Here is a 1,002,335-nt window from a genome sequence, read left to right on the forward strand (position 1 = left end):
ATTTCTCGTTTCGGAAGACGAGATCGCCGCTCGTTTTGGACTTTTTCCGTTTGTTTGTTTGTTCCGGCTCGGCTCCACCCGAGCGTGAACTTCCAGCGGGAAGACGGCGCCCGCAAAACTCACAAGAAGAATTCCCAAGCGCGGACGGGCCCATCCCAAATTAGACGAGTAAACAGAGGCAAAGAAGATGGATGACGGGCCGGCGCCGGCGCCCGGCAAAACAGACTACCGGCCCGCGTAATAAATGGATAGCGATGGGGCGAACCAAAACACGGGCGATGATTCCCGAGGCCGCCCCCGAGCCTTCCGCGGAAGACCGGGAAGTCAACAGAGATAAATCCAACGTGTCGGGAAGCAATTAGGACAAACGCCATCCCTTCTCCGAACCAAGGAAAAGGCTTTTCTTTGTTTTGTTTCGTTTCGTTTTTTTCTGTCGGCGGCGCTTCTGCTGCCAAATGTCACAGGTCAGGAGACGGACTCGGGATCCCGCGGAGGTCTGACCGTCCCTCGAGCCAAGCCGCTTTTTCCACACCTGCGCTCCTCTCATCAAACGGCCTAGTTCTCCTTATGACCGCGTCTCGAAACGGGGCCGTTTTTTTGTTTGGGTGACATTGGTTGGAATGTGGTCACGCGGTGTCATTTGCAACCATTAATCTAATTCACTACGCGTCCGTTTGCGAGGTCCCGGGCGAGCGATGAGGACGAACAACTTTGCTCCTCCAAATGAAGCCCCGCCCCCACAAAAAGACGTGTCGTACGAAAACAAGATTTGTGCGCGTGCGGGTGGGGGGGGGGTCACAGGTCGGGAGACCGGCCGGGGCCGCGGCCGGCGCCGAGTCGGCAGATGGGACCGGCCGCGGGTAAACAAATAAGCAAATAAATCCTGGGGACGCGGGGCCGGGGAAGTCGGCCCCGTTGGCCCCCCCGGAGCAGGAAGAGATAAATCTTCCCCGCGCGGCGCCGCCGTCAACCTCTTAATCAACCCCGACGGGCCCGAGGAAACGTGCGAACGGGGCGCCGCGCGTGCCCGGGAAACGGGGAAGCCGTCGCCCGGAAAACTGCGGCGGCGCTGTCACGCGCGCCGAGCCCGAGCGCTCTCTCGCCGCTCGGGTTGTTTTTCCCCAGCAGATCCCCGCGGCTCGGGCGGCGGCTCGGGTTTGAGATTGGGCCGCCGAGCCCCGGTACCGGGACGGGCTTGTTGAATCCATCGGGGATTTGAGAAGCCGCCCGACTCGATGGCGAGCCCGCGGCGGATCCGGTTTCACTTTAACCATTGGCCGGCGAAGCCCTCCGGAGGCGCGTTTGCTAATAGTGGGCCGGGGGGGCTAATTGGCCGGCAGGTAAGGTTACATGTGACAGCAATTAAGGCCGGCGCCGGGCCAACCTTACGGCCTCCGGGCGGCTTCGCTCGCAGTGGCCGGCGCTGTCGTCAAAGTCGCCGAATGAAAAAAAAAGAAGTCTCAAGGACGCAAACTGAGCGGGAAGTCAGCCTTCGGCCGTTTCGCCTCAATTACTTGGCGCTATCGCGGGTTGGCTTCCAACGCCACTTGGGCAGCAAAGTGGGCTTCCAACGCCACTTGGGCAGCAAAGTGGGCAAAAGTCTTGGAGGATGGGAAGTGAGCAGCAAGCGGGCCCATTCCCATCCAAAACCGCTTTTGAGATCAACATCTTACAGAGAACCAAGTATAGACTCGGAATATCTCAATTGTCGTCGTTGCCATCATAAGCCCCAATTGGAAGACATTGAATATCCCTTTGGTTTTGTTCGCCCCGCATCATTCGTTTGTACTTTTGGTAGGCTTTGAGGATTTTTTTGTGATCAAATCAATGGTAACACAATTAAAAATGAAGGATTATTGATGAGTACTAGTATATAAACAAATGGTTAATTATAAGGCTCTGGAAATGTACTGTCGCTTGATTGGCCTATATGAAGGGTTATGATCATTTGAATGGGAATCAGTGTAGAATGGAATCTATGGGGGGGGGGGGCGATTGATTTAGGATTTGATTTCGCATTTGATTGAGGACTCATAACCTAAAAACGTGTATCGTTTTTAAACTTGTGACCGTATCGTTCGTTTTGCGTCGTTTTCTTCCCTCGGCGTTTTCTCGGAGCCTGACCTTTTACGGCACCCGTGCCCTTATTTGGAGGGAGGCGGGGTTAGGTGAGGGCGGCCGGCGCGGCGCCTCTTCTTTCCCCACGCGGCGCCCTCCAAATGTGCGCCTCGACTCCGGAGAGGACTCGCGTGCGTGCGGGAGCTCCTCGGACTGTTGTTGGTGTTTTTTCTTTCTTCCGATTTTTGCTTTCCCCGAAGCGCGCGCCGGACGAGAAAGGCGCTGAAGCGGAGCGTCACATCCTTCGGACTTTTTCTTCTTGTTGGCTTTCCGCGAGGAGGACGCGTTTATGGATCGCTGAGCAGCAGAAGGAGCAGGGGCAAGGGGCAGGGGCAGGGGCAGGGGCAGGGGCAGGGGCAGGGGCAGGGGCAGGACCCGCTCGCTCTCGGGTCATGAGCGGCCGCCGATAGGGAAGAGAGCCCGTTTTTTTTTTTTGTTTTTTTTCGTCGTTGTTGTTTTTGTTTTTTTTTCCGTCCCGGGGATATAGCATGGCAATGGTAGTAAACCAGTGGGCCGAGAGCATTTCCGCCTCGCCGGGCTCGCAGCTGCAGATGTGCGGGCAGGACGCGGGCGTCGGGGGCGCGCCCGGCACGCCCGCCGGCTCCACGCCGGGCAACGAGGCGCTGTCGGGCGACAAGCTGCCCAACGTGGACTGCATGGTGTGCGGCGACAAGTCGAGCGGCAAGCACTACGGCCAGTTCACGTGCGAGGGCTGCAAGAGCTTCTTCAAGCGCTCCGTGCGCCGGAACCTGTCGTACAGCTGCCGCGGCGCGCGCGACTGCCCCATCGACCAGCACCACCGCAACCAGTGCCAGTACTGCCGCCTCAAGAAGTGCCTGAAAGTCGGCATGCGACGAGAAGGTCAGCGCCAAACCGACCAAAACGAACCGCGGCCGTCGAATGAAGGGAAACGCGCAAAGGCGTCGATTACCCGCGCCCGGCCGATGACGTCGATCTGGTTTGCAGCCGAGTTCTGCCCGCGCGCGGCGTTGTATGACCGAAAGCGAAAAAAATGGTGGAAATCACAAGACGGCGCGTCTTGAATATTCTGTTCCATTGGCGCTTTTTTTTTTTTTTTGGGGGGGGGGGGGGGGGGGGGGGGGGGGGGGCATTGAAGCAGTCCGTCTTGTTTCATTTTCACGCCTTTACTCCATCGTTTTCAACGTTTGCCAAGTGACCGAGTGAAGACGATTGTACTCGGATGTCTTGGCGATTTTCAACATGCACTGCAGGGATTTCCGTCTTTGCCTGTTTTCGTTTAAAGTCATATTTTGGACAAGAAATAGGGCCCGTTTTTCCAGTGTAGGTGCAAGGCGATGAGGCAGATTGGAAACAAAACAAAATCAGCGAAACAGTACGATATCATCAATCGTCGTTTAAAAGATGGCCGGTTAGAGTTGTTATATTTTGCGTACGTCTTCTTTATCTCAACCTTGCAACCTTGCGGTACCCCTCGTGAAATATTTATTGTTGTCGTGGGACCCGCGCGAAAAAAATGGAACAGAATGCTCTGCCTTCCGCATCTGATTTTCTAGTTTCTAGTTGCCTCTGACATAAAATGACATCACTCGGGACAAAGAGCATCCGTATGAAACGTTACAGTAAGAATTTTTATGGAAAATTATTCACCAATAAGTTGATTTATGTTCCAATCAATTTACTCTCAATTTGACGGGACAACTACGGCCGCAGTTCACAAATATCGGGAGGAGTAAAATCAATTCAATCGTAAAAAACACGCAAGCGACCTTTGAAATCTGCTATATTCCAAAAATGTGCTTCTTTTACCATTAAGTGAAAAGATTTGTTTCAGCCAAGTACTTCAGAACCGCCACCAAGAAAAAAACCAAAAAAACAATCCCATGCAACAGAGTCTGCGGGATTCATTCGGCGCCGGAAGATCTTTAGTTTTGCCGGGGAGCGACGCTAACATTTAGCACTAGGTTGCTTCATCTTCCTATCGATTTGCCCTTAACGTGAAGTAAAATCAACAGTTGAATAAGTTGGCTTTGCTGATATACCTGAAGAAACAATCCAAATCGCTAACCCTGATTCTGATTATTTTACTTTTTAAATTTGGCTGGTGGGGGTGGGGGTGGGGGCACTTCTTTTTCACCCTAGCGGCAAAACGCAGGCTGCTGCAGTGGTACTAATGTGCCGCATTAACAACGGGTCACTTGGCACCAAAAGCAAAGTGGCAGAAAACATGTCGGTGGCTGAAAGGGGGATTTGCCCATCCCCCCCCCCACCCCCCAAATTGTTCATTATTATTAACTGGCACTCTTCTTGTTTTTCCTTTGATTTGAGAGGCATCCCTCACATTGACAGTGCAGCCAAAAGGTTTCTTTTCTATACAAAAGAAAAAAAAGAAACCTAAGCATTATTCCAAAGGTTGACAGCAGTGCTTTCCCACTCCCACGACCGAATTTTTTTCCTTAAAAACACAAAAATGTGCGTATAATTTTTTCATTTTTGTTTTTCTTGTATTTGGTCTGGCCTTTTATTTGCAGTGTCATAAGTTGTGCGAAATGCCGTCACCTTCCCGCACTGTGAAAAAGTGCCGGACTGAAAACAAGAAAAAATATCTCAAAAAAATTGGGCACATTTTCTTGTTTGAAGCGAAAAAAAAAAAATCTGCCGATGGGGTAAGGAGTTATTTTCTGACTGAGGAAAACTAATAGAAGGCCTTTTTGGAACTATCCGAGTGGAAACAATAAGAATGTATTTGTGAGTCCAAGCTTGCTTTTAACTTTCTTGAAATGGACTTTTTGCAGTGTAGCTAGTTTGCTGTCACGCTGCAAAAAAGTCCCCCCCCCCCAAAAAAAAATGCCAACGGAGTAAGAATTTTGTTAGAATAATTGTAAATATAGTCATTATACATTTGCGACAAAAGGTCTTATTTTTTTCTCATCTTTTTCGAGCAAAGATACGAATATGAAAATGATAGCTTGAACGAGGCATTCTTTGGAATATGTTCTAAGAATATATTTTTGAACCTTCAGATGAAAGCCATGCGCTCAGCCGCAAACAATCTGATTCTTGGTTTTTTTATTTTTCTATTATTTGAAAGCAAAGGAGACAGCGAAGGAAGGAGTCAGGTATTTGGCCGGGAGTTTGACAGCGGCGCAGGGTGGCAAAGGTCGCTCAAGGACGCCGGGAAAGTGTCTCTTAAAGGGACAGAGCCGCTTCTTTTTTCTCTCGCTCTCCCTGAACGGAAAGGCGTGAGGCGAGACGCCCCCCCTCCCGCTTTGCGGGTCCCGCGGCGCTCGCTGGCACCGGGTGGGTCGCGCTCGCCCCCGGGGAAATCGCCCGATGTTTTCACCAAAGTATATAGAAAAAGGGAAAGCCATAGTCAATGAATAAGAAGAGTCCGGTCACATGATCCAAAACATTGAACGGGAGCCCCGAAGCGAAAAGCCACAAGACGGCATGGGCGGGGCGCGCCTTACGAAAAACAATCGACTTTAAAATGACAGCTTTGCACTTTTAAGAAAAATATTATAGTTGGTGAATAAGAAAATGCCTTTGGATCAAGTTTGCTTAGATCTAGCAAAACTGGCCTGAATTTTAAACGAATGAGAAAATATCAGGACAGTAAACTGGGAGCGTTTGCTTCATTGCGGGTACCTCATTTTTCATTCTTTTTTCCTCCTGTGGGTTGGTGCGTTTGAGGTCAGCGGGATTAACGGGCGTCCTCAAATCCTCTTTGCCGTCCCGCCTGGTGTTTATAAACAGGCGGGCGCCGCGGGACGCCCGCCGGCCAAAGCCACGAGGCGCGCAACAGGAAGTGAGCCCGTACGGCGACGGCGCCTCGGCTTTCCGGTATCTCGCGTATCAATTTTCATTAAAGGCGACGGCGTTTTACCAAGTGACGCGGGCGTGGCGTGGGGGCAAGCAACAATTGAAGGAAGAAGCACGATAGCGAGTCGGCGAAAGAAAGCCGGGACGGGGGCCCCTTCGCCACCGTCTCTCGTCCCCCTTCCTTTTTGGCGCTCCGAATTCCGTCTCCGCCGTTCTCCGCCATCTTGGCAGACGGCTAAATGACCGAACGGCTAAACCTGGACTGGTATCGCTCATATATTGGAAATATAGTCTTATAAGTAAAAATGTCTTGCGCAGCATAAAAAAAATCTCAAGAAAAGTATATTCATTTCAGGATAGTCATTTTCAATTGTTTTTTTTATTTTAGGGCCCTGCAAATCTAGTTGAGTCTCGGCGCAGCGTCTCGGGACAAGCGAAAAACGGTGCGGAGTACAGCTAGTACGGAAAGTAGAGTAGGCCGGCCCTCGTGCTTGTCGTTTCCCAGCGCCCGTCTTCCAGGAATGTTTTGTCGGTCGGGAGAGTCGCGTGTGGAGGAGCGCCCCCCCCACGCCCCCGGGCCCTCGTCAGCTCCGGAGCGCCCCCCTTTTCGCCGTTCGATAATTAGCGCGAAGGAGCGCTGGCTTTGATATGGCCTTGATATTTCCAGTCGACGCGCCGAAAGTTTAATGAGCTCTTGGCGCGGAGAACTTTCCGCTTTCTTCTCCTTCCCCGGGGGCACGCTTGACCTCTCGGTATCGTCGGGTGACGCGCACGGGAGCGGCGGCGACGGCGGCGGCGGCGGCGGCGGCGGCGGGCGCTAACCTCGCAATACAAGCCTCGCTTGTTTTCCGCCAATGTAGACGGAAACGGCGGGCCGATAAACAAAAGGTTGCCACGACGACCGGGCGGGAAGCCACAGTCGCTACCCGAAACGCGGCCTTCCGGAAAATGGGAGGGAATAAACGCAGGGGGGGCTAAAAGGCAAAAAGATGGCATGACAAGAGCACAAACGCTAATTCCAGGCTTGCAACACATATCCACGGTTATGGCTACGGTACTCCATTAGCTCAATATTGGGTAAGCGCTGGTCAAGGGTGTCACTTACTCCCCGTGAAAAAAAAAAAGAGAATTTGATTGATATTTTTAGGACCCTTTTAAAAGACGAGAATTATCGCCCACGGCGCTGAAAGAGTTCAAAAGAAAAATGGAGGCGGTGTGCGGTGCAGATGAATTTATTCCATCACCGGAAGCTATAGTGGGATATTAAAACATATACACACAACTTAAGGATGTGCGTACTTGCATCAGGACACTAAAATGAAAGGAAGCCTTTCAAAATGGCGCACGTTCAAACGACCAAATAAAAGTACAATGTATCTCAAAAGAGTCTAAATTTGAGTTACTTATTAGCTTGAGTGCAGTCTTTGTGCTATCTTTATTCCATACCGTGAGAGTCTGAGCGGCGGTAGTGGGCCATCTAGTGGTCCGTGGTGGAATTACATTTGATACGGACAGTAAAATGGCACAAAACAAGAGAAGAAAACATCTCGGGGGCTGAAGTGAGCACGTCGTAGGAGATGTTCTTTTTTTTGATTTGGCGTTCCCCAACGAGCGTCAGCGCACTCGTGCTGTTGCTCACACTTGACATTTAAATGTGACGGGATTGAGTTCCGAGCCTCGGGCCCCCCCCCCCCCCCCCCCGCGCCGTCGTTTGAACAAGGACGTTAATGTTTAGCCATCTGGATGCTCCTTTTTTTTCTTGGAATACGGATTGTGAGAAAAGCAACGAAATGAAAGCAACGAGGGGAATCACTGCGACCGATCGAGGCGTGCGTGCCGTCTGGCTAACAGGCAAATGGTAGCGCGCGGCGGGATCCGCGGCACGCCGTGCGTGACCCATATTGAGCCCGCGGCGGTGCCCCATATAGGTCAAGCGAAACTCAAACGTTGAGCGAGCGGGCGCAAACCGCGGAGGGGGAAGGGGCGGGCACGCGGCCGGGGGCCGATCTTTCTCGACCGCGCTTGTTAGCTCGCTCGTTTAGCGCGGCAATGTCCCCGTAAACGGAAGGAGACGCTACAGAAGTATCGCTTTTGACTTTGAACTGCGACTTTACTTGCCACCAGAAGGCACTCTTGACTAGTAAATGCAATCGGGCGTGTCACTGTTGTGTCGGTGCAGCACTCTACCAATCCCAATCGGTTGGAAAGGTTAAGATGGTGCTGCTCTTATTTCTAAACACGCAGGCCGGTTCAATCTGTGTTGAAGGCATGACTGGAAAAAAAAAGTCCATTTGAATGAAACTTCTAGTAGTGCCGCAGCCCTGGTTTGGACCTCAGGCGGCCTTCAGTTCCTGGAAGCCGGCGCCGCGCCACCAGGAAACTTCTCCTTCCCAGAAGTTTAAAAGCACCTTGTCGCCCTCACTGTACTTTTGGCCCGCCGGCGCCCCCTCCGCACTCACGCACACGCGCGCGCGCGCAACATGAGACCGACAGGTGTTTTCCAAACACTTGGCGTCACCGGCAGGAACCGGGAGGGGCGCACGGGCACGCTACACTTTTGCCATTTCATGTTTGATGACGATTATTTTTATTGGGCGTTATTCCATTGTTTTAAGTGGCGACGTTCAATAGCACGGTACCAGAGCGGTACCGGCGCCAGTACTTCACTCTCGAGTAGTCCCCGACACCAAGGACAGATACCACAAGTACATTGCCGAGGCGGAAATATAGGGGAAATGATACCGTTGGCGCTTCAGAATTCTTCGGTGGACGCGGGACGGGCCAAAAGGGCCGCTGAGCGACGTCGGCTCTCTCAACTTTCGAACGGAGGCCAAACGCTACGTCTTTGGCCATCCTCCGAGTGTGCGCAAAACGGCGTCCGAGGCGTCCTCCGAGTTCGTTTTGACAACGCGGCGGCGCTCTGTCCCCCCAGCCGTCCAGCGGGGGCGCACGTCGGGCTCCCAGAGCAGCCCGGGCCAGTACCTGAGCAACGGCGGCGAGGCCTACAACGGGCAGCCCTACCTGTCGGGCTTCATCTCGCTGCTGCTGCGCGCCGAGCCCTACCCCGCCTCGCGCTACGGCGCCCAGTGCATGCAGGGCAACAACCTGATGGGCATCGAGAACATCTGCGAGCTGGCCGCCCGCCTGCTCTTCAGCGCCGTGGAGTGGGCCAAGAACATCCCCTTCTTCCCCGACCTGCAGCTCATGGATCAGGTGGGGGGGGGGGGCGCCTTCCGGGCCCGCATCCGCATCTGGGGATTTTCGTCCTTCGTCCGACCTTTGCCGATGCTAAAAATGCCCCCTTGTCCCTCGCCGGCAGGTGGCGCTGCTGCGCATGTCGTGGAGCGAGCTTTTCGTGCTGAACGCGGCGCAGTGCTCCATGCCGCTGCACGTGGCGCCCCTGCTGGCGGCGGCCGGCCTGCACGCCTCGCCCATGTCGGCCGAGCGCGTGGTGGCCTTCATGGACCACATCCGCGTCTTCCAGGAGCAGGTGGAGAAGCTCAAGGCGCTCCAGGTGGACACGGCCGAGTACTCCTGCCTCAAGTCCATCGTGCTCTTCACGTCCGGTCAGTGCCGCCGACCTTCGCCGCTTGGGTCGCTTTGCCGTCGCTTTGTCAACAAGATCGCGACCCGTCGCGCCGCGTGGATCTCTTAGCTTCCGTTTGTGATCCCGTCTATTATTCACCCCCCCGAATCTAAATGATGTATAGCCTTCGGCCCGCCATGTGACGCTCACACGCGCAAAAGCACGCGCAAAATTCCCGTAGCGACAATTGCCCAGAGAGATTTGAACGCTCGTCCCCCTCGGCGTGGCGTGCGACGGGCCGGTCCGAGCCCGGCCACTAACACCCGAGAAACATTTGATCAAATTTCAATCCGAAAACATCATCTCGTTGGGAGGACAAAAGCCAAACGGTGCATGAACTCACAACAAAAGGGCCGAGAAACCGCTGAAACCACGGGGCTACGGTCTGATCGATACTACTCCCTTCACCTCAACATAGTTCACTTGCCCAAAGATGCCAGCATCCTGCGCCAAAGCACTACTTTTTTTTCCCTTTACTTGATAGTCGGATGAAATGAAGCACCTCCCCGTGCTAACAACAATTCAGTGAGTCTCTTCCAGCAAACACCGGATAAGTATAAAATTCTCAATTTCGTAGCCGCGGAAAAGCGCTAGCGGGCGCAGTGGCTTTGGCGCGCCAGGCGCGCGGCTTTTTTTTGGGCGGCCGAGGACAGCTTGACTAATCTCCGCCACTTTGTCACGAACACGGGCGCCCCACACGCACGCATACAAAGAAAAAAAGCCGTCCAGCTGTCCTCCGAGCGGCACACGAGTAAGGCGGTGATTCACGCGGCTTGACACGCTCTATTTTTTGGGCGATGGGGGGGAGGGCGGACATCAAAGGTCGCCGTGACAAAAAGGAGCCCCGATGCAAACTGACAGGTTCACAGCAAGCGATGGAAGGAACTCCGGGGTTCATGCGGGGGTCACGGGCAAAACCGGGGGGAAAAAAAAAGCGTCTTTGTTTGGACTTCACACGGCGCCAAATCCCTCGTGCCCCGCCCCCGCCACACAGAGGGTGTGAAAAGTGTTGCCTCGGTGTCTCTCAGCTGTGCGCCTTTGGGGGAGGGGCCAGATGAGGTGCAAGTCACATGTCGGGAGCGCCGCGCGCGCTAACCCCGAGCGCCAGCCGTCGACCCGAAAGTTTACAACGTACCTCGTGCCATCCACGCCTCCCGCCGACGATTTACACCGGAGCACTAACGGACAAAAAATTGACATTAGCTAACATTGTACATATTTGCATCAAAACACATATGTAACATAGCACTTGGGCTGTCGCGTTGTTAATGCATCGTTAGCGTTTTAGCAATGACCTCACATCGGAAGCGCTTCGCGTGACCCCAAACTAAACTTCCATGCTCAAAATAATCCAATGAATAAATATTCTTGGTCCCGTGGACTTTCGAAACGATTCCTGGATCATTGTAAATGTCAAATAAAAAGGTACCAACACACCAGCACCATCTCAGGGCAAACAAGAGAACTGCACTCATATTGTCAACTGCGGGGGCCAGGGGCGCAATTAGGCCGCCGGATGGTATTATCACGCTTTACAGGACATTTATAACTGCTCGCCCAACAAGTCTGGATGACGGTTTCATTCACACTTGTCTAAATGTCATCCGTCACATACACTACAAGTAAAACAAAGTATCGCTGAGCTCGAATTGATCGAAAAGCGCCTCACGCACGCACGTCACGCTAGCAGCTAGCCATTTCGCCAAAGGTAAGCTGGCTTTGGCTAAGGCGCGCGCGTGCGTTCTGCTTTTGACAGACGCCATGGGCCTGTCGGACGCGGGCCACGTGGAGAGCGTGCAGGAGAAGTCGCAGTGCGCCCTGGAGGAGTACGTGCGCAACCAGTACCCGGCTCAGCCCAACCGCTTCGGGCGGCTGCTGCTGCGCCTGCCGTCGCTGCGCATCGTGTCGTCGCCCGTCATCGAGCAGCTCTTCTTCGTGCGGCTGGTGGGCAAGACGCCCATCGAGACGCTGCTGCGCGACATGCTGCTCTCCGGCTCCGCCTACAACTGGCCCTACGTGCCCGCCGCCGCCGCCGCCGTGCAGCGCGAGCGCCCCGTGCCGCTGCACTACAATGACGGCGGCCCCTGACGCCGTCCCGTCCCAAAGGACGCCGTCAGATATCTCTTTTCGTCGGCCGGCCGTTTATACTTGCGGGACAAAGTGGCGGCGGTCGCCCAGAAAGAAAGATGGCACCAGACAGAAAAAAAAAAGGCCACGCCAAAGTGGAACAGTCAACTTTTTGGGCTTTTCATCCGCATTTCAGTATGTTGGATCGATCCCGTCTCCACCAACGTAATCTAGCCCAGAGGTCCCCGGTACCGGTCCATGGATCAACTGGTACCGGGCCGCACCTGAAATATTGATGTTTTGCATCTGATTTAGTTTACCCTGTAAAAGTTCATTCATTTTGTGCATTGTTTGGCTTGATCTTTGTATTATAGCGCCGCCACTGACTGCTGTCGGTACTACATTTTGTAGTGAGGAAGGACGGCGCGGCTTGGTTACATGCGCGCAGTCACTGCACCCCCCCGGTCTACAGTAAAAATCTCAAGCGTTGACCGGTCGGTCGGCGGTGATAAAACGGTTGGAGACCCCTGATCTAGCCTACTATGCTTGACAAAAAAAGAAATACAGAAAAAATCACAGCGTCCACCGGGAAGTCTACCCAGCTCTACTCGACCAAACAAAAAGAAAGTCGGCACCAGACAGGAAAAAAAAAAAAATGCCACACCCGAGTGAAATTTTCAACTTTTTGAGCTTTGGGGTTCAGCCGCGTTCCAAAAACATCGCCGTTATCTAGCCTACCAAAACACGGTTCTTTTTTTTGGAACTACAAGGCAACGGGTGGCGAAAAAGGCCAGGAGGCTAGAGCCCGCTTGGTTTCTTGGCGGAGACGTGACGCCAACGCTTCGGAGGCCATCGATCGGTCCTAAACGGATCGGCGGGGAAAAGTAAACCGCCGCGAAGCAGCAATTGAGGACGAAGGAGGAAAAAGCAACCTTCATTCGATGCGCTAGGGTTAGAAAAGCGGAAAAGGTGCGGCGTACCGCCCCTCCGGGACCGGATTTCTACACCTGTGCCTTAGCTGGATGGAAGACTGGCCCCAGCTGCCAACGGGACTGCTATCTTTGTCCATATGCCTGGAAGTTGCCCCCCCCCCCCCCCCACCCCCACCCCCAATGAAAAAAGAAGTCACGGCAAAGTTGACTAAGCGCAGCAGCACTGATGCCTTTCTTCCAAAATGGCTCCTTCTTCAACAGCAGCTTTCAGACTGCTGTTTGTTTCTCTATTTTTTTGGAGGGGGTGGGGGGGGTTCTGCAACTTGCTGAGCTTGCCTTAGATCGAAACAAGACTGTCACGTTTATTTTATGACTGTGCCATAATCTGTTACCTGTTATGACAGGGATTTAAAAAACAAAGAAAAAAAAAACGCTAACCTCACCTGTGCCCCCCCCCAGCGGGACGTGTAAGCGTGACGGTCAGGTCCGGCAACTCGGGCTCCATTTGCCGGCGTGGCCCTGTTTTGGGGCGGCCCCCAAGGCGCAAACGTTGCAAAGGGTTCAAATAAAATTTGATTGCGCACGCTGACGCTGCTTGTTTTTCATTGATTTGAGGCCTCTTGAATTTTTGGGACTGACTCCTTGATCTGAAAGCATCATTCTTTCTTTGAAATGGGAAACGCCCAAGGAGAGGAGAAAATGGCTTCAAATTGCAAGTGTGATGGCCGGTAAAAAAACTTGACTGGTTCCAAAAACGAAATACAAATAAATGCTTGTTATTTTCCAGATCCAATTCGATGTTAAACTTGACATTTTCGAATGGAATTGCAAACAAAAACCGTCAACTATATCGTTTTGTTGATTGAAGAAGAAATTGCGCTTTCTTTTAAGAAAAAAATGCGCCTTTTGTGCATTGTCCCCATATAAATTGCTTCAAAATTGGGGCATGTATAGCAAATATTTGTAAGACAAGGCGTTCCTGACTGAAAGGGGATCTTTGGTCGGGCCCGTTGGGCAGCACTCGTCGGTATTCCACGGAGGGTTGTCATCGTCGCTTGAAATGCGCATTTCTTCTTCCCTGTCCCGTCCTCAGCGCGGCTTTCCGTGCGGGGCGCTAACCCCCGCGCCGGACGCCATTAGCACGGCGGGTCGAGGGGCGCATCAATATTGATGCGCGTCCGGCCGGGCCGGGCCGGGCCGGGCCGGCCGCCGACATCAATATTGATGGCGCTGCCGCACGTCGGGCCCGCTCCCGGCATTTGCGAGGGGCCGAATTTCCAGAGCAATTTCCAGAGAAAAATAGAAATCCCCGATGAGATGCGGGCGCAATGGGAGGCCGTCCCGATCCCCCGGCGCCACTGGGAAAAATGAATGTTTCATAGGCATGAGGCGCTCGCCTTTAGGACGGGCGCCGGTTGGCGCGTCGGCTCGGCCGAGTAAAGCGAGGTTACGGACGGCGGAATTTGGACGGGACCGACTTGTTTTTCAACTCAAACGGCTCCCAAAAGCACGAGAAAAATGTGCTCTTCTAAGCAAACGACATTTTAGCTTGCTAAGTTGGCCCGGGAGGAACCGCTTGCTGACGGAAGCCCCTTTCAGTCTGGCGCTCCGGACCCCGGGCGGACCGCGTCGTTTGTCGGCCCGCTCCCAAAACGAGCAGTTATCTGGACTCGCTCTCCCGGATGGGATATTTCCACGGGCTACCGCCCCCCCCCCCCCCCCCGCTCCGGACCGACTAACTTCCTCCCTCCGACCGCATGGGTCGAAGGACGCTCGACGCGAACGCATACGCAAGCGAGCGACGCGATCCGGCTGGAGGAAGCGCCGCTCTGGGCCCCCAGTCGTCCAGGTGTCGCGGCGTCGGCTTGCCGCCGCATATTTTTCCCGTTGGGGGGCGCGGCCAAAGACTTTTCTTTTTCTTCCCCTCCGTCCGAAGCCCGCGCCACCCGGTCTCGGCTCGGTTGTTGTTGCCGCGGGCTTAGCCGCGGGTCCGTTCGTCGCGTTGTACGTTTCCCGGACGCTTCGGGCCCGTTAAGTCCAAATTTCCTACCTTGTACTTGTGCGGGCGTGGTGCTAATAAAGGCTATCTGAGCTTATCTCTTATGGCTTGTTTTGGTCCGGCGCTGCGGCGAGGCCGCCTCATCAGATCGTGGCCGCGGCGCTGGCCTGCTGCAAACAGAGCGTTACGCCGGGGCGCCTTTCTGGGTCACCAAGTTAAATATTTCAGATGCTTTATTTTTAGTGCCTTCTGCTTCTGCACACATGCGCACGTGTGTGAGTGTGTGTGTGTGTGTGTGTGTGTGTGTGTGTTGTCCGCAAGCAGCGTTTGACCCACTAAGTCATGTTCACACGGCCCCGGGCTTTATTGAGTGTTTTGCTTTGGCGGCAAAGTGCGCCAGCGCGCCGACAAATAGCGAGCGCGGCAACTAAAGGCTCCGCGTGGTCGTCCTCTCTCCACAGAACCCCCCCCCCCAAAATAACAAGATCCCATCACGTCCGCTTTGATGGATGCGCCCCAGTTGTGCTCGCCGATTGAAACCATGAGATTGAGCGTTAAAGGGCGAGTCCGCCTAATTTACGCCAAACGTGAGCCAAACCAGAAATTCGACTTGGAATGCGTCCGAATGCATTTTGACTGAAAATTGTCATTTGCCATTTTCGTCGATTTGATTTCATGCGGGGCTTCTTAAACTTTGTTACTTTTCAGCCATACTGAAGTTTCCAAAAGAAAAAATGGAAATTGCACGCCCCCTCATGTCCATTTCATCAAAAATGTGGGAAGCCAGCGCTTTTGTAACCAGGGCCAACCCTCGTGAATAAAACCGTAACCGGACCGAAAAGACATCGGAGGAGCTTCCCGTTGGCTCTCCTCGCGAGTAAAAATTTGTCTTCCTTCTGCTTTGTCGATTATGAAAAGGCTGCCCGAACCCGCCAAATAGGATCCCGGCTTACGGTATCGCCGATCGGGTCGTCGCGGCGTGCCTAGTCACGGCGTGGAAAAGCGCGACGGGACATTCGCCGCGGATGGACTCTCGGCGACGTCCCGGAAGCCTTCTCCCGCGCCCCCGTTTGAGAAGCGCAAGCAGAGAGCGCAGATGGGCCTCGCGTCGGCGAACCGACGCGGAAGCCCCCCGAGAGGCCCGCGCTCTCCCACGTGGGCCGGCCCCGCACGCGGAGCGCCGCGGCCCCGCACGCGGAGCGCCGCGGCCCCGCACGCGGAGCGCCGCGGCCCGTCGGGCCATCGTGCCGCTCGGATGCGCCGCGCCCGGACCCGGCCAACTTCTCACCTGCGCCATTGTGCGCCGCGCCGCTCGTCGCCCTCGCTAATTGGGAGCGCGGATTCCGGGACAACTTTGCTTTTGTTCCCCTTCCGCCGCGAAGCGCTGACCCGGACGTGTGAGGTCACAGCTGCGCTAATTGCCGCTGACGACGACGATGCGTGCGTGCGTGCGCCATTGTTGTCCGTCCACACGCCGAGTGTGAATAATTTGCGCCGTCTCTTGTTGTCGCGTTATGTCATTTAGCGTGGGTCGCACACCGGATCGAGCGGACGCCTTTGGATTCAAATACGAGATCAAAAAATACAAGATTCTTAAAAATGGGCCAAATGTTCCTGTTTTAGGCAAAAAAATCTGCCGATGATTTTCCCGCCAAGAAAACCTCGTTCAATTTCTTTCCGGCCCGATTCGAAATCAAAAACGAGTCCGAAATTCTTCATTTTTATCAGCTCGCCTCCGAGTACCATCCGTTTCCGACGCTCCAGTGTGGCTTGGCCACAGTTTTTACGGGGCACGAGTATCGATTTTGAGTTTGACAGCTTGACAACGGGGGGGGGGCAGTCTCCACTAGTAAATGCAATCGGGTATGTCGCGGTAGTGTCGGAGCAGTATTCTAACAAGTGTGGGTATTATGTTGGACACATGTTCAAATATGTACGAGTGCGCGCTCTCGGCACGATGTTGCTGTAAGAAGGCCGTTTGAAATTGAAACCTTTTCCGTTTGCCGTCGTTCTGCGGGAACGTCCGACGTCCAGACCGCGGCCGCGCTTCTGATTGGCCGCGGCCCATACGTGACAAAATACATTTGAATGCGACGGCGAATATTTTGGCACGGGACAGAACCCGGAAAAGGAAAATCGATGAGATTGTTTGACGGGCCCCTGAGAGCGGGCAAACGAAGGCCAAAATGGAAGGCGGCGACGACGCGCAAATAACAGGCTTCTCTCCAAATCCCCCCGCCCGCTTTGCGCCGCGGTCCCCGATGGACCGGCCTTTACTCTAAAATGTGTCGGTGCTAAAGTGGTCCAAGTCAGAACCTTTGGCGTTCTCTCGCTTCCACAATCGTGTCAAAAAGTCACCGCGCGCGCACACACGAGAACACCATCGCGCTCTTTGCGACAGTAAGAGTAGTTTATCTGGTTTGCCCCCCCCACCCCCACCCCCCCCGGCGAGCCAGGAGGAGGCAGAGTGCAGGGAGGGGTCACGGACAGGTCAGCACCCAGCGTAATGGCTCGGGTTCTGTCTGCTACAGAGCTGACAGACAGATGGATTAAAGGGGGGTGGAGGGAGGGGGGGGGGGGGCGCTTGCTAATAACAGCAGTCGGTTCTGCGCTTTCTCGATGGCGCCTTCAGCACGTGCGTCACGCCTTCTCTCCGTTATTCCTTGGCACTTGAATATCGGAGAGGCGGCTTTATTCCTTTTGGACCGGGGAGAAAAGTCGGGGCGCGAGGGCCGCTTTCAAAAGCGGCTGGCAATTCAAAGGCATTAGCGGCCTTCCCTCGATGTCAAAACGGGGCAAATAGCCGAGAACGTCTCAAGATGTGGACTGGACCCACAGAGGATCTTATCTTCGGAACAAGCGTATCCGTTTTTGAAAGTTATGTATTTCAATGGTGACGCAAAGTGGATGAAAGCGTTGCGTCTGATGTTGTTCATCCGCCAATGTTTGTCGGAGGAATTGGCCAAATCGTTTGTATTTTGGAAACGCTCCACAGCAAAGGTGTCCAAACCTTTTCCCATGAGGATGCAGGGGCCAATTGGATTTTTTTCAAAACGATTTCATCAATCGCAACACATTGCCGACTGTTTAGGCCTTTAGCCCGCGCAAATGTTGCTCAGAGGTGCTCAGAGAGCCACAACAACAACAAACAACGACTGAATCCATTTTGGAAGACGTCAATTGAGATGTATTCGTGTGATTTGTACCGTTTGGCGCTTCGGCTTGTCAAAATCAGCCCTTTTCATATGAAGACAAACGTTATTGCTAATTTAGTTGCAAACGGATACTTTGACTTTTGCAGATTTAGAAAAGCGCAACGAAAAAAGTACGCGACAAATTTAGGAAGGGCAAATGGACAGTATGGACTTCAAAACGTCGGCCGCATCGTGGCTTGAAAGCGTACGGGAGGGCTGCGGCCATTTCGATTCCAATTTTCAGGTACGGCGAGCAGGTTCGGTTATGGCGATTCCTCGGACTGTGCAAAGGTTTTGGGACGCTCTGAGGCAAAAGTCAGCGTGCGCGCTTCCTGAGCCAATGTCCGGGCGCGCTTGAGGGCGCTCCCGCAGGGAGACCTTCAAGTTTACGGTTCGTCGGGAGTTCAGAGGGAGGGTCAAGCGGCGGTCAGCGTTGATCCACCAAAACCCCCCCGCCCCCCATCGCACGCACTGCCTCTCATCTCTTTTTAGCACTCAGCTGATCTTTTGTCTCCGGTTTGACCCGGGTTTCGGAGGAATCCGGTGACCGCGTTAAACAAGGCAATTACTTTTAGCCTTCTCGGAGCCCGAGGTCGGCTTTTTTTCATTCGTTTTTCGCCAATGTTTTGCACCGTCGTCAAGGCAATGGCACAGATACGCAAGCAAGCGCTGGGAGCACGCTAGGTTTCTTGGAATCCTTCGTTCATCTGCTCATCCGCGTTTCACGTTCAGAGGAGACGCAAACGCAAAGCGTGCGGCCTCGTGATACGGAAGGCCGCTCATCGATGAATCCGTTTGCGGGAAACGAAGGGCCGATGCCACCGAAGGTTTGGAGTAAATCCATATTTCTGTACGACGACCCTCTCGAGGTCGGCCCGCGTGAGCCCATCCAACGGCGTAGTGATAACTGTGACCATCGGACGGCGGCTAAGTAAGGAATGAAAATCCATCTTTCGCACGCACGATACGGTTGCTTTTTCCCATAGCGCTGGATGGAGTTCAGATCATGGAGTCGGATTGATTCATTGACGCGGTCCCGATTAGAACAAACTCAGAAATAACGGTAATAATAACGAGGCCGACCCGCGTGACGATCCGGCAAGGAGTTGTCAATTCCCGAGGTTCGAATGAAGTCACGGGACTTTTTCATACGTGCGGTCGCGTCCGTTCTGATCCAATGGCCGTTGAAAGAAAATCCATTTCAAAGGGCATCCAGGAGGCTTTTGGCGCCGCTATTGATAAGCAGTCAGCCGCTTAATAAAAACAAATGGATGCGGCTGGCCGCCATCTTATCGGGACGGCGTATTGCTGAGTGGCGCTTCGCACGAGAAATCCGATGACCTTCTTTATGGCCGAGGAGAGCCGAGCCGGGGGCCGATCGGCTTTTTTGGTCCGCCCTGGCCTCCGCCATTAAATGGGGGACTTACGCTTAAGTAACCTTATCTTGTAATTGGGTTCAAGGTTAAGTGACCCCGCCGCGCGGGAGTCTGGGGGTTGAGGTCACCGTGTCGGAGAGCGGAGCCGTGGTGGGGGTGGGGTGGGGGGGGGTCTAATGGAAATCAAGGCCGGTGCCCGTTGCCCCCCGCAGTGACCTTCAACCTCACTGCCGTTCGCCGACAAAGCAAGAAAAGAAAAAAAAATATCGCTCATGTTCTTGCTTCAAGCAAATAAATGGGGTGGTTAGTTTGTTCGATAGCTAGCAAGCAGAAGTACAGTACATGGGAGAAATGCAAACGGCCGTTAGCTTGTGAGTGTGTGAGCGTATTACTGGCTGGAGCAGAAGGGCAAAAGCTCGCTTGATCTTGATTTTCAGTATGAGTACAGACCGTGAAAGCGGGGCCTCACGATCCTTCTGACTTTTTGGGTTTCAAGCAGGATGTGTCAGAAAAGTTACCTCAGTCTGTGACTGCTTTTGGCTGCTCCATTTCCTCCTTACTTGGCCGACACTTTGCAACGATCGAATGAAAGAGATGAAATTGTGACGAGCGCTCTGGACAACTTTTTTTGTCCCAGCCTTACAGTAGGTTGACATTTGGCGGTAAAAAAAAAAAGAAGAAAAATCTTTTGACTTGGGAGCAAGCGACCCTCCTTCCCTCCCTCGTCATCGCCCGTCTCGGGGAGGTGGATGGACGACGGCGGCGGGTTGGGGTGGAGGCGGCCGTCCGTCGCCGGGGGCAAGGGAATAGCCCAGATTAAAGAGCTTGTAAACCACGGCCCGTAAACATCTGCCCGTTAACCGGCCCCATCCATCTCGCGCTCCCCATCTGTTCGCCTCCTACTTCTCGCGCTCTTCATTTCCTTGAATGCGTCATGCGAAGCCAACTCCATCCAACCCAAACAAACGCCGGGATTGAACCCCCGCCGGGTCGCGTACGGTTCGTGGAAGTGAGACCCTCCCCAACGTCCTCCGCAGTCCAAACGCAACAATGAGGGAGCCTTACTTTGATTGAGAAAAAAAAAAAAAAAAAAAAAAAGCAAAATAGCACTGGGTTGCTTACTGCTAGTTAGCTACTTAGCTCGCTAGCATGAGTGCACAAAAGCAAACTGGCAGGTTGTTAAGGTTTAGCGGGATTAAGCCAAGTCAAAATGGTAGTTAGCTACTTAGCTAGCTAGCAGGAATGGCAGTTAGCTGATGTTAAGCAAGAAATAAATGTCAAGGCCATTTTTCTTCATTTAGGAAACGATAGCAAAAACTAAATCTTATCATACCAATGGGCTTAAGCAGAAGGATTGTTTGAAACATTTACAGAAATGTTTTCCTCCTCAAATGACCTAGAAGAATTATATTTACTTAAGTCTACTGCGTTGGAGCCATTGTTTGAATTCATGTAGTTATTTGAAAGAATACCGTGACCAAGGTTGTGTTCTTTGTGTCCAGTCTCTCTTATTGTTAACTTGGCTCGCCAGTTGCAGGATTAGAGCAAATAACAGTGACAGTTGACGGGAGAGGAAATGCAAATGTCATGAGCAAGTCAGTTAGCTGGGGCTAGGTTTTTGAGCTAACTGGATCACAGAGACATGGGTGGGAGCCTGTGGCTTGCTTTTATTTTCCAACTTTGGGTTTCCATTTTTTCTGTGTGAGATTACCATGAGGAGAAGCTAATAACGATGAGTTGCGTGATTAGAGCTGCGGGCTTCATAGGCTAAATCCCCCCCGCCCGTGCACTTGTCCTGATTAGGCATCTTTAACGTAAGCTTGCCGGCTCCCATCTGCTCCCCCTGATCCGGAGGGTCCCGGTCAAGGGTCGGCTTCGTGTCGACGCAGCCCTGGTACCGGTGCGGCGCCGGTGCCGAACCGCAGGTGGCAAATTAGCGCAAACAAAGGCTAATTGGTTTGCCCCGGCTGGGCCAAAAAAGCCTGGCGTCAGCCTTTTATGCGGCGCCCAAGCTTTGAACGGCCGTTGCGTAAGCGCTTGTCCAAATGTCCCCGTTAAGCTTTTATTTCGCTTTTCGGTGGCGGCTTACGGACGCTCGCGTTTAAGGGCTTCGTCCGGGCCCGATCACGGTGGCAAAAGTGCCGCCATTAAACCTCGCGTACTAGAGTCAGCTACACACTCGGGCAATTGGACGGGGGCCGGACGGCTATTACCAAATGAGACGGAGCTAGCTAGCTAGCTAGCCAGCAGGTTAGTTAGTTAGCTAGCAGCTAACTCAATTTTAACAACGTGACACTTGCACGCCAGTCAAGGATGATGCGTCGTTTGCCTGTACAGTCAATCGAGGCCTTCATTTGGCCCTGGAAAAATCTTGTCGGGGTCTTTCGGCAAAGACATACGGGGGACTATTGATTTCCAAACACATGTAGATTAGGCGCTGCGTGCTTAGCTTGGCAACTTAGTTCTTTGCAAGGCAGGCAGCACTGAAAATGAAAGCAAAGCATTCATCAGATCAAGTATTGATCCCCTTCAAGCGAGAGGTTAATTGTTTGCACCCCGCCATGCCGCCATCTTTTTTCGGGCGGCTGCACAGTCCCTCCTTGGATGTCGTTTGTATGTGCTGCTGTCGGGCGGAGCCCTTCCGATCGGCCTACGCTACTTAGCGTTAGCCTGACTATCGGCTCCGCACTTTACGTTAGCTAGTGGACCTTCCCAACCGATGTCCGAACCGTCCTTTAAAGTTTAGTTGTTGTTTTTTTAATAACTTGAGCAAGTTGAAATGTGTTTGGCGCCAGCATATAGGTCCTAGTTCCTAAACTGTGGGTGAAAAAAGGCCCTGTGAAAAACACGGGGTCGTCGTTTACTCGGAAAACATGGCCCAGCGTGTTGCTAATCAAAACATACGAGTGTTCATCATTTTAACTGTCCCATGAAAATGTGTTTTTGTAACTGAAGCCCTGCTTAAAAATAGTCTGAGCCTCCCATCACGCTGCAAAAACCTTTCGAGCTGAATGAGCCACACTGGCACAATTTATGGCTGTAAACTGCGAGGTTCTCTCTCACACACGCGCACACGCACACGCACACGCACACACACCGTCTCGGTGTCATAAAAGCACAAAGTCCGAGGCCCATAACTCCTAGTGCTATTTGTTAATTCCATAATTCCACCAAAGAGCTGTTTGGTCTGTTTGCAGGATTACACTGAAAGAAAAAAAAAAGGATTTTTCCCCAAATTTGGTGAACGGATGGAGCATGTGCTTGATGGTGTGTGCCCGTGTGTTTGTGTGTGGGAGGGAGGCTTCACTCTCGCTTCCTTGGAGGATTACTCACATGATTTCAATCCCGTTTCACTGGCAAAGGGGCCTCATTATGACTGCAAAACTCCGCACTGGCGCCGAAGCCTTAAAAAGCAACTTTATGACCAAAGTAGCCGATGCGCCACACGTGACGACGTGTTTGACATTTCCCGTTTGGCACACAAACGGCTGAAATGTCTGCGTGTGTGTCGGGGGAGGGGGGGTTGTCAATGTCACTTAGATACTGTCCGCTTACCGAGCAGCTCTCGAGTCAGGGTACATTTCTCTCTTTTAAGGCCGTTAAGTCGCTTCGCGGGGGAAGGAAGAACATTTTTCCGCAGGTATCTCGTCATCGTCGTCGTCATCGTCGTTGTCCTCGTCGTCATCGACAGTGACGACGAAGATGGACGACGAAGACGACGAAGATGTCGATAGAATGGCGACGACGACGACCGCGAAGACGACGACGATCGAGACGATCACGATGACGACGTCGACGATCACAACGTTGACGAAGATAATGGCGACGATGACGACGGCAACCAAGACGACGGTGACGAGGCCGCGAGAACGATACGACGATGAAGATAATGATAATGACGCCGAGGACAACGGAGACGCCGATGCGACGAGGACGATACGATGACGCCAAGGGTGATGATGGCGACGGCGGAAGGAATTTGGCCGACGGCGCCACGGGGGCTAACGACGACTTTGGGGCCGAATCAGATCGGTCCGACCGCTCGGCCGACTTATCCGTGACCCCGGAAGCGGGGACTTTTCCGCTCGGCCGATGGAGAAGAGCACCTTCGCTGGACCTGCTCAGGCCCCGCATGCTGTGTGTGTGGGGGGGTGGGGGGCGGGGGGGCTTTGCCAAGGTCAAACAAGCATAACCTTTCAAAGATGACCGCCTGCATCCCGCATATATACTGTGGTAAGGCATCCATATTCTTTCACTATTTTCTGAAAAATTCTGAAGAAAATGATACTGCTTGCTAAGAAATACTTTGATAAGCCGCAATTGTGATGGCAAAAAGTCATTTTCCAATTCCCTTTCAAATGATATGGATACAAAACTAGAAAAACATCTGATCAGATGAAGGCCAAAAGTCGAGGCGCGACTGTGGCTCCGAAGCGAAAAGTGGGGAAGGCCGGCGGAGGCGGCCGGCGGAAGCGGCCGGCGGAAGCGGCCGGCGGAAGCGGCCGGCGGAAGCGGCCGGCGGAAGCGGCCGGCGGAAGCGGCCTGCGTTGCGGGTGTGCCAGTCCGTCCGCCCGTTGCCTTGTGGCTTTGGCTTGTTTGAGAGCGCGGCTGCAAATCCTCTCCCGCCGGCCCAGCTGGGAGGATTAAGACTGGTTCCTGTCCCGTGGCTGACCTCTCGAAAGCCCCGACAGATGTCCTGATCTGTGCGCGCCCCCCCCCCTCCACACACACACACACACACATACACACACACACACACATTCGCACTGCCCTCCCCTGTTGACCCCGCACTCAGGTGACATTTCTTATCACAAGAAGCCTGGAATGAGGACTATCTCTCGCTATCTCTGCCGCTTTGTACCATATCTTCTTTCAGGAGGGCACCCACTTAACACCCCCCCCCCCACACACCCCAACTCCAGCCCTTTTGAAGCAATAGAAGCGCAGATTCATTCTGCAAATCTAACTGAAAACTTTTTAATGCCATGACAAGAGCAGTGCAGTTTTCTTTTCAGATTAAGAGCAAATGAAATGGAACAAAGGCCCCCATGGCTAAATGGTCTTTGACAAGTTGTACGCGCACGCGTATTTGTGTCGCAATGCTCCAGTTGACCAACCAGAAGTCAAACAGATGATATCACATTATTGATGAACAAAATACCCACGACAAATATGACCCCCGCCGAACAGGTTTTGCTATTGCCGTGTGAAGTGTAATTGCACACCCATGCCACCGGGTGGCTCGGTGACGCTCTCATTCTCAAAGTCTGTGCAGTTTGTTTTCAATTGCTGTCAACTTTTATCTTTGCATCGCTCTCAAGATTGGAAAAAAAAACACCTTATGATTAGTTTTAGAGCTTTTTTTCAGGCACTTTGATGTACTTGAAGCTATTTTTTCTGTTCCTAGCCTGTATAAAAACCTGTTGATTTATATGACTTTATGTCGCTATTCTGGTAAAAGAAAGTGTTTCTTTTTTTTCTATTCTCATCAATGGCGGGTGAGAGTGCGACGGCGCGTACGGCACGCCACTTTGTTGCACGTCTTGTTTGGGGGTGGCCCTGCCAAATAGGGGCCACCCAATTGCCGGCTTTTGAGCGCACAATGAACGGATTAAGGCCTTTAAAAGGGGCACAGTCCCATCACGCCCCCACCTCAATTCAGAAAAAAAGAGAAACTTGAAAAGTGAGATTAGCTGAGATTAGGTGAATGGAGGAGTGAAGTTGAATCTTCAAATGTATGTATATATATATATATATATATATATATATACACACACACACACACACACACACAGTCTCTTTCTTTGGTTGTTTGTGGAGGCAAAACAACCGGTTGATAACAATTCAGGTATACTGATTATAATGGGAAATCGGGGCCGTTCAATTCGCTGTCAGCTAAATTGTTACGGGAAGAAAAAGATTGGGCTAGGGCTGGCAAATAAATCTGATGATTATATTTTCCGCACTATTAGGTGCACCGGATTATAAAGCGCACCTTCTAGATAGGGTCTATTTTAGAAGGGTTTTCACATATAAGGCACACCGCATTATAAGGTGAATAGAATAGAAGCTGCAGCAGTGGCTGGGCATATGCTATGCATCCATTAGATGGAGCTGTGCTAAAGGGAATCAAAACAATTAGATTGAGATTAGAGACAAAAATTGGCACTTTTTGTGCCCCATATAAATCGCTTCAAAATTGGAGCATATGTAGCATAGCGAAATTTCAAAGAGGATGTCATCAAAATTGTAAGTGTAAAAAATACATTTCTAACTGAAACGCACAGGTCAAAATGGAAGAATTTACATGGCAATGACATTATTTAACTGGTTTAAGCGCCGTATAAGGCGCGCCGGATTCTAAGGCGCACCCTAAGCTTTTAGGTGCGCCTCACAGTGCAGAAAAAGCAGAATGTCTCCGTCGGTTTCAGAATCAACAATTTGGAAAGGAGCCAAACGGTGAAACGGACTTTGGTTTGCCGAACGCAACGGTTCGGTCAGCCCTGAGGAGCGCGGCTCGGCGGCGTGAATTTCATCGTCGGATTTGAACCCCGATGAGCAGCCGTAAGGGAAAAGCGCCGCAAAAGTGCGTTTCCGACGGCCCTGGGTCCGAGCCGGGCCGGGCCGGGCCCCGCCCCGCCCCGCCCCCCGGCCCCGTCCGAGGCGCGCGGCTGTCAAGAGTTGTAGGGGTGCGCTGAGCTGTGAAATCGCACAAATTGCCGCGGCGGCGGCGGGCGGGAATGAAGGAGGAGCGGCGGCCGCCCGCCCGCCCGTCCCGCTGGGCCAAGCGTTCCGCTTCGACACTTCCCGGCCTGCATTTAGCGCCCTACCGCTCGCTCTGCGGACCTGGCAGCCCTTATGCGCGCCCACGCGCACGCGCACAGCTGCAACCCGGCAAAAGCCGGCAAAAGCCGGCAAAAGCGCTCACTCGCGCGCCGCTCTCACCCAGCTCCGCTTAGCTGAGATCGTTACGGCATTATTCTCAACAAAAGAAGCGGGCGGACCGAACCCACGTCCGAGTCGAGTCAAGTTAACGATTGTTGAATGTCGACTTTTTCTTTTTTGAAATAATTAGGAATAGCGTTTTAGCTATCTAGTTTCACTAGATAATAATCTTCTTCATGGTCACCGCTGCCAGCGGGCTGTGCGCAAAAGCTTTTCGCTTTGCCAAAACTAATTGCGAAGCACCGCGGCGGCCTGAGAGCATTCTCGTTAGTCGACCTTGATTTGCGCGGCACTCGGGATGGCTTATCACTTTTCAAAAGTAGCCGGCAAAAGTCAAAAGCTGTCTGACAAAAAAAACAAAAAAAAACAATCAAGTCGAGAAAGCTGACAAGTGGACTTAAGTACGTGCTTCTTTGGGCTTACTTGGCACAAGTGCCATCAACACACACACGCACACGCACACACACGCAACTCCGGCGCGGGTCGCTTGACAGCGCAACCCTCCGCGGGGATAAAGTATCCCCGACACCCCCCCGCCGACACCCGCCTATGCTCATACCGGTGGAGCGGCCTCCTGAGAAATCGCCAAAAGGTCACCGACAAAACATGTTTATGCACACGCGCGCGCGCACATCCGCGCACGCTTACGCGCTCAGATTCTTTTCGCTACAAGGGGGACATTCCAGCTAACCCCTCAAACATTCAGCCATTCAATGCAGTAATGCTATAATATCATATCATATAATATAATATAATATAATATAATATAATATAATATAATATAATATAATATAATATAATATAATATAATAATATAATATAATATAATATAATATAATATAATATAATATAATATAATAAATTGCCTTTCTCTTCAGGGGATTATAATTCTGACTACATACTATAATTACTGAAATTAAATGATCATTTCAAACAGCTTGAAAAAATGACAAACCTTTGCAGATGTGCAATACCCAACCATACAATGACCATGATTGACAACGTGACATAAAAACACAGATTAGACATGAATAAATAACAATGACCCCCGTGTTTATGTCAAAATAAATAAGTATATATCATGTTCAAAACAATATTCAGAATAAACATAAAAAATGCCATAGATCTTATTGTGATCATTATTAGAATAAATATACACAATACAAGTGTGTGTGGGGAAAGTGCGTGTGTGTGTGGGGGGGGGGGGGGGGGGGTGGGGTGTCTTAGGAAATCACCATTGACATGATTCAACACTAAGCTCAAGTTAAATAACTAATTGATTATTACCATTTGATTTTTGTTTGTTATCGTTAGAAAATGAAGAAAGCTATTCTGCTCTGTCCGAAGCAGTTTCCCGTTTTTTTTTCCGTGACCATTCCAACACTTGCGTTGATTTTTACAGCGCGTATGTCCCTATTTGTAAAGGTTGCACCTCGAAAATGGCAAGAGATAATTGTTGTCAAAAGAAAAAGTGCTTTTCTTTCGCTACTTTGGCGCTCGCACTTGACTCATTTGGCCATTTTCAGCAGTATCAAAGTTCACGTGTAGCAAGAGTATTATATCTTCACGTACAACGGAAATCCCTTAGTAAAGAAAACTTCAGCATCAGCGTTGAACCGTCGATCACTGCTCACCTGCGTTCGGAATTTGGTCACGTGACATTGGCGAGCCGAGCCTCGATCGCTTGGCACTTTTGTCACAGGAAACGGCAACACGTCTTTTGTTTAAAGTGGCAACAGTCCGTGAAGAGTAAACCGACGAATTCATTCAATTCGTTACAATTGAAATAGTCATTGCACTACTGAAAATAGATCAATAAGTCAAAGTTTAAGTTTAAGTCGTGTACATACGAGGCAGAGTACCGAACCAATTAACGGTCTAATTCTGGGGAAGAAAAAACTAATTACCAGGCTGGGTGGGATTCCTCTCATGAACGCGGAGCAGCCAAAGGCGTCCGAGCACTGACGTCTAGCGGCGAAAATCTGCAACAACAACAAGATTGCGCTGGATGACCAAAAAGGTCAAACTATCAAACTGAAAACTATTGTCTCTATATCTTACAGCGAGAACAAAGGCCTTAACAGCACCCAAAGGCCAAAACGGCATTTTGCGGTGCATAAAGTAGGCGGTTAAAAAAAAACCCTAATCGTCTTACTTTAATCAGCATTTTTTTTGGGAAATAAATGTCCACTTAGGAGGTTGTTCAAGAACCGCCTTCCCCAACTTCGGGGAAACGCGCGGCCTTCAACACTTTGACTTTTTCATTTCATTTGAGGGACACTCATTGAACATTTCATACCTTTCACTTGTGCAGGTGAATTATAATTAAGGTTATCCATCTATCTGAAGGCCGATTGCAGTCACTGTTCTCATGGCTAGCTTAAATGCTAACGCTAGTTATCGTAACTGCTAATTATAAGTAAACATAGTTCGAGCACGTCTCAGATTCAAACTTCGACTAACAAGCCCCAATGCAACATACTTTGACTCTGCACATCGCAGAAAACGTGCACACAATACACACACCTGCACGGCATGTTTGGCGAAGGGTTTTTTATTTTTTAAAGACGCCAGACCGGAAGTGCCTTGCGCAACAACATTGGTTTCGCTTTTCACAATAAAAACATTGCACTTAAAAAATGATTTAAAGAACAAGGAATGCATCTAATAATAATAAATACCTAAAATAAATATTTTCAATGTATGCTATGTATTGAATTTATTGTTCACATGTCCTCGCAGCCAAATTTTGTCGTGTGCCTTTTTACAATGAAATTCGATGCATTCTATTCTATTCTATTCGGGATTATACGTTGTTTATATTTTTTTTGTTATTAGTTAGAGCAAGCAGCTTTCCGTTAAGTTGAGAAGGCTAATGAGTAATCATCCAGACCAAACTGTTTAGCAAACCATTTTTTTAAAGCGCTTACTTTTTCGGTGATACCCCCGCAAGTTGGATCTTGACACAGAAACATTGTCTTGCGCATAAAAACCAAATCGTCTTTATTCACAACGGTTTTGAATGGAAACGGTTGTAAATATGCGGCTCGTTGGCGCACTTCGGGGACCCGGGTTCAAATCCAGCTCGCTCCGGCCTAGAGAGTTTGCGTGCTCTCCCCGACAACTCCGGCCTAGAGAGTTTGCGTGCTCTCCCCGAGAAATCCGGCCTCCTCCCGCACGGCAAAAACACGCATGACAAGCGAATCGGACACTCTAAATTGTCCACAGGTGTGATGGTGGATGCTTGTTGATTCCGGCGCGCCCTGCGATTGACGGGCACGCAGTCCAGGGTGCCCTCCGCCTACCGCCCCGAGTCGGCCGGGAGTCAGCCTGCCACCGTAGAGGAGAAGTGGCTATAGAAAATGGATGGACGGTTGTAAATAATTTTCTACTACTGTTGTTGCATATTTGGAAAGCTTCTACTGTACATAAAGCATTTTTTATCGTAGCACGGCCTGTTTTTTATACTTTCTTTTTTATTTAGGGTCGAATAATAAAAAAAAACAACCATCATTTTTATTGTATTCCGCAAAAAAAGACGGCCCCCTGCCCCTGCGGTATTAGCATGGGGTTTTACCGCCATGCAAATGGGGAGCCTGAAACCCCCTCATTGAGGGTCTATTTTTTGCGCGCCTGACTTGCGTGCATGACTGTTTGGATCACGGCAGTAGTGAAACCGCGCTGGTTTTGTTTTGAGTCAGAGGGCAAAAGGCACCGGCATGAGCTAAAAGATGCGGCGGAGTGTCACGAGCGAGTTGAGCGCGCGGCGACGGAGGCGCTTGGCTGAAGCCCTTGGCTGCCCTCCCGCAGGACGAACGAGCCCAGCAAAGCCAACGTTGCGGAGGAAGTGGCCATGTCAGCGCATCTGACGTCGCGCGCCGTCGTGCCGCTGAGCGATTTGGGCGTCGGTTCACACGTGCGCCAGCATCCTGCTCGTGTCGTCGCCGTCCAAATTTAGAAAGGTCACACTTTCTTTTGGTTTTGAAGACCTTGAAGGGTTTCTTTGATTTGATTTTGGGCTTTTTTTCGCCGGCCGGCGGTCTTTCGTGCTTTTCCGAGCACCTTCCATGGCCGCCGCCGTCTTCTCGGTGACGCTGTGGAGCCTCGCCGCCGTTCTCCAAGGCGGTACGTCTTTTGCCTGTTGTCAAAACTTAGACAACGAAAGTTCAAATATATATCGATAGATGTATGAGGTAAATCATGACTTTATTACGGAATACATACTTGATTGCTTTCATACTTTTCTACCTACCCTATTTGAGTACTTCATTTATTCATTATCATCCTTTTTTGGAGCTCCCTTCGGCAAAGCACTTGACAAAAAATAGAAACAAAGTACCTGCTGTTGACCTATTTTGATGTAAAAATATGTCTTTGTGTAAAAATATGCCAAACAGGAGCAATCTGCTGTCAGCTCAGCGCTTTTGAAGCACTTAGTCGGGAATCATCCATGCGATATTTTCACATTTTGTACCGTGACACAGAGCCAAAAGTGGAGGAAACCAATTTTGCTTGTAAAAATTCATGATCTTCAGTCACTACGGCGTTGTGAAGAGAAAGCTTTTTACAAGCTAAGTTGCAATTTTGCGCATTCGCTCCGCATGCAAAAGTCTGTTTTTGGGATAACCCGCTGGATGGAGCGGAGCAAAGGGCCCCCGGGCCGTACTTTGCTGTAAAAGCTGCCACTTGTTTCGTGCTGCGTTTTGATAGCGGCGCTTCTCAAAGCGGGCTCCGCGGCCCGAGAGATGACTTCGGTTATTCATACAAAATAGAGATTTGGGTGTAAATTTCATTTCATTAGAACGGGTCGACGAGTACGACATCCCCGTTAATGATCTCTTCTCAAATTCAGCTCATTATCATACTTTACAAATCCTTTGAGAATTTGCTTTGTAAAAAGGGCTCCCTGACTCCTCAAAGTTTGAGAAGCCCGGGTCAATAGGACTGCAACCCAACAAAGTCGATGACACGGCTTTTGGGAAATCTGGAGTCGGGCGGAACCGAAAACAAAATTGCGCTTGGTACTGCCGTGGACAGAAAGGGTAAATGAAGAGCAACTGAAACGGAACGTGTAGCGACGGGTACGGTAGCTGATAAAGTGAAGGATGGGACGACGGTCTCCCAAAAGAGCGGTTTTGATGTTTTGTCCGTTGCGCCCCCAGGCCTCTCCTCCCCCTGCGCCGTCACCTGCACCACCGACTACAACGTTCTTCTCAACTGCTCCTGCGCTTCCGTCCCCGCGCGAGCTCTGCGTCTCCGCGTCAACTGCAGGTCGTTTTCTCACCAGATCTTTCAAATGGGAAGACCGCTCCAAAATTCTTCCCGCCCGTATCGCTTTTGTTTTGCGTTTTGCATTTTGTCAGTCCTTCTCAAATAGTAGGACGGGCCCGTGACGCGCGCCACCCCGACGCCGCCTCGACGCATGGCAAGAACTTTGCATTATGAGTCAGGCCAAGCCATTCGATGAAGTCATTGAAAGTCTGGCGAATGTCAAGTTGTCCGCCAGCACAAGTTTCTATTGCATTCTATTGAAAGGATTCATAGAAAAATCGGCGGGAATGCGAGTTAAAACATGGGCTTTTCAATATGGCCAAAAGGGACAAGGTTTTCCATTTTGAATGGCGGCAAATGAGCTTGACATGGGCTACATTTGCAGGGCGTTCCTCTTGACCTCCCATTCGCAAGCGTTTGAAGGGACGGCAGCACGGCAATTTGAAAGGTGTCATGTTTTGACAGTCTATGCATTATCTTAGCCTTCTTACGCATCAAAAACATCTAAGAAGCCGAGTCGGGACCAAATTTTGTTGATGTTAACCCTTTCGGCACCAGATTTTCTTTTCGATGTCTTTTTCTCCCACTATTTGAAAAGGTTGGAGCTTGGTCGCTTATACAGCTAAAAGCTTACCGGGTAAATGCCAATTTTGCTGCGTCAGCGAGCGCTCCAAGGGCTAAAAAGGACAGCGTTTTTGGATGCATGGATGAGATTTTTTGTCGACGCCCATCTCATCCGTATTGACGGCTGTGATTTTGTAGCGACGGCGAGCTCCACGCGGTCGGCAGCTGTCTGCTGACGCCTCCTCAGTCCTGGTGCGTCATGTACCCGCCGGCGCTATACCGCATCGCCGCCGTCGGGACGGAATGCACGGCGAGGGCGGGTGGCCCCCGGAGCCGCCCGTCCAGCTGGGCGCTGTACGACGCGGGTGAGGCCGAGCGCGCCGCGCCCGTGGACCCTTGCGCTTTTCGTACCCGCGTCATGGGAGCCGTGCGGGTTTTCGAATAAGATGTGGAATCCAAACTCCTTTTCGTCCTGGCCGCATCGTAGTTAGTTTCCGTCCGAGTGCCGGGGTACGGCGTGGGAAGCGCGCTTTGCCGCGCGCTCAAAATGGGCGTTTTTCGCCAAACGATGCGGCGGGCCTTGACTTTAACGCCCGCGGGATAAGTCCGATGGCGTTTTTCACAACGTAAACAATGATTTCATCAATGAAATAAACCGGTTGGTTGAACCGATTGTAAGACAATTCGAGCAACTCAAGCCGTCGCATAATTAAGGCGGGCAACTTGTCAAAGTCAAGGCCCGGGGGCCGGATCCGTCCCGTTTGTCTCGGTTCCTGGCTAAAATAGCCAAGCGGTCTTCAAATTCTAAACACTAAAAAGGAAAAAACCCTTCTCTCCTTCCCAATCTGTCTTGCGAACAGCTGGGATTTGAAAACTACGCGAGCGTAGTTGTGACCAACTTTAAACTTTCGCTTGACTTCACGGTCATTCCGGCCCAGCATAAAAATGAGCTTGACGCCCGCGTTCTATTCCTATTAAAGGGACCGGATTTTGTTTTCCAGACGGAAATGAAACAAATGGATGCTTTTCCATCGGACCCGTGAAAAACGTTTTGAAATGAATTTTTGAAATGGAAACTTTCAAAGTCAAATTTGCCTGAATTTTTATAGGGTGATATACATGTGATCTGATATGATCGGGCGCACGACGTGAAGAGAAAAATAGCATTAGCGTCCGCTTCGTACTGAGAATTTGTTCAAAAAACGTGAAATTGTTGTGCAGCGGACGGCGCTTTGTTCGGTGCTCTGTTTGCAGTGAAAGCTCCGACGCCTTTCAACGTGCGGGTGACCGGCGGCCGCGGATCCTACAACATCACCTGGGACCTGGCCAACGACAATGACCATTGTCTGACGTACGGGCTGCGCATCCGAACCGGCCGAGGTCACTCGAAGGTCCGTTGAAATTCAAGACTTTTTGGAATTTGGTTTGTCCCGTACGCAGGATTGTCTGTCGCACCTGCGACGAATGGCCTATTCGAAAGCCGTTTTCACGTAGAAGGCCCGCCGCATTATAAGGCGCACGCAATAGAAGCTACGCTACTGGCTGGGGTAGCCTTAGGAATCCGCCGGACGGAGCCGCCGACAAAACAATCGCATAAGTCAGTCAAACATTTCAACGAGAAACGGAGGACAAAGAGGATTTGTAAAAAATGGCCGGATCACATGAAAAGGCCGATCCCCAACCGCCGGTCCATCCGAAACGACGACGTTTTGGAACCCATCCGGTTTACCCTTTAACGGTTCACCCATGCTCGGTTCGGCCGGAGCTTTGTATTTTGGCGCCGCCTCTGATATGACATTTTGCAGTGAGGAAGGGCGGCGCGAGCAATCGGTGCCTCCCCGGTCCACGAAAAGAAGCTCGAGGGTCGACCGCTCCGCGGGGATAAAAAGGCGGGGGTCCCTTGCTATGGAGCTCAGGATTCGAAATCCGGCCCTCCGCGTTTCGGAACCCTCTCTTTCTCAAACGCGCCTGATTCAAACGATTGGGATCATTTCCGAGCTCCCGCAGAGCTTGCTGACGAGCCAATCGTCATAGGGAAAGAAAGGCGGAAAACGCGCGGGGTAGCGACCCTCCGGGACTGGACTCCCGCACCTCCGCCGTCCAGGGAGAAAGCGCAAGAAGGGAGGCAAAAATGGGACGGCGGCATACGTTTGCCTTGACCTCGCTATCTGTCCGTGCGGCCTCATGCTAGCTAGGCGGAGAGTCCCGGTGTATGTCGAGCGTCCCGTTTAGTAGCGGACTTTTCCCCGCGTCAGGATCCGGAGCGTTTCTTCTCGGCGGACGAGCCCTTCTTGGCGGTGGCCCGCGAGGAGCTGCCGGCCGGCGCCCAGTGCAGCGTGGCGGTCCGGGCCAAGTTGTGCCCCGGCGACCCCGCTCAGGGCCCCTGGAGCGAGTGGAGTTCCGCCGCGGGGTGGACCAACGCGCCCGCGGAGTCCGCCGACGCCCCGGGTGAGCGAGCCGATCGGGCCGGAAGAGTTCCACAAATGCGATTCGACGTCGTGCGCGCGTCCACTTCAATTCAAGCAATGAGTTTTTGCGCGTGAGAGGTGACGGATGATTTTTCTGCCGCGCCTCAGTGAAAAGAAGCTGGCCGTACGTCCCGCTGGCCGTCCTGGCGCCGCTCGCCGGCCTGCTGCTGGCCCGCTCCGGAAAAGCGTGAGTAGCGAGCGTGGCCGATTCCTCGGGGGCAAAAAGATTTCATTCTTGTCTGGCGCAGCGGATGTGGGAGCTCCCCCGAGGGAGCCCGCCAGCCTTCTTTCCCTCTTCTGCTCAAATTACCGCAATTCCACCTGTGTATCAGACTTCAAATTCTGCTATTTCCTATCATAGCGCGCATCTGTCAAACCTACGGGAATCCCCGACGCATCTCATCCTTTGTGAACTCTTCGTATTTCCTTGCAAGTTATACGTTTGTTGCTCCGTAAGTGCGTTTGAGCTTTCCCGCATTGTGAGCGTTCCGTGAAAGCTCTCCAAGCAGTTCGTTTACCTTTTCCTCGGGTTCATTTGACCATAAATACCCGACGTCGCGCAGCATTAGTGTTTCACCAAGAGCACAAGTAATAAAGGAGTGGAACGGATCACCTTTGCCTGCTCTCTACCCGGTGCGCACAGCTTAAAGGAATCACTTTGAGATATCGTAACCTTTATTTGTAATATTCCTGCGCGTGAACGAGAACGGACTCGGGCGTCGGTTCGGTCCGCTCGCTTCTTTTCTCGAAAATAACGCCGTAACGACGTGGGCTGACGCGAGCCGCGTTTAGCCGCAACGGGCACCGGCCGACTTCAGCCGTTACGCTAAATATCGGAAGTAAGAAAAAGCTTGATAGAAAAACGCGCGTGGGGGCAGATCCGGCCGCCACAAACAAGACATTGACGCCGTTCCCCCCCGCGGACCGGTTCTCACGCCGTGGCGAAAAACACAATGACGACAAATCGAAAGCCGAATCGGAATCATCTCTTCCTCGCTTCCCGTACGCGGCGGATGACGACGACGATGATGTATTTGTTTTCACGGCTTGGCCTTTAGCTTTCCTGGCAGCGCCTCCCGCACAGCGGCAAACCGCAGGCCGGCGCCACAGGAAGTCATGCTGCAATTCTGCAAAATGCAACGCGCGCGCAACTCGCTTGTGATTACAGACCGCTCGAAAAAAGCTCAAACAAACTTAAATAGAAGCAAAAGCAGACCTTCGGTCGGATCGTGCTCGTTTCATGAAATACTTGATGCTTTCATTAAGGACTACTTCAAGAAACGCTTAGTTAATTAAACGAATTGAATAAATGTAAAGCCTATTGAGTTAATGATTTTTGAATGAATCGTTACTAATCAAATCAACTTTAGAAAAGGTGTTGTGCTTTACTTGCGCGATATCTGCACGCCGTATTTGCGTCTGAGAAATCCGCTGCACTCGATTGCCTTTAACGTTCTTTTTCTCTCGAAATCGAAATTCCTCCAAAGGAAACTGCCTCGGAATATATACGGCATACGTAAATACGCATGCGTGCGGATGGGGCCCATGCCGCTGAACATTTTGAAGGGTCGGAAGTAGAAAGGGGAGCCGGCCGAGAATGAGGCCGGCTTAGCGACCGACGGGCCGGGGCTTCCGATGGACGATTGGCCGTTAGAAACGCTTTTCTTTGAAAGTCCTCTTGGAAGGCGCCGGCCCATCTGTCGCCGGGAAAATTCAGCGCCACAGGTTGATGCGCGTTTTATCCCCGCCAGGTTCTTGCTGAAAAGGTTTCACGTGAGCACGTACGTGTCCCGGCCGCACGACTTCTTCGAGCCGCTCTACCTGGACCACGGGGGCAACTTTAAGGTGAGAGGCTGTTTTTTGGGGGGTTTTTTTGCGTCGCACCTAGGGGCCCCGCCAAGGTGGTGCGGAGGGGCCGCGCAACATTTTTTCTTCCTTCCTTCCTTCCGCCCGCGGGTCGGCGTTTGCGTTTCGGCTCGACTGAAAAATGACCGAGATGGCTGATGCAAATGTTTTCGCTTGAAAGTTCCCCCCCAAAACGTACGACAAATATTTTTCGGTTTTTCCCCGAGTCACAAATAATATTTGAGCAGGATGTCAAACGTCGACTCGGGATTTCCGCTTTTGATCACGCGACCTTTGCCACGCCGGCCCGAAGGCGCTTTGACATCCATTTGGGTCGACGCGGGGGGGGGGCTGTCGGATAAAATCTCAGCCGCCCTCAAGAATCTCCCGGACGTCAATCCCGGGTCCCGGAGGCCCGCCATCCCGCACGTTTTCTCTCCCCGACGCAGCCCATTGAAACGAGCGGCTTACTGGCGAGCTCTGCGGGAGATCCAAAACCATCCGGATTTCATTCAGGTGTTTTGGGGGGAGAAGGTTTGAAAACATGCGGAAAAGCGGCCGGTGGAGATTTGGAGAGCCGGAACGTCAATTTGAGCCTTTGAAAGTCAGCCCAAGTCGGCGAGTGAAAAATCCCCAGACACCCGGGGGTTGAAAAAACCGAGTTGGGCGAATCCAAGTAAAAAAAATCCGAGCGGCGCTTGTAATCTTTCCACTTTTTGGACTTGGACCAGGCGTCTGCGTGTCTCCTTTGTGTCCACGCATGTCCACGCAGGAGTGGGTGAAGCCCGCGTTCAACGAGCGCGACTTGTTGGGGGGCGGCCCGCGCGCGGACGCGGCGCCCGGCCGCCGCGAGGCCGCACCCGGGGTGGGTGAGGAGGAGGCGCCGCCGGCGGGCCGCCCCCCCCTCGTGCCCGCCTCGCCGGCGCGACCGGGACGCGTGTCCATTCACGCGGTGGTTCTGGGCCAAGAGGACGAGCGGGACGCGGCCTACGGGGGGCGGCCGGCCCCCCGGGCGGAGGGGCCGGAAGCGGACCTGGCGGAGGGGGGCTCGGACGACGGCTACCCCCGCGTGGACCCGGACACGGTGGACAGCGGTTTCGGGGAGTGCGCCAGCCCGTCCCACTCGGGCTCGGGGGCGCCCGCCGGGGATTTCCTACCCGAGCCGCCCGCCTCGCGCTCCAACTACGTCAAGCAGTGGATGGCGCGCGCCCTCGTCCACGAAAACTCCGCTAACACCCGGCATTGAACATTCTCAGAGCGGGGTCTTCGCAACCCGGGGTCCGTGGAATTATTTTAAAATACTTGTAAAATACGGACGGGACAAAAAATCCAGAGCCTGTGACCTAGTCTATGGAAGTGGGACTTTTTAAACTCATTTTCCAAGTATTCTAGAAATAGATGACATAAGTTCTCTTTTTTTTTTTTTTTAGAAAAAAAAGATTGTTAGTGAAAGGGTTGTGTTGAATTTTTTGTTTTGTTTCTGCCAAAATTTGCAATTGGGGGGTCCTCGGAAAATGTTTTTTCCCTGACGCCAAAATGTTTGAGAACCCCCGCGCTAGATGTTATTCCTTTACGCTTTTGTATCTAGAGCAAAATATCGTTTATACTAGTCTACGAGAAATAGCGTGACATGACATTTGAGACTTTTTGTTGTTTTTTGTTGAGAATTCCAACATTCACTTGCCCCGAGCCTCTTCCGTAGGCTACCTTTTTCTATAGATTTTGCTTTCAAACAATAGGTCTGATTAAATAAAGGAAGCAATGTCACCAGTTGGAAATTGTTGTCTCTGAATGAAAACACTTCAACTATACTGGTTAAAGGTCATGTCTAAATGTAACGTGTCTCGGTCAAGTTTCAGTTACCGTCTACTTGACTCCAAATACGACGTATGTTTTTTTACGACGGCTTGGTCCTTGCGTTACCGGCGCCCACCCGGGCCTCCGGGCGGCGCTGCGGTGCCAAGATACCGACACCGCCCCCGAGAGCGACAGCCGAGCGAGCGCGGGGCGGGCACCACAACATTCACGCAGGGGCGAGGAGCAGGCGAAAGCCATTTCGCGTTTGCTAACAATTCGGCTTCTGCGTTCAACCTCTCCGGCCTTGGCGTTTCCCCGTCGACGACAAGCGTCGCTTCGGCGTGTCGGATGTGACTTTTAGCGCGAGCGAGCGAGCGAGCGAGCGAGCGAGCCTCCGTCCTGTCCGCAAGCTCGAGCATCCTAAGCGTTAGCCGCTAACAGCTAGCGTCCGCTCCGGAACAAGCCACGCCCACCCCGCAAAAGCCGACCCGGGATGAATTTGTCCCAGATCGCCAGCCTGCGGCCGGAGGAGGCCGCGGTGGTGGAGAACGCCATCCGGCTGGCCGTCGACTCGGTGGTCAACGTGCTGTACGGCGTCAACAGCGGGCGCGACCGCGAGTACCGGCGGATGCTGGCCGACAGGGACAAAGAGATCGCCGGGCTGCGGCGGCAGGTGCACGCGCTGCGCCGCCGGGGATGCGCCTCGTGCGCGATGCTGGACGGCGGGAGCCGCTGCCCGTCCCCGGACCGCAGGGACCCCGAGATGGACGCCGGGACGCAGCGGCAGCAGCAGCAGCAGCAGCAGTGTGAACTCACTTTCTCCTGTACGAAGGTTGACGCGCGTACTGTACGTCATCGAGCGCGCCGACGTGCGAAGGGGCGGAGCTACATGGTGTCCAGGCCAGGTCACCTTTGGCCGCCCCCGCACATAAAGGAACATTTCACAGCTGTGATTTGTCTGCCGTACTTGCCTGCATGCAGTATTCCCGGCCCCTCGCCAACTTGCTTTTATTGCATTTTCAACACTCCGCCCATCCCTTTCCCGAGTCGCTCGTGCTCACCGGCTCGCTGGAGCCTATCCCTCCCGGCTGAACTGCACGCCATACGTGCTGTAGACTAAACGACCTTTCGCACTCCCAAACACAGCGAAACGGGGGAGAGCCTGCAAACTCGGCACGGGAAGAATCCAACCTGTGGCGTCAGCACCGTGAGGCGGGCGTGCTGACCGCTCTCCGCCATGCCGTCCCGCGATTAATCAAATTGATTCATCAGTCGTTTTACAGATTGAAATCCAAAATGTGCTCGATCGTCCAATGCAGATTTTGTGATGTTTTTGTTTTTAGATATTGTATATTTTAAAAAAATCTATATATATAATGAATGTATTTGTTTTTTCCAGTGGGCGTCTTTGACAGCCCTCCGTCTCACGTGGCCTCGCCCGCCGGCAGCCGAGGGCACCCCGCCGTCCCTCCCGAGCCGGACGGCGTCACCGTCAAAGAGGAGCCGTGCAACGTGGACGCCGTCCTGGTCAAATGGGAGCCGAGCCCGCAGGAGCGGACCGCCGCTTCTCTTTGGGATGCGGGTAAGGCCCGTCCGCCCAATGTTATTTCTCGGATGACCTCGGAGCCCCGCTATGTGTGAGGAGGGCTTGCCTAGCTCCTCGGGCTGCACGACGATGGCCAGAATAATCAGCACGATTGTTTTGGTCGATATTGAATCGCGATGTCATTCATGGACATGTCTGTTTATTGCCCTTTTAAAAAAAAACAGTATATAAACAAGCTTCGAGGCTTGATACTTACATATAATAATAATCAACTAAAAGAAATCATTAATGGCAAAAACTTGGCACACAGATCAACACAGCCGACTTAATTGCAGAGTGGAAGCCAATGAAAAAAGAAGCGTGGTTAGAACCAAGCGCATGACTTACTTTTCATTTCAAACGAATTTATTCCCATTTTTTGCCAGCATTTTCAAAATGGTTCTCAAATAACAGTGGGGAAACAATGCCCCCTGGTGATAGGATCGAAAATAAAATAAAAAACAGATCTTGACTGTTTCAATGCATCGCCGAGGATCATCTGAATTAATCGTGGCAACCAATACGGCGATCGCCATTAAAATTCGCTTACTTGTGCAGCCCTACTAGCTAGCCTGATAAGTCCCCTCTAAAGAGGGTTGTACGCACATCTAGAAACCACAAGGTGGCAGCAAAGCATTTTCAACCCACAGGCTCAGAAACGGCAATGGCACGTTACCTTTTTATTCTTTGACAATCGTAAATGATCCAAGTAAAAACTAGCTAGTCCAATTGTGTATCAGGAGCACAAGTGAAATTTGCTAAACAGCAAAAATGCTGGCGTCGACATTCCGAGCACTACGGCCAGATGTCTTCTCATGTACGCAACGGTGAACCCGTTTGATTTTTGGAATTATTGTTCATATTTTCAAAACAAATGTTCATACGGTCGACCCTATCGATTGGTTTTACTTGGGATGATTAGCTAGTAGTGATGCGGATTTGATGGAATTTTTTTTGCTTTTGTTTGAAGAAACGGAGCTGAGAGAAGTGATGACCTGCGACGAAGCAGACGGGCTGGCGCGCGTCGCCGAGGCGGAGCGACTAAGGTGAAATCACGACATTGTCAAAAAACAACAAGGACAAAAAAAAAAACCGCTGTACTCATGCCCTTTCTTCATGTCACTTTTTCCTATAAATGGCAGAAGGGCCCAACTGAATTGCCCGCGCATTTCAGTTTATCTTGAAGAGGAATTCAAGATGCTTCTTGGATTTAATGACAGAAAAAAAGTGAAGCCATGCGCGTTTGGTTAGACCCGGCGTTGACGAGAAGCATTTATTTCATAAATGGAGATTTTGAAAGCATCTTGAAAAGATCAAATCTGAACGCCCTTAAATTCATTGAAAACATGAAGTCAAATCAAGTTAACGCTCAGTGCAATTTAACTCTTCAACTCTCCGTCAAAGTTTTTTTTTTCTCTTTTATGAGCGGGATGAAAAACCACGGATGTGCGGCAGTCATTTGAAGCGCGACCGTCGGACGGGAGCGTTGCTCTCGTCGGCGGCTCGCCCTCCGTAACGCTCGGCGCGGAAAGATTCGCAACTCGTGCCATTGCAAAGATTTGACTCAAAACATCGGAATTGGCTCTCCGGTCCAGGAGCAAGAAGAAGCGGGTGCCCACGGCCGAGCTGCCCGAGGAGGCCCAGCGGCAGAAGCGGGCGGCGTGGCGGGCCGCCTCCCGCCGCTACTACGCCCGCAAGGTGGCCCGCCGGCAGGCCGGCCCCCCGCCGCGCCCGCTCCCCGCCGGCAGGAGGCGCGCGCCCCTTCCGGCCTCGCCGCAGAGGGAGGCGTGGCGAGCCTCCCCCAGGAGCCAGCGCGCCAGGAAAGCGGCGCAGCAGCACAACGGAGCCCCGCGCCACGGCCGCCCCGAGCCTCCGGGGGGCGGCGCGGGGGGGCCGGAGGGAGCCCTTTTGTGCGCTTGACGACGGGGGGTGCCTAAACCAAAACGTCAGCGATTCAACCGCTCCGACTTTTTTCGGGACGCTTTCCTTTCGCCCGCGGGCGCTTTGAATCAAAGCTTTTCCAATGGAGTTGCTTTCTTCCCCCCTTTAAGGGCGTCCTCCGATCGAGATAGCGCCGATCGGGGAACCGCGTTTGGGAAAATATTGCAAAGGAGAGGACGAGACATTGAGGATAACCCGGCCGACACAGCCTGACTTGACGTCCCGTGCTGATATTTCAACGCCTTTCCGTCCTCGTCCCTTCTTAAAAAGTCGCGCTGCAGCGCCCCTAGCGTCCAACTTCTCCTCTTCGTTTCAAATGAGTCCGTTTCCCTGTCATGTGACCCTTTTCGTTCTAACGTTCGGAAAAACACCCAACCTCAAGATCTTAGTTAAAACGCATTTTACATATTTGAACCGTTAGAGCAACTCCGGTACTTAAAAAGCCCTTTATTAATTGCTCCACTTGTCCTGATTGTATTTAATAAATGTCATTTCAGTGAAATATGTTGTGTTACGTCCTTGAACCCTTTCGTCACGTTTCAAATACGCGCGCACACAATGGCTTTGGGTAGACGTTTATTCGTGTAATTTACATAGTATAGTACACAGTATGTAATATTTGCTTCCGTGCTGCATGCGTACATGATAAAATTATTACGCCAGCTCAGACAGACAAACGGATGGATGGATGGATGGATGGATGGATGGATGGATGGATGATGATTTGCCCTAAGGAAACCTGAGTTGGGAGGGAAATTTTGCCCGCAGATGAAGAGCCCATCAGCGGTATGGTGGAATAGGTTGCGTCCTGTTCTGGGCTGGGCAGCAACGGTCCTATCTTGCATATTTTAAACATCCCCTTCTTCCAGCACGTCTGATTCCAACAATCGGTGACGAGCTGTCCATCGGAAACGGCTGTGTTGGAAGCAGGAAACTTGTAAAACGCGCAAGATCGCGAGGACCGGACCGGGGTCGGGCCAGTCCTGCTTTGAAATTAAGCAGCAGACAGCTGAGCTGATGTCACCTGCTGTCTGCGAGTTTCGAGCATGCGCACACGCGTGCAATCGGATCCGCTCGACAGCTGCCGCTCAGCGGAACAGGCGCGATTCTTCTTCTCAAGGATTCGTGCAGGAGGTCTTTTTTTTCCATCTGAATCCGACGTCCGGCTCGAACCAAGCCAATAATCAGGGCTCCCAGCCCCCCATCTTTTTTTTTTCTTTTGTAGCAGGTGAAACATCTCATTTGCAAGCACAAGAGCCAGAGGCCGAGGGGGCGTTTGTTTCGGGGGCCAAACAGCTCCAGCCGTCGCCGGCCGGAGTCACTCGGCTTGGAGGATCGAGGCGCTTGTTTCCTTGAGCTTTTGTCCCACGAGATTTAGTGGACGCGCGCGCCGAACAGAATGAGAAGAAGGCGGCTCGGGGGCAGATGGCTGCGTGCGCGCGCAGCCGCGCGGCCCGACCGCCTTCAAAGGCTCGATTGTGTCCCATTATGAGCGCATAAATGCATCTCAAGCAGCGCTAACGGTTTTTTCCACGTTTGCGTGAGCATTCGGAACGCTTGTCGTCGCCATGTGGAGCGTGTTTCGGCTTCCGGTGGCGCGTGCGCCTCGTTGCTGCGCTCCTGGTCGACTGAGCGGCATTTTTCGATTAGTTTCCAGCGGAACTCGCTGTTTCTTGGGCAAAACGTGTACGGTCAGGATGTTTTTGCATAATGCGTTGGATTTTTTTTAGTTTTTACTCTGACTTGGAGCCAAGTCAGGAGTCGGTGATGCTAGGGCGCACCCGTGCACCTTTGGAGGACTTTCTTCCCTTCCGCGTCTTTTCTCCTCCGGACTTTTGTTTTATTGACTTTTTATAAGCTCTTTCGAAATGCCAAAGTGTCTCTTGGACTTCGAAATATCGTGAATGGAGAGCTTGTTGTGGTCTAAAAGTTGCCGCGGGGTTTTGGAGAGGGCGCTCACGAGTCTTCTTTTTGGAGCCGGCCTGCGCGCAGACTGGTAAACCAGTCCCGGTTTTGACTTTTTGAATGCTGGATGGAGCGGAATATGTTGAAGACAAGGGGGGGGATCGCGAGTGACGCGAGGGGCCGTTTTCGACATTTCAGCTATTTATTATGGCGTTTTGAAAAGACGCTTGGCGAAAGGGCTCTTTTTGGGTCTAAATGATGGTTTTGCGCGCTCGGGGCGCTCCGCGGACCCCAAAATGTTGGTTTATTCCGATATGTTCACCCCTACACGTGGAACGTACATGGACGTGTCCTTTGTGCAGGGATTGCTGGGAAGAAGAAGGAGCCAGTCGCTGTTGGGCCGTCGGACGGGCTCTCCAAGGTGCGAGTCAACCACTGAAAGGTAAGAAAGGAGGAGCCCTTCCGTGGCCGACGGTGCCCCAAATCGCTCGGGGTAAGCAATGGGAAACCCAGTCCGCGTCGGGTCGGCGTTGAGGCTTATTTTGGTGTCGTTTGCGGCCTTTGCAAGCGGCCGAGGAGGGCCACGCAAGGCTGCGCGTCGACGAGCAAACATGGAGGCAGGCGCGGCTAGAGGGAGCCAAAGCGGGCAGGCCCACATTGGGGCCTCGGCCCTCTCGCTAAACGGATGTTTGGGCTCCTTTAAACCCTCGGCAAGTCCGGAACGCTCTCCATTGTTGCCTTTTGGCGGCCGCCGTCGTATTTATAGCACTTGGATGGGGCCGAAGGGGGGGGCGCTTCCTTACGCTAAGCTGCCTCAGTTGGCACTGCGCTTTCATCCCGAGTGACAGAAAAGTCCCCTCGTGAATATTCATAGGGAGGAAAAAGGTCGACTGAATTTGAAATGACGACTTTCAAGGGTGACGTGTGAGCCATTTCTGTTTTAATTAGCTTAGCTTGCTGCTATGCTTATTTAGGGAGCGTTCAAGATGGCTGTCGAGTTGCTAACAGGTGACGTCATGACGCAGCTCCTCACTTCCTTGTTTGGATTTGAGACAACAATAACATTTCGATACCCTTTCCTTTGTTTAACCTCTAAATATGTCAGTGCGTATAGTTAGAAATCCCGCCAATGTCCACCTTACATGCAGGAGAAACGCGCACCTGCAACTACTCTATTTCAAACCACACACACACACACACACACTCATATATATATATATATGTATGTATGTATGTGTGTATGTGTGTGTGTGTGTGTGTGTGTTTGTCACATTCACCTAGTTTTGAAATCAGAGGGTCAAATCAAGGGTGAAATCAGCTGTTAAATGGGTACAAAATACATGCTTGGTTTTTGTTTTTGTTTTTTTCCCCCCAAAGTGTTTAAAAGTTGAAGACATTATAGCCAGAAACTTTGAAGTCAAATCAGCGTTTGGCAGGCCATCTAAAATGCTGTGGGGAGCCGGATCTGGACCCAAAAACGGCACCGAAAATGCTGCCAGCGTTTAATTCATATGAATTAGTTACTAAATAGCTGAAATTAATAGTTGTGTAAAAAACCTGCACTTAGACTATAGCTCCCATCTTGACTTGCTAAAAAATAAGTTGTACTATTCTGTACTCCCTCCTCATCAACCTCAGTCAGCAGACTAAAAAAATGGCATCCTTCTTTCTATTTTTTTTCTTTATTTTTGTCTCACTTTTTGGCGGTTAAAAAAATCATCTCATGGCTGCCCTCAAGTTTAGCTAAGCCGCCCGTTGAAAATTTGACTTACTTGACTTTGGACTTGGCATTCATTTGACGTCTTCAATAGCAACGGCGGCCGTGTGGACTTTCGGCCGTCGTCCCCCGAGCTCAGCAACTGTGTATACGACAACAAGAAAAATGTACAACTTTATTACTAGTGCTAACATGACCCAGAACGCCCAAACAATCATTTGCAAAAGCTGTCATTTGAACATCCTCGTTTTGCGCCTTCTAAAGGCCAAACTTGACCGCAGAAAGTCTAGCTGTGCTTTTGGTCCACTTGGAGGTGGTGCTGAAATCAAGAGTGAGTCGTGTGAGACACTTTGTCCCCCTCTAGTGGAATTGCGCGGCAAGACACGCACGCGCCCTAGAGCCTTTCAAAGGATGGCCGGGACGATCATGAGGGGAAAAAAAAAAAAACATGGCTCTCAGCCGGCCCACGAGGAGCTTTCGTTTGGGCCCGTAGACATGCGCCGGCAGCGGCGCGGTGCCGAAAAGAAAAAAAAAGCCGCGGCGGAACGGGAGCGGCTCCTGCTACTCACAAATCTGAAGCGCGCTTAACGTGCGACGTATTCCAACTCGTTAGGAAAAAATGCAATCGGGACTTCCCTATTGGCTCCATCCAGAAGCGCGCGTGAAGTCGAAATGCGAAGAAATGTTAAGAATGTACTTGGCTGTCGTCAGCTTGAAAAGAACGGCCCCTGGCCGCGCGCTTGAGAGAGAGAAAAAGCAAGCGGCATGTAAGGAACTTGAAGGCGGCGGGCGGTTACGGCGGACGTGACGCGACGCGACGCGACGCGCGCCCCCTCACTCTGCGTGCGTCCGCAGCATGGAAGAGGAGATCGCGGAGGAGCACGCCAAGGTGAAGCAGGGCGTGGTGAAGGTGCTGCAGTGCGTGGCCACCATCTCGTCGGCGGCGGCGGTGGTCAACCCCATCTTCGGCGTGGCGGGCTCGCTGATGCGCGTGGTCCTGCACCACATCGACGACGAGGACATCCGCACGCTCAAGCGCGAGTTCGGCTCGGTCAACCGGGCGCTGGACGAGCTGTCGCGCAAGAACCGCCAGGCGCTGGTGGCCATCCAGAAGGAGACGCTGGACGGCCAGTACGCCTCGGTGGAGGAGAACCTGAAGAACCAGTTCCGCAAGTTCATGGATCTGGTGGAGGCCAAGCCCGAGCACAGCCAGCGCAAGAGGGACGACTTTGCCCGCTGCTACGCCGACGACCTGGGCGACCAGAACCTGCACACGCTCTACGACGGCGTGGTGGGCAAGCCCAAACTCTTCAGCCGGCCCATCCTGGAGGTCGGTCCCGAGTCGCTCGCCCCTTTGATTTGGTTTTTGTTTATTACCGGACGCGAGGGCCGCTCGGCCGCGCGAGCGTTCGAAGCCGAACGTGGCGAGGACGCGGGCCCATCCTTTAAACTAGCTCCGCAGGAGAAACGGATGAGGCCGTTGCAAGGCTTTTATTTTGAAGTTCCTCCCGGAAGCATGGTCAACCCACTCGGTGGTCTTTGGTTCCCAGGGCACGAACAAAACCAACAAGCGAGTGATGACTGATGTTTTTTTCCCAATTGACACCCTCTTTTTTTTTTTTTCAAAATCAGAAATTCATTTCAGTCAATATGACGGCGGGGAGGGATGTTGCCGCGCGCGCTCTCTTGACACGTCTTTTGCTTCGTTGGCACTCCCGTTCACTCGGGATGTCAGCTACAGGGCTGTTTTTGTTTCACTCCGCACAGACTCGCTTTTTTCTTGTTTTGTTGTGGCGGCCCGCTTGGAACGACGTCATAAGTGGGGCTTTCAGTCAACAAGCCCTTTCATTTCCTAGTTCGATATCAAGCCTCAGAAATAAAGAAAAGGAATGGCGTTCAAGGCGCGGAATGTAATTTAGACGCAAATATTTAAGTGGCGACAAAACCGTGATGGAGGTCTTGTTTTTGTTTTGTTTTTGGGCAGGTGTTCCTGAAGCACTCGGGGGGCGACCGGCGCAGCATGGAGCGCCTGTGCACGCGGCTCACCTACTTGTTCTGCATCGGCCTCATCGCCCTGATGGGCTACGCCGCCGTCATCGGCGACGACGACGCGGGCCTGAGCGAGGAGTGGGCCGAGAAGATGGAGAACGTGCAGGACAGGATGCAGCAGGCGCTGCGCATGTGCCGCTGAAGGCCAAAGCGGCGCCTCCGCTCGCCTTTGGCTTCCTTCCTCCCTCCCTTCAAGCGCTGGCTGGGACTTTTCATTCCTATGCTTTTCCATGTATTCAGAATTGACCGAGTCGCAAAAAGAGGTGAGCAAAAACGTTACGTTGGTCACAATCGCTCATTCCACGCCGGGGTCCCAGTTTCACCGGTTTTAAGAGTCCAGACGTTCAATATCTGCAATTTCGTGTATTTATTGCGCTCCGGTATCGATTTAACACTTTCGTACCTGGGCTTAAAAAACGTCCCTGGCATCGAATGAGTTAAATAAGCTAACCGGATGACCGGCGGCCATTTGCGAGCCTTATTTTCGACTGGTCTTTGGAGACGAAAAAAAGTTTGCGTGTTAGCTTTTTGCCTTCTATAGCATAGGTGTTGAACTCCGGTCCCGGGGGGCCGGTATCCGCCGTGTTTTCCAACCCTCTCTCTCAAACGCGCCTGATCCGAATGATGAGGATCGTTTTCCGGACCTGCAGAGCGGAAGTGTCAAACTCCAGTCCTTGAGGGCCAACGTCCTGCATGTTTTCCGGACTCCTCGCCTCAACGCATCGGATTCAAGTCGTTAGTGAGCTCCGCAGAAGCTGGCAAATGATTCGAACGGTTCCGATTAGGTATGATTGAGAGGGAAAAAATCACAAAACACGGAGAATAGCGGCCCTCCGGGGCTGGCGTTCCGCACCTTCCTTCTATAGCGTCGGCGTCAAACTCCGGTCCTGCCGGCCGGGATCTTGCACGTTTTCTGGGTTTCTCTCCCAACCCGGATGAGTCAATTGATGAGCTTATTGGAAAATGGTCCAAATGATCAGTTTGAGAGCGAGGGTTTGAAAAAGAGCAGGGCGCCGGCCCTCCGGGACCAGAGGTCCGCATCGTCGGCAATCGGCAGAATAACAGTATGCCGATTCAACCGGAAATGCGGGCGTCTGACTAAGAAGCAGAGAAAAGTATTTGTGAGGCTAATAAATTGAACGGCGCCTCGAAGTATAAAACGAGAACAAGACTGAGATCCGTTTTCACGGGCCAGGGACATTCACGCGCGTGACAAAGAAGCAAGAAGCGTCTAAGCGACGCTCACTTGCCACATGGCTCCCTTTCAACTTCGGCAGCTTTATTTTCTCCACTAGCTAAAAAAAAAGCCAAGTCATCCCACGCGCTCCCACGGCGTTTCGAATGCACCGAGCCCACATTTGCACCTTGTCTTTAGCTTCTCCCCAAAAGCTGTGCTGAGCTTCAATCTGAAGCGATGCTGCGCATTTTCTGATCACTACAACATCCAATCTGGGGAACGATTAAATCTGGCAGTCATTGGCTTCATTATCAGTAATTACGAATGTAAAATTCAAAGCTACGTTTTTTCAGTTCTCGTCCTTCTCCGAGCGAGCCCGAGTAGCGCCCGGCCCGGCCCGGCCCGGCCCGGCCCGGCCCGCTTTGGAGAACTGAATTTGTATTGGCCCTGAAATCTGTTTCTGAAGTCTGGGACCACACGCGCTCGGCTTGTTTGGGACAAGTTCCAGCGCAAGCAAAGCCCGCAAAGCTGCTTTTTGTGTCGGGAGAAGCCACGCCGAAACAGGAAGTCATGTTACAAGAAAGAAGGCCCCGTTGCGGCGGTGGAATCCACTCGAAGTGTGCGCATAGCCCTCGTCTCAAATGGTCTTCGCAATGGTCTTCCCAGGTTGGATTTCTTCTGTAGCATTGCAGTTTTGTTTTGGCCTGAGAGTCCTTCTCATTGATTTTGGTTTCCTCTTTTGAGTTATTTTCCCAATCGCATCTAATCCTGCGCCCGTTCGAATCGGAACAGGCTGTTAATCTTCTGGCTGATAGCGAAATGTCGACTGTTTTTAGGAAACACTAAAAGCGCTTGCGCCTTTTTTCATGACACTATAGACGGCGCTTGAGCTGCAGCAACACTACTTTGGAATTTCCAAGCACGACCTTCCATATTTTGCGCATGCCGACTTTCAAAATGGGCATTAAGGCTCATGCCGACTTTATGGTCACATTTTGTCCCACGGAGACACTTTATCCCAAATGCCAAGCCACTTGAATGTGACTTTGCTTTTACGTGGCTTTCTTTTTCATATATATATATATATATATATATATTTTTTTTTTTTTCAGCCAGCTGTGCCTCGATCTTTGTTCTTTTTTTTATATACTATCATTTGTGACACATCCTATCAGTTGTTACTATTGTAAACATTATGCGGTGTAAAAAGAAGTACTAAATAAAGGGTGTCTATGTCTAACATGTTGACTTTTTTCTCTCTTGCACTTATTAAAAGCACCGCTGCAAATAAATGCGAGGCCGCGAAACGGGGGGCCATTTTGGTTTTCTGCACTACTGCCCTCATGGTTTGGATCAGAGGTCCCCGACCGCCAGTCCGTGGATCAACCGGTTCCGGGCCGCCCCCGAAATAATCATGTTTTGCCACTGAGTTCGTGTCTCCGTAAGTTTGCGCTTGTTTGATTTGATCTTTGCAATTTAGCGCCGCTTCTGGCCGCTGTTGATATTACATTGAAGCGGTCAACGTGACCGACCGGAGGAACCAAAGTGCCAACATTCACCAAGTAAAGACGCAGTCCCATTTGACAATTAAGAGATTTAACTCATGAAACATTTGATAACACGTTTACTTAATGCCGCTTCTCTGTCTTGGTTTAAAGCGCAGGGCAAGCAATCAGGTGTTCGCACCCGCCTTCACGAGAGGGGGTATTTGTGATCATCTCACCAGCCGTTTCCTCCAATTTATACGAGCCGTGGTCGCGGGTCGTGGCAGCGTTTTCACAAGACCGGCCTCGGCCTCGCCGCGGGCAGAAACGCTACCGAAACCTCACTTTTCGGGAACAGCGAATCTCACTCGTATTGCCGCATCAAAGGGGGGAGCGCTTTTCTACGCCCATTTTAAGAAAAAGGAAAAAGGCGCGTGCGAACAATATCGGCTTGCTTGCGGAACATTTTCGAATTGGACCAAATTTGGACGTAGAACGTTTTGACCAGACACCAGCGATGTGCGTCCAATCCCGAATCACATGACGGACGTGCAGTTTCTAATCATGTCCACCAGATTTTGCTGTTTATCTCAACTCCAAGCGGTCCACCTGTTTCCACGTACTGCTCAGCGCGCACTCGCGCGCGCGCGCACACACCAACACGCGCGCACACACACCCTTTATTGGTTGCATGTTGCATGATATATCGGCGTTGAAATGAGCCCGGGAAACTCCTGATTTGCCATATGGTGCCGTTTAGCGGCCCTCGTGAAAACCCCGATCAAGTGCTTCCACACGTGCGCAATCAAGTCATCTCGAAATGAGCTGATTAAACCCGCGCGTTTCTTCTGAGCGGATGTTACGGGAGTCACACAAGAACCCCAAAACATTGTCAGAAAACCAAATCGAAATATGTCAGCAGTTGACGAATGTTTCCTGGGTTAGCTGGCAGGATTTGCGTCATCATCGCGATTTATTTTTGGTGCAGGTGGGGAGGGGGGGGGGTCTCATTTGTCATTTTTGCGCATAAAATCGACTCTTCTGGTCACCAATCAAAGCATCTTTTCGGAAAGGCAAGAAGGAAATTGGTTGCGCGCAAAGAAACAAAAATCCATCCGACCTTCATAGTGTCGGCGATGGCTTAAAAATCGCCACACGCACTTAGTTGTTCATCTTTCCCGCATGCACGCGCAATCAGGAGATCTTCTTACCTTGAACGGCTTGCGTGGTTTTGCGACCCTCCGGGAGACTCCTCGAGGCGGGCCCCCCCCAAAATAAAATAAGAAAAGAGCATTGTAAAGCACGAAATCGCTCTCTGCGCGGATGAAGACGTTGTCAGGTCTCCGCGTCTTTTGCCTCCTCCTCCCCCCTCCCTCTTTGCTTTCTTTTGGACCCCTCCCCGGCGGGCCGGCCACGCCACGCCGCGCCGCGCCACGCCACGCAGCTTTCCTCGTAGGGCTCCGGCGCCACTCAACAACTTGTCCGGCGTGAGGAGAAGAAAGAAAGCCTCGGAGGTAAGAATGCGGTTCCGGCGAGGGGGAAAATGCCCGCAAGGTAAGGTGACGTCAGGTGCGTGCACGGGGGCCACTTGCGCGTAAAGGCGCGCCTCCACTGCGCAAGCTTTTCGTCCTTCTTTTTGCCAACAACGATCACATTGGATTTGATTTAGAGATGTCAAGTTTTTTTTTTCTTCCTCCCTCTCGGCCTTGGACGAATGAATCTCGCGCATGCAGTCAAGGGCACGCACACGCACACGCACGCACGCACGCACGCAAGGCGGCCTCCATTTTGTGTGTATGACATCACTACGTCTAGTCTTGTTTTATTCATGATTTTTTTTATTTACGAAAACAGCAGCGGCTGCGCTCGGCGCAGATGTGGCGGTTGACATCTAACTAAAAAAGTAGTAAGTCCATTTCCGGGCCTGGGAGCCTGGCAAACGTCAACGTCTTGTCGATGTCAAGCTAGGCCGAAGAAGAGCTTATATTTTGCAAAGCCCCCCAGGAAGGACAAAAACTTTCCCTCCCCTCTCACCGCACAGACTAGAAATAGGGCAAATTGTATATACTGTACCTAAAACTGTATCCTTTTTAACATTTACAAAAAAAAAAAAAACAATAAAAATCAACTTTGAACAACTGCTAAACTGTTACAGCGTTTATACAGGTTACAGGTTAGTCTAAAACAGGAAAAAAGGCATTAAATTTAAAAAAAAAATGCCAATCCTGATTACTGGCAATTACATTTCACGTGACAAAAACAAAGCCTGGTGTAGGGAGGCCCACACCACTGTTTGCTGCCATATTTGAACGATAAGGCAGGTGTAACACAAACGAACAATAAACTGCAAAAAGAAAAAATGCAGTGCAAATAGAGTGCACGTGATGAAAACATCATCAATTGACTTCATTTATTTTTTCCAAAAAGAGGGGAAATTGACATGGGTTGACCACATTTTGAGCATGTGTAAAAATGCTGTCGAATAGAATAGAATAGAATAGAATGCCTTTGTGTTCATTGTATATGTGGTATAAAACCACATTTCTCGGATTGGTGAACATCAACTCCTGGGTGCATAATGAAACATCAGGATTTCAACATGTCCAAAATGCACAATGGTTCCAATTTTCAATGGCAGTAAACGAGCCCGACATGGGGTAAATTTGTCATTCGTACCTCTCCCCCTCAGTTTGCAAGCATTTAGAAGGCATATTGAAATGTTTTGACAATCTCGGCAAAATTTTAGCATCTAATGTTTTTTTTGCATGCTTTTCCTTTGATATCACACGTCAAACACATCTTAAAGCTCAAGCTGGGTTCAAATTTCCCCCAGGGGTTAAAGACATAAAAAAAAAAAAAGAAATAAAAATGCAAGAGGCATATATGGTATGAATGGATATTTCATTGAGGGTGGGCTCGGTCTGCAACGCAAAGCCCAAAATGGGCGGAGTCATGACTCTGTCCGTACTCCATACTTTGTCAAAATAAGACCATGACTTTTATTTTCAAGATATAAATAAGTTGAAGGATCAATCGGCTGAGAAGTCGGTGACTTTTTGAATCCGAGCCGGCCGCTCGGGACATTTTGCAACCGGCGTGCATAAATAATGGATGCAAAGAGCGGGAGAAGCCGTTGGCAAAATGGAACAACAACAAGGTAAGAAGATGCTCCCCCCTCTCGTTGCGCTCATTTTTCTTTCGGGACTTTCTTGCTGGCCACTAGAGAATGGATTCTTTTTCTTCTGCGGTTATTTTGTTGCCGATGAAAGATCCCCAAAACACCAGCTGCTAAATACACGCTGACCTTATTCACGTCTTGTCATTGGGTTTCGCTTCTGCGGCTGAGGAGGAGAGATTTTGCCCCGAGTCGGCCGAGTAAACGGCAGGCCTCCATTTATTACTTACAGTGTTTTCCTTTCAAATGCCAAAGTGGCAAAAATGTGCGTTTGGGAGCGTAGGACCGGACGACCACCGTCACGCGGCGAGCGGAAAGTGCAGCTTCGGTAAACCAGACACTTCACTTCCCGGTCAGAAACATCCGCACCATAAAACTCATATTCAAAAGTCGCAAATGTGCCAAGCGTAGTTTCTATGCGTTCAGTTGACTATGGAACGTTTCAAACGTCTTTCGGCGGCGAAGGAAGAATCTTTCTAGCTTCTATACTATGCGCCGTATGCACAGGTCAAGATTGGGGAGCCCGTCTCAAGAAAAAGCTGTGTCGCGCACTTCACTCGCCCCGCCCTCATTTTTCCCCCCTCCCCCCTCCCGAATCTGTCCCCGTCTTGCAGAGCATGAGCAGTCCCCTGGAGAAGGCGGTGGCCCAGAAGAAGCAGGCCATCGAGGCGGCCATGGACATGTTGGAGCGCGGCGCCGAGGTCGCGGCCGGCGCGGTGGGGGAACTCTTCCCGCTGTGCGAGGCCGCCGCGCCGGTCCTGCGCCTGGTCCTGGACAACGTGCGCAGCAAGGAGGTCTTCTACGTCAAGGAGCGGTTCCTGACCGTCCGCAACAGTCTGGAACTGCTCTCGGGCCAGCTGGAGGACATCGACTGCGAGATCAAGAAGGCCCGGCTGGACTCGCGATACTTTGCCGCCGAGGAGAACCTCCGCAACCAGTTTCGCAAGTACATGGACATCATCGAGGCCAAGCCGCAGTTCCGCCAGGCCAAGACCAAAGTCTTCCTGGAGCATTTCGACAGCACCGGCGGAGAGAAGAACTTATTTGTGCTCTACCACGCGCTCGTGGGGGACAGCGGCTTCGGCGAGTCCGTCTTGGACGTGGTGGAAAGGTGCGCTCCCAAATCCACAAGAGCAAAAGTTTGCTCACATTTCCGTTGCAACTCGCTTCAACTGCGACTTTGTTGCCTTTCCAACATGGGAAAAAAGATCTTGCACCGGGTTTTCCGGGCAAGAAAAAAATTCTTACCTCATTGGCAGATTTTTTTGCTTAAAACAAGAAAATTGGCCGAATTTGGGGGGGAATTTGTCTTTGGTCTGGCACTTTCTTGCAGTGTATTTTTTTCCTTTTAAACCAAAAAATAGAATGGGTTATTTTTTGTGGCGCCGTCTTGGAATTTATTTGTAAAATAGTCCAAACGCGATGCGTTCAGGTACGTCTCCCGAAGCCGCCGCCTCCTGGAGGACTTTTGCGTGCGCATGAAGGAGCTCCTCTGCCTGGGCCTCATCGCTCTGCTGGGACACGCGGCCCTCACCCAAACCCCGCAGGAAGAGCAGGACAAAATGGCCGAGTGGAGCCGCAGGATGGACGAGATGGAGCGGCGGATGAAAGGCGCCGTTCGGGCCTGCGTGGACGCCTTCCCGGAGCAGGCCAAGCTGGACGCCCAGCACCTCCTCCAGGAGGCGCCGAGCGAGAACCTGCAGGAGAGCAGCCAGCGGGTCCTGGACTTCCTGGTCAAGAAGTACGACTGGGTGAGTATGGACTAAGGATGCGGAGGCGGCCACTTGGTCGGCCCTCGCGGACGCCCCTTTTTGCAGACGGGCCGACGAATGCCGGGGATGCAAAAAAAAAAAAGTATGAAGTGCGATTTTCATCCGTTGTTGTAACCACGCCTCCTTTTGCTGACTTAAATATTATTTAACGGACTTGCATGATTAAAGACGTTTTTAGTAAGTCCCACCTTCAATACTTTGTTTAACTTGTAGTGTATGTGACGGAAGAAATTTAGACAAATGTTAATGAAGCTGTCTTCTATAGTTGTAGGGCAGGCACTTATGGGAATCCATCACTTGAATGATAATGCCATCCAGCGGACATGATTGGTAATTGCACCCTTGTCCCAGAAATACACCGACTGACTGACGGAAGGAGGATCGCTGTTTCGTCCGGCTTGAAAAATGACGGAGCGATGATGATGGAAAGGGGGCGGGGCTCCGGCGAGCGCCGGACCGACAAAAATTGTCGGCCACCTTCGCCAGAGAGACGTATGCACGTTTAAGCATTCGTTAAGCCAAACGTTCGAGCATGACTAAAAAGGCGCGCGCATCATTCTTATGACTGAAGCTATCGAAAGCTCCTCCCTCCCGCGGTCCCTTCTGAAGGTTTCTCCTTTTCGCCAAACGGGGTCCTTGACTTTTTCCTTCCCCTTCTCGGAACGGTTCAACCCGCACGGGCCTCTTTGACAGCCATCTCACCCCGCAGGTGAGCTGGTCGGTGCGCCTCATCAACCACTCGGGGAGCACCTACCGCAACTGGAGGGCCGGCGAGCGCTTCCACCGCGTGGCCGGGCGCAACTGCTTCGAGGTCCTGCAGGTCAACAACGTGGACCTGGTGGCGTCCTTCAGTAGCAGCCCGCGGCCCGTGCCCAGGGAGGCCGTCCTGGGGGCCATGGAGGGCGCCGCCCGCAAGGGGAACGCCCCGGCCGCGGCCGACGTCCTGGAGAAGCTGTTGAGCGGCTTTGTGGTTCACGCCGTCAGCCGCCACAAGGAGTCGGCGGCGGCCTGGAGCTTCCCGCCGGATTGCCACTACTGGGAGAGGCACAAGAACGTGGCCGTCTGCGTGCATGCCGACTGAAACTCGGGGATTCCGACCCGCTTCGGACTGCCCAAACCCTATCCGCTGACCCTACCCCCATCTAAGCTTTTGGTCCTAGTTGGACCATCCCACCAAACATAACCCTAAAAACCCTAACCCTTCACTAGAAACCGAACCCTAACCTAATCTTTACTCCCATATATCACCTTCTAAACCAGAGAGCTACATTTATATAGCACTATATATCACGTACCCCTTCATTTTCCTGAGGAGAAGAGAAGGAGCAGTAGGATCTCCACAAAAAATGGTGCCCCTCCCCCCCCCCCCAACATGAACTCTCTCTTGCAAATCCTTTCCCATAAAAATCATTTCAAAATCCTCGAATCAGCACTCATCTCAACACCGTAATCCCAATTTGAACCCTTATCATGAAAGTCCCTTCAAATTCCAAACCCTCTAAGCATCACTAACGTTAACCCCCAATCTAATAAACTTTAACCCTGCGTCCGCCAAACTGTAAGCGAGGGTGACCCGACCGGGCATTCTGGTTTCGCACCGGGAATCCCAGCAGATATCGTCCCGTTTCCTCCCAATTTTTGAAGGCCGCGTTTGGTTTTTAGTCCGGTGATTTGGGCCATGTTTATGTCAGTCAGGCAGTTGTCATAGCGATTGGTAAGATCAAGCGATTAAATAGAAATGTTACGCCTTTCCTTTCGCATCCACGCTCCCGGTTTACCCGGGCATACCGTACTTCCTGTTTGCGTATCTACGGATCGTGGGAAACGTAGCCCGATCGAAGCCAGCCGAGCGTTTCCGGCGGCGTGTTTCCCAAGAATCGTAAGCATTGAATTGCAAGATTTGATTTAGTCTTTCATTTTCCTGATTTTTCATTTCCGAATCTGCTCACGCTACCTCAAACCCTTGTCATAACCCAAAGCCAAGCCAAGCCAAGCCAAGCCAAGCCAAGCCAAGCCAAGCCAAGCCAAGCCGTCGTTTCACTTTGAAGACGCGAGAATATAATGGTCTCCGAATGCGCTTTTCTATTTCCGGATCGATGTGTCAACAGCGTGAATAAAGTGAGCGCGCGGCGAGAAGCGAGCGCGTTTCGCCCGCCGCCTGCGGGCCGGTCGTTGACGGGCGGGGGCGAGCCTTTAATTTGATCGGCCGCCGCTTTCCGCCGGCGCAAATGTGATTGACGCCGCGGCGTTAGCATCTGCGGCCGCTAATTGAATTCCCCTTTGCGCCCGAGTCAGCGTTTCCCCGCACCGCAGCGCTAAAGTCCCCCCGCGGCGCAGAACGCTGGCAAAGTGCTTAGCTTAGCATGTGGAGCCTTCATTTGGCACGCGCTGGCCAGCTGTAAAATGGATGCTGACCACAAAAAGCATTACGATATCGCGTATGATATTTTGTCATGTACATTATGTTACGTTATATTATATTATATTATATTATATTATATTATATTATATTATATTATATCGCCTTTACACACAAACTCCTAAGTGCATCTTGAACTCGAGCTATAAACATGCCAAGCCACTAGGCGGCAGTAAAGGTGTTTTTACAACTTTACTTTCAAAAACGCAATTTACATTAAGGCTAGCTCTCATTTTGCAGCGATGGGAATTTCAGGAAGACAAAAGCCTGTCCCACTTTGGCCTTGGCCACACACAGGTGCTCCCGCTCAAGCGGCTTCATGAGCTTCATTGGACTGCAGCTAGAAAACAAGGGGCAAAACGGGGCGGGCTTTTGACTCTCTGGACCTGCTTTTCTCCGTTATTGTGCAAGAAACAACCGACGCCTGCAACAAAAGTCCAATCAAAAGCAAAAGCCAAAAAGAAGAAGCCGAGCGGAAGGATCAAGGAAGCGCGAGCGCATTGCTGTGCGGTTTGGCGTCGGACGCCGAGCAGGTGAGAAAGTCAACAAAGCCGCTCGCTCTACGAAGTGGACTTCAGTTTTATTCGTCCTACGCGCGTTCGAAAAGATCCGGCTTCGTGCGGAAAGCAGACATTTCTTCTGCCCTTTCAGGTGACGCGGCGGCGCGAGGCAAATTGATGAGCGGCTGCGGCCTCGGGCCAAAGCTAGCAAATATTGATCGGAGTCGGAGACGCTCCTTGCTTTGCTCGCCCTCGTTCACGAGGCTCCGGCGCCGCCATGGCAACGCTTGAAGCGCGCGATCGACAAGTGCGAGCAAACGAGCGGGCTGGCCGAAGGGACCAAAACATCTTTGAAGATGTCAAAGGTTTTCGGTCCACGTTGTAATGTCAAATAACGGACTTGCGAGGGGCCAAAGTGTAGCTTGGGCAATCGGCAGGTAGAGGGCGCTATCAACTCAGCACAAAAAGCCTTCACTTGCAAACGGGGCTTCACGTGAAAAGATTTGCTCTTGAAGACAAGCGGCGAGCCGCTCAGACCTCGGTAGAAACATGACAGAAAGTCTCCGACTGCTGGAGCACGTTCAGGCCAATATCAATATTTCATGCGCAAAATGAAAGAGCGGATCGATGCTAGGCTCCCGAGCATCCGGACTCACGCAATTGAAGAAAGTGCCTTCCTCTTAGAGGGGAGAGGGCCCCCTGCCGGTGACAAACTTCCGACCGGAACCCTGTCTTTTTTTTTTGTTTAATTGCAGTAACGCCAATACAAAGTACGACACAAGAACTCTGAACAACAACCCCTAGTGTAAGGGGGAATAAGTATTTCCAATGAATGTGTGCTCATCTCTGTCATCCAAATAAATGCATACAGTCGGAATAGTTAAAGGAGGAATCAGTATGCTTCCTTTGTTTCAAGGTAACCATGGCAACACTCGTCATTATACACACGCACACAAATGTGCGCACACAGAGAAAAAGAGCGTGAGAAAGAGGAAGTGAAGGAGAGCGAAGCGGGCCAGGACCTCCGCTGGGACGATTGTCTGTCCTATTCAGCCAATCAGATGCGAGCGCGCAATTACTCATCGGGCGGGCCCGGGGGTGAATTCCATCGAGCGCATCGACATGTTTTTTGTCCAAATAATGTCGTCGTTTCTCTGTTGAGTCTGCGGAGGTCTTTGGTTTGGTTCCGGTTCCAGCCTTCCTATGTGCGGTTTGCCTATTCACCCCATGCCCGCGCGGGTTTTCTTCCGGCGCTCCGGTTTGCCCCCAAATTCCCTAAAAACGTGCATTGGAGGTGTATTGAACACTCCAAATTGCCCTGCGATTGGCGGGACTCTGACGAACGCCGGAGCAGCAAAAAATGTAAATTGCCCACCTCCCATGACGACGTCACCCTCCCGGCATTTCATTGTGCGTCTAATTTTCTGACTTTGTCCTCGCCATCGATGTCCTCCGCATCTCGTTTGAGTAAAAGAACAAGCGAGGAGCAAAATTGGATTGCAAGAAAGTGGGCGCGGCGGCGGGGAATCGATAGCGCCTCCCCCCCGGCCCTTTTATCTCTTTCCTCTCCTGTCGCTGCGTATTGACCCGAACCGGTGACGGATGAGTACCGGTCTTCCCCTCGCCCTCCGTTGACCCCTACAGGCCCAAAGCGTCACTGCACGCGCAAGGCCAGGAAACATCTGCGGGGAAATCCTCTCGTCAATCCGGAGCTTTCTCCTCAACGGCCGACCCGTTTATCGTGAGGGCAGACGTTCCAAAAATGCAGCGGTGACGGAGAGCCGCCCGCGCATCCTTCTGCATCCTTCTGCGTCCTTCTCCGGTCTTTCGGTCGGATTCACTTCGCGTTTGCTTCTTTTTAGTTTCAGCGTGACGCTAAATTGGAAGATTGTGGGGAGCTTGAATCAAACTTTTGTTTGATTGCTTGTCGCGACTTCCTCAACTAACAATTTGTGAACGTTTTAGTACTCATCTCGCTTTTCTCTTTTTTATTGTTAATTCGCTTATTATAGGGCAAACAAAACACCCGTCGGAGGGTTTGGTTTTCTTTTTTTGGCCACAAACCTGTTTTGCCAGACCGGCATTAGCAGCAGTAAAATCATATTTGCGTTTGATGGCTTCGTACTTACCTTGCGGCGCTTGTTTGTACAGATCTTTTGTATTGCTACAGGACATCTCCAAATGTGCTTTGTTTGACATGAGGGCCTTGCACACATGAAATAAATACAACAACTGGAAATGGTTCACAGTTCAATATATTTTTTAAATCCATCATGGGCTTAGTCAAGATGCAGGGAATGCTCCACGGTTCCATAAAACTTGAAGGATTCTGCCTGAAAGCAGAACAAAAAAAAGAAGCAATATTTTTGCAATTTTGTTCTAATGTATCTGGGTTTCTCTTCATATATCTCAAGCTGAATTTCAAAACCTATGCCTAAGATTATGAATCCACGATGGTCCTCTTCACCTTCGCAACTGACAGCCAGCGCGGAAGAAATCAAGCGCAAGAAAACGGCCAGTATCAAGAGTTCTTTTCCACTTGCGCTGACAAAGCTTGGCCAGCAAGGGCGCTGTTGGAACCACCGAGCGGAGCGCTTTGCAGCGGGCGGGAAACGTCAGCCGCCGGCCAAGGTCATAGAGATAAAAGCCAGACAACGGTCGGCGTCACTCCAACCAAGCGGAGCGCCTTCGCCGTCTGCCTCGGCGACCGCTTGTTTCATCGGTCGCGGGTGAAAAAAGAAGAAAAAACAAGTTTGAGGCAATGACACGGTCCGCCCCCCTCACTGTGGGGGATATGTTCCAAATCCACAAGCGATAGGTGAAAATTTGGCGTCCAGAGATACTCGTGAAAATGTGCACTTGATTGATAACTTTAGAAAGCCATCAAGAAATGGCTTCATCCCTCCCTCCCTCTCTTCCAACCCACGTCGCAGTCCAAAGGCGTCGCGACGCGTGACGCGCTTCGGCGGAGACAAACGGGGCCTTTCATCGGGCCGCGGCGCCGCCGCGCGCGACCGAGCGATTCTTCCGGCCGCCGATGGCCCGCCCTGGCTAATTTATGCCTTTGAACGGCGGCGCGCTCGGAGGCTCGAGTTGGCGGGAGAGGGCGCGGTCGCCGTGGCGACCAGCTCCCGGCCACAACAAGGACGGTTTTGTCTTGGGGACGACCGCTTCCAGCGGCCCCCTTTTCACTCCCCCTACCTAACACGCACACAAATCTAAGATTTTTTTTCTATCCTAGTGGGGACATCCCATGGCCCTAGCTTCCCACCCTAACCTTGACCGTCGCACCGGACCGCCTGAGCCATAGGTGTCGGAATCGGGTCCTGGGGGGCCGGTATCCTGCAGGTTTTCAAAGCTTCTCTGGCAAACGCACCTGATGCAAATGCTCGGGATCGTCTTCAAGCTCCCGCAGAGCTCGCTAATTAAATCATCGTTCGTATCGGGTGCGTTGGGGAGAGAAAAGCGGGAAACGGGCGGGATAGCGGCCCTCCGGGACCGGAATTCCACCGCCGTGGCCTACCCGGAACCCCGAGATGAACCCAAATTCTATTCGAGCCGACGGTGCGAAAGCAAGCCTCAAAAAGACCTCTGAACTTGCGGGGTCCCCATCGAGAAATTTCCCCCCATCCGTGCAGCAAAAACCAAAGCGCCTATGCAAAGACACGCGCTCCGTTATTTTCCTTTTGGCTTGAAAAAATTCTGTAAAGTCGAGCTGAAAAATATTCCTGCGTTACAGAAAGCGTTTTTCTGTTCCTTCCTCGCACAGACAAAAGCACAGACAGACGCAGCTCGTTCCTGCACGGGAGGAGTGTTTACAAAATGCTAGTGCTTTTTTTGTTTGTTTTCCCAGGGTGCCTCGCGATCCATCCACCCGTCTGGAATGCCGGGAAGGGATGGAGGAGTTCCACGGGGGGTGTGGCGAGACACGCCGGGGGTTGAGACAGAGAAAGAGATGGCGAGCGAGCGAGCGAGAGAGAGAGAGAGCATAAAGGCATGGATGGGGCCGGCAGAGGCTGGCACTCGCATTCCTGCTCGGATTACTCAACAAGTTGGGGACGCTCTCAAGGTGAGCTCCGCTTCAATTCTCTATAACTTCCCAAAGAAAAGCCAAATCGAAAAAGCGGTTCTTTTTTTCTGTTTTAGACTAACCCTTAACTTGTGCAAACATTGTAAAAAGTAGTTAACAGTTGAAGGTGAACTTATATTGCTTTAAGGTAATAAAGGATACAGTTTTAGGTAGAATCATACAATTGTTTTGATGACATTTTTTGTATTCAATGAGTGGGGTTGGGGGGGGTTCTCTTTCCCGCTTAATCCTTGCCTAGCTTCAAAGCGCTTTTTTTAGACAACAAAAGAAAACGTGAAAAAGAAAGCCGTCAAAGCTTGCAGTCGAAGATTTGAGCGTCAGCCGATGCTTCAGCTAACACATTAAAGGTAAACAAAAATGCTGGCCCGTAAAATCTATCAAAAATTGAAACCAAAAGAATTCAAGCCTTTTTTTTTTGCTCCCCAATGGATTTTGATGATTTAGACAAGATTTGAATGCATTTTTGGCTTTCGATCCTCATTACATAAGACGCAAGAGCACCTTTAGGTGAAGAAAAAAAAAAGGGTGGGGGCAGCGCGCATTTCAAGCACTTTTACAAGAAGTCAAATAGAATGAAAGACTTATTGTCGGAAGCTCAAGTTGAAGATTTGCGTGTCAGCCTAGTCAACTGCGGAACTAATGGTCGACGCTTGACCTAACAAACACATTAACACTTTCAGCGCCAGGCATAATCTGAAAAGGCAACCTCCCGGAGCAGCGCTTCTCAAGCGGGAAATCATTTGGGTGTTTTGGAACTGATTAAGGATCTCTTTTTTTTTTGTGCCTCGTTTGGCTTCGTCTTATTTTAGCGCCGCTTCTGGCCGCTCTTGGTAGTGCGCCGTCAGTCTACCTGGACACAAGCCACAGGGAGGGACAGAAAGTGGCTTATTAAGCCCAAAAATATGTATTTGTGTTCATTTCATTTGATATTAAATGATGAAAGTATAGCCATACCTGCCCGTCGCATTTGAAAAAAAAGTGAAGTTTATTGTGGTCGAAAGTGAACTGGGCAGAATGAAAGAAAGGCAAAGAAAGGTCAACTTGCTTTCCGTCTCCTGGTCCTTTCTTTGCGACGCCATCTTGTAAGCAGAAAAGAAAGTCAAAGGGAAGCGATGAAGTTGCTTGCGGAGTGGTTCGCGTGATGCGGAATGCGCCAGTCAAGCGCAACACCAATCGATTGCCCGGCGTGTCGGTGGGAGGGGCTTTTTTTTTTTTTTTTTTGCTCGAAAATCAGGCTGAAGCTTGGAGCGCTGTCATCCATCCATGCGGAGGAGTGACGGCCATTTGTCGTTTGCTTGCAAGCGGAAGGAAAAGAAAAGAGCCGCGACTCCTCGTGCCCGCTGGACTTTTAAAAGGACATTTGAATGCAGTTCAAAAGGGCAGACCTGCAGCATGTTTGTGTCCTAAACAAGATCCAAAATGGCGCCCGCTTCATCGCACGAAAGTGAATGTCATTTAGAAACGCGATGGGCATTCATAAATTCTTTTCCCAAGTTTTGCCCCGGTGACATTCGGGCCCCTGACTGCGAATGTATTTTTACTTATTACGTAGAATGGAACATTTTACAAAACATATTAGAATTGATGGAAGAGTCGTGAGTACATTCACGATTTAGCATCAAATAAAATGAGCACAAATATATATTTCTATCAACCCAAAAGATTTCAGGGACGGCTGCAGTCAGGCCACGGACCCGCTTTGAGAACCGCTGATGAAGATTACCAAAAAGAGAGAAGACGATAACAAATTTAAAATTGAACTTAATAGGAAAAAAATCAAACTAAAAAAAGAACAAAAAATCCCTATGAGCCTGCCTATTTCTTATTTTCTTATTTTTCAGCTTTCACAATTGGATGTGCATCATAACAGGTCTCCAAAACACACACGCATACACAGGCGCTGTGAAACGTACGCTGCAAATGCGCGCGTGCGTGTAGCGTGAGATTACAGGGTTGCGCAAACGCGCTTGGGCCCGAGGCCTTTGGTGACGGCGGTTCGGGCGTGCCTTTTTTTTTCCCCCGGCCTCATCGGGGAGCCGGAGCTCAAGTGAGCTCATCTCCCCGCCGTCTTTTGTCAAAATCCCCCACCTAGTTGACCTCCCTCGGCTTACGACGTACGCGCGCGCGCGCGCGCTGGCTCGCCGCCAGCATTACGAGTCCAGCATTACGCCATTGCGCGCGCGCGTGAGAATTCCTGCACGGCTATACTCGCGGGAACCGCTTTGACTTATCCACCCATCGGGTGAGGACATTTAGGAGAAGTGAGGACATTCGGGCCGGTCCTCACTTGTTCGGACCTCTTTTTGAGGGTCAAAACTTGACTTTGGAGTAGAGGTATGAATTGGGGTTAGGAGCTGGGAAATGCATTCTGCCAACGTATGTCATCTCAGGTCCAGCTGTACAAACACGTGCGCGTGCGGGCGCGCTTGCCGAGGGTGCGGACGCGGCCCGGCGCAGGTTGCGCATGTCCGGACAAGTCCGGGTTGTCGGCGCTCCACTTTGCTGAGCTTTCCTTGTGGAAAAGCCAGCGCATATTCGCGTGCGGAATCTTAACGAGCAAGTCCATTTTTCCCCCGTTGTCAGAAAACAAGCAAGCTTGTTGAGAATCTCGGCTCATTTCTCTCCGGCTGTGACTCGGCAGCCGCGCCGAAAATGTTTCCCGTATGTGAAACCCCCTTATCGTCGTCAGACATTAAACGTGACGCGTTTGAATTTAATGGTTTAACGCCATCACGACGCAATGGCAAAAAGCCTTTTCTGCGAAAAACCCGGCGTACGGGAAGTCCCGAATTTACAAACGCGTGGCGGTCCCGCGCCGGGTACGTAAGCCGCGCATAAGTCCGATTAACCCGCTAAAGTGGGACTTTACGTCCAAGTGCTTTGTATGAAAAATGCAGCCGGCGGTCCGGAAAGTAACGAGTCGCCTTTACGTTCGGGCGATCCGACGACTCCGTTACTTTTGGGCGCGACCGCAACCAAGGGCTTTTCTAGAGAGACGTCGCCAATGCCCGCCGTCGTGCCGCCGGCAGACGACGGAGACGCCCGGCGCACAGCCTTCACCCTAAAGGCCCTCCCTCTCGCTGTCCTTTCAGGCGGAATCGCGTGGCGGGCGTGAAATCGCGCAAGCATGAACGGCGTGGCCGACTGGCTGGCGGACAACAAGGACAAGATCGAGAAAGGCTTGGACATCATGGGCCAGGCGGCGGAGGTCCTGGCCTCCACGGTGGGCCAGCTGCACCCCATCCTGGAGGCGGTGTTCGTGGCCTCGGCCGAGATCCTCAGCAACCCGGAGGGCAAGGAGGCCGTCTACCTCAGCCAGAAGATCGAGCAGGTCAGCCTGAAGCTGGCGGGCGTCCAGAACGACATGGAGCAAATCGCGCTGGAGCTGCAGAGGGCGAGCGTGAACAAGCAGAACGTGGACCGCGAGGCTCACATCCTGGGCCAGTACGACAAGTTCCAGGAGTTCGTCAACGCCAAGCCCGGCATGAAGGAGAAGAAGAGGGAGAAGTTCATCAAGTATTACGAGAACACGGAGGGCGACTTGAACCTGGACGCCCTGTACAACGCCGTGATGGGCGAGAACGCGGCGGGCCGGCCCGTGCTGGACACGGTGGTGGCCACGGAGCAGAGGAGCCGGCGGGCGGTGGAGGACTTCTGCGCCCGGCTCAAGAAGCTCTTTGTGATGGGCCTGATCGCCGTCATGGGCTACGCCGCCCTCAAGGAAGGCGCGGTGGAATCGGGCCTGAGCGCCAAGTGGCAGGAGCGCATGGAGGCGGTGGAGAAGCGCATGAAGGCGGCGGCGGACCACTGCGCCGAGACCTTCGCCGACCAGGCCAAGCTGGACCTGGAGGAGGCGTTGAAGGAGCAGGAGTGCGCCGTGAGCGAGGACTTCACCGGCCGGCTGCTGTCCGCGTTGGTCAAGAAGTACGACTGGGTCAAGTGGTCGGTGCGCGCCTTCAACCGCCGCGAGCGCATCTTCTTCTACAACTGGCTGGCCGGCCGCAAGTTCCACGGCAGCGGCGGGGCCAACTGGTTTGAGCTGACCACGGGCAACAACGTCAAGGTGGTGGTGTCCTTCTGCGTGGAGCCGCCGCCCATCGACAAGACGCGCATCTACCAGCAGATCGAGCAGCAGAGGCTGAAGGGCAACATGATGGCCGTGGCCCTCACGCTCAACCGCTGCTTCCCCGACTGCCTGGTGCACGCCGTCAGCCACTACAAGGAGGTGGTGGAGTCCAACAACTTCAGCGTGGAGTCCTACTACTACGGCAGGCACAAGCGGGCCTTCCTCTGCATCCACCCGCAGTAGAAGCGCCGTCTCCTCCCGCAGTAGAAGCGCCGTCTCCTCCCGCAGTAGAAGCGCCGTCTCCTCCCGCAGTAGAAGCGCCGTCTCCTCCCGCAGTAGAAGCGCCGTCTCCTCCCTGGGAACGCCGAGCCTCGCCCGACGCTTCTGATTTCTTCAAAAAAATATTGAAAAATCAAAAGTGTTTGACGAGGCTGCGTTGTTCCGTCGGTACAAAATGGACTCTTAAGCACTATGTGGTCCTTTTTTTCATCTCACACAATTTGGCGCTGCAAATTTCAATGAATGGGGACATGACTTGGGAAATGCTAGCAGATGAGCCTTTCGGTGACTTAATTGAGTGGCTTAGCCTGGACTCCCATAATGCAAAGTTCTTGCTATGCAGTGCGGGACTTGTCGTTGACAAAAGGCTTGGAACTAATTTGGTGTCGTGCGTAACATTCATCTGCATATTCCCGCCTGCGAAATCTGCAGCATTGAATAGCTGTTCAAATTTGTTTTGTTTTCCCCTCACAAAATAAATTCTTTCAAACTTAACAGCCTTGGAATATAAATATTCATTTTGCTGATGCCAATGAACATTTTGAGGGGTTGACAGTAAAAAGTGTCTCATGTTGTTGGCGATAATAAAGGCAGATGAGTGAAAAATCCCCAGATATGCCAATGAACATTTTGAGGGGTTGACAGTAAAAAGTGTTTCATGTTGTTGGCGATAATAAAGGCAGATGAGTGAAAAATCCCCAGACACTTGGGGGTTTATGGTCGGACATTTCCAATTCGAGCGCCAGTCTCTTGTGATCTTGCAAAAGATGTTTAGCTTAGCAAACATAGCCACGTGGAAGCTAGCCAGGCTAGGCTTCCTGTTTACTTCAACAACACTCACGCCGCGGAATTCCTAGAAGAAGAAGATACCAAAGAGAATAGGCCCATGCTTTTATTGTCACAGCGCGGGACCCCCATTGAATTTCCAACCCAATCCCACATGCTTGAGTCACTGTGATGTTTGCTTTCTTGTCGGTCTTCTAAACGTTGCCCTTTTTTTTAATTGATTTTTTTTTTATTTGCAGGTACACCTTTCTAGAATGTAGAAAATATCAAATAAAGAATGTAATGTACAGAACCTGTGTAAAAGAAATCCTATACATCAAGACATTCCATTAAAATTATCCTGATGTTTCAAAACACAACATTGATTTGTCAGTTATTTTCCAAAAAAAAAACTCAAGTGCCATACTTTTTTTGTTTTTTAGAAAGTGTTTCCTAGTTCATAGAAAGCTTTTTAAAAATTTGACTATGAGTTGCATCTTCATAAAAAGTTTAGATATTTGAATCTCAATTGAACCTCTTCGAAAGGAATTTAAACGTCTTTTTTTTTGGGGGGGGGGGGGGGTAATAGTTGTTTGATTGCTGTCTCTTGCAACAGTGGGAACTTTTTTTTTTCATAAAAATATTTATAAAAATCATAAATACGTATCATTAGTCAAATATTGTTTATTGTAATGTAATGTTTACGTCACGTTTATTTATTAACTTTGTCACTTTTGGTCCTCCGTAGTAAGGAGGAGTCCAACGTGTCCTTCAGGACGCCGCCATTTGCTTTCACGCTTTCAAGCCTGTGTGTTTACTGTGTCAACAGTCCCTATTCTTGATTCTTACCTCAAGGCTTTGAGCGTACTCATTCCTATTTCTGATATCCTCCCATAAAACAGGGATGGGCCGTTTGCTAAACCCAAAGCTAGATGACAAATATCTAAATCTTAACAAGAAAATGCTAGAATGATGCAATAAGCGTTTTGTTTTTTGTTTTTTTTTGCGGGACTTTTTGCAGTGTATTTACTGTTTTGTGAGGTGTCCTATTTACCGCAGCATTATGTGTTTGTATTATGTGGTAATATGAAGACAGAGATGGTTCCCTGCCCTGCCCTGCCCTGCCCGGTAATGTTTGCAGGCTACTTTATACTCCGCGGATCATCATTTCAGACAAACATTCGTATGAGTGCTTCCGGCGGCTCCAAGAAGCAAAAATAAATCAATTAGATACTCATTTTTGTTGGGTTTATTGCATCAGTCGTTTTTTCCCTTTATAAATTACGAGAGTAAAGAAAAGAAAAAAACTACCACTGGTCAAGTTCCTTGTTTTTAGCACCAGATACGGACATCGGATCCGCATGTAATTCTTTCACAAATAAACAAAATGATTTTGACTTTCTTTTTTTGTGACTTGAGAAAAGGCCAAGAAATGTAAGGTTAATTGAAGAGCTAGCTTTCTTTTCAGGTGATGCGTCAGCACTTAGGAAAACATGCCTTCATAATTTCTGATTCATATGTCCATGATGAATCTGAAAAAATGATCTGTCTTTCTGCAGTTTACAAATTCCCAGTAGTACAATTCCCAGTCTCATTATGGATATAGCATAATGAAACGTAACTTTTTTCCACATTATTTATTGTTTAAAATAAAGTAACGACAATTTTGAAAGAAGGTCCAAATTTCTTTCCACCAGAATTTATTTACACGGCGGAAGTTTTGACTTTGCCAAGTGGGTGGGGGTGGGGGTGGGGGTGGGGGCAGCTTTGCGATGACGTTATATATCGCCACCCAAATAGGTGCGGCTAGATCACGTGACAGCAACACGGAAGTGCAGTGTGGAGGAATTTTTTAACATCTTCGCCTTCGTCTCAACTTTTTTCTTTTTTAATTATTTGTTTGTTGCGGAGGAGGTGAGTACTATTGGTCGAATCGTGAATTAAGCCAACATTTCCCCACATAGGCTCGCTGTTTGTCTTTTTCAAACGACTTTTATCGACTTTGTATCGTTCTTTGGTGACTTGATCGATGATTGTTGCGCTTTCGGACGTTTTGTGCTTTGTGGGGAAAAAGTGGGTTTTAATTTGTTAGAGTGGCTGCTCCCACTAAGGCTAAGTGGTGAATGTCAGCACATTAAAAAAAACAAAAGTTGTCGCGTCCAACTTTTCTGGGCGTTGTTCACTTGGTACTCGGTTGTGACGTCACAGTCCGGGTTTCGCTTGCCGTATCTTGACTTGCGCGAAAGTTTAGCGGCCGGCTGTGCGGTTTGAACAATCTTGTTAACGTGCTTTGTTTGCCTCAGAGCTTGTCGATCGATCGATCGACGCCTTGGCCATTACGAGTGCTCATTAACGGCCCGTTGCCTTTGCTCAGCTCTCTTTTAAGTGCCCCGATCGGATGTTCTGTTTTCTCGACTGGCCACGCGCCAGCCAACCAGATCGGATGGAATACGGCAATCGGATTGACGCGCTCGCCTTTTAGGAAAATAATCGCATTAAAAATTGTAATTGAGACTTTTCACGCGTTGGATTCAAGCTAGAACGTTAGTTTAGCTTCTAACGTGTACACAGTCCGGCGGTGTCCAAACTACGGCCCCGGGGCCATTAGGGGAAACGTCTACCTCACAAGATAAGAGTTAACGCAGTAATAACAGGCGTCGTGATAACAGGCGCGGCGCACCGGGAGTCTAAAAAAACAACAGAGCAAAGCAATGTGGGTGCCGTGTCCATCGCCGCATTCCCTGGAGCAAAGCGGGCAGACGTGCAGGTTATTTTCCACGGCCCCGTTGCCGCGGCAACCTAGCTTTTCGGTCCGGCGGGTTTGACCTCCTCGTTAATCTCGTTCCGCGCCTCTTTACCTCGCCGCGTATCTTTGTTTTTTCTTTTTTTCTCTTTAGGAGCGGCAATTTGGCTGCAAAGACCAGGCTTTTTGAATCCATTACCATCTGCACAAAGACGTTTGAAAAGCAATCAATAACGTTTGCAGAACATTGTATCTTTTAGATTCTTGCTCTTCAAAATGACGGACGTAGCATTTAGGCTCTGTTGCAGAAAACCAAACCGTTTTTTGTCACCAGACGGTGTAGCGCGTTGGCTTAAAATTTGGACCGGCATCCTCCGAAACTTGTGATGTGCAACTTTAGCAATTTAGCATGTTAGCTTAGCATTAATGCAGGAACGGTCGGGCACTTCCAAAATCGCTCCATTGCGGGCGAGCTGGCTAATAGTAGAGCTAGCTCGTCATAGAAATGAGGAACTCCTTGACGTCTACTCGTATCCGCTTATTGCCGGCGCCGCTCCGTCAGATGCGAGAATTTCCTCCCTACGGGAAATGACTCCACCTCTTTGATCTTCTGGTCCCGGCTAGCCAGAGCGGAGATGGCGGAGCAGCTGCAGAGGCTGGTGGCGGAGAAGAAGGACATGGTGGAGACGGTGATGGAGGCCTTCGAGCAAGGCGCCGAGGTGGTGGCCAGCATCGTGGGCGACATCTTCCCGGTCTTCTCCATCGCCGCGCCCATCGTTAAGCTGGCGCTGGACAACGTGGAGAGCAGGGAGGCGGCCTTCATGAAGGAGCAGTTCCAGAAGGTGCGCGACCGGCTGGACGCCGTCTCGGACCAGATGCGGCGCATCCACGAGGAGATCAAGAAGAGCGGCATGGACGCCGCCTACTTCTCGGTGGAGGAGAACATCACCAACCAGTTCCGCAAGTACATGGACATCCTCAACGCCAAGGCCAAGTTCCGGGAGGTCAAGAAGAAGCTCTTCCTGGAGCATTTCGACAGGACGGGCGGCGACAAGAACCTGCACGTCCTCTACAACGCCGTGACGGGCGACACCTTCTCGGGAGAGTCCATTCTGGAGATCGTCCTCAACTACGAGGAGAAAAGCCGCCGGCCCCTGGAGGATTTCTGCGCCCGGCTGAAGAAGCTCTTCTGCCTGGGGCTCATCGCCCTGCTGGGCCACGCCGCCCTGAAGGGCTACGACGAGGAGGACGCGCTCCTCCGGGACTGGGGCGAGAAGATGAAGGCGGTGCAGGAGAAGATGAACGCCGTCATCCAGGACTGCGTGCTGAGCTTCCCCAAGCAGGCCGAGCTGGACGCCAGGCGGCTGGCGAGGGACAACCCGGCCTGGAGCAACCAGCAGCTGGCCGAGGCCACGGTGGACAAGCTCAAGAAGAAGTACGACTGGGTGTGCTGGTCGGTGCGCGTCTTCAAGTCGCCCACGGGCCTCTTCGCCCCCAAGACCTACCACTGCCCCGTGGGGAGGAGCCGCTTCCAGGTGCCCGCCTCCGACGACAAGCTCAACGTGGTGGTGTCCTACAGCTCCTCGCCCCGGCCCGTGGACGCCGACGGCGTCCGCCGGCTGATCCAGAGCCAGAAGAAGCTGGGCGTGACGGCCGTGGCCGAGACGCTCTTCGAGCAGGTGCCCGGCCAGTGCGCCGTCCACGTGGTCAAGGCCGCCAAGGACCTGGCCTGCGCGTGGAGCTTCGCCGACCACCTGCACTACTGGGAGCAGCACAAGAACCTGCACGTTTGCCTGCATTCGGCCTAACGGCCGGCCGTTAGGCCGGCTCTTCTCCCGGGGAACCTCCGACGCCACGCCTGGCCTGGCCTGAAAAGACGCCCTCGTGTAGTCGCGTGGATGACAATTCCTACTCACTAAAGCACATTTTGTGCTCTATATCAGGGGTCCCCAACCAACATGCAGTATGTGCACGTAAATTATGAGCCCTTCAAAACACTTGAAAAGCCTCAAAATGTACAAAAATGTACAGAAATGACATTGATGAAATCAATCATATCACTGAAATCCAAATGCTAGTCGACGCAATTCTGATGTTAATCAGAGGCAAATGCAAAACCTTGGCATATGCTAACATATAGCAAAGGGAAATACCTGGCACAAACCGAAATATTAACCAGCTAAACGCATACAAGGCAGCACTATATAACATGCCGACGTGGCTAGCATGTTATCCGCAGTCGCAAGTTGTTGGATCACCAAACAAACTCATTTGGAGCATCATATCACAAATGACGACGTCGGTACAAAGAAAGTGCAACCTACAGACACTCGTGGGCCACATTTTTACGGATAGACAGAACGTGTGTGTCACTGACTGACTACGCACTACAAAATGTAATATCAACAGTGGCCAGAGGTGGCGCCAGAAAACAAAAGATCAAGCCAAAGCGCAAATGAATCAAATGTCAAAGGATAAACGCGAAACATCATTATTTGGGCTGCGGCCCGGCAATCGGGGACCTCTGGTCTTTGTTGTTTTTGTTTGTTTGTTTTTTTTCTTTTGATTGTTGCTTTTCCTGAAGCGGCCCACCTTTTATTACAATTTGTATCACCGACTTCAAAACACGTGCTCATATAAACCACTATGATCAACAAGGCTTTCTCCCTGTTTGCCTTTTTTCTTTGAAATATATCTATATAGCTTGTTGACCGTGTTGGACAGCGGATGTTTTTTCCATGCGGATTGTCCGAATAAATATGAACCCCTGGAGGAAACTTTGATGTTTTTGATGTGTGATGTCAAAGGAAAAGCACACCAACAAACACAACTTACAACACGCCGTCCAAGGATCCCTTGCAAACGGGAGGTGGCGCGTGGCAAATTTAGCCTCTGTCCGTCTCATTCACTGCCATTCAAATTTGGATGACGGATTGAAAAAGGGGCGCAATCAAATTTTTGTGTCCACACTCCGAATGACATTTGCGAGTCTTTCAGTGATTTGGATGATTGGCTTAGCCCGGACTCCCATAACGCAAAAGTCATCATATTCTAATTGTGCCAAGATAAATACTCCTATTTCAATCTCGGAAATATATAAATCTACTGCGTGCTTACTTTTGCTGTTCTAGCTTTTTGACCGTTTTTGTACATGAAGGGGGCCTCCCCAAAAAGGGAGCTATGTACCGATTGGCCCGATGCCACGGAACATTTTGAGTCCAAGTCCGAGTTTTGAGAACAAGTTGAGAGTAAATATGTATTTCTACTTGTTATGGGCCCAAGTTGGGTGGTAATATTGCCAGGCTAATGGAAAATCCCAGAGGTTGAAAATCAACATTCTTTTTTTGTATTTGGAATTTCCAAAACAGATGTTTTTCTCTCCGGAGCAGGAAAAGGCAACTTTAGCCATGGAGGAAACGCCCCAGCCGCTGCCCTATCATCACGTGCTTGCGGTTTTTCTATCTTTGTCGCAGAAGGCCGCTCGTCGTGTTCCAGAAGAGCAAAACAAGTCAAGGTCCGCTTTCCCCCAAAGCAGGTTGAGATCGGCGAGGAGCTCGAGATCCCAGCTGAACGTTTGCCGGTGTGTGTTTCCGAGTCAGGGAGGTCGCCGCCGCTTCCTACGCGCGTTCGAGATTTCGCACCGAATCCCGAACGCCGTCGCGTCGCCGCATGCCGAAATTTGATAGCGCGCCAGGAAACGGTGCCGGATGCGAAACGGCGACCCCAAACTGAGACGTTTGAGAAACTATCTTTTCATTGTTTCACGCTCTCGCCTCACCTTCAGACCACGACTCAAACTTTGAACCATTCGTCGCGTTCAAATTTTGGAGCAATCCGGCACGGCGTCCAAACGGGCCGAAAGCGCCGACTCGATTTCAAAATGGCCTCTCGCGATTTTCTGATCCGCAATTTTCTCGTTCCGGTCGTGATAAAAACGCGTGGTGAATTTCAGCCCCGCACACCGGTGCCGGGCGCGGGTGTTTTTGGAAAACGAGCAAACTCAAACCGAAACATTTAATTAGCTATCTTTTCACGGCACACATTTGTATTTTCCGGCATCGCAAACACGGGTGCGGGATTTCGCGTTGATCAAATACGTCGTACCCGACGCAAATGTTTTCTGTCCGTTCGGTCGTTGTTTTTGTTTCTCGCGGTCCCGACAGAGCGAACATTGGGAATGTTGAATAGGTGCCGTGATGCTTTCCATTTGAGCGCACAGTCGGAGCATTGAAGCGCCCGCCGTCAGTCATCAGGTGACGGCAAGAACGCGGACAAACATCACGAGCCGTCGGCGGGATGCGGCCGTCGCCTCGTGCCGGCTCGCGCCGCCTCGCTTCGCTCTAACCTCGCTCTCGGCTGATTCGCCGTGGGCGGACTCGCTTCTTGTCGTATGGAGTGCTTTCGGTGTGGGGGCTTGTGATTGGCCGCTTCGCGCGGGGGGGCGGGGCGCACGGCTGCTGTCTCGGGAATCGCTCCCAGTCCACTTCATAGTGCCCGTATATAGTGAGGGAGACATTTTGGAGCGCCGTGGGAATGTGTCATCATCAGGGAGAATACGTTTTCCAGGTGTGGCTCCCTCTAGTGGTATGTGGAAAAATGACTGAATTCAGGTTACGCCGGTTTGAACGTTGCATACATTGCATATGAAATTTCAGGAGGCCCATATCCCTTGTCAGCTTAAATTTTAAGGGATCTTCTACGACTTTCAAACTTCAACTTTCAAAGGCAAAGTTGGACCAAACGTGAGTCTTTTTCACCTCTAAGATATTTACTTTCTGTTCGGTTTTCAAATTCAAAAAAGGAAAAACCCTGCTCCGGTTTGGCTTCAACCACAAGCAGGTGTTTCTTAACCGCCGGTGAGCTTGCTTACCAAATCGCAAAATGGAACGTAAATGTTTGTACAGTTCTAAAGTAATTATATGACATTTTTGATGTATAATATGTGATGGCGTGCACTTGTTTGCCGTGTTTGGAAGTGAAACGCCTTGGTGAGTGGCAGTCGGGGATATGTCGCCCTCTAACGGCAGTTCTTCTCATCACGATGCTGACAGTGAAAACAATCCGACGCCATCCTTAGAATAAAGCTGCTTTGGACGAAGAGAAAACTAGACACAGCAGACCGTTCTTCATTTGGAAAACGATCGTTTGCATAAAACACGAGTGGTTGCAAAAAAAGAAAAAAGCTGTGTACAACTTCCTCACTAAGAATGCGCAATGAGGACATAAAAATGAAAAGAAAGTAAATATGGAAGAAGGATGATAAACTTTGCAAAAACATATAGACACATTTTATTTTATTTTTGATTAAAAAAGGGGGGTAAACTGTGACCGAAAGACACACGTACTTACGTTAAGAAATCATCATAATATAGATTTTCAAAGAAAATCATGTTCCAAAAGAAACACAATTTCAAGCTATTGAAACGTGTAAACACTTTGAGAGTAAACAGATTTTTCAGGGAAACAAAAAACAATCTTGAAAGATAAAAAATATGTATATTTATATGAGAAAAAAATACAATCTTAATGATGTAACGCTTTTTTAAGTAACACATTTAAACAGCACAAATGACACGGTGACGTCACATGAGTTTTGAGTGGAGGGAGTGAGGGAGGGGGCGCAACGCAAGGGTTAACAAGGAAGGCCGCACTTTCTTTCCCATTTACTGGAAGAGGTAGCGAGTCCTCGGAGTCATCCACCAGCGTACCGAAGCAGAGTTGATTCACCGACTGTGGATCTACGCCGAGGCACGTAAGTCCGGAACCGTTTTGTTTAGTTTGTCAAAGGTCGCCAAAGTCAAGGGATTGTCCTCGTTCTCGTCGAAGTCACGTTTTTCAACCGCGACTTGTTCGTCGATCTGCAAACGCAGACGCAGCGTGTTTTCCCGGTTCCTAAACTCCAAGTCGGATGGGATGGCATCTTCGCGTCACGTTCATACCTCGAGAGCGCTATTTATTACCGGAAAACATCTCGAGATTAGATTGAAAACTTTAAAATCTTTACGGACGAGCCAAGATGTTAAAACGCAGTTCACGTCCTGACCGCTGGTGGCAGCACCGAGTGCGCCGTTGAAATCAATTTAAAAAAGACGGATTTGTTCCTTTGTTTTGTTCTTTCCAGTAAATTTTCATATGAAACTTCTCGGTTCACCAACACTTGTCTGCCCTCAAAAGCTCGGTGTCTCGTTTAGCTGCCTTTTTCGCTTGGTTTTGGCTGGATCGGTGATATACGTCGGTCCTTCCGCCATCTTGGATGGGGCGGCCCCGCCTCCTAACCTGACCGAGGGCGCGGTCGAAAGATTGGAAGGGAGGAAGGAAGGAGAGAAAGGCTGAGGAAAAAGAAGGGGAGGAATGTGAAGGAAGAATAAACGCAATGTATCAGTCGAATACTGTGTTCATGAAACCATGTCTCTCACCCAGCAGGCATGTTGCAACATGCCTACTGGGTGAGAGACATGTTGCAACATGCCTACTGGGTGAGAGACATGGTCCTAGCGCCCGCCACAGTATTCAAATAGAAATGGATGCGCTGCCAGTGTAAAAATCAGGAGTATGTATTGGCCCTGAAGACGTCTGGATAGGACCGCTTGTCTCCCGCGGAAGAAACAAAAGAGAATTCGAGTCCAGACCGCGGGCAACAGGCCGGAAGGCTCATTCAACAAGAATTGCCTGCTGACCACGTAGGACTTTTGAGCGCACACGCACTTGCATTATCAGTCGGACCACGTGCCCCGATGGTGTCTAAGAAGCGGGCGCGGAAGAGGCCAAACTTAAGCACTTCTGCTAGCACCGGCGGGCAGGGCAGGACAGGACAGGACAGGACAGGACTGGACTGGACTGGACCGGACTGGACTACTGGACTGGACAGGACAGGCAGCACAAGTGATCCCGCGCATCTTTGCTCCTCTGTCTCCATCCAGTCGACCCACGTTGCGTCGCTGTCACCTTTTCAAGGCAGGATGTCCATAACCATGACCAAGGCGGACGAGGTCACCGTGGTGACGCTGACCTCCGACCCCAACAGCAACTGCCCCCTGATGTGCCAGCTCTGCGGGGGCCTGTGCTACAGCCCAGCCTGCTGCTCGGTGTCCAGACGCCTGCGGACCCCCCAGTCCGTGCTGGGGGCCCTGCACGTCATGGTGGGCTTGCTCAACATCGCCCTGGGGGCCATCCTCATGTCCAGCGGGGGCGGCTCCTGGTGGCAAATGGACATCACCGGATTTCCTTACTGGATGGGCGCGCTGGTAAGAAACGCACCGTGTCATGCGGCGACATGCTTTGGAATTGTTTTCGTCCTCGTATTAGTCCTAACACTCCTTGATCGTTTTCTCGTCCGCGGCAGTTCATCGTCTTCGGCTCGGTGTCCATTTTGTCTGAAAAGTTCCCCAGCCCGTGTCTGGTGAGTAGCGTGGCCTGTCTTGGTTCCGTCCGATGTTCGCGCAGATGCTTTTCCTCTCCGCAGCAGCCGAGCCCGCCCCCTGTCCGAGTTGCCCGCCAGCCGAGTTCTGTTTTGACATCTGTGCGTTTTAGGTGTTAGCCAACGCCGTGCTGAACTTGTCGGGAATCGCCCTGGCCATCGCCGCCATCGTCCTTTACGCCGTCAACCTGGACAACATCTACGTGTGGAACACTTGCCGGGACGACGCCTCTTATTACGGCTCCAGGTGGCCGGGCGCCGAGCCCACGCTCCGTCCCGCCGCCGCCAGATATTTGCACCGCTGCTTGGGGACCAGGCTCGTCCTTCTCGTGAGTGCGCCGCACGCTCGCGTTCGCAGTACCGGTTGAAAGATCGCTTTTTCTTTTTGTTTGTTTTGCAAACGGCGACTTTAATCCTGCAAGGTAAAAAGTATGGTGGCCCTCGAGTGCAAATCACACAAATAAAAACAAGCAAACAAGAAAAGGTCATCGCAAACAAAAAGGCCTTACGAGTCGTTTTTTCTGGTTTGCTTCTTTTTCCTTGTTTGCGTCCTTTTTGTTTGTTTTTTTTTCAAGATTTTCTATGATGAATGAATGAATGAATGAATGCAAAAATAGGGGCAATTTTACTCCTAGTTGTTGCAACCCCGTGTTTCATTCGTGAACATTCTATCGCCAACCGCTAAGGGGCACTGTTTCATTGTGTATAATCACAAACTCAAGCTTACCGTATGTGTCCAAATACAGTAGGAGAATAGAGAGATTGATTTGCACACAATTCCACACTCGGTTAACTCCAAAACATTATTATACATGTATAGGGAGCTAAAAAAACAAAAATAGACAGTTACAGTATCCAACTTGGTTATGTTTTTGCGGTTGTACAGTTGCTGCTGAGAGCCGTCAACATCATAGCGATCATACTTTGCGTCTTGGAACTCTGCTTGACTATCAGCTCCAGCGTCTTGGCCGTCCGAGCTCTGTGTCGCCACGGCAACGGCGATCGGGATGATACCCGGCAGCGGGTAAGAGTCAAGTCGGCGCGCCCTTCTCGCTTCGAATTACGCGAGCGTCGGAAGTCTTTGATTTCTTTTTTCCTCCGTGTTCTAAATGACGGATGTTGACGGACGGCAAAATGAAACCGTGCCTTTTGTTGTTTTTAGAATCGTGACGAGCCGGAAGGCGGATACAAGGCCGTCGCGCACGATGGGGAAGTGGTGCTGGCCTAAGCCCCCCACCCCTCCTCCACCCCGCCCGTCGCACCACATTCTTATACCTGCAATCGTATCACACGCGCTCCTTTTTTTTTCTACTTGAGTTGAAACTCTCTGTGTGTGCTTTTCCACTGAGACATTTATAGAGTCTCTTGAATGTTGTTGACACTTGCAGCACATTCTCACTTTTACATCTTTAAACCTGTTTACAGATATATCTACAAAAACATTTAGATTTTTTTTTTTCTTTTTTTCCTCCCCGGCGGAGTGGATGTTCTGCCCTTGGAGACACGGCGTCTCCCCACACACGTCCTTCACCAAGAGCTCCAATAGCCACCAATACTGTATACAGCGCACGTTGCCAAAACAAATAGGGGATAACCGATATACTGCACAGTTGTTGGAACACCTGGCCTTATTATCACCCAAGTTGGGCTGACTTTGAAAGGGATGAAACATCTTCAAATACTTTTTACCTTAAATGTTCATCGGCATCAGCCATATCCATGCACGCGTATTATTTGTATATATATTCTTTTGTTGAAGCCGTTGAGGGCTATTCCAGTCAGAAAAATCCCCAGACGAGCAGGGGTTAAACAGAGGTAGCTTGAAAAGGTTGCGGGCGAGAACCTGGGCAAATAAAGGAACAAAAGGGCCACATTTGCGCTTGATAGCGCTCGCGGTTGTTCGGCTAGCGAGCAAACTCCCCTTCCTTGCTTTAGTTTTTTGGCCCGGAAGATGTCCAACGCAGACGGCGGCCCGGTCCCGTGGCCGGCCGCCTCCTTTTGCCCTTCTAACCAAAGTCGTGCGTCATCAATATCGGCCCGGGCCGGACCAGCGCGGCGCCGGCAGATGTCGCCGCTCTGGGCGCCGCCTACCGGCCGGGGGCCGCGGTCCGTCACCAGATAGGTATCGGGGTCGGGCCGACGCCATCCGTCGTCGGTATCGGCGCCGATACCGGCCGGCCTTAGTTGAAACTCGGCGCCGCGATCCGGCCTTTCTTGCGCTTTGAAAACCGGCGCGCACCGGGCGCGTCAAACATGCGGCCCGGAGCCTGCAGGTTTAACCGGGCCCCAGAGATGATTTTGTAAGGCGCAAAAAGGAGCAGAATTTTTTTTCAGTGAAGGAGCAACTTGAAATGTTTTATGACGAATAGCCACGTTCATTTTTTATGCTGAATAGTGACGTTGTGCACGTACTATTATGGACACTGTTAAAAAAGAATAAGAGATCTGAAGTTGCTGTGTTAAAGTTACGTACAGTAAATATATACCGTGGTTTAATTTGTCTCGGGAATAGAATTTCCTTTATGCGACCCACAAGCTAAAACCGCTTTTACGTGTTATCGGAGTCTAAAAGCTATTTTATTTTGAGAAAGCTTTTATTTTGAAGATTGGCCGGATTGTCTCGGATTAGTTTTTCACTCACTTGAAAAAGTCTATCTCACAAAGAAGTAAAATGAGTAAGAAACCGACGTCTTTGCAAAGGAGGAAAGGCGCCGTGAAGAGACAGGTGACGAGACAACAACTTCAAAGAAAAAGGAAGCTCTAATATCTAGGATAAAAATCTCAAACGCGGTGGGGATAAATAGGTCGGGGATCCCTGTTATGGACCCTGCCTAAAACGTTTTATACAACACCCGGACATGTAGCATAAGTTTTATGTGTGACTTCATGGATGTGATAGGTCTCTGATTTTGTCTACGGTCAGTTCCTGGTGACGGGAATGATGACGCTTTTGTCACATGGACACTAGGCGCCCCCTGGCCTGGTGAGTCCCCGCTCTCAAAGTCCCGTTAAAGTTCCCGTTAGTCCTTTAACCAAGCGGTTCTCAAACGGGGCTACGTGAAGGCTCTTTCTGCACCTATCAAGAATGCCTTGAAGTCATTCAGAGCCAGGGATGTATCGTCACCTTTTTTTTAATCCAGACGTTCAATCACAGATTCGTAGGTATGGATTTGATACTTAAGTACTAAATACTTCAATACGGCAAGTACCACGGATTATCACTTTTAATAGGAAGAGTTCAGTTGTCTTTTCAAATGAAGAGCAAATGAGTTGGACCGTGAAGCCAGTCGCTCGCAAACGGCGTCGGAGTGACCGCCTTCCACGTTTGCGTTTGGCAGAAGTTCTTCACGGCCTTGCTGAACCTGGCCTGCTTTGTTTTTGCGCTGGCCGCCTTTTTTGCGTACGCCCGGCGCGGGCGAACCTCCGCCGGGGAGCTCGGGCCCGCCTATCGCGAGCTGACGGGGAGTGCGCCGGGTCCGCCAGAGGCAGCTGACGTCGGCGGACGCCACTTTGATGGCGCCGGCCGCCCTCCGGCTCTGGCTCGCCGGGCGAGAGGTACGCGACCCCCGCCCGCCTCGACCGGCGGACGACGCCTTGCGATGCGCCGGAGCAGGGGTGTCAAACGTACGGCCCGCGGGCCGGTTCTGCCCCGCCCATGGCTTCGGTCCGGCCGCGGTATAAAAATAAGCGGATGTTTGTTCATATTTGAAAAAGTTGAGCCTAACACAGGGACGTCAAACGTGCGGGCCGCGGGCCTGTTCTGGCCCGGCCCGCAAATGGGTTCAGTCCAGCCCGGAAGATGATTTTGTAAAGTATCAAAGTGAGCTGAATGTTATTTCTTAATTAATAGTGATGTTGTGCTTGTTTTATATTGGACACTATTAAAAAAGAAGAATACGTTTGAAGTTGTTGTTTTAAAGTTCTATAAATATATAGCATGATTTAGTGGTCCAGCCCACTTGGGAACAGAATTTGCCTTTTCTCCGTGCAAGCTTAAAGGAGTTTGACGCCTCTGTTCTACCTGCTAGCTCCACGCGACACTAATTAGCGTCAGTGTTGCGGCGCTTGAACCGTTTCAGGAAAAACTATTGAATCGGCGATGACATGTAGACAAATCATATAAGGGTACTCCGGGTTATGTATTCTTTCTCCTCTTTGTAGAGTAAGCAGAAGCGTGGTGAAATCAGATCGGATCATTATAAAAAGCCTTTTTTTGAAAGCACCCATTGGTTTTTAACGGCAGTTTCTTTACACCGAGCGCCATCGGTGGCATGAAAAGAGTTCAGCCATATTTTCTTTGTCAAAAATAAATGGCTGTTTGGGGTTACGTTCTATATTGTTTTGGTGACGTCGTAACGCGTTAGGGAAGGCACATTTGCGGAAGCTATCAAGATTTTATTGTGAAGGGCTGAAAGAGCGGACGGGAAGTATGCTTTGGCATTACCGCGATGACGTTTGTCTTTGCCCACTTGGAATCTTTCAGGAGCCGCCGGGCCCGCAGCCAAGCAGCGCAAGGTAACATTGCACATTTTAACGCCACTTTTGTCTTTTTTACACCTTCGGACAATATCATAACTATTTCGACGTATATCTTGTCAATAGTTTGAAGCGGTGAGAAAGATTCAGTCTCCTTTCACCTGGCCCGCCCTGAAAAAAACAAATTCCAAGCATGCACTGTTTAAACAGTGTTTACATCGCCGTTCGTTGATTGCAGCTTCATTCTGCAGTGGATTGTTATTCATCATTAATTTAACATTTTCTTTTGCAGGAATAGGCCGCTATTTCTCTTGCATTTTTTTAAAATCAAGACTATCTTTTAATTGAAAAAAAGTTCTCCTTTACAACGTAAATTTCATTTTCATTGATAATGTTATTGCAGGTTTAGTTCAAATTAAAAAAAAAAAAAAAATTCCTCAATCCTAGTTGGACCAGACCATCGAAAGTGTTTATGTATCAAAAGAAGAAAGAAACTAGGTCACTTTTTTTTATTTGCAATTTTTTCTCAACAACTATTTTATTCATGAAAAAAGGTCCTTTACTACATAGATATCATTTTCATTCATAATTGTATTGCAGGTGTATCTCGCTTTTTTTTTCTCATTCTATGTTGGACCAGACCAGCAAAAAAAAGCCCGACTGAAGTCACGCATACTTGCGGTACTTTTGTGTCAACATTTTTGAGTGCGGCAAGAAAAATGCCATCTTCAGAAAAGCAAACAGAAAAAACAAAACAAAAACTGATGAGGTTTCGCCTTCCCTCCAGGAAACGGGTTGAAGACAAAGGCGTTGCCGCGGTGACGTCCGTCGGGACGAGCGCGATGGGGAGCCGTCAAAGATGCTGCGGCTCGCCTTGCGGGGTGGCGAGGGGCGGAGCCAAAGCTGTCCTCGGGGTAACCCCTTTCCCCTCACTCGCGCGCCTATTTTTGTCCATGGCATCGCAAATACTCCAATCGATCACTCCGCAGGAAAATAGCGTCCGTCCCAAACCCTCCAAATATGAGACGCACTTTTTATTCTCACAAATGAAGGCCAAAAGTATGGGGCGCGTCCAATAAACCAGAGGTCCCCAACCGCCGGTCCGCGGCCCCGCACGGGTCCATGGATCGACTGGTCCCGGGCCGCGTGGGCCGCATCCCAAATAACGAAGCGATTTAGTCGATCCTTGAACAGTCATGCGGCGGACGGCCGCTCTCGATATCCCATTTGGTGGCGAGGGAGGACGGCGCGGCTCCGCTTGAGAGCACTCGCCGTCGGTGACGCGCGGGCATCGTGAAATCCGGCCCGTGAGCGGGGGAACGTCTTCGCTTATGATTTTGGAGTTTGTTCGTTGATCCAGCAACTGTCAATATGTCCGTGTGGACGAAAAGCTCGGGGACTCCTGTGCTATTATCCGTTGCAGACCATTCAGATCCTGGTGGGCGCGGTCACCGCCGGCTTAGGGGCGGGCAGGACGTCCACACGCCCCGGAGATCTGGCCGCCCTGGGAGCCGCTTACTGGATGGGCAGCGCGGTAAGCGAGGCCTCGTCGCCCGCCCGATTCCCGGCTGCGGAATAAGCACTCGCCCCCCCCCCCCCCTTCGTTTTTGCAGTTCGTGGCGGCGGGGGCGTTGTCCATTTTGTCCGGCCGGTGCCCGTCCTGCTGCTTTGTGAGTATGGCTCCCTCTAGCGGTAGGCCAAATGGTCGGGGACAGACGTGCGGCTTTTCGTAGGCGTAGAAAGCGGGACGGGAGGGGTCCGGACCACCCGCAATCTTCAGCGAAAGATCTCTTTTCCTTCCGCCGTGGAATTTAGTGTCAAACAAACGAGCTGCCGTCGCTCCCCGAATAAAACGCGACGCACAACAAAACATCTGCGGAAGCTGCCACCGAGAGGGATGTTTAACGCATTCCATGCCAGGGATGTGTTTTCAGCTTTCTTTTTTCACCAGTGCAGACATTCAATCCTAGATCCTTAAACATCCATTTAATACTTAAGCATCTGGGATGAAATGTCCTCGATGTAACGAAGTCTGGATTAAATCCTTCAAAGTTATCTGGGATCGCATGTCCGGACTCTTGAAAAAAGCCGAAAATCCCTCCATCCCCGGCATCCAATGAGTTCAATTGAAGTGAAGGATCTCCTTTTTTCTTTTGTGGTCCGGGATGTTTTCAGGCCAGCCTGACGGTGACCGCCAACGTGCTGTGCGCCGTCCTGGCCGCGGCGGGCGCGGTTCTGTACGCATTGGACCTGGCGGCTCTGTCGGTGGATCGCTTCTGCGGCGGCGCGTCCGCTTACGACGGCGGGTGTGCCGATGTGGCCTCGTACGCCATCGTAAGTCAAGTCCCTGCGCATCTTTCCAAAAAACTGCACGCACACAATACTTATAGTCATAAATTCTTGATCTTCTGCCAAGAACAATCCGTGTGGTCTTTGCGTTGTTGTTTTTTCCCCCTAAGAAATTCTAATATGGGCATATAAATGACATTTGGCAAATTGACCATTTCATTCGGTATTAAGTACAAGGTTTCACGGAGATACATGAGCGGGAAGTGAAAGGTCTCGTTTACCGAAGCCGCGCCTCTCGCCCTTCATCACGTCGTTCAATGAATGATCGGGTGAAATGTCTGTATTCCTTTCAGCGCTTGACTCGAGGTATGGACATCACGCTGCTGGTTTTGGCGGTTTTGGTGTTCTGCGTCAGCATCAGCATGAGCGTCCTCGCCGTGGCTTCCGAGCCGCCGGGGCGCCGGCCGCAGGTACGCGCGAGCACGCTTCCGTCGACAACGCAACCTTTAAAATCCTTTGATTTTTTTTTTTTATGTATCCATTGATTGATTTCTTCCTTAATAGATGTTTCACAACGTGTTCAAATTTGAGTTGTTTTGTAAAAGAAAAAGTGTGATTTTATTGTAAGCGGTTCGGGAAATGAATGGAAAGAGTTTTTTTTTTTTTTTAATATTTAAAAAGTGTTTGAAGTTATCATTTTCAAACCGATTTCCCTTTCAATCACTAAATGTCTCATTTTGGCTAAGCTAGCTTTGTTTTGCGGCCGCAGCATGAAGAAGACCTGGAAGAATTCCTCTACCCGGACCGGGACCGGCACCAGGACCATCCCGCTTCAAGCGGACCGCGCAAACAGGCGGGAGGAGTCCGAAGAATCTAAAAATTGCAATTGCGGAAAATATTCTCATATTCACTCTACAACCAAATATTCGCTTGCTGAGTTAACCGCCTGAGCTTTTTTTTTTATTATTATTATTTTCAAAGTAGAATATTACAAAATCAACATCAAACTTATTCAAACGTATTTTATTCTTTTGGAGAGAAAAAATTGATCGGCATTGAATGATGCTTCGAAGGGGCGCGGCATGCACACGGTGAGAGGCGCGGCTTCGGTAAACGAGACCTTTCACTTCCCGGTCATGAACGTAGATATGCGGTGGAACTTCATACTTAATAAGAATTGAAATGGCCAATGGTCACATGTCATTCTGATGCAAATATTGGAAGTTTGAAACGCGGTGATCTGGGCCCTTTGGTTGTGGCCGAGCCGAGCGCGGCACGGACGGGGAATTTCAAAAACTTGAACTACTTGCACACTGTGGCCCTTGGTAAAATGAATTTACATCAACTTAAACGTTAACTACATTTGACAGGATGTGTAAGGAAAAAAACTCAATGAATAAATGATGAGATGTAAAGTGATTGGAACATGAACATTAGTCTGATGTCAATTAACCTGTAGAAAAAGGTCGATTTAATTCAAGTGTTGACAGCGATTGTTGCGAGAGGGCCACAGCACCATCTGGCGCCGTTGGTATGCAATCGCACCACACTGCAAACGCAAATCCCATTTCCCGGACGCGCCTCACTATTTTATTTGATTATCGAATGGTACATTTAACTGTTGAGTTTTGGGACTTTCGGTCCTACATAGTCGGCGCGGTGTGTTGTCAATTTATTTAATCATATTTTTACCTGATTATGTATCTGATTTATCTGGCTTGCCGTGTCCATAAAATAAAACAAGAATATCGATTGTTTCGAAGTTGAGAGCATCACTTAACTAACTTTCTTTCCAACTGGCAAAAAAAAATAAAAAAGGCCAGCAGTGCGTTGACGCGTCTTTCTCGTTGTCAGCGGTAAACTTCACAATTCCGAGCAACATTAAATGCAACCGAGTGTTCGGAGCTCTTCGGCCACGGCCGCGGATTGGTCCGCCGCTCAAGTAAGAATTCGGAAACATTCGGCCGCATCTGCTGATTGGACCGAGGACTCACGTGACCCGCCGTGCCTCTTTACAGTGTCACCTTGGCCCCGGCTGCTGCAGGTGGACTGTCCGGCCCACAGGCAGGCGCAGAGACGGGAAGGGAGCCCGGAATCGGAATCGGAATCGGAGCGGGCCGACCATGACGTCTCAGAAGAGCAAGACGTCTCCGAAGGCCATCAAGTTCCTCTTCGGAGGCTTGGCCGGGTAAGCGGAACCGCTGGACGGATGCCCGGACTAGCGTGCTAACAGCTAGCAGCGAGCTCGTTAGCAAGCTAGCGACTTCCAGTCCCGAGTTTATCGATCACCTCTGAGATCGTCCTAAATGACTGACAAGTTTTGTTTTGTTTTGGGTTTTTTTTGTAGCCGGTTGAGAGCATCTCGTACATCGTTGACACGGTAGCGCCGTAATAAATAATCCCAGCGAATCCAGCATCGTCGGCGAGAAGTAGAGCCGGTTTTAAACAGAAAGTCGCTGGAAGAAAGCCAATTTTTTGTGAACGGACCAGATTAACAGTGCGTCTAATTGTGCTTGTGCGCGCGCGTAGGATGGGGGCCACTGTGTTCGTGCAGCCCCTGGACTTAGTGAAGAACCGCATGCAGCTGAGCGGTCAGGGCACCAAAGCTCGAGAATACAAAACCAGCTTCCACGCGCTCGCCTCCATCCTGAAGAACGAGGGCATCGGCGGCATCTACACCGGGTAGGGCGCCGTGACCTTTCACCCCCCTGACCGCCGACTGATGCGCGCCGCGTTACGTCAGCCTTTCCGCGGGGCTCCTGCGCCAGGCCACCTACACCACAACCCGTCTGGGCATCTACACTATCTTGTTCGAGAAGATGACGTCGGCCGACGGTCGCCCGCCAAACTTTTTCCTCAAGGCAAGCCGCACTTTGCCACCCCCCCAAAAGACGGCGCCGCGCTCTGACGCGGTTCCTTTCCCAGGCGCTGATCGGGATGACGGCCGGCGCCACGGGGGCGTTCGTGGGCACGCCGGCCGAGGTGGCGCTCATCCGGATGACGGCGGACGGACGGTGAGGGTCGCGCCGCCGATCTGGCCCGCGTCACTTCGGCATCGCGGGTGGCGTTACTACTACGGAATTGGGGCGGCGGTGCCAGATTTTCCACGACTCTCGCATCGTTTTTGCAACGCTGCTGTGTGATTCGTCTGGCACGTCCGGAATTTGCGGCCATATTACATTGTTTTTACCACGCTGTGATATGGCACTTACAGATTTTATAGCACAAATTCGTCTTTTTGACAACACTACTCATAATTCATTTAGATTGCTGGTGGAAAAGTAGACATAGCGTAAACTATTAGGCTCCTGCTCCAATTGGTGCAAGGATTATAAAACAAAAAAAATCCACATCTTATTTATTCAACTTTGGAACTACATTTGCAGCGGTATCTCTAAGCGTATTTTATCCTCCTCCTGAAGATCGACCACGTCGCAACATGGACTTTATCTCTGGCTCACCCGCCGAAAAATGACATCCCGAATCACATCCTTATGAAACTCCATTTGCAAAGGAGCTTGTATACCACAACTTAGCGATGAGTCATTTTGTCTTCCAATTCATTTGCTCTTGATTTGAAAAGAAAGGTGTGCTGTACCGGTCCCATTTGGACTTGCGATTACGTTTGCCGATAGCAGCGGAAAGCGTTGCGCGACTGCAGCGCGCTAATAAACCGGCTCGTACCTCGCGCAGACTTCCCGTTGACCAGCGACGAGGTTACACCAACGTTTTTAACGCCCTGGCTCGGATCATGCGCGAGGAGGGCGTCGCCACGCTCTGGAGGGTGAGCGCGCCCGCCCGCCCGCACCGCGCACGCACACACATTTGTTTACCTGCATGGCCCCACGGTTTTTTTCAATGTTATTTTTAGGGGTGCGTTCCCACCATGGCGCGGGCGGTGGTGGTCAACGCCGCCCAGCTGGCGTCTTACTCGCAGTCCAAACAAGCGCTGCTAGATTCTGGTAAACACACACACACACCAGACGTTTTGTGTTCCCAACTCACAAAGATGAGGTCTAGACTAGTGGGGCCCACCAAAATGGCCCCGCGCGGGCAAGAGGTCCCCACGAAGATGGGAACATGAGCCCCAACGTAAAAACGGCTCACGTGCGTCCCGCCGTCCTTCAGGCTACTTCGGCGACGACATCCTCTGCCATTTCTGCGCCAGTATGATCAGCGGCCTGGTCACCACGGCGGCGTCCATGCCCGTCGACATCGTCAAGACCAGGTGAGACCCCACCCGACCCGAGCCGAGCCGAGCGGGTTCCTCTCACCGACCGCCTCCCCGTCCGCGCAGGATTCAGAACATGAGGATGATCGACGGCAAACCCGAGTACAAGAACGGCCTGGTGAGTCTGGGCACCGTCATCAACACCGAAGAGGGGAGGAAAAAAAAACCCAAGTGTTGTGATGCGTGGTGTGACCGCTAGGAGGTGCTGGTGCGCGTGGTGGGCAAGGAGGGCTTCTTCTCGCTGTGGAAAGGCTTCACGCCGTACTACGCTCGCCTGGGGCCGCACACCGTGCTCACGTTCATCTTCCTGGAGCAGATGAACCGCCTCTACAAGACCTACGTGCTCGACCGCTAACACGCACCTACACGCACACACGCACACACGTACGCACAAGTGTTGTCAGTTTATTCTTTTTGTAAAAAGAATGCAGGATTGAGGTCAAGAAGACGAACCGCGGCGACACGTGTCGACCATTAAAAACTGTGGGACGCTTGCTTGGACTTTGTCGTTGGCGTGTCGTCATCAACGTGAACACGCGCGTACGCAAACACGGGAGGTGAAAAACACTGACGCACGTACGGGAACGCATGGACGCAAACGGGCCAAACGCCGAGGCGCGCGGTGAAACTCGGAAGGGCGGACGCACGAAAACAAAAGACAAATACGCAGCACGCGGAGGGACAAACGCAAGACGAGAGCAAAATGAGACAAAGGCAAACCGACAAAAGTTCAACTGCACGCTGAATAATGTTCAACTACGCGCAAAAAAAAGCTGAGAAATGGATATTTTGTAGCGTATTTTGCTCACTGTTCGGCGAGCCGCGTAAAAGGGTCGGGCGGGCCACATTCGGCCCTTGACTTTGACGCCTGCGATTTAAACAATGGAAGTTCGATTTTTAATTGAATCGTAATGGTATTCTTTGAAACTCTTGATTCGTCTTGGCTTGGATTGATGTATACATGCATATATAGGAGGCCCTGAGGACAAACGTAGCCACACACGGGGGACACCTGAAGGACACGCGCCGGGAAACAGGCGGCGAGATGCGGTCAGGTCACGTGACCAGGTCGGCGGGTCGCACGCGCACGCGCAATCGGTTGTTGACGTATTTCCGAGCGCGCCGGCTTGCGCGGGATTGACAAGTGCGACGGCTGGCCGCTTTGGAGACGTGGCTTCTATTTCTGCTCGCCGCCGAAGAAAGGTCATCGCAAAGGTTAGGGCGCGCGCGCGGCCGCGCGCCTGACCTTTGCTTGAAGGCCGAGCGGCTCATATTCCCGCTCCGGATGAACTCTGACCTTCTCCCGGGGCGCGCCAGGGAGCGTCTGTCTGTTCCGCGCGCATCGGGACGCCGGCGGATGGCCGCCACTTCCCCGGGGCGACGAGCGGGCGCCTCACCCCGACCCAAACCCCATTCAAACTTCGAAGCTGAACTCCGTGACCCTCAAAACGAGATCTGTGCCCGCCAAACTGCACCCCAATGAGTGTAAAGGTGGAAAATCAGGCCGGCGCCGAGCAAAAAGGCGTTCACTTCTTCTCCCTTTTCCCCCCTTCCACCTTCCTTCCTTGATTTCTTCCCTCCCTCCCCTCTCCACCCTTTCTTCCTTCCTTCATTCAATTCTTCTCTCTTCCCTTCCTTAATCCCCCCCCCCCCCTTCCCAAGCGTCCTTCACACTTGTTCCTTCTTCTCCCCCCTTCCTTCCAAACTTTGAAAAATTCGGGAGGAGCATTTTTTGTTCCCAGTCTCTCTTTTGAAGGCTTTTTTCTCCAGACTTAGGCATGTGTGTGAGGGGCACGCGTGACGGGGGCCCAAACTCCAGAAACGACTCGGGGGTTGCCCTTTGGCGCCCAGGTCACACGCCGTCCCGTCGGATACACGCGTGAAGGGACTTTGCGATTGACAGCCGGCAAAAATTTGCAGACGCTCCCTTGGCCTGCGTCGGGCCCCGCCCCCCGGCCGCCCGGGAGCCATAAAGGCCGGCTTGCGGCGCCCCGGGCGGCACGCTTCCTCGTGGCCGTGGGACGCTTCCTCTCCGCCCGGACCGGACAAACTTCTCGCAGCGGCAGCTGAAGACAGTTGAGGTAGGCCCCCCCACCCGCCCCCGACCCCCTCCCAGCCCCGATCGCGCTGTTTTCTTGTCATTTGCGCACAATCTTCAGCACAAGGTCAAAGTTGAGACAAACAGGAAGTGAGAACAAAGTCCAGAGGGGAGGAGCTCAAGGGACACGTTTGAAAAGCCGAAAGGTCATTCCAAGTTTACCCAAACAATGTGGAATATATCGTTAGACTAGATTAAATGAAGCTGTATACATGTAAAGGGAAAGTATGTTATTTTTATGCTGAAATTGCATCGTTGCTAACCATCCTAACTAATACAACAAGTATTTATGCGATTTAAAACATGCTCCCATTCGTAAAATTGTCAACTATGTTAAATTGCTCATTTGACAGTTTTGTATTTCATGTTTAAAAAGTCATGAAAAAGTTAAAAATTGTAAAAATACATTCTTATCTTTTTTTCCTAATTTGATCAAGTATACCCAATTCGTTGGTCATTTAAAATCCAATTTAATTAAATGACTCATGCCAAGAAATACAAATAAAATGGTTTGATCTACTTTTATTATTCATAATTACGAATTAAAGTAAAAATACATGATTATATAGTCCTCATTTGATCAAATATACCCCATTCATTGGTCATTTACAATCCAATTTAATGAAATTAATCATTACAATAAATACAAATAAAATGGTTTGATCGGCTTTTATCATTGACGATTACAAATGAAAAGGGCTTTATTCTACCAATTGCTACTACAAATTTCCTGTACATTTTTTATTGAATTGAATCATTGATTTTAATCAAATAAACCCATTTTCTTTGAAATATTTGATATTTACAAAACGTCAACTAACAAAATGATTTGACGTGATGAGGGAGGACTTTATTAGCCAGCTAAGCTATTTGCTGTGGGAAATGTGGGAATACTTGAGCTCCCTCAAATGATTAGAGAAGGTCACGCTATTAATAGCGCAAATATTTCTGGGGTGTACAGCGTACAGTGTATTTTGATCGGCTGTCAGAGAGGGGGGAGGGGGGGGGGGCGATGAAGTGATATTCACGAGCTACTCTTCGTCCTCAGACACCATGTCCATCACCAAGATTCACGCTCGGGAGATCCTGGACTCCAGGGGGAACCCCACGGTGGAAGTGGACCTGTGGACCGCCAAGGGTGAGTCCGGCCCGGCCCGCCCCCCTGGCCCCCCCCCCCGGCCGAGCCTCGATAAAGACTTGGGCTCCGCTCGCTTCAGGTCACTTCAGAGCGGCGGTCCCCAGCGGCGCCTCCACCGGCGTCCACGAGGCCCTGGAGCTGCGAGATGGCGACAAGGCCCGCTACCTGGGCAAAGGTACGACCCCCCCCCCCCCCCCCCCTCCCCGCCCGCCGCCACGTCCTCAATCGTTTGCCCTTCCTTTTAAGGAACCTTGAAGGCGGTGGAGCACGTCAACAAGGACATCGCCCCCCAGCTCATTGCCAAGGTGCCCGCCCTCACATGCAATTAAAAATGTTTTTAGATAAGAGCCGCGATTCAGATGATCGGCATTGAAGGAGGGGCTTCAAGTAATATCATCTTTATCTGCTGCGAAAAAACGAATATTTCACCTCGTGGAGGTGGAGCATATAGCGCTCTTCTTTGGTGTCCGCATGACTGCATTTATTTCATCCTACCGCCTCCTGGTGGCAAAGGCGAGCGCGCCACCTGTGCAAATGGTTTCATGTGTTGCATGACACTACAATATTCACATTCTTTTTTCATTTTCATATATATATGTTATGGGGGGGGGGGGCACATTTAGGCGCTAAGCTCGCATCTGTTGGCTTGCAGAACTTCAACGTGGTCGAGCAGGAGAAGATCGACAACTTCATGCTGGAGTTGGACGGCACCGAAAACAAATGCGAGTTGGGCGCGAGCGTCCCGGGCCCGCCCGTCGGCGTCTGACCGCGCCGTTTGTCCCCGCAGCTAAGTTTGGCGCCAACGCCATCTTGGGCGTGTCGCTGGCCGTCTGCAAGGCGGGCGCGGCCGAGAAGGGGGTGCCCCTCTACCGCCACATCGCCGACCTGGCCGGACACAAGGACGTCATCCTTCCGGTTCCCGTCAGTCTTCCCGCCGACGCTCCAACATGGAGTCCCCGCGCCGCTAGCTGCCGCCGTCGATCGCCCGCGCGCGGAATTGAAAATGACTTTTGGTCCGCTGGTTATTCGGCCAGGGAACCGCTTGTATCGCGATCGCTAGCCTAAACCCCGAATGAGGAACGAAATCGGCAAACGTCATTCGCAGCGCGCGCGCGCGTGCCATACTGAGGAAAGCAGCGAAATGCCGCGCTGGGGCCTGCCAACCCGCAGGCCTTCAACGTGATCAACGGGGGGAGTCACGCCGGGAACAAGCTGGCCATGCAGGAGTTCATGATCCTGCCGGTGGGCGCCGCCAACTTCCACGAGGCCATGAGGATCGGCGCCGAGGTGGGACGCGCGCGCGCCGGCCGGTAGCGACGGGGGGCGGCGCCTTAAACGGCCCGGCGCCCCGCAGGTGTACCACAACCTGAAGAACGTCATCAAGGCCAAGTACGGCAAGGACGCCACCAACGTGGGCGACGAGGGCGGCTTCGCGCCCAACATCCTGGAGAACAACGAAGGTCGGGCGTCTCTCGCTGGGACGCGTCGGCCGTATTCAATCTGCCCTCCGATATCACCTCCCTCGTCCTCTTTTTCTCACCCTCTGTCCCCCTTCGGTCTCTTTCCTACCTCTCTCCCCATCTATCGTCCCTTTCTTCTTGTCCCCTCCTTCTCTCCTCCCCTATCTTTCCGCGCGCTTTCTCTCCCTTCCTCCTTTTCTCTTTCCATCCCCCCCGCTCTCACTTTTCTCACTGCTCCTTCCGTTCCGCTAGTCGCCTAAAATGCAACAAGTTGAAAGCCATCTAATACGGGGGCCGTCCCATTTTCAAAAAAACCGTCAAGACAGCGAATATCGATCCGTCGGTCGTACGGTACGCGCCTTCCGTCGCGCGACGGCCGCACGTTGACGACGGCGTCTCGGCGCGCCGCAGCTCTGGAGCTGTTGAAGACGGCCATCGAGAAGGCCGGCTACCCGGACAAGATCATCATCGGGATGGACGTGGCGGCGTCCGAGTTCTTCCGCGCCGGCAAGTACGACCTGGACTTCAAGTCGCCCGACGACCCCAGCAGACACATCAGCGGCGAGAAGCTGGGCGACTTGTACCGCAGCTTCATCAACAACTACCCCGGTAGGCCCCGGCCAGAGCGCTGACGGCGGGCGGGCGGGCGGGCGTGCGGGCGGGCTAACCGTGGAGCGCCTTCTCCCTCCAGTCCAGTCCATCGAGGACCCCTTCGACCAGGACGACTGGGACCACTGGGCCAAGTTCACGTCCTCCGTGGACATCCAGGTGAGGCCCGGCGCCGAGGCGCCGCCCGACCCCGGCTGACGCGGCCGCCCGTCAGATCGTAGGGGACGACCTGACGGTGACCAATCCGAAGAGGATCCAGCAGGCGGTGGACAAGAAGGCCTGCAACTGCCTGCTGCTCAAAGTCAACCAGATCGGCTCCGTCACAGAGTCCATTCGCGCGTAAGTCGCCCGCCCGCCCGCTCGCATCCGTCCGAGCGTCCTCACCCCCCCGCGCGCGCGCCGCAGGTGCAAGCTGGCTCAGAGCAGCGGCTGGGGCGTGATGGTCAGCCATCGTTCCGGGGAGACCGAGGACACCTTCATCTCCGACTTGGTGGTCGGACTCTGCACCGGACAGGTCGCGCCCTAAACAAAATTCAAACGCTGGAATCGGGGGTGTCAAAGTCACTTTTGCGGTGGGCCGCGTCGTCGTGTGACAAGCGAGTCAAATCAATCGCAATGGGTCCTCGCGCACTTCGAAAGCGGAGGACGGGAAAAAGTGCGGGGAAGGGAAATCGGCGCTAAAAAGAAAGGCTCGTTTGCATTTGGCGCCATCGGGGGGCCCCCGGGCCTCCGCTTTGACACCCGTGACTCAGCCCGACGCCTCGGGGGGGAAACCCGAGGTCACCGTACACGCATTTGTGCCGCAGATCAAGACCGGCGCCCCCTGCAGGTCGGAGCGTTTGGCTAAATACAACCAGCTGATGAGGTAACCGCTTGGGCTTTTCCTTCCCGCCCTCGCCCTCGCCCTCGCCCTGCCCTCGCGTTCTGGCTTCTTTCTTGACTTCCTCCATTTCGCCCTACGTCCTTCTTTTTCTTTCCTTTCTTCTCCCTTTTTTGCCTCCCTTCTTCCTCATTTTCCTTTCCACCTTTTCCCCTTAACTTCCTCTGTCCCTCCGTCCTTCTTTATTTCCGTTCTCATTCCTTCCTTCCTTTGTTCTTACCTTTTTCCCTTCCATATTTGATTGACCTCCTCCATCCTATCTTTTCTTTCTTTCTTCTATTTTCTTCTTCCATCACTGATTTGTTCCTTCCCTCCTTCCTTACTTTCCTTTCCTCTTATCCCCTCCCTTCCTTCTTTTTCTTGCCGTCTCCACCCCTTCCCTTATTTGTTGCTTCATTCCTTCCTTTTCTTCTTTCCTCCTTCCTGTACTTTCCTTTGCTTGTCTTTCCTTTTTTCCCTCCTCTTCCTTTTTTCTTGCCTTCCTCCATCCCTTGTTTGTCTCGCTATTCCTTCCTTATCTTCCTGTCTCCATCCCTTGCTCTCTTCTTTGCCTTCCATCCCGCCTTCTTCCCTTCCCTCATTTCCTTCCTTTTTTCTCGGCTCCACCCCCTCCTTACGCGGCTCGCCGGCCTCTCTGCCGTGTGCCCCCCAGGATCGAGGAGGAGCTGGGCGACAAGGCCAAATTCGCCGGGAAGGACTTCCGTCACCCCAAGATCAACTAAGGCCCCGCCCACTGTTTTCTACAGAAGACAAAACAACAATAAAAACGATGAAAAACAACAATCTCACGGCACCCGGTCAATAACGCGCGCGCGCAGCCACACGCACGCGTGCACATGCAAAGCCACACGCACGCGTGCACGTGCACGCCCCCCCCCCCCCCCCCCCCCCCCCGTGACGTCAACGCGCACGTTTGGTGGAAGGCCGCCCGTTGCCTGGCGATGAGCGGCGGCCATGTGACAAGTCATCATCAAAGACAAAAACATTGCCGCCAACGTCGGTGTCCAAAAAAGCCAAAGAGGAAAACGTAGAAAGGGCCCGCAAGTACAGGAGGAAATTTAAGGTGGAAAAAAAGGATATTCAAAAGACAGTTCCAGTCAAGCGAGAAATGCCACTTTAAATCAATTCCGAACCTAAAAAGAGAATTCTACGGCCGGTGTGAATTCGAGTCAGAATTTCCACTTTCAAAAAAAAAAAAAAAAACATTATTCCGAAACCAAACTCAGAATTCTCACAAAAAACCTCAGACCTTTTCTTAGAATTAGCGCTTTACAACGGAAAAAAAAAGTCAGCCTGAATCCTCATGTCAGAGCTCAGAATTCCGACTTTGAAGTGCAAAGACAAATTCCTCACTTTCAAGTTGGAATTCGGAACAACAAAAAACGAAAATTCTGACAAAATTCAGACTTTTTTTTTTTTTGGGGGGGGGGGACACAATTGTCAAATCAAACATTAGTTTGTTTAACGGTGACATTTCATCATATTTCACAATTGCATTTTGCAGGATACTGGGACAAGACTTACTTCCTGCTTCCATGTCTAAAACTCATGGGAAATGTTGTCAGACCGAATGCGAATAGCAATGTGTGAATGCGATCGAATTTCAGTTTTTGAAACGAGGTTTGAACGCAAAAAGACATTATATCCGGCAGTTGACGTGAGGTGCGTTCGATGACCATTCACTGCAGGAAATGTCAAAGAGCACCACGCCGTCTATCCAAACAGCAATGATTAGTCTATGAGCACATTAGCAGGGGCTACGTGGCCACGGTTCATGGTTTATTTACCTAAATGTACAACACTTTTGATTGCATAGCACAGCAGTGTCATGCTAACGCTAGCTAACGTGCGTGGTCAAACAACTCGTTTTTGTTAACGCACTTTTAAGTCGCAGGCGCTACAAATTTGACAACATGACACCACGATTAAGCAGAAAAATGTTGCGTAATGCTGAGTGCGTTGATCGACCGCATTAGTATTTAGCATTAGCTACACAAATAACACAAGTACCCATCAACAGTGTGCGATTTAGAATTCACTGCGTATTTCATTGTCAGCAAAACTGATCGCCACTTTTGACAGCATAGCATAGTCACGTTAACGCTAGCTAACATGCATCAAATCCGATTTCTCGTCTTCCTTCTCAGAGCACTTTGAAGTTGCAAATAGTTGTGCTCATAAGTTCCCATTCTGTAGGGGAAAATCAACTTATGAGCCCAACTGTATATGTGTGTGTGTGTGTGTGTGTGTGTGTATGTGTGTGTGTGGGGGTGGGTGGGGGGGTGGGCGGGCGGGCGGTTACGCCACGTATTGCTAGCTCACACAATAGCGCATCAATCACAAGTAAAAAAGGCCCACAAGTGGGCGTGCATCGTGACGTCAATGCGCTGAAAGGGGCCCAGGACAAAAGAGGGGCGGGGCTGGGCGGGGCGGGCCGGTCATCGGCCGCACCTTCGGCTCAGAACCATGTGAACCTTCGTACCCCCCCCTCTCCCCAATGCAAATATTTCACCGGGACGACCCGGTCGCCGCGGCGACACTTTACGAGGGGGTGGGACGCAAAGTCCAGGGGTCGCCGCGGGGAGGGGGGGGACACACACACCAAAACGTGAGGGTGAGGATGATGGCAGCTACAGCTCTACAGCTCCTTCAATTCCAAAGACTGATTTTTACGTTGTTGTTTTTTTGAAGTCCAGACATTTAATGCCATATTTACACACACACACGTATATATATATATAAAACCAATTAGTATTGATTAGTTTATTAAAGTAATTAGTTTATTAAAGTAATTGATAACTCTAGGTACTTAAAGTAACTCTAGGTACTTAAAGTGCTAAAATTATTTCGTTTTGGTACTAAAGCACTATAAGTACCCTAATAGATAATTAATTACTTCAATACTTCATTTACTTAAAGGAATTGCTTACTTTTGTACTCACCAGACATTTTTAGACCTTCCTTCAGCCAAACATTTAAAAAAATATATATATATATATTTAATCGATTGCCTGGACACCAACCCCCCCAAAAAAACAACCACCAACAAGGTAAAAACTGAAGCAAACGGATGAAAAGGTAAAAACACGTCTTTGGCAGCGAATGGGTGACGCATGCAACGATGAGCGGGCGACCCGCCGCCAAGGTTTTCCAGCAAACCTCCACTTGGTGTGAGGCGCGGCGCCTGGGTCGCCACGGCGACCCCGCCGCCAAGCACGCGTGACATCACGCCGCCAAACGGCTATAAAAGGCCGCCCGGGACCGGGCTCCTCAGACCCGTCCCTTCTGGGAGGAAGTTTTTTTTTTTTTTTTTCGTTTTCTCGCCCCGAGAGGACGACGTCCATCGACGACCGACGGAGGCTCCGTCGGGATTTTTTAAAGTTTTGGGCCGATCGCCGCGCCTGAGAATGGACGCCTCGGCCGTCTCCCGCCTCTCCCTCCTGGCGCTCGTCTTGGTCCTCGGACAGGCCGCCGAGTCCCGCCCGCCGTCTCGCGGCCGTGACGTCAAGGTCGGTCGGCGTCTCGCAAATTTACACACACACACACACACACACATATATATATATATATATATATATATATATATATATATATATATATATATATATATATATACATGCTTGGACACCTATGCTTGGGTGCACGAATGGTTGTTTGTAGCCGCGTGCCCTGTGATTGGCTGGCAACCAGTCCAGGGTGTCCTCCGTCTACTGTCCAAAGACTGCTGAGATAGGCGCCAGCAAGCCGGTGGCACACTTCCTCCCCCTTTCTTCATATTCCTTCTTGCTTTAATTCTTCCTTCCTCCTCCACTCTTCCTTTCCTTTGCAGCTTTCCTTCACATTTCTTCGTTCTTTCTCTCCTTCCTTCCCTCTTCCCCCTCCCTTCTTCAATTGTTCTCCGTTTCCTCACTTCCCTTTTTCACCTTCCTTCCTTCCTTCCTTCCCCCCCTTCAAGCCCTCCTTCACATCGATTCATTCTTTCTTTCCCTCCTTTTTTCACCTTCCTTCACATTTCTTCGTTCCTTCTTTCTCTCATTATTCCTCCTCCTTTCCTTCGCATTCCTTCCTACCTTTTTTCTCTCCCACCTTCCTTCACGGCTCCCTCCCTTCGTCACAAACTTTAAAAAATTTGGAAGAAAAAAAAGAATCTCCAAACTTAGTGTTTGAAAGGGATTTGAGGTGACAGAAAGCAGAACTCGGGTGCGGGCCGCCGCAGAAATGAGTTGGACGCCCGTGCCGTAAGTGAAAGAAGTTAAGAATTTGGCATGGCCTTCAAGCCGCGGCGTTTTGAGGACGAACATGCGACTGTGAGAAGTCGGCCCTCGGCGTGGAGCGCGGAAGCGGAGCCCCGCGCCGTCGGGACTTCCTTGAAGATGGGCGGAGGGAGGGGTTTTACCCGCCCGGGCAAGCCGGACAAGAGGCTCAAATCCATTCATCCCACCGCTAGCGCCGCCACAAAACAAAGAAGCGACGGATGCCTCCTCGGGACTTTGGGCGGGACCTCCTTCACGCTTTCAGCGCCAATGGGAGAAGGCGACCTGCGGACCAGACGGAATATCGTGCGCAATGTAAATGCAAACATGGAAGCTTGAGTTCCATTCCTCACTTTGAATAACACGCTTGTGCATGTAACGAATGTTTGGCATTCACGGTGCTCATTCGGCTTAATATTCGATAAGGGTTGCTACCCTCCATAAAAAAACATGCTCAAAATAATCCCCGAAATATATCATATTGCTCCTGTGAACTTGTAAATGACTCCTGGATCACTAGACATGTCAAATAAAAATGTACAAATTAAAGCACCTAAAAAGGTGTCTCTCTCTCTCTCTCCCTGCATTCATCAGGAACACACCAGCACCATCCCAAGGCAAACAAGTGAACTGCATTCATATTGTCAACCGTTACAATTCATATGATTCATTTAAAGTGTTTTTTTTAAACTATTCTTTGATTATTATGCACTGTCATTCTCATATGCATTTGATACATGTTCATAATGGAACAATATGGATTCGAAGGCTTTCGGGGCGTTTGGAAATGGCTAGCGATCCAATTGCGCACCTGGCTTGTGTCCTCAGGCCATGAGCGCGCTGTTCGGATCGCGGCTCTCCTCCCTCCTGATGGCGTCCCCGGCCCCGCCTTCCGAGGGCTCGGCCGGAGGTCCGGCGGCCCCCCCGGAAGTGGAGGCGCGGGCGGGGTCCCGCCTCCTGGCGGACGCCCTGCGGCGCCACGCCAAGATCAGGCGCCGCGGCGGCAAGTGGGCGTCGCTGGGAGGCCGAGGATGCTTCGGCTTGAAGATGGATCGCATCGGTGCCGTCAGCGGCCTGGGATGCTGAAGCGGGACGCGCTACCTCTGACCCCCGGCGAAGGATGCCGGAAGACGCAGACGAGACAGGCGCGTGTGAAACGTGTGCCGTTGTGCTGACAAGTTGTCGTCACGTGACAACATTCCGAATGTGTGGTGTGAACCTGAATTAAACAAAAAAAAAAAAAAGTCGTTTGTTTCCTTCGTCCATTTATTACAATCGCTTTACAATTACAACTGTTGTTATTGAATCAATCAGACGAAATGCTAACCGAAGCATTATTTTAGTGAGGCATTTATTTGACTATTTTTGTCGCTAGCCCGTAAGCGGCATACCCGTTTACCCATGCGTAAGCGGCGAGTGGCCAGCAGGCGGCGGCGCGGAGCCCCAAAACACGCCAGCGCCGCGCAGAAGCTTCGGTACGTCACGTGACGAGCTGGAATAGCCTCCGTCGGGCTATTGCTAACAGTTAGCATCGGACGCGAGGTGCAGCGGCTCGCTTTTCGCCTGCAAACCCGCGTCGTCGCCTTCCCGTCCCGGTCCGTTGTCTCCCGCAGCCATGTCGGCGGTGCAGCGAATGAAGGTGGCGAACGAGCGGCACAGCAAGACCATCACGCAGCGGGGACACGTCCAGAAGACCTCGGTCGGTAGCCGCAGCTAAGCTAGCCCGCTAACCGGAGCGAAGTGTGGTTTTTTTGTCGTCGATCCCGGAAACCGCACTCCCAAATGACTCTTTGCCTTGCAGCGGCCGGTCAACGAGGACAAGTCTCCGGTGGGTCCTTGGCTCCTGGCGCTCTTCGTCTTCGTGGTTTGTGGCTCGGGTGAGTCCACCCAGACTTCCTCCTCGTCACTCGGGAGGCTCGGAGCCTAACGTGCATTTTTTGGGTTGCAGCCATCTTCCAGATCATCCAGAGCATCAGACAGGGCATGTGATGACCTCGTAGACAATTCACACACTGTTCTCGTTTATAGTCATTGTTTAGTTTCTTTTCATTGTTGATCACATGTTAATTATTGTTTTTTTACACGTACATACAAAGCATGTGAAGTACACATCCCGCGATGCTTTGCTTTGTTGCTGTTCCGAGCGTGTCCGAATTAAAAGGCGGTATTTTCTCTACATGCCTGCTTTTGTGGAGGGTGTCGCGCAAAACAATTTGGACTGCGGCCTCGCCAGTCACAGTTGAATTCATTAAGACTCACTTGCAGTCAGAAATACCGGCGTTTTCAAAGTCCCGTGTGTTCCACGTGTACGAATGCATGCGTACCGTACCGACCGAGACAGTTCAATAAGGAGGGATGGACGTTTGCCTCCCGACCGCATCCGCCGAGCGGCAGGCAGCTTTACGTGGTCAGGCCTCGTTTCTCCAGCTCCCGGTTCTGCTTCAGCTCCTTGATCCTGCGCCCACACCCGTGTCAAATCGCGAGGGCGCCATTTGGGGGGGGGGGGGGCGAGGGAGCGCGGGTTACCGGTGCCTGCAGCGTCTCAGGAACCTCATGATCTTGCGCGCAGCCTGGTCCTGTTTCTTGGTCAGGAAGGTCCCCCTGGCGGACGCGACAGCTCGCCATCAACACCCGGATAAGAAGGGCGCGCGGCACGGCGGCGGCGGCGGGTTTTACTTGAGTTTGGGGTTGAGGCCCGCGCCGCCGCCCGGCCCCTGTTTGAGCCGCTCGTACTCCTTGTAGCTGCGGTAGTACTGCTGGATGAGCACGGCCGCGCGCCGGCTCTGCTGGAAGCGCTTCTGCTCGTAGTACGAGCGAAATTTGGACTGGATCAATATGGCCGCCTGGGTCATCTTCTTGTAGAGGGCGTACTGGGGAGGCGGGGGCGAGGAAGAGATTTGTTAGGGCGGGGGGATAAACAGGTGGCACAAATATTTTCTACATAAACGGGTTGCAAAACAAGAGGCGGCGTTGAAAGCTCAAAATCGCAAAGGCAAGAATTCAAAGTTCTGTTTTGTTTTTGCCATTTTTAGCTGTAAAAGGTTACTTTTGCCTACAGTTAATGTGAATAAATAAGTTGGCTATCCGTTGTTAATGTTTTGACGTACATATATGTCACTTCTGCTATAGGAAGTTTTCAAAATCTGATGGAAAAAGTAGCTTTTAACGACAGAGTCCAAGTGTTTGTATCAAAGCAGGTGTAATGACTGTCAGGCTTCCGCAAGCGAAGCTAGAAAGCGGGCTGGCTATACCCTACTGCGCGATTCCCCGTGCGCAAAACCCGACCAAGAGTCGACGGCGAGCAACGTTAGCATTTTCGCTAGTGCCGGGTATGTGCGGCATAAGTTAGCGTATGCAAAGGTTTTGCATTGCGACGGGGTCATTTCATTGACGTTTCGTATTGAGACGAATTGAGTTAGGTTTGATTTCCTCAATGTTATTTGTGTACATCTTTTCTCCTGCCTGAACAGGAAGCGTCTACAACTCTTTTCTGCCTGAAAGGCTTGCGTATTTTTCAGCTGTCCTGTCAGGTGGAGTTGAGCTGCACGGCCCGACGTACGGTGGGCTCGTCTCACTCACGCACACGTGCACACCGACGCACACAAATCTACATCTACTGGTCACCATATTACCTTGAGAGCTATCCATGTTAGCTAGCCAGAGAGAGAGGCAGAGAAACAGCAGTTTTAGCGTTAGTGAAGCCAGAGGACGCAAACCCGGGCCGGCCCGGCCCGCGCGGCCGAAAAATACCAGACCTTTCGGGTTTTTGAGTTAAAGCCACGGAGGAAAAAAAAGAAACCTACCTGTTTATATTTGCGGTAGCATCTCTGAATGACGGCCGCGGCCATGTCCTGCTGCTCCTTCAAGCGGCGACCCTGCGCGTACCATGCATTAATTAGCACATTTTCCGCACCCGATTGTAAATTCCGCCTTCGATGAACGGCCCATTTTAAAAGCATCCACTGGACGGAGCGGCGCCAAAGGGAACGGCAGCAAAACAATCAGCCGGGTCAAACTTTTGGCGCAGGTGAAAATGCCACCTTGTATCTCCGAAAGGCGTTCTGGATGATCCTGGCGGCCTCGTAGAGCTCCCTCTGCTCGCCGTCCGTCAGCGTCAGCAGAGCAAAGTCGCGCTCCATCCGCCCGTTGGCCGACGCGTTGAGGAACTCGGCCCACGCCGCCGAGGAGGGCGGGCGCAGCCTCTGGAGCGCCAATGCGCTGAGGGGCGAGGGAGGGCGCATCCGCCTGCGCGGAGTGGACCGAGCTTTTGCGTGAGTCCATTTTATGCTGGTAAACATCAATGTGTTTGTGGGCAAGCCGGCGGATTAATAAACGGTAAAAATGTGTCGCAAACCGCGACGTACGGACGATAACGTTTGACACGAGGGTCTTTTCTATGCCAACGACGTGGCCTTTGGCGTCTTGAATTTTCCCCCGTTAGCAGAGGCAACATTTTTCTGCCAGGGCGTTTGGTAAGCTGATTTTTCCTAACGAGGCGTTGGAGGTACCGGCGTGCTTGAGAAGGAGGCTTTAAAGCCCCGATCATTGCGGCGAGGCCTTCGGGGGCTACCTGGGCAGGGACTTTGTCTGCGCGTCGACCGTATCCAGGTAGGCGGCCAGCCAGGTGTCCTGAAGGTCCCGCCTCTCGCCGAGCGGCGACTCGGCCCCCCCGGCGAAGTCTTCGTGTTTGATCCGCTCCGGCGTCCCCTCGATGATTCGCTCCGCCAGCGCGGCCATGTCGGCCTAGGAGGACAAAGGGTCAACGCGCGCGTTGCCGCGGCGACCCATCTTCCGGCGCCGCCCGGCGGTCGCGCACCTCGTCTTCCTCGTCCTCTTCCTCGTCGCGGCTGCAGCTCAGAAGCTGCTCCGCCAGCGTCGGCGGCAGGCGGGGGGGCGCGGGGTCCTCGCTCGTACGCTCCGAATGCGGCGAGGCTGCGACAAACACTCGCGGGTTCGCTTTGAGGCCGCGGCTAAGCTGGTTCTTCGGTAGCGCGGCCTTATCATCGCCCCGATTGGGCCGACGTCAGAGTATTACGACTTTTGAAGACTAAGCAAAGCTTCCAAACGCTCGCAGACGTCACAGGGTGGCCGCTAGCGCCACCGGGTGAGTCGGCCATTCCTTGAAGGTGCGTTAGTGGGATTTTAACTTGAAATATTTTGACGCCGACGCTTGCGACTAATATCCAAACGTTTCAACGTTCAGCCTCCTCGACGGGCGAGGGCCCCGCAAAAAGAATTTCAGCGGTATAGCATGCATAAAGGTGCTTTTGGGAAGAGCGCCAAAAAAAAAAAGAAATAGATAAAATGCAGGCGTCGCTCCTGAAAGGTTACCTGGGCGCGGCTCCTCCGCAGGCAAGGAGGACGAGGACGACGAGGACGGGGACGAGGGGGAGGTGTCCATGGGGGCGGCCGAACTTTGGGAGGGGGACGACGCCGGGCTGCCGGAGGAGCTGAGGCCTGCGGCCACGGGAGGCGTCAGGGGCCCGACGGGGGCCCGACGGGGGCGGCGCCGGCGCGCGCCTCACCTGTGTCCGGGCTGGTGGAGGCGGGCGAGGCGGCGGCGCGCGCGTGGAGCTCCTCCAGCGCAGCGGCCAGGCACGTGTGTCCTCGCGAGCGGGCCACGGCCAGCGGCAGGCGGCCCAGCGAGTCCGGGATGCCCAGGGCCGCGCCGCTCCAGCCGTACAGGAGCCGGGCGGCCCCGCGGTGGCCCAGGGCGCACGCCCACATCTGAAAGGCGGCAAACTCCTCAGCGGGAGCCCCAGGCGGGGAGCCCCAGGCGGGGAGCCCCAGGCGGGCCGCCCGGCGGCTCGTACCAGCGGCGTGCAGGAGAAGTGGTCCACGTTGAGAGGGTCCACTTCCTGCTCCAGGTCCAAACTGTCGCTGTGCACTCGCCTACCAAACGCAAACCATTTGCCTTTGTACTTATTTGATTAGTAGCATTTTAATAAATAGTTGGCAAATGCGCTATCAATCACTTCAAGCATTGAATTTACATGTTATCTTCATGCTCATCTTGTTGAGTAATTCGATGTATAATATTTGCTTAATTTAATAGAATTGAATTTTAAAGATGATTCAAGATCGTTACTTTTATTTTCTTGTAATATTTTTGAGCGAGTATTGTATTTCATTCTTATTCAAATGTATATTTACTTTTGTAATTAATTCATTTAATTCAACCTTCATTGGTTAATTCATTCATATATTAGTTTACATTACTCATGTGAAGAATGCGTATCTAACGTTTCCAAAAGGTGCTAATCAGAATGCATTGACATTTTTTTTAGCCCTCCGTCATAGTTCATAATTAGTTAATACTAACAAAACGTTGAACAATGCTTTATTCAACTAAACGGTAAATCAATGACTTTCTTTGAAAAACAACTGATGTTATTTTATGAGTAAAATAAACCAACACTTTTTTTTAACCATTGACCACATCATGAAGATTTAATACATGATTGTCATGAAGAAGTAGAAATCCAAAGACAGATATTTGTCATCTTTTCAAAGGATGGATTTGAAGAATTTTACCTGATCAAAAAGACCTTAAGCATTCTAACCCCAACCCAGCGGTGCGTTCAAGTTGACGCGTGCGTACCTCCAGGTGATGAGCGTGCGTATGAGGTGCGTGTAACCCTGCGCGGCGGCCAGATGGAGCAGCGTCATCCCGCGGTGCCGCGGCGCGTGCTGAAGGCGCTCTGGGTCGCCCCCGCTCCAGCGCACGCCCCGCATCATCCTCTCGCACACTCGCACGATCCTCCTCTCGAACCACTGGGCCGACTGGCGCGTGCGCGCGAGCCGTTAGCCGCCGGTGCGCGCGAGCCGTTGGCCGGCGGTGCGCGCGAGCCGTTAGCCGGCGGTGCGCGCGAGCCGTTAGCCGCCGGTCCCCCCTTACCTGCTCGCGGTCTTCGGGCGGGGGCGGGGCCGAATGCTGCCGCTGCTGTTGGGGCGGCGGGCGCTGTTGGCGCTCCGCCAGGTCGCGCGCCGCCATGGCCGCCATCCGCCGCTCCATCTGCTCCAGCCGCTCCAGGATGGACACCCTGAATTGATTGTCTGGGCGACAGCGCAAGAAAAACGATTCCCGTTGTGCACATAATACTTTTGGAAAGAGACCATCAAGGATCGCCGTCGGTATTTGCCGGTTACGTTGATTAAATATCCCACGGACGAAGTTCGTTACGTTTTCAGTTAAAAATCTGCCGGCCACTTTTGTAATTGAAATCTAAGATCATAAAATTTGAACAGTTATGTTGTTGTTCTGACGTATGGAGGAGCGAATGAGCCAAAATTCAAGAAATAAATGACGCTCGATCTAAATGGCACTTTTAATTAGCGAAAGCTTTTATGAATGAAACTTAATGAATAAAAGCTTTATTTCATTCATGACGCTGAATCCATGAAACGTTTAATTCATTCGACCGTAATTAATGAATGAAACACATTTATTTCATTATTGACTCTTTTAATGAATGAAACATTGATTTCATTCATGACACTTTTAATTCATTAATGGAACATTGAATTCATTAATGACACTTATTTAATGAGGCACCGCGTTCAAGTTTGATGGGCGAGCTCCAACACCTGCTCGGTCAGTCCCCATGCATTTATGCCCTTCCATAGTCCGGACTTTTAATACGAAAGTAGTTCCTTATTTTTTTCGCATTTTTTTTCAAGTAAAGGAAGTTCCGAAAACAACCGGCGCCGAACCTGTTTAAAAAAAAAAAAAAAAAAAAGCACAGACCGTCCAACGAGAGCCAGTCGAGCTGCGAGCTGGGCAGGGAGCTGGCGTTCCTGGCGCGGTACTCGAACAGGACCGACGAGGACACGGAACCCGCCGACTCCACCACCTGGAGACACACCAGACCGGCCTGGTGGGCTGCGGCCAGAGAAAGGCGGCGTCCAGTTAGACTTTGGGCGCGCTGGCGCCTCGGTCCGAGAGGGCGCGCGCACCGGGGCAGTAGCAGCGCAGCACGCCGGGCTGGATCAGCGAAGCCGGGACGGCGCTCTGATCGAACACGCACGAGTATCGACCCGACCGCTCGCTCCACGGTCCGGTGATCAGTACTTTGACCCCGCCCTGCGCAAAACACACGCGGCGGGATTGACGCTCCCGAACGAGCCCTCCGGCGGGCCGGCGGCTCGCCGCTCACCTCCGGGTACGACCACTCGGGCGAGAAGTCCGTGATGGAGGCGAGCGGCGACGAAGACGGCAGCGGGTGAGGAAAGGGCAGGAAGGAGCTGGAGGGGGAGGGCTGCGGGGGCACCACGTAGCGAATCCCGGCCGAGAAGACGGGGGGAGGGGGCGGCGCCGCCGCCGCCGCCGCCGACTCGGGACCGGCCTCCGCCGCGACGAGGTCCGAGATGAGGTCCGGGAACTGGCTGTCGAAGGAGATTTCCAGCTCCTCCGCTCCGTGCCGGGTGTCCATGGGAGGGGGGTCGGCCTCGGGGGCCGCCGCGTTGGCCCGCTTGGCCGCCTGGATGGAGGTTTCCATGGCGACGTCCTCCCGCGGGCCGGGGGAGGCGGGGGGATGGGCCGGGCGGGCGTAGGGCCGCCCCTGCGACGACCGCTTGGGCTGCAACACGTGGACACGTTGCCGTGGCGATTGTGCAAAACGCACTCAAACGTATTTTCAAGGGACGCGAGGACGCGAAGTCATTATAGAGAAACACGTCTCGCTGTCAACTGAAAACGACGCGGCCCGCTCAATGTTGGGGGAAACAACCAATCGCAGCGACCACCCCGAGAAAACAAGATGAAGTGCGATTGGTGTCATTTTCACGCGCGCGGTATTCTTAGACGACACCTGCGAGAAGTTACTTCTATTAACCGCACATTTATATTGAAATAATACGTTTCATGATTCCATTTCATGAAACCCTGATAAAGACGGAGGTGTTGCGTCACACTATGTGAGGAAAATCTATAGCTGAGCCCACTAAATGAACTAAATAAAGCAATTTTCCCACGTTAAAAACGCTATTTTTATGGTGGGTATCATGGCGCTGGCCCGCGGGCCTCGAGCTTGGGACCGGCGCTATACATTGACGTAGAATCCACCTCTGACTTCCTCGCGCCAATTAAAGTGGGTCCCGTCCCGAAACATAAGCGATGGACGTCGCCGCGCGGGATGAGGGCGGGATGGCAGATCTTAGTCGCAGGCGCCGACAAAAGACGGGGACGCCCCCGGGCGAGCGTCTCACCTGCGGCGGCTCGGCGGCGGGGGGGAAGTCACGCCCCCGCTCCTTCTCCCGGTCCGCCGGCACCCCCGCGGCCCCCGGGGGCTCCAGACAGAGCGGCGGCAGGGGCGGCGGCGCCGAGGAAGCGGGCGACAGGAGGAAGGAGGGCGGAAGCGAGGCCGAGTCCTTGCGCTCCGTCTCGCAGGAGGACGACGAGAGCGAGGAGGGGGGCGAGATGGACGAGGGCGGGGTGGACGTGGGGGACAGCGCCAGCGGGGACGGGGAGAGCGGCGAGGAGGAGGAGCAGGTGACGGGAGGGAGGGGCCCGCCGTACGTCTGGCCCCGCTTGGGGGAGTTCAGGAAGGAGTCGGGGTCAAAAGCGGGCGGGAGGAACGGCGGGGGGAGAGCGGGTGAGGAGAAAGTCACGGGAGGGGAGGCGGAGGAGGAAGGCGCGAGGAGCAGGCTTCCGAGGACGGGGGAGGGAAGGAGGGTGAGGGAGAGGGTGTGGCGCGCAGGAGCCGAGGGCGAGGGCGGGCGGGGCGAGGGGGGCTTGCGGTGGGGAGGGAGGGGGGGCGAGAGGAGCAACTGGCCGGAGCGGCCCGGCGCCAGGCTCTCCTTGGGGGGGTCCTCCCCGCCTCCCCCGGAGACGGCGGTCGCCATGACGATGACCGCGTTGTGCGGCAGCGCCACCGCGGTCAGCGGGGGGGACCTGCCAAATTCCGGATGAGCGATTGGGATTCGTTTTCGTGACGTTTGATTGGTTTTCAAAAGGCTAAATTGGGAAATGGAGATTTTGCGACAGAATGCTGGACGGGCGCTTGACAGAGAAATATGCTCATCTTAAACATTTTTTTTCTGCAAAAAATGGGAAAAGATAAATGGGTCCCCCTATGCGCGTTATGCAAGATATGAACTTTGCTCAAATTCATTTAAAGGAAGGGCATGTGTCAGGCGCGATATATCAATCAATCAATCAATCAAATTTTATTTATATAGCCCTAAATCACCGAAGTCTATCAAAAATAAATACATAAAGTCGCCGTCTGCCAAAACCGTTCCCGCTGAAACGGGCTAAATCCGTTTCCCGTCTCTTGAAGGGCCACTTACGTGGACGTGGGGCCCGGAGAGGAGGCGGGGCTTCCCTGCGCCTGGAGCTGGGGCAATTTGACGTCGCCCCCGTCGACCCCCTGCTCCCCCGTCTCCGAGGACGGCGGCGAGGACGATGACGGCGGCAGCTTGGGGGAGATGATCCGATGTTTGGTGCTGTTGCAGCTGTGGGGGACGTTCCCTCCTGAAACACAAAGCGCCACGTTGGCCCGACGACTTTCTCTGCACGCTAATACGGGATTGGAAGTCAAAAATCGGCCGACTTCAAAACCCGCACATGCAGTAATGCTGGGCTGGGAGCGCTGGTCGCCAATAGCTCGACGCGTCTCCGGTAGCGGCTGACGTACGGCGCATTTCAACGCATTGGACATTTATTACCCACACAACGATAAGCAGTCAGCATCGACCGAGAAGAATAACAATATTTAACAATGTCGTATTATTAAAAAGACTAGTGTTAGCTATTGTGTCAAGAGAGCGTCCGCCCCATTGACAAAAAAAATAAATAAAATAATAAGAATGTGAGTGGCCAACCATCTGTTAATCAACGCGAGGGGCTCTCTCCTGATTGGATCCCAGCGCGACCATCGACAAACGAGGGCGGGAGTTGTAACCCCCTGGCGCTCATTCTTTACCTTTTGTAAATGGAATTTCAAGTGTAAACTCTTGCTTTTGAATATTTGCTCAGCTACTTGAGTCTCTCTAGTTAGATGTCCGCACGCCTACTCGAGGGACTCGTGGGGATGCCTACAAGACGCGGACACCGATGATTGGCTCCCGGCAACCCACTTTCGCTCAGAAGTCGAAATGCACTCCTCGTCGGTGCCCGCATCTTGTAGGAGCGCCCTCCGAGCTGACTGACGGTTTTGCACTCAGGGGGCCTTACCCCGGCTGCCGTTGCAGAGGCAGGCGTGCGTTCGCGGCTGCGGTTTAGTTCTCTGCCGCTCCAGGATGAGCTGCACCAGATCCTCGATGCTGAACTCGCCGCTCCCGCCCAAACACTTGATGCTGTGAACTAAAAGGCGCGCGTCGTCCGTGTCCGCGCGGCGTGCGCGGCGCGGCGCGGCGGCCCGGGGGCGACTTCTTACACATTGGCTTGAGCTGACCCAGCAAGTCGTCGCGGCTCCACTTGACGCTGTCGTGCCGACCGGTCACGGCGCACAGCAGCGGACTGCATTTCCCAGAATCCTCCAGGGAGGGCACGTTCAGGTAATGGACCAGTACAATGTCCGGATTCTTTTCAAACGCAAATGGCACAGGTGCAACTAAAGTTATGGGAAGCGCCGGATTAACTCTTTGAGTGCCAAGGACGCGAAATGAGATCGAAGGGAAGAATCCTCCAGGGTTCAAGATCGACGGGCTGGCACTCAAGGGCTACCGTTAAAGAGATGAAGAGACGGGCCGTTTACCTGCAGCAGCCAGTAGCAGCGGCGGTGGAATGTTGGCACGATGGCGGAATGGACGTAGTTACCGTAGAGACACTGCAAAGCACGGTTAGCCGGGTGAGGGCGCAGATGTGGGCGGGGCGGGGCGGGGCTGGGCGGGGCGGCCGCTCACCTCCATGCCCTGCACCTTCAGCTTCATGTGGTCCTCTCGGGTGTCCTTCCCATCCTTGCGTTTCTTCCAACAGTAGCCGTCCTTCCTGTACTTGACCTTCTTCCTGTTGTACAGGATGATGCTGCCATTCTTCGGCCTGAAAAATCCCGCCGTCAGTCGAGGCCGCCGTCTTCGACTGAGCGTGTGCAAGCGAGAGAGAGCGCGAGCGGGCGAGCGTACCTGGTTTTCAGGGTGCAGGAGAGCCACTCGTCATGCTTGTCGAAGCTTACCAGATAGGACGCGATCTCCTGCGCGCACGCGCATGTTTGTCATGCTACGTTTGTGAAGACATCCATTGACAAAACCCAATCCCTAACCCGAACTTGAACGCCCGGGTGTCTGCACTAACCTGGCATTATTATCACCCGACTTGAGCTGACTTTGAAAGCCTCATAACGATTTTGCTTTCAACTCACAGCCCTTGGTTTAGCCCTATCCATACTTATATACTGCACATTTTGGGGGGGAATCCGCATCCCCTTTATGTACAGAGATTGCAAGACATGTGATAACAGCAGAAGTAACTTTTCTCTATATTTATATATTGATGAACTTGAAATAGGAATATTTGAAAAAGGAATACTTTATACGTCACAATGAGAGTGATATGACTTGTGAAGACCTTTGCATTATGGGAGTGCGGGCTCAGCCAATCATCCAAGTCATCCATCCCGGTGGTTTCGTCGTCCCGACGCAAAAATTTCTACTGCACCCTGTTTGCCAATTGCCGTTGAAAGGATTGGTGCAAAAGTCTGGGGAAATGCATGCTAAAACGCAGGGTTTTTCCAATTTTGAATGGCAGTAAATGAGCCTGACGCGGGCTCAATTTGACACGTGCCGGGTATACCTCTGGACCTCCCGCATTTTCCCGCAAGTTTCAACGAGTTCTTACGTTTTTCTATAACGGCAACGGAATTTAGACGACGACGACGACGCGGCGGGGATAGAAAAGTTGGTCGCTTTCACTGACCTCGTTAGTGTTCCATCTGAGACGCTCGTTGGGCAGGCATGACGAGCGAGGGAGGCAGTCCAGCAGCTTGTTCCTCTGTCCTTTGCTCTCTGACACACACGCGACAAAATCCATCCGACTTTTGATCTCGCCGCCGCGTTACCATAGCAACAGAGCTGACAAGTACCAACCGGTGCGCGCTGTGGAAACCATCTCCTTGTTGCTCATGGCGACGAATCCATGCAAGGTGGACTCACGCGACGCGCGGCCACCTACACTTAGCCACTACACACAAACACACACGGGCTCGACACGCAGCGGCCAACTGTGGGAAAACACGGTTCCTTGTTGCCTAGCAACCGCCGTAAAAGGGAACCCTCGCTCGCGGAGGCCCCGATCGGACAGGCGACTCGCTTAGCTGCGTGACCGACTGCCGGTCCATCGCCGCCGGTCACGAGCCACGTCAGTCCCGGAAGCCAACTTTTGCTTTCCTTTTTTTTTTTTTTTTTTTTTTAACTATTCGACTAGATCGGATCTCCTCCGTAACGCGCCGAGCTAAAGCAACAGGCGGCGATACGAGTCAAAGTGGGAATCCAATTCATCTTTGGCTGCGCTCAAGTAGCCCAGCTGCGCTAGCCGTGCTAGCGGCGCTCGTTTCACGCCGTCGGGAGAAGCCGGCCGAGACTTTAACGCCGAGCGCGGCGGTATCGGCCGCCGCCGCGGCCGGGGACGAGTCGGGGAATAGGTGCGTTTCGACGCGAGCGCCTCCACTAACTACTTTACCTTCCGCCTTCAGCCCGGCAGCCATCTTCCGTCCCTCTGACGTCTTTGCGCCGATACCGTAATGCCCGGTAGAAGGCTTTTACCGTAATGCCGGCTCGCCTGGGGCTGGCCGCTACGGCCCTCGAATAAAAACGCTTCTTTTTTTTTCGCTCAGTCTGGACGATTACGCTTTTACAGTTATCTAAAGAAGGTTTGACTAATGAAATCAATTGCTTTTAAATCGTGTGCTGAATGTTCAGACAAGCATTTTGTAAAATTAGACTTCATAACACCAATAAATAGGATGTTAACGATTGAACAGGTTGAGCGCTCTGATTAATTCCGCAGTGCGCGATTTGGCCGCCGGGTGCTCGTAAAATTCGGTCAGCCGAACTCAAGTGGTTGCGCGTCCGCCCGCGGTATCGCCACCAGGTGCTAGTATAAAACACTGACTCATAAAAAACTCCAGCGGTTCTCAAATGGGTGTGCCAGTACTTTTTGGCCTTATAATATAAATAAGACATAAGCGAAATGCGGACTTTTCTACTAAATTGGACCAAGTTATATCAGAAGTTGCGATATTAAGATGGTGATGATGACGAATGCTACATTTATGTCCATTCTATATATTTTGCTGCAACATTTGTCAATATCTGTTGTTGGTTTATGCCCACGTCTTGTAAATGCTCCTTGAAGCTTAGACTTACTTTGTCCGTTTTACTGAGCGAATTTTTGGGACTCCAAAAATTTCTGTTGGGACCCATAGATTTTCAGTATTGCGAATCTCAGGGACCCACTTTCCAGAGGTCAAATCAGCACACGGTTTTGTGCCCAAAATGTGTCTGTACAGGTTTTTTGGTATTGTTTTTGTGGTCTGCAGAAAAAAAAATACATCCATGGTGATTTGAAGTCTATACTTTATTTGTATAGCACTTTTGTTCACACGGTTCCAACAGCGCGGCTCACATTCTAATCAGTCAGTGGTGCTCTTGATCCAACACAATCGGGATGAAATGGCACAAGAACTTGGAGTGTTTTCACTTTGTTGTAAGAAAAATTCTTAAAAGTGTACTGGTTCGCTTTTAAATAATTTAAAGCAGTTTATACAAAGCCAAGCATCGAGGTGGATCGTTTTTTTGTTTTGTTTTTTTTTAAATATAAATAGTCCACGGAAAAGCCCCGCTTACATGACCAAGGTAGAAAGAAAATTCAACACGAACCTTTTTCACTCTTTGTAAAAGGTCTTAAAAGATGCACGCACGTGCGCGCGCACACACACGCACACGCACTCATGCACACACACACACACAGTGTGTTGGGGTTTCTAGAAAGGCAAAGACCCCACTGTGACAACACGAATCCCGTAAAAAAAAAAAAAAAAAAAAAAATCCCGGAGCCCCATACGCAAGTTTGTCCCGGCGCAGGTCTAGGTCTAGGGGTCCACGAAGGAGACCATGATGTACCTGGTCCCGCTGGTGGTGGGCAGGCCCTCGTGGTAGTGGGTCAGGCGTCCGGGGTGCATGAAGGACCAGCCCTTGCGGGGCGACTCCACGTTGCAGTCGTACCGCAGGAAGCGGCAACCCCCGCCCTGCAAGGCGCGCCGCCGCTCGGTCAGGGGGAACGGGGGCGGAGCCGGGCCGGGCCGGGCCGGGCCGGCGCTAACGTACCTGGTAGTCCACGTCCTTGCTGTTGAGGGCGATGTTGATGGTGAAGGTGGACGAGTCGTGATGCGGCCGCAGCGACGGCTGCTCGTCCGGACGGTAGCGCACCACGAAATTCATGATGGCCTGAGCCTGCGTCCCGCCGCACAGACACGCGCAAGCTAATCAGCGTTTTACCTTTGTTATGGGCGCCCGCTTGACGCACGTATTGCTTTGAAGACAGATAACAGTACGTTTCATTCGAAAATGCGGGGATCTTTACGGTGTCAAACTATAGGAAGCTATTCATCTGTTTCAGTTTTCATGTAAAGTCATTCAAAACCAGGAATGGATTTTCACCTATTTTTACGAGTCCGGACATTAAATCTCAGATACTTTGGTATTAAATCAATACGGAGATATTAGAGACATTCATTTGCAGACACCTAAATATTAAATCAATACTTAATTATCTGGGATTGAACGTGTAGCTTGCTAGTATCGCATTTATACTTTTTTTTACAAAAAGGGGATGTAGGTTCCCCCCAAAAAACAAACAAAAAATAAAAATACGTCTTTGGCACTGAACGAGTGAAGTAGAGCTGTCACTGTGAAATACTTTTAAAAACGATTAGTTATGTTTTGATATGTAAATGAACCTAAAAATGGAACAAAAGCGCAAAAAAAAGTCACTCTTTACTTTGCATATTTTGGGAACCTAAGAGTGATAAACAAAGTAACGCTGTACTGTATCAATAGATCGTTATTTCATTTTGCCTCGAAGCGGGCGGCAAAACAAACGATCCTCCAATCGCTGTTTATTTTGTACTGTTTAGTGGACTAAAACAAACAACTATGTAGCCCACTCCAGGGGGATGGATTCAGCCGCCCCTTGTGGCCGCTGTCGGGAATGCATTTTGTCGCGAGGACGGACGGCGCGGTTTCACCCGGGAGCGGTCGGCGGCGTCCGTTTCTCTCTCTGCAAAACGAGTCGATCCAACGAGCCGTGACTGCGGATTACACGCCGGCTAATGTTGGTGATCTAGCGCCGCCTTGTACGCGCGACGCCGGTTAGCATTTTGCTTTGCGCATTTCCCTTTGCTATATGTTAGCCCGCGCAAAGGTTTTGCCTGGACAAGTACTCATTTGTATCGAATTAACATTTTGTATGGGAAGCGATAGCGTTCGTATGATTGATTTCACCGGTGTCATTCGTGTGCGGAGGAGTCGGGGAGCCGGTACCTTGGGCGAGTATCCCGGATAGAGTTTTTCCGTGATGGGCGCAATGTACTCTTTGAGAAACTTGAGCCATTCCTTCTCAAATCCGATCTGATTCATGTGGATGTCCACGGTGGGAACGTTTTCGTAGCCCCCGGCCAGACGCTCGTCCTGCGCCGCACAAAGGCAAAAAGGTCACCCCCCGAGCATCTTGCGGGGGGGGAGCCGACGCGGGCGCACCTTGTGCTTCCCGCCGGACCACTGGCCGTAGTCTTCCATGGTCTCCACCAGGTCGTCGCACATCTTTTCCGAGAAGGCCGGGAACCAGTAGACGTCCGGACACGGCTGGGAGAGCCGCCCAAAATCACAGTCATAATAACAATAATAATACCCAAACCCGTGGATAGGACGCACCCTAAATTTTCGGGTCAAATTCTTTGTTTCTATGTACACACGGCAACACTTTGGCGACAATGTCAAAATCTTAGCAAAACTGAATAAATCTCATCTATGTCAATCCTTCATATTTTCATGAGTTTGGATCTGTAAGTGACATATTTGTTGCGGGTTAAGTCAACCCCTGGGATAAATTCCCAACACCCAACTCGCGCTTTTAGATGTTTTCGACGGATGATGATCACTAGGAGGCTAAACGATTGCACGGATTGACAAAACCTGTTGACTTTTCCCTTCTAAACGCTTGCAAACGGCGGGTGGATCGGTACGCCCTATAGGTGGCAGCTTTAGGCCACGAACAGCCCAAAAATATTGAACACCCGATGTTTTAGCATGTGTTTCACCCGCTTTTTGGGTCAAAACTCCACTTATTCAAATCTTTATTCAATCTAATTGTTCTTGTTTATAGGACGCATGCATACTTTTGGGGGAAAATCTTATATTTGGGGGATTATGGTAATAATGGTAACTCACCTGCTCAACAAAGCTCTTGGGATCCTCAAAGATCTTGGAGTAGTTCTCGTGGATGTACTTGGCCCTCCAGTCCTGTCGTAGACCCGGCTCAGTTTAGTCAATGATAATCAAAAACATGACTACGGGAGAAAGAGGACAGCTGGTGCTTTTTTTCTCTCTCTCTCTCTCTCTCTCACACACACTCATAGAAATGGAATTAAGTGTAGATATGGGATGTATATTTTCATTTTCAGAGCCGTAGCCCGATTTGGTAAAAATGCATGACATTGAAAGAGGGGGCTAACTAAGAACAATGAGCCAACTAGGAAGGGAGGTCATCTCTTACTTTAGGTCTTAAAAGGAATTGATTCATTTAGGCGGCTGAAGCACCGATTAGGTGATTAAGCACTGAATGAACGGACCGCGCAAGCGGCCAATTATTTACGGGACCGAAGTCATCGATTAATACTGCTATAGAAATGATTTGATGGTATTTGAAGATAAGACGACTCCTCGCACTAACTCCTCACGGGCATATAGTCTCCCCGAAAGGCGTCACAAACGTCAATTTCACGACGGAGCTCAGATTTCGCATTTTCCGATCGATTTGGACGCCGCGGGCACACGGCGGGCGAGGCTTTAAAGGCTCACCAGAGGGTTGTCAAAGATCTGCCACATGTCCGGGTGCAGCCTGGACACGTTGAAGTTGTTGGACGACACCAGGCGGCCAAAGTCGTCGCGGTTGGACACCAACATGAACACTCCCTGCGGCGGGGTCAAGCGGCTTTCCCGTCGCCGTTTGGGTTCATCCGCCGCGCGCGACCGAAGCTAACCTGCTCTCGGACCCTGCGGCAGAAGGCCATGTCCGGGTCCAAGTCGGGGTCCTCGTACAGGTCCACCTCGGCCAGCTTGGAGCGCAGCACGCTACCTTTGATCAGGTAGGCCTGGGACATGTACGGGACGTTCCACAGCCCGCTGCGAGGCAAGCCGGCGCGCGAGCCGGGTGAGTCCTAAAGCGTCCCGCGGGGACGGCGGGGACCGGGCGGCCGCGGGACTCACGTCCTCTTCCCTTGAACGATCTCGATGTAGTCTTCCGATCTGGAGTAGTAGCCTTCGGCGTTCAGGGCGCCCCAGAAGTTGCTCCACAGCTTGCCGGGTTTGGACAGCATGGGCGCGATGACCGACCTGGAAAAAATACCGAGGGAGGGAGGGAGGGAGGGAGGGAGGGAGGGAGGGAGGGAGGGAGGGAGGGAGGGAGGGAGGGAGGGACTCTTTTACGGTGCTGAGAAAACCTCAAGCTTTCAATCGCGGCCAAACCGTTTCTCACTGGAAATAAGCGCTCGGTGCTTCTATGCCCTTTTTCTTAATCCCCCCCAAAAAACGGCATCTAACAAGGCAGAATATGATTGGTTACTTGCGGGGTTGAGGTGACGAGCCGCCTAAATAATTAGAGGGCATTTGCTGTTGTACTGTTTCAACCTTCTCGGCATTGGAGGAGGATACGGACGTCTTTGCGTGAACCCCTCGGGACCGAAGCGTCACGCGGGAGGACGTGACACCATCGCATGTCGAAATACACTCAATTTTGGGGACGTCCGCTTCTGGGAGATGATGGGACCGAGCTTCACTCATCAAAACGGAGCGGCTTGGCGCGCCCTCCGAGCCCATTTTGCTATTGCTCCCGGGAACACCGAGTAGAAACCTGGCACGCGTTTCGTGCTTTGCCCATACTCTCAATTTAGCTGCTGGCTTGAAAAGGTTGGTTTTCAGAGCTGTTTGTCATAAATGTACTGAGAAATAGTTTTTCAAATAACATGCAATTCCTTAGGAAATGATTAGATGGCATTTTGGTGGCACGCCCGGATGATAATCCCTAGTCAAGGGTGTCAGCTAGCCTCCATAAAAAACGTATTTGATGAGAATTCAATTCATCAATTCAATTTTTATTACTACTCTAAAGGAGGAGAATTCTCATCCATGGCATCCATGCACCAAACGGTCAATATTTTGTTTAAATAATGAAATCGCTTGCGTTCAGTGGAGACAAAACAAACAAAAACCAAAAAACGGTGACATATCTGTGCTCAGCCCGCGCCTACGGGCGACCCAGGCCGCTTACTTGTTCTCCTCCATGAGGATCCTCAAGGCGTCGGGGTTGGTGAGGACAACGTCCGAGTCGATGCTGAAGTAGTAGTCGCAACGGGGGTCCTTCCGGCACGCCTCCCTGAAGGCATCCGCGCGGCGCTTAGCTCCATGGCGGAAGCGGGCCGTGACGGGCGGCGCGCTTACACGGCCATCTTGCGGGCGCGGCCCTCCTGCAGGTTCTCCTCGGGTCCCACCAGCACCGCGTCGGGGAAAAGGCCACGGTGGCGCTGCCAGAAGCGGTGGACGTGCTGTTCGTGGTACACCACCTGTTCCGAGAAGATTCAATACATTTCCCAAATTTTCGTTTTTTCTTTTTTTTCCTCATGTACATCTGCTTTTTCTATTTATTTCATTTATGTTTATATAATCATCATTTCTTCGGCACCGCCAACAACAAAAAAACAAAAGCGTATTGTTCCATCTGTACGGAGTACTCACATTGTTGTGTATGAAGAGATGGATGCGCGTGAGGGGATAATTGAGTGTGGTCAGCCGCTCCAAGAACTCCTCCATGAAGGGCGTGGCGTGGTGGATAAAGACGGCCACGTGCACCAGCGGCATGTCCTGGTCCTGAAATCGCAAAAAAGAAATGAATGGCCCGATGCGGTCCTCTGGCACACGAAGCGGCAGCGTGGGCATCTCACGCACGTCTACGTCGTCGAAGAAGACGAGGTCGTCGTCGCAGTTGCCGCAGCCTTCCTCATACGTCCACGCCGTCGGGACGTAGTTGGCCAGATAGTTGAGTTGAAGCTGACGGGAAAAAGTCACATCACCATTCGGTGCGCCGAAAACCATCGCTCGTGATTATGAACGAACACGTTGATTGTTTTTTATGTTACGTGCTGCTTCTTTAAAAAAAAAAGGCCAATCGATGGACGTGTTGATGAACAATCGGAATGAATCATCTCTATCGGTCGATTGTCCCATCATTTTGACTGGATGTCTACATTGTCTGGTACCAAAAATGATCAATTTTGTTTCAGTTAGCTTCAAGGATCATTTGTGTTGATACCTGGGATCAGATGTCAGAAAACGTTAAAGTACGCCTTTGGGATTGAATGAGTTCATATCGTGGTTGTATTACATACGTTAGTGGCACAAAGCCAGGCGTAAAACAATCGTGAAATTGTTGTTTGGTGCTCCGGGAGGACTTTTGCAGCCTACCTTGGTGGGTCCGTTGCCGTGAACGACAACAGGAAGCGTGTCGTAGGCCACGTTCCTCACGCGGACCCTGGCCCTCTCGAACTTCAGGACCACTTCGTCTGACAAAAAAACAAAACAAAAAACAAAACACCACATGGCAGGCGGGCAGGTCGGGCAACAGCTTGCTTCCCAACGCAAGGGGCGCTGTGCGGGGTCTTACCGACAGCGCCGTTGAGGTTCTGGAAGATTCTGGAGCGGTGGTCCAGCGTCATGTTGAATTTAGTCTGAGAGGAACGGAAACATAAAATGACCGTGGCAAAATAAAAACACACCCACCGATGGCGTGGGCGTGGCGGGTCGAACGCCATTTTACCCGCTGCGCTCGGTCCAAGTAGATTTTGGTGTAGAAGAGCTGGTCGTCGTCGTCGTCTTTCAGCTTCCACTGCTGGACCACGCCGTTGATGTCCGGCGCGTAGCCCATGAACCCTGACGGACGCACAAGTTTATTTGAAGTCCTTAGCAGAACAAAAAATACAAAACATGATACACACTTGATTCCAATATGTGTGTTTGGGCCAATCGTTAGGTTCATGTAAGCTAGAACATCTAATAAACGACAAACCAGAAAGAAGACAACTATCTTTTTCTCGCGAGGAGAGTGAAGAGGAACCTACACCTTGTCAGACCTCCTTCCGGTCTAACCGCTCCTAGTTACAAAGCCATTCCTGCCATAAGGGTTGGGGGAAACATATGGCAACATCAGATTTCAAACTCACCTCAGGAATAACGTCAACATTTTTCTATCGTCTGATTGGTCGGTCTGAGCTCAACCGTTTATCCCGAGAAACGGAACGGAGCTAGGAAAAATTCGGAAATGACCAAGGCCGGCTTCTCACCTCCCGAGTTGAGGTAGCGTTTTCCGGAATGCACGGCGGGGTACTTGGGAGCCAGCCTCTGGTCCGGCCAGCAGAAGCCCTCGGCGGAGAAGATCACGCGGTGGCCCAGCCGCGAGAATTTGTACAGGAGTTCTTGGGGACCCGAAGCGAAGACCACATCGTAGCTGGAGGGCAAAACGGCGAGGGTTCCCCTGAAAATGTAGCCAGCTCCTCAAGACACAAAGGTGGGCGTTACCTGTCCACAAACAAGATCACCAGGTCTTCCTGCTGCGAGTGTTTGAGGAGCTCCTTCTTCAGCCAGCGCACCTTCTGCCCGCCGCCCACCGTGCGAGCGATGTCGCCCCCTTTCCATTCCTCTCCAAGGCCTAGAACCTGAAGGCCGGCATTACAATCACCACCGCCAGCATCGTCATCATCATCATCATCACTGGTTTACCTTCACGGTGTAGTTGAACTCTCTGGCTGTCCTCATGAAACGCAAAAAGCCATCCGTCTCCTCTGTCGCAGCCGTGATGACCAGAAGCTTCTCTGCATGCACACAAACACCTTACAATTTTCCATAGGAGGAATTCCACACAGAGGTGGGAAAAAAAATGGGAAGGACCCTAAGGGTCATTTTAAACAAGCCAAAGGTTGATGTCGTTGCCATGACAACGGCATTTTGCTACACAAGCTTCCCTCCCTCCAGACGCGCGGGTCCAATCGGAAGAAAAAACAAATAAGATTGAAACGCAATTTTAGCAGTGATTTGCACATAAATACGTGCATTCCACCGTGACGTTGTCGCCACCTGGTGGACATTTAAGAGCCATTTCACAGGGGTTAAAGTAAGTGGAAAATGTGAGGAAAAGTCCAAAACTAGATGAGTAGAAAACGCGTTAATTAATGGGGGGGAAAGACGCAGGAAAGTCGAGATGAGGTTTGAGCGGAAAACGGCGGTCCGCCTGGCTCGCCTGGACACCCTCCAAAGTGGCTTTACCTGGCGAGAGGCTCCGAGGTTGAGCCCCGGAGGAAGCGCGGAGCATAACGCCGAGCGTTAGCAAGCCGAGGAGCCAGGAAGACATGGCAGCGGCCACTTGTCGATGTAAACGCTGCCGTTCGTTTGCAAATGACTCCGCTCCTCTCTCTTCGCAGCTACGACGGAAGCCTGGCGAAATATCGCGAGGATAACAATCCCAGTTGGCACGTAAACGTCAACGGGAAGTGGGCGTGCCGCCGTGCTCAACGCGGTGGCCAATGACAAGCGCGATAGCTTTGATTGACGGGGCTTCTTGCCAATCGAGATGAAACAAATGTGATTCGGGTTGTTTTTGCCCTCAGGCTACAGAAACTTCGCGAAAGTGGACCTCAAATTTGCCATGTGTACACGGGTTCAGTATTGACGTTGTCAGTGTGCGCTTGAGGATGCTAAAACAACTTTAAAACATTTTGTGGCCTAATTAAAATACATATTTGCTGGTTGGACAACAAACACAGCTGTACGTCTACGTCAACGGAATGTGAGGGCCGCCCATTCTCATGGGGGCGACCAATGACAAGCGTGATAAGCTTTGATTGACGGGGCTTTCTGCCAATCGCGATAAAGCAAAGATTTTTTTTTTTTAATGTCCTTAGGCTACAGAAACTTCGCGAAAGTGGAACTCAAATTTGCCACGTCACACGGGTTCACCATTCACCTTGTCAATGTGCGCTTGAGGATACTGCAACAACTTTAAAACACATCATGAGGTAATTAAATTACACATCTGCTGGTCGGACAAGAAACATACATAGCTGTACGTCAAAAGTAAATGATTTGCCGCCCACCTAAAAGAGGCGACCAATAAGAAGCTCGACAGCTCTGGCTGACGGGGCTCCTTGCCAATCGGGCGTGTCGACCAACGAGCCAATCACAGAAAGTCAAACGGTATTTTATTTATTTATTTGTCTTACGTGTCCTGGGGGTACCGAAAGTTCTCGTTTGCCACGTCACACGCTTTAACTGTCAACGAGTTGATTGTCAAACTAAAAGGCCGTCGGCATATTTGAAACACATATTATACCGTCGGAATATGTACCCTTTTTACCATTTCCAGGTGGCTTCTTCGCGGTCTTTTTTGCAGTTATAAAAAGCACGATAGAAGTCCCGCCCCTTGTTGTCACTGCTGCCTAGCAACAAGATCCCAACAACAACAGAAAAAAGCTGCCTCTTTTCAATGGTTGAATTCGAGGAGCGCAATGTCAAAGAGGCCACGCTTTTTCACACCGGCTCAGGTGTCGGCTCACAACACTGCGGCTGATCTCTGGGTGTCGTACTTGGGCAGAGTGTGCGACCTGACCCCCCTGGTGAAGCAGCACGAGGGTGAGCGGCATCACCATCCCAGATGATCATAAGATTCATCAGGAGAGAAACGATGGGGATTTTGACGAGAGAAAGCTTTTGCGCGTTTACGCGGTATTAGAGAATGCCAATGTGCGAAACGTGCCACACCATTGTACCGGTTGAAGAAATGTGAATCGACTCTAAAATGCCCCCGTTCGTTTATAGCCGGCAGGCGGCTCTTTTGATCTCCCCCAGGTTTCGTTCAAGGTCGTCAGTAGTCACAACAAGAGCAAAAGTAAAACGTCATCAGTCTTGGTCAACTAAAACTAGACTGACATTTGATTGGTTTTCATCAACTAAAACTAGACTAAAATGTCCGTTTTTTGTCGACATCGGTCGACTAAAACTAAACGTGGCATTAGTTTCCGACATTAAAACGGCATTAGTTTTCTTGGACTAAACCTACTAGACTGTCATCAGTTTCCATTTTCATTTCCGTTTTCTCTATTTTCGCAGATGAAAACAATCTAAATGACTAAACGATTGTGATTTTATCCTAATTTTGGTTCAAGAAAAGACGCGCGCACGTTCAACAATTCGTATGAGTACGAATTTACACTGTGGCGAGTTTGAATCGTTTCCGTTTGAGTTGAAAACTTTTGGTTGTGAATGGCAGTAATAAGTAGTAAATAACGCATCCCAGTTTTGAAGTAACTTGCCCAGTAAAAACGCGACTGACAACTTGACCCAGGCGACGTTTTGATGCTGCCCATCATCGAGTTCGCGGGCAAGGACATCAGCAGCTGGTTCGACCCCGAGACCGAAGACGTGAGTGCACGAGGCGGCCGGGGGCGCGGCGGCTTTCGGCGCTCAAGCGCACCCGCCCGCCCGCCCGCAGGTGCTGACCTTCGTCCACCCGCTGACGGACTGCGTGAGCTACTACACGCCGCGGGGTCGCTTCGTGCACATCCCGCCGGCCGGCCCGCGTTCCGACTGGGCCAGCGACATCGAGCCGGCCTGGTGGAAGGACCGGCGCTACGAGGTGGGACGGCTGTCGGCCAAAACCAGGTGGATACGCGTCATCAACACGCTGACGTCGCAGGAGCAGCGGCTGGAGGTGAGCCGCGCCTCTACGGAGTAAGATGGCCGCCAAAAAGCCCAACGCCTGTTTTGGCGTCGATCCTTCGGCTTCGCGGATCTGATCCTGTGGGTTTGAGTCGAAGATGCGAATTTGGCATTCATCTCGTGCGAAACGCGCGGTCCGTCTTTTTGACGAGCCGTCGTCTTACTCCGCGCGCTTAGCCTGGCCTCCGCCATCGACGCTAAGCTAGGCTAACGGCTACTCCCCCCGCGGCGGCAGGTGTGCTCGGAGGAGACGCTGGAGGAGATCCTGGAGCGCTACCTGCCGTACAACTCGCACGCGTGCAGCTACACGTGGAAGCACAACGGCACCAGCCTGGACATGAGCAAGACGCTAAGTCAGAACAACGTCCCCGACGACGACGACAAGCTCCAGGAGCTGCGTCTCGACTGCGATCTCTTCACGCCCGCCATCCTCCTGCACTTTAACGACGACCTCACCGAGGGCTGAACTTCGGCTTTCCCCGTCACGCTCCGCTTTGTTTCGGGTTCGCCGTATTGTCCGCGTGACGAGGGGCAAATAAGAACCTTCAATTTTCTCAAAAGTTGACAGTGCGACTTATAATCCGCTGCGCCTTAAATAGTGCATAAATGAAAATTTCTATAACACCTCGTTTCAATTTTTTACACGCTATATATGCTCCAATTTCGAAGCAAATTCTATGGGCGCGAGGCGCAAAACAGTGAGATTTTGTAAAAGCAAGCGCCATTTTATCAAATGTTTTTAAATCAACAAAACAATATATTTGAAGCTTTTAGGTTGCAATTTAATTTGAAAAAGGAGAAATTTCAGTGGAGGAAAACATTTCGGTCAAGTTTTGGTCAAGGAAAACACGACATGTTTGTCTAGTTGCAGTCAATGAAAACACTTTTTGACAGGAAATCCCATGGAATTTCATCGGGCGAAAACTGATGACATTTTAGTCTAGTTTTAAATGATGACCACGTTAGTTTTAGTCAATTAAAACCGATGACGTTTTTTGAAGCCGACAAGAACCAATCACATTCAGTCCGGTTTTAGCTGGGCAAAATGACATAAAACCGATAACGTTTTCAACTCGTTTGGGTCGACAAGAACTGACGACATTCAGCCTTGATATTTTTCGTTTTAGTTCAAAGAAAATTCATGACGGTTTTAGTCTCGTTTTAGCCAAGGAAAAGTGATGGAAATTTCAATGGGCGAGAAGCGCGCGCGCGCACAAAACACACACGGGCAACGGCCCGGTTCGAAGTTCACCCGGCGGCGGTCAGTCACCTCCGGCCGACGTCGACTTTCTCCGTCCCCGCGCTCCTCTCCGTCACCGAGAAGAAGCCGAGAAGCCGATCGCCATGACGACAGAATACCGCGACGACGTCGACGAGGACAGCGGCGCCTTTTGGAACAAAAGTACAAAATTGTTGCGTGCGTGAGTCCGTGCGTATGGCGAGTGCGTCGTGTCAACGGCGGTGTGGCTCTTCCGTTTGTATTTGTATGCTACGCCCCTGCTAAAAAAACAAACAAACAAGCATCCCAGCATAGACCTGCCTGCTTTTGACAAAGCCAGAGGCAAGATTGGGATAAGGAAAAAAAAGCCCCCCCAAAAACATGGCGTTTTTTTCCGGGGTGTGATGTCGCGAGGTCTCATGTATGTAAATTGTGGGTGGCGTATGTATGTTTTCATGTTTTAGCATGCGTGTAAGCTCGTTGCGTGAATTTCTATGTAAGAAAATTGACTACAACTTGAACTTCTGCCAGTTTGGATGCTTTCAAAGGATTCGCGGTGATCAAAATTCATCGTATCGTATCGTATCGTGGGGAAGAATCGTCACGGATTCATTTAATCGTTGAATTATCGAATCGATTACTTGTTTCAACCTCTGAGTGTGTTTGTGCGTGTTGTGCGCAGATGGGGCAATTGTTGGTATCTGATTTTTCTGCCGTTTTGACACGCACGCAGAATTTTTCAAGCCGTTGCCACCTGCCAGTGACGTTTCAATGCGTGGGGTAAAATCATCCCCGAGGAGGCGTGGCATCCCCCGGCCACGCCCACAGAAACATTCCGCTTGCAGATGGTACCTTTTTTGCCTTGTATATTTGCTGACATTTGTTGGACGCGGCAGATCCGCCTCTCGGCCCTCGCTCGAGCGCGTCCAGGCTGGGCCGGCGCTTGTTCCCGGCGGCGACCGCCGCAGCCATCTTGATTCTGACAATTGCGCTGGGAGCCAGCTGTGAGCGCCCCTAAAATATACACACACAGCTCGCTAATATCGCGTTACACGGCCAGAAAAGAAATGTGTGTGCGCGGCAGACTCCAGGATGACGAGTCGCTTGTGGTCGGCGGAGCAAAGTTTTTCCAACGTGAGCCGATCGCTGAACGGCATCCAGAAACTGGCCGCAGGTAAGCGCCCGCCCACCGGCCGCTTAGCGCATTGCGCGCCGGGGTACCTTGTGACGCCTTTGTCCACGTTGCAGACGCCGCCAAAGATTTGGACAGGCTCAAGTTCGCGGTGGCCAGCAACAAAGCCGAGCTGCGCTCAGGTGAGACTCGACAAAGGTTGTCCGCCGTTATCAGGTCCCAGAAGGACTGCGGGAAGGAAGCGGCGAAGGGGGGACGCTGAGAAAAGGAAAGAAGGAACAAAGAAACGAGAAGGAAGGAATGACGGAGAAAGGATTATGAAGGGAGGGAAGCAGCGCGGCTTTTTTTGCGCGTGTCCTTTACGTTTCTTTTTCGGGGGGGAGTCGCGAGACGTTTGAATCGACTGGCAAAGACGCGGGAAGGGCAAAGTGACACGCGGCAGCTCGTCGCCATGTCTTAGCGGGGTTCCGCCACCCTCCCCAAAAAGTAACAGCCATACAGACCCCCCGGCGCCATCACCAAAGTAGCATTCCACTAGGCGTCAGTCTAAGAGTAAGAAAATATTTGACGAAGCCTCACCGCAATCACACGCTGAGGACTTTGCTGGTTTTCAGCCTCGGAGGCCTTGAAGCAGCTGTCCACTTTGGACAGCGTCAGCAGGGCGGTGGCCACTCTCCGCTGCTCCCTGGAACGCCTCGCCAACAACGGTACGCTGCGTTACGCGCGCGCGCCCAGCCGTCCAGTTAATCGTCCGGCCGACCGCTAACGAATCAGGGCGCGAGTGAGTGGGAAACATGCTTACTCAATGTGTGAGTCAATGGTCGGCGAGTGAGAAATATGTTTACGCGTGAGTCAGTGAGCGAGTTGGCTAATGAGACTACCGAGTTAGTTGGCCGGCGAGTTAACGAACCAATGAGCGAGTCGGTCGACGGGCGAATGAATCATTGAGCGAGTGGTAAATATGTTTACTAGGCGAGTTGCTCAATGAACGAGTCAACGGTTGAGGTCAGTGAATGCGTGAGTTAGCGAGTGAGTTAGTTCATGAATGAGTCACCGAGTGAGTTGCTTGGTCAGTGATTTTATGAACCGATGAGTGAATTAGACAGCGAGCGAATCAATCATTAATTGAATTTGCCGAAGGAGCGCATTGATGGGATTGACGTAGCAAGTTACGAAATCAATAAGTGAGTGAGTAAATGAGTTAGCTAGCCAGAAGAGTAAGACGCCGAGTGAAATGCTAATGAATCCGTAGGCAAGTGAGCGACACTTTCAGTTTGGTGAATTAATGAGGCAGCGGTCGAGTTAATCGGTCGGCGAGTTAATGGAGTGAGTTGGTCGGCTCGTTAGAAAAGCAGGTTAGCGCACCAATGAGTGAGTGAGCAAGTTAATAGATCAAAAAGGGAGCAATTTAGCTCACGAGGGAGTGCGAGGTAGTTATCAGTTAGCCGCCAAGTGAAACGATAACGAATCAACGGGTGAATTAGACCGACAGGTTAGAGTGTGAGCGAACGAATCATTTGAGTCAGTCGGCCGGCCGGACTAGTGAACGTGTTTATCAGCGAGCGCGAGCGTTAGTTGGCTAGCCAAGCCTGCGCTCCGAAGGTTCCACGGCCAAAGGCGGCGGCTGCTGTCCCCTGGACTGGCAGAAGTTCGGCTCCAGCTGTTACCTGTTCAGCACCTCGCTGCTGTCCTGGCACGACGCCCGCGACTGGTGCAACGGCCACGAGTCGCACCTGGCCATCATCCTGTCGGACGAGGAGTGGGACTTTGTGCGCAGCCGCTCCTCGGGCCACTTCTTCTGGGTGGGCCTGACGGACGAGAGGACGGGATCGTGGGAGTGGGTCAACCGGACGCCTTACGTCATGAACCGCAGGTGGGCCGCCTCCTCCGTCCTCGCCGCCGAATCCCCCGATACCCGCTTACGGGCGGCGGGGGCCCCCTTTGGCCTCAGGCACTGGCGGCCGGGGCAGCCCGACAGCTGGACCCACCACGGCCTGGGGCCCGGAGATGAGGACTGCGCTCACGTGCACACGGACGGACGCCTCAATGACCTGCACTGCTCCAGCAGGCTGCAGTTCCTCTGCCAGAGGCGCGCCTGACGGCGCCGGGAAAACAAGTCCCCAAAACGCCGCTCGCTGACACTTTTTAATAATTAAACAAAGCGACACGAGCGCCAAAGTTTCTGTCTGTCAACACACGTAAAACGTGATCAAAAACAAAAACCATCCGTCAAAACAAGTACGGATCCTCAAGGCGCGGGGAAGGCCCGGCTGACGACCACCTCGGTGGAGTCTCCGCCCAGATTACAGGCGTCCAGCAAGCACGCCAGCCTCTGATTGGACAGCTGGGCGGCGGCGGCGGCGATGAGGTCCCCTGGCGGGAAGCGGACGGGAAGCGGGGTCACTTTCCGAGAGCCCGTTGGCGCGAGCGCGCGGGCGTACGCACCTGGCGAGGGCGGGGGCGCGTGAGACGAGAAGGCCCCGTGGGACAAGATGGAGGCCCAGGTGTTGCCGTGGGAGCGGCAGGGTGGCGAGAGGAGGGAAGACGGCGACTGAGGGAGGAAGACGGCGGAGATGCACGCGTCGTCCGACAAAGCTGTGGAGGGCAACGTCACGCGTCACGAGCGAAGCGGGGGAGGAAGGGGGAATGGGAGGAAGGAAGGATAGAAGGAAGATCGAATTGAAGAAGAGAAGAGGGAGGGAGGGAGAGAGGGAGGGAGGCAGGGAGGGAGGGAGGATGGATTGATGAACAGATGGATGGATGGAAGGAAGAAAGGAAGGTGAAGAAAGAAAAGAGGGAAAGAAGAATAAATCAAGCGCAGGGGCGAAAAGGGAGGAAGAAAAAAGTAAAGAAGGAAGAATGACGGGAAAGTGGAAAGATGGGGAAAAAGGATGAAAGCATGAAGGAAGAGCGAAAGGAAGCAAGCAAGGAAGGACACGGGCGAGAAGCACCTTTGAGCTTGAGCGTGAAGTAACGGTCGCAGGCGAAGACGGCGCCGCGGTTCAGGCCGTCCCCCCCCATGGCGGCGGCGGCCAGTTGCTTTTTGCCACGGGCGGGCTCGTAGCGCATGCTCAGCGTCTCGGCGGCGGCGCGAGGGAAATCCGACGGCGAGGGGCAGGTGGCGTACGACGAACTGTCCCCGTCCCCTTCGTCCCTCTCCACCCCCTCGTCCTCCTCGTCCGTGTTTTGGAGGAACTCCATGGAAGCCTCGAAAAGAAGGGCTGCGCGAGACCGCGCCTTTTTTTTGCTAGGGTCCGAGCAAGTACCAATACTTTGGCGTCGGTATCGGGCCGATACCTGGATGTATGGGTAACCCCCGTTTGTATCTAACTGCATTACAACAGTCCTTGATTGTCATAATGTTAAGGAGGGCGCTGGCCACCTATCCATTCGTTAAAAAAAAAAAAAAAGCGAATTCTTGTCCCTGGCACACAACCTAAGTATTTCACATCAGAGGTCCCCAACTGCCGGTTCGTGGCCCCGTACCGATCCGTGGATCGACTGGTAACGGCCGCATCTGAAATAACGATGTTTTGCAACGGATTTAGTTTAAGAGTTCATCCATTTGTGCGCCGCCTGTGGCTGTTGATATCGCATTTTGTCCACAGTAAAGATCTCAAGCACGGACCGGTCCGTGGAGATCAAAAAGGTTGGGGACCCCTGTTTTGAAAATTCTCGTCCGTGGCACCGAAATAGTCAACGTCACGTGACATTAGATCCAGATGGACGCACCTGTGTTGTTGATGCCTTCGGGCTGGACGGTCGCACGCGGGCGTCTGCGGGGACACGGTCATGGCACCGGGCCAATCAGAAGGTCTCATTTTTAAGTATAGGGCCCGGCGTGTCCTCACCCCTTTTGCGGCGTGTCCCGGTGAAGCGGTAGCTTCCTTTTGCACGACCTGGGGCGCGCAAATACCTTGGTACCGACGCCATGCGCGGCAAGGAGAAGGCACGCGAGGCGGGAAATGGCGTCACCTGCCGGCGCTAGGAGTCGGCGGCGTGCGAGGCGTGGACTGGCCGACTTTTGAAGCTGGCGAAAACCCGGGCGACGAGGCTGGCGAGGTGGGCAGGGACCAAGATGCATCTTGCCAAAAGATGCAATGCTCCTCCTGAACAGTTGCTCAGATTTATTGGCGCATCGTTATCATAGCGCGGGAACAACTCAAAGAAGGAATTATGGGCGCGCGTGCATTCGTGTGTTCACCTCTCCTCTGCGGCAGCACGTAACCATGGTAACGGTCGCCCGGATGCAGAAGCTGCGTCGCTCCCTGTAACAAAGTTTCTCGAGCTCCCTGAGAAGCTCCGTTCCCCGGATGAAACCGGGCTCACCTGAGGAACACAAAGAGAGGAAAAAAAGGAATGGAGCGGAATGAAGTTTGCGAGACGAGAACGGAAGAAGCAACCGATGACGGGAAAAAGAAGGATGCAAGGGAATGAAAAAAAGATGAAGGTATTAAGGAAGCACACAAAGGAGGGCAACGTCGGTCAGCTGACCTCGCTCGCTTCTCATGTAGGCTTCCAAGGAGACTGGAGGGGGCGGGTAGCGGAAGAATCCGCCGATCAGAGCCGAGCCCAACAGGTCTCCCTCGTCCTGCTGCCGGAACCAGTCGAGGAAGCGGCGCGCCGCCGGCAGCCGGCCGCAGCCGTTGCGCTTGCCTGCCGAAGGAAGCCGTTGAGGCGGCGCCGCCGCCGCCGCCGCGTCACAAAAGAGCCCCGCTTGCTACCTGAGCGCTGCAGCTGAGTGAACGGCGTGTTGGTCAGGTACCGGAGGCCCGTCACCGTCTGGACCACCTTGGCGCGGGAACACACCAACACCGACACTGCGGGCATGCATAAGCGGCCATGCTGCTTATTCACTTTCCTTCCTTCCCTTAACCCTCGCTTTCCTTGAGCTTACATGGGCGGAGCTTGCAGTGCACCTGCGGCTGAGAGGTGGAGAAAAGCTGGATCCAGATTGGTCGAGAGCTGCGTCCGTCCCGCAAGCGCAGCCAGCGATACTCCAACAGCTCGGAGCCTGGGGGCAAACGCCTGCGGTCGGAGCCGGCGCCTGCGGGCATCCGGCGCCGCGGCGACCACCCTCACCCTTTCTCGTGCGCTCGGCGCGCCCCGTGAACGTCAGCAGGCCCACTACGTCGCACACGGAGCCGTGAGAGCGGGACGCCAGTTCCTCGCTGGGACGAGGCCGATCGCAAAAGGTCATTTCAAATGGAGGGAAGGTCCGTGGGCGAGGCCTAACCTGTCGCAGAAGTCGTAGGCGGGCACGGGCGGCAGGCAGTCGGGCGCCACCGACGCTTCGGGGAGCAGGTCCAGGCGAGCGGCGGGATTGCGGCTGTTCACGCTGATCTCTGCGAGGCACACGCCGCAAAGTCATCGCGCCAAAAAGTGCAAGGAAAAGGGAAGGGAGAAGCTGAAATCAAAACAAGGGGTGAGCAAGATAAAGAAATGAAAGGAAAATAGGAAAGAAAGAAGAAAGAAAGGAAGGAAGGAAGGAAGGAAGGAAGGAAGGAAGGAAGGAAGGAAGGAAGGACCGATGTCGTCGCGTTGGGAGCAATATTGGTGCTTGACGCGGAAGTGGCTGAGGCTGACGATGTCGCCGGGCTTGAGGAGGCGGTACCAGTCCACGCAGGCGCCGTTCCACAGCACCAGCGACACGCTCCCCGACGGGTCGCGCGCCTCCAGCTGCGCCTGCGCGCACCGCCCGCGTCAGACGCCGGCGCCTCGTTAAACGCGACCCCCCCCCAGAAGGCGCCCGGGTCCACCTGGTAGGGGAGGGCGCAGTTGCGGTCGGCGCTCCCGTAATACGTCAGGTGCGACTTGGCCGTGATGCGCACCAGCAGCCGGCGCCGGACGGCGCCCCGGACCCAAGCTTCGCCCGCCAAGAAAGCCCGGCGGAGGCCTTCGACAGTCACCGTGGGACGGAGCGCTGCGGCTGGAGCGGGAGGCGCAAAAAGAGAGACGGCCAACGAGAAAGACAAAGGGAGGGGAATCGCGCGAGAAAGGTGGAAATAGAAGGAAGCGAAAGAGGGGGCGGACAAAGTGAGTGAGGCAGAAAGAAAGAGAGGGGAGAGAGATCGTGGGGAGGAGACGGAGAGACAGAAAGAGAGGGGGGAGGGAGCGAGACAGACACATTGGGAGAAATAGAGCGAGCACTCAGAGGGAGAAATAAAGAGAGGGGGGAGTGAGAGAAAGAGACAGGATGGGCGGGAGAGGGAGGACAGAGGCAAAGGATGGATGAGGGAGAGAGAGAGACTTTAGATCAAAAACAAACTGTATATATTTCTCTGCTCGAATATTCCATACGACACAGTAGAAAAAGAAAAGAACCCTTAACAAGTATTTTGGAATGCATACACATTTGGGGGGTAATCGCAGTTCTAGTGAAAAACTATACACGTTTCATTGTATTCCAAATTTTGTAAATGCTTTTAAAGGGGTAGTAACGAAGTTATTTAAGAATACTTTTGTTTTCTTTCAACCACTCAAATTATTCAGTGGCATCAGTTCTATCCATACATATGGAGGTTTCATTTATTTTTTATCCCCTGCCCCCCCAGGACAGAATGAGGGCAAAAAAGAGGGATTGCACCTAAAACATATATATTAAAAACATATCTTATATTTGAGGTATTTGAAGAAGAAAATAACTCTTTTTTTGAATGGCCTTGATCGACTTGATTTGCACCCACCCGGCCCATCTTCCTCCGAGCGAGGGGGCGGCATCTTCCTCCAGGCGTCCCCCTGGAAGTCCACGTTGTTCCAAAGCGGCAGGAAGAGCTTGCGATTGGCCAGCAGAGGACCTGCGGCGCACGCACGTCAACCGACGGCGGGCTCGGCCTCCAATGGCGGGCGGCGCCTTCGGCTTCCTCACCCGACACGTCGGACGAGCCGCTCCAAGGCAGCGAGTCCCAGTCCCGGTCCGGGTTCCCGTCCCACGCGCTCACCTCCACGCTCGCCAGCAAGAAGCTGCGCAGTAAAACAACTGCCCATTTGATCCACGTATCATATGAGAACTACTGTACTTAGATAAGTCTTTTCAAAACACAACCTTCCACTTGCACTCCAATGAAAATGACATCACGTGAGTCGCGTCACGGCTCACTTGTTTTCTGGGATAGGTCATGTGACCTTTGCAAACTTAGCTCAGCCAGACCATATTAGCGAGAGCAAAATGTCGTTTTAAAGGTATTCATTGTCAAAGATCGAGTTGACAGTCAAACGGTGCAAAAGGATTAGCCCCCCCCCTTCAACGTTTTGATACATTTTTGCCACTTTTCAGGTTTCAAATGTAAAGATAATGTATATCATATCAGATATCATATCATCATATATCAATTTCAAAACCATTCCAGGTTATTGTTGTTTGAACGTTTGGGCAGGATTTTGTTTTGTTTTTTTCGGGCCTACCTGTGGTCCTCCGTGCGGTCCGCCAGGCCCGTCATGGCGGGGGCAAAGGCGGCGTTGCGCACGGCCACCCCCCGCCGCAGCACGTGCTTCTCCGCCAGCCCGTTGAGGCGGGGATCCAGAGTGAGGCGCAGGCGGCAGTCGCCGTCGCTCAGCGTCACGTCGTACAGGTCGTCGCCTGGACGCGCCGGCGGCCCGGGGTCAGAGGTGAGCGAGAGGGCCCGAGACGGCGGGCGGGCTCACCGTTAAAGACGGTGTGCGGGAAGTAGACGGAGGAACCCAGGTCTCTGGTGTAGCGCAAGATTTCGCACAGGTAGAGCGCCTCCCTGCAGACCACCTGAAAGCGCTGAGCACACAAGTTAGTCGCACGGCGGCCAGGGCGGTGGCGAAGAGTCTTCTTGTGGGCTGGCCGCGGAGAGAAGAAAACGAAACAAAAGAAACTTCCACTTGTACACTGCGAAAGGAGTCTATTTCAAGCTACAACGGGGCCACTTTGACAGATAAACGTACTCCACACGATAGGAGCTTTTTGTTTTAGCTTTGCTCTCTTCCTGTACCGCTACGGAATTGGCACCTCGGCGTATGCGCAACTCTTCCCTTGATTATATCTCTCCATACTCTCTCACGGACCAGCGACAAAGGACACCAAAGGAGAAAGGAAGGAAGGAGGGAAAGAAGGAATGTGAAGGAAAGATCCAAGAAAGCAAGGAAGGAAGGAATGTGAAGAACGGAAGCAAGGTAAAAGCTATCAAGGAGGAAAGAAAGAAGCAAGGAAGAAATATGACGGCAAAAGGGAAGGATGGAATGTGCGTGAATCAATCAAGGAAGGAAGGAAAATGATTGAATGTGAAGGAAGAGAGATAGGAAGGAAGGAAGGAAGGAAGGAAGGAAGGAAGGAAGGAAGGAAGGAAGGAAGGAAGGACGGACGGAAGGAAGGAAGGCATGTAAATGAAGGAATGTAAATGAAGGATGGGAGAGGAGTGAGGAAGGGAGGAAGAAAGGAAGGAGGGAAGAACGAAGCAATGAAGGAAGAGAGGAAATAGAAAGGAAGGCATGAAGGAACATAATATAGACAGAAGATAGACATAAAAAAGACATAATTAAAAAAAAAACATTCAGTTAGTTGAATGCAATGGGTTACCCTAACCCAAATTCATGTTTGTGTACTCCGGTACAGAATTGCTCACAGATCGATACCTTCTCGACATTAACTTATGCATTGAGCATATATTTACGCATCCTTCGTGTCTCTTTATGACTTTCACAAATGTCAACAAATATGACTTATGTTGGAACCTGGTTAGTAGAGGTTCTGCTCCGCCCCAGAGTTCGGCGTATGATGCAGTCGGGCGCCGCCATTGTGCAAAGTTGTGTTGACAAGCAACATTAACAATGCGCATGCGCCCAACCCTGGCGACGGCAAGTGGGAGGAGACAAATCAGTCATTCGCATGCGCTACCTCTCGGTCATGTCACTTTTGGGATACGACGGCTAGATCATTTCTAGATGGACATTGCAGCCGTTATCGGTCCTTATGAACGAATACAAACTGAAATCCTATAAAAATATGCATACATTTCCAACACATCAAAAACATAGAATCTTCAAGAAATTGTCAAAGCTTTGTCTTTATTTACATGTCATGAACAAAAGCTTTGTCTTTATTTACATGTTGTCATGAACAATCATTCTCACTCATACTCGAATGTTCCGTAGTTCGTTTATATATCCATACAATTATGCAATAGCTATCATCAACGATTTAAAATTCAATATGCAGCATTCAATTAATATCTGCAAGTATTTTTATTTTCAAACAATCGCTTGAACGATTCTCCTCTGCAATCACAGGCCCGTCGGCGGCGAGCTCTTTTTTGCAAAGAGGCTCCTCGCGCCATGGCCACCCTCGCTAAAGGAATGAGTTGAAAAAGGAGGCCTGACAAATAGCAGGATGCAGGCGGCGCAGAGGAGGGCCCGGTCAAGTGCGGGCAAAATGCTGCGAGTCCCGGAACTCCAGGAAGAGGCTGAAGAGCAGGTGCAGCGCTTGGATGCGGCTGCAGTAGACGGGGACGTCCAGCAGGGCGCAGACGATGTCGCAGTACTGAGGCAGGGAGCAGGAGAGGCGGGCCGGGGGCAGGCGCACGCGGCCCAGGATCTCCTCCACCTCGGGCGGCCACTCCTGCATGAGGGCGTCGATGTCGGGCATGGCGCGGGCGTATTGCACGCTGGCCGCCGCCTTGGAGCGGTGCAGCGCGCCGATGTTCTCCACCCAGCTGTCCACGGCGCGCGGGTTGGACTGGGGACTGGACACGCTGGTCACCTTCAGCTGGGATGCACCAAGAGGTTGAATTACTTTTCTGTTTACGAATGGGCCACATTGTAGTCATACAATGTTCAAAAGACAGATTGGGAACAAAAAATGCTTGTTGTGCCCTTGGAGACGTGTCGTTTCCTCACATGTTCTTCGCAAACAAGTCAGACAGAAAACATCCATGTCTAATAATCTACCATCTTATTGCAAAACTAAACAAAAACAAATATTGGATCACCCATACAGAATTATTCTAACAGCAGTCAAAGGCAACTTGCAAGGTTGTTCATTTAGCCGGAAACTTCAAGATAAATCAGCATTTCGCGGGGCCACATAAAATGATGCGGCGGGCTGGCTCTGGCCTCCGGGCCTTGAGTCTGACACCTGTGATTTATGCCATGGTTTTTGTTTTATTGAATGTTTTGTTTTGTTTTTTCCCCTTTACTATGTGTTTTTGCATCATAGGTCTGAAAGTCCAGTCCTCGGGGCGGCTATCCTCTATGTTTTCACACACCTGATTCAAATGAATAGCTCATCAGCAACCTTTGCAGGATTTTGATAATGATTGAAATCATTTGAAGCAGGTGTGTTTGAGAAAGAAGCTTTGAAGACATACGGGCTGGCGACCCTTGAGACCTACCGGATTTCTCAAGAGTACGAGTCGAGTTTTTTTCCCCCCTCATTTTCAACCCCCGTATTAGGGGAGTCCACTTACAAGCGCATATCTCCAAACGGACCCATTTTTTTCCCCCCGTATCCGTTTGAATAACATCAATTCGATGCCGTACAGTTCCCCAGCCGATTAGGTTCTTCCTCAGCGATCGAGACACAGAAGAAAAAAAAAGCAATCACGCTGTTAATTCTTTGTTTGTTTTAATCCGCAAAAAAGCAAGGCCCCGAAAGGTGAACGACGTTCTAAAGAAGAAACGCAGTTTTTAAGCGTGACGAAAGGATGTTTTGTCGCTAGAATTTGGTACCTCGCTGGTGGCGTGCTGCTTGGTTTCCTCGGACAGCCAGAGCGACAAGAGCGTGGGGTCCGACTGCTTGATGCTGGGCTCGTCCAGAACCAGAAGGCCCAGGCCGTCCGCTTTGCCGTCGGGCCTGGGAACCTGAGCGTCGCGGGGGGGAACGGAGCGGCGGTCTTTGGACCGGGCTTCCAGAGAAACGGGCGGGAGGAACCTACTTTGAGGAAGGCGTCGATGTCGCCCACGGCCGGGATGAAGTCCGGGATGAAGGGGCGCAGGCTGTGTTCCAGCACGATGGACTTAGGCGAGTACCTAGCCCAGAACACGCTCACTAATTCACTCGCTTAGTCCCCAGCCCGCAGCGCGTCCCAACTCCCGCCCTCATTGGTCGACGGTGGAGCAGGGAGCCCATCGCGTGTCTTATGGAAGGCCGATCCCCCTCCTGAAACGTCATTTCAGGAGGGGGATTGGTACTTTTATAAGACCCGCGATGGGCTCCCGGCGTGACCGTCGACCAATGAGAGCAGGAGTTGTAATCTACTCCCGCCCCAACTCCCGCTTCCTTTTCAGACCCGGACGTGCCCGTCTCAATGATAAAACGCGCGGCCTGACAGATCAAAGACCTTCACCGGACCGTTGGAAATCTCTTGCCAAGATTTATTTAATAATAAAATGGTAATTCAAGTGTCAACTCTCATTGTTATGTCTGATTGTGTACAGATTTGATTTGAATTCGACAACTCACCGCACGATGTACTGGAATAATTCCTTGATCTCGGTGCTGACGGGCAGGTTGGCGTAGTCGGCCGGGTCGTACGCGCCCTCGGGAGCCTCGCCGGTATCGTCGTCGTCGTCGTCGTCGTCCGATTCCTCCGACTCTTCTTCCTCGTCCTCCTCGTCCTCCTCGTTGGGGCTGACCCCGGGCCCCCTGCCGACGGGCGATTTGGCCCTCGGGGGCTCGCGCTCGTCGTCCATCTCGTCACTGCTGCTGTTCCCCGACAACAGGCTGCGTCCCCGTCCCCTCCTGTTCCTCCCGAGGTCGGCCTGCAAAAACTCACATGGTGTGACGTTGGCTCAGGCGCGTCGGGAAGCGGGCAGGAGCAAGACCCTAGTCACCTGGCCGCGAATGCTCGCCTCTTCCGCAGAGTCGCTCACTTCCACGCTCTCGTCGTACGGTTGGTTCTTGACAAGTCGACGGTCGGGCCGCTCCATGAACTGCTAAAACGCGAGATTCAATGAGATTCAACAAGAACGAGACAATAAATACATGAACGTTTGGCATCACGTTGTACATAAATTCTTTACGCTGGGACAACAAGAAGACGCTGAAAATAACGATTGCACTGTAGAACTATGATTTTTTATTATTTCATTCCATTTGTTGCTCATATTTGTTTAAACCCTGGGGGAAATTTAGACCCAACTCGGGCCTTTAGATGTTTTTGATCCGTGACACCAAAAGAAAAGCATACAGAAACACTAGGAATATTGAATAGATTGTCAAAACATGTCGACTTTCAATATGCCCCTACGACGTGCTTGCAAACAAGAGGTCGCAAGGTGCACCCCACAGATGTCAAATTTAGCCCATGTCGGGCTAATTTACTGCCATTCAAAACTGGAAATATTGGGGTTCATGCAATTTCCCTGATTTCTGACACGGACAATTTAGGATATTAGCAAGCCTTTCAATGACTTCATTCAGTGCTTAGCCTGACTCCCATAAAGCGAGGGTCTCGTTATGCATTGTGGGACTTGTAGTTGACAAAAGGCTTTGATTTGAGAACTAATCGATACAGGAAAGCTTTTAATTCGCAACAGGGAAGCGTTTTATTTCATGCAACGCGTAACATATCTGCATATTCCAGTCTGCGAAATCGGCAGCATTGAATAACTGCTAAATGTTTTTTTTTTCCTCACAAAATGAAAATTCTTAACTAAACGGCCTCGGGATGTATGTAAATTTCCATATGTATGGATAAGGTTGATGTCACGGAAATATATTTATTTGACGATGTTAAGACCCTGTCAAAGTCAGGCCAAGTTGATGTTAAGGCCAGGTTAGTGGAATATTACCATATTATACCCTACATTCTTAGACTGAGTTCAATTTTAATATGCGCTACAATTTCATAGTTTCCGTAGTGACTTACATAAACAGGCATTAACATTTCCCACATCACTAATTGTCGTCATGGGATAGCTTACGTGCTAAAATGAGCCACCTAGCATCAGCGAAAAATCGGCTTCCTGTGGTCAAAGGGAGATTTTCCACGACGGGTTTCCAGCCAATGTTGTCCTGGAGCGGTGACTTCGTATCGCACAAATATGGGAGAGAAAAAAAAACAATGTGAACAAAATGTAGGGAAGAATCATTCCCATCTAAGCTTGCCGAGGAACCCCACGAAAATAACAACGGCAAACGCTTTTGTAGCCTAGCAACCAGAGAAGACGTGTAGTTTTCTTCTTCGCCCGATGTGACGTTCTTCTTCGTCTCGAGATAAATACAAATTAAGAAAGCGTGCTCTACCGCCGTTTTGTGGACTGGTGCATACGCGCGTTAAATACGCTTTCTCTCAACGACAAACCAGACAACAACCACACCAAAAGCCACAAATAATAACAATAAGAAGAATAGGAAACATTTTTGCCTGTTCAACGCAAACACACACACACACAAAAACGTATCTCAAGAGTGTTTCTTTGTGCCTCCGGGGCACTAGAGGGCAACTTGGGCCAAGTCGGCCGTCGTGATTGGTCACTGTGGCGGCGGGGCCGTTGTTGTGTGTGTGAGCTGGTCTCGTTGTTTTTCGTTCGCAACATTTTCAGGTAAATTATGCGTCAATAACAAAAAAACACATGACCAAAAAACGTCATCAGAGTTATGTTGAACACGCTTTTAAGTGTCAGTCGTTAGCGGAGGGGGCGGGAGTTGAGCTAACTAGCCGCGCTGAAGCTATCGGAAGGCTAACGTCACTAGCTACCAGCTAGCTAACAGCTAGTGATGTTAGCTAGCCGCCAGTAGAAAGTTTGTATTGCGGCGATGAGCTGCATTATGATCAAGTGCTAATTTACATTCAATTCTGTATATTTTAATTAGCAAGTAGTGATCACTAAGCACCTACGCATCAAAACAAGCGATTGTTTATCTTGCGGCTAGTATGTTTATATACATTTGTCTCGTGTTAGGAACAACCAGTGAATGCATGCAGACAGTGTTTCATGCAATGCACAGTACTTCGCAAAGGTATTGGGCCACCACTAACCGCAGCACATCTTACATGAGCAAATGAACACGTAAGTGCTAATGATTCATCACAATTGTATCTACTCACTGTGAAATCTGATGAAATAGTTAGCTTTCGTTTGCATTGATTGCAAAGGTAGGATATGCAATTTCATTATACCAGGAAGTAGCATTCTAAAAGACGGATGCAAAGTTTTTTTTTGTTTTTTTTTTGCAGACTAGCAGTAGAGGCCAATGTGTCCCAAGAGATCAAAGACTGAATGTGTGTGTTTGTGTGCAGACCAATGGGGGACAGCGATGATGAATTCGACAGGAGGCGGCGGGACAAGTTCCGAAGAGAGCGGAGTGACATGGAGAGATCCAGAGAGCGAGAAGACAGGCGGCGGGATGACTGGCCCGACAGGTGGAACTATCGTATTTCTCCGAGTACAAGTCGGCCTCGCTAGCCGTATTTCTCAGAGTACAGGGCCAGTTTTTGTTTCTCATTTTCAACCCGCATATTGGGGGGGGGGGGGTGACAAATGCTGTTGATTTAAATCGTGGTAAATGAGGATCCCGATTCTGATGAAAATCGATTTTTTTGGGCACACCCCTATAAAATACGGCAGAATGGGTCACGTCACGCGTAAACGTGTGCCCACTCAGGGACTGGGAGCGCGGCAGAGAAAGAAGACGGGACTACGATCGGGGTCGCAGGGAGAGGTTTTCTCCGCCGAGACATATGAGCCCTCAGCACAAGCGCATGAGGAGAGACTGGTGAGCGGCGGCCCGCCGAAGACCAACGTTGACCATTTTAAGCTCAGCGCGTCCCGGTCTTGTCAGGGACGACCACCGGGGGGAGCCGTACCGCTTCGAGCAGCCCTTCGGCGGAGGCGCGGCCCTGTTTCCGAGGGTGGGGCCGCAGGGCTGGCCCCCCGACATCCCCCAACTGCCCATGCATCCGGGAGCTCACCCGCTGCAAAACAGGTGCGAATGCGGGCACGCCGCCCGGTGCGCTCGAGGCCTTGACGGACGGACGCACCTTGACCTTCCTTCAGGTTGGCCATGGCGGATCCTGACCTGCCGCCCCCCGGGCCTCCGACCATGAGGAGCTTCAAGGTGAGTTAAGTGAGCGCCCAGTGGCGTCCAATTCAAAAAAGAAAACTTGGCCAGGCTAAGCCCGAGCGCGTCTGACGCAGGACTTCCTCCTGAGCACGGAGGACAGCGTGGACGAGACGGAGGCGGTCAAGCGCTACAATCAGTACAAAGTGGACTTCCGGCGCCAGCAGCTGCAGGACTTTTTCATCCAGCACAAAGAGCAGGAGTGGTTCCGCTCCAAGTACCACCCTGACGACATCGCGGCGCGCAAGGCCGAGTCCCTGACTGCGCTCAAACGCCGCCTGGGCGTCTTTCTCTTCCTGTGGGACAACAAATGGCTGGAGGACGTGTCGCTGGACATGGAGCACGCCACCGCCATCATCAAAGTGCTGGACGCAGGTGGGTCGCCATCCGCGAGGCGGCGGCCGGCGCGCCGGCCGGCCAGCGCGCCTTCCCTTCTGGTTTTTGCGCAGCCGTCATCAAGATGGAGGGTGGCACCGACTTGGACCTGAAGGTGCTGGAACCCGGCGGGGAGCGCGCCGGCGGCGGGAACGGCGGCGATCCCGCGCCGAGTCCGGCCGGGGATCCGGCCGGCGGCGATGCTGGTCGGGCTCCGAGCAAGGTGACGATACCGCTTCGCGCCTTTACTTTAGGGGTCGCTCCATTATTCCACACTAACGTTTGATATCAGCCGAAATAAACACCGTAGTCTTATGTCGGCCTCCGTCCAAAATCTTGGCATGTCAGCGCTCATAGGCAAGCGGTCCCTTCCTTCTCTTCTGTCCATAAATTGAATTTGGTATTTTGCACACCAAAGAGTTGAATTTGTTTTGACTTTATTAGTTATTTCTCTAGGTCCTTTTGATTTACCGTAATTCCCCAAATATAGAAGGCACCCTTAATTTTGGTCTTTTTTAGGTTACCGCGTATAACCCTTTGGCCATATTGTCAAAACTACAGCAAAACAGAATCGATCTCATCCTTTGTAAACGCTTTAAGTTAAGGCGGTCATGGAACGCCTCGCCAGCGTAATGTTGAATGCGCTGGAAGCCGTTTTTTTTTTCCTTTTCCTCCACTTGAGATTACCATAAATACCCAAGTGTCAAAACCTTTTACTGTACGAATGATAATTTGACACGTCGCCAGGATGAGGACGGCAAGCAGAACGGGGAAGACGAGGAGGAGGACGAGGAGGAGGACGGCGGCAAGGAGCGGAAAGATGAAGAGGTGGCCAAGAAAAGCCGAAAAAGAAAACGGAGCATGTCGGCGGACAGCGGCGAAGGCTCGGCCTCCGACTCGTCGCAGTCGGACGGCGAGAAGGAGGAGCCCGCGTCGCCGGCCGTTCCCCGCCCGTTGCACCTCACCACCTCCCTCTTCATCAGGAGCGTCCCGCCCGACGCTTCCAAAGAGGAGATCGCTGCGGTGAGTGCCCCCTCACCCCCCACCCCGCCGGCGTTTTCCGCCGCCGCCCCGGAATCCGCACTCACCGCCCGGGCGTTTGCAGCTGTGTCGCAGGTACACAGGCTTCCTGCGGGTGGCGCTGTCGGACCCCCAGCCCGAGAGGGGGTGAGTTGACAGCACGGATGAAAACAATTGTCCGATAATTTGAGTGTCCCGTTTCCAGGCGTTTTTTTCTGCTTTTATTTAGTGTGCGATATCGTAAGCCAAACGACGTATGTCTAATAGTTCACAAATGTTTCTAGGGAGTAAAACAGTATGCTGCGACACAGCCTTAATGTCGAAAAAGGAATCAACTCGCCAAATGCCAGTGGCTAACTTTGAAGAATATTTACATTCAATTCCGGGTATGCGCTTGTACTTGATTTGGTTTTGTGTGGGAGTGGAAAACGGCCGGCGCTGAATAATTGCAAATCCTGTGTAGCCCTAATTGTTCTCTCGCCGAGCAAATATCCCTGTTTTTTAGTCTTTGTCCCGATTATCGGTCCGAGTTTTGAGCGGGATATTTGAATAGCGAAACCTTTGACGTAAACGCGCGTCAGGTTCTTCCGCCGGTGCTGGCTGACGTTCGACCGCAGCGTCAACATCAAGGAGACCTGCTGGAACCTGCAGAACATTCGGGTGAGCTGGCGCCGGCGCCCTCCCTCCCGTCCGGTCGGGTCCGGCCCTAACCGCGGCCCTAACCGCGGCGGGCCCCCCGCAGCTGCGGGACTGCGAGCTGTCTCCGGTGGTCAACCGCGACTTGTGCCGGCGCGTGCGCAGCGTCAACGGGCTGACCCAGCACAAGCCCGTGGCCAGGAACGACGTGCGCCTGGCCGCCCGGCTGGTGCACGCGCTGGACCAGAGGGCGGAGCTGTGGCAGGAACAGGTGGGCGCCGCTTGCCCCTTGCTCCCGTTTGCCTCTAAAGCCACGCGCGCGCGCCCCTCAGACGGAAAGCAACCCCGTGCTGAAGAACATCACCGATTACCTCATCGAGGAGGTGAGCGCCGAAGAGGAGGAGCTGACGGGGGGCGAGGCGGGCGACGCCAAAGACGCCGCGTCCTCCGAGGTTACCGCCGAGACGGACAAGACCTTGCTCAAGGTGGGAGCCGCTTTTATTTTCTTGGATTCTTTGTGCCGGGCTGCGAGTGCGCGTGTGCGGCGCAGGTGCTGGACACGCTACTGCTCTACTTGCGCGTGGTCCACTCGCTGGACTACTACAACTTCTGCCAGTATCCGGCCGAGGACCACATGCCTCATCGCTGCGGGCTGATCCACGTGCGAGGACCCCTGCCCGTGGCCAAGATCACCGCTACTGAAGGTACGCGCCGTTTTTGCCCGGAAGCTTAGATTTCCCGCGTTGCGAGCCGTCAAGAAACGCCGCGCAAGCAGAATGATGAAAGCGCCCCGAGCGGCTGCCTTTGCATTTTCCTCGCGGCGGCGGCTCCGCTTCATTTTACCGCAATGGCGGAAGCGGTTGAACTTTCCGCGACGTCCTTTGTTGTGGCGCGCTAGTGAGCGAGCACCTGAAGATGTGCGAGGAACGCCTGGCTCCTCTGCTGAGTCCGCCCGAGGTGCCGAGCGCGGACGAGGCGGCGCGCCTGGGGAAGAAGGACCCGGAACAGGAGGTGAGACTTCGGGCCGCCGCGCGGCGCGACCTCGCGGCGCGACCTCGCGGCGCGCATGTGTGCGGACGGCGTCTCTTTTGGCGCGCGCAGGTGGAGAAGTTCCTGGCGGCCAACACTCAGGAACTGAGCAAAGACAAGTGGCTGTGCCCCCTGAGCGGCAAGAAGTTCAAGGCGCCCGAGTTTGTGCGCAAACACATCCTCAACAAACACGGCGACAAAGTGGACGCCGTCAGACAGGAAGTGGAATACTTCAACAACTACCTGATGGACGCAAAGAGACCGGCGCTGCCCGAGAGCAAGCCCCCGCCGCCCCCAACTCAAGGTAAGCTCCGCGAGAGGAGACCCCGATCCCACGCGGCGGCCTGACTCCGCCGCCCCCTCCCGGCCTCTCTAGCTCCGCCCCCCGCCAGCTTTCCCGCTCAGTCGCCGCAACAGCAAAGCCTTCTGGGATACCCGCCCGGCATCAGGCCCCTGCTGCCCGCCTTCCCCGCCGGGCCCCCGTACCCCGGCAACCAGTTCGGGGCCGGCCGCGGCCACTACGACAACTTCAGGGGCAGCCCGGCCTTCCCGGGGAAACACCCCAACAACAGGTGACGGAAACGCCGCCGGCGCCCGCGCCAGAGTGCGCTTTGCGTGAGACGGCGTGTGCGTTCGTGCCCGCGCAGGGGGATGCGAGGAGACCCGCGCTCCATCATCGAGTACAGAGACCTGGACGCCCCGGATGACCTGGACTTCTTTTAGACGACTAGACCAGCTTGTTTGCCACCATTTCCTCTGCACTCCTGTGTGTGTGTGTGTGTGTGTGTGTGCGCGCGCGCGCGCACGTGCGTGTGTTTCTTCCAGCTGGACCAAGGTTACTTTTGCAAGTCATGATGTCATAATAAAGAAAACAATAATCTGTTTTTTGTGTGTGTGTCAGCTACTTTGATATAACCCCAAAAAGTATTCAATGTAACGTCACCCGACAATGGCGACCCCCGTGGAAAGATAGACTGTGAATAATAAAAAAAAATTGCGAACGGCAAAACATTTAACACTGGCATTATAAACGATCTACCTTCATTTATTATTACATTGATGTAGTTTTTCAAAATGCCGTTAAGGTAACCCGATTTGTACTGACCGCGTAATATCTCCGATTGCCCACCTTCCACGAACGCAGCACTAAGCCTTCCTCAGTGGCCTTTATTCTGAATTATGTTGATAGAATGTTCCTCCTTGGTTGAAGAAGGGGTGAGTCTTTTTTTTTAATATTGCTATATTTTCAGTTCAAAGCATAGTAGAATCATGTCATGTTTGGGTTCAACTTTCTTTGAGTCTTCCTGGTGTAGCCTAGTAAACGGCAGAAGGGTAACAATCAGATGCATTACTTTGATATCAATGGCTTAAAATCATCCTGATTTCGATTTTGAAAGCGGCGCTTTTGCGCAAAGTTTCCCGGTGAAAGCGGAAGTCGGCCAAACCGCAGTGTCATATGACAAGGGCAGCTGCCGAATCACCACTTTGCTTCCCACAGTGGTCAGGCGCGGCGTACGATCAAAATAAAGTAGTGCCCCACCCACCTCTCCCCCAAAACACGCACGCGCATACACAGGCACTCGATTCGGAGCCATGTCACCATTCAATAAGAGGAATAGTGTTGTAATACGCCGACCGGATTGCCGTCATTCGTCGAGTTGACTTGCATGCAAACGTCGCCTCCCTTACGTCACGTTGTTGTTGTATATCCCTCCGCGCGCCATAGCTAGCCACTTTAGCATCGTTTGTTGTTGTGGTCGGTTTGTCAGCGATTTTCTTCCACCCCCCCCCGAATCCGAAACCAACACGGAACGAGCGACCGACCGACTCGCCGTCTGTCATCTCTCGTAACGTAACCATGAAGTTCCAGTACAAGGAAGAGCACTCTTTTGAGAAAAGGCGGTCCGAAGGCGAGAAGATTCGCAAGAAGTACCCCGACAGGGTTCCCGTGAGTAATTGGCTAAGCTACGGTTAGCGGCTAGCAAGTAGCCTGGCTGGCTGTCACGAGCTATTGCGGCCGGCGCGATTCGCGTCCCCGTCGGCCGACCGTGGTCGTTTTGATGTTGCCGTTGTTTAAATGTGCCGAAAATGCGAGCGAATGTCAGCCGCGCGGAACCTTCGCTCCCCCCCGTGGGCTGCGGCGGGCCGCTAGCTAGCTTCGTTTCAACGTCGGAAGGCACGAGCTTCCGCCTTTGCCAAACACATTACGCTACTTACGCAATCCGTTGCCTTCAATGCGATACATTAGTATGATATTAGCTAATTAGGTAATTAATCTCTCACGCATGACTATTTTATCCTTTTTTTATTTTTCAATATTCAGTGAATCGAGCGAATTCAAATGATATGCTCCTGTAGTCATTGCATTACTTATTTGGGATGTAACGTGATAAATGAAAACATAATAAAGCACTCGTTTATGACTTAAATTACCAAAAAAAAAATCTACATAATTTGTATGACTTTCAAAACATTTAATGAAATAGTTGGGGAATCTGAATACACATTTAAATTATTTAAAGATAACATTTTATGATGATATATATATATATATATATATATATATATATATATATATATATATATATATATATATGACTAGATGACTTTTTTTGTTCAATGCTTTGCGCATCGCCCAAAATCAAATTACATTAGTTTGTAGTCACTGCATTACTTACTTGGTATATAACGTGATAATGAAATAAAAACACTTGTATGAAGAATTAATGAAAAAAATAAGCATAGTTTGTATGATTTTAAAAACATGTCCATTCAATGAAAAGGTTGATAAAAAATGTCAGGTTGTTTCAGTCATTCCGGACGATTTAATCGATAACAAAGTCCACAGACATTTGAAAGTTGGATTTACTTCAAAATAATCCATTTTTCTACCATGTGGGATTCTTATTTATTGACATTTCTTATTGATTTGACCGATTGTGTGCATTTGCCAGGTCATTGTGGAGAAAGCTCCGAAAGCCAGAATAGGTGATCTGGACAAGAAGAAGTATCTGGTGCCCTCCGACCTGACAGGTGACTAAACAGATCATTAACCCCTGGCTGGACCAGCGATTTTTCGCGACGTCGTGAAATACCGGTCTAGTTCTACTTTCAACCCCCAACCCTTTCAGTGGCGTCAGCCCTATCCATACAATTATACATTTTTTGGGAAGGGCTAAAGCGTCCCATTTATGTTCAAAAACACCCTAAAATGTAATGGTAGCAAAAGTAACTGCTGTATCTTTAGGAAATGGAAATAGTGAGATTTGATCTGTCAACCAAGTCATTGAAAGGCTTGCAAATGTCTTAAGTTGGCTGCGAGCGCCAGCGGGTGGTTTGGGGGTGTCAACACAAAAACAAAAATTGTGCTGCACGTTGGTGAGTTGCCCTTGGAAGGATCAGTGTGTTCAGTATGTCTACAAAGCACCCACCCTATTTCCAGTTTGAAATGAGACCCACGTGGGCTACATGTGACACCTATAAGATGTAGGTCTCCGCCTCCCCTTTGCAAGCATTTAGAAGGGACGGCATATTGAAAGTCAACATGTTTGGACAATTTATGCAATATTTTAGCCCCCAGAGTGTTTTGTGTTTTTTTTGGGGGCGGTTTTCCTTTGATCTAAAGCCCGAGTTGGGTCAAATTTTCCATGGCGGGTTTAATGTTACTTGACACGAGAAATGAAGAAAAAAAAGGTTGCTGACGTTTTTGTTTGACATATGTTTTGTGTCTAAATCCAGTGGGCCAGTTCTATTTCCTCATCCGAAAACGAATCCACTTGCGAGCGGAGGATGCGCTCTTCTTCTTCGTAAACAACGTCATTCCACCCACGTCGGCCACCATGGGACTCTTGTACCAGGTGAGCTCGGTGCCCGCCCCCTTTGCAAGTCCCCACGCCGCTCTGCCGGCTTCAATGACGATTGATTGTGTGTGACTTTAGGAGCACCACGAAGAGGATTTTTTCCTCTACATCGCCTACAGCGACGAGAGCGTGTACGGGAGCAGCCAAAGGGAAATGTGATTCCCCGGGCCGGCCGCCCGCCCGCGCGGCTTCCCCGCCCTCGCCGCGTACATCCATTTGTCGGGAATATTTAATCTAGCTCAGCAGCTTGGGAGTTCACAGAGCAAAAGGCGTCAGATGCACTTTCAGCGCCCTTCATCTCCACCATTAGTCCCTCTCACTTTGTACCCCCCCCCCCCCCCCCCCCCCCCCCCCCCCCATTTCTTAGCTCCTGACTGCTACGGAACTATTTTGTTGACTATGATTCAATGTGGTTATTGTTCATTTTAGATGGCTTTATTTACCGTATCGTGAAGCCGAGTGCAATTTATTATTTTTTTTAAGAACTCTATAGAGCTGCATTACTGGCGCTTTCTCTCCAATCGTGAGCATAAAATGATAACGTTATGAAAATTCTACTGGTGTCTCTTGTCTTCATTCCTAACCTGTCAATGCAAATTGCCTTTACAGCGAAAGTCTACGCTTTCGAATGCGTAATATCAAATATTTGTCTGAAACCCGAAGACATTTGAGGAAAGAAAGAAAGAAAAAGGAAAAAAAAAAAAAGATCAAATTATGTTGGTCTAATACAAAATCTTTGACATTAGCACTCACGAAAAGCAATTCGTTCCAGCCTAGCGTTTGGATATTTGTGATAAATTGCTCGTATTTTCCGCTTGTTGGTTGTTGTGTTTACATTAGCTTGTTGTCAACCCCGAATTTTGTAGTTTACACTTTGCTCCTCCAAGGATAGGAGACATTTGACCGTAAAACGCCAAGTCACAAAAAGCTTAACGAGCCCTTACCGATATTGAGCTGATTGTAAAGGGTAAAAGAACGCTCGCGAGAGAAATCGCTGGTGGGAGAATACTACATTTCCCAGGATGCATCTGAGCGACACCAGAAGTGCGTCTTCGCCTTCCTTGTAACTGTACAGTTAATAGCGACACTGTGGCGTCATTTGTATAATATCCAAGTCGAACTCGTGGCATAGAGTTGTTATTTCAGACTGTTATTCCGACTTCACGTTCAAGGACACGAACGACGTCAAAGGTGAGCGTGTTTTATTTTTCAAAAGATCTCCGCGCCGGCTATATGACGCTGCTAGCTAGCGATGTCAAGCTAACGGCGTCTCCCTATTTCTCTGCGTTTGAGAAAGGTGCGCGTGCTTGCTTGCTTGCTCGCAGTATGCAGTTGAAATCGCATTCGGCCCTTATTTAATACATATATATCTGCAAGCTTCTTATACTAATGCGAGGACAACTTCCGCGTAGACCTTCAGTTTATCCATTAGCAGTTCACCGCTAGCTAGTTTGATCGCTTTCATTATTAGTTGTAATAATGAATTGTTTAGCTAAGTTGACTTGTGTTTTGCAAGTGGGGCTGGGCGCTGTGGTCCAACATTAAAATCTGTTTTTTTTTTTTTTTTTAAATCAGTGTCGCCAATATGATATTAGTCAAAGTAATGCATAGCATCAAGAGATTTCAAAATGTGTGAAGATCAGAATTAAAATGGACTCGACTTCAAAGTTGGCCCTCTGACGGAAAGTCTAATTGATAAAAATGACTTGGACACCCCTGCTCTAAAATGTTCAAAACAATATCAAAAACCATTGCACAGTAATACCCTGCCATTATTATTGAACTGTTTGTATAGAAAGGATAACAATCCTACAAAGTCAAATGGGAACTATGTATTGTGTCAAACTAGTTGCACAAAGATGCAGAACTAAGTTATAGCAGCATTATATTACATGCTGATTCTTATTTTTTTCTTTTAGCTGGCCCCCCCACTGCCCGTCAGTATGCCCGCCCTGCTGGAGAGACCCAAGCTTTCCAACGCCATGGCCCGAGCGCTCCACAAGCACATCATGAGGGAGCGGGAGCGCAAGCGCCAAGGTGACACACACACACACACACACACACTGGCCCTCGATTTCACCTTTTACATGGTTTTGCCTTTCCTTTTTTTTCCCCCCAGAGGAGGAGGAAGTGGACAAGATGATGGAGCAGAAGATGAAGGAGGAGGAGGAGAGAAAGAGGACCAAGGAGATTGAGGAGAGGATGTCATTGGAGGAAACCAAGGAACAGGTTTGGGTCAAAAAGTCCACACAAAATATAGTAAATGAGAATGAACCAGACGCTTTTCCACAAAAGCAGGCTGAGGTTAGTTTGATGTTGTTGAGGGAAAATGGGTCAAAATAACTGGACTTGTACTTGGAGAAATGCGCAAAGTGTAGAATTAGAATGTATCAATATTTGAATTTCCAGAGCTACAAGCCTGATTTAGTAAAACGGCCCACAGCCATTTTGTTTAAAAAGCAGTAGACTATGAAGTGGGGCGATATTGTTTAAAAAGCAGTAGAGTAAGAAGTGAGGCAAACGGATGGGTTAGTCGGAGTGCCTCGTGGAGCCATCGGGGCGTCGAGAGGCACGCGAGGCCCGAAATGGGTGCGGCCCGTCTTTTTAGGTGATGAAGATGGGCGAGAAGCTTCAGGGGCTCCAAGAGGAAAAGCATCAGCTCTTCTTACAACTGAAGAAAGTACTCCACGAGGAGGAGAAACGGCGGCGCAAGGAGCAGAGGTGGGTGCGGCGGACCCCCGCGCTCCCCCCCCCCGCCTTTTGCCGACTTCCTGTCCTTGCAGCGACATCACCACCTTGACGTCCGCCAGCTACCAGGCCGGTCTGCCCATGCACGCCGGCCAGCACCTCCTCAACATTCAGGGTGAGTGGGCCGCCGGGCCGCCGCCGGATTTGCGGGCCGCCTTCCAAAACGGCCCGTCCGCTCCAGCAGGCAGCCCCGTCGGTCACAGTCGACCCGGCGCGCTGCTGGGAGATCGCAGCAAGCAGCTCTTCCAGAGCGCCGTCCTTCCCGTGAGTAGCTTCCCGACTTGCCCCCCCCCCCCCTCCCCACCCCCCCTTTATGAAAAGGGCTCGGCCGCGTCGCGGCGAATCGCGCCTTCAAAATAAAAGCCGTCAAGTAGTCTGTCCGCTCAAAACTAATGCGGGCGCTAGAAAGCGGGGATGCCCCTTCGCACTGTTTTGGTTTTTCCTTCAACTCAACTCTAAGTATTTCCCAATAGCACTTCTGATGCGTGTTGCGCTATATTTGCCGTCCTGGCCCCTCTTTTACTATTGGCAACTACCGGATTAACTTTTCCCTGACTTATTCTATATCCGTATATCTGTCTAGATCTGGCGCCGTCGCGAGTAGCGATGCCTTGAAATGAGGCTAGGGATCGGCCCCGTTCCTCTACCCGCTAAACAGCTAGCTTTAACTTGTGAAAAGTCGGGGCCCTTTTCACTGCCGGCAGCGGCGTCCGCATCAGACGCGCTTTTGCTTTTTCTCGGACCAGACGCGTCACTATCAGACGCCCGCGTTCACGTCGGCTTCGGCGGAGCACGGCCAGTTCGGCGGGGCCCAGGCGGTCCACGAGTCCTACGGGGCGGCCCAGGCCCAACATCCCGCCGCCTACGCCGCCGGGCCCTCCGTGCCCGTCAGCTTCGCCGGCGGCTCCCAGATCCGAGGTAGGAAGGAAGGAACGTCCGACGCGGGGCCGCTCGGGGAATTGTCAAGCGTTTCCTCGTCGCCCCTTCAGGAGCGTCCGCCTTTCAGGCCATGCAGTATCTGCCCCACCAGCAGCCCGCCTACCCGGTCCACGGTCACTTCACCTCCCAGCCCGGTCAGTTCCCGTCGCGTACGCAAAAGCCGCAGAGCCATCATTTATTTCTCGCCGTTACTCTCGATAAACCTTTATTTTTTGGCCCGCGGCTAAAATTTTAAATGCTGTATTATCGTCCGTATGCCTAAAACCGGATCCTCTCTAAAACCGGATCCTCTCTAAAACCGGATCCTCTCTAACGCCGACCGAAGGAAAAAGCCATATTAACCAACTTTCGACAACTGTTAACTTTACGGCATTTACACAGTAAAGGTTTGTCTAAGCAGAAAAAAAATCCCAATTTTTCGGAATTCTGGATAAATAGGTTCAGACAATCAACCCCAAAAATGCAACGATTGACTGAATATCCAACGTTTTGTTGTTTAAATCTGTTTGAAATCATTGTATCCGTGTACGTACCATGTAATACTGTATATGCACTCGCCTCTATAAAAGTGCACTACATTTCCTTGAGTGCTTAAAATGGATGATTTAGCCATTTGTAACGTTTATAGTCATCTATTTAAAAAAAAAATGCTATTATGAATGTACTTTTTGACGAGGTCACATTTGAAGCAAACCTTTTGCTTTCAATGAACGCAATTCCAGTTAACGGTTATTGAAGTCCTCGCCAAAAGTGAGCACGCGATTGTGTAAAAGCGCCAACGTACCGCGGCGCGACTTGCGCTCTCGTGTCAGGCTACATCCCCGGCGGCGGGATCCCCCTGCAGAAGCAGCTGGAGCACGCCAATCAGCAGTCGGGCTTCACCGACGCGGTAGGTGCCCCCGCGGCGGCCGGCGTTTTTGACCTCGGGGCGGCCAGTCAGCCGCCTCTCGCCCCCGTCCCCGCAGGGCGCCCTGAGGCCCATGCACCCGCCCTCCATGCACCCGTCGGCTCAAGGCCTGCTGCCCACGCCGTCCATGGCCGTCCAGATTCCCGCCGCAAAGGTGAGTCCTCGGCGGGCGCTCCGCTCGGGACGCGTCCCTTTTCCTTTGCGTTGTCGCGCAGGCCGCCTTCCAGAGCTCGCCGCAGGCGGCGCCGCGTCACGGCTTCCTGCCCCACGCCCAGAGCGGCCAGAGGTTTTACCACCACGCCAAGTGACTCCTGCGCCTCATCCACCCTTTTGGACTTTCGGCTCCCGCGTTTCACCTTTGCTTGGCATGTGATTTTTTTTTCCCGGCGGTTGATATTTGGGCGAGCTTTTACCGTGCGCTCAATAAAACCATGACAAGTCCATGACCGTTCCTTGCCTATTGATTGGGGGCGTCCATGAATCGACTTTTGTTCACGTTTTGTTGATTTGCAAGAAATGTTTTTTTTTTTTTTATACATTGCTGGAATAACATTTTGGGGGTGACCGAAAGCACCCCTTAATTTATGTATCAATTAATACATTTTTCACTGGCGTGATTCTGTAATCACTGTTAGTTACAAGAAAATTCCGTTTATATATTTTTTTTCTACATTAATGGGGTTAATTATTCATCAGTCGGTACATTATTATAATATGTAATTGCTGTTTTTAATTGGCTAAGCTTTAACTCTGGAAAAACTCCTCGGTGGCCTCGAGGGTGGTTGAGATTCCTGCGGATGCTGCGGGGCTGACGCGCCTCTGCAACATCGCGCGGACAGTGCCTCCGGATCGGCAGACCGGGGTGGGGGGCGGGGCCGTAGGGGGTGTTCCAACTACCGGAGGGCGAGTTCCAACTACAGGAGGATCACACTCCTCAGCCTCAACTTTCCGGTAAGGTCTATCCAGGGGTGTTGGAGAGGATGGTCAGGAAGTCCAACCTCGGACTCAGGAGGGGCGGTACGCTTTAGCTAATGGATGATAAACGGTATTGTGTATATGTCTCTGGGCCTGAATGAGTTGATTTATCCCTTACTAAATAGTTTTTTTTTTGTGACCCCAAGCACAAAGATAGTAAGTAGGCGCCCCGTTCCTAAAAGAATGGTCTCCACAAAAAGCACATGTCGGTAAGCGATGCTTTTAATCGAACTTCCCGTGACGAGCGTTTGGTAAATAAACACGGGCGGGAAACGGAACGTGGCCGCGTTTGAAATGAGGAAAGTCCAATGCGCCGTATACTGCGAGCCGCCATTCTTTTTGCAATCGAGCCCTTTGACGATAAGGGGGAGCGAGTAAAAAAAAATAAAATAAAAATAGAGCGGCCTTAACGGCACTTTGAATTCTGTCTTCCCCAAACTCATTTTATGTTTTTGGCGGGTATTCCCAATTCGCTTAAGCCAAAATGCTCCCGCCGCACAATTAATGGTCAACGTCGGAAACTGGCGCTTACGGATCGAGAGAGAGGGGGAGAGCTATGAAAAAGGAAGGACAGCAACATTTCGTCCTATTTTCCCCCCAACGTCCGGCAGCCCCTGGAACACAGTTGGCGAGATGAAAAGAGAGAGGGGGGAAAAAAAGAAAAAAAAAGGGCGAGAACAGTCAGAAGACCCAGAAGAAACACCAAAAAGGGAGCTTTTTGCGGTGCCGCGCCGCGGATAAAAACGTGGCTAAAATGCGAGGGGCGCTCATACGTGTGGGCTCGCTATTTACCTCGCTCGAGCTTATTTCCCGAAGGCTTTGATGCCGATGGCGGCCTCCTCTTCCATTGCATAGAGAACGGTCACCTGAAAGACAAACGTCGACACTAGGCCTCAAAAAGACGTCTCCACAAGAATGACAGCTTTTTTTTTTTTTTTTGCCCCTATGGGGTAACAATAACTGTTGACGCCCCAACGGTAGCCGCCTTTTCTCAAATAGCATGGTCTGCTCTGATGGATGCCATTGCCCTATATTTAGAAATTCCTCACTTGAAACACACGCCACCCGGGGGGGGGGGGGGGGGGGGGCACAGGGGCAGCGACACATGCGCCATGGTAAGCCTCCTTCAAAATAAAAGATGGACTTCAAATACATGCCCGCTGTCACGGCGACGTAAGCTTTTTAGTACAGCACGTGAAAATGTCACTTGAAGAATAAATGATGAATGCTTACTGCAGTTGAGTAATAAATTTGAATGTTTAAGTATTTAATGTTGTCGCTTTTAGTCATCTAACTTTAATTAAGAGTACCGTTACAGCTAGGAGTTTTTGTACATAAATAGCCCTCCTTCAAGAAGAAAGAAAAAAAAGACAGATAATCTTAAAAAAAGGACCCACCTATTGCATTATCACCTTTTCCTGAAATTGTCACAAAATAATTGGCAAATTTTTACGCTCCGGATAAGCGAAAACAGTCGGTACTAGTATCGCTACCTCGAAAGAGACCGGGTCTCGACCCAATATCGGCTGCGACGGAAAGTACAACTACCTCGAAAAAGGCCAGGTGGCAGCCTGGACCCGATACTAGTACCGGCTGCCGTCGCAAGTACCGATCCCTTGAAATAGGACGAGGAAGCTAGCTCCCCACGCCGATACTAACATCGGCTGCCGTCGTGTCTACCCATACCTAAAAACGAGGCGGAAATTCTGCCCGATACGAGAATCGACTGCCACGGCGAGTACCGAGCCCTCGAAATCGGGCCGGGTATCGAGCAGATTAAAACAGACGTCGATAGCGGCCTCGGCCGCCGTTTAGTATACCGGGCGGGTACCGCTACTCGGTGTCACTGCTGCCCCGCCCCTCGCCAATACTGACCAGGATATCTTCCCCGGCTTCGTTTTTGCTCTCAATCTCTTTGCCCAGGTCGCCCTCGGGGATCTTCAGGTCCTCTCGCACCTCGCCGCTGTCCTGGAGCAGGGACAGGTAGCCGTCTTGGATCCCCAGCAGCTAGGGGAGAAGACGGGGAAGGTCAGCGCACATTTGCGACGGGGCGCTACGCTCGCCGACGTCCGCCAACTCTCACTTGGTAGTCCACCCTCTTGATGTTGGGGACGTCCATGTTATGAGTGGAGGGGCAGATATCCTCGTACTTCTTCCCGGAGAAAATGTCGATGCCGACCAGGTGGACCTGCGGAAGCCGGCGAAACTCGGCTCGGGCTTTCCCGCGGGAAGAGCTATCTTGGGCGCCGGGCGGGCGCCGGGACCCACCTTGGCGTGGCCGTGCTTGCCCGTTTTGGAGGTGGACATCTCCATGATCTTGCAGGGGCGGCCTTTAAGCACCACGTGGCCGTTCTTGCGCAGGGCCGAGCATTGCATGGGGTAGGTGGCGGACGCGCCGGCGTCGCCCGTCTGGAAGTCGTCTGCATCCGCCATTGTTGCTGCGGGACGCAACGAGGCCGGGCATGACGGCGGAATTAAAAAGTCAGTGTCTTTTAGCCGACCACCAAAATCCTTTTGTAGCACAAGAAATAGACATCAGCGATGATAACGGGACTGTTACTTGCAATTAGCAACGCAACTGCATGATAGGCAGGCAAACCTTTTCATGATGCAAAAAATGAAGCCAACACAACAACTAAAAAAAAGACTAATTTTTTCCCGAGATGAACAAAACTCAACATTAAAAATATACAATGCTGAAGTTCAGTACATTACGGTTTGGCGTTTTATAAACACTACAGTATTTCGACTATGTTGCATTTTCCAGTATGCGTGTTCTGAATACCGTAATTTTTGTTTCATAAAAAGGTTTTGGACACTATATTTTTGCATTGCATTGTTCACGTTGTTACACATGCACAATGTTTTGTTGATGTACTCGCACGTTGGCGCAGGACCTGGATGTCCTTTCCCACATTAGGAATTTCTGTTCTAAGTAAAGGTTGAGTACTAGAGAATACTTACGGTACACTTTTAAGACACAATACCCAGCACTTGCACTCTGAGGACTACGATGGTTGTCCACGAATCCGATAATCGATTACTTGTCGATTAGCCGATGACTTTGCAAGCTCTAGATTTGTTCTTCATTCAAGCCAAATAAAGAGGGAAAAGGGAGTAAAAGGATGCGCTCTTCGTCAAAATCAAGTGACCAAAGTTCCCCCCTAAAATGTGCATTCTTCATTTGTATTTGAAGTGTTGATGCTTGAGGCCTAGTCTGTGCGTGGCATGTTGGCCCGGCGACAGCAGAACCGCCGCCTCCGCGTCATCCATAACGCCGGAAGAAAAAAATAGGGGGGAAAAAAAAGAAAAAAAAATCTGCGGGTCCACGCGGCGAAAACGCGACGGGAAAGGAGCTTAGCCCTCGCGTCCCTAGTGGAACGTTGGCCCGCTAACGCGCTAAGCTACAGCTGTCATGACTAAGCCATTACTTGATGCTACACTTTCTTTCCCGTCTCTCTCGCTTTTTTTCCCCCATTTCAAGTCCGCCGGCGGACCCCGCAAAATACATCGGCACCATTTCAAATTTGCCGACAAGAACGTCGACGACATGGAAAACGGTGTCTGCATACGAGGTCTCATTAGCTTAATTTCAGGTGTTGAGGACTTAAGCGCGGGAAGGCAAAAGCGAGTCATTCGTAGCCGTAACACATTTGAAAAAGGTTTGAAATCACTGTTTACGTCGTATTCGACCCGCGGCTCACCGTCGTTGGACAAAGAATCTCCGGTGCGCGTTGACTTTTCGGTCCCCGGGGCTGTGGGCTTGCTTGGCCTCGTCGTCCACTCGCTCTCCCTTGTCTGCTTCGCTCGTCTCGATTACTCTTTCATGTCACTGGCGCTTGACTTTTACCCTTCTTCCTCCTTCTTCTTTTTGTTCTTGTCGTTGGGGTTTTCGGTCTTCGGCTCGAGCGACAAAAGTCCGACGCCGGACCAGAAAGAACACGCCCGCCCTACGGTCCCGTTATTCGCTTGTGGCGTCAGAGGCCGAGAAGACACCCCTTTTCGCCTCCATACAGCCGTATCGGAAGAGCGCAGGAATCCCGACGTCCGCTTCTGACCTTCACAATAAAAAACGCCTTTGAGTCAGCGTCCGCCCTTGCGCCTATAGAAAAGCACCACAATAAAAGCTTAATTTGAGCGACCGTCCCGTTGTACAACAGAACAGAATAGAACGCAATAGAATACAAAGCCTTTATTGCCATTGCACACAGGTATAGAATGAAATTACTACCATACTTAAATACAATTTGAATACACATATCATACTCTTAAATTGTATGATATTGTTGAAGCTAAAACAGCCCAATTATAGATAGATAGATAGATAGATAGATAGATAGATAGATAGATAGATAGATAGATAGATAGATAGATAGATAGATAGATAGATAGATAGATAGATAGATAGATAGATAGATAGATAGATAGATAGATAGATAGATAAAAGAATTTCATCACAATTTACGTCACAACAGGAAGAGTGGAATTGCTGCGCCGGAAATGCAAATTCCAATGCTTTCTGATTGGCTCCTCGCGGTATCCATCAGCGTTGCCGCTGGCCAATTAGAGATGAGCACCTGCCTCAGCGGTTCCGCCTTCCGTCGGGCGCACTAATGCCAAAACCAAGGAACGCATCTTGGAACCTGACGACAAGAAACGGAGCGGGATTTTCTCGTGCCTCATCGCGGCTTTGAAAAGTGGCCAATCGACGCATTGGAAGACATTCGCACGAGCGATGCCTCCGCCGAGCGCTGCTTGAAACTGCGAAGCAAGGCCCGGCCGCCCGTTGTTTTGCTCCCAATTGTTCTGCGTTCGATTCTTTTTTTTTTTTTTTTTTTTTTGCGGGAAGGGGGTTGATCGCTGCAGCAGCCGATGATGATCAAACATGTCAGGGAATCACTACAAAGGCCACGAAGTCAGCTGCTGCATCAAATACTTCATTTTTGGATTCAACATCCTTTTTTGGGTAAGCCGGGACTGACTGCCCGCGACGTCACACTTGTTCCGATCAGTCCAAATGGTGCTTGGACTTGCCTTTTGGCCCCCAACATGGGAGGGAGAATGCCGGCCGGAGCTGTAGCAAAAGCTGGCCGACAGCAGCTGCTAATCGGCTTGGTGCTGCCCGCCCTTCACCGTCCGACCGTCTCACAAAGACGTCGGGCACGCGCCAACTCATCACGTAGAAAATAGGCGCGATGCCTTTTCATGAAATTCCTATTCCCCTAAATTAGTGCAAATATAACGATATAATGGAATGGAATAGGGCTGCAAAAAGGGAACCGCGTTAGAGCAAGGGAACACTGAATTCCAAGTGTTTTACGATTACTCTGTAAATGTAAGGCATCGCACTACTATCGCATTGCTTTTACGTTACTCTCACCAACATAGCTGCAAATATGGATTCGCCCTTCTAAATGTAGCGCATTACGCATCCGGCGGAATGACCTTAAACTAAACTTAAGTAAACTTACATGGTCAAAATGATCCCAAAATAAATATTGCTTGCATGGACTTGTAAATGATGCACAGGTCATTGGAAATAGAAAAGAAAAATGTACAAATAAAACGACCTAAACAAAGTCCTCTGCATAGCAACGATGCGCCAACCCACTGAACTGCATTCACGTTATCAACTGCTTCAATTAATATTGGACATTTAAAGGATTTAGGTGTTTTTTTTGGGGGGCCATATTTTATAATGCATTTTAACGCGTGTTGCTGTTACTTTTACCAAGTCGAATAAGACTAGTTATTGTGTGTAATACTTTACGCAACAAGCTGTTTTCTTTCTTTTTTTTTTCCAGCTGCTGGGCATGGCCTTGGTTGGAATTGGATTGTGGGCCTGGAGTGAGAAGGTGAGTGACAGAGCCATCACATTTTATTTCATTCTTTTGTTGAAAGAGGCCATTCCAAATTGACAGCGCACAAGATGTATTACGATTTGGTTACCGGTCTGTAACAAAAGTCAAAAGTTTGGAAATGCCTTTATTTTTTTTTTCCTCTTTCGTAAATCATCCCAAGTCGTCCAGACTTTCCTAAAACGACGCACAAGATTTGTTTTCAGTCAAATTTATGATGTTGATGTTGCTTTACGACTTGAAATGGCTTTCAGTTCACAGCTGGACAGTACATCTCGAGTATTGATCCAAAACTACCAGTGATGAATCATTGCATTTCTAACAATTTAACTGGCAAAAACCATGATTTTTTTGAAAGCGTTTACGTCTCTCTGATCATTTTAATGACTAGGAGCTTTCCACCCCCGTATTGAATCAACGACTCCCTCTGCTGGGCATTTGTTGCATAACTTGACTTTTTCCCTCAACGTTAAACAGCATATTCATTTCAGTCAACTAACTGATCAAATGAATTGACAAGCAATTTCATGCATTTTTTTTTCCACCAGGGGGTTCTGTCCAACATTTCGTCCATCACCGACCTGGGGGGGCTGGACCCGGTGTGGCTCTTCATGGTCGTCGGAGGCGTGATGTTCATCCTGGGCTTCGCCGGGTGCATCGGGGCGCTGCGGGAAAACACCTTCCTGCTCAAATTCGTAGGTGGCAAGCCCCCGAAACGCTTGTGATACTTTTTGGCTCCTCCAATGGCTCTCTTTCTGTGGAAATGTAGTACATCTCCATTGCGCGCCCAAGAGCACCATCGAGAGCAGTGGTTCTCAAAGTGGGGTCCGCACACCCGCGGGGTCAGGGGTCCCTCAAATAGTGTGGGTTACTCCCGAAAAAACATGGATTTGAACTGTTTGAAACTTGTTGAAAAATGGAATCTGTTGCGAATTCAAAAGGGGACTTGCATTCAGCTTAAATGTTTGTTTGTTTTCCGGCAAACGGCGGCAGATGGGCTCCTGGGACAATCCCCGACCCCCCAAATTTTGAGAACCCCTGCTCTGGGGCCGTGAAAAAATATCGGCGGCGCTCGATGAGGCTCCGTTGACTTTAGCCATCGGTAGCGTGAGCGCCAAGGCGGCTCAAAGGTCTTTTTCCCGGCAGTTCTCCGTCTTCCTGGGGATCATCTTCTTCCTGGAGCTGACCACGGGAATCCTGGCTTTCGTTTTCAAGGACTGGATCAAGGATCAGTTGAACTTGTTCATCAACAACAACATCCGGGCTTACCGGGACGACATCGACCTGCAGAACCTCATCGATTTCACTCAGGAATACGTAAGATGGAATCCCGTATTTTGGAAGCGCTCTGGCGCAGCTGCAGCTCATTATTTCAAGCAGGACTCCTGCTAAAGAATTCTCATTTTGAAAATTCTGAGACGAGTCAGAACTTTCACTTTCTCGTCAGATTTCCGGGAATAGTCAGAATGGATTCAAAAATGTAGTCTTCAACGGAACCAGAATTCTATTCTTTCAAACTCTCGATTGGTTTCTTGATAACGGTCTTTTAAGGTAACCGAGAGGTATTTTATCCGATTTTTCAGTTTGTACTTTCCACTGATCATCTTTATTCCTGATTTTTGATTGCCTGTGAGCGTTTGACTGACTTATCGGATTGTTTTGTTGACCGTCCCTTTAGCGCAGCTCCATCTGGTGGATGCGTAACGCAAGCCCAGCCTCTACCGTAGCTTCTTTTCTATGCGGCGTGCCCTCTACTGTGTCCGATGCGGTCATATGTTTTTGTTTGTTTTGGGGGGGCACGACGGCATTCCAGTGGGAGTGCTGCGGCGCTTTCGGGGCCGACGACTGGAACCTCAACATCTACTTCAACTGCACGGACGGCAACCCCAGTCGGGAAAAGTGTGGCGTTCCCTTCTCCTGCTGCACCAAGGACCCTGCGGTGCGCCCGCCACATGAACGCCGATTAGGCTAACACCATGGATGACTTTTATTTTCTTCTTTTTCCCCTTAGGAGGATGTTATAAACACGCAGTGCGGATATGACATTCGAGCAAAACCAGTAAGTGTGTTCATCCATCCGTTTTCTGCAGCGAAAAAATGTGCTCGGGTTTCTCAGCACATTTTGTGTTTGTATCCATCTCTCGATGCGTTTATACGGAAGGATATCGGCGGAAAAGGAAAAACGGAGGCGGCATTCTTACTGATCTGCTATTTGGGGCCGTGACATGATATTCCACTAGTTTATTATGTGCGTATAAATTACGTTTGGCACGTGTTAATATTTGTTACCGTTTTTGATGCCTTTTTATGAATGAATGATATTCATTTCAAGGGTTTAGGACCGTTTTGGGGGGTAATAGGCTACTTACGCTGAAAAAACGGCTCTACCTATGAAAGGTTCCCGTCAGGAAATTTCTCCCGGCAGGAATGAAATTCCTTTTTGTTTGCCTTGCGCGCGCAGGACTCGGAGCAGAAAGATTCCATCAACGTGAAAGGCTGCGTGCCGCAGTTTGAGAAGTGGCTGCAGGACAACCTGACCTTAGTGGCGGGAATCTTCATAGGCGTGGCCTTGCTTCAGGTCAGTGCGGCCGGCGATCCCGTTTCCCCGATTCGGCGCCGTCCCCTTCAAGGCTCGCCGCCGTGCCGTCCGCAGATCTTCGGAATTTGTTTGGCGCAGAACTTGGTCAGCGACATTGAAGCCGTGCGCGCAAGCTGGTAAGGAAACGCCGGCGGCTCGTTTTCGACCCTCGAAGCCCCGCTCGGCCCGCCTTCATCTCGGCGCGTTCCGGCTTCCGTTTTGCCGCCTAACCTGCCGCGACCTCTCAGGTCCCATACCTTGTCTTCGGCGAGGCGAGTTTGAATTCTGAAAAAAGCCCTCCGGAAAAAACTTCTGGTCAAAAAAACATCCTCAGATTAGACTAAAACAACTTTGCTTATTTCTCCACACTTTGGTTGGGTCTTCCGCTGCGGCGGTCCTGAAGTGTGAAACGCACGCCAAAGGTTGATCGCCAACAACAAAAAAGCAAAGATGCCCCAAATGAAAATCGCACAAATTGTTAGAATGGTTGTATGTAGGTTATCGCTTCCGCGACACGTACGGACTCCGATCCCAAGCCGATGGTTACCCTGCCGCCGTGCCGTAATGGCTCCCCTACTCCTTCGGGCCAGCGAGCGCTTTTGTAACTAGGGCCAACCCCCACGGGTAAAAAAAGGGTCGACAGAAAGTGTGACCGGACCGGAAGGAGATCTGAGAAGGTGCGGGTTCCTTCTCCGCTCTCCTCGCTGTCTGAAAATTTCAAACCTTGTTTTGGTCCGGCCAAATTTTCCCGCTGAAAATCAGCGCCGCGCTTAAAAGCAATCGGCCGTTCCGCGCTCGTCAAACGGGACTTGAGAGGTTCCGATCCGGGACGCGACTTCATCCGTCTTTTTCACCCCACCCCATGCCTCATCAGGGTGCCCCCCCAACTCTCCGTATGCCGAGCCCCGCCGCACTCGGCCAAGAACGCCCCGGCGTACTACTCGTGAGGCACGTGCTTTGCGTGTTTGTATCCGGTGGGTGACGGTCGGCTCCCTGTCAAATGTTGCTGTTGAATTAGCAAACCAGTCGTCGTAGTCCCCAAATATCAAGGGCGGAGTTCCACGGTGGCCGGAGTGACACCCTAGTTCCCCAAATATAGGACGCGCTCTCCATTTTAGGGTGAAATTCTGGTATTCTCTATGTATAGGACGTTTGTGGAGAATGTCAAAACTCCTGCAAAACAGAAGAAATCTTATCTGTGTACAGCAGGAGTGTCAAACAATCAATTCGAACTTTGAAAATATTTGAAAAAAAAATTGCTGGCTCCGCCCCTGAATTATGATCTTAAATCACGGATGTCAAAGTGGAGGCCCGGGGGCCAAAGGGCAAAATGTCACCCATGTGTACCGGGAAGGCAAACGGCATCCGTTGTTGCGACGGCGACCCGCTAACGCCTTCTGAAGATTGGCGGAGCAGACGGAACATTTCTCGTGTTAGCGCTTGCATTAGTGCTTTGTGCCTTATTATGACCTTGTTGAAGTGTGTTAGAAGTACTCGAGCGCTTTGTCGTCCCCCCCTCCCCCCCATCAGATTTGTCATTTGTCAGAGTTCCAACACGGCCAAAAATGCAGTACAGTGGTACCTCTACTTACGAACGCCCCGTTATGAAAAATTCAGCTTACGGAAAAATATTGTCTCTAATACATGATCGCGACCGGATTTGTTACCGTTTGTGATGCATTTTAATCATTTCTTAAATCGCCCACTTTACCAATGACATCACACAGGAAGCACTTGGCATGACCCCAAACTAAATTGAATTTGAACTTACATGCTCAAAATAACTATTATTGCTCCTGTGGACTTGTAAATCACTCCTGGAGCACCGGACACGTCAAATAAAAACATACACATAAAACGACCTCAAAAGGGGTCTCTCACCAACACACCCAGCACCATCTCAAGACAAACAAGTGAACTGCATTCATATTGTCAATCGATACAAGTCATATGAATCCTCTAAAAGGTTTAAGAGCGTTTTTTTGTTATTCTTTACGTGATATATTTTGATTTATTTTTTTTATTATTATGCACTAAAAGCATTCTAATATGTATTTGTTGCTGTTTTTCATGCATTTTTATAATGTATTCATATTCATTTCAAGGGTTTTGGAACAGATTAGGCTATTTACATGTTAAAAGCATTTCTCCTTACGAAAGATCGACGTTACAAAATGACTTCCGGAACAAATGAATTTCGTAAGTAGAAGTACTACTGGACTGAGTATTCATAGCTGACAAAACAAGGTGACTATTTCCTTGTTCTGACTTTGTTCTAGTGGATTTTGACGAGTCAACTGCAGGACACGAGGCCTCCGGCGAGGACGTCACCGACGGGGACGTTGGCCTGCACTACTCACTGAGCCAGCACCTTTTCTTAAGGCACTACTAAACAAAAAAGATGACATATGTACAGTATTGCAAACACAAAAAACAAAAACACACAACACTGCCCGTCTTTACTGTCGTAGATGAGAAAGAGTTCCCGTAAAGTTGGCTCGTCCTCCATTCACAATTACAATCACTAAAAAAAGCAATAAGACCATGGCGATGTAAAGCAGCCTCGTTAGCTTAGCGCGCTAAGCCCGCTCGTGCCGAGGGACCGCTAGCTCAAACCTGCGTTCGTAGCGTAACGTTAGCGTTTTCAGCTAACATGGCTAATGTAATCACTTATACGTCGGAGCGGTCAAAAGGTGTTCCTATGGATTTTTGAGAGGATGGAAGGACTGATTTTGATAAAGCACGCGCAACGTTTTGAGAAATGTTTTCAACTTGAGATCAGTATTTTCTGTAAACGGGTACATTTCTTGACAGAGCTCAGCCGTAGTCGAATATTTGTTCCTTTAGACTTGAGTTTTAGCATAGCCATGATAAAAACAATGATTTACTGTCCAGTGGGACTTAAAACGCATGAACTTTAGCCTCATAAAACAAGTCACTCGCCTAAATGATGGCGTTTCACGCAACGTTTCACACAAGACGAGTCGCCCGAGCACGGGTGTCAAACAGGAGGCCCGGGGGCCAGATCCGGCCAGCGCCATCATTTTATGTGGCCTGCATAAAAATGATTTAGCGTTGTGGCTATGTGGCAGTTAATCTATTAAAACACTGTGACGGAACAATTGATTATTTATATGAATGATTTTCCAAAAAAACCTGGATTTGGAGTCACAGGTCCTAAGCCCGTCCGTCCAATGTCATCAAATAATTGACGACTAATTGGTTGCGATCTATCAGTTGACGCTAAACCCGAGGAGCCATCCAAAGTCCTTACAAAAGGTTGGAACATCCTAGCATAATTCTGTAGCTCGCAGGTTTGAAAATCTTTCGTATAAATGATCGTAACGGCGGGGCGGATGACCTGCAGATCCGCTAACTTTGCCCGGTAGCTCGGTGGAACGTCATCTTAATTCGCGTATCCGCAGCGGAGATTCGTGCAAAGTGGTGTGTCGCCTGCTCGGAATCGTGCAAACGAAAGCCGTATTGAAAGCAGCTCGCACCCGCAACTTTTCATTCGGTGAACTCAGCTTGGACTTCCGTAGAAGAGGAGAGAGAAGAGGGGCCCGTGTGCGCTTCCTAGCTTCACCAACGCACTAGGAAAGAAAAAAAATCTCTGGCCCCTGACCTCGAACCCTTAATTTGAAGTCTTGAATGCTGCGACGGGTCTGTAGTCAAGTCAACAAGTTGTTATTGGAAAGTATTTGAAAATCGTGTCAGTGAGAATCGCTACCCGCTAACCAGCCCTAGGGAAAAGACTTAGTTTTGGCCCCTTGAAGTGTAATTGCAATAAAATGAGGATCGGCATCTTTTTTTTTTCCTCAGGCACTTTGCTGCACTCGGTTATTTATTCATCTTTCGGTTTTGGACTAACCCGTAGAAACACTGTCAAAAAGTAGTTCACCCATTAATGGATTGATATCGCTTTTGTGAATGTGAAAAAGGATACGGCTCGAGGTATACTCCTACAGCTTTTTTTACAGATAGAAAAATAGTCGGCGCGGAGAGTGGGCGGGGCGCAAAACCTTTACTCTTTCCTAGGGGGGCTTTGCAAAATACAGTGGTACCTCTACTTAGGAACGCCTCCTCGTGAAAAATTCAGCTTACGCGACGCCTCGCCGGAAAAATGTTCTCTAGTAACCAGAGAAAATTCAAGACCCGAAAAGCCGCATCGCCGGCATAGAATAGGAGACGCCGGCTCTCGCGCCAACATGACTCTAATGGAATAAGTTATCACAAGCCACTTTTCATCTTCACTCGTTTGATCCAACAACTTACACCGTAGAACTAACAAAAAGAAACTTGACATTAGCTACAGCTAACATTGTTTATATTCACATGTAAACACATATGAAACATAGCACCTCGGGCTGTCGCATCTTACGTTAGCGTTTGTTCTACAGCTTTAGCACCTTAGCAATGATATCACACAGGAAGCACTTGGCATGACCCCAAACTAAACTTAAGTAAACGTACATGCCCAAAACAATCCAAAAATAAATATTATTGCTTCCTGTGGATGATACCTAGATCACTGGAAATGTCAAATAACAAACACTGTAAACGGTGTCACTCTTTGCCTCTCTAGGCAGGCAGGTGAACCGCATTCATATTGTCAACTGCTACAATTCATATGATTCATTTTAAGGGGGGCTTGGAACGGTTTAGGCGATTTACAAGTAAAAGGCGTCTCTACCTATCTAGCTTCTGGAACCAATTAATTTCATAAGTAGAGGAACCCCTGCGCGATTGACAAGCACTGGATTACTGTGTGCTTCTGCACTTGAATGGAACCTGACGCACATCTCGTATTTGTTACTGAAACGTATTTAGTCACAGAAATGGGATCTTGGATTCCACGTGATTCCTGTGTGTGAAAAACACCCATCCAAAGTCGTCACTGTTTTTACTTCTTGAGTTGTCTTACATCTCAGTTTTGTCCACAAAAGCATCCTTTATGTTTTCTTCTCACTTATTGAAATAAAATGACTAAAATGTTGAGCAGGATTGGAGCTCTGTTTGCTATTATGTTGTTCTTTAAAAGAAAAAAAAAAGGTCGTTCTTTACAATAAAGAAGCAAAGACAGGGAACCGCCCTAGCTATCATTTTTTAATTAGCTTCTGTTACAATCTTCCAAATGTACAACTTAGAGACATTTACAACAAACATTGACGTTTATAGAACTTTTGATGCCGTTGCTATGGATACGACTCATTAAGAGCACAGATTTGATAAATAACCGAAAAATAAAACAACAACAACGATATGGTGACATTTGTTGGGGGGGAGGGGGGGGGGGGGCATGCCGAGATTTACAGCGACGTGGTACGTTCAAGCGCTCTCGGGAGATCCACCCGGGTGGCGGCTCATGCATTTTCTTCACTTGGCTAATGTGCATTTCCTTTCCGATACTAGCTGTGTGCTTTGATGCAAAAAGTGATTTTTGGGGGGGATTTTGTGCTCTCAATGAATAATAATGCTGTAAAATGTCAACAGGTTGGCAAAAATGCACCAGCAACAAGGTGAAGAAGAAAAAGAAATCACATGGAAAGTTTTGTTCGGATATCAGTCAGGGTCGGCGTTAAATTGTTGCTATCGATATCGGCGAGTACTAACCAACAACTTCTTCTCAGCTTGTAAAAGTTTGATTCTTTTTATTGTAAATCACCCACGCCAGGTAGGCAAGAAACATCTTCTATTGCAGTGGTTCTCAAAAGCGGGGTTGGCGGACCCCCGGGGGTAACAATAAAAAATATATATTTGCGTTCATTTGATTTCAGATGAACTCATTCGATGCCAGGGACGTATTTTCACCTTCTGTTTCAATATCCCGCCTCGGCTGGGTTCCGCGTCAAAGTATAAACGCCTGATACTTAGCAGTTACGGTAAGCGGGAAAAGAGCCCATCTCGGAGGTAAGCGGCTCATTTTAGAGTAGGGCTGTCAAACCCGAGGCCCGCGGGCCAGATCCGGCCCGTGGCGTTATTTTATGTGGCCCGCCAAATGCTGATTGGACAAAACACCAAACTTGCAAAATGTATTCCACTTTTACATTTTGGGGCTAAGTGTGTGATGAACACACTTCAAATTGATTTACGTGGCAGGGTTAGGGTTAGGGTCCTCTGACACAGAACTACAAGGTGGCATCAAGTTTGACACCCCACTGAAGGAAGGCGCCTCACGCTTGTGTTGGGACGTTCTCCATAAATCTGCGCACCCCATGTTGCAACGCTACTGGATAAGCAGCAAGAAGGAAAATAAATAAATACAAATAAGTGTCAAAGCTCAGCAAATGAGAGAAAGGTGGAAGCATGCCTTGAGTACACTACTCACAAAAAATTGGGGATTCACTGCTCCCTTCCAAATTTGGGGGGTTTGCTTGTTACATAGTTTTCCATCCACAGCAAGTTTTCTTCATTATAAATGCTTTTATTATAAGGGTTTTCCTTTGTAGTTTTTTTTCTTCATTATTATATGTTTTTCAGGTTAGTTTTTCTTATTAAGTTTCTTATTATATATGCATTTTTTGTTTACAGTAAGCTTTTTATTATAAATACTTTTTTATTTGTATTTTTTGTTGTGTTTTATTCAATATAGAGTATGTTCACAGCATTTATCTTTTTTCATGCATTATATAGATAAATATTTATTATGTATATTGTGCTAACAGTAAGCTTTTGTTTTATTATAAATGCTTTTTCATTTATCTTTTGTTATTCTGTTTTTTTTTTTGCAATGTACATAATGGTTGACCATTTTTTTCCATTTATTACATATACGGTATATATATATTTTGCTAACGGTAATCTTTTTGGTTATTATATATGCTTTTTCATTTATCATATTTCTTTTGCCTTGTTCAATATACAGTATAAATTCAACCATTTACATTACTATATATATATATATATATATATATATATATATATATATATATATATATATATATATATATATATATATATATATATATATATATTTCAGTGTTCTTCTGACCGCAACGCTTAAAAAGACAGCATGGAGAAGACTGACATTAGACTACGGTCCTTTAGCCAATCAGGATGCAGAACAACAGATGTTCTAGCCGTTAAAAAAAAAACAAAAAACAGCAAAACGTCAACAGTGATAGAGCAAAGCAACACTGCATTGAGCGAAATTTCCTAATTTGAGCTTTGAAGGCACATACCAAATTTTCCTAAACTTTTTATGAGTAGTGTATGGTGTGTGCGGCCAGCCACGCAATTCTAAAAACAAAATCAAACCCTGACTGAAAAAATATTTCACAAAATGGATGTCTTAACGCTAAAAAAAAATCTGAGGTAAACCGCCCCCCCAAAAAAGCGTCACAGCTGCCGCGATGCAGTAAGCCCATACAACTAAAGTATCGGCGAAAAACAAAAGGCTACCACTTGTTTTGAGTACCAGTGCTTCTGCAAATGAAAGGATATGACATATTTTCAAAAGCTGCGCTAAACCCTTTTGCAAAACTGATTCCAACTTGCTGCGTAAGGACAATGGCTGAAACCCCTACGCAAATCCAATCCAGTGGTCCTCAACCTTTTTTTTTTTTTTTTGCAATGTGAATGATTTCTTTTAGCCTCTAAGCAACACAAAGCAATTTCGGATGCGGGGGGGGGGGGGGGGGGGACTAAACAAATTCCTGTGCCATCCATGTACGATTTAAGACATTTTGCAATTACCATTGTACGAGGCCCCTCTGGTGCCAGGAGAAGAAAAAACAGACGTGCGCTAAATTGTACCCTCAGTTTACTCATCCTCAGTTTACCAACTGGTTCCCTCAATTTACTAAAGCGCACCCTCAGTTTACCAAACTGTTCCTGCAGTTTAGGGTGCGATTTAGTTAAGTGACTTAACGGGTTAGTAAACTGAGGGAGCGGATTAATAAACCGAGGGAACAAATGACTAAACTGAGGGAACGGATCAGTAAACCGAGGGTACGGATTCGTGCAAATATTTTTTTTCTCATACTCTGGCACCGGATGGGCTCCGTACAATTGTGGCGGTACCTCTAGGCCTATTCTGTTCGGAAACTCTATCAAATAGATCACGTGAAATCATCCGATTTATTTCGGACCCGTCTGCCATGAAATTGCGTCACTAATGACAATGCGCATCTGGGTAAAACGTCACAATTGTGTTCCAATTCATTTGCTCTTAGTTTGAAAAGAAAACTACTTTTCCTGTGACGGCGTTAAGATTTGCTGCTAAAATCTCACGTACCCCGGACGTTTCTTGACATTTGAGAACCACTGGTCAAATCCACAATTCCTTCTTGAAATTGTCATCTTAGTAATGCGCTATATATTATCATTACATATAAGCTTACACTGCCCAATATTTTGAAATACAAAAATACTACAAATTTGAAGTTCTGCGTTTTGTCATCTATGATTCTGACATATTAGGTCATAGGGGCCGGTATCCTGCAGGTTTTCCGCTTTTCTCAGCCCAACACAGCTGATTCAAACGACGAGGTGATTAGCAAGCTCCGCAGGAGCCTGAAAATCACTTGAATGGGGCATGTTCGGACAAGTGCGTTTGAAAAAAAATCACCCCGGCGTGATTATCTTAATCCTAATCATTTGAATCAGGTGCGTTTGAGAGAGAAGGGTTAAAAAGACGCAGAATACCGACCCTGCGGGACAGTTTTTTTTTTTGTCCGCGGTATCGTTTCGGCATGGAGGTACTTTACGCAGGTATAGTATCAAAGTTAAAACAAAGACTAGCATGTAGGGCTGCAACTAATGATCATTTGAATAATCAGTGATTTGATGGATGCAACGGGCCAAATAAGTCTTGATTCCCGTTTGTCATTCATAAACGGAACCTTATTTCCAATCGACGGTGCAGAAAACGCAAAAGAAACGAATTAGGGTTCAGCTACCGCTTTGGTCTGTAATAATTTGTTGTCTTCCCCAAAGTAAAAGCAAAGGTGTTATTTGGATTCAACAGAATGACAATGGAAAGCAGAACATATTTACTGTTGGGAGGTTGGAATTCCCAAGATTTGGATATTTGGAAAGGGTTCCCGATCGAGTCGGTCGGTTGGCGACGAATGGTTGCAGCTCTGCTAGCGCGTCCAAGGAAAGACTGATGCTAGCTGGCCTCCATCAAGCTCACCGCTGCCGGTAACCAGCGATTCGCACCGCGCATCAGTCTGCCCTTAGGGCCAGTCAAGAGGACGGACGTCCGCGTGGCAGTCGACGCAACGCGGTACCTTGGCACATGACGACGGGCTTTACAGTACGAGGGCTAGCTAGCGCATCAAACCGGGCGACGGGGTGCGGCGGGCCGCTTAGCTCTGGGCGGTTAGCCGCTGCTCCGTGAGCGAGGCCTGGTGGGACACCGTCTTGTTTTCGTGCGAGCGAAGTTTGGACACCACCTCGATGAACTCCCGGCCCTGGACTTCTTTGTGGAGGGGTTCTGCGAGAGCGCGGGGACGGACGTTAAGGCTTCTTCTTCAACACGCAAAACTCAGCAGGAGCGACGGGGAAAGAATTCATTTAAAAGGCGCGGAGAGAACCGCTGAAGCGGGCCTACTAAAAGAATCTTGGCCACGGAGTGATTAAGTGCGCGCGGTCTCACCGGAGCCCATGACGGCGCAGATGAGGATCATGGAGTTGTATTTAATCTCGGGCGCGCTCCTCTCATCCGATAAGAGCTTGTGAAGGACGGCGACGAGGTCGGCTCCCACGAAGTCTTTCTCGGCCGCGGCTAGGGAAGTGACATCCGCCGGCAGGAATTCATTTCGGGGACCGGCGGCACGGCGCGCCGGTCGTTCCCCGCCATGGTGCTCACCCAAATCCAGCGCCGCGATGAGGCCCAGCGCCACCAGCGCTTCGTTCTGCATGATCATGTGCTCGCTGGTCGCCATGGTGACCAAGTGCTTGACTCCTCCTCCCCGGATGACCGTTCTCACCACGTCCTGAAAACGCATAGGAAGGGCGGGTGAAAAGGGAGGCCCGAACGTCGGCTTGAAAGCGAAACGGCAGCGGGACCTTGCACTTGCTGTGGCGAATGAGAGCGGAAAGGAGCCTGTTGGACTCGCCCATCACCCCGGCGTGATCTTTGGCTTCGCACCACTCCACCAGCCGCTCCACCAGCTTGCCGTTGGTCCCGAGCTGGTCGGCCGCTTCCACTGAAATCAAGGAGGAGACGGATTCGGAATGTTCTGGTGACCGCGCGTGCCGTCGTGGATTCTTTGAGGAACCCTTGTTAGATAAATCAGCGCTTCAGAGCAGGGGTCCCCGACCTTCCCCACCTCCTTCCCCACTACAAAATGTAATATAAACAGCGGCCAGAGAGAAGATAGAGACAGACAAAGCACGAATGAACAAACTGTTAAAGGATAAACTAAATCAGTTCCAAAACATCATTATTCCAGGTGTGGCCCTTTACCAGTTGATCCACGAACCGATACCGGGCCGCCATCTTTTATAGTGTATGGAAGGAAGGACGGGAAGATTTCCACCTTGAGTGTCGATGAGCATGCGTAAGGTCCCCAGAAGCTTAAACTGGACCGGCGGCATCTCTGACGGCAGGAACTTCAACACCACATCTGCGACTCCGGCTGACAGCATCTTGGATTTGTTCACAACTGATGGCAAATGACACACGGTTATGAACTCTTTCATAAAACTCTCATCTAACAAAACTTTTCACGATGCCGTTACTGCAGCCTAAAGTGTCGGTGCTCAAATCAGGGTACGTGCACTAATGAGGGTACAGGGAGGTAATTTCAGGGGCTCCTGGGTCCCAGCCATGTTTTTTTCTTTTCCAGGGCGGGAACCTTCATGTAATTAGAGGTTCGGAGACGCTGCGGTATCATTGTAATTGTGCAGTCCTTCCCTGTTCTCCTCATGCATGAGTTAGAAAAGAATGCATTTTCTCCTTTTTTGCGTATAGTTTCTTACAAAGGTCTAACAGGTGAACCTGACAGGGTATCAGCAGAAAAAGCTTGGGAACCGCCAGTGTAAACGATTCGAAGACTCGGCTTACCGGGAATGGCTAGATTCCGAAGAGCGCTGAGAGCTGCGTGTTGAACTGTCACGTTGCCTTCATCGACGTGCCGATCCAACAGCTCCAAAAGCTTCTGTACGATACCGGTGTCCACCATGTGGATGCAGTTTCCATCTGTCCGCAGGGGGAGTTATGTTATGGCAGTCCTTCTCAAAATAGATTTGGATGTAATAGGAATTAAATTAAGGATTGGCATCTTTTTTTTCAGCCCCTTTGATGCCCTTGTTTATGTTTTGTTTCTTTTTTCACTTTTAGACTAAGCTGTAACCTGTAGAAACACCGTAAAAACTTTTCAATTGGTAAACTCAACACAGTTTAGAGTGGTACTCGTACGAATTTTTAAACACGCATACGTCTTTTTGACAGCCATCTTCCTCCATAGAAGAGGAGCCAATTTGTGCTTCCTAGCTTCACCTATAAAAGGTGCTAACACACGAGGAAAAAAAAAATCTTTGACCCGTGACCTTCAACTGTTACTTGAAGTCTTGAATGTTGTGATGGGTTTGTAGTCAAGTCAGCAAGTTTAGGGTTAGGGTTTACTCCTACCAGGCGGGGGGCTTTGCAAAACATAATTGAGAAGCACTGTATTATGGACAGGAGGGCGCAAACGGGCATCTTACCATTCCGGGCGAAATTAGCAATGGCGAGTGCCCCCGCCAGTTGCAACTGGTGGTTGTGCGACGGGATCCAGGAAAGCACCCTCTGGAAGACACTGCCCTTCCCCCCCTCAAACAGCTTCTGCATGGACTCGTCTGCACCACAGATGAGCCTCGAGGGTTAATGACGGGGACGGGAAGCGGAAGGCGGAGGCAAAAAGCGGCGTTTTACCTCCGAGCAGCAGCAGCACCATGAGGTCCGAGGCCGTCTTCAGCTGGGCCACGTCCTCCTCCCGCTTGCCGTCCACTGTCTGGGCCACCACCTCCAGGAGACATTCCACCAAGCCTGCCTCCACCATTTGCAACTTGATGGCATCTGGACGGGTGCAGATTTTTTTTTTTTTTTTTAAACCAGTGCAACGCAATATTGGATGAAAAAAAAAAATCCACAAAAATTGCCAGTGGGGTAAGATTTTTTTTTCCTTGGTAAGAAAACCTAATTCAAGACTTTTTTTTTCTGGTTTTAAGAGTGCAAAAACCAGTCACAAATTCTTTGTGATGAATTCTTCAAAATGTAGCATAAGTGTCAGGTTCACCTGTCTTACATTTGTTAGATACTATACACTAAAAAGGAAAAAGGGGATTATTTGACCAGCTCACGCATGAGGAGAACGGAGAAGGATTGCACAAGTATAATTCTGCCGCGTTCTGGAGCAGCCACTCTGAACCCTCTCTTTTTATTTGGTTCAGAGGTCCCTAGTTTACATGAAGGCTCCGGCCCTAAAAGTGCAAAAGTGCATCTAACATAATAATGATGCTACAACTATCAATCGTATGTAAATACATTACATTGAATGAGGATATAATGCCTCTATTGTGTAACCGGTGGAAATATTGGTTAAATGTATTTGCTGCCATTTAGCGGATGAACATTTAGTTGCTCTTCGCTGTCGTAAATGTTCATATTTTATAGGAAGGAAGGACAGTTCAGATGCCACTAAAACAAGAAAACATTAGCGCAAAAGACATTTCTGCGCTGAAAAGACATCTTTTCACATTTCCGAGAACGCTTGGCACTGAAAGTTAAAAAAGATGAAGACGACGTGGGGCATTACCGTTTTCGGCGAGGGGAGCCAGGACCTCAAATATCATCTCTTTCTTCTCATGCTCCACCTGCTTCTGGAAAAGGCGCACCAGCTCCTCAGCAATGTTGGTGGAGGCAAACTGCTCCTTGCTTGACTCTGACAAAACAACGGCAGCCGCGTCAAAAAATGCCAAAGGACGCCGTCGCCTCCACATGCCGTTTGTTCCGCCTGAAGCAACACCTCAGAATCTTTTAGTTTTTCCGGATGACGCCCGGACCGCATGAACAAAAGCGGTCGAGTGTTTTGAGTGATAAAAGACAACGTCCCCCCCCTACCCCGACGGACGCGGGGCCCGAGCAGCCGCACTCACCGAGCTCGGCCAAATTCCCAAAGGCGATGAGACACATTTCCGTCAAGGCGGCGTTGTGGGAATGGATGCCGAGCAACTTGACCAGAGTGGGGATCACGCCCATGCTGATCAGCTGGCCTTGGAGGGAATCTGCAGCGTTGGGAAGGCGGAAGCAGAAAGACATTTGGCTCAATTGATTGCGACTGCCAAGGACGGCACCAAAGCGCGTGTCCACCAAAGGGCCGCATGTGGGTCACGGCTTCATTTCGATCGGCTCGCCAGTAAAATGACTTTATGTAGCATGTACGTCCATCTGATTTCAGAGGTAAAGCTGGAAAAATAGCAGAGCGTGGAAGAAAGATGAGAAGAATGAAAAACCCCTCACGTGGTTTTTGTTTTCTTTCAATGGCGTACGGGAGAACGCGGGCGTATTAGATGACGGTTGTTCGGATGTTCATTACCATTATCATTGCTATAGTTCATCAGCATGCCACAAAAGACTGTCAAGAGCTTCTCATTTTCCGGCTCTGTATTTTGGGAGAGGGTTCTAATGTGTTCAGCTACTATCTGAGCCCCGCCTGCCAGGTCAACTGCACTCCTGCCCTCATCTGCAAAACAAAAGAGGCCGGAACACAAATCAACCACAAAGGGGCGAGGGGAAAAAAAAAAGGAGAATGACCGCTGGATGAGGGGGAAAAAAAAAATGTGTGGAAATTATAGGTGGTTTTATATGGACGAAGATGGCTGTGAAAAAGATGTTTAACAATTTGTATGAGTACGACTAAATTGTGTTTAGTGCGAGGGATTTTGAATGGAACTCTCGTTTGCACCACTCCGACCTCGCGAGACACCACTTGCTGGCTTTGCGTGAATCTTTCCTTTGGGTTCGTGGATCTGGATATGCAAATTGAAGTGACGTCACGCCAAGCTACCAGGCAAAGTCGGTCCGTGTGCGTACAGTCAAAAAACGTACGAAAATAAAACACTAGGATTGTCAAAACATGTTGACTTTCGATATAGGTATAGCCTGCAGATGTCAAATCTAGCCCATGTCAGGCTCATTTACAGCCATCAATAACTGTCATCAATATTGTCAATTTGGGGCATTTTGAAAACCCGATGTTTTAACATGCCTTTCCCCCGATTTTTGCATGAAGCCTTTCAACGGCAACTCGTTAACAAGGTGCAATAGAAACTTTTGTGTTGGGACCCCAAAACCACCACGGGGCGCTATCAGACAACTTACAGCATTCGGAAGCCTTTCAATGACTTCATTGAGTGGCTTAGCCGGACGCCCATAATGCAAATTTCTTGCTATGCACCGTGGGACTTGTTGACAAAAGGCTTCGATCCAAGAGCTAAATGTTGTTTATTTTGCTGCAGGGAAGCATTTTATTTCATGCAACGCATACCTTAATAGCTGCATATTCCGACCTGTGAAATCTGTAGCACTGACCAGCTGTTGAGGTTTTTTTTCTGACAAAATGAAAATTCTTCGAAACAGCCTTGGATATTATATATGTAACTATACGTATTGAAAATAATGTCGTACAAAACTCAGGTAACACAAGCTGCGGTTCGCTGCAACAGGAACCGGCTGCTAACGGCCTACTGGCATCCCCCTCCTCAATTGGTCCCCTTACGGTAAGTATTTAAAGTAAGAACACGGCCGGTATGAGTCGAAACTCGGCTTTGGCTGACAGAACAATCTTCCTCGAACAGCGTCCAAAAAAAAATCTCCTTTTTAAGTTATGGTTTGTAGGACACACTCATACGTTTGGCCTTCATTTTGGGGGAAAAAGTGTGTCTTATATTTGGGGAATTACAGCATTAGCTACAAAGTTTTACTGTAGAAAATGTGGACGTGGTGAAAATGGTTTTGTGGGAGCGCACAGCCAGAAGATTAACGTTGTACTTTAGTGCATTATTCACCCCAAGCAGAACTCTTGTTATACGTAGTGTTCCTGAGGGGAGAACGGGTGTTGCTGTGTGAAAGATTCCCTTGTGAGGATAAGCGGTCAAGATGACGAACGGATGGACGGATGTTTCGTGGCCGGTCGGCTTTCCAAGGGAGCCATGAAGTGGGCGTGGCAGCCGCACAGTGAGAGGCGTGGCTTCTATCAATGAGGCGTTTCGCTTCCTGGTGAGAAGTGTCACTAACAAAAAAGTGATTTGTAGATTGTGCTAGCTGAAGAATGGGGGAAAAAATACCTTGATTGCACTAAAAGACTGTTTACATCAATGCCAAGACCAATCAAGAGTTTAAAAGAATAAAATTAGGATTCAATTAAACATTTTTTTTTTAATCGAATCGAACCTAAAACCATAAATATATTGTTTTGTTCATTTAAAAACCGTGTCGAGTTTATTTTATAGAGTTACCCTTTCTTGGACAAAAAAATTGCCGTTTTGGCGCCTTGTCTCCATACAAATTGCTTCCAAATTAGAACATAAAAAATTGCAAACAGCGTGACCGTTTTAATTGCAAAAAATACATTGATAACTGAAAAGCAGAGTTAAAAATGGCAGAATTTACATGGCGATTAAGTTACTGAATTTGTTTGTCCCCCAAAAATAAAAACATGCAGTTTATGCACCGTACAGTATAAGGCGCACCATATTACAAGGCGCCCCGTCAGCCTTGGATAAAACGAAGGCTTTTAGGCGCGCCTTATCCATGGCAAAATATGCCCGACTTTCAGTAGGTGCCTTAAAATCGTCTTACACCCGCTAAGCATGACCGACGGCCCCGCTGTTGCCCAATGCGCAAGCGTCACATACCAAAGCGCGCGACGCCCTCAAGCTGCTGCGCCCTGAAACGCAAAACCAGCGCCAGCCTTCATATGCAAGCGCTACTTACGGCTGTCGTAACAGATGTTGCCGAGAGCCCGACCGGTCTGCAGGAGAACCTCCTGATCGCCGGAGTTCAGCAGCTGAACGAGCGGCGGGATGAGTCCGGCTTCCACGCAGGGACTCCGCATGAACTCTACGGAGGAAAGCATTGAAACCCCACGAGTCGGAGAGCGGAGTGGCCCACGCAAAAAAACGCATTTTCTGTTCCTGGTGTTATTTGATAAAATCACGCTTCTTTTGCAAAACCACGCGGTTTTTGTGCCTTGTATCAAAATAAATTGATTCAGAATTGGAGCATACATAACATACTATCAAAACAGGGCGATATAAAAATTTGGGTTGTAAAAAATACATTTATAACCGAAATGCCGAGGGAAAAATTGACTTGGCGATGAAGTTCATTTATGTTTTGGCCCCCCGAAAATAAAAACACGCAGGTTTATGCGCTGTGAGGCGCACCGGATTATATGGCGCACAGTCGGCTTCTGAGAAAATCCAAGGCTTTTGGGTGCGCCTTATCATGCGGAAAAAATGCGGTAAGTGTAAAATGTCCGCTTCCAAAAACAAAATGGCTAACCGTTTTTGGCCACCTCCGCGATGATATTGGCCACTTTGGGGGTGTGGGAGGACTGGGGGCTCAGTAGGGTGGAGAGCAGGGGAAGAACAGCGGTCTCCTGGATCTTCACACTGGCCTCGGTGTCTGCGGCGAAACGCAAGTTCCGCACGGGCGCTCGGGGGCGCGCCTTTGCGAGCCAGCCCACTTACTGTTGCTGAGCAGCGCTTTCAGCAGGCAGTCCAGACAGCTCTCCACGCCGTCCGAGCCGCTGTCGCCGGACGCCAGCTTCAGTTTGCCCAAGGCGTCACTCAGGTTGTCTTGGGGGATAAAATAAAGAATGGATTATTGTCCCATTTGTGAAATGAGACGAAAAGCATCCATCCGGTCTTTTATATTAGCTGCTTATTAACCCCCGGGGGTTTCCACCCACCTGGCCTTATTATCACACTTTGAAAGCCTCATAACTGCCAAATATAAATGTATTTTTACTTTCAATCCCCAGTCCTTTGTTCAGTGGCATCAACACTATCCATACAGTACATAGTACATACAGTACATACATGTATTTTTGTTGGGTCCCCTTTATGAAAAAAAATGGTAAAAATGTGATAAAGTCAAAAGTAACTTCGCTGTGTATTTATATATTTATATAATTGAAATAGAAATATTTAAATGTCGTATTATGACTGAAGAATGGAAAAAAATATTAGACCAAAACCAATCAACAGCTTAAAAGAACGTAACTACGATTCCATTAAATATTCAACTTAAATTTTTGAATCAAACCGAGACCTTAAAATGTTTTATTTTGTTGAGTCAAAAACAGTTTCTGGATCCATTTGATAAAATCGCACTTTCTTTGACAAAAACTAGGGCTTTTGGGTGGGCACTACAGTACGGAAAATATGGTAACTTATGGTCTATTTTAAATGGGTTTTCATGTACTGGTGCGCATGCATTATAAGGCGCATCGAATAGAAGCCACAAAAATGAAAACTGGCAGTTTTCAGGCTTTCCGGTGCACCTTATAATGCGTTGGTAATGTAACGACACTAAGTCGTTGCATCCAATATTTATCAGGGGTGGAGTATTTATCTCCTGGTGTTTTTGTTTGACCTGACTCAGCTATCATTCGATATGTGGCCCGTTCTTAAATGCCTTCCAGCCAATTGTCGTAAATGTGGATCAAACCCCTTGAAAAAAATGGTCTGCATTGCTGTTCTGTTTACTTTTTTTTCCACCAGCTTTTTTTAAAAATGGAAATAATTGAAGCGTCAAGGGGCCAGAGGTCGACTATTTCTCTTATGCATCTGTCATTTCTGGACATGGTAAAGATTGGGAGTTTGCTTCCAAATGTAGGCGAGTGCTTGTGCTAAGTGTTTGTAAGCAGCACAGAAGGCTCGCTCCGAGTCCCGACCCAAACGACCTAAACGAAGATGGAAATCAGCAGGCGGATTGTGTTGCGTAACAGCTGTAAAGATGGAGGAGTGCCATCTGCACCATCACCAGCCATTTCGGAGGATGGAGCCCACACCCAAGGACCCGCGGTTACTGCCGTTGCAATGCAGCATCCGAACCACGCGCGCGCGCGCGCGCACACACACACACATACACACCCCTTCTTGCCAGGCTGCCATTTTCCCCACATCGATAATAACATAGCAACAGTGAAAAGGTCTGCGGTGACGTCATCGATCACCCACCAAAAAAAAAAAAAAAAAACCCGGCAAGGTGATATTGATTGACAGGGCTAGCTTGTTAGCTTAGCCGCTAGGCGACTCACCCATCTCGACGGGATGCTGCACCGGGAAAGCGACGAAGGTGGGGGGGTGTGGAAACTCTCCAGCTCGTCGTGGCCGGGTCTAATGAAGGCCAGCGCCCCCCGAGACAGCACTGCTGCTTCTTCTTCCAATTCTTCTCGCCACGCTTATCTGATCCGCTCACCGCCACGAGCGAGCTAAGCAGCTAGCACTCAGCCGGTCAGCGACGCCCTCAAAAAGCTGGAAATCTGCCACTCGCTGCTGCTATTCCATTAAGTTGCTGGCATTGCCAACCACTAGCAAATAGTGTTTTGTTTTGGGTTTTTTTCCCCAGTAAGAGCGTCTTTAAAGTACAGTAGCGGTGAGAGAGTGAGACCGGAAGTAAGAGAAGTTTAGCGTCGGAGCTTTCAAAATAGAAGGCGCAGACACTCCCTTCAAAGTGAAGGAGGCGAGAAGTCTGGAGGAAAAGGCTTCCGTCTGCACCTTCGAAATAAAACGCCAGAGGGGCTACGAAGAGATCGCGTCAATTGGCAACTTTTTCCATAACAATATTTCTTTTTTTCTGGTGAAGTTGTGTCCTGCGGAAAAAAGTCGATTCAAGACCTCCTATATGATTGTGTTTATCTCCCCCGATGAAATGATAATTTTTCTTGGTCTATTGCCATTTGTAACCTGAAATGAATGTTTTGGTTTTCACGAAATACATATTTTTTTCTTTGCTCTTTCTTGTCATTCTCGTTGTATTACACTGTTACGAGCACTGTAACGTGTTTGTCTTTCTTCCATTTCATTATCTTTACTTTTAACTATAGGGCCGGGCAATCGAATCAATTCCAATAAGTAGTTTAAAAAGATTGAAGTTTTGAAAATGTGCTCAATCGTACAACAGGTTTTGTAGAAGTGGCAGTTTGCAGAGTGGTGTACAAGACACGTTTACTGTCACGTTCGGGTGTGCTGAGTGAGGAGATGGAGGTAGCGGAACCCGACGCAGGGATGTCGGAAACAGGTTGAGCTCCAAAAATAACGTTTGATATGAAAAAGCGACCTGCAAACCAAAGAATGACTGAATACAAAAGTGACAACCAAGAACCTCAAAAATAAACTAGCTACTAACGACAAGACTGAAAACAAAAGAATATGACGTTGAAAGTTCAGCTGGAACTTGGAGCGAGCCACATCAAATGATGCGGCGGGACGGATCTGGCCCCCGGGCCTTGAGTTTGACACCCGCGCTTTAGAGCGGGAGGGGGGTCCCTCTCCCTCCTTCCATCCCTCCCGCTCGCGCAGGCGCACCCCCTCCCTCAGACGTCGGCTGGCCATCAGCAGCGTCTGACGCGCCGCAGCGGAGCCATCACCTGCTCGTGACATCGGGGCTTTTGTGCGGTTCGGCGGAGCACCATGGACGTGATGGGCGACAACGCGCGGCGCCGCGTCAGCTGCAAAGGCTTGCTGAAGAAAAACTGGCTGCTGATCGCCACGGTGGTCTCGGTGATGCTCGGTATGCATCCGTCTCCGTTTTCTCCTTCGGCGCACGCCGAGCGCATACGTGATGCTTTCCGCCGAGGGCGGGGGGTGGAGGGGGGGGGGGGGGGGCGGACTTGTCCCCGTGGAGGGGGACATACAAAATGTATGACAAAAAAATAGCGAGCGTTGCGGGACGAACGTCTGATTGCGGCGTGCAGGTTTGAATCGCATGCGTTAAAGTCCGCTCGCACGTGACCGCAATCAAGTCATCGCATGAGCGCAAAAAAGTCAGTTACATTAATGTACACTATGTATGACGGCTATGGTGCCATCCGCCATAGGAACATGATTCCCGAAACATTCCATCCCTCTTTAGTCTCATAATGGCGCAAATCTCGCCGTGTCAACAAATGCATCACAACTTTTGTTGCAATCTTACTTATTCTTCTAACATTACAACTTTAACACTCCAAAACGTCTTCTTGCCATGTGATTTTGTTTTCGCGATTTTTTTTATTAACAAGTTATAATATCCAAACGTTTGTTCAAACAATATGCCATCCCTTTACAAAAAGTAGCATTATTTTGAAGTTTCAATCTCATTTGATGATTTGCATGGTATATATAGTAACTTCGCTCTATTCAAACATTCATCGTATAGCATAGCGATTCTCAAATGGGGGTACAAGAAACCCCTAGGGGTACCTCAGGGGTGCATGAAATATGTATCAATATATATTTGAGTGTACCTCTACTTACGAAATTAATTCATTCCTGAGGTAATTTGTAACATGAGCCGCTTTTTACATGTAAATAGCCTAATCAGTTCCTAGCCCCCCAAAACGGTCCTAAACCTTTGAAATGAATAATATCAATGAATGATAAAAATGCATCAAAAACAGTAACACATATATTAGAATTACATGTTAAGAATAGTTTTTAAAAAAAACGCTCCTAAACCCTTTAAATAAATCATATGAATTGTGGCAATTGAAAACGTGAATGCAGTTCACTGGTTTGCCTTGAGAGGGTGCTGGCGTGTTGGTGATGAGTGCAGAGAAAGACATATTTTAGGACGTTTGATTTGTAAGATTTGATTTGACATTTCTAGTGATCCAACAATCATTGACAAGGCCACAGGAGTAATGATAATTTATTTGGGCTATTTTTGAGCATCTAAATTTACTTAAGTTTAGTTCGGGATGATAACAAGTGCTTCCTGTGTGACGTAATTGCTAAAGAGCTAACGACGTGCTAACAAATGCTTCACAAACTGTTACAAAATACGGTAGACTATACGGGTTATGACAAGGTATTACGTATTCCAGTCATTTTGGCGCAAGTGCTGATGACTGGTGTCTCATATTATTCTCCAACAATGTTGCCTTTCGTATCTTGAATTCACTAGAGGTGTGTTGTAACCTGCATTTGAAGAAACAACAGGCGTTTGTAAGTAGAGGGGCCACTGTACTCAATTTACTTTTTTTAAAGATTATTCTTGACAGAATGTATTTTGAATTCCATGATGCACTAATGTCATTCTAATATGTATTTGTTTCAATTTTTGTATGCATTTTTATCATTTACTCATATTATTTAAAGCAGGTGTGTCGCGGGCCACAATGTATTTTTTGTATCTGTCAGAGGTTTGTGGACAAAAAATGCTCGTGCCCCCTCTCAAATTTTTAAAAGTTGAAGACAACTCGCAAATTTGGTGTTTTAACCGGAAAGTTGAAGTCGAATCAGCATTTGGTTGGCCACATAAAAAGATGTGGCGGTCCGGATCTGGTCCTCGCGCCTTGACTTTGACACCTGTGATTTAAGGAGCATTTTTCAGGGGCTTGGAACGGATCAGGCCACTTCCATGTCAAAAAAAAAAAAAAAAACGGCTCTACTTGCAAAAAATTCATGTTCGGAAATGACTTTGGGAACAAATGAATTTTATAAGTAGAGGCGCCACTGTACTTGGCTAAAAAAAAAGATTTCATCATTGGAAAAAAGTTTGAGAAAACATTTTCAGGCAGTTATGACCATTCCCGCACCTCGCCAGTTTGTTCTAAGGAGAAGCCGTCCTCAACATTTTGTATTTTCACAACCTGCACTTAGAAGATGACGTTTTTATTCCGGCGGGAAGCTATGGAAACAAGACCGGGCCTTAGCGCTTGTAAGGCGGCTTTTTTCGTCTCATAAAACGAGCCGGTAGCGCTACGCCTTTAGTGTAATAATACTTCATTCTTGTCAACATTACGGATAAAGCCTTTTAACGTCTCGCGAGATTTGTGAAAGCCTCGCGTGCTTTTGTCATCTGTAATGGGCGCATTCCATCAAAGCGGCACTATACGGGCGCTAGTTACAATCAATGGCTAATAGCTGACTGGAGACTTTTTTTCTTCTTTTTTTAATGGGGTCACAACTCTTGTACGGCATGCGGAAAGCCTTCCGCGTGGGTTCTGCTTGCATCGTGTTGAATTTGCAGGGATCAGCCTGGGCGTCGCCGTCAGAGAGTACGCCTCCCTGTCGCATCTCCACAAGCAGTATTTCGGCTTCCCGGGAGAGATTCTCATGCGGATGCTGAAGCTGGTCATCCTCCCCTTGATCATTTCCAGCATGATAACGGGTACGCACGCGCAAGGGTGGGAGGGGCTCCCGCGCGGGCGGCGAGGAGGTTTAACCGCGCGCGCCTCGCGTGCGCAGGCGTCGCCGCCCTGGACTCGGAGGTGTCGGGCAAGATCGGCCTGCGAGCTGTCATCTATTATTTCTCCACCACCATTATTGCCGTCATCCTCGGTGAGTTGGACTCGGCCATTGTTCTCGCTCGCGTCGGCCGGGAGGGGTCCCCGTGAATCGCTTCCCCGCAGCCACGCTTCAAATCGGGGCTGTCCCGGATCTGATTTTATTGGTCGACTCAAACTGTCAATTGATCCGTTATTAGCGCGATAGAACGTTATCCGCGATCGCGATTGGTTGGCTCCACAAACAAACTCGTTTTGGGCAAATAGCTGATCATGAATGGCAACGTTCTTACAAAGAAAGTACAAGCTACAGACACCGTGGGCCACATTTCACAGAGACGACAACATGAAGTCACAACGTGAAGTCACAACGTCCCTCCTCACTACAAAATGCAATATCAAGAGCGGCCAGAGGCGGCGTCAAAAAAAAAAAAAAAAAAAAAGCTCAAGCCAAACAAAGCACAAATGAATGGACTGGAGGATAAACTCGATCAGTTCCAAAACGTCGTTATTTCTGGTGCGACAGAAGCGGCCCTCTACTACTTCCGGTCCGCGGACCAGGGCTTGGGGACCTCTGGTATATAGCACACCTATACTTTTGGCCTTCTTTTTGGGGAAAAAAAAGTGCATTCTCTTAGTAAATGCCCGGGGCCTCGAAAAAAAATGGAGGGCGGGCCAAAAAATGGCCATAGTTTGGGTGCCGCCACCGTCCATCAAAGCTCCCGACGAAGCTCCCCCGCCGACCTCCTGCAGGAATCATTCTGGTGATGACCATCAAGCCCGGAGTGTCTCAGACGGCGCAGCACATCGACAGAGCGGGAACCACGCCCAACGTCACCACCATCGACACGCTGCTGGACCTCCTCAGGTGCGGCCGGCGCCCCCTTATTTCTTCCTCGCTCTCCCACGCGTTCCTAACCCTACCCAACTGCGGCCAACAGAAACATGTTTCCGGAAAACTTGGTGCAGGCTTGTTTCCAGCAGGTAAGCCCAGGCCCTCAGGTCACGCGCGGCTAACGCTAACAAGCGTCTCCGCTCTAGTACAAAACCAAGCGCAAGGAGCTGGAGCCGCCTCGGAGGGATCCGGCGGAAAGCACGGACGTCCCTCCTCTGGCCACTACCGTCATGGCTGCCGTGGAGGTAGGAGACCTTGTCGCAGCGCGGGGACGGGCGAACCTTCCCACTCCCGGGCCGCCAAGGCTTCGAAAATTGGACGGAAACGCCGCTCCGCCGGCGAACGACTGCGGCGTTTTGATCCATTTATGGAGGTCCTTCGCAAACGCCCCCCTTGTGCTAGAACATCACCAAAGACTACAAAATCAGCGGCTCGTACTCGGACGGAATCAACGTCTTGGGCCTCATCGTGTTCTGCGTGGCGTTCGGGCTGGTCATCGGAAAGATGGGCGAAAAGGGACGCATCCTGCTGGAGTTTTTCGACGCCCTCAACGATGCCACCATGAAACTGGTGCATCTCATCATGTGGTGGGTGACGCCGCGTTGCTTTTTTTTCGTGTCTCTTTTTATTTTAAATCAAGCGGACGGGCTGCGCCTGAGCGAATGTCGGGAGGATTGGAAAACCGCTGTTCGTTTGATGTCCCCCAATTTCAAATTGAAAAAATACTCTATTACTGAAATAAATGAGTTCAAAGATTGATTAGCTGTCGCTAATTAAGTTTGTCTAATTCAAACGTGGCATTTCGCAGAAGAAGACTTTACTCATTCGTTGCCAATGACGGCTATAGACGTCCATTTTTCCTTGGCTGACATCGAATGAGTTAACGCCACGGCAAGACCAGTCGGTTTTTCTTTTCAAATTAAGAGCAGGTGAATAGGAAAATGAAGGACATCCTTTTCCAAATTTCCGCCCGTTTACTCTTTCTGCGTCTGGGGACGTAGCTCCGCCTCTGCTTGTTGTCATTTTGATCCACGATGAAGGAAACTTTGTTTTTGTCTTTGAAGCTACATGCCCATCGGGATCCTGTTCCTAATTGCCGCCAAGATCATCGAGGTGGAAGACTGGGAGATCTTCCGCAAGATGGGTCTTTATATGGTGACGGTGCTGAGCGGGTAAGTCGGGGTCGGGGGGGGGGGGGGGGGGGGGGGGGTGATATTTATGCTCGGCGCCCGGGCCAATTCTCCCGTCCGCCGGTCACAGATAAGGCAAGGACATTTCGAAACTGCTCAAGCCGCACATAGCCTAATGGAAGCTATAAGATGGCACCTGTAAATCTGCGCGAGGGTCAGGACGTTCTCCGCGCTAAGGTCTCAAGGAGGATACGGAGACACGCCCGCGTCATTATCCCGCGCTGCATGCTCGAGCGGGCGGAAGGAAAGAAGGAAGAGGCGGGGCTCACCGCGCGCCTTTGTTCTGGCCCAGGCTCGCCATCCACGCCATGGTCTGCCTGCCGCTCATCTTCTTCGTCATCGTGAGGAAGAACCCCTACACCTTCACGCTGGGGATGGCGCAGGCCCTGGTCACGGCGCTCATGATCTCCTCCAGGTTAACCGTCCTTCAAGAAAATTTTACATCCCAAATCACATTTCTGCCTTGGCGCGTATGTCCGCATGTGTTGCTGCACCCGCTGTGTTCACGTAAAATACGTACGGCGTTGTCATTGCAGCTTCGCTCCATATCTTTGCTGGTTTATGGAAAAAAACAGACGCGCTTTCCTTTGCTGTGGAGGGACACGAGTTGAAACCCGGCTGGCTCTGGCCTTCCTCTGTGGAGTTTGCATGTTCACCTCCAAAAACAAACTCCGAAAACATGCGTGGAAGGTCTATTGGATACTTTAAATTGTCCTTCCATGTGATTGGGCGCGTGAGCGGCCGGAGCTTTATCTTCAAAGCATAGTAAAACCACACAATGAAATTCTTATTCCGTTCGCTTCCATAATCGAGCAAATAATAAGGTAGGCAATAAAACCAACCCCAAAAAACAAAAACCAAACTGTAATAGAGCAATAAGGGCTTTTATTTATATGATAATGAGGAACCACTAATAAATGAGATTCCGAGCATATTACGGGGCAGATGGAAAATGACGACGGCACCCTGCGTCGCAGCTCAGCCACCCTGCCGGTCACCTTCCGCTGCGCCGAGGAAAACAACCGCGTGGACAAGCGCATCACCCGCTTCGTCCTCCCCGTGGGGGCCACCATCAACATGGACGGCACGGCGCTCTACGAGGCCGTGGCCGCCATATTCATCGCGCAGCTCAACGACTACTCCCTGGACGTGGGTCAGATCGTCACCATCAGGTAGCGCGCCCGCCGCCTTCCGGAATGCCCTCTTTCATTTCGACTGAAAAGGACATGGCGCGAGATCGGGGTCTCAGATAACAAGCGAATGATCAGCCGGGGAACGTCTCGCGAGCAAGAGGCGAGCCAGGATCGGTCGTTATCTGAGCTTTTCAGTTGACGGCAAGTAGAAAAAGGTGTTTTTGGTTTCTGTGTGAAAAATAATCGAGCTCACAAATGAGTTATGGACGAAACGATCAAGTTTTACCGCTAAATATGGCAACGACAAAACATCCCTTTTAGAATTGGATGCGTAAGTACAATTACCATAGATCTCAAACTATGAGCCACCATTTTTTTCTCATGATTTGAGCCCTGCCGCCGTTAGTCCGGTGCGGCCTATCTGCAGTTTTTCATCGAATCTATCAGGTGTTACTGCTAAAAACGGCAACCGAAAATGACTATCCCTTTCAGCATGTTATGCATGAGCACAATGACCATATTTTTCAAAGTATAAGCAGAAACTATTTTCTCCCCATTTGAGCCCTTCCGCTTGTAGCCCAGTGCGGCTTGTCTGCCGTTTTTCTGAACGTAAACGTAGCATCGATAGCTCGTGCGGAACTTGCTGGAACGTCGATCCCAAAGAGCTCTTTTTACGTCGAGCGGGCATTCGGTCAAGCGCGATGCGCGCCGTCGGCCCATTTGACCCCCGCGGCGTCTCTATTGCAGTATTACGGCAACGGTGGCCAGCATCGGCGCGGCGGGCGTCCCAAACGCCGGCCTGGTCACCATGGTCATCGTCTTGACGGCCGTGGGACTGCCCGCCAGTGACGTCACGCTCATCGTAGCGGTCGATTGGTTGCTGTGAGTCGGCCCGCGGGCTGTTAATCTTCATCGTGCGTGCGTGCGTGCGTGTGTGTGTGTGTGTGTGTGTGTGTGTGTGTATGTGTGTGTGCGTATGGAGAAAAAAATAGATAGACCTATCACATGAACGAACATGTCCGGCAGCTCCCAGGGACATCGGCGTGACTGCCTTCAAAACTTCAATGAAAACCTAAACAGGCTTCTTATAGTTTGGTACGGGAAAAAAATGGTAGAATACCGCCAAGTTAGTAAGGACAAAAATCGTAAGGCGATGACAAAAAGTCGGAATGTTCCTTGAAAATGTTTGAATGCGTCAGTCCATTCGTTATTTCTCTAAAGTTAATGGAGAATTTAAAGGAGTATTTTCATGAAATTCACACTTTCCAACGAATTTACCAATCAAAGGAAGGCCGAATAATCGCGCCGTTAATCGCTCTTTCGATTCTTCCCTTTCCACAAAGTGTCGGATAAGTCAGTGAGAACGGAGTTGTCGGGGAGCGAGAGAAAGTCCAAGTATTCGTCGGAGGTTCATTTTTTTGTAAAGTTAGGTGAAATTTGGAATAGTTTCATAATGTTCGCGCGGTTTAAAATGATTTGGAGCGGAACAAAATAAGGCGACACCGGTGAGGATAATCGGCCCGGCTGATAATCGTCCTATCCTGAACGGCGTTCGCCGTAACTCGCTCGTTCCGTTTTAATGACGTCGTGGCGCTTTGGCGCGAACGACAGAATAAGACAAAAGTCATACGGCGGCGACGAGACAAAGTCCCGACTTTTCTGGAAAAGTTCGGAAGGCCATATTTAGGATTTCAGACCCCGAGGAAATCGGCGTACGTGTGTTTGCGGCGCAGAGACCGTTTCCGCACCATGATCAACGTGCTGGGCGACGCCTACGGCGCCGGCATCGTCCAGAAGCTGTCCAAGCGCGAGCTGGAGCGGATGGACCTGATCTCGGACGTGGACGTGGCCAACCCCTTCGCCCTGGAGGCCGCGGCGGACGGCGACGAGTGCGACAAGAAATCCTACGTCAACGGGGGCTTCGCCGTGGACAAGACGGACGCCATCTCCTTCACCGAAACCTCGCAGTTCTAGAGCCCCCCCCCCCCGTCATCGGCCGAAGCGGCTCCCATTCGTCATCGCGGACATTTGCCGCCGATCTCAAGTGCTTCCTTTTTACACTGAAACCATGCCTTTGTACTCCCGGAAAAGTCCTCGGCGGACGGACGCCGGGACGCCAGGTGTGTTCATCCGGCAGCGAACATTCCACAAACGCCGCTTGTTTTTTCTTTTTCGCTTCCGAGTAGAAACGCACGGCTACTATTAACTCTTTGTACAGAATGTGACTACTGTGCCAAGCCTGTGAAGAGGCCACTTTTGACTTGAAGGTTGCAAACACTGTGAACTCGGGCCGGCCGATTAAGCCGGGCGCCCTGTCCTCGGGAGAATTTCCGCCTTTTGGGGGTACGGCGGCGCGGAGGAAAAAAACAAAAGATGAGCTCCGAGCCCGGAATACGAAAAAAAACTTACTGGGGCCGCACGAGGGGAAAAAAGAAGTTATGGCGTTGCGACGAAAAGCGCCGATAGACGTCATGTTGCCAAATGTCGTTTTGCGAGGGGAAAAAACACGGGGAAAAAAAGGCGGAATATCCCCACAGGTCGGAATGTTGTGAAATAGGGAGCGGCGCTCAAAGTTTCAGGGGCCGGCACGCGGGCCGCGCCCACGGACTGGCCGTGGCTCGTTCGGCGACAAAAACGGCCGATCGAAAATGTCCATTTTGATCCCACGTACAAATCGTTGGGATAGACAATACGTCATGTCCGCGACGGGCCTACCGCGCCCCTTTTTACTCGCGTGGCTTTCCCCTCCGGTCCGCAATAAAAATCTCAAGCGGGACTAAAGTCAATTCCAAATTGCTTCTGTAACGCTTTCGGTGCCGTGGGCGAGAATTGTATTCTTTTAAAAGGGTAATAATCAATAAAAAAATCCCCGTCAAATTAGTTTTTTGAACGGAGGGTAGCCGACGCCCTTGACCCGTGGGCGTCAAGGGCCCACCGTAGTGATAATTGTAACCGCGGGACGGCACTCTTCTCCTACATACGACTTAAGCAAGAGTTAAGGTTTTGAAGAAAAATTCCTAGTTTCATCAGCAACGCCAAACTAATCTCCGCTTTTGTCAAAACACGTGGCATTGTGCGGGGCTGTCAAAGTCATCTGAGCTTCGAGTGGTCCAAACGCGACATCCCTATTCATCGAGTTTCCGAAGCAGCCTGGGGGCTATCGTTTGACACCGATGACATGTTGTATATATGTGTACATATTTTTACATAGGAATACTTCTTTAACTGTGAGAAGAAAAATGAGCCTAGTCGCACAAATAATAGGTCAGCGGCAGTACAGATGAGAACAACGTGAGCCCTGCGTTTATTTATTACAAACTTTTGGTTTACATACGCTTGCATAGAATATTCAAACGATGTACAGAATAGACAAAAAGTGATGTGTTTTCACAAAAACGGGCTTATGTCCATTTTGGTCATTCTAAAAAAAAAAAAACCTCCTCAAGATCTCCTTTTTCATTTCCCAGCAGCCAAAATGTCCAAAACGTCATTGAAATGTATGAAAAAAATAAATAACGGATTAGAAGAAAATGCGCACCAATTAAAGATGAATTTGCCAAAACTTTGAATGCAATTTTCAACACTCAAATGGTTCTAACTTTGAAACGAAAGGGAATTAAGTGTAGAAATTGAGGACATCAGCTTGGTCTTGTGAAAACATATCACACACACACACATATATATATATATATATATGTTTATGATAAAATAGTCATTTGTTCTATGAGAAATATAATCCATTGAAAATAGGCAAGCCTAAAAAAAAAAAAAAGTAAAATACAGTGTTCCCTTGCTCTAACGCGGTTTTCATTTTGCTGCTTTCTTATGTGAATTTCATTTTGGGCCACATAAGCCTGATTTTATGCAAATGTAGGAAATTCTCCCGAGGACAGGCTTGTGGAGTAGTGGAGTAGTGTCTTGTGTTTAGGCTGTTACAAACTAGATGACAACTTTTTTTGTATTTTATTGCTGTAAAGCAGCCCGAATTGCTAACACACACACACACGCGCGCAAGGGATTTTTCATGGCGGGGACACCCCATTAACGTGGACATTTCCTGGCCCCCAACTCTAAACAGATGGCGTACCCCACAGGTGTCCAAGCCAAGGGCCGGGCGTGGGATCCTGCCCGCCACATCATTTTAGGCGGCCCGCAACTCTGCAGCACTTTGAAAATGATCCCAATCATTTGAATCAGGTGTGTTTGAGAGAGAAGCTTTGAAAACAAGCAGGATACCGGCCCTCTAGGACTGGAGTTTGACACTCCGGTCCCGGAGGGCCGGTATCCCGCATGTTTTCTCTACCCAACACAGCTGATTCAAATATTCGGCCTATTAACACGCTGTGCCGGAGCTCGCAAAGGATCCTGATCGTTTCAATCGGGTGCGTTTGATACAGAAGGTTCCAAAACATGCAGGATACCGGCCCTCCTGGACCGCGGTTTGACACCTGTGCTATAAACTACTCCTGACCCTCATAAAGAGGCCTAAACTTGCAGGGTCCACCAAAACGGTCCCCACAAGTACAAGACTTCCCCACAAAGACAGTAAATCCCGGACTCGCGCGCGAGCACACACACAGACGGAGGAGACCGAGGTACTGTACTGTATGCTCTTGTTGCTTTTCGAGCGGCACGCCCAAATCTCCTCTCGCGCATTCGGCCGCGGAAAGCCGACCAGGCCGTCGGGAGCCATCGACAAGGTGATGATTTAGTCGATTCATGTCACGGCTGTCTACTATACCAATAAAAACAAGTCGCTTCCAAATGACTATCGATCGTTGCCGAGCGGGCGACGTTATTTACGAGGCGCTCGGGGACGACGCGGGAATAGAAGGCGGCTTCAGCACATCTTATGCAATAGATCGCAATGTTCCCCCCCGCTGGCCCGTGATCTACGGGGCCCCGGGCGCTCGCTTGGCTGCCCTCCGCCTCATTTAACGCCAGCGCCTCAACCCACAATGGAAAATAGTTGCAAAAAATGGAGGAAAAAAGACATTCATTTTACATATTTCAAAACGGATTAGTAGTTTTTGGGAGATTTTATGGACTTACTTTATGGACTACTGTATATGTAATTAGCTCCTTAATGTAAGGTGATCCATGAAAAAAAAAAAGTCGCATGAGTAATCAAATTATATATATATATATATATAGAGAGAGAGAGAGAGAGAGAGAGAGAGAGAGAGAGAGAGAGAGAGAGAGCGAGAGAGAGAGCGAGAGAGAGAGAGAGAGAGAGAGACAAAAAGTGGACACCAAGAAAAAACCCCAAATGTTTCTAAGCGGTTTGGAAGATGTGCATTCTTTAAAATTCTCGATCTATTGCAAAGAAAGAGGTCGTGCACAACACGAGTTAAAACAGGGGTGTCAAGCATAGCGCCCCGGGGACCAAGAAAAGGCTTTAATAGGGCCCGCGCGTTGATTTTGTCACGCAATCAATTTGACACAATCGCAAAAGGAAATTCCTCAAGACAGAAAACTCAAAAGTTGTGTTGACAGTCAAACTTGAAAAAGTCCAAGAGGTCAACAGTCAAACAAGTCCAAAAGGAGGACAAAGCGCCGAATAAATAAAGAGGACGCGCGAGAGGGCGATGGCAAAATGAAGGCCGGAGAAGCACGTGACATTTTTTCTCTCCTCTAGGCGGCACCCTTGCTTTAAAGAGGCAGAGGGCGAAATTGCACTAGCCCTCATCTTTAATCCGAGAGCACCATCCAGAGGAGATAAAAATATATGACGGGCGCTTCACGAGGCGTCTCGTTTTCATCACTGGCGGCTGGCTCACTCGGGGTCGGCCCGGGGCGCGCCCGGGTCCGCGCGCTCCTCCGCTCGGTCCGCTCGGCCGGCGCCGGCGGGCACGGCCTTGGCTCCTTTCCTCGGAGGAAGCACGGAGAAGAAAGCGTCGCGCCAGCCGCCTTTCTCCACGTACGCCAGGATGATCTCGAACACTACGCGGGCCCATGGAATCAGGGAAGCAACATTTTTAAAAATGGCATCCAATCGTGACAATGTCAGACGCGGGTGCATAAACACATTTTGGTGGACGAGACCGCAATTCCCCAAATGTAAGACGCATCCGACAGTAACAATTGTACACGCAAAATCATTGCGTTATCAAATGAACTCATTCGATCCCAAAGACGTAATTTGACCTTTTTAAGGCTACGCGTTCAATCCCTAAAATTAAGGGCGCATCCTATGTGCAAGCGAGTCATATATTTGGGGAATCACGCTAATTTGATTTATTGCCTAGCCTAAAACCTGATTCATTATCCCGAAGGAGTATCGGCTCCTTTTTTAGGCCGCCACTATTCGGCGCGGGTCCGCGCGTAGCGCCGCGTCACCGTACCGTGGTTGACCGCAAGAACTTTGCGACTGTTCATCTGGACGAAGCTGTCGAGGGGAAGCTGGGCGTGAGAGATTCCCAGTTTGCGGGCCCGCTCCAACGTGATCCCCTGAAAAAACGGCCGCGCAGAAAAAGAAATGGAGGCGGATCGGGGTTGGGGACGGCGGGCCGTCTTCCCGGCCGGCTTTCGGACCTTGTGGTGGTTGTGGTCCACCAGCCCGCCAATCACGTAGGCCTTTTGGGGGTCCAGCTCCGTCAGCACGTTGGGGGAGTCCGACGTCAGGTAGACCAGATCCTCCTTGGCCGCCACTTCGCTGTAGTGTTCCAATTTGATGTGGATATCCTACACAAACAAAGAGGTTTTCGTTTTAGATTTGGACGCGCCTCGGCCTTTTAGATGTTTTCGCTGTGTGCTACCAAAGGAAAAGCATTCGCGAGGAGGCTAAAATATCGCTTAAAAATGCGTGAACTTAGGTGTTACATTTAGCACCCCTGGTCTATCTCGAACCATAATATCAAGATTTCTATTTTCCTTCGTCATATTAAATTGGTGCGCTGACCTTCCAGTTGATCCATCCTTTGTCTTTTTCATCCATACTCTGCTTAAGTTGCCCTCCCAAGCTCGTCAGATAAAACTGCACACAAGGCACGCATCTTTTTGCTTACTGTCGGTCGTCGCCTCCGGAACGGAGGCGAGCGGCGGGCGGCCCACCTGGACCGGACGCGAGGCCCGCCTGTTTTGGGCGTAGCACCTCTGGATCTGCTTGTGAAGCTTGTGCACGTCCTGGGAAGAGGCCAGATGGCTGCGGATGTCCGAAGGAAGGAGACGTCGGAACGGACCCGCCGTACCTTGGTTAGCATGAGCTCGTCAAAACTGCAGTCCACCATCAGCCTGAGCGAGGTGGGCGCGGCCTCTCGCCGGGGCCGCTTCCTGGCTGGCCGCTCGTCACCCTCGTCCTCTTGAGGAGCGCTTTGCCTCTGCAAGCGACGCTGATGCTTCCTGTCTTTGCGCTTCTGCCTGCGTTACCGCACATTTCCAATTACGGTCATTCCCTAAATATCAGACGCACCTTTTTTGACTACATTTTCTAAATAAAAGCAAAAAAGGTTCATTTTTAGTTATGTCACATCGTGAAATGTCTCTATAAATATCCTTGCATACAATTCAGTCCCGTTGCATTATGTTTGATTACAAAGCTTTCCACGTGCTTCGATAAATTCCAAATCGGCTTACAGCATTCACGCGTAATTTGTTCATAAACTGTTTGATCGAAGTTTCTTGTAAAAGAAACGAAGTAAAAAGAAAAAATTCCACTTCCAGTCGTTGCTTTATACATAAAATTGATCTTACTTTCTTAGCTCTCGCTCGTCCTCCCATTTCTGCTGCTTTAGAAGCTTCTTTCTTTGCCTTTTGGACAAAGCTTGCTTCTCGCCGCCTTCGCCATCTTCTTGATCGCCGTTAGCTGGCTTGTTATTGTCATTGTCGGGGCTATTTACAATTTTGCTGTCATCGTTCTTGACGCCATCGTCATCATCCATTTGTTAAGTTATCCGTCCCTATTGCAAAAAGCGCCGACTGTGATTTATTCAAACACCCCCCGAAATCAAAGACGCGTGTAAATACGAAAAGGAATCCAACATACGATCGTAATTGAAAGTAGAATGTAAATGAAGCGTAGACATGCAAGGCAACGTCCGGCTGAGTTGACACATGGCGGCGCGTGTTTGTGACGCAATTTAACCGCGCCTGTTGCGTTCACGGACCTCGGTTTCTCGCCTACTCTTCGGCCAGTTCTTTTCAGTCGTTGTACAAACGTAATTTCGTCGAGATTCCCAATACAAGTAGGTATACATTTTAAACGTGTCCCCATTGGTTACACTCACGCTTGTGAAAAGTGCGTGAAATAAACACACTTTAATCCGGCGAGTTTAAAAAATGGCTTTAATTTGGGGTTAAAAGGGTTTGTGTTAGTGAGCCACGATTAGGGTTTAAAACAGGGGTTGACATTTCCAATTAAAGTTTTAAAGTCCGGATTTGGCATCATTCAGTTACACCGTCCCAACTCTTGTTTTCCCAGGAATATTTCCTTCCTTCCATCTTCCCTTATGATCCCTAATGATTAATTTTGTAAGTGGAGGTACCACTGTATTGTTATTATTATTATTATTATTATTATTTTCAGTTATTATATTATTTTCTCTCTCCTCATTATTTTCATGACTGAAGTGGGATTTTTTTTTCTACAGTCATGTATTATTTAACTGGGGTGGAGACATTTATTATAGTATTTTTTTTTCAAGTATTTCCATGTCAGTGTTTGGAAAGTGTCTTAAGCGAGCACGGCGGGAGTCATCGAGCGGTAAGGAGGGATGGAAAGGATGAAGTGTTGCTGAGTCAGCCAGGCGGCGTCCAACTCGAACGCAAGGCACTCACGCTTGTCTTATACAATCGGCCTGTCATGGCTTATATGTACTGGACGGTTGCCATGGCGATAGACGCCATCCGTAGAAACATGTCCAAGCTCAAGTACCCAAAAAGTTCTCGTCGTACCATTGCTCTTTCTACAAATATTTTCTCGTGCGAGGTGGCTGTTCGCTTTGAGGACGTTTGAAAAGTGTGCAAGTACTCAAATGGACTTGGATGATTTCTTGAATGGATGCCTTTACCGTGCGGAAGGAACATTTTATGGGGGGGGGGCAACAACAAAAACATCAGGCAGCGGGTTATGTGGCAAATGGCAAACAGATGTCCAGATGCATCTTTTTATATTTAAAGACTTTTGTCCTATTCTGACTAAAACTTTCCCTTTTCCATTTATGGTGTGGGTGCCTGAAAGTCTTCCAGTCCGATAAGAAATGAGCCCATTGGGGCTTTTTGGCGGTTGCCAAATATCTGACCCCCCGCACAGAATGGAAAAATGGTGTTATTTCCCGTTTGTACCAGATGCTTGCTGAGTAGCATGATAAGGAATGCTGCTATTCCCTTGAAAAGATCTTCTTTCAATGTGTCACCCTCCAGGGAAAGCTATATATAGCATTTATATATACCGTGTGTGTGTGCGTGTGTGTGTGTAATATATATATGTATATATAAATCATTATTGATTGACTATCTGTCATGACTTTTCATTGAGGATGAAGCATGTATGGCTGAGCCGTATTACTTTGTATTCATCATTCAGTCCTTAAAGACTTCTAAGAGAGTAACCATCGGTGCATATCAGAGGATGAAGAATATATGCTTGAGGATCTTTGCGTTCACTGTTAATTCCCCTGAAGATTTCTACCAGGGATTTTCTGTTTCAAACTTGCCTTGATAAGGCAAAGACAGTATGGAATTGTTTGTATTAACAACGTCGTCATGCAAGTCGACGAGTCGCCGCGTATTCACAAGTGTCGTCGGCGACATGAGGCGCAATCGTCGTTTGTCATTTCTTTCAACGAGCACAAAGCACGACTTTGGTTGTTAGCCAAATGAAATGACCCGAAATGAATGATCTCACCGTGCAAATGTTTGCCCAGTCCCACGATCGGGGTACAAGTAAGCGGCAAACTATTTTTGGAACTCGTTTTCTTCGCGCTTTTGACATCGATCACTTCGGAGGCGGCACTTTCCCTCCGGGGACACTGACTTTCCCCGCATACCGCAGGAATGTGCGCGTGTGCGTGAGCGTGTTGTTAGTGGCGAGGAGAAAACATGGAAGCGCCTTTTTTTCCACTGGCCAAACAGAGGAAGGCGTGTGGGCGGATGTGTCAGTGTACCGAAAGGAAGCCTTTCCAGACAGCGCCAAATGACATCATCATCACAAGTAACCTCTGTGTGCACAAGCCGGGGCGGGGGGCGGGGCTTCAGACCCGACCGCCACTTATTGCGCGCGTATGTGCGCGCAGCCTATAAAAGCCGAGCGAGCGCCCGGCTCAATTACATCGGAGCATTCGCCGCGCTAAGTCGGACGGCCGAGCGGACGCAGACAAGGTAAGAAACGTTTCCTGTTTTATTTTATTTTTATTTTGCCTGGCTTTGATTTTCAAATGCTTGTCCGGTATGGCGAGAAAAACGCTTTCATTTTGGTTTTGACAACAGTTGGATGAATTTGAAAAAAGTTGCGGTCACGTTATTGAAAAGTTGGCATTGTTACATATCTAAATCTGCTAACGATCGTATTGGGCTCGAATTGTCACAGACACGATACCGGGTACTGACACTACTCTATTTCTCCTACACGGCATCACTGGCAATTTTCCATTATTCTAATTAGGGAAGTTCAATACTACTTTTTGTCAGACCGATACAAGTACAAGCACTCAATCTTGAAACACTAGTACTTTTCATTCACAAAATGAATGGCAATTTTCCAGATCACTTTTGTCACACCGATACCAGAAGGAGTACTTTACGCTTGAGTAGAAAGACGTACGATACAAAGTTCCAATACCACAAAATGAATGGCAGTTTTCGATTCCCCTAATCAGAGATGTTTCAATCCTAAGTATCGTTTTTCTGCCCAGGATGTTTTACATTTACGCGAGCGTGTTGTTGCTGGCGGCGGCGAGCGCGGCGGGCGCGGACTCGCTGCAGGACAAGCAGAGCGACCTGGGCCTGAAGGTGTTTGAGCGCTTGGCCGCAGCCTCCGCGCAGCAAAACCTGCTCTTCTCCCCGTACGGCGTTTCCTCCCTGCTGGCCATGGCCGAGCTGGGCGCGGCGGGGGACACTCGCAAGGCCATGGCCGCCGCCATGGGCTTCTCCCTGCAAGGTGACGCCGCCGTCCTTCGGCCGCTCGACTTCAGGGTCGAGGAGCGTTGAAGGGGTCGTATCAGCGCCGCTCTAAGTCGCGTTGAGTTCGCCGAAGGAAAACTTGTGGAATGACACACGCGATGTCCGCGGGCAGATCGAGGAATGTCTCGGCAGCAGCGCCTGCTTCAGCGCCAGCTCGGCGCCGAGGAAGGCTTAGAGGTGGCCGGCGGCCTGATGGTGGAGAGGAAGATGAGCCTGGAGAAGGAATTCCGCAGGGCCTTGTCCAAGGCCTTCAGGAGCCACCCGCACCAAGTGGACTTCAGCAGGCCCGACCAGGCCGAGGACGTCGTCAACGCCTGGGTCTCCGACCGCACCGCAGGTACACAAATCCCGGATCTTCGGCACTAGAAGGCGCCCCTCAAAGCTTGGGATTTTCTCCGCGGCCCACGGCGCTTATACGGCACTCAAAGCGCCAGTGTTGTCTTATCCGCGGAAAGCGGACCCCAAAGGCCCTTTGAATGTTAAAGGTCTACCCGTACGCACGGACGTTTGCAGGCGCCATTCCCGACTTCCTTCCCCGGGGATCTTTGAGCGACGAGACCCGGCTGGTGCTCCTCAACGCCCTCCACTTCCAGGGCCTGTGGAAGGTTCCGTTCCAGCCCGAGCTGACGCAGGAGAGGATGTTCCGCTGCGCCAACGGCAGCGCCGTGCCCGCTCTCATGATGAGCCTGACCCACCGCTTCAACTACGGTAACCCGGCGCCGGCCAGCCAGCCTCGCCGTCACCGCCGCTACATTGTGCTCGCGTTGCGACCGCAGGGGAGTTTGTGAGCGCCGACGGCGTGGACTACGACGTGCTGGAGCTTCCGTACCAGGGCGACTCGCTCAGCATGCTGCTGGTGTCGCCCTTCGAGGCCGACGCGCCGCTGAGCCGGCTCGCCGCCGAACTGGGCGCCCGCCGCATCAAGCAGTGGAGGGCCGGCCTCAGGAGCGTTCGCCGACAGCTGACCGTGCCCAGGTACGCATCCAAAAAAACACCTATGAATGCGCTTCGTTGAAAACGTCGCAATGTTGAAGAGGGAAGGACCAACAGGAACGACGACAAAGTCGGGTGAAATTTGGGATGCCATGGCACGGTGGAAGAGCGGCGGGCATGCGCGCCTCACATTGTAGAGATTGCGGATTCGATTCTAGCTCCCGCTTTCCTGTCTGGAGTCTGCATGTTTTCTCTGAAAATTCTAAAAGGACAGAATTTCAGGAAAAATAATTCTAGAAATTCAAAAGAGCTTAATAAAGTCCTAATTTTAGGCAAAACTTTATTTTTTTTTCTTTGAAGGGGGCGTGAACAAAATTGGCTGTCATTTTGAAGGCTTTCTGACACGCTATGTGTTTTGCAGGTTTACGCTGACATCAGAGGTGAACTTGAAGGCGGCGCTGGTCGGCATGGGCCTGGCCAGCATGTTCAATCCGGCCTCCGCCGATTTCACCCGCATTACAAGTAAGTTTGACTCACGCAAACACACCTTGCCGTACATTTTGACGTTCCCACTCATATCGCGTTTGCTGTATCTGTCCCACAATAAAAAAGCAAAAAAAACGTCAGCATGGCAAGGGCCAATGATAGACGTAGTGATTTTCTCTGAGTTGGCGTTCGTTTCGAAGAGAATAACTCAATGGCGGATCCTTCCCTTTAGCCGACGAGAAGCTTTGCGTGTCCAAGGTCCTGCAGACGGTCAAGCTAGAGGTCAACGAGCAAGGAACCAAGGGGGCGGCGGCAACCGGTAAGGCCATTCCTCGCAAGCAGACGGGCGGGAAATCAGACATAGTTTTATAGGGCAGAAAAACTGTTGTTGTTGTTGTCGGTTTTTTTTTTGTCACGACTGTCCACTGAAGCGTTTGTGTGGGTTTTCAGCGGCCGTGCTCTTTTCCCGAATGGCGGTGGAGGAGGTGACGTTGGATCGGCCGTTTCTCTTCTTGATCCAGCACAAAGCCACGGGGGCCATTTTGTTCATGGGCCAGTTCAACCATCCCGCGTAGGAAGTGGAGAAGACCGCCCCTTCAACTGTGCCTGACTACTGCTGGACGCCAAAAGAAAGCTTTTCAGAAGCCAGACTTTATTGACATGAATGACACTGATGCACTTCCGCTTTCTGCTCCTTTTCATTCATTGTTTTATTGCCATATGCTACTTTTGTATTTATATTCTATTTATTAAAAGATTGATATTCTCTTTTTACCTTTTTTGTCATTCTTGAAAAGGTTCATCTGTTATGGCATCACAGCACATTTTTTTTTTTGGTTTAAGGGTTTTTTTCAATTATTTGTATGTATATATAAATATGATGTATAAAATATTGCTTTCCTTGCCATACTGTATCACAATAGCAATATATATATATATATATATATATATATATATATATATATATATATATATATAGTTTTTCTGCCCTATAATGGATGCACTTTTTTCTGTCCTAAATATGTCGCAGAGGTACCAAATCTGCATCAGCTAAGCCTCAAAACCAGGTGACTAAGTACTCAAGGTGCAAAACAATGTGATTGGGACATCAATTGCAACATCCATCTATCCATTTTCTATAGCCACTTATCCCTACAGGGGTCGCAGGCGCCTATCTCAACTGGCTTCGGGCAGTAGGCGAGGACACCCTGAACTGGTTGCCTGCCAATCGCAGGGCACACATGGACAAACGACCAATCACGCGCTCAATCACACCTAAGGACAATTTAGTATGTCCAATTCACCTGCCATGCATGTTTTTGGGGAGTGGGAGGGAGCCGGAGTGCCCGGAAAGAACCCACGCGGGATCGGGGAGAACATGCAAACTCCACACAGGAAGGCCGGAGCCAGGTGGATTTGAACCGAGATGTTTGAACTGCGAGGCGGGCGTGCTATTCGCTGCGCCACCGAGCCGCCCTCAATTGCAACAACTCAATTATTTTGCATTAAAAAAAAAAAGCTAGCGACAGTTGAATAATAAAATGCAACTTTTGCATTACATACATGTGGTAAAACTGCATGAAGATTTAAATTCATGTAGAAAGGAAGCATAACATCAAACAAAACCATCATTTTTGCGAAACAAAATTGTAGCCATGCCACCTTAAAGTTGTGATCTTATTTTATGAGAAAAATGTTGTAATTTTACATTTTAAAAATGTACCATGAAAGTCAAAAATCAGTGTTACAAGAATACATAAGTGTAATTTTAACAGTAGTTTAGGTGAATTAAGATGGGACCAACAAAGCATGCTTAACTTCTACATTTTTATTTGCCTCCTTTTTTATTCGTTCTTTTATTTTATGACTTCTTTGCTTTGTGTTGGTTTAGAAGAGTAAGGTGTGAAAAAAGAGATAGAAAAAAAGTTCTGTTCACTTCCGCTTTCCATCAGCCCAAATCCCGCCTTTGGTTCGTCCACCAATAAAAAAGCGACTTCCGCCCGGCGTCCGCCCTGATAAAAACCTGAGCAGGTGGACCCCGGGCCCGAGTCGCCAGCGGCCAGAAAAACGACGGCGAGCATGGCCGACGCTGACACCGAGGCGCAGAGCGCGGCCCCCGCCGAAGACAAACCGCAAGCCGAGAGGAAAATCATAGGTGAATCGTAAGGGGGGAGAAACTGTGCGCGCGCGCGCTTATCCCGAGTCGATTCATTAATCACAGCCCAAGTGAGTTCAGCTGCGCAGCCATTTTTGTAGTCCTATTGTCTTGACGTTAAGAAATAGTTGTAGCCTCCCTCCGGGCGTCACTTAATTAACAGGGGTTGCTGAATTCAACTAACATGCGTTTATATACGCGTGGACGGCGTTTGTTTGACATTATCTGGACGTGTAGTTCTCGTTGAAAGTTTTCTATGTACAGTACACCTTTCTTTTATCGAGTCGCCCTCTAGTGGCCGCTTGGTTTCAAGTCTTCGATTATTAGACGGATCACTCATTAGGCTTCATCTTGCGCTCAACGTGTCAAGATTTACACAACTTGAAGTTACTTAAAATTTGAGGACTACTGGTCGCTTTCCAACCTGTAATTTTAGCTCAGTGGCCAAATATTCACGTTGCTCTTTGAATTTTTTTTTTAATGACTATGGCCCTTCCCAGTGACCTGGCGTGGCCTTGTTTTCAAAGTGTTTTAGTTAATGATTGTCTCATCAGAATCACTAGGACAATCCCGTTTAAAACCCTTGCTATTGTGTTAGTAGTTTGAGCCGTTTTGAATCTAATAGCAAAATATTTTTCAGCTACCTTGGTCCAAGGGACAGTCAAGTGGTTCAACGTGCGCAACGGATACGGCTTCATAAACAGGTCAATTCTTTATTTAGCCAGCTACATACGAGCGTCTTTCAAGCAGAGGTGACCGATGTTGTTTTGTTTCTCTCAGGAACGATACGAAGGAAGATGTGTTTGTTCATCAGGTAACGTGAGAGCTAATTTTGGCGTCCACCTTTTCTCCGGGTGACGCTCGTTGTCCTTTCTCAGACCGCCATCAAGAAAAACAACCCCAGGAAGTTCCTCCGGAGCGTTGGCGACGGAGAGGTGGTCGAGTTTGACGTCGTCGAAGCGGTCAAGGCAAGCGCAAGTTGTTTTCGCTCGCGTTTTGAAAATGAAGAAAACCTATGTATGACGTATAGATTATCATATTATCATAATATACACACATACGGAATGATTTTCTCACGTAAAGAGAAAAAGTAGGTCGCCGTGAAACAAATGTTTAAGTGGTTTGGAAGATGTGTTTTTATCAAAATTCTAGATTGATTTTAAGGAAAGATGTCCACTATCTAGAACAGCGGTGTCAAACATACAGCACGGGGGCTCTTTCTGGCCCACGTAGGGATTGAAATGTGCCCGCAAAGATCTTGTAACTTTTAAAGAGAAACGGGTCACGGAGGAAAAAAAGCAAATGTTTAAGTGCTTTTGGAAGATGTGCATTTATTAAAATTCCAGATTTATTTGAAAGGAAGATGTCCTTCACAACACTACTTAGAACGGCTGTCCAACATACGACCCGGGTTTGATTTTGTAGAGCATAAAAATCAGCCGAATTGTCAATGAAGGAATTTGACACCCTGTTTTGAACACGGGTGTCAAACACGCGGGCAGGTTGTGGCCCACTCAAGCTTAATCTGGCCCGTGAGATGGTTTTGTCGCGTAAAGTCTAAAAACGAGCCGAATTTTGGCTCGGTGGAAAAACTTGCCGCTTCCCGACGAATGGCGATGTCTCCCCCAGGGTTCGGAAGCGGCCAACGTGACCGGTCCGGGCGGGGCGGCGGTCAAGGGCAGCCGCTACGCGCCCAACAAGCGGCGCTTCAGACGGCGCTTCGTCCCGAGGCCCGGCGCCAAGCCGGCGGAGGGCCGGCCCCCCGGCGAGGGGGAGGACGGGCCGGCCCCAGACGCCGGACCCCAGCGGCGGGACCGAAAGCCCGACGGATCGCGCCCGGAACCGACTGTAAAGTGATTGGTGGAAATTCTTGAGCGGGCCTTTGACACCTTTCCGTCGTTGCTCTGCGTTCGGACGGTTTTGGTTTTTCAAAAATCGTGTCTGAGGAATTTCTCTTTTCAGGGTGAAGTTGGTGCGCTAAAAGCCGCGGAAGGGGATCAAACTCAAAGACCCCCACGACGTCGCTTCTGGCGCCCATATCGCCGGTAACCTTGCACGGTTTTTTGTTTTTTCCTCAGGTTAAACTGTTCATTTTTTTTCCTGTAAAATAAGTTTCCGTTTGCATGCGCTGCGGCCTCAAGTAACCGCCAATCACAGCTCGGCTTGTAACCTCAAATGAGCTGCGACTGCTCACTACCCAAAACTTGAGCACAAATGTTTTTAGGGGTATCAATTTTGACGTCGATAAAACAAAAAAAAATATGCAGAAGGTGATTAAATAAGTGGACTACCCCTGAAAAGAATGGACATCCTATCACTCAGACAGGTGATGGCTTGGATTGTGTACCCCAAAATGAGCTCCAAAGATTTATTGGATCTTATAAAAAAAAAAAAAAAAAAGCAAAGTTCTATCCCAGTCTTAGTGTGTGTCTGTGTCTCTCACTGGTCCCAGACCGTTCCGCCCGCGGCCCGCTTCGGCCCAGCCCAAGGAGGAGGACCAGGATCAGCAGGAGGGCGCGCCCAAGGAGCAAGCGGCCAAAAACAACGGCGACGCGGGCGAGGGCCACAAGCAGCGGCGCCCGCCCAGACGTCGCCGCCAGAGGGACTCTGATTCGTCAGTCTCCAAAGTGAGCTGGTGGCTCCAATGGTCTTGCCCTATAGCTTTGTCTGTTATTTTTCCCCCCCCAACACACGAATTGAGCTTCTGCCCCGCCGCAGAACGGTACGGAGAAGTCTGCCTCTGAACCCGGTAGCCCTCCTCAGACCTCCAAGGCAGACAGCGATGCCAAAGGGCCACCGAAGGGCTCGCCCCGTTCGCCAGAGGTAACGCGCCGCCCCTTTTTTTTCAAGGCGACGTCGGTGTTGACTTTGAGCTGCGCTCGCAGCGGGCCGCCGACGCAAGTCTCCCGGCGCGGGCCGCCGACGCAAGTCTCCCGGCGCCGACCGAGTGACGCAGACCCGCAAGAGGTGGGGCGCCCATTTCTGCGCTTGTTGCCATGATTTGATACGGTCCAGAAGCTTCCTAAAGCGACGCCGTTTTGCAAGATAACGGCCCGCAAAAGTGTCATTTGAGCATCGCTAAGAATGTGCATACATCATCCTTAAGATTAACGCCCGATGAGATTTGGAATGCTCGTTTCGCCTTCAGTTCATGTTCAATTCGGACATTTTTTTTCTTTTTTACCCATGCGCATTTTGACGTCTGGCAGCTTGGCGTGACGTCTCAATTTGCTTATTAAACTCATCCAAAGGAGTGATTCACACACCCGCACCTTTTCGATTGGTAAACTCCACACAATTGAGTGGAACTCGTACTAATTGGACAGCCATCCTACTTCTTGCATGTGACATTTTCTACAAAATGAATGGATGGATGCATACTAGGACCCCCTGGTGGTCTGCCTGAGTTGCTACGTGTTTGACTTTTATTCGGAATTTGTAGATTTTTTTTGTGGATTGTTTTTACACATTTGTGAATTGAAATACACAATAGTGAATGTTTGCGACAATTCTGACCCCGTATTTGACCCCCCCCTTTTTTTTTTTTTTTTTCCCCCTCAGGTCCACAGCTTGGACTGTCCCTAATTTGAGACTGCACGTCCCCCCTCCTTGCACTCCCCGTCCCCCCACAAAACCTGCGTCACCCCTCGGAACACCCCTGCCCCGCCCCCTCCCTCGCCCCACACCATAGGCAGAAAGGACACAGGTGTGTATTCATTGTTAGAAGGCGCATCGAGGGAAATGATCAAAAGATGCTTGTTCCAATGCCCTAACTAAAAAAAAAATATTTTGTTTAAATTGACGCATCAAGTAGTTGCTACAGGAACTAGCCTTGATTTTTATTTAACTTTTTAATTTAGTTCGAGGGGAGGAAAAAGCAGGTGCATTACTGGGGCTGCGATTAGTTACCGCCTGACAATTCTTAAAGGTTCCCTTGGTTACCCTCCTTTTGAGGGCCAATTATTCACCCAAAGACTTTGTTTTACTTGTGAATGTATTTTTTTTTTTTTTCCATGGAGGGGATTATGTGCAATGATAGTGAATATGAATAAAAGCCTGTTTGCAATTCTGTGGATTCAGTTTCATTATTTTTCGGGATGCCCCAAACACGTGATTGGAAATTGAGCCAGTCGACTTGTTTGAAGCTCATCAGTTTATCGCATTTGTACCCCCCCCCCCCCCCAAAAAAACAAAACAAAAAAAAACGCATGGGTAGGGCTGATGCCATGAACTTCTTCAGACCCAGGGGTTAAACGAGTTTGAGAGCCGTGCTGCTTAAATCGTCCTTTTGAAAGCCTAATTCAAAAGCCTGAACCCACTTTGAAGGCCTCACCCGAGTTTGAAACCTTACTTTTGAAATCCCTAGGAAAGAACGTTGGCTTTTAAATACTAATAAAAGGTCGAGCCTACCATAGAATCCGAGCCCTAGTTTGAAAACACAACCCTGCTTTGAAAGCCCACCACCACTTTGAGAGCATAATGTTGCAAAAGAAAAGTGCAGTCTGAATACACTGTCAACAGCAGAGCTCATGACTGAGGTCTTGCTAGTGATTGGACACTACATCAAATATTTCTGTAAAAAGAAAATTTCAGTTTTTATTATATATAACAATACCCCATAATAGGATTTTTTTGTGCAAAATGGTCTACGTCCCTAGTAAACATGCAACGAGCATAAGAAAATCAGCCACCATGTAAGCGAGTGCAATAGGAAGCAATGAAGAAATTCGACATTATTTGTAAACGTATGATTGGAGCACAGGTGTCAAACTCCAGTCCTGGAGTGCCGGTATCCTGCAGGTTTTCCGGTTTTCTCTCCCCGACACCGCTGATTCAAAGGATAAGCTTGTTAGCAAAGTGCGGGAGCTTGAAAATGATCCTAATCATTTGAAACCCGAAACCTTGCAGAAAACCGGCTCTCGAGGACAGGAGTTTGACACTGTGGATTAGGGTGAATTTCAAACTCCCGTTGAGCTTGCTGATGTGCTCATCATTTGAATCGAGTGCGTCGGAAGGGAAAACGTGCAGGATACCGGCTCTCAAGGACCCGTGGTACATGAAAACGAAAGCGGTCTTGGAGATGCGGTCAAGCCTTCCTTGAAGAAGCGACTTTCCTGTTTTAGGCTGAAGGCTCAGCGATGACTTCCTCCTCTGCGTCGAGCGCTTTGTACGCCTCGAGGTCGTCAACTCTCTACAAACAGGAAGAAGAACCCACAGTGTACACGCGGAACAATATTTTCTCGATGGAGTAGCTGTGTGCTGGCCGAGGCGCGCAAACCCACAGAAGCCACACAGCGGTCATTTCATTCAAGCATGGAAATAGCTTTAATTGCATTTTTTTCTTCTTCTTCTTTGGAAGGACTCGTTGCGCGCCAGCGACAGGCTAGGACGGCGTTACCTGGCGCTCCTTGTCACGCCGCCTCAGCGTCCGGATGGCCAAGATGGAGGAGCTGAGCGCCAGGAAGAGCTGCGTCGCGGCCAACAGCAGAAGGACGCCGTTGAGGCCCCGCAGGAACATCTGCGGAGGCCGCGCGCGCGCACATTGACAAGCGCCTCAGGTGACCATCCCTACTAGCATCATTTTGTAACGTGAAAGGAATTATTGTAGCAAGTAATTGACTAGTTTCATGCCAAAATTCAATAAATACATGTACCATTTGACAATGAAATAAAAGTGTCTTTAATCCGGCCGAATACCGCAATCTACACGGAGCGCAGAAGGTCGGCGTGGGTCGGGCGCTAACCGACCCATTTTGGGAAGCAAATGTCGGAATTTCCTTACGAGCATCAAGTCGACGGCCTGCCAGCAGCGTTCTTCAAAATACTTCTCGTTGGGACTCTGCGCGGGCTTGGCGGTGCTCCACTCGTCGTATCTGGGCTCGCACACGTCCCAGATGTGGACCACGCCTATGTTGATGGCGCACATGACCAGATCGACCGCGGCGAACAACGCGCCGCACAGGTTCGCCGTGGCGTTGATCATCACCTTAAAAAAACAACATCATCTTTGGACTCATTCAACTGGATTACGAGTATTCTTTTGTGCCTCTATGAGATTTGGATTTGATTCTATAGAATAGAATAGCTTTGTTGTCATTGCATACTAAGGAAATTTAAACGATAGATAAATGAACATAGCATTCGCTTGATGAGCAATGAGTTGTCGATTTGTTTGGACAGCTCTAGCTCCTTCTCCACTTGACTACAAATCACACAAACAGACCATACAACAACACTGTACATCATATATACCCCCCCCCCCCCCTTCAAAAAGGGTAAGGGTTTTATATATCCATATTTGAATGCTCACCAAACATGGACTCGGGAACCTCTGAGACAAAATGCAGACGGTGCCGAAAACGACAAACTGTAGGAGAAGCACATCAACACTGTTAATATCTTTATCACATTCATTCTCATCACAAAAGTCAAACACTTTTTTTGATTACAAGTCCAATCAAGTCATCCTACCACCAGGGGGCAACGTTTCCCACATGACAAAAGCCTCAGCTTTTCTCGCCTTAATAGAAGCTTTCCTGCAACAGTTAGTTCTTGGATCAAAGCCTTTTGTCAACTACAAGTCCCACAATGCATAGCAAGAACTTTGCGTTGTTGGCGTCAGGCTAAGCAACTCCATGAAATCAATGAAAGGCTTGCAGAGGTTGTCTGCTAGCACCCCCGGTGATTTGGGGGTCTCGACACAAGAATTTCTATTGCACCCTGTTTGCGAGTTGCCGTTGAAAGGATTCGTGCAAAATTTGGGGGAATTGCAGGATAAAACGTGGGGTTTTCAATATGTCCAAGATGAACAGTATTTCCAATTTTGAATGGCAATAAATAACCCCGACATGGGCTAAATTGGACACCGATAGGGGCGTACCTCTCTATGTCTCGTTTGCAAGCATTTAGAAGGGACGGCAAATTGAAAGTCGGTATGTTTTGACAATCTATGCAATATTTTAGCCTCCAAGTGTTTTTTGTATGAGTTTCCTTTGATGCTATATATGAAAACCATCTAAAAGCCCGATTTGGGTCAAAATTTCCCCCAGGGATTAAAGATCAAAAAAAAGTGTCAGGAATGATTGCGTGCGCTTACCACTGGCCCCATCCACAAGGAGAACAAATTGATGTCCATGTACCACCAGGGCTCTACATAACCACCGAACATGGGGAGGACGCCGATGGCGATGGTGAGCAAGCCCATGGTGATCTGCAGAGCCTACAATCAGAAACCCCAGCGGGTGTCACTCTTGTCCCAAAAGTTACCTGTCGCATCTGTCTAGCGTTAGCTTCCCAGCTCACCCCAAGAATGGCTTGAGAGGAGCCCACGGCGGCCCTCATGCGCCGCGACACGGTACAGCACGAGGGGCTGTAGCACAGCTCCTTGACCACTTGGCACAAAGGAGGACAGCTACTTTTGGGGTTGGACGTCAGCGTCAAGACGGTGACTCCCGGGGCCCTGGTGATGCTGATCGGCATCCTGCTGTAAGGAGAAAACGCAACGCGCTCGAGACCGGCGAATTCTTGAAACTTTTTCATGATGATGAAACATTTTGGACAGTTCCATTCCGTGGTTGACTATTTCATGATGATGAAACATTTTGGACAGTTCCATTCCGTGGTTGACTATTTCATTCATACAAATGGTCACAGGAGTAAATCGAATGTATGGAATTACAAGATTTGCATTCGCCATTAATAAATAATGGTAGGCCTACTCGGATTAGTCAGGTTACGTGTACAAACTCGGGAGAACAAAAAACAAACAAACAAAGCTAGTCGCTTGTGTAAGAATCGGCATCTTATAAATCGGAATAATACTAGCATTTTTCGACTGGAGCGACGAACTTCGAAGAATACTGTATGTCGCTTGAATTTGAAATGAGATCGGGTCAGAAACCTAACAAATCGCAAAGATCGCTTTCTGGTTAAAACAGGTCCGCAAATCGGAAATGGCAATTTATTATTATCATTTTGATTACTTACAAATGTCGATGGAAATGGGGAAATACAAAGTGCGCAACAACGTTGACTGCCCTGCCCCACGCCGAACAAATCAGTTTGGTCAATGACGTTTAACCCCTTGCAACCCCCTGCAAACTCACTTGGATGAAGTCTCTCTCACAAGTATTTACTCAACGTGCCCTGAGAAAAGCTTATTCGGGCTTTGTAACCACTACAAATGCATTTAACGCCGTAAGTTGCGGATAAACGTGTATTTTGGTTGTGGTTGACTTGCGCTCTAGTTTGGAAAATACAATCCCCATGACGCATTGCGCAATCGTACCCGGAAGTGGAATCACTGTCAGCTGTGTCACTACTTCCGGTATCACCATCTACAACAGGAGTGGACTACATGTCGCAACAGTAAGAGAAAACGCTTCACGTGTGGGACACGTTTTCAACTTTTAAACACTATCACTAATACAAAGGTCTGTGAATATGTATCGAAACCTACTTTAAATCACATTGCAAAAGTGTCATTTGTCGTTGACTTCGTCAAAAAATAAACCCTTCATTTTGTCGCGTTGGTAGCTCGCCTTTTTGCTCGCGTTTATTTATTTATTTTGTATATTTTGTATTTTTAGTCAAGATGACTTCCCAAGAGATACGGCTGTGCGGGCTTCTGCTTCAGGAGCACTTTGGAGAAGTGGTGGAGAAAGTGGCCACATGTCTGCTCAGAGGTGGAGCGCAGACTCTCAGGAGCATCCTTCAAGAAACTGGCGTCTCTCTGGACTTGGTAAACAATCATTACTTGGATTTGGATTTCTAAATCTCACTCCGTATCTGCAGGGCGTGTCTGTGTCATCTCAGCTGACTTTGAGCGAGAGGGGTCATTTTAGGAATCTGATCTGATGGGATCTCACGTTAATTCAGGAAATGTGATGTTTTTTATTCCGGGTTTAGGAAAATTCTACCAAAACGGCAGCCACTCCCCAAATTGACCCTATTATATGTCTATGCTGAAATTGTCTGTGATTGGCTGGCGACCGTTCCAGGGTATTCCCCGCCTCCCGCCCAAAATCAGGATTCAAAAATGGCCGCGCGGCAACTTTTCGTTGTGCCGGCAGGTGAAAAAGTCGCTGTGCGTGCTGGTGCAACACGGAATGTGCTCGTTCAGCCCCGGCCGCAAAGGACGCGGCGGCCCCGGGGGCCCCGGCGGCCCCAGCGAGTATCGCGCCAGCTGCCAGCTCATCCTCAAGATCCTGCGCTACCCGCGCTACATCTACACGGCCAAGACGCTCTACGGCGATACCGGCGAGCTCATCGTGGAGGAGATGCTGCAGAGAGGGCGCGTCGCCATGAGCGACGTGGTTAAAGCCGTCGCCGATCGTCTCACGCAGACCATGGAGGGTCAGTAACGGCAAAATACACCGACATACTGTACATACTCGAATGGATATCGGCTGACCGATTCATCCTTCTTTTCAGTAATCCATTGCTTGTCTAATCCGTGGAATATTTTTTTCATCCATGTGCCCCCGAATCAGAGCAAAACATTTTTGAATGGAAAAAGAAAAATAGGCTTAGAACTGAGTGCTGTGAGACACCAGCCGTGTCTGATTTGATCACATTTGGGACTACATTTGAAATCTTATCCTTACCCTGTAAGAAAAAAAAAAAACATTCATTTAGATTGAGATAACATATTACAAGCAACATTATTGCTTAAATATCAGTTAAATGACTCCCTTAATATTGATACATTTGATTTACCTGAAGTAGCTTTGAATAGAAAACAAAAGGGAATAAACGCCAAAAAACCAAAAAACATTTCAAATGTGAAAATACTACCAATGAAAATGAATTGACATATATCAAAGATGAATTGAACCCCTGGGTCTCCGGGGAGTTTTCACTCACCTGGCCTCATTATCACCCAACTGACTGACTTTGAAAGGCTCATAACATTGTCAAATATAACTTGTACTTTCAACCCCTCAAAATATTCAGTGACATCAGCCCCCGTCCATGATATTTTCCAGGGCTCTTTTGTTTTGAACAACTTTCATTTTGTGAGAGAAAAAAAATGTTACCAGCTATTCAATGCTGCATCTTTCACAGGCAGGAATATGCGGATATAATGCTATGCATTGCAAAGCTTTTCTGCAACGTTTAGTTCTGGAATCAAAGGCTTTTGTCAACTACAAGTCCCACAATGCAAAGCAAGACGTTTGCCTCGGGGAGTCAGGCCAAACCACTCGATGAAGTCATTGGAAGGCTCGCAAATGTGAAGTTGCGGTCATAGTCGCGCAAACTCCTTGTATTTCAAATTCCTTGCACTCGCAAGTTTTCAATTGGTAAACGCGACACAGTTTCGAGTGGTACTCATACGAATAGTTGAACGCGCATACGTCTTACTCCATACTCCTTCTCGTATCCCCATTTGAGAAGCGCAATTCCGATGCGCCTTAAAAAAAGAAGAGCCCCAATTGTTTTGTCGCGACAGAGGGCCAGAGCATGGAGTACAAGGACGTGTCGGAGGCCTTTGCCAAACTGGTGGAGACTCATTTTCTTCAACGCTGCCCCCCACCGGCGAGCAAAGCCGCGACGGACTCCCCGGAAGCTCCCGCCGGCGCCGAGCCGCCGGCTCCCGAGAGTTTCGCCGACTGCTACGCCGTGCCGCACGTGACGCTGGTGGGGAGAGGCAAGAGGCAGCTGGAGGACGGCGAGGAGCAGAGCCTGGCCAAGAGGGCCAGGACCGACTCGGCGGTGGGCGCTAAACCTTTTTCCGCGCGTACTCGGAGAAATTACGATCCGATCGTATGATAGGCTTAGCCGCGCATGTTGGAAGAATGCCGTCCCATTCTGGCGGGGTCAAACATGAAGAGTTTGTGATTTGGAGCACCCTGGCACTTTCGTTCAGCCTCACGGCGACGAGGGCATCTACTGGCAAGTCAACTTTGAGCGCTTCCACCTGCACTTTCGAGACCAGACCATCGTCGCCGCCGTGGCCAGCAAGCTGGACCAGGTGGAGCGTCCGCATCTTGACGCGCGTGGCCCCGCCGGGCTCCCGCGCCAACGCGGCCGTCTTTTTGCCCCGGGCAGACCGGCGGCGAGATCGTGCGGACCATGCTGAGGATGAGCGAGGTGACCACCTCGCCTTCGGCCGCCTTCACCAAGCCGCTGTCGGCCAACGAGATCTTCAGGGCCCTGCCGCCTGCCTACAACATCCCCAGACAAGTGCTGGACCAGTACCTCTCCCTGCTGGTGGATGACCCCGTAGGACCTCCTCTTTGTCCAGTATCACCATCCGTCCGTTCGTCCGCCGTCCATCCATCCCTTTCTTTTCTAATTTTTTTTAGATCGAGGTTGTCGGCAAAGCTGGCGAGAGCGGAGGCGGGATGTACGTTGTCAGTATCTTTAAAAAAAGATTTGTTGCCCTGAGAAGAAGTGGCCCACCAAGACATAAATGATTTCCTTGACCGCTGTGTCAGATCTGCACCGAGTTCTTTGCAACCTGGCGCGGGCCACTCTGGAGTCTGTGGTGCAGGAGAGGTGCGCTCTCGTCTGAAGCCGTCCACCGGACCCCACCCGCAATGTGACCCTTCGTTCCATCCCAATAGATTTGGGTCGCGATCTGCGCGCATTTTCCGCCTGTTGCTGAAGAAGAAACACCTGGAACAGAAGCAGGTGGAGGATTTTGCCATGATTCCCGCCAAGGAGGCCAAAGACATGCTCTACACGCTTCTCTCGCAGAACCTGGTCCAGCTGCAGGTACGGCCAACTTCTCCTCATTCAGCTGACTTTTACGGGCTTTGAAAGGGTCATAACTTCATCAAATACGTTTTACTTTCAACCCCCAGCCGTTAGTGATGAAATTCAAGTTGGAAGATTTTATATGACATAATTAGAGTATTATGACTTTTGAAGACTTGCATTTTGGGAGTCCAGGCTAAGCCAATCAACAAAGCCTTTCAAACGCTGAAACGTTTCACGAGTTGGTCGCCGGCGCCACCCGGTGGTTTGGAGGCGTCAACAGAAATGTCACCCCGTTCTCGAATCGCCGTTGAAAGTATTCATGCGCAATAATTATTATTATTCACAATGCATCTGCGCCGGCCTCCAAAAATCCATATCCGTCAGGCCCTGTCAGTTTGGAGCTTTGTGCTGGTAGAGCCCCGGTTGGCGCCCGAGTCTGGATGCTACGCGTTTTTTCTGTTTTTGCCAGGAAATCCCAAAGACTCCAGACTTCGCTCCGTCTCGGACTTTTTATCTCTACACGGTCAACCAGCTCTCCACTGCCAGGATGCTGCTGCAGAACTGCTACAAGGTAAAACTCCTCAGCCCCGAGAGCAAAAAACGGAACTCCTCGACCGAATACGAGAAAACGTTTTGAAAAATTAGAAAAAATTCTTTTGTTTTACGTAAAGGAAAACAATCTGCCGATGGGGTTCGAATTATAGTCTTGCCAAGAAAAGCGAATTCCAGACTTTTTTTGCTTCGTGTTTTGAAGAACAATTTGTTCAAAAACCAAGAGATTTTTCACTTAAGCAAGTTGCAACTAAACTTAAGCAAATAGTTCTCTGTATCAGGTCAAATGGACTTGCATTTACATAGCACTTTTCTAATTTGGTACTCTTATTTACACTGATCATCTACTGATAACTAAACATTAGGAGCAACTGAGTGTTGAGTGTCTTGCTCAAGGACACCTTGACAGGACACTGACGTTTAAGAAAGTGGATGCAGTTTTGTCGGCATGCCACTAGGGGAAGCTGCCGCTCGTGCCGCACAGAATGTCTATCTGAAATTTGCTGTCAGTTAGTTCATAGAGCATAAGGACAAGTGTTCATTTTTCTCCGGTTTGTGGAGGTAGCAAAATGTGAGCAAGTTTCCCGGAGCGTGAGGCTTCTGTACGCGTCCGAACGAAGTCTTTTGAACTTTTGTGTATGGGCAGACGGTGGGCAACCTCATCCAGCGGCGTCTTTTTGAGACCTCCAACAGCAAGTGAGTGCTCGCGCGGCGCGGCGCGGATCGCGGGGCGGCCATCTCAAGCTGGGCCTCGCGTACCGGCCAGGCGTCTGCTGGAGAAGTCCCAGCGCATCGAGGCCATCCTGGCGTCCCTGCAGGCCGGCGGGGCCGAGCCCGAGCAGCTGACGGAGGTGGAGGAGATGATCACGGCCCCGGAGAAGCAGCAGCTGGAGTCCCTGCGCCTTCACGTCAACAAGTAGGCTCGCCGCCGGCGACCCGGCCTCCCGCCCGCGCCCGCCCTGACGCCCCGTCCTTCCCGCGCCCGGCCAAGGTTGGACTCGGCCGAGAACCAGGTGGACGAGACCGTCTTCCTGCTGGAGTCGTACATCCTCACCACCGCCTCCCCGTCGGCAAGCTGAGTAAAGTCTCATACTCCTTACGCAGCGCAATCGTCATTTTATACTTGATTTGAGGCCCTTGCCCACCTGACAAGAATCAAATCAAATTTGAAGGAATTTTTCTTTTCTTTTCTAGGATTCCAAAAACAAACAAACCCAAAATAAGCAGGGGTGCACAAACACTTTTGCCTGAATGATTTTTCTTGACTTGACATAATGACTACTGGTGTTGCTATGTCAAAAGTCAACATATCGAATGTATAGCGGAGGTCCCCAACCCGGTACGGGGCCGCATGGGCCGCACCCCAAATGATGCTGGGAGGGATTTAGTTTATGCTTGAACAGTTCATCCGTTTGTGCTCTGTTTGGCTTGATCAGAGTTTTTTGGCGCCACCTCTGCTCGCTGTTGATTTGACATTTTGTAGTGAGGAAGGACGGTGCGGCTTCATCATTCACTGGTGGATCGCGATGGCGCATTGAGCATGACCAAGATTGACTTTTTGCTAAACTAATGAAAAATACTGCGTTTTATTGCATACAACAATACGTACATGAATTTTAGGCATTTGACTCTTTTCCAATACAATTTTATTTTGTAGTTCAACTGTACAGAGAAAAAGGAAAAGAAAAACCTGGGTTGTTTACCTAATTACTCGTGGTGAGAATGTTCGATCGCCATTATCTTTGCATTGTGTATTGTGTTAACGTGTATGAAAAACAAATAAATGACCCAATTTTTGCTAATATGGCCGATGATCTGGTACCTGCTAGCATATCGCATCTATATACTGTATATATGTATCTGTCACTACCAATTACCCATCGGTTATTTGAAAGAGTGAGCTCCTTGCAGTGGAAATGCATCCCCGAATGCTCTTATCAGACAACAATTTTTGATGTAAATCATATTTGGAAAGCAAAATAACACAAAAGCCTCTTCGTGCTTCATTCTAAACGTTACTTTTAACTTTTTGTATTTCAGATTGTGTACAGTAAGACTTTTGGTTCATGAAAGCAGGACTCAGAAAGGGAGCGCAAACAAAGAAATGGGCAATAAAGGCAGCTGTGAATGACAAGTGGTGAGTTGAAGCGGCACAGTTTATTCAGCCAACTCAACGTATTTCTCCACCGCTTGGTGGCAAAGGAAAGTGACTATTGTCACGTCGATTATGAAGGGTTTGCAGTTGGTTCTCAGCAGCAAGACAGGAGACAAACATGACAAAAAATATCTTTCATCGGTTTTAATTTATTTAGGAATCATCATCATCATTTTGGAGAAGGAGTGATTGTTTGAAATATAAAACTGAGCCCAAGTCTATTAAATAGGAAAATCATTTGATAACGCTTCTTAATGTAGAAAAAAAAAAAAAAAGACTATTTACACAAGTGCTCCCAAAGTAGCCTGCGGCAAGCGGGGACCGGAGTGCATTTGGGTCAAACCTCGCTTTGGCCGTCGGGGGACCCCCGCTCGGAGGCGGAACCGTGAGCCGGGCCTCGCCTTCAGTCCTTCAGTCCTTCAGTCCTTCAGTCCTTCAGTCCTCGCCTTCAGTCCTCTTGGTTCTCATCTTCTCTGTGCTTGCGTGCAAAGAAACCCAGCTGCGCACAGCAAATGACGGCACCGGTTGACGTGAGAAACGTTCAAATTAATTTCACATGAAATTCCACCTAAATGAGCCCGACCGAGGCAGGCTGAAATTGCCATCTGCGGGGTGTAGCTCTCCACCTCACGTTTTAAGAATCTACAGAATGCCATAGTGTAGCCTCCCGGTGTTTTTTTTTGATTGAAACGTCAGACGTCCCGGGCAGGCGTGCTCACCTTCCATAGTATGAAGATGATGAGCGCCAGGAGCAGCAAGCCCCCGATGATGCTCCCGATGAGAATCCACAAGGAGATGGGAATGGCTCTCCCCTTCAGGACCTCCAGCACGGTCTTGAAGCCAGCCCGCGTCAATTCGAGAAAGTTGCGGCGCTGCGCGTAACGCCGCGCGCCGCCCTTACCTCTCGCCACACGTTTGCCGTTGCCAGGGTGATGAGGTTGCTCTGGTGAGGCGCTATCTGATACAGGCCCACGATCCTCGCGGACTTGTACTTGGCCTGCCCACAAAAAGAACCTCAATTGCATGATGGCCTAGAAAGAATCTCTCAGAGTGGCCTTGCCTTGCAAAATCCATCCAAAAAACAAAACAAAACTGTAAAATGATGTAGTTCAGGCAGGCAAGATGGGAAAATAACTTTAACATTTGTTTCTCTAGAAAGAGTTAAGTGTAGAATGGAGTGTATTCAAATGCAAACATGATTTATTGCACTTAAGTTTTTTCTCGAGTAATTTTTTAAAAATTTCTACAGATACCTTTCGATAAAAAATTAGTTTTTTAATTCAGATAAAATATCTTGCTACTTTTTTGCGCGTGTCTGTTTTGCTTGCTTCTTTTTTCTTGCCCGCTCTTTTTAATTGTTTGCTTGTTTTTCCCTGTGTGCTTCTTTTTTCTTTCATGCTTCTTTTTTCTTGCACGCTCTTTTTATTGTTCGCTTCATTCATCTTCTGTCCGTATTCTTTCTTTGTCTTCTCGTTTGTGTCATTTTTCTTGTTTGCTTTTTTTATTTCCTGCTTTTTTTGTGTGTGCTCTTTTTTTATTTGATTTTTTTTTTTTTAGTATTTAGTAGTTTTAGTGTTATTTGCACTTTAGGGCCATTGTATGTCATTGCCGTACGCTGCATTGGCACCAAATCAACCTCCAAACGACAGACTCCTAAAATAAAAAAATGAAAAAAGAGTTTATCTGGGCTTGGGGCCAGCAGTTGATCGGTCATCTTGTGTCATCTTTGCCTTTGAAGGGATCCTTAAAAAAAGATCTGCTTTCCCTTAGCAGAGTGAGCAGATATGATACTGAAAAATAAACAAGCCAACAGTCTGGTGATGTCACGCTTTAAAAAAAAAAAAAAAATCCAACACCCACTGCTTGGTGGAGTTTTAGTGGTCAGCGCACAGCATTTATTTGGCTCGTCAAATTCCGTTACGAGAAACTTCTCTCTTTGCCGGTTACAGTCAATGGCAAAAATAGGCCTGTCTTGTGCTATGAATGCTTTGTGCTATGAATGTTTTGTGTTCTCATGCGTGTTGACAACCCGCATTTATTTTTTTTTAATTTGATGTGGAGAACTGTTTTCCGAATGTTGCATTTTCAGTCATTTAAACCTGTCTTTCCCATAGCCAAAAACATCAGAAAAAAACCTTACAGCTCTGCGTCCGATCAAAATGTATACAATCCAAATTGAAATCAAGCTAATATTGTTCCGATTTACTCACAAGCCGACGTCCTTAAATGGGGGAAGTTTTGGGGCCGCTTGAGTGAAACTGAATCATTGGGCTAAGGGACACCGTGCCCAAGGTTCAAAACACTTTCGTGCCACAAACAAGCGTCTACAAAGCGCTCACCTGTCGGAAAAAGTCATCATGGACCCTGCGACTAAGGCGGATGACCTCAGATTGACCTTTCAGGAGCTGCTGGACTTGGCACGTAACCTCGACGCACCATGACCTGCTGCAGTTCTGCGGGAAGGTTCCAACGCAAAAGCGTTTTTTTTTGGACGGCTTGCCCGGCCAACGCACGCTGGTCGCCAGCGCCTCACCAGCACGTCGTTCTCCATCATGTCTTCCGGGTGGAGGGGCCGCACGTCTCTCTGCCGGCTCTTCAGCTGGCCCGGCTCGCTCGTGACGCTGCAGTTCACGGCCGTGGCCTGGGAAACCGCTCGAGCGTGTTACGCGGAAAGCCGGGGAGGGACGACGATGGACGACTCACGTTATGCGAGGAGATGTCTGTCACAGTCATGAAGATCCGGTCTCCTGCGGCCACTGAAGGCAGGAGCAGCCTCAACTCCAGATGAGTAACAGGGTAGCAGCCCAGGTTCTGGAGCTACCAAAAAAAAAAAAAAAAAAATGTTCCCCTACTTGGTAAAGTCAGGAGGCCCCAGGTAGTCCTCAGGCGGTCCCAGACCGTTCCGCTACTTGCTAAGTCAGGAGGCCCCCGGTGGTCCCCGGACTATTCTACCCATTTGAGCATACCCGGAACACCTCACCAGGGAGGCGTTCGGAAGGCACCCCAACCAGATGGAGGATGGAGATGGAGGAGAACAAGCTCTACTCTGAGTCCCTCCCGGATGACCGAGCTTCTCACCCTATCTCTAAGGGAGAGCCCGGAAAAACTGCTAAGGATCCCCATTTCGGCAGCTTGTATTCGGGATCGTGTCTTTTGGTCACGACCCAGGGCTCCAGACCAAAAAGTGAGGGTCGGAATGTAGACTCAAAAGGCTCGGCTCCTTCTTCACCATGCCGAACCAGCACGCACGGAATCAAGTGGACTTGAGAAGGCCGAGCTGGCAGAGGTTTCCTGAGGTACCTTAAAATGCGTGTAGAATTCTGGCCCAATGGCTTCTGACACAGTCCGCGTGGGATGCACTTCATATCGGTTTAAATTGGAGTCACTGCAGGAGAAAAATGCTCATAAAGCCCCGAGATCCAAAAGGAGGCCACAAGACAGCTCACGGCGCATCCTTTCACCTGCTGACAAACAGGTCGGGCTCATACTGGACAAAGGTCTGCAGCTGAACAACGTTGTCCCCTAAAGTGTCGGCTCGTTCCACGCTATCGCTGGCTACGTTCAACTTCATTTGGATGCGACTGTGCAGGGTGGCGCAGCTGAATTCAAATTCCAGCATGAAGTTCACCTTTGATTTAGGTAGGGGAGAGGAAAAGAGTCAAACCCGGACGGAGTGGGCTACGTGATACCGTTGTTTCCGGGGGTACCTTGGACTGGGAGCGGAAGACCGGGTAGCTGACGTTACACGAGTGGCTGTTGGAGCCCAGGCCCGTACACTCCATCTTGAAATTGCCGTCCTCCTACAAACAAAATAACACTCAGCCACGCGGGGAGGAAATCCAAACGATGGCCAGCCCCAAATATTCCCCCAAAACGTAGCGATGCCGCCAGGTCTCACCCGAATACTGAGGCTGGAGAAGTGCAGGTTGCGTGAATAGTGCAGCGTCAGGCTGGTGTTGTAGGCGTTTTCCAGCCTGTTCTCCAGTTGGACCTCCACTGACATACGCCTACGAGGACTGCGGATCACATACGGTTTCTGTCTGTGGAGGAAAGGGCAGAACCTTGACTCTACGGAACTTCAACGTTCCGGTTGTGTTTTTACTCAACCTTACCTGGTCCCAGAGATGTCCATTTGGGCCTGGAGCACCAAATCGGTGGTGCACACGTCATCCTCCCCGCAGTCTTTAAAGAAGGGGATCTGCTCCGGGACATATGGAAAGAACATCATGCTCTGCCGAGGGAAAACAGGAACTGCGAGGCGACTAATTTTCACTCACATATTTCTTGACCGACGTGGGCCAGCCCTCGTCCAAGACGGGACCGCTTTCCGTGTTGTTGATCTTGAAGCGCAGCGAGAAGCTGATGGGACGGATGTAGTCCGCCGTGTCCTATCCACGACAAGCGCATTAGGGGTACGGATGAAAATGAGAACGCGAGTCGCTCGCGGCTTGTGTACGTCGGCCCTAAACGCTCACATAGACGTGGAAGGGCAGTTTGTAGCACAGAGTCTGTCCTGTGTGAGCTCGCACCGCCAGCTGGGTCAACCTATGGGAGCTGTCGTCAAACAGCGCCCGGGCCGACAACTTCCTGTCATCCAACATCGCCGCTACCCACAGGTCTGCGGAAGAGATCCGGCCATCAGTCCGAGAGGAGGACGGGGCCGACGACGGGGCCGACGACGGGGCCGACGACGGGGCCGACGACGGGGCCGACGACGGGGCCGACGACGGGGCCGACGACGGGGAAGCCACGTACCGAAGCCGTTGGCGCCGGGCCCGGGGGAGCGCGAAACAGCCGCGAAACAGGCGGTGGCTTCGAGGCAGGCGGATTCTCGCCCGCCGCGCTGGCACGTCTTTTGGATGACGTTGATGGAGTGTGGCTGGAAGGACAGACTGACGTTGATCTGCACGATGCTTCGAGATCTTCCCGACAGAAAGGATTAAAAACACGACAGTGAGATACCGTCCTGATTTTAGGTCATCGCAAGCCTTGTCTGAACGACCTCCGGAAACGGGGTCCCGCTTAGGATTTAGCCATTTGAATCTTGGACAACTGAATCGTATGACTTGGTGGAGCTGAGTGAAGTGAAACATCGGCGTTCTACCGCAAACTTTTTCAAGCTTCTAGCACTCGGTAAACTGACCGCAAGCCCAGCAAAGCAAGCCATATATGGCAGATTTTGGTCAGGATCTTTTAATCTGAGGATCTTTTCATTCTTTCTTTAGTCCGAGCATCCACAACGACATGAATCCTTGAACTAGGTAATAGCCTTCTTTCGGACGGACAGGCCAACAGTCCCCGGTTTCTTCGGCTCACCTGAGCAGGACAGCGCCGCCGTGGGCTCCCACCGCCAAATCGATCAGCCCGTCTCCGTCCAAGTCCAACCTGGCGCCGACGCTTCGGCCAAAATACTTCAAGGACGGGGACACTGACATCCCAGAAATACGCTGCAAGTCAAAAAAAAAATCGCTGCGATTGTATTCTGGAGGATCTGTGTGAGTCCATCAGCGATGAAGACTAGACAGTACCTGCTTGTAGTTGTGATTGATGTAAATATTTTGGCCGTGGTAAACGTACACAGCCCCGCGGTGGTCATCTTCCAACGGGGCGCCCACCAGTAGGTCGGTGAAGCCGTCGTGGTTGAGGTCCGACGCGACGGCCATGGCGTAGCCAAACCTGGCGTCTTGCGATTTTTCGTCTGATTTCAGCGTACCGTTTGAGACAAACACCTCCTCCTAAGAGAGACGCGAGAACATGAAATACTTGATTCGGCCTACCGATCGGCCACAAGAAAAAAGGCCTGATCGTCTAGCCGGCATGCAGCACTTTATACAATGTGCGGGTTGCCTCCGCAGTCAAGTCAAGGTCCGGCCGCCAGATCTGGCCTAACACCCTGCTATAGGGCATAGTCGTCAAACTCCAGTCCTCGAGGGCCGGTATCCGGCATGTTTTCCGTTTTTTTTCTCTCCAACACACCTGATTCAAATGATCAACTTATTAGTAATCTCTGCGGGAGCTTGAAAATGATCATTTGAATCAGGTGTGTTTGAGAGAAAGGGTTTGAAAACATGCGGGATACCGGCCCTTCGAGGACTGGAATGCAACACCTGTGCTACAGGGGGCAGTAAAAAGCGTCGACAGCATATGAACGACACTACGCTGTAACGGAAATGGAGAATTTCGATATTTTTACAGCAACATGTTGACAATAGCTTGTAGCCTGGAGCCGGGCGAACCTCGCCAACGCATCAAGCATACAACCGAGCTTTCCTCAGTCAACTGAGATAGGATCCGGCTCATGAGTACTTTACCCCGCTGAGAGTATAGATGTAGACTCTGCCGGCTTCCTTGTTCCCGGAGCCCAGGTACATGGGTGCCGCGACCAGGAGAACGTCGGTGATCCCGTCCCGGTCCACGTCCATCCCGCAAAGCTCGCTCCCGTAGTAGGAACCGATCTGGAGAGATGGATTCGTTCTTCGGGTTCCCTCGGGCCCTAGGCGTTGTCGCTCGGCCAGACCGGACGGAGTCGCACCTGTTCTCCGTTGAGGGCCTGAACGATGTCGACGCGGCCGTCGTCGCCGAGCTCGAACAGGATGACTTTGCCTTTGTGTTTGAAGCGCGGCGCGCCGGCCACGTAGAGCCGCTTCCAGTCGCCCACCAGCACCGATGACACCGTGTAGCCTGCGCCCAAAAATCCATCGGCCTCCTTGCGTCTCAACTCTACCACTTTTCGCTTTTTCTCCCAACTCTCGACCGGAAAGTTCAGAACGACCGTCTCAGCGCACGCGCGTGGATTGTCAAGATCCTGATGCTGGTCTGCGACGACTGGAGACCACAGAGAGACCCGAAGGTAATACCTGCACTTTTAGCCGATTTCATGCTTTTACAACATTTCTCATCTGGTTCTGCAGTTGGACTCATTGCTCGCTTTGGGCGAGCAAAGCTCTGGAAAGCCTCAAACAAGATTTGGAAAATGGGAATTTCTTCCCAATGTTTCTCGGCGCGCGACGAAGAAAACGTTTTGGTCCGGTTCTTTTGGCCCGTACCCGCACGCGGCCCTTAAAAGTACCCAGATAAGCGGCGTGATTCTTCAGCTCCAGAGGAAACTCGCTCTCGAAGGCCTCCCTGGTGGGCACGATCCTCCCGCCGGCGCCCTCCTTCAGCACGCCGCCGTCCCAGTCGTAGGCGCCCACCATCCCGAACAGAATCCCGTCCTGGATGCGAGCGGACGACCGGATCAGGACCGCCGCGTGCGTGCGTGCGTGCGTGCGTGCGTGCGTGCGTGCGTGCGCGAGGAAGGACGCGGACTCACATCCAGCACGTGCGTGGAGAAGCCGATCTGCGACATCTCCATGTGGAAGGAGCTCTGGTTTCCCAGCGTGCCTGAAAGGACGGTCAGCGCATTTTCATCCTCCGGTCGCTTGACATTTCCCCGTTTCCTCCCTTCCTCCTTTCTCCCTCGAGCTCCGCGGCAAAGCCGCGCCCTTTTCCTTTCCTCTTTTTCACGCCGTGTTTTCATATGTTAACGCGGTATGTTTTAGCATTTTCACTCGGCAGATTTGACATATTCGAATCGTTTTCACGTTTTAACATGTAGGCCGAGTTTGACATTACGATGTTTCGAATTTGGCTGATCAAAAGAATTGCTCGCGGTCCTTTTTGCCTAAATTCTGAATCGATTCGACTAGCTACGTAGCCGATGTGTGAATGTGTGCCATTTGTTCTGAATTCCACTTGTATCTCAAGGTATGTTGACGGCGGAGTTTATTGTCTCGCGCCAGGCAGACTGTCAGTTTAGATCAAAGGTTTGCGCGTTGGGTCGGCGCGCACCTTCGAGCGAGAAGATGCGGTCTCCCAGAGCGTCCACGATGTCGTTGAGCGCCGCCTCGTCGGTCACGTTGAAGAAGTACTTGTCGTCCGGGTCGCTGGCGATGTACTTGATCTCGTTGATGAAGGTGTCGGGGTCCTGCTGCCGTCGGTGGTAATGGCCCAGGACCTGACGCGTATCCCGTTTACAAGCATTTACAAGGGACGACATATGTTTTGACGATAAATGCAATAATTTAGCCCCCTAGTGTTTTTGTTCTCAATGTTTCTCTTTGATATCGCGCATCAAAAACATTGAGAAGCCCGAGTTGGGTCCAAATTTCCCCAGCGATTAATGGAGAACCAGTTTGCGCATTCTAAGGGCTGCAATTCACTTCATTGTGCCGCTCCTTGTGGCGTGCCCTCCTCGGCCACAGGGAGGCAGTATATATTAAGTCATGCCGACACAACTAAAGAATAGACTTCTACGGCACGACTACTTAGCAGGTTGCTGTAATATTCAAAGGATGAATATTACGATCTGGTTGCATTGAACATGATATGCGCACTTCTATTGCGTGTTTTATTTTGAAATAAACCTTAACTGGTCCTATCAAATCTCCTATTTAAGAACTTCTTATGCAAGTATGAAAAAAGATTGTAAATCACCGCATTAGGGAAAAAAAAAACATTCTAAAACCAATTTTGTTTTGTTTTTTCAACTGGTATAGATGTCTATTGTTTGCGAAGGTAGATTAGGCAAAACGCACATGCAACAAACACTAAATTGTTGCGCTTCTTGACAAAAATGAGGCGGAGCTGCGGACCAAGGCTTCAGTCAAGCCCGCTGCCTTATTTTAGTGCGACCAAAGTGCTCATTTGGCAATTGCCAGACGCTATTTTGGGGGGGCAACTTATGGAAGCAAACCGCACGAGGAATTTCAGGGATGTGTCATCCCCTTGAACGCTGCTTCTTCTTCTTCTTGTTTTTTACGCAAACAATGCTGTAAAATGGCAGACGCGTACGTGATATGAAAAGAAGATTTAGAAAAAAAAGTGGGACTGCAAAAGCTGGGCTGTGGTTTCCAGCAGTGCTTGGCAATGTTTTTTTCAATGAATTTTGTTGTCCAGCCAAAGCAGCACGAAGCAATTTTGGATGAAAAAGACTTGGCACGAGTATCATTTTGAAGAAAAATCTAGGCTGAAATCAGGAGGGAAAAAAAATGCATATTTTACGCAACATTTTGAGAAAGAAGTGGGTTTTTCTTTTTCAAAATGTTGCTTTTTTTTAACCATGTCTGCTTAATTTGCATTTGCAACTTGCTTGAACGGTGAAAAAATTCTTGCCCCTTTGGCAGATATTTTGTTGCTCAAATTTGCCTAAGTTTTCTCTTAAGCTTTTTTTTTCTTGGATTTGGTCAGACACTTTTTGCGGCGCGATTGTGCGGAGGCACTCACGGCGATGGCGTATCTGGTGATGTTCCTGCTCACGCACTCCAGCAGCGCGTCGGGCAGCTCCTCGCCGTCGTGCGACTCCCCGTCCGTCACCACGATCATCACCTTGGTGGCGCCCTCCCTCGCCCCGCGCTCGGCGCTGAACGCCTCCGTGCTGCAAAGGAAACAGACAAAGCCAGGTATGGCGTCGGACTCATCCATTTTGGCCACGCGTGGCATTAAGTGCATGGGGGGGGGCACTACAAAAGAGACTCTGCTCCTCACGCATCGAAAATATGAAAACGCACGAAATTTCTCCCAGGGCTAAAACTGACATTCATCACCTCACGGCGCAAATTTCATTGACTGCTTCTTCATATTCCAATTGCTTTGCTCTCAATTTGAAAAGCGGCGGACTGTCGTCACAGATTCAAATTGCCGACCCGTGCGGAAACCCTGTTGGGATCTTCCGTACCGTGCCCCCGAAGTGCCCTCGCGTACCCCCCGTTTGCGAAGCTCGCCTCTACTTTGAAGCGATCGGCTAACATAAAAGCGCATCGACGTTGAGCCGGAGCCATCCCGCGCAAAGGAATGGTGCGGATCCCGAGCGACCGCACATTAGTCATACTCGACACAAATAACGGGGCCGCCGTTTGACTCAAAAGTGGTCAGTGTGTGTGCGCGCGCGTGCGTGACAGGGCAAGCGTGCATTCCTATGCAATGGTGGCACGATGAAGAGGAAGCTCGCACGCACGCACTGACCAGAAGCCGCACCCTGTTTGTCTGCATGAAACCTGCCCTCAGCGGGACCTGCTTTATGCGCGCACATGCAAGGGGTTTTTCTATGCTACTGGGGACATCCCATTCACATAATGCATTTCCTAAACCCCAAATCATCACAGCAGATTATCGAAGCTTAACCAGTGCGCAGGAAAGAGAAAACCTTTAGTGCGCCACCACTAAACAAGATTATTTTCTGTAGAGGTTTTGTAAGTCTACCTAAAACTATCCCTTCTTACATTAACAACTTTCAACAACTCTGAACTCCTTTTTTAGTGTTTTTACAGGTTAGTCTCAAACTGAAAAAATCCAAGTGCCTGAAGAAAGATGCCATTCATTGTTTTATGCAATTACGGTTCACATAACAAACCCAAAGCCTTTTCACTCCCCCCCCCCCCCCCCCCGGCATCACCTCGCGCCCCACTATTTTAGAAGGACTCTGAATCCTCAAAACTGCTCTAAAGGCAAGTGTTGACACTCCCAAAAAGGTCTGAACTTGGGGCGTCCACACCAGCGCAAAAGGTCCCCACAAAGGCACTTAAACACACACACACACACACTGTGTTCTGTAGAGGCGAGCGGGAAGCCAAGTCACTCAAGTGGCTAAATTTAACGTTGTGGTCGCCAGTGCAAAAGTTAAAAAGCAGCCTTTTCTTCCCCCAGCGAGCCGTCTGCAAACGATCTGGTGTAGTGTAGTGCGAGGAGGCACGGGGAAAACAAACATCCACGTCAGGAATCCTTGGCGATGGATTCCCGCTCCCCAAACACACTTTTCGCCATGGGCGGGGGGTACTACTGTACTTTCATCTCATTTCATCCGTGTAAAATAGCCAACAAACGTTTATCTCAAGCGGCGCTTCTCAGTAATAGGAAAGGGAGCCGTTGCCACCATGCGGAGCTCATATGTCGAGTTTGTACTCGCAAGTCAAAGCAAAAAAAAATATATCATGAGATGAAAGTCGGGTCACTCTTATCTCAAGGCACCTTTGCACGAATCCCGGCCCTCAACATAAAGGGGTTTGAGTTCAGCCTTGAATTTAGCTGCCGTTTTTCAAGTTCGTCAGCGGGACAGCGAGTGTCCGCGCGGGGGTGAAAGGAGGTCAGGGCGTGGACCAGGAGACGCGGGCGTGTGCGCTGGTGTGTGTTTTGACAGCTGCGGGCGGGAGCGCGGCTTAGCCCGGTGGGCGGCGCCCCCGCCAGCACGTTGCCCCGTTGGTCTTTTTGTGCGACAAAACGCTCTCTGCTTTGCGGCTAAACCCCACAATAAATGAGGAAACAAAGTATTTAGAAAAGCTCCACACTAAATGAACCCTTTTTAGGAGTAGTAGCAATTATTTATAATAGCATTCCCCTTTCTTAGTTTTCATTTAACTTGCGGGCCGGAAAGCCTAAAAAACAAGTGGCGAAGCGCAAATGGCCCCCGGGCCGTAGTTTGGACACCGCCGCTTTGGGAAGTCAAAGAGAAAAAAAAAATCAGCTCCGAATAGTGGCTTGCGTTAGTGTTTAGGAAAACAAAAGTGTCTCGGCAGCCAAGGAAGGACAATCGCGGGCCAGATGGAGAGCCGGAAGCGGGCCCCGATAAAATGCAAATGTGGGAGCGCCCGGCAGTCGGGAGGGTCCCCCGATTTTGAAGACGTGTCAGACGTTGCGGTTTCCTTGCCTATAGGCCGCCGTTTCCTTAGCCCCTCTGGCCACGCCCCCTGTTTGGCACGGAGCTTTTCTTTGTGAGCCTCGTGTCGGATCTGGAGCAAATTAAAGGAGCGAGCGTGTTGCAAATATATTGTCAGCGTAGATCTGATTTCATGACAGGGAGGCATTCCCCACATCTTTTTTCCAATTTTTTTTTTTTTTGAAACTCATCTTTCACTTGAACACTTTGTCGGCAACCGGTGGAATTCATTTGGCCATTTTCAGAAATAAATGATGAGCACATTATTGACATGTGCGAATGACACTTTTTGTGGAGCGCAGATGACATCATGTGCTCTGGGCTCAAGTAACAACCAATCGCGGCTTGGCGCTTTTCTGGGTTGGTCATGTGACATGGGCAAGCTGAAGTGTTTTTTTTAACTGCTGAAAATGGCTAAATAAATACTGAGCAGCTGGGATGACGGACGGACGGACGGACGGACGGACGGACGGGTATGACTAATTCATCTCAAAAGCAACAGATTGCATATTGAAGTACTGAGGTGTTCGATTACATGAGGCTAAATTAAATGACTTTAGTACATCACTACTTGGATAGATACTTAAAGCAGTTCCTATTAGCTTAGTCGTACCGAATTAGCTAACAGAGGCAAAGTGGGCGGCCCGCCCGCCTACCAGGCCATGTTGATGGCGTAAGCCGTGCGCGTCTCGCGTCCCTCCTGGCGGCTGATGTTCTTGGCCGCCTCCACCACTTCCCGCGTGCTCTGGTAGTCCTTCAGCGACCACTCGTGGACCGCCACTTCGCCGTACTGCAGGATGCCCACCTTGGTGCACACAAACGTTCAAATTTGCGACGGGTCGGGGACACATCAACCTTGAGATACAAGTGACTGGACGCTTTTCGGCCCATTTTTAGCACCAGGCATATTTCTCACTTAGCAAAACACGTCGCCTTGCAATATGTCGTCCCGCCGTCCCTTCTGCAAACGGGATGCCTTTAGGTGTCAAATATAGCCCACGTCGGACTCATTTACTGCCGTTAAAAAATCGCTAATCTTGTCATTTTTAGACGTCTTGAACGCCTAAAGCTTTATCATGCGTTTCCCCCGATTTTTGCGGGAATCCTTTCAACGGTTGATTGGCTGAGCTTGAAGTCCCATAATGCCTTCAAAAGTCCTAATACTAGAATTATGACATAAATATAAAACATTTGCTATGATGGCATTTTTACAGTTTTTGTGCATAGTAGCCCCCCCTCAACCCCAAGTCAGCTCAAGCTGGGTGACAAGAAGGCCAGGTTAGTGAGAAACCCCCAGACACCCAATAATATATATAGTAAACGCTTGTATCTGCAGCACTGCTGTAGTTGTAATGGCCAAAATCTACGCTCGTAATAAAGCGAACCACAAGCCCCCCCCCCCCCCTCGAAAGCAAACAGTGAGTTGCTGGAATTTTGGACTTGAATGGGAAACCAGAGGAATTTCCTTTTCACCCCACATTGGCTGTTTCTCTTGCACCCCCTCCGTCGCTCACGCTGGCCTCCTGATGCCCCCTGATGTCACAGCGGCAATCGGCATTTGGACTCAATCGCCTCTCCCTTTCCGTGCGGCGCTTTGCCTCAATGAGCGGGTGCAAAGGCTTCAGCAGAACCTCCGCAAAACAACCCACCGGAATTTTTGAAGCGGATAAAGCCAGTCTTCTTGGCTTATCCGCCCACGTTTTTTTTGCAGCGTTTGCGTCCAAATAGCCGTTGCGCTTCTGAAATCGGGGTACCCCGTCAAGGCACTTTCGGAAGTACGTGTGATCTGATCCAATTTTTAAGCAGATGTCAGCGAATCTAATGTAATGCCTTGTAACGCCCGACAGGAAGCGTTGAATATTTCTTTTCAAATTAAAAGCAAATGAATGTGAACACGAAGCGCCTTTTTGTATTTCGATAGTGACTCCTTTACTTGACCGAAACATGATTACAAGCAGAGTTTACACTTGAAATTCCATGAGGGCGGGAGTAGATTACAACGCCTGCGCCCATTGGTCGACGGTCGCGCCATGAGCCAATGGCGTGTCTAGTAGGAGTGCCCTTCCCCCTCATGAAACTTCGGCAGACGTGGAGGGAGAGCAGCGCAAGAGCAGACCTTTGTCATTCTCTTACCTCGATTTCTTTTGGAATAAATTGAAATTTCAAGCGTAAACTCTGCCGGTTATCACATTTGCTCAGCTCCAGGCTTCGCTCCAGTTTGACTTGTGGGCGCCCGCCGCTAATCCGAGGCCGACTCCGCGATCCCACCACAGCCGAGGGATGGAAACGGAAAGGGATAACAGTACGCTCGCTGTATAAGGTTGAATCATTGAAGATCGAAGTAAATATGCGTACCGCAGTAATATTTGTCTTAACGATACGAACAGGAGAAAATATGAAGAGTTTAGCGAAGATGACATTCCGTTTTGCCGCAGTTTTGAAAAGGTTGCTACCTGCATCTGGTCCGGGCTGATGTGGAACTTGCTGAGGATGTTGCTGAGGAAGCTTTGCACCTCGTACCAGGGGTAGATGCTGTTGGAACCGTCCAGCACGATCACGATGTCCATGTACGTTGTGCAACCTGCAAGAGCGCGCCGGCTTTGGTCTCGCCGCGCCCTTCCCGACCGCCGCCGCCGCGCGCGCGCCGCTCGCGCGCCGCTCGCGTTTACGTTGCGCGGTGGGAGCGATGGTCTCCCTCGGACGGAGGTCGTCGTCCACGGAGGCGCAGATGCCCGTGCTGAACGTGGACGTGCCGCACTCCTGAGACCACAGCGGGGCGCAAGCCTGCCAAAAGACAAAGGAGGAAAAAAAAAAGGCGCCCGACTGATGACTTCTCAACGTCTGTTGGGGGCGTGGCTTTAGTCAGACGTTCAAGACTGAGTTACAGTATTTCATCAAATATTTGGGGCCAAAAGATGTCGAAATCACCGGCATTCAAGGAAGAAACGATTGGGTAGAGGATTGTTTTGAGTTCCGAGCGTGGTCACGTAGGCGCCGGAACTCGTACCTCCAGGCACGTGGAACTCGCGCCGTTTCCAGGCGGCCCTAAAGGCGCCGTGCCCTTTCTCTCAAGGTTTTGCCGAAAATTGACTAAATAAGGACAGCCAGTGAGCAAAAACAGTGGAGAGAGGGAGGCGCTCATGGAAAAATCACAACGGTGCGGTTTGGGGGGTGCGCAATTTGGAAAGGGGGAACTATGGCTGTCATCTTGGTCTCATTGAGCTGAGCGTGCGGGAGGACCGCGGCCCGCGCACGCGTCAAAGGCTTGCACAAAGACAAACGTCCCGCCTTGACTTTTGTCCCTGTTATTGCAGAAAGTGGATCCCGCGACGGGCCAGCAGACCAAGAAAATCCACAAAGGTGCGTCGCTTGGCTTTTTGGACGTCTTTCAAGGCCCGAGACGCATTGCGAGACCTCGAGGGAAATCGCAAGTCGGGGCGGGGCGCATCCCCCTGAGGTCACGCGACCGCTCCGTCCGTCCAAATAACTTTGAAAGAATGGCTCACTATAAAGAGCCAAAAAGGCCCATCATTACTCTCAGTATGTCATTGTGTTTGGATTACATATTGTGGATGTGCATTAGAGCGGCAGGAGAACTGTAACTGCGCGTCTCTGTCCGTTCTCCTTGCGAGCAAAAAGAGCGCAAGTCTCTTGTCTTCCTTCCTTGTCTTTTGTTTATTGAATGTCTTGTTCTGACACAGCTCCGGACTGAACGGCTGGCTCCCTTTGACGACACCTCTCCTGTCATCCAAACGTCTTTGTATGATCGGAAAAGCGTGTTACGTACCAGGAGGCCGTCGGGCGAGTCCGGCGCCAGAGTCATTCCCAGGTGAGAGTTTTTCAGGTTTTTGGAGATGTTGCGGAAGGCCGCCTCGCCTAGGAAGGACGCAAGCGGTCGGACGCGAGCGTTTTTCTCTCGGTCTCCGCCCGCAGGATGCGGGCGCTCGCTCACCTAAATTCAACTTGCTGCAGTTGGAGCGGCTCTCCTTCCCCACGCCGCATTTGTACACGTCTCCCTTCCTGTTGTCGGGCCGCCCGTCCCAAGGAGCGCCCACCAGCATTCTGCGGGCCGCACGGGAAGGTGGGTCCGCAGCCGCGGGGCCGCGCGCGCCAGCACTCACGATTTCTCTCCCTCCGCTTCATGCTGCAAGACGGAGAAACCGAAGAGGGCCTCCTCCGGGCCGCTGAAGATCCGCGGATGCGTCACGTCGATGTTGAAGCACTCGCACGAGCCTGCGCGATCAAGCACAAGGACGACCGTTGACAACAGGTGCCCCCCAACCTCTTTTACTAATTTATGGGAAAACAAGGCAGTCCAAACTGCAGCCCGGGGGCCATTTGTGGCCTGCCCTCCCTTTTTCAACGGCCCGCGCCCGACGGTAGACAAAGGACGAGATTTTGACACAGTCCGCTCGGACTGTTAAAAAGAAGGAAAAAAACAAGTGCGGTCGTGGACACGATGGCAAGAGAGGATGTCCCACTTCCCCCCCAAAAAATTGGTAGTCATGACCCAATGAAGCTTCATGAAGCACTTGTGATATTTTTGACCCCTCTAGAGGGCACGCTTGCTTCAAAGAGGCAGTGGAAATTTTACGCAATCCCACTGCGGTAGTATTTCCAAAAATAAGCACTTTAAATGTCGTCCTGAAGTTGTATAAATCCGACATGGAAGGCACTGCACTCAGTTGAGTCTTTTTTGGGGGGGGGATCCATATACGCTTTATGCTGGTCAGGAGGTACTTGGCAGAAAAAAATTTCACAGGAAAAAAAATGTTGAGACCCACCAGCGTAGGCCATTTCCTTTGGAAAAGGAATTGTAACAATAATAAGACATCAGAGAGCGAGAGAGAGAGGGGGGACTGTTTTCTTTCTTCATGCGTCCAAAACATCCAGACGGCGCGTGACGGCCCACAGGCTTTTTTTTGTACGTACTCTACGTCCGTTGGCCTCGGCCAAACGAAACCGTTCCGCCGCATGTTACCTTGACATCAAACAGAAGATGTGCTCTGCTCTAAAACACCCTAATGCAGAAGTCTATTAAGCGCCGGTACTGGTACCGGTACCGGGCCGCGTGGGCCACGCTGGAAATAATGATGTTTTGGAACTGATTGAGTTAGTTCATTCGGTTTGTGCTATTTTTGGCTTGATTTCTGTTTTTTGGCGCCGCCTCTGGCCACTGTTGATATTACATTTTGTAGTGAGGAAGGACGATGCAATGGCTGTGGGTGACACACGCGTTGTTATGTCTCACTGTCCCACGAGTGGGTGGAAGTTGCACTTTCTTTGTAAGAATGTTGTCATTTATGCTAATATGCCCCAAATAAGTTTGTTTGTTGATGCAACAACTTGCATCTGTGGATGCCTTGTTTGCGTTTAGCTGGTTAGCATTTTTACTTGTGCCAGGTCCACTATTTCCCTCTGCTATATGTTAGCCTTCGCAAAGGTGTTTTGCTTCCAATTAATGTTTTGTATTGAATGAATAGCATTTGCAATTCAATATGTTTGATTTGATCAAAGTCCTTTCTGTACATTTTTTGTACATTTTGAGAGACCGGCGTCACCTCGCGTACTGAAAAGGAAGCCAACTTGGAAGTTGTGAATGCACAAGTGGAGCGCACTATATTATTTTTTGGGGAGGCGCGGGCTGGCAACCAGGAGGAGGAGAGTGAAAGGGATCGGATAAACAGAAGCGCTCTCTGAGGAGAAGAAGGGAGTTGAGTCTGGTGGCGAGCAAGGAAAGGGCTCGGGGCGTGTCGCTCGCAAAAGCCAAGCGGGAGAATAGTGAGCGCCCTGTTGAGACCGGCACAAGACCGCCCTTCATTCGCGGACGCTCCAAGACGCCCGCCCGCCTGGTCAAAACCTCCGGCCGGCAAAAAATTCACAGCGCAAGTGAGGACGTCCTTCTAGAGCGGGGCTCGCCAACCGTTCACGTTCGAAGGGAGGTTTTGGCCCGGGGAAGTGAACAAAATAAGAATTTCATTGTGTGGTATTACTATGCACGTGACAATAAAACTCTTGAATCTTTTAATTCAAGGGAATGGGGGGGGGCGGCAACCTGTTGTTGAAAATTCAGTTGGATGGAGTCCTCAACTAAATAATGGAGTATGAAAATAATGGCAGGCCTATTTCAACGGCACTTAAGGAAGCGTCTGGCGAAGGTCCGCCGCTTGCGGTTTTGCAGCACGCACGAGCTGACGATGGCCATGAAGCGGGCCTCCATCGGCTTGGTGGACTGGGACCGCCGCTACGCTCCATCTCCGCACGTCTTTCTTGTCGCCGCTCGTTCCACTTTATTACCCGGCGCGTTCTTTTCCCCGCGTAGCGCGGGCCCGTTTTTACGAAGCCGCCGCCGCCGCTTCCAAATCGCGCTCCAAACCTCAAGCGACTTGGCCGGGTCGCTGCCATCTTTGTGATTCCTCACAGATGTTGCGGAGCCTTCGGCAGCGCCGAGTCTTCCCTTTGTGGGCCTCGGGTTTATTTTTGAACAGGTTATTGCCCTTTGCTTGTCTTCTTGCGGGCGGGCGGGCCACGCCCAAGCCTCCACAATAAGATGTCCGCCCGTCTCCTTGATCCTCCTCTTGCAAACCATAAATGGACTCTTTTTGTCCGTCTCCCCAGTGGAGACCACGAAAGCCCCCCCACACCTTCCCCCGATGGTTTCATCCGGGTTTATATATATATATATATATATATATATATATATATATATGACATGGTACCGCAGGCTGTCTGACCACCCATCGCCATGACGACTGGCTGCAAACATTTAGCGAGTCAAAGCGCGGCCAGATTCTTTGCGACCGCACGCTCGCCTCTTGTGGAGTGCGCGCGCCTGTAATTGAATCTGCGTGCGCGCGTGCGTACATTGAGCTCGACTTTGAATGCGTCGGGGCCACGGAGCGCGTCCTGCGGAAGTCCGGCGCTTTGGACTCGCTCCAGCGTTGGGTGGAAAAATGCGGGCAAACTCTTGCGTCTCAAATCGTAATCTTGCCTGATGTCATCAGAGACTTCAGCGAGCGTCTTTGAGGTCGGGGAGGGAAGATTTCTCGTTGTCAGTTTCATTCGAGATACATACACATTAGGGGTGTGCCTCAAAAAACGGATTTTGGGCCATAATATCGATATATTGTCATGCAAATGGACGCAATATGACATTCAGTTTCCAATATATGGCGCATCTGTCGGTTTTGAAACGCCTCATATTCGTAATAAAGTGGGACTTTTACCTACACTCCTTCTTCATTTATTCCGGAAGTAATTTTGTAATGTGAATCTTTTGTAGGTAGAGACGCTTTTTACACGGAAAGACACTATTTTGTTCCAAAAATGATCCTAATCCCCTTAAGTGAATATTATTCAATGATAAAAATGGATCCAAACGGTAGTAGATGCGTATTAGATTGATGTCCAATCAAAACAATCAAAATGGTATCAACTGCTACAATGAATATGATTTCATTTAAGGGTTTAGGAGTGTTTTTGCGAATGAATTTCCTAAGTAGCGAAATTCAAGCAAGTGTATATGTATATTTTCGGGTACAAAGAGAACACATATTCAAATAATTGCATTCGGCAGCCAGCCTTTCGCTTGTGTATTTTGAATTTGAAAATTTCGCCGCTCCCCTCGCGCGTTGTTGTCATGGCGAGGGGCTTCGAAAGTTCACGTTGTTTCCCCTCCGCGTTTCCGCTCGGGTCTCGGATTCCTTCATTTAAATACGTGCGCCTTTTTCCGTCCCGCCGCAGATCGTCTCGCCATTATCTTGATCATTTGATTCGGGTCCGTCAGCCTCTCGCGGGGAACGGGGGTGGAAAGGAAAGGAAAGGAAAGGAAAGGAAAGGGGGTGGGAATGAAAGTCGGCCGGATTAAAACAAGCGGACTTTATGAATGAACACACGTACGTGTGTGCGCGCGCAGGAAAAGAGAGCGTGCGTGCCAGCTGCCGGCCTCTGTTGAAAGCATTAAAATGACACGCATACTTTGCTCACCTACATGACACACACGCATGCGAAAAAACTTAAATGAAAGCGCAGGTTGAGAAAACAGCGTCCTTCTTAAGAGTTCACGTCAAACGTCAAGTGTAAAAGTCATGTAGGCTTGCACGCTTCTTCAAAATCTACCCAAATGCCCCAACTATAACACACACTTTTTCCCCCAAATCAAGGCCAAAAGTATCGGTGCCTAGTACAATCATAAAAATAATAAAAAAAACAACTTGCACAGCAAAGAAGTCAGACTCAAGTCCCAGGGCCCAGATCCGGCCTGCCACACCGTTTCAAGTGGCCCGCGAAATACTGATTCCACTTTAACTTGAAGAAATTCGAGAGAGAAAAAAATATCTACCGTGTCCTGGTTGCGTCTTCTATTTGGATAATTAGGGTAATTGCCATTTTGGCCACCCAATAAAATGAGCCCGATTGTCCACCATATTTAGGCGACCGGAAGCCGCTCCGTGGTCTGACGAGAGCCGGTCGTGTCCGGAGAAGAAAGTACAGCGCAAATTGGAGGAAAAAATTAGTCTTGCGTCTCAATTATTTATCAATTCTTGAGGAAATGTTTTCACCCCTCATGACACACAAATGATTGATCATAATCAACAAGATGATGATGTTTTGGGCATAAGTGTACAGCCCGAGGTCCAAGTGCGGTGCGTGTGTGTGCGCGTAGGTAGCACGCCTTGCGCAAGCTAATTTGCTAGGTTTTTTGTTTTTGATGCAAGCTTTCCTTATCAGCTGCATGGCTTTTGGAGACAACAATGGTGCATTTTTTTTTTTTTTTTTTATCCGCTTGGGGGGTATAAGTGGGCCAATGTGTGGGGCTGCTTGAGAGCGAGAGTGGAGTATGCTGACATGTGTCAACTCAAGATGGCAAAACTCAACATCTCTTCAAGTATTTTTTTAAAGTTTTAAAACATTGCATTTACAGGGGCTGCTATTTTTATCGCCTTTCATTCTCAAAAGAGCGCAAATTTGCAAGAACACCCCCGTTCAGCCAATTCCTTTCCGGCTCGATTCACAAAGAACGCCATTAGCTGCCAAGTATGCTGCAACTACAAGCTCCATATTGGATTGAAGATCGTTGTCCAGACTTGAGCTACGCCTTGTGTTTGGGGCATGACTGAAGACTCTTTTTATTTTTTTTCTCCTCCATCACCCCCACTGTAACCTTATCTCTGCTAAGATCTCGGAGCGCTCAGCGTATCGCATCCCTTCTCCGGGAAGGGGTGAAATGCACAGTAGAGAGACAGGTGACGAGCCTACAACTTCCAAGAAACAGAAAACAGGCGATAGCAAGAGTCCTACTTAAAGTAATGACTTTGAGCCGTAAGGACTTTGAGCGCCACTTTGTCCAAAAAAGGACCGGCAAACCGACAAGGAATGGATTCGCCAGCTTTTTGTTACCCAGCCAGATAAGGCGCTTTTGGAATGAATGAACTATTTCCGTTTAATCTGAGTCGGCAAAACATTATAATCTGAATAACCTTTCATTTAGAAAATTGGCCAGATCCTCTTGGATCGAAAGTTTACCTTTGAGGAGGAGGATGTAGCGCAGGCACAGCAGGTATGTGGGCAACAGCTCCATTTGCGGCGACCGATCCGTTTCTCACGACTCCTTCCAAAAGTTGGCTTGTCGGGGATTGAAAATGAAGGCGACTCCCGAGCGGCGGCGCTCGGATCCCCCCGGGTGCGGGCTCGTGCGCTCAGCGGGTCCGGCGGGCCATGGCGGCGGTGGGCGGGTGCGGGCCGGCGTCCCCCGCCCGCGTAGGGTGCTTCTCCTCCGTCGCCGTCAAAGAACGCTTGGGTGCCGCTGCCGCACACGCGCTGCTCCCAAGCGCACATGAGCCACGCTTCATGTTGGCCGCGCTCAAAGGCGGCGCTCGCTCGCCCGCCCGCCCCCCTCTCTCTCTCCCTCCCTCCCTCCCTTCTCCTCCTCGGGAGTCATGTTTGCCTTGCTTCCCTCCGTCCGTCCGTCCGTCCGTCGGTCACTCGTGGCACGCTTAAGTCGAGGTGCAGGGACAAAACGCTTACTGCTTTTTTTCTGGAAAAATCCAAAAGTTTCATGAGTTTTATTGTCATATGCAAAGGAATCCTACACAATCAATTTCTTATTCTGTTCACTTCCCCGAGCGGGACAAAATTCCATAATTGAGCAAATAAGAAAGTAGACAATAAAACAAAAACAAACAACAGCGTAATATAGACCCCAAAATTCAACATGCTCCATCTACTCCTTTCGTTCGTTCTTTCTTTCTTTCTTTCTTTCTTTCTTTCTTTCTTTCTTTCTTTCTTTCTTTCTTTCTTTCTTTCTTTCTTTCTTTCTTTCTTTCTTTCTTTCTTTCTTTCTTTCTTTCTTTCGTTCGTTCTTACATTTCTTTCTTTTTTCTTGTACTTCTTCCTTTCTTCGTTCCCTCCTTCCTTCCCTACTCCCTTCATCACTCCCTTCCTTTTCTCTTCATTTCTTTTTCCTCCCTCATCCCTCTTTTCTTTATTGCTTTCTCTTTTTTCTTGCGTTTTCGCATTCTTTCTTTTTGCCTTTCGGTCTTTTTGTTTCTCTGTTGTTTCTCCTGGGTCCTTTTCTCCACTTGAAGATGTTCTTCCAGCCAGTCAGCCGTCTGCTAACCGCCGGCGTTTGAACTAGAATAGCATCAGTGATGCTAAAAAGAACATGTGACATTTGCGCCATCTGCAGGATACGACAGGTATTACGCGCAACTGAATTCGGCATAATTAGGAGAGACAATTGTCTGCCGGCCTCAGATGAACATATTTGACAAAAATGTGACGACCCCTGTGATTTTTTTTTTTTATTGGTAAAGTTGCCTTTCCATCGCCCCATTGGAGAACCGTTGGCTAACAACAGAAAAAAAGAAAACTTGAACCTAACTTCAAAATAACTGAAGTCAACCGTAAACCGATTGAATGTTTTTAAATGGATGGAATATCGGCCGTGACGGTTTGCTTCATTATCTTTAAGATCTTGTTTTCTTCTTTCTGTGTAAATGCAATGACGCTTTCGAGCTTTCTGTATACGTATAAGGCGAAACAAGACTGCAGGTTCACCCATCGAGAAGACGCTTTCCCGTAGGCGAAAACAAGCTCAGCTTTTGTCCGCATGAGGGCGATGTAGCTTTTGTCAGCCCGCCTTGGAGCCCTTCCCGTTTGCCTCGTCGGTTGAGCGTCAGGAGTTTTCCCTTAAGATAAGGTGCGCGTCTTGAGTCCGGGCGCAGGCTTGTGACGCGCTGGCGGCTTTGCGCCGTTTGCAACTTGCGCTCCTTGCGTTTAGCCGAGAAGACCTGAGCCGCTTTCCGACTTGTTGGATTTTGTACATAATGGAAAAACAAGAGTACTTTTGAATTTGTTGCTTTAAGAGAATACGGTTGACACCCTAACACAGCGGTGTGAAACCTACGGCCCGCGGGCCGGTTCCGGTCCGCGAAGGGGTTTAATTCGGCTGGCGAGATGATTTTGTAAAGTATGAACATGAGCTGAATTTTCGAAGAAACGCAAAACCTGAAATGTCTTACGATTAATAGCGAGGCTAATCTTTTACGATGAAGACCACGGACAGACGCGATGAGGGCGAGTTATCATTTTAAAGAAAACTGCTTTGTGGACTTGCTCCGTTGCGGGGGCGGTCTGGAACGTAAGCCGCAGTTTCTACCACCTGCGCGTTACATGTCGGAGAAGAACGGCCGTCAGCGGACGCTTCCGACGCCCGGCTCCGCCTTTCGCCTGCCAAAATAAATAGTGGCGGCGCTCGCATGCGCTCGTCAGCTCGCGGACGGGCTTGTCTTCAACTTTTCCTGACCCCCTTCTTGGCGTGATAGCTAGCTATCAAAACGCTTGCCAGCAAGCTAGCTAGGTGCTGTCGGTCGGTCGGTTTATTGACAGTTTTTTTACAACAAAATTAAAGTGCCCGGTGCCATTTCGGAAATGAAACAAGTCGTACATGTTTATTTGTTTGGAGCGCAGGAGAACAAGCGAATCTGGCGGTGCGGATGAAGGAAGGGCAAAAGTTCAAAAGCGGTTTGCGCGCGGCGGGCCGGGGGGGGGTCGCCGAGGCCAGCCGGGTCCGGCTCATCTGGATCCTTCCCGGTAGATAGAGGAGACAAAAGAAGACTATGGATACGTTGACTTTGAGTTTGAACTCTCCGCAAAGTCAAATTGTGTTTTGGTATACACGGCGAGTCGCCAAAACGTGAATGGCGGAGGCGGGGATGGAAAACGGCCCGGACGCTCCCGTCTGTCCTTAGTTCGATCATCGTTCCGTTCTTTCATTCAAGGCGCGCATACTCTAAGAGCGTTGTCTCACGCGGGGGGGTGGGGTGGGGGTATGGGGGGGGTGCGGATAGCGCTTTTCATCTGGTCTGCTTGATGATGTCTGGAGCACAAGCGGATGAGTCACCATTTAAGGAAGCTTCAAGAAGTCCTTCGCTCTGACTCAATCTCTCCAGCGCCATCCCATCCTCTTTCATGTCGTTTTTTTTTTTTTTGTTTTCCCAGACACAAGATACGTTTGTGTTGAAAGTCTTGGGTGCGGCCTTTGCGTTTTCTTATCCCGCACGGACTACAACGTTGCAAACAGACGCGATTATATGGCCCAAATCATAATCGCGATTATTTTGGTCACGGTTAATCATCACGAGTTTATCATTTTTGGTCATTTTTTGAAACAAGCGGTATACAAACAAGGCTTCAAGACTTGATACTTACAAATAATAATAAACCCAAAACCATAATGCGCCGGTAGTGAGGCGAATAGTTTAGAAATGTGCGCGGAGGTTGTTACGGCATCATTTTCAAGAAAAGAAGCGAGCGGTCTGAACCGACGTCCGAGTTCGTCCTTTTTCACACACACAAATATAACTAAAATGGGGAGGATTTCTTCAGCCGATTCAACCAAGAGGGCACCGGTTAGAGAACACGCAAATGTATTCCCTTTGACTCGTTTATTAATTGCGGTCTTTCGGCATGTCCGCACAACCATGAACGTGGTGAAACACGCTTGCGCGTGAAACAACACCCTTGGAACGTTACGCTGGTGAGGCGTTCGGCGACCGCTCGCAATGTGGGAAATCTGAAACGCACAGTGTTTTGCTGTAGTTTTGACATCGTCGCCAAAGCGATGGTGCGTCTTCAACACGCTAACAAATCATCAGAATTCGACTCTAAAATGAAGGGTGAACTGTGGACGCGCCCTATGCGAATTTGGGGAATTACCGTATTTGCGAATCACTGGTTTGAAAATGTCAACAATGTTTTTAATGAAGAAGCTGAGCGAAGAGTGAGGAAGTGGTTTTTCCGCTGTTAGGAATGCTTAAATGCAGCTTTGTGATGGCGGAGCCGATGTTCCGGTCTTACCTGAAAGTCTTTTATTTATTTTTTTTAGTCTTTGGGTCTGGCTCTGGCTTTGTTGTCGTGCTAGCGCCAAGGTGCCACGGGCTGGCCTTTCGGCTGTTTTACGAGCTGGGCGTCCAATGCCAGCGTTTGATGTTCCGCGTTCTCGAAACGGGCGTGTATATGTGTGTGTATGTGTGTGAGACCGAATGGCGTGTTTTACTGTCTTCGCGGGGACTTTTTGTACTTGCGGGGACCATTCCGGCGGAGCGCGGTTTTTGAGGGTCAAGAATTGATTTTAGAGTACAGGTTTGATTTGTGGGTTTGGCTGAGGTTAGGGGCTAGGAAATGCATCATGTTAATGGGATGTCCCCACTATCCTAGAAAAAAACACACGTGTGTGTGTTTTTGTTTTGTTTTGCGGTGTAAGTCGGGCGTTTTAAGGCGAGACATGACAGCTGCCTTTTACTGCCCCAGGGGGTCATAAACAGCTGGGGAGGGGTCGTTATTTATCCCTTCTATTAGGGCAGGAGGTAGGTGTGTGTGGTGGGGGGGGGGGGTTTATTGGGGTCACACTGTAACTGCACACAGCTGTAGGGCAAAAGAGGACGAATAAGGCCGGCGGACGCTTTGGCATTTGAGCATCACTAAATTCCTGGCTAACAACCCCCCCCCCCGAGTGGCTTCTTGTTCTTGTGCGATCCATCATTCCCCGCCGCCCGTTTTCCTCTTAACGACCTTCTCCTTGTTAAGCACATCTGCCGTCAATCAGCTGTACCTTGTAATCCTCATGGCATTTCCTGCCGGCGGGGACACGCCCACCGGCCCGCTCCACGTGGACTCCCGGACCGCTCGACCCAGTTCCTTTCCACTTGCCAACGCAGCGCCAGACCAAGCGCGGCGAAAGCGAAAGGTGCCGCGCCTCCAGATGCCAGCTTGACCCGCGACCCGGAACGCGTCGGGCCTCGGGTCGTCTTTCCTGGAAGGAACGAAGAGAAATGCCGTTTGTCTTTTGCGGCCCCTCCCCCCCAAATGTTTTTGAAATAGCGTGTATTTAAGACTAGAAGTGGCCATTTTTTTCTCCCGCTTTGCACCCCGCGGCTTCTAGTCGGGTGCAAAGGGAGCCAGAGGACGAGGCTATCAAAGGATTGATTTCTCCTGTGAAATTCTGTAGGTGCAACGGAGGTGAGGAAAGGGGGCGGCCCGTCCTCCTGGCTTCCTTGCGAGTACTCGTTAGCTTCTTTGCGCACTTCGCTTTGTCTTCGCGTTAGCTAATCGGCCGCTGAGTCGGAGCGGAGCGTCCACCATCTGGATGTCTTCACCAGGGGACTTAAAAGGACAAGGGGTCAGGAATCCTTAGAAGCTTACCCAACTTCTGTTTCCACGCCTGACCTGATCCGTTCCTCGCTTTTGTCTTTGCTGTTTTTTTTCCCTCCATGTGCCACTTAAAGTAGAACACTTAAACATCATCTTGATACTTTTTGTTCCGGTCAAATTTACCAAGAAGCAACAAGTCCTTTGCAAAAAAACCCAGTACATGGAGTTCAAATAATCATTCAAAACTTTTCTTTTCTTCTTCAAATGAGTCGGAACATAAAGTTTATTGCTTAATGGTGTTTAGAGACTCCTTTGCAAAAACCAGAGTACATAAAGTTAAAATAATTGGCAAAATGGGCCATATTTGCCATGACAGGAACAGTAACTTTTCCTTTTAAACTAAGAGCAAATGAGTTGGGACAAAAACTTACTTATTGCTAAAGCGTATTTTAGAGAGTCCTTTGACAAATATAGAGTGCATATTATTATTATGTTGTTGTTTTTTTTTGCCTCATTGTCATTCATGACACAATATTCTGACAAGACGAGCCAAAAAGCAAAGCGATGACGTGACACGATATTTCTTCTGGAGTTAAAATATGTTTTAGAAATCCGCCAGGGGTCCGTGCGCCTCACTTTGAGAAGCGCGGGTGTAGATAACGCCGTGAAAAAGGAAGAGACAATAATCCTTGCTCTCCTGTAAAATTTGCATGTGCATTTTTATTGGAAAGCCACTCACAAAGTAACAAAGGCAACACTTCATTTATATTCGTGTGTAATGTTTATTTCTCTGGAAAAGTAATAACATCCTGGGTCAACTTGACCCCTCCGAAGAAGAAATCATATTCTTGGGTCATTTTGACCTGAATTTAGAGGGGGTTTTTTTGTTTTGTTTTGTTTTTTTTAGTCCAAAAATATTGCAATCATTAAAAACAAATCAAAAAGCTCCGTAACAAAAATGCATACAAAGGCCATTTTTTTAACAAACATTTCGATTACACATAAGCGAAGCAGAGGTACTGAAAAGCTACATTCAATATTTACTTAAACTTTCAAACATAAAAGGGGGTCGAGGTTAAAAATGCAAGCACACCTTCCAGTGAAAAATGAACCTAAGTAAAAGTGAAATGTTATGCGCGGAGATTTGCCGGATGAGCGGCTCTGGAGGATATGTGTGATGAGACGGGGGGGGGGGCAATGGAAATATTTGCCTTGTTGAATGTTGGAGTACATGTGGCAAAGAGATGAGTGACAGAGTGGAAAAGGAGGGCACGGTTATTCTGGTGGCGGACAGCTGAGCCAAAAGCCAAAATAAGACGCGGCAAAAGGCAGCCAGTCAAACTCTGCTGCTTTGCGTGCCAATAAATACCACGTCAAATCCAAAACATTCGCCGAAGAAACAAAAGAGCAAAGAAATTGGCCGAGGATGCGATTGGAAACGCAACCCTCCAGCAGTCATAAAAGCATTTACGTCAGCGGTGTCCAAAATGCGGCCTGCGGGCCATCCAACCTGGAGCTCCCGTTTGAGGCAAACGTAAACAACCGGGACGACCGCGAAGGCTTTGAAGTCGCCCGGTAGCGTGGGAGCATCGCGACTTCCCGCCTTCCTCGAATGCGGCACTCGGCGCCAGAGAGCTCGCGCTTCTCACCGGCGGTGTCTTCGGGAACCCGTCGGCCCACGTGGAAAGTTCACTGTCAAAGTTAAGCCGAAACAAAGCAAATTTCATGTTGTCTATTTAAAGGACCCACTTAGTTGAACTCAGCCTGCTAGCTTAAGGCTTCGGTCAGCATGAATGGAAAACGGCACGCTAACGTGAGCATGGATTTCCATTCCTTTCGGTCGGCCAAGATGATTGGAGGAGTTAAGGAAGGAATGAAGCTCGTGTCTTGAAGGTGCCACTATTGGAATTTAAGAAAGAAAAAAAAAAAGGGCGAGGGACAAGAGGCGTTCACTGGCGCTCGTAGACTCGGGTGCACAACACGTCGTCCGCTCTCATCGTCTGCAATCAAAAACAACGTCATCGCTTCCGAACACCTTGGCGGAAATTAGGTTTTGCTTTGTGTGTGTGTGTTTTGCTAGCTCGTGGGGACTTCATTGGTTTTACTGTCCTTGTGGGGTCCCGTTTCACTTGTGGGGACCATTTTGGCGGAGCCCACAAGTTCAGACTTCTGTCGAACGCTTGCTGTTAGAGCAGCGGTGTCATTTCAATTTCTTGTGGCCCGGACCAATAAAATCACGGTGTATAGTTAAATAACTTAAACGTGATTCTTTTTTTAATATTGTCCAACATAAAACAACAATCCTGAAATATTTCAAGTTCAGCGACGGGGTCTTTCCTCACTAGAAAATGTCATTTCAAGGGCGGCCAGAGGCGGCGCCAAAGATCAAGGCGAACACATACGAATGAGCCGTTTGAGGGTAAACTACAGTAAATCGGCTCCAAACGTCATTGTTTGGGGCGGGGCCCGTGCGGCCCGGTACCAGTTGATCCACGGACCGGTACCGGGCCGCGTGGACCTCGGCATTGCGGCGACGGGATGCCCCCGCCGCCGTAGCCTGCCGGCGCGCGTTTGCGTCTTTACCAGGATGAGCTTGCCGTCGTCGGTTATCTCCCGGGTCCAGGAGGTTTTGGGCCCCTCCCCTTTCTGCAGGGTTTGCTCGCAGCTGATCTTGCTGTCCGTCTCCCAACGCGGAGAACTCTGACAAGCAGGAGACGGACGGATAAGGTAGCTGCTGTGCGGTGGTGAGCCATTTTGCGAAGACAATGGGGAATGTCGCTCGCGCGACGTATTTGAGTGAGTCGGACGCGACGGGGGAGGGGCGCGATGAGCACGGGCTCATGCGGACTCGGGTCGGCCGATGACCCGGGACGGCGGTGGCGCGTTCGCCCCGGAGACCGAGAAAGGGCGAGCGGGAAGGGGCGCGGCGGGCGTACCGTGCAGGGCCGCCCGTCCACCGTGCTCTCGTTGAAGTCCTGCCCCACGGTGAAGGTGATGTGGGTGGTGCGCACGCTGGTGGAGGTCTTGATGGACAGGGTCTCGCCGTCCTGCGTGATCTCCACCAGGGGCTTGGACGCCGCCTTCACCGCGATCATGCGCAGCATCACGTTGACACCTGCGGCAGACCCAACTCAGCCCCGTCAAACTTCTTCTCCGTGCGGCGTGAGCGACATTGGAGCCAAATAACATACACTGTAGCAGCGAAAATCTGGGATTTGCGCAAACTGGAATCCACTCAATTTGCGTCCGTCTCCTCTCTCAAAACACAACAAAATCATTCTCGTGAATGCGCAGTGTGTACGCGGGGAATGGAGGACGTGAGGAATATTGGGAACATGTCAAAATGGCGGGAAAATATTTGCTTTGATTGTGTAAGCCGCAGCAGCTAAAAGAAAACATTTTTTGTCGTGGATAAGCCTCGGCGACTAGCCCAAAAAAAACTAAACAAAACATGCAGATAAGCTGAACTGGACTATAAGGTGCAGGGCTCAAGTCGTGAGAAAAAAAGTGGGGTTTATAGTATGAAATCTAGGGTACTTAAGAGCAAGGAGGAAAACCGCCGCAACTTTGCGTCCGTGGCGCCCCAGAGAGGAAAGCGTGAGGTCATGCGGCCCAGCGCGGCCCAGCGCGGCCCAGCGCGGCCAGCCGCAACATCTGTGCGTCCGCGCTGTCAAACTTTGCCTTTTTCTCAACTGTCCTAAGCAAAGTAGGTCAAAAATGACATCATTCCTCCTTAAGGCGGCAGCAAGATGAAGAAATAGCAAGACGCAAGGGAAAGAAGACGTCAGTGACTAAGATTTTGCGTCTTTATCCACAGTAGCGGGGAAAATAGCAGAATCGGAGCCGAAAGGACCCGGGCCCGGGCCCAAGTCAGACGTCTTTCCTGACAATGCGGGGTTATTTCAGGCAGCAAGCTGAGCCGCGGACATCAAGTGACCCCCGTGCCTGCCCGAAAGCCAAAGCGGGGGGCCTTTTTTTACGGGGGGGGGGGGGGGGGGGGGCTTCTCAAGTAACGTCTCTAGATTACGATCCGTCTGACTTTCAGACCCCCCAAAAGGCTCCGACGCAAACGAGGACGTGCCGGCCCGCCGGCCGAGCGTCGGGGTCAAAGGTCGGGGAGGGGAGGAAGCCCCCGGGGGTCGGGCCGAGGCTCGCGAAGGCCGGCGCTGACGGGTCGCGTCCAGCTGCGCTCGGCCTCCGCGTTGCGTGTCAACGTACGCGCTCGTAATTCGGATATTTGGGGTTAAAGGTCAAATTTGGAGTTTGGGTTAGCGCGCGTTTGAAAGGTAAGGCCCCTTCCATCGCGGGAGTCTTCTTCATTTATTCGAAATGAACTGGCTGATTCCCGTTCGTCACGCATCGCTAATCGTCATCGGCTAACGCTTCTAGCCGACCGTCTTTACTTGAAACGACTTGCGATCACAAATGGCCGCGATTGATTTTTTTGCTCGTTTTTTTTAGGGCCCACGCCCATCATATGATGGGCCCTTAGCTGGTACGGAAATGAAATTGTTACGGAAGTCAATTCGTAGCATTATATGTAAATATCCTAATCCTCTCCAAGGTCCCCAAAATGCTCCTAAACGCTTATAAATATGAATCAAATAATAATGCATCATAATCCAAATATATCATGCAAAGAATAATAACAAAAACCCTTGAAATGAATCATGAATTGTCACAGTTGACAACAAGGATGCAGTTCACTTGTTTGCCTTGAGATGGTGCTGGTGATGAGTGCAGAGAGACTCCTTTTTAAGGTTCTTGTTTTATTTGTACGTTTTTTTTTTTTGTTTTTTTTTTTTTACATTTGCAGCGATCTAGACAAGTCCACTGGAGCAATAATATTTATTTTTGGATCATTTTGAGGGTGTAAATTTACTTAGGTTTCGTTTGGAGTGCGGCGCCGGTGTTGCTCAACCGCCGCCGAATCGATATCGATTCCTGTCATTGTCAAATATCGTCACCGATAATCGCTCTATCCCTCAAGTGTTTTTGATAGGAGGATAGAAACGCTCACTTTGTTTGCTGTCTTAAAGACGAATAAAATGTCCAGCTCACACTACAGAGCAGACACGCATTGTGATGTCACATGTGTGCATAGCGGCCTCCAGTGGACAGAGTCATGACTGCACCTCACATGCATATACTGCATTTCAATTCTATGCAGCCTTTTGCATTGTTTTGCACAATACTTAAAAATCGGGTCACCTCAATTATTGCTTTGTTTTCTTTAAAACCAACCCAGAAACCTGGCTAAATTTTGACCCAAATATTTGGTTCATATTAAGGTTATTTTTTAACCAAAATGCACGTTTTAATTACGTGACTTGAATTGTAACAAGGCACGCACATTTATAGCCTTGACCAAATAGGTTCTTTTCCCCCCAAATTGAAATCAAAAAAACCTATTCTGGCACTCAGTCTTTTCTTTTCCTGGCAGCTAAGCGCTTCCAATCGGCAGGTGTCCCCCCGCCCCCCGCCCCCGCTTTTCCCGACTGTCAATTTGGATCAGGCCGAGCCGAGCCGAACCGAGAGCGCGCAGACAGATGTACCGCCGTTTGTCTCCATTGTGTTATTGGGGAGGGGGGTGACGCTGGCCTGGGGCCAAGGCACTTGAATTTTGGGGCGTTTGCAGAATGACAAAGACCCCCCGCCCGGGCGTAAAACGGACCGGTGCACAGAGAGGAGGACGTGACCTCAAAGAAGAAGAAAACAAAAAGTATGACGGCTCTGCGTCAGCACTCACCCAAAACTTTTAAGAGCTCCTCAAAGTTCTCCGAACTCTTCATCTCCCAAGTGCCGGAAAAGTCCGGGATTTTGCGCTCCATGCTGCCGTGCGCTCCTGGACGGCGACGTTTTTTTCTCTTTTTTAATGTGTTTTTTTTTTTTTTTCTTCTGAGCGCCGCACTGGCCGACTGAGAGCGCGACTGAGCCGGACTTGTGTGGCGAAGCCCGCCTCGACTGCGCTCCTCGGCAAATGTAATTGGAAAAGAGGATAGCGAGTCCCTCGTGGAGCGAGACGCATAACCGCGCCCCTTAATTAATACGGCCACGCCCCTCCCCGGACCAACCGCGTTCAAGTCACAGGCAGGTCTCGACTGCTCCCTAATGGGATCGCGCCTCCTGCAGGCGACGGGCGACAACCGCATTCTTCTCTTTGAAACGAAAAAAAGCTGCTTTTTGAGCCTTCTGGTGCACTAGCGCCTTGATGATGAGGATTGTGAGCCCCCCCCCCCTCCTCCCTCCCCACCATAAGTATAAAAGCGTCAGTAATGGGATACAGCTTGTTGCCTGGCCTCCGGAAGAGGTGGGATTTGCGCAGGTCGGCGATTGCTTTGCATTGCTTTGCTCCCCCGCTGCGTGAGCGGAAGGGGGGGGGGACCTGCAACACACACACACACACACACACACACACGTCCATGATGGATGGCAAGGCCACAAAGCCGACGTTAACTATTGACTCTTGATGGATGATCCCAGAAGCGCGCGGTCACCCGGGCGACTTTAGGGGGAGCAGTGGGGCGGAGGGGGCGGGGTCAAATCCGCGCAACGGTTCAAAACGTTGCACGCAAGCAGAGGTTGCACATCCGAGTTGCACTTGGATCATTGGCCAGTCGAAGACGCGCGCTTTGATGCGCAAATTGCGCCAGCAAGATCCGATCAAGCGGGGCCTCTCCAAGACTAGACAATCATTTAAGCCAAATATATGTGCCCTTTTTATTCGCCAATTTGACTTACAAGTATATATACTTTTCAGCCATACTGAAGTTTACAAAATAAATCTTGTAAATTGCACCCTTCCTCATAACAAATCGGGTCCGTTTTTGATGACGACGAGGATTACGTGAGACAAATTTCAAAAATATTACATGTTTCAAATATGGTGGAATGGCTTGCTTTATTGAAGCGGGCTTGAAGTGCTGCTGGAACGGCCCCCTTTCTATCCGGCTCACGCGGCAAACTTCCGCCTGGCCCGGTTCTTCGAAAGTGACCGACCCGGCCGGAAAAGTTTCAAGGCGCAGGCGTCCGCGCGGGGCCAGATCGGCGCGGCCCCCGTCGGGCCGAGTGTCGGCCTGTGACCGTGACATGATGACAAAAAAAGGATGAAAGAAAGAAAGGGCTGTGGGCGCGCGCACAAAAGAGGCGCGGGGCATTCAGGTGCATTGAGCCGTGAAGCGCGCCCCTCAACCTTTACCTCACCCGACTTTCTCTCGGGGCCCCCGCCCCGTCCACACTTTTCTCCTCTTGCTCCCCCGTCTGGCTTTTGTTCTTTTGTGCGCATTCCTCCGGCACCTTGAGGATGGGAACTTTCTCTCTTTCTTTCTTCTTTTTTAAAACATTTTCCACGTCTTTGTTGCGCGCAAGCGAGGAGTCCGCATCAAACGGATCTCGAGCGTTTTGGCGCGTCTCTCAAAGCCGACAGAAGATCGTATCGTATGGCTATGTCGACGTTGATGGTACCGTATCGTACCAAAGTCCCGATTGCATTCTTTAGCGGGAAAAACGACGTAGGATTCGACTTTATTCCGTCGTTTAGTAATCCCGGTTTGAAAATAGCTCCTTCGAGTGACAACGAGCTATTTGGAACAAAAGGAGAACGATCCTTGCTCATACTTCTACGCGTTGACACATTTGATTAAGTGGCATCTCAAACATCTCAAGAGTTCTTCCCTTCCATAAAACATGAACTCAAACGGTAAAAATGGGTTTTTGCGAGCAAGACAACAGCTCGCGTATGTATAAAACTACATTACAACAGTGTTTGATTGGCATCATCTGGCCACGGGTGTCATCCGTTCAAAAAAAAAAAACATTGATTAGAATTCCTGTCAGAGGCACACGACCCAAATGATTTTACATGATGAAAATTCTCGTCCATGGCTCTGAAAGTGTTAAAGTGTAGTACAATTGGGTGAAAAACAAGCCAAATGGAGGCCTAAAGAAAACGTACGCAACTTTTTGAGTTACCTTAGCTCGTTATTTGCAGACTCGATGCAAAGTTGACAAACTACCGTCATTTCCCAAGTATAAGACGCGCCTGTGTATAGGACGCAACCTTAAAGATAAAAAAAAAAAAAAAATCGTGACTTTTTTGTCCCAGGCCTAACGGTTTATGATCGAGGTCCCCAACCCGAAATAATGAACTTGTTACAGCCCGTAAGAATTGGCTAGTGTTTGCGTTGTTTTGCCGCCTCCGTCCGGTGTTTTGGAGTCATTGCTCCAATTCTGAATGACGTTTGTTTGTGTCGTGCGTAACGGTATGTTATATGCACTGTATGTTTTTGTATCGTTTTAGTTTTACAAAAAGTAACTTTAAAAGACAACAGTAAAGAGCTAAAATGTTCTCCAGCTTCTTCGTTTCTTTTGAAAACTTAGCTATCTTTCAACTTCTGTTTTTGACACACACTGAGGACACTATAGAACAATTTCCATCACCTGAGCGCTAAAATTTCACTCTCAAATAAGTTAAATGAGTAGGAAGGGGATGTCTTTGGGAAGGGGGAAAGGACAGGTGACGAGCCTACGACTTCAATAATGGCGAGTTCATATTTTACGTGCGCTTTTTGAAGTCTCGCCGGGATAAAAGGAATTGCTGTTGCGCTTGTGCACGTTGCTGGGAAATGCCGGAGCGGCGTTTCACCTTTTCAACCCGACCTTCTCATGAGCTCATGTTGCAAAGGCGCAGTGGGAAAAATCCAAGAGCAGCTCTTGACGGGGATTCAATTTTTCCTCTTGTGCGCCGTATCATTTCCTGCTTCCTGTCCTCTGCGGAACCCGCTGAAGCTTTGCTTATCCGGGCCCAAAACGACCTTGCTGCAGCTCGTCCGTCCTCTCCACCGTACGTTCATTTTTGCCAAAAATGAAGGCCAAATATATGGGCGCGTCCCAATCATAAACTTGGTGAAATGTGGATGCCGCGCAACCTTGGGTATTTATGGTGAAAAGAGCTCCAGCCCCACGTGCCTGCCAATCAGCGTTCCCCACCTCTGGTTCTGTCCAGCTGTTTCCTATTTGTCTAATTATTGTCCTGTCTGTTTCAGTCCCAGCTCATTGTCTTCTACCTCGCGCTCGCGGCCGCATCTGGTCTTGTCCCCATACCGGCCCGCTTGTGCTTTCGCCATTCTGTTTTTCCGCTTTTGGTCCCGCCTGCGCTTCGAAAACCAAATATGGATTATTCTATGCGACCGCCGTCTGGGAGCCTCCCTGCCTTTGGGTCCGGCACTCCCGCTATCACACCGGCCATCCCGCCCGCCGCGCCATGACACTTCTTCGAAAAGGTAATGCTTTTGAAATTTGTCGAATAGACCGGTGAAATCCACGTCATGATCACGGACCTCGTGGTCTGGGGGGTTTCGGGTGATTTACGTTTGCGTTTGCACTCCTAATTCATCGATTGACGGTGCTCTTTTAAAAACATTTCTCGGCATGGCTCGGCGGTAACGCGGTGGTCCCCCAGCCGAGAGGCCGCGGGTTCCATCCCCCGACCATCGGGAACATGTGGAAGTGTCCTTGAGCGAGGCGCTGAACCCCCAGTTGCTCCTGATGCTGCACGCGTCATCAGTAGCTAAATGACTAGTTAGTGTAAAGCGAGTACCCGAGGTAGAGAAGCGCTACATAAGTCAAAGTCCCTTTAAAATGAGTTTTATGAATAAAATTGGACTTGACTTGCCATCTACAGCTACGGATCTACGGATGCGTTTGCTAGACCGTCCGCTTGCTCTAGTGAGGAAAGGACACAAAAAAAGGCTGTCCAAACCAAAAAAATCCAAAGTGGACTAGGTTCATCAAATATGGCTTTATTGAAAACAGTAACGGAGGAGCAGAATGGCTTTGTTTTTGTCTGCGCAAACATCTGCAACGGGGGTCCTTGGAAAGTTTGCCCTCCTAAAGGGGGTCCCTGACTCCATTTTAAATGCAATCAAAGTGACTCGCGCTTCCTTTTCTAAACGAGAAACAAGTTCTCCGCCTTGGAAACTCTGTTTCGATCGAGCGGCTTATATAGAAAATGGACTTGACTTGCACCCGTGCCGCGTTTGGCCCCCCGCGCCGTAAAGTGTAAAAGCAAGTGCCGCAGGAACGGAATGAAGTTTGGACCTATTTGTAGACGTCTCCCCGCGCGTTACGTAATGCAGCTGGCAAGCCCCGCCCCCTTCCCCACCCCGACGGAAAATCCTCGACGAGCCCGGGCGGAGAACCGATGACGGGAAGTACATTTGAGGAAAGTTTCCCGTCTTGCTAAAGCAAGGCACGGACATTTGGACCGTTTCCCAATTCCGCCTTTCGCTCGCGCAGCCGCGCAGCTTCCGAGTCCGTCCCGATCGCAATTCCGGGTCCGTCCCGTTCGCAATCGCGGATCCTCCCGAGCATGTCCGCCGCCCGTTGGCCGTTGCTGCTGGCCGCCTGCGCGCTGTGCGCGATCGGGGCGCGCGCGCGCAACGAGGCTCCGTGCCAGCGGTCCAAATGGCGCGGCGGCCACGACACGTTCGTCAAGCGGCACGTCCGCGCGGGGCTGCCCGCCTCCCTGGACGCGGCCCAGTGGCGGAGCTACATCAAGAACAACGGCGGCTGCGACAGGCCCACGCAGTCCTTCCTGGAGCCCAAAGACCTGGAGCGGGTCAAGGCCGTGTGCTCCAGCGGCGGCGGCCGAGCCTTCAAGGAGAACCTGTGCATCAGCCGCGAGCCCTTCGACTTCGTCACGGTCCGGAGCGAGCCGGGCACGTGCGGCATCCGCAACGTTCTCCGGGAAAGCAAACATCTCATCCTGGCCTGCGAAACGCTGGACGACCGCTGCCTGCCGGTCCATTTCGAGGGGAACCCCAAGAGCGCCCGGCCCGGCGACGACGCCCCGGGGTGCCGGGATCCCGAGAGCCGAGACCACGCCCCCGGGCTCGGACCGACGTGGCTGCCCTTGCTGGCGGCCGTCCTGCTCGTCCTCTGCCTCCTTTGACCGGTCGGCTCCAACGCTCGGCGTTTTTTCAGCCTTTCTGGCCTTCCCCGTCAGCTGCTTCGGACGTTGTTTTCTTCGAATATTTTTTACTGTCCGGCTTTTATCCCCGCAAGCAATATAGTGGTGACTCCACTTACAAAAAACAAACAAATCAGCGAATGAGATGCGGGTGCTTGCGCCAGCATGACCGCAATGCAATACGTTATCATAACCAGTCATGTCTACTGTATTTGGAACATTTTGGGATGCGTTTTAATCATATCGATATGCCGGCTTTCCCGCAAACGAGACTTCCCACCAACGATTTACACCGCAGAACTTTAACAAACATCAAATTGACATTAGCTACGGCTAACGTTATACGTATTCGCATCGAAACACATAAGTGACATACGTCTTTGGTCTGTTGTGCGTGATGTTCGCGTTGTTAACATGCTGTTAGCATTTTAGCAATGACGTCACACAGGAAGCACTTTGCAAGACCCCAAACTAAACTTAAGTAAGTTTACGTGCTCAAAATGATGCAAAAATAAATGCTATTGCTCCCATGGACTTCTAAATGATAAATAGATCTCTGCAAATGTCAAATTAGAGAACAAATACTGTAAAACAACCTTAAAAAGAAGTCTCTCACCAGCACCATCTCTAGGCAAACAATCAACTGCATTTACCATTTGCCACAATTCATATGATTCATTCAAAAGGTGTAAGAGTGATCTTTGTTTTTCTTGACATATTTTGCTGATCATGCACTCATGTAATTCTTATATGTTTTTGATGCATTTTTAGTATTTAATACTCTTTATTTAAAGGGCTTAGGAGGATTTAGGCGGGCTTGGAATGGATTAGGCTATTTACATGTAAAAAGCGGCTCTGCTTATGAAAGATTAACGTTCCCAAATGACTTCTGGAACAAATTAATTTCGTAAGTAGAAGTACCACTGTACAGTACAGTATATGGCAATATGAGTTCCCCTGCATTTTTGTGTACCAGTAGATGGAGCCCACGTGCAGCTGCTTGTATGATTACTGCTGTGAGGATGGATGATTGGCTTGGAAAAAATCGGGTCCAAAAATGAAAGTAGAATTTGATTATTTCTCAAGATCTATTTTGAAATGAGATTTTTTTTTTTTTTATGCAAGTGCCATTTATTCTTGGAAGATTTTAAAGCCTACTGGAGTGCTCATTCTTTTAAATGAAATTGCTCAAAGTGGGCGGATTCTAATCACGCACATGCATGCGTTTCTAAATGCTGTTTTTTTTTTGTTTGTTTTTGATGGAATGCAAAAGCTTTGTTTTGTGTTGTATGAGGAACAGAACAACAAATAAAAAGGGACACGGGTTCTCGTCGGATCGGGTGTCCCCGGAACCAAACTGCAGCCGATTTCATCTTTCAATCAAGTTAGCGCGCGGTGCGGTGTGAATGATTTCTGCACTTTAGGGCCAACATTTTGGAAACGGGTCCCCAACATTTTTATCACCCCGGATCGGTCAACGCTAGAGAAAAATTCAGCTCATTTTTATACTTTGCATTACAAAATCGTCTGGCATCATCTCAGACCTGTTTGCGGGCCAGAACCGGCCCGCCAACCGCATTTTGGATACCACAGCTCTAAAGCATTGCTTCTCAATCTTTTTTCACTGACGTTCCCCTTAAAGATAAAAACTCTACAAGTCGCCTCATGCTCAAAAAATGTTGCTCTTGATCGGAAAAGAAAAGTGTCCCGTCTTTGTAATGGCATTCAGATGGGTTTGCCGTTATCCGACTGTTGAAATCTCACATCCGAATTGCCTTCGCTCCCCAAATTGAGAACCAGCGCTTAAAGGTACAGATATTTTTACCGGAGTGCTCGTTTTTTGTGACGACGACTACCCACGCGGATCCGCTCGCCGGTTGCTTATGAGTTGAGTTGGGCGTTTTGTTGACCAAGTAAATATTTACAGAAGTACTTTTGACTTGAGTGCACTTTGTGGCTCCGCCCACTTGTGCCAGAAGCGGTTCAAGTGGCAAATGGATGCAGAAATGGATGTTTTGCCTTGCCACATTTTGGAAGCCTTGCGCAGAGATCTTACTGTTGGCGTTATGCAAGCCAACGTGCCGCCGCTTCTGCTATTCGCCGGTGCCTCTGCGGTCTCGCTGGACTTTCCGTTCCGCCGCGGCGCATCAATTAGATGTCGGCGCTTTGCTGTCTTCCGGCGAGGCCGCGGGCTGATTCGTCCTCATTAGGCTCGCCGCCGCGTCCTTTTGCGTCCGCCACCTTCCCACGCAAGCCTGCTCCCGCGCCCGAAGGTCAAACGCGACGCGCGGGGGCCGCACGCATCCACTGCCGCCTTGAGATACGAGTCACCCGGCTGAGCAGTAGCGCGCTTTTGTTTAGCGGCCCCTGATTTCAAAATGTGCGACCATCACGCTCAAAATTGATTTGACTTCATAGTCACCATGGCCCTCAGACGCAAACTAGAACTACGATGATAAAAATGATCAAAATGAGTTCACGCCGCCGACGTAGAGCACGATTCGAAATCCGGTCCTGGAGGGCCGGTATCCCGCATGTTTGGCGATTTTTCTCCCTCCCGGTACACCCGGTTCAAATGATAAGGATCATTTTTAAGCTCATGCAGAGTTTGATAAAAAGCTAAGCATTTGAATCAGGTGTGTCGGGGGAGAAATCGCAAAACGTGCAGATACCGGCCCTGCGGGACTGGAATTATTCAAACCATCAACTTATTAGCAAGCGCTGCAGGAGCTTGTAAATGATTCCAATCATTTGAATTTGAGCGATGCGCGGCATTCGGGAAAACGATAAACGTTCACGTTCGGACATCGTCACGAGAAGAGTAATGTGGCCCTCGGATGGTAAGGTTTGGGGACCCCCGCTTTAATGAATCACAAAATCATTTTGCGGGCCGTAGGGCGAGCGCCACCCGTGGCGGAGTGAGCCGCGCTTGACCCCCTGACTCACGCGGACGCATAAATATGTCAACTGCGCGGCAAAGTGAGGAAAAGCCACGGGCCGATAGAAGAATGAGCGGAGAGTGAGAAGAAAAGGAGCGGCCGCACAATGAACAAAAATCAACTCAGGAGTACAAATTGAGGGGGCAACTATGGGAACGGTCTCTTTGCTTTCTTCTCAGCTTCTGTCCCGGTCCGTTTCCGTCTCGGCGCGTCCGACGAGGGCTGCTAAAAGACGGCGACGTGACTTTGCAGTCCAACGTCTCTTTTGGCCGCCGCTTCGCTTCCGTCCTTTAGCGAGTTTTGAAAACGGAGAACGGATCGCACTTTGGATGACAAGAATCTCATTGCGCACAAGCAAAGAAAAATAGAGGGGGAAATTCTAGCCAACTCAGACTTTTTGATGTTTTTGATTTATGATGTCAAAGGAAAAGCACACCAAAAAAAAAACCCAAAACACGAGGTGGCGAAAATATCGCATAGATTGTCAAAACGCGGCGACTTTCCGAATGCTGTCCCTTGTTAACGCTCGCAAACGGGAGGTGGTGAGCTACACCCGACAAGTGGCAAATTTAGCCCATGTCAGGCTCATTTACTGCAATTCAAAATTGGAAGTATTGAACGACGGACACGTGCACGTGTTTTGGTCCCCTGAAAAAACAGGACAAACTTGTCAAACTTGGACAAATAGTCAAGGAAAAGACGTCCAACGTGCTATTCCGCTTTAATTGTGTTGCACATATTGAAACTAGAGTTACGATTGGAGACCACAAAGACAACATGGAAGGCTTGCGCTATCTTGTCCCAAGCGGCTTGATTTGAACTTGAAATTGAAAGTGGAAGGAAGCTCCCGTTTCGCTCAGATAAGCTAGAAGATAAAAAAAGCGGTAAGACGACAAACAACATGCAGGGGAACGTTTCGTTCAGTGCAGAGTGAAGGCAGGATGGATTGGATGGGAAATCGTTTGATTCGGAAAACGAAAATAACTGTACAACGTATTCACACAGACAAGTGACGCAGGCGGAGGAGCCAGCAAAGTGACGTCATCAAGGGTTGCCACCATCATCCGGATGGGGCGCTCGCGACGTCATCCGGGAGAATTTCCCAAAACGGGTTTTTCCTCGGATCAATTGCAACATGCTTCTGTCCTGGGGTGTTGTTGGCGGGCATGCGCGTGCGCGTGCGCGGCTAGGGCTGACTTTGCGGAGACGTTTCAGCTTGAGACGCGCAGTTGACCGCCATCTCCTGTTGTTTCTCGCCTGCTTTCTGGGGCTCCTTCATCCTGAAAGGAGAGACCAAAAAAAAAGCGAGTCATCCCCCGTCTTCCGAGTGCGAGGAGTGTCACAATTTGGCCAGCAGGGGTCCTCGTTTGTCAAAGAATGCAAGGGGAAGCGGTGCAGGCGGTGGCAAAGGGTGAAGAAAATGACATTAGTTGGAACCTTGAGCAAAAATGTTGCGGAATTGAAAATGCGGCTCTAAAATATGAACATTTCAAATCTTTTCTCAGCCAGATTATATTAATGGCTTTATTTTTCAACAAAGTATAGGACACGCGTTTTGAAAATGATTTGAAATGAACTACCTTTGAGTGATAGTGGTTGATTTAAAAAAAACAATCACTCAACTACTATGAGTAATAATTGATAGCACATTGTGGTTTCTGTCGTTTTTTGTCGCTTTCTCGAGCCAAGAGATTGCTCGCTTCACATTGAACGCTCCGTTAAAGTAGCATAAACACGTTAGCCGCGGTAGTTAGCTGCAGTAGCTAACTTGCGGTGGTACTGAGAGACAAACAAGAAAGTGGACGTGATTGGCTGCGATAGCCAAAGAGAATGAATCCCATCGAGAGGATGCTCCCGCTGAAGGCTGAGAATTGAGAAACTAGCAAAATAAAGATATGTATTTTCACATCAAGTTGTCATGGAGAAACTCGGAAAATAGCATCACGTAATTTGAAGGGAAATTAAAGCACCATGCTTAAGAAATGATTTCCTGAGGGCAAGTGTTTGAATTCATGTGCTACTTCCAGAATGCCGTCGAGCGACTCCAAAAACACAAAGAAAACCCCTGAGGAGGTCTTATCAAAGCCCTCAAGTTTGTGCTTTGTAATAATAAGCGTTTGTTTGACAGTGTAGTAGAAAAGAAATAATGTAGTGGGGCCCTCAGAGGACTGTTGAATAGAACTCAAGTTGGAAAAAAAGTTGACTGGACAAATACCTCATTTACAAAAACAATATCTGCCTTGTTTCACGGCATCGTTACTATTGGCCTCCATATGCTGTTACTCATTTAAAAATTGGAAATTCAAAGGCAAAAAAACAGCCATGGTCTAACTTTTTATTCTGGGGTTATTTAGCACAAGTTGGGAAAGAAAATACAAACTTAATTTGTTTCCACGCCGCTCGTATTCATAGGTTTTTGCCTTTGCCCAGAACTCACTCTTCTTCTGTGGTTCGCTGCTGTTTAACGGCATAGAAGAAGAACGAATACGAGTACAGAAGAAGGGTGTATGTTGTTAAGTTGGGTAACAAATTCCGCTTGTATTTACGGAGTTGGGGAGTGCTGAGTAAATGGCAACGTTTCACTCCGTTTGATAGTTCAATAGTTTACCGCGGTCCCCCAAATATATCCTCGCGGTTTTAGTTGCATTCCTGCGCGACTCGGACATTGGTTCAGTCCGCTCGCTTCTTTTCGCCGTAACAACGTCAGCTAATAGGAACCGCTGTTAGCTGCAACAGGCACGCTTTTAGGCCCTCTCCCGTTCGAGCGCTTTGCGGTCATCTCGTGCACCACCTGAAGGAGCGCTAGACAGATGGATTACCTCTAGGACGGTTCCGTGAATGGCTAATAGGAGGGATTAGTCAAAGAAGAGGAGTCAAAGTGACAAGTTTGAAGAAGCTTTTGCGATGGATAGGAAAGGACTCGGTTTGCGCTCGCGGACCTTTGCATCGGAGCCGGCCGGTTATTGGTAAGGACGTCCCAGCTAGAGGTGGAGCTGTCACGACATCACAAGACACAATGGCACACAACCATCAACAAAAATCACATAGAGTCACGATCGATTGGATTAGATGACAGTGAATATGTTCTCATGCGGGGAAATGACATCTGGAAGGAAGCAGAGGTTGGCCGGGTTAGGGTTAGGTGATGTTTACGTCCGTGTCCGAACAATTCAGGTGAGAGACAATTATGTTGCGTTTGTAGAGCGATTAATAGTGGGAAAGGAAAGCTTCAATCAGCTTGATTTTTTTTTTTTTGCCTCGCGGGCCTTAGTTTGGACACCTCTGCCTTCGTCAAATGGTTTGTTTCTCCCTTCAAAGCGGCCGTTCAGCGGTCACTTTGACCACCGGCGGTGTTATGGCAGCGGCGCAAACGCATTTCCATTTCAATTTCAATTTCAATTTCACACAAAGTTCAGAGATCAGATGCCGGTAAAAACTCTTCAAAAGAGAGATTGGGAACAAAAAATGCTTGTTTTTGCTCCTCCCAAATTTTTGAAAGGGGGAAAGGAAGGAAGGGAGGGATAGAAGGAAGGTAGCAGTGAAGGAAGGAAGGAATGCGATGGAATGAAGGAAGGGGAAGAAGGGAAGGGAGGAAAAGGAGAACAATTGAAGAAGGTAGGAAGGAAAAGAAGCAAGGAGAAAGGGAAGGAAGCAGTGAAGAGGAGAAAAAAGGAATGAAGAAATGCGAAGGGGGATTGAAATGAAGGAGAAAGGAAGGATGAGGACAAAAGGAAGGAAGAAGCAAAAAGGAGACAACTTGCAAGTTGGGTATTTAAGGCAGAAACGTAGTTAGCAAGGACTTCAGCGGCTAGCTTAGCGTTTGCCCGGCCGCCGCGTTTCGCTTCCTTTTCTTTTGGCTGCGCGCAGGTGCGAACGCGGACATTTGGGCGCGCTGCAAGTAGCTTAGCCGATTGGAATGCGGCCGTCATTAGCGTGAGAGATTCCTCGTGCCGCGGCTTGGACACGTCAAACGTCTGTTGAGCGTTTTGCAACCGCCCGAGAAAAGCCCGAACGGAGTCATACGCGCACCAAATAAGCCAGGCGCAATAAATCGGGCGGGCGCCGTTGATTGACTCGCTGACTCTGACGCCGTCATTTTCAACCGCCGCATAAAGCCGAAACACACCCGGAATCCAGGAACACGTCCGGTCGCTTTCTGATTGTTTCCATTGCGCGGTATTCGCGGTGCCTCGAGATCAACATTTCCGAAAGCGTGTGGTTCGTCGGAATGAAAGAGACGCTTTGGGTTTTTCGCTGCGCTGCATGGATCGCGCAGCCGTCGCGCTGCTCCTTCTGATCGGAGCTCCATCGAACACGTGAACAAATTGCCGTTTGTCAACATATCGCGACTCCTCCCTCGCCTCATCACTACGGCACTAATATTACTTCTTGTAAGTTAATGACGGTGATAACTAGCATCTCATTTGCTTTTCCCTCTAAATTTTCTTGACAATCGTACGCCATTGCCGATAACGAGCGATAACCGCGCGCCGGTGGAGAAGAGCGCCGAGGGACGTCTGGGAATGTTACATGGTCGGACGGTTAATTAGCGCTAGTTGTGTCCACCTGTTTACCGCCGGCGCGTCACGGCGGAGGACGGCCAAAAATCTGCCAAGAGACGAGAGAGTCAAAGCGGCGGCGGCGGCGGCGTTCGGACGCCCGGTCCGAGCGGCGCCCGGGAAGCGTCTCACCGAACCGTCTTGACGATGAAGCGGGCGATGACGGCCAGGCCCACGCAGCCGCACATCACGCCGATCACGATGGCCGTCACCTCGCCTGCGGAACAAGAGCTCAGGCGGGCCGAGCGGCCGGCGAGCCGCCGCGCGGGACTTACCCGAAGTCAGCTCCTTGCCCGACTCTGCAAAAGACAAACAAAAAAGGAAGGCTTTTCATAAAACCGCCGAGTAGACATCGGAAGTGGAAACTCTTGGACTCGCTGTAGCCAAACGCAAGTGACCGAGGCGGAAAAAAAGTACGGAAGAAGCCTTTGTAATGCGCGCCTTCATCGAAAGTGTTTTCACATTCCGACTTTGGCGTTGGAACGAATGGCGACCTGAACAGAAGAATGCAAGACTTATCGTGAGCGAAATTGAAAGCACTTAACTATACAAGTAAAGCGACTGACGCGACGTCGGGAATCCCACAATGTATATACACCACGCGGTAGGAACAGCAACCATCGCCCCCGATGGCGCGGAGGAGTACTACTTCAAATGCATGCGCACAAGCTGGTCCATTGTCGCACCCCACCAAAAAACAACTTGTATAGTGAGACTTTTTTTAAACAACCGTGTTTTTTTCTTGAAAAAAACAAAACAAAAAACAACCATGTATGGTAAAGAAAAAAAGTCCAAAGGTTTTTAGTAAAGACATTTATTGTAACAATTGTATAGTAAGCTGTTTTTTTAAAAAAACAGTATATATATATATATATATATATATATATATATATATATATATTTACATTTATATTATGTATAGTAAGACACCTGCTAGGTTCCCCCGCAGAGAGACAAAAAAAACCCCAAGCCCATCTCCCAAGGTTGACGTTCGGGGCCTTCCAATTCAATCAGTGTCCACAATGCGCAATTGTGACAAGCCGTTTCTCCCGGTGTCCCCGTTTCCCCGTGGCCGGGGAACACAATGGAGTCAGTGTTGGGCTTTTGCAAAATCCCGTCTTTTTTTCCAATGGGGCGGGCTCTTCTTGCCGCCGCTCCTCTCACTTTGTGGCCCCTCGCCCTCTAATATTCCCACATTTGTGGCCGCATTCCACTTTTGCCGTCGTGCCAATTGTATACTTTGCGTCACGCGGCCCCCCGCCGCCTTGTTATTGTCCGTCAACGCCACGCACGCCGTCGACTAACAGGCGATTGCGGGCGCCGGCATTTGGCGTTTTGACAAATTTTGAAAAAGGGAAAAGATCCCTCGAAAGGCCGCCGTTGTCGAGTTCGGGGGACTTCTGGGAACGCTCTCAAGCTTGTGTTTTTCTTTGAAATGAAATCAAGCGTAAATTTGAACTTGAAAGTATGAAAAAAGAAACAAAAAGGTCGCGCTCGCATTTGTTTGGCAGTCACCTTCAGCGAAGGAGGCGTAGACGGCCCTGCGGTTGAGCGGCTGAGTGGCGCGATAGTTGTCCTGCAGCAGCATGCGGTCGGCCTCCCCCGCCGGGCTGGAGTACAGGACGGTCTCCATCTTCAGCAGCTGCAGCGGACACCGGGCGCAATCAGTCGTACGGGACCGCGACAAAAAGTCAGTTTCCCTTTATCCTTCCGTTATAGCGGGGATAGGAAATCTCTTTACTGTATTATTTCATACGGCACCCCCAATGTCGCGCCCGCCGTGGTCTGTGATGAAGATTCCTTTTAGACCTACATGCGGCAGGTCAATAGGAAAGAACGTTCGACCGAAAAGGGACTACGTGAGTTTTGCGTGCGCCGGGTTTGAAAAATGCCCGGGGAGAGCTTTTGAGGGTATTCAAGCGCGCGTCCCACCTGAGCCTTGGAGATCCGGACCCTCTCGTGGAAGAGCGTCCAGATGACGCTCTGGTAGCAGGGCGGCGTGGTCAGCGAGCCGTTGTAGCGATAGTAGCGGCCCAGATCCTTGGGCAGGAGCGACTGCACGTCAAAGGCCGGGATCAACACTTTCTGGTCTAGTTGGCGCAAAAACAAATATGCAAAATCATACAGACGATGTCACCATCTGGGTGAAATTTCAGCTCCCTAGCGTCTTCTCGCAATGCTTTCCCTTTGATGTAAAAATCAAAACATTGGACGAAATATTGCACAAGGGACCTCCAAAGTCAGGCATGTATTTTCTTATCCTACGCACGGAATGACGTATTATTGCCGCACTGAGAAGCCGGGGAGGAGCTGAGCCTAGAGTCCTGTTCGTCCAATTGTCTTGTACTGCCCCCTGGTGGCCAAGGTGTGCACGCCAGAAGGAGCGGCAAAGCAGAAAGCGTGACAAAAACCTTCACTTTCTTTTGGTATTAACGAGCGCCGTTTCTCCGCTGAAAATCGCATGACAAATTCAGGTGGCATCTCGAGGCGACCTCGCGTCGGCGGCCGTACTTGCATGTCTGACGCGGCTCAGGTAGTTGATGATGTTGTCGAAGGACGGGTTGGTCTCCTCGCCTGTCTGAAGGCCACCGATCAAACGCGCCTCCGTGTGGAACGGACGCACGCGTTCAGCGCCGCTTACCGCGATGAGGATTCCCAGGACGGCCAGGCCGTCCCTTTGCGTCATGGCGGCGGACGCGTTGGGGTACAGCTCCGAGTTGTAGTGCACCACGTGCAGCTGCGGAGAGCAAGCAAAGAGCGCCCATGGCAGTTTGAACCCTTTGTGCTCCCTTTCCTTCCATGTGGCCCCCGATCATCCATACATCCGCCCCCTTTACGTACAAAAATGGTAAAAATGCAATAGTTGCGCTGTATATTTATATATTTTTGAATAGCATCACTTATTATGTCCTAATTAGAGTATTATGACTTTTGAAGACTTTTGCATGATGGGAGTCCAGGCTAAGGCAGTCATCCAAATCAATGAAAGGTTCGCAAATGTCATAAGTTGCCCGCTAGCGCCGCACGGTGGTTTTGGGGTGTCACCACAAAAATTGCCAGTTGCCCTTGAAAAGATCCATCGGGGGAAATGCGTGATGAAACATCTGGTTTTCAATATGTCCAAAATGAACACTATTTCCAGTTTGGAATGGCAGCAAATGAGCCCGACATGGGCTCAATTTGACTCTTCTCGCGTGTACCTCTCGACCTCCCGTTTGCAAGCATTTAGAAGGGACGGCGGGACGTCGTATTGAAAGTCGACATGTTTTGATAATCTGCGCAATATTTTAGCCTCCTAGTGTTTGTTTTTTTTTTCCTTCGATATCACACATCGAAAACATGAAAAAGCCCGAGTTGGGTCAAAACTTCCCCCAGGGGTTAAACGAAAAGAAGAGCCCCCCCGCCGGGTGGAGTACCTCCGCCTCCGCGCTTTGGCCGTCGATGGTGTGTTCGCTGCCCCCGTTGCTGGGGCCGCCGCTGCCCCAGTGAAGGTGCATCTGCACGGCCGAGAAGAGCCAGGGAAGGCCGCCCAGGCTCATCCAGTCCGGCAGCTCGATCACAGCTGGGGAGGGAGGGGAGGGGGGGGGGGGGGCGTTGCAATGAAAAACAAAGGTGTTTTGGGGCTGGGGGGGGGCTGCCATGGTTACCTGTGTGTCCGTTATTGTAGAGCGCGAAGGGTCTGTTGTCGTGCTGGCTGTAGCCCAGCGGAGCGAGGGGGGTCAAAGCGGGGTCATATTTAGTTTGACTGGTCACCACGTCAACGGGAGACTGGGAGGAACCGCCGCACTCGGGGAAATGCTGCGACCACTCCGACTGGCCCACCATGCCTTCGAGGGACGGGAGCTTCGTTAGTTGCGCCCGGAGTTAGCCCGCAAAATGCTCCTTATGCCTCCGGCTTTCCGACTGAAATGGCGAATTTGCAAGTTGTCTTCAACTTCCGCCTTTTATGGGGGGAACAACAGAGCCGTTTTTCTTACCGGTCCTCCGTCCGATTTCTTTTTTTTGGTTCTTAACTGGCCTATGATTTCAAGTTTAGGTAAATGTTAAAAAAATCATACTGTACTTTAAATTAATTCTATTTTATTATATCTTATATTCGCATGGGAAGGAAGTCGCCACTTGACAGAGCAAAACAGAGGAGAACGTTTGTGGGTGGGCCGAGCGTTCCGGGGGCGCCCCGCGCCGTCAAGCGTTCCGGACCGCTGGACTGAGTCTGAGCCAGCTCGGACGGATGGCTGAGCATTCGGCAAAGTTCATCTCTTGCACGCACGACACGAGGGGAGCGAGCGTTAATGATGTAAACAATGCCCCCCCCCACTCCAAAACCACGCTGTACCCCCCCCGCCACTCACCCAATGACTCAACTTCAGAAATGATCCCCGCCCCTGGTCGTCATGGAGACCTCCATGACGACCGAAATTCTCCCCCTCCGCGACAAAGCCGCGCACACGCACGCCGCCGTTCACGTCCACAAATAAGCCATAACGGACGACCGCCGAATATTTGCCGTCCCGACATGACTCCGCTCTCCCGCGTGAGAAAATGCGATTGTCCGGGCCGGGCGCGCCATCAACCAATCACGTGTCACCGTCGGGCCGAAATTCCACGGGCATCACAACTTGCAAGTCCAGCTCGCCGTAACGGCTTCAACGCAGATAAACGTCATAAAACGGGACAACGTCAAGGGCAAGTCAGACTCGCAAGCCGAAGAAGAAAAGCACGTGTCCGACTCCAGGCCCGGGGGTCAAATCCGGCCCGCCACGTCACTTGAAACAAACGGTCAATTTCCGTTCCCCCTTGCTAAACTCCAATCCAAAACTTGCCGTGGAAATAAATCACAAAGTTGAGATTTTTGGGGCTTTGTTGTGTTACCGTAAGCTCACAGTAAATCAACAAACTGTTGTGCTTTACTTGTGATTTCAAAACTAATAAACTGTCCATTTGTTGTGGACGGTAACACAGTGGTACGTCTACTCACAAAATTCATTTGTAATGAAGTCATTTCATGACGTGAATTTTTACGTGTAAATTGCCTAATTCGTTCCGAGCCCCCAAAAATGCTCCTAAACCCTTTAAACCAATATCATTCAATTATAAACATGCATCAAATACATATTAGAATGAAATCAATACATACAAATATATCATGTAAAGCAGCGCTTTAGGGTCATGCGAAGTGCCTCCCGTGTGATGTCATTGCTAAAGTGCTAACGACGTGCTAACGACGCCCAAAGTGCAATGTTACAATTTTTTTTTTACGTGAATATGTAGAATGTTAGCCGTAGCTAATGTCAAGTTTAGATTTGTTAGTTCTGCGGTGTAAATTGTTCGTGGGTTGACGGGAGTAAAGTTTGATGGGCGGGTCCTACCACCTGAAGAGCGGGGCGGCGTTGGACGCGAAGTTTGGCCGGACTTTCCGACACCGATTGTGTTGTTTGTCACTCGGAACGGGCCGAGATCGTAAATCCCCGGCCCCGGGGGGGCCCGGCCCAACTCCGGCTCGTACAGTACGTTACGTGTGGCGTGCCAGGCTTTTGTCTGGGGCCCGCCGGCTCATGCTGCTGCCGGCCGTCTCGCCGGAGCCCCCGGGGGCGCGCTTTTCCGTTTGGCTAGCGGTTTCTTCCCCTGCCGTGCGCCCAAAGCTTGAACTTTTCTCCTCGGCTACGTTGGGGCCAGCAAGCCCCGCTGCATTTTTTTTTTTTTTGCAAAGTGTTGCTTTAAGAAAATGGCAAATCAAATGTATTCCTAGTTTTTTTCCATTGAGGCTTACACACAGAAAGAAAGAAAAGCTATTTTGTTTATTGCCTTTTTGTGTTTGGATTTGGATTTTTTGATTTGCTTTAACTTGTTAAACGTGGTAAAAATCAAGGAGGCAACTCCACATTATTAATATTTCCTGGAGTAGTGTCATGTCGTGGGTTAAATTGACCGATATGAAAAAATGCATTTGTATATATTTTCCTGAGCGCATTTTTTCAATGTTTTACATTTTTTTCTTGATAAATAAGCATTTAATTGACCCAGAAATATGATCGTTGCTCAGGCGCTTTGATGCAGTTGAAGATTTTTTCTTTCTGTTTCAGACTAACCTGTATAAATCCAGTACTAAGTAAATATTTGTTGGTAGTTGATTTCTACAGTTTTTCCCTTTGTTAATATTAAAAATGTTAGTGTTCCGGGTTAGGGTTAACACATTTTAACCCTTTAACCCTTAACACATTTTTATACTGCTTTTAATATCACTCTTAATAATACTTATATGTGTACATTTATTTGATAATAATTAATAAATAATTTATCATATAGATATCGTATACAAATAATATTTTTTATATTTACGTTTGTGCTTTTCGCACCGAACGAATGACAAGAAAAGTCCGTTTGCCTTTGACTTTTTGCTTGTTTTTGGGACGGCGCGGCGGGCCCCGCGCGGGCCCCGTGCGGCCCCCGGGCCGCAGCTTGCTCGCGCTTGAACCGAAGCAAGTCATCAAATCAAAAGCCGCACGGCTAATGACTGAAACATTTCGGCAAATCGGGAAGGCTTTTTTCTTTTTGGCGTGCGCTCGCATGTGTCTCTCCTCGCCTCCGTGCGCGTTTTACTTCCAGTTGGGCGGGCCGGCGCCAACGCCGAGATGACGGAGGGCTGCGAGGGGGTTGACCGAGGACCAAAAAAAAGAATGGCGGCGGCAGGCCGGCGAGAGGGCCGCGGAGCGGGAGACGGGTCGGCCCGGCCCGATTGTGCGGCGGGCGTATTGTTGCGCGGCACAATCCACACACGGGTCATTGTGCCCGTGGCGCGCACAATGGCGCGGTGGATGGGGCGCGCGGCCGGCGCGTATTCCGAGGAGGGCCGGTGCGGGCCGGCCGGCCGGCCGCCGGACCTTCAGTACCGGACACCCACCGCTTTCCATTCCAGCCGCTTCGGATTCCAAAGCCGCACGCTCTTTTGCCTACCGAATTAGAGCTCGGTGATTTTTCTTTGTTTTTTTCTCGACGAAACCCCCGTTGCATAAAACATGCGCCGTATGCTCTATGTTTGACGCCCTGTGTTATGGGAAGGGCGTCGCACTCGCACGGCCGCTTGGTAGACTTCTCATTTATTGGTATTTTTTATTACTTTCCAAAATAGCAAAAGCAAAATATCACTATTAATCACAAAATATAAACCTTACTATTAATCATAGATCATTTCACGCATGAAAAATTCCGCTCATTTTGATACTTTGGGCCAGAATAAACCCATTTGTGGGCCAGAACCGGCCCGCGGGCCGTAAGTATGACACCCCTGTGTTAGGGCAAAGGTGTCAAACTTGTTAAAGCTTTGTGCATTTTTTTTTCCTAATTTTGTAAAAGCTTCTAAAGGTTTAGTTATTTATGAACACGCTCTGACATTTTAAGACATTTTAACACACGTCAACAAAATGTTCTATTTGCTGACTTAGTTTGACCGCCGCTCAACGGAATGTTGCAAAAATTGCAGGAAAATCAATGTCATGAATCCTATTAAAATCCATCTCAAATATTGGATTCAAATATTGGACAATGAGGATCACTGTACGCAAAATCTCGCTCCTCCGGCTGCAATCACATAGAAATGTCCGAATCATTGCATTTGGAAAGTTTGCATGTTTTCATCATCTGCTGGAGTGTTTCTTCCCTTTGATTCTTTTATGATACCGGTAAAAAAAAAAAAAAAAAATCATAATAATCTAAGGAATTTCCATAATTGTTACACAACATCATTTGCAGCTTCCTGGTGTCTTCTTTCAATGCTTTCCCTTGATGTAGACATAAAAAAAAAATCTGAAAAAATACCGCACGATAACTTTGATAATAAATGGACCAGGACGTCGATATGGTCCAGTCCTGACCGGATCCGGTTCAAGTGGCTCATCTAAAGCGCGCCGGGCCACATGAAGAACCCGGTTGCTGCCTTTCCAGCATCTGGAATAAGCAAAAGAACTTACCGGTGTAGGTCCAGCTCATCTCCTCTGGAAAACAAAAGCAGAACTTCAATTCCAAGACATGACACAAAAAAAAAAGTTCTGGTGCTTTTTGAGCTTGTAAACAAGTGCAAAAAAAAGCAAAAAAAAAAAAAACAGAAAGAGAGGGGGGAAAAAAAGGCCGGAGCTCAGCCGGCGTGGATGAATATGCTGATGAAATTCTTACCGGCGTCTGTTGGAGCCAGACCGCCCAGCAAAAGGAGCAGAAAAGGAGTTGGCGAGTCCATGCCTGGCACCAGAGTGGACGGCGGGATGGCCGCTGAGCCGGGGGGACACAAAGGGACATGGCGTGAGAGAGAGAGTGGGGGGGGGGGCAGAGCGGGCGGGTGAGCCCGCCTCGCCTCGCCTCGCCTCGCCGCGACTCGCCTCGCTCTCTCCTTCAACAGGTGCACAAAAAAGGGGATGCTCGCCAGTCGATCGGTGTGGAAGCGCGGGGAGCCGCCGGGCCGCTCGGGGGCGCGGCACATCCCCGCCCCCCGTCTTTGCTCTCGCAACCGTCACCGACAAGTGTCACAATTTGAAGGACGAAAAGGAAAAAATTAACCACTCCAAACAGCTACTCAACGGGGGGGGGGGGCGCAACACACACACACACACACACTCTGGACCTGGATCAAGTCTCGCGCCCCCTCTTTCTCTCGCTTTCTTTTTCCCTCACCCTCTCCCTCCCTCCCACTATCTGCCTCTGTTTCTCTCTTTTTTCTAACCCTCTCTTTTCTGTCTCCCTTTCTCTCTCTCTCTCTTTCTCCCTCCCTCTTTTTCTCCCTCTCTCTCTTTTGCTCCCTTTTTGCCACTTTCTATTCCCTCGCCTCTCCCAGTCCTTTCTCTCCCTCCCTCTCTTTCTTTCTCCTTCTCCCTCTTTTCCCTCTTTAATCTCTCTCTCTCTTCATCTCTTTTCTCTCCCTCATTTTCTAGCTCTCTCTCTCCCTCCTCCCCCTCTCACTTCTCACTCTCTCTTCTCTCACTCTCTCTTCTGTTCTCTGCCTCTCTCTTTCTCTCACTCTTTTATCTATCTCCATCTTTTTTATGGTTGTCCATCTTTTTCTCTTTCTCCATCGATTTTCTCCCTCTCTCTCTCCCTCTAGCTCTCTCTCTTCTCTCACTGCCCTCCCTCCCCACTTCTCACTCTCACGCTCTCGTCTCTCTTCTGTCGCTCTCTTCTGTCTCTCTCTCTCTCTCTCTCTCTCTCTCACACTTCTCGGTCTTGCTATCTCTCGCTTTCCCTCTCCCATATCTCTCCATCTCTTTTCTCTCCTCTCTCACATTCGTTCGGAAATGTCAACAACCTCACGAGATCAGCAGGTATATTTTTTCTTCAATGGTGACATCTAATTTGAATGGAAAGTGTCCATGAAGAGAGCCACCTGCGGAAAACGTGATGTGACGTCACTCAATGTTGACGGAAGGAAATGGTGTGATGCAATTGTGGCCTCGTGAAGGATATCGACATTCGTTTCTCAGCGACCGAGCCCATGCACTGACTCTTTTGCGCACTTTCGTCCACCCACCGAAACTTTGACTGCTGTTTATCAAGTCGTCAGGGTCATCTATTGTACGCACTTGTGTGTAGACTTTGAAAGGTGACAAAATATTTAAACGTGGCCCCAGCCAGTGCAACCTGCATTTTGAAACACACACCAACACACCCAATTATCGCATGAAAAACAATATTGTATAAATCACATTATGATTAAAAAAACCATCTGATCGGGAGCTCAAAGTTGTTTATGGGTGGTGTTTATTATTGTGCTTGATTAGCAAAGGTTTTCAGCCGCTGTTTGAAATATTTCTCTTTGTACGAATGTTGAAGGCCGTGGTCTTCTTGCATAAACTCGCTCGTGTGGGTTGCTCGTCTTGAGCGTGCTTCTATCTGCAGGGATGTTCGCTCCAACGTTACATAAACCCGTGCAAGCAAGACAGGCAGCCGTTCCGCGGATTGGCCGTTTCGCTCTTCGCCACTAGAGGGAGCTCGTATCATTTCTTGGAGTATTCCCATCGCCGGCCGGAGAGCTTTCATCCTTCGCTGCCGTAAATGTGTTCACGTTCGACGAACGTGAACAGTGAGGCATTTATTTATTTATTTATTTATTTATTTATACTCCCCTGAAATGTGATGATTAGTCTCGCCTGTTGCGAAACCGATAATCGAAAAGACTTCGAAATAATTCATGTGGTCACGTGTGTTTTCGTCACGCCCCCGTTGCTGTATGGCGCGCGTGCACGTGCGCGTGAGCGTCGCGACTTGCCCGCTGAAACGTGCTGGGGCGGTTCAACCAAATTATGCAATAGTCGCCACCCCTGCCGGCCATCTACTGGTCGATGCCTTCTCTTTCTGTGGGCGTGGAAAGAACGGCTCGGCAAGCGATTGGTCAGGGCCTCTGAGGGGGCGCGCCCACCGCTTTCATTCATAAAATCCGCTGAGGGAGCTCCTGGTCTCCATGTGAAAAGCTGCTTGTTTACGTTTCACAACGGAAAAAAAACAAAACGGCCAATTTGATTTTCAAAGTTTGATCAGGCGTAGCGCTTTATGTAACAGTTTTAATGAGGCATTTGGGGTACTGTGGAAATCTCAGTCCCCCCCAAGGAAGAACGAAAATAGGAGACACTGAAAATAGCAAGCATTGCGCTCCTGTCAAACTCCCATTTCTATTCTATTTATCCATGGAGCCTAACCTGGTAGGCGAGGTACAATCTAAACTAGTTGCCAGCCAATCAAATCGCAGGGCACACAAAGATAACCACCATTCACGCTCACACACACACACCTCAGGGCAATTTAGAGCTTCCTATATACCATGCATGCTTTTTGGAAATGTTGCAGGAAACACGCGGGCATGGGGAGAACATGCAAACCCCACACAAGTAACCCTGGAGCCTGAATCAAATCCGTGAACCCTGAAATGTGAAGCGGATGCGCTACACGCTCTTCCGCCGTGTCGCCTCTCTTATATTTATTCTTTTCTAGTTTTTTTCCTCCTCCATCACCCTCCTGCGTAACCATTTCAGCATGGTGCATCTATCGATCGGTCGATCGATCGATCGGTCGGTCGATCTGTCTGCCTATCATTTCGCGGACCAGATAAAACCCGTTTGGGGGCCGGAACAGGCCCACGGGCCATACGTTTGACACCACAGTTTTAGCTAGTTGAGTTAGTGAACTTGATTCAAAGTAAGGCCAAACTTGTCACTTGGCAAAGAGGAACAGGAAGTCCCATGCGGTTCAGTAACCTCCGCCGTCACGCTTTCCAGGTGCAACCTGAGACGCTTTTTTTTTTCTCCCCTTTCTTTTGAGCCGTATCGCATTTCTTGTCTGACTGGGACGTCGGAGCGGCCGCTGGCTTTCACCTGAAAAAACCCCGGCTGCAAGTAAACACGCACATCTCCAATTTCTGCCGGCCACCCGCAACTTCACATTCCAAAGGCATCTGCGAACATTCCTTCGATAATCTTCAACACTTTGTGTCACCGCGCAACTGGCGGCGAGCTCGTAAACTTTTGCTATTGACTTGATTTACGCTCGGGCCCACGCACTTCATCTTCAAACAATATTGAATCAATCAATACCTACAGTAAATAAGGAGGTGTAACCAAAGTCGAATTTTCTTCGTTTTGAAGACGTTCAAAAGATGTTCGACATGCATTGCTTTTGGCAACATTCACCTCTCAGCGGAATAGAATAGGGACATTAGAAGCCGTTACTTTTTTCTCACGCTTTGAACCCTGTGGCTTTTAGTCCAGTGCAGCTTATGGCAGTTTTTTTTTTTTTTTTCTACTCGCCATCGACGCAATTTTGAGTCGTACTCGTACGAAAACAATTCAAAGTCAACATAATTGAGAGTGGTGCTCATACGAGTTGTTCAACACGCGAACGACTTTTGAACAGCCATTTTACGCCGTACCGGGCCACCCTACTGCTGATGCGTAAGCAGAATTGCTATTTTATCGAAAGGAATTGTCGTAGTAGGGTTCAACACCATTCCGCTCAAGATCAAAAATGTTAAAAGTCCAATTTTTTGGAAAAAGCCCCAAAAGTGTTGCGCTTCTCTCTCATGATGAAATGTTGTCACAAGACGGCGACCAAGTATCTTGCTCAGCTGGAAGCTCCGCCCTCAGCGCTCCATGTAGTCAAACAGCACCAAGATGAATGAGGGTCAATATAATGCGCTTGTCTAAACAGCCCTTATTGCGCGCGCGCACACACACACATACACACAGAGTTAATCTTTTAATGCCGGCTGGAATGAAGTCTTGTGAGTGAGGAGTGCGGACGGCGAGCAAGCGCCGCCGCCGTCACTCACGTATGTCACGATGACAGCACCGGGGCTGAAAAGCAGCCAGCGCTCTCCATTACTTGACAACAATTTGATTGATTGATTGATTTTAAAATAAAAATCAATCTCTACAGCATGTTATTCAATTATGACCATAATTTTATGTCAGAATTACCGGGCATTTTTTTTGCTTGCGCTTTACATCATTATGAGAGATGAGATGGATGAATGGATATGGCTACTAACTTGATAGATGGATGAATGGATGGATATAACTAATACCTAGATGGATGTAAGGATGATATGTCTAATAACTGATGGATGGATGATTGGAGGGGTGTGACTAATACCTGGATGGATGTAAGTATGATATGACGAATAACTGGATGGATGGATGGCTTTGACTAATAACTGAATAGAAGGTTGAATGGATGGATATGACTTATAGCAGAATGGCTGTAAGGATGGATCTGACTAAGAACTGGATGGATGGTTTTATGGATGGACCTTGTGAGGATAAGCGGCTCTGGAAATTGGATGGATGGATGGACGCACTGATGAACATGACTAATAAGCGGATGGATGTAAGGACGGAATGGATGGAGGGGTGGATGGATAGGGATCCATAATGGATTGCGGTCTTTTCACAAAATCCGCTTGAGTTTGGGACGCTAGCTCGTGCAAAAGTGCACGCGCGGCCCACCAACTGCCAATAGTGTCCACGCAGCCCGAGTTTTTGTTTTGCAGTTTTGGTTGCGCCCCCATGGCCGCGCTTCTCCCTGGAGGTCATTCTGTTCACGTCCTGACCCGACCTTTTAGAAGCGCGCCCGGTCGGCCATGTTTGTTCCGGAAGCGCAGGCGTGAGCAGGGGTACCGAGACGGCGCCGACGCCGACGCATCCTTGCGACTCGAAGGGCGTTGGTGTCTTAACTCCCGCTGAAGCTAATCTCATTTCAGGCTCCCCGCCGAACGCTTGCGCTAATCATTTGACTCGATTTGCGCGCCGCCGAACATGCGGAGAAGGAGAAGCGGCATGAGAACCGGTCCCTCCGCTTCCGGATGGAGACGGGCGAGCGAGGCGGCGCACGTACATACATACATACATACATACATACGTACGTACGTACGTACGTGCGGAGGGCAGGTGGGGGATGGGCGCCGCGGGGGAAGGGGAACCGCCGAGATGGAAATGATGGGGGTGGTCTTCACAAGCCATGAACTCCAAGCAGGTTGACTGAGTTCATGTGTTGCTGAGGAATGCGAGAGGGGGATGGGCCGGGCTCTTTTCTGCTATTGACACGCTCCCTCCGCGTGTACACAAACAGACCCCTGCCCCCGCTTTACTATTAGTAAAGGTTAACTATCCGCTGGCTGCTCTTATTCTGGTCCCGGCGAGCGACCCCTCCCCCTCGCTCGTGCTCAATGGCAGGTATTGTCGATACGGTGTGGATCTAGCGCCGGAGTGCGTGCGTGCGTGCGTGCGTGTGCGTGCGCCCGGGGGAGAGGGTCAGAGGGTTCATATGTATGTTGTGTGTGCGTGCATGTATGTAGTGGGGGGTGGGCGAACTGGCCCATTTCACAAGCCGCCGCTCTTCGCTCATTCTCCATCCCCGCGTCGCATGTGAACAACACTTAGGAGCAAAGCCTCCGCGACGACACGCTTACTATCGATGTCAATGGACCGCCTATATGGCCGGCATGTGACGCGCCCGTCGGCGCTGGCGAAAAAACAACCGAGCGAATCTTGTGAGGGGAATTTCAAGACGTTAAAGAGAGCCCGTGCACAAGCTGTGCCTCGCATTCTTAAAGCTGCGAATTGAAAAACTACTCAAAAAACAATATCGCAATTATTTCTGGGATGATGGATGGATGGATGGATGGATGGATGGATGGATGGATGGATGGATGGATGGGTGGGCTGGATGGATGGATGGATGGATGGATGGATGGATGGATAGATAGATAGATAGATAGATAGATAGATAGATAGATAGATAGATAGATAGATAGATAGATAGATAGATACATCCAGCAGCCTGTTAATACTCGATCTAGATAGATAGATAGATAGATAGATAGATAGATAGATAGATAGATAGATAGATAGATAGATAGATAGATGGATGGATGGATGGATGGATGGATGGATGGATGGATGGATGGATGGATGGATGGATGGATGGATAGATAGATAGATAGATAGATAGATAGATAGATAGATAGATAGATAGATAGATAGATAGATATATAGATAGATAGATAGATAGATAGATAGATAGAATACATTTGAAGTTGTTGTTTTATAGGTATGTAAATATACATCATCATTTTCCGGTCCGGCCCACTCGGGAATAGATTTTCCTCCACGCGGCCCGCAAGCTAAAGCGAGTTTCCCGCGTGAGGCGTCAGGCGGCGGCGTGTCGCAAAGGAGCGAGGGCTGGTCTCGTCCACGCCGTCGCAACCTCCGGGCGGCGCCCGCTCACCGGCCCCGCCGGCGCCACTTATGGATGTATTGCCACCAATATGAATGACGGGCGGCCATGTTGGAACAGATGGCAAGTGACACGTCTTGCCTGACGCTTGACCTTCCCCTTGAGTGCGTTGTTGTGTTTAACGGCAGCGTCGGCGTGCATTTGAATAGTTAGCGGTGTTGCTTGGAGACTGGCAAGGTAACGGTGATGCAAACGGAGCTCCTTTGCCCACGGTACAGGCTGTGCCTCATGAAGATGTGCACTGGGGTTGCTGCTGTGCAGCTCTTCGTGATGGACGTCATAAATTTGACGGTGTACTGAGATAGATGCGGCGGGTGAAAAACAACTCTCAGGGAAAGCCTCGTGTCAGGTTCAGTCAACCTAGAACATTTAAGAAACAACGCACAAGAAGGAAGACGAGGGGCTTTTGCTCGGGACGTGTCGCCTTCTCACACTATAGTCACAAACAACTCCCAGAGAAAACATCCATGTCTACCAATATACATCTTGCAGAAACAAATGTGCGATAACCTGCAAGTATAGAACAGCAGTGTCCAAAATACAGAGCGGGCCATTTGCGGCCTGCGATCCACATTTTGGCAGCCCCCAGCATAAATGAAAAATGCATTTTGATATTGCCAGCAATGCTAGTTACAAAAAGTCATATTTTTAATGGTAGAAAGTACGATATATAATATGAAATGCTTATAATTTTCCTTGTCATTTTTAAGAAAAAGCATTTTTTTCGACTTTATACACACTGTGTAATTGCTCGCCTACTTGACTGGCTTGTATTCTATAATAAGTTCAAGCGGTACTTCTCAATTATACTTTGCAAAGCCCAACCTTGGAAAGAGAAACCATTTCGTGCCAATCAAGATGCCAATCATTGGTTTATCACAATTACACGTCACATGGCAAAAACAAGTCCTTTTCCCCGAAGTCATTGGCGCCCCCCTTGTACAACAAATCACCGGTCATTTTAGAGGTGGAATATTTCTTTTCTGGAGTAATGTGTTTCCGATCGGGTTTAGGGATAGCGATGGGTGGCCATAAATAGCAGGAAAAAAAGACTTTCAAGTTAAATCGAGAGAACCCGCCCGGTGATATTTTACATAATCTATATATTAAATTAAATGTAGATGTTGCATAATATGTTAGTGTCGGCGCAGACTCTCGGTTATTTTTTTATTTTTTGTGACGGTGGGCGTGGAGCGCACGCGTGTGTTTACGCCGGCCGGAGGACCGTAGTAGAAAACAGACACACGGGCGACACATGAGTAGGCGGGGCCACGAGCACGCCAATCGCCGGCTGCGCGCGTCGACCAATGGCGGGCGGTTCCCCCGGAAGCCGTCGTCCAATGAGCCGCTCCGATGACGTCGGCACGTGTATCCCGGCACATGTTGACGCTAGTAAAGCGTAGAGAGAAAGGCGGAAAGCGAGAAAGCGGCTACAAACACGGGCGTCCGCGCATGCGCACGTGCACACGGCCACTCACGCCCCCCTTCCCCCGAGTGGACGTGGACGTGCGCGAGTGTGCCCGAACCGACGCAGCCGCCGCTCGCCCAGATGCCGCTCGCCTCGCCCGCCGCTCACTGACGGAACCGACCGGACCGGGCCAGCTTCTCTTCTTTTTTGTTTTCTTTTGAAAACGTCAAAACACGCAGCGGGTGAGTAACGTCATTTTTCGCTCCGTGTGTGTGAGTGAGTGTGTGAGTGAGTGTGTGCGCTCCCGAAGTTGGCGAGCTCGCTGCATCCTGTTTGGACCAGCTCGCGAGAACGAACGCACGCACGCTTTGAATACTTTCCCTGGGGAGAATCGTATAGCGAACGTTAATCTTTGTTGCAGACTCGAAAGCGGTCCGCGAAGTGGCGCAAAGGTGACGAACGGAAAATAGCCGAAACGGGAATCGCGTTTATCGATCTGTCTCCGGTATCCGTGGCTCGTGTTGCCGACGCTGTTTGGGCGATTACATTGTTTTATTGACAGTCTTGAGTTGCGGCGATCATTCGGTTATCGCTGGGGTTACGTTCCCCTAAACACCCGCAATAAGTGAAATCCGCGGGGGAGCGCTTGAGGCTTTTTTTAATCGTTTGTGTATGCATGTTTTTTTCTCCATTTATTATGTGTGTTATTGTTTGTTGTTTATGGGGGCCGTTATACTGTATGTATTTTGGTCATCATGTATTAAGGCTGTAAAACCCCTCACCTTATATATTTGTATCAGACAGGCATGGACATTTCTTGCATTTTCCCTTCGTTGAAGATAGGCAAATACATTTGCAAAAGAAAATCTGGGAAATAGGGAGGCCAGGAAAGTGTAACACTGGATTCTGTTGAGTTTTTATTGAGGCATGAGGATGTTTTTTTAACTTTAGTTTGGCAGGGGTTCTAAAACTTTTTTGCAGTGAGGGACCCCTTTTAGAAAGCATATTTTCCAAGGACACCCATTGCAAATATTTGCATAAACAAAACAAAAAAAATCACTAAAGCCAAACGTAAGTGGCTATTTTATTCACCAACATATTTTATTTGACAACAAGTATAACACAAGCAGTATAAGCCGAACAAACTGGTCAATTTCCAGCAAACGGGTCGCTGCCAAATATTCAGTGACTAAATCATGACAAATTTGTCAAATTTCAAAATTATTACATTTAAAAAAAAAAATGTATGAAACTGCCCGATTTCTTTGCTGAGAGACGTGAATGCAGTCACAATTTAATATCATATCAAATGACTAACAAGTATATACATTTTATTAATAAGCCACATAATTTCACGGACCCCACTTTGAGAAGTGGTACATTTTTTTTTTAATCCACGCGCCAAACGCCTGTCATCTTTTTGCAAAATCACGCTTCATCTCTGTCAAAAATGAGTATTGTTTTGTCTTTATCTCCACACGGCAAGCTTGCTTTTGTGAAAATGCCGTCTTTTCAATCAACAAACGACGGCTGGCAGCAGGGAAGGCCAAAAATGCCATTTCTTGCCGTGAGTCCAAAGCGGTGGACTTTCAGTGCGCCTCTTGTGATGTGGGCGTGGACAGCGAGTATCCTTGTGACCTCCCCCAGGGCTCAGGGTCCAGCGGGGAGCAGGAATGAACGGGGAGGGGGTTGGGGAACCCGCTCCTATAATATTCTCAAACGCTTCGGGAAGCCTCGGCACGATCGGCTTTCCCGAATGTTGTTGAAGGAAACGGAGGAAGGATGAGGAAGACCAGATGAGAAGCAATGCAGGAAAGAGAGGGGTTTGTGTGTGCGGGGGGGGGGGGGGTCAGGATGGAGCCGGCGAGGGCGGCGCTACGCGGCCGTGAAAGAAGAAGAGCGCCTGTTCTGATTCGGCGAGGCTACGCTAGGCCGGCGACGCTACACGCCGGGGCTCCCATCCCCCCGCTCGCTCGCTCGCTCGCTCGCTCGCAAACGTTTGACTCCTTCCGTCTCCGAGCGCTGGAATGGCAGCGAGACGCGCGCCGCGCCCCCCGCGCCGCCTCAAAGTAGGACAGCGGCGCTTTGCCCGGCACGTGAGCCTGCGGACGCCTCCCGTTTTATGGAGTCAAAGATGGCTGTCAAAAAGACGGTCGCGTGTTTCGCCATTCCTAGGAGACGGCTTCACGTCTTCGCATGAAGCTCTCCTTTGGATTCGCGGATCTGGTAACTAACCCCTGGGTACCCGGGGATTTTTTCACTTAACCTGGCCTTGTCGTCACTCAACTTGGGCTGACTTTGAAAGGCTCATAACGTCGTCAACTATAAAAATGGTTGCATATACATATTTATATATGTATATATGCGCATTTCTCGATTTATTCAGTGCTTGGATGGGAGCCTTTTGTCAACTAAAAGACCCGCAATGCATAGCAAGAACTTTGCATTATGGGAGTCAGGCCAAGCCACTCGATGAAGTCACCGAAAGGCTTACAAATGCCAGAAGTTGTCCGCGAGCATCGCCGGGGGTCTCAACACAAAAATTTCTATTGTACCTTTTTGGTGACCTCCCGGTGAAAGGCACATGCAAAAATCAGGGGAAATGCGTGATCAAGCGTTTTTTTGTGGCCATCTAGGGCCAATTTTGTGAAAATTGGTGTCATTTTGGGAAGCTTCTGTAACAGCTAGCGGCCTCTGCTGGTAGAAACAAGCGCTGCAGTTGCTTTGGAGAAACCCTTTCCTTGGAATTGTACATACAAAGTGGAATTCTATTGTGAAACAAAGATTATTTAACTACAATAATGCTTTTTATATTATTTATCGTTTACTTATTTATTGCTGGTTATGTGGCAGTTACTGTAAATGCCCAAGACACACTTTTTTACCCAAAAAATGAGGGCCAAAAGTATGGGTGCGTCCGATGAACGGTCCCTTGCGGTGCATTTTTTTAATCGGCCGTATTCTTACTTAAAATAATTACTAAAACGGGACGAGCTTGAGGAGGTGGATGCCAGTTGGCTGTTAGCGTCAAGTGCCTTTTGAAGCTAACAGCGTTTCTAACGGCATTAATTTCAATTAAAGAAGCGGGCGGACTGAACCGACGTTCGAGTTCGGAAATATTACTAAAATGGAGAGGATCAGGTAAAAGTTATGATTTCTCCATCTGATTCAATTGAGAGTGCGGCGGTTAGAGAACGCGGAAAGGTATTCCGTTTTTGCCTTTGTCTTAAATTTTGTGAAACTATGATGCTGTGCAACTTCGGGAATTTATGGCTAAAAGCGATCGCTTGGATGGCGTGCATCGCGAGACGTTCGCCGAACGGTCACAATGTGCAAAGTCTTCTATATGGGGAACGGCGGTAGTCGCGGTGCGACTTTTTGACGGCGATCTCACTCCGTCGCGTTTGGCCAGAGATGCAGTCCCAGGGCAGCACGTCCTCGCAACCCTCCTTGGACTCGCTCAGCTCCAGCGACAGCCTCCTCTTCAGCGACTCGGACGACGCCGACGTCTTCCTGACCGACGCCTCGTCCTCGGCGCTCCTGGAGGCGGCGGCGGCGGCGTCCGGGGGCCCCTCGGCCGCCGCCGACAGCCCCGGCTCGCAGTGGGCGTGCGACGGCTTCGCCGACAAAGAGGACGAGGAGGACGGCGCCTCGCGGCCGGACGTCCCCAAGTCGCAGGGGGACCTGCTCTTTGCTCAGAAGGTGAGCCCCGCTCCGCCTCCTGCCGCCGAGCCCCCCCCTCACCCGTTCCTCTGCCGCTTCCTGTCGCAGTGTGCTGAGCTGCAGGGTTTCGTCAGGCCCCTGCTGGAATTGCTGAACGGACTGAAGAAGGGCCGCTTCGACCGCGGTAAGTCTTCCTCTTCTTCGGCCTTTACTCATGCTCCGAAAATCCCACCGAACAAAAATGTCACCGCGAGTTTCCCGACTGATCGCAGGAGTTGTACTCTTCGAGTCAAACCTTTTTCTGTCGTCACCCTAAGCCGGGGAGGGGCCGTTATTCCACGACCCCGGAGAACTGCCTTTGCTTTTACCGTGTGAGGTGTAATTGCACATCCGCAGCCCCGGGTGGTGCGGTGGCACCCTCATTGTCAAAATCACACACACATATATATATATATATATATATATATATATATATATATATATATATATATGTGTGTGTGTGTGTTTTTATTTTCATTTTATTTATTTTCCGCTGACAGGGGGTTTATGTTTGTGACTGACAGGTCTGAGTAGTTTCCAGCAGAGTGTGGCCATGGATCGGATCCAGCGGATCGTGGGTGTTTTGCAGAAACCAAACAGTGGGTAAGATAGAACGCCCCAAGCAAAACCCCCAACATATAATAAACAAACTTGTTCTACTGCCACTGTAAGTGAGTGACTAAGATGCCGTAATGAGTTATTTTTCACCGAGGATAGAGAATATCTGCTCGTGAGTGTGTATGTGTACGTGTGGCGTCCTAACGTAAACGCCGCGGACGTCTTCCCCTAGGGAGAAGTACCTCAACACGCTCCTGCAGGTGGAGATGATGCTGAAGCTGTGGTTTCCTCACATCGCCACCGTCCCGACGTCGGCCGCCCCCGGCGCCTCCGCCTCGCCGGCCTGCGCCGTCCCGGGCGCTCCGGGCCCCACGCCGCCGCACAAGCACAGGGATCAGCTGCATATGCCCGTCAAGGTGAGCGCGCCGTCCCTCGTGTACGTCTGCAATCTGCTGTTTGGGGTTTGACACTTTACGAAATAGAAAACAAACAATTACACCTGACCACTGAAAACTTTGCCCCATAAAGCCTTTTAGGCTAATGCTAACAAACGATGCAAAAAGCCGTTGTCATGCCAACGGTAAGCTTCAAAATGGTGGGGCAACACATGTAGACGGATAATAACTGGCACGTCAGGATTGGGCAGCAAGGACTTTTTGCCTTCGTTTGTGGCTGCGTGTGCAGTGCTGCCTCCTAGTGGCCGCATCTCAAGAAGTAGAAGAAGTACTTTTCATTTTATATTCATCTATATTTTTGATTACTTTTATTAGCTTCTTTTTCAGATTTTTCTTAATGCATATTCCTTTTTATCGGTCTCATTTCATCGTAGATTATTTTAGCCATATTTTGTTTTCGAATTTATGAAAAATATTTGATGTTTTCCTTTGGGTCTACTTTTTCAGAAACGCCGACTCAGCTGGACGGGAACGGAGTCTCCTGCGACCTCTCCGGGCCTCCCCAAGTGCCCTCGCCTCAGCGCGCAAGACAAGAAGCACCACGACGACAGCGAAGAAGAAGAGGAAGAAGCCACGACGGGCAGCCCCCGCGCCCCTCCCCCTCCGCCCGCGCCCCCGTCGTCATCGCCCGCGCCAAATCCACCCAAGGAAGCCGGCGGAGACTCGGAGAGTCCGGGCAAGCCGCCCGAGTACAAAACGGGCCGGGGGTCGGAGCCCAGCCTTACGTGGGTGCACGTGGCTCCCATCCTGTCGCCGCGGACGACGGGCGCGGCTGCCAAGGCCACGCAGGACAGCGCCGTCTCCTCTACCACGCCCCCCGAGCGCGGTACCAATCCGGAGAAAAGCGCCGGCGCCAACCAAGACCGCCGAGACCCGGGCGCCACCTCCGAGACCGGATAGGCCGCCCAAGAAAAATCATACGCGTGTCGATAATCACAAAGGATGTGCAAAGAAATCATGGAGGAGGCAAGCGAGTCGATTTGCAAAAGAGGACTGGGCCAACCACTTCCTTTCAGGAGAGGAAGCGACTTATCACGAGACCCAACGACTTCCTGTCGGGAGAGGAAGTGACGAGCCCCGATACCTAACCACCTCCTGTCAGGAGAGGAAGTGACGGACCACATGACCCACCGACCACTTTCTGTCAGGAGAGGAAGTGGCAGACCATGTGACCCAACCACTTCCTGTCAGGAGAGGAAGTGGCAGACCGTGTGACCTAACCACTTCCTGTCAGGAGAGGAAGTGACAGACCACATGACCTAACCACTTCCTGTCAGGAGAGGAAGTGACGGACCACATGACCCAACCACTTCCTGTCAGGAGAGGAAGTGAAGGACCATGTAACCTTTGACGGGTTGTAGATAGAAGCAATGAGACGAAAAAAAAATGGAAATTGCAGCCTGACTGTACCGGATGAGCGATGCGTTCGAGGACTTTGAAGAGAACCCATGTCATCAACTCACGAATGTACTAATCGGAGAACGCCTGGGCGTCAATGCGTTCCCGCCCACTGTTAATTTATTCGTCCGTTGATCCACACTTGGTTTATTTATTATTTCTGGTATTTATTTTTCAGGCAGCTGAGGGAAACACAACGTTTTTTGTGTGTTTTTCTTTGTGATAGAATTTTGAACCGTCAGACTACTGTGCCTTTTACCAAATAGGATGTGTTTATTTTTTTGAGTTTCGAGAGAAACAATTGGTGCTTGGAGTGCATTTATATTATATTTTGATTGTTTACTTTCACAAAAAAAAAACAACAACAACACATCTTGACAGTAGTCAGCTGGGACCTTCACTCACATAACCGCAAGTTATGCTATCGTTAGCCTAATAGCATGTATGCAATTTTTTTTCTTTATTACTTTTTCCAAAAAACAACACAAACAAAAATCTAAGCTGACAACAAAAAGTAATCGCACACGCAAAAAACACCTTACGATGAGAGGAGCACACAAGAAAATAAAGAAACAAGAAAAAAGAAGCAAACAAGAAAAAGGACACATTCAAGAAAAAAGAAGCACAAAAGAAAACGTAAGCAAACAATCAAAAAGAGCAAACTAACTTTCCCACGCCAACCACATCCGGTAGGGAAAGTTAGTTTGCTCCGTTTATTGTTTGTGTCCAACTATTCCTCTGCTTGTTTGCATCTTTTTTATCGTTTGCTTCTTGTCAGTTAATTTTTTGTTTGTGTGAATTGTACTTCGGGTAATATTTTGGGAACGGGAGAGTCCCTTCAATTGTTCTGAAATTTGACCTTGACGAACAAATGTGGACTTTGGCCATTGCGCTATTAGGCTAACGACCTTCTCCGACTCAACTTCAGAAACGCGCATCCATCTTGTCAGCAGAGGCTCCTCTGCTAGCCTTTTTGATGTTTTTATTCTCTTTTCCCTCCTGTCGAAGGAGGCGCACTGAACGCTGGTGCAACTACAAAACTTGAAACGATGGGAAAAAAAATGTAAACAAAACTAGTCTCGGCTTGCCGGCGGCAAGCTAGCTCGCTAGCTAGCGAGCCGGCGACGCGCCCTCGCTCCTCCTGTGCTGCTAACCGCATGGGAAGTCCAAAATGGAGGAGGAACGGCGGGCGCGGCGTCGCAAAACACCGTCGCGCTCAAGCGCGGGAAATCTTGACACTCGACTCGTATTTGCGTCGAGAGCTAGCCGGGACGTAGCGGCGGGCGGGCGGGCGGGCGGCCGACATGCAAACGAACGCCTTGACTTCATTTTCATTGGATGTTTTTTTACGACTGGAGTTTTACCTCGCTTGATTCACGTTACTCTTGATTTACTTTGTTGTTTTGATTCCGTGTTTAATTTTTGTTTCTCATGTATTCTGCTCAGTTATTTTTATGGTCGTTTGGCAATATTTTTTCATTGTTTATTTTTTTTGTTTTTGTTTTCTGTTTCGTTTAGATCATTTTTGGGGCATTTTTTTTGGGTCGATTTCAGGTATTGTTTTGTTTTTGTTTCATAGTCTCATTCGGAAAATGTTTAATTGTTTTAATTTTTTGTTATTTCTGTTCCCTGTTTTGTGTCATTCTTTTTTTAATTTTTATTTTGATATTTTTTAATTTCTGGTATTGAATTATTTTGCTTTTTGTTTTTATAGTTTAATTCGGTAAATATTGTTTCTACTTAATTCAGGTCCATTTTTTGTTTCTTTGTTCTCCATTTAAGTTTTGTTTTGTGTTGGACTTTATTTTCTATAATTACTTTTAATTGAAGAGTGAATTTTTTTAAATTGGAATTGTTGATTTTTTTTTTAATTGTACTAATTTAGTATTTTTTTTTAAATAGTTTGAATAATATTTGAAGTGTAATTCAATGTACTGTATTTTCTTTATTTATTTTGTTGACTTGAATGGCTCCCTTCGGTGTAGTGGAGGCCTTATTACGAGAGCGAGTCTGACTGCAGACCTTCCCTCGATCGTCAGTTTGGGGGGGTTGTTTTGTATTTAGCAGGGGAGGGACAGTCTTCCACACTTCCACTTTTTTCTACGGCCAAGGCGTGACCGATTGCACTTAACTTTTACATGTACCTTTTCTACGTCGTCGACGACCGCTTGGGAATCTTGTAGCCTTTCTTCTTCAATACTACTTGTTTTACTACTTTCCTTTAGCGCTTGACCCCCCCTCCTTCCTCGCTCCCCCTCGTCCTTCATCTCCCTCAATCCCGTCAGTTTTCCTTTCTTTGGCTTACCTTCCCACGTTACTTACTCCGGCTACATTTTTTTCAATAACCACGCAAAAAAAAAGGAAGAGTTTTGGAATAAATTTTTTTCAAAGCTGAGATGGAATCTCATGTGATGATTTTCAAAGGGGTGCGCAGATGTGATGCGTCGGGTGCATGTTAAAGTGCCGTAACATGATGTTCAAGTACCTTTCCCAGTGCAATATGCACATATAAATTACGTCCTGGCGCACTGATGATTTAATTTCTTATTAAATTTGAGTTTTCTGGGACCAGGGAGTAAAAGCGCTCGTTTGCTCTTACCGTGCCGTGCCTGCCATCTTGCAGCTCAAGTGGCAGGCCGAGCGACATGCATCCATCCGTCATCGTCATCTCGTCCTCACGAGGCTGGCGGCCGATTAAGAAATAAATAACAGAGCCAAAATCAGGCGTTTACTCACATTGAAATGCAAATTTACCGCTTTTGCTATCGCGCATTATTTCCATCAGATCGGTCCCCGTGGGAACCCACTATTCATAAATGTACTTCCACCCGCGGGTAAATTATTTAGTGCAGACTCTAATTGTCCGGCTGTATGCTCACAAAGACGCATTTTGGCCACCTCAGCGTTTCCACAGTAAAACGTTGTAGCTAAAAAATGAAACGTTGCTGTTTACTTGGCCGACTCGGTGCAAAGTCTCTGTTCCCCAACCTCGCAACAAAAGTAAAACACCCGAACGTCTCCTCAGGAAAGGTGGGAGTGTATTTTCTCTCGCGCAGGCGGCGGAGGTGGGGAGTTGCCATTTGCTCCTGTCTCACTCACTTCAAGCCTTTTTCATCCGCAAGGGTGGGGCCGGCGCGAGGAACGCTTTGAAAGGCGTCGATGAAAGAAAATAATACTTTGGGAATGTTTAGGGTGAGAAATCGACTTTGGGACTTGAGTAATGAAGATTGACTTTTCGTGTTACGGCCCCTTTAAGAGGATGGTGATTTTTGTGCGCGCGTGCCTGCGTGTGGGGGACTACAACCCCGCTAATCTGGCTCGGGGTGGGGCTGGGGGGTAGTCTAGCCGCCCACCAGCTGCCAAAACAGAACACAACACTTGCCCATGTGTGGATTTTGGAATACGTCACTTTTGTGTATACATAATGTGGAGGTAATATGCAGGGTGGAGGCTTTGGGAGATGGGGGGCTTATAAGCTCGGTGTCAGACAAAAAGGCTATCTTAACAAACAATTGAATAAAAAATAGTACCTCATTTTCCTCATCAAAAGGCGCACCGGATTAGAAGGCACACCTTCAACGAATGGCCTCGTTAGGCTCAGGCAACCTAGAACATTTCATAAACAGCAAACAGGAAGGAAGACAAACAGACTGTTTCTCACGCGAGGAGGGCTTCCCACTCATTCATTTGGGTCGGCCCAAGGTACAAAAGCCATCGCTGCCATACATCAAGACCGACCCCGTTCTGCTTTTGCCCTTCGGCCGGGTCACAGCGCCTTTCTCCCGCACCGCGTTACACCACATTATAAGACGCGTCGTCAGCTTTTGAGGAAATTGAAGGCTTTTAGGTGCGCCTTTTAGTGTGGGAAACAGTAAAAGCCACGATGAATTTGAAGACCCTTTTTGCAAGGATTGCTCTCAATTTCGCATGCCGATTGTTAAGTCAGTTGTGGCCAAAAAAGTAAAAGTGGGGTCGCTCGTATTTCGAGGCGCTCGCCAATACGCGACTGGCGCTGTTGAGGACGGGCGTGGTTTTGTTTGGAAAGAAACGGGAGCTGCGACGCGTTCTGTGCTTGCGTGCCACATTTTGGGAGGGTGTGCTATAATACCCCCTAGCGCCCCTCCCCCACTCGCTTTGGATGAACTCAGCCATGCGTCACATGCTTACAGGCACGCACATACATCAAGTCCCAAAAAAATGCCCCAATATTTCCCCCACGCACAAACACGCACACCAATGCGGAGTGCGGCGAGACGCTGACTGCCGGCCGGCCTTGTGACAGCAGTGAGGAGTGACCCCCCCTTGTATCCATGCAGTTTTTAGCAGAGAAGCCCCCCCCCCCGTCTGGAGGCTGAAGACGGCAAGAGGAGGAGGCCCACTCTGACTTGACTTTTATCAAGCGCAGCAGAGGACACCCAGGCTTGTCTATTGCCTACGCCTTGAGATACAAGTGACCCCGACATACACGCTTTTCCAGATTCGAGTAGCTTAACCCTTGTGTGTTTTTTTTTATATTTTGGGGTCATTTTCTTCCACATCATTCTGTGGCAGTGTTTTAGCCACAACTTTTGCTGGAGTCATAACTAAGCAGTCGTGCCACGTTGAACTTTGCCCTGTTGTCACCATCTGGGTGAAATTTCAGCTCCCTGTGATATTCTTTCAATGCTGTCCCTTTGTAGCGAAATGACTTGAAAGATCAAAGGATTGGACAAACAAAATACAGCACAGGGGTTAAACGTTATCCCATTGGCTGTATTAAGCTCCACAGTTTGTGGCTTATTATGGCATGAATTTTGATTGAGAGTCCAGACGATGTTCTGCGCAAACACTCTAAAAAGGATGCATAACGTAAACGTAAACGTAAAAAGATGCCATTGGGATTGAATACGTTAATAAGGGGCAACTGCAGGGATGGAAGCCGTTGATGTGCTTAGGCCGCGCGGGTTCCTGTGTGCGCTCGCGTCAAGGTCCTGGGAGAGGTGCTCATTTATTAGGGCCTCCTGTCAAGTCAACTGGCGCTAAAAGTGGGTCGTGGAGATGAAACGTAGCACAAGAGGCAAAAAGGAGGCCTTTGCTCATCGATCACAACATTTTTGGCTTGACTTCCTGTTTTGGTCATCTCCCACATGAAATGCCACACTTTAAAAATGTATTGCGGCAACAAAACAAAAAGAAGTCGGAAGAGGTTCAATCACAGGAATTGTCAAACGGTCTGGACACACACTGACAAGATTGTGAAAATAAAATAAAATAAAATAAAATCAACACCTCCCCTTCAATAAATGATGGCATCTTGTTGTTGGATTGGGCCCAAGATTGAATTTTGCGGGATACTTGTGATTGAAATCTAGATTGAGTTATTTATGTTTGAACAGTTTTATCTTTGTAGACATGGATGGCTGTAGAGCGATTTGGGAAATTTGGGCACAGGGAAGGAGCAAGGGGGGGTTGGGGTGGGGGGGGGGGGGGGTGGGGGGGGGGCTGTCTATCTGCCAGACGAACGTTGCCCCAGGCTCACTCGCGCTTTCGTGCTCACGCTACTCCAATGCCACTCAGTTGACCCATTTCCCGTAAAATAGTCAAATGGGGGGGGGGGGGGGGGGCGTCTGCTGTCATCTCACAATCACATGTCCCCGGCTGCAGTCAATGGATAAACTATGTTTTACACTGACTCGACAAAATCGATGAATGGCAATGAGCAGCTGCTAAAAAAAAATCGACAGACCCCCCTCACGGCGATTTCATCACGAGATTTTTGCATCATGCTTTATTCTTATGATAACTGAGAACAATAGTTTTGATTGTCCAAATAGGCGTCTTATACTTAACGATTCTCCCCCAATCATTAAATACCTTGTACAATGACGATTTTTTTGTTTCCTTATATATTCATATAGTTGAATAGAGATAATAAGTAAAAAGGTTTTAAGAACCTTTACCCATCTACAGAAATTGTTGTTAATGCAGTATACAGTACAGGTATGTAGCGAATGGGCGTTGAGTGTATTTACCGCTAGAGGGCAACCAAACAATAATCTAAACTTTCCTCAGACGTCGCCGAAGGAAAATACTACTTCCTCTTCCGGTTCGCTCGACAACGACGTTGTGCGAACGGAAAGAGCCGCGCGACTCAACTCAAAAGTTGTCGAGGAAACTTGAAGCTTGTGTGCATAACGTCGTCAAGCGGATCCCAGTCGTGTTACTCTCACCGCGCCGGTGTCCTCGTACCGGATCACCTAAACAGCAAAGAATTTATCAGGTAACCACGCGGCTATTTTTTCATGCTAACAGTGCTAATGTTAGCATATAGCCAGCCTGCCACTTTTTGCGGGAGGGATTGACTTTTGACACCATTTTCAATCAATCAATCAATTCTGTCATCATCACATATTAAAATGAAAGTCAACCCCACACTTTTTTTAATAGGTATACCTATGTACAATGACATTGTGGCATTCTATTTATTCTTTCTTTTTTCTATTCTACGTGGCCCCAGTGTTGTAAATTGTTGGCATTTTGACTAAGATTGTTTTTTTGTAGAGTAAGAAATTAAGCAACAAAATCTTCCTGGTTTTATCTTCTTTCAGAGGGCTGCTATTTTGCCACTGGCAGGCGCCTGTAAATAAATATTTCTCTAGCCTTTACTGTCACAAGTACAAGGTATGAAATTTTGATTTAACAAGCTCTAACCGTGCAAGAAAGGGTTGGTCATCACAGTTGCTCATGTATGACCAATCAGTGCAAACCTCTTTTCCAAGGTGAACTGTGATGTGTCATTATCTGAGCCCCGGGGCTGAATTCTTTAATCTTTAATAATAATAATTTAAAAATAATTTATTCTTTTACCTGCAAGCACAATTATAATCAGAATGCGGTGTTGTGACTAATGTGACCGCACTAAACATACTCTTGATAAGAAATTTTGGGCGTTGACTTCCCCTTTAATGACACTACTGTAACTAGCCCAGTGTCTGAACTGGATGAATTGCTCTTGGACAGTTACAAGTTCCACTGACCATAACTAGTAGCCTGTTATGTGCTTCACCTCTGCCTGAATCAGAGCTTGCATTTTATTTTTTTTTTAATACGTGCATCTTTCAGACGCGAGGATGTCTATTTCGAAACGAGAGGTGGAGGAGTTGAGGCCGTGGGTGGAGCGCACGGTGAAGAAGATGCTGGGCTTCTCTGAGCCCACTGTGGTCACCGTGGCTCTGCAGTGTGTGGGCAAAGGTCTGGACAAAAGGAAAACAACAGGTACGATTGGAGATGGCTTTTACCTATTATATACATGCCCTCAAACAAGGAGCATCAAGTTGTATGCAACTTTCAATACGCTATTGAACTTTCACTTTGAGTCACATTCCCCCTTGTCCGGATGGCGGGGCTCCCGTTCAATTGATAGAGGAGCACAATGGGAGATAGTGTGGAACCGATGACGATTATTAGTAGTCAAGGAAGCTGTTTACCAATGTTTGGATCCGGTACCCATTTACAGTAGAAAATATTGCGGTTAAAAAAAATAAATACAAACTTTACCTTTGTTCTTATATCTTTAAGCATATGGTTATGGAACGGCATTTCAGATTTTCATAATGATCATAAGGTTCGGTTGAGCACGATTACAATCGTTTGAGTTGCGACTCAGTTGTCGATTCACACTCGATTCCTCGTAGACCAGCTGCACCCTTTCCTGAACGAGTCGGCCGGCGGTTTCGTCGAGCGTCTTTTCGAAGTGCTGGAGGAGAGCCGCGGTTCTCGAAGCAACAAAGGAAACGCAGAGAAGACGCGCAAGAGGGAGCTGAAGGTAAGCAGTGACGCCCTGAAGGCAAACGTTTTGAGCTCAAGCTGAAAGATGCGCCCGCCACTTGCTTCTCAGGACGCCTTCGGCGAGGAGACGGACACGCCTCCGGCCGCCGCCGCCGTTGATGGCGGCACGGTGACCAAACGCAAGCGGGTGCCCCGCTTTCAGGAGGTGGAGGAACCCGAGGTCATTCCGGGGCCGCCGACAGAGAGTCAGGGCATGCTCAGCAAGTTGCAGGTACGTCATCGCCGCGGAGCCCACCTGCCACCGTAGGACCGCGCGATGGCGTCATTGCGCGTTTTCCGATCGCTTTTGTTTCTTTAGATCAAACAGATGATGGAGGAAGCCACAAAGCAGATCGAACAGCGAAGGAAGCAACTCAACCTTCCATCTCCTGTGCAGGTATGAATGTGGCTTGAAAGTGTTTTGTTTTATAGTTTGTTTTTGTGCCATGACAAAAAAATCCATACGCCTGTGAGTATTGGGCGATTTTCTGTCTACATGTTTAGTTCCACCCTTTATTTTCAAATCAATAATGTAATACAGTAAGTATTCTCTAGCGAGGAATCATATTTGCATAGTCCGACACAGAATTATAACAGAATTTCCTAATGCGGGAAACGATGGCGGAAAACCTCCGGCTTTTGCCTCACTGCGGGCTCCGGAATGGCTTTCGGGTTTTAGCTACCGGACGTTCCAATCCAAAGGATCGATCGATGATGTAATATATTTATAGGAAATTTTATGCCTACGTTTTTGTTTTGTTTTTTTGTTTCCCCCGGGTTCAGGAATTTCCGTTTGACAGAGATCCCGTAGGTGGGAACACTTATTATATAGGGATTGCTCATGGTGGATGAAACTGCCAACGCATCGCTCACATTTGCCTCCTATCTACTCGACAGAGCCAAATGGAATCCCCCATGTCCCGCCTTCTGGGCCACGCCGGCGGGGGCGGCTCCATCATGCCCTCGCACGCCGCCAGCTTCATGAACGACGCCATCGAGAAGGCTCGCAAGGTCGCGGAGGAGCAGGCGCGCCTCCAGTCCCAGATGACGGTCAAGCCCAACCTATTGGGAATGTTAGGCAACTCCATCCCGCACAACTTTGTGGCTCTGGCCAACCTTCACGCCATGGGAATCGCCCCGCCGTGAGTAGCGGCCCGCGAGGCCCGCCGCACTTGCTTTCGGGTGTCCGTGGGCCGGCAATTATGACTTAGTTTTTCTCTTCCAGGAGAGTGGAAGTGAAGGAAGTGAACAAGCCGACGCCGCTCATCCTGGACGACAAAGGCAGGACGGTGGACGCTACAGGCAAAGAGATCGAGCTGACCCACCGCATGCCCACGCTCAAAGGTATTACCGTATTTCTCTGTGTGCGAGTCCAGATTTGTTTTTCCTCATTTTCGACCCTTTTTGCTATTCGATATACGATGAAGAAATGTGTCTAAAAGTACCGTAACACATACCGTGCGTTTTAATCGGACAGCCGCTTGATTTACGGATGTTGTCAATCTGCAAGCAAGCAAGCCCGACCTTTGCCTCTCTTGCGTCCAGCTAACATTCGAGCGGTCAAGCGGGAGCAGTTCCGACAGCAACTCAAAGAAAAGCCCGGGGAGGAGCTGGAGTCCACCTCCTACTTTGACAATCGCGTAAACGTGATCGCGCCTCAGCGCGTTCGCAAGACCTTCAAGTTCCACGAGCAGGGCCGATTTGAGAAGATCGCTCAAAGGATTCGGACGAAGGTCGGCGTCGGCGCCGCGCGGGACCCGCCGGAACTCCCGGGCGGTCCCTTTTCAATATGAACTTTGCTCTGTTGCGGTAGGCCCAATTGGAGAGGTTGCAGAATGAGATTTCCCAGGCGGCCAAGAAAACCGGAATCCACGCGTCCACCAAGCTGGCTCTGATCGCTCCCAGGAAGGACATCGGCGACAGCGAAGTGCCCAACATCGAATGGTGGGACTCCTTCATCTTGCCCACCAACATCGAAATGTAAGACATCCTTTTACTTTGCATGCCGTATTCATGCTATGTAGCGTTTCCTTTGTGTGTGGAAGCTCCAAAGTTGAATAAGAGTCAACTGCTGTACAGTAACTTAGTCTTTTCTCCACATTTCTCCAATTTTGTCTTCTCATCTTCTCCTCTGATTGTCTGTGGCGAGTTTCAGTTCAGATTTATCCGTCACTTTTTTTAATTTGCTCCTATTTCAAATGCTGATACTTGCCCCAAAAGCGTGACTCCACTAATTGAAGAATATATATGATTTTACTCATGTGTCAGTCTTATCTTTATGCGCTTGTTTTTTTGCACTCCGTGAAGAAAACCAGAAACCAAACTTGATGAGGTGGTGCTTTTCGGGGTGACCAATTTAGTTGAACATCCTGCCCAAATTAGCCCTCCAGGTAAGTGTATGATGTGCCACGCATCTGTCTTATTTGACTGCATCGCAGCCGCAATCCTCAAGGACTAAACCGGTTACAGTGTTGGCGCGTGTGTGTGTGTGTACGTGTGTGCGCTTTCTGTGCCGCCAGTCGACAAGGAAAAACCGGTCACCCTGGGCTTATACTTGACCAAGAAGGAGCAGAAGAAGCTGAGACGGCAGACCCGGCGGGAAGGTCAAAAAGAAGTCCAAGAAAAGGTCCGACTCGGACTCATGCCTCCACCGGAGCCCAAAGGTAGATTCCAAACAACCTTTGCCTTATTACTTTTTTTATTGCCTACTTTATTTTTTGCTCTATTGTGTGGAATGTAAGTCTGCTTGGGGAAGTGAACAGAATAAGAATTTCATTGTGTAGTCTTACCATGCACACGACAGTAAAATTCTTGAATCTTGTTCACCGATGACTGAACATTAGCAAGGAAAATGCGGTGTTAGCTCTAGCCTACAAATGAGAAACATATTAAAGCGACCAGCCGACGAATGGGAAAACTCCTTCAGCTATTTGACGTAATCAACGTCGACAATGTCGACTGTTCGCGGCAGAACGTCCGCACCCGCAGAGGTGTTGAAAATGATGAGCTCGTGTTTTATATGATTCCTATGTTTGTGTGCGCGTCGGCGTGTCCTTCAACCGTTGGAGATGGAAAAAGTAAGCGGCTAACACGCATCTTGATTTTTATTTCAGTTCGCATCTCCAACCTGATGAGGGTGTTGGGCACGGAGGCGGTTCAGGACCCCACCAAGGTGGAAGCCCACGTCAGAGCGCAGATGGCCAAGAGACAGAAGTCAGTGAGGCGTGGCGCCGGTCGCACTGCCCTTGCCTTTATGGCGGGACTCTCCCCCTTGACGCGCTGTCACTTTTTGCGCAGAGCCCACGAGGAGGCCAACGCGGCACGCAAGCTCACGGCTGAGCAACGCAAGGAGAAGAAGGTGAAGAAGTTGAAAGAGGATCTCAGCAGTGGGGTTCACATCGCCGTCTACAGGTTGGTTGAACATGCGCGCATCAAAGCTAATGTTCCGCCGCCCTGAAACGGACCTTCCTGTTCCTGCGCAGGGTTCGTAACCTGCAAAATCCCGCCAAGAAGTTCAAAGTGGAAGCCAACGCCAACCAGCTCTACCTGACCGGCACCGTGGTTCTGCATAAAGATGTCAACTTGGTTGTGGTGGAAGGAGGTGAGGCGGCCTCTTTTTGGATTCTGACCTTTACCCTCCCTAAAGGTTCGCTCGACTGTGTCACGGAACTCCTTTACGCTTGCCATGAAGAACTGGACATCCAATGTTTTCTTCTTTAGTATTCCAAAGAGCACATCCGTATGCTCAAAAATCCTACTAAATGTGTTGAGCAAAAAACAAAACTTAAAAAAAAAAAGTAGATTCGATTTTTCTGCCGAGTCTGGCTTTGCCATACGCTATGCCTTTAATGCAGATCAGCCAAGTAACACCTTGGTTGCTGACCATAGCACCGCCTCCCATGCAGCGAGTATCCAGTCACGTCAGGTTCAACCCGAGGCTTCTAGATGGCCACCTTGCATCTTAACTTCATTCATTAGGTTTTTTTTATGTTTAAAATCCAGACTATGAATCTTGTTTACCTAATGGTGCGACTTGAGTTCTTTTTCTTAACCGGCGCGTCTTGTTGCAGGCCCCAAATCTCAGAAGAAGTTCAAGAAGCTGATGATGCACAGAATCAAGTGGCAGGAACATAACTCCAAAAGAGATGGTGAGATACACTTTAGCTTCTTTTTTTCGGTGAATGAATCTGAAGCTCATGACTCGCCGCGCACAGATCCGGATGGCGACGACGACACCAGGAGGAACAACAAGTGCTGGTTGATTTGGGAGGTGGGTTTAGAAAAAACAAAATAAAAAATGCGGCTGTGGCAGCGCTACCCTCATACTAAGCTGACTCTTTCAGGGCACGGCCAAAGATCGCTCCTTCGGGGACATGAAGTTCAAGCAGTGCCCCACGGAAAACATGGCCAGGGAGCACTTCAAAAAACACGGCACCGAGCACTACTGGGATCTGGCTCTCAGTAAGAGCGTGCTGGACAGCGCCGACGATTGAACGCCGCCGCTTCGCGGCCCTCCCTCGGACTCGTTGGCCGGCCGACCTCACGTGGCCTCTGACTGACCCGCCCGCCCGCCCGTAGACTTGAACCCGGCCCCACGAGGCTTTTGCAGACATTTTCTTCACGACGCACGAAGCGACAGGTCTATCCATCGAGCCTTTTCGGAACGTGTGGCGGAACACGCATGTTTGTGCGTCCGCGTGAGTAGTGGTATGTATGACAGATTTCTTTTTTAAGGTTATTCTGTAAGATTACACTGTGATATAAATCACTTAGACACACATTTCTGTTCTGATTGACCACTGAAGTTCTCCAGTCAAGGTGTTAATAAAATTCTATCCCTTCAGTGAATTAAGATTTTTTTTTTTATTATTGCTGTCAAGGCCAATAAATTAAAAAAAGCATGCTTGAGAGTTTCTATACAGCCACAGTATGTAAACTATACACATCAAGTCTAGAAATTGGAAAATAACAACTCTTGGCTGGGAGTCAATAAAGTCATCTATGGATCGGACTAACTACAACAACTGAAAATACTAACCATAGCAAATAATATCATTTGACGTACAGAAAGAAGCTCCTGTGTTCTTGTGTTGTGTGAAGTTGCCATTAGTAGATGAAATAGAAGAACAGTAAAGACTATTGGAATGCTAAAATCACTCTTATTGTCCAAGGCATCCACTCCTGAGTTTCCGGGAATTTTTCACCCCACTTGGACTGACTTTGAAAGGCTCATAATAAATATCACATATTTATAATCTCAAATATGAATATTTTTACTTTCAATACCCAACCTTTTGTTCAGTGGCATCAGCCCTATCCATACAGATATAATTTTTTTTTTTTCGGAACCTTCCTCTTTATGTACAGCAATTTTGAAAAAAAAAACGTGATAATCGTAAAAGTAACAGCTGTATATTTATATATATTTATGCAATTGAAATAAGAATATTTTTTATTTGACAATTAAAGTATTATGACTTTTGAAGACTTGCATGATGGGAGTCCAGGCTAAGCCAATCAACCAAGTCAGCGAATGGGGCAAGCAACAATGTCATAATTTGGCTGCTAGTGTCAGCCGGTGGTTTTGGGATGTCGCCACATAAATTTCTATCACAACCCATTTGCGAGTTGCCTTTGAAAGGATTAATGCAAAAATCGGGGGAAATGCATGATAAAACGTTCGGTGTTCAATATGTCCAAAAATGGCAGTAAATGAGTCCGACATGGGCAAACTTAGACACCTAGCGACCTCCCGTTTGCAAGCATTTAGAAGGGATGGCACTGTGGCATGTTTTGACAATGAATGCAATGTTTTAGCTTCCTAGTGTTTTTTTTTATACTTTCCCTTTGATATTACACATCAAAAACATTAAAACATGCGAGTTGCGTCAAAATTACCTCCAGGGGTTAAAAAGATACTTTGTCAGTGATAAATACTCTGAGACAACTATTACAAAATTCACTTACTGAAATGACCTGTACAAGCTTACAAGTTTGTGACAGACATAAGCCACGTTTTGGTGTTTTTTTTTTTTTTCTTTAAATCATAGCTTCTTAGGTCCATATGTGAGAGTTGTATTTACAAATAATGAAATTGTGTTGCTCTTGTTTCACGATGCAATATTAATGGTTTAAAAAAGGCTCCATTTTTGTATTCGCCCATTGCTGGTGTCGGGATTTAAACAAAATACATTTATGAAATGAGTCTTTTCACTAGACGTCAGCGATCATTTGTTAACGAGTACCCTTTTTGCTGGCATCAATCCGTCCGTCCGTCACGTCCTCCGCTGCGATACGATTGGCTGCAAGAAAAGACAAAACCAAATGACCATTCCAATAAGGGATGTTATTTGTACATAATAATATGAAAACGAAATCAAAACGGTTCAGGTTGATGAATGGGATTTCTGATAACGACGCCCGGGTGCAGGATGAAGCAGCCAATCGGGTCGCGGCTGGGCGTGTCCCGCAGCCAATCGTCTAGCAGCCGAAGCGGCCGCAGCCGCTCGTTCCTCACAGCCAAGCGAGAGCAGCAAAGATGGCGGCAGGTCCCGGAGCTGCGAGCGGCCACGGAGCCCGCAGCTCCAGCGCCGCGTTGGAAGCCTCGCTCGACCGCCGCTTGCAAGGCGTCTCCAACACCATGGAGTCTATCCAGAGCCTCTCCGGCTGGTGCATCGAGAACAAAAAGCAGAGCGGCCTCGTCGTTCGCTCCTGGATGAAGTGGCTCAAGAAATGTGAGTAGCCCCGATCGGCTCCCGCTAAGATCGGCTAAGCTAGAGCTAAGCTAAAGTTAGCTACGGCTAACTCGAACGCTGTTTTGCACGCAGACCACACGATTTGACGAAGGGATTTATTTGGCTGGAACGCGAAACGGCGTTTAATTATGTCAGACATGGATTCATTTCCCAAGTCAATATGAATAATAAGCCGTGGCGCCGGTAATTGTCAGCAAGCTAATGCTAATGTCTGCAGTTAGCTTGCTATCAGTAGGACGGGCCTCCGCGTCTACGAGCATTTTTCCTGACACGAATTGGCCGCCGCTAACTAAACATTCCCCACCACCTTTTGAGCAGCTGATGGTTACGTCTTTTGTGACGTGACGTTTTGTGAGATGAAGCGTTCGAATTTGGCCCGTCAGTCGCCGAATCGGCTAAGCGTGGCTTGTGTTGTTGCTGCACCTGTGTATGTGCTGTCTGGCGCTCGTTGGGCTCCGTGTACTTGTTGGCTCGGATCGAGCGCACGATAGTTCGCTGGTCGAGAGCTTTGCCAAATTTGTTGGGGCTCATCCAAGATGCGCCGATATTTTTTGGAGGGCGGGGGTGGCTGGGACATAGTTGTCGATGAACAAGTTAACATCATTCAAATGTTGACTCGATCATTTCTTCTTTGAAACAAACAACTGCAGAAGGACATCCCAATCAGTCTCAAGTTGTTTTGCTGTAAGTTGAGGCAGTGCTCACCAGAGCTGACAAATGAATCTTTTTCCAATTGATTATTCCGTTGATTACCTCTGCCTAAACCTGCTGCCCCCAGCTCTCTGTTTTATTTGTCCGACATTGTGAAGAATGGACTCACAAATCGCACTTAAGTCTGCTAAAGTTGGTGTACGTACCGCATACATGCTTCAAAGGCTACGTTCACACCACGGGGTTTAATACTCCCAAATTTTCACCCATTCATTCATTTTGTAGTGGCTTATCCTCTCAAGGGCTTGCTGATGCCTATCCCAGCTGACTTGGGACACACGGAGACTAATAACCATTCACGCACCTAAGGACAATTTAGCATGCCCAATACCCCCGCCATGCTTGTTTTTGGAGTGTGGGAAGAAGCCGGAGTGTCCGTAGGGAACCCACGCGGGCTTGGGAAGAACATGCAAACTCCACAAAGTAAGGCTGGAGCTAGATGGATTTGGACTTGGGTCCCGGGACTGTGAGGCAGAATCGCTAACCACTGCTCTCCTAATTTTGCTTATTTTTTTTGTGGAATCCATTTTTTTTTCCTTTTTTGTGGGGTTGTTCACATTTCCAAATAAACGTGACCTTTGTGTAACAGATAAAAAGCCCCAAACGGCGCATTGAGGACACCGTGACATCACGCACAGGAGGAGTGCCTAACATTAGCCTTTACTGATATACCGACCTCGTCACGCATACCCAAGTGGCCTGAGTCGCATTTGAAAAAAAAATCTGGTGTCATCCACATTGCCATTATAAAATAAGACACAGGTCGCATCGGGGCGAATAAATCGGAATTGTTCACTTCAGCCCGCAATGTGAATTTAGCCTAAGTCGGTGTTTTCATCAGCAATCTTCTCGAAGCTCTCCTATGAGTTTAGATTCCCCACAGTACCATAAATGGCCGCTCCAAGGACCCGCCGGCAGCTTTCTCGTCAGGGTTCATTCAATGTCACAAAGCGTAGCAAAGATGTTTTGTTGAATGCTGGTCCGGACTAAGGTGCTGGTTCAGTTAACGTCCCAGCAAAGGATTTTTTGATGAAATTAAAACTTGCGGTCCCCTCCTCTAATGCAGAGGTCCCCAACCGCTGGTCCGCGGCCCGGTACCGGTCCGTGGATTAACTGTTACTGGGCCGCATAGGCCGCACCCTCAGTAATTTTCAGTTTTGAAACTGATTTAGTTTATCCTCTAAAAGTTCATTAATTTGTGCTTTGTTTGGCTTGATCTTTGTTTTTTGGCGCCGCCTCTGGCCGCTGTTGATATTACATTTTGTAGTGAGGGAGGCAATGTGACTTCACTTGAGAGCAGTCACTGTCTGTGACACAAAAATTTCAAGCGTTGACCGGTCCGTGGTAATAAAAAGGTAGGGGACCTCTGCTCTAATGTATACTAGAGCGGTATCACTGGCGACTCCTGGACTGGAGTTGGCCACAGGCATGTTTAGCTTTCTTCTAACTGGGCCGAGCTCTTGCGGTTCCTTTGTTTTCTCCGACTTGTTTGCATGTTGTCATCTGAGTCTTTTGAATTGTCTCGTTGTTTTGCCACTAATCAGCTGTGTTTGTCAACGTGTGAAGACTTTCCATGTGAGCTGTCATGATTTGACGTTGTTTGCTTTTTCCACATGCGTGTGTTTGATGGCACACTTGACGCAACGCACAAGCAACAACTCCGATGGTTACTGAAATGCTTTCTTCAAAATGAGGGAAGAAAAAAAAAGCCTGAATATTATTATTGTATTATTGTTTTTAGGGTAATGATGATTGCGATATTTGCCAGAAGAAGAAAAAAAATGCTTATGACCATTAATTTGTCTGATTACTGTAATTCCCCAAATATGAGACGCACCCTTAATTTTGGGCTCAAATTCTGGTATTTTCTATGTTACCGTGTACAAAACACACCAACATTTTGGCAACAAGTAAAAATTTTTCGCAAAACAGACTAAATCTAATCTTCCTGCACTGTTCCTACTTTCTTTTGTTCATATCCGTAAACTATACTGTATCTTTTGCGGTTTAACTTTGTTTCAGATATCCCTTTGACAACAGTCAGCGAACGCCTCCGCAGTGTAACTCAATGCGCTCGAAGCGGTTGTTTGGCTCCAGTTCATTTTACCATAAATACCTGATGTTGTGCCGCATCCGTGTTTCCCCAAGTTTATGATTGTGTACAGTATATGCCGAATTACCGCAATTGATAAAAGAGTCAAATGGAATAGCTTTCCGTGTTCTCTAATCGAATCACTTGGATGCATACTTTGCCACTCTATTTTGAATCCTCATAACTTTTGCATGAAATTCTCCCTTTTAGTTATATTTCTGTGTGTGAACAAGAATGGACTCAGACATAGGTTCAGCCTGCTTTCTTCTTTTATTGAAAATAATGCCCTATTGACCTCAGCTAACATGAGCTGCTGGTAGCTGCAACAGGCACATGCTGCTAACAGTGAATTGACGTTTTAACTTGATTGTATGGTTCCTTCAGGCTATTTTGTCTTTTGAAAATGTAACGTAATTTTGAAGACATTTATTGTGCAGCTCTCAAAAGATAAAATGAAAAAGAACTCAGGTATGTATTGTGATGATAAACACATAACCACAGATATATTTGTAACCTCGTAAAGTAACTCCTTCAGACTATTGTGCGCCATAAGAAAAAGTTATTTGTTGTTGTTGCTTTCCCTTTCTGAGGAGCAGTGTAGCATTGTGTGTGGTTTTTGTCTGGGCTTTTGTTGAATCGCCGGATCTTTTGTTGTTCCAAACCGGAACAGAATTGTGCTCTTTGGTTAGCTTAGCAATTAGCAAGCCTTCTCCATCCTTCTGAGAAAATGTTGTTCAAATTGTTTGGTTTATCTGTAGCTTGGAATTGTGTGTTTGCACGCAAACGTTGAAGCGCCTGTCAAACGTTCTTCTGGTTTCGCTATTTGGTCAGTCGGGTCAAAACGGACAATTCCCTAATTGTGATGATGATGATGATGATGATTCCCCCCCGTCATTTACCGTATTGTGTAGTACTTTTTGGACCAAGCTGTTTGTTATTGGTCATTCCGTCACCTCCTGAGAGCCAGCCTATTCATTTGAGTCCAATTTGTCTCAGCAAGAGCCATGCCCATGAGACATGATTAGAAAGGCCAGGATGTCCTCCAGCAAGCACGCTACGACTTTGTTGGCTAGTTGAAATTGAGTCCAAAAAAAAAAAAAAGAGTCCTTTTTGACCGAGTGTCCACTTCAGAGGACACAAATAGTTCCGCAGAGGTTGCTCACTCGTCAGCAAGTTGCCTCGATTGCTCCTTGTGTTGCCACTAGTTAGATGGGGAAATTGGTTCCATTGGGATCAGTCCCTTTGGAAGTTCGAGCATCGTATGCAAGAGTGCTTTTGGGATGGAGACTTGCGACGTGTATTGGCGTTGCCATCGCGTAACGCGCTTCGAGCGTTGTAGCGCACTTTTCCATAACGGCTTGGCTGCAAAAGATTTGTGGGTTTGCATATGTTTGGAGGAAGCCGAATATGCTGTCGCTCCAAGAGCTCTGTTCTGTTATTGTACTACTTGTTCGAATAACTCGATCGGTTGTGCCATATTTGTTTTTGCCACATGTATATTGGTAGACGTGGCTAATTTCTGTTGAAGCTGTTGGTGAAGAACGTGTGAGGAGACGGCATATCTCCAAGGGCAAAACAGCATTGGGTCGGTCTTTGTGGACTCGCACCTACATCCACTACTATCACAAACTGATTGTTTACATTGTTGCCAGACGTCTCCCCCAATCCTTTTAGGGCCAACCCAAATGAATAAATGAGGAGCACAAAGTATCTGCAAACAGATTGGAAGGAGATCTGAGAACGTCGGGTTCCTTCCTGTCTGTTCTCCTCACGAGAAAATAAAACCTAGTGTCTTTCTTGCCGCTTGTTGTTTATTAAATGTTCGAGGTTGCCTGAACGTAACGTTACTTTTTTTTTTTTGGTAAATTGTACGTGTTTGTATTTTCGTGTATTTTGTTGTACTGTCGACATAGTCCAGCGGTTGTGTTTGACTCCCAACCTGTAGGTTGTGGGTTCAATCCCATACAATATGGTGTAGAACGCGCTTTAGAAGGCCACTCCATTCACAATTCCTATTAATTCAATCTTGCTCGGAGATCTCAGTCTTCCTCTTGACAATTCACAAGGCAATTCCTAATGACCCCAAAGGTCCAATTGATAAGAAAGCGTTGTCTACTTGACATTGCGGCTTTTGTTGATGTTGTTTTTGGCTAATTGTGTATACGTTTTATGCAAGGCGCACCCACTGGCTAGAACATGAATCCGTTCACAGGAAGTATTGATTTGATATTCAATATTGCAATGCATTGATCCATTCATATTTATTGAGCAACTTGGCAGTTTTTTTTTTTTTAAATTGGAATGTGTCAAATGTAAAGTGTGTTTGGAAAGTCCACTTCAACCTTAGTAGAAATTAGAAAGAATGTTGACAATAAGATGAAGTGTTTTGTAGAAATGGAGCTTTTTGTGTCGAGTGCCACACGACCTGATATATTACCTTAAGAAATCTAATGCAGAAATGCTGTCATGTCATTATGTCGTCTTCTAGTCAGGGAAATTTTAATTATTTGTTTATTTCCATAGGAACTATTCCCCAGACTGTCTGGTTACAGCAACATCATGCATTTGAAAGAGACTGAGCATGCCTGTATGTTTAGAAATAAGAGCAGCACCAACAAATGCGCGGCATAACACTGACACATTGGGATTGTTGAATACTGCACTAACACAAGAGTAAAATGCCTTTTCGCGTTTACCTGTGGGTAGTGCCCCCCGGTGGTGAGTAAAATGGCGCTTCAAACGTAAAACCAATACTTGCAAAGCGGCAATTTCTGGCTCCTTTTGTTTCCTGTGAAATTGTCCCCTACGTGCTTGAAAAAAATGCGGATGAAACGCACTAGACAAGAAGCAGCAGGAATCAAAATGTAACAGTAGTGGCTTATTGGCCATAGTTTACAGTAGTTAAATCTCTTGTGAAATTAATATACTGTAATAATCTACAATTGATACGACATTGAAGTGTCGCTGCAAAACGTCATTAAATAATGCTAAATGCTTTAAACTAATGCTGAAACGGAAAGAAATTGTTTCATACAAGAGCTGTTTCGCTAAAACGATTTTCAAAATATAACTGATATTGTCAAACAAAGACCAATATTTAGCAGTGTTAGCTATGAGGAAACCTGATCCATTTATTCCGACCACTTGAGTTACACTTTCCTTTTTTATGTTTTTTGTTTCTTTTTTGAATGGTTTCAGCTGACAACAATCATCGGCTGAATCTCTTCTACCTTGCTAACGATGTGATACAGAACTGCAAACGTAAGAACGCCATTGTGTTCCGCTCCGCCTTTGCGGACGTTCTCCCGAACGCTGCCCTCCTCATCAAGTGAGCCGCCGCCGCCGCCGCCGCCGTCTTTCTCCAAACGGAGGAAATGTCCCGCCGTTGAAACTCTGGATTGTTTTTGTGGCGTCAGAGACGCCAAGGTGCGCAAGTCGGTGGAGAGGATCTTGTCCATCTGGGAGGAACGCAGCGTGTACCCCGAGGAGCTCCTCAGCCAGTTGAAAAGCAACCTGAACAAGAAGGAAAAGGATAGAGAGAAGCAAAAGGAAAAAGACAAGGTGAAGGAAAAGTTGACGGGAACAGAGACACCGCCGGGGACTGGTGAGTGAGCGCCAACTTCTTTTCTATTTCATTTAAAGAAATGAATACCTTCTTCTTGATCTTTAATTGTTCTTAGCGAGTCGCAGTGCCGTCGCTCCAAAGCCGTTTTTAATACACCTCATCCTTCATGCATGCCCCAAAAAGTAGAAATAAGTACATGAATAAAAACAGCCATCGCCATGTAATTACCGTAGTTCCCCAAATATAAAACGCACCGTTAATTTTGGGATCAAATTTTGGCAACCATGTCAAAATTGTAGCAAAACACAATCAATCTCATCTTTCTAAAGTCTTTGTTTTTTTGTGTTCATTTCCAAAAGTTGCAGGTAAAGTTAAACGTGCTTCAGGTTTCCCACACTCACACGAATGGCGAAACGCGCATAGGTCGCATAAGATGAGATTCCGCTGCAAAATTCAAGCTTAAGCGCAAGGCTGATTTTTCATTTGCCCTTGTAAACGCTTAGCTCCAGCAAAGACCAAAGCTGCAATCAAGTCCAAGATCGTTGAGGAGTTTGCAGTAAGTGTCACACAAAGCTCGCTGCCTATCCGGCGATGCACAGCGGCCCAACGTCCCGCTTCCGTGGATCCGCGCGTGTCTTGTAGCCCGGCTCCCTCATCGAGCGGCTGTCAGGATACAAGCAAGCGGCCGCCGAGGAGGCGCGGCGGGAGAAGCAGCTGGCGGCGCTCAGGCTGGACATTTGCAGCACGGAAGCTCTCAAGCGGCTCAAAGGTTGCCGTCGCTTTCGTTCTTGTCCGGTGGCACGTTGCTTTCGTTCTCAACTCGTCTTCCGCAACCTTCCGTGGCTCTCAGACAAGGCGGGGGGCAACAAGTTTGCCAAGGATTTTGAGGACGGCAGTCAGAAGCTGCAGGACTTTGTGGGCTTCCTGGAGGACGAGTTGAAGACGGGGCCCCATCTGCTGGAAGCTTTGGAGAACGCCGACATCTTCTACGAGACGCAGTACAAGGAAGTCAAGATTGTGGCCAGTGTGGGTCTTCGTTTCGAATTCGCGTCGCCTGCCGTTTTCATACGTGACGCTGTCCGTAGAAAACATTCAGACCGCAAAAACGCGTCACGATTTTGAATCGGTTCTATCGTAAACCTATTCATAGCTGGTGCAAAAGAAAATAGCTGTTCATACCTTCTGAGGGCCTTGCCGAAATGCCACAACTACTGGACATAGTGAGTAACTGCTGCATTGTAAACTTGTCCACCCTGCAGCCTGCCTCTTTTGACAAAACCTCCAAACCATTTCCCCGTTTTGACAATTTTCAAATCATCGAATTTATCAAACGGACAAATGAATCGAGCTCTACTTGGGAATATTTTTTTAGTTCTCCTTGAATCGTTTGTTTGTTTGTTTTTTAAGGAACACAACACAAGTTTAGCCCTTCAGTTGCTGTTCATTCTCGAACTAGTACATTATTTTCTTTCTGGTGTTCAAAATTATGAATTTAATATACCAGTTCAAAAATAGTCCTTTGAGTAACCAGCAATAACGTTCACAAATAGGACAGTGAATGAAATTTTACGACACAATATCGCTTGTGAGACCACTTTCCCTTTTTTTCTTTCTTTCTCTTTTTTTTTTTCCCCAAAAGAATCTGAATCTGGACTGGTTAGGAACCTGAATTGAATCGAATCAAAGAACCGGAATAGAAACCAGAATTTCTATTGCATTCCAATCAAATTTGTTCAACGTTTCTTGATGATTTTGTGTCCTCCTGCGCAGGCGTACAGCGCTTTTGCCAGCCGCGTGGCCAGCCTCAAAAGGAAACTGGACTCCCTCAAGTCCACTTTGCCGGGGCCCGAAGACTCCCCCGTGCCTTTGCCCTCCGAAGACGCCCCCTCCCCCACAGGCTCAGACTCTCCCTTCTCGGGCATCGGCGCCGATAGAGCGCAGGTGGACCCGGACCTGGACGGCAAGGCCATGGACGAGGGGGACCTGCCCAGCGACAGCAGGGACGACGCGTCCGACGAAGAGGAGCGCTCTTTCCCGACGGCCGGTCAGCCCGCCGGCCGCGTCGCGTCTCGCCGCCGACCGCCGCGCGTCTCTCTAAACACCGTTTGTCGCGGGCAGGCGACCGGGCAGGCGACGTCTCTCCCGCTCCGGGCAAGGTGGACGCGGAATCCAAGACTCCCGGCAAAACTTCGAAGGCGGCGACCCCGGCCACGCCCACTTCTGCTTCTCAAACGCCGTCCGCGCCTCTGGGAGTCAACATGGCCAAGGTAGACCTGGGAAAAATCAGCTCCATCCTCACCTCGCTCACTGCCGCCATGAAGAACACAGGTCAGTGTGTGTGTGTGTGTGTGTGTGTGACCACTTAGGCCTTCACCAGTCTGTTCAGAATTTCTTGTACCGGATTTTATGCACTCACAAACACACATCGGGACATTATAGCCTAGGTGTTGAACTCCAGTCCTCGAGGGCAGGTATCCCTGCATGTTTTCTGGTTTTCTCTCCCCAACACACCTAATTCAAAGGATTAGCTCAATGATAAGCTCTGCAGGAGCTTGAAAATGAATTGGGTCTGTATGAGAGAGAAGGGTAGAAAGCATGCAGGATACCGGCCCGCGAGGACTGGAGTTTGACGCCTGAATGCAAAAGACCTAAAGGCGCGACCTATTTTACATCCTGAATCGCAAAGCATTGTGTGTCGGCTTCATCGTTCAGATTTGATGTGATATGACGACTTATTGGGCTTTGCGTATTGCGTGGCCTCGCACGTTTCAAAAGCAATTCATGTTAGGCTAAAAAAAAAAGACAACTTGTCCACCTGAGTGGTTTTATTTAACTGGCCTTTTTTTGCGCTCTTGTCTGTCCAAACAGGGAGCCCCTCAGCCCGACCGTCTCCCGGAACAGCCGCCGCCTCGTCGGCCCAGTCCGCGCCCTCAAAAGCCACCCCGGCGAGCCCCGCCCTGGCCACTATTCTGTCACGTGTTGACATCACCCCCGAAAGCATACTCAGCGCTCTGTCCAAAAAAAACACACCAGGTATCCAAACGTATTTAGACTCTCGTTCATCAAGCGAGAAATGAGCCGGTTATTTCAAACAAAAAAAAAAATCCTTCCACATCTTCCCCACAGCGTTGTCTTCTCTCCTGCACACCGTGACCAACTCGGCTCAGCCCAGCCGAGCTTCCCCGGAAACGGCGGCCGCGGCATCCACGTCCTCGCTGTCAGCAAAGACCCCCAAAGCTAAATCGGCAGCGGGAAACGGTCTCGGCCGAGACACGCCCAACAGGACCCGAGTCTGGGAGAAGCCACATCAGCTGTCCCCGCCTCCTCCGCCCCCTCCCGTCCGCGCCGCCGCCGCCGCTCCTCCCAGCCTAGAATCCAAGATCAACAGTTTCCTACAGGGGAATCCCGGTTTCAGCCTGGCCTTGGGTGACAGCAGTCCCGACGGCGTGGACGGCACCCCGGTGCGCGACGAGGCCGCCGGTACGCCCACCCAAGACGAGATCATGGATGCGCCCGGTAGCGCGCCCGAGTCTTTGGGCTCCACCGGCAGCAACAACCTTTCGCCCACGGCCTACCGCGGCGAGCCTTGGGACGCCGTTATAACGCCGTCGGGAGGTAGCGACGACGCCTCCCGGCGCTACGGCGCCGCAAAAAGGAGCGACCGAGCCAAGAGCGCGAGGAAGCAGACGGCCTCCGCGGCCGGGGGTGAGCCCGCCAAGGTCAGGAAAGTGGGTCAGGGTGCGACGGCGGCGGGAAACGCCAGAGCCGGCGGGGAGCGCCGCGGCTCCGGAGACGGCCTGAGTGGCAAAAGGGAGGACAAGCTGGGGAGGGACGCCGAGGAAAGCGGGGGCTACCGTCGCATCGAGACCCTCGTGTCCCCCTGCACCGAGGGCGCACCCATCCAGACGGTGGGCTATTCCAACCAGCCCACCGCAGGGGAGAGAATCAAGACGGTGGAGAGCATCCGCGTGATCGGCCGAGACTCTCGGCGAGGGGGAGGGGCCGCGGCTCGCTCCGGGGCGTCCATGTGGTACGAAGAGGAAGAGTACATGGAAGCCGTCCCCCCTCCTCTCGGCGGCGGCGGGGACATGCCGCCCTCGCTCCATCTCCTCGCTCACCCGCCCCCTCCTCCTCCCCCAATCCCTCTCCCGCTCCCTCCTCCTCCTCCCCCACCCCAAATTCCCTTTCAAATGCTCTATCATGCCGAGAATCTGCAGACTCCTCCCCCTCCCCACATCCTACACCCACCTCTTCCTTCGCCCCATTTCTTTAGCGCTCCCCCAACTGTACCTGCTCCGCCTCCCATGTCACCTCCGCCGGTCATGCTAGGTGGACTCTTAGTCCCTCCTCCCCCGGGCCGGCATGACGGCGCAGAGCGCGGCGGCGGCGGCCCCAGGGGCAACAGATCCTCCCCGCGCCCGCTCCTTTCCCTCCTCGGCGAGCCTCCCAAACTGCCTCGCCCCGGCATGGTCAAAGAGCCTTTTGCCGCCCGCCACACCCCCCCGATCCACCGGCCGGGGGCACCCGGGGCGCCCCCGCCTCTCCTGGGCCTAGCGAAGGAGTCCCCGAACGCCCAAGCTGCGCCGGCGTCTCCCTCGGCGCCGACGTGCCCCGCGGCCGAGGGCGCGCCGGCCGGGCAGAACTCCTCGGCCGGTCCGAGCGGCCAGGCTCGCAACCAGCCTCCCGGTCCCGGTCCCGTACCCCTCCTGGCGCTTCCTACTCAAAGGCCCCCCCTGCTGTCCACGCCCAGAGCGCCGCAGCGAGGCCAGCACTCGCGGCACTTTAGCGAGCGCGGCGGCGGGAGGTTCCGTGGCAACAAGCGTCCCGGGCCTCCCTTCTCCGCCGCCGCCGCCGGCCCCGTCCACGGGCAGAAGAGGCCCTTCCAACCGCCGCGCTACTGAAGCGGCCCCGCGACGTGGCCGGATGAGACGAGGGGGAGCGCGAGCGGCGCCGCTAACCCAAAGCCCGCCCACCGCCGCGCGTGTGTGTTTGCCTTGCTGGTATGAGCCTAGATATATTTACCTCCTTTGAATTGCTAACGCCTGTGTGTCGTTAGTCCATTAAATCTGCAAAGTCTTGTACTAGCTGAGCTCCAGATTTGGTTAGGAGAGTCCACACAGGAGGCTTTACGTGCTGTTTTAATTTTTTAGCCTTGTCATACATTTCATGGGAGGGGGCGCAACATGCTTCAGCGATCCAAAATCATGAAAGCCGACTTCCATGTGAATAATAACCCTTGTCTTTTCGCACTGCAAATTTTCTCCTCCCGCCAATTTTGTCTTCCCGCCTGTCCCTCCCCACTTTGTCATTCTAAGCTTGTAAATATAAACAGACCAGTGACTGACTGCTCCCCCCTTCAAACTCTTGCGAATGCCGCCCGCCGTCGTCGTCTTCCGGGCCTCGGAAACGGGAATTGATCTCCAAATGTCTGCTTTCTATATGTTTTTCTTTGTTTCTTTCGAGCCAGCACTTGAGGAAAATGAACATGTATTTTAACTCATTCGATGCCAGGGGCCTATTTTCACGTTTTTTTAAGAGTCTGGACGTTAAATTCCAGATACTTAAGAATAAAATCCATATTTGAGTACACTGAGGATAATAATTTCCAGATACCTAAGTATTAAACCAATACTTAAGTAACTGGAGTTGAAAAAAAACAAAAAAGTGAAAATACGTCCCTGGCATCGAATGAGTTAATTAGGGATGAACATACAAGACTGTCTGGAGAACAATGCAGCGGGAGGCGTGAGCTCCATCCGCACGATGATTCAAATAACTCCTCCCTGCTTTTTAGGAGATTTTTAATTCCCATTCAAATTCTCTTTAGCGGAGCTTCTAGGACTCAAATGCTCATCCCTAATTTGAGTTTCAAACGTGAAGTGGTGCCTTGAGATACGAGTGCCCGACTTGCAAGCTTTCCAGCATAGCAGGGGTCACTCAGACTAGGAGCTTCGGCATGAATGAACCTTTTATTTGGAACTTGATAACATGAAAAAAACCCAATACATTTTCACGTGAAGCACAGCTACATTTTACTTCCAAGCCGAGCATTAGGGCTTGGCTTGTACTGATATGCATCCTCGAGTGGCCCTTTTATTTGTACCTAAAGGCATTCATGGCTGACAAGTGCTCATTAAAATGCAAATTTCTGCAAAAAAAAAAAATAGCCTTTTTTGAGTGCAGTTGAACACATTGAGCTCGTATCTGAAGGCACCACTCGCACTTGCAGTTAGCATCATGGATGGAAAGCGTTAACAGGGTGTCTGCGACTACTTTGGGGAGCTCCTGCAGGTCCTGACTTGAATAAAATCCAGAGTTGGAATGAAAGCGGGGCGGGAGGGATCATTTCATTCGCTCTTGAATAAATCGCGCTGTAGTTAATGTACGCTTCTTGTTCTTGTATAGCTGCCATTCCTGGCCTGTATATTGCCGTTGACATAATTCAGAAGTGTGGCCGATGTATGATGTAAATTATCCTCGCATTGACAAGTATTGCTCTGACCACTCTTCATTGGAACACTTTAGACGTAATCTTTCTGCTTCTGAGGGCCCGAGCGCCCGCCGTTTTATTCGGAAACCAAGGCAACGCCCCTTTGCAGGATTCCCGGCCGGCTTCCTCGCGCCTTCCGTCTTGAACGTTCTCTAACATGGCGTCTGGCGCCATAATGGCTGTCACTTCTTTGTGTCAAAGGCTTACCTTGCCTTCACGCACACAATTTGTGCAGGCACGCTTCCTACATTGCAAATAAGCAAACATACAACCTTATTCCCTCAAATGATCTCCACCCCTCTTAGACGCCTCCCTCAAATAGAAATCTCGTCCATAACGGTTCTGTTACAAACCAAAATAGCAGCACTCACTACACAGTTGAATCCGTTTTCAGGAACTCTGCTGGGATTTGTTTGCACTCACCCTTCCTCCCTTCATCAGTATGTGTATATATATATATATATATATATATATATATATATATATATATATATATATATATATATATATATATATATATATATATATATATATATATATATTTTAGTTTACATTGTAATACAGATTAAGTATGCTCAACATGCAATTGAAGTCCTTGATTTGAGTCAACGTCCCGAACCACTTTGTAGAAATGCAAGCAGATGTCCTGTTGTTCAACATGTTTTCTATCTTTTTGCTGTTGTTGATTTCATTCTCGCGCACACGCTATAAGTAAATTTGCTACATGGTTTGAGGGATTTGACAAAAAGTGGATGGTTGGGAAAAGTTTCATCAAAGATGCTATATCAGCAGTGTGGGCGTGTCCAATCCTTTCATGTGACACCATCATGCACACAGTTTTTCCATCACACCAATGTATACTGTTCTGAATTTTTTAAAAATCTTTTATTCTTTTCCATGTATTTTTAATTGAAGAAGTTTAACACTTTGTCAGAGAACAATTTATTTTCACACGTTTGAGCACACTGATGCAGCTTCGCTCATACTCCCACTGAAACAGTCATGGCGATAGCTAGTTGATGACGCCACGAACATCAAACTCGTTTCCCTCTGGCGCCACCGTGTGATTAAAATTGTGCACAACATATACCGGTGTTCGTGGAGAACTAATAATTCCTAAACATTTCACCTAGCCGCAGGCAAATTTCTCCCAAATAGTTTGTACTGTGTTGCAGTAATCTTTTTTCCCCCCATAAACTATGCTGAGCACTTACACTTTTAACTTCCCCGTCACGGCTAAAATTGATGTATGCTTCTCACCCTTTTTAGCCGCATTCAATTTTACACGCGTGTTATGACCGCAAGTGAATTGTCGAGTCATCCGAAATGACGCAGAAGGGGTGCATCATTATTTGGCTTCAATTTGTACTTTATTTTCTTCTTGTTTCAAACAGGAAAAGGCCTTTTGAGTGAACTATTTATTTCCTGCTCTGTTTTTAGTCAGGCGTCTTAGCGACGCTTGTTTTCGCGTTCACGTGTAGCTAGTTAGCCGAGTACGCGCTCGTGGCCGCTTGGGAACGCGCGCGGCGTGACGTCATATCCCGCCCTGTTCCGGGATAATGGCCGCGCACGGCGACCGTAGTGTAAACTGGTGGTGGCTGTAGTTGGAGGACGGGAGGGAACGCTCGGCCGCTCGCGTCTGTGTTGAAAATGGCGGCGACGCTGCTGCTTCGGCTTCGGTCGCTCGTTCGGCTTCGCGCGGGCCGGAAGTACAGCAAGGTGCGCAAGTGTTGAATTTCCCCGCTGTTAGCATCTCTTGCTAACGCTAGAGTGCATGTCGGGTCGTGACGTCATTGGATGTGGGCGGTTTCTCTCGCTCATGATTATGGGGTGTAGATTAGCGCTTTTATTCACCGCGCGGGGCTCTTTCACGTCACGAGTTTTTCACCATTTTTCAAAATTAACGCCTGTGTCACATTAACTCAGTTAACGTGCGCCTTTGCTTGATTTAACAGTTCGTATATACGTAAAGAAAAAATGTCCTCATGGAACAAATTTCCACGTTTTAAACAGTCGTGCCTGATATTTGGCTGACTGGTTTGAAAGAACAGCTACAAAAAAAAACACGAACGACGTCATTGTATTGATCCTATTTGGATCAGTACCCGTCAGTCAGCAATAGTGCACTTAGTTTAATTTTAGTACTGGAATATTGAGTTCTCGTGAAGGTTATTATTTCGAAGAATGTGCCACGTGATGCTTTTGTAGTGTAATTATTAGTGGACTACTTTAATCGATTATTTTAAACCTCGAGTTTTATATTTTATATTTTATATTCTAGTGCAGAATATAAAGCGTATTCAAATTCTCAAGAGCAATTTAACTGAAAAACAAGTCAATCCTGGTGTTTTATTGTAAATATTGGCAACAAAGTGCGCCAAATCATTAATTCCATAAATATTTACATTATACTTTGCTGGACACTTAGCTTTATTTAAGCTAAGTACATATATCAACTTTATATAAAAAGCACTTTAAAAACAGCCTTCACAAAGTACTGTTTACGGAATGAAGGTCAAGACATACAAAATCTCTGTTAAAACAATCTAAAAAAAAAAAAGATTTAGCACCACAAAACACTTAAACAATGCAGTCATAAATCTCAAAAGCCTGAGAACACTAATTAGTGGTTGAAGTGCAGAAAAAAAGTATTGTCGGACCGCAAACTTTTGCATTCATTTCTCCTGTGTTACACTAGTGCAGATTGTCAACTGTTTGATTGCTCCAATGTCACCTGCCTCAATACGATCATTTGTGTCTTCAGGCGTGCCCGGCGTTGCCAGAGCGACTGCAAGTCTTTGAGTCTCTCAGGGAGCAAAAGGGCAGCAAGAAGAGAGAGGAGCTTTCCGAGAAGCCCATCAGTGTTGCCGTCGGCGACGGGCAGCTTGTCAAGGGAACCGCCGGGGTCACGACGCCGCTGTCTGTCGCGCACGCTATACGGTAGAAGCTCCGGGTGCGCAACATCTGATGATGATTCGTTTGCGTGCGCTTTTCTGATGTGACGTCCGTTTGCAGTGAAAAAGGAGCCTTGGTGAGCAAGGTGAACGGGGCGCTGTGGGACCTTGGGCGGCCTCTAGAGGCTGACTGTCAACTGCAACTTCTCGGCTTTGGCTCACTTGAAGGAAGACAGGTACAAACAATTGGCCCAGTTTTGGTCATTGCTTGCTAGCTTTCTTTCAAAATCTGCAATCTTTTTTTTTCCCCATTTTCTGTCATATGCACTGCACGTGTTGTAAGTGAACTCTTCCGCTACCGTTATGACTAGACATCGTTTTTACAGAGTAACTTGTCAGTGAATATCAACAGTAGCTAATAACTAGTTCAACTTAATAGTTTACAGTTTTGATGCTTTTCTGGTGCTCTTGGCAACATACTTTGTTTACCCTCTTATGGATTAAGATGGCCTTTTCCAAATTAACTGCAGTGCTTGTTTGTGCCACCAGAGGCCACTGTTCCAGAAGCCTCTCGAAATGACGCCATTTTCCAATAAATTGGCCCTAAATAGCCCTCAAAAGCGTCATTTGAGCATTACTAAAAAAGCACATTCATTATCATTATGATTGAATTCTGATAAGCTATTGAAAGCTTTCGTTTGCTGTTTCCTGTTCAATTCGGCCATTTTTTCTGCTTGCGCGGTGCGAACGACTCGCAGGTCGACTTGACTTTGCCTGTGGCGTGACGTGACGTCATCTTAATTTGCATATCCCGATCCACGAATGCATTCTTGACAGCCATCTTACTCAATAGCCGCCTTCCCCGTCCTCTCTTTCTGAGCATCTCGTTATTACCATAAAAGGCAGCAGATGTCGCTGCCGTACACTAAAATTCAACACTCCAGCTTTTTTTTTTTTTTGCTTTGCACTGTAACAGCTACTTACACATGAAACTTGCGTTTTATTTTTATCACCGGTGGTATCATCGACTCATACTGTTTTAACATCATCACATGTCTACTCAAACCACTTTGACACGGGATTTGTGCAAATTTGCAATGTGGCACTCTACCAGGCGGCATGGCAGACGGGAGCGTGCGTGCTGGGTGGAGTTCTGCAACAGGACTTTGGCGCCAGGGTCTATCGCCAAGGTGCGTCGGAGCTGGGCCTTTATTGTGACCATGTGTTGGACAACAGGTGAGACACAAAGTAAAAAGCGCGGACAAATAGAATAGCAGACAATGTAAGCTAAATATCCAGGAATATTACTAAAACCGGGAGGAAAAAGTTTAGGTGCCGCTTGCTGACTCAATGAAGTCAGAGAATCCACTTAATACGTTGATTAATTGCGGCCTTTTGGCATAGACGCACAATCATAAACTTGGTGAGACACGGATACCGCTCAACTTCAGGTATTTAGTTATTCAAATAAACCGGAACCGCGTCGCGAGGAAAATGGCAATCAATTGCTTGTCGGTCGGCGCGAGTTTGTTTGGACAAAGATAGCTTCTGGTTTCACCATAACAAATCCCCCGCCAAGATGAGAAAGTCTCACGCCTGGGGGGGCCCCCTGACCCACTTTCTTTTCACGTCTTGAAATGGGAGCCCCTCTTTGACATGCCTCGTCCCTCTGTCAAATATCTCCCATGACCTTTTGATGTCACACCTGCGGCTCTCCCCTCGCCCACAGCGCCGCCTTGTCGCTGGGCCAAGTGGAGGAGCGATGCCGGGCGGCCGCCGCCCTCGGCCTGCCTCTCGTCAGGTTGGAAGTCGACGCGGCAGAATTGAGCCGGCTCTTTCAGGTTAGTGGCGCACCAAGGCTCTCGCAAGACAATCGAAAACGCAAGGCGACATGCGGCAAGGAGAAGCGGCAGTTATGTTTTCTTACTTTGTTTGTTTGTTTTTCTCCCAGGATGACATGCTCACACTGCAGCTTGTACGCGAGCAGATGCAGGGCCCCACTGCGATGCTATACAGGCACGTGTACACACACACGGGTTTATTTTTAATCGAAGTGGGGACATTCCTTTGACTTAATTTATTTCCTAGCCCCTAACTTGTCGAGTAGAGTAGATTTCTTGGTGGAAACTGGACTTTTGTCAAGTCGAGTAGAGCAGATTTCTTGGTGGAAACTTGGCTTTTAACCAACCACAACAGATGGCCTAACCCATAGGTGTGAAAGTTCAGTTCTCGGGGGCCGGTATCCTGCATGTTTTCCATCCTGCTCTGCTGACGAGCTACTCTTTAGAATCAGGTGTTTTGGGGAGAGAAACCTGCAAAACATGCGGCGGCCCTCGAGTACCGGAGTTTTGACACCTGTGGCCTCACCTCAACCCTCACTCAATTCAATGTCTCGGGCCTCAAAAAGAGAGTTAGGGTCTGTGCAGGAGGTCCCTTCAGGGACAGTAAAAGCCGTAATTTTGTCCCCACCATGGGGCAAACACGCACAGAGGCGGGAAAAGTCTCCTGACCTGATTTTTGGATGCCGCAGGTGTGGAGACAGCATCGGCCTCTGTGACGGCCCCCTCCTCCCACACACCGGCCTCCTCAGGGTCTTCAAGATGCTCCAGGTGGGTCCTCTCTTTTCACGGGTTCGTAGCGCCAATTATCCTCGGGACCGTCGAAACCCCCGAGGCCTCGGGGGCCTCCCTTTGGGCCCGACAGGCGCCAGTTGCCGGCCCGTCGCGAGGCGAGCGGTACCAGCACGTAGTATTTGCCACGCACGTTTTCTTTCATTCAAAACTTCCTCAATGTCCTTCTTAGTGTCTCTCACACATTAGCGGCGCATCGTCCGTACGTGTACACAGCTGGCCCGCGTCCTCAAAGTTTCATCAATTCATCGGTTTGCGCCTTTTTTTTTTTTCCCGACCCGGTTTAATGAAGCCAAAGAAGTCAGGGCTAAAGTTCCCGCGCACTGTAAACTGACAACGTGAACTGTCTCCTTCGCTAGAATGAGCCGTAGCCCACTGGCAGTCGAAGCCGCTTCGGTAAACAAACAAATCTCAGAATAGTCAGACATGGGACGCATGCTTGACTTTGAAAGAAGAGGAGGAAACCTACACCGGGCTTGCGTTGTTTCTGCAATTTGTCTCACAACCTAGCAAGAGGACATTAGCTATTGCAAGCATTTAGAAAGTCGACACGTTTTGACAACCCATGCCGTATTTTAGCCTCCCGGCGTTGTTTTGTACGCTTTTCCTTTGATCCCACTCATCAAAAACGTCAGGTTTAAATTTCCCGCGTGGGTTAATGTGGCTCATGGCCTCATCACTCAGGAGCAGTACGGCTATCCTCGATCATACGTTTGTAATGGCACGATTGGACCCTCGTGGCGCATCTAAGGGGGGGCCCTCCAAGCAAACCATTGGCATTTTTCCAGCGAAACCGAATTAGGAGTCGAACGTAAAGCAAAGAGTTTTTGCGGCACGCTAATCAAGTCGCACGTTAAGCCCGGCTAATGTGCCCAAAGTGTTTGTTTTGGCGCGTACGTGCGGAGGGCTTAATGCGGCTGTGTGAACGGAATGTTCCTCGTGGCTATTGATCCATGAGCGAGCTCTTTTCCATAACCGGCCCGATGGCGGCGGCAGGATGTTGTTTTGTCAGAGGCCGGTTTCCTGTCCTTGGCTCTTCCAAACACACACACTGGCACGGCGGCGTCCGTCAGAAAGTGTGCGACCGGCTTTTCCTCTTTTGGCCCGCCCGAGCGCGCTCTTCCGCTCTTTACGTTGACGCGGGCCCGCTCTGTCACCAGCTGTCAGCCCTGACCCTGGCCGACGGGAGCCGGCGCCCCGCCTTGACGCGTCTCTCGGGGGTGGCCTTTCCTCGGGAGGAGGAGAAAGAGCGGTGGGAAGAGGAGCAGGAGGCGGCCCGCAGGAGGGACCACAGACGCATCGGCGCGGTAATGCCACTCACTCACCCCGCAGTCTCAAGCAGCTTCGCGGGTGAAAAAGAAGCCATAGAGAACATCATGAATACGCCACTGCATACCCTGAACAAAGGTCCCGTAAAGGGAAGGAAAAATTCCAAAAATCCTTTTGGGGAAAATAAGAAACCTTCAGAAGGGACCGCAAGTGGTGCATATGGTGCATATTGGCTTTTCAGGCGTGCCTTATTGTGCGGAAGGGGCAGTAGTGATGGGAAAATGACTTATCTGATTTTGATTCCCTTCAGCGCGGCTGCATCTAATACAACCCCAGACACTACTGTAGCTTCTATTCTATGCGCCTTATAATGCGGTGCGAAAGCCATTTCGAAATAGCCATGCCCAAATGACACTTGCCCTAAAAACTCAAATGACCTCGCACCGATCGAAGAAAAACAGTTTATGCAACGGAATAGCCGATTTCATCGTGCAGTATAGTCACGTTTGACGTGCTCGGTCCACGCTTTCTCGGAAAATCCCACAAAAATGTCTTAAAATAGAGAATTGTACATTGCGGAATGAAAACAAGCACATTCTGTAGACGCGCTTTAGGAAAGTCCGCTTCATCTCTCACGTACCCCACGAAGTGCCTTCACGTACCTCCGGAGGGACTCGTAGCCTCCCTTTGAGATGCCCTGCCGTTGGCCTCGTGAAAAGTATGGCACGGTGTATTCTCAGGACCAGGAGCTTTTCTTCTTCAATGACGTGAGCCCCGGAAGCTGCTTCTTCCTCCCGAAAGGAGCCCACGTGTACAACACCCTCACCGACTTCATCAAGGTGAGTGTGCTCGCTCGCGCTCGTGTCCTCGACCCGCAACGCGTGCGAGAGGGCGTTGTTGTTTTCCATCTCCGGTCGGGATTTTGTCCTCGCGCTCTCGGCGACGCGCCCCCTTCCTCCCTCGGACCTCCGGCAGAGCGAGTACCGACGGCGAGGCTTCTCCGAGGTCATCACCCCGACGCTGTACGACGCCGCCTTGTGGGAGCGCTCGGGCCACTGGGAACACTACAGCCGCAACATGTTCACCGTCTCCTCTGAGGGCTCGCAGACCTTGGCGCTCAAGCCCATGAACTGCCCCGCGCACTGGTACCGCGCCCGCGCGCTCGCGCCTCACGCTCGGCGGGTCAGAACTTTTGCCCTTCCGCCCGCAGCCTGATGTTCGAGCGGCGCGTGCGCTCGTGGCGGGAGCTTCCCATACGCTGGGCCGACTTCGGGGCGCTGCATCGCAACGAGCTGTCGGGCGCTCTCGGGGGCCTGACCCGGGTCCGTCGGTTCTGCCAGGACGACGCTCACATCTTCTGCGCGCCCGAGCAGGTGCGTAGCTCACCGCCCGCGCCGTTGTCCTCCAGCTTCTCGCCGCACTGAATTGTTCGTAAGCAAAGGTATCGCTGTATTGCAAAAATGATGGAAACAATGACTTTCATTCTGTCTATAGTTTAAAATCCGTTGGTTTTCTTCTTTATCAGACAGTAGCGAGGCTTAAAAACGTAAAAAACTTTAAAATCTGAAAATTTCAAAGAGCTTCTTCTTTGGCCTTCTTCAGAGTGCCGGAATCCACTCAATTGACGACCGCCAAAAACTGCTTCAAATTGCTTATAGGTGCCATGAGATGGCGGCAAAGCACTTTGACTTTCCCCACTGCACAAGGCAATCGCTGGAGAAGATATCTGGAACAGAAAATGAAACTGTTATGATTAAGTTTCCCCATTGAGCATATGTCCATCCTTACTATGAGGATAAGACTTCTTTTCTGTTCCAACACGTCCTGTAAACGAGACAGACGTGGGATCACGTTACGGCCATCGGATGGGCCGCACTAATAATTACCGAGACATTCCATCTTGATGAGAGAGGCGCTTTGGCCCCGTCTGAGCCGGGACTCGAACGTGCGGCGCGCAGCGCGCGTAATCCGGCTCCCCCGCCGGGTTCCCGTGGCGCCGCCGCCCTGGGGTTACACCTTAAGCCCTCCGATGGATTTGCGCACCCCTGTGAATTTTTGTCCTCCAAACCTGCGTGCCTGTTATTGACGTGAAGATGTTCTCTCATGTTTTTTTGTTTTTCCCAGCTGGAAGACGAGATTGTAGCTTGTTTGGAATTTGTGAGGAGCGTTTATCAAGTGTTTGGGTTTTCCTTCCATTGCCTGCTGTCCACACGTCCCACTCCCTGCCTAGGGGAGCCCCTGCAGTGGGACCATGCCGAGCAGGTACGGACAGGTTGTCGCGCGTTTGTTTAGTTTGGAAATGGGAGGCCGGTAAAATCTCTTGAAAAGCCATTGGGAACGACAACAAAAAAAATGCTTGTTTTTGATCTGGCCCCCGGGGCCTTGACTTTCACACCCGTGAGGTACGCGCACACTCAAGCAATCGAGCTATCAAAGCGAGCCGCGCCTACAAACAAAACAAGCCCGGCTTTGGAGATGCCGATCTCAAAGCGTGGCATCGCATGCGCGCACGCCCTCCAAAAGTGGGAGCCGCGTCATTAACACTTTGTTGTTTGCGCACGCAGCAATTGGAGCGCAGCCTGCGGCACTTTGGCGAGCGCTGGGAGTTGAACCCAGGGGACGGAGCCTTCTACGGTCCAAAGGTGAGCCGGGCCGTCCGTCAAAGTCCGGATCGCGTCGGCAACCGTGCTACTTGGGGGGAAGCCTACTCGGGCCTCGCTAGAAAATGTTGTGTGAAAATATTTGACGGGTCGCCCCGCATCTGCTCTTCCAGTTAGAGGAACTGACTTGTTTTTGTGGAAGCTTTTGGAGATCATGCATGGACTGTAATAGGTAAAAAGTATAGGAGCGCCGGAAGGCGTAACGGCTGCGTTGAGAGACTCGAGGCAGGTCAAGTCAGGCTGCGCTTTGAAAGACAAACTCCAAGCCCCAGAGAAACAAACATTCCTCACTCACTTCCGTCACATCCAGTCGGGGCGCGTCGGCTGCAATCAGCCGCATCCGCTCCCCAAAAAATGCCATTTGTCGCGCCCTGATATCGCAACCCTGACGTGACTTGGCAGATCGACGTCCAGATCAAAGACGCCATTGGCCGCCAGCACCAGTGCGCCACCATCCAGTTGGACTTTCAGCTGCCCATCAGGTTTGACCTTCGCTACGTGGGGTAAGCGCTCATCCGTCAAGCGTTATTATACATAAGCCAAGCTCAAGTCCTGTTTTTTTTTCTTTTTTTAAATTGAAAATCCCCTTCAAAATCAACGAAGCCAAAACGGTGTGATTATACACAAGTCAAGCATAAATCCTTTCCATTCAACCTTTACTTACAATTGGGTCCGTTTGAACCACGAGCTAACAAAAGGCTTATGCAAGCTCATACTTTATTATCGTGCGGAATGTAAGTCTGCTCGAGAAAACCAACGGAATAAGAATTTCGTTGCGTAGCGTTATGACAGTAAACTCTGGACCGGCAGGCCGGACGGGCGGTCCCATCGGCCGGTGATGATCCACCGCGCGGTGCTGGGCTCGCTGGAGAGGATGATCGCCATCTTGGCTGAAAACTTTGGCGGGAAATGGTGAGATGAAAGACGGCGGTCGGGGCGCTTCTCCTTAGCGCCGCGCTGACGTTTTGGGCGGGCCCGGCCAAGGCCGCTGTGGTTGTCTCCGGCGCAGGTGATGGTCATCCCCGTGGGAAGCGACTGCCGCTCGGACGCCGAGCGGGTCGGTAACGACTTGCTCTTCCCCCGCCGCTTTTCTGGCCGCGGGTCCAACGGTTCTTTTGCGCCAAGGTGGTGGAGCGCTTTCGCCAAGCCGGCTTCGTGGCGGATTTGGACGACGACGCCGGCGCCACCTTGAGTAAGAAGATCCGCTCCGCTCAGCTGGCGCAGTACAACTACACCTTGGGTAAAGTAAATTCCGCGCGTGATTTTGGCCCGCCCCGAGGCTTTTGCGCTGACAGAGCTTCCGCTCGCAGTGCTGGGCGATCGGGAGCGGGAGAGCGGCACGGTGAGCGTTCGCGGCCGAGGCGGCCGGCAGATGGGCAGGAGGCCCGTCCGGGAGGTTCTGGACCAACTGGCGCGGCTGCGGGACTCCAGGAGTAACCGGGACCACTTTTAAAGGGGACCTTCGAGTAACGCGGCCAAACACTTGACTTGTTTTTGTTTGGGGCCATTTGGGAAGCCGGTTGTCACGGTGACACTGAGGTTTCTTTTGCTCCGCGCCCAGAACGGCCCGAATGCCACGGGACGCTTCCAAACACACATACAAGTATGTGACTTTTTACATTCTTCGTGTGCAACTATTTGGGTCACGGGACTGCCCGGCGAGCGGGGAATCGCGCAATTGCGCACCATTGCCAAAATATCGCCCTCATCGATCGCGTGATCAAAAATCGGGCCCGGTCACATCATTAGCTGATGGAATCATGGGGAAAAGATTGTGATGAAAATACCTGTTGGTATTTTTTGAGAGTGCTACAAAACAATAAAATATTCCAAAAGTAGACAGAATTGCCAAAAGAGGAAATCATTCATACAAGTCAGCAGCAGGAAATGGCGCACGCAGCCGGCCGGGGAACGTCGCGGTCGTCGTCGCGAGGCGCTAACCTCAAGCTAGCATCGGGGAACAATGATCTGTCATATTGTCATATTTCACTGTGGAAAACAACAGACATTTCTGAAGGTTGTGTCACTGGTCAAATTGAGCCGGGGACGTTTTTGCTCTTCCTCGCAAACAAACGCAACGGGAGGATTCGCGTCTCGGTTGGACTCCGTATGGCTACCCCCGCTGTCGGCGGCTCTCGCTCTTAATCCGGTGAGCCTCTTGACAAAAACGTGGCAGCGGACGTGGGAATTGTTTTGGACTCCTTCAAACTGTCTCCCAAGAAGACGTCTGACAACTATTTGCGTCTCACTAAGGACAAGCGTGTAACCGATGGGAAATTTGTGCGCTCGCTGCCTGCCCTTCGGCTGGGAAAAGTTCGGCTTGGATTTCCAATAAAAGTGCTTCAATCTTTTCTTTTTCGTGGTTCCCTCCTTCCATGAACGTTGCTCGCTTTTAAATCTCAAAGCTGTTGTGAGGTCACACTCGTGTTCACTAAATATGCCCCCCCCCCCCCCCCCCCCCCCCTCTCGCTTAGGCCGTGTCTTGCTGTGAGAATAAAAGAGCTGGCTTCCGTTGAAAAGAGTGCAAGAAGAGGATTTGACTAAAATAGGAGTTGGAGCAGCACCGCCGTGTTTTCCTCTGTGTTTTGGTGCAAAGTGCCAAGTCAAGGTAGGCCTCCAAATGATTGGACGCTTTTTTTTTTTTTCTTTGCGAATTGAGCAAGGGCAACGGGATGGAAAAGACATGAGTCACAACACAAGGCAACAAAGCCCGCTGTGGAAAAATCACCACTACACGTGTTTGTGTTTGACACACCTCAACACGTTGACCCGGATTTGACTCGGCTCCAACTCCCCACCGGAGACTAAATTTAGACATTTGACAGAGTTTTCGTAACTCTTTCAGTGCCGTGGGCCAGAATTTCCATCATGTAAAATGCTTGGGTTGTGTGCCAGTGACCAGAATTCTTTATCAATGTTTTGTTTTTTAATGATTGAATAATGACACTCGAGGCCAGCACTCCTCTTAACTCTTACGGTGCTCTACATTATTGGAGTCGCGAGGGTGAGTATATCAAGCATTTTCACTTAGCTTTCATGGCCAACAGAACATTGTGTGCTATGTCTATGTAAATATGTGTGCTGCCATTGAAAGATTGACTTCCATTCTTCAGTTACACTTGCATGTAGGTAACAGCTGTGTTGTAAGTGCAGAAACACTGCCATCCAATGGTCACAGTTATCACTACAGGGCTCAATTGGCTTAAATTAGGGAAGCATCAGTCAAGCATGTCAGCTACCCTCCATAAAAAAAAAACTAAACTTATTGACCATCATTTTATGATTTATTACTTATTACTTTTTTTTAAAAGACGAGAATTCTCATCTGAATGAGTTCGTCACATGCCAGTCGAGCAGTGTTGTAATGTAGCTATATACAGTACATATGCAAACTGTTATTTTGCCATCAAAAACACATTTTCACTCTTTTTGTTCATGTTTTATCAGGGGAACGACTGCTAAAATGTTTCAGATGTTACTAAAAAAAATTGTCAACGTGTATATCTGCAAGGTTTTTTTTTCCTTTTGTCCAAAATGACTTGGTGTCACTCATACCCTATGTTCAAACAGCGATTACGAAAGAACGGAATGAGGTAGAGTCTTACTTTCTGCGTAAAAATGGAATCCAGTTTTTTTGATGGTACCACCACAATACAATGTTCTGATTGCCTTAAAAGATGTCAAAATGCTCAAAATTCTTTCTTACTTTTCAATTTTATCCTTTTTTTGTGTTTATCTTTCCTTTGTTCCTTCTTCACAAGCTTTTAAGTGCTATTTATTTATTTTATCTAATAGAATATAATGTTAATAATACTTTTTGGGGGGACGAATGGAACAATTTGCAGTCATTTTTGGAAGAAAACAAAGGCGTATCTCCTCAGGCTCGTGCTGTTTGAAGACTTTGTAGCGGGTGACGCGACACGTTGGGCCAACATTGCCCAGTTGTTGCGTAGCGATGACACGCACCATTAGCTCCGCTACACGCTCCTCAAATGTTCACTTGGTGGATAACAGTAATCAGCTTCTCCTCTCCCCAACGCGCGCGCACATGCAAAATTCCTCGGTGGAACGCTCCGAAAAGATAAAGGTAATTGGACATGGGCGGGGGAGGACTTTCCCCTGTTGCCCCCTCCAGCTCGTTTTCCTGCAGGGTGACGGCGACCCGAGCCAGGCGGCAGAACCCTCCGGGCCCACCCGCCCGCCCGGAGGAAGATAAACAAGGCGGCCTCGCTATTGTTCTCCCGCTATCACTGCCGCCCTGTCTGTCTGACTGATTGAAAGCTGGACCTCCCGAAATAGGCCCGCTCCCCCGCTCTTCCCTTCATGTGTCTTTTCAGAGTAGTTGGGGCAGCAATTCAGGAAACGCAAAGCGACCGCCGCTGTGAAACCAAGCAAACAACCCAAAGTTGTGCCTGGAGGGATGGGTTGCAGTGACCCCGGCACCAGAGACCCCCAGGTGACCCACTTAGCATTTGGGAGGCTAACTCTGGCCCTTGACGCATACTCTGCATTACATGTCTTTGCACGCATGCATGATGCGGGGCCCACGTCCCGTGGAGACTAAGTACCGTATGTTTTCATAAGGCGCACCGCGTTATAAGGCGCATGGAGTAGAAGCTACAGTTGTGGCTGGGGTCGTATGCATCCGTTAGATGATCAAGGCAACAAAACAATCACATAAGTCCGTCAAACGACCACAATCGAAAATCAAGAATAACCATGATTGCGGAAAATACTATCTAACAAATGGGAAAAAAAAAACACTTGGTTAAAAGACTTTAGATCAACGGCGAGACCAATCGGCCCGCGTTCCGGGATGACGGACAAGACGGCGGACGAAAGCCATTGGCTGGCTCGGAGCCGCTGCCAAATATGCGCGCCGTTCGTTCCACGCGCGCTGACCCGCTTTTCCCCCCGCGACACCTTTTTGGTACTGGAGAGCGGCCGGCTTCCCGTGTGAAAAGAGTTCTTTGTTGAGGCCAACCTGTTGAGTTTTTCTCAGGGGGGGTGGGGGGGAGCAGTTTGTGGGTTCACGGCAAGGTCGGGGGTCACGTTGACTCTCGGGCCTGCCCAAATATTTGCCTTCGCGGGAAGATGCCAGCATCGGCTCGGAATTGGACCCGAAGCTCCGGGCCTCCTTTTGACCCAACCGAGTCACACGTGAAATTCATTCAAACAAACTTAAACAGACCAGATTTAAAAATGAGATGACGTTTGATTGATGTTCTTATTTCCAAGAAGAAATAAATGAATGATCCAAAGTCATTGAATGAAAAGAGCAGCCTTTTGCTGAGTTTCAACGGCTTCTGGATATTGGTACAGAGTTGCTTGTAGAAGACCTGCTACTTTAATTGAGCTGTTTCAACTGAATCCTAAAATTGAAGATGATTTCATTTCATAAGTACTTGTTTGCTTGATTGAGTAGATTTTCAGCGCTTATTCATTGCTATTGCTCTTCTCTGGAGCTTGTGGAGTTGCTGACGATTTGTGTTGTATGTATTTGCCCATATGGCCACGCAAGAAGTCAAGGAAGAAATAAAAAGGACTTTTTGTCGACCTCCGCGGTCATGTTTGAAACGTTGTGCAGCGCCGACTTTTGACCCGTGCGCCTTTTTCAGGATTCCCGCATTTTTGGAGGGTAACGCGAAGCCGCTGAAGAAGGACGGCCAAGTCGCTCGGGTCGGAGCCGTTTGGCGCGCACAAAAAAAACAACACAGCTGTGGCTGATGAATTCAAAGAGTGCCGCGTGCTTGCCGCTCGACTCGACACGGTTATGGTCACTTTGCCCGTTCTGAGGGCCCCCCCCCCCCCCCCAAAAAAAAAGGCATCAAGCTGTGTGCCGTCACCCCCACTTGCAGGGAACAGGAAACAGAAAAAACTATTGCTTAGCCTTTCAGGCTGCTAACTTCATACTAATCCTGCATAGCGTTGACGGATATATATATATATATAAATCTAAAATGTTATATTTCACTCTTTCACAGATGACTTTTTCTGTTGCAGGTTTACGGTGCTATTTTTGCTGAAAGGTACCTGGCGTGACAAAATCACAAAAATGCCGGGAAAAAAAAAAGTCTGCAATGCATCAGGTATCACTTGCATTTCAAGCAATCCATTGAAAAACGGCAGTCGGGGAACCTTTCACTTTGGGGAAGAAAACAATAAAGAAAGAAAGGACTGCTAGAAGTGAAGCTTTTTTTCACAGCGGTGCGGAATTTCCGAACGTTGGCGTGTGACCGCGTTTTATTTTGACAATTGGCGGAGCGCAAAGTTTTGACTTGGGAAATCACAGCCGGCTCATTTTCGGCCTTTGCATTCAAATGTCAGGGCGGCCTTTCGAAATCCTATCAAGTTCTTGTGATGACATGCAAATGCGTGTGGGAATATGCGCGGCCGTATTGACGGGGGCCTCAAAGGCCTGCGTGCGTGCGTGCGCGCGCGCGCCTGCGCGAAGGCCCAGCTCGCCGTCAATTGCAATGCCGCGCTATTCCATTCCGACCGCGTCAACCCCCCCCCCACTTTGGCCTTTCAAACCAATCAATCGACCATTGGGATTTTTTTTTCCTGGGCCTTTCTCTTGAGCGCCCATTGTGCGCTGCTTTGCGGTTCTCAAAAAAGTCGTCCGTTTCCACTCTACTCTACTCTACTCTGGTCTACTCCTACCGTACTCTTCTCAACAGTGGCTAAATGCACAACCAGGTGCTAGAACACTTGCTAAACTGGAGCACATTGTTGCCTTGGTGAGTAAGTCCAAGTCCACACACACACACACACACACACACACACGGACGCACAGGCAGACAGTGTGAGGCGGGCGGGCGGGCGCACGCACGCCAACATACTTTTATGGGATATTTGTACACGGCGCGGCCGCTTGCCATGTTTGCAAAAGCAGACTGCTCTCGTAAATTTTGAAACGCGCAAAACGCCGCAGACGTGACGGCCTGGAGATCCGAGTGGAATCCCTTCCCTGGCCGCGCCGGCCGGCAACGCAAAACACTGGCGTCTCTGTGTAAAAGTTTGTAAGGCTTATTTGCTTTGTTGCCACTTCCTTTAGCGGAGCTCCATCTAGTGGCTCCATAACGCAACCTCAGCCACTACTGTATGCGCCTCATAATGCGGTGCGCCCTATATGTGAAAACCATTTGAAAATAGACCGTAAAATACCATATTTTCCGCACTATGAGGCGCAACGAGAAGCGGCAGTTTTTGTAAAAGAAAGCGCCATTTTATCAAATAAACCCAGCGACTGTTTTCCACAAATCATTTTTTTTTTTCTTCTCTCCCGGTTGTCTGATGGGTGCATAAGGCAACCCCAGCCACTACCGTGGCTTCTATTCCATGCACTTTATAATGCGGCGCGCCCTATATGCGGTGTGAAAACAGTTTGCAGTGCACCTCTTCTAATTGGCCAAAATGATGCCGGGAAATGTGTTAATGACCCCTAATGATTGTTTGTTTGTACCGCGCGTTGCTGTCGCAAGGTGGTTTGGAGGGCGAGCACACTTGGCGCTGTGTCGTCCGCCAACCACGGCAAGGAGGCCAATTACGCGCCCGCGGAAAAGGAGGGATTTTCCTTTCTTTCTAGTGGAAACGTGAGTCACAGAGAACCCGCGTCACCGTGACTCATCAGGGTGTCCCCAAAAAATTGGACTGTTTTTCTGTCTCGTATTAGGCTTCAGCTCCTCTCACGGCTTCTCGGTACGGCAGTCATATTAGTAGTTCTTTTCAGGATATATGATTTTTGCTATATGGTCTGTGTAAACGTGTTGCAAACGCTAAGTGTTAGCCTGTGTATGGGTTTCCTTTTTGAAAGCGTCGCTAAGTCAACTAATTGGAGGTCAAGGGGGCTCCGCTGTCAATAGAATCGTGAGGCCGACACGGAGACCTTTGAACTTTCGCTCACTCTGAAACTTTACGAGCCAATAGCTGCTCAACTGGCGACTCGCTCCGCCTTCGGCTCAGAAAGAAAATCCTTGTTTGTATTGGGCCGTCGGCTTAAAGCAAAACATTTTACCTTTTCTCACTGAGCTGTTTTTTTTCTGTATAGGGAAGCACGCTCCAAAGTTGGAGACAGTAAAAAAAAAAAAGCTGTTGTGACCCCCAGGGAATGTTGGCGGAAGTACAAGCAAATAAAAATAGTGTCAACACTGTGGGAGGCGGCATTGCGCACATCTGCTCTCCACTGCAACCGCGCACACACACACACGCGCGCACACATTTTTTATCTTCCCACAATAGAAGCGGGATTACACTGATTTTAGTGTAGATTCCTAGATTATAGAATAGTTTCCATTTTCGTAGACAGACAAGGCACTATCAATGCACTACCAATAACGGCCAGAGGCGGCGCTAAAACACTAAAGCAAACAAGGCACGAATCTAAGTGTAAAAGATCAACTAAATTATTTGCATAATACCCAATTTATTTCACGGACCTCCCGCATTCAGGCCGCGAACCCCACTTTGAGAAGCACCCCTTAGAAAACGGATCCAATTTTAGAGGACCACTAGATGGCGCTGAGTCTTCCACAAAACTTTTTTAATTCACCCCAGAAAGATGACCTCTGACCTCCACAAATTGTTCCAAGAAGGCGAGATGAAATCCTGCTTGTTTTTCAATCTCAGCCTCGAAAGAAATAAATCGTCAATAAACGCGACGCAAACTTTTAACCGCCAAAGTATAATTAACGCAAGGAGGGAAAGGAAGTACGGTAAATGAAAAAAAAAAAACGGAGAAAAACAAGTTTCTAGCAGGCGGGGGGGGAGAAAGACAGGGGGGTGGGGGGACTTCCCACGTTGCACGTTGGCGGGCGGGCACAGCAGTGACAGGAGCTCGGGAACCCGCGCACACACACACACACGCGCGCGGGGGCGAGAGGGAGCAAGACTTCGGACGCTTCACTCGTTGTTTGCGCGATCCCCAAATTGCGGACTCGATCGCCGCGAGCGGACTCGCCGGAGCATGCGTCTCGCTTCTGTCTTCAGGTACGTAAACGCACCACGCCTTGGGCTCGCTCGCCCGCACGCGAGAGCTTTGCAACAACGTGTCCCCCGTGCGCTCGCTCGCTCGCTCGCGGGGGGTCATAATGCGGCCGCGATCCGTTTTGTGGGGCTCAAAGCGGTGCACCGCACCGCCAAGCGGCGAGCAATTACCCGGAGCCGAGTGCGGCTTGCGGTTCCCCTCGGAACCGAAAAAAAAAGAAGTTGGTCTGGTCTTGTGTTTTCGGGGCTGTAAGCGGCGTGTCAACACTTGGCCTAACACTTGTTTGCAGTCGCCAGGACTTTTCGCAGCGTGCTTTGCAAAATGAACGCACCCCCCAACTCCCAAAAAGCGCATCTTGCGCATCCTGCGGCCACAAGTCAGTCGAGGAGGCCGAATTCGCTGGCGTCGGCTCAGCAAAAAAGGCACACTTGCTCAACATGATTTGGAAAGCGACACACCACACGCGACTTCCAATAAGCGCACTCGCTTTCGTCCGTCCGCAACTTTTGCATTCGAGAGCAGAGCCACAAATTCAATTTACGACGAGAGCGATGTGTGCTTTTTAGGACTAAAGTAAGTCTAGGGAAATTGATGACCAAGACCAGTAAAATCATGCTAGCTATCTTTCTACCACTTTAAAACGGCAACGTTAACTCTTCGTTTAAAGATGAATACTAATGTTCATGTTTTTGTGCTGATGCTATTTTGGACAGTATACATGTGAAGAGGCTGTTTTAAAGTGATATTAAATGTGTCATGTTTTAAGATGAATGTCAACGTTTCATGATTAATCGAGATGTTGTGCTGGTACAATTTTGGACAGTATTAAAACCATTCCAAATTTTTCATTTATCAAATATTCGACTCGTTTTTATACTTCACAAAATCATCTTGCGGACTTGCGAGCCAACCTTTTCCTTTGAGCCCGTTTTATGTCGTCATGACAGCATTGTTGACTCATGAGACGCGATCGTCATGATGCCCCCCCCCCTCCAAAAAAAATCGGATTTTATCAATCTACATCCCAAATCTCAGATTTTAGTTAACATACGAGACGAGTGATTGCAGAGGCCAGGATGTCCTCCAATGAGCACAGAAGGACTTAGTGGGGGAGCTCTAATTGGTCCAAAGATAGACCCCCCCCCCAGCACATGAAATCCTGATGTTCGCGGTTGAATTAATGGAAGACAAATGTTTGCAATAAATAGTTTTCTAATGCTTTCTGCTGCCGCCTATTGTCTTTGCTATGAAGCTATCACTAAATCAAGTCTTTTCTGACATTTGAATCCCCCCGCCAACAAAAATACGAAAAAAAGAAAAACATGCCCCCTTCCTGGTGATATGATCAAAAAAACTTTGATGCACTTGCTAACTTTTTTCAGCTCAGACCAAGCCGTAACCTGTATAAACAGTGTAAAAAGTGGCGAGCAGCTGCTGAAAGTGGATTTATCCGACTTTTTTTGTTCGTGTTAAAAAGGATACACTTGGAGTTCTATTTATACACCTGTAACCTGTATAAACGCTGTAAAAAGTAGTTGACAGCTGTTGTAATCAGCTGCAGCCCAGTCTTTTTTGTTTTTCACTTCCTGCCCCCCCCCCCCCCCCACAGGTTTTTGGCGCTGTGGGCCTTTGCGGAGGTCGCGACCTCGCTGAGCAAGCCCGCCAAGAGGAAGGTGAGTCACGGGCTCCTGGCGCGCCGCGCTCGGTGTCGCCGCCTTGCGGCCGGGTCAAAGGTCGAGCCGTCGAAGCCCTCGCCTCGCTACCCCTTTGTCGGCCAAAAAAAAGGGACTCCGAGTGTTGCCTTTATTGAATCGCAAACAGCTTTGCCAAATTGTCAAGGAAGGAGCAAATAGTCAAACATTTTCCAAAAAATGGATGGGATTATATTGACCAACGTGCAAAATGTCTGATAGCGACGTTCCAATTCGAGCGGTCCGTTCCGGACTCCGCCCCCAGTATTTGTTTCTCTCCCGCCCGCTGAACGTTAGCAAAAAAGATCTCCCATTTACAAGGTCCTTTCCTTCTTCGTAATTCTTTTCATTTAAGTATCTTTTTCAGCCACAGAGCCTCCACTCACTTGGCTTTTTCAGCAGCACGCCATGTGCTTTCTCACAAATGGAAATTCTCCACGCTTGACTTTTTCAACAACAGCGGCTTTTTCAGCAACAGAGGCTCCACACGCTTCACTTTTTGAGCAACTTGGACTCGGCACACTTCCCTTTTTCAGCAACAGACTCCGCACGCTTTCTTTTTGAGCCGCGGGCAAATAGGAAGGATGAAGCTATTATTACGAAAGGTCCGCGCGGACGGCGATTTTCGTAGTGCGTCCTTTAATCTGCCCGTTCTTTTGCGCTAATCTGTGGAAGATGACGTCACCGGAGCATAAGTGGCCGCGCTTTGGCCAAAGTCCGGTTAAAAGTTCAAGCGGTACGGCGGCGGCGGCGAGCGGACCCGGCCGGCCTCTCTCGCCGACGAAGCGTGTGTGACTTTGTGAGTGCTTAATCCGTTTTTTCCTGCGGCGGGGGGGGGGCAAGGAGCCGCGCCGACGCCTTTGTGATCTTTGGGGTAAAAAAAAAAAAGAAAAAGTGCGGCGAAGGGCAGCGGGTCCGGCGGCGTCGGAGGAGCGCGGGCGGTAGCGAGACGCGGGAGGTCGCGGGCGCCTCCTTTCGGGGTCACCGCTCGCTGCTCATTAATGCCGCAGCTATGTGGCAGCTGCGTGTTTGATGTCGCCGGTTGCCACGCACGCACGCGCGGTCGTTAAGGCCCCCAACCCCCCCCCCCCCCCCCCCCCCCCCCCCCCCCCCCCTTTGGCTTTCCTCGTTCGCTCCTTCCGGCCCGTCTGGGCTTGAACGGGCTACCTCTTTTTTTTTTTTTTTTTTTTTTAAGTTGTAAGTTTTTTTTGTATTGGAGGAGCGATTTTGCTAATCGCGACTTTGTTTGAGAAGCGAAGATTGTCGTATTTCAAGAACTCCTTGTCATCTTTTGTTGGTGTGTGTTGTAAGCCGGTGCAGTTTATAGTGGGTAAAATACACATACCGACCTCGTTTTACGATATTTATCGCTTTTTTTGATTGTTTTTTATTGTAATTGTATTTGAGGAGCAAATTTTCTCATCACCGACTTTATTTAGGAAGCAAAGATTGGAACACTTTTGTCACTTTTCTTTTCTCGTCCCATGCGCGTAATAGTCCAAAAAAAATAGAGATACCGGCTTCATTTTAAGGTCCGGAGCCATTTTGGAGGCGGGCCGCCGCCGATACCTTTCAAGACGGCTTACGCTTCGGCTCAAATGGTTTTTGTTTGGAGGAGCAGTTTTGCTAGTGGCAATTTTTGAGGAGCGACCCCAACCCCGAAAGAGGGAGTCCTCTCGGCCGGCGTTTTGACGCGCGGGCCGAGCGCCGTCGGCGACGGAAGCAAAGAGCGATTAGGTGAACGGTTGAACGTTGGCCCAGTTGGCGGGAAGTCGCGGGCGAGTGGAGCGTTGCCATTTTGCTCAATGGCAACTTTTGTCCCGCTCATACTTGCCGCCGTGCCAAGCGGGCCGGCGACCCCTTACCAAATGACTCTTGCGGTTTGACGGCGCGCAGGAAGCGGAGCAAAGGCCGGGCTCCCGAGCCGCGCGGCGCCCCATGAGCGGCTCTCGGACCGCGGCGCATCTGCCGTCGAGCTGCCGGCTCGATCCGCCCGATCCGCCCGATCCGCGCGATCCGGCCAGGCTTTAGGATTTACATTTTGGCCTCAGCGCGAAAGCAAAGTCGGGAGGCTCCTCAGCAGCCCGATCATAAGTATCGGGACACCCCCTCACGGCTTCCGCTCCTCCGGGAACCTTTTTCATACTTGATTAAGCTTTGCAGAGCATAAGGCGGAGATCCCATTCTTGTATCTTGTTCCGCGTGAGGTCCGGCCGGGGCTTAGCGAGCTGGCCTCAAATATTTTTGCCGCGATGCGATGATGTCACCCCCTCTTACGCAAAGATGATTTTGCGTGTGAAAATATGCGCCGACGTCAGACGAGCGGCTCCGATTGCGCGACACGCGGAGGCGGAGGAATTCCGGCCGAAAGTCTTGGGACGGCGCTAGCTTTATAATCGTTAGGACGAAACAAAACAAAAAATCTTCAAGGCCGAGGAAGTGCGACTCTGGATCGAGATCCAAATTCATGGAATTTTCCCAAGGGTTTGGCTCGCTCCAACTGCGTTGCAAAAAAAAAAATGAAATGCGAAACCGAAGCTCAAACGCTCATCGCCTTTCACTATCGTGCTTACCTCATCAGTACGGCACTAATATTAGTCAAGGGGGAAGAATATACCCCTTTCAATATTGTCATTTTTCCGTCTACGTGTGTCGCTGCACACTTTTTTTCCTTTTCCTCCGCTTGTCGTGAAGTTGACTGCCGATGCGCGCCGCCGTGAACGCTTGCAAGTCAGAGCGAAACCATCTCAGAATGTTACTTGTATGTCAAGGCCAGCAGGGTGAAAATCTCTTTCTTCTCTCTGTGTCAGGTGGGCGGACGGAGGTCCAGACAGGTGTCGGAGGCGGAGCCCGTGGAAGGGGTGTGGTCAGCGTGGGCGGAGTGGTCCCCGTGCTCGCAGTCCTGCGGAGTGGGCGTGTCTCAGAGGAGCAGGACGTGCCCGCCGCCTCCGCCGGCCCCGCCGTCCGTCTCCTACCCGCCGCTCGACTGGGGCCTCGGGGGACCCCTGCTCTCCCCCTTCCACCCTTCCTTCCGACTGCCGCCCGATCCCAACCGGGGCCTGCCGCTTTACCGGGACGCGGCGCCGGTCGGCGAGGAGCCGCCGCCGCCGTCGCCTTTCTACCGGAGCGACTTCCCCTCCGGCGATCGCAACCGGGTGTCGGTGTACCGGCCGCCGTACCGCGCCCCCTCGCGGGCCTACGAGCGGCAGCAGCAACGCAGCGTCAGGAGGCCGGCGGGCGGCGCCGGCAGGAGGTCCGCCGCCGCCGCCGCTCCCGAGGCTTCGCCTGTCAGGAGGTAACGACCGTTCTCCGACACGCCGCCTCTCAAAGTGCGGACTGCGGGGAAATCGTTTGGGTCAATAATGAAAAAGAGCTCATTTGTTGTTCATGTCATTTCACTTGCTATTAACTCATTCAATGCCAGGGACGTATTTTCTCTTTTTTTTTTTTTTTTGAAGCGTCCAAACATTCAATCCCAGATACTTAAGTACTTTTAGGACATTCATTTCCAAATACTTAAGTGTTAAATCGACACTTAAATTGCGACTATATTCGCGCCTCTTTAATAAACCGTTCAATTCCAATACATTTTTTGAAATGTTCTACTCTTCTGACAAATTTGTGACCAATCGTTCATGACGGCATCCGTTTAAGACTCAAAATGTTTTCGTATTCGAGGAGCAATTTTGCTAATCGACGACTTTATTTGAAGAGGCATTTTTACATTTTCAGGAGCAATATTTTTTAGGGTTGGCGCCGCTGCCCCAAAGCAAGGGATTTTGGTAACTATTTCAAAGTTAGCTGAAGATGGCTTTCGGGCTACAGCTGACATGTTATTTGAACAGTGAATAAAATACTGAGTTCGATATTTTGGCTTTTGAGAATGACCAATCGTCAATTTGGGGGAAAAAAAAAACCCCATCTGAGGTTTAAAAACACAACCTTGTTTCTTTAACGGTGAAATAACTTTAATGTAGCTTCTTTTTGAGCGAGTGGTGTTAAAAAGCCAAAGAAAAAGCAAGGAGCATGAGGAGAAAAGTCATTTGAAAACATCTTTGTGTGACTCAAGTGGCGTATGCTTCCCATGAGCTCAATAAGCACTTTTTTTTTTTTTTCTTTTTGCTTTTGCCAAGTACACTTAATGCGGGATATGGCGTTTGGTTCGCGACACGTCCACGAGGTTGTCTGCAAAGTGACAAACGCAGGAAATGAAATTTGCGTGGCTTGCATAAGGCCTCGGCGCTCTGGAATGACTGGTTGGACTTTTTTTTTCTTTGAATCTTCCTGTCTGGACCCAGAAAAAGATCAGGATCCCTGGAAATGATCAACGGGGGCGCTCGGGACAATCCTTTCAAGCCTCACCGGCTGTATTTTACCAATGACCATTTGCTGGTGAATCCACGCGTGCGCTTGACTTTTGATATTAGGGAGCGCTTCTTCGTATATAATAAGAGTGTATTTTGATAAAAATGGAATGAGTTTACCTAAACCTGTATCATTTTAACATTAACAACGGAAAGAAGCGATATAAATCACAACTGCTAATTATTTTTTACAGCGTTTTTACAATTTCCAGCTTAGTCTAAAACTGAAAAAAACAACCAAGTGCATCAAAGTGCCTGAAACTAAAAAGTGCTACTCTTACTCCATGCGGCTCACGTGCTAAAACCAGTTTGACGGCTCTTCTTTCGCATCGAACGATATTTCGCTTGTGCGCGAGCGAGCCGATCTGGCTGGCGTGGTGCGTTTGGCTCGCCGGGCTGACGGCGGACGCTCCCGTCTGTCTCGCAGGTCTTCGTCCATCCGTCCGGGTCAGTTCGGCTACGGCAAGGTGCCCTTCTCGCTGCCTTTGCACCGGCCCGCCCGGCAAGCCCGCCACACGGACAACGGCACCGCCCCGGCGCCCCGGCCCGACGAGCGAGAGGTCGCGGCGGCGACGCCCCAAACGCACCTGAGAAGCGAGCACGGGAGGCTCGGGGCGCCGCCCTCCCCCCTTCGCCTCCCGCTGCTTTTACCGTCGTCATCGATGGCGGGCGCTCGGCGGCGCTTCGACTGGCGCGCCGTCACCGCTCCGCCGCCGCCCGGCCCGCCCCGCCCGCAGGCCGCCTACGCCTCCCCCCTGCACCGGCCCTCGCACGGGGCGCCCCGCCCGCAAGCCGGCGAGGCGTACCCTCTCGAGGCGGCCGACGGCGCGAGGACGCCGCGCGACTTGAGATGCTCCGGTCACGACAGGGAATATCGCAGGTGCTTCTCGCAGGTAAGCTGGCAAACTTTTTCCGTCTTCCGATTCGCGATCTTGCCTCGGCCGAGAGGCGGGGCCAAATTTGGATGTTAGAATTCGACCGATGACCTCCGGTCAATAGGACTAATCGGCCTTCATTTTGGGGGAAAAAGTGCGTCTCATATTTGGGGAATTCGGGTAATTGACAGATCAACGGATGGTTAAAATAATCCTTAGCTGCAGCCCTCAAATATATACGTGAGTACTGTTCTGTTTTATCTCCGCACGGACCCTAAGGCTAAGGCTAGCTATGCGGTTGTTATTTTGATGTCCAAGCGATGCGATCCCGGAGAGGCCAATTCTTTGGCGGCGCTCGCATCTCAAGTCTGCGCTCGCGGGTCAGCGCCGAACGGCGGCGCTTTACTTCAACCGTTCTCGTCAATTCGTTTGTATCTCGAAGCGCCGGCGCTTTCCCAAAAACTTGAAGTGACCTCGCTTGACCTTCGAGTTCCTCGCCGTAGGCAGCCGCAGTCTCCGTCAAGCTTAATTGCGGGCCGGCGGCGCTCGAGAAAAAACGCGAAGGTCACCGGAGCGTTTTGGGAAGGTTTGGCGGTTCCCTAGCGCCGACGCCGGCCCGTTGCGCAGGAGCGCTGGCGCGGAACCCGGCCAACGTGCGCGCGCCCGGCGAGGCCTCAAGACGCACATCTGCTCGGCGGTGAGGCGCGGGGGTGCCGGAATGCGGCGCTCGCAACCCGGCGGGCGACGAAAGCCCAGCCGAGTCGGCCGTCCCCGCGCTCGGGCCGGGACAAGAATGCCGCGCCGGAGGGCTCCCGCAATTAAAAGTGACATTTAGGGAGGACGGGAAAACCTTCCAGGAGGTCCGCTGGATGAAATCCAGCTCGCTCAGGCACAAGTCAAAGGACAAACGTAATCCCGTATCAGGCATGGGAACCATATTTGGTAACTTAACAAGCCGTTCAAAATAGCAGTACTCGCTCAGCCCAACTTGCGAGCGGGGACGGGGGTCGTTCCCGTAGCATGTTTTGGATCCCCGTGCTGATTCTGAAACCCGGCCGCGCAGTCTGCAGCGAGCCCAAAAGATGACATTTGGCGTCCCGATATTTATGTGGTCGTCGTGTCTTTGTTTCCAAAGCGTCCAAAAGAGCTTTTCCTCCAATGATAATAATGAGTCACCTTGGCTGCAACTGTCCTTGAAACATGTCCAAAGCACTTTTTGAAACTATGGAGGACATTAAAAAAAAAAAGGCATCATCCCCTTCCCAGCAGTGTCACACTTAGCCGGGCCTGTTTTCTTTTAAGTCAAGGACACACACACACACACACACACACATTTTAGCCGTGCGTTATCGTCCACTTTCTTCTTTTTTTTCTTGTAAATGCCGCTAAATTCAATCAGGAAATGGCCCCCGGCCGGCCAAAAGGATGGTTGCTTCTCGGCTTTCGGCGGGACGGGTGGCGCGAGCGGCCTTGCGATGCGCCGATGCAATCGGCCATCCGCGGGACAAAAATAGCCGCGCTCAAACTTGAGAGGGACGGCGTGGCGGCAGATAAGTGCGAGTGGGCGCGCGGGGCTTCTTGTCTTTCCTCTCTGGCCCGCTTTGATGCAGGACACTTGTCAGGCCCGGCGTATCTCGAGCGCTTTGGTCTCGGCGCGAGCCCGGTTTGTTCCGGGCGGGCGGGCGGGCGGGGCCTCGAAGAAAACTTGCGTTGTGGGGAACGACAACAGGCTGAGCCTGGCCCTTGAAGAAAACTTGCATTGGCTTGGGCGCTCCGTCAGGTGCGCGTCGTGACGCGGCCGTCCTGAGGCCCGACACGCATGTGTGTGACTCCTGCTGGCTTTTTTTTCTTTTTCCCCAGTTAACATGAAAATGAGCGATGCGTGTTGAGTGTGAGAGCACGGGAGGATGACGCATGTGAAGTTAGTAGCAGTGAAAGGAGGTTCTGTTTAGGGAAGGAGGCGCTGAATGAGTTCAAGGCCGCGCGCTGGTGCGAAGTACAAATGAAGATAGGAGAAAAGGAATCTTTTGACTTGATTTGCCTGAAAAGTATGAACCCTTGGGTGTTTGGGGATTTTTCACTCGCCTGGTGTTTAAATCGCCCAAATGGGGCTGATGTCTAAAGGGTCATCACATTGTCAAATATCAATCTGAATTTATTTCCAACCCCTCCAAACATTCAGTCAGCCCTACCCATACATATGTAACGTATGCACCCTTTATGTAGAAAAATCCCCAAAATGTGATAATACAAAAAGTAAATACACTTTATTTATTTATGGAATTGAAATAGTCATATTTATTATGTCATAATTAGAGTATTATGACTTTTGAAGACTTTTGCATTATGGGAGTTGAGGCTAAGCCAATCATTGAAGTCATTGAAAGGCTTGCAAAAAGTTGGCCGCTAGCACCGCCAGGTGGTTTTGAACCGTCGACACATAAAATTCTAGTGCACCCCGTTCGTGGGTTGCCGTTGAACGCAAAAGTCGGAGAAAATGCATGATAAAACGTCCGGTGTTCAATACGTCCGGAAATGACAATAATTCCAATTTTGAATGGCAGTAAATGAGCCAGACATGGGCTAAATTTGACACCTATAGGGTGTACCTCTCCACCTCCCATTTGCAAGCATTTAGAAGGGAGGGCAGCATTTCATATTAAATGAATTTTGATCATCTGCGCAATATTTTAGCCTCCTAGTGTTTGTTTTTCCTTTGATACCACACATGGAAAATATCCAAAGGCCCGAGTTGGGTCAAAATTTCCTCCAGAGGTTAAGAGAAGAGAGAGAGGGGCTTGTCCTTCCTGATGGGCCAAAGGTGCCATTTATTGTGCTGACAGACAGGCCAGATAAAAAGCCCAAGCAGCCTTACATAAGATAACACAAGCTGCTTCACATGATTCTAAATCCCACACTGAGAAGGATTTCAAAACGACTGAAAGATATTTCAAAGTAAAGAACTAAAAGGAGGTATGACATGAGCATTTGGGAAAATTTGATTTGAAAAGTGCATTCAAAGGCTTAGCATTTACGAAAAAGGGGCGGGATTCGAATTCTCTGTAGCCCTGCAACACGGTGGCAGGGGGTAGGAGATGCGGGTCAGAACCGGACCTTGACGCGGTGGCTTTGTGCGGAGGGGGAGAAGCGAGCGGGTCAGTCGCTGCGGAATGCGAGTGTGTGCCAGAAGAAAGGAAGAATTCATGGAAAAGTGAGTGTGTGTGTGTGTGTGTGTGCGCGCGGAGGACCTCCTGTCAGAAGCACGGGGGGAGGAAAAGGTGCAACTTGAGAAGAAGCAGAAGAAGAAAAAGCAGCAGGCGCAGCAGGCGCAGCAGACATGTCATTTCAACACGCCAGAAAATTCCACAGACAACGGTGCGCTCGCAGTCAATATCACCTGGCTGGCATCTCCCGGTGACGTCACCCACGGGGCCCAACGCACGCCCCGGCGGGTGGCTGTCGTCAAAGTCGGCCGCGTGCTGTTCGGCGCCAGCCTTTTCTTCAGCTTGTTAGGGGAAGCTCAGAGAATTGTCCGGGCCGATGAACGATTTCCTCGACGGAAGTGTTGTCATCGCGGCCAAAACAATACTGCGTCGCGGTTTGTTTTGTTTTTCAAGGTTCCTTATCGTGGAATTTAACTCAGTCGGTGCCAGGGACGGATTTTCACGTTTTTATGAAACGAAAATACGTCCCGGCTCTTAAAATAACCCCAGAAGTGAAACGGCTTGTTGAGTGGAACTCCGCCTCTCAGGATGTGACCGCCCCGCCCCCTCCGCATGAAGTTGTGTTCTTAACGACAACAAAAAAGGCAACGCTTTAGCCGTCAGTAATGAGTGTAAATTGCCCTCACTTCGGCATGGTCAAAAATGCATCGAACGGGAAGTTTCAAACTATTCAATTAACTGTCGTAGTTGAAGTTTCACCATCAAAAAAAAAAAAACAAGACATTTACGCGTATCGCATTCGAAAGCGCCGCATCCACTTAGCTTGATGCTAACTTTCAGATGCTACATTAGAAAGAATTGATATTTGACCACAACCTCTGGCGCAAGGCATAAAATGACACACACAAGCGTCTATTCTTCATCCTCTGTGAACGTGTTTGTTTTTAGGGGGCGGGGCTGGAGAACGTCATTCATTTCAATAGGGAAAGATGATGGGGCCGTTTTGCGTGAGCGGCACGCTCGCCAAACCGATTCAAACGGTATCTCAAGGCGGCAAAGACGTCCCGAAAAGAAGAGAGGGGGAATGAGAAGGACGGGCTCGCCCGAGGCTCCTCGTGTGTGACTAAAAGTGTGATTTCTGCTCTCGGTTCTGCTTTATCCCAACAGTGAGTTCTTTTTATAAATAATGCAGAGCGGACACGCTCGAGGTCGCGGGCGACCCGTGACTACCGAGCGGCCCCTCGGCTTTGCGGGAAAAACAAAGTTCCCACCAACTTCTTTGAGGAATTCTAAATAAAAGCGCTTGAAGGTGTAGCGACGACGAGCGTCAAGTCGCCGTCACCGAGTCAACCCTTTTGAACCACGGGAAGCGAACGAGTCTTTCTAAAGAGCCGTTCGAACGCTTTAAAGCGGCTGTGTCCAAACCGTGGCCCGGGGGCCGTTTGTGGCCCTCCGTCTATTTTGAGCATATCCTGAAAACAATATTTGCTCCTAATAAGTTTGTTTGAAATGATTCAAATGATCAGGATCGTTTGAAAGCACTGAAAGAGTTCAATGTGGAGCAAAATCAGCAAGATTCACTGGACTTCCCCTTACGTTTCCCGCCGTTCTTTTGCTTATCTTATTTTTTGTTATTTTCACACACGTCCTTGGGCTGTTTGGTTATTTTTGAGCCTCGTATCCGTTTTGTTGATTGATGTTCTTTTTTTTGGGGGGGGGGCCGTCAAGGCCAAGGGCCGGCTGCTTCCCGCTATACAATGCTAATCGCTAACAAGAAACGATACACCCGTGCTCACACCCGCGCCCGGATAACAAAAAGGTATTCTTTGGAAAACATTTCCTGCCGTGACCAATCGCAACAAAAGACACAATTTGATCTTTCCGTGCACCGCGACAAATAGTTGCAAGCCTGCATCGGCCTTTTAAGCTTCACCATTCAGTATATTGTACTCTATGGCTTAAAGTGCACACATTTGTAAATATACTTAAGTATTGTCGCAAAACACAATATTGCTACTTTATGCTGTATTATATGCGGTAGCTGAAGTTTTGCTCGTTATACGTCATTGATTTTGCAATGCAATCATAACAATCATCATCATGGGAATGAAAAACACTTGGCTTGATGTGGGATGCTTTGGATCATGGCCTTTTAGGTGCATTGGTGATACATGATTGACTTTTTCATAAATGGAAAGGAAGAAAGGCGCCACGTGATGCGGTATGCTTTGGATCATGAGATGTTTTGGAGCAGTGAATGGATAGATGGCACGTGATGTGGTATTCTTTGGGTTTTCTTTTCAAAAAGACGGACGGATAGATATCGTAGATCATGCCCGCTTAACGCGTCGATGGCGTTCGATTGGTCGAGCGCCAAGGTAATGTCGGTCGATTGTCCGGATTCTTCCAAAACGTTCAAAACGTCCCTGGCGTGGAATAGTTAATAATGATGTCTTTCTTCATTTGTGACATGTGAGGTGTGCATGCTGCGGTGGACGGATTTGGGGGCGTCTTACGGTCGACGTTTTGAGCTGATGTCCGTCAACGGACAAAGCTAATATTGCTAACGCCGATTAGCGTGCATTCGATTTACTGTACTTGTGGTGCTGATCTTTATTAGCGCCCTATTCCACACACCGTTGTGGATGGATAACATGATGTGGTATTCTTTGGATCATTTTCATCTAAGCTTCAAGACACAAAAATTGTTGCACAAACACATACTCGCAACTGGTAATATCTGTGCTTTTTGCTGCAAAGGCGCTGTGTGTGCGTGTGTGTGTGTGTGTGTGTGTGTGCGTATGTGTGCGTGTGCATGCGTCACATGGGCGTCATGCTTGGGGAATGATGGTCTCCGCATCCAGTTGACTTGTGCAGCTGTGCAGGCGTTGCATGGCGTCAATCTGAATCACGCGCCACTGGGACCTGTCCCTTTACACACACACACACACACGATTCTCTTGTAGAGGTCATTAGTTGTATCTGGCCCGGCTTTGCTTTTCACCCGAGAGCGTTGTGTGATTAGGACCCGTGTGTGTTTGCACTGCGGGTGTGTGTGTGCGCAACTTTTGCAGCCCACGTTGAGAGGAGCCATTTTGAGCAGCTGCGTGACCTTTGCTTGCGCGTGTCCTTCAACGTTTTCTTTACCAAGGCTTCTTCACGGGTTGCCGTCATTCACCGCTGCCTCAGACGATGCCAACAAAAACAATTGAAAGCATGGAAAGCAAAAAAAACCAAAAGTTGAATTCGGCAAGTGACCCGCTTTACTTTGGAATTTTTGTCGTTTCTCTTAAATGAATGAAAATTTTATCAAATGAGATAAAAAAAAACAAAAGGGAGGTTCAACTAGTACCCCTGGGGGGATGTTCAGGCACTTCAGAGGGTACATCAAATTTCTAAAGGGTTTGCGTGTGAGGCGGTCTTTTCGAATTAAGATCAAATCAATTGTAACATGTAGCAACTTATAACTAACTTGATTTTTGCATACATTTTTGCAAAAGTATACACTTTTGGTTGTTTGGAATCAACGTGAATGCCAGAACAGAAACGATACATGTTTTTTTTTTTTCAAATTAAGAGCAAATGAACTGTAACATGAAACAGCTTATAGCTAATTTGTTTTGTGGTTACATTTTTGCAAATGGATACATGTTTTTAATTGTTTGGAATCAAATTGAATGTTTTCTAATCCCATAAAAAGATCGATACACATTTCTTTTCAGGTTAAGATCAAACGAAATGAGCATGAGGCAACTTTTTGTTGAATTGTGATGACTCCTTGGCCTTTTTTTTACGCTTTATACAGACGTGCATCGTTATGAATACATTTTCTTGGAGGCGAAATGACACCATACTGGTGGAGTTGCCGAAATGAATACGCTCGGAGATAGCGCCGCAAATGTCGTTCCAAACATGTCTCCCGACTGCTAAAAGAGTAAAATAGTGGCTCGTCCCATCCGCAATTGAATAAAGAAAGGCCCCTAGTCTCAATTTGCATGTCGGCTTTTGTGGGCCTGCTCTTAGTTAGTTGCGACTCTCGATTTCCTCCTTTGTTTTTCCCCCTCCACTTTCTTCAGGAATGGAAAACAGCGATGCATTATGTAAAGACGGCAAGTGAAACGAGGAGCTTTGGGGGCCACGTGCGTCGGCCTTGTTTCATCGGGTCCAGTTCTCCCGCTCAAATAATCCGCCAGCAGATTACTCAAGCCGTTTACTAGCGAAGGGCGGCCACGCTAACAATGAGCCATTGTATGAGGCGGCCGCGCGCGTGTCGCCCCGGAAGAACCGCGGAAACCTTTTGGACTTTCCGTGATCTCTGACCTGCCGGGTGAGATGATTTTGCTGAACCAGGCCTAAATGATGTCGAGCGAAGCATCTCTATTTATACATACATATATACAGTATGTATATGCATATCGCACTTGACAAAAGACATATAGCAAAGGAGTCACTGTAACACGATTTGCCAAAACTCGCTTCCTGTTCTGCTTAATTTGCTCTTAACTTGAAAAGAACACTGGAGTGCTCCAGTCGCGGCTTTAAAAAGCAATAAATGAGATGTACCTACAGAAACCTTCTTAGAAAAAGGCGTCCCCCCCGAAGTAGCATGACGAAGCCCCGTTTGAGAAGCGCTGAGACCTCGTCCGCGACGTCACACAGCGAGAAAATATGAACATTCTTTTCTGCTTTGCTCCGGTTTTGACATTGCGGCCAAACTAAGAAAACAGCAGAATTGGAGCCCTAAATTAAGAGTGCGTCCAATCCTAGATTTGTGAAATTACGGTAGCCGGAATGGCGCTTTGACATTCGACCCAATTTCAATTCAAGGGAATTTTCAGTAGGATATCCAAAGGGCAAAATGTTTGCCAGCGAGAGGATCTGAACGGCTTTTGTGTGTCAATCTTTGCTAAACGGCCGCCGCTGGAGCGTTTGGACCGGGCCGACGGGTCCCGACCCGTCCTGCCGTCTCTCCGTCTGTCGCCCGCTCTTGAAGTCTTTCTCCTCGTAAAAGAAACAAACGAAATATCTCCGTCTCACCGCCCCGTTCATTTTCCGCCTCCCACAAAAGCACGCAAACGCTCTCCAGATCCCCCAAACTCTCCTTGGGTCCATTAGCCGCGCCCCCCCTCCCCCGCTGCGCGCTTTGCGCACGGATGTGCGTCTGCTCAGTTTCATTCGAGGCACCTGCAGGTCACAAGCGCACGCGTGCGCACGCCCTCCGTCGACTCGGAGGCCCAAATGTTGACATGGCGCACAAGTATTTCCGGCGCACGCGGGCGCCCGCCTTCACGCTCCGGAGCTTTGACAGCGCCAGGTGGCGCCGGCGCGCTCGCCTTCAAGGGCCCACGCGCACCCGCGACAAAAACACGCACGCTTGTGTTTTCACTCAGCGCGCTGACATCTCGCCGGATTTGATAGCCGCCCGCAAATTCGGAGCCGGCGCCAAACGGCAACGCGTCCTCGCGACGCCCGTTTGCGTTGGCGCAGCTCTTGCGGAGACTGACCCGCTTGCCGTTAGCCCCGAGCCGGTCCCGGCTTGCTCGAGTTGCCGTCAAGGACATTTTTATTTTGACATATCTGCAGCATAATTTGATCCACGGAAATGAATAAATGAAATTCTTGATTTTGGACTCCTTTTAGGTTGTGAAATTCTGGACTGGGGTCCTGTGCAGTTAGCAAACCTGGAATTCCTCCAGGACTGGACATTCCCACGCGTATTAGGACAGAAAAAGAGTCAAAATAACAGGGTTTGGCTGTTAGTTGCTTCATGTTACGATTAATTTGCTCTTAGTTTGAAAAGAAAAACCTACTGTTCCTGTCACGGCATTTAAAAACAATAAATTAGATTGAAAACGTAAAATAAAAAAGTGACAAACTCAATTTGGGAGTATTGATTGATGTTTTAGTTAATTTGCTCTTATTTTAAAGAGCTTTTTAGTGTCCGTCACTGCAGTCAAAAGCATTGGAAGGCATATGTTTGCAACAACAATTTAGCAATAAGTTGCTTCACGTTCCAATTCACTTGCTCTTCAAAGACAAATGTACTGTTCCTGTCATGGCATTAAAAAGCATTAAATTCGATTAAAAACACTACAAAATAAAGGCATATATTTTGCGACTGACAATTCAGCAATACATTTTTTCAATTAATTTGCCCTTCATTTGAAATCTGCAGGGATTCAATGTTAGCTCCTAAAACATGTGCTTGTGCATATTGCGCTTGTGTCAATGCTCTGCAGTGTTTCACTTCCCGCCAAAGCGAAACGGAGGCGCTGATGCCGGCTGTGTGATTGCAGGTGGAGCCCGCTTCCATGTGGCGAGCGCGCGCACACACACACACACACACACACGTGTTGCTCAAGCGGCTCTCGCGTTTTGCGGTGGCAAAGTAAAAGCCAAGATGGATTTATGCGCTGAGCCTCTGGCGGCGCCTCAATTTCTTCCATATGTCGGAGTGCTCCCTTCCTGCCAAGCGCAGCGCTGGGCGAGTCCCCGCTTTTGTTATTAGCCGCCCCGTTTTCCAAATGTGGCAAGATGGCGGCCCAAATATCTTACGCTTCTTCGGTCTTACAGGTGTGCGCCGGAGCGCCGTCGGATTCCAGGGCCGAGCAGTGCGCCGCCTTCAACGCCAGGGAGTTCATGGATCGGCTCTACGACTGGGAGCCTTTCACCGAGGGTGAGGACGCGCTAAGCGGGCGGCGGCGACCTTTTGCCGCTCGCTCCACTTTCACTCGTCTTCTTTCTCTTCTACTCCCTGCTTTCAAAAGCCATACTTGTTTTTTTTCACGCCGCACTTAGTTAAAAGAGGATTATGTGAAGGGCCTCCACGCTATAGCCTGGGACCATTTGAGGGCCGCTAAATTATGGACGGCGGCCCTCGAATGGCCCCGGGCTTTGGAGTGAAGGCCAAATACGGACACCCAAAAGGGGAGTCAGGCCCGAGGCCGCACAAACAGATTGAATAAATAAAGGAATCGTTGTTCGTAGTCCGTAGGGTTTCAAAAGACAAATATGAACGTGGTGTCCAAACTATGGCCCGGGGCCATTTGAGGCCCGCCATCCATTCTTTTGCAGCCCACGTCATAAAGTCAAATACGCTAACCCGGAAAGGAGAGTCGGCGGCAACGGGCTGCTCAGATGGATTGAAGAAAGAAAGGGAATAATTGTTTCTGGCTCAGCATATACTCAAAGAATGTACAGCCCAGCCCAAAGAAAACGCTGTCCTACCACGAGCACTGATCTTAGCTATGCGTTGTCAATGAAAGACAAAAGTCATAATCATTTGTAGCTTAGCATACTGCATACGTATGGAATGTCCATAACCGGCCCCACCCCCTCCCAAACGAAAGAACGGCTGGGAGATTTTCACCAAAAGGTGAGGCTGCACTCAGCTTTACTCGCTCTCCTTTCTCATCGACCGTCTCATCTACGAGACTCGTGCGTTCTACTTTGAACGGGATTTTTTTACGGGTGTGCACGCTATGGCACGGGGCCATTAGAGGGCCGTCATCCATGTGTTACTGGCCCACGGAACGGAGGCAAATACGCTGACGTAAAGGGAAGGTTCAGGGGCAGCGGGCGGCTCAGAAAAGCCGCTTCTCCTCAAGGGGGTCACAGGCCTGCTCCGGAATCAGCCCTCTTTTCATCTGCAACTGTCTGATGGCCTCAGCCTTTCCTGAGCAAGTTTCCAGAAATGATCGCAAGTTGACCAGGCCCTGAGGCAGCAAAACAGGCCCGAAGCATGCTGCCCCCTCCACCATTCATTACGCTGGGATGAGCTTTTCCATTTTTTTCTCTATACATGACATCTTGAGTTTCATCAGTCCACAAAATACTTTGCCAGAAATGCTGTAGCGTGTGTCTTGCCATTTTGCAATTGTTAAATGTGCAGACGGGTCTAGCTTCCTCCGTGTAGTCCACCCACGATCACGTGTTTGGGCGGTTGTAGATGAAAAAGACCGTTTTTTTCAACTGTGTGATTTTGGAAAAGATGGCGTCACATGCACTGGTGATTTAATGCAGAAATGTGAGAAATTCCAAATGGTTCTGATAGTTTTTCATGCCACTCAAAGTACTTAAATGCATGAGTAATCATTCAGCATTATTTGTACTTTTAAGCTCTTTTTTCCTCTCCACAATTTGCACTTCAACTTAATAAATGCCAGCCATTTTCAGACCCTCTTTTCTTAAAAGATGTCTTAATGGTCTTTGGAATTGAATGAGTACTTTTTTTGGTAAGATGGAATGACATGACTTTTTTTTTTTTTTTCATTCTTTGCACCCGCACTCATTGAAAAAAGAAAGCGCTGTCCTGCTTTTCTGTTCCCCGTCGATTTGTCGGCCGTCGCCCTTTCTGGCTGCCTTCGGCGCTGCCAAGTTTCTCCTCCCTTTTCGAGTCAGCTCGCAACAGATTCCTGCTGAATGAGATCAAGACCGGGGAGGAATAGAGACAACCGTAGGGAAGCGATGGGACGCGAGCGCCGTCGCTTGACGGCGGCGTGGACCCACGACATTTGCATTCAAGTGAAATTTGGGTCATTTCAGACACTCTGACAGCTACCCGTGGCCATTATTTGGACAGTTCTTAAATCAGTTTGGAAATGGAGCCGTAACCCGCGATTCTGACGGGAGCGGGGGTGAACCCGCAATTGTTTCCATGGGGTGGCCAGGGTGACAACGTCGCAGCGGCCAAAGTTGCATCTCTCTGAATGAATGTCATATACGCTCAGGGTTTCGTCAAACAAATCATATATTGAATGATATACATTTATATATGCATATCATGCATGGCGGAGTATCGAGGGTGGTTACGAGCCATCCTAGAGTTTCTATGGTTACGGTTGTTTCATTTCCTTCGTATGAAGAGTGACGTTAATTGAAAGGCGACCGGAACTTGTTGCATTGAGCACTTCCTGTTTGTCATTAGCAAGAAAGGCTGCAGCTCAGTGTCATCGAGCCTTGAGTGCCACAGTCTGTACGTTTTTATGTTGATATGAGCTTTACACATCTGTTGGGGGTTTTGTTTGTATGTTTGTTTCGGGTCAGGGTTAGCATTAAGCTAGCGATAGCGCGTTAGCTCGCGACTTGTTAGCATGCTCGTCTCGCCTCGTGCGGAAGTCAAGTGGGGCGAATTGTTTTCGTTGTTTTTTATTTATATCATCAGGTAAACTATTATCCGTTTGATTCATTTCTACACCTCCTTTAGCGTTTTGATTGCAAGTAGTCCATAATATTCAAACCGCCTGTTACGCCCCCCCCCCCCCCCGAAACAACAACAATATTCTTAGATAATTTTGACCCAGGTTTTTGCGTATTTATCAAAAACGTTTTCAAAATGCATCCAATCAACCAGAATGACTGAAGAAAATGTAGATTTTTGGGGGGGAGGGGGGCCATATCGCAAAATATTGCATAAGAATATGGAAATGTTCCCCTCGAAGTGTGGGTGGTCAGAGATTAGCTCCGCCCCCACTCTTTTCGGATTCTACTCTTGACAACCGCAAACTAGGTTTCGGGTGTGACAGTATGATGTAAGCTCTGCGCCATACCACGGCCTCCCAAAGTTGTCTGTTTTTTTTTTCATTTATTTTTCTCGGGCCTCATCCCCCCACACACAGCTAGCCTCCCCATCACTTCCTGTCCCGGCGCTGCCTCTCGCTTTCCCTTTCTCTGCCCCAGCGCGTTTAGATGGAGCGATAGCGGCAGGAAGTATTTTCAGACGACAAATATGCCAGCGCCTGAGAAGGGGCGGATGGCGGGTGGGCCACAAGAGAAAAAAGTCCCGAGAAGACATTTGGCCCAAGAAGGAGGAGGCGGCCAGCGAGGACGGAGGGCGCACGCGCCCGCCACCTTTCCAGCCGGCGGCCTCTTTTTGGCCCACTGTCCGCGCTCTCTAATCTCTCAAAGATAACTATGAGAGCGGCCGGAAAGACACTGACAGAGGCAGGCTGGGAACTGGGCCGCTTCCGATGCCCGGCGGCCTGTCTCGCATAGTTTCTCCGCCATAAGTGCTATTAAAGCTTCGTGCGAATATTCCAGTTTGCAGTGGGCACGTGAGGCATCGCAAGGGTTTTTTGTTGATGCCGTCATCACTTCCTACCAGGGCTTCCTTCGATGAACCCGTCATTTTAAAACTCGACTAGGGATGTTGAGTGGCTCATTTTTGGACCGAAAATGCCGATGAGGTCCGTGCCTCCAATCGGCGGGCCGACCTTTAGCCTTTGCAATTGCGTGTGAAAAGTCGAAAAGCATGGGACCGTGGGGCTAAGAATGCCCCTCCGTTTACTCGCTTTTATTACTGTTTGTCCAATAAAGCCATTAAAAAAGCACCGGCGGCTGTGTCTACGGACACTTTAGGATTTGTTGGAGGTTGCGATGCTGGCTTCTATTAAATGAGCTCACCATGTTGCTTTTGGTGCACTTCACAGAGTGAATCCGTCCCAAATTTTGATGCACTTTTTCCCGCTGTAGGGAAAAATATTCATTGCAAAATCTTGTGACGTAAATAAACTTTAAGCCCCCCCCCCCAAAAAAAAGAAACCTCTTTAGATTTGAGGAAAATGTCTAGAGAATGAGTAGATGCTGCGCACTGCAAAGGTTTCTTTCCGTAAGATCTGATTCATTGGATTTTTTTTCTACTTGACACTAAGGTAATATTGACCTTGGCCTTGCTTTTCTAGCTGCCGCGTTGATTTTCCTGACAGAGCACAAACACTGCACAGTCCAGCATGAGGATGCCGGCTTTGGTTCTTGTCGTGAAAAAAAAAAAGCCGCGAGTTTAAACTAAAAAAAAACATTGAAGTCATCGGTCACAGCCAATACCCAGCCTTCGATCGTTTAAAAAATATATTTCATTCAACAACAAAACCTGAAAAATGGCTATAACAGATTACTCCTATAGACTGAAGTTAAAGTCCTGTTTTTTTCTTCGTTGTAGCCGATTGTGGCGCATTTGAGGTTGAAGTGCGGTCTACCTGAGCAGGTGTGCGTTTGGACTGCCTCCAACGCCCAAGGAAAAGTTGAGTGTGGAATTTGAACCGCTTGACCCGGAGGCCCGCCCAAGAGCGCGTTAGCGATATGTCATTCAAGCGAGAGCGGACCCACTTGGGCTAATGTGGCACGCATACCGTCCGGGAACCTTTTTGCGGCGGCTCTAAAGTGTCCAAAGTCAAAATATTTGGCAGAGAAAGCACTTCTTTTTCATGCCTTATTATATGGCGAGCATAAATATTCTGCGGCGTCATAGAGTGGAGACATATGATACGGCGTTGAAAATGTCCGTTTTCAGGAGCAAAAAGCCATTGTGCGCCCCCCTCCTATTTGCAAGTGGATCCGTGACCCTTTTCTGCCACTATGAGCTCACGTCTGCGGCGCTATCGCGCGCGTACGCTATACGGCCGGAGGACGCGAAGCCCACAACACCTCGGAGAGAATGTCGATCCCAGGAGCCACCAGCTGCCTGGATGAGTCATGTTGCAAATGCTTTGTCATTTGAAAAACAAATAGTGTGTCTTTATTTGGAAAGGTATGCCTTCCCAGAATGCAGCTCATTCTTGTAGCGCTGGGGAGGGAATGGAACCTATGACGCGTTTTTTGTTGGGGTTTTTTTTGTCCGAGGAAAGGCCGCTCGATCGTAGTTAAAGAGATTCCCAGTGACCCGCTTCAAGAACGGTGTCGGCATTCTTCCTTGCTGTTTGGTATTTCTACAGAGGTCTGAGACGTCCTACCGTGTGAGTGGTCATAGAACGTCTCACCTTTCTTCGTCGTTGAATTCCCGCTTTTTTTGTTGTTGTTGTTTTTTTAACCAAGGTCATAAAACAGAAAATCAATGGGTGCCACATAACTTTGGTCTCACATTGGAAAGGGGCCGCCGGAAGTGCTGAGCTGGCTACGGGGTCTGACGTTATTTCCCGTGATTCTTAGACATGGAAGCACAACTACTAGTTATGGGCTAAATTGGCATGTGCAGGGTGTACCTCTCGACCTCCGGTTTGCAAGCATTTAGAAGGGACGGCATATTAAGTCGACATGTTTTGACAACCTCTGCAATGTTTTAGCCTCCGAGTGGGGTTTTTTCTATGCTTTCCTTTTGATAATACCCATCAAAAAGCCCGAATTGGGGCAAAATTTCCCTCAGGGGTTAAACAATTGCTAACTGTTTGCTTCCCCTTTCGCGCTCTTTTTAGTCACATTAGTCTTGCTGATGCAAGTTTTTCTTAGAACCAGCAACGAGTGAGCTGCTTTTTGAATTCATAAATAGCGATATTCTGCAACGGGTTAGTGTAATATCAGCCACAAACACGTACAGTCTGTTTTGAAGTCAAACTTGGACAGCAGCTCGAGTTGAAGTCCGCTCGCGGACCTCAACGACTCCCCCGTGAGATCTCGGGGTCCCGTTGTGGATTTGAGCGCTGAAAGACGCGCTGCGCTTTTGGTGTTTTGCTTTGAAGAGGCCCTCCGAGCCTCTCGGGTTCCTCCCGTCCATCTCCGAATATTTCGGCGTTGAGGCGGGGCGTCCGGGCCTCGTCGTAAATCTCACCTTTTGCTTGGGAATCTAGCGCTCGCTCGCTCTCTCCTGGGCATGTGTTCGCTTGTCAGCGGCCCGGGGAATTTGTTTGATCAATTTGGTCGGGGGCTCAGGCCCCTCAAAACGCACGTTTGTCATCACACCGGGACAATTTTACTCAACCCACCTTACAGTGAGCAGCATTTGGGCAATAGTTCATCAACGAGGCGACTCAACAGTACACTAATGCTCTGTATAGAATGATTTATTAGTGCTGTGCGGATGAGCTGAGAGGAGCTGAGAGGTCCCAGTTAGCATAAACCCCAGTGAAAGCGATTCAAATCATGGTTTCTATTTTTACAGCTTGAGAATAAAAACTTCAAAATGTGTTATTCTTTTTTAATATTGTCCAAAATCGTACACTATCATTTTTTATCATGATAGATTAACATTGCTATTAATCATAAAACATCTCAGGTTTTTTATTTATTAAAAAACTCATTTTTATACTTTACAATTACAAACAACATACAAAATCATCTCGCGGGCCGGATTAAACCCGTTTTGTTTAAAGATATGTTGAAAAACCCGGGCGCTTCCGTTGAACTTGAGCTCCAATTGGTCATGAAAAGTCATTGAAGAGAAGTGCGGCTTTGACGCCAGATGTGGTTTTACGCGTTCCCGTCGTGCGTTGCAGTGGGACCGGAGAAGCAGTGCGAGCTGACGTGCCGTCCGGTGGGCTACCGCTTCTACGTTCGCCAGGCCGAGCGCGTGCGAGACGGCACGCCTTGCTTCAACGTCTCCTCCAACGACGTCTGCGTCCAAGGACGATGTCTGGTGAGTGCCGCCGAATTCGCGTCTCCAGCTTTTGACCCACACGTGCACTTTTTAAGAGGCGCGCCGCATTATAAGGCGCATAGAATAGGAGCTAACGTGACGCCTTACGTGAAACATTAAAGCCCTCTTTTTGGGGGGAGTGGTCATCAATTTTTCTTCATCGTGCATCGTGCATTTTTAGGACCAAGGAATCGTTTGCTAGCGAGCTGTCCGAACAAAGAGTTTGTAGAGAGGCACGGGTGACTCATAGCTGCGCATTTTCGGCAATTATCCTCAAAGATGTATGACGACTCAAATTGACTTGACGGGGACCCCCGACGGAGCCACCGGGAATGTTAAAATGCTCACGCGCACACCGATGCCAGGGAGAACCGTAAGCCCCGATAAAAAGAAGGTCCCAGATTGGCGGCGGACGTTCGCTCAGCCTCCTCTCTCCCTCGTTCACCCTTTCGCCGTTTGGCGGCAGTCGCGCTCGTAAAAGTTGGATTTACGCAAGATCGGTCACGTGAACTCCCACGACGCATGTGAAATGTTTACAAGGCCGGAATGTCCATTTGTCCCTTTTCTTTCTGTTCCTTTTTTTTTTTGCCGCCGGCGGTCAGACGGAGGGCTGCGACGGCGTCCTGGGCTCCGGCTCGGTGCCGGACAAGTGCGGCGTTTGCGGGGGGCGGGACTCGGCCTGCCGCAAGGTGACGGGCTCCTTCCAAAATGTCAGCGTTCCCCTGGGCTACCACAAGATCTTGGACATCCCGGCAGGGGCCACCTTCATCAACATCACCGAGAGACGGGCCAGTCCCAACTACCTGGGTGAGCCGCGCGCAATTTCTGACACTTTGTTTTGTTTTTAGCGCTTCGAGGCCCCGAAGCGTCAAAGTCCGGTCCGCGGGCGCGCGTGTCCTGCGTGTTTTCCAACTTTCCCTTCGCAAAGCGCCCGATTGGTGTAAATTGTAGGATGAAAACCGTTTTTGCTTCTTCTCTCAGTTACGGGTCATAGCGAGCTGCCGCCTGGTGGCACAAAGCAGAATTGCGCAAATCCAAATTGAGTTATAACTGGCTACAGAATGTGATTTGGGGGGTCAACCTCTCTATTAGAGGACTGAACTAGATTGTGTTGCAGCTAAGAGCCGCTTGCGTTGCCTGAAAACGATGCAAACTCAGCGTTACGCCGGCGAGGCGATCACTGACCACTCACAATGTGGGAAATGTGAAACACACTGGACGCGCAGCAAATAGATAACTTACTGACTGAACACAAGAAAATATGAAGCGTTTTGGATGATGACCTTTATTCTGTTCCGCGATCACTTTTACGCGACTGCCAAAGCGTTGGTGCGTCTTACTCGCTAACATCGAAAAAAGCTGAATTTGAGCCCAAAATTAAGGGTGCGTCCCATACACAGGCGCTTCTTGTATTTGGGGAATTGGGGAGGCTTGTTATTTGTGTTTGCGATATGCTCTCTTAAAGCGTTTTGAGGACGCGGTCGTTCGGGAAGGCCTTCCGGCGTTATCCGTACGTGTTGAAAGTGCGCGGCGGGCCCCGCGGGGGGTGTTTGCCGGCTTTGGCGGGGGATCGTAAATGTCGCGGTCGGAGGAGATCAAGCCGGCCCGCTTGGAGGGCCCGGTCGAGCCGGCGCGCCGATTAGTCTGGACAGCTCGCGCTCGCTAATGAGAGCGCCCCGTGGCGCGCCGGCCGGCGGACGTGAGCGACTCTGACGCGGCCTCTTCGCCCCGCAGCCATGAGGAGCGGCGCGGGGGCTTCCGTGGTCAACGGGCGCTGGGCCGTGGACCCCCCGGGGGAATACCGGGCGGGCGGGACCACCTTCACCTACGCCCGGCCTCGGGCGCGGGCGGAGGGGGGACGAGAGCCGGGGGAGTCCCTCAGGGCCCCCGGGCCCACCGCCGCCCAGCTGCAGCTCTACGTGAGTACGCAAACGTGCGCGCGCGCGCGCGCGTCAAGATCTCGGGGCCCGGCAACATTATTTCCGCAAAGCGGCTCGTGACGCCGTCGGCCCCGGGCCGGCCTTTTATTCGAGGAAGGAGATTGGCCCGCGGACGCTTCAAGGCGGGAGGTCCTCAAAATAGCAAAGGCTCACGAGGACACGCGTCCGCTTCGCTGGCCTCGTTTCCGTCGGCTCGGAATGAAAAACGCTATTCCGAATATGCCTGTCAAAGAAACGTCAAATATCCATTTGCGCCGGCTCGGGAGTCGGTCAGCGAACAAAACTCCATCCGCTCTTGGCCCTCTGCTCACCTTACATACCGCCGCCCCAAGCTCTCTCTCCCCGGGGGGAAATGTGCCGGGGGAGTAGTTTGTTGCATGAAAATGATGTGATAAATACTCGCGGTCAATAGGCGGCAGTGCGCTACCTTTGAGACAAGATCTTATGTGATGCCTGTCGATACGATTTTGATGGGAGGGTACAGAGTTTGGATTTTTCCAAAGGAAAAAACTCTGCAAACCGCCGCAATTTCAGCGTCGTACCCAAAGTGAAAAGTTGTAGCGGCCCTCGTATAAATGCGTACAAAAGAGCATCGGTTTGCCATGTCCAGGGCACGGGTGCGAGGAAAACATTTCCAGATGGACAAAAATTCAACATGTCGCTGTGGGCGGCGCCCCTTGGAAAACACACAAAGTGTTGGCAATCCAAATAGAAATCCGAACCTTCTTGTTTATGAGAGGAGCCGGGCTTCCTGCACGCACTCCGCGTTGGCGTTCACATGTTTTTTTCTTAAGTAGCACATTAGCAGGGGAACCCCGCTGAGTTATGTTTAGATAACCTTGGCCACTCAAAGTGTCCTTAATATGTTTCACGTGAGGCGCACGTGCTGCCTTTATGCGCACAAATCTGCAGCGGCGTACTTTCGCCTTCTAAACATCGGACCCGGATGTCGTTTTGTATTCGTTTTTCAATCATATAAAATGATCAAATAGATTTCCGACGTACCTTCAGTATATCCAGTACAGTAATACCACTTTGACTTTGTGTTTGTGTTGGGCGGTGTTTGCGCAGATCATTTTCCACCAGGAGAACCCCGGCATCGACTACGAGTTCTACGTCCCCGTGGAGAAGACGGAAGGCCGGACGCCCGGCGAGGGGCCGCTCGGGAGGGCGTCCCTTCGCGGTCAGTGTGTGTCTGTGTGTGTGTGTGAGCGTGGCAAAAAATATACATATTAGTCATTTTAATTGAGGAAAAATAGAACTAGGCCCCACGTCCTTCATGCGAGGCACACATCTTAATCCCAACACGAAAGTCATCGTCTCACAACAATAGTCATTATTTTTGAATGAACAAAGTCGTTATATTCACCATTTTATTTCCAGGAAAAAATGACTGTCAATTTTTCATGCGTGTTTTTTTCATTTTTCAAAAGGAACGTCCTTTTCTTGAACATATATTAATCGTTTAAAATGAGGAAAAACGTCATATAATTAGGCCTAATCCAAAAAGAAACCAAAAAAACGGGGCGATGGTTTTGACTTGATGATTTCAACAGCGCCAGATGAAATGAATTGACCCATTATAAAAAAATCCCATCAAGAAAGACGGGTTCTTCCCATCCGGTCCGATGGTTGCAGATGTCCATTAAGGCGCTTCCCGTTTGCGCGCAGGTCCCGCGGCCGTGCCCATGCAGGAGGCGCCTCCGCCCCTTTCCATCCCGTCTCCCGCCGCCTCGTCCCGGTCGGCCCCCCCGCCGTCGGAGCGGCGGGCCGGCGAGAGGCCGGCGCCCAATCGCAACGCCCGCATCCCGCCTCGCACCGACCTGCCGCTGGACACGCAGCCGCCGTTCGTGTGGAGGAGGGGCGCGCTCACGCCGTGTTCCGCATCCTGCGGCAAAGGTCGGTCGCGCGCCTGACCTGCAAAAGTATCGGGTCGCCCGCCGGCTGCGGGCGGTCCGCATGTACAAACGCGCCTTGTCGTTCACGCAAAACTCTACGTATTTAGCAATCAAACTTGATTTACTGAGGCCGTTTTACGCAAAAGGATTTTTCACCTTTTGGTCTTCAAAGTTACCTGCCCGCACCCGCAAGGATCCAAACACGCAAGATGAAGGTTAAAGTGATGACTGAACCAGTAACACAAGCTCGTATCTTGCTAGCTTAATGCTATCGCTCACCCTGAGTAAAATACCCTTCAAGCTGATTTGAAATCCAAACAGTACAGAAACACCTTTCAACATAATTGTTGACAGGCATATATTCTTCATCCTCTGTGGGGAGCTGAGCTATGTACAGCCGTTCATGTCCATATACGCTTGTTTGCCAGGAGCAGCAGCATTGAAATGATGCGTTGTGAGAAAAGAATTCTTTTTCCTTTCATGTAGATGCGTCATGACTAGCTCCTTTTTAAACATGCAATTGCGTGCGCCCGTGCGTCCTTGTTAAAAAGCACACAATCCAAGAGTTTTTCGGGGGATGAGGTCCCCAACCGCCGGACCGCGGCCCGGTACCGGTCTGTGGATCAACTGGTACCAGGCCGCGTGGGCCGTACCCGAAATAATGATGTTTTGGAACTGATTCAGCTGATTCTTTAACGATGCGTTCGCTTGTGCTTTGTTTAGCTCGATCTTTGTTTTCTGGCGCCGCTCCTGGTCGTTGTCGAGATTACATTTCCCAGTGAAGAAAGACGCTGTGGCTCTCCACTTGAGAGCGCTCACTGTCGTCTGTTTCTCTGTCAAATGTGTCCCGCGAGGGTCTGTAAATTGTACTTTCTTCGTCGGAATATTATCGTTTATGATAATATGCTCAAAATCAGTTTGTTTCTTGATGCGACAACGTGTTACTCGTGACTTTGAATGACGAGCTCGTTCGCAGTCCTATTTGAAGGCGCCGCGCCGCGTCTGCTTTCAAGCGGCATGCCGAATGATGTGACAATGTCTCCCTCGTGCGGCCGACTAGCGAAAGTACAAGCTTCCGTCTTGCAGGTCAGCAATATCGAGAGATCATCTGCATCGATCGGCACACGGATGAACAGGTTCCCGAGAGGAAATGCGACTCTGCCGCCAAACCGCCGCCAGAGGAGGAGCCGTGCAACACGCACGCCTGCCCGCCGTTGTGAGAGCATGCACGCACACGCACACACGAGACATACAAAAGTCATAGGTACAGCTGACTTAAATAACGCTTCTCCAGTTTCAAGTGCAATTTGAGTTTTTTTTGTTTTTGTGCGCTCAGCTGGGAGGCCGGCGCCTGGTCGGAATGCAGCGTGTCGTGCGGGCCCGGCGCGCAGCAGCGGCAGCTGCAGTGCAGGCAGAGTTTCGGCAACCGCTCCACCATGGTCCACCCGCAGCGCTGCGCCGGGCTGGTCCCGCCCGAGTCCACGCGGGCCTGCCAGCTTCAGCTCTGCTCCCGCTGGGAGGTGGGCTCCGACTGGAGCACGGTAAGCTCCGCCCCGGGGGCGTCGCGCCCTCGCCCGGCCACCCGGGGGCAGCGTATCATGCTTTTCTTGGATCTTCCCGACGATGCTGGGGAAATGCCCTCCGTGGAACTCAATTGAGATTTTTAAAGTTTCCTTGTAATACTTTGCAGCTCCTCCCGACTCGTCAGTGCAGGATTTACATATATATATATTTATATATGTATAGAAATGTTGACGTGTTTGCGGGCAGTGCTCGGTGGACTGCGGCGTGGGCAAGAGGACGAGGAGCGTGCGTTGCGTGAGCGATCAGGGCAGCGTGGTCAACGACATGGAGTGCAGCCCGCGGGCTCGCCCGCCGGGCAGCGAGGAGTGCAACATGGGCCCCTGCGTCACCAACTGGTACTCGTCGGCCTGGTCCCAAGCCGTGAGTGTCCCGTCCGTCCGGCCGGCCGGCCGGCCGCCCGCCGGCGCCGCGCCCTTCCTGACGGCTCCGCCCGCTCCCAAGTGCTCGGCGAGCTGCGGCCCCGGCGTGCTCAAGCGGGAGGTGGTGTGCCTGACGCGCGGAGGCGCCCGAGAGGGCGAGGGAGCGGAGGCCTGCGTGGCCCAGAAACCGGCCGAGCTCAGGGCCTGCAACGGGGGGCCCTGCGTGCCCGTCGCCGATTGGTACGGCGGCTCCTGGACGCAGGTGACCGCGCCTTACGCCTCCTTGATGATGTCAAATCGTCGCGCAAATGCGCTCGCCCGCCGTCGTGAGCGCGCCCGACACGCGCACGCAAGGGGGTTTACCGTCGTGGCGGGGACGCCCCATTTCTTAGCTCCTAACTTTAAGCGCAGCAGACGGCGTAACCCTAACCGGTGCTTCTCAACGATATTTCGCAAGCGCAAGAGTGACGATTTTGTTCCCAGTGCAACGTTCGATGCGGGAACGGGACCCAGCGCCGCGACGTCATCTGCGTCCAGAAGATGGGCGACAATTTCACCGCGGCGCCCCCGAGCGAATGCGCTCACTTGGACAAGCCGGCCGGCGTGCGGGAGTGCCAGATGGGAGATTGCCGGCCGCGGTGGTTCGCCACCGAGTGGAGCGCGGTGAGACCAAAATGGCGGCGCCGGGACGCGGAGGGCGTCCTCAACAACGCGCTCTTTGTTTTGGGGGCGACAGTGCTCTCGCTCGTGCGGGAAAGGCGTCCAGATGAGGGAGGTGCGCTGCCTGACGGCGGACAAAAAGCACAGCCAAGACTGCGACGCCGACGGCAAGCCCGAGCAGGAGCAGGAGTGCAACAGCGTCCCGTGCGGCCCGCGAGTCACAGGTTGGCCACCGCTCACGCCTCCAAATACACAAAATGAAACTCACAATTTTGAGCAGGGATTTTTTTTTTTTTTCTCGGTTTTCAAGTTACTTTTATGTTCATCAATGAATGTTTTTCATGATGAACGAGCGCTTTTTTCCCTGCGCAAATCCAGGAGAGGTCGCCGTAGGTCCAAGTTGTTGAGTGTGAGTGTCTCTCACCGCCAACTCCTGTCTTTGTTTTGGCTCCCCCCCTCGCCCCAGACGAGAACTGCAGGGACCGACGGCACAACTGCGTGATGGTGGTGCAGGCCCGCCTCTGCGTCTACGCCTACTACAAGACGGCGTGCTGCGCCTCCTGCACGCACAGCGCCGCGCTGCGAGCCAAGAGACACTGACCGGCCCCCTCGCAGGCGGAGCGACGCCTTCCGGAGGGGCCCCGGTCGGCCCCCGCCCCACCCCCGCATGGACACGGACGGCCCAGAGTAGTGGCGACCAGTCGGTAAAACCCGACGCTTCTTCCTTCGGTTCGGGTCAAAAGAGAGATTCGCTGTACATATCTGACAAATTGTCTGAGGGGTCTCCGCCAAGCTGGGCCTTCCTCGGGGGCAATTTGGTGGCCGAAAGTCGCTGGAAACAAACATCCGCTCTGACCGTGTCTAAATTTGATCGGTGCCTAACTCGACAGATTCCGAGCGTGTGTTTCGTTGAATTTGGTTTCGACAGAATAGCACCGACCCCTCTAAATCGGATTTTTTTTTTAAAATTATTATTATTATTATCTCACTGGGTGGCGCAAATGGGTCGGGGGGGCTGCAGCACACGCGAGGGGCTCAGAGGGCATGCTCCCGCTTAACAGCAAAAGAAATGAGCCGCTTTCATTGGCTACGGTTGAAGTCGACTGCACTGTAAGAAACAATATGGAGTCAAATTTACTCATATTTATGACCTTCGGGTGGGGAAGATGACCACGCCTGAGCAACTTTTTAGTTGAATAAACAAGTTTAAAAAAAACGTGAAATATACGAAGAATATCTGCGTTAAAAAAAAAACTTTACCGGCGCGTTTCAAGTAACTATCACTGTCCGTTTTAAAGATTTGATTGCTCCCACAAAGGCGCAGCCCTCCCTCTCGCACATCTGCTTTCCTACCCACGTGTGCAAAACACCAACGCTGGCTCCAAACTGCCTTTGCGCACACTGGAAAATAAGTAGTCCATTTTATTTCATCCGGCGGTTGATCCAGAAGCATTTTTTTGAGAATACTTGTATTCATTCTACTTCAAAAAGGCGATCTGGATTCAGGCGCTTTTGTTTCCGCGGCCGTTTGACCAAACGAAATATAGGAAGTTTAATTTTCAAGTGCATCCGCACGCCGTGCCGGATTCACGCCGCTCAGAGTCCCTACAGAAAATTAGTTAACATAGTGGACTGGTTCTACTTTTTATATTTTGTGTACAGTGCAGCTGGTTAACTATGGAAGGATTTTCTGTTGTATTTGTTGTCTAAAAAATGTTCCCCTCGAGTGCCCTTTTAGCCTTCCTTCAACCTGCGATCACATCTTTTGTAGCTGTGGAGAGCAACACTCCCATCAAGTGGTCACTCTTAATTACTACACTGCTAAATAAGCTTCAAATTAAGGGGAGCGCTGGCCACCAGCGTCATCGCTGCATTCTAAAAAGAAAAAAAGTTTTTTACATGACCACAATTCTGGTCGCTTGCAAGGAAAGAGTTATAAAAAAAGATCAACCAAAGGAGGCAGTGTTTGACCGAATCGGTTTGATGAGAAACGCGCACAAAACCGTCGGCGTCTGGTCCATTTCTTTCAAGGCAATTGTGCTTGAGTCACACAACGTTTGCCGTTGGTTCGCCACATCCAATTCCAGCAGTTCGAGTGACAGACGTCTCATTAAACCGCGTCTTTGTTCAGCACGATCGGATCACCAAATGTACAGCGGTACCTCTACTTACAAAAAATATTGTCTCTAGTTACGAAAGAAAATTCAGGATACAAAAGGTGAAATTTAACCTAAAGCACAGGAAATGTAAAGTAAAAACGTACAAATAAAACAACCTAAAAAAAGTCTCTCGCTGCACTCTTCACCAGCACCGCCTCAAGGCAAACAAATGAACTACATTCATATTATCAACTTCTACAATTAATATTATGAATTTAGAAGTGGAGTAGCATTGGGGGGGGGGGGGGGGGGGCTCGGAATGTATTAGGCTAGTTTCATGTAAAATTCAATTACGAAAAATTCACCTCAGAAAATGACTTCTAGAGGAAACCAATCTGGTAGGTAGCGGCACCAGTGTATAAACCGGATGCGTGCGAGTACCCGCAAATGTCTTTTTTGTTGTGATCCTCTCACACAGCACAAAATCAGCACACACTCCCACTTGCAAGGTGAGGGCTATGTACATATATTATGTATATTTCATATGTATAAGATGTTTTCAGCATAGCAGGCGCTTATATTTTTGAACCGAGTATATTTGTGTTGTAGACAGAAATCTACGCAAGTGGCATATAAGAAAATCCCAACGTCTGTTTTTCTATTCCCAGTCTCACTTGTAGTGACCTGATATGAAAATGTTTAGTAATTTATATGTATCAAAGAACGTGTAATTTATTTTTTGGCTTTCCCTCTCTAGCACCCGCCACATTCTATCACAAGCATACTTTTTGTTCGCGCGCACACACACACCTCACAATACACAAAGCAGTGTGATAAATGTACTATGGTGAACTCAATAAAAGTGAAAAGACGATGGATGAACGAAGACTTGTTCGTTGTCTTGTCGTCAATGGATGGCGCCATTGAGCCGTGTTAGCAATTGCACTTTTTGGATGCCTGCACGAATTGGATTTACATCCAAGCTTGTGTTTTCTGTTTGAGTTTTTTTTTTTCGCCACAATCCAACTGTGACTGCTTCTTAAAGGGGAAGTCACCCCAAAAGTTTTCTTATGTTCTATGCACCCCCGTTATCCTAAGTATGGCATTCTGATTAATATCGTGTTGGTTCAAGTGTAAATTTAGCAGCAAAATCCACCAGATCATTATTATTTTTTCTAAGTATGGCTGTTGCCATCAATGGCGCTCTAACCCTTCAAAACATAAATGCATTATGTATTACTTGTTACTGTCATTCCAAAGTAATGAATTACTTTAATTATAATATTACTGTGTTTGAAATGTAAGGCAGTACACTGCTATTGAATTACTTTTACGTGACTCTCAGCAACACGGCTGGAAGTATGGATTTGCTCATTACGCTCATTACACATCCAGTGGAATGACCTTAAACTAAAGAAAACTTGCATGTTCAAAATGATCCCAGAACTATTGTTGCTCTTGTGGACTTGTAACACTGGAACTCAGAAGTCTTTCAAGATTCCCTCCAGAGCAGTATCACATTCTATCATTCGCAAATTCTTCATAAAGCTACATATGTCATGAAGATATAATACAAAACAATATAGGGCCAAGAACAGAGCCTTGAGGAGCCCCGTGTGTTTTCTTTACCTGCTCTGATTTTTCATGAGCAAATGTGTGATTTGTTAAGGGTTAGAAGATGATACTGATGACTCTGTATGTGGTTTCCTGTTCCTGGCGCAACTTCCTTGCGAGTCGTTCAGCCCTGGAGATTCCAGAGCTCCGATGGCGTGCGACTTTCCTTCTTCTCTCCTCTCGTGCGGGTCACCTCCTTGGGGGGGGGGGGGGGGGGGGGGGTTGCGTGCCTCAGTCCCCTGCGCGGTGGTGATATAATTGCGCGGGCTTTCTCGCTTGCGGAGGTCACGAGGCGAACACGGTGACCTTTGGCTAGGAAATGACCCTGAAGCCCGTGGCGTCCTGTCACCCCTTCGCAGCCACACACGCGCGCGCGTCAGGTTAGTCGTGCTCAGGCTCGCATTGAATGAAAGTGCAATATTGAGTGAAAAGTAGGCCAACTCCTTGCACCTCCTCCCCTTCCGTCATGACTCGGAGTGGGCGTGAGTGAGCGTCATTTCGCTCTCCGGCGTGGGCGCGTGCACGCCTGGCGTCAGGGGCGCGCATCGGAACCACAAATATAACCCCCCCTCCTCGCTTGCTGCTTTATTCGTCCGAATGCAACATACGAGTCTTAATGCAAACGCCACACTTTTATTGATTTATTCATAGTGACCGTTTTGTAAAAGGTCATCATAAAAATAAATCTGGTGATGATTTTCGCGTATTACTGAACTCTGTCGGTGTTTAGTGCCCAAAAGGCGAGGATTGTGCCGATGTCCTAACTGTTGGGCCGGCAGTCCTGGAAATGTTCTGACACACGCCGTTTATGAGTTGGGCATAATTTTAAAGCGGAACGCAATTTGGCGCCGCTGTTCTGAGCTTTGGCGTTCTCATCAGAAGCAAGTGTCGAGTGTTTCCTCGTAATGTATCGTTTGTTTCCCATGCGAAGAAAAGGCATAAAGACGAGCGGAGTTTCAGCACCAAGGCCAGGGCTCCAGGCAAGAACAATAGGCGTCGAAAACAAGGCAACGTCAACAAATGCCCACCCGCAAATTGTCCTTAAACCCATTTGGGAAATGTTTACCTTGCGGTAGTTAACCGCAAATGTAACAAAATTCAATTGATTTGATTTTACGATAGGAATATAAGTGTTTTGAAAAGCTGGGCCGTGCGTGTTTGGTGACACCGGCTGAGCTATTTGTAGACGGTTCCCGGGCTACGTCACTGGCTGGGCGAGGGGGAGGGGCAGCTGGAGGGGCAGAGCGGATACCGGCGGACGACGTGAAAGGGAAGGCAGCCGTCGGACGGGTGAGACGTGAGCGGACGAGCGCCAGACAAACATTTGGACCCTGAAAAGCAACAACCTCAACAAGGCCACAACAACTCGCAACAGTCACGACCGGCCTTGAGACACAAGAAGAGAAAATCCCCTGCTTTTTTTTTGAGAGGGGGGGAGGGGGGGTCCTCAATTAACCCTTTTGGCCCGCCATTGAGTTTGTTATCACGTCGTTAAAGTGAAAACAAGCTAGCTCCAGGAAGTCCACGGCTATTTCCCCCCCTCTCTTTTTTTGTTCTCGCGAGTTGTCACTTTCACCCACGTGGAATAGTCTTGGATTTTTTTTTATTGATGTATTTTGGCGAAGATACAACTTAGAGTATCCGAGGAGGGGGTGGCACAAAGAGGAAGGCGCGAGAGGACGGGACAAGCGAAAGCGAGTCAAACGCGCCAGCGAGCGAGAGAGCGAGCGAGCGCCCGCCGCTCGATTTTGAGGCTCACCATCTTCACCTGCGAGAGGTAAGACTTTGGAAGCATTTTTTTACATTCGCTGTGTGTACACAAGGAGGGAGGGGTGGGGGGGGTGGACAAAGAGCAGAGGGGACCCCCCCCCCCCCCCCCACACACACACACACACACACACACACACACACCATGACATCCGTGTTGTAACCTCCAGCTGCCTAAACAAAGAAGCCCGTCCGATGCAATCACGTTGTTCTCCCTTTCTTTCTGCACTTGTAGGCATCCCCACGGCAGCTTTCTCCACCTCAAAGGTAACACGCGCACATGCACGCCCCCCCCCCCATTCATGTTCTTTTGATCGAAGGGAAACAGTGCCATTATTGTTTTTTGATTGGCTCATTAAAATTTGCATAATTGTTTCAGCCGAAGCTGTGCTCGGGCTCTTTGTCATCAGGCACACACACACACACACACACACACACACACAGAAAATCTCTACTCAGGCTTTTTGAAGCTCAAACCAGACATTTGATGACAATTGTCAAATAATTGCAACAATATATACGCGCACTTAAAATGGGATAAATGATGAATCCCTTTGGGCTGTTTCTTACAAGTCATTTGACATGTCCAAAGTTACAACAAAAAAAATCCTCTTGATTATTTTACATAAATTATTGGCAAGGAGTAACGAAGAAAGTGGCTTTGTCGTAAAAATGACAAGCCCCTCTGTCATACGCTGAAACGGGTTCTCAAACTTTTGGGAGTCGGGGGCGCCTTTTACAAAGCAAAGTTTCCAAAGACCCCCAAAAAACAAAAGTGCCCTTTCTATTCAGCGGCAACTTTGACAACAGCAATATTTGTTACTTTTCAGCTATACTGAAGTTTCGATAAATACAAATTGCAAATTGCACGCCTCCTTATAACACCCCGGGTCAGTTTTTGCTAAATATTCAGTCAAAAACAGCATCATAAAAAAAAAAAAAAATGCTGCTTCAAAATATATTGCGGAATCTTGAAATCATTTACTACATATGACAATTGCAAATTTCTTGTGAGCGAAGTTGACATGAGTTGCTTTTACATTTGTTGTGGCCCTGGGCCTTGAGTTTAACACCCTTAACGTAGATTATTATTTGTAAAAATGCCATAATAGAAGCAATGACGCTGTATATTTATATATTCCTAAAAATAAAAATGGGAATTTACTATATGTCCAAAATTGACAATATTTCCAATTTTGAATGGCAGTAAATGAGCCCGACATGGGTTAAGTTTGCTATCTGCAGGGTGCACCCGTCGACCTCCCGTTTGCACGCGTTTTAGGAGGGACGGCGGCGCGGCGTATTGAAGTTTGATATGTTTTGACGATCCATGCAATAGTTTAGCCTCCAAGTGTTATTTTTTGGGGTATGCTTTTCTTTTGATATCACCCATCAAAGATATCAAAAAGCCAGAGTTGGGTCAAAATTCCCCCCAGGGGTTAAATAAAGTCCAACCCCAACAATTCTTAGCTCATCATCCTGACCAGCATTAAATACAACTGAACTGCTCTTAAAAATATTGTGCGTACTTGACAAGTAGTATTTGGTTGTGTTTCTTGTTTTCAGTGTCAATTTTCTTCGTGTCGACATCAGTGATGATGATTCTTGATGATTTCTTTCGCGTGTAGCGCTAAGCCTTCTTCATTGCGTTTCAGTTTACACATAGGGAAAACAAATGCCAATTTTGGACTGCGGGAGTGTACTAACTTTTGGTGTTTTCCGCGTTTCACACTCAGCGAGCGCCGGCCCCTCCTCCGCTCGGGGGATACCCGCCTCTGGATTGCCCTCCCTCCCTCCCTCCCTCCCTCCCTCCCTCCCTCCCCCGCCCCGCTCCGTCCCGATGAAGGAGGCCGACGCCATCAAGCTGTTCGTGGGGCAGATTCCCCGGAATCTGGAGGAGAAGGACCTCAAGCCCATCTTTGAGCAATTTGGCAAAATCTACGAGCTGACCGTCATCAAGGACAAGTACACCGGCATGCACAAAGGTGAGAGGGCGCCGCCTTCCCCGGGCCGAACTTCAGACGGGCTGCGGAAAGCGTCGGAGGGTGTCCTGCGTGTGCGAGCGTGCGTCGCCGAGCGGCTTTGGCTGCGCGCGCCAATCAGTGCGATGGGCCCGTAAGCCCGCGTGTGATACGTACAAGAGGAAGAATCCGCTCTTTTCCCAATCCTCTCGGCCGCGCTAAGCTTCTCTTAAAAGCCCCGAGATGGACCGGAACGTGCGCGCGCGTACGCGAGTGCCTTGGTTTGTCTTGTCCCTTAACATACGGAGGAACCTCTTAAGTGGATCACCTGTTGTTTTTTTGTGGTAACGGTGCGTCAACCCCAAAATATTACGAGCGTTTATGGAATATGAATTGACTAGCCCCCGCCAACTGCGACGTCATCCAAAGTCAACAGCGGGGGGCAAAATAGCCGCCTCCTGAGAATGATAACCGCAGGTGCCTTTTGCTTCCTATCCCCTATTGCACGAGACATCGTTCGACAAAATGCCGCGTTTTAGCATAAAACCTACTCTTGTTTCGTGCTCCCCATCAACTGCCCCACTTTTTGTTTTCCAAAGTAAAAGCCGATGTCGCAATTAGCAAATGATCAATTAGCAAACGAGTTGTGATATTTATTGATTATTTTTGCGCCTCTATAGTTGGAAAAAAAGTTTCGCTTTAACCCCGGGATTTTTCGCAAACCCGGCCTATTCTTCGGCAGGACTTTGCATAGGGTATCGGATAAGCAAGATATCGGCTAGCCGCAGCCCTACTTGTCTTTTCCAATGAATAAAGGTCTTTGTGAAGAAGGCGCAAACTAAAGGGGCCCGCAGATTGAGACCGCGGATGCCGGCGGCGATGAGGCCCGCTGACGTTTTGAGTGAGTGGCGTCATCACGGTGGCCCGTTGGGGCACGCGTTCCATTTTGTGGGCCCCCCTCCCCCTCCCCGGTCATCCGTGACGTCCCTCCATCCAGCCGCCGTCCTCGCGCCGGTCCCCGTCTTCCTCTTTGACCCGGTTGAGCGGTGAGCGCCCGGGATGCTAACCTGCTGCTGATCTTGTTGTCTTAGTGCCGGCGACAGGTGTAGTAAAGGGCTGGGGCCAGCCTCCCTCGCACACGCAGACGCAGGTACAGCCCATAGGCCAGCGCCGGGCGGGCGGGCGGCGCCGTGCTACTCGGGGTGATCGTGAGGCATGCCTAGCGGTTGGTCTTCGCGGCCGGCGCAGACGCCGGCCGGTGCGCGGCCGGGCCTCGTTAGCCCGCCGGCGCACGTCTGTGGTGCTGTCGTGGTGTGTGCTGACTCGTGCCGTGCCGTGACGTGGCGTGGCGTGGCGTGGCGTGGCGTGGCGTGGCGTGGAATGTCCGGCGCTCTCATCGTGCTCCCGTCAGGTTTCCTCGCAGTGCATGAATATTCGTGTCTGTGACCCCCTCGCTCACTTATTGGTGGCGGGCGACGCGCCGTCGGGGAGGGCAAATCCCGCTCGAGTCTTTCCGGATGTCAAATGTGGTGTGTGCTGATGGGGGAATGTGAATATTGGAGTTTCTCCCTGAGCCTTAGCTCCCCTCCCTTCTGGCTCTTGACCGCTTTTCTTTGTGACAGGATGCGCCTTTCTGACGTACTGTGCGAGGGAGTCCGCACTGAAAGCCCAGAGCGCCCTTCACGAGCAGAAAACGCTACCTGGGGTAAGTGCGCGACGAGCTTCCTCTGGCCTCGGCCTTTACGGTCACGTGTTAGCTTTGCCGTCTTTCTGAGACAAAACGGACACAGCGGCGGACACAAATGAATAGGCCGGCCCCCAAGAGGGTTCAAGTCAAAAATCCATTTTAACTGACTGGGCTGAGAGGGAATGTCAATGATCAAAATAGTTGTCACTTGACTTGACAATCAATTAGCTGTCAATGGATTGATTATTTCTTGCGCCGCTTCCTGAATATATACCGTATTCCTCCGAGGACAAGTTGAGTATTTTTTTCCTTATTTTCAACCCCCGTGCTAGGGGGTTCGACTTATTACCTTGAAACAGGCCTTTTTTTCCCACATAACTGTGTTTAAATAACATCCGTTTTCCAACGTTTGAACAGAATGTTGCGAAATGCACTTTGGTCAAGCGCCACCTATTGTCTCTTTGTGATCAACAACGAGGCTGCGTGGATAGTTATTTCAGCGGACTTTGACACATTATGAAAAGGGAAAAAAAAAGACAGGATTGACTTGTCTCCTGGACAGGCTGGCATGGATGTCGGCAGGTGGGGGGGAGAAACAGCCAAGGGCAGCTTTCCTCAATCTGATCTCACACATGGAGTAAAGAAAGCTTTGGGTAATATCCCAAGTAAGATGAGCAGCAAATCATCTCTGAAGACCTATGTATTCTATAACCTAGTCTATGTAAGCACTAAAGTCAGGGGTAGACTTATAATCAGGTTATATTTTTCATATAATTCACCCAAATTGAAGCAGAAGGGGGGAGGAGGGGGGTCTCACCGAAACACATGTGGCGGCCGGCACTCGCGGAAGTTGAGCGTGACATAAGCGAGCAGCCGGCTAGTCTTGCCAACACCGGCCCTCCCGGGGGCGCGCCAAGGCCGGCACGCGCGCCTCGTCATCATGGTCGTCTCGCTTCGGTCTCGGGCGGGGGCCCGGGACGATAGCTGCCGCCTGGAGAGCCCGTATAATTAATGTGGCCTCTCCCTTTGTCTCCCGGCGCTCCAGCGAGCGAGCGGGCGAGCGGGGCCGGGACACCCTTCATTACGGATGCGGCGGCTCGCCGACCGTCTCGTTCGCCGCGCTTCTCCGTCACTCCCCGCGCGCTTTTTTTCCCCTCCCCTCGCCCGTCTCTCTCTGACCTGATTTCCCCGCCGCTTAAAAAAGGGATTTCACGCTAACCGTTGGAAATAGTTTGCTTTATTTTAACCTTTTTTTTTTCCCTCCGGGGCTCCCGGCACCGTGCAAAACGGAGATAGGTGAGCAGTTAGAGATGAGAAGGGCCCAGGCGCCTTCCGGCGTCCCCGAGCAGCCCCCGATCTCGTTCCGGCTGCGTCGCCCCGACGCCGATCGCAGTTTGGCTTCCCGCAACTTCTCCGCGGGCAAATGCGCTGATAGCATCTCGCCGGGAAAGGAGTCGGTGCTCTTGGGAGGGGGGGACCATTCACGTGCGTAAAATCATCCTGGCAAATTGCACGGCCGACGATTCAAAAGTCAAATATTAGCGATAGACCAAGATGGGTTTTTTTTTTCGGGGCCTATGCTATACTGATTGTTTCTACCGTAGTTTCTGCGCTATAAGGCACATCTAAAAGCCTTCAATTTTCTCCAAAGTGCGCCTCATACACGTCATGATGATCTCGCGCATGCAAAGACAGCAGGTGAAGCGGGGCAATAATCCAATTAGGGGCCCTCCGAGGGGGCTGACCTTTCTGTACAAAGCGCTTCCTATCTGACTGCTGCTGCCTTCTTCCATCCTTTTTTTTGACTCATCCGCTGACCTTTCTCATCCCCAATTTGCACAACACACAACATTTTACTCATTATTATTACTGCATTATTACGTAGACAAACACCTTTTACGGACAAGCTCGTATGCTATTATGGAGGCTTATATGATATTTGGCATACATATATACAGTATATATATATGTACGTTTTATTTATTTAATGTGGTAAAAGTAACTATGCTGTATAAATAGATTTATGAGACTGAAAAGGAATATTTTACATGTCTTAGATTATTGCGTAAGTCTATAAATCAGAACAACAAAATACATGTAATACATACATGGATACAAATGTCCGGCCAAAACAAAAGTAATATTCTGCGAGGCATTTCATTCAGTAGCTCCAGAAGATAGCGTAACATCATCTGCTTTATTTCTGGCACGCCTGCAGGATAATTGCATCACTAACGACACATAAAATAATAGCATGCTACATTTATCAAACGAATCACGATAGCATCATTTAGCAAGGAATTGTTAGATTTTTTTTTTCCTATTCATTTGTTTTTAATTTGAAAAGAATAACAAACTGTTATTCTGGAAAAACAAAAAAAACCCTTTGAATTCGATTTGCTGATGCTGGCAGAAATCCTGTTCATATCTCGCATATACCCAGAAGTGGCGTCATGTACCCCCCCGGGGGTAATGGACAACGGCTCTCATAAAAACCAGCAATTGCTTTCTTAATCAAATTACAAGTATAAGATGGGGCCAGAGAGGTTTTTTTCTTTTTCGCAGACTAGTTTAGGGGACCAATTCATATAACAACGGGAGGCATGGTCTCCCGACCGAGAGGTTCAATCCCCCGACTATCACGACCATGTTGAAGTGTCCTCGAGCAAGACGCTGAACCCTCAGTAGGTTGCCAGTGGAAAGCGCCATATGTGCAAGTCCATTTACCCTCATATTTTATTAGAAGGCCTACATCTCCATCCAAATTGATATCCTTCCATTGTATTTTTGGTGTGCCGTCGCTTGTCTCTACCTGTCACTCTTTTATTCATCCCCTCTGACCGGATTGAGACAGTTTATCCTTCTCTTCACATCCATCCGTGGCGCCCTTTTCATCTCTTACTCATTCAGCCCCGGACGCTTTGCCTTTTATCTCCGTTCCCATTCAAATCCCCCCCCTCCCCATCCTCTGTTCATCTTCCGCCTTTATGTCCCGCGCTCCCTCCTGGGCGCCGGCGCAATCGGACCGAATATTCCGCTCACAAATGTTCCTTTCACCGCTCGCCCGCTTCCTTTTTTCAAATATCTCCGCGCCATCCCTTCATTCGCCTTTTTCCCTAATGTCCTTCACCCCTCTCTTTTTTTTACCCCTCCCCTGGCCGGTCCTCCTGGGATTCTCATTTCACAGTCATTTATGGCCACCCTCCCGCTACGTCGCCCTCTCCGCGCCGCTGTTCTCCAGCCCGCCCTCCCCCGCACCCTTCCTTTCATTTCCCCTCCTCTTGATTAGTTGACCCTTTTGACCGTTTCACCCCCCCCCCCCCCCCCCCCCCCTTCCTCCGCAGCTCCACTTGTTAAGCTGCATGATTAGTTTCTCACAAACTCATTTTCATAGTCACATCCCGGTCTCATCGTGGGATGGGGGGGTGTGGGGCTGAAATAGGCGTGCGTCCGTTCGGCGCAAAGGGCGTCACGCGATGGCTAAATCGCATGTGCCGCTGTGTTCCCTTGCAATCCAGAGCAGCCACACAACACATACTCTATGACAGAAAATGCGAGAGTACCAAAGCGGGAGACGGACAGATGGCCAACATCCTGCACCTTCTGTTTACTTCCAAGGAAATCACAGCGCAAGGGGAGATTTTATCAGGCACAGTGGCTGCAAAGTGATACCGGGACATGTTTTGCCGTATTTGATGGAAGTGCGATATTCGCTCCGGGATATGAAATCGTTCACCGTTGTCTTCCCCATATTGTGGGAACCTCAAGCTGATATACGAGTGATTCTTCTGGTCTTTGCGGGGCGCGCCGGCTGAAAACGATACCGGGAGATGTTTCGCCGTATTTGATGTAACGGCGATATTCCCACTGGGATATGAAATCAGTCCCGTTTGTCATATTGCTGGGGCCTCAAACATACCAGCCGCTACCTGGAGATGCGACGGACCCCACACTTTTCAAATGAACCCGCTTTCATCGCGCTGTCATTTCAACCGACGCGGCCGCGTTCTTCCGCTTTCGATTCAACTGCACTCGAAATCGAAACTCGGCCCCAAAAGCGAGATTTTACTTCGGCGGCGCACCCGGGGAATCCGCCCCGCTTTGAATTTGTCGACCAGAGGCTCAGCTCTGACCTCTGACCTCTGAAACGCACTCCCAGCCCCTTGCCACTGTCACGCTGGACTCATAAGACTTGCATGCGCTCCAATAAGCGCATCCAGCCATTTTAACGCCTCTTTACAAATGACTTTTGTGCGGCCCGTCCGTTGGTTTCTTGAACCCCCGGCTGTTCGGGGATTTTTCACTAACCTGGCCCAGCTTGGGCTGTTATAAATACATATATTTTTACTTTCAACCCCTCAAAATCTTCATACGCATATATACATAAACATACTGTAAACCTATGTATATATAAAAAGCAGGCTAAGCCACTTGATGAAGTCATTGAAAGGCTCGCAAATGTCATAATTGTCCGCTACTGCCCCCTGGTGGTTATGGGCAGACAAACGATCAGGTTTTCCATATGTCCGAATTTGTCAATGTTTCCAATTTTTAATGACAGTAAATGAGCCCGACATGGGCTAAATTTGACATCTGCAGGGTGTACCCCTCAACCTTCCGTTTGCACGCATTTAGAAGGGACGGCATACTGAAAGTCGACATATTGTGACAATTTATGCAATATTTTAGCCTCCTTTTTGTTTTGAAAGCTTTTCCTTTGATATAGCACATGGACAACATCTAAAAGCCCGAGCTGAGTCAAAATGACCCCCAGGCTAGAAGAAAGACAATTTTGTTACGCTTTGTTTTTCCCCAGTATATTATCAGTATCAGCAGATCCCCAAAGTCACTTGGTGACTTGGACTCAGACTTGGGTGCAATCAATGTGAACAGGACTGGTCATAACTTTTTTTCATAAAATGAATACATCAATACACTGTTCTAGTTTTCCTCTTTTTTTATGAAAAGGCTGCTAAGAGAACGATAGAGAAGGATAACGGCATTTCCATATATGATGATAACTCGACACTACAAATATTTCCGTCTTGTTAAAACGTCCAAGTTATACTTTAATCGATTGTAGTATTCCCAAGGCCAAAACTATGCAGCGCTCTGTTTTTGTTTTGCGACTTTTTCCAGCGTGGCTTCTTTTTCGTATGAAGCGCGCATCCGCTCGCCCCGTGGAAATCTTTGCCAGCCGCTCCAGTTCCTCCCTAATCTTTGCCCCATCTCCTTTTGTTCTCCGCCGTTGATACGCCCCCCCCCCCCCCCCCCTCCCCCCGCCCGGCCCGTTATCGCTCCCCTCATCTTGGTTCCACTTCAGGCCGGCTCCGCGATCGCACATCCAAACGGGCGACTAGCCCAAATGCTAGCGGAGCGGCCCAAATGAAAGTGCGATAAGCGGCTTAGCAGGTGTGCGCCGTCATGCTCGGCCGATATCCGGGGAGCTCTCTTCTTTAATTAGAGCCCGGCCTACGCGCGCACGTGCGTGGCGGCCTTGGCTTCCCGTGACACGCTGGATGCCTGCTCAATTATTAATACGCATCATTATTACGGCAGCCATGTATCAACGCACTTGTGAAAAAGCGCACTTTGCTGCGGCGCTATTGATTAAACGCGCACGGACTGTACTGTAGTATGGAATGTCGCCATCCTCACTTTCAGGAGTTGGGGAGAACTGGTCTTGGTATTTGTATTCAGTCACGCGGTGTCCTTCTCGGCCTCTTTTCGTTGATGTACCCCGTTGTGAGAAAAATGAAGAACCCCCTAACCTGCACAAAGCGTGGGCCATTTAGGAATGATTAAAAAAAACAAACAACCAATGGCATTTATTATTTGTTTATGTGTCTGGGATACTTGGAAAATGAGTTAAAAAAAAATCCCACTTTCACAGATTAGGTCTATATTATTATCAAGATACTGTACATGAACATCCCATTGGAAGTGGAGATCCCACAGAACTTGCTACCTGTACAAAAAAGCTGTCGGAAGTGGAAATGACTTTGTTGCCAAACAATAAATATGTACCTATTTCCAGAATGCCACTGAGATTGGTTCTCCCACCAAGAAATACCACTGGGACCGTATATAGTCCACGATTCTTGTACAAAAAATGTGCCAGAGAACGCCCACAATACATAGTAATCCGTGTAATTTAGAGTAACACGCATATATAGCACATATACGTTTTTTTGAAAAGCGGGAGTGAAGGGGTAAACAAGTCTCAGTACTACGTTTGTAATGGTTTCTCTAGATGTATTTTATCCACTGATCACCAATTTAGCAATAAGTGGCTTCATGTTGCAATTCATTTGCTCCTAAGTTAAAAAGAAAACATGTATCGTACACCCCAAAATAAAATGCACGACTTGAGGTAATCTACCGTTTTGCGGAACAACATGGAACCCATTCACTGCCGGTGAGGTCTGTCGACGTTCCTTTGAACTGCGAATGGGTTGAACGGCATTCAACGAGATGAACTGATAGCTGCAGAAAGCCTGTTAAAATCCCACTTAGCTCCCCGAGCACCTTCACGAATCGGGGGCCTTTCCAACAAATAGTAATAGCCCGTACTAGTTCCCCCATCGGAGCACATTCATACCCTGCACGCTCATTGAGCCGAAGCTGAGCCGCGAGTTTGCAAGTCCAACGCCATCAACGGGAGTGCGTGCGGAAACGGCCGCCCGCCATGTGCGGAGCGCGTACGGTCGGGCGTGTTTTTCCATGCGGAACGGAAGCTGCCCGGCTGGAGGTCTCCCGACGGGCCCGGGCTATGATGAGCAATTATCCACTAGGGCGACTTTGTGGGCTAATTTAGCATATTTATGTGGTCAGCAGCACTGTTTACTATTCCCCTTCACTGCTTACTGCCGCGCTTTCAATTTAGAACACAAGCATGCTTCCTCCGGCTCGCTCGCTCGCTTCTTTCTCCTCCTTTGCCTCTATCGCTCCCCGCCCGATGGGGTTTGTGATGTGTATCCCCCCCCTCGATCTGATTCTCTATTTTTATCTCCGCCGTGTGTGGGACGGGAATGGAGTAGGGGGGGACAAATGTAGAATGAACTGTGTGTGTGTGAGAGAGAGTAAAGAGAAAGAGGCGGAGCCAGAGATTGCGATAAAGAAGAGGGGGGTATGCGGGGCGAATAGGGCGGGAGGGGGGTTGTGTACAGCCAGGGATTTCGCCTGTTTGTTTTCAGCAAATGTCTTTGCCGTGCGCTAACACGGAGAGAGAAAGAGGGCCCGCCTCATATTTCACCGCAAAAATGAGGCAGAATCTAATCATAGCCTCATAAAAGTATGACCCCCGAGAGCACCTGCCTCTTTAGGACATGCACGCGCTCGGCGAGGAACATTTGTATGTGAGACACTCTCCTGCATCAATCGAGCGCGCTTGCGAGGAGGCGCGCGGTTAGCCAGATGCGCCGGTGGCAGGCGCAAAAAGTCAAACGGCGCCCGTCTGTCGGCCGGAAAGGCTCACGCGGCCCAATTTGCGTGCACACGAACGTATCGCGCACTTGAGTTGCAATGCAATCGGCCGGCCCGTGCCGCGCGTACCCTTGGCGATCAAAAGTCTCCTTCAAGCCCCGCCTGCGATGCCGCCAACACCTCAACGTCTCCATTGAAATCAAGTGGCTTTCAAACTCATGGCCTTGACTTGCTTCTCTATACAGCAGCAGAAATGTTTTACCGTATTGGTGCAAAAAGGAACCAAAGAGATTGGAAGCAAGAACAAGAAGTCCTAAGGTTACAAGAGTGAAGTTGCAATAAGTAGGTCACTGTCTTTTGAGAGGAAAAAAGTACACCGGGGGTATATTAGGGCACTTCGGGGTAGCGGTCTCATCCACACTTTCCAGCAACGGTCCACAGCCTTAACCGTTAGCTAACAATTTACATAATCGCATTAATAACGCCGTTGTTAAAAAAAATCTGAAATTAAATTCATACCAATAATATGCTCAGCTTCTCCCTGTCATTTGTCATCCGTTCAAATGTTCTTTTTAGATGTTGCGCTTAAACCCCAAATGAAAAAAAACCCGCAGCATTTTTCAAAAAATAAATCGGAGCACGCGACCCGACAAGTCAAATCGAAACTTTTCAAACAAACGTTTGAAAACTGAAGTCAAATTGAAATCGACTCCAAGGAAAAATCCAAAGCAAGCGGGCAGACGTACGTGAGCCAGAATGAATGGAAGGTGTGAAATGGGGGGGGGTGACGAAGGGGCTTTGGCATGAATGGTGGCTTGGAGACCGTGAGGGGAGGAGCCGGGCTCGGCGAGGAGGAGGAGGAGGAGGAGGAGGAAGACAGACAAAAGTTGCACATAATGAGCGTGGAGGAAGGGACGCGTCCGCGGGCGCGCCGTGTCGCTTTTGGACAAAGACATCTGTCGCGGCCGGGCGGCCGCCTGGGTTACGCGGCCGCTCACTTGCCGGGCTCTGGCTAAATGGACCTCTTGCGTAGGATGGAAAAGTCGGGCCATGATACACCTCCAAATCTGCTCCGGAAACGACCTCAAGTTCAAGCACCAATTGAGACATCGTAGATGAAAATAATGAACACCAATTTTGATTGCAAGTCAGTCAGTCTTTTCCCATCATGCAGAAATGCTAAGAATGTGGCGCAAAGGAAAGGAAAGGAAAGGAAAGGAAAGGAAAGGAAAGGAAAGGAAAGGAAAGGAAAGGAAAGGAAAGGAAGCGTGGCCCAGTACGTCCCAAATCCAACATGACAGGACAATATTCCAAATAGCACATTATTCTAATCTGCGCTTTTCTCCTTGGGCTTTTTCAACTCGCCAAATGTGTCACCGGCTCTGCCCTTAATGTAATCTCATTCCCCCTCTTTTTTTTTTTTTTTTTTTCCCTGCAATCACGAATTTGTATGGATTTGACCGGCCTTTTTAATTCTCCGCCTCATTTCCCAAAGGACTTAGACACCCCAAAAATAGAAAGAATCTGGGAGTGCATAGGTCCAACATTTATCCGTTACGGTCCCGTTGGATTATGTGTCGCTAAACCCGCGGGATCAAATTTCACCCAGTGTTCTACTGGCCTCGTGTGGGATGAAAAAAAAACAAAAAAACAAACCTATCATCCTATGCCATTTAGCAATGTGTGTGCTTTTTCAGCATGGGGGGGGGGGGGGGGGGGGGGGGGGCATTGAGATGTTCACGGCCAGATCGAGAAGACTCCTCAGGTGTGAAAAACAGACAGGGAAGGCAGTACAGTGCAGTCAGCGGTTGCCAGGCGACGGGGGCTGAGCGAGATGCCAGGTTGCTAGGTAACCGCGGGGATGCGATGACATGGAGGGAGGGGAGGGGAGGGGAGGGGCCGCTCTTGGTTTTCATCCAGCTGTGAAGGAGCCGTGTAAATAGCAAGGCCGCACGCGCAGAGGCTACAGTAGGCGGGGCGGGGGGGGGGCGTTGCACGCTATTATCGCTTCCATCCGCTTCCACCTTCTAGCTTTCGGCAAATATCTGCAAAACTAGACCAAATAACTACACCATCAACAGATGCAAAAAAAAAACATTTACCAAAAATCCTACTTTCTATGTCACCAATAAATGGCGATGCATCTTTTCTAGTACTGAGGAGCTTCCATTTATTCGTGACTGTCAAAACACAATCATGTTTTTGCACTTGAACCTCTTAAAATGCTTTTACCCCCTGTGGAATACTTGAAATATCGCTATGCCGCCCGTGTCAGTTTTACCTCAGATTAAAAATGCAAACTTGTAGTGATATCTCTAGATGTGATTTACTCTAGCAGGTAGGTTGCGTAACATCATCCGTGTTCGTTCCGGCTCATCTGAAGAGAGATTGCATCATCGACAGTGCAAATCTATATTAAACTTTAGAAATAAAAGCATACGTTTCCCTATTGGCAATGAATGAGTGCATTTGCTTTCATTCGCCATGTTAATATCTCACACGCAATTTAGCAAGAAGTTGCTTCATGTTCCAATTAATTTGCTCTTAATTGAAAGGTTTTGCTGATACCTGCAGGACCCTTATCAAAATCTCACATGCAAGACTTAGGTCAGGTGATTTATTTATTCATTTATTCATTTTTGCAGCTCCGTTTAACCCTTTTAATCCCAATTTTTGAAAAAAACGGCAGTGGGTACGGGAATGGTAGCAATAAGATAAAATGGCATCCCGGCGATTCATTCCACACCTATTTACAGCAAGGTAAATAGGTGTGGAATGATGTGGTAGCAAGGTAGGTTGCGTTGTACAATTTCCTGTGTATTAACCATCTAGTATTGCGGAAATATATTGACTGTGTTATATGTATATGTGTGTTACTATTGATTACGTTGATTACTTTGCATTGCAGGCCTTTGGTGATCACTTCCCTGGCACGTTTATATTACTATTATTATCATTATTATTATTATAAAATACCAACGGGACAAAAAATCCCAGGGCCTGTAACATAATCTTTGGAAGCGGGTTTTTTTTTCACTCATTTTCCAAGTATCTTAGACTTATAAACAATAATATATGCCATAAATTGTGGGATTTTTTCGAAAGAAAAAGAAAAAATCGGTGGTGAAAAGCTTAAAGAATTCACTTGCGCTGGCTGCAAACAAAGGTTTGTGTTTTTGCCAGTTTCTGCATAAGATCCGGCCGAGCGAATGACCAAAATACACACCGTAAGACACCGTTTGTGCGGTTTGCTGCGGTTGTTGGGCTGCCCGTGCCTGATTTAGTTTTGCTCCAATCCACATCATGAATTTGCATGGCAATCACACAGAGGAAATGAGCTGGGAGAAGAAGAGGAGGTAATTGCGATACCCAAATAGGCGGCCAAGAAGCACTGGAAAAGAGGGGAAGAGAACGCAGGCGTGGCAGCGTCACCGTCGGGCGCCCGTTCGGAAGCCGAAGATCGCGCGGGATAAAAATACTTGTGGAAAAGGACGCATGTGAATGTGCGCTGCGGGGATATTGAAAGGGGGAGGGCGCGCTCGCGCGTGTGTATTTAACACATGCACAAAAATAATTGTCTCTTCTCACGCTGCGCACTGTAATCACTTTCATCATTCATTTTTGCGGGGGGATATTGCCCTCCAGCGTTTTGCCGGCAAAACACAATCAATGCAAAATATGGAAATGATTTAACGCAATAATTTAATCCGTGTTCCAAATAGCCACGCGCGCGCGTGCGCTTCCCCCCGCCGCCGCCGCCGCCCGTGTGGGGCAATGGTTCGTTCCGCTGATTTTGCGTAGGTGGGGGAGGGAGTAGAATGCGATTTGATTGGATAATCCAAGGATTTAATATCCCCTAATCCCGGCACAATCCTCCCCGCATTACTGAAGGGAGTCAGATTAACTGTACGTGTAGCGGATGTGTTTCTGTGCTCCCAAATAAAAGGGGAGCGCCAGTGTGTACCGCCTGAGCCGGCGAGTGTGTCCCCACTCGTTTTTGTTGTAGTTGTCGGCGGCGCGGCATGCTAATGCGAGAGCCTTTGCACGCGGGCCTTTACTCGTGCGTGCGAGCGCTTGCCGGCCCCGGCTCTTGAGTGGCCATCATATATCACGTACATCTCATGCGCCCGCACGCCACCGCTCACGTAGCGATCGCTCATCCCTCACGGATGCAAGGCTTCCGCCGAAAAAAAACAAACAAAAGACACACGCAACAAAGCGCCTACGCAGATGGCTACTGTTAATGAAGTCTTAATTGGAACGTAAGTAATGAGAGTGTAATCGGAGTTGAAAGCTGTGCCGGGCTCTTCGCGCCTGCGTGCGAGCGAGTACAGCGTGTCTGACATGCGGGCGACATGCTTGATAGCCCGGCCAAAGTTGAAGGCAACCTCTGCTCTCGTACATCGAGACCCCCCCCCCCCCCCCCCTCCCCCCGGAGATCAATTATGCTGCAGGGATGCTCCGTCCACACCCGTGCCTGTACCAGTACTCAACTCTTGAGGAATCACCGATACCGCCAGCACTTTTCAATGGTCGTTTTAACCCCTTGGGTGTCCGGGGATTTTTCTCTAGCCCGTTTTATTAGCAGCCAATTTTGGCACAAAATGTTCAGTGGCATCGGCCCTATCCATACATAGGAATATTTGCATGAAATAAAACGGTTCCCTGCAGCAAAATCAAATCTTTCCCGCAACATTTACCTCTTGGATGGAAGCCTTTTGTCAACTACAAGTCCCACAATGCATTGCAAGAACTTTGCATCCTGGGAGTTGGGCTAAGCCACCCGATGAAGTCATTCAAAGGCTTGCAAATGTCATAAATTGTCCGCTAGAGCTGTTAAAAAGATTAAAAATATGAATGCAAAAATCCTAAGAAATGCACGGTAAATCATTGGGTTTTCAATAAGTCCAGAATCGACAATATTTCCAATTTTTAATGGCAATAAATGAGCCCGACATGGGCTACGTTTGACACCTATAGGTTGTGTGGTTGGCTTCGAGCGTTTGTCGATATGCGCCGAGATAAGGTCCGGCTCACAGCCAGCATCAATGAAGTTTTTGAAATGAAAAACGGCCTTCCATGCACGTTGCAATCATGCAATTTTCCGCATTTTCTACTTGCCGACCCAAATGCTTTGTTTACCAGACGAGCGCGGCCGTCGCCCTTGTCGACCCGCATCCTCGTTTACCTATCTCGCGTGCGCCGTCGTACAATCGCCGCGGCAACCGGCCGGTCGCCTCGACGATTTGAGCGCCGCTCGCCTCGCTCGTGATATTTAAAGTACGTCCCAAGATGCTCGCGAGTGACGGATGGCTGTGAGACCGCTTCCCAATCTCAGGCGAGGCCTAACGAAAGGAGGAACGCGGATGTTGACGGATAGAAGGAAGGTTAGCGGCAGGGATCCGGCAACAATCAGCCGCCTTCTCCGCCACGCGGCCTCAAATCAATGGACAAGACGCCGCTGACGGATGACGTGAGAGCGCAAGATGGATGGCGGCGCCCACGGACGGCAATAAGCGCGGCGCCGGGACGTGCCAATCCAAGGTCGCTGGGAGCACCTGTCATTTTTGAAAGTTTAACGTGAGCCGACGGCCCCACTCAATAAAGGCGCGAGGTTAAAAACGCGCATCATCCCTTCCCCGGCCGACGGCCCGTTTGCAGCCGCCGCGGCCTCGCCTGAGATCAATAGCGCGCGGCGACAGCCGAGAGCCGATTAATCAAACGTATGGATCAGTCTTCTGCCGCCGTCGCCCCCTCCTCAATTAGCGGCTTCATTACATTGCCTTAACGCCCCGCCGGGACCTTTCTGGCTCGGCTCGCGACGCCTCCCTCTCTCTCACCTCTTTCCGCTCCGCTCGCATCCCCTCCGTTATGCCCTCCCTTTTGTTTTTCATTTTCTGACTCCCCGTTGGTTTGCAGCGCCGCTAAGTCACCTGTCAGCAGAGGCGCGGAGATGAATCGACAGCTATCAGAATCGTCGATAACGATCACCGTTAATCGATTGAAATTGTCTTCAACTTTGCGTTTTTTGCCCACAGACGTTACCGATCAAAGCCATCTCCGAAACCATACGTGATTGCTGTATTCCGCGCTATCCATTTAAAATATAATGCCCATTGTTTGAATGAAGCGGCAACAGCAACAAAAAATCGTTTTCGATTTATCAAAAAAGGATAGTTACAGCCCTGGCTGTCAGCGCTATAAAATCACGTTGTGGCTATGGCCGTCTGGGTAAATGAAATGGTTGAGAATACCGAGGTCATTACAGATAGTTTGATTACCGTAATTCCCCAAATATAAGATGCACTTTTTTCCCCAAAAATGAAGGGCTAACAGAACGAGCTAGAGGGCAGACGTCAGGTTGCTGTTAGCTAAGCTAACAACAGCTCGTGTTATCTTAACCTGTTACGGCAATATTTTCAATAAAAGAAGCAAGCAGGCTGAGCCATCGTCCGAGTCCATCCACGTTCACACATAGGAATATCACTAAAACTGAAAGGAGCATGTCAAAGTTATGATATCTGCAGCTGATTCGATTAAGAGCTGTGCGCTCCGGTTGGAGAACAGAGATGATGCCAATCCTTATTTGATCACAATTACACTTCACACGGCCAAAACAAATCCTTTTCCCCTGGGTCATCCGCATCCCCCCGGCATCTCCTCTCGCCGTATGAGATACTCGACAAGTGTGTCAGCTACCCTATATAAAAAAAACGTTTTGGGCAAGAATTCTCCTCCAAAAGACGAGAATTCTCCTCCTTGGAATAGGGATGATGTAATGTGATGAAAATGTCGTGAAGGCAGCAAAGATATTTTCATCGCGCCCGGTCGCGGAACGACTTAAAATGCGGTCCATTGGCGTACGGTGGATTTTAGGACGAGGACGCTTTGGTGTTCTTTGTTGTCGCGTCATCAACGTGGCGTCAGTTGGAAAATGGCTGCGGGCCACTCGCTCATGTTGTTCCTTTCACTCGGTTGCAATCAACAGTGTCCCCGAAAATGTCTCGTACCTTCTTGTCTTCCCTTCCCTTCCCTTCCCTTCCCTTCTCTTCGGAACGCTCCCTTCTTCTCTCCCGGGGACTTTTCTCGCATTTCTTGACTTTTCTTTCATGGCCGTCATTCCCGCAGCCCTCCTCTTTTCCCCTGTGGCATTAACACGCCGTCTCATTGCCTCACTGCTATGACTAAGCACTGTGCGTGCGTGTGTGTGTTTTGTACTTGTTCTGGCTCTCTGTGTGTGTGTGTGTATACGCTGAAGGGCTGTGCAGAACATGTGTGCGCACGCATGCATAATAAATCCCGAGCGATGGATCTCGGTAGTCGTGACATTTTTTCGACGGGGCGAGTCACGACTGAATCACGCTCGCCTCCTCCCGCCCTCTCTCTCCTTCTTTTTGAATCATCCTCTCTCGCGCCGGCTTTGCTTTCATCCTCCCACACTCCATCTTTCCGTCTTAGCGATGCCCCCCCCCCCCCCCCTCCAGCGGTCCCATTCACTGCCTGCGTTCCTCTCGGCCTTCCGTCTGCCCTTTATGTGGCTCCAAAGTCAGCCGGGGTCCCCCAGGCCTCTCCCTTCTTCTCCGGCCTCTCATTTCTCCCTTTCTTGATTTATTTATTTATTTTCTTTCCTTGGCTTCCCACACTCGTCACTTCCCCCGCCGGCCCTCCCGTCTTTCTTGTCTTCCCCACTATGGCAAGCTACCCGTGTCCCTCATCTAATCCTCGGTCGGCCCGTAATCCAGATCAGCTGGCCTTCATTCTTAATCTCGTCACTTCTCCATCCCCTGCGCTACTCCGCTCCGATTGTGGCTTTGTGCCAGTGCCAAACAAACAAGGGTTGTGGGAGGAATGTCAAAAACCGCAACATAGCACAGGAAATCGTGCGTGTCTCTTTTTTTCGATCAAATCGGGCCGTCATAATAATAATATTGAATGGAATTGTCTGTCATTATTGTACTGTCGCTGTACTAGTACATTGAAATTTACTGCACATCCCTGAAAGCAGGGGTCCCCAACCTTTGGGAGTCCTTTTTGCATGAAGTAGCGCTCAGAGTCCTTACCGCAAGAAGTCATTTTTTCAAGCGGGACTCCCGGTGTTGCCTGTTTTCTTTTTTTTCAAAGTTGTAGGCTCGTGGCCTTTCTTTTTACCGGGCCTTTCACCTTTCACTCATTTAACTTATTTGCGAGTGAAGCGTCGACGCTCAAATGACCGAAACGAATCCAGAGAATCCGGTCAGTTTTCAAAATAAAAGGTTTTTCAAAAAAACTCCCGTAATACTTAAAAGGAAAATAGTTCATTGTTTCGGGCGCGGCCCGGTACCAGACGATCCACGGACCGGTACGAGGCCGCGAGCCAGCAGTTGGGGACCTCTCCCTTAAAACGCATAGTAAAAGAGACAAACACACCCAAAAATAATGACAAAATACAATGAGTATATATCCGACGAAAATGTCAACACTTGCAACTGCTCTAGACTTGTGTGGGATGAGAATGTTTTTGCCCTCCTTTTTATTTGTGTATTAATGTATTTATTTTTGAGCGGACGCATCGGTCAATCCTTTGGACGGCTTTCTGGTCAGTCATTGCTGCTGGCAAACCACAAACTGTACACGTGCAATATGTGAAGATACTTTCCATGGCGGTGTCATTTTTGTAATAATGTCATGTATACAGTAAGCAAACAAAGCCCAGCCATATTCATGCTCCTCCTTGTTTTTCTGCAGATGAATCGGCCCATCCAGGTGAAACCTGCAGACAGCGAGGGAAGAGGAGGTGAGGCACGCTCGCGAACCAACCCGTCGAGTGGAAAGTGGAAACGGATGGGAGAAGTCAGCCGTCAACGCTCTCTCCTTGTTGCGCCGTAGTCAATAGTGCCCCCTGCTGGAGACTAGAGGAAGCTTCCGAGAAAAAAAAACAAAACAATTCCAGCATGTGGCAACGGTCCACAAGCGCATACAAAAAACACGAGCAACAAATGAACGAACTTCTTACTTAACCTCTTGACAACACCATATTCTGTCTTATAATAGCATTCCGATTCATTAAATCCATCTGGGACAATTGAACGAGTCGTGAGATGCGTGCCCGCGCCTTTCGTTCCTGCCAGAAAGCTTGTCAACGAGCCACAGAAGGAATAGAGTAGGTGCGGATGTTCGGTCCTGGAGGGTCCTGCACGTTTTCCGTTTTTTTCTCCTCAACGCATCTGATTCAAATAATAAGCTCATTAGTAAGCTCTGCAGGAGCTTGAAAACCATCCCGATCATTTGCATGGGATGCGTTTGAGAGAGAAGGTCGGAAAACACGCAGGACACGGGCCCTCGAGAACCGGACTTCCACACCTACGCGAAACTGTACCGCGAGCAAATTCTTCTTTTGGCCCGGATTTTCGCTCTGACCGGAAAGACTAAGATATTCGAGAGCAGACTCCCCCCTAATGCTTTGCTCCTTGTTTGATCGGCCGCTCAGAGGACAGGAAGTTGTTTGTGGGCATGCTGGGAAAGCAGCAGAGCGACGAGGACGTTCGAAGGCTCTTTGAGCCCTTCGGCAGCATAGACGAGTGCACCGTCTTGAGGGGACCTGACGGCACCAGCAAAGGTACGTGGCGCCGTTTGCCGCGAAGCGCTCATTTCGATGCGGCGCTTCTTCTCTTTCTCACTTTTTTTCCTTTTAGGGTGCGCATTCGTAAAGTTCCAGGGACACGCCGAAGCCCAGGCCGCAATCAATAGTCTGCACGGGAGTCGCACGATGCCCGTGAGTTGACCGCAAAGGATCGGGCCCGCCCTCAAGCCAGCGCGGCGTTGACGGCGCCGCTCTTTTGCGGCAGGGGGCGTCGTCCAGCCTGGTGGTGAAGTTCGCCGACACGGAGAAGGAACGGGGTCTGCGGAGGATGCAGCAAGTGGCCTCCCAGCTGGGCATCTTCAGCCCCATGACCCTCAACTTCCCCGCCTACAACGCCTACACGCAGGCGGTCAACGCTCAGGCAAGCGGCGCGCTCTTGAAAGCGCGTCCTCACTTTCCGCAGGCTAATTGGGGCTAACCCGGTTAGCCGGACGGCGGGACGTACGTCATCTGCCGTTTAGCCGGCCCGCAACACGCCGCCATTAACCCGCCCGACTCGGGGCATAATGCTCTCGTAATTAGATCTCCGTTCGTCTGCTCCTCCGTCACCGGCCTGCGACCGTCCCCGGCCGGCCGGCGGTCGCCCCCTCCCGCTCGCCGGCGTCTTCCCATAAGCGTTTAACCGTCTCTTTGTCCCCCCCCGCCCCCGCCCCCGCCCTGCAGCTCGTCCAGCAGCAGGCCCTGGTCGCCCAGTCGGCGTACTTGTCCCCCGTGGCCACGGTGGCCGCCGTGCAGATGCAGCAGATGGCGGCGCTCAATGCCAACGGGATCATCGCCACGCCCATCACGCCCATCACGCCGTCCTCGGGTAGGCGCTCGCGTTCGTCCCCGCCGCGTCTCCGGGGCCGAGTCGTTCCCGTCGCTTCCGCTGACCCCCTGTCGTGTCCGTCCTCGTCGGAATAGCGCGGTTTCACGAACGCGCTGTTTTACTGATACGTCGCTTATTTCCATTCGTCCGCGGCGAGAAAATGGTCGGGGACCGCCGGCAGAAACTTTATGCTGTCTATCAACTCGAGCGGCTCGGCGACAATTGAGCAACGTGACGTAAACGATGTACCGCTCCCGCCCGCAGGGACCAACACGCCGCCGACTATCGCGGCCACGCCCGTGCCGGCTCTCCCGCCTCCCATCGGCGTCAACGGTTACGGCAGTGTGCCGGCGCCCGCCAACGGGCAGCAAGGAACCGAGACGTTATACACCAACGGCGTCCACGCCTATCAAGGTTTGGGAATGGCGCCGGCAGGCTGCTTGGAAAACCGCGGCAACGGCCTGTCAGCAAATGATCCCTGTGCACTGCTGCGTAGTCTTCTAATGTGCCGCAATTCTTCAAATATAGGACACGTTTTTTGTGTATCTGGGATTGAATGTCTAGACTCTTTAAAAAAAAAAACAAAACATGAAAATACGTCCCTGGCATTGAATGAGTTAACAAAGGGATCTTCTGCAGGCTTTTTGCTTATGCTTGATGTCTTCTCACCAGTCAGAGTAACTCATGCTCTGTTTTTTTGTTGTTTTTTTTTTGCGCTCCTAAGTGGCGTGTCGCACCTCACGCTTGGAGAATGGCGAAGTCACAAGGTGGCATTTGATTGACATTGTTGATTTGTCCATCTTGCAGCTCAGACCCCGGCAGCGCTGGACCCGCTACAGCAGGCCTACGCCGGCATGCAGCATTACACAGGTTTTGCTTCATTTATCTTTCCCTTTTATTTGACTCATTTTGCACAAATTGAACAGCAGTTTTATTGATTCTTCCCCGACTGAGAAAAATTGCTGTTTTGAGGTATGAGTTTATAAGTCCACCCCCCTAATATGGGGTTGAAAATGAGGGGGAAAAAAAAACAAAAAATAGGGTGGCTTTTTGTTGTTTTTATTCCAGTTTACTTTTTTCAAATATCTGAGAAGGAAGGCAAACCTGTGGAATCTTGTTATCGCTCCTCATGCATGATAATTGAAGATGTCCTGCGTATGTCAAGGATTTATGGTCAGAGGGTTGGGGGGGGGTCCCGCTCATTGTTTTTACAGACGTTTTATAGTTTTCACCTTCAGCGGGACGCATTTGGGCTGGAAAATAAAGAGCCGCCATTGGAGCTTGCCGTGTTGCCACCTGTTGGCGGCGCCCAATGGTCTAACGCGGCCGTTTGTCTGCCCCAATAGCGGCGTACCCCGCCGCCTACGGATTGGTGGGCCAGCCCTTCCCCCAGCAGCCGGCGCTGGTTGCCCAGCAACACCAGCAGCCCCAGCAACAGCAGCAAAGAGAAGGTGAGGCCACTTTTTTGTCCGTCGCCACGACCGCGCCCCTTCTCGCCACTCACCCCCTATAAAGTTGTCGCGCGCGTCTGTCTGTGTGTGCGGTGTGGGCGTCAGGTCCCGAGGGATGCAACATCTTCATCTATCACTTGCCTCAGGAGTTCAGCGATTCCGAAATGCTGCAGATGTTTTTGCCCTTCGGGAATGTCATCTCGGCCAAGGTGTTTGTTGACCGGGCCACCAACCAGAGCAAATGTTTTGGTGAGACGCGCGCGCGCGCACGAAGGGAGGGGCGGGCAGCTGTATTGGACGCAATCAAGGATAAGTGATTAAAAATACAAGGGGGAGGGGGGATTACGCTGCCCATGAATTATTCTGATCTACGGCGTTGTCTCCAAGTTGAGGCGGGAACAAGTCAATTGAAGGATGATGAAAACAGGCCGCACTTTCGCCCCCCCCCGCAGGATTTGTGAGTTTCGACAACCCGGCCAGCGCTCAGGCCGCCATCCAGGCCATGAACGGCTTCCAGATCGGCATGAAGAGACTGAAAGTGCAGCTGAAGAGGCCCAAGGATGCCAACCGCCCGTACTGAGTGACAAAGCACGGACACGCAAATGAAGGTACGTTTGCCTATCGCTCGCCGGATCTTTTCGGTCAAACGCTGGAAAAAACAAACCATCCGGACAACCAGATAAGTGAGACGTCTTTTTTTCCATACTTTTTCACGGTCAATATTGTACACACACACGGATGTTGACTGTTGTCTCTGGGGGAAAAAAAAAACGATATTGCGGAGAGATGCACTGTGAAGGTTTCCTGCATGCCGGACCCACGAGTTAACTATAACGCTTAAATTCTTAAACCTTATACAGTAAGTGTAGCGTTATCCCTTCCCATCCCTTTGGCTGTAGTCTCAAGGAGAGCCGCGGTTAGCTTAAACTTTATACTCACAATACACATCTCTAAATAAAAAAATGGCGGCCACTATTCGCAAGGGTGCGCTAATGCAATTTCAATATAAAGAGATTAAGAAGAAGAGTTATATGTCTGTGAAGTGAATCCAACCTTGTTGTTTTGCCATCATGGCAACTCAACCCAGATCCTTCCGTCCAATCGACATTCAGCGGGACCCCCGTCGCTACGGCGATGGTCGCCCAGCGAGCAATAAAGCCCCGCCCCATCCCGTAACACCGTTGTAAGTTGATTGGCCGGCCCGTTCGGGTTGCCGTGGCCGTCGATCGCCCGCGACGCTCGCCGGTCTTTTGTCGTCACCTCCGGCGCCGGCTCGCGTGCCTTGTTGCCACGGTGACCGCACACCGCCGGCTACGTCCCGCGTCGTTTTTTTCAATTGACTGCTCGAAAGACAGGACACAATAAATATGAATGGACATTGATTGCTTCCGCGCAGCACTCAATACCGCTACCTCCATACGGGGGCCTCTCGTTACGAAACGCCTGGGCCAAAAAATTCGCTGCGGCTAAAATGATACGTCTTCACATAAAAACAAATGTAAGACGGCAATTTGGGCCGTGGCGTCCGACGCCCGTGTTGTCGGCACGACTGCCGCGCCATCGAGTCGCGTGACGAAACTCAACATTTCGGACTGGCCGTTTTTGCGGCCAGTTTGAGGCACACCTGTGCGCTGATGATGCGGTCCAATCTGCATCTTGATGTCGGACACTACTATCTCAGCAAAGGAGAAGTGCTCACATTTCGACAATTTGCGAACAATACCTGGGAGAAATGTTCATTTTGCGCATGTAGAAAGATTTTTCAGTCCATCTCATCGTCAGTTGGACACAAGAAAATCTGACGTCTAACCAGGATTCCGTCTTTCTGCTTTCCCCCCCTTGTCAACCACCGCCATTATCATACCCCCCATCTGCCCCCCCACCCCTTCACAGGTGACCCTTCGGAGTCTAATTGCCGAGCGCTTTCCCGTCACCTCTGCGCGTTGGCGGAAGGCGTTGACGTACTTGCGGCAGCCTCCGTGACAGACAATTGTACATACTTAACGTAAACACACACCACGTAGAGCCGAGAGCGCCATCTAGTCGCCGACAGGGTCCAGTGCGGGCGTATGTGGACCAAAAACCTCTCCCCAAAAAAAAGAAAAAAGTGCTGATATCACTTCCGCAGACAAGTCTATACATCTCTTTTCCCTGGCAAATATCCAGGCTCCGACTGGCTATCGGTGTTTTCATTTCAATGCAAAAAAAAAAGACAAAGAAAGAAAACAGGCAAAAAAAAGATCATGTAAATAACTGCCAACAAAAAACAGCATTTAAAAACACAGAAAAAAGATGCAAAAAAGATCTTTAGCAACTCTGAAGGACACAGCAACATGATTATTATTATTATCGTCATTTATTATTATTACTACCACTAGTAACATTATCATCGTCATAAAAATGGATATTACATTCCAAATTGTACAATGGGAAATCACTAACCTATTTTAAATTTCTACGTAGATATTAGGGGGAAAACACGGGGGGAGGGTGGGGGTCGCACTTTTATTCGGGAGGTTTTAATATTTGAGCTATTTTTTATTTATTTATCTAATTATTTTGTTTATGGGGAGGGGGGTGGAAAAGGGGATTTGAGTGGGTTGCAATATTTTCCTTTTGGAATTTTTCTAAAGAAAACAAAAGAAAAAAACAATGTTCCAAGGGCCTGTTTGTGTCAGACTCTGGCAATTGAGTCATGGTAATCCGTGTATTATTAATGACAGCTGCGATTATATTTATTTCTAATTTATTGAACCCTGTTTTTGATTCGCTCTCTTTTTAAGTTATAATAAAAAGTATCATACTACAAAAGTGTCCTTGGCTGTTGGAATTGTGAGACCTTCGCATACATTTCCCGTGTAAAAAAAAACGCGTCATGTACAGTACACATCAGTCATGTTTTACGCAATAATGCATTTTATATTTGACTCAAAGCTTTGTTTTTGTTCACTTTCTTTTTAACAAGACTTTTGAACAAGGGATTTTTCAGTTGATCACATGTCAAGGTCACCAATCACAAAATTGCCGATTTAAATAACTTTTTATAAACTTTTGATAAGTATCACCAAAACGTATTCGTCCCGTATTTATAAGAGAAAGTGCTGTATTTTGCCATGGTTTAAATTGTTGCTATGCTGAAAAATGACCACAAGAGGGCGGCAAGAATCAAGTCATAATTCAGTCAGGTCAAACGTCTGGTGATTGAATGCCTTTAGTTTACAACATAACGTAAATTTTGCAAAAAAGGAACTGATGCTCCAGCGAATATTCCCACTACTTTAAAAAATCCCGCAAATAAAAGGTGTACTGTTTGCCCCCCAAAACTTGACAACAAATATATAATTTGCCAAACTGATGGATATCATTGATCGTTTGGCCAATTATTCCATAGCAGCTGATCACTGATTTGAAATGAAATTCCAAACAAACATTGACGTTCCGAATTTTAACAGCAAAAACAGGAGGCAAAATTCACCTCCTGGGTTTCCATTCCACTTTGAAAATGTTCATTTGCATGTTATTCCACCTGTGACCAGAGAGGGGCGTCATTTGCACGTGGAAAAAAAGTATACTGTCGTAGAGCCAAGACAAAGCCTTATCTTGTATATTCCACGGAGGGAGTTGTCCGCGTAATATCATTAGTTACAGTTATTTTTTTTCCTTCATCTTAATATCTTAATTTCATTTAACTGTCCAGTCTCTTTAGCTCTCTAGTTACCTTTCCGGCACTTGGTGACACTTTAAAATGTGTCCCGTGTGCGGCCCGTCACGAATGACTAAGCAAAACATGTGCACCTTGTTAACCCCCCCTCCAACACACACATACACACACGCTTCTATTTTTATCAGTCAAAGGTTAAACCGAACAGCGTTAAGCAAAAGCTGCAGAAATGATGAGCAGAAGCCAAGGAAAACGTTAGCAATGGCATTTGGCAATCGCGACTCCAAAATTGGACCCTTAAGGAAAAGTATTTTAAAAGAAAATTAATGTTCTTAAAAACTGGTTGTTATGACACATGCCTGGTAGTCCATGGGGGGGGGGGGGGGGTCATTGTGTTTAACATTTTGAAGTTGAAGGCCACTAAAAGCTGTTGACGTATTGCGAAAAAAAAAAAAAAAATTGAAAATTTGGTATTCAAGCCGGAAACCCAAAGTCACAATTAGCAATTGGCGGGCCGGATCTGGACGCCCGGCCTTAGGTTTGATACCCGTACTTTACGGCCTAAAAACTGTGCGATCTGCAGAAAGCCAGTTAAGTGTTCACGCTCCCCGGAAGTGTTTGAGAAGGGCGCATTCATTTCGTGTGCGCATCTCCAGCGTGGACACAGCTGCACACATCTGCGAGTGTGAGTGTGAGTGTGAGTGAGTGAGCGGAACAAAACGCGGATGTGTGTCAAGCGTCGTGGGCTTTGGACGTCACCCAGGCATCCAGCCATCCAGACAGCCGCCCAGCGTCCCTCCCTCTCCGTTATCCCCCGCGCCCCCGCCCCCGCCCCCGCCCCCGCTCCCCGGCCGGCCCGCACGCCTTGCCTTGCCTCGTCTCGCCTCGCCTCGCCTCGCCTCGCCGTCCGCCTGCTCGCCCAGCCGCCCGCGCCTTCGCTCGCGCTCTTCTCTCGCTTTCCCCCTTCGCCTTCGTCTGAAAGCCGGGACATCGGGCGGGCGGGGGAGGGAGGGAAAACAAAAACAAGAAAACAAACACGTCGCCAAAGCGCGAGCGGCCGAATTGCCGCATCGGGCGTGGAAATCTCCCCCTGGGATTGTTTTGAAGGACCCCCGGAGGACGTTCGGACCCCCGGAGGACGTTCGGACCCCCGGAGGACGTTCGGACCCCCAAAGTGATTTCGAGCCGCGGGACGGGCGAATATGTGAAGAGCCTGGCCGCGTGCGCCGAGCTCGAGCGGGACACGTTCATTGAGCGGCACCGTTAGCTCGCTCGTCTCTGTGGGACCACACTTTTTTTTTTCCTTCCCCTCCCCTGCCTTTTTTGTCCCCCCGAGCCAAATTCCACACTTCTGCTTGAAGAAAAAGAGGAGGAAAACAGCAGGTAAGTGGCGTTTTCTTCTTTTTCCCCCCTTTTGTGTTAAATGTGCGTTTTGCGTCTGCTCGGCAGGCGAATGGCGACGACGTCATCACGCGCTCGAGCGACTCATTTAATTAGCTCCAAATATCGGGCCGAGGGCCAGTCAGGGCCACCGAATACCTCACAAATGTACAAAACGTTCACGTATACGCGATGACAAACACACCGCCGTGCATTTTTTCCGGTATTTTTTTTTTATATATACTCTGCGTCGTTGTTAGCATCCAACGTGCAGGTTAGCTTCGTATGCTAACGCACAGCTGGAGGAGTCAGAGCCAAAACTCGCTTTTTCAGCAAAATTAACTGCGTTGGGCAAGTCCAAATTTATTTAGAAAGTAGATTTGAAAACAATCTAAAAGTGTTGACCAAAGTGCTGTCCAGTCTCTAAAACACAAATGTTGAAGCACAAACATTAAAGCAATAAAGTTACATCAATACTATAATGCATTATTTTTTTACTTATTTCTCGACTGATTAGTACATTATATTACTGCATTTGAAATGTAAGGCATTACACTACAACTTTATTTAATTTACTCTCACTAACATAGCTGGATTACTAGCTGGATACTGGATTATTAGCTAACATAGATGGATTCGCTGTTCTAAACTCGTTATACATCCAGTGAATGACCTTAAACTAAACTTAAGTAAACCCACATGCTCAAAATGATCCCAAAATAAATATTGCCTGTGTGGACTTGTAAATGACGCTAGATGCATATCAATTAAAAAACGTTTGAATAAAACAACCTAAACGGTTCTCCGAGTACCAGCAATACCACCAACGCCATCAAGGCAACCAAATGAACTGCATTCATGTTATCAACGGCTTCCTTTAATATTACAAGTTTAAAGGATTTAGGAGCTTTTTTGGGGGGTTTGGAAAGGTTAATTAATTAGTAATTATTCATTACTTTGCTTGAATTGTCCCTCTTGGGCGCTGTTCAATATTCAAGAGTCGAACGCAAAAGGTGAAATTGTTATTTTGCTTCAAATAAATCATGAAGGGGGCCAGGCAATATAATAAAAGAACGATTTAAACAAACATTAAGTTCAGTTGAATTAAATGTCCGACTAATGCATAAAAAAATCATGTGTTATACGTAACACATGAAGGTGCAATGCAGTATATCTTGTTGGCAAGACATTTTACACTCCATTTACGAATTTTCTATCGCGTTTTCTTAATTAGGGAGAAATCATAAAAAGATGACGGCCCTTAATGACACATTCATTATAAGTCAACTAGGAAGCCGTTTCTGCTCTTAACATGTTGTGAATGCCTCGCTTTGTTTGAGCCAAGTGTGGCTGCTGTGTTTACAATGCATAAATGATTGCGTTTTATGTACCAATCAAGCATGACTTACTTAAGTCTGATGCTTTGTGCCATTATCCGCAGATATATGGAGTTGTGCGCATGGAAAGGAACTGGAGTACTCACCTCGCGCTCATGAAAAATAAATATCGCTTTATTGGCGGCTCTTTGCCTGAGCCTTGCAGTGAGAGTCACATGAATGCGTTGTCTATGGAAGTGAATATTAGTCAGTTATAAAAATGCATCAAAAACGGTAACAAAAGCATATTACAATTACATTCATCAAAAGATGTCACGTAAATAATACTTAAAAAAAATGCTCCTAAACCCTTCAAATTAATCATATGAATTGTAGCAGTTGACAATATGAATGCAGTTCACTTATTTGCCTTGAGGTGGTGATGGTGTGTCGGTGATGAGTGCAGAGAGCGACGCCTCTTTAGGTCGTCTTATTTTTGCGTTTTTATTTGACATGTCCGGGATCCAGGAATCATTTACAAGTCCACAGGAGTAATAATATTCATTTTTTTAAATTATTTTGAGCATCTAAGTTGACTTAAATTTAGTTTGGGGTCATGCAAAGTACTTCCTGTGTGACATCATGGCTAAAGTGCCTGATATATATATATAAAACAAAAAAAGTGATGCCAATCCATACATAAATAAAGTCTCTTCCCTGGGGTCGTCCGCAGCTCTCTGGCATCATCTCGTGCCCCCCGCGCGGGCCCGCCTCACTATTTGAGAAGCACTGATATACTTTAATGTCATTATTAAAACTGCTATTTCAAGGCCTTCTGGCCACACGACCGTCAAACCTTTTTATTCCTATTTTAAGTGGCATCGCAAACCAAAAATGGTCCCCGGGTCATAGTTTGGACACCTATGGATTAAATGAATCACGCTTGCTGTGTGGAGTTTGCACCTTCTCCCCGAGCCTGCCCGGGTTCTCTCCCACGCGCCAAAAACACGCGTCGGCGTATCGGACGTACTGAGCTGTCCTTCGGCGCGATTGGCTCGGTGAAGAGTCGTCCGTCTCGGTGCGCCCCGTCATGGGCCGGCAACCGGTCCGGTCAGCTGGGAAAGGCACCGGCAAGTCTGCGACCTGCGTGAGGAGGAGAAAACCGATGGATGGACTTTGTAATTACAGTAATGATTTGCAAAGCGCTTCTAGAGGTCTGAAGAAAAACCTGCTAATCTTTACTCCCCCGATGTTTGAGTATTGGTATCTGGTATCAGCGGCCACTATAAGCACCCGCTCACGAGTATCAGCCCAATGCCAGTGGGCCAGCTAACGCCGGACCAAAGTTTTCCGCCGGCTATTCGAAATGAGTCATACGCGGATGCGCCAGTGCACTTACAGTGTCAGCCTTCTAAATGAGTCACGGAGACCCACTTGTCTATTTTTCCGCCGGTCGGGTCTTCAGATTTTTCTGGCCAAAGCTCCCTCGAGTGACTCGCGGTCAGCGCGAGACAATCGGCGAGACGATATCATCAGCGCGCATCTCCTCTGTCCGCTAGCTGATTTCATCCCCTCGTCGATCGTTCATCAGCTCACAAATCCCTCTTGGATGAGGCGGAGTTGACTTTGTTGTGGTGGCTGGCCACCGGACGCAAACGAGTCAGAAGTCAGCGGGAGGGACTCGCTCGCCCGCCCGCCCGAGCCCGAAAATTTGTCAGGAATGTGAAAAATGTCCATTTTTGGAGGGACGCTTTGCGGCCTGATCTCAGTTAGCGCTAACGAAGCCCACAATGCGGGCATTGAGGCCGGGGCGGCTCGGCCAAACAATTGGCGGGCTGTACGGTGGCTGGTGCCCCCCGACGTTTTAAGACATAGGCACAAAGCGCTCTCTACCACCACCTACTGTCTTGAGGTAAAACACAAGTCAACAAAGAATATTCTGTTTGCTGACATAGTTTGACCGCCGCACAGTCACAGAAAAATCGATGTCATAGATCCTATTAAGACGCGTCCCAAAAATTGTAATTGTAATGGTTTCATGCGGTCCAAAATTTGGACGAGAAATATTTTTGCACACAAAATTTCGCACGCCCAGCTGCAATCACATAGAAATGTCAGCATCATTCCATTTTGAGACTTGACTTGTTTTAATCTTCTGCTGGCGATCCCTAGTATGTATTTCCCATTGATTCTTTTACAAAAAAAATCAAAGGAATTTGTAACAAAACACCACAACGGTTGTAATTGGAATCCGATCCGACGTCAATCCCTGCACTGAAGGAGTTCGTTTTTTTTGTTGTTGTTTTTTTTGCCTTTGGAAAACCGGTCTTATGACCGATTGATCTTTGTGGATGACAAATGCGTGGAAGTTTTTCTCTCTGGGTGATTGACGCCGTCAACAATCAGTTTGGCTCCACGTTAGTGACAAAAGCTCTTCCTCCAGATGGCGGCCATATGTTTAGCTTCCCAATTCATTAGCAGCTCCCGTTCTGCTCTGTTAGCATGGCAAGTACAGTCTTCCCAAACGGACGAGAAGAATCTTTGCTTGGTCTTCTTCCTTTGAAGAACAACCTTCTTCCAATGTGGCTTTGTGCTCGGCGAGAGAGAGAGCGAGAGCGAGAGCGAGACGCACACATGACTTCCTGCCTTCCTCCCCCTGCCAGAGGCATCCCCTTTTTCATTGGACCTGTGAAATGGTCAGAGCCCGGTCATATGATCCAGTCCACCAATAGAAGAGCATTCGGGGCAATAAGCGCTTCGGCGTGCCGAAATCAACAGATGATCTCAGCGCAACAAGACAAAACTGTCGCCTTGATTTGGAAATTCCCTCCATCGCAGCAATTTTTTTTTTTTTTTTAGTGGTCTGTCGCCACCCTTTGGACCCTCGCTTCATTTGTGCTCACGTCAGTCATTTTCTTATCTGCTGCGCTCTGTTAGATTTCTCATTTAGCGGTCGCGGACATTGCACGGCATACGCGCCGCGGGCAAAATAAATATGTCAGGCACGCCGTCTCGCACCTGTGCCGGGCCGGGGGCTCCAGGGGGGTGGCTGACGCCGCATCAAGTGAAAAATAGACTGGAACGTACAGCTGCGCTCATTCGCGGACGCCTTCCATCTTTAGCTCGTCTTACCTTCAAAAAGATTTTCTAGCAATATGAAAAGTCCTGCCACTTATGTGGTCTTTTTTTTCCAAATGGTGGAACGAGCTCATTGGCAATATCAATTTCTCGGACTTCATCGGGTGGCGAAGCCCGACTCCCATCCCTCAAAGTTCTCGCTGTCGTTGTGGGACTTGTTGACGGAAGGCTTTGATCCGAGAGCATCATATCTTTATATTCTCGTCTGCAAAATCTGCAGCATTGAATCGATGTTAACATTTTTTCTCTGCCTCGACCACGCTTTGACAATTACAAGTGTCTGAATAGAAAAAAAACACTTCACATGGCGAAAACAAAACCTGGGGTTATCCGCGCGCACCCATGATTTGTGAAGGACTGCTCAACAGTAATGCATTCAAGCAATCAGTTGATAGATGTTCCAATGCATTTGCTCTCAATTTGAAGGGGGGAAAATACTGTTCCCCAACAAAAAAATCAATCTCTCCGGAATCCATTGTCAAAATTGTTTGCATTGATTTCGCACGTCCGCCTCACAGTTCAAATCCACCTTGCTCGGGTCTTGCTGTGCGGGGTTTGCGCGTTCTCCCCGAGGCCGCGCCCCTTCTCTCCGGGCGCTTTCTCCAAAAAGGTGCATGTCCCGTGAAATGGACAAGCTTAATTGTCCTTAGGTGTGATTGGCCGCGTGAGTAGTTGTTGGCCTCTGCGTGCCCTGCCATTGGCTGGCAACCAGTTGAGCTGGGATAGGCACCGGCACCAAAAGTAATAGGAGTACGACGTTGAAGCGCGAGCGTTTAAGCTAACCCCTCGCTAATCCTAAAAAGAATCTAAGCTGCGTGTTTCCGAGGAGGGGGGGGGAGAATTCCGCGTGCCCCCGGGCCAAAGAGGGGAACCCTGCCTGAAACGCTGAGAGGACTTTAGCATTTCCAGACGCGGCGGGTGGAAACACGCCTCGCGTCGGACTCCCGAGTATGAATGGGCCCCCGTCCGTGAGTCACGATCCCGCTTCCCCTTTCACTGGGCCGCGCCCTCCGAGGCTCGGCAAATGTCAGTCCCGCTCCCCCTGGCGGGCCCCCGGAGCCAAACGCTCGGCTTTCACTTAGAGATCGGCCCGTCCTTAACGCCCCCGCCGCCGGGACTGCGAAATATGCGCGCGTCTTGATTTACTGACGTCTTGTGTTCCAGGATGCTGTCGGAGCTGAGCGCCTGGTTTTGGCAGGAGCGGCTGTGGTTTCCCGAAGGTCTGGGCTGGGCCGATCTGGAGGACCGGGACGGACGCGTGTACGCCAAAGCCACCGATTTGTGGGTGGCCCTGCCCATCGCCCTCTTGTTCCTAATCATCCGCCAGATCTTTGAAAGGTCCGTTTCCCCTTGTCCTTTTGATTTCAGCCCCCCCCCCCCCCAACATACACAAACCAGTACACATGTTGCTTCGTGTTCCAATTATTTTGCTCTTATTTTGAAAAGAAAGGCTACTGTTCCTGTCATTAACATCCAACAGCAACGTGCAGCCAGACGTGGCCATTACATTTGTTTTCAGATTTGCTGATACCCGCGGAAAGTTCGTACCTTGCCCTCGCGTATCCCCCGTTGGAGAGTTACTTCTGTATTTCATCATCAACTTCATTCGCGGAGCTCGTTCCAATCACGTGACCCTGAGTATTTGTTTCCGGCTCGGCAATTTTTTTTTTATTTTAGTCTTTGAAGAAAAAAAGCGCTACTCGTGGCAGCCGAAGCTGAGCACTTATGTAATCTCCCTCACTTCCTGCTCAACTTAATAAAATATGACTCATGTTTATTTATTTAATAAGAATTGGCTTTTTATATTTCCAGTAATTATTTTTGTCGGTCTGACAACGAGTCTCTTTATCCCGAAGCATTCCTGTTACTACTTGATTATTAATGTTCCAGACCAACCCGGTGACGCATCAAATCCATCCGGTAGAGACCGTACATTGATTTTATGTTGTATGTTTTATGTTTTAAGGGTTATATATGTGTGTAGCTATATTGTCAGCTATCAGATGGCGTGCCAACAGCCAGGTTGCGTTTTGCAGGACGGTGGCGACGCCTCTGGCCTCTTTACTCGGGGTGAAAGAAACGGTCCGGCTCAGGGTGCCTCACAACCCCACACTGGAGTCCTTCTACTGCAAAGTGACCAAAAACCCCACTCAGGTAAGCGTCCCAAGGCCGCCCCGAGCTTCGGCCTCCAGGCGTGACGCGCGGCGCCCCGGCAGGTCGCGATCGCCGGCCTTTGCGAGCAGACGGGCTTCTCGGAAAGACAAGCGCTGCGCTGGTTTCGAAGACGGCGGAATCGGGACCGGCCCAGTTTGCTGAAGAAGTTTCGGGAGGCCAGGTGAGCGAGCTGCGTCGCGGCGGCGCATTCCTCTTTTTAGGCCCCGCCTTTTGCCCCCGCGCGCGCCATCATTAGCGCGTTAGCCGCTTAGGTTTGTGCGCTTCGGGATTGTTAAGCAAGTACGGCCGGTAAAATTCTTAATCCCGTCTGCTGAACTTGAAGAAATGTTTCACTCAGGAAGAGAATGATGAAGTTCATTCCTTCAGTGCCACGGACGGGGATCTTTTAAAGTAGCAATAAAAATAATAAATAAGAAAATTCTAGTCAAATATGTTTTTTTTTTTTTTTTTTAATGGAGGGTAGCGGACACCCTTGACTCTTGCTTGTCTAATATGACGCCAGTTGAGCACTGTAGTGATAACTGTGACCATTGGATGGCAGTATTTCCCGACATGCAACACATACGTTACATACTTGTAATTCTAAGTAAGGAATGCAAATCAATCTTTTGTTTGATATCACCCATCTTTACATTGACATAGCATACTAAGGTGCTGAATTGCTTGGCTTATATGCACAAAAAAAGCTATTGATAGCCTGTATATAAATTACTTATTCAGTAAGTAACTTTTGTGTGGTAATGCATCCTAGCGGTACCCTACCCAAACAGGATCGATCTCCTTTTCAAAACTTTAAATTTAAAAATGACGAATGAATCACATGATTCCGATTTCTTGTCCAGCCCGACTAAGAAATCAGGATATGACGGTAGTTTGTCACATGAGTGCGAGCGTGCTTTTTTTCTTGTGTGGAAATGACTCATTGTTGCTAGTGTAGTCCTTAAGCCAGTGTTCCTCTCTTGCTTTTTTACGCAGCGCAAAGGGTTAGCAAGCCACGGGCGCGTCAATGTTCAGATAAAATAAGACCAACCCTGAAGTTGAAGGCGCATGTGACCGAACTGGAACTTGCGTTTTGCGACATGCAACTTTTTTCTTTTTTTCTGGTCCGTCATTCGTCAGGCGCTGGCCTACTTCTGTCTGCACTCATGCTCATTCTTTTTTCTTTTTTTAGACTTACACTTAAAGTCAACGCCATCTTTGTAGTTCTACAGTTTCACTGTAATAGAAGCACAAACAGTGATATAAGTGTAACACGAAAACAAAGCCAGCCAAGGAGTTTAACCCTAGGCTATAATACACCATCATGGTTACTAACCCACATCTGAGGGAATGTGCAACTAGCAATCATGTCCACTGGATGGCTTTATCACGCTTGACATGAAACTCAAATGGTTGATGTTGGCCAACAATTGTTGAAGACGGTTTTCAAAACTTCAAAACGTGTCAACTTCAAATTTGTCACAAGCACTACAAAACAAAGTATCGTTGAGGTTGGATTGACTAAAAAAAACTTGAATTAGCGAACAAAAAAACTTCTACCTTGCATTTCCTGGCCAAGAGCCAATCAGAGAAATCATGCAAATTTGTTGTGCGTGTCTTTGTGTTTTCTTGCAGTTGGAGATTTACTTTTTACCTTCTTGCTTTCATTGCTGGCCTGGCCGCGCTCATCGACGTGAGTATGGCACCGCCGCCCTTCGCCAGTCACCTTCAGCGGCCGCGTTGATCGGCGGTGCGCTTCTTGCAGAAGCCGTGGCTGTACGACGTGCAAGAGATGTGGCGAGGCTTTCCCGTGCTGGTACGCAACCCCCCAAAAGTCGGAATGAGCGCCATCCGCCAATTGTTTCCACGTCTCCCAACGTCGTCTTCAGTATTTCCACCTCTGTCGTTGTTGAAATAAAAAAAGCCTTTTAGGAATGTCTATTTTATCTCCAGTCCCGATTCAACACCTCAGCAATGTAGTCAGCAATTTCACAGCATTTTTGTTCCTGCAACCAAAATGTCAAAAGGGAATACAAATGAAAAACTTGATTCGTGAACAAATGGACAAATATTTGTCTTCAAGTTTAGAGGATGATACGGCCAGGGTAAAATATTGATGTGGAAAAAACCATTTGTTTGGATGACTTTATCGTCATCGCACTAATGGCAACCATTTTTTTGCCATGTGGTTTTGTTCCCCACCCCCAGACTCTGCTGCCGTCTCAGTATTGGTACTACATGATCGAGCTGGGCTTCTACGCCTCGCTGCTCTTCAGCGTGGCCTCCGACGTCAAGCGCAAAGTAAGTGCACGGACGAAAAACAAATGTGTTCTGTTCCGGCGTCCGCCGCTCGCGTGCGGACGTTGGCCTGTTGTCGCACGTGCGTACGGGCCCGAACGTGCGCGCGCGCCCGCGTTTGAACTTTGGTCCGCGCGTATCAGCCGAGTGAAAATTGCGGCAGCAAGAAAGATTTGAAGCCGGCAGAGGCGTCAGTATGATCAAATTGCGTTGGGGTCTTTCAGGACTTCAAGGAGCAGATTGTCCACCACGTGGCCACCATCCTCCTCATCAGCTTCTCGTGGTGCGTCAACTACATCCGCGCTGGGACGCTCATCATGCTGGTGCACGACTCCTCTGATTACCTCCTTGAGGTGATGATTACATTACCGTGGGGATTTGCAGTCACACGCTCTCAAGCCATGACAGCAAACGTAGCGCCACGCTGCCCTCTAGTGGAGGGTGGAGGCAACGTCAACTCTTCCAGTTTCTGCCTGCTTGCTCGTCTCTTTCTCCCGTCTTTCTCTCTCCATCTTTTTTCTTTCGCCTTCTCACTTTTCTCTCTCTCTTCCCTTCCCTTTTCTCTCTCCTCTTTCCATCTCCTTTCTCTCCCTCTCTTTTCTCACTTTCTCTGTCTCTCTCTCCATCTCTTTTCTCCCGCTCCCTCCCACTCTCTTTTACTCTCTCCCTCTCTTTTCTCTCTTTCTCCCTTTCTTTTTCACTCTCCCTCACTTCTCTCTCTCCCTCTTCTCTCTTTCCATCTCTTTTCTCTCCCTCTCTTTTGTCTCGCTCTCTTTCTCCCTCACTTTTTCTCTCCCTCTCTTTTTGCTCTCCTCTCTTTCCATCTCTTTTCTCTCCCCCTGTCTCCTTCTCTCTCCCTCTTTCATTTTCTCCCTCTCTTCTCTCTCCTCTCACTCTTTTCTCTCTCCATCTCTTTTTCCCTCTCCTCGCTCTTGCTTTATCTATTTTCTCTGTGTGTCACTGTGTCCAGTCTGCCAAGATGTTCAACTATGCTGGCTGGCGAAACGCGTGCAACTACATCTTCATCGTTTTCGCCGCGGTCTTCATCGTCACTCGTCTGGTCATCTTCCCCTTCAGGTACCGTTCACAATTGCACGGTACTTAGACGGGAGGAAAGGAACGGACCTTCTTCAGCTTTAATTTCGCATTTTGAAATGTTCACCGGAAGGGCGTTCAAGCATATGTCTAAAACTTAACAAAATGAGGGAACGCAACTTTTTATTTTTTGCAAAGAAGTCCCTAGTAGCAACAAGTCGCTTCTTGTTGCAATTCATTTGCTTTTAATTTGAAAAGAATAATGTACTGCTCCTGTGGCAGCTTTCAGTTAGATTTGCGGATACACGCAGCAACTCTTTTAAACTCTTAACGACCCACCGACGCGCCTTTCGGAGAACCGCAACAGATGGAATCCATGTCCGCCGGTTACTTGAACTCTTAAGTTTAACTTGCAAACTCTTACATGTTGTGGGGGACATATTTGAAGTTGCTTCAAAATGTTTTTGGCATGAAAAAAAAAATGGTGGCGTCATTCCCGCAGGATCATCTACTGCACTTGGGTGTACCCCGTGACCATCTACGAGCCCTTCTTTGGCTACTACTTCTTCAACGGTCTTTTGATGGTGCTGCAGTGCCTTCACATCTTCTGGGCCGTTCTCATCATCAGGATTGCTGTCCGATTCCTCACCAACAATGTAAGAATTCCGACTTTGGGGGTTTTTAGACATCCTCTACGACATCCTCTGCTAAAAAACTGGGTCAGTTTCCCCAGTCGCACTTTCATTTACAAAAGCTGATGTTTTATGCGCCTTGCCTCTGTCAGAATTGCTTCAAAATCGGAGCATAAATAGGATATCACAATTTCAAACAGTGCGTGATCAAAATTTTAATTGTAAAAAAAATATATTAATTCACTGAAATACAGAGGTGAAAGTTGAAGGACTTTGATGGCGATGCCGTTACTTTTTCGGGCCCTAAAATTGAAAACCGGAGGCTTATAAGGCGCACCGAATTATCAGATGCACTGAAAATTGAAGGCTTTTAGTTGCATCTCATACAATTATGCGGAAAATACGGTACTAAAATAAAACTGCCGGCCGCGTCTTCATTTGGGGAGTGAACGAAGTAGTGCGAACGCTTATAGTCTATTAATAAAGATTGAGTGACCGGATTGTTTTGTTGATCTTCCTTTTAGCGCAGCTCCATCTAGTGGATGCATAACGCGAGCCCAGCCATTACTCTATCCGCTATTCTATGCCATTTATATTGCGGTTAGCAATATATATGAAAAGACTTTTAAAATAGGCCATTCATTGAAGGTGCGTCACATAGTCCGGTGCGCCTCATAGTGCGGAAAATACGGTACGGGGGCATACTTAGACATCAGGCGTGAATCGCCCCTCCCCCCCGTCGTGAAGGAAGATTTCAAATCAAACGTTAGCACGGTCGTGCAAAGTCACGCGAGCGCATCCGAGGAATCCCACGCGAGCGCATCCGAGGAATCCCACGCGTGCGCTCCTTCTCCTGTCCGCAGGAAAAAGTGGACGACGAGCGCAGCGACAAGGACGAGACGGACGAGTCCGAAGACGAGGAGGAGGACGTCGCAAAGGTCCCGAAGACGAACGGGCCGCTGCTGCAGAACGGCCACGCGCCGCACAACAACAACCACAGCAAGGTAGAATGACAGCGAGGACGCGCCCGCCGCGAGGACTCAAAATGGCGGCGGCGGCGGCGGCAGAGGGAGAAGCAAATTTGACACTCTTGACCTTTGCACAGCACCACAACCCACACTTTGATTTGGACAGTGCCAAAGCCGATTGGCCGCATGAGTCGGTGGCTCATGGTGCGTTCCCGCCGGAGACGGCCGGGAAACTGAGGAGGAGGGGAGCGGCCACGCCCCCGCCGCTCCCCCATCTCCAAACGCGTGTGCCTTACAGCCGGAGGACGGCAAAAGAAAACAAAGGCCGTTCCAAATCTTCCACGCTTTAAATCCTTGGCTTTGCGCTTGGACGATAAATGGACGCGCGGCGCATCCCTTCCGCGAAAGGAGATGACAGACGGGGCATTTTTTTCCCTCGACGGTGTCTATGCAAGCGAGCGGCTTTGCGCAAGTCCGCGCTTCCTCTCCCCCGGATTTCTTTGCAGTCCAGCGACCGTGTGCCTCACGCCTCCCGTCTAGCGCGGGGGGCGTCCCTCGGCTTCCGAACCCACCCGCCGCCGTCCTCAGGTAGTCGGACAAACGAGCGCCCGTCCCCCGACAGTGCGCCGGGAGGGGCGTGGCCGTCAACCGCTTTATTAACTGTAATAATGCAACGCTTTTTACAGCGCGTCTCTGGGCCGGGGCTTCTCAAACCTTTTGGGGTCGTTGGAACTCAAATTTTCCAAGGACCCCCTTTGCAAAGGTTTCCGGAAACAAAACAAAAGAAATCTTTTAAGCCAAACGTACGTGCCCAACGTTTTCGATTTGAAAAATGCACGCCTGCTCATGACAAACTGGGGCAATTTCCCCCAAAAAGGTGGCCGCCAAACATTTAGTGACTAATTAATCAAGTTCTTTGATGATTACGTGTCTCTATTTGACAAATAACAAAATGATTACATTTTTTCAAAAATATTGAACTCGTTAAATTGATTGCTTTATTGAAGCGTCGTGGATGCATTCACAAGTGAACACAAATATATATATATATATGTGTGTGTGTATATATATATTTTTTATGACTAACCCAAATTATTTCAGGGACCCCTGCAATCAGTCCTTGGACCCCCGGGGGTCCGCAAACCCCACTTTGACAACTACTGTTCGAGACAGACATACTTTACAATGGATACACGATTCATGCACTCACATCACATCATAGTAAACTACCGTAACTCCCCAAATATTCATTCCCAAAAAATGAAGGCCAAGAGTATGGGTGCGTCCCATAAACTTAAAGATTTTTTTGTTTTAAATCAAACCATTCGAGGAAGATTGATCCATCAGCCACATAGGCCGGGTTTCGACGCACAGTTGTGCATTTTTAGCCACGTATTCTTACTTAGAATAATTAGCGTAACGAGACCGGCTTGAAGGCGGACGTCAGTTAACTGTTAGGAGGCAGTGCCTGTCGCAGCTAACAGCAGCTGCTGATAGCTGAACTCCTGGCATCATTTTTAATAAAGAAACGAGCGGACCGAACCACCGTCTGAGTCCATCCTTGTTCACACAGGAATATTGCTAAAATGAAGAAGTCAAGATGCTGCGCAACTTCTGCTGTTTATACTAGAACGAACTCGAGCGGCGTCACGAGGAAAGGGAAAAACAACTGCTTGGAGTGCATTCAAAGTTACACTGGAGAGGCGTTCACTGACCACTCACAATGTGGGAAATCTGAAACTGCGCAACAAATACGTAACCCCTGGATATGAACGCGAGAAATTACTGTAGGAAGAATTGACAACAGATGACATTTATTCAGTTTCGCTGTAATTTTGACAATGCGGCCAAAGTATCGCTACGTCTTCTACACGCTAACGTAGAAATGAGAAGAATTTGCCCCCAAAAATAAAGGTGTGCCCTATGCACAGGTGCGTCTTATATTTGGGGAATTGCGGTAGTTTACGTGGCCGCAGCTGCCCCGGGGTCTACGGCCCTTATGACTCGGACACAGACTGGATCTCCTGCTCCACCGCCCGAGCCGTAGCAACCCCGACAAGATCCCATCAATATCAAACACAATGTCCAAACGTGTGCTATCAGTCAAGCGCATTCCACCGGGGTTGTCCTAGCGTCCTACCTTTGCTTTTCTGGCAATAGCCAACAACTTTGCCCCTCCTAGCATAGCAGCAGCGTTGGCACGTAGCTCGCAGGGGCGATTCAAATCCACCTTAGTTCACGTCTATGCTTGCGGTGTTTCCAATCCGCTTTCACGCTGCCGATTTTTGCTACCAATCACATTCAATTTTAAGAGTTGCTCACTAAGTGTTTTTTTTTTTGACAATCCATTCATCTGTCAGTTATTTTGGTGATGACTCGGAAAAAGAAAAAGTGTCAACATTGATTTCGGGCTATGATTCCAAATTGGCAGTGCGAAGAAATGCACAAACATCCACATATGATCGGAAATGGCATGTTTTGCTATGTACTGTACAGTTTTAAGGAAGTTAAAGGGGACAGCACCTGTGGTGTCCCGACCTGATATTGATATTGGATATGGGTCTGTTATCAGCCGACCTCTGATTTCAAAACTAGATCCAAAAGTGTGTGAGGAACACACTTGAAATTGATTTGACTTCACAGTCATACCCTCTGACAGAAACTACAACTACAATGTGACCCGCGATAAAAATGAGTTGGACACCCCTGTGACGTGGCTGCAATATCGGAAGTGAAGATTTGCATGCAGGGAGGTTTGTAGATGGCTACTAGCTGCATGTAATCGTTTTTTTGTTTTTTTTTGGACGATTCTGGACATTTCCACAGTTGTTCGTCTCATCGCTAAACGATTTTTCCGCTCGAGTGATGCTCACTATTTGTGGAAACGGAAGGCGGAGCCAATTTTGAAATCGAGTCCTATCTGAAGCTTTGAATGTTTTTTTTTTGTTTTGGTTTTTTCATTTACCGGAAAGAGCGGAACCCGCTCACGTTGGAATCGAGACCACTGCCGAGTTGCTCGGGTGACCTTTATGACCCCCGGGCGATATTTTATACAGGAAAAGAGTGTTCAAGTGTGATCTTAGCAAAAAGCCACCTTTTCTTATGCTTTAATGTTTTGTTTCTTTCTTATTCTATCTCAAGTGCCTTATTTGTAACTTATGGGACATTCCCGTTCCTCTGCTTGTCCTGCTCTTGGCCGTCTGCGCCTCCCTCACACACACGCACAGATCACAAGCAGCATGTCCTCGCTCATGGCGCACTTTGCACTTCATTCCGCCGCCACCTCCAGTGCATTTTTCTTCTTCTTTTTCTTTCCTTTCCAAATAACCTCGACCAACCAGCAAGCTTTCTTTGTCTTCTTCCCCCGAGTGACGCGGAAGCAAGAGCTGGGCCCGGATTACAGTGTTATTATTTTTTTTGTTAAACGACGCCGAAGTATTGTTATTAATAATAAAAGCAGACGATCATCAATCACGATTCTTGTTTGTTTCTTATTGAAGCAGCGGAGGCACAACACATTAACACCTAGGTAACCCCTGGGTGTCAGGGCATTTTCCACTAGCCTGGCCTTATTAACGATTTGAAAACTTATTTTTTAGGTGAAGGAGAAACTGTTTAAAAAAAAGCAAGGGCGGCAAATATGTTAAGGCTCAAACCGTTGAAAATACGAACGTAATTGTGTTGCGATTTCAGTTTTTGTTTATCTTCTCGCCTGGCGTTGGGTGGGCGGGGCTTAGCGCGGATTTCCCGACGCGCGACGTCACGTGTATCTATCTGGCCCGGCGTCCAATGGGAGGAGCGGAAAACAACAACTGTGCGTGTAGCTCGCTAAGCTAGGAGCGCCATCTTGGAGTCCCGAGTGCTGCCGAAAGGCGACACGAATCGGGAAAGGGCCTCGCCGCCACTTCAGGCGCTTGCTTTTTCTTGCCTTCGAACCTTCGAGGGCTTGCAGGAAAGGCGCTCGGCATGGAGCTCAGTTGCTCCGGCGCACATTAGCGGCGTACGAGTGAGGGCTTGGCCGCGCTGCTAGCTAGCTCGCTAGCTTCTAGCATAGGGGTGGGAGGGAGGAACGGGGGATTCGGGTCCAGTTTTTCCCCCCCGAAGTAGTTTGTTGATGTTGTTCCACGCGGACATGTCATCTTCAAACCAAGGTAAAGTACCGTAAAAGCCAGCCGGACATTCTAGAGACGCGGGCGGACGTTGCAGCTTGTTGTTTTGTTTGCGAATGCTCAAGTGGGACACTTTGCGGGAGATGGCGTGACAGCGGCGGCTAAGTTAGCCTCGGAGCTAAGCTATGTACTGTACTCAGAAGGAGAAGGGCACTTGCACAACTCGGAGCTAAATTGCACCATTGCTCGCGTCATTTGCTTTTTTCTACCTTCCTTTGCGATATACAAAAACGAATACCAATGAGCTTGCTCAAAGGATTGTTTTTATTTTCACTGCCCCAAATTCGAAATCCAAAAAGGCTGAATGAAAACAACTGGAGTCTTGTTTGCAGAATATGCATTATTTTCCCTTGTTTAAAAACCAAAAAGTCAAATGACGTGGATACCGGGGCTTTTACCATTTTGGCTTGCTGAGTGAAGCTAATGTGTGAAATGTTCAAGCTTCGTGTGTACTTTATCACCATACAACCAGATGTCACTTTTTTAGTGCTACAAACTTCAATCACAATGGTTTGGGAACGAACATAATGCGCTTGAACGACGAGCTTTCATTAGTTTGTAAGAATGACAAGTGTGTGTATGACTTTATGTAAACAAAAGCCAAACAAAAACAATCACGTTATTGTCTGTTGTGCTGTTCCTTGCCAGGTGCCAATGTGTAGCTGTCAACTTTAGTTTCCCGTGAATTTCTAGGGTTCTTACTTAGTCTGGCCAATGAATTGAATGTATTCGATTATTTCCTCATTTTAAGAACCGACCAGTTGAAAGTGATCTGTTTCGAAATGTAGGTGTTGCACATGTGGCAGAATGCTAGATGTGCTCTTTACAAGACATCATTATGGTAGATTGAAGCAAGCTATGCACAAGCTATTAATAGCTTTTTTTGCATAACCTTTGAAAGTTTACGTTAAAACTGTAAAATTGATCATGGCTGTTGTAATTGCTAATTGTCAAAGGCACAGGTTGTCTGTTATTCATGAACAGTTATCTGCCTGAGGTTTTAAAAAGGCATACGGAATGCATTACTATTTTCTCAACAGTTTGCTTAGGATAAAATCGTAATCTGTTGAACGTTTTTTTTTCGGGGGGGTTGGGGTCAGTCACTGGTCAATGTTTTAGTCAATTATTTTAGTGATTATGCCATCAGATTTGACCTTATTTGCTAACGATAGCTCAGAGAATCGGGTCAAATTCAAGAGCCTGGAAATGTTTGATTTGATGCACCGACACACATCAATGCAGTTGAATCACAAACCGAGCTTGATACAACTGAGCGCTGAGGTCTTTTTCTTTTGTAGACTTAGCTGAGCCCGACCTGGCCATGGGCGCAAGCGGGGCTCAAGCGAGCGGCGGGCCCGTCGTGCCGAAAGGGAGCAAGAGACGAGCGGCGTGAGTCTTCGGCTGGACACTCGTTTTCACAGTGCCGTAATATTCACCTGATGCATTCTACTTAGGAAATTAATTCGTTCCGGAAGTTATTTCGCTAAGTGAAGCCACTTTTTACATGTAAATAGGCCTATCCGCCCCCCTAAATGCTCCTAAATCCTTTAAATGAATATTATAAAAATGGTAACAAATACATATTATAATGACATATTTTAGCACTCAAGGTTTGTTTTTTTCATGCTCTTCGATTTGTCCCATTTGGATCGCAGCCCTGATTTCGACGACGACGAAGGGAACAAGTTGTTCAGGTACTTCCGCTCTTATCGTTGCGTGCGCGGCGCTCATCTGATGGCCGCCTGCGTTTTTTTCCCTTTCGTCAGGTGTGACGACGACACGGGAGGCTCCAACGACAAAGAGCGCTTCGCCAGGTAGGCCCGTGGCCCGCTCGCTGTCTTTTGCCTCAACTTCCTTTTGGGAACGCGAGCGCTGTTCATTTCCTTTTCTTGCTGCCACTTTTGTTGACCTGCCCGGTCGAGCAACCCCAATCATCAATTGGAGTCAAAGGCAAATTTTTTCCAAATTTCCCGGCAGCAACGTTAGCTCCACAGATTTTCCTCGCTTACTTACGATGACTAACATGGTTTGCGGTCATAGTTTCCCTTATTGCGACACTGTAAGAATGCTCGGCGCCACACCAGTGATCAATTTCAGCTCACACATGAATGTAACCAGGATAATTGCGTAACTTCTCCATTATTTTTTGCACACAATTTTCTCATGTTTGAAAAAACGCACACTCTTGTCTTCCTCACCTTTGATATCTTTTCGTCCCGATCCCGACCTTTGCCTTCGATCTTATGCGTCGCCGCATTAACCGGGACGTCTTCCCGCGCGCGCAGGGAGAACCACAGCGAGATCGAGCGTCGGCGGCGCAACAAGATGACGGCCTACATCACGGAGTTGTCGGACATGGTGCCCACGTGCAGCGCGCTGGCACGCAAGCCCGACAAGCTGACCATCCTGCGCATGGCCGTCTCCCACATGAAGTCGCTGCGAGGCGGCGCCAACACCAACCCGGACGGCTCCTACAAGCCCTCCTTCCTCACCGACCAGGTCAGCGCGCTTCTCGGCCAAACGGACGCTTAATGTTTAACAAAATCATCTGCTGACAACTAGTGGCCATCAGTGGAATTACATTTCAAATGGAATCAAATGAAGATGAATAAAATGAAGTCAAATAAAACTACGACCCTTCTTTGGTGAAATCAGGAATGCTTTTAGTTTGCAGTTTTTGTTTTTTTAATTAAAAATGTTTCCGTTTGTCAGCCGTGTCGATGCAAAGTGTGTTTTCCATGATCCGCCAGACAATGACGTCAAGCTGCATTGTTAATAATGTTTATTTTGAGCGGGCCCGACTTTGGGCCTGTAACTCGTGTTTGCTTTCGAATCGCAGCGTTTGGAACGATGCTTTGATAACCAAGCCGACGCCTTTTGCCCGCAGGAGCTGAAGCACCTGATCCTGGAGGCGGCCGACGGCTTTCTGTTCGTGGTGTCGTGCGAGACGGGCCGCGTGGTGTACGTTTCGGACTCGCTGACGCCCGTGCTGAACCAGTCGCAGTCGGACTGGCTGGGCTCGTCCCTCTACGAGCAGCTGCACCCGGACGACACGGAGAAGCTGAGGGAGCAGCTGTCCACGGCCGAGAACCACAACGCAGGTAGATCGGCCGCGCGGCGCCGCCGACCGCTCGGGCCCGCTGACCCGTCCGGAACGTGCGCCTTCGAAGGGAGGATGCTGGACTTGAAAACGGGAACGGTGAAGAAGGAGAGCCAGCAGTCCTCGGCCAGGATGACCATGGGAGCCCGCAGATCCTTCATCTGCAGAATGAGGTGCACTATTTGCGATCGGCGTCTCGCGGGCCAAGCGCCTGAACGCGGCTTTTCTTTATACAGGTGCGGCTCGTGTCCGGTGGAACCCATGTCCATGAATAGACTCAACTTTCTCCGCAATAGAAACAGGTGACTGCCTGGAAGCAAGAGCGCCAATGGGGCATCCCGGAAGTGTTTGATCTTTCTTCTCCCGCTTCCCATCAGGAACGGTTTGGGGGCAGCCAAGGAAGGCGAGCCTCAGTACGTGGTGGTGCACTGTACGGGATACATCAAATCTTGGCCGCCTGCAGGTACCGCATGTCGCCGGCTCACTTTGTGTGCGCTCCATCGGGAAAGTACCGTCATTCCCAAAAATATGGGGCACGCTTTTTTTTCTTAACAATGAAGCTCAGAAGTATGAGTGTGTCCTAGAAACCGTCACGGTTTTATTTGATTTTTTTTTTTTTTACTCAACACCATTCAAAGACGATTGAGCCATCAGCCACATAAAGCGAGTTTTGACGCACAGATGTGCGTTATTATAGCAGCCGTATTCTTGCTTAGAATAATTACCATAATGGGACGAGCTTGAGGAGGTGGATGTCAGTTGGCCGTTAGCATCAAGTGCCTGTTGCAGCTAACAGCGGTTGGTGTTAGCTGAGCTTGTTACGGCATTATTTTCAAGAAAAGACGCGATTAGACCGGACCAACATCCGAGTCACACAGGAATATTACTCAAACGGAGAGAATTATGTAAAAATCCAGTCTCCAGCTGATTGAATTAAGAGTAATTAAGAATATTCTTTTTATCTCGTGTATTGACCGCGATCTTTTGGCATATACTCGCAATCATAAACTTGCCCTCAACTTGAATGAAATCGAACCACAACTTGCAAAGATAAGGCAAAACCACTGCTTTCGGCGCATTCAACATTTCACTGACTGCTCACAATGTGGGAAATCTGGAACACTCTCATCAACTTAACACGCAACAATTATATAGCTTACAGAGATGAACACTAGAAGCGTTTACAGGAGTTTATTCTGTTTCGCGTTAGCTTCGACGGTGTTGGTTGCCTCGTCGCCCTGCGCCGACCACGCGTTCTTTGTGCTTTAGGTGTGTCCTTGTCAGACAACGAAGCGGACAACACTCAGGGGAGTCGCTACTGTCTGGTCGCCATCGGCAGACTACAGGTTAGCGTCTACAGTTTTTGACCGCTCGCATGAATCGGCGGCGCTAGTGGCGACATGCGTCCCGTGCGCATGTGGACCGACAAGATCGTATCTTGGCTTTTCTCAAGTGGATTATGGCTGACGTTTGCTCACTTGAACCGGGTTTTGAAATCTTTTGTCCGTTATCCCGCGTCGGTCCAATCTCAGATACGGCCCTTACTGTTTACCCAAACGCTAGAGCGGCAGGACTGGCTTTATGAAAGCTTAATCGTCCATGTATTGGTTTTCCCAGGTGACCTGCTGTCCGGGCGACACGGACGTCAACAGTATCAGCGTTCCGGTGGAGTTCATCTCGCGGCATAATTGCCAGGGCATCTTCACCTTTGTGGACCACCGCTGCGTGGCCGCCGTCAGCTACCAGCCTCAGGTAAGCGCTCCCGGGCTTACGCCTTTGATTCGTTCATATTCCGATTTTGTAGAAGAAAGCCATAGTTTTCTATTCGCAGAAAAAAAAAAACATCATTTTTATCCTTTTTCTGAGATCTTATGGACCAAACCATTTGTGATGGAATTTTACTCACATTAAAATGCAAATATACTGCCCTCACAAACACGCGTTCCCATGATCAAATTAGGGTTAGGGAACCCTCCGTGGGAACCCGCTATTCATATATAAAGTTGTTGAGTAAACCTTCTGAACTCCAATCCAACAAAGTGGCTAGCTGGATTTCGCATTTTGACACATTTTCTTGCTTTTAGTGAAAATGATTCCGGTTATCCGTGTCCTTGATTGCTAATGGTTGGTATTGGCCCTGAAAACAACAAACCCAATCATATCGCTCCTTTTCTAATGCTTTGTCTTTCAGGAACTGTTGGGAAAGAATATTCTGGAACTTGCCCATCCAGAAGACCAAGGCTTGCTCCGGGACAGCTTCCAACAGGTACCAAACAAGAATTTGAAAAACCATCCCTCCGGCGTGCAAGTAGTGGTCGTTCGGCTTGTGAGCGAGCTGGAGCTTATCCCAGCGGACTTGGGGTCAAAGTAATAATGCATCCTTTTAAGTGTCTAAGGACCACCCTGAAAGATGGCCAGACATTTGAAGTCGACCCCCAACAATATGAAGCCACAGTAGCCCGTGGAGGCTGAAATTCAGAAATGTGACTGATTGATTGAACGTCACACCACATATACAATTTTTCTCGTCATGTGTTGTTGCTGTGCTACTGTTGAGGGTTTTTCTTTTCTTCCTTTTTTTTTTAAACCTGTCTGCTGATGCCTTCTGCCCTTTGCGGTGATTTGTTAAAGGTCACATGAGCCAGCACTGTAGCGGAGCGTGCATGAAGGTTTGTTGCACAGCCTTGTCTCAGCCAGCTTTGTCTCAATAACGTGTTGCGTCATTATGTGAACCATGTATGGAATGTCCCCACTGCGGGATCATTTAATCACTATCATTATTTATTTAGTTCCTCGTCTTTGGGTGATTCATCAGCTTTGTTCCTACTCTCCGCCCGCGCACAATCATGAAACATGAATATTTTATTATTTAGTGTTGCACCCATCCGGGCAATGTGCAACTTGTCTTTTTTTTTATATATATATAAAATATCTAATGCATGCATGTAGTCATGGCAACGGGCAAGCATCCCATTGGTGATCAAAGTGCAATTAACATTACAAAGCACGTGTTTAAGCTAACTCATCTTCTGCTCTTGCAACAAATTTGGTTGAAACGACCTGTCAGTGATTTGTCCAGCATGCAATCTAGTGTTATCAGTTCATCGTTCGAGCAGCCGTTTTGAGGCATTTTGACATTTGCAAGATAAAATGGGGCATGCCATCTACCGGTGATTGCGCATCAGTAAAGTTGTTTCCGAGATTGAAGTCGACACAGCCACGCACATCGTCAGTGGCATTCAATGAGTTCGTCATAAATTTATTGTAATGATAATGACGATTATAATGTCCATGAACAATTATAATAATCGTATATCAAGGAGTTGATGGTGTATGTTCTATTTTATAGCTTTGTTCCGACTTCAGCTGTTGCAATTTGCCGAGCGCCGACTTCGGTTCGAAGTCGACGACCACCCCTTGTACTGAGTCGCATGGCGCTGTGTGTCGACAGGTGATGAAGCTGAAAGGTCAAGTCCTTTCGGTGATGTTCAGGTTCCGCTCCAAATCGCGAGAGTGGATTTGGATGAGAACCAGCTCCTTCACCTTCCAGAATCCCTTTTCCGAGGAGATCGAATACATCATCTGCACGAATGTCAACGTCAAGTGAGTTGCGCGTTTCTTACGATGGTGACCCCAGTCTCCCCCCCCCCGCCATCCTCTTACGCTCCCCAATCTCACGCTGATCCCCGTCTCCCTATATCCCACCTCTGGCGGGGGCCTATAGAAACGCCACCCAGGACCCCCTCGCTCCCATGCGTTCCCCGGGGGGCTTGCTGCCCTCCTCCTTGGGTCAGAGCAGCGCAAACAGCCCCCCTGTGGTTGTTAGCCAGGGGCAGGTAGCCACCAGGTGAGAACGGGCCGTACCACGCGGCGGCAGCTTCCTGGCGGCGGAACGCTAGCTCCGCCTCCTTCCCCCCTTTCTGGTGTTAGCCGTGATACATGGCAATGGTTGCAGACTCTTTGTTGTGGATGGACCTCTGTCTAGGGCTGGGCCATTACGCCAAAAACAATTGAGAGCACCGTTAGTATACGCGATTATTCCCAATGTAGTGCTTGAAATAACGAGGGAATCTGTAGCTAAATAAAAATCACTAATTACATTCAGTAAAAGCAGCCATAAGCAATAAAAACAGAAAGGTAAAAGCAGCGCGTTCCAGCAACATGATGCAGTTCAGGGTGTTTTCACAACATAAATTACAAACACTCACCAGCTGTCTTCTTGGTTTAGAGCTTCATTTTTGTTTTCATTTGATGATCGCAATGAGCCAAAATGGAACTGACTTCATCAGTGGAATGGCCCAGCTCTACTACCTGCAGCAAACGGTTTTGGCCGCGCTTTCATGGGGGCCGCATATGCTCTTGAAGAATTCTCCCTTCTGTCTTTTTTGGTGTTGCCTAGGTGATGGGTAGTGGGCTCTCATCATTTTGCAGCCGTCCCGCGCGAGGTGCAGGTGTGGTGTTATTCTTAACAACGTCCGGGCTGCGGCGCTCATCGTGGTCTCCTCCTTTGGCAGGCAACTGCAGCAGCAACAGCAGCAGGCGGAGTTGGAAGGGGGCGGGGCCAGAGACGGCCTCTACGAGGCGGGGCCGATAACGCTCTCCCAGGTACGCCTTACGAATTGTGCAAAACGGTAGCATTGAATGAACGCCGCCAGTCTTCAACAGTCGCCGGGATGTTTCCTTTCGATAATTCTCACCGAAACCAAAATAAGGTTTCGCGTAGTAAAAGTGTCACGGTTAGCGCCTCCTTAGTATGCTCGCATTATTTAAACGGCTCATAGTTGTTGCGTTTGGGAAGCTCCTTTAACCTTTTTCACTGCCCTGACCTTATCATCGCCCAACTTGGGCTGACTTGAACGTCCCCTTTATGTACACAAATTGTAAAAATGCGCTAACAGCGAAAGTAACAACACTAAGTGCTGTGTTTGGCGTTGGAACAGTTCAAGCAATTATAGTATGATTCCATCTTGGAGTTTGGTATGTGACGCGGATGCTCGTCCGAGGCAATCTTGAGTTTTTGGCACACTCATGGCCGACGTGTTGATCCTCAGATGCCGGGGCAGCCGGTGACGCCGGGCGGGCCGGACCACGGCAAGGGCTTGGAGAAGCCGGACCTGTACCCTTCCCTTTTTCAAGGCCCCGCTCAGCCGAAGGGCGGGGCCGCCACCTCCACGCCCTCCGCCCAGATCTACCCCGCTGTCAACAACTTCAACGCCGCTCGCGCTAATGACGCCTACAGGTTGGTCGTGGACCCTGTTTCCTTCCTTGTGATCACTCAAAGCGAATTCGCCCGCAGTGACTTGCAATTGTAGACTTTTTTTTGCTTGCTATAACTAGAGTTGTTCCAATACCATTTTTTTCTGAAACAAAAACATAATCCAGATTAATGCAGTAATACTTTATTGGCTACCCGGCGATGGTTTTCGTGCATTATCATGGAGCAAATGGCACTGGCGAGTTGTTAGTACTCTCAGACGCTGATGCCGCCATTTGAATGCCTGTGGCTAGAACATATACAGCGCATATGATTTTGTGAAGCTGATCAGAGAGCCCGTGTCTTATTTGTAACAGCTGAGAGAGAAATTTTATTTTGGGGGGTGGGGCTGGGCGGGGGTTTAACCGCATTTAGCCTTGAAGTGCCCGGCTAGGATTGTGTCTGCATCCTGGTCCGCTCCCTCAATTGTTGCCTGCGCTTCCCAGGCGGCTGCAAATGTTGTTCTTGGATTCATTATTGCTTTGCATTTTTGCCGCGCAGGCCCGTCAGTATGGCGCCGCAGATGGCGCAGCCGGCCCACTCGGCGGGACAGATGCTGGCCCAGATGTCCCGTCAGAACGGAGCCCCGCAGCCCGTTGCTCCCTCCAACGCCGGCAGCCCCCTCCACGGCGGACCGGCGGGAGCTTGGTCCGGTCCCGCGACCGGCGCCGCGACGCAGTTCAACAACCAGGTACCGTCAGCCCCACCGTACTGCCTAATTAGCACATTTGCTGCCATCTGCTGGTATATTCGTGTTAGGGCTCATTCGTTTCTTCATGTGCTCTATTTTTTTTTTGTATGGCCAATAACTAAGAGCCAATAACTGCCCCCGAACCTCCATAAAGCATTTTTTGATTAAAAAAACAAACAAACTGCAAACAGAGTGCTTTGTCTGATTTGTTAAACTTTGCAACAACCGTACATTTGTAGTGGCACCTTTGAAACTAACTAAAATACTTCATGTAAAATCTTTTTTTTATTATTTCTGGTTCGTCTGCCAGAAAATTGCATCCCCAATGACGTGTAAACGCAACAAAAGCACAATTTAACCCCGGGGGAAATTTTAACCCAACTCTCGCTTTCTACGACGTTTGCAAGCCTTTCAAATGACTTTGCGTACCCCGGTTTGAGATCCGTTGGATCAGTCAATATGATATCTTCGGAATACTTGGTTTTAAATATGATAGTAGCGGCGCCGCAATGGCCCTGACAAATAAATGGTCACGAAAGGATTGGTCACTTTGCAGCAGGTGGCTCCCCAAGCCGCAAAGACCATGTCCCCCCCCTTTGCGACCATGGGAGGATTCGGAGGCGGCTCCTCGACTTCTTTCGGCCAGATGCCCACGGGCGCCGCTCCCAGCCAGACCGCCGGCGCCGCCAATTACCCGCAAATCAACGCGCGCGCCGGCATCAACGGTTACGGTAAGAGGACGGCGTATTTTGAGAAGGTGCGAGATCAGCAGCTTGACGCCCGGCCGTTTGCTCGTCGCTCGCCAGACACTTCGCAAGCGCAGTTCCCCTCCCGGGCGGCGGAGGCGGTGTGGCCCCAGTGGCAGGCCCAGCAGCAGCACTCGCAGGGCAACGGCGAGCAGCACCCTCACGCGCAAGGCAACCAGCAAGACATGTTCACCGTGAGTCATGAAAAGCTGGATGGGTGCATGTTGCACAAAAGCACTGCTGGTAAGCTGCGTGTGTGTTTCCTCTCTCCAGGACGTGTTGTCCATGCTGGAGCAGCCCAGCGACTTCAACAGCGATGACTTTGATATCGCCATGTACCCCGCATTTAGCGAGTGAGCGCCCCGAGCCCCTCGCCACTTTTATCCCCTTTGTTAGCGTTCACTCATCCACCTCTGCTGCTTTTGAGAGCGCCTCTGCTTTTTTTTTTATTTTCGCTCGGTTCCGTCTAGACCGCGAGACTACGAGGAGGGAAAAAAACATGAAGGGATTGCAGCCGTTTGTCAACAAAAATCATTTGAGTAAACGTTGACGGCAAGCGCTTCTCTTCACAATCACACACAATGGCCTTTTGTTCTTCTTCCTTCCTGATTCTTCTCAGGCGTTGGACCTTCAGGCATAGAGACTTCATGGATCCGATTGTCTCACTTTGAATAACTCTCAGGTAAAGGCAGTGGGTGTGGATTGATTTTTTTTTGGGGGGGGTAATAATCAGCACACGGCCTGTTTGCGCTTCCAATCTGGACCTTTTGAAATCCACGCTCGGCCACTGCTTTCATGGAGCGTTTCCATGTCACCTTCATTTGTACTCCGGGCACTTTTGCATTCTTTCAGAGTTCCTATCATGTACAGTGGAACCTCACGTTGATTGTGTGGAAGAACACACGCACAGTATATTATATATACAGACAGACATATTTATGTATAAACATGTACACATATATGTTGTGTGTGTGTCTGTAAAAACAACAGCTCCTTAAGCTCTGGACTTGGTTGAAATCATTTTGATATAGTATACGTATTATCCAGGTGTATGAAATAAGACTACACGCCATTGAAAGATGAAGAGCCAAAAAGGACTAGAAAGTCCTTTGTCTCCGAACTAGGGATTTCAACTTGGCAGCATTCAAACTGCTGAAAATCCGTGCCCCCCCCCCCACGGCCCAAATCTGATGCACACTTTCAGCAATGTTGAGGTTCCACTAGCGTGTTTTTTTTATACTTTCTTTTAAAGCTCTACACCTGTGCATACTTAATGTATCTAACGCATATGTGTATTATCAGTATCACGGTCTGTTTTCAAATCTGAGACTCGCTCGCTAATAATGGCTTCCGTCGCCCCGCAATATGGCCATTTTATTCTTTTTGTAAGAAAATGAAATGTGGAAAACGACATCACACAGCAATAAGTTACAAAGAAAAACGTGTGTATTTTTAAAGCCATTCATTGTGTGGTCATTATGGGTTTAGACATTTGTGATATGTTTTTTCCGACTAGCCATTCATTGATTGGTTGGTCTTGCTAGTCGTTTCTGTCGTGGTTTCATCAAACATGGAAAAACCAAAAGGTTTTCAAAAAAAAATAAGAATTGTATTTATGTTTGAGACAAGCAATTGAAAATGGACTGAATGTTTTTGCCAACTCGTTCTTTTTGTAGTTTAATCACAATGTGGTGGGGTGCTAAATATTTCAAACCTAATTTGAAATGTTGCGATTTGGCCATTATTTGAATAACAACTCTCCAATGTTTTTTGTGTATGACACTTTTTTTTTTTTTTTTTTTTTGTCTGTGGGTTGCAGTGTGCAGGCATTTTCCAACAATAGGAACACATATATATATATATATATATTCTGTAAATGTCTATGAAATGTTCCAACACGTAAACAACATGTTTGTTTTTGTATTAAATTGATATATTGAAGTAAGTGAAGGGACGTTTTGTTTTTATTTTCCCCAAAGTAGAATACTAAAGAAGTTCTTCCAAATACTTTTCAGTTACTTTTCAGAGTAACCAGAATAAAGCTTTACAGATTGAAATTTTTAAATGAAATCCAAACAATTTATAAAAGTTAAAACTATATGCCCTGTTATGACTGAATTTGAAAAGCAATCCTTTTTGTAAAATGTTGGGAAGCCACAGTATGTAATTTTTAATTAAAAAAAAAAAAAAAAACTTTTATTTAGGTGCAGACGACCAACCGTTTATTATGATAAAAAAATAAAAGAGTGGTCCTCACACCTTTTCTTTCTACTGTATACAACAGTAAAAATTTTGGATTTAAAATGACAGATTTAATTTTTTAAAGAAAACTCATATAGTTTATAAAAGTTAGAACTATATACTTTTTATGAGTTCCAGATGCAAATTGTTTTTAGAATGTTGAGAAACCACCGTTTGCAATTCAGTTCTGGATTAATAATTTATTATTTATTCTACAAGAAATGGTTACATTTAATGATTTTTTTAGTTAAAAAAAAAACATTTATTCAGGCCAGACGACGGACATTTTTGGCTGGGTGACGAATTTAACTCCGCCCACTCGGATAACCCCGGGAAACAAAACATTCACCGCTGCCCATTCAATTTGGATGCTTTGCTAGCTTTAGCCGGCTAACATTTGGTGTTAGCGTGCGAAGCCGCAGGATGGACTCCGGCAACGGGTAAGTGTTACCTTCCACCCCCGCTTTAGCTCCACTCTGTTCTCGGTGGCTCGTTACAGACAGCGAGCACGTTTCGTGTGCTTTGTAGCGCTGTACGCGCAGGTATTCGCTCGCTCTGCACCGGAACTTTTCTCCGTTCTAATGCTAAGCTAACGCGCTAGCTTGTGTGCTTTTTGAATGAACCCACTTATGTTGCGTTTTCATTTGAAGAAAATTCCGAACGGAGGTCAGTTGTTCGAGCACAGTCTCATCACCGCCACCTTGTGATTAACAAAAAAAAAAAGAACGTCAACACCCACTTGGAATATTTAACGTGGAACGTGCTTGAATTTCCCTAATCGCAAACATCACACACACGCCAGGACGTATGACATGAAAACATAAACATGACAATTGACATTTTAGGGTAGCGACTTTTGTTAAATTATATTTTTAAAAGTATTTGTTCACTTGCAACCTTGACAACCGATCGTAAACCATCTTGAGGAAACTATTTGTTCACATGTTCAGTTTTGTTTAGAATTAAAACACATCAGAAAATGTTTAACTTCTCATTTGGTTCAGTTAACAACAAAGATGACTATTGCCAAAAAGAGGGAAAACAAATCAAAGGCTCACAATATCTGCTGTCTTATCTTCTTCCCTGACTACTTCTAACCATTGTCGGTAACGTCTCAATGTGTGTGATGATGTCCTCCTTCCAGGATGGAGGTGGATGGCTGGGACGCCAGTCTGGAGGAAGAGCTGGGCGTATCCCTGGACGACCTGAAGAAGTGGATCAACGAGATGGTGGAGCAGAGCGAGCTGGTGCAGAAGAAACGGGCTCAGCTTAGCGAGCTGACTCAGCGGGTGGAGCAGAAGGAGCGAGAGGAAGAGGCCACAGAGAAGCTGATCGCAGAGGCCAAGAGGTTTGCGGGCGCTTCCGGCGGCGCCGGCGCTCCCCTCGGCGCCGACCGGCTCTGCGATTTCATCTCCTCAGGTCGCTGGTGGAGTGCGAGAAGCTGGTGAGGGAGACGTACCAGAAGAGCGGCCTTGAGTACAAGAGCAGCTCGGAGGACGAAGAGGGCGTCGGCGGCCCTCTGAGCGGCGAGGTCATCGAGATCGATGACGACGACGACGACGACGATGTCATCGCCGTGGGCCAAGGTTCAGACAGATGTTTGGGCTAAGGAAAGCTTAGCCATGCTAATTCCTTGTTTTCCTTTTTGTCCGCGTGCCAGTGGTCCCGCCACAGAAAGCTGTCATCACCATCCCGGAGCAGACGGTAAGCGCCAAAGTCAGTTGGGATGGGTTTCGGCGCACCCCTGACAAAAAATCGCGCCTGTGCTCATGGTCATAACGATGCTGATGCTGTTGAATTTAGAATCCGGCCAGCGCGCTGAGGAAAACGGCTGATCAGATCAACAAGTTGGTCCAAATAGTCACCAGACCTACACCGGGGTCCGCGCCCAGATCGGCGGCACAGTCAGGTAGGCCCTCTCTGGCCGCGCTCGCGTGCTCGCACGCTGTCCCGCTCACGCGCGCGCATTTTCTCTCTCGCGCATGCGCTACTTGGGCTTCGCAATATTTATCAACGATGATAATGACAATGTAATGTGCCAAATGTGTATAAATAGAAATGCTATAAATGTCATCATCGGTGGCAGGCAGCCACCCCACGCCGCCGGCCGTGATCGTCTCCCAGATCTTGGGTCAGCCCGTGGGCCCTCTCAGCCCCCCCAAGAAGAGAGAGGTGGCGCTGCAAGTGGGCATGAACATTCTGGGCAAGAAACGCATGAAGACCTGGCACAAGGGCACCCTGGTGGCCATCAACCCCATCGGTGCGTCGGCCTTTCCTCGGCCCGGCCGCCCGCCTTTCGCTCGGCGCGGCTCGCTCGCTCACCGGCTCGCTCACCGGCTCGCTCACCGGCTCGCTCCCCGGCTCGCTCCGGCTTTCAGGCACGCACACCTTTAAATACAAGGTGAAGTTCGACAAAGGCAAGAGCCTCCTCTCGGGGAACCACGTGGCCTTCGACTACAACCCCACCCTGGAGAGCCTGTTTGTGGGCGCTCGCGTGGTGGCCAAGTACAAGGACAGCCACCAGATGTGGCTGTACGCCGGCATCGTGGCCGAGATGCCCACCACCAAGAACCAGATGAGGTCCGCCCCGCCCAGCCCGTCCCGGCTCCGACGGGATCCGACGCCGCCTTTTCTCTCGCAGGTTCTTGATCTTCTTCGACGACGGTTACGCTTCCTACGTCAACCTTCCGGACCTCTTCCCCGTCTGCAGACCGCGTAAGGCGCCCCTTCTTTTTTTTTTTTTCTTCAGTTTTTTTATGTTGACAAATTGAATAATGTGTGGCCCGTCAGCACTGTTGAGCTTGCTCGAAAATACAGTACATAGGTACAACAAAAGCTGCCGTGATTCCCCAAATACAAGACGCACCCTTAATTTCGGGGTCAAATTCTGGTATTTTCTATGTTACCGTGTCGAAGACCAACTAACACATTGGCAGCAATGCAAAGACTATAGCAAAACTCAAATCTCATCTTCCCGAACCTCATATTTTCTTGCGTTCGTATCTGTAAATTATATCTCTCTTGCGCGTAAAGTGAAGTGTTTCAGATTTGCCACATTGTGAGTGGTCAGTGAACGCAGCACCAGCGTAACATGCTCCAAGCAGTCGTTTTTTCTTTTCCTCGCGAGGCGGCTCAAATCAATCTTAGCATAAACACACGAAGTTGCGCAGCATCCGTGTTTCACCAAGTTTATGATTGTGCGTAAATGCCAAAAGACCGCAATTAATTAATTAACGACTCAAACGGAATACCTCTCCGCCTTCTCTAACCGGAGCTTACCTTGCCAATCCGCAGTGAAGCGTACGTGGGAGGACATCGAGGACGCATCGTGCCGAGACTTCATCGAGGAGTACATCACGGCGTACCCCAGCAGGCCCATGGTGCTCCTGAAGGTGGGCCAGATCATCAAAACCGAGTGGGAGGGCACCTGGTGGAAGAGTAAAGTCGAGGAAGTCGACGGCAGCTTGGTCAAGATCCTTTTTCTGGTACGAAGAAAACGGAAAAGCAAAAAATTGCCAGGTTTGAGGTTGAGGTTAACCATTTCAGCAAGTTGAATCAAATCCAAACTTTTTCCATCGTCAGTGTGATCTGAAAGACGTAAAAGCCGGTCGAAAAAAATAACTCACTCTTTGTTGAACTAAAAAATCAAATACTGACATACTGTGCTCGCGCAGCAGTGCTCACGCTGAAGTGGAGGTGTGGCGGACAATTTATGACGTTTGCAAGCCTTTCAATAATTTCATTGAGTGGCTTAGCCTGGCTAGTTTTTGCTAGGCGTTGCGGGACTTGTAGTTGACAAAAGGCTTCTATCCGAGAACTAAATGTTGGAGGGCAGCTTCTATTTTGCTGCGGGGAAGCGTTTTATTTCACGCAACGAATAACTTTTTATCTGCATATTCCCGTCTGTGACATTTGCAGCATTGAATAGCTGTTAAATGTTTTGTTTTTTTTCTCACAAAATGAAAATTCTTAAAAAGGAAACAGCCTTGGAATATCTTAGATTAGATTCAGCCTCCTGCTCTGCGCATTAGGACGATAAGAGGAGTGAGTGGATCTACCGAGGCTCCACCCGCTTGGAGCCCATGTTCAACTTGAAGATGACCACCGCCAACACGCAGGAGAAGAAACTGGCTGGCCAGCAGCGGACACGACCCAACATGGGTAACAAACAAAGTCATTTTGGGCATATTATCATAAATGACAAAGAAAGTGAATCATGGGACACATTACACAGAGAAACAGATGACAGCGACGGTTCTCAAGTGAAGCCACGCTGTCCTACTCACTACGAAATGTCATATCAACAGCGGCCAGAGGCGGCGCTAAAAACCAAAGATCAAGCCAAACAAAGCACAAATGAATCAATTGTTAAAAGGATGAACTAAATTAGTTCCAAAACAATATTATGCGGGTGCGGCCCACTACCAGTTGATCCATGGATCAGTGCTTTTAACACGGTAATTATTTATGTCTTAACTATGCTTTTATGAGTAGAGTGCCACCTTGCTTACGAAAAAGCACATGACATGCATTTTCGCTGCTTTGGAAAATTGGATTTGAGCTGTCATTCAACTCCGTCGTTTTTGTGTACACTGTCGTATCGACGACAAAAAGTGAAGGTGTTGATCTGTTTGAGCAAATTGTCGCATTTGCATGCTTTGCTTCTGGTTTTGGTTTCAAGGTGCACTGCGAAGTAAAGGCCCCGTGGTCCAGTACACCAGCGACGGCCATGTTGGAGCCACTCCGGTCAAGCCCGCGGCCGGCCAGGGCATGCCGCCCCCTCAAATCCAAGCGTCGCCGACGACCCCGTCGGCCGGTCCCCTCGCTCAGTCGCCACGTGCTGAGTATGTACGGGTCTACTTCCGAATACCGACACAAGCAGATAGGTTTTTCGGGGTTGATGCGGATAGCAATATTTTCTTTAGTTCCACTCCAATCCAACTTTATTTGTTAAGCACTTTAAAACAGCCACAGCTGACCAAAGTGCTGTACAAAACAATAAGAACATCATAAAAACAGACACCATAGCTCACGGATATCAAACGCTAAATCTGATAAGACAAACGAGTAAGGGTAAATTCCTCTTTCAAACTACAAACGTTCGCGATCCGCATGCGGTGTTTTTGCCCTTTGAAACCAATAATACACTCGGTCTTTCAGTTTACGTCATTTCCATCGTTTTGCGGTTAAAATAGTCTGCATTATAAAAATAGGTGAAAACATCATTTATGCTGATGATGACATTACCGTGCCTTATTCAGCAAGTCAGTGTAAAGTCATGTTTAAATTCGCTGCGCTTAATGCTACCCCAAGAACATTAGTGCATACATGAAGTGCCTTCATGTACCCCCAGGTTTACTTCTACCCCATTTGGGGAGGGGTCAGACGTTTTGGTAATCCCCCCCCCCCCCCCCCCCCCCCCCCGAAAAAAAAAAAGTTTATTCATTGCTTGGATCAGTTGTCGTAGTAAGCCCCCCGTGGTCCAATAATCTTCTTTCTCTCGGGGCTTCGTAGAAGCGGCAAACATCAGCTGGCCAAAAAGAGCACCTCTCCGTTCGTTCCAGGCGTAGGCGGAACCCACGCCTCCAAAGTCATGCAGTCGCTGGCCAGCAGCCCCGGCAACGCGCCCAGGTAAATAGCCCGTTGTGTCGCCGTCGCAACAAGTAGCGCTCGGCTGATCGGGGGCTTCTCTTTTCTCGCCGAAAGAATAATCGCTCCCGCGGCAAGCGCCGGCCCGGTTCAGCTGTATCCCAAAGCGACCGGCGCCCCCCCAACCCCGCCCGCCGCGATCCACCCGCCCGTCAACATCCCGCACCAGCCGTCGTACCGAGCCCCCACCGACCGCATCTTCTACATGGAGCACTTGTGCCAGGCGGCCTGTCTGAACCGCGTGCGGCCGTCCAAGCGAGACGCGCACAGGGGCAAGAACCCGCTCCTCATACCGCTGCTGTACGACTTCAGGCGCATGACGGGCCGGCGCAAAGTCAACCGCAAGGTGAGCGCCAAGAAATACGCCGCCTTCCTCCGGCTGGAGCCGAACGTGTGCGGACTCTCCCCACTTAGATGACCTTCCACGTCATCTACAAGGCCCCGTGCGGCCTCTGCCTGCGCAACATGGCCGAGATCCAGCGCTACCTCTTCCAGACCGCCTGCGACTTCATCTTCCTGGAGATGTTCTGCCTGGACCCTTACGTGCTGGTGGACCGCAACTTCCAGCCACTCAGGCCCTTCTATTACATCCCGGACATCACAGGGGGGAACGAAGACATCCCGCTGTCCTGCGTCAACGAGATCGACTCCACGCCGCCCCCTCAAGTTGCCTACAGTAAGAAGCCAGTATGTAGCTTGACAACGGCCAGGTGGATGAATGTTGCTCTTCCCCCTGCCAAGGCAAGGAGCGCATTCCGGAGGACGGAGTGTTCATCAACACAAGTTCAGACTTCCTGGTTGGGTGCGAGTGCACCGATGGCTGTCAGGACAAGTGAGTCCGCTCGCGCTCCCATCCATTCATCCAGTTATTAGTCATATTTAGTCATATGCATTCATTTAGTTATTAGTCATATCCATCTATCCAATTATCAGTCATATCCATCCGTCCGTCTGTCCAACAAATGATATGTGTTCGATATTCACCGCCAAAACAATTTCCATATCTGTGCAGAAAGCAAACAACTCTAGTCCTAACTGTAAACCCCAATTTAAACTTGGAGTCACTATTTCCAAAATCTCTGCGTCTAGGTCCAAATGTTCTTGCCACCAGCTGACTCTGCAGGCCACCGCCTGCACTCCCGGCGGGCAGATCAACCCCAACGCCGGCTTTGTCAACAAGCGCCTGGAGGAATGCCTTCCCACAGGGTCAGAAACGTGCGCCCGGGCGCCTCCTCGCCGCATGCTGACCCAGCGTCCCCCCCCCCCCCCCCTCGCTCAGCATCTACGAGTGCAATAAGCGCTGCAAATGCTGCACGCAAATGTGCACCAACCGGCTGGTGCAGCACGGCCTTCAGGTGCGCCTTCAGCTCTTCAAGACCCAGAACAAAGGCTGGGGCATCCGCTGCTTGGACGACGTGGCCAAGGGCTCCTTCGTCTGCATCTACGCCGGTACGCGGCACCGAGGCCGGAAAGCGCATCGGCGGGCTCCTCTTTACTCCGTGCTGTTGCTCGCCCCCTTCAGGTAAAATCCTGACGGACGACTTTGCCGACAAAGAAGGCCTGGAGATGGGCGACGAGTATTTTGCCAACCTTGACCACATCGAGAGCGTGGAGAACTTCAAGGAGGGCTACGAGAGCGAGGCCCACTGCTCTGACAGCGAGGGCAGCGGCGTGGACATGTCCAGGTTGAAAATCCAACCGTCCGCCTTGGTGTCGGCCAACTCCTTCGGGCGGCAGGCCAAGAAAGGTGAGCGGCCCGCCGCCGCGGACGCTCGTCCCTCCGCCGACCGCCCGCCCCTTCTCGGCTCCCGCAGCCGGCAGCTCCAGGTCGTCGGAGGACAGCAACGAGGAGGAGGATAAAGAATCCAAGAGCGACGAGAGCGACAGCTCGGACGACACCTTTGTCAAGGACACCTACTTTAGCAGCAGTTCTGTGTGGAGGAGTTACACCACCCGTGGCCAGGCCAAGGGCCACAAGGAAGGTGGGCTTATTGGCAAACCATTGGGATCCACACCTGCTAACAATAGCTGAAAGCCACAAATAATTGAGCCCAAAGGCCTCCCCGCAGACGCACTTTAAATGAAGATGTTCTTAAAGGGCCCGATCGTAGAAATTCACTTTTTTGACATTTTGACCCAACTCAGGCTTTTTGATGTTTTGCGTCCTTCCTCAGAGAGTCAAGACGACAAAGATGGGAATCCCGTCGCGGCAGTCAAAGCGGACGACAAGATGCCGCCCGTGTCCGAAGAGATGGGCAAGAGCAAAGTGGCTTCGTGGCTCTCCAGCCAGGGGCTTAAGAAGGTCAGCGTTGATTGATTGATTTTTTTAAATACACTGAAAATCTGTTGGACTGAATTTCAATGCCGATGCAAACGAAAATGGACCCTGATCCTTTTTGCGCCGGCCTCACAGGACTCCGGAGACGGCAAGAGGTGATTTGGCACTCGCCACCTGGAATCAAACGCAAGAATGGAGCGCAAATCCGGTCCTGAATTTCTCTTTTTGACTGGCAGCCAAGTCAAGGTGGAGGTGAGCAAAAAGCAGGACGTGACCACTCTGTCCGACAGCGACGACGTCCAGACCATCAGCTCGGGATCCGACGACAACAAGGACAAAGACAAAGCCGCCCCGGGTGACATGCCGGAGAAACCGGACAAGGACCGGTCTTTGCGGTTCGCGCCCCTGACCCGAGTCTCTCCGCCCTGCTCAGGCGTGCCCAAGAAGCAGGTGGCCGTCAAATCCACCCGCGGCATCGCTCTCAAGACGGCCCACGGCATGATGGTCAAGACCGGCGTGCCCGGGGGCGGCGCCTCTCAGGGCGGCCCGGGAGGCAAATCGGGCCAGCAGGGCCAGACGGGCGGCGGCGGCGAGAGCGGCCCGAGAAACACGCGGCATTTCTTCGACGGCGAAGAGTCGTGTTACATCATCGACGCCAAGCTGGAGGGAAACCTGGGCCGCTACCTCAACGTGAGTGACCCGCGCCCCCCGTCGGGCTCCGCGGCCCCCCTCGCCCGCTTAATCGCCCTGGCCTTTTCTGTCCTCTCTTTGCGCTACAGCACAGCTGCAGCCCCAACCTGTTTGTACAGAACGTCTTTGTGGACACGCACGACTTGAGGTTTCCCTGGGTGGCTTTCTTTGCCAGCAAGTGAGTCAACTTACACGCCTTGCTTAGGGCTGGCCCGATCCAATACGCAAATATCGGCCAGAAATGACAGTGACGGTGAGCCCTCGCTACTTCGCGCCTCCCCTATCGATAGACGCGCCGCGAAGGTTTCCTGCATGCCAGAGGCAAGTTAACTATAAATGCACTCCGCTCGGGCACTCCTCCAACATCCAACTATTGCAGTACACATATTTACTCAAATCTTAAATTTTAAACCTTATACAGTAACTGTAGTGTTATCCCTTCCATCCATCTTTTGTCTCTCGGAGAGCCGCGGTTATATTAGCGGCGCCCGGAGGTCTAATTAGAGCGAAGCTCGTAGCCGACCAGACGCGATAACAATCGGTTCAATTCATTACAAAAGAAATCCGAGCGACAGATCTCCGACGCTCTTTTCCGTCGTTACCGCTCTCCTTCTGCCGCTCCTTCGCGTCCCACTCGCAAGACTGTCTGACAAATGCTTATTTGAATCGGTGTGGCGGCGCAGGCGCATCAGGGCGGGCACGGAGCTGACGTGGGACTACAACTACGAGGTGGGCAGCGTGGAGGGCAAAGTGCTGCTGTGCTGCTGCGGCTCCACCGAGTGCCGAGGAAGACTGCTGTGACCTGACTGCCTCTTCCAAAAAGTTGGAATGTTTCTCTTGTCTTCAATGTTATTATTATTCCTCGACACGTTTTCTGTTTTTGTCATTTTCTACGTGTATTCATTTCATTCAGAGAAGTATTGTTTTGCATTTGAATAAATTGTCATTTTCTTTAAGGAACCGGCACTCCAGGCCTGCTTATTTCTCCTTTAGACCCCCTCCCCCTCGCAACTCCCAGAGGGAGGTAGGACTGTGCCCTTTGCTGTTTTTTTTTCTTTCCTTTTTTGACAATGAATTAAAGTTGTTATTTTTTTTGCTCGTGATGATTTTTCCCAACAGGGATCTCATAGTGCAAAAGGGGAGGGGCTATGCAAAAAAATAATTGTGAAGCACTGCCTTAACCCTTTCACTGCCAATTTATTTATTTTAATAAAACATCTGGCATATATTACTTGTTTATAAGTCTAGGATACGTGGATTTCAATTTCCACCAAGACATGCCCCTGGGACTGAATATCCTATAAAGCAGGAGTTCTCAAACTTTGAACTTTGATGATGTAGATTACTTGGGTGTATTGTCTAACAAATTTCAATGTAAATGATTACATTTTTAAAAACATATTAAAATGGTTGAATTGATGAAAGTTTGGTATTCAAGCCAGAAACCTGAAGTCAAATCAGTATTTTGCGGGCCACATAAAATGAGTTTGGTACCTGTGCTCTATATCATATTTGCCTGTACACATACACAAACACACACACATGTTGTGACTGATATACTTCCGCAAACATATTCATTTTTTGAAAAGCTGTGGGACAAGTTGTCCCAACATGAGTTGAATCCATTTAGCTGGAACAAGTGTAATCTTTTGTACATTGTTTTGATTTCCTGAACATACACTATACAAATGGAAACAAAATAAAATATTAAAAAACTAAAAGAAGGAAAAACATGACAGAGGAAGTCTACATAAAAAGTCCATTGGACATTTTTTTTTACTTATTTACACATTTGTTAAGCAGGAAAAATATTTGTATTCGTTTTATGTAGGATGGCGTTAATACTTTCGACGCTTGTTTGGTGTCCATGGAAGAGAGACATTTTGATTCTCGAATGTTTAAAAATCTTCTATCCCTCCTTAGCAACCATTTTGAAAGGACCAATCACAGCGCCCGTAGTGAAGCATCACAGATTTTTTTTTTTTTTTCCCAAAAGTTCGACAATTATCTCGGCGAGGAAGTTTTGAAGTCAATTTCTGCTCCTATTTGCCAAGATGTTTTATTATCCCGTTGTTCTGAGGAGCGACACCGGATGCTTCGCGACCATTTGGTGAGTAAAACATAACTTTATATTCATAATTGTAGAATCACATGTAATTGCTGGTTAGCTAACGATAGACTACTGTAATTGATACCCCCCCCCCCACCTCCAACAACGATTAAACGGTGTTGTATGAGTAAGAAAAATAATTTTAGCCATGTTTTACTTTAAGATCAAAACGCCGTCATGTACCTGTAATTACAAAATGAGAATTTTAGCATAAGCAATGTACCGGTCTTTTTTTTTTTTCCATTCGATTTTTTATTCCATTCACCAAAATGGCGTCCTTACCTTTGGATATAAATTGGCATAAAAAATATGAGTTTAACCTTTTTTTTTTTCCTTTTATTTAGTGGTGGGGGGTGGGGGGTGGGGGGGTCTATATCGATTTTATTCAACGTGACGCATTAATGGCTGAATTCCCAAATGCGTCCAGTTTTCGAGTATTTCTTGTTAAATAAAAATATTTACGCTAAATAATATGTAAGCTGCTATAGAACAGCGAGTTACGTTGATTGAATTTTGTGTCAATTGTGTTTTTTAAAGCTTGTTGTTAGTCGACTAATCCATGGTATGATTTCCCAGGGGCGGAGCCATCTGGTGGCCACCTGACCCCCTCCGCACCACGACTAGTTTTTCTGCCATTTTTACTTGCATGTCGTACTTTAAGGCCCTTTAATACCTGCTAGTAATTTTTATTCATTCCAGAATTTAATTTTGATGTTTGTGATAACATAAATGTATTTATTTACCCTGACTGCGTGCCAGCAGTCAATGGGGTGTCGTGACACCTTGGCCTCCTCATGGAATAAATTCTGGCTCCAGCTCACGCTAATGAAAAGGAGTTGATGTTTGGACATCATCTGCTGTTGTATCGGATTCTGAAAGTATGTGTGCAAAAAACTTTTTTTTTTTTAGGTTGGTTGCAACAGGAGGCCGCAAAGTTCCTCGGCGGGAATTGCTGAAAGTCAACGTGAAGCGCACCTGGTAGTGACGTTCTCTTGTCTTTGCGCTCACTTGAACATGCCGGTTATATTGAGGGCCCCGGTGAACTTGTTTGAAAGTTTCAAAATCCAAGAAAAGACTTTTTTCTTCGTTTTGAACGCCTGCAACAACTAAAGGGCCAATTTTGGTTTCAACAAATAAAATTGTGATATTCTGTGATATCCATCCATGCATTTTATAAAGCCATATTCCCCATGGTGCCCGCTAAAGTGCACCCGTTGACTTTCCAGCGATGACATCATGAGCTACATTTTGGTGCAAGTCCCGCCCCCTCAGCCCCACCTGCCGCCGCCTCGCTTCTCCCTCTACCTGTCCTCGCAGCTCCAGTATGGCGTGGTGGTGGTCTTCCACCGCCAGTGTGACATCTTTCTGAGTGAGGAAGCGCTCGCGTCACATGCACACCTCCGCTGCTGTTAAATGACTCCGAAAGTGGCTTTTTGGAGGAATTGAGAGTGAAAGTTTGCCTTGTAAAACAACAAAAACAAACGAAAAAGAGAAATTCCGTAGCGAGTTAACGTGCTCTCACCACTAGAGGAGCTCCAGAACATTGTGGTCCAGTTGTTGAAGTTCAGCAAGTCCAAGAAGCTGGACCTCAAGGCGATGGGCAGGTGAGGTCTATCGTCGCTCACCCGTCTCCTCGGCCACCGGCCAATGAGCGAGCATCTCTTCCCGTGTCATTCCAGCAAAGGGACGCTCCTCAAGGGCGCTTTGTCCTCCTTGGAAGAGGTCGACGGGACGCTGGATCCTTTCTTTGGCGAGATGGACCAGTTCCTGCCCAGTCCTGGAGCACTGATGCAGGTGCTAAAAATACCATTGCGGGAAAATGCAACAGCCATTTACACTTGTGATCAAACCGAAGGTGTCTGATAGTTTTTCTCCGAGGAACAACAACAACAACAAAAATCCACCCTGAGCTGGTTGCCAGCCAATTGCTGGGCATACAGCCCAGAATATGCTGACTACGCTGTGGGCCGCTTATAATTGAAGGCAGGGACGTAAATGCCCCCCGAGCCATAGTTTGGACACCGCTGATAGTGGATGCCTTGGATTTTATTTTTTTTTTCCTGATCCAGTAATGTAAAGCAGGGTTTAGTTGTATTTAACATGAAGGGACAAGACATTTGCATTTAATCTTGTGGTATGTCAAAGGCGTCATTTCTTTCCGATTGGTGCTGGGAAGAGATCTTACCACATCTGTGCACAATTATTGTATTTTTTTCTATCTTTATTTTTCTAAGGCGGAAGACTCTCCTGAGCAAGGATCCTCAAGCTCGGCCCGCTCGCTTTCATCAATGGACAGTAAGAGGCATTTGTTGTCCCTTTTGTTTTTTGCAACGCTTGTCCTCATTGGCGGCCAGTAGGATAAATTTGTAATTGTAATTGTAATTAATAAATGTAGCCGTTTCCCGTCAGAATTATGCCGGAGCTTGCGGTCGAAAATCAGAGAATGAGAACGCCGCCGTCCGAAGCAAAATTGTAGCTGACGAAAACCCCGAAACAAACTCATCCAAACGGCGGAAAAATATGAAATAACAGAGAATTTTTGATGTGGCGTGCTGATGACACGCCTCCCATGTGACTCATCCTTTCCATCTTCTCCCAGGACACGTGGTGTCTCCGCAAAGCATCACCATGAAAGAGTCGGAGCCCCTTGTCCCCTTTGTCTCCCAGGTAGCAAACCTTTGGACTGTTTGACTTTCAACAGGGACGTAGGGGGCCGCAGCATTCGCACGTGGCATTCAAGTTACTTTGAGTCATTCAAAAAAGATCTTTTTTCGAATTTCGTCACATCACATTCATTATCCTTGACTCCTTGTTTTAAGAAATACATGATTAGTTCTATATCAAATTGTTTGCACCTTTGCATCTTGCTCGTTTTTTGTTTGTTTGTTTGTTTTGTTTTGCTTCCCAGCTCTGTTCACTTTTTAGCCCTCATCTTTTCACAAAAGTAGTCAAAGTAGCTGGCCATAAAAGGCAAGATGACTTAGCTGAAATTTAAACTACTGTTCTTGCACATGCATGTTGTCACCTTTGCTGCTTCCTCCTAATGGCGGCAGGGTCTAATTTTTACAAATCACCAAAAAAACAAGCAAGTGTACAATTAGACCTCGGAGTGTGTTAGCTCTATTTACTTATTTAACAGTTCTACTCAGCCACCTGGTCATGCGTCACGGAGGATCTGTTGACTTTCTTTTTATGACTGCAGGGCGGCTGTTTCGGGGCGGCCATGGCCCCCTCTTGTCACGTTTTGACCACCCTTTGCCCGCACCTAAGGCAACATTTGATACATGTGATATTTCTGCCATTTTTACATGTATGTAATATTAATAGTTGACATCCCGATCGCATTTTTTATGCACCTGGGTCACCCAATTTTGGGGATTTGCCCTTAACTAGTCTCTAGACAGTGTATGAAGTGCAAAAATAAAAAGTGTTGTCTCGCCCCCACTGAAAAAACGTCTGGCTCCGCCCCCTGTCCGACAGCATGAAAATGTTTTATTATTGAACTCAAGCACTGATATGGGATCATTTTCATTGGAAGTTTGAAGGCCCAGACTTGGAATTGATCGAAGGCGAAACCCTTGACACTCTGCTGGACCAGATTGACCCCTTCCCGGGCGGTGAGTCACCGTTCTCGATGACTGGAGCCCCAAGCGCCCCGCTGACATGCTTTTTTTTTTTTACCTTCTCATTCAGGTCTGTTTGGGGTTGAGGAGGCGCCGGCGGCACAGGCGGAGGGGCAGCCCGCGCTTGAGACGGTTGCCCCAGAGACCGCTTCCAGGTAAACGCAAACCTCACATTTTACACATCCGCTCACATGAACACGCAGAGCCATTTTGGTAGACAACGCAAATGAGAAAGAATAATAAAAAATAAAACGCTCCTAAACCCTTTAAGTTAATTGTATTAATGGTAGCAGTTGAGAGTATGAATGCAGTTCGCTTGTTTGCCTTGAGATGTCAATTTTATGTTTGGTAGTTCTACGGTGTGAATTGTTGGTGGGAAGTCTTGTTTGTGGGCAAGCCGGCATTTGAATAAATGATAAAAATGCAAACAAACTGTAACAAATAAGGTAGACGCGACAGGTTGCGCGAACGTATTACCTGACTGTCATGTTGACTCGAGCGCTGGTGTCTCGCGTCTCATATGGCAACAGTGTGGCCTTTGGTATCTTGAATTTTCTCCCGTTACCAGAAACAACATTTTTCCACCGAGGCGTTTGGTAAGCTGAATTTTTCAAAACAAGAGGCGTTCGTAAGTAGAGGCACCTCTTTACCACATGCATCATGGTAGCTGGCAGTTTATGTAAGGGAGGTGGGTGCCGTGTGTAATAGGAAATAGTGACACAGGAAATAAAGAAATGACGCATGTTTTTCAAATCACCGGACGGCGGACTGCCATAATTGTAGTATCTAAAGAGATAAATACACGAAAAGAAAGCCACTTTGATTATTCGCTAGTGAAGTTGGCTGAGCGCTCCCACAGCGGCGCACCCCTCTCACACGAGACATGCCGCCGATGCTGTGTCTACCCTTGCGTAGAGTGGATGACGTCGCTGTGCCCGGCCAGGACCCCACCGTCTCTCCTCAGGGGATACCTCGGCACCTCGCTGATCAGCAGACCCCCGTCCAGGACCCCCCGCCCTCCTCGCCTCCAAAGGTTGCGGCCCAGAAGCCTGTTCCTGCAGAGAGGGAGGTAACAATCTAGATGAGGCGCAATCAAAAGGCGGCGGGGGACCGCAACACAGGAGTGCTACGTAGAAAAATCAAAAAGAATTCACCGTTTAAACTGCGTCCTATTAGAGGAAAAGTCAACCCCCCCAAATTTTCTTTCTAACATCTTCTATTTGTCCTCACTACACATACAGTATTCCACATGCAATCAATGCATCAGAAATAGAATAGAATGGCTTTATTGTCACCTGCTGTGCAATGACTAATGACTAATATTGCATTTATGGAATTCAAGTTGGGTTTTTTTTTTTCCTCATTTTCAACCCCCATATTAGCGGGGTCGACTTGTAACCCTAACTCAAAACAGACCCATTTTTGGATGAATAACATTAACTTGAATGCGGAATAAGTAATATCATGTCATTTACAAGACTCTAATTTGAAAAAGGAAAAGATGTATTGACTAGTCTCCTTCAGCCCTCTGACATATGCTTGAACAAGCTGGCTTGGATGTCCGTGGGGGGGGGGGCAGCGAAGGGCAACCTTCCAAGCTCTGATTGTCACTTGAGTAAAGAAAGTTTGGGATAATATCCCAAGATGATCAGCAAATCATCTCCAAAGACCTCCAGTTTACAAACAAATTTGCATCTACGCGCAAATTGCCTCGCACTTGTCTCATTCTCGCCCCACCCCCATAAATGCAACTCTCTGTTACTCGATATACAAAGAATAAATTCGTCTAAAAGTACTGTAATCTCGTCATTTTAAGAACACGCCATGTGTTATAATTTGGCAACCACGATTTATGTAATCACGAAAGTCGAGGGTAGACTTCTAATCATGTTTCTGTCCATTTGTTTGTCCAAATGTTCAAGATAGTGCCTTTGAACTATTGCATTACGTTAAGATCAGAGGTGAGATCATAGAGCGAAGGCGACGGTGTCATGACGTGGCCTCGAAACACGCCCGCGCGGGGCCCTTTTTTGCCGCTTGAAAGTCAAGAGCAATCATTTGTTTGTTTTATGGCATTTGTTAGGGCCAACGTCTCTCAAGGATTCATAGTAAATCGGAGAGCAAAATGTGCGCCTCGCTGGACACAGGTTAGGCACGCCATTCTCTGTATTTATTTCGAATGCTGTAGCAAACTGCGACCCGATACGGGCTTGGCTGATATTTGCCATTTTAGGTTAGATTGGTGATGGGCTTGTAAGAACATTACCAACATTTCATTCTCTCATTTATATTATATATGATTTTGTTTACATAGTTGACAACTTGACACCTGACCTTATTTCAAGGCATCGGCAGGCGATATTAGCGTCCGTTTTGAGATCGTGAAGGTATAGATATACATATTAGAAGAATAGTAAGTGATCGTTAATTTCATGCAGTTTGAAGAGAAACGCTGCGATCGAGATGGCTCGTACCAGCATCGCCCGTCCGTTCACGTGCTCTCACGCGGACAAACGCGCATGTAAACGTCCGGTCGGGATCCCTGAACTTTTGCGTCTGACGTCCCGTCCTAGGATGCGCCCCGCCCAGAGGAGACGGAGCCGAAGAGGAAGAGGAGGAGCAAGCAGCTGATCTTCTTCGACCCGCAGACGCAGATTCCCCATGAGACGCTGGAGCGGCAGATCAAAGACCCCCTCTTTTTGACCAAGTTGCGGCCCGTCCTGCCGCCCGAGTCGTACGGGCTGAAAAGCGCCCGGGAGCTGCTTTCCCAGCCCTGCCGAGGTGGGTGATCGCTCGGGCCTCTCGCCGGTCCCGTCACAAATGTTCCGGATCAGGGGTCCCCAACCTTTTTATCGCCGCTGACCGGTCAACGCTCGGGGTTTTTATTGAGCTTGCTTGAGTCTCGAAAATACTTTTGAGGCTGCCGTCTCGAAATGTAAAAAAAAAAACATGCAAATTATATACGGAAGGGAAAAAACTGCCACAAACAACAATGCTCACAAGCTAAACGCACACAAGGCAGCACTACATACAATAACTAGCATTAACTAGCATGTTATCCACAGTCACGAGTTAACGAATCAATAAACAAACTCTTTCTGGGCATATTATCATAAATGACAACATTCTTACAAAGAAAGTACAACTCACATACACTCGTGGGCCAGATTTCACAGAGACTACAAAGTGAAGCCACGCCAGCCTTCCTCACTACAAAATGTAATATCAGAGGCGGCGCCCCCAAAAAAAAGACCAAGCCGAATGAAGCACAAATTGAATGAAATGTGAAAGGATAAAGTAAATCAGTTCCAAAACATCATTTTCATTGGGTGCACCCCATGCGGCTCAGTACCTGTTGATCCACAGACCCGTACCGGGCCGCAGTCTGGCGGTTGGGGACCTCTGTTCTAGACGCACTGCAAAAAGTCTATCTTAAGAAAGTAAAAGGCTCATAATATGAAATGTATTCTTACTTTTTCTCGAAAAAGAAAAATTCTATTTTGTTGCATAAAGATTTCAAGAAAAGAATGCTTATTTCAAGATACTAATGCTAGAATTTTCCTATTAGGATTTCTTTGCTCAAAAGATCTATATATTTTCTCGTAACAGGATGATTTTGAATATGTTTTCATTCATTTAAAAATGTAGCCCAGTTCTGCTAGATTTATGCAAGCTCCTCCTGGATTAATTTTCTGAAAGTAGTCATGAATTAGAGCATTTTTCTTCAAATTATACTTCATTTACATTCTTAAAACTTGCCAGTCATCTTGATTTAAAAAAAAGAAAGAAAAACGGAGCCAATCTTTTTTTTCTCTGGCCTTCAGCGTTACCTGAAGAATTGCTGTCATTATGGAAGCAGGGCGCCAAGATTTGGCCCGTGGACAGCGCGGAGCCTCGGCCCGCCCACTTGGCGTCCAGCAGTTCTGAGGGGGAGCCGGGGACGGTTCCCGAAAGCAGCGGCCCCGAGGTTGCCAGGGGAAAGGGGGAGGGGGGTGGGGGTGGGGGGGGGGGGGGGGCTCTTCATTACAAAGTTTGAGCGCGTGCCTTGTGTGTGACCGCAGGCGCCCCGAGACGGAACCGAGTCGGAGGGCCACCTGACGCAAGGTACAGTTGGACCTTCGGGAAAGGGGGCGTGGCTGGGGATGGCCATGAAAAGAAACAAATGTGCCGTTCAGGGCTGGGCAATTTTGCCTAGAAATCAAATCTGATTTTTCACCAAAAATTCAATTTGTTCTCACTATAATAGAAAAAAACATTTCATACTTGTGTTTGCCTTTGGTTTTTGCTACAAGGTGGGGACAAATTCTGGGTCTTTGTTGGGACCAATTCGGTGGAACCCACATAATCAGATCTTGCCTTTAGATTATAGGTGATCGGGCCCTCCACGTCATTTGAAATTCTGACTTGACTTCCAAGTTTCTGGCTAAAATATCAAACTTGCAAGTTCTATTCAACTTTTAAAATTTTGGGAGGGGTGGGGGTGGGGGGGGGAGACACCGTTTTTTTGTTCTTCCCAGTCCCTCTTTTGAACAGTTTTTGTCAGCCTGTGACAAACAAACTTAAAATGGATTGGAACGGCAGTCATTCTGGCCCTCTGAAAGAAACAGAACTACAACGCGGCTCACGATAAAAATGGGTTTGAAACCCCCGCTTTCGAGTACGGAATTTTCCTTGAGGTTAGCGTAAGGGTTCGGCAATGATGGCGAAGGTTCGTGCTAGGAAATTAGGTTGATGGGATTTCCCCATCACTATATTGTGCGCGTGTTTGTCAGTGTCAGGTTCCCTTTCACTGGAGGCGTCGGAGCAGCAGGAGGCCTCTCGACACGTTTCCACCATGTTTCCGTCGGACCAAGAAAGGTGATTTTCAGAGAAATAGCGTCAAAGGTCGTTCAGTTCACGATAGCTTGTCTTTTCGTTCATTTCAGCGGGGAAAGGTAAGGTCAAATGTGGCCGTTTTGATTGCGGCGTTGTGCAGCAGCGTTACTTTCTAGGTAGGATTAGCTCGCTAAGGTATTGAGTTGACGAGCCGTTCGCGAGCAGGATGGCCGCCACGCTGCCGGAAATCCCCGAAGTGCCCGAAGACACGCTGGCCAAAGAAGCCGAGTCTTTCTGGTGAGAGTCGTCGCCTGTTTTCTCTGCTGCGCTGTGACGGGAGCGCGCGTTCACGCGTGCGTTGGTTTAGGCCGTCGGCGGAAGAGCCGGGAACCGCTTTTCACTCCCTGATTCCGCCGGGGGCCGACCGCAGGACTGTCAGCAAACTCTTCCAGAAGCTCCTCGGTAGGACGGCGGCCTTTTGAAAATGTTGTCCGGATTTGATGCGACGCGAGCAGTTCCCGCCCTTCTGCCGCACAAAATCACAGTCTAATGCGAATTCCCCAAATGACCTGCCGATCGTTTGATTCATATCGTTGCGTCGTAGGGATTTTGGCCAGCGGGAAGCTGCGCGCCCAACAAGACGAGGCATACGGCGACATCTTCATCTGGCCCCGCCCCAACCACTGACGCGGCAAGCCTTTTTTCAGAATCTTTCTGTCCTGTTGCTTTTTTGAAAGCTGTTTTTGAAATTTGCTTAGTGTGCCAGTCGCACAAGCTTCAAGTTTAACAGTCGCTTGTCAAATGGAGCGCTTTTGTAACCTCAGATGAATTTTGACATTTTAAAGTTGTAAGTTATCTGACATTTGTAAGGCAGACATCGTTTTTAAAAGGCCCAACAGGTTTTGAACTTAACAAGGAAGCATTGTTTGTTAGAATTGTAAGTTCATCACTGTTACCGTTGTAAGTTTTGCATAAAGCAGCCTGATGTTGCTTTTAAATAAATGTGAACACCTCGACTGGGATGTGTTGACAGAGGCCTCGCGGTCATCCAATAAAAGCAAACCTTGGAAAGCCCGACAGCGTGTGCTATACTGCAACAAGTGACAATGTTTCCGATTTTTAATGGCAGTAAATGAGCCTGACATGGGCTAAATTTGACACCCACAGTATGTACCTATCTACCTCCCGTTTGCAAGCATTTAGAAGGGACGGCGTATTGAATGTGGTCATGCTTTGACAATCTGCACTATTTTAGCCTTGTAGTGTTTTTCTTTAATATAACACATCAAAAAGCCCGAGTCGGGTCAAAATTTTCTACACCACAGTTGTGATCTTTTTAACCGCTAAAGTCAGGGGTAGACTCCTACTCGCGTTTTTGTAAATTCACACAAATTAAAGTTAAAAAAAGGGGGGGGGTCAACTTATAAGCAAGGTCGACGTACTCAGGAGTGCTTGCGTCATGTTGAACTTTGACATGTTGTGACCGCCGCCCGGGTGAAATTTCAGCTCCCTAGTGTCTTCTTTCAGTGCTTTCCCTTTGATGTTGAATTCAAAGGATTGTACAATGGGGCACAAGGCTTAAAATGGACTTTTTGCAGTGTGTATATTGCAAGAGGCGCCAGCTACTCAGACAGGTGTGCGAAAACACAGGCGAGGTTAAGGAGGTGCCAAGTGAAAGGCGATCCGTGTCTTCCCCCCCTCCCTCCACATCTTGATTCTTCCTCCACTTCGGGGGCTCAAGTTTATTCTTAGTCGCCGCCGCGTCCTGTCTTCTCCTCTCACTTTTGCCCCGGACTCGCTTTCTTTGCCGCTTCTTTTGCCCTTCCTTCATTTTTGATTTGGACAAGCGAGCGAGCGAGCGAGCGGGCCGGCGGACTTCTGTTCCCGCGTCGTCGTCCGCTGAGAGCAAATGGGCAAGACGGAGCTGCGCTCGCTCTTCGAAAGCCTGGTGGACTGTCTGTGCCTCTGCTTGTCGGTGAGTATGTGTTTGCGCGGCGATGTCGCCACGGGCCGAGGCTTCTGATATTAATAACGCTCGCAGAACGCGCTTGGAAACGGAGCCTCCGAAGAGGTCAGATGTCACGTCTCGTTAACTTTTGTAAACAAGCTGCGCTCACGTTTGCCGCAGAAACGCAATCTTCCACATCCCATTTGCGCATGGAATAATAATTGTTTGTCCACAGCGTGGAAGTGGCGAAGCAGACGGCGAGCGAGATGCGGAGAACGGCCACCTGGTCTACAAAAACGGCGATGTCCTTGATGACCGATGTAAGTTACCGCTCGACGTTGCCGCATGGGGATTCTCCATGTAAAAAAGCCAAAAAACTGTTGAATTTCATCACTCTACCTTACCAATATTGTAAAAAAGATTTTTTTAATGATACAAATCCCAACACTTGATTGCATTTGCTCTGGATCGCTCGATCACACACGCAAAAAGACTTTTCTGTAAGAGCCTATCGTCTTATCCCAAACACAGTGACAGCCAATCAGTGTCCTCTTCAGGGTGGGATCGACCTTTTTGTTATCAGGCAGTAATCTAGGCTACAAAAGTGGTATTACATGAAAAGGTTGTTGCAGGGCATTGCTCACAAACGCTTGCTGATGAAATACTATTTGCAGATGAGATCCTGGCCACGCTGGGTGAAGGCACCTTTGGGAAAGTGGTGCATTGTTTGGACCACAATAGGTACAAAAAGCAAAACGGAAAAACGTTGGAGCTCCCGATTCCGAAGGTGTGATGGTATTTTCTTCTCCGCGCAGAAATGGACGTCAAATCGCTCTGAAGATCATTAAAAACATTGACAAGTACAGAGAAGCAGCCAAATTGGAGATTAAAGTGCTGGAGCAAGTTAACCACAAAGATCAGCACAAGCTGTAGTGAGTACTTTTACTTTTCCCATCAAAAATAGCATGCGGACAAGGCTTCTGCTCTTTGTAGCGATTTATAAATGTACAGCTCTTATAGTATAATATCAAATGTACAAAAAATAGGTAGCACAACATACGTTTACAGTTTGGTACTGCAGTATCCTGTGAAATGACAATACTATGTGGAAAACTGTTGACCGAATGAAAAATGTAAAAAAATGTTTCACTACATTTATAACAGAAACACAGATGGATTAGTAGGTTGGTTCGGACTGCTTGCTTCTTTTAATGAAAATAATGTGGTACAACCATTGGTTAACGAAACAAACCCCCCTGGTCTAACTCCTGCTCACTTTGACAATGAGATGGTGCGGATGAGCAAATGCACTTCGCACGGCAAAAGCGAAGCGTGTTCCCCGGGGTCCCACCCCTGCAATCGCGCCCCACTATTTCAGAAGACTCTTACCGTCCATCGATGAATAGAAGACTATTTGAGAAGTCCTGCAGATGCGCACTCTATTCGACGGATCAAAAGGATGTTATTTTGTTTGAACGTGGGCCGCGGCCTTCCTGTATGACTTCAGGTGAACGTTTGTCAAAGCAGTCCAGGGCGTAACCTTTTGTCGTTTTTTCCCCCCGGTGAAGCCACTGCGTGCAGATGCTGGACTGGTTCAACTACCACGGTCACATGTGCATTTCCTTCGAGCTCTTGTCCCTCAGCACCTTCGACTTCCAGAAGGCCAACGACTTCCTGCCTTACCCCATCCACCACATCCGGCACATGGCCCAGCAGATCTGCCGCGCCGTCAGCTGTGAGTACCTTGACTTGCTCCGGGATAAACGGCTCTGATGTCACTAAGAGGATTACGGAACTGCGGAAAGAAAAAAAAAATGCTGCAATGGGAGAGGGAAGCAAGACTCTTGAGGATGATATTAGATTAGAAGTGTCTGAGGTTGAAGTTAAATAGGGTGACTTGTGATATGGCTAATTTGTCTGCGACCATGAAAAAAAGTCATTGCAGCAAACTTGAAGAAAATGTATCATTAAATGATAATTTAGCATTAACGCAGACAGGTTTAAGTTGTTTTATATAAAAATTGTAAAATGCTATATTAATCCCCGTTGAACAAACGTTCACTTGACTTTCTACAGCTTTTATATCTTAGATGCGCAAACCCAGTCCCTAAGGGTCGCTATGTTTTGTATGTTTCCGTCTTCCAACACTTGATTGAAATGATTGTCAGGATGGTTACTGGGCTTCCACTGAGCTTGCTGATGAGTTAGTCATTTGAATCAGGTGGAAACATCAAAAACCTGCAAGATAGCACCCCTCAACTTCACCCTTAGTTTATATATATTACATGTTGGTCTGAAACTGTGAAAAAAAAAAACTGCACCATCTGGTGCCTTGGATGTGCAATTACATTCACTCGGCAAAAGCAAATCTGGTCACATCCCCTCCCACACAGTTTGAGAAGGCGTGCTAACCTAACAAGATAACAGTCTTGACAACGATAGTTTTTCCTCATCATTTCGTTTTATGTCTGTCAGTGATCTTTAATAATCAGTTTGTAATCTAAACGACAAGGATTTCTTTCATCAAATTTGATTCCCGTTTATGTCAACAAAAGTCTCAACCAGAAGAGGGCGTTGGATTCCTCCCCATAAACTGCCACTTAATCCCCCTGCCCCCCCCCCCCCCACCCCCCTTTTTCTTTGCCTTTCCACTGCAGTTCTCCATGACAACAGGCTGACTCACACCGACCTGAAGCCAGAGAACATCCTTTTTGTCAACTCTGACTACTCTGTCATCTACAATGCTGACAAGGTTAGAAACATGCGCAGAGGAAACGCAAGCTTTTGAGGAAAAAAAAAAAAAAATCTCGATTGGCGCACTCGTCAGTGGCACTCTCAAAAGGCTCGGCAACAGCCACTCGAAAAGTATTTATAGAGATATGTTGATCCCTGAGCGGCGCCTTGACCTCGTTGTGACAAAAGTCAGGTATTTGAAGACGCTATAAAATGATGCAGATTAAAAGACTTTCACAATCAAACAATTAAGCGGTTTTGTGTCAAAAGGCAACCGCTTCCGTTCCATCCCAGTCCCACAGAAATGATTTCATTTCAGACCATAATTTCAAAAAAAAAGTCTTGTACCGTTCCATTGAAGAGGTCCTTATATTTGCAAACCATTTAAAATAGAAGTTCCTGTAGTTTCTACATTATAAGGCGCGCGTAAAACCGCAAATTTTTGATCAGATAAAGAGAAGATTTGATCAAATAAATGTGTGTGTAAAGGAGCACGCTGACCCGCCGGCGTTCCACCGGCGGCATGCGCTCTTTTGGCAGAAGCGCAACGAGAAACGTGTCAAGGACCCGGCGGTGCGCCTGGTGGATTTCGGCAGCGCCACGTTTGACCTTGAACACCACTCCGCCGTCATCTCCACGCGCCACTACCGGGCCCCCGAGGTCATACTGGGTAAACCTGCCGACCGGCGCCCCGCGTTTAACTTGCCTATTAGCGGCGGTTGGTCTTTCAACGCCGCGGTCACATCCGACTTTGCCGCCGCTGTCGTGGGCAGAGTTGGGTTGGAGTCACCCTTGCGACGTGTGGAGTATCGGCTGCATCCTCTTTGAGTACTACCAAGGATTCACTCTCTACCAGGTGTCTCGAGCCGCCGCAAATAGCAAGAGCGGCCGAACTCGATCTGACGCCTTCTTCCGCAGACTCACGAGAACAAGGAGCATCTGGCTATGATGGAACGCGTCCACGGGCCCATTCCTCCGAGGATGGTCGGAAGGAGCAAGTAAGCGGCCCGGGCGGGTCCGCGGGCGAGGCGGCCACGGGCTCAAGCTCCTCTTTCCAGGAAGCAGAGCTACTTCCGCTGCGGTCGCCTGGACTGGAACCAGTGCTCCAAGTCTGGACGCTACGTCAAAGCCAAGTGCAAGCCTTTGCGGGTGAGCGTTCAACTTCAAGGAAGGAGACTTGCGCCGAGTACGACCTATCAACCGTTTCTACTTCGATGTTATAAATATTTAACTGTTGGTGCGTCCGATACAAAGAAATTGACCTCAAAATTAGCCTCTGGGTGTCCCGGGATTTTTGGCCTTATCACCCAACTCGGGCTTGCCTCCCTTTTTTTTTGTTCTTGCAGAAGTACCTGCAGTCGCAGGGCAGGGAACACCGGGATTTTTTCGACCTGCTGGAGAGGATGCTGGAGTACGAGCCGTCCGAGCGCATGGCCCTGTCGTCCGCCTCGAGCCAGCCTTTCTTTGCGCGCGGCCAACGCTCGGCGCGAGCTCGGAGCGGGCTCCATAGCCTGACCGCGGGACGGTAATTCTCGCCCGGAGAAGGATGCGCTCGGCGGGTAAGATTGTGACGTAGCAAAGGGTGGCTAGAAAGTCTCCGGATGCCCACTTCCCGCCAGCGACACGTAGCCGCGTTGCGCTTTTTCAACGGGCTCGCCTTAAGCCGATCTGAGCTGTGCGGTGGCGAGCGGAAGCGTCCCGGGGCATGCCCTTTGGGCGCCTTTGTGTCAGCGGAGGGGCGGCGCCCCAAAGCAGAAGGCAACTTTTCAAAGACGCATCGTGTCGAACAAATCACGTGCGATAGCCGGCCTGGACGTTGTGGCCCACGATAAAAATGATTTTGACACGCCTGCTATTACAGGATTTTTTTCAAAGTCTCTGCCTCTCAGTGGACATTCATGGAAGTGCGGTGCAAAAAGCTGACATCTGCTTCCGATGTGAAGAACTCCAGAAGAGAGCTCTTGTAGCAACTCGTTATTTCTGGCCAGCATGCGTCACCGGCGAAAATGAGCTGCTGTATAAAACTTAAGAAATCACAATAACAATTTAGCATTGATCTGCTGCACGTTCCAGTTGCTTTGCTCTGAATCTGAAAAGAAACGAGGCGCAGAACGAAAGGTTTTCTTTTTTGGGGGGATGGGATGCGGTGCAAAAAAATCAAGACTGCCCCTGCAAAAATGCTTTGGAGCAACAATCGCGAGGTGAAAGTGAACAATACACGGAAATGGAGGCAAATGAATATGATCAATGAAATCGGTAGGAGCAGTGGCGTTATTTGGCCCAAGATCTTTTCGTCCCAAACCATGCGCTCGGATGCCCTTGGATACGGCACGGAGGCCTTGTCGTTGGTTTCTGGCTTCTCGCCATCAAGGAGTTTTCTATTGAAGCGCTATGTCTCATTAAGATTCAGCCCGGCCTTATTTATTTATTTCAATTGACGACCGCGAGCTTGTTGAGGAGGAAACAAAAGGAGCAAATGTCACGCCGCTGTTGTCACGTCGCCGCTGTTGACGCCGGAATCTTGATGGAGTGCGGCGGGCGCAGTCAAGGCTGCCGCTCGCTCGCTGGCTCGCCTGCGACCTTGCTTCTTGTGTGTGTGCGAGTGCGTGCGTGCGTGCGTGCGTGGGTGGGTGGCTTATCCGCTTGTCATCTTTCCCTGGCAATGCCTTTTTACTGATTTAATGGGAATACAGCAATAGGCCTGCAACTAACCAGTGTTTTTTTTACACATTAATCCTTTGATTACATTTGGATTATCTATCATCCATCCATCCATCCATCCACCCATGTTTCGGAATCGATTTCAAATACCATATCGCAAAATCAATAGCATAAAAAAAAACTCATTTTATTTTTATTTTTTGCTACAAAGGCTAAGAATTTGTAGTTATCTTGAAAGAGTAGCACTTGTGGTTTACATGTTATTGATGCGTATATACTGTATGTGGATTGTAAGTGCACGTGCCTGAAAGTTGTGCTTTGCTGTGTCATGCCGTCCGTCTTAAAGTGTCACGTGCGCCGCGCGCTGTGGCGTGTCAGCGCGCAAGCTAAGTCAGCTTTAAGGAGCTAACAGCAGTTAGCCGCCTTTCCTGCAAACCTGCTGCCATCATTTCACGCTGCTTTCATGGCCTATGAACCCACCGCTGTCAGTGTGTGTGTGTGTGTGTGTGTTGGGGGGGGCACGTGTTGGACCCTGAAGCACGGGGGAATCCTTTAAGTGGCTCTTTTGAGTGCGCTCGCATGGAAAGCTGCACTTCCGCTTGCACACCATGCAAGACACACTATATGATCAACACAAGTCAACAATAACCTCACTTTATATTTGTTATCCCAAAACGAGCTGAGGTTTGAACACGGTTTCTGCAGGAACCTTTTCAAATGAAGAGTAAATCAACTGGAACGTGAAACAACTGCTTGCTAGATTACAAGGATTCTTTTCAAAACTCGTGCTTTCATTTCTTTGAATTTTATACAGACGTGCATTGTCATTAACCTTTGTGTGGTATATGATCTTTACATCAAAGGTATTTTAAAGCAAAGGGAAAGCATTGAATAAAGAAACCAGGTTACCGGAATCTCATTCTGACCCAAACCCACTTCTTTATATCATGTTTAATCATTTGTTGTTGTGTTACTATTGATTTGGTGTAGTATTCTAACAGTCAAAACATGTTGGAAATTTTTTGGTGCTGTTCTTTTTTCTGAAAATGCAGGCGTGTTCAGTATGACAATATACATGACAATAAGGTTCTGTTCAATTTCTGTCGGTAGGGCCTATAATTGGCTATGTCTTATATAATATAATTTCTCAGTAGCTAATGCTAATTTTTCTTTTATGCCGCGGGCTGCTTACAAATGGGCGGCGGGCCGCAAATCAGCCCTGGGCCATAGTTTGCACACCCCCATGCAAATATCTACATATCGGCATGACATCATCTTTGTGTGTCCTTCCTTTTTCTAAGCCTTCCAGGCCAGCACGTGAGTCATGGGGGCGCTAACGAGATCTTCCTCATTAAACGCTAATCCTCGCGGCCGGCCGAGTGGCGTGCTCGAGCGAGAGAAGACAAAGCAAAGCGCCTTGCGGGACAAAGGCGCAGCGCCGGCCGCTTGCTAAAGCCTTCTCTTTTCCCTAACTTGTGGCCTTTTTGACAGGCGCGCAAGTGTAGGCCGGATCGCCGCTTTGAAAGCCTTTTTTGACAACGCTGACCATCCATCTCCAAGCGCGGGTAAGACTCTCACCTGTTTGCCATTGGCCACTAATCATTTCTGCTTCTCTTTCTTTTGTGTCAGTGGGCTTGTGCAATATGTCAGCCTCCCCAAAAAAAAGTGCAGGATGCCCGCAAAATTAAAAATGAAGGATTCTCACTTGCTTCATTTAGATAAGAAAAGTGCAAATTATTCGAAATGACGTATTTGACTGTCTGCAGATCCGTGTCCCGTCCTGGCGATTATGTTTGCGTGTGACCGGTGTCCTGGTTGTGTCCAGCCCACTTGTTAAGTGTCTGAGAGCATGTCCTGATTCCGAACGGGAGCCGTCGGATGCGCGCGGCATGACCGAAGGAGACGAGCGCAGCAGGGCGGGCCTCCATCAACGCACGTGAACAAGTAAGCCGCGTTCACTCGCCGCCCGGCAAAAAAAATGTAAGTGGCCCACCTCGGCTTGGAACTTACGAAACCAAAAAATCGCAGAACAGATCGCAAAAAAAAAAACAAAAACCTACAACTGAGCAATTGGAGAGCCGATCGGTGCGCGCGCAATAACGTAACGAGGACACAAGTCAAATGGACGCACTAGACAAGGTGCCTTGTTGTGGCGTTTGTCCGCAGATCATGGAGTCGGTGGCTCGAGTGAAGAAATGTCTGCGTGCGCCCGTCAGGAAGCTGAGCGTCTGCGTGAGCGCCAACAGGAAGTTACTGGGGAAACGCAGAGCGGGGCGGGGAGCCCCGCCCGGATGGGGAAAGGCCCGCCGACCCGAGTACCCCTCGGTGGTTCGCGCCTACCAGGCCGACTTGGACAAAGAGAGGCCAGTGCGCCGTCCGCTCTTTCGCTCTCAAAGTTCGGTCGGCGTCGACGACCCAAACGGCCTTGGCTAAAGAACCAAATGGCAAAATGAAAGAAACCTTTGGATTTCTTTCAATGTTAAGTCTTCAGTGGTGCTGCAGTACATGAATTTACTTCAATCTTAAATGATGGCGTGTCTTCTAGAAGACCCTCTTGTCACCTGCAAGACGCTCCAACTCGATTGGCAGATCATTCAAAATAACTGGATTTGATTGAAATGAATTCAATCTATAAATGTGCCAAGCGTACTACTTTGCAAGTCGCAATAAGAGACAGTCAATTTCAATATGTAAGGAACGTGCCTTATTCCGCAAAAATGACACCAGAGCTGCAACTCTTTGAAGCTAGCTTTTCTAGATTTTTTCGTATATGGATTTTATAAAAGCGAAACCGAGTGCCGTCATTTGATCGTGACGTGCCCGCTGCGGATGTTTTGTTTCCTCGCAGAAAGCTGCGCGAGGCCGCCAACGCTCAGAAGAACGCGCAGAGGGCGGCCATGAGAGCTCACTTCAGGAGAAAATATCAACTCTCTCAGGTGACTTGGTTTATGCGGCGCTCAGGAGGGAGAAAGAGGGAAAAAAAAAGTTCCGTCTGGAATCTCCGTCTCGTATTCAAAAGGCGTCGGTGGCTCGACCTTAGATTTATTTTGATTATTGTATTCGTATCGGGCGGTACGCTCGTCTGCGATATCAGCGTCATATCAGAAGTGTGAAAGTTGTATTGGGACTCCCCTAATACAAATAAATACTGAACAAATATTTTTGCAAAATCAATATGGACTAAGAATTATTATACTTCCCCAAATGTAAGGTCAAAAGTATTGGCGCATTCCTAAACCTCGAGTGTCAAACATCCGGCCCAAAATGGAAAAAAAAAAAAGAAGATTGGAGCGCATTTAACGTTGCACCGGCGCGGCCTTCAGTGACCATTCACAGTGGGAAATCTGAATGACGCTCAAACTAACTCGCAACAGTTACAAACACAAGAAAATTTGAATAACGTACTGTACTCGGCGGGTAGCAAACATCTCGGCCCGCCCAATGTTTTGCCGGATAACCGTCAAGGCCCAGCCCTTCCTCCGAGCAACTTCGTTCCAACGGATTCTGAAATGGTATAGCACTTGCGTTACGGTAGCTGCCATGCATGTTTTCAAGGACGAGAGAGGCTGGATGCGTCTTTTATGTTTACTGAAATATGTATTTTATCAAGGAATGGAAAAAGTGCATTCATTTCATGCAAAATGTGTGATGTACACTGTTGTAGATGACCAAAAATAGCTTTTATTATCTTTATGTTGATATTTTTTGCTTTTCAAAATATATTTATAAAGCACAAAATCAAATTCAAATCTCTGCAATGAAGTCGCTTTGCGTACGCACCCCCATTTGAAAAACGCCGGTCTCGAGCAGCGATTCTCAAATGGGGGCCGCGGGACATTTTTACAGCATTTCTACTGTTATCATTTGAATGCGTTTTAACCTACAACAGGAACGGTTTCAAACATTTCAAATTAAGAGCAAACTAATTGGAACCTGAATTCTGTCCGACCCCTTTGCCAAACGTTGTCAAGTTTTCTACGGATGCACAATTACTCACTTTTATTTTGCCACGATCTGCGCTCAGCAAAGTCGCTTCCTTTTCTTCCCCGATCAGAACGGCGAGGACGCCGGGCGCCTGAAACGCGCGGGCGGCAAGGTGACGCTGCCCCGCGAGCTGGCCGAGCTGGTGCGGCCCGACGCCAAGCGCAAGGATGAGGGCTCGGACCTGCTGGACGCCCTCCGGGGCCTCCGATTGGACGGCGGAGCGCCGCGAGTGGGGCGGGCTTGTCAAGTCATGTGACGCGAGAAACGACTTTACTTCCCCGATGTCTTTCTAGGGTCGCGAATCGTATTTGCTCCTTTGAGTCCAAACGGACGCCGCGCAATAAGGACGTACCGTCTAAGCGTCGCTCGCTACAGGTAATCGATATTTCCATTCCGAATACGTGGACGCGCACACGCTCTAAAAACAGTCGCTGAAAAAATAACCCAACTTTAAGTACAGTCTTTTGCAAAATAACCCTTCCACTTGGCTTAAATAAACTCAATTATTGTTGTTTCATTTTGACCCCATAATAGGATGGCTTTCAAATGTTTTTAGTGTGTGTGTGTGTCTAAGAATCCATTAAAAGTCCCTTAACGCAACTTTGCCTATTAAAGCAAACACACATCTTTTGTATATTTAAGAATATTATGTTAGTCTGAGATATATTCTGATTCTGCTGTCAAGTTGGCATTGCCAAGTCAAATCTGTGCTCAATCAATAAATGAAAAAAATTTGAAACGGCTGATTCGATAAATTGAGACAATTTTGAATTGTGAATAGTTTATTTTGTAAAACAGTTTCAATAACTGAATGCAGTAAAATTTTACACATACTATATATATATATATATATATATATATATATATATATATGAATGTTTATATATATATATATATATATATATATATATATATATATATATGAATGTTTATATGTATGTATATATATATATATGAATGTTTATATGTATATATATATATATATATATATATATATATATATATATATATATATATATATATATATGTGTGTGTGTATATATATGTGTGTGTGTGTGTGTATATACAATGTGAATCGTGTATGTGATAGTGACTGTCACTACACCTGGTAAATGTGAAACTCGTATCTGAGTTGGGCCAGCAGGCCTGTCGCCATGGCGACGTCTTTGCCGCTATCTCTCGCGGCTGCGAGCGAGACCCCGGGCCCTTTTGAGCATGCGCGCGCGTCGCCGCGCACGTTTCATCACGTCCCCCACACGGAATCCTCACAGACACACGCTCATAAAAAATGACTATATAGATTTATATTTGTTCAACTTTTTTTTAACCTTTAAATAGCGACTGTAGCTAATGCTACATGCGTTTATTTGAAGGGAGCGTGTGGAATGTCCTTGAACGAGTGAACAAATGCTTCAATAAAGCGTTTTTATTTTTTGTCCCGTGTGGACGTCCTCCCTCGGCGTCTCTTCCGGGCAGCGCCACGATGTTTTGTTGTCCTACTCTTGAACCGTTCACCCACGACTCCATAAATCACCTGGCGCTATCAGCGCCGACGCATCCAAGGCTTCCTGGAGGTGGCCGCTCGCATGCCCCCCCCCCAAAAAAAACAAAAAGCGAACGTGGGACCTCACATGTCGCTGGTGTGGACAAAGAGCATGTCCACCGCGGCAATGATGCGCGTCCCGGCGCGGCTTTGCGGCGCCGCGGCCTCCAGGGCGCTCGGCGGGACGGCGGGCGGGAAAGAAGCGCAAAAAGCGGCGGGAGCGAGGAACGGCGGCGGGCGCGTGAGGAGCTTCGAGGAGATCCCGCACACGGGCGCCAACCGATGGCTCAACCTGCTCACCTTCTGGTGGGAAGGTCGCTTCAGGCTGCTCCACAAGCACATGGAGAATTCCTTCAAGACCCTCGGACCCATCTACAGGTACCGCTACCAAGTCACCATGCGCTATGCTTTGGATTGGCAGAGTTTTCCTTTTGAACCGGGTTTCTGCTGGACTCTTTTCAAATGAAGAGCAAATGAATTGGAAAATGAAGCCACTTAGTGCCAAATTGTGTTTAGTGATTCCTTTGCCAAACGTGCCTTTATTTGCCCACCTTTTAATTTTCAAATTAAGAGCAAATCAATTTGAAAAGGAAGAATCTCAATTTTGTGCAACTACGCAACGATTTTAGCTCCATTTTTCCGCTGACACCTAATGTATGATGCGGTATGCTTTGGACGCTGGCGCAATTGTTTAATTGGTGCGTGTGTGCAAAAGGGAGAAGCTGGGCCCCCAAAGCAGCGTGAACATCATGCTGCCGTGCGACGTTGCCGAGTTGTTCCGCCACGAGGGCCTCAACCCGCGCCGGATGGCCTTGCAGCCGTGGGCCACGCACCGCGAGAGCCGCGGCCACGACAAGGGCGTCTTCCTCAAGTCGGCATCACGCCACGCACATGCTACGCGCGCCATTCCGCTCGTTTTTATACCTTAGAAAATCATCTCGCGGGCCGGGTTCGACCCATTTACCGAAGCTGGCAAACGCACGCGAACTTGACGCGAACCTTTTGTCGGCAGGAACGGCGCCGAATGGCGTGCCGACCGTCTGCTGCTCAACAAGGAGGTGATGCTGAGCGCGGCCGTCCGCCGTTTCGTCCCCCACATGGACGAGGTGGCCCGGGATTTCTGCCGGATGATCGGGGCCCGCGTGGGCCGGCGCGGCGCCGGCGGCCTGACCTTCAACCCCAGTCCCGACCTCTTCGCCTTTGCCCTGGAAGGTCATTGTTAACTCCCGTGATGATTAACTCGTTCGATTTCAGGAACGTACTTTTTTTTAAAGAGTCCAGACATTCGATCCCAGATAGCTAAATGCATTTTCAAACGTATATATTCAAATCAATTCGATTATTTTACGAAACCCTGTCTGTGGGAGCTCTTACCATACGGCACATGCGCTTAAAAATAGAATGCAGAAAATGGCATGGGGAGAACATGCAAACTCAACAAAAGAAGGCTGGAGCCTGCATGGACAATAACATAAAACACAAGACTTAATGATAAACAATGCTTACAGGCATATATTCTTTATCCTCTGTGAAGAACGGCTAATAATCCTAACTGGAGAGAGAAGCTAAGCGCCCCCCGCCGGCCACAGCACGTGCAAATTATGGAGGAGCCAGATGACTCCATTTTGAAATGAAGCCGATTCCGTTGCGCGTGCGCCGTGCGCGCGCTTAAAAATAGAAGGCAAACAATGGCGGGCATGACACGTTTCCGAGCGCGCCGCTTGCGTGACTCACAGGCACGTGCGCTCGAAGGGGGCGGCCTTATTGACTTTGAGTCGCGGCGCTCCGCGCGGAGGGAAGGACCCGAGCCAGGTGTTCGGCTGCTTCGCGGCCAATAAACAGTCCGCCCACGTCCTTGCTCCCTCTTGCCGTTTTGCCAGCATGACGCTAGCGTGTCAGATGGCCAACGCCGTCGCTTTGTGAAAACGCGCCGGTCGCATGAAGCCGCAGCGCACTTTGAAACATGACAGGTTGAGAAAGCTGAAGCTAGCGCCGCGGGGGAAAATCTCTTCTCAAGGGGGCCGGACTGGCGAAATGATGCTATCTGACCTCAAAACAATCCACAATGACACGTGAAATAAAATGATCAAATGATCACATTTTTTCATGGCGTATAGTGAAGTGCAATATGGAGGATCATTCAGAGCCTTCAAAACAAGGCTCCAAATGTTCCTACTTGGCCTAGCTCATCCATAACACAGCTCGGGACTGAAAAGGTCCAAGTCAAGCATCAAAGACTCCCAAAGACGCCCAATTCGGAATCAAAAGGCTCTTGCTCTAAACCGAAAGAATCCAAACGATCTGGTTTAGGCTGGAGACCCTAGCCCAGTATTAAAAGGTCATGGATCAAAAACCTCTGACTCAAGATCAAATGTATTAGGTAGGCTGTACCCACTATGGGTTGGTTCTAGCCTATGGCAAATATCTCAAGGATCTAGAGCCTGGAATCAGAAGACCCTAGCCTAGTATTAAGAGGTCGCAGCTCAGGATCAAAACCTCTGACTCCGGATGGAGGATCGGACGTCCAGAGCTGGGGATCGGGTAGGCTGTAGCCGCCGTCGATCGTCTCTGGAAGCCGGACTCTCAAGGGCCTAGCTCGGGGCCCAAACCCTTTCGGGTTTCGGAGCAAACGGTCCCAGGGTTTAGACTCGGCCTTACTCGAGGTCCGAAAGTATTCTCGCCGCGATCGGCTGCGTGAACGGGAACGTTTGGGACGAAGCGAATCTGTGAATCGTTGCAGCCAGCTGCTACGTTCTGTACGGGGAGCGCATCGGCCTCTTCTCGTCATCGCCCTCCATGGAGTCTCAGAAGTTCATCTGGGCCGTTGAAAGAATGCTGGCCACCACCGTGCCCCTCCTCTACCTGCCCGCCCCCCTGCTGGAGCGCGTGGGCGCCTCCCTGTGGACCCAGCACGCCACCGCGTGGGACCGCATCTTCGCTCACGGTTAGTGTCTCGAACCGACCCGGCAATGTTCTTGATGAAAAGGGGGCGTGACTAGCTAACAACAGCACTTTGGTCTGGGCCCAAGAAGGGCCTGGGGCCCGGTGTTTGAATCTCGGCTGGTTTGCTTTTCAACAAATCAGCACAATCGGTACTCGGACTACTTCTCCTTACATAAGTACTTCCGCCTGGAATGGTTTCGTAGCCGAGGCCCGGATGAAGCGGGGCTTCCAGCGCTTGTCGTCCGGACCCGACGCGGGCCAACTCCCCGGGGTTCTGGGCCAGCTCCTGGAGAAAGGACAGTTACCTCGCGAGACCATCAAAGCCAACATCACCGAGCTGATGGCCGGCGCCGTTGACACGGTGACACATTTGCGCCCGCTTTGTTTATGGAGTTTGATTGTTTTGGACGCGTGTTGACTTTGCGTTTCAGACGGCGGTGCCGCTGCAGTTCGCTCTCTTCGAGTTGGCTCGGAACCCGGCGGTGCAGGAGAGCGTCAGGCGCCAGGTCATCGAGTCGGTGGGCCGCGCTGAAGGCGACCCCCACAAAGCCCTGAAGGGGGCGCCTTTACTCAAAGGCGCCGTCAAGGAGATTCTCAGGTACGACAATGATCACGGTTCGTCTTGAAATCATTATGATGGAAAAGTCGTTATTACAAAAAATACATTCAAAAGTACATTTCAAATTTGCCGGTTAGATCGATAGTAGCGAGCAACGGACGCATAGTTGCTGACAAAATTTGCTAGCTAGCTATCTGATTTGATCGATATCGATTGATACCCCGATTTGATCGTTATTGATCGGATTGCTAGCTTGTCTACAAGCTAGCAACTTTTGTTAGCCACTATGTGTCCATATCTTGCTGTTCATCAAGCAAGCAATCTCCCTACACTAGTTTGCGAGCTAGCAACCTTTGTATCTCTAGCTAGCTATTTATCAAGCAAACAGTCTCTTTATTGCAAGCTCGCTAGCAAGCTAAGTGTCTTTCATTGGCTAGCTTTCTGTCCATCTGATCGTTTCCGCTATATACTATGTATCTCGCTAACTAGGTGCTAATCGTGTCAATAGCTAGCTTTTTGTCCAGGAAGCAATCTCCCAAGCGCTCTATGTATCGCTAACTAGGTAACTAGCAAGCTTTTTGTCTTCCGTTAGCTAGCTTGCTGTTTGTTTGATCAAACTGATCGCAAACTGCTTATATATCACAAAGTAGGTCGCTAGGAAGCTTTGTGTGTTTCATTAGCTAGCTTGCTGTTTGTAGCTGATAAATTCTATCGCTAGCTATGCTTACAGCTAGCTGGCTAGCCACTGTGTAGAGCGCTTTGTTGCAACTATTTTCAACTATTTATATTTGTTGCAACTATTTTCAAATGGTGTAGGCTTAAGAAGACACAATATTAAGTGAAACGTTCCATGGTATGGTTTTACCTGGGAGCTGTGAATAAAAGTGAAGTAGACGCTTCTTTATTTTTCTTGACTTAACGTATAGGAGGCATTCCCTCGGATAAATGTTGACATCTGTGCGTACTGAGTACGCACTGTGTTTGTGAGTACACAAAGACAGCGAGGCGCCCTTGACTGTCAGATTTGTCCATTTCCTCGGTGGCGTCGTTGCAGGCTGTATCCCGTCGGCATCACGGTTCAGCGCTACCCGGTCCGAGATCTCCTCCTTCAGAACTACGTCGTCCCGGCGGGGGTGAGTGAGTCCCGTCCGGTCGAAAGGGAGCCAACGTACAAACGCCAGCGCTCCCGCCCCCCCAGACCTTGGTCCAGGTGTGTCTTTACCCCATGGGGAGGAGCGCCCAGGTCTTCGACGACCCGCTGACCTTCGACCCGGCTCGCTGGGCCCGCATGCGCGAGGAAAGCGGCGGCGACGGCGGCGGCGCCGCCTTCCGCTCGCTGGCGTTCGGATTCGGCTCCAGGCAGTGCGTCGGACGCAGGATCGCCGAGAACGAGATTCAGCTCCTGCTCATGCACGTGAGTTTGGAATTTTCCGCACTATTTTATTTGAAAACTTTTTCATATATAGAGCGCACCGAATAGTAGCATCCACTAGATGGAGCTGTGCTAAAGGGAACGTCAACAAAACAGAGTCAAGTCATTTTCCAATCATAATCAATCACAGAAATGAAGACTAAAGATGATTTGTGGAAAGTACTATCTAAAAAATGGGGGAACAAAATTGCTCTTCGAGAGTTTAAAAGATTATGATTCAATTCAATCTTCAACTTTTGAAACGAATTGCACTTTGTCCCCATATCAATTGCTTCAAAATCGGAACATATATAGCGTGTCAAAATTTCAAACAGGGTGTTACAAAAATTGTAAAAAATGGAAAAACTTGAGGTAAACGGTAACGTATGGAAAGGGCTGACGCCAGTGAACATTTTGAGGGGTCGAAGGCGAAAAAATCGATTTGTGTTTGATGTTTGATGTTACGAGCTTTTCAAAGTCAGCCCAAATGGGGTCTTGCTGAATCCAGGCTAGTGAAAAATCCTCAAACCCTATCTCAGATCCTGCTGAACTTCCGTCTGAGCGTGTCGTCGCGCCAAGACCTGGCCACCAAAGTCACGCTGATCCTGCAGCCCGAGTCGCCGCCCGGGATCACCTTCACGCCGCTCTGAGCTTGTCCCCTGTCCCTAAAAGTCCAGTGGACTCGCAATAAAGTGGCCTTTGACTTTTTTTTTTCTTTTTTTCATCATGACGTGCGCGCGAGTTGTCCCCTAGGCGTCGCTGAAACCAGGCCGGCCTTCCGCCGGCCTTCCGCCGGCTCCGCTTTCCTGCCGCCGCCGCTTGTCCGCTTCCGTTGGCGTCTCGCCGCATCCTCCAGGTTGGTGCGTCCTCGGCCTTTGTCTTTTGCTCTTCCAACTTTGCTCCCGCCATCTTCCGCCGCTTCACAGCTTCGCTCCCTCTCCCGCTTTACCGCACGCGCAAATTTATGATCGGCCGCGACCTTTGCTCCGGCAAACGCCGCCGGGGAAAATATCGGACGCCGCGTCCGTCTTTTTGCGCGTTACGCGCTCGATACCAAAGTGAGCAATTTGAAGAAGCGCTTTATGCGTTGTTGCGGCAAAAGTGCAAAGGTCTGTTTGCCGTGGGGCTAAAGATTGACGCCTTCTGACAGACGCACACACACACACACACACACACACACACACACACGTACGCGCGACGACAAACTAACGGGAGCCCCAGCTTGCTCGAGTCTCAAATACAAAATTGTACGCGAATGACATTGATTAAATCCATCAATTATAAAACTGAATTACAAATTCTGTTCATTTCAATACAAAACGTTAATTTGAAGAAAATGAGTACTTTAGCATTGTATATGCCAGCATTTCGGAAATGCTTAACTCTTTCATTGCCAGGGACGTCTTTTCACGTTTTAGGAATCCAGACATTCAAACCCAGCCCGAGTGGTCTATCTGTATTTCTCTATACATATACACACATATATCTGTATTTATTGGTATAGCAATTGTAATTGTTTATATTTTATTTTATTTTAGCTCAGCTGATGTTATTGGACATGAGTGTCAATCAAACAAGTAAGTGTAACTATCTCAAAGTACCATTTCTTAGATTTTTTTTTTTTTTTTTTTGGTCTTCACCTTTGAGTGCAATTGTGTGTGTGTGTGTGTGTGTGTGTGCGCGCGTGTGTTTGAGTTGCATAATGCCTGAGCACTGTCACAAATGGAGAAATGTCACACTGAACTTCAGCACACTTTCATGTTGTAAGCCACATTATTAGAAGGGTTTTTTTTTCCATTTTGATGACCTTTGCTCCCCATGTTCTACAGTGACGCGTGTGTGTGTGTGTGTGTGGGGGGGGTGCAGAGGGTTAATGAGAAGCATGTGGAGGCGTGGCTTGACTTGTGACAAGTACGTGAGCCGAGTGGACGCAAGCAATAAGATAAGGGAGACTTTTGCAAGACGCCGAAAAGATTTCCTCTTACTTTTGAATAATAAGTGGTGAAAGTAAAAAAAAAAAAAAAAAGTCGCTGGATGCTGTCAAAATGGGTGAGTGAGAATTTTTCTTTCCGTGGACGTGATGAATCCTGCTGTATTTTTTTAATCCGTTTTTTTTAAGAGTGGTGCCTTGAGATCAAAATGCTCTCGTCATAAATCTTTTTGATCCCAGTGAAAGGAACACAAAAATGTGTTTTAACTCCCCAAAACCCCGCGAGAGCATTCTGATTTTGTGCGTCTACATGCGTTGCGGCGTTTGTGTTGAAATACGTGTTACTTAAAGTTTCTGCAGGTATCAGCAAAGCTTCTATCGGCGCGTCGAAGTTGGTTCCAAGGAACAGTCGATTTTTCTTCTCAAATTAAGAGCAAAGGAGTTAGAACAGGAGGCAACCTTAATATGGATGCACAAAAATCATTGGCACTTTTCCAGCTGACCACACACCAAATTGATGGACGTTACGCACTCCATCTTCTGCAGCTGGCGGATAAAATACACCTAGCCATGTTAATACAAAAGCAGGTCATTTTTTCAGTTTTCGACTAAGCTGTAACCTGTAGAAACGCTGTAAAAAGTTGTCAACAGTTGTTGGAAATCCATTCATATTGTTTTTTTCTTTTGTTTATGTGAAAAAGGAAACACTTTTTTTGAAATAAATAATGAGCTTAGAGTTGGCGGGGCGCCAAAAATGTGCTCTTTCCTGGGGGGGCTTTTCAAAATATAATTGAGAGGCACTGCTTTAAAGGGAGCCTGTGTGCCACACACACACACACACACACACACACACACACACTGAGGTCATAACCCGAGCCATTGTCGACCCCGCCATCAGTTTGACCTCTCTTATCCGCGGGGAAGAATATGCTCTCCTCCAAGGAGAGGATCATTGACCTCGTGGACAGTCGGCGCACGCTGGCAAAGCCGAGGCCCGGGGGCCGGATGCCGGATGCATTTGATAGTTGTCTTCCACTTTTAAAAGTCGGGGGGGGGGGCCCGAGCAGTTTTCCCTTCCCAATCTTTCTTTTGAATGGGTTTATTTTCAGGTCCACACATTCATTTCCCCATACTTAACTCATTCAATGCCGGGGCCGTGTTTTCACCTTTTTCTTTCTTTCTTTTTTTTTAAAGAGTCCAGAAATTCAATCCCAACTACTTCATAAGCCAAATGATTTGACGGACCCCCTGGAATCAGGCCCCGGACGCCCGGGGGTCCGCGGACGCCGCTGTTTTGAAACCGCTCTTTTCGAGTCTGGCTTTGAATTGGCTTAGGGTTGGCCAATCGTTTCTGATGGTTTTTAGGTCGGGGTGCTAGGAAAGCGCGAATGGTAGTCGAGCTGCACAAATGCGTGCGTGCGTGCGTGCGGCCTGATGTGTGCAGCGGTGCGGCACAAGTGGGTCAGGTGGAGGTTTGGGGCGAGAAGCGACAAGGCGGAAGAAAAAGAATGGAGGAGGATGAGCGCACTCACCTCTTCTTCTTCCCGTTGAAAGCGCGAAACCCTTTCGCCGCTCCGTTGTCACAGAAGCTCATCAATCGGTCCCTTTTCCATTCAGTCCCGGCGCTATCGCAGCGGCGACGCCGTCGGGCGAATTTTTCTCGATTCGACCGCTTCGCTAAAAGCGGCGCTTGCCGGGGTCGATGAAATGACATTTCACTTAGAGCAACTACAGTACGTAGCGTTGCTTTGAAAAAAAAAAAAAAAAAAACGATTTAGCTTCATCCTAACATCCGATGCAAAAACCAAACAAGCGGTGGCTATTTGGACAAAAGGTGGAAGCAGCACATGTAGACAGGCGATAGGGCCATCAAGAGACAGCAAGTTGCTGTTTTAAAGTACATAAATATATCCCTGCGGCTCGTGGGCCGGTTCTGGTCCGAAAACAGGTTTAATCCGGCCCTCGAGATGATTGTGTCATGTCAAGTATAAAAATGAGCGGATTTTTTTCAAGAAATGAAAAATTTGAGATGTTTTACTATTAATAGTCATGTTGATGTTTGCTGATTCGGTATCTGGGAGTAAATGTCCGGACTCTTTAGAAAAAAAAACCCAACAACAATGTGAAATCACGTCCCTGGCACTGAATGTGTTCAGTATCAGGGATTGAATGTCTGGACTCTTCCTAAAAGCATGAAAATACGTCCTTGCCGTGACCCCGTTCCAGCCCTGTGCTGTAAAGATGCGAAGCGTTGCCCTTGACCGAATGACCTAAAGGTAAGGCGCGTGACCTGCCTCTAGAGGGCACTGCGTCACACGGAAGTGGCACACCCTTACTCGGAGATAAAAGACTGATAAGGCCTGACCTCGTTGCTAAACGCCGATGCAGCATTCTGGAATTATGACACGTGAAAAATAAAAAAAGACTTTTCCCACGAAATCACAAATGATATATCACGGCATATATTACAACAGCTATCGTTATATCCTGTATCGTCTTCATGACTTTTTCATGATTATTATTTTTGTGAATGCTAAAAAGAATACGAATAGCGTCCTACAATTTTAATAGATGAGGATATTATTTAAAGTCACAGGTGGGGTGTGGGGTGCCAATTGTTTTTTTTTTCTCTCTCTCTCTCTTTCCTTGGGGGGCTTTGCAAAAACAAATTGAGTAGCATTGACTTTGTGAGAATTCTCACCTTAAAGTGAGAACTATGAGACGTGAGAATATCTTCTCATGTCAAGCCTGTCATACTTGAGAGTACGTGTCATTTTTGTTCGTTTATAATGCTACGTATAAATATCAATTTTCTGGTAGCCTCCGCGTATTTTGTCACCTTTGCGCGGCGTCAACTTGAGTGGCAAGCACGAGCACGTGACTCTTTTCCTTTGAGGATAAACATCATGTAAATGCGTTTGGAGTAAAATGTCAAGCCCCCCCCCCCCCCCCCCCCCCCATCTTCTCCGACAGCCCCGCGGCCGTCGAGCCAGGGTATCGATTTAGAAACATCTTCCGTTCCCAACCCCCCGGGGGGGCGGCTCCATTTCTAGTCGGCATCACAGCTTGACAACCTATGGCTCGTGGGCTCTACGTGGCCCCTCGGAGATATGCAAATGAAGATGACATCACGCCAAGCGTACCGGGCAAAGTCAGTCGATCTGCGGCTCGTCGGCGTTTAGATTTTTGATTTGATTTCTATTGACTTGCGCTTTGTTTGTTTTAAAAAAAAATCACGAATCACAGATCAAATTTTCCTCTAGGTGTGGGCGTGACCATGGGCAGCCCTAGCCGCCATGTAGCTCCGCCCCTCCACACTCTTTGCGATGGGAAGCTAAAGCTTCATGAAGCAGCCGCGTTATATTTTAATCCCCTAGATGGTGCTAAAACGCTGTCAATAAATCAACTCCCCTTGCTCCTCTGAACCAAGAGTGCCATCTAGAGGAGCACGGACATATCTCAGCCGCTTCGTGAAGCTTCGTCTTTCCACCGCTAGTTATAATGGTAATGGCAATAATAAGAATGCAGAGTTTTTCTGAGTGATCTTGACCGAGGCAGCGGATCCCCAACTTTTTTTGCGTCTGACCCGGCCAGCTCGCATCAGGCGCTACTCGGAGGCCATGACGCTGCCCGACTCTTTCATCCAGCGCCAGCAGCTGGACGCCAGCATGGCCGACACCTTCCTGGAGCACCTGTGCCTTCTGGACATCGACCAGGAGCCCATCACGGCGCGCAACACCAGCATCGTCTGCACCATCGGTGGGTCGCCGTCCGCGCGGGCCGGCTCGGCGGCGACCGAGCGGCGGCTCGGACTCGATGGCGGATTGGACCCGAGTCGTCCGAGAACCGTGACATCGCCTCGAATAACGTCACCTTATCGCAGCGGGCTTCCTCTTGAATTTTTTCCCTCAGGCAACGCTCCGAATCATGTCCTTTTCACTTGATCAAATTCAGAACTTCTTAAGGGCTACGCCGCAACCAAACACTCGGACGTACACGTATAAAAAGTATAGACGTCTCACGCTGCAACACTGCGACATAACCGCAAATTGTAAAAGCAAACACAGCTGGCGGCGGAACCTTCCGGTAGTTGTCGAAACTAGCGTGAAGTAATGCTATGAAGATTTGTAGTCTGGATGTTTTTCACGTGGAAAAGGAAAGCTCAGTAAATGAAACGAACTTCCTATCTTCCTTGCTCAGGCCCCGCCTCCCGATCTGTGGCCAAACTGCAGGAGATGGTCAAAGCCGGGATGAACATTGCACGCTTGAATTTCTCCCACGGTTCCCACGAGGTTCATCTCCGCGCGACGCTCGCTCTCCATTTGCTTTTTGCGCTCTGCCGGTAAATCCTGACCACCTTGTCCGCCAGTACCACAGCGAAACCATCAAGAACATCCGCGAGGCGGTGGAGACGGTCACGTCCGACCCCTTGTACTATCGGCCCGTGGCCATCGCCTTGGATACCAAAGGACCGGAGATCCGCACCGGATTAGTCAACGGGGTGAGCGCCTGACACAGAAGGCTGAGTATTTTTTGGAATTGTTTGTAAAACAGGTGGTTACCTACATATAATGAACTTGGTCAGATTTGGTATTTTCTGGTTTAAGAGAAATCACAGAAAATGGTCCAGGTTGTAAAGGGCAAAGCAGCCCCAGACCATCATACATCCACCACCATGTTGCTAGGATATTCTTCTTTTTCAATTCTGTTAGATTTATGCCAAATGTAAAATGTAGTTTTCTCAATGTAATGTGGATGCACAAAAAAAAAGAAGTCAATTTTTGTTGGACGCCATTGCCATCTATCAATCAAAAATGCATTTAAATTGGTGAGGCAGTAAGTTAATTCATGAATTTTTGCTCATGAAAACAAATACCCCCGATTCCACGCCATAAACATAATCTGGAATCAAATTAGTGGTGCTACTAGCGCATTTGCTAGCACTGTGCTAGCAAATGCTAATCTTTGACTCCCAACAAATCTCCATGCAGCTCTGCTTATCTTTTAACTTTGACACAACGGCGGGGCCGTCACGCGCTTTCCGAGAACCTCTGCGTGATAGTCGGCTATCACTTGAAAGGGCCTGCCAATCTTCACCCTGCCCAGGGCATAATAGGCGACCCTTTGATCAGAAAGTCAATCTTGCATTTTTCGTCCTTATTATTAATCCCGCCGTCTTTCCGCCGATTTAATTTTAGCAACAACAGCAGGTGTTGTTGTTGTTGTTGCTGCCGCGCTATTTTCAGTCGTATTATCATGTTCATATCGCACGCCGCCTACTTTGCGTGCTAAATTACTGCAAGCTGTCGGAAAGCTTTCCGGGTCTTGATTGGATTACTGGATGCTCTGCGTGACGCGCGCGGCGGCGCTCCAAGCGGGGCTACGTAGTCAAAATCTCAAAATGCTAATCACGCTTCCTGACATTTGACTTTGGCAAAAAACAAACAAACAAACAGATCTGGACATTTAAATTGGATGAAAATGGATTTTTTTCAGGAGAAAGCGGGAGGGCAATCATGTGACTCGTTCCAGCCAATCAGCAAAGGAATATGACTAAGTAGTCAGGGATAGGGCCGATACCAGGCATTATTTCAAGGTTGAAAATTCTAGGGGTACGGCGGTTAAATGATGACGGCGACCACTCAAGATTTGGCGAATGGCATCGGTACCATGTGGTGACGTAGGGCTGAACGAGTACTGATACCAAGTGTTGGTCGCGGTACTCGCGATTTAGTTTAATGATCACAAATAAGAACTGGCCAACTTGAGGAAGGTCTATTTTCTTATGGGTAACTGCCGAGGTTTTGACTAGCGGTACGGGCACGATATCTTTGTGAAGAAAGTGGAGGGGGAGGTGATGCTGGAAAAGGGCAGGCGCGTGCGCGTGGTGACGGCCCCGGCCGACAAAGAGCGCACGGACGGCGAGACCATCTGGGTGGACTACGACAAGCTAGCGCAGGTCCTGAAGAAGGGCGACAAGATCTACATCGACGACGGCCTCATTGGACTGAAAGTTCTGGAAACGGGTATGAGACGCCGCAATCTGAACTCACGCGACCCCAACGACATTTTCGCATCCTTTCGATAGCGTCGTCCGTCCGTCGCTCCGGTTATTGAACCACCTGCGACCGGGGTGTCCCAATCCAATATCGGTTAGCGATACCGGCCCCAAAAAACGGTATCGGCTTAAGCGGTATCCAAAATCTCCGGTATTAGGGCTCGTATCCGTTCCTGACTCCGCCCCCGCTGTTCTATCCCGCGGCGACTCCCGTAGCCCCGGGCCTAACCCCAAACCTTGGCCAGGCGATTCGCAAACTGCTTTATGGCCCTCGGCCCGGCTAGGTCCGGACTGGGTGGACGCGGCGGTGGAGGCGGACGGCGCGCTGTGCAGCCGCAAAGGCGTCAACCTGCCGGGCTGCGACCTGATCGGCATGCCGGCCGTCAGCGAGCGGGACGAGGCCGACCTGAGGTTCGGCGTGGCGCAGGGCGTGGACGTGGTCTTCGCCAGCTTCATCCGCTCGGCGCGGGACGTGCGCGACGTCAGGCGGGCCCTGGGCCCGCACGGGAAGGACGTCAAGGTCATCAGCAAGGTGGAGAGTCGCCAAGGCGTCCGCAAGTGAGTGGTCCTGGACCGTCCCCGTATTTGGCCCTGTATTTTGGCCCCGTATTTGGGGGTATTTTCTCGCTCCTTCAGAACTTTGAAGACAAAACAAGTTGAGCTGTCAAGGTTAAAGTGCAAATCAGACGAGGTACACATCATTGAAAGGGAAACGCGAGCGGCGTTTGGAGCAGCGGGCCGGGGCCGGCCTGGCGCCCGCACCCGCCGACGCCGCCTTGACGGCCGTCAATCATCTGCCGCTTCCTCGCACTGGACGCGACGCGCGCTCGCCGCTTAACGCGTCTCGACAGGATTTGGCAGCGCCGCCACTTTCCCGTTTACGATGACGGATTTCTCTCATGAATATTTGAGCGCGCGCCATCAGGGCGGCGCATTTGTCACGTTTTGCCAGATTGCCGCCAAATGTCGAGCGTTGGCTTTTTTTCAGCTTTGAGGAGATCTTGGCGGAAAGCGACGGCGTGATGGTGGCCAGGGGCGACCTGGGCATCGAGATCCCCGCCGAGAAGGTCTTCATCGCGCAGAAAATGATGATCGGTCGCTGCAACTCGGCCGGCAAGCCCGTCATCTGCGCCACGCAGGTCGGAGACCGTTTTTCCGAATCTTTACAGTGAATAATGTGGCCTTGCGCTTGTGCTCGCACCCCTTTATATGCGCATACATTCATCAATATATTCGAAAAGGCCTCTTGAGCTCCCCTAGATTTACGTGGCACGCGCAAGGTTTTTCCCAGGCTTATACCACGGCCCCTGCCGGGGACGCGGCCAAAGTCTTGTTTCTTTTTGGAACTGGGCCGCCCCTGGCGTTTTTCCTTCGGCGCGGCGCCGACGTCAACAAGTCGGTCAAGCTAACAAGTTGAGCGCGTGTTCGCCGGCAGATGCTGGAGAGCATGGTGGCGCACCCGCGGCCCACCCGGGCGGAGGGCAGCGACGTGGCCAACGCCGTGCTGGACGGAGCCGACTGCGTCATGTTGTCCGGCGAGACGGCCAAGGGCCTGTTTCCCATCAAGGCGGTCGCCATGATGCACTCGGTGGGGGCGCGTTGCGTCGCGTCGCGTCGCGTCGCGTCGCGTCGCGTTGCGCGCGGCCAGCCCGGCCGCTGACCGTGTCGCCGCGTGGCCGGGCCAGATCTGCAGGGAGGCGGAGGCGGCCATTTTCCACCAGCAGCTCTTCGAGGAGTTGCGCCGCCTGACCCCTCTGTCATCCGACCCCACCGAGGTGACGGCCATCGGCGCCGTGGAGTCCTCCTTCAAGTGCTGCGCCGGCGCCATCATAGTCCTCACCACCAGTGGCAGGTGGGGAATCCGAGCCTTCGATTTATACGTTACCTTTTTTTCACATTTTTGCCATACCGTGGCTATGAAAGAGACTGTTCTCTGTGGAACAAAACGTTAACTGCTGGCTCAATTTAGTCACGTTGGATAAAAAGTCTCGAAATCAAATTGTCTTTAATTTGGCTTTCTTTAATGAACTTTTGATCGAGATCTTTTCTTCATTTTTGAAATTGAACCTGACTAGCCTTGGGCACCCCCATTTTTGTGTCGTATGAGCAAGCGCGCCCTCCAATTTCCTCCATTTCTCCAATTGCCGCGGCTCACTGAGGAACACGTTGCTTGTTTAAGGCAAGGTGGCGTCAAGGCGCGTTTAAAAGCCCAGCGGCGTCTTCGCCGTCCGGGCAATATCGGGCCTATTGCCCGGAGCCGCGGTTAAAACGCCATTAAGATGTAAGTCGGTGAAACGTGCTCATTCGCTTTTATTTGCTCTGAAAATGACAGATTTCTTTGTCTCTTTTTATTAGCGGCACAGACTTTCAGAAGGCGCAAGCTAATGTTAGGAATCTGCAGATGGAAGGAAGGCCTTTTTCTGCTTTCCCGCCCCGCCGGATTCTTGCGTTGTTTGTGTTTTGCCTATGCAAACAGATTCTGGGGAATCGCGAGCGGGCAGAGTAAACGCAAGCGTGCTCCGACTCGCGAATATTCAAACTTTGTTGCCTTCCGATGAAGGTCGGCGCACCTCCTGTCCAGGTATCGGCCCCGCTGCCCCATCATCGCCGTCACCAGGAGCCCGCAGGTACGATGGTCTCGGTTGCTACAGGCTTGTTAGCTAGCTAGCTTCACGCCGGAACAAAACTATTATACATAATGCACATGTATATATGTGTATATATATATATATATATATATATGTTCAGTATATTCCATGTGTTTAGTCCACATTGGCAATTCCATGCTTCCTAAATATACAGTACATGTAGACATTTAATTTTTTTTAGATTGACATGAAATCGGGTGACACGTTAGCTTCTCAATTCAACGATTTGAGTTTCTCGTCTCACTGACTTTTGCGCGCACGGAATATTTGCAAATGTAGGCCATGAGCGGATCATAAGTGCGGCTTGCCAGGCGGCGCCACCTGAAGGTCATGCCTGGGCCGAGTCACGCCGAGCCGCACATCTGGGCCGCTCAAGTCCGCCGGCCCAGACGGCTCTCGGGGTGCTCGGCGGGGTCGTGCGTTGATTTTCGGTTCAAAGTCATTTTCCGGCATCTTCAAACGGATGCCCGGACGGCGGAAACGCAGGCGGTAGAACCTGACCGATAACCTTCAAGGGATGACCCTTCGGATGGACTATTTAGGATCAATTTGGGGATTGGCGTCAATCGTTTGCGGCAAACGCGTTGGAGTATTGCGTGTGGCGCCCCGGAATATGTGGGGTCGCTCTGCGGCTTAGCACGTTTTTCTAGCTATGCTAATGCCACTTCCGGTAGCCCCGGTGCTGGATAGAGTGACTACACCTCCGATGCTTTGCTTAGCTTAAACCATTGAGAATAGAAGTTCGAGCCACGCTAACGTGACGTCACTTTAAGTTACCCCATTGGCGGATAGAGTGACTACGCCGCTGATGATTTCAAAACATTCGGAATAGCTTTTGTAGCTATGCTAATGTCACCTCCGGCAGCCCTACTGCTGGATGGAGTTATTACATTTCCGATGCCTCGCCAAGCTCCAAAACATCCAAATAGCTTTTCTAGTTATGCTAACGTCACTATTTGACTAACCCGCCAATGCTTCCGAAACATTCGGTGTGCGTTATTAGCGATTGTGCCTTGTCGCTCAGGTGGCGCGTCAGTCGCAGCTCCTCCGAGGAGTCTTTCCCGTCCTCTTTCACCCTCTGCCCGCGCCCGTCTGGGCCGACGACGTCGACAACCGGGTCAACTTCGGAATGGACATCGGTGAGTCCGTTTTTCCAACGGTTTCGCGTTAATGGCTGGTTTTCCGTTGTCAGATTTTTGTCTGAAGTCAGAAATACGAGCCGGAATTCTTACGTGAAAGCTAGAATTTTGATCGACGTCAGTCAGAATTCTGATCATAAAAGTGAGAATCCTATTTTCAGATATGTCTCTTTAAAGACAGATTTATTCATTTATTTACGCTCAGAATTCAGGATTTAACGTCTGAATTTTTACTCAAAGTCAGAATTCTGAGAATGCTTATTTACTCTCCAATTTCTGACATAAACGTTAGAATCCCGCCAAGCGTTTTCCCTCCCTTCACTGGCGCCGAGCGGCCTTGTGAAGGAACTCCTTGACTGCCGTTGACGGCTGTAGATGTTCCAAAGGGTTTGGCGGTCAATCAGTTCATCAATTGCGGAAGAGTATCAGGCACAGGAATACCGCATCCAGGTGAAAACGGCCAAAATGCGACAGAAAAAACCTTCCCCCGGATCCGGGCGTGGCGGCGCCACCGTCTAGCTCCGCCCCCGGTTGCGACCGGAGTACTTTAGTATTGTAATTACTTTTGGCCGCGCGTTGACAGTTTTCTTACCTTTGCGACACAGGGAAGGCCAGAGGGTTCTTCAAAGAGGGCGACATGGTGATCATCGTGACCGGCTGGATCCCGGGCTCGGGTCACACCAACATCATGAGGGCCGTCAACGTCACATAAGCCTCGCCCCGAAGCTTCGCCTTGCATTTCACTCGCTCGGCTCGCTAATAAATGCAAAAGCCACGCAAATGTCACGCACTTAGGATACCGCAGTGCTCCCCCTACTCACCAACGCCTCTCGTAAAGAAAAATTCACCTCACGAAAAATATTGCCTCCAGTCACGAGAGAAAATTCAAGATCCGCCAAGAATTTGCACCGTACAACCAACAAACGTCAAATTGACCTTAGCCACGGCTAACGTTGCACGTATTCACATAAAAGCACATATGTAACATACCGCTTGGCGTTGTGAGCACGTCGTTGGCACTTTAGCGATGGCATCACACAGGAAGCACTTTGCATGACCCCCAAACTAAACTTGAGTAATTGTACGTGCTCCAAATAATCCCAAAAATAAATATTACGGCTCCTGAGGACTTGTAAACGATTTCTGGATCACTGGAAATGTCAAACAGAAATGTTCTCGTCAGTGTGATTGCGTCCACATGTCGGAGTTAACCTGCTCTCCTTGTGTTGGCCAATCGGCTCCCTGTTCCAATTTTTTCTTGTCCGGGTACTCCTTGTTGTCTAGTTAGTTTTGGGCGTATTTATTTCCCTGTTTCCTTCCATTCTGTCATCAGGGTGATTGCGTCCATCTTTCGGCGTTACCCTGCTTCCCTTGTGTTGGCCAATCAGCTCCCTGTTCCAATTTTTTCTTATCCGGGTGCTCCACGCACGCATGGAACGATGCGTACGCGCGGATATGGAATCGGCCGGACTCTGTTTTTTTATTCTGGGCGGAGTCTTCCTCAGGGCCGAGCGCTTCCTTTATTTCATTTTTACGATAGCAGATGGGAGAGATGACTTGTGGTCTTTCGTGGGCTGAGATGACCCAGATGCCCGCCGCTCGCCGCACGCTCTTCCGTGGTAAAGTTATTACGCGCTCCTTGATGGCGCTTGATTTTATTCGCTCCTCCCGCGCCTGCTCTCGCAGACCTTTCGCCACGCCAGCCAGAGCAAAAGGAGCGCGTCTGGCGATCGTTCAAAGAGCCCGCCGTTTACGCTTCAAAAAAAAAAAAAAGACTGCGGTAGTTGCCCTGCTCAATGGCGACCCACAATCTGCGGCCCGGCTGGTGCCGAGCACTCTTACAGCCCGTTTGTGTCCATTTGAGGACTTTTATCATCTGAAAAGTTGGAGAAAAAAAGGATAGATACTGTAGGTATGATGCTTCTCAACGAGGGTGATGTACCCCCTGTTAAGTCATTTTTCAGCCTACTCCATAATTAGCATTTTTGCATGGGGGAAAGAAAGAAATAAATAAAAGCTGAAAACAGCTGCGCCATCCATGTCTGACTTACTCAACTTTGGCACTACACTTTGTAGTGGCGGCGCTAGGCATATTTTATTTATCTGGTGCACAGATACCTCATGTAACATCTGTCATCTTTCTGGCTCATCTACTGGGAAATTGCATCACCAATGACCATCCTAATAAACCTCACAAAATAAAGGCAAATGCGTCACTAAAAAACAATTTGCCACTAAGTTGCCCATGTTCCACTTCGTTTTCTCTTAACTTTAGAAAACAAATGTAGTGTGACTGTCGCCAATTAAAAATATTTGAAAAAAGTCATCATTTATAAGTTTACAGTTTTTGTACATAAAGGGAACATAGCCCCCCCCCCCCCCCCCCCCCCCCCCAAGAAAAAAAAGCATAGATAGCGCTCCCAAAAGTCCTAATACTTTCATTGTGACATATACAATATTCCTGTTTCAATTGCATGTACGTTACTTTTGCTATGATCGCATTTTTAAAATTTTTTTTACATAAAAGGGACATAGACCCCCACAAAAAATACGGACGGACAGGCCGGGGGTTGAAAGCAAACGAGCTCGGCTCAGGGTCACGCTCCCCCTCGGACGGGCGGGCGCGCGTGGATGACGCACAAGCGGAGCGCGCGGGCGCGCGCGCCGGGAGGATGTCGGGGAGGGCTCGGACGTCATGACGACAGGTCCATTCGACGCACGCCTTCGACGGCGGCGAGCGGGCGGCGAGCGGGCGGCGCGCGGACGTCTTTTCGTTTGACGGGCGCGCGAGGCTGCGACCTCGTGGGGAGAAGTGCAATCCGCGCGCGTGACGTCACACGCTCGCCTTTCTCGCAAGGACGGGAGAAGAGCCGACACTTGCGCCGCTCAACAACTTGTTGATTATTTTTTTTTTTTTTTGGCTTGTTCGGGGGAAGGAGAGGAGGGAAGCTTCCCCGCGAGGACGATGCTCGGGAGGAGAAGGTGACCGTGTTCCGGTACCGCGCGGCAGCCGTCCACTCGCTTTTCCGGAGCGCGACCCGATTTGCTTTTTTTTTTTCCTTTTTCATCCCGTCTTCCGCGGCGCCTCCAATCGGGCCGGCGCGCCTAATTTAGCGCCCCCCTTCCCCCCCCCTTCAGACGATCAAACGCCCTTGCCAGGCGTCCGCAGGTCTACCGGACCGTCGCGGGATTCTCGCGACGAGGGCGGCCGCGGAGAGGCGACGGAGGGCCTCTGGCGGAGCTTTCAAGGACGAGGAAGGAGAGTGGAAACATCTGCGAGGAGCCACGTCACGCGCCGCCGACGAATGGAGATTTCTCGTCACCCCCAAGAGCGCTCGGCCCTCGCAAGGACTTTCGGAACATCTGGGAGCCGTCGATGAGGACTTTGCCTCCCGTCCTGCCCGAGAAGCGTTTGACACATGCCGCCATGCGAGGAGAGGAGTCCGCGTGAAAGGGGTGCACCTCTTGAACCCAGGGGCCCATTGTCCTCGCCCGCTCCAGAAGCTTACGGATGAGCGCTCGTTAGTTGGGCTCCTCCCCACCGATGGACGGGGCGGCGGGGGGCGCGGGGACGCCCGGCAGCGGGGGTGACAGCCTCCCCCGACGCAACGGCGGCGAGTCCAAGAGGCGCAGCAAGGGCAGCCTCCCCTCGCCGGGGTACAGGCTGTCCCAGGCGTCCCTGGAGGGGGACAAGGACGCCCCCTCAGGGGGGCGCTGCCGCCGCCTCTCCGTCGTGAGCTCCGGGCTGCCCTTCCGGCCGGCCGGCACGCCGGGCACCCCGGGGCACCCCCCGCCCCGCTCGGTGGGATTCGCCCCCTCCCGCGCCGCCCTGGCTTCCACCTCCTCGTCGGGGGGCGGGGGGGCCATGGTGCCGGCCGGGGAGACGGCCGGCGCCGCGGCGGCGGGGACCCCCGAGACGCTGGGGGGCCCGGGCGCCTTCGCCGCCGGCCCGGACGGAGAAGACTACAGCCAGTCCAACCAGAGCACCTTCATCCAGAGGCAGTTCGGCGCCATGCTGCAGCCCGGCGTCAACAAGTTCAGCCTGCGCATGTTCGGCTCCCACAAGGCCGTGGCGCTGGAGCAGGAGCGCCTCAAGTCGGCCGGCGCCTGGATCATACACCCCTACAGCGATTTCAGGTAGGCGCGCCCGTCCGTCCTTTCATTTGGACTTTGGACTTTTTACGCTTAGGGCCTTGAGCGCCGTTGACGTAAAAAGACGTCGACCGGGACTCGAGGAGCGCCGCTGACGTTAATTGACGTCGGCTGGGGTTTTTGGATTTTGCGGCTCGTGTTTGAGCCTTAAGATGGGGGGAAAAAAACATTAGAATCGGTCAGAAGGCCGCAAATCCTTTTAACAAACAAACTGGGACATGCTGAAGTCTGGGCGCTTCCGTATTTTCTTGCTTTTCTGTCTTAACGTCGCTGTTTATATTTCTACGTTGGTTAAATGACAACCGGGGCTGAGCCCAAAGACGTAACTTATCGAATCAACGGAAACATTATGTTGTTAAATGACGTTATTAGGTTTAAAGTCTTTCATGCATTTTTTTTTTTTAACCTAATCAGGTTGTAAGCAACTGAAGGCGATGACCGATCTGACCCCAGTCAAGTCACCATATTTACCCCTTGCTATATCTATATACAGTATATGCGTATGTGGTAGCTGGGGTAGGCACCGGCAAGCCCGCCGCCCGCGTGAGGATGAGCGGCTCTCGAAAATGGACGGATGGAATGGTCGCGACGGAAAGTGATTGGGTGACGCGAGCGGTCGCCCTTCCCCCAGGCCGACATTAAGCAAATGTATCTGATGTCATGGGCTGCAAGAAGGATTTGATGCAAATAAGTTGGCTGGTGCCCACTTCTGACATTTACAAGTGCAATTAGGTTTGAGTTGTGTGCAATGCATTTTAATCAGCATTATTTATTTATTATGATGTTTCTCTGTGAATAGTATGGCTAAATAAGTTGTGTAAACCTTTGGTGCTTTTGCTGCGTGCAATGTTACAGTGGCTGAGAAGATATTTTATCGAGTGTTCCCTTGGTTATCACAGAGTTGTTCCAAAAAATACTCCCACTAACGCAAATTTGCAAAGCAGAGTTTACGCTAACATTTTTTTAAAGCACTCTGATTGGTAGAATACTGCTCCAACACAACTGTATCATGGCTGTCGCATTTACAGTGGAAAATTCATACATACACGCAGCTAGCTTATCGGCTGAGTGCAAACCAATGAAAGAAATACTTAGAACCAAGCACATTATTTACTTTTAAGCAAATTTCAACCACTTAGAAGCCAAAATGTCATTTCTGTCATTTTTTGCCAATTGGATTTTTCAAAATGGGTCTCAGTTGACGGCCGTGTACATTAGGAATCAGGTGAGAAACTGAATGCCGTTTCACACTGCTAAATCATATATTCGGGTAAGAAGCGGAGTCTTTTGTCGTGAAAAGGTGGGAAACATTGCCCCCTGGCGGTACGGCGACAAAGCGCCTGATTCGACTTGTAGTAAAAAAAAAAGTGCTTGACTTTTTTTAAATGTTAATATCGCAGACGATCAGCTTAATTAATGGCGGCGGCCAATAAACTGGCGAGATTGCGCAGCCTTAGTTCGTATTCACGGATGGGAAATCTCAGGCTTGGAAACGGGAGTAGCGACCGAGCGAGCGCTTTTGTTGTGTGCGGCGCTGTGATGCGAGAGGAAACCGGATGAAGGCGGCACAAGAATAGGTGTTGGGAGGGGGGGGCGTCTCCATGGCAGACAAAGTGCAGGTGACAAGTCGTCCAATTTAGACAGCCGCGTCTCAACTTGTCAGATAGCGCCGGTAAAAATACTCGCTCGGAGTCTGCTGCCACTCAGGCGGCGCCGCGCAGATGAGATCCCGGCGCCGTCTTGCTTTGACTCGGTTCACGCCGCGGGACCTCCCCGCCGAATCCCCCCCGCCGAATCCGCCCCGCCGAATCCGCCTCTGGATTTGCGGCACCAAAAGGCCCACCTGAAAGCCTTTGATTTCCTCCAAAGCCGAACGTGCGCGTTATAATCCCGTGCGCCTTATATTTCATTTCATTTCATTTCATATAAAGTCTTCAATTTTGACCTCTGCATTTCAGTTCTAAATGTATTTATTACAATTAAAATTTTGACAACAGCGCGAGATGTTTTGTAATGTATAAAAATCAGTTGAATCTGAAAAGAAGTGAAAAACTGGAAATATTTTACGCTTAATACTGATATTGTGCCTTTACTATTTTGGATAGCGTAAATAAGAGAAACGTCGAAGGCTAAATGGAGTAGCAAATCCTGACTCCTCCCACTATGGAAATCCTATTGAAATCAGGGTGAGAAACGCCCACTTTGCTCGGCCGCCCGCCTCTGCCGTGACCTTGTCACGTAATTTGTGGGGTCAACCCACAAGCCGAAGCCGAAGCAAAAACAAAAAAATGAAAATGCAAAAAAAAGAATAAAAACAGGCCTGCGTTTATTTTCATGAAATCTTGAGTGTGATCTGCATTTAAGTAGATATTTCATAAAACCAGTGATTCCCATTCATATTGTGCCCATTTGCTGCACTAACTATAAATGATTTTTTATTCAATTAATTCATGTTAAAAAGGATACTTTTTCAAATGCATTAGAATTTTAGACTAAACTGTGATTGTATAAACCTTACACGATTTACAGTATATTGCGGTTTTTTTTGTTAATGTTAAAAAGGAGGCAATTTTCGTTATAGCTGTACAATTTTAATCTTCTTTACAGTCATTGCAACGAGCGGGGGGTAAAATAATCTGCCTTTTCTAATTGGGAAGCACCGCACCGGTCGAAGATGAAGAGCCAAGAGGATCGCTATAAAACATGGCAATACATCTTTATTGATGCAGTGCTTTGATTATACAGTATATATATATATTTTCTTAATCATGAAACGGTCAAGTTGGTTGAAAATGTTTAAATTAGGACTCACATTAGTTTTGTCTTTCGGGCACTTTGATGCACTTGAAATATTTGTTTTCGGTTTCAGATGAACCTGTAATCTGTATCAACTTGACATGATTTCTACCGCTTTTTCTTTTGTTAATGTTGAAAAGTATACAATTTTAGGGAAACCTATACAGTTATAATCTTCCATGTAGTCAGTGCAACCAGTGTGTGCGTGAGCGTGCGCGCGTGTACTTGACGAGCAGTGCACAACGGGAAGCCGGAAAACAATCCGGCCTTCTGGATGCGGCGCTCTCACAGCGGTGGGTCACGCCCCAGCGGCAGCGTAGGTCGGGGCTTCAGTAACAAACGTCCGCGCTGGCCGCCGCTAAGACGAGCTCAAGCTAGCGCTCCCTCGCTACGATTTCTCGCCGCAAAGACAATCGGGAGCGGGTCTCCACGCGGGCGGCTCGTCGGCCCCCCCCCCCCCCCCCCCCCTTCCGAGCAAGGTTTTGATCCAAACCGCGGCGGTCGGGCCCCGCGGCGGGCGGCGCGCTCGCGCCCCGGCGACTGTCACTTGAGCTCGTCACTGTTTTCACGCGGCGAGTGAGTCATCGGCGCCCGAGGAGAAAATGACTAGTCGGCTTGTTAATTTGGGCCTCCCCCTCGGGGAGACGCTCTCGCGCTCGGCAAAACAAGGCGCCGAAAGGCGGTCCCTTTTAGTCAACGCGCGCTCGGGGTCACCCCGGGGTCCGGCCCGGCCCGGCCCGGCCCGCGTTTTGTTTGGATGCAAGCCGCTCGACATTTGGGACCGCCAAACGCCTACAAACAAACACTCAACCTTACTCGTACTATCGTTCTGGCCATATGGACAAAAAAAAAAAAAATCTCACTTTTCATCAGGCATTCTGGACCATTAGCGTTTTAATCCACCGTATTTTATAATACAAGCGCAAAATCGCCATTAATCATAAAACATTAATATTACTATTAATATTTCCAGTTTTTGCATTTATTGAAGAAATTCAACTCATTTTTTTATCATCTGGCGGGCCGGATTAAACACATTCGTGACCGTTTCTGGACCGCGGTCCGTATGTTTGAAATTCCTGCCGCAACCAAAATCCTCTTCAAGAATTTACTCTGCAAGCAAGGCTTACCCTCAATAAGAGGTCTGAACTTGTGGCCACCGCCGAAACGGCCCCCACAAGTGGAAGAGGTCCCCTCAAGACGGTAAAACCCGTAAGCATGTATCAAACAGCAAAAGCTACCACGCTCGGACGCGCGCGTCCACGGCGTTGAAGGCGGCCAACGTGGCGTAATCTCGGCCCCGGTTCAAATCCAGGCCAACGCGCGTGCCCGAGGACGGGAATAATTGCAATTACCGCCGGCGAAAGATTACAATTGACGACGGATGAATTATGTATGCCCTAGTAAATTATGCACCTCGAGTGCGTGTGCATAATTCATCGACGTGACTTTTGAGTTAAGTAGCCGAGATTACACGGCAAAGCGGCTTTCCCGCTCCTTTGTCCCGCTCCTTTGTCCCGCTCCTTTGTCCCGCTCCTTTGTCCCGCTCCTTTGTCCCGCGTTGACCACCGACGCTACGCATCCAAAAAGTGGGCCCGGTGCTGCGTGCGTGCGTGCGTGCGAGGCTTTCAGGAAAGGCCGTCGCTCACTGATAAGCGCCGGGTTGACGAAGTGGCCGTGCCGCCGGTGCTGGAAGGATCCATAATGAGGAGGAGGAGGATAAGGAGGATGTCACAACGTACCGTAATTCCCCAAATATGGCACTTTTTTTTTTTTTTCCCCAAGAAGGCCGAAAGTATGGGTGCGGCCTATAAACCGGCGGTTGTCAAAGCGGGGTCCCCGGACCCATGGGGGTCCGTGGCCCGACCGCGAGGGCTCGGCGAAATCATTTGGGTGTTTTGGGACTGATTTCGTTTGTCTTTTAACAGTTAAAGATTTGTGCCTTGTTTGGCTCGGTCTTTGTTTTTTGGCGCCACCTTTGGCCGCTGTCGATATTACATTTCGTAGCGCGGCTTCAGTCGGGAGCAGCTGCCGTCGGTGCGCATGCGTTGTTCCTTCTCTTTGTGAAATGTGTCTGTACGTTGTTTTCTCGGTTGGAACGTTGTCATTTCTGATAGATCGTATGCCCCGAACGAGCCAACAACTTGTGAGCGTGGATAACATGCGAGCTGAATTAATCAAATTGTGCAACCGGCTATGCATTTAGCTCATTAGCATTTGGGTTTGTGCCAGAGATTTCCCTTTTCTATATGTTAGCATATGCTAACGTTTTGCATTGATAAGAACTCCTTTGCATCTAATTAAGGTTTTGTGTTGAAATGACTAGCATTTTTAATCCAGTTGTATGTTCGATTTAATGTAATTTGCATAGCCCCAGTCTAAAAGGGGAAAAAAAAAAAGTGCGCCAAAGTGTCTGAAAGAAAAAAAAAAATGTCAATCCCGATTTAAAACTCGAAACATTTGAACCCAACTGAGAGGATTGCTGCTGAAAGAAAATCTGAAATACTAAATGTAAATTGATCTGGAACATTAACACAGGAGCACCAATATCTTCAACATTTTAGAAGCGTGCCTGCCGACGCGAGTCGAGCGGCGGCTGAGAAGAGCGCACCCACTCAATGACTTGACTACGCGCGTGTGTGTTAGCCAAGTTATTGAAGTGGACCCCGTTGCTAGCTCGCGCATCAGAATTGCAAATGCAATTAAAGTTTGCGGGCTGGCGGGAAGTAGTGACCCCGCGAGGAGCCGCTCGGCTGCTGTGGCGCTCCGCCGCTCCGCCGCCGCCGTCTCCTCTGATTGCCGCCTTGTCCGCCTTGATGAAAAGCGCGGGGAATCGAGGCTCCATTGCATACGGAGTAAGATGGCTGCCAAAAAGGCCCACGCCCGTTTGGGTACGATTATAGACTGTGTCGAGTTTGAATTGTTTTTGTGAGGGTGCGGCTGGAAATCGTGTGGAGGTATTTTGGATACTCGTGGATTTGATATTTTGGTTTCCAGTCGAATATGCAAATTGAGATGGGCCGATCTATTACGGAATGAAGACGAATTAGCTACAAATGAAGATGTTTATATTCTTTACTTATTTATTGTTGTGGTTATGTGGCAGTTTATAAACATTGTGATGGACCGGTTTCTAATTTTCAGATGATGATTTGCAAATAAGAAATGGGTTTGTAGTCACAAGCTACTGTCAGTCCAATTTCGTGAAATCATTTCGGAATAAATTGGACACTCACGTTGCAAACTATCAGCTGTTGGTGTAAGGTGGCTGTCAAAAAGATGCATGCGTGCGACGCGCCGACTTTGCATGAAAATACCTTGCACTCTCACTCTCAAGATTTTAATTGGTAAACCCAACACAATTTTGAGTCGCGCTCTTTCGAAAACAATTCAAACGCACCACAATTTCGAGTCGTAATCATACACATTGTTACACACGCATGCGTCTTTTTGACAGCCATCGTATGCTTCTAGCCTATTCAAAGTTAGACTGGCGAGGCATTCAAAGCCCGCTCACAATGCGGGAAATCTGAAAGACACCTAAGGTAGATGATATTTATTCTGTTTTGCTGTAGTTTTGACATGCGTCACAGTAACAACGAAACTAGCGGGATTTGACCTCAAATTTAAGGGTGCGTCTTATACACAGGGGCGTCTTATATTTGGGGAATGATGGTAACATTTTGCCATTTATCTCATTTAAACACGCCCAAACTTCAAACCTTCACATATTGGACACAATTAGTGATAGTACTAATTGTTAAGAATAATAACTCCCGTGTATTTCACAGATCGTCAACCTTAACCCGCCATTTTGTCCATAATTCGGTGATTTTAAAGCCGGTTTCAAACTGATCTTTTGCGGACAAAATGCCAAAGATTGGCGGCCATCGTCGCCCGCCTGATAATCGGTCCAGACGTCTTTTTGTTTGTCGCTGTAATTGCCATTTGGAAATCGCCGGTGGTAAAAGGCCGTCCGTCCAGCTTCCCGCTTGACGGCGTGTTACACCACAATTGATGATTTTTATGAATAGATGATTAGCCGTCCCAGCGGAATCGTGGAATTGTTCTCCGTAATCGCGGCTAACAAAGGGAATCGTCAAGGTCGCGATTCATCTTTGTGCACCGCTATGGCAGCAGTGAACGCGTGTGTGTGCGTGTGTGTGTGTGTGCATGGTGAGTCATACTTCATCTTCATCAGTCTAGTGGTCCCACCATGAGGTTTTGTTACCAAATTAGAGCTCAATAGGGATCGACCGCGCCGCTCGAGTGTGCGCGCGCGCGCGCGTGTGTGTGCGACGTACGGCTTCGGCTGACGGATGAGAGCGAGAGACGGAAGGAGGACACAAGTGGCGGCCGCATGATTGGCCCGGCTCGTCTGTCATCCGTTAATCGCCTTCAACATTGCTGCGTCCTCCTCGTTTTGTGACCGGGTGCACACACGCATGCCCGAAAATCCAGATTGATGACGAGTCTCAAGGTTACAGGGGAACTTTGGTGTCTCAGGGCAGCCTCTCCGATTTTGGACATGTAGTACCACCTGGAAAAAACAAACAAAACATAGTTCTACATGTACCGCAAACTATTTAAAGGGACAATGTGTAACATAGTGGTGCGTGAAGAGAATGCAAAGAAGCACTAAGATTAAAAAAAGAAAAAACATCATTTATTCTTTTTTTTTAATGTTTCTAGTTTTAAATAAAGGTCATTAAAAAAATGTTCCTGGAAAAAAAGTAGCTTTCCAAGTACAGTACCAACATCAGACGGGCAATGTGTAAGATTTAGTACCATCTAGTGGTGAACACGGAGAATGCAAAGGGGCAATGTGGTTAAAAAAACATTCCTAGTTTTTTTTTAAACAATAAAACACGTCAAAAAGATGAACACATCCTAGGACTAATGTGTAAGATTTAGCAACATCTAGTGGTGAGCTAAGAGAATGCAAAGGGCACTGCGATAAAAAAAACAAGTTTGTACATGTAACTTTTTTTTTTAAAAAGGTTGTTAAAAAAATATACCTAGGGGAAAAAACAAGGCTCTTCAGGTACCAGAACAAAGCGAAAATGTGTAACATTTTGTGCCACCTAGTGGTGAACGAAGATAATGCAACTAGCGTGAAAAAAAACAGTTTAAAATTGTTTTGTTTTTTTTCCCCCCAAATGAGTCATTAGAATGCACCGGCCAAAAAACGTTAGCTCTCCAAGTACCGGTAAAACGAGCAGCATTAGCATGCGGTAGCGAGTCTGTTTGTAAAAGCCGGTGGCATCCCCCGGCAGGTTCTACTGGGACCTGTTAATGCTGGTGCTGATGATGGGCAACCTGATAGTGCTGCCGGTGGGCATCACCTTCTTCCGAGACGAGAACACGCCCTCGTGGATCATCTTCAACGTGGTGTCCGACACGCTCTTCATGGTGGACCTGGTCCTCAACTTCCGCACGGGCATCGTCAAGGAGGACAACACGGAAATTCTGCTGGACCCCCGGTGAGAGCGCGCGCGCGCGCCCAATACTTCGCTACTAGCGGGGCAACCGATCAAAAAACCCGCCAGTAGCAACTGCCGTAATTAGCTAGCTGTATATTAGCGAACGCCGTCAAATTGTGCCTTGTCATACAGTATAACTTGGGCGTAATTAGCTAGCCGTTTACGAGCGTCCTAAATTAGCGATTCAAAATGGCATTGCCTTGATGTTAATAGTAAATTTGTGTCACAAATAAAACATTGACCAGATGAAATGTTGGGAAGAAAATGTTAAGCTAGCTGCCGGCGGTCACACCCGCACTTGGCCCAATTTCAAAATAAAAGCCCGAAGAGGCTAATGAAGTGTTGAAAAAAACCCGCTAGTAGCAAGTAGCAATTAGACGCGAAGGCAGTCAAATTCCGCCCTGTCATTCGGTGTTTATTTGCGTCCAAAATTGGCAACTTGCGTGGCGTTGTTTTGATGTTGCTAGCAAGTATGTGGTACAAATAAAACAATAAGACCAGACGAAATGTCATGAAAAAAAACAATGTTAAGCTGGCGGTGCCCAATTTCGAAATAAAAGCCTGAAGAGGCTAATGAGGTATTGACCTCGATATATTAGATGGTAAGCTTTATTTTGACGTCAGCCCTGCTTTGGCAGTGTCGCACGTTATGTTTGTAGCTTGCTTTTCGACTTCAGAAAAAAAAAAAGTTCTTTCGAGTCTAACAGGGTTAAAATCATTCACTGTCAAACAGTGCGACAATAACCCCTTTTAAAAGCCAAATAATGAACGAGTTTATTATTCGACGTTGCTGGCGTTCGTCCAACAGAAAAACTGTATCACGAGCAGTAAATAACTGGCAACTAAAGAACTTTGAACTCATTCACTGCCCAGGACGGCTATAGACGTCGGGATCTATTTTTGCTCGGCCGCCGGTGAACCATTTGATTTGAGTCCCGGGGTGCCTTGAGATGAGAGTTTCAATTTGTTCTGCGACAATGCTCTTAATCGAAATCGGACAAACCAAAATGCGGACCGAAGGCCGCGTCGACGTTCAAACAAACGAGCGGCACGGAAAGGTGCCGGCGGGCTAGCGGAAGAAGTCCTTTGTGGAGGGATGCGACTGAGCCGCGGCGCCGGCGTCGGCGTCGCAGGGCCATCCGGCAGAACTACCTGAAGAGCTGGTTCCTGGTGGACTTTGTGTCGTCCATCCCGGTGGACTACATCTTCCTGATGGTGGACAGCCTGGACTCGGAGGTGTACCGCACGGCGCGGGCGCTGCGCATCGTGCGCTTCACCAAAATCCTCAGCCTGCTGCGCTTGCTGCGCCTCTCCAGGCTCATTCGCTACATCCACCAGTGGGAGGAGGTGAGAGACTCCTTTTACAGCCGTACTTCTATTATTTTCCCATTTCGTGACGTCGGTCCGTCATCGGTGGAGCCGCTTTTTACATGTGCCGCAAATAGCCAAATCGGTCCCAAGGCCCCAGAAACGCTCCTCGTTGCGGTTTAGGTATACCGCGAAGCGGCAGGTACCAAAAAAAGCCAGTAGAGTGGAGCCCGCTCGATTTCTCGGTGGAAAGCGCCTTTGTCCAGCCGAATAGAGTGGAATAGACCAGAGTAGGGCGGCGTAGAGTCCATAACGTCGGCGATATCCGACTTCCCAAAAAAGGAGCAGAGGAGAGCCGGCTCGATTGTGCGGTGGAAAGCGCTTTTGTCGAGTGGAGTGGACCAGAACGGAATCCGTCGCCTCAATGGAAAGGGACTACTTTTTGGAGGAGCGCAACGCAGTAGGTACCAAACAAAGCAAGTAGAGAAGTGCAGAGTAGAGCTGGGAAGATTTTTTCGGTGGCAAGAAATCAACCTGGCTGGACCCTGCTCTACTCCACTTGCTTTTGTGGTTCCCACTGCTTTGCGACCCTCAAAAAGTAGTCCCTTTCCATCGACGTTATCGACTCTGCTCGACAAAGCGTTTTCCACCAAGACATCCACCCGGCTCTACTCGCCAACGCTTGGCATTTCCAGCGACGTTATCAACCCTACTCTGGTCTACTCTACTCCGTTTCCACTGATGTTATGGACTCAACGCCGCTCTACTCCGGTCCACTGTGTTCTATTCTACTCTACTCGCCGAAAGCGGTTTTCACCCCGAAATCGGGCGCTTTTTTCGGTACCTACTGCTTTCCGTCGACGTTTCCGAGCCTACGCGCGGTACTCTGATAAACGGAAGGCGGGCTTCCGCCAGGAAATTCAGTCGGCGCCATTGGATGGGCAAACCAGCCCGGCCGGTTCCCACCCCGAGAGAAATGTCCTTTGGCCACGCGGCAAAGGAGCGGGGTGAATAACGCGGGTGGGTGCGGTGGCTCCCGTCAGATCTTCCACATGACGTACGACCTGGCCAGCGCCATGGTGCGCATCGTCAACCTGATCGGCATGATGCTGCTGCTGTGCCACTGGGACGGCTGCCTGCAGTTCCTGGTGCCCATGCTGCAGGACTTCCCGCCCGACTGCTGGGTCTCCAAGAACCTGATGGTGGTGAGCGCGCGCCACGTTTGCCCTTTCCTCTTTCCTTGCCAGCCGCAAGAATTCTGCTCGCGTAAAATACTTGTCTGCCAGTCGCCACGTTTTTTCCTTTTTATGAATAGACCGGCGTCCGGCGCTCCTCTTAATTGGAAGCTCATCGATGGGAGCGTTGCTCTCCATAGCCACCAAAGACGCGACGGACGGGTCGCCGTTTCCGATGACGCTCGGCGCCGAGTTAATTGGCTCACGTGACGGGATGGCCGAGCGGAATAGAAAGCGTGGTTCTTGTCCGCCGGGAGAGGGGAAAATCGAAGGCGTATCCTCCGGAGTGATGAGGCGCAAGCGTGATTGTGAATGGGCCTCTTTTTTTTTTTTTTTTTTTTTTGAAAGCGACACACGCAAGAACGAAGCACTGAGTCACGTCAGCGCCGTCGCCATGACGACGGTTGCCGAGCAGGCAAACGCTGCCGGGATCGTCCCCGGAGAAAGTCCCCTCATGTGTTGGGCCAGCCGCCTAACGCGCACATTACACAAGGGTCCAATTTGCATATAATTGAACCTTTATCATCGCATAATTGCCCTTCTGGAGCTGCCCCGCTTTCATTTTTTTTAATTCTTAAAAGGTCTGACGCTTTCGTGCGGTTGGTTCCACAAATGTTTTGAGAAGGAATAATTGACCCCTTGCTTGGCGGTGTCAAGTCGATCTCTTAAAGGGGAAGTCCAAAATTTACACAGTGCAGGGAAATCCATTTCCCATCTTGGGTGGCGGCCATTTTGCCACTAAAAGGGGACAATATCCACAAAACATTCTTGACAAACACAATATTGATCCGAATGATGTGTTCTGCCTAGTGGAGACACATAGTTTTTTTTTTGGGGGGGGGGGGACTTGCCCTTCAATGGGCAAAATGGCCTCCCTCCAAGGCGGATAAACACCGGCGGTTTTATATTCCACAAATGCAATATTAATCGCAATGATATGTTTAGCTTAGCGGAGACACATACAAGGTATTATTGTAATTTGGGGGCCCGACGCGCCCCCCCCCCCCACCTCACGGTATCCGGCGGCGCTCTCCCGGCAGAACGACACGTGGGGCGTGCAGTACTCGTACGCCCTGTTCAAAGCCATGAGCCACATGCTGTGCATCGGCTACGGCGCGCAGGCCCCGGAGGGCATGACGGACGTGTGGCTCACCATGCTCAGCATGATCGTGGGCGCCACCTGCTACGCCATGTTCATCGGCCACGCCACCGCCCTCATCCAGTCGCTGGACTCCTCGCGCCGGCAGTACCAGGAGAAGGTGACCTCCCGCGACCCCGCGCCGGCCCCGATTCTCGCCTTTTCCGCCGCTTTTATTTGCCGTCGTGTACTTTTGCCTTCGACCGTCTGTGCAGTTGAGTTGGAAAAAGACGAGGTTTTGATCCATTTGAAACAGCCGTTTCACCTCGCTCGCTTTTGAAATTTCACTCCCTTTTAAGTCGTCGTTGGCGTTCTTAAGCATTTCAGTTAAGTAGACTTAAAATGAATTCTGAATCAATTTGACATTTTGATTGTACGCTCTTGTTGCTGAGTACGAAGAAAAATCAGTTTTAATCGTGCTATTTTCTATTATTTTCAAAATGAATTTAACTGGAGATCATTTATAATTCAATTGTAGTTCAGTTTTAAAATATAAAGCCCTCATAGACAATGATTTTTGTAAGGTCAAACCAATATACTGTATATACACATATATATCAAGACATGATTTTCTGGATTTTTGATCCCCCAGTGATTGAACCAACCGTCTTAAAAAATGATTGAAAGTTAATTCCCCAGAAAAAGAAGTTGAGGGCCATTTATGAATCAAACACCATGTTTGTGAAGGAAAATGAAAAGATTTTCTAAACTTTTGATCCCCCAATAAAATGAAATCATTAGATACAAATTAAAGTACTTGAAAAAATTTTTTACTTCTTAACAATTTTCATGACGTTAAAAAAAATACTACGATTTTCTGGATATTTGATCCCCCGGCGATTGAAACTAGGATTCAATTCATTCAAAAATAATTAAATGAATTCAAACAATTACTAAAACGCGTTGTTGACGCAACGGACCAAAACAGTCGGGTGCTTCTTCATTATGTTTTCAATTTAAAAACCAAAAGATGAAACGCCTACGAAGGGGAAGATTTGCTGCGTTTTGACCATTTTTGCTGGTGTTTGCAGTACAAGCAGGTGGAACAGTACATGTCCTTCCACAAGCTTCCTGCGGACGTGCGCCAAAAGATCCACGAGTACTACGAGCACCGCTTCCAAGGGAAGATGTTTGACGAAGAGAACATCTTGGGAGAGCTCAGTGAGCCGCTGAAAGAGGTAACGCACACCAACTGGTAAAGGATCAACTTAATCGGTTCCAAAACTTCAGCATTTGGGCTCACGGGCCCTGGACTGGCGTTTGGGGAACTCTGCTTTATTGCGAAATATATATATATATATACAGGTATGTGTATGACAATGTATCACATCCTACCTTTTTGTTGTTCATCTGGCCGCCGGCCGCCCTCGCAGGAGATCGTGAGCTTCAACTGCCGCAGCCTGGTGGCCAACATGCCGCTGTTCGCCAACGCCGACCCCAACTTCGTGACGGCCGTGCTGACCAAACTCCGCTTCGAGGTCTTCCAGCCGGCCGACTTCATCATCCGGGAGGGCACCATGGGCAGGAAGATGTACTTCATCCAGCACGGCCGCGTCAGCGTGCTCACCCGCGGCAACAAGGAGACCAAACTGAGCGACGGCTCTTACTTCGGAGGTGGCGCCGCCGACCCGGAGCGCCGCCTTTCTTTCCGCCCGTCCTTGATCGCCGCTTGTCTTCGCCGTCCCAGAGATCTGCCTGCTGACCCGAGGGCGGCGGACGGCCAGCGTGCGGGCCGACACCTACTGCCGTCTGTACTCCCTCAGCGTGGATAGCTTTAACGAGGTTCTGGAGGAGCACCCCATGATGCGGCGGGCCTTCGAAACCGTCGCCGTGGACCGACTGGACCGGATAGGTACCGTGTTTCTCCCCGGTCGAGTTTTTTTCTCCCTCCTTTCCAACCGCCGTATTAGCCGGGTCGACTTAAAGCTGCAAAACGGACATTTTTTTTTTTTTTTTTTAGTAACATTAATTCCAATGCAAACAGCGGACTTTGATGCATTATGAAAAGGACAAGACAGCTTGACTCGGTAAAGAAAGCAAGTAATATGATCAGCAAATCATCTCCGAAAACCACCAATTAAAGTAAAAAAAAAAAGGGGGGGGGTCGACTTATAAGCGAGGTCAACTTGCACTTTGAGAAATACGGTGACTTTGAAGCAGATTGAATTTTTTTTCTACCCACCTAATCCGACCGCACGTTTTCCAAGTTGTAAGGCGCTTTTGTCAAGCGTCCTTGCTAGAAAAGGTCAGAGCACATCTTTGAATGGGGAGAGAAACACTTTGACGAACCAAAAGCTGTAAGCCGTCCGTTCGCACCACCTACCATTTTCTTCATGGAAATAACATGAATAGAAACAACTGAGAGTGGTCATCCTAAAGCCTTTACGGATTTTTTTTTTTCCAGGATGATCTCAGAGAGGTGAGGCAGGGTGAGCTCATCCATCTTAAATAAAAAGAATCTTAAAATGCACCCTGTAATTTCAGGGAGGCCAGAATTGCAGTTTTGTGCTCCGCGCTCCAGTTCGGAGGCAAGCTAGTTTTATCGTCTTAGAAACATGAGTGCAATTTGAGACAAATAGTGTATCCCTCCATTTGGTTTACAAACTGAACTGATCTCAAAACCACAGTAGGAACAGTTGCGTAAAGCTCGGTTTGTTCGAGAGTGATCAGTAGGAACGGCAACATTCTCAATTGAGTAATTTACTGAATTTTCCGCAGTATGAGGCACACCTAAACGCCTTCAATTTTCTCAAAAGCATTTTGCAAAATGCTTATTCGACTTCAGGTTTCTGGTTAAAATACCAAATTTGCAAGTTGTCTTCAGCTTTTAAAATTTGGGGGGCGGGGACACAAGCATATTTTGCTCCCAATTTCTCTTTTGAACAGCAAACACACGTAAAACGTATTTGGTAATTGATGCATACTCCAGCCACCACTGTAACTTCTATTCGATGCGCCTTATAATCCGGTGCGCCTTATATATGAACGGTTCGAAAGTAGGCCATTCGTTGAAAGTGCGCCTCATAATCCGAGTGCGGAAGATACGATACGCCTTTGAAAAGTCATCCGAGGACTTTCTCTAGCCTTTACGGGGCAATTTGAGTGCCGCTACCAACATATTCGACTAGCATCTAGTGCGACTCGCCGCAGCCAGTTCCGCTAGCAGCTAACGTTAGAGCCCGCCGGCACCTTATAATACAGCGTCAGCGTAGTTACGTCTTTTTTTAATGAACACAGTTAGCATTTTCACATCAAATCTTTTCACAACAAAGGTATGGAAAACCGTATCGAAACGCCTTTCGCGCAGAGGTGCACATTCCTGTTGTTTGTTGTCGCCCCCCCCAGGCAGAAAGAATTCGGTGCTGCTACGCAAGTCGTCTCAAGGAGGTTCGCTCGGGGGCAGCATGGGGCGCGGCGGCGGCCGAGGCGGAGGAGGTCCCGGGACCGGCGGCCTGTCGGCCGGCAGCCTGGGCTCCTGCGACAGCATCCTGGTGCAGCAGATCGTCAAGCACGACAGCATGCCGGCCATGCAGGACGCCATCGCGGCGGCGGCCGCCGGAAGGAGCGGCGTCATCGGAGGAAGCGGCGCCATGTCCCCCAGGCCCCGCCCCGTCATCTGGGCGCCGCTGGTCCACGCCCCGCTGCAAACGGCCGCCGCCACCAGCAACGTGGCCATCGCCCTCATGCACCAGCAGCAGCAGCAGCAGCAGCAGCAGCTCCAGCAGCTGCAGCATCAGCAGCAGGCACTAGGGGGCGCTTTCTTCCTGCCCTCCCCGCTCATCTCGCCGTCGGGCTCCGCCTCCTTTCCGCTCTCGCCTCCTCGCGCTCCGGTTTTGCAACCCCTGCGCCCTTCCGTCAGCTCCCTCATCGGAATGATGGCGATGAGCGGCATGGGAGGTTTGTCCCCCAGAGCCTTCCCCGCCTCCCCCTCCACTCTGGGCCCGCCGGGCGGCTTGACGTCCCCGCCCGTGGCCAAAACCCCTCCCGCCGCAGCCTCCTCGTTGCCGGTCCAACAAGCGAGGGCCCTTCACTACAACCTGCGCCTCCAGGCCGATTATCCCGCGGTACTCGGCGGATCTCTCGCCGCGCCGACCGCCGGCGGGGCGTCGACCCCTCCCTTACCCAAGGTGCAGACCGGCAACCCGCCTCCCGCCAACGTGGGGTCGTTAGACGCCGGCGCTACCGCGAGCGGCCAGCAGGGGGCGAAGGAAGCTCTGCTGCGCCACGGGGGCAACGGCTGTCAGGGCCTTCCCGCCTTGGGCAGGCTCACCCAGGAGGCCAGGCTGCTATCGGCGTCGCAGCCCACTCTGCCCCACCGCTCCTGGGCGGCGGGATTGCAGCCTCACCCGCCTCTCCACCGCAAAGCGTCTGGCGGCAATTTGCTGGCGGCCCCTTTCCTGGCGGGGCAGTTGGCTCGAGGCGGCAGCGCCGGAATCCTCACGTCCACGCCTCTCGCGCAAATCCAAGCGCCCCTTCAGCCCGGCATGTACGCGCAGTGCGCTCCTCACGCCAACCCCTTAGCCGTGGCCGCATCGCCGCAAATGCCTTCGGCGGCTTCCCCTCCAAAGCAGACGGCGCCGTCCGCCGTCCCTCCGCCCGCGCCCTCGTCCCCGACGCCCTCTCAGACTCCCCGGCCGAAAGCCGCTCCGACGGCGCCCTCTCGCTCGTCCTCGCCCCCTCCTTGCTCCACACCTCCATCCGCAGGAAGCGCCTCGCCGTCGCTGGTTTCAACGCCGCGTCCCAAACCCATGGCCACTCCGTCTCCCCGTTCTTCGTCTCCCTCGCCCTCGTCCACCCCCCCGCCCTCGTCCCTTTCCACTCCGGTTCCGCTCCCTCAAACGTTTGGAGCCAAGTCATCTCTGAGCTCTTCGCCGCCCGCCGTGGCCGCGGCCCCGACGCAGGGCGCCCGGGTCAAGGCGTCCAATACGCCGCCCGCCGCCTCGCCGTTGTCCGGTCCCAGTCCTTCCCCGACCCCCGTCCCCTCCCCGACTCTCACGCGGGTGGCGAGGATCCACCCGTCGAGCGTTTCCCAAAGCGCGGCGCCAACGCAGTCGTCCCTCTTCTCCCAAACTCCCGTCCAGACGCTCGCGCCGCCGTCTCCGCCGACGTCCAACCCTCCCCTGAGTAAATCCCCGAGCCCGACCTCCTGCCTTCAGCCTTCCGTCCTTAGTTCCGCCAGGAGCCCGTCTCCCAGCCAGATCCCCAAAGCCGCGTCCTCCCTAACTTCAAATCCATCCCCGGCGAGCGCCAGCTCCCCCGCCAAAGTCCGCTTCACCGTGCACCCGGTAAAGCCAACCCATCCCGCGCTGGCCCCCGCCGCCGCGTCGGCTTTGACTCGTCCGGCCAAGTCAAGCCCCGGCTCGGCAAAGCCGCCCGCGTCCCCGAGTGACTCGGCCGCGTCCGCTCAAGCGCCGAAACCGAACGCCGTCCCCTCGGGGGCGTCGGGCCATCCCTCCAAACTCAATTCCGCCGTCCCGTCGGCGCACGCGGCCGCCCCGCCGAACGGCGGCTCCCCGAAGCTGGCTAAAAACGAGCCCCAGCTGCCGGTGGCCAGGAAAGACTCGGAGGGGCTGAGACACAAACTGCCCGCCAACATGTGAAGGAGCAAACGGAGAGGAAGTGGCGCGCGTCCTGCTGACATCCCATCTCGTGTGGACAGCTTCGTGGTGTTTGCATTCATGCTAGGATGTGCTTGTCTTAGAACGTCACGTGTTTGTGTGACTCAACCGGGCCACCCCTCATGCAACGTGCGCGCGCTCCACGTGTGGCTCGGCCACGGTTCGGGCGAGCGGGCAAAAAAACACAAAAAACAAAACTATGGCGGCTGGGGAAATGGTTCCTCTTCCGTTCCCCGGCGGATCACAACAGCAATACATGTTGGAAAAGCTCCGGTCCTGAGCGTAAGTTTTTGGAAGCTTCCGGCTTCGGCGTTTCATTGACGTGTAGGACAGCGGTTCAGTGGGGCAATGCAGAGTAGACGTTTTTGAATGGCAAACCCATTCGAAACAATGGTAACCCTATAACGATAATAACCCTAAACCCCAAATAATATTAAGAAAGAAGTTCAAACGTTGCAAATACTGTACATTCAAATGTATTTGCAAATGCGTTGGAACGTTCTTCAACACGTAATTGGAAATACAATTGAGCTCAAAGGTGCAGTGGTACTTCTACTTACCAAATGAATTTGTTCCGGAAGCAATCTCGTAATGTGAAAGCAGAGCCGCTTTTTATATGTAAATAGCCTTATCCGAAATGCTTTAAATGAATATGATTAAATCATAAAAATGCATCCAGAATGGTTACAAATACATAATAAAATGACGTTAATGCATAATAATCAAAATATATCAATGTAAAGAATAACAAAAACGCTCCTAAACCCTTTAAATAAATCAGATGAATTGTAGCAGTTGACAATATGAATGCGGTACACTTGTTTGCCTTGGGATGGTGCCGGTGTGTTGGTGATGAGTGCGGAGAGCGACACCTTTTTAGGACGTTTATTTTGTAGGTTTTTATTTGACGTTTCCAGTGATCCAGGAGTCTGCAAGTCCACACGAGCAATAATATTCATTTTGGGGACTATTTTGAGCATGTAAGCTTACTTTAGTTTGGGGTCATGTAAAGTGCTTCCTGTGTGACGTCATTGCTAAAGTGCTAATGATGTGCGTGACAGCCGAAAGTGCTGTGTACTTTTGTGTTTTTATGTGAATATGTACAATGTTAGCCGTAGCGAATTTTACCGTAGTATTGGTGGTAAGTCTTGTGTTGTGGGTAAGCCGGCATATTAATAAATGATAAAAATGCATCACAAATACGATAGTGATAACGCAATACATAGCTGTCATGTCTGTCTCATATGCCAACAATGTCGCCTTTTATATTTTTTCCGCTTGCGAGAAACAATGTTCTTCCGCCGAGGCGTTTTGTAAGCTGGATTTTTCGTAACAAGAGGCGTTAGTAAGTAGCGGTACCACTGTACATTCCCACATAGTAGAAAATGCACTCAAATGTATTTGCAAATTCGTTCAAATGCACCTGTAGGCAAAAAATATCATTTTTCCCTCATAATGCCATGCGTGGTAGTGATGTATGCGTGCTCTGTGGCGTTTGGATAAAGAGAAATGCTGGTTTTCATATTTAGCCTCCCTCCAAGAATGTTCAAACGTAGATGCAAGTGTATTTCAAATGAGTTGCGTCACGTTTGAACATATTGTTAACATTCAGAAGCATTTGCCGGTCCGAAACGTTTACTCCGCATTGGCAGTCTGGCCGGGAAGCTCCGGACCCCCAAAAAATCAGATGATGACCCAAGACTTACGCGCAGAACTGCGCGTTGCAGTATCCAAACTATGAACATGTGAAGATGTGATCTTTTTTCACTCTAGTTTGTAAAAGGAGCGAGCAAGCGCTTCCAGGCAATAGACGCTGCTTCCCATCGTCACCAAAGTGTAATAATAGCGCCCAGAAAAAGATTGGTCCACGTGAATCCCTAGGAGCTCTAGTTTTGTATCGTCCCAGGTGTGCGTTTAGTTTTTTTTGCCACGCAGCAAACTTTTCCTTCTTCCCCGCGGGGCGGACGACTCGTGTTCATTGTTGCTTTTTGTGGCGGGCTGCCGTGTTGTATGGCGTAAGATCAAAAAGACGACCGCGCGTTTCAACGATTTGGATGAGCGCGACTCTAGATGGCGTCGAGTCTGCGGATTGGGAACTTCGGAATGCAACCCTCGTTGGCGCGGCCGACCGCGCGAGACGCAATAATTCATCTTTATTTGTACTGCATTGATCTTTACTTGGTAATCGGATTCCACCTCAGCGTCGGTGTGCGCGTTTGAAAGGCAAGGGTTTTTCCGAATCGGCCGCGGTGCTTGTTTCCAGCCGTGACCGAAGCCCTCGTTGCGCAAAACCAGAGTTGTATTCCAAATACGTTGGAATGGGTCACGGCAACTTGCAATCGTTGAACACGCATGCGCCTTTTTGACAAGCATCTCATCTTAGCCCACAATGTTGTAGATCCGTAAATACGGGCCGGGCCGCTTTCATCATTTTTCCGCGCGAGCTTTTTCATGTGACTGCGCACGCTTGGCTAGCTTTGGTCCACGGGCCCGTCCGCTCGCCTTTGATGTTTGTGCGTGGGTAGCAACAAGGAGACCATGATGCCTAGACTCTTATCTCTACCGAAGGACCAAAATGTTTGATTTCCTATTCGCTTACTTGAAAGAAGCGCAATTGATGTGCGAGTGCTGGGTGGAGCAGATGATTGTGGTGTCGTCGATGTCGTACGTGTGACTATATAATAACGCCAATAAAGCTGCTTTAGATAGCATCCTGTGGAGCAGGAGCGCTTCATTTGTGTATGTGCTTATTTGCGTTTGTCGCCGCGTTCTCCTCTTTGCATGTGTAATTAAAGCGCGGTGACAACAATGGCGGCTGGCGGCGCCACGCGGGAAGCAACAAGCACGCCTTTGCTTCCGATTTCAGGTGAGGAAACGGCCAAACGTCGACGGCAATCGTCCCTTTTTCCCAATGTTAATGTATTCATACATTAAGGTGCCTGCGTGATTAGCGCCAACCTGGAAATGGATGGATGGCTAGGTAAACTCTTTTGAGTTTACCTAGCCATCCATGAACACTGGATTATGAATGAATGAAAAACACATTGCGCATAATTCATATTATTCAATCGCACATACATACATGTTTCCAAAGCTTTATGCAAGAGTTCATTCAATTTATACATGTTAAGTACAGTGGAACCTCGATTTACGAAATGGATTTGTTCTGGAAGTAATTTCCTAATGTGAATCTTTCCTATGTACGGGCGCTTTTTACATGTAATTAGCCTAATCCGATCCAAGACCCACAAAACGCCCCTAAACCCTTTAAATGAACATGATTAAGTTATAAAAACAAGAATTACGTGAGTGCGTAATAATCAATATGTAACATGTAAATATTTAAACAATGCTCCTAAACCCTTTAAATGAATCATAGTTAACATATACACACCATCTAATATAATCATAATGTAGTACATATAATACATATAACCCTTATGTGTTGCAATCTGTACGATAAGACAATTACATCTAATGCAAAGTTGTCTTCAGGAAGTGAACGATGAGTGCTAATGACGCCGGAAGTCTCGATTGTATGTGATTACTAGACTGCGACAAATGATATGATATAGTTAACAAATATCTAATAACATAATATACATAATATGTGGTAACAAGAAATGGAAATGCATTTGCGTTTTCAAGCGCTTCAAGGTCAGTGACCGCTAGATGGCGACACCGTTGCGTTCAAAAGACCCACTTAATTTGTATCGAAAGCCGAATTGAACCCGAAGCCTTTCATTTTTGGTAATTGGTGGTGATGGGGGGGTCAGTACAAGACAGAAGCAGGAAGACCTGCGTATGAATCTTTAGGTATCAAAGTGACCCAAGGGGGAAAATAAAATTGCAACGATGGCATTCGTGTTCTGTAGTGTCTCGGTGATGTCTTGAAAAGAACATTTCAGCTTGTTGAGGTGAAGAAAGAAAGAGAAGTGTGGCAAGTGTGCGCGCGCCTGCAGAGATTTGGGGTTATGGAGGGGGCGGAGCTCGCCGCAAAAAGTATTTATGGACTTCCTGCACCCTCAGCACCAACAAGGAGGGAAACGAGGAGTCTCTATGTTCGAAAGAGAAGCAGAGGTTCCCACTCAAGACCACATCAAACACACTCAGAATTTTCTGCATTCAACACAATGCATAATCATAATCTATTCCAAAAAAAAGTCATCCCAGCAAATGTGCAAGCCATTGATTGCCGTCACCTGTTTTGGCTTTTGTTTTTGTTTCGGAACTTTTGCTCGATTTTCGCGTTTGTGCAGAGAAGCCTTTGAAGTGAAAGTATACGGGTTAGACATGCTTGAAAATACTGGTACAGCCATCACAATCGTAGCATAATTGCGTAGCCAACTTTCAAATATCTTGAAAATTAAAGTCATTGTGTGGGGGAAAACCCCCCGAAAATGTTAACATCCAGCAACTACAAAGTAGCCTATAACCTTGAAACTGTACTGACAGCTGTTCGCTATCTCCATGTGTTGCTGCACCGTTTGTGTTCTACTATGGGTCAAATGTTTCATGGATTTAATAACTGCGTTATTTTTCATGTCCAATTAATACATTTAAAACCCCGTTTTCCACACCACAGTTGCAGCTTGAAGAGATTGCCAGTCAAATTTCTGAAACTAAAACAAATCTTGAAAATAAATGATCCTGCTGACCAAAATAATTTGTCTACATGTGTTGCCGCACCATTTGTGTTCACGTAGCCATTGCTTAAAGGGATACTCATTTAGTCATTTTTCGCTGTAACGAGTCAATAATTTGTGTATAGTGAATTTGATCATTATTTTTCATCTACAATAATTACATTTAAAACAACATTTTTCCAATGGCTGTCCACTGAAAATGAAATCACATGAGCTCAACGTTCTCATCACTACCAAATCACGGCTCACCTTTATCATGTGTTTGGTCACGCGACGTTTGCAAGCTGAGCTGTGGTTGATTTTTACCTGAGGCCAGAGACAAAGAGAAAGACAGAGAAAGAGACATACCGACAGAGACAGACGGACAGAGAGAAAGAGACAGGGAGAGACAAAGAAAAGGAGACACACAGAGACAGACAGACAGACAGAGCGAAACAGAGATGGAGAGACAGGCAAACAGAGAAAGAGACAGAGAGAGAAAGAGACAGACAGTGACACACAGAGAAAGAGAGACATACAGACAGAGTGAGAGACGAAGAGACAGATAGAGACAGACAGAGCCAGGGAGAGACAGAGAAAGAGACAGACGGAGAAACGAGAGATAGAGAGACTTCATACATCTTTTTTTGAATCCAATTGCAATAGACATGACAGTCTAGCAACATAAAAATGTGCTTGCGGCACTTGATGTTGGCCAAATCTTATAACTTGAAGCCATCCAAAACCTTGCCACGATATCCTATGAAACAGAAAAGCTTTCGGTTTTGTCCTCAAGGTGTTTTTTTGGTCCCGCCCACCTGATGCTTCAATCCCGCCCACCTGCCTTGCCCCATTTCCGCCTCGCTTCCGGGTCCGGCCCCCCCAGCGCCGGCTCGCTCCTCTGACTCCGCCGAAGCCAATCGACGCTTGGCGGGTCGTTAAGTCGGCCAAGCCGCTTCCTGCTTTGTCGGAAGGCGGGGCCGAAGCTTTCGTTGCGGAGCAGAGGAGGCAGTGTCGCCGGCGAGGGGCGGGAGGGCTTCGACCGCCCGTGTGGAGACGCGAGACGACACACTTCAGTCAAGACCGTGGACCTCACGAGCGGATTCTAGTTCTTTATTGAACAACTAAACAAAAAACAAAACAAAAAAAAAGGCCATTGAAGAAGCTGTCATTTGGGCTTGACACGAACCAGGAAGTGAGCGGTGGGAGGTGACGTCACACAACAGGTGACAGGTGAGTGCTAATATTTCACACCTAGCTTAGCTTTAGCTTTACACGCAAGTATCTGCATACGTGCTTATCATACTATAGTTTGTTGATGTTGCCGCTCCTCCTCGACGAGCTTCCGAACGGGGTCACGGGAGGACTCGCGAACCGCGCGTCACGGTTTGCCGTTTGCCGTTCGGGCGTCTCGGCCGCGTGTTCCGTCGCGTGCCACTTTGGGCCTGAGCGTGCGCGCGTCAAGCAGGTGACAGGTATCCGGGAACAGACAACAAACGAGGGAGACAAGCGTGCCAAGTCCCTTTGCGTGTTTGCTAATTCTAGAAGACGTACTGGGCTGATACCCTTAACCGAAGCTGCGCACGCGCAGGGAGTTTGGCCACAGTGTTTTGTCTTTTCGGGGTGGGTGGGGAGGCCTCACCTGGCACGCCAGTGGGCTTGTGTGTGCGTGAGATCGCAGAGGAAGAGATGAGGCTGGCTCGCCCCTCCGACGGACCGGCCCAACAAGCTCGACAGGCTTGGGTTTGGTTTCCCCTGCGATGGGCACACGCATCACTTGTTTGGTTGAGCGCAGAGACGCCCATGCAGGTACCGTACCACCTCGTTTGACTTCCTCGTGTCAGCTCGGGTCAAAACAGGACAAGTGGCGCTCCGCTGTCGTGCCGTTACGTTTGATTTTTTGTTCTCGGAACTTGTGAAGTCCCAAAACGCTTTCTGACACTGCGGAGTACATTGAATCCGCGTGATTTATTATTTTACGGGGAAAACTTTTATACGTTACAAAATCGTCTCGCCGGCGGAATCGAACCCGTTTGCGGGCCGGAACCGGCCCGATGGCCCCATGCTTGACATCCATGGCCTAAGACCACTTAGCAATGTTGTTTAATTTTCCATTTCATTTGTTCTTAATTTGAAAAGAAATGCACTATTCTTCTTATGACAAAACATTGAATTAGATTTGCAAGTGTAAAATCCCACGTATCCCCCTGAAGTGCTTTGGTGTACCCCAGCGCTACGCGTCCTATTTGAGAACCACTGTTTTGGAGCGGTTTTCTCATCGTGTCCAGCCTTAACATGGACATAGACATAAAAAGTTGAGAATTACCAGTCACGGAGACTTTTTACCTCCCCCCCTTCAATCTTGATATTTGTCGAGCTTGAAACGCGATTTGGGAAGCGTGCATAAATCCGCCGCAAAGTGGACAGGGGACTGGCTACTGTTTGCAACGGAAGCCGAGATAATTGGACATCTGCTTCATCTCGTCTTCCCGCTGTCCCGACGTGACCCCTGCGCTCGCCCGCTTCCTTCCATTTATGACACTTGGTCATCATCATCATCATATGAGCTTTCTGAATCGGCTTGCGCTTTCTACAGCGCCACGCAATTAAAAATAGACGGAATATGAAAATGCATCTTCCAAAGGCTTGCCTTGATAAAGTCTCCCAAGATGCCTCAGGATGTGGCACGTCCCCCCCACGGGCACACCTTGGCCAACGTTTGCCACGTATCGTGCAATCCATTCAATTTCGTTCGTCATTTTAAAAATCCGCCTGAAAATGAGCTCAATCGTAAAATGGCCGTTGTGGTATTTAAAGAGAGTCCATTTTGAAGTCATTTTTTTTAGTAGTGTAAAGATAATATTTTCTCTATAATTAGCCCTTCTATTACCAGCCATTTTTTCAAACTCCTTTAACCAAACCATTGAAAATGTTTTCAAAGTATCTGGGATTGACGCTGGGTGCCCACACTTTTTTTTATTCTTTTTAATCTGAGAGCCAGATTACTCTTCTCCTCGGGGCCCAGGTGAGTTTGTAACAAAATAAAATATGAACTTTTTACTTCTAAGTGTCAAAAATAAACCTTTAAGCAAGTCCTTCATAATTGCATCAAAAATGATTTTTAAATCCGCATTTGTTTGCATAACAAAACTTTTCACCGGATTTGTTTATTTATTTTTTTCTTTACCCGTATTTCTTTTTTGTTTAATTTCACGGGCTTTGCACATTCTTGAAAATGACTGAATTTGATTTCTTCCCGCAGATTGTAAAACCTCATCTGAGAGCGTGAAAGGAGGAGACCCAAATCAGGACATTCTCGCCTCTTTTTATGGACTGCAGGTAGGATTATTACTCATCTGAATATTCATGTTGTGTGAAATCTGTCACGTGAGGATGCTTGGCACCCAGTCTGCAATCACCAGACTGTCTTCAGAGAATTCTCATCTTTGAAAATACTCCCGTTGTGCGCCAATGACAACAATTCTCGTCAGTACAAAAATATGAAAGGGCAAATGTCACACTTGACTATAGCGTTTATTTTAATACCGTACGAAGCCAACTGAGCGCCGCGGTGCTAACCGTGACCGTCGGATGGCGCTGTTGCCATACATACGACACATACATTACACGCTTGTAGTTGGAAGTAAGGCGCGGTCGTTATCACCTTGAAACGTTTTGATGATTTTGGAGCGCGGGGAGACGGCAAGCGGGACGAAAAGCTTGCCGTCTGCGTGCGGGAAAAAGGCTCCACTTGTTGAAGTGAAAGAAAGTCTTTCTTTGCCCTTACCTGCACGCAACGGGCCGATTTAACCTTCCGCCGAGTGGGCGGGGCTTCTGCCCTCCCCATGCCGGCGGAGATGGACAAAGTGGTGGAGCGCTTGAATTTTTCATAGGCAGCCTGGAAGTTAACTCCTGTGTGGTTTGAGGGCAGCCCACGCTCTACTCTCAGCTTTTAAAGACGCTCCAGGAATTGAGCCAAAGGGCGCGCTTGGACGTTTATGCGCCTGCAGGAAAAAGCTTGCCGTTCAGCTCGTATGCTCGCTGGCAATCTTGATGGGGGCATGTTTCATTTTGGGGTGATCAGGCAAAAAAAACAAAAAAAACTATTTGGAAAAAGAAAAGGTAAAAGGAGGGAAAAAAGATTGTCCAAGGAATGTCACACTGAAAAATAGACGTCTTTTTTTCTTATTGTTGTATTTTAGGGCCGACACTGAAATAATAGTTAAGGAAGGCAAAAACCTTTGTTGAAATATGTATAAAAATGTTTATGAAACAAATTTGCAAAATGCAGATTTAAACAAAATAATGAACATTTTCGGCTATAGTCATTGTTTTAAGGCACAGAGTCCACTTTTGGAGGGCTGGTATTTTGCATGTTTTTCAGTTTTCTCACGCCGACAGACCTGATTCAAATGATAAGCTTATAATCGTTTGAATCAGCAGTGTTTTAGAGAGAAGGTTCGAAAACATCCAAGATACCGGCCCTCAAGGACAGGAGTTCCACACCTATGTTTTAAGGGTTAGGGTCAGTCATTGTTTTACAATTCTAACACACATTTCAGATCCTCCTCCCAGGATCGTCAGCATGTTTTGATTTATTTTTGTCCTACATCGTTGGATCCTAGGTGTCAAACTCCAGTCCTGGAGGGCCGATATCCTGCATGTTTTCTGCTTTTCTCACACTGATGCACCTGATTCAAATGATTAGCAAGCTCTGCAGGAGCTTAAAAATGATCCTAATCGTTTGAATCAGGTGTGTTTGAGAAAGAAGGTTAGAAAACATGCAGGATACCGGCCCTCCAGGACTGGGGTTTGACACGTGTCCTAGATGAATACTGAAGTAACCCAGACTGTTTATGCTTAACTTTACACTGAGTCAAAGCTTGTGCGCGCGTGTAAGAAATCATGTGATCATGGGTCTGTTGGCGGATGACTGGTGACTAGCACATGTCTGTGGTGTGTGTGTGTGTGTGTGTGTGTGTGTGTGTGTGTGTGTGTGTGTGTGTGTGTGGGGTGGGGGGGGGGGGGCTTTTGGATGGAGGCCTTATATCAACACACACACACACACTTCTAAAAATAACTCCCAAGGCTGATATATATTTATACATATTTTTTTCATCATTTGCAGTTTCTCGCAACAATTTCATGTAAGACAAAGGTGAAAATTGGAGCTCCTTGCTCGCAATCTCATTTGGTGGAAGAAATGTTCCTCCATTCCCGCAAGTCGAGCGTGTGGAATGATGCCTTCTCGACAGGTGCTTGTCGCTTGCGTGTATGCGTGCGTGTTGATTCGCCCGGCCGCGCTACGGTTGAGTCTCGCCCCCACTGGATGTGTGTCAATAGAGGAAGTTGTGCGTCTGCCGTTTCCTCATTTCGGGTCACGGGGGTCCCTCCCGCGCCGCCGCTCGTGATTCAACTCTTCGAGTAAGATGTCCGCCGCTTATCAGAAGGAGGTAGGCTTCAGCGAAAGTGGAGGGACGCAAACACCTCCGCACCTGAAAGTGACCCCCATTCCTTGTCATACGCGGAAGGGGAAATCCAGCGAGTTGCACTTTGTCCCCTTTCGGCGCAAGAAAAAAATACCCGTTTCTCGTCGCTTGTGCGCGTTGCGGTTGGAGGCTGAGAAAGATCCTCCATGATACATGCCTGACTGCACATTATCGCGGTACTCCCCTTCAATTTTCATACGATATTACGTAACATTTCGTTCTGATGTGAAACTGAATTGTCCTTCCTACAGTGCAAAATCAAACTTGTTTTATCGCGTCTGGATTAACGTTTTGACGGGGAGCGAAGACTCACGACCGACAGTCCAATCATCGCCAACCGACGATGACTCTTTAAAAGTTTATTCATTTGTGCTTTGTTTGGCTCAATCTTTGTTTTTCGGGGTCGCCTCCGGCCGCAGCCGATAATACGATTTGCATCGGCGAAGGACGCTGCGGCTTGACTCGAGAGCACTCGAGCGTTGACCGGTCTGCGATGATAAAAAGGTTGGGGACCCCTGGTCTAAATGACATGATTGAATATATCCAAAAAGAATAAAATACATTAATAAAATATGCCACTTGAGACTCAGCTCTTCTCCTGGATCATCAGTGTGGCACACGTCTTAAAATAGGATAGAAGGCTTTTAATTGTCGTTGTACACAGGTAAACAACAAAAATGGCAGCTCTGCTTTTGTAGGTGCAGGGTGATAATATAAACAATAAATAGAAGAAATAATCTGTCATTTAAACATATTTATCAACTTTCATTGTGAAATTGCTGATTGAGAATTGCGTTGAGTCATACAAACGTCAGCTCAATGGCTCTTATCTAGAAAAAAATTGTCGGTTGGATAACTTGTATATCAAGGCACCCGGTCAATGTTTACAATCTTTGTTTTATTTTTTTTTGGGTAATTGAAGACGTTGTTTCAAGATTGCAATAATTGCATATATTGAATGCTTGTTAAATTATCCCCCCCCCCCACACACACACACACACACACACACACACACTCACACACGCATACAGTATACTCACAGACACACCCTCACACATTACACACACAATAGTCAGCCATACAGTAAGTTCCTCCTTTGGCGAATTTACAGGAAGCGCGGGCCTTCCCTTGCCGGCCGTCAGAAGCCGCGTGCGCTAACTCCTCAGGAAAGTGTGACGTCACGCTCCCGCGGCCTGATTTTTGGGCTGGCTCTAACTCTTTTCGGGTATCTTTGCATCGCGGCAAGCGCGCGAGTCGACCACCTTTAGCAAATACAGGAAAAGGAAACTGATCGGGATCAGTTAGCTCTGCAACATTTTGGTGGGGGGGGTGCAAGATGTTCTTGTGAGAATTGGTCAGCTGACTTGCGGGGATGACTAGCGTTTCTGGAGACCCTCCCAGTCATGTCGTAACATCTGCCGTTGTTCAATTGCGCATTTTTGCAGACGGTTGTCAAATGGCAAAATGCCGATTTGCTTTTTATCTACTGAGTGCTATTGTTTGTATAATGCCTTGAATTTTCCTTGAAGGGATCGGTGAGCACAGTCGATAATGATAATCGCATCAACGTGTACGTGAAATGTATATTTTGCACCGTACAGATTATTACTTTGTTAATGAATCGGATTGAAAAAGTTTTCCGTTCGTAAACTCGACGCGGTTCAGAGTCGAAAACAATTCCAAGTCAACACAATTTCGAGTCATACGATTTCTTTGAAAGCCATCTTACTCCATTGTTTTGAAGCTAAAATCCACTGAGATTCGCTGACTTCGTTTCTGGAACTTTTGCAAACCTGTGTCGAAAACACTTCCGGGGGCAATCTGAGAATTTGCATAAGAAGTCTGAAAAGTCTGAAAAGAATCTATTTTGACGGTTGCAGTCGAAGCAGGATGTCATTTGCCTTCGAACTGAAAACCGAACTCAAAGAAATCCATTTTTGATTTTATCATTCGCCCACACCTCCTCGAAGAGTGTACGCATTCGCGCCGACGCAACGCACGCACTCCGAGCGGGGCGAGAACGCCGATGTTGAAAGAGATGGCCGTGTTGGTTTTCAAGAGGTCTGCGCTTTTGCCCCGCCTTCCCCTTTTGCCTCCACGGCCCCGCTTCTGTTTTTCTGCCCCGGTAACTCAATTCTTCGCCGAGCGCTCTCGTTTCACGTCTCCTCCCCGGATTATCGGAGGCCCTTTCGACTCGATTTTCCTGTTTGAACCTTACCCCCCGCCGCCGCGCGTTATCTGCGCCATCATCTCGACACCCACTCCTCTCGTCTCCTCCCCCGTCAACGTACTTTTCATGTGTGATTTCCAAGAATGCCTTCGAAATCTCAGACGCTTCCTTTTTCCAAGCTCTCTTCCTGTGCTTTTTCAACCCGCCTCCTTTTCTTGTGGCAATTGTGGCACAAATCTTACACTCGCCCACGAAATACTCCGCACAAGAGCCGTACTGTATAAAATTGCGGCTGAACAAATGGGATTATTTAACTGCGGTGTTTAGCAGCAGCGGATTGAAGCGAGGCAAACCAAAATGCATATTAGGGATGCATCATTATGGCCGAAAGCGAAAAAGATAATCACCGCTATTAACCCCTGTTTGAAATTTTGACTTAACTCGGGCTTTTTGATGTTTGACATCAGAGGAAACGCATAGCAAAAAAAAACAACATAAAAACACTAGGACTTTTGCCTTGTGCTGTCAAAACATGTCTGCTTTCGATATGCCACGCTGACGTCCTAAATGCTTGCAAACGAGAGAGGTACACCCTATAGGTGTCAAATTAAGCCCATGTCTGGCTCATTTACTGCCATTAAAATTTTGACTTCTTGTCATTTCTGTACATATTAAACACCGTATTTTTTTATTATGCACTTTTCCCGATTTTTGCATTCATCCTTTCAAGGGCAACTCACGAACGGGGTGCAATCGTATTTTTTGTGTTTACATCCCAAAACCACTGGGTGGTGCTACCGGCCAACGTATGACATTTGCAAGCCTTTCAATGACTTTGTTGAATGGCTTAGCCTGGACTCCCTCATTTGGTCATTTTTGCCATTTTTTTTAGCTACAATTTCCCTCATTGTGTCAATATGATGAGGAAAACAAGTTGGATTTTTAAAAATTGACCTGGTACTGACGTGGTAGTTTTTAAAGCCGAAGTAAAGGATTCGTTTGTTGATTTGCCGTTGGTTACTGAAACAAAATTAACCAAAACATATTGCAAAATCTTAACTTTATTATTGACTATACATGACAAGTTAAAATTTTGAAAATGAGTTTGAAATTGAAATTGACATACATTTGCTTTCGAGGGCCACATAAAATGATGCGGTGGGCCACAACTGGTCTCTGGGTCTTGAGTTTGACACCCATAATCTATTAAGGAGAAAGGCAGGAGCATTTTATTTTTTATTTTTTGGCGCAACCCTAGTCCAAACTCTAGCCCTGGGGCCACTTGCGGCCCGCCACCCACATTTTGGTGAAACATCCTAAAAATATGTTTTTGACATGGCCCGCATTGCTATTTAAAAAAAAAAAAAAAGGAGGTTGAGCTTATAATGTGGAAGGTTCTTGACTTGAGTGTCCTCTCCCGTCACCCGCTCCACGCTGGCTTCCCGCCCCCACCCTCCTCCTCCCATCCCAGCGCTCCTTTCACCCCCCCGAAACGAGAAGGAGTCAAGCGCAGAGTGCGTTTGGGTCTTGGATGCCGGAGACGAGCCATGAGAGGAGGACCGGGGTGCGGAGGACAAACGGTACCGTCTTCTGCTAATGAATGGAAGCAGCCGCGCGTGCGTTGTCATGCGTTGTCGTGCGTGTGCACCGACTGTGTTACTCGGTTGTGGCTCCGTTTTCAAGTCGGGCTCCTACCTCGTACTTTAGCTGCCTATTGTTCCGCTCAAATTATTTTGGGCTTCTTTTTTTAACTGAAATTGCTAACTTTCGATGAATACGATCAAGGCTTTCGACTGACCTTGTTAGTATGCTGACAGTCCAATTTGTGGTCCATGGATAATTGAGGCATTTGTTTAAAACTACTGTTTTTCTTTACTGTGGCAGAGGGAAAAAAGAAAAAAAATAGTGTGTGAAATTGTAACGTGACTCAGTTACGGGAAAAAAAAACACAATTATGAAATGGGAGCAATTAATTCTCATCATTAAGATCTTATTGGTTTTCAAGTCATGACATCACACCTTAAGAAGAAATTACAAATCTGATGTACATAGGAAAGCATTATTGAGACTTAAACAACAACAAAAAACATTGAAGGCACTTTTATACACTCAACTGTTTTTTTTTTCTTTAGCGCAGTGCTTCTCAATCTTATTTCAATCATGTAACCCCAGGGAAAAAAAAAAAAATCAGTTTTATTTCTGGCTTGTCTGCCCTATAATTGCATCACTAATGACTATGCATGTCTCTATAGAACCTACAAAAATCAAAATATATTAATTTGGTGAGAAGTTGCTTCATTTTCCAATTCATTTGCTTTTGATTTGAAATCAAAAAGTACTGTTCCTTGTCATGCAATCTCACAGATTCCCTGAAATGCCTTCACTTACCCCCAGGCGTTCACGTACTCTATTTGAGAACCGCCGAGGTAGCATCATTGAATTAAATAATTTGAATTAAAAAAAACAACAACTTATTTTTACATTTTTTACATGACAAAATCATCTTGCGGGCCGTATGTTCGACACCCCTGCTTTAGATTGTCGGTATCATCTATAAACCCAACCAAATAGGAAGGAAGCGTTCCATCGTGACTCAAGCAGCTCAAATAATTTCTTCTATCTGCGTTTCTATCTGGACGAAGCCATTGATGGTTTTCTTCCTCGGAACATGCGCCACCCCTCCGCAGCCGTTCCTGGAAATATGTTATGCTTTTTTCTTTTTTTTTTTTTGCGTAATCTTGACAAACAAACTCGTAACGCGTCGGGTGGAAGTCACAGACAGAGGGGTAGTCATAATCGATATGGCGGCGCTCGATTAGAAAGCAGTTTCACACACAGGAAAAAAAAAGCAAGAAAGAAAAGCTCTGCACACACAGGCGCTCATGCACTAGCGCACTGGAAAACATGTGACATCAGACTTCATAACAGCTTTTCTGTGAATAGCATCAAGTCACTTTTTCCCCGCTCACGCTGGAGCCTGATCTAATTGAGCCGGACTGGCAAAACTTACTTAAGTTGAATGGAAAACAAGAGCCATTAGAATAACACTTGTACTGCCTGTGTGTGAACTCGCTAGGATTTCACGACACCCACACACACACACACACGCACACACACTATTTTATTTTGTTTTAATATCTTCTACTGTAAGACATGCGCACATTTGCCCACTTTACCAGCAGTTAAGCTGCTTAATGGACACTCGTGAAGTTTTCATAGACAAGTACGTCGTTTTTCGGCTTTATTTGCGCGCCGGCTAAAATCTGCAAATGCGAATCGGCGCATATGCATTCCGAATGGCCTTCAAGTGACAAATCAATCCTCTTAGTGAGAGGAAGCCACTTTGCATAACGGAAGCAGGCGACGAGGAAGACCTGGCCTGACCTGGCGTCATCAAGTGAAGGAGTAACGAATTGCACAATCGGGGTTAAAGTTCTTGATGCGGATTTTAGATCAGGTGAAGAATGAGGTCATGCAGCGCTTCGTCGCTGGGGCTGAGGGAGATTTCGGTATGCTGGAATCAGCAGATTTAATGTCCAGGTTTTTGTACGCCTTGACAGGAACTTTTTTGAATTAAGAGCAAGTGAATTGGAACATGAAGGGACTTATTGTTCATTTTATAGTAACCCCTTTCTAAGCCTTTTATGATTTGAATATGTTAAATTTTATATGGATACACATTGCCACTAGTCAGAAATTATTTTGCAAAGACACGTTACATAATCTTTGAATAAAATGCACCGAGATGTACCCTGACAATTCGTGTTCAAAATTTTGATAAATCTGACGCATATGGCACAGCGCTCTGGTTCATTCAAGAATGCTTTACGCAGGTTGGGGGTAAATACAGTAAAAGGTTCAAACCTAAATTCTAAATTCGTTCCCTTTTTTGGCTGATGTTGGTTTTCAAATAGGGCTACTAGAAGACAGGCAAATGTAATTTGTTGCTTTTTAATGTTGTTCCAGGAACATTGTTTTCAAATTAAGAGCAAATTTATTGGAACATGAAGCAATGTATGACTCAATTGCCTTAAGTGACATTTTTGTCTTAGACGTAAGTGAATTTTTTTTACGTCTTTATTTCGTGAAGTTTTATCCCAGGGTTGACAAACTCTGTGTTTTTCATTCATTGAAAAAAAATTCGGCTCAGTTTTATACTTGACAGAATCATCTCGTTGACTGGATTAAAGCAGTTTGAGGGCCAAAACTGGCCCGCCGCCTCTATGTTTGACACCTTTGTTTCATACATCGTGATTAATGATACATTTCCGGCGGGACCCAGGATTAACATTCTTGATGCGGACTTTATGTTAGGTGGGGGTCATAAGCCAGTTGAATGTTGTGCTCTTTAATGATGTCATGGGAACAACTAAACTGAACAACTACATTGATCGGAACAGGAAGCAACTTATTGATAAATTGCATCATGACTCTTTTGCATGTACATAAACAATTTTCAGGAGTTGCTGAATGAAACATCGCAAGACATACCACTAAAAATGTACTTCCAAAGTCTTTTTTTTTTGTTTTGTTTTTTTTATCTTTCGTCCAAAAACGCTTAGTGGTACTTTGTGAAAAATAAAAGCATTTCACAGTGTCTACGTCACTAGAAAAAAAGTTGAGCACCTCAGATAAAAGACACACCTAAAGTCAAACATAATTGAAGTGCATAAGCCCAAAGCCCAATGAACATTAATAAACCGGTTTGGCTGATAATGACTGCTCAGGGGCGTGTAGTGACTTTTAGGTTTCTTTGTGTGTGTGTGTGTGTATTTGTGTGTATACAGTATTTTACGCACTATAAGGCACACTAGACCATAAGGCGCATCTTCTTCACTTTTAAAACCTTTTTCGTGTAGCGAGCGCCTCGCATTATAAGGCGCATAGAATAGAAGCTACAGTGGTGGCTGGGGTTGCGTTATGCGTCCAATAGATGGAGCTGCGCCAAAGGGAAGTTCAACAAAACAACCTCATAAATCAAACTTCACTGATAGACAGTCAGAAATGAAGAATAAAGGAGATTTGTGGACAAACTGAAAAAAAAACATAAATACCTCTTGATTACTGTAAGACTGTTTAGATCAATGCCAAGACCAATAAAGAATTTTAATGATCATAATTGTGATTCAATTCAATATTTAACTTCAATTTGTGAATCAAAGTGCAACCAAAAAGTTTCAAATATATTCTTTTGTGAATATATGCCCACTTTACCAGCAGTTAAGCTGCTTAATGGACACTCGTGAAGTTTTCATAGACAAGTACGTCCCCCCCCCTCCCCCCCCAAAGAATGAAAATTATTTCGGTTTATGTGCCGTATGAGGCGCACCGGATTATAAGGCGCTTTTGAGAAAATTGAAGACTTATAGTGCGGAAAATTTGGTATGCTTTAGTTTGATCTCCATGGCGCATCAAAATCTGCAAAACATTGCACGCATGTTCAGGAAGACAAATGTGTTCATCGTGTGTTTTTGGTACGACATCTTAAAAAAAAAAAAAAAAAGGTCACGTGCCTAAAGTAATCCTCCGTCTGAGAAAAATGAGCCATGATGCCTCTTGATGCGCCGTCGCTGGGCTGGTCCGGGACAGGAAATGTCTTGCGGCCTCCTCCGAAAACCCCCTTTTCGCACCTTACTTTAATTGCTAAAAAAATTTCAATCTTTCCATTGACGTGCATTTGGAAAAAGATTGATTTTCTCTGGTACTGACTAATTATTTATCGTTTTCATGTGTCAAACAGACGCCTTGTTTAAAAGAGGCATTTTAATGGCAATAAGAATTGCTACACTCTGTTTTAGTTTTATTAGAACATTATGTAATGTAGATACAGTATACTGTCATAGGTGTTCATTTTACAAACATACTTTTAAAGTACGGATGTCAAACTTCTGTCCTGGAGGGCCGGTATCCTGCATGTTTTCCCCCCCTTCTCTTTTAAACACACCTGTTTCAAATGATTAGCTCATCAGCAAGCTCTGCAGGAGAGAAATCATTGGAGGTCCAACATTACACCCATTTTGGAATGGCGAGCCAAGTTGAGCTATATTTCAGCAAACCTTGATGATTATTTCACATTTGAGCTTTGCTTTTTAATCCTTTTAAACAATGGTTCTCACTTCAGGGGCTATGTGACATTAGAACAGGATTCCTGCAGGTATCGGAAAAACGAAATGAATGCAGTGGCGGGAATGGTAGGTTCTTCTTTTCAAATTAAGAGCAAACTAATTGGAAGATGAGCATTTTGCAAAATTGTGTCATAGGGACTCCTTTGCAAAACGCTGTAAGCCTAAATGATGTTTCATATGGTTTGTTTTCCTTTGAAAATGTTTTCTCTGGGAATTAACAACTCTTACTAGGTGCTTATGAATGCCGTGACAGGAACAGGACTTTTTTTTTTTTTTTAATTTAGAATGAACGTGATGCAATTTAGTGCTTAATTGTTATCACGAGCATTTTATGCTTTTATTTGTTGAGTAAAATTTGCATGCACATTCTCAGTAGCGACTCGATTTTCCATCAGACAAGCAAGAAATCACATATTGTTAAAAAAAAAAAACAAAACCTTGCATTCTTCAGTTTTGTATTTGAAGTTTGGTCGCTCCCGATGTGTAAAAAAACGATCACGATAAAATACACACGTCAGCAACAATTAAGTCAATGTCGCTTTGGTGCTGAAAACCAAGACGTTTGGTTTCCGTCGGCCCTTTCGGGCTTTTTAGAGGAAGCCAGCCGTCTCCCTCCGCTTTTCAAGTCTTATATTGCGACTTCCGTAATGTTTGCGTTCGGCCCGAAAACCACTCATCACGCCAATATATGGTTTTCCACTTTTTGAACGCAGTATTTGAAGGTAGCGCGAAGCCCGGATAAACTTGTCGAGAGTAGGTTGAGCTGCCGTTTATCGGAATAGGATCGGATGTCTTGGTGATCGGGGGGCACGTAGGTGGCTGTCTGTGGGGGGGGGGGCATACTCGCGGTGCGGCTCAGTGGCTTTTGATGGCAGCAGGAAAAGCAGCGACTGCGCCGACGGGGCCCAGAACAAACGCCGACAAAGAGAGCAAAACTCGAAAGTTGCGAGAAAAAGGAGCAAAAAGATGGAGGCCGTGAGACGCTTACCGCCTCTGCCTTTAAGGACGCCAAAGGTAGGATTTTTTTTTTTTTTTTCTGTTTCTAGAAATATAGTCTCCACACATATGGACACTGCCCTGAAAATATGATAGGGAGCAAGGGTTATTCCAAAAATAGTTTGCTGCCACTTTTTTTTTTCAGATCCATACCAGTACAAGTAATCAACTCTTGAGTAGTCTTTGATACCGAGCACCGATACCACTAAGTACCTTTGATACGCGGTATTTTCCCCCAAATACATGACGGATCATTTTGGAGAAATTGCGCGGCATTGCGAGCACCCTGAAAAAATGCTAGGTATTGATAACTTAGTCCTTTGGCCGTTGTCGATACTTTGTATCGATACTTGGCCCGAAAAAATATAGCCAGTTGTCCCTCACAGTCATACGTCACATTTTCATGGGTTCGGAGAATACCTCTAGCTTTCGCCATGTTGTCGTGATCCTTGTTTTTGTGATTGGCAGTATTGCGCATAACCCAAGGCGTTGTGGGGGAAAAACAATGGAGGATCATCAACCGCTGACAAGAAGAATCAAACCATTACAATTATGAATGAACAATGTTTACTGACCTCATTTTACTAAACCCCATGACAATACAGGAAAACTGCTATGATTGTAGCATTTAGCTTACAAGTATGTCCAAATTCATTTACAAGGGGTTACATTTTAAATATAAATGTTCATTTTTATGTATGCATTTTTTTTTTCAAGACACAAACTTAAAAAAGTTTGCAGGTTTATCTGATGATTTTTCTTCATATTTCTCTTCCTGTCAGGCAGGACAAAAATATATATATATTTTTTTTTTTCACAAAAGAAACAGAAAAATCAACCTCCATAGCATTATTGCAGTTTTACCTCAATATTTTTCCCGATATATTTCCATGCATATGTATTTTTTTTAGCAAATTAAAAAAAATGGACAAAAGCCAAAAAATAATAAATGAAATTAAAGCGCAATCTGTACTTTGCTGAATTTGGGTTGCTGTATGTCTTTTTGGGGAACGTAACCCCCGCGATAAATAAGGGAACACTATGTGTGTGTGTGCGTGCGCGCTTTTTTGACACGTTTGAAGACTTTTGAACACATTAGCTTTTTCAAAAAAATGTTGACGCCTCAGTGGCGTTAGGGTTGTCCGGGCCAACGGCGAGGAAGGAATTTGTTACCATGGTGATCTGAGCCCTGAGTTCAAGTTGCCTGTCCTCATATCTGCAAACGTGACAACTTCTTGGCTTTATGTTAGCCAAAGTAGTTTTCCTCTGCTAAAAAATTGTCACACGCCTGAAAAAAAAATCCATGTGGGCCAAGCCCCGCTCTTGAATAAGAGATTCTTTCGACGCGGCGTGCGGTGTGGCGCGTTGGCGTCCATTTGCCGAGCTCTTGGCAAACATTTAATTGGCTTGACTTCTTTTCCGTAGGGGTGGAGTTGAAATAGATTGCACTTAAGGTTGTCGCATAACAGCTTCCACGCAACAATGGAGGGTGGGGGCCAAAGGGAGAGGGCGTGTGCGTGTGTGTGTGTGCGTGCGTGCCGGAGGGGGGTTGTTGGACGGGACCACAAGCTGGCATGCGGTGTGTGCGTGCGTGTTTGTCTGGGTGTGTTTTGGAGCAGGTTGGTCCGGTGCCGGCGGAGGGTGCCGTGGGAACGCCAGGGGGCTGCCAGTTGCTAAGGGAGGGAGGCCAGAGGCCGGGGGGGTGCCGCCGCCGCCGCCGGCGTCTCACCTTGTTTGTGGAAAATCAGGTCCGCTCAGGTGTGGGAATTGCGCTCTTGTCGCCGCTGCGGACGGACCGCCGTCTTGCTTCGCGCGGGGAATTCGATACGAGGAGGGAGCGGCGCCGAGCGCCCCCAAACGCAATATTGGAGCCACGTCAAGCTCGTGCGATCGCGGGCCACGTCCCGCTTCCGGTTTCTGTCGGACGGCTGTTGGGACCGTCAAGTCAAATATGATCTTGGCGCGTTTGGAAATCTGATGCTGCTGAAAACTGTTCACATGGGGTTTTGGTGACAAAAAATGCGTCAAAGTTTAAGACAACTTGAAACTTAATATTTCAGTCGGAAACTTCAAGTCATATTTAGCGTTTGTCCGGCCGCAAAAAGGAGGCCGGATCTGGCCCCCGGGCCTTGAGTTTGACACCTGTGACTTCACCCTTTTGAAATTGTAGGCCACTACAATAACAAACATAAACATAACAAAAAAATAAACATTGTAAAAGTTGAAGACATCTTGAAAATTTGATGTTTTAGGCAGAAACGAAGTGATAATTAGCATTTGCAGGTCACATAAAAGGATGCGACGGGCCGAAGTTTACTTCAACTTTTACAAAAAAAACTCTTTGTGGGTTTTATGACTTTTTATTTACCCTCACTATTTTTCTTGATATTTCCGCTCCTTCTCGCTCAGACCAAAAAAACAAGATTTTCTGTTTTTAATTTTTAATGGGCGAAAAACACAGAACACAGCCTAAAAAAATAAAAGAAATGTAAACATTTTTAGTGGATTTTCATTAATGACTATAACTTTATTGCATGCATTTCTACTTAGCGTTGCAAGTTTAAAAGATAAAGACTTTGGCGGCATTGGCGGCATTGGCGCCACCGCCAGGCCGCAGGTATGAGCGCAGTAGGCCTGCTGTAGTTACGTGGCACTTTTCATCTTCCTCATTCTCTCGCCCGTTCTTCACTTGCACTTCCTCCTGCCGGCGCTTTTTTTCTTTCTTTCGTTTTCTTTTGTGGTGCGCGCGGGTCCGGCTCCTTCCTCCAGATATTTTAATCAAACGGCTAATGCCATCAAGGGAATTAACCCAGTGCCCTACGTTTACACCGCGGCGCCATTGCATAATCCCGCGTCTGTTCCGCCTCATTCGAAACGACGGCTCCCTGCTTAATCTGGGATGGTTTACGCCGGGGGTCTCCAACCTTTTTATCGCCACGGGCCGGTCGATGCTTGAGACTTTCACCGTGGACCTTGTGGGGCCGCTTGACAATTTTATCAACTCAGCATTAACGCTATTAAGCTTGTTTTCACACAGATGCCGCGTCCGGAGTCTCAGAACTACTTTTGAGGCTCCCACCATTTGCGAGCTCATCTGGTTCGGTAGTAAGAAGATAGAGAATCCATTCCTGTTTTGACAAAGTAGCGCTCAAAGTCATTATTTCAAGTAGGACCGCTGGTATGGCCTGTTTTTGTTTTCTTCAAAGTTGTCGGCTCGTCACCTGTCACCATTACTGGGACTTTTACCCCTTCCCAAAGACGCCTCTTTCTTTTTCATTTGACTTCTTCTCGAGTGATATTATGACGCTCAAGTGACCGAAACGAAGCCAAGAGAAAACGACCAATTTTCAAACGATTAGTTCTGTTCAAAATGAAATATCTTTCAGACTCAGATAAGACGTGAAACGGAAATACAGTAGTTGAATATTTCAGGTGCGGCTCATCTGGCTCGGTAAAAGGTAGAGAATCCATTGCTTGTTGGTTTATGGGTCCTTTTGGGACTAAGTACTGTTCAAGGTCCTTATTTCAAGTGGGACTCCAAGACGGGCACTGTGCTAATGTATGGGATGATCATATCTGGAGCAATCCTGTAGGCAGCGGAGTCATTCCAAGCTCAATATTCAGGGTGAAATAATTTACAGGACTGTCGTGCATTTTTAAACAGAAGGCACAACTCCAGAATGTTAAATTGAAGCACCGCTTCTCTCAAGCTAAGAAGGCGGGACAGAATTGTTTTCCCTAGCAACACTGCCCTCAAGCGGTGTGTAGGAGTACTGTGGGAATGACTTTTTGTTTTTTTTTCGTTTGCCAGGCGGTGATGTCTTCAGGCGAGGACGGTCTGATCGGGATCCCCTTCCCGGAGCACAGCAACGAGCTTCTGTCCCACCTCAATGACCAGAGGCGCTCGGGGCTGCTGTGCGACCTCACCCTGACGTCTCGGGGCGCTCGCTACCCCACCCACCGCTCCGTCATGGCCGCCGTCAGTCTCTATTTCCGCCGGCTGTTTGGGGCCGAGGAAGGCGGCTGCGAGGAGGGCGGCGGCGGCTTCAGCGTGTGCCAGCTGGACTGCGTGGCGCCCGACGCCCTGGACGCCCTGCTGGAGTTCGCCTACACGGCCACCCTGACCATCCCTTGTTCCGGGATGAGGGACGTGCTGCGGGGGGCTCAGCTTTTGGGGATCCAGTGCGTGGCGGACGCCTGCAGGGACATCCTGGGGGAGAAGGCGGAGCCTGACGAGGAGGAGGGGGAGGAGCAGAGGGAGCGCCGCGCGCCCGCCGCGGGGAGTCCGGCGGGAGTGCACGCGTCCCGGAGGAAAACGGACAGAAAGAAGGTGAAAAAAGAGGCGCCGCATCGCGCCGACTCCTCCGACCCGCCGCCCGCCTCTCCCGCCTCGTACCCTTCGCCCGGATCGGAGAGCGCGCGTTCCGCCCGGCCCCTCGGCCAGGAACCCGAGGAGCTCCTCCTCAGGTGGCGGCAGAACGGCGACCCCGGGTCGGTGCGGGTACCGGAGAGGGGGCCCGCGTTGAACGGGGGCCACCTCCACTGGATGCACCAACGCCCCCCGCCGCCGGCCGCGCCCCCGGAGGACAAACTGTCCGAGGAAGACGACATGGAGGGCTTCGGCGGCGAGGGGACGCCGATGGAAAGCGCGTCCGCCGCTTCCTCCGTCGCCGAGCGGGGGGAAGGCGCGCCGGCGGGAGTCGGCAGGAAGAGGAAGTCGCAAATGCCTCAGCAGTGTCCCGTCTGTCAGAAGATCATCCACGGAGCGGGAAAACTGCCCCGACACATGAGGACGCACACCGGAGAGAAACCCTTCCAGTGCTCCGCCTGCGGCGTTCGCTTCACCAGGTAGGAAAAGCTCCACAATACGTTACTAGCCCTGGCTGCAAATTGCAGATGGAGGCGTGCTTTGCTGGGGGCGTGGCTAAATTTTTGACTGCCCACATGGTCCACGCGCTTGACCTTGTACAAAATGTGCAAAAATTACGTTGATTAAATCCGTCATTTAAATGCCTTACAAATGCTGCTCATTTCAATCCAAAATGTTAATTAGATGCAAAGTTGGCGGCAGTTGGGGACCTTGGGGCTCGATAACACCAGTAATTGTTTAATTAACCAAAAAGTTCATTTGCATTCCTGAGAGTAGCTCCACACAATTATTAGCAAGCTGCTCCTCAAATTAAGTGAATGTTTCAAAAAGTTGCTCTGCACCGAAGCAGCACTGTCCTTCTTATTATGAAATATCATACCAAGAGCTGCCAGAGAGGGCGCCAAAAAACAAAGATCAACCCAAACACAGCACAAACAAATGAGCTATTAAAGGATAAACTAAATCAGTTCCAAAACATCATGATTTGGCGTGCGGCCCTTTCGGCCCGGTACCGGTCGATCCACGGACCGGTACCGGGTCGCGGACCGGCGGTGGAGTACCTCTGGACTGCTCCAGAAGTGACCAAACTTTTGTTGGTGCGATCCTCCGGTTTCGCCTTCAGGAACGACAAGCTGAAGATCCACATGAGGAAGCACACGGGCGAGCGCCCCTACTCGTGCCCGCACTGCCCCGCCCGCTTCCTGCACTCGTACGACCTGAAGAACCACTTGTCCCTGCACAGCGGCGCGCGGCCCTTCGAGTGCCCGCTGTGCCACAAGGCCTTCGCCCGCGAGGACCACCTCCAGCGCCACCGCAAGGGCCACAGCTGCCTGGAGCCGCCGGCGCGCTGGCCCGAGCGCCCCTCCGCCTTCCCGGAAAGCGCCGCCTTCCGGGCGGACGCCGACAGGGAGCGGGCGCTGGCCCTGCAGGCGCTGGCGCAGCTCAGCCCGCATCGCTTCGCCAACTACCACGGCCTGTTTCTGAGGGGCGCCCGCGAAGGCCAGCTCAAGGATCCCGGCGGCGGCGGCGGCGGCGGCGGCGGCGACGGCAGCCCGCGGCGCCAGAACTGGCCGCAGGAGGCGGGAGAGCGGATGGGTGAGGAGGACCAGTAGTCAGGGCTTGAGTGCGTGCGTGTGTGTGGGTGGGAATTACATCCACCTTAAAAAAAAAAACAATCTCACTCAGGTGGCTGGACCTGCTGTCCATGTAGAAAGCGCGCCGAAAAACAAAACCAAAAAAAAAAAAAAGGTAAACGGGTTTTCTGAGTCGTCTTAAATGTTTGTCCACTGGCTCTTAGCGTTTTAATTTAGTTTCTTTTTTGATATTGCTCTCAAGGGGATCTCAGGGAAAACCTTTTTTTTCTAACCTCAGAATTCTGCCTCGATCAATTCAAACTCACTGACTAGCGTTGAGGTCAGATTTGCAGGCGAACGGACGTCTGTAGCCGTCGTCGGCAGTGAATGAGTTCACGCCGTGACAAAATCCGTCCCTTAACAATCGGAGGATCGGGCTGGCGCTGCCACGTGGCGTGAGCGAACTCGGCAAATCGTTTTGGAAGGCCGAGATGGCCCTCGGAAGGGACGGATGCTTTCTTATTAGCCCGGCAAAGCAATATTCGTGGGAATACATACGGTCTTTACGCAGTGGGGACGGTGAAGCAAATGGCAGAGGACGTATTTCCCTGGAGTCGCCCTTTTAAATCTTCAAGACAGTACTTGCATTCATGAACTGGGATGCGTTATACTCTGCAAACACAAATCCGCCAAAGATAAGAAGGAGATTTTGCAAAGTTTTCATATTATTATCAATATTGCAAAGTTATTTGATAACTTCCAAAAGGTCACTGGTAGCCAACGCAGGGTTCAAAGAACTCCTTCCTTCCAACTCTTTTCAACTCTTCCGCTTTCACATTCGATTTGATTTGTTTATGTTGGTTGACCAAAAAAAAAAAGACACAGTCTTGGTTAAGGTCGCATTCCTTTTTTCAGTGATTTTGGCATTTGGCTTCCTTAGTAGAGACAAAAATGGTAAGGGGATGAACCAGAGCATTTTTTCCCTCTATTTATTTATTTATTGTTTTTATTTATTTTTCTGCTTTTTGCAAGATCTAATCCAGCGTTGCTAAACAGACTTTCTGTATGTGGTCGGTACGCGTGCGAATGTATGCTAAAAACAACATTCCAGCCTCTTTGAACGGGGGTGGGCAACCTGTGGAACGTGGGCCTGTCTGTCATGCCGAAAAAAAAAAAGAAAAAAAAAAAACCTCTGCCACCTTGCATAATTGCTTAGCTCAGTGGTTCTCAAATGGGGTACGCCAACAACAGGGTAGCGGCACATCTATATGAACGAAGAAAAAAAAAAAAAAAGCATTGCTTTCTTTTCAAAACAAGAGCAAATGAATCGGAACATGAATCAATTCGTTGTTAAAGTGACAAAAGGTAAGATTGAGAATGCTTTCATTACAAATGAATCAATTCAATGATTATACATTTCAAACCCCTGCAAATGTGTATATTTTAAATATAACGGTAAAATATAAAATATAACGGTAGGTCTATTATCATGAAATGATATTACATGGTTGGAGTCCCCATGTCTGTCATGCCCCTAAAGCTCGCATGTGAAAAATGACACGCACTCCCTCCAAGCTATGTTACAACGAGCCGTATGCCAAATATGGTTTGTCTTTAGTTTGCTAGCATTATATCGATGTTAGGAAGGCGGAAATCAAACAAGATGACGTCGCTGCAAATCTGTGTAAATGACACAAACAGCATGCTTTTCTTTTCAAATTAGGAGCAAACGAATTGGAACACGAAGCTAAGCTATGTTAGAGCGAGTCCTTTTGAAAATATTGTTTGCCTTTAAGTTTTCGGCGGATGTCGGGGAATCAGAAATCAAACAGATGAGGATCGTCTATTTTTTTCCTCCAAAAATGCTTTAATTTGGGACTGCTTGCCTGGAAAAAAAAAAAAAAAAAAAATCACAGGAGGTATTAGGAAAAAACTGTTGAGAACCACTGGCCTAAGTCAGATTTGAATGGCAAAAAAGAAAAAAAGCCATTTTTAGAGCACACACTGTACTGTATTTCTGTCGGGTCTTTTTTCCTTTTACTTCCTTGTTATATTCCAAAAATCCAGAAATATTGTGCTACGCGCCCTACAAAACGCTCCCGCGGATTGACTTGGGTCGTACGTACCAAGCGTTCGTGTAGCGGGAAGACCAAGCCAGCGTCCAGTCCATCGTGCCCTCAATAGGCCACATCACAATCTGACGCTAGACGGGATGGTAGTTTCCAGTGGTACTTCTACGTACAAAAACTATTCGTTCCAGAAGTCATTTGGCCACGTGCATTTTTTATGAGAAAAATGCTCCTAAACCCTTTAAATGAATCCTACGAATTGTAGCAGTTGACAATCTGAATGCAGTTCACTTGTTTGCCTTGAGATGGTGCTAATGAGTGCAGAGAGAGAGAGAGAGACCCCTTTTTAGGTCGTTTTATTTTTGCCTTTTTATTTGACACGTCCGGTGATCCAGGAATCCTGTACAAGTCCGCAGTCGCAATAATATTTATTTTGAGCATGTAAATTTCAATGACATTTAGTTCGGGGTCACGCCAAGTGCTTCCTGTGTGTCGTCTTTGCTAAAGTGCTAACGACGTGCTAGCAACGCAAACGTATGTTTTTAATGTGAATATGTGGAACGTTAGCCGTGTCATCCAATGTGGCCTTTGGTAGCTTGAATTTTCTTTGGTAATGGGAGACGATATTTTTCCAAAGTCGCGTTTCGTAACCGGAACGTCGGCGTCGGTAAGTAGAGGTACCACTGTTATCGGCCCATGCCTAGCGCTCGGTCCGAAAAAAGCTCAGGTGACACCCAACAGCTGTCGGCGTTACTTGAAACGGGTCTGCTTTTCTTTTAGACACATCTCCAAAGGAGGAAAAAAAAAAAAACAGTGAGTGAAACTCAAGCATCTATTTTTACGCGCAAGTGAATGCAATTTCCTCACTTGTCTAGTCTGTGCCGCCTTCGAGACAAATGGGAAGTTTGGAATTGAAAAGTTGCTCAAATTCGGAACTCATCTATGGAACTGATAAAAAATTTTAAAAAATCGGCGTCCAAAAACAAACAAAAGACCTCATGATTTCTATCAGGAAAGAAAACTAAGACGCTAGTCTGCAACTAGCTCGTAAGCTAACGCATTTAGAAAAAAAATTCTGAATTCAATTGGTCGTGACTCAAATACACGAGAGGCGGGGAGTCCTTCACTTTTCACCGGACATGACAACTCTGCATGAAGGGAGGATCGTCAGCCATGTTTGAACTCGATCAGGAAAGTTCCGATTTCCAACGTCCCGCAAGTCTTGAACGCAGCACCACTTGCCTCTCGCGATTCCCGTTCTGAGTCACAAACTGACACGAGACCAACTGCTTTTTTTTTTTTTTTACGTCCAATTCATTGGATGCCCTTCCTGTTTTTTGACACACTTGTATTGCAATCCAATAGAAATGTACTATATATAACAGGATGAAGTTGCCTTAGTTGTTTTTATGCTGCACTTCTTCTTCTCAGGAACTCTTGAGCAATGCACTAAACGCTTTTAATATACATGAAACGCTCGCTCTTGGCCACGAGAGGGCGCTAGTTTAACTGGCGAATCGCTCCTTTTGGGAGCTGCTTTTAAAAGGCAATCATGTGAGCCGCCGGTCGTAATGGAGAACGTCCCGGTTTGAATGAGTGAGTGAATGCGTGAACGAGTGAGCGTGACTCGGTTCGACCGCTCCATTTGGGTTTTAGTGGCTTGGGTGAAGCGAGGAGGGTCGAAGACCGCCTCGCCATCAGGGATACTTTTTGATTATTTTCTTTTGTCCTTCACTTTATTTTTCACCTCGACATTAATGTCGTGTCTTCGTTTTTTTTCCTCTTTCACATCATGTCAAGGAACACAAATAAAGGAAAAAAAATGTACTTCAATAATCGCTGTCTACTGGATTTGTCCATACGCAACTCTCAAATTTGGATACAAACACCGTCGGCTGGAATGACAGAATCTGGGCATTAAATGTTCAAACTGTGTAAACTGTTTCAAGCGTCTTCAATTTTAGGTCGTGTATATGAATGTACACGTGTTAGACGACGCACGGACACATACTGCTGGGAAATGGTAGTTGAGACGTTAAGGAGGTTGTGTATAAATACAAAAAAAATTCCTTTCTGAGGGACATATTTTGCAGGAAAACTAAATTTGGGACGGTCTATTTTTAAATGAAAATAAATATCAAATGCTCCGTAGAGCACTTAGTTCATATTGTTAGTAACACAAGCATTTTAGTGTCATTTTCCTGTACAAGTAGCCACAGGATTCTCAACCGTTGACTTCTTGGGCTTCTGCACCACTTGATGGCGCCATAGAGCAAATGAAGCACCGCAACGCTTCATGAAGCTTCATTTGGTCGTCACTCGGGAAGCCCATCCAGACTTCGGTAGGAAAGTCAGAGCAGCCAACCAACATTAGCTTAGCGCTGATGGCGCCAGGAGAAGAGTGAGAAATCCTCAAGTAAATTGTGACCATAGCCTGACTGTTTCAGAGTTTAACTAAGCTGGTCCCATAAAATTTAAAAAAAAGCCTCGGCATACATCCTAATGCGTTAAATGAATCCATTTAAAAAAAAAATGAGTTTGACCATTTAGATTGCCCGGAAAACGTTACCGAGCGGGGAAAAAAATAAACCAGTTTTTGTTTCTCGTCGGACACTTTTGAGAACCGGATAACAACAAACGCGGAAGCAACGCAGAAGTCGGCAACGCCACGAAACTTTGTAAGTAAACGCACGTGCCAGAATTCGGCCTTTTTCTGCGTATTATACTTTTGTATATTATGCTGCTTTTTATCATTTGTGGCCACGTTGTTTTGGCTGAGTTGACGTACGCGGACGTTGGAAGCGTTGCCGATGCAGTATTCAATTCCACCATAGGAGGGCGGTCGCGCCACACCACAGTTGAAAACATTTGGATTTCATCTAACAATACCAAGCCATCCAAGCACAGTACCACAAACAGAAAAAAAAAAAAAAAAACATTTAAGGGCGTTGGATACTGTTCTTGTAAGTTACTACGGCTTTGCGTTGTCGAATGACTTGACACGGACCAAACTATGAGCAACGATCATTGTTTTAATTTCCGTCACATCCAAGTTCAAGATTCAAGTTTCAAGATTCATGCTTAAAAAAACGTTTGACTATTGTCACGATGTGTTCAATGCCTTTACCGTGCATTTTGCCACGGCTTATTGTTACTATTTTTCCAAAGCCCACTTCTTAAATGCTGTGCTTTCGATCAATTTGAGGGCTTTTACTCTCCCGAATGACAAAGCCTAAACGCCAAGACGTTCCCGAGACTCGTTTGGTAAACATTGACCGCCTCTCGGCCGAACTTTGCACTTACCGGGCCACTCAATAACTAGTAGCTTTAGATCAAATATAATCGCTGACGCATTCCCTCCAGGCCGCGCGAAACCAGCGAAGGCCAGTCGGGTTTGGCGGGAAACGGGTTTCGTGGGACTCAGGCGTCCAGAGCTCGGATCCGGACGTAGATGCCGTTGATGGAGCGGAGCACCACCCGAGGAAGGATCTTGGGCTCGCGGGCGGGGTCCTCCGTCAGCCGGTACCTCATCAGAACCGAGGCCACCGCCACTTTGAGCTCGTTCATGGCGAAGTTCTGACCGATGCAGTTTCTACCGGGGAGGAAAAAAACGGGATCGGGCCTTTCGCGCGGGCGGCAAACGTTTGCCTTTGCTAAACAGGTGACGCAAAACGGATTTGCCCGGAGGGGTCGGCAAACTGACCTGGGGCCGGCGGAAAACGGCACGAAAGCGTGCGGCGATCTTCGCGAGGTCTTCTCTGGCAGGAAGCGAAGTGGGTCGAACTCCTGGGACGGCGACAGCAAAAAATTCTCCAGCAGTCCAATAAGCGCAATTCTCATTCCGGTCCCTTTGACTCCAGTGAGATATTTCCGAGAATTTTTCTTTTGGTCGTCTTGAGAGTCCACGCTTTCAACTTTCTTTGTCGAAATCCTGACATTGTTCTCAGAATTCTCATTTTAGGCATGAAGATTTTAGTGAGAATTTTGAGAGGATTTTTCTGTTGGTAAAGTTCTGCAATTGGAATTCTCACTTTAAACTCTTTTCGAAGGCAACATTCTGACTTTGGCCTGAGAATTCTGACTTTTTTCTCCGGAATTCTCATTTCGTTCACTTTGACGAGGGGAAACATTTCTGTTCATAAGAGTTTTGTCTTGAGGAGTCTCACTTGAAGTCAAAAATCGGACTTTGAAATGACAATTGTGACTATTCTCAAAATTCTGATGACCAGTCAGAATTCGGAGTCAGAATTCTGATTTTATAGTCTGAATTCTCATTTTTGGGGGCAGAGTTTGGAAGCGAGAATCCTGACATTCTTTTTCCTTACGTTTGGGTTTTCCCAGACGGCGGGGTTCCTGTGAAGCGAATACAGACTCGTCCCGACGAGACAACCTGGAGAAAAAAGCATTTTTCAGTGGGCGGGCGGGACCTTTGCGTCTTCGGGCCGCGACCGACCTGCCGGCAAAGTCCTGCCGTCGGGAAAAGTGACGGGCCGGGTGAGTTTCCGGGCCGTTCCCGGCACGGGCGGGAACATCCGCATGGATTCTTTGATGCACATGGTGGTATAGGGCATTTTGGCCAGATCCTCCCTAAGGCGAGACGGGCCCGCTCAAGGAGGAGACCATTTTGGCTTTGCTCGTTTGCGTTACCACTCCAAGGCGTCTTTGGCGCGCAGGACCCGGGCGATCTCCCGGCGGCACTCGTCCTGGTGTGGCGGGTATCGGGCCAGGTTGTAGAGGATGAAGGAGAGGGCGCTGGCCGTGGTGTCGTGGCCCTCGAACATGAAGGTGTCCACTTCGGCTCGGATGTCCTCGTCCGAAAGGCCCCGCTGATTCTCGTCCTGGAGGACCAAACCGAGAGAAACCCTTGTTAGTGAGCTTCCTGTTCTGGCTTCTGCCTGTTTTGGGCCAGGCAAACCCGTCTGACAAAAGGCCATGGCGCGCTTCCCCGAATATAAGGCGCACCCGCGTATAGGACGCAGCCGAATCCCGCAATTTTCTATCTTAGCGTGTAGAGCGGGGGCGTCAAACCCCGTCGGATCGCGGGCCAAAGTACCCGCGGTTTCAAACGGGGCCACGTAGGAAATGGCCCAATTTAAGGCCGAAAAGAACGGGGCGTCTTCCATTTGGGGAATCGCGCTATCGGGAGGCTCGCGGCGCTCAGCTTACCCTTGCTAAGAGGAGGATGTCCAGGAAGTCCAAGTTCCTTTTGGTCCGGATGCTTTGGGGCTCCTTCTCGTTCTTCAGGGCTTCTTTTCTCTTTCGGATCACTTCCTCTTTGAAAAGCCGAAGACGCGACTTGAGCGCTCGCTCGGGGGAGGTTGCGCTTCGGGCCCCGCGGCCTCTCACCCGTATGCGTGTGAGCCACCTTGCAGGCTCTCCTGAAGCGGAAGCCGTGCGGGCTGAGGTGGAAGACCAGGTCGTTGTGGTACGGGAAGGTCCGGAAGCGCAGGTTGATCAGATCGCTCAGCTCGTACACCGATTTGATGTAGTCGTTTGTTTGGCTGGAGGCGGGAGGGGAAGCGTGGGCGCGGGAGGGCGGGCCGGCGCCGGCGGCGGCGGCGGCGGCGGCGGCGGCGGCGGGGGGCGACCCACCTCTGGGTCTGGCACCGGCTGTCGCAGCTGAAGGCGCACTTCATGATGGTGTCCAGCGTCATCAGGCTGACGTGTTGGAACAGCTCGAAGGACTCGCCGCTCTCGGAATAACGCTCCCATTTGTCCTAGCCGCCGCGCAAGTTGGAATTTGCTATTCTGACAGCCTATCCCGTAATCGGCTAAAATCAAAAAGATGCGTGATGAGCTTTCGCCAAATTGGGTGGAAACTGGAAAGGAACTCCCCTCCGTGTAATATAAAAGACTATTTTCAAATACAGTATCGGGCGCACAGCATTATAAGGCGCATAGAATAGAAGCTCCAGTAGTGGATGGACTTGCGTTCTACGTCTGCGCTGAAGGGAGTGTCTGGCGCGCCGGATTACAAGGCGCACCTTCAATGAATGGCCTATTTGAAAAGTGCTTTCATAAACACTGTGGGGCGCACCGCATTATAAGGCGCTCGGAATAGAAAGTAGACTAGTGGGCGGGCTCGCGTTATGCAGCCACGAGATGGAGCTGCGCTAAACGGAAGATCAAGAAAAAAACAGATAAGCCAGTCACCCGAGTGAACAGAGTGGCCATTTTTGCTGGCTAAAACAAAGTCCATTGCAGCTCATATTAAAGGGACAGTGTGTAGGATTTCGAGCGTTTTTCATTCAAAAGGAATAAATGAAATGATGGTAAATTTCAAAAACTTGCAAATGACCAACAGTAAGTTTTAAATATAATCATAGGTATAGTTATGATTATATTACACGAGGGGTGGCACTTATCCGGAGGCGGCCATGTTTCTTATAGCCAAGGACAACGGTGAGTGCAGCACCTCCTGCTGGCCGTAGTGAAAAACGCTCTAAATCTTACACACAATTCCCTTTAAGGCTTCCGATCATCCAATTAGTCGTACGGCAATGGAATGTTTTTAGACTTTATTTGATATTTTCAAAGTTCTTTTTTGAACGCGTGCACTTACCAACATGATTTTAGCTGAGTCGGCCATTAGCGGGATGTATGATTTCAGCACATCGTAGTGGAAGCCCGGCGTCAGGAGCTTTCTGTGGCGGAACCATTTTTGACCGTGGGACACCAGCAAGCCGTCGCCTGAGGATGGAACGCGTGGCCATCCACTTCATTGATTCGCATCTTTGCAGTGCGTGTTCCAATTGATTTGATCTTCATTTGAAAGGAGACGTGTACTGTTCCCGTCACGGCATTCAAATGCGCTAGCGTATTTTTGGGCCCTAAACAGCATCGGTATATAAGTCACGGATAAGTCACGGAGTCATCGAAAGGCTTGCGAATGTCATAAGTTATCCTCCAGCGCCTCCCGGTGGCTTTGGGGTCTCAACACAAAAATTTCTATTGCGCCCTGTTAGCGAGTTGTCCTTGAAAGGATGAATGCAAAAATCGGGAGGAATGCATGATAAAACATGGGGGTTTTAATATGTCCGAAAGGAACATTTTTTTCCAATTTTGAATGGCAGTAAATGAGACCGACATGGGCTCAATTTGACGTGTGCGGGGTGTAGCTCTCGACATCCCCTTTGCAAGCTTTTAGAAGGGACGCGGAACGCCATATTGAAAGTTGACATGTTTTGATAGCCTATGCAAAGTTTAGCCTCCTACGTGTTTTTTTTTGGTATGCTTTTCCTTTGATATCAAACATCGAGAACATCTAAAAAGCCCGAGTTGGGTGAGAATTTCCCCCGGTGGTTAAAAATATAATCATTTTAAAATTTGTCCAGATGTGTTTTGTGAAGTGGCAATTGATTTTCTAATGCTGTTTTTGATTTCCTGATACTTGGAGAAACCCTGCTAAAATCCCTCCTACATGTTGTACCCTCAGGGGTACTCCGACGCCCAATTTGCCAACCACTGCCTTAGGGGTATGTCAACTTATGAGCGTAACTGGATACCAGCAGGAAGTCATTTTTCCACTTGTTTTGATCTAAACTAAACATTGAATCTGCAACGTTTTGGAAGCGTGCGTTTTCCTAGCACGAGCCAATGCTAGCAAGAGCTTTTGCCTCCTCGCTTATGATGCGCAGCCGTAAAAGAAGGAAACTATTTTGCATGCGGGGAAGTTTTTTGTCATGTCAAAAACAAGTACTCTTAACAACCTCTAGCAGCAAAGAAAACAAAAGTTCTTACCAATCCACTCCTTGATGTATTTATATGCAAAATCATCTTTTGGCTCTGTAAGGTAAAAAAAAAGAAAGTATTATACAGTATATACATATATATCCTGTGGACATTTGGAACATGTGCAAGCAAAAGTTAAGTAGCTTTACGTTTAGTCCCAGTGTTTGCAAATGGGTCGCTAACAGGAAAATTTTGTGACCTTCAGCAAACAGATCTTGGGAAGAATTCTGTCAAAGACGGGGCAAAAACAAACATGCACAAAAAAAAAAATCAAACATAAAATTGTATTACGCTAATGCACTGGAGGGGGAAAAAAAGCGCTTTTATCCAACTAAATTCAGGTCAAGCAACTTTTTTGAGCGCCTAACGCAGGGTTGTCCAATATACGGCCCACGGGCTACAACAGGCCCGCGAAAGGGTTTAATCCGGCCCGCAAAATGATTTTAAGTAAAAAAAATGAATCATAAATCTTTGTTATTTTAACGCAGAAGTGGCAAACTTTTTATTTTTTTATGGTGGGCCATACAGTAGTTATAGTTTCTGTCATAGGCCCGAAAGGACTGAAGTCAAATCCATTTTCAAGTTGCTCACACACTTTTGCTAGTTTTGAAATCAGAGGACTGTTGTTTGGTTGTTTCCCCACCCCCAACAAAAAAACAAACAAAAAACTTTTGAGTCAACTTGCAAGTTTCTTATTTCAGCCAGAAACTTGAAGTCAAATCAGCATTTGGAGGGCCTCATAAAATGATGAGGCCCCCGGGCCGCCAGTGTGGCACCTGGGATCTAAATTGTTGAAAATGGCTGGGCAACACCTGCCATTTCATATTTTTCTGCTGGTATTTTCGACATTGGAACCAAGTGGAGGTTCCGTGCCATATGGGTGAAATTTCAGCTCCCTGGCATCTTCCTTCAATGTTTTCCCTTTGATGCGCAAACCCTTCTTCATAAAGATAAAGGATTGTAGCAAACTGGCGTAATAACGCGGATGGCCACGCCGCTGAAAATGGTCTAGCTACGCCCCCCGCCAACAACGGATTTGGACTTCACGGTTCCAAAACAGGCTGCCGGCCGATGGCGTCGATGGTCAAGCTGCAGAAAAAGGAAACTAGATCGCGCACCTGTTGACATCAGGATGCTTTTGACATAGTCCGGGTGGTGGATGTTGAGGAAACAGACGAATGGACCGAACCAGAGCGGAAAGGCGTAGGGGTACCGCGCCCCCCAACTGGCAACCAGGTCTAAGTCCGTTCCGTCTTGCTTGAACTGAAAGAGACGGCAAGAAAGAGCAAAAGGTGGCGTTTGCGCGCACCCGCCTCATCTTGCGCGGCGAACCTGCAGGACGTGACCGAAGAACCAGTGTCCCGGCGGTCCCGCGAACGCCTCAAAGTTTCGTAAGGCATCCCTCCTCTGGATCAGGAGCACGACGAGTTTGTACACGAAAGCGACGAGGCACAGCAGAGCCAGGGAATGTTGCACGAAGCGACACGACGGCAGCCCCCCCGCGAGATTCTCGCTAAGCGACATGTTTGCGAAGGCGACCGAGACGCAGATGCGGCCGACTGACTCGCGCACTTTGGTTTCGCCTGCCTACAGGCGGCGTGACGTCGACGCCGCTCGCACCGCGATGGGCGGGGGCTGAGCACGAATCAATCATTTACGCGCACGCTCCGTCCTTCTCCTCTTTTTGTCGCGAAACTTATGTTGGGCTTGTGTCGCTAGGCGCTGAAAGGGAAAGCGCTCGGGAAAAACAAAAAACACACACTCCCCCGCGTTACTCAACTTCCTCCTCTAGGTGGCGGCAGTGTGTCAAAGTTGCGCAACTGGTCAAACTGGAGACCCAGATATAATTTGGTACGTCGTGCTATTTCAGTGCACAACAAAATGCAACCCGAGACTAGTGTTTTTCTTTTTTTTCTTCGTAAGAGCCCCATAATCGGGGTGAAGTAAGAGAAGAACCACAGAACTTCATATGAGTAGAAACAACATTGAAACTCAATGCCGCAATGAAATGGAATGCTGTGTGCCTTATTAAAATTAGTTTTAATAAGAGGGGAAATATAAGGGGAAAACAAAGACAGACAGACAGACAGACAGACAAACAGACGGATAGATAGATAGAGAGAGAGAGAGAGAGAGAGAGAGAGAGAGAGAGAGAGAGAGAGAGAGAGAGAGAGAGAGAGAGAGAGAGAGAGAGAGGTAATAGCAGCTCCTTTACACTAAGTGGCGGTATGCACCAAATAGTTGTAATTCGCCAAACTAAAGAAGAAGAGGATGCGGAAGTTAAATAGATGCTAATTGGCTTGCCAGCTGACTTCGTTTGAATGAACGGACTCGAGAGGATATGTGCATCCTCGGGTGGATTTTTTTTTTTGTACAACCCCCAGCGAATCTTGTTCTGGTGCCGTTGTGGCTTGATTAACAAGTCGCGACAGTTTAACGCTCGTTGAACGGACACAGTTCGGAATCCTTAGCTCACAAACGTTGACATAGCGAGCTAGCTAACAAGGCTACACAGGCGTCGAATGAGCAGACGACCGTGAGGCCTAGTGGATCCTCGGCGTTTCCTGCGAAGGCTATCCCGAGCCTCGTCGATCGACGCCGGCGACTGACCTCCGGCAGTTGGAGCTTCGGGAAGTCAAAGGTGATTTTTTTTCAAAATTTGCCTGTTTTATTTTCGACGACACGAGTCCTGTTATTGAGATTAAGTGTACTTCGATGCTGTAGTTGCCGAAGCCTGATGGAGGCTCCTCCAGTCACCGTGATGCCCGTCACCGGGGGCACCATCAACATGATGGAGTACCTTTTACAAGGTAAGTTTCATTCACTCACTGGAATCAAACATTAGAAGTAGAAACCAATCTGTATGCAAAGGACCCCGGTCCACCAGAAACTTAACGATTGCTCAAATGCTGTAAACGCTGACTGCAACATCTCAGTCAAACGATAACATACACTTTGCATTTATCAATGAACAAGCAGTGCAACAACATTGCCGGTGTTACCGTGTGCCAGGGATGGTTATAGGTTTATGGGTTTTGAGTTGCTGGCATGAGTAATTCAAAGGTTTTTTTTTGTTGTTGTTTTGCATTCTAGCACAGTTACATAAATTCATTTATCAATTCCACTACTGTAAGTCGTCGCGTCCGTTATGTCTTATCTTGTTTTTGTTCTGCCCGACCGAAGTGTCATTTGATGTTTGGCAATTTCTTGAATGCTTCCTAGATGTCATGATGTTCTGAAAAAAAAAGTTGAAAGTTTTGGCACATGTATCTTTCAGTGGTGCACACACTATACCAATCCCTTTTATACACTTGGATTACAGTTAGACGTATTTGGCTGCTGGAAAATAGTTGTTTTTGTCCTACTTGGGGCCAATCGTTTTTTCTTCTTTTTTGCTGGGAAAACGTCCAGCGATCGCGTCCCCGCCGCGTTTAAGCGAACGGACGGGCCGGCCCCGTCTGACGCCGCCGCCTTGTGTGTGTGTGACTTCAGGAAGTGTGTTGGACCAGGCCCTGGAAAGCCTTTTGCACCGCCTGCGGGGGCTTTGCGACAACACGGAACCGGCCGCCTTCACCGACCACGAGCTGGTTTATCTCCTGAAGGGCCAACAGGGGAACCCTTTCATCCTGCGCGCTCGCCGATCGCTGTCCCGGCCGGCCGCCCCCTGGCACCTGCGCTACCTGGGCCAGCCCGAGGTGGGCGACAAGAGCCGGCACGCGCTGGTGCGCAACTGCGTGGACGTGGCCGCCTCGCACAGCTTACCCGACTTCCTCAACGAGATGGGCTTCCGCATGGACCACGAGTTCGTGGCCAACGGGCACGTCTTCCGCAAGGGCGCCATGAAAGTGCTGGTCAGCAAGCTGTCGCGCGTCCTGGTCCCGGGCAACACGGACAACACCGAGCGCCTGTCGCTCTCTTACTTGGTGGAGCTGAGCGTCTTGGCGCCGGCCGGCCAGGACACCGTGTCGGAGGACATGCGCGCCTTCGCCGAGCAGCTCAAGCCGCTGGTCCACCTGGAGAAGATCGACCCCAGCAAACAGAGGCATTGAAGACGTCGTCCGAGGCCTCGGGCTTCGCCGTCCGTTTCGGGGAGCTTTCGGACGCGGGGTCGCCCTTTCGCTCGGCAAAACGACCTTGGCCTTTGGAGAGGACGGAACGAGGCGCCGACCCATTTTGGATTGTAAATAATACACAGCTCAAACAAATAAATACAAGCTGGACTACCGCCTCGTTGAATGTGAAATTGAATACGTCCACGAGTTCCACGTCGGCTAACGGGAGAACTTTCCGCGTGTTGCCGAGCTGCCGCCGTGGAGTCCGCGTTTTTCATCGGCATGCTCATTTGAATGTACTGCTTTCAGACATACATGGCTAAATTTAAAAAAAATGGGGGGGAGGGAATGGCCAAATGAAACCTTAATGACTACTGAACAATGTCTACTTAAATTTCGGACCATCATTTGTGTGAAGTAGGCGAAATGCAAAAAGAACAAACTCTTAAAACCGCTAATCTCTTAATTTTCACTAAGTGTTCCGGAAAACGATGCCCTTTTCATACGCTAGGGGTCGCTGTCGCTCCTCGAAGCGGCCGGCCTCCTAATTGCTCTGCTTGACTCACCGCCGCGGATCATCTAGAGGAGCTTCGGTTGCTATGGAAATAATTAGCTGCGAGATCTGCGGCCCCCCGCCCCCGCCCAGCCCCCCGCGCTCTAATTAGCTTTCTCAATTGCTTAATGATACATAGACCTGTGAAAGGCTTTCTTTCTTCCCCTCAACAAAAGCATTGATTTTCCCTCCCCTCTCGCGCTCATTTCTACTGTTAACCCATTAGTGGCTCTTTCATGGGAACTTGAGCTGGCGCTATTACACATGAAAGCGGCGCATCTGCCTCAGGTTCTTCCCACTTCACGCTGCGCTCCAAATTGGCCTCTCTGCCAGTGTGTCAACATCGCGGCCGATGTGTAGCGCGGCCACTGAAGTAACTAATGCACATCCTGTCAGTTGACATCATAATGCGTGCAATAAGACGTGAGTGCCTCTAATAATATCCGTCCAGGAAGATGCATTTGCCGCGCGGAGGGACCGCCTCGACGGCTCTGTCCGGAGCACTTGACCTACCTGCAAATCACAGGTGATGAGGGCAAATTTGCTGAGGCGGAAGCGGGGGGTGCTGCGTCCTTGGGGCTCGAGACCTTTTCCGTGCTCCCGTCGACCGGCCGGCCGTCTTCTCGGCCTTCTTGTGTTCGACCTTCGTTTTCCTCCCCCCCGAAAATTCAATCGCGCTCTGGAGTGGACGCCGATTGGCTGTCGTTTTGCTTGGCATAAGATGATAGGCTCCTGTTGTGGGCGGGAGGGCGTAAGGAAGACGTGAAAATGGAAGAGCGCGTGAGGGTCGCCGGCCCGATTGATACGTTTGACGCACCTTTGATCAGGATGTTGTGATATGTGTTGTTTGGAAGGAGCTTCCCACCAGTCAAGTTTAGCTTGCCACATCAATGCAAAGCACCGAGCTGTGACCCCAGCTGTAGCAACAAAGGCACTAATGTGTGCAAAGCTATTTCAAACTAAACTGGAAAAACACATTTAACCCTTTCACTATCAACCCCCCCAAAACGTATTGCATGTATACTGTATTACTTGTTTATCAGTCTCACATAGTTGGAAAATTAGGCAAAAATTCCCACTTCCATAGATTAAAAATGAGTTTGACACCCCTAATGTGTCTGATTAGTTTCTGACCCGCGAAGCCCTTTGAGACCGTGCTCCATCCACTTGAAAGCACGTGTCCCGAGAGGGAAAAGGGCACTCTTTAAGGGGCGTCTCGCCCCGGCCGTACCCCGCGAGGCGGCCGGCGCTTCGGCGGCATCCGGTGGACGCTTTCCAGCGGGCCGAGGAAGCGAAGCGCCGCGTTTGCGCCGGGCCTGAATTATGTATTAAAAAGGCTGGCAGATGCCGCCTCCTCGCCCGAGGCTTTCCGTGTCCGGCGTGGCTCGTCTGCACTCTGCTGGCTTTCTTCCACTTCATCTTGTGTTTAGCGCGCCGCTCTTTGGTGATGAGCCGCACTCCGCTCCACCTCGCCCGGGGAACGCGGGAGGCCTCGCCGGGCTAATCGGCGTCTTGGCATCGGGCCGAACGGGCTCTTGCGGACGCTCTTGCTCTTTCGGGCCCGCTTCACGTGGACCGACTGGGCCGCGCGGTCTTCACGGGCCCTTTTTTCATTATTTTATTACTGCTGGTCCATGTCAAAAATAGGCAAAAATATTGCATGCAAGTTTTGGAAATAAATGCTTTCAAAAGGACTAAAATCAGAGGATATTTACTGATGCTGACATTCTAGGAGTTTGGACAGGTCGGAGATGATTTGCTGATCGTCTTACTTGGGATATTATTCCAAACTTTCTTTACCCAAGTGACGACTGTTGCGAGATCAGAGCGTGGAACGTTTTTCCCCCTCACCTGCCGACATCCACGCGTGCCACCGCTGTTGTGTTTTTGGCTTGAAGTCCGGCCGGATTTTCCTTTTCATAATGCTTCAAAGTCCGTCGGGGGGAAATAAAATGGCACACAGCCTCGTCAAGAGGCAATTTGGCGTCGCTTGACGAAATGCAATTTGCGATGTTCTGTGCAAACAAAATAGTTTCATACCTTTTTTTTATTTATGTATATTTACAGTTACAGCGACAGTGTCAACATATTAACATATTGCACATAACTTATATATACAATCATACATATAAAGATACCATCACTTCCGATTGAATTATGCTTGCCAGGACAGCGGGTGGCCTCGGTGGCATGGTTTAGGGCCAGGTTTTTTGATTTTTGCGCGTCTCCGTGTGCGTTCCCTGGGCATTTACCTATTAAATGTAATTAATTGTCTAAGGCAGATCGCGATAATTAATCACATTTTGTTAGACCCAAGAAAGAGGCAGAGGAGTCATTACCTGCGCGCGCCCGTTTCTTTCCATTCCGCCACGGTCTTAATTAAAACTCTTGGCAGCCATTGTCTTTGTTGTCTGGGAGGCTAAATATGCCAAGTTGGCAGCGGCGGGCGCGTCGGAGGCAGGACGGCGCTCGGGGCAGGAAGTCTCAAAGAGGGGCGGCGGTGCCGCCGGGGGAGCCCAGATCCAGCTTCACCTTGCGAGGGAGGGGAGGAGCGCCGCCGACTGTTGCCTTGGATTGCGGCCGTCTCCTTGCTGTGTCATTGCGGGCCCATATGCTTGTTAGGGAGTGCGGCTTGCGCGCTGGGAAGGGAGAGACCGGAGGAGCGGGGGAGGGGGGAGGGAGGGGCGGGGTGGGCCGGGCCGGGCCGGGCCGGGGGGGTCTCGGCCTTCTCGACGCGCATCAAACTCCCCGGAGGCATCTTGTGGCTTCTTTTATTGCGATCCCATTGGGAAGCTTTGCCCGTGTTACGCAACCTTGTCGGGCTGCGGGGGGGGGGGGGGGGGGGGGGCATTCGGGGGGGTCGTGTCCCCGAGCCTTCCGCCCCCAAAAATTCCAGCCGCTCTTTTTTTCCAGGGTGCTAATTGACAGGCCGGCCCGGCTCCCGGATGCCGCCGCAGGCTCGCGGCCGCGCGAGGTGATAAACCGCCGGCGGGAACGCGGCGTTCCGGGACGGGCCGCGCCGCGCCGCGCCACGCCGCGCTCCAGGAATGTCTGCTATGGCCGCGGTGGCCTTCGCTCTCACGACTCTGCTCCTCCGCCTTTCTGACCGGCTTCCTCGACTCCGACCGCATTTCGGGCCATCTGCGCAAATTCCGTACACAAACGGCCATGCGCCTGGCCGCGCTTGACCCCCGCAGGTGCGCCGTCCGCGTCCGACTTCTGCTTCCAGTTTCTGCCGGAGGGCCGTCAAACCAAATTTGGACTCGCTCGCGCACGTTGGCTAGTTTGGAAATCAGAGGCCGGTAAAAACTGCTCGAAAGAGAGCGCGGGAACAAAAATTGGTCGTTTCTTGGGCCTTGTCCTTCGAAAATGGAAGGACTCCAGGTGCTCCTTATAGTGCGGAAAATAAGCTAATAATGTGTCTCTGAATTAAACTCTGTTTTTTTTTTCTTTTAAACCGTCCTAGGGGAGCATCCGTTTTGCCACCCGCCGTCCTTTGAAAATGACATCAGGAACGACCAATCACGGCTCAGCTTTGCAGCCGTCGCATGAGCAAGCTGGGAAAACAGGTGAGCTCTGATTGGAAAATGTTTGGCTTGACTTGCCCTTTAAAGAAGATTCGCTTTTATCTGATACAGTAGCGCAATGCAACTGTTCCAAGCATTTTGCTCTTATTTCGAAAGGAAAACGGAACCGTTCCCGCCACGACATTGAAAAGCATTCCGTTCGATTTGCTCATGTGTACGGAAACCCCGTTCGAATGTCTCGTAGCTCCCGAGGCGCTTCCGCGCCCCCCTCATTTGAGAAGCGGCGGTTCGAGACACGCAGCGCGGCGGCGGCGGCTCAAGTGTCTGTCTGACATTGGCTCTGTGCTCTCAGCCTTGTGCCACTTTGAAGTGCACGCTTTGCATGCACAAGGCACATTGGCAGACTGGCTCTCACACACACACACACACACACAAAACGCTGCTTGTGATGTGGCTGGCGTGGCGCTCGGAAAATGCTTCGCGTCAACTCCGATGTGCTGCGGAGACCTCGCCGCGGCTCTCCCGCGCAGCGCCCGCGACTTGCGAGGTCCGGTCCCGTGCCAAGCCTTTGAACCTTTGCGCGGCTGAATGTGTGTGTGTGTGTGTATATATATATATATATATATATATATATATATATATATATATATATATATATATATTACAAATTAAGAGCAAATTAATTGGAACACAAAGCAACTCATCCCTACAGATATCAATATGCAAATCTAATTTCATCCTTTTTAATGCATGGATGGCAAACAAAATATTTTTTCAAATCAAGAGCAGATTAATTGGAACACAAAGCAGTGCTAATGAGGAAAAGACAGGAGGACATTGTTGAAAGATAAGTTGTCGGAAGATCAAATCCTCCTCACTTTTTCTGCACACCCGGAAGGTTTTGAGAAGCCCCGCTACCGCATCTCCGCATCTGCATCTGCATCTGCATCCATACGCAGGGCTTCTGTCACCACACGATTTTCGCTTTGTTTGTTATTGGTCTTCACGTGAAACTATGACTTTATTCTTCTGACTTTTCTACCGTTTTCTTGCAAATAGACAACGTCAGTATAAATACCGACGAGCGTTTCCGTCGAGATTCATTTTTCGTAACAAGGTGACTTTGGTTTTGCATCGCAGTCCCGTAACATTCAAGAAACGTTGTTTTGGTTCCGACGCGCCAAACGATAGAGCGCCAAATAGTTCGAGGTCCCAGCTTTTCCCAAGACTTGACTGTATGAAAATCCTCCCAAAAAACAAAAAAAATTCAACAATGATAGAACACATTGGGGCTACACTAACGACGATTTCAGTCAATTAATCGGTCAGTTTGTTGTCGATTTTTCCAATTGTCAGTACTTAATATTTGACAGTTTTCAATTCCTACATGGTTATTTGACGCTCAAAAGTAGTTATGGATGAATTTGATGAGCATTTAGTTGCCGATTAATTGATGAACTGTTGCACCTACAATACCTGTACGTTATGACGTTATCCGCCTAAGCAGATTTTTATTCTGCTGTCTACAGCTTGAAATCCACAGTACTTAATATTTACTGTTTGACAGTTTTATATTCTGCACGATTATTTGATGAGAAAAAAATAGTCCTGGATTAATTTGAAGAGAATTTAGTTGCAGATTAATCGATTAACTGTTACGCTTAGAATACAACTTGAAAATCATCTGAATCCGCTGCGTTTGAAGGAGAAGCTTCGAAAAGACGCGGGATACCGGCCCTCAAGGATTGGAGTTTGACACCTGTGCATCAGGGCATCATCCGCCTGAATCAGATTTTATTCCGGCGTCTGCAGCTTTTTCACGTAGAAGAAACAATTCACAACTATGTAGACAGCTCAACGCTAACATTGTTGAAATAATGAGCCAACAAACAACGGAGCGCGCCATAAAAACTATGACGAGCTGGAAATGTTTGGAAAAGGTTCCCAGGCGCCATCCCGCCGCACTCACCTGACCGCGTCCAAAAAATGTCCACTTATGCGGAGACGATCATTTCAACTCTGCGCGCAATAATCACCATTTTGAATTTGCGACGGCGGCCGAGCTGTCGCGGGCACGTTGTTGATGAGGTGTACCTAATATTGTGGTGACAGCCTGTGTGAAATTGGGTCTGGCTGTAAAGTTCATGAATAAGTAATAAGCTTCCCTGCAGCAAGCAGCAACAGAACAGGTGTGTGTGTGTGTGTGTGTGTGTGTGTGTGTGTGTGTCAAGTGCAAAATAGCCCGGTCCAATTATTATGGCTGATTTAAAAAAAAAAAAAAATCCACTTCACATTATTAGCGACGCAATATTGTGTATTATAAAAAAGATCAAGCTGTTTTTGAGCATCTGACGGGCAGCCATTTTATCTCGTCGTCGACCTTTAACACTCGGTATCGGTGGCTGGTATCGACAGTGTTACCCGATACCTTGAAATATGGCCGATATCGGTTAGATAAGGATTCCCGGTATGCGTATTTGCTTATCCTGTAATTTATGACTAGAGCGATCAAAATTGACAAGGAATCGATGATCAAATTAACCGGCAACAATTAATAATTGGCTCATCGGTCAGAGCCGATGTTTAACTTCAAATGATCAGCCGTGGTTCTTTTAAAGTGCTTAACAAATAAAGTTGGATTGGATCGGATTGGAAAAAAGGCTCCTAAACCCTTTCAATTGATCATATTAATAGTAGCGGTTGACACTAGTTCACTTGAGATGGTGCCGGTGCGTTGGTGAAGAGTGCAGAGAGCGACACCTTTTTAGGACCTTTAATTTGTACCTTTTTATTTCACATTTCCATTATATCCAAGAATCGTTTACAATTCCGCAGCAGCAATAATACTTATTTTGAGGGTTATTTTGAGCATGTAAGCTTAATTCAATTTAGTTTTGGGTCATGCGAAGTGTTTCCTGTGTGATGTCCTTGCCCAGGTGCTAACAACGCCCAAAATCTGGCGGAAGAGCAGCGTAAACATCAACGTCAAAAACTGTAGTCCCGTTTGTGGGCGAGCCGGCATATTAATAAGTGATGAAAATCACAAACAGTAACAAATATGGTAGACATCATGGGTTGTGGTAACGTATTACATTACGGTCAGCGCTGGCATCTGATATTATATGGCGACATTGTCGCCTTCTCTCGTTACTAGAGACAATATTTTTCTGCCAACGCGTTTTTTTTTTTTCGTAAAAAGAGGTACCACAGTATTGATATACGTAAGGCGTTTGGCCAATCAGACTGGGGCACCTGTGGCTGATGGGCTTGGGGGGGGGGGGGGCAGCATCTCACGCAGATGGAGAGTCGATCTTTTATTTAATTTAGTTAAAGACCCCATTTCACCCCTACTTCCCGTGGATTAAAAATCTAGGGTTACCTAATCTCTCTTAATCTGAGCTAAATCGGTCTAATCGCCGTAGAAAATGACACCGGCTGGGGTATCGTCAGGCAGGCGAGGTGAAACCTGCGCGCCGTCCCCCGTGGAGGACATTTGGACGCCTGGACACTCGCGTGCAGTCACGCACATGGCGCCAATCCCCTCGCAGCGTTTGCTCGTGCACGCATGAGCGCGATTGTGCACAAATTCCACCTCTGGTCTATTTTTTTTCTTTTCTTTTTTTTTTTTTTTGAAATCACGGCTGGGCGTGGAATCTGGCACACACAAAGCGACGCTGCATGCGCCACAACGAGCATACTCACCAGGCTGTTTTTTTTTTTTTTTTGATTGAAGGATCGTGGAGCCTCAAATTGGAGGAGGAGGAGAGAGAGAGAGAAGGAGGGGAGAGTCGGGGGGTCTCAATGCGATGACGGTGGGGAGCGTATTGATTTGCTGAGCGCACTCCACAATTGGCAGCGGCGTCTCGCTGCTCGCTCGGGTCGGGTCACTCAACTTGCATGCGTGCGAGCCGTTGACATTTTTGGGGCTTTTTTTTTCGAGCTGAGGAGTGGACGCCTGTTTCGGTCTCTTTTTTTTCGCTTGGGAACCCGCCGCCTCGTCACGCCTCTTTATTCGAATTGCAGACACTTGCGCGCACGCCGACTCGCTTCATCGGAAAGATTGAATAATTCACGCTACAATCACGCCTCGTCGTCGTCGTCGTCGTCCCCCCCTCCTCGCCGCCTCTCTCCGTACCTTGCCGGTGTCTCCTCGCTGGATTTATCGAGCGTCGAAGCTGCGCACGCATCCCCAATATCATCTGTTGCTGCTCGGCTTCGCGGAGGAGAATCAATCGGACGCGATGATCCAAAAGGAGCTTTTCCCGGACGTGTGGGGCTAAGATGGACGGAAAGGTCTTGCTACTTTTATTGCTGCTGCTGTCCTTGCACGCGACGCCGCGATCCGATTCGCCATGAACCGCGTTGTGTGTCGCCGACCCCCCCCTCCCCCAGTAAGTTTAATAGCCGAGCGAGCGAGCGAGCGAGCGAGCGGCACCCCGAAAAATCCCCATCAGGTGGATGTACTGTATCCGCCGGCCGGCGCCAGGCCAGCGGCCCCCGCAGCTTTGATTTACCCCCCCTCCCTCCCCTCCTCCGTTTGCACTTTGCAGGCAAATGTTGATGATGGAGGACGACGAAGTGGACGCTCATCAGGTCGATTCGGATTTCGAGCCGCAAAGCCGGCCTCGCTCGTGCACCTGGCCGCTGCCCCGCCCGGAGGATTTCCCCGAGGCGGCGGGCGGCGGCGGCGGCGGCGGCGGCGTCGGCGGGGGGCTCCCGCTGGCCGCCATCAAGCTGGAACCGGAGGACGTGCCGGCGTGCCGGGCCGGGCTGCGGCTGGCGGGCGGGGGCGAGCCCCCGGCGCCGGCCGTCGCCGCCGCCGCCGCTCACCCGTGCCTGGACGCCGGCGGCCCGCTGCGCAAAGCCAAGTCGTCGCGGCGGAACGCCTGGGGGAACCAGTCGTACGCCGACCTCATCACCCGAGCCATCGAGAGCACCCCGGAGAAGAGGCTCACGCTGTCGCAGATCTACGACTGGATGGTCCGCTACGTGCCCTACTTCAAGGATAAGGGCGACAGCAACAGCTCCGCCGGATGGAAGGTACGGTCTCCCCCCCCCCCCCCCCCCCCCCCAAAAGTCCGAACCGACCGCGCGTGCGCTCCGGGTGCGCGCGCGCGACCGGCCCCCTTTGTTCGCTTCCCTTCCGCGCGCCCCGATCGTTTCGTTCCGGTGGCTCCTCGTTGACTTGGCGCCTACTTTCAAGTGCAAAAAGTCCATCTGCGCGGGCATGCGCCATCGGCGCTCGCTCGAACCATCCTCGATTTCCACGTGCCGTCCCGATGCTTACGAAAGGGGTTGCGGCTTGTCCTTTAAGGGCCCCTAAAGATGAGCGTGGCCCCAGAAAGACCCCCAAGAGCTCCCGGTGAGCCTTCGTGATAATTGTCAGACAATAGAGCGACTCATAACAAGGGAGGTGGGGGCCAGACGAAAAAAAAATCCACACACCCCCTTTCTCTCGCGGCGGGATTTTAACAATGGGGCTAATAGTTTTGTTTCCGCTTTCACTCCCGGGAACCGAAAATCAAAGGCTCTTCCATTGAAGTGTACTGCAGGGCAGGCGAAGCTCAAGACCATACGTTGGGGTTGGGGTTGATATTGATGTAGAATAGATAATCATTTGTCAGTATCGGTATTTATTGACCAGCTCCCTGTGTCCGTTTTTTTTAATAATAATAAGAAGGAAATGACACATTTCTTGAAGTTTGAAGGTTTATTGCAATTTTGAAATGATCAGCCATTTCTTTTGCAAGAAATTGTCAATATCATAACCATACAGTATGTGGTGTCTGCATTTGGTGTCGATATCGATAACAGCTCTAGAAGTTATTACTAGTACTAAAAATTAAATAAACTTTAGGACTTGGTAGGGCGGCCCCGATGGGTCAAAAACAGAGAGACCAAAAACCAATGTCCGCTACAGAGGACGCAAATGAATAGGCTGACCCTCAGGAGGACTTTTGGAAGCTCTCCTTTTAAGGTATACAAACCGTATGTTGCCTTGGCGTCCGCTAATTAGTCCCACGGCGTCCGTTGAGTGCGGACCGTACCCTGAGGCCTTTCCACCGTACCGCTCTTTGTGACGTCAATGCAGTGCTTTTCAATTCCTTTTTGCAAAGCCGCCGTGACTACAAATACGGTTATTATCTATAAACGTTGTATAAGTGTACCTAAGATTGTATCCTGTTCAACGTTAACGAAAGAAAACGCAAGATAAATCAACTCTCAGCGAATGTTAACCATTTAAAGAGTTTATGCAGGGTACAGGTTAGTCTGGAACTGAAAAAAACTCGATCAAAGTGTCGATCCTCATTTCAACTAGGAATGTTTTCGACCAACTGAACTGTTTGAGTTGAACTCAAAAATAAGTTGATGCGGAGCGTTAACACGGGCGAGTCCAAATCGGAACCTTTTTATCCTGAAGAAAAAAGTGCAAAGCATTGAGCAGATTTTTGTTGATCGCAGTTTAAAAAGTTCTTATCTCCCACACACTTTGACAACGAGAGCACCGCCGCCCCATCTAGTGGAAGGGATGTGCAATTACACCACATTGCAAACGCAAAGCCTGCCTTTGTGACGTAATATGAGATTATTATCAACAAAATTTGTAAAAGTATACGTACGTAAATATGATGTGATGTGCAACTACACACACTATAAAGCTTACACACTATGACAGTATAAGACAACTACAGTATATATGAGATTATCATTTTATTGTGAAAGTCTACCTAACATTGCATCCTGTTTATCGTGAGCAAAAACAGCGATCCAAATCAACAGTTTATGCAGGTTACAGGTTAGTCTGACACCGAAAAAAAACTTCATCAAAGTGTCTGAAAAAGATCTTGAAAAAAAAATCGTTAAAGTTATTGAGAAACAAAAATATTGAAAGCAACATTTTAACCCCCCCCCCCCACCATACTATTTGAAAAGGCCTGCGTTAATGGGAATGTTAGAGTAGGCACTTGTAAGGGGGGCCGACGAGGTCAGCCGCCCGCCCGGCGGCCCGCCGTTTGTAAATATTCAAGAGGATGATGAGAAGCGAGCACGCAGCGCGGCCACCGCCGCCTATCTGGCCGGGAGCCTAGAAAAAGGTCCCCCCCCCCCCCCCCCCCCCCCCCCCCGCACGCGTCCCCCACCCCCGGACATATGCCGGCGTTATCGGCCCTTTGGCCCGCACCGGCGAGAGCGAAGATGGCCGACGGAGATCCCGGGGCCCCGGCTCGCCGTCGCCTTTGCGTGCCAAGGGAGTCAAGGGCGCTCCGTGGGCGCGTTGTCGGGATTCCTGTCAAACGCTTGACATGATATCCCGGTTTGGAGGCTATCCTTGGCTACAAAGCGGGATTTAGCGCCGGCCGCCTCCTCTCCTCTAATCTCATTATTGAACATGTATTCATATGCCCATCGCTAAATTTATCCCGCGGAGCTGTCACGTTATGCCGTTACTACCTTTTCTTGCCGTGTCACGCGAACAGTAGCGTCGTACCGCGTCCGTTCATTTCTTTCTCCTCCCTCGGAGGGAGGGAGGGAGGGAGGGAGGCGGGAGGGAGGGCGGGGGATTTGCCTTTTTGACCAAACTCACCGCGTGTTGCATAACCGCTCAACTCCGTCACCGAGTCGGGACAACGCGCACCCGATTGACGCTTTAATCCCGCCCCTTTAACCCCCGGGGGAAATTTGGACCCAACTCGGGCTTTTAGATGTTTTTGATTTGTGCTATCAAAGGAAAAGCATACACTAGGAGGCGACTTTCCATGCGCCGTCTTGCCGGCCCTTCTAAATGCTTGCAAACGGGAGGTCGAGAGCCGCACCCCGCACGTGTCAAATTTAGCCCATGTCGGGCTCATTTACTGCCAACAAAAATAGGAAATATTGTCAGTTTTGGAAACATTGTAAATCCCGTGTTTTATCATGTCTATCCTCCAATTTTTTAATCAATCCTTTCAACGGCAACTCGTGAACAGGGTGCAAAAGAATTTTTTGTGTTGAGAGCCCGAAGTCACTGGGGGGGCGCTAGCGCCCAACTTTTGACATTTACAAGTCTTTCAATGTATTCAATGAGTGGCTTAGCCTGACTCCCATAACGCGAAGTTCTTGCTATACATTATGGGACTTGTAGTTGACATAATCAAACCAAGAACTAAATAATGGAGAAAAGCTTTTATTTTGCTGCCCGAAAGAAAGTTTGACGCAAATCATAGCATTATATCTACAGTACACAATCCCGTCCACGGAATTGACAGCACTGATTGGCATTTTTTTTTTCTCACAAAATGAAAAGTCTTAGAAAGGAAACGGCCTTGGAATAAATATATATAAATATTCATATGAATGGATAGATTTTATAACGATGTAAAGATGCAAATGAACTATTTACATCTAAACCAGTCACATCCATCCATCCATTTTCTAGAGCCGTTTATCCTCAAAAGGGTCGCGGGCTTGCTGGTGCCTACCCCATCTGATTTCAGGCAGTAGATGGGCGTTGCCACAGGGGGGACCAACAAGCATTCAGCACCCGGTCACGCCTAAGGACAATTTAGTGTGTCCGATACAGCAGCCATTTTTCTTTACGATCTGGCGGTGACGAAAGATGGAAAGATTTTTACGGGCCAAATTGCTTCCTCCTCTTCGGGCTCAGTCACGGTCCCAAATGTGAAAATAAGCACACCGACGATTCCAAAGTATCCGCTCAATAATATTGAGCCCAGGACAAAAAAATTCATGTTTTTGTCATCGGGCTAGTGTTGGGCCTGAGATTTTCTATTGGGTCACAGGCTCTCGTAAAACCCAAAAATCGTGTAAAATCCCCAACTATCTGCCGCGTAGAAAGATATTAATAGCGGTTAGTTCCTCGGAGCGCAGCGGGCGACTTCTCCCTATTTCTGCGAGGGCTCGGAAGGGCTGGGAAGGTTCCGGCGGGCTATTCCCGGCCACGCTCCAGACGAGGGGCCCGCCGCAGGTAACGACGCGGAGGGATTAGCTAAGACGTTTAAAGCGGACCGGCCTAATGCGCCGGCGGCCAAGCTGGCGCGGGGTCACATGCGGCCGCTGCTGGGTCCAAATAAACAGGAAGTCCAACGGCTTGGGCGCCAAAGCGCTTGCGAAGGTTGGCCCTCGCCAGGATATTATTTGCAAACATTTGCAGAATGCCAGCTTTTAGTCAAGTCCGCTTTTAGTGAGTCCGAGGCGAACTAAATAACAGTAAGAAAAAAATACGTAATAATAAAAGAAATGTTGAAATGTCAAAATATATATGTTTGTCGACGTTATGAGCCTTTCGTAGTCAGCCCAAGTTGCGCGATAACAAGGCCAGGCTAGTGTTGAATTTCCCTGGTACCCATTGGTTAAAGATGCTTTAGCATCAACACGCTAATTTGAAGAAGCCGGCGTGCCGTCGCGTTGTCCAATTTAGCCTTTTTCTTCTCGGTCCACCGTGAAAGAACATGGACCGCGAGCAAAACGGCGCCTTGAAAATCAACAGAATGTCTCTGATGCGAATTTGAAGGGGGGGAAAAAAAAGGCTGCGGCACATAATTGTCGGTGATGAAATCAAATGAAACGTAGCGCTGTAGCTCGGCCGCTTGCGGGGGAGGCCGCTTACGCGTCCAACTTAGAGCAAAGCAACCTTCGGGGAGCGCGGACGGAACCCGCGGCGCTTCTGGGAAAAATAATCCTGGAAGGCGTAAATTATTCCCGGCGTGAACGGCGGCGGACCGGAGGCGGGATCAGAGCGCTAGACGGGGGCTCCACCTAGACGCCGCCATTAAGCTCCTATAAATACCTGATGGCTTGTGACTTCTTGGAAGGCTGCGGCATCTTCGGGTCATGACTTCCCAATTACCTTCTCGCAGGAGGGACTTTAGGAAGCGCCGTGCACTTTTGAACCCTTCCTACGCCTCCCGGCTGTAGCCGCCGCCACCGCAGGGGAGATTAATTGGCCCTTTATTGTCCGACGGCACAAACTTGAGCGCTAATCCCATCCGCTCCCGCGCTTTCCCCGCTGCGTTTATTTCCAGAAAATGTCGGGATCCCGACCAGCGAGGTGGTCTACCGCTCGTTGTTTTTGGTTACTTCCATTTGTTTGAATTGGACAAAAACGCAACAGATAGGTCTAGACCTGACTTGAGTTCGGCGGTTCTTTCCTGCTCGCCATTTGCGCAAACGTCCCCGTTACTCTTCCGCTGGTAGTCATCTTGTCCCGTTCGTTTGAAATGGAGGTCTTCGGAGCTGATCTGCTGGTCATCTTACTTGGGATATTATCCGAGCCGTATTTGTCCTTTTCATAATGCGGACAAATGATCCACGGGGCCATTGTTGATAACAGAGGCAATAAGGCGGCGCCTGAGGAAAGTGCATCTTTGCGATGCTCTGTGCAAAGACTCTAAAACGGGTGCACGCTTTATCCAATTAGAGGTATATAAAATCATTTTAAGCCTTTTAAATGACGTGATATAACGTATTTAGCATTCAAATACTATTCAAAAAACTGGTTTTGAGTTATCCGGGGACAACCCTCCCCTGAAAAAAGTATTTTACGTGATGAAAATTCTCGTCCGTGGCACTGAAAGAGTTCAAAAGCCCTCAAAGGTTCCATGATAGCCCCCCCTCCCCAGGAGACTGAGTGACTTTGTGAATAGTGGAGGGTTTCAGTGTAAATCCCTCTTGCAGAGTGGGCGGGGTCGGTTTTGTGTTTTGAATGCAAGGTGCACAGGTGCATGTGGAAGGCGTAGCGCGCGGGAGAGCCACTTGTCACTTGCAGCCAAGCGTCACGGCGTGCCCTGCCTCTTTTGCGGGGGGAGGGAGGGAGGGAGCGGGCTGTTTGTAACTGCGCGTACGCGGGGAGGGGGGCTGTCTCCTTCCATCGGCGCGTACGCTCGGCCGGCGCCATCGGCCTGACAGCGTGTCGGCGCCGAGGAGCCGGAGAGCCTCGTTTTTCTCCCGACTTGTTCCAATGGAAGCGCGCCGACGTACGGGAGTGGGCGGGGGATGGCCTCAAGGTGAACGCCACTTCATCAAGGCGTCACACGGCGTCGCCGGGGTCGGCCCGCCGTTAATGTATATGTCAGATAACCGCGTAATGATGTCGAAACGGGTAACGAGGCACTCTAAACGGGCTTCCCTCCGCTCCGAATGCCCCTGGCTTCTCGGCAACGCTCGGGATCCGCTGGCGAGCGCGTTGCCAACGCTGACGGGCCGGCGCTCGGACTCAGAAAAAAAAAAAACAGAAACGTCAGTTTTATTTGTGCGCTGACATGCGCCGTAGCAAAGCATTTGGACTGCCTATTGGCAATGTGCTTCTCAATTTTTTCCAAAGCCCCTCCCCCACAGGAAGGAGAACCCACGATCACATCCCGTCACGTCTACCGTGTTTGCTACACTTTTCGATGCATTTTTATCATTAATATGCCGCCTCGCCCGCAAACCGGACAATAGTTTTTTGCATTGATGTTTACAGTGCTCTTCCGCTTTTCATCTTTGCTGGTTTCATCCATACTTCCCACCAACAATTTACGCTAACAAACATAAAATTGTCTTAGCTACGGCTAACATCGTACACAGTCACATAAAAACACGTAGGTAACATACCACTTCTGACGCTGTATATTTATATATCAAACTGCAATAGGAATATTTGTTAGTATTATGACTTTTGAAGACTTTTGCATCACGGGAGTCCAGGCTAAACCAATCAACAAAGTCATTGAATCGCTTGCGAACGTGTAAGCTGGCCGCTCGCGCCACCCGGTGGTTTTAGAGTGTCAACACAAACTCTTTAGCGAGTTGCCATTGAAAGGATGAATTCAAGAATCGGAGGAAATGCATGATAATACATCGCGTGATTAATATGCGCAAATGTGACGATATTTCCAATTTTGAATGGCAGTAAATGAGCCCGACATGGGCTAAATTGGACACCGATAGGGCGTACCCGTCGACTTCCCGTTTGCAAGCATTTAGAAGAGACGGCAGCGTGGTAAATTGAATGTTGCCGTGTTTTGACAATCTATGCCATATTTTAGCCTCCTAGTGATTTTTTTGGTGCGCTTTTCCTTTGATATCATGCATCTAAAACATCAAAAAGCCCGATTTGGGTCAAAATTTTCCCCCGGGGTTGAACGCGCATATGCCCCTTTGACAGCGATCTTGCTCCGTAGATGTCACACGTACACGGAAAACGATGCCAAGGAATGGAAAAAGTGGCGAGCGGCCGCTTTTCAATTTCCGTCCTTATAGCGACGGAAACCTAGATGTTCCAATTTTTTGCGTGCTGGTGGCGTGGCTAGACTTTTGCAGTGTGCGTATATGGAACGCGTGCGTCTGCCATGGTACGTTTCACGCGCAGGCTTGTGTCACTTGACAATTGGCCGGGAAGCCCGGGGAGACTGGAAACTATCCGAGACATCAGCTGATTCATATTTTATCCTCCGTCTTGGCTCAGGGGAGCCGAGTAATTTGAGAGTGCGACACACGCACGCACGCACGCACGCACGCACGCGCACTTCCAGAATGAGAGCGTATGATGCATGTTGGGCAGATTTATGTTGCGGGATTACGAGCACCTCGCGTCCCCCGCGGGCTCCGGCCGGGCTGGAATCAGGCAACGTACGGCGGGCGGGATACGGCGAGATGCGGCCCCCGCCGGCCCCGCCTTCCCTCCCAGCCTTCGGGCGCTTCATTTCTCACCCAAAATGATGAATGTACATGCAAATGACCGAAGCGCGGGCACGCATTCAAATCCGCCAGACAGCAATCAGGAGGCGGCGGAATGAAAAACAATGCCAATGTGCCCACTTTGCAATTTCCTCCCATCCCTTTCCTTCGCTCGCTACTCTTTCATCACTGCCGCCGTCCGTCAGACATTCTTTACGCCCGGGCGCTTTTTGACACGGGGGGCACGACGGGCGGCGGCCTCAGGATGGCGAGCTGGCAGAGCGAGCGAGCGAGCGAGCGAGCGAGCGCCTTAAGCAGTACGCCCACTCTAATCTAAGAGGAAATCTCATATCTCACATTATCTCCCAGATAATAGGATAACAATGGCGGATTTCCCCTCCGCAACTCTCCCTTGAGCTGCCGGGGCTTTTGGAGCAGAACGCAAGGGGATGGGAGCGTGGACTTGGCGATCGGGCAGGCTCCAACTCATTTAGACCAACGGAGGTGGCTTCAAAGCCGAGAGGGAAAAAGTTCATCGGGCGCCGCTCTGAGCATTCGTTTTCTCCGGCCACGTCCGATCGATTTATTTTCTCCACTTGGGGCGGGGATTCCCCAACTGTAGGACCGTGCCGGATTCAAATCGTGGCGGCGGTCCGGTAACATAATTCCACGTTCAGGAAATCCGCCAAACTCAACGTGTATGCAAATTGATTTGCGGTCCGCGCACGGCCAAAGTTGGCAGGGCGGGGCCGCAGTCAATTCCGCCTTCATCAAGCCGCCGAGATCCCGCTCGCAAAGATCCCAGCCGGATCGGGGTCGCTAAAATCCGAGCGGGTCCCAGTCAAGTCAGCCGACGTTTGAGTCGAGTCCCAGTCGCGAAGATCCAGTCGCGAAGATCCGAGCCGAGTTTGAGTCGCTAAAATCCGAGACGGGTCCCAGTCGCGAAGGTCCAAGTTAAGTTCGCATCGCAAAGGTCACAATCTCCAGTCAAGTTCCAATCAAATCAAGTTCCAGTCCTTAAGTTGCGAGTCACGAACAAGTTTGAGTTACAAGAGCCCGAGTCAAGTCCAAGACACGAGGTCAAAGTCAAATCTGAGTCACAAAAACCCAAGTCAAAATCCAGTTTGGGTTAGGGTTAGTTAAGTCAAGTCGAAGGTTCGATTCCGAGTCGTAGATCCGAGTCCGAGTAAAGTTGGAATCGCAAGGTCTGAGTCCCAGAAAGATGAGCTCAAGAGTCAAATCTGATCCAGAAATATATTTCTTCAATTCTTATTCACAAAATCAGAGAAATTTCAGCCACGGCCGGTAAAACCAAATGATAGAATCCCGCAGTTGGCTAATATTAAAAGAAAAAGAAGGCGTGCTTTGGTGCTTGCAGTCCAGCGAAGCGACGAAATGATTATTTTGACAATTTGAATTTTTTTTTTCTGAGGGAAGAGGACATTCTTTTTCAGGAACGAAAACATGGTTGGACTCAGTGAAAGCTATTGAAGCTATTACGCGAGTCCAAGGTGAGTCAGAGTCAAGTCCGAGGCACAGAAAATCAAAACGTGTTTGTCGTGAGTCATCAAAGTTTGCCACTTTGCCCCGCCCACACGCGGGGACCAAAATGGCAACGTCTGCCACTTTACTGATCGACCGGCCATCTGTCTAGTAGACTTGTTTTCAAGTTTGGTAGCAATGAGATCGGATCAGCTTCCATTTTGACCCGACTTGGGCTGTTTGATGTTTTTCACGCGTGATATCAAAGGAAACGCATACGAAAAACACCAGCAGACTAAAATATTGCAAAATTGGTCAAACATGTGGACTTTCGGTATGCCGTCCCTTCTAAATGCTCGCAAACGGGAGGGCGGGCGTTACACCCTATACGCGTCCAATTTAGCCCATGTCGGGCTCATTTACTGCCGTTCAAAATTGGAAATATTTTGGACACACTTTTATCACGCATTTCCCCCGATTTTTGCACGAATCCTTTCAACGGCGACTCGCAAACGGGCGCAATAGAAATGTTTGTGTCGACGGCCCAAAACCACCGGGTGGCGCCCACGGCCAATTTATGACATTTGCAAGCCTTTCAATGACTTTGATGATTGGCTTAGCCTGGACTCCCATAATGCAAAAGTTTTCAAAAGGCATAATACTCTACTTATGACATAGTAAATATTCCTGTTTCATGAATATGTAAATATCCAGCGTAGTTAATTTTGCGATGATCATACATGTATGGATAGGGCATTTTGAGGGGTTGAAAACGAATGGATACTTTTATGACGCTGTTACGACCCTTTGGAGGTCAGCCCAAGTTGCGCGATGGCGAAAAATCCCCGGACGCCCAGGGGTTCAAACCAAAAGGACAGCGCTCTCTTGGACACGGCTTTTTGAAATATTCTGGAGGATTCACTCATGACGGACGTGCCTGCCAATTTTCGCACTAATCAGGAATTAGCTCCAAAAAAAAAGTTGGAGGCCTGATAAAAGCAATTTTTCGAGGTCACGCTCCCAAACCCCAAATGGAAATTTTTCCCGGGACCGAGTGGCCGAACGTGTTTTGCGCGAGGGAAAAAACGGCGGCGACCACGTCTTGAATGGGAAGCTTTGTTTAGATGTTCTTGTCCACGGGGTTCACAAACTCTTCCGAGATGCTGCCGTGAAGGGGCGTGGCTTCAAACGTTTTGGGGAAGGCCGCGCATTTGCGGCAAACGCGAAACTGGAACCACCCGCGGAGGAACGCTGCGTTCTTGGGGGGGGGGGGGCAAGACAGTCTCGGCGGCGGCGGCGACGGCGCCCGCTTCGCTTTTCTGGCTCCCTTTGAAAGAAATTGTTTTTTTGTTTTGTTTTGGGGGCGGAGCGGACGCAAAATCCCTCCCGCCAGCTGCGGGGACAGACGCGTAAAAGTTTGATGTCACGGACGTTTGGCGGCCCCGAGTCTTACGCCACCGCTCGGATGTTTCCAGGAAAGGCGTTATGAAATTGGGGCGCGGGGGAGGGGGGAGCGCCGAGGGGGACGGTTGAGGGCTTTGTGAGTCACGCCGGCGCTGCTGGATGCGCTTGGGGGGGGGGGGCGTCCATTCACCGCACACACGACACGTCTCAATAAGGGGGCAATAAACATCCCCGTGTTCCCAGCTCCTCCGGCTACTCCTCCGGTAGTGGCAAAAATAGGACAGTGTTTGTCTGGGTGGCTTGCGGTGCCCCCCCCGCCGGCCCCCGCCGCACATTCCAAACAATTGGGAAAGGACTATTTTGGGAAGCGCGGGTATAAAACGACACGGTCGCGATGCCGCCGCAGGTGCGGTGCACAGGAAGTTTGGTGAAATCAATGAAATCAAACAAAAAGGAAATAGTCGGAAATATCGCCGCTGACTTGGGGCAGTAGGCGGGGGGGCACACCCGCAACTGCTTGCCAGGCCATCGCAGGGCACGCGCTGACAATTTTTCTTCTTTTTTATTTTTCTTGCGTGCGTCTTTTGTCTTTATCGCTTTTTTCCTTGCATGCGTCTTTCCTTGTGTGCTTCTTTTTTCTTTGCTTCTTTTTCCTTGCTTGTCTTTTTTCTTTGCTTTTTTCTTGCATGTTTTTTTATTGTTTGCTTCTTTATTCTTGCATGCATCCTTTTTCTTGTTTGCGATTTTCTTACATGCATCTTTTTTCTTTTTTGCCTGTTTTTGTGCCTCTTTTTTCTTGTGTGTCCTTTTTTATTGTTTGCTTCCTTTTTCTTGCATGTTGTTTTTGTCTTGTTTGCCTCCTTTTTCTTGCGTTCATGTTTTTTCTTGTTTGCTTCTTTATTTTGTGATATTTGTTGCGTACTTTATTGTTTGCATCTTTTTCCTTGTGTGCCTCTTTTTTCTTGCTTCTTTTTCTTGTTTGTTCTTTTTTATTGCGTGTGTCTTTTTTCTTGTGTGCCTCTCTTGTAAGAGACCACCAACAACATCAACATGTTGGTTTTTACAGTAAATACCTCGCTTTTCTGCTTAGAAGCTTGCTAAATTCTCATTGAATTGCAGGAGCATCTTAGCAACTGTGTGAAAAATATCGATCTCGATCCCATGAAAAACAAAGAGTGGAGCACAACTCCATTTGACATTATCAGCATCCTTTCAAAATCAGAGTTTTTTTTTCTTTTTCAGCAGTTGTTAAATTTAATAATGACCATTAGTAAAAATGAGAAAATTGGCTTTTATACAAAAGTACTCGCTTAGTGTGAAATCCCATTTTTCTTGACGTCGTCGTACCGTAATAACGCAACGTAAAAGTCATGTACACGGTTGTGTATATCACAAGTGATCAATGAAAATGAAGAGTTGAGGCCTACTTTTTACAAATCCATCTCTTTGAAAAACCTTCCAAAAAGAGACATATTTTTAGAAATAAAAGTATTAAGTCCATTCTTCCAATAACCTCCGGCGCGCGCCAGAAAATGGAAACTCACCCCGAGTAGTTCTTGAAAAATGCATTGATTTGCAAAGTGCACATTTAACAATTTTTTTCCCAAAACAAAAAAGACATTCAAGTCATCAAGTGCGTTTTCATAGACAAAGAAAGCGTGCAGCACTTTTGATGGAAAAAAAAAAAAATTGTGGCAACTCTTGGGAAAACGAACATTTGAGTCAACACGTGTGTATGGGCCGTGTTGCTCGGGCATTGTTGTGCTGAGTTTGGGGGGGTTCGATGGGCTCGGCGGGAGGCCGGTTCCCGGGGGAGCATCTCTCGTTAATAATTCAGACGAGGCTCATTATCAAGGCAGCGCCGATTTCTCCCTGATTCTGCGGCTTAATTGCGGGATGGCTCCCCTCGCCCTCCTCCCCCGCCACCCCGTTCGGCCCCGCTCGCTTCTGCCTCGTCTCGGCGACGCCGCGGCCCCGGGCGGGCCCGCTTCTTATTAGCGTACGCCGTAATAGCCCCGCACGCTATTTTTATTTGCGCTTAAAGATGCCTTATATTTTTTTCATGAGCGCCTTTCCGTTTCGGGCGAGCCGTCGCTTTGTTGGCCGGCAGGGATCCGCTCGCCCCTTTTTCTTGGATACGTCGGCGCCGTAGAATTTGCGAGGGTGCGGCCCTCCGAGGCCAAACACCTCGAGAGGAATACCGTCTTCCCTCGCCGCTTCGCTTTTTGCGGCTTTCGCGCTTTGCGGGCTTTTTTATTCCTCGAAGAGCCGTCACTTCACAGCCCGATGTACAGTGAACCCCCACGGAATTTTCACGATTGTGTATGTGGCTACTTGAATTTAAAAAAAATGTGAAACGTATTTATCCTTTACATATTTAAGACGGATATCAGCGCAGCACATTTACTTCAATCTTAAATTATTAAACCCTATAGAGTAAGCGTACTGTTATTCCTTCCCCTTTCCATTTGTTGGCCGTACGTAGTCGGGATCCGCTTCGAGGTAGCGCTCGGACGCCCAACTAGAGCCAAGCAGGCAGCAGACCAAACATGATCGAAAAGCAGAGTTTACACTCGAAAATCCAATTTATTACAAAAAGTAAGAGAATCCCGAAGCTTTCATTCCTGCTCGCCGATCTCTTCCAGCCGCTCGCCTGGGATTGACTCGGAGAGCTTCAGTGACCAAAAAAAAAAAGAAAAAGCCCAGTTCTCACCTGACTGGCCAGGATTTTCGTCACTCACTAAAACCTAGGGTCAGTTTTCATCATTTTTTTCCAGAAATTGCAATAGCATGCTAAGACACGACCTTGCCGATTATTGATGAACGCTTTGAATAAACGTTTGATGGTCAGCCCGATATGAATGTCGCGATTGATAGCGCCTGGCGAGTGACGCGTCATTTGTTGATGCAGCCAATCCATTTGGAGCGTTTGTCATGTGACGCCTGATGATGCACACTACACAAGGCCCTAATGTGTTTTCCTTTGCTTACATGCTTGGTGAAATATTGTAATGGCCGCTTTATCCTTGAAATAGCCCATGGCGCATTATCATACTGATGACACCAAACAATATGCGGCGGCGTGATTGATGCCAGCCTGCAATAATACTCCACTTGAAGCCTATCTATAGGATTATGAAATGTGGCTTGTCTTCATAATTTACCCTGAGTGGTGGCCGACCCCTCCCCCGCGGGATGGAGCGCCGTAATGGGCCTGATCTTGTCATACATGTGTATGAATATTTCAATGTAACAAGATGGCAGCGGCGTTAGATAAACAACACAGATGCGTCCTCCCGCCTCGAGCCCCATTGCCCCCCCCCCGCCCCCCAGGACACAAAACGCTTCTGTCACAAATCACGGCGCCCATTTCCTGATTCACTTTCACACCCTCCCCTTCGCCGTCACGTCGCGGGATGGATGCTCCCACGGCGCGTTTTCGTTTCCGTCCACTAGGGACGCCGTGATTCATGCTGAACCAAACGCCGTCCGTCTCATGACCTGTCCATCAAGGCCCATCGGGACCGGAAAGGGGTTGCGCTCGGCAAATTTGTCCGTCGGTTTCCCTAAACTCTGAAGGGGGGTGTCAATTCAGGCGACCTGGAACGCAGGTGTCAAAGTCGAGGCGCAGGGCTAATAGTTCTGCCTGGAACACCAAACCTGCCGGTTGTCTTCAACTTTAAAAATTTTTAGGGGGAAAACCAAGCCTTCTTTAATTCCCGTTCTCGCTTTAAAACGCTTTTTGCCGGCCTCTGATTTCGAAACTAGGTAAGCGTGTGAGGAAAACAGTCAAAATCAGTCAGAAACTATAACTACAATGTGGCCCACGATAAAAACGAGCTTGACACTCCTGACCTCGAACATTTTCTAAACAACACACAGGAAGGAAGACAAGCGGCTTTAGATTCTTTTTATTCACGAGGAGAACGGCTAGAGATGGGCAGTTAACAGTCTCCTACTGTTCTGACCACACATCTTGTGTTGAGTCCTCGTTTATTCATTAGAGTTACCCTAGTTACAAAACGGCGTTTTGGGGCAAAGCACACACAGCAGCAACACGGCAATCAACTTGCGATAGTGGTGTCCTCGTGTGCATGTGTGAGTGTGTTTGTGTGTCATACTAATAGTTTTCAGTTCATACAGCGGCTACTATCGTTCGCCCCAAGAACATAATGGCCATCCATAGACCCTCCCGTCCTGTAGTCAGGTCATGATGTCTCCTTTCTTCTTGCGCTTGCTGCTTCCACCTTTTTCATGCTTAAAACAAGGCTATACTGCTGAATACATGCTTTACAATACAATACAATACGAGTAAATATAGGGTAACTTATGTACGTTTATTTCAACAGAGGGGGTGTGGGGGGGTGTAGAGGGGTGCTGCATCACAAAGGGAAATGTTGTTAGCAGTGACTGATTGCAGCGTGTTGATAGAAAAAGGAGGAGCGGCAAGAGTTATGTGCGGAAGGGATGCTTGTTATGCAAATGGAGGCGGGCGCGGCTGATGGATGGAGCCCAGGTCACCTCGGGGTAGCGGCTGCCTAGCGCCCCGCTGAGAGCGCTAATGTCAGCTTTACCTGAGCCCTAAGACGCCAGCTGACCTTGGAAAGAAATCCCTTCGGGAGCGGGGGCTTTAAGTACGCCGCCACAGGAACTGTTGTAGAAACCCCGCACCGGTTGGACCGAACGCATTCTTTTGCCCTCTCACTCTTGACTCGGACTCAGCGCTCAACTCGGACTCGTCTCGGACTCGATCGAATATTTTTATCGGCTCGATCGAGTCCAACAGTTTTTAAAATGTTAACGTCCTCCTATGGAAAACAACTCCGAGTCAAGCTTTTCACATCATTTATTGATTAACCCAGGAGTTCTCAAATCTTTTTGGAGTCAGGGACCCTTTTTAGTGAGCAAGTTTTCCAAGGACGCCCGTCGCAAATGTTCGCGGAAACAAAACAAAACAAAGAAACAAAAAAAATCATTTAAGCCAAACAAAAGCACCCTTTTTAATACAGCAACATATTCAAGTTGACAACAAGTCAGTGTTTACTTTTCAGCCATACTGAAAATTGCACATAATTGTGGTCATATTAGCATACATGACAACATTCCAACGAAGAAAACACATGTCACACGCACCCGTGAGCCAGCCCTCACAAAGAGAAGGAACGACGCTTGCGCAGCGACAGCCGACCGCAAAATGTAATATGGACAGCGGCCAGAGGCGGCGCCAAAAAACAAAGACTAAGCTGAACAGTGTTGGTATTTTAGTGAGACACCTGAAATGAAATCAGCCTTTCGCGGGCCACGTCCAATGATGCGGCGGGCCGGATCGGGCCCCCGGGCCTCGAGTTTGCCACCCGCGGTTTGCGAGGCGCACGCGAGCGCGGCTGGGAAGGGAAAGCTCCGGTGCAGGCGGGGGCAAACGCTTCCCAATGGGATTTGTATGTCACGGGCGTTAATCTGGGTCAGGACCGGGTCCGGCGTTTAGTATGCTGGCCGAGTGAGGTCTGAGCGGCGAGGCCGCTCATCGCCTGGAATGAACCCGACTCGTCTGGCTGCCTCGCCTTTCTCTCCCCTCTGTAAAAGCCGGCCAGCCTCCCTTTTTCATCCTCCTTCCTTCCTCTCGCCCACAGCCTTTTTTTTCCCCTACCCTCTCTCTCTCTCTCTCTCTCTCTCTCTCGCTCTGTCCTTGCCTTTTTGTCTTTTTTTTTATACCTCCTTTCCACACCCCGGGGTTTTCTTCTCCTTTTTCTCGGCGTGGCTGTCAATCAGCGGCGAGCCTCCTTCCTCCTCTCTCCTCACTTGTTCCTTTTCGTACTGGCACTCCTCTCCACAAAGTAGCCTTTTTTTTATCGCTCATTTCCCTCGTTCCTCGCTCATTTCTCCCGCTGCTTTCATGCGCGTTTGAAATCCCCTTTTCATCTGTGGCGCCGGCTACCCCCCCGCCTCCCCCACCGACACACACTCGGGGCTCACTCGCTCATTCTTTTCCCGTCTTCCAAAGTCAAGCGATAAATGCCCGGCTTTTTTCCGCCTAAATGTCACTATGGTAATCGGCCCCGCTCATTGGCGGAGGAGCCGGGCGGCCCGAGGCCGTGCGCCCGGGTCCCAATCCGGCCCTCGCAGGTTCCGCGTCCGTTTCAAGCACCCGCCCCTACTTCATAAAAGATGCGGATAGAGCGGAGCCCCGCGCTCCGCACGCCGGATCAATCACCAGTGAGCCGCTCTGTTCTCAATGAAAAAAAGGCGACGCATTCAAGTCCAAGGCCGTGTTTAGGGGAAGAAGAAAAAAACGCAATAACAACAATTACGACAGCGAGGATTAAAAATGAATGCATCCCTTTTCATCCATCTCAGGGCGTTGCCATCTTGTCTTGTACCGCCCTCAGCTGTCTATCAAAGTCGGGCTCTCCAACTCGCATTGCTTGCGGAAATTAACTCAACCCAGGAAACAGGCGATCCAATCAGAAAAAAAATCGGATTTATAGTGTTTTTGTTTACATTGATGTGTATATATATATATATATATATATATATATATATATGTGTACATCTTCCCCAGAAGGGGAAGGAAAAATTCCAAAATGGTGAAAATAGAAAACCTTCAAAAGAGAGCGCAGGTGGGAGGAGCCCGAGTGCTGCCAACAAATATAGCTAGCACACATGCATTATAATGTTACACAGCTAGCTTGAACTTCACACAGAGCTTGCTTGTTTTTATTCCGAACAAAAACGACACTGCCTTCGCCCATCAATTAGTGGCCAGTAGCGTGCATTAACTGCTGCGTGCTATTACTGCGCTTTTTCCAGGAACAAAAAAAAAAATGAAAGTGGTTAAAATATTTATTGTGATTAAAAAGAGCGCTTTGTGGAGCTCATAGCGATGATGGCTGGATGGATGATGGATGAGGCTAACAAATCACATCCATCTATTGATCCATATGATACAGTAGAGGCTTGATAAAATGATTGATTATAATATTTTAGTGAAGAATTGAAATCATGAGTCCTTAGGACTATGATTTGAATCGGAGAAGCAGAATCCACTAAACCACTGTATTTTCCGCACTATAAGGCGCACCCAAAAGCCTAATTATTTTTTAAAAAGCGGATTATAAGCGTCTTATAATCAGGTGCGCCTTATATATGGATGAATATTGAGATTGGGATCAGTAGATGGGGAATGAAGTGATAAAGTAAGCTTTCCCTGTTTCTTTGGTGTGTTTACATTTGAAGAAGGTTGCTCGTATTGACATTGAGTTATTATGCTATTGAGAGTTTAGAGCAGTGGTTCTTAACCTGGGTTGGATGGAACCCCAGGGGTTCGGTGAGTCGGCCTCAGGGGTTCGGTGGAGCCTCCGCCGCAGAGGTCCACCCCTCAGTCTAGTCTGCAGTTAGTGGACACAGTCATTGAAAGCGTCCTGCTCTGAGATTTCCTACCGTGCACTGTGTTGGTTTTGTTATTTGAACAAGATGATATTAATGCGCAATTCATTTGGTGCACCGGAAAAAAAAGTCACATTTTATTTTTTAATAAAGAAGGGTTCGCTGAATGAGCATGTGAAACTGGTGGGGTTCGCTGCCTCCAACAAGGTTAAGAACCACTGCTTTAGAGTTATAATTTGAGTTATTATTGATATTACTTTGAGTATTACTATATTTTGAATGAAGAAGTTTGCCATTAATTGAGGGCGCGCCTTATAATCCGGTGCGCCTTATAGTGCGGAAAATACGGCAACTAAACTCAAGCTAGCACCGAACCTGTTAATCCCAGTTTGATCATTCTGTTTAACTGAGTTTAAGAATGAGAAAATGAAGCAGTCTGTTGTGTGTGTGTGTGTGTGTGTGTGTGTGTGTCTAAGTAAGTAGGGGTTAATAATGCTCAGTCATTTTCTTAATGTCTCATTCATCCTGCCTCAGGCGGCCGAGCTTGATAAAGGTCAAGACTACTGGTGGTTCCGTGTCGCCTCCTCTTATTTCATTCCGCTCGAAGCGCAGCGGGAGGCGGGCCGGGCCGGGCCGCCGAGCAGGGAGCGTGTGTGTGTTGGGGGGGGTTACGCTTCCGTCACCGGCGCAAGACGAAAAGGCAAACCTTGAAAGGCGAGCGGCGAGAAGAAGAGTTAGAGAGCGCAGACGCGGAGCTTGGGAGGCAGGCAGACTTGGCTGCACTTCAGCCGCGTTCTGCGCACTTCACTTCAAGTGCGCGTCCATTAGTGCACTCAGAGAGCTCGTGCACTTTGGGACGCCGCGCCGCGCCGCGCCGCGGAAAAGCGGACGGGTTTCAGCTCCCGCCCGGCCCCGTACGCGCTTCGTGCCTTCCAATCCCCGCCGGAGCGTTAGCTTACAGGCGGGCCGGCGCGCATTTAGCCAAAAAGCCGCGGCGACCCGCGCCATCTCGCCCACCCGTGCTCTTTGGCGCACTATCCACCAGATTGCCTCCCATCAAAATAAATAATTAAATGCGCGCGATTACAGCTTCTGAAAAAAGATCCCTCAATTAGTGCCAAATGGGTAAATGGTGCGGGGGTAGGGCAGAGCCAGCCAGGGAGCGAGCGAGCATCTGTGTGTGAGCGTGCACGCGCGCGTGTATTTCGGGAGCAGGCGCGCAACGTTATTACATAAGGCCCAGGGGTCAAACTCCAGGCCCGGGGGCTCCATCGCTTCATGCAAATCCGCTTCAGGTTTCTTGCAAAAAGCCGCTCCCGATTTGTGAATGGTCAGAATCGATGTTGTTTGCCCGCCATTTGTTTTTCTCGGCGTCTCAACAGTAATCCGTCATCGGCCCGGCCTATCCGTGCACATATTTGACTTTTTGACATCCCTCTTTCTTTTTTAATCTGACGGTTCAAAATGGAACACTTTGGAAGCATGTTAATGATGAAAAATATACAAGTTAGCATCCTTAAATGTATTATCACTGTTTGCTCAAAAGATGGTATGAGGTAGATTTCCGCAGAAGATTGCTTGTTGACTCGGATCGTGTTCTTGCCTCCAGTCTCGTTTACCGATAATTCTGACAACCAACTAAAAGTCCATTTTTTCTTACTTAATTTCATTTGGTTCAGAAATGTTGAAATCAAAGCAAGATTCAGTGACACTATGGTTATTTTAATATTTTTAATTGTATGATTATCGGTGATGTTCTTGGTTTAATTTGAGCAGTATTAAATAAAAAACAAACAAATGATTTTAATCTGGCCCGCGAGACGATTTTGAAAAGTATAAAAATGCGTTTTTTAACAAATGAAAAACTTGAAATGCTTCATGATAAATAGTGACGTTGAATTTGTAAGATTAATAGTGATGTTCTTGTTTTATTTCCGACAGTATTAAAAATGATACATTTGATGTTTTAAAGTTACTGTATGTGAACGCATCCCATGATCTTATTGGTCCGGCCCACTCGGGAATAGCCCGCAAGCTTAAAGGAATTTGACACCCCTGATGTGGCGCTCCGTGCTTGAGTCGCTCAAAACCCGCAAACGTAATTGTATTCTTATATGAGGAAGCCACCTTCCGCCAAATATACGGAACACAGCGCAACTCGGGATCTGAAATGTTGTGGAGTTTCCTCCAAAATCAGTTGACGACGTTTCTTCCTCGACTCCTCTGAGCTTGGCGCCGCGTGCCAAGTTTGCCACGCGGCGCCTTGTCGGCGTCAGTCGCGTTTTGTTTTTTTTCGCCCCGGGTTGAGTGGGTGTATCGCAGCCGCGCCCCTGACGGCATACGGCGAATGACGACGGGCGCCCTCATAGCTGCAATCGACTTGGTGGGGTATTCTATAAATCCTAGCAAGCGAGGGGGGGGGGGGTGGGGGGGGTCATGCAGGTCCGCGGGTGACGCTTTGTGTGAGTGTGCGTGCGTTTGTCTCGAAGGTGGTGGAGCTGCGTCTGGAATGGTGATTAGGCAGAGGTGCAAGGAACAAGGGCAAGTTTGTGTGTGACCGTGAGGCGTTCGCTGACCTTGTTCCACTCTTGCTGTTTGCTGCACTCCCCAAAACCATCTTCGTGTCTATATATTGTGCGATTCAATTCAAACAGGCGTGCGGCTAAATGATAGCATTTAGCCGCATGCTAAATGCTGTGTTCTTATGATGAGGTGATACGAAAGGTCCCCTGAACGCAACGTCAGATTTGCTTTTAACAATCAGACGTAACTTTACACTTTGAAAATGCCTGAGGCTCTACTGCACGAGCTTGACTTTTTCCAGGCTTATACTATGACCCCTGTTAGGGAGACGGCCTGTGTCTAGTTTTTTACGCCCACATGATGCCACCTTCTGGAATAGGCTTATTGCGTCTTGCCCCCACAAGTCTCCGGCACGTATGTCTCAAGATTTATGGTGACGTACTGTACGTCCGTGTGGCATGTGCCAGGTTTTTTTCCGGGCTTATACTATGACATATGTGTAATGGCGGATCTGCCGTATCGGCAGCTTGATTTTCAAAGGCGGTCGATACGAGGAGTTCCTTTACACGATTCTCGATTGCCATTACACGTATGTCCTATACGATGCGCGCGCTACTTCAAATAATCAATCATCTATTTGAGGAACTAATTCCTTTCAGCCGTCTGCGCCCTCTTGCACCCGCTCGCTCACACGTTCCCCGTTCGTCCGACTCCAAAAATGTTCATCTCCAAGCTTCTCTGGCGCGCGGCCAGATTGTAGCGCCGTGACATCATGCGGCTACGGTCATTAGCATAGCGTAATGCTAAACGACGCGCGGGCTGCCAAATCCAAGCTGCCGGGCCCAGATGTACGCCGGCGTGGCCGTTAAAAGAGTTTGCGCAGCAAAACGGGACACGCCGTGACAGCAAAGCAAACAGATGGGCGGCGTGAACCCGGAAACGCCGGCGAGCCGCGGGAGGATTTACGCTAACGCGGTTAGCTTAGAAGACGCCGTCGCGTTTGGTAAATGTCAGCGATGTTGATTCTGGTATTCGCCGTAGGGAGTGAGGACGCGGGTCGCGGGGACGCGGGTCGCGGGGACGCACCGCCGGGTGACGGATGGGAACGGCGAAGGATGATGGGCGGACGCAGGGCCGCTTAATGAACACGTCGACCTTAAATGGGCTCGTTAGCAAATATTGGCACGCGGAGTCAAGTAAGTGTTGCGAAGCTGTAATCTTACATATTGAGCGCATTCCAGGCTGGCATCTCGTGAAATGCTTGTTGGCAAGCTTCGGCCTCCGCCAATAAATGAGCTGCGCGATTCGCAGCCTTCCAGCACGTGCAAAGGCCTTTTCGCGCTGCACTTAGCGCGGCGCAGCACGTCCCCTAGTTCCTATTTTTAAGACTTGTTGATCAGCGCGAGAGCTCCCTGAACTTTTTCTCACAATTGTATCACAAAAATCTACAGGATACCATATATGTATATTCAAAACTTGATATTTTATATCTAATTAAAAAAAAAAAATCAATTTTCACTTAACATAAACTCATTCAGCGCCAGAGACTTATTTTTACAAATATATAAATAAATAATACTTTGGTTGTGTGCCAGGGACAAGCATTCTTATCAAGTCAATATCCGAGATTTTTCAGCGTAGATCGATATGGTCTGATGCATTTTGTTTTTGTCTTAAATTGGACGTATACCCGCTATGGATATTGGACAGGATCGGACAAACCCCACTCAGCGTTATGTGGTACTGTGGCGTTCTGGAAATCTTATAACGACGAGAGGGAGCCAGCGCTTTATTTTCCTTGCGTCCGGGCTCTCCAAAATTCCCGCAGACCCAATCTTCGGTCTGGCGTCCCATCATTTTTGTCCACATGGGGTACATCTGCCAACATGTGTCACACAGCTGTTCCACCTCGTGGCGGTTTCGAGGAGGTCAAGTAGCGCGGAGGATAAGTGCAGGATGGGATGTGGAGCGGACAAAAAGTGGGGAGAGATGGAACGCGGGGGAGGGAGGGGGGCAAACCTGCGGCGGCCCCCTTTCTTAAGTGAGCTAGCGAGGACGGAGAGTGACAGAGGGGAGGCCCGGGCCGGGGTCCCGGCGGAGGGGCCCGTTGCGTGACTGAGAGGAAAGTGCAGCGCCGTGTGCGTAATGCTCTCAAGACGGGATATTAAGACGCGGCGGCGGCGGCCGAGCGACTCGCTCGCCCCTCCCTCGCTCTCCCCACATCCTCTCTCGCTTGCCTCCGTCTCCACTAATGATCCCCGCGTCCTGCCACACTGCTGGGCTGACTGATGCCCACTGACAGTCGCACTCAGGCGGAAACTGCTGCTGTTGCACCCCCCCCCCCCCCCCCCCCCCCCCCCCGTTCCTTCCAGGAGAGCTGTGACACACACACACACACGCGCGCGCAAAATGCAAAGGTGCAGCACCTTTCCACATGCGTGTATCATCTCATGCAAAGATGCTGACAGATGTGTGTCGCCGAGTCTGTCACTTGGCGCACATGCCCCGCCCCCCCCAGCCCCTGTCACGCACCTCGGCTATAAATACGCTCGCGTCCGTCAGCGTGCATTTCTACGTGATGGGCAGACGGGACTATGAAGGGACATCAAGGTGATCCCGGGAAGATGGTCGAGGGTCTTCAAAGTGTGATGACGCGTAATAGTGGCACGCACGCCGTGCACTTTACGAGGTACGGTGCCAAAGGCAGTTCGGCACACTCCCAACAGGTGAAAATCGGGACTATACTTCAGGGGATACGAAAGAGTCGAATAGGGTGTCTGCAGGTTTTAGCAAGTCATATGAAATGCTTTTCAAATTAAGAGCGAATCGATTAGAACAGGAATCAGGTTAGTGCCAGGTCAATCGTACAAGTGACTCCTTTGCAAAAACATTTGAGTCAGAAGTCTCTAATTACATGAAGGTTCCCGCCCTGGAAAAGACATGACTGGGACCCGGAGTACTTTTTCTTGTGTGTGTGTGTGTGTGTGTATGATTAGTACATGTGTGGCAAGGCGTTCTGTGCGTCAAGATATTCTGCAAGATATTTTGTCCATATCAAGTGAAGTGATTTGTGTCTAAGGTTAAGCTTGAGCAGACCGGTCAGGGCCGTCCTTCCCACGGCGAAATTCGAGACAGCAACTTTCTCACGGCAACCTTCTCATAGCAAACATCGTTTCATTGGCAGCAGTGCACCCATTCTCACGGGAAAGCGTTTCTTCATTGCAAGCAGTTATATTGATTGTAGCAAATGTATAATTGCTATTTTTACAGAGGTGGGCAACTTACATTTTTTCACTGGTCCGACATTCCACAGAGCCCCGCCCCCTTTCAGTCATCATCCGTTCGTGGTCTGTGGTTCTACAGTCACACTGAAATTGAAACACAGCGCAATAATGTAAGTGTAACATTAAAACAAAGCCCGCTATATACCTTAGGCTATAATACGCCACAATTTTTATTACAGGGTGACGAGAGTGCAATCTGCAATCATGTCCACTGGACGGCATTATCATGCTCTATAACTGCCTGCCCTACAACTAAAGGAGACGGTTTCATTAACATTTGTCTAAATTTGCCTAAATTGCATCTGTCACACACACTACAAGTGAAACAAAGTATTGCTGAGGCTGAATTGACTAAAACACATTTAAATAGGGAATTTACAAACTCCTATCTTGCAATATCTAGCCATGAACCAATCAGAGAAAGAATGCAAATTTGGTCTGCAATCATTGGTTACTTCAAACGTGTCCCAGAATGCCCCCCCCCTCCCCCTTCCCCATTCATATCACAGCCCAGCCCACCGTTAGCATAAATACGCTATTCCCAATATGTCAAACTCCCGCGTATGAATCCATTAGCACCCTCGCCTTCCCCGTCGCACGCCCACGCTGCGCGCCACTTTCCATTTTCCCGCTCGATCCAACCGATGGGGAGGTTAGGAATTAGGTCAAAGCGTGGCCCTCTTCTAATTAGATGCAGTGTGGTGCCTGTGTGCGTCTGCATATGCGCCGCTGCTCTTAATCCCCAGGTGGCTTCTGTGGAAACGTCCCGGGAAGACGCGTTAACCCGCATTTTTCCCGCGCGTGACGTCGGCGCTCGCTTGACCTCGAAATGCAAATGCGAACACATGCACTCTCTCATGGCGAGGGCGTGAGAATTTTCGCTTTGCCGAGATGTTGGTCGTGACGTGGAGAAGTCGAAAAATAGCTAGCATTTGGATGTTAGTGTCACGAGAAGCAATGAGAGCGCGGCGCGGCAACGTCCCACCGGAATGGGCTGATGTGGGCGCGCGGATTTTGCTAGCTTATTTTCGCCAATAGCGTTGCTGCCACTGGCGCTAGTGCCGTAGTCGCCGCGTCTTGCTGCAAGTGGTTCACTTGGATATTTTGATATGACTGCTCGTCAGCACGAAAAAATTTCGGGACAATAATATTTTCGAGAAAATATCGCGATTAACAACAGTATGGGATTTCAGTTTTTTGTTGTTGTTTTTTTTTGTGCGTGTCCTGTAAGTCAGTTCATGCTTGTCTGTCGTGAGGGGTTTTACAGCTTTAAAGATATATACGACATGAGAAAACATGTAATAGAAGAAAAGCCATTCAGTACAATTAAAAAAAAAATTGAACAAAAAAATAGAACAGAATGAAAATGAAAAATACAGTAAACATCATGAATGAAAATGTTAACCAAAAATGTATACAACAAAGAAACAAAGACAAAAATGTAGTACAGTATAGAAACAAAAAACAGTATAATAATTAAAAAGGAATCAAAAATGTATAATAAAATGAAAAACAACAAAAAAAAGAATAAAGTAATAAATGAAAAGACATGGAACATGACGAATGACAAAACATAAAAGTGAAAACATGCAGTATGATAAAAAAATAAATAAAATAAAGGACATTAAAAGACAGAACAAGAATCGTAACGGTGCAAGCGCGGCGTAATGCTAAAACGTCATTTGGGGTGAAGCCACTGGTCTTGCCTTTCTGAGTGGCGGGCGCGCGCTCGCCGCTCGCTCGCTCGCTGCAGTTTTAATGCCGAGCCGTGCATTCCATGCATTTGGGATGAGGGGACAAAAAGTCTGCCCGGGTCCTTTTGGGACGTTTTGTCCTGCGAGGAATTGAAGATGCGCCCGCCCGTATATAGGACGCACGGCCAAAGTCCGCGATACAAGACGCGCCAAAAGTTTGACCGCAACTATAGGTCGACTTTCAAACAAAACCGTGAACAATTCAGCTCATTTTTCCACTTTACGTTACAAAATCATCCCGGGGGCCGAATTGAACCCGTTCAGGGCCCGCTGTGGCTGATACGCTTTGACAAGATCAGGCTTATGTTATATACAGAACTTTAACCGTTTGACAGCTCCGATACCACGCCCGGTATCCGTACGGTGCCGGTTTATTCTATCTTCCTTTTTGCGGTATTTTCTCCAATCCTCCGCTCTTTACATCAAAGGTATTTCACATCAAAGGGAAAGAATGGAAAGAAGACACGAGGGAGCTGAAATTTCACCCGGGCGGTGACGAGATGTCAAAGCCGGTTTGGGGGCCTGCGGTTTGTGGCGCAGTCCGGGGAACGTGTGGGGGTTCCTTGTCGTCCGCTTGAGTGCGTGAATGCTATGGCTATAGCTTGCTTGCGTGCGTGCGTGTGTGTGCGTGCGTGTTGCAGGGAGTATGGAGAAGGGTTAGTCTTAATTAAGTTTTCAGGAGGTTCTTAAAAGGTCACGGCGTGCCTGCGCAATCCCCCCCTCCCTTACCCGACCGCCTAAATTTCACTTTCCACAACCCCCGCCTCCTATGCCCCCCCCCGCCTCCCCGTTGCGCGCCATCCCGTCATCAGCCACCCATCTGTGCGCATTAGCCATTCATGAACACACTCATTAGGGTGGGAGTTTGAAGCGATTGTGTTGGCTCGTCGGCGGCTGGAGCGTGGCGATTAATATTTCAGCGTCTCCCGCCGAGGAGCCGAGAGCCCGGTTTGGCCCTCCGAGGCGGGAGAATGGGGGGGGGCATACACAACAGGCAAAGGAAAGACACCCCACCCCCACCCCCCCGCCACTACATATACACTGCCGGCTTTTAGATAGTCTCCGCTACTTAGCGTATTTCCCCCTTATTTCCATTTATTGCATCCACTGTTGAACCCCCCCCCCCCCCCCCCCCACCTCCCCACCCCACCCCGCTCACAATAAACACACACGCACAAAAGACCCTAACTCAAACTGACTTAATTGGGCGCTTTTTTGTTTCATGGATTTCAGCGGGGAGGGGGTACTTGCGCATTTCCTTACAAACCCCCCCACCCCGCCTGCCAGTATCCTCATTTTTCTCAGATGAGAGGCGCCTCCCTGGATCTCATCGTCCTCATGCCAGCTTCAAACGAGGGTGGGGGGAAAACGGGGTTGGGGGGGTATCAAACGATGTCGGGCTGGTTACGCTAGGCGCCACCGCCATACAGGACACGTTGACTTGAAATTGCCGTAAAAGCCATACGACAACTTTGAGGCGGTTTATCCGGGACGCGTCTTCGCCGCAATTTACTGCAAACAATTACGAGCAAGCAAGTCGTTGCCGTGAGTGAGTCGTTAGCCGGCGCTGACGTACATCGCCGTATCCCTATTTTCAGACTAGAAATATACCCGAGTCTTTTTGTTGTTGTTGTTGTTTTGCATGTAATAGCACGTCCGCACCACCAGATGGTGCAGTTGGAAACTTCCGTTTGCTGTCAACAACATTTTTGTTTCGAAATCACAATTAATATGATTTGGGGGCTGGTACCGGTCCGTGGATCAGCTGGTAGCGGGCCGCGATCCAAATATTGAGCTTTGCATTTGATCTAGTTTATCCTTTAACCCTTCCATTTGTGCTTCGTTTGGCTTGATCTTTGTTTTTTGGCGCCCCCTCTGGCAGCCGTCGATACCGGTCGGTGGACCTCTGCTTTAGGTTATCCCCATTTGAGAGCCACCGCGTCAGGCAATTAAAAAAAAAAAACAGCATGGAATGGCAGACAGATGAGATATTTTTTGACAAGCACATGATGATATGCGCTTAAAGCAGACCGGCGCTTGCCGGAATTCCCCTTTTTTTCCGGCTACGCGGGCTAGCGGGAATTAGGCGACAATAACTTGTTACCAACTTCTTTTTTTTTTCAAGCCCTAATCTCATCTGATCTGTGTGAAATTGGTTTAGTAAACAGAACGGCAAATGCTAGCAGCGGACAAAAATAGCCGCGCGGCACAAAGGGTCGATTGCGCCTTATCGGATCGGCCCCGGGGCCCGCGCGGGCCCCGCCTTGATGAAAGGACTCTTCATGTAAATGGGAGACGCGGGCCGGAGCCCAAAGCCGCGTGAGAAGTCGGGTCAAGGAGCGCCTTATTGCGCCGCAAAACATTAAACGGGCTCGTTGCGGTTAACCCTTTGTCACAGAGCGCTGGATTTGGCCAGCGAGTCGGTCAGAGCCTTTTTCTCCCCATAATGCAGCCGGGTTTTTAGCATTCGTACTACAAGTACCCTTTAAATGGGTTGCAAATACATTTGAATGCATCACAATGGGTTTTTTTCTCGTTTTTTTGGTTATTTGCAAATACCTTCACGTGTATCAATATCTTTGAATGTTTTTTCAAATGCGTTAGTCCAATTTTTTTTTTTCCTCCGAGGGCCACATACAGAAAGTTTTTTCATGTGTTTTCCGTTCCCGCTGAAATCAATCGAGCGATTGAATTTTGTTTTTATATTGTGCAGTTTCGTTTTCTATAAACTGTAACATGAAAAACTTGAAATGTTTTCTGATTAACGAATGCGATGTGCGTGTACTATTTTCATTTGAAAAAGAAGAGTCAATCTGAAGTTGTTTTAAAGTTATATCATTTTAATCTTTGGAAACATAAGGCCTATTTTGTCAAAATGCGTCACGTACGGCAGGGCTGTCGAATGTACGGTCCGTGGGCCGGAACCGGCCCGCGAGATCATTTTGTAACGTAAAGTATAACAATGAGCTGAAAATTTTCAAGTTGTTGTTTTCAAAATAGATACCATGATTTTATCGGTCCCGCCCACTTGGAAAGAGATTGTCCTCCATGCGTCCGCGAGCTAAAACGAGTTTGTACACCGGATGTTTTCAAGGGTTCCGTTCCAGCGTGGAAATATCCCATCCAATAACGCATACGGCGAGCGCGCCGCCCGAGAGCAAAAGCCGGCAACGGTGTCGCTTGAGTCGAGCCGCGCAAATCCAGCCTAAACGTTCTCATCATGAATGTTGGAAGCGCGTCGTATATCATTTTGCAAAAGATGCGGCGCTCCGCTCTTGTAACGCGCCTCTTAAAAACGCTGGCGGATCCTCATGATTTATTCCAACCCCCCCCCCCCCCCCCCCACACACACACACACAATTCCCGTCGCCGAAGCCGTAAACAAAAGCGAGCGGCGGCATTGTGGAGAAGAGACGCTCATTAGCCGCTCGCTGACTTAAAGGCGCTCGTTTAAGTCCGGGAGGAGACATTTGGCATTTTGACATTTCCCTCAATTTAATTCCATTTCTACGTTTGGCAAAAAACAAAACGGCGACGACAAAATGTTTGTCGCGTCATCGGATTGAGGAAGCGTAATGAGTGCGGCGGCCGTGACGGGAAAGTCACTTATCACGTTGATCTGAACCTCATTAACCGAGCCGTGTTTACCCTAATCTGTGCCACGTATTCAAATCGCAGCTGTGACCATAAAAGGACAAATAGGAAAATTGATTAATGACCCGGCGGCTTCCCGCAAATTCAAATCAATGACTTGACTGGATGCTGGGCCGAGATGATCGTTCGCGCTCGTTGGACAGCTAATTAAAACGGGGACAACTTTTAATTACCGGCGACTTAAGGAAGGTTTGCCGAAAAACACGCCGCCGCTTTGCGGTTACAATCACGGCATTTTTTTTTTAAAACATCCCTTCAAGAGAATGACGCCGATTTGAAATATTTCCAATATAGCGCATCGGATGTGGAAACGAATTCCCAATCGTTTCAGAGTTGGTTCGATCCATAAACAAATGTTTGTTTTTTCCATAAATTTTTCCATCAGAAGTACCGTATTTTCCGTACCATTAGGCGCTAATTAAAGCCTTTGATTTTCTCCAAAACTGACGGTGCGCCCTTCAATTTTTCTACGTGCCGTGCTTAACGCTGGTAGCTACGTTTAAACCGATCTGAGACCGTTACGTAATATACCGTTTGGAATACGTACGCGAGCAGCAATAAACCGATCAGAAAACATTCCGTATCACGTACGTTCTCTTTTATTGCCGATTTTAATGCGGTGCGCCCCATGTATGGGTTAAGCGATCGAGCCGTTAATCGAAACTGCGGCTAATAATACGGTGCGGTGAGGTACGGAAATTACAGCCATCGGACATGATAGCGGTGGTTCGCCGATTTTTGCCGATGTTCCACACAAATGTTAATGCTAGCATGTGTCCGTGAGAAAAAAAAAAGAAAAATGGATCATTTGACAGCTAATAAAAGAAGCTAAAGTGCTACGTGCCTGTTGCCAAGTTATGCGACTGCACATCCGTGCTCAAGTAAACATGGTTAGCTAATTTAATACTGCCTCCCGCCGCTAGTTAGGAGGAATAATAATCCGCGACAGGTGCTTAACATACTGTAATATGAAGGCCATACGCAGCTGCTCTTGCACTTTTAATGGCTTTATTGAATGAAGTGTAACCGAATCAAATTCAGCGCAAGCACATTTTTAGACAAGTTGCCAATGACCTCAAATGACGCCGTCACGCCGACTTTGGCCACAATTTTGCCGACAGTGGCATCCGCCATTAAATACGCACTTAGGAACTATTTAGTTATCAATCAAACTACAATATAAGGCGCATAGAATAGAGGCTACAGTAGTGGCCGCGGTTGCATTGTGAAGAATTGAAGAATTGACATGGCAGTTAAATTGTTTTATTGTTTGGTAGGTCCAAAATGAAAACGATACATTGTATGAGGTTCATCGGTTCATATGGCGCGGCGCCAACGAGCTAGCGTCTTATAGCGGCGATTCATTCCAGACGCTTTTGAGCGGCTGCGTACAAAGCGCAGGACGACGCATGCCTTGCGACGCCGTTTCGTCGGCGCCGAAGGTCAAGGCGGTCGCTCGGAAAAGGCGCGCGCGGGCACGCGGGTCTCGGCGCGGCCTCGCTCGACCTCCGCTTCTCCGAGCGAGCGAGCGGGCGGCGCATTGGAGACCCCCTTTGTTCCGTCGGCCTCCCGTGCGCACGTGGGGGCGGAGCTAATGAAGTTCCGCAGCACCTCGCCGCCCCTCGGAACGTCCGCCCCCTACCTCCGTACCCGCTTCGCCCCGCCCCCCACCCCACCTCTGGCGCCGTTTCTCCCCCACCCACCCGAGGGAGCCGGCTGGCAGGGAGCGAGCCGGCTGCTATGGCAACAACACGGAACCCTCCTTCTCCCACAGGTCTCCTTAGCAACTGGTAGCTTGGCATTGCGGTAATGAGCGTGCCCGGCGTGCCAGCCTTTGTGTCACGCCGCCGCGCGCGTTTAATTCATGGGCGCTTTAACCGAGAGCGCAAATTTAAGAAGCTTATTTTATTAATACGTAACCCAAACTAGCGGCGGACTGACATATCTTCGGCCCTCTATTGTGCGTTGTTACCACGCGGCGGAATGCGATTAAAGGGGCGACGCCGGGAATTTGAGCGCCGGCCGGCCGGCCGGCCGGCCAAATTGAATTAAACGCTGAGAACGATGTTCATTAAAGTGTGATCAGAGGCGTTTGCTGACCTTCGGAACGCGGGAAATGAGATTCTCATCGTTACCGATGAGATTAGGAGGCGGCTGAAGAAAGGCGGGAAAAAGAAGGCCGCTTCGGCTTGGGCTGAGGCGGCGCGATCCGATGTGCCGGCTCGGGGTCGCGCCGGCGCCTCCACTTGCGAGCGCTTCCTTTTACGACTTTTGCTTGTGAGCCGGCGACGGTGCGCCGGTGCTTTGCGCTGAGCGCGTTCTCACACTCGCTAAGGTTTAGTAAGCTTGCGGCTGCCTCTGATTTTTTTTTTTCTTTAAGGGAAACGAATGGGATAGGGAACATTCCGTATGATTTTATTTATCTACTTTTTTCTTTGTTTTTCAAATTTACAATAAATATTTATTGTTTCCCCGCTAAAGGAATAAATAATCTGGGTTGCTAGAATTGTTTTAAAAAAGTAATTTTCAAAAAGTAATATCAAATGACACTCTCCCGTCCCCAATCTTTTTCCCTTGAAATATTTTATGATTATTAGTATGGTAATGTTTGAGGCCCCTGTGCTGGGCGCAAGGAAGGTTGACCAGCCCAGAAATGGAATAAATAGACTTTCCCAAAATTGCCACCGTGCCACTGCATTTATTTCGTACTTTCCTTTGTCCTCCCGCTCTGTCTTGCCCCCTAACCTCCATTTTCTTCCTTGGCATGCTCTAATTCTCAGTCTGCTCACTCTTCCTGCTCTCCCCATTCTACTCCACGCAACTTAAAAAGTCAAACTAGAAGCCGCGACTCTTTTTTTCGGACGCTTTGAACCCTACGGCTTACACTTTTTTTTCATACCGGCCACCGGGGGGCAATCATTCAGTAGGGGGCTTAAGGGGCTCCGATGTCGAACGGACGACGCCTTTAGGTGCACACGTGGACCCGCCTCGGCTGGCGCGTTCACATCCTGCCCATCTTGTTAAAGAAAAAAAAAAAAGGCTGATAAAGCGCCCGCCGTTGCTTTGCGCGAACAAAGGCATGGCAAGCCCAGTGGAAAATGTGAGTTTGCTCCCTCGGCGCCGAGCGTGTGAAGTGCGAGCAGGCTGCCGGCCCCGCAGGTGGCCGAGCCCAAACACCTGTTGTGTGAATCCTCCGTGGGCGGGGTGTGAGCTCGGCCTCCCTTGCAGGTATCAGTGTTAAAAAAAAAAAAAAAGGGCTCTGCGTGTCCACCACAACACTTTTTTCTTTTTTTTTTCCGGTTTTAACATGCGTGGGCGTCAGATGCGAGGCCCAGATTGTGTCCCCTTTACGCCCACCGGCAGCACTCAGCTGTCCCCGGCATTAGCCGAGTGGATTTTCCGATCCCCTGTCCGGGTCTCAGATGCTCGGCTAATCTGTCCGCGGCTATTTTTACCCTCCAAAGCTGCGGCGGCCCCCGGCCCCGCCGCCGCCGCCGCCGCCGCCAACGCTTCCCTTTGGCACGGGGGGCGGGCTTCGCTGACGGCCGGCCAACGCTTGGCCGCAATTAGCGCGCAGTCAGGCAGGAATCCCCCAGCGACGCCATTACGGGCCCCTCTCGGCGCCCGCTTCCTGATCCGGCCTTTCCGTTCGGAGCCTTTTGCTAAATGGCGCTCCCGCCCGATAATGGGGTCGCACGTGGGGCGCCGCTGTGCGAACTCGCTCGATTCCGCCACAATGGGAGCTGGGGGAAGCCATGTTTTTTTTTTTACCTGCTCACCTGGCGTCGAAATGAGACAGTTGTAGCTTTAAAAGCTTTTAAATGCGCTGCGCATTCACGACGAAATGCTACATTTTTGCGTTTTCCGCACCATACGACGCACCGTAGCATCAGGCGCAGTTTCCCTTATAGGCTCTATTAGCATACCAAACCCAGACATAGTGCGCACTGTTTTAAAAGGCAAAAGCGCAAACATACAAAAGGCAAAAAAAGGAAACGTACGTATCGTCCAAATGCTTTACTGCTCCTAGCATACGGACTGTACAAAGTACATAATGTTCTCTGATTGGTTTATGGCTCTCAGCGTACATACCGTACATGACACGGAATATTCGCCGATGGATTTATTGCTGGCGGCGTACGCGGCGCTCTTTGATCGATTTGATCGATCGTAGTGCACTTACGATACTATGTCATGTTTTCTGATTGGTTTAGTTCTTCCGGCGTAGGTGCTGCATGTTCCGGGAACTGTCCTGGGATTGGTTTATCGCTGCCAGCGTACGTACTGCATATATTACATAATGTTCTCTGATTGGTTTAGTGCTTTCGGCGTACGTACTGCACGTAATATGTAACGTTCTCCGATTGGTTTATCGCTGCCGGCGTGCCTACTGCACATATCGCATAATGTTCTTCGATTGGTTTATTGCACCCAGAGTACGTACTGTACACAACACGTGATCTGTTCTTTCCCATATGTCTTGAAAGCACATTCAAAGGACGAATTAATGAAAGCCATTTGAATCATTTCCCAGTTCAATAATGTACTGAATATCGCAAATATTGCAATATTTGCCGTGAATATATTTTTACCGCACACAGATGAATATTATGTGTCAGAATTAGTACTGTACTCAGACAGGAATTTTCATCGCCAATCCTTGAAATGAGCATGGGGTGTGCGCGCATGCCAAATGGATGAATTCGGGGGGTATCCGGCCCCAAATATGGCGGCACGGCTCGAATGACACGGCGAGCGTCATTTCCCAAGCTGAGCGCTACTGGAACGGCTCGCCCGTTATTACGTTTGCGCGCACGTGCCCTCGTTCCGACGCGGACAAGTGCCGGCAAATCCGCTTAAAAAGCATTAAAAACCATGGCTGTGAAAAGATAGATTTACATATCTGCCGCTTAAGCTGTCTAATAACAGTCATGTGCGCTGAGAAACCGCTTTTTATTGCACCTTTGGAAAAGGTCACATCGCCGTCGATTCTGCATTTGATTGTCACGCGACAGGTTTTGTCATCGTTGGGCCTAAACTAGAAAATCGGGCCTGTGATGGGACCAGAAACAAGAGACCGGGTGCTTCCCTTTAGGTATGTATGCAGCACAGAAACTCAATAGGGTTTAAGTCTGGAGTTGGCCTGGGCGAAATGTCCAACTATAGATTTTTCAGTCGTGCTGGATAGATTTGAATCAAAGTAATGCACCTAAACAAATTAATTTAAAGAAAGTTTGATTTATTATTGGACCACCTGGTGGGATCTTGCTTGATCAAGGGGCTGAAATGTTGAAGTCTGATCCAGGAGCATCATCACCACGGCTACTCAATAGGGTTTAAGTCTGGTGGAGGGCTGGGCGGTATGACTCAGTCAGTGAGAGGTTTTCAAAAGTAGGCAAATGTGTGACGATCGTACTTCAAATTTATTGGATTCACAGTTTTCACATCTGATGCAAAATGAGTTTGACACCTCGGCGTAGGCCAATCCCCAAGGCCGCGGTATCGGTACCAGATATGGATAAAGGGTTAGCCGTCCCTCCCAATCCATAGCTTTCATCCATTGAGTAGAAAAATAGAAATTGAATGCATATCACAGAACGAAAATCCCGGTTTCACAGACTGCAAGTGTTTCCCTTCCGGCATTCGGCCTCGTGCGCAAAAGCCTTTCAGCGTTTCGCTCATTTTCAAATGGTCGTCAAAGTACTTTGACGTGTTGAGGGACCGGCTTGGCCGCCGGCTCACCTTTAGCCCGGCGTTGTTTTTTCATTATTTTTGCGCATGAAATGAGCGGCCGTGCCAATTGGCAGAGTCCATACCGATCCAAGCGGGCCGGCGATGCCAGTAATAGCATCTTTGGTGAGCTCGCGCGGCGCTCGCAGGGGTGACGGGGCGGCGCGGCTGAGGAGTAACTGTTTCTCACCTTCTTGTAGACGACTCGCCTATTTTTAATCTCTTCAATTTGATTGCGTTCCAGAAACGGGCCGCCCTGCCCATCTGTCTCTCTTAAAGAAGCCTCCTAAAGGGATTTTAATCATCTCGCTCGGAGGCGCTCAGGCAAATAGCTACATCTCCGGCTCGCGCACGTAAACCGGCGCCGCTTCATAGTCTCGCTCGTCGCCGCGACCGCATATTGTCCGGGCTCCTTTGTCTCACATGCGCGTAGCCATTAGGCCCTTTAGACCTCATTCGAGTCTCCCACAGACACAAATGGCCTCCCCTCCTCCGCTTTTCCCGCAACCCTGTCCCTATTTATCCCCGAGATTCTTTATTTCCCTTCAAAGGGGGGGACATGGCCAGCCGTGACATCAATCAGGGAAAGCGAATATTTAGCCGGCGCTAATTTCCACCAATAGCCCGGAGACAGGCTTAGCTGACAAAACTCATTCCTGCGCAGAACAAAACTGTGGCTGTGTTGAGACCCCTCCCCCCCCCTCCCCCCCACCCACCCCCACGCACCCCTCTTCCCTCCGCCGTTCCCCTGATCCTTGCCACACGGTTTAAAAAAAAAAAAGAATCACAATAAACACAGTTAGCGCTTGTGCTAGTCCCTCTTGATTTGGCCCCATCAAAGGAATGCGCGCCATGCAGGGATACCCCCTTTGACCAGCGCATAATGGCTCCATTCTGCGTGAAAAAATGCCAGTGGAGTGTGGCGAGCGGCTCTACCCGCTGCCACTACAACAGCAGCTGCCGCCTTCTTTACGGGGCCCGCCGCGCCCGCCCGCCCGCCCGCCGCCTCGCCCTTCAGCCGGCTTCCATCCCAGCCCGCCGCTTTCTTCCCAGACCTCCGACGAGCCCGTTTGACCCGATTCCTTTCAGCCCCTCTCGGTTTCTTCTTTGGGGGTGGCTCGAGTGGGGGGCATTTTCAGGGCACCCCTTTGTGCGCCTGGGATGGGGCCCCTAACGCTACTTCAGTTTTCCCATCATTTAAAAGCCCGCACCCCCGCACAGCTCGGAGCACAGCTGCCGTCGTGCCAGTCGGGTTACTCCGCGCAAATCGGCGGGCCGGACCCCGACTCACCGCAGACGACTCCACTCTGCCAAATCGGTTTGCGATGAGAAACTCGAACTCCACACTGCCGGCTGCTTCTGGGATTGCGTCGCGGTTCCCAAAAAAGTGGCCCGGTTACAAAACGTGACGTAAATAACGTAATCTCGGCTTAGACTTCCGCATCGTCAATAAAGCGTGGAGGTGGCATGTACGGCCGCCTCGCGTTTATCGACGATGTGACTGGCGGAGGATTTCCGAAGCCTTTCGGTCGATACGATTTATCTTCATTCCTCAAATATAAACGTTACACCGGCGAGGCCTTCACTGACTGCTCACGATGCGGAAAATCGGAAACACACTTAACGCACAACAAATACGTAGCTAGACGAATTATATGATTGGCTGTGTTTTCTTTACGAATGTATGATTAATCAAAATGATGCCTGATGCGCCGCCGCAGTTATTTGACCGGATTTGACGCTAGCGCTAGCGTTGGCGTCGGCGTTAGCGTCTCGAGTTGTTTCCTGCGCTCGTACAAACACCGACTTTGGCCGTCCGGATTATTCTGTAAGCGTTTTGCAGCCGCGTTTGTTTTCTTAGCTTTGGGATGCGTTCGAGACGCCTGGGATATCGGAGAAACGCCACGCGCTAAGTCAGTATTTTCTTTGGGAATGTATAATTAGACTGTCAACAGTGTTGAAAACAAAGCTGCATGACTTCTCCTGATCTAGAAGAGGGTGAGACGGGTCCAGAAACCATAATGTCACGTTAGCGTTGGCGCGGGAGTTCCCGCTTCCGCCGCTGTTGTTTCTCGCGCGCACGTGGACTCTCAAATGGTCGGATGGGTTTGGGTCGGAGGCGGCCGGGAAACGGGACCGAAGCCGCGCCGAGCTCCCGACGCGCAACCTTAAGACGTTCCACTCAAACGGAAACAAAAAACCCGGGCCGCCGCTAAGCGAGTCATTTCCCTGTTTGGGAAATATCATTAGACTGTCGACGGTCTTGACAACAAACCCTCTGTTTTTCTTAAGTCGTTTTTACCGGAAAATCGTCGAAAACAGGAAAGCCAGAATAATCCGTCAGCGAAAGAATACCTGACTCCAAGCGGTGTTATTTTATTTTGAAAGCAATCATCATAGCTGTCAATCATTGGCATATATTTGCAGGACAGCTTTGACCCTACGCGTTCCCGGCTCATTGGTAGGGAACGACCAGAATTCTCGTCAGATGCGCTTTGTTTTTTTTTTTTTCTAATTGATGATGAATAATTCCCGTGGTTTTTGGTCTATAGGCCAGCAGCATCCTATCGTCAGCGTGTTCGGCACCAACATATTTACGGAAAATGAATGGACTTTTTTCAAGATAATACTAACGGAATACCGCAGAATTAATTAGCAGTTCAAACTCCTATTCAATACTTCCATTGCGTCTTTTTCTGCCTCCTTTTCTTCAATTGATGGATTATTTTGGTGAAGGTTATCTTTTAAGTTCTTTTTCTTAGCTGTTCCAAAAATCGTGAACAGATACGCACATTTGCTGTTCCCGTGGTTTGGCTTGCAAAAAAAAAAAAAAAACCCGCAGAGGAGCCGCAGGGCCCAAATCATGAGTTAAAGTCCGAAAAATACGCTACCTATTTTCAAACTGATTACTAAAGGACAGAATGCGGTAGAAGCATACTGTACTTTTATTTCATGATTTAAGAATAGAACCTAATATTTCATACAGTACCAGGCGAGTTTGCATAGACATAGCTCCCAATATTTTGTCGACCTTGAAAGATGAAATGCTCCAAATGGGTTGGCACTCCGGGGTTGCTGTTTTGGAAAACACCTGGTACTGTAAGCGTTATCCTTGGCTTTTTGCCGTTATAATATAATATAATATAATACAATACAATACATTATAATATAATATAATATAATATAATTTAAAAAAAGGCCGATGGTGAAACGCATCAATATGGTGGATCTGGTCCCCCATCGGATCCAGCAGTAGACACTTGGATATTCCATTTTTTTTTCTTTTTTTTTAGTTATTTTCCCAGTTGGCGTCTTTTCCTGTCAAGCTTTTAATTTGATGGGAAAGAAGAGCATGGGACGGATTGCCTGCCGCCTTTTGTCCCAATAGCCACGCGGATGAGAGTCGATGGTGATCAGCCGGGAGAATCTTGTTCACTTTAATTGCCCGCGATTGCTCCGTCTCAATGACCTTATCCTCTTTTACTGTACGAGCGCATTATCCCCCTTTGACCTAATTCACTTCATGCGTACTGGCCTGCCAACGAGAACAACCGCATTCTTATAGCTCTTTTTTCTACCGTCCGCCCAAATATGGTGGAAGCAGAAAATGCATCTGTATAGACCCCGCTTCATTAATTATTTAGCGGCCTTTCTCGAAGGCCCGTTGTATTGCGTGGGGGGGGGGGGTGATTTGAATAGGAAGTAGCTTCCCGGACCCGTGCGTGTGATGTGTGTGTTCCCCCGTCATTGTATGTTTCTGCGGGCTTCATTTGTCTGCCTCGGCGAGCCGGGGGGCTGGAGGAGAAATTTCCATTCTATGAATATTTAATACGTAATAAAGTTTTTGATTTTATTCTATTCAATCCGAAAGGGGTGAAAACGTGGCGAAGCTAAAGCTAGCTAGCCCCCGCCCGAGGACGGAAGGTAGCCGACTTGCGCTGAAGGCGGCGGACGGCAAAAGTCTCATGGCGTGCGCAAACTACGGCCCGGGGGCCTTATGCGGCCCGTTCAGCTTTTTGATCCGGCTCGCTGAACATGGAGAAATCATCAGTCGGGAGAAGGCTGATCATGTTACTATCCTGAAAGATATCCATACAAATAGAATTGTTTTAGGGGGGGTAACCTATGCCCCTTTATGTCCAAAAATCGTTAAAAATCGCCAAAATAAGCTCACTGCATATTTGCATGTTTATGAGATTGAAATAGGAATATTGATTATGTCATAATTACCGCATTGTGACTTTTGAAGACTTTTGCATTATGGGAGTCCAGGCTAAGCCAATCATCAAAGTCATTGAAAGTCCAAAACTGACTAAAATTTGGAATAGCGGTAAATGAGCCCGACATGGGCTAAATTTGACACCTGTAATTTGTGGCTCTCCACCTCCTGTTTGCGAGCATTTAGAAGGGACGGCAGCGCGGCATATTGAAAGTCTTCTGTGCAACGTTTGACCCCCTCCTTTGGGTTTTTAACATAGAGCCATTCGAAGTTTCTTTGCCAAGGACACGTGGCGACTGAGTTTTCTTGTCATAGTGGCCAGCCGACGGACTTAAACTATATTTCACAAAGACAAATGTTAATAAAATACGGCGGTCTTCAACACTCGGACCGGATGCTTGCGCTAATGTTGCTGGCGCTTTGGGTTGTTTCTTGTGCTTGAAGAAACGGCACTTTGGTTCTACGGCGTTGTGCATTCATCGGCTTATCTTTTGGATGTGTTTAGGACCGTTTCGGATTTGAAAAATGCCACATGGCGCAAACGAGGCCCAATCAAAACCGACTAGGCTAAGTCTGTATTTTCCTTGTGAATGTATGATTAGACTGTCAACGGTGTTGAAAACGAACCTACGGCAATTCCCTTGATTGAGAAGAGGGTTAGACGGATGGAGACGCAATAAGATGACTTTACCGCAAGCACTTTTCTCGCGCGCGTATAAATTCTCAAACGATCGGTTTTCGTTTAAGACGGATGGATTTCATTCTGTTGTCAAAATAGTGGATGAGATATGACGCGTGAAAATGTGAGGAATGTGTCAAAATGAAGTCGAAGAGGCCCGCGGAGCAAACGTCGGTGAAACTTTGGAAGAGCGGTTCTAAAATCCGCATCTTTTGCCAGGTCTTCCGTTTCTCCGACACGGGGCCGACGGGAGATTCTTCGCCAAGGCCGAGGTTACTTGGGTTTCGAGCGCGTTCGCGCCTCACCCCCGGAATCGGGACGGGCCCATTCCACAGGATTGTTATTGCGCTCTGCCGACTCCCGCCGCATCCACGGTGACCTGGCGCGGGTCTGTGCGAGGCGCCCAGCTGGGACTGCCCCTGAATCTACTTGGGATTAGCTCAGGATTGTCTGGGATTACGCTGGGATAGAGAGGGATTAGTAGTGACTGCCTGTTTTGGGGGCGTGAGGGCCACGGTTTGGCCAAATTGCCCCCGGGCTCAGACCTAGGGGGGGGGTAGAAATGAAGCGCGCGGCCACGCAGCTGAAGCACCTGCAGCAAACCCGGCCCGATCATCCGCCTCGAAACCGGCAAACGTTGCTCGGGGAGCCCGGCCCACGTCGATGACGACCGTCACGGCTGGCCGCCGTCCGAAATCTCCCAAATCTCTCTAGCAGGTGGATTCATCAGATAAAGAGGGTTTGGGATGACGGCAAATCCCTCCAAGTTTAGTGTGGCTGCTCTTCCCTCACACGGGGATAAAATTGAGATTTGAATCAGACGGGTCACACAGAGTTTTAGCCCGAAGTGCGAGTGCGGCTCGGCCGGGGTTGGCCCCATTTTCTCTCACGCGGGCGGCGGCGGCTTTGAACCTTTTGCGCGCGGCTTTACTGACAACCGCGCACAAATTGTTTTACTCTAAAGTACTTCATGGAAACGCGCAAGAAATGACATCTGAAAAATCAGGGCATATGAAATTTCATGAAATGTATATTTTCATTTATACGTTTGTAAAATTTACATAATTTGAGCAATTAAAAACAAGGATTTAACGACGCCTTCCGAGCGTTTCTGAACCTTTAGAACATAGACATATGTTTTAAAAGTTCGGAAACTGCTGAACTGTGTTACACTATGTTATATAACTATACTATACTGCTTAGAGTCTAGAGAGATATTACATACGGTACATACACTAGCAGGGATAAACCAATCAGAGACACGATCCGTTACGCAATGTATGTTCACTGGCAGTGATAGACCAATCAGAGAACATTACCGTAACCCTCCCAATTTTTTGTCAACCGTATGTTTGAGCGTGCACCCTGCACGGTGCGCCCCAAGTATCCCTTAAATAGGGAAACTTACCTCATAATTGAGACCGTGCTAACGGTAAGCCGTATGGTGCGGAAAACACACCAGGCAAATCCATACCTCAAATCACCCATCCTACAGCGATACCTTACATGCAGGATATCCAGAAGTGGCTTACTGCACACGGACAGTGTGAAATGGCGCTAATGCAAACAGAGGCAGTGCGTTCCGTTCTTCGAAATCGGGCGTACAAGGTTGTCGTCGGCGGGTGACGGTTTCTTTCAATCAAGGCACGATGCGATGGGGATGATTTAGAGCGGTGTGATAGGTTGGGGGGTGCGAGGGACGGTTTTGGCGGTGGTGGGGAGTTGGCACGTCAAGAAGCCGTCAGTAGCGGGGAGCGGGCGTCCCCTGCGGGCCTTTGCACGGTCGAGATGAAAGGCTGTTTAGTGTTGGAGCAGCGGCATCAAAAGAAGCTCCCGCATCCAGCAAGCGCCCCATCCCCCGCTCGCCTCTCTCTCGCACCACAATATGATATAGTTCTGCCGTTGCACGTTTACCCGGTTGCCATGGCGCCGCGCCGCCGGAGGTGTCACAGCGAGATAACCCAAGGAGGCATTCACAGATCACCTGAATTCAGTTGCTCTCCCCATCTCTCTCTCTCTCTCTCTCTCTCTCTCTCCCTGCGTGTTCTCTGCCAGAATTTGATTTATTTTGTTTCCCCGCCGCGCACTTCGCCGTGAATACAAATAATCCGCGTGATAATGGTGATGGTGGAAGTGCGCGTACCCCTCAATCTCAATAAACCCATTGTAGCACTGTATTCCCAAACCACAGGGGGTGTTTTTTTTTTTTTATACCTCTTATACTCGAGAGCCAAAAGCGCTTGGCGTGCCAAAAAAGAAAGCCAAATTTTGCGGCGAGCGGCTCCGCATCAGGAACTCCGGCATCCGGCGACCCTTGAAATGTAAATGATAAAAGTAAAATGAGAGCCTCCGAATTACCCAGTCACCGACTGTACGCGCCGCCAGGATAATGGGAAAGTAATTGGTGACACACTGCATAATTGACGGCGGAGCGATTGAAAGCAGACGTGGAAAATGATTGTTGTGGGCACAGAAGTGTGGGAAGTACCAAACGGCACGAAAAATAAGAAGCGCTCAGCGCCGGAATTGAAACGGGAGATTGTGACGGAGACGGAAAAATAACGGAGGGGAGGCGAGGAAGGAGATTGGCAGTGGCAATAGATATTGGAAATCGGGATACATCCATTAGCCTTCCTTGCCCCCGGCTCAATCTCCTGATACATCCTCCCATTCAAGGCGCGCTCTGGGGAGCAACGGCGGCTGGCGCGCAGCCAGACTGGCACAGACTTCAAACATGCGCGCCGGCTCGCATCAGGGCCCGGCCTGAATGGAGATGTAGAGGAGGACAGCCGGATTGATTGCGAACCAAAGTGGGAGGACTGACGTGCGCGCCCAGGGCCCGCCGAGACGGGTCGTTTGGGGTTGGCGCGAGCTGACAGGGTCTGAGCGCCTCGTCAGCTCGGGCCGTCCTCTCAAGGTGTTTGTGTTTTTCGCATTTTTACGACACCGTGACTTTGCTTGTCGCCGGTCGCGCAGAATTTTGAAAAAGGTGAAAGTGACCCCAAGAAGTGCCACCGATAGTTAGAGTGTCAAAATGTTTCAAATTCGTTGAGGACGCCCGGGCGGTCTGCGATCCCGGGGGTTAAAGTTGAAGCCGATGGCATCTGCCTGAGGAAGACAGACTGGAAAGACCCTTGACTGATCGTCTGTCAGTCACACGGGGACAGATAACGGTTCACAAGTCCTCAGCGCTTCTAACATATGCATTTGAGATGTTGAGAGAACTCTAGAGAGAACACGGAGTTACACGGACGGGTCATACAAGTCAGCTTGCTTTGCCGCCACAGAAACAGAACTCCGTCGTAAATTAAGAACCCGCACGGAAATGGCAGATTCCGCAGGCATGCGTTTGCACTCTTCAGACGACCCCTAACGCCCGTGTATTCTTATGTCCCCGCAGAATTCCATCCGCCACAACCTGTCCCTGCACACGCGTTTCATCCGCGTTCAGAACGAGGGCACGGGAAAGAGCTCCTGGTGGATGTTGAACCCCGACGGAGGCAAGATGGGAAAGGCTCCCAGGCGGCGAGCCGTCTCCATGGACAACAACACCAAATATCTCAAGAGCAAAGGTCGCGTTCGAGGCAAGCGGGTGGGACGTCCCGGAATCGGAGCGGGGTCGGCCGTCGCGGGCCTTCAGGCCTCCCCTGACCACGGCAGTCCCCCGCACAAAGGCCCGCCCGGTTCCGGGGGCGCTCCCGTGACGGACGGTGAGTTCGACGCCTGGACTGACCTCCACTCCAGGGCCAGCTCGTCAGCGTCCACCCTGAGCGGACGTCTTTCCCCTATCCTGGCGGAGGGGGAACCGGAGGAACCCGATGAGGGAGGCTTGTCTTGTTCCGCCTCCCCCCACCTCTACCCGTCGCCCACCGCCCGCTCTCCGTCCATGGGGGCAGGCAACCGCTGTCCTCCCCTTGAGCAATTGCCTCATCTGGCCAGCCTGACGGGTGCCATCAGTCTTGATGAACAGCTGATGGAGGACGGCTATCATCACCATCATTCACAACAGCATCCCTCGGTCGGCAGGCATAAGCACCAAACCTCGGTCTACCACTACAGTGCCGGAGTGAAGGGCCAGTCGTACGGTTCGGGAGGCTACGGAACGGCGGGCATGGGCATGATGCGCCACCACTCGCCCATGCAAACCATCCAGGAGAATAAGCCGGCCAGGTTCTCGGGAACGATGCGGACGTACTCCGGCACCAACGCCCTGCAGAGCCTCCTGACGGGAGGCTCGGGCGGGCAGCCGTACTGCCCCAAGGAAATGATGCTGGGCCTGAAGAGAGAAGGCCACCCCCTGATGCCGTGTAACGGCGCCAACCCTCACAGCCACAACGCCGGGCACCACAACGGACCTCACGGCCACAGCAGAACTCACAGCCATACTCCCGCTCACAATCACAACTCGTCTCACGGCCTCAGTCACAACAGCCTCGGCCAGAACCACACCCCGCCCCGAGCGCTGCCCCTCAACCCGTGCGGCAACGGGCACCCGCTGCAGAGCTACAATCACAAAACCCCCTACCTGTACAGCCCTCCGTCGCACGCCCACCTCCCGGCGTCAACCACGTTGCCCCCCAACCCGGCGGGGATGCTCGGCATGCCCCAGGACTCCTGCCATTTGGCCACCGCGCCGCATCCGCACCCCCGTCACAACCATTACCCCGACCCGCAACACCAAGCCATGGCTAACGGACCTTTCCACCACGGTCAGGGTGCGGTGGGCAGCAACGGGGCCGGCGGCTACCACCACGGCTACCACCAACCCCACCCGCACGAGAGACTGCCGGCCGACCTGGACATCGACATGTTCCAGGGCAGCTTGGACTGCGACGTGGAGTCCATCCTCCTCCATGACATCATGGACTCCGGGGAGGAGATGGACTTTAACTTTGACTGCTCCCTGGCCCAGGGGGTGGGCATCGGCATGGGGATGGGAATGGGCGTGACCATGGGCATGGGGATGGGAATGAGCGGACTGGCCGGGCCGCAGCAGACCCACAGCAACCAGAGCTGGGTTCCCGGCTAAACTCCGGGAGCGCCCGTCCGGGTGCCCTCAAAAAACAAAACAAAAAAAAACAAAAAAACAATCGTACCCATGAAGCACTGTGCTCAACTGTGACATTCCTGACTTGACGCAGAGACTATAGGACCATGTCTTTCTTTGTTGTCTGTCGCCCCTTCCTCTTCTTTTGGGCCCCCACCCGACTCGCCCCACCTCTCCCCGTGAGTTCCAGCTCATGTCTCATTTGGTATTTGCTCATATCAGCTATACTGTGATGACAATCTCTCAGCATCCTTGCTTCTCATCTACCACGAGAGCTGAACTCTCCGTGCACTTTATCGCAAGTGTGTTCACAGAGCAGCTCTTGCTTTGTGAGTAGATCAAGTGTCAGAAATCAAAATCAAATAGGACCCTTAATCAGTCACAGTCAAAACCGGGGACCAAAATGCGCGAGCGGGAAAAAGAAAAAAAGGAATCGGGGAGCTGAATTTACGATCGCGGCGCGGAAACCTGAGCAAAAACTCAATAAATGCAAATCCATTTTTGATCCGGAACCGTTTTCCTCATAAATGAAATTCACGCTCGTGAGACCCAATCAATCGCGGCCAATGTCTCAGCGCGACCGACGCTCCGGTTATTTACGGCCTCATACATCTAGACCTTGGCACTTTGACTCTTGTGTTGGATGCGATGTTTTGTTAATGTCCTCTCGCCATTGGACCCAGGCGCCTTGTCGCTACATCGTCAAATGGATTCCATCATTACTCGCTTGCATGCAATTTGCTGAATTAAAAACCTGTATCACCTTGTCTCACCTGGGCCTCTGGAGCCCCTCGCTCTCCTCTCTCGCCCCGCTGTCTGGAAGCGCCGCTCTCTCCCGCTCTCTCTCTCCCGCCGCCTGCCAGCGGAGACAAAGTGGCCATTACTCACAGACGGCCATTAATGGGGCTTGATTGAAATTCAGCATCTTGCTTTTAATCTCCAAAGTGATGCGGCAGCGATGCGTCATTATTGAGAAGCTAACACATTGTCCTCCCGTAGCTCGCCCGAGTGAGGGAAAGAGTGTCGAGAAACCCCAGACAAAACGGTGCCGTGCGACTTTGGGCGGGATGGAAAAGTATTCTGGCTCCTAAAGGGGAAACTTAAGGCAAAAGCAATCTTGGCGCAGTATTTTCCCAGTTCCCCCACTGGAAGAATTTGGATTAACTTTGCATTTCAACTGCTGTCATTCGTTTCGCCACTCTGACCCGGGTCTGACCCGGCTCTAACGCCCCCCGAATTTGACGTCAAAGTGCCTCAGGACTCGCATCGCCAAGGTCTCTTGACTAAAGATGGATCAGTATATAAATGCGACGAAAATACGGCGCGCTGTTCAGCGTGGGAAATACGGCATCAAGGCGGTGCAAAGAAATGTTTTCGCCTCGAGTATCCCGAACAAACCTCAGTTCTTCCGCGTCGTTTTTGGGTCGCATCACTTCTTCCCGCCCCCTTTCCCACCGAGTAACCGCGAAGCCCAAATGTATTCGGCTGGCCCTTTCAGCTAGAATCCAACGTTGCGTTTTCACGCGGTCTTTGCCCCCGCATTCGGAGAACGCCAGTCGCCGCTCGCTCGCTCGACGCCGGCGTCTCGGGCATGGCGGCGCGGCCTCGGGTGCCCGGTCCCGGACTCGCCCTCGGCTCCGTTGCGCTTTGGAAAACCGGGTTGGAGGCGCATCCCTCGTGGGTCGGTACCTTACGTTGCGGGAAGAAGCCAAGGTGAAAGGGGTCGGCGTAGATGAGGTCCACGAAGCCGTCCGGCGCCCCGCGACCCGGCCCCGTTTTTTTTTTCCCGTGTGTTTATTCCGTCGTCGTGTAGTTGTCGTCGTGTGATCGCTAATTCTGAGGACCGACGGCGCCGACGTCTTAGCAGTGAGAAAACTTGTGGGTGAAATCATGTCGGCCGTCGCGCTAGTTTGACCTTCTTCGCGACCTCCGCCCGGTGGCTCGGTCGCTCGGTCACCCGCCCGCGTGCGTGCTTTGCTCAATTGTCTCTGTGTTTGTGAGAGGGGGTGGGCGGGGTGGACTGTGCGTATACGTGCTGGAGACCGAGGAGCCTGCGCGGGTTAGTCTGAAGCTTCTTTATCATTTGGCCTTGAGGGTGTCATAGAGAGGACACCCTTGCCTCCCCCTTCTTCTTCTCCTCCAAGGAGACCCCCCCGAAAGTAAAAGGTGGGTTGGGGGCGGGGCTATTGTTGCAGCCAAAGGTCAAAACACGGCAGAGACTATCAGACCATTCAAACGAGGGGCTTTTCGCCTCCCGTCAAACGTAGCGGCGCGCCGCCTGGGTAGCGAAGGTTCTTTGGTAGAGGGCGCACGCGAGCGACGCGCCGCTTCTACCCGCAAAGAAAGCTATACCTGATGTCTGATTTTCCTATATTTATTTATGAAAGAGATTGGTCTTTGTCGATTCCTAAATGTGGTAGTTGTTGGAGTCAACGCCTGTCCTCCTCCGTCCTGTTTTTAAGATGTCAAGCCCCTCCTCCCTCCCCGTTTTACTTACATTTATTTTGTACAAAATCTATATATTAAGAATATTGTAAAATAGTTTTTAAAAAAAATCTCAAAAGTATCAGTTTTGTTGTCTATTTCTTTTTTCAAGAGAATGTATCTCATCATCTGGTGACTGTTAAATAAATGCATTTAAAAGAATGCCGATTTCGGTGTCATTAATGGATAGACGTAAACATACCGAAAAAACTCCAGATATATATATATATATATATATATATATATATATATATATATATATATATATATATATATATATATATATATATATATATATATATACAGTATATATTCTCTCTCTCTCTCTCTCTATATATATATATATATATATATATATATATATATATATATACATATATATATATATATATATATATATATATAAAATAGAGTTGGGAAAAAACATCTATTTACAAGTGCTTTTTATACACGCACACGAATTTATTTATCATGTATTTTCATCTTGATCATGTATTTTCCTTAATATATATGCAATATATATTACAGATTGAAAGCACTTCCTCTGCTCCTTACAAACGCACCAATCCGGTAGTAATTCGTTGATTGTCCTCGCACCCGAGATCGTATGTGTTTAACTTTAAGCCTTGGCGGAGGTCTGGCCTGGACTTGTTGCTCTTGGCCCTTGGGTTTGACGCCGACAAGCTTGCGGATGGCGACGAGACCCGCGGCGGTCCGGGGACATGATTTGTCGGCGGCGGTCTGGGGACATCATTTGTTTTTCAGGCTGCATGTGAAAAACGGCGTGCGTGTCACACACGCAGACAGATTGCGAGTGTCGGCGTAATAGGTGTGTGCCATGAGGCTCGTTATGGCCCGGGAAGCGCGGCTGGCTTGGCCACAGCTGTCCCGCTCCCACCGGAGGTGTTTTCACGGGAGGAGTGTGCGGCACTACAAGCGCCGAACCCCGCGGGACCGCCGACACATACGTTCCCCGCGCACAAACGTATGCGCACCCCCACACCCGTGTTTGGAAACGACGTTAAATTCAAACAATAGGCGCAACGATGAAATATTTTGGACAATTTTGGGTGTTTTTGTAAACGTGTGCGTGTGTCTTGGCTGCCTGTTAGCTTTGGTCTTGCGTGACTGATTCGTTCAAAATAACGAATCTTTTGAGTGAACGCGAGCGAACCGGTCGCTTTCGTACGTGATTTGTACGTTCCTCAGTTATGACCAATCGGCTGCTGGCGTCAGGCGGGGGAGTGGCTTTACTGAACGCACGGCCATGCTATAGTTTGTGCTATGCTGAGGCGTCGCTGAGTGAGATGTACGTCATGTCCCTTTCAAGACGGATCAGTGAGTTAAACGTATGTAGTTTCCTGTTCAGAACGAGTCAGTGAGCGAATGTACTCCTGGTCTGTATCGCCGCGCTAGCATAAAATGTACGTCATTTCACATTCAAAACAAGTCATAGGTTGAACGTACTGCTAACCCCGATCCGTTTTGTCGAATCACTACGCTAACTTATCAGCGAGTAAAGATGTTCAGAACGAGTCAGTGTGTGATCATACCACTATTCTCCGATCTTTTTGCATCATATCGCTACGCTGACCGGAATACACAATACACGTCAGTCAGTCAACGTACCGCTATTCCCTGATCTGTTTGCGGCGTATCGTTATGCAAACACGTAGGTGAGTGAAAATACGTTTTAGACGGATCAGTTAGTGAAACGTCATTTCTGGATCAGCACGAGTCCGTGAGTCAGCGTACTATTTCCCTGATCTGTTTGCTGTCGTATCGCGATACAAACAACCCTAACCCTAACCCCAACCCTGTAGGCGAGTAAACGTACATGTGCGTACGTCATTTCCCGTTTAAAACGGATCATTGAGTGAAACGTACGTCATTTCCCGTTCGGAACGGGTCAACCTACTGCTCAAATCGAAAATTTAAGTTACGGTTTATATGACGCACCCATTTTTTGGTCTTCACTTTTGGGGAAAAAGTGTGTCATATATTTGGGGAAATGCGGTAAATAATATCGTCCAAAAGGCTTTGAAATTTGTCCGGCAGTTCTATGGCGACAATCCGCTTGCGGGCGCACACGCCACCTCCCTGCTTTATCGTTGCGCTAGTCTAACAAGTGATCGCAAAGTGTTCGGCCATTCCGAGGCTTCGAGCGACCCTTCAGGGTGATCGTCGGGTCCTCAAGGATATACTGGACGGCGTGGAGAGGTATACAAGAGGACGTCCTTGGAAATGTAAAACCCCCCTGGAGGCCCACTACCCGTGAGGTAGCGCGAAAGAGGCTAGTGACCCCACTCCGCAATGACCTCCCGCGGGGAAAGAATTGTGGCGCCGGGGGAGGGGTGGAAGCCAATCTTTTCGATGAGCCGAAACTTCCTCAAGACGGTTTCACCACCGGGCAGGAGGACGTCCACTTTGGGGTCTGGCGTGGATCCGGGGCCCGGCTCTCCCGGGAGGCGCGCGGCAGACAGCCAGCCGGCCCGCTCGGTCCAGGTGCTGCGCCTCGGGGAGGGTCTGCTCTTCTGTTGCTCATTATCGCAGAGAGAGAGAGCGCCAGGCGCCATTAGCGCGTCATTACTCATCCGCTCAAGCATCTGGGAGCAGGTCCTTCCTCCTCCGTGGCCCATGCCATCCGCCCGCCCTCCGAGGCAAAGGCCGGCTGGGGACGCCCGTCGCCGCCCGTCGCCGCTTGCCGAAAGAGACGACTTGTCCTCGAGGGAGCTTCTGAGGTCTCTCCGCTTCTCACTCGATCGGATACCTTCTTTACCGCCGGCAGTCGACGAACGGAGCGGAGCCCGTCGCGGCTGATTTTGGCCCAGGGTTGGGGTGCGCCCAGGATCGGTCGGCGACCGATCCGTGGGCATACGCAGACAAACATTCGCTTCTGAGCTGAGATTTGAAGCTTCGACGCGTGAGGTGGATGTGCATCCCGAAAATCACGTGACCAGACCCAGAAGACCCGTGACGATCGCAAGGCATCCCTTCCTTTCATATTTCGGCCATTTTTGGAGAGTTCATACAAGCACACAAGTGCAAATATGCCAAGCCATGAAAACGGTGGAACGTCTCATCGGTTTTGGAGCTTAAAAATGCCGGCGTAACAATAGCGCTTTTACACTGGATTATGTTAGCTTTGGAGTTTTTTTTGCATCCTTTGAGCTGAAAAACAGCACAGGACAAGGCAGCATTGAGACGGTCGAGAAGGGTCGCCACAAAAACCTTGAGGGGCTTTAAAGTCGCGCGCAAAAGGCCCAAACAATTAGCGGGGCGTCAGCGTCGCGCTCGTCCTGGAGGACGCGACTTTCGCCATTTAAGTTATTAAGTCGACCTGGGAGGGGGCTTTGCGTTACCTCGTGCGGCTTAAATTTCCTGCCGTCAACGTAAACAAGGCGGTATGGGCAAACATTAATAACAAGAGTTGTTGTGGCGCGCAAGTCGACGTATTAAAAGAGCTGTCAATCACCCCGGGTGCGTCACTAACCACACAAGACTTCTCATCGCTTCAGACGATATGAACGCAATTTTCACCCTATGGACCAAGCGGTCGGAAAAACTTTAACACTCTCTATCTCCCGCAGGGAAAAAATAAAAAAGCAGAGCCACAAAACCTTGCAGAAAAAAATGATATACTGCACAACCCTAACCCTAACCCTAACCCTGTCATGAGCTCTCTACTTATGTCTCTCGAAATGAAAATTGAGGTATTCGTATATTTTAATTCTATACCTTCCGCATTCTCGTAAATCTTTTATTGAAAGGACTTGGCTACCCTTGTCACCTTCACTGTCTTTGAACATGTTTCTAATTTCCTTGCAACAAGAGCATTGTCTGGTGACCTTGTTGTGACCTCTGGTGACCTTGAACGAACCCTGGAGGCGGTCAAAATTCGCTAGCTTTGCGGAAACTCACCAGTGTTTGCCCCTCAGTGGGTTACTGGCTTTAAAGCCGGCGTACCACTGGTTTCGATACGTGAATCCACCGCTCTCTTTCGATCCCTTCCAGAGTTCATTCAAGGTCGCCACAAGGTTGCCAGAGGTCACCAAATGTTCCTCTCGCCACAAGGAAATTTTGAACGCTCCTTGAGTGTGTTCAAACCGTCCTTGCAACGTGAGCAAGATCTGCTGACCTCTGGTGACCTTGTAGTGACTGGCTTCCCTGAACGAACCCTGGAGGTGGTCAAAAGGGACATTTTCTTCAGGATACTGGCCAGTGTTTGCCCCTCAGTAGGATACTGGCTTTAAAGCTAGCTCTCTGTTCATCTCCAGAGTTTGTTCGGGGTCGCCAGAGAAATTTTGAACCCTACTTGAAAGTGTTCTTTAATGTGACAAACGAGCTCTGGTGACCTCTAGCAACCTGTGCCGATCTTGTAGTGACCTCTGGCGACCTTGAATGAACCTTGGAGGTTAAAAGAGCTGCTATCTTTTGCCCCGCAGCTTTAAAGCCAGTACATGATTGGTTTCCATCCGACGATCCACCGGTCTATTGTGATCACCTTCCGAGTTTGTTCAGGGTCGCTAGAGGTCGTCATATGTGGCTCGTTTCAAGGAAAGTTTGAACACTCCTTGAAGGTGTTGAAAATTTCCTTGCGAAGGAGCAACATCTGGCGATCTTTGGCAACCTTGTGCTGACCTCTGGCAACCTTGTGTCAACCTCTGGCGAACTTGAACCAACCCTGGAGGAGCTTAAAAGAGCCGCTATCTTTGCTGAGACAGATTTGGCCCCACAGTAGGACACCGGCCTTAAAGCCAGTACTGTACTGCACAGGTTTCCATCCAACAATCCTCTGCTCTCTTTCCATCTCTTCCAGCGTTCTTCAAGGCCCCCGGAGGTCAGCTTATGCTCTTGTTGCAAGGGAATTTTGAACACTCCTTGAAGGTGAGAGAACTTCCTTACGAAAGATCAACCGGCGACCTTTGGCAACCTTGTGCTGACCTCCGGTGACCTCGTCGTGACCTCTGACAACCCTGTCAATCTCTGGTGACCATCCTTGTTAAAGTAAGGAAAGATCTTCTCATCTCTTGGATAGAGTGCCATTCTGAACCCAGCCTATAAGCATGTGTGTACGTGTACGTGTGTGTGTGTGTGTGTGTGTGGACAAGCATTTGGACTGGAAGTCGGAATGGGTGCCAGGTAGCGCACACAAGTCCAATAATCTGCTGCAGATGGCGGCCTGACGGCAGCGTCTATATTTGGTAAGAAAAGTATTCGTAATCACGCAGACGCACACACGCACGCACGCACGCGCGCGCGTTCCTGAACGAGCGCCAATGTCCACCATCTTTACGAGTGTGTTTTGGCGGCTGCCCTTAACTCTAAAGCTCCGCGGAGGAACGGCCGTGATTCATCCGTTCGTCCGTGATGCAACTTTACAACTCCGTCGCAAGCTGGACGCTTCATTAGGTACGCCTCCAATACAACAATCTCTCAACCTATGAACTCATTCACTACCAAAGACGGAATTTTACGTTGTTTGAATCCAGACCTTCAATCCCAGAGGAATTTTTTTTTCAATTGTTAGGCTAAAGTAGGGTCTACAATAGCTAATGCTAAACTATGAAATAATTTGGGTTATTTTTTTAATTTTTGTGTTCATTTTGCTTTATTTGATGTTAAATTGTGAAAGTATTCGTGATCCTTCAATAATGCAATTGTTTCAACCAATTAATCTATTTTTTTAAATTGTGCAATTGCAATGCCCCCTTGAATAGTTTCGTTTTATGAAATATTACAGTCAATTTCTCTCTTTAACAAAACAAATAATGTTGTATTAGGTAGCGACAGCAAATTAATAACTTTAACATGAATTTCAATGGGGAAAGCCGCTTAGCAAGCACCGCTAGTATTGGTATCAGGCCGATAAGATTATGTCCTCATGATGGCCGCCAATACAAGTATTGGCCGCTTCCTCTGACCACTTTCATGATCGCAAAGTAGAAATTAGATTCATAAAATGAATTTTGACACTTATTTCATGAAATTTTAGGGCCAACGCTAAATTTTGTGCATCAAAGGTTCTAGGGGTGGCAAGTAGTAGCATCGGTGACTAATCAAGAGTTGAGTACTCGTATTAGTATGGGCCAGGAAAAAAGATCCTGGTTTGGACCCCCTGTTTTGATTTAAGAGTGTGGTGAAACTCATATATCAAAACGGCAAACTACACCGACGACATTGCGTCCCTCCTCATCCACGTCCTGATTGAAGACAATAAACGCGTTTCCGTGGCGACCACGATTCTCACCTCTTCCTCGTGTTGTCCCTGTTTCACCCCCGTCACCCCCCCCCCCCCCCCCCACACACACACACACACACACACAAGACACTTCTAATCAGATCTTTGCTCATCTCCTGATCCACTCAGGAAGGATGAGAGGTGTTTGCGTGGGTGGAAGGGAGGGGGTGGGGGGGGGGGGGTGAAGGGGGGGGGTCAATAAAGCACAAGATGACACAATTAATGTCAAATGAATGCTTCTCGCCGCTGTCGACATCTCCTCCCTCTTGTGTTCTCCCCCATCCGACCTGCGTGCCCCCCCCATCTCACCATAGCACAGTGCTAATGGGGGACTGGGAGCGGGGTGCATCTTCATCCTGATTGGTGTCTCTAATTACGGCTTGATACTAAAGAGTAATTAATGAGTTTGTGGCTGATGGCGGCGGCGGCTTTGGAGCGTCAGCCTTCGATGGCGGCGGCGGATAAGAGTTGTTTGGCGGGTCCCGCGGGACGCTGGAGCAGCCACGCATAAATAACGCAAAAGCGCCTCCCTCCCGTTATTAACAGACGCCCCCACGCTCACAACGGCGGCAAGGTGAACTTAGGTAAAAGACTTTTCCTCAAGAAGTGACCTGGAAAAACGCACTTTTACTCAAAATTCATTTCAGGAGAGAGTGTGTCTTTTGTGATCATACACTCTAAAAAGAGCTGGGGGGGGGGGGGGGGGGGGGGGGAACCCAATTCTGGGTCGAAAAAGGACTCACCCAATATCTGGGTCAGTTTTTTTTTTTTTTTTTTTTTGGAAAAATGTCCCACTTTTTCAGTTGTCTTGTTCAATACAATCCAGAAAGTTGAGTCAAATCAACCCAATATTGGGTTGGTCCTTTTTTCAGCCACAAATGGATCCTTGGTTTAAAAATAACCCAATTGAGGGTTTGACCCAAGATTTGGTTCATTTTGAGCCAACCTTCTGAATTTTTTTATGGCCTTTTCTGAAAGTCTCTCGTACAAAATGACCCACTTTTTTGGTTGTCGTGTACAAACCAATCCAGGAAGTTGGGTCAAATCGACCCAAGGATTTGGAGGGTTTTTTTTTTCAGCCACAAATTGGATCATTTTTGACTCAACTGGTTTTAGCAAGTCAAATCCTGTCCTTTAAAAACAGTTGGTTTTAAAAACATGGGTCATTCAAATGTTTGATCAATACCTGGGTCAATTTGAGCCAATCTTCTGACTTGTTGTAAAGAGAACAAGGCTGTTTTTCAAGTAGTCTTGGAAAAAATACCCCAGTTTTTCAGTCGTCTTGTACAAACTGATCCAGGAAGTTGGGCCAAATCAACCCAAGGATTGGGCCGGTCCTTTTTTCAGCCCAAATGAGTTCATTTTTAACTGATTTTACCAAGTCAAATCATATCCTCCAAAAACAGTAGGTTTTAAAAACAATCCAATTGTGGGTCATTCAAATGTTTGACCCAATACCTGGGTCAATTTGAGTCAACCAACTGACATTTTTGAAAATGTTTTGACAAAATGACAGTTTTTTAGGTTTTCTTGTCCAAAACAATCCAAAACGTTGGGTCAAATAGACCCAACGTTTTGGGTTGATGCTTTTTGGAGCCACAGTTGGATTCATTTTTACCCAACTGTTTGTTCGAGTGTATCAAGTGAAATTCTGCCCTCTAAAAATGGATTAAAAACAAGCCAATCTTGGGTCAAAAAGGGGCGACACAATAGCTGGGCTAATTCGACCCAACGTTTGGCTTACTTAATCGAGAACCAGTCCATTTCAGAGGTTATTTTGTACAAAATGGCCGATTATTTGGTGTTGTTGTATAGTACAAAGCAATTTGGTGGGTCAAAATAGACCCTGATCCTTTTGCGGCCCACAGTTGGAATGATTTCAATCGACATATTTTCATTTCGGTCTTGTACGGCCGCGTACGTCCAAAAACAAAGAATGAATCCCAAACGCATCGGCGCTTTTACAAACGTTAAGATGGAGTTTGTCTATAATAACCTTGGCTGGCTTTCCAACACGCGCTGAGGGTGACTCACCTTGCTTGGCCCGCCTTGTGTGACCTTTGGGGAGCGCGTCACCTGGGAGGCGGGCTCGAAAGGTGATTGGTGCACGACGCACAAACCAATCGCGTTTCAAAAAAAAAAAGAAAGAAAAAAACAGGCGGGGCCTCCCAGTCGAGCGAGTAACTGGAGCAGACTTTCAGCATGGCTGCTAACGAGCTCGCTGTCTCTTTTCAGCCCCCCCCCCCCCCCCCCCCCCCCCCCCCCCCACACACACACACACACGCCGTGTTCATTAAAGAACCAAGCGTGTGTATGTGTGTGCCCTTGGTTTGGCTGCATGGTGGGGACTGAAATCCAGGTTTTACTGTCTTAATGGTGACCGCTTGCACTTGTGGAGGCCATTTAGTGGACCCCATTTTTCAAGGGTCAAAACTGGCATTTAGAATACACGTTTGAATTGGATTTTGTTTGAGTTTAGGATTAGGGAATCTGATGTGATGGTTACCATTAGGGTCAGGGGCTCGGAAGTGCATTATGTCATTGAGGTGTCCCCACTGGGATAGAAAAAAAAAACCTTGCGTGTTTGTGTGCTTTGTGTTAATTAGTTTTCCCCACTAACAAAATTCCGGATTTTACCGTCTTTGTGGCGATGTTTTGCATGGTGGACCCCACGAGTTCAGACCACTTTTTGAGAGTCTGGTCTAGGTAATGGCCCTTGGTTTTTGCTACACGGTGGCTTTTTTTCTGTCTTTGTGGGGACCTTTTAGGTGTACCCCTTAAGTACAGACCTTTTTTAGGGGGGTCACCTTTTTAGGCTAACGGGCTAGCAAAAGCATTACGTCACTCGGATGTCCCTGCAACAATAGATAAAAGCCTGTGCGTGTGTGTGTGTTTGTGTCTGTGGTTTTTGCTATATATGGTGGTTACTGCATTCTGGGTTTTACTCACTTTGTGGGGACTGTTGCGGTTGATCCCATCAGATCAGTTATTTTTTCAAACGTATAGGGTCAGCGGCTAGGAAATGCTTGATGTCACGAGGATGTCCCAGCTATGATTGAAAAACCTTGTGTGTTTGTCTTTGGTTTTTGCCACATGGTGGCTACCGATTCTTTGTGGGGACCATTTTGATGCACCCCATAATTTCAGATCTTTTTTGAGGAGTTAAGGCTAGGAAATGCTTTATGTCAATGGGATGTCCCCACTATGGAGGAGAAAAACCCGTGTGTGGGTATGCGTGTGTGTGTGTGGCATGACCAACGTGTCTGCGAGGCATGGGAGCTGCGCTTGGCAATGGATTTGGGCTTTTTTTTTTGCACTCTTGTTTGTGCGCATATGTCGACAGCGTGTTGCAAACGGCGCGATTGCGGGGCGGGCCGCCGGGTCGGCTTGGCGACACCGTGATGGATGCCCTGGCACGCACCCCTCATCCTACACTCTGATTGCCTAGTCGAACTCGTCCCCTCCAAAAAAAAAAAAAAAAAAAAGCGGGAAGGCCAATGCCCTCTAAATGCAAGCATCCTTGTCAAAGCCAAGGCCGCCAGTCACTTCCTGCTGCTAGGCGGGCCCCCGGTGGGGGCCTGCACCGGGGGGGGCCCTCCCCTTGGTGACTCTGCTGAGTCCTCTCCGCTGGCAAAGGCAACTCATTTATTTATTTATTTATTTGACTTTTGGGCAGGGGCGGGGCTGGGATTTTTCGATTCGGTGACCACGGTCTCACAACTAGTGTTATTCCCATAACACGACCGGTACCGGGAAAGCTATCTGCGAGTACTAACAAATAACTGCCAGTATACGATTACTTGTATACAAATGTATACAGTCACACACACACACACACACACACACACACACATATATATATATATATATATATATATATATATATATATATATATATATATATATATATATATATATATATATATATATATATATATATATATATATATATATATATATATATATATATATATATTATGTGTTTGGCACTGAATGAGTTAAAGATTTCCAATCCACAAGAAGAACCATTGCCTGGTGCACTGCACTAGTGCTTGTTGGCCGTGTGTGTGAGAGATTGTGTGCGTGCGTGTGTGTGTGCGAAGCCCAGTCCGGTCTAGACGCAGGCCATAGACATCTCATTAGGGCCTCTTCTGCAGCCGGCGGCGGCAAGCAGCCCGTCCTTGCTCTGGGGGGGGAGGGGCGAAGCAGGGGCCAGAAGGGGGCGACAATCAAAGGCCGAGCCAATTGAGGAGAGAGCGAGAGAGAGCGAGAGACACACACATTAGACAATGATAATAGCAATAATTGTCTTGATCCTCCAGGAGAACCCCCCCCCCCCCCCCCCCCCCTTCCTTCTCCTCCTCCTCCATCTCGCCTCCCGCTGCTCTTTCACTCTTAATTAATTTCTCGCTACTCACCAGTGTCCACAGCGGGCGTGACGGCGCACTCATCTCCCATCCGGGCGCCGCCCATTCGCCTCTGCTGGCTTATGATCGGATCATCGCTGAATGGACTTACGTCACTTTTGTCGATTGCCGACCTTTATATGTGCGTGTGTGTGTGTGTGTGTGTGTGTGTGTGTGTGTGTGTGCGTGTGTGTGTGTATATATATATATATATATATGTGTGTGTGTATATGCATCGAGGGCGGCTCGGCGGAACAGCGCATGAAAAGACGGAATAGTTAAATGCGCAATTAGTCGGCCGTTTATTTCTCTTACTTGTAGGAGGATGAGCGGATGACTTGAGGCTGTACGGCAAAAGCTGCTTAACTTTGGCTTTTATCAAGGCGATTGCGTGAGCGGGAGCCCGCAGCTATTTGTTAGCACGCTAGAGGCGGGCCAGCAGGCCTCGCGCGCAACAAATTTGCTCCCAGGTCGTATTAGCGTTTGGGAAGTGGATGGCGATGAGGGCATGGAACGCATTTTACTTGGCGTCCTTTTACAGTTTTACCCTAATTAGGCAGGTTGACACGGAGACGTATCGATTCCGCGTATTTACTTTTTTTCACATGAGACACAACAAGCTCAAAAAGGGAAGCAAAACAAGATTCAAACTTTTTTTTCTGCTTACGTTCATGACTTGATTGCTCGTTTACATGACTATTTTTCTAGATATTTCAAATATAAATACACAGAAATAAATAATAAATGAAGTCTCCTTTTTTTGTGGATTTTCACTGACCACCATAACTTTATTTCAGGTTTTCCTCACAATTTTTCTTGATATACTTCCAAGTCAAACACAAATATTTTATATTTTTCTTGTATTTTCCTGCTCCAACCAAAGAATATTCCCGCTTCCCGGTTTGCTTGGAGAGACGACACGTGCAAAGCGTGCGAGCCGGACAAAAAAGACGCAAGGAAATATCGGCGATGGCGGGAGCGGCCGCCAATCCGCCAATCCAGCTTCACCTTTGACCCCCGACTGCAGTCTGCGCCCCCGCTCGCCTCTCTCTCATTTCAAAATAATAAAAGAAAAAAAAAAACACTTTGCCTTTCTTTTTCATTCCTTTTATTTGCACTCACTCGATGTCTTGAAGTGGCTGTTTACAACGTAACATCTGACATCTTAACCTCTGGATGCAATTATCAAAACCGTATGAATACAACATTTATTTTTTTTCTCTACAGTTATGGGCAGTACTGGAGATGAAAAGGTAGCCATTTCTTTGCAGATAAAAAGTCATATTTTTAAAGCAAAAACCATATTTCTTGTTGATGCATCCGATTTTCAAAATAAAAGTGGTCAAATTCTAGAAATCAAATCGGAATTACCTTCTCGCTTTGAAACTATAACCCTAATTTAAATGCTTGATTTGGAAAATGAAACCCAATTTCAAACCCTAACCATAGTGTAAGACCCTCATTTCTGTTTTTGTTTTGTTTTAAAAGCATTATTTGGGGGGGGGGGCGAACGGATTTTTACCGCAGCACCAATGAGGTTAGTAAATCTTTTCTTTGCCTAAAAAGGACCATGTATAGTAAGGCTTTATATTTTTTTTTAATTTTTGCTTAAAAATGACCATGTATAGTAAGGCTTTTTTTTTTTTGCTTAAAAATGACCAAGTATAGTAAGATTTTTTTTTTTTTTTTTAGCAAAATAGACCATGTATAGCAAGGCAAATGTAATAATGTAATGTTAATAATGAACATGTATAGTAAGGCTTTTTGGGGGGCAAAAAAAGACCACGAATAGTAAGGCTTTGTTTTGTCTGAAAATGACAATGTATAGTATGGATTATGACTTTGCTTAAAAATGACCACGTATTGTAAGGCTATTTCTTGACTTAAAAATGACCATATACAGTTTTTTTTTGGCTTAAAAACACCATGTATAGTAAGCTTGACCATGTATAGTAAGGCTTTTTTCTTTGCTTAAAAATAACCCGGTGTAGTAAGGCATTTTACTTTTCCTCAATACATTTTTTTAATCATATAAAGACCATGTACAATAAGGCTTTAACTATTTGCGTGAAAATGACCGTGTATAGAAAGGCGAATGTTTTTGTTTATAAATGACCAGTATGGTAAGGCCTTATTTTTTGCTTAAAATTGACATGGCTCACTGGCTTGTGGGCCCCTCCCACACTTTTACAATGCGGCCTGCTCAATTATTGATAGGCCCGCCTGAAAGTTTGATGGCTGACTAGCGGGCTCGTTGGACCTGCGGGCAGGCAGGCAGCAATGCATTGGCCCTCCCAACAACACACAAGCGAAGAGTACACGTTTCCCGGTGGATACTTTCTCAAACTCAGATTTGACGGAAGTTTACTCCAACTGTTGCACGAGACAAAAAAAAATCTGGGATTTTTAACCAGTGCGTGCTTGTCATCGTCGCCGTCATCTTCGGCGCGGACGTCGTCGATGTCTTTGTTGTCATCTTGGTCGTCAGACAAGACTAAAGAAGGACGCGCTCACACTGGTATCGGCCCGCTAAGGAGTGGTATCGAAGCTCTCATCGATCACTCAATCCCCGCGTCCAACAGGTGGCGCATCAGTCACCATTTTGCAACTCAAAACTTGACATAAATTCAACACACTCACTACTGCATGTCACGCACACAAACGCAGTGGTAGAAAATGGATGCGCGCTGGGCCCGCCGCCGCCGCCGCCGCTACCCAAAGGTGCCTGCAGGCCTATTTAAGATGCAGACTTCCGTGTCCCAGTAAATGATATTAAAAGTCATATCATGAATAAATCAGCAGGCAGGCAGGCAGGCAGGCAGGCAGCCTCCTGATGTCTCCTCCATGACACATTCACGTCGTAGAGGATGCGGGAGGAAGGCGACGAGGGGAGGGGAGGACCGCGCCATCACGCCCATCAGCGGGCTCCCGGATTAGCCGCTGACAGCGCGCTCAACAAACTTCAACCTGATGCAGCTCGAAAAACACTCAAACAAGTCGGGAATGTGTAATTATTTGCCATAATGGTGCTATTAGTATTGCTAGTAGTTAGCATAGATGCTAATGCTAAAAGCGCAACCCGATGCCGCTTGCCAAGTCAAGTCGGGATTGCATTACGATGTGATGCTAATATTATTGGTAGTTGTCATAGTAGTGGCGTTAGCATTGGTGCTAGTGCTAAAACTTCCACCTGATGCAGAAGAAGTCGGGCTTTGCTTTACTATTAGTCAGAGTAGGGTTAGGGTAAACTGAAGTCTATTTCAAATTAAGAGCAAATGAATTGGACCATTTGCGGTTGTCTATTAGTTTTAGCGTAGATTTAACGCAACTCACTCTAGATACATGACACAAGTCCAGCCAATAATGTAGCTTCTATTCTATGCTTATAATGTGGTGCGCCCTATATATGAAATTTTTTTTTTGAACTTGCCATTCATTGAAGGTTTTGAATATTGTCAAGGCACCGTTTTTGTATCCCTTCATATGATTACTTTTTTTTTATAGTGCTTTTATTGAATGTAATGAACAAACACCACTGCACTTAACTTACTTTGATTGGATAAGGTTACCTTAGCATTTGCAGTATGAATATGGGTGACAGAGCTAGCGAAAATTGCATTTTGGTTCATGTTGGCCAGCTGCGGCATCAATCTTAAATGGGCTACTGCTCTAATACACGTGTATATATATATTTTTTTTTTGCTCAATTATGGTCACGCCGCCAAAGTTTTTTTGCAGTGGTCTACCTATTAGCGTCTATAATTAAATGATGAGGGAAAAAGGTGGGAGGATGGAACAGGAGGCAGACAGAGAAAGGGGGCGGCTGGAAAGCGCAATTTCATTTGCTTATGATCTCATTTGCTTTGATTAAAAATGGATGCAAATCCCCGTCGGCGTCGGGGAGCGGCGAGGAGCGGCGAGGAGAGGAGCGGCGAGGAGAGGAGAGGCGACACCTCTCTCGCCGACCGCTCGGAATGCCTTTTGCCTTTCTGGCCGAGGCCGGCCCCGACCCCCGCACCTTGGCGGGACTCCGGCGGCCATCTTGCCGAAATGAAGGTCACACATGCCCAGATTTTTGATTTTGTTCTTTTTCGGCTCCTCCGGCGCCTAAAGCTGCGCTCGTGCCCGCTCCCGACCGAGTGCGACCTTCAACTGAGAACGTACTCCTGTTTCTTGTAGATGTGTGTGTGTGCGCGCCCCCCGTGGTTTTTCTACACGGCAATAACTGGGTTTGACTGTCTTTGAGGGGACCGTTTTGGTGGATTCCACAAGTCCGGACCTCTCTTTACGGGTCGAGACTTGATTTTTGTTGCGATCGGGCTTAGTGGGCAAAAAGGTGGAAGGTTGTGGACCCACACGCAGGGACTAAAACTCAGAAACAAACCTTCTACAAAAACCTGAAACATAAAACTAACAGAGACCAACAGCACTTCAGGGGTACAATTTGACAGGAAATGAAAGGAAACAGGATACTAAATACACTCAAAATTAGACCACCTGGACAAGAAAGAATTTGAGCAGGGAGCTTTTTAAGACTTTTTAAAGACTTGCTTTCATTGTAGTCCTTCCAAATGCCATGCCGGGGGGGGGGGGGGGGGGGGCAATTGCAATAAAATAAGGATTGACATTCTTTTTTTCCATATCAGGCACTTTAATACACTTGTTTTTTTGTTTTGTTTTTTTCACTTTTAGACTAATCCTTACGCTGTAAAAAGTTGTTGAAAGTTGATTTTTAGTTGAATCCACCCCCCCTCTTTTGTTCATGTTAAAAACGATACAGTTTTAGGTATACTTTTGCAATAGGGTTGGATTTTTTTTTTAAGTTCCGGTCAGAACGAAATATACATGAAAATATATACAATAAAACGTCAAACTAAACCATGAACTTTTTACTGTTAAAAGTGACTAAATGAATGGCTATATATACAGTATATTTATATATATTTGGATAAATATCATATACATCATGGTGTAGGTTTATCTATTTAATGCAAACATGTCTTGCAAAGCGCACCATTCAGGACTCCGCCCCTTTTGCAAAACCCTCAATTTCACCCTCAAGCTCATTTTCAAAAGGACAAATTTGATGGCCCGGCCCCCGTTTGAGAGGCGGCGACATACAGAAAACTTTCAGCGAGCCTTGCGGGACGAGCGGGGAGGGTCGGCGTTCAGCCAACGACGGAGCCGGGACGCCGTCACGTGACCTCCGAGATCCCAATCCCGGAGGGCCAATTATTCCATCGTCGCAAGCGCGAGCGAGGAGCGCAAAAGAAGCGGAAGCGTTTGATAGGCTTCTCATTAGAATGCGCAGGTGCTGCGGCGGGCGGGCGGGCGGGCGCTTAGCGTGTTTGGCTAGCGCCTTTTTGTCACTCGGCCATTCATCCTGTTAGCCGCTCGCTCGGGCCCCATGCGCGCCGCTCTTACGTAAGCAGGCGCGGCGACAGATGCTGATTCATCAGCTGTCGGCCGGAATGCCCTCGCTACCCACAGGGCCACACACGCTCCCGCGCGCACGCACACGCGCGCCGAGTCCATGCACACATGCATGCACACTCACGCACTATTTCCCTTCCCCAGCCAAATTGTGAGACAAAAGGAAGCGGGAGAGGCGGCCCGCCAGATAGACGACTGCGGTTGAAGAAGAAGAAGAAAGGCGAGCGAGATGTTCCCACAGCTGCCCGTCGAGGGTTTGATGCGCTTTAAAAAGCTTTTTCATGTTACGCAACTTTGAAGACGACGCCTTTGATGTTTAGCCCCCGCCCCAATCTCCTCCCTCCGTATTGTGGCTAGCTTGTTAGCTGCACGCTGGAAATGTTTCACATCTGGGAAGATTGTCCGTTACGATACAAACGTATCTGTACTGTACGTAATACGTAACGCTCTCTGATCGGTGTGGGGTAAGGGTTAGCCAATGTACGTACGGCATGCGCTATGCGGTGTTCTGTGATTGGTTTACTGCTGCATGTATTAGGTAATGTCTGGTTTATTGTTGCTAGCGTACATACTACACGTACAATTATTTAATTTGTTTCGCGCTACCGGCGTACATACTGTACGTAACGTTCTCTGATTGGTGTATCGCCATTAGCGAACGTGCTGTACGAAATGCGTAATATTCCGATCGGTTTATCGATGCCGACGTACGTGCCGCACGTATTACGCAACGTTCTCTGATTGGTTCACCGTTGCCTCGTATGAATGGCGCGCATTATGAAAGTCTTCTGATTTGTATAGTGCGGTAGGCGTAAATTCATTATGTAATAAGTAATCATCTTTTTATTGCTGCTAACATACGTGCCGTACGTATTATGTAACGTTCTGATCGGTTTATCGCAGCCAACGTGTGTACTGCATGGATTATGTGATGTTTTCTGACGGTTTATCGCAGCTAGCGTACATATCGTACGTAGTGCGTAACGTTCCGATGGGTTTATCACTGCCAACGTACACGATGCACGGATTATTTATCGCTGCTAGCGTACATACAGTACGTGATACGTAACGTCGCGACGGGTTTATCACTGCCGAAGTACGAACTGCACGTATTACGCAATGTTCTTGACAAATTTTAGGACTCGGTGCAGGTTGTAAGTTGATTTTGGAGAAAATTAAGGGCAATATTTGCGCTACGGAAAAATCCGGTAGTTCCACCAGCACTGTTTGGCAGATTATGGCACGGAGCCCAAGGCTCGACACCCACTTGCCCGCCCTGGGAAAAAAAATCCAGATTGAAATATCGACAGAAGTACTATTTTCTTTTGTCTCATCTCACCGTTTTATTTTTTTTTTTTCTCACCGCCGCCTCCAATCCGGCCCCCCGCGTCCCCTCAGCACGGGTGATTCATTTGTCTCCGCCACGATATATAGCGAGAGCGCCGGGCTCGCCGGCGTCCATATTGCCGCCATGCTTATTTGTCGAGCGGCGGGGATTTCATATAAATGCGTTTTCCGCGCACTCTCCTTCCAGCATCGTGCCCTTTGTTGTCCCCCTCCCCCCCCCCCATTTATTTATCCTCCTCCCTCCACCCACCGTCCTCTCTCCACCGCATCCCTCTCTCTTTTTGCTCTCTCATCAGACGGATGTAAGAATAGAACAGGGGAAGCCCTCTCACCTCTCCCTGCATGCCGGCTAATTAGCATATTCATGAGCCAGGCCCATGAATTATACATGAGATCCGGAGGGGGGAAACAGAAGAATGAGACGCCGAAACACACACATTCTCCCGCGCAAGCTGCCATACTCCCGCACACACATCCTCAGGTTCCTCTTTCAATCACACAACACAGACGGAGCCATGCAGACAGGTAATTGGTGAGAAAGTGTGTGTGGCGCTGCGAGGAGACGCCATGTGCAACAGAGAGAGAGAGAGAGAAAGGATGCACAAAAAAAGAGAGGAAAAAAACCCGCAGCAACACACAAATACACTTTTGGAGCGCCGGGTAAGGTTAATGCAATGAGGGTCAAGGCTAAAAGGAAACGCAGGCGAAATAGACAACCTTCTTCAGACATGGCCGCCGCGCAACAATGTTGACACGTTACTGCAAAAAATGTTAACGAGTCGCGGCCAAAAGGTTTCATCTAATCGAGGGCTTGCCAAAATAATTCCTTGGCTGTACCGTTATTTCCCAAATATCATATTTTTTTCCTCAAAAACGAAGGCCAAAAGTATGGGTTTGTCCTAAAAACGGCAACTAAAAATTATAATTTCTTTGAATTCAACACCATTGGAGGAAGATCGATCCATTTTTTGTTTTTAAATCAGTCGTACTCTCACATAAAATAATTACGGTAACGCCTCAATCTAGAGTGTGGACGCCGGCTAGCATCAAGAGCCTGTTGCGGCTAACAGCAGCTGGTGTTACTCCAGTTTGTTACGGCTCTATTTTCAAGGAGAGAAGCGAGCAGACGGAACCAACGTCCGAGTCCATCCTTGTTCACATACATATATTACAAAACCGAGAGGATCGTGTAAAAAATGATGCCTCCAGCTTTTTCAATCAGGAGTGGCAAGGTATGGATCTGAGCGTATTTGACGGTACACTCGTGAGGCATTCACCGACCCCTCACAATGTGGGAAATCTAAAACGTCGAAATGAGCTTGAGATGCATCGTGAGAAAAACGAAAAACAAATGAACTTGAGCTGCGTCGTGAGGAAAAAGACCGGAAAAAAAAAACGCTCGGAGCGTATTTGACGATACACTCGTGAGGCGTTCACCGACCCCTCACAATGTGGGAAATCTAAAACATCGAAATGAGCTTGAGATGCATCGTGAGAAAAACGAAAAACAACGCTTGGGGCGCATTTGACATTAAACTGGCGAGGCATTTACTGACCCCTCACAATGTGGGAAATCTGAAACAGACTTAATACACAACAAATATACGACACAAGAAAATACGAAGAGTTGAGGAAAATGAGATTTACTCTATAGTTTTGATATTGTTGGATATTTTATTCCTAGACCCCTGTACAAATTCTAATGATATATTTGTATTTGCGCGTATTTAGAAAAGCTCTACTGGAACCAATTTATCAGGTTTCTTTTTTATGGGCTCCTTTAACGAGTTCACGCGTGGTCCAAAATTCAAAGGGCGATCGGTCCGATTTGGCCTTGAAGATCCATCGGCGTATCTGCCCAAATGACCGAGACTCGGTCTAAAGTGCCCCCGCGCCGTTGTCCCGCCTTCATCCTCCATCCTCTCAGCGCACCTCTGCAAGTGTGGGAGATTATTCCCGCCTCTGCAAATGCTCACACAACACCCGACACACAACATTGCGCCGATGCGTGCGTGCGAGCGCAGTGTGTGGGTGGCAAGAACTAATATCAGATTACGCATGTAAATTGGCAGAGTGTCTCGCTCTCTCTCATTATGGCTAATAAGAAGCCGACGCCCCCTCTCGCCGGCGCAATTGGAAAGGGGAAAGGCCGCTTGGCCCTTTTTCGGGGCGACCCGCCCGCACGCACGCACCAAACTCTCGTTTAACGCGGCGCTCGTGCAAGATGAACGCTTGACGAGAAATCCTTTTCCATCTCTCTACCTTTGTTTTTGACGGAGGGAGGGAGGGAGGAGGCGTCCGCGTGTTGTGGAGGGTGTCGCGAGCGACTCGCGCCGCTCCACCTTGCCCCCCGTTTAGACGCGTTGTCGTCGAGTGCCTCGCTTCGCCTTACCTTGCGAGCGCGCGGGGCCCTCAATGTCCGCGCCGGCGCGAAGGAAGGCGGAGTCGGGCGCGCTAACTCAGCTGGGGCCAACGAGAAGATTGTCAACGTTAGCCATGTGGCCATATCAACAGGACGCTTCGATATTGCCGAATATTAAGACCGCGGTGCAATATTATTGCTTTTCTACTTACGAAAAATTCCGCTTACGAAACGCCTCGGCGAAAAAATATTGTCCCGTTGTTGCCATATAGACACAACCTGTGATGTCTACCGTATTTGGTACCGTTTTTGATGTATTTTTATCATTTATTAATATGCCCGCAAAGAAGACAACCGTTTTTCGCACGATGTTTATTGGGATCTTACACTTTTCATTGCGCTTGCCGCCAACAATTTACATCGTAGAACTAACAAACTTAAAATCGACACTAGCTATGGCTAACATTGTACATATTCGTATAAAAACACATCCGTAAAATATCACTTTGGGCTGTCGTTAGCGCTGTTAGCGCATTGGGAGCATGTTAGCAACGACATCGCACGTAAAATGTTTTTTCCCCTCTAATCATAAGACATTACAGGATTGACTCAATCAATGGCAGGGACTGATACTGCCAGATACTTAAGCATTAAATCAATACCTTAGTACATTAAGGACATGAATTTCCCAGATACTTAAGTATTAAATCGATACCGAAGTATCTGGAATTCAACGTTCAATGTCTGGACTGTTAATGCGAAAATACGTCCCTGGCATTGAACGAGTTAAAGAAAGCAAAAGTAGAGTCCTAACTTTTGGCCTTGGATGCTCTTTGTCATGCCCTTGTATGTACTGCGCGTGTGTGTGCGTGCGTGCGTGCGTGCGTGCGTGCGTGTGTGTGAAGGCGGCCCACTCCGGCGCAGTCAGTCTGCTGTCTTTTATTTGGACTTTAATGACCTATAAAGGGACTGTTACTTTTTAAATAAACCGTAAAAGAGGGGTCATAAAAGGGGAGTGCACCGCTGGGCGCGGGCCAAGTAGGGCGAGGCCACGCCGGGCCGCGGTGGCGGCGCGCGTGCCTTCGCATAATGCCGCGCGCGCGCGCGCAAGCGCTGACCTTCGCCGGCGCGAAAGGCCGGACGAAGATCTCGCTTGTCAGAAGGCGGCTGGCTTTCATCTGCGGCCAATGGGAGGGGACCGTTTCAAATGGGGTTTTCCAGCCGTAAAATTTCGAGGCGCAATCTGCGTCTGCTCCGGATGAAACGCGCTTCGACGCCTGGACCTCAACTTTCTGCCGTACGGAGCGAGCCGCGTTCAAAGACGTCCCGGACCAAAGCGTTTTGGCCATTTGACGGAACAATGGTATATTTCCGATTTTCCGCGCCTTCCATTTTCTCAAAAATAAACTTCATCGCCATGAAAATTCTTCAATTTATACCTCTGGATTCTAGTTATTGACGCCCTGTTGGAAATGTTGATATGCTCCAATTTGGAAGCAATTTGTACGGGGACAAGGCGCTGGAAATGCGAGTTTTTCTAAATGAAAGGGCGATTTTCATCAAATAATTTCAGAAACCCAGACAATTTATCGGAAGGTTTGTAGTTGTAATTTGATTAAAAACGGTTTTAAATATTCAACTGAATCATAATTCTTTGAAACCTTTTCCCATTCTTCACATAGTACTTCTACTTCGTCTAATCATCTTTATTCTTCATTTCTGTTTGAAGGTGCGCCTTATAGTCCAGAAAATACAAATAGTGATAGGCAAATGACTTATTGTTTTGTTGACGTTCCCTTTAGCGCAGCTCCATCTAGTGGATGCGTAACACAAGCCCAGCCACTACAATAGCTTCTATTCTATGCACCTTACAATGCGGAGCCCCCTATATATGAAAACACTTTGAAAATAGGCCAGTCATTATAATCCAGTGCACCTTATAGTGCAGAAAACATACTAGTGATGGGAAAATGACAGATGATTGTTTTGTTGACGTTCCCTTTAGCGCAGCTCCATCTAGTGGATGCGTAACACAAGCCCAGCCTCGACAACAGCTTCTATTCTATGCGCCTTACAATGCGGTGCCCCCTATATATAAAAACACTTTGAAAATAGGCCATTCGTTGAAGGTGCGCATCATAATCCGGCGCGCCTTATCGTGCAAAAAAATTCCAGATGGGACTGCGCCACTGTCGCTCGAAGAAATCCTCGACGGCGGCGGCCGGCCGTCGCGCAATCCCGCCGGCGCATGGAGACGCAGCGAAGCGCACGATAACCTCCTCGCCGGAGGTAATAAACATCTTTACGAGCCCCCGTATCCGCAAAGACTCTTTTATATTTGCGCAAGTGACAGCGGAAGCTTACGGAGCGAGCGGCGGCGGCGGGTTCCAGCGAGCGCCCCTGACACTAATATATGAGCCTTAATAGGTGCATGCTGCTGATATCTGCGGGTGGTGTAATTTCACTAATACTTGTGACAGGTAGGAGGGCAAAAAATAGGCGTTGAGGAAACAGTAAAGCGCCTGTCTGGAGTCACAAGACGCCGCGCGTATTTACGGCTTCGTTAAGAGCGAGCGAGTGGGTGCTAGTCGGCGCTCCCCGGCGCCCTCCCCCTGCCATATGCCACGCAAAAAAAAAGAAAAACCCCAAGAATAATTGCCGTTTTAAGGCAGTGTGTAACGAGGCGAACGCGTCGGCGCTCGAGCGCGGCTTCAAACGGGCTTCGGCGAGGAACACAGAGCAAATCTTAGCACGCCGCGTTTAGGACTTCAAACGGGCCGCAATCAAGAACCTGGCGGCGGGGGAGGGGGCTCATTTGCTTTGACGCTTATGCACTTCTTCTCCCATAAGAACTTGAACTATGCATCGGCGCGCCGGGATGCGAGGTGAGGGTGGCCGATGCTTTTCTTTTGGGGGGGGGGGGCAATATTTTCCATGTTCAACCTACGCCTCCGCGTAGTCTGACAAGACTGCGATTCGTGCACACGTCTTGTACCAAGGAAGGAAAAAAATGTCAGATTTGGGATTTCAAATGCCGTCTCGTATGGGCTTTTTTTCGTTCTTGTCATTTTCTCGGCCGCAAACTCGAGTTGAGCTCGGAGAGCTTTACAACATTCACGCGCGAGATGCGATCGCTCGCCCATCCATCCTTTGGTACTACCCCTCATTAGGCCTGCAAAAATCATATGCAGGGGTTAAAAAGGGTATCATAAAGATAAAGCTTGGTATTATAGCCGGAAAGGTTTAGTCGAAATTAGCCTCCGGCGATGAGGCGATGATGAGAAGATGAGGCGGCAGGCCGGACCTGGCCCCCGGACCTGGCCCCCGGGCCTGGCCCCCGAACCTGGCCCCCGGACCTGGCCCCCGGGCCTGGCCCCCGAACCTGGCCCCCGGGCCTGGAGTTTGACACCCGCTTGGCCAAGGATGTCGTCTCCGATCCCCGACGGCCGCGTTGCGCGGGGCTAATCTCAACTCGTAGCTTTCGCGGATCACCGCCATATTTCACCTGTGACCCCCCCCCCCCCCCATTTCCTCAGGCGCCCCGTCTTTCTTTTCATCAGCCGCCTTTGCCGCGCTCCTTTTGTCCTTGATTACCTGGCGGCGAGCCCCTGGCCGCGTCTCCTCTTGCCACAGCCGCTAATGGGCCATTTGCATGCAAATGGCGGCGCCCGGAGAGATTAAGACAGGCCGGCGTAGGAGAAGGCGAGGAGGGAAAAGGAGAGGAGAGGAGAGGAGAGGAGAGGAGAGGAGAGGAGAGGAGAGGAGAGGAGAGGAAGGCCAAGAGGAGGCGGCAACGGAAACGGAACGGAAAGGCAAGGACGCCTCAGCTCCCTTTTCTGCCTCGCCTCCCTTTTGAAGGTCTGCGCGATTGTCTTGGCGAAGACGCTATTATTGACGGTTATCTCCACGCGCGCGTAAGCGTCGGCGAGGCGAGGCTCAAAGAGGGGAGGGGAGGGGGGGGGGGAGAAAAAGTTTGAATGTCAGAGCTTCTGTATTTGCATGTTTATGTGCGCCTAACTAGCTTAGCTCTGAACTCGGGGAAGATAGGGCACTGCGGCATCTCCATTTCTGAAAAATTAAAGCGGGAGACCAAAAGGTTTTTTGTCTGGAGAGAGAAGCCGGCGCAGGCCCCTCCGCCGCCCCGCCGCCGCCCCGCCGCCGCCGCCTCCCACCCTCCATGCCTCCTCTTCCTCCAAATAAATAAGAATTTTTGATTACAGTAATCAGGGCCATTAATAATGCAGATGCTGTGATGATGCGGAGGAGATGAAAGATGGCTCTTCTCAACCTTTCTGTGTTAGGAGCGAGGGGAGACGGCTGCTAGCGAGCGTGCGCCCGCGGCCGCGAGAACGCGCCCCGACGCGGAAGAGCAACAACACTTAGCGAGTTCCCGCGCAACCGGCTTTGATAACTCCGCGCCGGCGCCGAGTTCACCGCGTCGCAACCCAGAAATGTTCTCGACGAAAAAGATGTTCCGCGAAGCCCGGCTAGCTCAAGTATAGTTTGGTGATGAATATTTCATTTCGGGAAAACCATTAAGATGCAAAATCCATGCGTTTTGACGCATCTCGCGGAGGATATTTTGCCGTTTCCCGTTGGCGGGAAATGACATCATAGGTGCTCGGGGATCGGGCAAGGACCCATCACATGACCGAACTCAGAAAAAAGTCCGGATCGCTCCTTGACTGAGCGTTTTCCATCGACGGAAAGTGACAAAATGGCCGCCCGCCGAGACGGCGCTTCAGCAGGAGATTGATTTTTTTCACCGATGAGTTCAAATGTGATTAATCATTTTAAAAATGGAATGAAATTAAAATAAATTGACTGAATAATTACAACTCAGCAGATTGTTTTTTAAAGGATTTTTAATAATACAATTAAATTAAAAATTGAATAATGAATTACAATTCAGCAGATTGTCATCATTTTTTTAAAGATTTTTTTCATAATTTTACTAATAAAGAACGATTTTTCAAATGTAATCATTTTAACAATAAATTACATTGAAATTAAATGGAAAAGAAGGATGAATCAGCAGAAGATTAATTTTCTAAAACTGTAATTTCAACAATAAAAATAAATTTTAAAAATTCAATAAATAATTACAATGGATTGTTTTTGAAATTTAATATTTTAAAATATTTTAAGAAGAGAATAAAACTGGATAAATGTATACAAGTCAGCATAAGATAGCTTTTTAAAGGGTTTTTAAATTGAAGAATTTTAATTCATTAAAAAAATGAATTACAATTCAGCAGGAGAAGATTTTTGAATATTTTTAAATGTTATCATTTTAATAATAAAATTAAATCAAGTCCAAATTACATATTAAAAATTTCAAATAATTCTAATAATTTCAAAGAGCTTTAGTGAAGCTCCATGCATATGTTGCGTTTGCACAAAAGCAGCACATCGGATTCAGTCCGTCCTCGACTTTTCAAAAGCCGACCAAGTCTGGACTGGCATTTCCCGGCAGAGCGAAAGGTCCGAACCGTAATCCAATATGTGATTTCTTCTGTTTTGCTAGTTTTGACATTGTCCCCGAAGCGCCGGCGCCTCCTACGCGGTAACATAGAAAATAGCAGAATTTGAGCCCCAAATCAAGGCCGCGTCCTATACGCAGGCGCGTCCCATATTTGGGGGAATCCGGTCGAGCTCGTAGGTAGACTCGCGAATGGGCTCGGCGGCGTTTGACCTTTTCCCAAGGCCGTTTCGAGGTATTCCATCCCTCGCCTTCCTCTCCGCCAAACGCGGCTTCCCCGAGGCCGGCCCGGAGAGAAGGCAGAAAGAGCCATTGCGGCTCTCGTCCTTAATCAGCCCTGGATGCTTTCTGACGGCGGCGCGCCGGCAAGGGAGAGCCGGCCCGCTGTTGGCCGGCCCGCGGCGCACCTCTCCATTAGCGCCAGACGGCCCGACTCCCCCCGGGTCCGACTCGGGCGCGATGGCACCAAATATCCAAAGGGGAGGCGGCGGCCGTGTTAGCGCCCGGGTGGGAGAAAGCGCACCTACGGGCAGACCTTCACAGCCGTCTTCTGAGAACGCGCACGTACGCGAGAGTGACATCATGCTCGCGGACGGCGGGGAAACAAGCAAGTGTGATGGTGTACCGTGGACGGAATTCTTTTACATGGGGAGGATTTCTTGCTCTTGCCAAATCCCACAAAATAAGAGCACGTCATGACACGTCTCGAGAAGTAGAGATGTCGCCGTCCAACGTTGAACGAGCCTCCAAAGATTGCACGGTCTGTCGAAGGTTTGACAGGACATTCAGATGGAGAATTTTTTTTCCTCATTTAAAATCCACGTTGAATAAATAACTTTGACATCTTAAAAAATGTTTTAACGTTTTAAAAAATTCTAAGATTTTGTTCAAGAAAAATACTTTTTTTTCGTCTGGTCCGACTCAGTAGAAGGGAAATTTTTTGACATTAACCTGCAATAAAGTCAGTGTCAGAAAAGAAAATCCACCGTATTTTATTTTATTTTTTGTTTTTCTTGCAGTTATTTTGAGCTTGTGTCCTTATTAATGAAATAAAGTGGTACCTCTTCTTACAAAACTAATTGGTTCCAGAAGTCATTTCTGAACGGGAATTTTCCTTAAGTAGAGGCGCTTTTTACGTGTAATTAGCCTTAACCGTTCCAAGTCCAAAATAAACCCATTATCCATTGTAGTAATTGATCATATAAATGTAGTTCATTTGTTTGCCTTGAGATGGCACCGGTGAATTGAGGAGAACTTTGTTTAGGTCGTTTTATATGGATGTTTTTAATCCATTTGTCCACAGTAGCAACAAAATTTATTTCGGGATCATTTTCAGCATTTAAGTTTATATAAGTTTAGGTTTAAGGTCATGTGAAGTACTTCCTGTTTGTTGTGTCGTGCGGCCTTCTCGCTAACGAGCTAGCAAAGTGCTGATGACGCTAACGTCGGACACCGCGGCGAGCTAGTAAACGAGCGATTCGAGAGAAAGGAATTTTCATTCCTAACAAGAGACAACATTTTTCCGAAGAAGCATTTTGTAATCTGAATTTTTCCTAACTAGAAACGTTCATAAGTAGAGGCGCCACTGTACATATTTTTTTTTTTTTTTGTCTGTTCCAACTTAGAAGAAGGAAAAATATCAGGAACAATTTGGACGGAACCCGCAATAAAGTCAGGATCATAAATCCAGCCCCATTATAAATCATTTTCTCAGCGTACCGCTATCGGTGGCAAATAATTTGGCTGGCATCCCGTGACTGGCAGCGCTCATGCAAAATGGATGCCCAAACGAGCGTAAGTACGTGTGTTGAAGGTGTCAAAGGCTGCATCTCGCGCAGGTGTAATCCCTCAACATCTGCCTGGCCGCATTTCAAAAGCTAAAAAAAAAAAATCGTAAAGTCAAAAGAGGCGGGGCTGCGGAGCCGCGGAAGGGGCCGGGCGGCGGGGACCGCAACGGCGCCGCCGTACACCTGCTCCTCTCGTGACGCTGCCGTACCACGCGCGGGTACTTTCCCCGCCGCGGAAGCTGCGAGCGGGTAAAAAAGGCGGACATCTGGAGGCAATCAGGACCACGGTGGGAAAAGCGCTCGCTTGTTTCAAGTCGGCCGTGATGGCACTTCATCTTCGCCTTTGCGAGCAATTGAAATTGAACGGCGCGCTTTTATTGATAAAGCGCCGCGGCGTATGACGGAGAGCCTCTCGCGCTGCTCAGAATCAATATTCCTAAAAAGGAGAGTTAATCACCGGCGTCCTTCAAGACGGTCGCCGTTTTCGTGGAGAAGCCAGACCTTTAACGCCGTAACGTTTCGTATCGGTACCACGGTACCTGGCCTGCTAGTTTCATTGCGGCTAGCCGGTACGGCGCAGTGACGAGTGTATATTTTTTCTAGGTTCAGTTACGTTTTTTTTTTTTCGAACAAAAAAAAGCGAGTCTTGTTACACGCCAATGTTTTCAAACAAAGTGAACGTGTTAAGCACATTGGACAAAATACGATGGAGATCAGGGGTGTCAAACTTGTTAGCTTACTGGCCGCAGAGAGGAAATTTATTCCCGTGTGGGCCGGACCAATAAAATGACGGTACACCTTCATCTAACTTTAGAACAACTTCCGACGTCGGATTAAACCCGTTTGCAGGCCAGAATTGGCCCGCGGGCCCTATGTTTGACACTGCTGGTAAATATTTACATAAGTTTGAAAACAGCGACTTCAATTCATGTGATGGGATGGCCGTTATGGTCTTGGGGGAGAAGATAGTCGCAACCGTACAACTGATAGTATAGCAGGCACGCCACTATCGTGCGCATTGTGTGTTAGAATCAAGCTAGTGCACGGCGGGGTGTGTGTTAGCATCAAGCTAGTGCACGGCGGGGCGTGTCGGTCCCCGTTGACCGCAATAAAAGAGAAACCGCTCAGTGTTTTCCTCGATCGTGGGTAAAGTAAGGCTTCAATAGCGTCAGGCCGCTAATCGGCCGTCGTTTAACAAAGAGTGACATCTCGCGCTAGCCGGCGGCGCCCGGATGCGGGCTCGCCATCCCGCTGAGGCCGCAGATGACGAGGTGACTGGCTCCGTTGTAGGGCTCCGCGCGGGCCGCCGCCCTTCCGTCCTCTGTGCTAATCACCTTCAATCTGTCTCCCGTCCTCATTACCCCCCCCCCCCCCCTTTCCACTCCAGCTAGTCAAATGCGCCCATTACTCGCTCGGCCGGGCGCGTTCGGCTTTTTTTCTCCGTGGCGTAAAGCGGTCGATGACGCAGAACCGTGAGAGCGGGGCCGTCAGACGTGGGCGTTTGTTAGGCCTCGCCGCTCGCGTGTGCTGCAGTCGCTCGCATTTGGGAGAGGGGGAAGACACAAGGCTTGTTATAATAATTATACACTCCAAAGTGCGGCCTATCATTTGGCACAAAAGGCAGAAAGGAGCGCGTCTCCACACTGAAAGCCAACATGCGGATGGATCCCGCGGCTAGCTAGCCAAGTTTGCCGTCAATACCGCACCTGCCGTTTGCCGCCAGTGGCGGAAAATGAGGCCGATCCAAACACGTTCGTGTTTACGCGCAAGTAAAAGCATGAAACTGTTTGTTTCCTCATTTTCATTGTCGCGTCGAAGCAGGTTGTCGGAAGGATTTTTCCGAGACGTTTTTATTTCCGATTATAGGAGACTTTGTTTTGACCTTGTTTCTTCCCTTCATCCTGGCGCCCGATTGGCTGCCAGTGAACGTGTCGTGCCCCGCCCCCCGCTCGCCGACGTACGACTCAAGATTTGTGATAACGTACATCTGTGTGGCATGTGCGAGGAGTTTTTCCAGGCTTATACCAAGGCCCCCATTTGGGACATGGCTTGTTTTTTTCTTCCTTCCCCCCATGTTTTTCTTTGCTCATTTAAAGGGACAATGTGCAAGATTTTCATTCAAAAGGAATAAATGAAATGATTTCAAAAGCTTGCAAACGAATGTTTTCTTAAAGACCAACAGTATGTTTTAGGTCTAGTTATCATGAAATGATATCAAATGGGGGGTGGTGCTTCACCGGAGGCGGCCATGTTTGTTATAGCTACGGACAATGGTAAATACAGCACCTGCAAAAGCGAATTAAGCGAGGCGCGGTCTACGCGAGTCACGTAGACCGGGCATATAAAAGACAGCAGTTGGAGCTCTTTTTGTGCCAATGCGTACTTGCCGCTAATTTTGTTTGATCCGACTCTCGCAGAACGCGGGAGGCGTCGGACTTTGTTGTAATTCATTGAAGCCATTTTTGCGTCTCTAAACTAGCGAGGCGGCTCCGCGAAGGCAAATGGCCGGGCGGCCGAAGGCATATAAAAGCAATTGCGTTCCGCGGCGGCAGCGTTGCAACTTTTTTTTTTTTTTTTTCTTTTTTAAATAACGGGCTTGGGCCCGGGCTGTACGCTTTGCCTGTGATGGGAGTGAGCTGTGAAGACTATAATCAGTGTCAGCTCACGCAGTCAGACCTGACACCACACACTGCGACGCAATATCTCCCCCTCTCAAAAACGCACACGCTCACTCTGCCTGCCTGCCTGCCTGCGCCAGTCTCGCTCTTTCTCACACACATACACGCAAGGGTTTTTTCTATCTTATTGGGGACATTCCATCGACGTACGGCATTCGCTAGCCCCTAACCCCGACCACGCCGGGAGATTGCCTAACCTTAAAGGGACAGCGTGTAAGATTCAGACCGTTTATCATTACGGCCAGCAGGGGGTGCTGCAGGCGCTGCACTTACCATTGGCCGTAGCTATAACAAACATGGCCGCCTCCGGAGAAGTGCCACCCCTCATGTAATATAATATAATCATAACTATACCTACGATCAAAGTCTTACACACTGTCCCTTTAACCCGAACCTCAAGCCAAATCCAATTCAAACCTGTGGACTAAAAGTAAATCTTGACCCTTATGAAGAAGTCACCCAAAATGGTCAATGCAAGTGCAAGAGGTCCCCACAAAGACAGGAAAATCCCCACCGTGCAGCACAAATAAAGGGCTCACACACACACATTGCATTGTAATCATAACTAGACCCACAATTATATTGAAAGCCTTCATATAGTCATTAAGAACACTTTCATTTGTAAGTTTTTGATATTTACAATCATTTAATTTATTCCTTTTGAGTGAAAAAGCAGTCACCCAAAACGGTCAACGCAAGTGCAAGATGTCCCCACAAAGATAGCAAAACCTGACAACCTAAAAGCTAGTCTTGACCTTCAAAAAGAAATCTCTCAAAATAGTCCCTCCACATGCACAAGACAGAAAAGCCTGGAATTTGGTTCCCACTATAAAGTAAAACCAAGGCACAATTGCAGTTATAGTTTCAGTCGGAACAACTGTAAAGTCAAATTTGAGGTATGATACGTTTACACATTTTGAAACCGGAGGCAGCCGAAAAACTGTTCAAAAGGGGGAATGTTTACACGAAAATGCTCGAAAGTCGAAAAGGACTTGCATATTTGGTATTTTAGCCAGGAACCTGAAATCATAATTAGCATTTTGCAGGCCCCATAAAAGGATGTGGCGGGCCGCATCTGACCCCCGGGTCTCGGGTTTCACACCTGTGCTCTAAAAGCACGATGCGGCGGGCCGGATCTGGCCCCTGGACATCGAGTTCGACACCTGTGCTCTACAAGCAAGTCTCGTGAACTTTTGGGCTGCGCCAACATGGTCCCGAACGCACGAGGTCCCACAAAGACACCATCGTGGGAACGTGATGCCTCTCCTGAGACGACCCATCCCGACAAATTCCCTGACCCTAACCTCAACCCCAATTGAACTCAAGGCTCTAAAAGGAGCTCTGAACTTGTAGGGTCCATCGTGAGGGTCCCCACAAGCGCAAGAGGACCCCACAAAGTGAGGAAAACCCAGAATTTGGTCCCCATCATGTCACGAGAACCAATGCGCGCGTGCACACGTTACAGCGAGTGAGCAAACACTCAGACCTCAGCCAGGGCGGAGGGAGCGGACAAAGAGCTTGTCACTCCACATCGGGCGGAGTGCGGTTGCGGCCGGCCCCGTATGAGAACGGCGGGATTTGTGTCGTTGACAGTGGATGTGATTCTGGCTGAAGTGCGTGCGCGTGCGTGCGCGCCTTGCCTTTTATCTGGCTCTAGCCTCCGAGCAATTCACAGCCTGTCACTCACTCTCCGCGACTTGCAGCCGGAGTGAGACGGGAGCCACGCGGACGGGAGAGCGGGACGGGAGGACGGAGGAAAACGCGGCGCGGTGGGGGTGGAGAACATGGAGGCCGTGGGCTCCCTTGGGCGCGCGGGGGCCGGGCTGCCCGCCGGCGCCGTTGGCGCGCAGCTGGGCTAGCCGGCTAGCTAGCGAGGTCGAAGGCGCGTGCGCGCGTGCGTCTCATCAAAACCGCCTCGGGATCTCCCGCCGCTCACGTTTGCAGTCTCACTTGCATAATCGTAATAATAGGGACACTTGGAATGAGTGTGCGTGAGGTTTCATATGCTAATCCTCAACCCGAGACACCTCCGCCCCTCCCGGCAAGCGGGAAGAGGCCCGCCCGCTCGCCCGCCCGCCTAACTGGCACGCCGCAAACCGCCGTACGCGGGACAAAAGGTGACGATTGCGCCCCGCGCCAGCGCCACCTCCCGCTTCCCTCCGCAAACCTGTCATTAGCTCGCATGCTACTTAGGCTATTTTTTTTTCTTCTTCTTGCTCCAGTTTTCTAATTTTACGCGGATGGCGTCGGGCCAACGAGGGGGGACGAAAAACAAAAAATTCAGTCGACGGAAAGTGAATAAAAATAGCTTTTGAAGGTTTTAAGAGCATGTGAAAAACAATGGCGGATTTGCGATAAAATGGCAAATGAAGGCTAGCGCCCGTCTTTCCATGGAATTGGGAGTGAGTGGAATTTTTTCAAATCCCCTTTTTAGACGGGATCGGGAGTGAAAAAGTGGGAGGGGCAAGATGAAACAACTCATTTTCATTCTTAATTTCAGATTGAAAAGTTTGATTCACTTATATGATTGTTTTTTTGACATTCCCATTAACGCAGCTCCATCTAGTGGCTGCAAACGGCAACTCCGGCCACTGCTGTAGCTTTTATTCTATGCGCCTCATAATGCGGAGCGATTTATAGAGGGGAAAATACGGTTGCCCATGTTTACGTGGAATTGGGAGTGAGTCGAATTTTTTCAAGCCCCGTTTTTATACGGGATCGGGGGTGAAAAAGTGGGAGGGGCAATATGAAACAACATTTTTGTTCTTAATTTCAGATTGAAAAGTTTGACTGACTTATATGATTGTTTTTTTGACATTCCCATTAACGCAGCTGCATGCGGGAATTCCGGCCAGGCCACTGCTGTAGCTTCTATTCTATGCGCCTTATAACGCGGTGGGGAAAATGCGACACTTTGCCGCCGATCATTTGGCGATTTCAGGGCCGGGGTTAAGCGGCGGCCGTACGGCAAGCTCCTCTTTTTCTGATGAGAACAAATCAGGAGCCGCGCCAAAGGCCGTTTGACACGTCCCTCCCGCCAAGGAAGGCCACCTAGTGGAGAGGCGGCGATCCCCGTGGCAGGAAAAGTCGGCGGGTGCCGATCGACGGCTCGGATGCGGCGCGCCGCCCTAACCGGACCTCGGACCTCGCCGCGTTCTCCTTTCCGCCGCCGGCATCCGCGTACGTTCCCGCCACCCCGGCCGGCGCATTCCTGCCACGGCTCCAGCAATTAAGAGCCTTTTACCTCCAAATTCCCAGCGCCCGGCCAACTAAGAGCAAGGGGAAAGCCCATTAAAATGGCGAGTGCGTGCCAGCTCCTTAATGGAAACACATGTAAGCCGTAAGGGCTCCACTTTGAACTCTCCGCTCTTGTTAACTAAAAAGGGAGAAAGCGCGGCGGGGAAGACAATTTGGGACGCTCTCCTCGCTTATGCAAATGTGGAAAGTCGTCGCCGAGACGGAAATGTCGGGGAAGGGGAAGAGAAAAAAGACAAAGGCTGGAATGCGGGGAGGCGGCGGCGACGGCGGCCGCATTCCTCTTGCTCTTTGCTGCGGCCGGGGCTTCTTTGAACGGGGTCCCGCCGGCCCACGCGGCGCGGTGACGCTCCTTCCTGATGCTGTTTGGAAGTGGCGGGGACGCTTCTGAGCTCAGTGGGGAGGGGGCGGGGGGGGGGGCGCAAACTGACACCCGCTTCGACTGCTTTAACCCAATTCAAGGTCTTGGCTTTTTTCTTTTTCCTTTCCAAAAATAAATAAACAAACACTCTTGCTGCATTGCAAAAAAGTGCCTGACCAAAAAGAATCATTTTTAAAAATTGGGCTAAATTTCTTGTTTTAGACAAAAGATTTACCAATGGGCTTCATTTTTTTTGTCTTGCCTAGTAAACCTAATTAAATAAAAATAACAATAAAAAATAGTCCTCAAAAAATTACATACATATAAAAAACTTGAATTGTTTTATGGGTAATAGTAATGTTTTATGATTAATAGTGATGTTGTAATTGTATTACTGTGGACAGCATTAAAGAAGAAATAATAAATCCTGCATATTTATTGGTTTAGACATGCAAAGGTGTCATGTCCTACAGCTAAGGTCCAAAGGGGATAGGACAAAGACCATCTCCTTATCCTTTAGCAAGGGCATGAAACATATGGGCAGCGGGCCATTTGTGGACCCGCAAACGATTTTAATCTGGCCCGTGAGATGATTTTGTCATTTAAAGTATGAAAATGAGCTGTTTTTTTCAGTCAATGAAAAACTTGAAACGTTTCATGATTAACAGTAATATCAATGTTATGATTCATAGCGGCGTTGCGCTTTGTACTATTTTGGAGGGTATTGAAAAAGAATGGAAATGTAATATGTATATAGCGTGATTTCATTGGTCCGTCCCACTTGGGAATAATTTAGCAATTTTAGTCAAACATCCCAATGTCTGAATTCACTTTCGGCAACTTTTAATTAGGCTTAAGTGTAAGTTCAAACATTACCTGAGCAGCGTTCAAGTTTTACGACAGCCAGAGGGTGAATTGCGTTTACAGTAATATGAATATTACTAATTGAGAAAATGAAGACAAAGTTTTTGGAGGTCCAAAGTTGCACTCAATATCCATCACATCCAATTTTCCTAAAAGGCTCCAAAAGGTCACATTTGAAATAAAGCCCACATGGATCTTGGCCATTTGAAGTCTTTGCAGTGTCCCCTAGACGTGTCCGACATACCGCAGACCCCCCCCCCCCCGCGCACACACACACACACACACACAAAAAGGAGACTTTTTATGGGTTACTTCCAAAGTCTTGCTCATCCTCCTTGCTGCTTTTCTTCAGTTTTTTTTTCCTTGCTTTTGTTGTTTCAGTGCCACTGATGTTTTTTTTTTTTTTGCTCCTCAGTCTTTCTTATTGTCAAATCCCTCATGCGCCGGCTTTGAACGTGCGGACGCGCTCAATTTCCTAAGCTGGCCTCGCCGGCACTCCTTTCCATTTGGACTCTCTCATGTGTCCCTCACAGTCCTCCGTCCCTCTCCTTTGTGCGCTCACCTTCCCCGTTCTTTATCGGCCCGGCTTTCTTCTTTTTTTGTCGGCCCCCCCTCCCCGTTTGTATCTCTGTGAAAAGGCCTGAACCGCCTCACTTCCTTTACGTGCAAGTCCCGGAAGCGTCCTGCCTCAGCCAATGAGTGACCATCATTGGGAGATGACCCTTACCCCTTTTTTATGTTTTTTTTAATATACTTTTTTTTTTTTTCAAGTTTGGCTGAAGGGATTTCTAAAAATGGCAGGTATCAATCAATCAATTCATTACTTTAGTGTCTTGCCTCAAGTAATCTATTACTTCTGTTCTTTAGTACTTCAATACATGAACCTTAACCCTTAATTGATCACTAAATAGTTGATTACTTAATTATCCCCAAAAATCCATTACCTTCTACCAGCCATTTTTAGACCCTCCGTTAGCAAAATAATTAGCGATTGAAAAACATAAGAACTCGTGAAAACTCTTTAAAAAATATGTTACGAAAAAAACATGTAAAAACACGTCTTTGGGATTGAATGAGTTAATAGTGTGAAATAAAATCCTAATTTCCCTTAACAGAAACTCTTTATGTAGCGTTTCTTTTTTTAAACAACTACATCATATCGACTGTATAATAGCTCCGCAAAAGCAAAAGTTTGCACACCCCTGCAGTAGAACGAGCGTCACAATGGGCAATGAAGGGAATGAATTTGAAGCTTCCCGCTCACGTGGGTATAAATCAAGTCGGATTTATGATGACTCTACCTAAGTGCAATGGCGGTAATGATACGGCTAAGCCTGCGCTTTCCCAGTTCCTGTTATTACCGTAACCATGACAACCGAGCCTAACCCAAAAGCCTTTCTTGTGTTTTCCCGTCAAGCCAAGCAGAAAATGCCGCCGTCGTGGTTGGTGTCGGACATATTCATGCGTCCTGTATCTATGTTCAAAACAAAAAAAACATTCAACACCATAAACCACGCACTGCATCATCCTGACAGTTTTGCCGGCAATATCAGTTGTCTCTTTAGTTGAAGCTAAAACACTTGGCGAAGGGAAACGCTGAAGAATTACACAAAGGGTTTTTATTTTTCCTTTGGCTTATTTGAGGTACGACACAATTATTTCAAATTGTAAATATTTCAAGGCCTTATTCATTTCCGCCATTAAAAAACAGGCTCGATGTTAGCGGCTAGCGAGTGCTAGCAGCGGCGAATAGCACTAGATGCTAGCAGTGTTGGCGACAAGCAGCACTCTAAACGTAAATGACTCAAGTTCCCGTTCTCACAGATCACTTTTGAGCAAAGCACTCGGTCTCGGCAACTTAGTAAATGGACATGAATCAAGTTCCCGTTCTCACGGATCACTTTTGAACACAGCGCTCAAATGTGGCAGCAAATATCGCTACTGTGCTTTGTAAGATTTTTGTCAAAAATCCCACTCCCATCAAGGACCATTTTATAATAGGTGCTTTCAAATACTGAGTGACCATTACTATAAGAACTGTGAAAATTGAACTTGAATACACCGTCATGTTTACCATCCCACATTTGAGCAATGCAGGAGATGAGAGTCCAGTTAGCAATCATGTCCGCTGGACGGCATTATCATGCGTTACATGACACTCAAATGGTGGATGTCGGATGTCATTTATAACTGCCTGCTATACATCTACAGAAGACGGTTTCATTAACATTTGATTGACGTTTCATCTGTCATATACACTACAAGTAAAACAAAGTAGTACACTAAAAAACGTCTTTAATTAGGGAATTAAAAAACTTCTATCTTGCATGTCCTGGCCAAGAGCCATTCAGAGAAAGAACCTTGCAGTGGAAACGCATCCCAGAATGCTCTGCTCGGCAAGCGATTTCTTTAAGTCAAACCTTTTTAAAAAGCAAAAGAACACTTCCTTCTAAACATTACCTTTTAACTTTTGGTCAGCGAGATTGTGTGGTTTGGTTTATGAAACCAGGACAAAGAAAGGGAGCGACTACAAAATAAATCCCCGGTAAAGTCAGCTTTGTTATAGCTGTGAACGACAAGTAGTCAATTGAAGCAACCCAGTTTCTTCACTCGACTGAGCATAGCATTCCCGTCAAAACGGGCGCCCGTCGCCGCTGACGAAGCGGCCACCTCTGATTCAGGGTCTAAATGCGTGCGGATTCAAACCCGCGACATCGGGACCGTGAGGCAAACGTGCTAACCGCTACTCCACCGCAAGCCGTTTCCGTTGAATGGCATTATGTAGCGAATCGCGTCTGACACGCCGAGTCAACAAAAAGACAAATGAAATGCCGTATTTTTCTGTTTTCTGATTTTATTCCTCTAAAATTCAAATCAGATTTAATTTATCCCTCTGCGCCGCCTGAAATAATGGCGGCGGAGTTTCAACTAAATGAGGCCTCCGTCTCGGCTGGCTGGAGTCGCATGCTAATGTCGCGCCAGATTGACAGATTGACGGCGTTACACGGCACGCGCGGCGAGTAAAAGAAAAAAAAAAAAAGACTCAAGAGTCAGGAGCAGGCGCCGTGTCGCCTCCTCGGGATCAAACCGCCATCGAAAGGAAAAGCGATATTCGCGCGCGCCGTTTGATGCACCTAAGCAGCTTATTAGCGAGCTAGCCCGCCACGTGTGTCAACGGTGCATTTGATCCCTGCTGAATGCTTATTTGATGGCTCTTTTCTGCAACGCGTCTCATTCCGGAGCTTTTGGGGATTTTTTTAGCTTTTTTAGTTGGATCGGCTTGAGCTCATTTTTGAGAGGAAGTGTTTGCTGTGTATTTTATTCTTGCGGAGGCCAAGAGAACAAAACGCAAACAAACACAAGGTACAAAATTGTGTGACAAGGCATCAAGGAAAGTAAATGAAGAAACTAAACAGGATTCTAAACAGGGAGAATTTTTTTTTTTTTTTAATTTGGCATATTTTCTTGTTTTAAGCAAAATTTTAAAAAAATAATCTGCCAGTGGGGTAAGAATTTGTTTCTTTCCACGAAAACCTAATTCAACTATTTTCCTTAAAACGCTGCAAAAAGTCCATTTTAATCAAGTAAAAAAGGGCTTTTACTAAAATATATTAAATTCGACAGACTGTTTAGGAGACATCGGAGTTTGTTTTATACAAAGGGACAGTGTGTAGAATTTAGTGCCATCAAGTGGTGAAATTTGAGATTGCAGCGATTTTACAGCAGGCGCACAATGGCCTCTCCGAAACCACACTTTGTAGGCATCATCTATTATCTCACTCATGTTTCTAAACGGTAAAATGGTCTGGTGCTATGCACAGTTCTTTGATTTTAGAGAAATTCATATTTTTAATTAGTAATTTATTTATGATATTAAAAAATATAAATATTTTATTGTAATAACCCATTTTCCAATCACATTTTCAACATCCAAAAATTACTAAAAAATTAGCAGCTGGGTGCGCATAGCATACCACGAGATGCGTTTGTGTCTTTGTGATGACAATGGCTTCTGTGCGGGTTTATTGTCATTTGGTTGAAAAAAAAAAAAAAAAAAAAAGCGACTGTGTTTGTATGGTCCATTGTAGTTCCTCCAGCTCTTGTAACCATGCCAACCAAACTGCAAAAAAAGTTCCCTATATCACAGTCCTGTTTAGGTTGTCTCCTTGCTTTTTTTTTTTTTTTTTTTCCCACTTGGCATTGCTGTTCCTGCGCGCCTTTGTCGAAGGCGTCCTTGTCGGCTCTGACCTGTTGCGCAGCGCCGCCGCCATCGTTGTTGCATTGTGCACCACTTGCAGAGGCGCGCGCTCCCTTCAAATGTGCTCGGAAATATGACAAGCAAAGGCGAGCCGGCCCCATCTTATGTGGCACCACCACCCGCACTTTCTGTTCCAGCAGCTTCATTGTGCAGTATTTCGACCATTTTGGGCCATTTTCTTCCATATCAATCCTCAAAGTATTTTGGCAAAAAAATGGCACGCTTTTGGCTAAGTGGCGGCACCACCGACATGTCGTCACCATCTGGGTGGAATTTCGGCTCCCGAGTGTCTTCTCGCGATGCTTTCCCACTGATGTGAAATGACTGGAGTAAAGTTCAAACGATTGGAAAAAATACCGCAAACGTATTAACCCTTGTGTGGTATTTTGACCGTTTTGGGTCATTTTCTTCCACGTCATTCTGGCGGTATTAGTGTAGTAGTGTGATAACTCAGTGGGAGACGTGTTGTCACCGTCTGGGTGGAATTTCAGCTCCCTGGCGTCTTCTTTCAAGGGTTTTTTGATGCGAAATTCTTGATGAAAGGATTGGATTAAATAGCACACGGGGGTTAAGGTGAAAAAAAGCGGAGCCAGCACTCAAGCCGAGTCCAAGAACGCAGCTTGGCGTTTGTGACGTTCGAGTGGAAATCCCGCACAGTTGACCCGCGTTTTTGCGGCTTTGTCTCTACGTGTGCGCGACAGGTGAGGCGGAGCGTCGGGCGATGGCCGGATGAATGAAGAGGCGAGAAAGCGTGTGATGCGAAGAATACAAAAGAGCAAACGGATGTTAAGTGGCCAATGACGGCAGAAGGGTAATTGCACGCTGACAGGATTCTCTTGGACCTGACCTGCGTGCGGATATGTGTGTGTGGGTGTGCGCCGTTGGTTTTTGCGACAAAGTGGGGACCGCCTTGCGGGTTTTGCTGTGTTTGTGGGGGCATCTTGTACTGTGGGGACATTTTGGTGGACCCTGCATGTTCAGACCTCTTTTTGAGATTCGAGACTTGCTTCGAGTAAAGATTCGAATGGGATTTTCTTGAGGTTAGTGTGAGAGTTATCAATAATAAGAGACTGAAGAAAAGGCAAGACTGAGTGGAAAACAATCTTTTGCAAAAGAGGGAGAGAGCACCAAGGTCTTCCGCTGATCTCGGGCTCTCCTCTTGGTTTTATTACAAAGAAGGAAGTTTCTCATTCATACCATAAAAGGAATTGTTTGTGTGTGTGTGTAAGTGTGTGTACGTTCCATTAGGTGTGCAAGCAATGTGTTTTTTTAAATGACAATTTTACATACATATATACAATTATTCCACGAGTTAGGCTAAGTGTTGTGACGGTTAGGCTTAGGGGCTCAGAAATGAAATATGTCAATGGGATGTCCCCAATACGATAGAAAAAAAAACATTGGCTATGTGTGAGTGTGAGACCTTGATTTTTTACAGTATGGCGGGGACCAAATTCCAGGTTTTACTGACTTTGTGGAGACCTGTAGCACTTGTGTTGTCCATGTTGGTGGACCCCACAAGTTCAGACTTCTTTCGAGTATGTGTACATGTGCCATTGGTATTTCCTACAAGGTGGGGATCAAATTCTCGATTTGACTCTATTTGTGGGGACCTCTTACACTTGGGGCCCTTTTGATGAACCCGACCATTGAAATCCATTGGAATGGTTAGGGTTAAGGGCTAGGAAACGCATGTGCAATATGTGTGTGTTCTTCTTTTTTGCTACACGGTGGGGACCAGATTCTGTGCCTTACTGTTTTTGTGGGGACCTCTTACACTTTTTGGGGGTCAAGACTTGCTTTTAGAGTTGATCTTTGAATTGGATTTTTTTTTTAGGTTAGGGTAAGGGGTAGGCAATGTCTTGCGATGGTCAAGGTTAGGGCGGCGGACCATCAATCGCATCATGTCAATCGGCCGGCCCCGCTACGATAGAAAAACAAACATTTTGTGCGTGCGTGCGTTCGCGCGCGGCCGCAGGCAGACACATGGGAGCCTGAGGAGTGGCCAATATTACAGAGGAGTGGACCACAGAGGGCCGCGGCCGGCGGCCAACAGACAGGCCCCACTCATAAATCCTCTCCACACTGACGCCTTTCTCCTCCATCTCTGTCTTTTCTCTCCTTCCGCAGCTGTGTGTGCGTGTCTGTTTTGTGTCACTTTCCGTGCCTTTGTCTCCTTGGCAGGGAAACAGCACTGTGGGATAATAGCGATTCATCTATAATATGAACAAATTATGACTTCCAAATCAATGGACTCTCTGAGCTAATTGGCAAAATTGCCGTTGTCCTGGCGTGACTCCACGCGCGCACCTACGCAAAAAGATCGGATTTTTGCAGATTTCAAAATTGGACGTGCGCAGATGGTTATCAAACAAAAGGGGGGAAAATGTCTTCATGAGAGTGGAAACAACAACTGCAGATGATTTTTTTTTTGGGGTTGAAAACGACGTGAAACACGTGCCGGAGTTTAGTCACAGTCCAATTGAAAAGCTCTTCGCCGTCACCGCCGTTGAGACGGCAAATTTAGAGCGCTATATTTTGGGACGGAAGAATTCCGCATTGTTGTAGGAACACCAAGATGCATTGAAGTGGGTGGAGGGAAGATTCTTGCGGCGGCTCAACACCTTCCCGTGACACGCAGTAAACCATCGGGAGTCTTTCTTTGAGAATGACGTCCGCGCCCCGCAGATGGAAAACCACACAATTCCAAATTGGAAGTAAACGTAACGCCACTATTTTTAGCAAATTTAGCAAACTCGGGGGCCTCGCTGTCAGTTTGAGACACGGCCAATCTGTAATGTCGTTTTACTGGACACGCGCTAAAATCGTGACGGGCGAGAAATACGAGCAAGCTGGAGCCATGGTCCAAAAACGCAAATCTTTCATCACCGTTCGATCCAGCGTCTGCGTTCCACCGAGTTTATGATTGCGCGTATATGTCAAAAGACGGCAATTCATGAACGAGTCAAATGGAATACTTTTGCGTCTTCTCTAACGGGTGCACTATGAACTGAATCAGATGGAGGCATCGTGACTTTACACGATCCTTTCCGATTTCGCAATGTTCCCGTGTGTGAACGAGGATGGACTCCGACGTTGGTTCGTTCTGCTCGCTTCTTCTATTAAAAATAATGCTGTAAGAACCTCAGCTAACACGAGCCGCTGTTAGCCGCAACAGGCGCCGGCTGCTAACAGTCAACTGACGTCCGCCCGTTAAGGTGATTATTGTATCGTGAGTAAGAATACGAACGATATAAAAATGCACATTTGTGCGTCAAAACTCAGCATGTGTGCCTGCTGGATCATTTTTCCTGGTGTCAAATAGATGACAAAAAATTCAAACTTTTTACATTTCACATTTTTTAAGTCTGGGCAAATGAAAAGGATCTGTTTGATGCTTAAATGTTTGGCATTTAATGTGCGGACTCTACATCCCTGGCATTGAATGAGTTAAGTTACAGTTTCTAGAATGCACCCATACGTTTGACCTTCAATTTGGTGTCCATCCCAGATACAGAAGTATCGATTTCATACTTATGTATCTGTCATTTAATGTCCTTACTCTTAAAAAAAAACAACATGAAACTATGTCCCTGGCATTGAATAAGTAAAGTTACCGTTTATAGGACGCAGACATACTTTTGGCGTCTTATATTTAAGGAATTCTGCTTTTTTTTATTGTTTGAGATTGTTTGGGTTGTTTTTTTTTAAAACACGTGGCAGTTACAAGGTCTTCCCTGCTCCTCAAACAATTTGGAAAGACATCCCGTTCTCGTTAGCATCGTTGACGATACTCCGTGTCATTTGGAAGCGAGGACGCGTTGGCTCGGGGACGGGAGCGGAGCAAAGTTCAAGTCCCGCCGGGCCAGACTTGGGAATGTAAAAGTGGATTTGCCCTCAGCGGGGATAATACAGGCTCGGTCTTCTGCGTCTAAATTTACAAGCCATTCCAAATCAATGTCGCCGCCAAGTCACATCGGTTGATATCATGTGCGGAAAGTACCAGAACCTCCCCCCCGTCCCCCCCGTACCCCCCGTCCCCCCCGTCAGATGAAAATAAATGGGAAAGTGAGTCTAAATCAATCCGCGTTTTGCTGAGGGCTCTTGATTGCATGCGAGCAGAGCTGCATCAGAAAAAGCTGCACAAAGTCTTTGATGGTGACCTTTCATTTGTTACGCCACGATCATATAAAAGCGGTCGCATTTTATTGGCTTCCATATCGTGACATCTGGACCATTACAGTAAATTTTTATCAGGTTTTTGCGTGCTGTCTTCATCGCGAGGAAAGTCACAAAAAACACGTGTTCCACAGGAATAGGCAAGAAAAAGTGGCTGTTGAGAGCCATTGCTGTAGGGCCGGCGAGTCTAACTTTTTTTAGACACGTTGAGGACAGCGCTTAAAAACACCTAATGTCAATTATATATCAACTTTTGCTGACCACGCTGGCCTAATTCCAATTCCCTGCATATAAATATATGCTGCCACCCCTTCTAAATGAGAGGTCAAGAGGTACACCCTATGGGTGTCAAGCTTAGCCCATGTCAGGCTCATTTACTGCCATTCAAAATTGGAAATATTGTCAATTTTGAACATATTGAAAACCGGATGTTTGATCATGCATTTCCCCCGATTTTTGCAAGACTCCTTTTCAACAGCAACTTGTGAATGGGGCGCTTTTTTTTTTTTTGACACTCCAAAATCACCGGGTGGCGATAACAGCCGACGTACGACATTTGCAACCCTTACAATGACTTTGATGATTGGCTTAGCCTGGATTCTCATAATGCAAAAAGTCTTCAAATGTCATCCTCCTTTAATTATGACATAACAAATATTTCATGTAAATATGCAGTGTAGTTACTTTGTACAAAAAAGTACATATGTATGGATAGGGCTGATGCCAGTGAACATTTTGAGGGGTTTAACGCAAGTACATATATTTCTATTTGACAATGTTACAACCGTTTCAAAGTCAGCCCAATTCGCGTGATATCGCTAATGAAAAATCCCCGGACACCCAGGGGTAAAACCTCCTCGCGAGCCGGATCCAGCCCGCCGCCCGTACGTTCGATCGCCCCGTTTGCCACTTAGCAAAGTCTGCTAAGCCTGCGCCAACTAGCTGAGGTCAGCGCGGTTTACCAGCGAGCCATTTTTTTCTTCCAGAATTGCTGGAGAAAAATGCCCCAGCGGTGCCACTTGAGTGCACATTAGAAATGGCTGCAGTTCTCATCCATCCAAGTCAACTTCCTGCCATTTCTCTCTCTCCAAAGCAGGCAAAGATCTTTTGAGCCGACCAAATGTGTTGTGAGCGTCAGAAATGAGATTGATTTTTATCGCGGAGCCTGTAATTACATCGCCGCTCTTGTCAGCCATGCTACAACAGGCGGCATCCTCCCGTCTGGCCCTCCCTCTATACGCTAGTTCATGGGAATTGAGAAGAGTTTCACCATTCCGATTAGGTTCGGCCTAATGATTCGACTCTATATCCATCCTTTGATTTATTCCTTTACTTCAGGGGTTCTCGAGCTTTTTAGAGTCAGTTCCAAAACACCCAAATGATTTCACCGACCCCCGGGAGTCCGCCGACCCCACTATCCATCTATCTATCTAGATCGAGTATTAACAGGCTGCTAGATGTATCTATCTATCCATCCATCCATCCATCCAGCATGCAACGCACGCGCATTCCATACTCAGGCCTGGATTCCAAAAATGACCGAGCACGGTCAGGAAAAAAAAAGTCCCCGTGGCCATGCTTGTTTCCCGAGCCAGCGCGAGTGTGTGCCAGTCGGTCGCCTCTCATGTTTGACATTGCGCGGGGGCGCGGCGCGGCCGAAGCCGTTGCCGTCGCCGCCGGGCACGGCGCGGGACATGTGACGCGGCCTATCCCCGCGCGGCGAGAAGCGAGCGCTCCCGGCATAACAGGGGTCAACTCGTCTCCCGCGCCGGCGGGCACGGGCAAGTCCCAATTAGAAGACGGCGGCTTTTCCCCATCAGCGGGGTGGCGAGAGGGGGCACGCGGACACATGTAGCGGCGTTAGCGAGCCGCGCGCACGGTGGAGGAAAAGAAGCCAAAGACCAGGAAAAAAAGGGTGAGAGACAGAAGGAAAAGGCAGTATTAATATTCACAGACTCCCAGTGCTTCCTAAATATTTTATCACTTCCAGCTGTTTGATGTTAAGGAGACTCACCAGAGATCCCACCACACACACACGCACGCACACGCACGTACGTACACACATACACACAGCAGTAGTCTTGCGCTAATAAAAATGGATAAATGCATCACAAAGCCAAACGCAAGTAAATACAAAGTTACACAAAGAAGTCGACCGGGATTCGACTCATGTCCACGCGTTCACCAGCGCGTAATCGTAAAAACGCTAAAATACACCATGCGGCGAGGATTGCTTTATAAAAGCGTTGGATGGGTAAAAAAAAAAAAAAAATCAATGGACAAAGACGGACATGCGCGCAAATGCTCAGCACGGCTGCATATCGATCACGATCCGTCCTTCAGAAGTTTCATCATGTTTATTCATATTTACCGCCTTATTTATTTATTTACTTGCGTATTCATTATTTCTTGGACTGACTTTTTTTCATCTTCTGAAGAGAGGCAGAGCGATCCCCGGCGCCCGCCGTCTCGGCGGGTCGATCGGCGAGTCCTGCTTCTGGCTTGTCTGGCCGCATCGGGCTGAAGTCAAGTCAAGTCAAGTTTATTTGTTTGGCCGCAGTCTCAAAAGGCTTCGCAGGTGAAAAAGAAGTCATACAGGACGTCATAAATACACCACGGCATCCTCTGAACAAAGCTCCCAGAAGGGGGAGGAAAAACTCAAAAAGCACATCTGGGGAAAATAAGAAATCTTCAGAAGGGACAGCAGGTGGGAGGAGCCCCCTTACAGCCCCCCCCTTGCCCAACACCTACCCAGTTCCTATTTTATTGTGCTCATTAAAGGAACCGATAAATTTCCTGCCTCCAACTAGTTCCTAGCGCGCCCGTTTGCGTCGAAAGATCGCACGTACCACGATGTAGTTTCAACAACTGATTTAATCTGGACAGAGGCGCACAGGGTCTCGGACCACTTGTGCAGCAGGTCGCAGCGGATGTGTTCAAGCTTCACGTTGGAATTTTCATCATTGTATTCATTTATTCTAGTTTCAGGCAATGTAAACGCTGTAAAAATAATTACGTTGTTGAAAGTTGAGAGTTTATTTACAATATATCTTTTTTTTGTTATTGTTAAAAAGGATACAGGTTTGGGTATGCTGATACAATTTTCAAAGATAATAATCTTATTTATAATCAGCGCGTTTAGTGGGGGGGGGGGGGGTCCTCTTTCCTCGGGGGGGCTTGGCAAAATAGAATTGAGAAGCTCTGAACTCAGAGAATACATCTGACAATAACTCAATGAATTCTGTTGCATTTCAATTGTGTACGGCGCAGAAGTGCTAGTGAGGGTTTGCTTTATTTTATGCAAAGAGGAAAGAGAAAATATTTCTACGCCTCCCCCTTGCTTTGGTGACTACACATAGACCATTATCTATGAAAAGTATATGCCTAATATTGTATCCTTTTAAACTTTAACAAAAGAAAATAATCTTTTAAAACGACTTCCAGCAAACGATCTATTTAAGGTACAGCTTATCTTAATCTGAAAAAAATAGCTTAAAGTGCATCAAAGTGCTTGAAATGACAACATATACACAACGTAATTCCCCAAATATCGGACGCACCCTCAATGTTAGGGTCAAATTCAGGTATTTTCTATGTTACCGAGTACAGGACGCACCAAGTTTGACGACAATGTAAAAAAATATAGCAAAATAGAATAAATCTTATCTTTTTGTGAATGCTTCATATTTTCTTGTGTTGATATCCATAAATGATATATTTGTTGGGTGTTGAGCGTGCTTCAGGTTTCCCATATTGTGAGGGGTTAGCCAAACAGTGTAAAGTTAATTGCGCTTTTCCTTGAGACGCGGCTCGAGTTCTTTTTGCCAAAAATACTCGAAGTCGAGCAGCATCTGTGTCCCACCAAGTTTATGATTGTGCGTACATGCCAAAAGACCGCAATTAATAAAAAAGGTCAATGGAATACCTTTTCCTGTTCTCCAACCCATGCATACATGGGCCATACCTCGCCGCTCTCAATCGAATCGGCCGGGGACGTCATCATTTTTACATGAGCCGGAATACGTAATATTCCTGCGCTTGAAGAAGGGCCGACTCGTGCGTTGGTTCAGCCAGCTCGCTTCTTTTCTGGAGAAAAGAGGCCTCAGCTAACACGAGCTGCTGTAAGCTGCAAGAACCAAGTGACATCGGCCCTCTACCTCAGTGGTGTCCATACCCGGTCCTTGAGGGCCGGTGTCCTGCATGTTTTCCAGGTTTTCTCGCGGTCTGTATGTTTGACATCATTAATACAAGATAAGGAGGAGTTTTTTGGGTTTTTTTAATTCCCTCTGGACCTCAGCCTCATGCTAACACCTTTGCATGTCCAAACCAATAAATATGCAGAATTTTCATGATGTGGCCCACTTTTGTGAGACGATGGGACGAATCCTTAAAACTCCAGCGCCCACTCTTTCGTCTCCACGGTCCAGCAACCTCGCTATTAATTAGGCCTCAAACCAAACACAATAAAGGCGAGCGAAACAAACGCAGGATGGCATGCTGTCAAACCATTTGCCTGTGGTTGCTGCCACATATTTTGGAAGGGGGGCAATTAGAACATCTGCGAGACAAATGAACAATGGCGGAATTGGACTGTGAATATGCCTGACAAAAGTTGGGTTTAGGGAGTTACCATTTGGTTTCATTCTATTTACATATTTATTTTTATGAACACGCTAAACTTTTGTTATTGTGACACATGCTGTATTTTATATTTTGTTTACAAAAAAATACCAAAGAAATCTAGCAAAAATGGTTTAAAATGATGTACGGGGGTCCTATCATGAAAAGTCAACTCAAGATCTCGAAAAATGATGTCCGTATGCCCGAAACACCGTCAACTGGGCAAATGTTTTTAGTATCAACGACGAGTCAGATATTATGCATTCAGGTAAGAATGAGTCAAAAAGTTAACACTTCGGAAGATCGAGAAGAGGAACAAAACAGACACGTGGAAGCAAAACGAACGGACATTGCGCAGTGTTTGTGGCTCCAAAGATTTCTGTGAGCTACGCTTTTCGGTATCGCGAGTCCCGGGGACCCAAACCTTTCCACGGGTAAAACGAGCACTGATTTTTAGCGCTACTGCGTGCTACCTGTCGAGCCTGGGAGGGGGCTCCTCCCACCTGCTGCCCCTTCTGAAGGTTTCTCCTTTTCCCCGGATGGGCTTTTGTAGTTGCCGCTGCGTATTTGCGACCTTCTGTATGATTTCTTTTTCACCTTTGAGACGCCGTACAAAGAAAGTCGAGCGGACGGATCCCTTCGGTCAGCCCGTTCCCCGTGGCGAACGGAACGCGCGCTCCCCGGCTAAGTCGGAGCCCAACTTTTGGAGGCGTTTTTACATTCCTACCCCCCTTTTCTTTTGATGAAGCTGTATTTTTAGTGTTGTTGCGGCGGCCCGGCGGAAATTAATATGCAGTCTGAATGCGGATGCAGTCTAAGTTTGCATGGCGCTCTTATTATTTCCCTCCATGTCTGCGGCTGTCTTGGCGCGCGCCTCTGATCCATCTACCCCCTGTGTTCCCCAGCTTGTTAATCAGCAGATTGTTAATGAAGGCCTTAGTTCAAAGCCGCCGAGCGAGGGAGGCACACGGCGCGAAGATTGGGAGGAGTTTTGGCCCAACCGTCTGTTTGTCAAAACACGTCCGTCCGTCTGTCTCTCGGCCTGTCTTCTCCTCTGATGTGAGTCCCACAATGAGGTCCCCGCCAGGACCGCAACATAGCATTTGCTCTTCGGGTTTCCCTTTCATGTTCCATTAAACGCGAGCGAGCAGACAGAGACGCGGCCATAATGGATGAGAGGGAGATTAATTACATGTTTCTATAACGGAGATTAATTAGTATTGTTTAAACATTGACGGTGGCGCTTGGCTGTCAAACATTAGCCTGTTTTGACTCGTCTTCGCGTCTTTTTCCCTGCGTTTTTTTTTCGCCGGTGTTCGTCAACCCCGCCGGCATCGAAAATTGCTGTTTTGCTTCCCGTCTTTTCATGTTTAGTCTTACCCGCGTTAAGCTTTGGCGAGAGCGAAATAATCTTCCTGACATTTATCGCCGGTTTTTTGTGTGCGAGCGTAGACAAACCGCATCTCCTGTTAGACAGCATCGCGCAGAAAGTGGAAATGGTCAATTTAGAGGCACTCATGAGTCAAAGCCTTCCCCTCCCACTCGGCTTTGGCGGATTCCTCAACGCAAAAAGGAGGCGGGAAAAAGGAAAGAAAAAAAAAAGGCAAGATGTCACACGCGCGCCCTGAAAAATGCCAACGCCGTTTCCGCGGGTCTGCTTTTTGAGCGGCGGGAGGGAAGAGGGCGGAGGGCCGCCGAGAAAACCACATCCTGGCACCGCGGGCTGACTTCACCCCTTTTTAACGGCACCGTATTTCCCCCCCGAAAGTGTGTGGGATCCAAACGGCGGCGAAAAAGTCTCTGATGAATCCGAGCGGCGGATTTTCTTTTGAAGGAGGCGCTGTCTGTTACAATCGTCGCGACTGGAGTGACGGGAGGGCCCGTAAACGTTCAAAAGAAGCGGCGCTGGCTGACTAAAAATAAACGCAATAAACGCAGGAATAACATTTGGGCCTGACACACATAGCGTACGCGCGCGTCTCCGTCCTTCGGCGTGCCGGCGCTTTGAAGTGAGCAGACTGCGGCGGAAGTGTCTGACCCCTCAACCGGACCGACGGCCCGGATGCATAGTCGGATAGGAGCGATGTGCGTCCGCTAATTGGGCCGTTTCCCATATTTGTTCGTTCCTCTCGCCTTTCATAGAGTATCGTGAGCGCGGGCGTGTCAAAGGAAGGAAATTCTATTCCCAAGAGGGCCGGCCGGACCAATAGAATCATGGTATCTATTCATAGAACTTTAAAACAACAACTTGAAAAATTTCAGCTCATTTTCATACCTGACGTTACAAAATGATTTGGCAGGCCGGATCAAACACATTTGCGGTCCAGGACCGGCCCGCCGGCTATATGTTTGACATCCCTGCCGTATGTGACGCGTCTTGACAAAATCGGGCTTATGTTTCTAAAAACGAAAATTACACTTATAACTTTAAAGCAAAAACTTGCGATTTACTACTCTGCTTTTTTAGTACTCTCCTAAATAGTACAGGCACAACATTGCTAGTAATCATAAAACATTAACATGACTACAAAATATAAAAATTTTTTTTTCATTGTCAGCTATATATATATATTTATACTATTCTTTTGAATACTGTCCAAAATAGTACAAGCGCAACATCCCTATTAATCATAGAACATTAACCTTATTATTAATCATAAAACTTTGCAAATTTTTCATTGAGCCAACATCTTTCAGCTCCTTTTTATCCGTTCGAAAATCATCGGGCGGGTTGGATTAAACCCATTCGCGGACCGGAACCGGCCCGCGGGCCACTCGATTGACACCGCTTGACAAAATCAGGCTTGTGGTTCCAAAAATGAAAACGATTTTATTTTACACATAGCGCAACATCACTATTAATCATAAAGCATTAATGATGTGACGTTTTGTCCCAGCGTTTCCAACTTTTTCCTCGAGCGAGCGTCTCCATTGTAAGATGTTTCCCCCGGACCGACAACAACCCCCAAATCCAAAGTCGGGCACCATCCCGTGGACGCGGACCAACTTTGGAGCGGTAGATTTGAAGACGTATGTATTTTCATGTCTGCGTGAACTCTCGGAAGGCGGAGATGAGGGAAAAAGCAAAGACAGGGTGAATTTGCGTGCATGTGCGCATGTTTGTAACTTTGCGTGTACGCGCGTGCGTGTTTGCGCATCCTTTCTCCGGCAGGACCCCAGATCAAAACCGCAAACCCGCTCTCCCTCCCCATGACTCTCTTTTTCTCCCTCTCTCTGGCTCTCTCTCTTTCTCTCTTTCTCCACCCCCTCTCTCATTAAAAACTGCAGGCCCTGGCTTCTAATTAAATCCCACTTGAAAAGTCTTAAAGTCAGCCTCAGATTGATTCAATTTGCATTTCTGAACAGAGAACATCGCCTAAAAGGATTAATAAATTGGACGGGGGGAAAAAAATGCCTTCTTTCCGCGCCACGCCGTCAGAGCTTGTGAGACAACATCCAAAGAGAAATACCCCCCCTCCGACAAACGCCCATCCAACATATGCCTGTGCTCGCTCGCTCGCCCGCCCGCCCTCCCTCTCTCTCGCTCTCTCTCCCCATCGCGTCCCTCCCAGGATGCCGGCATAGATGGGGACTTTTTGTGTGTGCGTGTCCTCGTCTGTGCAACACACGCTCGCAAGTCCTCTGAGGCGCAGTTGGGAGGGAACACACGCAGCGTGTGCGCGAGTGTGTGTGTGAGTGCGTCGCAGTGGATATTTGCGTCCGCGTGAATAAAGTGGGGGCTGGTGTGTGTGTGTGGGGGGTGACTTTGTGGGAACGTGCCAGAGTGCTGAAAGTGACAAGTAGGCGCGCTGGGAAAAAGCTCGTCGCCTCCCGTCCCGCCCGGAAACAGGCCGCGCCGATGGAGCGCGGCCAGGGGCGGGCGGACACCTTGGAAGTCCGACAAGATGTTGCCGGCGAACCCGGCCAGACTCAATTAGTGTGAAAACACGCAAAACAACATCGAGACCTTCTCAACGCATCGCTGCCAAAAGCGCAAGCGGGCTAGCCCCCCTAGCGGATAGCTCGGAAGTGTCAAACTCCAGTCCTGGAGGGCCGGTATCCTGCATCTTTTCTCCCCCCCCAATACGCCTGATTCACTTATTTGCATGCTCTGCGGGAGCTTGAGAATGTTCCTAATCATTTGAATCACGCGTGCTTGCTTCTAAAACATCCAGGATACCGGTCCTCCAGGACTGAGCTCGGACACCCTTCTCACCGCCGGTGAGTGTCTGCGAAGGTAGTGGCTCTTTTGAGCGCATCGGGTCTCGTTCAAGGTCACAATTTTTCTGGAGGCGTTCTTAAGATGTTGCCAAACAGTCACAAAGTCCCTATCCCACTGAGATGTGAATATTTGCGTGTTAACAAAAGTTTTACTGTAAATGCGCACACATCAGGGATTCCTCAGGTTTTGTTCAAGGTTGCAATTTTTCTTAGTCCCTATCCCCCTGAGATTTTGACGTTTGACAAAGATAACAAGTGTGCGCTAAGGCCTCCGGCGACCTTGAATGAACCCTGGAAGAGCTGAAAAGAGGCGCTACCCTGGCGTTTGCCCCTCATTGGGATGCCGGCTTAAAATGTTCTTAAGGCGTTGTGAAACAGCCTTAACTGTTCCGAAACCGTCTCAAAGTCCCCACCGCACTGAGATGCGAACATTTGCGAGCGTTGACAAAAGTATCGGATGAGCGCCGAAGATAGCGGCTCTTTTGATTTCCTCCGGGGGTTGTTCAACGTCACCAGAGGTCAGCAGAAAATGCCAACCTCAAAAGAGCTTCGAACAAAATCTGGAGAAGATCGCAAAGAGCTGCGACCTTCACGAACAAGCGCTCGCCCTTCATTTGGATACCGGCTTCGGCGCTCCAGACGGTTTCGCGACACCTAAACAGAAGTGTTGCAACCTTGAATGAAACCTGTAGAGTTGGGTACCTTAAGTCTTGACGCGCTCCAGTGCCGCCGACGAGGTCCAAGCCGAGGAAATGGCACGGAAAGACGGGGCTGCCAAAGAGCCCAAGCAAAAAGGCATTTTACACAAAAATCCAAAACCACGCTACGTCCAAGCGTCTTCACACTCGACACGGCGCTTCTTTGGGTCGCCAGAAATGCGCCCGCCGAGTGTGAAGTAAAAACAGAAGGAAAGGCAAGCACGCGTACAGTGGTAGGCCCATGAAAAATGGCCATACTTTGCTGCTCTGAACCAACAGCACTAACACAGAGAAACGTGCCCCATTACTTTTGCTACGTTCAAAAGAGGAAGGAGACATATATCCAAACTGCTGGCAGCATTCCAGCACCGTTCACCTGATTAGGATCAAAACAGCTTCAAATTAAAGATTTTGCACATTTTGTTTTGAGGCAAAAAGACAAAACAACACATAGTGCATGATCATTTGCCTATATATATATATATATATTAAATTGCCTGATTCGTTCAGAATATAGAGAGAGAAACGTAAAGATCTTAGCTTAACGATGTCGGTAGCGATAAGGACAGAGGCTCACACACGCAGTACCATACAATCGTCCGACACAGCAGTTTTCACATTTGCGCAGGTGCAAATCATATGGAAAAACTGTATTCTTAATCCCAATAATAACAACAGTGCTTTTGGCAAACTATAGCATGTTGCGCATTTAGTCTTTCGCCTCGTTGCTTTTTTTTCACGTCATGCGATGTCGTGCTATCTACCAATTGAGTACTACCTTGGTAATCGACTGGTCGACAGCAATCGATGCACAGAGCGCCCCCGCTTTTCGACTTGTCAACTACAATACATTATTGAAATGCTGATCATTGTCCCCTTTTAAGCGTAAAGGAAGATGAGCGGCAAGTATCTAATATCGGGCAACCAATCCAAAGTGTAGTCCGCTTCTAAGCTGCGGCTATCCTGATAGGGCCCAGCGCCATAGAAAAGAAAATGATTATGAAATCGTAGAAAATTCTCAGGAGAGAGGGGGCATATTGAGAGGCTCATTCACGCCACGGGCTTTCAAAAGCACCTTTGCAAGACTTATAGAGCCATAATATATCTTGAATGCGCATGCTTCATAAAAGAAATGGCTGCTGAGCGAGGCCTATTGTCGGCGCATTTAATTGGCTCTAACGAACTTGTATGGCGGCGGTAATGGAGTCGGGTGCCAGCAGCTCCGCGGTTGATGCCTTATTAATAAAGAACTAAGATCACATGGACTTAGTGAGAGAGACAAGCACACAATAACACCGGAGGGAAACTTGACAATGAGCCACTCTCAAAGACAAAATCCACTTCAAAAAAAAAAAAAAGAGGGAAAGGAGGGCGAGAAAAAAGGACGGCATAAATATTACATAATGAAAGAAGACGATCATTATTAGGATTTAACGAGTGATTTGAAATGACAGAACAATGTGCCGTGATGGATCATGCGGGTCCTCGGAGGATAGCGTGATGATGATGACGATGATAATGAGGGGAGAGGACCGAGAACGAGCCTTGATTGAAACAACACTGACCCCTTGTGGTCGATCCGAGTATAACGCCGTGAGCGTCCTTGGCTTGCATGCGCGTTACCTCCAGCTCGTGCGTGCGATATGAAGAACGTCGTATTTTAAGAACATTTTGAGTCCGTCTCCACCAAGACTGACTGTGTGTGTTCTAACAACGGGCTCCCAATAGACTGGGGAGTGTGTGGGGGGGGGGGGGGCACTTTGACGCGATGAAGGCCGACAGGCGTGAAACAGGTCCAATCAGGCGCGTGGGCACTGCCAATTAACCCTTTTCACCGCGTGAAACCAAACATAATTGCCTGGGCTGCAATTGGGGGAGGGGGGGGTGCCATGGGGCCACGGCCTGCCCGACGTAGGATGAAGCGGACATTATCGGCAATGCCAGGTGACCGTTACACACCAGCCGAGTGCTGAGGGTGTTCTCTCCAAATCACATTGTAACGTTTGGGCCTTATGGTGGCTCAACAGTATTCAAAATCCCACACTCGCAAGCTTCATTTGAACATAAACGGTATTATACTGCATTGGTTGGCAAATAGGGGGTACGATAAAGTACTTTGGGGCTACATCAGATATTAACATCAAATCAAATTGAATAATCCGTAATGCTGCTTATAAACTAACTATACAAAGATTTATTTTCAAATTAAGAGCAAATTAATTGGAAGGTGAAGAAACTTGTTTCTGAATTGTGGTCTAGTAACGCCTTTGCAAAATGTTGTATGCCTGTGTCAAAAAGTATATTTTATATGGCTGTGCACAGTAGGTTGGTAGTATACTTGGTAGTAAAAATATTTCACAGGGTGTACACAATTGTAGAGCACTGAAAATAAAAACTGTGCTAATGCGAAACTATGATTTCTATTCTATTTATTCCTTATTTACATATTATTTAATCAATTTGTTGTTCATATTATTACTGTGTCAACAATTGGCTAGGTTTTATACGGCTGTGCACAGCTTTGTTTTAAGGAGTTTTTTTTTTCATTTGCTTGGTTTTGAAATGTGTCAAGGCGGGTGAGTCAATCATTTTGGAATAATATTCTATTTGATTTCTGCACACTTTAAACAAATGTGGGGAACATTTACTTGAAAAAATGATAAGGTTTATTGACTAAAAAAAATCACACTTCTAATACGAGATTTTTTTACGTATTTTTTACCCCTTTACTTTAAAAAAAAAAAGTTACACAAGGGTTGAGGAGTGGACGCTCAATCTGGGAAGTGGTCACCATTTGAGCAACTTTCTGGTTTTACAAACAGATAAACCTGGACTCAAAGACTCTGTAAATGAATTTCAGGGTGATTTTCTTTCTTTTTTTTCAAGTAAATACCAAAAACCATCTTTTGTGTGCACATGCGTCGTGTGAAAGTTTCTAGTGACGTTCCGCTTGTAATACTGCGCTTGGCCACTGGGTTTCGCTGTTTCCTCTTTTCATCTTCTCGCAGAGTCTAGAGCACCCCCGCCTGCGTGGATGCGCCCCCCGCCTCCCATCGCAATCCCTATCAACATCCAGTAGAAAAAAATGGCGGACTGGCGGTAACTCCTTGGCAACAACAACACGCTACAACGTGAGCTCGCGTCTCCGGACAAGATTGAGAGCCGCGTCTTCTTTTAGGACGCGTCGTCGACGCGGAGCCCGCGAACGCCGAGGCGGCCGCCCCACCGAGCGTGCGGGGTACGGCTCTTGTCTTGACCAATTGCCACAATACGATTTGAAGAAAATGTCAACAACGAGCTAGCATGCTAGGCTTGTAGCATCTTCGCTCTACCGAGCCTAGCGCGTATGCGTGCGTAATAAGACGTCGACGAGCGTCAGGTTTCACGCGCTGGGTTGTTGTTGGTTTTTGTTTTGTTTTTTTTAATGGTAGCGTATGTTTGACGAGCAACGCCGCCTGTCAAGCGGAGCTGCCGGGGTTCCTCGGCTTGCGTTCGGAGGGGGGGGGGAGCTTTTGTATTTTGAATGAGGCGCCTCGCGTGTGCGTGTCACAATCGTGGGCGACTCACGCCAAACACGCATTCTTCCTCCTCGATTTGTCGAAGCGGACCCCCCCCCCCCTCCCCCGCTAATGTCCACCCCGTCCTGTCTGTCACCCGTCTTCAGAGGTGGCGGCTCGCTTGGATTTGAATAGCGGGAGAAAAAGGAGCCCGGTCAAACCGTCGGGGATGCTTACGAACTTCTAAGGTAACAAGTGTGCAATTTGGTGTCGTATTGTTGTCGTGGTTGTTGTTGGGACTGGTAGCAATTCTTAAGTCATCGATCAAATCCTGCAGACGCTCATCGGGCGTTTGGTTTCGCGTGGTGCACCGTCATGCACAGGAATGTCAGCTTGCTCCAGGCCCAACTACCTCTGCATGCTACAAGTGCAAATTACGATTATTTCCCGCATTTTGTAAACAGACTGTAACCACGTTCAATACCAAAGTTATATGGTCAGGGTTTTTTTTTTATTCCAGAGATTCAATCCCAGGTACTTACGGTATTTTTTTTAATGTTATTTTTATAGTAAACAAATACAGTACCTCCGTACTTTAATATTTAAGTGTTAAGTAATCACTTACTGCAGGTTGTAAGTACTAATGTTATTACTTACTTCATTACTATTACTTAAATGCATACAATTATTTAAAAGTTAAAGTTTATTTTAGTACTTGCCTAAAATAAATGATTGCTTCGGAAATTAATTAAATAAATCATTCAATTACTTTAGTACTTAACGATTACTTGGGTAATTCATTACTTAATTGATTAGTTTGAGTACCCAATTCCTTTAGTACCGTCCATTTTTAGATCTGCCTTTTGCTAATGACTTGAAAAAAACAACAAAGAAATGTAAGGATGTAACTGGGTTTGAAGCCTTAAATAAAAATAAATAAAAACACGTCTTTGAGATGATGTGAGTTAATGTCCCCATATTTATTATTATGATCAACTAAGTTTCCTCTTTAAAGTTGTTATAGACGTTCCCATATGTCTGTCATTCAGAAGTCAAGAGATGTTAAAAATGTTGCAATATTCTCAATGTTTTCATACGAGGAAAATAAGTTTTTAGATCGCAAGGAAGTCGTGTACCATAAACTTTTTTTGTTTTGTTTTTCTTTTCCCTTCTATCTCACAGAGTGGTCGGCCACTTTCCTATCCTGAGATTGTTCCGCACCTTTGGAGCATGAGGAAGCCCGTGCCGCAGAAAGGTAAGCTGTTATTACCGCGTCATTCAAAAGTTTTAGTATTCTTTCAGTAGCTTGCGCAGTTTCATTTCCACTCATTCCTGATATTTTCTCTAGATTTCTTTTTTTTTTTTTTTTGTACAAGAATTGACTTGTCGTATATGGACTAATTTCTAAATCTAAACATTTTAGCTATTGAGTGGAAAGATGCAAGAAGGATCAAGCATGCCCGCAGTGGACGGCCCTCCCGGTTGCCCTCCATGTTTCAAGGTATTTCCGATTGCTGACTTGCCACTGAACATTATTGATCCGGCCTTGGGACCTTCCATATCCAGTGCTCTCGTTTGCCTGCGTCCTACGCGGATAATTTTTGCCAGGAAATTAATGTGCGTCCAACAGAGGTAATATTTTTTTCTAGAGGTGTGCTAAAAATTGTTTCACATAAGAATGTGGATTTTTACATACTACAATTTAAGACGTCATCATATCGATATTGAAATAAAAAAGGAATTGTCTTGTTAAGGCATGCAAATGCTACAAATTGCAATTTTTTTGTTGCATAAAATCAAATCTGAATTTTAAATTAGTGCACATTGTCATTTTGTTCACTATTTAAAGACCATTTTTAATCCATCAAACATTTTTTTAAATTATGATGTTGATTCATATCTAGTAAAATCTCCACTGTCGACGCTGACCATAATAAAAAATAGAGTTTTCTTTTTGTACCGTGTCGTCATTTTTTTTTCCCCCACAAATGTTAGTCAACCACCAAATCACACAACTTGAGACTTTTAATCTGAGATGTGCTACTCTAAAACCAATTCCGATGCTGACTTCCTCCTACTTGTAGGTCATTTCAGTTGGGAGAAGTACCTCAAAGAGACAGGCGCCAGTGCGGCACCCGCTTCGTGCTTCCGTCAGGTAGGTAACCCCCCCCCCCCGTGAGCATTCCGGCACCCGCACGTCAATCAACGACTTCTTTTAGAGTCTCACGCCGCCAGTCAACGAGTTCAAAGCCGGCATGAAGCTGGAGGCTCAAGACCCGCGCAACACCACGTCCACCTGCATCGCCACCGTGGTGGGCCTGACGGGCTCGCGCCTACGCCTGCGCCTGGACGGCTCTGACAACAAGAACGACTTCTGGCGCCTGGTGGACTCTTCCGAGATCCAGCCCATCGGCAACTGTGAGAAGAGCGGCGGTATGCTGCAGCCACCGCTCGGTAAGAGAGGCGCGCAGGCATCCGCAAATGCTTGTTTTATTTTTAAAAATGGGAACATTTATGGATCAGGGTTCCGTCTAAACGCATCCTCCTGGCCCTTGTTTCTTCTGAAGACACTCAACGGCGCTGAGATGGCGCCTCCACGCATTTTTCACAAGGTAACTCTCGACAACACTTGCATCCGATAAGGTAGATGCTTCATCGTTGTAATTCGCTTCGGTTCACTAAACCTTTTATTGGGCGTATTAGCATATACGACAACGTTCTTACAAAGAAAGTACAACTTACAGACACTCGTGGGCCACATTTCACAGAGAGACAGAACAACGTGTGCGTCACTGACAACGACTGCTCAACTGAATTCACGCTGTCCTTCATTACAAAATGTAATATCAACAGCGGCCAGAGGCGGCGCCAAAAACAGCTCAAGCCAAACGAAGCACAATTCACTGTAAATCAAATCCAAAACATAATTATTTCGGGTGCGGCCCGGAAGCGGTTGATCCACGGACCGGTACCGGCAACCTTTTTTGCGAGGGTCGCTGTTCTGTCATGACGTTACTGCCGTGGGATTTGTGGACAAAAGTAGGACAAAAACCGCAACGGATGCAGGATGCGCTGGCCGTTGAGTGATCCTATTTTTCCTCCTGCATCATTGCAGCAGGAGCCCCCCGCGCCCGAGCACAACTCCTTCCAAGTGGGCATGAAGTTGGAGGCGGTGGACCGCAAAAACCCGCACTTCATCTGCCCGGCCACCGTGGGCGCTCTGCGCGGAGTGGAGGTGCAGGTCACCTTCGACGGCTGGCGGGGGGCCTTCGACTACTACTGCCGCTACGACTCGCGCGACATCTTCCCCGTCGGCTGGTGCGCGCTCACCGGCGACAACCTGCAGCCGCCTGGAGCAAAAGGTGACCGTTCCGCCGCGAAAAAAAAAAAAGTAAATCCATGTTGCCTACATGTGCAATAGTTAAAAAACGGATTTTCATCAGGATCGGGACTCTCATTCAACTACGATTTCAAAGATATAACATGCCCCTAAATTTATATTATGCATAAAATGAAATCAACCTGCTCCCCGTCGCCCCCGTATTACTTCAGAGGAGGAGTTGGAGCGGGAGTAGATTACAACTCCTGGCCTCTTTGGTCAATGTTCGCACAAGCAGACAATCACAGGTCCTGGAGGAGTGTCCGTCTCACCCACAATGTTAGATGGACGCAAAGGAAGAGGACAACGCAGCGCTGCACCTGGAGCATTGTAAATCTCTCACCTAGATTTCTTTTGTAAGAAATTTGAATTTCAAGTGTAATCTCTGATCGTTATCATGTTTGGTCAACTACAGGCTTCACTTAGTCGACATCCGGGCGCTGTTAATATAACCGCGGCTCTCTGCGACACTACAGCCAAAGGGACTGGAAGGGATAAGAGTACAGTTACCGTATAAGGTTTAACAATTTAAGACTGAAGTAAATATGTGTACTGCAGGAATATATGTTTTACGCATGTAAAGTATAAATACTTTTTACGTTGAAAAAATTCAGGTATCCACACATACATGAGTGAAAATTCTTGGGGGGGTGGGGTGACTGGTGACAATATGAGAGTGTTGTTAAATGTGAGTAGGGTAGCATTTGGGGGGGGGCGGGAATAACCGGCCTTATGTAACCTGAAGCTCCTTCCCTCCCTCATGATCAAATGACTTGGCTTATTCATTTGTATGTGTCGCATTTCCCAACCATCCTTGCTAACTCCTTGCATCTGCCCTTGTGTCTTTTGCAGTGGCGATGCCGAAGATCATGGAGTCGTTAACGGACGGCACTGTGGAGAACCCGGCCGTCCACGCGCCCACCGTGGCGAACAAAGCCGCCAATCAGAGGGGCCGCAAACCCGGGCGCAGGAAAGCCAAAGGGTCTTGGAGTCAAAAGGTCTCGCCTCCAGGACCGCCCGACACGCAGACGGACAAAAGCCTGGAGCTTGTCAAGATCCCCAAGAAACGTGGACCCAAACCAGGAAGGAAGGTATGTTGCAGACGCCGTTGTTTTTCACTAGGTGGCTAAAAAAATTGCATAGATTGTCAAAACATGTCGAATTTCAATACGCCGTCCCTTCTAAATGCTTGCAAACGGAAGGTTGAGGGGGACACCCTCCAGATGTCAAATTCAGCCCATGTCGGGCTCATTTACCACCATTAAAAATGGTAAATATTGTCAATTTTGGACATATTAAAAACCCTATGTTTTATCATGCTTTTCCCTGGATTTTTGCAAAACCGCAACTTATGACAATTACAAGCCTTTCAATGACGTCATCGAGCGACTTTGCCTGACTGCGCATTGTGGGACTTGACAAGGGGCTCCGATCCAAGAAGAAAATGTTGCGGGAAAGGACTTCATGCAACGCATAACATTATATCCCATCTCCCAAATCTACAGCAAATGACCAGTTATTTTAATCCTTTGGAATTATTTTTTTTTTGCAGTTGAGCTGGGTAAAAGGAGGCAGCTTCCCGCCACACGTCGCGGCAGGGCCCGGGCCGCCGCCGACGGGTCCGGGACGACCCCGCGGCAGACTGCCGGCCAGCTGGGCGCAGAGGTTGGCGTTGCCGCAGGCGCAGGACGCCCCCGTCAAGATTCCAAAGAAAAGAGGCCCGAAGCCTGGCAGCAAGGTAGCACTCACGCACCTAATTGCCATCAGCTTTTCTATTCGCGCTTGCAGATTGTTTTTCCAGTGACGCTTCCACTTAGCAAGCTGGCAAATGCGGATCATAAAAGTGCTCATCAAACCTTAATAATAGTAATAATGGAGCCATCAGAGATTCAGTCAGACTGCCAAGCAGGCGGCGTTGCCAATATTTTCTTGATTTCTTGGCCCGCAGCTTTAGTTTGGAGCCGCCGTTTCCCCATGTGACACCTGAACAATTGCCAACCTTTTTACTTTTAGCGCTCCTTCTCAAAACTTTGCAAAATGAAAAGCTTAGGCGGTCAGAGTAAACAAAAAGTTGAAAATCTAGAATGCCTGCCTTGGGAATTCCTAAATAGGTTTTTAAGGTCGGAACCGACGGGTAATCTTCAACCAATCCCGGCTGACATTGGGCAAGAGGTGGGCCTGTGTCATGTTTTTGGAGATGAGTACAAATCCTTGCGACGCTTGTTTGCCCAGAGAAAACCTCGGCCGCCACCTACTCCAGTGCCCGCGTCTCCCACCAGCAGCACGCCGGAGCCCGACACCAGCACCGTGCCCCTTGACAACGCCACCATCCCCAAAGCTGCGCTACAGGCCCCTACAGGTACGGAAAATGGCCAAAAAGCTCATCTTTTTTTTCAGTTATTCATAAAAATGGTAAAAATGTTTTTTTTTTTATATATATATATATATATATATATTGTGAGAGCAAATTGAGTTACCTAAGCACTACAGCTGTTGCTTTCCCACATGTTCAAAAATCTACATTCTGTCACCGAATCGTCAGATGCCACAATGAAGTATTTAGTACCCGTTGTATTGTGCAAACCCTCCATCCCAAGATTCAACTCACTGTTTAATACGGCACATTGAGTTCTCTGAAGTACTCGGCATCTAGTGTATCCTGTTGAACCTGGAAGGGGGCTCCTCCCACCCGCGGTCCCTTCTGAAGGTTTCTTATTCTCCGCAGCTGGGTTTCTTGACTTTCTCCTTCCTCTTCTGGGGGCTTTGTTCAGGGCATGCCGTTGTGGATTCGCGAGATTCTATATGATTTGTTTTTCACCCGTGAAGCCCTTTGAGACCGCGCCGATTCAGGGATGTATAAATAGACTTGACTTTGTCGTTATCGAGTCGTAAAACGAAGAATGAATCGCATTTGATTTATCGGCCGGCTTACTCCCACAGAGGCTGCCGTTCAGATGCTCGCTTGATATTTGCAAGGCCCTCCCGACGAGTTTTCTTTGTGCTTCCGCCCCCCTAGTGTGCGTCTATCTAAACAAGTACGGCAAGGTGGGCCCCCATCTGGACCAGCGGCGCATCCGGCAGCTGCCGGACCACTTTGGGCCCGGCCGGGCGTCCTCGGTGCTTCAGCAGTGCGTCCAGGCCTGCGTGGACTCGGCCCGCGACCAGGCCACCGTCTTCTCCTGCCTCAAGCCCGGCCAAGGCGGCGAGCTCATTTCAGGTCAGCCCGTCCGGCGGCGGCGGCGGGGGCCAAGCGCGCCCGAGCGGGGCATCGACTCCATTTGTGCACCTTGCAGCCTTGTGGGACAAACGGCAGCACACCCTGACGCTGCCCACCGCCGGCAGCGTCACCTACGTCCTGCGCTTCCTGGAGAAGCTCTGCCGCAACCTCCAGTGCGACCCGCTCTTCGGCAGTCAGCCCGTGGCCAGAGAAAGCCCGCCTTACCACCAGCGCGCCCTGGCTGCAGGTGCGCATCACCCCCTTTCTAGCGCAAGATATTCCACCCAAATGCGGCCATTTGGGGAAATCTCCATAGATGCTAAGTTACTGTAAGTCAAAATGTTCAATGTATCATTGTCATGTTGAAATGAATTTGCTCTTAATTTGAAAACCGGTACTGTTTCGGTCGTGGCTTTAAAGTAGAATTGACGATACCTGCAGAGGTGCTACGGAAATCTCAAATGCACCCTAAAGTGCTTTCCCGTACCCCCGTTTGAGACCCACCGCTGTAAGAATTGGATATTTGAACACAAACGATGGAGCGACGTACGATGGGAGACTCACAGGCAGAAATTCTTGCAAATTCGGACATGAGATGAACCGCAGTATAGCCGGGGCTCAGTCTTTAACTCTGTGTTGGTTTTGCTTCAGACAGGAGAGGTTTGGGCGACAACTCGAGCCCGGGCCCCGGCGGAGGCGCCAAGAGGCCCCCGCAGGACTCGTACGAAAGGCCGCCGGCCAAGCTCTCCCGGCCCTCCGCCAATTGTACGACCGCTTCAAGTTTGTTATCCGCCTCGAACCACTATAAACGGTGACACGCCTCACGTCCGACAAGTCTTCAGGGTGACCTCCGAAACGGGGCTTTTTAGCTAATCCCACCTCTGTGCGTGGCTAGGAACGTCTTCTGAACAGAACACCTTATTTGAGTATAACAGATGTGGCGTCCGTAAAGCTTATGTTTATAGTGAAGGCTAAAGACAAAAGCGCTCCACGAGGCGTCTGTTTTACGACGACGTTTCAAGATAAAACGCTCAACTGGGCATTTTGAAAGCTGAACTTAATGATGGAATTTAAAGAGGCGGCACCCGTAAAGCTCAACCGTTATCTGTCAAGCCAAGGCTTATGGTCTCTGACGTGACATCTTTAAAGCCACGTTTAAGGGTAAGATTTGAAGACAAAGCGCTTCTTGACTTGGTCTTTGTTCAAGAGGAACTTTGGAGGATGTGGCGTTTAACTCATTGACTGCCGTTGACGGATATAGATGGCCAAGATCAATTTTTAAAAGGTCAAAAATCCATTTTAACCGGGCTGTCAGTGAATGAGGTAGAGGAAAGGTGGTGGACGCGTCATCCGGAAAAGTGACTTTAGAGAGAAACCGCTTCAGTGGCCGTCCCGAAAACAAGTTCTACATACGCTGTACTTCAAAGAAAAATCCAAGAAAGTGCTCCATGAAGAAAGTGCTCCATGTGGTCCCTGTAACATTCATTAACAGAGAGGCGGGCGACAAAATGCTCGTTATCTGCAAAGCTTCCATTAAAGAGGAATTCCTCAAAGCGGCATCCGTAAAGCTCAATTTCCAATCGTTCTAAATATTCACTTATTTGGACATATTCAAGAACCAGGAGATAATTGTGTTCAATGTCATAACGGAAAGGGGGCATGGATGCCATCCGCTGGTCATTGTGCATTCGTAACATTGTTTCCAAGATTAAAGCTGACATTTAAGTGTGCTTTTAATCAGTACGCGCTGTCCGTTTACCAGGGGAGTCGGTGGAGAGCAGCGGCGCGGCGGCCTCGTTGGAGCGTTTGAAGGCCCGCCCCCTCTCCCCGAGCGCGTCCCCGCAAAAGTCGGGGATCCGCCAACGTCGCGCCAGCTCCTCGGGTAAGTAAACACAAACGTGCGAGCGCGTGCGCGGAGCTCCCGCTAAGTCGGGCCGCGCTCTTGTAGGATGGAGCCGTTCGGGGGGGAACTCCCCAGCGGGCGCTCGGGACCCCGACCTGTGGAGCGTGGACGACGTCATGCGCTACATCAACGACATCGACCCTGTGCTGGCACCGCACGCCCACCTCTTCCGCAAACACGTAAGCGCGATCGCAAACGCATATTCACATAAAAACACAAAGGTAACGTTCACTTTTGGGCAGTTGCTTCTGACGTTAGCGCTTGAACGAGTGGGCTGAACGACATTACGCATGAAGCAGCTCGCATGACCCCAAACTAAACTTAAGTAATTTTACACGCTCAAAATAATCCAATTATTCAACAAATATTACTGCTCCTGTGGACTTGTAATCTATCCCTGGGTCATCACCAATACACCAGCCCCATCTCCAGGCAAACATGAGAACTGCATTGAGATCGTCAACTGCCGCAAAATTTATATGATTCATTCAAAGGTTTTTTTTTTTTTTTTTTTAATGTTCTTGACATGATATATTTTATATACAACGTTGTATGTAACGCGACGACGGTGTGGGTCGGCAGGAAATCGACGGCAAGGCGCTGCTGCTGCTGCGTAGCGACACCATGATGAAGTACATGGGCCTGAAGCTGGGCCCCGCCCTCAAGCTGACCTTTCACATCGACAAGCTGAAACGAACCTGAGGCGCGTGCGCGCGTATGGCAGGTTAGCCTTGCAAAGTTCTCCACCCTTTGCCTTCTTGCCGCCATCTTGGGAAACGTGCCCGCCTCATCCAATGAGGACGCTCCATTTCAGTTAGCACGATCCGGCCTCAAGGCAGCATGGGATTCTGTTTTGTAATTATTATTATTACAACTACGCTTTAAAATGAGCTTTTTTATGAGCTGATTGTACATTTCACCTTTTGTACTTTTCATATAATGTATTTTGGCTTTTTTGTTGTTGTTGGAGAACGTGAAATGAGGAAATCACTCCGTTCATTTGCAAGGGATGTACTTTTGCGACCACGGCATTAACTCATTCAACCCGAAAAATCTATTTTTACACTTCGGTTAAGACTCCACACATTTGATACCAGGTGCTCTTGATGATTTTTTTGAATGTGAGAAGTTCTATAGTAGTCAGGTAATGATGTACTAATGTCAGTTTCTTGATCGGGTCACAGGTCGAGTCAAAATCAACCCAATTATGGGCCAAAAATAGACCAACACGATATTTGGGTCAACTTTGTGGGTTCTGGTGTTTTATGCAATCTAACCCATTTGGGGTTCTCTGATACAAAATGAGCATTTTTTTTTTTTTTCTTGCGCAAAACCAAGCGGAAAGTTGGGTGGAACTGCCCCAAATATTTGGCTTGTATTGTTTTTTTTTTAAACGTAAATTATCAAATAAATATAATTATAAACGATATTCAAACAAAACTAAATGCGTACCTTGTGTAAAAATATGTCTTTGGAATTGAATGAGTTAACTGCAGCCATCTCTGGTAGCTTTTTTTTATTGCCGAATGGCAAGCTATAATCATTCTGGCGGTAACAAAAGCTCCGGTTTCCTGTTCTGGATGTGCTTTACGTTGTCTCAATTTGGTTACAGTATTTGTACTTTAAAAAAAGACATCTTTTGATACTTAAAGAGCCCCTACATGAAGACATCTATCATCTGTTAACACGTGTTAATAAATCTATAATGCAACTTTGAATTGCTTATTTTGCGTCTGCCAAGTCTCGCTCGGTACTGGCCATTTTCCGTTGGCAGATGTCAGCCAGCAGGGGGTGACAGAGTGCGACATATTCCCGGCTCCCTAGCTCCCTAGCTCCCTAGCTCCCGCCCTCTTTTGGTCTCCTCGGCGTTTCTCCTTGGGCCCGCGACACGTTGCGCTACGGCCGGGCCGCGTCTCCATCTGTTCCCCACAGCGCCGTCCGTCATCAGCGGCATCCTCGTCGCCCGCCGCCTTGCGCTTTTCACAATTGCCGGGCCCCCTTTTGCTTTGCTTTTGCTTTTTTGTGACGCCAACAAGGACCTTGGCTGTCAGCGCGGGCGTGACGTGGGCTGAGGCGTTCAAGCGCATCCTCCGAGCGCCAACAGGAAAGGCTGAGCCGGCCCGGTGATTGGAACTGACGTGAACGCACGCACTGTGAGGACATCCGTTGTCCTTACGCTAACCATCAGAAATGAGCGCCCTAACCCTAAACCTCAAAACAAATACACTTGTTGTAACTTCCTAACAGAGGCGCCGTTGAGTTTCTATCCCCAAGTGGGCCGGACCAATGAAATCACGAATATTTGTATAACTTTAAAACGGCAATCATTCTTTTTTTAACACTATCCAAAATAGTACAAGCGCAACATCGCTATTAATCATAAAACATTAACATTACTCTTCAGCATAAAAGATTTGACGACCAACGGAATTGGGGCATTCTCCCGGGGTGGGCATATTTCCATAGATACATATATACAGAAGGTTGATGTCACAAACGGGGCGAAAAGTAAAAAAGAACTGCATAGACAAGTCTCGTGAGCCAGTTCGTTTTGTAGTACTTCTTTTTACCGTAATTCCCCAAATATAGGCCACACCTGTGTATAGGACGCACGCTTAATTTTCATGTTGACAACCATGTCAAAACTAAAGCGAAACAAAATAATCGCACCTTTTGTAAACTTTTTATATTTTCTTGTGTTCATATCTGTAAGAACGGACCTTTCATTGTAGGGTCAAATTCTGGTATTTATTCAAGCTGAAACTCATTTTGCCACAAATACCCAAGACGCGCGCTACATGTGTTTCACTAAGTTTATGATGTATTTGCCAAAACATCGCAATTACTAAACGGGTCAAATGGAATACCTTGCCGCGCTCTCTAACCGGTGCAATCTTCATTGAATCAGATGGAGACATCATAACTTCCCCATTTAAGTAAATTTCCTGTGGCGTGAATAAGCATGGACTCGGACGTTGTTTCAGTCTGCTGGCTTCTTTCTGAGGATTCTGCGTGAAGCAAAACCGGGACGACCTTGACAGATTAGTCTTCTCAACACACCTCCCTCCATTAGGTTTCGGATCCTCTCGGTTTTAGTAATATTCCCGCGTGCGAACGAGGATCAACTCGGACGGCGGTTCGGTCCGCTCGCTCCTTTTATTCAAAACCACGCAATCTCCGCTAACGCGGGCTGCTGTTAGTCGCAACGGGCGCCGGCTGCTAACAGCAAACCGACTTCCTTCCATTAGCTCGTCCCGTCGCGGTAATTATTCAAAGTAGCCATACAGCCGATATGAAAAATGCAATCCGTGTCAAAACTCGGCCGGTGCGGATGACGGATCGATCTTCCTCCAACGGTGTCGAGTAAAGAAAAATTCTAATGGTTTGCGCTACTGTTTATACCACGCAGCCCTTCTCCTACTCCTTGGTTTTTTTCTTTTGGGGAAACAAAGTGCGTCTTATGTACGGGAAATGACGTCGCTACATGCAATTTGCTCGAATCGGACTTTTCGAGCGCCGGTTGAGAAAAATGACATTCGGGGTCATACGCATCCGAGCCGTGGAGGTGTAAAGGGAGACGCGGGGGATGGAGGAAGGCGGCGACCGCAGAAATGAGATTCAAGTCAGGTCTGGCGGTCACACGGCAAGCTCCATTTCCCGGGCAGCCCGGGGGCACCGGAGACGCTTCCCGAGCAAGGTGACGCTCGCCGAGCCCTTTGCGCGCGTGCTCTGTTTGCAGAGCCGCCCGGACGTCCGCGCGGATATTAGAAAACAAACGGCGGAGCCGCACCTAGACAGATAATCACGTCGCTCGCCGGCCTATATTCTTTATCCTGGATTTATAGCTTACCGAGGAGCCGTCTTCAAGAATGTCGACCGGCCGAAATGGACCAACCGGACGGAGGCCTCCGGGCTCCGCGCTACGAAAATAAAAGCCGTCGCTCCGTTTTTGTCAATCGTATCAGTGCGCCGTCGTTCTAAGTTTCGAACTCGTGACTTTGCGATGAAAAGAAGCGAGGAGGGGGTCGGGGAATGAATATTTTCCCCCCCTTCCCTCGTCCCGCCCGCTTTGCTTTGTCCTGGACGGTAAAACGTCAGTCGACCCGCTCCGAGCGCGGGACTCGTAAAGCCGCCGGCATTGGAAGCCCTTTTTAGATTTCATACGGAGTGAAGGCTAACAGCCGGGAGGGCAAATAAATCCGCAGTGCCACGAGGACGAGCCTGCAAAGGCTTTAAAAGCTCCCCGCGCCTCTTTTATTAGTATTTACGGCTCTTAAAATGGTTTAAGGCCCTTAAACCGACTTTTAAAATTAAAACACACAACGGCGAGGGCGCGCGAGAGCAGCGGATCGCATCAAAATATTCTCTCATACATAGACGGCGCACCGCATTAGACGGCGCATAGAATAGAAGCTACAGTATTGGTTGCATTACGCATCCACTAGATGGAGCTGTGCTAAAGGGGATCAAAACAAAACAATCAGGAAAGTCAGTCAAACCTTATTCATAGGCAATCATAAATTCAGAATCAAAGTGATTTGTGGAACGTACTATCTGAAGAATGGGGGAAAAAGACTTTTTGATTCCATTAAAAGACTAGTTCAATGCCAAGGCCGCAACGGCGGCTGCCCTAATACTCCGGAAGCCGCTAACCAACCTCCCGCCTTTCCTTCTTCCAACAACCCTCATCAAAACGGGACGGCGCGTTCCGTGTAAACACAATCATATGCAATCGAGTGGAGGGAGCAGAATCGCACCTGGGGCCTTTTTATCGATCGGCCTGTGAAATATGGCCGAGGAGGCGCCGACGCTCTCCCCGTGAAAAAACAAAACACTATTTGCGCTTTCCGCCACGTCGGCCTGTTAAGGCCCTTTCAAAATGCGCACGTCTTGCCAGAAAGACACCCGGACTCCGCGTCACCTACTCTCCGTTAGCGGCCTTTAAGAGCAGCCGGGACGCGCCACAGTAAAAAAAGTACAGTCATGGTGCGCAACAGTCCGAGCTAAAAACTCACCTAAAGACCAGATTTCCGTGCCCAAAGATCCGCTTCTCGAGTACAGAGGATGCAAAATGGCAACCTTCTATGTAATAATCTTTCACTAAATAATCAGATAAAAGTGATTTCAATTGATTCAATGTTTCACAAATTCAATAAATGATTCATTATGAAGTCCATTTTTGTCAAAAAGTAAATGTTTCATTCATTCATTACAGTGGGCCCCTGTGTTACGAGATGAATCCGTTCCGCGGTTGGGCTGGTAAGACGAATTCGCCGTATGGCGGCAGTCCAAGTCGTGTCGCAAAAATGTCGATGCCAGGCCACAAATGGCCCTCGGGCCATAGTTTGGACACCGCTGCTCGGCTACATGTATCGCGGGTTTCATTTTAATTATAAAACAGACCAAAAAAACTGTGATTTTATGTATTTGTTTTAGCAAAAGATACAAACTTAAAAAAAAAAAAGGAAAGGAATAAAAGTACACCAAAAATGTTCCACGTCCACGTCACAGATTTTGGATACTGCGGGTATTTTTGCGAACTTTAATTTTGTGCTAATGCAGGGAACGCTGTAAGTTCAACTTGGAGCCTGCAGGGGGAGCAAAGCCAAAGCCATTTTTCTCACTTGCACAATTTGTTCAGTAGATTTTGACACATAACATCATACAGCCTGAGTGATTTTCAGAACATTTTAATCCTGCTACGCCTTCAAAACTATGCCCCCCCCACACACACACACACACACACAAAAATCTAAATAACGGCAGGCGGTGTAAATCACAGGCGCCTTAAATATTTATGATGTGGAGATGCCTCAACGTGCTCGGGACGCGACGAGGTGTCCGAATCAATTATTTACATCGCCTGCTTTTGACTTCAAAGAGCTGGCAAATCATGCGAGGCCGGATTTGGGGAGGGCGGCCAAGGGGGAGGAGCCTCCCGTCGCCTGGCAACCTGTCACCTGCCTGGACCTGGCAAAAAAAAAAAAAAAAAAGCGCCGCCACTTAGCCGCCTTCTCTGCTTTTTCAAGCCCCCCCCCGGGAAACAAAACAATTAGCTTTGCTGAGTGGCTCCTGGAAAGAACCCCCCCCCCGCCTCTTGCATGTAAACAGTGGCCACGTTGATGAAATGAACCCTTACCCCCCCCAGATAATAATGTTTTCCCGCAAGCAAGCACCCAAACCGCCAACGTGACAAAAACCTTGAAACGCTCTGACAAGTTCAAGCGTGCTCCGTCTTGCCCCCCCCCCCCCCAGAAATCGTCAAACAAACAGACAGAAGCATGCGTGCGTCGTCAATAAATAACTCGGAGTTGTCTTCTCACACCTTTCACTTCCTCGCGTTCAACACGGGTCCAATTGCGTCTCCTGTCCAAAAATGTACGCACAAACGCTATTCGTTTCAATACAAAACCTTAATTAGATGCAAATGAAGACTTTTCAATGCACACGCTAACGTATACCAAAAGGAAATATCCGGCGCAAAGCAAAAATGCTAAACGAGCTAAACGCATACAAGGCAGCGCTATATAACACGCTAACCTTAGCTAGCATGTTATTCACAGTCACAAGTTGTTGGACCAACAAACAAACTCATTCGGGGCATATTGTCGGAACGGACAAAGAAAGGACAACTTACGCACACTCGTGGGCCGCATTTTACAGAGCCACATTGTCCTTCCTCACTGCAAAATGTAATATCCACAGCGGCCAGAGGGGTCGCCAAAACAACAAAGATCAAGCCAAACAAAGCACAAATGAGTCAAGCGTTCCAAACGTTATTTCCGGTGTGGCCCATGCACCACGGTTGCTCGGTGGGTCAACTAGTAGCAGGCCGCACGGGCCGCACTGGAAATAACGAACTATCTCCCTTTGATGTATTATCCCAGTCTGAAAGCTATTTTATTTTGACAAACCTTTCATTTTGAAAACTGGATTCACTTGGGCCACTTGAGCGCCCGAATCTCCCTCACATTAAACGAGTAATAAACAGACGTTTTTGGAAAGGCCCTGTTAAGAGACAGGTGACGAGCCCACAACTTTGAAGAGAAATACCATAATACCATAAAAGGAGTTGTTTATAACTGTGTGCGTGTCAATATTTTTCGAACGGAAAGACACGCTCGCATGCAAAGTAAGTCAAGCTAATGAACGCGCATGCTAATACGCTAACAGAAGATGGGAAGCGTGCGTTCCGGCCAGGTCCCGCCTTTTTTTAACACCGGTAAGATAGATGATGTGGGGGGTCGCCGTGGCAACCGCCTTGACGCCTTTTTCCGGATTGCGCTTTTACCAAGCTGAACTGAGCGCTTTAATTGAGGCATAACATTACAGCGTGCAATTAGAGGGCGCCGCGCACACGCGCGCGCTCCCACCAAATCGGCGCCGGGCAGGCGCGAGGCCCGTTGCTAAGCGATGCGCCGCGGCCTACTTTTACGACCTTTTCGCTTTCGACAAGACCGAATAAAAAACACCAAATTGGCGAACGCGGATACGTCCGCCGATGACGTCCGGCTTTGAAAATTCGACAGGAAATTTGGCACGGCTCCATGTTGCGGAGACACAAAAGAGAAGGTTATGAGGCTGCAATATGTCAACATTTAAAAGGCCGCGCCTCTCCGCCAGCATCGACAATCGCTTGAAAGTTCTCACGCACCGGTCCGCTTCCATCTCATCTACGGGAAAATGTTGAAATGGGAAAATCAAAAGGTCAACATTTCAAAGGCTGGACTCCAACGTTCCGACGCACCGGACAAAAAAAAATGAAAAATAATCAGGGCGCTACACCAAATTTTGCCCCGATAGCACGGGTACTAGCAACCTTCGGTCGCAGGCTTTTTCAAGAATGAAATTTGACAATTACCTCAATTCCACAAATAGAAGACAAACTTTTTATTCCCCAAAAAGGAAAGCCAAAAGAAGAAGAAGTGAGGACACTCAGGCCACTCCCCGTAAGTTCCAAGACTTGCTTTTAGAGTATAGCTTTGAACTGGGTTAGGCATCTCATCACAGGGTATGGCTGCACAAAAGTGCGTGAGCTCCTGTTCCCGTGAAGACCATAGCGAGGACATTTTGGAGAAGTGAAGACATTTAGGGCCGGTCCTCACAGAACTCTTTTGAGGGTTTAGAGTACAGCTTTGAATCGGGTTAGGGTTGACAACAGGGTAAGGATTAGGTTATCATTTATGACGCGCAAAATTAGGGTTAGGAGCTAGGAAATGCATTATGGCAATGTATGTCCCCACAAGTATAGCCAGACAAACGTGTGTGTGTGTGTGTGTGTGTGTGTGTGTGTGTGTGTGTGTGTGTGTGTGTGTGTGTGTGTGTATGTGCACCAGGCGCGAAAAGGCAGCCGGCCTCTTGTGAGTCGCAGCTTACCAGCTTTAAGTCACTTAAACCCCCATCAAGGTAAGCATTCTTTGGCCACTCACACCTCCCCCAACACACACACACACGCACACACACACACACACACACACACACACACACGCACGGTAAAGAAGCAAATGTTTGCTGTGCTGTAAGTGAAACTAATGTTAGTTAAATGGAACTTTGAAAAGCCTCTTCCCCTTTGGCCGCTCCTATTTAGTGAGGAAAAACATTGCCGCGGTATTTACGAAGATGAAATTGTCTTTTTTGTTCATGGCATTGCGAGAAACAATTTGTCAAAGTGAGCCGAAAATATTATTGCCAATTAATGAATGGAAAAAGGAATCACAAGGTTTGTTAGTAAAATTACACTAAAAACAAAAAAAACAATGAAACTGCGCACTAAAGCTACCATGGGGGCTGTGAAAATGTGTATTTTCATTGTTAAAGTTTTGAAATACATGTGTGACTTCTAGGATTTTGTCAGCCGTAGTCGCACCACCGTATTTTCCGCATCATTGACGCACCGTCGATGAATGGCCTATTTTAAAACGCCATTTCATATATAATGCGCACTGCATTATAAGGCGCATAGAATAGAAGCTACAGTAGCGGCTGGGCTCGCCAGTAGATGCGCGAAAGGGAATATCATTAAAAAAAAAAATGATAAGCTTGGCAGAAGCCCGATGAAGATCCTGATCATTTGATATGTTGGAGGGTGGAATGGTCAAAAACGTCAGATGCGTTGGAAGATGCAACTTGAAAAACATGCAGAATGGCAACACGCGCGATTTGGAACTTTGCGTCTTCCGACGTTTTCCGATTGTCCGTCCTCCAACGCACCCGATTGGAACGGTCGGCTCAACAGGAGCCCGATAAAGATCCCGATCGTCGCGCGTTGGCGGATACCATTCAAAGTTTGACCACAAGGGGGCATCGACATAAGCCGCCACTTCTCTCCCGCGAAATCCGATGGACTTGAAACGTCTCAAAAATGGCGCCGGTTGATACACGCCGTCGGGATCTTTATCCGGCTCCCGCCGAGCCCGCCGCTCGAATCGGGCGCGTCGGAAGACGGGTGGAAGGACGGTCGACGGCGAACAAAAGCCGGCGTCAAAGCGCGCCACTCCGCCGCATAAATATTGCAGCGCGTTTCCATGGCGCCGGGAAAAGCGAGGCGTCCCCTCACCCGCGGGTCGGGCCTCGGCGCTTAGCCGGGGGAAGGGGGCGGGGCCACACAATGAATGCAAAAGCAGGCCACGCGTCCATCCAGGCCATCTTTATTGATCGGCAAACCCTTTCCACAAAGATCCTCCCTCCGTTCCCAATCTCAATTAAACACCCCCCAAAAAGGGACTACCAACAGTCAATTAGAATAAATAAGAAATCTGCGTGATTAAGGCGGTTCTACGTCTCCATGAGGACACAAAACAGTGTGGACATGTCGGAGTTTTACAGCTGAGTACAGTACAAGCAGTTGATTTTTGAGAACAGCACATCTAAAAAGAAAAAAATTGCCGTCAATTTCAGACTATGACCCGCTTATTTCTCACGCTTCAAATCCAGTGTGGCGTTTCTGCATTTTTTTTCTTTTTAGTAGCCACCAGGGGGCAATCTCCCAGTAAGCAAAAGGAGACAAAAGACTATTGAAGCGTTGACTTTGAACTGCTGTTTCACTCGCCACCGGGGGGCGCTCTACACAAGTCTACGCAAGCAGGCGCGCTACTGTTGAGTCGGTGCAGTGTTCTAACCGATTCATTGCGAGTGGGTGCGTGTCAACAAAAAGAAAAAAGCTCGCATGTACCATCTTCCTGCGCCTCACGGTCCGAAATTTGCGGTAATTTTTCCCCGAAAGAACAAAAACAAAATGTGGACGACGCCTTGCTAAAAACGAAGGCTCCTGAGCTCATATGACTCATTCGGCGGGCGCCATTGACGACTGTAGCCGTCCAAGATCCATTTGTACCGGGCTCCGCTGACGGACATAGACGTCAAAAGATCCATTTTGAGCGGGCTGGCGGCGAATGAGTTTGTGTCAAGCTGGATGGGAGGAACAGAAAAAAAAAAAAATCACGAACAGGAAAAAAAAAAAAAAAAAAAAAAAAGGTTGGCCCCGGCAGGTGGTTGTTCTCCACAAATTAGAAATAAATACACCCCGGAGGAAACACAGTGTCATTGTTCAGTGGCTTTGTGACAGTTTTTTTGTTTTTTTTTGACATTCGGGTCCAGGAAGCGGGCCGTGACTCCTCCAAGATAAAAAGGGAGCGCGTCGGCGTCGGCGTCGGCATCGGCGTCGGCGGCGGCCGGGATCCGGGCGCCCCGGCGTCTCAGCAGCTGACCGTGCTGGGCTGCTGTTTGCTGACGAAGTCCGAGATGAAGTCAAACTCGTTCTGGCCCAGGAAGAGTTCGGGCAGCTCCTGGACCCGGTCCAGGCCCAGCTCCACCACCAGCGAGGTGAGCGCCTCCTCGTCGATCATGTCCGCGTCCATGCCGTTCAGCGCCAGCGCCGGGCCCGCCATGTGCTGCATGTTGGCCAGCTGGGCCGGGTTGACGCGGTACTGGGCGGCGGGGCCGCCCATGTGGCCCCCGCCGCCCATGGGCCCCAGCGGGTGTCCGTGATACTGCGTGTTGAGTTTTTGGAGCTGCATGCTGGCCATGAGCTGCTGCGACGTCAGGCCGCCGTTCATGTACTGGTTCTGCTGGGCCGCGTGCTGCTGCTGCTGCTGCTGCTGCTGCTGCTGCTGCTGCTGCTGGGCTTGGTGCATGTGGTGCTGCTGCCCGTTGTACATCATCTGGTGGTGGTGGTGGTGGCCCATTTGGGCCGCGTTGCCCATGGGCCCGCCGGGCGGCACCATGCCCTGCCGCTGGCGCATGTCCATGCCGGGCTGGGCGCCTCCGCCGCCGGCGTAGTGCATCATCTGTCCGCCGGGCATGGCCCGCATGGCCGCCGTCTGCTGGCCGTGCGGCGGGTGGCCCGCCATGCCCATCCGGTAGGCGTGCAGGCCGGCGCCGGCCGACCCGTGATTCATGGGCATCATGAGGTGCTCCGCCATGCCTGCTGTTGGGGACACCAAACACATTGGGGGGGGGGCGGCGGCGGTTAGGAGGCCCCGCCTCTTTCTTCCTTCTCGTCCAAACGTCGCGAGAACAAACAATAAGCGACGCGATTGCCTTTGAAAATGGCTTCGGCGTACGATTCGACGCGATTGATTAGGGGAAAGGGGGGGCACGTGTGCGCGCGCGCGCACGCGGCCGGGCGCGATTTTACGCACGCAAGGTTGCAACAAAGAAGAGTGACATCATGCTATCACCTTTTTTTTTCGCGGCAAACAATGGAGCGACGCCGAGAGGGGACAAAAGAAAATAAAAGGCGCTCGCTCGACGTGCAAGCGACCTACCGTCGGCTCGAGTTCCGCCGGAACACACACACACACACACACAAAAAACAAAACACACCTCAAAGTTAGTCCACTCGAGGCTCGGTCCGGTTCGGTGCTCCTCACCGCGGCGAGGAAGGACAAGGGAGGGAAGAGGGGGGGAGACGGGGAAGGGAGAGGAGGGGGGGAGGACGCTCGCTCAGTGCGAGGAGTCCGCGGGGCCGCGCGTCATCGCCGGCCGAGGTGCGCACAAAGACTGCGGCGGCATCAGATCTTCAAGGCGACCGCTGACGATTTTCTGGGTCAACTCGGGGATTATGCACATCTAAAAAGCTCCCGAGGAAGGAAGGCGGTCTTGTCCGCGGAGGGGGGGGGGCGGGGCCGGGGAGGAGGGTGGGGGGGCCGCGCCTCCTCGCTTCCCATTGGCCCATTAGTGTAATTGTGCAGAGGCGGAACGGAGAAAAGGCCGGTCTTCACAGCGCTGGAAACGCATTTAAATACTCTCCTCCCCCGCCGCGCTTCGCTCAAAGAAAAAAAAAAAAAAGACATTGTTTGCCTTCGGAGGATGGATGGATGGATGGATGGATAGATATAGATCTAACAGCATGTTAATACTCGATCTAGATAGATAGATAGATAGATCGATCCAGTTTGCTAGAAATAGATGAGAAAATATATAATGCTTTGAACAGCACGTCACTTCCAAATGAAGGGTAAATCAGGTGGAACATAAAGCAACCGATCGCTCGAAGGGCACACTGCTTTCAAAATAAGAGTGAATCGATTGGAACGTGACGCAACCAATTGCTCAATCGGGACTCGTTTGCAAAACTTGACACAACCGGTCGCTGGATGGCGAGCGGTTTGCAAAACGTGCGCGCCTCCGTTTTGTCGTTTCATACGGACGCGCGTTGCGTTGCAATTTTCCCGGCAGACAAGCCCGAAAAACAACAAACAAAAGTTGTCGAGCGACATGCATGTAAATATATTGATGCATGTGCGGGTTTGTCGCTGAGGTCAGCGATGACTTCCGCAAATCAAATGGCAAAGATGTCGCCGTGCACTCGCAGCATGACCGTGTTGTCATGTTTTGTGTGTGTGGTTTTTTTTTCAAGCCTTTCCCACCTGGCCGCCCGCAGAAAAAAAAAAAAAACGAAGACATGTCTTCTCTCCCGTTGACTTTACGGCGGAACGCAAACGTAGCCGCTGGCTGTGATGTCATCAGGCAGATTATTGGAGAGAGGGAGAGGGGGGCCCAATCGGAAAAGGTCCTTGCAGGCAGCTGACCTCTTTTTTTTTTTTTTTTTCCCCTCGCACAGGAGACATGAGACGTGTGTTTGGAGAAAGACTTGAAAGGCGGCGGGCATTTTGTTGATGATAACGCCAACTTGTCCAGCAATAAGTGTCAGATGCTTCATTCAATCCCAAAGACGGCTTTTGATGCTTTTTTTTTTTTTAAGTATACAGAAATTCAACCCTAAATACTTATTTACATTTCTTTGCCCCCCCCCCTTGTTTGGCTAAATGATGGACCTAAATAAACTTTGAAATTAAGTTATTCAAGTAATCAATTATTTTAGGAAAGCTTTCAAGTGATCGATTATTTTCAAGTGTCAAAATAATAGATTATTTTGACTATTTAAGTATTCCTCCCCCGAGCGAGGGGGGCCGGCCACGGTCCAGGAAATGCGTCTGCAAATGGCAAACGGCAAGTGGCGTTTGTATGGCGTTAGCATGTCGTTAGCGCTTTAACAATGGCATCACACAGGCAGCACTTGGCATGACCCCAAACTAAACTTATGTCAACTTCCATGCTCAAAACAATCCCAAAAAAATATATATTTACAGTATTATTGTTCCTGTTGTACATGATTCCTGGATCGCTGGGAATGTCAAATAAAAATGTACAAATGAAACGTCCTAAAAAAGTGTCTCGCTCTCTCTCTCTCTCTGCACTCATCAGCAACACACAAGCAGCATCTCAAGGTAAACAAGTGAACTGCAATCATATAGTCGACCGCTACAATGAATATGAATAATTAAATGACTTAAAGGAGCATTTTCTATTATTCTTTACATGTATATTTGATGCACCAATGTAGTATGGATTTGTCACTGTTTGTGATGCATTTTTAAAATGTAATGATATCCATTTAAAGGGTTTAAGAGCATATCTGGAACGGATTAGGTTATTTCCATGTAAAACGCGGTTCTACTCGTGAAAGATTCAAGTTACAAAAGGAATGAATTTGGTAAGCAGGAGTACGACTGTAGCAGAATGATATATTTGCGGTTTTTGTCACAATCGTGACTGTGGAACAAGCCAGCCCGATAAGAGTTTGTTTTCAACAACTAGAATTCATCAAAATTTACGAGACAAAGGGGGTCCTCACAGTTTCTAACGCGGTTCGACCGGACCCCAAATTTCCGTCAGACCACTTGCGTTGCGGGCCCATTGTGTCTAATGTTATTTTTAGCACGCGTTCACACAAACATTTCCCTGGAACGGGAGGCTTCTGCTCCGCGTACGGCGGACGGATGTTTCCTGCCCCTGATTTTGGGGGCGGAGCCGACACAAAACAAACAAACACACGCGCACGGCCGCCATTTATCGATCCCGGAACATGTGAGCCGGTCCGCTGGCTGTGTGACCGGGGGGGTCACGTGACCGTCAACGGGAGCGAGAGGGCGCGAGCGGCGCTTCCGCTCGGCGTTGGCGCGGAGCGCCGGCGTGACTCATTTCACGTCGACTCGGCATGTTTGGAGACGGTGACGCCGGCGTAAATATGCTCTCAAAGTGAATGGATGATTCATCTTTAGGGACGGCAAATGACGCGCGGATGGAAAATGGCGTTCCTCCCCAATGAGATTTCGGGACGCGAGACGCTCGGACCGATCCGCCCGCCCACCTCGGAGAAAAATTGGATGACAAATGCGCTTCAGACATTCAGTTCATTGACGTCGATTACGTCAAAAGGGGGGCACGGTGTCGTGGGAAAATTACTTTCATGACTAAAAGGACAGGGAAAAAAAAGACCTGAAAAGCACATACAGTCACATTAAAGCTAAAATAATCTTCCAAGTCGAACATTTGTGTTCTTCCCGGATAATCTGTCGACCAATCAACAAACCGCAGGGTTAGCACTGCCCCTTTTGATATTCCTCACAGTGGTACGTTAGTATTAAGGTTGGAATCTTTGACTGACTCGCGATTCAATAGGATGTTAACCCCAGGCTAGTGAAAAATCCCCAACACCCAATTTGCGTTGTAAAAGTGGTGAAATAGAAGGACGGAAGTCCCTTGGGCTAAAAACTCCACTTTTTCTGTTGCAAATCAAGTAGCGTGGAGTTGGTTTGAACGGTCGGCGCGGCACCGATGCACTTTGTCCAAGCCGTTGGCCGACGACGACGCACGCACGACACGCCGGCTGCGACTGCGCTCAAACGGGACCGCGGGGAACGTCACATCTTTGGAAGGCAGAAAAAACGGCCGACCCCGGAGCGGCGTCTCCAGCTTTGCGCGGCTCGGCTTCGCCGTTTGCCAACGCGCGCGCGCCCCGAGGCTGTCGTTGCCTTTTTCTATGACCGCGCCGCGGTCGCGGCAAATTGACCGACATACATGACAAAAGCGTAGCGCCGGTAATTAACTTAGTAAATCTGAAAGGTGTGTCCACGCTCCAAATGCCGGCGACATCAAAAACAAGAAGTGCTACGCGCGTAAGATGCTGCTGCCGCTTTCTTGTCTAGCGCGCCAAATCCATTACCCAGAAGCCCGGGTAATTACAGGCGCTGCTACAAAGCGCCTCTTTAACAGGCCTATAAAAGCAGGATTTTCAAAAGACCTGTTTTATGTGAACAAGTCACAATATTGTCTTATTGAAGCAAGCGCCTTTCAATCATCAAGCAATCGTGCTGAGGATAAAGAAAGGATTTCTAGCGCAAAGCTTTCCCGGGAATCTTTTCGCGTTAATTCTCGCTACGCTGATAGTCGCATCCAAACGACCGCATAATATCCGTTAACTCTTTCGGGGTCGAGTGTTTTCGGGAAAGGCCGCCGCTAGAGTGACAGCTGATTTTGAGCGTTTTCACTCGCATTTCAAGGTCCGCCTCTGCCTTATTCCGATCTTTAGTAATGACTGTTTGAAAAATAGGTACCGGTACAAGGTAGGAATAAGGCGCAACTTATTTCTCATGATTTGAGCCTTGCGGCTCCCCTGCAGGTGTTTTTTTTTGCGCTAGCTTCTAGTAGACAAACCACCAATATAGCCTTGTAAATGACACAATACAAAAAAATGCCTAAGATTCCGGGACGAGAAATTCAACAAGTGATCTTGAGGCCGGTTTTGATAACTAGAGTAAGGACTGGCACCGCCCGTTTGCAATTTTGCGTCAGCGACTGAACATCTCGACCCGCTGCAACAATTTACATGTTATTTGCAAGTACGCCGTATCCAATATCGCTGCCCTTACTGAACGCTTGAAACGAAAACCGGGCGCCCACGCCCTCAGTGCACATACGGGACTCAACTGTACAAATGTCAGCAAACAGAAGCAAAGTAAACGCAGGTGAGCTCCACAGTAACGGCAGCGGCCAAAGTAGGCGGCCCTTTTCCTTCTCTATGTCGCCGACGCGCCACAATTCCGCTCGACTTTTGATATTTGCGCCAAAGCCGTGTTTGCGTTGACGTTACCGATCAAGGTATCGCCGCGGCGGAGGTCCGAGGTCTCCGACTTCGAATCGCGGATAATAACCACGGACGGATGACGGAGCAGCAAGAATTTGTAAAAGGCCCGCCGCCGGTGGGGACAAAGTTTGATGGAATCGGGCTAAAATAAAACAACGGAGCGACAGATTCTCTACGGGTTACGTTACCAGTCTAGCGAGAGAATTCTGTGGTAAACAGACACCCGGACCCTTGCGACCTAAAGTCCCAAAATACACATGAAAGTTCCCGATCACATGAAGCCCATGAAGAAGAGTTCGTCGGAGCGTTTCCTTCTGTCATGGCCTACTGCCGGAGGTTAGGCAGAATGCCGTTTTTAACTTCAAAGCTTGTCGTCCGCAAAGAAACGAGTTTATGCCTTAAGATGCGAACTCGTCATCGCTGAGGCGTATTTTCAAAACGCCGGAACTCCTGAAGCGTTTGCGCTAGAAACATAACTCCAATGGCTTCCGAATGCAGAGAGGCGGGGCTTTACGTCGATACACACCGTACTAGCTAGCAGGTTTTCACGTGCAAGGGAAGAAGAAGCCGTGTTTTGTCGTAAAGAGTGACGCGGAAGAGGAGAAATGACAGGTTTTTCAAACGACTGTAACCCCGCAACTGTTTGCGCTAGCGTTGTGATCCGGATTCTGAAAGCGGAGAAGCAGATCTTTGCGTGACCAAGTACGGTGGCCGGCAGGTTCTCACGTGTGGGGGAGGGGGAAGCCGTTCGTCATAATAAAGAGTGACAGAGGAGACAGGAAATGACGCTTGTTTTTCAAATGACCGTAGCTCCCGCAGCATTTGCGCCAGCGATGCAATTCGCACGGATTCCGAAAGCAGAGAAGTGGATCTTATCGGCGAGAACGCATACTTTTCGGAAGCCGGCAGGTTCTCACGTGCGGGGGAGGGGGGAAGCCGTCGATGAAAATAAAGCTCGACAGAGGAGGCAAGAAATGACGCATGTTTTTCAAATGACCGTAACTCCTGGAGCATTTGCGCCAGCGGCGCAACTCGAACAGATCGCGAAAGCAGACAAGCGGAGTTTAGCGGCAGTAACACACACGTTACGGTAGCTGGCAGGTTCTCATGTGCGGGGGCGGGGGAAGCCGCGCGTCAAGTAAAACTCAACGGCGAGGACCAGAAATGACACGTGTTTTTCAAATCGGCCTAACTCCCGAAGCGTTTACACCGGCGGCGTCATTCAAATTGATTCCGAAAGCAGAGAAGCAAAGCATCCGTAGCGTACGTGACGCTAGCCGGAAGATTTTCACGTGTGGGGAACGGACAGGAAAAGCTTTTCCAAATGGCCGCCGCGCCTTAACGGCTGCGGCGGCGTTCATGTATTGTCAGCAGTCCAAGAGGAACTTCCATGAGAATATTTGTTGAAGTGCATAGTGTGCACGTTGCTAGCGCAAGGCCGCGGCCGCCGCGCCGCCACTTCCTGAAAGCGCCAGGCTTTTCTTGGGCCCACGTACGCGCTTGGCAAAGTTCATCTTCCGCCATTGTTATCTGTGCATGTGAGCGACCAGCAAAGTGTCCCACGTGAAGTCCAAAAGTCATGCGGCCTCTTCTCATTGTGTGCGTTTGAGAGAGGTGCGCGCGTACGCGGGGGAGGCGGGGGTTGTTATTGTTCTGGTAAACGAGAGAGTCTATAAATACTCCCAAGGCTTCCTTCTCCTCTGGCGCACCAATCAACAGTCGGCGAGGAGCTGAGCAGCTGAGCGAGGGCAATAAGCCTGAGTCAAGGCTGCGGGGGGAGGGAGCGTGTGGGGGGGGGGGGGGGGGGCAACACAGGGTGAACTGGGTGAGCGGGACTTTGGCTTGGGGGCTGAATGAAAGCTAAAATGAAAATAAATACATAAAAAAAAAAAACAGGGAGGGGGGGGGGGCGCTCGGAAGTCGGAACGCGCCACTTGGGGAAAGGGCTTTCCGACAACATTTGTGAATGTTCCACGCCAATGCTGACTCACCTTGTTTTTGTTGTACATGAAGCACTATCTTCCCACAGTGTTTTTTTTACGGCTAAAATTAAACGCAACCCACGTCGGGTGCGGGCAAAACTTTGTCGCACCAACGCGACGGTAAAACAGTAACAAATAGTTTCCTGTCTATACCTCGTGGAAGAAAAGAAGTTTCGCTCCGTGGCAGCACAACCAACAAAACAGAACACACCCGGACTGAAAAACGCATTTGATCGATTCATCGACAGCTCATCTATTATCAAGTTAACCGACAAATATTTTAATAATTGAATGCCCGTTTCGAGCTTTCATTTCCTCTGGAAATTTACTACTATGATACTTCTCCGAAATGAAACGGCATTTCGAGGTCCTAAACATGCTGGAAAAGTCATGGAATGGCACCTAATATTTGCTATTTTTCGATAATGGGCGTGGTCTATTCAGCGACACAAAGCGCGACAACTCACCGTAAGAGTAAAAGCTGCTGTAATTCAACACAGATGATCCAACTTCTCAAAATTTCACGTCTTTGATAGGTGTCCTTTCCTGAAGACATCCGTGAACTTTTTTTTCATCGTAGCGTAGCACCACCTAGCGGCAAAGAAAAGTAACATTGTTTAACGTTTTTATTGACTTTGGTGATCCCGCTGGACAATCGAAACTGCTATTTTGTCCGAAAAACCACGTCAGCAACGTTTCACGAGGTTAATGGGCGTGGCCTATAGGACACCGCAAATGACGATGATTCACAGTAAACAAACCTCCTCCGCTACTGCGTTCCTTTTTTTTTATTTGCTTCCGTTTTGCATCTGTAAGCAGCCAGCATTCTGCTTTGTTGATTTGGACGCCGGCTATGTAAAGTTGTACCGCTCACAAGCGAGTCACGTTTTGCGTGCGCTCACATGCTTGAAGTCAAGTGCAACAAGTCCACTGGCGGGTATTGCAGCAAAAAAACACGTCTAAAAATAAACGCTTTATCAGGGTGACGCAACGGTAAACAAACAAGAGTGATCCACATTTTCATTTATTCAGCAAGTCATCCAACTGCAGCACAAAGTCCACTGGTACTGAGCCAGGTGGTTTTTTGTTTTTAATGAAGTTGTAGAAACAGAAAACAGAAAATGGATTTTGGGTATATACTGGATTATAAGCCGCATGTTGCAACATCAGATATTTACGCAGAAAAAGGCTTAAAATATAACCTAATATTTCAAAGTTTGGAATTTTTGCTGTGTCATATTGTGGATGACCGAACATAACAAAGAAACTTGTTGGGAAAAAAAGACTTAAAGGAAGAACCGTATTTTGCGGACTATAAAGGCACATGCGGATACAAGCCGCGTCAGCAAAAATTGAACTGAAAATTGATTTGTGTCATGTACTGGACTACAAGCTGCATGTTGTAACATGTAACAAAATTATACATGGAATTTATTTAATTTTTGTTTTTATGAAAAAAAAAAAAACAAACTGAACAAACTTCCATGTTTACACATACTAGCAACACCTACATATTTTCATGCTCAGATTGTTGGAATACTGCACCAACACAATCATAACATGCCTTATTTCATTTACTAAGGAGAGAGTGCCGCCTAGTGATGAGGAAAATAGCAGTTGAAACTCAAATGCAATACTTGGATAGCATCTTTTTCCGTATTCTTTTGCTTACCGGGAGATTGCCCCTGGTGGCAAGTAAAAAAACTGCAGATAAGTCGCACTGGACTGTATGCTGCAGAGTTCAAGTCACTTATTAGTTACTTGGGGTTTTGGTTTATAAAAAATGATTTTTTTTTTTTTTATTTACAGGTTTTTTGGTTCCCTAGTCCAGCCATTAAAGGGTTAAAAGTCATCAATCTTACGTCAAAAGCATCTGAAGGCGAGGCGCCCCATTACGTACGTATGAGCGTTTACCGGGTAAACGCTTGCGGCTCCTGCGTTGCATTCAGAACGGCTGTTCCTCCGTGTCCAGCCATCAATCGCATCAACTATTTCAAGTCCGCTCCAACTCTGGCATTTTAATGAGCAGGCCTCATCAGGTCTTAAACCAGTTCAAGTCGGAAGAGAAATGCTCGGAATGTATCTAATACTGACTGGCAGTGGTCCAAAATGCAGCTTTGAAAAAAAAAAAAAAAACCTCATCTGGAGAGCAAATCTCGATGATGTAGTGCATTCGTTAGCCTGAAAAGACAATCTTTTGAAAACGAATCTTTAAAGGGACAGCGTGTAAGATTTTGAGCAACGGTAGGTGGCATCAGCCCTATCCATACAGATGCATTTTTACATATACTGTAAATATATATATTCAAAGGCTATTTCGTTCCGACGAATCTTCATTTTGTGAGAAAACAAAACAAAACACCTTAACAGCTATTCAATGCTGCAGATTTGGCAGACGGGAACGTTACATGTTCCTATACGCTTCCCTGTAGCAAAATAAAAGCTTTCTTGCAACATTTAGTTCTTGGATCCAAGCCTTTTGTCAACTACAAGTCCCACAATGCATAGCAAGAACTTTCCATTTTGGGGGTCAGGCTAAGACGCTCAACGAAGTCATTGAATCACAAGTTCTCCGCTAGCACCCCTGGTGGTTTGGGAGTCTATTGCGCCTCGTTCGCGATTTGCGGTTGAAAGGATGCATGCAAAAATCAGAGGAAATGCATGATAAATCATTTGGTCTTCAATATGCCCAAAATTGACAGTTGTTCCAATTTTGAATGGCAGTAAATGAGATTGACATGGGCTCAATTTGACATCTGCAGGGTGTACCTCTCCACCTCCCGTTTGCAAACATTTAGAAGAACAAGTCCACGTTTTGACAATCTATTCAATATTTTAGCATCCCGGGTGTTTTTTTTTTGGGATAGCTTTCCTTTGATATCGCACATAAAAAAAGCCCGGGTTGGGTCAAAATTTCCCCCGCGGTTGAACCAATCAGGGTGGAGGAGATTAGCGATCATCGCAGTCAAGTAATAGGCATCTCCATCCGTCCATCCCTCCCTGAAAAGGTCCCGCTTTGGGCTGTTCTTGTCTGTTCTTGTATCCAAACTGCCACTCGTATTCAAAGTGGTTGAAAACCGCCCCCGTCCCTCCCCGTTGACTTTGAGGTGGAAATTCCCTCTTGCAACTGTTCTGCGGTTGTCGGTTAAAGCGCTATTGCAAGATTCTGGACCGCTTCCAACAGCACTGTGTCCAGATCCAAAATAATGGCTATAAAAAACAAAACAAAAAAACAAACACACATTCAGCAGAGGTTTCTTTGGAAGGAGGCCATTGGCAGCCTTCACACACAAACTCTTTCTGCGTGCGCGCTGGTGCGAAAGGTGTGAAAACGTCCCTCTTAAATCTTTTGCAATCCCTCTCGTCGGTTTTCTGTAAGCGACGGCGCTTCAAAGTTGCACTCTGAGACGGCCCCCTATTTCTGGTCCATCCTCCATTTTCCGCTTTGTTAATAGATAGGCTGCGAAAGTCCATTTTAAGAAAGTAAAAAAGGCATACCGTGAGGAATATATTCTTAGCCTTTGTCTAAAAAGAAAGAACGATTTTTTCCTTGTATTTGCTCTGGCGCTTTTTGCCACGTGACTGAAGCGCGGCGGCGGCGCGGCCTTCAAACCTTTCCGCGGGTCGGCAAAGTAGCGCTCACGAAGGGAAGTCTGAGACGTCAGATAACCGCTAAAATAACGTTGGCCGCCGCAGCTGACAATTCCCTTTGCCCTTATCTGGATGCCGGAGGTGTGATAAGCCGGCGGCCTCGGCGGCCTCGGCGCCTCGCAGGTGTCGGCGCGCGCCTATGACGACTCCACGCGAGCTAGGCAAACGGCTCGCCTATCCGAGCCGGCCACGGTTACCGAGCGATGGCGCTCGTTGACGGTCCCGAGCGGGAAGCCTCCGTAACCGAGCGACGGCGTTCTTGGGGCGTCCTCGTCGACATCGTGGCCTCCGCTGCGCCTCCTGCCCCGGGGCCGCCGATGATGTTTCCGGCTACCTCGAGGAATGCGCGCGCGGGCGTGGGGGAGGGCGGACCGAGTGGACGCCGGAAGCGCCCGTCCCACTTGTCTAACCGGCACTCGGAGGAAAAGATGGCCACGACGAGCGCGATCATTCATTTTTCCGGGGTCCCTAATGAGGCCGGATGGATATTTAGCTCCGATCCTAAATTGTGACATGCCACATGAAGGTCTGCACGTATCGGGCTTCCGGTTCGGAGACGCGGCCGGCGCGCAAGTCGACCCGGCCAGCGCCCCATCCGTCTGGCGCAAAACACACAAAAGCCACATTCTTGACATCCAACCTCACGGCCCCGCCACCCTGGCGGGCCGGGCCCAGAACGGCGCCCATCCCCCCGCCGGCGAGGGCCAGTTTCGCGACAGCGCCGAAGCCGGTCGGGCCGTCCGGCTCGCCGGTTGTTTGGTGGAGGAAGGGCCGCGCGCGGTGGTGGAGGAGGGGTGCGAGGGAGGGGGGCGAGGGAGGGGGGCGGGGACCTTTTCTCTTCTTTCAAGCTAATTGACTCGCAGATGTCGCCCGGCTCCCACGCGCACCCGCACGTACCTGCGGCCTGTTTGGCTAGCTTGGGCACTTCAACCTAAAACAAAAATGCCATACTCTCTTAAAGCAAGTCTGGACCCTCAAAAGAAGTTTTGATTTTGCGGGGACCATTTTGGTGGACAGAAAATGCAGGAGTTGGTCCCTACCATGAAGCAAAAACTACACCACAACATAAGACAGAGAGGATGCGATCTACCTGTTGATTCCCGAAAGAGAATCGATCAAGAATTGAATCGAAAACGGAAAAGTACCCGCAGCACGTTTGTCCGGCTCAGCTGGCATCTCAGACAGCTTGGTTTATAGCCCCGCGTTTCGGGAATGTCAAGCGCAGTCGGCCCCCGAGAGCCACAATCTGGTTTACTTGGGGCCTTTTTCCAAGCAAATTTCCGGTCGGTGGCGGCAAAGGGCCAATTGATTATATTTAAACGTTTAACTGTTGAATTAAACCTGTTCTGGATTTCGGACCTCAATTCCCGATGCGGCCGGTCAACATCAACCCAACGTTAGCCAATCGGAAAGTGAAAAAATGAGAAGAGGCGGCCGCCTGTGTTGAATGTTTGCGTAACGTGTCTCGCAAGTTACTCAGCATACCAAAAGTGGCAGGAAGTTTGCAACCGCAATGTACAGGTAGTTCCAGGTAACAGTTCGCCTAGCTTTTTCAAATTCTTTTTTTAATGTACCGTAATTCCCATAATATAGGACGCGCCGGTGTATAGGATGCACACTTCATTTTAGGGTCAAATTCTGCTGTTTTCTAAGTTACTCTGTATAAGACACGATGTTAAAACAGAATAAATGTCATCTTCCTAAAGCCTTCACATTTTCTTGCGTTCATAGTCGCATGTTAAAAAGTGTTTTCCGATTCCCCACGTTGTGAGCGATCGGTGAAGCTCCTTCACAGACGCTGCATTCAAGTGCAAGTCTCCATGATCAGAGAGGCGTTATGTCAGAGATTCTGGGCCGTAAGATATGTAAGAAAGAGCTATGCCGATATGCAATATGGTGAATAACAACGGTGAAAATTGTCTCAGCCGGTCATCGGTCTATCTGTTGTGACAGTGAAACCGTGAAAATCAACAGGTGGTTGAATTACAATGGCAGACTCCTTATTGGCCTCACAGACGGTCTGATGTTCCAAAATGTGACAAAAAGTCCCACCGCTTGTAGTTCCGAGCGTCTGCAATGTCGCAAAGTTATCCGAATGTGATTGGACGTGCAAGTTGGGGGCGGAGCCTGTGCAACCTTCGACAGAAGGAGAGCGATGGCGCCACGGACTTCAAATAATCTGAAGTCTGCATTTGCGGTGGAAAATTTGCTCTTTGCCGTGCTGCCGAATCCATATCGTAACGTCGTTTTAACCAAAACCAAGCGGGTCAAACGGTCCGATACAAAGACGCTCCATCCTGGTAGCTTCATCGGCGGCATCTACGCGTGAAACAATTCTCCCAAAGCAAAAGCAAAAACGGCCAAAGCGCTGACAGCTGCGCGCGCGTCTGTCAGTGCGTTTGTGCGCTCCAACTTGACTGCTTAACAGCTGAGCCCAAATTGAAAGTCAGCGCCGAATATTTACCCAAATGACTCACAGCAGAAATCGCTTTGGACTCAGTTAGCGCTCAAGCGCTTCATTAGCAGAAAGACGATCGGGAAGTGTTGTGTGGATGGAGCTGGGGGGGGGGGAGTTGGCGGACTATGGAGGTGGGCTGCAAGCCTCAACACACACAAAAGCAAAAACGGTGCCCAACACAGCACCTTTGCTCTCCGCTCTAAAGTACAAACTGGTTCTTGCGCGCTTCACTTTAACCGACTCAAAATGGCGGGGAATCTTGACAAGGCTACGTTCACCATTTTTTCAATTGCGACCCAAGGCACTAGGGCACGGCGTTCTTTTGTAAAGCCGCTTCAGTCCGAACGGCAAGAGACCAACCGACGAATCCCCAAAAGACAGACGCGGCTTCGAGATGGAAAACATCGGGCCATCCGTCGCGATACTTCCAAAAAAACAATCACTGAGTGTGACATGACGGTGCCCTCGATGCGCGTATGGGGTTTAGCAGTCCAAAACAGGTCACGTAAAGGTCATTGGTCTTCATTCTTGCTGCGCTTTGGACATATTCACGCACGTCCGCGGCGTTGCGCACGTCCTCCGAGCTTACAGGCCATGGAAGGAAATGTTAATGATGCCTTCCTGTTTTTGAAATGCATAATAAATGTAGGCGAAACCACGACCAATTGCATCGCCGGGCTACGGAACCTTCGATACGCTGGTTTGCTAGGCCGCCGGCGTACGCGGCGGACTCCGAACCAAAGTCGGGCCGTCGCCTTTCGCCGGTCCGTCCCGCGTCGGGTTTCCGTCCTAGCCCGGGCAGCGACGGTTCAACGTCGGCCTCGGGCAGGAAGCGACAAGTTCTCCTTCCTGTCCGGGAACGCTATCTGCGTTGCGCCACCCTCGCCCCGACGTGTTGAGCAACGGCCCAGCGCTGCGGCTTCTGACGCTCGGATAAAACGCTAGCGTAAGTGGCGGCGTTGAGCCTCGCAATGTTCTACCCGTCTTCTTCCTGTTTTCGCTGTGGAGCCGCAACTATTGTCGCTGAGGCCGGGAAGCGGGAGGAGAGATACGCATGACAAAGTCTCTTTTTATGAAATTGGCAAGTGTAGTGTATGTTGCGCGGGGAGGGCGGGAGAGGGAAGGGGACGGCGAGCGAGCGAGCGAGCAGGGAGATGGGGGTGGGGACCTAAGCCATGAGGCTGGCGGCTTATCCAAGATCCACTCTGGGCTCATCCCCGGGATATTGCTGTTTCAAACCGCAAGATTCTTTCCGTAACAATCCCCGGAAATGCGGAAAAACATTTTGACCTGCTGTCTATGGACTTACTACGTATATGTGATGTATTCTCAAAATCAGACTTGTCTCTGATAACGAAATTTGGGATATGAATATATTCTGATTGGACGATACACGGAGGAAGATTCCCGCCGTGAAATTAGCCCAAAAATGCAGAAAAAACATCTCGACCTGCTTTTTTTCCCCGCTCACTACATATAAGTTATATACTCAAAATCGGGCTCGTCTCCAAAAATGAAATTTGAGATATGGATGTATTCTGATTGCACACTTAATTCCCTTTAACATAACATAGAAAACATGGAGGGAGCTCCTAAATTGACGCGAGATCCTTGGCATAACAATACCTCAGACATGCAGGAAAAACATTTTTTGACCTACTGCATACTGTATATGTGACGTATTCTCAAAATCGGGCTTGTCTCTGGAGATGAAATTTGAGATGTGAATATAGTCGGATCGCACGCTTAATTCCCTATAACACAACATATAATGCATGGGGGTAGCTCCGAAATTAACGCGAGATATTTGCCGTAACAATACCCCAGAATTGTGTTTTTTTTCACGTACTACATATGCGTGATGCTGTCCCAAAATTGGGCTTGTCTCTGAAAAACATATTATAGATATGGATTCATTCTAACGGCACACTCGATTCCCTTTACTACAAAATGGAGGAAGCTCAGAAAACGATGCTAAATGCTTGCCATAGCAAAACCCCAGAAATGTGGAAAAAAATCTCAACCTGAGATTTTGCAGCAATCCCAAAATGCACATCCCAACTCAATAAGCCAAAACAACATCAGTCTACTTCTGTAAAAAGTCATGACAAAGACAGTCACGTTTAGCCGAGCCGCGGATTCGTGTAATGATTGATAGGTTGCTTTCCCAACGCCCGCATGAAGACCAAGGTGTAATGATTGCCGATGAGCGCGGCCAGACACTCAAAGAGCAAATAAGCGCAGCAGTATATTGAGTCTATACATTTCGATCCCGCGCCGAGAAAATGAGAGTCAAACACGACCGGGAGTCGTAGCGGCTCGGACATCGTCCAGGAAAAAGAGGCGCTCTCATAACAGGCTGATGTGGTCAAAAACATTTTCTTCCATCGCTCCGGATGATTACCATATTAATGGAAGAAATAAACCCGGCAAAGATTTGTTTGACTGAACAAACAGCGTAAAGTTTCAATGGCGACCGCGATTAATATCGGAGTCAAACGGGATACCGTTACGTGTTTGCTAACTGGTGCACGCTTGATTGAATCAGCTGGAGACATCAGAACTTTTACCTGATCCTCTCCATATAAGTAATATTCCTGTGTCTGAACAAGGATGGGCTCGGACGTTGGTTCAGTCCGCTCGCTTCTTTTATTGTAAATAACCTCAGCTAACACGAGCCGCCGTTAGCTGCGACAGGCGCCGGCTGCTGATAGCCGAGCGGCGTCCGCTTTCTAGTCCGTCCCGTTATGGTCATTTTTGTAAGTAAGAATACGGCCGATGTAAAAATGCGCCAAAGTGCGCCAAAACTTGTCTTACGTGGCTTTAAAAAAAATATATAATCTTTAAGGTATTTTGGGGAAATGAAGCTATTCAAAATTGTGAGGGCAGCAGACACACGCCTCATGCGCGATTGATAAGCGGCGAGGGCCAGATAAGACTTTGGGCCGCGCAGTCAGGGAGCACGCCCCGCCCGCCCGCCCGCCCGCCCGCCCGCCCCGCCGTCAAGCCCCCTCCTCCACCCGGTGGCCTCTTATCTGCAGTCTGTTTTGACCTCCACCCTGTTGCAGGGGAGGGGGCCGGGGTTATTGCTAACGGCATGGGACCGGGGTATACGAGACAATACTGTTGAAGACGCTTCCCAGAGCTTTCCACTTGGAGCCGAGCGCTATTGCATAACGGAGCCTCTAAATTTAGGCGTCCTCAAGACGCAAAAAAAAACAAATTGTCTGCTGCTGGTGGCTTACATGTTGGGCGCTTGGCTGGTGAACGGCGCGCTTTGTCAAATGTGATCGCCCGGGGTCATATTTTTTAGTGCGCCTCCGTAACAGCAAATGACACCGCACTTCAAGCCGCGTTTGTACTCTTCAGCGGGCGGGTAGAGCAAAAACCTGGACGGGAAAGGACGGAAGACGCTTTGAACGGAAAACCAAGGCGCGGCGGCAAACGTGGGCGGCGGCGCCTTGTTTATTTTCGCCGCTACGGTATTCTCGCGAATCGTACGCTCCCTTTCAAGGACTTTTTCTTGCTTCCACTTTTCCAAGATGGTACACAAAAGGCAAGCTACTGTTCTTGTGTAGACCAAGGACAAAAGCCGCAGTGTTTGGCGCGCCGTTACACCGTTGGGATTTGTTTACGCGTTGTGTGGATTTGACCGGCGTCTTTATTCAATCCTGCAAGCATCTGTGAAAATAGCCATACTCGGTCTAATGGGCCTCCGAGCCATCGGTGTCCGGCTCCAGTCCCGCACGTTTTCTGCTTTTCTCACCTCCAACACACCTGATTCAAATGATTAGCAAACTCTGCGAGAGCTTGAAAACGATCTTCATCATTTGGATCAGACGCGTTTGAGAGAGAAGTTTCAAAAACATTCGGGAGACCGACCTGCCCTCCGGGACCGGAGTTTGACACCTGCGCGCTACGCTGATATAAACTGCGTACGGAAACTGAGCCTTGATAAGTTTTTACACATTAAAGAATGACACTATTTAGGTTACATAACAGTTAAAAAAAAAAAACTCCCATGCTCAGTATGTTTCACAAAACTCTTCATTTCATTTTTATAAAATTCTTTACTAAATTTCGCAAGCAGCTGCGAAAATACTCGGACTAATGGCCCTCTGCGCACATGAAACTAGTTTTTACACAAAAAAGAATGACAATAATTTGGTGGGATTAGGTTAAATTAAAATCAATTCCATTTTAAAAGTTAAAGATCATTTCTTTACAAAGTTGAGCTAGTTTACTTAACCCCTTTTGAGGACCAAAACCAGCCCACGGGCCTAATGTCTGACACACCTGGTGTCCCAATTCTTGGAGGTGTTCTGTTGCCCCGCCCCTTTGGTGTCCTCCGTCCAAAACGACTGAGTTTACATCCGCGAGCGCTCGGCCAAAGCATATTACCCACAATTCCTTGCGGATTGGACCAAACAGTCAGTTCCTACGCCCCAAAAAATGCCTTTGAGTTAAGGTAAAGTGATTCAGTATTTTATTTTCTATATTTATATGCATTTTAAAGTAGCCTCGATGGTGACTGGAATATTTTTTTTATGAATAACCCAAATTATTTGATGGACCCCTGCCGTCAGGCCACGGACCCCGCGGGGGTGGATTTGTCATCTGAGACATACGGTCATCGCGGCCGAAAACGCAAGCTGAGGCCGTCAGGCGGCCAGTTGGTCGCTAAAAAGTAGTCATTGCGACAGAACACGCTATTGAAATGGAGAAGGGTGTTTTTGTTCTCCGCGTGGGAAACGAAAGCGCCGGTCAGGGCAAATATCCCAGCCAATCAATCCACAGGCGTGCTTTTGAACGCGACGTTTCTGCCGTGGATGCCGTCCGATTTCCTCCGGATGCTTTCCCTCCTTGAGGCCTTTTGTTTTCTTACGGCGCGGCGTGAAGGTGTGACGTCAAGCAGATGTCGCCCGCCCAGCAGCCGCAGACGGTCAAGTGCTCCGCCGGAATCAATATAGCCATTATTACCCGATTGACGGCGTTTAAGCGTGCGCGTTACAATAAAATATGCCAATGATCCACCAGGGGCTGGCTTTATGCGCCTCTCGATTATGGCGGACGTCGGATGCTTCAAAGTGTTAAGCCGATAAGTCGTCCGCGGGGGAAGTAAGAGCGACATGTCGCTGTCCGCTGCCTCCTTGAGTACAAATAATGGCTATGGTAGAAAGCCTGAAAAAATGATAAGTGTCTCTGCAAGTCCCCCTGATGTTGACCTTCTAAACAGACAATCTCAAGGCGAAATCATTTGCTTGGCTAAAGAATGCCCCAAGTAAAATGATCGGCATATTTGTAGGCAGTTCTGTAATGCAGTTTTTTTTACCGTAAAGTATTTCTCTTTGTACAAGTCGGCCTTGTGGACGAGTCGACACGCCCCCTTTATTTAGACAAAAGTATAAGTCTACCCCTGAATTTAGCAGTTACACATGAAACACATGGTGTGTTTTAATTGGATGTCAAATTTAGCTCATGTCGGCCTCATTTACTGCCATCGAAAATCTGAAATATTTCGAATTTGGACATATTCAAAACCCCATGTTTTATCATACAGTTCCCCCGGTTTTTGCATTCATCCTTCAAACGGCAACTCGCAAACAGGACGCAGTAGAAACGTTTGTGTCGGGACCCCAAAACCACCGGAGGGGCGAGTGGACAATTTATGACATTTGCAAGCCTTTCAACGGCTTCATTGAGTGGCTTAGCCTGACTCCCACAGTGCAAAGTTCAAGTGCAATGTATTCACAAGAGCTTAATAACCAGGTCGCTTTTAGTACTAGCTTGAGTTGCAGATTTTGGACGAGGCAGCTGCGCGATACGTTATTTTTTGCGAAACTACTGTGAACTAAATTACAGAAAACGGTCACTATCCGCCACAAAAATAATAAAGCCCATTTTGCTGTGCATTATGAGTTGACTTTTAAGCCGCTTTGCCTCCCTCTGACCTAAAAAAAAAAAAGACCACTCAATAAGCATGCGAAAAATAGCTCACGGTAAAACCGGGCTAACGTTGGACACTAACTGTTCCATGAACAAAGTGCGTGTGTGTAACTATACATAAGTATGGATAGGGCTACTTAATACTGTATTTGATTTCACAGTCACCTCAGATAGAAACTATAAGAACAATGTGGCTTGCAATAAAAATGAGTTTGACATTCCTGCTTTAATATTTCTTTCTTTTTTTTTGGGGGGGGGGGGGGGGGGGTCCTTTGTTGGTGTAACACATTTACTATGGCGAGCGAAGGAACGCCACTTCTAGTGAAGTTTGCTAAATGAGAACGGGCAGCGCACCAGCCATTTCCAAAGTTCCAGCTGGCTCGGCGCCCACATTTTCAGCACAAGATGAAGTAGCTTCGCGCCTCCGTGCGCATTTTAGACGGCTGTGAAGTTCATCTAAAATAAATAACTAAAAAATGCCCGGGCTACTTTGCCAATCTCTGCCAAGCGGATGGCAACCAAATAAGTTGAAGATCACCTGGTCGCATCGCTTTACAAAGTAAAAGTGATGTGTTGGAAGGCATTTGAAAGTCGTCGTACTTTAGCACTTGGCTGCATCCGCGCTGTTTTTCTCACAAATGCGATAAGAGCTTTCTTTTTTTGGGGGGGGGGGGTTGTCCGTTATTTTCCAACATGCACTTGTGTGTCAGTTGCGAATCGGGGGTGAGGCGCCACGAGCAGGCCTCCTGCGGAGATTTCCTGCTGATGCGGGGATCAGGCATGCACACTTCCTTTCACACACAAATACCTTCAGCCAGGCCGACACACAAGCCCCCCACTCCCACCCCCACCCCCCCAAGTGCCTTTTGACTGGTGTGACGCCTCGCCTGCAGAAACAGTCATAGCCGTCTAGAATTACTGTCAACGTTGAGATTTATTGGCAAAAAAAAAACAAAAAAAAACTGTTACGCATCTGAAGGAAAACGCCCGAGACAGACTTTGGCTTTGAACAGTCAAACGGTTTCATGGCACCGCAAAATTAGGCACGCCCTCAGAACGGAGAAGACTGGCACCCGAATGACTCTGTCAATGCAGTTCTCATGTTGTCGTCGTTTGACTAGAACTTGATGGCTTTCATTTGCCTTCACGACATCAGTATTACAACACTGCCTTACGTTGTTTCAAGACTTTCTCTAGATTGGCTCCAACTACCAGAGACAAGTTCGTATACCGTATTTTCCGCACTATAAGGCGCACATAAAAGCCTTCCATTTTAGCTAATGTTACTGTAGATGTACAAGCCGGTCCTCGCCCCCGAGATGATTTTGTAAAGTGTAAAAAGTGAACTGATTCTTTATTAATAAAGGAAAAACTTAGTTATGTTCATAGTTTTGATTTCAGACCCTATTATAAAAACAAAACAACATTGAAGTTGTTTTTTTAAAGTTCTATAAATATATACCATGATTTTATTGGTTCGGGCCTAATGCAGCCCCAGCCACTACAGCTTCTATTTTATGCACCTCATAATGCAGTGCGCTTTATATATGCAAACAGTTTTAAACTAGGCCATTCGTTGAAGGTGCGCCATGAAATCCAGCGCGTTTTATAGTGTGGACAATACAGTACGCAAACTTAAAAAGACATTTTCACTTTTAAAATAGCCTGGTGTCACGCAAATGACCTAGTTTCAAACAGGTGTTACTAAAGAACAGGATAAGTAATTCTTCAATTTATGGAACGGAATCCAGTCTTTCATATGATACCGGCAACAGAAGATTCCGTAGGCCTTGAAAGATGCATGAAAATGCTGGAAACGGGCCGGCACTCTCGGGGTGGCCTTTGCAAATACTGAGCGAGTACTGAGCAACTTCCGCCGCCCGTGTTTTGCCGCCTTTGCGGGCCCGGTATCGGATGTCATTCGCTCGCGCAGGTGTGCAGGACGATGAGTGAATAAGAGAAGTGGAACCGGAAGGTTACAACGTGTCGAGAAAGGACAGTAAAAACCGTCGAGCGGCTCAGTCGAGGAGTAAGTCATGGTCTCCTTGTGACTCATATTTTTGTCCCCGGTGAGGTACAGTCATAACCGAGGGCGGGCGGGCGGGAGGGAGGGAGGGCGGGCTTTGAAAAACAAAAAAACCTGCGGTGATCACAATCAATGAGCTTCGAGCCCTAAACATGTTTTGCTCCTCATTGATTGGTTCAAATTTGCTTGCGTGTAATCCAATCGCCTTAATAACATTGTTTCAGCCCCCCCGCCCCCGACTTGGAGTCGCTTCCCCTCAGTGTCGATTCCCCGGGAAACAAATCCATAAACGCATTTATCGACGGCGCGCTTGTTTGCGTTGGCCGACCTTTAACGCGACTCTCGGTGATTGGATGGCGTGTCGGCGCATGCGACTGACAGTTATTGCTGTCCGCAGGATTTCGCCAGTCGAGTCACATCGCCGCCCGCGCTGGATACACTTCTTAGCGGCGGGCACCGCATGACCTTTACAGGCTTTTATTATATTGCATTTACACGCCATAAAACCGTCGGCTGTGGCTGGCGGAGTGGAATTCTGCGCAGAGGTGGGCTAATTGAAAGACGGAAGCTCGTGGGATCTACTGGTTGATGAGACGTATAGGACGTGGCTCAAAGACGCCCCGTTTCCTCTCAAGTCAAATTTGTGCCTCGGAAGTGGTAAATTTAAAAAAAAAAAAAGCATGAAAATTGATCCCTGCCATTCAGAACATGGTGCCTACCAAATCAAAATCCAGATCGGAAGGGCCCACCTAGCTTGCGAGGTCAAGGTGTCGCAGTAGCTAGCGCCTATGATCGCCGTAAGAAAGTTATTCATTGTTCCGTTATTTTACTATTTATGATGAGAAAATGACGGTAGAGGTGGAGGGTGGGGTGTGGTCTATTTATACTACTTTTTTATTTATTTATTTATTTTTTGACGTACGTCGAAGCAGAAAATATTGGAAAAATATTCCTGAAAATCAGCAAAAATGTCAATGAGCTTTCCAAACTAAGTCAAAGCCAAAATTGTGAATGTCTTATTTTGGGAAAACAAACGTAATCAGTGTGCTTTCATCAAGGACGACACAAATCAGAGAATATTCACTGTTTAGCAAAGGATTTAAATCACAAGTGTCAAACAATATAGGTCTGAGCACGGAGCCTTGAGGGGCCCCGTGCATTATCTTTTCCTGGTCTGATTTTTCATCATTAAAATGCATATACTGTTTTCATAAACAATATAGATCCGGGCGCGGAGCCTTGAGGGACCCCGTGCGTCATCTTTTCCTGGTCTGAGTTTTCATTATTAAAATGTATCGACTGTTTTCTGTCATCGAGGTAAGTTTTTCATCCATTTATGTGCCAATCCCCTCGCTTGTGCCTTACTCCACGTTTGACGCATCTCTTCAACGTAAACGCAAGCAGATCAGATCCATACGCCACTTGAAACGTACATGGAAACGGGACCCAAAAATAATCGGCAATATCGGGCTCAAATTGGATTGGGGCCCTCGGAACTGCGGGCGAAATCCAGCAACGCGGTGGTGTATATTGCCTCCCGCGAGGGTTAATATGAAGTACGGTCCCCAAGACCCTCGCTGGACGGAGCTTCAGTAGATGAGCATAATACGAGCGTAAATCCCCTCAACCTCCGGGGGATTGTTAGGTTCTGTTTTTATTGAACGTGTCGGCGAGGAGGGTGTAATTTGTGGCGCGCGATTCGCCCGGATATAAATCCCGCTCGGACACCGGAGCCGCCCGGAGACACGTCGTCTACTGGCCGTCTCGCTTTGATCGTGAAACGACGACGGCCGGCCGGCCGGCCGGGCCGAGAACCGACACTCGCGAGCGGACGGGAAGCCGACGTCATGGGACGCAGATCATCAAGACGGGCGTGGAAATTTGCGGTTGACGTTCAGGATATCGATTGGCGTCAAATGATTACAATACCTGAGCGTTCCGGGGTCATCCCGTACCAAACGGCGTTTGGTTATTTTCGTAAAGGGGGGCCGTCATTCGCAAGGTTTGGCTCGGAAGTTGTTTTGATTTCATTTTCTTATCCGGGTTTCATCAGTGTTTTTGTTTTGCGATCCCTCTTGAGCGACTTTGGCTCCGAGGCTCCTTCTTCGCCTTCGACTAGCTGCAGCGTAATAAAAACGTAGCCCCAGAGCGGAACGTTATTAAGATGCAAACATTATCTCTACCTCTGCTTTTGCATAATGATGCATCTTCTTCACCACGCTGTGCCTCTTTAAATGCAATACAACAAGACTACTGCGGATAATCCAAATCAGAGGTAAATGATGGGTTTAGTCAGTTTCACTACTAGTCACGGATAGTTAACGACAGACGAACGAAACTCCGTATTTTGCCGTCGATATATGCATGTGAAACAATAGACGCCATAATTACCCAAATATAAAACGCGCACAAAACGGGCATGAACTTTTAAATGAATGGCAAAATATTGTTTACATTTCACAGTATATTAGCAATAGCGTTTGCTTAAGTCCAGGCTTAAACGAGAAAAAAAAATGCTTAAATTAATGTCAGGTTCAGGCAACTCGGAACATTTAATAAACGACAAATCAGAAGGAAGTCAACAAACTCTACTCGCGAGGAGGGCAGGCAAAGTGCGCGTTTGCAGATCTTCTACCGTTCTGGTGAAACATTTGTCACTCCCTCTTTTCTTCGTGAATGTTGGCCCTAGTTACAAAAGCTGCCCCGATAGGTTAGGTCAGACATTACGGCAGCAAAGTTTCCATCCGTTTTTGATAGTGGGGGATGAAGGTGCAAGTCCATACATTATCAGTCAATGCAATCACTGCCATCTTTTTTCCCCGGGAACATGGCGACACACCCCCATACTGTTCCGTCCTGTCATGAGGTCATCACGCCTGTGATTCATTACAGCTGCAGGAGACACGACGACTCCACAGAAAATATCCACGTCTACCGATTTACATGTTGCAGAAACAAATATGGGATAACCTATAAACCGTTGTTATAACAGCTACATTTGGAGGCATTTACCCAGAAGAAAATCCGACTCGTTTTTGCACTCTTACAACCATTAGGAATCAGGTTTTCTTTTCAAAAAAAAATAGCAATCTTACCCTATTGGCAGATTTTTTTGGCTTTAAATGAAGAAATAAATGCGCAGCTACGCAAGCAACCAACTACAAAAGTTTGAATATGACAGACAGGATTTGTCCCTGGTAGGATTCTTGCTTGTTAAGCTCTCTACTGCTCCAGGGCGTTGAGCGTGTTTTGTATAATGTGGGCTTTAATAAAAGAATACATTCAATATGAATGTCAATTTTCCATTTAACCTCCACCGCTCTCCCGAAGACGCTCTATTGAGCGATGGGGCGTCAGGCCCCCCCCTCCCCCCCTTTTTTTAAAGCATCAAGCCATTAGAAGCAAGAGTCCTCGGAGATCAGGAGCATACTTACAAGACAAAGTGCCCCCTCTCTTAAGAAAAGACCGGCGATTAGCAATATTAAAGCCGGCAGGCCGCAAATTTATGAGACCACACTGCAAAAAGTTCCGGACCAAAAACAAGAAAAAAAAAAAAAAAAAACATACAAATTTGGCCGTTTTTCTGCCAATGATGGAAGAATGTTTTCTTGCCTCATTTTAGACTTTCCTAGTGGCGCAAAAAAAAATATTCCAGAGGAATTCCTTAAAAAGAAGTCTAAGCATTTTTTTTCCCTCGTTTGAGCCTCGACTTGGTCAAATGGTGCTAATAAGCCATAAAATGTAAGCAATATTTTCTCATTAATTTCAAAATTCAGGCCAGCCTTGCTAGATTCACACAAACTTCACCTGGATGCATTTTCTAAAATTATTCAATAATGATAATATTTATCCCCAAAAAATTAAATTACATTGATTGAAATTAATCAATTATATTTTTGTCTTAAAATTACCCGCATGCAAAACTGTAATTTTAAAGTAACCCCCAAAAAAATAAAAAATAAGCAATATTTTTTCAATTTAAAAAATTCAGGCGAGTTTTGTTAGATTTAAGCAAACGTCGCCTACATGTATCTTCTAAAGTTAATTAATAGCGATGATATTTTTCTTCAAGCTACAGCCCTGCAAAACTATCATTTTAAAACAATCCAAAAAGTCTCTCTAATGACTATAGATTAAAACTCAACATCTGGAGATCAAAATACACAGCGGCATCCCCTGAACAACTCAAAAAGCCCATCTGGGGAAAATAAGAAACCTGCAGTGGGGAGCGCAGGTGGGAGGAGCCAGTTTCCAAAAAGAAAAATGTCTTTAAATGATCACGTTTTTTCTTCAGATTTTGCTTTCCTTTGTTAAAATTGACAAAGCGCCTCCTTCCTCTCTTCGGACAAGACGAGCGATTGTCAATATTAAAGCGGCGAGGTAGGAAATTTACGAGGAGCCGGCCCTTGCCGCCGCGGCTTCTGGGGACTTCGGGGGCTCGGAGTAGGGAATGCTCGTAAATAACCCCTGTTATTTTCTCTGTGTGTTTTGGGGGAAGGTCAGTCGGCCGGAGGCATCGATCAGCCGTCGACGTGTGTGTGTGAGAGAGAGAGAGAGAGAGAGCACGCGGGGGAGTGTGCGATTCTGCCCAAATGCTCTATTGTCTCACCAGAGCGCATCGTCCGATATTTTCTGCTTCAACATCCGGTGAAGAAGCAGAAAAAGGAGCCCCATGCTCCCCGCCCCCCCCCCCAACCCCCACCAGGCCCCTCCACCAGGCTTATCTCGCCGACGGTTCATCCTTGCGAGGAGCGGCGCTCGGCAGAAAGAGACATCTGCTCACTGAGAGAATGCCCTAATTATTCATGACCATTTAAGCATTCAGGATTTGGTCGGCGCGGCATATGTGGCATTTCTCATAAGTGTGTGTCAGCCTGCCTTGTTAATGGCCCTTCCGTTTCAGCTCGTTTTGTACTCGCGACTGCAAAATGATCGCAACTAATAGTGCCTTTACGCTCTCATTAATTACTTGCAGCCGTTTGCAGGGGGAGAGATGCTTTTCGTGCGAGCGTGACAGCGACGGGATGTTTTGGGATCTATCGTAGAGCCTGCTTTCACAAAAGAAATAAAACACGTAAGACCGTAGTGCGGGTAGGGTAAAACTTCAAGAGTTGAAAACGCCCTTGCGGAGCGTAGTCTTCAGACTCATTTTGTAATTCCTAAAATCGACAATGACGGGATGCTTTTCAATACGTCGTAGAGGCTGTTGTCAGAAAAAAAAAAATCGAAAGTCGTACTACCGGTTTGGTGAAATTTTCATGAATGTTCAAAAGGTCCTTGCGAATTGTTGTGTTCGGACTGATTTTGTAATTCGGAAAATCTATCTATCGGAGAGCCTGTTCCCAGAAAGAAAAAAAAAAGATATGTGGAAAATGGTCTGGTCTGTTTTGAGTTATGCAGTAAAGTAACATGGGTTCTTCTGAGATGATTTGCTGATCATCTTACTTGGGACGTTCTTTACCCAAGTTGTGCAAGAAAACAAGAAAATCATATTTGCTCTGGCGCTTTTTGCGGCGTACTCTCGGATCTTGACAAATACAAGATTGTTTTCTTTTTTTTTTAATCGTCCGACTCGCTCGTCTCTCCCGTCACGCGTTTGTGTGGACCGCAACGAAACCTCGTCGCCCCGATTGGCTAAATCCGGCCGGCCCAGCGTCATCTGTTCCCAGCTGTTTACCTTTAGCTAAACAAAGAAGTCTGCCTTTTTGTTGTCGCCGGGATGGAGTGCTGCGTCGGCTGAGAGCTGTTATTCAACAGACCCCCCCACACACACGCACCGCTACCCCCCCCCCCCGTCTCTGAAAAGGGCCAATTCAAGAGAGGGAATCAATGGCGGCTCGGAGGATACGAGGAGGGAAGATGTCAACGCGGGGGGTTGCGGGACACTTAGGAGCCACTCGCAATCCTTCTTCTCAAAAGGAGCCCGCCGGACACAAAGGACGGCCCGTCACAGGAAAACGTGAAACGCAAACAAATAGTCGCACGCGCCTCCCCGGCCGGGTTCGGGCGTGCGCGCCGGCGGCTCTCCCGGGAGCCGGGGTTTAGTCCATCTCTCCGGAGGAGGCTTAGCCAAGCCGCGAGGTCTCGTTTGCATCTGCAAATGAGACGCAACCCGGCTGGCCCGTGTCACCTTGGCAACAGGCCATCGCCGCCTCCCCGCCTGCTACGTTAGCCGCCGCGCTTGCCTGTCCGCCCGCCCGCCTCTTCCCGCAGGAATCGTCCGTCTGCGCTGCAAAAAGTGCCGGACCGAAAACGAAAAAAAAAAAAGGATCTTGAAAATAAGGCGAATGTTCTTGTTTTGAGCCAGGAGATCTGCCAATGGGGTAAAAAAACACCTAGTTCAACAACGGTTTGAGTTCAAAAACCAGTCAGAAATTTTTCACGTAAGCAAGTTGCAATTTAAACAAAAGTGTCTTGCTCAAGGACACTTGGACAGGGTCGCGCTGTTGTTGGGATCCAACCCGCATTCTCTCGGGTTGGCGGGTAACCGCTCAACCGCACCGCAAAATGTGCAAATACGGGAAGAAAAACAAATCGTAAAAAACGGTCAAATTTTCAAGCAAAAAAAATCTGCCAGTAGAGTAAGAATTTTTTTCCTGCTGAGAAAATCGTTTTCTGAATGTTTAGAAGAACGATTTGAGTTTAAAAACCAGTCAGAAAATAATCGTTTAAGCAAGTTACAAATTAAATTGAAACGAATACCATAATTCCCCAAATGCAAGATGCACCTGACTATAATGTTGGGCTCAAATTCTGCTATTTTCATTCAAGGCGGCGCTAAGTAACATCTTAAGAACTAACTGTTGCTAGCATGTTATCAAGTAGTTGTTAACAAGTAGTTGGATCGACAAACAAACTCATTCGGGGCATGTTATCATAAATGACAAAATTCTTACACATTTTTTAAGAGTCCGGACATTAAATTCCAGATACTTAAATCGATACTTGAAGTGCATTCATTGATACTTAAGGACATTCATTTCCAGATACTTCAGTATTAAATCGATACTTAAGTATCTGGGATCGAATGTCTGGACTCTTAAAAAATGTCAAAATATGTCCCTGGCGTTGAATGGATTTAAAAGAAAGTACAGCTTACAGACACGCGTAGACCAGATTTCACAGCGAGACGGAGAGATTTTTTTTTTCATTATTAATTACCCAAATTATTTCACAGACCCCCACTTTGACAACCACAGATCTATGTAACCGCTAAAGTAGACTTATACTGGTGTTTTTTTGGAAAATTCACCCAAATTGCAGTTACAAAGGGGCGTCAACATGTACTCTGAGAAATACGGTAATCGTTGTTTGTCTCCAAGTGATCAGCTGCTTCTTTTATAGCGTCATGAGTCAGTGCTCCAGTGAATCAAAACAGCCCCAGACCATGTCAGGAAAATGATGTGTGGCCGTGTCATTTTATTTGTGCTCACAACACTCATTGTTAGTCAAAAAGGCGTATCCATCCGCTCAACTTGGCTTTTCGTCGCTCCTCTTTTGGAACCTTGCCCCCCCCCCCCCAATACGCTGCACACATCCTGTTTACTCTTGTGACAACTGGCTGAGAAGCAGCAGCGGACAATTTGACTTGGGTTAAGTTCCTCTTGAAAAAAAAGAAAACAACCCAAAAAAAAAAAAAAAAAAAGAAATCCCTCAAGACACATTCAACAGTCCTTTCCATTAAATAATCTTTTTTGATGCTTCCAAGTATAAACCCAACTTCCGTCTCAACTTTACTGGCAATATTCACAACTATAAATATATATACTGTATATATGTATGTATACACACCATATATTTCGGACTATAAACCGCGTCTTTTTCCTCAAGATTTGAGCCCTGCGGCTTATAGTCCAGTGCGGCTTATCCGTGATTATTATTTTTTTTTTCTTTTGCTGCGGCTTATAGTCAGGAAAATATGGTGTGTGTGTTTGTATATATATATATATATATATATATAAAATGCTACTATACTAGCAGAGCTAAAAAAAAAACAAAAAAAAAAAAAACACCCGCAAAAATCTCGTGCCACGCAAAAATTGCCATCCACGGCACTGAAAGCGTTAAAGGCAAGCACTCGATATGGCTCCGACCTCGGCGGGAAGATTCTTATATACCCGCGGACCTTTGTCGCACGTGAATGCAAAGAATGAGCGGAATGGACGTAATGTCCACGCGACGGCCGGGAGTCAGAAGCGCGCTCCTCGGCCGAGACATTTCTCAGCGGGTTACGGAATGTTTGGCGTCGGCTAATAGGAGAGCGTCGGTGGCGGGTCGGCGGGCCGTCGCTACTGTCCGTTCACATGTATGTGGCCGCGGCACTGGAATGAAAGTTTACCTCCCGTGTCAAACGTCGACGTTAATACGAGCGCCCCGTGATCCCGTCCCTTCGTTCGCCTTAGCGTCGGAGAGTATTTAAGAATATTTGTCCTCATAAATAACATTTCGCCGACAGACGTGAAGTATGGTGTTTTCCGGACTCTCGGTGAACGGGATAGGAAGGGACCCAAAAGTCAAGATCCATACACGAGGCGCACTGAAAATGAGAGTATTTCAAATGTGCCTTATAGTCTGACAGCGATAGCATTTTTCTTGTTCTTTGTCAATATGAGCGCAATGCAAATAAACAGAAAAGGGAAATTCTTTTGCGTGCGTCGAAATTGTCAAGTTATCAGAGCGGACTTTTGGTCAAGTCGGAACTTGACCAAAAGTTTCCTTTTTTATTTGTCTGTATTTGAGTTCGGGGCGCATGCAGGGAAGCGACCTCCCGCCGCGGGTAACCTAATGGTCAGCTACGATTGGCAACATTGATGAATGTCCGCCTTGTTTAAACAAACGCCCCCTCTTGCTTCCTTCTGCTCGCCGCATCAGCGGAGCAAATCTAATTGATAAGCCATCCCCACCCCCTAAGAGAAAACGGCATCCCGTCACAACGAATGTACGAGAGCTCCCGGTGTGTGCGGACAAGGATCTGTCCTCCCACACGTGTGACCTCATTTTTTTATTTTTTTTTCCAAGACATCCTGTAGGCAGTGAGCCACACCTCCGGCTGCCTTCGCCGCGGGTCACGGCGTTTTCGGCGGAACCTTCCGAGCGCTCGGCCGCCCGTCGTCGTCGTCCCCCGTCGCCTTTAGTCACGGATCAATGTCAAATGAGGCTCCTTGGCTTTCTTTGAAATCGCTAACATTTTCTGGATTCCTCTGTTTTCAGATAGGACTCACGAATAGTGACACAGGCGCCGTGTCATGAAGAAAGTTGGCGAAGGCCGGATGTTTAAGATGGATGCTGGGATGAGGCCTGGCTGATCCTTATATATGCTAATTAAATCAATAACAAGATGTTACAGATCATATACACACATCAGTGGGTGTACCTTTGCTAGCTCGGATTTTTCTGGGCTCAAAATCACTCGCTTGCTCAAAATCAAAATGTCGCCTTTAGGCCGAAACGTGAAATCGGCTAATCGGGTAACAATGAGCCGGAAAGTAAAAGGGAATAACTAAATGCTTGGGAAGATCGAGAAGCCGTACCAAACAGACATGTTGACACTAACCCGAAACCCAAACGAACACTCATAGCAAAAAGCACATTTTTGAACAAAACGGATTAAGTTATATTAGTAGTAGCGATATGAAGAAGATGATGACTGCGTGTATGTTCATTCTATTATTTTAATAAATTTCACTGAGACGTTTATTGATATCGGTGTTGGTTTTTGCTCACGCCTGCAGTTACAGTTAAAGTTGAAACCTTCAATACAGTCATTTGTAAATACAGATGCCACGGGCACTCCTTGAACGTCAAACTACTAAAATGTACTTCAATTTTCAATTATTAAACCTCATACATGTACATTATACATTTCCATGTCTTGGCTGTAGGTGGTGGGATCACGGTGAGCCGCGGTTGACCTACGAGTAGGGGCTTAAACGTCTAACTAAAACCAAGCAAGGAGCTGACCAAACGTGATTAAATAAAAGGTTTACACTCTGATTTATGAGAAAAGGTAAGAGGATCCCAAAGCTTTTTTCCTCCTTGTCGGTCTCTTCCAGCTTCTTGTGTGTGATTGAGGCAGAGAACTTCTTCCGCAGGGACAAAAAATAAATCAATACTGTTCTCACTTGACTGGCCAGTCAATCAACTCAAGGGGCACTCCTACAAGACACACGAGTGGCTCCCGGCGAGACAATGGACCAAAGAGGTACATTCTAGGTACATTCTAGTCTTACGTAGAATTACGGCGATGGCTTCGAAATGCGCAACGTTTGTTTTGTGTTGCAGCAGGCGGACGGCAACATTACTACGACGAGCCGCGCTAAATTTCGTGGAGGCCTGCCGAGAAAAAAAGCGTTCATTTTTCAATATTCTTTTTCCCCCTTCAGCTTTTGTGAATATTACAAGGTTATTTCTTATTTGGATTTTTCTCTCAGAATCGCATGTGAAGGAACGTAACAACTACCCATGAAGCTCGGTAAAGGAGAATGACATTGGCCACAAAAGAAGCAATTACATTTTGTTGGAAATTTTGCAAAGCGTTGCTTGCCTTGAAATGTTTTGTCATTGTTGTTATGATTTTCTTTTAATAGTAGGCCAAGTTCAGCAAAGACCGGCGGATTTTTGTGAAACTTCCTCGGCGGCGCCTTATGGACCAAAAAAGAAGATGGGGCAACTTTAAATATATAACACATTTCAAATAAGAATTTATAGACTTTTAGAAAAGAGAGTATAAAAAGAAATAAAAGTACTGTAATTCCCTCATAAAATGCAATTTTATTCCCTAAAAGAAAAGGCCAAAAGATGTTTTTTCAACACCATTAGAAGAAGATCGATCCCTCATCCACATAAGCGGAGTTTTGACGCACAAATGTCCATTTTGATGTCAGCCGTATCCTTACTGACAATAATTATCGTATTGGGACGCTATGATGCGAAATATAACGGTTGCGTCTTATACACAGGTGCGTCCTATATTTGGGGAATCAGGCAACTTTTTGAACATTTCGAGGCTTCCCGGAAATGAAAGCCGAGACCTTAAGGAGATTGTTTTTGTCCAAATCCCGAAACGGACATCTCCGGTCAAAAAAAATCCAAAGTAATCTCCGGGACATACGTCCGCTTTGGTAAAAAGGCCTCACGAATGTTAGCTATTGTCAAAAACAGTCTTTTTGATTTTTCACGAGCAGACTTCCACAAACACTGTCTCAGGTTTCCATGAAACTTTTGAGTCCGGGTTGGAAAACCAGCACGTTTTGGTGCGCGGGGATCTTTGAAAGCGTCCAATTTGGTGCCGATCCAAATCGGGGACTGTTCGACCTTGGCTAGCGTCTTGTTATTTCTAGTATGATAATTCTGCTGGAAAACGCCTAACCCAAAAAAAGGAAAGCGTGCTTGTTTGATTCCGGCGTTGGAGCCGTCCTTGGAAGACTGCAGCAGATTGAGCCAAGACGGCAATAAGAAAGTAGCGCGTGGCAGATAAGCAGCGGTAAAGACGTGCAAGCCTGAAGGTCAGGCCTGCCGGTGCTCGGAGCTCCCCGAGCGCTGTGGATTCTGCTGACATCCGCTGTCTTTGTTCTGCGTAATTGGCTAAAAGACTGAGCAACTATATTTACACAGGAGCCCCCCCCCTCCCCGAAGAACATTCATTACAGGCTGAGCCAACGGAAAAAAAGAAAAAAAAAAATCGAGCAAAACCTTTGGAGAAGCGGCGCATGTTTGCAAAAGGATGGCAGATAATATAGTGGTCGTGGCACCGTTTAGCCCGATTGGGAAGCTTGGACGTGTGTTAATAGCACACTTGTGTAGAACACGCCCCTACCAAAATCTGGTACCAAATACATCAACTGCCAAAGTAATTAAGTAATTTCGCCGGGGAAGTCAAATAATTAGTACATAGGACAATCAATAACCAAAGCAAGTCAATCTTTATTAAATACTTCATTAGATAAAGTCATCAATTATTTTAGTACCTATTACCTCAAGTAATCGATTATTTTACCGAATCATGATTCCTTGGGTACTCAATTACTCAAAGTAATCAATGACTTTAGTACTTAATTATTCCAAATAATCCTATCCTCCATTTCTGAAATAATTGATTACATTAGTACGTCATAACCTAAAGCAATTATTACCTTAGTACTGAACTACCTAAGACAATTGACTACCTTAGTACTTTACTACCTTATTCAATTATTTTAGCGTTCCATTCAGAACCCGCCGTTTTTAGACCCTCCTTTAGCCAAACAATAGAAAAGTAAAGGTAAAATGAAATCCCAAACAAATTATATATATATATATATATATATATATATATATATATATATATATACATACACACACCTATAGTGTGTATGCATATAGACTTGTTTATTATAAAGCTGTTGTTGCCCCCCCCCCCAAGAAAAAGAGAATTGTTTGAAGGATTTTACAGTACGCGTAGTACTGCAAGTGAGCGGATCTGACATGTAAATTTATAGATCACAGCTTAGGTTGTCTTCAAGAGGCATTAGCAAGAATCCAGCAAATGTAATTGAAATGAAATATCCCCCCTTGGCTGTCCCCGCTCATGTAGATCTTTATCTGCTCCTGGGCCGCGCGCGACAATAAAACGCATTCATCCATCCAGATGAAGAAAGACAGAAAGAAAGCACATCAAAAGGGAAAAGGCCTCTCGACTAACACAACATGACCTTTGGCGATGTTGCATCATCATTTATCGTGGCGAAAGCCAGAGGGAGAGAGGGAGGGGGAAAAAAAACAAAACAATCCGAGCTCATTTTTTCCATTGATTAGTCACAGCGCAAAGCCGCCTCGCCGAAATAACTCCGCAACATCAATTACAAACCGCGAATGAAACATTGTTGTGTTTTTAGCCAGCCGAGGTTGGGCGAAAAGGGGAAGTGCGCCTGCTTTCCCTCCGCCGTCCGCACTGGGCAAGCCGAGCGCCATTAACATTCACGTAAACATGACGGCGGCGTGGAAGCTTCATTTGTATGCGCGCAAGGTAAAGGTCACTGCTTTTGGAAATATATAATAAGTCAGCCCCTGCAGTTTTGCGCGGACGCATGCATTATTTAAAAGCTTCTCACTTCACCCAGAGCGCCGTTTTAATTTCTCTTACGCCGTATTTGCTTTTCCACACGCGCATGCAAAATAGATGCGGCCAAGATTGACTCGATTCAATGATATTTTGAAAGAATTTCCACTTTTGGACGTGCCCGTCGGGTACCTTGTTAACCGCTTCCTGTTATTTTCTGCAACAGGAACTCGATGGTCATTGCACCGCAGGAGTTCAATGGCAGACTGTCAAACGTCCTCTCCCGAGCGACGGCCTCACGTTCTGCAACCGGTCGGCGTAAACGAGCATTTAACAAGCGGCGGGCAAAAATAAGGGCACTTAGCCCGGGTAATAACATAGGAAACAGACATTCAAGTCATTTCACTGCGCGCTGTTTGAATAGTTGCTGTTGCCACTCCAGTCCTGTGGGAGGCAGCAAAGTGGAACCTTTCTAGCTTTAGTCACAACAGCATTAGAAAGAAAAGCGTTAAAAGTTTAGTTGTAAATGGTTATTTTGCATCCTTACTCCATTAAAAAAATGTCTAAAGCAAAGACAAACCCATTAGTAGAAAATCGTATTTTCAGGGGATGCCGCGGGCCGCTTAAGAATGGAACGAGGGCGGCAAACGGGCCCCGGGCCTTAGATTGAACACCCTAGTCAACCCGCCCCCTTGTGTTAACCTATCAGCATCCTAGCTCCGGCTGTTTCTTGCCCAGATGTTCCTCATCGCCTGATTAGTTTGAGTGTTTTATTTCCCCACTTAGCTTGACTTCTTGTCGAATCTTTCTCATGTCATGTCGCGTATATCTTTGTCTTGTTTATCCGCCTGCCTGATCTAGTACTTTTTCCAGTCCTGCTTTTCCCGCATCCTGGTTCTGGTACCCCCCTTTTTAATTAAATATGGACTTGGGCAACAAGTCCTCGCCTCAGAGCTTCCCTACACTCGGGTCTATAATCACAACGACAAGTTAGTTTTCATCAGCCGGGACAATCCTCTGGACGTTAGAGTGAAAAACACAAAAGAAGCATTTGAAGAAAGCTGGAAAATCGTGATAAAAGCCAAAGGGGATGGCATTAAAGGGGATCAAGGACTTTTTTTTTGTACAAAATGAAAAACACATACAAAAGCAAATAACACAAAAAGGTTTACGGAAGACAAGGGCGTCCTATTGAAAACACAATAATGATGCTAAAAAGCCCGATGCCACAGGACAATCAAAACAAATCCATATGAATGATTTACAACTAGGTAGGGTATCAATTATTGACGGGTAAGGTCTCTCTTTTTTGTTTATTTTTTTGTTTCTTTCTGGCTCCGGGAAAGGCAGCAGCGTGTAATTAGCGGCGAACATAACCACCAACATGTAGCCAAAGCACAAAATCATATCTCACGGGCATCTTTTTTTTTCCTCCTTCCGTCGCGTCGCAATTTGCAAGTTTATAACGCGTGACCACCACCTTATTATTTGGCGTAACAAAGCAAGCTCGAGTGCTGATGCAACCGAATGAAACGGTCCAATTTCCCACACTCGCTGCGCGCTCTCTTTGTCCCTAATCCGCATTGTTTTTTTGTTTTTTTTGTTTGTTTGCTCGGGTGATAATCCTTGCCAATCATACCGAGCGTATTTGTTATATTGTTTTTTTCCTCCCCTCAAATTATTATGAGGGCCTGAGCACCGGGCAGTACCGAAGTCCTCGCGGAATTGCTGCCGATATGATTTGTTAGACCAATGACCAACCAACTTTGGAGGGGCTTCAGCATGCGGGAAAACTCAGCAATTTTTGCAATCCTGCGCATCCTCCTGAAAATAAGTATTTTAGCTGTCATCCCAAAAAGAAAAGCCCCATTCCCACTGCGACGGTAACATTTGCAAGTGTTCACGAAAGTAGCAAACGCCCGTTCACGTTAGGGTTCGTTCAAGGTCACCTAGGATGTTTTTAAGACATTCAGAAAAAGTTTTCAAAGATCAAAATTTCACTAAAAACAATGACCATATTTTCCACACTGTAAGGTGCACCGGATTATAAAACACACCTTCAATGAATGGCCTATTTTAAAACTGTTTTCATATATAAGGTGCACTGCATTATAAGGCGCATAGAATTGAAGCTACAGTAGTGGCAGTCTTGTTTTTGTGTGACGCAAGGACATTCTGAACATGTTCAAAATTTCACCAAAAGCAATGACTGTTTTTTCCGCACGATAAGGCGCACCTTCAGTGAATGGCCTATTTTAAAAGTGTTTATTTATAAGACACACGTGCATTATAAGGCACATACAATAGAAGCTACAATAGTGGCAGTCTTGTTTTCTTGTGACTCAAGGAAATTCTGAAAATGTACAAAATTTCACTTAAAACAATGACTGCATTTTCCGCACTGGAATTTGAAAACCGTTTTCATATATACGGCGCACCGCATTATAAGGCGCATAGAATAAAAGCCACAGTAGTGGCTGGGATTGCCTTATGCATCCGGGATCTGAACTACAAAATGTAATATCAACAGCAGCCAGAGGCGGCGCCAAAAAACAAAGATCAAGCCAAACAAAGCACAAATGAATGGACTGTTAACAGATCAACTAAATCAGTTCCAAAACATCATTATTTCTGGTGCGGCCCGGTATCGCTTGGGGACCTCTGATTTAAGCCACAGTGCAGATTGAGGTAGACGGCGAAGGGGAGGAAGGAAAACAGTTGCCCGTGAGGAGGCTCGGATCAGAGTTTTGGGAGAAGTTTGCCAATAGGTGTGATTGAGATTTTTTTTTTTTTCCACAGGTCTTGAGTGACTTTTATTGTTATTATTGTGTATTATTTAAGGCGCAGTGCAGATTGAGGTAGACGGCGAAGGGGAGGAAGGAAAAGAGTTGCTGGTGAGGAGGCTAGGGAGTTAGCTGATGTAATTGAGATAGAATTAGATGGTATCAGCACCGGGGTCGCCATGAATAAACAGAGGGAGGGCAGAGAGGACAATTGAGTGTGTGAAGGAGAAAAAGGCCGCCCCAATGCATGCGTGTGTGTGCGTGAGTGTCATATGCCTTCAAGCATATGTGTAGCTTTGGTGCGCGCGTGTGTGTGTGTGAGCGGGACTCATTGTTGTGTTGTGGCGGGGGAGGGGCAGCCTTCAACATAAGCCTCAGAACTGACAGACTGCTGCTTTCCCCGGTGGACTTTTGCCTGTTTGTGCTGCACGGAATAAAAGACCTCGCTGGCGGGAGGAGGAATACCTGGGGGACGCTCACCTACACAAAACACCATCACACAACAACGCTTGCCTCTCTTTGTCTCAGCCGCATCTCTCTTAACCATCTCCGCTCATGGCGGCATCATCCGTATCAACAATCAGCAGCTAGCGCGCGATAAAGACTGACAAGAAATCGTCTATTTACGCCAATCAACAAGTATTTGCAGAAATTTTAGAAGTACCGCATGGGGCTAAGCATCACTAATTGCTGAGAATGTTCCAAACATCCCATTTTGAGCCAAACAACTTCAAAATGTTAAAGGGATGCTAACGCTAGCAGCCAGCTGTCACAAACGATCACGTTGCTTGTTTCTTCAGTAGCACCAGAAACTGCATGAAGCCTTTTATGATAAAAAGAATGCAGGATAACAAGAAAACCGCTCCTTCAAAACAAGGTCATGTTAGCATCTGAAAGGATGCTGAAACTGTTTTGTTTTTTCCCCCCGCCATTTTTTAGTGGAGGGCTAAAGTCATAGCTTTTGATCATGTCATTTATTTAAACATGCGTTTTAACAAAACGCTGCGTACAAAACTTCGGGGAACGATGAACACTTACAAGTTGCAACGTTAGCAGCTAGCAATAGCTCAATACACGCCTTGTGTAGCATTAAACTCCGGCTTTGGTGGACGTTTAGCTTAATAACCAGGGCGCTTTTAGAGCTAGCTTGAGTTGCAGATTTTGGACGACGCAGCTGTGCGATACGTTACATTTTGTGAAACTACTGTGAATTAAATGACAAAAAACAGTCACTTTCCGCCACGAAAATAATAAACCCCATTTTGCTGTATTATGAGTTGACTTTTAAGCTGCTTTGCCTCCCACTGACCTAAAAAAAAAAAAGACCACTCAATCAACATGCAAAAAATAGCTCAAGATAAAACCAGGCTCACGTTAGACACTAACTGTTCCATGAACCAAGTGCAGTAATTCCCCAAAAATAAGATGCGCTTTTTTTTTTTCCAAAAATGAAGGCAAAGAGTATAGGTGCATCCTATAAAAGGTAAGTTAAAGATTAGGTTGTTTTTTTTCGGAGGTCTTATGTTGCCCTTTATAGAATGCACCCATATTTTTAGCCTTCATTTTTGGGGAAAAAAACTTGCTCGCCCCGTAATAGTACCGTAATTCCCCAAATACAAGATTGCAAAAGGGCGGAAGTCAGTTGGCTGTTAGCAGCCAATGTCTGCTGCCGCTAGCAGCATCACATGTTAGCTGACATTGGTATGACAGTATTTTCCAAAAAAGAAGCGAGCAGACTGAACCAACGTCCGAGTCCATCCTTTTTCACGCGGAGGAATATTACTAAAATGTAAAGGCTTTGATGTCTCCAGCTGATTCCATTTGAGGTATTCCATTTAATTTGTTTATTATTTGAGGTCTTTTGGCATATACACACTATCATATACTTGATGAAACACGGATGCTGCGCAACTATGAGTAGTTTGGATGACCGTACACAAACAGAATCATTAAACAACACAATGGGATCGAAACATGACAAACAAGGATCTGACCGGTCATTAGCTCATTCTAAAAGGAAGCTAACGTTAGCAGCTGTCTATCTGTTTGCCTTTTTTCACCTTGGCTGCTCTCAATGACTCAAACAGTTACCTGTCCCAAAGAAAAAAAAAAAAAAAATGATAGCGAGCTGTTGGTAGCAGTTCAACAAAAAGATTGGGCAGTTGCTTTCAAACTGAAATAGAGTAAATAAATGCACTTCATGGGGCTGTAAAAAGACATGCTGGTTTAGCTTATATAAGAGCAAACCCATGCGCCCGCTCCACTGTAGCATGAGGATTTACGTTGAATAGCTAGCTTTAGCGGTTGCTTTTGTTCATCTCGGGGGCTTTGAACATTGTACTTGAACAAAAGAACGGCTAACCCTCCGACACAATGGCATATAACAACACTCTGCCCGGCGCAAATGCTTCCAAGAAGTTGACTGACATCAAATGCAAACTAACGTTGGCGGCCAACTGCCGCGACAGTCGCGGGACAATTTGTTTTCGACGTGAGCAGTCATTCTAAAAACGCTCCAAATGTTTCACAGCTAATGTGACAAATAACATGTTACGACGCCAGTGTCGATTTTACGTTACGTAGCGCGCACTTAAAAAGGTCATGTTGATTTCTTGTCACATTTCAGGCCAGCAAAGCTCTATTACTAAGCTACGCTATCATAAAGGCTTAATCACAGTCATTATATGTATGAAAACCCTGACTAATCCACGAACTTTAAAAAAAAAATGAAAAGCACAGCAGTAACTCAACATGTCTCCTTGTTACGTTTGATTATATATTACATTTTTATAATTTGTTCCATCCGATCACCAAACCAAAATTTAGCAGTAAGCAGTCATTTTTAAAAGCATCTGTGTTTTCTTTAACTCATTCAATCCCAAAGACATATTTTTACATTTTTCAAGGGTGTAGACATTCAATCTCAGGTACGTAATATTTTTTCCAAAAACTGTTTGGCAAGATGGCCCAAAAAGTGGCTGGTACTGTATGAATTAAGAACAAAAGTAATCCATGCTTAAGAACTAAAACAATTACTTTGGTATTAATTGATATCTTACGCTACTTTAGTACTAAAAGTAAATAATTAATTTAGTACATTATTACAAAGTACTAAATTGTCCCCTATAGACACTTAAGTACTAAAAATGTTATATTATTTTAGTACTTAATTACCTAAATTAATTGATTACTCAGGCTACTTTATTACCAAAAGTAATGGAATAATTTCATATTTCATTACTAAGGTACTTAAGTACTAAATTGGTGCGTCTTAGTAATAGATACTTAAGTACTAAACATTGTTATTTTAGTTCTTAATTAAATTGTATTAGTACTTAATTACCTAAAGTAATCCATTACTTAGTGCACTAAGTACCAGCCATTTTTAGACCCTCCTTTAGCCAAACATTTGTTTTTCTAAATGAACACACGAGATTGAATGGAGCAGCTCGGTGACGCAGTGGTTAGCACGTCCGCCTCACAGATTGGGGACTCGAGTTCAGCTCCACCTGTCTCCGGCCTTCCTGTGTGGAGTTTGCATGTTCTCCCCGAGCCCGTGGGCACTCCAGCTTCCTCCTACACCCCATTTTGTACATATTAAACACATATATATATATATACAGTATATATACACATCTATGTTAATACTGCAGGTGGTCCATGCAACAAGTTGTGACACTGCCCTATCATTTTCACACGTGTTTTTTGACAGGGATCTTGGGCACCCGCTATATACGAGGGACACAAGCCTCGCATAGCCAAGCGACAGCAACAGAAATCGTCGTCCCGAGCAGCGCCAGACATGCGTACGTTGAATGGGAGCGTGTTCTGGCTAGTCTCCCAGGAAGCGGCCCTCGAGGAGCCACAATCAGCCTCCCCCCTTGTTCCTTTTGAGAGGTGACTGGTGAGGGGCAGGTCCATTGTTAAGGACAGCTGGGCCTCCGGTTTCTTGGATACTCTCTGGGGGTGATGTGCACCCAATATGAGGGGATTGGGTTTCTACCACCCACACTCCCTCCATCCCCCCATGCTTCCCAACCCCCCAGCACATCTGCAGCGGCATTGACGGTGACTCCGCTCGCAGCAAAGGACACCTCTGGATGAAAAAGCTATTACACCTAAATGTGCGCAGAGTAGCCTCCAGAGACCTAAGCCTTTTAATATAGCCTTGCTAGTTGACATTAGGAGGATTACACACTAAGTAACTAGCACATAAAACGTTGCAAAACAGCAGCGGTTGTTGTGATAATCACCTTTTCATTTCCACGCTTCGGATTCAATTCATTTGACCCTGATTTCATCATTTGTGTAGCCCTGAATCAGCGCAGGCTCAAAAGGCTTCACGGGGGGAAAAAAAGTCATACGGAACACCGCGAATACACAACAACATCCCCTGAACAAAGCTCCCAGAAGGGAAAGGAAAAACTCAGAAACCCCATCGGGGGAAAATAAGAAACCTTCAGAAGGGACTGCGGGTGGGAGGAGCCCCATTCCAGGCTCAACAGGTTGCACTCGATGCCGAGAGCTCAAATAACATATTGTGCCTTATTAGGCAGGAAGTGTCCAGCGTGTCCAACAAATTCCCCGGCTGCAATGAAGTCAACGCGACGTAGCGCTATCGGACTTTGGTAGAAGCGTTTTTTTCTTTTTTTTTTTGCATTTGCACTCGCATAAAAGTTCTGTAAGGAATTTGATCAAAGTGTTCAAAACAGCCAATAAAAGATAACGTTCGTTGTTGAAGACAGACCAAATTCTAAACTTCTCGCAGCTGCAGGGCTCGTTTGTTGTTTACGATTGGAACGTTTTGAGGTCGGGCCTCGTAAACGTCCCGGGGCGAGAAAGGGGTTAGTTGCTCGACATTGCACAAAAGGGTCACGCCTGAGCGATCCCGCAAAGGTAAACGACAGAGACGGCAAAGCGATTGGTCGGATAATTCCCGAACGAGCGATCGAACAGCAGCTCTTTCTGGTCGGCCTTCTTTGCGTTGGGCCCGCCGCTATTGTTCCGGCGCCCCTCCTTTTTCCCACACTTTCCTCCTTCCCCGTCGACCCGAGGGAGCGCGGTGATTGGGTGAACGGAGCCGCTCTCGGCGGAGTGCGCGCCGTCTGTCACTATCCTTGTGGCAGCAGAGTGGGATGGAATAAAGCTCCCCAAACGGGGCTATTAAAGGCTATTTTCATCCCCGCGCGTCTGTTTCTGTGGGCTCGTGCTCCATATTTAGAGCTGCCACCGGTGACGCTAATGAAACGCGTCCCCGTTTTCGCCCGTTGAAATCTACTTATGTAATCCTCCTCCTTTGCGTCAACAGGAGTCGGCTCCACCTGACCATCTGGGCTCAGGCCCCGCGGTCGTTTTACCGACAACAAGCAGTCAGGTTCTCTCCGGCCTCGGTTACGGAAACGCTAGCTGCCGTCGGAAATGTTGGGAAGTCTCTTTGGAAACGACTGCCGAATCCAAGAAAAACACAATGGGCGTGACCTCCCAAACAAAGCCCCGGCCTGGATCCAGTCATTCCAGTGCACAATGCGGGGAGGTGACCCATCCCTTAACCACTTTGTGCGGAGAGGTGAACACGTCCGTGTGATGGATGGCGCCGGTGGTAAAACACATCCGCGACGACGGCGTTCACCTTGTCCTGTGGAACGCAATAATTATGCAAGGGAAAGTTTGAATCATCTGGAGTTTACATAATCGCACTAAAGGCGCAACTGAGAGGGGATTAGCTTGTTGTGCAACCGCTTTGCTTTATACAACATTTTCTAAGATAAGCGTCAGGACACAAATAAATGATGCAAGCGTTATTGTTTTAATCCTCTAGCAGGCGCGAGACATCTTGACTATATAGTTTTTGATTCATTTTTGTCGTAATTTTGGACTGTTTTTCATTTGGTTGTTTTAGACCATACGTGTCAAAGTCCAATCCTGAAGGGGCGATATCCTGCATGTTATGCGGCTTTCTCTCCCCAATACACCTGATTCAAATGATTGGCTTATTAGCAAGAAGCTTGAAAGTGATCCTAATCATTTGAACCAGGTGTCTTTGAGAGAGAGGTGGGCATACAGAGGTGGGTCCTATATTTGTGGAAATATGGGAACTAATTTTGCTTTTTGTGGCCATGCTGGAACAATGGCTAGCACCAATGCTAACTATTGTTCAACTAAAGGCAAAATCTTGGGGCTGCAGGGAGAGTTAGCTGCCGCTCACCACACTCTGATGCACTGTGTGTTGTAAACTAGGCAAAGTTTTACTCAACCCATTTCATAAACATTATTTATGTTTGTAAAATGTCTGTTGGGGTGGGGGGTGTAAATTCACTTTTCGCAGGGGTGAATGTTATATCGATTGTTGAACCAATCAATTTGACATGAGAAAAAAATCTCACGGCTAACCAGAATACTAAAAAAAAAACCAAATGAATCGAGACAGGCCTAATCTCACGACACCGACGTATTTGCAATCCGGCGGCGAGCCCAAAGCTTTGGCAAACGTTGCCTTTTACTGTCGTGCTCGCATACAATCAAGTAACAAATTGAGTGAATAAAAAGCGAATGGGAACACAATGTTCCCAAATGAGCGTCCCGATAACATAATCAATGGTAGCAAATGAGATTGATGAGAGGCGAGCTTCTCAGAAGGCGCACGCGTGGCAGCGCCGCTGTGCTGTGCTGTGCTGTGCTGTGCTGTGCTGAAAGGGGGTTCTATGGGTCAGTGGAGCAGCTGGTGACTGGGAGGAAGAACTTAACCAGCCCCTCTATTGTGGATCAGCTGTGTCCGCCTGAGCTTTGTCATTCCAAATTGGGTCTCTTACATCCAGAGCCCAGGGAGGTTTTCACATGTAAATGGCGGATTGGGAGCTGCAAATCCCAACGATTACTCACTAAAATGCTACACGAGCTCCCCTCCCCCCCCCCAAAAAAAAGATAATGTAATTCTCAGAGATGCTCAGTTGGTTCTGGGGTGCGTTTGTGTGTGCGGTGGAGGAGGACACAGGCAGGCTCACCAAAGACCAGAGTGTGCCTCCCAGTCTGGAATTATCTTCATGCTTAAGCTTCCGTCTGGTCACCAAACAGTCTCCTCCCTAATTGAATTACTTATGGATGATATAGGAAGTGGCTGTGTGGGCAGCGGCTTGGAGGGAAAAAGCAAAGTCCAATGGATTGAGAACACAGGGGATCTTGTGGGCGTGATCGCCAATTAACGTTACAAATTTGCTTCACTGAAAAGATAATTCCCTGAAAACGCGGCCTCACAATTACGACCTTGGCTCAGGAGTGGCGACGGACAGATACGTTTTTTTGTTTTTTTAGACTCCATACAGATTATTGGACGTCAAGAAGGCCGAGATTTGGAACGGATATTTACCGTAATTCGCCAAATATAATATACATTTTTCACCAAAACAAAGGTATAGCTATAATCAGTAAGTATGTATTTATTTATCAGTAAGTATGACATGTATTTATTTAACTCTTCTCTATTTTCCCTTTACGTGGGAGTTACACGTTGTCTTTGGTGTTTTTTGTCCAAAAGAGACCTTGGTAAATAAGAATTTATGAACAAGTCCCTTCTGAGCCATGTCTTGTGCTCTGGTGGCTAAAATTAAAGCTAAAATGACTACAAAACATTGCTTTAAGCGTCACAAGGGGGAAAAGCAACTGCTAAGGATTGTTTTTGTTGTGCTAGTGTGTCATTAAGTGCATAATGTGCAAGCGCATTGTCCACAATCTGGCACAGAGAGGCAAATCTGTGAAATTAGATTGAGTTCCAGTAAAATGGAACTTAGTCGGGAAAAGTGAGGACAGATCTGGTCTCCGCAATACAAAATTGTCTTGCTCCATCGTCACTGTTCCGAGTTAGCCGTTGTTTTGGTCTTAGGTTTATTTTGAAAGACGTTGAAAAATCCCTTATGAGCTCCTCATTGGTTGCTCACAGACCAAACATCTGCTGATGGAATTCAGGTCAAGAAACGCTTGCCCGCTTGTTGCTCTTGAGGATAAACGAAGAACTAGAACAGGACTCAGAGCGCAGACCTCCGCCAAGGCCAAACAATCCGAGTTGGAATCAGTACGCGGTCACAGATAACAAAGGCATGCTTGTGCTTGATGTTTGACATTTATGTTTTATTTCTTGAAGAGTTCAAAGAAATATTGGAGATGACTGATCCTATTAATGGTTATCTGGTAATCATAATCAAAAAAGAAAAAAAAGAATTCCCAATTGTTCTAAAAGGTGACGCGAAAACATTTGTTTGGGTCATTCTGGGAGGCTACAATCAAGCTCTGATAAAAATGTGACCTCTATGGTGGTGATATTGCAGCTTTTCTCTTGTAGCTTGACTTTATGAGTCAAAACTTTGACATTTCAAAGAACATCTGATGTGAAAGACTCCTTTACAAATTCACAACTCCATCAAAAAGGTTGTTTCAAACCTCTCATGATCACGACGGTGGCATGCCAGGAACCAACCGCCTCTTGTTGTTTGGTGACAAATAAATATCCTCAGAATAGAAAGACATGGAACGTGTGCGCTTAGCTTTTCAAAGGTGAGGAGAAATCTATTACATAGAGCTTGCATTGTTCTTGCGGCTTGTCTTGCCACCTCGCAAGAGGGCGATTAGCTATTGCTTCTGATTAGCTTGTTTGTTTGCCATATGTTGTGCTACATTCACATGCTCTATTCATACTTGCTGTTCAGCTCAGGCTCGGTTGTTGTCATGAGTGAAAGTTAAGTAGGGTACACAAATGTGTAAAGTGAAGCATGTGACGTTACGCATCGGTGATTTCTGTCTGGCATGCGGACCTGCATACTAGTTAAGCAGTAAATCTTGCGCCGCATTTAAATCTTGCTTCAAGTCACGGCGCATTTTGGAGCGACTTCAGGTAAAATGGGTATTCAGCTCAGGCTCGGTCGTTGTCACGAGTGAAAATTAGGTTGGGGACGCAAATGCACAAAGTGAAGCCTGTGACGTGACTCATTAGTGATTTCTGTTCCCGCATACCAGTTATGCGCATACCCGCATACCTAAATTCTAAATACACCTGTTCGTTGAGACTATATGCCTTATCATTTTGGGTGCCTCATGGTCCGAAAAACACGGTATTCCATTTCTGCATGGGTCAACCCCGAGGGCACGGCCGTACCTCTGCTGTCCGTGCAACACAAGGCAAAGAGTGAAAAACAAACACTGGCAAAGCAACAAGAGCAACCTTTGATCACTTCGGTAGCTCAATAAAACGAAGCTTAGGGCCAGACAGCGACGCCTTGAAGAGAGGCCTTCGGAGCACATCTGTGTGCCACATGTGTGCGGGGGGCTATAAAACAAGCGACACCTTCGGGCGCGCCGGTTACACAGGCGATGCTGTTGCCCTCCAAGGCTGCTTCCACCGAGAGCAAACAAGAAGAACTGCGCATTTGGCCTGCCGCCACGGCAGCAAATATCACGCTCTTACACAAACGCTGGCCTCCATAATACAAATCACGCGAAGTATGTTTGCGCTTGGAGGAAAGCGACACACTGGCAAATTTGCTCCATTCAGGCTACTGTAGCTTGAAGGGATAAACGCTAAGCCCCCTGGCTTGCAAGGTAGCTCCTTCACGCAGCATTGGGAGAGGGTGAGGAAGAGCCTCTGTTTCTGACAGCTGTCTTATGCAGAGCACACACAGAAAGGACATGACAAGACGCATGTAAACACGGACTTACTCGTGTTCTCCATAATGCATGTACGGTATACAGCCTATCAGGCGAGGATGCGGGCAATGCAATAAAGCAGCAACGGCTGCCTACTGTGACGCCGCCGCTTCTCTTCCAGGCTGCCCTACTTTCAGAATGGAGTTGATGACTCGGATATCCGCTCTGAATGGCCACTTACTGCAGGTCTTTTTTTTTTTTTTTTTTTGCCAGTTATGAGAGAAAAGCAAGTGGCCTTACAATTGAGGGCAGGGAACAGAGTATGCAGGGCGTATGGTAAGAAACAAGGTACGGCAGAGAAGATGAACGTGCTTTGTTTTAATCATCAGCAACACAACAAACAGATTAAGTGGCTTACTTTGTTTACACAATGTAAAGTCTGCGATCATATGCATGTTTTTGCTAACACTTGCACACAAATAATGGCAGCTGGTACACGCAGGCATTCGGCGTGCTGCTGCTCGTATAGTAGATTTTTCCACACACACATACATATACATATATATATATATATACATATATATATATATATATATATATATATACACACACACACACACACACACACACACACACACACACACACACACACACACACACACAGAGTGCCGTGGACCCCTGTGTTACAGTGTCCCTGGCTTACTGTACGTTTTTTTTATGTTGCAATTTGGAATACTGAGTTTCTTCGTCCCCTCCGCATTTGCAACAAAAGCAACTGTCATGACCCTAGGGAGTTGGCTGTATTTGTGTTGTTTTGTCTCCATCTGCGGGCGTTTTTAGGTGATTGTGCTTATTTTCTGTTGCCGTTAATGCCTCCCTGCAACGGGTCACTAAAATCCCAGTCTGCTATTGGTCGGCGTCTCCTCACGGAGATGCTGGTCTGCTATTGGTCGGCCTTATTCGTTTCAAAATGGCGGAACGGTAAAGTTTTGTTTACAAAACCTTAATCATAGTTCATTTTACTGCTTAATTCAAAGTTGAAAGGGTTAGCCATGGGTCCAAAGATTGACAGTGATGTTAAAGTGAGAAGTAAGAAGATAATTTATATGGAAACGAAGCTGGAGATAATCAAGAAATACGAAGCGAGCTTAGCCCAGGCTACCTTTACTTGGGAATATGGGCATAACAAGCGCCACTCAAAAGGTAAATAAATCATTTCTGTATTTTTTATTTGTGATGTTTTCTGATTGTATACATTTATATTATATATACGTACATATTTATATTTATATGCACATATTACACTGTGGAAAGTACTTAAATGTGTTACGGCCCATTTAATCATTGCAATAATGCCGATATAACATTCAACTCACAAATCTTATGTTTTTCCAATATTGTGCAGCCCTAATATATGGCTATAGGTTGAAAAATAGGTTTCTGTAGGTATGAGCAAATGTAATACAATGCTTTTTAATGGCGTGACAGAACACAGTACATTTACCTTGCATATCCTTAATTTGTTGGGTCTTGTATGGCTTCGCATCGTCATTCATGACAAGCCAGAAATTAAACAGACGATGTTACGCAACCTATCTTCTGGGGCTGCTGAATAAAATGATCTTTTTGAAATATGGAGGCTGCAGAAAACTATGACAGCAATACCTCTGAATAGTGGGAATAATTATGCTAAAGAAAAGACAGATAATGGCAGTTGTTACTGCTTTGGTTGAATCAGACAAGGAGGGACTGTTGAAAGACATTTTGTTTTTTCTTTTCTTAAGTCTGAGCTGTACTGTGTTTGCGTGAATATATTTCTCCCTAGCTTGTGCATGCTGTATGCAAAGCCTAAGGATGTTTGAGAAAGGGAGGCCTAGCATTTAAGGACACGGAAAGGTAGACTTGCTCGGCATGCTGTCACATGTGTACAGTATGTGTTACAGAACAACAATGGAAAGAAGACACCGTTTGTTGACGTAGCGACGAACAGGCAGAGCGAGATTACGGCTTGTGTTTTGGAGGTGTGTCTCTTGACATTAAGGTTAAACTGAGCAGACGTTGCCATGTACATCATTCACGTATACCCTATTTATTGCCGCGTTAGCCATCATCTATCTAGATTGGAGCGCTACCAATGCTTATGCGACTGCTACGTTGGTTTTATTAGATGATGAGACAAATATGCAAATTTTGCTATTGTCTTAACGCATTTCTATTTACCTTACGTTAAAAAAATTGACACATTTTCTGAGGCAACACATTTGACAAATATCATACAACTAATTTGTATGATGACTTTATGGAACAAAAGCGTCCTATCAGCTACCTTTAGGCCCGAAACAAAATCAACTCAGCAATGTTTTGGTATCTGTGACAAGTCAAGTAATAGACGATCCGGTTACAAAACAATTAGCCAGAAAGTAAAAAGGAAAAAAAAAGGCTTTGGAAGATCGAGAAGAGGAACAAAACAGACATGTTGACGCTAAATAAACATTCAAAGTAAAAACCGGACATTTGCACCAAAATGGACTAAGTTATATCAGTGGTCGCGATATGAAGAAAATGATGACGAATGCTACATGTAAGTTCATTCTATTATTTTAATCAATTTTACTCATTTGTCAATATCTGTTGGGTTTTTTTTTTTTGCTCACGTCTTGCAAATGCAGTTTGAAGCTTACTCTGTCCTTTTTATTGCACAAATTTTGGAACTCCAAACATTCCTGTCGGGACCCACATCTTTTAAGTATTGCCAATCCCGAGGACTCAACAATTCCCGAGGTAAAATGAGCACTGGTTTATATTAGTGTTATCTAAACATTTTGCGCAGTATTGAATAAGTCAAACCTTTGGCTTTATTTCATTGATTAAAACTGTATTGACTAGGGGAAAAAAAAAAGATATGTTTTGGGCAGAGTAGCTTATGTAGAACACAAACTTGGCTCAAGCCAAGATTTTCCTTTCGTGTCGTGTCGAGGTACACGATTGATTCGGTAGGCGCGCGAGCCAAGGTGTTTTTTTGTTTTTGTTGTTTTTTTGCTGTTTTAGGTGGATGAAGATAGCGAGCGGATAATGACCCGAGCTACCATCTGTCTGGCACCGGGGGGGGCGGAGACACCTTCAACCTGCCACCGGTCGCTCGCCGCCGCAATCTGCCGCTCCCCGTCGTCCCGGCGACATCTGCTTTTGGGTGACGGCGGGACGAAGGCGTGCACCGGCCCGCACCGGGCTTAGAACAGACGTCACGCGGGCCAAGAGGCGCGCGCGCGCGCGCACATACGCACAGCATCACTGCGGCACAGATGGCCACGGGCGCACTACTGTGGAGATTACAATCTAAGCATTCTCTCTCTTCCCTCCAAGCAGACATGATTGCACTGCAGATTTGTTATGTTTATTCCTATTCCTCAAAAGCGGCCCTCTAGAAACGTTTTGCAGTTGCGACTATCCTTTACAAGACGCCCGCACTCTCCTGATAATAAACGACGCGAGCTACTCCATGACCCGCTTCAAGAAGGACGCGCAAATTGCGCTTGTGGCTTCAGATCCGAACGCGGATTTGTTTGTGTTTACGCCACGGGGGAATTAAGCGTCGTTGCCGACTAGTGCTGTGTATCTATGGCGATATCGTTTTGCTTGACTAGAGTCCCCAGCCACAGCTGTCACAGTTATTTAGTGCCTCTGCGGTAACCTTGGAAACGCCCTCCCCGCACGGACGCGGGCGCGCGCGCCGTTGACTGTTTGCACAAAGTGAAACCCCGATAAACAGGTGACGCGCAGGCAATGTGTCGAATTCGCACCGAGCGGCGTGACAAAAGTAACGTGGCGTGTTCGCAAAGGGGCATCGGGAGCGAAAGGCAGGAAATGGAAAGTGGGTGGCTACCGCTGACAGGAACGCCGAAGCAGAAGTCGCAGAGGACAGGGAAAAAAATGAGAGGAATTCAGGTCAGCATTGGGGGATTATGCATGCCAGACTGGGCATTTCGGTTCCACCTCCGCTGTGGATGAGGGAAGGGCAAGCGGATGACTGAGAGGTGGCGAACATGGCGGAGGGGCAGCTAAGTGAGAAGATCAGCAATTAGGGTCGACTTTGGTCCTTCTTCAGAGGAGCCGGCGAGCAAACTTGCTCGCAGGGAAGTCCGCGTGGATTGAGCAAATAAAAAAATCCAACCTCGCGCTTTAAAGCAGAGGTCCCCAATCACACGGTACTATCAGAGTCTGAAAGCTATTTTATTTTGAAAAACCTTTCAAAACTGGCTAGATTCTCACAGATTTTTTTCTGGCACTTGAGCGCCAAAATTCCACTCGCAAATAAGTTAAATAAGTCAAAAACAGTTGTCCTGTCAAAAGACAACTTCGAAGAAAAAGAAAGCTGGCTGTCAGCTCGCGAGGAGGGTGGACTGTTTACACGTTCTGTCCGCTCCTCTTTTATTCATTGGGTGGCCCTAATTACAAAACCACTTAAGGGCCAGAGGAGTTAGGAGAGACATTATGGCAGCAAGGCAACAAGCGGTTTTTGATCATGGGGGATGTAGTCGCAAGTCCATACACTGTCAGTCCACGCAATATCTGGTCATCTTATTTATCAGGAACGTGGCAAGACCCCGTACTGTTCTATTCTGTGATTAGGTCACCGTACCTGTGATTGGGTCATTAGCGCATCGTGCCTGTGATTAGGTCCTTAGGTCGTCGTGCCTGTGATTTATTACAGCTGCGGGAGCCATACCTCCTCATACTTTATTCACAAACAACTCCAACAGAAAGTATCCATGTCTACCAATACACATGTTGCAGAAACAATTATGGGATAACCTACTGTATATAACAGGGAATACCAGGAGTCGCACTTCAAACAATGACTTCCCGCGGTAAGGACTTCAAACATCACCTCTTCCAAAAAGGACTCACAAACTGACAAGGAATGGATTCCCTACCTTTTTGTTACCGAACCGTTCATGGCAGCAGCCTCAAAAGTATTTGAGGCCCCTGACGTCCCATCTGTGTCAAAAGGGAAACAAGCTGTGGGTTCCCCTTAGTTTGCTGTTAATGGGGAGTTCATATTTTACGTGCAATTCATATTCACCGCTCATCGCCCGTTGACGATAAAACTGTCAAGCATTGATGTGCCCCCCCCCACAATAAAAAATGCAAACATTGACCGGTTCATGGTAATAAAAACGTTGAGGGCCCCTGCTTTAATGTGCGTGTCACAGCAACAGGTGGTGCTATAACCCCCTACCAAAATGTTATTTTAGCCATTAAGAAATTTATTTGTTGTCTCTCTGACCTGTTTTTTTTCAAACTACGGCTGGGAAAGTCCTGCTATCAAGTATCAAGTGTCGGTCCGATATCCGGCGTCATTTCAAAGAATCGGCATTCGCGATGACAACTGATGAATGCGTATTTTCATTCCTATCCCATTATTTAATGACGGGACCTATTTCAAATTGAAATTGTAGAACATCGCACTTAAATGTAATGTTAACCGATCAAATAGAGTATGAAAAGACAAAACAAAAAAACGAAACGAAAGATGCCAAAATCCATTTACGAGGGTTTTTCCAAACCGTCGGTTTTCAGAAACCTAAAACTGAGGACGCTCCCGCAACATACATTTTTAAAATAAGCCTTGCTTGTGCGGACATGGTCTTGGGCGGAGTGCTGACAGGTAGTGCCAAGTTGGGGATATTCTACTTTGGACAGGATCCTAAATGTAAGATGACAAGTGACATTTGCCAAAGCGAAAGCTAACTATAGTCACTGCGAGACCACTAAATGTTAAGTTTAAACAGGTCCAAATGGAATGGTTTGATTTCCGTTCTCAAAATACCAGGCGGCCTTAGGTTATAACTTGTGATTCCTGGAAGGACTTCAGCTTTCCTCTTGTTAGGCAGCACTTTGAGTTAGGAAAGGCATTTTTATGGATGTTTTATAGATGAGAAAGGATAAATAACCCCCCGGAACAATACAAAAGTGTTGCGATGTGCGATGGGCTGGAGGCAGGCTTACCTTGGCCGGGGAAGGAAACCCCACGACGTCTTTATTATATCAGAAGAGCTTCCAAAAGGCTTAGGAGCTGGCAGGCGGGCAAAAAAGGCAGGACGAGGAAAGGAGAAGACCTGGGGACAAACCATTCGATTAGAAGCCAAGAAGAAGAAATGATGACCTCATTTTAAGACTTTTCGGAAACTGGAAACAAACTCAAAATATACACGTCCCGCAAGTGAAGGCAAAAAAGGCTGAAACTCTGAAACCAAGCTTGGAAAAGCAGGGGCTGATGAAAGTGTGCTCGCCAATTTCGTAGCGCGGATAAATGGATGAATTATCTCAGAGCTAGCTAGCATCGACACGTAGTTGGATGCGGGGGCGTACTGGCCATTGGGGATTTTGGACCTTTCACAAACGGCCTTTCCGTTATCGCGTGCGGACTGATGGATGGTTTGATTGGATGAATGGATGAAGCTAACAAATGGATGGATGGATGATGGAATAACTAATAACTGGATGGACGAACGGATGGTATGACTAATAACTGGATGAATGGAGGGGGCTGACAATTGGATGGATTTCCAATGGACGAATACAATACGTGAGTGCCAGTTCCCCGAAAAAGATTCTTTCCAACCCCCAGAGCTTGCAGTTTTCTAATGCCAACGTGTGTCGTGTAAGTAGGTAGTGTAGCGATGCGTGTTTTATTTCTATTTTGATAGAAAAAATGAAACAGTCGTTTGCTAGCAAAATATTTCCGTACGGAAACAGAGTTGCAGAATACTCGCTAGTCCGTTTTTGGGCTCTAAACACTTCTAAACAAATTTAGCATCACACGCCGAAGATTCCAGTCGCTACCCCCGGCCAAGTGTCGAAGCAGCACACTCACACTCCCATACAAATGCACACACTCCTGATAAGCACTCCAGCCCCATGCTCACTCGACACGCTGACTTGCACGTACACAACAGTGCAAACCCCTGCCGTGCCTGTAAAAAAAAAAAAATCTGCACCGCTCTCAAAAATTCCACCAACACGTCGTGCACATACAGTACACGCGCGTCCACGCAATTAATGTGAGATCACATCCATCTCCTGGTGCCGGAGCCCCTCCCCCCGCTCTCCATTACAAATAGCTGAGGATCGCAATCCCTCCCCGCGGCCTTGCTTGATGTTGTTTTTTTAACGTGTTGTTGTGCGGCGCTCTCACCCCCGCGCTAGTTGTAAAATTGGCCGTCGCGAGCGGCGGGGGTGCGTCGCACGTGCGCGGTGCATTCCAAACTCGTTGGGTGCGGAGGGATTAAGAGCGAGGTGAGATCCCCTGATTATCACGTTTACGGCCGCCCAGGCAAAGCGGAAGGAAGCGGGCCGGGGTCCCGACTCGCCGAGGCCCTCCGAGAGGCCGGGTGTCCTCAAAGTCAACAAGCTTAAGTGGATCCTTTCCTTGTGAATTCCGGCTCCGTCCCGGCGTGAGCGCCGAGGACTTCCTCGGTAAACACTGACTGAGAGGAAGGCCGCCAAGATCCCGTCGGGCCTGCGAAAAGCCGCAGCGAGCCCGGGTTCGAATTCAGGACAGTGTAGGGTCCGGTACAAGAGGAATATTCTAGGGAGGTACTGTATACAGGTACTGTTTGCGAGCAACGAAGCGCGACACGTGGGGGCCCTGCGACGGGGAAGGTCGGCGGTCAATAGCTTTTTGTTTCTTGTGGCTACAAGTCGGCCTTTTTTTCCCGCACTCAGCCACGGGAGGCTTTGAAGCTCGGGCGAGACCTCGATGAACCTTGGCTCCTCATGCCATCACACTCCTTTGCGGGCGTTCACGGTCGGCACAGGGGACAAACCGCATCGGTTCTGGCTGGTCATGCTCCTGCATTCTTCTATACATGTGATCCAAAGTGATACGCCGTGGCGATCAAGCCGCCCATTGTCCCCACCCCCCGCTGTCCTTTATGAGCAATTCTCACGGACAAAGACGCGGCTGAGAAGCTGAGAAACAGATCCCCTATTGATGAGGCCACCAAAATAGGACGAGCCATTGTGTAACACTGTAGCTCCTTTGTGGACATGATGCACTGACATTTGACTTATGATGTCCTGGTGGCAAAATAAAATGTCTTTCCAATTGCAAGATTGTGGAGTACTGCAGTGTAAAGAAGAACCAATAATGATGATACAATGGAACGTCTAGTTTGTGGCAATTTTGACAAGGCAATATTTTTCCACTGGCACTGGCAAGAGTTTTGAAGACATTTGTGGCGATTGTCTATCTCATAGAACTTCCCGCACAGGATAAATAAATCAATCGATCCGTCCATTCATCCATCCTACGACTCTATCTACCCAGCAACCTATCTGCCAGGCTTGCTAAATAGCTACCCACCTAGCTACCTACCCATCTACCTAGTTACCGCTCTAGCTACATACCCATCTGCCTAGCTAACTACCTATCTAGCTTGCTATATACCTACCCATCTACCTAGCAACTTAGCCTTCTGCCTAGCTGTCTACATAGCAAGCCACCTTTCTAGCTACCTAGCCATCTATCGACCTATCTACCTATCTACCTGGCCATACCTACCCATCTATCTAGCAAGCTAACTACCTAGCTACTTACCCTTCTACCTTGCTAGCTACATAGCTAGCCACCTATCTAGCCAGCTAGCTACCATCTACTGTTTTTACCTAACACCTACGCTCTCTACCTATCAAGCTAGCTATATACTGTACCAACCCACCAACCCCTTACATAGCCACCTACCTATACAGTGAGCTACCTTATCTAGCCATCTACCAAGCTAGCTACTACCTACCCTATCTAGCTAGCTTTCTAGCTAGTTAGCCATCTACGTTCCTACCTACCTACCTAAACAATGCAAAGATCTGTCCATCCGTTTGTCCATCCATTTCTTCGAGTCCCATATTTCATGCCATGTCTACATATTCAGCTAAACAAAATGAGATACTGTTTATCGATTTAAGTTTGTCGCTTCCAAAAATTCAACCGGCGGCAAAATTAAAACTGAATATCTCACATTTGACTTTATGGCTGAACATATACCAGTTCCGTGTTAGCTCAGGTTTGATGAGAAGAGAACAAAGCTGACAATAAGAGGTCATGAGAGTTTCTTATTTTGGTCACAGCTCTCCAGCCCGTAAACGGCGCCACCGCAGCTGATTGGTGTAAGCGAGCAGTATTCAATGCATGAAGAGGCCAAGAGCCGCCAATAAAAGGGCCACTTGTTCGGCTTGGCTCGACATCTGACTTGAGAGGGACATGTGGTCGACGAGCCCTGATGCGCACGGTCACAAGTCACCAGGGTTCAGTCTTATCTTTGCTACCCTCGCTTTCTCTTCTAAGCAGTTATTTCAGGGGCCCGAAGATACTCGTTTAGAACGATGAGAGGCAATGACCGTATGTCCAAGCAGATTTGAATTAAAACACCTTTTGTGTTGCCTTTCATGAAAGAAATGTGCTATTGACATATTGGTCGGATCATTATTATAAAAAAGCAAGGGTCTTGACCTTACATACTTTTTTTACTTTACAAAATCATTTTACGGGCCAGATTAAGCCCCTTCGCGGGCCAGAATGGGCCCACGACCTGCTCTCGGTGTTCATGGTGCAATTATGTCAAGGTGGAACATGCGCAGCTTGGCTATTCCGATTTCGCCGTATACATGACGCTTGTCCGCGTCAGCAAAAGGAATTCACCACCCGTGATTCTCAATCTGTTCAGATTCATCCTTCTCATTCTGATTGGGATGATTTTCCGATTCACTCGATGGGAATTCGTGGCTCCGAGTAAACCCGGTTTACGTCATCCGTGCCTCCCCGCCCGCAGTCGAGTATCAAACAAGCGTCATCCCTAAAAGTTTGTCCCTCTTAGCGCACGCAATCGAAAAAAAACTTAGTGGAGGAGCGACGAAACATTTGCATCTGAGCGCTCGACAAACAGGCGACGCCCTTCCACTGAAATTGCTTTTCTCAATATCTGACGCTTTACGTAACGGAAAGACAATGGTGGGTGTCGACCTCTAGGATGGTGCATGCAAATTCAGAGCAGTTGAAAGTAACCACACGGAGAATTTGTTGACAGGCTACTTGGAACTTGTACAAATATTTATATACACCCTCATTTTTTCAGACCCATTCCGATGAGCTGATAATGTGATCGGGTCGAGTTCTGATCACGTGATCGGGATTTGAATATCTCCTTTTGCAATAAAATAGAATGTATGGCAACAAGTTAGTCACAAAGCAAAACCCCCTCATCTGAATTAACGGCAGTCCCAAAACTACAAACTGTGGGCTGGATCCAGTCTAAATATTTCTTAGCATATCTCCAAATTTCAATTACAAAAGATCCACCGATAAAACTGTAAAAAGTTCTCCGCATCAAAATGACGACATTTCAAACGGTGTCAGTCGCCCTACGAACAGCGCCTCTGCAGGCTGCACCTTAGCATTGCACTCCATTTTACCTCGATTTCTTCAAAATGCGATTAAACAACAATTAATTAAATGAATCGGTATGGATGCACAACCCTGACCGAGCAATATTTTATCCGGTTAAAGTGTATGCGTTCGTGAGTAAGACTTGCTGAAAATGTCTCCTCTGTCGCGTTAAATTATAGAAAGTAGTGCAAAAAACAAAACAAAACATATGATGAAGACTTGGGCCTATTGCGCTACTATTAGGGCTGCACAATTAATCAAATTTTAATCGCGATCACGCCACGATGCCGCGATTAATTAAGCTGATCTGCAATGTTAACATTTAAAAATTCAAACACTTCTTCCCATTGAACACTTTTCCATCCTACCACTAGGGGGGATCGTTTCCAGACTGTTACCTGAGACCCGTTTTGAAAAATCTGATTGGAAAAAATTCATTTTGAAATGACGGAAAATGACATTTGGACTGCTAATTGATTAAAATTTGCTTCAAAGTAAATAATGCGCTTGCTTCTAAGTAGGCTTATTTTTTTTCACTGGTTTGCACTCAGCAAGTAAGTTAGCTGTGTTGACCTGTGCGCCAAGTTTTTGCCATGTCTTGAGGGGTGAATTTGTTTTAATTATGAGTTATTTTGGTTAAATTTTGGTTCTTGCAAGTATCAAGGCTGGAAGCCTTGTGTATGTACTGCTTGTTTAAAAAAAGGGCAGTAAATAGGCATGTCGATGGTGACACGATGAATAGTCATGAAGCATATTTTGGCCATAGTCGTGCAACCCTAGCTGCTAGATTTAAATGTTTGTTATAAGGGTGGTAATTGGAGGGCCATGTCATGTTTTAGGGTGGGACTAAACTGCTGTGAAAAATATGCAGGAAATGTATGTTTCTCCAGCAACAGGCTTGCGATGCTCACGTGCGCACATGCGGTGTAAACATAGCGTTGCTTAGGTGGCTTTAAGACAATGATAAGAAAGCAGACGCTGAGCCGGATTCCTGACAGGCTATTGTTCGCCCGAGGCGCCGCTTCACAACCACACCTGACCTTCTTGTCGCATGCGTTCGGGACTTCACGTACAATCTCTTTGTGGGCGTGTGTTTGAAGGATTTTCACACATAATCCAATTTAAATGCTCTCTCCCCATCAATATTGCAGCAGCTATTCATTATGCCAAAGTTTCTTTCGAGATTGAACGTTCAAAAATAGAACAATCAATGCAACAATCTCTATTACAACGAAAGGTATCGGATTAATTATATTCTGCCATATTTTCCGCATTATAAGGCGCACCTCGAAGCCGTCGATCTTCTCAAGCCTCGATCTTCTTATACAGCGCAGGTATATGCGATGTTGTATTCAGCTGACAGCAAGTGGGGGGGGGCGTTTTTAAAGGTGTTAATTGCACAATTTATTTTTAATAATTTAGCAATTTAGCACAATATTAACATTTATTATTGGCTAAATCTGCTGAATATTCCTTGCAGCATTTTAGCCAAGGCATAGCACATTTTTGGTAGCGTGATGACAAAGTGGTCGTGCCATGTTGAACTTTAACATGTTTTTTTGCCATGAGTGAAATTTCAGTTCCCTGGTGTGTTCTTTTCAATTCTTTCCCTTTGCTATGAAATGCCTTGGATGTAAATGAGACAAACATCAGACAAGGCTTGAATGTTGTTCAACTTTAAAAATTTCCATCAAAACAAGGGTGACGTAAATGCGAGTCCAAAATTAGATTACGACAATAACGCTAACATATCTGTGGCTTTAGAACTGACGGAAAGATCCGAATTGAATCGGTTTAATTGTTGGGCCTGGATGAAACGTTGATGGAAGAGGTTTCATCAATTTCAAAACTAAAAATAGGGCGACTTCCTTCTGGCGTGTTGGCTTGTGGTTTTGAATTGCAGCTGCCATGTTTGCAAGTGTGCAAAGTGACGTCACGGCGCCGTCGTTTATCCAGGCCGCCAAGCACATGAGCGGCCGCGATGACGCTAATTGGCTGACGTTTCCTCGGGGCGGCCTCGTCCCGCGCGGGGGCCTCAGGAGCCATCTGGGGCCCACCCCCGCCCCTGCGGCTCACCCGCCTTCTATCGATCCTTGCGCATTCCAAAAGTGAAAAAGGACAGCGAGCGGCAGCGCTGCCATTCATAAATAATGTGAGAGGCTTGCGAGGGGGGGGGGGGGGGGGGGGGTCCTCTTTCTTTTGTTTGTTTCTCTTTGAGCCGGAGAGGTGGAGCTCCCCGACCCGTTGCGAGGTCTTGAGTCTGACACCTGACCCGATCTTATCTAACTTTGACATGCAGGGATAGAAATGAAGTTGACAACAAACACAAACTGCTATTGTAATTGACTTTGTGTCAAATTTATGGAAAATATTATTTAGTGCTAATTACGTAGCACAGAGATGCAAACTAAATTGACAACAAACAAACTAGTATGGCAATTTGCCTTGTTTGTCCATTTTATTGAAAATATTATGTAGTGCTAACTCTGTAGCACAGAGCTGCAAATTAAATTGCTAACAAACTGAAACTAGTATTCTACTTGACTTTAGTTTCAGTTTATTGAAAATATTATGTGGTGCAAACTTCGCAGCACAGGGACGCAAATTACGTTGATAACAAACAGAAACTAGCATTGCAATTTATTCGTCCGTTTTATTGAAAATATTGTATATTGCTAACTTTGCAGATCACGGATGCAAATTAAGTTGATAATACAGAAACTAGAATTCCAGTTTGCTTAATTTGTCCATTTTATTGAAAATATTATGTGGTGCTCACTTTGCTGCACAGCGTTGAGGATGAAATCGAGAAACTAGTATTCTAAATTGTTTGATTTGCCCTTTTTATTGAAAATATGATGTAAAGTAGTTCTTGGTTCCAGCATACATGGTTCCATTTCTGTTCATTTAAAAAATAGCAGAAGCTGCTTTTAATTATCTTTGAATGTATTTGTATTCCAAATAAATGTGTGTGGCATGAATGTGTCTCTTAAGACTGTTTTGAGAGTCACTTCCTTGATGGTTGTCTGTTTGACTTCCTGTTCCTGCCATCTGTCCTTGTTCAAGGAACTAACAGTACAGTAAAGCCTTGTTTATCATCGAGGTTACATTCTAGCCCAAAACTTCAAATGGAACTCAGAGTACTCCTAGGGGGAACGGACAGTAAATGCACTTGAGACGTACGTAAAAATTGAACAGAGTTTCTGTTCTTATCAACAAATCTAATTAAATGTTTGTTGTTGTTTTTATTGTGTGGTGGGAATAGGTTTTCTTTTGTTTCGAATTAAGAGCAAATGAATAGGAACATGAAACAACTTATTGCTAAATTTCGTTAGAGGTTCTTCTCAAAGTGTTGTATGTGTTTTTTTTTTTTTGTTTTTTTTTTTCACAATTTTCCAGCAGGTGAGCCAAAAAGAAATCTGATGACGTGACACAATTTATCTTCTGGTGTAAAATCCGCCTAGAGATATCACTACAAATTGCGCTCTAACGTTGAATAAAATGTGGATCTTTAAGTCTTCTTTTAAATCCCCAAATAAGTACCACTTGCACAGTAGAGAGAAATATACAGACACACACGTGTGTGTGTATATATATATATATATATATATATATATATATATATATATATATATATATATATATATATATATAGCCAATATTATTAATATTGATATAAAGCAATCTATATACATACACACACAACTAGCCGAGTCGCGATTGGCTGTTACCTGAGCCCCACGCAATTGTGATGTCATCTTCAGTCGACAGCTAGTGGCAAAGGGAGCACTCCCTGCGATGGCTTTTGCTCGTTCTTTCACGTCACCTTTATACTGATGGGGCTACGCAGTCTCTTAAAAAATCTACTGTATTTTGGGGTTGACATTCCCTTAAAGGCAGGAGGGTTAAATCCCTCCTGGGAAGATTAGCAAACGTCCGTTTCTCGAGATTCCCGCCGCAGCTAGTCCGCATCAGAGCGCGCAGAGACTAATGCAATTTCACTTTTAATTTGGCCTATTTTAATACGTCCATAAACCTCGCTGAGCGGAGCCGTCACCGGCGCGACGGCATTAATACGGCCCGGTGTCCGTTTTAATAGTGGCAAAGTCAATCAATTTTATATGAGCCTCAATGTGAAAGAGGTGCGAGAACGAGGTCACGTCGCCCGCAGTCATTTGCGGCGCATCGCCATCCATTTCTGAGGTTTCGTCAGTCAGCCGGCTCCGAGATGTCACATGGCAAAGCATGTATGGACAATAATTAACACCCCGGCACGAGCTCTCGCAGCTGACTTTGCCAAGGCCGGGCCACGTGACCAAAACATATTGCAAAACGTGGCATGACAAAGCTCCGTTATCATTTTTGCTTCAGTGTGCTTAGCACATTCCAAAGAGGTGGAATGGCTTTCGCATTGGCCGCCTCTGGTGTTATTGCACAGAGAGATGGTGGGCAGCCAAAAGAGCTCTTCACGTAGGAGGTTAATGTGTGTCGGTGCTCACTTGTCATCAGTAATTGAAGGGAGCGACTTTGGAAAATGAGGTGGCGAGGATGAGGCCTTTAATTAGATCGAGACTGGTGCAGGATTAGAAAAGTGGAGCATGCGCCGCAGTATGTGCATTAAGGGAGGCTTTTAATGTGGCATTTAGGGGAGCACCGGTTGATTTTATGAGGCGTTACTTAGCCACCGGGATTACCTCCTGGAACAATAATACAAATGGCCGTCTCACACTGGCTGATGTCTCATTTCCCCTCCATTATATGTGTGAATAACCTTACCCGTGTTATTGTTGGCTCGGCGTGGTCAGCGGCTGTCAGGCAACGAACCGTGGAAGCTCTCCGCCATCTAGCGCTAGATAATTATAACAACAAGAAGAAAAGAAACGTCGGTGTTTAAAGCAGAACATATAAAAACAGTCAATTAATTTCGCATTTTACGACAACGAGCGGCTCGCGCTGACCTGGAAACCCTCCGTTTGTTTTAATAACGTCACACAAGGAATAAAACAAATACGATTACAAGCTTCAGTTCCGGAAAACTGTTTAACGCTGAGCCACGCTCCTGATTGGTCGACCTTGACAGGTGGGCGCGGCAAAGAAGAGAACGGGTGAGTGATTCCGGAAGTAAAAAAAAGCAAGGTGAATCACGTGACAACAATAGCGGAAGCAAAACAGTTTTTTTTAATCTATTACATTGCGCAAGAAAACGTCAGGCTTTGTGAAATAAGCAACATGAATAAAATAAAATAAAGATATTATTCTTGTGAACTTTAACAAACGCCAGTCTAAAAAAAGCAAAAGAAAAAAAAAACACGCGTTTGGCCTGCACTCACAAATTAACCTGTAGGAGGAAGCAGCGTACTGAAAGCCCTTGAAGTCAGCTAAAAACGTAGTCGAAGAAAAACCACCACGAAAGTCAGCTTGCCCTGCACGTGTAGACACATTTACGCATCGTTTAACGCATTCTGCGGATACAGAGAAATAGAGAAAATAGCGCATATTCTCACAACGCATCCTTTAAACTTCACCAACGGTTAATTCGTATTCGCCATGTGAGTACACCTACTTTTATTTGCTCATATTGTACTGCTGAAACCTTGTACGTTTTTGCCATTAATGCCAGCTTTATGCTAACAAGCTACCGTTACGCAAATGCTAATAATCATTGACTTAATGGTTCTCACCGAGAGGCTTTTGACGATATAAATTATTCTTCAAATACGAGTGTGGTTCACCGGTCTTGCTATAATGTGGAACACGCTCAAAGGTAGGTGAAACTCCCGCCATTTTATTCGCACCGGTTTACGACGTTTAAATTACGTGTCAGTGCGTGTAGCGCCTCAGTGACTATTTTTTTCAGCTAAGTATTTCCTAATCAACTACATCCTAAAAATCATTTTCGAATAAAAAAAATGTCTTCCAACACTGAACATCAATTGTTAATATGATTTATTTCGATTTTTGTTTTCAAGTGGTATTTGCAACTCTTGGCATGTTATCCCTAAAGGAATTTTCTGATGATAGTGGTAGAACCAGAAAAGGCACCTATTGCAACGGGAATGTATAAAGCCCTATATTACTCATAAAAAAATCTTTTATCTGCCTTTGTACATGCACTTTGTTGTTTAAAGTGAGGGAATAGAAGTATTGCACGCCTGCTTGAAAGTACTGTAATTTCCACACACAGAAAAAAACCTTCACTTCTCCCAAAAGATGACATCGTGCCATATAAGCCCGTGCTCCATATATAGTGCATAAACTGAAAGGAATGAAAAAATAAAATAACTTATTCGCCATGAAAATTCTTCAATATTTACCTCTGCACTTCAGTACAAATCCTTTTTTTATTTTTATTTTACTTTAGTACTTCTAGGTTCACTTAGAGGGTTGCCTTGACTGTGAAGTGAAATCAATTTTAATCCTTACACATTTTCCCAGCTCTAAAATCAGAAGCCAATAAAAACTGTTCAAAGAAGACTTAGTTACAAAAAAAAAGCTTGTTGTTTCCCCAATAACTTTATGAAGTCGAAGACGACATGTAAATTTGATATTTTAGTCAGATCCTCGAAGTCATGATTGGTATTGCGTGCGCCACGTGAAATGATTTGGCGGGCTGGATTTGGCCCCCGGTCCTTCATTTTGACACCTGTGATCTAAACAGTCTTTTCATGTAATCAAGAGGTATTATTTCCCAATCTTTAGAATGTACTTTCCACAAATCATCTTCGTTCTTAAATTCTGTGGAAAAGTTTGACTGACTTATCTGGTTGTTTTGTTTTGATTTCAACATATTCAGACAACTCTGTCTCGTGATGCATAACGCAATGCCGGCCACTACTGTGGCTTCTTTTCTATGCGCCTTATAATGCGGTGTGCCTTATGTATGTAAACTGTTTTAAAATAGATTATTGGTGTGCCTTAGAGGCCGGAAAATCCGGTCACATACGGTCATATGTTCAGTCATCAACGTCTGTGCTCTCCGTCCAGATGTCCTATGCCACAATGAAGTACATCCTGGTCACCGGCGGTGTGATTTCCGGCATCGGCAAGGGCATCATCGCCAGCAGCGTGGGCACCCTCCTCAAATCGTGCGGCCTTCACGTCACGGCTATCAAAATCGACCCATACATCAACATAGACGCCGGCACGTTTTCGCCCTATGAGCATGGTCGGTCATCCGGTTTTGGCCTCGCGGTAAATGTTTGGCTAGACACACGTGAATGCCTACTGGTCGTGCTCCTAGGTGAGGTTTTTGTGCTGGATGATGGCGGCGAGGTGGATCTGGACTTGGGAAACTACGAGCGTTTCTTGGACATCCGCCTGACGAGGGACAACAACCTGACCACAGGCAAGATCTACCAGTCGGTCATCAACAAGGAAAGGAGAGGAGACTACCTGGGCAAGACTGTGCAAGGTGGGAGACACACACTTCACACTTATTTTTATTATGTTATTATTTTTTTTATATATCACTGTTAAATATTCAGATGAATCACTTTTGTACATGTGAAAAAAAACGTCTCATCGACGCTGTATCAGGTGGGTCACTGGTTTAGATTTGAATTTATACGAAACACTTTGAATTTCAACAGATTTTAACTCATTTCCTCCCTCAATTTAGTTTAGCTGATTGTCACAATTCTTTGGCACGTTGGTATGGATATAATTTCTCAAATATGACTTTTTGAGGAGACAAAAGAAGCTCACGTTTGTGTCTACTTTTCCCTGTCCAGTGGTGCCTCACATCACAGATGCAATCCAGGAGTGGGTGATGAATCAGGCCAAGGTCCCCGTGGACGGCGATGGTGTGGAGCCCCAAGTTTGCGTCATCGAGGTCAGTTTGCTTGCTAAATATGCGTTTAACAATATCGAGAAGTTGCCTGCGTGAGTAAAATCGTGAAAGACGACTTAATGTTTCCCCAGCTGTGTTGACACGCGTGGTCTGTCATCCATAGGCTGCACATAGCAGCTGGATATTTGAAATCCAACACGAAGCGCATTTGTCGGCATATCGATCGTATCGTGTTATTACTTGTTTAAGTGTGGAAGGGTTGGCCATACTAAGTCTTGTAAGTACTGCCCTGCGACCGCTCCAGAGTGCGTTGGTAGCCGTAAAACATGATGACAAAATAATTAGCATGCCTGCAGCCATTCCTTTACTGCTCCACCAAAGAGCAATGAGGAATCACACGAAACTGTGTGAAGCTGTTGAGATTGTTTGTTTTTTAAACGTGTATTTTTCACGGTTACGCGTGTGGCGTTCACAGCTAGGGGGCACGGTGGGTGACATCGAGAGCATGCCCTTCATTGAGGCCTTCAGGCAATTTCAGTTCAAGGTGAAGAGGGAGAACTTTTGCAACATCCACGTCAGCCTCGTGCCGCAGGTATGGTAAAAATACAGTACCATGTTTCAGAATAGAAGCCACACCTTTTTCTCATGATTTGAGTCCTGCGCCTTATAGTCCTGTACACACACACACACACACACACACCATAAGACGAGCCACCATTTGTGTATATGAATCATGTGCAATGTCTGTACATGTTCACTAAAATAATCTATGAAACCCGTGCCTGTGTTTACCCTCCAGCCAAACACCACAGGAGAGCAGAAAACAAAGCCAACGCAAAACAGCGTACGGGAGCTTCGGGGTCTCGGCTTGTCTCCCGACTTGGTGAGTCAAGATAGTCTCTCGCGGAAATTGTCGAAGCCGATAGCAAAGTCCCTTTGTTGGCCTCAGATCATGTGCCGTTGCACCACGCCCTTGGAAACGGCGGTGAAGGAGAAGATCTCCATGTTTTGTCACGTGGAGCCCTCGCAGGTGAGCGCCTGGGCTTGGCCGTCACTTAGCGGCTCCAACGCGGACGGGTTTAAAAAAAAATGTAAATATCTTTTGTGTGCCGAAGGTGATCTGTGTGCACGACGTGTCTTCGGTCTACCGAGTGCCGCTGCTGCTGGAGGACCAGGGCGTGGTCAGCTACTTCTGCCACAGGCTCAGCCTGCCTGTTGAGATGAGGCCCAGGAGGATGCTTTCCAAGTGGAAGGAGATGGCCGATAGGTGGCAACATTTTTTTTTTTTTAGCCTTTATCACGCTTAATTGTGGCTTGTGTCATTTTCTAGAACCGATTCTCAATCATCAGCTCCAATTCTCTGAATGTAAAGCATAGAATTAGCGGCGTCGCAATAGAGATTTTTCACTTCAGATACTGAAACTAATTCGATTTGATAGTAAATTGAAAGAATATCAATCAGACCGTTTTCAGCCGGCATTTAAAAGCATGATATCAGATTTGCTGATAGCTGTAGAATGTCTGTTAAAATCTCCCATTCCGTGGAGCGTGCCTTCACATGGCACCTTTGCTAACCACAGGCTTAAAAAGTGATAAACCCTCAATAATCAATGGTAACGCTAATATATCAATGCTATTGTCAATTATGTTAAGCTTGTTAGCTAGTTTGATTTAAATGCACAACATACATTTTTGTTTTCGGGTAGGTTTGACTGCGATTGAGACCATGTGTGAGGATAATCGTTCGAAATAATACGTATATGTGAAAACCTGACATACCGAAGAATCTCAAAGGGTTTGAGAACCGCTATTTGTTAACAGATGAGCTCGTTTGAATATGGTATTGTCTCTTCAGGGAAAACGGAAGAAGCCGATGTTTGTCGAGTGCAAAAGGTGATGTGTATCATTGGACTTTATTGATATTTCAGGTCGGACCGTTTGCTGGAGCAGGTTTCCATAGCCCTGGTGGGCAAGTACACCAAGCTTTCCGACTCGTACACATCCGTCATCAAGGCCCTGGAGCACTCGGCGCTGGCCATCAGTCACAAGCTGGAGGTCAAGGTAGGGAAACGCTGTCGCGTTTGAGGAGCGAGTGAGCGAGCGCCCGTTTTACGCGTGACGTTTGCACCTCCAGTACATAGACTCGGCCGACCTGGAGCAGGCCATGTTGCAGGAGGAGCCGGTGAAATATCACGAGGCCTGGCAAAAACTCTGCAGCTCCAAGTGAGTACTGAAACTTGGGCCAGCTGATGGCAGCGGGGAGCCTTCTGAAACACAGGCTTAGACTTGATGATGTTTTGTTTTTTTCCCCCCCCGTTCTTTTGAAATTTTAGTTGTGTTGCCAAATGTCTGAATGACAAATCTGCATCGCGCTATCTTCAAAAATTCCCCAAGGATCGAGGAGATCTCTGTAGACGACTTTACTGAGCGGTCGTTTACCGAATGTCAGGTTATTGTAGGGTAACGCTCAATTGTGCAACCAAAATAAAAAACCAAAGCTCTGTAGCTCTGTTGAGTAGTGTTCAGTCAACGCAAGTCACTTTTTTCGCTCTATTGTATGCCCCTTTTAGAGTTTAACCTTAATGTTCTTTTAAGTAGTAGCATTCCTGGGGGGGGGGGGGGGGGGGGGCTGCCTACAAAATGCAGTAAAGCAGCCTGATTGGTTTATTTCCCAATTTTTTTTGTCTTTATTTTTAAAATTAGTGCCCCCACAGGTCATGGACAGTGTTAGTTTTTTTTTTTCTTAAGTGATAGGCTATGCCATATTTTTGAAGCTTGTGCAGTAAGCATTCCATAATTTTCATGATATTCCACAATGCTGGCAGGCGCATTGCTATTTTCAAATCTTGTTTTCCGCTACCTTGCTGACTACATGTTTCGCCACAGCGGCGTGTTGGTGCCTGGAGGTTTTGGCGTGAGAGGGACCGAAGGCAAGATGTTGGCCATAAACTGGGCGAGGAAACAGAACAAACCTTTCCTGGGTAAGAACTCCAAACGCCGCAGCGACACGAGTCGGGGAAATCCGAGCCGAGAGCTCCGTCGGCGGTTTGACAACCTTGTTGGGCGTCGTTAGAAGCCGGCGTGGAAGCGGCCGACGTTCGTTTGGAAAGGCGGAATTTGTAGCGGCGCGCCTCATGGAGTGACCGCTCATTGATCAGCTGCGTTGCGTTGTTCGGAGAGGCCTTGGAGATGCGCGGTGTCGGATTACGCCAATGGTGCAAAAATGCCGTCCGCCTTGTTGTGCGTGCAGGTGTGTGTTTGGGCATGCAGCTGGCCGTGTGCGAGTTCGCCCGCAACGTTCTCGGCTGGGAAGGTGAGCCGTCGGCGCGCTGAGCCCCCCACCCGCGCTCGGAACAAAATTTGAGCCCTTTCACGTTCCTTTTGTCTAGATGCCAACTCCACCGAGTTCAACCCGGACTCCAAGTACCCTGTGGTAGGTTGCGTCTTCGCACCAACAACACGCAAATGCATCTTGTATTTTGGGGACTATAAGACCGCGCAGTACTTACTGTACAGTAATACTGTATATCACTGTATATATGTACTGTATATATGTAAAATAATTGTCATCACATTAATTCTAGAGACATGATGAACTTTCCGCCGCTGTAAATGGCTAAATAGGTCGAAAAAAAGACGCCTACATTCATAAAGTGGCGGTTAACAAAATGGACAGTAAAATCTCTTTATTTTGGAGCTGAAATGATTTGGGCGGCAACGTTTGAAAGGCACCTGTCGGTCGTGTGCAGGTGATCGACATGCCGGAGCACAACCCGGGCCAGATGGGAGGCACCATGAGGCTGGGCCAAAGGAGAACCGTCTTCAAATCCCAGAACAGCGTGCTGAGTAAGAGACTGGAGCGCCGCGCTCTTTGCGCCCCCTCGAAGCCGCTCCTCTTGTAACCCGACGACCCCGTCGTCTCGTAACGACCTCGTCTGCGGCCCCGGCAGGAAAACTCTACGGCGACGTGGACCACGTTGACGAGCGCCACCGGCACCGCTTTGAGGTCAGACGCCAAAGATCGAATCTCCGGGCCTTGAACGGGCAAAGTCCCGTTCGGGGAGATGATCAGATGCGATCCCGGCTGTAGGTGAACCCCGAGCTCAAGCACCACTTTGAAGGCAAAGGCCTTCAGTTTGTCGGACAGGACGTGGAGGGCGAGCGCATGGAGATCATTCAGTTGGAGGGTGAGCGCAATCATACAGCTTCGTTTCAACGTTCTTCTTACCTCAATTTGTGCTCCACACTGCCACACGGTGGTCAACGTGCACACAGCAACAACCACCTTTCATAGTTAGTTTTTTTTTTAATTGCTATCGTTTCAACATGCTGAGTTTTGAAGTAATCATTTTTATTCCTTGTCATTTAATATTAACTCAAGGAACGATGCACATTTTACCTCTGAAAACTTGTTGGGTTTCCCCAGAGCATTGTTACTTTATCGGCGTTCAGTATCACCCCGAGTTCACCTCCAGGCCCATCAAGCCTTCCCCGCCCTACTTGGGCCTCCTGCTGGCTTCGGCCGGCAAGCTCCAGAGCTACCTGGCCAAGGGCTGCCGCCTGTCTCCACGGTAACCGCCACACACACACACACACACACACACACACAATCCGGGAAGCGGGCTGCGGTAACGGCCCCCCCCCCCACTTTGCAGGGACGCGTACAGTGACCGCAGCGGCGGCAGCTCTCCGGACGTGGACATCGCCGAGCTTAAATTGCCGTCGCTGTGAGGTCGCCGGCTAATATTCTCTGGGAAAGACTTAAGTGCCGCTCAAAAGGAGCTTTCAGCCTATTGGGTAAAATATACTGTGGATTATTTATACTCTTGGGTGAACGTATCCCATTTTTGCTTGTAAGAGTGTATAATGGCGTTTGATGGGGGAGACGGAACGGTGAGCGGGAATGGCGGGTTCGCCCATGTTCGGCTTTACTTTTAACCCACGATGTCGGGCGTCCTGCGCCCGGCTCCGCTAGCTCGCGGTCTTATGTACAGATCATGAATTTTGGCACTGACATTGAGTGTATGTATAAACAAATGTTGTGTACAAATGATGTGTGAAGACAACAATTACTTCAGGTTGCGTTTGATCACCTTTGCCTTGATGAAATAAAACAAACAGCCATCTTGGCTACTCACAGTGAGTTGGAAATGATGTTGCAATCCTTCAGCTTTTCCATTTTGATGCCAGTTTTCTATATTTTTTCTTTTGGTCGGTCCGTCATGTGGCTGATATTTTTCTGCCCCTGAATTTTAAACCAGAACTTCTGAAATGCAGCTATGTGAGATATTCACAGGCTTTCTGTAGAATATCGTAATAAAACTAGAAAAATGTATCATGAATTAAGTTTGCTTAAATGTCTAATATTTGAATATATTGGTTCACATGTTCATGGCACCGCTTCCGCAATTTACTTTCACAACTTAAACATATTTCCAAATTCCAATACATGTACTCCACAATCCCTGAGGCAAATATTGTGCACATATAAACATACATCTCAAAAACTTAAAACTACAATTGCCAATACTTCTACTCGATCTCAGAGGCAAATATTGTGCACTTTTACAATGTGTAACCATAAGATAAAGTGATAACCGCATCAGATGTCTGTATTACTACAACATGTCGCAACACAGGCAGAAACACGCCAGATTAAAAAATGAATGTGCTGCCGATGTAGCAAAACTTTTTTGTGCCATATAATTCCGCTGGAGCGAAAAGAATCAACGAGGCGAGGAGACCAGCTGTCATGCCTTTAAGGCTGAGTTAACGAAATGTTTATTGTTGTAAATGTTGGAGAAATAGTTCTTAGTTGTTGAAAAATGATTACTGCGTTTCCGAAGGACGTATGTTGTTTCGCTTGTGAGTAGTTAAGCCCTAGAAATACTTCCGGTTTACGCCGGGGCACTTCCGGTTCATGATGGCTGTTTCCGTTTCCTTGCCGGTCGTGCGGCCTTGAGCTCCATCCGAGGTGAATTTATCAGGTAGGAAGGCAAGAATTCTTATTTTATCATAGTTTACTAATGTAAGAATCGATATTTAGATGTATCTTTGTCGTGTTTTTTCTATAACAAGATCATTGCACTTTTTTGTCATTTCAGTTTTCACCACGAATTCACACTTGAAAAATAACAAAGGTAACGAGAGCTGCGAAAGAATCAATGATTTTTTTTTACTTGTGGTTTAGCTTGGTGTCACCAACGGTCAACGTTGAAAACACTATACAAGCATTTTAAATCGGCCGAATTTGTCTGAGAACCAAGCAGATAAAGTTCCAGACATGACCCTTGAAGCACGCCTTCTAGCTGCCGAACTTGGGGAGCAAAAATCTACATGATTAGGTCAGTATATGAAGTTATCAAATCCCCTCACCCAGGGAAAAAAAAAAAAAAACATCAAAATCCGCGACTCTCTGACAACACTGCATTTTTTTCTGAATTTCATTTAAGGTCAATCATATAATAAATTAATGTCTGACTCCAGCTTAATGACCACAGTATGAATAATGTCCTTTTGTGCTCAGTTGTGAGTAGGCGTGAGTAATACATACAATGCGGGAAATCTGAACTGCACTAAACCTGTAAGAGAACACACAAAACAGTGTGTGAAAATAAGAATACTTTAACCAAAGGCCCTGTCGTAGCAGTTGTTTACAACTACTCTTTAAAGACATTATGTGCTTGCTCGATTGGTGTTCACAATATTTAATAGGTTAAAAATGAGTAAATGTCTCCAATCACTCAATATGGTTGTCAATTAACTCGCTCGATGGCAGCCCAGGAAAAATGAACGTCCATAGCCGTTATTGGCAATAAATGAGTTAACCTAGTTTTGAAGCAAAAATTGTTTTTGGATGGAGATAATGGAACTTCAGGTACAGTCCATATGTCTGCAGAAAAAAAACTCAGTTGTCCCAATCCAAACAGGTGATCAGCTTTATTGACATAAACAAGCAAGGCTGTAACGAAACAGGAAGCAAAACAAAAGAGTGATGAGTCCTTTCAAGGATATTTATTTGCGTTCACCTTTTTGTCTCGGCAACGCAGAGTGGGCGAAGGGCGTCCCGACCGAGCCGGTCGTCGAAAAGGCCGGGATGTCCTCAAATGAGGACACTGGGACAGTGGGCTAATGAGTCAAATCCAACAACTAACATCCACCAACGTGGACACAAGTGAATTGTCGGACCTCAGGAGGATTTGATGATTTTGCCAATTTAATGCAAAATTAGGAAGACGTGACAACAAAATACGAACGTCAACAAATGTCTTTTTACCAATTTTCGACAGACTAGTTGGGGACCCCCCCCCCCCTGCAAAAACAAGGTGGTCTCAGTGACAACAAACGAGTCTTGCTACTTTTTGGTTGTCTTGCGGATCAGGGCCATCCTCTGGAATAATAAAAAATTTTGAAAAACACAGAAAATGAGAAACAACAATGACCCGGATAGGACAGGGCGCGAAAATGATCCGTTCGTTACCTGTTTGTGAGCCTCGGTGGTGCACGCCTTTTTAAAGGGTCGGATCTCGTCAGACCCGTAACCCGGGATCCACATGTTCCACTGACGCTCTGCCGAAAAAACAAAGATCATTTCGAATTTCAATCCCGAGCTGATGAAAAAAAAACAAACAAAAGGGTAAAAGGTTCTGACCGAGGTGCAGCTGGACATCTTTGACCTCCAGACTGCTGGACTTGCGATGGCGCGCCAACTGACACGCGGCCGTCACCACGCTCTCGATGAAGTCGTCGGCGATCTGCAGCAGCATCTGCACACACGCGCTTCGCAGTTGGACATAGATCCTCTGGACGGACGCGTCCACTTTTGTGTCCGTTTTGTCTCGATAAAATGAGTGTCTTCCCAACCAAGCATGCGAGACATCGAAAAGGCCAGAATGTCCTCACCCAAGCACACTACGGATTAGGAGGCTAGCTTCAATGAGTGAAATGTTATACACCAAAAACCACTGTCCATTACCATGGACACAAATGCGTAGTCTCAGAAAGATACAGAGACAAAATTCTGCATTCCAGCCAAGCACGTGAGACATCACGGGAAAGGCCTGAATGTCCTCAGCCGAGCACACTTGGGCTTAGAATGCCAGCGTCAATGAATCAAATGTTGTAGACCGAAACCCAACGCACACCACAGTGGACACGAATGAACGGGCTGTCTCGCGGGAGGTTATGTGAAGAAGGTGGGTGGGGGGACAGACCTCCTCCACGTCCTCATCCAGCTGCTCGTTGGGATCGATTTCCCTCACCAGGTCTTGAAGCTTCTTCTTGCTCAGCACCTGAAAGGGATGCTTTCAACAATTGGCAAAGCATTTGCGTGTGATTTGGCTGGACGGCTTTGATAGGATGAGCAACCTGAGATCCTTCCGGGCTGCTTCTGCCCGCCGGGCCGGGCGCCCCCATCACCTTGACCGCCGCTGCGGTGCTGTTGGCCATGCCGGCGGCCTGGATTGGCAGGATGCGACACTTTCCCAGCAAGCCCTTACGGTCGGATTATGTGCGATACGGGAACGCGTCCATATAAATGCAGAAGGGGGGGGGGGGGGGATCTGTCAGACTCCAAATATTAGGCGCACCTGTTGGATCAGCATTGTGTGATTGACGTTTAAAAGTATTCAGAATATATTTTCCAAAACTATTTTGCCCCTTGCTGCCCATTGAAAATGTTGTCATCGCTTGGTCACGTGACACCCACAAGCTGAGCCATGATCGGTCGCCACCTGAGCGCATGTGATGTCATTTTCAGGGGAACAGCAAGTGGCAAATAATGTTTTTAAAAGTGTTAGTTGTTCATGAAAAATAAGGTAGTCATCAAAATAATGATAATACTATAACGACAAATGGACAGATCTAGCCTTGGAAATCAATTCTGGAACCATTTTTACGACTCCAAAGTCCATATTTTCACCGCAAACTTTCCTCAAATGGACATATTTACCCACGTGCATTATTTTTAATCGTTTACGAGTGTAGAACTTTGACCTAATTCACGTGGGTGAAATTTCAGCCGCCTGATAACTTCTTGATCAAATAATTTTCAAGTTAAAACGTTCAGTTAATCTGGACATCACGTGACTTATTTCGTTCCCCAAATTGACACTTTTGTTTCTTGCATATATTTTTCTTGCATTAACCCGCCCCGTTCGAAGCACCCCAAGGCAAAACTTTTCAAAAATAATTCCGACGCACTTTACACGCCATTTCTGCAGAAATATTATTTTCTAGTGGTTTCAATGATATGGATGCTTCGGTGACTCATCGCTACGAACGCAGTTGAAGCTTCTTTTTCAATTCCAGCGCCGCACGCAAAAAAACAAAAAAACGGACCAGCACAGTTTTCGAAAAAAGATTCCAGCGAACGAATTCAAATACAGCGACTATGCATAATCGTGCAAAGTGTTGTGCTAAAAACAAGCAGCCATGTAGCGCTAACGTTAGCCGAGCAAGGTAACGTTAGCATCGCGCCTTTTCCGCACAGATTGCCGCATCTCGCACGATTCTCCTCTTACCCAACTAAGTCGACATCATAAGTCCATGTTTTGGTGCCGCTGCGACGGGAAAATGCAGGAGATCGACAGACAAAAAACGTTTTAGCAAAGCTACGGAGGAGCTAGCCTAAAAAGAAAATAAAAGCAGCGAGATTGTTTTTTTCCCTACCCCTCTTTTTCCGGTTGGTTGCTTTTTACTTCCGTCTCTCTTCTGCCGCTCGAAGGATATGTTGTGTCATTACAACTCAAATTGAATGGCAGTTCGTATGCGGGAAAAATAATGAGACCCTTAGCTTTCAAATTGTTCGATACAGTTTTCTCATCGTCACAAACGGAAATAACACTGTGACTTGATTCCACGTCATTACATTGTTCGCATGCAACATTTATCGTGTTGTGTTTGAATTGTTTTCGTAACTGCCACATAACCACAACAACAAATAACCGGACAATAAACAACATTCAGGTCTTTATTTGTATTTAATTAATGTTTATTTTGTCGTAGAATTCTACCTCAGTTCGTGAGTGCAAGCAATTAAAAGGGGAGGGGTTTTCCCAAATCTAACTGCAGTGCTTGTTTTTGCCAGCAGAGGTCACTAGCTGTTATGGAAGCTTGCCAAAATGACTTAATTTTCCAACAGATTGGCCCCAAATGGCCCACAAAAGCTTCATTTGAACATCACTAAAAATATGCATATATGATCCATAATCGGTGTTCAATTCGGCCATTTTCAGTTTTTTTTCTGCTCATTTAGAAGCCTCGACACTACTTTAAACCTACATCACGTCAGGCAGTTTGAAGCATCAAAAAAAAAAAAGCTTACAAGGCACGCTTTACGGTTTGAGCGCTGCTCTAAGCATTTTTCAGCGTCGGCGTGGTGTGCACGTAGGCTACAAAAACATGCTGCATTGTCACCCTTCCAACAGTCAACAAGGTTGGACTCGTCTGTCCACTTTGGTAAGCCGCGCCCACTCTAACTAGCTTTAAAGTCAACACCTGCTAGCTTAGTTTCATGTTCAAATCACCCCTGGCCAATTTAGCCTCTACGTATATGTGGATTAAGATCACCAGTGATTGGAATTTGCGGCAATGGACTCGATGTCTGCTCTTTTTTTGCTGGCAATGGCCTCCGTAGGACACGGTAAATAGAATTTGGCTCTACCGAATCGTTACTCGCGTTTGAAGATTTGATTCTGGTTAAACGACTGCAAATTCATTTGGCGGAAATGCAAACTTGCTAGGTGTGGTCAAAGCTAGAGGTCCGCCTTGACATGATGCTATTACTGGAAATTCCCCATATATATGAATCTATAAATACATGTATATATATACATCTGTAGCCATTTCTCCTCAGGAGGGTCACTGGCTTACAATTGCCTATCCCGGCATTTGGTAAATACCATGAACTGGTTGGTCGCCAGCCAATCACGGGGCGCACCCATACACACAACCGTGCACACACCCGATTACACCTAAGGGTATTTTCGAGTGTCTAATACACCTGCCATGCATGTTTTTGGAGTAACGGAGGAAGCCAAAGTGCCTGGAAAGAACCCTCATGGGCTAGGGGAGAACAGGCAAACTCCACACAGAAAGGCCAGAGCGAGCTGGATTTAAACTGCCGGATTAACCATATGTACTGTATATATTTACGAGATGCAAGAGGTGGCTCTCAAGTGGAATAACCTGTTTTACTACCGCGCTAGATTCTTCCCGCACGCGTGTTAGTCTGGCAGGAAATTTGATGTTTTTGTCCGCTCGCAGGTGATTTGCTCATCCGAGGTCCCAAGCAAAGCGTTGCGGAAGGCGACAGCGTGACCTTGGAGTGCTCGTATTCTCAGCATCAATTCAACATCAGTCGCGTCAGATTTGAGCGCTTCTCAAAGGTCAGTTCTTCCAAACGCCTCCCCGGCCAGGGGCGGGGCTACATGGCGGCCTATCGTGAATATCAATTCTGACATCCCTGAAACGTTTATGCAGATTCCAAATCCTTGCCCGATTCCCTTTCCGACAAGCCCTCATTTGTGAAGCTCGATCTGGTTTTTCCCGAGATTCCGTGGGACCCCCGCTTACAAAATTAATTTATTCCAGAAGTCATTTCTTAATGGGAATTTTTCGTAAGTGGAGCCACTCTTTAGATGTAACTAGCCTAATCCGTTCCAAGCCTATGAAAGCTCCTAAACCCTTTAAATTCATTCTATTCATGGTGAGGGTTGATAATATGAATGCAGTTCATTTGTGTGCCTTGAGATGGCGCTGGTGTGTTGGTGGTGCATGAAGAGCATTTTGTTAAGGTGGTTTTCAATGGACGTTTTCATTTTACGCTGCCGGTCACCTAGGCGTAATCTACTAGCCCGCGGTAGCAACAATATTTATTTTTTGGATCATTTTGAGCATCTAAGTTTAGGTTTAAGGTCATGAGAAGCGCTTGCTGTTTGTTTCTTCAGCCTTCTCGCCGACGTGCTAACGAGGCGCTAACGTCGGACGCGACAGCGAGCTAGTCAACTCGCGATTTAAGAGAGAGGAATTTTCATTCGTGACGAGATGCGATATTTTCCCAAAGAAGCATTTTTTAACCTGAATTCTCACAACTCGAAACGTTGATACCACTGGAAATGACGTTACGTCTGTCGCGAACGTCAAATTTGACGTCTGTGAACCTTTTCGGCAGATGCGCTGTTCCCTGAAATCCAATCCTGAAATCCGAGGGTTCAAAGTAAGGCGGCCACGCCCCTTTTCGCTTCCTCGAAAAATGTCCGATTCGGCGGGTCGTAACCCCAAAAAGCCTTCCCCTAACAGACATCAAATTTGAGATTTTGCCTTGCGTCATCACTATCAAGAAGTCGAAGAAATCTTATCACTTATCGCCGAAAAGGAGACCGGGCCTCCCGGTGGGATTCCAAACGCTTATCCGATTCCCGTTTGGCCTCCGACGACCCCTTTGCAGATCCTGCAGATGTGGACGGCGGTCCGGCCGGCTTCGTGGCGCTTCTACCCGCTGGACGTGAAGCGGGCGGAGGACAAGATGGTGTTGCGCATCCCCCGCGCCGCCCCCTTTTCCGACACGCTCTTCCGCTGCGTGTCGGACGACGGCAACTTGAGCGCGCCCAACAACGTCTCCCAAAGTCTCGCCATCAAAGTCAAGTGTGAGTACTGCTGCCGCAGCTTCTCTTTTATTCTTTTTCATGATTATTTTCATGTATTACACTATGATGTAGTGAATTATTTTCATCTTTTAACATTTTATCACATAATCAATTATTACACATATACTGTATGTGTGTATGTATATTTATATTTGTTACAAAGTCTGTATTAAACCCATTTGTGGGCCAGAAGCAGCCCGCGGGCCGTATGTTTGACACCCTCGGTATATAGGTTGATTGTGGTGTTTTTTGTTGTTGTTTGTTTTTATCATTTTTTCAGGTTTTTGTTTGTTTTTTTTAAACATTGTTTTGAGTTCAAATAAGGGCCTGATCATTCGGGAAAATCCATCATTTTTCCTTGGAAATTCCCGATGGCCAGCAGCCCTCTTTTGAATGGCTTTGTTTAATCATTTAAAAAAAAAGTTGTTTATTAGACATTTCTCAATTTGTTGGTTTTTTTTGTCCATTTTTCATGTTTATTATAACGAATGGCTTTATTTCTTTGTTCATTTTTTTGTTGATAATTGGTGATAATAAGATAAATTACATAAATAAATAAAAGTGGCATCGAGCATACCACCTTTTTCAGGCTGATACCAGCACAAGTACTTAACTTCTGAGTAGTCACCGATACCAAGCACCAATACATATTTTTTTATACTCAAAATTCCCCCAATTTACAATTACATAGTTTAAAAAAAGAGCTTTCTATTCCAGTATAGCATTTCATCCGCGTTAAATTTAACAGCATATCAATAATTTAAATAACATTTCATTATATTTAACATGAGAATTTTTTTTTAAACGAATGCCAATTTCCAATCGTTTCATTTCTTTCTGATTTTCGATCATAAAATTGCTCCATATGTCGCCCATACTAGTATTGGCGATACCCGATACGGTGAAATAAGGCCAGATATCATCCGTATCTGTTGTATATGTTTTACTCTTAAAACACTTTCATCAGGCGGCCATTACAATTCTCTCACGTTTCTCTTTTTTAACAGCCTCAGTTTAAAACTTTGTTGAAGGTAGGCAAGAAAAATGCACCAAAAAAAAAAAAAAAATATTAAAAAGCAAGACTGCGAACAGCGAGGGAATACTTTAACTCCTGTCAAGGCTAGCGGATTGAAACCCAGATTTTTATTATTTTTTTTTTTTATATCAGCGCAGCAGGGCGCAAAAGAGCACTTGTCGTCATGCGGGTCGCAAGGACACATGAATAGTTAATAACCGGAGAAATATCCACACGGGCGTTCCGCTCACAGGGAGCAGCGCTACGGTTTCCCTTTTGTTCTGCTGCCCCCCCCTCCAATTTATCAGCGCGCTTCGCGTCGACTATCGGCGTCCTCCATCTTCTTGCGGCCGGCCCATCGACCTCCCGGGCCTCGCGGGGGCGATCAATAAGAAATTGAGATTAGACGGCGGCGAGAGGACACTTAGGACCGAGGGCTTCTATTGAGATGGAGGAGAAAAAGAGACGTTATTCACATGGCTTGGTCTCAATAAGTCCATTAGGCTCCCATCATTATTGATGAGCGGCCATTGGGAGGCGCCGCCGGGCCGCTTCATCATACGCCAAATAAGACCAAAATAAATAGGTTTATGTTTGCCCGTGGAATGTTACTTTTCATGTGATGTGTGATTCCGTTTCACTGAAGGAAAAGAAAGCGCTGTTTGTGAACCCTCCTGTCATGTTAATGGGGCCAAACGACCCCTTTGAACCCCACTGTAATGTTTGTTTCCAAGGAAGGCCAAGGTTACTCCCGGGTCACTTTGACCCGGCTGATAGTTACTCACCCAAACGTGTCCAATATGTTTAGAATCCGAATCCAACGTTTCCAGTATCTTATGGTAATTTCTCGAGAAGAGCCATACTTTTTGCGGGGCGTTATGACCCGGGGTTGTGTGTATTTAACAGACTGTGTCCAAATAAAAATAAAAAATAAAAATAAATAAATAAAATTTCTACCCGTGTGTTACATTTGTTTCTCAGGAATAATAACAGTATCCTGGGTCATTTTGACCCGGGGTCATGCTTCACAACTCTTTGTTTGTGTCACGAACAAATCCTGTGATTTGTTAGTATGTTGCGTATGTTTGTACGTGTAGAATCCAAATTCAAATGTTGTTTTAACCAGTGATTTATGGTCTTTTCCCAAGAAAGCAATCATTTGTCCGGGTCATTACGACCCAGGGTTTTTTGTGTTTACCAAACCGTGTCAAAATTGTTATTTTTTTAAATTGTGAACCCACTCACAAATGAACAACGGCAATATGATTTCGACCTGTGTGTTGCGTTTGTTTTTCTGGAAAAGTAATAACAATATCAAGATTTGGTAGTTAGCACGTTTGCTGAAATTGTGTTTGATTGTAGACCTTGGAGACGTGCATCTTTCCCGGGAGGGCTTGATCAGTTTCCTGGATGTTTCCAAGGAGCTGCGCGTACGGCAAGGCGACGACGTTAGCATCAAGTGCTCGGCCAGCTCCTCGCAAGAACCCAACTACTGCTGGTATAAGGAGGTGAGCCTTCCAACTTGATTTACAAGACAACGGGAACAAAAAAAAAACTTCAAAAATCATCACGTCTATTCCCGTCGACGGGAGTGAACAAGTGAAGAAAAATAAGAAATATGTGTTAAAGTGGTTACGTTAGGGGTCTCCAAACTGCGATCCGGGGGCCATTTATGGCACACCATCCCCAAATGCTGATGACTTTTCTGGCTAAAATATCAAATCTGCAAGTTGTCATCAACTTTAAAAATGTTAGGGAAACAACAAGTATTTTGTATTTACTGGAGATGTATTTGTAGTTGCTCCCTTTCTTAGTCCTGGTTTCATAAATCAAAACTCTACCATACAATGCTGTACACAATCTTAGAATCAAGCAATTCAACCTCAGCAATACTTTGTTTTTCTTGTAGTGTATGTGACAGATGAAATTTCGACAAATGCTCATGAAACCGTCTTCTATAGTTGTAGGGCAGGCGGTTATAAACGACAACCGGCATCCACCATTTGTGTCACGTAACGCATGAAAGTGCCATCCAATGTTTGCAAAAAATGTGTTTGCCTGATACCGATACTTTGTATCGATACTCGCCCACCCTCAATATTGTCATCTGTTTGCATGCGTGGCTGCTCCCGGCGTGTGCTCACGTTGCCTCGAACCCTTCAGGGCGACGACTGGATCCTGCCCTCTCCCGTCATGACGCTGCGGAAAGTGGGCGCGGCCGACGGCGGCGTCTACACGTGCGCGGTCGAACACCCTGACGGCTTGCTCGGCAAAACGCAAAACATCAGCATCGTGGTTGTGCCGAGTAAGAACATTTTCATCAAATTCAAGTAGACGCGAAGGGCGACTTTCTCGGTACGTTATCATCACAACAACGGAAATCGATGAAAATCTATTTAAACGGGTGATTCTCAATTTTTTTTCAATGACATAGCCACTGTGATTTTTTTTCCAGCCAATCGCAACCCTAATTAGCATACTCAGCAACAAATATTTTTTTATTGAAAAAAAAAATACTAAAAGATTTTAACCATGTACATTTTAACCATGTAGCCTCATGTTCCAATTAATTTGCTCTAAGACACGCAAGGAAGCAGAGAAAACAACGCACACCAGAAAAAGAAGCAAACAATAAATAAGAGCATGCGAAAAAAAAGAAGCGCAAAAGAAAAAAGAGGCACGCAAGAAAACAATTGGAACGAAAGATAAAGGGAGCAAACAATCACAATATAGCATTAAAATAACAATACATTTCTTGTTCGCTTCTTTTTCTTTCATGTTTTTTCTTACATGCTCTTTTTTATTGTTTGCTCGCGCGCTTCCTTTTTTTGCTTGCTTCGTTTTTCTTTGGTGCTCTTTTGATTGTTGAACCCTTCCCTCTTGTAAGATGCTTTTGCTGTTTTTGTCAACCTTGTTTTGTCGTTATCAGGGCGCATCAGGGCCACGGTAAATTCGCCTGCAAGTGTGTTTGTACGTAGCTGCGAGTATTTTGACTCCGTGTTGACAGTTTTCCGTCCCGGACCGGACTCCCTCCGCGGGGACCGGGCGGCCGACGGCGGTCGAGCTTAACGAAACGTGAAAGCGGCGCGATCGGCGTCGAACGGAAACGCGGGCGGTCCGGTGGGCCGACGTCCCGCCGCTTCGTCCTCGTCCCGGCAGGCAAACTGTCTTATTTTTCAGCGCGGCTAATTTCATTACAACATTCCCGGCTAATCCAATTAGAGCGCCTCATCTGTCTCCATCATCTTTATCGGTGACCTGTGAGAGGACGGCGGCGGCGGGACGCGCGGGCCTTTTGGAAACGCCGTCCTCTCTCGCGCGCTAAAAGTGTCACCGGGCGGCCGTCTGTTATTTATTACGGGAGAGATGGTACGAGTGCGGCAATTGACTCCGGGGTCGCCGGCGTGCCAAAGTGCCTCCGCTCGCTTTCCCCCCGAGCGCGGCTGCTAATTAAACAGGAAATCTCTCGGGGATGCCGATAATGATTTTTCATCCTTGAAGGGCTCCGGAATGGCGCATTTTGCTACCTGCGACGAAAACCCGTCGGGTGGAATCTGTAAAAATCAGACCCCTGACGGAAACGGTTCACGCATGATTTCTATCTAAATTCTGAGACAGGACGCCGACAACTCAGTAGACATCTTAGACGGACCCATCAACAACAACACTTTGACTTTGACGACGAGCCGGCAAGAAGTGAAAGGAAACAGGAAACTTAATACGCTCAAAACGAACGAGACAACAAGGAGTACCTGGACAAGACACGATTGGAACAGGAACCGATAGTTCAGCGCCAGGGAAGCAGGCTATGGAAGACCGGCGGACACGATCACATGGAGCGGACGCTAGCAAAAGGGGAGCGCAAACATGAACGAAGAACATGAAATGTCACATTTTGCTACTTGCGATGAAAACTCGCCAAGTGGAATCGTTAGTTTCTGTTTTCAAAAAAAGTTGAAATAAATAGAGATGTTATGTCTCAGGAAAGGGTAAAAAAACAACAAAACAAAGCTCTTACGTAAATAAAGTACGACAAGACTTTAAAATAAACACACTCGAATCTAACGAGACGACGACGACCACCCGGACGAGACGCAATTGGAACAGGGAGCTGATAGGCCAACACGAGGGAAGCGGATGACGGGCGGACGCAATCGCATTGATGAGACACTGACACAAATCCGAACCCGACGAAAATAGGCAAAATGCAGATGAATGACGAGAATTCTTAAAAAAAAAAAAAAAAAACCACGGAATAAGCATTGATGATAGGTGGCTTTTCGGACACTGACTGACTGTCCCTTGGTTTGTCACTGACTGACACCTGTTTTCATCAAAAAAAAAAACAAAACTGTCAACCTAAAGAAAAATATTACAGAAAGTGTGTTTTTGGCGATAAAACAAAATGGTGGGTAAAAGAAAATGACGGCAATTGATTAAAAAAAAATGGTTCCACAGATGACCCCGATTGGTTGGAGAGCCAAAGCGGCGTTCTGGTGCTGGTGAGCTCGTTGGCGGTGGCCTGCGGCTTGTCGGTCCTGGCCGCCGCGCTCAGCATTTGCGTCCACCGCAGGAAGAAAAGAGCCAAGGCCAAACCCATGTAAGTCACGGCGCATACAGTACCTCGCGAGATTCCACGCGACGTCGTCGCCGCAAAGTTGCTAGGCCGCCGTGTAGCTCCGCTCACCATGTTTTTTCTGTTTTTTTTAAACGTTCCGTTATGTATCCGCTAGGTGGCGCTGCGCTCTAGGGAATGTCTACTCAATGATCAGAGAAGTCAGCGGTTTATGCGGCCAGCACACGATACGATCCATATATAAGGCGCACCGGATTATAAGGCTCACCGTCACCTTTTAAAAACAATTTATGCTTTTAGGTGCGTCTTATAGTGTTGAAAATACGGTACATAGAATTATAAATGAGAAGACATCTCCACAAGTGGGAGGAGTTGCTATTTTTTGTTGTCGTTGACACCAATAATTTGCCTTTTAGCGAAGATGAATATTGGCCCTAAATATCGGTTATTGGTTTTCTTGGGTGGCCGAATGGAAAAACGGGTTTTCGCTGCGAATCCTGTCAATATCAGGATTCAAATGGCCTTTGCGCGAGGCCGCTCCACCTCATCGTCCCGATTGTGTGCTTTTCTCGCGGATCGCGCCATCGGTGCGCGTTTGACGCCGTCCTCGGGTATCGGACTCATGGGTCAGCCCGACGGGTCCCGGCGTCCTTATTTGAGGACATCCCGGCCTTTTCGACGATCTCATGCGCTTGGTTGACTTTGCTGTGACGCGCCGACCTATCAACGCGGCCCGAAGCGTAAAAAGCGAGAGCAAATGGAAGTCACGTCAAAGTTGGCCGACGACGGCATGTTAATGCGCGGCGTGACCCCCCTCGCCGCGTCGCTCCTTGACCTCTTTGCCACATTTGCATTTTCACAGGAAATTGGCTGGAGTCATGCATATTTATGGCGCGGGAGAAAACGTATCCTTCGTACGGTTTTGACCCTTTAAATTGAAATCAATCCTCGGATAATTATGAGCGTTAACAGTTTGACGGCGGGGGCGGAGCCAGAAATGTGGAGCACTTTCACTCCTAGACATTTTCCCTGAAGAAACCCGCAACCGCTTGCAGCCACCTGGATTCTTTTGATACTTGATTTGATACTTTTGATTTACTACTACTAAGTTGTAGTAGTAGTTTCTTGTCTATTATTGTATTATTTTGTATTATTATCATTACTATTACTATGTTATCGTATTTCGAATAGCATAATTCTATTATATTGTTATTGTCATTATTACTGTATTGTATTGTGTATTATTACATTACTGTCTTACTACTTTTACTATTACGTTTTATTACAATTGTCTTATTGTTATGTTATTAACATTATTGTTATTATGACTTTTAGCATCCCGAGTACTATTAATATACGACTCTGATATTGTTATTCATTCTTACTGTTACCCGTCCCACCCATTCCTAGCACAATTTAATATTGATGCTACCCCCCCCCACTAGAAATAAGTTTTTGCGGCGTCCTAACGGCTCTCCTGTTTTTTGGGGCGGCGCATAGAGACGACGGGTCCCAGATCAAGCCCATCTACAAGAGCAGCGCCGAGACTCTCCTGTCCAACTGCGGGGACAATCAGCCTCTGGTGGCCGTGTGACGCCGACGGCGGGGACGCGCGCATCCAAATGAGTAACTCGCCAGGAAAAAACAAAAAACAAAAAAGGCTCGGGCCATTGCTTTGCGTGGGGGACGCTCAATTTTCTGCCCATTTCCCGCATTTTGGCGGCGACGGGCTATGCGCTTTTGAGCTTTGTTAGCCGGGGCAACGTTTTGCATGTATTCGCTTGAAAATCGATTGCGGGGCTTTGCGCAGCCTTCCCAATGGCGAGCACTTTGTTGATTTCCGCCTGATGTCTTCATCCGGTTCCCATGACAGCGTTTTTTTTTTTTTTTTTTCTCAACAACCTTTGCACTTGTGGATTCGAGCAAGGCAATTTGACAGACCGCCCACAGCACAGCCGCAGCTCGCACGTATTAGAGCGCATTATGAATAATAACGCGCAATCAGCGGGAGTCCACGCTTTGCTCTCCGTCTGCTAAAGCACTTTTCAAGACATAAACAGTAAATGCGTGATAAAGTAGAGCCACTCTCCGCTGGCGCTGTGTGAGATTTCCAGAAGGTTTCTGCAGGTGGCATTTGATTGAATGCTTTTCAATGCGGGTGTTTTGTCTCGTAGAAAAGTTCAAGTCCTTCTGTGAAATCTTTGTCGGATGAAAACAAGTACTCTCCAATGCAAAGTTTCGCTTCATAAATAATAGAAATTCACTATGTGCTGGAGGTGCTTCCTTGAGCCTGCTGCACCACACTGGGGATGTTTCAAGGCACTTCAGGGGGTACATTACATTTGGTTTCTGCATCCATCCGTACGTTTGTTAGCCTCATCCGTCCGTCCGTCCAATCGTCGTCCGTCCGTCCGTCCGTCCGTCCATACATCAATTTGTTAGCCTCATCCATCATCCGTCCATCCATCAATTTGTTAGCCTCATCCATCCATCATCCATCAATTGGTTAGCCTCATCCATCCATCATCCATCAATCGGTTAGCCTCATCCATCCATCCTTCAATTTGTTAGCCCCTCGTTATCATGTTATGCTCTCCCTTTTAGTAATATTCCAGCGTGTGAACAGGGACGGACTCGGATGTTGGTTCCGTCCGCTCGCTTCTTTTCTTCTTTTCCGGCGCCAACGCCGGCTGCCGTTAACCGCAACATGCACCGGTTGCTACCAACCAACCAACCGACGTCCCCGTCTAGCTGGTCTGGTTACCATCATTACTGTAAGTAAGAATACGGAGCATATAATCGTACCGGATCGCCACCGGATATTATTTCGTAGGCGTAACTTGGAAAGTCACGTATAAAAACTCCAGACCCCTGAAATAAACGAGGTTTGTTCCTCCCCAAAAATAACCGTCACGGGCGGCCGGTTCATCTTTGTAATTTTCCGGCGGGCGAGCCTCCCCGGCGCCGGCGGGACGGCTTCATCGCGCTTGTCGGCTCAAGTTATGCCGCCTTTTACGCGCTTTTTACGACGGGCGGCCGCCGTTAATAAACGGGGGCCGAGCGGCGCTTTAAGGCTGACACTTCATTAACGGAGCGCGCCGCCGGGATAATGTTATTAAAGGGATTATTCGAGCGCCCGCCCCGCCGCGTTTCACACACTGGATGGAAGTGGCTTCATGCCTCGGGAAAAAAAAGTCGGCGTCCGGAAGTTGCGGGTGCGAAGCGGCGACCCGCCACAGTCAGCTCCAAAAAGGCTGCTTTTAGCTGCGGCGTGGTGACCTTTTGACCTTCTGCAACCCTGCAGACGAACCTGCGGGCAAGAGCTTCAGGAGAGAATACAATTATGTATAGGATTCAAAAAAGAAAAAGTTTCTGTCGCTCTTGTTTACTGTAAGGTTCATAACCAGGAAGTTTTTGCTGACAAAAAAAAATGTTAGGGCAGCAGGCGGTGAGTTAGGTTCACTTACATAACAAGAAAATGTAAATATCCCGATGTACATTTTATCATAAAAACAACTGGCGTTAGTTTGCAAAAGTTCTGGACTCACATTGAAAATAATTCACTGTTATTTGTTATGGAGTAACTTTTTTGCCCTCTTGAAAATCGGAATTGAAGTTTCTGACTGCTTTCTGACTGGTTTAACCCTTGTGCGCGCGCTTGGCAAACGCATTGCATTTTTTTCCCGATTTTGGAAATGCTTTTAAAGGTGTAACTAATAATGAGTTATTTATGAATATTTTTTTTTCCTTCAACCACTCAAATTGTTCCGTGGCATCAGGTCTCTCCATTCATACGCAGGTTTAATAAATCGCCAAAAAAATGCTGCGATCCGACAATAAAGTCCGAATTCACAGCTTCAATTCTGATTTGAAAGTGCCAACGGTGAACTCGCTGCACCCCAAAGTGCATTTTGACGTCGTTCTTGATGGTGAGGCTGGGAATGTTGCTTTTTTTTTTGCCTGTAAAAAATTGCTGTAGGCAAGTCCATTGAAATAGGAGCCAAGACGAGCATTGATGAGTTTTCTTGATGGATGCTCACTCTTTGTCAAATGAAACAATCCATCTGCTCCGCCTGGCGGGATGACATCACCGAGGCTTTCTGGGCCCCCGCCCTAACCGCCAAACGGGAGGCCCGCTCGGCGCCCAAGCTGCCGGCGCCACGCTCACTTGATTTTGGATGCGGACGCCGCATATGCCGTGTCACACGCCAGCGAATGAAGGAGAGGAATTTAGCGGGCGCGAGCAGGTGCTTGCCACTCGTTAGTCTCTGACAATGACCCATCTGCTGGGGGGGGGGGGGCGACGACTCCCCGCCAGAAAGAGAACAAACACTCGCAGAGGGGATGACGAGGAGGGAAGGATTGCATCGTTTTTCTTGTCCGGGAGAGACGGAAAAAGTTCCAATTTTGGACCTCGAGAATCCGTAGATAACAACGGGCTCATGGCATACCAAATCAGCCGACGAGATGAAACGTTGATGGTGGTGGCGCCACACCAAATCTCAAATTGGAGGTCGGTCGGAGCAGGGCTTTTGGGGCTATGCCCCACCAAATTTTGAATTTTGAACACCTTTTGAACACTCATATGTTTTGGAGCACTAGTTGATAGTGATGGCACAACGCAAAATTTCAAATCTGAGGTCAATCGGAGCAAAGGTTTTGGAGCTACGCCGCACCGAATTTGAATGTTTTTGGACCAAAAATGGGCGTGGCCACCATTGTTTGAACCCCTCAGGGGCTACTGGGTCAACCAAGCAGGTGTTGTGGGAAAGGAACTTCAACAAGGGGTCCGAATTGGAAGACTGACCCTGCGTTTCCTACGATATGAAGTTTCGAAAAATGGTGGCCACGCCCCTTTTGTGTGTGTTGTGGGGGGTGATGGTCTGTAATGAGTTGATGCTATTTCAATTTCAACAAGGAAGTGAATTTAATATACAATACAAATAATTTGGGTTATGGGCTCGGCGGTGGCTTGGAAAGGCTAATTAATTAAATGTATAACTTAAGATACAAATATACATAGAAACCTTTTGTTTTTTTTTCATATTTCTTGAATACAAGGTCGGGTTACTTAGTCGCAGCAAATTTGAGGAACCTCGTCCTGAACTAAGAGCTGATGCTGTTCACAAAGCTGCCTGTGGAGGGCGTTAAAGATGCACGTTTGGAATAAAAAAAAAACGTGTCAAACACGTTGGTTTAAAACATTAAAACAGCAGACAAAAAACTACAGAACAAAAAAGATACATATAGTTTTTGTTATCGAAAACCACCATTTTGTGCTTGGGCTCTTAACTCATTCATTACCGAAGGCATTTTACTGCATACATGAGTTGAAGTACTAAAGGAATCAATTCAGTGAATACTCAATAGCCCAAAAATATTGATTACTTCAACATGTCATTACCTAAAGTAATCAATTACTCTATTAATCTAGTACTTGTTGACAAGTACTTGTAGTAAGTGTTGACGATGTTTTTTTTGTTTTTTTTAATCGCACCACGTGTAGGCAATAAATCACTGATTGGCGTTATTGTATATCTTTTTTTTCCCCGCCTCTGCCTCGCCGTTCTTCAAAGTCAGCAGCACCAGGAAAAACCGGCCCCGGGTTCCGCTCCCTCGTTCGGCTTGTTGACACGGGGAGAAAGTGGGCGTGGGCGTGGGCGTGCGCGAGCACAAGACGGGCGAACGCGCGCTCAACTTCTCTACGCACGCGCACACCGCGAGTGCGCGCCAGCCCAGCAGAAGCGAGAGGCGACGAGCGCGTGTTCCCGGACGAGTCCCGTCCAAGAAGAAACCGGGAGGAATTACCACGACCAGAAAAACAAAACAAAACCCAAGAAGAAGAAGCAAGAGCAAGACGACGACAGGAATACCGGAGCATGGCGCTCGCGTCCGCGTGGAAGTACGGCGTCCCCCTCGTCGCCATCGCCGTGGTTTGCCTGGCGCCCGCCGGTAAGACGCTGTCTTGATTTACGAGCTCTTTCGCGTTCAACTTTGCGTCGGCGATCGAAACGGCGCCAAGTCGGGCGCTCGTCTCGGCGTGTTCGGGGCCGCTCGGACTTGCGAAAGAAAAAGTGAAAGCTTGGAGCCGTCTCGCTGCTTCTGTCATTCCCATGCACCGCGGGATTCGGGGTGCACCTTCCGCGGGCTGCACCTTCCGCGGGCTGCACCTTCCGCGGGCTGCACCTTCCGCGGGCTGCACCTTCCGCGGGCTGCACCTTCCGCGGGCTGCCCCGCGCCTGTCGTTCCGAAGCTCGGTTCGGCTCCCTTGGTTCGGCTCGGACTTGCACGTTTTGCCATGTGCTGAGTTGTTTTGCATCGCCGGGCTACCGCTTGTGATGGCACGCCGGTCTCGTAGTTGACAGCTGTCAGCTTCGGATAATTTGGCCAACCGGACACTATGAGATGGTTGTGCCGGATTCGTCTCAGTGTTTTCATCTCATTTTTCATTTCTCAATGCACGCTTTCGGTATGATGATTCTTAGAGGTGGGCTGTCCGCTGGTACTGACGCGCCGATCGTCAGTCCGTCAACAGCAGACGTCCGTTTTGCCGCCTAATGTTGGAAACATTCGAAAAACTGGGCAAGAACAATAGATGTCATCCGTTGTGATCGTCACGTGACCTGTCACCTGCGTACACCGCCACAAGTTCATCGCCCAATTAAATCCTTTGGTAGATCATCACGTGTTATGCAGCAGAAAATCATTAAAATGCATTAAAATTGCAAAACTTTCTGATGAACTGAACCCGGTGTTTAAGTTAAGCCTATCACATAAATGCAAAGCCCCTTCAGCTTATAATAACAACAAATAATGATAAACTTTTTTTTGTTAAGAATGAGCTGGCTTGGAAAAAAAGCAGCTTGAGTTTAGTCTACCACATCAATGCAACGCACCCACTGCAAACAATAACAACGACTCTAATATAGCGAACCACCACAAAACTCTGCTGAACTAAACCCGAGGAAACCCTTTGTTTATGTTTAGCCTACCATATACAGTAAATGCGAAGCATCCACAGCTAACGATAGCAGCAAAGTCGCTAATGCCATAGCGAGCAATCTACTGCAATAACATTTTTTGGGGTGAGATTAATTTGATCCAAAAATTGCTATTTTTTTATTTGAAGTAGAGCATGGTCTTTGAACATTTGTCTAGACTTTGAAGCAGAGGCCAGTAACATTTTAAAGATGACGACAACTTGACGACAAATGTGTGTGTTTTTTTTTTTAGTCAAACACTTGAAGAAGTCAAAATTTACATGACGTGGCCGACCGGATCGGACCCCCGAGCCTTGGCGTTGACGACTGTGTTTTAAACTGATTTATTTGAGGTAGAAATGTATTTTTCGTCATTGGAAAAAAAGAAGACGGCGCCGTTCCGACGGCGCTTCAGGGGCAAGGCGCTGTTATGCAAATGACTTGTACACAAATGGTTTGGCCTTGACAGTGTCTGGCTACCCAACCAGTGTGAAATTGGAACGCCAAGTCATTTTTTTTTTAGCTATCTGCATAATGTTGGAATCTATCTGTGAATGAGTTGCTTGGGTTAATTGGTAATTGTTGACTCGGAAAGTAGACTGGGTGAGGATACAGCGCTATTTTCAAGCTATTTCCTCCTTTCTGTTCGTATAGATAAACTCCTAATGTTGTTCATGTATACAGTTGGAATTCTGTATAAATATATACTGTTTGTACTGCATATCTACGTATACACACAGATGCATATATGTACATATATACAAACACATTCATGATTCTTATTTTTCACAGGTAACTTATGAACTTTTATACAAGCTCTTACTCAGTGTATGCATAATCCTTTGTATTTTTCCAATACTGTACGTATTTTTAAAACTCTTAGCGAACACATCTTTGAAGTTCAATTTCAAAACTGTTTCAAAAATTGACACCCTTTAACAGATACACACGTTTGCTTTATATTTGTTATTGTCGTGTATCTTTGCGGGTGCTGCTGTTTTTGCTAGCAACAGACTGCTGAAGTCAGTGCGCAAACACGAGCAGGAGGTGATGAAAAGTACCGTATTTTCTGCAACATTTTACAGATTATAAGGCGCATATCTATTTATATACACACACTGTACAGTATAGATCATTTTTTCACAGTTTATGTGCTGTATAAGGCGCACTGGCTTATAAGACGCTTTTGCACAAATAGATGGCTTTTAGGTGCGCTTCATAGTGCGGAAAATCCGCTACGTCCATTTTCTAGTGATGGGATGATAGGCTGCTGTGTTTTGTTTTTGTTGACGCACACGGCGGCTGTCGTGTCGGCGGTAATACGGTGCGACTGGAATACAATGTGTTCTCCTAATGCTTGTTTTTTTTTTTTTTCCCGGGTTGCTTGGAGAGTGCCGGCTTGCTTATCGTCACGCCGCCGTTGTGCAGGTGGGAGACCCGCTCTGATGCCAAGCGCACCCTATTATAGCTTTGCTTATTGATTGATCCCCTCCTGCGCGTGTGTGTGTGTGTGTGAGAGTGTGAGAGCGATGCGGCGAGGATTTATATGCATGAGAGTGGAGGGGTTTGTGTCTCATGCAAAAAGTGTGTGTGTGTGTGTGTGTGGCCATTTTTATGAAATTGCCCGTGTGTTGCATTTAAATGCGGCGGGCAACCTCTGCCGGGGGTTGTTGCTGCCTGATCACTGTCATTAATCTCCTCTCCTGACGGGGTGGGGGGGGGGCTGGGACGGAACGGATCAGCGAGAGGTGAGGGGTGGGGGGCGATCGTTCCATAATGGCGGGCTCTTTGTGAATCATATGCTTTGATATGGCGCGGGAAAGGCTGAATTTGTGAGAGGAAATGCGCAGAGGCAATCTTGAGGGGAAACGTCGGCGCTATTGCTTGTGTCGGCCGGCGGAGGCCCGCCGTCTTTTTACTTATAGCGACAGGGAGGGAAAACGCAATGAAACGTTGGCCCATGTTCTCAAACAGTGGGGCGCACGCATCCCCATTTGCAATCTGAGGCGCTTCGTTTTTGCCCCGTGTGGCGTCATTACGCATCTTTGTAATTATTGCGATAGAAAAATATAGTCACTGTATGCTATTTTAAAATCAAATACGGAACAACAAAATGCTACTTTGTTATGATAAACAGTAGACGGAACGCTAACGTTTATGAGCTAATGTGCTATTCGCTAGCTTAAATGCTAATCACAACCTCAGTGCTAATCGCTAGTTATCTTAACCTTGTCAATCCATGTGCGGTACTTCTCTTATGTCAAAACTACAATGAACAAAATCGGTTTCTACCGAATTCATATAAGCCAACGTTTGAATGCGCGTCGCAGCGCTGAACAGGAAGCGGCTAACTCAACAACATCCCTTTGGCTTTTCACCGTAAAACGGAACGTCACACATTTAAAATCAATCAAATCTGTCACCACAGAAACATAAACGGCAGATAGCTCTTCATAACGTGTCGACGTGTTGTAAACAAACAAAGAAAGAAAATCTGTACCGGCCAGGGGAGCAGACAGGAAATTCACCCACCGGTGGCGCCGCCGCTGTTCCGTTCACATATACGCATTAAAAAAAAACAAAGCAAGACACAAGTCGGTGTCGTCCATGAAAAGAAGCAGGCGCCGTAACAACGACGCTTAAGGGGCAAGACAGTGTTATGGAAATGTCCTTTTTAATTGCTTGTATACAAATGCTTTGGCCTCCGGAGAGTCTGGCTACTCATCAAGTGTGAAATTAAAACGCCGAGTCAAGCTTTTGCCGCCTGCCTATTTTTGAAATCGCACATTGTTTGGGTTAATTGGTAGCCGTTGACTCGGAAGGCGGACCGGGCCGAGATCCGGAGCCATTTTCAAGCAATCGGAGCTTGTGACGGCATTGCGCTGTGAAACGCAATGGCAAATCTGTGGGTAATTTGTGGATTTCCTTTACAATATTTTTGAAAGTATTTTTTCATGACTTATTTATCAAATGTTTTTTTTTTTTTTTGTTTGGGGGTGAATACAATCCTGCTATAGTAGTCATGATAGTGCTGGTCTCTAACCACAAGATGGTGACAAAGCCCTAAGTTTGCCGAAATGGAACTCCTCAACTTACTCAAACATACTCTGGAACCTTAGGTTGTGAAACTTCATGAGATTTGTGTGTCCACGGTATTCAGTTACACTTTACAATATACAGTTTTAACAAACGTATGCCTAGCTTGTGCAAAAAAATAGCCATTCATTACTTGCGAATAATGTGTTTGAATGCCACATTTAAGTAGTTGATAACTATCGTCCAAAAGCTCAAGTTTACGGTTTAGCTCATTTTCAAAATTCGTATTCTTTAAAATTACGATTTGATCAAATTAATTTGGAGGACCGCATCAAAGTTGATGGAAACAGATTGAGCCAAAAAGAATTTGTTCCAACCCCCGGCTGATAAACGACCAACCGCTTGAGCGCTTGTGCTAAATGAGCCGTTGCGACGACAGCGGCGGGAGGAAGTCGCGTCGCCAAGATGGAGGCGGCACCGGCGCTTTGGTAGCGTGCCCAAAGGGCGGCCCCGAGGCGCAGCAAAGCCCGGGGGCCAAAATTTGGCTGCCTCGCACTGAAACAAATGACACAGACTCCGCCTCCGCTCAATAGCTCCCGCCCACATCCACATCTGTATTCCCCCACCATTGCGCGCCTCCATTAGCACCTGGCTTATCGCTGTACACGTTAAATCACCTCCATTTGTTTGTTTGAATGCCTGCAGTGAGAAGCGTTGGTTCCACCCCCCCCCCCCCCCCCCAACACCCCGATGCGTCATTATATTTGAACCTCGCTTGCGCACTCTGCTTACCGTGTGATGAGATTTGAATAGCAATTATGGCGGAAACGCTGGGTCCCCATGCACATGCTCGGGTAAAAATATGGAGAAATTGAAGCATGCAAACAGCACTTGATTCACTTACTCAACTGCAGATGGGGAAGGCATCTGTTGGGGAGAGGATGACCACTTTGTTTTGAATGGAAGGGAAAGGAAAGGGAAGGCAAGGCTATGCTAGCGAAGGAAAGAAGAGAAGAAAAGGAAAGGATAAGCTAACTTTGGAAAGGAAAGGAAAAAGACTAGTCTAGGAAAGGAATGGGAAGAAAAAGAAATGAAAGGAAAAGGATGGCAATGAAAGGATAAGCTAACCTGGTAAAGGTAAAAAAGGCTAGGCTAGGAAAGAAAATGAAAGGAAAGAGTAACAGGCTAAGAAAGGTAAGGAAAGACAAGGCTACGAAAGGTAAGGCTTGGCTTGGAATGTCAAGTTTAGGAAAGGCTAGGCTATACAAGGAAAGAAAATGCTGGGAGCGGCTAGGCTAGCAAATGAAAGGAAAGGCTATTTTACTGGGCTAGGAAAGGCAAGGGAAGGAAAGGAAAAGAAAGGCTAGGCTGTACAAGGAAATGAAATGTTGGGAAAGGAAAGGCTAAGTGAGGAAAGGCTAGGCTAGCAAATGAAAGGAAGGACTCCATTTTACTGGGCTAGGAAAGGAAAAGAAAGGCAAGGCAAGGCTAGGAAAGGAAAGGAAAGGCATGGAAAGACTAGGCTCAGCTACGCTACGCTATGAAAGGAAAGCGAATGAAAGTTTAGGAAAGAAAAGGAAATGAGAAGAAGGCTAGGACAGGAAAGGATGACGGCCCACGGAAGAAACGAAAGGATAAGCTAGGCTAGGAAAGGAAAGGCCGCATGGAGACTGCGGCGAGTCGCCCCTTTTCGCAAGCGCGCGCTTTTGATCGAGCCAAGGCATCGGAACAAGTCATGACGCGCCGCCGGCTCGTCCGAGCGCCCCATAAACAAATTGGCGCGTTTTGCAAGTGGGCCAAAGTCATGAGGCGGCCGCAGAGTCTGGCAGCTCCTCTCGGGCCGGGCCGGGCCGGGCCGGGCCGCCCTTAATTCCCCCTGACCATTTTATGGCTCTATTACTCAGACGCCGCCCCGCTTGCTCACTGCGGCGTTTAGCCGCGCCGCCCTCGTCTTTTGCCGGGATCGCCTCCTAATCTGCCCCGTTAGCGTCCCGCGCCATTTGGATTTGTTTTCCCGCCGCTCGTTCCGTCGATGGCGGGCTTGTCACCTCCCGGGCCGGGGCGTGCGAAGACGGCGCCGCGCTGACCGCGACGACGACGCAAACGGGAACAAAACCTGAACCCAACGTGTTTTCTCATTTTATTCAGGCCTTGTCCCCATTATGAGTCATGGAAATGGATTTTATCAGTTGTGTTCAGATATGCCGTGCAAATATTTAACATTTTGACCATTCTCCAAGAATTGTCAAATATATAAACACATATTTTGGCTCGTAATATCGATTATTGATCCTGACTACTGCTAATCGGTATCTGATGTATTTTTGTCGTTGCAATGACCACATCCCATTTTTTTTGCCTTTCTCTTCCGGCGTATTTTGCTGAGCAGCCAACTTCCTCTCGCAGCAAAAACTTTCGTTGGCGGTTCTCACGTTTCCACCGGACGCTTCCTCTGTGTCAGGCGTCCATAAATGATCCTAACGTCCCGAAACGATTTGTTATCCCGCACAAACACTCCAAACCTTTCATGCAGTTGCTCATTTGCTAAACTACAGGGAGGAAGGATTGCGTCCATAACAGCCAATTGGAAATGGTCGTGGCTAATGAGGCGAAGGTTTGAAATTCAAATGGAGCGTCTTTAAAAAGGTTAAGACCCAAACGTCTTCATTGCGGCACACATACCCCGAGGACCTCTTTGTCCGCATCTCATCGGAGAAAAAAAAAAAGCACTAAAAAGTCCCCGTAAAGCACAGATAGTTATGTATGGATTGTGTATTTGACTTCAGAGTTCGACTGCAAGCCCGATTTATGGTGCGGATGAAAATGTCTTGGACCCTTGCATGTTCAACTTTTACGATGGAGTAGTGATCTACCTGTTTTTAGATGCAATCTTTTATTGTGTGTTTGTGTGTGTGTGTGCGAGTAAAAATGGGAGACATGAGTAAGATTCAGCTCTGCTGCCATTTGAGTGCAGTTGAAAAAAAAAAAAAGTGCTATGAAAGTACTGTCATCCCCTCACAAATGGGCAAGGCGAGCCGCACTCACGGATGCATTTCGAAATTAAGAGTATGAGCCAGCCCAATGCATAAATGTACACTGTTTTCTTGGCGTTGCCACGGCAACATTTTTTTTTTTTTTTTTTGCAGTCACAAACTTCGTTTTTTGAAAAACGGCCAAATGTGGAATAAGAACACTCGCAGGGAGCGACTCACTGAAGCTCCTGATGTAAACCACTAGGCCCTTAACTCAATCAATCCCAAAGACGTATTTATACGTTTTTTTTTGTTTTTTTTTAAAGTCCAGACATTTGATCCCAGATCCTTATTTCCGCCAATTACAGTTTATATTTTTCAAGTATTTGGCTACAGTAGTGTCTGAAAATGGCTGGTTCTAAATGGATTCACACTTGGTAATTAATTACTCAAGAAAATGAGATACACACGTCGTCAATCACTTTTTATGTTAAAGTAGTTATATATTAGAGTAGTCAATATAGATTACTTTAGTAATCAACTTGTTTCTAAAGAGTCACTCAAATACTTATTAACTAACAAATCAATTACTTTAGTACTCGATTATTTGATTGATTGGGTACTTCGAGTGCCTAAAATAATCAAGAACCTTTCTACTTAAGTACCAAAATATTGATATATTTTCGATTTCATTCATTTCGTAAGATTTTATTTCACCAGCCCTTTTTAGAACTTCCTTTAACCAATCGCTTGTAAAATAAGTTATATATATATAGCTGAGTGTGTGTTTCAAATGTGTTGACTCACAAAACAATGTAAAAATATGTTTTTAGGATTGAATATTTCATGATGATTACACATTATAATGTCAGTTTTTTTCTTTATATTCTTTAAAGCTATAGTTCGATTCCATAAACAATACAGTTCCCCTCCCCAAATTGTAAGGCGGTGTTCTTTTGGCCAATTGAACGGATTAATGGATTTTTGAATCATTTCAATGGAGAAAATTGATTTGACATTTGAGTAAATTGCGTTTCGAGTTCGGTCACTGAGCAAATTGAACTGTTAAGCCGCGGCATGCTTTTTTTTTTTGTCGTGAGCGGGGGCCGTCCCAGCCGGGGATTTCGGATGAAGCCCCTCCCCCCTGGAGGATCGAAGAGATGAGATTGAGTAATTGACGGGCGCCCCGGCAGACACGAGCTGCTAATTGAAAGCCCCCGTCTCCATTGAGCCTCGCTTCAATCGCGCACGGGTGAAATGTTGCGTCGCTAACGTGGACGCGTGCTTTATGGCCGCCACCTCACCTCACCTCATCGCCTCGCCGTTTCCGTTCCCCAGACGGGCCGGCTCTCCTCCACCCGTCCCAACGCCCATCGATTCCGTCCTCTCTCCGGCTTCCTTCGCCCTCAAACTTTGCCACTTTCCCCAGGACTGGAGTTAGACACCTGTCCATCCAACTGCCTTTCAAAATTACCGTAACTCCCCAAATATAAAACCCCGTTTTTCCCCCAAAATGAAGGCCCCTAAGAATGGGTTGGTGCAATTCACTACTTGTCATTCATAGCTAAAGCACAGTTAACTTTTCCAGAGATTTCTATGTCGTTGCTCACTGTCTTATTCCTTGCTTCAGATTTCTGGTTGACGAGAGCATTCTGGGGTGCGTTTCAAGTAAGCAATGAACGCACACATAATTTGCATCCTTTCTCTAATTGACTCTTGGCCAGGAAATTCAAGATATACCCCCATCATATGGGGGTTGAAAATGAGGGGAGAAAAAAGAGAAATAGGATAACTGTGAATTATTTTTTTTTCTAATCACAGGCGGACTCGTTTGAGCCGTTTGCGCAGTCACCTTTTCCTTCGTACTGGGAGCACAAGCGACACATCTTCCCTCCATGTTCTTTCCTGGCTCGCTCGCCCCCGCTCCCCCGAGCGAAGCTCTTTCTTCCGAGCCGTCGCCCCGGTGCGTGGCGGGTAAACGCGAAATCCCTCCCGGCCTCTTCATTCGGAGGTCGGCGCCGAGCGACGGCCGAGATGAATAGATCGAAGGCGAGGGAATATTGGCCGATAAAACACGGGCTCGGCGTTTCCCGCCCGTTTCCATGACGTCGGGCGTAAATGTTTCGGTCTTCCCGTCTGGTCCCGGGGCTTGTTTAACGCTGTTGTGACGCCCGTCTCTGCCGGTAACCGAGGTGACCCCCCCACGAACCTCCCGCGATCGGACGAGAGAATCCGATTAGGCTGAAAAGGCCCAGTTGAGAAAATTGAAGGGCTGTGTGTACTCTTCTAGTCAAGCGGGATGAAGAAGCGGGGGGGAGTCGTAATGAGGCGCTCATCCCTGACCAGAAAGTAGAGCCATCCGATAAAGGGCAATTTCTCTCCGGGCCCTCCGGGAGGTCCGAGCGGGCGGGCGCATAGGCCGGACCGGTCGGGGACTGATGAGGTCGGAGCCGGCCGGCTGGACAGTGTATAAAGGAAGCCGGGGGAGCTTGTAAGAGTCGCCGAGGGCCAGGCGTCGCGGTCCGGTGAAGCGGAAACAGGCCGAAGCTCGGGAGAGTCGAGTCCAACAAACCGGTGAACAATGGCGGCGTTTCGGCTGCCGGATGAAAAAAAAAAAAAAAAAAATCAGGAAAAAAAGAAAAGCGCGGACTGGAAGGAAAAGGAAGGGGAGGCGGATAGATGGATGGCGATGCCCGGGGATGAAGATGGAGCGAGGGGCCAGTCGGGGGGCCGCTTCCGAGAGTCCCGGCCGCTCGTGATGGATGAGGTCACCGGGGACTCGCTCTTATTCGGCAAAGCGCCGCTCCGATGTCTTTGGAAGTCATCGGAAAACAAAAAAAAACACTTGCTTTGGAAAGCATTTAGTAAACGAATACATTGAATAAACATGATGTGTTTACAACATGAATTCGTGGAAGACCCCAATGGGAAGATTCTAGACTGGGGGTCGGAACCCTGCGGCCCTTTCACCCTTATGGTGCGGCTCTCCGTGGTTTGGGAAAATAATAGACTAAGCTCGTAACAAGCGACTCACACACACATATATATATATATATATATATATATATATATATATATATATATATATATATTTTGATGATATGTCTGTTTTTTTTGTAGAGGCGAAATTTCACATAAAAATTAAGAGTGGTGTCGGAACTTGGTATTGGCAACGCCGATTATCCGAAAATGGAGTATTTGTACTTGTGGTATCGGAGTGAAAAAATCCACTCGCTATCAGTAAGTTGAGTCCACTTTTTCAGCACCCAATGGCGTTGCAAAAAGAACGTTTTCAATAATGTACGCCGAGGGCCGCTAAAAAATTGAGGTTGGGCCGCAAATGGCCCCCGTGCCGCAGTCCGGACAAAGGCCGTCCGTTTCTTCCCGACCTAATACGATACTTCAGCTCGGACGGTTTACCACCCGGCGACCCCCGCGCGAGCATTTCCCGCCGCCTTCCAGGGATGGTTGGCGCTAATAGTTTGTCTTTGATGAGATTGTCGCCGGTCGTGTCTGAACGCCGCCTTCGGGGAAATCAGATGGAAATTTTTTTCGCGGGGCGAGCTCGACGACGACGGAGTTTTCCGGTTGGGGAAGGCTCTCGAGTAGCGAATTCATTCGGGCCGCGCGGCACCGAGATAAAGCGCTGTGATTTTGGCCAATTACTTTTGCCTCTGTTCTTGACTTAAGTGCGATCGGGCTATTATCTATCGCGCTGTAATTTCAAACGGGTCTTTGAGCTCCAAGTGCGTTTTCTTCAAAAGATGACGACCAACATGGCGCCTCGCTTTTGCAAGTCGAGCGTTGGTGTCTTCCTTGTTGCGTTGTTGACAGGCGTGTGTGTGTGTGTGTGTGTGTGTGTGTGTGTGTATATATATATATATATATATATATATATATATATATATATATATATTTGTTTATATGTATATGTTATATGTGTGCCTGTGTCTAAATGTGTCAAATGGCTGGTACTCGATTGAAGTGACAAATACTATTAAAGTAATAATATTACTATTAAAAAAAATACTGCTGTTTGGTCGAATGTCAGACTCTGATGTCTTCACAGTCTGATTCTTCTCCGTGTGATTCTTGTCCTTCTCCGGTTCTCTTTTCCGAGACGTTAGCCGACATCCACTTTCACATATGCTAAATAGGGTAGCGGCGCTACCGTCCACCAAGGGTAAAAATCGTTTCATCCGAACAGACGAGCAAAGCGAATTCCTCTCTCGCCATTGTTTGAACGCGGCCAGCCGGCGGTGCTCGTCGCAGGGATTCTTTGACTTTCTCTGGCTTTTTTTTTTTTTTTCACAGGCTAGGCGAGAAGTGCTCTTTCATCCACTTCATTACCCAACCACAAACAAGCATTCATTAGAGCCAATTCATTAGCGGCGCATGAAAACAATTCCGGTGGAGAAAAAAAACCAAAATTGGCAGGTATCAAAGACCCCCCTGCGGCGAAGAAGACGGAAAGGCCCGAAACACTCGCCGTCGGCCTCTTTTATCTTTTGACTTGAGATTGACTACACCTTTGCCTGCAAACGGCCGAGGCCAACAACTGACGGCGGTAACGCGGCGAGCGCTGAGATTGTTTGGGCAAACGACCTTGGGGGGGATGCGGCGGATTACTATCCCCAGGATGCATTTTGTCCCGCGCAGCTGGGGCCCCGGCGGGGGTCAAGGCGGGGTCACAAATGTGTGCACGCGCGGTTAATTGTAATCTTTTTGCAACATATTCAGATTAGGCGCCATATTGAGGAGCAAGGTTATGGAAAGTTGCAAAAATGGATGACTTTAATGATTAGTCCTTAGCGTTTCGGGACAATGAAGCCTCATGAGGCGCTTTTGATATTTTGTTCATATTTTTTTGCTACGCTAGATGGCATTCTTGTTTTAATGGATCCAAAGGGAACTTCATACGTTTCCATTTCACGTGCCTTTATCAGTAAACCAAGAGGAGAAAAAAACACAAGAGGATTCATTTTCTCATCCTTTGTACTGCGGAATGTTGTAATATTTTTACAAACAAAAAAAAAGTCCGTTTGGTGGGGATTTTCCTTTTTACTACACTTTTCTAGACAATTTCTGGCCATTTCATACTCATGCAGAACACATTCAAACGCATTCAAAATGAATATTTGTAAGAATAGTAATACGTAAATAATGTCATTATTACTGTTAATATCATTGGGGCAGTTGAATCGAATGGATCGGGCTCTGCTTTTGTATTACGGGTACGGCGCGCGATCCCGGTGTGGATAAGCTCGGGAGCAAAGGGCCGGCCGGAGGGCCGTTAACTCCTAATCCGCGGGCCGTTTACACTTTATCGAGGCAAAACGAGCGGCCGATCGTTACAAACGCCAGCTAATAAACACTTTTTATCGTTTGGCGAGACGCGCGGCGTGACGGTAATGCATCATCGTCGTAAAGTACAAAAGCCCGGGCATTAAATGGTGCCAATATTGATATTTGATGCTGCCGTTGCCGCGATAAGGCCGCGCTACATTGCCGCGTGGAAATTTGGTGCCGCAAAGCGCTCGGTTCCGCTCGGCCTCCCTCGTTGAGCGGGGCGGCGGCTCGGAGCCGTGTCCCCGCCGCGCTATCGCCCGGGTCCATCTGTCGGGGCTAATAACGTTATCGGGGAGCCAGCGCCGGACGGCTTTGACGCCGCGCTGGCCGATTGAGCTGTGCGCGGGGAAGCCGGCGGGCGGGGGCGGGGTTTTCGCGCTCAGGTTTACCTCCAAAGGCATCGAGTACTTTTTTATTCACCGTATTTTCCGCGCCGGATTATAAGGCGCGCCTTCAACGAATGGCCCGTTTTCAAACTCTTTCCATGTATAGAGCGCGCCGCTTTATAAGGCTCGTAGAATAGAAGCTACAGCCGTGGCTGGGGTTGCCTCCTGCAACCGCTAGATGGAGCCGTGCTAAAGGGAAAGGCAACAAAACAATCTGATAAGTCAGTGGAACTTTATTAATGAGCAATCAGAAACTAAAGAAAAAGTTGAGTTTGAAAATATCTGAAGAATGGTTATTAAATCATCGTATGCCGGGAACGTATTTTCACGTTTCAAAGTCCGGACATCCATTCCCAGATACTTAAGTATCGATTCATGACTCTGGGATATAATGTCCGGACTCTTTAAAAACGGGAAAATCCCTGCCCGGCATTGAATAAGTTAGGTATGATTAAGTTATTACAGTATATATTTTCAAGCGTTTTTGGGAGTGAATGAGTTAAATGGCAACATTTTGTCCCACGGTGCACGCCGCAGGGCGCCGCCATTTCTTGGCTGGGCCTATAGTCGCAAAGCTTTTATTGCCAGAGAAGCTAATAAAAGTGAGCGCTGGGGGGGATCCGCTTCTTTTTTTTTTTTGCCCTCGTCGCGAGGGCCGAAATGGCTACCATGGGGCGCACCACTCGATTTGCACTACATAACTTTTCATGACACAAAAAAAATACACTGTAGTCGGAGTTAGGCTTGGGCCATAAGGCCCAAAAGTAAAATTTTCCTTAATCATTCAAGATGAGAAATAAACCCTTAAACTCAGCATCCATAACTTGTGCATAAAGAGTTGAATAAGTTCACTTAAATTTCTCAATACGTGATTTGATCACTATTTTTACGTGTAATTAATAGCTTTAGAAAGATATTTTTCTACTTGCCGTCAGCCGAAAATGACATCACGCGCTAAAGGCTGTGGAACAACCAATTGTTGCTCACCGTTTGGTCATGTGGCATTCACAAGCTGAGTTGTGATTGGATGTGACCTGTGATGTCATTTTAGGTCTTCAGCAAGTGGAAAAGCATCCTTAAAAAATAATTTGGTTAACAAATCAATCCATTCAATACCAAAGACCTAATTTTACGTCTTTAAAAGTCAAAACATTCAATCCCAGGTACGTATTTATATATTTTTTGCAAATGTTTTCAGGAGGTAGCCTAAAGAAATGCCTAAAAATTACACCGGTACTAAAAGAGTTTTTAAAAAGAAAAAGGCTCAAGTAGTGACCAATCATGGATCGCCTGTTGGTCATGTGATAGTTACAAACTGAATCATGATTGGTTGTTACCTGAGCTTTCAGCATGTGTGATGTCGTCAATCGCTCAATGCAGTTTTAGCTATTAATTGTGAAAAATTATTTAGTTAACAAGTTAATCCATTCAATACCAAAGACGTCATTTTGCGTTGTCTTCAAAGCACCCATTCAGCATTTTACTGCTTTTTTGCAAAACAAAACAAAAAAACCAAACAAACCAAAACGCCTTACGATACATGGTCTTTTTTTTTTTAACCAAAGCTGAGTTCGGCCAGTCGTCGAATGTTTTTTTTTTTTTTTTTTCCGCCATCTTCCTGTTTTGGCATCCGTCTCTGAGTTTTAGTAATGTGACAGTCTCCATTTACAAGGCTCAGGTAGCAGCGCGGCGCCTCGGGAGAAGCGATTTACGAGCTTAGCGGGGGTGGAATTAAAAACAAACATAAAACATCGGTAATTAGGAAGCAGGTTGATCCCAAAAGATGACTGATGTATAAATCACGGGGCCTTATTATTGCGGGAGGAGCGGAGGACGCGCGGCGGCGTGGGCCGCATGAATTTGCATGCGGGCGCTTTTACGGGCTCTCGGGGGACACCCTCGGCGACGCCGCGCCAGTCTTGCCGTTTGGCTAACCCCGGATTAGCGCGTGGGATGAGACGCAGAAAGCTGCCGTCGCTTCAAATTTGTCCTGCCGACAAAAAATCTCTCAAAAAATCATTTATTTACATATTTAACATACCGCTGCACGCTTGGTTATCCCACATAACCCCCCCCCAAAAAAATAAAAACAGTGACAGTAATTATCGATTCCTATAAATTATGTCATATATCAGAAAAAAAAAAACGTCTGTGGGAGTGAATGTGTTAACAAAACACAAAAACCTATTAAACCGCTTTTTTATTTTTGCATAATAAAACGTGAATCGTAGTGTCTATGCACTTGAGTACTTTACCTTTAAGAGGCGGGGCCTGCTGTTGTGGTTTGACGTAAGCAAGTCTGGGTGTGAGCTGAAGGGCCCGACCCATACGGATGTTTTTTTGTGCTAGGAAAAAAAAGATGTGTCGTAAATAATGACACATTTCTGTAAATGGTTGATACAATAATCGTCCGTTTGGCCAATTGTTCACGAGCTGCAGCCGACATGCCGCCGAGGGAACGTCGTCCTGTAATCGGAGCGTTGAACAAAGAAGAATCGAAGAATTTACATCTTACACTAATAATGTGATTTACTCAAGATTATATTGAAATTTGTTAAATTTTTATTTCGGAAAAAGTCAAATGTATACACGTGAATTTTGATATGTCTGTCGACAAGTGTTGCTCCACCGTTTGTGATCGGTGGCGCTTTCCATTGTTTCGCTGCATCAAGACATAGATGAAAATCTATTCTCATGTGGGCCAGACCAATAAAACCCTGATTTATCTAACTTTAAAACAGCAACTTCAGATTTATTATTTTTTTAATACTGTCCAATTTAGTACAATATCACTATTAATCATAAAACGTTAGCATTACTATTAATAATGAAACATTACAGAACGTACTTCAATCATCTCGCGGACCGGATTAAACCCGTTTGCGGGCCAGAACCGGCCCGGGGGCCGTATGTTTGACACCCCGTTTCAATTGGCGGTGTACCGCACAGTTTGGTGTTTTCCAAATGGCCGCCGATTGCGAACCGCGCACTGCTGGAAACTCAGATGAGGAAACGCTTCACTTGTGTCTCAAAAATGGAGTCTCCGCACTCCTTTGTGTTTGTCCTCCGCCTCACTCATTTGAGACGGGCCCCTGCGCGGGGCCCACTGAACGGAGGCCCCCGGCCGTGACTTCTTCCCCGGAGGCGGCCATCTTTGTCATAGCTGGAAACGCGGTAAATGCAGCACCTCCTGCCGACCGTCGTGAAAAACGCTGGAAATCTTTCACGCCGTCTCTTGAAAAGAGTTTTGCGTAGCGTCGCCACTTCCTTAAATCGGAGATATGTAAAGCGCCTTGAGGGCCGAGGCGGAAAAAAGCGGAGGAGGAACGAGATGTGAGATGCCGGCCATCGGGGAAGCGGGCCGGGGAATCCAAAGGGCCTGCCGGGGACCTCCTTTACTGCAAATAACGGCAAGAAGTCAAAGTTATGCGGCAGGTGAGCCGGGGGGGGGGGGGCGGAGCACGCTGGGGGGGGGGATAGGACGAGGGGGCTCCCTCAAGTCGAAGCGAGCCTCCGCCTCCACAATGTTGCAACGTGGCAGAAAAGCGCACACGTCAGCATCCCCGCCGCCCACACACACAAAAAAAAGCAATGAGATAAAAAAAAATAAAAAAAATGAAGGAAATTGACTGAGGAAATCAAGTTCAAGGAAGGAAGGAAAACAAATAGTGGGAATGGAAGCTGTCAAAAGCCGTATGCAAATGGAGTGAAAAAAGACACTTTCAATTTTTCATTATTATAAGATGATTTGACGACCAGATTATAGAATGATCCATTTTAATCATTACGTTCAATTTGGTATGAATTTTATTTTATTCATTTAAAAAAAAAATCCTACAAATACTTAATGTGTTCATTGTCTGCCCACTTTGGCTCATTCTTACGCAATCTTAAGGGACAGTGTGTAAGATTTTCGTTCAAGAGGAATAAATGAAATGATTGTTCATTTCCAAAACCCGCAAATGAAAGAAATGATATTACATGAGAAGTGATCATTTTCACTTTGAATTTAGAATGATCACTGTCAGATTTCGGTCAAAAAGAATCAAGACAGACTTTTTTTTACTTCAAAGTACACACTTTTTCTCAGAATTTTCACATTAAACACAGAATCCAGACTTCCAGAGAAAAGAAAACAGAAATCTGTGAATCAAGTCAAAATTCCCGCTTCAAAGTGTGAAATCTGCCTGCGTCCTCACAATTCTGACTTCACATCACAATTGCAAATCAAGATTTCAAGTATTCTTTTTTTCTCTAAAAGCTAACATTAAAAACGTGTCGTTGAATCACTTTGCCTTGTCAAAACTACCACGTAGCTAAATGCTAACAAGTCAAGCAAATCGCCTCTGGCATGCTAACGGTTAACGTTGTCGTTAAATCCCTTAGCCTTGTCAAAACTACCACGTAGCTAAATGCTAACAAGTCATGCGAATCGCCTCTGGCATGCTAACGGTTAACGTCGTTAAATCACTTAGCCTTGTCAAAACTACCACGTAGCTAAATGCTAACAAGTCATGCAAATCGCCTCTGGCATGCTAACGGTTAACGTCGTTAAATCACTTAGCCTTGTCAAAACTACCACGTAGCTAAATGCTAACAAGTCATGCAAATCGCCTCTGGCATGCTAACAGTTAGCATCAAAAGTCTGAATGGGAAGAAAAACTTCCGCTGGGTTAGCGCCAAATTTGCTGAATGGAGTCGTCTAGCCCGTCAGTCAACTGCGTAGTAACGCACACACACACACACACACACACACACACACACACACGGGCCTATCTGACTAGATATTTGGCACGGCCAAGCGACTCAATTACCGGCAAGGTGAAAGAAGCCATAAACACGGCAGCAAAGATACGGCGACGCTGGCGCCTGCCCGCCCGCCCGCCGCACTCAATCACGCTGCCGGCTAGGTGGCCAGCGACGCTTTTTTTTTCCCGCTCGTCCGTTCGTAAAGTGGCGCGGAACGGCCGGGGGCGACCGACCGACCGACCGACGGGCGAGCGAGAAGCCAGGGACGGGAAACCATCCCATCTAACTCCTCCCCGAAACCACGGCGGCTCGGGAAGACGCGGCAGTCGATGGCGCGATGAAAGCTGAGATTTTGTTTTGCGCTGCCCCAAGTGGCCAGGAGGGGCACAATGAGAACGTCCAAAGCTGTCATTATAAAAAAACAAAAAAAGTCAGAACGGACTATTCTCAATTTTCACTTTAATGTTAAAATTCTGACATTGTTTTGTTTTTCGCGCGATAGTCCATATAGCGCCCCAAGTGGCCAGGAGGAGCACGCATAACTGAGAAAGTCCAAGGCTCCAAATTGAAATTGCAAATATTCTCTTGTTCGCTTTAAAGTTGTCATCCTCACATTATTTTGTTTTTCATGTGAAAGTCGTTCTACTGCCCCGTGGCCAAGAGGAGCACACAAAACAATGAGTGATTTGAGATACAAATGTGGTCGTGCGTCCATAATAAATTCATGCAAAATTATGCAAAGGAGTCACTATTTAGCCATAAGTTGGTTCATGTTCCAATCCATTTACTCTTAATTTGAAAAGAATCCGATCCTGTTTATATTGCGGCGTTACAAAGCATATAATTTGATTTGCTGATATATACATCAATTCTTTTAACATCTCACATACCACCGTTTGAGAACCGCTGTACATTGGGTACTGGTTTTCACATTCTTTTTATTTGATCTTATTTTATTTTTGGGGGGGGTAGAATTTTGAGAAGCAAATGCGGTTGCACATCCGTGATGAATATATGCAAAATGATGCAAAAGAGTCACTATCGGCCAATGTTGGTTCTTGTTCCAATTCATGTACTCTCAATTTGAAAAGAAAGCGCCGGCGTTTCACAGCCTTGCATCGCATAAAAATTGATTTGCTGATAACTACGGAACCCCGTTTGAAATCTGACACCATCCTTTGCGGAAGTCTGGGATTTTGAAATAGAAATGTGATCGCGCGGCGAATGAAACGGCCGCGAATTGATTATTAAGCGATCGTCTTCAATGTAATTAACTCCGGCGTCGGCTTATTGTGCCGTTTTCCTCCAGTCTCGCGGGGAAATTGTTATGACGGTAATATGGTTTTTTTTCCGGTGTACCTTTTCTAATAAATTCTGGTGAGAATGCGCGGAAATGCCGCATTAACGTCATCGCGCCGAGCCGGACTTGATAACTGCAGGCAATTTAAAGACGCACGCGCAAAAAGGCACACACGGGGATTGGGATGCTTCCAGCAGCTGTCTCCCTCACCTCTGCTTCTGCCGTTTTCGTTCCATCCGTCTGCTCCTCCATCTTTTATTCTTTTTTTTTTTTTTTTGTTTCTATGTCACCGCGACTTTTTTTTCTCTCTCTCTCGCCGTCTCGCCCACTTATGAATTTATCAGCGTTTTCCTTCCCCGGCGTCCCTCTTAGCCCCTATCCGTCAGAGGCTTTTGTTCCATCTTTGCGCAGGCCGGACGCTATCAAGTCCCCTTTTTCTCCTGGGGCCGACTCGTGTGCCCTCTGATTTTTTCCCGGTCCCCGGGGGCCCGCGTTTAGGAGCCGTTTGGCGCGGGGCCAAAGAAAAAAGCTCAACTTCAACTTCAAGCATTAGAGATGCTATTGTTCAGGAAAGCCAGATTTATGTATCTCTCGGACGCGGTTAGCACGTGGCCCGCTTTGAATCCGGGTTGCGGAGTTTGCTTGTTCTCCCCGAGCCCGCGCGGGTTCTCGCCGGCCACGCTCCGAATGCGCGCATACATAAAAATTGTCCTTAGGTGCGAGCGGGTGCGCGAATGCTCGTTGGTCTGTGCGCGCCCCGCCGTTGGCCGGGAACCGCCTCGCGAACGCTCGTTGGTCTCTGCGCGCCCCGCCATTGGCCGGGAACCGCTTGGGGGCGTCTGAAGTCAGCTGGGGTAGTTAATCGGGGAGTTACAGTATTAAAAAGAAAAGGCCGTGTTAGCTGTCCGTCCTGCGCAGTTTCACCTCAAGCAGGATGCTGGGAAAAAAAAAGAAAAAAAAATCAAATCTGCATAAGGTGGCTTTAATCGCTTGCGCATAAACAAGCTTTGTATTCCGGACGGCGACGGGCCGGAATCGATAAGGGTCTTAAGTGGACATCGCGCAAGGTGAAAACGGCGGGACCGGGCTACCTTGACGCGCCGCCGCTTTTATTAGCTTGCCGTGTCTTTAACGAGGCTTATTGCGCGCCAAAGCGCAAACAGATTTGCCACCCGGGGGCGCAAATCAAAAGTGTGACAAAAAGTCGTATTAGTCTAAACGGGATGCAATAAAAGGCGGGAAGGGATCTTTTTTTTTTTTTTTTTTTTTTTTTTTTTACGGGCCGGCCCGTTAAAGCGCGCCGCGTTAGCTCTTGTTTGTCATTTGCTCGTCTCGCTCCCTTCGCCCGCGGCGATCGGCTTTTACGGCCCGCGTATTCATCACAGCGCGATAAAGAGCCCGTTGCCGAGGAGGCGCGGTCTCTGAGTCGGGGTTGACCCGGGACGCCCGCCGTACTTGCCCCGCCCTCAAACGTCTCGGCGCGCGATGTAATATCGCGCGCTGATGATTTAACGCCGCATTGCGGCGCCTCCGACGAAAAAGTTCTTCTTGGAGTCCCGCCGAAGGGTTTTTTTTTTTTCTTTTTTTTTCTCCCGTTCGGGATTTTCCGGGCGCCGTCACCGATTTTGATCACGATGGGAGCTTGCGCTCTGTTTTTAGAGTATTTTTTTTATACAATATTTGGAAGGGCTGGGCGATACGATGAATTAACGTGATGAATTTGTCGCTGTAAAAACGTCGGCTAAATTGTTTCATTGAGATTTTGTAAAAGTGGCAGGATGCTTCATTATTTTGAGTCATTGTAAAAATCAAAGACTTGAAAATGGGCTGATTTGGAATTTTGGCAAATTTAATTTGAAAAGAAAAATGAAGCGCTTCTATCGTGGCATAAAAATGACCGGGAAATGAGATTAAAACTTAACAATTCAATTCCTACAATGTTTTGCAAATTAGTCAAGATTTATTTTATGCTCCAATTAATTTGTTCTTCATTTGAAAAGAAAAATGAAGCCTTTCTGTCGTGGCATAAAAACACCGGTAAATGAGATTAAAAAAATAACATTGAATTTCTGTAATGTTTTGCAAATTAGTCACTGACACACATTTTGGCGGTAAGTTATTTCATTGTCCAATTAATTTGCTTTTAATTTGAAAAGAAAATTCGTGCTTTAAAAAAAAATAGTGCTCAGCTTTTGTTCAAAAAAACAAACCAAAACCCAATAATCAAGAGAAAAACAAGTGAATAATTTGATGTAGAAACAAGACGTAAATGCACGTGTAGCGAATAATATTTTGCAGGTCAACTTTTTATCAGGCATTTAAGTGAAGTGATGTGGAGCTCTTTGCAGAGATTGCGAAAAGACCCACTCGCCGTGTGTGATGTGATGGAAAGATTAAAGGGCTCCAATCGGACGCGGCCCCAAGCTGGTGTTCCCGCCGCGATGCTATCGCTCCCGTCGCCGGATTGCCGTCAGAGAAAAAAAAAAAAAAAAAAAAAAAAAGCTTTGCGGCCGGCTGGCCCCAATTTTGCAACCTGCATTCTTTTTGGAGCAAGTTCAGATGATGACATCACTGTGACATCATCCCAATTGGGCCGGACCAATAAAATCACAAATATTTGTGTAACTTTAAAACAGCGACTTCAGATTTATTATTCTCTTCATTTTTCTTTTCAAATTAAGAGCAAGTTAATTGGACCGTTAAAAAAACTTACTGCAAAACTGTGCTAGTGACTAATTTGTAAAACATTGCACACATTTAATTACTCGTAAAGTGTTTTTATGCCACAACAGAGGCACTTCATTTTTCTTTGCAAATTAAGAGCAAATTAACTGAACCATAAAATAACTTGATGTAAAACTGTGTTTGTGGCTAATTTGCAAAATATTGCATACACTTAATTATTTTTTTTCACATTTGTATCAATCATATATTTCCAGATTTTCATTTATTGAAAAAAATCAGCTCATTTTTATTCTTTACGAAATCATTTCGCGGGTTTTTTTGAAAACAAAAAGTTCTGTTTTGAGACACTTCCACATCTCATGTCCCCTTTAAATTTGCAGCATGTACCCCCATTTGAAAATCACTACCGTAGTAAATGCTCCGTAGCGTTATGGGAAAAAATGCTATTTCGTTAGCGTTTAGCATACAAGTATATTGATCAAAAGCGGAATTATAGCAAATGAGCAAGAAATAACTTTGTTTCAATTAATTTGCTCTTAATTTGAAAAGAAAAATGTACTTTTCCGGTCAAAGCATTAAAAAGCACGGGGAAAAAAATGTTATTCGCTTTAGGCATCCAAGCACGCCTGAGCATATTTTCAAGGGCGTACATTTATGAGTAAGCATATTCATGAAAATGATAACAATTAGAGCAATCGAGCAAGAAGTTGCTTCATGTTCCAATTAGTTTGCTCTTCATTTTGAAAAGAAATGGGGCTTTTTCCTCGAAGAATCACTGAGCTGGTCAATACCCCGAAGCAAAAAAAAATGCTACATTATTAGCCTGGAGCATGCTTTTCTCCTTTTTTATTTTCACTATGAATTATTCCTAATACTTTGAAGGTAAAACGTGTAATCCTAAATTGCCGTCATTCCAGTTTTGGTTATCAAATATAAGAGCCTTGTCCCAAATGCGCCTGCGGGATGGACCTTGGAAAGGGTTGAAACCAAAAATGAAAAAAAAAAGGCTCTTAGCGTCTAATAAATGAGACGAGAGACGGTTTTGCCTGCGCGTCTTTCCGCCAGCCTTTTCATTGGAGTGTATGAATGCGTTTCGCGTGGGTGATTTTGTGGAGGTGAGTGGCGCCGTGCACAAAAGTCAGCGTTTTTTTGCCATTTTGAAACATTACAAAGATGGGTCCCCCCCCCCCCCCCCCCCCAAAAAAAAAAAAAAGAAAAGAAAAAAAAAGCGGCGGCAGGCCGAGATGGAGCGATACAGGCGCCACATAAAGACTGTTAATTAAAAGCAGCCGGCGAGAATCAGGTAAGAGAGATAACGGGCCGGCGCCGGCAAAATATTTATCTGCATTATTTATTTAGCGCACACAAGGCAACCCCAGCCGAGAGGCGTTCCAGCTGAAAGCCGCCAGCCCAAAGGGAAGGCGGGATTTATTCAAGCCTCCTGCTTTTTAGCAAAGTGAAGCCCAATGAAAATCTCCGCATATTCTCCATCCTCTGCGTAGAAAAAAAATCACATTCGCTCTCTGAAAAATGAAGCAACGCATCGCAAGCAATATCCTTCTTAAATATGAACCAAATGGGACCCTTCATTATCTTTTTAATATGAGTAGCTTTCAACAAAAAACAAAGGGAAAAATAATCCGATTGAAATGTTTGTGTGTAAATACATTTATTTTAATTAGTGCAAGTACTATTCGCTATTTACATATTTAGGTGTTAATTGCCTTTTTTTCCTATTCAAATCTACACCATTAGATGCGAGTAGTTATCAAAATATTGTCCTTCTATTTTATTTATATTTTTAATGAAAGTAATTATGAAGACAATAATTATTAAGGGTGGTATGATTATTTGTTACTCAATACCAATACCATATTTTTGAGATTTTTTTTTCCAAATTAAAAGTGCTGATAATAGCTGGTATTAAATTAATTCATTATATTAATCGACTGCTTTAGCGAATTAAGAACTCGATACAAAAGTACCCAAGGATTTCTAATTGATTACTCTAAGTATTAAAGTACTAATAGTAATCAATTTCTTTAGCACTTAAATACACAGTGGATTACTTTAATACTTGGTTGCCCTAAAGAAATTTTGTTTTGTTTGTTTTTGTTTATTATTAGTTGGAAGGTTATCTATCTATGTAATTGATTTCTTCAGTACTTTAGTTGATAAAGTAAATGAAGTACTAAAATAGTACGTTCATGCTTAATTCATTGGGTTCTGCATTTGAAAAAACAAAAAAAAACAATAACAAATATATGAGTTAACAGGGTGTTTTGGTTTTTTTTTTTGCTTGCGGCGTATATTAGTGCCGTACTGATGATTTAAGAGAGGCATTGCGTTGAGGCTTTTTACTATGAGAGCTAAAAACGATAATGCCCCCAAATTTATGGACCTGAGCGCATCTTAAAGGCATACTATGCATGTGTAATCATTTGCGTGTACGGAGTAGGGTGCGTAGGGCTGTAAATCATTCTAATGACTCGTCCGCATGTAGGGGGGACAAACAAATGGTGGGTAATTATTGGAGGGTGTTTAAAAAAAAAAAGAAGAGGAAAATGGCAGGGGGGGGGGGGGGCAACGGTTGCAGGCCATCTCTGGACAATAGCGGCGACGGCGCTCATTATGCCGCAAGAAATGAGGCCTGACAAGACGAGGAGGAAGATGATGAAGCATCCTCGGAGACCCGCGATGAAGATGCGGCGAAGGCTGATTATGATGCTCGGGATTATGATTGGAGTAATGGAGATGATGATGATAAATGTCACCGGCACGTCGCCGCTCCGAGAGCCATCTGTTTGCCGGCTCGCAGACTTTCAATAAAGTTATTAGAAGTTATTAAAAAAGTAGCGCGCTCACCTTGATGCGTGTCTTCGGATTAGTGGAGGAGACGCCCCGGTTAATTACTCTAAACAAAAAGTGTCTGCATCTTCCCCGTAATTGATTGCTTCCCAAAGTAATTTGCTAACATGATTTGCTTTTATAATCACAGGCGCTTTTGAAATGCACATACTGTTTTTTTTCCGCACTGTAAAGATTATAAGGCGCGCTTTCGATGAACGGCTTATTCGAAATGTGTTTTCAAATAGAGGGCGCGCCGTATTGTTAGGCGCATAGAATAGAAGCTGCGATTGCGTTGCGCATCCGCTAGACGGAGACGGACGCTAAAGGGAATCAAAACGAAACAATCAGACGAATGGCTGAAACCTTTCGATGAGAAATTTAAGAGGAAAGATGACATGGTGTAGTTTCATCTCAATCCCGTATAAACACGGGGTATCGTAGTCAGTCTTACCGTTGATTTTTTTTCCACCTAATCTTTGTCTTCTGCTCAAAAGCTGTGCTGCTCTGACATCCGAGTTCGAAGTTCGAACCTGAATTTGAAAAAATCGAAACAGCTAACGAGTGAAAGAAGCCGGCAGAATGTTGGCGAAGGATTAGCTAGCTTAGCTAGCTAGCTTAACCAGTCGGGCCCGCTCTCCATTTGTCCCGACCGCTTTGAAGGCTGCTGCGGCACTTTTCACGCCGCTCTGCCTGTCACACTCGAACGTGTGCCGCATAATCCAATTCCCGGCGTGGGCGGCGCCCGACGCGCTCTCGGCAGCCCCGCTGACCACGTCAAGTGGGGCCGCCATCTTCATCTCCGTGCGCTTTCGTGTTTCGCTGCCAGTGTTTGTCTCCAGTCGCGGCGCTGATTATGATCAAGAGCTAGTAGGCGTGGCCTCATCAATCACACCCCCGGACTGAGCTGCTTTTCCACCATAATCCATTTTTAATTGTATTGCTAGAACGCATTGCTTCTCAATTTCTGCAAAGTAAAAACATTTCACCCCCCCACACACACACACAAATATGATCATTATCTATAAAGATTGCCCATATATATATATATATATATATATATATATGTGTATATATATATATATATATATATATATATATATATATATATGTGTATATTTGTATGTGTGTGTGTGTGTGTGTGTTGAAGTTATATACACACCGTATTGTCCGCACTATAAGGTGCACCGGATTATAAGGCACACTCTCAATGACATATTTTCAAACTTTTTCAATCACAACATAGTAATACTCAAAGTAATATTAATAATAACTCTAAACTCTCAATAGCATAATAACTCAATGTCAATATGAGCAACCTTCTTCAATTGTAAACACAGGAAAGAAACAGGTAAAGCGTACTTTATTAGTTCATTTCCCATCCACCAATCCCGATCTCAATATTCATCCATATATAAGGTGCGCCTGATTATAAGGCGCACCATCAGCTTTTTAAAAAAATGTAGGCTTTTAGGTGCGCCTTATATAGCGGAAAATACAGCGTGTGTGTGTGTGTATATATATATATATATATATATATATATATATATATATATATATATATATATATATATATATATATATATATATATATATATATATATATAAAATGTTCATTGAATAAACTTGGCTTGTTAATGCTTCATATACAAAGGTGTCAAACGAGTATTGTGAAATATTTTCCAGCAGGCGTGTCATCATTCTTTTCTATTGTTTGGTGCATTCAAGTTGGCCTGGATAAAAAGCCGCCGCTTGCGCTCCTCTCTGTGGACAAAGCCTTTGATATTGCCATTGGAATTGCTTGCGCTTATTGTCCCAAAGCTTGCTATTCATTATCCAAGGTTGGCGGAGCTTATTACAACAAAGCAAGTGCAAAAAAAATAAAATAAATAAAGAGACTGACAAATAAGCCCACGATTAATCATTTCCTAACTTTATCTTTAAATCTGACATATGAACTGCACAACTCAATTCATTTTGTATTTTAGATCTTTTTAGGCAGAGAAGTAAAGTGCGACTCAAATGATGTTTGCTTAGGCTTACACATCTTTTTGTGACAGGTTGGGCCAAATTGCCCTATTACATTTTATTCTCTTACATTATTTAAAAAAAAAAAAAATCGATGAAAACAACTGCCTTAACCCTTGTGCAGTATTTTGTCCCCTTGTTTCATCGAATGCATTTCACCTCCAAGGGTTAAAGCATTGAAAGAAGACACAAGGGAGCTGAAATCTCACCCAAAGGCGTTGATAAGAAAGGCCGGCACCAAATTACGTATTAAAGTAATCAATTACTTTAGTCAAATGAGCAATTACTTTAGTAAGTAAAAAAGTAATTTACTCTAAATGCTTAAAGTAAGCGATTACCTTAGTCAAATGAACAATTACTTTAGTAAGTAAATAAGTAATTTACTCTAAATGCTTAAAGTAAGCGATTACTATAGTACATATAAACTAAAACAATCTATTACTTTAGTACACAATTGCCTAAAGAAATGTATTAGGTTAGTACATTCATACATGAAGTCATTCGTTAGTTAAGTACTTTTCATACTTACAGTAATCAATCAATTCATTATTTACTCAGTTTTTAGTTCACCGGTCATGTTTACCCTGCGTTAGCCAAACACGTGAAAAAATACGTGCATACCTGGAATTGAATGGCGGGACTTAAAAAAAAAAAAAAAAAAAAAAGTAAAAATACGTCTTTGGGATCAAATGAGTTGAATATTCTACAATTCCATCCAACATACGAGCATTGCTGGGCAGCCTCCTTTCACTCGGGCCCAAAGCGAGAAAAAGCACCTCGGAGAGGGCGACCCCCCCTTTCCCCGCCCCCTCCCCACTCTTGAACCTCCCCGATAAATCCTCATCACCATATTCATAGACAGAGGGGCCTCTTTAAGACTATCTGAAACCAGGCTGGCGGCGGCAGCGACGGCGTGTTTGTGGCTCTAAAAAGATGGAGAAAAAGTCATTTCCTCTGGCCATCAAGCATGGAGGTGTGATCCCGGCGGCATGGGGGGGGGGGGGGGGGGGGGGGGGGGTGGGGGGGTTCACCATAAATATGCTGACACCAAATTTTCACCATTATTCGGCATTTATGGAAATTTCTAGCAAATTGTCATGCAACTCATTCTTGGCAGTTCATAAGCACCATCTATAGGTAGAAAGATGGTACTGCAACAAAAAGTCGCTTATCCGTCAATGATTGCAACAGCAATGAGGTTTTTGTTTTTTTTTAGTCGATTTTGCGTCCACTAGTTTGACATGGCTCCCACCCATAGGTTACCATTTACATACATACAACATACCTTGATTTTATGTTTTTTTTTTAACACTCGGCTTACGTTTTTTTTTTTTACGTGCTAACGTTTTATCGTCCCCTCTTTATAGAATTTTTCCCACCTTACGCCATCAACAACTTTCATGACTTGTGGAGTTGGCTGTGTTTATGTTGTTTTGCCTCCCTCTTCAGGCGTTTTTAGATGCTCTTATTTTCTGTTTGCGTCAAACTGCCTGTGCTGCAAGCTGCTGGTCTGTTTCATGGTGTCACTAAGATGCTGATGTGCTAAAGATTTGATCTGGTGTGAGTGCTTACTTTTACTGCTTAATTCAAATTTTATTTTGGTTAGCCATGGGTCCCAACATTGCTAGTGATGTTAAAGGTAGAAGTTAGAAGATGATTAGAAACCAAGATGAAGATAATCAAGAAATACGAAGAAGGCTAGGCTAGGCTAGGCTAGGCTACCCTCGCTAGTGATTATGTCCGTATCTGTTTTAAGTCAACATCACTCAAAATTTCATTTTTCCTTCATATGTTTCTTATTTATTATGCGTTTCAATGGTATACATGTATATTATATATAAGTAGCACTTAGACTATTTTTTACCAATTTTTAAAATGTATGTACAATTTTGATTTGAGTTTTACACGCATTAGCAAATTAGCTTTTAGCATTTTTCCCGAAACTGTAGATTTTCACAAGTAGCTGTCGTTATATATTCGTTACTTAATTATTTCACGGGATAGACGGGAAATTAGGCGTGAAAAAATTCATGATGGCATTTTTCCAAATTTCCAGCAGTTTATGAGCACCCTCTACGGGTGGAAAGTTGATACTACAACAAACACATCTTTTCCGTCTGTGGTTTCCACAGCGATTAAATTTATTTCATTGACTTTTTTTTTTGCCACTAGTGTAGCTCCCACCCGTTTGCATACAAATCCATCCGATTACTCGATTATTTAACGGAATTACTGCGAGGTCTAGGATAACAATACAATATACCCAGATTTTTTTTTTTTCTGAACAACTACAGTTGTAACAACGCTTTAAAAAATGTTGATAGCATCCACCAGTGGCGACGAGGGGGGGTAAAAAAAGCAAATTCGGGCGGACTTTGAGTGTATGAAACAAAGCATGGAATCATCCCCGCGCCAAAGCCTCCATCGGTCGCAAAGCGCGTCTCGCAAAAAAGATGACAGATGGATTATTTGTGTGGGCTGAAAGCGCTTTTTTTTGCGTGTTGCGAAATGAATGGATATGAAACAACCAGAAGAACGGAGCTTGTTGGAATATGTATCGCGTGTCAGCGCGTTTGCCTTGAACAAGTGATATGAAAACAAGCAAACAAAGAGCTGTCAAAGATGAAAACGCCCAAGCGCTGAACTCAAAATAATCCTGTCTATTTTAAATAATGCATAGACCCTAAATAACACTTGATTAATGCTATAAATAATTAGACTTTGGAAAAGAGTGGTGCAGCGATACGGTTTTTCTTCAGGGCTGAAATCTACAGTTGGGTAGCTTTTGAGAAAATTCAAGGCTTTTATTGTGCAGAAAATAGGGTGTTTATTTTCATTTTCCTTTTAAATTGTCCACTTCTTGCAACATGTAAAGCATGCGTTCATAACTGAAATGCAGAGGTAATTTTTTTTTTTTTTGTGCCCCAAAAATGAAAACCTGTGTTTTTTTGCCCCGTATAGGGCGCACCGGATTCTTAGGCGCAGAAGATTGAAGGCTTTTAGATGCTCGTTGTAGTGTTGAAAATACAATATTTCTTTTATTTTGACTTCTTTCCAAAAAAGCTGCTTGCTGGCAAATGAGTTCAATTTATGAACTGAATTTTTCAACAGTTTCATAATGGACTCGCTCATACTATACGACTCTACTTACAATTTCAATTAAAGACATTATTACCAAGAGCCCGCAATTGTCAATGTGTTCATTTTTTTTTTCCCAAATTGTCGTCTCCGAGATTGTTTGGTGGCACAAAGCAAGCGCCATCTGTTGGCTTTTGTCGCTCTTGCTCAGTCCACGTCGCTGCCTGCTCGTTTTTGCTCGCAAGCGTCTCGACAGAACGCCGGATTAAGCCGAGCGCCAAAATCAAAGCGCCTCCTTGGCTTATTTGCGGGTGTCGGCGACAAAATGGCGGCGGCGTGGGTCAGAACTCCCCAAAAAGCCTCAGTATTATCAGTCTTTCTTTGCAGAGGATAAAGAATACATGCGTCAAGCGGTGCTCATTTTACCTCTGGAAACTGGTCTCCAGCTTTTTTCTAAAAGCTATGGGTCCCAACAGAAATGTGTGACGTGCCAAAAATTGCGCAATAAAAGGACAAAGGGTGTCTAAGGTTCAAACTGCATTTACAAGACGTGAGTAAAAAAAAAACAACAGTCATTAACAAATGTCACAGTAAAATGTATTGAAATAATAGAGTGGACCGTTTTGTTCCTCTTCTCGATCTTCCAAGGCGTTTCTTTTTGGCTTTTTACTTTCCGGCTCATTTTTACCCGATTGCGTATTACTTGACTCGTCACATTTTGAACTATCGCAACCGCGCTCGGGATCGTGAAAATGCCCGGCGGGTTATGTTGTCGTCTCTTTTTTTTTTTTTTCTGCTTCCTGGCAACCTTTGCATGCCAAGGTAACATTTGTGTTGGCATTTGGCACGTGTCCCCGCCGCGTTTGACGGCCGCGTCTCAGCAGGCTGCCGACGAGTCCGCCGGGGGGGCCTTCCAAACGCAACAAAGCCGGCGCCGGCACATTTATCCTAATTTCCGCCCGGTCTTGTCCAATCCCGTCTTCATTGTCCTCGGCGGACGGATTTACGGGCGGCGGCCACGGCTCTCCCGCTCCTTTCTGGCCGTTCTTTTCATTTTTCACCTTCCGCCTCGTTGATGTCTACTGACTTATTCGCCTTTGCGTGACTGCTCGCCCCTCCCCGCGCGCCCCGCCGCGCACCTGCTCTCCTCGGCTCATTTTCTCTCCCCCGCCATCTCCGAGCGTATCGCCGCAGACTCATGTAGTCAATTATCCGTTCTGTTAATGAGCAGATAAATCTAATTGCGCTCTCCTCCGGTGCCCGACGGCGCCTCTCACTCTCGCTCTCGGGCCGGATTGGGAAAAACCCGGAGGAGGGGCGGCGCTCTCGGCTCGCCCGTCATTCCTCAAGACTCCCTCGGCCGCTAACGAGCGGCGGCTAGGCTACGTGAGAAGGGCAAAACAGCAGACCTCAAGATGATGCCAAGCATTCAAACAAAACGCCGTAATTCCGCTAATATACGATACTTTTTCTTTTTTCCAAAAATGCAGGCCAAAAGTACGGGCGCGTACCAGAGGTCCCCAATCGCCGGTCCGCGGCCCGGTACCGGTCCGTGGATCAACTGGTACCGGGCCGTATCGGCCGTAACCCCAAATAATGACGTTTCGGAGCTCATTTAGTTTATCCTTGAATCCGTTTGTGCTTTGTTTGGCTTGATCTTTGGCGCCACCTCTGGCCGCTGTTGATATTACGTTTTGTACTGAGGAAGTACGGCGTGTCGGCGACACACGTGCTGTTCTGTCTCTGTGAAATGTGGCCCACCAGCGTCTGTTGTAAGAATGTTGATAATATGCCCAAAATAGCTGTTTGTTGATGGGATAACTTGGGATTGCGGATAACATGCTAGCTAACGTTAGTTCTTATCATCAGCACGTTATAAAGCGTTGCCTCAAATGTGCTTTGCTCATTAGCATTTTCGTTTGTGCCAGGTATTTCCCCGTGGTATATGCTACTCATTTGCATCTAATTAATGTTTTCCATTGAAATGAAAAGCATTTGTGATTCAGTGATAGGATTGATCTAATCAATGTCATTTGTGTATATTTTTGCATATTCCGAGGCGTCCAAAATCTCAAGCGTTGATCGGTCTGCGGTGATAAAAGGGTTGGGGAGCGCTCGGTTACAGAACGCATCAGACTCCTTTTTTAATCGCGGTCTTTTGGCATAAAAACACAATCCTATACTTGGTGCAACACGGATGCTGCGCAACCGCGGGTATTTATGGCAAAACGAACTGGAGCGACGTCGCGAGGGCAAAGAATAAAACCGCAGCTTGGAGCGCAGTCACCATTGCACTGGCGAGGTGTTCGCTGACCGCTCCCAATGTAGGAAATCTGTAACACTCAACAAATATACGGAAGAGTTTACAAAAGATGAGATTGATTCTGTTCTGCTAGAGTTTTGACGTTGTTGTCAAACACCAGAATTTGACCCTGTCTTCTACACAGGTGCGTCTTATATTCAGGCCATTACGGTACCTTCTTTTCATGACTTAATTAATCCATTGGGTCCACGAAGGGGTCATTGCCGACTTCCAGTTACGAAGGAGGAAACATCGAGCAATACCCGAAGTAACGCCTATAACTCCCGATTCCGTTATTTGCTGCTTTTTAACGTGTGTACATTTTTCTCTTGACAGTTGTTTACTTGTGTTTGTCCGCTTCACTTTTTGTTTTCTTTTTTTTTTGCGCTTTTTCACAGCGGTAGATTTGGACTTTGTAACAGGCGGATAAAAATGGTCTCACTGGCATTTTCCGCCTGGTTGTCGCCAGACCCAATCAAAGCCGGCGCTTGTCGGTCACCCCGCGTCGCCGGACCTCTTCTTTTTTAATGGTCTCTGGCGCTCCCGCTGACCCGACGAGGCGGAGCGCCCCGCGGTTCCCGCGTCCTTCTCCCGCCGTCCGTTTCTTCCTTTCAAGCGTCCCGACCTCTTCCTTCTTCACTCCTCCGTTCCCCACTTGGCGGCGACCGGCGGTTCAAGTAGAAAGCGGGACCCGGACCGCTTGATCCACTCGGCGTAATCTCCCGCCGCTATCAACAGACTTCCGTCGACGTAGCCGAGCAGAACCTCATTAGGGCTTATCAACAAAAGCGCCAGAGGAAGCACAAAGCGGCAGAGTTCGCTCCCGTAGCTACCAAACGACTTCAAAGACATCCGCGGCTTGTTGTCGGAAGCGTATGAAGTCTTTATCTGGAAAGGGAGCACATTTGCTAACTTGAGTAGCGGCTCAAAAAGGCCGCTGTGAAGTCGATCGACAAAGCCGTTTGCGCCGATTATCTGTCCGCGCGTCCTTCCGCCGCGCCCACAAAAGTTAGAGCGTTGCCGTACGAGTGACCCGACACGCGGCTTAAAAGCGACAAAACAAGCGCTCGGTGACAAACCCGGCGAATGTCATGCTAACGCGCAAAGGAAACCGCCATTGACATGCTAACGGTTAGCATCAGGGAGCGAAACAACTCCCCCGTTGATTTTAGTACCTTAAGTGCCGAAATTGAATCAATAAATGTACCGTTGAAAAAAAATGAAACGGTCACGAGTTAATGAAATGTTTCATGAATTAATGAAATGTTTCCTTTATTATTTAAATGAATCAACGTTTCATTAAATGTGTCGCTAACTCCATAAATGCTTCAATAAATGAACAAATGCTTCATTGATTAATTAAAAATGGAATTAAATCAATGTTTCATTAAATGTGTCAATTAAATACATCACTATATATGTATGTATATGTGTGTGTGTGTGTGTGTGTGTGTATTTGTTGGTCTTTACTCATTCAAAAACATGTATTTTATTTTTATCTGCTTACCCAATTGTTCAATACGATATTCAGAAGGATATTTATAACAATGGGTCAATAATTAAATAAATGTTTGATTAATTAAGTAAATATGGAATTACGTGTACAATTATATATTGTATGTATATATTCAAAGCAATTTGGTATTTGAACAGAAATAGTGGAACAAGATTCAGACAGAAAAACAATATATGCGGACATATTCTTTATCTTCTTCAGAAAATGGTCGGCAGGAGGCAATCTCTTTGTTGGTTTGTTTTTATGTTTTTATACTGCCCCTTGTGGCCGCACGATGAAGTTAACAGAATTTCCAAAAATAGTTATATATCAACAAAGGCAGTTAAAATGAGGAAAGAGCACAGAAAAAAAAAAAAAAATCAAGGAAAACTGCAGTCTCATGACGAGAATCTACAGTGTGGTTCCGAGCCAACCGCTGCGACCTGGTATCAAAATTTCAAATGCAACTCCAGGTTCTGAGGGCCCTTTGTTGAGTTTGGAGAAAAATCCATTCCTCCCCGCCGGCAGCCAAGGAGAACATTTCAATTTCAAGCGATCGGAGTCCCCGTTTGGGCGTTGTTATCCCGGTCGCAACGGGGCCAAAAGCGGCGTGTTGACACTCGCTAATGTATGTGAGCCCTTGGCGGAAGACGCGTCCCGCGGCTGTAATTGATGTGGTTTGGACGCGGGGGCCGCTGTAATAACACGCATTACAGCGCGCCGGCCTGCAAAGAGCCCCCCGTGAGCCGGCGGCGGGGGGTCACGGGGAATTATCGCTTACCGTCACGCCGGAAACAAAGCCGGCGCGGCTAGCATGCTAATCTGCCGGCGCGGGAGGGACCGGCGCGCCGCCGAGTCGGGCCGCCGGATGTGTCGCCGTATTGACAAACAATACATCAAAGGGCGTCTTTGGCTAGCGTGGCGCGGTGACCAATGGAGTGGCAACGCGCGGCCCGGCTGGAAGTACGCCGCTTAGCGCACGCGGGCGCTCGTCTTGACAAATCCCACCTTGCCTATATTCATATATATATATATAATTATACTGTTTTTTTTTTAGACTATAAGCCGCAACTTTTTCCTCCTGCGGCTTATAGTCCAGTGCAATTTATCTGTTTTTTTTTTTTTTGTTTTTTTTTACCTTTCACAATTGGCGCCCCCCTCACCACTCTTCTATAAGTATCTCTCGAAGTACATTTGCGCAGTTGCGTGTAGGACTTGAGTACGACGTGAGTAGCGTGGCCTTCCACGCTTTGGAGCCACTTCCTTCCCCTGGAACATAAAAGCAGTAGGCGTTGCTCGCTTTCCTCTCAGCCTACGATTACTGCGCGCGGGCTCCAAAGAAACAAACAATTAAAGGAGTCATTTAGCGGAGCGCGCGCACGTGACCATCTTCTCTTGTTAAGCGCCCCGGCCGAGCACCCAAAGGCCGGCCCGCGTCGTCTTCGCAACGGCCCGTCGGCGCGAAACGCCGCTCTCGGATGCGAAACGATAATGTACTTGTTTTGTTTAGTTTTTTTTAATGCCCTCCATTTGGAAGCCGTTCACAGCGTCAGTAATTAAGAGAACAAAACAAGGAGATTACGGCAAGCTTGATGCAATTTCCACACGATTGTACGCGCGGCGCCTGATAACTAACTCGGAGATAAATATAGATGAAGCGGACATACGCGCGTATTACGTGCGATTTCAAACGCCGAGCGTCTCTTCGGAACGTCGGGGGCAGTCTTTAGTCAAGATTACAGTCATGCTTTCAGACAATTGTTACTCACTTTTCTATTACCTTTCCAAATTGAAACAAATGCAAATGCAATTAATCCCATCTCCTCTTTATTGAACCAAAAAATATGATGTTATGTCTTGGCTGAGGTAATCCAGACGACGCACAAGCTAATGCAGCGCTTCTCAATTCAATTTTGCAAAGCCCCCCAGGAAAGAAAATACCTTTCGCACCCCCGCCCCCCACTCACCGCACCGACTACAAGATTTTTTTTATCTGTAAGAAAAATGTATAACTATACCGAAAACCGCATCCTTTTTAACATGAACAAAAGAAAAAAAAACAATGCAAATCAATTTTCAATAATTTAGACTTACATTTTAAATGTAAATAACGCCGCGGATAAAGTAACCGTTCCCACTGATCACTTTTGGGAAAGCAGGCTTTTTGCAGCAAAAATGGCGTTTCGTCTTTAATATCGATTCTATTTCATATTCATATTTAGTTAATATGTACCAATCGGAGCAGCACTCCCATTTTTTTTATATACAATTATATACAATGCTATACAATGATCATTTCTACTCTATAGAGGTTTTGACGTCACTCGGATACTTAAAACAAACAACAACAAACGGGAAGATATTTGTCTAAAGTCTAGCTAATATTTTTTAGTAAAATAGTCTCCTGCTATGCCGTTTAAATTTTAGTTAACAACAACAACCTCTAACTCATTCAATGCCAGGGACGTATTTTCACGTTTTTTTTCCGGATGTTAAATGCCAGATACTTAAGTATTAAATTGATACTTAAAAAACGTGAAAATACGTCCCCGACATTGAAAATAATCGGAGGCTATGCGGTTTGAATTGAATTAAAAGAATAAAATAAAAAACATAACAGTGTTGTTTTTATTTGCCGCGCTGTTTACGGCCGACAGACGAGATGACCCCGCGCTTCCTCGGCCGGACTAAGCGGAGGGTGTCGCCGAGCCGCTAAAAATAATCCGCCGCCGTTCCTGCGCCGCCGCGCCGATACCTCGCTGTCAAAGCCACGCGTTTCATTACATGCGGCGCGCGCAGGAACAGACGCGCCGTCCCGCCGTCTTGTTAGCGCCAACGCTAAGAAAGCTCCCATTTCCGCCAGATCCAAAATAGATGAAGAAGATTCACGAGGCCCGTGGAGTTGGATCGCTGTACTTCTTCGGAACTCACCGTGACGGAGACGGACCAGATTCCTCGGTGATTGTTATTATTCGATAGCATCTAGAAGCCTTGAATTTTCTCAAACGCGGACGGTGCGCCTTATCATCCGGTGCGCCTTATACAGCGCAAACAATGCGGCTTTTGGGAGAGGAAAAAAATGAAATCTTCGCCATGTAAATTCTTCAGTTTTTACCTCAGTATTTCAGTTATAAAGGTATTATTTACATTTGGTGTGAAGTGGACAATTACAAGTAAAAAATTCTAATAATCACTGTAGTTTTTGCACTATTTGGCGCAACTAAGGGACGATAAATTTCTCAAAAGCTGACAGTGCGCCTTATAATCCAGTGCGCCTTATACAGCATAAAAGTGCAGGTATTGTTTTTTGGGAGAGGAAAAAATAAAATCATCGCCATGTAAATTCTTCAGTTTTTACCTCAGCATTTTAGTTATGAATGTATTTTTTCATTGGGCAAGAAGTGGACAGTTTAAAATAAAAAATTCAAACAATGACTGTATGTTTCACACTATAAGGCGCATCTAAGGCCCTTTCATTTTCTACTTTTCATCAGCTACTGTATATGCTAATCTTGTTTATTGTCAACGTGTTGACTGTGTGTGTGTGTGTGTGTGTGGGTCTTTATTCCGGAGGTGGCTTGGCAAATTTGAAGCACAAAATTAAGAAGCACCGGAGTAGAGTGATGATGCAAAACTTTTTTTTTTTACTCGCTGCACACAAATGCGGATTGGTAGAATTTGCCAGATCACGACTTTGGTTTTGTTGAGTAAAAAAAGAAAAAAACGGCAGGCATACGAGACATTTACAAGACATTTTCAAGAACGCCGGCCATTTGCAGACTGTACCTTCTAGTCGGTAAAATACATTATTCATCCAAAAATAAAAAAGACATTTGCTTGATCAGCGGGCCCGGCTGTCTGGGCGCCGCCGGAGACTCGGGGTCGTCTCGGGGGACGCTGATTGGCTCGGCGGGGAACTGGGAGACGGAGGCGCACCGAAGCTGACCTTCGGCGCGCTCGCGCGCGCACGCGCACGCGCACACCTTCCTTAATGAACTGATAAAAGCTCGGCGGCTATGCTTTGAGAGGAAATGTAATTTGTACTTAAATTAGACGCACGTAGATGCGCTTCATTTGGCGACGTGAAACAACAAGCTACGTTGGCCGGCCCCGGCGCGGGTATTCCCCGCGGCGCGGCTGCCAGCGTGTGTGTTTGTGATGTTGGCGCTCTCCTTTTGTCGGTCCCGTTGTGTACCGCGCGCGGCGTTCCAGCGCCGGCCCCTTTGCGTATTTACACATTTATATGCATGGGTGTCTCAGATGACGCTCTTTGATGTGGATCCGATACGCGCCGCTCGCAATTTCTCTTTGGCGCGCAAACAAATGAGATTCCATGCATATGTTTTTGCCTCGAATAAAATCACGGTGCTCAGTTTTGACGTTGTCAAATGAGGCTTGTTATGGTTAGTTACCCTTGTGCAGTATTCTGATCATTTTGGGGGCTTTTCATTCCACGTCATTTTGGTAACTAATTGGTCATGCCGCGTCGAATCGTCCGGGTGAAATTTCAGCTCCTGTGCTTTCCCTTTCGGTATGAACTGCCTTTGATGTAAAGATCAAAGGATTGGACAAAACACTGCACAAAGATGAGTGTTGTTACAGGAACAGTGCGGTTTGCTTTTCAACTTAAGAGCAAATCAATTGGAACATCAAAGGACATAGGGAAACTGGCTAGTTTAAAAAAACCTGCAGATGAGCTGCACTGGACTATAAATTGCAGGGTTCAAAGGGTGAGAAAAAAGGAATCGCTTACGAGAACAATTTCAAAATTTGCATTAACTTATTAAAACAACTGAGGACTGAACAAAAATGGCATTGAAAAGAAAAGAGTATTCTCCAGATTACAAGCCGCAAGTGGTGAAATATGCAGCGGGATTTAGGCCTCGTCTACACATAAACAAGGTTATGTAAACCCAGATAATTCTCCCCTCTTCCTGTTTAAAAAAAAAAAAAAAAAAGTATCGTATTCCAACATATTTTCAGTGCCAACTTGTTTTCAATATAACACAGTGCACCAACACAACAGTAACATGTCTGCTTGTTTTTTACTAGTGGAGAGTTAAATGGTTGTTCAAAGTCAAAATAGTGTCTTCTTCTGTTTATCTTTGTTTGCTGGGAGTTCGCCCTCTAGTGGCTTGTAAAAAAAAAAAAAAAAAATGCCGGTAAGGCACACTGGCTTATAGGCCACAGAGTTCCAAATTTCAAGTTCCTGGTGTTGGACGGCCCTGTGGCAATGTTAGCTTTTGGCATCTAGTGCAACCTGTTGATGCTCCTCCCACCTGCGGTCCCTTCTGAAGGTTTCTTATTTTCCCCAGATGTTTTTTTTTTTTTTTTTTGCCACCTGTGATTCAGACCCCCCCCCCCCCCCCAACGACAGGGGTAATGCGACCGCCGTCCAACACGACCGGTGTCGGGAACCGGACACTCTGGGCACCCACACGCACGCGCGCACATGCGGTTCAATGGCCGGCGCCGACGATGATCCGTCTCTCTGCGAGTCGGCGGCCATGCCGGCGGAACTGCCATCTTTCAAGGCGCCCACTCTCATTTGCCACCTGCCGGCGCATTACTTGCCAAATTAGGAAGCCTGTTGTTCACCAGTCGTGCGCGCGTGCGCGTGTGTGTGCGTGTGTGTTGCGGCAGGAAAAAGGGCGCCAATCAAAGTCTGCCTTTTTCAGGATTGAACCATTACAATCAGTGTATTTTTTATTTTTTTTTATCATGCGAAGCGTGCGGGCAGCCCACTGCGGTTTCCCCTCGTTTTGTGAGGTCGGTAAAAGCTAACCTGGGATTTTCAATAGCCGGCCAAATGATGACGGCTCGTATGAGATCGCTACTGTAATTCCAAAAGAGGATGCTTTATATTTATTTATATTTTTTTGGATGTAATTATTTGTTTTTTGAGAACAGGTCCGACACTTAATGAAGGTTATTTTTTGGGGCCAAATATTTGTTTTTAATGATTTGTTTTTGAGAACACATCTGACACTTTGATTATTTTCTGTTGACAAATATTTATTTAAAATAATTTCTTTTTGAGAACAGCTCTGACCCTTTAATATATTTTAGGACAAATATTTATTAATAATATTTTTTACTATGGTCCAAAATAGGCGACTTAATGTTATTATTATTATGTTTTGGGGGGACCAATACAATAGAAGTTTGAAGGTGCTAATAGTTTAGTATAATAGTTGAATAGTTTTAAGTTTAATAAATCAGAAAGTGATGGGGTTTTTTTTTTGCACCGGTAAGGATTATTTGGCTGAAAAGATATTTCACCGATTTTTTTCACCGAAAAAAAGTGCCTGGCTAAAGTGACATAAAATGGACAGAAAGCGCCCGGGGGGGGATAAATGTGACGTACGCTCACGGCAGATTTTTACCGCGTAGCCGGCGATTGAGTGACGGCGCGAGCCCCAGGAAATGTCAGCTAGCGTTAGCCGAGGCGCTAACGGCAAGCCCGGCAGTATGTAATTTTACGACGGAGCCGTATAAAATGACGGCGTTTCATTAGCGCATTATCTTCCGGGGCATAGAAGCGGACATAAAATGCTCGGCGATGAAGAAATGAGCTCAATTTGTTTTAATTGCGCGACTTCTTTCTTCTTAATGGCGCCGCATTAGAATAAATCAATCAAAATGGCCGTCTTTATTCACTCGCCTGTAGTTACAATGATCAGTGGGCGCAAGTATCCTAAAAAAAGTCTCTTTGAAATCTACCCCTGAGAGAAGGTTGTAATAAAATAATAATAAAATAACAACAAATCCAACGCGGTCACTCGGAAGCGGACGTTAGCGAGCGCGGCGCGGCGCGGCTCCTCGCCGGAGGGACGTGAGCATATTTCCTTCATGCCGCTCCATCGGAAAAGCGTCGCCTGTGATTGATTCCATTGGAAGATGGACCTTGATAATATTGATCGTCCGCCCCGCCTCGGGGAAATATTCCCCGCGCCGCGGCGAAATCCGCCGTAAACGGCTCGCAGCCAATTTTCCGGCGGCCCGCTCCAGTTTGTCTCGCGCCGAAGGAGGAAACTTCACCGGCTCGTTTATTTTGTTCTCCTCCTCCCCGTTTGATGCCGATCCCTTCTGCCGTGTTGGTGGACTTCCGAGTTCACTTCCCCTTGTCCGGGAAAAACTCAAAAACCCATGTGGGGAAAATCAGAAACCTTCAGAAGGGACCGCAGGCGGGAGCGGCCCTCTTCCGGTGTGGCCCAAATAAAAAAATGGGTCATGTCAACCCCCGGATGTCGGGGGATTTTTCACTAGCCTGGCATTATTATCACCCAATCATTTGATCTTTACATGAAAGAAGGCACCGGGGAGCTGAAATTTCACCCAGATGCTGACAACATTCAAAATGTCCAACAACCACCTTGTTGTAACACTACAGAATAATGTGGGAATGGCCCCAAAATGGTCAACATTAGACTTTAAAATGAGATTTTCTTCAAATCTTGCCTTTTGCCATCCCTGCGCCTTTGAATTCGTAGTGGTGTCGCTCGACGTATTCTATTCGGCAACTTCAGAAGACAGATGATCGCTTTTGTTTTCATTCAATGGCATCACAAGGGAAAAACTCACTATTCTATCACAATTTTGCAAGAAGTTGCTTCATGTTCCATTTCATTTGCTCTTACTTTGAAAAGTCATCGTTCCCGCCAGCTCGGAACCGTTCCATTTTCAGAAAACCTCACGTTGAGACTCGCCGCCTTCAGTGATATGATCCTGACTTTTTATTTCCGTTTCTTTGCATATCGCGCCCTATTTAGCTGACCTCAAAACTCCCCAGAGTATTTCTTTATTTCTTTATCATGTTAGGGAGAGGGAAAAAAAGAAAAAGAAAAAAAGCTTCAATTTCTCAGGAGGAGCTTGCGATTATCTCCGCTTGCCGCCACACTCCAAATCAAATGCACTTTACTCGGCGCCGCTGACAAATCGCGGCGCGGATGCGCAGCCGTGTCTTTTTCCAAATCAGTGTTTTTTTTGTTTTTTTTTTTCTCCCAGCATTATGCAAAGCGAGAAGGAGATAGACGAGACTGTCAAACAAAGAATCTCCAAAGAGACAAATTTTTCCGCCGGTCTGTTTGAAAGGAGCGGGGAAAATGTTTGTACAGCGTCTCCAATCGGCATGCGCCGATATTTAATTTGCCTGGCAAAAAAGTGTGCAAATGACTTCATCTGGCTACCTGGCGAAGGGAAATGTTGGCTCATTTGCATGGTTGGCCGAGCGCGTCGACGTCCTCGCCGTTTGTTCATTAATCCCGCGCCTTTTGCCGCTTATTCCGCCCATCGAGCGCCATGCGAAAAAAGCGAAAGCCGAGTCGCGTTCGAGCTAATCTAAGGATTGCGCACCTGCCTTAAAGAGCGAAAAAAATGACACATTTGGAAGCCCGTTGATACAACGAAAGCAACGAGGCCTTTGTCTTTTCCAATTAAGAGCAAATTAACTGGAACATGACGCAACTTTTTGCTGGATTGTGTTTTTTTATGTAACAGGAAGTGAAACGTCTCGTTTACAGAAGCCGCAACTCTCACCGTGTGGCTGCCTGTTTATTAATCCTGCGTGTGTTGCCACTTATTCCGCTCATTGAGCACAATACAAAAAAAAAAAAAAAAACAGAAGAGAGTAACTTTCAAGCTTATCATGAAATTGCTTACCTAATTGGACGGGGAAAAAATTCTGACAGCCTGTTGATACTATATATGGGCTTGGCTATAAGCCATATAGATTCAATTCTACAGAAACGGGACATGTATCTTTTCAAAATAAGAGCAAATGAATTGGAAGATAAAGCAACTTAGAGCTAAACGCGGAATTTGATTTCTCACCTGGAAGGAAACATCTGTTTTACTGAAGATGCACTTATCAACATGCGGCTGCATTTTCATTCAAATATACAATGCAATACAATTGGTACAATCAATCCAACAAGATACATTTTCTTTTCGAATTAAGAGCAAATGAATTGGAACATAAAGCAACTTCTTGGCGTTCGTTTCTCCTTTGTATGCCTTTATTTTTGTCAATTTTAAAAATGAAAATGATAGAATTATTTTTGTGAATTATTTTGTGTTGGACGTAAAGTACTATAGGCTAATATATGCGCGCTATGTAAATAAGAGACTCTCGTGTAGAGTAGTGCTTCCCGCAGCAAGTGAAATGAATGAACCGCAGCAACCCGAATGCCTCGCGAAGCTTCTGCCGGCCCCGTTCCAATACGTTTCATTGTCCCCTTCGGGGTCCGACGCATTTTTACGCTCGGATTGGCCGCGACCAAAGCGCTCATCCGCCCAATAGAATTCCGGCACGTCCACGCGGACTTGGCGAGCGTGCTGATATGAATCGGAATTGGATTCTAATCTGAACGCGTTAATACAGATAAGTCCGGTCCGATCCAGGAATACCAATGCTGCTTGGATGTTTAGCGCGCTTGACAAGCATCCGATGCCTTTGCTCCCGCCGAAATTCACTATATTCAATATATATATTTTTTTTTCAAGGCAGGACTTTTATCTAAATAGAGCTCCTCAATTTACTACAACATATTGTAGGACAGGGATTGTCCGTCAAGGAGGCGGAGCTTGCGTCAGGTCAGGAAGCAACGGGGGTCCGCCGGCGCCCTTGACCGGCGCTCCAGATTTACGGCGCCGAGCGCTTGCGTCCTTCTTTATGGCGGCCGGCGTGCCAGCCAATCAGAGGAGACGTGCGAGCGTCACTGCAGCGCTTTTTTTTTTTTTTTTCCTCCCTTTCTTGTAAAAAGTGCTCTTTCCTGGAAGTCCTCTCGGCCAGGCAAATAAATATGACAGAAAAGAGCAAACAAGGCTTTAAAAGCATTGCGTACCGATCATTCACGGAAAGCCAAGAACAACAATAAATAGCCGTAAAGTTTAAAGGACACTTTAAAGAGATGTGAGGAGAAAAAAAAAAAAAGAAGAAAGAAGTAGCGCCGCAAATTAAGTCGGGGCGCCAACGTCACATTTTATCTCATTGTTGCCATCAGCGCTCTCTTTTGCATTCATGCATTTTGCATGAGGGAATGAAAGCATATGATCCATATTCCGGTCAGAAACGCGGGCAAGATTCCAACACGATTGACGTGGGCCCTCATTTATTTGGATAGGAAAGTTTTGCACCTTGCCCGGATTTTCGGAACCGCCCGAGCGCCCGCTAATGAGCTCATCGGGAAACTATAGAACAGTCGGCGTTTGGTGATGTCATTATGTATCGGGCCAGATAGTTTGTCGGGTCTGGGAGCATCCTTTCCAACATTTTGGTACAGAAAATCCAATTTTGATGTTCCAATTTGTTTGCTCTTAATTTGAAAGAAAAAAATCTTAAACTTCGGAACTACTTTTGTTGAGGAATTTTAGGAATATTTTAGTCAGCAACTCCAGAAGATGTTCAAATTAGTTTGCTCTCAGTTGGAAAAACCAAATTGAAAGACCTCAAATATTTTGTTGAGGGATTTTCCAACTTGTTTGTTCTTAATTTGAAAGGGGAAAAACATTTGAAACTTCGGAACTACATTTTGATGAGGATTTTTTTTAGCGTATCTTTTGGCTTCTCCAGGATAGCCGGGATATCCAATTTTCATGTTCCAATAGGTTTGCTCTCATTGTGAAAAGGAAACAAAAAACTTCACACTTTGGAGCTACATATTGTTGGGGTATTTTTACATGTATTTTATTCAGCAGCTCCAAGATCCAATTTTCATGTTCAAATTAGTTTGCTCTCAATAAAAAAATAAATGACTAAACATTTAGAACAACATTTCCTGGAGGTATCTCTCCATGTATTTCATTCAGCAACTCCAGGAAACAAAAGAACAAAAAAACAAAAGAACATATAAAACTTTGGAACTACAGTATATTTTTTTGCGGTGTCCTTAGGCCTTTTTTACTCAGCGACTCCCTAAGATCAATGCTCTTAATTTGAAAATGACTTAAAACTTTGGAACCACATTTACTTGGGGTATTTTGAAGTGTATTTTATTTAGCAACTCCAAAAGATGACATTTTATTCCTAATATTCCTGTCACGGCAGAAAAAAATCATTACATTTGACAGCTTCAGAAACCCTATTAAAATTTCACATGGCCCCTGTGTCTTTTATTATATTATCCGAACGGCCCTAAAATTGATGAATGGATGAACATTCACAAGGGGTGTGAAAATACATATATTTTTTTACTGCTACTATTTATTGAAACTGTAAGTTTTTTTTTTTTTTACTTGGCCCTTGTGCGTAATTGAGTGTTAAGATGTCTCCACGTTGCTTTGCATTATCATCAGCGGCGTGCGGCGCTTGACTGATTGCTTATTGAACAGCGGCGGAAGCCCAAAATGAAAAAAGATTAGGACCGGCGTCGTAATTGCAGTTGACGCCGCCGACCAATCCTTCTGAGCTGGCGTGAATTTGATGGATCCCCTCGCAGGACACATATTTTTTTTCCCAAACAGCTGGCGGTTAGCAAAGCCATTGCTCGGAATAAACAATGAGTCCAAAAAAAAAAAAAAAAATCCAATTCCTCCCACGTTGATGGATCTCAGCTGAAGATTGACACGACTCTCAGCCGTGTGTTTGCACAAAGTGTGTGTGTGTGCGCGTGCGCTTTGCTTTTGCTGCGTGGTGGGGACCAAATCATATGTTTGACTGTCTTTGCGGGGACCTCCCGTATTACTTGCGAGGGCCAGGAAAGAGAAAAGCTTTCACCCCCCCCACTCGCCGCACCCATAATAAAGAAAATTATTACCTGTAAAAACGGTATAGTTATATATCCAAAACTGTATCGTTTTTAACATTACAAAACAAAAAAGTAATTTAAATCAGCTGTAAACTACTTTTTTCAGTGTTTATACAGGTTTGTCTAAAGCTTGAAAAAAATAGTGCAGTAAAGTGCCTGAAATAAAAAAAATGCATTGTCTATTTTATAATAAAGACACTTCTTATTGCAAATCAAAGCCTTTTCCCTGCGGACCCCCCCTCCCTTCTTGGGGCGAGGAAATGTGTTAATGGGACGTCCCCATTAAACACAAAGACAAGCCTAAGTGTGTGTGTGTTAACAGGATTTATCCAGTTTACAGGTTAGTCTAAAATTTAGAAAATAGTGCATCAAAGTGCTTGAAATAAAAAAAAAAAAAGAAAATGATGTCTATCCTACTTTATTGCAAATACAATTCACATTTCAAATCGAAGCCTTTTATCTGCCCCCCCCCCCGTTTGGGACTGGGAATTGCATTATGTCAATGGGCTGTCCCCACTACTGCAGAAAGACAAGCCTTTGCATGTATGTTCATGTAATTGCGTGGGTGTGTGTTTGTTCTTGTGCGCGCGAGTAGATGGACTCCCACAATGCGTTTCGCGGCAGCTTCCAACAACACAATTTAACGTCGCACTGCAGACAATGACGACATGTCAAAAAAAAAAATAATAGCACTAAGAAAAATGGCTGTGATAAGCCAAAGAAGAATGCCCAATAAAATCTAATGGCTTTCGGGAAGGGTTTTTTGTTTTTGTTTTTGTTTTTTTTTCACACAAAGATGGCTACTTTGTCATCAGTGCAATAATAAGAATAATATTATATATATATATATATATATATATATATATATATATATATATATATATATATATATATACCGTATTTTCCGCATTATAAAGCGCACCTAAAAGCCTTAATTTTTTTTTTAAAAGCTGATGGTGCGCCTTATAATTGGGTGCGCCTTATATATGGCTCAATATTGAGATTGGGATTGGTAGATGGGGAATGATGTGTTAAAGTAAGTGGAGGGACCACCAGGAGGAGGAAAAGGAGCGACGGGGGAGGGGGCGGCTTCAGGGGGCGTGAGACGGATGACGTTGCGGCGAGGGAGCCAAAAGGAGAGATAAAGCGGCCACGGCGCTATTTCATTTGTCTAATTATATTTATCTAGCGCTCGCCGGCGAACAAACAAGGGAGACAAATGGAGCGACGGGGAATAAAGCGAAGAGGAGCAAAAGGGACAAACAAATAAAAGCATCGACAAAAGCGGGAAGTCGGGAAAGCGCCCGCCTCGCCGGACCGACGTTGAAAAATTCACGCGCCATCGCAAAAAGGGAAGGAGCCGAAAGCGGGGCTCACCCTTGTCGGATTTAAGTTCACGGCGCCTCGCGCGCCTTCGCCGTTGCGTTTTTACGGCTTTCCGGCCTCCTCCGTCGTTTGTCGCTGCCCAAATCCGATTGCGGCCCATTTTTGGCCCGTCTGCCGGGCCGGACGCATGCGTATGCATATTTGCATATGAGTTGTCAGGTTCACCAAATAGACACGTTGACTCCTAATTGATGAAAATTTGCCAATTTTTCTCATTGGTTTGCACTCAGGAAGTAAGCTAGCTGTGTTGCCCTGTGTGCCAAGTTTTTGCCCGGTCTTGGGTGCCTTTAATTCATTATTTTAGTTTATTTGTATTTTTTGTAGCCATCAATCCTTGTTTATATACTGCTTGTTTAAAAAAGGGCAATAAATAGACACGTTTGACAAAACAGGATGAATAGTCGTGATGAATAACCCTGAATTTAATATTAACCATAATAATCATGATTTTGGCCGTAATTGTGCAGCCCTAATATATATATATATATATATATATATATATATATATATATATATATATATATATACACACACACACACACACACACACACAGAGCCTGAGATGAGCGGACGACCCTCTTCTGCAAAATATTGTTTTTGCCTTTTCCCCGAACTCTTATTATGGATAACTCCGCCCCAAGAAATTTGGGGCGGAGTTATCCATAATTAGCCCGACCCTCCCCCCGGCAAATCGGCTTCTTTGGCTTTGCTCGCCGCTAGTTGCTTTTTGAATGGGCATATTTGCGGCGCTTAATAGCGTACCTCGGCGCCGGCCATGTGATTTAGCTCCTTGGCCTTATCTCGGGCAAACACAAGCGCTTCTCTTTCTATCTCACGCTCTGGCTTTGTCAACCTCCTTCTCTCCCGCGTGGCTGGCTTTTTCTTTTTCTTTCTTGTTTTTGCCTTCCGCCCACACCGTCAGCCGCCGCCGCAACACCTAGCGGTTTTATCGTAATAACAAGGGCCGCTGACAGCCGTGGCTTTTTTCGGGCGACAGGATATGATAAGTGTTACATTTGGGTATTACGGTCGGCGTCGGGTCTTGTTCACTCTTTATCTAATCAACACCTGGCGCCAATGTGTCATACTTTCCCGTTCTTCTTTTTTTATTCATAGATGAGACAAAAAACGGAATGCGAACCCCCCCCCCCGGCTAACGGCAGGAGGATTGGCTTCGCGCAGCTTGTCGGCGGTGTTGCAGCAGCATTACGATGATGTCGTTTAGTTTCGTTAGCCCATGTTTAAAATGACAAGTTAGACTTCATTCAGTTAGACTAAATTTCATGATTTTGCTCATTTCCAAACGATTGAATTTTAAAATGATGAATTCAATGAATTCATTGCATTTACCCCCCCGCCTTTTTTTTTTTTTTTGCCACTGGCACTGTATGGACTGGGGCCCGCGCCGGCTTTTACAAACGGGCCCAATAATTCCATGGGACTCCAATTCTTTCTCCCTGGAGTCCCAAAGGCGCACGATGCGCATCTCCGAGCGCGTTTTCAAATATATCAGCGCGACCTTTGCCGATCCGCTCTTTGCGCTTATGTACCTTCCCACGTGCGAACGTGCGCGCGGCCCACCATTTGTCTTCATCTCTTGTTTGTTTTTCATTGTTTGGGCCCATGATTTGCTCCCCGTGCGCAATTGTGCTTTGCTGAGATTTACATAGCAATTGGGGCCATGGCGCTGCCGGGATTTTGTGTGGCGCCGCCTGGAAAGAAAGCGCTCCTCAGAAAGAGTCCTGATCTCTTTTCGCCTGCGCTCAGTTGAAAATTACCCAAAAAGACGCAATTTTTCCCCCCGATTGAACTAACGTAATACCTTATCGCGATCTGTGACGTCTACTGTATTCGACAAACGAGACGATCGTTTTTTTTTTTTTACTTTTGTTTACCGCGGTCTTCCACATTTCATCGTGACTCCTTTCATCCAACGACTTACGCCGTCGAACTAGCAGAGAAAGAAATTAGCTACGGCTAACATTGGACATATTCACATGAAAACACCTTTGTAACATAAACATATGTTTGTGTTGTTAACGCGTCGTCAGCACTTTAGCAATAATATCACACAGGAAGCACTTCGCATGACCCCAAACTAAACTTAAACTTACATGCTCGAAATAATTCAAAAATTAAGTATTATTGCTCCTGTTGTAAGTGATTGCTGGATTACGGGAAATGTCAAATAAAAACGTGCAAATTAAAGCCAACACAACATCACCATTCCAAGGCAAACAAGTGAACTGCAATTATATTGGAATCTGCTGCAATTAATTTTAGTTTAAAGGGTTTAGAGCATTTTGTTTACTATTCTTATTCTCTTTTTGATTATTATGATGTAATGTAATTCTCATATATATTTGTTACTGTTTTTGATGCATTTAATAATATTTATATAAAGCGTTTAGGAGCATTTTGGGGGGCTTGGAACAAATTAGGCTCGTTACATGCAAAAAGCGGCTTTACTTATGAAAGAAAGTATTTCTGGAATGTATTAATTTCATAAGAAGTACCACTGTGTGTGTGTGTGTATATATATATATATATATATATATATATATATATATATATATATATATATATATATATATATATAATTAATTTGTTTAAAAAAGGAGGGTTTAAATTAAGGACCGCTTATTAAATGTTAGGGCTCTTTAAAAACAAACAAAAGAAACGTAAAAAAACGTCTTTGGCATTGAATGAGTTCATTGCATCATGAAGTAGTTAGCACCAGCTGTAAACATGTTTTATATAGCAACAGCAAAACGCCCAAAGAGTTGCTTCGGCGTGCTTGCTGCACAGCACTATTTATCATGTCTAATCGGCCACTTATACACGCTGCCGTTTCCCTCCATTAAAAAAAAAAAAAAAAGTGAGAGCGTGAGTATCATGAAGCACAAAGTGTGACGCGAGCAAAACGGCGGCGTTCACCTGCAATGCTTCAAGTCGCAGCATGAGTGATTACGCGCAAGTGCGCCTGCCTTTTTGCCTGCAATCAGCGCGGCCTCATTTCTTTCTTGATAATGCCACAAAATCAGCCTTTTTCATTTTTTTTTTTTTGCTTCAACTGCGTCATAGGTTTAAAATGATAGCGGAAGCCAAAACAAAACCAAAGTAGAGCATACGCACAATAGCACACCTCCCGGCATTGGCCACATTTTGCTTCTAATTTTGTGTGTGTGTGTGTGTGTGTGTGGGGGGGGGGGGGTATGTATAGTAATACTACACAATGAAATTCTCATTCTGTTGACTTCCCCTAGCAGACTACATTCCACAATCGACCAAATAATAAAGTAGGCAATAAAACAAACGAGGGTAGCAATAATCAACTACTATAAATGAATAGACTTTCATTCTGACATATTATAGAAGAGATGGAACGGAAACTGCGCAGGATTTGTAAGGTGCATGTGTGCGTGCGGTAAAAAGACTGGTGATTAGCGCGTGGGGGATTTGATGTCGTTTTAAATTGCTATTTTTGGTTGTGAACGTAAACATAGATACCCTTTTTGTGTACTACAGTTTTTATAGATGATTTTTTTGTTTTATTTCATGCACTTTGATGCACTTTTTTATTTTGTTTTTAGTATTAGACTAACCTGTATAAGCGCTGTAAGAAGTAGTCAACCGTTTTTGGAAGGAAGGCTTCACTTCCTGTTTACTTCAAATTGAAATACTAATGAGAAAAAGGTCAAGGTTAAAGCTTGGGTTGATTTTAGCTTTCTCAAACTAAGTGGCTCTAAAAAAAGCCGCACGCTGCATAAAAAAACAGTCTAAGGCGACCGCACAGGAGTCGGTCTGAATCCCAACTAAGCAAGCGGCGAGACGGACGAAGTTGCCATCTTGCCGATTGGACGGACGCGGCGGAACCTGTTGTGGAACTTGTAGCGGCCCATGTGTGAAATTAGCCAAAGTCGCGGGCAAGCCCGGCCGCGCTAACAAATACAAACATGACCTCGCCTCGTCCCTGAGAAAAATGGCAGCGCGAGCGCGGCCGGCGAGCGGCCAACAGCCCGTGCCAAACACGCACTCGTCTTTGTTCGCCTATACTACCGAGGACGCACTTTGACGCACTTTGACGGAATGCATTTCCTAACCCTAACCTCAACCCCTCATCCCAACCCCTTTACCGACCTCCGTCCTCACCCGGTTCAAAGCTATCGTTTTGACTCTCAAAAGACTTTTGAACAGGCCAACAAACGTCTTTCCCAAATGTCCCAACGATGTCGGTAGAAAACGCAAAATGGTCCTCGCAAGTATAGCCGTACAGGAACGCACGTACACATACTCACACGCGGCGCGCTTGCAGACGCGCGCAAACGGGGACCTCCGGGATGTCAGACATGACGAGTCCATTTGGAAATGGCGTGCGCACACGCAGCCGCCTAAATATCAAGGACTCCCAAAACACAAACGACCTTTTTCACCATTGTGCATCATAACAGCCCGACTCCGAGCCGTTTGTCTGCGGGTCGACTTTCCGCGTGATCAATTGCATCGTTAGGGGCTCGTAATGAAGTGGCCATTTTTGGAGTCAAGTCAAACGGAATACTTTTCCGCGCTCCTTTACCGGTGCACTCTTCATTGAATGGGTTGGAGACATCATAACTTCGACGAGATCCTCTCCGTTTTGGCGATGTTCCTGCGCGTGAACAAGGATGGACTCGGATGTCGGTTCAGTCCGCTCGCTTCTTGTGTGCCGGTCCTTGGATGGACTGGCAGCAGGCCGCATGGGCCGCGCCCGAAATCATGATGTTTTGGACCAGATTTAGTTAATCCTTTAACGGTTCGATCATTTGTTTGTTTTAATCTTAGCTTTTTGGTGCCACCTCTGGCCGCTGTTGGTATTACATTTTGAAGTGAGGACGGAGAGTGAAACTTCAGTTGCGAGCGGTCACCGTCGTCTTCTGCGGAAAAAAAAAAAGGGTGGGGACCCCTGCTTTATACGTAGGTCGCACCCATTCATTTTTGGCCAATGAAAGCGCGTCTTGTATTTGGGGAACGACGGTATATAACTTACCGATACGAACGCAAGAAAATATGAAGAGTGTCGGATTTATTCGGTTTTGTTTTGACATTGTTGCCAAACTGTCGGTGCACCCTATCCACGGTAATAGAAAAACATTCGTGCTTGACCCCAAAATGAACACAACGCCAGGGACGCCTTTTCACGTTTTCAATTCCATCCCGGATACTTCAGTATCGATTTAATATCGAAGTATCTGGAAATGAATGTCCTCAATGTACTCAATTATCGATTCAATATCGAAGTATCTGCGATTTAATGTACGTAGTTCAAACCCGTACGTGGCTTTGAATGGGTGCGTCAATTTGGGGTATTAGGGTAATTCCTCACGCTGGCACTTTGCGAATGCAAAGTGATACTTTGTTTATGGCGCGCGCTAAAAGGCCGGCTGTAATTAGCGCTTCCCGCGCCGGATTCCCCCAATCGTCTCGGCGGCCGCGTTATTTTTAGCGGGCGGCGACGACGGGCGCCCACGTCGCCCGAGCGGGCCTCACGCCGCCCGCTTCCCCCGCCGTTTTTTCCCCCAACGTTTTTTTTCCGTACGATAAGCCGATTCCTCCCGCGGGCCCGCTCCTTTCTAATCCACTCCGCTCGCCTTTCATCTCGCCGGCGGAAAACGGGATGCGAATAAGCGGCGTTTGCGCCGAGCTCTCCTTTGATTCCGCCGTTTTCTCGCTTGATACCTTGGCTTTGTGACGCGGGTCCTCCGCCGCTCACCCGTCGCGCCTTCCTGCTCGCCAACGTTCAGTCGCGACCGAGGGAAGAGGAGATGGAGTCGGAAAAAAAAAAAAATGTTCAATTAGATTGAAATTTGAATCGAGGTTCAGGTCATTTTTGATTTATTTGCTTTGTGTTAAGAGCCAAAATTTGCGTTCCAACCAAGCTTCAGATAAAAAGGATGCGTCCAATATTTATTTATTTATTTATTTGCGTTGTGTTAGGAGCCGAAATTTAAGTTTCAACCAAGCTTCAGATATGGAAAAATATGTATTTATTTGTTTGCATTGTTTGCTTATTTATTAGTTTGGGTAACGGTCAATCATTTACAATTTTTCTTTCTTTTTTTTATTGATTTGTCGATGATTTATCGAACGTTACAAACACAACGCGAATCCGATCGCAATTTTTAGACCATCGGCGCATCATCAAGACAAATTTTGACTCGCTATCAATGCATATACTGCCATTGACGACTATGCACGTCAAAGTGATATTTTTTTCATTTACTGACTTTGTGTGAAGAGCCAAAATTTAAGTTTGAATCAAGCTTCAGATAAGAGAGTGTGGCAAATATTTCTTTCTTTGTGTTGGATTGTTCATTGATTTTTTGATGATTTATTGATCATTACAAACACAGCGCGAATCAGAATGGAATTTTCAGACTATTTGAGCCGCATAGAACATGTCGTCGAGACAATTTTGACTCGCTGTTAACACGTACTGCCATTGACGACTATAGACGTCGAAGACCGCTTTTTTTTTTTTTTTCTATTTTACTGGGCGGCGTCGACTAACACCGGACCGGCAGTGAAGGAGTAAAGGCAAAGCGCGCCGGCACGATTGGCCCCCCGCAGCGGAATTGAGACTGCGGGCCGAAGCGGTGCAGCGCGCAGGCGACATTTGTGTGTTTGCGCGCTATTATTCACGGGCCGCCTCGGCAGTCGCCTTTTCTAACAGCCTCTTCTTCTATTTCCAGGAGAAGTTTTAGTGCCTGTGAGAATGTGTCAGCCTCAGCCGTGACATTTTTCTTTTGCCGTCCTACGCCGCCGCCTTCATCTGTCTCGCTGGCTTCCCGGGCTCCTTTATCTTCCCTTCACCCCCCCGCCGCTCCCCCTATCCTCAACCCACGGGCTGAACCTCAATATCCGACCCGGCTTTATTAGTATGACGTTCACGGCGGCGGAGCCCTTCATCCGGCTCCGCCCAGGTCGACCCGCTCTTGTTGTTGTTGTTGTTGTTGTCAGTGATGGCCGCCCCCCCCCCCCCCCCCAAATACCACATACAAGCACGGGCCGATATCACAATTTGACGGTAAGATAACCTTGAGCAAAAATGTCAAAACATTAACTCATTCAATGCCAAAAACCTATTTTTACGTTTTATGAGAGTCAAGACATTCACTCCCTGGTACTTATATTTTTTCAAAAATATTTCAAGTGAATATAGCAAGGCGTGTCAATCCTGTTTTAGCTTGCAGGCTGCAGAGAGGAAAATCTAATCGCGAGTGGCCCAGACCAATAATGTTCTCGTTCGCCCTCCTCGTGAGAAAAAGAACCTCGTTGTCTTCCTTCCTGTTTGTTGTTTATTAAATGTTTTAGGTTGCCTGAACCTAACAGCCCAGACCAATAAAACCAACACGGCAATAGAAATGTTGATGTTGACTCCCCAATAGCGCCGGTTGTCATTTGTTTTATTTTTGAATCGTTCTTAACAAGCATGCTGAAGTGCGCGACCAAAAGTTTTCGCACCAGCGCAAATGTGCATGTTTTGTACTTGTTTTGACTATTGAGATTCTTTCTCTCGTCAATAGGATGAAAGTCAGGAAACCTCAACTTCTCACATTTCCAAATGGAAAACCTTTTTGGCTCCAAATTGAATGATTCCGAAAAAGAAGAAAAAGGAAAGTCCGGTTGTCTTGATTTAGCCTGAGCGGAATTCAGTACGGGTCCCGTGTACCTGCCGCGCCTTCTTGCTGTGTTGCGGGCCACCAGAGGGATGAGAGCGGCATGAAAATCAATCATTCCCACCCTTCCGTCTGGCTCTCTTTCATCTTGCCTGACGCGTTGAGTTTTTTTTTTTTTTACTTTCAAGCCCCCTCGCTGTGGTCCTGCACGCAAAAGTGCGCCCGCCGTCTCATTGGTTTTTGTGAGCAAATCGCTCCGTATTTGCTTAGTCGCCCAACGGGTGGGGCGGGGGTCGCCCAAACAAAGCGGCCTCAGTTCGGCCCTGCTAGCGCTCGGCGTCACGATCTGCATAGCGATTCGGGAGAGGCGGCGGGGGTCCCGGTTTTCGGGCCGAGGCGCGTCCTTTTTAATTCCGCCAGCGTGGGCTCGGTCCGCCCGCCCCGTAATCCGATCCGTCGTCCCGTTTTAAAAGAGTAAATTAACCCCCCGCCTGACCTCGCCGCTTCCGCCGCCCGCATCCGTCCCTCCGCGGCCGGCGGCGAGCAAACTGCGTGGGAGCGCAAAAAACCCGGCGGTTTGGAAGCCGTCGCGTCGGGGCCGAGGGGAATGGGAGCGTTAACGCGCTCGGTGCCGCCGCTGTGTCCTTGCGAGAAACGGGCTGACCTCCAGTCTGGCAGCTCGGGGAAACGAAACGCACGCCGGGCCAAATCGCTTCTGTGAGCTGCCTTCGCACCAATCAGCCGCGCGAGGAAAACAAAGCGGAGCTTCCGAGCCCCCGCCGGAGTTGGAGGCCCCTCGTCTGCAATACTCTACTCTACGACAATACGATTCGCTCCGGTGACTCAGGCTGCGTTCTTTGTTTCCAGTCTCTCTTATTGATCACAGTAACGCACGCGCAAATTTGCAACTGTCTTTTTTTCCTTTTTTTTTGCACTCTGAAGCCAAAAACACTTCAAAAGACAATATCGACCTTGATGAATATTGCAAAAATGTTGCATTATTTTCGTGAAAGCTAAGGAAAACCTAGCTAATGTTGGTAAAACAATCGTTTTTATATTCTATATTATACATATATATTAATTATATTTCGCCAAGCCCCCCGAGGAAAAGAGAAAACCTTTCGTGCCCCCCCACTTGAGCGCTGACTGTAAATATGATTATTATCTATAAAATCGGTATACCTCGCCCTGCATCCTTTTTAACATTACAAAAATTATTGATTTAAATCAACTTTCAACAACTGTTACTTTTTACGGCATTTTTATAGGTTATAGCTTCGTCTCAAACTGAAAAAAAAAAACTAAGTGCATCAAAGTGCCTGAAACATTAAAAAAAAAAAGTCCATTCTTATTTTCTCGCAATTAAACTTCACAGAAAAACAAAGCTTTTCCCCCGGCATGGCCTCGCCCGCCCCACTATTTGAGAAGCTCTGGTTTAGACTAACTTTGTAACGTAACTTTGAATTTTTTATCATTATCTTCAAAGAATAAAGAATGCCAAAAATCTGCTCAGATAATCAGCGCTTCTAATAATCGGTCTATTTGAAATGATGAAAAATAATCCAGACATACACGTACCGGCGGAAAATGTATTCTTCAAGTTTTTTTATTTGTCCGTGTGTCGAGGGCGTCAAATATCCACGCGCGAAGGAGTAGCGATCAATAGAACGGGATCGGGATCAAGTTGCGCGCTCTTTGTTCCCTCCCCGCTTGCCTTTACGATTTGCTCGGCGTTCTCTCGCCGGCGCGTCGATGCGAGTCAAGGACGCGCCACGACGGCGGATGAGGAGGGGCGCAAGGACGGGGGATTTAAACATCGATACAGTTGGGCCGGCTGTTGCATTTTTCAAACCTGTTATTTTTTGATGCTTCGGGACACTCTGGCTTATTTAAGCGCTCATCTCTTGCTGTCAACTGAAGCCAAAGGGACTTTTTCCTATTTAGCTGTGAGCGTGCGTTTTGGTGCAGGGCTCGGCTCGGCGAATGGCAAGATTTCAACATGGTTCTTGCAGGTATCAGAAAATATTGTCCAATGTTTTTCGTGCACTTCCTGCCTTCCTTCCGTCGTGACCTCCATTTTGCCTTTCTTCTTTCCAGGCATTCTTTCTCCCTTTTTTTGATGCCATCTTTCCTTCCTTCCTTCCTTCCTTCCTTCCTTCCTTCCTTCCTTCCTTCCTTCCTTCCTTCCTTCCTTCTTTCCTTCATGACCTCTTTTTTGCCTTTCTTCCTCCCAGACATTCTTTCTCCCTTTTTTGATGCCATCTTTCCTTCCTTCTTTCCTTCCTTCCCTCCTTCCTTCCTTCCTTCCTTCCTTCCTTCCTTCCTTCCTTCCTTCCTTCCTTCCTTCCTTCCTTCAGGACCTCCTTTTTGCCTTTCTTCCAAGCATCCTTCCTCCCTTCCTTGATTCCTTCTTTTCCTTCTTGTCTTCCTTCCTTTTTTCCTTCCTTCCTTTCTTTCCTTACTTCCCGTCAGGCTCCTTGCTTCTTTCCCGTCGTCCTTCTTGTCGTCCTTCCTTACTTCATCCATTCCGTCCACCTCCTTCCTCCATTCCTTCCTTCGTGCCTTTTTTGCTTTCCTCGTGCCTTAGGAAGGATCCGACCCTCCTCCCTGACCTCCATTGTTCCTGCCTCCCTCCTTTCCTGCTTCTCTTCCTGACTTCCTTCCTCGCGGCCTTCCCACCCTCCTAACTTCCTTAATGCTCTCCTTCTTGCCCCCCCCCAACCTCAATAAATCAGGCATCGAATTGCGCGCTCGGACCGTTGGCAAGTGACGCAAGCGACTCGGCCAAGGCCGTCTTTCTTCCTCGTTTGCGGCGGCTGGCCCGATTTTCTCATTGTTTCGATTTTCTGAGCTCCTCCGGAGGCGTCGCCAGCACGGCCAACAAGAAACTTCCCGTACGGCAGCGGGGCGACGCTTGCGACTGCTCTAATACGCTCCGACCGGCGAACGCTCCAGCTGCTTTCAAATGTTTGCTTCCGATGGAGTAAGGGAAGCTTGTCCTTTTCGACGTTGTATCGCTTTTGAAGCAAAGCCTATGGATGACATCAATGGAGACCTCTTCTGCATATGGAATGTCATTTGAAAAATGGAAGGAAATGCTCTTTGAAGAAATGTCACATGAATCATTTGCATAGCGCGAAAGGGTTTTATCGCCATACCTGTAGCCAGTAATCCGCTGACAGCGCATTTCTCAGATCAGATACCAGTTCAAGTACTCGCTAATACCGATACTGTCTTATGTTATTTTGTGAAGTATGTAAGTTGAATTCCCAGATTATAATGTCATGATGTGTTTTTTTTTCTTTTATGAATGGGGTGAGGATACTCTTGGCCAGTGCTCCTCTTAATTTTAAGCTTATTGAGCACTGTAGTCAGTAATTAGGGATTTAAAGAAACTTCTATCTTGCATTTCCTGGCCATATGACGTCATTTCCATCCGTTTTTTAGCATTCCCGTCATTCGGACGGCCAGCGTTTCCGAAACGCCCGCCTCTATAAATAACGCATTCCAGTTTTCAAGTAACTTGTCCGACACGGAAAACATAGCGAAGGACATCTATTTTTGTGCAGCATTGTCACGGACTTGTTGCCGCTATCTATTTTGGTACGCTCGCCTGAGCGGGTCAGCCCGGTCCATCGCAAGCAGCTTCGCAGATGGGAGGCGGCGGTCGGGGTGGGAATGATTAACAAGGCCTCGCTTCGTATAAGCGTGTGTTTGTGCGTGCGTGCGCGCGCGCGCACGTGGGCAGGTGCCCGCACGCCGATCCCTAGCGACGGGCGATCACGAGCCCCCGCCGCGTCCTTGGCCGATCTGTTTTTCATCTTGCCGTCGATTCCTTCGACTTTTGCCGCGCACCTCCTACTCTGATCCTCCTTTGAGTCGCCCCCCCCACCACCATATTTCTCTAGCTCTCCAAAGTGCAGAGAAGAAATCTCTTTATTATTCTTTTTTTTCCCCTACCTCCCTTTCTCATCTAATCTTGTCACAAGTTCCCGTCAAGTGCGGAAAGAGAGAAAAAAAAGGATGGAAAACGGAGGCTTTATTCTCTGACGGGTTTTTTTGTTGTTGCTTGAGAGGTTTGTCGCACGTATCTGAGTAGAGCGGGGGGGGGAAATGGCTGCCTTTTGAAGAAGCGAGCGTCGCCCCGGGAACAGAAAGGAGGCAAGAAAAAAAGAAAAAAAGAGAGTTGATTTTTGCGCGCGGAGGGTTGTCAAGGAGAAGATGGAAGAAGCGGAAGAGAGCGGCGCGGCGCGGTGGAATGGCCACTTGACTACGCTGGCCTCTGACACCCGCCCGTTTTCCCGTTTTCAATGCTTATTGTCCACAGCGTAGTCATTCATCTGCTCCCTCCTCATCTCCTATGGTATATAGTCTGTGTTTTGATCGCGGCTTCTAAACGTTCAGATGTTTTCTATAGCACTTTCTTGGCGTTTTATGTTGACTTTTGAAAATGAAAAGCGATGTAAGATGACAGCCCGGCCTAAGAATGACGCGCCTCGCTTGTCTTTTCATTGAGATTTTTGGTGTAAAAGGTGCTTTTTTTTTTTACTGTAAAAAGTGTTAGTGCAGGTTAGTACTTTGCTTGAGTTACTGCGGCTGCACTCTTAGCCAAGATTTTCATTTATGACCATAACTATTTTTATTGCGGGTTTACGGCACTTTTTTTTTTCTTTTCTTTGCTTTTAAGATTCAAGGTTCAAAACTTTTAAGTCAGATCAGTCATAAAATATCCATTTTTTATTTATTTTTTAAGTCAACACACACATATATATATATATATATATATATATATATATATATATATATATATATATATATATATATATATTTATTTAATTTTTTTCACTGAAATTCAGTCAATGTGGGCGTTTTTGGGAGCATCGCAAAAAACGAGGGAACACTCTCACAGTCTTTTAGTAATACGAATTTTGAGCTGAAACATTTTTTTTGTAGGTTACTGATATAAGGAAGTATATTGCTGCCACATCACAAAGAAAGCTCAATCTTTTTTTTCTTTTTTTGCAGAGCAGTTTTGCGAAGCATCGACTGAATTTTTTGAATATTTTTACTGTTCTTAACGGTCTTTTATTCTGTATGAGTTTGAAATGTCAAACTGCATTTGAATGCGCCAAGGCACTTAAAACACAAAACCACATTGTGTCCAAGTGTTCAATGAATGGATGAAATAATAGATGGAATCTTCCATTGTAAAACTATTCAAGCGCGTGCCAATTTGAGTTGGATTTGAAGTCGCGGCTTTCCATTTAGTTGAGTGAAACTCCAATGGACGAAAATAGGAAACGTTTGATTTGCAAGTCTAGCGGGCGCGAACCCCGACAAGAAGCCACCTGCGCCAAGCCGACCTTTGCGGCCGGCTGCTGCTATGGATCCCCGTAAATAATTGACGACAGCGGCGTGAAAATATTCGCGCCGCGGTCACCTGGAGGCCGGATGGACCAAGCGCTTTTGCGTGAGTGCGCGTGTTGTAATTATCAGCAAGGCGGTTGCCCTCCCGGCAAATGGCAAATGTTTTGTTGGGCGCTCCTCCGGGTTAATTGGACAATTCCGCTACGAGACTCCCACTAATGTCTTATTGTTTTGGAGTACCTCTTTTTGCGCATGTAAATGTGCGTGTGGTGCCTTCCTTAAGCGGCACAATTTTCCGCTTCCAAACAGAAAAAGCAGCGCTAGCGGTGCTAAACATGTTCAATCCGTTTACACGCCGCGCGGTCACACTGAATGTTCTCGTAAGATGTTTGTTTCGGCGTTCGGCGTTTTGCTGCGCTCCAGAAAGGGCGTCAAAATTCTGTGTGTTTGCATATATATATATATATATATATATATATATATATATATATATATATATGACATGTATATATATATGACATGTATATGGGGCCGATACCTGGCTGTATTTCAGGGTGTTGCTACGCTACGTTAAATTACCATCACAACGTAGAAATACCAATTTAGGAGAAGAGAAAATTGTCACTCATTCTTTAAAATGATTAGGAAAAATGCTAAAGTGTATACACACACACATATACATACACACATACTCTCACACACACACACGTTTAGAGAAAATTTACTACCGCGCATCCACTTTGACGGGCACACAACAGCACCGCAAGTGTGGCAGAGTGTCAAGTAAGCCGTGTGATGGCTTCATAATAGGAATGAGGGAAAAACTAGATTGAAATTGTCAGCGTCGAGCAAAAGCATCCTTTTTAAATTGAACTGTCTGGATGTGACAAGCCGGGCTGTGGATTTAAGCCACCCAAAAAATGACAATCAAACTTTGCGCTATAATAACTGCGAACACTTTCGACATCGACTATTAAGATGAAAATGTTCTTCCATAAAAGTTTGGGATTTCCTACTCTGTAAGTGGTCATTGAACACACCCCCACTCAGCCATCAATCGTCGAATGCAAGCGTTTTTTTTTCTGGCGAAAGCCCGTTTATAAAACCTGAAAATCAATTGGCCCAAAATACCTCGTGGTTGGATTATATTGCCCGTGATTCTTAGACGTGGAATCAGAAAGTAGTTGCAGTCCCGGTATGCCACAAATATGAACGTACACAATTTCATCCCTTTTTTTTTTTTTATAATTGGTTAATTGTAAGAATCGCTATGACAACAGTGGGATTGACATACAAAAACATTCAAATATATTGTTTTGTTGATTTAGAAAAATTGAATTTTTTTTGTCAAAATCGTGCCTTGTTTAAAAAAAAAAAAACTTTTGTGCTATAGTCAAAAAATATGCAGAGGTAAAAACATAAGAATTTACATGGCGATGAAGCTATTTACTTTTTTTCCATCCCCAAAATATGAAAACTAGCCGTTATGCGCTATAGCGCGCTGGATTATAAGGCGCACTGTTCGCTTTGGTGAAAATTGAAAGCTTTTAGGTGCGCCTTATAGTGCGGAAAATACGATAAATTTACTTTAAAGTCAGTATACATTATCGTCCTTTAATATTTTCCAGCGTTAATTATTTAACACATCAAACCTTTAAATAAACGTTTGTTGGGTTTGGTACTTCAATGAAAATTGATTTTTTTTTTTTTTTGGCCTAATGGCCGCTTTCGGCCGCTACCTTTTGCACAAACATACTGAGCAGAAAGTAAACATTGTTGGCACTTGTATGGGAGTCGGAGTTGTCCCCGTGGAAGCGTGTAACCTGCGAGGCGACCTTGCTGCCGGCAAACTCTCCATTTAAGTGGCTGGCCTGCTGCGGGAGTGCGCGCGCAAAAAAAAAAAATCAGGTCTCTGGGTTTTGTGACTGGTGACGGATGGCGTTTGCGGCGGCGGCGCTGAGCCGGCCGTGCCCGTGGGGTCCCAAAGCTCAGTGCCGTCATTTGGAGCCGGGGCGCTGTGTTCCGGCTCAATTTAGCCGCGGTGTTTGTTCAGGTGGAGCTGCGGGGTCCTGTTGGCGCTGGGATCATTACGGTTTTTCTTTGTTTTTGTTTTTTTTTTCTGTGCGCTTGTACACGTGCTTCACAGTGTGCGCGTGTGTGTTGAGTGGAGTAGATTGTGTTTTTCCCTGAGTGTGACAGGTGAGGGGTCAGGATATGATACGGTGGAGGGGGGGGGGGGGGCAGCAGGTGAGCCCTGCAAGAGAGCTGTCAGACAGCGCTTTCTAATAAGACCTGTAGCAACCAATCAGGTAGCGGGACGTGGAAGAAGGGACTCCAAAAGTCCCTATAGCGCTATATCCTCATATGGATAAAGTTTCTTCAACTCCATCTACTCCAAAATATCCTTTTTTTTTTAATTGCCTACTTTATTATTGCGCGGAACGTAAGTCTGCTCGGAAGTGAAAAGAATGAGAATTTTATTGTGGAGCGTTACTACGCGCATGACACTTGAAATCTTGAATACACACATGCAATGTGGGTAAATTTACATTTAAACATGTCAAAATTATTATTTTTTTTAAATATACTGTCGTTCGGCGCGGTGAATTTGAAACCGCTTTTGGAATGCGTCCCCCGTACGCTAGTGCAGGTATTAGAGAGAGTCTAAGAAAAATATGACTTTTCCCATTAATCTTCGGCGCAGCCGCGGCTTTTGCGTTGTCATCTGACAAGGAAACAAGGGAAGGTAGATGAGAAATAATGTCACGGGGGCTCCTAGTTGATTGAGAGAGACGAGAGACAAAATGAAACGCCGAGCCGCGCTCGGAAATAAATCGGCGGAGAAAAGCGGCGACAAAGTCGAGCAGGCGTGTTCGCGGCGTCACCTGTGAGGCGCAAAACAGACGGAGCGCTAATGAGATAACATACGGAGCGCCGGAAGAGAGGGAGGGGAAGAAATGATGGAGGACGGGGCGCCAGAGGTGAGAGGGATGAAAAACGGAAGGTGTCCCAAGGAGACGTCCCCCTGGCTCGTCCCTCGCGCTTATTAAGCGCCGTTTTCCCAGCCGGACGGCCCGCCGGGGTCGAGCGGCGCCGACCCGAATCCCGAGTACCTTGTTGCACCTTTGGACCCGTCCCGCAAAGTCAGTCATTAGCAAGCGCGCGCAAAGCTTAGCCGGCCCTCGTCCGCCCCGCTAGCTATGTATTCATGAAGTTGAGCTAAAAGAGCACGGCCACGGACTCTGCTGGGCAGCTGCGGGTCTTCCTTGGAAATATCTCTTCAAGGAAAAAGTTAACTTTTACAAGTCCTTTGGTTCAATATCGGTTGATTTTCCCGCCAAAGGTGGCTCGCCTGCTCGGGCGTAGGGTTAGCTTGTTAGCTCGCAGCAGCGCTTAGCTGCACATGAACGTCACGCTAAGTTGTTTCACTCCAACAAATTTCATACAAAAAGTTATGTTTCTCCGCGATGTTTTTCAAGTCGACTTTGCAGTTGAGATGGCGCCTAGCTAGCATGGACCAGAGTTTTCGCTCGGTAGCCAAAAGTAGCACTTAGCAGGATGCTCGTAAACATCGTGCAAGGTTGTTTCACTTCAGCATATTTAGTAAGAAACGATGACAAAGAAATCTTCCTGAAGTAACTTTTTCAAGTCAGCTTAGCAGCCAGGATGGCAGCAAGCTAGCATGCGCCGCTCATAGGCCCGAGATTTAGCTTGGTAGCCTGAAGGAGCACTTTGTGTGAATCTCATAAAAATCACAGTAAGTTGTTTCAATTGAGCATTTATTTTAAAAAAAAGATTCAAAGAATCACATTTCTGTCTGAAATAGTTGTATCTTTTTAAGTTAGCTTAGCGAGCGAGATGGCAGCAAAGTAGCATGCACAGCTCGTAGGTCAGGGTTTAGCGCGTTAGCCTGAAGCAGCACTTAGCATCAGGCTCATAAAGATGACAGTTGTTTCACGCTACAAAACATTTTCGGAATTTTGGTCAAACTAGCTTAGCAACCAAGATGGCAGCCAGCTAGCATGCACAGTCTGTGGGTCAGAGTTTAGCTCGTTAGCCTGAAGGAGCACTTAGCCCGAGGCTCATAAACATCACAGTATGTTGTCTCACTTTACAAAAAAAACAAAACAATAATTCTCCCTGAAATAGCAGGAATTTTCGCCAGCTAGCATGCACAGCTAGTGAACCAAAATATTAGCTTGTTAGTATGTCAAATTTATTTTTCGTGACATCTCAAGCCAGCCAAAAAAAGAAGTGCGGTCTTTAGCTTGTTAGCTTAGCAATAAAGATGCTTTGCGTATTGTTTGTTAATCATAGATGGCGTTTCTTCAAAAATATCTGTTATTCGCGTGATCATATCTTGAGGCACCTTCTTCCAATCTAGCGCTTTTCTCCCGTTAAATTTAGTTCCGGTCTCGTCTCCCCTTTGCGGTCTCTCCATTATGCCGAGGAAGTCGAATCCGGCCAGCTAACAAGATGTCAGGACTCATCTTTTGGCAATAATCCCGACAATGTTTTTTTTTTTTTTTACATTTTATCTGCCAATCCTTTTCACCCCCAGAATAGTCCACTCTTTGTAAGTCCACATCATCTCCTATTATTTATTTATTTTTCCAAGAGCGCAGTCTCCTCTTTCTCCTTCTCAAGCGAGAGATTACAGATAGGAATCTTTAATTTATCAGTGGAGGCGCCATCGCCGCTGCCGCCTCGCCGAATCTCGTCCCGACCTTTTACACCGTCTTCGTTATTCAGCTTCTCTCTTTAAGATGACAAGAGCGTTATTATTTCATTATTATTATTGTTATTTTCTGTAGCTCGCGGGGTCAAGTCTGCGAGTCTGACCCTCTGCGTCGGGTCCCGATGGAATTTTCCCGCTCCGACGCCGGTAATCAGGCCGCGCTTATTCATGCAGTGATGGTAAAAATTATGGAAATGCGGCAGCCAGCCAACCTGCGTGAATTTTTGCCACCTGAAAGGAACTTTTCCAAGTGTCTACTTTCTCCTGCGTCGACGCCTGCGAGAAGGCAGCCCCCCCCCCTCCCCGGGGGACCTCTACAGACAACGCGATGGAGCCCCACGGACTTATTAAACAGATAAACACCGCATTTGTATGTAAACAGTTGCCTGTCGCAAAAAAAGAACAACCCAAAAACAGAATATAATAAAAAAAACAGTAACAACACATATTACAGTTACATTAGTGCATAATAATCCAAATATATCATGTCAAGAATGCAAAAAAACCTTGCTTAACCCTTTAAATTAATCATATTAATTGTATCAGTTGACAATATGTTATGCAGTTCCTATATTTGCCTTGGGATGGGGCTCGTGTGTTGGTGATGAATGCAGAGAGAGACCGTTTTTGGTCTTTTTTTTGTACATTTTTATGTTACGTTTCCAGTGACCTATGCATTATTTGACAAGTCCACGGGAGCAATAATATTTATTTCTGGATTATTTTGAACATGTAAGTTTACTCAAGCTTAGTTTGAGGTCATGCGGAGTGCTTCCCGTGTGATGTCATTCAGCAACTTCTAAAGCATGCTAACGATGCTAACGTCACACGTGACAGCCCAAAGCTGTATGTAAAAAGTGGTGTGTTACGTACACACACTTCAAAGCTGTACTCTAAAAACATGTCCTGACCCTGTCCTGAAAAAGAGCTCTGAATTTAGAAGTGTCCACCAAAATCGTCCCAAGTGAAAAAGAGGTCCCCTAAAAGAGAGTAAAACCAAGAATTTGCTCCCCTTCACTCAGCAAGCACTCGAGGGTTTTTGTCTATCCTTTTGGGGACAAGCAAACTCCAGTTCAAAGCTCTACTCTAAAAGCAAGTCTTGACCCTCAAAAAAGGTCTGAACTTGGGAGGACCATCAAAACCCAAAGTCCAAGATGCCCCCACAAGGAGAGTAAAATCTGCAATGCGGTTTTCTCCATAGAGCAAAAACCAAGCACACACATCTCAGGGTTTTTTTTCCTACCTTACTGGGGACATCCGCATTTCCTAGCTCCTAAGCTTAACCATTAAAGCCTTAGCCTAACTTCAAGCAAAATCCAATTCAAAGCTCTCCTCCAAAAGCAAGTCTTGACCCTCAAAAAAGATCTGAACTCATGAGGTCCACCAAAACGGTCTCCATACGTCCAAGAGGTCCCCGCAAAGAGAGTAAAACGAGGGACTTGCTCCCTATTTTGTGGGGGGGGGCAAGCACACACACCCGCACCCACGACATCATCAATAAGAAGCGATTGTGACCCGCGTGTTGTCTGACGCCCCCCTCGGCCGCGGCGGTTCCTTTGCGCACTTGCTGTCTTTGTTTGCTCGCCGTTTTTTATTGCTTTTTCATCGATATTGACTTAGCGGTCTTAACTGTCTTCTATTCCTCAGCTCTATGTGCTTTTCATTTATTCGGGGTCAGCTGTTGATTCCGCCATCTTTTCCCCAAAGTTTATAGCGTGGATGGAAGGAAACCAATCCAAATAAGAGTTAATCGCTCCTTCCTCTTTTTACTGCCGAGCAACCCAAAACGACTTCACGTCAATCTTTTCTTTTTTTTTTTTTGTTCCGTTTGTTGGCCGCATAAAAGATGAAGCGCTCAGGCGGAGCGTCTAAATGGATCAACGGTAATTAAATGGCGTCGTTAAAAGACGCGGCAAAAAGTCTCGGGGCTTGTCACGGGCAATTGGGAGCGGCTGACGATATAGTGTAGTTTGCGTGCGCTTTGATTGCGTTTGGAGAATAGGACGCTGTTTTCCAGATGGGAAATGTATTACCCGAGTACGGCGGCTTTGGAAAGGGCACAAGAGCAATTTTGTGCCTTTCACTCTAATAGGAGCGCATCAGGAGCACATCAATGGAGCACTCAAACAAACAATACGTATGGCTCGATTTCTCCAAGATCAGAAGGTATCTCTCCGGTGTTATTTTCATTTTATTTAGGGATGCGCCGCAGCAAGCATTTTCCGGCACTTACCGATACGAGCGCTTTTTATCTCTCGTCCACGGTCAGTTGAACTCGGGGCTAATAAACGCGTTTGAACCCGGCGTTTGTTTTTGTAGCTTTTACCCAACCGCACCGTGAAATCGGAACCGTAAAAAAAAGTAGGCAACGGCACGTCCGTTTGCGCTTTGTTTGGCTTGATTTTTGGCGCCGCCTCTGGCCGCTGTCGGTATTGCATTTTGTAGTGAGGACTGTGGTCTGTCTCTATGCGAAATGCGGCCCGCGGGCGACTTGTACTTTCTTTGTGAGAACTTTGTCGTTTATGATAACACGCCAAAAATGAATTTGTTTTCCGACAACTTGTGACTGTGGTTAACATTCTCGCTCTTAATTAAGGTTTTGTATTGAAATGAAAGCATTTGTCGTTCAGTTATATGATTTAAGCAATGTCATTTTTTGTAGATTTTGAGACAGCGGCTTACTTCTTACTTACGATAGTTACCTTCATGGGAGGACGTCAGTTGGCTGTTGGCAGCGCGCGCCTGTCGCAGCTAACAGCTACACTTGATAGCAGAGGTTGTTACGGCATTATTTTCAATAAAAGAAGCGAGCGGACTGAACCAACATCTGAGTCCATCCTTGTTTATACGCGGGAATATTAGGAAAATGTAAAGGTTAGGATGTCTCCGGGTGATTACTTTGAGTGTGGCAAGGTATGGAGTCGTGTGAGAACACGGAAATTTATTCCGTTTGACTACTTTATTAATTGCTGTCTTTTGGCGTCCACACACAATCCCAAACTTGGTGGAACATAGATGGTGTGCAACCAGGTATTTATGGTAAAATAAAGTCTCGATGCGTGGTGAGGAAAAGGAAAAATAACTGCTTGGACAGCATTCAATGTTACACCGGTGCTGCGTTTACTGACTGCTCACAATGTGGAAAATCTCAAATGCACTTAACATGCAATAAATATATAACTTACGGATTTATACACGGTAAGATAGAAAAGACCAAAGTTCGACCCCAAAATTAAGGGTGTGTCCTGTATTTGGGGAATTACGGCATTTATGTGAGTTAGCATTCAAGCTAACTCTCTCTTAGCACAGGGAACGTTCCAAAATCCAAAACGCTCCACCTCTCCTTTTTTTTAGAGGTGGACCCGCGTTGATGTCAGGGACGCGCAAAGTCGGCGTACATGATAAAAAGAACATTAGGCGCCATTCATCCACTTCAAGCAAGGTAACGAACGGTCGTGAGCGCCGCGCACACACACGCCTACAAAGTCATCGGCCGAGCCGGGGCCGCATCCACCTCCGTCATTAAATTCCCTCCATCCTCGCTGCGTAACGCAACAGTAGCCTCCAATTCCATTTCATAGTCACGACCGGACCTCCGCTCATTTCGCCTCTCACGGGCGGCCGCTTTGCTTTCCCAGCGTTGTTAATGCCCCCGCCCGAGCTGGCTTTTGCCGGACAGATGGCCATCGTAGCGTCAGTTAGCGTTAGCGGCGTAAATTAAGAACTGATCATTTTTGGACAAAATATTAACCACATTCTAGCTGTCAAGTCAGACTGTTGTTTTTTTTCTTAAATGTTTTTCTGCCTTTTCTCCTCAACACACATGCTCATGGGCAACAACGAGGCGCTCTAGACATGCCACGCCGCCGTGAAAGCCCGGTCCTCATCATATGGCTGTCAAATCGGACTTTCTTTATTCCACTTCCACACTCTTCCATTATTATTTTAAAGATATTATTATTCCGTTATTTTCATCCTATGCACACACTCGCGGTCGACAACAAGGCGCTCTAAACCCGCTATGCCACCATGCAAGCTAGGCCTCCATTAAATAACTATCAAATCAGACTTTCTTTATACCCATTACACACTCTTCCACTATGATTATTATAATGATATTATTATATTGTTATCTTATTTACATGACATGCACACACTCGCGGTCAACAACGAGGCACTTGCCACCATGAAAGCCTGATTCCTTTTTTCCCCTTACACACTCTTCCATCGTTCTCATAACAGTGATTTTATTATTATTGCATTATTTAGATTAGATGCTCTCACTCACAGTCAACGACGAGGCGCTCTAAACGTGCACCATGTGACTGTCAAATCGGACTTTCTATATTGGCCTTACACGTTCTTTCGTTGTTAATATAACGCCACTATTATTTTTCCACAATTTCAGTGACATTTTTGGACTACCGCGCAGCATTCGGTACGAAGCATGCACGGCAGGGCGTTTATTTCCTCGCGGCGCCGAGCGAGGAGGCGTCGCAGTCTTCGGCTGCCGCGCCGGTTCATCGCATCGCCATCGCAGACGGGATAATTAGTCAGACGGCGCCGAATTAAAAATGAAGAGCCGCGCGCTTTTAATAAACACGCCGCCTCCGTCTTTGACACGCTTTGTTTAATGAGGCGCCGCCATTTTGGGCCGCGTACAATCCGAGTGGCGTTGAGGCAATAACCCGACGGCTCGGACTGAGCCACATTCGTCCTTGGATCCCCGCTATGCTGCCCATTTGTACCTGATTGGCTTGTATGGGTTATTGCGTCATTCTAACAAATGATTCGTATTTTTGCGGGGACGAGTAGAGATGTATGGTATCAGGCCGATACCGGGCTCATTTCAACATATCGAATATATGCCTAACATTATGCCGATGATGTTCAGGCGCCCTCTTGTGGCTTTTCTAATATCTGGAAGTAAATAACGTGCAATGCTGACGTTTATGTTAATACTTAGCGTCAGGGATGTTCCGATCACGTTTTTTTGCCACAGAGTGAGTACCGCTCTATCGGTATCTCGCTGATATCGAGTTTATTTCAATCTATTTAGTATTGATCAAAACTGCCTGATGCCGACAATAACCAATGATACTTAAGGCGCCCTCTTGTGGCTGTTTTGAAATCTGGGGTAATCCGCATGCACGTTTTTGCGTTTTATAAGATTAATACTTAACGTCAGGGCTATTCCAATGAGATTCTTTGCACTGAGTGAGTACCGCTATATCGGTATTAGGCCGGTACCAGGCTTACTAGTGTTTTAATTACTAAAATTACTACTAAAGTAATTGATTGTTTCAGTAATAGTCTTCAATTTAGTGTAGTAAAGCGCCTATCTTTAGGTACTACAGTAGCAATAGTAATTCATGTATAACAAATCGATTAGATTCATTAAGTGATTTTTTGGTAGTTGACCAGTATATACTTAAACCAATTACTAGATACTAAAAGTACTAGTACTTTAACGACTAAATAAAGTACATGAATGAATGTATCAGCTTTATTCATTCAAAGTCTGTATTTTAGACAACGTGTGACTATGTTGATTTTTCATGGGTTTGAATAAAAAAAAAAAAAATGCTCATCTTCTTGAATCCACTTCATCCAAAGTCCACGACTGAGTTTGAAGCTTTCTAATGGAGCCTAATGTCCTTTGCGATCCGACTATGTCCTGGCGTTGCTCTAAATTTCCCTACTAAATTTTCTGCTGAGCTCAGCACACTCTCACATCAGGGCAGCTAATAAATGTAGGCATTGCATTTTTTTTTTCCTTTTTCTAATAACCATATGTTTCACGGTGTCTCTGAGGAGCGCCGGCATCCTTTTTTCTCTTAAATCCTTGTACCTGCCGTCAACCTGCTGAGCGTAAAACACATGCAGATGAAAGTCCTTCTGCTTTAATGCGCCATACGTGCTTTGCTTTCTTTGACTGCGCGCCGTGTCAAGGCTACGCACACACCTACACACGCTCTCTCTCTCGCCGAGACTTCGGTTCTGCTCGGCATTTCTTTTCTGACCGTGAGCGGAACGTATTTTCCCCTGTGCCTCTTTTCATAGGTTAATGCGAAATCAGGTTATAAATAAAAAAATGTAGCAAATGAGTGTTACAGAAGATATATTTGGATATTTCATTTCACATATGCCGGGCTTTGATATCGGGCCCGTACGAGACTTGTTTCGAGGTATCGGGTACTCGCGAAGGATGCCGATACCAGGCGGAGAGGAATGATACTTGCGCAAGTGATACTCTTTCAAACAAAGAACAATAGACAGCAACAGTTGAGAAAATATTCCAAATGAAAATACAGCGGGATACTACTGGAATGAAAAGGAGGGGCGGAATGTGGAATGGACCGCTTGGGTGAGTGCTCACGTCGGAGACGTAATAGAATCCGATACGGTTTTGTAGGCGAGTTTCTCTGTCTTTGTTCAGAATGAACCATTATTCTCATTAATTAAAAGTCGTAAACTTCGATACGTTTTTTTTCCTGTACCTTTCTATTCCGATATAATTTTTTGTTGATCATAACCCTGTTCCAAGAGAGCCGCCGATTATTGAAACCTTGAAACGAAGCCAGGTATCGGCCCGATACAGAAACTTGGTTTGGGTACTCTCTCTTCCTTATTTTAAGTATTTATTTTTTTTCGGTGTATTTTTTTTTTTCCTGGCGATGGGTGCCAGGCGACTAGTGGAAACACGAAAAAAAAATATTCACTGTTTTGTTTTGTTTCACTGTTTTGCACAACTTGCAATTCGTACAAATCCGCGCGTAACGAAAAGGCGCTTTGTGATTTGATTGGATCCGATTTCCGATCACACGTACTCGTGGTATCGGTACTTGATATCGATATCTGTGGACTATTGTTAAACTACAGCAAATCCCCTTACTGATATCCGTCTTTTAAAAAAGTCATATCGAATATTTGGAACGTGTCACATTTCCCTAACGCTGCCTTTAAATGAGAACCTTTAGCATAATCAACCCGAAGTCAACTCAATAAGTGTAATCAAAACACTGAGCTGCGGGGAAAAAAAAAGTCTGCGCCGCCATTGCAACATTTCTCGGCATATTAGCGTTGATGAGCGGAGGCGTTCCAGAGGCTCGCTTAGTTCATTCGGATCTGCTCGGGGGAGCTTATCAAGCTGTCGGATTGCCAAGAAACAAAGGCGCGTTTCCGCAACCGGCACCTCCGGACTTGACACCTCCGGACGCGCACTTGACACGTGTGGGAGTGCCTGTTTTCCCTATTTTCCTGACTTTTATTCAGCCGCTCCTGCTTGATGTTTGAAAATATTTCCCTGGCATGCGCGACCTTTGAAACGTGCAGGCCCCTCCCTCATTTTGAATGTTTCCGACTTTCGGTCGGCCCACAATTGGAACCACGTTACAATGTTCTCTTCTGAAACTCCCCCCGAGGTCTTATTTTCCTTCATCCAGCCATAAGAACTTTTTGCCGATTCATCATCTGAAACATTTAAAGTTAGCATAGGTCAGGGGAAAAACGGATAAAATCCAAAAACCTGTGATGAATTTATGGCCGAAAAGTACAATTTGGGGTAGAAGGGAGTTGTTGGTATTGGTACACATCATCTGACACGTCTAAAGTTGGAACGGATTGAATAGGTCAGAAAATGTAGAAGTTACAGGGGTAAAACTGAATAAAATCGAAAAATCTGTGGGTAATTTCACAGCGACAACGTACAATTTTAAGTATTTGAATCCATCTATATACTAATAGGATATAGAAGTAAATATAGGATAAACTACGTCCATTTATTCTAACAGGGACGCTAACGTTTTTACTACAGCCAGCTAGCAGCTCTCTGGCTCGTATGCTAACTCCCGCAGCTAATTAGCTAGCCCAGCAAACTATCTTACCAGTGCCGAATCAGCCAACTGAATCTGTTAGTAAGTGGTGGGTCGGCGGGGCAGTGTTTAGCTCCGCCGTCTCGCAGTCCGGGGTCCCGATTCAAAGTCCCCTCATGTCAGTTTGCATGTTCTCCCCAAGCCCGCATGGGTTCTCTCCTCGCCACGGCAGCTGTATTGGACACTCTGCTTTCTAAATTGTCCTTAGGTGCGATTGGGTGTGTGAATGGTCGCCGTGAGCTCTGTGATTGGCTAGTTGTGTTCTTGATTAAAAAAAAATAATAATACATTTTTAGTACGAAAGGCAGGAGTGGCCCCTTTCACGCCGTCACCCGAGTCAAAGCTTCCGTTGACGACATGCCGATCCGTCTTCCAATTTGCAGAGCGGGAAGCGCACGCTGAGCTTTTTAAACGAACCCCTGCAGGAAAGCCAAAAAAATACGCATGACAAATACACATATTTATATACACGCTCACGCTCCCAAGCGAGCGAGGAGTCAAACATTTTTTCGGCGCCGCCGTCGGATTGGCACCCGCGCGCTAATGAGCTCTTGCAGCCTTTGCCGCCTCTTCTCCGTTAACAAGCTCAAAGTGCACGCAGGCGCGCTTCTTCTTTTCCCGCTCTTTCCAATGCCTTTCCCAGAACTCCGGTGTCCCGAAAAGAAGAAAAAAACAAAACGAAAAAACAAGGCCCGGTAGTGGACTTGTTGACCCGGGGGGAAGCAGCAGGCGTCGGCGGACCGTCGAGCGCCGGCGTTGTTTCTCGGAAACACGCGTCGGCAGCTCAAAAGCTTTTTCGTCAGCGCTGCCGGCGTGCGCGAAAAAAAACGCCATTTTAAATATGGACCGCAAACGTCTCTTATTAGAGACTTACCACATTTTAGTTCCAAATGTATGTTTTCTATAATTCAATTTGGAGATGCTAGGTGTTTGGAAAAGAAAGCGCGACTTTATAAAATAAATTCTGAAATTGTCTTAAAATCAACAAAACGATATATTTTTAGGTTTTTTTGTTGCAATTTGGCTAAAAAAATCTTGAATTTAACCATAATTATACATTTTTAAACTCTTGGTCTTGGCCTGGATCTTAAGTCTTTTATTGTAATGAAGACATTTTTTCCCCATACTTTCCACAACTCATCTTTTTTCCCATTTGTCTATTAAAAACGTTTGACTGACTTATCTGACAGTTTCGTTGAGATTCCTTTTAGCACAGCTCCATCTAGTGGCTGCATAATGCAAGCCCAGCCCCACTGTAGCTTCTATTCTATGTGCCTCGTAATGCGGTTTGTCCGATATATCTTAAAATAAGCCAGTCATTGAGGGCGAAGCTTATAATCCGGTGCAGAAAATACAGAATCACGTTTCTGAAACATATATCAAATCCGTCCTGGAAAAGAGGGGAGTAATCTTAATAAAGCGTGACAAATGACGTGCAAGTTTCTCTGGATTCCTTCTGACTGTCACTTTTTTAACGATGTCAGGATTCCAGAAATAAGAACCAATTGGCAATCTTTGAGCGGTTGGGTGGACTTTTTTTCCCCCTTCCCAGCTGGAGTCACTTGATATGGAAAAAGTGAACCGTGGACAAATTGCTCAAGTTTGCAGTCGCCCTTCGTTTAGCTTTAGCGTCGCTAGCGCTAGCGGGTCCGCCTTGCTAATTAAGTAGGCTTTGCTCGACGTGCGCTATTTCAGATCGGGTTAGCTCGCCAAGTCATGCAGGACCACTCCGTCTTGCCTTGTCGCCCCCCCCCCCCACCCCCCAAAGCTTCATTCCTCCTCGCTTTCTCCTTGTCGAAACATGTTTGGTCCACGGGGTCAGCGACCAACCATGACGAGAGGCGAGGCGCCCTTGTCCTTTTACGGAGCCCGTGACGGAGCCGCGAACTAATTCGGGGTCAAGTGAAGGGTTAGGGAAGGGTTAATCGAAGGTTACATCTCCTCGCGCGCATCCTTCAGCGTGCGCCCAACGTCCAGCCGAGTGTGGAAAAAAAAAAAAAAACGGAACCTTTTACGGCAACGTTGAAGGACGGGCAGCCGTAGGGTACGCTCGCATTCTGAAGATCAAAGAAGAAAAATGGCGCCACCCGTGTAGGTCCTTGTAGGTTATTGTAGTTCACAGATCAAAATTTTAGTTGAAGACAACTTGGGATATTTTAGCCAGAAACTTGAAGTCATAATTAGCGTTTCGAGGGCCACGTAAAATGATGCGGCGGCCCCCGGGCCTCGACTTCGACACCTGTGACATTTTCAAATTGAAAGCCACTAAAAACTGTTCAAAAAAGGCGTATTGATTTGGTATTTTTGTCAGAATGTCAAAGTTCTAACTAGCATTCGGCAGGTCGCACAAAACCATGCGGTGGGCCAAATCCGGCCCCCGGGCCTCGACTTGGACACCCGTGACTCCGACGGAGGCGGAAAACGGCTTCGATACCTGAGTAAATTGAGTCGGCAAAATGAAACTTGCAGGCTGGCAAACGTTGCGGATATCTTAATCCCGCGAGGAGCGACGCGAGTTAACGTGCTAGCTTAACGACGGCAGGCTTTGGCGCGCGCGTGTTAAGCGACGCTAATGTGTGCCGAATGCTAATCCCGCTAAGTTAAGCAAATAAATGACAGCTTAAGAAAGGCCGAGCGCTCGACGAGCGAGCCAGACTGATGAAGAGGGAGGTCCTAGCGCCTAGCTAGCCCGCGCGCGCAAACGGCGCTAATGAAGACGAAGCGCGCGGCCCCGCTTGATGGATGGCGCCGATAAAGGACATCGCGTCCCACGTGGTCGGCCGGCGGCGAGGACTCGGGGCATCGGCGTCGCCGCGGCAACTGGCCGGCCTCCGGCCGTTGCCAAGTGCCCGTCGCCATGGAAATGTATATGACGGGTGGGGTGGTGGGGGGGGCAGAGCTCGGAGGGAATGACAAGGAGCTAAAGGGCTACCCTAGTGTGTGTGTGCGTAATTTATGTCAATGTGTTTTTGCACGTGAACACACTTTCAAAGTCGCATGAGGTGTAAACACACATTTATTCGAATTTGGAGTCAAAATGAGTCAGGCAAGGATATAAGGATTTAATGTGAAATTCCATGAACTTAGCATAAAGCCGAGCGCGGTAACTGTGTGCGCGTGGGCGTGTAGTTGTGTGTTTGTGTGTACATGGCTGTATTAAAAGCATTTTTCAAGGCAACATAATTACATTAATACACATGGGTGATCCCCGATGTTGATTAAAGTGTGTGTGTGTGATTTGGTTTGTTCCCGCGTTGTGGGGACCAAGAAAATCCAGTTTCACTCGTTTCATAGGGATCTCGTTCGTATGGGGGTCATTTTCTTGGACCCCACAAGTTCGGAGCTCTTTTTGAGGGTCAAGACTTGCTTTTGGTGCATAGGTTTAAATCGGATTTTGGTTGAAATGTCAGGGTTAGGGATGGTTAAGTTTAGGGATCAGGAAATGGGTTATGTCAATGGGATGTCCCCACTAGGATAGAGAAAAACCCTTGCGTGTAAGTGTGTGTGTTTTAGTTCAGTTGGCCTATATTTCCTGCAATAATTAACTTTTCCATCTATCCATCATATTCTGCAGCGCTAGAGCCGCAATTTGGCTGGAGCTTATCGAGAAATCACTTCTACGTGGTAACCCAGCTAGGAAATTGTCTTCTACGTTTGTTTTTGTTTTTTTAACCGTCCTAAACGGTAAAAAAAATTATTTTGTTGTAATTTTGCCAGAGCATTGACAGATTGTATGCAGATTTTTTGGCAAAACAAAACCAAAAAAAAAGGCAACACAATAACCGAGCAGGAGATGAGCAAAATAAAATGTTATCCGATTATTTGATAGATGAAATAATCGATGCAATAACCCATTCTGAAATATTCAATAGTGACAGCCGTAGTATCGAATCAGACATGAAAATAAATGTAAAAAAAAATAAAAAATCTTGACGGCTGACCGAGCAATTCACAGCACAGGCGCACTAGCTTGTTGTGGAAATGTGTGATCACACACACAGTGTTTCGGGTCTTGTCAGTGTTTTCTGGGGTGTAAGACACAAACAAACAAGGACACACACACACACAGCGTGCAGTAGCGACGGGACGGCGTGTGCTCGGGGGCCTTTTCTCTGCCATTGTTTGCAAGCTGGCATATGTGTGTGTGGATGTGTGCAATTGCCTTGTTTGTAATGAGCTGCCGTGTTTCGCCCTCGCGTGCGTTCAAAACACTCATGTGCACGGCCGGATGCGCGAAAGGATCATTAAATATCTTAAACACACACACACACATAGCATAATAACTCAATGTCAATATGAGCAACCTTGTTCAACTGTAAACACACAAAAGAAACAGGTAAAGCTTACTTTATCACTTCATTTTCCATCTACCAATCTCAATATCGATCCATATATAAGGCGTGCCTGATTATAAGGCGCACCATCAGTTTTTAAAAAAATTAAGGCTTTTTGGTGCGCCTAATAGTGCGGAAAATATGGGTTAGTATATGGGTTAATATGGGTTATATATATATATATATATATATATATATATATATATATATATACACACACAATTCTAATGCTTGGACACCAAAATCGATGATATTTCACGGTTCTTTCAGGGAAACGTTACGAATGGGACGGAGGCGGCGAAAGGTGAACGGTATTACATGGAGGGAACAGCGTTTGTTGGACGTGGCTTTTTGATAAGCTGGTCCAACAGAAAGAAAATAATCAAATAATAACAGAGCAACGTGTGTGCACACTTAGGTACCTCGTTAGCTCCCACAAGTCACCCCCCCCTTCTCCCCGCCCCCTTCGCCACCTCCCCCGCCACCGCCCGTTATTTCCCGCCGCCGTGTCGACAGCTCGTCAGCCTTAAGTGTCATTTAGCTATCAAAACACACAGCTCCCCGGAGCTTTTTTGCCTTATTAAAAAATGAACACACTTCCCCCGCTGCCACCAGGGGGGCGATGTTCGTTTTGGCAGCCGTTACTAATACCAAGAGTCACCCTGCGTTCCCTGGGAGGAAACACCGAGCGCGTATGTGTGCGTGTACTTGTCCGTGTCAAATGTTCCCTTTCATGTGGTGAAAGTGTGTGCGTGAGCGCAAGCTTGTGCATGAAATTGCTCATTTCCCTCCCGAAGAAATTTGCGTTATTCGCTCGTCGATTGCTCGGAATGCACGTTTTCAGACACGATTTCTGCGTGAAAAAAACATTAAAAAAAAACACTTGACTTCTGTTTGTGTGTGTGTGGTTTTCTCCTGTTTGGGTCGTTTTGACATGTGACGTTTGCAAGTTGAGCCGTGATTGGTTGCGACCTGAGCAATGTGATGTCATTTGATGTCAAAATGGCCGCCCCCTTTCAAGTTTTTTGAGGTAAATACCAGACTTTTTTGTGATGGAAAGTTGTTTTGGTGCATGAGTAGTTTTCATCTTGTTTGGTCATGTGACTTTTGCAAGATGAGCCGCGATTGGTCCTTATGATGCCTTATATACGAAGGCAGTTTTTAAATTGGCCCTTCATTGAAGGTGCGCCTTATAGTGTAAAAATACGGTAGCGATGGGAAAATGACTTATGTGAATGTTTTGTTATGATTCCCTTTAGCCCAGCTCCATCTAGTAGATGCATAACGCAAACCCAGCTAAAATTGTAGCTTCTATTCTATGCGCCTTATAATGCGGTGCGCCCTATACATGAAAACAGTTTTAAAATAGGCCACTCATTGAAGGTGCACTTAACTATAATTTGGTGTGCCTTATAGTGCAGTAAATATAGTCGTTCATTTAGTACCAGGCTTATTTGTACACCACGTCAAATGAACAGGTGAAAAAAAATATCTGGGATTTACTTTCTGCATCCGGAAGAAACAAAAAACATTAAAATACATCTTTGGGAATAAATAATTTAAAAGCGCACATGCATTCAGTGCGATACTGCGGATACCACAGTGTAGAATGTGAGGGATCTTATTTCCATTGCATCTGCTTTCTTTTGGAAGGAATTTGATTAAAGTATATATATAAATTTTTCTTTAAATCAGAGAGTTTCAAAACGAGCTGTCAAATTATGTGCACATATCGAGGGTTTTGCGAGTATTTTTTTGTGTATGGGCATTTCTGGTTCGACAGAAATGCGCGCGCGCGCACAATTCCTGGCCTAGCTAAATCTGTGCCGCATTAATATTTATAAAAGGGGCTTTAATTTTCCACTCATTGAGTGTGCGAGCGCGGGCGTATAGGTGTTGCACGGAGCGCGCGCTCGCATTTGTTTGTGGGCGCTTTAACGCTAATTAGGAGGAGTCCGGGGGAAAAGAATAATTGGCTCCCCGGAGACAATTTGGGCGACGGCAAAGCAAACGGAGGAGCTCTTGAGGAACTTGAAAGAGACCGTCGGAATGCCGGAGGCCTTCGCACCTGAAATGGAATCGGAACCCCGCCGATAAATCTGACCTTCCCGTAGACGTAGATGTGCCGTATTTTTCGGACTATAAGCCGCGAATTTTTCCTCATCTTTTGAGCCCCTGCGGCTTATAGTCCGGTGCGGCTTATCTGCGGGTTTTTTGGGGGTGTTTTGCTAGCCACCAGCAAGCAAATGTGTGTATCTGGTCGAGGTGTCGATTTATGGAACAACTGCCAAATACAACTGAAAAGATGTGAATCCATGGCTGTGCTCAAAAAGAGTTAAAGTAATATATTATTAAAAATATATATAAATATGTCTAAATTTAATCAGAGAATGTATAAAATTTGGGGTAAATTTGTGATGTGTAAGTTTTGTATACAGTACACCATATATGTGATTTTATTGATGTATTTATGATTGTATAGGAATACATGTGTTATTATGTTCACTAAAAAAAAGCTATCAAACAAAGGGAGACAAAAACAGATGCTTTTGAAGTATTGATTTGGATTTTCAACTGCTATTTAACTAACAGATATCCATCCGTCCGTCCGTCCATCCATCCATTCATCCATCCATCCATTTTCTATAAATATGTTGGGAGTAAACATGTAGGAATGTTCAGTCTGTTAAAGAGAGGATGTTGGATTACAAAAAAAAATGCCTCACTGAAAAAAATTATAAACTTCATAAACCATCTTCTTCCATAAAGATCTGATGTTATTACCTGTGGCTTATAGTCCAGTGCAACTTATCCGTGACAAAAATCTTTTTTTTTTCTCATATTTAGCTGCTGCGGCTTTTATACCGGTGCGCCTTATAGTCCAGAGGATATGGTGTGTGTGTGTGTGTGTGTGTGTTGATTCTGCAGGCGCGCTCGCTATCACGCCCGCACTATATGCGATACATGAATTTTTGGGAACGGCAAGCCGGTTTTCGTCAAGGGTGTGTTTGCGAGTCACGAGGCGTCGCTAACCGACACTGACAGGACGCTAAGGTTTGAGTGACGGACCCCCCCCCCGGCCAGCCCCCTCACACACACACACAAATGGCCCCCGGCGCGTCGGCTGAGGAGATGTCGGGAGCGTGACGAGCGGCGAGAGAGAAGGGGCTGACAAAGTGAGACAAACAAGAGCCTGAAACGGCAGATTGAAAGGAGAGCGGGCGGCGAGGACGCCGCAGTCAAATCCGACGAGGGCCGACACCATCGCGGCGCTGATGAAAAGTAGGCCAATCGATCATTCGCTTCATCTCGATACCGTTCCTCCCCATTGGCCGGGTTTCATCCCGACGCACGCGCGCACGCACGCAGAGGTGTTTCCTATCGTAGCGGGGACAGAATGCATCTCCGAGCCCCTAAGCTCAACCGTGACATCGGGGGCATTGAAAATGATCCCAATCGTTTGAATCAGGTGTGTTTGAGAAAGAAGCGTGCCAGAAAACCGACCCTCGAGGACTGGAGTTTGACGCCTGTGCTCTTAAGGCAAGCCTTAACTTGTGGGCTTCACCGAAATTGGCTCCGCGAGTGCTAAAACTGTAAAACAAAGACAATAAAAGCCAGAAGTGGTCCCCACCAAGTAGCACAAACCAAAGTTACTCACACACGCGCACTATACTTGTGAGGACATTCGTTGACGTCGTGTGCTTTCCTCGCTCTTAATCGTAAATGTATTCTTAACCCTGTACCCTTTACCTTAACCTTAACCCTAACCCAACTCAAAGCTAGTACAGGAGGTCCCCACAAAGACTGCAAAACGGAAACGAGAAAACCCTGAATTTGGTCCTCACCAAGCAGAAAAAAACAGACGCACACACATATACACTGTCACACACACATGTGTTAGTAATCCTGTACTTGTGAGGACATTCATTGACGTAATGCATAACCTAGCTCCTAATCCTAACCTTAACCACCAGAAAGGATTGCCTAACCCTAACCTCAACCCTAACCCAATTTAAAGCTAGAGTCCAGGTCTAAAAGCAAGTCTTGACCCTCAAAAGAACTCCATAAAAGAAAAACGATAAAACCTCGAATTCGATTCCCACCAAGTAGCAAAAAACGAAGATACACACACACACACACACACACACACACAAGTCCATTCTTCTCCCCTAAGCAGCCTTATCTCCTTCCGCCGCTGTAATTTCACATCCCGGCGCGGCGTCGACTAGGCCGAGGAACGCGGAGAAACGAAGAAGAAAAAGTCAAACGTGTTAGCGCGCAGCTAAATTACATTTCAGATCATCGCGCTTGAATGCAGACGCTAACATTTGAATCGCGAGCAAAGTGGAAAAAACACCGTCGGGTTTTGTTCCAATTTCAAACCGACGCGGGCAAACCAAGACAGGCTGCGGAACATTTGACCCTAGTCGTATTTTTTTGATACCGCTTGAAGGCCACCTGTTCCTGTCCCTCTTCCGCAGATGAATTTCACGTCATTGAGACGGCTCCTTATTGGAGCGAGCGGCTAATTTTCTCCAGCTAATTTTCCTCCTTTGTTGGATCTTGCAAGTGCTCGTCATCGTCCGGAGCGGCTCCGGCAGCCATTAGTCATATTGTCACCGGGTCGCCGGAGGTCGCTCGCCATCTCACGACCTCTCGCGCTCGTCGGGGTCTTCCGTCGCCCGCTCACCGATCGATGTTGTTTTCTCGTTCCGACGCGTCTCGACTGAGCGAAGCAAACGGCGTGCGGATGCGTTTCGGCGGCGCTTTTAAACGACCCACTTGTGATACGACCGATTATCGGCCGTCGGGCGGGCCGGCGACCTATGTTTATAGCCGCTATTCTTTCCGGGGAATACCGGACTCGCCCTATATAGGACTCGCCCTTAATTTTAGGGTGGAATTCTGCTACTTTTATGCGTATAAATGTAAAAACTATCGAAAAACAGAATAAATCTCATCGTTATGAATTCTTCAGGTTCTCATTTATATTATTGTTGGGGTTAGGGTTAGTGTGTTTCAAATTTCCCACATTGTGAGCAGTCAGTGAAGGCCTCGCCAGCGTAACATTGAATGGCCAAGGCGTATTGCCGTATGTATTGGGAAATGATTGTTTAAAAAAAAAAAATCTATGGCATATCTATTAACAATGATTGAAACATAGAGAAGGAACGGTATTTTCATGTTTTTTAAGAGTCCGGACAATCCCAGATACTTAAGTATTAAATCATTCGTTTTTTAAGTGCTAAAGTCATCGATTGCTTTGGCTGTCTGAGTACCGAACTAATCAATTACTTTAGCATTTTTGAAGTACTAAAGTAAAACATTTATTATGGTTTAATCAGTTACTTTCTTGTGCAGGTAATCCATTACTTTAGTTTTTTTTTTTTTTTCAATGACGAGTTTTTTTTAAGTACTAAAGTAAACAATGACTTTAGTAAAAGACTTGAATTACTAAATGTAATCCATTATTTTGGAACTACTCATGTAATGAATGAGCTTTGTAATTAATGAATCCGGTTGGAATCATTTTCAGTCCTTCGTTTAGCCAAACTTGGGGAAAATCTGGAGCTTGAATATCTGGACCCAGAAAAAAAACGTCAAAATGTGTTTTTGGCAGTGAATGAGTTAAATGTGGCAGAAAGGCTTTGCGTTTCCACCCCTACCCATGGAAATCAATGCAAGTGGCGAGGACCTCCGCTCTTCTCCATCCTCCTCGGAATGCTTTCGCCTCCCGTGGCGTCGCCCGCTTTGAAAAGTCCCGCCCCCCCCACAACCCCAACCCCCCAACCCCCCCCCCCCCCCCCCCCCCCATCGAGTGTTTGTCATCACCGCTGGATAGTTCATCATCAAACTTTCTCCTCTCTTCTGACTGGATTTTTAAATGTCAAGCATGAGACACAATGCCGTGCTGTGTCCCCCCCCACCCCCCACCCCCATCACATTTTCTACTCGAACATACAAAATGTCCCTTTTACTTACACACACACATGCACAAAACAGCATCACAAAACTTAACAAAATAAAGGCGTACAGCATTTTGCAAAGCAGTCACTATGTGTGTCTAGAACGCAATTTAGAAATAGGTTCCATACGTCAATGTTCCAATTCATTCGCTCTTAATTTGAAAAGAAAGGTTTGCTCCTGTCCCGGCAATGAAAAGTATTACAAAACATTATAAAAACATACAGCCTTTTGCAAAGGAGTCACCATATACATCTATCCCACAATTTAGAAATACGTTCAGTCGATGTTCCAATTAATTTTTTCTTAACTTGAAAAGAAAGGTTTGATCCTGTCTCGGCAATGACAAGTATTACAAAATGAACAAAATAAAGGCATACAACATTTTGCAAAGGAGTCACTCTATATATATCTATAACACAACTTTGAAATGAGATCATTCATGTTCCAATTCATTTACTCATCATTTGAAAAGAAAGGTTTGTTTCCGTCTACATTAAAAACGCAGAATTTTTAATAAATGAAAAACTTGACATGCTTTCTGATTGATAGTAATGTTAATGGTTTCTGCTTAATAGTGATGTTGTGCTTGAAGAATAAAAGAATAATAAATCGGAAGTTGTTGTTTGGAGATGAGTTTGACACCCCTGTCCTAAAGTGTGTGCCCCCCCCCCCATTTGAGTGCACATACAGGGTACAGGAGGTTTTAAAGCAAGTGTTTGTGTTTGCAATTTGCGGCGCGCTGGAGTGGAGGAAGCAAATTAATGATGCTAATCTGGAGCCAAAGAGAATTGGTTTAATTGAAAATCCTTCTGATGTGCGCCGGCCGGGCAGAAAGAAAGCAAAAAGACAAAAAAAAAAAAAAAAAAGAAAGGCGGAGAAAAACAAAAAAAGCGGCCGGGCCTTTTGTGTGTGGCCAAGAACCCGACGGATTTTGCAACGTGGTGAATTTGCAAATAAAGTTGCGTTTCAAACTTGCTTGCTTGGGGTTATCTTTCCCAATGCGCCGCTGTAAATAACATTAGTTGCTGCCATCTGCGTGTGTTTTCGTGATCAGCTGCTATCACTGATATCGTTACCTTAAATCAAAGCCTTGTATCGGCCGATACCAGGTACTGATACTCGAACATCCTTTTTTTCTATTCTACATCGTGTTTGATCCCACTTTTTTCCAAGGAATACCAGAAGTTTAGCATTTTGTAGTCACCGATGTCGATACAAAGTACCGATACCACTAGTGCTTTTGAGCACAAAATATCCTTAAAAAAAGAGTGACTCATCAATTTAAAGACCAAACTGTTTTGTATCGCTTTGTGATCGGCCGCTATCACGAGTATCGTTACCTGTTCAAGTCAGGTATCGGCTCGATACCAGATATCAACCCTTGCACATTTTTTTTCTTTTTAGATGATTGATCCCACTTTTTTTTCTGACTGATACCAGTAGTTTAGTATTTTGTAGTCGCCGATATCGATACCGACTACCGATACCATTTTTGAATTTCCCTAACAAAAAAGTGACTGATCAATTTAATAACCGACGTATTTCCAAATGGTTTTTCCTAAAAGAAAACGTCTCTGTTTTTCGAGTTTGTGCCCCTCCGTTATCGGCTGCTATCACAAACAAGTATCATTTCCTAAAATTAAATTTAGGTATCAACCCATTACCGATAACAGGTGTGGGCATTTTTTTTTTCTTTTTCCGATTATTCCCGTAATAATCTTTTGTATTGCGCTTGGAACGATTGCGCAGCAATCGTTGGGCGCCTTGACGGGAGGCGGACATAAATTGACACTTGGGAAATTGGGAAAAAAAAAAAAATGCGGCAACGGAACAGATTGAGTTGAGGGGCGAGGCGACTCGCACGCGGAGAGCAAATGTCACGCCGATTCTCCGGCAGCTGTCAAAGTTGCTCGGGAAACATGCAAATGAGGTGCAAAGGAGCGTCCGCGTCGTCATGGCGATGAGGCCATATGACGCCAATGTTTGCGGGAAGTCAAATGCTGCAGGACAAATGTTTTGGGACACTTGCTCGTCAAAAACTAACTCATTGCTTCTTAATGCAATTGCAGGAACGATGCATTTTCAAAGTGAGAGCAAATTAATTGGAACATGAATCAAGTGTCATCCATTTGCCAGTTTTTTTTTTTACTACATTTTTATCTGTTGGCATATTTTATGTAGCGCTCGAGAAGATAGAAAGTGTAAACATCTCATTTTTAATGGATTACTTTTTAAGTGCGTCGCTGATGAAAGTCTGCACGAACCAGAACAAAATGAAGGCATTATGCGTCATTAAAAATCAATGTAGCAATTGGCTTATTGGTGTTCTAGTTCATTTGCCCTTAGGTTGAAAAGAAAAATTTGAAAAAGTAGAATAACATCATTGCCATTTTTCAGTTTTGAATGTATTTTTTTACCCTAAAAATGTTTATAACACGCCGTTTGACATTTTGATATGCTATCTATGGAAACCGGTGTTTAACAGCGACAACATGAAGTTTCCAGACAGGATTTTTGCCTTTGAAAACTCCTCCAGCGGCTTCAAACTGACAACTTTGAGTGACAGTCAGCAAGGATTGCGAAAGAAAAAAAAAAAAAAATTCTCCCGAGGGAGTCCAGTCACAGTTCGTGGCGTTTTCCCGGCGGAGCGAAATTCATCACAACGCGATTCTTGAATCAACTTTTAATTCCATGCGGCGGCAACGAGGTCCGCACGCGGCGGGGAAACGGGAACGCGGCGGCGCCGGCGACGGACCCGCCGAAAAGGAGGTCAAAGTAAAGTAGACCAATGGCCAATGAGGGAAGTGGCGGTAAACAGCCGGCGAGAGAGCGAGAGAAAAAGCGAGCGAGCGAGCGAGCGAGCGAACGGCGGCAGGCATGCAAATGAGGCCAGCCCAACCAACAATTTGCATTGATATTCTTTTGGAAAATACCTTTAACATTTCATCAAGTCAAGCGGAAAAATCTCAAAATAGAACAAAGCGAATATTTTCAAGCGCGGACTTTTTCTGCTTTTAATGGCGTTTCTGGCTCCAGTTGTTTTATTTATTTAGTTTTTTTTTTTTGGGGGGGGGGGTTAAAAGTTGTACAGATTGTTTTTTTTGTCATGGTCGACTCGACTCAGACTCCTTGGAATTTGACTCACGCAAATGACACTCGCATGTACAGTAAAAGTTGATTTCACCCAACTGGAGAACAGATGCCATCTACAAAAACAAAAAAAAACAAAAAAAAACATCAATCTGTGTAGGTTTTTTAAGAAGGCACTTTGGGACACATTTGGCACCACTCCCAATATTTGTGGCATTTTGTGTCTGAAGGTCTGCCTCCATTGCTCGAAACAAAAACGACATTTGGTGTAGCAACACCTTTTTCTTTTGATAGTCATATGGAAGTACACTTAAAAATGCTGCTGAAACTTTTTTGTGAGACAACATTTCTTAAGGAGCTGAATACACAACGGACTTCATTTTTCATTCATTCATATGTGTGTACCAAAGACGTAATTTTACGTTTTTAAGAGTCCTAACATTCAATCCAAGGTTTATATTTGTTTTCAAATGTTAAAGGAAGAAAAATGGCGGGTAATACAAGAGCTCATTATAGACAACATGTGAACGTTTTACCGCTAAAACATGCAAAGTTAAGTGATTTCATTTTCAGCAAGTGAAAATGTGTTTTTTTAAATTGAAAAATAATTATTAGTGAATGAACTGATTGCCAAAGACGTCATTTTATGTTTTGAAGAGTCGGGACATTCAATCCCAGGTACCAGATATTTTCAAGGGAGTGTCTAAAAATTTCTGTTGGTAAAAGAGTTCATTGGGGCAGGTAGCGAGAAAAAAATTGGGATGGCCTTAATATGTAAAAAATACCATAAATAGACAGGGCAGATATTTATCAAACTTACTGTAGCGTTCAATAGCTGTAGTACACTTGAAGGTTTACCCTTGACGGCGTGGGAACTCGGATTTGGACTCGCGACTCCGAACGGACTCGCTTTCAGACCTTCCCGACTCTCGCTCGATGAAGGTGCAAGTTTTTTCCGCCTCCGGATGACAAAACATAAAATCGATGGGCAGAAAAAAAAGCGGCTGTGTCGCGTGCTGTTATCTGCGCCAAAGACATTTTGAGAACTACTCCGCTTCACAATCGTTATGTATGCCGTCGCTGTCTGCGTTTACTGGAAAAAAAAAAAAAAAAAACGCAGCGTGGAATAAAAGCAGCAGGTCGGCCACATGAATGCAAATTGCAGCTGAACTGGGACAAATCCACAATGGAATGCTCACTTCTACTTTGTAATTTGTGATGTGTTTTCACAAAATCAGGATTATGAAAATTGGGATTCAAATTCAAACGCTTACCCTAACTCCCCCAATATACGACGCACTTGTGGAAATTTTATCTTATGCTATTTTCTATGTTAGCGCGGTTAGGATGCACCCACACTTTGCGGCGCTTTAAGTGTATTTCAAATTTCCCACGTTGCGAGTGGTCAGTGAATGCAGCACCGGTGTAACGTTGAATGTCGTTTGTCCTTTTCGTCCTGACGTCTCGTGTTCCTTTAAGTGTATGATTGTCCCTAAACGCCGAAACAATTAATAAACGGGTCAAAAGGAACATTTTTCCGTGTTCTCCCAGTGGTGCGCGCAGCTCCGTACTTTGCCACTCTCAATTGAATCAGGAGACGTCATAACCTCTTCATTTTTGTAACGTTCCCGTGCGCGAACAAGGATGGACTCGGACGGTGGGTCGGTCCGCGCGCTTCTTTTGTTGAAAATAATATCGTAAAACCTCGGCTAGGAGGAGCTGCTGTTAGCTTAGCTTAGTTACGGTAATTCTTGTAAGTAAGGATACATCTGTATGCCAAAACCTGGTTTAACACCAAAGAGGATGCATTGAAAGAGGACACTAGGGAGCTGAAATTTCACCCCAAATATGACAATACGTCATAATTATCACACTAGCAGGAGAGGGCCAGCTTTTGAATAAAATACTGCCAAGAATGATGTGGAAGATAATGACCCAAAATGGTCAAATAAGGCACGAGGGTAGATACAAGTACAGGAAAATTCACAAAGTCACTCCCTCCCAAACCTCATTTTTAATTATGATAAGATTGACATCAAGTCTCGAAGTTGTTTTTTTTGGGGGGGTAAATGAGGGTCCGAAGCCGCCGCCGCTTCACGGTTCTTCCGGCGCCTCATTTGACGCCGGCCGGCACTCGCCTCACTCTCAGCCAACGAGGAAGAAAATTTGAAGCTCGCCTTCCTCCAAGGCCATTTCATGTTCTTATACTTTATTCATCCAAATGGAACTCCTGTTACGTACAAAACTAATCCCTGTGATTAAAATTACATCCATCAGACCCTTTTTTTTTTAATCTTCTGCTATTTTCATGTTTGATTATGAGCGTGATTTTATTTTTTTTCCCCTAACCAAAAACCATTCAACCATATCCAGGAACATGTTAGTAGAAATGGGATTACACTAGTCAATTTCCATATATGGAAGTCATTTCCTGTTGCGGAAAATAATGAGTTCCTTTATATTATATTTGCATGTCTGTGAAATGGAAAATAAAATTGCATTTTTTTTTTTTTATGTTGTAAGATAACATCTATCTCAGCAGGCGAATGAATGAGGTCCAATGCATAATAAATGGATTGTTTTTTTTTTTTTGTTATCTCATTAGATTCTTGCACACCCTTCAGAGATGCTTGAGTTCTAATTAAAAGTGTAATGGCGGTCACAATGACTAATTCACATGATTGCTAGAAGCCCAATAAGATACATATACAGTATATATATATATATATATATATATATATATATATATATATATATATATATATATATATATATATATTAGTAGGTATAAAGGCGTTTCTAATGTCCGCTATAGACAAGAGCCGTGTTTGTGTCAGTCCAACTTCCAATCGATTTGATTTCGGGCGACGTGCGACGTAAACAGCCGCAGGTCATATATTAGACATCAGTCAGCTGTCGGAATGAGCTAATGGCAGCTGTTTACGTTTGCCACAATGCGTACAATTAGCTCGGGGGCCCGCTTGCCCAGAAATGATGTTTTATTCAATGGCGGGCGGGCGCCGCCTCCTTTCGCCGGCAACTTTCCAGAGGGAGCGAGCAACGTTTGAGCGGCTCCGACTCGCTCGGCCTCAGGCGTCGTCACAAAACGTGTTTACGGGTAGGAAAAAGGTGAAGGGATCCGGCGTTTCGCCGCCGGCCGACGCCTTTTTAGACCAGACTTTGGAAGCCGTCCAAGAATGACGTCGGCCGGGATCTTACGGCCCTTTCTTCACAAAATTAAAAGATCTCAGTGCCGTGATCCCATTACCCCGCCAGAAGACACCAATATTTTCATCTTGCGTGAATTACCACCTTCACCGCATGGGGGCAGTATATCACAATCGTACGGGAATAAAATGCGCTGTTACAGCCTTATGAGTTTTTCCTGGCAGAGAAGAGAAAATATTCCCGATAGTATTGTTGTACTGTTTATCTACATGTGTTGCTCCACTCTTTGTGTTCAAATGCGTTGCATAAAGCAACACAAATGCAATTTGTTTGCATCTATTGCTTTTTTATAGTTTGTTAGCTTTGAGGTAAACTGACTTTTCTGCTTATTCTGAATAGAAAATATATGTTTTATTTTTCAGTATTGATGTTTCCAACTGGCCCTTTTTTTTATATATATATTTGAGGACAAAATCTTCCCAAACTTCAAAACTATCTAACAAAAAAACTGACGCAAACTGGCTTCTGACTGTTAAAACTAAAAGTAGACTTGTTTTGGCTGTACTTTTTCCATGCATCTCTCAAGTAATAATGTGAAATTGTAAATATTGGAAATATGACTCACTGTTATACAGAAAAGAAAATTCTAGCTGTTGCAAACAAAATATTGTGTTCCATAAAATAAAATATAAATATTTAATAATAAGCGACTTTTGCTATGCCGCTGCAAAAATACAGTATATAACACAGCGGCACCTTCGAAAAAAAATGACAAGATATTTACATTCCTGGTGATGAAGCCGTCTATTAACAGTTTTTTTGAAATACTTGAGCATAAAAGTCTCGTTTGATTGTGTGAATGTGTCATACGTGGATGGCATCAGACAGTCGTCGTATTTTCTTTCGTCGTTCCCTGAGGAAATTGCTTGCTTGTCAGACACCAGGAAAAAACATCATTCCGATAAAACTCCCCACCATCTTTCTCATCAGCAACACATTGTTTTGCTTTTTCAGTGCAGTGGCATCAGCAGAAGATGTTTGGAGAGATGGTGGCCAGATGGGGGGCGATTCAAAGGTTGGGGAGACAACAATACCAAAAGTAAATCATTACACTGATTTAGTAGCTTCATTTTCCCATCGCGACAGAATTTTCTGCGCCATAAGGCGGGTTTCATATATAGGGCGCACCGCATTATAAGGCGCATAGAATAGAAGCTAGTGGCAGGGCTTAGGTTATGCATCCACTAGGTGGCGCACCTTGTTATAAGGCGCAACATCAACAAACGGCCTGTTTTAAAACTTTTCATATAGGGCGCATTATAAGGCGGATAGAATAGAAGCTACAGTAATGTCTGAGGTTGCGTTATGCATCCACTAGATGGAGATGCGCTTAAAGGGAACATCAACAAAACAATCAGATAAGTCATTTTCACATCACTACCGTATTTTCCGCATATTTTAGCGTTTTATATCCTTGAGCTATTGTGTCTGTTTTTACAATGTTCTTATTGTTTTGTACAGCACTTTGGTCAGCTGTGGCTGTTTTAAAGTGCTTAACAACTAAAGTTGGATTGGATCGGATTGGGATAAGGCGCACCAGGTGATAAGGCGCAACTTCAACGAATGGCCTATTTTAAAACTGTTTTCACATATAGGATGCACCGCATTATAAGGCCCATAGAATAGAAGCTACAGGCGTGAATTGTGTTTGGGAGCATTTTTTGGGGCTTGGAACAGATTAGGCTATTTACTTGTAAAAAGTGCCTCTACTTATGAAAGATTCACAATAAGAAATGACTCCCGGAACAAATGAACGTCATAAGTAGAGGTACCACTGTACTCCGATGTATACCAGCCAATGGGGCGGCTCCCCCTAGTGGCGCCACTGGTGCGCCTCATCTCTTCTCTCTGTGACTTTGGGATCAGTTTTTCTTTGCCGTCTCAAATTCCAGAGCACCACGGCACTTTTGATGTGACTTCACAAGCGCCTGGAAAAAAATAGCCCCGTCTTTGACGGCAGTGTTTGATTTTCCCCCGAGTTGTAAAAGTAGCTCGGCGCCGACCTCCGACACAATAGAGCGGCAAACAAGGAAGCGGGCGATGCATTACTGGGTGTCACCCAGGTAGTGTGGGAACCGTGTCACCTCCTCGCTTGTGTTTTCCGAGGCTCTGCGGTTACGGGGCCGCCCCGCCGGGGGACGGGGCCCGAATATATGAGGCGTTTTAAAGCGAAGGCGCGCACCGCCGCCGCCGCCGCCGCCGCCACCGCCGCCGCTCTCTTGGGTCTTGGACATTCTGTTTGTGTGGCGGCGCTCGTGAGGGTCAATAAAGCGTCTGATGACAGGCTGACGTAAAGCAAGCTAACCTCCAGACCCAGCACGTCGTCTTCCATTCAGGCGCGCTAACTCTATTGATGTTTTGCTCGTTGCGGCGGTTAGCAGCTGCTAGGCAAGAAAGTCTGTGTGTGTGTGTGTGTGTGTGTGTGTGTGTGTGTGTGTGTGTGTGTGTGTGTGTATATGTGTGTGTGAAACGCAGTACGTGGCTCTTTTGGCTCGATACTCGGCGGCAAGTACTGACTCTGTGGGGATCTCCGGCAAGGGGATCGCTGCAGGAAACAGAATAAGCCTGTTTTTTTTTTTTTCCTTCGTTTTCCTTCTGCTGCTTTCATTTGTTAAAGTCGAAGTAATTGAACTGCAATTCTAGCATAATACGACACTTCTTTTCCAGGACGGATTTGATATATGTTTCAGAAATGTGATTGTGTATTTTCCGCGCCGGATTATAAGGCGCACCCTCAATGACTGGCCTTTTTTAAGATATATCGGACAAACCGCATTATCAGGCACATAGAATAGAAGCTACAGTAGGGGCTGATGGAGCTTTGTTGATTTTAAGACACTTTCTGTATTTATTGTACATATAAGATTATGTATGAGGGAAGTAAATAGTAGTTAGAATTTTCTGGCCTTAAATGTCAAGTGCTAGCTAGCGCACAAATGCTAATTGCACTTCTAACCGATTAGCATAGGCAAATTTTGCTAGTGTCTAAAAACATTAGTTTCACTCACTTCAACTTTAGGAAACAAAGTTAGCTGAAGCTATGCTGCATGGACTTTTTGTGACATTTTTTTTTTTGCATACTGTTAAATTTTTATAATGTAAAACCGGTTGAGTTAATGGGAGCTAACACCGCGTCGGACAGATGGACGACGGTTAAGTATTTTCATCGTCGGTCGCGCCAACTTCGCGATTGAGCGTCAAAGTTTATCCCGAACGTGACCCCCTCAACTTGCCGCAAGTCCTCTCTGTCTTTTTTGCCGAGCTGGATTGTTTTGACAACGCCGTATGTGAAACTTTTTATAAGCCCTAAGGAGAAGCTTTTTTTTTTTTTTTTTTTTAACTAGCTTGTTTTTGTGGTTGTGTTTATAGCGGCTTTAATAGCCAAGTGCTGTTCCCGCAGCCCGTGAAGAGCAAGGGGCAATTGTTTTTTTTTACAATCCTGCGTAGTATTCTCCAAGGTGTCCAATTTAGACGATAACAGGAGACGATAAAGAGGAAGGTTTTTTTTTTTTTCTTTTTTCTCGCCTGTAGTCATTGACTCGAATGACGCTAGCGTTTGAAAAAGGCTTTGGGCGTGAGAGAAGGGACAACTGACGCACGGCTCCGTGAGAAATGGGACGGCAGCAAAGTAGATAAATGAACGCGTGAAAGGGGAAAAATGTGCGGCTAACGATGCGTGCGTTGGTTTTAAGGTAGGATTTTGAACCAAAAATTTTTCAGTGGTCCTTTAACCCTCCCTGTTATGCTGTGGGTCAAACTGACCGCTTTGAAAGTCACAGTCAACCTTGAATTCATTGAAAATGGCATTTTTATGCATTTTTGACATTTCTTTCATTTTTGCAACTGTTTTTGAATGGAGCAACACCCGGGTCAAAATGACCCAAGAATTTTAAGTACTGTTTCTGAGGGTATAAAAGTGAATTATGAGAGTTAATAGTTGTAGGTTGAGCAGGAATACACACAAAAAAAAATTCTGAAAATTTTGCATTGCTACTCATGAGCCTGGGTCAAAATGACCCAAGAATAGTAATGCTGTTACCGAGGTTAAGGAAAGAATCACAATGGTTGTTGGTTAAGAGTTGAACAAGATTACACACAAAACATCTTTCTGAAACTTTTTGATAGCTACACATGACCCCGGGTCAAAATGACCCAAGAATATTAGTGGTATTTCTGAGGGTAAACAAATGAATCACTAGAGTTGTTAGTTGAATTGCACACAAAAAATTGTTCCTGAAACTTTTGGATAGCTACACAAGACCCCGGGTCAAAATGACCCAAGAATATGAGTGCTGTTTCTGAGGTTAAAAATGTGAATTATAAAAGGTAATAGTTGAGAGCTGAGCAGAATTACACATGGAAAATGTTTCTGAAAAATTTTCTTAGCTACACATGACCCTGGGTCAAAATGATCCAAAAATATGAATGCTGTTTCTGAGGCTTAAAAAATAATCGCAAAAGTTGTCGGTTAGTGCTATTTCTGAGGTTAAACAAATGTATCACAAGAGTTGTCGGTCACAGTGGAGCAGATTGCACGCAAAAAATGTTTCTGAAACTTTTGTATCGATACACATGACCCCGGGTCAAAATGACCCTGGATGTTCTTACTCTTTCAGAGGAACAACCATAACACACTGGTATAAAATTAAATAGTGCCTGTCTTATTTTGTGAGTTGTTTTTTATCAAAAGTCTTTGAGAGAGACTTTTTGTAAACACACACAGTTTCGGGTCATATTGACCCAGACACATTGTTGCTATTGTTTAGAAATGAACGTAACTCAGTGGTGAAAGTGGTCAAATATTGGATTTGGGTTATACATGTTCGGGACACATTTAGGCAACTTCACTTCCCGCGTCAAATTGACCCAGAGACATTATTGCTGTTTCTTGCAAAGAAAAGTAAGAGGAAGGTTAAACTTGGCATTCAGATCAAGGCACGCTCCGAATAAGAACCAGAGATTTTGCACTTTCTGGAGAAGCTGCGCGTGAAGGCTGAAATGCTGGGTGAAAAAATGTGGAATAATTGTGAACGGCGTGGAATGATTTCAAAAGATGGCGCATAAGGTGAATGGAATAAGATGAGTCATTTCAATTTAAAATGGGATTGATGCAAATGACTTGATTTGAATGTGCCTTTCAAAGGAACCTGGGCCACAAACTCACTGCTGATTGATCAATGGAACATTTTGGAGGGAAAAACGGCAAGTTTAGGAAAAAGACATCTTTCTTCCTTCCTTACTCACTTTCTTTCTTACTCCCTTTCTTTCTTGCTTTCTTGAGTTCTTTCTTTAGTTCTTTCTTTCTTTCTTCCTCCCTTTGTTTCTTTCTTTCTGTCTTTCTTCCTCCCTTTGTTTCTTTCTTCCTTTCTTTCTTCCTCCCTTTGTTTCTTCCTTTCTTTTTTCTTTCTTTCTTTCTTTCTTCCTTCCTAACTTCCTTCCTCCCTTTGTTTCTTTCTTTCTTTTTTCTTTCTTTCTTTCTTTCTTCCTTCCTAACTTCCTTCCTCCCTTTGTTTCTTTCTTTCATGCTTTCTTTTTCCTACTTCCTTTCTTTCTCTCTCTCTCTTCATTCCTTCCTTTCTTTTTCTTTCTTTCTTTCATTCTTTCTTTCTTTCTTTCTTTCTTTCTTCCTAACTTCCTTCCTCCCTTTGTTTCTTTCTTTCATTCTTTCTTTTTCCTTCTTCCTTTCTTTCTCTCTCTCTCTTCATTCCTTCCTTTCTTTCTTTCTTTCTTTCTTACTCCCTTTGTTTCTTTCTTTTATATTTTCTTTCTCTCTTTCTTCCTTCCTTACATCCTTTCTTTCTTTCCCTGTCTTTCTTTCTCTCTCTCTTTCTTTCTTTCCTCCTTTCTTTCTTCCTTTTTTCTTTCTTCCTTTCTTTCTTTCTCTCTTTCTCTCTTCCTTCCTTCCTTCCTTTCTTTCTTTCTTCCTTTCTTTCTTTCTTTCTTTCTTTCTTTATTCCCTTCTTTCTTCCTTCCTTCCCCCTTTGTTTCTTTCTTTCTTTCTTTCTTTGTCTCTATCTTTCTTATTTTTTTCCTTCCTAACTTCCTTCCTTTCTTTGTCTTCCTTCCTTCCATGCTGCCTTCCCTCTTTTTTTCCTTTCACCTTCGCTTCCATCACCCCTCTTCCTTCATTTGTTCTCACTTCTCTCATTCTTCCCTTCTTTCCTCTCCCTTCCCATTGCGCCTTTCCCCTTGGTCTCCATCCGTCCTTCCTTGTTTGGTCCATCCTCATCCCCCTTTCCACGACCCATCCCTCCATCTTTGTGTCATCTGCGGCCATGTCCTGCTTGCTCTCCTCTCATTTGTGCATCCTCCTCATCCCCCCCTCCAAGCCTTCCTCGGGGGCCTCGCTTGTCTTGTCGCCGCGGGCGGTCCGCCACACACACACCCACACGCACACATGTCTAATCACACAAGTTTTTACCATGGTGACACCAAGTGTCAGCCTTGCTGCCTCTAGGCTGTGGCACTCCCGCATGCAGTCGTCGTCTTACATTTTGGAGAGTGTGTGTGTGTGTGTGTGCGTGCGCGTGCTTTCAACAAGGTCACATTTTAATCTGCGGCGTGCTACATTTGCATACTTGAAGTGCAGCATGTCCCGGTGCATGCTCCGTATTTGTCGGCGCATTCAAGCACCACTCCAAGTGGCATGCGTGTATGTTTTAGCGCGCGCACACACACACACACACACACACACACACACACACACCTGTCCTCGCTGTGAACTCGACATGTTAATCAAGCGGCCTGAGTCATTTAAAAAGAATTTTTAAAAAAAGCGTGTGGCCGCTTGTGCTTGTATACTTTACAATGCAAAATCATCTCAAGGGCCGAATTAAACACATTTGCGGACCAGGGCCAGCCCGCGGGCCGTATGTTTAGTGCCTGTCCTAAACTTAGTACTGTTTACTACCTATCTTTATTCTTCATTTCTGATTGTCGACTAATAAAGTTTGACTGTCTTGTTGACGTTTCCTTTAGCGCGGCTCCATCCAGTGGACGCATAACGCAACGCCAGCCTCGACTGTAGCTTCTATTCTATGTGCCTTATAATGCGGCGCACCTTATAGTAGGGAATCAAAGATTTAGATTTTAATTGGTGCCTCAATATTCATATGTACAGAAGATAATAAATAATGAGCTGTTATATCCATTCACTTCAACCGAACTCGAATCAAGGGCTACACGAGTGGAATGGGACCAAAACTTGGATGCTGTTTGGAATCGCCGTGAGCCGTGGCTGGCTGGATTCCCCGCGCTCCAATTTTGGCTTCCCATTCCATGCGTCCGGGCGTCAAAACCTCTAAAACGCCTTTGCTCAATTTGCGGGCGGCCGCCACGGCGAGCGCCGTCGCTTCCAAGTCGCTCCGAGCCCCAAAATACGAGGTGAAGAAAAGCCTCGCAGATAAATGGATCGTTTTAATCTCGCTTAGCATCGCGGGAACGGATATTGAAGCCGCCGCTCGGGGACGTGCCACTGCGTGGCTCCGACTACACGTTTTCATAGTACTTGAAACTTGGCTGGATGGTATGTGGGGAAAATGAAAATAAGTAAATCCTTTGTGAACGTGTTTGTCAATGGCAAATCCTCGAAATCACCATCAAAGTTTGACGCTTGGTGATGCAAATTGATGTCACCCATTTTTCATCTTTCTTTTAAAAGGTACTGCTGTACTACTGACAGGTAGTGCTGTCCACTAAAAATAGGTTACCAACCAATCACGGCTCATCTGTTTTCTGTGTTTGGTCACGTGACATTCAGAAGCTGTTCCATGATTGGTTGTCAATGAGTGATGTCATTTTTAGTTGGAAAAATAGCCACCCCAAAGACGGCAAAAAATGCTGCTTCATTCATATTCCACATAGACATTATTCATGTCTGTTGTTCCGCTTTTAAATCTGATTTAAATGAATAAATCGCTTGCACACAGTTAAGCAAATAATTCTGCGATGCCTGGGAGGTGACACAATTCAATGAACTAATGGGCTCAGTGTAAAGTCTCGCCTCTGATTGGCTCTTTGCCAGGAAATTCAAGAAAGTTTGCCCTCAAAAGGCATTATCTCGTAAATTAAGCCTTGCATTTTACCTGTAGCGTGTATGACAAATGTGCATTTTATTTTATGCGACTTTGGGAAAATACTTTTGAAATCAATAACTCCGGAGTTTGAAAACACCACAATGCGTATGCCACCTAGTGGGCGTGATTGCTTATTGCAGACTTTTGTATCAAAGTCGCGCCGCATTTACACACAAGTTTGCCACCATAACTTTCTATTCAACAACTTTCACAAAACCACTTCTGGCAGAACATCCATCATGAAAAAAAATAAAGTCACAAGGCCTTGATTCAGTTGCGTCGCACGTTGACTTTCATCATTATCTCCTTGTGCCCCGAGAGTTCCCAGGTGGAGTGTTTTTCATATTGTGCTTTTGCTCTACTTAGTGTCAAACAGCTGACAGCTTACTGCGGGGGAACCAAACACTCCGGCGAGACGTAATCCTCCCCTAAACATGCCCAATTACAAACACTATCTCAACTATCATCAGCCGCCGTTTCTTCTGCTTACACAGCCTCAGGAATGCAGCGATGCCTCTGCTTACAAACGCCTCTTCTTACAAAAAATTCAGGTTACAAAAGGGAAGAACGTTCTCTCCGGTAAGGAGGGAAAATTCCAGAAAGGCGGCATCGTCGTGACTGTCATTTAATGCGTTATTCGTTACAGTTTTTCATGCATTTTTGTCATTTCTTACTATCCCACAAACGAGACTTCCCACCAGCAATTTACACCGCAGAACTAACAAAACAACAAAGATTGACATTAGCTACGGCTAACAGTACATATTTACATAGAAAACACAAATGTAACGTACCGCTTTGAGCTGTCGCATCTTACATTAGCGTCATTCCTACATCTTTAGCGCTTTAGCAATGCCATCACACAGGAAGCACTTCGCATGACCTCAAACTCAACTTATGTAAACTTACATGCTCAAAATAATGGAAATTTTACCCGTAGCTAATGTCAATTTGATGTCTGTTAGTTCTACGGTGTAGATTTTTGGTTGGGTGTTCATGCAACGAGTTTAATCCGCGTGAAAGCGATCTGTGAGGCTACAAGGCAAAAAAAAGTTGACTCTGCTGACATTTTGGCAGAGGCGGGGGCGTGAAAAAGAGCTGCCCTAAGGATTAGAAAAGTAAATGGGGGGGAGCACATGTCAAGAATGTTATCCTGGAATTAGGAAAGTGTATTTAGGACTCAGGGAAGCTAAAGCGCTAATACATACATGCTGCTAGCTGGGAGACTAACTGATGTTGACTTTTTATTAAAATCACATACAAAATGAATACTGACATAATAAAGTTTGTTCTGGGTCTTTTCTCCTGCCTACTACACAACAGTGATAGTATTTTACACTAAATATACAATTTTAACCTTTTTTTTTATTTGTTTTATTTGTTGGTGAGTTTGCTAGTGATTTACTTCTACTATAATACCGTGGTTGATAGGTAGCTATTAATTGAGTTAGTTCGCCCCATAATTTGGTGAATTTGAACCCAACTGTATTAAGAATTGCTAAACCATGGCAAAAATGCTTAGTTTCATGAGTATTATATACATTTGTTTGTTGACTTTCCATAAATAGTATCCAAGTGTACGCAATTAAAAAAAAGAACATTTTTTTCTTTTTAATAATTTGGCCAATCTTGTGATTGGTTGTCGGCAAATTTTAACCTCGCCGGTCGGCCCCAAAACACGTGGTCGTGTAAAGTCTACTCGTAATAATCCAATGAACACAATAAAGGCATTTTTGTAAAGGAGCGATGTTAGTTGTTTGGTGTTCCGATTCATTTGATCTTAATTTGAAAAGAAGACCGTACTGCTCCTGTCACTGTATTAAATAAGATCTGACAGTTGTAGAAAAATGTGAAATCTTACATTGTTTCCCGAAGTGCCTTCCGGTACCCCGAGGGGTATTTGAACCCCCACCGCTGAACTTTGAGGCCTGTCGTTTATTTTCCCCTTTTGTCAGGAGGTGATTTCCTTGGCTGTCACTCGCGCAACGGCATCTTTTCACGGTCTGTAGCTTTTCAGCGACTCTAGTCGCAGTGCCCCCCGCGCTCATAAAATATTCACACCCGAGACGTGTGAAGAAGAGCCGCACCTGTCAAAGTGCTTTTGTAACAATCTCCGGACTTGCTAGGGTGGCGGGAAACAGCGCAAGCTCCCGTAGCTCGTCTCTTCTTTCCTTCCTCTCTCCGCCGCCGCGCATCAGCCGCGACGCTTCCATCATCTTCATCCGTCCCGAGCGCGCGACGCTTTCCTGCCTCGTTGCTCGGCGGCCCCGCCCCCCCGCCTTGGTCAATAGATCACCCGTCTGCCGTCGGCGGCGCTTGGCCCGTCCCGCTCGGTGTCGTCACGCGGCTTCTCATCCGTTTGTCGAATCCCGGCGCGGGTGGCGCCATTCCTCTTTTGTCTTCCTTCCTCTTCCTCTTCTCCCGCATGAGGCAATTATGGCACCGGCATCCGCCTGGCTCCGCGTGTTCCCAGCCCCTCGATCAGGCATCAAAAAGCATCAGCGCTTGATTATTTTAGACATTGCGTGTCAAGACATCGCTCCCCGTTTTTAACCCGCTGTGCAGTATTTGGTTCGATCCTTTGAGCTTTACATCAAGGGCATATCGCATCAAAGAGAAAGCGGTGAAAGATGATAGTGGGGAGCTGAAATTTCACCCAGATGGCGACAACATGTTTAAGTTATCACACTAGCAGGAGTGTGGCATCCCTTGGCTAAAATACCGCCAGAATTATGTGGAAGAAAACGACTCTAAAATACTGCACAAGTGTTAAAGTCGACGTACCCAACTTGGTCAGTTTTTTTCTCCTCCTGACGCTACCAGGCGCCGTCCTACACTTGTTGATTATTCAAATGAAGACGATGATAGTCCCGACGGGGGACTAAGTGCAGCAGCCGTGCTCTCGAAAAGGCCTAATTAGGCTCCGTGAGGGGAGGGGGCGAGGCGGCCTCCAAATCCAAGAAGCGCACGCCTGAATCCGTCCCGCAACCCCCCCTGGCAATTCCACCTGCCCCCTTTTAATTTTAGTCTTGAAATGAACGCTTCTGCAGGTCCTCGGGTAATGATAGTTATTACACTGATGTGCCTGCAGGGGGCAATCCCGCTGACAGAGCCGCACAAATAGGCGCTCGTGTCTCCTCAACTGACATGCAATCACGCCGTTTATTTTGAAAGGAACCCACGCAGAAAAGTGGAAATTGGAAGCGGGGAAGCAGCGCACCAACACGGGAAACAGCTGCGCCGGTCGCCGTCGGCGGGCGCTCCTTTTAGCATCTGTCGCCCAGCAACCGGCTGTCGCCAGCCTCTGGAAAGGCGGCCAATCGGGTGGACTGTATGGACGACCTGGAGCGTCCAGTCTCTTGTGGCGCGCGATCACACACACGTGTGCTCTCACGTGTCAAAAATGTATTTTGATAAATAGGGGCATGTAAGGTTTATGTAGCGATCGCAAAATGTAATTGAATGCTTTATAATGTCGTGGCAGGAACAGTACAGCTTCCTTTTCAAATTCAGAGCAAATCAATTGGAGCAGCGAGCAACTTTTCTCTTAATAGTGATTCCTTTGAATATGTTCTGTGCTGTTATTTATATTTATTTATATTTATACACATTTCTCATTTTCTGTCAACTGAAAATTAATGCGTTAGTAAACCCATGCTCGCCCGTTGATCATGTGACATCTACAGGCTGACGTAACACTGTCATTTTCAGCAGGTGTCCAAATGTGTTTTTAAATTAATTACGTGTACTCCTTCAAAAATAATTGTTTCATGAATTAATCAATTACCAACCAAAATAGACAACTTTTGACAGATAAAAATGTCTAAACAAGTCGAGTATTCGAGTATAGTAGTTTCACACCTTTCAATGACTTCATTGAGTGGCTTAGCCTGACTCCCAAAATGCAAAGTTCTTGCCAAGATATGTGCCTTATTCACGCTATGCTACACAACTCTAATACATATATATATATATATATATATATATATATATATATATATATATATATATATATATATATATATATATACTCATATATGTATATATATATATATATATATATATATACTCATATACGTATATATATATATATATATATATACTCATATATGTATATGTATGTGTATTAGCTTCAGCCCTACCCGAATTGTTTTCTGGTAAGCAGCGGCGACACAGCGCCTGCTAAGTAAACAGCCGGCGGGCACGTTCGACTCCAAGATGTCAGCAACAAGGAGAAGAAGAAGAAAAGGTCACGGGGGATAAAAACAGATCGGCGTCAGGGTCACTCTCTACCTTCAACGCGGCATCTGCTGCCCCATACTGATGAATGGTGACCAGCGAGTGTGTGTGCGAGTGTGTGTGTGTGAGTGAGTGTGCGCGTGCTGTCTTCGAGTGTCACTCACACAGTGGGATAAAAGAGCGTCCTTCCTCTCTTCTCTCTCCCTCTTGAGGAAAACAAATGTAGCCTGACAAGAGGCGACACAGTCACTCAACAACAAATCACGCCGTCTTTTGTCTTTTATTGCTCCGCTACGCTTCCTTTGTGTCACGACGGTATCATTGAAGCTCAAAATATTGACCCGCTTCTGGATCAACTAGTCGGCACTTGAAAAAGTCATCCGAGTCAAAATGTGTGATGCGGATGAAGCTTGAAGAGACGGGCAAATAGACCTCAAAAGCAGCGCAGAAATTGTCCCCTGTTTTGGTTAGCAAAAGAATACATAACTGTAATAATTAGGGACGGGCTTGTACCCAGACCAGTTATCCGCATCGTGCCAAATATGTGTCAGGTTCAGTTCATCTAGTACATTTAAGGAACAAAACACAAGGAAGGAAGACAAGAGACTTGGGGTTTTTTTACTCGTGAGGAGAAGGGGTGAGAGAAATTACAAATTAGGTCGATAGAAAATGTCCGTTATTTCTTGAAAATTGTATGGTTTGGGTTTGGGTTTTTTCTACTCAAGGACTGAATACTTATTATTATATATACTATACTATAATTATAATAATAATTGGTGTTTGTGTTTTTGTAGATATCTATTTCACTATTGTATCGCTATTTGATGATTTTCTTGTTAGGCCAAAGGTTAAACTGCTAGTTTTTTTGTGCGCTATCTAGCTAGCTAGCTGATGAGTTAGCCAGTCGAGTCGCTTTTGAATTTGCCGAGTTACTGTATAATGAATCCAACTTTTTCAAACTCATTAAACATAAGTTGCGTTGCCTTGGTAAGAATTGTTGTGTCAACCTACCAACTGTATTGTATTTTTTCAGGTCTCGCTACAAGAACAACGTTCACGAGCGCGAATTAAAAATCCAATCAAGCGACGCGTCTTAGCTAAGTGACGGAAAACCTGGAAATTGGGAAAGGGCAGGCGCCGTTAATTTCACACTGGTGCGCATGCACAGGGCATTTAATTAGAAGAGTTTCGGTGAGCCGTCATCATAATTACCGCGCCCAAAAATAGGAGAAATATGATGAGTATATGAGGAGCCTTGGGGACAAAATGTTAGGACGTTTAAAAGGACTGACGCCAAAGTGTTTTAGATTTATCATTCAGTTTGGATTCATATATATATATATATATATATATATATATGAATATCCAAGCAGTTGAGTTGGTCAAAAATGTTTTCGTTTGAATAAAGAGCGACAAGTTTATTCATTTCAGTCACTTCCATGCACTTTATGCTCTTTTTTTCAGATTGAGAATAAGCTGTAACCCGCATAAACCCCTATGAACAGTAGTTTACTGATTTTTTTTATTTTTAATGTTTAAAAACGGGATTCATTAAACGGGATTAACATCATGATTGACTCATGATTGATGCACTTTTTTTTCAGATTCAGAATAAGCTGTAACCCGTATAAACTTATGTAAAGTTTGCTGAGAGTTCATTTAAATGTTTTGTTTCTTTTGAAGATGTAAAAAAAAAAAAAATATGAGCCTAATCAATATTTATCATGTTTTAACGAAATATTTTCCACATTTTTTGTAAAATCTCAAACATTTCAATACATGTTTCCCGGGTTTATTCCCTCCATTAAAACGGACTAACATGGTAACGTTTATTCATCCGACGCGCCGGAGAATTTAGCGATTAAAAAGCCGACGCTAACGGCCAAGTCGGCACGCGTCCCGGCTCTTAGCCGCAAAAAAGTGGAGGCGTCCTTCGGAGGGCGGAGCGCGAGAGGCGCTCCGACTTTGAGTTTGTTGACACGTTCGACATTATAGACAAAACGGGAAAGTCGGCGTGGCGCTAACAGGCTAATAAAACACTCGTAAAGAGCTCGTAAAGACGGAGCTGGCGTACCTGCCGCCCGCCCGTTTAATATGCGGGCGGGACGCGGCGAGAAGAAAAGGGAAAGGGGAAAGAAGTTTGCCTGGCAGATAGCACGAGCGCTGGAGCAAATCAAAGTAGAATTAAGCGCATTTCCATATTCACATGAGCCCGTCTAATTATTTCATCTCCGTTTTCCATGGCACGTACAATGCGGGAGCGGCGGGCCGTGAGGAAAGTTTTCCCGTCCTTGCCGTTATCGCTCCCGCTCCGCGGGACCCGCTTGGCGTTATCCGGGTCATTACCGTGCCGCTTCCTTTTTTAAATTGTCTTCCTTGTTCCTTCGCCGGCGTCTTCCTGCGGTCTCCTGCCATGTTTTATGCAAGGCAAGTGTGCGCCTCCTTCAGAGGTCGGCGACCCGCGGCTACGAAGCTGCGCGCGGCTCTTTAGCGCCGCCCTAGTGGCTCCCTGCAGCTTTTTCAGAAATGGATGAAATGAGATGAAAAGGATGGTTGGAGGGTGCCCCAAGTGTCCACCCAGATGGGTCGCGGGAACCTCCACATCTGAAGCGGCATGTGGCTCACTAGCGCCGCCCTAGTGGCTTTCTGGAGCTTGAAAAAAAAAGTATTAAAAAAAAGATGGAAAGGATGTCAAGTCCTGGCATGAAATTAATGAAGAGACTGTCACGTCTCCGGCTTATTGACTTTTTTTTTTTTTCGAAGGGCTAATTTTCTTCCTGGCTTTCCTCTTACTCATCATTTGAGTCTTTTTCATAGCACTTGAAGTAGCACGCGCCGTTTGCGCTAAAACAAGAAATGTTCTCAGTCAATGAATGGGAAAATTAACCATTTTTTAATTGAATATTACAGAAATACTTTGAAGGAGAGCGTGCCGTTGCATATTAGCAACACAAATGTACGTATTTTCACTTTAGTAGTAGTCAGGCATAAAACCTTTTGGGCGGGCCTTTACGTCCCCCCCTTTATATTGGAATATTTTCCTTTTTGAGCTCATTAACTGCCCAATTAAGTCCTTCACAGCCCGGTGGAATTGTAATTTTGACTTTTATTGCAGTCAATGCTAATGTCAGTATACCTGGCTAGCTAGCTAAAGACGTGTCAGAATTGGAATTGCTGATACAAACAAAATGTACGATAATTCTAATAGGGGAGAAGCGATTAATGTATAAAAAAAATAAAACCTCTAAAGCAGTCAATGGAAGTGACTGATTAACATAATCTAATGTCCAATGGATTGTGGGCCACGAATAGCCCTCAGGCCGTAGTTTGGACACCACACGATTTGGGTGCTGTGTTGTTGGGTGCGCGGTGTTCCAAAAATACCGCGTAGTAAACCGGAGCCTCCTGATTTAATCTGGCCCTCTGGTGGCCGCTGCCAGGTAGTGAAATCCATCCCGCCTTCCTGAATTTGCACCAAATCTATTTTGGACGCCGGTTCCTAGTCTGCGCGTCCATATTTGTATTTGGCGCCATTTCTGTTTCCCCTTGATAAAGGTGTGCGCGCATGGTGCTGCCAGCTTGTCTTTTTCTGGCCCGTCTTTTTTTGCGTGCGTGCGTGCGTGCGTGAGTGTTGTGGCATAAAGTGGTGTCATAAAAGGCTGTTATGAGCTTCAGGTGTTAATTGGCTGAGAGGCAGCGCGTTAATATTCTCCGCGCGAAGCCTGCAAACGGCAGCGGCAAACTGATGAGTGTGTGTTTTCGCTCCAGAGCCGGCTAGCCGGCTAGCGAGCGGCAGGAGAGAAACAAGAGTGCAAAGGCTCTCGGTAAGGTCACGCGCAGCCAGGAGCACGTTAAGCCGAAAAAAGAAAAAAGAGAGAAAGGAAGACACGGGTCTGCGAGCGGGGGAGGAAAAATGTGATTAAAAAAAATAGCGCTGTCCGTTGAGGCTCTTGCTGAAAGAAAAGATGATGAGAAATGAACCACTATTTTTTTGACGGGGGGGGGGGGGGGGGGGGGGGGTCTGACCAGTTTCCCATGACCATTTTCCCATGACATCATCAGAATGCCTTGCACATCAAAAATAACTGATGCACAAGAAGAAAAAGATATATATATATATATATATATATATATATGTGTGTGTGTGTGTGTGTGTGTGTGTGTGTGTGTGTGTATAAAAATATAGTATAATAATTGTATTATTTTTTTCTATTTTTATATTATAGTACAATTATATAATTATGTTTGTGAGTAAAAAAAAAAAATATATATATTTTTTTTTTTTTCACATCTCTGCAGATCAAAAACGCTGATGATAGTTTTCTTCCTACATAGCCATTGTCCAACTCGTTTACTGCAGCATGACTGATTTGGATTTTTTTGATGCTAATGTGCAGTCTTGGCAGAAAAAAAAAAAATTGTTTACTGATTCGTCTGCAATTAATCAATTAATTTAAATTCATTTAAAAAATAATAATGAATAAAACAGCATGTGTAGGTGTCGATTGAATATTCATATTTTCATTGTTTATGGCATAGTACGTTTCCCCCAAATTACGGATACTGTTAAAAAAAACACACCTTTCATTTCAGTTCACGCAATTCATGAAGCTCTAAAATTCTCGTACTTTTTTTTGCTCATTGACTTTGTTTGCCTTACTAGTAGCGAAATCCAAATAATTGATGCTTATTTAAATGTTATAGCAAATGATACTTTTTTTTTAATGAACCATCTGATTAATCATTAATCTGTTCTTTTTGTCATGCTAAAAATCGTCATCAATCGTCAAAATAAATAATTAAATTACATGAGCTGGGCCCTATTTATGTCATAATATGTGTTGTAGGTTCATTTCTATTATTTATTAACAAAAACAAAGCCGGATTGGATCTCAAACATCCTAAGCAGAACTAAGACAGAACTTATTCTAATATCTTCATAATATGACAAAGATTTCACGTGAAAAAAGCGAATGAAACAATTGGCTCTGCTCTTAAAGGGCCACACACGTGCCCAGAACACACGAGACAAAAATATTTTGCCGTTTTGCTTACTATTCCACATCTAGTCAACATGGCACTATATGCTAAACTCTTGGCCTGTTTACTTCCGGTCCAGAAAGTTCTGAAATATTCAAAAGCAAAAAAAAAAATACAGTGCTGAAGAAATGTATTACGCCTGCCGTCATAAAGAAACCTTCCAGCGCTGCAAAACGCTTTCATGCCGACTCTTTCAATTTCCGAGTGTGCTCTACTTTTTTCCCCTTTGAACAGGAGTGGGGAATTCCAAACTCAATTCACCGTCTTTGAACATTTCACAGCTTTCTGTACATACATTCATCCAACCCATTATCCAAACCAAAATTGCGGCAATGGCCAATGCTGTTGATTTAGGGACACTGTGGTACTGCATATTTTTTAGGACTGAAATAAGAGTGACTGACGAGATTGGAGTTTTTTTTCTCTGTCTCGAGAACCTGCTACTTAGTGGACGCTGATTTTCTTGTGTTTATATCTGTAAGTTATCATTCAAAAACATTGCTAATGTGCTTTTGATATATCATTTTGGCATAAACGATGCAAATTAAGCATTCCTTATCAGTGCCTGTGTTAGTTTGCTTTTTAAATATGAATTGAATGAATAAATCGCTTGCACATAGTTGAGCAAAGCATTCGGACGTTTTTGTGTAGAGGACGCACCCTTAATTTTAGAGCCAAATTCTGGTATCTTCTATCTTACAGTGTATAGGACGCACCAACACTATGACAGCACTAGCAAAACTTTAGCAAAGCAGAATAAACCTCATCTTTTGTAAATTTTGCACTCATATCCCCAAGGTTTATATGTGTTGCTCATCAAGTGCATTTGAAATTTCCCACATCGTGTGTGGTCACGAACGCAGCGCCAGCGCACTGTTGAATGCGTTTCAAGCAATTGTTTTTTTTTTTCCTCTCGACGCAACTCGAGTTCATTTTGCCCGATGACGGAATGACAGATCAATAGTCCGCGAATGGTGCAATATTACGGCAATTATATGGCATGGCGGTGTTCGTTTCGTGTGTTTTGTCATAAGTTTGTCTACCTTACCAGACTGACAAATACCAACCTTAATAATAAATAAAGTTTGGTTCCAAAAACGACGGAAGGGGGTCTACGCATCGACAGAACTGTAAATGATGGACGGGGAAAAAAAAGATGCCCACCCGCGAGCATAGGACGCCGAACGAGTTCTGCTAGCGCAGCGGTAATGACAGCGCCCGCCGCGAGAGTCGTTAGGCGACGGCGCGGGGGGCGACCCGACAGGTAACACCGTTTGCTTTCATCCGTCGTAGACGAACCTCTCGCCCGCCCCCCGAGAGCCGTCGCGTTTTGCATAAAATATGGCGCCGGCTGACTCCTTAACCCGTGTACGCGTTTTACGAATGCGCGTTTTGACGCAGCCTGATCCCGCGCCCGGTGCCTTTAAGTGTGCAGCGTGTCCGCCTGCGGCTTTCTTCATTTTGAGCAAACAAGGAAACCTGCGGCGGCCTTGAATCCATTTGCGCTCATTTGAATTGTCGACGCGGATTAATGTGCGCCCCCGCGCGCACGCGGGCGCGCTTCCTCCCAAGCCCACCGCAAGCGCTGTGCTAATAATAATAAACAAGTCTTTTCTTCAAGGGACACCACAAGTCATAAATTGCCCTGCAGGAATTTGCATGAAGGCTTGCTGTTAAACATCACGAGTCAATCTATAGTCCAGGGTTGTCCAAACTATGTCCCGGGGGCCATTTGTGGCCCGCCGTCTACATTTTTGCGGCCATGCATATGCGAAAAATACATTTCGACATGGCCCGGATGCGATATTTTGTCCAATCCTGTGATCTGTACATCAAAGGCATTTAACACCAAAGGGAAAGCTGTAAAATGATAGTAGGAAGCTGAAATTTCACCCATAGGGTGACAACATGGCAAAGTTCAACATGGCACGACCATTCAGTTTTGACACTAGCAAGAATTTGCATAATGGCTTATTGTTAAACATCACGGGTCTATCTATAGTCCAGGGGGTTAGAATTTAATTATTTCTTTTTAAGAACAGGTCTGACACTTTATGTCGATTATTTTTTGTGGACAATGATATAATCTATTCTTTCTGATCTATGATCCAAAACATTTTATGTTTATTGTTTTGTTGTGTATCAATAAAGTTTGAAGGATTCTAAAGTTGAAAAAATCAAACATGACGGCTTGTTTTTCGTCTTTTTTTTTAACCCCAAAATGCTTTGCACCGCCCAAGCGGTAACCCATTCGTCGATTATTCGATTAATCGACCGAATCTCATTTGCGGGCGGGACGGAAAAAGCCGATCGGATTTCCCGCCTGCCGGCTAGCGCTCGGCTCAAGGTTCTCGGCCCCGCCGTTTGTTTAATGGCCGCTCTCAAACGAACCCGACACAAGGCCGTCGTTTAAAGCGTCATAATAAGCTGGCGGCGACAGAAGCCTTCAAACAATGTGGTTCTTAGTTTGCCCGGCTCCCCGCCAGCCCGGGGAGGAACCTGCTAAAATTATCACCCCCCCCCCGCCCCCGCCCGTGTCAAGATTGATGTAAGATGGGACGAGACTAATAATAGGATGCCAACAATGGCCGCCGACCATTCTTTATGCCTCCGCTTCCGCTCGGCGGAACCCGAGCAAAGCCGGTGCCAAGCCTGCCAAGTTCTGAAGAGAGAATTTAATCTCCCGCCTTTATTGTAGACGCACAAAAGGAGGTGAATCGGAGCCCGACGAAGACCGGGATCATCGGCGGTACGCTCAACTTTAAATTCTAATATCCGGCGCCCGGAAGACGGCGGCGCAAAAAGAAAGAAATAAATCAAATCCAAATCTCACGAAAGGCGCGGCCGAACGGAGCCCAAACATATCGATCGGCGTGACCGGGAATTAGCCGCGACTTTTCTAATTAGTGAGTTGAGAGCAAATCCGCTCGGATTAGCCGGGCTCCGGGGTGGCGATTAACGGGCGCTCGGCCGCAAATCCCCCAAAATGAGCCGGAGACGGAAAACGCCGACCCTCGCCGGGGCCTCCCGACGTTGACTAAAATGTCTCCTGACTTAAATGTGGCTTAACGGAAAGGTGGAGGCGCCTCTCCGGAGAATTCGCTAGGATTTTCCACGAGAATATGTCGGAATTAGTAGGGTAACGTCGACCGTATTTTCCGCACTATAGGGCGTACCTAAAAGCCTGGAATTCTCCCCAAAGCTCGCAGTGCGCCTTATAATCAGGTTTAATCAACCGCCAGTTTTCAGTTTTGGGGATGAAAAAAAAACTCAGTCGCCTCCTCTGATTTCAGTTATAAATGTGTCCTTTACAATTAAATTGCTTATAACACCCTGTTTGAAATGTTGATATGCTACATATGCTTTGTTTTAAAACAGGTCATTCATTGAAGGTGCGCCTTATAGTGCGGAAAACACGGTACTGATGGCAAAATGACCTATCTGAATGTTTTGTTGACGTTCCCTTTGGCGCAGCTCCATCTAGTGGGTGCATAATGCAACCCCAGCCACTACTGCAGCTTCTATTCTATGCACGTTATAATGCACCGTGCCTTATATGTGATAACTGTTCATTGACAGTGCACTTTATAATCCGTGTCGTGTGAAAAATACGGTGCCCCGTGTTTATATGAGAGTGAGTGTATTTATTTCAAATCCTGTTTTAATGCGGCATTGGGAATGAAAACGTTAGGTGGGAGGGGCAAGATGAAACACCACCAAATCATCTTGATTCTTGAAAAGTTGGGCTGACTTATCTGATTGTTTTGTTGACATACCTTCTAGTGGATGCATAACGCAACCCCAGCCACTACTGTAGTTTCTATTCTATGCGCCTTATAATGCGGTGCAGCTTATATATGAAAACAGTTTTAAAATGGGCCGTGCATTCAAGGCGCGCCCTATAATCCGACGCGCCTTACGGTGCGGAAAATACGGTAGTTCCTCGGAATCAAGATGGCGCCAAAGCGACACTTTTACGCCGAACAATGAATCCCGTCGTCTTTCAGCGACTCCCCGTGACTTGGTCCACGCGGGCCTCGCGTTTTCCTTTCTCGCTTGCTCTCTCTCATTGCAATCCAACTTTTAATGGGCTCCGCGGAGCCACGGCGGAATAAGTGTTGCCAAAGCACTTAAGGGGCTTAAGTCAGCTGCGTGCGCAAAATATGAAGCACCGGAGGATCCCCGCCTGCTTGAGCATGCCGAGGAGGTCGCGCCGGCGTTTAATAGCAGCACTATCAAAGTGCGAGCGAGCGAGGGCGGGCGGGCGGGAACAGAGATGTTTACTGTGCGGGCCACCGCCGGGACAGATGGAAGATGATGCTGGCGCAAGAGCGGGGACGGCTGAGGAAAGAAAAACAAAAAAAATGGGCGATATGGGAAAGATGCCAGGGAATGTGTGTGTGTGTGTGTGTGTGTGTGTGTGTGTGTGTGCCCTTGGTTTTTACCACAAGGTGGGAGCTAAATCCCGCCTTTCACTGTCTTTGTAGGGACATCACGCACTTGTGGGAACCATTATAGTTCCGTCCGTTTTTCGAGGGTCAGGACTTGCTGGGGGCCATCCCGGGGCCCGGTACCGGCCCGTAGATCAACTGGTACCGGGCCGCATGGACCTCACCCAAAACGATGACGTTTTAGAACTGATTTAGTTCAACGTTCATTTACGCTTTGTTTGGCTTGATCTTTGTTTTTTGGCGCCGCCTCTGGCCGCTATTGATATTACATTTTGTAGTGAGGAAGGACGGTGTGGCTTCAGTCATTGTGAGGGACGCACACGTTGTTCTGTCTCTGTGAAATGTACTCTGTACTTTCTTTGTTAGAATGTTGTCATTTACGGTAATTCCAGTGTGTCCCAAATTGGTTTGTTTGTTGATCTAAAAAAATTGCATGTTATGTAGCGCTGCCTTGTATGCGTTTTGCTCTAACATTTTTGTATTTCCCTTTTGTATATGCGAGCATATGAAAATGTTTTTGTCAAGTACTCATTTGCATCTAATTACCGTATTGTATTGAAACGAATGGCATTTGTAATTCAGTTGTATGATTGATTTCATCAATGTAATTTGGGGTTGAGTTAGGCAACTGTTGTTATGGTTATCTTTAGCGTTAGCGGCTAGGCAGGCAATGCGTTATGTCAATGGGATGTCTCCACTACGATAGAAAAACCCCTCGTGTCTGTGTGAGTGTGCAAGTATGGCGGCAAATGTAGAGATTCCATCTCAGGGGCGGTGTTGATGCTGGTGGGGGGGGTCTTATCCGAGATTAAACTTCGCTTTCGTCCTGTAGGCGCTTCTTGGGTAGCGTCGAATCCTTTTGCCTCCCCGGAGGACGTACGTGCGTGTGTGTGTGTGCAAGTGTGTGTTCTTGAGGGTTTATTAGCTGGCAAAGTGTGAGGGAGGCCATGTGTTGTGGCTAGGTGCAGATAAATCAAAGATTCCCCCCCCAAGGACGTCTCTGCAGCATTGGAGTATTAGCGTGGGTTACAACTGATGTAGTGTAGCGATGTGCCCCCCCCAACCACCACCCACCATGCCCCCCCCCCCCCCCCCTTCCTCCTCAATCTCAGTGCATAATTGACTGTGAAGATGCTTGCGGGTTGGAGATATGCCCTCTGAAAATAACAAGACATTTTACACTGTGAACGATTTTAACGGCACCTGTGTAACCTTTACGCGTATGTGGAAGCAGAAGATAGCTGTTCACTTAAACCTTAGCAACAGTATTTGCATGTTTGTGCTCCTTCCGCTATAAGACAGTGGTTCATTAGTAGCCGCATGTGAAGGCCCTTAAGCGGGTACGTAAAAGGGTTGCAGCAAAGCTAATTTAACGATGTGACAGTGTCCTTTTCTTTTCAGGTTAAAAGCAAATTGATTGGAACTAGAAGCAACTTTCTGGGAGGGATGTGCATTTTTTGTCATTTGTTGGCAAAATTGGTGACAAACTGACAGCATCCACACAGAACCCCCCCCCCCCCCCCCCAAAAAAAAAAAAAAACCAAAACACAAGGAGGCTAAAATAATGCATAGATTGTCAAAACATGACAACTTTCAATTTGCTGTCCTCTCGTCGCTTCTGAATGCTTGCAAACGAGAGGTAGAGAGATACACCCTATGGGTGTCAACTTTAGCCCATGTCGAGCTCATTTACTGCCATTCAAAATGAGAAATATTGTCCTTTTTGGACACGTTAAACAGCAGATGTTTTATCATGCATTTCCCCCAATTTTCGCATTATTTGTTTCAATGGCAACACCCCAAATCCACCGGGTGGCGCTAGCGGCCAATTTACCACATTTGCAAGCCTTTCAATGACTTTGTTGATTGGCTTAGCCTGGACTCCCATGATACCTTAATACGCTAATTGCAGCAGTTGGATCAATCATGCATGCAGCATTTTATTGTGAGAAAATACAGTAAGTATTTAAGTGAAATATACAAACTTTGAAGTTTACTTCAGCTCAGAAGTGATTGCTAGCTAGCTACACCGAAAAAAAAAACATGAATTCAACTTGAAAATACTGAAGTGATCTGTCACCCCCAAATTGAATATTCTTCGACTGATCAAAGCCTGAGTATTGGCTATGACAGTTTACTTCAATATCTCAAAATTGAGCTCATGTTTTCTTCATTTTTTTGGCGTAGCTAGCTAGCTAGCAACCGCTGGCTGATATTTGAGTGCTAGCAAGCGATTGCGTCCCAAGCCTGGAAGCTAGTCCAAATGTGCGGCTCTTGTTTTCGGGGCTCCCGGGTTCACCTTCCTCCTTGTCGTCTTTGTTTTGAAAAGCCCCAGATCCCCGTCAAGAGCGCGCGCAAATACACTCCCAGCCAGTCGTGCTCGGATTTTTAATGCCCTGGCGCTCTCCTCGGCAATAACGAGCATTTGCGGCGCTTTATTAAAAGGCGGCCGATAAAAACGTTTGACTTTATTGGGCTTGATTGCAGCGTTTGTGGACGGATCAGCGGATGAAGAACAATGAGAGGTTGCGCGCTAACAGCGCAGCGCTGTTGTCTTTGCATTTTAATACCGCAGTGAAAGTCACGGGCCCGCCGCGGCCGGCGCCCATCGCTGGCTTGGCTCCGTCGACAGTTGCTATTGACGAGTCAACGGCGGGTACAAAGGAGAAAAATAAATTAGCGTCAAGCTATGCCGTTAGATCTACATTAAGACATTTTCATGCAGCGAAAGGAATGGTACAGCAAATTTTCCCAAATCTAAGACACTTTTTCTCCCCAAGGCCAAAAGTATGGGTGCGTCGGTACGCTAATTTAAAGATTAGATTTTTTTTTTAATCTCTCAGTCACATAAAGCGAGTTTTGACGCACAGAAGCGCATTTTACATAGCGTCCGTATTCTTATAATAATTACCGTAATGGGCGGACGCCAGTTGGCCGTTGCAGTTACAAATGTGGGAAATCTGAAACACACCCTAACCTAACATGCAACAAATATGTAACGTATGGATATGAACACGAGAAAATATGAAGAGTTGAGGAGAATTATTCTGTTTCGCCATAGTTTTGCCATGTGTGTCTTATACACGATAACGTAGAAAATACCCAAATTTAACCCTAAGATTAAGGGTGCATCCAATGCACAGGTGCGTCTTATATTTGGGGAATTACTGTATGCCATTTCACTCATTTGGTAAATGTGTGTTGTTGTTGTTGTTTTTTTGACATTACACACAATCATAGACTTTTGCGGAACACGGATGCTGCGAAACTTTGGATATTTATGGCAAAATGAACTTGAGCCCCCAGTAATTTACATGTTATCTGAGATATGTTGTAGTGTCTTTTAGTCAGCGCAAGTGCAAGGATTTCTTTTCCAGACTTGTGCCACGCCCTCCGTTTGGGGCATGGCTGAGGACTCGTTTTTTTTTCCAGACTTGTGCCATGCCCTCTGTTTGGGGCACGGCTGAAGACTTCTCCTCCATCCTCCTCCCGGTGTAACCTTATCTCTGCTAAGATCATGGAGCGCCCTGCGTAGGACAATCCCGTCGGGCTTTGCCATCCGTCTCCCCGTCGGCCAATTGTATTGTTTATCGTTAGGTCAAATTTTTGTTGTCTTTTACTGCAGGTGTAATGACAATAAAGGCAATCTATCCATCTATAGAAAACACCAGAGTTTAACCCCAAAATGAAGGGTTTGTCTTTTACACAGACATTTGAGGAATGACGGTATTTTTCTTGAGTTTGAGGCTCCATTCCGATTTTCACCGATCATTCCGGACGATTACGATTTCTGTGCGTTCCGGATGAAAAATAAGAAAAGCAATCTGAAAACGGGTTTCTCCGTATGGTGGTTTTCCAGCTGTCTTTCGCGGCTCCGACGCGAAGCTCCCACGACGACTCGAAGGCCAGACTTTGCGAGCTATCCCGCGAATAAGCCCGTTTGTTGTCAGCTGCGGACGGCGCGCATCCCCGCCGGCGTTCGACATAAAGAAGCACTGTGACGCCCCCGCCGGCGCCTGCGTGGATACATTAATCGAGAGGCGACAGTGAAAGGGCCAAACAGTGGCCGATTGGCACCCCGCTTTAGTCAACAGTGGACAGTCGCACGCATTGACACACACGCGCCGCCGCTGTTTACCGACCTGAAAGACAAGCATTGTCAGGCAGCAGCAAGCCTTTCACCTTCACAAAACGGTACGCAAAATATGCAAATGCCGATCCCACACATGGAAGCGCGGGGAGGCAGGCCGGGGTTATATAAACCAGTCGCTGGCCGATCACGGGTAAAGGGACGCCGTCGACCGCCGCGTCGGGATTATCGCTGTGTTTTTAGACTAAAGACATCGACGGAAAGTTTGCGGACTCCCTGGATCGCGCCTTGGATTTTCTTTCTAGTCGGGCAAATCTGCGGCCACCCATCGAGGGTGGTTGGCTACGCGGAGCAGAACGTCCGTCGACGGGTAGCGCTCGGTGATGCGTGCGGGGAAAAGTAGAAGGTCCGCGCTCCCGGTCCTCTGACGTTTATTCCGCCGACTGTTTTACAAGACAGATTCTCATAAGGCGCCTCGAGAGGCTTCCCGCTCTTCTGCCCCCAATCGGATTTGATTTAACCTCGCGCTCTCCGCAGATGAGCCGCGGACAGACGCCGTGTCTCCGGAGACGCGTCGGTCGGAGCTAGCGCCTCCGAGGAACGCCGGCGGAGACCCGGGTTGGAAGGAACGGGGCCTGTTTATTGTCGCCCCAGATTCTGGAGTCCTCCGGGGCGCTGCTATGTATTCATCAGCGTTTCCCAGCTGCTGGTGCTGTAGTTCTTCACAACCGTCTTAAAACCACTTTTTAAGGGTCGGTCTCGTCTCGCGCGGAAGGCAATTTGACTTGGTCTCCAAGTGGGCGAACTCTGGATTTTTGATTAAGATCGGTCCAGACCACTCCTGCGATCAGTGAGAAATCGCGTACTTTGTAAAAAGGAAACAAGAAATTTTATTAGAGTTGAGATTTGTTTTCTTGTACCATTTCAAAAACAACAATAGCAGCTTGTGTTTTTGTTGCAAATGTAAAGAAAACGAAAGATAGTGCTCACTTGCTTTTCAGTATTTTTAGATCTGATTTCTTCTTAAAGGCCGTCCCCGTTTTGTCTTGATCTTAACCTCCAAAAGTTTATGTGCTGGTGCGGACCTGCAAAAGTCTCAGTCTCAACCCCCTTAAGTCTCTGTCTTGTCTCGGTCTCAACCTCCAAAAGACTCGGTCTCGTCTCAGTCGTGAACTCCAAAAGTGTCCCGATCTGGACCTCCAAAATTCTCAAACTAAAACATTCTCTGTCTCAACCTCCAAAAGTCTCGTTTCGGTCTCCAGCTCCAAAAGTGTCGGTCTTGTCTCAGTCTAGACCCTCAAAAGTCGCAGTCTTGTCTTGGTCTCCACCTCCTAAAGTTCGAGTCTTGTCTCGCTTGCGACCTCCAAAAGTGGTGCTCTTGTCTCCGACTCAACCTCCAAAAGTCTCCGTCTTGTCTCTGCCTTGACCTCCAAAAGTCTAAATCTTGTCTCAATCTCGACCTCCAAAATTCCATGTCTAAAACTCAAATTTTCTCCGTCTTGACGTCCAAAAGTCTCAGTTTTGTCTCGGTCTTATTTCAGTCCCCGCCCCAAAAGTCACAGTCTCCGTCTCCGTCCTCTCTAGTCTGGAAAATCTTCTGGTCTGGATCGATTTGTTCTCGAACGCAACGCTACCGGCTGACATGTTTCCCGATATCGGACTCGCTAGACTGTAGTTCCTTATAAAAGAAATAATAAGACATTTATAAACGCATGGATGAATTTATAACTTAGGTAAGCCTAACTAAGTCGTTCTTATCTGGCTGAGCTTCCGCATGGTTCAGACGTGCACCGAGTAGCGCAAACCGCTCGTTAGAGCGCGTCACTCGTACTTCCCGCCGAGCTTCTTTTGAGAACGCGGCAGTGCTGCAAATTAGTGTTGTTGTTTTATTTTTTTGAGCGTGGACTTGTTAGTCTGCAGCCAAGCAGGCAGGGTCACAGAGGAGCCATTGATTGTAAAGTGCGCATCAATACACAATGAGGCCCGCTCGGAGCGTCTTCAGCCGCCGTCCCCCGGCCCCCCTGCGGCCGGCGCTGCCAAGCCTGGTCCTGGTCCCGCTTCTTTTGGGCTTTGTCCGTAAGTCCCGCACGCACACACACGCATCCCTATTAAAGGAGACGGGCGCCATCGATTCCGCGGGGAGTCATTATGTGGCAAACGGGTCGCAGGAAGCGGGAACATAATGCCTGCACGTACGTCTTCGATCCATATTAAGGCACGGCTCGTATCGGAGTGGAGAACGTGTAATTACCGGCAACGCCGAGTTGTTATTTGCCTCGCCATCAATGTTTGTGCGCAACTTCTCGCTGGCGGGTATCGATGCAGCTCATCAATTTGAATTTTTTTTTATTTTTGCCCCCCCTCACGGCATGCTATGGTTCTAATCACATTTTTGGTGGAGTGGGAAAACTTTGGCGCTCCAGTCGCCATTGATATTTTTTGCCCTCCTTTTTCTCGCTCTTTGTTTATCGAACGCGCTGGATATGCAAGAAACGCAATATTTTACAAGTGAAAAGAAGAAAAGGAAAAATAGCCATCATTAAGCACTGGTTATATGTTCAAGAGGGAGCAAGAAGAAAAAAACTTGTCCGAGCTTTTGTTTTTTTTTACAGTTTGACTTGTTTCATATCGATACGATAAATTATTCTTTTAGTGCATCCCAACGAGAAAAAAAAAAGTCAGCGTATAAAACCTTCCACATATATACCACAACACTTGTGCGTTCATACGGCACACTAATTTCAGCATGTGGCTCACGTTCACGTGTGGAAGTTTAAATGGGGACATTGAGCTAATTTGGGGTGTTAGCACAGATAGCTAGCTGTTTTTAGTTCTTTTCTGCTTTTTGGCGTGCCGTGGAATGGATGTCGGATGCATTTTTGGGGATTTAGCATAGCTAGCAAGCTAACCTAATTTTTTGTCACCTTTTTGGTGACTTTTTTGTTTGTTTTTTGTTTAGTGTAAAGGTAAAAGTGCGAAGAGTGAACTGAAATCCATGCATGTTCCATTTTCGGCATGTTAGCATAGCTTGCAAGCTAACCGCATTCATGTGACCATTTGAGTTTGCGAGCATGCTCTGAGCGTTTGTTCGTTTGGCACACCGATCTGGAATTTATGCAAGATCCATTTTCAGGCTATTAGCATAACTGCTAGCTAATTGTGTGCATTTCATGTAACTTGTTTTTTGTTTGTTTTTTTTGGAAAAAAAAAAAAAACATGCATCCTTCTTGGGGGTATTAGCCTAGCCAGCTAGCTAACTGCACTTTTTTGTGACCTTTTTGTTTGCTGTGCAGTGAGGTGTCCTACACTGAGCTGGAATTCACGCATGATCCATTTTCTGGGTATTAGCATCGTTAGCTAGCCAACTGTATTTTTGTGACCTTTTTAGTTTTGCGCTAGGCCTTGAGATTTTTCCAACAAAAAGTTTCGAAAGACTTTAATGCTAGCTAATGGTGTCACAAAGGCCTATTAAAAAAAAAAAATATATGTATATATATATATATATATATATATATATATATATATATATATATATATATATATATATATATATATATATATATATATATATTTAACGGTCCAGGGAGGCATAGCGATGAAATGTGTCTGGTCTCAAATGTTCAAGCCGGCAGTAATTAGGCTTCAGTCGGGATTAGGAAAAGAGAGAATATTAAGACGGCAGCCGATGCCCCGGAGGGGTGAAAGGAGATGACGGACGGAGGATGTAGGAAGCCAGAAATGAAAATTGAGGAAGAAGATCATACGATATCACGACAGGCAAACGGAGAGCCTGTTTAACTGGGAAGGAGCGATGGAAAGAAAGCGAGATAAAGCGAGAGGGGGCGCCGCATGACGAGAAGTTTTGACAGGCGTCAGCGGTGAGTGGCGGCGTTCCGAGACGCTATTAATACCTGCTCTGGTTATTTGCGCCGTTAATGCAGCTCCCTCTCATGAGTAAACAAGTGCAGCGCTGTGGGGCGTGCGAGCGTCTTCACTTTTTCTGCAAAAACAATCAACAGAAGGACATTGTCTGGCGTTGTAGGGATGGCGGCGGCGCCCGCTGCGTCTTGGCCGTCGCTTGTGGCTAAAATGCCAGCTTTGTTTTCGCCCTTCAAACGTGCACACAAAACGCGATTTGTGCTCGGGCATTTGTGGAATGCTATCAAACAATGTTAGTGCTGTAGTACAATTTATGTCAAGTGGGACTGGAGTCCACATAGCCAACAGGTTATCCGGTCCGGGGTTTCGGGTCAGCTGGACTCTGTCCCGAGAGGCGGGACCCGGACCGGACCGCTTACAAACAACGCATTCACACTTGCGGGTAAGTTAGGTTGGCCGGGGATGAAGCTCGAGCCACACAAATACTGCGCGCTTAAAAACCCAATCCGAGATTCGAACCGGGGTCTGTTGGTCTCTGAGAAAGATCCCATCCCTCCGGTGAGCAGGAGTTGGTGGTACAGCTCTTGGTCCTGATGGTCCGCTATCTGAATTTTCTGTGATTCATTGCCAATGAGAACGTTCTCCATTGGTTAAACAAAGGCAGTAGAATTCAAGTAGAAAGACCTAAATCAAAGTAAATATTAATGCGGGGTTAGGTTCAAAAAAAGTGCGGTAAACATTGTTGTTTACCCGACAACATCTCAAAGTTCAACATAGCACGACTACTTCGTTATTACGCGGAGCAGGAGTGTGCCGTTGCTTGGCTAAAATAGTGCCAGGATGATGTGGAAAAATGTCAGGTTCAGTCGACCTCCAACATTTAATAAACAAAACACAAAGAAGGAAGACGAATGACTTGAAATCTTTTTACTCGCGAGGAGAGTGGACAGAGATGTGCACCGTCACAGATCTCCTACCATTCTGATAACACATGCAAAAAAACAGATATGGGGTAACCTCTTTACAATTATTCTAACAAAGAAAACGACCCAAATACGGTCATAATTATGCATGAGAGTTCAAATAGGGTTAGGAATCCCAAAAACTCGGGTAAAAATGACCCAAACAGATTCCGAAACCGATTACACCAAAACCTTTCTGAAAGTTTTGGATAATTGCACATGGCCCCGGATCAAATTTACTTTTCAAGATTCCCAAAAATTAAACGTAACTCGCAGCTATACATTATGTATTGCCTTTTTTTTTTCTTTTGAGTACGTTTCCAATCAAAAAAAGTTCTTGAGATTTTCTTATAAATACACACACCGCCGGGTCATATTGACCCGGATACATGATTGCATTTCTTGAGAAATGAACATAAATCACTGGTTAGAGCAAAATATTTGTTATGGATTGTACACATTTCAGACATGTTTGAGTGGGTCAGTTTGACCCGGGGATCATTACTGATTTTCCTTGCAAATAAACTAACATAAATCACTGGTTATAACAAATTATTCAGTTTGGATTATACATATTTTAGACCTGTTTCAGTGAGTTAATATGCCTTGGGTCAAAGTGACCCGGGGATCATTCATGATTTTCCTTACAAATACACAAACACAAATAACTTGTTATGGCAAAATATTCGTTTTGGATTGTACATATTAGACATGTCTGAGTGACTTCATCCGTCCCGGGTCAAAGTGACCCAGGGATCATTATTGCTTTTCCTTATGACAGGCCGGTTAATGAGAGGTCACGCATGAGCAGAAACAATTTGCGCCGATTCGGTTTGGACATCCTCCTGAACTTGGAGAGTTTCTGCCCGTCACAGATTAAGAAAAAAGACGGAAAACAAGCGCGGGGGGGGGGGGGCAAGAGAGAAAAGCTCCACCCCTGCCAATTAAAATAGGCCAAAGCACAGCAGAAGATGAAAGCGGGAAAAAAAAAGTGGGATCTCCACTCTGCTGCGCTCGTTTCGGTCTCGCTCTGCGCCCCTTCCTTCCTCGCGCTCTCCCGGCCTCGGACTTGAGCTGCGGAACAAATCGTGTTTAGCGCAAGCGCGGGGGCGACGACAAGGCAGGGAAGGATTCCCGCTCTTTTCCCCCCCAAAATGAACGAGGGGCTGCGCAAAATAAAATGCGGGACGGGAAATGAAGAAACGGCGTGGGGGGACCACAGGGGACGTGTTGCAAAGGTTCCGCACGTCGCGCCATGATGTGCACAGTTACACAATTCCTCCTTTTTCTCTTCTACACCCGAAAATCTCGGACAAAGTCCTTCCAGAAGCTGTGGGAGCCAAGTGCTTATTCGGTATAGATTTTGAAGGTCAGGGGCAGGAGTAGATACAACTCCTGGGCGGGAGTAGATTACAACTCCCGCCCTCATTGGTTGACGTTTGCGCTGGGAGCTAATCACGTGTCTTGTAGGAGTGCCCGTCTCCCTCGTGAAACTAAGACCCGCTGTGAGGTAGACACAAAGGAAGAGCAGCCCTACACCGGAGCCTTTTCAAAATCTTACCTGAATTTATTTTCAAATACATTGGAACGATCATGTTTGGGCGCCGCCAATGTAACCGCGGCTCTCCGTGGGACTTCAGCCAAAGGGATGGGAACGAGAAAGGACAACAGTACACTTACTTATATGCGTAAGGCGGGATCAGTATATATATGAGTTGCGCATTAAGCGTGTTTCAGTGTAACATGAAACGCACGCCAAGCAGTTGTTTATCCCTTATGACTGAGACTACTTCGCTTTGAGAACAAGGTGTCCCATTACTTTTGTCCGTACAAGGTTCAGTGGCTTTTAATGGAGGAAATGATGGTTAATGTCGGTGGGTTTTGTCGGCAATGAGGTGAGCTGATAGGACGACCAAAGAATGAAAGATGCGTTAAGGATGATGTTTTATTTATAGAGGGAGCCCCCCCCGGAGCCCCCCCCTACCTTTCTTTGCTCTGCATTTGATTGGCAGAGCCTCCCCAAAGGAAAGAAAGAGAGATGAGAGATGGCATGATAATTTTAGACGGAAGATGTTGCTGCCTGCGCGGAAAGAAGACGTAAGCTGTTGTTAACCAGGAGCGAGGCTTTGTTTTTGGACCCATTTTCGGGTGCAAAAGTGGGCCCGACCTCCCACTTATTGATTGGACGATAATCAATAAATCATGTCAAAAACCGTATCGGAAGAAAATCATCTCCGTTCATATGAATGAGCAAATAGATGGCACAAAATAGCGTCAAAGTGCAATTTTTCTAGCAGACAGGGCAATGGAATGCCCAAATGAAACTCTTCCAATCATGTCAACATAGTTCATTGGCACCAAGTGGCCCTAAGATGGCGCCAAAGCGATAGGCAATGGTTTTAGCAGGAAATCATTTGCTCTTAATTTGAAAAGAATGTCCTTTGACTTCACTAAAATGTGTTGAATTGGGTTTACAAATCTCACGTACCTCCTGAAGTGCTGTCACATTCTCATGCATTAGAAAATAAAAAATAATTATGCTCTTAAGTTGAAAAGAATGCACTGTTCCCTTTACTGCAATGAAAAGCAGTCACTAGAACACAATTAAGCAAAATAGTGTATTGTTCCAATTGTTTTGCTCTTAATTTGAAAAGAACACACTCCTCCTTTCACTGCATTAAAAGGTGTCGCTAGAAGGTAATTTAGCAAAACACTTTTGTGTTTTCATGTTCCAGTTAATTTGCTCCTAATTTGAAAATTATGCACTGTTCCTTTTACAGCATTAATAGAACTCATTTCACAATCATAATAAAGTTTCACGCTTCAGTTAATTAGCTCTTGATTTGAAAATGCACTGTTCCTTTCACTGCATTGAAAAGAAGCCACTGGCATACAACTGCGCAAAATCAAGTTTAACGTTTCAATTAATTTGCTCTTGATTTGTAAAGAACGCACTGCTTCTTTTACCGCAGGTATGAGAAGCTCCGCAGTATTGTGTAAGTGGGTTACACAATGATGATGATGGGGGGAGGAAATGCGGATTTTTGGGCGGCTGCCAGCTGGCCCGCTGCGCGCGGATAAATTCTGGCGGCCGTCTCCCGAGTTAGCCGGGCGAGGTGGCATCCTTGAGAGCGCGTCAACATCAGAGATACGCTGTGTCAGTGCGCCCCCGATGAACCCTGGGGGGGGGGGGGGGTGTACCTTTCCTATTCATTATCTCTCATTATGCTTCCACTGGAGGCCGGCCAGGCGCCGGTGTTGCGGGGCCGGGATTTACAAGAGAATCGATGACGGCGGCGTTATTAGCGCTTTTAATTTCAAACAATAAGAGCGCCCGCCGGGCCAAGGGTCGGCGGCTGGCGAGCGCCCGTCTTTTGCTTCCAAACGTGCAATTTTCCCATCCTCCCTCGGGCGGGCGAAGGCAGCCGGGCTCTTACAAACACGTTGGCAAAGACGTTCAAACGTATTTCAAACGTCAACTCCGCAGCGCCGTCGAAGCAACTATTTGTGTTTGTGAAAAACGGCGTTCATTTTCAAAACATGTAGTTGAGTCTAATCTGTATCATGATGGATTTCTTGTTTTTAATAAATGTAACATTCAATCACTTTTTGGTGGGGAGGGGGGCACTTTTGCTTAATTTCTCGGGGCGTGAATAATAGCCGCATGGTAATGAAAGCCATCATTCAACGTGACACCAGCGTCAGCGCAGCGCTGATTGAATTCTTTGGCCTTGGCGGAGGTCCTGCGGAGCGCCGGCGCCGCGTTATGACCCGCAGTCAAGCGCTTTGTGTCGGCGAAGGATTGATATGTATCGCCGCTGTAAATAAAGCCTGTTTTTGGCCGCCTCTCAGACAAGACGGGGGGGGTCGCCGTGAAATACTGCCCCCGCTTGGCCGGAGGGAGAAGTTATCGACGGCGGATATCGACGCCGCTCGCCGTTCTCCTTTTGTGGTGATGCTTGTGCCGGGTTTTACGAGCGGAGCGCATTTCATCGCGGGTCAGATTAATAGCCGGTGTCGTCGGCGTCGCTTCCCGCCATCTTTTTTTTTCGCTCTCCATCTCGCGGCCGATCACAAAGTGGCGACGTTTGATTCGGAAGTAAAGTGCTGCGCCGGCTGCTTTTAGCTGCGGCGCCGTGCGTCATCGCGCCGCCAGCTGCATTATTGTACGCGCCAGCCGTAGCTTTCTATAAGTGGCTGATTGGCTTTCCTGCTCGGATGTAAGCTCCGCCCCCAAGCTGCACCTGTGTTGCCTGGATGCAACTTTTTGCTTTGTGACTTTTTCCATGACTGTCGCCTTTTTGTCGGAAGTGCTGGCAGCTGGAGAGCCCATTAAGTGCTTCTCGGAATAGAATAACAGCGCCCCCTTGGGAGCGGGCGGCCCGGTGCCCTAACAGCTGCGGCCGTCTAAAAAATGTTTATGAGACGGAGAAGCAGTTTTTATTTAAGTATTTTCTTTTTGGTCGGGAAAGATGTGACAGAGGCGAGAAATTGTCTATCATTGTGGGATCGATTTTTGTATTTCGGTTTGGTGCAATTTATGATGTTTTGAAAAAAAAATTGAATTTGTCAGTATGTGAGATCAAATTTTTATTTAGAATTTTTTTTCTGGTCTTATTTTGTTTTTGTTATTTTTGTGTGTGCGTATATATATAATTTATTTCTTTATTTTTCCCCCCGAAAAACGGTTGGGTCAAAAATAAGCCATTTAGGAGTAAAAAAAGGAACAACCCAATGATTGGTTCAATTTGACCCAATTTTCTGTCGTTTTGCTCTAAACGGCCCTCCCAAAATCAGTAATTTTGTGCATGACATCCCCAAAATGTTTTGTCTATAATTAATCAGTCGCTACCTTATCTGAAGACTGAGGTCACGACCAATCACAGCTCAGCTTCCCAATGTCACATGACCAACGAGTACTCTAGCCCTGAGCACAGCTGATGTTATTTCCAGTGGCAAAATGTCGTTTGAAAGCTATTCTTTGAACATAAAATATAATCGAGCCCTAACATTAACTATAAATAAAACGTTTGCACTGATGAAAACGGCTGAATAAGTGGAGCATCGCTTTTAGCTACATGGCATCGCGATCAGCGACGTTACAAACAAACCGGAGGGAAGTTTCCCCGCTTGCAGTTTGACATCTTGTTTTGTTTTCTTTTCGCTTCATCATTCATGCGCCGCATTTATCATCCGCATCCGGTCACCTTGTCATAATCCCTCATTTACTCTTTGTCTCATAGGGTAGTTTAATTAATTTATGTTTGCATAAAGACCTTGATTCATGGCTTTGTAATGAACCAGCCCTCTTCTATTGAGTACCAAATAGCCACTTGAAAGCATTTCCTTTCTCATTTCGCCTCCATGTGTATGTTGAAACTGATACGGCTAACATTTTTTCCGCTCTATAAGGCGCACCGGATTATAAGGCGCACCTTCAATGAATGGCCTATTTTCAATCTTTTTTCATATATAAGGCGCATAGAATAGAAGCTGCAGTAGTGGCTGGCTATGCATCCACTAGATGGAGCTGGGCTCAAGGGAATGGCAAAAAAAAAGAATCTGAAAAATACCCCGATCACATTAAAAGACTGTTTAGATCAGGGGTGTCAAACTCGTTTAAGCTTGTATGGAGCTTTTATGCTTATGTTAACGCGTGTTCTATGTTAGCGAATCCACCGTAAAGATCGGAGACATTTGTCTTGACAAGTCACTAATGGCAAAAGAGAGACGCGGCGTTGAACTTGTCAGGACGCGGCGCTAATGTGTGTTAGCGCCAACGCCGGCCCCTTTCCTGAGTAATAAGGCCCATTAGAGAAATAATTGGGACGGAGCGGACAGGTGGCGACATCACAAAACGAATGTGTGCAACTGTCATGATTGTTGGCTTATTTTGCTGCATCGTTGCGCTTAGTTTTTCCTACGTGAAAATGGGTGCGAATTAAATTGGATATCAATGATTAAAATCTATCCCAGTCGTGCCCAAATGTTTTTTTTGCTCCGATATCTATCGCAATTCCTCAAATATAAGACAAAGTTTTTTTTCCCCAAAAAATGAAGGCCAAAAGTGTGTTTGTGTCCTATAAATGGTAACTGAAAAGTTCTTTTATTTTCTTCTTTTTTTTTTTGCTTCGTCATTCAGTTTTGACGCACAGATAATCGTTTTTATATCGGCCGTATTCTTACAATAATTACCGTAAGGGATGAGTCGGACGGGGATGTCATTTGGCTGTTAGAACCGGTGCCTTTTGCAGCTAACAGTAGCTCGTAGTAGCTGAGCTTGTTGTGGCCTTATTTTCACCAAAAGAAGCAAGCAGACTGAACCAACGTCCGAGTCCATCCTTGTTTAGGAATTTTACAAAAATGTAAAGGTTACAATGCCTCCATCTGATTAAGAGTGGCAAGATTTGGAGCTGTGCAATGGTTGCGATCTCTTGGCACACAATCATAAACTTGGTGAACCGCAGATGCTGCCCAACTTCAGGTATTTCCGGTAAAATGAACTGGAGCTGCGTTGACATCATGCTTCGGCTCCAGGGCTTCTCAGGAAGTTGAGTCATCCAAAACCAAATGAATTGCAGTGTGCCTCTTTTGAAGTCCAACCGCCGTATTGTGTTGTGGGGGGGGGACAACAAACATGGAACACGCTCTGATGATCAAACTCTAACTAATGGGAGTCGTCGTTCCTCCGCTCTCCGCATCAAAGGGACGCCCTGCTGCGTTGCTGTCAAAATAGATTTGGATTTTGGTGTTTGTTGGCCAACGTGGACGATATGTACGTGCGGGGGGCGGGGCTATCGTGCATTTTTGCCGCAACACTTTCATTTGCATGCTGCTGTAATCATTTCTTCATTTCTTGGCTTTCCATTGGCAGCCAAGCAGAGAGAGAGAGAGATCTAACATCCTGTTAATACTCGATCTAGATAGATAGATAGATAGATAGATAGATAGATAGATAGATAGATAGATCTAGCAGCCTGTTAATGCTCGATCTAGATAGATAGTGTGTGCCAAGTGTTTCCGATTTTGAACGATTCCATCAGAAAAGAAGTAGAAGTTGAACTCTTTTCTGTTTTTTTCTCTTTCAGCACGTTGCCAGGCGGTGCAGGCGGAGAACGTGACCGTCTTAGAGGGCGGTACAGCCCAGATTTCCTGCCGCCTACAGAACTACGACGGATCCATCGTGGTCATCCAGAACCCTCGCCGGCAGACGCTCTTCTTTAACGGCACGCGGGGTAAGTGTCGCGGCATGGAACAATGTGGATATGTTGGGCTCAATTTGCATATTCTACTCAAATCCAAAGGATCAGAAGCACGAAACGAAGTCACAGTCGAAGTCACATGTCTTTTCAATCGGTGAACTCAACACGATTCAGTCGTACCGATACGGAAACAGTTCAAACTCGACGCAATTTAGGGTCGTACTCATACGTTTTGTTAAACACGAATACGTCCTTTGAATAGCGGTTTTACTCCATAGCTAAGCTAGTAAAATCATCCTCCGTGAACCAAAGTCGGGAGGAAAAAAATCCTCGCCTCCAATTTACGTAGCTCTCTTTTATAAGAGTTGAACTTTGTATCGGGACGGCGTGCGTCTCTACGCAAATGGCTTGACTTTGCCATTTGAGCCTTTCCTCATTAAACAGATAAGCAAGGAGTTAATAGAGGTGATACTTTTATTTGCCGGGCAAATTCTGCCGCCGCTTTTAAAAGGACAGTCGCATGATGAGTTGAGGAGGCGCCGCAGCCGTTTTATACGGCGCGCGGCCTCGCTCGTTGCGCTCGCTGTTACCCGGGCGCCGTTCGATTCCGCCAAGCGCCTTGGGCTAGGTAAACGCCGCTTTGGCCCTTTAATCACTTCTGGTCGGCAAGCTAATGTAGCCTCCGAGCAAATGCGGAGCAGGAGAAAATGATGAGGCAAACTCCGAGCCCGCAGCGGCTAACGTTAGCGCTTAACATCAAATGTCATTTGCGGTATTGCTTTTATTAAAATCGTCTTTCATTTCCCAATTGAGTACATTTGTATAACCGTTTGTGTTTGCTATCCGAGCTTGAGGCCACGTTCCGGACGAATGATTTTTATATCGCGAGTCCTTTCCGGAATATGTTTTGAATATTTAATGCAGAGGGGTAATTGAATTGCGAAATGATTGTGTTTTTCTATATTTGTCTTCAATGGAGGCTAAAAGGGCCATAGAAGTAAAATGGTATCGTTACATTAGCTGCATTATATTGGTAAGGGTTAGCGTTATGCTAACTGATGAAATCGATGAGTGGATTTATGTTATCTTACATCTTACGTCATTAACTAATTATGTTAGGTCGCGTTACACATACTTGCATCATGTTCTGTTGCATTAAAATTGGCAATATGGTATTTGCAATTTGTTACGCTACGTTACGTCACGCTACCTTATGTTACGCTACGCTACGTTGTGTTAGATTATGTTAGGCTATGTTACATTTTGTCACGTTATGTGATGTCACGTTTTGTTACGCTATAGTACGTTACGTTACTCGATATTATCTTGTCATGTTACTTTAACGTATGTTTCATTTCAGTTACTAGTTTGGCAACAATTTATTTAGCTTTTTTTCTCCTGATATAGAAGCAATGTTTGATATTTGGATCATTTTAAATGAAACTAGGTTTCAATTCAAAACGAATATTAAAAATGCTAATAATTTCATATTAAACTAGTTGTCGATGTAACATGTTACGTCGCAGTACGTTGCGGTACGGTATGTTGCATCACGGTATCTTCCAATTTGTATTGGCATAAGCGTTGTCATAGCATTAATTTGAATTCTAGTTAATTTAGTTTGAAATACTGTTGTGCCTTGAGATAAAAATGACCCAGCTTATGAGTTTTTAAAAATACTTGCTGCTCCTTGCCCTCTTAATAATTACTTTCGAGAGCGAATATTTCATTAAAAACTGAAATAATTGATGACCAGAATTTTAAACTAAACATAAATCAAAGCTTTTTTAAAACGACCACATAGAAAGTTAAATTTGAATCTGGTGCATGTTTAATAATTTCAGTAATATTGTGCACCCCTGTTATATACATTTAGATTAAGTTAGCATGTTTATTTGCTTTTTTTTAATACATAATTAAAATCGTCGTATTATTTACAGTGCATCGCTTCTCTGGCTGCTTTCACATTTATCGTCTCCCGCTTGGCGTCTCATTGAAGTGTTTGTAGTGTGTTCATTGGACTAAGTAGACGGACTCCCTCGCCGGTAATGCGGCGGTTAAGTCAATTAATCGCGAAGACTCTCGGCACAAGAACATGAATGCCAGACGTTAAACCCTCCCATGAAGAGGGCTTAAATGGACATTCCTCGCCTCCGCTAATCTGGAACGATTACACGTGTCGCGAGAGCCGCTTTGACTTTTCCGCCGTTAGCATCCCGTCGTTGCGCCGTACGCTTGGGGTGGCGCTTTTGAGCAAAACCTCCGCCATAAAAGGCCCGTTTGCAATCCGGCGAGGTCGTCACGTGATATGAAGTCCAAAGTCGGTAAAGTAAGATTTTTCGACAAACCGGCTTGAAAAATGAGAGCAAAGCTTTCACAGAGCTAGCAAAAACGTTCGGCGCGGCCAAATCAACTACAGGGGGTCCTCGGTTTACCACGGTCTCCACTTACGGTGTTTCGAGGTTACGAGTAAACAATTCCATCACCGTAGAAGTGAAATGAGATATTATTAAGAGGTCTAAAAACGGTGAAACGCCAACTAACAAGTTGTTCCGCGCGACAGAGACCGTTCGAATGCTAAGTTCCGTTTTCGGGTTTTGTCGATGGAATAAAAGCGACGGTTGAGATCTACGCTGTTTCCCCGCTGCCATTCTTGCCGGCACATCGCACTGCTTGGAACGGAATGACTCACCGGGGCGAAAATGGCCGTCGCGCTCTTCTCTACAAAATAAAATGTGGTGCAATAACAAGCTTTATCCGAGGAAACGGGGACAAAAAGGGGCAGAATAATATTACAGTACTTTACAGTACGTATGGAGTAATCGATTTATTTTATTATATATTTATTTGTTTATTTATTTTTTTTTAGTTATTATTTACTTACACTGACATTTGGGTCACACCGAGTCTTAAGAAGGGATCCGCGTCGGAAGTCGAAGAGCCCCTGTAATTGGTACCTCTTTTATGATGACACCGATGAGCTCAGTCGTCAAATGTTGATATCGTACTTGGAAGTGAAATAATGAGGGGAGTAACACATTTTTGGCCATGCAACACCACTTTCTTATGCTCATTAGCCGGTTTAAACGCGAACTCTCTCGCCCTAACGACAAGCTATGACGCATTCGAGTCGAATGGGAAAATTCGCTACTCAACACACTTGTGTCTCATTCATTGTATGTTTACGTATATATATATATATATATATATATATATATATATATATATATATATATATATATATATATATATTAGGGCTCGACCTTGGATGTTTGACTTTTTGACCACTGCCAGCAAATATCCAAGTACCAGGGATTGACTCTGCACTAAAGACTACAATTTGTCTTGGGGATGGAATGGGAGGAGAGGCGAACATGCCCTCCAACGGCGCGCACAGGACTTGTAGCCTTTGGCCGAAGCCTCGTCAAAGCGAGGAAGGCTCGTAAAGGGCTTAAGATGAGACTGCGGGGTTATCTCAAGGTGAGGCGAGGGAAAGGGATAACGAGGGGATGTCGGGCAAGTTTTCCGTCGACGTGAACGGCACGCGTACGAGGCCGTCGCTCAGCGTCCCTCTCTTCCAGCCGTCCATCTGCCGCAGCGCCCCGCGGGCCGCCCTCCGCGTGTGTTTAACTGTCCAAATAAGAGCATTAAACGAGCCCTCCTATTTTACAAGCCAGGCGCCGAGCAGTGGCCATGACGTTTTGTTTTTTTTTTCCCCCCCTTTTATGAGAAAGGAGGGGCAAATAGCTGACCAAATGGATGCTCCCCTGCATGCAAATGAGACGGGCCCCATAAAGATGAGCTGGGGCTCGGCGGGAGCGTGACATTTAGTTGCCATTTAGTGTAGCGGCGGGGGCCGTTCTCCAACAACTGTCATGTTTCCAACAAACCGTCCAGTTAAGTCCATGAGTCCACTCCCATGGAGAAATGCTATGTTTTTAGCATTTAGCCTACAAGTACGTTCAAACGTATTTGCAGGTGGGTTCCAACGCATTTTCAAGTACGTTTTAGGATATATGCAAATAGGTTTGAAGTTTCAACCTCGTTCAAAGGATTTTGCCGTGTAAACGTGTCTACTGCACATTGAGGGAAAAAAAATGCTACTTTTCAGTGTTTAGCTTACAAGTACGTTCAAACGTATTTGCAAGTATGTTCTAACGTATTTCCAAGAAGGTTTGAAGATGTTTGCGAATACGTTTGAAGATACATGCAAATTTGTTCAAATGAGTTTTCCATGTTAAAATTTGTACTCCACATGCTACCTTTTTAGCGTTTAGCCTGCTAGTACGTATTTTCCATATATGTATACAAACATATTTGCAAGTACTTTCAAATAGGTGCGCTCACCAAAATTGTTTATTCCACATTGGCAGCTGCTTGCTTCCTAAATGTAAGGTTTAGTATAAGTTTTTATTTTATTTTTTTGAAAGCGTTTCCATTCGAATTTTGTTTCATTACAGAAAACGTCGTTTACGATTTTAGTCTCAGTCATTTTATGACCTAGCGGTACCTTGTTCTGGTGCACAGCTAGTCCTTCTATTCTATTTACTTCTTCTGCGGTCTCACGTTTGGACATTTTTACAACTTCCTGCTAACTAGCGACAACGGCGGGCGCGTGGCGTTGCGAAGCGCGCCGCTTGATGGAAATTGGGTCCCGTCTCATTTCTCCATTTTGGAATTATTTCCCATCTCGCGGCCTGCCGCATTACATGGCGTTATCAGTTTGTTTTACTGGCCTTGGCTTTCTCAAAAAGCAATATGTTCACGGCGACGTCGTGACAAATGAGGCTGCGAAGAAGGCCCGGCGGCGCCGCGCGGGGAAATGCGGTCCCCCCCGGGCCACAAAGCCCAAACAAAATGAAGGTGTCAATATCCAATCATTCCCCGAGGTATTTACATGAATCTATAGACACGGATCCGGCGCGGCATTGTCGCTCGCCTTTGTTGTCGGAAGCCTTTATCGGCGGCTCGGCGAACAAAGACAAAATTGTTGCCTCTAATCTTCTTTTGTTGGCGCCTCGCCTCGTCTTTCCAGCGTCAGCCATTGCGCCGCCCAAATAGGACCGTTTAACCTGTCTCCAACTTTTCTCAAAATGTGTTGATTCACCTCCCAAAAAGTTGCCCCAATTAACAACTCCAGACAAACCGTTTGAAAGCGAGGCGCCGATTCGGCAGACTTGAAAAAGAATCGGGTAAACGGCGACGTCTTGTGTCGTATTTATCGCATGTTCGCCGATGCTTCAAATTCCTCCGGTAAGGCTAAAAAAACAATTTGGATCATTATTGTTCACGATAATACATCAAGACAAATTATTAAATGAATATTATTATATCACACGTCAGCAATATCATTCATATATATTAATATACTATAATAAACTATAATAATCATCGTAACTATAGAAGAAGCCAAATTCATTTGAAGTTTATTTTCACTAAACAAATATATATTATGTATAAAATTATTCTCCGTATTCTGTTCTTTTTGTGTCATATCCTTCCAGTGTTGAAGTTTTAGGTTAATGTTTTTAACTAACTTGTGTTGCCATAAGCCTCAATTTTTTTAAAAAGCTGATGGTGCGCCTTATAATCAGGTGCGCCTTATATATGGATAAATGTTGAGATTGGGATTGGTAGATGGGGAATGAAGTGATAAAGTAAGCTTGACCTGTTTCTTTTGTGTGTTTGCAGTTGAACAAAGTTGGTCGTATTGACATTGAGTTATTATGCCATTGAGAGTTGAGTTATTATTTGAGTTATTATTATTACTTTGAGTATTACTATGTTGTGATTGAAAAAGCTTTAAAATATGTCATTAATTGAGGGTGCGCCTTATAATCCGGTGCGCCTTATATATGGAAAAGGTTTTAAAATGTCATTAATTTAGGGTATGCCTTATAATCCGATGCGCCTTATAGTGCGGAAAATACGGTGTGTGTGTGTGTGTGTGTGTGTGTGGGTATATATATTTGTGTATATATATATGTGTGTGTTTGTATAGATAGAAACTTCTTGCTCCCCATATTAGCTAAGTCAGGTCGATCTCGAACGCTGACAAGGCGACGTTTCCTCCCGCAGCCCTGAAGGACGACCGCTTCCAGATGGTGCTGTTCACGCCGCGGCTGGTGCGCATCACGCTGACCAACGTGAGCGTGTCGGACGAGGGCGGCTACTTCTGCCAGCTGTACACGGACGCCACCCACCACCAGGTGGCCACGCTGGCCGTGCTGGTCCCCCCGGAGACGCCGGCGGTGGAGGTGAAGCAGGAAGCGGTGGAGGGCGGCGAGGTGGAGCTCAGCTGCGTGTCGGCGCGCAGCAAGCCGCCCGCCGCCCTGCGCTGGATGCGCAACGGCCGCGAGATTCCAGGTAGAAGGCGCGTCACCGAGGCCCAACCCGTCCGCCGACTAGAAACGTCAAAGATACCGGCTGCGATACCGTGCCTTGCAAAAGTATTGGCCTTTAAGAACTTGTTGACTGTTTTCTTCCGTCATTTCGGCGCCGCCATTGGTGGGCGTGTTACACATTTTGAACCCGTTTTGCTGTTCCGGCATTCATTATTTGATTCTTTTTCGATATGCCGGGGGCCGCTGGGAAATCCGGAGCTGGGCCGCAAATGGCCCCCGGACCATGGTTTGAACACCGCATATTTAAATGATTTGAAAATGTTCAAGGTTTTTAGCTGTTCCTTGTCACATATAAAGGGGTTTTTGCTCTTTTTTTTTTTTTTTGCGGCAGGGGTGGTCTCCCAGCAGGACAACGGTAAGACAGTCAGCGTCTCCAGCACCATCCGCATCCCCGTGGAGAGGAAGGACAACGGGGCGGCCTTGAGCTGCGAGGCGCTCCATCCGGCGCTGGCCAATCAGAAGAGAGTCCGACACTACCGCCTGGATGTCTTTTGTGAGTATTTCACACGTTTATTCATATTCCATGAAAAGCGCGCGTAGGACCCCAGGGAATTAGTTCTGCATTTGCCGTGTGAAGTGGAGTCTACACCACTAGGTGGTGCAGTGGAGCTCTCGTATTCAAAGTCTGTGCTCAAAAATTAGCACAATGTTGTACCTTTTCTGTAGTGTAATATTGGTGCTCCTGTGTTAATGTTCCAAATCTATTTACATGTATTATTATTTATTGACTTGGTCCTTATGATGCACTTTGTTTTTTTGTTTTTTTTGTTTCAGACTAACAGGGTGTTTTGAAAAATTTAATTGTAAAAACTACATTTATAACGGAATTGCAGAAGTAAACATTGAAGAATTTACATGGCGATAACGTTATTTCATTTATTAGTCCCCCAAAAATGAAAACTCTGCGTTTATAAGGCGCACCGCATTCATTATAAGGCGCAGTGTCAACTTTTGAGAAAATCGAAGGCCTTTAGGTGCACCTTATAGTGAAGAAAATACGATACATGTTTGACTTATAACTTGCACAGAAGATTTCAAAAAAAGAATTCCCGGAAGTTGACAGTTTAAAATGATTTATTATCGGTTATCGAATACGGAAATAATACGTCGATGGCAATATTCATCAAGATTCCAAATAATTGGCTTAGCCAATAAGCGGGCTATCCCCCGTGTATTTTTTGTAGTAGAGGAAACATGTTTATTTTTAATTTTAAATTGTTATTTAATTTAATTTTAACGTATTTTTGTCAAATAAAACTTGCAGTTTATGCAATGTATAAGGTGCAATATCAGTATTTGAGAAAATTGAAGGCGTTTAGGTGTGCCGTATGGCACGGAAAATACGATATTTTCCATATTCCCCGTGCTAAATATTGTTACTTGATACTAGCAATGAAGAATAGAGCTTGCGCCGTTGCCTTGGAAACTGACGACAAAGATGCCAGGAGCCGCATTTTGTTTGCCTTGTTCTCACTTTGTTTTTCGTTTTTTTTTTTTTTTGGGTGGGGGGTCACAGTCGCACCGACCGTGAGGATCGTCCCCCCCGCCGGCATCTTGCGAGAGGGCGACTCGCTGAGCCTGTCCTGCTCCGTGGTGGCCAACCCCCTGTAAGTCCTCGTCCTAAAATGCACTCGGCTTTTCACATTGACGCATTGTCCGAGCGACCATTCACCAGACTCGTCAAAAAACCTTGAATTACTCCTCCGCGAGAAGGCATTTATTTCTGAATGCCTATTCAGGCCTACGGTCTCCTTCATTTACAATCTTATATTTCAAATGGTTTTCAGATGCGCCCGTTCAAGAGTAAACACGCTTGAAGCAGCATCGGTGGAATATAAGAATTTGCTTTGTTTAAAGACCTCCACTCTAAAAGAAGTCCGGCGTCGTCAATTGACGCCTTCACATACAAACAGGAAGCGGTATCTGAAGTGCTCTTAATGCACAATCAACAAACTGTCCTTAGAGTGGCTTCCGCTGCCTCAAGTCACATTGATAATCCAGTAAAACAGTGCTTCTCCAAAGGGCCGATGTGAAGACGCTTCAGGGGGTGTGGGAAATTTGGACTTTCTGCAGGTATCAGCAAATCGACCCTAAATTTTCAACGGTGAACCGCTATGTTTTTGTCATTCTTTGAACCCTGTGGCTTATAGCCCAGTGCAGCTTATCTGCTTTTTTTTTTTTGTACGAGCCACCAGGGGGCGATCTCCCGATAAACAAATCGAGACAGGATTGAAGTGTGAATTTTTAGTTTGAACTGCTATGTAACTCGTCACTAGGGGGCATTCTCCAGTTGTAAACACAACCGAGCGTGTTACTGTTGTGTTGGTGCAGTATTCTAACAATCCAAGTGTGTCTTGTTCTCTTTAAAATATGTTGGTGCTGTTCTTATTTCTAAAAACATCCAAAACAAACGTTTGTGTACCATCTTTCTGTGTAAATATCTGATGATACAATGCGCGGCTTGTACATGACTCCATCGCAAATCGTCGTATGCCTAAATTTTATTGTTTTACACGCATGCACATTGTTTTGAGTGATGCATTTTTATTACAGAAAAAAAACATTAATAAAGCAGATAATTACTGTACATAATTTTCCAGGATTTCTGCAGGTATCAGCAACTCTACGGTAAATTTTGGAATATTAAGCCACTGCTTGATGATCAGCTTGGTGTTTTTGTTTTTTTTTTTTTTGGTGACTTTTCTGAGGTGCGTCAACAGCGCATCTCAAATGGGGGTACGTGAGAGTTGGTTTGGGTTTGTTTGTCGCAAAAAATGTTTTCCAGGGGGTAAAAATGTGAAAAAAAGAGTCAAAACAAAACAAAAAACGCAAAATAATGTTTTGCTATAACAGATTTTAGCAATATATTTTTTTTTAATGTTCCAATTCATTTGCTCTCGATTTGAAAAGAAAAAAGTCCCGCTCCTGTCACGGCACAACAAAGCATGAAATCAGATTTGATGATACCGGCATAAACCCTGTAAACATGTCAAATCTCCCCTGAAGAGTACCACTAGTCCAAAAAGCACTACAGGTTTTTTTTTTTGTTCAGAACCTGTGTTTACCTCGATAACGTAGCGATCTTCACTCGAATACACGCCGCTCAAGAAAAAATCTTGCCGTCGCATTTGATGATAATTTCATTTATAGTAAGTGGGAGGACAATGCATTTAAGATGTATTGCAATTCATAATCTCTGGAAGTATTTAAAACCCTGTTCGGCTAAGTCGTTTCCGACCTTTAACTAGCGTAATTATCCTCTTCTTTCATTATAGCCTTTTGTACAGTAAAAGCCTAATAATATTTCCGGCATTGTCATTGCTAATTAGCATGTGAAATGACCACATGCTGTGGCATACGCGAGCTGTATCTCAATTAATGGCACGATGGCATGAACCGGTGCCGCCCGGATGGAAACATCCGGATCCGGATTTCATGACTTCCGTCAAAATTTTCAATCAAAAAAGTGTAAATAAAGGGATGATATGGAGCTGGCCGGATGATCAGAAGAGCCGGCGCGGCGCGAAGAGCTTCTGGTTCCGAAAGCTCTTAAAGCCTCCCCCGCCCGCGGAAGTCTCTCAGCTCCCGGTCCAATCTGGTGCTGCCGCAAAGCTCCGGGAAGCCAACCTATATCCTGATATATATAACCTATATCCTGTGCGTGTTGGTAAACTCCACCCTCCTTTCAGAGTGCCTGAACTCCACTTGAAAACGTATTTCTCCTTCCGTCTACTCAGTTCCATATTTCTAGTGCTGATGAGGGAATGAAGCTTCTTGAAGCACTTGTGATTTTTTTTTTAACTCCTTCGTGCTTTTTGTTTAAAGTTACAGGCTAGTGGAAAGTTCTTACATTTGTATTGAACATTTATTCAATGTATTTCATTTCTACGGCGTCCTTAAATCAAAACCGAGGAGTCTTAAAATACTACAAGTGCTTCGTGAAGCTTCATTTTCCTATCACAACATTTTAGCTCCTTTCGTGTGTAAATGTGCTGTCGTTCTACCAGTAAGGATTGCAATGGTGTATTAAATTATTCAAGACTGCCCTCTAGAGGACTCATAAAATACCACAGGTGCTTCACGAAGCTTCATTTTCTTTTGACTACTTTTTATCCACTTTCGTGTGTAAATGTGCCGTCGTTATTCCAGAAGCGATCTTATCATTGTATTTCATTTCTATGGTGGCTTTAAATCAAGAGGAGTCTTAAAATACCACAAGTGCTTCATGAAGCTTCATTTTCTTATCACTAGCATTGTGTGTAAATATTTTATCAGAACAGATTGTAGTGAAGCCTCGCAAGACACTTTCCAGTCACACCATAGGTAAAAAAACACAACTAATAATGACTTTATGTTCGCGGTATAATAATACTCTCGATTAATCGATGAATACGATTATTTATTAAAAATGTATTATTTTGTACCCTTACCTCTTCCGAGTATTTTAAAGACACCGTAACCCTACAGTTGAAGTTGCCCGTGAGCGCTCCCACAGCGTCGCAGCTCTCCCTCGCCAGGCTGCATGCAAAATTACCAACACTGTGTCTGCATAACATCCGCAGAGAGACCCGCCGCTCTCTGCGCCGGATTTCAAATCGAATGATGAAAATAGAGCCCTTAATCCCGACGCACCCCAAGGGGTTGCTTGCTGCGCACCAGCGTTTGGCTTTTGTCCCCCCCAAACTGGCTCATGACGAACTGGCGCAGCTCATTTGGAAAAGAACTCCTAATCCCAGCTGTCAATGCCCCGTTTTAGCCCCTTTGAGGCTTTAATTGCGGAATAATTGCGGTCCCAGCTGCGCTCCCGAAAGGAGTCGCCGCACCCCCGGGGCGCGCCGCCATTTGCTAATCCCGCGACGAGTGGACCGCCTGTGATCGGTGTATTGACTTAAGCCGCCGCCAAAGCTTTGCGACGCTTGGTCGGGGACACTCGCTGGGAGTGTGTGATGGGCCGGCGGGCCCCTGTGGACCCCGGTCACACACGCGCGCACACACACGCGCACAATCCTGACAGTTTTCAGTGACACCCTGTCAGGCGTTAAAGACCAATTAGGAGTGCAGGAATTAGAAGAAGACAGTGATGTCATTCTGCTCGACTGGCTTCTTTTTACTCGCAGTGTTCGTCTTTTCTGTTGCAGTGCCGCCTTAAGAACCTTTTCGTAGGGGGGGCCAGAAAGGCGACTTCAAACCTTCAGTGACTCAGCAATTCCAAAAAGTTGTTGATATGCTGTTATAAAATAAAATACAACAAAATCACGTATTGAATGATAAACAGTGAACTAAGATTGCAAGCTAACACTCTACTTGCTATCTTGAACGATAATCTCTAACATTTGAGCTGATGCACAAAAACATTGGGGAAAAAAAAACACTTGAAATGTCTTTTTTGTTTTAAAATAGAACACAACAAAATGCAGTGCCCCACTAGCGTATTAAATGTAAACAGTGAGCTAAAATAGCAAGCTAACACGCTACTCGCTATCCCTTAGTTAGCTTAAATGCTAGTCATAAGTAAATATATTTCTAGCAACTCTGATAGAAATGTATACATTTATACTAACTACATATGGCACAGAACGCCTAACAATATAAAGTCACTTTTGTGTAGTTTATTTGCAAGACGCTAAACAGGAAATGCCTAAGGCAACAACATCCGGTTTTCTTTTCACAATAAAATGTAACTTTCGGGAATAAAGCAGCTCTATAGGTATAAAAATAAAAAAAACAATTATGGCTCTTGAGCCAGAATATGTCGATTTATTGTCAACAAAACATCTGCTGGGGTTGAAAGGCCGACAATTTATGCTAGCCGTTGGTTTGACCGCGTGGCAATGGCCACCCCTAGGTGGCGCCACTGATTTGTTAACCTGACTTAGACAACATGGCTCAACTGAACTGCGGTGATTAGACCTAAAAGTTGTTGTTTTTTTTTCTTCTTCTTGTGTATGGGCAAATGGGAAAAGTTTAATTAAAGTTTGCGAGGGATTGGAGCTTTGGATGAGCGGTGGCTGGAATCTGTGCATGTAAGCACAAGCCATGACACACAGCCAGGCGCAGCTTTGTTCAGCGGGGAGTCGCCGTAATCCTCGCACCTCCTGTGTGTACACGCGTGTGTGTTTCCATCTATTTGCGCGTCTGTGTGTGTGTGTGTGTGTGTGTGTGTGTGTCTCCAGCCCGCAAATTTGACGCACCCCAGCCGTAACGGAAGACTTATCCGCGTGTGATCGCGTCGCGTCGGATCATCTCTGGGGACTTTGTTCATGATAGTTGATTTATCGGAGTTTGTTTTGGTTTAGGTGCTGCTGTTTTGATTTGCACTAAGGTTAGAAATCTACTCTTTGTAGTTTGTGTCCCGAAACACCATAGTAGCCTCTAAAGGTCCCCAAGAATTTTTTGGATGAAAAAAGTATATAAATAATCTGCTTTTTACGATTGTCACCAAATTCTCCAATTAATTTGCTTTCAATTAGCAAATTGTACTTTTCCTGTCACGGCATTCAAAATAATTAGATTAGATTTGCTAATACCTGCAAACACCCACAAAGGAGTCACTTGATTTGCTTCTTCGAGTTGCTTCATTTTACAATTAATTTGCTCCTAATTTGAAAAGAAATTTGAACATCTCCCCTGACTGCATTATAAACATTAAATTACATCTGCTAATATCTGCAGATACCCTGGAATTTCACCACAGAAACGTTGGAAGTTTATTTGTAGTGGTCTCTTGAGGGGAATTTTATTCAGCCACTCGGAATATAAACCGTGCAGCATCATCTGTTGTATTTCTAGTTTGTGTGTCTCAAAAATGTGTCACCAATAACAATGTCCGCCTATATAAAAGTGAACAAAAAAAGCTGTACACTTTTTTTTGTTTGTTTGGTCACCAAATGTTATAATTAATTTACTCTCGATTAGAAAACTGTACTTTTCCCGTCACGACATTCAAAAGCATTCAGTTAGATTTGCAAAAGGCCAACAATTGATCACAATAACACAATTTAGCAACAGGTTGCTTTATTTTCTAAATAATTTGTTCTTAATTTGAAAAAAAAATGGCCCGTTCATGTCATGGCCAATTAGATTGGCTGACACCTGCAGAAACACTTTCAAAATCTCACGTAGCCCTTCAAGGGCTTCCGCATACCCCCATTTGAGAACCAAATGGAATTTGACTTTGTAATTTGTGATGGTTTGTCCCTTTTTTTCCCGGGCAGGCCGAGGGTCATCCAGTGGTCCAAGATCAACGACACTTTACCCGAGCGGGCCGAGATCTCGGGGCCCACCTTCCAGATTTCCCGCCTGAGCCAGTCGCACAACGGGACGTATTTGTGCCAGGCGCAGAACAACTACGGGCGGGCGGCCGATCACTACACCCTGCTGGTCTACGGTCAGTCCTCCGTCCTCGCTGGCTTGCGCTCGCTTTCGCTCGTCCTCGTCCGACGGGTCCTGAAATGGGACGCGTCCTTCTTCGGCTTTTATTTTTTTCTCCTTGTGTTTGGATGCTATTTGTATTGATCCCTTTCCACAACCGCCGTCGCATTGCGTTTATTCTCCGGGCGGGACAATGGACGTATTATAATCCCGACGCTATCTTTCGGTTTGATTCGCTTTTCCCAATTTGTTTCACAGCGGGAAGATTCTCAACTACTATACGGGCTCCGCTCTTACTATTGCGGTCTTCTTTTGTGACATGTTTCTTTTCATAGCAAGAAAAGGCAACACGCAGAAATCAAAAGAGCAAAAAAATGGGTGCGCGTTAGCGAGTCTGTTACATTTTACATGATGACAACAACAAAACATCTGTTGGGGGGGGGGGGGGATTATGGCTGCTAAGGTTTCACAAGTTTTCAAAGATTCAGCGCTGATTAAATTCTTCATGAGGGCTGACCTGAATCCGCGGCGCTCAAAGGCGACGATGATGTTGACGCGCGCAACGCGGCCTTTTCTTGTTAGTCGGGAAAAGGTGCTGGGCGTCTTGTGACTTTTAATGTGGTTTCCCGCCAGGGGGAAAAGTGGAAACGAGCCAGTCAGCTTTTTTTTAAGAGGAAGAACTGCAGAATCTCTCAGTTTGACGAACACCACTCCTCCGAGTGTTTTCCTTTGGTTGCCAAACTCATTCACTGCCGCCGGCGTTTATATCCGTCGAGCGGAATCCAAGCGCTTACCGCCGTGGACGTTTAAAGGATATTCGTCAGCTGGAATCAAACCGTTTATTACCGTGGCAACTAGGCGCGGAAAGGTGTCTCGCACAGCTCATCTGCAAATCAGGTTCCCAAAGAACTGTAATCAGTGCTCTCGTTTGTCCGCGTCCCTGCGTCCCATACGCAACAAACAACATCAAACCTGAATTTTTTTTTTCATTTGTTTTTACAATCAGAAAACATTGAGCCAGTAAGTAAAAGGCGAAAATAAAACGCTATGGAAGATCGAGAAGAGGAACAAAACATACCTGTCGACGCAAACAAATACTCTATAAGAGGACTTTTCTACAAAATGGAGTTTAATCCGGGAGTTGTAATATGAAGAAGATGATGGATGTGACATGTTCATTCAAATATTTTAATATATTTTACCGTGACATTTTCTAATAGTAGTTTTTTGCTCATTTCTTGTAAATGCACTCTGAACCTTAAACTCACTTTGTCCTTTTTACTGCACAAAACATTTCTGTTTGGACCTATAGCTATAGCAAGTCCCAAGAAGTTTCCAGAGGTAAAATAAGCACTACTGTAATGATGAACAGATACCCATAGATGGCGACAGTGGCAGTTCTTTGGATTTGTGATCAGCGCAGCTTTTAAAGTGAAGAAAAATTGAAGGAATCTCGGCTTGTCACGGGGACAGAAAAAACATTGTTTCAGGTCCTTTGCATTACCCTTCCAAAAATAAAAATTGCTCCACAAGAATTGAAATTGCTTCCAAAAATAACCCCAAAATTAGAAATTGCTCCTCAAATGAAGTCAATGACTCACAAAAGTGGTCAGCAAAAAAATTTGCCTTTTACTACTAACAATAATATTCTTATATTGATAATGAGAATGATTGCTAATAATGTTATAATAAATTAGTTCAATATAAAATCCTTCCAAAAATAACCCAGAAAATGCTCCACAAAATTCGAAATTGCTCCTCAAACGAAGCCAATGATTCACAAACCTGCTCAGCAAGAAAAAAAAAAATCGAGCCTTTTAGTACTAATGAAATGATATTTATTAAGAACGTTCAATACCGCAGAGATCGGATGATATCCGACATCCGAAAAGTGGTACTGAGCGCCCCTCCCATTTTCCTCTTCGGGGTGTTTCATTGTTAGCCTTCCTTGACATGAAAAAATACATTTTTAGAAAAGAGGGGGTAAAAAAGTGCCCTTCACGCAGACTCTCCTCTCTGAGCTGGCGGCCATTTTTCTCTGCACTCGGGCTGATTTCTTGTTTATGCTCCCATAAATGATGAGCGGTGGCTCCGGGTTGCGTGTAAATCTCAGCCTTTTAATTTACGGCCGTTGGACTCGGCGGGCTCCGGCTATCTTATTTCACACTTTTATGACTTTGCCGAGGCGGAGGAGTCCTCTCGGCCCGTCTCGGCCCGTCGGAAGAGGACCGCGGGGATTTGGGCCAAGGACCGTAACTTTTGCCGCGCCGTCCAATAGGAGAAGCCTTCGTTCGATGCACCTTGTTAACACCTTGCGCGGATTTTAGCTCCTCACCGCAACCCCGGAGGCTTGCGAGCTTCTTCGCGCTTTTTTTTTTTTTTTTTTTTTTTTTTTACGGCAGATGGTCTGTGTCTTTACAAGTGTGGGATAAAACCGCTCATCTCGAACCCATTTGATTCCCGCTTGGGCGCCCTTTGCCAAGGACAAGAAATGGCAAAGACGCTCAGGCCAGACATTGTAAAAGTGAACACCCCCCCCGCCCACCTGAAAGGAGTATTTTGACAAAGTGAAGACCTCGCTCGGGAAAAGAACCGCGCCCGACGCGGATTCAATTTCCGTCGGATCGTCGCGCGTGAAACGGCGCATGCTATTTATCGTTTGGAATTTTCTTTCAAGTTAAGCTTAATAGTTACCTGAAGGTAATAAGAATTCGTCGTATGACGGGCGATCCAAACCTATATGAAATATATTAATTAAATGTATTGTGTTGGCTCCTCCCACCTGTGGTCCCCTGTGAAGGTTTCTTACTTTTCCCAAATTGGGGATTTTGATTGAAATAGATAATGAAAAACATCAAAATTGTACATACATATTAAAAATTGGTATAATATATAAATATATAGCAAGTATACAATCAGAAAAACAAGCAAAACAAAAACAAACCAAAACAAGCAAACAACACATTTGAAATACGACAGCAAATCAAAAATCCCAAACAAAAAAAGCAGAAGCAGACTACAAGAGACAAAGCACAGCTGGCCGTCTTCTCAAGTGTGGGAGGAAAATCTGCGTCGCAAAAAATAAATGAAAAGCACTGATACGGCAGCATCCGTTTTTAGACCCTCCTTTTGCCAAACACTTAAAAAAATAGAAAGAAATGTAAAGAAATACCAGAGATTGAATATTTGGACTCGAAACGTAAAAATATGTCTTTGGCATCGAGCGGGTTAATGAAGCGCGCGCAGCTCCCGCGCGGAGCCGACAAATGATGAAATGAAGGCGTCGGAAACGCCGGGCGGCATCAAAGCGCCGCGCGTCGAAAGTTCTCGGGCGACGGGGACGGGGGGGGGGGGGTCGGAGTCAAAAGTGGGTCGAGTCGGCACCTTTCATCCGGCGGCAACGCCTGCGGAAGGCCTCCGTTATGTGCGGCGTTTGATGCCTCCATGAGGAGAGGGCGCCGAGCCGCCGGTGTTACGCAAGCGCTCGTCTTTCCGCTTCCCGAGCGCTCCCATCCTCAAATGTGTGTCAGGTGCCGCGGGGGGTGCGCTGAAAATGACAGCCGGCAGGGGGTGGGCTCGCTGAAAAAGGTCAATCCCACTGAAGAAAGATAGAAAAGATGACATGCGTACAGCAAGAAATCAAATTCGTTCCAAATCGGACGTTGAAAATGAGCTTCATCGGGAAATTGAGATTTTGTGTCCCGAAACACCATAAAGGTCGCCAAGAATTTTTGGATTAAAAAAGTATATATATTATCTGTCACCAAATTTTCCAATTAATTTGCTCTCAATTAGCAAATTAGAGCTTGATGGGAAAAGTGAGATATTGCTAAATTGGCGGGATATCAAACTTTGCGCCTCCACCTGTCACGGCCTCAGTGCATCGGCGGTTTTATTTATTTATTTTATTTTTTTTTAAAAAAAGCTATATTGCCGAGCACTGTCAAGGTTTCCTGCAGTACGCTTATTTACTTAAATCTTACTTTTTTAAACTTTATACAGTCACTGTACTGTTGTCCCTTCCCATCCCTTTGGCTGCAGTCTCACAGAGAGCCATGGACCAGTGAGGTCCTGAGTTGCAATCTGCAGTACTCCTGCCCTAATTGGTCGACGGTCGCGCCGGGAGCCAATCACTTGTCTTGCAGGAATGCTCGTCTGCCTCGTGAAACTCACACACGCTGTTAGGAGCGTTGTAAATCTCTTACCTAGATTTCTTTTGTAAGAAATTGGCATTTCAAGTTGTGGTGTTTGGTCAGCTACAGGCTTCACTTTAGGAGACTTCCGGGCGCCGCTAATATAACGGCGGCTCTCAGCGGGACTGCAGCCAAAGGCATGGGAAGGGATAACAGTACACTTACCGTATACGGTTTACGAATTTATTTGAATAAATACGTGTACTGCAGTGTTTGTCTTGAATCTGTAAAGTAGAAATATTTTTCACATGGGGGGGTTTGCTACTTAGCAGTTTTTCACATGGGGGGGTTCTGGGCCCCATTAACGGCGAAAAACGAGGGATTTCTGTACGAAAGCTACAAGTAATTGAGGGTGGCATTCAGCAAGATAGTCTGCCTATTTAGCCATTTTTTTAGCCGTAAAAAGTTCATAGTAGCAAGCGGCCTAATATGTGTGCTTGTATAACAAAGCTAGCTAATATTTGATGGCGTCGCTCCATTTGCTTTGGAATGGGAAAAGCCTCCGGTACAAGTAGCAATCTTCACATCTTCCCAAAGAGCATCACGCTTGTAAAGATGATCCATTCTCACGGGAGGTGTCCCATCAGGCCCCCACCCGGCGCCGCCGCCGCCGCCCGCGTCTTCTCACCTCATTTTCACCTTCCCGTCCACTCCCGCGACTCCTCCCACGGCCTTTGGAGCGTTTATCACCTCACCGGCAGCCTGCCCCCCCGTTCCCGGTTCACCCGCAGTTCAATCCCTTTAGCGCTGGCGGCGAGCTCGTCGGGAGGGAGGGGGGCGGGGCAGGGGGCAGGCTCGAAAGCCAGGCGGGGGGAAAGGACGACGGAGGTGAAACGCGGGTTAACACCCGCCGTTCCGCTTCAATCCCGACAGCGGGGAGGGCGAGTGCCGGCTCGCGGGCTGTTTGCGGATGGCTAGCTTTGAGTTGTAATAATAATGGTCGCCACTAGATGGCCGCTAAGATTTTCCTCCCGCACTTGAGAAGACGGCCGGCTGTGCTTTGTCTCTTGTGGTCTGCTTCTGCTTTTTTTGCTTGGGATTTTTTATCTGTTGTTGTGTTTCAATTGTGTTGTTTGCTTGTTTTGGTTCGGTTTTGTTTTGTTTTGCTTGTTTTTTGCTGTTGTTTTGTCCTGTAATGTGTTGTGCCTTTTTTGTAATGAATTTTGTTAGGTTTTTTTTTTTGCTTGTGATTTTTTATTTTTATTTTGCTGTTTGTTTATTTTCTGTTTTGTGATTTTTTTGTGTCTGTGTTTTTGCGCACTTAATTTTCTGTTTCTGTTTTCTGGTTTGATTTACTGTTGTGTTTCGTCTTTTGGAATGTGTTTACCAAATTGCCGTTTGTGTAGTTAGTTGTTTGCACTTTTGGCCTCCAAATTATATTTTTTCGAATTTAAAATACAAACTTAGCTTGCTGGTGATGTCATCAGCTTATGAAAGATTTCAACTTAAATCACAAAAGTAGCATTTTCATATAGTTGAAGTGCATGAGAAGTTGCTAACGTTTTGTCCTACAAAAACACTGTTTTTTTTAATCCTTTTTTTTTATAATCTGGTTTTCTAGTGTAATTTATTGATCATTTTCAATATGCAAGACAAACACGGCAGTATAACAACCAAAAATCTTTTAATGAGTTGTTTTCTTCATTTTTATTTGTTTTGTAGAAATATGCAAAACCAATGAGTTATCACAATTCATTTTGCTCTGCTGTTTTTTCCCCATCTATGAATACGAATATTTTTGCAAAAATGCCCATTCCCGTCAGAAAAGTATTAAACGCAGTATGTGGGTTTTTTTTCCCTTCAAAGCCTTTTTAGTGCAGGGCTGCTTCTTTTATATGTATTGGAGCATTAAAATATATTAAGATACACTTGGTTCAATAAAAGCAGACATATGCACATATTTTACCAAAAAAAAAAAAAAAAATGTGGCCCCTTCCGTCGTTTAAATGGCCCTGGGGGGTCACTTGAATAGAGGGAGGGGGTTAGATTTTCTTGCAGGTGCATCGAGGCTGCGGGTGTTCTTTCTCATCTCCTTCTGTGCTCATTTTTTATTTGAAACTGAGAGCCAGCGACAGAGAAAGTGAAATAGTGGCCGTTTTTCGCCAGCGCTAAACTGCAGGCGAAAAGCGCCGGCCAATTTATGGGCGGCTGCCTGCGGCGCTGTCACCTTATGAAGGGGAGATGGGGGATTAAATCTCGCAAAAGGAGAAGAAAAGGTGAGCGCTGCCAGACCGGGAAGAGGAAGAGATGCGTCGGAGGCCATTTTGACAAAACTCGTCTTCACTCGGCCGGATTGCTGTTGTATTTTGCCACTTTTTCCAAACAACTTTTTGGGAGTTTTTCCTAGGCCTTGCCACGATGACCGCGATTCCCCAAATATAAGACGCGCTCTTCGTTTTGGGCTCAAATTCCGGTATTTTCGATGTTACCGTGTCTAAGACGCACCCACACTTTGGCAACAATGTCAAAACTGGAGCTTTTCCACCCAGTTCCCGTAAGCTAAAGATAACGTGGTCAGTGACTATCCCACCATTTAGCAATGCGTTTCTTCATATTCCCATTCATTTGCTCTTAATTAGAAATTCAAAAGGCATTCTTAAATCGATTTCAGAACCATAGCCTGCTTTAACCTCTGGAAATCTAAACGTAAATACTGATCAGTCACGTACATTCTTCGTCCTCTGCAAAGAATCAACGATACCCTGACAATCTGAGAGCAGCCCGGGTTTTTTTGTCTGTTCTTAACTGCTCTATACTGCCCCCTGTGGCCAAGAAGGAGCAACACAATATCCACACGATGGAAGAATGAACTTTCTCCCGCATTGTTGTTGCTAGCGCGTCTCTTTTGGACCGATGCATTCAACGCGACGCGGATTTGCGCGGCTTCCCTCGCCGATCTGTGCGGGGGCGACGGTGAGCGCCACCGATCGCATGCATTCCCATCGGAGATAAGCGAAATAGAAAATAACGCTGCGGCTTTTGATTTCGCTAATTAGGTAACCAAACGATTAGAAAGGCGTTTCCGTGACGCGGCACCCCCCACGTGCAAACCGCACGTCGGATAATCAACATATGTTAAATTAAGGTTGAAGGCTAAATTTTGCAAAGAGCTCCTGCAGTTGACCTCATTAGTTTCAGCCCGCGGACCTAATGAAGCTTTCCACGCACGCTGGACGACAAATACTTATTAAAAAAGCATTTCACACATATTACTACGCGCGCACAAGCTAGCAGAGCCATCCGCAGAGTTCAGCGCGGACCGGCCTCCGATTGTGGTTTCCTTTCTGCGCGACTGTTGTTGTGGACGATATTGGAGTCTTTATGTGGATGTGTTGAATGCGACGCCGCAAACGCGCACGCCGGCCGCCGCTTGGAGAATGTGCTGATTGTGTGACGAAAGCCCCGAGGGCTCCTTTATGTAATTGAACGGCGCTGCTGCACTCAAATGAACGGCCGCGCCAATAAAATCCCATTAGAATCGAGTTGCGGGAGAGGGGGGGGGGGGTAAATATGAGCTGTTATATGAATGTACTGTATGTAGGAGGGAGAGAGAGAGATGGGGAGAGGAGGAAAGAGAGAGACGTTAAATGAGTGAAAGGAAGATGGCGAGAGAGTGTTGGAATGGAGAGAGAGAGAGGCAAACGGAAAGAGAGAAAAGCAAAGAGAAAGGGAAAGAGAACGAGAGAGTTGAGAGGAAGGGAAAGAAACGAGTCGCTTGATGAACATACTGTATGCAAAGGGAGGGGGGTAGAGAGCGGGAAAGGAAGATGGGGAAAGAAGAGGAGAGAGAGACAAGTGCTGGAATGGAGAGAAAGATGTGAGAGGAGGAGAAAAGGGGAAAGAGAAAGAGACGTGATATGAAAAGTGAGATGATAATGGAAAGAGAGAGAAAGGGGGGAGAGAGAGAGATGAGAAGAAATAAACGAGCCGTTATATGAACATACTGTATGTGGGGGCATTATAAAGGAAGATGAATAAAGAGAGAGAGAGAGAGTGGGGAAAGACAGAAGGGAAGGAGAGAGAGAAAATGGGTGAAAAGGAGGAAAGGAGGGTTGGGAAATAGAAAAATGAAGTTGGAAAAAGGGGGAATGAGTCAGTGAGAAAAAGAGCATTAGAAAGGGGAATGAGAGAGAGCTATAGAGAGAAAAATGGGTGAGAGAGGGGAAAGGAGAGAAAGAGTGGGGAAATGGAAAGCGTAAGATGGAGAAAGTGAACGAGGGAGCGAGAGAAAGAATGAGAGTGGGGAATAAGAGAGGGAGAAAGAGAGAAAATGGGTGAGAAACGGGAAGCGGAGAAACAGTGAAAGAAAGAAAATGAAATGGAAAGAGTGGAAGATGGAGAAAGTGAAAGAGGGAGTGAGAGAAAGAAAGAGAGAGAGAAAGGGAAGAAAGAGTGAGGAAGGAGAGAGAGCGGGGGAGAGAGAGTCGGGAAATTGAGAATAAGGTGGAGAAAGTGACGGGGAGAGCGAGAGAAAGAGTGTGAGCGATAGAGAGAGGGAGAACAGAAAGAAACCAGCTGTTAAATTGGGGGGGGGGTTTAGTTTCAGGCACTTTGATGCACTCGTTTTTTTTTTACTTCCGTTTTAGAGGGTTAGGGTTAGAGACTAAGCTGTAACCCATCGAAACGCTGTAAAAAATAAACACTTGAATTCTAATGCATTTTTTCCTTTGTTTATGTAAGAATACAGTTTTGGGGATACTTGTACAATTTTAGATAATAATCTTATTGACAGTCTGCGTGTCGAGTGGGGGGGGCACAAAACGTTTTCTCTTTCTGGTGGGGGAGGGGGGGGGGGCTTGGCAAAATATAATTGAGAGACCTTGCGTTATTGGAACACACTTTCAGTTAGGAGAGACTGAATGGAACGGACGGAGCGAGAGGAAGATGGAGAAAGAAAGGGAAAGACGGGAGAAAAGCCAACGATATGAGGCGTTATATGGCCGTCCCGTATTGGGCCCGTGTCTCCGCACGCGCGCGTAAAAAGGCGGCCGCCTCATCTCGTCATTTAGGGCCTTGAACGCATCGTCCGACGGCTTTTGCAATTTGCCTCGTTGAGGGAACGAATAGCGTTCTCCTAAAGCGGGTTTGTCTCGTCAACATGTTTACTGACCCCATATATATATATATATATATATATATATATATATATATATATATATATATATATATATGAACAGAGGAGAAAAACAACCACTTTAAGGACAAATGATACTTTTAAAAATGCATTTTTCACAAGCTGTAAACGGAATGCAACGTGTGTGCAAGGCTCAGATAACGACCAATCCTGGCTGACCTGGTGGTCATGTGACATAAGTCGAAACGTGGTTAATCGGTCGTTACTTGAGCCTCGAGCACACGTGATGTCATTTTCGGTCAACGGCAAGTACAAAGTATGCTTTTAAAAGCAATAACTGTACAAAATAAGTTAGTTCTCAAATGAACTCATTCAATCCCAAAGACGTCATTTGAAGTTTTTAAGACTCGAGACATTAAATCCCATATATTCTTTTATACAATTTTTTTTTTCAAATATTTTCAGATATTAGAATAAATTAAAGACAAACCCCAGACATATTTTGTGTGCGTATATACACCATGACGTGTCAAGCTAATCACTTTGAGGAAAAGTTTCAAAATAAAAACCCGATAAGGCGATGGACAATCATGTATTTTTCTGCGTGTTTATTCTGAAAAAACAATGGACTATTCCAGCAAAGCGAAGACCTCGGATCCTAACGGCGCAGCAGCGGCGTTGGTGGCACTGCGGATCCAAATCGTCAGGCGGCGTTATCCACTCCTGCCAGGAGGCGATAGAGCGAGCGAGACGTCGTTACGGTGGCGTGCCAGCTCATCCGTCGGTGGGGAATATAACCTGGGCCGCGCGCCTGATTGGCAGCCGCGCATAACAATACGCCGGCGCGGCTGCCAATCAGCGCCGCGCGGCCCAGCGTTCTCCTATTCACCCACGACGGATGAGCTGGCACGCCACCGTAACGACGTCTCGCTCGCTCTAACGCCTACCTGGCAGGAAGTGGATTAACGCCGCCTAGACGATTTGCGATCGCAGTGCCACAACGCCGCTGTGAGCAGTTAGGATCCGCGGTCCTTCACACCGGAGTGTCCCACGCACGCGCGCACACTTATACACACGGGTTTTCTTTTTTTCTACCGGAGCGGGGACCCGCCATTGACGTTATGCATTTCCTAGCCCCTAACCGATCCAGATGATCGACGAACCTTAAGCAAAATCCAATCCAAAGTTCTTCTCCAAAAGTGAGGCTCGGCCCTCAAAAAGAGCTCTGAAGTTGCGGCGCCAAAATGGTCCCCGCAAAGACAGCAAAACCCGGGATTTGGTTCCCGCCAAGTAGCAAAAACCAAGGGCGCTTCTAAAAATGTCGGTGCTGGACCCAGATTATCACGATATAAGTTTTACTGCCATATGCATAGTAAAAGCAGGCAATGAAAGTCTTGTCCCCACCTTGTGGCAAAAACCAACACATTGCAAACTCCCCGTTCAGGGATTACGCATCGCTACGGGCATGAAAGCCTTTAGCACGCGCGTGACAAAGAGTCCATTTGTTGTGTGGAATGAAGTGGCGATGGCGCGGGATGAGGAGGGAGGACGCCTTAGTGCTGACACGAGACGAGCGCCGAAAGAGATTGATGATCTCTGGGCCGGCGGGAGAAAGCCGGGAGAGGCGGCCCGCTACTTACCGATAAATTAAGTCCTGACTAGAAAGGCCGCTGATGCGGCGTGTGTCGCTATGCAGCAGGCGGGGGAGCTGCGTCACCGACCCAAAAGTGGAATTGCCACTATGGAGTAGGGCGAGCAGATAAATCAAATTCATTCGATTTATTCATTTAAAAAATGGAAGATTTGAAAATGAGCTATATCGTAGAAGGTTTGCACTGTATAAAACGGAAAATTGTGTCTTTGGGATTGAATGGGTTAATATCAAAATTATTAAACATTAACAATACTTTTAAATGCACTTTTTTTTTCACCGCGTTAAACATATAGTCCAGTTTTTCAACCCATTTTAAGAGTTAATATTATGTCTATAATTAACTGTTTTAGTGCCAGGCATTTTTAGTCATACTTATAGCCTAACACTTAACTATATTTGAAAACAATAGAAATAGGTATCTGGGGTACAATGTCTGGACTCCTAAAAACGTCAAATTACGTCTGTGGCAATGTGCGTTATATATGTTTTAAAATGAATTTCGAGAAATTGCGTGGATGTCACTTATGTGGGATGCTGGGGGGGGGGGGGGGGGGGGTAGATGCATGAAAGCAGGACTTGAAGAAAACGATAGCCATCTACAAGGCGACACCTTCCATCTCGCCGACACGGCGACAATCGTCCGGCGAGACGGAGGCATTGTCCGTGACAGATGCGCTTCCAATGGAAACAAGCGTCGTGGCGGATTGTCTCATTTCCACGGCAACAATACGCTCGCACAACCCATGACGCCGCCACAATGGCGGGTAGCGCCAGAGCTATGAAAGTCGATATTGGTGGCAAAAGACAAACAAAAGAAAAAAAAAAAGACACACAATGGATGAGGATGGATGAGGCGGATGCTCTTATTTCTTTCGGATCTCGTATCTTTTTATACGTCTGTCATATTTAGCACACACAAGACATATTTTTGAAACAAATTACTATATTGTAGGCCATCTATCTATCTATCTATCTATCTATCTATCTATCTATCTATCTATCTATCTATCTATCCATCCATCCATCCATCCATCCATCCATCCATCCAGATCGAGTATTAAGAGGCTGTTAGATCTATCTATCTATCTATCTATCTATCTATCTATCTATCTATCTATCTATCTATCTATCTATCTATCTATCTATCTATCTATCTATCTATCTATCTATCTATCTATCTATCTATCTATATATCTATATCTATCTATCTATCTATATCTATCTATCTATCTATCTATCTATCTATCTATCTATCTATCTATCTATCTATCTATCTATCCATCCATCCATCCATCCATCCATCCATCCATCCATCCATCCAGATCGAGTATTAACAAGCTGTTAGATCTATCTATCTATATCTATCTATCTATCTATCTATCTATCTATCTATCTATCTATCTATCTATCTATCTATCTATCCATCCATCCATCTAGTCTGCATATTTGTTTCTATCTTCTGTAGTCATGCATGATTTTTGTTGTGTGTTTGTGTGTAGATAATGCGCCGCCCCCTCCCACTCCCACTTCCCATCCTAACGTCACCCCATCCCTCCCACCGGACCCCAAAGGTAACACACCACCACTTTTTTTTTAACCTTCATCCGCTTCCTCGCCGTCCTCTGGTGTCTTCCTCTTTTGTCTCAGGTGGACACACACACACACGCGCGTGCGTGCACACACTCGCAGGCAGCCATCGTTGTGCCTCAACCTTCCTTTGTCCTGTATTTACGCAAGCTGGCATACGCGGCGACGCCGGGCCGCTCCCGCTTCCTCTCTTATCGCCCGCCGCACATTTGAGCGACTCAGCATTTGTGCATATAAAGGCACGTGAGCGCAAACCAAGAAAATGGAACACGCGGAAGCCAGCGAAAGGACCAGATGGATCAGGTGGATGCGGAATGCTATTATCGCTCGCCGGTGTGACAGCCGTGGAAAAGGCTTTGCGCACATATATATATATATATATATATATATATATATATATATATATATATATATATATATATATATATGCACCGACGTTCCTCCTCTAGATTATCTCGTTATGGGAATTATTGTAAGTAAGAATACTTTTGATATAAAAATGCGCATTATGCTTTGGGCCTTCACGTTTGAAAAAAAAAAGTGTGTTTTATCTTTGGGAAAATACAGTATGCCCGTGATTCCAAGAGACCTTTAAAGCGCGCCCTCATACATCGACTGTATACGGCGGCGCTTTTCTTTCCAGCGGAAAAGAGACCGCGGGCGAAAAATCCAGCGTGTTTCTCATTCGTCACGGCCGCCTTCTCTCGCCACTAGATTCTATTGACCCGCTTTGTGTGCGTTCCTTTGTGAAAATGTCAAAGACGGTCACGGGGAATGAAGGTGCGGCGCCGACGCAACGTTTAGTCGATGCCGGCGCTCCAGAAAATCAACACGTTTGCTTTATGATTAGCGCCTGGCGCTGGACTAAAAAGGAAACGGGGTGAAGAAAGTGAACATCGAGGGTGCCACCCAAAAACGTACCTCCGAATCGCCAACCTATTTTTTTCTACAAAATTCATGTTTTATGAGATGTTTGCGTAGTCACATAAATATATCTGCAATTTTTCCATTTTGCAGATCCAAAAATGTCTTTTTGATGAGCTTTTAAGGTCCAAAAATGTATTCCCCAACCCAGATTTACACATAGTTCGTGATTTTTGCGTTTTTCGGATCCACAAATAGTTCCGTGATTTTTTTTTAAAATGATAATTTCATTAAATTCAATCATAATCGTGATTTTTATGGGTATTTCGGATTCGCGAATGTGTGACATTCACTTGGTTTGCAAACTAAGACAACTCAAACTAATTGCGATCGCCAATTCCGAAATTTTTTGCAATTTTCGTCATTTGCGTAATTTTTTTTTCGCAGTTGTCGCAATTTTGGCAAATCCCCCAGGGATAGGGGCTTGGGAGGCGATCGGCGTGTCCCATTTTTTCTGGCCGACGGGCTGAAAATCAGTTTGCAGGAGCTGGGGCCCGCTGCTGCTATTCATTCATTTAGCGGCACGTTCCCGAAAAGGTCGACGCGAGCGATGAAAAAAAATGCGGCGCCGTCCCACTCGCTCTTTTACTTCTTTATCTCTCCGCACTCATCTTAAGCGGTCGATTCCATTTCCCGGGCGGGCGGCTGCGGGGCGGGGGGGTGCAAAAACACCTTGCAAAATTTTCTCATTGAAAATGCATTGGGCTCTCATCCCAGGTGCTCAGCCTGGAATTTTTTTTTATTTTTTTAAATCTCTGGCTTCATTCACTGTCCTGATTTCTCAAGCATGCTGTCGGCGAGGGTGCGGCTGGGGGAGTGATGAGAGGTGATAATGTAACTCGGGTGGAAGATATCGACTTTTTATCTGCCGTCTGCCCACACCCGCTGCTCTCTGCCTCCCTTTTTTCTTCCTTGGCTCGCTTTTATGGCTTTTTTCTCTTTGTCTATTCAGACCGCCCTCCGCTCGCAAAACTCGGCCTCCTTCATACTTCATAGCGGTGCTTCTCCGATGGCACTTTAGGGGGCATGTGAGATACGAACGGGGGTTCTGCTGCAAATACGCCGTAATTCCATAAATATAAGATGGACTCTTTCCCAGAAAATGAAGGCCAAAAATTTGGATGATAACTTCAAGATTCGATTTTTTAGAATCCGAGTTTTGCCCTATTCTTACTTAGGATAATTACCGTAACGGTCAATAGAACAATCGCAAAAGTTATTTTCCCATCACTAGAGTATTTCCCGTATTATAATTTCAATGAACGGCCTATATTAAAAGTGTTTTCATATATAGGGCGCACCGTATTATAAGGCGCATAGAATAGAAGGCTCAATTGTGGCTGCGGGTGCATTGTGCATCCACTAGATGGAGCAAATGAATGGGAAGATGAAGCAACTTATTTTTTCCATGGGTTATCTTCTGGAGTTGCTGAATGACATACGTCTAGAAATATCACCACAAATGGCCTTGCAAAGTTTGATCAATCAGACATTATGGTATGGTAAAAAATAGGTCTTCCTTAAAAGGATTTTTTTTTTTTTCGAAAAACAGAAGTTTCTGCTTTTCCAAGATGTTTTTGTTTTGTTTTTTTTGTACAATTTTTTTTTTTTTTAATCGTTTTAACCCTGCTTTGGGAGGGTTTTTTTTTTGTTTTTTTTTTCAAATCATTAGAAAAACAGAAAACATTTATTCCGAAAAATGTTTTTTACTGTTAACAATAATGTATTAAAATAAATAAATAATAAATAATAACATAAAAAAAAGTTGCTTTTTTTTTTTCAAGGGACTACAGTAAGTTTCCATACTGAACATTATTTCCCCTAATAGAAAATTTGATTTAGATTTTTTTTTTAAAAACCCGCTTCTTCTTTTTTCGATTGCAATTCGGGAAGTTTGTTTTGAAAAGTACCACTTCAGTTGACTTACCGGCAGCCGACGCGTGCTCGCACAGATCCCGGCGCAGTGGTGGAGACTCACAGCGCCGTACCCTACGCGGTGATCGGCGGCGTGCTGGCCCTGCTGGTTTTCACCGTCATCTGCGTGCTCATCGTGACCATCTGGTGCTCCGTACGCCAGAAAGGTAAAACACACGCCAAGCATTAGCGTTCCCCATGCCAAAAGCAGCATACGTTGGAATTATCAAGCGATAGATGCGCCATGACACCGAGGGGACGCATTTACGTTACTGATGCAAAACGTGACCAAAAATAGTTGGTCGTCTTGCGTTTTTAAGATTGATCTGTGGACGCCTGTCACTGCATTGCGTTTGGTGTATGTGTCCGTTTATGGACATGCAAAGTAAGCATCTGTCTTAACATATGTGGAAAAAATTGGCAACTCGCGTCCGGCACGAGCATCTGCTATTCACGTCGTTTATATTACGCGGCTGTCCTTCCGTATACACGAATACGAGTATGTGTGTGTATCATCAGTCCATCTACTCACTCACTCGCTCACACCCATGTTTATGAATTATGAAACATTTCCAATAATACAAGTATGTCTGTCTCAAATTTCACACATGTAACAAATATTGTATTTGTTTATTAATGCACAAAGGCATAGTGCTAACATCTTCTCTGCCATTCGCGTATTCACTCATTTACTTTTCTAAATTATGAAGGGGTGCTTTCATATACACAAAGAATATGTATATGTGTTTAACATGAGTTTACTCACTCACTCGCTCACTCACTCACAATTATAAATCTTAAAAACTGCCCCCCCATTTCCACAATTACAATCCAATACTTTTGTAAATTATGAAGGGGTCCTTTCATATACACAAAGACAAGTATATGTGTTTAACATGAGTTTACTCACTCACTCGCTCACTCACTCACAATTATGAATGATAAAACTGCCCCCCCATTTCCACAAAAACAATCCAATACTTTTGTAAATGATAAAGGGATCCTTTCATATACACAAAGACAAGTAGGTGTGTTTAACATGAGTTTACTCACTCGCTCGCTCACTCACTCACTCACTCGCTCACTCACTCACTCACTCACTCACTCACTCGTCCTCCTTTATCGAAACGCTCACTGGTATCAGCACTTGGTATCGGTAACTACTCAAGAGTGGCAAGCTTGTAACGGCACCGTTGTCACGGTAACACAAGTCGGGCCGGGCCTTTAGCACGTTAGCGCGAGGGTTTGGCTAGTTGTCCCTTGTCCTTTTGCGCTAACCTGGCGTGCCGTGTGTGTGCCCGCCCCCTTTCCTTCCTTGGACCACGCCCAAGGCTCGTACCGCACCCGAGAGCCCATCCTGGCTTGGTACTGAGCCGAGAAGGCGGAAAAACTAATCCATTAACCCGGCGGGCGGGCGGGCGGGCGGGCTGGCGGGCGGGTAGAGCCGAGCTCCGGCTGGGCTTCCGTTCCCGCGCGGCGCGTCGTCCGGACGCTTTCGTCGGCCCCCCCTCTCTCACGCGCGAGCTCTCTCCCTCTGTCTCGCCCTCTCTCTCACGCTCATTCACCTCCTCTCTATCTCTCTCTTTGTCGCCCTCTCTCTCTTGGTCTCTCAATCCCTCTCTCTCGCTCGCTCTTGGGCTCTCACATACACTCTCTCTCTGCTGTCTCCTATCGTTGGCTCTCTTTTTTCTTTCTCTCCTGCTCTCTCTTTTTTTCTCTTGCTCTGACTCTCCTCTCTCACTGTCCTCCCCTCACTCGCCTTCTCTTTCACACACTCTCGCATCTTCATGCTTTTTTTTCTCCCTCTCTCACGCTCCCTCTTTCTCACTTGCTGTGTCTCGTCAACCTCTCTAACACCTCGCTCACGCGCTTTCGCTCTGACACTCCCCCTCTCTCACTTTCTTGCATTATTTTGCCCTTTCTCTCCCTCTCTCACGCTCCCTCTCACTCTCCCTCCCTCTCTCCCTCCCTCTCTTGCTCTCTCACACTTGTTCTGCCTCTTGCCCTGTCTCTCTCACTCTCTCTCTCACACTCACTGCCTCTTGCCCTCTCTCTCTCAATCTCCTCCCTCTCTCTTGCTTTCTTTCTCCATTTCTCTTTCTCTCTCACACACTCCCTCTCTATAATCCTCTTTCACTCTCCTCCCACTTTGTCACTCTTTTCCACTTGCTTTGTCTCTCACCCTCTCTCTTTCTCGCTCTCTCGCTTTCCCTCGCCCTCGCTTTCTTGCTCACTCTTCCTCTCCCTCACACTCACCTTCTGTCTCGCCCTCTCTCCCGCATCGCTCCGTCTCTTGCACTCTCTCACTGCTTTTACTCTTGCTCGTTCTTTTTCTCTCTCCTTCCCTTCTCCCTCTCTTTCCACCCTTCCTTTCTCATTCATTCTCTGTCCACCCCCCCTCCCTCGGCCCTCCTGTTTCTCACCCCTTCTCTCTACCTCCCCTCTGTGTCTCTTTTTCTCTCTGTCCACCACCTACCTTTCTCCCTCTCTCTCGTTTGCGCTGTCACTCCCTCTCTCTTTCCGTCTATCTCACTCTCGCTAACCTCCCCTCCCCCCTCCCTCCCTCCCTCCCTCCCTCCCTCCCACCTCACCCAGGCTCCTACCTTACCCACGAGGCCAGCGGCTTGGACGAACACGGCGAAGTGCAGGAGGCCTTCCTCAACGGCAACGACGCCAGCCAGGGCAAGAAGGAGTACCTACTGTAGCCCGCTCGTCGACCTCCGACCTTACCCCCGCGCCCCCGCCCCGCCCCCGGTCACACCTCATCCACACACGACACACACCCGGGAAAAGCGTAACACACAATAAATCCAATGAGGGCCCGCGCAATATGCTTTTCTGTACGTGGGTAAGGGTAGAAAAACAGAGGATAGGAAATGAGACGAAAGAGCGGGAGGGAATAACCAGAGGAAAATAAGTGGCCGCGCTTCGCGTCCCCCCATGCACGCTACTAAATAAGCTAAGCGACATCCGTCGACGCCAAGAAATCGGCTCGGACTTTAATTGGCAGGAAAGGACGCGAGTGTTTTTTGGCGCTCTGTGCATATGCTAGTGTGCAGGAAGTGCTGCCTCCAAGACGGAAAACAAATCTTCTAGGTGGGGGGGGGGGGGGGGGGGTTGTTTTAGTATTTGTCATAGAGATAGAGCCAGCCTCCGCCCATCAATTAGGGGGTGTAAAGTTGTCTAAAAGTTGATCGGAGTATTTTTGACAATTTTTTTCTCAAATTGTGGATGAAATAAATCCACACCACAGACAAGGGAACTCAAATGATTATTTCAAGATGCAGTACGAACAAAAAAAGTCATCAATCGGAACAGTATTTAAAAAAAAAACAATATTGTTTGGTATATAGTCATATAACTTTTAAAACGAATCAGTCGCTCCTGTCAAAGGCTTAACAAAAGGAATATGACTCTCGCAACTTCATTATTTCCCAGCGTCATTGAAGGGGATCAAAAAGGTTTAGAAGTCTTCATTTGGTGGGTGGGGGGGCAAGAACATAAAGCTTGGATGGCGTCGATTTTTGAACGCTTATACACACACACACACACACACACATTGATCTACATGTAAACATATTGACAAAGCGAGTATACATATCTCAGAATTCCTTTGTATAAAAAAAAAACAGCAAACGCGTAAATTAAACTTTTAAGAGAGAAGAACACTGTTTACTATTGCATTATGAAAATATACTATACTAACACTGAATATTAGCCGATAGAGGCGTAAAGCCGAACAAACTACTGTCCAGTGAACTTTAAAGAAAAAAAAAAAAAGAAAGAAAAAAAAATGTCTTTATCAGAAATCTACAAAGGCGTATTAGGGCACACTGAAAAGAAAAATATCATAAACCAGAAAAGAAGTCATCATTTTTGTGTAAATTTGTATTTTTTTTCTGGAATATTTATTAATATATGAACGCAAATTCCAGACTTTTTTTTTTCAATCCCACATTTACTCATTCAACGCCAGGGACGTTTCTTTACGTTTTAAAACCCAGATACCTAAGTATTAAATCGATATGTACTGGAAGGACTTTCACTTCCAGATACTTGAGTATTGAATCGATACTTAAATATGGAAATCTGGACTCTTAAGAAAACGTGAAAATACATCCTTGGCATTGAATGAGTTAAAAAAAAGACTAGTTTTTAGTCTCATGAGATTATATTTTTTCAGACATGTTTTTTTCTGTACACACACACACACACATTATTACACTCATTATTTCCCTAGTCGGATTTTTTCCCCAAATAATATTTTTTTCCCCCAATATTGCACTTACTTTTGATAGGATTGTGAGAGGGCGTTTGAGTTAATCTCGCTCTGTAAAATGATTCACTCTTGAAGTTTTTTCTTGTATTATTTTCCAACTTGATTGTGATCATGTTCATTTACTTGGAGAAAACATTTTTTAATGTTCTGTCATTCTCATGCATTACTCTTGTTTAAGTGCATGAATATTGTATTCATTGTAAAGTGTCTAAAAAGCGGATATAAAATTATGCTTTTTTTCCTTTTTTCATTTGAAATGAGCATTTTTTTCATGTTTTATCAAAATATTACAATGTCTGTATAACTTATTCTCAAATTTGACTTTTTTTTGTTTCTTTTTATTTGACAATTTGGCTAATTTCACAGTCTAATTCTGAAATTGCATGACCTTTTTTTTTATTCTTGGGGAAAAAAATTACAACTTTACTCTGAAAATGTTTATTTACTTGGATAAAATTCCTGAAAAAAAATTGTTTTGAGCACTTGCACTTACTGTGGGAAAAATCCAACTGCTTTCACTCGCAATTTTCATGCTTGAGATTTCCTGTCATTTTTTGTCGGGGGTTTTTTTTTTTTTTTTTTTTCATGAGTGTAGCCCTAATACTCCCGCGTAGAAACCGGAGGTCTTACTGATTTTTTTAAATGAATTATTCTTGTTTGAACAAATATGATTGTTGTTCAAGTTCCTGTTCTTATCATTATTATTATTATTATTATTATTATTATTGACGTTGTTATTATGACGATTGTAAATGTAAAAAGAAATGTACACTTCTCACGCTTTGTTTTGAATCCTACTGTAGAGCGGTTGATGTCTTCTTTTCTCCCGCAGTTTCCCGCCAAAATGTCCTCCCCTGTCGCAACCTGTCGTCGCCTCGGCTTCCTTTCAACGTTTGTTTTTTTTTTTCGTGTCCATGTGTCATTGTTGATATATAGCTAACGATTTCTTTATAGGGGAAAGCTACAAAGCACGAGAAAATAAAAAAAAAAAAAAGATTGAAAAAGTAACCGCCACGTGTTTTGCTTTTGCTAGCGCTTAGCGCGGAATTAGCAGGTGCTGTTTTTCCGCGCCGACGGGAGACGGGGCGCGCGATGAAATCGATGGGGAATAAGCGAGCCGTGCGCGCTGAAGGCTGAAGATAAAGGCGTGCTTGAGCGCGGCGGGTAAACAAAGCAGATGGAAGCGGCGTGCCGCTAATGAATCATAAAGCTGCGAGAAGAAGATAGAGAAGCCCAAATACATCTGCCACGGACGGGAAAGTGGCGGCCGATCGATAGCCGATTCCGTGGAGGGGCGCCCGGCTCGCCCGCGAAAGACGGGGGCGGGGCCCGATCTCAGGTCGCCGGGGCGACGGATCAATGGCGGCTTTTGGTGCCGCTCCGTCATAAAGGAAGATTGTCAAGCGGCAATCAAAGTAATGGACTGGCGGCGGCGGCGGCGGCGGCGGGCGCGTCCGGACTTTATTATGATGTTTTTTGAAGGGAGACGATCCTATCGGGACGAGCGTGATGGATGGTTCATCAAAAGGCAAACACGGGCCTTTTGTTGGCCGTCAAAGCGGACAACGTTGGCATGAAAAAAAAAACGGCGTCGCTAACTACTGTTAAAGTCAAAATCACGATTAAAAAGTTGTCTCGCGTCACCAGATAAATTGTCAAATCAAGGAAAACAAACGGAAGACGACCGTAGTTCCTCAAATGTAAGACGCACTTTTTTCCTAAAAATGAAGACCAAAACATAAACTGATCGTTTACATTGTTGCCAGATGTCTCCCCCAACTCTTCGAGGCAAAAACGGCTTTTGTACCTAGGGCCAACCCAAATGGATACACGAGGAGCGGAAAGCATCTGTAACCGGAATGCAAGGTCCGCTCTCCTCGTGAGGAATCAAAATGTAGCCGCCCTCCTTCCTGTTTGTTCTTCATCCGATGTTCTAGGTTGCTTGAACCCAACAAAAATGCGTGCGGTATTTGGGCAGTTAGGCTTTACGCGCTGGGCCGTTCCGGCGTCTTCGACCGTAACGGCCGGTGGGCTTTTCGGACGTGATTGAACGGCGGCGAGCGGAGCGGCGCGGGCGTCGACGAGCCCGATCGATAGACGTGAGCGAGCCTGACAAGGAGCAGAAGCATATTCCCGGCTGAGTTTATGGCATCCGGCGCGGGCGGCATAACGCGGCCGATAATGACAACGTCAGGTTCATCGACGCCTCGTTCGCTCCCGTGAGCAATTGTTTGCGCCCGTCGCCCAAGGTTCCCCTTTACGAGCCTCCTATTTCATATGGATGACTCGCGGTAAACACGGCGCCGCGTTCCGTCCCGACGTCTTTGCGTTTTATGGCTTTGCGCCTCTCGCTGACTGATTTAGACGGCGGGATGCGGCGAGGTGTTTCAAGTGGCGTCCACGCGAGCGCGCGGGGGCGTAATAGGGAAGCAGACGGAACAATCGACGGAGGAAACGGAACCATCTATACTTTGAACCCCTTTGCAGATTTCGCTCGAAAGGGGGTAAACAAATGGGCCGCGCTTTATTGGGTACGCTTACGCGGCCTAATGAGATACAACACAGGAGCGTTGTACCTCCGCATTTGAGAAATGGGAGTTTTGAATTGGCAGGTGTGGCTAATACGCGCCTAATAAATCGAATGATCTCCATTTGCTCGTCGTTTTAAAAACTTGATAATCAGCTAAATGTTGAAATGATTTGGTAATCCCGAAGACGTAATTTTACGATTTTGTTTTTGTTTTTTTCAAGAATCTAAACACGAAATCCCGGGTGCTTGTTTGAAATTTATCATGATTTTTTTTTCAGGTTTTTGGCTGAAGTAGTTTAAAAAAAATGGCAAAAAAAAAAGCACTAAAACAATCAGTTTCATTACACATTAAAGTAATGCATTACTTTAGTTACTTCCTAAGGTAAATTTGACGAATTTATAAATTTTGTACTCATTACCTAAATAATAGATTACCTAGTAATTGATACCCTAAAGTAATTAAGTAAAATAATTCATTACGGCATCTTACATAGTCAATGATATTACTTCTAGTACCTAAAGATTATTTTTGTACATAAATAATTACTTGACTCTTAATTCACCTGCCATTTTTGTAAAAAAAAAAAAAAAAAAATATATATATATATATATATATATATATATATATATATATATATATATATATATATATATATATATATATATATATATATATTTACATGTTGCATTCAGTTTACAGCTTGTGAAAAATGCATTTTTAAAAGTATCATTTGTCCTTGAAAAATATTTTCCTGGTTGTTTTTCTCTTCTGTTCTGGATGATCTTTTTAGCAAGTTATGCACCCGCAACGAATTTTTTTTTTCTACATATTTTCCACAGGATTGGTTTTTAACAAATGAAACATTTAAATAGGTGCTTGCTTGGTTTATTTTTTTTCCATTAACATCGTAATCATCCAGAATGATTCGAAAAGTGGCCAGTAAACATGAAAGCACAATAATAATGATGATAAAATAAATACATAAAAATTCACCCTCTCAACACAAAAGAGGAACATGACAAAGGAAAGAATGAAAAAAGCCTCCACAAGCAGCACAAGTCAAGAAGAGAATACATTTTGTTTTTCATGTTTTCTCCAGTCTATACATCAATGGCGTTTGGAGATGAACAATCCAATTAGCGGGAGCCGGGCCGCCACTGTTTTTTCATTACAAAAAAGCGCCGCCTTGTATTTACAACTGGTAATCAAAACAGCCATGAAGACTGTGTCAAAAGCGGGTTAATTATGTTCTCCTCCTTTAGAATGCCACATCCTCTCTGGACCGTAGCGTTATTAGCGAATATTTAATTAAACGCCGTCACTCACACGCGTTGCGGCCGGCCGTCTTGGCGGGAAACGGGAAAGTCGGGCCGCGGCGGCGGAAGCCACATCTGCCGCGGGGATTGCCTTCATCGCGGGGAGGATCCGTTCTCGGGCTGACATTTGCCGTAATCGAGTGGCCTTTTCCGTTGCTGGCATCTGCGCGTGAGGTTAATTGGTTCAAACAAACGACAAACTAATAGCAAATCGCTGTTTATTCTCTGTGAAGCTGCTACTTTCAACATGGGGATTGTTCCTGTAATATCCAATATTTTTCTCTGCTTCACTGCGGACAAATACCGTGTTTTCCGCACTATAGGGCGTACCGGGTTATATGGCGCACCTTCAAAGAATGGCCTATTTTAAAACTATTTTCATGTGTCAGGCTCAACGCATTATAAGGCGCATAGAATAGAAGCTGCATCATTTTCCCATCCCCACCATATTTTGCGCACGATAAGGCGCACCGGATTTTAAGACGCACCTTCAGTGAACGGCCTATTTTAAATCCAGTTTCATATATAGGGCGCACCGCATTATAAGGCGCAAAAGTAGAAGCTACAGTAATGGCTGTGGTTGCGTTATGCATCCACTAGATGGAGCTTCGCTAAAGGGAACGTCAACAAAACAATCGGATAAGTCATTTTCCCGTCACCCTAAAAATCACCCACATTGAATTAATGTTCGACTGATAAGCGAGGTCGACTTGTATTTTGGCCTTCGTTTCTGGAAAAATAAAAAACGCTGTCTTTTAGTTGGGGTATTACGGTAACTATATTCTTAAAGAGAAAGTTTTCGACCTCAGACCTCTTCCTGGCAAATCTGAGGAACCTTGGGACGTCAAACCTCAGGACACACTTTTGCTTTCAACGAGTTTTTGGCGGAGGCCCAGGGAGCGGCGTGAGTCACGTGGCACAGGGCCTTCCGGACGGACTTCCCCGCGGGCGGCGCCGCCCCCTGCGGAAGAGCGGAGAGCGCGAAAGCCGCCCCCTCGCCGCGCTCGTCTTCTCCGCCCGGCGTGAAGAGCACCTGGGGCACCAGACCGTACAACTGGAAGAAGAACACGGCGGCGGCGTGAACCCAGGAGGGGGGGGCGGCGCCGGGGGCCGAGAGCGAGACGGCGTGGATGATTTGGAGCGGCAGGCAGAGCACAACTAAGGAGGAGACGGACAGCGCCAGAGAGCGGCGCCTCGGCGCCTCGTGCTCGGAGGCGTCCGACTGACTGAAGCGCTTGGGCTTCTTGCGGTGAACGTCCAGGTAAAGCGAGAGCAGGAAAAGCAAGGGGAGCATGAAGACGGCCGTCCCGTGGACGAAGACCAAGAAGCGCGGGCTGAGGATGGTGTCGGGGGCGCAAACGCCCCAGTGGCTGCTGTGAATCTCCGCGTAGGTGAAATTCCCAAGGTCCTCCGTGTAAAACTTGGACAGGAAGCCCCCGTAAGGAAGGTGCTTCCCGATGACCACGCGGGATTTCGGGAGAGGGCGGAGACCGGGCGAGGGCGCGGTCCCGTTGCCGTCCGGCCCGAGGTCCGCCGCGTGCTGGTCTTGGCCCCCCCTGCCCCAACCGTCCAGGAAGTCGGAACTGATGAACTGACCGAAGGAGGTCAGGACGGAAGCCATCCAGCACAGGAGGACCACGCACAAGGCTCGCTGGCGGGTCACCAGAGCCGAGTATCTGCGGGCGGACGCGACACGTCCATGATTCGGGTCAGACCGATCGACTCTGGACCTAAGACCGAAGACCTCCGTTGGACCTCCGAACGCACGTCTGTTTGTTTGACCCCGCTTCACCCTTCTTCAAATTCCGTTTTCCGTTTAAAGTGTTACTCTCAAACTCCAGTCCTCGAGGGCCGGTATCCTGCCTGTTTTCCAGGTTTCCCTCCTAATACGCCTGATACGAGCGATTATCGGCAAGCTCTGCCAAAAATGATCCCGATCGTTTGAATCAGCAAAGAATGGAAAACGTGCAGGATACCGGCACTCGAGGACTGGAGTTTGAGAGATTTGTAGGGATGGGCGCAAAATTGAAGGCACATCAACTAAGACGGACTACGGTATTGGATGGGCGGATGGACCGGCAGAGCCACCCACCCCGACCTACGTGAGCGACGGACTGCCAGACGGATCGATGGACCGATCAGGTTAACCGATCAAGTGTTTATTTGGATCGCGGGTGTGAAACTCCAGTCCTGGAGGGCAGGTATCATGCAGCTTTTCCAACCGTCTCTTTCAAACCCACCTGATTCAAATGATTTTCAAGCCTGAATTTGAAGCAGGTATGCCGGCGAGAGAAAACCCAGAAAACTTGCAGGATACCCGCCTTTGAGGACTGGATTTTGACACCCGTGATCGCTTTATTTTATGTTACATTTCGATCTTAAAAACTTTCAGCGCACCGCGGGTTGGAATTTAACCGTCAGAATTCAAAAACTTTTCAAATATGGCAAATATTGCTTTGGATCCTGAAAATTTAGCTGATTTATTTCTGCGTTTGGCGTAAAAATTAGGAATGGAGTTGTGAGTCCGGAGTCGGGTCCGGACTCGCATCAAGTCCACTTGACCACATCGTTGGAAGAAAGCAAAACGAGCATGTCCTTTTCTTGTAGTAAATATCGTTTTGTTGTCCTTTTTTTTTTTAACTGCTTTGTTGCTCACTTTAAAATCCAAAAGAACAACATGGTACTCCGACCTCCATTTCTAAACGTATTCAAAGAATTCCATTTGACAGCCGGAGGAAAAAAAAAAAGAAGCAGTCTTCCGCTAAAGGAAAAAAATCATGTTGCCGTCAATCAAACGCGTTTGGGCTTTTTCATATCTACTCACCTTTTATCCGAGTTGGCGCGCCTGCAACAACAAGGTCCAGAGTCCCGGTAGCGCTGAGCGCTCTGTTTTGATGTACCGCGTTGGCTCCCACGTGACGCATCTCGCCATGTTTACAGCCTTTTTTTTCCGCCCGCTTCATATCGATTTTCTCCGTTTACGGCAAAGAGCAGCCGGAGAGAGCTTTTGGCCATTCCGGCCTCCCGCGTGTTTACCGTCCGTTTTCACGCCGCTCCAAAGGCGCTCGGGGGGTCAAAACTGCGGCCCGCGGGCCGGTTCTGGCCCGCCATCCGGCGAGGAATTTTTATAAGTACGAAAATGGGTAGAATTTTTTTTTCTTCGATCGATGAAAGGCTTTTGTTTGTTTTGTGATTATGATTGATCGTAATATTTGTACTGTTCTGGACAGTATTACAAAAAGAATAATAAATCTGAAACTGTTGTTTTAAAGTTTTATACAGTATACATTTTATACAGTATACATATATACTGTATACATATATATATTATTTTTTTTAAATTACATTACATAAACATTTATTTGATTAATGATTTTGTTTGATTATTTAATGGTAACTGATTATTTAATGGTCAATTAATTTTTGTATTCAATGTCAGCATCTTGCGTCCTTTTTTGGCTCGATTATAAATACGCGTTTGTCAAGCCGGACTCACCTGGCGGGCCAGTGACGCCGCAGGTGGCGGTCCAAGGTGAGCAGCAGCAGCAGGCACATGGTGAACTGCCTGACCAGCAGGGGGCAGCACACCAGGGTGATGCACGTGTACAAGCACTGCGGGGTGCGCAGGTTGAGGAAGACGACGACGGGGATCTCCAGCGCGCCCCCGATGGCGCCCACCCAGCCCAGGCACAGGCCCAGGCAGCGGGAAACGCTCCCGCGCTGACGGCTCACGCTCGCCGCCATGCACAATCTCACGCTGGCCACGATCACCGCCACCGACACGGTGCACTGGCAAAGCGAGTACAGCCACAGGAACTCCATGCCTGGAGGCAAACCAGAAAAAAGGAATCAAGCTGAAGTGGAAACCTTGAAATAATTTTGGATTTTTCTTTATGTTGTTAGCTAGCGACTAATACCGATAAACGCTTTCACTGCCATTGACGGCTATGGATTTTAAAGACATAGATCTTAAATGTATTTTTGACCTCAAATACGTCAGTGACCTCAAATGAGTCAATGGCAAACTTCTGCATGACCCCGCAAAATATTTACAAGGTGTGTCAGAAAAGATACAGGACTGAAGTTTCTGGCGTAACCCCACCCCGAATAAGATGAAATTCAACAAAATATTACTGGGATTTTCGGACTATAAGCCGCAACTTTTTTCTCATGATTTGAGCCCTGCAGCTCAAATCACCCATTGCGGTTTATCTGCAGTTTTTCTACTCGCCGCCAGGGGGCAATCCACCGTTAAAGCAAATGTTCAAGTGACTGTACGTTCATTTTGTAGATTGTAAAAGAATGTCTAGCAAATTAAATCTCTTGCTTTTTAAGGGTGTGAGAGGAACAATGCAATTTCCTTTTCAAATTAAGAGAGCTTGAAAAAAATTAGGCAACAAAATAAAGACTTCAACGTGTCTCTCGAGACTTCATCAAGTCTCATGAGACTTGTTGACGCCGCAAAATCCTGGAAATGATGTGTTAAGAAGCTATGTCGGAAAAGTTCCAGGACTGGACTTACAAAGCTAGATATTGTTATTCAGAATTTATTTCAACCCACCGCTGTACTGGACAAAATTCACAAAGTAGCCAGCAAAACATGAATATTGTCATACAACACAGCATTAAGCGGGAAAGTGCGCCGACGAATGCGAATGCTACGATATCATTTTTATGAACGTCTCTCCCAGTACGTAATGTGAAAAGTGAATAACGGCGGTGAAAAGTGTGTTTGCATGGCGCTCACATTCTCAGTGGCCGCATCGGGTGACCTTTTCTCTGGCCTTCTTTCCAGCGCTCAAATATATTCTCCCGCCCCCTGCCGTTTTGTCTGCCCCCGGAACAAAAATTCTGTCACATTTCCTCCTCCCGCTTTGCGCTGTTTTGTTTGTTTTGCGCTGCCTCCCGGATTTCAATGTGAAAAGGGTTCCAAGACGGAGGCGGAGTTTGGCTGCCATGTGGCTTGTTATTTATTTATTTATTATAATTATACTGCATGTCCAAGTATTTTGAAACCCCAAAACTTACACTTAATGCACTTTTATCAGGCGTGAATATTTTTTCATATTTTTCTCTTTGAACACTCTCAAAGTTCAAACATTTGTAGAAAGTTGGAATCAACTGTTCAAAATCAAATAAATGAAGGGGAATTGGTTTGCCCTGTTAAAAAAAAAACAACATATATATATATATATATATATATATATATATATATATATATATATATATATATATATATATATATATATATATATATATATATATATATATATATATATATATGTAGTTTACTCATTTGCTCTGAATTTGAAAGACAAATGCACTCTCCCCGTCACGACGTATAAAAACATTAAATCACATTACAACTTTAAAATAGTCACATGATTTGCATTAGGGAGTCAATATAAAACGTTACACAGATTCATCGTGTTCCCATTGATTTGCTCTTCATTTGAAAATATTTTGTTCCTGACACACAGTTAAAAATCATAAAGTTAGATTTGCATATACCTGCTGAAACCTTGTTATTTCACGTACCCCCTCTGAAGTGCCTTCCCGTCACCCCAGGGGTACTCGTACCCCCATTGGACAACCACTGACCTACAGTATAGGCCACCTGTCCATTCAGATGTACAGTAATTACCTGACCTTTTGTCAGCGGTAGGTGTTGCCAATCACTCTCTCTTATTAACCCGGACGAAATTAGCTCTTCCAGCTGCGTAACTTACAGATTTCTCACAAAGGCAAACGAGAAAGTGATGCATGAAGTCCCGGCGCGGTTTCCTGTGATTTCATTGGCTGCATGTATTAATTAAGCTCAACTGATTTGTGGGTCCAAAATGAAAAAGGTGCACGTTACCTTTGGCAGCGACAAACGGTGATTAACTTCGGTCTAAGACTTGTCCTCCTTTTATGGGCGCATTTATAAATGCCCCCCCCCTCTCTAAAAGTGTGTGTGACAGAGCGAAGCTGATTTATAAAGCTCCAGGTGCTTCATATCTCTCTCCCCTGTCTGTGCAAACATATCAATTGTGTAAATGTTGTATCATGGCTGCCCTTTCTGTTCAAGATGTGCAAAGGGCAACGCCGCCACCTCTGCCAGGCTGGGAAATATGCAAATGATCCCCACATACGCACACATCTGTAAAAGCAAACTGTTTGAACGCTTTTGGAAGTGTGTCTGACTCGGCGCAGATAAAGATGATGAAGAATATCAAAAGGCCGTTTCTGTAAATTAGCGTGAGATGGATGCATGGCGCACGGATAATTCACCCCCTCCCAAAAATACTGTATATATAGTCTCCAGCGTGATATTGGATGGCTCGTTTAATAATACATAACATGCAACGACGCAAAGGCGACAAATCCAAAAGCGCTAAAGCCAGCAGACAAGAAAATGAAAATTATTTGCGAGGGGAATTTAGCTGTTTATGTTTTCATAAATGCGAGATTGGAAGGAACTGGAGGCTTGACCGTTTTTGGCTTGGAATCCTCACTCAAGCGGAGAAATAGCTTTCAAAAAAGATTCTACTCTTGAATTGCTGAAGGGTTAAGTCCCAAGCAGCAGTGGCGGCCAATTTTTGATTCCAGCCAAAAAATAATTTGGCCATTGGGGGGTTTATAGATAGAACTTACCTAAATTTATGCTCGACGATCTCCCTCGAGTGGTTTTTGGAACTCTTGGCCCGATTCTCAGAAGCCCGTCCAGCATAACTAAAGTTTAAAACTCTATTTGCTAATTTAATACCTAAATTAAATCCATAAATAAACACCTTACCCACTAGTTCAGTGCTTATAAGAAAAAAATACTCAAATATATATTATTTAAAAAGACTTAGACATTGAATTTATGTTATATTTGATTTATATTGAACAATAGCTTATTTTCATCATAAATAGTAAAACCACGAGTTAAAAATTAACAAACATATTAAAAAGGGTAAATTAAAGCCATAGTTAAACACCTTATCCAAAGTTAAGTTCTTGTAAGAAAACAAATACCCAAATAGATATTAGTTAAAAAAAACTTAAAATATACATTTAATCTATGTATGTATAAAATATAATATACTATTTTATATTTTATTTATGTATAATAATATTATACTATAATTATAATAATATTAATTTTGTCATGAATAGTAAAACTATGAGCTAAAAACAATTTACATACATATTGAAAATGTTGTTTGCAGTATTTATATTCTGAATAATTTCTTGAACTGTAATCAGTAACAGAATATTTCTAAAAATGAAACCAATTACAGTAACTGCAATTCAATGACTTCCTTTTGTCACTTGAACGTGTCCTCGCGTGACTTGGCGAGATTTTGCCCGTGTGAAGACGCATCGGAAACCCCTTCGCCTCCTCTTTCCCTTCGCTGTCCACAAGCAAGGTAGGAGCTACGCGTTTCCATTCCCGTTTTATTATGGTTATTTCAGTCATATATACCGCCACATAGCCGTCTAGCGTGGATTTAAACTACCGCAATAAACAATTTCTTTCGATTCGAGCATGTGTGTATGATAACATCGAGCGTGTATGAGTTTTTAGAGCGTAGTCGCCTGTGTGCATCGCTTCTCCAAAAAAATGGCGGCTCCCATGCCGCCGCGTCGTGGCCTGCTAGCCCGGCTCCGTATTACAATAAATTCGTTTGCGCTTACGCTTTTCATATATGTCTTTCAGCTTATCGGGTCTCCAACTAGGGACGGTGTCTATTAAATAAGGCAGTTTGTTGTTACGCTGCGCTGTTAAGAATAAATCCGTCATGCTAACGGGGCTAGCGACACATGTAGCTTATGCCGGTTAAACACGCCAAACCAAAATATACGTGTTTCCAATCGTTATTCAAACTTGCAATTTTATCAGAACAACTATACTTACGTTGATTTAAATGTTGAAAATGTGCATGCTATTTAGTATACACCGATAATAATTGGACGTCTCTCACTCAGATCTATGCATGACAGTTTGTGTGTCATGGAGCTTGTGCAAATGTCTTATAACACCGACATTGAAAACGCTGTATTTGTGTTTGAAGATGCCAGGTGTCACCGTGAAAGACGTCAACCAGCAGGAGTTCGTCACTGCACTGGCTGCCTTCCTGAAGAAGTAAGCAATTCGTGTAAACAGCACTTGCTATTGTTTGAAAACGAGTCCGTTGCAGATGAGTGACTGCTGCCAGCTTGCTTGTCCTTTTTCTAAATCTCCAAATTATGAGTATAAACATTTGCACGTCACACATTTCTGAAACGATTGACTTTCGATGATGCTCGTGTGCTCCTGAGTAGGTTTTACAAGTGATATTGTTTTCCACTCATTTTGATGTGGGTACATTTCTTCAGGTGGCCCAGGTTGTTTTTTTCACACAACACAGCGAAACATTTGTAATTAATGCTTCCCTTATAACGGAAACACCCAGCCATTACAAATGAAGGCCACGGAATGACCTTCTGTCGTTGAAGTTAAATGTGATTTATTTATTGGTTAGGTCAGGAAAGCTGAAAGTGCCTGACTGGGTGGACCTCGTTAAGCTAGGCAAGCACAAGGAGTTAGCCCCCTGTGATGAGAACTGGTTCTACATCAGAGCCGGTAGGTGAAGTCCATCTTACCCTATTACAGCAGGAGGTGTGTGTCGTGTTTTTAATTGTTCGCCTGGGCCCACATAGCCTCCACAGTTAGGCACCTGTACCTCCGCGGGGGAGCCGGCGTGGGCTCCATGACCAAGATCTACGGAGGCCGCAATAGGAACGGCGTGTGTCCCGCCCACTACAGCGTCGGATCCAAGAACGTGGCCCGCAAAGTGCTGCAGGCCCTGGAGCTGCTCAAAATGATTGAGAAGGACCCCAATGGGTAAGTGGCCAATAGAAGAGGATTAGTGCTAGTGAAGAAGAAAAAAAGTTTGGGAGGATTCTCACTTCTCAAGATTCTATCCAAGTCAGAATTCTCAACTTTATGCCCAGAATTCTGACGTTTTCTCTTTCAATGAATGCCGTTTTAATTTGAGTGAAAAACCTGATTTCAATTTAAGGACTCCTGAGAATAAAGTGAGAAAGCTGACTTGAGAGACTCTGATTTCATTCCCAGAATAAGTCACCCGAGTGTTAAAGTGAGAATTCTGAGAATAACATTTATTGTTAGAATTATCATTCATAAATTAAGTCAGAATTCTCACTTGTCACCATTCTCACTATTAAGAATTCTCGGTTCAAGGTAGGAATTTTAACCTTATTTGGTTTCATGATTTCTCGAGAATTGAGACAAGACGTCTTAATGGTCAGAATTTTAAAAAAAAGAAGAATCTTGTCATTATTTTTGATATATCATTTTAAACTCTGATGTGATGAGGTTTGTCACATTTTAATCTCCCAATCTCTTCTCTGCCAGCGGTCGCAGAGTAACCTCCCAGGGAACCAGAGACCTGGACAGAATCGCCGGGCAGGTGAGCAAGCATTTTCCCCTGAAAAAGTTTCCTCTTGGTGTTTACATTCCCTCAATGTGAGTTTTGTGAATAGCAGCTCCCTGCTTGGGAGTCACCTTATGCTCCCCGCACAAATCAAAGCAGCTGAACAAAACAGCCATTAAGCCTTTTCGTGCTTTGATTATGGCACTTAGCGCATATAAACAGTCAAGGTTGCCGCAAGGTTATTTTCTGGAAATGCTTCAAAAGCTGCTGTTGAGCAGAATCTAATTAGTGTTACCTGCTAAGTTTAGCCATGCTTCCATGACTGTTATTAACTCAAATCTGATCTGGTCTTTTTTTTTTTTTTTTAATGAAGATACAAAATTGAATAGACGTCAATCCCGCTAAAGGTTGGGCTGATGTATTCTCCAACCATCTTGAAACTGACACTTCTTGTGTACCGATTCCCAAAGGGTACCACTTTTATACTTCTCGGCGTGCTTCAGCTTTGGCTACGTCAATTACTGGTTATTCTACAGCTGCGTGTAACCGAACCCTTGTTTATCGTGGGGGTTTACGTTCCTAAAAAAAAAATGTTATGCCTTTTAAACTAGACCCATTTGCAAACTTGAACACAAGGAGCGCCAATATGTTTGTTTTTAAGCTAAAGAGGAAGGCTTAAAACACTTTATTTTTAAGTCACGTTCATCAATGTCTTTATCAGTTCGATAAATATATTAAAATCAATTTTTAGAAATATAATAATGAATAAATTTATCAATTAAAAAAGTTCTTACCTCCTGCACAGACAGTGAGTGCACCACCTGCTGCCGTGGAGGTGCATTTCCAAAACTTGGCAAAAGCGAAACCCGTTCCCCGGCGTCATGCTTGGCATGACATGGAAGGGAAGGGAAGGGCACTCCCCACAATTTGAGGACATTGAGCAAAGCGGTTTTCGGGTGATCGATTGCAGCGGCCCCAAAAACCACCACAAGTAGAATTGCTTTGCCGTCAAAACCTGTTGTCTCGGCGGCCCGCGACATCTTGTTTAGAACTGTCTCGTGCTGGAAGCTCATCTTGGAATATGATGCAACTACTTTAATGGCGCTCATGTCCTTGAGCAAATGTTAGCTGTCAGCCAAGTGAGTTGTCGCGCGTCACCCTCGGGCCTTGTCGGCAACCGGGAGGGGGAAAGCAGCGAGCGGCATTGTAATAATCCAAGGGTAAAGAGGGGAGACGCGCGGAGGGCGTTTTATGCTCGGCGACGCCGCCGTATGGCGCCTTCTTCTTGTTTACCCGTGCTAATGAGCGCCCGCCCCACACACAAATTGGCGGGGGGCATGTTGCGTGACCCGCCCGCCGAGCGGATTGCACTACGCCGTGCTTGTCGGCACGCTCGGCGCCGAGTCCTCAAGGTTGCTCCCCTGTCTTGGCCGGTTTGGAATGCGCCTTTGCGCTCGCCCGTCAAGTGCGATGAACGCGCGGAGATGGAAAAAGTGCTCAGTTTGATCACCTGAAGTTAGGGCGCTTCCCAAGGACGGGTACCCTATTTTGACGCGCGGGCATAATGGCGAACACGAGCGCAGATGGCGCACGCCGTCTGCTTCAAAATACGCTTAATGCCGCGGTTGAAGGATACTTCGTTTTGGGACCGTGGTCGCGGTCTGCGCAATTTCAGGATGGGCAAATACGCAGGTGACAGCGAACAAGCGAGCGCTCGCTAACCATGCTAGTTGCTAATGTGAAACGTAGAGCAAATTTCTGTCACAGTGAAGACGTACCTCCACAAAAATGGAAAACGAGCAATTGAACACAGGCGTCATTTGTTCTATTTAGCACTACAGTGACCAGAATTTGTCTCAAAAGACGGGCTTTAATCAAGGTCTTTTTTTTTCATCTCAAAAGAAAAAGCCGACGTCTGCAGGAAAATGCAAAAGTAGACTGAAAACCAGCGAGAATTCAAAACATTTTTTCAACAGGGAATGTTGACTTTTTCCCATTTAAATCACACGCATCAGAAATACTCTGTTATTTTTACTCAGCATTACCCTTTTGACAAATGTTTGAGACATTCTGTTTGAAGCTGTTAAGTTTTGCGCAAATTGGATGTTATGTTTGTCATTTTCTGTCATGCGTTTAAGACATGTGCATTGTGATCATTTGATACAGAAGCTCCATGGGGGGGTGAACCTATGAAAAACGGTGACGACGCTGTCTTTTCTCTTGCTTGACAGGTTGCAGCAGCAAACAAGAAAAGTGTTTAAATAAAGCTTCTGGAGGAATGAAATGATGTCATATCTTTTTTTCCTGCTGTGCTGCGTTTGGACCGCCGTCTTATTGGATTGACCGGAACTTAAGACATGACGCACATGATGAAAACGTGAGCTCCGTTATGATGAAAAAATATGAATAAATTGTGAAAATGATTGGTTGGCGATGCCACTTGTAGCAAATTGTCGAAAATGAATCCGCGAGCCTCATTGTAGAGCGATGACCTTGTCTGGCGCTTCGCAACCTGGCTGCCATCTAGAGGACAAAAATAGTAGCGCAGCATCAACGATGCCGTCGCGTTTTAACGCAACGCTCGGCATCAAGCGAATTCTCACTAGTGGAGACACATTTACAAGACGTCTCACTGGGAATTCCGATAATAGTGTGAATCCCCTCTTCGCTCTCATGTTCAAAGTAACAATTTGGATTCAACACGGTTCTCATTTTGACTTTTTTTTTTTTTTTTGACAAACACAATTGTGACCTCTGAGTTGTCAGAATTCTCACGAGGGCAATCCTACGAATCGGCAAGCCGATCTTCCTTCAAGGACGTTTCACATTTTAAGCATAAAATAGAATTCCCATTTTGGTGGGGACTTCTGTAAAATAGACTTCCATATGTTTATCTAGTTTTTGATCTGGCATATTGCACTACAATATCACAATTTTGATCATTGCGGTGCTTACTTGGAAGACTTAAGGTTTGTGTGTGAGTTTTTAACGAGGTACATTTCGTTGAATAAAAAGTTTGTAATCCGTCTCACACGCAAATCATTTTGCTCCCTAATCGCCCTACAGAGGGCGCCATAGGACCGAATATCCGTGCCATCCATGGAAAGCATTTCCTCAACCATTTGAAATGTAAATGTATTTTGTGGGTGTGTGAGCGTTTCGGAGCATGAATGAAATGGCTCCAGCTATCCTTTGGCATCTTCCAGCATCGCCACACGCTTCGGGGACGTTGCAGAGAAAATCGAAATGCGCAGCACTAATTGGCTGTAAAAGATCCAAATATTTGTGCTCCGTTTCTCTTTGAATGCGCTCTGCTTCATGATTTTCAGCCGTCGGTGTAAACAAACCGCAAAACGAGAGAGAAATTGCTTTTTTTTTTTTCAAGCCAGCTCCTCTATATTTCAGCTGTAAACAAGCGCTCTCGGGCCTTGACCCCCATGCCGCGTGTCCAGCAGCACCCCCTTATTTGGTGGCCGCCAGCTGTTCGCTTACACCTGAACCCATCTCCCCAAAGCACCCCCCATCCCCACCCTGTAATTTGCGGGTGAGACGGATAAACATGTCCTTGGGTGTTGGGGAGAAATGTGCGGAATCCAGCACTCAAGGTGTTGCCGCTGCTTGTCTGTGCAAGCACTTAAACCCTCCTGAGTTGGGGGTCAAACTGACCCATTTGAAATGCTGAGTGCGGTTTTTCGCTTGGCTCATTATGCATATTCATACATTTGGAAATGACATTCGTGTTTGTTCATGTTTTTTTTTTGTTGCGATGCAATTTGCACCCTTTTTTGTTAAAACATTTTTCCTTTCAAATACACACTGATTAGAGATACGTTGCCATTTCTTGTCATTCTCTAAATGTGTTTTTAAGTGATGAGACTAACATTGTCTTATGATCAAATATAATGAGTATTTATGTTTGGGTATAGCGGTAATTTGCCAAACGTGGTTTCATTGAGCCCATTTAGCTTGCGTGACACATGCAGAAAAATCATATCCCGAGTGAGCCGCACCAATCCAATCTTAATATATACCATATTTTCCGCACTATAAGGCGCACCCTCAATTAATGGCATATTTTGAAACCTTTCCATATATAAGGCGCACCCTCAATTAATGAAATATTTTCAAACTTTTTCAATCACAATATAGTAATAAAAGTAATAACAATAATAATAGTAATTAAATATATACAGGATACATATATACATACATATATTTATACATGAAGAACACTTTACACACGTTGGCGAGCATCCATTTTTACACTGGTACAGTATATAAAAATCTTTGGCACCTCCTCCGCTCCACCTCCCCCCCTTCCCTCTCCACTCACTCCCTATCACTTTTTTTTTTGTTTGCTCTTGCTCCTGAGCTAAAAAAAACAAAAAAAAAACGCACTACTAACATGCATAGATGATGTGAGTGGTGTGTGTGTGGGTGGGTGGGGGTCCTTCTAAAAACTAGTCCCACCATTCACACCGAAGAGTCGTCGACAAAGTTTCCCTTTGTTGGCGAGCGTCGCGTGACCGACCGCAAGCTTGACACTTTCTGGAGCGCGCAAGCGCGTCCGAGCGTTTTGCTCGCGCCCTTTTTATTCTCAAGCCGTCAACGGAACGGATGCGAAAGCGAAAGGCAGATAGCCCAGAAATGTCGCTCCGAAATAGAAGCGCTATCAGGAGAGCGCCCGCTCACACGCGCGCGCACTTTTCATCATCCCACAGCTTCATGCCCTATGGCATTTTTTCCATTCGGGACCAGGTGTACCCTTCCCACGTCTGAATCCGGCGCCGGATCATTTCCCTTGCCGCGGAGCACTTCTCCGAATCTCGATTGCCGCTTCCCGTTCCCTCGGCGACAAAACGGGCAAAATTAGCGGCTAAGCTAACGTGCCCTCGTTGCCGTCGTGAAAATCTGTCCCCCTTTCGCGACTTCTGATGAAACGCCGACTTAAAACGAGTTGAATGGTACTTTTGCGGTGGCGTTCTCAGGTGTCTTTTCTAAACGCGTCATCCGAGAAGTGAAACTAGGAAGGACTTGGGGTGAGTCCCGTTGAGTCCTTTGTCCCAAGTCTGGCCCAAAAGCGGGCGGCGTGGATACGCCACATGCCGTTTGCGTGCGCCGGCCCGGCAGCGGCGTAGCCGGCGGCCCGCAGCAGGTGTGCGGCGTGTCACTGACTTTTGGGCTTTTTCTTGATTCCAATGGTCTCCACCTGTCACCCAACAGATGCTGTCCTCAAAGCCGGCCAGACTCCGCATACGTAGCGCGTTTACGTACTAACGCGCCACCCGCTTCTTTGAAGTCGCCCCCTCTTTGATGCGGCGGCCCCAGCTTTTTTCAAGGCGCGATAAAAAGAACAGAGCGTGCGCCACATCATTATGACGCCAAAGTGTCTTTGGATCCTATTCAAGGGGATCGGGACCGGTCAGCAAACAAACAAAAGGGTCACTTTATTCTCCGAATTCGGACTATTTTCTCCGAATTCTGGATTATTCTTCTTCTACAGAATAAAGTGACAATACAACCAATCCTATAAAACCACTTGAGAATTCTGAGAAGAAAACCCGTTGGGAATTTTCCCTTTTAAGTCCTGATTCTTGGATAAAAAGGAGAATCTGCCAACATAAAAGTGACATTTCTGACTAACCTATAAAAATGCAACGATTCTGACATCTTTATGTGATTGCAGCTGGACGTGCCAGATTTTGTGGACAAAAGTGATCATTGTCCAAATTTCGGACCATATCAAACCATTATAATTGCAATTTTTGAGATGCATTTTCATAGGATTTATGACGTTGATTTGACTGCGATTTTTGCAACATTCCGTTGAGCGGCGCTCAAGCTATTTCAGCAAACTCAAAATTCTTTGTTGACTTGTGTTTCACCTCAAAACAATAGGTGGCGGTAGAGACCAGTTAACGTGTCATCATCCCTTCACAGGCTACAAAGACGAAAAGAAGACGAAAAAAATGTTCATAAATATCTTGAATTATTACACCTTTAAAAGCATTCATAAAATTGGGAAAAAAATAAAAGATGTATATCTTGCAAAATTAAAAAACTGCAAAATTCTGTCCCAGAATACCTAAACCAAAAGTGAAGCGCGGCCTTGTGAGGCGATACACGTTGAAGTTACGCAAAACAACGTTGATATCTTGCTAAGCCGGTGACAGGCGGCCACTTTTACGACACTTCATATCTTTGAGAGGAAATTGAAATTGACCATCCCGCAAATTTCAAGCCATCAACTTGCTTTATGCTTGCAAATAAAAGCGCACGTAGCTCATACCGACTGGAGCGCTCGCTTTTGCTTTCCTTGCACTTAACGTCCTCGCTGGCTTGCCGACTTCTCAAGTGACTCTTCAAGTGCTTGCAAGTCTTTTTCTCTTTTTTTTTTGGTCTTGTTTTTAAATAAATATTGGCTGTGAACTCCTCTGAATAGGACTATAATAACAGCAATGTTTGGAGTCATTTTGAAGAAAAAGGAACACATGAATTTGGATGTTCGTTTCATTTATTCATTTATTTATTTATTTATTTATTTATTTATTTATTTTTTCACCAATGAGTATACAAACATATTTTATACATATATTATATATATATATATATATATATATATATATATATATATATATATATATATATATATATATATATATATGTATTTTTTTTATTAAATACCTATATTTTAACAATAATAACTAGCATAATAATAATAAAAATATACTATAACACATTCAATTTATCTCATTGAATACATACATTTTTAATAATTATAAAATGTAATAGAAAAATTATATAAATTATTTAAATAAATAATATATATATAATACAGTAAAACAATCATAATAATAATTAAGAATATAATTTTTTTTACTACATACAGCACTGTATATACATGTGCTTCATACTAACATATTTGATTGTGTTCAACTCTTCACTAGTCACTGCTATAGCAAGTTTAGGCAGGTTACAGGTAAGTCTAAAACTGAAAAAAATAACCGAGCGCATCAAAGCGCCTGAAAAAAAAACGTTGGCAGCCCTTATTTTGCCATGGCAAAAACATGGCATTGCCTCCCCCAGCCCTCAGGGGGCTCCACCCCACTATTTGAGAAGGACTGACTTAAAGACAAACTTCCCAGGTCCTACATGCTCCGCCCACCACAGGTGTTTTCTTTGCCCTGATTGCACGAGCAATTATTGTCACTTGAGCAACTGATTTGACTTGTGAAATGGCCAAGGACAATTTGGGAGCGGCTACTTGGAAATTTCCGCAGAAATGGACACCCAGGAGAATTTTCAGGTGACTTTTCTTGGAGACTTAACTTGCTGATGGGCAACTCGTGAAAGATTTTTTCTCAGCTTTCTCAGTTATATCGCTCGCCATTTTTTTGTCGCGCGTTTGTTTGTTCGCTTATTTGTGTGCGGACGTGCTTTCCAGACATTTGGATCGCGATCGGAGCGGCCGCGGTTTCCCTCGTGCGAAATGCGCGCGCACTTCGTTGCAAACCGGGCGTCTTCGTCTTTCACGCTCTTTAGATATGGCGGCCGGCTTTCAAACAGGTGACCTTGGACTTTTTCAATGGGCTTTTGTGCGTAAAGATAGGCCATCTGTTCCGCTTTGAAAGGGGGGGGAGCCCGGCCCGAAAACGCCGGACGTTTCCTGTCGGCGCCTATCTGCGAGCACAATGAGACGGAGGTGAGGCCGCGGGGAGGAAATGTAATTAAGGACGCCGCTTTCAAGGCTCCCGGCTTCAAAACGGAGCTGCGCGCCGCGTTTGAAGCGTAAACAGGATGCGCTTGTAAATGCGTCCGCCTCGCCTTGGGTTGGGTGTCCGGACGAGAAACCCACGGCGACCGTGGTTCGCCAGGCTTGGAAAACCATCGCGACTGAGGAAAAGTAACCAAACGGAGTCGGAAGGCGTGGCTTATAATGTGCGTTTTTATTTAAAAAAAAAAAAAAAGTAGCGATCCATTTTATACTCATTCACTGCCAATGACTTCTTTTGACGTTCAAAAATGCAGTTTTAATGGACGGGCAGTCAATTCATGAATTCTACTGCGCTGGCACGTTGGTTTTCTCCCTACATGGCAGTTTAAAATTCTGTGTGTGTGTATATGTATGTATGTGTGTATATATATATATATATATATATATATATATATATATATAAATTCAAGAAGTTGCATACATGATCAGTAGGTCATAAAAACTTAAACTAGTAAATCGCTCCATATTTGTTTTTTTTAATGAACTTAATTCTTTGTTTTCTTTGTTTTCAAACAAACATGTGCAGGGTGTTTTCATGGTGAGAACTCACTCATAAATACCTGAAAATTTAACTTTGATTTATAGGCCATCATATGTATAAAATAAAGAAAAACAAAGCAGATGCTGACATTTATTTAAACCCCAAATCACACTGCTGCAGGGCGTGTCCTTTTTAATAAAACTTCCTTGTTATCACAACTCCTTGTCAGATCATCAGTGCAGCACTAATATGTTTAATTCGACATAGGGCATTAAGAATATATCTTACTGTCTTATTGCCCGTCTACATATTGTTGCTGCACCGTTTGTGTCAAATCTGTCAAGGGATCAAAACAGCGCAACACACTGCTAATTAGCGTTAGCAATATGCTGTCCGAAAGCGTTGTTTTAATAACTACATTTCCAAGTTTTGCTAGAGAAGAACAAAAAACACGTGACACTGAAAACGTATTTTTAGAGCTGTTCGAACTTTTAAAGGCTTTTAGCAACAAACAGAAGCTCTGTGGCTTTAACATCATTTTCTGTTCTGTTTATTGTCTGCACGGGACAAGTTTGATCAGCCACTTTGGAGCGCCTAAACTAATTTCCTGGAAGAAAATGTTCCATTAGGCCCAAAATAATTGGGGCGAGGCCTGTTTCGGTCGTGAAACCCGCAGAGCGCACGGATGCCTTTCCAGACGGAGAAATTTCCCCATCTCCTTTTCACTTCTCATTATATCATCCCTCTCATTTTGTCGCAGCTGCGCGCCGCTGCCGAGGTCAACGGGAGCCCGTCTGCACCCGCACATCTCATGAATAGAAAACAGTAGACGCCGACAGACCAAATAGAGTGCAAAAAGAAAGTTCATTTCAATATTTTGATTGCCGCGCGTTGGCGTCCCACCGCCGTCCGCGCGCTTCTCGGAAAAGGCTCCGTCTCTTTTGGGTTTTTTTCATAAAGAGTTGAGGCTCCTGTTTTATTTTGTGATGTGGAAAGAAGGCGTACGTACATGGGCCGTTCCCGCCAATCGGAGAAGCTTTCTTGCTGGGCCTCTAAAAATAAATGGACATTTCAGTCTATTTACCATTTTTGGATACTGCTGTCTTTTCCGCACTATACGGTGCATCTAAAACCTTGAATTTTCACAAATGGGCCTTGTACTGGATAAAAACGGCAAGTTTTGGTTTTTGGCGGCGTCAAAATGAAATAATTGGCATGTAAATGCTCCAATCTTCTACACTTCAGTTATAAATGTATTTTTTAAAACTTGCAGCATGAAGTGGACAGTTTAAATAAAAAAATAAAATAAATATTGTATTTTCACAATATGAGGTGGACCTAAAGTATTGAATGTTCATAAAAGCCACCATTTTGCCTTATACGGCGCATGAACCACGAGTTTTCAAACTGTTTTCAAAACAGCACAATACATTAGAAGTTTTTAACTTTTAAACCTTGCAGCCAACCATCCATCCATTTGTAAGTTATTTATTTATTTATTTATGCGACTAGCTGCTAACAGGAGTTTTGACGGCTCACGATTTCCGCGTGATGCATTCTAACGCATTCGGACATTTCAAACTCAGGCAGAATAATTGTATTTATTTATGTGGCTACCCGCTAACGGAAGTGACGTCTTGCGATGCATTCAATGCATTTGGACATTACAAACCCAGGCGGCATTTATTTAATGGCGATGCGCACGACGCTTGAGGTGCATTCAAATGCATTCGGGCGTTTCAATCTCGGACAGAATAGTCTTTTATCACGTTATTTACTCATGTATTCGCATAGTTATTGATGTTATTCGTGCTATTTAACTTGATATCCTGGAAATACTACGATATTGAGGGCCAGGCGACTCTTTCCGCCTCATTGTTTTCTCGTTTTGACTCTCACTCTCCTCATTAGCGTTGCTTTTCTAATTCCGCTCTCTGCTGTGAGCACGCGGCCACGTTTCGTTTCTCTGCACAGCCGGTGGGCCGTGCGCGCGATTCGGGCGCGTAATCTCTTCTTTTTGCCCGTTTTTGGATTTCCATTTCAATCCCGCAGTCACAGCTGGAACCGCATGCAGATGAGCATGGGACAACCCCCCCCCCCCTTTTTTTTTAAAGGACTGATTTCTTCTCGGCATGTTCTGCACTAAAATGTAAAATCAAGCGACATAGATGACTAAATGAGAGCAATATCGCCCTAAAATTTCCTACGGGGTGTCGCAACGCGTCAGTGAAGCGTGATCAGGTTTTGCATGTGGCATGAAGCTTCAATATTTTTTACCACATATATTGAGATGTAAATATGCAATTAATAGAAATAAAACATAAAAACGTCTCCCCAAATAAAAGATAAAAAATTTTCAGATTTGAGTGGGCGCGGCTATGGCCACCCCTGGCTACCGTTTAGCGCCGCCCCAATGGTTTTGACTGGCATTTTTTTTTTTTTTAAAAGTTTGTTATAGTCCGTTGTCCCCCCCCCCCCATAATATCACCATGTATTTTCGCATGTGCAAGGAAAAACATCTTTTTCAAATTTGTTTGGCTCACATTACACTTCTACGTTTGAATATTTACTAAACCAAAGAAAATCGTTTAGTAGCCATTTTTGTAGTTTCATTTTGTCCATTAAGATTTTTTTCCCCCGTAAAGCCACAGGATATTGACTTGCACATGTTTTTTTTTTTTTTTGCATTTAGCCTACATTACATTGCTACGTTTGATAATTCAGTACACATAATTATTTATTAGTCACTTTGTAGTTTTATTATGTCCTTGAAGGATTTATTTTTTGCTGTAATGCCACTTGATTATGTGCAAGGCAATATAGTATGTGGCATTACAGGAAACAAGCTGAGATTTCAGCTTGTATATTCAAAGTATTTGCAAATATGTTGGGATTTATGAAATGTGTCTTTGCAAATATCCCTAATGATGCGCGCGCTGTCAATTTCGCTCTTTGAAATCGCGACTCGGGCGGATGGATCACAGGCGCCCCGTGTCGGTCATTGGCCGCGTTCCAACGCTTTCTCGCATTGGCTCGGCGCCGCTCCCACGACGGCGCCGGAGTCGGTCAGGGAGCGCGTGACTTTGCCGTTCCGACTCGCGCTTATGACACGTGAACGCCGGCGGTGAGTCGGCGCTCCGCCCGACAAACGCGCCCGGTTGTTTTTCGTCGTCGGACGCGGCGCCCGTCCCGTCCCGGCCCGGCCCGCTCGGGCTAATTGATGTTATTGCGGCGGGAGGCCCCTAATGGGCCGGCACTCAAGTTGCAAGCCAGTCCCAATTATGGCGTCCTAACATCTGCTGCCAATTGATTATAATAACAGATATTGATTTGAATGGGCGAGCGCGGCAGCAGAAGTAATTTGCTCGCAGCGGGCCGAAATGTGCCGGCCATTTCGGCCGCTTATTAAATCTTTAATGCCGTTGTCGAAAACCGCTCCTGAGGGGGCTTTTGTTTTGGGGGGGCGCGACGTTTGATGTGATATTCACCCACAAAAGACAAACGGGTAAAAACTTCATGCTAGCTTCATGCTTGCATAGAAAAAAAATTGACATGCTAAGAGTTAGCATTGATACTGGCTTTAAGCAAGGGATATTTGAACACAAACTGTGATGCAACACATGTAGACAGATAATACAAAAATATTCATATTGTAGGCCACATAGCTTAATTGCCTGAATAATACTTCAATATTTTTTTTTTTTTGTGAAAATGGGCATACGATCGTAAAAATACCATAAAAAACAGGTGTTTTGACACAAACTGTAGCGCAACACATGTAGTCAAGTATTGCAAAAACACACTCATTTGTGAGACACATAGCATCATAATTCTTTTTTTGGAGGGGGGGTGGCAATCGTTCGAGCCAAAAAAAAAAGCCACTGACATGCTAACAATTAGCATCAATACTTGCGCTTTTGGAACCCTTCAGGTTCACATGCTGTCACTACTTTTTTTCTGACTCTTTGAACCCTGCGGCTGATCTGCTTTTTTTTTTTGTTTTTTAATTTACTAGCTACCAGAGGGCAATTTGGTAAAATAAGAAAGAAAGAAAGGTACCCTATCAGTCGATTGATTTTGAGTTTCAATTTTATTCTCCACTAGGGGACCCTGCACAAGTAAATGCAAACAGGATGTTACTCTTATGTTGATGCAGTATTCTAACAATCTGAGCGTTTCGGTGATATGTACATATATAATAATGACGTGGGCGTACCTCCGCTTTGTGCCCCCTGCAGAGTGACAGAGTTGTGCTTGAACGTGCCCCCCCCCCCCCCCAACACCTACACACACACTCAAAGGCTTTGTGGCTGTAGCGCTGCAATGACCCCTTAGCCAGAGTGCTAGCTAGCATTTCCACCTGTGCTTTGACAACACGTGAAAAGGGCCCATTAGCATATCGCGCCGCGCGTGGGCGAGGCGCCATAGGTACAGGCTGCGTCGGGGCGTCTCGGGGGACGCCCCCGTCATAGGACGGCCCCCGCATTAGTAGCCGTGTAACGCTTCAAGCTTCATCAGCCACACGCAGATGGCTCCCGCAATTTATGCGGCGTACAGTGAACGCACAAACACAGCTGGCGAGGACAGATATGGCAGGAGGACAGTCAAAAGGAGGCGGAGCTTACGCATCCATCACGCGCTTGTCACACGGCTCGATAGATTGTTTCATTTTCATTTCGGGGTGAAAAGCTTTACAGATGCCGTCTTTCCCAACACGATTGAAAGCATTGTGAAATAACACCGCTTAACAATTGAGGAGTAACAGCACATCGTAGACACTTCATGCTAAGCTAATCATCGCTTTTATTGCAATGATAATAATAGACCAGGAGCACCACGATAACCATTGAATTGGAGTAAAACTTAAATGAACAAAATAAATGTTCTGAGTAATGTATGTTTATTGAATAATCAAGTGCCATATTATTGCTAGCTCTTAAAAACCGCATTACAAAACAACGCATTTGCCCCCAATTCATTCCAATGGGGCAAGTTGATGCAACTTAGGAGCGTGATTAGCGCAACAAAACTCATATCTCAAGTGCAAATCCGTACATGTCAATGCACTGTTTGACGCAGACAAGCAAATGAGATAGACGCAGCCTTCGCTTTTCCACATCTCAGTTGATTAATATTCTGTAAAAGTCTTTCTGTATTCTCATTTTAAAGCCCGGAGTGTGTGAGTGTGTGTGTGTGAGTGTGTGTGTTCTCATGCGCGAGTGCAGAAATGATGCCAGCCTTGGGTTGCGTAGGCAAGATGGAGTCCACACACACGCGCGCACACACATATTTGCGCGTGGCTTGAGCCGGCGGGCACCGGAGCTAGCGAGCGGGTTTGTTTGCGCGAAAACGCCGAGCGAGCGTTAAGACTTTGAAGGCAAAGAGCTGACTTCTAATTAATGAGTCTCCCAATGGCGCATTTACACGCCTTACCCACTCCAAGGAAACCAACAACGGCGAGAAATTAAAACGTTGTCGCACCCTTGCCGATTTTTACGAGCCGTCCTCGCGACGGCGCGTTATCGCTCGCATCCTCGTTTGCGACGAGAATTTTGTCTTTCTTTTGCGCTCCGCCGATTGTTTGCTTTTGATTTTGTTTTGTTGATATCTCGTGAGAAGAAGAAAAACCGGTGCAAACAATGTGGCTGCAAGCGAACTGCAAATGCGTAAACAGCATGTCACGCATTATTTAACCAGCGTTTCTAGCCCCTTTTTTGGGGTGCTCGAGCACCCCGAAATTGAATCCCGGCACCCTATATGTAGAAAACGAGCTTAATTTATTCATGCGTTTCTATATTATTTATTCCTTGTGCATTTTTCTGTCCAATCCTTTGATCTTCACATCGAAGGGAACGCTTTGAAAGAAGACAGTAGGGAGCTGAAATTTCACCCGGATGATGACATGTCAAAGTTCAAAACTGCACAACAAATTAGTTATCACACTAACAGGAGTGCCTAAAATACTACCAAAATAATGGGACAGGAAATGACCAAAATGGTCTATTGTCCAAATTTTTGCTCTTTAAATCAAAGGCATTTCACATCAAAGAAAAAGAATTGAAAGAAGATACTCGGGAGCTGAAATTTCACCCTGATGGTGACAGGTCAAAGTTCAACACGGCATGACAGGAATGGTGTGATTTCAAAGACATGAAAAGTATTTTTTCTAAAAAAAAAGTTTCTTTAATATGTTTTTAATAATAATTACACTTTATTCAACAGTTGTGCAGTAATTGGATCATTTTTGGGTCAATTTCTTCCACATGATTCTGGCAGTATTTTAGCTAAGGGATAACTAAGGGCTCAAGGTATTTCTAACTTTAACACGTTGTCACCATCTGGGTGAAATTTCAGCTCCCTGCCGTCTTCTCTCAACACTTTCCTATCGATTGGACAACGTACCACACAATAATTAAAAAAACAAAACAAACAAGAAACAAACAGCCATTAGATTTATGCTAGCATAAACAGTACCATTGACATGCTAACAATTAGCATCAATACTTTTGAACCCTTTTAGCGATCTTTATTCAAACACAAACTGTGGTGCAGCACATGAAAACAGATAACACAAAAGCATACATCAATACTTTCAAAAAAAACTGTGTCAAAATGGCTACAATCATACGGTGGCTAGCTTTAGCTCAGCCTTTGTCCAACCTTAGTCATCGTAAATAGCAGTGAGGTATTGATTTTTTAGCGGCGTACCAAAGTTCTTTTTGCCTCTTAATAATCAATAGCGTGAGCTACTCATCAGTGGGCGCGGCTCACCGTCCAAAAATTTTTTCCCAGAAAGCCCGGCTGCCAGGTGACTCACATCTCAGCCGCAAAGCTGAGATCTGACAAGTGCTCGGCAAACAAATACGCCGCCGCCTTGAGATACGAGTGACCAAAGCATGATCTTGTCATCTTCTTATTCCGCAAATGCATTATTAACCGCGCATTTTTAGGATCTATGCAGTATTGTTATGTGATATTCTCATTATTCTAATGGTTATGAAAGACTTATTGTAATCATAATGTGATTTTGTATGTATGAATACAAAATGACTTTTGTTTTCATACTCATCTTGAACATATTTTATTTGGAAATTTGGGGGATCATTCTAATGAGTACATTCTAATCGTAACAATTGGATTATATAATATTAGAAATAATATAATTTTGTATGTATAAAATTGTGTAGTCACCTAGAATCCTAATTATTATATTGTAAATATAACATTATATTTATAATAATATAAAATATTATGTTATAATTATGCATAAACTAATATTGTATGGAGTCGCTGGGAACATATTTTATTTTGAAATTTTGATGAATATTTCAATGATTTTTAATAAATTATGTCACAGTAACATATGATATATAATATTATGAATACTTTAATTTTGTGTGCGTGAATATTGTACAGAGTGACCTAGAACATGTTTTATTTTGAAATTTTTGACAATTATTCTGATTAATGAATTGTTATATTATAATTATAACATTTGAACTTATTATATAACATAATTGTATTATATAATATTATGAACAGCATCATTTTGTATGGAGCCACCTGGAACATATTTTATTTTGAAATTTGAGAGGTCGATTTACTTTAGAAATCTAAAGGGAGCATTTTACATAGCTCGGAGCGTTTTCAACCATTTCTTAGTTTGTGTAACATTTCTTCCGCACAAAAAAACAAGTTATGAAAATCTCATTGTTCAATAAACGTATGCTTAGATATTTCAGTATCAGTTATGGGCCTCTAATAATTTGTATTAGCCCTGCAAAAAAAAAAAAAAATCACTCTTTTGAACACGTAGTCACAAATGATAAGATTACTCGCGTGCATATATTGTTTATCCCTCGCGAAGAACGACGGCCATTTCCGTCATCCAAACAGCGGAAAACCTCAACCTCGGCGTGGAAGCCACCCCAAAACGTCTCGGGGTTCCAGATCCTGCCCGACGTCCTTCCCTGCAATGCGACACCCCGGCAAACCTTCGGCTTTGATTTTCTTTGCTCCCGTACCCCCTTGCAGTTAGTCCTTGGGGCTCGGTGTTGGGCGCGCCCTTACTTTTGGAATTAGCGCGCTCCCCGTCTCCTTCCTCCGCGTTTAATCTGCTCCCGTCATTATTCTTTCATCAGACGTGTCGGGCCTTTGTAGTCGGCGCGGCGTTCGCTCCAACTCTTAGCTGCGGGCTCCTCTCTTAAATATTCTGTCACGAGTAAAGGAGGCGCGCGGATGGGGGTGCGCGTCACATGAAACAAGTGAATTTAACCCGACGCCGGATCCTACCTGCTTTTTTCTTTTTTCTTTTTGCCGGGTCTGCCGATTTTTGCTTTCGAGCGGCTTTTATCAAGCGCCGCATCGCCGCGCGCTCCTCGGCGTCGAAATGCCAAAAAATGCTGACGGCTCGCTCGCTATAATAGTGATCGAAATCTGTCCTTTCAGATCGGTCCCAAAATGAGAATTTCTCATCGTGTCCGGCACGGACGGACGCCCGTTTTGCCCACGGACCGACTAATGACGGGAACGCTAAAAAAAAAATGATGAACCAAAAATGTCGGAATAGCAATTTTCTAATCGTCGGGATGGACGCCACGCCTGTTTTTGCAATCAGAATGCAGCGATAACACAGCTGACTTGACCGGAGATTTATTTGTAGCTGCCCCCTTGTTCAGTCCTTCTTTTCTTGCTGGTAAGAGCATTCTGGGAGAGCAGAACAAATTTACATTCTTTCCTTGAAAGACGAGATATAAGTTTTATAATTCCCTCATTAAAGATGTTTTATAGTAAAGTCAACCTCAGCAATACTTTGTTTTACTTGTAGTGTATGTGACGGATGAAATGGTCATGAAACCGTCTTCTATAGTTGTCGCCCTCTAGTGTTGGCGGAAGGTTGGGCAAAAATACCGACGGACCGACGCAACGACGATTACGATTTCGTCTGGCTTGAAAAAATGGCCGAAAAGGGGGCGGGGCTCGGACCAGCAAAAAAAAGTAAGTTGCACGCTGTCCGCACCTTTTATCCAATCATGGAAGTAAAATGTGGACGATGCTTGTTTTTCCAGCCAGTGTGAAAGAGGGACAATCAAGGTCTGAAAAGGTGGTTGGAGTCTACCTCGTGACAGATGGACCTTCACGGTCCTTATTTAAAAATCTGAGGGGGGGCAGATTGCGTGCGCAAATGACTGGGGTCTCCCATATGTTCCTCAGGAATTTTGATAAGAGGGAGCTCGGCGTCGGTTTACATGAGTTTTGTGGACGGAGACGGGAATTGTGTTGTGTTCCTGTCCGTGTTCTTTAGACCTTATCCTAAGGCTATTGGAGACAAATTGCACCTCGCAGCTGATTGGCCGATTGATCCCCGCTCAATGTTGGAGACTTGAAACATCGGCTTTTGGGAGCGGGTGGTTCCGTCTTGGACCTGTCAAGGTATTCCGAGCGGATCCGTCTTGCCGCGCGGTATCAAGTATCTGAGCTTTGCTGCGGGCGTTCCCAGGTAAGAGCGGATATTCAAGCTTAGCTCAGCCTGCTTTTCCGACCTCAGCGAGATCCTCTAGGCGAGGTTCGGGTCATATATGGAGAGGCATTGAAACCCGATCCAGGAATGTCGTTTTTTCTTCAACTCCTCGCGATGAAGAAGTTATTAGCTAGTAGGTAGACAGTTGAATCACTCTTCTTCAAATCTGTCCTCTGCTGCTTGAATCGTGCGCAATCACGTCTTCAGGTATTTGCGCCGTGATATCACAGAAGTTGTGGATTTCACGGATGTTTGGCAGTGCGTTAGCACCCTCTGCCGGTGAAGGCCTTGAGTCGAAATCGCCTCCTTGAATTCCAAAACCTTCTCCTTGAATTCCAAAACCTTGTCTACCGTCATGTATTCCGTGTAGTCAACACCTCTGTTGAACCTGAATTTCGCCCATGTGACCTATGACCCGCTGGAGATGCGCCTGGACTGGCTGTTAGCATGATTTGCATCATGCTGCCGCGATTTCTCCCTCCGTCCATATTCTCCCTTTCCTGATGACGGGTCACCTCCGCTTTCCTGCGGCTCCATTAGGTAATGAAGCAATGCGGTAAATCAGTATGAGTCGGGTCCTTACGTAAGAACGTCCTTGCGGGAACGCATCAGCATTCGGGACGATGCGGCATGACGTCGCGCAAAGGTTGCGCCGGCCCAAGTCGGGACTTGTGAGATCTTCGGGGACGAGCGGGAAACCAGAAGCCGGAGAATATGGGAACAATAAGTTCAGGGGAGGTGGAAGGCTCGTCTGGACAGCGTTGTTGACAGGTGGGCGGACGGACGGGCGAGCTATGTATAGAGCAGCTGTGGTTTGATATCAGAGCTCCTCAAGAACTTGGGGGGCAGCTTGGAAGTATGGCCTCTTGAAACGGGCCTGAAAAAATATTGGCCAGCTGTTTGGGGAGCCAGCCGCGCTTGGAATGTCTGTCAACTGCCGTTGCGGGACCTGCCCGCGTCCGCCCAAAACTTTACTATGCTCCGCACCCGTAGAATGGGACCGCCTTGTGCCACTCATATTTTTATTTATTTATTTATTTATTCATATACTCATATTTTTATTTATTTTTTTGCGTGTTTTATATAATAATATAATAATATATGTGTATGTATATATATGCGTGTATATATATATATATATATATATATGTATGTATATATACGTATGTATATATATATATATATATATATATATATATATATATATATATATATATATGTATATATGTTTTTTACAATTAAAAAAAAAAGCACTGAAATGTCACTGTATTACAGCTTGACCAGTAATGACCAATCACAGCTCAGCTCGTGCATTTCACAATCTACGATTGGTCGCTCGTTGAGCCTTGATCTCACGCTGTCATTTTCAACAAGTGGCAAAATGTCTGTTGAAAATTAATTGTACATGATAAAGAATGTAGTTGTTTCATAGACAAAATATTCACTTAAATGGACCATCCTTGTAAATGCATTATTCGTACGTGAACAATATAACATAGTCATCAAGATAATTATAAACAAAAAAACGTTTTTCTGCTATTTAAAATCATAGCAAAAGAAATAGGAATCTCAATTTTTTGGGATCACTTTTGTCACAAGCCACTCGATTAAAGAAAAACAAAATGTCCACAAGCGTAACCTGTAAATACCCAAAGAGATTGCGGGGGATTTGGTGTCTCGGAATGAATGGTATGTCTGCCGGGAACAGACGGCTTAACCCGCTCCTGCTTGCTTAGAAAATGAAAATGAATTTTGGCCCAGGGTGGCCTCGCGGGGCGGCAACTCGCTAACGCGCGGCTACGGGCGGCCGGCGGATGCGCCACATCCTTTCAACGCTATCTGCGATATGTTGTATCACGTTTCAGTTCATTTGTTCTTATTTTGAAAATAATGTACTGTGCTTGTCACGGGATTAAAATATATACAGTTACATTAAAATAACAAAGGCACACGATGTTTAGCAAAGAAGCCACTATCAAACCATTTAGCAATATGCTATTTCCTGTTGCACTTGATTTCAAAATAAAATACTGATCCTGTTGTGGCATTAAGAAGTATCCACTTAAATTAGAATGAGAAAATGCATACCATGATTGACAAAGGGGTCACTAAATAACAATACAAGTAACTTGCTTCATTTTCCAATTAATCTGCTCTTAGTTTGAAAATAAAGGTACTATTTAAGTATCTGTACAAGCTTTAAATTAGATTTACTGATAACAAATATCTTTCAGGTTGGAAACCAGCTTGCCTTTTTTTTGGTGGAGGGGGGGGGCAGTCACTCATAAGAGTTATGCTGTTGCAATATGGCTTCCATTTCCCGATGCATTTTCCTCAAGTGCGGCAGAAAAAGCAAAAACCAGCCCCCTTCCCAATCACGTGGTCCTTGATAAAAATCACTCTTATTCACTTCCGTTTCTGGAAAGCTCGGTCAAGCAAGCAGATCTTTTTTTTTTTCTTTTTCTAGTGAGTGAGGTGGGGGGTGAGTTTAAAGAGAGAAAGAGGAAGGGAGGGGGATGAGGGTGTGTGTGTGTGTGCGGGGGGTGGGGGGGGGGCACCTTTTGTGCAAATATATCAAGAGAAGTACCACCCGCGTCAGATTACTGCGCGTGCGTGTAGGCGTGAGCGCGCGCGTGAGCGAGTGGTTGAGCAAGGGAGAGAGAGAGAGAGAGAGAGAGAGGTTGAGAGTAGCAAAAAGAAGCAGCAAGCCGCACACGCAAGCTGCTCGCCTGTCTGCTTGCTTGCTTGAAACAAATCAAGCCAAAGGCGCAAAGTTGTTCAGGAGGAACAAAAAAAAAAAAAAAGGAAGAATCATCATGGACGGGAAAAAGTTCGGACACGCGTGGCTGGCGTGCACCTTGCTGCTTTGCGCATTGCAACGTAAGTCTCTTCAGTTCTTTTTCTTTTTTCTTTTCCGTGTGTCATTTTTTTTCGTTTTCTTTTTGATGCTTTGGCTTGGAGCCAACTTCGAGGTTCACGCAAGTCACGTTTTTGGGTGCTTTGGCGAAGGAAAACGCGGTTAATTGATCCCAATCATTTGTCCAGCAACTTGTGAGGTTCTGCCGGTCCGGTCCGGTCCGCTCCGGTCCACTTTAATAAGTTGCTTTCAAGTCGAGGGAAGTCCCCTTTGCACACTTGATTGCACTTGTTGGCGGACAGCACCATTAGACGCTTTTTTGTTTGTTTTTTGTTTGCCAATTTTCCTTTTTGTGGACGCCGCTGCAAGTTGACGCTAGAGGTGATCTGCAATCATTCCAAATAGTTCAAAATAAATCAATAAAAAAAAGGGTGCTGCTTTGCTAGTAGTCCAGCTCATTCATTGAAGGACTTGCTCGTGTTTGGATTGCTTCCACAACGCAGCAAAACAAACAGCGCCCCAAAAAACACACACACACGCACTTGAATTGAAAATCAGTCGCCTCGTAGTCGGAATGCATGCTCATTTTTTTTTAAATCTTTGCAAAGAATGCTTAGGAGTTCTTTGTTTTGGTTTTTAAATTCTCTCTTTCTCTAATTTTAATTTTGGCTTGAAGCTGGCAGGTGGGGCACTCCCTCCAGCGGTGTGGAGGGGGGGAAGGGGGGGGGTAGCCACATCTGTGGAGGTTCTATTCCAAAATATTGTAGTGGTCAAATTCTAATGCAGATTTTGGTATGGTCTTGCCTGTTTAAGACCGCACCCACCCATCTTGAGCATTTAGTTCTTAAATGGGGCTCTCAAATGTGAAGGTACTTCAGAGGGTACCTGAGATTTTAACACGGTTTCCAGGAAGTATCCGCAAATCTTATTTCATGCCCGAGTCTGTTTGTGTATACATATTGTCTGTGGGATGTAGGTGACAAGGGAAATGCATTTTTCTTTTCAAATGAAAAGCAAATTATTTGGAACAGTTAGCAACTTTTGTTCTCTAGCTCTGTCACCAGCCCTATACATAAATAAATACCTCACATTTACTATTATGTTGGTTTGTAGTGGCAAAATTTGTGTTTTTTTTTTTTTTTTTTTTTGCTACATGTTTTTGTGAGGTTGTACTGTACAACTGTCATTGGTAATGCCATTTATATTTTTGAGCCCAGGGGGCACGAAATTTTGGATGGTTTCGAAGGAGGACTATCAGGTTTCTGGCATAGCATGAGGAGGGGCTGAAGGGGCGTTATCGTTTTTGGGAAGGCCGCCGTAGACATGTTGCATTTATTTTGATTTCACCGGGGAAAGCTGATTTGAGATATGAATATTTTGACTTACAAGCAGTAATTACAGATTTGCATTGGACGCCTCACTCCCCCTGCCCCATGTGTTAATGAGTCGCTGTGTGTCAAGTTGATAACCAGCCATGAGGTTTTTGGCTGGTGCTTTTGGGCGGAGGGGGAGGGGGTCACTCTGAGGTCACCGAGTTTTCTGGCAGGTGTTTCAAAAACGGGGTGACAGATATCCCAGAAAAATCCAAATGTCCCACTTGACATCTCGACTTGACTTTAGGGCACACTTTTTTTAGAGGGTTTCTGCAGCTTAATGAATTTAATGCAGTGACGAGACCAGTACATTTTTCTTTTCAAATGAAGAGCAAATAAATTGGAACATGAAGCAACTTATTGCTCATTTGACTCCTTTGCAAGGCGATGTATGCCTTTTTTTTAAAAGCTTTGGACAAAGGGACATTGTCTTCCGTCTTGATTTCCCAGCAGACAAGAAAATAATAAAATTAAGATAAAATAAAAAAAAAATAGCTTTGATTTACCAGCAGACAGGAAAAAAAGATAAATAAATAATACAAGAAAAATAAAAATAAGAGTTGTTTTTAGTCTTAATTTCCCAGCAGACAAGAAAATAATAAAATTAAGATAAAAAAAAAAATGGTCTTGATTTACCAGCAGACAGGAAAAAAAGAAATAAATAATACAAGAAAAATAAAAATAAGAGTTGTTTTTAGTCTTGATTTCCCAGCAGACAAGAAAAAACAATAAATAAATAAATAATAATTCTATGTTGTCTTGATTTCTGAGGAGACAAGAAAAAACAATGTATAAATAAATAAAAGTAAATGAAATAAAAGTAAAAACAGAAAAAATAGACGTTGTAACACATATGATGGAGTTGCTGAATAAAACGCAAAGCAAATGGAGTTGGAAGCTGAATAAATTGAAGACAGGACTCTGAAGTCTTCTTCAGCCACTGGCCTGGTCCAAGCCGTTGTTGATGAATTTCCCGGCTTCCCGTTTGAGCAGCTCCTCCTGCCCCGCCCTTTTTTCGGCGCGTCCTTTCCTGTCTGCTCGGCATCCGTGGAGCCTTTGAACAGGTGCCTACAAACCCCAAGCCGGCGCCCTCTAATTGAAGGATACGCTGCGGCTCAAACATGGCGCTGCCCCGCCCCTCCCTCAACTTGTGGGAAAGCGAGTCATCTTTTCACCTTGTCCATAAAAGATTGTTTACTAAATCCCTCTGGTTTTTTTTCGCATCTGTATCTCGCATGCTTGTACGCTAATAATAGCAACGTTTGTAGGGTCTCAGTGGGAGCCGCGTTCCCAGCTAGCGCTCACGCAATGACCGTCGCCGCACTAAAGAGCATCATGGGACACATAACACGGCGCGCTCGCGATCTCATGCGCTTCGGCCGCACGTTCCCATGCCGATGCCCTACGACCCACAGAGGTTCTCGTTCCATCCTCGACGAGGATGCTTTGGCAGCAAAACATTCGCAGACGGGACGGCCTTGGAAGTCTTCTGGGAGATAAGAAGTCAAACTCTGTTTGGAGAAACAATATCAGGGACGGTTGTCAAACTGCACTTGGCGCCGAAGCAGGGCTGGCGTCGAGTCCGCCTTTGTCCAGTCGGAGTCAAGTTCAAGTCACAAAGGTCCCAGGACAAGTTAAGTCAAAATCAAGTCAGCCACAAAGGTCCAAATCCGGGTGGAGTCAGAGTCTCGGTCACAAAGGTCCGAGTCAAAGTCACAAGGTCTAAACGTGAGTCAAGTCAGTCACAAAGTGAGTCGCAAAGGTCCAGGTCAAATCCGTCACAAAAGTCCGAGTCTAAGTCCAGCCCGAGTCACAAAAGTCAGAGTCAAAGTCAAGTGTGTGTCACAAGGTCTAAATGTGAGTCGTCAGCCACAAAGTGAGTCACAAAGATCCAAGTCAAATCTGTCACAAAAGTCCGAGTCCAAGTCGAGCCAGAGTCACAAAGGTCCGAGTCCAAGTCGAGCCCGAGTCACAAAGGTCCGAGTCTGACAAAAACAACTATCTTTATGAGCCCAAATTTTGACTTGGCAGCATATTTTTTGATTTATTGGCATGGCTATCGCTAATTCTCCACGGTTGTTAAAATCAACCAATTAGCGGACATTTCTTAAAGAATACTAAGGCGCGATCCGGTTCTCGCGGTCAGATTGAACTTTTGATCCTCCGAAACTCTTTATTTCAAGTTTCTTTTGAAGGATCATCTTAATTTTCAGCAGTTCAAAAAAAATTCGCGAGTCTAATGACCTCGTCCGAGAAAGGAGCAGGACGAAGTCCGAGCCAAGTTTGAGATGACCGAAACAAAAATCCGGAGCGGACTCCAAGTCCGGACCTGCGCACTTCCGCCCCCGCTCAAAAGTAGTCGCCTCAAGCGTAGAAAATCGTAGCGACAAGCATCCAGCCAGTTAAAAGTCTCCCATCTTTGTCTTTGTCTGCTTTCACGCCCGCGGTCATTTCCTCACTTTTCATTTCTGGCGCCCCCGCCTTAGCCCCCTGCGGCCATTTGCAATTATTATGGTATTAGTCCAGAAAAAGGCTCATTTAGCCTTAAGGCGATAAAAGCCAGCGGGAGCCCCGACTTTTGTGAAGGGAATCATATATTAGGTTGTTATCATTATGTTCTTAGTTCATTGTTACCCATTTATGCAATCCTAGTTCATCTTGACCCTGTCCTTAGATAGAACTGTTGACGCACGAAAGTGTGAGCCGGGACCTTGGCCCAGCTGCCGGTGGCGCCCGGCTGGCTCTTTTGTTGTGTCTTGTAATCTGCTATGCTTCTATTCAATAAAAGCCGGGGGGAACGGCTGGGCAAGTGGAAAAACTGGCGTTGGAAGACCCACGAGTTACATTTGCTCAAGCCTTTTTTCCCTACGCCGGCGTAGAAAAGTCAATCTTGGCTGGTCTGAGTTACTCTTTTTGCTGTTTAAGCAGCTAGGCTTGTCCTAGTCTTCTTTTCTGAGATTTCTCTGACAACTTTTGCAAATATCTGCCCTTTGACGTCGACTCGGAATCTTGCGAGCGACGGATGCAAGTCCGTGTTTGCCCCCCTTGTCATCCGTCGGGGCTGTAATTATTCAGGTGATTCATCGCCCTCGGTGGGCCGGGTCGGGTCGGCTCCGACGTCTGTTTTCCCGACGGTAACAAAGTCCCGCGCTGGAATTTGTGACATTCCCCGGGACGTGTCGTAGCCCGCTCTCCAAACTTTGCGTTTGCTCGCCGTCTCTTCGCATTCTTGCTCCCTTTGTCCTAAGACCCCCTCCCACCCTCGCCGACTAACAAACAGCCCAATAACGTCGGGGATTGGGAGAGGTGCCAACTTATTGTTTTCCTAAGATGGTTCCGCTCCGGCGAACATTCGGGAGGAGACGCTCGGAACACTTAAGCGCTTTGAAAGCGGGACGGGTTCGGGTTTCCCCGGCGCGGAAGCGTTTGAGCTCGGATTCCGGTTACCTGTTTTTTTCAAGTTTACCTTTGCGGTAAACGACTCGTGAAACTCACTTAGAACGCCGCCGTTCCGGCCTCGATTAGCTGGGGGTCCGTGCCGACGGGATACCCTCGCCCAATTCGGCGAGAAGGTTGAATTCACATTGACTTTTTGGGTAATATTCCTTCAAAAATAATTATATAATAGTAATAATATGATAAGCATGCGGGGTTGCTAGCATAGCAAGCTTGCAGGGTTTATGATTCAGACGTCCCTGAGTGAGCTTTAAATTGTTTAACGACACCCTTGTTGGAGTTTATAATAAAACTAAACAAGAAAAAGTCACATAAAAAAAAAAAAAACAACTTCTGTTATTGTCCCGCGAGCTTGCGTTTAAAGCTGCCGCCCCCCTGACATCCATCGGCGTTTGCGCGCGTGGGCTAACCGTGATTTAACAGGCTTTCCCGGCTTTTGCCTTCGATTTCCGGATAATGACGGCATGTAGTAAGGGTTAGATTGCCCGTGGTTTTAGTGCGGGGAGAGGGCTGCGTTTGCGTTTTACGCCCCTTTCCTGTAAAGCTCGCGACGGAAGATTTATGACTGCTACTGACCATTTTTAAAAGTCCTCACTTGGCATGGTTAGCAAGTATCCAAAGCACTCAATGGCGTCTTATCTCCTCCCCGTCTGCGCGTCCATCCAAGGCAAGACATGAGATAGTTGCTTATCGGCGAGCTCACAATTACGGATTCTCGTGTGAAACGACCGCGGCTGGGAGATACGGCCCAAACACACAATCTTGATTGTTTTCAATCGTTCTGGACTATTCCCATTTTAACGGAAGAAATCCTGTGAAAAATATTCTCAGAAAAATGATCATTACTTTAAAATCACTTAACGTAACCTTAGCATTCATCCTATTTTAGCATTTATCCTATTTTGATAATACATGTATGTGTATATATATATATATATATATATATATATATACGTATATATATATATATATATTCCTACTACATAAAGAGTTAATTGTAAACAAAAGGTGGACTTTTTTTCCACTAAAAATAATTCAATAAGTGGACTATATGCTTAAGTATCTGTAAATTAATGTCCCTTAGGTACTTAAGTATCGATTGTCCGGACTTTTATGCGTGAAAATGTGTTTCTGGCATTGAATGATTGAATATATTTTTAAAAATGTAATAATTTTGAAATTTGCCTACTTTTGCGTCTCCAATTGCTTGCTAACGAGTCGATGAAAGCCAGCAAATCTAAATCAGCATTTTATTTGATCATGCTCTTTTTGACAAAACAATTGGAAATGGACCCGGTTTTTCCTAAGGGAGGCATGCAATTTGTAATTTTTATTTTCTAAACTTGAGTACAGCTGAAAAGTAACAAATATACTTGTTGGAAGGAAGGAAAGGAGGAAGGAAGGAAGGAAGGAGGAAGTCACGGGACGAGAGACGATTAAAGTTATCTGTCGATCTTGTTATCCGCGTCTCGGGGGACGAAGACGACGGCGACGGGCCATTTCAAACGCGGCCTCCAAGTGAAAAGAGCCCCCGTGTGCGTCCTCGCCGGTCGTGGCGGCGATGGGAAGGGGGGTCGCCGATTCACGGGACGGAGCAAAATTGAAAATTCACAAAGCTCGCCGGCTGGCGCGAGGGAGGTTAAGTGAAGCCGATCCTTTTAGGCGGAAAGCGCGGCGCCAAGATAGCGATAACAGGCTTTATTTGAAAATGTGTTTGCTCTTGTTGCCGTGACTTTGAAAACAACATTTGTTTGAGCTCTGCACAACTGCCGTCTACACACATGAATTTTTAGAAGCCCCAAAAAATGTGCCCGTGCTAACCGGTTAGCCGTAGCAATTCGCATGAGTGCGCTGGCCATTTCATTTGAGGTCAACAAACATTTAACCACCATTTAGTTCACGCATACGTAATGTTATATGTACGTTACATATGTTCCCAAAGTGACTTACGCGCAATTCTTGTGTGTAATTCTTGCTAATATTGTCGTTAACGGAAGCTCGTTAACGACTAAATCGGTGTTTTTCATTCATCCGACCACTAGATGGTGCCAGTGGAGCCGTATCGCTCGACGGTTTTTATCCCCCAGAGTATTGTAGTTGTAAGTTTGTCAAAGGAATTTAAAATGTTTCCATGTACCCCCTGCAATATTTAAGATATCTGACTGCGTGAGTGGTCATGGAACGCAACTCCAGGGAACCGCGCGAGTGCCGCGAATGTGGCTGTAAAGAGTTCAAATTCATTTTTAATGTTGTTTATCTTACGAATCGCTGTGACGACGGTACGAGCGACGTAGACATGGCGCAGAAGTCAGGACATAACCTACGTAAAATCAGCGCCCATGGAGAGAAATCCTTGGGGACAAGGGATACAAGGTTCACAACCGGGAGCGCCTCGATTAAACCGCATCGGACTCGGGTTGTGTTTTTGGGGTGAACCGAGCACGACGATCAGCGGCAGTAAAGAAAAGACCGCATTGAGGAATTGAAAATGAGCGTAGCCACAAAAACGGCTGGAAGTGCGGACCAGGAGCTAATTTTCTTGGCAGCACCGAGGAAATCCCAACCCCTCTGAAGCCCAAAGCCGCCATCTGACTGTTGGCTGGCAGGGTGTCCTCTGGGAGCCCCGCAAGCTGTTGCTTTTTCAGACATCAACAGTTGCCCGAGCGGCAGTTGTCGAAGGCAGCGCGAAGCACAAAGAACCCCCCGTGCCTCACATTCTGGGTTCAATTACCACCTCGTGGTGATCCGTCCTGCTGGCTCGGTGGCACGGTCGCGCAGCTTGGATGATGCGTTGGTGTCGAGTGCGGGTCCTTCACAAGAACAATGGCTTGAAAGGGACGGACTAAGTACTAGAAGAAGAGAAATCGTGTGGTCCATTTAGGTTTGGTTCCCTATTAGCAGGTCACATCTTGTTGTGCTGAATAGCATTAGCGGTGTAAATAACTTAGACCTCTCCACGGGCACTAATTTTGATTCTATTAGTATCTTATGATGTCAAATGAAAAAAAAATAAAAAAAAAAATAAGTTGGAGCCAAAGTTCTGCCCTCAGTGGATTGTTGCGCCAGGAGCCAATCATATGTCTTGTAGGAGTACCTCTTGCTACATTACAGTCATGTTACATCGTTGCCAAAGCGTTGGTGTGTCTTATACACGGTAACATAGAAAATACCACAACTTCTGCCTTCGTAGTTCGATTGTCGCGCCGGGAGACAGTCGCGTGTCTTGTAGGAGTGCCCTGGCCCCTTCTTACATTGCAGTCTTGTTACATTGTTGGCAAAGTGTCGGTGTGTCCTAAATGACACTTCCCTTAAGAGCAGTTGATGTACCGCATCGTAGAAAATGACGGATATCCGGAAGCAGATTGAAACTTACCAATGCGTCAAGCATGTCACCTTCCCAAGGTGACCGACAACCCCCTGAAGCGATGTGGGCTGCCTCGGGCGTCGCATGACCACACAAATGCGAACGCGCTTGCTAATGTCGAGCTTGATGCAAAGACAGCAACAGACCGTCAAGTTTCTGCCACATTTTCAGCCCGGTTTCCAATTACGAAGGGCAAAAGGAAAGACTTCGACTCACTCGGTCGTCACTGGAGCACGATGAAGGATTTCCTCATCTCGCGCTGCCGTATCTTTTGAAAATATTTGGGTAATGCATCCGCCGATCAGATAAGAAAACTTGTTTGCCGCTTCACTCGCTTTCTGATCTCGGGTTCTGACGGCAAATCGAGGGCTAGCCACGTTTGCTGTCCGACCCCGCGTACGTATTTGAAGGAGCGGTCCACCCGATTGTTCCGACGGACCCTTGAGGAATTCTTTCTTGCGCTTATCTCGGCAGAATATTGATAACCGCGAGGGTGACGGAAAGTTCAGAATGTGCGCGTTTGGCTATGGCTACGTGCGCGCGTACTGTACACGCGTGCAAATTGACCTAGCGGCGTGACAAAAACGAAGGCCGAGCTCGCTGAGATCACGCTATCGCTCGAGCCGCCTCCGTGCGCAATCTCCGTCTCGCATCGGCTTGAGAACATTCCAGCGGCCCCGTGAATTTAATCTAGTTAATGGTTAAGCAGCGGCGTTTAACCTCTCCAGTCAGGCTGGTCACTGTTTGACAATGAGATCTTATTGCTTTTAACTGGGCCGCGGGGAGCTGCCAGACAGGAGTGGAGACATCAATCCCACACAAAATGGAGGAGGGCCGCGGCGAGCCCGTCTTATGCGCGCTTCCCCCACCGGCGCTCGGAATTTTGTCGCCAAAACTGATTTGAAGCGTCAAGGAAAGTCATTTGCAAGGCTGTTGACGTCTCCTTGTCGTGCGAGTTCGGATCTTTGGGCCTCGGCGCAGGTCTGATCCGTCGTAAGCGGAACTTTCCACTGTGGTCGGTTGAAGGGTGAGACGTGGGTCAAGGTAAACCAGGGGTGTCAGGATTATTTTTATCAATCAATCAAATTGGATTTGTATAGCCCTAAATCACCGAAGTCTCAAAGGGCTTCACAGATGAAAAGAGGTCATGTGGAGACTTCACACAGTCACACAGAGACATCTTTTCGGTGTAAGGTACACAACAGCATCCCCTGTCCAAGCTCCCAGAAGGGGAAGGAAAAACTCAAAAATTCCAATTTGGGAAAATCAGAAACCTTCAGAAGGGACCACAGGTGGGAGGAGCCCCCTTCCAGGCCCACAGCTTGAAGTGGATGCTGCATGTACCAAATACACACAAATAGATACACATTACAGACAAATACAGGGAAACAATACAGTCCTTCATTTTTCTCTGCTTTTCCGTCCCTTCCTTCACTGATTCCTTCCTTCTTCGCGGTTCTTCAGTCATTCCTTCTCTCCTTTCCTCTCCTTCCTTCTTTCACTGCTTCCTTCCCTCCTTCCAAACCGATTTGACGAAATCGATTTGACTTCACGATCATTCCGGCCCTCTGACAGAAACTAGAACGACAAGGTGGCCCACGGTAAAAATGAGTTGGACGCACCTGCTCACCGTTTCGGATTTCGGGATTGGGTTTGGTTTACACAGAAAAACTGAGGCGGATTCACACTGGGCCTGATCCAAATTGGCTTGGCGGAAATTGCAGCTGCAACCATGACTTCATTTCTCCACGTGTGGGAAAGGCGGATGTCACCTGAGTTCTGGGAGTGGCGTCAGGAAAAAACCCGGGTGTCGGTTTTCGCCACGTCTCCCGGCCGCCTCAAGGACGCGGCTCCTCTTTTGATTGAAGCCGGCGCGTAGAGGAAAGTCCCTGGGCAGAAGCTACCACGGGACGCCACTTCCCTTTGCTGCTTTGCGCTTGTGTGATCTTGACTTTGCGCGCAAAGAGTACGGCTAGCATGCGCAGAATGCTAATGCTCTTCCCGTCCTTTACCTGAGTGGATGACGCGCTTCTCCTCGCAATTTTCAGACTCATCCGTTGACTGGCATGTTTTCCAGCCTCGTCTTTCTGTTTTCTTATGGCTATCGGGAACGGGAAGAGCTAATGGGAGTCGTCTCTTGTATTGTTTACATGTGCGCGTCGCTGTAAACAGCGGAGCTCCGGTTTCACTCTTTTGATTCATCACCAGCAGGGAAAAAGGCAAAGAGTCCGCCTGTGCTTTTTCTATGAATATTTAATCTGTAATCAATAACGTCCAATTGGGTTATGACTCCATCAGGCTAAATGAGTCCCAGTTTTGCGTCCGTACGCCGCGCAGAGCGGCGACGGATCGTTATTGTCGGCCTGATGTCGGCCTCATAAAGTGCTTAACCCATTCTGCTGTTATGAAAGGGGCCTAAAGTCATTAGGGATCCGCCATCTTGTCTTGAGAGTCCCTTGTGTTTGAAAACTTTGTGAACGATTATTTCACGTTAACCCCTGGGGCTCTGGGGATTTTTCACTCGTCCGGCCTTATTATCACCCGACTGGGCTGACTTTGAAAGGCTCATAACATTGTCAAATAGAAATATATATCGACTTTCAACCCCTCAAAATGTTCGTTGGCATCAGTCACAGCCATACATAGATAAAAAAAAAAAAAATTTTTTGGGTGGGGAGGGGGGCCTACCACCCATTTATGTACAAAAATTGTACAAAGTAACTATGTATATTTATTTATTTATGAAATTGAAATATTTATTATGTCATAATTGGAATATTATGACTTTTGAAGACTTTTGCATGATGGGAGTCCAGGCTAAGCCAATCATGGAAGTCATTGAAAGGTCTACAAATGTCATGTTGGCTCCTCGGGCCACCTGGTGGTTTTGGGGTGTCAACAACAACAAAAAAACTCTATTGCGTCCTTTTTGCGAGCTGCTATCGAAAGGATCAATGCAAAAATTGGGTTTTCAATATGTCCAAAATTGACAATATTTCCAATATTGAATGGAATTAACATGGGCTAAATTTGTTATGATTTCTGCAGTCCTTCATGAAATTCGTTTGATTCATTTTTAGTGTTTAATCAAAATATGGCATAGAAAACCAAATAAAAATATAAATACAAAATAATTATAGTTATAACTTTATAAAATACTAAAAATTAAATGATTGTTACTTGCAGCCCTATTGAAGACATTTAGACTAAGTCAAGCATGGTGTCCAACATAAGACCCGCGGGCCGGATCTGCTCCGCAAATGCCTTGAATTGGGCCCATTTAAGTATAGAAGTATAAAAGTGAACTGAATTTTTTCAAAACTTGAAATGTTTTAGAATTACTAGTCATGTTGTACTTTTTGGACAGTATCAAAAAAAATCATACAATTGAAGTTGTTGTTTTAAAGTTGTATAAATATATACCATGATTTTATTGGTCGCATGAGTTTGACGCCCCAAAGTTAAAAATGTTGAGAATTTTCCCATTTACTGTAAATATCGGCTCAAAATATCGACTGTGGACCTCCTTCACAACGAATAATATTTTATCGGCCCCGGAAAAAAAAACATGTCGGTGTCTATCTCCAGTCCGAAGAGCACCCCTTTTGATCCCATTCTGCGCTCACATCACACACTCCAAGATTCGTCCCCGCGGACCGCGATGAAAGCCGCGCCGTCCCCCCGCCCGTGTCAATTAGAGGCGCGGGCGGGCGGGCGGGCGGGCGTGTGCGCTCTACATTTTGTGCGTGTCTTTTGAAAGCGGCGCGCGGGCTGGCGCATGAGGCGGCCTAATGGCCGGGGCCGAGAGGACACATGTTCCGTAATGAGGCCCGACAAAGGCGGACGGCGCGTGGGGGGGGGTGATGGGCTAGTTAAGTGCGTTACCCCTTTTCAGCCCAGGATGGCCTTTAAATCCACAGGCAAAAAATACCCCATTATTCCCTGTCTAACGGATGTGCTTATTTACTGCCGGGCGCACCCAGCATCCATTCTATCCAGGCCAAAGCATTTTTAGCGGGAAGCTAATCATGCTGTAACAACAATAACAATGTATTTTTATTTATGGCGCGTTTCGCTACACCAAAAGGCACCATGCGATTAAGTACAAAATCACTTTTTTTCCTCATGAAACTCAATATTTTACTATTTAAAAAAAGCAAAAAACAATCATGATACACTATAAAATATGTATATCAAAGTATAATAACAGAGTATATTATTACTCATAAATAGGGAGTTGCCGCACAAACATAGAATGAAACCAGCCATTAATACTAATACTATTAATTCTGCGTTAATCTTAATTAGATCAAAAATCAATTTTGAATTGAACTATGCACCCAAAAATTGGAATCGAATCATGAGAGTGTAGTTTGTAGTTGTAGTTTGTCTTGAGTAGTTTATTCACTTAGAGGGGAAAAAACAATGAAGTAAAGTAAAGTAACATAAGAAGGACAACTGTTGTATTCAAGCTCTTTGACTAGTTTGATCACAGTTTTTCTAAAGAAACATCAAATGTCATATTTTGATTTAACACTCAAGATAAACAAATTCAACAGACGACAGAAATCTTAAATCCTATTGAGAGGCTCAAATTCGAGTCATTCTAGAACTTTCAACAACGGCTCCGACCGATGACTTGACGATTAACGGCGGGCGGTCGATTATTTTGACAATCGATTAGTTCTCGATTTGAAAACCAAATCATTTTTCCAATCATTAACTCAAACGAGTGTGTGTCTCGGCGCCTCCCCCGGCTAGCCAAACGAAAGCCTTGCGCGCAAGCTCAAAACACAACTTCCAAGCCTCCATTGTCTTCTCAATGAACATTTTCTACTCCGGTTTCTTTTTTTCTACGTGGCGGTTGAGGAGTTCTTGCCTATCGTTTAAAAAAAAGGCCGAGCGCCGTGTTTTCATGCATATTTCAGTGGGCTACCTCAACAAGGCTACATTGTTAAGACATTCCTTCAGGCTGCTGGAATCCAGGTATTAATAAGTGGGCCAAGCGCACACACACACTCAAAGTTCTTTTTTCCTACCGTAGTGGGGACATTGCATTGACAATGCATTTCCTAGCCTCTAACTAACTTGACCAATCCTTACGCTAACCTCAACCAAAATTCACTTCAAACCTCAACTCCAAAACCAAGTCCTGACCCTCAAAAAGAGCTCTGAGCTTGTGGGGTCCACCCAAATGGTCCCCACACGTGCAAGACGTCCTCTCGAAGAGTAAAACCGGGATTTTTGTCCCCACGATGCCGTAACAGCCAGGGAAACACACACAAGATGTTTTTCTATCATAGTGGAGGCATTCCATAGACGTAATCCATTTCTTTACCCTAACCTCAACCGAAATCCAATTCAAATAAAATCTAGAATTAAAAAAAAGCTTTTATCGTTATTATACGCAGTAAAATGAGATTAGGGGGAGTCACTGATACACAAAATAAAAAGAATAAAACAGCATAAAAAATACATACAGAAATGAATGATAAATACAGGAGTAAATACAAATGCATTCAAAAAGAACTTGTGGGGTCCACTAGAATGGTCAACACAAATGCAAGAAGTCCCCACAAAGACAGTAAAACATGAAGTTTGGTCCCCACCATGCAGCAAAATTCAGGGTCGCACATACACACATTTTCAATGTTTTTTTTTTCTATCGTAGTAGGGACATTCCATTGACATATTGCAGAGGTATCCAACCTGCGGCCCGTGGGCCATTTGTGGCCCGCCACTCAGATTTTTGCGGCCCGCGGTATACACTAAATACATTTCGACAGGGGCGGCAATGTTTTTTATTTATTCATCTATCTGAACTTATGGGGTCCAATACAATGGTCCCCACAAGCACAAGGTCCCCACAAACACATGAAAAACTCGAATTTGGTCCCCACAATGTGGCAAAACCAAGACTACACACACACACTAGGCTGAGAGCCCCAATAGATGTGCACTCCCCCGTTTGGAAAACATTTGTGCAAAAAAACTGAGGCCGTCATGTGCGACCAGCATTTCAATGGAGGGGCGGGGCTTGTGGGCATGTGTGTGGCCCTCCATCACCACGAGCTAATCAGCGCATGTGAAAGTTACTAGGATTTAAGCGGGGTTCCGACCAGTCGCGTGTGCAAATGGACGGCGGTGGCGCTTGGCGATGGGACCCCGAGTTCTGCTTTCTCCCCCGTTTGTTCTCAATTCGAAAAGAAAACTTGTGCGTTCCTGTCATGACATTAAAGTACGTGAAAGAGTGAAAGAGCAACCCCTGTCCCTTGTATTCCCATTTAGGAGCCACTGTTAGAAATCAAAAAATAGTATGTGCATTCCTTGTACCCAGTGAGGGACAAATTTATAGTAAAAAAAAAAAAAATTCAAACAATGATATTGGAAGCTGCAAACGGGAGACAAACGAGCTTGCCAAACGCACGCGTGACAGTTGGCAAAAGCGACGAGGCAGCAGGAATGGGAAGCTGATATCGTTCTTGACTCAGCTGCTGCCCCGGCCGGCATATGGATGGGGGGGGGGGGGGGGGGGGGGGGGAATCCGCCGTGGAAATCAAGTTGGAAATGATCAAATGCATTTTGTTTGTCATTTTGTCATGTCGTTTTTCAAAATCCCAGTCGTACTCTGAATCCGATCAATTCAAGAACATGCTTTTGGACACGCTTTTGTTTTGTGTTTTGGTTTGCTCGTCTATGCCGCGTGTCATGTGTTTCTTCCGGAAGAAAATATGTGGGCGCATATGCGGCGCGCTGGCGTGAATCGAGCAAACAGTTGGTGGGATTTGTGTGTGTGTGTGTATGTGTGTGTGTGCGAACGCATATGGGTCTGGCTAAGACAAAATAGACGCACCAGTGGACACATGAATGGGGCATCTGGAGCTCCTCAGGGAACTGGTCTAGGTCCATAGAGATTTATAAATATATATATATATATATATATATATATATATATATATATATATATATATATATATATATATATATATATATATTAATGGCTGGTTTCATTCTGTGTTTGTGCGGAAACTCCCTATTTTCTTTTCCTTTCACAACAGAGTACAGTGACGGAAAATTTCCAAGTAGCACGGATGACAGACAGCCCCCACATCTGTCCGTCAACTCCCCGGCGCCCCCTTTGCATTCCTCTGATCACAGTAGTCGTCACCTCGCTTTTTTTTTTTTTTCTTTCCCCCTGACAGCACTCCTTTCTTTGGGGTTGGCTCCACTTCCACTTCCACCTGCACGGACAAGCTTTTGCTTCTGCGCCTCGCCGTAAATGTCAAAATCTGCCCCGGGGGGTCCAATCCAAGAGCGGAATGCGTGTAATTCGAACCTCTACGTTGTTCTCCGATGACATTTCCCCACTTCCGCTTTTGCGACATTCAGAAAATATGAAAGCAATGTTTTTATTAGAAAAGATCTCAAACAAAGGGGCAATATTTGGACGGCGTTTTTCAGAAAGAATGACACTGTTAAACTACTTTTTCCAGCGCTACGGGGACTCGATTTTTGAGCGGTCATTAAAATCGATGATAGTATCGATCGTACGAGTAACATTTGACACAATAACAAACAATAAATGATGATTTTAAAGATAGACCTGTATATCGAAGATGTCAAATTTCTATTATCGTATTAAGGTAAAAAGGCCGATACTTCCACAAGTAATAAGGCTGGTATCGGCACAATACAATACCTGGTATCGGTAGTCACCCATCCAGAATACATTACTGTCGCTGGATCCTTTTCCGGCTTTCTCAAAAAAACATGTATCGTTCCTGCTGATATCATACCAGATTGATATTTGTATCAGTATAAGCACTCAATGAGCATCCGATCAATATTAGTATCAAGCAGTAATCGAGGCTAAAATATCTGAATCGGAAGCAAAAATGTGATCTATCGATATGGGACAGTACTCTAAGCTGCGATATCAGGATTGTATCAGAAGTGAAAAATGTATCAGGAGCCCCCGAGTGGATTCATTTGTAAAATCGTTGAGTAAACATTTTTGACTGTTAAACTCATTCCAATGTACTTGCAAATATGTTCAAATGTACTTGTAGGATCACTTGTGAAAACATAGCGGTATCGTTTTCCGCATGTGCTATTTTTTATTTGCACGATGAGATGTTGATGAAAGCTTTTCACGGGAGGTCATAAAGGATGCCGATTTTAAATCGCTTGAGCGTCTCGTCTCGTTGAAAACAGTTCAAAAGAGGCGCAAAGGCTTTCATGTCCGCCTCCTTTTTTCTTTGTCCCCCACACCAACGTCACACATCTCCTGGCGATAAAATATTTCGGGGTTTTCGTTTGGGAAGCTCAAGTAAAGGTTCGGTTTGAGAATTTTCCAAAAAAGCTGATGCGCTGCCGTCTTTTTTTTTTTTTTTTGTCGTCAAAATGATATCATGCCCGATAAGTGCTTTTGAACCCCACTCATCTTTCTTCACTTCCAAACCTCCAGCTCCCAGCTTTGCTCAAAATTCCTGGCAAGGGGGAGGACGATATCAAGTATCGGTATCGGGTCAATACTTAGCCTTGTTTTATTTGAAACGAATACCCCCCCCCAGTTTTGGGGGGAATTTTGTTTAGAAAAAATATTGGTGGTGTCAGTATTTGGTATCAGTGACTACTTGATACTCTTACTGGTATCGGAAAAAAAAGACTGCTGACAAACATTTTCCAAAGCTGCCACTTTTCTCACATTGGGAAGCTAAAAAAAAAAACAAAACAAAAAAAACTCTCTTAAACGGTAATTGGCAAGTACCAATACCATGTGTCGTTATCAGGCCAATACCTAGCTTTTTTTTAAAAACAAATAAACAAAAACAAGTTAACTTGTGGATGAGCGTGAATGAGTTAAAATGGCTGATTTTGCAGGGAAATTTTGTGAATCAAAAGTATTAGTGGTGTCGGCACTTGGTATCAGTGACTCCTCACACTGGTATCGTACCACAGATCAATCCTTTTACATTACAAAAAAGCTTAAACTTTACATTTTACAAGCTAATGAAATGAAACAATTCTGAAATAATGACGCATCAAAAAATATAGCTTTTATATATTTTTAATCCTATTTTTCTGTTTCCTCGTGGCTTCCGTTTTGTTTCTGTTGCTTCAAGGCACGACTAATCAATCAATCATGATAAATGCACAAATATCAAACGTCATCAATAATCTTTCCTGATGTTTACATGCCAATAAAAGGCCATGAAAGCAAGTTTGAGCATGTTCTGCACTCGTGGGAAAGCTTTTCCGAATCTTCGGCAAACATCCAAACTATGCCTTCTTAAGAACATGAAATGAATAAAATACGCAAGTTGGCAAGGCAAGACGCAACGCCCGGAGGATCAAAAGAAGGTCAAAAGCGGATGAAGCCAGCGTGGCCGCTTATCACTCCTGGGACGACATGCCAAAATGAGCTTACAGGGGGGGGGGACCCTCCTTATTATTAAAGTTTATCTTCAGGAAGAAATACTTCTCTCGGCGTCATTTTCTATTGTGAAGAAAGAGGAAGAGAAATGACCTAAAAACTTTGATGTTATTTGATTTATTGGAATGATTTGTGGCCTAAACTACCTTTTATGGATAGTTATTCCTTCTAACTAATGCTCGCGAAACTATATTTCGTTAGCTAACAGCGAAGACTAGTTGAACTGCGCAAGTAGCAAATGAACTTCTTTGATGGATTAGCCGCATTAACCTCTTTTTAATAAATACAAAATCATCTCAAACTTTGAACGTTATTTTTAGCGAAGGAGCTTGCGTTCGGAGCTATGCGAATCGACACAAAAACTTGTTGCTATTTGAGTTGTGGCTGGTTCTGTTGTCCCACCATCTAAACCTTTTTTTATGGATTATTATTCCGTCCAAACAATATTTGCTAGTCTATATTTCGTAAGATAAAAACAAAGAGTCATTTAACTGTGAAATATGCACATTAGCTTCTTTTGTGAATTGTATTAGCACCATTAGCCTCTTTTTAATAAGAAAAAAAAAATCATCCCAAATTAATAACGTTGTCATTTTTAGCTAACTAGCTTGCGTTGGTTGCTACACAAATCGGTACAAAAACTCATCGGTGTAATAATTTGTGGCTGTTTCTGTTGTATCCAAACTACCTTTTTATGGATGATTATTTCGTCTAACTATTGATTGCTAGGCTATATTTTGTTAGCTAACTTTTATAGCGCGGGACAGCTATTAACTCTGTATTTGTCATTAGCTCTTTTAAAAGCTAGCTGTTAGCATGTTGACACCGGGCCCGTGTATATATTGAGCAGCTTCCGACAAGGCGTGACTTTTTTGTTTCCGGCAGGTGACAAATCAAGAGTGCAGAGAAGCGAATGTTCGTTCCCGGGCTAGCTGGCATTTTGGCGCCGTGTTCGCCGTCTTCTATTTCCGACGCGGCCGGGGGTTATCTGCGCGGGCCATCAGGCGAGGAGGCGGGGCCACACGCAGGTGGAGACACGTGCTTGTTTTGGCTCGTTCAGCTTGCGCGCATTCCGCGATGTTATCCAGCGGCTCCGGCTAGCTTGAGCCGATTGTTATCTTGTAGTTATTTGGCGTGACTTTGACGGATGACGTTCAACACCCCCCCGGACTATTTTTGCTTTGCCGATGCGTGGCATCGCTCAAAATGTTAATAGATATTGAAATCATAGCACTTATGATTGAACCTCTTGTGTGCAATTTTCGCGCTAATGACTTCATCATGCAAGCTATGAATAGTAATCAAAAGAAAATCCCACAAGACAGCAGAGTGATACTCTTCCTTTTTTTTCACTTCATTTGTTCATTTTCTTGGAGTGCTCATTGTGTTATGAATTTTTTTTCTCAGGATTCGAACTTTACTCAATTTAAAGTGAAAATTCAGAGAACACTACACTGATTGCAAGTGAATTCTGATTATATTCTTTATGCTTTCAGAATTCTCACTTTAACGCCTGAGGGAAATTTTGACCCAACTATGGATTTTTGATGTTTTGGATGTGTGATATCAAATGAAAAACATACAAAAACAACAAAAAAAAAACCACTATGGGGCTAAAATTTTGCAAAGCTTGTCAAAGCATGATGACTTTCAGTTTGCCACGCTGCCGTCCGTTTTAAATGCTTGCAAACGAGAGCTGGAGAGGTATACCCTATAGATGTAAAATTTAGCCCATGTCAGGCTCATTTACTGCCATTCAAAATTTTGTATATAATTTTGTTATTTTACACCCAATGCATTTTCCTCGATTTTTGCTTTAATCCTTTCAACAGCGACTCACGAATGGGGTGTAAAACAAATTTTTGTATTCACACCCCAAAACCACAAGGTGGCACTAGATGCCAACGTATGGCATTTGCAGGCCTTTCAATGACTTCAATGTTTGGCTTAGCCTGGACTCACATAATGCAAAAGTCTTCAAGTCATAATACTTATTGTGACATATAAAATATTACTATTTCAATTTCATACATTTGTAAATGTACAGCATAGTTACATTTGCTATTATCACATTTTTACAATTTTTGTACATAAAGGGGACGTTGATGTTTTGCCCCACAATGTTTTGGTCTCGTCTCCGTGGACTCCCCCAGCCATCCTCATCACGTATGCCAATCAATAATCGGCTGACCCGCCCGCCGCGATTCCCTATTGGCTCCCCGGCCCGCGTGTGACCCCCAAAGACCCCCGTGCGCCCCGTCCTTGCTTTCTTTGTACCAATAACGTCTGTCTTGCTGTGATAAAACGGCCTCCATGTCTGTTGCCGCGGCAACATATAGCACCCCCCCCCCCCCCCTCCACCCGAAAGCAAATCTCTTTTAGAGGTAAATACGCAATGATGGCGGCAGATAGACGAGCAGAATATCAAAGAAAATGGAGTGAATTAAAAAGAGATGATGGCTCAGCTGTTGTTTGGTGGTGATGAATTAGCCCCTCCCCCAAATGGAAATGACGGTCGACGACAGGTGGGCTATTATTCTATAGATTAGCTGTCATTTCTGCAAGGTTAACGCGCACGCACCAGCTAGCTATATGTTGATGTGGACAGAAGTAATGGAACACCTGCTGGAGCTTCTCTGAGGTTTTCGTAAGTGTGAATGTGACATTTCGAGTCGAGTTATCCAACTGGAGCTTAAGTGCTCCTGCATCAAAATGGAGAATATGGAGTATGATTTTACACTGTTTCTTTTGATTGTTCTTTATTTGTCTTTTGTGAGACCTATTGATCACGTCAAGGATAGTCAAGTTATTGAACTGGAGATTAAGGGCCTGTGCATGAAAATGGAGACTGTGGAGTGTCATTTTGTACTGTTTATTTTGCTTGTTTATTATTAGTCTTTTTTAGATGTATTGTTCACGTCAAGGAGAATCAAGTCATCCAAATGGAGAGAAAGGGCCCGTGTAGCAAAATGAAGACTATGAAGTGTAATTTTGTCATGTATATTTTCCTTGCTCATTATTCATCGTTTGTGAAACCTATTGGTTGCATCAAAGAGTCAAGTTTTCCAACTGGAGACTAAGGGCCCATGCATGAAAATTAAGACTGTGGAGTGTAATTTTGTACTGTTTATTTTGCTTGTTTATGATTAGTCTTTTATGAGATGTATTGTTCACATCAAGTAGAGTCAAGTCACCCAAATGGAGACTAAGGGCCCATGCATGGGCCAGTGTTTTTGTCCAGTATCACAACACAGTATGCACTTTGCCCTTGACAGAAGTAGGTAGCTCCTTTTGACATAAATATCTTGCTTAATTACGACTCGGCTGTTGCGTCGGCGTTGTACCGCCCGTAGTCCACGATGACGCTTGTAGCGCGTCCACGCCTCCCGCATTCTCACCTTTCTCCTGGCCACATATAGTCCGCCCCCCGTATATGATATGTGGTGTCTGCTAATATTAAACGTATGGCGGCGGCGTGGGTTTATCTCCCGCTAGGACGGCTTATCTCGCAGCCTGTCTTGAAGTGTGGCTGCAAAAATAGATCTCCCTTCCTGTCAAATGCGCTCTTGAGCAATGCGGGCGCACGTAAGATAAGGCGCCGCCAAGGCCGCGTGGAAGCGAAGGCCTACTTTTAGCGAGCCTATCTGCGTGAGAGCCGCGGGCGACCGGTGGGAGACTTTGGAGGTTTCTTCGAACCGGACTGCGGAGTGCGGGGAAGCAAACAAAGAAGTGCGAGGAATTCCAGCCGGTGCGCGGCGAGGTTTTAACGGATTTAGAAATCAACTAGAAGAAAGCGAAGAATCGTCATTAAGTCGGTATTATTATATCGCGGCGGGACTATTAAGGGGATTTTCCACCTTGTGGGAAATTCCAAATACCACGGAGCCTTGAATGCAAAATTCATTAGCTAACATGCTAATAAGCAATGAAGGAGAATGAGGGCTCCCAATTGTAGGCATTGTTGTCCAATTTCCACTAAGAGGAGATTAAGGGCTGTCTCGGTAAAGTGGAGACTGCGGAGTGTAATGCTGTACTGTTTAGCTTTTAGTTTTGAGATAACTATAACTATAACTTCATGAGACCTTTTAGATCTCTTATTTTATCCAAGAGGAGACTCAGGGCTGCTGCAGCAAAAATAGGGACTGTGGCTTAGGGATAGACAAATCATCAGCTCCAGTGATTGGCATTTTTACGATGATCAGCTGCGATATTTGGCATTTTGATGAATATCGACTCCAATATTTGGTATTTTGACAATTATCAGCTTTGATATTTGGCTTTTTAGATCATTATTAGTGTCATCATTGATGAATATTCTGTCGATATTCGGCAGTTTGATGATTATCGGCTCGGGATATTTGACATGTTGATTATCGTCACCAATATTTGGTGTTTTGATGATTATCGTTGCGGATATTTGGCATTTTGATGACTATTGCCACTGATATTTGGCTTTTTGATGATCGTCTTGCAACATTAGGCATTTTGATTATCGCAGCATTGATTTTTGGCTTCACGTGTGATTATTTAGCATTTTCATGGACGATTTTTGGCATTTTGATGATTATCAAAACCTTTTTTGATATTTTGATGATTAACATTGCCAATATATTGTTTTTTGGTAATTATTATCACCCATATTTGGTACTTTGCTGATTGTCTGCGCTGATATTTGACTTTTTTTCAATTGTTGGCACTGATATCATTTTTAGCAATTTGACCAATATTTGCCATTTTTAAAAATCTGATGGCCAAGAAGTAGTTTACAACTTGCGTAAACGTACACGAACCCTCGATCTCCCGATTTAGCACATTTTCGTCAATTTTTCAAAACGCCAGAATTTTCGATTTATTGCCCAGCTTCGCCGTTTATTCCCCAAACGATTAGTGAGAGACTTTTGCGGCTCTCCAAATCGACCGAAAGAAAGGAAAGAATGCCTCCGAATCCTAATGAAGTCTGAATTATTATATCTGGCGGGGATAAGGCGGATTAATAGCGGGGGCTTTGGTGGGGATTTTGCGCCCCTTGCCCAGATGCATGATGGGAGTCTGCCTCCCGTATCTGGCTGCCAAGGGCCCCATGTGTCTCCGCCGGCGGGCTTGTGACCATATCTGCTCGCTCGCCAGAGATTGGCGGTGTACTGATGTGTGACTCCGTGCCCCCCGCTTACTGCGCTTCACCCAAGCATTGGAAAGTTAATCCACCATAATAGGCAAAAAAAAAAAAAAAAAAAGCGAGCCGAGGTGCCGGGGGCACTGGCGGGCGAGAGTGGGGCGGGGCCTGGGGGCTAAGCGTGGCGTGAAAAAGTTTTTCCCAGCGTGAGCTATGACACGCAAAAAGGCTTACGATTCGAGGCCAGACCAAACCGAGCGTTTCTGTTTCGCAGATGTTGATAAAAATATGTCTTTAAATACAATAACAAGGCCTGACTCCGAGATAGTATTTTTTCATTTTTTTTTAATCTAAACACATGAAACATTATATGGTTGTCGGGTGTCCAATTTTTTCCCAGCACCTGAATGCATCACATGTTCAGTCTAAATCAGTGGTCCCCAAATGGTTCATGGTATTACACATTTTTCCCTGTCATTTTTTTCATCAGTATGCTGTATATATTTATAATAATATGACGCTATAGTACACTTTTATTTTTTATTTTCCGCCGTGTCTTCCATAATATTTTTAGCAACCGAATTCCAAAGGTCAATCTATACTAAACTTGGATCTGAGCGACTGTGACAAAATGGCCAAAAACAGGCAAAACAGCTATGTTTTTTTTCTGAATTCAAATTTCACAAATCTTGATCAGAATGTCGCGATTGGACTAGTGAGAGCGTCGATAGCATATTATCAATAATATTTTTGACGTGAGTTCGCGATTGGCCAATGAACAAAAGATGTCCAACTTGAGTCCTGTCCAATTTTGGGCAGTGTAAGAGACATACGGATCTACAGTCCTGTAGTTGAAATTTAGCTCCTCTATTAGCTCCTCACTACGACAGTAATGTTGGTCACTCTTTGCAGAGGATAAAGAATATATGCCTGTGATTATTGTTAGCAGTCTACATGTGTTGCGGCTCCATTTGTGTTCAGATATAGCTTCCCTTCAAGGTTAAAACTCCCACATAGATGAAAATTGTTAGCATGTGGATCTATGGCGTTTCCCATTGTATGCTAGCTTTCAAGTGCTGAAAAATGCCAATGATTTATCAACTTTTACCCAACTTCGCATCACATTAAAAAAAAAAAAAAAAAATCATGCCGAGGCGTGAAAAACGTGGGCGTGCGAAGGACGACCGGGGGTCATCTGGAGGTCATGTGTAGGATACAATGCTGCGCTTCGCGCTGGAGCGGGGCTTGTCGGTCGGCGTCTTCCCCGCCACCCGCCGAACGCCGCCGTTGTGGCGTTTGCGTGATCGGGTGGCGGGCTCGGGTGCGGGGCTAATTTCAGCAATGTAGGGGCCAGTGAGCCGTATTGTGCGCCACACCGTCTCTGCTCGCCGCTTTGAATTCCGTTCCCCGTTTCTTTCTCCTTGGGCCTATCAGGCACGCGGCATATTTACGCCCCAGTCTCTAGATCCCTCTATCGGTGCGGCACACTCGGGGGAGGACCGGGGGGGTTTAGCCACTCTATTGAGCGTGCTGGATGGAGGTGCGATGAGGAGAAAGGAAAGAAAGGGAGATTAATCCAAAATGGTGCACTCCAGTGGCCTCTTATCTCATTACAGCGAGGGTAGCTTGTCATGACCCCCCCCCCCAGACACACACCTCTGTCCCTATTATTTAAAATCCTGCCCACACAAACCTCATTTGCAAGGCTCAAAAAAAAAAAAAATGGACGAAAATGACCCGTAAAAGAAAAACAAAAGAAAAAAAACTATTGATATTCATTTGATTCCTTGTGATGCTCCATATTTTCACTGTTAGCCGGGAATGTTTTGAGACCAATTTTCTCTTAAACCGATACCAGCAGTCATTCATATTGATATCTAGCGCTGATACTATCAGCATTTGATGGACAAAATGTATCCTCCAAAAGACAAGTCATTAGAAAGCAATTCAGATACGGTATTTTGACCCAAATTTTCTCAAATTAACTTTTCAATTCTTCTAATTCAACCAATGACTTGAAATAAGACCATGTATGGGTCCGATACCATACCGCGTAACTATGTGCGATTCCCAAAGTGACGTGAAATATTCCCAAGTGGCGAGCGGGCTAACACGCGCGCGTTGTTTACCTTTATCGTTTGTGGATGGTGCGACTAGCGCGAGCCTCTGTGTTGCGCCAACACAACGCTCGGCTGCTAAAATCCGGCTCCCGCCGGCGGGAATTAACACCCGGGAAATCTTGACAACAGGAAATATTAGAAAAATGGAGTCGTTGACAAACGCTGGGCAGGCGGGTGCCTTTGCGCAACTCGTGCTGTACATGAGCATTTCTCTAACGGGTTAGCATATATAGCATGTACATTTATGCGTGTGCTTAGTTGAGATGTGATTTCCAGAGGGCATTAGCGGAAATGGGCCTAGTATTTATCTGCGCGCCACGTTTGGAAACCACTTTGAGACGCAATCGAATCAAGGGGAAGTGACAGAGAGCGAGAGAGCGGGCGTGCGAGCGAGCGGCGCCGCTTCATACGCGGCCTTTTAGTGAGATTAGCTGCAGCCTTAATGTCGTCCCCGTTTGATTTATACCACGTCAGCCTCTCTCCTCGCTCCTGTCTGCCTTTGACACAATACAGATTGTTTTCTTTTGCTCGGGAAAAAAATGCGCGCGGTGACCGCTAGGCACTTAGCCGCGACCCATAACAAACCTCCAGAATGGAAATCGGACATTCTTTAATCGGTTTTTCCTATTACTAAGTACATAGGTACACAGACATTGCTTGAATTAAAAAAAAAAACACATATATATATATATATATATATATATATATATATATATATATATATATATATATATATATATATATATATATATATATATATATCTCGCAGGAAGCTAATGTGAAGCTAGCATCATGTAATAATGATCATGTTGGTAAGATCGGGGTTAAGAAAATTTCATTTTATGACTGGTTTTTGTTTTTTCATTTTTTTTCTCCATTTTTAAGGTTTTATGGACTTAAAAAAAGTACATGGATATTGCCAAGAGATTTTTTTTTTTAATCTGTACTGCCAGTGTGGAAGTCCTTCTGAAATAGTAATCGGGAGATCTCTAATGATAATAACGATAATAAATAATGTTTTAGTTTTTGTCATTCCTGTTTTAATATTATTTCATTAAAAAAATGTCCCTGGGATAAACCTGAAATGAAAAAGACTGCTCCACAAAATTAGAAAATTGCTCCTCAAATTATGTGAATGATTCACAAAACCGCTCCGCAAAAAAATTCTATTTCGATCCTCATAATTTACTGCCTTGTACATGGGCAACACCTGTCACGTGTGTATGTATGTGTGTGTATATCTATATATGTGTGTATATACACACATATCTACCCCCAAGAAGCCATTATTCCTTGGCGCTACTTGAAGAAACGGGAACGATAGCAAAAGCACGACTCCGGCCTTCTCCCTTCACCGAGCGCACGGCGGGCAAATGGTTCCCGTCCTTCCACGCGGGGACCCCGTTACGCTGTCATGTGACCTTTCTCACATTTGGAACTTTTGCCGCTACGTACATTTTGCTCAGCTCTTCCCCAATTTCATATTTTGCCAGCGGCGAGGGGAAGAAAAGGACAGCGCTGTGTTAATTGGAGTCCCCGCAAGGCAGGAGGAGGCCAATATATGGGGGGGGGCACCCCAAGACATTAAATATTAACATCCTTTCTCATCTCTGGCCCCTCGCTGACACCCCAGTGATTGCCTTTTCTTTTTTTTTTTTTTTTCTCGTAACCCATCTCTGGCTTCTTTGTCAAATTGAGTTTTGAATGAAAGGAAGCCACGCAGGGGGAGAGGAAGGGGCGAGACCTAGCTTAGCGCGCTAACTAGCTGCTCAGCACTTCATTTGAGTTGATGTGAAGTGTAGTGAGATTCTGTTCAGTTGCCGTAGTGACGTATGTATCACCTTTTCACATTTGTATGTACCGAGAATTTCGCACTATTAGCCACTAGTTGGTTTTTTTTTTTTGTCACTAGTTATACTATATGTCACATCGGGTTGCTGTTTGACAGAATTTAAGATGGAGGTTCTCTGCAACCTGTGGCCGAAACAAATCAACCTCCAAGGTTTCCTGCTAGTTTTAAATAGTTTTACAAGGCTATAACATTACAAGTCTAGTTTCCGAGTCTAATTCTAATTTCTTTTGCTTGCTGTGGGTGGATGTTGCACTTTTTGCAACATCAGCGCATACAGCGCATGGGTACAGAAAAACACAATACAACCAAAAACTAGACAAAAAATATTCAAGATCGAAACTTTGTTATGGCATTAGCTAAGGCTTCGCTTTGCTATGCCGATCATTAAATAAATAAATAAATCATGTCACCAGACGTACATCACTAAATGAAAGCGAAATTCACTGATTTAAAGAACCGGTGGAAAGAAAGTACCCAAAGGTGACATCATGTTGTGTTTGGCAACGAGCAAGTTAGCAGCGACTCCATGGAGCTTCTTTAAACGCATTGTCTCTTCTGTGTCTCTTCTTCTCCTTTCCTTTCTCTTTCTACATTTATCCTCCTAATCCTCTTGCTCGACACACACACACACACAAAAAAAAAAAAACACTTGTTGACCGCAGCGCCCTAAAATGCGGCCTTTGAATGGCCCGGACTTTTATCGCGCACGATCCGTCGCCGGGACGACGGGGGGAATCTTTGGCTGGACAAAAGAGGACATGAGAGATGGACCTTGTTGGCCACTTGAGCGCTGTTTGTCCCTCTCCAAAAAAGTGTCGCACGCGATGACACCACACTCAAGGAAGAGCGCGATTTATCTGTTCCAAGTGAGCGCCGCCCAGGAATGTGCGCATGTAGCTTGACTGACTGCCAGACGACACCTGCAGGGTCTTTGCTGATGACTTGGGGGGGGGGGGGGGGGGACACATAAAAATAAGAAGCTTTTTGACTCGAGGTTCTCAAATTAGGGCACGGGGAGGGTATCTAATCAAATTGAATGCTTTTTAATGCTGTAACAGAAACGGTGCTTTTTTCTTTTCAAATTAAGAGCACATTAATTGGAACATGAAGTGTTTCCCTGAATCCTTTACAAAACGTTGCACACCCTCGTATTGTTGTGTTTTTTTTTCAAATCGAATTCAATGCTCTCCTTTTCAATTTAAGAGCGAAATAATTGGAATATGAAACAATTTCATGCTAGATTGTTGAATTGGCTCCCCTTAAAAAAACGGTATACGCCTTCATCTTATTGTTTTTATCTTATTCAATGCTTTTCGTGTTATAACAGAAGCTGAGTTTTTCTTTTTCAGATTACGAGCAAATTAATTGGAACATGAAACAAAAGGATGCTAAATTTTTGCAGTGACTCCTTTCCATAATGTTGCACGCCTTTATTTTGTTATTTTGATCTAATTTAACGCTTTTAATGCTCTAAGAGAAACTATGAGTTTTCTTTTCAAATTAAGAGCAAATGAATTAGATCATAAGACTAATTAATGCTAAATTGTTTGATTGACTCCTTGAAGAATTTTCGTCTTTGTTGTTGTTATGATCTAATTTAATGATGTAAAAGAAACTGCTTTTTTTCCTTTTCAAATTAGGAGCAAATTAATTGGAACAGATGCTAAATTGTTGCAGTGGCTCCTTGACAATACGCTTTTATTTTGTTGTTTTGATCTAATTTAATGCTTTTTCATGATGTGGCAGAAACAGTGCACATTTATTTTCAAATTAAGTGCAGAAGTATGGTAAATGTCATACGTTTTATCATGTGACATCATCATCTTTAGTCCGGCTACTTGGCAAAGTGCTTTTTTAAAAAGGGGTACTCAAATTACCCAAAGCCTCATTTCACCGCCTGGCTATTTTGCATTGTCAACAGTACTTCTGTGAAAAATGTCAATAAAAGGGATAAATGATGCAATTCTGACTTTTAAATTGCACGTCCATAAAAAGTTGCGTCTGCAGCGGCTGCCCGCCCGCCCGCCAAGTGTGAAATTCAACAACCTCGTAAATCTTTCGTCTGCCTTCTTTTCGAAAAAGTGCCCGAGCGAGCCTTTCAAATTTTGCTGAGCTGAGTTTCGCCTGCCTGCGTGCGCAGTGCGCTCATGCTCTGCTTCTCAACATCATATATATATATATATATATATATATATATATATATATATATATATATATATATATATATATATATATATATATACACACATACATACACTGCATACTTTGAACTCAAAATATGCAGTAGAGGTCTACATAATATATTTTGACAATTTTAAAAAGAAATGTAATGTATTTTTTCCAAATATTGTCAAGTGTTAGACCAAAGTAGAAAATGAACAATTAATACCATAAAACACATGAATATAGAAATAATTTCATGTTTTTACATTGTTTTTTTTTTTCAAATATTTTCAAGTGTCAAGCTAGTGTTAGTAGAAAATGTCCTTTTAAAGGTAATAACTGCGCATGAAAATTAATTGTTATCAAATGTACCTGTTCGATCCCGACGACGTCATTCACATTTTTTATATTTATCCGTGTATTTTTTCCAATATTTTCAAGTGTCAGGCTGAAATAAAAATGTGTATTCAAAGGTTTAAATTGTGTATGAAAACAATGTCATCATCAAATTATTTCCAGACAAAATATCAACTTTATACATTTAAAAATAGCTAAAAAACGGGGAAAAATTGACTGTGCCCCAAACGGCAAACAGCGGAAATGTTTTATCACGACTGTGGTTTTTTATGGACAATTTCTGAGTTGGAATGTGGCTTGGCGTGTTCAGCATGCTGATGGAATATTTTCTTTTTCTTTTTCGCAGTGTGAACTTGAGAGTTTATAGGCTTGCGTCTTACCCCCAAGCCGCTTATGTATATTTATGAAGAGCGCCAAGCGAACGTGCCTTGCTCGCCTCCGCACTTGTCGCGCACCGTATAAACTGGGCAAAAATCATTTTACAAACATATATATATATATATATATATATATATATATATATATATATATATATATATATATATATATATATATATATATATATATATACTGTATATATATTTATTGCTCTATTGTAATGTGCATACACGAGTTAAAATGTACTCTTCCTGTTACCAATGTCCGCCATTTTGTATATGCAGTGAGCATTGCATTAATTTCAAATTGATGCTTCCTACAGAACTCCTGTGGACCCCCCCCCCCCCCCCCCACCCTCCCGGGTACTCATAACCCCAATTTGAGAACCGCTGTTTTAAGGCTTAAATTATTAAAAAAAAAAAAAAAAAGAAGTAAATGTAGGTTACAGGAGTTTTCTCAGTCTAAAGTGTGTCACAGGCACAATTGTTTCAATGAACAGGGAAGCACTGTTATCTATTTTCCTTGATTTAACCCCTTAATGTCAACACAGGAACATTCTCCTTCAACACACACGCCAAATTCGCCTTTCACACTCACCCGCGCGTTTTGATGGCCATTGTGTGTGTGCTTTGTTTTTGCGACATGGTGGGGACCACATTCCAGGTTTTACTTTCTGTAGGGACCTCTTGTACTTATGGAGACCATTTTGCTGGACCCCCACAGGTTCAGACCTTGTTTTTGAGGGCAGAACTTGCTTTGAATCAGATTTCGGGTGAGGTTCACGTAAGGGTTAGGATTGGACAATCTATTGTGATGGTTAGAAAATGCATGACGCCAGTGGATGTCCTCACAAGTACTGCTGTACAAACGTGTGTGTGTGTATTTGGCAAAAGCTGCAGCTGGCGGCCTGCACCTGTTGGGCTCTCATCAGCCCTACGTTGACAGACTTGGGAGCTTTCCGTGGGGTCCCCTATTCACTAAACACACACACACTAATCCTACTGTACAATGGGATACTGTACAGCGGGCCAATAAGCAGAGGCGGGCACTCGTCAACGCTGACGGAAGCCCACTCTTTCTCTGTTTGGCTCTTGGCCAGGAAATGCTTTTTTTTTTAATTCCCCAGCTAAAGACGCGTTTTAGTAAATTCAACCTCAGCAATACTTTGTTTTCCTTGTAGTGTATGTGACAAATGGAATTTAGACAAATGTTCATGAAACTGTCTTCTATAGTTGTAGGGCAGACAGTAATAAACAAATCGACATCCACCATTTGAGTAAAGCAGGAGAATCTAGTGGACATGATTGCTAATTGCACTCGTCAACGTAATGGTGTATTATAGCCAAGGGTTAAGACCCTAAGCCGGCTTTGTTTTCGTGTTACACTTATATTACTGTGTTGTGTTTCAAATGCAGTGTAACTGTAGAACCGCAGACAGTGTTTTCTTTAAGTGTAAGTACTAAAACAGAAAAAAGAAATAGTATGCAGAAGTAGACCAGCACCTGACGAATGACGGACCAGAAAACAAAAAAAGTCAAATGTCGCCCTCCGGCGGTGGCGGAATTGGGCCAACCCAGGGACTGGTTCTGATCTTCTGGGGTGCGGCTTTCACCCTTTTCTTCTTTCAGCAATGGATCCATCACAAATTTCCCGCAGCGTCCTCCTATCTTTGAAAAGAAAACATTTTTTTTCCTCCATTAGCAAGCCATTATGCTAATAGTAGCTCATCTTGCGCAACTTTGGCAGGATGCTAATAGCAGCCATCAGATGATGCCAGATGCACTTTGTCTGTTTGAAAGCTGGCAAAGGGAAGAGAAGGAAAGGCGCCTCTCATGACTTCCCAGATTTGGTCACTCCATTTTTATAAGTGCAAAGTGAATCTCTTTGTACATATTGACAACAATAGGCAAAGAGCGAGCGAGCGAGCGAGCGGGCCCAATGATAGCGCCGTCTGCGTCAGCGCCGCATGAATAATAAATAGAGAAATATGCAGATGTGAATAGCAAAGTGTAGAGGAATAAATGAGATGCTATTTATAGAGGCGTGAATGGGATTGATGGAAGCACTCGAAATCGCTTGATGACTTTCAGCATCGTTTGCTCTCGCTTAGCACGTTGCGGCGCGGCGTACGCCGCTTAACGGCGGGAGGTGATGGTGTCCGACATCAGCGCTGCAAGCGATAGCACCGCAAATGTAGTTCTGGCGTCTCAAAAACGTTTTTTCTTCTTTTTTTCTTCATGGGAAAATGCATTGTGTTTCTGCAGGTATCATCTAATGGGAATAAATGCTTTTCAATGCAGTGACAGAAACATTGTTTTCTAATTGAGAACAAAGTAATTGAAACGGAACCGAATGCAAGATTGTGTTATGGTGACTATTGCGTGTTTTCAAATTGAGAGCCAATGAAGTTGAGCATAGATACCACTGCTAATGTAGTTCTGGGGGTTAAATAAATCAGCTACAGAAGGGAAAGAATTTTAAGCATTTTAGTTTTAAGTTTTCAGCATTTTGCTCTTTTTTAACGGAAAATGCTTGTTGTTTTTCTGCGGGCATCAGCTCATCGTAACAAACGTGTTTGAATGCAGTGCCAGGAACGGTATGTTTTCAAATTGTGAACACATTAATTGAAACATGAACTTATCGCAAAATTGGTGTACAAGTGACTAATCGTGTGCTTTCAAATTGAGAGCAAATGAAGTGGAACATGAAGGAACATCTTGCTGAATTGGGTTATAGTGAGTCTTTTGCAAAATCATATTTGCCTTCATTTTGTATGGATGCTTTTCCAATTTTCTGTCGCTGTCTCTTACGGGGACAATTACACACAATTTGGGCCTTGCTAATTGTGTTGCATCGAAATGTCAATCGCGGGGAAAAAAAAGTGTAAATCCCGCCTTTTGTGACCTTCTACTGGAGGTGACTCCGTCCTTGCGCCAGAGCTCGTGTTTGCTTTGCCAACAGTCCAACTCACAATAATCCACTTAGCCACCAAGGTTGTTTTGGACCACACACTCGCATTCATACAGGTGTACACACACACACATAAACACAAACACTCATACACGTATATGTATGCATGGGGGGACGCCGGTGCTTGAAACAGCCATACTGTCAGGCTCCCTCACGAGCAATATTTGTGTTAGCCAGAAGACAAATGGCCGCTGCCTCCGGGTTTTGGCACTCTTCCCGCCGGCGGGTGTGTGTGCGCTGTGTATTAAAAAATGCTCTTTGAGATGGGGGACTTGAAACAAGTCCTGCGTTTGATGTCCAAAATACGGCACTAGCTGAAAGGGAAAGGAGAGCATCCACTTGGCTTCTTGTGGTAATGAGGAGGAACGTGTGTGTCTGTGAATGTGTGAGTGTGTGTGTGTGTGTGTGTGTGTGTGTGTGTGCATGCATATACTGGTTTTACCTGCATGTGAGCACCAGATTTTGGGTTTTACTGTCTTTATGGGGATTTCTTGCACTTGGGGACTATTTTGGTGGACCTCACAAGTACAGAGCTCTTTTTTAGGGTAAAGGTTTTTTTTTTAGGGTATACTTTTGAAGTGGATTTTGCTTAGGGTTACTGGGGTTACAGGCAATCCGTTGTGATAGTTAGGAAATGCATGATCTCAATGAAATGTCCCCATTATAATCGAAAAACGGCCTTGTGTGTATACGTCTGTGTGTGTGTGCTTGTGCATAGACAGGAGTTGAAGCAAAGTGCATAAAAGACTAGCGCCAGAGCATTGAAGACAGCTCCGCATTAACTTTTCAAGAGAGGCGGGACCGATATGGCTTCTGCGGGTCGGCTCCACTCTGATGCCTTGCTTTGACTCTTTGACAGGGTCTCTCTCTCTCTCGCACACACACACACACACACAAATGCATGCATTCTGTACTTAACTGTAGCTTTTTGCCATTTTTCACTTCGTCTTAAAAACACCTTAATAATAGATCAAATGTAAGTGTGTGTGTGTGTGTGTATGTGTGTGTGTGTGTGTGTCCACGTCAAAGTCTGACCGTCTCGTTCCCATCTGTCTCGCGGTCATGCCCCCCCGCCACACACACACAGGCACACACTTTCCCTCTCTTTGAGTAAATCGGATTATCTGGCCTGCGTCAACTAACGAGACCCCCGTGTAGCAAGCCCCCCCCCCCCCCCCCCCCCCCCCATTTCCCTCCAAGCCTTATGACCACACCCGTTCTGCGCTCTCGCCGTCCGCTTCACACACAGAAACACAAGTGCAGAATTCCCTAATTGTGTCCCCTAATTGCCCAGCTCCGTCTGTCCAGCTGTCCGATAGAAAGCAGATTGATCATTCCAGGAATAAATATTTATTTCAGGAATAAGTACTATAATTCTTTTCAAATGGAGCCACGGGAAGGCACTTCAAGGGTTAATAGAAATTTTACAGGAATTCTGCGCCATCATCGAATCAAATGTAATGCTTTGCGGCGTCATGTCAGGAAGAGTAGTTTTGTTTTTCAAATTAAGAGCAAATGGATTGGATTTTTTCCCCTTAATGTATTTTCTCAAAAATTGTCTGTTGCCCTCTAAAGGTCATTGGTAGAAGTACAACCAAATGATTCATAAATGTCTCTCAGCGAGGTTGTATTTCGAAAGGCTAATTTGAGGAGATGAAATGCTAACATGCTAACAGTTAGGAGGCGGGCATGTAGCAGGTTTGCAAGCTGAGTACAGAAAATGTCATATTAAGATGGATTTTACATTTTTGTTTCTTATAGCAATGCTAACAATATGTCTATGCTGCAGTTCTCAAAAGCGGGGTACTTGAGGGTATTTCAGAGGGTAACCGAAATTTTAAGAGGTTTTCTAAAGCTGTCTACAAATACAATTTAGTGATTTTATATGCCAGTGCATTCGTATTTTCAAATTGAGAGTAAATTGATTGGAACATGGAATCATCTTATAGCTTATCGCTACTTTTTTTTTCAGTGACTCCTTTGCATAACCGTATGCTTTTAATTTTTTTAGGATTTTCACGGCTGCGCATTGTCATTGGTGATGGAGTTTTCCGTCAGAAAAAAAATGAAGGCTGTTACGCAATATATTTTCTGGAATTGCTGAGTAAAATATGCTGTGAGAGATTCCTTTGCAAAGATTTATCAACTTTAATAAATGACTGACATGGCTCAGCGCTCTATTTTCCAATTTTTCTTCATCTACTTCATAAACCATACTAACCATACATAAATCATACTTCATAAACTTCTCGATAGTTAAGGAGGTGCAGTAGGTGGTTGAAAAAATATGACTTTGTTGAATAAAGTTTGAGTAGCACCAAGGCCTTCGAGAAGGCTTTTACGCAGATTGATGCAGATTTATATATCGCTATGTCCTTACGTTACTGTTTCTCCTTGTTTCCTCGCGTCCATTCTCCTCCCTTCTCACTGCAGAGTAAACACTCTTTCATCCTCCGCTATTGGGATCCCCCCCCCCCCCCCCCCAACGTTGTCCTCCTCCCTTTCCTGGCTTTCCCGCTCTCTCCAACTTCCTCACATCTCATCAATTATTCACATGTAGATTTTGTAGCTGAGAAATTGACGACGCGCCTCATTTATTATTCACGGCGGGTCCGGGGGATACTCGCGGAAACGTATTTGCGCCAAGTACGCTCAAGCGCGCGTCTTTTTGTCGGCAGCGTGCCGAGGGTCGGTGACGGTCAACGTGGCCCCCAAAGTGGAGGTGCTGAAGGACGAGACGGCCAAGCTGCCCTGCGCGTACAGCGTGTCGCCGTCGTCCAGCAACACCATCGTGGAGTGGCACATCGTGAGTGGCCGCCGTAGCCGCCGTTGGCGTGCCAGCGTTTGCTTCCCGCTGCTTTTGCTCGTCCTTTCAGGAGCTGCAGGGAAACAGGAAGCGCGTGGCTTACCGCACCCAGGGCGGAGAGGCCAAAAGCGACAAGGACACCCCGTTGAGCGGCCGCGTCACCATCGGCGATGACGCCACTTTGACCATCGCGTCGGTGCGACCCTCTGACGGCCTGCCTTTCTTCTGCTCTGTCACCGCCGGACCTGCCGGCAACGGAGAAGCGTCCACCGTGCTCAAAGTTTTCTGTGAGTCGCTGGATCGCTTCACATGCGCCGACACAGTATTAAAAGAAAAAAAAATATAAAAATAAAAATATATACATATATATATGAATATATAAAATGCACTTAATGTGCTTTACAACAATACTCAACCTTCATATTATTATTAGAAAACACATACAACACATTATGTGAACTGTCTGTTCACATACTGTATATATATATATATATATATATATATATATATATATATATATATATATATATATATATATATATATGAAATGCACGTAATGTGCTTTACAACAATACTCAACCTGCATATTATTATTAGAAAACACATACAACACATTATGTGAACTGTCTGTTCACATATATGTGTATATATAGATATATATAATATACCCCCCCCCCTCTTTTACATTAGTCTTCTCTAAACAGACAGCGGCAGACAGTTTGTTAACTAATTTGATCACGATCATATCTTGAGCCACTGTCAATCTTTTCTTATGAAATGATGCAAATTGTGACGCTTTACATAAGCAAATACGCTCTTAGAAAAGTGTGTGAAAAGTGCCGAGTCCTGATGACGAGCCCCAGAACGCAACACCGGCCGGGACGCTCCACATTGCGAGGACTCTTTATGCGAAATCGACCCGTGTGTGGGAGTTAGAGGTCAAATGTCTTTTTTTTTTTTTTTTCTGGCTAGCTTGGTGCGTGGCATGCGGCATCCCTAACTGAGCGAAGTCGAATGCAAACACACAGACTGATAAAAACATGACTTCATGCTCTGTAGTCCGCTACTCTTTTTAAAGCGTTATAATACCAAATCCAATCTAAACATGCTCCAAAGTGCTTGAATTGTCAAACTTGCTCCTGCATTCCAACACGCTCGCTTACATGTCTACCCAGTAAAAAAAAAAAAGTTATCCATTAAATCAGCCGCGCTAACTGAAGTAAAAGTATGAAGGGTGTCTAATCAGGGGTGACCGCGGGTGGTCCAAGGACACACATGGAGTTGGGGGGGTCAAACCCCCCCGAAGTCTTATTTAGATGACATGTATGAGACATGACAGGTGTGATTGAACTTTCCATCAATTGTGTCAAGAATGATTAGCTGGCGGTTAATTGACCCCCGTTGAATTTATTAACCCCTGGGTGTCCAGGGATTTTTCACTAGCCTGGCCTTATTATCGCTCAACTTGGGCTTACTTTGAAAGGGTCATAACATCATCAAATAGAGTACAAAAATTGTAAAAATGCGATAATAGTCAAAAAAACTCTTTATATTTATACAGTTCTAAAATTGAAATATTTATTGTGCCATAATTACGATATTATGACTTGAAGACTTTTGCATTATGGGAGTCCAGGCTAACCCAATCAACAAAGTCACTGAAAGGCTTGCAAATGTCATAAGTTGGCTGCTAGCGCCACCCGATGGTTTTGGGGTGTCAACATAAAAAATTCAATTGTGCCCATTCGTGAGTTGCCGTTTAAAGGATTCATGCAAAAAAAATGCATGATAAAACATAGGTTTTCAATATGTCCAAGATGGACAATATTTCCCATTTTTAATGGCAGTAAATGAGCCTGACATGGGCTAAATTTGACACCTAGATGTACCTCTTGAAATCCTGTTTGCAAGCATTTAGAAGGGACAGCGAAGTGCAATATTGAAAGTCATCATGTTTTGACAATCTATGCAATATTTTAGCCTCCTATTGTTTATTTTGTATGCTTTCATTTGATATCCCACATCAAAACATCAAAAAGCCTGATTTGGATCAAAATTTCCCCCGGGGGTTAAAGAAAATTGTGTACTTAACGCTACCATTAATTGTGATGTACTTGTAGAAAAAAAATATAATAACTGGTGGTGTGTGGGCGATTTATGAACCGTGAAGTGTTGAACAATACCGCAATGAAGTGCCGTTTGGTTTGGAGCACTTAGTGGAAGAAAACTGCCCGCAGTTATTCATGGGTCACCCAATCTACAAGAGGGGAGGATGAATTATATGACGTCTGCCGCGCTTTTATGCTCTTCTGAAAGCTGAGCTCTGCTGCTTTCTATGAGAAAACCATCAATCAGAGAGGAGGAAGAAAAATTGTTCCAGCTGTGTTTCTGAATACGATATAGACAATATGTTTAAAGACACTTGCAAAAAATGTGACTCTCAACTTGTACACCCTTTTTTTAATACACTAAAATAGGGCCGCACCTGCCACACCATACACTAAAAACAGTTGGGTCAAAAATAACCTAATTATGTTGTTGCAGACACGCTTAGCATTGTGGAGTTGCTTTAGTTTGTTTTGTCATATATTTGCCGACTTTATAAGAGCAATTTAGTGTATGGTTGACTGTATGGTTTAGCTTTGCTTTTTATTTTCGAATGACGCAAAGTTTGATTGTTATTTACTGTAATTCCCCATAGGGCGCGCCAATGTACAGGATGCACCCTTAATTCTAGGGTCAAATTCATTTTTTTCTATGTCACCGTGTATAGGTCGCACCAACAGTTTGGCGACAATGTAAAAACTATAGCACATCAGAATATATCTCATCTTTTTTGACACTGTCCTTCCTCACTACAAAATGTAATATCAACATTGGCCAGAGGCGGCGCTAAAAAACAAAGATCAAGCAAAAACAATGCACGAATGAATGAACTGTTAAAGGACAAAACTAAATCTGTTCCAAAACGGCGGGGGCCCAATAACAGTTGATCCGCGGACCGGTACCGGGCCAGAAACCTGCGGTTGGGGACCTCTGCTATAGAAGATATATGATTTACTTTTTTGGAGCGAGATCATTTTTTTCTTAGAAGCTTCGGACAGCCGCTGATAACTTGACCTTGCACGCGAGCTGCAGAGAGAAGCGCCGGAAAGAAGGGAGAATCGTGCACCTGCGTAATTGTTTGTACAAGCTCAGCAGAGGTTGTTTTTTTTATTCTTAGCGCGTGAGCGGGTGATCTGACCCTTATCGGCTCATGCGAATGGGGTCACGGTTGGAATAACGGTGAGCAGGATATTTACTGCTCAACTGAATGAACAAGGTCAGGAGCCAGCGTGGGATTGGCGCTATGTTTTGGTGTGCGTTATCTTCTCGAGGTTAAAGGTGCGGGTGTTGCTTCCTGTGAATCATAATGATATGATCGTTTATCCACATGCTCATCTGCCTCGCTGTTTTTTTTTTCCCTCCCCCAGTCGCTCCGGAGAAGCCCGCCCTCACGCAGGCGTCAACACAAGCCATTTCTGTCGGACAGCCCAGCAGCTCCGAGGTGTGTTCGCAAAACCCCCGAAAAGCCATTATCCAGATAAAGTACTTTTTTTTTTAAATGATTATTGCGATCTTGAGATGGAACAAAAGTGGAATAATATATATAAAAAAAAACACTTAAAATGCTCCTATAAAATACTACAAAATGCAATGCTAGCATGCTAACACTCATAGCGAGCGCACTAATTGCTAGTTTAAATGTTAATCTCAAACTCAATGCTAATTGCTGGTTAACTGAAATGCTAATGCTAGTAAACATATTTCTAGCATCTTTCTGATAAATTTACAAATCCCATCACAAAAAAAAGGATATTCTTTGGCTTAGTGTATTATTCTTAGTTTTTCCAATGATCTGATGTGCTCAAACTCAAAAGTATTTTCAGTTCTGGGATTATTTTGAGGCATGGGGTGTAATATTCTTCAATTGCTACATTCAACCCAGTAGCTAGACAAACAGAAAATCCGATGACGGCAGCTTTTGATAATTATTGCAGTTTTATTATATACAGCAAATGACTCGGATGTGTAAAACTGTAAAAAATATATCATTAAAACATTTAAAAAACTATTGTCAAATAAAATCAACAAAACGCAGACCTTTTCCCCGTAATTAGATCAACTGTCATCTAAGCTAGCACGCCGATAGCTATCGTAAATGCTTGGCGTGTTGATGTGAGCGTATAAATTGATTTGAAGCTTTCTTCGCTCCCGTCAATCAGATCGGTACCTGCGTGACGATGAACGGACACCCGCAGCCGAGGATCATCTGGTTTAAGGATGGCCAGCCCCTTCCCGAGGTCAAGGACAGGAAAGAAAGTAAGTGGATACATTGAAGACTTTCAAGGTGGCGTTGGGCGCGACTCACACTGTCCCTCTTGTCCGCAAAGAGACCTACATGATTCCGTCTCTGGTGAAGGAGGCGTCGGGACTGTTTACCGTCAAGAGCACCTTGTACATGCAGCCCAGCAAGGCCGACAAGGACTCGGTGTTCCAGTGCACGGTGGAGTACAGCATGCCGGGAGACCAGATCAAGCAGAAGAAGTCGGACACCATCAACCTCAACCTCAATTGTGAGCGCGCGCGCCAAATCACAGGCCTCTTTCCCAAACGTCTCTGGCTAGCGTAACTTTGGTTTTGTTGTTCTCGCTACGATGCCAACCGCTAGCGTGTTATCTAACCCGCTGAGACTGAAGGTGAGCCACGTCAGTAGGATGGAAAACAGTAACGGTCAAAGATAGCAGCAAGATAGTAGCATAGCTTGCTTAAGATTCGCGCTAGCTCCGGATGCTACATTTGTAGGACCTACTCCTGTGCTACTTATGGGATTAAATCAAAACAACATAATATCACAAATGTAAAACTAATGCATTGAATTAGCACTTTGAAAAAATGACTGAAATTAGTCTCATCATGTTAGCTTGAGACGCTACACATAGCGTGTCAGTGTAATGCTACTGAGCTGCCATTAGCTCTTTTAATGTACTCGAATAAAATAACACAAATGTATAGCGAAATGGTGAGCCACATAAAATCAGACCAGGGTGGGATGGATAACAGTAATAGTCAAAAATAGTAGCAAGATAATAGCATAGCTTGCTTAAGATTTGCGCTAGCACCAGATGCTATGTATGTAGCACCTACTCGTATGCTTCCGTGTTACGTTGTTTCTACAAAATACATTGTTAAAACGTCATGATTTATTAAGCAAAATAAAATCACAAAAATGTGACTACAAATCAACCCACTTAAAAAACTTCAATTTTACTTTAAAACAGCAACTTCAGATTTATTATTCTTGTATAATACTGCCCAAAACAGTCCAAGCACAACAGCACATAATCATAAAACATTAACAATACTATTAATCATATCAAGTTTTTTATTTATGGAAAAAAAAATCTGCTCATTTTTATACTTAACCGTTTTGGGGCCTGAACAGGCCCACAGGCCATATGTTTGACACTGCTATTTTAGCCCTTACTATGCATTGAAATTAATATTTTTAACCTATGTCTAAACTAGTCTCATCCCCTTAATTGGGAAGCTAACTATCTTAACTAGTAGCTCGTTCCTTTATTAGTATATTCAAACAGAAATAATACATGTAGAATAACCAATTTTTTTTTATCGTAACTTATAACGCAATAACCTACTTCTACGCTATTTAAAGTATTTTTGCTTCCTTTTTTTTAACAACGACCAAATTCAACGCGAGCTAAATCTAAAGTCACAGTTTTGCCTCGAAATTGATTTTGTTACGTTCTAGCCACGGTTACAGCTCGCGAGCGCCATTTAGCCGATGCTTTGATGGCGTCGCGGTGACTTCGCCGCCACACAAGACAAGAATGTGGAGAATGAGGCCAGGAAAGAGGAGTCATTGCTGGAATGCTTTGTACACCTCCTATTGATGACATATTGTGCGGCGCTGGAAACTCACCCGACGGAGGAATTCTCACCTGTTCCCTCACAATGCCTGTCCTTGTCCATCTAGACCCTTCGGAGACGGCCACGTTTACTCTGCTCAATAAGGGCGCCGTCAAAGAGGGCGACAACGTCACCATGAAGTGCGAAACCGACGGGAACCCTCAGCCCGAGTTCGACTTTTTCAAAGACGTACGTTCAAACTAATTCTTTTAGCTAAAATGAAGGAAACACTATATATATAATATATACAGTGGACCCCCTGGTTACAGCGTTCCTGGCTTACTTTTTTCTCATGTTGAGATATGGAATACTGAGTTTTTTTGTTCCCTCTTTATGGTATTTTCCCGTTTTTACGACAAAAACAACTGTCATGACCCTATATATGTGTGTGTGTATATATATATATATATATATTGTTTATTTCGTTCTCTCCCTCCAGAACAAGGCTATATTCGGCCAGGGTGGCCTCCTGATGTTGAAATCTGTCAAACGCACGGACGCCGGCGCGTACGCGTGCAAGGCCATCGACTTCGACAACCTGGACGCAGACCTGACGGGCGAGATCAACCTCAACGTACACTGTGAGTTGATTTGGTTCACGTGAATCATTTCATTGTTAATGTTTTACGATACACATGTCACTTCCAGGAAGTTGCTGATTATCATTGGATTATAAACAGGGTTTTACTGTGGCATTCTGAACGTTTGGGAAGCTAGCTTGAGACATGGCAGGTGAAGGTACACTATCCAATGCTAGGGCTACCGGAAGTGACATGTTATATTATCAATGACAGTGACAAATACATAAACTTCAATTTTACAAAAATCCCCATACAAAGCTGCAAGGGTGAATCTAACAAACTAATCCATCCAACTAATGAGCTAAAGTTGAGTTAGCTTGTCAAAACTTAAAAACGTAAAAAAATACGTCAAACATATGGCCCGTGGGCCAATTCTGGCCCGCAAACAAGTGTAAATCGGTCCGCGAGATGATTATGCAATGTAGAGAATAAAAATGAGCTGAATTTTTTTCAATAAATGAAAACACTGAAATGTTTTATGATGAAACGCAACGTTAATGTTTTGTCATTAAAAGTGATGTTGTACTATTTTGGACAGTATTAAACAAGAATAATACATTTGAAGTTGTTGTTTTAAAGTTATATAAATACATATGATGATTTCATGGGTCCGGCCCACTTGGGAATTTTCTTTTCTCCATGCGGCCCGCAAGCTAAAATGAGTAAAATGGGACCATGCACTAATCCATCCAAACTATTGGGACGTGGCCCGTTTGGGGCATGGAAAGGACGAAAAGGTCCGTCGGTTTGATGGAATTGTTCCCGGTCGGGGCGTCGCTTTCAAGTCATCTTATTTTGAGCCTATCAAACGCATTAAGGGGAGATAACCCCGGAATTGTGCCAAACGGGGGTCAACTTCAGAGAAAGGCCATCGGCTTTGTACTCGCAAATATCTCGCTTTGTCGAACCCTCTTAAGAGCTTTGTTACGAGCTCGCCGGAGCTCTTAATTGATTTTCTTTTGTTGCCCTCTCTCTCCTTGTCAGACATCGATCCGATGAACGTGACCCCGGCCAAGCCTCAGGTGGTCATGCTGGGAGACAGCGTGGAGTGGCAGTGCAAGACCAAAGCCTCGGCCCCGCATACGGTGCAGTGGAAAAAGGTGAGACGACGTCGCTCCTCCTTTCTCCAGCCGCCATCGCTTTTGGACGTTTTGGAGAAGTATTTTATGTGACGTTTCATTTTCGGGCCCCGGCGGCAGGTGCGATTTGAAAATGGGCTGCGGGGCTCCAAAGCCAATTTCACAGATACTGTAATTATTTTGGGGGTCAAATTCTGGTATTACCGTGGATAACACGCACCACGTTTGGCAACAACGTACAAACTATAGTAAAACACAATATGTGTCAACTTTTTATATTATTCTTATGTTCATATCTGTAAGTTATTTATTTGTAGCGGGTTTCGTGTGTTTCACAATTCCCATATTGCGAGCGGTCAGTTCACATTGCAGTTGTTTTTTCATTTACTCGCGATGCAGCTCAAGTTCATTTTGACAAAACTACCAGAAGCTGCGCGACATCCGTCTTCCACCAAGTTTACGATTGTGTGTAAAAGACCGCAATCAAGAAACAAGTCGGATGGAATCTTCCGTCTTCTCTAACCCAAGTGGGGTCCGCGGACTCCCCGAGGTCCTAACCGCATCCCTCGTGAAAATGTTATGTCTAGGACGCAGGGACTCAGCATTGCGATTGTACCTCATCAGCGGTTTGAATTTTTACCTAGCTTGCCCAGCAAGTCAGCCCTGCCCCTAAGAAAGATAAATAAAATCCGTAATGGATGGGTAGGCGTCCCTAATGAAGTGTGGAGAGACAGAAGAAGACACAATAGAAGTATTGATTTTGAGTATGAGCTACTTCTTTACTCGCCACTCCACGTGTAAAAACAATCAGGCACGTTACTGTTGTGTTGGTGCAGTGTTCTAACAGTCCGAGTAAGTGTTTATGTTGAAAATATGTTGGAATTTTTCCTTGGCTCACACCGTCTCTGTTTTGATGGCCGCAGGATTCCGCGGTTCTCTCTCAGGACGGGACCCTCTCGATAACGGCCGACTCGTACGAGAAAGGTGGCGAGTACGTGTGCCTGGGGGATGTGCCGTCCGTGCCGGGACTGACGGACCAGGCCAGCGCCACCCTCACCATCAAAGGTAACGCGCTGACACTTTACAACATAAAGAGAACAAGGAAACTCGCTGGACATTCATCCTTCTTATTCTAACCTAGCGACGTAAACTTTGAGGTACAGTGAAATCCCCAGGAAAAAAAGAGACGTTAATATTAATGCCCGGCCGATTACCAACACAAATTTAACATCAGTTTTGTTTTTGTTGTGTGTAGGGCAACTGCAAGCCCGAGGTTGTAGGTTGATTTTTTTTTTTTTTTTTAACTTTCAATTTTCCTATTTACGACAACATCAACATAGAATTAACATGCCTGCATGGCTGGAGAAAAATTCCAACATATTTTCAACATAACAAAGACATACTCGGACTATTAGAACACTGCACCAACACGACAGTAACGTGCCTGATTGTTTTTACACCTGGAGTGACTAGTAGTCGTTCAAACTCAAAATCAATACTTCTATAGTGTCTTCTTCTGTCTCTCTTTGTTTACTAGGCGATGGCCCCCTGGTGGCTAGAAAAAAAATGCAGCTAAGTCGCACTGTACTATAAACGTAGGATTCAAAGCGTGAGGGAAAAGGAGTGGCTTAGAAAAGTCTAAAATTTACAGTAAATTAGTAATTGGGATTGAAAATCTAGAGTTAAAAAAATGTAAAAAAACATGTCTGGGATTGAGTTAAAGTTAAAAAAAAATACGTGGTCCTTGCATCCTTCAACCCTCGAAGAAAAATGTTTGTTTCTAGAAAGGCGCTTCCCACTCCTGCGCCAATGTCAAGTGTATCCGCGCAAAGCATCAAAAGCGTCTTTTCCTGCGGCGCGCTAACAGGATGCTAGCAATGCGCGTTAGCGGGCGCTCAGGAAGAACGCAGCACAGTGGGAGGAAGCGCCACGCCGGCGCGTCGCTTCCCACCTCTCGGCCATGGAAACCTTGACCCCCCCCCCCCCCTCCCCCCGCAGGAAAGCCCGTGATCGAGACGCCGGCGGGAGGGGAGGTGTCCAAGGAAGGGGAGGCGGTCACCCTCAGGTGCTCGGCCTACGGATCGCCGGCCCCGCAGTTCACGTGGAAGCCCTCGGGGAAACAGGTACAAAATTTCCTTCTGACCATCCTCGTTTCGATGGTCAAAAACAAAATTCTCGTCTGTGACACCAAGCAAGCGGAGACGGAAAAAAAAGGAAAAAGGAAAAAAAACGCCATCAAAACACAACTGAAAATGTCAATTCAGGATTTGGTGTCAGAGTTATAGAAAAAAATTGAGTTATAGAAAAAGAACTCTAATCCCTGAATTAATTAAACTAATTAGTCAGAATTTTCACTTGAAAAAAGAGAACTCTGAATGTGGTCAGAATTTGGATATTTTCAGAATTCTCAAATGACAATAAAAAAGTCAGACTTCTGACTTGTTTTTCCGTAATTAATTCATCCGACTAGCCAGAATTCAAGTCAGGAATTTTTCCTCACCACATGAGAATTCTTAAAATTAAGTCAGAATTCTGACATTATTCTCAAAATCATGACTTTAAAGCAAGGGTTCTCAGTTTTAAATACTTTCTAAGGGATTAAAAACACCCTAAGAACATGGAAAATGTTTTGAGTTGTGAGCTTAACTACACATCCAGTTCTACTCCTAAGTCAAGTTACCACAACTGGTCAAACTCCGGACTGTCCAAAGATCAGGATTTATTTATTTTTTATTTTTTTTTCCGCAGTCGGTGACGGTGGAGGGCAACAAGGTGGTGAGCACGGTCACTCTGCCGGCCAGCGCCGCCGTCATGAAGGAAGGCGTGGTCTGCGAGGCGGCCAACCAGCACGGCGCCGATAGCAAGACCTTCAGCGTAGCTCTCAAAAGAGGTCGGGCAGCCTTTGCTTTTTGCAGCTTCATCAAAAGTGGCCGCGCCTCCTTTCCGGTCCAACTAACGTCTCCGTTCGTAATCTCCGCCAATTTATTATTTATTATTGGCTGGTACTATCGGTTGCAAAATCGACGAAAATCGGCTCTTTACTCTTTATGGGACAATATTAGCTCTCTCATAATGGGATTTTTTTTTTTTATGCAATTACAACATCAGAGAAAAGGATGTTTTTTTTTTTAATTCCCTTTCTTTGACCCAAAAAAGAAAAAAAAATGTTTTCAGGGGGGTGGCTCACTCATCTTCTAAATAGCAAAAATCTTGTTTTTTATTCAATTACAACACCCCACCCCACTCAAAAAATGGAAAAAAACATTCAGAAAAAAATAAAATCAGAAAAAAATATTTGTTGAATTTCATTGTAGCATTGTTAAAATGATATTTTTCAGAAAAATTACATTTTGGGGGGGAGGGGTTACCAATTGGAACAATAGCTTTTTTTTTTTACTCATTATCACATTACAACATAAACAACAATGACGACACCCACCCAAATAAAACAAATTCATTTAAAATAAACAGTAAAATAAATTATTTTGGGGTAGAATTTTACAAAAAGTACAAAAAGTATACAAAATGTCTCAAAAGAATTTTTATTTTTCAAGGTGCGCTGACCAATCACCCCCCCCCCCCAAAAAAAAAAAAATTCTCGTATTTAGACAGAATTCCTTTCAGCGTCCTTTTTGCGGTCAAAGCCACGCAATCTCGGCGCTTTCTATTTTCCCGCACCCCCCCACCCTCACCCGCTTTTTCTTCTTTGTGGTCTCTTTGCAGCGTCCAACTCGGCCGAGCGAGGTAGAACCTTCTCTCCCCTCCTCCTCTTGTCCCTCCCGCTTTCAGGACTCTTTCTTGTACACGCCCTATCGTTTTAGTACGCCCCTCTCTTCACTCACCCGCCCCCCTCCCCTCCATCCCTCTCACACACGCGCGCACACACACACACACACACACACACTGCACTGCACTGCGATCTTGTACATGAGCCCTGTCGCTACCAAAACACTGTGGATATTGTATATTGTTCTTCTTTTTCTTCTCTCTTGTCATCTTTGTAATGTCTGTGGGATGCTGCGACGCCTCTTTTTTGTGGCCCTCAGGGGACAATAAAGGATTCTATTCTATTCTATCCCTCCCTTTCCGCTCTGTGTGCGTCTCCTTTCCGCTTTGTAGTTGCACGCTCAAACTCTTTTTGTCTTCTTCCTCGCCGCGCGCGTGTGTGTGTTTGTGTGCGCACGCCCATGGTTTTTGCTACATGGTGGGGACCAAATCCTGGGTTTTTCTCTGTCTTTGTCGGGACCACTTGTACTTGTGGGGACCCTTTTGGTGGACCGCACAAGCTCAGACCTCTTTTTGAGACGCGCTCGGATTTTGGTTGGGGTTAAGGTTAGGGTTAAGGGCTATGTCAATGGGATGTCCCCGCTATAATAGAAAAAAAACTCGTTTGTGTGTGCGCACCCTTGGATTTCGCTACATGGTGGGGACCGAGTCCTGGGTTTTTCTTTTTTTATGATAGATACAGTAGATAGATAGATAGATAGATAGATAGATAGATAGATAGACAGACAGACAGACAGGCAGACAGACAGACCAGATTCCACCAGAAGCGGCCCATGAGCCACATTTTTGACACCCCTTGATTAGCGGCGAGGAAATGCATTACGTCAATAGGATGTCCCCAATGTGATTAAAAAAAAAAAAAAAAAAAACTTGCGTGTTTGTGTATGTGATCTTGGTTTTTGGTACATGGTGGGGACCAAATTCTAGGTCTATCTTTTTTGTGGGAACCTTTTGGACTTTGAAGTTCATCCTTTTTTTGAGGGACAGGACTCACTTTGAATTTCATTTTGGTTGAGGTGAGAATAAGGGTTAGGCAATCTTTCAATGGCATGTCCCCACTCTGATAGTAAAAAACCCTTTGTGTGTGTGTGTATGTGTGTGCGCTGGTGTCACGGTGTTTGGCTTTTGGACTGAGCGACTTTCTTTTTCTCAAAAGTGCTGCTCTCTGGAAACCCTGTGCTTAAGTCAGGTCTGTAAAACCGCTAACTTCACTCACATCCTCTTTGTCCACGTTTTTATGTGTGTGCGCATACATGATGTACAGTAGTGTTGTGTTTTGACGAGAGCTGTTTATGTACGCATGCTTGTATTACTGCCGTCGTGGGGACACACGTCGCCGTCGGACTTGTTTTTGCAGCTTTAAAATGGTAAACGCGCTACGATGGTTTCATTTGTTTTTGGATGATCGCGACACTTCCTGGTTTCAAAAGTCAACGTCCAATGAAAAGCTATTTTTGCATTTGCCATTTTACATTTGCGAGAATCCGCATTATCGACGCCTCCCATAAATTATTGCTTGTATCAGTGGTTCTCAAATAGGTCTACAGGAAGGCACTTTAAGAGGTATGTGAGACCTTGTGTGAGTTTCTGCAGATAGCAAAAGATTAATTGATTATTCAAAGGTTTTAATTCCAATTTAAGAGCAAATGAATTGTAACATGAAATGAATTATTTTACCTTCAGGCGGTATGTGGGATTTTAACAGAATTTCTGCAGGTATGAGCAAATGTAATTTCATGCCGTGACAAGAACCGTACGTGTTTCTTTTCAACTTAAGAGCAAATTAATTAGAACATGAAGCATCTTACATCATCTTCGGGCTATATGGGATTTTACCTAGGCTCCTGAAGGTATCAGCACTGTGTGGTTTCATGCTATACGTATGACAATTATTCTCTACAATCTACAAATTCAATTTAATGTTGTGACAGGAAAAGTATGGTTCTCTTTTCAACTTAAGAACCAATTCATTTGAACATCAAACAAATTAGAAGTGCAAATTAATTGGGACACGAAGCATCTTACATCACCTTATATATGAGTATATGAGATTTTACCTGTGTTCTTGAAGCTAGCATACCTAATCAAATTTTCTGACAGGAACAGTACATTTTTCTTTTCAACTCAAGAGCAAAGTAACTGGAACATGAAGCATCTTACATCACCTGCAAGGCTATCCGGCATTTAACTGGGTTTCATCGACAAAAAGGTTGAGAACCACTGATAGAAAGATTTACCTTGTGTTTAGCATGACAGCTATGCTAAGCTATTTGGCACCCTAGAAAAAATGTATGGCAGGATTGTAAGAATACCTCAACATATTATATAATGAAAGCCGAAAAGTTTTTTTTACTATGATTATAAATTGAATTCTGTGTTACGCCACAAGAAGGCACCTGCACCACTGCAGAAATAGAATCTTTTGCATGTCTCCACAAGTCCAGTAATAAAAGTGTGGGCGGGGCCAGGGCTTTGCCATGTCATCATTGTGTTTGTGGCTGGTCATCAGCTTCATTGTTGTGAATATGCCGGTCCCGTATTTTTGGGGTCCCAGCACATTTCAGTTCTCCTGCATTTAAGACTAACTCCACATCCCACTCCCCCTACCCGCCCCCTCTCCTCCTCCCCCCACCCGGACCCATTTAACTCCTCCCCCATCTGTCCTTTTCCCTCTCTTCTCAACTTCATAAAATCTCCTAACGCTCCCCGCACCAATCATCATGACCCCCCCCCCCCCCCCCCCCCGAAATCAAATCAAATCCGACTTCTTCCCCCCGCTACGATCAATTTCCACCTCCATCCTCCCTCCCCCGTGCACCCGTCCCCATCCTCACCCCCGCCCGTCATTGCGGCGCTGTAGCCGACCAGCAGCAGGGAGGTTCCAGCGGGGTGGTGATCGCCGTGGTGGTGTGCGTCCTGCTGCTCCTGCTCTTGGTGGCCCTCATCTACTTCCTCAACAAGAAGAGCAAGCTGCCCTGCGCCAAGAAGGACAAGAAGGCCGTGTGAGTAGCGGCAAATCTCTTCGTCAAAACTGCCTGAGGGCTGAAACTACAAAATACTTTTTAAATATGATTTGAATGAATAAATCGCTTGCACCACAAAATACTGTGCACAGTCTTGCTCAGCGTATTTAATGTACAACTCTTAAAGTAAAAAGCAATTTTTATATGTGAATGAATAAATCGCTTATACATGGTTAAGCAAATCATTGTCATCGTAAAGTGACAAACTCTCTCTGATTACCCTTTAACCATGAAATGCAAGTTATTTGTTATTAAATTCCCCCAAAATGGCAATACCTCGTAAATTAGGCACAGCAAAACATTGCTTTATACTTCTAGCGTTTGTGACACTTGGATGTTGGACATCAATATTTGCGCAGCGTTTCAGAGTCACGGTTTCATGAACTGAAATGCGTACCATACACAATCTTGCTCACCCCATTCGTTGTACAGACATAAAGTAAAAAGCAGCATGAAGAATTATTACAAGATTTTGGTTTTTGAAATACCATTTGAATGAATAAATCGCTTGCGCGTGGCTGAGCAAATCAATCTGGGATGCCTCCGAGATGAAGGCTTTCAAGTAACCAATGGGGACACCGTAACATGACAACCTCACTCGGGAAAACTTTGCTTTTTACCTGTCGCATTTTTTAACCCATCACTTAAAGTGTTTTTACAAGCAATTAAAATGGATTGGTGTATTTCTTGTCTGCTGCCCCCCCCCTACAGGGCAGATGCTGAAGTGAACAATGACATCGTAGTAGAGATGAAGACGGACAAAGCCCACGAAGAAGCCGGCCTCCTCAACAAGAGACCGCCAGCACAACAGGTAAGCTAACGTGCTAATATGCTAGGGCTATTATCGGAATTCTCCTAATGATTGATTTTTTTTTTTTTTTTTTTACTGGTCTATTTATGTTTTTGTATTGAGGCCAGAGCCATATCTAATTTTTTTTTATTGTTTTTCTTGCTGCAGTGATGGACAACGACCAGCAGAGGGACCAAGGGAAGAAGCTTGACAGTAATGAAGAAAAAAAAAAAAAATTACGTCACCGTTTTGTATTCGCTTTTAAAGGGGAGCGGAGCCCCAAGCCCCGCCCCCTCTTTCACACCGCAAGTGTGACATCACTGAATGACGCGTTCATGAACCAATCACAACTTTTGGCGACTCCCCGGCAGAATTGCGTAAACAGTGCCATCAAAAGTTGTTTTTATTTTTTCCCAAATCCCGCTGCGGCTTTTGTGCCTCGGTGTCTCGCCAAATAATTTTCTCAACCGTCTGCTTCCAAATCAGGCCTCTTTTTTTTTTCTTTCGCTCTGCTTTCGCAACACTTGACATCGTGCATATTCACCCTCCTTTCAAAAGTATTGGGACGGCCTGCGTTGGCTCAAATCACACTTGATTTAATGCTCATCAGGTTTTTAATTTCATTTCTGACAAATGCGACAACAGAAAACAATAATACACGAATAATCCAAATATGAACCCGTCCATAGCATTTAGCATCGATAGCACGTTCCCGCCATGGACAAATGAAAGTAGCCTTGGCCTTCCGTCACTCGGCCGTCGTCTAATATTTTTTTCTGTATTTAATGATTCACATGATATTGAAATTTCTCTGGATTTTGGCGGTTAGTTTAGATTAGCAAAGGGCGTTTTGAGTGTTTTTTTGGACGTATGCATGTGGATACGTCAACACGCTGTGTATTTATTTGATGGGCCTTCACATTTTGATGAAAAACCCTCATTCTGCTCTGGAAAGATCAGATTCCTCGTTTGCTTTTTTTTATATATATATATAAATGATGTATAGCCCAATTGTGCCACTTAAGTGCAAAACTAATCAAAATTGTCACTTAAAGAATACAGTGAAAATTCAGGCTTAGACACCAGCGAAAGAGAAAAATGGTGGAGGGTGTTTTGTTTGTTTGTTTTTCCGAGCACACGCGTCATTTCAAAATGAATCCATTTGCTCTGTTGATTTCTTTCCTCTCGCTTCTTTTTTTGGAAACTGTGATTGCGGAAGGCCATTTTCTTTGCAGGGCCATGAAAGCTTTGAAAAGGTGGGGGGGGGGGTTGTTATTTGAGGGCCGGACGATTATAAGTTTGTAATGTTTATTTTTTTACTCATTGGAGTTTGAGGGGTTTTTTGGGGGGGGAACTGCCAGACTTTTTTAAAAGCATTTGAAATGTCATGGATCCCTTTATGTTTATGGTAATTGTGGATATTTTTTTAAATGAAGAATTTGGAATGTCATTGGAGTAAATTGGGGATGGGGTTTTATTTGTTTATTTTTTGTTAAGCATTGAAAATGTTCCCTTTTGTTATTTGTTTCTTTGTTTTCTTCTTTGTTCTATGGTCAATAGTGTTTTTTAATTAACAATTTGAAATATCACAGGAGCAAATTGGGAATGGGATTTTATTTTTATTTTATTTTATTTTTTGGGGGGGGGGGGCAGTTACTGCCTGAGGGTTTTATTAAGCATCCGAAATATTAGCAGTAAATTGGGGACCCTTTTTTTTTATGGTAATTGCATTTTTTTCCCCCTAATTTAAGAATTTGAAGCAGAACGGGGAATTGTAAGTTCATTTTTTTAAAGATTTTGTTTCGAAGACTTCCTGTGCTGGGCGATAGCGGCTTGACGTGACCTTTGACTTTTGTTTGACACTGGAATTAATGGCCTTGCATTATTGAGAAAAAAACACAGACGCTCACCTCAAAACTATTTGATTTTTTTTTCTTTTTTCAAACGCGTGTCTACTGATCTTGACTGTTAGCAAACCTGTCACGACAGGCTCTCGTCTATTTCACTGTTTTATATATATATATATATATTAAAAAAATGTGTTGCCTTCTTTTTTTGTCAAGTTTGGGACTACTGAGTTGTATTTTTTTTCTCTCTCTTTAAGGATAATTATTTGGCTAAGAATTTCCGTGCTTTAATTCCTTTGACTGTAAACTGTATATTTTGTGGTACGCTAATGTGGTGTGTTGATGTATCGTTTTTGTATTTTTTTTCAAGCTTGTTTAGAATTTAAAATGGAAAGACACACATTTGTTTCCTGTTTCTTTTTTTCAAAACACAAATAGGCTCATGAGATTGATAATGTTGTTTTTTTCTTTCGTCCTCTCCGTTATTAAAATATGCCATTTGTCACTTCACAATTGAGTTTACAGGAAAACTGTCACATACTGTAAGTTGAGCTAGTATCATTTTATGTTATTAGATATTTATATAATGATAATGTGTTCATTTAAAGCTAAATAAAACGTCATTAATAAGGTCAGGCTCGCAAAATATTTTTTATTGTGCCAAATACAACTTAAAGTATATTTGGATGAGAAAACAAAGCTAAAAAAAAATTCAAGCGTATTTTACCCTGCAACGAAATGTAGTTTATGTAACGTCATCCGTTTAGTTTTCTGTCTCATTGGAGCCCTCTTTAATTCCGTAGGATTGGCCCCAGTTGCAAAGCCTTTTTTGGTCCTGGAGGGTTAACGGAAACATATGGCAGCAACATAACAATCAACTTGTGATATTGGGGGATGTAGGTGTAAGCGATTACACTATCAGTCCATGCAATCACTACTATCTTCTTCCCCGGGAACATGACGACCGATCTCATACTGTTCAGCCCTGTCCTTATGTTGCGGTGCCTGCTTTCTTCTTATAGCTGCAGGAGACGTGTAATCTCCTCACACTTTGTTCGCAAACAACTCCCAACAGAAAATATCCAGGTCTATTGCTTCTTGTTAATTACATTTGATATGTAGCAGAGCTCGATGCTACTTGGCATGCCGTGCTGGACACAGCAGCGCAGCTCGACTTGTGGACTGGCATGTAAAGAAAAACAAAAAACTCCTATCTTGATTTGCTCCGACAAGAGCGCAAATGAGTTTTGAAGAATTTCAACGAAGCCATCAATCCTCATCAGAAGGCCTCACGCAGATCACAAGCAGAAAGCAGCATGACTCATCACGCTCGTTACAATTGATCCAATTCAAATGGAAAAGCGGGCACCGCGCTCGGCGGAACCATCACGTACTTGCACTCGCCCACGTTGGGCTAGCCGTCCATTAGCAGATTAAAAGTGTCGCCCGTCAAAAGTAGTTATCATTCAATATCAATAAATGTAGCCGCGCACAAAAAAAAATCATTACAAAGACGAAAAGAGCACATTATAAATACAAAAATATTCACAAAAAAAAGAATCACATACAAAACATGAAATAATTGCAAAATAAAAATTCTTACAAAAGCAAATTACAAAAAAATGTATATAAAAGTCAACAATATAAATCATATCGGCCATACCGGCGGGCTGGCTTCTTCAAAAGAAAAAACAACATAAATATACGTCTTTGGGATTGAATGAGTGAATGCATTGCGGGGTTGAGAGCATAATGGCCAGGTGGAGACCGTCGTGGCCACACGGATACAAAAATTGCACAAAGCGAAACGAAAGCATGGTTTATGATACCATCAATCTGGATTTCGCTCTCTCGAATTGAAGCAAATGTGAGCCGTGAGGAAATAAAGAAGAATGAGGGAGCGCTTGTTTTAATATTGTTTATCTCCCTCCGTGCTCCACTTTCATATCCTGCCTGTGTGTTTCTTGCTCGAGTATGATTGATTCGTATTATTGATTAGATCTATAACTGTAATATTGATCAGTTTGCGTTCTAATCGTGCAGTGGTCCCAAGCAAGTAATAAGCAGAAGATTTGCCCGTCACATCTCTGCTCTCTGGGTTTAGTCACGTGATCTTTGCGAGGCCGACTGTAGTGCAGTTTGACGTAATTTTTGGTAAACAGTAGGGGGCGGTATAAAGCCATCATATATACCCAGAAACTATTTTTTTGTTTGTTGTTTTTTTTTTGCATTTGTCCATCTGTTCATTTGTTTTCACAGAAATTACGTGGTTTTGTGCACAAAACTATTAAAATGCCTATCATGATGTAATTTGTTGAAAAAATACAGAAAAAGTGAATCATTTATTCATTAAATTTGTATATTTTTTTTTTTCAAAATATCACATTCATTAGAAACAATATTCCAAAAGGCACCCATTTGGAGCTTGATTACTTAGATGGAGCACACCATTCAGGCGGGACAAGTGCTGCAAAAGAAAATCGATATCAACTTTAACATTAACCATTGAATGAATAATGAAATTACTTTTGTAAATACAACGCCCTTCTCTTATAATAATAACACGCAGTATGAGGCTAAACACTAAATCCAGTGTGAAATGGCTTTTTTTGCACCCCTTCACACTACCCCTAATGGTTGATTCCTAAAGATTTTTAGCGTCTTTTAGTTCACGAGTTCTGCTTGGCTCCGCCCCCTCCGAGGACGATCCAGGAAGTGGTGAGTGAAGTTTGTCTCCCATATTTACACGAGCAATATTTTGTTGTCTTGTGTAATTAGGCTACATTTGTCATTCTTTATAAGGCTCGTGTTAGAGTATGGGAAAAAAAAGTTACCCTGCTACGACATTTTGTACGACGTCATCAGAACTAAAACAGCATCAAACACTGTCACACACAAATATATTTTAGAGTAAGTACGTGTTGGGCAAGACTTTGACCTTTGGCCTCATTGAAATACTTTCATAGTCATAGAAATTTCCAGGTCACTCGTCTTGACCTCCGCTGTGATTTACAGTGCCCGGGGTTGGGGTCCGATGGCGAGGGGATAACATTCCTAGCTAATTGTGAGTGTGCCCCACCCCCAGCCCCCTTTCAAAGCGTGTGAGTGTATCTGTCTGAAATGATAGCTAAAAACAATTCAATTCAAGTTCTTTATTTTTTTTCTCGGATTGTGATCATTATTGTGTCGGAACATACGTGTCAAACTCAAGGAGCGCGGGCCAAATCCGGCCCGCCACATCATTTTATGCGGCCTGCAAAATGCTCATTAATGACATCACATTTGTTTTTGGAGTTTGAGCTATGATTGGTTGTTATCCGAGCAACTGTGATGTCATTTTCAAGCGACGGCAAGTAGCAAAATGGCCGCTCCCAGAGATTCCATTCAACTTGTGTCGATTTTGCCGCTTCATTTTTATCCCGCAAACATCGTGTAATCTTTACGCCATGTTTCGACTAGTATCGAACATATTGAAAAGAAAAAGAAACTTTTTGACTTGGCTTGACCCTTTTCAACAACTTCGAAAGTGTGGACATTGTGTGGACATTGTGCTTGGGTTCGATTCCCTTTCAAATATATAGCATTGATTTTCATGTGATTTGCGCTTGCTTTTGCCCAGCTTAGCTTAGCGCCCGTTCCGGCTAGCAAGAAGCGCCATACTGTACATTCCATCATGCTTCCTCAGTGAAGTGAAAAACCCGACTCGCACGCCGCGTGTTTGTTTGCGCGATCGTAGAAAGTCGCCGCAGGTGAAGCTTTCTCGCCGCATTCCTGCGCATGAAAAACAAAATGTTTTGGAATGTAGCCAAGCCGTGGGCTGTTACGCCAGGAGTGAAAAAAACAAGAGAAAATGGCACGCTCGGAAGGGAGGACTCAAGCAGGGTGTCGCCATGGAAACTGTTATTTTTCTTTTTTTTTTTCCCCAGTGTGTGTTGAGTACTCATGAAAGCAATTTGACTCCCTGTGGAATTTACCTTTTTTATTTTTTTCTACAGTAAAGCATCTCTTCACAACAGCACTTACAAACAGTAATCCATACCTTGGTTGCTCTCAGTACAGTAAACGCGCCATCTAGTGGTGAACTAGAAGAATGCAATGAACATGGTTTTATATAATCCAAAATAATTAAACCATGTTCCATTCAATTTGCTCTTAATTTAAAAAAGTCACTGTTTTAAAGCAGTGAGTTAAATTTGCTGATAAGTGCAGAAACCCTGCTAAAATTTAATGAGAAACATTCCAATTGACCTAATCTTCCTTTTATACTGTTTTTACTGTATATTTATACTGCACACCAACTACTTAAAAAGTAACCTTTCATTGGGAGACATTTTTCAAAGGCAGTGAAATGTTGTACAAAAACCCTAGGCTTCATTCCACCCTGTGCAAAACAATTGCATGATGTTCTAATCGATTTGCTCTTCATTTGAAAAGAAGAAGTTTCTATTGCTATCACTTTAAATCAATGAATCAGATTTGCTCATAAGCGCTGCGACATTTTGTACGACGTTATCAGAACTAAAACAGTGTGAAAACTTTCTCCCGAGTTTACTCGCCGGCGTCAAAAGATTCGTACAGCAATTACACGGCGAGCCGTCAAGGGTAACTTGCGCATCAATGGAGGCGGCCACAAAGAACAAATACATATTTTTGGTCAAGGATGAGATAAGTCTGAAGGGCGGAAAGAAAGATTGCGCCGACTGGGAGTGGGGCCGAATTCTATGGGGCCGGCGCAATCCCGGAGGTCGCCGAGGCGGCCTTATCTTTGCGACTTGCGATTACGGCGCTGCGTTCAAGTGTCAGCGGGAGCTCCGGAGGGTCATCGTCTGACGGGCCAAAATGAAAGCGGCGACCCCTCCGCCCACAAAAGGTCC

At 47.3% G+C, this 1,002,335-nt stretch overlaps 62 protein-coding genes and 4 long non-coding RNA genes across 118 annotated transcripts; 49 read left to right on the forward strand and 17 right to left on the reverse strand.

The window, feature by feature from the left end:
- The first annotated feature begins 2,468 nt into the window (after nt 1-2,468).
- On the forward strand, nt 2,469-13,093 carry nr2f5 (nuclear receptor subfamily 2, group F, member 5). Its single transcript, XM_088411139.1, has 4 exons — nt 2,469-2,979; nt 8,852-9,132; nt 9,239-9,485; nt 11,262-13,093. Exons 1-4 carry the CDS (start codon nt 2,607-2,609, stop codon nt 11,591-11,593), a joined length of 1,233 nt encoding a protein of 410 aa, XP_088267265.1. The 5' UTR covers nt 2,469-2,606; the 3' UTR covers nt 11,594-13,093.
- A 9,231-nt stretch (nt 13,094-22,324) lies between these two features.
- On the forward strand, nt 22,325-37,929 carry LOC148425926 (interleukin-21 receptor-like). 2 transcript variants are annotated; one of them, XM_088411176.1, is made up of 8 exons: nt 29,716-30,143; nt 31,181-31,289; nt 32,052-32,218; nt 33,108-33,244; nt 34,109-34,301; nt 34,430-34,508; nt 36,073-36,166; nt 36,939-37,929. In XM_088411176.1, exons 1-8 carry the CDS (start codon nt 30,086-30,088, stop codon nt 37,410-37,412), a joined length of 1,311 nt encoding a protein of 436 aa, XP_088267302.1. In that variant the 5' UTR covers nt 29,716-30,085; the 3' UTR covers nt 37,413-37,929. The 2 variants fall into 2 exon arrangements, with proteins under 2 accessions (XP_088267304.1, XP_088267302.1); XM_088411178.1 differs by lacking the exons at nt 29,716-30,143; nt 31,181-31,289 and adding an exon at nt 22,325-23,306.
- Nucleotides 37,930-38,163: 234 nt separating this feature from the next.
- LOC148425927 (uncharacterized) lies at nt 38,164-41,991 on the forward strand. Of its 2 annotated transcripts, none has more exons than XM_088411179.1 (4): nt 38,164-38,868; nt 39,363-39,545; nt 40,519-40,594; nt 41,144-41,991. In XM_088411179.1, exons 1-4 carry the CDS (start codon nt 38,457-38,459, stop codon nt 41,466-41,468), a joined length of 996 nt encoding a protein of 331 aa, XP_088267305.1. In that variant the 5' UTR covers nt 38,164-38,456; the 3' UTR covers nt 41,469-41,991. The 2 variants fall into 2 exon arrangements, with proteins under 2 accessions (XP_088267305.1, XP_088267306.1); XM_088411180.1 differs by having other exon boundaries at nt 38,164-38,787.
- A 1,729-nt stretch (nt 41,992-43,720) lies between these two features.
- Nucleotides 43,721-49,577, forward strand: rpz (rapunzel). The gene is made up of 3 exons (XM_088409396.1): nt 43,721-43,836; nt 45,967-46,441; nt 47,096-49,577. The coding sequence occupies exons 1-3, from the start codon at nt 43,736-43,738 to the stop codon at nt 47,300-47,302; spliced, it is 783 nt and encodes a 260-aa protein (XP_088265522.1). The 5' UTR covers nt 43,721-43,735; the 3' UTR covers nt 47,303-49,577.
- Nucleotides 49,578-51,190: 1,613 nt separating this feature from the next.
- LOC148425929 (uncharacterized) lies at nt 51,191-56,808 on the forward strand. Its single transcript, XM_088409393.1, has 4 exons — nt 51,191-51,335; nt 53,611-54,107; nt 54,429-54,747; nt 55,478-56,808. Exons 2-4 carry the CDS (start codon nt 53,614-53,616, stop codon nt 55,847-55,849), a joined length of 1,185 nt encoding a protein of 394 aa, XP_088265519.1. The 5' UTR covers nt 51,191-51,335; nt 53,611-53,613; the 3' UTR covers nt 55,850-56,808.
- Nucleotides 56,809-59,920: 3,112 nt separating this feature from the next.
- On the reverse strand, nt 59,921-61,556 carry LOC148425930 (uncharacterized). Its single transcript, XR_015864970.1, has 2 exons — nt 60,155-61,556; nt 59,921-60,020 (listed from the first exon to the last, which is right to left on the reverse strand). It is a non-coding gene; the product is annotated as an uncharacterized LOC148425930 (long non-coding RNA).
- Nucleotides 61,557-61,607: 51 nt separating this feature from the next.
- On the forward strand, nt 61,608-67,267 carry rpz5 (rapunzel 5). Of its 2 annotated transcripts, none has more exons than XM_088409394.1 (2): nt 61,608-61,756; nt 64,870-67,267. In XM_088409394.1, exon 2 carries the CDS (start codon nt 64,905-64,907, stop codon nt 66,084-66,086), a length of 1,182 nt encoding a protein of 393 aa, XP_088265520.1. In that variant the 5' UTR covers nt 61,608-61,756; nt 64,870-64,904; the 3' UTR covers nt 66,087-67,267. The 2 variants fall into 2 exon arrangements, with proteins under 2 accessions (XP_088265520.1, XP_088265521.1); XM_088409395.1 differs by lacking the exon at nt 61,608-61,756 and adding an exon at nt 62,003-62,124.
- Nucleotides 67,268-68,666: 1,399 nt separating this feature from the next.
- rpz4 (rapunzel 4) lies at nt 68,667-72,407 on the forward strand. Of its 2 annotated transcripts, none has more exons than XM_088412130.1 (2): nt 68,667-68,801; nt 70,259-72,407. In XM_088412130.1, exon 2 carries the CDS (start codon nt 70,266-70,268, stop codon nt 71,436-71,438), a length of 1,173 nt encoding a protein of 390 aa, XP_088268256.1. In that variant the 5' UTR covers nt 68,667-68,801; nt 70,259-70,265; the 3' UTR covers nt 71,439-72,407. The 2 variants fall into 2 exon arrangements, with proteins under 2 accessions (XP_088268256.1, XP_088268257.1); XM_088412131.1 differs by having other exon boundaries at nt 68,692-68,801; nt 70,255-72,407.
- A 2,829-nt stretch (nt 72,408-75,236) lies between these two features.
- On the forward strand, nt 75,237-79,543 carry LOC148425933 (uncharacterized). 4 transcript variants are annotated; one of them, XM_088410301.1, is made up of 6 exons: nt 75,237-75,382; nt 76,585-76,874; nt 76,973-77,029; nt 77,161-77,376; nt 77,934-78,071; nt 78,210-79,543. In XM_088410301.1, the coding sequence occupies exons 2-6, from the start codon at nt 76,590-76,592 to the stop codon at nt 78,273-78,275; spliced, it is 762 nt and encodes a 253-aa protein (XP_088266427.1). In that variant the 5' UTR covers nt 75,237-75,382; nt 76,585-76,589; the 3' UTR covers nt 78,276-79,543. The 4 variants fall into 4 exon arrangements, with proteins under 4 accessions (XP_088266427.1, XP_088266428.1, XP_088266429.1 ...); XM_088410302.1 differs by having other exon boundaries at nt 75,240-75,382; nt 76,551-76,874; XM_088410303.1 differs by having other exon boundaries at nt 75,240-75,378; nt 76,551-76,874.
- Nucleotides 79,544-80,731: 1,188 nt separating this feature from the next.
- LOC148425934 (uncharacterized) lies at nt 80,732-85,231 on the forward strand. Its single transcript, XM_088410299.1, has 7 exons — nt 80,732-81,562; nt 82,311-82,437; nt 82,947-83,057; nt 83,137-83,193; nt 83,699-83,857; nt 84,166-84,282; nt 84,582-85,231. Exons 1-7 carry the CDS (start codon nt 81,477-81,479, stop codon nt 84,687-84,689), a joined length of 765 nt encoding a protein of 254 aa, XP_088266425.1. The 5' UTR covers nt 80,732-81,476; the 3' UTR covers nt 84,690-85,231.
- Nucleotides 85,232-85,807: 576 nt separating this feature from the next.
- slc25a11 (solute carrier family 25 member 11) lies at nt 85,808-88,537 on the forward strand. Its single transcript, XM_088410298.1, has 9 exons — nt 85,808-86,000; nt 86,342-86,494; nt 86,556-86,673; nt 86,738-86,826; nt 87,506-87,596; nt 87,684-87,774; nt 87,941-88,040; nt 88,110-88,161; nt 88,243-88,537. Exons 1-9 carry the CDS (start codon nt 85,936-85,938, stop codon nt 88,396-88,398), a joined length of 915 nt encoding a protein of 304 aa, XP_088266424.1. The 5' UTR covers nt 85,808-85,935; the 3' UTR covers nt 88,399-88,537.
- A 1,419-nt stretch (nt 88,538-89,956) lies between these two features.
- eno3 (enolase 3, (beta, muscle)) lies at nt 89,957-95,011 on the forward strand. The gene is made up of 14 exons (XM_088410470.1): nt 89,957-90,124; nt 91,190-91,279; nt 91,359-91,454; nt 91,526-91,584; nt 91,932-92,001; nt 92,067-92,200; nt 92,450-92,566; nt 92,634-92,739; nt 93,151-93,348; nt 93,431-93,507; nt 93,563-93,687; nt 93,754-93,862; nt 94,155-94,213; nt 94,881-95,011. Exons 2-14 carry the CDS (start codon nt 91,195-91,197, stop codon nt 94,948-94,950), a joined length of 1,305 nt encoding a protein of 434 aa, XP_088266596.1. The 5' UTR covers nt 89,957-90,124; nt 91,190-91,194; the 3' UTR covers nt 94,951-95,011.
- A 2,624-nt stretch (nt 95,012-97,635) lies between these two features.
- nppcl2 (natriuretic peptide C-like 2) lies at nt 97,636-99,583 on the forward strand. Its single transcript, XM_088409912.1, has 2 exons — nt 97,636-97,737; nt 99,310-99,583. The coding sequence occupies exons 1-2, from the start codon at nt 97,636-97,638 to the stop codon at nt 99,565-99,567; spliced, it is 360 nt and encodes a 119-aa protein (XP_088266038.1). The 3' UTR covers nt 99,568-99,583.
- Nucleotides 99,584-99,943: 360 nt separating this feature from the next.
- LOC148425938 (stress-associated endoplasmic reticulum protein 1) lies at nt 99,944-100,657 on the forward strand. The gene is made up of 3 exons (XM_088409911.1): nt 99,944-100,180; nt 100,283-100,358; nt 100,430-100,657. Exons 1-3 carry the CDS (start codon nt 100,097-100,099, stop codon nt 100,468-100,470), a joined length of 201 nt encoding a protein of 66 aa, XP_088266037.1. The 5' UTR covers nt 99,944-100,096; the 3' UTR covers nt 100,471-100,657.
- On the reverse strand, nt 100,497-112,171 carry camta2 (calmodulin binding transcription activator 2). Of its 4 annotated transcripts, XM_088409906.1 has the most exons (26): nt 112,100-112,171; nt 111,508-111,601; nt 111,338-111,426; nt 110,548-110,615; nt 110,329-110,464; nt 110,181-110,252; nt 109,860-110,007; nt 109,658-109,786; nt 108,772-108,955; nt 107,689-108,373; nt 106,638-107,060; nt 106,438-106,564; nt 106,229-106,363; nt 105,380-105,537; nt 105,083-105,264; nt 104,295-104,373; nt 104,007-104,208; nt 103,813-103,938; nt 103,298-103,413; nt 103,052-103,224; nt 102,522-102,726; nt 102,285-102,356; nt 102,114-102,134; nt 101,158-101,351; nt 101,008-101,082; nt 100,497-100,936 (listed from the first exon to the last, which is right to left on the reverse strand). In XM_088409906.1, exons 2-26 carry the CDS (start codon nt 111,542-111,544, stop codon nt 100,882-100,884), a joined length of 3,891 nt encoding a protein of 1,296 aa, XP_088266032.1. In that variant the 5' UTR covers nt 111,545-111,601; nt 112,100-112,171; the 3' UTR covers nt 100,497-100,881. The 4 variants fall into 4 exon arrangements, with proteins under 4 accessions (XP_088266032.1, XP_088266033.1, XP_088266035.1 ...); XM_088409907.1 differs by lacking the exon at nt 102,114-102,134; XM_088409908.1 differs by lacking the exons at nt 100,497-100,936; nt 101,008-101,082 and having other exon boundaries at nt 101,226-101,351; nt 106,229-106,355.
- Nucleotides 112,172-112,977: 806 nt separating this feature from the next.
- Nucleotides 112,978-121,176, reverse strand: plod3 (procollagen-lysine, 2-oxoglutarate 5-dioxygenase 3). Its single transcript, XM_088409500.1, has 19 exons — nt 121,009-121,176; nt 120,466-120,557; nt 120,265-120,401; nt 120,030-120,193; nt 119,507-119,619; nt 119,354-119,417; nt 119,155-119,252; nt 118,639-118,740; nt 118,429-118,560; nt 118,135-118,256; nt 117,965-118,069; nt 116,905-117,030; nt 116,679-116,820; nt 116,497-116,610; nt 115,867-115,938; nt 115,177-115,281; nt 114,961-115,107; nt 113,746-113,871; nt 112,978-113,666 (listed from the first exon to the last, which is right to left on the reverse strand). The coding sequence occupies exons 1-19, from the start codon at nt 121,091-121,093 to the stop codon at nt 113,511-113,513; spliced, it is 2,202 nt and encodes a 733-aa protein (XP_088265626.1). The 5' UTR covers nt 121,094-121,176; the 3' UTR covers nt 112,978-113,510.
- Nucleotides 121,177-121,775: 599 nt separating this feature from the next.
- Nucleotides 121,776-124,068, forward strand: cyb5d1 (cytochrome b5 domain containing 1). Its single transcript, XM_088409504.1, has 4 exons — nt 121,776-122,370; nt 123,083-123,159; nt 123,230-123,448; nt 123,692-124,068. The coding sequence occupies exons 1-4, from the start codon at nt 122,247-122,249 to the stop codon at nt 123,920-123,922; spliced, it is 651 nt and encodes a 216-aa protein (XP_088265630.1). The 5' UTR covers nt 121,776-122,246; the 3' UTR covers nt 123,923-124,068.
- A 620-nt stretch (nt 124,069-124,688) lies between these two features.
- On the forward strand, nt 124,689-127,977 carry asgr1a (asialoglycoprotein receptor 1a). 2 transcript variants are annotated; one of them, XM_088409502.1, is made up of 7 exons: nt 124,689-124,858; nt 125,572-125,679; nt 125,760-125,849; nt 125,924-125,989; nt 126,422-126,514; nt 127,410-127,680; nt 127,759-127,977. In XM_088409502.1, exons 1-7 carry the CDS (start codon nt 124,801-124,803, stop codon nt 127,904-127,906), a joined length of 834 nt encoding a protein of 277 aa, XP_088265628.1. In that variant the 5' UTR covers nt 124,689-124,800; the 3' UTR covers nt 127,907-127,977. The 2 variants fall into 2 exon arrangements, with proteins under 2 accessions (XP_088265628.1, XP_088265627.1); XM_088409501.1 differs by having other exon boundaries at nt 124,699-124,873.
- LOC148425943 (RPA-related protein RADX-like) lies at nt 127,940-134,581 on the reverse strand. 3 transcript variants are annotated; one of them, XM_088409498.1, is made up of 19 exons: nt 134,505-134,581; nt 133,452-133,554; nt 133,212-133,386; nt 132,676-132,770; nt 132,494-132,604; nt 131,567-131,736; nt 131,336-131,492; nt 131,044-131,152; nt 130,890-130,978; nt 130,705-130,821; nt 130,532-130,627; nt 130,302-130,463; nt 130,012-130,136; nt 129,783-129,916; nt 129,659-129,706; nt 129,540-129,583; nt 128,759-129,028; nt 128,253-128,358; nt 127,940-128,180 (listed from the first exon to the last, which is right to left on the reverse strand). In XM_088409498.1, the coding sequence occupies exons 1-19, from the start codon at nt 134,565-134,567 to the stop codon at nt 128,111-128,113; spliced, it is 2,244 nt and encodes a 747-aa protein (XP_088265624.1). In that variant the 5' UTR covers nt 134,568-134,581; the 3' UTR covers nt 127,940-128,110. The 3 variants fall into 3 exon arrangements, with proteins under 3 accessions (XP_088265624.1, XP_088265623.1, XP_088265625.1); XM_088409497.1 differs by having other exon boundaries at nt 128,253-128,402; XM_088409499.1 differs by lacking the exons at nt 131,336-131,492; nt 131,567-131,736 and having other exon boundaries at nt 128,253-128,402.
- A 239-nt stretch (nt 134,582-134,820) lies between these two features.
- ift46 (intraflagellar transport 46 homolog (Chlamydomonas)) lies at nt 134,821-138,960 on the reverse strand. Of its 2 annotated transcripts, none has more exons than XM_088411150.1 (6): nt 138,693-138,960; nt 137,601-137,699; nt 137,230-137,528; nt 136,703-136,796; nt 136,497-136,628; nt 134,821-135,534 (listed from the first exon to the last, which is right to left on the reverse strand). In XM_088411150.1, exons 2-6 carry the CDS (start codon nt 137,694-137,696, stop codon nt 135,187-135,189), a joined length of 969 nt encoding a protein of 322 aa, XP_088267276.1. In that variant the 5' UTR covers nt 137,697-137,699; nt 138,693-138,960; the 3' UTR covers nt 134,821-135,186. The 2 variants fall into 2 exon arrangements, with proteins under 2 accessions (XP_088267276.1, XP_088267275.1); XM_088411149.1 differs by having other exon boundaries at nt 137,601-137,702; nt 138,693-138,959.
- Nucleotides 138,961-139,173: 213 nt separating this feature from the next.
- Nucleotides 139,174-144,776, forward strand: LOC148425945 (serrate RNA effector molecule homolog). Its single transcript, XM_088411145.1, has 18 exons — nt 139,174-139,313; nt 139,674-139,731; nt 140,012-140,134; nt 140,377-140,487; nt 140,554-140,697; nt 140,769-140,829; nt 140,910-141,207; nt 141,282-141,430; nt 141,955-142,230; nt 142,313-142,374; nt 142,809-142,887; nt 142,970-143,134; nt 143,196-143,348; nt 143,414-143,567; nt 143,762-143,874; nt 143,965-144,196; nt 144,269-144,464; nt 144,540-144,776. Exons 2-18 carry the CDS (start codon nt 139,691-139,693, stop codon nt 144,613-144,615), a joined length of 2,433 nt encoding a protein of 810 aa, XP_088267271.1. The 5' UTR covers nt 139,174-139,313; nt 139,674-139,690; the 3' UTR covers nt 144,616-144,776.
- Nucleotides 144,777-145,588: 812 nt separating this feature from the next.
- On the forward strand, nt 145,589-148,309 carry gabarapb (GABA(A) receptor-associated protein b). The gene is made up of 4 exons (XM_088411152.1): nt 145,589-145,840; nt 146,847-146,925; nt 147,631-147,749; nt 147,831-148,309. Exons 1-4 carry the CDS (start codon nt 145,751-145,753, stop codon nt 147,909-147,911), a joined length of 369 nt encoding a protein of 122 aa, XP_088267278.1. The 5' UTR covers nt 145,589-145,750; the 3' UTR covers nt 147,912-148,309.
- A 450-nt stretch (nt 148,310-148,759) lies between these two features.
- gps2 (G protein pathway suppressor 2) lies at nt 148,760-152,789 on the forward strand. Of its 2 annotated transcripts, XM_088411147.1 has the most exons (11): nt 148,761-148,943; nt 149,672-149,789; nt 149,872-149,981; nt 150,361-150,473; nt 150,536-150,615; nt 150,685-150,764; nt 151,247-151,418; nt 151,490-151,573; nt 152,252-152,328; nt 152,405-152,500; nt 152,562-152,789. In XM_088411147.1, the coding sequence occupies exons 2-11, from the start codon at nt 149,696-149,698 to the stop codon at nt 152,652-152,654; spliced, it is 999 nt and encodes a 332-aa protein (XP_088267273.1). In that variant the 5' UTR covers nt 148,761-148,943; nt 149,672-149,695; the 3' UTR covers nt 152,655-152,789. The 2 variants fall into 2 exon arrangements, with proteins under 2 accessions (XP_088267274.1, XP_088267273.1); XM_088411148.1 differs by lacking the exons at nt 152,405-152,500; nt 152,562-152,789 and having other exon boundaries at nt 148,760-148,943; nt 150,682-150,764; nt 151,490-152,319.
- Nucleotides 152,790-153,525: 736 nt separating this feature from the next.
- LOC148425948 (eukaryotic translation initiation factor 5A-1) lies at nt 153,526-157,363 on the reverse strand. Its single transcript, XM_088411151.1, has 6 exons — nt 157,026-157,363; nt 155,590-155,759; nt 155,405-155,509; nt 155,197-155,328; nt 154,114-154,187; nt 153,526-153,935 (listed from the first exon to the last, which is right to left on the reverse strand). Exons 2-5 carry the CDS (start codon nt 155,752-155,754, stop codon nt 154,125-154,127), a joined length of 465 nt encoding a protein of 154 aa, XP_088267277.1. The 5' UTR covers nt 155,755-155,759; nt 157,026-157,363; the 3' UTR covers nt 153,526-153,935; nt 154,114-154,124.
- A 522-nt stretch (nt 157,364-157,885) lies between these two features.
- On the forward strand, nt 157,886-166,761 carry LOC148425949 (tetraspanin-5-like). 2 transcript variants are annotated; one of them, XM_088410132.1, is made up of 10 exons: nt 157,886-158,287; nt 159,126-159,176; nt 159,728-159,874; nt 160,326-160,496; nt 160,993-161,118; nt 161,191-161,238; nt 161,641-161,757; nt 161,833-161,894; nt 162,632-162,731; nt 164,037-166,761. In XM_088410132.1, the coding sequence occupies exons 1-9, from the start codon at nt 158,207-158,209 to the stop codon at nt 162,702-162,704; spliced, it is 876 nt and encodes a 291-aa protein (XP_088266258.1). In that variant the 5' UTR covers nt 157,886-158,206; the 3' UTR covers nt 162,705-162,731; nt 164,037-166,761. The 2 variants fall into 2 exon arrangements, with proteins under 2 accessions (XP_088266258.1, XP_088266259.1); XM_088410133.1 differs by lacking the exon at nt 162,632-162,731.
- An 87-nt stretch (nt 166,762-166,848) lies between these two features.
- Nucleotides 166,849-180,417, reverse strand: rap1gds1 (RAP1, GTP-GDP dissociation stimulator 1). 2 transcript variants are annotated; one of them, XM_088410125.1, is made up of 15 exons: nt 180,015-180,417; nt 178,441-178,548; nt 178,253-178,375; nt 177,683-177,808; nt 175,284-175,430; nt 174,844-174,972; nt 174,504-174,629; nt 173,621-173,764; nt 173,413-173,544; nt 172,772-172,906; nt 172,245-172,370; nt 171,772-171,911; nt 171,572-171,698; nt 171,359-171,487; nt 166,849-171,196 (listed from the first exon to the last, which is right to left on the reverse strand). In XM_088410125.1, exons 1-15 carry the CDS (start codon nt 180,016-180,018, stop codon nt 171,069-171,071), a joined length of 1,824 nt encoding a protein of 607 aa, XP_088266251.1. In that variant the 5' UTR covers nt 180,019-180,417; the 3' UTR covers nt 166,849-171,068. The 2 variants fall into 2 exon arrangements, with proteins under 2 accessions (XP_088266251.1, XP_088266252.1); XM_088410126.1 differs by lacking the exon at nt 175,284-175,430 and having other exon boundaries at nt 180,015-180,411.
- An 895-nt stretch (nt 180,418-181,312) lies between these two features.
- Nucleotides 181,313-192,174, forward strand: slc1a1 (solute carrier family 1 member 1). The gene is made up of 12 exons (XM_088410127.1): nt 181,313-181,489; nt 183,932-184,072; nt 184,150-184,242; nt 184,941-185,055; nt 185,129-185,171; nt 185,229-185,327; nt 185,485-185,669; nt 186,147-186,254; nt 186,565-186,687; nt 187,250-187,444; nt 188,153-188,287; nt 189,139-192,174. The coding sequence occupies exons 1-12, from the start codon at nt 181,390-181,392 to the stop codon at nt 189,377-189,379; spliced, it is 1,578 nt and encodes a 525-aa protein (XP_088266253.1). The 5' UTR covers nt 181,313-181,389; the 3' UTR covers nt 189,380-192,174.
- Nucleotides 190,687-195,475, reverse strand: trmt10a (tRNA methyltransferase 10A). Of its 3 annotated transcripts, none has more exons than XM_088410131.1 (7): nt 195,098-195,475; nt 194,596-194,764; nt 194,459-194,530; nt 194,307-194,381; nt 193,940-194,089; nt 193,750-193,855; nt 190,687-193,348 (listed from the first exon to the last, which is right to left on the reverse strand). In XM_088410131.1, exons 1-7 carry the CDS (start codon nt 195,283-195,285, stop codon nt 193,182-193,184), a joined length of 927 nt encoding a protein of 308 aa, XP_088266257.1. In that variant the 5' UTR covers nt 195,286-195,475; the 3' UTR covers nt 190,687-193,181. The 3 variants fall into 3 exon arrangements, with proteins under 3 accessions (XP_088266257.1, XP_088266256.1, XP_088266255.1); XM_088410130.1 differs by lacking the exon at nt 194,307-194,381 and having other exon boundaries at nt 194,413-194,530; nt 195,098-195,303; nt 195,390-195,474; XM_088410129.1 differs by lacking the exon at nt 194,307-194,381 and having other exon boundaries at nt 194,413-194,530.
- A 1,645-nt stretch (nt 195,476-197,120) lies between these two features.
- On the forward strand, nt 197,121-200,716 carry serpine1 (serpin peptidase inhibitor, clade E (nexin, plasminogen activator inhibitor type 1), member 1). Its single transcript, XM_088410798.1, has 9 exons — nt 197,121-197,555; nt 197,638-197,722; nt 198,256-198,500; nt 198,636-198,860; nt 199,037-199,231; nt 199,300-199,498; nt 199,878-199,978; nt 200,175-200,261; nt 200,393-200,716. Exons 1-9 carry the CDS (start codon nt 197,444-197,446, stop codon nt 200,515-200,517), a joined length of 1,374 nt encoding a protein of 457 aa, XP_088266924.1. The 5' UTR covers nt 197,121-197,443; the 3' UTR covers nt 200,518-200,716.
- Nucleotides 200,717-201,968: 1,252 nt separating this feature from the next.
- On the forward strand, nt 201,969-206,163 carry LOC148425954 (Y-box-binding protein 2-A-like). Of its 2 annotated transcripts, XM_088410716.1 has the most exons (10): nt 201,969-202,097; nt 202,738-202,801; nt 202,878-202,911; nt 202,976-203,065; nt 203,727-203,945; nt 204,060-204,142; nt 204,550-204,724; nt 204,816-204,920; nt 204,983-205,064; nt 205,659-206,163. In XM_088410716.1, exons 1-9 carry the CDS (start codon nt 202,022-202,024, stop codon nt 205,046-205,048), a joined length of 912 nt encoding a protein of 303 aa, XP_088266842.1. In that variant the 5' UTR covers nt 201,969-202,021; the 3' UTR covers nt 205,049-205,064; nt 205,659-206,163. The 2 variants fall into 2 exon arrangements, with proteins under 2 accessions (XP_088266842.1, XP_088266841.1); XM_088410715.1 differs by having other exon boundaries at nt 204,816-205,064.
- Nucleotides 206,164-206,667: 504 nt separating this feature from the next.
- On the reverse strand, nt 206,668-210,363 carry LOC148425955 (uncharacterized). Of its 2 annotated transcripts, none has more exons than XM_088409975.1 (7): nt 210,203-210,363; nt 209,400-209,580; nt 209,194-209,316; nt 208,408-208,464; nt 207,880-208,083; nt 207,496-207,615; nt 206,668-207,288 (listed from the first exon to the last, which is right to left on the reverse strand). In XM_088409975.1, the coding sequence occupies exons 2-7, from the start codon at nt 209,574-209,576 to the stop codon at nt 207,217-207,219; spliced, it is 753 nt and encodes a 250-aa protein (XP_088266101.1). In that variant the 5' UTR covers nt 209,577-209,580; nt 210,203-210,363; the 3' UTR covers nt 206,668-207,216. The 2 variants fall into 2 exon arrangements, with proteins under 2 accessions (XP_088266101.1, XP_088266100.1); XM_088409974.1 differs by having other exon boundaries at nt 210,084-210,342.
- On the forward strand, nt 210,307-234,054 carry polr3c (polymerase (RNA) III (DNA directed) polypeptide C). Of its 7 annotated transcripts, none has more exons than XR_015865034.1 (21): nt 210,307-210,464; nt 210,686-210,837; nt 211,169-211,451; nt 212,548-212,810; nt 212,965-213,069; nt 213,147-213,320; nt 213,404-213,455; nt 213,536-213,596; nt 213,665-213,815; nt 214,270-214,371; nt 214,999-215,048; nt 215,119-215,268; nt 215,344-215,431; nt 216,393-216,489; nt 225,736-225,947; nt 230,396-230,537; nt 230,632-230,763; nt 231,511-231,556; nt 231,898-232,025; nt 232,169-232,277; nt 232,348-234,054. XR_015865034.1 is itself a non-coding variant. In XM_088409972.1 (13 exons), exons 2-13 carry the CDS (start codon nt 210,691-210,693, stop codon nt 215,429-215,431), a joined length of 1,626 nt encoding a protein of 541 aa, XP_088266098.1. In that variant the 5' UTR covers nt 210,398-210,529; nt 210,686-210,690; the 3' UTR covers nt 215,432-216,154. The 7 variants fall into 7 exon arrangements, 1 of the variants encoding a protein (XP_088266098.1); XR_015865032.1 differs by having other exon boundaries at nt 210,398-210,529; nt 232,130-232,277; XR_015865031.1 differs by having other exon boundaries at nt 210,398-210,529.
- itga10 (integrin, alpha 10) lies at nt 216,641-238,014 on the reverse strand. The gene is made up of 29 exons (XM_088409971.1): nt 237,722-238,014; nt 232,318-232,429; nt 232,149-232,258; nt 231,984-232,072; nt 230,866-230,980; nt 230,650-230,777; nt 228,853-229,001; nt 225,772-225,922; nt 224,338-224,503; nt 223,820-223,890; nt 223,577-223,721; nt 223,040-223,188; nt 222,819-222,962; nt 222,036-222,242; nt 221,824-221,954; nt 221,263-221,429; nt 220,983-221,125; nt 220,785-220,895; nt 220,620-220,705; nt 220,406-220,547; nt 220,215-220,307; nt 219,969-220,135; nt 219,808-219,892; nt 219,211-219,324; nt 219,041-219,148; nt 218,847-218,960; nt 217,409-217,504; nt 217,227-217,340; nt 216,641-217,006 (listed from the first exon to the last, which is right to left on the reverse strand). Exons 1-29 carry the CDS (start codon nt 237,774-237,776, stop codon nt 216,956-216,958), a joined length of 3,513 nt encoding a protein of 1,170 aa, XP_088266097.1. The 5' UTR covers nt 237,777-238,014; the 3' UTR covers nt 216,641-216,955.
- Nucleotides 238,015-243,568: 5,554 nt separating this feature from the next.
- Nucleotides 243,569-248,845, reverse strand: crabp2a (cellular retinoic acid binding protein 2, a). Its single transcript, XM_088410814.1, has 4 exons — nt 248,598-248,845; nt 245,785-245,963; nt 245,432-245,548; nt 243,569-244,848 (listed from the first exon to the last, which is right to left on the reverse strand). The coding sequence occupies exons 1-4, from the start codon at nt 248,677-248,679 to the stop codon at nt 244,798-244,800; spliced, it is 429 nt and encodes a 142-aa protein (XP_088266940.1). The 5' UTR covers nt 248,680-248,845; the 3' UTR covers nt 243,569-244,797.
- Nucleotides 248,846-257,460: 8,615 nt separating this feature from the next.
- On the reverse strand, nt 257,461-269,877 carry ca14 (carbonic anhydrase 14). Of its 5 annotated transcripts, XM_088411407.1 has the most exons (14): nt 269,685-269,741; nt 269,485-269,577; nt 269,283-269,306; nt 264,963-265,142; nt 264,732-264,877; nt 263,957-264,052; nt 263,827-263,893; nt 263,248-263,405; nt 262,831-262,957; nt 261,591-261,614; nt 261,448-261,532; nt 261,323-261,364; nt 259,696-259,749; nt 257,461-258,036 (listed from the first exon to the last, which is right to left on the reverse strand). In XM_088411407.1, the coding sequence occupies exons 2-14, from the start codon at nt 269,543-269,545 to the stop codon at nt 257,943-257,945; spliced, it is 1,158 nt and encodes a 385-aa protein (XP_088267533.1). In that variant the 5' UTR covers nt 269,546-269,577; nt 269,685-269,741; the 3' UTR covers nt 257,461-257,942. The 5 variants fall into 5 exon arrangements, with proteins under 5 accessions (XP_088267533.1, XP_088267528.1, XP_088267531.1 ...); XM_088411402.1 differs by having other exon boundaries at nt 269,485-269,876; XM_088411405.1 differs by lacking the exon at nt 259,696-259,749 and having other exon boundaries at nt 269,485-269,877.
- Nucleotides 269,878-279,355: 9,478 nt separating this feature from the next.
- On the forward strand, nt 279,356-283,250 carry LOC148425960 (uncharacterized). Its single transcript, XM_088409365.1, has 6 exons — nt 279,356-279,715; nt 280,902-281,191; nt 281,261-281,336; nt 281,716-281,794; nt 281,982-282,165; nt 282,652-283,250. The coding sequence occupies exons 1-6, from the start codon at nt 279,517-279,519 to the stop codon at nt 283,102-283,104; spliced, it is 1,281 nt and encodes a 426-aa protein (XP_088265491.1). The 5' UTR covers nt 279,356-279,516; the 3' UTR covers nt 283,105-283,250.
- Nucleotides 283,251-289,697: 6,447 nt separating this feature from the next.
- prpf3 (PRP3 pre-mRNA processing factor 3 homolog (yeast)) lies at nt 289,698-296,256 on the forward strand. The gene is made up of 17 exons (XM_088409482.1): nt 289,698-289,861; nt 290,704-290,856; nt 291,276-291,406; nt 291,479-291,640; nt 291,728-291,805; nt 292,306-292,550; nt 292,634-292,752; nt 292,954-293,141; nt 293,222-293,388; nt 293,716-293,798; nt 293,928-294,071; nt 294,522-294,621; nt 294,706-294,819; nt 294,891-295,009; nt 295,479-295,556; nt 295,623-295,678; nt 295,752-296,256. Exons 2-17 carry the CDS (start codon nt 290,712-290,714, stop codon nt 295,899-295,901), a joined length of 2,079 nt encoding a protein of 692 aa, XP_088265608.1. The 5' UTR covers nt 289,698-289,861; nt 290,704-290,711; the 3' UTR covers nt 295,902-296,256.
- A 1,618-nt stretch (nt 296,257-297,874) lies between these two features.
- rprd2b (regulation of nuclear pre-mRNA domain containing 2b) lies at nt 297,875-313,934 on the forward strand. Of its 2 annotated transcripts, XR_015864985.1 has the most exons (11): nt 297,875-298,142; nt 304,165-304,294; nt 304,383-304,570; nt 305,035-305,087; nt 305,174-305,300; nt 305,382-305,557; nt 306,302-306,575; nt 306,650-306,859; nt 307,400-307,564; nt 307,658-309,531; nt 313,786-313,934. XR_015864985.1 is itself a non-coding variant. In XM_088409481.1 (10 exons), exons 1-10 carry the CDS (start codon nt 297,947-297,949, stop codon nt 309,430-309,432), a joined length of 3,294 nt encoding a protein of 1,097 aa, XP_088265607.1. In that variant the 5' UTR covers nt 297,875-297,946; the 3' UTR covers nt 309,433-310,912. The 2 variants fall into 2 exon arrangements, 1 of the variants encoding a protein (XP_088265607.1); XM_088409481.1 differs by lacking the exon at nt 313,786-313,934 and having other exon boundaries at nt 307,658-310,912.
- On the forward strand, nt 312,552-322,825 carry tars2 (threonyl-tRNA synthetase 2, mitochondrial). The gene is made up of 18 exons (XM_088409483.1): nt 312,552-312,740; nt 313,786-313,961; nt 314,037-314,151; nt 315,030-315,151; nt 315,645-315,756; nt 315,867-315,931; nt 316,446-316,524; nt 317,706-317,852; nt 318,555-318,653; nt 318,790-318,959; nt 319,025-319,187; nt 319,939-320,076; nt 320,379-320,456; nt 320,877-320,977; nt 321,285-321,386; nt 321,459-321,531; nt 321,600-321,714; nt 321,785-322,825. Exons 1-18 carry the CDS (start codon nt 312,672-312,674, stop codon nt 321,925-321,927), a joined length of 2,067 nt encoding a protein of 688 aa, XP_088265609.1. The 5' UTR covers nt 312,552-312,671; the 3' UTR covers nt 321,928-322,825.
- A 6,485-nt stretch (nt 322,826-329,310) lies between these two features.
- adamtsl4 (ADAMTS like 4) lies at nt 329,311-362,318 on the forward strand. Its single transcript, XM_088411236.1, has 17 exons — nt 329,311-329,462; nt 331,070-331,133; nt 333,962-334,446; nt 335,943-336,408; nt 346,128-346,230; nt 352,757-352,896; nt 353,499-353,703; nt 354,631-354,815; nt 355,908-356,019; nt 356,508-356,735; nt 357,821-357,950; nt 358,071-358,275; nt 358,505-358,678; nt 358,760-358,939; nt 359,161-359,340; nt 359,414-359,561; nt 359,804-362,318. The coding sequence occupies exons 1-17, from the start codon at nt 329,440-329,442 to the stop codon at nt 359,935-359,937; spliced, it is 3,162 nt and encodes a 1,053-aa protein (XP_088267362.1). The 5' UTR covers nt 329,311-329,439; the 3' UTR covers nt 359,938-362,318.
- A 1,987-nt stretch (nt 362,319-364,305) lies between these two features.
- On the forward strand, nt 364,306-390,250 carry celf3b (cugbp, Elav-like family member 3b). The gene is made up of 15 exons (XM_088411772.1): nt 364,306-364,827; nt 365,053-365,084; nt 366,554-366,802; nt 368,401-368,483; nt 384,615-384,663; nt 385,357-385,485; nt 385,562-385,641; nt 385,715-385,870; nt 386,173-386,317; nt 386,582-386,731; nt 387,125-387,187; nt 387,664-387,768; nt 387,874-388,017; nt 388,221-388,376; nt 389,662-390,250. The coding sequence occupies exons 3-14, from the start codon at nt 366,658-366,660 to the stop codon at nt 388,346-388,348; spliced, it is 1,377 nt and encodes a 458-aa protein (XP_088267898.1). The 5' UTR covers nt 364,306-364,827; nt 365,053-365,084; nt 366,554-366,657; the 3' UTR covers nt 388,349-388,376; nt 389,662-390,250.
- A 1,944-nt stretch (nt 390,251-392,194) lies between these two features.
- cers2b (ceramide synthase 2b) lies at nt 392,195-407,825 on the forward strand. The gene is made up of 11 exons (XM_088411773.1): nt 392,195-392,812; nt 398,428-398,601; nt 399,300-399,417; nt 399,480-399,598; nt 401,053-401,110; nt 401,183-401,233; nt 401,626-401,718; nt 401,940-402,068; nt 402,686-402,792; nt 403,253-403,406; nt 404,246-407,825. Exons 2-11 carry the CDS (start codon nt 398,429-398,431, stop codon nt 404,393-404,395), a joined length of 1,152 nt encoding a protein of 383 aa, XP_088267899.1. The 5' UTR covers nt 392,195-392,812; nt 398,428; the 3' UTR covers nt 404,396-407,825.
- Nucleotides 407,826-408,178: 353 nt separating this feature from the next.
- arnt (aryl hydrocarbon receptor nuclear translocator) lies at nt 408,179-418,810 on the forward strand. 4 transcript variants are annotated; one of them, XM_088410419.1, is made up of 20 exons: nt 408,179-408,501; nt 409,818-409,908; nt 410,175-410,213; nt 410,286-410,333; nt 410,805-411,018; nt 411,407-411,620; nt 411,690-411,792; nt 411,856-411,921; nt 411,997-412,082; nt 412,889-412,965; nt 413,237-413,371; nt 413,811-413,885; nt 415,071-415,222; nt 415,344-415,466; nt 416,134-416,224; nt 416,671-416,858; nt 417,375-417,564; nt 418,121-418,295; nt 418,371-418,504; nt 418,584-418,810. In XM_088410419.1, the coding sequence occupies exons 1-20, from the start codon at nt 408,465-408,467 to the stop codon at nt 418,665-418,667; spliced, it is 2,322 nt and encodes a 773-aa protein (XP_088266545.1). In that variant the 5' UTR covers nt 408,179-408,464; the 3' UTR covers nt 418,668-418,810. The 4 variants fall into 4 exon arrangements, with proteins under 4 accessions (XP_088266545.1, XP_088266546.1, XP_088266547.1 ...); XM_088410420.1 differs by having other exon boundaries at nt 418,124-418,295; XM_088410421.1 differs by lacking the exon at nt 415,344-415,466.
- A 2,037-nt stretch (nt 418,811-420,847) lies between these two features.
- setdb1b (SET domain bifurcated histone lysine methyltransferase 1b) lies at nt 420,848-430,128 on the forward strand. Of its 2 annotated transcripts, XM_088411771.1 has the most exons (25): nt 420,848-420,991; nt 421,696-421,899; nt 421,971-422,137; nt 422,212-422,255; nt 422,355-422,460; nt 422,638-422,811; nt 422,930-423,131; nt 423,193-423,266; nt 423,846-424,036; nt 424,583-424,712; nt 425,233-425,395; nt 426,066-426,182; nt 426,258-426,546; nt 426,615-426,876; nt 426,942-427,032; nt 427,290-427,406; nt 427,480-427,649; nt 427,723-427,947; nt 428,015-428,182; nt 428,375-428,502; nt 428,614-428,633; nt 428,715-428,833; nt 428,912-429,168; nt 429,258-429,346; nt 429,852-430,128. In XM_088411771.1, exons 1-25 carry the CDS (start codon nt 420,975-420,977, stop codon nt 429,967-429,969), a joined length of 3,642 nt encoding a protein of 1,213 aa, XP_088267897.1. In that variant the 5' UTR covers nt 420,848-420,974; the 3' UTR covers nt 429,970-430,128. The 2 variants fall into 2 exon arrangements, with proteins under 2 accessions (XP_088267897.1, XP_088267896.1); XM_088411770.1 differs by having other exon boundaries at nt 428,715-429,168.
- A 1,038-nt stretch (nt 430,129-431,166) lies between these two features.
- On the forward strand, nt 431,167-440,790 carry LOC148425969 (meiotic recombination protein REC8 homolog). The gene is made up of 18 exons (XM_088409605.1): nt 431,167-431,278; nt 432,188-432,256; nt 432,505-432,647; nt 432,807-432,882; nt 432,958-433,072; nt 433,513-433,573; nt 433,878-433,945; nt 434,817-434,895; nt 434,972-435,056; nt 435,817-435,970; nt 436,875-437,048; nt 437,475-437,682; nt 438,726-438,868; nt 438,963-439,005; nt 439,674-439,758; nt 439,942-440,013; nt 440,084-440,178; nt 440,321-440,790. The coding sequence occupies exons 1-18, from the start codon at nt 431,223-431,225 to the stop codon at nt 440,401-440,403; spliced, it is 1,809 nt and encodes a 602-aa protein (XP_088265731.1). The 5' UTR covers nt 431,167-431,222; the 3' UTR covers nt 440,404-440,790.
- Nucleotides 440,791-440,884: 94 nt separating this feature from the next.
- clk2b (CDC-like kinase 2b) lies at nt 440,885-445,927 on the forward strand. The gene is made up of 11 exons (XM_088411305.1): nt 440,885-441,691; nt 441,900-441,984; nt 442,339-442,405; nt 442,480-442,596; nt 443,233-443,399; nt 444,322-444,416; nt 444,938-445,067; nt 445,171-445,253; nt 445,316-445,395; nt 445,456-445,546; nt 445,744-445,927. The coding sequence occupies exons 1-11, from the start codon at nt 441,626-441,628 to the stop codon at nt 445,924-445,926; spliced, it is 1,164 nt and encodes a 387-aa protein (XP_088267431.1). The 5' UTR covers nt 440,885-441,625; the 3' UTR covers nt 445,927.
- A 2,959-nt stretch (nt 445,928-448,886) lies between these two features.
- Nucleotides 448,887-451,786, forward strand: LOC148425971 (complexin-3-like). Its single transcript, XM_088411306.1, has 4 exons — nt 448,887-449,002; nt 449,225-449,421; nt 449,907-449,994; nt 451,113-451,786. The coding sequence occupies exons 2-4, from the start codon at nt 449,228-449,230 to the stop codon at nt 451,296-451,298; spliced, it is 468 nt and encodes a 155-aa protein (XP_088267432.1). The 5' UTR covers nt 448,887-449,002; nt 449,225-449,227; the 3' UTR covers nt 451,299-451,786.
- Nucleotides 451,787-452,619: 833 nt separating this feature from the next.
- cyp11c1 (cytochrome P450, family 11, subfamily C, polypeptide 1) lies at nt 452,620-458,174 on the forward strand. The gene is made up of 9 exons (XM_088411304.1): nt 452,620-452,963; nt 453,301-453,456; nt 453,598-453,797; nt 455,326-455,529; nt 455,732-455,889; nt 455,960-456,126; nt 457,142-457,220; nt 457,286-457,501; nt 458,038-458,174. Exons 1-9 carry the CDS (start codon nt 452,629-452,631, stop codon nt 458,146-458,148), a joined length of 1,626 nt encoding a protein of 541 aa, XP_088267430.1. The 5' UTR covers nt 452,620-452,628; the 3' UTR covers nt 458,149-458,174.
- Nucleotides 458,175-458,242: 68 nt separating this feature from the next.
- On the forward strand, nt 458,243-470,399 carry pklr (pyruvate kinase L/R). The gene is made up of 13 exons (XM_088411303.1): nt 458,243-458,354; nt 459,037-459,075; nt 463,023-463,187; nt 463,629-463,720; nt 463,798-463,929; nt 465,268-465,454; nt 465,771-466,044; nt 466,475-466,625; nt 466,922-467,074; nt 467,172-467,338; nt 468,047-468,113; nt 469,159-469,273; nt 469,879-470,399. Exons 2-13 carry the CDS (start codon nt 459,045-459,047, stop codon nt 469,983-469,985), a joined length of 1,641 nt encoding a protein of 546 aa, XP_088267429.1. The 5' UTR covers nt 458,243-458,354; nt 459,037-459,044; the 3' UTR covers nt 469,986-470,399.
- Nucleotides 470,400-471,902: 1,503 nt separating this feature from the next.
- LOC148425974 (potassium/sodium hyperpolarization-activated cyclic nucleotide-gated channel 3) lies at nt 471,903-493,737 on the forward strand. The gene is made up of 10 exons (XM_088410244.1): nt 471,903-472,255; nt 472,412-473,410; nt 481,498-481,704; nt 482,838-483,051; nt 484,056-484,217; nt 485,288-485,506; nt 486,417-486,563; nt 486,759-486,999; nt 487,073-487,237; nt 488,731-493,737. Exons 2-10 carry the CDS (start codon nt 472,818-472,820, stop codon nt 490,983-490,985), a joined length of 4,203 nt encoding a protein of 1,400 aa, XP_088266370.1. The 5' UTR covers nt 471,903-472,255; nt 472,412-472,817; the 3' UTR covers nt 490,986-493,737.
- Nucleotides 493,738-496,639: 2,902 nt separating this feature from the next.
- zbtb7b (zinc finger and BTB domain containing 7B) lies at nt 496,640-520,359 on the forward strand. 2 transcript variants are annotated; one of them, XM_088411787.1, is made up of 4 exons: nt 496,640-496,861; nt 498,891-498,967; nt 514,220-515,256; nt 515,901-520,359. In XM_088411787.1, the coding sequence occupies exons 3-4, from the start codon at nt 514,226-514,228 to the stop codon at nt 516,388-516,390; spliced, it is 1,521 nt and encodes a 506-aa protein (XP_088267913.1). In that variant the 5' UTR covers nt 496,640-496,861; nt 498,891-498,967; nt 514,220-514,225; the 3' UTR covers nt 516,391-520,359. The 2 variants fall into 2 exon arrangements, with proteins under 2 accessions (XP_088267913.1, XP_088267912.1); XM_088411786.1 differs by lacking the exons at nt 496,640-496,861; nt 498,891-498,967 and adding an exon at nt 504,814-504,867.
- A 683-nt stretch (nt 520,360-521,042) lies between these two features.
- On the forward strand, nt 521,043-530,376 carry med18 (mediator of RNA polymerase II transcription, subunit 18 homolog (yeast)). Its single transcript, XM_088410719.1, has 4 exons — nt 521,043-521,098; nt 525,031-528,792; nt 528,876-528,961; nt 529,644-530,376. Exons 3-4 carry the CDS (start codon nt 528,889-528,891, stop codon nt 530,198-530,200), a joined length of 630 nt encoding a protein of 209 aa, XP_088266845.1. The 5' UTR covers nt 521,043-521,098; nt 525,031-528,792; nt 528,876-528,888; the 3' UTR covers nt 530,201-530,376.
- cyp4t8 (cytochrome P450, family 4, subfamily T, polypeptide 8) lies at nt 521,435-527,918 on the reverse strand. The gene is made up of 12 exons (XM_088410718.1): nt 527,484-527,918; nt 527,270-527,414; nt 526,161-526,205; nt 524,983-525,110; nt 524,013-524,137; nt 523,767-523,921; nt 523,587-523,693; nt 523,068-523,258; nt 522,874-523,007; nt 522,746-522,810; nt 522,124-522,206; nt 521,435-522,012 (listed from the first exon to the last, which is right to left on the reverse strand). The coding sequence occupies exons 1-12, from the start codon at nt 527,673-527,675 to the stop codon at nt 521,841-521,843; spliced, it is 1,542 nt and encodes a 513-aa protein (XP_088266844.1). The 5' UTR covers nt 527,676-527,918; the 3' UTR covers nt 521,435-521,840.
- A 3,256-nt stretch (nt 530,377-533,632) lies between the features above and the next one.
- On the forward strand, nt 533,633-586,742 carry LOC148425978 (forkhead box protein O6-like). 2 transcript variants are annotated; one of them, XM_088409949.1, is made up of 4 exons: nt 533,633-534,140; nt 534,223-534,325; nt 538,834-539,323; nt 582,450-586,742. In XM_088409949.1, exons 3-4 carry the CDS (start codon nt 538,838-538,840, stop codon nt 584,076-584,078), a joined length of 2,115 nt encoding a protein of 704 aa, XP_088266075.1. In that variant the 5' UTR covers nt 533,633-534,140; nt 534,223-534,325; nt 538,834-538,837; the 3' UTR covers nt 584,079-586,742. The 2 variants fall into 2 exon arrangements, with proteins under 2 accessions (XP_088266075.1, XP_088266074.1); XM_088409948.1 differs by having other exon boundaries at nt 533,633-534,325.
- A 4,548-nt stretch (nt 586,743-591,290) lies between these two features.
- Nucleotides 591,291-598,220, forward strand: LOC148425979 (uncharacterized). The gene is made up of 5 exons (XR_015865112.1): nt 591,291-591,317; nt 591,400-591,587; nt 591,692-591,784; nt 591,911-591,992; nt 598,111-598,220. It is a non-coding gene; the product is annotated as an uncharacterized LOC148425979 (long non-coding RNA).
- Nucleotides 598,221-641,841: 43,621 nt separating this feature from the next.
- On the forward strand, nt 641,842-652,479 carry LOC148425980 (polycomb protein SCMH1). 3 transcript variants are annotated; one of them, XM_088411447.1, is made up of 17 exons: nt 641,842-642,010; nt 642,437-642,517; nt 643,452-643,524; nt 643,693-643,770; nt 644,354-644,424; nt 644,489-644,723; nt 644,793-644,881; nt 645,385-645,631; nt 646,501-646,739; nt 647,201-647,386; nt 647,881-648,007; nt 648,665-648,865; nt 648,942-649,112; nt 649,517-649,676; nt 650,628-650,747; nt 650,814-650,947; nt 651,351-652,479. In XM_088411447.1, exons 3-17 carry the CDS (start codon nt 643,500-643,502, stop codon nt 651,383-651,385), a joined length of 2,118 nt encoding a protein of 705 aa, XP_088267573.1. In that variant the 5' UTR covers nt 641,842-642,010; nt 642,437-642,517; nt 643,452-643,499; the 3' UTR covers nt 651,386-652,479. The 3 variants fall into 3 exon arrangements, with proteins under 3 accessions (XP_088267573.1, XP_088267572.1, XP_088267574.1); XM_088411446.1 differs by having other exon boundaries at nt 649,517-649,630; XM_088411448.1 differs by lacking the exon at nt 649,517-649,676.
- A 3,983-nt stretch (nt 652,480-656,462) lies between these two features.
- On the reverse strand, nt 656,463-724,218 carry cited4b (Cbp/p300 interacting transactivator with ED-rich tail 4b). 7 transcript variants are annotated; one of them, XR_015865046.1, is made up of 5 exons: nt 724,112-724,218; nt 723,930-724,002; nt 714,719-714,828; nt 669,647-669,770; nt 656,463-656,738 (listed from the first exon to the last, which is right to left on the reverse strand). XR_015865046.1 is itself a non-coding variant. In XM_088410220.1 (5 exons), the coding sequence occupies exon 5, from the start codon at nt 662,186-662,188 to the stop codon at nt 661,463-661,465; it is 726 nt and encodes a 241-aa protein (XP_088266346.1). In that variant the 5' UTR covers nt 662,189-662,190; nt 669,647-669,770; nt 714,719-714,828; nt 723,930-724,002; nt 724,112-724,200; the 3' UTR covers nt 660,400-661,462. The 7 variants fall into 7 exon arrangements, 6 of the variants coding, with proteins under 6 accessions (XP_088266346.1, XP_088266345.1, XP_088266344.1 ...); XM_088410220.1 differs by lacking the exon at nt 656,463-656,738 and adding an exon at nt 660,400-662,190 and having other exon boundaries at nt 724,112-724,200; XM_088410219.1 differs by lacking the exon at nt 656,463-656,738 and adding an exon at nt 660,400-662,193 and having other exon boundaries at nt 724,112-724,200.
- Nucleotides 708,712-713,867, forward strand: LOC148425982 (uncharacterized). Its single transcript, XR_015865047.1, has 2 exons — nt 708,712-708,955; nt 711,758-713,867. It is a non-coding gene; the product is annotated as an uncharacterized LOC148425982 (long non-coding RNA).
- A 336-nt stretch (nt 724,219-724,554) lies between the features above and the next one.
- On the forward strand, nt 724,555-732,085 carry LOC148425983 (CTP synthase 1). Of its 2 annotated transcripts, XM_088410216.1 has the most exons (18): nt 724,555-724,702; nt 726,138-726,318; nt 726,394-726,564; nt 726,884-726,984; nt 727,418-727,534; nt 727,742-727,825; nt 727,892-727,972; nt 728,058-728,209; nt 728,871-729,003; nt 729,077-729,165; nt 729,829-729,923; nt 730,193-730,255; nt 730,332-730,375; nt 730,692-730,788; nt 730,893-730,948; nt 731,033-731,129; nt 731,369-731,513; nt 731,598-732,085. In XM_088410216.1, exons 2-18 carry the CDS (start codon nt 726,138-726,140, stop codon nt 731,671-731,673), a joined length of 1,782 nt encoding a protein of 593 aa, XP_088266342.1. In that variant the 5' UTR covers nt 724,555-724,702; the 3' UTR covers nt 731,674-732,085. The 2 variants fall into 2 exon arrangements, with proteins under 2 accessions (XP_088266342.1, XP_088266341.1); XM_088410215.1 differs by having other exon boundaries at nt 726,138-726,564.
- Nucleotides 732,086-733,853: 1,768 nt separating this feature from the next.
- taf12 (TAF12 RNA polymerase II, TATA box binding protein (TBP)-associated factor) lies at nt 733,854-736,641 on the reverse strand. Of its 2 annotated transcripts, none has more exons than XM_088412104.1 (6): nt 736,464-736,641; nt 735,310-735,530; nt 735,156-735,233; nt 734,594-734,708; nt 734,423-734,511; nt 733,854-734,332 (listed from the first exon to the last, which is right to left on the reverse strand). In XM_088412104.1, exons 2-6 carry the CDS (start codon nt 735,388-735,390, stop codon nt 734,297-734,299), a joined length of 399 nt encoding a protein of 132 aa, XP_088268230.1. In that variant the 5' UTR covers nt 735,391-735,530; nt 736,464-736,641; the 3' UTR covers nt 733,854-734,296. The 2 variants fall into 2 exon arrangements, with proteins under 2 accessions (XP_088268230.1, XP_088268231.1); XM_088412105.1 differs by having other exon boundaries at nt 735,310-735,435; nt 736,464-736,640.
- A 779-nt stretch (nt 736,642-737,420) lies between these two features.
- LOC148425985 (uncharacterized) lies at nt 737,421-747,443 on the forward strand. The gene is made up of 7 exons (XM_088409305.1): nt 737,421-737,584; nt 738,208-738,329; nt 739,391-739,589; nt 741,967-742,112; nt 742,768-742,909; nt 745,063-745,204; nt 746,681-747,443. The coding sequence occupies exons 1-7, from the start codon at nt 737,533-737,535 to the stop codon at nt 746,772-746,774; spliced, it is 897 nt and encodes a 298-aa protein (XP_088265431.1). The 5' UTR covers nt 737,421-737,532; the 3' UTR covers nt 746,775-747,443.
- A 3,438-nt stretch (nt 747,444-750,881) lies between these two features.
- On the forward strand, nt 750,882-909,927 carry cadm4 (cell adhesion molecule 4). 3 transcript variants are annotated; one of them, XM_088411163.1, is made up of 9 exons: nt 750,882-751,132; nt 877,598-877,744; nt 883,790-884,077; nt 884,447-884,608; nt 885,632-885,722; nt 891,330-891,502; nt 903,907-903,978; nt 906,871-906,999; nt 909,428-909,927. In XM_088411163.1, exons 1-9 carry the CDS (start codon nt 751,060-751,062, stop codon nt 909,535-909,537), a joined length of 1,245 nt encoding a protein of 414 aa, XP_088267289.1. In that variant the 5' UTR covers nt 750,882-751,059; the 3' UTR covers nt 909,538-909,927. The 3 variants fall into 3 exon arrangements, with proteins under 3 accessions (XP_088267289.1, XP_088267288.1, XP_088267290.1); XM_088411162.1 differs by lacking the exon at nt 750,882-751,132 and adding an exon at nt 867,000-867,744; XM_088411164.1 differs by lacking the exons at nt 750,882-751,132; nt 903,907-903,978 and adding an exon at nt 867,014-867,744.
- Nucleotides 909,928-914,511: 4,584 nt separating this feature from the next.
- LOC148425987 (adenosine receptor A1) lies at nt 914,512-918,780 on the reverse strand. Its single transcript, XM_088411040.1, has 2 exons — nt 918,455-918,780; nt 914,512-916,634 (listed from the first exon to the last, which is right to left on the reverse strand). The coding sequence occupies exons 1-2, from the start codon at nt 918,778-918,780 to the stop codon at nt 915,803-915,805; spliced, it is 1,158 nt and encodes a 385-aa protein (XP_088267166.1). The 3' UTR covers nt 914,512-915,802.
- A 3,494-nt stretch (nt 918,781-922,274) lies between these two features.
- On the forward strand, nt 922,275-926,649 carry rps19 (ribosomal protein S19). Its single transcript, XM_088411904.1, has 6 exons — nt 922,275-922,355; nt 923,001-923,071; nt 923,451-923,551; nt 923,629-923,812; nt 924,347-924,401; nt 926,597-926,649. The coding sequence occupies exons 2-6, from the start codon at nt 923,001-923,003 to the stop codon at nt 926,624-926,626; spliced, it is 441 nt and encodes a 146-aa protein (XP_088268030.1). The 5' UTR covers nt 922,275-922,355; the 3' UTR covers nt 926,627-926,649.
- Nucleotides 926,650-944,782: 18,133 nt separating this feature from the next.
- bcam (basal cell adhesion molecule (Lutheran blood group)) lies at nt 944,783-997,861 on the forward strand. Of its 3 annotated transcripts, XM_088410858.1 has the most exons (17): nt 944,783-945,020; nt 980,258-980,385; nt 980,456-980,672; nt 983,859-983,932; nt 984,651-984,747; nt 984,819-985,001; nt 986,423-986,544; nt 986,795-986,936; nt 987,921-988,036; nt 988,939-989,080; nt 990,014-990,138; nt 990,764-990,905; nt 991,739-991,759; nt 992,958-992,990; nt 994,662-994,803; nt 995,536-995,635; nt 995,783-997,861. In XM_088410858.1, the coding sequence occupies exons 1-17, from the start codon at nt 944,957-944,959 to the stop codon at nt 995,783-995,785; spliced, it is 1,851 nt and encodes a 616-aa protein (XP_088266984.1). In that variant the 5' UTR covers nt 944,783-944,956; the 3' UTR covers nt 995,786-997,861. The 3 variants fall into 3 exon arrangements, with proteins under 3 accessions (XP_088266984.1, XP_088266986.1, XP_088266987.1); XM_088410860.1 differs by lacking the exon at nt 992,958-992,990 and having other exon boundaries at nt 944,784-945,020; XM_088410861.1 differs by lacking the exons at nt 991,739-991,759; nt 992,958-992,990 and having other exon boundaries at nt 944,785-945,020.
- LOC148425990 (uncharacterized) lies at nt 950,797-953,553 on the reverse strand. The gene is made up of 3 exons (XR_015865146.1): nt 953,407-953,553; nt 953,200-953,312; nt 950,797-952,675 (listed from the first exon to the last, which is right to left on the reverse strand). It is a non-coding gene; the product is annotated as an uncharacterized LOC148425990 (long non-coding RNA).
- Nucleotides 997,862-1,002,335: the final 4,474 nt, after the last annotated feature.

This window comes from Hippichthys cyanospilos, chromosome 3, assembly GCF_059441005.1.
Source record: "Hippichthys cyanospilos isolate Australia breed blue-spotted pipefish chromosome 3, RoL_Hcya_1.0, whole genome shotgun sequence".
NCBI classification, from domain to species: domain Eukaryota; kingdom Metazoa; phylum Chordata; class Actinopteri; order Syngnathiformes; family Syngnathidae; genus Hippichthys; species Hippichthys cyanospilos.

What these genes read in the sequence shown, in the direction of transcription:
- nr2f5 (XM_088411139.1), top strand. Translation starts at nt 2,607, where the DNA reads ATGGCAATGGTAGTAAACCAGTGGGCCGAGAGCATTTCCGCCTCGCCG. An exon ending in AGTCGGCATGCGACGAGAAG is followed by an intron (nt 2,980 to 8,851) that starts GTCAGCGCCAAA and finishes CTGTCCCCCCAG; the next exon opens with CCGTCCAGCGGGGGCGCACG. An exon ending in ACCTGCAGCTCATGGATCAG is followed by an intron (nt 9,133 to 9,238) that starts GTGGGGGGGGGG and finishes CCTCGCCGGCAG; the next exon opens with GTGGCGCTGCTGCGCATGTC.
- LOC148425926 (XM_088411176.1), top strand. Translation starts at nt 30,086, where the DNA reads ATGGCCGCCGCCGTCTTCTCGGTGACGCTGTGGAGCCTCGCCGCCGTT. An exon ending in GGAGTCCGCCGACGCCCCGG is followed by an intron (nt 34,302 to 34,429) that starts GTGAGCGAGCCG and finishes GCCGCGCCTCAG; the next exon opens with TGAAAAGAAGCTGGCCGTAC. An exon ending in ACCACGGGGGCAACTTTAAG is followed by an intron (nt 36,167 to 36,938) that starts GTGAGAGGCTGT and finishes ATGTCCACGCAG; the next exon opens with GAGTGGGTGAAGCCCGCGTT.
- LOC148425927 (XM_088411179.1), top strand. Translation starts at nt 38,457, where the DNA reads ATGAATTTGTCCCAGATCGCCAGCCTGCGGCCGGAGGAGGCCGCGGTG. An exon ending in CTACATGGTGTCCAGGCCAG is followed by an intron (nt 38,869 to 39,362) that starts GTCACCTTTGGC and finishes TGTTTTTTCCAG; the next exon opens with TGGGCGTCTTTGACAGCCCT. An exon ending in CGCTTCTCTTTGGGATGCGG is followed by an intron (nt 39,546 to 40,518) that starts GTAAGGCCCGTC and finishes TTTTGTTTGAAG; the next exon opens with AAACGGAGCTGAGAGAAGTG.
- rpz (XM_088409396.1), top strand. Translation starts at nt 43,736, where the DNA reads ATGGACGTGTCCTTTGTGCAGGGATTGCTGGGAAGAAGAAGGAGCCAG. An exon ending in TGCGAGTCAACCACTGAAAG is followed by an intron (nt 43,837 to 45,966) that starts GTAAGAAAGGAG and finishes GTGCGTCCGCAG; the next exon opens with CATGGAAGAGGAGATCGCGG. An exon ending in TCAGCCGGCCCATCCTGGAG is followed by an intron (nt 46,442 to 47,095) that starts GTCGGTCCCGAG and finishes GTTTTTGGGCAG; the next exon opens with GTGTTCCTGAAGCACTCGGG.
- LOC148425929 (XM_088409393.1), top strand. Translation starts at nt 53,614, where the DNA reads ATGAGCAGTCCCCTGGAGAAGGCGGTGGCCCAGAAGAAGCAGGCCATC. An exon ending in GTCTTGGACGTGGTGGAAAG is followed by an intron (nt 54,108 to 54,428) that starts GTGCGCTCCCAA and finishes CGATGCGTTCAG; the next exon opens with GTACGTCTCCCGAAGCCGCC. An exon ending in TGGTCAAGAAGTACGACTGG is followed by an intron (nt 54,748 to 55,477) that starts GTGAGTATGGAC and finishes CTCACCCCGCAG; the next exon opens with GTGAGCTGGTCGGTGCGCCT.
- rpz5 (XM_088409394.1), top strand. Translation starts at nt 64,905, where the DNA reads ATGAACGGCGTGGCCGACTGGCTGGCGGACAACAAGGACAAGATCGAG.
- rpz4 (XM_088412130.1), top strand. Translation starts at nt 70,266, where the DNA reads ATGGCGGAGCAGCTGCAGAGGCTGGTGGCGGAGAAGAAGGACATGGTG.
- LOC148425933 (XM_088410301.1), top strand. Translation starts at nt 76,590, where the DNA reads ATGTCCATAACCATGACCAAGGCGGACGAGGTCACCGTGGTGACGCTG. An exon ending in CTTACTGGATGGGCGCGCTG is followed by an intron (nt 76,875 to 76,972) that starts GTAAGAAACGCA and finishes CGTCCGCGGCAG; the next exon opens with TTCATCGTCTTCGGCTCGGT. An exon ending in GGACCAGGCTCGTCCTTCTC is followed by an intron (nt 77,377 to 77,933) that starts GTGAGTGCGCCG and finishes GCGGTTGTACAG; the next exon opens with TTGCTGCTGAGAGCCGTCAA.
- LOC148425934 (XM_088410299.1), top strand. Translation starts at nt 81,477, where the DNA reads ATGCTTTGGCATTACCGCGATGACGTTTGTCTTTGCCCACTTGGAATC. An exon ending in ATGTGGCCTCGTACGCCATC is followed by an intron (nt 83,858 to 84,165) that starts GTAAGTCAAGTC and finishes TATTCCTTTCAG; the next exon opens with CGCTTGACTCGAGGTATGGA. An exon ending in CGCCGGGGCGCCGGCCGCAG is followed by an intron (nt 84,283 to 84,581) that starts GTACGCGCGAGC and finishes TTGCGGCCGCAG; the next exon opens with CATGAAGAAGACCTGGAAGA.
- slc25a11 (XM_088410298.1), top strand. Translation starts at nt 85,936, where the DNA reads ATGACGTCTCAGAAGAGCAAGACGTCTCCGAAGGCCATCAAGTTCCTC. An exon ending in CGCCAAACTTTTTCCTCAAG is followed by an intron (nt 86,674 to 86,737) that starts GCAAGCCGCACT and finishes TTCCTTTCCCAG; the next exon opens with GCGCTGATCGGGATGACGGC. An exon ending in GCGTCGCCACGCTCTGGAGG is followed by an intron (nt 87,597 to 87,683) that starts GTGAGCGCGCCC and finishes TGTTATTTTTAG; the next exon opens with GGGTGCGTTCCCACCATGGC.
- eno3 (XM_088410470.1), top strand. Translation starts at nt 91,195, where the DNA reads ATGTCCATCACCAAGATTCACGCTCGGGAGATCCTGGACTCCAGGGGG. An exon ending in GGACGGCACCGAAAACAAAT is followed by an intron (nt 92,002 to 92,066) that starts GCGAGTTGGGCG and finishes TTGTCCCCGCAG; the next exon opens with CTAAGTTTGGCGCCAACGCC. An exon ending in AAATACAACCAGCTGATGAG is followed by an intron (nt 94,214 to 94,880) that starts GTAACCGCTTGG and finishes TGTGCCCCCCAG; the next exon opens with GATCGAGGAGGAGCTGGGCG.
- nppcl2 (XM_088409912.1), top strand. Translation starts at nt 97,636, where the DNA reads ATGGACGCCTCGGCCGTCTCCCGCCTCTCCCTCCTGGCGCTCGTCTTG. An exon ending in CTCGCGGCCGTGACGTCAAG is followed by an intron (nt 97,738 to 99,309) that starts GTCGGTCGGCGT and finishes TTGTGTCCTCAG; the next exon opens with GCCATGAGCGCGCTGTTCGG.
- LOC148425938 (XM_088409911.1), top strand. Translation starts at nt 100,097, where the DNA reads ATGTCGGCGGTGCAGCGAATGAAGGTGGCGAACGAGCGGCACAGCAAG. An exon ending in GACACGTCCAGAAGACCTCG is followed by an intron (nt 100,181 to 100,282) that starts GTCGGTAGCCGC and finishes TTTGCCTTGCAG; the next exon opens with CGGCCGGTCAACGAGGACAA. An exon ending in CTTCGTGGTTTGTGGCTCGG is followed by an intron (nt 100,359 to 100,429) that starts GTGAGTCCACCC and finishes TTTGGGTTGCAG; the next exon opens with CCATCTTCCAGATCATCCAG.
- camta2 (XM_088409906.1), bottom strand. Translation starts at nt 111,544, where the DNA reads ATGAGCAACAAGGAGATGGTTTCCACAGCGCGCACCG. An exon ending in CGCCCGAAGACCGCGAGCAG is followed by an intron (nt 105,265 to 105,379) that starts GTAAGGGGGGAC and finishes CGCACGCGCCAG; the next exon opens with TCGGCCCAGTGGTTCGAGAG. An exon ending in CGCACGCTCATCACCTGGAG is followed by an intron (nt 104,374 to 105,082) that starts GTACGCACGCGT and finishes TGCGTTTGGTAG; the next exon opens with GCGAGTGCACAGCGACAGTT.
- plod3 (XM_088409500.1), bottom strand. Translation starts at nt 121,093, where the DNA reads ATGTCTTCCTGGCTCCTCGGCTTGCTAACGCTCGGCGTTATGCTCCGC. An exon ending in ACCTCGGAGCCTCTCGCCAG is followed by an intron (nt 120,558 to 121,008) that starts GTAAAGCCACTT and finishes GTGTGCATGCAG; the next exon opens with AGAAGCTTCTGGTCATCACG. An exon ending in GCCGCAGGGTCCGAGAGCAG is followed by an intron (nt 116,611 to 116,678) that starts GTTAGCTTCGGT and finishes ACCCCGCCGCAG; the next exon opens with GGAGTGTTCATGTTGGTGTC.
- cyb5d1 (XM_088409504.1), top strand. Translation starts at nt 122,247, where the DNA reads ATGTCAAAGAGGCCACGCTTTTTCACACCGGCTCAGGTGTCGGCTCAC. An exon ending in CCTGGTGAAGCAGCACGAGG is followed by an intron (nt 122,371 to 123,082) that starts GTGAGCGGCATC and finishes AACTTGACCCAG; the next exon opens with GCGACGTTTTGATGCTGCCC. An exon ending in TCGACCCCGAGACCGAAGAC is followed by an intron (nt 123,160 to 123,229) that starts GTGAGTGCACGA and finishes GCCCGCCCGCAG; the next exon opens with GTGCTGACCTTCGTCCACCC.
- asgr1a (XM_088409501.1), top strand. Translation starts at nt 124,801, where the DNA reads ATGACGACAGAATACCGCGACGACGTCGACGAGGACAGCGGCGCCTTT. An exon ending in CAAAAGTACAAAATTGTTGC is followed by an intron (nt 124,874 to 125,571) that starts GTGCGTGAGTCC and finishes TGGACGCGGCAG; the next exon opens with ATCCGCCTCTCGGCCCTCGC. An exon ending in CAAAGCCGAGCTGCGCTCAG is followed by an intron (nt 125,990 to 126,421) that starts GTGAGACTCGAC and finishes GCTGGTTTTCAG; the next exon opens with CCTCGGAGGCCTTGAAGCAG.
- LOC148425943 (XM_088409497.1), bottom strand. Translation starts at nt 134,567, where the DNA reads ATGGCGGCGCCCGACTGCATCATACGCCGAACTCTGGGGCGGAGCAGA. An exon ending in CCCGCACACCGTCTTTAACG is followed by an intron (nt 133,387 to 133,451) that starts GTGAGCCCGCCC and finishes CGGCGCGTCCAG; the next exon opens with GCGACGACCTGTACGACGTG. An exon ending in CTCGGAGGAAGATGGGCCGG is followed by an intron (nt 131,737 to 132,493) that starts GTGGGTGCAAAT and finishes CTCCCGCTCCAG; the next exon opens with CCGCAGCGCTCCGTCCCACG.
- ift46 (XM_088411150.1), bottom strand. Translation starts at nt 137,696, where the DNA reads ATGGAGCGGCCCGACCGTCGACTTGTCAAGAACCAACCGTACGACGAG. An exon ending in TTATTCCAGTACATCGTGCG is followed by an intron (nt 136,797 to 137,229) that starts GTGAGTTGTCGA and finishes GTTCTGGGCTAG; the next exon opens with GTACTCGCCTAAGTCCATCG. An exon ending in AGCAGCACGCCACCAGCGAG is followed by an intron (nt 135,535 to 136,496) that starts GTACCAAATTCT and finishes GGTGCATCCCAG; the next exon opens with CTGAAGGTGACCAGCGTGTC.
- LOC148425945 (XM_088411145.1), top strand. Translation starts at nt 139,691, where the DNA reads ATGCAGACAGTGTTTCATGCAATGCACAGTACTTCGCAAAG. An exon ending in GACCCCCAGCCCGAGAGGGG is followed by an intron (nt 142,375 to 142,808) that starts GTGAGTTGACAG and finishes AACGCGCGTCAG; the next exon opens with GTTCTTCCGCCGGTGCTGGC. An exon ending in AGAAGGACCCGGAACAGGAG is followed by an intron (nt 143,875 to 143,964) that starts GTGAGACTTCGG and finishes TGGCGCGCGCAG; the next exon opens with GTGGAGAAGTTCCTGGCGGC.
- gabarapb (XM_088411152.1), top strand. Translation starts at nt 145,751, where the DNA reads ATGAAGTTCCAGTACAAGGAAGAGCACTCTTTTGAGAAAAGGCGGTCC. An exon ending in AGTACCCCGACAGGGTTCCC is followed by an intron (nt 145,841 to 146,846) that starts GTGAGTAATTGG and finishes TGCATTTGCCAG; the next exon opens with GTCATTGTGGAGAAAGCTCC. An exon ending in GGTGCCCTCCGACCTGACAG is followed by an intron (nt 146,926 to 147,630) that starts GTGACTAAACAG and finishes GTCTAAATCCAG; the next exon opens with TGGGCCAGTTCTATTTCCTC.
- gps2 (XM_088411147.1), top strand. Translation starts at nt 149,696, where the DNA reads ATGCCCGCCCTGCTGGAGAGACCCAAGCTTTCCAACGCCATGGCCCGA. An exon ending in TGGAGGAAACCAAGGAACAG is followed by an intron (nt 149,982 to 150,360) that starts GTTTGGGTCAAA and finishes CCGTCTTTTTAG; the next exon opens with GTGATGAAGATGGGCGAGAA. An exon ending in CGGCGGCTCCCAGATCCGAG is followed by an intron (nt 151,419 to 151,489) that starts GTAGGAAGGAAG and finishes TCGCCCCTTCAG; the next exon opens with GAGCGTCCGCCTTTCAGGCC.
- LOC148425948 (XM_088411151.1), bottom strand. Translation starts at nt 155,754, where the DNA reads ATGGCGGATGCAGACGACTTCCAGACGGGCGACGCCGGCGCGTCCGCC. An exon ending in GCAAGCACGGCCACGCCAAG is followed by an intron (nt 155,510 to 155,589) that starts GTGGGTCCCGGC and finishes CGGCTTCCGCAG; the next exon opens with GTCCACCTGGTCGGCATCGA. An exon ending in AAGCCGGGGAAGATATCCTG is followed by an intron (nt 154,188 to 155,196) that starts GTCAGTATTGGC and finishes TTTGTCTTTCAG; the next exon opens with GTGACCGTTCTCTATGCAAT.
- LOC148425949 (XM_088410132.1), top strand. Translation starts at nt 158,207, where the DNA reads ATGTCAGGGAATCACTACAAAGGCCACGAAGTCAGCTGCTGCATCAAA. An exon ending in TCGATTTCACTCAGGAATAC is followed by an intron (nt 160,497 to 160,992) that starts GTAAGATGGAAT and finishes ACGGCATTCCAG; the next exon opens with TGGGAGTGCTGCGGCGCTTT. An exon ending in GAAGCCGTGCGCGCAAGCTG is followed by an intron (nt 161,895 to 162,631) that starts GTAAGGAAACGC and finishes ATGCCTCATCAG; the next exon opens with GGTGCCCCCCCAACTCTCCG.
- rap1gds1 (XM_088410125.1), bottom strand. An exon ending in GAACTATAGCAATGATAATG is followed by an intron (nt 174,973 to 175,283) that starts GTAATGAACATC and finishes CCAACGCTGCAG; the next exon opens with ATTCCCTCCAAGGCCAGCTG. An exon ending in CATCGCGGCGCTGGATTTGG is followed by an intron (nt 171,488 to 171,571) that starts GTGAGCACCATG and finishes TCACTTCCCTAG; the next exon opens with CCGCGGCCGAGAAAGACTTC.
- slc1a1 (XM_088410127.1), top strand. Translation starts at nt 181,390, where the DNA reads ATGGACGTGATGGGCGACAACGCGCGGCGCCGCGTCAGCTGCAAAGGC. An exon ending in ATGGTGACGGTGCTGAGCGG is followed by an intron (nt 186,255 to 186,564) that starts GTAAGTCGGGGT and finishes GTTCTGGCCCAG; the next exon opens with GCTCGCCATCCACGCCATGG. An exon ending in GTAGCGGTCGATTGGTTGCT is followed by an intron (nt 188,288 to 189,138) that starts GTGAGTCGGCCC and finishes TTTGCGGCGCAG; the next exon opens with AGACCGTTTCCGCACCATGA.
- trmt10a (XM_088410129.1), bottom strand. Translation starts at nt 195,285, where the DNA reads ATGGATGATGACGATGGCGTCAAGAACGATGACAGCAAAATTGTAAAT. An exon ending in TCCGGAGGCGACGACCGACA is followed by an intron (nt 194,090 to 194,412) that starts GTAAGCAAAAAG and finishes TTGTTTGTGTAG; the next exon opens with GATATCCACATCAAATTGGA. An exon ending in TGGACCACAACCACCACAAG is followed by an intron (nt 193,856 to 193,939) that starts GTCCGAAAGCCG and finishes CCGTTTTTTCAG; the next exon opens with GGGATCACGTTGGAGCGGGC.
- serpine1 (XM_088410798.1), top strand. Translation starts at nt 197,444, where the DNA reads ATGGAAGCGCCTTTTTTTCCACTGGCCAAACAGAGGAAGGCGTGTGGG. An exon ending in GCCGAGCGGACGCAGACAAG is followed by an intron (nt 197,723 to 198,255) that starts GTAAGAAACGTT and finishes TTTTCTGCCCAG; the next exon opens with GATGTTTTACATTTACGCGA. An exon ending in GGTCTCCGACCGCACCGCAG is followed by an intron (nt 198,861 to 199,036) that starts GTACACAAATCC and finishes GGACGTTTGCAG; the next exon opens with GCGCCATTCCCGACTTCCTT.
- LOC148425954 (XM_088410715.1), top strand. Translation starts at nt 202,022, where the DNA reads ATGGCCGACGCTGACACCGAGGCGCAGAGCGCGGCCCCCGCCGAAGAC. An exon ending in AAGATGTGTTTGTTCATCAG is followed by an intron (nt 202,912 to 202,975) that starts GTAACGTGAGAG and finishes GTCCTTTCTCAG; the next exon opens with ACCGCCATCAAGAAAAACAA. An exon ending in CTGATTCGTCAGTCTCCAAA is followed by an intron (nt 204,725 to 204,815) that starts GTGAGCTGGTGG and finishes GCCCCGCCGCAG; the next exon opens with AACGGTACGGAGAAGTCTGC.
- LOC148425955 (XM_088409975.1), bottom strand. Translation starts at nt 209,576, where the DNA reads ATGCCGATCAGCATCACCAGGGCCCCGGGAGTCACCGTCTTGACGCTG. An exon ending in GGTTCCCGAGTCCATGTTTG is followed by an intron (nt 208,084 to 208,407) that starts GTGAGCATTCAA and finishes TGTTTTTTTAAG; the next exon opens with GTGATGATCAACGCCACGGC. An exon ending in AGGCCGTCGACTTGATGCTC is followed by an intron (nt 207,616 to 207,879) that starts GTAAGGAAATTC and finishes CGGCCTCCGCAG; the next exon opens with ATGTTCCTGCGGGGCCTCAA.
- polr3c (XM_088409972.1), top strand. Translation starts at nt 210,691, where the DNA reads ATGACTTCCCAAGAGATACGGCTGTGCGGGCTTCTGCTTCAGGAGCAC. An exon ending in CCCTGCTGGTGGATGACCCC is followed by an intron (nt 213,321 to 213,403) that starts GTAGGACCTCCT and finishes AATTTTTTTTAG; the next exon opens with ATCGAGGTTGTCGGCAAAGC. An exon ending in GAGTCTGTGGTGCAGGAGAG is followed by an intron (nt 213,597 to 213,664) that starts GTGCGCTCTCGT and finishes CCATCCCAATAG; the next exon opens with ATTTGGGTCGCGATCTGCGC.
- itga10 (XM_088409971.1), bottom strand. Translation starts at nt 237,776, where the DNA reads ATGGAGCTGTTGCCCACATACCTGCTGTGCCTGCGCTACATCCTCCTC. An exon ending in CCGCATCTTCTCGCTCGAAG is followed by an intron (nt 223,891 to 224,337) that starts GTGCGCGCCGAC and finishes CCGTCCTTTCAG; the next exon opens with GCACGCTGGGAAACCAGAGC. An exon ending in TCAATCACAACTACAAGCAG is followed by an intron (nt 221,955 to 222,035) that starts GTACTGTCTAGT and finishes TTTGACTTGCAG; the next exon opens with CGTATTTCTGGGATGTCAGT.
- crabp2a (XM_088410814.1), bottom strand. Translation starts at nt 248,679, where the DNA reads ATGGAGCGCAAAATCCCGGACTTTTCCGGCACTTGGGAGATGAAGAGT. An exon ending in GGAGCTCTTAAAAGTTTTGG is followed by an intron (nt 245,964 to 248,597) that starts GTGAGTGCTGAC and finishes GGTCTGCCGCAG; the next exon opens with GTGTCAACGTGATGCTGCGC. An exon ending in TGGACGGGCGGCCCTGCACG is followed by an intron (nt 245,549 to 245,784) that starts GTACGCCCGCCG and finishes CCTGCTTGTCAG; the next exon opens with AGTTCTCCGCGTTGGGAGAC.
- ca14 (XM_088411402.1), bottom strand. Translation starts at nt 269,785, where the DNA reads ATGTGCCGCGCCCCCGAGCGGCCCGGCGGCTCCCCGCGCTTCCACACC. An exon ending in GACGCGCCGGCGGTAAACAG is followed by an intron (nt 259,750 to 261,322) that starts GTGGACACAACT and finishes ATGTCGTGACAG; the next exon opens with CTCCACCTCTAGCTGGGACG. An exon ending in CGGCCGGCTCCGATGCAAAG is followed by an intron (nt 258,037 to 259,695) that starts GTCCGCGAGCGC and finishes CTCTCCTTTCAG; the next exon opens with GATGAAGGAGCCCCAGAAAG.
- LOC148425960 (XM_088409365.1), top strand. Translation starts at nt 279,517, where the DNA reads ATGGCAGCGAGACGCGCGCCGCGCCCCCCGCGCCGCCTCAAAGTAGGA. An exon ending in ACCTGCTCTTTGCTCAGAAG is followed by an intron (nt 281,192 to 281,260) that starts GTGAGCCCCGCT and finishes TTCCTGTCGCAG; the next exon opens with TGTGCTGAGCTGCAGGGTTT. An exon ending in AGCTGCATATGCCCGTCAAG is followed by an intron (nt 282,166 to 282,651) that starts GTGAGCGCGCCG and finishes CTACTTTTTCAG; the next exon opens with AAACGCCGACTCAGCTGGAC.
- prpf3 (XM_088409482.1), top strand. Translation starts at nt 290,712, where the DNA reads ATGTCTATTTCGAAACGAGAGGTGGAGGAGTTGAGGCCGTGGGTGGAG. An exon ending in GTTCACATCGCCGTCTACAG is followed by an intron (nt 294,820 to 294,890) that starts GTTGGTTGAACA and finishes GTTCCTGCGCAG; the next exon opens with GGTTCGTAACCTGCAAAATC. An exon ending in CTTGGTTGTGGTGGAAGGAG is followed by an intron (nt 295,010 to 295,478) that starts GTGAGGCGGCCT and finishes GTCTTGTTGCAG; the next exon opens with GCCCCAAATCTCAGAAGAAG.
- rprd2b (XM_088409481.1), top strand. Translation starts at nt 297,947, where the DNA reads ATGGCGGCAGGTCCCGGAGCTGCGAGCGGCCACGGAGCCCGCAGCTCC. An exon ending in AACGCTGCCCTCCTCATCAA is followed by an intron (nt 304,295 to 304,382) that starts GTGAGCCGCCGC and finishes TTGTGGCGTCAG; the next exon opens with AGACGCCAAGGTGCGCAAGT. An exon ending in GTCCAAAAAAAACACACCAG is followed by an intron (nt 307,565 to 307,657) that starts GTATCCAAACGT and finishes TCTTCCCCACAG; the next exon opens with CGTTGTCTTCTCTCCTGCAC.
- tars2 (XM_088409483.1), top strand. Translation starts at nt 312,672, where the DNA reads ATGGCGGCGACGCTGCTGCTTCGGCTTCGGTCGCTCGTTCGGCTTCGC. An exon ending in GACCATGTGTTGGACAACAG is followed by an intron (nt 315,152 to 315,644) that starts GTGAGACACAAA and finishes CCTCGCCCACAG; the next exon opens with CGCCGCCTTGTCGCTGGGCC. An exon ending in AGTGGGACCATGCCGAGCAG is followed by an intron (nt 320,077 to 320,378) that starts GTACGGACAGGT and finishes TTGCGCACGCAG; the next exon opens with CAATTGGAGCGCAGCCTGCG.
- adamtsl4 (XM_088411236.1), top strand. Translation starts at nt 329,440, where the DNA reads ATGCGTCTCGCTTCTGTCTTCAG. An exon ending in GAGGCTTCGCCTGTCAGGAG is followed by an intron (nt 334,447 to 335,942) that starts GTAACGACCGTT and finishes TCTGTCTCGCAG; the next exon opens with GTCTTCGTCCATCCGTCCGG. An exon ending in ACGCACGCCTGCCCGCCGTT is followed by an intron (nt 357,951 to 358,070) that starts GTGAGAGCATGC and finishes TTGTGCGCTCAG; the next exon opens with CTGGGAGGCCGGCGCCTGGT.
- celf3b (XM_088411772.1), top strand. Translation starts at nt 366,658, where the DNA reads ATGAAGGAGGCCGACGCCATCAAGCTGTTCGTGGGGCAGATTCCCCGG. An exon ending in AGCAGAAAACGCTACCTGGG is followed by an intron (nt 368,484 to 384,614) that starts GTAAGTGCGCGA and finishes GTTTTTCTGCAG; the next exon opens with ATGAATCGGCCCATCCAGGT. An exon ending in CGGCGTCCACGCCTATCAAG is followed by an intron (nt 386,732 to 387,124) that starts GTTTGGGAATGG and finishes TCCATCTTGCAG; the next exon opens with CTCAGACCCCGGCAGCGCTG.
- cers2b (XM_088411773.1), top strand. Translation starts at nt 398,429, where the DNA reads ATGCTGTCGGAGCTGAGCGCCTGGTTTTGGCAGGAGCGGCTGTGGTTT. An exon ending in TGACCAAAAACCCCACTCAG is followed by an intron (nt 399,418 to 399,479) that starts GTAAGCGTCCCA and finishes GCGCCCCGGCAG; the next exon opens with GTCGCGATCGCCGGCCTTTG. An exon ending in CTGGTCATCTTCCCCTTCAG is followed by an intron (nt 402,793 to 403,252) that starts GTACCGTTCACA and finishes TCATTCCCGCAG; the next exon opens with GATCATCTACTGCACTTGGG.
- arnt (XM_088410419.1), top strand. Translation starts at nt 408,465, where the DNA reads ATGTTGTTCCACGCGGACATGTCATCTTCAAACCAAG. An exon ending in TGCACGAATGTCAACGTCAA is followed by an intron (nt 415,223 to 415,343) that starts GTGAGTTGCGCG and finishes GGGGGCCTATAG; the next exon opens with AAACGCCACCCAGGACCCCC. An exon ending in CGACGCAGTTCAACAACCAG is followed by an intron (nt 417,565 to 418,120) that starts GTACCGTCAGCC and finishes GTCACTTTGCAG; the next exon opens with CAGGTGGCTCCCCAAGCCGC.
- setdb1b (XM_088411770.1), top strand. An exon ending in AGCCCCGGCAACGCGCCCAG is followed by an intron (nt 426,183 to 426,257) that starts GTAAATAGCCCG and finishes TCTCGCCGAAAG; the next exon opens with AATAATCGCTCCCGCGGCAA. An exon ending in GGCCAAGGGCCACAAGGAAG is followed by an intron (nt 428,183 to 428,374) that starts GTGGGCTTATTG and finishes GTCCTTCCTCAG; the next exon opens with AGAGTCAAGACGACAAAGAT.
- LOC148425969 (XM_088409605.1), top strand. Translation starts at nt 431,223, where the DNA reads ATGTTTTATTATCCCGTTGTTCTGAGGAGCGACACCGGATGCTTCGCG. An exon ending in GACCTCAAGGCGATGGGCAG is followed by an intron (nt 432,883 to 432,957) that starts GTGAGGTCTATC and finishes GTGTCATTCCAG; the next exon opens with CAAAGGGACGCTCCTCAAGG. An exon ending in CTCGCTTTCATCAATGGACA is followed by an intron (nt 433,574 to 433,877) that starts GTAAGAGGCATT and finishes ATCTTCTCCCAG; the next exon opens with GACACGTGGTGTCTCCGCAA.
- clk2b (XM_088411305.1), top strand. Translation starts at nt 441,626, where the DNA reads ATGGGCAAGACGGAGCTGCGCTCGCTCTTCGAAAGCCTGGTGGACTGT. An exon ending in GTCTGTGCCTCTGCTTGTCG is followed by an intron (nt 441,692 to 441,899) that starts GTGAGTATGTGT and finishes GTTTGTCCACAG; the next exon opens with CGTGGAAGTGGCGAAGCAGA. An exon ending in AAAGATCAGCACAAGCTGTA is followed by an intron (nt 442,597 to 443,232) that starts GTGAGTACTTTT and finishes CCCCCGGTGAAG; the next exon opens with CCACTGCGTGCAGATGCTGG.
- LOC148425971 (XM_088411306.1), top strand. Translation starts at nt 449,228, where the DNA reads ATGGAGTCGGTGGCTCGAGTGAAGAAATGTCTGCGTGCGCCCGTCAGG. An exon ending in GCCGACTTGGACAAAGAGAG is followed by an intron (nt 449,422 to 449,906) that starts GCCAGTGCGCCG and finishes GTTTCCTCGCAG; the next exon opens with AAAGCTGCGCGAGGCCGCCA. An exon ending in GAAAATATCAACTCTCTCAG is followed by an intron (nt 449,995 to 451,112) that starts GTGACTTGGTTT and finishes TTCCCCGATCAG; the next exon opens with AACGGCGAGGACGCCGGGCG.
- cyp11c1 (XM_088411304.1), top strand. Translation starts at nt 452,629, where the DNA reads ATGCCCCCCCCCCAAAAAAAACAAAAAGCGAACGTGGGACCTCACATG. An exon ending in GCCGTCAAGGAGATTCTCAG is followed by an intron (nt 456,127 to 457,141) that starts GTACGACAATGA and finishes GCGTCGTTGCAG; the next exon opens with GCTGTATCCCGTCGGCATCA. An exon ending in ACTACGTCGTCCCGGCGGGG is followed by an intron (nt 457,221 to 457,285) that starts GTGAGTGAGTCC and finishes CCGCCCCCCCAG; the next exon opens with ACCTTGGTCCAGGTGTGTCT.
- pklr (XM_088411303.1), top strand. Translation starts at nt 459,045, where the DNA reads ATGTTATTGGACATGAGTGTCAATCAAACAA. An exon ending in CCGTCATCTGCGCCACGCAG is followed by an intron (nt 466,626 to 466,921) that starts GTCGGAGACCGT and finishes GTTCGCCGGCAG; the next exon opens with ATGCTGGAGAGCATGGTGGC. An exon ending in GTCCTCACCACCAGTGGCAG is followed by an intron (nt 467,339 to 468,046) that starts GTGGGGAATCCG and finishes CTTCCGATGAAG; the next exon opens with GTCGGCGCACCTCCTGTCCA.
- LOC148425974 (XM_088410244.1), top strand. Translation starts at nt 472,818, where the DNA reads ATGGACGGGGCGGCGGGGGGCGCGGGGACGCCCGGCAGCGGGGGTGAC. An exon ending in CACCCCTACAGCGATTTCAG is followed by an intron (nt 473,411 to 481,497) that starts GTAGGCGCGCCC and finishes ATCCCCCGGCAG; the next exon opens with GTTCTACTGGGACCTGTTAA. An exon ending in GCCGGCAGTACCAGGAGAAG is followed by an intron (nt 485,507 to 486,416) that starts GTGACCTCCCGC and finishes TGGTGTTTGCAG; the next exon opens with TACAAGCAGGTGGAACAGTA.
- zbtb7b (XM_088411786.1), top strand. Translation starts at nt 504,835, where the DNA reads ATGAGAGGAGGACCGGGGTGCGGAGGACAAACG. An exon ending in CGGGGTGCGGAGGACAAACG is followed by an intron (nt 504,868 to 514,219) that starts GTACCGTCTTCT and finishes TTCGTTTGCCAG; the next exon opens with GCGGTGATGTCTTCAGGCGA. An exon ending in TGCGGCGTTCGCTTCACCAG is followed by an intron (nt 515,257 to 515,900) that starts GTAGGAAAAGCT and finishes TTTCGCCTTCAG; the next exon opens with GAACGACAAGCTGAAGATCC.
- cyp4t8 (XM_088410718.1), bottom strand. Translation starts at nt 527,675, where the DNA reads ATGTCGCTTAGCGAGAATCTCGCGGGGGGGCTGCCGTCGTGTCGCTTC. An exon ending in ATACATCAAGGAGTGGATTG is followed by an intron (nt 525,111 to 526,160) that starts GTAAGAACTTTT and finishes TTCCATCCTCAG; the next exon opens with GCGACGGCTTGCTGGTGTCC. An exon ending in CGGCAGGACTTTGCCGGCAG is followed by an intron (nt 522,811 to 522,873) that starts GTCGGTCGCGGC and finishes TTTTTTCTCCAG; the next exon opens with GTTGTCTCGTCGGGACGAGT.
- med18 (XM_088410719.1), top strand. Translation starts at nt 528,889, where the DNA reads ATGGAGGCTCCTCCAGTCACCGTGATGCCCGTCACCGGGGGCACCATC. An exon ending in GATGGAGTACCTTTTACAAG is followed by an intron (nt 528,962 to 529,643) that starts GTAAGTTTCATT and finishes GTGTGACTTCAG; the next exon opens with GAAGTGTGTTGGACCAGGCC.
- LOC148425978 (XM_088409948.1), top strand. Translation starts at nt 538,838, where the DNA reads ATGTTGATGATGGAGGACGACGAAGTGGACGCTCATCAGGTCGATTCG. An exon ending in ACAGCTCCGCCGGATGGAAG is followed by an intron (nt 539,324 to 582,449) that starts GTACGGTCTCCC and finishes ATGTCCCCGCAG; the next exon opens with AATTCCATCCGCCACAACCT.
- LOC148425980 (XM_088411446.1), top strand. Translation starts at nt 643,500, where the DNA reads ATGAGGAAGCCCGTGCCGCAGAAAG. An exon ending in GCAGCCGCCTGGAGCAAAAG is followed by an intron (nt 645,632 to 646,500) that starts GTGACCGTTCCG and finishes TGTCTTTTGCAG; the next exon opens with TGGCGATGCCGAAGATCATG. An exon ending in CCCACCTCTTCCGCAAACAC is followed by an intron (nt 650,948 to 651,350) that starts GTAAGCGCGATC and finishes GTGGGTCGGCAG; the next exon opens with GAAATCGACGGCAAGGCGCT.
- cited4b (XM_088410220.1), bottom strand. Translation starts at nt 662,188, where the DNA reads ATGGCGGAGCACCTCATGATGCCCATGAATCACGGGTCGGCCGGCGCC.
- LOC148425983 (XM_088410215.1), top strand. Translation starts at nt 726,138, where the DNA reads ATGTCCTATGCCACAATGAAGTACATCCTGGTCACCGGCGGTGTGATT. An exon ending in ACAGAACAAACCTTTCCTGG is followed by an intron (nt 729,924 to 730,192) that starts GTAAGAACTCCA and finishes TTGTGCGTGCAG; the next exon opens with GTGTGTGTTTGGGCATGCAG. An exon ending in ATCCCAGAACAGCGTGCTGA is followed by an intron (nt 730,789 to 730,892) that starts GTAAGAGACTGG and finishes CGGCCCCGGCAG; the next exon opens with GAAAACTCTACGGCGACGTG.
- taf12 (XM_088412104.1), bottom strand. Translation starts at nt 735,390, where the DNA reads ATGGCCAACAGCACCGCAGCGGCGGTCAAGGTGATGGGGGCGCCCGGC. An exon ending in TGGATGAGGACGTGGAGGAG is followed by an intron (nt 734,709 to 735,155) that starts GTCTGTCCCCCC and finishes GCGTGTGTGCAG; the next exon opens with ATGCTGCTGCAGATCGCCGA. An exon ending in AGATGTCCAGCTGCACCTCG is followed by an intron (nt 734,512 to 734,593) that starts GTCAGAACCTTT and finishes TTTTTTCGGCAG; the next exon opens with AGCGTCAGTGGAACATGTGG.
- LOC148425985 (XM_088409305.1), top strand. Translation starts at nt 737,533, where the DNA reads ATGGACTCGATGTCTGCTCTTTTTTTGCTGGCAATGGCCTCCGTAGGA. An exon ending in GATTTGAGCGCTTCTCAAAG is followed by an intron (nt 738,330 to 739,390) that starts GTCAGTTCTTCC and finishes ACCCCTTTGCAG; the next exon opens with ATCCTGCAGATGTGGACGGC. An exon ending in TCTCGCCATCAAAGTCAAGT is followed by an intron (nt 739,590 to 741,966) that starts GTGAGTACTGCT and finishes GTTTGATTGTAG; the next exon opens with ACCTTGGAGACGTGCATCTT.
- cadm4 (XM_088411162.1), top strand. Translation starts at nt 867,645, where the DNA reads ATGAGGCCCGCTCGGAGCGTCTTCAGCCGCCGTCCCCCGGCCCCCCTG. An exon ending in GCTTCTTTTGGGCTTTGTCC is followed by an intron (nt 867,745 to 877,597) that starts GTAAGTCCCGCA and finishes TTTCTCTTTCAG; the next exon opens with CACGTTGCCAGGCGGTGCAG. An exon ending in GTGCTCCGTACGCCAGAAAG is followed by an intron (nt 907,000 to 909,427) that starts GTAAAACACACG and finishes CACCTCACCCAG; the next exon opens with GCTCCTACCTTACCCACGAG.
- LOC148425987 (XM_088411040.1), bottom strand. Translation starts at nt 918,780, where the DNA reads ATGGAGTTCCTGTGGCTGTACTCGCTTTGCCAGTGCACCGTGTCGGTG. An exon ending in CGGCGTCACTGGCCCGCCAG is followed by an intron (nt 916,635 to 918,454) that starts GTGAGTCCGGCT and finishes GTCCGCCCGCAG; the next exon opens with ATACTCGGCTCTGGTGACCC.
- rps19 (XM_088411904.1), top strand. Translation starts at nt 923,001, where the DNA reads ATGCCAGGTGTCACCGTGAAAGACGTCAACCAGCAGGAGTTCGTCACT. An exon ending in CTGGTTCTACATCAGAGCCG is followed by an intron (nt 923,552 to 923,628) that starts GTAGGTGAAGTC and finishes GGGCCCACATAG; the next exon opens with CCTCCACAGTTAGGCACCTG. An exon ending in TGGACAGAATCGCCGGGCAG is followed by an intron (nt 924,402 to 926,596) that starts GTGAGCAAGCAT and finishes CTTGCTTGACAG; the next exon opens with GTTGCAGCAGCAAACAAGAA.
- bcam (XM_088410858.1), top strand. Translation starts at nt 944,957, where the DNA reads ATGGACGGGAAAAAGTTCGGACACGCGTGGCTGGCGTGCACCTTGCTG. An exon ending in CATCAACCTCAACCTCAATT is followed by an intron (nt 985,002 to 986,422) that starts GTGAGCGCGCGC and finishes TTGTCCATCTAG; the next exon opens with ACCCTTCGGAGACGGCCACG. An exon ending in GTCCAACTCGGCCGAGCGAG is followed by an intron (nt 991,760 to 992,957) that starts GTAGAACCTTCT and finishes TTTTCTCAAAAG; the next exon opens with TGCTGCTCTCTGGAAACCCT.